At 38.5% G+C, this 917,476-nt stretch overlaps 7 protein-coding genes, 2 long non-coding RNA genes, 1 other non-coding gene and 4 pseudogenes across 45 annotated transcripts; 11 read left to right on the forward strand and 3 right to left on the reverse strand.

Moving 5' to 3' along the window:
* The first annotated feature begins 16,373 nt into the window (after nt 1-16,373).
* Nucleotides 16,374-19,666, forward strand: LOC112862755 (eukaryotic translation initiation factor 1-like; annotated as a pseudogene).
* Nucleotides 19,667-49,757: 30,091 nt separating this feature from the next.
* DST (dystonin) lies at nt 49,758-552,062 on the reverse strand. Of its 28 annotated transcripts, XM_086707133.1 has the most exons (105): nt 551,789-552,062; nt 551,130-551,191; nt 483,899-484,099; nt 426,010-426,217; nt 313,485-313,546; nt 277,974-278,063; nt 277,348-277,446; nt 275,643-275,720; nt 273,650-273,742; nt 248,997-249,163; nt 231,304-231,416; nt 231,105-231,211; nt 228,860-228,979; nt 226,658-226,753; nt 226,434-226,561; nt 223,165-223,194; nt 222,954-223,047; nt 222,487-222,641; nt 220,756-221,221; nt 220,539-220,667; nt 220,299-220,376; nt 220,033-220,194; nt 219,838-219,942; nt 217,426-217,521; nt 216,697-216,822; nt 215,908-216,060; nt 215,363-215,517; nt 215,031-215,157; nt 214,362-214,545; nt 212,810-212,967; nt 212,134-212,312; nt 211,011-211,149; nt 210,063-210,256; nt 208,508-208,670; nt 207,706-207,789; nt 206,863-206,970; nt 206,234-206,332; nt 196,350-196,478; nt 194,083-194,171; nt 192,973-193,108; nt 186,408-191,891; nt 186,136-186,285; nt 185,734-185,949; nt 185,397-185,546; nt 183,842-184,075; nt 182,469-182,621; nt 180,559-180,792; nt 179,854-180,120; nt 175,758-176,306; nt 174,520-174,696; nt 167,455-167,578; nt 164,181-164,389; nt 163,239-163,556; nt 162,548-162,714; nt 160,782-160,938; nt 159,750-159,876; nt 157,180-157,239; nt 156,122-156,363; nt 154,780-154,909; nt 151,779-151,978; nt 149,609-150,104; nt 146,615-148,086; nt 130,476-130,637; nt 128,591-128,761; nt 125,865-126,031; nt 123,345-123,504; nt 122,818-123,144; nt 122,189-122,273; nt 120,735-120,976; nt 119,629-119,835; nt 109,632-109,751; nt 109,328-109,435; nt 107,090-107,308; nt 102,983-103,186; nt 101,562-101,793; nt 100,441-100,667; nt 98,393-98,515; nt 98,161-98,262; nt 95,434-95,535; nt 93,353-93,526; nt 92,864-93,019; nt 88,971-89,168; nt 88,493-88,621; nt 86,320-86,487; nt 85,327-85,482; nt 84,919-85,125; nt 81,480-81,599; nt 78,259-78,428; nt 76,429-76,588; nt 73,839-74,033; nt 73,229-73,357; nt 69,898-70,041; nt 68,608-68,796; nt 67,258-67,387; nt 65,237-65,400; nt 63,592-63,754; nt 61,889-62,043; nt 61,645-61,719; nt 60,746-60,763; nt 57,913-58,030; nt 56,518-56,589; nt 55,384-55,583; nt 54,848-54,958; nt 51,616-51,739; nt 49,758-50,795 (listed from the first exon to the last, which is right to left on the reverse strand). In XM_086707133.1, exons 1-105 carry the CDS (start codon nt 551,967-551,969, stop codon nt 50,533-50,535), a joined length of 23,505 nt encoding a protein of 7,834 aa, XP_086563259.1. In that variant the 5' UTR covers nt 551,970-552,062; the 3' UTR covers nt 49,758-50,532. The 28 variants fall into 28 exon arrangements, with proteins under 28 accessions (XP_086563259.1, XP_086563239.1, XP_086563234.1 ...); XM_086707113.1 differs by lacking the exon at nt 223,165-223,194 and having other exon boundaries at nt 277,411-277,446; nt 551,157-551,191; XM_086707108.1 differs by lacking the exon at nt 223,165-223,194 and having other exon boundaries at nt 551,157-551,191.
* Nucleotides 379,114-379,284, forward strand: LOC112861964 (small ribosomal subunit protein uS14 pseudogene; annotated as a pseudogene).
* Nucleotides 419,588-421,217, reverse strand: LOC147580994 (uncharacterized). The gene is given in 3 exon segments (XM_086705974.1): nt 419,588-420,052; nt 420,055-420,423; nt 421,160-421,217. Coding segments are annotated over 3 exon segments (747 nt in total). The 3' UTR covers nt 419,588-419,732.
* LOC112862184 (nucleophosmin pseudogene) lies at nt 535,764-536,456 on the forward strand (annotated as a pseudogene).
* Nucleotides 552,063-552,588: 526 nt separating the features above from the next.
* Nucleotides 552,589-616,548, forward strand: BEND6 (BEN domain containing 6). 2 transcript variants are annotated; one of them, XM_086707137.1, is made up of 8 exons: nt 552,589-552,850; nt 577,136-577,355; nt 589,710-589,745; nt 591,567-591,744; nt 605,437-605,657; nt 607,688-607,880; nt 608,734-608,870; nt 615,279-616,548. In XM_086707137.1, the coding sequence occupies exons 2-7, from the start codon at nt 577,236-577,238 to the stop codon at nt 608,859-608,861; spliced, it is 876 nt and encodes a 291-aa protein (XP_086563263.1). In that variant the 5' UTR covers nt 552,589-552,850; nt 577,136-577,235; the 3' UTR covers nt 608,862-608,870; nt 615,279-616,548. The 2 variants fall into 2 exon arrangements, with proteins under 2 accessions (XP_086563263.1, XP_025781611.1); XM_025925826.2 differs by lacking the exon at nt 589,710-589,745.
* Nucleotides 615,889-617,226, reverse strand: LOC147580995 (uncharacterized). The gene is made up of 2 exons (XR_015251301.1): nt 616,725-617,226; nt 615,889-616,673 (listed from the first exon to the last, which is right to left on the reverse strand). It is a non-coding gene; the product is annotated as an uncharacterized LOC147580995 (long non-coding RNA).
* Nucleotides 617,227-628,251: 11,025 nt separating this feature from the next.
* Nucleotides 628,252-637,666, forward strand: KIAA1586 (KIAA1586 ortholog). Its single transcript, XM_086707145.1, is given in 6 exon segments — nt 628,252-628,520; nt 628,796-628,879; nt 633,362-633,442; nt 635,164-635,242; nt 635,245-637,269; nt 637,272-637,666. Coding segments are annotated over 6 exon segments (2,433 nt in total). The 5' UTR covers nt 628,252-628,415; the 3' UTR covers nt 637,331-637,666.
* A 33,305-nt stretch (nt 637,667-670,971) lies between these two features.
* ZNF451 (zinc finger protein 451) lies at nt 670,972-759,270 on the forward strand. 6 transcript variants are annotated; one of them, XM_086707138.1, is made up of 15 exons: nt 670,972-671,107; nt 671,658-671,741; nt 681,048-681,128; nt 704,637-704,762; nt 709,859-709,970; nt 714,384-714,534; nt 715,776-715,902; nt 724,108-724,261; nt 724,769-724,916; nt 728,223-729,829; nt 734,312-734,455; nt 735,786-735,916; nt 736,955-737,141; nt 746,639-746,707; nt 757,374-759,270. In XM_086707138.1, exons 1-15 carry the CDS (start codon nt 671,087-671,089, stop codon nt 757,418-757,420), a joined length of 3,189 nt encoding a protein of 1,062 aa, XP_086563264.1. In that variant the 5' UTR covers nt 670,972-671,086; the 3' UTR covers nt 757,421-759,270. The 6 variants fall into 6 exon arrangements, with proteins under 6 accessions (XP_086563264.1, XP_086563265.1, XP_086563269.1 ...); XM_086707139.1 differs by lacking the exon at nt 757,374-759,270 and adding an exon at nt 754,908-755,197; XM_086707140.1 differs by lacking the exons at nt 670,972-671,107; nt 671,658-671,741 and adding an exon at nt 671,748-672,304.
* On the forward strand, nt 723,384-723,518 carry LOC112863024 (U2 spliceosomal RNA; annotated as a pseudogene).
* A 1,859-nt stretch (nt 759,271-761,129) lies between the features above and the next one.
* BAG2 (BAG cochaperone 2) lies at nt 761,130-776,979 on the forward strand. The gene is made up of 3 exons (XM_025925328.2): nt 761,130-761,339; nt 773,564-773,673; nt 775,537-776,979. Exons 1-3 carry the CDS (start codon nt 761,227-761,229, stop codon nt 775,947-775,949), a joined length of 636 nt encoding a protein of 211 aa, XP_025781113.1. The 5' UTR covers nt 761,130-761,226; the 3' UTR covers nt 775,950-776,979.
* An 18,039-nt stretch (nt 776,980-795,018) lies between these two features.
* On the forward strand, nt 795,019-835,012 carry RAB23 (RAB23, member RAS oncogene family). 3 transcript variants are annotated; one of them, XM_086707147.1, is made up of 7 exons: nt 795,020-795,327; nt 804,762-804,977; nt 811,152-811,237; nt 822,739-822,895; nt 824,427-824,509; nt 827,551-827,643; nt 830,897-835,012. In XM_086707147.1, the coding sequence occupies exons 2-7, from the start codon at nt 804,823-804,825 to the stop codon at nt 831,160-831,162; spliced, it is 840 nt and encodes a 279-aa protein (XP_086563273.1). In that variant the 5' UTR covers nt 795,020-795,327; nt 804,762-804,822; the 3' UTR covers nt 831,163-835,012. The 3 variants fall into 3 exon arrangements, with proteins under 3 accessions (XP_086563275.1, XP_086563273.1, XP_086563274.1); XM_086707148.1 differs by having other exon boundaries at nt 795,025-795,327; nt 830,606-831,036; XM_086707149.1 differs by lacking the exon at nt 804,762-804,977 and having other exon boundaries at nt 795,019-795,327.
* TRNAR-CCU (transfer RNA arginine (anticodon CCU)) lies at nt 800,018-800,090 on the forward strand. The gene has a single exon. It is a non-coding gene; the product is annotated as a tRNA-Arg (tRNA).
* Nucleotides 835,013-846,161: 11,149 nt separating the features above from the next.
* Nucleotides 846,162-849,345, forward strand: LOC147580997 (uncharacterized). Its single transcript, XR_015251302.1, has 2 exons — nt 846,162-848,534; nt 848,571-849,345. It is a non-coding gene; the product is annotated as an uncharacterized LOC147580997 (long non-coding RNA).
* Nucleotides 849,346-917,476: the final 68,131 nt, after the last annotated feature.

The following is a 917,476-nucleotide window of genomic DNA, read 5'->3' on the forward strand; positions in this document are numbered from 1 at the left end:
CATATTTTCCAGATTTTGTCTTATTTGGGTCCATTTTAGGGTTTTTGAAACATGTTATAGAAGACATGCACAGAAAAAAAAGAAAAGAAAAACTAAGTGAAGAAGCCTGAGGTAAAGTACTAGTTTGCAGCGTCTTTGAACCAGTGAGTTTTCACAGTTGTACAATGACTATCTGTTGAGTAAGACTTAATGCCAATCACCCCCTTTAGTAATCTGTGATTCACATGCAGCCCGTTGCCAAATTAAAAGGATGCCAAATAACATTAGTTACAAAATGCAGAAGAAAATTTAAGTTGCTCTTTTTTTCATGTTGGCAGGCCTCCCTACCTGAAAGAAATTAGTAAGATTTTGCCAGATGCTCACACAAAAGAAAAGAAGTCTTGTTTATTTTTTAGCCTTTTTAGAACTGGTCAATTGCAAAGCTATCTTCTCCTCTCCATTTTTCTTTTTAAATCATAAAAAGCTACCTCAGAAAGTAGTCATTTTCCATATTAGGGCCTTTGTTCAATTGAATTTCACCAAAGCCCTCTCCGTTTCTTTGCTCTTTCCAAAAAAGGGCCTCATGAACAGGAATATTTGATACAGTTATTTTTCACTATCAATTATGAGGCTTGCCTTATATGTTTTCCATATTAAATGAAAATAAACAAAGAATCTAAAAAAATTTTTTTAATGAGAATTAAGAGTAAAATTTGGAAAAAAGGTATATGTTAATCACATGCAATGAATCATATGGACATGATAAAAGACATATCAAATAGTTCAGCACTTAACTAGTAGCAGTTTAGAGAAGAAGTCTTTAAGAGGCTCCACTACCTATAATCACCATGACCATCAGAATCATGGGTCAGATCCCAAACATACCAGCTCACCAGTGCGCCTCACCAGCACACTCGGCCTTAATGAGAAGCAAACTAAAAGTGCATTTTTTATTCTATCAGATTTTTTTCACTGACCTATTTCACTACCCACAATAGGACAGTTTGAAAGGGACTATTTAACAATACTTTTTAAATAGTGAGGAACGGCAATTAGAAAAGTAGATGAAATGTTTCAATAAGTCAGTCAGAAGCTGTATTTACACTAAAGTCATTAACACTCACTAACCACCAAAGTTTTCCCCTACTTGTCTTATTTACTGGTTTGCTAACTGGACGATGGATGGGTCTATCAAACTTTAGAGTTAGAACATTCTCCTGGATGGCATGACCAAAGGTATAAATCTACTTCAGCTCTGTAATCCCAATGCCTCAGAGTCTTGCCTAATTCTTCTTTACTTCAAATATTTAAGAGACTGCTTTGTGTTTTTTGGACCCATCCACATATACCTGGAACAAGTCAAGAACTCCATTTACATTTCTTGCCTTTCAAGACTCTTTCCTTGATTGCCCTACAAGGTTATAGCTGAAGCTCTTAGTTGCCTAGACTAACCCCTGTTGGCATCTGAGTTACTTGCTTCCTCCAAAAAGCCAAAGGCTTCACCAACCTTCCATGGCAATCTCATCCCCAATGCTGTTGATTGGCTTAGGACTAGTCCTGTGATGCAATTTTGGCCACTCACTCACCAAGAGAGGTCCTCTGGGGGCCACATGGGAAAGATATGGTCTTAAGAAGAAACACAAAAAGAACAAAAAAGATCCGTGCTTTCTCTGGGAACATTGTCCTGTCTGGAAGGGATACTGAGGATTGTTGTCACCTCTCATTACCAGCTCAAAGATAAAGCTGATTCTCAGTGGCTGGTAGGGCCAAGGGGGTCACACAGAAGCAAAGACAGAGCCTAATAGGTTATGCCTGAAACCTGCCCTCCTTCAAGACATCCTGTAATTTGAATTAATGAATCCCTTATTGTTCCAGGGAATTGGGTGCGGTTTTTCTGACCCTTTCAGCAGACAGCAGGCTAACGTATTCAGAGGATAAAATCCAGAGGACCTTCACCCAGAAGCTATTCCTTTTGGTCTCTGCTTTTTTCCTTGCTAATATTCTCATAATTCCCACTCTCCGGATATAATAAGTAGTTTAAAAAGATCAAAGGGAGAAATATCCAGACCAGAACACTCATAAAATTTCCCTCAATGCCACCTGAAATAGGCCGGGTTTCCTGAAAAGATCTTAAGGTATATCTTTGGGAAAAGTTTGGAAACTAAATTATAACGACAGAGTGATCTTGTGGGAAATAACCCATTCATGTTGGGGGTTTGAAGAAAAAAGTGACAATTCTTAAAACAAAGAACTATCTAGAAGTCATAGAAATAAGGATAAAATAGGGAGGGATAAAATGAAAAAACAATAGCAAATGTAACACAAGGATATAGTTCTCCTCAGCCAAAGGAACTTAATATAGTTTGTTTGAAATGTTTTCCTTCTAAATAAATCGTATTTTAAAATTACCAATGGATAGGGGCAAAAAACAACTTCATCACCAGTTGTATATTACCAGCATTAAAATATACAACTCACACTTGTATGAATAGGCTCCTGAACACTGTAGAGGTGTCTACAGAGAGCGAGGTCTCCCCAACTTGCACAGACAACAAGGTTTTTTTTAAATGAACTGTAAACATGGAGTAGAGGCCCAAGAGTCAAAGGTAGTGTCACATTGCCATGGGCTCCAGCCTGTTGCAAGGATAGCACTCAACACATCAAGTGAGGAATAGAGGACGCTGATCCCACAAGCTCCCTGCACCTCCCGGAACATCTGGGTGAGCGTCATTCTGGTTTTTTTGTTTTTTTTTTCAAACAGACAAAATTGACTCTTCAGATGGAATTGATAGAAAGTGAAAGACTGAGTCTAATGTGGTAAGAAGCTGTTAAAAGATTAGTATTGGCTTTTGGTGGAAAAACAATTATGCAAAATTACATACACATCTGCCACACACCCAGCAAACTATCAGAGAAGCCAGACTTTCTTCACATTTTACTTCTTGGACCCTTTTCAATTTTCAAATAGAATCCAGTGCTCTAGTTATTGCTTACATGCATTTTCTTTAAATAAACTCAGAACAAACTTAGAAAGCCCGATATTGTTTCCTATAGAAAATTTTTCTCCAACCACCTCCCCAGCAGGAAATCAAAGTATAGCCTCTACTTCTGTAGTGCTTTATAGTTTTCAAAACTCTTTAACGGGCATTCATTTGACAAAGAGCATTCATTCATTCATTTGCATTATTTCATTTGGTAAAAAAATAACAAGCTTAAGCTTCTTATAGCTCTGCTTAGAGCAATTCTACAAAGATAAAAGGGCATGCATTCGTGTTTCCTGTCTCATTCATTCATTCATTCATTCAATAAGTATTTATTGTCTACGAGGTGCCAGGAGCTATTCTAAACACTGGGAATATAGCAGTGGGAAAAAGAAATGGACAAAACCCCTGTCCTCGTGATACTTGTGTCCTCAGAAACACGATGTAACTGTTTTACATATATCCATTTAGTTATGGGCCCATCAATAGCTTAGTTTTTCTGTGTTTCATTATAGAAGGAGATTTAAATAATTAGTTGAAGGAGCAAGACCCCAAACCTAATACACTGAGATAGGGCACTGCTTAACATTATGAAGAAAGTTTATTAATTCATTAAGGAAAAAAATCAGGCTCCTTTGATGTATTTCTCAAGTGAGAGAGTGGGTTTTCCATATACCATAAATCCAGCAAAGAACAACGAACATCACAGTACTTCTCATATCCATTTATCACACACAGATTCACTATGTGTAGGACCTATTACATTTATTTTCACTTGAATATTTACATCAATTCTTAGATGTTGTTAAAATTATCTATATTTTCCAGATTAAAGCATACACACACACACACACGCACGCACACACGCGCACTCACATGCGCAATCTTGGAGAAATGAAGAAATGAGCCTGAAGTTAAAATTGTTGTGAGGTCTCAGTAAGTCAACAGATATATGATATGCTTAAAACAGTGCCTGAGAAATAGTGAGCATTAGATAAATACAATGTATAACTATTATTCACCAGATTTAAAGATGAGAGAACTAAGGTCCAGAGAAGTAACTGGTCTAAGGTGCAAGGCTGGTTGGTAATCACCTCCTTCCCCAGAGTGACTGACAAGGAACCTGGCTGGGCCTGATCTCCTTCATCCTGGGGTTTGTCATATCCAGTCCATCCTACATACCATAACATTAGACAGCCACCGATAGAGGACTGTTTCTACGTCATGTTTGAATACATTTGACTTGGGTAACAGAAATCAAGTAGGTAATATAACAGCCACTAGGCATAAGCCTAACCACCTGCTACTATAGAAATGGGAAAACAGGGTTCTGATAATACTGGACATAGGCTGCTCCTTTTATTGGGGGAAGGACAAGGTTGCAATGACAGTCCTAGGTAGAGGGGAAGTCCCCCCCCCCCCCCCCCCGGGGAGCCAGGACAAGGCCAAGGGCACCTAGAGGTTCCCTCTCCCAGGCTCTCTTTAGTGACTAAGACATTTTACCCGGTGCAATGGCATCATGGTTAGTTAGCATTATTACTTCTTTAGACTGACCCTGCTGGATAATATAAAGGAACTTTTGGGGGGAAGCATTTTAGTCTAAAGGCATCTCTTTCAAGGCTGGGCAATAGGCTTTTCCCAGGATGCTTCAAGAACAGATTATGTCTATGTTTACAGAAGCCTCTGTGCTGCAACCATCCCTTCCATAAGGCCTCACAGGAGAACGCTCTTCCTTATCCGTAGCTGGCTCTGGCAGTTACAGGTGGACACGATGGGAAACCGAGCAGAGTCTTGCTGCCTCCTCAGGCACTGTCAGAACCTCTTTCCACCTGTGGGGAAGTTAGAGCTGTCATCTGGCCTCCTGGAGGTCACCACAGATTGTGGGTCAAAGTTCTATCTTTATAGGTGGTCGGACCCTTGTCCCTTTGCATGTTCAGTCTCTCATCTTCACACAGAAGACCCAGACCGTCTCCTACTTCGGCTGCCTGCAGGCTCTTTTCCATTGGCCCTGAAAGCTGCATGCTGCGTAAGTTCCAGCTTTAGTTACAAACCCCAAAGGGCCCTAGAAAGCCAAGTACGTGTGTCAAGCAGCTCTGACCTGCGGTATTATTCATCAAGGACCTGGTTACAATGGCAATCCTTACAGTTTTAGAAAGGAATCTCACTAAGAAGCCAGAGACAATCATCTGGTGTCACGTGGGATAGACTTCTTGGTGAAAAGATGAACAACAAGAGAATTATGAAATCTTCTTAGTCTGTTATTTAAAAGATGCAGGGGTGCCTGGGTGGCTCCGTCGGTTAAGCAGCTCAGGTCATGATCTCACGGTTCATGGGTTTGGGCCCCATATTGTTCTCTGCGCTGACAGCTCAGAGCCTGGACCCTGCTTCAGATTCTGTCTCCCTCTCTCTCTCTGTCTGGCCCCACCCCCTGCTCACACTCTGTATCTCTCTTTCTCAAAAATAAATAAACACTAAAAAAAATTTTTTTTAAAGGGGCAAAAGTATCCAGCATCCTTCAATGCTAAAAGCATATAAAAAAGCTTAAAAGCCTTTGTTGCCCTCTGTCTCATAAGTGCACCCACGGGTCCAGGGAGGCTTTCGAACTCTGGAGAGGACCACGTGTGACGAAACATCCTCCAGAGACCCGAGGTCACAGAGTCACTGAGACGTCCTCAAAACCATTTTCCTCCAGCAGCCAGGAATCCCAGAATAACAGAGCCTTGCGAGGTAACCTTGGCTGAGACACGCAAGTCACACTGGTCGTAGAGTTCAAGAGGAGGTCAAGAGCCATTCAGTGCACACCACCCAATTACCGTCTATTTGTGGAAAGCGTAATTGTGTATTTTTGTTAAAGGACGACCATATGCTGAGGAGAATTGAGTTGGCAGCCTTGGTGTTTAAAGGATCCATATCATAAACAAAGTACGTGCAGAAGGAAAATTTTACAAATAAGTATTTGACTCCAAGGGAGATGGGCTGAGATGACAGATGAAAATGAACTCTGTGTAGCATTTAGTCAGGTCAGAGTGCCCAAGGTGACAGAAAAGTCACACAGCTTTCTTCAATGGACAGGCCCTGAAAAACGAGTTCCTCCACAAGCAATTCATTTACTTTCCAGCCGACCACAAACTTACCCAGTAAGCCATGAAATTGTGTCTGGAGGCAAACTGTGGCAAGGCCCAGGAAGACAGTTTATCACATTTTGGAAAGGATTTTAAAAATTAAAAATAGGTAAGACGCTCCATGAAAAACTAGATACCTCGTTGTGGGGTGAATCTCATTAAACTAAGAAAATAGCACCACTGAACTCTCTATTTATAGGACAAAGGTTGAAATGAGGATTTTTAAAAGGATCTCCAGGGGCACCTGGGGTGGCTCCACCAGTTAAGCATCAGACTTCGGCTCAGGTCATGATCTCATGGTCCGCGAGTTCGAGCCCCAGGAGTTCGAGCCCCGTGTCAGGCTCTGTGCTGACAGCTCGGAGCTTGGAGCCTGCTTTGGATTCTGTGTCTCCTTCTCTCTCTGCCCCTCCCCCATTCACACTCTGTCTCACTTTCTCTTTCAAAAATAAATAAACATTAATTAAAAAAAAAACAGGATCAAAAACTAATACTCAATGTATATTTGTAGGCTCTTTCCCTGTGTCTCTAAGGATTCTAGGCATACTTCTGTTCTTATTTTACATTGCCAAGTAGCAAAGATGCTGACTGGCTTGATGAGCTCTGGGCTGCTGATTGCACAAAATGTAGAGAGTGGGAGAGCCAATAGCAATTGAAAGCTCATGGAAGGTGAAGTCAACCCACATGATAGTTGAGCCAGGGCAGATGGGGGAGGGAAAAGAGGGCTTCTACATCAATTAGGTTTAGAGTAGCCAATCTTGGAGATGAGTCTGAAGTGAGACGAGACTTTGCAGCTGTTATAGTAGGTAGAGAACTTGGATATGAATAATATAAGGGAAAAGAAGTTTCAAGTTTTCCTGTGCTTTATGAAAGCACACTCCTTTCTCTCCTGTTTGCTCTCTTAAAACAAAACAACTTAGTCTTTTGAGAGAGATGATAGGAAAGATTTCAGTTTCTTTTAATTATGTGCTGTTGTTGCCAGTCTGTGTTTTCAATGCCCACCCCCCCCACCCCCACAGTGACTGTGCCATATGACAACAGGGCATTATACAATTTCATTTAACAGTTGGCCTAGGGGCGCCTGGGTGGCGCAGTCGGTTAAACGTCCGACTTCAGCCAGGTCACGATCTCACGGTCTGTGAGTTCGAGCCCCGCGTCAGGCTCTGGGCTGATGGCTCGGAGCCTGGAGCCTGTTTCCGATTCTGTGTCTCCCTCTCTCTCTGCCCCTCCCCTGTTCATGCTCTGTCTCTCTCTGTCCCAAAAATAAATAAAACGTTGAAAAAAAAAATTAAAAAAAAAAACAGTTGGCCTAAGGGTGCCTAGTTTTTGCCCACATCCCAGCCCTTCTCCTAGCCCCACCCCCACTTCTTGTGTTTATATCCACTAAGGTACTCTGAGAAGGAGAGACAGGATGGCCTACAACATCAGACTGCCACCATTTCTTAATGGTCTGGTCTCCCCTACTGCAATGTGGTTTCCAGGAGGGCCGTGGTTGGACCCTACTTACTTTATCTCTGTATGTAGTGCTGCGTAGCATGGGGAAGTCCGTCATCAAGTAAATGTCATCCAGCCTCATGTTCTAGCCATTACCTCCCGGCTCTGTCATTGGCAAAGCCTATAAGGGACCCAGTGTAAGTCAGCCAGCATTCTCTCTTCCAGCACACTTCTGGCACTTCCCTCTTTCTTTTCTTTTCCATTTATCCCAGAATAATAATGAATGCTGATTACAGGCACTGTACTAAGCCCCTTATATTCATTGCTTGCACTAATTCCCACAACAATTCCGTGAGGTAGGCATTATTTTTCCCATTTTGAGGTTACAGTCTGAGGCTCCGAGAAGTTTCACGACATGACTAGGACATAGCTAATCAGTAATGAAAGTGGGACCTGAAACCCACTGGTTTCAGCCCTTTGACTGCTGTGCCATGAGGAGCAGATTGAATCTCATGTGCAGCCCTTCAGCCAAACCCTACCCTGGGTTACTAGAATCATTTTCCACCGCCTCCCCACACGCCAATTCAAGAGCACCACCAGGATTCCCTTCACGTGTCCCCACAACTTTGCTCCCCTATTGCCTCCTACTGAAAGCCCCTCTTGCTTGACACTCTATTCTACTCACCCACGCTTGAAGACGCAGCTCAAATGTCTTCTCTGTCATGAGGCCATCTCTGTTTTCTCCACTCTCCACACAAAGATGGGTTTGAACTCTCTTATAATACATAATACATTCTGCCCCAAATTAGAGCAATTCTGATGCACATATTTTACCTTTTTTTACCTTTTTTTTACCTTTCCAGTGAGGGCATAATGATAGCAAACACATATGGCACTTACTAAGTGTCTGGGAATAGTCTAAGCACTTAGTACATATTAAGTTACTGAATCCTTATAATAACTCCATATGGTATGTGCTATAGCACAGACATCAGTAAACTTGCCTGGGGTCACAAAACCAAGTAGCAGGGACAGGGCTTGACCCAGGCAATTCAGCACCAGTGCCCATGCCATGAACCATTGGACCAACCTGCCTACATATAGCGAGATCACAATAAGTGTTTGCTGAGTCAAAGAATGAAAGAATATACAACTGCATGAATGCAAAGCAATCAATTTAGTGTAAAATTACACAGGCCATGGGGCACCTGGTTGGCTCAGTCAGTTAAATGTCCGACTTCGGGTGAGGTCATGATCTCGCAGTTTGTGAGTTCGAGCCCTGCATCCGGCTCTGTGCTGACAGCTCAGAGCCTGGAGCCTGCTTCAGATTCTGTGTCTCCCTCTCTCTCTGCCCCTCCCCAGCTCACACTCTGTCTCTCTTTCTCTCTCTGTCTCTCTCCCTCTATCTCTCTCTCTCAAAAACAAACATTAAAAAAAAATTGTTTTAATTACATAGACCAGTCACAGCATTTGGTTTATCTGACATCCAGTTGCTTCAAATTCATAGCATTAAAAGGAATTTTTATGGAGTCATCACTGACTTATTTTATTCATCCAACAAAAATCTTCTGCAGACTCTGTGTCAGGCCCAGAGCTAGAAGCTACATGAGTCTGTGCCCTTGAGAACTCACACAACCCAGTGGGAGATGCTTGTAGATGTCCACCATTTGCACTGGGGTTGGTTACATAGACACACAATGTCTGGAACTTTATAACTAACTGTACTTGGCTGCCTTGCAGTTGTGAACCAGTGACTAACGCAGTGTCCAATCTAGGTTAACTTGCCCTTCCCCAGGTGACACTGTCTGGAGACATTTTTGGTGTCACGACTGGGGGTGTAGGTGATCCTGGCATCAGGTGAGTAGAATCCAGGGATGCCGCTAAACATCCTACCAAGCACAGGACAGGACGGCCCCAAAAACAAAGAGTTCTATTGCTCCAAATGTTGATAGTGCTGAGGTTAAGAAACCTTGTACCAAAAATGTAAAGAAAAAATCCTGTATCCAAAAATCAAAGAGTCAACTAGCAGATAAATAAGTCTTGGAAAACTAATACACGGTACAGTGATTATAGACAACAGAACTGTATTATAAACATTTAACTTGCTAAGAGAAGAGATCTTCATTTTTCCCAACACTAGAAAAAATGATAATATTATGATGTGATAGGCATGTTAGGTCATGCTACAATGGTAATCATACTGCAACATAAATGTATCAAATCTATATGTCATACACCTCAAACTAACACAAGGTCGTATGGCAAATATAACTCAATTTTTAAGAATCAGAGATGAACAAAAAGCTCTCATTTGAGGTACCTCCCAGACTTCTCAAGGAAAAGAAAGGCCTGTGTAAAATTGAAAAAAATAAATTAAGCCACAGCACTGATAAGGAAGTAAACAAAGCATATGCAGTAAGATAAAATCAAGTTTAAAATATCCTTTAATCTGCAGTGTTGGCAAATTAATCTAATTACCAGGAATTTTGCAAATGCTATCAGTGGTGCTGGTGTGCCGGAAGGAGGAAGATTCAATTTCTAGCCTTCCCCAGAAATTCTCTTAGGAAAATCTGCTAGTTAGCCCTCCTTGCGTGCCACAGAGCTGAGGTTCTAGAATGAGAAACTGCTTCATGTAAGATAAAACATTCCTTCCAAACCTGAGGTGGACAGGATGCCTGGTTCAGGAATACCCATTCTATTTTAGAGATTAAATACAGATGCAGAGGCCACCTCCTGCAGACCAGGCCTCCACAGGAATGACATGACAACCCCTTTCCTGGCTGCACAGCTCTGGGTGTAGGCTGCTCTTGGGCTTTTAAGGAATTCCAAAGAGGGGTCCTTTTCCCGAAATACACTCACCCAACCCTAAGGGACAGGAAGCATTCATTCTCCTATAGGACAAAGGGGGTAAGATACATGGAATAGCACCAGGATGTTTGCGTTCAAATCCAGCTCCACCCTGTCTTAGCTGTGTGATCTAGATATACTTAACCTCTCAGTACCTTAGTTTTGTCATCTGCAAAATGAGGGATAACCCATTTCATGGGGTCCCTGGAGGAATGAAATGAATTCACTTGCAGGCAAAGCATTGAGAATAATTCCTTGCACACAAGAAGAACTATAGAAATCTCAGTTATTCTAAGTAGAGCGTGAATCCCTTGGAGAAAGAAACTTCATCTCATTGTTACGGATTTCCCTGGGCCTAGCATAGTGACGGCATTACTCCCAGAATATGTGACCGTGATTAAACTCCCAAGTGGTTTTACTCTGGTTTGATGTCAATATTTGTTTTATTTTTATTTTTTTTAAGTAGGCTTCACATCCAGCATGGAGCCCAATGTGGGGCTTGAACTCATGACCCTGAGGTCAAGAGCTGAGCTAAGATCAAGCGTCTGATGTTTAACCTCCTGAGCCATCCTACTGTAACCCTGATGTCAATATTTGACTCATGGAGCTCCCTCATCAGTGTTAACACAAATTTGAGCTTTTGACAAGTCACTAGATTATCTGAGAACTTTTTCCAAGTTTATTTAGAGTTATAAGAGAAGTCTCACAGAAACGTAGATTTAGTTCTTTAAATGCTTTTTGAAAGCGTTTTAGTCAATATGGAGAAAAGGAACTGACAAAGGTTCACCTGGGGCTGGGGCACAAGAGTGGGAGGTGGGAAGAGGAGAACAAATATCAAAATGTTTTCTCATTTCCATGGAGATTTCTTCTTTGATACATTTGTTAATTTTTGTTTCTACTTTTTACTGAATAAAGTGCCCCAATCCAAGTGTATGGCACGATGCATTTTACAGATGCATAACTGTTCCAAACCACCAGATCCAAAGCTAGAAGGAACATTTCTAGCATCCCGGAGGGTCCACTTTCCCCTTCTTAATCCCAAAAGGGGATTAAGCCACTCTCCGAACTTCCATCACTATCAAGCAGTTTTGTGAGTTCTTGAACTTCGTAAAAAGATACCTTTCTATGTTTTTCTTTCTGAGAGCTTTATTGTTTTCCTTTTCATGCTTAAGTCTATGATTCATTTCAAATACATTTTTGTGTGTATATAATGAACTACGGAGCAAGTTATTTTATAATCCAATTCATCCATTACTATTTATTGAAAACACTGTCATTTCCCCCCTGAGTTGCAGAGGTACCTTTATTATAAACCAGTTGACCTCTACGCGAGGGTCTGTTTCTGGACTTTCTAATAGGCTTTCTGTGTTCCTTTGAAATATTTGATTATCCTTTGTTAGTACCATACTGAATTAATTATGGTAGTTTTATGGTTTTATAATTTCATAAGTTTTAAAATTTGGTGGTGTACAAGTCTTCCAATTCTGTTCTCCAAATTGTCTTAGGATTCTAGGCATTTCCATAAACATTTTTTTAATGTTTATTTACTTTTGAGAGAAAGGGAGACAAAGAGAAAGAGAGAGAGCAGGGGAGGGGCAGAGAGAGAGGGAGACACAGAATCCAAAGCAGGCTCCAGGCTCTGAGCTGTCAGCACAAAGCCCAATATGGGGCTCAAACTATAAATGGTGAGATCATGACTTGAGCTGAAGTCAGACACTTAACAGACTGACACATCCAGGTACCACAAATTTTAAATTCAACTTGTACATTTCTACAAAAAGAAAAATAAACAATACTTTGCTTGGATTTTTATTTTTATTTTTATTTTAGAGAGAGCACACACACATGCGAGGGGAGAGGGGCAGGGGGAGAGAGAGAGAATCTTACTTAACGTAGTGTGGAGCCTGATACTTGGCTCAATCCCATAACTCTGGGATCATGACCTAAGCCAAAATCAAGAGTTGGATGTTCAACCAACTGAGCCACAAAGGTGCCCCCAGGGAAACAACTTTTAATTTTGTTGATTTTCTCTGTTTATAATTGCTTTCTATTTTACTGATGCTACTTTGGTCTTTATGGTTTTGTTTCTTTTACTATCGTTGGGTTTAATTTGCTATTTTTAATCAAATACTTTTGATAAACAGAAGCTTAGATCGTTAATTTTAAACCTTTCTTTTTTTTCTAATATTTTCTTTAAAGCAATAGATCTAAGCACTGCTTTAGCTACATTTGGCATGTTTTGATATGCCATATTTTCAGTATCATTCACTTCAAAATATTTTTTTTAATTTTTTTAATGTTTATATTTGAGAGAGAGAGAGACAGAGCACAAGTGGGAGAGTGGCAAAGAGAGAGGAAGACACAGAATCTGAAGCAGGCTGCAGGCTCCGAGCTGAGCTGTTAACACAGAGTCTAACGCGCGGCTCGAACTCGTGAACCAGGAGATCATGACCTGAGTCAAAGTCAGATGGTTGACTGACTGAGCCACCCAGGAACCCCTTCAAAATATTTTCTTAATTTTTACTGTGATTTCTTCTTTGACTTATGAGCTAATTAGAAATATGTTGCCTAATTTCTAAACAATTGGAGATCTTTGTTCTGCTGAAATCTATCGTTCTGTTTTTGAAGACAGCATCTATATTTCTGTTTTTCCTTCTAGTTTAACTCCACTTTGATCAGAGAATATATTGTGTATTATTGTAATCATTTCTAATTGGTTGAAATTTGGTTTTGGGGGCACCTTGGTGGCTCAGTTGATTAAGCGTTGGACTTCGGCTCAGGTCATGATCTTATAGTTTGTGGGTTCGAGCCCTATATCGGGCTCTGTGCTGACAGCTCAGAACCTGGAGCCTGCTTCAAATTCTGTGTCTCCCTCTCTTTCTGCCCCTCCCCTGCTCATGCTATCTCTCTCTCAAAACAAACAAACAAACAAACAAACAAACAAACATTAAAAATTTTTAAGAAGAAAAGAAACTTGGTGTTCCAGCATATGTTCTGTTTTGGTTCTGACTTTGGTATCATGTATGCTACAGTTTGGGAATACTGATTTTTTTTGTCTTATTTTATCAGCTGCTGAGGGAGGTATTTTTAAATCTACACCTATGACTGTGTATTTATATAGTTCTTTTATTTTTGTTTCATATATTTTAAGTGTATATTATTAGATACATACACATTTAGAATTATGATTTCCTACTGAACTGACCCTTGCATTATTATGAAATATCCCTCTTTCTATCCCTAGCTACCTTGCCTTAAATGCACTTGGAGAGTCATAGCTGTACCAGCTTTCCCTTGGTTAGTGTTAGTATATCTTTACCATCCTTTTACTTCCACCCTATCTAGGTCCTTACATTTAATGCGTAAATTACAAACACAAAATATTTGGGATCACTTTTTAAATCTGGTCTACCAATTTTGGTCTCTTAATCATAGTATTTAGTCCATTAATGTTTAATGTAATAACTAACAATTTTAATTACTAACTAATGTAATTACTATACCAATAGCATAAGTTTACTATCCTGCTTTTTGTTTCTCTTTAACCTTCTTGTTTTTAACTCCTTTTTCCTGCTTTCTAAACTTGTGTTTAATCAAGTATTTTCAGTAATCTACCCTATCTTTTCTGTTGGCTTTTAATTAAGCATTATCATATTATTCTTTTAGTGGTTACTCTAAAGATTCTAATATGCATCTCACTCTTGACTACAATCTACCTTAAATCAGTACTTTCACCACTTTGTCAATAGTGCAAAAGAGTTTAATCCCATGTACCTTTTTCCTGGTTTTGTGCTGTTGCTTTTGAATATTTTTCTCTCACAAATGTTATAAACCCCATAAGACATTACTAGTATTGCTGCTTTAAGTTGCAAATATTTTTTTCCCCACATTTACCCTCAGTTACCCTTCCTGGAGATCTTCTTTTCTTCCTGAAGATCCTTGGGATCATTTTCTTTTACTCTGAATAATTTCCTTTAAGACTTCTTGTATTCAAGTTCTGCTAGTTACAACTTTGCTCAACTTTTAATTGTCTGAAAATGTCTTTAATTTGTCATAATTTTTGAAGGATTTTTTTCAGAATATAGAACTTTACGTTGGCAGGGTTTTTTTGCCCCCCTTTCAGCACTTTAAAAATATGATCCCACTGACTCCTACTTCCATAAGTTTTGTTGAAATGTTAACTATTTGTCTTAGTATTGCTCTTTGAAGAAGATCTAGTCTGAAGCATATATGTTTCTTACTTATCCACATTTTCCATATCACTTCCCAGGGAAGGAAGCAACCCAGGCTCAGTGAAAGAGCCTGACAAGAGTGACAGAGCCAGGAGAGTAAGTGAGTGCTAACATTAGGAAAGGGCAGGATGCAAAGCTAGCGAGAATGAGATGCACAGGGGCTCGTGGATGATGATGGGGCAGAGATGGCGAGGAGAAGTGAAGAAGTCAGAGGATTCATAATAGGCAAGAGACTCTCTAGAAACTAGGAACATGGAAATATCAGAACTTTCTGACTGTGAACACATTGCCCAGTGTAATGGATGCCAAGCGAGGCTGACAAGCACCCATAATGAGAACTATTCTTACAGAGGCTCTTAGGAAATTCCCATAGAACTACAGTTAGTGATAATGATTTCTTATTAGTGCCTGTTAAGATAATAATAGTTGCATGCTTGCTCTGTAACAGATGTTAAACTGAGGGCTATGGAGGCTGCCTCACCTCATGCTCTACTAACCTAATGGAGTGGGCATATTTTAATCCATATCATAGAACAGCCACAAAGACTTGGAAAGGACAATTTGCTCAAGTTCACAGAACTAATAAATTGTGGAACCACAGTATTAACATGGGTCTGCTAGATGGCAGAATATTGTGTTTGGTAGGGGTCAGTGTATGTGGCTGAATATCCAGAATTATTTGACAAATGTTTATCCAGTACTCACTGTGGGCCAGAAAGTGCACCAAAATTAAAGAACAAAGGGACCTTACATGCATCTAATCTTCTTATTTTGAGTGTGAAAAAACAGACTTTCAGAAGTTGAGAGAATTTGTAATAAAGTGACATCCTATCTTTGTCAACTATGAATGTGAGATAAGAGCTGAAAAGAACAGAAAGAAATTATAGATCTATGGATTTTTTAATGCTTATTTATTTTTGATAGAGAGATAGAGGATGAACTGAGGACAGGCAGAGAGAGAGAGACATAGAATCCGAAGCAGGCTCCAGACTCTGAGCTGTCGGCACAGAGCCCAATGCAGGGGTTGAACTCACCAACCGGGAGATCATGACCTGAGCTGAAGTCAGATGCTTAACCAACTGAACCACCCAAGTGTCCCTATGGATTTTTATTTTAAAACATTTAGAGGGTGCCTGGGTGGCTCAGTCGATTGAGCTTCCAACTTCAGCTCAGGTCATGATCTCATTGTTTGTGGGTTCGAGTACCACATTGGGCTGTGCACTGACAGTGCAGAGCCTGCTTGGGATTCTCTCTCTCTCTCTCTCTCTCTCTCTCTCTCTGTCCCTCTGCTGCTTGCTCTCTCTCTCAAAATAAATAAATAAACTTGAGAAAAAGAAAAGATTTAGGTGGTGACACCATGACAGTGCAGTAGGAGACCTCAGCCTCTGCCTCCCACAAAGATCAACAATTACATAGCTATCCACAAACCAGAATAACTCTGGGGGAGCTCAGGAGTCCATTTTAGAAACCTCAGCAACAGCGTAGAACAAAAAAAAAATTGAGAATAACTGCATTTAAAGGGAAGGAAGAACAGCTCCATTCATCCTACATCATTTCACAACCTCCCACCCCACACCCCAAGGCCCGCACTGTTCTATTCTGGAGAGGAAATGCGCTAGCTAGAGAAAGTTCTCTTGCTGGGAAAGGAAAAGCAGATGATCAACCAGCTTCTACAGTCTTTCCAGATACCAGCTTCTACCTCACTCCACCTAGACACCGGCAAAGCTAGATGTAGAGAGACAGTCGGGAATAAGGAAGAGCAAGGGCTACCAGTATCAGCCATGCACCAGGAGGTTCCCAGTGACCTGCTTTGCCAAGGAGGCCAGCAGCTTTTGCCACGGAAAAATTCAATGACAAGCACAGTCGCTGTACATCGCCTGCAGATTTTACAGGGTTTTCATCCCACAGGTATTTTCCAGCCACCTGATTCCTCTCCAATTCCTAGCCTGCCCACCCCCAGCAGAGCCTAGAATCCCCACTAGCAACCCCCAGCCTCTGCAGCTGTAGAAGTACAAAAGGCAAGGCTATAGTCCCTGTAGTGGGCCCTCACTCACAAGTGCATGCTTGAAGCTAGCCGCTCTGGCTGTGCACCTGCACACCCTTGCCCTGAATCCCATCACCAGTCTCCTCTGCTGTATACATGCCAGTGGGGAGATCCTGCAGCTACAGGGGCACAACGGAGAGCCAAAGCCCTTGCAGCTGCGCCTGGGCCTGGATGTAGGCCTCTCATGTCACTGGCCTCCCCTCCTGGGCTTGCTTGCAACTACTGTGCACCTGCACCCTGCTGACCAAGTCTAATCACCGGCCTATAATGCAGTGTGTGCACCAGTGCCAAGACCCTGAGGCCATGGCTGCAGGCCTCCAGCTTTCAGTGTGCCCAAATCAGAATAAGAAAGGAAGACATAAAATCATCTTTGCTGATGACATAATCTGTGCAGAAAGAAAAACCCTAAAAACCTCCACCAAAAAAACTGTTAGACTAAAGAAATTCAGTAAAGTTTCAGGATATAATATGAACATAGAAAAGTCAGTTGCATTTCTATACACTAACAGTGAACTCTCTGAAAAAGAAATAATGAAAACAATCCCATTTACAATAGCACCAAAAGCAATACAGTACTTATGAATAAATTTAAGAGAGGAACTATAAGACAAAAAATATTAGACATTAATGAAAGAAATTGAAGAAGACACAAATAAATGGAAAGATATCACATGTTCATGGATCAGAAGAATTAACATTGTTAAAATGTCCATGCTACCAGGGCACCTGGGTGGCTCAGTCAGTTAAGCATCCGACTCTTGATCTCAGTTCAGGTCTTGATCTCAGGGTCATGGGTTCAGGCCCCATGTTGGGCTCTGCACTGGTGCAAAGACTACTTTTAAAAAATGCCCATACTGGGGGCGCCTGGGTGGCGCAGTCGGTTAAGCGTCCGACTTCAGCCAGGTCATGATCTCGCGGTCCATGAGTTCGAGCCCCGCGTCAGGCTCTGGGCTGATGGCTCAGAGCCTGGAGCCTGTTTCCGATTCTGTGTCTCCCTCTCTCTCTGCCCCTCCCCCGTTCATGCTCTGTCTCTCTCTGTCCCAAAAATAAATAAAAACGTTGAAAAGAAAAAAAAAAATTTTTTTAAAAAATGCCCATACTGCATCTTTTGGGATGAGCACTGGGTGTTGTATGGAAACCAATTTGACAATAAATTTCATATATTAAAAAAAAATGCCCATACTAACAAAAGTGATCTACAAATTTAGTGTAATCCCTATGGAAATTCCAATGGTAGTTTTCACAGAAATAGAAATAGTGATCCTAAAATACATATGCGACCAAAGACCTCAAAAAGACAATGCAATCCTGAGAAAGAAGAACAAAGCTGGAGGCATCACATTTCCTGATTTCAAACTGTACTAAAAAGCTATAGTAATCAAAACAGTATGTATGGTACTGGCATAAACACAGACACATAGACTTAAAAACCAGAATTGAGAGCCCAGAAATAAACACTTGCATAATACTTGACAAGGGAAGCAAGAATATCCAACAGAGAAAGGCTAGTTTCCTCAGTAAATGGTGCTGGAAAAACTGGGTGTTCACATGCAAAAGAATGAAATTGGACCCTTATCTTCAACAACCTTACCAAAATGAAAGCTAAGACCTTAAACTGTAATGCTTGGAAAAATATAGAAAAAAAGCTCCTGACATTGGTCTTAGCAATAATTGTTTTGATATGACACCAAAGCATAAGCAACAAAAGCAAAAACGAGTGGAACTACATCAAGCTACGAAGTTTCTGGACAGCAAAAGAACTAATCAACAAAATGAAAAAGCAACCTACAGAGGGTCAGAGAAAGGGTGGAAAATATTTGTCAATCATATACCTAATAAGTGGTTCATTTCTAAAATATGTAAGGAACTCAAACAACTCCAAAGCAAAAAACAAACTGACCAATTAAAAAATGGTCAAAGACCCAGTCGCAGAGTCACTGCTCAACAAGGACTCAGAAGCCTCCTCCTTGAGCCTTTTGCTTCCCAAGGCTCCATCCCCACGCCCACCTTCTCCCACCATTTTTCCACTGTTTCCACTGAGGAAAAGGAATCCTATAGAATATCCACTATCCAAAACCTTCACTCTTTTGATCCCTTTACTGATACAAGTAAGGGTGATGATCTGCATCCTACTGGCACTGAGGATTATATCCTCAGAATTCAACAGAGAGGGGTGCCTGGGTAGCTCAGTCAGGTAAGACACCGACTTGACTTCAGCTCGGGTCATGATCTTAAGGTCCTGGGATAGAGCCACTTGTCAGCTCTGCACTGGGTGTGGAGCCTGCTTAGAATTCTCTCTCTGTGTGTCTCTTTCTCAATAAATAAATAAACATTTAAGAATCTATATTAAAAAGGATTTCAACAGAGCAACAACAGGAAGACCCCTAGTACTATCTACGGGATCACTAATGATTATGATAAAAAGAAACTAGTGGGGTGCCTGGGTGGCTCAGTCGGTTGAGCCACCAACTTTGGCTCAGGTCATGATCTTGCGGTCTGTGAGTTCAAGCCCCGCATCAGGCTCTGTGCTGACTGCTTGGAGCCTGGAGTCTGCTTCAGATTCTGTGTCTCCCTCTTCCTCTGTCCCTCCCCCACTCATGCTCTGTCTCTCTCTGTCTCTCAAAAATGAATAAACTTAAAAAAATAAAAAATAAATAAAAAATAAATAAAAAGAAACTAATGAAAGCATTTAAGAAGAAATTTGCCTGCAATGGTACTATAAGTGAGCTTCCAGAATATGGAGAAGTAATTCAGCTACTGGGAGACCAGTACAAGTATATATGCCAGTTCCTCCCTCACAGAGATTGGACTGGCTAAGGACGACCAGCTGAAGTTTCATGGGTCTTAAGTGCTTTTGGCTCACTGAAGCTTAAGTGAGGATTTCCTTGCAATGAGCAGAATTTCCCTTCTATCCCATGTCATAAGTTTGAAAACCTCACAGCTTGTATAAAGTAACCATTTGGGGTCTGCTTTTAACTTGGACTAGTGTAACTCCTTCATCCGATAAACTGAAAAGAGCCATGCTGTCTAGTCTTGAAGTCCCTCATTTAAACAGAGGTCAAGCAGTAGGCGTCTGGCAGTATCTGGCCTGAAACCAAGCAGTAATGTGATGTTTCAGTCAAGCCCAAAGCCCCAAGATCACAGCAGGCTACATCTGGCCAGAAGCTCATCAGCTCTCCCTCTTCAGAGTTCCCTGACCTAAGAGAATGTCACCACCTGAACAGCCTGCGGCAGAGCTGAGAGGACAGGATGAGGTAAGACGTCGGTGGCAGTCGTGCTGCTAGAGGGAGTCCTTGGTAGTCAAAGAAAGATCCCTGGTGTCTCCAACCTGCTGTATACAGGGCTTAGAGTCACCATCTTCTCTCTAGTGAAGTGTGATAGGACATCTGGCTTGCCACCAAGGTTTTTTTGACCAGACATATCCGTAGCTAATTGACATCCAAACACCAGAATGTGAGGCCAACCTTCTATCAGAGTTAAACTTTTAACAAGGGAACAAATTTCAAACTGATTTATCAGTCATGTAGCTGGCTGTAGACCTTGCAACTTACTAGCAAAAGCTACCCAATGTCATGTGAAGTAACACGCTGGTTTTTTATTTAACTTTTCTTCAGTTTTAATGTTATGTAATGTATTTAACCCCCTACTTAAACAAAACTTGCTTTCAGAAACAAAAAATTAAATTAAATTAAAAAATGGCCAGAGAAATGGAGTGTGGAGAAAAGGGAACACTGCTGCACTGCTGGTAGGAATGTAAATTGGTATAGACACTACGAAAAACAGTATCCAAAAATTAAAAATAGAACTACCATATGCTCCAGCAATCCCAGCTCTAGGTATATATATATACACAGGAAATGAAACCACTATCTCAAAGAGAAATCTGCACTCCCATGTTTATTGCAGCATTATTCACAATAGCCAAGATATAGAAATAATTGAAGTGTCTATCAACAGATGAATGGATAAAGATGTGAGATAGATACAGATGTATAGACATACACATAATTGCATATTATTCAGCCATGAGAAAGAAGGAAATCCTGCCATTTGTGATAAGATGGATAAATCTTGAGGGTAATTATGCTAAGTGACATAAGTCAGACAGAGAAAGACAATACCATATGATCTTACTCACATGTGGAATCTAAGAAACACTGAACTCATAAAAACAGAGAGTTGGATGGTAGTTGCCAAGGGCCAAGGGACTGAGGAAATGTAGAAATGTTGGTTAGTGGGTATATACTTCCAGTTATAAGATGAATAAATTTCAGGGATCTAAGGTACAGCATGGTCACTGTAGCTAACAATACTGTATTGTATACTTGGAAGTTGCTCTGACATTAGAATCTTAATGTTCTCACCATAACAACCAAATATGAGGTGATAGATGTGTTAAAAAAAACTTATCATGGAAAACACTTTGCGGTATATACATGCTTCAAACCATCACACTGAATACCTTAAACTTCTACAATTTTATATGCCAATGAATAAATTCTGGAGATCTAATGTACAGCATGATGATTACAATTAACAATACTATATTTTTTACTGAAAGTTGCTAAGAGAGTGAATCTTAATTGTTCTCACCACACGCACATACATACAAAGACAATTGTGTGACGTGATGGAAATGTTAACTAATTCTACTGTGGTGATTATCTTGCAATATATAAGTGTATCAAATGAACACATTGTATACCTTAAACTCACACAATGCTATTATATAAATTATATCTCAATAAAGCTGGGGGGAAAAAACTCAAAAGATCAGACATGTAAATATTCCTTAGAAGTTACTCCCTCTTCTGTTCAGTTAGTCACTTAGGATGAATATGAATTAAAGGAAAATTTGAATCAAGGAAAAGTGAAGTGGGATTAACTTTTCCTCCCCACCAAAACCTGTTTCCAGGGTGAAGTCTGTGACTTCTATGCCTTTTTGTATTTGCATTTTCACGGTATGCTGTTAGGTACCTTTCCTGGAATTATCCTTCAATGTGTTTATAATGACTGTTCATAGACTGCTTGGAGACTGGTCTAATTAAATATGGCAACTGAAAGAAGCAGGACTTCCCCAACAAAGGACATGTGGCTTTTAACTGGAGTCTGGGAGACTGTAAGCATTCCGCACTTTGGCCCACCAAAAACTTGGAATGTGCCATTACAATGGCACCACATGAGATGTATTCACTGAATTAACATCTGGGTATGGTTATCAGTTTGTTTTCATCTGGAATATTCATTTTTAAAGTTTGGCCCAAGCTTCCCATTTATTTTTCAGAAGGTATATAAGGTTCCAAATACTTTAAGCAATCCGTGGCAGGCGTCAACCTGGCTCAATTTTTGGAAAGGACTCACAACAGAAAAACCCTGTGAGCAAAGTCACATTCACGTAATTCAGGCAGATTGCTGTGGGGAGGGGAATCAGATTGATACTAATTACATAGCAAGGGTGTTCTTTCTAGAACCCACAAAAGTAAACTTGAATCCAGTTCCAGGAATCCTCGTCGATTTCTGTCATGTAGCCTGACTAACAAGCCATGAATCATGGGAGGGCTACAGCCATGATGATTCTTATCTTTAGCCAGTACGGAACCAATGCTGGTGATAATGAGCAGCCATTTTCAAAGTATATTCCGTAGAAAGTTGATAGGAAATTAATATGGAAAAATAACTTTAAAACATGTCTTGCAGGCAAGTAAGTTTGACAAATGCCAAGTGAAATTGAAGGTAAATGAGTTGTTTGTGACAATATTTTAGAATGTTCAATGGTCTATGGTGCCTCTCCAAACTTATTTGAATATACACTTCCCCCACCCCCCCCCCCAACCCGCACGCCCAAGGATCCTGGCTTCATTTTTCCTTTGCAGTGTGTCTGTTCCCCTGAAGGGCCGATCACCATCCACTCTAACATTCAGCTTTCTCATTTCCAAAATAGAGTAACACTTATTTTTATGGGTTTAATATGAGGATTGAGTAAAAGTTTACATACATATGTATTGCCTTGTAAATGACAAAGTATACAAATGGCTGTTTTCAGGCCTGGGCATATCTGGTGATAAAGACTAATATGTACATATCTCTTCACACTTTTTGCTCTGTTTAAACATATCTGTAGCCCTTCCCAGATTAAAAGCATGAGTATCGTATCTTTCTCGGGCAACCTCATCTCTGATTATGCTACTTTGACCTCTGGTTCTTACAATTCTATCCGTGGCCTCATTATTGCATCTGTTGCACCCAATGCTAATATATACATATTCACAGCATTTTCCCAAATGTGAAACTCGGGGGAAACACAGGATTAAACAATGGTCAACAGATGTTACACATTTCATTTCAGCAGGATGTCTCAGAGCCTTTGTTATGTATGGCATTATGCCCCTCTAAGAGGGATCTATAACTTACAGCATATTTTCCAAATTTATTTTACAATGGAACTTCACTTTTCTTGCGGTGTATGTGGGTCCCAGTGGTCTACAGAACACACATTTGGAAATGCTACTGTATAGGCCTGATGGAAATGAAATGGCTCCACAGCTAAAGACAAGGAGAATCTCAGAGACCATATCCCCAGTAATCTCACACTGTCCTCTGATACTGATCAGAGGTTAGGAATGACATTTAAACTTAAGTGTGAAGTTATGGGAGCCAAATGCACCTACAGCACCCAGTTTACTTATATGAGCATAAAAATCATTTTGATAATATCACAGCTAAAAAATTTCACAGACAGCAAAATCTTGAGTAACTTAAATTTTCCTGAACATATTGAATTTTCTGGCTAATTCTAGTTAATTTAGGCTAAAAATATTTATAAAATCTATAGGTATACTTTTGGACTTTGTCAATTCAGTAAGTAAACACAATTGAAGCATGTTTTAATGTTTGAGTTTTTTTATTTGTGCAGAATGTGTATTATCCAGTGATTATAATACCATCCTACACAAGTAGAAGATTCTGGGGATTTGTCTTCAATCTTTTCTGATCTACAACATTTCCTAGAAGCTTTGTTGTTGTTGTTGTTGTTGTTGTTGTTACATTACCAAAAGTTTGTTTTCTGGACATATGCATTATATCTTAGGGTTTTAGGAAGGCCAATAATTATCTTAACACCCATATTCTATTACTAATAATTATAACTTAAAAATTTTTTAATATTTATTTTTGAGAGAGTATGAGCATGGGAGGGGCAGAAAGACGAGGGAAACAGAGGATCCGAAGCAGGCTCCATGCAGACAGCACAGAGCCCAACGTGGGGCTCGAACTCATAAACCGAGAGATCATGACCTGAGCCGAAGCCAGGCGCTCAACCGACTGAGCCACCAGGTGCTCCAATAATTATAACTTTTTAAGCTAACAACTTAACGGAAGCAATTTACCATTCCAGAAACAATTCATATTCTATTATTAATAAAACTGCAACATTGATGGTCTTTGTATAGGGTAGCTCTCTACACCACAAGACCCTCCTCCTCTCTCACTACATCCCAAAACCATAGATGACAGGGACAGGCTGAATATCAGTCCCAAGCTTGGCCAATCAGATTCCTTCTTGTTGGAATTTGGAAATGGAATATACAATTTTGAGTGCCTGCACTTCAAGGTAGTATTTATTTTGGGTCAAGGGAAGCCATAGTTCCATAAGCCAATGAGAGCAAGTGATTTATCTATTATGACACAGGTTCAACCACCACAATAAAGACAAAAATAAAATGGCTTAAATAAGATAGAAGATCTTGTTTTTCTCTCCCAGGTAATAGTTGGAACAAAAATTGTCCACACTTGATATAGCAAAACCTCATTGCTGGGGACATAGGCTCCTTGGAGTTTGTGGCCTCATCCTTAGGGTTGCGTGGTCCAAAATAGCTCTCTACCATATACATCCATCAGAAGAAGGATGGAGTAAGGAACATGCCCCCTTAGGGTCACAAAGTTGCATACAACACTTCCACATCAAACCAGAAGTTGGTCACATGGCCACACCCAGTTGCAAGAATGTCTAGAAAATATTATCTTTTGCTGGAAGGCCATGAGTTCACCTCAATGCTAGGGTTCTGTTACTAAAAGGAAAAAAGAAAAATGGATGTTGGAGATTCTGTGATTTCCCAGTTCCTGGACACCCATCTGTCCTTACTGCAATAGAAACTAGGTTCTATGAAATTCTGTAGCCTTTCAACAAGCCCTATTGTTTCTAGAGCTAGATTGACTTGGTTATTTTTCTTGCAACTGAAACAATGCAGATAACATTTATTGCATTTATTGAGTGCTCACAATGTGCCAAGGGCTTTATGTGGATTATCTCATTTAAACATCATAGCAATCCTACTAGGTAATTACTGTTTTTTTTCAGTTTTACACCTGAGGAAAATAAAAGGCTTGGGAAGGTCTCACAGATAGCAGATGACAGAGAATCATTTGAACCTGAATCTTAAGCCTTGCCCCATGTTGCTGCTCTTGATCACCACCAAGGTCAGGCATGAACATGTGCACCTACAGGGTGAGGCCAGGGCAGGGCTGGGGCCTGGGCCTGAGCTGACTCACTAAAATGAGGCAGGTACCAAGGAATCACATGCAGCAATGTGACCTGGGAAGGAGTTCGGCAGGAGGCAGAAACTCAGTGTCTGGGATAAGCAGTTGAGTACGTTAATCTGAATTGTTGGGGGTGTCCACTGGGCACAAGGATGATGGATCCTGGAGCAGGCAGGCAGGCTGGCAGATGGACAGCAGTGGATAAGCTCATCAATAGGATTCCTCAACACTAACATTAGAACCCTGAGAAGAGCTGTTACAGGCCCCATGTTTGTGTCCTTCCTAAATTCCTATGTTGAAACCCTAACCCCAGTGATGGTATTCAGAGATGGGGCCTTTGGGAGGAAATTAAGTCATGAGAGTGTGGCTCTTATGATGGGATTAGTGCCCTCTCAGAAGAGGCACGAGAGAGCTTGCCTCTCTGCTCTCCACCAGGTGAAGATGCAAGGACGCTGCCGTCTGCAAACCAGGAACAGGCCATCACCAAGAACCCTTTGTGGCCTTCAGAATTGTGAGAAACAAGAGTCTGCTGCTTAAGGCACCCAGTCTGTGGTAACTTGGTACAACAGCCCAAACAGCCTGAGACAAGGGCCTCTTAAAGGCCTGGCAGAGACTGCCAACTAGACAGTCCTTTACTCCTTCCAGGGAAAGGAAGGGCTCCACTTAACATGTTAACTGCATCCTGATTGATTGCGGTTTTGTGCTGAGCATACTCACCTCTGACTCCTGAGAGAGGTCTGACCCAATGACTCATTGCCTAGAGGCTTGTCTATCATGACACCTTCTGTCCTTGTGTGGCTCAAACAACATGGAACCAGTGCTGCTGTTGGAATTAAAGCAAGGACAGGATTACTGGAGAAGATGGCAGCATAGGAGGACGCTGAGCTCACCGCGTCCTGCTGATCACTTAGATTCCACCCACATCTTCCTAAATAACCCAGAAAACCGCCAGAAGACTAGCAGAACGGAGTCTCTGGAGCCAAGTGCAGACAAGAGGCCCATGGAAGAGGGTAGGAAGGGCAGAGGGTGGTGCGTGCTACACAGACTGGTGGGAGGGAGCTGGGGCGGTGGAGGGGCAGCCCCCCGGCAAGGGAGAGCCACCAAGTCAGACTTGCAAAAGCAGAGGGGCTGGACGGAGTGTGTTCTGACAGCCAGCAGGACTTAACATCTGGAATGTTATAAGTCAACAGCTCTGCTCAGAGAGCGGGAGGGCAAGAGGACACCAGCAGAGAGAGGGGTTGAGCCCTGGAAGACAGAGCTCAGCTTGGCGGGAAACAAAGGCACTGTGAAGCGCCATCTCCCTCTCCCATCCCCCAGCAAAAATTCCAAAGGGAACCAGTTCACCAAACTTACTTGCACCACACAAACACCCAACTCTTTGCTTCTGTGGATCCATCCCTCTGATGGGTCAGCCTCCCTCCCAATGCTGCAGGGCCCCTCCCACAGGGGACTACCGATGGCAAAGTGAGCTGAGCCTGCCCCTCCCACCCCTGTGCACCTTGCGGATCCACCCTGGCTAATATGCCAGATCCCGTCGAAGTAGCACCACAAGCCTGGTAGTGTGTAAGTAGCCCAGACAGGGGCCACACCATTCCACAGTGAGTCCTGCCCCTGGGAGAGGGGAAGATAAGGTACACACCAGTCTGACTGTGGCCTCAGTGGTGGCCTGGGGACAGACATCAGGCCGCCCTCAAACACAAGTTACTCCAGACAGCACAGGGGAAGTGCCCTGCAGTTTGGAATCACTGCAGGAACTACCCAAAATGATGAAACAGAAGAATTTTCCTCAAAAAAAAACTCCAGGAAGTAGAGATAGCTAACGAATTGATCAAAAATGATTTAAGCAATATAACGGAACAAGAATTTAGAATAATAGTCATAAAATTAATCGCTGGGCTTGAAAAAAGTATAGAGGACACGAGACAATCTATTGCTACAGAGATCAAGGGACTAAGAAATAGTCATGAGGAGCTAAAAAATGCTATAAATGAGGTGCAAAATAAAATGGAGACAACCACAGCTCAGATTGAAGAGGAAGAGGAGAGAATAGGTGAATTAGAAGATAAAATTATGGAAAAAGAGGAAGCTGAGAAAAAGAGAGATAAAAAAATCCAGGAGTATGAGGGGAGAATTAGAGAACTAAGTGATGCAATCAAACACAACAATATCCATATAATGGGAATTCCAGAAGAGGAAGAGAGAGAGAAAGGGGCTGAAGGTATACTTGAACAAATCATAGCTGAGAATTTCCCTGATCTGGGGAAGGGAAAAGGCAGTGAAACCCAAAAGGCACAAAGAACTCCCTTCAGATGTAACTTGAATCGATCTTCTGCATGGCATATCATAGTGAAACTGGCAAATACAAGAATAAAGAGAAAATTCTGAAAGCAGCTAGGGGTAAACATGCTGTAACATATAAAGGGAGGCCAATAAGACTAGTGACAGACCTATCTACTGAAACTTGGCAGGCCAGAAGTGAATGGCAGGAAATCTTCAATGTGATGAACAGAAAAAAAATATGCAGCCGAGAATCCTTTATCCAGCAAGTCTGCCATTCTGAATAGAAGCAGAGATAAAGGTTTTCCCAAACAAACAAAAGCTGAAGGAATTCGTCATCACTAAACCAGCCCTACAAGAGACCCTAAGGGGGATTTTGTGAGTGAAATGTTACAAGGACCACAAAGTGCCAGAGACATCACTACAAGCATGAAACCTACAGACATCACAATGACTCTAAACCCATATCTTTCTATAATAACACTGAATGCAAATGGACTAAATGCTCCAACCAAAAGACATAGGGCATCAGAATGGATAAAAAAACAAGACCCATCTATTTGCTGTCTACAAGAGACTCAGTTTAGACCTGAGGACATGAATGAAAGTGAGGCGATGGAGAATTATCTATCATGCTACTGGAAGTCAAAAGAAAGCTGGAATAGCCATACTCACATCAGACAAACTAGGCTATAAATTAAAGGCCATAACAAGAGATGAAGAAGGGCGTTATATAATAATTACAGAGTCTATCCATCAGGAGGAGCTAACAATTATAAATGTATGCGCCAAATACAGGAGCCCCCAAATATATAAAGCAATTAATCACAAACATAAGCAACCTTATTGATAAGAAGGTGGTAATTGCAGAGGACTTTAACACACCACTTACAGTAATGGATAGATCATCTAGACACAGGATCAATAAAGAAACAAGGGCCCTGAATGATACATTGGAACAGACGGACATGACAGATATATTTAGAACTCTGCAATCCAAAGCAACAGAATATACTTTTTTCTCAAGTGCACATGGAACATTCTCCAAGATAGATCACATACTGGGTCACAAAACAGCCCTTCATAAGTATAAAAGAATTGAAATCATACCATGCACACTTTCAGACCACAATGCTATGAAACTTGAAATCAACCACAGGAAAAAGTCTGGAAAGGCTCCAAAAGCATGGAGGTTAAAGAACACCCTACTAAAGAATGAATGGGTCAACCAGGCAATTAGAGAAGAAATTAAAAAATATATGGAAACGAATGAAAATGAAAATACACCAATCCAAACGTTTTGGGATGCAGCAAAGGCATTCCTGAGAGGAAAATACATTGCAATCCAGGCCTATCTCAAGAAACAAGAAAAATCCCAAATACAAAATCTAACAGCACACCTAAAGGAAATAGAAGCAGAACAGCAAAGACACCCCAAACCCAGCAGAAGAAGAGAAATAATAAAGATCAGAGCAGAAATAAACAAAATAGAATCTAAAAAAACTGTAGAGCAGGTCAATGAAACCAAGAGTTGGTTTTTTGAAAAAATAAACAAAATTGATAAACCTCTAGCCAGGCTTCCAAAAAAGAAAATGGAGATGACCCAAATAGATAAAATCATGAATGAAAATGGAGTTACTACAACCAACCTCTCAGAAATACAAGCAATTATCAGGGAATACTATGAAAAATTATATGCCAACAAAATGGACAACCTGGAAGAAATGGACAAATTCCTAAGCACCCACACACTTCCAAAACTCAAACAGGAAGAAATAGAAAAGTTGAACAGACCCATAAGCAGTGAAGAAATTGAATCAGTTACCAAATATCTCCCAACAAATAAAAGTCCAGGACCAGATGGCTTCCCAGGGGAACTCTACCAGACATTTAAAGCAGAGATAATACCCATCTTTCTCAAGCTGTTCCAAAAAATAGAAAGGGAAGGAAAACTTCCAGACTCATTCTATGAAGCCAGCATTACTTTGATTCCTAAACTAAATAGAGACCCAGCAAAAAAAGAGAACTACAGGCCAATATCCCTGATGAATATGGATGCAAAAATTCTCAATAAGATACTAGCAAATTGAATTCAACAGCCTATAAAAAGAATTATTCACCATGATCAAGTGGGATTCATTCCTGGGATGCAGGGCTGGTTCAACATTCACAAATCAATCAATGTGATACATCGCATTAATAAAAGAAAAGTAAAAACCATATGATCCTGCCAATCAATGCAGAAAAAGCATTTGACAAAATTCAGCATCCTTTCTTAATAAAAACCCTCGAGAAAGTCAGGATAGAAGGAACATACTTAAACATCATAAAAGCCATTTATGAAAAGCCCACAGCTAATATCATCCTCAATGGGGGAAAACTGAGAGTTCCCCCCCCCCCCCGAGATCAGAAACACGACAGGGATGTCCACTCTCACTGCTGTTGTTTAACATAGTGTTGGAAGTGCTAGATCAGACAACAAAAGGAAATCAAAGGCATCAAAATTGGCAAAGATGAAGTCAAGCTTTCATTTTTTTGCAGATGACATGATATTATACATGGAAAACCCGACAGACTCCACCAAAAGTCTGCTAGAACTGATACATGAATTCAGCAAAGTCGCAGGATACAAAATGAACGTACAGAAATCAGTTGCATTCTTATATACTAATAATGAAGCAACAGAAAGACAAATAAAAACACTGATCCCATTCACAATTGCACCAAGAAGCATAAAATACCTAGGAATAAACCTAACCAAAGATGTAAAAGATCTGTATGCTAAAAACTATAGAAAGTTTATGAAGGAAATTGAAGAAGATATAAAGAAATGGAAAAACATTCCATGCTCATGGATTGGAAGAATAAATATTGTTAAAATGTCAATACTACCCAAAGCAATCTACACATTCAATGCAATCCCAATCAAAATTGCACCAGCATTCTTCTTGATGCTAGAACAAGCAATCCTAAAATTTGTATGGAACCACAAAAGACCCTGAATAGCCAGAGTAATATTGAAGAAGAAAACCAAAGTGGGAGGCATCACAATCCCAGACTTTAGCCTCTACTACAAAGCTGTAATCATCAAGACAGCATGGTATTGGCACAAAAACAGACACATAGACCATGGAATACGATAGAGACTCCAGAATTGGACCCACAAATGTATGGCCAACTAAACTTTGACAAAACAGTAAAGAATATCCAATGGAAAAAAAGACAGTCTCTTTAACAAATGGTGCTGGGAGAACTGGACAGCAACATGCAGAAGAATGAAACTAGACCACTTTCTTACACCATTCACAGAAATAAACTCAAAATGTATGAAGGACCTGAATGAGAGACAGGAAACCATCAAAACCCTAGAGGAGAAAGCAGGAAAAAATCTCTCTGATCTCAGTCTCAGCAATTTCTTACTTGACACATCCCCAAAGGCAAGGGAATTAAAAGCAAAAATGAACTATTGGGACCTCATCAAGATAAAAAGCTTCTGCACTGCAAAGGAAACCATCAACAAAACTAAAAGGCAACCAACGGAATGGGAAAAGATATTTGCAAATGACATATCGGACAAGGGCTAGTATCCAAAAGAACTCACCAAACTCCACACCCGAAAAACAAATAATCCAGTGAAGAAATGGGCAGAAGACATGAATAGACACTTCTCTAAAGAAGACATCCTGATGGCCAACAGGCACATGAAAAGATGCTCAACGTCACTCTTCATCAAGGAAATACAAATCAAAACCACACTCAGATACCACCTCACGCCAGAATGGCTAAAATGAACAAATCAGGAGACTACAGATGCTGGAGAGGATGTGGAGAAATGGGAACCCTCTTGCACTGTTGGTGGGAATGCAAATGGGTACAACCACTCTGGAAAACAGTGTGGAGGTTCCTCAAAACATTAAAAATAGATCTACCCTATGACCCAGCAATAGCTCTGCTAGGAATTTACCTAAAGGATACAAGAGTGCTGATGCATAGGGGCACTTGTACCCCAATGTTCATAGCAGCACTCTCAAAATAGCCAGATTATGGGAAGAGCCTAAATGTCCATCAACTGATGAATGGATAAAGAAATTGTGGTTTATATACACAATGGAATACTACGTGGCAATGAGAAAGAATGAAATATGGCCCTTTGTAGCAATGTGGATGGAACTGGAGGGTGTTATGCTAAGTGAAATAAGTCATACAGAGAAAGACAGATACCATGTGTTTTCACTCTTATGTGCATCCTGAGAAACTTAACAGAACACATGTGGGAGGCGAAGGGAAAAAAAAAGGTTAGAGAGGGAGGGAGCCAAAACATAGGAGACTCTTAAAAACTGAGAACAAACTGAGTGTTGATGGGGGGTGGGTTAGGACTATTGAGGAGGGCACCTGTTGGGATGAGCACTGGGTGTTGTATGGAAACCAATTTGACAATAAATTTCATATTTAAAAAAATAAAAAATAAAGCAAGGACAACTTCCACAAAGCAGCTCATATGACTCAACAGGAGAAGGTGCTTTGGATAAAAGGTCTTCCCCCTGGCTCTGACCAGTAAGCAGACAACACACACCCTAATTAATATAGCGTCAAAATGAACTGTGCTTACCTTTTCATAGCAGAATAATTGGATGACTCTCGATGACATCTTGAGTTTAAGGAATGAAAGTTCCAGGAATCACAGATTCTAGAGGTGGTACACCTGAGAGGAATCACATGAGTTCATCTAAAAGCAAAAATTCTGAAGTTTCCAAAGAGAGATGAGTCAACTTAGTTTCAAAGCATTCAGATTGCCAATCTTCTTTCTGTATTATTTCTACCATTTTTCTGCTGGACTCAGAGGTTTCTTGCCTTCCCAGTTGCACATGTGTCTCAAACAGCAGATGCCAGCTCAATATATTCAGAAATAAGTAGCATTTTCTTCTTTTTAAATTTTTTAATGTTTATTTTTTTAGAGAGAGAAAGGGACAGAGCATGAACAGGGGAGGGGCAGAGAGAGAGGGACACACAGAATCTGAAGCAGGCTCCAGTCTCTGAGCTATCAGCAGAGCCCAACATGGGGCTCAAACTCATGAACTGTGAGATCACGGCCTGAGCCTAAGTCGGGTACTTAACCAGCTGAGCCAACCAGGTGCCCTATAAATAAGTGGCTTCTAGTAGAATTCTGGAATCATAGAAATCAGACTCCCAAGGGTTTTCTAACAGGTCTTGGACCTAATATTTGCCACTGTGTCTTCCTGCCTGTAGAAGGGGTTCTAGGGTGGGGTAGGGAAGATATTTTCTTCTACTGGCAGGCTACAGAGATAGGAAAAGATGAAAGGGGCTTACTCCTTTCACAAATGGAATTAAGATCCTTGAGTGATTAGATCATAGGAGAAGCCTGGGATGCAAGAAATAATTAACAGAGGATAAAACCTCAGAGAGCTAACTATGATAATTTCCATAGGGACAGCCCAATCTAGGATACTACCAAGAGACAGAGAACTATTAAGATTTATTAATAACATTCATTAATAAGATTAATTAATTTTTTTTTTTGTAAAATTTAGGTCAGCAGTTCCCAACCTTGACTCTGTATATTAGCATTCCAATGCCCAGGCTGCAATGGAGCCAATTAAGTAGAAGCCTCTGGGGGTGGAACCCAGCCCTCAGTTGTTTAAAAATCTCCCCAGCTGAGTCCAATGTGCAACCAAAACTGAGAACCACTGATTTGAGCAAGATTTGAGAAAGAAAGTTTGAGAAGATCAGCACATGTTATTTGGAGCATTAGGTGAGTTTCATATTCAAGAGTTAGTTGCGGGGATAGGGTGCCTGGGTGGCTCCGTCAGTTAAGCATCCGACTTCAGCTCAAGTCATGATCTCACAGTTGGTGAGTTGGAGCCCCGCATTGGGCTCTGTGCTGATAGCTCGGAGCCTGGAACCTGTGTCTTCGGATTCTGTGTCTCCCTCTCTCTCTACCCCTCCCCTGCTCACACTCTGCCTCTCTCTCTCTCAAAATTAAATAAAACGTTAAAAAAAAAGTTAGTTGGGGAAGGTGGAAGTATTGATCATCTCCAAGGAAACATACCAGGTACAAGTGAGACCTGGCAGATGGGAAGCTGCAGATAACAAGAGATCTAGGTCTCAGAAGTAAAAATCTAGGTCCATGGGGTTTGTTTAAACAATGGAGGTTCTCAGGGGACCCAGAACTGGCTGACTTCATCTCTTCCTCACTGTGGTGCCCGCTTACTGCAGAATCTCAAGGACTGTGTCAGACTGGAGCCCAGCCAGTGGAGACGGGCAAGAACCAGCCTCAGAAGCAGATGAAGATTTTACACAGGCAGCTGAAAGGAGTAGGGAAATGAAGCTTTATGGAATATCCCACTACTACAGAGAAAGATGTAGTTAGTAGAGGGGCCCAGTGATTCTGTTGCTATTAAATCTGGTAAGTTACTCAAGGTCTAGACTAGTTAAAAGATGAGACAAGGGGCGCCTGGGTGGCACAGTCGGTTAAGCGTCCGACTTCAGCCAGGTCACGATCTCGCGGTCCGTGAGTTCGAGCCCCGCGTCGGGCTCTGGGCTGATGGCTCAGAGCCTGGAGCCTGTTTCCGATTCTGTGTCTCCCTCTCTCTCTGCCCCTCCCCCGTTCATGCTCTGTCTCTCTCTGTCCCAAAAATAAATAAAAATACGTTGAAAAAAAAAAATTTAAAAGATGAGACAAAATGGCCAACAAGCACATGAAAAGATGCTCGGGACCACTAGCCATTGGGGAAGTGCAAATCAAAACTACAAGGAGATATCACCCTGCCCCCATTACGATGGCTACTGTCAAAAACAAACAAAACAAAAGTGTTGGCAAGCATGTGGAGAAATGGGAACTCTTGCGCACTGCAGGAGGGAATGCAAAAGGTGCAGCAGCCTCGGAGAACAGTATGGAGGTTTCTCAAAAAATTAAAACTAGTACTGCATGATCCAGCAATTTCACTTCTGGGGATATACTCAAAAAATAAAAATTGAAAGCAGGGCTTTGGAGAGATATATGTACATCCATAGCAGCGTTATTCACAATAACCCAAAGGTGGAGACAATCCAAATGCCCGTTGATGGATGAACGGATAAACGAAATGTGGTCTGTACACACAGTAGAATATTGTTCCGCCATAAAAAGCGAAGGAAGTTCTGACACATGCTGCAACATGGATGAACGTTGAGGACATTATGCTAAGTGAAATAACCTAGTCTTAAAAAGACCAACTTGTATGATTGCCTGGTTAAAATGGTAAATTTTGGATTACGTGTATTTTGCCACAGTGAAAAAATAAAAATTATATATAACCAGATATTTTTAGGTTAGAAAAAGCAAGGTGTAGTATTGTTTATATTATGATGCAAATACTTTCGGCCAAGGAAGAGGAATGAAAGTTCGTATAATCTCTTATTTCTTGCTGTATTTGTGTGTATACATATTTCTGTGTGTGTGTGTATGTGTGTGTGCGTGTGTATATGTGTATGTACTTGTATTCATACCAAGAACCAGTGGGAAAATAAACAAAATGAATAAAATGGGATGAAGGGAAGAGAGACTGAGACTTCTTGTGACACCGTTGTAATAGTTTTGACTTTTGAGTCAAGTAAATGTATGGCCTATTAAAAATTAAATTGTTAAAATAATAAATCTAAGGACGGGCAAAGCCAAAGACAGAGAAGAGGCAGTGGAGCAAGGGTTGATCCTCTGTGGGCCTCTTGGGGCCTAATATTTAATAGACACATCAACAGTGGCTTTCTTCCAAGTGTCTGTGGTACCCATTTGTCTTTGGCTGAGACGAATGTGAGATTAAAGGGAAACTCTCCTAGGAGACAGCATGCAAAGGCGTGAGAATTGCAGAGCTGGAGGCAGGGGAGTGCCAGCCTGCCCGGGGCTGCATGAGGCCCAGCATCTTGCTGAGGATGGAGGAATCCATGGGATTAGGGCCTGGAAATGTTCCCACTGAGCTGCATATTACATCTGAAGGGAACCACAGTCCCAGGAGGGAGTGAAGGCCATGTCACCCTGGAGGAGCAGAGAACATAGGACTCAAAGGGGAAAGAGCAAAAAATAAGCTGTAAGCTAAATAAGCTAGATTCAAAGAGGAAGAATCCTGGAGTGTCTCAAATGCTACTCTTTGTGAAAGAAGTTAATGTACATCGAGTCCTCTCTCCCCATACTGAAATGTAGTGTCCCCAACTAACACCTTGATGCACCAGCTTTCTCTGTGGAGACTCAGTTTACAAACTGTACACTCACTCTGGACCCCAGCTCAGCTTGACCAGCATCCCGGCAGGCTTGAAACCACGATATCTTCTCTATTTCCCTCTCCTTCTACACCCAGGCAATGCTAATTCATCACTTTGGTCTTTGGTTGGCAAAGCAAAGTGGGTCTGGTTAGGGGAATATTATTTTTCCTGGAAAACTGTCCCGTGTAGCACACATTCTTGTTGGATACATTTCCAGAACCAGTATTGTTAGGTTAAAGTATATGTGCATTTAAGATTCTGATGGATATTGCCAAATTGTCTCCTAAAGAGGCCATTCAATTTTCACTCTCAGCAACAGTGCATTTTGAGGGTCTGTTCTATCATGTTCTTGCCAGCACTGTATACAATCAGACTTTTCTATATTTGCCAAACTACTAGGGGAGAATGTGATCTCATAACTCTTATATTTGAGTAGAGTTAGCCATTTATATTCGTATTTATATCTATTTATTTATTTAGAGTGTGTTCATATTAAGGGGGATGGGGTAGAAAGAGAGGGAGAGAGAGAATCCCAAGGAGACTCTGTGCTGTCAGTGCAGAACCTGAAGACCTGAGCCAAAGTCAAGAGTTGGACACTTAATGAACTGAGCCACCCAGATGCCCCAGACATTTATATTCGAATGTGAATTGTATTTTCTGGTCCATTAAGAACATTTTAGCCTTTGCCATTATAATATTTTCCCCAACTTGTCTTTTGACTCTGTGGTAGTTTTTGTGATGAGCAGGTGTTTGTCTGTCTTTCCTTCATGATTCTTATATTTTGTATCTTGCTTAGAAAGGCTTTTCCCACTCTAAAATTATATTTTAAAAACTCATCTCTTGGATTGTCATGCTTTTTCAGTTTTGCTTTTGGTAAGGTGCCTTAACAGAATCTTATTTTTAGGTAAGGCAGGCTTCCATCAGTTGAAATAATGAGAACATTTTATAAAACTGGGCATATTTGTTGTATAGCTGTTCCCCCCAAGAAGTTATGGCTCTGGTTTCACCTCTCTAGGGGAATTTTCAAGTATTTCTCATAATTGTAACCTAAAAATACATCTATAGAAATATTGCTACCTCTGCGCATATGCACAACTGAGTTTTTATGCCTTGGGCAGCCTGCATTCTGTTCTGGCACCCAGACAGAGATTGTTTTTACAGTCTTAACAACTGTTTCCAGTAAACAGATTACATTGCGTGGGAGAACCAAATTTGAAAGGGGCCCCAGTTGAACTTCCATTATTTGTCAATTATTAGCATGAAGCTACTTAAAGGTTTCATGTGACAAGTCTTTAATACCATGGGCTAGAAGATGTCCATTAAGGAAGAATTGTCCTAAAGGGTTTCATTCAGAGACATTAAGAAATGTTTCCAAAGCAATGGTTTCATCAACTTCAAAGTAAGGCCAACTTATAACTTATCGACTTATGTGATTTGGAGAGTCTGCCAGAACTATTCTAATCCCTACCTCTAAGAGGAATACTCCCAGTGTTTTATCCTTAGGGAACAAAACAGAAAATATACTTGATACTGCATCTTGGTGGTGAAAATTCCAGAATTCGTGGTAGGAACACAACCCTCCATATAAATATATTTCCAAGGATCTCCACCACCAATCAGTTCCAGAAATATCAATAAGGAGCAAAATGTTCTCTTTCATATCACCACTGTCCCCTGTACCTACCAGGGGCTGGACAGCAGTGAGATGATTCTGCCAAAGGAACAAGAAACAGAGAAAATGGAAAGACCATAAAAAGCTATTGTTCCTCAAAGCCATAAACTGTAAAGTCATTCTGTTCCTCCCCAACCCCTAGCCCATGAAGATGATGAAATCTGGATTCCACTCTCCAAAACACCCCACCTCTGCTTCTTCTGCCCCTCAGAGCCTCAAAAACACGTCTGCATGTGATCATACATGTGTTTAATCACCAGCACCTGGAAACATAACGTTTCCCAAGCAGGGTAACCAGATTCAGCAAATAAGAATGGAAGGTGCTCAGTTAACTCTGAATTTCAGATAAACAATTAATAATATTTAATATAAGAACATTCTATGCCATGTTTGGGACTCAGACTAAAAATTTTCATCGTTATCTGCAATTCAAATTTAGCTGATGTCCTATATCTTATATAACAACTCTACTCCCAAGGCAGCCACCTTAGAATAGTTATATGAATAAAAATTCTTTCTCATCATGAAATAAAAATCTGTCTTCTACCCATTGGTGGTCCTTCAGATATTTAAAGAAAGCTGAGGAAGCACTATAGTCAGACAGCTTAGGTTGAGTTTTGTTACTTTGTGACCTTGGGCAGTTTCTTTAACCTCTGTGTTTTCCATCTCCAAAATGAGATAATATTACCTGCCTTACAGGGAAACCGTTATTATTGTAGCTCTTAAAAGCCCCAAATAATGTCGTTCAGCCTAGTCAAAGTGATGGTTGGAATCAGCCACAATTCTGAGTAATGTTAATGGAAATTTAGAGAAGACTGTTTTCACTAGGGTAAAACACTAAGATTGCTGTTAACCTGTCCTGGAGGATGAAGGGGGATATCAGTTAGAGAATGTTTAGAACAGTTAGAGGATGCTTAACTGATGATTACTCTCTCTATATTCTGTATCCAGTCATCATGACACTGGCTCCTAGGTCTGTTGTCTCAAAAGTACAAAGAGCAGCTGCAGAGTATTCACAGGTGTCAATAGTTATTTCTGAACTACAATAACTGTGATCTTGAGAGACTATATTCATCATAGAGAATAAATGTTAGTTGTTGGAAAACAATTGTTGTCAGTCCATGTAATAATTTAAGTGAATTTTTTCATCAAAGTTGTGCTAAGTAACCTATTAACTATGATTTCACTGATCTGTTATAATCAAAGTAATTAGCATACAAACTGTGCAGATTCTCCTGCAAAAAGAAATTTCTTTGGAATAATTAACTTGAAGGAATTTATATTAAGCACACAATATAAACTCTTATTCTTCCATATTATTATAGCCTTTTCCAATAGGGTTCTATGCTGTATCTTGGTCCCTTACCTGAAGCTGCCCACGTTAAGATGTGCCACAGTGAAGCAGGACTTTCTCCTCTCTTGTGCTGGGCCTTATATTTCCAGTAATAAAGCTCAAGATCATTTGAAACATCACCAACTGACTTCCACAGAGCTGTCAGTTACTCAGTTACAACCACTTTTTGTTCCTCTATATGCTATGGATAAATTTCTTATATTTTGCATTTGGTTTCTTTGTTCCTAAATTTATAAAACTTGCTAAATTGTAGCTTTGATTTGTAGGTGGAAATCTAGCATATCCAGATTGTTTTTGTACTCTTCTAAACCTTTATCTACCATATATTTACTTTTTTGTTGTCATTGGTCACAAAGCGACATGCTTTTTTTTAATCTATATATTTGTTTTTAAAAATATTTTGTGATTTAGAAACTCAAGCTTTGAGGCAGGATGACTGAGGAATTTTAGGTTTAAAGCTAAAAGAGATTCCTTCTGTGTTGCAGTATATCAGAGGGAAGGGGTTTTTCTTACCACCAGTTGCTTGGTAACTAACATTCAGGTCAATTAACAGACATGCGTGACCAGATGGCTAATCACTCTAGTGTATCTACCTAACAGGGAGGCCATACAAGGGAGGTAATAAAGATGATAACAGGTCTTTGCAATATTCTGAGCTTAGTAGAAAAGTAGATCAGCTTTATTTTGCATTTTCAAACATGTGTTCTAGAATCAGGTGATCATTTTTCCTTAATATTTGTCCACAAATCTGTTAGTAGATACACGTCACATAGTTCAGTTCTGGCATTTAAAGTTCTATATATAGGTTTGGAACAGCTTTCTATCTGGCAGTGGGGAAGAAAAGGGACTTTTCTCCAAAGGCCATCCTTGATCTTAAGAGACCTAAGCCCGACATACCAAAGAGAAGAGGCAACTATAAGCCAAGATCACTGATCCTTGGCACAGAAGATGGACTCTTCCATCCAGTTGGAGCCATAATTCAGCTTAATCCTAAACACGTTTATATATTATCCTCTAAAGCTAAGGATTTCCTTGCAAAGCTGAGCACAAATTGTGCATTTTGAATATACATCATAGTGTAAAAGGACCACATTCCTTGCTGCTTCCCAATTGTCGTTTTCTGCCTTTCTCTCTCTCTCTTTTTGCCTTTCTCTTTCTAATCTTTCCCCACATTTAGCTGTCAGGTAATTAATGTTTGTATGAACTAGGTGAATTCTGTTTTTTAAAATCTTTTACTTTTTTGTTGGCAGGAGAAGCAGGATGGGGAATAATATGTTTTTAGTTTAGTTTTTTTTTTTTTTCAAGTTGCTAAAGTACTCAAATTAAGAACAGATAAAGCAAGAAACTGATTAATAAGATGTGGGCCAGGACACGAACAATAACGCCAAGAAATAACCACTCACACAGTAGCTTGGTATAATAGATGGGCTTTGGGTTCAACCAGAACTGGCTAGTAAACATGGATTCTTCTACTTATTAACTAGGTGATTTTGAGCATGTAATTCTCAGAGCCTCAGCTCACTCCCCATTCCTTTCATACCACTGCTATCTGCCAACAGACTTGTGAGGGTGGGAGGAGTCAAACTCCAACATGGCTCTAATATTCTTTTAGCTTTTCCCTAGAAAAGCAGCAGCTAGGGGAATTGGTACAGCAGCTAGGGGAGAGGATGGAGCTTGCTTGGATCTATTGATCCAGTTGTTCTGGAACAGGTACATGTAGGAAAAGTTTAATCATCAGACACTAGCTATATGAGCTATGTCTTCAGAGATCCAGAGTCCAAGGACATTTCTTATGCCTTGATATATTGAAAGACCCCAACCAAAACATTTTCTTACGCTTGCATTAAAAACCTGTGTGATATGCCTAAAATGGCATGACATGATAAGGTATAATTAAAGAGCTAAAAGAAAAAAAAAGTAATAGAAGTAATAAAAAGTAATAGAAGTAATAAAAACTAAAGAATAGCTCTGTCCCCTGAAAACCAATGTATGTGTTTGGTATGAAAAGTGCTATCTGGATTGTCTCTGGGTTAACAATAACTCAGAGGCAAGCTGGCGTATACCTACTGTGAAAAACTCTAGTGTTGCTTCATTCTACATGACATTTCTTGGATAAACATTGGTTTGAAGTTCACAAAACTGTGCCTGCTCTTGAGGTGTTTTGTGCACTTCGGTTTTCTAGACAATGCTATGAAGCCATTCCTCTGAATATGAAAGTGATCCTACTGGCACCAAGCAAATGTCAAACCACACTGAGACATGTATACAAGGAGGGAGGGCCCATAAGAGCATGTTTTATCTTTTGCCAAACTTTCCCCTGCTTCACAAAAGAGTATGTGTCTTTTAAAATGCATACGCTGCAAATGTAAGATCCCTTGGAAAAAAAATTTGAATGAGATACTAACTACGACCAACTAGTTAATTCCTTGGAGCTCTAGGCCAGCAGAGGAACATTTAGGTGCCAGTGACAAGCACATATTCCCAGCCATGAACATTGGGTGTTCTCCAGTAGAGCAAATCTAATGTATCCATAGAACAGCAACCTAGAGCCTCCAGAGTTACAAAGGAAGGGGAATTAAGAAGAAGGAAATTGAGGCAAGGCAACATTTAACCAAGGGGTGAGGTGGGTTCTAGTGAGTTGCCAGCCTAGAGTCTTCACTCCATCAATCCTCTCATTGTATTTGAAGAATGTTCATTAACTTCCCAGTGCCTCTCCATTGTCCCTATTAGGGAGCCACTCATGTCCATTTGTACTCTACCCTGTTTTTGTTGTTGAAAATGTCAGATAACACTCCTGTGGCCTGGGATAAACAATCTTTGCCTGGATGATTGTCTTATTTATTTCCCAATATGACACTTTTTAAGAAAGTGAAGCTTTGGAGAAACATTCCTCTTCCAAACTAGACTATGTTGAATCGGCGATTGAATTTTGATATGTCATACTCTTCTCGTGTGATGAAAAGGACTTTGAGATTTTTTAGAGATTTTAAAACCTGTTTCTTCATTACATAAGTGGGTCAAGAGATTAGAATACAGCTTTTATGATTTAGTATGATGGTAGGCGGCCTCCAAAGATGGCCTTCAGTGATCCCTGCCTCCTGGTAGTCATACTCTTGAGTGTGGGCTGGACCTAGTGATTTGTTTCTAATAACATATGGCAAAAGTAGATAGGATGTCATTTCTGTGCTTAGGTCATGGAGAGTGTGACTTCATCTTGTTGGACTTTATTGGCCTTTTTAGCTTGCATACTTTGATGAAGCAAGCTGTTGTGTTGGAGGAGCACACACGGCAAGGAACTGAGGGTGGCCTCTAGCCTGGCAGCTAGCGAGGAACAGAGTCCCTTAGTCCAACAGTCTATGAGTTAACTTGACAACAAACTAACCAACCAATGAGTGAACTTGAGAGTGGATCATGTCCCAAATCAACTGTGACACTGGTGAATGAGGCCCCAGTGGGAAACTTGACCGTAGTCTCATAAGAGATCATGAAAGCAGAGGAGCCAGTTAAGACTCATACAGATTCTTGGTCACAGAAGCTCTGAGATATATTGTTTGAAATCACCTGGTTTTAGGGAAATCATTGTCCAGAAAAGGAAAGCAATATAGGCATCATTCTATTTCTATTTCTAAAGACTAAAATACAGATAAACAACTCAAGCGTCTTTGACTTTTTTTAGTTTAAGTATGTAACTAAGGATACCAACCAGAAAGTACAATATGACTTCAAAAATTTTAAACAAAATAACAACTACCTACAAAATTTATCAGTGACTTATTCTGAGTAGTGGGGTGATTAGCAATTTTATTTTCCTCTTTGTACCTTTGTGCATTTACTAAACTTTCTACAGTTAACAAACATAGCTTTATAATAGAAGTTGATAATGAAACATATCACTAAATGTGTAAGAATCCCACTTCCAAAATGCAGTCAATATAAATCAAAGGATTGTACTAAACAAAATTATTCACTGAATTAACTACCTTTTATACACGGTTCGACAGAAGCAAAGGATTCTGACACTTTTATATAAACTGACATTTAAAAGATGCATTTTCAGAGTAGGGTGAGAGCCAGATGAGCAAAAGAACATATGCGTGAAAGTACTAACATAATCTGAAATATATTTAAGTGATAGATCCAGGATAAATGCCTAGGACCACCTTGTAAAGCCCTATTGTCAAACTAAGTAAAAAATGAAGCAGGAAAATCTGAATGTACATCATTCCTTACATATCTTAATTAGATATTTTTTGTTTAGGTCACATTATATATGTTTCCACACCTGAAGTTAATTTTTGAAAAACACTTGCCTTGAACATACTATACCATGACATGGTGAATGAAGAGTTACAATATTTATCCACATATATTTTCAATGAACTTAAACAAAAGGCAGAATATTCAAAAGTTTAATTCAGGTAAGGCATTTAGATTACTTATCTGGCAGCAAGAAGAATCAGGGCTCTGGTAACTAAGCGATGAATCAACTTTACAAGGAAACATTTTACGCATCTTGTAGTGGTTGGAGGGAAAAGGGATGTTAAATATTAGCTATCTCAAAACAGACCATCTTCCTCAGCAAGCCAATTTTAAAAGGTTGCTACTTTTTTTGGAACTAGATAATTTGATGAGACATGAAACAATGGAAAATTAGTCTAGTTATGGAACACAAGACATTTCCAACACTCCAATTATCTTAAGATGAAGTTTGCTGCTCTGGAAAATCCAGATGTGGTGTGGCTTCCTGAGAGAGGTCACGATCGTGTCTTCTTTATGAAGGTGCCATCTTTAGAAAAGAATGTGTAGGCCCTGACATAATGGTGACGTGTAGTGGAATGACTACTGGTCTCAGTATGAAAATATTTATCTACTCATGTTCTAGCTGTGTAAGCTCAGAAAAACAACCCCCCTTCTAGCTTCATTCAAATTATTCATTAAATGCAAATAATACTTATCTCCTATTTCAATGACTGGTTGAGAACCTCAGTAAGATATTTATTTATGTTAAGAGCTTTACAGACCAAAGTTTACATACAAATGTTAAGACTAAAAGAATCAATATGGGCATAATCAAGTATCTGAAGAAGCAAAAGATTTCCCAGGAGAAACAACTCCAAATTAATCACTGATGAGATACTGTAAATTTTTTTAACGTTTATTTATATTTGAGAGAGAGAGAGAGAGAGAGAGAGAATGAGCAGGGAAAGAGCAGAGAGAGAGAGGGATGGAGACAGAATGTGAAGCAGGCTCCAGGCTGTGATCTGTCAGCACAGAGCCCAATATGGGGCTCAAACTCACGAGCCATGAAATTATGACCTGAGCCGAAGTCGGACGCTTAACAGACTGATCCACTCAGGCCCCCCCATGATGGGATACTATATAGTTTATATCTGAAGACATTGCTTCAAACCTATTCTATTTCCCTGAATTGACTGGTCAATTCCCAAATAGGCACATTGTGACTAAATTGTTGACCAGATCGTATTTCCACAACTGCTTATTTTTGAAACAAACTTTTCTACACTAGTAATTAAAAACACAACTATGTTATGTTCTGGTCAGTCCTCCTTCTGAAAGGCCATCTTGCTCCTTTCAGAAACCTAGTCTTTATGGCAGTTCATTTTTAATTCTTGCCTACAGCCAGATCTAACAAGTATGTATCAACATACTACACTCCTGAGGCCAGAGACTTTTGCCTTCTTAAAAAGCCACAGCTATGCACACACACACCAACACACACCAGCCTACTTGGGGCTTTGAAGCACGACCTAGCTCAGTGGAAAGGCAGTATCTTCCACCCATTCCTCAAATCTAGGAGGTGACTATTATTGTGTTCTACATGCAGATTCTGCCATAAGCACAATAAAAATCAAGATGTGGAAGCGCTGAGACTAATTTTTAACAAAATACTGAGGCCACCAAAATTCACATTCATGTAACCCTTAGACAATGCCCCAAATATAAATCACTCGTGGTCATACATGTGCTCCTGTGTGCTCATTCGTACTGCTCTAGCCTCCTACCGCCCTGATCCAAACTCCACTCATGGTGTGCCTTCCTCCCAAACTCTTTCCTGTGGGAATCCTACAACCTGATTCTGAGGTAAAAACCCAGCCTCTGCCCCCTGTTTCCTTCCATTGCTCAAACCCTTTGCTCTTCCTGTTGAACCTGACTGGAAGGAGCCCAGCTGTAGATTAACCTTCTGTCCCCTCTGTTCCTATACTACGTTGCACCCTGTAGATCAGGGTAACTATAAACCCATGGTCTCAGCTACTTTGAATCTTCTCTGCTCAACTCCAAAACCTTAACCTATAACCTTTTCCTTAACCCCAGGCAGGACACTGTATTTTCTAATTTGCTGAGAGAAATAAGCCAGTGCAGGGTAACTCCCTTAACTTCTCTTATCCCATTTTAATCACTCTTTCTTCGCCTCAAAAAGGCATGTCCTTCCTCATGAGGCCAATTTATCCAACATGATGATGTCTGGAGAAGACATGGGAAGTAAGGCAATAAACAGGCACTGGTTGTAGTAAGACAGGTGAGAGGTAACAAGGGCCAGAAGGAAACTGTGGCTTTGGAAATAATGATGTGTTCCTCCCCCTCCCCAACCCTGAATTTTTGGAGACTAGCTAAGCAGGGCTACAACCACAGATAACCACTAGCAAAGGCATGTATCTTTGCTTAACTAGGAGCAGAGGAGAAAGGAACTGTAGAACATACTTCTACCCTGTGGAAAAATGGGTGAGTAGTGGCAGAAGAAAATAGTGTAGAACAGTGATCTCTAAAGCAGGTTGTACACAAGGTGACCGCAGGGGATGTGGGAAAATAGGATATCTATTTCGAATTCCATTTTGTTTAAAAGAAAGAGGAGGAAACTAACCTTCACGAACATTTACGTTGTCTATTTCAAATATGTACATATACCTATATTGATGTTGTTAAAGATAGATCATACTCTAAGATTATGTTGAGCCTTGCAAAATTAGCTAATGATAAAATACATGCAAGAAATACCTTGGAAGAAATTAACATGCATATATTGGAAGGGTTTGCTCAAAAAACTTTTATTGATAGAAATATGCCATCAAAGAGGGCTGGAGACCACGGGCATGGAAGTTAGAGTATAAGGCCCTGGGAATTAAATATCCTAGTCTTTGCCCTGGGGTAAAAGTAGTTATATTTTAGTAATATTCTAAACGAATGGTTTGTTTTTAGGTGAGGATAACTTTTGAAAGCTTCTTAATCTCTATTCTCATATCCTATGCAGTCTTTTAATTTCAAATAATGGAGTATAATAGAAGTGTGGTAAAACAATACAAAATCCCTTTGAACACATTTTGCTTTGCATATAGTCTTAGCATGTTGGAAGCAGAAAGAATTCCGTTTTTGTCATCCTTCATCCTAACTAGATAGCCAACATTTCCATAGGCTCTGAAATTACATAAAATCAACCCAAGTTTTAGAATTCGGTAGGTTGTCAGATTTTCGTCATATGAACTATTTCTTGCACAAACGTGTTACCCATGACTCTATTCTCTTCCCAGTAGATTTTGATAAGCATGAAGTCAATCCCTAACATGACTGAAGGGAACTTATTAAAGTACTTAAAGACACAGTGTCCATCCTTGTCTTCTTTGTGGGACCCCCAAAGGTAAGTCACGGCCAAGTGGCAGTGTCATCAGATACGCACACAACTGCTTGGGCACTTGTACTGTTGGGTGGTTATCTCCTCACCCAATTGACAATAAAGCACATGCATTTCAAAGCATCTTGTCAAAAAAGGAGTAAATCATTGCACTACATTACAGTTTCCCTTGTAAATGCTGAAAGCAAGTTTTACAAGGATAAAAAAAGGGGGGGGGGAGCAACATCCTTTCCTAGTCTCTCCTCCTTTTCAGCTTTACAGGTCAATTCCTGACAGTCACAGGGCACCTCCCAAGCCCTTCCACCAGCATGTGCCATAAAAGGAACCAGATCTGATATTTGGCCAGGCCCATCTAGTTCTGCACTGAAATCAAAGAGGATGCTCCATTATTTCAAAACAAGGTAGCAGTACATCAGAACTAGTAAGTTTTGATTTTTTAAGACAAAAAAGCTACTCCATGGTTCCCTAGTGCTTAAGAACTGTTATTTAAACAAGGAGACCTTTAGGCCAAGGTGGCTCTAATGTCTTAATGGCCTAACTTAGCAAACCAAAGTTTAAGCCTGTAAATGCCTCAACGTTAAAAATCAAAATACCTTGGGATGCCCAGGTGGCTCAGTCAGTTAAGTCTGGCTTTGGCTCAGGTCATGATCTCACCGTTCATGGGTTCGGGCCCCACGTTGGGCTCTGTGCTGACAGCTCAGAGCCTGGACCCCACTTTGAGTTCTGTGTCTCCCTCTCTCTCTACCCCTCCCCCCACTCATGCTGTTTCTGTCTCTCAAAAATAAATAAAACATTAAAAAATTTTAAAAAATCAAAATACCAAGGACAACCAATTACAAACGGCCAACTAGGGCTTAAGCTATAGTCAATCAATAATTTCCTTACTTTCCTTCCTTCCTTGCTTTTGTCTACTCTCTATCTCTCCCGAGCTCCTGTCAGTGGAGCACTCCGAACCACTTCCAGTTTGGTGCTGATTCCAATAGATTTTTGCTCAAATAAACCCCTACATTGTTTTTAAAATGTTTATTTCTGAGAGCGAGAGTGCCCAAGTGGGGGAGCAGAGAGAGAGAGGGAGAGAGAGAATCCCAAGCAGGCTTCACACTGTCAACGAAGAGGCCAACACAGGGCTTGAACTCACAGACCGTGAGATAGTAACCTGAGCAGAAACCAAGAGCCAGACACTTAACCAACTAAGCCACCCAGGCACCACAAAACTCCTAAAGGTTTTATAAAACTCCTAAAAGTTTTATAAAAATTCCTCAGTTTGTGGCACCTGAGTGGCTCAGTTAGCTAAGCGTCTGACTCTTTGTTTCAGCTCAGGTCAGGATTTCATGGCTCCTGAGATTGAGCCTTACGTCAGGCTCTGCACTGACAGCTGGGAACCTACTGGGGATTCTTTCTCTCTCTGTGCCCCTCCCTCACTCATGCTCTCTCTCAAAATACATAAATATTTTTAAAAAATTAATTTATCTTTTAACAGAACCAAACTTTTAAGATTTTTAGAGTTGATGGGGCAGCTGGGTGGCTCAGTCCATTAAGTGTCCGACTTTGGTTCAGGTCATGACCTCGTGGTTCAGGAGTTCAAGCCCCACAAAGACCCTGTGCTGACAGGTCAGAGCCTGGAGCCTGCTTCAGATTGTCTCCCTCTCTCTCTACCCCTCCCTCACTTGTGCTCTCTCAAAAATAAATATTTAAAAAAAAAAGATTTTTAGAGTTGAGATTCATTTCATTTTTTTTTTTTTAAAGTTTATTTATTTTTGAGACAGAGAGAGACAGAGCATGAATGGGGGAGGGGCAGAGAGAGAGGGAGACACAGAATCCGAAGCAGGCTCCAGGCTCTGAGCCATCAGCCCAGAGCCTGACGCGGGGCTCGAACTCACGGACCGCGAGATCGTGACCTGAGCTGAAGTCGGACGCTTAACCGACTGAGCCATCCAGGCGCCCCTCAATGTCATGTTTTTTAAAGAAAAAGAGAGAAAAATGAAAGAAGAGACAAGGAAAAGGAAGAAGGTGTGTGTGTAGGGAAAGAGGTGTGTCTGTTACATTCCCTGAAATTTATGGGGGGACTCTTCAGAAGTCAACCTGTGGGTAAAGGATTAGTTCAAGAGGAAACAAAGATCAGGCATCAAAGTTTGAAAAGCTCCCCATGAGGGCAACTGCTGATAACTAGGAGCAGTTCCTTAAGAATTCTCTGAAGTATTTTAAACCACTTGTCTTTCTTCAAAAGCTTATTTAACTTATAAAAAAGAGAGAGAGAGAGAGAGCAAAATCCCCAGGTCTTTAACAGGGGTGGCATTCAAAGAGGCTGAGATAAAAAACATTCCCTTAAATTTGTCTTTGAAGTAGAAATGTGATCACACGCAAATCACCGAAGGAATAAGGACAATTCCCACTGCTTTCTCGGATGACATGTTTATAAATGCATGAATGTCAACACGTGATCTGTTAGGTTAGGATTACCCTTTTCCATCAAGGACTCCCACCTGAGACCCATGCTTGGAGAGAAAAGGAACTACTATCACTTAAAAGCAGCACCTAATTTCTGTCAGTGGAGACTCCAGGCCCTTCTCTGTTGGCCTCTGTGAACAAGGCCAAGCAGGGAAAACATAATACTATCCCCTTGAGCCTTAACAACATTTACTGATATAAATTTACGGAGTTCTGGGGAGAGTCATAACCTGTCACGCCCTAATCAGGATTGGCCATTCTTCTAATGGCCATTTTTTGTATTTAGGAAAATTTGATCACTCCATTTTTAAATGTACACAGGCCAGAAAAATATCGCTATATTGCCTTAATAATAAAATCAGCACCCTGTCACACATCCCCTGGTTTTAATTCACGTTTTTTAGTGATTTGAGTGATTTGCTTGTTGATGAACTGTTTCCCCCTTGAATAGAAGATAGCAAGGAACCTACAGCCTCAGGGGAACACAGGAGCTTGCACACGGTTGGTACTAAAAATATTTGTAGAATACTGAATATATGTTAATGTCATTCTTAGTACATACCTTATTGTGTCCCTGTGTTTTGATGCCCCCCAAACTTACCCTGTCACACTATTAGTAAAAATACATCAGACGTACAACCTTTATTCAAAACAAACAAACGATAGAAAAAGTTCTTTAAATAATCAGGTATTCCACATGTTCAAGTGAATAGGTTTTATTAAATGCATACTAATATCTTTCTATAGTATGTGAGTATACATAATAAATTAAAATGTATATATTTATTAAATATAGATATAATACCAGAACATGATTATTTCAGATGAGAAATCAAAATAAACCCATTTTTAAGTATCTTTTGGTCACTCCAAATTGATATTGCTCATAAAAAAATACACGGATTTTCCCTGGGGAAAAAAATTAATTCCATAGCAATGTAGTTAAGGGACATGTTTTATTTCATAGCTTTCTGCAAGCAAAATTGCTTTGATACAAAATGAGTTCAATGATACAGGTGCTACTGTCCACTCAAGCAAAAGAAAACCTCACATTTATATGAATGCACTTTATAATTATATTCTTACAGTATAATAGGTCTAATATCCGGGACACCTCTGGCCTCATGTGAAGCGATGGCACAGAAATGCTGTAAGGTTCTTGAATGTCATAGCACTGGCAAGTGCCTAAAGTAACTTCCTGTGAGTTCTCTGTCAGACACTGCTTAAAGAACTGTACGTGGTTGTGTTCGTCTGTCTGCCCTCCCCCTTTTAGTTTACATTTTAATGATCTCAAAATGTATGCCTGGTGTGTGTCTTTTGGCTTCTCAGAGTGTCTACAAAAGCAAGAAAATGTCATGAGGTATCCTTAACGTTAGCTGCGGCTGTCGTGCTGTGGCTGTCGGAGAGGATGAGGACTTACCTGTAGGTACAGTCACCGATTCTAGTGTGTGCTCCACACCTTACAGTGCGGAAATGTTAGTGCATGTTAGACTCTTTCCTCCCCCTCACGTATGATGTGACTTTAATCCCCAGAATATCTGACAAGAAATTATACAGATAAAATAAGAAGACAAATACACAAATAAGGCCATCTGCAGAATTTTAAACTCAACTCCTTGCAATTATTTCACAATAATTTCTACATCATATTTTACATCTTTCAAACTTAAATAATAAATGCTCAAGGAAGGGCCGCGGTGGAACCAATTGCACTATCTCTTTGAGGACTTGTCCAATTTGCTGGCAGGTGATTTCCTCTGGGGCGTGGGGATTTTGGAAGGCTTGGCTGTGGATGGCCGAGAACCTGCTCGGGGCGTAGGCCTGTGTGTCTGGGGGACAGTCTCCACGTCTGAGCACACAGACTGGATTTCCGAAATGTCAAAGTCTGACGCATCACTGCCTCGGCGGCTGCTGGCCCTGCTGCCAGCTTTGCTTCCGGCTCGGCTTCCTGGTCGGCTAGGAGTCTTCTTGGGATCTGAGGAGAGAGGACGGAGTTGAACCACCCTCATTCCCGGGTCCATCGACAACACATTCTTGAAACCTAATGCCACCTTTAATCTCAACACATTTTTTTGTCACCTAGCAGGCACTCAGCAGACACTTGTGGATTCGTGGCCTTTCTGCATTCCACTAGGGTCGGTAGCCTCACTCTAAGTCGATGTAATATACAAAAAGGTAGGCTTACAGACAAAAGGTAGGTTTGGGCTTAGACAGGATTCCATTTCCTACAAACAGATATAAGGAATATACCTAGAATTTAACATTATGCTTTCCATAGTTTAACATGTGTACCTAGGGATGTGTGCAGAGCAGACATGGGGCAAACGCTTTACCCGAGGATAAGTAATTTGAAGCACAGAGGAATTTAAAAGAGAAGTCTTGAAATTTTAAAGAAACTTCATCCTTGCTGAGCCCACAACCCCAGGGACCAGGTTCACTATTCTGTGAAGAAGCAGGACTAGCACGGGTTTAAGGCCCAGTCCAGTTGGGTTTTTCCAACCACCCAAAATGGAGCCCAGGAAATTTGTAAGCAGACAGAAGAGCCAAGAGCTTCCAGCGTAAAGGGATAGGATACTGCTCTAGTTTTTTTTATGCTCATCTTCCTTTGGTACTTTCCAAAAGGGATTTTCTTGTCATTTATCCCCTACCGTTGTTGGAGGACAGGGCTATGTGTCATTTTGAAAGAATACAGCACTGTCAATTTGTTATTTCATCCGCCATGAAGAAGAACAGGGACTTTCACCTTCAGATCATACCGCAAAAAGCTATCACAGAAAGAGCCACATCACACTTACCAGCAAACTGTGTTCGGACTCTGGCGGCTGCGGTGGTTATCAAGCCACTGTCGTCCCCAGAGTGGAAGCCTTTCCCTGATAAATATCCTGGAAGTCGAAGCTTGCTTCCTTGTATTGGTGTTCCCTGTATTTAATCAGTGAAAGGACATTTCAAGAAATCGTTCCTGTTCCACGATATTCCACTGACACCACATTATAGATTGGTGGAAGCCCCTGCACTGGGCCTCCTCAGGAGGGGGAGTGGGAGAGGCTTTTCGATTAGACGTGGCATGGGGTTCTCTCCACTTGCTTCCTCCCACTCATTCCTTATTCCCTCCCTGAGTTAAAAAGGAATTCATACGGAAGAGAAAACACAGAAATAGAGCTCCAAAGGATAGCAAGGGGAAAAAAAAGGCAAATTAAACCGGTGAGCACATTAGTATCTTTCAGGTTGTCAGTGAACATTATGGAGTTAGAAGAGTCTTGCCAGAAAGGTAGGGAGTGCATGGTACAGAGAGAGAATGGGACTCTGAAAAAGCTGTGCTTGGATATTCTGGTGCCTCCAATGCTTTTAGGGAACCAGCCAGAAATAAACTGACAGAACAATAAGTAAATGATGCCTCAACAGTCTTCATTTAAACAAACTTAACTGCAAAAAAGAGGCAGTGACATTTTACAACTTGGTACCACATCACTTCATCTACTTTCATTTCCTTCTATGGTCTTTATGCAGGAGACACGTGGGCAACACTTAGGGAAAATTCTTTAAAAATTCTTATAGGAGTTCACAGAGAATGCCTAAAGCAATCACAACCATGAGATTTTATTATGAGCCTAAAATCACTGCATTTTTTCCAGACCACTACAACATTCTGAAAATTTCCCCAAAGTTAACAAAATAAGCAAACCTCCCATGAAGTATAAGGGATGTCACTTGCCTCAATGAACTCACAGGGAGCTGCTCAGAGGAAATGAACCTGTACAAATTATGTGGGCATTTTTTATTTTTATTTATTTTTATTTGTTTATTTAATATGAAATTTATTGTCAAATTGGTTTCCATACAACACCCAGTGCTCATCCCAACAGGTGTATATGGGCATTTTTTAAATAAAATTTTTTTTTCTAAAAACAGAGTGAGCAAACATGAGTGGGCAGGAGGGGCAAAGGGAGAGAGAATCTTAAGCAGGCTCCATGCTTAGTGCAGAGTCCAATGTGGGGCTTGATCCCACGACCCTGGAATCATGACCTGAGCTGAAATCAAGAGTCGGACGCTCAACCAACTGAGCCACCCAGGCACCCCATGTGTCCATTTTTTTTTAAAATTAGTTTTTCTCATATTAGTTGTAAACGTGTAATGAAGTGTATGTAAGACATTTTGATATATTAGAGTTGCAATTTAATATAAATGTAATATTCAAAATTCATTTACATATGTATTCTATACATACATTTAAGGACAGAATTAATATGTGATTTGTATACGTATATAACTTAACTCTTCGGGGCGCCTGGGTGGCTCAGTAGGTTGAGCATCAGACTTCTGATTTTGGCTCAGGTCACGATCTCACAGATTGTGAATTGAGCCCTGTGATGGGCTCCATGTTGACAGTGCAGAGCCTGCTTGGGATTCTCTATCTGCCCCTCCCCTACTCGCTCTCTCTCAAAATAAACATTTAAAAAAACCTTAACTTTTCAAAATACTTTCATCCATGTAAGGATAATTAATCCTTACATTCCCCTAATCACAACTTTTTTGGCAAATGTGAAAAATGAGGGCCTGAGGAGGGCAGTGATCTGCCCAAGATCTGACAACTTTCATCTAGTTAAATTCCTAAGTTTAAAAGAATCTTGACAACCCACAAAAGAGTGAGGACCCCCAAATTATGAAACATATCACCCAAGGTGGCAGAATTCATTGCCATGTAACATCATTCTTCTCGGAAGGCCTTGACTGCTCTTATTTTAGGGTCACCAACCCTACCTAGGATTCTCACAGACCCCTCCATAGAGGTATATACCTTAGTTGTTTTCTCTCTTTGGTTGTTTTGTCTAATGAGGCTATTTGAAATGAAACATAGTTTTATAGTAGTTTAAATAACATACTTAAACTCTAATCTGGGGGAATCTCTAGTTTTAAAAAAATTGGCACATAGCAGCATAGCCCTAAATATTTAAAACATATATGTTGCTTGAGGCCTCTTGAACTGTTCTCAGTTTTTGTTACACTAGATTCACCATAAGTGACAGGGTGGAAATGAAGGGTCAGGGAATGAGGAAGAATTGAAGAATGGATTGTTTCTGCCTCAATTCTACCATTACCAGTAATGACATTTTGAATCATGAGAGTAATGAAATTTTCTCTGCTTACCTCTTACTACTGATGTGAGGATTAAATAATAGATTAGAAAGTGTTTTGAAAAGCATACAGGGCTTTTTACAGGTACTATATATGACTTTCATAAAAGGGTCCTGGACTTCATTTCAAGCAAAGTTATTTAGGGACATCACCCCAATTATTGTACCTCTAATCAAGTATGTGATCATTTGATACCTATGTGTGTGTCATTTTACAGAGAACTTTCTTTCAAATATATTTGGTTGATTTTCACTTGAATGAAATTGTCTGATATATGAGCTAATTGGGCACATTTTACATGACCTAAATATCTTATCTCCATAAATCCTGCCATATAAAAAGCTGAAGCACACTTAAATAATAATCCTTAAAGTCTAATAAAGACACATACCTATTGAAAATGCCAGATAACTTTTTTCATACCTAAGCCACCCCCCCGCCACTGAAAACTAAAAGGCTTTTATGTCTTACCCACCCAGTGTTCTTGTGCAGAAATAAATGTAGCATACATTTGGAAGGACCTTCCTCACAGTCTACACTTAATAAATATTCTTTTAAGCAAATACTTGTAAATGACATTGACTCTCACTCTCACCTGAAGGGGTATTGTTGCATTTCTTGCCCAAATAATGTCTAGAAGCACAAGCATACCATGAGCTCTAAAAGAAACTTGACATAAGTCTAATATAATCTCCCGTATTTCACTCTCCCAAGAGAGAAAAGACACTCTCATGTCTTCCCAGAAATGCGGAGTTGTTTATTATTTTATAGAAGTCTGTAAAAAGACGTGGTATTATCAAAAGTGCATGTGTTAAGGGAGAGGTAAAGCAATGTTAGTGGGTGACAGTTTCAGTTAAAGAAGACTGTTAGACTAGAATCTGGGCCTTACGATACCTCTGCAGACGGCACGGAAAAGTCTGAGCACTCTGCTGGTTTACAAGGAGTTGACATTTTGCTGTTTGTCAACCATGGTTTACCATAATTGCGTGTTAAAGGATGGAGAATCTGTATGGAACAATGGCAAATCAAATGTAAAGGACAGCAGATAAAAAACAAACCACAGAAAGAGATATTCATAGCAAAGAGTAATGTTTCACAGTAAGAATGATAACGATTAAAAATAAGTGGAAAGATTGAACGGCAAATTATATACATCAAAAAAATAAAATAAAAAAAATAAAGCTTTATTTAAAAAGAAAAACCAATCTGAAAGGTAACCAAAGCCCCTAAATAGACAGTCTCCATATGGGCCACAAGGCAAAAGCACATATGTAGATACATGTTTTTAAATCCTTTGTGCGTCATATTGTGAGAAGGGATACAAATGGAGAAGGCAGGTCCTTCAAATGCTGGGGTCCCAAAACATTCAAAAGTATACCGGAGACAGTGACTGCATGGGAGAAAGACAACCTTTCCCAGCTGAGTCTTACCTTGGGTGTGCTGGTGGCAGGGACCTGTGGAGAGGCCGCCTGGCCAGCCTGACTGGACACAGACGTTGAGCGGTTGGGTGAAGCTCCTCGTGACGAAGGCCGCGATCTTCGGCCCCGGGGCCGGAAGGCTGCCATACCCTGACTGGCACCATCTGCTAAAATGAACTTCTCCCGAAGTTCCATGTTTGTCCTTCCTTTGGCTGCATTACGTGTCACACAACGAGGTACACAAGCAAAAGAGGAAGGGGGAGAAAAAAGAGATGCTCAATCAATTTACGGGAAGAACAACCAGCTGGCACCACAGATTAAGTTGAGGATTTCAAGAACATCTTTTTGCCATGCCAACTCCAACTCAGCATAACAAAAAGTTAAATGCATTCCTTTACAATGCATTCCTTTTGGATACAAGTAAGTTTGGGAAAGAAAAAAAAATAGTGTGTTTATTCTAACACTAGACACCAGCAAGAATAACCACTATTAAAGAAAGAGTCAGCATGAAAATGGAAAGCTCATGCTAAAATATTGTTAATCCACCAGCTACTGATGCCCACATGGTTTCATCGCCCTTTCTGCACACTGAGAAGACAAGCCAGTAAGGCGGGGACTGTGTCTTTTGCATGTACTACTGAGGTAAGGAGAATGCCAGTTTTTTAACACTGGAATTAATTAAACAATAGAATTACACAGAATGAGAGATGGCTTGTTAATCATGATGACAACATATAAACTCTCAGGTTCTTCACTTAAATGAGGCAACTAGTATTCTTATTTTATGCCTCCAAAAAGTCTGTTTAACCAACATGCAAATAACAAACACCAGACCCAAGAATAGGAGATAATCAGTGATGCAACACTCATACAAACACATATGCACACGGAGAACACTCCACAAGAACCCAATGAGCAACGTGTTAGCATGTGTTTGATCACTTACAGAACACCTACGTGTGCAACACACCGGAAGTGTGTCAACGGTTCAGAATTTAAATTTGGAAGCACCAGCTCAGTTGGATATGAGTTAAGCCATACGCGATGGATGAAGCGTGTTATCTTAAAACAAATGATTAAAGCGAGAATGTAAAAGTAGGAAAGAGAAAAGGTAAGAGGGGAGAGGCAAAGAGAGGGGTTGCCAACCTATAGTAGGCTGAGTAGTAGTAATTGAAGAGTTTGATTCCGAACGTAACATTTTACTCCCATGATGATGAACTAGAAAAAATGACACAGGATACCAATCACATTAAAGAATACTGTTAGCAAGAGAAGAAACAAAGTACAGTAGTTGAATATGCAAAGGGTGCTCAGATCCGGCTTTTAGCACACATTTTAGAAGAAAAGTTGCATCAGGAAAAGAAGCACTCTGAGATTTGACTCCATAAGAAAAACCTATTTGGAAGACTTGGCCGCAGCCACGACAGCCTCTCTAAGAAACTCGACAGGATGCTACACATTCTCATTTCTTTGTTTCATAAATGAAGGTACATTACTTCAGGCTGCATTTACTAAGAAAGGGAGTTTTTGTTATTTTGCCTCTTTTTGGGGTGTATCTGTGACTTGCAGAGAGCAGAGCTACCTGTAGGGTTGTATGCTGATCGAAGGTGCCCTTGGCAGAGCAGGGCTCACTCTGATACACCTGTGCATCCAGGTGCCAGCACTAAATTAACAAACAGGCCCCACCGGAAGAACCCCGGCCTCCCGCAGGGTAGCCTATCAGTATCAGCACAAACATTTGTGGTTGTTTGTTTAAGAGGAGTAAAATGAGCTCACAGGTTAAAGAAAATCACAGAATTTTATTGTTTCCTTTTTTCAAAGAAAAATGGACCTACTAAGTAAAGGGGACCTAACTAGAAACTGCAATCAAATGACCATTTGTAAGGTAAATCACTTAAGAATTCCAAAATCGACTATGGGATCTGAAAGATAAGGAAAATTAAAAGATAATCAAGGACTCTGTGGCTGGTAGATATGGAGTGAGCTATACAGTAGCATATGTTTATATTTTTAATGTGCTAACCTACAGCTTCCAAGTAAGCGTCAAGTTAGCAGTTGATAATTAATTTTTAAATGTTTAGGTATTACTTTCCTTACCTTCCCCCAATTTAAAGGAAAAAAAAAACTTTCACTTTTAAACTTTTACCATCCAGCATGTTCAGTCTTCTTCACCTCAGTTTCCTTTCATTTTACTTTGCTATTTAATGACAGATGAACTCTTTTCCCTAGTTGATGTAATTACTGACTTTGAAAACTGCATATGGGAGCATTTCATTAAAAAATGAATACATCTACTCTAGGATTTCCTGTCTATCACTCTCATAATTATCCAGAAGAAGTAAGAAAAAAAAAATGAGAAGAACATGGTTTACATGATTGCCGAAAGTTCTTTGGGAACTTTAGGCTGACAGAGACCAATGTGAAATGTTCATTACCGTAATAAATAACCAAAATTAGACCCAGCATGTTTTTGATGCTGGGAAGTAATACAAAATTGGTATACTTTCATGGTATTATTATCATAACATAGCATCTCCTTACCCCTGCAAGGATCATTTTTCACCAAGAACTCATCAAGTGCCATCCATCCGCCTCCAACACGAACCATTACGGTACTTCGTAGGATTCGAACGAGCCTCAGCTGCTGGGAGTCCCCAAACTGTGAAGATGAAAGACAGAACCTCTAATTGTCAACAGTAAGGCTAAACACCTAAGGATGATATGCAATCTGCAGTAGCTTAAGCAACCAACTTAAATTTCTTGCTTAGTTCACAGCGATTAGTAAAATCTCATAAAAAGGGGTTTGAAATGATCTGCGTTAGACTGCTGCATGCTGATTTAGCCCAAAGGAAACAGTTTGAAAAAAGCTACCAAGGTTATCAAGTGTAATATTGAAGCTTTGTTCCAGAAATGAATTTTCTTTATGATAGAAACATTAGTAAGGCAGTAATTGAAAGATGTTTCTAGAAATTAAACACAGACATCAAAATAAGCACTGGCCCACCTGCCAGGGCTTATACAAAATAAGATTCTAAAGAAAGTTTAGTAAACTCTGATTCTTCTTCATTAAAACTTCCTCTTATACTAAAACTATTTTCCACTGAAATCTGCAGGAATAATCTCCATAAGCTCATTCGGTTTTCCCTAAGAGCAGTTTTGACTTTAGAGAGATAAAGCAGTAAATGAACATGACCAGCAAAAATTTCACAGTCAAATGAAATCTCTGGATCACTAATGATCTGGTAAACCAATCTGTCAAAGGCTGGATTAGTGTGCCATTTTGGATTACTGTAATATTAGAACAGCCAGTGACACATTATTAGTGATACAGCTTTCGAATCTAAAAGGCTTTGTCTTAAAGCTGTTTGTACCATAATTACTGACACTAATACGCAATTGTGTTCTTACCCTTTCAATGGATTTCCAATCACTTGGATATGCTACAAATTCTGCAAGTCTGGAATAACCGTCTAGAGTACAGATAGTTTTTGATCCTAAGATTTGTTTTGAAAGCCCATGAGAAATAATTTTATACTTTGAAATCATTTCTAATAGGCTCATGTTCAGCTTGTAAAAATCACCATACTGATTTTCATGGTTGCCAACTCAACAGATACCATAGCAAAATGAACAGTCAAGTAAACATAGTTTCTTTTAAAGGCAGGTAAGATGCAATTGTGACTTTGACTATTTGTCTGGACTCATGATGGGTAAACAGAAAACTTCACTTTAAATACAAAACAATCTGCTGCTTTTCAATATGCTTTAACATTGAGTTTCAGGAATAGAACCTAAAACAAAGCCAACCCATGACCCTGAAACTCAAAAGGACCTGGAAAGCATGTAAAATGCACCAGCAGGAACTCATGCGTTTTACATCAACCCTTTTTATATTGCTATTTCTAAAGTAGTCCATTTTCAAGCCTTGAGATTTAAACTCTCTTATAATTGAACCGGTTCCTGAAATGTAAATTAAAATTTTGAAATTAAAATATATATTTATTTTGTTAGAAAAAAATTTGGTGCTGCTAATAAGCAAAGGAAAAGGAAGGGATTTAAAGAAAATTACCCTTAAGAAACCAGATAATTAGACAAGATACTTTCAATCCAAGATTATGTTCAAAACAAAAGGAGAATTACTATTTTATAGAGATATTTCAAGTCTAATAAATATAAATTTTTATTTTGAGAATGTATTTTCTAGACAATAACATTGCCTTCAGAATTTCTCTAATTTTCCTAACAGCCAAATTGTGATGTAAGAATAAAATAGATTAATGTTGCTCTTTGTGTTTTCAGTAAATAAAACCATTTAAAGTGAGCATTTTTCTCATCCTTTCCACAAATAAAAAATACTACCCCAATTGCTAACTCAGAAAATAATAATAAGTGAACAGGACAGTAACTTTTTATATATTTTACTTAATGCCAAGTTTTAAAGACATTAATTCGAAGGACCTGAAAATTTCTATTTGAAAAAATTATGTGCTTGCAATAAATGGGAGTAAAAGGGAATTTGAAACTTAAGCTACAATATGGCTTAACAACTGAGAGGCAGAGGAATATCTAATATGATATGGTCAGGTATTACAAATAGTATGCTTCTTTCCAAAAGCATACAGGGAAGAACTCTTCTCCTTTGTTTAAATCAAAACACAATTTCTCTTATCTTTAGTTCTAGAATTTGTGATCATGATACAGTGCCACTGGACAGTTTATACTGACTTCAATGTGAAGTCAAAATGGGATAAAGCATGGTTTAGGATTTCATATGGGAGATACATGTCCTCAAAATGAATGATACCAGTTAAAACCTCCAGAGTTAAAATTTCTACTTGGAAAATGCAAATCCCTAAAATTGATGATTTAGGACAAATAGGACAATAGCTGCTTTGGAGAGAACACATTACTTGTGGCTGAGTGCCAGGGAGACTTCTCACTTCTCTGTCTTCCCACGTCATTGCCTGACGCTGGTCCTTCTCTAGCTACTGTAGACCATGTGACCTCAATGGTTAAATACAGTGTAGAGATGTGTGCAGAATCAAATTTGTGTTCCAATGAGTATTTGCATAAAATACATATAACATATTATTATTAACTGGAATTAAAAACTGCATTTGCAACACTGTGACCAGTCAAGCTACAATTTATTATCTGGTTTGCTTAAAAGTAATCTCCTCATTTAAGACACACTGCAAAAAGGAATCCTGGATCAAGGATCCTTACAGCATTTACAGAAACACCACGCCAACCAACAATGTAGTAGCTAGGGCAACAGCATGGGAAAGATTGGCCATGGCAAGCTTTAATGGCTATGAATTAAAGTTAAAAAAAAATCATTGGGAACTTGAGAATACATTCCACTGGTTTATACCTGATTTCCCAGGAAGAACTGATAAAAAAAAAATGAAAAATGGAAGAAAGACACAATTAGTTCAATAGGAAACTTTCTATATGACTCTAGAACACACACACACACATACACACACACACAAAATCTTTCACACTCGGGGCTCCTGGATACAGTACCTAGTTTAGAAATGTGCAGGTACCCATGTGTTCAGACTTCAAACCAAATAGGCAGAAAATTTCCTATACAAGTTTTTTTGAAAAGCTTTGGGTTTCAAATTTAGGTTAGAAATTCAAATATGTAGATGAATATTTTCCAATGTGGAAATATACAAATTAAAATTTTAAAAAATCTCATTTGTAAGTAACAAACTGTATTAGGGAAACTCAGCACATTTCCTGTCTAGCTACTACATATAAGAGATATCCCAAAACAGAGAAAAAAAAGAGAGAGGAGTGACAAAGTCACATTAGTCTTCAAATAATTGTTCTGAAGAAGGTGGACTGAGCTTTTGAGACTTCGAATGAAAGGAAAAATAACTGTACAAGTGGAAAACATTGCCTCTTTTTTCACTTTTCTAAAAATGAGTCAACATTTTTAACTTTATGGTTCTGGCTTGGAATAGCTTTGTTACTAGAAATATGAAAACTTACCTGTAGTTATAATAAAATATATTATAAGTCACACGAACCAACTTGAGTATGTGAGATGTGTTTTCCTCCTTAAAAGTAACGTACATGTCAAAGATATGTCCTAATTTACAAAATGCAGGCTATGTTTATAGAATGTAAAATGACAAAAGTTGGAATTTTATAGACCACTATATTGTGATGTGAGGGCCTGGAAAGCAATGCAGATCAAATTGCATACAAATTTCAATTTTTCTCCTTCAAGAGAACTAAATCGTTATTTTGCAGACTTACCCTGTATTTGTTATCTCCGATCTGTTCAACTTGAAATCGTTTTGCACATTTACACTTAGCTACTTGTCTTGTCACCTGCCAAAAAGAACAATGAAATGTCCACTTTAATGTTATTACACACTGCGGAATCCTTAAAACCTTGACAGGACAACTCAAAATGAAATAAATAAAACGGCTGCATGGGTTGTGCAGGATATCCTGGCAGCACAAGATGTTGTTGCAGGTGGCGGAAAGATCATGATACCTCATCCTCGATTTTGTCGGCGTCAGTGACAGGTTTATATGCATCTTTATTCGGATGAAGGGCCGCTACAAACTCATAGTAGTCAATGTATCCATCGCCGTCTCGGTCAAAGATGTCTGCAACTGCGCTCATCTCCAGGCGGCTGGTTGGAAACTCTAAAATTTTCAGATAATAGTAAATAGCATTACTGAGGTATAACTGACAAATAAAATTATAAGACAATGAAAAGTGTATATTGTGATGATTTGATACATGTACACACTGTGAAAGGATTCCTCCCATCAAGTTAGCTAACACATCCATCACCTCACATATTTATCTTTTCGTTTTGTTTTGTTTTTCTGAAAACTTAAGTTCTACTCACTTAGAAAATTTCAATGACACAGTACAGTATTATCAACTATAGTCACCACATTATACTTTAGAACCTCAGACCTTACTCACCATACGGTGAAAGATTGTACTCTTGTACCAGACTCTCCCTATTTCCCCTCACCCCCACCCCCAGACCCTGGCAACCACTTTTCCACTCTGAGTTTAACTCTGTATTTAGATTCCACGTATGAATGATAATTAGAATACTCTCAGAATAAGCCATACTACATTCCCAATGAAAGTTTTTAAATTTTTTTTTTCAACGTTTATTTATTTTTGGGACAGAGAGAGACAGAGCATGAACGGGGGAGGGGCAGAGAGAGAGGAAGACACAGAATCGGAAACAGGCTCCAGGCTCTGAGCCATCAGCCCAGAGCCTGACGCGGGGCTCGAACTCACGGACCGCGAGATCGTGACCTGGCTGAAGTCGGACGCTTAACCGACTGCGCCACCCAGGCGCCCCCCCAATGAAAGTTTTTAAAAACCTAGCTATTTACAGTAACATTTGACAAAAAGATTTAAGCTTTAAAAAAAAAAAAGGAAGAGGTATAACATGTTAATTCTGCCTCAAGACATTCTTGATTGTATTATTTTGATCTTAATGCTGCCAGTTAAATTATCAGGGTCATCAAATATATTAAAATCCTTTTAAGAAGCCGATTGACATCGAAACAAACAAAACCAGTGTATAGGACCTACATTTATCTTTAATGACTACACCAGGGTGAATCACTTGAAACTGCTATTTTTCTAGTTCAAAAACTGTTTCATATTAGTTAAGTTTCATACGGTTCAACTACCACTTAAGGAATATATGGATTTTATACATATGAATATACACATTCATATGATTGTATTAAATTTCCTTTAAGAATTACTTCCAGTAACATCTTCCAGAGAAGGCACATCCATATGGCTAAACTACCAATAAGGTGACAAATACCTTAAGAATTTTTAAAGAGTTCTAATTTCCTACTAATGACAATGATCAGAATGTCAATTAGAACAAAAAAAAGGGAAGAGACTGACTTGCGTTTATTGATTTCCCATTATATGTCAGGCCAAACAATCTAAGAATCAAATATTATTAAGTTTATTATCCTAATGAGGACACAGCTGCAGTGGAACAAGGAATATACTAATTGTGGTTACACAATTACAAGTGTGCCTGAATCCAAGCCCATGAATTTTACCAAGGGCACTTTTCACTGAGGGCTGTGACTTCACAGCCAAGTTTAAAGGCGATGCTTTATTGGTAACACAAGTTTAAACGGTGCTTATTTTCTTTAAAAATTACATCATTTACAGTCACCCCTGTTGGGACTTACTTGAGGAAAGAATTCCATCAATAAATTCTTGTCGGGTTATTTTCCCATCCTGATCTTTATCAATTCTCCTGAAGAAGTCCATCACTCGAGATTTCTTATGATTCATCCATCTCATGTATTTTTTGCGCCAGATATCAAAATCAAAGTTAGCAAATTCCCTCAGCTGGAAAGGACAAATGTATTTTGGTTAATTCAGTGCTCAAATTATATCTTACACTTTATGAATAAAGTTATTTTTAATGATCTTCTAGATAAAGCACCTATCTTTCCCACTTCAAACAAAGGTATGATCTTGCACAGAGAACTCAGAAACATTTTTCCTGTAATTTCACTAGTGTCACTGGCTTTTCTTTACAAATAAAAGTTCCTCAAAAAGTCAAACTGAAAAAAAATTTTTTTTAAGTTTTTATTTATTTATTTTGAGAGAGAGACAAAGACAGAGACAGAGACAGAGAGAACACAAGCTGGGGATGGGGCAGAGAGAGGGGGAGGGGGAGAGAGGGGGAGAGAGAGAGAGAGAGAGAGAGAGAGAGAATCCCAAGGAGACTCTGTGCTGTCAGTGCAGAGCCCAATGTGGGGCTTGAACTCACGAATTGTGAGATCAAGACCTGGGCCAAGATCAAGAGCTGGATGCTCAACAAACTGAGCCCCCCAGGCACCCTCAAACTGAAAATTTCTGATCATGCCAATGTGATCATGCCCCAAAGTAATAACACCTCTAGAAAGTTCTCTGCCCACTGAGCACCAGGCCCAGCGTGGTAGCACTTACCTCTGTTCTCTCTCTGCTATTTGTCATTCTACCTCCTTTCGGCTTCTAAAAATTTCCCAGTTTCAGAATCTGAAACTCTAAATCTCAGATCACAGAATATAAATAATGAAAATATCTGAACTATAAACGGTTACATTTTCCAGGTAATACCAAGCAAACATATGTCAAGCTGGATCTTTTCTTTTTAATTTTTTTAAAAATTTTATTTGAGAGAGAGAGAGAGAGAGAGAGAGAGCGAGCAGGGGAGGGGCAGAGGAAAGGGAGAGAGAGAATCCCAAGCAGGCTCCATGCCACCAGCACAGAGCCCAACATGGCGCTTGAACTCATGAACCATGAGATCATGACCTGAGGCAAAATCAAGAGTCGAATGCTCAACTGACTGAGCCACCCAGGCGCCCCAAGCTGGATCTGATTCCTTTTCTTAAGGAGTCAGCTTCTGCTTATGTTTAAACATTATAGTTTGACCCTTCAACAATATGGGTTTGAATTGTGTGGATCCACTTACATGCAGGTTTTTTACAAAATAAAAAAAGACGTATTTTCTCTTCCTTGTGATTTTTTTCTTGTGAATTTTCTCAATAACATTTCCCCTCTTCTAGCGTATTTGATTGTAAGAACACAGTATATAACAAATATACAAAATTTGTGTTAATTGATTGTTATCAGTAAGGATTCTGGTCAACAGTAGGCTATTAAGCAGTTAAGTTTTGGGGGAGTCAAACGTTATACGTAGATTTTTGACTATGCGGTGTGTGGAAGGGTGTTGGTGCCTCTAACGCTCATGTTGTTCAAGGGTCAATTATAATTTTTTATTATACTGATTCCCTAAACCCATATCCCTTATATCAGGGGTGCAGAATGTATGAGTTTTCTAACCTCTTCCAGTCTGTCCAAGGCATCATTAAGCTTCCTCCTTCTTTCCAGTGCGAGGAGCCAAACTTGCTGCCATTTGCTCACCAACAAGTTGACCCTGGGATTCTTGGTTTCGATTTGTGTCTGTGATCCAGAGGGATATAAGCTTGATGCTGGGAAGCGCTTTCCTGTTAAAATACAACTTTAGTTAGGAGGGCAGTTTCCAGGGTTCTGAAATATGTTAAGGCCGGGCCTTTATCGTTCCCAGCTAAGACTGAATCACCTTAATTATTTAGAAATATCCTATTTAGATGATGCATAATGTTCAAGTCCAAATCTGTTTTACTTACCAAGGATCTTTTGTATAAATTAGAGAAACATATCTTGACAAGGGCATTTAAATACTGGAATGATCTCTTATAAAATTATGTTTAAAAGCATTTTCCAGCTTAAAATCCATGCCATTTCAATGACAATGAATTACCTTGTGATCTTCTCTCTTGTTAAGGGATGATAAAAGAGATCTCCCAGGACAGTGAGACTTGACTTAGAATAAGCTACACAAACTCAGGTGCCCTTCTTAGAAAAAAAGGCTGAAAGGAGGGCAGGTGAGGGCAGGAGACACTGGCCATTCATTAGAGTCAGAGCAAGATACTTTACAAATTCCACTCAAATATCTAAGTGTGTGTAAAATCCCAGTGTTCATCCAAATCCATTTCCCGCTGAGATTGCATGTTTCCCGTGCATAGTCTCATACCCCAATTTCCTGCCTTACTAAAGTTTTCTCCCTCTTTTCTGGCTATTTTTCACAAGTTTTTATAATGTCACAGAACAATTGTCTCAATGCATTTTCCTCATCTACCTGATTAAATGTGGCCTAGAAAAACTACTGGCCTAAAGTCATACAGGAAGTGAGTGTCCAAGCTGGGAAATGCCCAGAGTTCCTAACTCCTATTGGAGTTATCAATAGCTAATATTTATTGAGCATTTAACTACATGCCAAGAAGTATACTAACCACCTCACACACATCAGCTCATTTAATTGTTACCAGAATCCAATGAAGTTATAATTATTCCCTTATACAGATGAGTAAATTGAGGCTCAGACAGAGTTTAAGTAACTTGTCTAAGGTTATATCTCCCTAGTTGGTAAGTCATGAGAAGAGCCAAGGAGTCTGTCTCCAGAGTTCTTAATCACATTGTTACCTTGCCCCCTTGTGCAATACAGTAACTAAAAGATCTGAAACCATTTTTTTAATTAAGGCACTATTCAGAAATACATCAAATATACCACTATTCAGAGATAAATTTTGCTTATTTTAAATCTTCTCCAAACCAGCTATTATTGTTTTAAGTGTCACTTTTGACACTCTTTTGTGGAGTCAAGATAGTCTGAGAAGTAAATAGAACCTGAAGTCATATGAACATGGGCAAAATCTATTGGACTGCTGGTCACCAGTGAATAGTTAGGTCATGAACTTTACCCAAGTCATGGTTATTTCTGTTATATTCCATCTTAGGGCTAGTTATATAATGAAAGCAAATGGAGATGATGATTTCTGTTCTTGTTGCAAATTTTTTCCAGTTTCTTCTAACTAATCTAAAAGATACCCTTCAAGCAAATAAATTTACACACAGAGACCTGGATAGATCTTTTTCTTTATTTTTAAATAAGTTGCTACAATATTTGAGCCCACGTATTCTTTCAAGGAAACCTTTTATGATAGAGAGCTCACAGAATCACCAATTGTTCTAAAATTTCAAACGACAATTCAAAACTAACTTCCTTGCTTAACCATATTCATTTTAAAGAAATCAGGGGGCGCCTGTATGGCTCAGCAGGATGGGTGTCCAACTCTTGCTTTCAGCTCAGGTCATGATCCCAGGGTTGTGGGATCGAGCCCCATGTCAGGCTCTGTGTTGAGTGTGGATCCTGCTTAGGATACTTTCTCTCTCCCTCTGCCCCTCTCCCCTCCTCGCATTCTTTCTCTCTAAAAAGAAAAAATAATAAATAATAATAATTAAAGAAATTAGCCACTGCTTACTTCCTGCTCGTCCCTTATCCAGGACTGGAATATGGGACTGTAATGAGGCAGGATCAGCTGCCCTCCTCTTGTAGGTCTTGGTAACTTTATCCACATCAGGTTGTTTTCTGGTCATTTCCTCCATGAAGGTCTGAAATGTCAATGTCAATTAAATACAAGCATATCAGAGAAAACTATCTTTAGAAGTGAACTAAAAACAAAAGGATAAAAGGACCATGCTATTATTTCTGGAAAAAGGAATAAACATGTTGCATCTTTGGGGGAAAAAATGTAAGCCCACATAACAAAGCATTTACTCATATGTAAAGAATATAAAATGTGATACCTGTTAAGTAATTTCAGCATTGTAACAGTAATTTGTTTTAGTTTGAAGACCACACATAATCTGCCTGGGTATCAGCCCAAGCTCTTTCTGAAGAATCTTAAAGTGAGCATTTATCTGCAAAGCAACTAGTTAACTGGGTTGGTGCTTAGAACTTCTTTGTAGCACATTTCACTTACATATTTGAAATTTTTAAGATGGCTCTGATGTACAGTGATGTAAAGCATCCACATTAAATGTGGATATATTTTAAATAGTCCTGTTAACATATATGCTATGCCAAAGCAGATAAAAGTTATTCAGGTTAAAGTTTCCATTTAACAGGTTTGACTATCTTGCCATTTCTTATCTCATGTCCTTAGGCTTACTGACTTACATATCCCAATATCTGGAATATGTGGCAAAGGCACAGATTGTGGTGAAAAGGGGTGAAAAAAAGAGGAGGGGGATAAAAGTGAAAAGTGGAGTAACACATTTCTGGAGTATCTGTCACATGGAAGAGCTCTCATCACAGAGAACATGGCGTGAGGCACTTCAGGGCCATTTCGGACATGGATGGCTCATACCTTCATTAAGATATAATAGCGATGTTAACTCTCAGCCAACTAAGCTGACCTTTAATAATATATATTAAACAGACTAACAAGCAAACAAATAAGTCAGCGTTAATGTGACGCCCATCATTTCAAAGTTTAAAACAGATTAGGATAGAGCAGTAGCTTTTTTTTTTTTTTTCTTAACAAGACGATGCATTCCCTTGTAGACAGGATATATTTGAAATACTGGCGTACTGGTGGACATCACGGGAGATGCTCAGCACCAGACAGTGGAATACACAAGCAGGGAGCAATAAAAAAGGGAGATCGCCGAAAGAGAGAACAGGATGGGACAGAGCTGAAAATAAAGGTAAGGAATTAGAAACCCAGGAGGAACGACTTGAGGACATGAAGGTAACAAGCACAAAGCAGTCTTTTGAGCAGTATGGTGGTGAAATAAAGAACCAGGGGTTAGGATGAGATTTATTTTACCTGGTGCTCTGCAATGAGGGCTTTCACCTCTTCGATTTCCTGGGGGATGACTTCCTTGTCCTTATCACTCAACGTGGTTTCAGCCCATTGCAGCCAAGCCAGCAAAGCTTCCAACAATTCCTGTTTAGCAATGAGCCCAGCCAGAGCACTTGCTAATCTCTGTTGATGCTGCTTTGCCCAGGCCAACACCTGTTGGGGAAAAACAAAAATTTCCCTGAATTTCTTTCATCTTAATTATTTAATTGATATAAAAACCACAAAATTTAAATGTAAATTGGGATCATCCTGGGCCGGACTCATAATACTTCCAGTCTTTCTATATCCCATCCGTGGTACCAAGAGCCAGCTTGCGGAGATGGATGTCATACACATCCCAGGTTTCCTCTTGTTTTCTAATTTAAGTTCAAATATGCACTTGCTGGGGGCGCCTGGGTGGGTCAGTCGGTTAAGTGTCCAACTTGGGCTGAGGTCATGATCTTGCGGTTCATGGGTTCGAGTCCTGCATCAGGCTCACTACTGTCAGCACAGAGACCACTATGGATCCTCAGGGCCCCCTCTCCAACTGCCCCTCCCCTGCTCGTGCTCTCTCTCTCCCAAAAAGAAACATTGGGGCACCTGGGTGGATCAGTCGGTTGAGTGTCTGATTTTAGCTCAGGTCACGGTCTTGCAGTTCGTGAGTTCGAGCCGCGCGTTGGGCTCTGTGCTAATAAACAACTGAGAGCCTGGAGCCTACTTCAGATTCTGTGTCTCCCTCTCTCTCTCTCTCCCCCTCCCCTGCTCATACTCTGCCTCTCTCTGTCTCTCAAAAATAAATAAATGTTAAAATAAATAAATAAACAAATGTTAAAAAATTCAAACATGCATTCTCTGAAGGATCAGGTATGCTTATTCCATGTAGCACTGAGCAGAAATAAAAATAGCTAAAATCTTAAGATACAGAATTCAGTTCATGCATGCACTTCATTCCACAAGCATACGCTCGTCTGAAATACAATTCAAGTGCTGGCTTATCCAACAGAGACAGTGTGTAAGTGGGACAGAAAGTAATACAGTGAACCAAATATTTGCCTTTCCATGTTGCAGGGGCATAGCTGCAAAACTATTTCAACTTTTAAAAATAAAAGTGGACTTCAGAGACAGGTAATGCACACTGGAAGGTATTTTAAAGAGCATTTTTCTTTGCAGAGGCCTCATGTTCCCACGGTCATAAATGTATCGCAGTTGCCCAAGTTTCCACACCCTCATTCTCAAAGCTGTTGCTGCTCTAATGATGACCTCAGACACACTGACCTCCTCAAACCTGGCCCGGATGATGGTTATCCAGTGCTTAATGGTGGTGATGGAGTCAGGATGGCACATGGCCAAAACGGCATCTCCCATGCTGGTAGCTTTATTCAGTGCGGCTCTTTTTTCTTCCAGTTTCTTCATGAATTCCTACAGCAGAAAGAAAGACTTCGATTAACTGTTGGCACTGGCTGAAAACAAAACTCCAGGGATGTGTATGTGACTGTCAGAGTTAAATAAAGAAGAACTTCAATTGGTTTATTCACAGCTGGAAGAAATTCACTAATTGGGGCATTAAGAGAGAAGGGACAAAAATGGGAAATGAAGTACTTCCTAACAAGTATTTCAAAGTTCGAGGATAGGGTGACATCTCCTGCTTTACAAAGTATGTTACACAAAAAATACATTCTTCTAGATCTGGATATATTATATTCATGGAGAACAGGACCAAGAGAGACAGTAATAGCACAGACAGAAATAATATTGATTGCAGAAAAATATGTTCTAACAAAGAAGACAAGAAGGTTGTATATTTAAAATAGCATGAACTGTGCCAGGAATTATAGGGATATGTACCCAAAAAATGCCATGGAAGAGAGAAGGCTCAACAAGAAATGATAAATATTTGGGGTGAGGGGGCCCAAATGTCTAGCAGGAAGGAGTCAGGGAGAGGCTAGAGGTGCTGGGGGCCTGATCACCAGACAGCCTGTGTGAGAAGAGTCCCTTTCAGAGGCTAGTAACAGCCATTCTCTGCCCTGGAGGGGTGAATAAACCTTAAAAGGCTTCGAGAAGCTTTCGAATCACCTTTTGGCAAATGTCTTACACATCTACCTGTACTTTACACCATCTGAACTGTAATTCATAGATACATGGGTCACGGAACTCTGAAAGTGTGGTTACAAATGAGCACCTCTGCCTTAAAAAAGGTCACATGCTTCCAAAACCCCATAATGAATGTCAGGCATCTACTAGCACCCAATCCCTCAGTCAGGCTGACAAAGGGCTGCAGACACAGTTGACGATCAGTACTACTCATGCCATGTGATCAAGGTGATGATTTGAAAATGTGTTTCCTACAGTGTCTTGTTTTCCAGGTCTGTGAAGCTGTCACATAGCTCCTACTCTGGTATTTTGCTAAACTAACCTGTTCATATAGGTATCTACTGGATATTAAGGTCCACAAGATCAGAAGGCTGTGTCTTATTCAATTGTGAGTCTTTGTGACTGAATAAATGCTTTTTTTTTTTCACTTTTATTTACACATTTTTCCTGCTGTGGCATCAAGGCTTGATTAACAATATACTCCATTAACATGACCTACTTTTTAAATACCATGACCTACTTTTAAAAGTATTTTAATTTTCCCCAATATAGATCCACTTAACTGGAAGGAAAACAAAAACTTTACTGGGAAAAAAAACAAAAAACTTTAACAGGTCAGTAACAGGTTGACCTACTGGAAGAGGTCAACAACAGCTGTGCTCTTCCAAGGACAGGTGACCTGACCACGTACTTTTACATCACTCCTAACCTAGCAGAGCCAGAGTCCTGCCCAGAATGCTGTCGACTGGACTAGCAACTCCCTGCTTGCATTCTGTGCTCTTCCAACCCTGAGTGCTAAGTGGTTAGTGCTCACCTGGGAAAGCTTGCCAGTTTTACAGAGTGGACTATACCGAGAAGCCTCTAGTCCTGGAGCTAAGAATTTAAATACTCTGTTTTACTTTTATTTGGTCGGAGTATGAAGGAAGCAGGAGATCAGAAAGAATGGATGATGCTACTGCAAATTATTATTACTAAGCACCACTTTTATAAAATTACATGTAATTTTTCACTATTTAAAAATATTGGGGTGCCTGGGTGGCTCAACAGGTTAAGCATCCAACTCTATTTCAGCTCAGGTCATGATCTCATGGTTCATGAGTTAGAGCTCCATGCTGGCAGTGGGGAGCCTGCTTAGGACCTGCCCCTGCCCTGCTTGCTCTCAGTCTCTCACTAAAATAAATAAATAAATAAAATATTTATAAGGATAATTTGTTGTAAAAAACAAACAAACAAACAAATAAAAAAACCCACAACACTACCTCTGCTCTCAATACCTGCCTCCTGGTGTTTCTGGGGGTTCCTTGCTGCTGTGAGGGTGGAGATACCACCATGAGGCTCCTTTCTGTAAGGTGTCAGACATGCAGCCTGGGCTCCAAGAGGCTATTCTAAGACCAAAGTATGTTAGTGGAACTCGATGCTGGCTGATGGTCAGCCAAGAGTAATGTAAGAGATTTTCAAAACATTGAATTGAATCAAAAATTCACAATAAATTTGCTGCAATTTTCCTACTCTTATATTCTGCTTCAAATTTAAATGGTTTATGTAGCATTTCATTCTTCCAGATAATGTTAGACAAGCTCGCATCACTTTTGTTAATGACAAGGCAAGATTTCATTGCTATAGGTTAGGCAATCCATCAGTAATCACTGTAAGCAGTCTCCACAAATGATGGAATCCATGTGACACCAGAACTCATGATGTATTTCCAACTTGACCATGAAAGATAAGCTTATTCTGTGGTGTTAAACAGAACTTTTAAATGGAAATGTTGACATCAATATTGCATTGAGAGTTAGCATTGCAAATTCCTAATTCTTTAAAGTCGAGGGTTAAAAAAACAAACAAACAAAAAACATGTGTTAACATGTATCTGGACCACTCTCTTAAGGGTTTTGCTAGTTCTACACACCTGTTACAAAATACAGGATGACCTGAAAACTCAGTGGCCAGATTTTTACTTTGGTTAACTGTTCAACAGTGCATCTACTTACAGAATTCATTTTTAATTTATAATTTATACTACAGGCTACTTCTCAAAAGAATTGAAGTGGATCTCAATTAAAACCAGAATTGACAGAGATTTAAAAATAAAATTTGAACAAGTTATTCAGTTACTTGTCTTACTTACAAAGGTCAAAATTATTAACTTACAATTCCAATGCATTATAAATAAATTTATAAATGCCAAACGCTCATTACGGAAGTTTCGTCTTTGAAATGCACATACAAGTGCAATGAAATCGGCCAGTTTTGGTCAGAAGCCAAATAACTCCCTAGAAAATTCCCTGATTTTAGAATAACCACCTCTTCATAAAGAAACCATGAAAAGATAGCTATACATATGTAGGGGCATGGGAACATACCTATGTAAGCCAGGAGGACACAGGTAAATTCTCAACTGTACCAGTATCTTTAATTACTTCTCAGGGAGGGAAATATTCATCCATTTGAAATTTATGATCCTGGGTCTACTTGATTTTCTCATTTAGTTTTACTTAGCATCTATATAACTCACTTTATGCTGATCAATGAGAGTCCGAAGAGCATCCTCATCATCTGGGAGAGCGCCATGGAAACGAAGGGTTTGCTCCGCCTCGGCCAGCCACTCCAGGAGGGCATGCACCACCGAGTGAAATTCCTCTGCCTAATAGTTCACACACACACACACACCGCAAATAAGATCCCCAAATATGCTTGTTAGTATAGATTTCTCTTCTCAGTGAAAAAGTCTTAAACTGATTAATGATATGCATTATTCCCATTAAAAAGATAAAGATATATGGTACTACATTTTACAAATGTAATACCTCTAATATATCACAGAGGCCTATATGAAGATTAATTCACCATTTGAACAATCTGATTTTAGATACAGGGCAGCCCATTGCACATTGAAGCTGAAAAATTAATAGAGCAGCACTTTTATGTAAAGATGAGGCAACTTTCTCCGTGAGTAATTTAAATTCTTGTCAGGAAGACCAAGGCAAGGATGTTCTAAGAATCTCCTTCTCATGACTGTCCCAGTTAAGAAAAGGGGGAACGGAACAGTTCCTCACAAGAGCAGTTCTCGTTGAGGCTTCGAAACCTTTCTCACTATGTCCAGATGCAATTTCCATGACATTTACCTGACGCAGGGCTGCTTCCAATCGGGTCTGCTTTGATATAGAAAGTGCACACACAGTCTCCCAGCGTGTGCTTAGTTCCTGCATCTGGACCTTGACCCAGGAGGAGTCGTCTCGGCTGCCCTCTATGAGCTCTCGTGCCGAGCGCTTCAGGGCCTGCACGCTGCTGGTCCTCTTCCCCAGTTCTTTCTGGAAAGCCTAAAAGACCATGTTTTTAGAAAAATTAATTTTTAATTATAAAATCAAGCCAGTAAAAGACACTGCTTGGAATATACATACACATGACATCATGTACCAATCTCTAAGACCTACAGCTTAATGACACACACTTTTCACAGAATCTTTAGAAGCTGAGTCGTGGCACACTGCTCCCACCAGAGCACTGTTAAGAACACGGTCTTGTATAAATCTGTTCAATCTTGTAACATTCTCCTGAGTGAACAAACCCGATTTTTTTTAATGACACATTGGATTTAAATATTGGCAGCTATTCTTTATTTCAGTTTACACAAAAGAATCAAATTCTTTTTTTTTCTACGATTCTTTAGTATGGCATCCCAGCTCCTCTCAAATCATTACTCTAAGTGCCTAGAATGTGCTGGCTACCTCATTACTCTTAGTTAATAAACATATCTAACAGACTAACAAATAACTAAGCAGTCCTTGGCTGTCACATGGGGGTTTTGGAGGTAATGGCAGGGAATTGTACAGGGACTTGCCATGCAGTCTTCTTCTCTGTAGCATGGCTTCAACTTTCACAGTATCCTGAGAGCTAACCTAGAATGTCAAACTTTAGAGTCTTAAATCTTTGTCATTTTGGAAGAAAAGCTTCCCCCCACCCCTTGCCTAATTTTGATGAACTCTGAGGTGCCAGGAGTTGAACTGGCTTCCTTTGACCACAGACGTAATCCAAGAAATGAGCCCAGGGTACTTCATTTCTGATCCAAAATTCTGTATATGCAGCTACATCTTTCAAGTAACTAATATTATGTATAGAATAAAGTTAACTTATTTTTCTAAAAAATGGTCACAAATGAGTATCACTAATCACATTTTATAATTTTGGCTATATCCATGAGTTTCTATTCTGACAATCAAATCATTCATAAAAAGGAGTCCATCTAAAACAAACCAAACATAGTGTGATTTTGCTTGATTTCACTCTGATAGTGTTCAATGAGATGTGCCTGCAGATACACAGACAGACACACAGAGACACACATCCATACACAGGCATAGGAAATACAGTGTCTATACAATCTGTTTGTGATAGGACAAGTCCAATAGTTCTGAGAGGACTTTCCAATGTACTTTGTATACTTAAGCCTGAGCCTTCCAATTGCATTACTAATGCTGAATGATTAACTCATTCTTGATGACCTTTAATATATAAAAAAACCTGGCAAGTGCCGAAGGGAGTAAATGTTTAGACAGTGAGTTTATACAAATGGCATTTATGTAAAAAGTAACATTACACTATTCATTACTCATTGAATGAATGCCAGGGCATAAAAAAGTTTATATTAATCATGCACAAAACATTTGTTTCAATACAGGCAAGTAACAAAACTTAAAATTTTTGATTTCTGTAGGCCTGATCCCTGTCCTTCATTTATTCTTTGATTTTTTGATAATATTCAAATGTAACACTCTTTTATAGATATAATGAGATAACAGAACCAGGAGAGGGGAAATAAATATGCTGAAAGGACCAACCATTTAAAAAGGAATAGGTAAGATCAAAACAGGATAGCTAGGGAAATATAAAGAAAACATTTTAAAAGGAAATGAATTTCCTGAACTCAAAAATAATGAAGAGAAAGAAACACAACACAGATTCACATACAGTGCTGTATGATACCTGTATATAAAGTCTACTCTGATACCACCATTCCACGTTAGTACTGTGCCCGCGAGGTTGTTTTCAAGGTTCTTTAGGTTGTAATACAACATTTTACCATAATTTAGGACCTTACACTCCGTATCAGCTGGATGTCTTGTACATTCCTTTTACCGGCACAAAAACTTTGAATACCCTTCAGGAGGTTGCAAGAAACCGCTTTTCTGAAGTAATAATCAAGTCCCTCACAGCGTATACTGATATCTCATCAATTGCTGCAGTTAAAGGGGCAAGTTTAAAACAGTTTTTAAAAACAAAAAAGCAGCCTGTCTTGACCCCCAGAGATCATGTTACAAATCCATACACTTATGCAATGACCAAGTTCCGGGTAAATGAATGAAGAATTTTAAATTATATTCCATAATTCTTTCCACGAATAATGAAAGACTGTAAAACATTCTTGGAACATGAAGCACCAGAGAATAAAATCATTTTCTAAGTTCTAAAAGGTTTTAGATTTGGAAGTTGAAAAAAGAAAAAAAAAAGTATCTCACTGATAAAGTACCTTTTCTGTCTCACTTTTAAAGTTGGCTTCCTGATTCTGCTCGTAGGTACACATATATCATTATTAAAGACTGGTATGCAGTATGATATGCAGTCTCTAGTTTTTAAAAGGCTGAGTTGAGGGGTTACATTTTCTTCTATACTCATGATAATCAAATGAGATAAATAAAATGTCCCAGATAATGATACCTTGTGATTATCGATCAGATTCATCACTAAATCAATGTCTCCATGGACAGGCTGGTCTTCTGCCAGCTGGGGTTCAACTCTATACAGCCAATCAATGAGGGCCTGCAAGGCATCGGTGAATTGTCCAGAAAATAACAGGGCTTCCTCCAGTTTGTTTTGTCTGAGGAAGAAGGTGGAAAAATCAATGTGAGCAACAAAAAAGCCACCCTACATATCTGAAAATCTAAAATCCATTTATGAAGGTTGAGAGTACTCAAAGAAAAAATAATACATTGGTACTCACTGCTGTTTCTTTGCTTTCCTTAGAAAATAACAAAACTTTTCTCAAATTTTCTTTTTTATTCCTTAAATACATAGCATGTGTTCTCAGAAAATTCCCTCATCATCACCTCTAGAAATCAATAGCCCTTTGGTTTCTTCGTAAAAAAATATGCCTTAAAATTTTTAATATATTGTTTCAATGTTTATTTATTTATTTTGAGAGAGAACATGCATGAATGGAGAGGGGCAGAAAGAGGGAGAGAAAGAATCCCAAGCAGGCTCCATGCTGCCAGCACAGAGCCCAATGCAGGGCTTGAACGCACAAACCATGAGATCATGACCTGAGCCAAAATCGAGAGTCAGATGTTGAACCGACTAAGCCTTCTAGGCACCCCTAAATTTTTTTTTAATATTTTAAATTATCATACAGTAAGCTTAACTTTTCTGGGTGTACAGTTCTATGAATTTTAACACATGTATAGACTCATGTAACTATCATCATGATCAAGAAACTGAACATTTTCATCATCCCTCAATCTGCCAAATGTTGTCTATAGTCCTAGCCTGCCCCATCTTCATCCCCTTGTATTCACGTATCTCTCTGCCATGAAGTCATTTATATGACTTAGTAAAAAAGCAGATAACCTTTTGATATTGAAGGTTTTAAATATGTTTTTTAATGTTTATTTATTTATTTTGAGAAAGAAGGAGAGCATGAGTAGGCAGGGGAGAAAGAGAATCCCAAACAGGCTCTATGCTGTCAATGCAGAGCTGGACCAGAGGCTCGATCTAGTGAACCATGAGATCATGACCTGAGCTGAAATCAAGAGTCAGGCACTTAACCGACTGAGTCACCCAGGTGCCCCAGGTTTTAAAGCTTTTTAAAACCCAACCCCCAAATTTCTATATTCCTTCCATATATTCTTTAGAATATATTTTAATTTCCTTTTCTAATATAATTTTATTATTAGAATATAATATTCCATTCAATCTTGATACTGACAAAAGTAATTAGACTATGGATCTATGAAATATTTGAAAACATTTCTAAGATATTTGAATTCTTCTACTACTACATATTTCAACTGGTTCAAGTGTAATGAGAAAGAAGACTGGGAAGGAGTAGATGGAAGTTGGAAGCAAACACTGGGGTCAGATTGGTAGGACCTTGCACGACACATAAAGGAGCCTGTGTTTTGGCTCACACTCAAGGTATAATAAGTTCCTAAAAGGTATGAGGAAGGGAAATGATAAGATCAAACTTACTTTTTAAAGAGACCACCCCAGTAGTTACATGGAAATTAGCTTATGGAAAACAACAGCAAGTCAGCTATCAGATAATATGCTTAGAGAATGATACCACTTTTGAGTGAACTGAGGAGTTAAAAATAAGTAAAAATGAACAACAAAGCCTTCTCCGTACAGACACTGTGTAAGTGGGGCATTAGAGAGAAGAAACAACTTCTTAAAGGAGGTATTTAGGTTCCTAGAAAGTTCCCACAAAGCATCACTACTGTATGTTTGAAAGAAGCCTACAAGGTAACCAAACTGCCTTAAAGAACATTTTACCTTTCCACAGATTTTCCACAGATGGTATCCCATTTGTCTCTGAGTTCACTCAGCATGTCATCCAGTTTCAGGTTGTCATCAGCCAGGGAGGTTTTCTCCTTCAGAGAACGTCCCGTTCTGTTGGTGGTGTCATAGACAGAATGCTTGGCTCCAAGTGATTTCTGAAACTCCTATATATTTAACAGGAAAACAATGTGCATTTCTACTTAGGACTATTAAATAGGTAACAGACATCACAAAAGGCATCCCTAATAAAAGGAATCTAAACAGAGGAAGACATCAGCAAACAGGTCAGATGGTGTAGTGCTGTTGTCTACACAGGAACACACCAGGGTGGAAAAGAATCCTTACATTTTCAAACTGAAGAACTTATTTTTCCCAGAAGCCTACTATTATGAAGAAAGTGATTTCAAAGCACAACAAATCTTGAATCTTTCACAGCTATAAACCACAAATAGTATACTAGTTATAATAAAATGGAATTGCTAATCTGCTATTGAGAAACCCAAGATTTTGGAGAGGAAAAAGTAGTTAACACTCAATGAGTAACTAAATAAAGGTCTATGTGGACACAGAGTGACTCATAATGTGTAAATTTACTACAGGTTTTGGTTTTTTTTTGTGGGTTTTTGGTTTTTTTGTTTTGTTTCATTTTGTTTTGGTCAACTAGATCTGCTGTCACACATTTTGGATGTTTACAATGATGATATGTATAATTTCATCTGTGAGCCAGGGTGAGAGGCAAATAAGAACCACATCTCAAGATTCCTATGTTCCGACCTACTGCCCCTTCAATTCACACCCCTTGGCAAGCCTATACCCCTCCTCCCCAACTCTATGATGCCCTACGAACGTCTCTCAAGATCTACAGATTACTTTTCCAGTATCAAATAGCTATATTGCTAATGTGACATCTATACTTTCCTATTTTTTACATTGTTAATCTGCATGTTTGTGTATGAAAATTTCTATGTGTGGGAAAGATGGATTATATAACCTGTCTACACAACTCAATTAAAAGCTTTTCTAAAGTAGGGATACTGTCTTTGCAGGCCTCTCTCATTATCACCTTACATTTTGTGTGTGTTTGTAAGTGTGTAATAGCAAGAATGAGACCACTGCTATTGCATATACAATCTCAGAGATGTGAAGGAAGGAAGGTCAACTTAATGGGCATGTTACAAGCTCATATATATTATGGAAACACTAACACAGTGATTCTAACTCCTGGTAGCACATTAGAATCACCTTAGAGAGTAAAATGCTATGCAAATGTATAATTTTCTAAACTAATCTTGGTTACCATTACCTAATGCATTTTTATTGCCTTTAAAACCCAGACACTTTAGGTGTCTTAATATGACTAAGATGTTTACTTGGTCTTATAACAGGAGGCCACTACATTTGGGATTTTTTTTTAGCAATAAACACTATTACAATACCACACTATTTCTAAAGTTTGCTTTCTGTAATTATTATTTTTTCTTGTTATTCTAAATAGAATATTAGTTTTAGAATCATGGCATTGACAAATTTTCCTCAAAAGAGCAGATACATAAAAAAATGTTACAGCTGAATACAGGATAGATGAACACTCTTTAAAAGACAGAAATACAGCCAAAAGAGGAAAGAAAAGACTTATTTTAAAATTGGCTTCATGTGCCTTGTACCCTTATCTCAGACAAATGCTGACTTTGGTAACAAGTCACACCAGGAAAAAGAGAGGATCTAGAAGGGTTCCTCACGTGTTCTTATTTCTAGGATTCTCCAACTTAAACACACAATATACTTTCCTAAGACTCCATGACATGATATCTATGTTCAAGTTCAAACAGCCAGTGTATTTTGAGAAGCAGTCTCTCGTTTCTCCATCAGGGGAAGGAAGGAAGGTGCTGCTCCCCCTCACTGTGCTCTCAGTACTGAACATGGTGGCAGCTCACAGGTAGAGGGTGCCAGCAGAATGAGCCACTCACACGCCCTCAGCTAGTCAAAGAACAGCTTCTTTCTGTCATCCTAGGATCGTGACCTCCCGAGGTGACTTAACAACCAGCATGGAAGCTATCAATCGGTATGAATATGATGGCTAGAATTTTCTGATGATGATAAACCTTACATCACCCCATTTTTTCCAGCTTTCAAAAAATTATCATGTGTCAAGCAATAATAGATGATAGATAGATAGATAGATAGATAGATAGATAGATAGATAGATGCTTAAAACTTTATAGTTTTTGCAGGAACCACTCTCCTTTTACCTACTGCACTCACCCTGAAGGCTGATGATCACTTTATAACCAGAATGACAGACCCAAATTCAAAAGAGTTGAGAAAGATGGGGGGGGATGTTCTTTGAATGCAATGTAGTAGGAATATAAAAGGCAGAAAATATAAAATAATATGTTTCTGCATCTTCTAGTCTACATAAGGAAGCCACTGACTCTATGTCTTTGAGGATAAGGATAGAATTTCATATACCACATATACATAACAAAACACCAGTTTGTGCAGAGGCAACCGATTTTCCCCACATAACTGTTTGAAAGAATCTATCTGGCAAAATTTATATTACTTTTTGGTATAAAATTATCTTCTGCATAGCATTTGGTCTACGAAAGAAATTACAAGATAAGACAGATAAGTGAAAAATTGAGACGCCAACACTTGACCCCCTCTCAATCTTTTAAGTTCTAGATTGTAGAACACTGCCAGCTTTAATTTTGTATATTTTTTGTTAACAGTAATCCTAGAATGATGGTGGGATGGTCAGCAGAGAGTAAAGATACTATTGCTACTTGACCAATGTGATGGGCAGCTGGTTTTAAATTTAACAGAGGTAGGGGGCGCCTGGGTGGCGCAGTCGGTTAAGCGTCCGACTTCAGCCAGGTCACGATCTCGCGGTCCGTGAGTTCGAGCCCCGCGTCAGGCTCTGGGCTGATGGCTCGGAGCCTGGAGCCTGTTTCCGATTCTGTGTCTCCCTCTCTCTCTGCCTCTCCCCCGTTCATGCTCTGTCTCTCTCTGTCCCAAAAATAAATAAATGTTGAAAAAAAAAAAATTTAATAAAAAAAAAAATAAAAAAAAAAAAAAATAAATTTAACAGAGGTCCACAGAGGACACCTTTTTTTTTTTTTCTAGTGATGAATAAATACACAACCAAGTAAGGATTTAAAAGGTGATCTTGAGATACAGAATGACATATATGCTATTCCTAATTATAGACCCACCTTATGCTGTGCAAGCTGTGTTTTTATCTTGTCTGGATCATTGGCAATTTCCAGTTCAGAATCCAAAGACTTCTCTGACTCCTCTAGCCACTCCATAAGTTTACTCCAAGCTTCATGGAACTGTAAAAGAAATACACATCTCAATCCAGAGAATTTCCTGGTATGCTCCCTATATTTTTAAAATAGAAATTAATAGGGGCGCCTGCATGGCCCAGTCAGTTGGGCGGCTACTACAGCTCAGGTCATGATCTCGCGGTCTGTGAGTTCGAGCCCTGCGTCAGGTCTGTGCTGACAGCTCAGAGCCTGGAGTCTGCTTCAGATTCTGTGTCTCCCCCTCTCTGCCCCTTCCCTGCTTGTTCTCTCTCTGTCTCTCTCTCTCTCTCTCTCTCAAAAATAATAAACATTAAAAAAATAAAATAAATAAAATAGGAATTAGTATTAATGAAAATGTTTAAAATACTTAATTCAAATTTCCCCTAAAAAAGAAGAAAGTAGTAGCTTTATTGGGTTCGCCATGTCTTACTAACTCTTGGCTTCTGTGGTCGGGCCCCCACGGTCACTTTGTTGTAACTCATTGAAACATATAAACTTTAACAAAAATAGAAATGAGCCTAGAAACAGGGAACACCAGGGAGAATTTCCCTCCCTTTCCTTCTGCTTAGCAATTAACGTAAACTCTCAAGAGAAGTTGATTTGCCCACTGCTGTCACCGACAGATCTAGGTTTACTTCTAAGGTGTTTAATTCCCATGTTAAGGAACAGGAACAAAAAGGGAAAGACAAAGGATAAAGTTAATAAGCTCGCCTTAAAAAGTAAAAGAGTAACAACAGTAGAAGTCCATAACATTCCTATTTAATACAAAAGGCGTTCAGTATCTTTACTGCTACTACCAAAATCCTCAACTTAACGCCTGGGCCTCACTTACTGGTTTTATATGTAAGAGCACCAACAGCACTTGAATTCTAACAAAATAGAATTCTCTTTGGCCTCCATGATTTTGCAATATTCTGGTGCTATGTATACTTGGCTTCAGCCACAGTCTCTTTTCTGTTTATCACAGAGAACTAGCGGGTACTATTTTTGGATCCCAAATTGTGAAATTGGTTATAAATTATTTCTCATAATAAACTTAAGTGAACGGATACATAACAAAAACAGAAGTAATCAAAATAAAATCTGCTTTATATCAAAGCACACTAATAAAGAAATAACAAGAAGACATTTAACAATCAGCACAATAAGAGCACGGGATCACAAAGCTGGCAGCGCCCGCTGAGATCACCTCATCACAAACCTGCTCTCCTGACCCCTCCTTCCCACAACTCCAATCAATTTAAATACAAAAATAAAGAGGCCAGAAGAGGTATATAAACCGCCAAAGTCAGAGAACAATGATCAACATCTGAGCCCCAAACTAAGAAAGTGGGATAGTGAGAAATAAAGAAATAGTCGCAGTGTTTGGTGGTCTTACCACAATTAATATAGGCTATAACAGATGGTAAGTTTAATGATACAAACGCACAGGTTCTAAGACTGGTCCTGCTTTAAAAACTATTCTTAAGCCACATAAATACAAGAAATGCCATACTTTTGTACCTAAAAGCAGTAGAAAATTCTTACAGATTAAGCCAAATGAGAAAATAAAATTGACGACCTGGAGAAAGGAGAAAGACTTCTATAAATTAGATGTTCACAACTCAAGAAATGCCCATACTACCGAGGACACTGCTCAGTGCAGAGAAGAATGTCAGGCTTATCATTAATACTGTCTCATAAAAACAAGAAGAGACCGATTCTATTCCACAGTCTCATAGATAACATTGAACACATCATACATCCCACTCAAAAAAAGAAATTAATACGGCATGTAATCCTACAACAATGCAATTTGTAATTTCTAAGCTGTTAACAAATGTATGCTGAGAGCATTAATCACAGAAACATTTGACTCCCAGACATCTTTTACATCACCCAACTGAGCCTGGATCCCCAGAAGAATGGAGTCCAATACCAATTACAGAAACATGGAACTGAATGGGGCAAAAAGACTCATTATAAAATTCAGCCTCAACGTTACACAGAGTTTCTAGTAAACTTCAAAGATAGTTGCCAAACAAGGTGGGCACATCTCTCTCCCAGAGTAGAGAGACACATAATTCTACTTCTTTTTTGTGTTTAGCCTAAGAATGGCATATTAATAGTAGGTGAAGAGAGTTAGGGGAGCTCCTTGTGAGACCCATGAGATTCTCTAGATGAAAAGAAAAAGGAAAAAAGAAGCCTTAAAAGGTTCAAACAATTCATTTAAAAGCAGGGTGGACAGCAATAGCACTGCTAGGAATTTACCCAAGGGATACAGGAGTACTGATGCGTAGGGGCACTTGTACCCCAATGTTTATAGCAGCACTCTCAACAATAGCCAAATTATGGAAAGAGCCTAAATGTCCATCAACTGATGAATGGATAAAGAAATTGTGGTTTATACACACAATGGAGTACTACGTGGCAATGAGAAAGAATGAAATATGGCCCTTTGTAGCAACGTGGATGGAACTGGAGAGTGTTCTGCTAAGTGAAATAAGCCATACAGACAAAGACAGATACCATATGGTTTCACTCTTATGTGGATCCTGAGAAACTTAACAGGAACCCATGGGGGAGGGGAAGGAAAAAAAAAAAAAAAAAAAGAGGTTAGAGTGGAAGAGAGCCAAAGCATAAGAGACTCTTAAAAACTGAGAACAAACTGAGGTTGATGGGGGGTGGGAGGGAGGGGAGGGTGGGTGATGGGTATTGAGGAGGGCACCTTTTGGGATGAGCACTGGGTGTTGTATGGAAACCAATTTGACAATAAACTTCATATATTGAAAAAATAAAAAAAATAAAAAAATAAAAGCAGGGTGGAACTGTATCAAAATACCAGAGAAGAAATGAGAGCTTGTCAACAAGCGTAAAAATTCAGAAAGGTGAGGAGTACTGAGCAGCTTAGACACAGAATCAGCCCTTTCAGGAAGCTGTCTGGAGGGCCAGTGTCTGCCTCTCAGCCCTCAGAGTTTGTGGACAAAGTCTGGCTTAGGACTAAACACAAGGTAGCAATATACTAAAGTCTGATGACTTACTCCAGCTATGAGAGTGGAGATTGCAAGCACAAAGGAAAAAAACAAACCCAGTAACAAAAAACTTGAGCCTCTTTTTGGATCTTAGTAACAGTGGGTCTATGAAGCCAAGCTATAATCAGTCTTTTCAAGATTAGTCCCCAGGACCAGAAGGTGCTAGGGCAAAACATGATGTTATCATTGAAACTTAGGCCCTTTTTGGATATAAACACCTTGGCCCTGTGCCATGATTGTTACAACCAATACAGCCTAGGATAAAAGTACTTGAATGTCATCATATATATTTCAATACCTAAAACTGATTTATTGACTAGTTTAGAAAGGTTTACCTGCTTGGCTCTTTTCCTTGCATCATCCAAAGATCTCCCTCTTTCTACTAACCGCTGAACCACTTTTTCCCACCGACTTTGTACACTGATCAGTAGATTCTTAATTAGGACAACGTCTTGTTTCTGACTGAAATACTTCAGGTGGGTCCCAGTTTTGTCCAGCTCTATTATCTGCTCACGGTGAGAATTTACTTCATTGGCGAAGACCTTTCCCAAAAAGAAGGGTGGAATTAGAAACACATGAAAAACTGTTCTGTTTTATAAGTGCTTCTGGTGTCATAAGCTGAAACCATTTTAAAGGACAAAATAAAGTTTCTAAACTACCAAATTCATACTTCTGACATGAAAACAGTCTGTGGTCTAAAAAGGTCTGAAATAAGAATACTATCCATCTGAGTTACATCATACCTTGTGTTCATCGATTTGAAACAAGACTGTGTCCAAGATAAGACTTGGCCGAGAAGCTACATTTAGGGTCTGTTCAGCCTGGGTTAGCCAGTTGATGAAGTCTTGGAGGGAATTATGGAACTCCATTGCCAAGTTGAGGGCCTCTTCCAGTTTAGTCTGCAAAGGCAGATCATTTAGTATTTGATGATAGTTAAGTGTCTTCCCCCCACAGTTTAACCACTCTCTGGCAGACTTCCTTCCCATCCACCCTTTCTTTATACCTAATCTGTATTTCTGTATTACCTAAACAGTTTATGAGTGTAATGGGCCTTCACTAAAATAATGGCAAACCAAACCCCTTTTAGTAGAGTGAGAAGATCTCTCTGCAGCTAAAAATAATCTGATATACACTAAAATTGTGATTTGAGGTCAATGAACCACAGAATGCAATCACTAAACAGATGTCTTTTATATCTCTATATAAAAAGAAAACTTGACATTCACATGATTAATCTGGGGGGTCAAACTGATGTGAAATATATATACATTATGGTCTGTCAGTGAGGAAATACAATCTACTATTCCTCGCCTATCATTATTCTTGTAGCATTAAACAGTGATATTTTTAATCCCTTTTCATGGACTTTTGTCATGGAAGTGCTTATTATATACACAATCATCTCACTCTCTTGACCTCCCTCTTTCCCTTCCCACTATATACATAAGTAAGTGTGATTAGCATTATTTAACAATCCAGAATTCGAGTGGTTCACAAATTTAAAAATACACCTAGAAACACGTGATCTATGATCTGTGTTGGAACAGACTGCTTTAACTCTATCCTCCTGTGTGAAAGAGAATACTATTTTCAATTGACCCCATGATACCTCCAAATGTATACAAAGAAAATTTAAACATGGGGTCATTAAAAGTTCCACTGCTAATTCTACTCAGAGATTAAGTAAATCTCATGAAATAAAACATTCATTCTATTACATTAATTAAAGCACATACTTTCCTTTCATTGAGTTTGGTTTCCACCGATTCCCATTTTTCTTTCAAGTTATTTATGTCTTGGTCAATTGTCTCTGCAGATTTGGGGCATCTTGCAAGCATCTGCTGGCCTTTCTGCATCAGACTTTTGTATGTTTCTTCTTTAACATCAAAGGCAGCACAGATTTCCTACATTGAGATATACCCCCCCAAGTTAAATCATTTTTAAGAGAATAAAATCTAAGAGTTCCTTCCCCAGGTCATCAATCCCAAGCCCCTCATCATATAGTCACCTTTATCTAACATACAGAATAACTGTGACACATTCAAATATTTCACTATATTAAAACAACACCTAAGCCTGTAGACATATCCGTCTGCCAGAAATCTCAGAAATGGTGCTATCATTATCAATTCAGTCCAGCATGGTAAAGTTGGTAAGTAACTTTTATGTTATCAAGACAGGTTTCACTGTGCAGTAACCAATCAGCTCGGTGACCCCGAGCAAATGATTACCTTCTCTGAGCCTTGTTTTCCTTCTCTGTAACATGGGCTTTCTAAGTCTCACCTCAGACTATGACAGTGGCTATAATAATTTTTGGGACAGTTTATTTCTGTGCTCAGAAGGCACACAACGAATAGAAAGTGAAGGCTCAATACAGTAAGATATTTTAAGTTGATTGTTCGGACTTTGGAATCACAAAAGACAAATTCGGGATACTATGAATATTACTCTCATTTATAACATCTTTAAAGCTTTCAACTGGAATGCAATGTGTTTCTTCTACAGAGAATACAAAAAAATTATGAAAACAAATTCAGAATTTAATATCAAAACAAGAGTTACATTCATGTAAAAACTTAAGACCAGTTCTCCACAACACCTGTATGATGGTTACTTCCTATCCAAATCCCCAAATTCAAAATTATTCAAAACCACAACCAAGTGTGGTTTCATAAGCTCTCACAACAACATTGGACATCTGATAAAGAATACAGGCTTGGATGTATAATGGCCCATTTCTTTTGCCCAATCCCCAAGCATATCTACTCTTATTTCTCAAGATACTAATTGTCAGCATTTGAATATTAAAAAAAACTTTCTGATGCAAATTCACAAGTATAAAAGAGGATTAGTTTTCAAAACATGAAACAGACTGTTTTATCTTAAAACTTCTAAACCTGGATTATAATGTAAATGAATAGGAAATGCCAATAAATCAAAGTCTAAATTCAATTCGTCAGTCTCCATTTCTGTGAAAGAAAGCCAGAGTCTCAAGTTTCATTATTTTTTCCTCTTTTAAGAGTGGACAGTGCCACAGAATCTGGGTGGGAACAGCCCATAGGCACAATGTTCCCACTGGACAATGAACTAAACAGAAGCCTCCCCTTGTTCACAGCTCGTATAGGTGTGAAGTTGAAGATACAGCCCTATCACCATTAAAACAAACAAACAGGGGTGCATGGGTGGTTCAGTCGGTTAAGCCTCTGACTCCTGTCTTCAGCTCAGGTCATGATCTCAAAGTCTCCAAGTTTGAGCCCCACTGTGAGGCTCTGCACTGAGGGTGCAAAGCCAGCTTGAGGTTCTGTCTTCCTTCTCTCTGCCCCTCCCCCATTCTATCTCTCTCTCTCTCTCTCTCTCTCTCTCTCTCTCTCTCTCTCTCACACACACACACACACACTCTCTCTCTCTCTGTCTCTCTCACTCACTCAAAATAAATAAACTTAAGAAAGTAAAACAAATAAACAAGTCACTGTTGAACAGAACAAGAATATATTTTCCAGCCTTCCATGAAACTAGACGGGAGTATCATGCTTATAGCAATAATTTTTAAGTCAATTCTGACGGCTTTCGGGATTTTTCTTTTCACTGAAGGTACAACAGTTTATAATTTACACAACGTTTTATTACTATCCATACAAGTTCATCATTTTATGGGGCAAATTAGCTTCTAAAAAATACCTAGACTTCTAGGTACCTCTGGCACACTCATCTCTGAAATAAAGAATAAGTTCTGACTTGAAAAATTTAATCAATAAATGGTGTTTCTAGCACTTACACATAAAGATTTCTGCTGTAAAACTGTATATCCTTTAAACTTTCTCCCACAATTTATTGGTCACCAGGACCCACACAAAATGGTCAGTGTCTTTCTTACTCTGAGGCTAGAGCTGTAGGAAATAATATACTTACCAGGTGGGCATTAAGCTGCTCCCTGGCTGTTTCCGGTAACCCCCCCAGAGGTTTGGAGGCTAACAGATGACGCTCCGTGTCCGTCAGCCACTGCTGCAAATCCTCAATCTCACCATGGAACCCTTTGGCCTGGAGTGATACAGAATTTTAAGTCTGGGCCATAAACACATTGTCACTTTTAAGGAGAAAACAATGTCTGAGGGAGCCCGGCCTGCTAAGCCTCTCTCTGCGTTCTTAACAACAGGCAGGTGCAAGTGGATTTGCCTTGCCTTTCTTCATGGTGAGAGCTCTGGCGGATAAGACTATTACACTAAGAGCCAGAGGGCTGCCTTCTCATCTGCTGTGTTCTTTATCCCACTTATTTTTACTCCTCTCCTACGGTACACAAATTAAACAGGGTCTGCAAACCAACAAAAGAATTCCATACTATTTTGGTCTGGAAGGCCATGAAAGGCTGAGAATCTAATCTCTTATTCACCTGGCGCAAGGCACCATCCAGCTGCTGCTTCCTTTGTTCTGTTTTTTCCAAAACATTTTGCCATCGTTGATTTAGAATCTCTAGCTTGTTCTGAAGGTTGCTTGCTTCTTCTCCTGCACTTGATGCAATCAGATCATTTCCTGCTTTGTTAACGGCTTCCACTGTGGACTGATGGGCTAGTACATCATTTTGAAGCACCTGAAAATATGAAGAGAACACTATGTTTGCTAGCTCATAACATGTTAATAGTGCTTTTAATGCAACTGTTTTATTTGCTGAAGATAGAACATTTGGAAACAAAACCATCGTCTACAGAAAGTTTTATTTTTTTTTTTAATTTTTTTTTTCAATGTGTATTTATTTTTGGGACAGAGAGAGACAGAGCATGAACGGGGGAGGGGCAGAGAGAGAGGGAGACACAGAATTGGAAACAGGCTCCAGGCTCTGAGCCATCAGCCCAGAGCCTGACGCGGGGCTCGAACTCACGGACCGCGAGATCGTGACCTGGCTGAAGTCGGACGCTTAACCAACTGCGCCACCCAGGTGCCCCAACAGAAAGTTTTAATACTAAAAAAGTGTTCAAATGGTGGACTTCTTTTCCCTTAACTTTGCAGCTTTCCTGGATATACCTTTAGTCTACCTTGAAATGATTATCAAAGAACATTTTGTTAGTTCTTCCCATTAGAATAACCTTATATTGAGGACATTAAGTATCTAGAGATTATAATTAAAAGGTTATGAAAGTTTTCATTTGATTCAAAATCATTTTGATTGAACTTAATTTTCATGTCTTAAGTAAATAACTTGAAAAATATTTTGATTTCTATATATCCATTTTCAAATACAAAATTATTACATTCTTAGATAATGCCATGCTTTACAATTAACACTCTAAGAGGAAAAAAAAAATTACCACAGACTATTCTTCAAGCTTCTCTCATTGGAAAGATGCTACAACTAACTGCTAAGTAGACAGGAATCTTAGGATGCCCTGACAGTAGAGGAAAAGAGATTTCACTGGACAGCAGGAATACTCAAGCCCAGCAATCAAAAGTGTAGCTGTTCCTTTACGAGAAAATGCACATTTGAAGTGTTCACTACAGATTCCAATAAATAACACCTTCCTTATGTACAGTGAAAATATCAGAATAGACCAATAATGCTTAAATGTGCTAACATGGGACAAGACTGTTAAGTGCAAAAAGCAACCACAAGGCTAAAAAAACCCTGAAATTACACTGAAAAGAATTGCACTTTAAAGAACAAACAGAGCTGGGGCACCTATTTGGGGTGGCTCAGTCAGTTAAGCATCCAACTTCAGCTCAGGTCATGATTTCGCAGCTTACGGGTTCGAGCCCGTCTTCGGGCTTTGTGCTGGCAGCTCAGAGCCTAGAGCCTGCTTTGGATTCTGCGTCTCCCTCTCTCTGCCTTTTCCCCAGCTCACACTCTGTCTGTCTCTCTCTCTCTCAAAAATAAATAAACATTAGAAAAAATTAAAAAAAAAAAAAGAACAAATAGAGGTTAGGAATAGTTTCAAGAAAACCGCAGTTATGTTTTTGGAAACCAGAAGAAACCTTCCTCTCATGTTAGTAAGGGCCAATGGTAATCTTTCCCTAGATTCACTGACTCAGGGTTAACAACAGGAGAGAAAAGAAACATCATGTATCATCCTACATAAGGCATCCCACATCTGGAGGGAAATCCAGAACAGGGGGATTTTTAGTGAAGAGCACTAATCATCTGTGATAACTGTTTTTCTGACGATATGCACTCATTCTCTGAGGCACCTGTGAAGGAAGTTAAAGGCTATAAAATCAACTGAGGAAACATTCCCTCCCTTCCTCCAGCAACTGTGCTAGTGATTTTAAGCCCTTTAACTTGTGACCTTTGAAAAATGGAAGAGGAAGGGAGGACATATCTCTAACTGCTCAAAGGTAGATAAACAGAAATAAAAGATCCCTACCTCATGCCCGGCCAAAATAACTGGATCGTGGTGTCTCACTGTCCCACCTCTACTGGACTCTACAAAAATTCCTGTCACTGATGTATGTTGCATTTAAGGACAACTGCTAAGTTGGAATAAACATATATTTTTTTTATGCAGAGTCAGTCTGACCAGTCATTACTATTCTTAGAAAGGTATAAAATAGACACTAAATAATAAAAAATATTGACACAAAATAGGTCCTAACTGCTGGGCAGTTGGATATGGCTGGGCAATGATCATAAATAAGACAGAACCAGGTAAGAGAGGGAAAGAAATTTAAATTAGGGTACGGTTACTGTGGGGAAAAGTATGAAAGAAGGAAAACTACAGCAAGAATACGAAAAAACTCTTTATCATGATAGTAAAGTGCCAAAAACTCACCTTTCATTTTAAAATGATAAAAATTATTAAACATTTTCTCTTTGATAATCAAGGAAAACTTATTTAAGGTCAGACTTTATGACATAACCTTAGGTAAGATGCCTTATTAATGTGAATGCTCGCTCAAGTTCTATGAAAGACTGGACTGTCAGGATAAACTCCACCAAGCATCACCTTTTATTCATTAAGCCTATTGACTTAAGAGATAGGGAATTTTCTTTTCATCTGAAAAAAAAAATCATTTATCTCACTTCTCCTGGCCAAGTCAATGGCTTTGGTCATTTGCACAAAGATTCTAACAACTGGGTTTCAGGATTTATTTTTCTAGTCAAATGAACTTTATCGTAATAAACTAGAATTCTGCTCTCAACCCCCCACAAGTTCTGCTCTGATGACCTACCTAGGCTGGATATCATCTAAGCCTTGAAGATGCCTCCGGCTATCAGTTTGGGGCCCACTGTGTTGAGCTCCATGCTTTCCGCCTCCCTAAACTCTCCAGGTTGTACAGAGATAGGGTATTTTCTATTAAGAATTGTCAACCAAGGGCCACAAAGATGACAACAATGGGCACCTGGGTGGCTGAGTCGGTTGAGCATCTGACTCTTGATTTCAGCTCAGATCACGATCTCACTGTCTGTGGGTTGGAGCCCTGCATGGGCCTCTGCACTGACAGTGTGGAGCCTACTTAGGATTCTCTCTCTCCTTCTCTCTCTGCCCCTCCCCTGCTCTCTCTCTGGCTCTCTCTCAAAAATAGTCTAAAATATAAAAAAAAAAAACTTAAAAAAAAAAAAGAATTGTCAATCAAGTATCACAAAGATGACAACATAAAGTTGTTGTGTATGTACCTCAAGATATAATTAAAATTTTTAATTTAATTTATTTTTTAATTTAAAGCTATCCATCATGTTCAGGACATACAAAAACCCTTTTAAAGATAATAAATATTGCTTAAAACTAATTCAGAAAGAAAAGTACTAAGACACAGAAAGCCAATGAGAAGTCAGGGAGACACGGAGACTAAAGAACAAACCTCCACAGAGTGAGAGATGCACAGGCAAGCAGAAAGATGTTAGACATGCCAAACACGCAGCAGGTGACACACACATGGCGCTAAGGGCGACCAGAGGAAAAACATACACACAGCCTGCAGCGGAACAACATTTTGAGCCTATGACTTTTTTAGGGTATCCCCAACCACTTTTAAAACTAGGCTATGCCAATCCAGTGACAGGGATAATCAGGGATTTAAACCAATATCTGCCACGCAGCCTGGAAATTTAGCTAGAAGTTTCCCATCCTTGCCGTTTTGGATAACTGCCCTGAACAATGAGGAAAAAAAAATGTTTATAATCTTTTAAAAAGTGTGTCTTAAGGAGTTTAGCCTTCAGTTACAAATGTCAAATATGAACCTGAGCTATCACCATCCACTTGAAAAATACATAAAGAGGAAACATACCAAAACAAAACTCTGATGACATTAGAAACGCATAGAGAAGAAACACGACACGCAATCACAGCTACATACATGGTGCTTGGCGAGTTCAATTTCAATGGCCTTAGGGTCTCCTCCCACAGGCTTCTGTTCACTCAGCAGGCCCTCAGTGTGTGTCAGCCAGGCAAGCAGCTCATCCAGGGCATGCTGGAACTGGCCCAGTGCTAACAGAGCACCTTCTAGCTTATGCTACAGAAACAGTGGAGAGGAAGAAAATCCATATGAATTCGATATCATGCATGACATACATTTATAAAAATAACAAGAGCAAAAAAGAAAAATCAATTGTTGCACACTGTGTAATTCTGTAAGCATATCCAATGAAGCCCAATTATAACCTACATTTTACATTTGACATTCCTTGTGGTTAAAAATGGCATGTCGAGAAGCAGGAAGAGTTCTAATAAAATAAGAATTTACGTAGGGGCTTCAAAAGTTTATGTGCTTAATCACCTATTTTATTTTTTAATAATGATTTTACCCGAACTTCTCTAACTTCCTAACAAAAGGCTTGGTGTTTACCTGTCTGTTGATAATTCTTTCATCCAGACTATCCCATATCAATTTCAGTTCCATCAATGGGTCTTGAACAGTGTGTTTGTCGCTCTCTTCTGTTACTTTCTTCAGCAAAAGCTCTGCTTGATGATTTAGCCTCTCCATTTCTATCTGTTGTTGGTAGGCCTCTGACTTGAATTGCTATTTTTTAAAAAAGGAGATATACAAGGAAAATGTGTTCTAAATCAAAACTTTAAACAATAAAAATCCTATGGATTCAATATTTATTCTAATTCATATTTACTATGGCCAGGGAGATGAAGAGGAATAAAATCTAACACAAAAGAATTACAAATAAAAAAAGATGAGAGAAATATACTTTCTTTATTCAATGTTTTATAAATGCTGGAAAGATATTTCTATTTATAATTTTGACATCTCACTTTTGTTCTCAATAGTACAAATTTAAGATATTTCCAGGTTAACCTTATTCCAATGCCTATTATATTCAATAAATGAGCTTTGATACACTGACCTATATGAAACCCCCCCCAAAAAAATCTCTAAGAAACCCAGATTAATATTTATTTCCTGCTCAAAAACAGTGCATCCACTGAACATTTTATGTTTTCTGTAGCTGTGCTGTGTTCGTTGATACTCAGTTATTCCTATGCCTAACCTACTGCTGACTCAGAATAACATTATTTTTCTCCCAGCGCTCACTAACATGTATTTAATGATCTTGGCTTTGGCAACCAACACAGGTTAGCAAATGGTTGCTTGTAGTAGGAAACTGTCCTTCACAAAATATTTATTTTTTATCTGTAATAGTAAATCATTAAGTGGTACGTTATTAATGACTAAATAGTCCCTTAATTTTTTTCAAACATGAAAATAATAATTAAAAAATAATAACTAAGGTATCATGAATACTTTCTTTGTTCTAACAAACTTATAAAGAAAATAATTTTATTCTCAATTCAAGCTAAGGACACAAAAGTGAGACCAGTTAGAGAACTGTCCCGAGGTCCTTTGGCTAAGTAAGTGAATGCACTGGGATGTAATCTCAAGACAACCGAATCTCAGAGACAGCACTCGTAAGCAGCCTGCTGCATGAAAACTACTGAGATATATGCAAATATCAAAAAAAAAAATGTACACATGTAAATGTACAAAAAGTATATCATGTGCTTACTACGTGACCACATAAAGGTAAAGAAAATAAAACACAATCTAATAATGGCAACGGTAGTAATTTCTAAATGAAATATTCTACATCACACATAGAGATGAAAATGCTATAATTTTAAAGCCAGATAATAAATGCATATAAACATCTAGTAGAGTTCATTGAAAATGGCATGATGTCTCTTTGGATGGGGACTTGAAATTAGGAAAGGAAACAGCTGATCCCACTTGGATAAATGATCATCAGCACAGAGGAATTCAAAGAGGAAACAGTCCAGCCACTTACACAGCTGGAGATCAAGAACCACGAAAGTAAAAATTACAGAGGAAAGCAGATAGAAAACAATAAACATTTTTACAAAACAAACATTTTGGGAAACACTATTATACCAAGGATGTTTCTTCAGCCTGTTAGACTAAATGGATTACTCTGACCCACTGAAAAAAACAAAAATGTTATATGTGTATCGAGGACAATGATACACCATTGAATAATGAAGTTATAAAAATCCTTACAGTATGAGCTACATGTGTATAAAGTATACACCCACACCCTCCCACCCCCTTCCCCTCTTCAGTGTGTATCTTTCGGCATAAGGATTTCTGAAAGGCTATAGATCAAATCTTAAGAGAAGTTGTATGTAACATTTTTGGGTAGCTTTTAAAAAGCCACCTTTTTGGTTATCATTTTCTGACTTTTCTATAATGAATAGGTATTGATTTAATAAGAAGAAAACTAGTATTTTGTATCATTTAATGAGAACTTATATGCTGCTTATTATGTAATTATGCTATATTAAACCAGTTTCACAATCAAAATGTTAATACTTTAGCTATGTAAAATAAATTTGTGTCAAGAGTCCCATGAATAAAGAACATAAAAATACAATCTCCGATAAATTAATGAACCCCACGCATACCTTTAGCTCTTCAATCTGCTGCTTGACAGTTTCAAGATCTGTTCCAATTGGTGACATTGAAGCTAATTTACCACCTGCAATATCTACCCAGTCAAATATTGCCTGAAAAACACATTAGCCCATGAGTTATTAGTACATCTGAAATTGCTATAACATCCCAAGTGCTACAGAAAAGTACAATCATAAATCTATACAGATATTATGGAATGAGCTTATTTTACAAATTAAGATGGTTCACCTAAATAAGTAAAAAAAACAATATGATGAAAAAGTTGTCCCAAATATGTAATAGATAGAACCTTCAATTCTGGATCCAACTTTGCAAAGGAAATTCTTTTCTGAATGGAATCTTAGAATATTAACAACTGTCAAAAAAGTGCATTTGAAAAAGTTTTATAAATGCAATCACATGAAATAGACATAAGAAAGCATAGAGAATTCTAAGAGGAAGATTATGTAAATATATTGAAAGAAAAAGATTTCAAAGCCATCTGTTTTTTCCAATAAAGCAAGAAGTTTATTGTTTACCACTTGAGTAAAATATTTGGCCCAGCTAAAGCCTTACACGTTATTTAGATTAGCATAAAAATCCTGCACATACCACAATTAATATTATGACCATGATTCTGAATTACAACATAGACTACAGAATCTATTTTTCCTGTTCTTTTTATGTAATATAAACATTTTAGGAAGGCACAACTCACATTTCTTTCAGATACTGAATGCACAAAATTATTCTGGACTTTAATGAAGTTGCCAGACCATATAGTAGGAGGAAGAATCTTGGAAACTATCTGTTATTTTCATTTATCATTAATAAACCCAATAACTTAAGCAGTAACCTGTGAAATTTAATATATATATATACACACATAAATATATGTATTTATGTATATATATTTAATATATATTTAATATTTAATAGATATATATTTAATAAATATATAAATATATATGTAATGAGAACTTATAAGCTGCTTATTATGTAATTATGCTATTAAACCAGTTTCACAAACAAAATGTTAATACTTCAGTTATGTAAAATAAATTTGTGTCAAGAGTCGCATGAATAAAGAACATAAAAATACAATCTCCGATAAATTAATGAACCCCACGCATACCTTTAGCTCTTCAATTAATAAAAACATATAAACATATATTTTTTTTTTTTTTACTTTACAGTCAAACCCTGAAATGCCTAGAGCTTCTGGACCTTTCAACATCTCATTCTAGCCAATCTTAGCTATTTAATAAATCAAGTGGCCCTTCATTCCCACAGATGATGCTCCTAACCTATAATGGGCCTTGTCTATCTAGCAGGGGTAATGAGAGAGTAAAAGTTAAGGTGCCCCAGGGCACCTGGGTAGCTTGGCTGGTTAAGCCTCCCTCTTGATTTCATGCTCAGGTCATGATCTCATGGTTCGCGGATTTGTGCCCCACATCAGGCTCTGCAATGACGGCATGGAGCCTGCTTGGGATTCTCTGTGTCCCTTTCTCTCTCTGCCCTCCCCCCACTTGCATTCCCCCTCCCTCTCTCTCTGTCTCTCAAAAACAAATAAACAAACATTAAAATTTTTAAAAAAGGAAAGTCATAGAGCCTAGCCAGGGACCTCTGTGGCTAATGGCTCCTGAGGTCAAAAGGCCGCAAATGGTGGCAGTGCCATCTCCTGCCACGGAAGAGGGCACAACTCAGTCATTTATTAATAATACATACAAATCATGACCTGCTTCCACAAACTGAGGGCTGGAGCCTGATTAGTTAGTTCCTGGCCACTGAAACCTAACCAATCATTTAACTCTTCGGTTAAAAAGTCGGGGAAGGAGGAAAGTTATATAAGATATTATTTGTGGTGAATTTTTTCATATATTTCCAAAGTTCAAAACACTTTCAACTGGCATGAAGCCTGGCTTCTGATATTTACTCTTACAAATATAGAAATGGAATGGCATAATAAAAAGGAAAAGATGTTCTCATCTGAGCTTTAAAAATAATATTCACTTGGTGTTATGGAAATACTCAGAAGGGCTTTTTCCATACGGTAGGAGGGTTGACAGATTCAACACTGGCCAGCCTGTTAGGAAATGGAATAAAGCTGAAGAAGGTAAGGAGAGAAATGTCCCTGAGCTGGCCTCCACCAACAAGACAATTTTTCATATGAAAAGGGAAACTTTAAAACATGGTTAATAAACTGAATGAGAACCGTTAAGGGGTGTGAAAAACAACCGTGAAAAGGAATTACGTGGATGGAAAGGAAGAAAAACATTTTACACAACAGATTATGACCTAATGAAACAGAAATCTATTTTAGTTCAACGGGGAACACTGGCTTCAAATCAAATCTCTTCTACTTCTGACTTTAGTTAAACTCAGGGATATTTTTAGATAGTGTTTACTCCTTTCATCTTACTCCACTCAACTTTAGAAGAGAACTCCGATTCAGCTCTCATTTCACTGTCTGGTGTGGAACCATTAACATTTTCCAAAAATCAAAATTTTTCTTTTCAAAGTAAATTGCACTGTGTGTATAAAAATGTAGTGAGATGTGTGCATAAATCTACACACCTATCCAGTGTCAGAAATACCTTCCAAATGGCAAAACAAGCACTGAAGTAGGTGAGCCTACTGCACACGTATCTGCGGTGCTGGGGTGGTGTCAATGTGTAAATCCGCACGCGTCAGTCAGCCCGATTCTCCTGCCAGGAGACACGCCGCAACGCCCTTACCTGTAGGCCATCCTGGTACTGAACGGCAGCCTGCATTGCCTCCTCAAGTTTGTCCACCCGGTCTTTCCAAGCCTTATTCAGAGAATCCCAGGCTGAATTTAACTACAATATAAATATCAGAACTCTTTTAGTGTCATTTATTAAGTTTGCAACTATTTCTTCCAAATGTGCTTTAAACAAAATCTTTTTTAAAAAAGCATTTTGATGAGAGTAGGAAATACACTAGCTGTACCTCATCTATACTCTTCTTGACAATGGGTTTATCAGGTTCCCCACATGCAGCAATGAGTTCAGAACCCAGGTTGACAACTATATCCAGCTCTTCCTGTAGTCCATCAATTTCTTCCTTAATGGCCTAGAATAAGAAATGACAGCCTGAGAGTTTTAAGCAAAAACACACGGGAACTAAAAAGATGGACACAGAGACATTAATTAGAGTTATTTCTAGGACGTGGGATTATGATCAATTTTATTTTCTTCTTCTTCTTTTCTAACTTTCTGCGATCAATTTTTTGAATAAGAAAGAAGAAATATTTTAAAGAAAAACAGCATCCTTTGTAATAAACATGTTTTATTCTAAAAACAATATTTAAAGAACTAATTCTACATAACAAATACCGGAACAAGCTCCTTTAAATATCAATAACAATGAAAAGTGTAGAGATATATTTTGTTTTTGAAACAAAATAGTTTGGGCAATATACATTTATATTTTTCTTTATTTTTTTGAAGTTTTTTAAAATCTATTTTGAGAGAAAAGAGAGAGCATGAGCAGGGGAGAGGCAGAGAGAGGGAGAGAGAGAGAGAGAGAGAGAATTCCAAGCAGGCCCTGTACTGTCAGTGCAGAGCCAGATGTGAGGCTCGAACTCATGAACCTGGGTTCATGAGTCGAACTGCAATCAGGAGTCAGACACTCAAGTGAGCAAGCCACCCAGATGCCCTGGCAATATACATTTAAAATAGAGGTTGAGTAATCTACAACAACAACAACAACAACAACAACAACAACAACAACAACAAATCTAAAGTACTCCTATCCCTATGCACACAACCAAACCAAACTTGCAGACACAGAGAACAGATAAGGTGGTTGCCAGAGGCAGGGGATGTGGGTGGGAGAAATGGGTGAAGGGGGTCAAAAGGTATAAACTTCCACTGGCTAAAAAAGAAGTCATGGGAAGCAATGTATAGCTTGGTAACTGTAGTTAATAATACTGCATTGTATATTTTAAAGTTGTTAAGAATAGAACTTAAAAAAGCAAAAGTAAAGCACAAGTTCAAAAACTTCTAACAAATTAACAATGTTAGTAGATTTAAGATAATCTAGCTTATTATGTCATTTCCCTAGGACTTATAAACTACAAAAAAAAAATAGGAGAAAAATGCAGTCTACTACTTTTGCTTTAATCTTCTTGGTTAAATATATTTATTCACTCAAGAAACATTTAATAAGCGTAAACCAAGCCCAAACTAGGCATTGGGGATATAAATAAAAATAGGGCTATTCCACTCAAGGGGATCAAAGTCCATTAGGAAAAAGAGAGATATAATCAATAAGTTATACTATGCGTAGAGTCCTTTGCATGAGGACAGCATTATGAGAACACAGACAAACTTTCCTAAGTATGCAAGAAAAGATTTTTCATGAAGGCTTGCAACCCAAATGACCCTTGAAGTTTGAGTGGGATTTGCCAGAAGAGTGGTAGGAACATACGAGGGTGAGGTAACTAATCCGCAAAGATAACAGAGACTAGAAAGAGCACACCGCAGTGTCAGGGGAAGCCACTTTCTAATAAAGGAGCAGCACTCAACCAAATGGCTTTGAGAACACAGGCATGGGCTGTGCTGGGATGTAAAAGGCCAGGACACTACTATCGGGTGTCTGGATTTCATTCTGTAGGCAGTGGATGCCTCCGAGTGGTTTTGAGTGGCGATACGGTAAGAGTAGATCTAGAGAGAGGACAAGGTTGGAAGTCGGGCAAGGAAAAAGACTCTGCAGGTAGGGATACCACTATGGATTACTTCAGAAGCCAAAAACGGAGGGAACAAGGGCCTGAAATAAGGCAGGAGGAGTTGAGATGAAGGGAAACTTTAAAAATACATACTCTCTCAGTGAAATATGTGGGTATAATCTATTTCTTATTATATCACTATGCATTCTACTTTTGGAACCAAATATAAACTGTAATAGAGTACTTCCAAATATTTACCAAGGGAATCCAGGTTTCATTACAACTTACTTTTTTTTTTTTTTTACTTTAAAGGAGATTTTCTGCTTACCTCTGCTGCTTCTTGCTGCTGTTTTACTACTGAGGGATCAATTCCAGGATCCTCCAGATCCCGGATGAAATCTTGTGTGTCTTTAGTGGTTACGACCAATGACATGTGATCACACCAGAACTTCTCTGCTAATTCCATTACATCCAGTAGTTTGGCTTCCCTTTCTTCCACAAGTGTGTGTATGTTCTCCCAAATGAAAACCATTTGGTCAAGCTTATCCTGAACAGCTATGGCACAAAATAGTATCAAAAAGGCAATATGTTAGCCTCATTTAAGCAATAAAGCAGAATGTTTTAGTTTACACAGAAACAGTGATTCAATTTGCTAAGTATCTAAAACTGGACCCAATTTTAGTTGACCACAGTCTAGTGAGTATCACTAGGCCCAATATAGCATATTCTAGACAAATGCAAGCTCTCAGGGTATCCTACTCCTCCTGAACCAAGGCTCTTTCTGACAAAAGTAGACACTCAAGGGTAAGTGAGCTCAGACCAGACCTAAGTTTACCAAGTTTGAAGTTCACCAAGGCTGACCTTCATTCCAAAGAAAATGAAATAACCACTTAAGCTCTCCAAATCAAAAATACTGATGTCTGTTCAGTCTCAGGAATATAACAATGTAGGATATGTATTTTGGGCTTGTTTCTAGAGTAACCTTATAAACTTCCACTAATCCATGTATGTACTCTTCCTTTTGACCCCCAGCTCTTATCTTTAAGATGGCTGGCTAAGGTCGTGGTTGCCATTTCTGTGGCTACAGGATACCCAGTCTGTTGTACGCATTATAAAAAGTAGTGTGTAATTAGTAATGAGAAAAAAAAACAAAAACAAAACCTAGATTTGTCCCTTAGCATCATGCTTTAAAAAACTGGTTTAGAAGTCCCAAAGAACACATGGCTTTTGCATCATTATGCAAAAGCACACTTTGTAACACAGAAAAACATTAACAAGGGATTTTTGTACATAGCTCTTCAACCGCAATGGTAGTACCTTTTCTAAACTCTGGCATTTTGTTATGCAATTGGACCGTCCGTAAACACCAGGACAATTCTAAATGTTTAGAATTATTTAGAATTATTTTAAAGGTAAAGTTCAGTTGTTTCCTTATTCTGAAATTATTACCTTTGGCAGATATGTCTTTGTCAGTGCCCTCAGATCTCGCAATCATTTCCTCTCCCCGCTTTTTAAGTGTTTCATACAATGGTTGTAGCTTCTCCATGTCTACTGACACATTCTTATTCTCACTGATCTGCTCCTTAATCTTCTCTACCTCAGCTGAGATCGAAGGCGGCTGCCTCAAACGCTCCACGATGCGTTCCAGGCTCTCAAGGATCTGGTCTATCTTGTCGTGGAACTAGAAGTGAATCAAAGGGGTCATTTATGGGGAAAAGACCTGTGATATCAAATGTCATATTTAAATGAAAACAAAAAAAAACCCATATAGTTAATGTCACAATCAAGAATTAAATCTCAGCTACTTTGTTAACATATCTACCCAAATGAGTGTATTCGTTAAGAAACAGTATACTTAAAAAAAGAAAGAAACAGCATAGGTTAATATATAATTGGACTAGCTGACATCAGCATTTTACCTGTTGCCTCATTTTATCACAATTCAAATTAATTTTAAAAATTAAGCCCAATAAGCTCTGTGTTTTTCTATCAAAACTGTTTTATTCATCTATACTCATTATTTTGACATCCTAAAAACGTTATATTATTAAATGTAAGATTCAAGAACATTTTTTATTAGAATACATGAATTTCTTAAGTTCTAAATTTTCTGAATTGAAAAATGTTAAAAAATGAGACCAAACAAAAACCTCCCTGACAGAACAGAAGTCTGAGCTCCATTCATGGTCAAACACATAATCAGATTCATGAAAGAATTTTAAAGTTTTGTTTGCAAAGGTACCATGGGCAATAAAGCAAAGTCATAAAACCTTGTTCAGTCATGGATTTTACACTCTCCTCAGTTTTACAAGAATCATCATTCAGGATTACGAAAAATGGCCCACTCCACTGTCAGTGTATATAATAACAAAAGCCCAACTGTGCAGATGGAAAATCTGTAGGTAATTTCCAATTCAACTTCTTGAAAACAGGTATTTTCAAAAAAAGAAAAACATGAATTTCCAACTCTATATTGTTTCCTTCTAATTCAGTCTACACAGTCTTTCTTCTTATTGCCTTCATGGGAGTGTCTCATTAATAATGATAATAGCACTTTTCTTTTAGCTCTCCCAGTGGCAAATATTCCATTCTACTTTAGATGGACACTTAATTAAGTATTTGAACAGTGATGTCAGTTGTATGTTTTTTAAGGCATTGAAAATTATTTTGTATTGTATCTGCAAGCAGGCAGAGAGAAATATAAGGATTGGACTGAGCAAATACCCCTTTTGAGAGGCAAAAACATCAGTACTCAGATTTAATGTAGTGAAATAATTCTGGTTCAAATTTAATCAGGAGATCCAAGAAAATGTTTTTCCATGCTCTGCCATTTAAACGAACTCAGTCATATTTCTGGTATAAATGATTACCTGAGTAGATTGAGAAATAGCTTCATCCAATGCCACGGCTCGCTTTTTGACATCTTCTTTAATTTGACTGTAAAGGGTGTCAGCTGCCACGTACTTCTCTTGGATAGAAAAGCCTTCCCCTGGGCTCAATTCCAGTAACTGTGGCCCAGTTTTGTTCATCTTATCTATATGAGGCTTGTGTTCGGCTATCAACTCTCGCAGTTGCTATAACAAACCAAACAGCTTCTCAGTATCTCAGGGTCACACTTCCATATTACAGCTGTCTACATGCCCAATGCATCCAGCTGGCAAGAAACTCCAAACACCCTTCCCATCACAAGGCATTTAACACAGGACGGCTCATACTGCTCCTTGCCAGCAAGAGATGCCCCTGACACAAAGAATAAACAATAGTCTGGTCACGTCAAAGTCTCTTTAAGGGTACGTACAAAACTGCTCGTTGAGTGAAATAATGAATCCCAGTTCATTATGCATTTCCTATCAAGAGCAGTACACACTCTGACAAGGGTCATATTACATAAAGAATTATGAACTCACTATGTCCCCAACCTATAGAGATTAAGCCATAACTCTCGGTGTCCCTTTCTGTACACTCATGATATATGCAAAAATTCTTTAAAAGGGAGTAAGGAAGGGAAGGAAAGAAAAGGAAAGAAGTTCAGCAGAAGACAGACATAATGACAAGAGAAAAAGTTAAGATGATATAAGGCCATAAGGCATTGTAGTTATGTATATATTTAAACCAATATAAAATGTGTATATATAGGTTACATTACATATACCTAAGTATGACTCCATTATATGTATATATGTGATACCTATAATATACACATATGAATAAATCCATCTGTATTTTAAAACGTTAAAGGCTACAGGGTAATCAATCTATCAGACATGTCTGTATACTGAGCATTATTGGTAAGGTGTGTTTAAAGAAAAATATATGACACATGAAATATCTTGCATAATGTCATCTAATCAAGAGATACAATGATATTTATGCCAATAAGTGGGTGTGTAATGGAGCCCCATTCCTTCTAGGAAGACAAATAAATCTAGAATATCTATACTCCATAGAACCCAGAGCCTCCACTGAGCAGTGGTTCATGGACCGGATCCAAAGCTACATCCATCTTTGCTTCCAGGTCTCTCTTAGGCTAGCCTCCCTGCAGCATTGAGGAGCCTTCCATATGTACCACAGTAGTGATCAGGATCCTTAATCAGAAGCTTCTTGTCCTCACCAGAAGGTTTATCTCCAAATTATTTGCTACCTAGCCCCTAACAAAAACTTCTCTGAGAGAAATTATATTCAGGAAAGACAGTCTAGAGAAAAGCTACCAATCTTCTCCTGTAAACATTTTAATTTCTATCATTCATCAAGAAGAATCGCCAAGATAGCCACATATCTAGATACTTATTGAAAGTGCTCACTAAAATCAGTCATATAAATTATTTTGAAAATTATTAAGGAAATTGGCATATCATTAACAATGATGTCTTTTTTTCAAGGTTTAAATCCTTCATTTTATTTTTAATTTTATTTTTTATTTTTTAAAATTTACAATGATGTATTTTTGAATACAATGCTATTTTTGAAGTTTTTCTGAATATGGTCTCCAAACTCTTAAAAAACAGCTAAATAGACATAAATTCCGTTAAAAGAAAAAGAAGGGGTTGGTCCTAATCTAACATGCTGCTCATAAGGATGTCTGTGATCTAGCTCCTGAGTGGTCCAGGCTGAGATTTTCTTATTTTTGTTTCATATTATGAGATCATCTATTCATGCTGCCTTAAGGAATGGAGGTAATAATGGTAGTAACAGCTAATAAACAATCTCACAAAAAAGCAATGTGTTACACATGTTCTGGTTTCAGTACTCTACAAGGCATGTTGGTAAATCAAGTTTACACTCTGAGTTATCAAGAGACTCTCAGGTAAAATGAGAGATCTCTGCTGAGATGTCCCCAGTTGCCTAGCATGTAGGTGGATCTCATTTGTGTAACACCACTGTGAAACTCCTTAGTTTGGGAAGTACTGAGATGACCCTTTTTCAGACCATTCCTTTTTTAAACATCTGGTACTACCAGATGCCTACTTGGGTGTGTGTGTGGAGAAAGGGCCCAATGGGTGATGTCTTCTGCCTCATATGTAACAAAATGATTCTTGGCAACATACTGTCATAAGGGTCGAGTCACGATGGAGATAATGAGTGTGACCTCAATGTATCTACCATACAATAACTGGTTCTTGGAGCCATTTTTCATTCCTGATCAGAATGAACTAGAAGATCTTCCCAAACAAATACAGCAGAGGATAAGGTTGTGGAGCTGCAGAAGAAAGGCTGTTCTACAAGGCTGTAAATATTATGAATAATTTAGTTGAATAATTTGAAGACTCAGCTACAAAGTTTTGTAGTTCCTTTATACATAAAACTGTACATTTGAGAGCTGAAAGATTATGCTAAAAAGAGAAAATTAATTCCACTTTGAAATTCAGTAATAATTCAATAATAATCTCATTCCATTATTTGATGTTATGACAGAAACACAGCTGCTCAAATCTCACCTCAGAATTGAAGAAATCCACGTTAACATTTTATATTAAAACTTATTCAGTGGATAGGCATCATTTCTGCCATGAATACCACATTTATACCACAATTAAATTCAATTCTACATAATTTCTAGGTCTTTCTCCTGCTGCTTTAGATAGAACTTAAAATTTCCATTTTGCATTAAAGTGTTGACTAAAGCCCTTCTAAACAAACGCTTAGGGATATTCTTCAGTGCCAGTACATTAAAAAAGTAAACAAACAAAATAAGGGTGGCACATTCTTCAAACAATGATGTAATACACCACTGAGTTAAACTCTTCCTGTGTGCGCGCGCACACACATGCACGCACTTGCACACACACATGATTAATCTCCGAGTACATCTTGTATAGATCTGGGAGACAGCAACTAGGTTCACACATCCATGACAGCAACAACTCCAGAGCTTTTCTGACAGTCTTGAACCCTCTCTCTCATTCAAACCCTTGCAAAATTTTAAGCCATGTTAATATTTAAGTAGCTGCTGAAATGAGGGCTTCATAATGCCATTTTATTTATGTTTAAAACATGATATATTTGTAGATGTAAATATACTCTCTAGCTTAATCGTATACGCTTATAGGAGCAAAAACAAATATCAAAAGAGTTCCATGCACATAAGGTTAAAAAAAAAATGGGGAAACAACTTGTCTTTGCACCTTTAGCATTCTCCCTTCTCACTGACTTAGCTTTTACATTATTTGTGTTTTGACACGCTGTCATTTTGTCAATTTCCTCCAAGCTCAATGGCCTTGTCTGTATGATGCCACTTTGATGTATTTCTACTATTTGCTTATATTCTAGATGTCTCCAACCAATACATATTAAGTATAAAACTTAGTCGACATATGTAAATTAAAAGCAATTCAACATGCATCAATTCAAAGTACTTCAAAAAGCTTATTTCGCTAACATTTAAAAATGAGCACTTTGCTTTTGCACCAGGATGGCTTATACTTCATACTATTCTAGGAAAGCTGGGATGTAATTAATGACATACACAATGTGGCCTCCCCACATGAGTCTTTCTCACTGTAACCCTGGAAAACAGGTGAGCAATATGAGGTAAGCAACTGTGCAGACCAGAATACAATATTGCTAAAACCCCGCAAAATAATGTAAAACATCTAACTGCATTTAAAAAACACCATCCCGGGGCGCCTGGGTGGCGCAGTGGTTAAGCGTCCGACTTCAGCCAGGTCACGATCTCGCGGTCCGTGAGTTCGAGCCCCGCGTCAGGCTCTGGGCTGATGGCTTGGAGCCTGGAGCCTGTTTCCGATTCTGTGTCTCCCTCTCTCTCTGCCCCTCCCCCGTTCATGCTCTGTCTCTCTCTGTCCCCAAAAAAATAAATAAACGTTGAAAAAAAAAATTAAAAAAAAAAAAAACAAAAAACAAAAAAAAAAAAAACACCATCCCATGGCTCACTTTGGCAGCACATATACTAGAAAAACAGCATAACCATCGTGGTTCTCTTTCAATGGGGAATACAACATTCTCTTTAATCCCCAGCTTACCCGGTGCTCTTCCTGCTGTTGTCTTAGAGTTTCATATTCGAGGGCTGGGGCAGGAAGCTGAGAGATGATTCTTTGTGTTTCTGTCAGCCATGGCCAAAGTTCTTCATATGTTTCCCAGAACTGGTTAACCAGGGACTGTGCTCGTTCTAGCTGTAGATACCTCTCTGAGTTTACCTGGCAGATGGCATCATAGTTCTTCAACACCTTGTCGAGTTTTTTCTAGAAAATAAGATAATGAAATGTGCTTAGCTGGCTAAACAGGCCAAACAGCACATATATTCCAGAATGTTTTTTCTAGCACTATATGCTTAGTGCAAAGCAGGCACTCACAGATGTATGTTAAACGAAAAAAATCATTAAAACCTATTTAGATTAGGGGCGCCTGGGTGGCTCAGTTGGTTAATCATCCAACTCTTGACTTCGGCTCAGGTCATAATCTCCCAGTTCGTGAGATGGAGCCCTGCATCAGGCTCTGTGCTAACAGTGTGCAGCCTGCTTGGGATTCTGTCTTTCCCTCTCTCTGCTCCTCCCCTGCTCACATGCTCATGCTCTTGCTCTCTCTCAATAATAAATAAATTAATTAAAAATTTTAAAACGTATTTAGATTGTAACTATTTCTATGTATAAACATTCATTTTAAATTTAAAAAGACCCTTTGGGGGCTCCTCGCTGGCTTGGTCAGTATAGCATCTGACTCCTCATCTCGGGGTTTTAAGTTGGAGCCTAGAGTTGAATGTAGAGATTACTTAAAAATAAAATCTTAAAAAGAAAAATAAAGATCCTTCAGGTTCATCCATATTTTTGCACAAGGCACGATTTCCTTCCTTTTTAAGGCTGAATAATAATCCCTTCTATGCTAATGTTGTATCTTACCACAACAAAAAAAACTTTCACATATATATGTAAAAAATAGCAAAAATGTGGAACCATAAAAGTACAACTGGAGATCAAGATATATCCACACAACAGGTTTTTATATTATCATCAAAAATCATGGGATTTAATGACAGAGAACAAGCACCCCTCCTCCCCCCGTCAGAAATATTAGGTGACAAAACCCAAAATATGAATAAATAAACAGACTCAGGTTTTTATGAAAAAGACAATGAGCTCTCCAAACATAATAAGCCAAATTCTTCAACTATCCTTCTAGGTCTTATAGGCTTTCTGGGCTAGAAAACAAGTCTCATACGAGTCTAGCGACATTAACATTACTTTCTGGCCAAAAGTAAAGACTCCCTCTCACAAGTGAAGTTATAAGAGGAATTGCTAGCAAAATTAATTGCATATATTAGAATCAGAGTAGAACATTATACTATACACTGTATTTTATGGGGTGATCATAGTGATCTAGATTACGGTATAAATTTACATCATAAACTAATAGCAGAAGATAAAGCACAACAGGAATCTAATAAACCACAGAATGACACAGAAAATATTTCATGATGATCTCTATTTTTCATGTCAGTCTTTATAAAAATAATAAAGGGAAGATTAAATTATAAATAAGTAAATTGCCAGAATAAATAAAAGTAGTATCAATATACAGTTACATTCTATTACTTTGTCCACGGTACACCTTGAAACCAATGCATACTATTTAAAGAGTAATCTTAGGCATAGACATTTGCATATTTTTTTTTTTTTGCTATGGGATAGTTTCCTATCAGAAGCATTAGTATACATTAATTTCTTTAGTCTGCTGAGATGTCTGAATGTGAATTGAACTAAACATTTTTACTTGTGACTGGTTTTCCATCAATTTAAAGGATCATTAGAAGTCTAGAAACCAGATGCTTTCTTAATTATTCAGCTCATTTTTTTCCTGTACAGCTTACCAAAATTTTATACAGAATGGATTTCAGCATTAAAGAGAACCATATATTTTGAAGCATACAGACAACAGGTGACATATAGAGTGATAATTTATACCAATAATAATGGCAATAATACAGCTAACATTAACTGAATGTTTAACGTGTGCCAGTTATTCAAGGATGCAAATTTTAATAGCTTTAGTGTCTATTAAAAAAAGTGTCCCCAGGGTGATTCCCTTAAGGAATATCCCTTTTACTTTTACTCTGTAAGTTTGAAAAAATGCCTTATTTAAATCTCATGATTCAGATGTCCAAATGGCAGCTGTGGATAAAGAAAATGTGCTGCTCTAGGACTGAGCACTCAATGCATGCCATTTATTTGAGGGTCTCAGCAGCAGCCACACAGACAAGATCATACCTTCATTGATTGCTTTTCCTCTTCACTGCATGTGGTCATGATTTTATGTCCAGATTTCACAAGCTCATCAATAATATCCTTGTGTCTCAAAATCTCCATGGTGAATTTCTGTGATTTACCAGAATAAAGATAAAGAGAGAGAGAGAGAGAGGCTGTGTGACTAAAATGAAAACAATCAGGCAAAGTAGTTAAAAATACCAAGTTACACTACAAGGGTTTTGTAAAGTAAATCATGCAATCCCACGTTCTAGATTGGAGCACGTTAACAAGCAATTTTGATATAACTGGAAATGTACTTCTTCACCTTTTGAAGCTGCAGCTGAGCAGAGGTCTGGTCTTGCTCAAGCCTGATGTCACCCAGAGACATCAATTTCTTTTCGGTTTCAGTAATCCAGGATAATTCAGCATCAGCTGCTTGGTCAAACTAAACAGAAGATGAATAATTAGGTCAGTAAGTTCCTGTAACTGGTGCCAGAAAAATACCTACCTAAGATTTTTTAAAATATCCTAATTACACAAGTGGAAAATTTGAGCTTATCTCTTTATGGCATCCTGAAATAATTCATGGTAATCACTCAAGTTATAAAGGAGAAGTTCCCACAGAATAATTAAACACACGCTCTTAAAACACATTGAATCCGTAACATGGCATTAATTATTCTGGGACAGCTAAGTCTGTTACCTTCTTTTTGGTTGTTATAAGAATTTCCTCCGAAAGAGTACTATCCAAATTAAACAGCTAAGAAAGTGGGTATCATCTTTCAATCGCTGCATTCATCACTTTAATCCATATGATATGCAGACAGCACTCCGCTACTGACATAGAAGATTCCTAGCAAAACTCATGAAATATTCCCATTTATTTACCATACTATGTGTGTATAAATGTATGTGCAAAGTATGATTGTGTATGTAGAGTATACCTGCAAATGTCTCATGTAAAATTTTTTATATCTCATTTAATAATTCACTTCCAAGAGCTTTCTTAAATATTTTATGAGGTTTTATTTTCCTGATCTTAACAATAATTCATGGTAGAAATTCATAAAGTACAGAAAAATATACAGAAGAAAATTAAAACCTGGAGTTAATACTGTTGGTATTTTAGTGAATTTTATTCCACAAGTTGAAAAAGATTTATAAAAGTCTGGGATAATACTGTATAAACAGTTTCATATCCTGCTCTTTCATTTATTATGAACATTTCCTATGTCATATTCTTTGAAATGTGAATTTTATTTTTTTTTTTAATTTTTTTTTTCAACGTTTATTTATTTTTGGGACAGAGAGAGACAGAGCATGAACGGGGGAGGGGCAGAGAGAGAGGGAGACACAGAATCGGAAGCAGGCTCCAGGCTCTGGGCCATCAGCCCAGAGCCCGACGCGGGGCTCGAACTCACGGACCGCGAGATCGTGACCTGGCTGAAGCCGGACGCTTAACCGACTGCGCCACCCAGGCGCCCCAGAAATGTGAATTTTAAATAACATCATTGTATTCTAGCATACGTGGATATTTTCATTTAGGCACACTGCATTTTTTGCTATTATATAAACAGACCTGTAATAAATATAAATCTCTGCTGGCATCTTCAATTAGTTCTTCAGGGTAGATTCCTAGAAGTTAACTACCAAGTCAAAGAGCACGAACTTCTTCATTACCTTGCATGAGACAGAACCTGATGCCTTCTAGGACCAAACAGACGGAGATGTGCTTTCCCTGTTCCTCGTAAGCACACCTACAAATCCCCGGGCGTTATATACACGCCCACGTTACATACGAAACACACATAAGACTGTGAAAGGAGACAAAAGAAAGCACAACTGCTGTGGACCTTGGCGCCCGGGGAACAACACAGTGGTGACTTCTCTGGGTTTTCTTCTTGCCTCACACGTCCTAGACTGGACACTGGAGAAAATGGAACCTGGAAACACCAAGAGGCACAGACAAAACCCCAAGAGAAGTCTGCCCCCTCAGCCAGATGACCAGGAAAGGGGCATCCTAGCCAGACACAGAACTTTTAAACAATAACCACTCTGTCTAGACTCCACAGGAAAAAAGGCTGTGGTCTCACCCACACTCATGCCAAGGAAGGCCTACATTTTCGCTTTCATGAGCCTACATATCAAGGTGCTGGCACTGTTGCCAGGGTGATGTCAGAGAAGGCCAAATAGGGAGATGCAACTTTTGCTGCCACTGGCCAGTAACAAAGCTCCTGCCCACAGTATCAGTGGAGATCATGTGGGGAGCCCCCACAAGCAGTCATGAATTGCCTCTCCCTATCTCCTCCGGGGTGGTTCAGAGAAGGCCTAGTGGAGTCAGGGTTTTCATCACGGCTCTGTGGTTAACGCAGCCACCTTCACTGAGCTGCTGGAAAAGACTGCTCTGACAGCTGGCGGTCTAATCCCCACTCCCAGCCGGCAGAGATGAGGAGCACCCCTGTCAGGTGTCACGAGAGGCTGAGTGGGGAACGTAGACCTCTGTTTGCACCTGGCAGTACCCCCAGCTTCTTCTGCCAGAGTGGTGCCTGAGGAGGCCAGTCCAAACGGAAAGTTTAATTACGACCCAAAACTCCTAAGTTAGCAGCAAGAACCAAGGCCTCCAATTGAACTAAAGAAAGATCATCAATGGATGCCGATACCTAGATGACAGAAATGTTAGTACAGTCTGACAAAAATTTTCAAGGAACAATGATAAAAATGCTTTAATGAGCAATTTTAAACACCACTGAAATGAATGTGAAAAATCAGAAGGCCTTAGCAACAAAAATCCTCAGCAAAGAAAGAGGATATATAAAGAACCAAATGGAAATTTTAGAACTTAAATATATAATAACAAATAAGGTCAGAGGATGAGATCAATGAAGGGCACAGAGGAAAGAATCAGTGAAGCAAAATACACAACAACAGAAATTACCCAAGCTGAATAATAGAAAACAGACTGGAGGAAAAAAAAAATCAATAGAGCCTCAGGGACCTGTGGAACTATAATACAAGATCTAACATTCCTGTTGTTGGAGTCTCAGAAGGAGAAGAGAAAGAGATTGTAGAAAAAAAAAAAAACCCTCATATTTTAAACAATGATAAAATTACAGAAATGCAGAAATAACTTCTGGTTGCCAGGAGTTAAGGAGGGAGCAGAGGTGGGAGGCTATAAAAGGGAGATATGAGGTAGTCCTACGGTGATGAAATATTCTGTATCTGACTGCATCGACATCAACATCCTGCCTGTGATACTGTACTATACTTTTGCAAAACGTCACCACCGGGGAAAATGGGTAAAGGGTACAATGTGACTGTCTCTATCTTATTTCTTACAATTGCATGTGAATCTACAAGTATCTTAATAAAAGTTAATTAAAAACAACAACAACAAAAGATCTGTGTGGATAACCTCTGTGTGAGCTCCAGTTCACATTTTCCTTTTAGATGATATACTGCCAAACTGCCCTTCAGGTAGGATATACAGCCACAAGGAAAGTTTTTCTGTACCCTCATCACCATGGGGTACAATTTATTTTTAAATAATATTTTCCAAGCTTATCAGTGGACTTCCCTTAATTATAAGGAAATAATCTGCCAGCAGTAACCTGGCACAGACTTGAATAGCACTGATTAAGAGTAATGTTACACTTTCAATCTCACAAAGAAAGAATAACAAATTATAGAAGTGAAAAATACTTAATAATATTATAAATTATTATAGTTTTTTCCTATATATCATGAACCCACTTGTTTTCACCTTTGCCAAATAATGAATGAGTAAATAAATACTGACGCTATTTGCAGGTCAGTTTCTTTTAGTCAATGGTTCAGATAGAAGAAAAATTTAGTAATCATGTAAATAATGGGTCCCAGCCAGGAATACAATAGAGGTGTAAAAAAAAAAAAAAAAAAAAAAAAACTCAATTGCATAAGGATGTGAAGGAGGAGATAGGGCTTAACAGACCTTTCCTTAACCTCTAAACTGCTGCCTGAATAATATCTGATAGAAACCAATACCTACCAAAACAAACAAACAAACAAACACGATGCAAAATCAGGCTGCTTTAAGACTAACATAGTGTCTGAACAGCAGATTGGAACACATTTGCCACATTGGGCTATCCTTCAAGTGTCACACATTTAAGAGGACCAATGATATGCTGAACTTGTTCCAGACAGAAATTCAGAGTTTTAGTCCACAGACTGGGGTGAGCTCCTTTATAAGGGCAGTATTTCTAAAATGACTGTGTGTACATTTATACATTCAAACAGAATTACTCATTTTTCCTGTATTTCCCATAACTTTATACATTATTTTTTTAGCGAAGCCACATTTTTCATAAAACTTATTGAAAAGGCTCCTGGTTTGCAGACAGTAGTGTTAATAAATGTTTTTTTTCATTGATTTGTTACTTTTTCTGCTACTGGGACAAACCAGAACAATGTGGCTTCCAGAAAAGAATCCATATGAAAGACCATATGAAAAATTGTATCAATCTGGTTCAGTAATTTTTATGATGTTAGTTTCAAACGGAACTACTCATTAGCAATTATTCACCAATGTGAAAAAGAAAAGAAAAGAAAAGAAAACAAAACAAAACAAAACATTTCGAGGCACCTGGCTAGCTACCTCAGTCAGTGGACCGTGTGCCTCTTGATCTCGGGGTTTCGAGTTTGAGCCCCATGTTGGGGGTAGAGATTACTTAAAAGTAAAATTTAAAAAAAAAGAAAAGGAAAGGAAAAAATTTCAACTAATTCAGGAGCTTCAATGTAGAAAAAAGAAATCCTCATGAAAAACAAGTAGAAGAACCTTCATAGTTAGATTATTCACTTTCAAGATATATACAATGAAACTTCAAGGTAAAACTTTATTATGTGATTCCCTTAACGAATGTGAAACTGGGCAGAACAGTCCAGGCCTTTGTACCTGAGTGCAAGTGCTGCAAGATATCTGAATCAAATTTAACAGTAATGACTTTTTTCCTCTACTGGTCCCTGAAAAAACAAAGTGACAAACCACCCCGCTTGTTTGTGATCAGGCAATTTTCAGCACTTATATGACAGTCCTAGTAAATAAAGTCAGCCTGTTAGTGTTAATATTAGTTTAAATCTATTTCTCTTTCTCTTAAAAAAAAAAAAAAAGAATCCAGTGAAAAATAGTATGGGGATACCATCTAAGTTGCCAAAATGGAAAGCTGAAACTAAAACACTGTGTCTTCAACCAAGGCAAATATTTGCTCTGCTAAAAGAAAACAAGACTGCAAGCAGAAATTTCCCTCCTGTCTTTTGAGATTTTTTAAATTAAATTAGCAAATATTTATTGTTTAGCAACAAATGGAATAGCCCCAGGGTCTTCATTAAGCAATTTACAGGGAAGCAAGGCATTTTATTTACACCTATAAACTTTCGAATGACTATATGTGTACATTTCTAATAGACCATAAAGGCTGCTTATTTTACAATGTGAACAATATGGAGAACCAGTTTATTAGACCAAATTTTAATAAACTTGTTTACTGCTCACTCAAGTAGCAGAAATTGACTTCAAATAAATTGTAGATAATATTACCATCCATAATTGCATTCTAGGAAATATTCTACTAGGTTTTATCAGTGGAATCTAACCACTGACCTACTATAACTCTTATTATAGTAGAACCAGTATTTCAGAAATTTCCAACAAGACTGTGAAAGACATTTAAGATTTTATTTATTTAAAACAATTTTTTTAATGTTTATTTATTTTTGAGAAACAGAGAGAGACAGAGCACAAGCAGAGGAGGGGCAGAGAGAGAGGAGACACAGAATCCGAAGCAGGCTCCAGGCTCTGAGCTGTCAACACAGAGCTCCATGTGGGGCTTAAATCCACGAACCATGAGATCATGACCTAAGCCAAAGTCGGGTGCTTAACTGAGCCACCCAGGCACCCCTAAAGATTTTATTTTTTAAGTAATCTCTACACCCAACGTGGGGCTCAAACTCAGAACTCTGAGATTGAGTCGCACACTCCACCAACTGAGCCAGCCAGGGACCCTAATAGTGAAAGACATTTTAATTGGCTATCTCGATTCCTGAAAAACGCTCTAAAACAATAATGGCCAGCATTTTACTGAACACACTAAGCGCTTCACATGCAGTATCTTCTCTAATCCTGACAACAACTGCATCATCTGGGTATTACCATCTACTCCATTTACAGTTGAGAAAACTGAGGTAGAGAAAAGTTACCTGACTTACCAGGGCTTACCCAGCTAGTAACTGTTGGAGCTGAGACTCAAACCAAGGTGGTCTGACCGCAGAGACTGCATTGCTAGTTGCCCTATCACTGGTGCTCGTATACAGTTCGGGCTTCGTGAACTCAAAATATGCATGCAATTTCACCAAAAATGGCTCATATGCCACAACCGTCAATAAATAGTAGGTTTTAACTTCTTAAACATTTCTCCAGTCTCTGACAAACTACTTTTGTGTTTATCTAGAGGGTTTCTTTTAAGTGGAAATAGAGGCTTACGAAAGGCAAAATGGTAAGTGAACTTTAACTTCAAGGACATCCTTTTACTCCCTTCCCCCGGCTGAGGATCTTATCACTTTTCCTTGATTAGCATTTCCTTCCATTTTGCTTTGCATTATTCATAACACAGCCCATAGTTTCCCACCCCCAACACCTGAAGGGTCTAAACTAATCTCACTTCCGTGGGGGAGGTTTCCTACTAGTTCTTTAAAAGAAACAAACAGGTGTTATTTTTTTTCCAAGGCTGATTCCTAATGACCTGATGAGTTGCTTATTTTAATTGCACCCAAATCACCAACCTACGTGCCTTTAATATAAAAGGGTCATTATGGCCACTCAAGCCAAGCAATTAGAACTGTTGAAGAGTGTCTGGGATTCCCAGACCCCGTGAAATACACACATTTTAGCAACTTCTGACAATTGTGCATATTAATATGAGGCAAAGGACAATGAACTTCTCTGAGGTTAAAACAATCACAATGGTGTGAATTCAGGCTATAAGTCTGCACATCTTTTAAGCGAAAGTGCCTCCCCCTATTTCCACATTGCTCATTTGGTTCAATTTGCAATTAGAGAAAGAAAGCAACAAAAAGAAAGCAACAAAAAGATGCTACTTCGTGCAGGTTTAACAGGCAAAAATATGTACAGTTTCTAACTCAGATGATGGCATGTATTGTGAGAAGGAGAGACCTGTTTCGTTTTGTTTATAAAGCTCACCATCACTGTTTACTAAAGCTGCCTTGTTCTCCTCGGGTATTTCCTAAAAGTAATGAATGGGCCTAATTCTTATAAAAAAGCATACTCTCTTCAGAATGTCAATGCTTGCCAATCTGTAGAGTCAGATGCATATAGTCCTCACTCATTTGTCCATAATAGAGGCAGTTTGATGATTTTTCAAACAGCAATAACTACTACTCAAATTTATAAAGGGTTCTGTCATAGGCCTCCATGATTTCAAAATTCAGTGACACATATTCTCAAAACTGTTACTATCATATAGGATAACCATAAAAAATCTAACCACATCAAATCAGAACTTTTCTAAAAACTATGTTTAAACAGGGTGGTTACAAAGTCATGCCAGTTACTAGACATCTGCATGCTCCCTTCCCTGTCCTTTTCTTTTTTTTTTTTTTTAATTTTTTTTTTTTAACATTTTATTTATTTTTGAGACAGAGAGAGACAGAGCATGAACGGGGGAGGGGCAGAGAGAGAGGGAGACACAGAATCGGAAACAGGCTCCAGGCTCTGAGCCATCAGCCCAGAGCCCGACGCGGGGCTCGAACTCACGGACCGCGAGATCGTGACCTGAGCTGAAGTCGGCCGCTTAACCGACTGAGCCACCCAGGCGCCCCTTCCCTGTCCTTTTCAAACTAATTCTTTTCTATGTTTTCTTGGATATCTTTTTTTTTCTTTTTTTTTTTTTTAAGTGGGCTCCAACACGGGGCTTAAACTCACGACCCTGAGATCAAGACCCAAGCTGAGATCAAAAGTCAGTTGCTTAATTGACTGAGCCACCCAGGCACTCCTAGACATCTTTCCCATCGATGTTTGGAAGCCAATATACTCTGCAACAGTGACCTGACTCACAAAGTCCCTATGCTTTTCTTGAATTCCAAAAAGCAGGTTATAACATTATACAGGAGGTAGATCTGTATACAAACAGCCTTAATGCCGGGCAAAAGGTGAAACATCTTAATAGAAATTTACTTGGAAACAAAACATTCAGTTATTTAAAATCTAATTTAGCCAGGTTATTAGGAAACAAAGCATCAAATCTATAAATGTAAAAATTACCACTTCGTGTTCAAGACATACGTCCTACCCTGTCAACTTGTGGGTGTGGGTGTGGGTATGTTGAAGGTAGGGACCTGGAAAGGAGTAGCTGTTAATAAAACAAATTGTATGTGACTATAGGTATGTCTAAAAAGATGGGACGGAGGTCAGATCACGTCCATTGTTTTAGATGGAGAAGAGACACAGAATGGTGCTTGGTCTGTTTATACACCTTAAAACAGTACAAAATGTGTGGCTAACAGCCGAGTCTCCAGATATTTTTGCACCATCTCTTCTATACTGCAGAGACGAATTATTATTGTGAAAACAGAAAACAAATATTTTAGTGCCAAACTGTACTCTGGTGCTAATTCCAAATATTTATAAGTGAGCAAAGTTATGAAATGACTTCAGTCATAAATTAGCTCCTTTATAAACTTGAAAATTATGAGTTTAGAAACATGTGAACAACCAGAAAATATCAGTGGCATTAGCATTAGCTGTATGACTTATTGGTAGTAAGACACTAGGTCTTCCTCTCTCAGAAGGAAGACTGGAAGGATAGAGATCATATTATTTACACACTATTTCTTCCATGAGTTTTTCCTGTATTCTTTCAGAAAATCTTAAAATTTTCTATAATGACTGTGTCTCTCTCTTTCTGCCCCTCCTCCACTCACAGTCTCTCAAAACTAAATAAACATTTAAAAAAATACAAGCTCAACCTGTCATCTTGCCCTTTTTATGCTCTTATTTCACTGAACTAACCACCCACAGTCAACCTCTCAAGAAAAATCGTACTCCAAGAGTACAGAATAGTAGTCTTGCTATTTAGGGAAACCTTCAGTGCCAATTCTGAAATGTGGAATATAAGTTTTGGGGAAAAAAATCCAGTGTTTTCATACAGTTGAATAAACTTCACAGATAAATGCATTTATCCTCCTGTAATAATGAGGCATACAGATTGTGCCGAACTTTGAGAACTGAAGTCATGCAAATACATTCCTCAGGCATGAATGCTCTCCCTCACAAAAATTTCTAAGGCAGGCCTTCCGCTATCATTGTATTTCATCAGCTTTTGTGATTCTAGAGCATGGCCCTGAAATGAGGAGTGAGGCATTATGCCACATAAATTATAATATAGAACTATATAAATTACACTTTTACAGCAACCTTAGAAAATTAATTTTGGATGCTCCCACACAATCTGCTTGGTTTGTGGCTCTGGTGTTCAGCATGTATTAGTAAAGGCTTAGTTATGTGCCTTCCAGAGCTCTGCTCTGAAGTACCCTGCAATAGAACACTAATCCTGTCACAGAAGGTCTGCAGTAAGAGTCTGATGACTTAATGTAAATAGTCCGAGATAGTCAATAAAAGTTCATCAAAACACATATTATAAATTTCTATTTCCAGGACCCCACTCATCACCTAGAGTTTTCTGAGGGAGCTGTGGTGAGGGCTGGGTGCCTACAAACCTCTCTGGAACTCTAAACTCTGCATGAGTCACAGACAGGTCAGAAACAACCCTTCCCGCCGCCCCCACCCCCCGCTTCAGTTCAGAAAAAACACATCACCAACACGACTGTTTCCTTTTTAGAAAGAACACAGCCTCTCTTTGCCATTGCTGTATGTAAATGAATAGTCAGTGTGGACTTATGTGATAACTCAAAATATTTACTCACATACAGATTAGACTTAGCCAAGGCATAAAATTAGCATTAGCAATTCACATATATGTAAGCGAAAAGAACTTTGTTTGGAAAGCAGGGCTGATCTTCCCAGTGACCGATTTGGTAAGGGTATAAATCTGGGCTACAATGAGGCAGATGGCTGTTAACAATGTACAGATTAGCCTTGCCCTGCCTCGCACTCAGATGTCGAAGTAACCCAAAATCTTTTCAAATCCCTCCTTTCATTTTTGAAGCATAACAAATGAATGGAAACACTATTAATAGAAATCTTTGTTCAGGTAAAGGCTCTGAGAACCACTGGGGGAAATTTATTGCCTAGACAACAAACCGCTTGTCCCTACCTGCTGTGATCTCAGAATGGCCGCATCGATCTCCTCCACCTTTTGAGTGATGGTGTCGCTCACTAATCGGTAGCGGTCATTGTCCTCGGCCACCATTTTTTCCAGTCCTTCCCTCGCCCTCCAGGGTACCAACTCCAGTAAAGCACTGCTCACTTCGTTAAGGGAGTCCAATAAGGCTTTGCTGTCCTTAGCTTCCTTTTTCAGTTCCTGAAAACAGAATTCAGGAAAGATACAAATCTGTGGGTAATGCTTAAGAGTTAGAACAGGCTTTTCCTTTAACTGTCCTCGGGGCTAACATCCTTTGCAGGTCAATTATGCCAGGCATTGGTCCCTGAGTTTCAGTTAAGTTCTAGAAACCTTTGTTATTTAGAGCTATTTTGTAAAAAGGAAAAGTGTTTCCTGAGGAGTTCCAAAGAACAATTCATTTGTCAACACGGCAAAGATTTTATCTTTGAACTTTAATATAAATGTTTAAAATTTGGGAAACAAAACCAAGCAGGTTCACATGTATTATTCTTTGCTTTCTGGTAACCTCTAAGTAATCAGGTACTAGGAAAGTAAAATAAAGAGTAAAGTCCAAGCCAGAACTAAGTGACCCTCAAAATGAGAACGTAGTGGCTTTAAATCATCCCTGTTGAATCATTACAGGCTCAGTGAGCCTGACCTCCCCGGCTCCTTTCCACCCACATGTGATCATACTTCAGGGATGATAAAACAGAGGCTATCTCTGAAAAGAAAACAGCATGACAGAATACCACTTCTGCAATATAAGTAGAAAAGCTACCTCATGCTACGCATCTATCTTACATAAATATTGTTGTTCTAAGCAAATTATGTGTATCTCTGAAACAATGACTTTTTTTTTTCTTTCTGTTTTCATCATTCTGTCTCTTGTGTAATAAATTATACTCCCAACCATAAGACTCTGGAAACAAAATATAAATGCAGGGCTTTCATCTCTGGGCTCTACGAAGTGTTACACAATTGATCTCCTGCCAATTTCTATTGGGTCCCCATCAAGGCATCCTTCAGCATATTAGTAACGACACGAGACTATCACCCTAAACGGTAACAAACAGATCCAAAATGCGTAAATAAAAGCCTACTTTTTGTCTCGCTTGGGCTTGGCTTGCTGCTTCTCCCGTCAGAACCTGAGTTTCGTATGAAAGTAATTCCACCTCCACTTTGTCCAGCCAGGTGCAGAGCTCTTCACGTGTGGAGTGCAGGCGCCTGGCAAGCTGCAGTGCCTGCTCCAAGGTCTTGGCTACATCCGTGCTTAGTTTAGTAATGTCTTTGTACCTTGCTTTAATGGCTTCCAATTTATCTTGAATGATTAAAACTTCATCACCTAAAATTTCAAAGGCGTGTTATATCTCGAGAAAGCAAAGAAAAGCTAGAGGGAGGGTTTCTTCAGGTATTATTGTACACTGATGAGATTTTCTCAGGGAAGGGAGGGAGGAGAGACATTTTTCCAAAGATGATCTGACCCAAGAGAAGCCTTTTTCTAGGTTTTAATCCTTCCCGGGATTTCTGGCAAATCTAAACAGCTCTGAAAATGCCAATATAAAACCAGAAAGGGCTACAGTCCCTGCAGTTATGGGAAAGCACCACCTTCACAACTAACTATATGGCGTTTTCAGACTTCAAGCACAGGAGCTAAAAACTGCTTGGGTTCCAACACTGACTTTGCCACTTGTTACCATGCATAAGATCCTTAACCTCTTTGTGCCCTTGGTTTACTCATTATTACACAGGGATGAAAGAATCTACCTCATAAAGTTGTGATAGAAATTCAACAAGTTTATAGTTGCAAAGCGTTTAGACCAACGTCTGGCATATGCATATGTATGTGTGCAAATGTGTGCGCATGTGTGTACGTGGTACATGTGTATGGGATGTGAATGTGTATATATTAAAAATAATAAACTCATCTGCACTATTCCAGTAGGTCCTCGCTCTCCTTTACCTCATTTTCAGACACCCAGAGAAATTGCATCCTGGGCTTCAGACTCCTGATTCAAGGTTCTAGATACTATAGTGAACCCCTCGCAACTCACAATGAATGTTACTGGCCCATACTTCAATACAGATGCTAACTGGACACAGGTACAGTGAAACTTTCCTGTGGCCAAAGGAATTACTAAAACGAATTAGTCTGTATCTGTTTTCTTAGTAAGTGTAAGCATGGAGAAATGAAGTGTGTGTATAGCCAGAGAATCTGTCACTGAACGCAAACTATCTTAAAATTTTAAAAACTGGTCTACAACCTGCGTACTCATGCAGAACAACAGCCTCCCGCAAGTGGAAAATGAATGTAACCCTGCTATGTGCTATGAGTAATACACACAACTTCCATTAGGAACTCAAGTGAGATCATGAGAAAAAAAGTGAGCTCATATCCCAAAACCCCCTTGGATCAGTCTTCAAAGAATTCTGCAGAATGAAGTCTTGGAGTGGCCTCAGAATTATAAAGGATTTTGTTTTTCTCTTATCCCTAAAATATCTAGAAAGCAATGCAAAAATGCTAATTGCATGATGATCTGATTTGAAAGATTCTCACCTGTTGTTTGTTTCAGTAGTTCTAAACCATTTAGTAATGCCTGATCTACATTTTGTTTTCTGAGTAGGATGTCCTCTTGCAGAACCTAAGACACAGGTACGGTTTTTATGTTGGGGGGAAAAAAATCACAGTTAGCTTTGGTTAATCTTAGAGAACTCTGTGTTTCATAGAGATTTAAGTAGACACCTCCCATTTTCAACTATTAATCCCTGTTCCCTTATTTTCGCCTTCTCTTTAAACCACCATGGCCCATGTTCATCTACCCTAATTCACACGCTCTCTCCTTTTCAGAAAACAGACTTTGTGAAGATACTGGACTACCTGTTAATTATGAGTCTTCATGTACAACAATAAAATAGCAAAGGAAAGGGGGGAATCTGGCTATTGGATAAATTCAATCTCTTTTTAAAGTGACTCCATTAGAAGTAAACTGTATATACAGGCAAAGTCTTTTTTTGGGTATAGCAATTCCCCTAAATCATAAGAACATAAAATAATCCAGAAATGAGAAAGACTTAGAAAATAATGACAAGTGAAATGAAAAAACAAGAAAAGAAAAGAAAAGAAAAGAAAAGAAAAGAAAAGAAAAGAAAAGAAAAGAAAAGAAAAGAAAAAAGAAATAAAAATACCCGAAGTTCAGACTGCTGCTTCCATAACCCCTCAGGGCTGTAATCCTGGACTGAGAGCTTGCTCAGTTTGTCATGCACTTCATTCAGCCAATTCATCAGCTCAACTTCATCTTCCCCAAAAATCTTAGCATTACATAAGGCCTGCTGGAGGAGCTCAGACCTGCTGTGACTTTTCTCTTGAATCTCAATGTACCACACTTGAGAGGAGTCTAGTTTACTTTGCACCGTATCTTTATCCTCCCTGGAGCTCAAAACCTTTAAGGATTGGCCAATGCTAACAGCCTGGTGTAAATGTTTATTGTGATTGATGATGTCATCTTCTAAGGCCTAAAATAAAGTTTAAGAAAAGAGAAACAAAAAGGATGGACAAATAAAAATGAAAACATAAATCAAATGAAAGAATGACATTTGAAATGGGCTTAGTTTACAATTATGCATAACACAACAGTACATAACTCAAATTTATGACATAAAACCACAAAGGAAATGGAAAACTGAATCTTACTAACGTGCAATGGTTATCTTACTTTGTGCTGTGCAATTTGTTCCTCAAGTTTAGACGCTTGGGTTCCTATGGGCTCACAGTTCGCCAGCTTCTTTTCTATGGTTGTAAGCCACTCATTCAATGGTTCTAGGGTTTCATGAAATTGCTGTGCTACCACTGAGATACCTTCCAACTGACGATTCCTATAAATGTGCCAAGATAAAGGTCATTTAGGGATGAAGAATGTGTGAAATAGTCAACAAACTTCTTTACTCAAGCTCCTGCATTCTAAACATTTTTTTTGTGGAAAACAACTAAGGTTAAAATTAAGATCTGTCACATTTAAAGCACATGCTAAAATAGCTATCCCATTAAATAAAATTAAAGGTGAAGCACAGGCCAATCCCAAGCAGCTAAATCTTATGAAACTCTTAAGAAATCTGGTTACAATAATAGCTATGTAATAATAATAATAATAGTAATGTCATAATAACAATAGCAGCAATAATGACAATGATGACAATAAAAAAAAAACTTATTGAACACATATGCTGTGCCAAGCCTCTGTTTAAAGTGTGTTATATATTAATTAACTTCAATCAGAGCACCAGTTACTGTGACTTCCTTAATCAACTGGTCAAAATTGGATTCAAATTTTGAAGACCATCTGTAGCTCCCCCCATAGTGGAATGAATAGTGACTCCTTCTAAAGTAGTGTGTCGGGTCTATTCCCTCCCAACCCCCGCCAAAAAAAAAAGTACAGTGTCAGGTATATTTCCCAAAAGCAACACTTAATATTTTATGGATTAAAATATCACGAAAAAGGATTTCTTTAGACTTTTACTTATTTGAATACACTTTTATATAGTTTGAAATGCTCTTAAAAAACACATTAGTTCTTCAGTTAAAATGGTACCATGTAACTGAAAACCTACCTTCTGCCACCCTCAGTTTTTACCGAGGGCAAGAGATTGTGCCCGTCTCTATACAGAGTACCTGACTCAGTACCAGATCCTGGGACCAAGAGTGGTTGTCATAACTTTTTATCATGCATAATTCTTAGGGAATTGCATGATTTAAGAAATTTGCTTTCTATGGAGACCAAGAGAATTCTGGAAAATTGGCACATGCTACTGAATATAATTTCTGTGTATATCATAAACTACACATTTATATATCTCTTAAAACTTTCAGATGAAACATATTTGATCTTTAAAAAAATGAATAGAATTATTTTTGACTTCTAAATTATTACTAAAATTTTTTTTTCCTTTTTTAAAAATTTTATTTTAGAGACAGAGAACACACACATGTAAGCATGTAAGAGGGAGAGAGAGAGAGAGAGACAGAGAGAGAGAGAGAGATATCTCCAGCAGGCTCCATGCTCAGCACAGAGCCCCATGCAGGGCTCAATCCCATGACTCTGGGATCATGACCTGAGCCGAAATCAAGAATTGGACGCTCAACCAACTCAGCTACCCAGATCCTCCACATTCTTTTTTTCTAAATTCAAATATCCAATCATCTAGAATCAGTGAAAATAAACTATTTTGTGACCATATTTAGTTTACTGTGATTTAAATTGTGAGTGACTTTATTAATCAGCATATAAATCATAATATGACCACTATCCTTCTATTTAATACCACTGTGAGGAAGGTTTAGGAAAAGAAAGCCATTGTGGTAGTAAAGCAGGGATCTAGACATTAATTCATTTCATTAATTCATTTATTTTTAAAAAGTACTGAGAGTATCTCTCATGGCAGTCAGGGTACAATGTCCTGGTAATTCCACAAATGGAATAATCTCCCGAAATGAGACTAAAGGACATGAAGCTTTTAGCCTCCTTAGGAGCATCTCATTCTACGGTCATACAACTATAAACTATAATTAATTCTACTCCAGTATTCAAGATTAGACAAATCCTCTTCTCTTCAGCATTGTAGTTCCAAAGAAGGTAGCAATTTATGGAGATAATCATTCTGTTCAGTGGTTCGTCTAGTTTCAACCCACCCAGTCTATGTGGCTGTGGTTACACTCCAGTGTAGCTACTACTCAACATAGGTCAATGTGATCCCAACACGGAGAATGAAAAAAAAAAAATGTAACCAAGAAACATGATGAGTGCAAAAGCCCATTACATGCTTCCATAGCACTCTATATTTTTGCTCTGAAATATCACATTTGTCATTAGTTTTCAATGGCTATAAAACACTGACTGTACCCTGAGGACAGAAATGATCTGTCCAGCTCACCTCTAAAGCCCAAGGCCTAGCTCTATGCCTGATGCACAGTGGGCAGGCAGTAACTGCGTTATTAATAAATAAATGAATTACTCCTGAGGGAATTATTTTTATAAAACCAAGTGTTGAGATGTATCTGGTGACTACAAGACCTTACCAAGGGAGGAGGGAGGAGAGCGGCACCACAGCCCTTGCTACCTGTTCACATACATGATAAACATAGGGAAATGACAGTTTGAAGAAAAGCAGCATCAAAATGCAAAACATCAGTAATTAACGACTTTGCTACTTCTTCAAAAGACCGGAAGTATGTAAGTTACCGTGTTTCAGCTTTGTTAAGCAATGCCTCCCATCTACTGTCCAAGAGACTCAGCTGCTTCAGAATCTTTGCTTTGTCTGCAGGTTCTGCTGTTGCAGCAATTTTTTCTCCTTCACGTTTGATTACCTCCACAGTCGATTTGCGGTCATCCAGCAATCTTTGGAGAAGCTTGACATAGAACATTAAATACCAGAAGCAAAAGGGGAGGCGGGAGGGACAAAGAAATAATTGTGTTATCGGAATGGAAAACACAGTCTAAGTACTTTTGATATGTGACAAAATACATATTCTGTATAGATTCACATAAAAAGAAGTAGGATTTTAAAAATGGCTCATTTTGTTTAGTGATTCATTACTATTGTGTCAGACATTGTGACGGAGGCTTTTCATAGCAGATAAAACTAATATTGATAAGCCCGCTAAGCCATTCACTATTAATTTTTAATATAAAATAATAGGGTAGAAGGTGCTGCTTCAGTATAAGTCCACTGCACAGAAAGCACAAAATTCCCATTACTGTAAAGAAATCGGAATACCTTAAACATTCAACAATCATGTCCTTTTGAGACAAGCTTAAGATATTATAAATCATTACTGTTTTCAAAACCTCTCCCCATGTTAAATCATTATAGAGAGGGAAGTTGAGACTCAGACCAACTTCACAAGCCAGTGATGCTAAATCTAGAGACTCTGGCCTCCCTTTACTAGGTGGGACTAGCTCCTACAATCCTTCATTAGGATAGAAACTAAAAAAGAGACTTCAAGTATCATGTCCAAAATGAACGGGGAATGGAACAAGTCAGAAATCCCCCAAAGCTGGCTAAATAAGACTAGTATTTCAGGATTTAGAGGCAGAAAAAAAAATGCAATTTAATTCTAAGAAGCATTTCAAAAAACTCAGAATGGAATGTTTGAAAGAAGTGGCCAGAACCCAGGATTACTTTGCTCTCATCTAATCAAAACAATTATTTCATGAGCAAGTGCTATGCATAGGCACTGGTCAAGAGCAGTGAGGAAGTCACAGGAACGTAAAACGCTAAATACTTCACTGATTCCTTATTCTGACCTTGATGGATAATTAAGGATTAAAGAAATGTACAGTTACCTAGAGGTAACAAGCTAAGACAGCACCCTCTCCCTTTCACTTTGAGACCGCCAAATCAGGTGGTTAAGAGGAACCAACATGTTTAAAAAGAAGAGGAAGAAACGCAAACTCTCTTGACACAGGTTAGAGTCATTAGAAAATCAACGAACCACAGGTGATTGATGCAGTAGAGAGAACTCATTAAGTGGATTACTTCTGATAAACTTTAATAGCAAAGCCTCTAGCAATTAAGAAAGCAAAATCCACATATAGGTCTTGTTGGTTAAACATAGTTCATTAACTTTGGGAGAATAACAAAGGTTTAAATTAAATAGTGAATGGTAGCAATTATATTGCCATATATAATATTATACATCCTTATTACTTTATTACATTCTTATTCTTTATTACTTTATTACATATTATGAATTACATACTATTTAAAAATCATTTTTTACGTTTATGTTTCTTTAATCCTTATCTCCAAACCTATTTCTAATAGGTTAATTCCCAACATACTAGAGTCCTCAAAGAATTTTTAGAAATAGTACTGAATGTCAAAACTAAATTAAGCCTCTTAATCCATTCCTTTCTTTTTAAGATTCCACACGGGAAAAACCTTACCAATGTGCTGTGTGCTAGGCCCCTCCCATGTGCCATTTCAAGTCATGGCTGACAAATTAGTACTGAAAATGTCACTAAATACGTCCTAACTGACCATCACCATCTGGAGCACAAAATGGTTTTTTTGGTAAGTTATCATCCCTTCAGCAAGTGTGTCTTTCTTTCCAACTTGGTCCTGTATTAGTAGTGTCAAAAGACACAACACATTCTTTAGCATATATGAATCAAATATTTGCTTCTTTCGTACAGGCTGAGCCACAAGAAACGGCCTGTATTTAAGCTATAAAAAAAAAAGGAGAAATACAGGGTGCTAGTTATGGAATAAGTCACAGGGATAAAAGGCCAGCATGGGGAATATAGTCAATAGAACTGTAAAAGCATTGTATGGTGATACACGGTACCTCCACTTTTGGGGAACATAGCGTAGCATATAAACTTGTTGAATCACACTGTATTCTACACTTGAAACTAATGTTACATTGTGTGTCAACTATACTTTTTTTTTAAAAAGGCAATTTCATACAGATCAATCTGCTATGCAAGGGAATGACGACATTTCCGCCCAAGTTACCTTTTCAGTGAGTGAAATCTTCCTTGACGACGCTACTGGAAACTGCATACATACCCACCCCCAGACTCCACTCCAGCACTTCCTGTCCATCCTCGCTCTGTCACTTCCTACTTATCTCTCACCCCTGCTTTATTTATCACTTGCTAACTTACCACCATGTACTTACTTTGTTTACAGTCTCTCCCTCTTCCTCCCTGTCCACTAAACCTTAAACTCAGTGAGGAACTTGCATCTTTTCTGTTCAGGGATCACTGCCAGCAGCTGAAACAAAGTCTGAAACCTGGCAGATGTTGAGTATATATTTGTTGAATGACTAAAAAATAATACCTAGAGCATCAACAACCAGTCAACTAGAATATCCTATCACTACAGAGAGTCACAAGGTAAATCTTTACTCTCATGGTTATGATGGGACATGAAACACAATACGGAAGTATCACGAACTTACTTTTTGCTCTTGTATCTGGGCCTTCACCACTTTGAACTCGGCTGATGGGGGCTTCTGGTTGGCCACAAGCTCCTCAGTGTCTGCCATCCAGCTGAGCAGGGACTCCAGGGCGTCCTGGAAGCGCCCACAGTGCAGCAGTGCCTCCTGCAGCTGGGCTGCCCGCTGAGCTACCTGCAGAGTTTCCGTTGCGACGGCTTATTTACTGGTTTCACAGAAAATGCAGTTTGCCCACCAGCCACCACTGTTCATGCTCATCTGCCCATCTGGTCACAAATTTTCTTTTCCAGGGCATCTGGGTGGCTTGGTTGGTTAAGCCTCTGACTCTTGGTCTCAACTCAGGTCATGATCTCACGGTTTGTGGGTTCGAGCCCCACAGTGGGCTCTGTGCTGAAAGCATGGAGCCTGCTTGGGGTTCGGCCTCCCTCTCTCACTGCCTCTCCCCCTCCGTCTCTCAAAAGAATACATAAACAAACATTAAAAAATGCTTTTTCTTCTCCTTTTCACTTAAAATCTGCCCAAAGCACTGACAGTGGCCAGGACTGTGGTGGAAAGGAGTCAAAATTTAGCAAGTAAGCCAGGAAGAAAAGGTTACCATCCCAAACGGTAATGTAAAAGATGAAATCTTTGAGACTTTGGAAATACCCAGTACATTTATGATTAGCAATGAATAATTCAAATATTTTAAGATTACCAAAAGAAACAATGTCTTAGTCATTTTTATTATTATCCTTTGACTTCATATTTTATTTCCTACTGATGAATATTTTAAAAGACTACATTAAAAAAACTTATAGTAGAGAGAAACAGGTTTTTATTTTGCTAGGAAAACTGCCTGTGAAGTATCCAATTAAATTCTGCTAGCTCTAAGTCCTACAGGCTTTTTGGACAAACCGGACCCTTTGTATTCTAGTAAATGGAGTCTCTGTGTCCTACACAGAGATATCCTATTGCCCTTCTCACAGATCTTTTCCTTCAGGACTGAAAAAGTAGTTGGCAAGATGTTTTAAGCACTACTGAATATATTTGCACCTGACACTACATTCCAATTGTGTTTGAAGAGCACTACAGTACGAATCAGACTTTAAAGAATGATAAACGTAGTTCTGAGATCTGGCCACAATTGCCTAAGATCTCAAAGCACAGAAAACTACAAGAACAAAAACCACCACCCCCAGATAAGCACAGTCGTCCCCTAACAATGTCCTGATAATTTACGTCATGCAAAGGGCTGCCATTGTGTTTCAGCATGATCTCCTTAAGACACCAGAGCATTGTCTTCCAGTGTTTTCCTTCGTGGGCATTTAGAAAAAAGTGGGATCTACATCTCATAAATGAAATGCCATTTAGAGTTAATAGTCTATAGTGAGGGTGGTAAACCCTTAGACCAGGACTGAAAGAGAGACACGGTGGCTTTCACTTGCACAGCGTGACCTATTATACAATGTAAAATTAGTTGCTGACATTTGAAAATTAGGCTTCACAGAAAAAGTGAGATTTTCAGGTTCCTTTGAAAATAAGCAGACTATCTGGCAACAGTGAACCTAGATCCCTACATGGAATGATTTGCTGGAGCTAAGTACCGGCTGTACCTTTGAAGGTGTATGTGCTCGCTCAACACAAGGTCATGAATCACCCTGGCACTACTGGGCCTCTATGAAAGTCAAGTTAACGGCAGGGAGAGGTCCTATTTCACCCAGCTTACTCGTTTCATTTATGCTGCCCACTGAAGCCCTGTGGGCATCCGAGTTTGGGCTGCCGAGTTGACAGCAACATAAAAAGGTAGGCATGTTTAGGGAAGTTTAGCTACTATAAATATGACGAGTCACAACAAATGCTAGAGAATAATAATCAACAGAAATAACAATGAAGGGAATGGAAAAATTACCTTCTTATTGAGAGTCTTCCACCGTGCGTTGACATCATCCAGGTCATGCTCCAAACCCTGGGTGCTGGTGCTTTTAGCAGCACTCTGAATAAGGCCCTGACCTAACCAGTTCACATCTTGCTGTTGAACCTGCAAAGGTTCAATCTCTTCTTTTTGGAATACCTGCAGTTGGAAGAGCAATCATTTATATAAATTACCTTATCTAACAACCACCAAATACAAACATTTGTTCAATGATCGAGTATCGGTTATCAGAGTTAAAAAGAATTTTTGTTGGCTATTCATATGTGACAGCTACCTTATGAATAACAGTAAGAAACTAAACTTAATATAAATTCATATTATCAAAACAACTCAGGAATTTTAAAGAATGATATTCTAAGTACCTTTAATCAGATTACCTATAAAACCAAGAAAAGAGTTTGTGTCCTCTCTCTACTGCTTCATTAGCATAAACCAGATATTTTCTATCATTCCAATATAACTCTAGTAAAAACAGTATGGAAAATGCAAAGGGGCAAAATGGTAAGATGGGCCCAAGATCAGTCTTCCTGGGCATGGACCCTTACAAGCTCCTCTAAGGATAACTGCTGCTAGCTGACAACTGAAGTTTGAGACTCAAACTGGGAAAGAAGATAACTGACAAGACGATGAGATGAGCTGAGAGGTCAATCTATAGCTTGCCAGAGGAGCCCAAATACAGAGTTAGGAAAAGAGAAAAGACTTAGGCAGGCATAGTAAATAGAATAGATCCTTACCCATCCAGCCCCCTCAATGCCTAGTGAGATGCCAAAGGACTTGCAAGAGCACAGAGACCTCACCCCACAGATGTGCTCACACACATGGCCAGCACAGCAACTCCAGTGACTCTATGGCCACCCCCTGCACTGCCAACCATTTTCCCATGCCCTCCCTCTGACTCTCAGTCTCATCCAACTAACAGTCCTCCAGTGCCTGTAACTGGCAAACAAATCTCATGTATTAGAGTAAAATGCAAGTTCCGTGAAAGCAGAAAGTTGTCTTGCTTATAGTCATTCTATGTCCTGGACTTACCACAGTACCTAGCATGTAATATGTACCTAATAATTATTTGCCGAATGCGTGTCAGTACAGAAAAATTGTATTTACATCTCGGAGTGGATGGCATTAACTCCCCAAAAGAGAATACTGATAATACGTTAACTCTTTCATAGACATACAAATGTTTAAAATACAGGACTTAAAGGATTCCATGAAGAAAAAGAGATGAATTTAACCAAAGAAGGGAAGTTTCAGCTAGATACTAAGACACGGCCGAGTTTGGGGTTTGAGTCATTACACCACAGGGCACCATATAATATACCAATAGTCCAAGTAAATGAACAGTTAACAGAATACATGGAAACATTAAAAAGGCAAGTAACAAAATAATACTTAAAAAATTACGGAGGTAGTATGGAAAATAATTTTACACAGTATGGAAAATAATGGAGAGGCTACAAGAAAAACTGTCTAGACTCTGGCCTAAGGCATGGCGCACAAGATAGTTCTGTGTTATTGCATGTATGAGTAAATTTAGGAATAGCAAACAAATAAATGATCATTTCCCTTAGAAGTCTCTCTGCTAAAAGCCCGAGTTTCTTCTTGTATATAAAATCCTTATAGACAATTTCCATACTGGCTAATTGTTTCTATACAGCAGTGCTGAATACAAAAAGTCAATTACACATAACCAAAGAAATAAGAACTCCTCAAATCACTGAGGAAAAAAAAAAGTTTTCATAATTCTGTGGCAAGGTGGTAAAAATAGAATTTGAAACTGAGATGCTACTTCTTTTCTATACCACTTTCTAAGTTAACTACTTCTAGGAACTAAGAGCTCTGGAGAGGTTTTACTACTTACAAAAAAGAAGGAGGGACAGTAAGAAAACTGCTGCATTCTTAATTCCAGGAACTTGTCTGGTATAGAAGGATTCAGGGAAAAGTTCTACATTTCCTGTCAGATAATGCTCAGGGCAAAAAAAACCTAAGATAACATTCTAGTAAACTGCCTTAACCCCTGATCTTGGTTTTAAAGAAATCAATTTTAAGGCTGCATATCAGAGTAGGTCTGGGTGAGTCGTAATTTTCTGAAGTGCTACAAAAAATATACTAAGGGTTAAAGAAGAAAACTACTGAGGAATCTGTATATTCCTAAGGGCTCAATTACTTCCTACAAATAGACTGCAAAATCCTTTACATTAAAAAAAAAAAGTACTTTTAAGCTTTTAAACTAGTATGTCATCTCACGCAAGCTGAAGGAAAGGGCAATGCTGCCTAGAGCAATGACTTCATAGGCTGGGAAGAGGAACGTTTCTGATACTGTCCAAATTCCTTATCTCTCAGTGGTAACAAATACCTATGAAGAGAGACTTTCCCCCTAATCTAACCCATAAGTACACAAACACAAAGCTTAAAATAAAATAAAATTACCTCTGAGGCAAAGTTTACCAGAAGAGCTTTGTAAAAATACCAAAATAGCTGAACTTCAATCCGAGTGGGAAGAAAAAAATTACAGGCTTGACAAACAGCCTCTACTTATTACAAGGCTGCACCCTTTACTTTCTTACCTCCTTCACCGCTCACAAAAAGTTAGCAGCTATAATGACTGCAAAATACAGCACAGCTTCTCTACTTCCGTGTCCAGAGCTACTGACAGAATTCTGATTTTCAGCACATTTTAAATGTCCTTAATTTGAGTAGCCTACTTCGCAGACCACAACAATAGAATACTGTGTGTTTGTACCTTCATGACTAGGCCTGCTCAACCTTAATAAATACAACAGAACTACCCTTAAATGGCAGAGTCTTAAACCACAATTTGTGTAAAAGCCTCATGTTCACATAAACTCACAGTGGAAGCACTCTAAATGCAGGGGAACAGCCCAGCACCTGCACAAGCAACAGTAGGAATCTAAACAGCTGGGAATAATCATTCTTAAAAAAAGGTCCCTAATTAAGTTGTTACAATGATCACTTTATCAATACCTGGCATCTTGTGGGGTATTAGGCAAACTCCCAAAATAAAAGACTGGATTTGATCATTATTAGAAACACTAGTGACCACTTTAAAAAGGAACCACAAACGCCCGGCATTGCAGTCTCACATTCCCCATTAATTACCTGAGCTGACTGAAAGCCATTACAGACTGTGTCCAATATTCCTGCCTGGGCCCTTGCTTTTCTGGAAGCTGCTTGCTTTCTTACTGGTATGAATTTCGGGGAACACTTTATTTGGACCACCTCCATCTCCCGGGAATAAAGGGGCACCTCCACTGCCTCTTTAGATGCAACGTTGGATTCTTCCGAATCATCTGGTGTCAACACGGTCACATTTTTTACTAAACTCGTGCTACCACAATCTGCATCGTTTCCCTCCACATCTGTGAGAGAGAGATGTAAATCCTCAGAATTTTCCAGAAATTTCCCACTTTGTGCCGTGATTTGGGATTCTCCTGATCCATAGGTTTTCCATTCTTCTCCAGTGTTAGAAATACACTGGCTTTCCCCATCTCCTGACATAATCAATGGATCACACTTTACAGTGCTCTCTTCTAAATCATTCTGCAGAAAGCAATTTTCACCATGGATTTCCCTTTGACCATTTGCACCTTTTGTTTCATCTAGTGGAGGAACATCATGCAAAATCATTTTGAAATTTTCATCAGGGTGGGCACTTCTACATGAAAGCAATGGGATTTTCTGCTCACTAATGGAATAAACAGAAAAAAATGGCCTGTATTGCTCTGCCATATGAATATCTTCAGCTGAAGATAAGCTTCTAATTCGTGACTGGTCTCCAGTTAAAATGCCCTGTTTTTCTTCCCTCTCTGCTGGAGGGCTACATAAACCAGAGTCATCCTCCTCCGACGTTAGAGAATTAGTACCCCATCTGCACTTGCTGGCCTTGGGAACAGCATCTGACATATCAGTAGGTTCAACAAAAGAGCTTTCACTTTTGTTTGCATAATCCATAAAATTGGCTGGGACAAACATTCGCCATGACCGTCTATGTTCTTTCTTTTCTGCATGGGACTTGGCTTTGGGTAATCCGGTGGTTCGAATGATATCACTATTTAGTTTGAGCGCATCAAAGATCATCTTTTCATCTAGTTTGTTAGCTTCACGACCTCTCAGCTCAAATACACTGGAAGAAGCAAGGGCACCGTTAGAGCATAGAGAACTAACATCCAGTGTTCTGTGACTGTAGGGTAAAGTCCGATCTGTAAAATGCCTGGAAGAGAGGCTACCCTTTGAACCAGAGTCTATCTGTTCATTCAGCCTAACAGTATCATAGATTGACCGCTGTGGGACATAACAGTCTTCGATATTTAGGTCCTCCTCTTCTTCACCTTTCCCTACACATGGGGGATTCTGACGTAAACAGTCTGGTCTGCTGAGTGGCTTCCCCATTTTGTAGACAATTAAAACAAATATTGCAGCTCTTGACACAGAAAATAAGAAAGAAGGTAAAGCATCTTTCAAAAAAGTATACTTCTGGACAGCACTATGAAGTGTCGTCAGCATAAAGACACGCTCAAACAATATAGGTTGTGATATAGGAGGTGTTTAAGGTCATCAGTGCATCAGTCTTAAATGCAACTATCCTTTTACCTGGTTGTTTTTAAAATGATTCTTAAAAAAATAAAGTGCATTGAGAACAAAGAACAGAAATCTCCTTCCTCCCCCCTTCCCGTATCCCCCCAGGTTCCCTTTCACATACTCCAAAACACAGAAAACAAACAAACACACACACTTAACAGTGGCTCAAACACTCAAAACATTCCACTGTCAGTCCATTTCCCTTTTTAGTCTAATTTTGCATCTGAGATTTCCAGGTTAAAATTTCCAAATGAGCAAGCATTTTAACAGGCTAGGCTGAATGTTAATATCGGCAGAACTCTGGTTAACTGTAATCCACTTAAAGAAGGCTTGCAAAACTCCATCTCCTTTATAAATAAACCATGCTTCAGAAACTTAAAAGACAAACACAGGGACCATGTATTGTTCAGGTCAAGGCACAAAAACAAATCCTCAGCGAAAAATACGTTGTCGAATGCTGTTAAGAAAGTTAAATTTTTCTTTTACTTTTTTTGGGTGTAGCTATAAATAATCTTGGTTCAAAAGGCAGTTTTTCTTCCCATATTAAGCTTCTTCGAGGCTACCCAAAGGAAAAAAATAGACTTTTGGACAGCCAAGCCAGGACAATCCAGCAACCGTTTAAAGTAAACAGTTAGAAAGCATGGTGTGCTATAAACTCCCCTTAAAAAAAAAAAAAAAAAAGAAAAAGAAAAAAGAAAGTCATTTCCAAAGAGTCTTATCTGATCTTCCTTAAGGCTTATTCCACCTGAGGAAACTGTAGCAAAGAAGAGCTCCGGGTTTCCTCTAAGGCACAAGCAGCGTAATTCACATTCAACTCAAAACCAAGTCTACTCTAACCTTTGGAATTGACCAATTGCGGCCGCGGTTTGGCTTTCATTTTAGCTACAGCTGGAGAGAGGCAGAGGTGGCCGGTGGAGGAGGCAGAAAAGGAACTCCAGCAGGGACGTCCTGCGCGGTCCCCAGCTCCTTAGGGCAGTACGGTCCTCGGGAGGCATCCTCCCGAGCCAGGGCGCTTCCAGCAACGCCCTCTCTCTTCAAGCAACAGCTGCTACGTCCCTTCGCAGAGCAGCGCTCCGGGCATGCAGCTCCCTCTCTTCGCTGCTACGCCCTCCCGCGACTTAACTTCGCCGTCATCTTTTCTTTGACTCCTGGCCCCCTCTCGGGAGCCGGCGGGCTGTTTCAGGGGGAGGTACCTAGAGGCCGAGCGGCTGCAATGCAATAGCTCGGTGGTGACATCAGCGCACATCAGACCCAGTCATGGAGCTGGGGAGAGGGGCGGCTCGAGTTCAGAGATCCTCGAAATCCCACCAACTATGGAGTTCAACATGGGGAGAGATCCGAAGGGCTTGCAGAGGCAGAACCTGACACCAGGGGCTCCCCGAAGGTATCCTTTCGTCAACGCCGGTCACGGCGCTCATTTGAATATTAAATAGCGGGGGCGGAGGGGGGGAGGTAAGAAGAAAGGGACTACACAGGTCACCACCTTTCGGCTGAAACCACACCCTCATATGCTGCAGTTGCACACCGTTTAAGTAGCATTTGCGATGCAAAGTGCGGATCACTTTGGGTCCAATGTTGAGTCATTCCTTTTAAAAGCCCAAGTTCAAGTCTAACTGTTCTCCAGAGCAAATTATTCCTGTGGGCACGGCCCTGAGCACCGCTGCCATGAATATCAGTAGTTACTAATAACCCCACACAGTCCCCTGGAGCTTCATGCAAGGCCCAGGCAAAGATCAAGGGCAGTCAGTAACTCTGGATATTTAATAAACAAAATCACTTCCACAGATTGCTATCTATTGAACGCTCTTTGAAAACACTGAAAATAAATTCAGCAAGAAAAACCTTAACCTCTGTAAGAAAAATTAATACTTTTAATTAAATATTATAAAATCTATCTATTCTTTAGTTTACAAAATAAGCAACATTACCAGAAGTAGCAGAGTTACAAATAAAGGTAGATTGTTTTTTCTCACTCTCACAAAACAATCATCATTTGAACATAAATGATGTGGCAGGGAACTTTTGTACTTTTAATAATAACAAAATTATTATTCCAAATATGAAATACTGTTCCAAAATTATTTTTATAAACTTAAGTATTAGATCTTTTAAAAAATCTATCTGTAACCGTAACTCTATATGTAATAACACCCATTCGACAATTATTTGATGCAATTCAGTATGTGGCTATCATTAGGTTGGGGAAAAAAACAAAATATATACATATACACACACACACACATATATAGCCATCTATAAAGAAAAATATGTATAAAAACACCTATCAATATCACAGTATCAATGCCCATTTTTCATAGTCAAGAAGTGAAATATTTCAACAAGCACCAAATCCTATGGTACTTAAGCACAGAGGCTATTGTGAGATGCTAATCAGATTTTTTAAAAAGTGCACACGGTTTCCTTGTTTGAACAGTAGATTGGGAACTAGGCTGAGAATTAGAAGAAACCACGGGTTTTACTCCCAACTGTCACTGTACTGATATGTAAGACTGGAAAGCTGTGTATTCATGGTAATATTAATATTAAATTTTCCATGAAATGTGGATGAGTACCTTTCCCTAAACATTCTGAGATCCTCAAAGAACTTTTCCCAAAAATGGCCCCAAATCACCTTAAACTCTAACTCTGAATTATTAGCACAATATTATTTTGGCTTTACATAATGCTAAGAAAAGCAAAATGTAACCTTCACAGTTGAGGTGGCTAGTGTATTTTTTTAAACTACACATATAATTTGTTCATAAATACAAGCATCATCAAAAAGTGCTATCTATCAAACACCACAGTAAACACTGGCAAAACACTGGTGCACACCCCTGTCCATATACAATTTCTTATACAAGTCCTTATACAAGGACACCCCTGTCCTGCAGAGATACAGCACCCCTGTCCTTATACAATTTACGGTACAGTGGAGAATACGGATGGGGAAATGGGTACAATATACAGTTTGGAAGTAAGGAGTGCTGTGGAAAAATGCTCTTTGGTGATTATGTTTAAGTACATGCCATTTATTTAATAACAGAATTCCTGTTTTATTAAACTAATTTCAACTAATCCTATAAATGATGAGCCTAATAATTCTGTTTCAAGTTAAAATTTGAACTATTAATGTTATACTGGTATTTATGACAATTATATACATACCTACATGTGTTTATAAAGATATGGATATATAGATATACCTTTGTTACTTAAAATCACATTCCAAAAATCTATCTGGATAACTAAAGAACTCTTACATTTAGAGCAAAACTAGACTGGTTTATCTCTTCCTCCCAAATCTGACTTATTTACAGCTACTTTATTTTTTTTTTTTTTTACTTTTTAAAAAATGTTTTATTATTTTTAAGCCAGAGAGAGACAGAGCATGAGTGGGTACGGGGCAGAGAGAGAGGGAGACGCAGAATCTGAAGCAGGCTCCCGGCTCTGAGCTGTCAGCACAGAGCCTGATGCAGGGCTTCAACTCACAAGCTGTGGGATCATGACCTGAGCCAAAGTCAGACCCTTAACCGAATGAGCCACCCGGGCGCCCCTGTTTACAGATACTTTAAATGTTAAAGTTTCTGATACTAACAAAATTAAGATATATTAAACTGTTAAATATTAATCATTATATCTAGATCTCTCACATTTTCATAAGAGAGAAATACACAATGAATAAAATAAGCAAAGTTTTTCTGAAAAATAGTCAACACTGTTATTTCATATATACAAAAGCCATAATGTTAAATGTTCCCCAAATGTGACTTTACTTACTTTATGTTGCCTACTAGATGTGATCTAGCTAAAGTATCTTCTAAAGGCAGATGATTTTGGAAAAGCACACAAATTCCAACTGAAAAATGAGCAAAGTAGAACCACGTTCTCATTTTATTTTTCTAAAGTTAAATTAAGTCTTTGAAAAGAATAATTACTGAAAACTCTTAGAATTAAGTGCAACAATCCATTTCATAGAAAAGCTAAAGGCTAATTTTATCAACTGATACATGGAGTTTTTAGAGCTGAAAGACTGGCGATATTAAGAAACTCAATGTGCAGTAAGTAGAAAATGTGTGAGTAAATGAAATATTATCCATGAAAACTGACAGAAGTATTTTCCTGGCCCAATGGCTTGCTACTGAAATCTGGATCAGAAGGCAAACAAGAAACATGTGATCTGTTGGGGTTTTTTTGTTTTTTGTTTTTTGCTGTGATACAAAAATAAGCCTTAGGAACAACAAATTCTGTTCTTTCTCAAACAGATGCACCACTAGATAATGAAAACTGAAAGAACCCATGTTTTTAGTTTTCAAACTAATAAACTTCTTCACATAAATGACTAAAGGATTTTTGAGGGTATTTATCAGATGGATATGCAATAGCTATTTATTTCAGTGGAAACAGTTTATATTTAAAATAAAGTAGGATATGCAGACCCCACCACAAAGGAAATAACTTTAGAAACACTTAACAGATTTACTGTTTGATCTTGACAGGAATTTATCTTGATGTGAATGTTAGCTAATAGCTTTAATTGGCACTTGCTATTTTTCCTGTGAGTTACGGAAATACTGTTTTTCTTCTATCTTCAATATGGTTTTCAGATGACAGTGGATAAAAAAATTCTACCTAACATAAAATGATTCTATATGTAACATTATTAATTGAAATATATCCATATGTGCACTGTAACTTCTAAAAGGTAAAGTTCTTTTTTTAAGCCATCCAGTAAGCAAAACCAATGCACCTGTTAATGATCCCCTTCAACTTCCTTCAGAAAACCAAAAACCAGACAAAACCTGAAAACACTTTTCATACTGAAACACTACCAAAGAAATAAAGTAGTCTTAAAATTAAGGTGATTAAAGGCAAGTGAGGAACAGGATATGTGAGTACAGAGATTTTCTCAGGGTATTCTGGTTCCTGGACAGCTCCAAAAGCTCTTCCCTTAACTTACAATCACAGCATTTACCTCTGTGAGACATTGTTTTATGAACGACTGTAGACGGAGACAACCATTTATAAAACATTTACAGGTCAAACTTTCCTTAACAGGAAACCAATGTGTAATTTTATAGCCACAAAGCAAATTCTGTCTCACATGCACAAAGACACACACGCACCTTTAAGCAACTTTCCACGTTAATAAATTATGTAGAACACCTTTTATCTAAAGGGACGCCTATGATAATGACAGTAGAAGCTGCAGTTTTGTGCTCTTGGGGGATTGCTTTAAAATGGTGATACAGGTTTACCCCGTTAACATCAAAACAACCAAAAAAAAAAAAGAAAAAAAAAAGAATCCCCATCCCTACTCTGCCTTATAAAATCTCTGGCTAAAACTGCCATCAGAACAACCTACTGTAATTCCCCAATCTTAATTGAAGCAAGAGAAGAGAGGACCACGCAGCATAAAGAGTGACAGCGTTAGTTAGCAAAAAGCAGGAAGAGAACACACAGTGCCAACTTCCCTTTAGTCACTCCTTTCAGTACAGTACATTCTTGTGTTTGATGTATGAAGGGGGGCACCCCTGTGTTATGCTATGTCATATTCTCACATGAGAATATGAGGGATTATTGATAGCACACAGATCAGCGCCAGCTCTTTGGATTTCTCTCTTACCCAGCATGTATGATATTCCTTCTTCCTAAAATCTTAAATTCCATGTTGATGTAGCTGATTAAATGATGTGATCTTCCCATAAGGTCTATGCATCAAGTCATGGTTTCTATAGTGAGAACATTTTCATTTTTAAAAATACTAGAGGAAAAGCATCGTGCAAGTGCCTTGCTAATATACTCTAATTAACAGAAGTCCAGTCAAGTAAGAATTTTTTTCCCTAAGAAAAACTTCTTATGCAACAGCCTTATTTAATATCCTCCTGTTCTCAACAAAAATGGGGAACGATTTGTCATGGACCTCTACATAACAACACGGGCACCCTCTTTAAAATCCACTGTGTTAAAGCGTATCTTTGGATAATTTTATCTTTAAAAATATGGTGACATCACAGATGTTGTTTTAGGATCATTTCATAAATATCTTAGGAAGATATTTGGAAAGTGATTTATTTTAGCAATACTGTTTACAGATAAGGCTCAAACTGCCTGGTTTCACTTGTCTCATGATAACTGGCATTGTAGCTCACCCACTATCCAAATGAAGACACCTGGGTTAAACAATGACTTTACCTGGACCAGAGAACATGTATCACAGCAAATTAGGCAGGTGTTCTATGGTTTCAGCTTGGCTTAAAAATTCTCTGCTCCCAGGACATCTGGATGGCTCAGGTTAAGTGTCAGACTCTTGATTTCAATTCAGGTCATTACTTCATGGTTTGTGAGTTCGAACCTCACATCGGGTTCTGTACTGACAGTGTGGAGCCTGCTGGGGATTCTCTCTCTCCGTCTCTCTCTCTCTCTCTCTGCCCCTCCCCATTTCTCTCTTTCTCTCAAAATAAATAAATTTTTTTAAAAATTTGGGGGGCACCTGGGTGGCTCGGTCGGTTAAGCATCCAACTTGGGCTCAAGTCATGATCTCACAGTTCATGGGTTTGAGCCCCACATAGGGCCCGCTGCTGTCAGCATAGGATCCTCTTTGGAACCTCTGTCTCCCCCCCTTTCCCTCCCTGACTAGTGCATGTGCAGAGTCTCTCTCTCTCTTTAAAATAAACATTAAAAAAATTCTTTGCTCTATGTAGTACTATTTCAATTTTGAAAATAAAAAGAAATTGGGTTAGAAAGCTTTGTACTGGTGATATGTTCATTTGTGGGGACAAACTGAATGACAATTTGGGGCAGCAACAGAGTGGCCAGAATAAACAGTAAACAGGTTCTGAGGTAAAACATTTTACCATGGCCTAGATAGAGGTGTGAAGGGTGTATATGCTTATTGAAACATCAAGTTTCTTTGATCTTCACTGAAATTAAATCAATTCAATACAGTGATAGTGATTACTTCATGATGATCAGAACATCTGACTGGCTGTTGATGACATCACAGGAACTGCTGGGACATGTTCCTTGTATGCGAGTAGGTTACATGTGTCTTTGATAAATAAAAATGTGGAAATATTAATATTACTTAATAACGTCATTTAGACTTGAAGATAATCTTAGGCTAGTAATCTTTACCAGGAGGTAGGGATGGGGGAACACCAAAGGGAATTTTTCCCTTTCTGCCTAGGAATCGATGACAGTGTGCATAGAATTTAATGTAATATAGAGAAGTATAAGTAGAAAAATGACACTTTAGTTATCAACAGTAATAGAAAACACCTCACACTGCATACATTTTAGTCCAAAGACTAATATTTAGAAGTCAGAAAACATATGGTAAACAGAACTCACACAATCAAAATAGTTTAAAGACTTCAAGCTAACACAAAAGGTAATATTTTCAAAGACTTGGAATAGCTTTCACTGACAGTGAATTAGGACATTTGGTTGAGAATAGCATTTGTTTTTAATTATTATGTTTGGGTTGGTATCTTAAACATGAATTAATTTTGAACTTTCAAGGATATTAGCTGCTATTTCTTAGGATAATTTTTAGGAAAAAAAAAAATGGAAGCAGAGAGGTCTGCCTTATCTAGTTTAAATAATCCATTACCCTCCCAGTGAATAGAAGACACCTCCTACTGAGTAACTGGGTGATAGCTACTAAGTTTCAGTCATATTCCAAACTTGCTATTATGGAAAATTGTTATAAGATTTTATCTATGATTGGGTTCAACTAAAGCTACCAGATAGAGTAATGTCAAACTAAATTACATTTCAAAGTCTATAATAAAAATAGACCCAGTACTTCAGTTCTCTTCTATTTTTAGAAATCATAAAAACTAATAGTTATTTTTAGCAAACTATTAGTTTTTCACTTGATACAGATTATTCTACTTGTTTTAATTTTCCTAAAATAGTATGTCAAAACTAATGTTCAACCAAAGCCTAACTGTCCAAGGAAAACTAAATTAGAATCTGAATTGTACACAGATTAATTGGCCAACTTAATCAAGAGAGACACCATCAGGAAGACCATGAACTGTCTGGTTCTGTTTCCACCACAGCGGTGGTGGTCACCGTCATCACTGCATCATTGATGACGTCATTACAGCATCCACGCATCAGGTTCTAAGCCAGGTTCACACACATTTACTTCATGTTTCTCACCACAGCCGGTTTTATAAAACACTTTCATCAAGTAAGTATTCCTGGTGTTTTTGGTTCGAAATGGACAATGGTTACTTAGCTCACCCAAATTAGGCTACAGAAGAGATGACTCAAAATTTCCCAGAGAAAGTATCAGATGTGCATCACGATGAGTCAAACTGACACAGTGTTCTGCACTATTTCCACCAAAACATCCAAGCTGTGATACTTACTACCTGTGTGACCTTGGGCAGGTCACCTAACCCCTGGCTCTCAGCTTCCTTACGCAAGATGGGGATCACAATGATAGCATCCATGTTTCAGGACTGTTAACAGAACTAAAGACAGGATTTAGAATAACGTTTAACACATACTAAACCCTCCGTAAATGTTAACTGCTTGTAACTGCTTTTTAAAAAACATACATGTACAAATAAACAGAATTAGTGACTGTATGCCACCATCTTTATTTACCACAAGAACATTCTTGTTATTTTTTCCCCTCTGTTGCTGAAATATATTAAATGCAGGTGATTTGTCCACTTGGAAGCTTCTTTTTGAGTCCCTAGGTCTCAAGACACTGAAGTTATGTCAAGATGTTCTTTATTACTAAATTTCATTAAAATCAATCAACTGCTTCCAAAGTAATCAGAAAAGAGACAACACAGCATGCTAAGTGGTTTATTTTAGAAGAAGTGACCACTTTATTTCTCTTCACAATCAAACAGAACAATCTCTGTAACGTTAATGGTAATGATGCTTTAGTGCTTTTCAGTTTGCAAAACACTTTCCATGCAGTGGTGAGAGTGCTCGTCCTACCTTGCTTTTTCTTACTTTCAAAAGAATTCTCTGCATGGAGAGCCCATTTTTTTTCACTGTATTCATGCTTGGGAACACAAAGAAGGAGGTATCGACAAGCAGCGGCACCAATATTATTACTTTTGCCCATTTTCTTACAAGTAGTTGAAGTTGTAAAGAGAAATGAAGGCCTTTTTCCTACACAAATTCACAGAAAAATCCAGAGAAATGATAGGTTTCACAAAAGCACTGAACATGCTTCAATTTCATTAGGAAGAAGACTACTTGATTACCGTCATTTAAGCATTCAGATTTTGTCAGGGTTCTATAGAAAACTCCAGGGACTCACTTATCAAGCTCTCCCCCAGACCTGTGACGCAGCAATGGCCACAGAACATTTTATTTTTTATTATTTTTTTAAAGTTTATTTATTTATTTATTTTGAGGGAGAGGGCGAGGGCGAGGGCGAGGGCGAGGGCGAGGGCGAGGGCGAGGGCGAGGGCGAGGGCGAGGGAGAGGGCGAGAAATACAGCACAAGCAGGGGAAGGGCAGTAGGAGAAGGAGACAGAGAATCCCAAGCAGGCTCCATACTGTCAGTGCAGAGCCCAACATGGGGCTCAATCCCGTGAACCCTGAGATCGTGACCTAAGCAGAAATCAAGAGTCGGGCACTTAGCCGACTGAGCTGCCCAGGTGCCCCAGAACGTTGTTTTTCCGAGAGTGAATTCTCTCATAGGAAATCTCTATTTTGCAAAGCAGAAATAGGAAAGTTTGACAGAGTAATTAGGGAAGTCAAATCAACTGTAAGGTAGCTTTTGTGAAAATTAATTAAGGGAAACCTCACTAAAATGGGAAGTTCAGCAGGGGGAGCTCTCATGCCCTACCACTCAGTCCTCAATTGCAAATCCCACAGGAAGAATCAGACCTTGCAGGTGGATACTACTCTACCGCAGGGCAGGCAGAAGGAAGGACTTACCCCTCCACCCCGATCCCCACAACAGTCCAGCCAAGGAGAGACAGAACAAGTCAGCCAGTGAGAAGCCGCTACACTTTCAAACCCCAGTTTACTCCAATAGACTTTTTGTTGACAACAGCCTTCTCTACTTCTAGCCTTCCTCCATAAAACAATGTTCCTCTCCTTTGTTCTCCAGACTTGCCTATGGTTTTGCCCCGGCATGCTTGTCCCCCATCGCAATTCTCTGCTATTCTCAAGTAAGTCTATCTTTTGATGGTAAAGTACCTGCCAGTTTTATTTTTTAAGGTTAACACTTCCTTCACCTTCAGAAATCAAGATCTATACAGAATCACAGATTTTTAAGCCCTGAAGGAACCAGGCCTTAAACACATTTTATAAATACCAAATGACCATAATAGTAATAAGAAGTTATTTTTCAAAAGTCAGTCACCTAAATAGCGTTATTAAAGATGAGCAAAGGAAACACTATGCCAAGTATAACAATGTAGAATATGATAGTCCATCTGATTCATATTCATTTCTCATGGGAAATAATTTATAGTTTTGCAAGCTCTATTTTCATTTGGCCTTGTTTTATCCTTTATGTGCTAGTGGTGGGACTTACTGTCATACTGGTCTTTACTGCAAAGCAAAACATACCTCATGAATAGAACAAGACCCACGCCAACCCCAAAGACTAATATAGGTCCCATGCATTCCCAATACTTAGGACCTCCTCAGTGCAGGGTTGAACCTGTCTTTGTCCACTGTGGAGATGCAACTCTCACTCATACTGTCATAAATGAGGTCAAAACCAGTGACACTGAATGCTGCCCACCATTTTTATCTAATGTTCCATTTATTAAGCATCACTCAGTGCCATCAAGTGGCAGACGTTTCTCGGCACGGAGGAGCTTTCAGTCCAATCAAAAATAATTTTTTTCCTAATCCTCTGGAGTGTGAGCCCAAGATCTTTGTTTTATAAAACCAGGATTACAACATGGAACTCCACTCTGCTTTTACAAATATGAACTTCTGGAAGAAAAAGTTTACAAAAGAAATTAAATTAAGAAGGATAAGAAGACTATAAAAAGGGAAAGAGCAGGAACAGACTATAATTCACCATCTAAACAAAATGCTGGGAGACAAACATGAAGAGAACAAGCTTTTTGTGTTATACGCTGGCCTCTGCAGCAGAGTTCAAAACATGGCTTTGCTCACCAGATGTCAGTTGTAAATGACATCAGACGCAGACTCTAAAATGTTAGTTTTAGGCTTGCCTAAAACTTTTCAAGTACCCTTTGACCTCTTGATATTATCTCAGGTTTTATTCCATGAGGGCCCAAATCCCTAGTAAGCTTGCAAGTCCCCACATGCCTGGATGTTACCCCCATAACATGCTCCTTCAGGCTCAAATGCTCGCTACATGACAGCCATATTAGAAGGTTCTACAAAATAGGCAATCTCCTTCAGATACCAATTATAAATTTATTTTAATAACGAAAAATAATAAAAATTTTTCTAATAAAAATAAAAAATAAAGATATGAAATAAAAATTCTCTTTAAAAGTGAAAATTAAAAATTTTTTTAAATATAAAAATGAAGAATTCCCTACCTTGAACACATTAAGCTGTTGGTTAATGGTCTCTGTTTCCATACCAACAGGGCCTTGAGACTCTTCATGTTCTTCAGCCTTCTGAAGCAGAGTAGAGAATTCCTTCAGTTTGCTGTAGAATTCTTCAAGACGCTCAACCGTCCCTTCAACTTGCTCTTCTCGGGCTTGTGCTCGGTCCAGTAACTTGTTGCATTGTTTGCTTAAAGCTTCCAAGTCCCTTTTGATTCCAACAAGATCAGGAGAGGTTTCTTCCATGGCCAGCATCCTCTTGCAGGTTTTATTAGCATTGTCGTTGCTTGCTATGAGGGCTTCTAGTTTCTTCAGAAAGGCTTTGATATCCTCCTTTTGCTTTTGCAATGTTTCTACATCTCTCCCCACTGGGGCCATACTATCTAGTTCATCATCGAACTCTGCAAACTGAGAAAACATTTCTCGGATGGTATTCTGGAAATGCCCAATGCCCTGAAGCTTGGTTTCTAAGAATGAACACCTTTCATCAACCTGTTGACTCAATGCACTATGTTCTTGAGCTAAGGTTTCTGCTTGTAATAAAACATCAGAGGTTCCCTTTGAGTCTGAAGCTTCTACCACAAGGTCTTGTGCAAGCCCTTTGACCAAATCTACCTGATGTTTCAAGGTCTGAAGGGTCTTCTGCTGAGTCTGCAACACAGTCAGGTATTTGTTACTGTAGGCCTGGGGTCCTAAGGAATCATAGACATCTAGCTGCTCCTTTGCACACTGAAGCTGCCTTTTAGCTTCTTTGGAAACTTCTTGAAATTCTTTAAACTTCTGGGCCATGTTCTCCAGAGAGAACTTCTTACTGTGAAGTTGCTCGGTGACCATGTCTACTTTCTGGATCAGTGATTTATTCTCATCTGTAACAGCCTCTTTATCTACCTCACAGACACTGAGCAAGCTATTGGCTGCATTGTTTAGCAGTTCTACCATCCCCAAGTGTTGGTTCATTTCCTTCTGCAGAGACTGTAACTTGGCAACAGAATTCTCTGTTTCAGCAGGATCCAAGCAAAATTTTATTTCCTCCAGGTTATTTTGACATTTGTCTATCCATGGCCGGAGAGTCTCTACATGCTCTCTGTACTTGAGGGCTTTTTCCAGTGAATCTTTTACCCTGTCTTCCCGCTCTTTCACCTGTTTATTAAATCCATCCCAGTTGGTTTTAATTGAGTTAAGTTGTAATTGTAAGGCTGCCTTCTCAGACCCTTGTGTTTTTAACAAGAGATTTTCACCTTCTGCAATGGTTTTTTCATAAATATTAGACTGAGCAGACAAAGTATTACTAAAGTCTTTCTGATCTTTAATTAAGGACTCCAAGACATCGAGTTTGGCTGATATGGGGGGACACTTGTTTTGCTCTTCTTTCTTTGTATCCAGCCAAGCCTGAAAGTCTTGAGACATTTGCTGAAATTGGTGAGAGCTCGCACAGGCTGACTGAAGGTGCTCAACATGATTCTCTAAAAATGAAATCACAGACATGTTTATTTTTCATCAAAACGTAATTCTGTCTGCGAAAAGCCAAGAGAAAGACCACCAAGTAAACGTACAGAACTGGCTAAAAGGAAAGCCTGTTAGCACTAACTGTAAGAACTACAAGTGAGCTCAAGTCCGACATGGAGGCTGAGGAGGAGCAGGAGGGGAGCACCACAGGAAGAACAGAGGCTGTCAAGGCTAGATCCTGGAGCCAACTCCATTCTAGTACGAGGAAGTGATAACTGTTCAGAGTTCACGGTATTCTGATAAATAATCCACCTCCTGTAAAATCTGACTTTTCCATTTCCGTGATTTGTACCTGTCATAGGGGCACTACGGAGCACCTGGGGACTACAGGGGTTAGGGTTCCAGCCTGGCCTCTCAAAATGCTGGAAGACCCTGGACAGATGACTAAACCTCCAAGCCTCATTTCCCCAAATGTAAATTGGCAAAATCAATAGAAGCTATTGTGGCGATTAAATGACAGCACATGTAAAGTTCTTAGCTTACTGCCTGTCACATAAAAGTGGTCGTAACAGGAATAATCACCAACACGCTAGCTAATATTCATTACCAACATCCTGTCAAAATAAAGGAGTAAATCTGAAACGGCTGCTACGATCAATAAATAAATCCAATCAATTAAAAAAGTATAAACTGAGTATTTACTAGGTGCAAGGCCCTCAGTGTTACTTTCAAACAGAACAAAGATAGCAGCCAAATGCAGGCCATTCTAACGTGCAGTAACTCACTACCACTGCCTCTGACACATCCTGGCTCATCTGTCACAGAATTATGGCCACAGTAGGTGAGAGAGAAACACCTACTGCTTCTCTTTCACACATTTCTTTAGAAAAGCTGTCTGCGGCAGAATGAAACAAAGTAACTGTAGATGAGAAAATGATACAAAGCCTTTTTAATAACTGTATTCATCTGTTTTTCTGATGCAGTGAAACTGTCACAAGACAAAAACGTTTAGATCTTTTACCTTATTTTATTTATTTTTTATTTTTTTAAATGTTTATTCACTTTTTGAGAGACAGAGACAGAGTGTGAGCAGAGCAGGGGGCAGAGAGAGAGGGAGATGCAGAATCCGAAGCAGGCTCCAGGCTCTGAGCTGTCAGCACAGAGCCCGACGCGGGGCTTGAACTCACCAACTGTGAGATAATGATCTGAGCTGAAGTCGGATGTTGAACTGACTGAGCCACCCAGGTGCCCCAAACATTTATATCTTTTAAAAACCAGGTTGAAATATCTGAAATTTCAACGGGCCTTCGTTCAAGGGATTTTTGCCAATTTTGTGTGCAGAATTTCCCCGATGCTACATCTGCACGTGAACACAGAGTGACTCTCTGTGCTCATGTGAGTGGCCCCTTCTCCATCTACAATTTCAGTGAGGGCAGACTCTCTTTAGGGTCCTAGCTTCCTGGCAACAGCTTGGAAATACAGAGCAGGCAATACTTGATCTCTATTTCCAGGCAATATATGTATTAAAAGAAGACGAACCTGTTTTTTGTTCAATATCCTTAAATGACTTTATGATGCCTTCTAGTTGCCTACTCAGTTCTGCTTTCAAGTACTCTTCTTTAACCAGTGCTGACAAATCCTCACAGAGGGCCTGGGCCACCTTTATCTGTTTCATTTCCTGCTCCAGTTCCTGCTTCATTTTTTGGGCTGCTTCCAACTGCTGGTTCATGGCATCAGGGTGCGTGCTCACGGCCGCACTGGTGATGAGTTTATTATCCAAGTCACTCAGTTTATCAGAAAGGCTTCTCAGCAGGCTTTGATACTGTGTGCTCTTAATAATGGCTTGGTCGATCCAGTCACATCTGTCACTCAATTGTCCTGTTAGGCTGTCCCACTTTTGGGTCACAGCTGCCAGTTGCTCTTTCACAATCCCATGGAAAGAGGGGTGTTCACCAGGTCTGCTCAAAATGCTCTGACCAGCTGCAGTTAGCTGCTCATATTGAGGCTTCCGAGTATCAAATTCTTGCAGCAGGATCTAAGGCAAAGAGGTAACAAGGGTAAATAAACATACAAGTTAGTGGATAATTATGGAAAACAGAGCTTTGAGTTTCTAAACAGACATAAATGGTATTTACTTATCTAGTTTTTACTTTTGTTTTTTAGTTCCTGTTTTCCTAGCTTTTATTTCAAGGGCAGTGCAATTATCTTAAATTAATCCAAAGAGCAGTGGTGCTTCACAGAGATAACATTTTGTCTAAAATAATATCCCTCAAAGGGGAAAAGAGAGTAAATATAGCAGTCTGGGCAAAATGAACAAAAACCCATGTACAAATTTTCATATACAAAGACCAGCATTGCTATTGGACAAGTTCATATCACACAAACACCAAATTTGTATTTTCCTACTTGTAGTTGTCTCTTGGTAGGATATTTTAAATGCTCTATAGCATTTTACACCAAAGGAAATGTCCAGTGATAACAATGTTAGAATACATTAACTCATGGTGCATTGATTTATAAAAGCTCTTTTAAATATAAGATTATTGACATTTATACTCTATATAAAAATTTTAGCCAATAAATCATGTTGCTCAGAATGTGCAGGCTCAACACTGACTCTCGTTATAAAATGAATGATCTAAAAATTTCCTTTTTATATTAAGTTTCTAAATGTTTATTTATTTTGAGACAGTGTGCATGCATGTGTGTGAGCCAGTGGGGAGGGGTGGCTGGGCGGGGAGGGGCAGAGAGAGAGAGAGAGAGAGAGAAAATACCTAGCAGGCTGCGTGCTATCAGCGCAGAGCCTGATGTGGGGTTTGATCCTACAAAATGTGATATCATGACCTGAGCCAAAAACAAGAGTCAGACACTTAAGCAACTGAGCCACCCAGGCACCCCCTAAATTGTAGTATAATATTTTATCTATCTTAGGGAGACTACCAAGACTAGGGGCAATTGTTTCTGCCAAATATTTATTTATATCTTTTGTTTTCACTATCTTCAGGGTAAGAACATATATGAACTAGGACATATTGACTCTAAACTACCGAGACTGATTTGTGTTTTCAAAAGTATAGGATTAGCCGCACTGCTCTAATACCACTCCATATACAGGAGGAAATCTAACTGGAACCACAATGGAGCTTTTTCTATCTGACTTAAATTTCATGTATTTTTTTTCTCCTTGTGGATTTATCCACTTTGTAATTAGACTGGTCTAACCCACTCTGTTTCAAGGTTCCCTCTCTGTTTTGCTTACTCTTTCTCCTGTTCTTATTCTGTCTTTCCACCCCTCAGGGCTGTATTGCATGAGTTTTACAAGTTTCATTATCTTTTACCACAATCAAAATGAATAAAACCTCAAAGGAGCAATTTCTAAACAATAAAAAGCATATACCAGCTTCTCATAAAAATGTAATTACTTATACAATCACATTAATATTTCAAAGAAGGCCCTTTTTAACAGGGTCGGCACAAACCACAATATGACTCAAATGATCAAGGGACTTGACACACTCATGGGCTCAGGAGACTGATGCCTCCTGGCTTTGGTTCCCTGGGGGTTTCCCCACTAACCTCAGGATGTTATCTTATGGGCATCTGAAACATGACAAATACACTTCAAGGCAGTTTAAGCACATACTGTCCACAGCTAATGTATTTATAATGAAAACACTTGTCTTATTAAGTCAAGTCATGTAACACTCACCTGCACCTGCTGCCTTTGTGTGTTTAGCATATTTGGGTCAATTGACAAGGGCCCAAGAACACTGACCATCAGTTCTTTCTCCACAAGCCACTGTTTTAACTGAGCCTCTACAGTCTGGAATTGGGTTAGATTATTAGAGGATTCTTCCAGTTTTTGTTGTCTATCAACTGTTAATTGATTGAGTTCTTGCCACTTAGAATCTAAAAGAAAAAGATAAAAAATAAAAGAGGTGTTTGGTTTTCATACATTAATATCACTACATGTATGAAGACTGCAGGATAGGACTCAGAATGATACATAGGTGGCTATCATTACATCTTTGTAACTCTTCTTACACAGTCGATTAAAGCCGACTCTAAGGGTTAATGGCATTTAATGATACAGATTTTATGATGCTGGTGCTGGGTATCAACCGAAGTACATGAAAAATAAATTTGAATCTGACCCTTGAAGATAACGTAGAATAATATGGAATATTCCTTAAAGCAAACAGGATCCAGAAATCCTCGTTTCTTCTAGAGGTCCTATACAGTCTGTTTATTCAACAATAACTGCCCTACTAGAACAATGAACATTAATTCTTTCCTTTAATAGGAAATCTTCAATGATCAATTCTGGGCAAATGACTCCCACATTTGTATATCCATGCCCATTCTATTTTATTTAAATCACCACTGACAACCAGCTGCTTGAAAGTTACACTAGGAAATCTCACCAACCCTTCACACTTAACATAAAAAAATCACTTTTTATTCCTATTGAAACTGTCAGATTTTTCCGATTTTAGATTACTTTGAAAGGTTATTCTCTCTTCCACGTCACTGAGAAACAATAATTCAGAATGTTCTTTCATGACTCTCCAAACTCCTATATCCTTGATCATAAAACCTGAAACCCATCCTTTACATTCCTAGTGCCTAACTCCATTTTGGTCCTCATCATGGTGTGCCTAGACTAGTGTTTCTCAAACCCCAGCTGCATTAGAATGACCTGGAAGGATACAGGTTGCTCGGCCCCATCCCCAAAATTTACAATTCAGGAGGTCTGAAGTGGGGGCTGAAATTCTGCATTTCTGGAAAGTTCCCAGGTGACACTGATGCTGTTGCTCCCAGGAGCACACCTTTGAGAACTATAGTCCTAGACGACTAGTCTTACCACTGGTTTCCTTGTAATTAGGGTATCCCAGTTGCAACTAATTTGATTCTAAAATAATTTCCCTTAAAAATCACTTAAATATGTCATTTCTGTGCTCGTATCCTTCAATAACTAACTCCTCACCACCTAGATGATAAAATCGGAAGACTTCTGCCTCACATTCAAGGCCTCCCACAAACGGACCCTAATCTACTAACAGTAGAGGGTATGCAGTCTTAGATGAAACCTCTAACCTAGCCCTGTTTATCCTACCATTATCATCCAAACAGGCTTCTGCTTACATAAGCCCCATACCTAACACAGCCCTATCTCCTCTCTGTATACCCCAGCTCTGTCCTTCATCACAGTTCTACTAGATTTCTCTGCCAGGAAGGCTTTCAAGCTGTTCCCACCCTCACACAGTATGCTCTCTGAGGCCAAGAGTTATTGACCAGCATTTGAACACATTAGTCACTCAATAAACAGTTACTGATGGGCATGATTAGTTGACCTGACAGATTTTTTCATCTAGCACAGTACAATAAATGGCTGTTTTTAATAGAACCCAGTCCCGAAAACCTCACCTAATAGCATCATTCTATATGGCATGTTCCAATCAAATATAATCTGACAACAAAATAATGCAATTCAAATAATGAACTGGGAGGGAGAAATATCAAAATCTTATCGGGAAGATTTTTTGAAATATGCATTTCTTACTCTCACCCCTATTCTCAAATATCTTGATAATACTGTCCTAAGTAACTCTGATACCCCAGGTGACAGCCACTGAATTAGGGACAAATTAATTATAATGCAATAGGAGTCTATAGTTGGACTAAATATAGCTTTGAACATTAAGATCCCTTAAAATAACTTTTGAAACTAAAACATATTTACAGATTTCTAAATTTATCATAGCATATCTGACTCTAATGGAAGGACAATATTTAGCTAAACATAATGGAACAATTGAAAGTAAAAGAATTCTTATTATAATCATAGTAAACACACAGCAGTTATTATGTGCCAGGTACAGCTTGTCTGAGCCGTACACACATTAATTCATTGAATTCTCCAAATAATACTATGAAGTAGGGAAAATTAGTACCATTGTCTTACGTGCATTTTCCTTATCATTATAATAGTGAAATGGGGTGATAAGATAATAGAGCTTGGGAAGGAAGTTCCTTGTTTAGGAGAAACCGTTTCTATGGAGACAGGATAGAGATGGGAGGATAACTCTACATAAAGAGTGAAAATCACTAGATTTCTGTAGGGAGCTACTTTTTAACCCTGATGGGGGAAGAGAAGAACACACAGTAGGGGCCAAACGAGTCCCAGAAGGAACTTCATGAAGGAGAAGGGAGTTTGTCTTTTCCAGACCAAAGGGAATATATGTGTGTGTATGTATGTATGTATGTATGTATGTGTATGTATATACATATATATATATATGTGTGTGTGTGTGTACATAATACATACACACACACACATATACACATGTAAGGAATATTTAAAATATAATAAAGTATAAAAAAATAGAAACACCAAAAATCAAGTAAAAACCAGTAATGAAAACATGTTACTCAGTGCACAGCATTTTATTTCCCAGTATCTACCCTCTTCATAAAACTAAACTTATTTATGGTGTTTAGCAAAAAAAAATACAAGATATGCCAAGTCTCAGTACAATATAATTTGAAATGGTATTTTTAAATATGCAATATTTTAAACACGAAACATTAAGGCAAATTCAAAAGTAAACCGAGGCTGTTGGATAATTTTTTTTCTGATAAAGACTGTGATTAAAAAATAATTGTGCTTCTTTCTATCGGTGGACTCTGGTTTAAGTAACATAACATACCAATTTCTGTCAACATCTGTTTCCATCTGGGGGCCTCAGGAGTATCTGGGTTCTCCTCCAACAGCTCTGTCAATTTGTCTTTCAACTCCTGCACTTTGTTTACATTTTGCTTCAGTTCTGCCTCAAATGACTAACAACAAAAGGAAAAAAACTGTGTTAAAGTATGTCAATATCAAAAGACAAAAACACAATTACAACAGACGAAAATATCTACTGTTAGGTGCTGAAATGAGTGAGGACCAGAATTCAGCAGATAATTATTCTCCTTTCCTCTTCTTAACCAATCTTCAACTATCTGATAAAGGAATCCCAAAGAGGAACACTACTACTGTGGAGAAAATTACTCCACTTTCTGTGGAGAAAATTACTCTACACCCTAGTACCTAGGAATAATTTCTTATTATCCTCAAACAAATCCCTTTGGGAAAAAGGAAGATGGCATCAATATTGCAACTGAGAAGAAAATCAGTCTGGATAAAAGCTGCCAGGTTTGAGAATCTACTAGTGAGTCAATGCTTTTCTGGATAACACATTATAGAATTCAGATATAGTAATCACATTTGTAGACATTTTTGCCATAATTGCCACAAAAAGTCATTTCCCCCATCTTGACAGTTGCAGAAAGAAATGCCATCTATTGAAGAAAGGGAAAGCATAAGCTACCCTATTTTATGCTGGACAGAACACCTGGTTCTACACCTACATAAATCTTTTCTAATAGTTGACTGGTTAAAATCCCAGACTTAACATGATTTAAAGGTGGCAAAGCTGGGGCATCTGGTGGGCTTAGTCAGTAGAGCATACGACTCGTGATCATTGTAGGTTGTAGGTTTAAGTCCTATGTTAGGTGTAGAGATTACGTAACAATAAAATCTTTAACGTTTTATTTTTTGAAAGACAGAGAGACAGAGTGTGGGTGGGGGAGGGTCAGAGAAAGAAGGAGACACAGAATCTGAAGCAGGCTCCAGGCTCCATGAGCTGTCAGCACAGAGCCTGACATGGGGCTCGAACCCACTAACCGTGAGATCATGACCTGGGCCAACCAAAGTCAGACACTTAACCGACTGAGCCACCCAGGCACTCCTAAAAATAAAATCTTAAAAAAAAAAACAAAGAAAGGTGGCAAAGTTACCCCCAAACAGTTCACTCATCTTTGTAATGTCTGTGTGTAAAACAGATTCCTATTATCATCACTTTCTACAGAAAAACATATGAAACAAAACTGGCAAATTATTTGCTGAAGGTTATAGAGCTAGAAATCACAATAGGGGTCCTGAGGGTCCCATCTGAATGCTAGTCTGTTCTTTTTTAGCTCTTCAATAAATATATCCACAGAATATACCTTGTTCTGCTCAACTTGAGTCTTCACAGCTTCCGCATCTGTAGGTGTAGGTGCCTGATGCCATTTTGTTGCAGTTTTATTCATCTTCTGTAGCCACTGCATCATTGCACTTGATTCTTCCTGAGCCTTTTGCAATTTGGAGAGTTTGCTATTCAGTTCAGATATTTTGTCCTTAAGTAAGAGGCCAAGATCTTCATAACCATGGCTTATGTCAGTCATATCCTTTTTAATGGATGTTAACCCTAAAAGTAAAAAAATAAAATAAAATCAGATGGACACATTTTCAAGACGGTTTAGAGTTAGAACTCTAGAAATAAGTTTGCTTTACATGTTATTCCCTTGTATTTTCTCTATATTAAGCCTACCATGATAAAGTCATAGAATTTTTAGAACTAAAGGGTTAATATTTCTAAAAATTTTTTTAGAATTATAATACTATTTAATAACAATTTAGGTACATTGCATAATACCAAAAACCATAAAATGCTATATATTAATTTCTTAGAAATCAAACTCAAGGAAATAGCTCAAAGAATGTTATTCCAAGTGACAAAATATCTTAAATTACTTAACCAGAAAAAAGGAACATAACCAAATACCAAACTGAACTACCAGGTTTCAGTAACTTCAGATGAACAAAATTGCATGGAATGTTATATTAATATGATACTTATGGCAAATGACTATGATAATAAATAATTATTTTAAGTCAAGGTTGAAATTTCGATATAACTACTGTTCATCTCTAAAGATTTTTTCTCAAAAACAAAAATAAGGGGCGCCTGGGTGGCTCAGTCGGTTAAGCGTCCGACTTCGGCTCAGGTCATGATCTCGCGGTCTGTGAGTTCAACCCCCGCGTCGGGCTCTGTGCTGACCGCTCAGAGCCTGGAGCCTGTTTCGGATTCTGTGTCTCCCTCTCTCTCTGACCCTCCCCCATTCATGCTCTGTCTCACTCTGTCTCAAAAATAAATAAACATTAAAAAAAATAAAAAATAAAAAATAAACAAAAACAAAAACAAAGTTACTGTAATCAATAAGCACTTAAAGTTACTATTCACCTTTATTTGCCAAAATTTCTTGAGTATCTGTGGCTGCTCCTTCACCATTTATTATTCCACCTGCAAAATTATTAACACTGAAGTAGTCATAGATTTCAATAGTATTTCTACACGTTAACAGTAGACTGCATTAACTCAAACCCCATAAACAGTAGTCATTTACAAATGTTATTACTATTTGAAAATGTAGACCACTGATTCAATTTCTAAATCAAATAAAGGTCGAAAATTTTAAGAAACTTTCTTGTCTATAAAATTCATTCTTAAAGTGGTAAGGTAACATGATCACTTTAAATACTAGTGTCAATAACTTTAGATTAATATAGTAATCAGTAAGTATTAATTATAAAACAATTTTGTGATAAAATTGCTTTATTGCTAAATTTTAGTGATAATGTCCTTGAAGCTCAAAAGTTGCTCACTATGTAAGTGTGTTGCATGCAGCATAAGTGACTGCCAGAAAAATCCTTACTTAAAAATTTGAAAATTGTCTGGTACAGTTACACAGTGTTATTATGGGTTTAATGGAAACAGAATGAGATACAAAGACATGAAAAGTTAAAAGTAAAACAAACACACAAACCCTATTACTAAAACCCACATTATGTCAGCACAGAGAGAGAAGAGCACAGTGGTTAGAAATGCCTGGGCTTCAGCGTATGAGTCACCTGAATTTAAATCCCAGCCCCACTAATTACTAGCTGGGTGACTGGACAAATTAATCACCACCCCAACCGAACGGGTGGGGATAATAATACCTAATTTAAATGCAAGAACACTGTAGGTATTCAAGACAGTTAACTGACTGCCTAGCAAATAGGAACTACTCAGTAAGTAGTAATTATTACTCCTCTCTAATTATCTAAACATCTAGCCTTGGTTCCTTTTTCATAAGCAGAGTATTAAAATGCTGAATTAGACTTTCTCATGTGAGTTTGCATTGGCTTCCTATCTAAAACACTAGACACATGAGAACAAGATTAAAACAATAATATTTCATATCTAAATATTAATCTAAGTTTGGTCTCTTTAAAAAAAAAATCACACATTGACATTTTGGTTGAAAGTGAACATATCCTGATGATGCTCAAAAACGATTCCTACCATGCTTGTTAGTTATCAAGAGTAGGAAAAAAACTTTTGTTTTTTTGTACCTATTACAAATACAAGGTGGACCTGAAGAACTAAAAACACAATAGAATTCCTTTTCTAAAAACAAAGCCAAACAAAACACTTGACATTTCAGGAAATGTGATTAGAAGAGAAAGGAGAGGTCATCACACCATATATAACATAAGTGGGCCTTTAAATGGGGTTAATAGAGCAGAATAAATGGTTGAGAGAGGCCCAGCGGGAACATCAGTCTCACAAGAGGGGCAGCTAGGGGGCTGGGAGGGACAGATAAACCACAAAGGATACTCAGAGATTCTCAGAATAAAGATACAAGGTTTGCTTCCATCTGTTCTTGTATTTAAAAAAAAAAAAAAACACCAATTTTAACAACATAAATATGTTTTAAACTATTGGGGCGCCTGGGTGGCTCAGTCGGTTGAGCATCCGACTTCAGCTCAGGTCGTATCTCACAGTTGGTGAGTTTGAGCCTCGTGTCGGACTCTGTGCTGACAGCTCAGAGCCTGGAGCCTGCTTCAGATTCTGTGTCTCCCTCTCTCTGCCCCTTCCCCGCTGATGCTCTGTCTCTCTCTGTCTCTTAAAAATGAATAAACATTAAAAAAAATTTTAAACTTAAAAGCATATCCACAACTTAAATGGACTGTAGAATCATTACTTATACATGACTCTCCCCTTGTGTTAAGTGGCTCAGTCATGACTGCAATTTAGATATGCTATAGTTGTTTTCTGTACAAAATAAAGTAGATGCTAAAGGAGATGGGAATTTTTTATTTTTTTATTTTATTATTTATCTTGTTGAGAGAAACAGAGACAGCACAAGCAGAGGGGGGGCAGAGAGAGAGAGGGAGAGCGAGAATCCCAAGCAGGCCCCGCCGTCAGTGCAGAGCAGACACGGGGCTTGAACCCACAAACCCTGAGATCATGACCTAAACCAAAACCAAGAGTTGGTCACTTAACCGAATGGGCCACCCAGAAGCCCCTAGATGGGACTTTAATTTTTTAAAAAAGGAGAGATTCACCCTACACAAAAGAACTGCTTCTTTCTTTCACCTCTCCTTTCCCAGGAGACCAGACTCATTTATCAAATATTTCAAAGAGGATTTGAGCATCTCCATTAATTACGGTAAAAAAAAACAAATTAGAATCTGCTCTTTCCTCTTCCCCAATCTAAAGCTTCCTATTCTTATGTATCAATCTGGCTACATTTCAACTGTAGCCTCTAAGAAAATGAACAGAAGAGGGATCTGAAATTTGACTCATTACAGATACTCCTCCATATGGGGAGCATACTTTTAGTGCAGGCATATACATGCCATCTTTCTTGTCACTTTTCTTTTGTGTTTACTTTATGCATCAATTTAAAAACTAAGGTAAATGAAAGTAACAGGGTCAGACCCAATTCTTAGGGGTTTCTCCACGGATGTAAGTAAAGCACATACCTGATTTGACCGCTGCTATTGCCTTTGCAGGGGTAGTGACAGCACTGATTAGGTTACATAGTGAGATCCCACTGTTGTTTACTTTCTGAATCTCTGGTGTTTTTGAACTCCACTTCTCTTGTAATTTCTTGAGATATGAAAACACATTATTTTCCAGTCTTCATAATAGTTTCAAAGTTACACATTATAATTCAATTTCTTTAACATATCTTAAAGCAATGATGACTGTGGGTCCTGATTCATGGGGGCACGGATAGAGAAAAAGGCACCATCCCTACATGACTGTTAACACTGTGCCCAGGTGACTGTTAACACTGTTAGCGGTGAGGAGTGAGGTATGGTCCATCCTGCATTCTGCTCCTAGCCACAGTGGAAGTCAGGCTATTTCTAGCTGCCATGGATTCCAAAGTAACTGTCAACTGCCAGTCTGAAGACTATACTCAGTAGTGGCCAAATTACAAGAAGAAAGGTACTAGAAATGATTTTTTTTTTAATGGGAATTCAGAATTCTATTTAATAGTTTTAATCATCAAAATTTCAATGAATTTTTAAAAACATACATCTCCACAAAGTTGGGAGTTGGGATAACTGCTGTAACTGGTCATAAGTTTTATGATTTGAATCAGTTGACAAGACTTGTACACTATTTGTACTAGGGATTCAAATACTGGTTACAGTGATGTATCTGAGCTAGAGTTAATTGCTGAGTTGAAGAGCAGGGTCTTTTACATAACGTTATGAGAAATGGTATAAAAACTGAAGCTAAGCAGAGATTTGATGGGGAAGTAAACTTGGGTACTAGAACAGGCAGCCACTAATAAATATCTTTCAAAAATCAAATTAAGTCAAAGTTTGTGTTCTTCCTCAATAGGATCAGAGCTATGTTATGACTTCCAAGTATCACCAAAATATACCGAACATAAATGAGGATCTAACTTAATATGATATTAGATAAAAGGAAACCACTAATAGTCTTTTAACCTCTCATGACTCACACAGGCAAGTAAGAATTAGTATTAGATAATGATTCACCTTAGTTTCTTCCAAAGATTTTCCTAAATCCTCTGCACCAAAAGAAGGCTGAACAATAGGAACTCTTTCTGTTGTTTCTTCTATCCATGACTTCAATGACTTAACAAGGACTTGGAAAGCATCCATCTGTTCTTGACAAGAAGATACAGCTTCTTTTCTAGATAACAAAAATTACTGAAGAATTTAAGTCTCCGACAGAAAATACTCCAAAGAAATAATTACTAATAAATAAATTATTATTATTGTATCAAGCTTACTATTAAGAAAAAAATATTCCCCTATGCACTCTCTAACCCTTGATAAGAAGAGGAAAGGTGTCATAGATCCAAGTGAAATCAGCTAAATAACTATTTTATTCCTCAGGCACACTCCACAGAAAAAGATAGGAGCAGTTAAGAAATCTGTAACCCATATGGTAATGGCACTCTATAATGCTACATAAACTCTAAGGCTATATAAACAGTTTTAACATTATTTAGATTCAGCAAACTTTGATCTGTCCACTTTATATGGTGCTTAATGCCAGCAGGCACAGAACGGGCAGGGAAACATTTACACATCACTGACATGAGGAAAACATCCTGCCATCTAGTGGTTTCTATACGACACTACAGTCCTTCTAGTGGATGGATAAACCAGGTGCCTCAGAGAGTACAGTTCTCTCCAAACTCTCCAAACATGAGGTGAGACGTGGTTACAAGAATGTTAACGACCACCTCCCCCACAGATCCTCAGAACGCTCCCCAATGAACTCTAGGATCTTTCTGTACACTAAGCACCTTGGAGGGAAGGCACATGCCCAGCAAGGAACAGCTGTGAGGACAGTCCCATTTGGTACATGGATGATGACCTATGGATGGCATGTGCGCATGTGCATGTATGTGGAATAGCAACATAGAAGAGTCCACTGAAGCTGGACTAATTACTGATGACTACATGGTCTTAAAACTGGACCATTCTGAAGGAAGAAAAAACCTAGAGTTGACCTAGGAAAAAGAATATTACTTCCGTGCAATGTGAATTAAATATTATGTGACAAGATGGAAAATGTAGCTCTGGAAATAGTATAGATAATAGCACTCAAAAGTTTTAGGTAGAGGATCCTGAAGAAATTAAGTATAGGTAAAAGATAAGTGTTTTCCATCTTTGTGGGTTCTTTAGCAAAACCAAATGTATGTTCCAAACTAACATGAGATCAGAAATATGTAAAAGTCTAGCCACAAGGTTTATTTCTAAAAAGCACAGCTTTTTAGCTCAACTTAGGTTCATTTTCTCGTTTCTTATTTATTTACGGAATCATTTCTTTCTACAACTCTTTAAAAGGTAAACTATTTTACGTTTTAAAAAAGGCCATCAAGAATTATTTTAAAATTGCGCATAGCTTCTGAATTGAGCCCAAAAAGCAATGAGCCGTGAGCTGTCTTTCAAGGTTATTTCTGCTTTTGCAAATAAAATGTGCTATTCGCCAAAAGCTTCAGAGACTATAGTGACTTTAGATTATTTTCAGTAAAACACCACCACCACTATTTTTCTTCATAATACTCTGTACTTTTAGGAAAAAGTACCAAATTTCCTTCCTAAATATTTTAACAAAAATGCACTTAATTTTAATCGCAAAAAAAAAATGTTATCAATATAAAAGCACTTACAAAGTAGTCCTATGCTTATTCTCAAGTTTTATTTCAGGTATTGACATAAGCAAAGAAAAATAATTCATTCTTTAAGTGTCAAGTAGACTAAAATCCAATTTCTTAAGGGGTGCTTACTTTTGTTTGATGGTATGCTCCATTTCCTTGAATTTCTTTGACAAATTATTTGTTTTTTCAAAAACCAGAGCCTTATCACCTGGCAAGCCATGGCTGGATATCTCCTTCAAAAGACTGTGTAAAACTTCAAGATCTTTCTTATGTTCTAAGAATTCAGAAGTTGATTCCTACAAAGGATTTAGATATTTAATCAATAGAAGATACTGCTAGATTTTCAGATGGCATTCTATCTACCAAGAGGTATGTATGGAACCAGAATGGCTCTCCTCAGAATTTCACAGAAGAATGATCCCACCTGTAGTCAGTACTCTAAATAGAAATAAACATGAAGTAGGCTGTTTGAAAGAGAACACAGTAAATTTATTTAATTTAAAAACGTACTCTTTATACTCTGTCTCTTTGTGGGTTCTGGCATATAAGGTACTTTTAAGATCTTTAATATGTGCAAACTGTGTATGTGAGACATAGTGTTCATTTCTAATCAATGAGCAAAACATGTTAAGGAGAAGATGGGGTTTGGGATTTTTAAAGGAGGGAAGCACAGATCCTTACCAATCTATCAGCAATTAATCTATCAGCAATCTATCAGCATTAATGATGATCGTTAATTATAATTCCGCTAATACATGTATGAGCTGGTCTTAAATGTTAATATACTTGATTAACCTCGTGATTATTAAGGAAGACACACCTGCATATATTGAGACAATTCACTAATGTCTTTCCCTGGCACATCTGTGTCAGTAAGAGCCTGAGTTTTTGTTTCTAAAAACGTTTGGAGCTTTTCTGAGAGGTTCTCAAAGAGTTCTACTTTCGTTTTGAGCTCCTCCATCTTGGCCAGTTTTTCTTTGTGTTTATGACTAGCTTCTGAAAACCGAGCAGACAAGTCTTTCATCTTGGCCTGCAGTGAGGATGCAGTGGATGGGTCTGAGGTCTCCATAAATTTCTTCACTTTTTCATTCATGGCATTTATACTGCTCTGACGACCTGCAATATCCTGTTCCAACATCTGAAATGAACAAAATAATGCGTATGTTTCACAATGATGTTTACAAATAGTATCACAGAGTGTTAAAAACATCACTATTCATAACAACATGAGCTTGAACCACCTGTGACTGAGGCAAGTTAACGTTGGAACTGACTGACAAGTCTGATCTGTCCCTGGAGGAACACAATCCCAAATCTCTTCAAGAGAGACTGGAGAACAGCTGGCAAGTTGCCTGAGCAAGGCAGGAGGCGGCTGCTACTCAGCAGCCCCTGGGATCTAATGGAGCCCCGGGATTATCCATGGTCCTCATTTTTAAAAGGCTAGACAACAACAAGATTGATCTGATTAACCTCATGTGCAGCTGGCTGAAGCTGTGATACACACGACAGGGCTCATGTATGCGTAAGCCCTCTGAAATGAATTACATTCATGAAAAAGTATACAAAGCTCTCTCTATACTTCTTCACAGAAAAACTGTTCTGACACATGTGTTTTGGTGCAAGCAATACTGTCCAGTTATACTCAGGAAACCTCTTTTTCTATATCCTTAAATTGATCTTAAATCTACCCCTTCTTGGGACTTTTTAAACATTTTTTTTTCATCTAAAAGTGTTTTTTTTTTTCTTTTTAAATGTCACTTACAATGTTTTTACTGATCACATCCTGAAGAGCAGCAGAGTTTAAGGGCACTTGACCTTGTTCTTTCAGAGAACTTTCCACACTTCCCATCCAGTCCAGCATTTCATCCAGGCCATCCTGCACACTCAGTGAGCGGGTCAAGGTTATCTGGAGTTTTTCATTTCGTTCATTAACAGACTTGGACAGATCATCATATCTCCCAACAATGTCATCTAGTCCAAAGAGATCAGGAAACGTTAACCATGAAGTTCTCTTTGACCTATTCCTTTTCAAAAATACACTAAGGTGAGTCACAAAACTTCCATACCAAAATTGGAAAAAGGAAAAAGTTTAAATGATAAATTCAAAATACATAATCAGAGCACCATCTAAAAACTTAAAAAAAGAAGGAAAGCATCTCAGTGGAATATAAAAAAAAGAATTATTTCTTAAAAAATAGTTCAAATATATGCCATCTGCATTTGAAAAGAGATTTTTGGATGCATAAATATTTGAATTGTCCCAGAGACTGTTAAGTGGTCTAAACTGCTGATGTTTGGAATAAATATTGGTTCTCAACCTGACATTTCAAATTAGCCATACTTGGTAACTATATGGGGGGGAAAAGGTGACAGTCAGATACAGCTATTCTCAAGAAACAATACACAGCTATAAAAAGATTTATCAAGAATTAACCCTCACATATAAAAAGTTATCTCTCCCATGTACACATATGCATTCTCCGTCTCTCTCCCTCTCTCTCTCTCTCTCTCTCTCTCTCACACACACACACACACACACACACACACAAAATTAAGCTTTTGTCATCCTTCACACCCTAAACAAAGTACTCAAATGCACAGAAATTGACAGATCCAAACATGAGAAAATAAATATAATCAGAAAACAGATAATGAAAATTCACTTAAAATAAAGAGGGTTGAGGTTATGCTTCTAAAATATAAATAGAATGTATTTGAAAAGTTTGATAGCAGACAAAAGGGAAAAATAAATGTTAACAGCTTGACCTATCTCAGATGAGATTAACTTTCTTTTCAATTAAGATGCTAAAAAAACAGCCCATTCTAGCTAATTTTTCACTCAAATATAAAGTTCTATATTTTAACATCCTACATTCTGTACTGCAGACCAAAAAAAGTTCTAAGAACAATGATTTTAAATGTATTAATCTCTCTCTGGAATAATCATCAATTTATCACTCACTGTACAATAATTTGAAACATATTTTAATTACTTCTGAATGCTTTAGTTGGATACATTGTATGTGCAGTTAGCAGAAAACTTTGACCTGAAACCCCTCTCTAAAAGTGAAATATTTTACACTTTGTGTTTGGTCTATGGAACATAATCTATGTAAGCAATATTTCCCTTTGATTGTTTTAATATATAATGAGAAAACAGTTTGACAAATTTTCACTAAATTGAGAGGTTAAATTTAATTTAAAGAGACAATCATGCTTCTGCCACAGAACATAATGAAGCCCTGAGAATGTGGAGGCGGAGTGGGGTGGGGGGCATAGGGGAGTGCACTGAATATGCACCAAGATTCTATCAGCAGACAAAACAAGCAGCAAGTTCAAATACAAGCCCTGCTTTGAAAGTCACAAGAGAAGATACTCTGAATTGCAGGTAGTGATTGATTACCAGGTGAACTGCTTCTCAAATGGGCAATTCTGTGCATCAGCAGAGTAACGTAGGCAATCTGTTTAGCCTTGCTAAGGGACGTCCCACACAAAGTCAGCTATTTTAATAAAATTAACACATCTTGAATGTTACTATTTTCGTATTTCTTAGTGATCAAATACTGTCACTGAAGTCAATTCTTGCTTTTACTAAGTGAATATTGTTTTATAAAAAGTGACAAAATGAAATCTACTGTAAGAATATTAATTTTTTAAGTGGTTGGTTTTCTTAGAGGTCACATAGATCTTAGAGAAATTCCTCTCTATCTTAAATATATTTTCACATATTCCTAGAAACTTATACCACATAAAAGTTTTAAGTCTTAAAATAATGTGTAATATGTGGAGTTTTAAGCTAATAAAAATGAGACTATGTACAATTAACAGTGGGAAAAATGTCAAAATGCCTCTGCAAATAACAGCAACACATATAACAAAGTCTTTCTTTCTTCTCCAAATCTCTGTGCCCAAGTCTTTAAAGCAGTTGGTTGCAAATGTGGGATGTCAAAATGGTACATTGGCATATAGGAACAAAATGTTAGACCTTCCATTCATATTTTTTACCTTATACTTTAAAATGTTTTTGTATTTTATAATTATAATACACATAATGTGATAAGACAGTAACGTGTACATAACTTATAAATACACATGCATATATGAAGGTGTATGCTGAAAATTATTTGATAGAGGTGCATGATCAAAGAAGTTTAGACATCTTTAAGAATGTAAAAAAAAGTTTTCCTTCTACAGAGCAGTTTTAGAAAAGCAAAGTTTCGTCCTTCTCTTCATCTAAAATTTCTGCTCAGATTTTAATTCACACTTTCTTTGATGTGAAAACACAGGTCCAATTATCTTACAAAACATTAAGTTTTCTATTTCACATGTAGAAATATATAATAACCTGAAACCACACATTAAATAATATGAAAAGCAGCAAAGTCAAAGCAAAACATACAGTAAGACAGCAAGCATTTATCGATACCCCCACTGTGCATTTACTATAAACTAAACATTATGAGTGGATACGAAGAATAACATGCAATAGCTCTTTTCTTAAGAAATGTTGACTCTGAGAGGGCACAAAAGCACCAACATAACTGGATACAAGTTTCTAGTATCACCAAAGAACTGGGGCAACTGGAACCCTGTGAGGCCCCTCAAAGGCTTCTAGAAAATGGAGAGCTGGAAATGTTGGTTTAAAGCACATCTCTTAGCCCCACGCTCCTGCTTTCAACAAAGACAGACCCCTCCAGGGAGTCTCTTTTGGCTACAGGATTAGAGGCTAGCTCTGCCCAATGCCATCAACCAAAAGAATCTGAAGTTCTACTTCCTGTGGTGAATATTACATAGAGTTTTTGTTACATTTTCTAAAAATAAAACTAAACTTTAAATATACTCCTCTCAAAGAATACAACCCCCACTCCCAATATACGTGCCGAGAAAAGTCATGCCTCTTCCCAGATTGAGAAGCACCATTTCACAGTGAAAGGCCATAAACAACACAATATACACTAGTGAACGTGTTCTCCATATCAGAATATCTCCATTTAGGATTTCCCCGGGAAAAAGTGAACAAGGAAATCAATACTCACCCAGTGTTTTCTGGATATCATTCTTGGCTGGAAGTAAAGATCCTCTGGCATCTAAAAGGACTTCGGCCGTTTTTTTCAGTTTCTCTACAGCCACCTGCTGATTGGATATCTGCCCTTGCAAAGCCTGGAGGATTGAATGCCTCAGTTATACTCAGTAGGACTAAATGGTATATTTCCAGTATAAAAAAATTGCTTACAGTAAGATAAAGTTAAATTGGACAGAATAATCTCTTCATCATTACAAACTTACTCCAGAGTCCTTAGAGTAAGGCCAGTTATAAAGTGGTGTTAGCAAAGATATCAACAGTCAGGATAATACAAATTCAGTCTTGAAATTAACCCTTGAGCATATATTCATGATACTTGGCCTGATTCTCGATCTTGCAACCCTCTACCTCTAGCCTGAGATCCCCTTGAGTCCCCACTTTGAGACTTCAGAGGATACCCTCACTAACCACCAGAAAACAACAACAAAAATCAACCTGACAAAAAACCTTTGGGACTCTGACTCCAAGTAAGGAAACAATTAGGGATTTCCATTTCAATACTAAATCATGTTTATATCTGTTTATTCAACAAAAGTTACTTAACATCTAACAAATCCAAAATATCTTGCTATGTTTGTGAAGATCCAAAAAAAAAAAAAAAAAAAACCCAAACAAACCAGACACAAAGCTCACCCACAAGGATCTTACAGTCAGAAAGTGTTAAGTGCTACTGGAAACTGAGAAGAGGAATAACTGGGAAGGGAACTGACATCCACCTCCATGGTGGTGACACTGAGGTAAGTCCTGAAGAAAACGTAGATTGAGGCATGCAGCAGTGGAGAGAGGGGTAACAGCTCCCTGCAGAGGGACAGATGGGGACAGAAACATCCTAGGAGAAGGGGAGGGTCCCAACCAGTTAGAGAATGTGTATGGGTGAATAAACAGTACCAGGACCGGGAAGGCTTCAAATGTCTGCTAAGGAGTTTACATTTTACCCTGCAGCAATGGAAAGTTATTCAGGGCTTTTGAATAGGGACTGACATGCTCAGAACTGTCTTAAGAGAAGGCTAAATTTGTAGCACTGTGTGGGATAAGCTAAATGGGTAAGAAATGAGGGAGAGACATCAGTTAGGGGCAACTTAAGCAGTTGAGAGGCCACGTTCTGGACTGGGAAGGTAGAATTGGTGATGGAGTAGGGGAGGGACCACAGCACTTGATAACTGGTTATCTAACCCTGTGCTGTGTCATATGATAGCCACTAACTACATGGGGCTTTTTAAATTTAAAATTAATTGAAATCAAACAAAATTAAAAATTCAATTTCTCAGATGCACCAGCCACATTTCAAGCACTAAGTAGCCAAGGGTGAGGAGTGGTTACCACAATGGAGAGATTACAGAATATGTCCACCATCACAGAATGTTCTATCAGACATCACTGCTTGAGGGGGCAGGAACAAGAGAAAAGACAAGAGAAATATCCAGAGTTTTTGAGCCTAGGTAATTAATGGAATTCGTAAGCGAAAGTGGGAGCAAAGGAGAGTCTGGGAATTTATGACTTCAAAGTACTCTTAGGACCCTCATATAGAAAAAAAACCCAAGGGTGTCGGGGTGGCTCAGTCAGTTAATCATCTGACTCTTGATTTCTTGCAGTTTGTAGGATCAAGCAGTTTGATCTTGAAGTTTGTGGGATCAAGCCCTCCATTAGGCTCTGCACTGATGATGCAGAGCCTGCTTGGGATTCTTCCTATCTCTCTGCCCCTTCCCCACTTGCACACTCGCTCAAAATAAATAAACATTAAAAAAAGAATTAAAAAAAAAAAGAAAAAAAAACAGTGAAGTTGGAAAGAGAGTTGACTCTGAACACAGGCTGGAGCTAGACATAAAGCACTGGAAGCCAAGACCCATGGTGAGACTGCTAGAGAAGAAAGCAGAAAAACACTGGAGAAGAAGGCCATAAGGAATCACAGAGAGTTCTACGTAAGTGATGAGAAGGGAAAAAAACAAACACAAAAAACCTATCATCAAGGAGATGGAAATCGGCCTGGAACAATTCTGTCCCCAAAGGTTACAGGAAGACAGAAAGTGGAAAATGTTATTAATGTCATCTGCTTTAGAAAGGATACCATAACCTTGAATCTGAAGAGAAACCCCCATTTCTCTAAGCAGATGCAGCTCAACAGCTAGGACAAAGAGAGAAGTAGAGGCAAGAACCACAGATAAGTCTTCCAGAAGTTTGGCCCGGCATTCCTAACCCCTCTGACGTAGCTGTGTCCAAATGGGCCACTGTCCACATGGGCCCCATGCTTGGCTTTCATTTCACTGAAGCTACTCAAGGTCCTCTTCCAGTCTCACACTCGGATTTCAAATTCAAAGTCCCCTATGTCCAACTGTAGATGAACTCATCCCTGGCCGTGGGCCCAGGTTTCCAACTGGCTCTTGATCATTTCCATCTGGGTGTAAACAGTCACCACAGACTCAAAACACTAAATCTGAACTCATCATCTCATCCCCTACACCTGCACTTCTCCTGGTGTTGCATCAGGTGATCCAAGTAGTAACTCTGAGGCTCCTCCTAGACTCTCCCTCAACCCTCCTTTCCACATGCAAATCCACCACCAGGCCCTGACAATTTTACCTGCTTAACGGTGTTTCTGTTTTTTCTTTAATCAGACCTCTGTTCTGTATTTCTGGATCACTGCAGGATAATCTCTCACTCAACTCAAAAAAGCATCCTAACTGTGCTCCCTATCTCCAGTCTCTTCCCTGATATAGCCTCCCCAATGTGTTCTATCTAAAATATATACTGACTAGATCACTCCTCTCTTTAAAATCTTTCAGTAGCTTCCCAGTGCCTTCATAAAAAAGACAGACTTGAGTATACTCTAAAAGGTCCAATGAAATCTATTCCTTAATTCTATCTTCAATATCATCTTCCACCTCCTGTTCCAGAAATGTCCAACAACACAGCTATTTTGCTCAAGCTGGACCCAATGTTTAACATCTCTACATACTAACCTTCTCATGCCACCTACCCCTCCCTGTTATCCCGAGCCTGGCCCTTCATAGTCAGCTGGTAACCCTCCTAACTTTCTTCAGCCCTAGTTCTAAGTACTCCCTGCAGGTTCTCCCATAAATGCCCTGTGAATATTACTGGGTTTGTCTCTTCTTTTAAACTGTAACTTCCTTGAAAACTAGGAATTCATTCCATTCAGCTTCCTTTTATCACTGCCTACACAATGTCTGGCATATAACATTTCTAGAATAAGTAAATGAATGAAAATAAATAAAAATATCAAGTATAAGATCCAGAAAGATCCTCTTCTGTTTCAGCCTTCATTTCAGACTAAAGCAAATGCCTATAGCCAATCACAACTATTTCCTCCACTAATTTTTATATTCAAGAAAACTTAAATGACATATGGGCAGTACATATATGTCAAAAGGCCCACTAAGCTGTGGCCAACATGTGATTTGTGATCTGTATACCAGATCCTAACGTTGTCCCAAGAAGCCAAAGAATCTGTGTCAGAGTGGGTCTGTCTAGGAAATTTTCCAGATGTTTAGTTATAAAAGGTATAAAAAATTCCTCAAGACAGGAACTTTACCTAGAACCAGACTGAAATCTAAGACACAGCTTACTTGCATTGCATGCTTATTTAAGAGATGGAATAAGGTTATGGATACCTCCAAAAACAGATTTTTTTAGAATGTGCACTCTCCAAGGGGAGAATCAGGGTTTCAACATCTGTGTCTTCACAAAATCTTACAGTGCGCCTAGCATATAAATGTCTACCAAAAAAATATATGTCAAAGTTCTACAAAAACATCCAATACCAAAGATGGCCCTACTAAACATCCTAAAACTTAGAAATGGATTACAAAAGAAGCATTTTTTTTCTTCCCCTCTCCTTTTCAAAACATCCCACGTCTTTTCTCTGCATAATTATGTTTAAGAGAGTCAACAGTTTTTAATTCCCAACATGTATTGGGTTATAATTTGGTGATAGCAGTGGTTTACAATACTACTTTAGGATAAAACTGCAAATTAAAATAGTCAAAAGGGTACCATACGTAGTTTTTAATGGATCTCAATGACATTAAAACATGAAAGAGCATCTATGACCGGAAATACTGAAAGATTATGACCTTGGGCCCCTTGCCTGGACCAGAGAAGCGTGAAATCTGTAAAGGGCACTTGTCCAACTCATAGAAGATTCCTGACTTGACACTATCCCTGAGATCAAGGCAAGGCTACAGGGTGGATACTGCCAGGCAGCATGACCTAGCTCCACACCTGCTCCCAAACCCAGGCCTCTCAGCTGGTCCCCAAATCCTGTCTTTCTGTGCCTCAGATGGGACAAAAATTTTGTTTGGTCCATGGATTTTCCTGGAAGCCGATCCTGAGGAGGTCATTATAGCTCAGTGGTATCAGAGTGCAGACAACTCAGCTAACAGTCATTTGAATAATAATGATAATGACAATGTGCTATTGGGAGAATTATTTCACATGAACCGACTTGGGTACCCCCAAATCACATTATCTGCCCAATAGAATATGTTAGCATTGCAAATGTAGACAAAACAAAATGTGGTAGTCTTATGTGTTTATATTACTGTTAAAGAAAAATAATTTTACATGTTAATAAAAATGAAAGAAATGGAGACTACCCAACCCTCTTAAAAATTTATCCTTGCTACATGCTGAGATCATCTGTGAGGAAAATATGAACGCATGCCAAGAACAACTTCAATTGCACATTTAATTTTTTAAATTATGCTGTGGCTTAATTAGAATTTATCATCCTTTGAGACATTGCTCTCCTCTTTACTATTTCTTTGGCTGCCTTGTGACTGAAAGAATCTTCTTTCCACAGCACATACCAAGTAAGTTTTCCTGTTTTAGAATTAATCCATGTATCTGTTTAACTTAAAAGCCATAGCTCTCTTTGGGGTTTTTCTTTCTCTTTTTGCTCCAGTTATAAAAAAATTACTTTCATATAGTATGTAATCAGTTTCCTGATAGAGACCTAACTTGAAATGTGTTGTATTTTATATACTTTCCTATACTAAAAGCACCTAACTTTTTTTTAATGTTTTATTTCATTTTGAGAGAGCATGAGCGGGGGAGGGGCAGAAAGAGGGAGACACAGAATCCGAAGCAGGTTCCAGGCTCTGAGCTGTCAGCACAGAGCCCAATGTGGGACTTGACCTCATGAACTCTGAGATCATGATGTAAGTTGAAGTCAGATGCTCAACCCACTGAGCCATACTGTCCTTTGACACGTAATCAAGTGTGACCTGAAAACTTAATTAAGGCAGATTTGTTCCAGTGCTTGTGGGAAAGAAAAAAAGAAAGGGTAAAAGCAAAGAGGTCCAGGACTGATAATGCACATCTAAAGGAAGGAAACAACCCCTGGGAGGCAGCACCACTGCAGGGATTCTGACCTGGAACTGGACCTCTCCCGGGTGCCTAATGTGACCCTGAGTAAAGACAGAAGCAGCACCCTCCACTCTCCTCTCCTCCGGGCACCTCACCTCCCTCCTTTCATCCCGTGCTTCCCATCCCCATCTCTCTGCCTTGGCCTTAACCTGCCACATTGCACTCTGGTATGACCTCCAGGCAGAAGCTGCCAGTCTCAGGCAGTAACTAACGTTACAGTACCTGTTTTCCTTGTAATAGCACAATAATAATGATTTTTTGATTCTGTAACTAACAGAGGCAACTAAACTCTGAACTGTAGTTGTTTAACGGGCAATACTGTGTTTACTTTCTAGCTACAGCAGCAATAAATGACTGCTACCCACCTGCTAAAAGAAAAGACAGAACAGATTTATGAAATGAAACTTTCAAATTCAAAATTATCAGTCACATGGAACAGGAGTAAAACACTTCAAAAGTTATCTCACTACATTAAGATTTTAAAATAGGCTTTCGGTTGCACAAGTGCTCAGTCGGTTGAGCCTCCAGCTCTTGATGTCAGCCCAGGTCATGATCTCCCAGTTCGTGAGTTCAAGTCCCATTTTGGGCTCTGTGCTGACAGCAAGAAGCCTGTTTGGGATTCTCTCTCTCTCCCTCCCTTGTTTGTGCACTCTTTCTCTTTCTCAAAATAAATAAATAAACTTAATTTTTTTTGAAAAATAAATAATATACGCATTAAATTGAAGATTAATACCCACTCTTCCATTGTGGGTATTCCGAGACTTCAATTATTCAGTCTGACACCAAGCCTGCATTTTTTTTTTTTTTAATTTTTTTTTTCAACGTTTATTTATTTGTGGGACAGAGAGAGACAGAGCATGAACGGGGGAGGGGCAGAGAGAGAGGGAGACACAGAATCGGAAACAGGCTCCAGGCTCTGAGCCATCAGCCCAGAGCCCGACGCGGGGCTCGAACTCACGGACCGCGAGATCGTGACCTGGCTGAAGTCGGACGCTTAACCGACTGCGCCACCCAGGCGCCCCAAGCCTGCATTTTTTGAAGAGTGGGTAGACTTTTTGAGAACTGTGCTAGGTAATAACTGAAGTTTATGTCTCTAAGAATTACAGGGATACTCAATAGGAACACCAATCCTGGCCCTCAGACCCCAGATGGGACAGTGACATCCATTCTTCCTTTTCACCTGTTCATTCTTGAACAAGTATTTACTGAGTACCCACTTTGGGCCATGTACTCTTCTAGGTGCTGGGGAGGTAGCAGCGAGCAAAACAGAGGAAAACACACCTACCTTCATGGAACTTACTTGCAATGAACAAAATAAAGAAGTGTAAAGATAAGTAAGTGGCCAGGGCAATAGTGGTTTTTCTTTAGGGAGGAGGGAGCAGTGGGATGTCAGCCATAACAGCAACATCCAACAGTTAAACAACAGTGGAAAAAACAATCTTATTAGAAAGAGAACTGAACTGGATGGTGAATTAGAGTTGCACCTCCCTTTAGAAAGACAAGTACTTTTCCCATACTTCATTCCCCTTTCCTACGTGAAACCATCACACAAGTGTGGGGAGACGGATGGCTTTCAGTAAGACGACAGAAGGGTTGATCTCTCACTTTTCTCTTTCTTTCTGGCTCTCTCTCTTACCTTGGTCTCTTCTAATTGCCTTTGCAGATTTTTAGGGTCCACAGCAATAGGTTCAGATAAGTGTTTGCTTGCTGTGACCTCACAGGCCTGGAGCCCAGAAAGAAGTCCACATGAGGCATCTTCATAGTGTTGATATTTATCCACCAAGTCTTTAAGATTATTCCCGAGGACATTGCACTAAAAAAAAAAAAAAAAATCAGAAGAAAAAAAGCGTGGGGGATTAAAATCCCACTATCTTCGCATGTATTAAAAACCTTAGGACCTATGAGTAATGCAACCTGGAAAACACCAGACTTCAGCCAAAGTTAGTGAAACCTACAGGACTAAGATTTTCTCTTTTACATGCAGAAGCATCTTCAAAGAGTAACAATAAAAACAAAGAGGTAGTTCTAGATGTATACCAATTCAAAAACATATTTACAAGATCTGGGTCTTACCCCAGAACAAAGGATTTAGGAACCAATCACCAGAGGAGGCTAATCTACCAGGGCACATTCCCAAGGAGTTTTATACACCATGTGTACAGCCATGTATTTGATGGAAAGGTTTTCAAAGTGCTTATAATAAATCACTCATATGTTACACAAGACTGATGTTGCACAAGGAGGGCAAATAATCTAGATCAGAATGAAGCAAAGGCCAATAATCAATGACGCTCTTCAAACCATCTGTGCAACTTGGCCAGTGTGTTCAGTTTATACTGTAAACAGGGAAATGTTCTTCGTATTGTTTTGTTTTTAAACAGAACTCTTCTGCTTGTCCACAAGAAGAAGCTGAAACAGTCTGTTAGCCATTAAGTATTAAAATAGTGCACTGATCAAAGATATATGCAAAACAAACAAGAGTCATATATGTGAAGGGAATTATCCGAGATGAAACGTCACCTCCCAAGCCTGAGAGGATGCAAATTAGCAAGCAAATTAGCAAACCACGCTTTGGGCTCGGAACCAAAACATATACGCCACCTGGTGGTCAAATCGGATGCTGGCATTCTAGAGTTCAGGCTGCCTGGAAAATGCATCTCAAAACACTAACTAGGTATAACTTTAGGCTCCTAACCTTTAAACACGTTTGCAGAAGTAAAGCACATGCATAAGAAAGACGGGATGAGGATGAAACCACCTTATTTCCTCTGCTTCAGTTCTTAGATTTCTCGCCTCTAATTCCAAAACAAAAGTTAAGAGGGACAGGGTGAAAACTCTAGTCATAGTCTGATCTTCCCTTAAAAATGAAATTACCTTCGAGTAGAGAGACCTGAAGCGATCGGCAGCATGATCCAATTTGCTCTGGACTTCTCTGTGGGTTGCAGAAGTATCGATATTGTCCTGGTCAGCCTTGCTACTGCCGCTTCTCCTGCTGCAAGATTTGGCCGCTTCTAACACTCTGTTTCCAGAAATTGTGATGTACCTCAAGTCCCCTTTGTGAGAAATGACGTCTTCTGAGAAACTCTTCTGCCGTTTCAGTTTGGTCATTAAACCACTGAGGTCGTCAGCACCTGCTTCCAGGTTTTCCAGTTCTTGTTCTGACTGCTGCAGCCAGTGTTCAAACTCGCTATAATCTGCATCGAACTTTTCTAATTCTTCCTGCAGAGAATGCGTTAATTTCATTTTCTTCTCCGACTCGGCCAGTGCGGTCTCATAATGTGTTTTCAGTTCCTTCATGTTCTTCTGCAGTTTCTCTTTTTCCTCAGGAGAGAGATAGTGACCCTGTTTCTCAAGCAAGGTTTGTGCAGACTGAGTGGCCATGAGGACTGCTTGGTGCTGAGAGACGATCTTCTCATGTTGGGCCTGCGTGAAAACAAATCAGCCGTAAGGTCAGAGCGGCGATGGGGTGACACGGAGGTGTCAGGAGCCCAGGACTGACAGACTTGCTTCTCATTAACCTTGTCAAGGTGCACAGTGTGTCCCGTGTACTGGTGCATTTCAGAAGAGCATGCTCTGACCACCCTAACCTTACTTCTGAGGAGGTTTCCCAATCTTCTCTAGAAAGTACTTAGATGATCACATAGGACAAGTACTGTTTTTGAGAAGTTTGGAAAAAATGTAATGAATTTCTCTTCCACGTCTAAAACAAACATCTACAGTATGATCTCAATTTACTCACTGCTTCCTCACAATCACCTTAAAGGGACTGCTAATGTCTTCAGCTAATCACTGAGCAGATAAATACAATATTTTAATTAAGAAATGATCCTGAAAAGACACATACATAGGAAAAAGAGAATTTCTTCCTTTTAAAGCTATAAAAATCCCATGACAACAATTAAGCGAGAACAATAGACATTCAGAGGAGCCCAATGAGATCAACGAGAATGCTGGAGCTACCTTGCTTCTCTGGCCCTCAGCTTCTTGCATGGGGAGAATGGAGACAATTACCCCTGCACGTCATGGGTTTGCTGAAAGGAGTACATGAGGTCACACGTGTAGAATACCTGCTGACGAGCCTGGCACGTACCAGAGGTTAAAATACACTGGAGTCCCTTTCTCTTCCAGCCATAGCAGCTTCTTCCATTCCCCGCAATATGCCATATAAATGTGGCAAAACGGAGAAGAATCCTTTTGGGTCATTTTCCACATTTCTCATAATGGTTTACAGGGAGTCAAAGGGCCTGGTTACATTAACGCCGAGCTCTTTTACTGCTTGGCTGTCTCCCACCCTACTTGAGGCACGCCAGTCTCTCAAATACTACCTCTTCCCTCACCTTGTTAGGCACGTTAGGACCTTTTCCTCTGGCTGTTCTCACCAAATGGTTCTTCCCGCAGGTATCTGCCTCGCAACCCCCTTCCCCTCTGACATGTCCTCTCCATGTCTTCCCACAGATCTCATCCTTTCATGCAGCCTACTCAGATGATCCTATTTAATGCTGAAGAGTGGCTCCCAACCCCACGCTCACCCACCTGTACCCAACTCAGCAAAACCTCACCACTTTCTAACATCCCATATCGCATAACATTTAGGTATTTGTTGTCTGACCTATCATCCTCACTCTCCTAGTATGCAAACACCATGACAGGGAATTTCATTTGCTCACTGGGGAATCCCAAGCACCTAGAGCAGTGTTGGCAACAAGGGCTAAATAAGAATAACTATATGCTGTGAAGTAGACAGGACCGAGAAGCACCGCTGTAGGGCAACTGTTCACTTTCAAGTCTGATCCCCCACTAGTCAGCAGCGAACTACTTGTATTCTCATTATCCGTAACAACACCTGCCACACTGTGGGCACAAGATAAATATTTGTGTCTGAAGAACATTTCCCCCACAGACTGTGTCTTTGGCATTTGAAATGGAACCACATACTATTCTCCAGTGGGTCTTCTGAACATAGTAAGTTAGACATACAGAACACCTTAGAAATTTCTGATCCACCCCCTTCCTTTTAAGGTGAGGCAACTCGGGCTGAAGGAAGAAATGCCATGGCTGAGGACATGTGGCACAACTAGAAAGAGCTAGAAACAGGCACTGGGGCTATCTCTCCACTCTGCCAGGACATCAGGAATTCCTACAGCACTTTCAGAGTCCATATTCTTAGAAGCAAAAAGATCAGAAGGCAAACCTCATGCAGTGAAACATCTTTATGTCTCAATCCACCCACCCGTATTTTTCACTCTTTGTGTCAAGTTACTAACCTTTCCTGACTGTTATGTAATGGACTCATAAGGCATTCCTAAAGGAATTCATTAAGTTTTTCATTTTAAGAAATAATTATAGCAAGGTTCTGTAAGAGCCCCCAGAAACCATAAATATAATAAATACTTCCACTTTTCTTCTGGTTTAACTTAGATTTCCGGTAATATAAAAACCTCCCGGACAGCATTCTATTCCAAAGACTACAAAAGACAAGGACATTGAGGAAAACACACAAAACTGCAAAAGTGCCTCAAAGTCCAGTCATCTGACTGCAAAACCCAAATGCAGAAATAAAATGATCAATTGTGTGACGCTGTGAAAAAGGTTTTTCCAAAGTTGCCTTTGGTTCTGTGGTAGCATTACTGTTCACTTCAATTCACACTCACACCACAAATTTTTAAAAGGCTTTTCATTCCTCTTCTCAGCAATGCCCTTGACTATAGAGATGAGCCAAGGCTCAGGGAGAACGTGAGAGAGCTCAAGAGTGCACAGCGAGGGGCGCCTGGGTGGCGCAGTCGGTTAAGCGTCCGACTTCAGCCAGGTCACGATCTCGTGGTCCGTGAGTTCGAGCCCCGCGTCAGGCTCTGGGCTGATGGCTCAGAGCCTGGAGCCTGTTTCCAATTCTGTGTCTCCCTCTCTCTCTGCCCCTCCCCCATTCATGCTCTGTCTCTCTCTGTCCCAAAAATGAATAAACGTTGAAAAAAAAATTTTTTAAAAAAAGAGTGCACAGCGAGCTGGTCTGCAAATATGGAGTAGAACTTAGCACAGCAACTGAGCTCATGGCCTAGTTTTAAATCCAAACTCCAGCCCTCACTAGATATATAAACTTGGGCAAGTGACTTCTTCTGTAAAGTTACAGTCTCCCTACCTGTGAATCACGAGTAGGATGTAGCCTCAGAGGGAGCTGGGTGGACTAAATGTGTTGAGATGGAAAGAGCTAAGAAGAGTACTTGGCCCACCATAACTTATCTATAAGTATCAGCTTATTATTACTTCTATCAATTCTTAGAAGTCGCTTCACTTAGAAGAATGCCATAGCTAATGATTTCTCATTGTTTTTGAGTTACTTAGAATTCTCACAGTAACTTACATTTGACATGATGAACCTAGAAAATGGGACTTTACTCTTAATGGTCACTAAGGTTTTTTAATGTTTTTGAGAGACATTTAATGGTTTTTGAGAGACAATTTATTTTGAAAGAGAGAATGAACATGAGAGCAGGGTAGTGGGAGGGGCAGAAAGAGAGGGAGAGAGAATCCTAAGCAGGCTCCACGCTGTCAGTGCAGAGCCCGATGTGGGGCTCGATCTCACTAACTGAGATCATGCCCTAAGCTGAAATCAAGAGTCGGACGCTTGGGGTGCCTTGGCTCAGTGGGTTGAGCACCCAACTTCGGCTCAGGTCATGATGTCGTGCTTCGTGGATTCAAGCCCTGCGTCGGGCTCTGTGCTGACAGCTGGGAGCCTGGAGCCTGCTTCAGATTCTGTGTCTCCCTCTCTCTTCAGCCCCTCCCCCACTCATGCTCTGTCTCTGTCAAAAATAAATAAACATTAAAACAAAACAAAACAAAAAAGTCAGACGCTTAACTGACTGAACCACCCAGATGCCCTGGTCATTAAGGCTTTGAAAGATAACTCAGGTGCTCCTCTCTTTAACCGTCCTGAAAAACAGAATTTGACAATATCTCTATGTGTAAAATAACCAACCTTAACTTTCTGGTATTGCTGGTTCAGATTCTCCTCAGTGGTTCCAACTTGTCCATCAACATCAGTTTCCAACAAGTTACCATTAACTTCATCCTCTTCTCCAATCGCTGACTTGCCATCACCTTCTTGAAAATGAGTCCCGTTCTGTTCAATTACCTGTCTCTGTCTCATCCCTGCCCTTTCTGAATCTTTGTCCACATTTGACAGCCAGTCCAAAAGGTTTTCTATTTTGGTTTTGCTCTCTTCCAGCTGCTTCACAGCTGCAACCTGGGCAGAGAAAGTTCACAGTAGGTATTCTGAATGCAGGCTGAGGCACTAGTTTTAAGATCATTTAACTTTAGAGTGGGGATACTAAAAGCTGGCACACACTGAAAACTGAATGCAGTGAAATTAAACCTTAGAGCAACAGGCAATTACTTGGAAGTTTCCACTGTCCTTAAAAATTTTAACTACAATTGATAAGTCCTCATGTATTTCCCAAGTAGAAAGTCTTAGAATCCCACTTAAATTTTTTTTTTAAAGTTAAAAAAGCCAATTCTTTAAGCTTCTGTAGATTTTGGTCACTTACATAACTGGAAACCCAGAATTCTAGTCTCTGGTGCTCAGCATTGCTTACTGCTGCCCGGGAACACTTAAAAATTCAAGTGGCTGTTACACTAATCGTTTTCAACAAAGCAACAGTGTACCATATATTTGAATAAAGACCTTTTCAGTTTCTTCTTTGATTGCTGTTGTCACAACTTTATCCAGCTCCTTTTTTGACTGTTCTGCCTTTAGATTAAGCTGTTCACACTTTAACTTGGCTTCATTAAGTTTCTGCTCAATCAAAGCTTTATCTTCTTGTGACAGCTTTTCACCATTCTCTTTCAAGAAGTTCTCTGTATTTTTCACTATTTCTGCCAAAGCCTGTGCACTTCCTTGCATATCTTTCTGTAATTCCTTATAACACAAAACAAAAAAAAAAAAACTTATTAAATGATTACCTATTTAATTCTTCCAGAGTTGTAATTCCAAAAGAGGGTGTGAGCAAGGAGAATCTAGCATACATAGTTTGACAAAATATAGTCGATTTGAGCTGGTTACTTAAATCACAATATTTAACATAATTCGAAATCTCAAATAGCATTAAAGAAAGGTGTCAGATTTTCATATTTCACAAAGGGATATGGTTTATAAAACACTGAAAATAATGAATTTAATAATATAATCTATACAAATTGGCACACACCAGGTATTCTTACATCATGTGAGCACATTTATAAGAGCTTTTAAATACATGGTAATATTATTTATTCAATTTCTAAACATTTTTTTTAAGTTTATTTATTTTTCAGTGAGTAAGAGAAGGAGTGCCCGCACACGTGCATGCCTGAGCCAGGGAGGAGCAGAGAGGCAGAGAGAGAATCCCAAGCAGGCTCCACACTGTCAGCACTGAGCCCAACGTGGGGCTCGAACTCACGAACCGTGAGAGCATGACCTGAGCCGAAATCAAGAGTAAGATGACTGAGCCACCCAGGCACCCCTACATTTATTTTAATATATATCTCTACTCAGGATAAAAACAGAGTAGTTCTCCCAGTGAACTAACATTAAGTTCTAAACCCCAAAGCTCTCTAAAATGCAATGTTTGCTTCTTTGCCCCAGCTGTTACAGCTCCTCTCAGTCTAGATTTCTTTATGGAATTTTTATTCTTCTCTTCCTCCTTTACTTTGCATTTTCGTTCTTCATATTACACCGTTTGAACTTTCATATTATTTTTTCATATTTTTAATTTCAGCCTCATCAAATTATTCTAAGAAGTATTTGATCATGATCTCATGGGTTGGGAGTTCAAGCCCTGTATCAGGCTCCACACTGACAGAATGGAGCCTGCTTGGGATTCTCTCTCCCTCTCTGTGCCCCTCCCCGGCTCATGCTCTCTCTCTCTTTCAAAATAAATAAATAAAACTTGCAAAAACAGAAGCATTTGAACTGAAAGAGACACTAGTTATTAAGCCGATACTATGTGACATTAACTGTGCTAGTCACTTAATTAACACACAGTATTTACTTAACTCTTAAAATCAATGAAGTGTGACCGATGAAGAAACTGAGGCTCGAACAGATTTGGTTATAAAGCTAACAGTGTGGAAGAGTCTGGGATTTGAACCAAGAGCTAACTAGTTACAATGAGAGTGTTCTTTCTCCCGATACCAATATAAATTATATCTTTACCTGCCATCACTGTTTGTTCACTGAAAAGGAACAAATTGTAGAGAAAGAGGAAAGGAATAAGAAGGCATTAAGAAAGAGAACGAGCCCAAATAAATGGCTATTTCACCTGATGCGCAAGTGAATGAGCTGGGCTTAAATAGATCCAAGTTTTAACTCCTCAGACAAGGTATTTCCATTAGCAACCTCCTTTTGTATCTCCTTCCCTGAGTATCTCACCAAAACCAGTCAAGAAAATTACCTGGCTTTCTTGAAATGGAAATGTAACTCTTGGTATAAAGTTTAAAGCTCAAGCCTGGAGCCATCTAAGTATGTCTTGGCTCAGAAAAGCTAAAACGATTTGGTAATAATAGCAATCAAACTTAACAGCAACATAGACCTGCTGATGCAAAACCAAATTTTACCTCCTGCTTGGACTGGTACTCCTTCAACTCGACCGTTCCATCTCCAATCACAAAGGCTTCTTGGTGACCGATCAGGCGGTTTTCAGTTTGGGTGAGGAGATCACATATCCCTTGGAGTTTCTCTTTGTACTCCTGCTGACGCTCTGCCACGATCTAAAGCGGGGCAAAATCAAAGCATCTTAAATGTGTGCACATGAACTATTGTGATTACTCCTAATTAGAACACACTTTGCAACTTCTAATAGAAAAATCAGAACATATCTTGCAAGATTTTCTGAGTATGCTGTAAACATGATAGCAGTGGGGTAACAAATTGAGCAAGGTGACACAGAAAGTGAAAGCATGTCCCATATACAAAGGAGGAGATGTGTGGATGAAACTGCTCAGCAGAATACTGGCCATGCATATGTGTAAGAGATGGAACCTCTGACCGACAGGAAGAAACATTCCATTTTCTTAAGCTCTTGAAACCTGCGATACACACAATTAATTCTGCAAAAGGATATCAAAACAGAAGTTAGTTGTGACTTGTCTGTGAACATACTTAATACGTGTATATAGGTTATCATGCTAGAGACAAAACCTAGGCACTTCAAGAAATAATAAAAGCATTTGCATGCAATATTTTTACTTAACCACTATGCCTAATTCCATTCCCACCCATTTGCTCATTATTGTTATTAGATGTAGTATTCTAATATAATTCACTAAGAGATGAATTTAGTAAGTCAATATTAATACTTGCATTTTTCACTTTCCTATTACTCATACACTAGTTATTCATCTGATAGCCACTGATCATGTTTCCTAGGAGCCTAACACATACCAGGCAAGCACTAAGTATTTTATATTCATTTTTTTATCGATGCTCACAATCCTACCCAGGTAAGCACAGTGATTATTTCCAGTTTATCACTGAGAAAATGGTGGTTGAGCGGCTTGCCCTAGATCACACCCGTCTGGGTGCAGCTGGGACGCACTAAGCAGTCTGGCTCCACAGCCCACACTTTGCACTGCTGTGCCATACTGCCTCCCAGAGGAAGAAGACACTGTAACCTTCTTTATCCATATGTTCATCAATTTATCGAAATTTCTGAGTACTTCCGTATTTCCTACTACACGGAAAAAAAAAAATCAAAACTCCCACTTGAAAACAGTAGTTTCAAGGAGTCACAAAAATCAAAATTAACTATAGCATTATTATGGAAAACAATATTGTTGTATACTCCAGGATCTCTACATTAACCCTCTCCATTAACTGCCTTTCCATATTGCCTTTGCATATTACACCATGATCCTTAGGTATCCTCATTACAGGTTTCGCACGGAAGAACTAAAAACAAAGAATGCCAACTCGACAAAGAAAGGCAAACCTTCTGATCATCAAGATCTTGTTCTAGCTGTAACTGAGTCTCTAAACGTTCCACCTGGGTAGTTACTGATTCCTGTACATCAAGAAAACACTTCTGAGTTGTATTTAACAGCCTCAGCAGTTGTTTGCTTTGGTTGGGAGACAGGTCTTGTGCATATTCCGAAATGAAGAACTGTACGTCAAAAGCCGTGGTCTCCAGCTGCACTTTGGTAGGTCCAAGGTCTTTTAACACATTCTGTGAACAAAACAGTACAAGGTACAAAAGGGAGCTAAGCCATAATATAAAGTTTACATCAATAATATTTTAAAAATATGTTTCTTATATCATGGACTGAAGGTTTTATTGACATTTTTCATGATTTGTTTAGTCAAAAATCTATTCATCACCTAGTAACAGACAGCAATGATAAAATTATTTCAGTACTATGGTAATTAATATTATATGGAAAGACAACACCTATAAGAACATTTTAATCTTGCCTGCCACATTACATTTAAAATGTAACTCAACAAAAAACAAAGACCCAACTTACATATACATGGCACGTTAAAGGGGGAAATCAACATTAAACTATTACTTGCTAATATTTACAATATCCATGTATTTATGGTTGCTCATAAAAAAGCCAATGGGGAATTTGAAACATAAATTCATTGAGTTAGAATTTCAGTTTCTGACTCACCGGCCAGGAGCCTAAGCATCATTCATGAGGGATGCCATTCAAATTAAGAACTTGGGGAGAAAAAAAAGCCATGACAAAAGTGACCAGTACATAAATACTACTTAACTATGATGTATTTATAAGAATAATTTAACTATTATGTATTCATGTGACTAATAAATAAATACAAATTTCAAGATGTAAGTGGTGGGAAGAGAGTGGTAAGGCAGTTGGAACAGCATCAGAAAGACATCCACAAAGTTGTGATTATTTTACAGTTGTGTCTATAACCATAAACGTGTGTGACACAAACATCTTCTAGAGACAAAGAAAGGAAATAATTTTAGATTTAGCAGTCATGTTTTGTTCTACACATTTGTTATTTTATTTATTTTTTAAGTTTTTTAACGTTTACTTATTTTGAGGGGTGGGGGGAGGAGGAGCAGAGAGAGGGAGAGAGAGAATCCCAAGCAGGCTCCACACTGTCAGTGCAGAGGCCGACACAGGGCTCGAACTCACAAACTGTAAGATCATGACCTGAGTCAAAATGCAGAGTTGGATGCTCAACTGACTGAGCCACCCAGGTGCCCCTACACATTTATTATCTTAAACCCAGAAGTTTTTAGAAAAAAAAAATTTTTTTTTATAAAGGGGGGGTGCCTGGGTGGCTCAGTTGGTTGAACATCTGACCTCAGATCAGGTCATGATGTCACAGTTTGTGAGCTCATGTGGGGCTCTGTGCTGACAGCTCAGAGCCTGGAGCCTGGGCCTCTCTCTGTGCCCCTCCCCCACTCACACTCTGTCTCTCTCTCTCTCTCAAAAATAAACATTAAAAGAAATTTTTTAATATGGAGGTTTTTCAATAAACTTCATCTCATTTATTTTGATACTTGCCTTGAGAAGTTGCAAACTTTTCTTCACATGTTCAGTATCTTGAACATTCACAATCTCAATATCCTTCACAGATTTGTTCTTCTCTGATATCCAATGTGAGAACAACTCAAGTTTCTGCAGAAACTCTTCATGGGAAACTGCTAGTTTAGACTAGAAAATAAAATTGCGTGTTCATTTCTGTCAATCCCCAAATTTTGAATTCCTACAAAAAATGGTTCTGTTTCAAGGGCTAATAGTATGAAAATAAAAGACTTCATCTTATGACTAAATTTTCAAACAATCAAAATTCTCTTCAAGACTCAAATTCTGACTCAGCGTGAACAGTTTCAATGCCTACCATTTCAGAGTCAATCGCGAGCGTGACGCGTTTCATCCTTTCTGAAGACACACTGCTGAGGGAAGAGAAAGCAGTCTGCAAACTTTGGTGGCCTAGACTCAATTCCTCAAGCTGTTCTCTGGGGAAGTCACTGGGAAGGGAGTTTAAAAACTCTTCGGCCAACTTCATGTCTTTTCTTAAAATAACAGCAATTGGAGCCAATCCCAATTCAAATGTCTGCAAAAAATATATATCCCAGAACTATTCAGTGAGAAACACAAATATAACTATTATTTTATATGTAATAGCATATGTAGCATATTACATATTTAGAATATAATAAATAAAATAAGCACAATGCTTATTTTTTCCAAATTAACACCAGCTGACTACCATTCATAATAGGCAGCAGACAGTTCTCACCTCTAACTGTTTAAGTTGGTTCCTCAATGTTTCCAGATTATTATCCAGAGACTCCTGGATGTCTAATGGGGGCTTCATATCTTGAAGTAAAGCCAAATACTCGTGCATTTTTGATGTGTGCTGTAAACACTGCTGTAACTCACTGGAAAACTAAACACAAATTTGGACATGTTAAATCAATAGCCTTTACATAGTTTTTCAAAGCAAATAAATGGGATTATTCCCAAATGCTTCATGCAGCTACTGCCATTTGAAATGTAATATCAACTTACTTGTTCCATTGAGCTATCTCCTGAAGTCACTCGTTTTGACCCTGAAATACTTTCCAGATGTTCTGGGATATCATTGCATAGCTCCCCCAGCTTCTCATCACTCGGCAATGCCAATGCACACGCAGTCGGGTTTTCAAGTCCGGTATCTTTTAGGTTTTGTAAATTACGGGAACAGTGGTTTCCTTCTTCACCTTTAAGATCATCAAGAATGTGTGACTTTTCATCCACAACCTCAGAAGCAGTGGATGATTTTTGATTCAGGTCTCTGACCTGTTCTACTTTCTCTGAATATCTGTCAGCGAGCAGCTTATAGAAAATATTTTCAAGTTGCAATGGAAGTACTTTGGATGTGATACCTCTTTTCTCGAGCTCATACTCCATCTGGGTTAATTCTTTCATCAATTCAAATGCTCCAGTAATTTTCTGGCTATACTCATTCTGCTTAAGTATATTAAAGAGAAACTCAGACTTAAGATTGGCAATACAGAATGGATCATCTCTACTCTCTGCTTTTAGTTCTGGTGAGTTACTCATGGGGGAAACTCTAGAACAGTCACCAATTTTAGAATCACTGGGCACACTAGATGCTTCTTTTGCCAACTGTAATGTGTTTACCCTTTTAATTAAGCTTTGAATTAAAATTTCAGTGTCTGAACAGACTGGAGATTCTCCAACTTCTTGAGGATTCATAGGACCTTCTTCCAATCTACTTTCTACACCCTCAACAAATACTTGAGATGACTCAGGAATGTGAACCTCCTTTTCTTGGAGTCCTAGAGACAAAGCTTGTTCTTTTTGCTGCTGTTGCTCAATTGCTTCCATCTTACCGTGAATTTCTGAAAATAAGTAGTCCGTGCTTAAAGGGTTACTGGAGTTATCATTTCTTATCACATTTGTGCAGAGTTCTGGTGACACAAAATCAGTATTTTCCCCAAAGTCTTCCACGTTTTTAAGAGGAAAGATTGAAAGTGTGCTTTCATTCCTTTCTGGTGTGAAGTGACCAATTTCTGTTCCCCCTTCTGAGGCACTTTTGTTACTACAAAGATCATTCTGTTGGGCCGTCTCATTTAGAGGTGAGACTTCCTGGGTAAGAGCTGTCTTCTCTTTTGCATTATTTATTCCGAACTGTATGTCTTCTTTCACAGCAGGGGAAGCCATTAGAACACAGCTTGGTATATCTCCATTTGGTTTCAATACATCTTTTGCTTTTACATCTTTGGCACAATGTTTTAAATACGTGAACAGGTCAGATTCTTTGTCAGGTCCATCAGTGAATGAATCTTTCTCAGTATCTGTATTCCCTTCAGACAATGGAATGTCTGAAAGAATGTCATCACTGATCACTTTGGAAATTGAGGATTCAAATATCTCTTCAAGATTCTCAAACTGAACAGGACTTTTGCTGACCACTGTTTGTAGATTCTGTGGTTCATCTGCAAGAGTTACAGTTGTTTTTTTCAGGCTTCCTTTCACATTATGTTCTTCACTATCTGTGACTGGTGGAAATGGAAATTGATCATTCACTAAATCAAGATTCTTCCTTGTACTTTCACCAGGCAGAGGTCTGAGAGACCTACTCTCTTCTTCTAGCCCTTCTCTAAGCACATCTCCTTTACCTGAGCACATTTTATGAACATATGTTTCATCTTCTATTAGTATACCATTTTGGTCACTGTTCTTTTTAACTAGGCCTCTTTCAGGTACTTGATGATCTTTGGCACTTACACAGGCTACGGATGACAAATGGCTTTCCTCAGCAGGTTTTCCTGTTAAATCAGGCTCAGGACAAATGATTTTATCAAAAGGAGAGGAGTCTTGAACTGTCACATTCTCAAAATACTGATCTCCACCTTTCACAGTGTCAGTAGACTCTGGCTCTTGAATCAACTGAAACTTTACATTCATGGGATCCTTATCTACTTCAGAAGTCGAACAGGTATTAGTATTATTTAAAACACCTACAGAGCCAGAGGTGTTTTCTGATTCAGTGTCTTTAGTGACAGTCAGCAATATATCCTTAAGAGCCATGTCATGATTCAACAGGTCTTCTTTGCTTTTTCCAACAGCCTCGGGTGTACATTCTGGAAGGTTGCTTCTTTCAGTAACTAAGCTATTTTTACTAGTCGATTCTAGTTGTAAAACATTTACACTTTGCTGTTTTTCTGAACAACTGTAGTTGTGCGCTTTATCCGGGAGAATTACTTTAGTAACACTTTGATTTTCACGACCGTTTTCCTTTTCACTTACTGTGGTGGCACGCAGCTGGCTATTCATACCCTCATCTTGGTATGGGGGCTTTCCATTTTCACCTTCTACTCCTTCTTCACTGTCACCATCATCATCATCAGAATTGTCATCATCATCCTGATCATTACTGTCACATACATAATACCCATAACTGTCTTCACTTTGCACAGAATCTAAATGCTCAGTGTCAGATTTAAATTCTTGTTCAGCTATATGTTCTTCCTGTCTCCTTCTCCAACACCCAGTGTCATCAAATGTTGGAGAAGCACTGAAGCTCTTTTTTCCCTCTACAATTTCATAATCAGCCAATGAGTCATACTCATCACCTTCAAGGCTGTTTGCGCTTTCACTTTCTGATACAGTTTCCAGCAACTGTCCATTGTCCTTGTCTGAGTCAGCTGAATTTGAGCGTACTCTTTCACCAGAATCGAATTCAGCTTTCTCAGTACCTGTGAGAAAACCCTGAGGAGACTGTGTGTCCTCCCTCACACTTAAGCTATCAACCAGTGCTCCCTGGGTCACCACAGAATTTTCAATCTCTTTTGAAACATCATAAAAAACATCACCAGGAGGAGCAGCCCCATCATTTTCCTCTTGCAGTGTGGCATAGTCCTCAGGCTGTAGACAATCACAATCATCACCTTCAAGAAGCAGAGAATCATGGTCGTCGTCTTCAAACAAGGGGGTATCATAAAAATCATCATCACTATCTGTGTCTGTTTCTGTCACACTGTGCTGATCATCCAGCAGTGACGTCTCATAGTCACCGGAGCAGATAGTTTCTTCAAGCAGCGATGTACCACAGATACGAGATGGGTTGGCATTATCAGTGTCACCCTGTGGAGTTGTGGCACAGGAGTACTCTTCCACTTGGGACTCATTTTTCCCGGCTTCAGGTTTCTGCTGAGAAGCAGCGTGCGGTTCTTCATCCTCACCATAAATATCTGAATTATATTTATCACTGTGAGATGGTACCTGAGGATCACTGTCACCTATATTTAAAGGATTTTGTTGACAGTGTTCTCCCTGTAAACTGATATTGATAGCTGCAATTCCCAGAAACTGGTCTTGAAACTTTTCTCCCATTCTTTGACCCAATAACATGGTTTGGTCACTGAATGACAAAGTAGAGTCTTTACATTTGTTTCCATGGCTCTCTGTGGTATGTAAATCATTAAGACTTTCCTGATCATTCCTCAGTTTATCATGACTTAGCAAGGCACTCAGCCTGGGAGAATAGTCAAAGGTTGTCAAATCCCTGCTTATATTATCTTCATTCTCTTTTTCATTCAAATGACTGGTTCTACTAGTTTTTGATTTCATAATAGGATTTGTTATCGAGTCACTTGCAAAGTTTTGAGTATGTTTAGAATGACTACATTCACCTGCATGTTCATTTATTCCAACTTGACTTTGATTTTCACAGTTTTTGTTTTCAGAGTCTTGTCTAAGCATGCTAACTGGTACAAGTCCAGGCTGTGTTAAACACGATACAGAATTGGGAACATGCACACTGGATGAATTCTTAACTTTATGATCAGTTGCTATTATATTTGCCAGGTTTTCTGACTGATGAAATTCACTACTGGTAATGTTATTTCCCATTTCATTAAACTCTTCATCTACGGCATTCTTTCTCTCCTCAGGGATTTCTTTACACTTAGGTTCTCTGCAATAACATTTATCAAAACTAGTCAGTGAAGCTACACTGTCATCCCTTCCTTTACTTGGAGCATTATTCAGAAATACACCAGGGAGTCCTAAGACATCAAGACATTCTTTTACGGGTGTGTCCTCAAACTCGGCACTAGAGCCTTCCAGTAGCATACCAACAGCTTCATTCAAGTCTCCATCGTATAACAAAAGCCTCTGCCCTGTGTTTGCATCCATATAGCTATTTATCATCAAATAAGACAGGAATAATTTTTTAGTTTGTTCCGAGCTCTGAGTTGCCACTGGCTCTTCTCCATCAAAAACATCCTCTTCTTGCCTGTAATCATGGACTGTGGATGGTTGGAATTTACAAAAAGAGAGCCATCTTCTGGCATTTTTACAAGCTTCTAAATCTCCCAAATCTGGCATCTTATCAGGCAGTATTATACTTTTTAAAATCGATGCCGTGTTATTATCTATAATTCCCAGCTGCTTAGCAACATCCAAACCAATGACTTGAGAAGTTTCTGGAATATAAAGAGCAGCTATTTTCTGCCTGCCATTCAGGATTTTGTATGCCAATTCATTTGTAATCAATTCTTGCTGCAAGGAAGAAGATGTAGGAAATATTTCACCAGAGTGAGGCCAGATGAGTCCCACATAGCCTCGCTGAGCCTCTAGTACCAAAAGAGCACTGCTCGAAGTTATGAGATCACACTGGACCGCTTCATCCACGGTTAAACGTTTAGCAGGATTTGAGTGGATGATTCCACCTGTTTGAACCTGATATGTGAGAATACTGTTAGCCATGTCTCTGTCTATCACCCCTTCCATCAAAGCTTCTTCAACAGTCATTCTCTGACCAGAATTGCAATTGATCAGACCTCCAGAAAGCAGCTGTGCGCCTAATAACCTAAACATGGTTTCCCGGTCTATGAGACCTTCATGAGCCGCCCTTAAAATGCTTATGTTTCTTCCACATTTTAATGTTATTCTACCTCCTTCTTGTGGTCTCACAGGTAGAAGCCGCATCCCAGTGTTTTCCTGTAAAATACTTCTCTGTATAATATCTACTAAAGACACCTTCTCAGCGGTGCAGGGGTCAATAAGATCCTTACACATATTTTGCCTCTCCAGGACTTTAGAAAATAACGCTGAAGAAACCAAGTTCTGTTGGAAAGCCTTCTGTAGGGTCAGCTGTTCTCCAGTGGCTGGAATAACTAGAAAGCCAGTGGAAAGTAGTATCTCAAGCACTCTGATGGCCATAGATTCTGATATCATGCCTTGAGCCAAAGCTTCCAGAACTGGAATTGTGGTAGATGACATGGTGGAAATGATCTCCTTTGCTTGATTTAGTTCTTTGAGTTGGCATAAAACTTGTTCATCAATAAGGCCATGACTTTCGGCATCTTGGAGGTCAAAGCATTTTCTTAATTCTGGTGAAATCAGACCAGAAATCATCAGCTGTGTCTCAAGCAACCTGATTCCTGTGTCATAGTCAATAAGGCCTCTTAAAACTGCCTGAAAGACTGACAGGACTTCTCCAGTTGTCTCATCAATGGTGCCTGCAATCACTTTAGCCAGCTGAAAGGAAAATACAAAATTCTCAGGTCAGTGTGTGAGCCAAGGGTGGGCAGAATTTCATGAAACTTAGTTGGCATTTTTTTTTAATAAATAATACACTTCAACATGAAAATCCTCTACTTACCAAGGCGCAGCAATGCTGTGAATGTTAGGCAGCTCAAATGCACAAGTGATCTATGTCAGTGATCTATTCAACAGCACAGGATGTGATAAAAGCTTTGAAAACAACATGCATCTGTGAATTGAAAACTTAATATTGTGTACATTAACAAGGTTAGTGAGGACACAACAGAGTAAATGATGATAGTGAGAAAACAGAACACATACCTAAGAAGGCAAATCATGCTCTCTGCAACTGGGTGAGATTAGTCGACTGACATGAAAGAGAGTATCAAACCCCATGCTATTGATGTTTACAGCATACAGACCTTGTTCGCAGACAGTAAAAATGAACCAGAAAAATTGTTACATACCCCCAAAATGTGACAAGTAGTGTGTAAAGTATTCCAGGGAGTAAGGAAATTGAATATAAAGATAACTTTTTCAATACCGAATATTGTGTTGCAAATTGTGAATATGTATTGTCACGTTTCAAAAGTTTAAGGACAGGCCAAATTTTAAGCGATTTCTGTTATATTGTAAGAAGATGCTAGGGCATCCTCACCATGGCAAATGGCCCAGTTTCGCTCAAATAAATCTCATGGTTATCTCTAAAAATCAAAAAAGTTCCTAACATTCTAATGTCATCTTTAGAGATGACTCCAGGTTACTTTATACATAGTAAAATACCTAATATAGCAGACGAATGGCTTTTAAAGAGAAGAGTTAGAAAAATGAATGATTCTTTTCTTTTACCATGCAAGGCAGAGATTAAGATGTCACAGAAACTGATGACGGCAAGTGTAGGACTGCATTTAATACACAACACTAAGATCTCTAAATAGTTAGATAAATTCCATCCATGTTTTTTCCATGTACACAAATTCAAGGTCATTTCTTCCTCATTGACATATATTTCTACAACCATGCAGTAAAGCTAAGAATCTTGAAAGAGCATCGTGTTTTAAAAAAATTATATTACCTTCTCCTCTACCTTTGTATCTCCTAAGGTTTGTGATTCTTGTAGTTGTTTCAGAGATTCACTGAAGAATGAATTATAACTTTCTTGAAGAGATTTCACTTGTTTTTCCAATTCATTTCTTTCTTCATCTGTCATTCTAAAATAACCAGAAAGTATGAAAAAAGGAATGCAAGGCTTCAAGTGATGAAGACAACATAATAGGCTCAATGATTTTGCAAAGTAGAATCCTTTTCTAAATAAGCACGTGGTCATAAAATAAACCCTCAGATACAGATTGCTCAAGTCTCAGAATGACTGTGTATGAAAATTAAGAATGGCCCTTACACATCCAGGAATCCTTCTCTTGCCTGAGAAACAGACTGGAGGAAAGGATATGAATTAATAGATCAGCACTTCTCCAGCATATACACATTCCTAAAATAACAATTGCTGTTATCCGACAGAGGGAAATATCCTACTGTTAGTTTAACACAGAAATGGGACAGAAAGATACCATTACTCAAGATAAAACTTGTTCAGGCTGAAGTATGAATAAAGATAAAAAATTTACAAGGAGATTAACCTGATTCTCTAAGGTACAATACAAAGTCATTGTGGAATGATCCTGGGGACAGCCCCAAAAAGGATTTAAGAAAAGGGTAGATTTCTTCCCTGCCTGAGGCACTAGCTGAAATAAATGAAGTGCTCTTTTGGAAAAAGTGGGACCAAAACTATGCAAAATCAGGTTGCTGCAAGTCTCAGCAAAGAAAGTGAACAATATATCCACACACATTTTCCGAAAAGTAAAGTCACAGAGAATACTACTTAGAATTACTCTTGCCTTAGAATCTTTACTACTCACTAGCTACTGATCTTTAATCTCCCTGAACTCATTTTCTTCTCACTAATATCTGGGAATAATAGGTACATTTCAGGGTTTTGGTAAAAACTAGACGTGACTAAAAGTGACAATTAAATTGCTAAGTTTATAGTTGCATGTTATTATATTAAGTAAATTTCTAATTGACTTCCATTTTTTAAATCTCAATTAAAATTTATCAGCTTTTGCTCTGTTGAACATTAACATCACTTCTCTATTTTGAATAAAAGAGCTAATAAAAACCAACATACTTGTCTCCATGTTTTGCCAAAAACAGCTGCATGGTTTGAAGTGCTTCAGATAATTGTTCCTTCTTAGTTGATATTTCTTCACTGGAAATCTGCAAGGTTAAGAAAACATGCTCAAACTCTCCCCCTCATCAAGACTAGAAAATAGTAATTTTTAAACATTAATCAAATTTTAATTAAGATCCAGATGAAGGGACTACTTTCTGGGTGGCACAAATCAATAACCGATCAGTGATTACCAGTGTACAGGCCTGAATAAGAAGAGTACTTTATTTAGAATGCCAATTAGGGAAAGTCTCTCTCTCTAACCATAATGTCATCATTTTCATAGGCAATAATACTACTACATCATATGGTTGTCGCATTTGTCACAGCCCAACAGTGAATAAAGGTTGCCTTAACATCCCAAGTGGCCAGAGATTTTCCATTGGCCCAACATCATCCTTGCATCAAAAAGATACATGAACGTGGAACACTACTCCAAAAGAGTGTCTTCTTTCTCCCATGCTCTTGTATACCCTGCTCTTTTTGAAAAAATTATGGTGAAAGCATTAATCTGTAGATATGCAGACCAAGAGTAAATATTTTCGATTTCTAAACTTTGCAAAATTCATCTATGACAGAGGAATAAAACGTATCTGTTTAGCGAAAAGCAAGAAGTTGTAACATTTTTTCCCAATTACGTAGTGTATTACTTCTGAATACTTTCAGAAATGGACTGCCACTCTTTTAAACAAGCAGAAATGAGAGGAAATGATGGGCAAATGAAAAGTCTATTTTCTCCCAATGTACTCTATTCAGAACAAAGTCAACTTAAAGTCTGTTTTTTTCATGATTACAGGTAATCATGAGTCCATACTGATTTTTAATACACACATTTATTACTCACATCAAATTTTCTTAAATTTCACTTGACACAAGGCAATCTTTATTAGAGATGTAGGATTTAGGGCATGATCTGCATTTAAAAAGTGTCCACTAGATCTAGTAAAACGAATTTAGTGAAGTTTTGGGCAATTTAAAAGTGCAGAATAAGAAAATACCAAGGTTTATCATCCACATTTCTCAAAAGAAACTTGTTCCCCCAAGAAATCCTTGCTAAGGTTTATGTTCATATTTTAGTTCTTTCTCTGATGGGGGGAAAAGGAGAAAATAGTTAGCTAAATATTTGTATAAAGTTGCTTTGACGGTTTGGGGTTTCAGACACCAAATGTAATTGCTTGCCAACTTCTGATTTCTTCCACACTAATATGAAATACAGTATGTAAGACTATGAGCTAATATGGCTTTATTTCAGTTGAATACTAATCCAAGTATATACTTGGGTCTATATACTTCTCTAAGGGGAACCCCAGATAAGTTACATCTGCCCTCGTATCACAGGCAAAATTAGACAAGACACTGAAGTTTTCTATTTAATTATGTCAATAATGTCTGTTTCAACTGATGACAACTGAACACTGATGCAAAGCTAGAAGAGGAAGCTAATGAGAGCCCCATCATTTCCTAGGGTCAGGCAGCGGCAGGAGGGCAAGTTGAGAAAAATGCTGCTTAACTTAGTGGAAACTTTTTTTTTTTTTTTTAAATACAGCCCCAATTCCGGTGTCAAGGCCAGCATCATCAACACTGGACCTTAGCTATTGATGCCCTGAGAGATTCAAGTAGCACCTTCCAACAGCCATCACGGAGCACTAACATCTCACAAGCTGCAGCTATCCAACTAGTGCTGAGCAGCTGGAGAATACAGCCCACAGCACAGAAGAATTCATTTAGGTGCGGGAAATAATCTAGAATTTCCAGTGACTGACTAGAGAACACTTCTTTGTAAAATACAAAGCACAGCTAAATTAAATCCTCAAAAATGTTGATATCCTAGTTTGTATTCGTTGTTCCTGAACCTTTTTGCTAACCTTTGTGAGAACGAGACCACATCTTTATGATAAGGAGTGCATGGATTTAATCTGGGCACAAAATAGGATGACTCTGCTCCTTAGCGACTCTCTTCACTATAATCAAGAAGCAGATCTAACCATTAGAAGAAGCACTAATAGTAAGACTAATAGATGTAGTTCAGGCTTTGGAATCAGAGACACCTCTTCTGCTGCATACTGTAATTCCTTGGGCAAGTTTAACCTCTCTGGCCATCATTGTAATTGCCTATAAAATTGGGGAAAATTAAGGTAAAGAACTAAAGTGGTTTTTTTAGTTTGACTGCTTCAACTCAGTAAATTCTACCATTATTATGATTAAACCAGAACCTCAGTGAATACCTTTTGCTTAGAGAAGGGAGATTTTCCAGCCTTCTCATCATCTCTCAATGTCTTGGTGATATTTGATACCCATTTCTGTAATTCTTTGGCTTTTTCAACATGTTCTTTCTTTTCTTCTTCCAGTGACTTCTGACAAGTGTGAGTGGTAAAAAAAAAAAATATATTCCAGTAAATGATTGAGCTCTGAAACTGACCTCTCCGCAGAAAACAAGAATGTAGAAATATTTTTTCATCACACCAGGTTACTGAGTATTTTATTCATTTCCTTAACCATGTTTATCACATCACATAGCAGATGTACTTCCAAAATGTTTATGGTGGCAAAGGAAGCTGTGACATTCTATAATCATCAGTCTAAACTCCCAGCTGGTCTACCAATATGACAAATAAACTCAATTTTATTCATGAAGCACTAGAAGATCTTTGAATTGCTGCTGCCTTTGCATTCGCATTACAATCACAATTGTCTTCACAGAAAAGTATCAAACAAGTGAAAGCTGAAAGAGGCGTGAATGTGTACACACATATGAAAAATACACAGAATGAAGAAAAATCTTTCCCCCTTTTCCAACACACAATGTTACTTTTAATTACAGAGTCCACCTGGATATGGGAGATTGTGGTAAACATTTAATATGTAAAGAAAGTTACAGTGTACAGAAAAATTAAAAACTTTTTCACTTTTCAAGGCCATCTGAAACACAATAGCTTCAGGGATGTGGGAACAAATTTACATCTTTCTCTTTGATTCTATGGTGCTTTTTGAGGTGCTCTTTCAATGAGTGTAATGGATCACTTAACAAATGGGAGCCCTAACCTCAGGCTGGATCTATTCAGTGACGAGGAATTCTGAAAAAAGGATGCTATGAACTTGCTGGAGTTCATCAAGTGTACCCCATATTCTAGATAAAATACCTTTTTTTGGGGGGGGTAGACAAGACTAACCTAAAAGCCAAAGGAAACCATTTTGAAGAAGAGTAAATATTTTGTGACTCTCAATTTAAAAATTATTCTCTTCTGAACAGTCAGCCATTTCCAGCCCTCAAGAAATAAACAGCCCTTTTGAGTATGTGACATAGTTGCTAGACTATTTAACTCATGTCGTCATGTTCTGGACAGATATGAAGTAGACAGCATCACCCCCATGCACAGTTACTTAAACACATGCTATTATGAAGAATAGTAAAGGCTAGAAATTCCCGTCATTAAAGGTTCAGATACTTCTAAGAGTTTAAGTCCTGTGTGAAAATCAAAATCAGCTTTTTCTAAAGCTTCTTTGTATGTCAACTTTCTTTTTGTTTGAGGGCATATTATATTTCTGACCTGGGACTTTTGATCTTTGAGTTTCGTAGCAATGAAAACATCTATAATACCCACTTGCAGAGCCTCTTCTAGTGACAGCCGGGAATGAACCTGGGGCTCTATCAACCCCCCGGTCAAGTACTGGAATTCCAAACATCTCATTCCCATTTCCTTACTGATGATATTTGCATTCACAGCCTCCGCCACTGACATCACTTTGTTAGTAACGGGATGGCCGATCCCCGTGATTACTAAGTCACACTGTCGCAGCTGCTGGGCAAACCCCTCATCAACAAGGCCTCTGTGCAAAGCTTCTGCCACTCGGTACTTTTTGCCGGTGAGAGGATCAATTATGCCCCCTGTGCTGACTTGGGCTTCAAGGCATCTGAGGGCAGTAATCCGGTCGACCAAATTTCTGCGGGAGGCCTTTAGGACAGAGATCCTTTCCCCAGTAGTGGTCAGCCAGTACCCCGCAATAGGACTGTGCAAATCCTTCTTGGGAACCAGCCGGCTCAGCAGGGAGTCGGCAAGTTCTGTAAGTGTGATGAGCCCTTCCTGGTACTTTTTGACCAAGGCTTTGTCAACTGTTCCCTGCTCCATAGCCTCATTGATATTGAACTGTAATCCTGTTTTAGTATCGGTCAGCATATGAGAAGGATGCCCATAAGATTCAAAAAACGTGGCTTCCTTCCACTGATACTGTTGCCCTGAAAGCTCAAGATAGGTACTTTTGTCAATTAGGTTTCTCTGGAAAGCCTCATATGCAGTCAGTTCTGCTCCTGTTTTAATATCTACTACAGAAATCCTATGGGTCTTCCCTACATTGAGATTGGAAATGCTCCTCTCCCCGAAGGGAAACAGAAAGCACTGGCAATCTACATCAAACACACACATCCGCAGTAGTTCTGAGTAATAGAGAGCTTGCTTGTTATTGGGATTAGGAAAAACTCTCGTGTTGCTGGATGGCTCGTGTAAAAATTGGAGGATGGCATTATTTAACAAGCCTTGCTGCACAGCAACTTCGGGAGGAACGCGGATGCCTCTCACAGGGTCAATGACGCCCCCACTGGCAATCTGGGCCTCCAACATATGTTTACCTTTTTGTCTGTCAAGCATTCTATTTTCCATAGCTTGGAACACTGACAATGTCTTAGAAGAATATGAATACCCCAGGGCTGCCTTCTCTGCCTCAAGGAGTCTAATTTTGAATTCGGGGTCAATAACTCCTTCAAGGATCGCATCTTCAACAGAGTAGGTCTGACCTGAAATGGGATTGATGATAAAGCCTGTTGCGGCTTGAGCTTCTAAAAATGCTAAAGCCATCATTTTGTCTATTATGATGTTCTTGGCTGCCGAGGCAAATGAAATCTTTTCTTTTGTGGATTCTAGATAAAGCCCTGCAATTGAGGTGGCTCTCGTCAAAAACTTGCTAAGAGTTTTCTGAACTTCGCCAACGGTCTTGAGACCAAGTCGCAGCTGCTCTACTGTTTTCATGTCCAGAAGCTTAGCTTCAACCAACTGCCTGGCGGTCACAGTGTGCCGGAGACCTTGGAATTTAAATTCATCGTCCCTAACTGAACACACGTGATCGCCATCCAAATTCTGGAAGGTCTCTCGTTCTGAGCCTTTCTTAATAAACTCTCTCTGGAGTCCACCGGATGCTCTGCACCCTTCCAGCGTCCATTCTTCAGCACTGGGACCTGGGTTCTTTTCTTGTTTTAATGTGGTGACTTCTGTGTGCATATCATACTGCTTGCTCTTAGCTATCTGTAACAGGAATTCATGAGACGTTAAAGGCCATCTAAAGAACGTGACGTCACTTTACCCATCCTTAATCCAAATATACTTCCTACAATAACAAAAATAAGTAAAGAGAAGAAAATTTTCAAAACAAAGAGGGTTCAGGGACAAGTAATATTATTTTGAGAGTGTGAGGTTTACCTGGATGACAATAAAGGTGTTAAAATGGTATGTTTAGGGACACCTGGCTGGCTCAGTCAGTAGAGTGTGTGACTCTTGATCTTGGGGTTTTAAGTTCGAGCCCCACACTGGATATCGAGATTACTTAAAAATAAAATCTTAAAAAAATGAAATGTTTAAAAAAGATGAAATGTGTCCCCAGAAACTGTTAGAAATTAAAGTGAACTTCTTGGTTTTCCTAGCTTTTAAAACAAACAAAAAAACATTCTTCAGGGGTGCCTGGGTGACTCAGTCGTCCGACTCTTGGTTTCAGCTCAGGTCATGACCCCATGGTTCCAGAGGCTGAGCCCTGGGGCCGACTCTGTGCTGATAGCATGAAGCCTGATTGAAATTGTCTCTCTCCCCCCTCTCTCTGCCCCTCCCCTGCTCACGCATGTGTACACTTGCTCTCTTTCTCAAAATAAACATTCAAGAAAAAAATGTCCATCAGAATATAATACCATAGATGTCACAGTATAACTATTACATCTGTGTATTTGATCTCAAACATTTAAAAACTAAAGAATGATAATTTGTAGTAAAGATTCAAGTCCATCACTAGAAAATGATAGCATTAGTTTCTGCCAGAACTACAAAGGGCCAATCTTGCTCAATGTTATTAAAAAAAATTTAGTGTAGCAGAGAAAGAAAACACAAGAGGAAACTTGACATGAGGTAGCTGATAAGGTCTCAGAATCCAGAGTATACCTCTAAGGGGGCCAAAAGCTTCGCCAGGTCCATTGCACATTTGTCATCCTGATACCTAACCGGTGGCCTGGAATTGTACAGAGCTTCATCTCTTATCTTCTCGATTTCTGACAGTTTTGTAATAGGGTTTGCCTCATCGAAAGTTATCTGTAATTCAGTGCTTGTCTGCGAAAAATACTCAGAGTAACACTGCTGGCTTTTCTCTTTCTCAAGCGGTGCCCCTGATGGCCAGAATTGGACTTCCTTTGGTATCTGGTCAACAACCCGATGTTGCCATTTTTCCTCTGATTGCTGTGACTCTCGCGTCCTTCTCAGCAATGGAGATCTGGTCGCTGGGCGAAGCTGCCCCGTGTTCCTACAGGACAGTTCTCCGGTGTGCTGACACTCCTTTACTGCCATCTCAAAATCCGGTTTGAAGGTACAGTCTTTGGCTGGGTTCTTTTTTTGGATTTCACACTGGAGCAAAACTAACTGATGCTCGTGTTCCTTTATCTGTTGATCCATCTTTTGCTTCAGGCGTTCAACTTCACGTTTCTGGGCTACCAGCTCATCTTCAAGTTTCCGGCACTTTTGGTAATGATTTGCTTCCACATTCTGCCCTCGTTGCATTTGCTCACGATACTGCTGAAGCTGTCTTTCAAGTTCTCTAATATTTGTCTCACACAGCTTGGCGTTCTCTTGAGCCCTGCAGTTTTCTTGCTGGAGAGACACAAAGTCAAGCTGGATGCCTGAGATATCCTTTTCAGTGATAACTTTGGAGTCCATTAACTTTTCCATCTTTTTCCGAAACTCCTCTGCTGAGCGTTTGAACTTGTCAGATTCCTCCTGAAACAGAAGCATCTTTCTGTGGGTCATCTGCTCCTCTATGGTCTTTAAGTGCAGCTCGTCTTGTACCTGTTTCAACCTGTTATTTAACTCCTGCACCTGAGCCTGCTGCAGCTGTACCTTCTGCTCCCCTCGTCGCTTCTCCTCTTTGGAAGCGGTCAGCTCTGCACTCAGGTTTCTAACCTCCTTCTCAGTATTCTGGATGATAATATTCTGCTGGTCACACTTTTGCTTAAATTCACTGACTAAATTTTGACTTTTGGCCAGGTCTTCTTCGAGGCATTTAATTTTTCTATGGAAATCCTGTTCTGTTTTTGTCTGCTTATGCAAGTGTTCGTTTGTGTTGCGTAGCTGATCTCTAAAACCATCTGCCTGAATTTTCAGGGCCTCACATCTGTGCTGGATAGCCTGTTTCTCTAAAACCACATTCGCCGATTCGGCCTGAATTCTCTGCATCATTAACTTGGTTTCATTATTCTGCCTCGTGAGCTCATCGACCTTTTGTTTTAGCGTTTCTGCACACTCATTACTTTTCTTCAATTCTTCATTAAGCTTCTGGATCTTATCATTATTTTCTTTTTCAGCTTTAATGTTTTGGAGCAACTGTGCATGGCTTTTCTCAAACTGTTCTTTTAGATGATCCGACTCTCTCTGGCAGAATCGTACTCTTTCATTAGAGGATTCCTTCTCAGCCTGAAGAGAATTCACTTGTGAATTTAAATGCTGAATATCTCTCTCCGCTACAGCACGGGTCCTAGTGATCCTGTCTACTTCTCTTTGCAGCTTCCCTTTTTCCTGCTGAAGACATTCTAATTCCAGTTCATAATTGTGCTTTATTTTCTTAAGATCATTAGCTTCCTGCAAAACTTCTTCAGCTTTGTCTGTGGTTTGGTTCAACTGCCTACTAAGTTCTCTGAGCTGTTGAGAATACCCTTCCTCCACCTGATCCTTCCTTTCCAACTCTAACTTCAGGCACTTCAGCGTATTATTTGTTTCATCCAGTTTTTCTTTTAGCAAACGAGCCTTTTCCTCAGATGAAGTTTTTTCAAGTTGAAGGGCACTGAGTTCGTACTTCAGCTCTCTCATGTCTTTTTCGGCCTTTCTATTGGCGACAGTTAGCTCATCTACCTGCTGTTTGAGTTCTTCTGTTTTCTGTTTGTCTGCTGTTCCCCTGTATGACGTAGCCTGGGCAACCGCACAGGCAGGCGACGTGTTTTCTCTACACGAATACTGCATTTCAGTTATTCTTCTTCTCGCTTCCCGTTCAATTTTCTGCTTTTCTTTCAACTGTTCCTCTGCTATCTGTTTTTGAAATGTTAGGTCTTTTTCCATCTGCTTTATCAGCTTCAAGAGTTCCTCCTCGTTGTCTCTCTTTCTTCTCAATTCTTCCATCAATTTATTTTTTTGTTGTTCCAGGTCATTGAGACTCGAATCTTTTCTTTTAAGATGATCTTCCAGGGTCCTCCTGGTGAAGGTGTTCTCCTCTAACTGGTTCCGGAAGTTCAGGAGGTTTTCTTCCACCGCTGCCCTCTTGGCCTCGGCCTCCAGGGTGAGCCTTCGCACCCGCTCCAGCTCCCGTTCTGCAGCCTCCTTCTCCCTCACAATGGTCTCCAGCTCCCTGCGGTACTGCTTGGCCTCACTCTCGGCCCTGATTTTCTGCAGAGCAATGTCTTCTACGTTTCTCTGCTGCTTTCTCAATTCATTTTCTGCAGCCTCCTTGACCTTTGGAAGTTCTTCCTCTGCTCGAGACTTCTGCTTCTTTAGTTCAGCTACCATTCTCTCCAATTCACTTATCTTTCCCGTAAGTTTGCTATTCTCAATCATTGTTGCCTTTTGACGCTGAAGCAGATCTGAATATGCCCCATGTTCAGAAGTCTCCTTACACTTTTTAATCTACAAGAGATGTTTAAAAGTGTCAAAGTGTTCTATTCAAATTTATCCACAAAAACCTGAAGCAATGCTCATAAAAGTACTTATAAAAACAAGGGAAACAAATCGCAGAACAAGCACCACCACCACCTTCCAGAGAGGAAGCTTCAGAAAGCTGGCAATGGGAAAAGCGAAAAAAAAAAATCCTTCATGTCAGGTTTGCTAACCCAAAGAATCTTTTCTTGTCTCTCAAGAACAATTTCATTTTAAAAATTAGCTAGGCTCAAGATTTTACAGCAAAAAAGGAGGGACCTCACAAAACATACAGCATGACCCCAACCTTTTACAGATGAGGACACTGAGGTGCAGGGAGGTCAAATACTTTTGAAAACCCTCACAACAGGTGAGTGACAAAGTGGGAAGTAAGACTCACAACAGCGCCCTTTCAGCTTTCACTCACAACTTAGTCCTACAAGCTAAGAACATAAAGGAACCGAATGACAATTAAAAATTTAGTTTTCAATATGTCACCCAATGGAAATTTAAAATGATATTTACATCTCTCTGTTTTATGGTTAAAGAAACGAAATATGGAGTTTTGGTACTACTTTAAAGAGTCAAAACAAGAAATAATACTTAACATGGGGAAGGAGGAAAATTATACTTGCCATATTATGAGAATTATAATAATCAGAGTTGCTAATGCAAAGGCAGCTATAGTCCCTTTAGAAAAGATGTGCTTCATATACTCACAGATTTTGTTGTTGTTGTTAATGACATGTCTCATATGAATTCACCTTGACAAGTTCCTTTAGATACTCCATAAATATAAAGATATTTGTTAAATACAAATGCTTTTAAAAATATAATTAGGGAGTCAGCTCCAATGTATAGAATAAAAAAAATTATTTTTCAAATGATAGAAGAATCAGTCTCAGCTAGGAGGAATACATTCTACATTGACTACAGGACTACATGATCAGGGCTAGTATATAATTCCAATTTAATTTCTCTTTATTAATACCATAAGACTATTAGTTTCATATCACTAACTCAAAATTATCATAATTAGAAACAATTTAAACAGGAGTAGAAAAATTTTTCTAGGTAGCAGATTTTTTTTTCTTTGAGAGGCTTTGGTGAATTTTAAGAATTTAATTTACATCATAGACCACACATCTTATACCACTTCTTCTAATTTTTGATCCCCAATAATTTTGACAAGAATATCAGTTGTTTCCTGCTAACCTAAATATGGTTTCTCCTAATAAGAATGAATATAAAAACAAATCTCATCACAACCTGCAAAAATTAGTGCTCTATTTTATTTTGTTATCAGGATCAACTGGTGACACTGAATCATGCTACCTGTTTAAATATCAAATTTTCAGATTTTTTTTGAGGTGATTTCTGTTTTGTTTTGTTTTTTTTTTCATCTCAATTCCTTATCAAAATCTTTTAAAACTTAGCTGTTGCTAAGAGGTTTTGAGCTGTTTTTTTCTTCTGTCATGTTCTGAGGTTAGAAAAATGAAAAGTCAGAAAGGACATGCTGTCCTTTAATCCCATCAATTAATGCTTGATATGTTTTTCTCTCAACACAGATTAGAAAATCTCTTTATCCATCTAATACCCATTATACTCCACTAACATTTCTTTAATTGGGTTTCATCTTTTGAAATTAACTTGTATCCCTCTTTGATTTTATGTTTATTATTTAAAAAATTCTGCTATCAGACCAAGACATCCAATGTAGGTCTTTGCAGACTGTTTCCTGGGTCTGAAAACCGAACTACATATCTTTTATAAGACACTGCATTAATATGATCCTTTATTGGTGAATTTTTAATCAGGAATGTGTTCTATCTATTTTGAGTTACAGTCCCTGCATGGTCCTCCATAAATTCTATTGTTTTGACTTTCAATCCAATACGAATCTTTTACATTTCAAAAGATGACAAGCCTAATTTGTATATTATCTCAGGCTTTCTGAAATATTTTTTGGTTCTATCAACTTCTAGTATTATACCTCATCAGATAAACTAAGCAAAGTGGCTCATGTATGTGCAAATCACATATACACTATTAAGAAAGGAAAAGGACTTATATTTAACTACTAAATATGCAATCTAAAAGATCTACATATCATTTTAAGTGGAATCATATCTCTCAAAATCTAAAAAGGTAAAAAAAAAATTATAGATGTTCTTTCACTGATGAGAGATGTATACTGATTATTTGGTCACAAATATTCTGGTTCTCCTTTCTAAGTGCAAAGAAATCTAGTTATAAAGACTTGCAATTAGCTACGTTAGTGAATTAGTTGCAGAAAACTGTTAACTCTGAACAGACTAAAATAGTAGAAAATAAAGTAACATCTATTAGACATTCACTACCATTTACATTCTCTCATTGTAAGAAGTGTTAACATTAAGTATAATCATCTTCAGAATTATCAACAGCCTAATTTAAAACAGCTAATGCCTCGCAATTTATTTACTTTAGCATTCTGTCTACTATTTTTGTCTGTTCTGAGGTTAGGCATAGAAAACATATTAAGATAATAAAGCATAGCATTATCCCTTCAAAATTAGATACAACAGCCTTTTATGACAATGTATTTTCATCAACTGCTTGCTCTACTTCTGAATATATTTTGTGAATGTAGAATAAAAACACAGAAATCCTCCAAATTAGAATGGTACTTAGTCTTTTTACCATTCACCATAGACCTTTAGGAAAAATCAAAATAAAAACCTCCACAATTCTTAAAAAGTAGTATCATTTTGTACAAAAACCTGTTTCTTCTAAATTAATTGATTTTATGTTTTAAATCCTTAAAGATGTAAATCACTTTAAAATGCTTAAGAGAAATGTGTTTAAGTAGTATTTCTGTAGACATTTTAACAGTAGTAACTATACTTCAAAGAAGTATACTTCTCAAATGTGAGAAAAAATTTAAAAAATTCTGCCAAACTACCAACATTCCATAATTTAAATAGAGCCATTACTCTAATAATATTAGCATCTTAGAGTGAAGATCAACAATGTCTTCCCTATTTGAGAGAATCTTAGAAACAAACCAAAAAATCTTAGGCCTCTACTCTTTCTCATTGTGATTTTCTAATTAAATAATTACTTCTCAACCATGTACACTTTTTTTTTTTTGTTTTCCCAAAAATATTATAGTTCCTTTTAGTTAGCTGTTCATAGTTAATGGTTACCTCCTCCTCTTCCAGCCTCTTTAATGAATCACCAGCAAATTTAATATATTGTGTCATGAGGGTGACCAGAGCAGTATATCGGGTCCTTAGGTCCATGAACTGCAAATAATGAAATAAATAATAAAAACACAATCTCCAGTGGCTCTAAGTGAGTTTAATGAATGTTGATTAATAATTATAACATTAACTAGGCTTTGTGACAGTAAAATACACAACTGCCCAATAGTGGTAAGTGGGCAGGAATGAGCTTCTTACTGCTGTGCAAACCATACTACATGACAATTCTCCTCTAAATGTAATGATGACGTACATTTATAATTCTCTGTAATTAATACTTAATCTTGGAATAAAGCTTTTCGAAGGATTTTCTAGAACCCTTAATAAAATGTACTGTTTTAGGTAGAGAGTTTCTTTTTTGGGACAAGGAAAAAAGTTCTGGAAACGGGCAGTGGTCATGTTTGCAAAGCACTGTGAATATACTGAGTGCCACTGAACTGCACACTTAAAAATGGTTAAAATGGTACATTTCCTATTATATGTATTCTACTACAATACAAATAGATAATTATAATTCTTTCAGTAGTGTTTCTCTCTTTTATGTCCCCTCCCTTCTTTCATGCTTTTACTACCTCTTGAATAATAAGATCTGCTGAGCTCTGCATTCTTCGGCGTTTCACTGGAGATTTTTGTTGTGAATCTACCATGGCCCGGTAGGTCATTGTTTGTAATTCATAGTCCTGTATAATGGAGTCAATAAGACTAAATTATTTAAAGCAAAGCATTAACACTTCATTCTACAGTGACTCAGTGACTCGATACAGAGAAATGGAACCTAGTTTCACTGAGCAACATTACGAAATTACTGCAAAACTACACTTTTAGGAATCTATCTAATCCTGGAATGTTTCCAAGGTGGTAATAAAAATAAACACTTAGGGTGATCAGAAAAGTTTCTTAGGTCTCTTTAGAAGTTCATGGGAACATTTAGTTACAATATGCTAGTTATATTCAGCCTCCCTTTCCTCTGGCTGGGCAATGGAAGGGTAGGTCTGATGGCTAAAGCCCAGGCATTGTCAACAGCTTCAAAACACATGGGAACTGTCTCCTAAGAAAGCCAAGCTCTTCCAGGGAATATTCTAGCAATAGTAAAGAAGAGACAGACAGAGAGAGAGAAAGAGAGAGACAGAACATACACAAACATGCACAAAATGATAAAAAAAAAAATTTCAGAGCTATGCATTTATTCCGGGGTGTCGTGTGTGATTGGGAGAAAATGAATGAACCCGAGGCGGACGTGTGCCTCACGTGTCACAAAGAATTATTAGGTAAGTGTCACGGGGTTCAAATGAAGATTCTCTGTTTTTACTTTTTAACACAGTGAAATTATTTGCAGAGGCTTTTTTTTTCTTCAGTAGTTTGTTGAATCACATACCTGAACATTGAACTTGATGCAAGTAACTGAATCTTCTTACCTTCACTGTAGTTGAGTACTGTTCTGCATATTTTTGACACTCATCCATTTTGCTCTGTTTCATTTCTATTTCGGACACCAGCATCTATAAACACATAGAGTTTAGAAGAAAGAGAACAAGGAAATCTATGCTATTTAACTACTAAAATGCTCAGGAACTAAGAAATAACCATACCCTTTAATAATAAAGCTCTTTAGTCCTTTGTACTTAGTATGTAGTGAGGCAAATTACAAACTTCTAGATTAAGCCACATAAGTGACCCAGCCTCAGGGGGCTTCCAAAGCAAAAATTACTAAACTCCCCAGGAATTATCCAAAAGTGGACTTGAAGGCCTTGCCCCCCCCCCATTCCTGATCAAAGTGGAACTGGACACTATTGTCCCCTCAAGATGGAACAGAAATCTCAAAGAATTCAATTCTCTGTCAAACGTGGCTGTTTAATTTTCTACAGACACTAGCCATTTTTATTTATTTAAGATACTGCAAAACTATTGTGGCCACCAAAGTGCCAAAGAGATTTCCATACTAATGATTAATGACCATACTTATGAGTAAGTGATTAAAATTGAACACTGTCCCAACATGCTATTTTCTAATGCCTTATATTTTCAAAAACGACTTCCAAGAAATCAAAGTACGTGATGGATGTAAGTTTGAACTATAGGATTTTAATATTTATGATTTACTCCTTGCCTTCCTCCAGATAGTTGCTAGCTTTTTCTTTTACCAAGGTAAAGGAAGATAAGGGTCATGACTCACCAAATGCAGGCACAACCTTAGCATAAGGAACTGTTTTTACATACCTTCTGTTGATTCAACTGTGTGGCTAGAGTTTTACTATTTTCAGGCTGATTTTCCTGAATTTTTCTCTGGGTAGTTTCAACTTGCTGGATCCAATCATCTAAAGGGTGATAAGTATCTCTATAGTACTTCAGGGATTTGCCAATGCCTTCTAAGTCCCGTAACCTAAGAGAATAGAAACAAGATACTCATAGTTTCCAACAGTATCCCTTAAGAGAGTGCAAGGTATAGTGAGACACACAACGCACTAGGTACAACAATAGGGATAAGTGTAAAGAATTCAAGGCCTATCTCCAAGGGACTCACTCCATACTGGCTTAGGCTGAATATAAACATTTTGTCCTGGGGTTGTACAACTTAGTAGTTCTGATTTTTCTAGGTTCAAGCCCAACAGACTAAAGCTAAAAATCAAGAAAATTGGAAACTTAACCATAATTATTATCAATTGGCATATCTTAAATACCCAAAGCTTGCATCCAATGGCAGTTCTCTTTTGAAATAATGAGAAAGTATTTCAATAGGTGGTTCAACATGGACTGAGAGAGCGCTTTCTAGGAAGTGTGAGGAAAAAAAAAAAAAAAAACACCTCAGTTTCTATGATTTTAAGACTACTACATTAAACACTTACTACATAACACATATTTTACAGAAATTAGGTAACATATATTTGGACATAATTTTACTTCTCAAGAATGGCCCTGTATTATAAAAGCACTTTATTGGCATTAATAGAAACATTACAATGAATGATAAAGGACAGGACTTGATTTCCTTTAAGATGAGCCCTAAAACCATCCCATTTCCTTTCACTTTTTTACTTCAGTCACTGGGTGAATGATTTCAACTTTCTTGTAACCTAAATTAAAATGAACATCAGGTCATTACAATCGCTTTACACTTCTTAGGTGTAGATTGATTCATACAGCCCTCTCAAACACATGATCCATGTTCTTACTAAGTCTTGGCTATTTGAATATTGTACGTTGGTAATAACTCATAGAACTATATTTTTTTCCTTCAGAAAAGACAAGTAGATTTACTATACAAATGCCAGAATACATCAGCAGTTTTAACAAAACAGAGTCAAGGGGCTCCTGGGTGGCTCAGATGGTTAAGCATCCAATTCTTGATTTTTGGCTCAGGTCATAATCTCAGGGTTCATGAGTTTGAGCCCCACATCGGTCTCTCTGCTGCCAGTATGGAGCTTGATTAGGATTCTCTCTCTCTCTTTCTCTGTCTCTCTCCCACTCTCTGCCACTCCCCTACTCTCCTTCTCTCACACTCTCTCTCTCAAAATAAACATTGAAAACATTTTTTAATTAAAAGAGTTGAAAAACATTTATTTTGAAGTTAACTGTCTTGCTAAAGTCCACCAAAACAAAAAGAAATATAATTAGATAGAGCCCTTGCAATTAATCAAATTAACTATATATGGAAAGTAACTCTGTGAAATTAACTATACATGAAGTTTTAAAAAACCTAGTAACTTTAGATTTTACTAGAACACAAGGATAAACATTACATCTGTGCTGAAACTGAACACAAGAGGATACTAACCTGTTGTCAATCTGAACGTGAATATTTTGCCACCTTTCAACTAATTGATCTGCTTTTTCTTTGTGCCAGTCAAAATCAAGGTCCCGTTCTTTATAGGTTTTAAACATTTCATCACTGATGGCTTTAGCTTTCTGCAACTCATCCTCTAATGCATGGAATACCTCTCTCTTTTCATCTACTTCAGACCTCCATTGCTAAAATACATTAATGGGTGAAAATTATAAAAATGTGTCAACCACTCACTAGGCAAACACACTCTTTACCTAATTTTACAATTTATGTACAAATGACTGATATAAAATAAAATAAAGACTATCTTTCATAAACAAAAATAATATATTAGTTTGAACCATATGAAATTATCAATATCTGACTGCACTTTGATCTTTAACAAAAGCAATTTTATAAAGTTCAGCCTAAAATAATTTGCATATCAATAAAACAAAATTAAGCAAGACTATTTCTTAAGTATCTACTAATCTCATTGGTTAAAAGTGAATACTTGCATTAAAAATCAAAGAGACCATTTTTCACTCCTTCGCAATAATTTTATACTCATGCTTTATACATAGAAATATCAATACAGACGAGTACAATTACCTGTCTACTTCCCTTCTTGAATTAACTCCTCTACTTACATCCTTAATGTCTTAACTGCCTCTTTCAGCAAGAGAATCTACTAAAAATAATATAATTTTTAGCTTCAACTCCTTTTGCTCACATGAACTGATTATAAAAAGCTATTATCAAAAAGATGCAAATTTCAAACGAGAAAAACTATCCACAAACTAAAAATGACTCATTTATGCTAAGGTATGGCTACAGAGAGATATGAAATTAAATGAATATAAATATATTCAAATTAAGTTATTTACTTAATGTTTGAAGATCCAGAAGCTGGAGAAATAAAGTATGACCTTATAAAAGAGCCAGAAGTGAGACACATACCTTTAAGGTACTTATTAGATTCTCAATATTATTCTTGTCAGCTATAACTGCTTCCTCTTCACACAGTTTAGTTTCATAGAGTTTTACCAAGGCTTCTGCTGCTTGAGTGTTTTTCAACACCAAATTAACAGTTTTCAGTCTAAAAAAGAGAATGCAACAACAGCTTCCTATTAGTAAATGTTTATTTTCCAATAACACAGTCCTGATGCACCATAATGACGCACGATACAGCTGTTCTTCATCTTGCAGCACTGAGACATTTACTACGAGATCAACATTCAACTAACTCTCTTCTTAATGGAGGGCATGTGCTCTCATGCCCTGCCCTGCAAATGCTCTTTTGCAAGAGATTGCAACATAAGGTGGTCTTCTTTCAAACCTTATTTAGACCAAGCTCTAGAGGAAAAAATACTATGGGCTCCAACAGATGTGGGATTAAAACTATGGGCAAAATGTGGGAACACCTGTCCACATATGCTCTAATCTGAGGCACATTTCCTTTCAATATGAAGCATAATAAATCCATGGAAATATTTAGTACATTTGTTATTAAAACAAAAAAGGGAGTATTTACTTTAATAAAGATGAATGTTTTAAATGAACAGCATGTGTATATAGGACAGTTGTATGAAGCAAATTTTTAAAAAAATTTTTTTAATGTTTATTTATTTCTGAGACAGAGAGAGACAGAGCATGAGTCGGGGAGGGGCAGAGAGAGAGGGAGACACAGAATCCGAAACAGGCTTCAGGCTCTGAGCTGTCAGCACAGAGCCCAACGTGTAGCTCGAACTCACAAACCATGAGATCATGACCTGAGCCAAAGTCGGTCATTCAACTGACTGAGCCACCCAGGCACCCCATGAAGCAAATTTATATTAAGACAGTGGTTACAGGGGTGCCTGGGTGGCTCAGTAGGTTGGGTATCCGACTCTTGGTTTCTTCTCAGGTCATGACCTCACGGTTTTGTGGATTTGAGCCCAACACTGGGCTCTGTGCTGGCAGCATGGAGCCTGCTTGGGATTCTCTCTCTCCCCCTCTCTCTGCCCCTCCCCCACTCACACTCTCTCTCTCTCAAAATAAACTGTAAAAAAATTAAAATAAATAAAAGACAGAGATTACATACTTATCTATGTAAGTGGAAGACATAGAATAGACTTGGTTCATGTTCTGAATGACCACACCGAGCTCAGACCGTAAGGTGGGCACTGATGCAGAGGTTGCTGCTTGACTGAAAAATTCTTCACATTTATTTGTGATTGTTCCCAAATCATCTTTAAGTCGCTCCAACTCTTTCTTTAGTTTCTATAAAACAGAGAATAAACATAGGTATTGGGCTGTCACTCCAGATGGGGCATCTTTCCTAAAACAGTTTAAAAACACACAATTTACATTATAATCACTGACTTAAAAAGCTACATATTCTTTACTTTTTCTTTATCATGGAAAGTAAGCCACAGCATTCAAGTCTCATAATCAGTAATTCCCTTACTGCCCATCTCCTTGGGCACAAATACCTAACTCCGTGCTTCTGCATTCAGCAGGTGGTCAATAAACATATGATGACTTTCACTATGACAAGTCCAGTAAGAGGGTACACATTTCTACATTTACCGGAGTCAAATATAGAACTGAATTACAGAATCCTGCTTCACAATAAGAAATAAACACATAATCAGATCTCACAACGTGACCAGTGGGCAAAGGTGAGCATATGAAGTCACCGGAGTTTGACAGTGAAGGTCACCGAGACAGTAATTTACCTTAAGTTAATTCTGTCCCAACACATTTACGAATCTCACCTCCTGCTCAGTGATTCTGAACACACTTTCATGCAAATCATCTCTTTCCAGTGGAGTGCGGATCTGTCTAATCAACCGATCTTCGCAACTCTCTAACCGAAGTCTAATGTTTCGAACTTCAGAGATGTACAGGTTATACACAGATTCCTCTTGCTCCTCTGTGAACGTAAATGTAACGTTTAGAAAATACCTTGTTTTCCGTCTTCTGGATGCTGCTGTTCGTATCCTAATGTGGCAGTGTTACTACTACTGGGACATAGCTGGTTGAACCACTGTTACCAGGCATTCACCAAAATCTCACCCTAAAGATATAAATCTCGAAACAGTGGACATCACAGTTTATGAACAATTAATAATATTTCCCCAAAAGTGCCAATTTCTGATTTATTTTTTAATGTTTTATTTATTTTTGAAAGAGAGAGAGTGAGAGTACACAAGTGGGGAAGGGACAGAGAGAGAGGGAGACACAGAATCTGAAGCAGGCTCCAGGCTCCGTGCTGTCAGCACGGAGCTGATGCAGGGCTCAAACCCAAGAACTGTGAGATCATGACCTGAGTCAAAGTCAGATGCTTAACTGAATGAGCCACCCAGGTGCCCCGCCAATTTCTGATATGATGTCCAAGGAAAGTAAATATATTATGCTGTTTTATGATCACAAAAATGTGAATTATATTAGCTGCAGATTAATTTTTTAAATTAAAAATCCTTAAAAATGAAAGGTAGGTAAAGAATTTGTTAATGTTTTAAAAAAATTTTTAATAGATTACTAATAAATTCTTTTGTCTCTAGGTAATATCAAAAGATTTCAGAATAAAATATATATTTAACAGAAGTTAACTAGACACAACCTTTTCCTCTAACCCCTGTATAAAATCCAGTTTGGATTATGGGAACTCTCTGTACCGTCCTCTCAATTTTACTATGAATCTAAAACTGCTCCAAAAGATAAAGTCTTTAAAAAAAAAATCCAGATTCAGTACATAGAAAAATGACTGAAACTAAAAGATCATTCGGAACATTGCATTACAAAATAGTGACAATACTGGAGGGTGCCTGGGTGGCTCAGTGTGTTTAGTGCCTGACGTTGACTCAGGTCATGATCTCATGGCTTGTGGGTTCAACCGCCACGTTGGGCTCTGTGCTGACAGCTCAGAGTCCGGAGGCTGCTTTGGATTCTGTGTCTCCCACTCTCTCTGCCCCTCCTCTGCTTGTGCCCTGTCTCTGTCTCTCTCAAAAATAAATAAAAATTTAAAAAATTAAAAAAAAAAGAAAGGAAATGCTAAAAAGCAGATGTGTTAAGAATTCACCATTTGTCATATTATTTGGTTGGCATTTTTTAATTAGTTGATCATTTAGAAATAAATGAACCTCTCTTGTATCTTCCTACCACAAACATACTTTTAATTTCTATGTCTGATAGGTAGCGCTGTGCCTATCTATCATAGGTTGGGTAATAGAACACTCCTAAGATCAAGATTCCCACTGACAGCAGAAAATAGCCTGATCTAAACACCTATGGAGGGAAACAAAGATAAAGATTCCCATGCTTTACCTCTTTCTGCTGATTTAAGAAGTTCTTGATAATACTGCTTACATACATTAACCTCCTTTTCCAGTTGCGTTATATCTGAGCCTGAAAATATTTGGGATTCCTGGCTATCTTCCAGAAAGTCTTCAAAACGAGACTGCAGGTTACTCAGAACTTGTTGATGTTCACCAGGTAACATTGTCTTTATCTAAGGAAGACCAATGATCCATGTAATCAAGTGATTATGGTACTAAGAGCTAAATTTAAACAGGACAGTTCTTAAGTTAGGGTCTCCTGGTACACATCAGTTCATATTGATAGCCATAAATAGAAGAACCATTTGAAATTAATGTTATTCTTAATTAACATTTTTGAGTTTTAAAAGATGAGGAAAAACAAGATTATAAAACATCAAAAAATGAAATCAAATTATCCCATAAGTTCAAACACTATACCCTGTCTCCTTATCAAAATGTATTAAGCACTGAATGAAATGTGATCTCCAGATTTCCCCAATTCTTACAAAGTGCCTGTATACAGCAGGTATGTAACAAATAATCATTAAATGGATGAATATTAGCATGGATCTGCTAGGCTCCATCCTATCCTGTAACAAAAACAAAATTCCACCCCTCGTGCTAATGTGCCCCACATTTTTGGACAGATCAGGCTGATGTGTAGATTTATACTTACTGAAGCCACATTGCTAGCTCGAATTCTATCAATTTCATTGATGAGATAATGCCAGGACACTACACTCTTCATGTTTATGTGAGACTCATGCCAAAGAGTCAGGACATTCTGATACTGTTGCTCAATTCTGAAAAATATGAAAAACAAACAAACACTTAATTCTTTTCACTCCCTCTGAAAACATGCTACAATTTTTCTGTTTGTGAACTATCCTGTGTTTACTAGTTCTAGATCCTTCTGATCCTATGGGCCTTGACAAAGTATTGATTGTTTCTTCAACCTTCAGAGAGCCTCCAAACCCAGTTCTATGTGTTTAGTGAACACATACACACCTGTTTGCAAAGTCAACTGCTTCTTTGTTTGGTGGAGGGACTGTGAAGCACACAGACGGGACCATAGCCTCATTCCCAGTGGGGCTGATGACCTTCCATTTCGCACGGTGAGAATTGTTGGCCAAAACACATTCATCATCTTTGTAAATGGTTATCTGGTTTTAAATGAAGAAAAGAATAACGCAATGAGGTCACTATCAACTAATCCTTTATCATACCCAATCTTGGGATTTTTTGTTTGTTTTTTGAGGTAGAAAACTCTACCACGAGAAAAGCAATATGACCTCATTTTTAAAATATTAAGAATAGGGGAGCCTGGGTGGCTCAGATGGTTAAGCATCTGACTCTTGATTTCAGCTCAGGTCACGATCTCACGGTTCATGGGTTCAAGCCCCAAGTTGCACTCTGCATGACAGCATGGAGCCTGCTTGGTATTCCCCTCTGCCCCTCCCCTGCTCACCCTCTCTCTCTCTCAAAAAAATAAACTTTAAAATAAATTAAGAAATACAAGAATAATGCCAGAAATTGGTCTACTTCTACAATACCTCAATTTGTCTGTAGTCACAGATAGCTTTGATTGGAATAGAAGTTTTGAGTGGACAGTCAGGATTCCTTGGCTTCAGCTGAATTATTGTTTTTGCTCTCCCCATCAGGCTTGCTACTGTGCTTTTATACTGTAAAAGTTCTTCTTTCTCTTCCTAAGTAATACATAAGACAGATATTGAAAAATAAAAGACTTGTACTCTCTCTTCTTTTAGGGGTTTACACAAACAAAATTTCATCACAAAAGTCCCTGACACCTGGTTTAAACATTCAAGCCCTCCCCGCCCCCTCTGGCATCTCTCTTCCCTTGTCTTTATGAGATGTTTTTTTTTTTCCTCTTTAGCATTTACCACTATGCTACCTATATTTTACTCATTTATCACGTTTATTGCCTGCTCCCCCTCTCACACAGAAGCACCAGGAGTGTGGGGATTCTTGTCTCTTTTCTTCACTGCTCTATCTCCAATACTTAAAATAGTGTCTACCATATACAAAGTGCTTACAGTTATTTGTGAAGTGCATGACTAAACACACACACACACACACACACACACACACACACACACCACTATCAAAACATGTATTTAAAATATGAAGGCAATCACATAAAAAACACTTTTGTTGTAATTGTTACCAAAACACAATAAAACTGAATGTTTAAATACCCGATCAAATGAAATATCAACAGTACCAATAAAATATAAAGTTCTGCACACATAACAATATGATGAAATACTAATCTACTCCTGATTCACATGACTGATGAAATGCACGGGTTCTTGCACTGGTACCATTGACTCCTGAACCAGGTCTTCCAGTTTGTGAATGCTGCTTGATCTGTCACAGCTGTACTTCCGCTGAATGGCGTCCTTGAGATTCTTCAAGTAATCAGTAGCTTCTTTGGCATCATTGAAAAACTATAAAAAGATGAAAACCGGCAGCTCAAGTTTATTCAATGCCAGTCAAGCACAGAGTTGTCAAGTCCAAGTACCAGAGCCCCGTGGACCCCTCATGAGTGCGAAGAGAATAAAATCACAAGACAACTTAATAATCACATTCCTCCTTTACCCAAACAACCACTGTTGAATTTGGATGATTGTCAGTAAATACTAAGTGTCTAAAGCTGATATCTGTATTGTGCTTTGGCCCTACATTATTCTGGCTAAAGCTTTGTTTTACTTGAGGGTCCAAATAATTTATGAGTAGGAGTGAAATTCCAATATTTTAAAATTCCTGAAGAATAAAAAAAAAAAGAGCTCTTTGTAATCACTCTTTATAATGAAATATTTCCTTGTAAAAGGCATTTATAAAATAAAGATTTTCTGACATTTTAAAAGGCTTTTAAAGGATTTCCTCCTTAATACAATGCTTCAGTCTATCCTATAGGACATTTTTCCCATATATCCTACAAAGAAAATATTTCAGTTTCTTTCCCCTGCACATTATATACATGTCCTTAATAAATAGGGAGATGCTTTCTGTAAATCGGCCCAAATCACGCTGTGATCCCATTCACATACCTCGAAATACGCGGTGTTTTCCTTGATGTGCTGCTCCACACACTGGCACAGCTGTAAGACCCAGCTCCATTGTGTCTGCATTGCCGCTCGATAGGCCTTGAAGATAAAAATCACAGCCATTGTAACTGGCTGAAGAGGAATGACATATACATACGACAAAGCTTTTAAAGGATTAGAAACTCTGCTATCGAAATAGGTGATGAGATCATTTTAACAGAGCAAGACCTGAAAATTAGGGTAGTGAAATGTCCCTCTAATACAAGAGCTCTCACTTGCACAAAGCCAGTCCTAAAAATCTAAATCTAAATTTAAATTAAATCTAAAATAAATATTTTAAAATGCACATAAAAATAGATGGTTCTGTAGTTTTCACTTGTTTTTGTTTCTAAAACTAGGCCAGCAGTTCTTGGAGTCAGGGGGGTGACTTACATACTTGTTTTTGCCAGAGAGGTTTGGGAAGAGTGAAGAAGAGAGAGGGCAATCCTTTATTTCTGTAATTCTGGAACTATAATTATTATAGTACTAGGAATTTTTATTACAAATATTTTCACTTGAATTTTGAATATAAAGTGAATCTCTTGTGAGAGCAAAAAGGTAACGAACAGAACACCTACTTCATAAAGAAAAACATAAAAAACCCTTTCATATTTAAGATGCAATTCACTGACTTCCAGAAGAGGGCGATCTAGATACTTTAATGACTCTTAAGTAAGCCTGTCACTCTTTCCCTCCTGGAAAAAGTTATTTCTGCTGAGCTATGCTCAGGCAGGCTTTCTGAACGGAATATACAGTGTAGGAATGGAAATCTGGCAACATATCACAGTCATATTACCTGCACCCTCAAATTAAGCTACTTTGAGCAAATTGGCTGTAAAAGACATATCATTGTGAGTTGTTAGATTATTAGTTTATTTTTTCACATAACATATGAAGAAGTGTTGATAATTAACTAAATATTACCCACGTGCCCACAAGACATTGGATAGGCCAAAAGAATCATAAAGATGACTCAAGCTTAATTTTATCCCTCAAGAAATTTTTAATTAGATTAGCATTTCTACATAAAAGTAATCAGGTTCACATTCACATTATCCAATCCCATTAAAATTCTTAGCCTGTAATCATATTTCCTAACAGTTTCATCTCTACCTTGAAGAATACTCTATTTTTAGTTTAGTAGCATACAAAAGTATATCCAAATCCTTCGTTATTCTAAAGTGCTTTCCCTAATGCTCCCCACTATTCTTCTAGCTCTTTAACTGGCTCTTTAATTGGCATTTCATCTGCATGCAAGACTCTAATTTTTTTGTTTTTAATGTTTGTTTATTTATTTATTTTTGAGAGAAAGAGAGCACAAACAGGGAAAAAGGAGAGAGATAGAGGGAAGCACGGAATTTGAAGCAGGCTCTGAGCTGTCAGCATAGAGCCCAACGCGGAGCTCGAACCCACAAACTGTGAGATCATGACCTGAGCCGAAGTCAGACGCTTAACTGACTGAGCCACCCAGGTGCCCTAAGACTCCATTTTTCTATGAAGCAGGTCAAATATAACATTCCCAAAACTTCCTATTGAGGCCTAAAATTTCACTAATCTTTTGTTTTGTGGCAATTTCAGTGAACAAAGACTATCAGATTCCTCTCCTCACCTGTGAGAGTTTGAAGCATGTCACATTTTAAGCACAGTTCCATCTTTTCCCTCTGGCAATATACCACATTTGTCCATGTTTGATGCATGTCTCTCTTATATAACACCCCTTTACTTTTAGAAAGTCACTAACTCTAACTAGTACATATTAGGACTAAAAAGTAAACACACTACCACTACCGCACGGGAAACCTGATAAATCCCACACCACTTCTCCATTTCTGGATGTGAAATGTGTGCACTATGCCATGTGGCTTTGACAGACTGTTGTTCCAATATACCTCACAAAACTAGATTGTGAATAAAATTGTTAAGTTAAATAATAATTGTAAATACTTCCTGGGAACATATGTAACCAGAGCTGTACTAAGTAGTAAGAGTACATTATTTGCCTCATCTTACTACAATGCTATGGGTTAGAGGATAGCCCCCATTTTGGATAGGAGGCTAAGTCTGGTTACATGGCTTGCACAATACCACAGTATGAGGGAGGAATAAAAAAAGAGCCTTCATATTTACTATAATACATCCCTTTAGCCATGGGAGTTGACAAAGGTACCTTTATTCTAAGTGACAGGTGAGTAACACAGAAAAAGCAAGAGAGCTAAAGGCAAGAAGCACTATGATTTGTCAGAAACATTATTTTTAAGTCACGTTGTATTAAAAGTTTGATAGTTTGTATTTCTGAATTTATCAGCAATAAAAGAATCTAAAGAGTGACTATCAAATGTCAATATTCGACCATGACCATTACGCTTCCTGACTTACCTCAATTGTCAGTCTGGCTGGGTGATTTTCCGAAAGTAGCTGCTCTGCTATCTCCTGAACTGATTTAATATTTTCTTCCTTTTGATCAAGTTCTCTCATTAATTCCTAATTTAACAAAGAATGAAGAAGTGAGGTTAGAAAAAGATCTACACCTGATATACAACCTTGGCATTCAATGACAAAGGCCATACTCACAGCATGGTAATCTTTTTTCCGAGCTATGTTGTTATTTCTTTCACTCCAGTCATAGGCAACTTCCTCCTCTTCTTTTTCATTCAACCAAATAAGTTCATTAGTTGCACGAGTTACAAAATTATGGAGTGTATCAAGGTGCCGTTCCTGATTCCTGGATGTATTCTTCGTAAGAAAAATCATTGTTAAGAATCATGTCTTTGCCAAATGGAGATAAGGGAAACAGAAAGTAAAAACAAAACAAAACAAAACAAAAAAACACAACTTACCAGGAGTTTTGCATACTGACTCTCTAATCGGTGTAACTTTTCTGCATAAGTTAGTTTAAGAGGTGCCGTCATTTGGATCTATAACATGGGATAAAAAGACATCAAGCTTAGGGATCCTAAGGAATTCTGACTCATACTCACTGTATCTATTATTTTGTTATAGGCTCTTTATATATAAAAAAAAAGAGCAAAACAATAGCTAACTAAAATGAAATATATACAGATTTTAAATTCATATACCTCACTGATTTTAGCTTCTTTAAGGCTAGATTCAAATTCTTCAATAGCTCGGTGAACGTTTTTATGATTCTCTAAATGGCTTTCAACACTTGGCAAATCTGATCCCCATTCAGTGCGGTCCAGCTGCACCTTTAAACAGAAAGATACTAGATTTAAAAAAAGAAACTAAGAGCAATAAAGACTAAAGACTAAAACTTTCAGGTAAACATTTTTTTACCTGCATCTCATCAACCCAATTCAAAAGATCTTGAACAAATTTCATGTTGATTTCCTCTTCTGTTAAATTCTGATCCAGCAAAGAAGACTTTAGAAGGGGCTTTCGGATCTGCATCAATTTCAGAGTTTGTAATGAATTGGCCTCTACTCCTGAACTGAAACTTGGAACTAATCCTCCTGATGGGAAACCAGGTGTATAAGCTGGAGTGACAGATGGAGTCAGACGGGAAGTCAGACCTGATGACAGGCCTGATGTCACACTAGAAGGGGTCAGGGAAGGCGTTAAACCCTGGGTCAGCCCTGAGTTCAGACTGGGGTTTAAGGTCTGTGCAAATCCTGAGTTTAAACTTTGAGTAATTCCTGATATCATGAGTTTTGTCTGTTCCGTCGTCAGCATGCGCCCTTTGCTGTACACCGAGGAACATTCATTCCTTAAGGCCATAATTTCATCGCGGAGTTTTGCAACCCTGGAAAGAACATCAGAAGACATAAACTATAACGCAAAAGGCATTTTTCACAAAGTGTGAACTCTAATGCCAACTATGGACATTAGTCAGTTAACAGTAATGTATCAATTACTGGCTCATCAATTATAACAACAGAATCACACTAATTCAAGATATTACTAATTGGGAAAGGTGTGTATAAAGGGGCATAAGGAAACTCTGTATTTTCCAATCAATTTTTCTGTAAACCTGAACTGCTCCAAAAAATAGTCTATTTAAAAAAAAAATCATGGGGCACCTGGGTGGCTCAGTCGGTTAAAAGTCTGACTTGCTTTTGGCTCAGGTCATGATCTCACAGTCTTCAGATTGAGCCCTGCGACAGGCTCCACGCTGGGTGTGGAACCTGCTTAAAAATCTCTCTCACTCTCTCCCTTTGCCCCTCTCCCCACTTGCACGTGCTCACTCTCTCTCAAAAAAAAAAAAAAAAGTCCTTACAATCATACTGACAAAATTTGGCATCACAATGTTTTTCACTGAATTTGTGCAATAAGCACTTTCCATATTATCACATAGTCTTTCTAGTGAACATAATTACTGCACTACAATGTCATCATTCTATTATTTGACATGTAGGATATTTCCAAATTTTGTTATTATAAAAGATTTCTGACATGAACAAAAAACTATTTATTTATATATTTTCTATATTTAAAATTATTACAAATTCCTAGAAGTGAAATTACTGGGTCAAAGCATCATTTACAATTTTTGCTTAATATGTATCTCATATATATATATATATATATATATATATATATATATATATATATAATATATATAATATATACAGTCTATAACCTGAAAGGGTTCCATTCCCTACCCCTAAACCCACTTCTCAGAGACACAGAATTTTATACATTTTTTTTCAACATTTTGTTATAAATATTTTCATGATAGGATAAATCGATAACTTAAAAAATCAGTTATAAAGGATACTTTCTTATATTTTCCCTTTTTCAAATGTCATACAACTATTTTAACCGTAAGTATATTACTGCAGTATTCCATATTGTATGTGCTATAAAGTATTTCTCTGTTACTTATCTTTGAAAAACAAATACCTATTTAACATCTCAAAATACATCTGAATTAAGGTAACACACATTTTCAACGGAAAGGAGCATAAGAAATGTATTTCATAAAACTGCCACATTCTGCATTCCCATCACAAGTGCCCATGAAGTGATTACACAAAAGGATAAGGTATGAGTACGTAGCAATCTTACCTCTGTACCAACTGATCTGCCTGGTAGTATTTTCCATCAATAAGAATCTGTACATCGATTACATGCTGGCGTAAAAGGTTCTCACATTCAAGTATATACCCGGCAATTTCTGCTTCATTCTGAAACTGTACTCCTGATTCTAATCTTTTAGAATCCTGTATTTTAAAAGAACTCAATATTAATTCTATGAAACAAGTTTCCAAACTAGCCTCAAATATGAAACTCAAAATACTGGAATGCAAAGCTACTTATTAGGTCTTCTCTGTTTTCCCTTTTGGTTCAAAAATATGCTTTCTCTTTGCTCACTCTTCCTCAAGAGAGCAAACAGTGATCACAATCTTTAACAAACTTTAAGTTTCAGTAGAAGACAATACCAAGAATCAACTGAATGTTACACAAAAATTTTATTTCATCCAAAGGTACAGACCCCTCCACCATAATCCCAATGGCTCCTAAAATTAACTTACAGACTGGAGAGCATTTCGGGCAAGTATCAGTTTGTCTTCACAGATGACACTGTCCCTTTGAACTCGGTTGGCAATCTGCTGCAACATTTCCAACCTACAAGAAGGGACAAAATAAATTAAAGCCTTGCCCTTTGAAGTACAGAGTTTACCGCCCCTGAAAAATAATTCCCCACCAAAAGCAAAACACAATCCTACAACGATGATTCCATACCTGTGTCCATCAAAGGATTCATTGCCGAAGCTAATGCAGGAGTTGATCAGAGTTGGACCACAATTAACCGAGAGAAAGTTTTCATTTGAATCAAGACTGGTTCGAGTGCTAGTAGTGTTACTAAACACAGAATCACTGCTACGGTAGCTGTAACTACTACTGTGCATTTTTGTTCCTGAAACGATGTTCTTTCTTTGACCATTAAAAGTAGACTAAAAAGTAGAAGGTCTGCTGAAAGCTCTACTTCTAACGGTGAAAACCACAGCTAAATGTTACAGCTTTAATAGCTCCTTAAATACGCTCCAACTTGCATATTCAACATACAGCAAATAATGTGCTGGTAACCATTAAAAAGAATCTCGCCTAAAGCCATGCGTTTGCTAGCTGAGGTTTGCCTTTTGTAGCCTGCATGAAAACTCTACAAGTATGGACAAGGCAGGCTCATCAGGGCGTCACTGAAAAATATTTGCCAAATATTTTCATCAAGAGTCATCCATTTGCAGTCACCTAAAAAACAACTCAGGTGCCTCTCACTGAAGCCCAGGTACAATTGTAAAGGTTATTCAGGCAATACCAATCACCAGCTTAAAAATACAAATATTCAATCACAGCCGGACTTTTGTAAAGGGCCAGGTCTGTCTCTCCTGGCTAAAAGGTGGTACTTATAAGCACATGTAAACAAGTGAGTTTGATGAGAAACAAAGTACATTTCCATTTTAACCTCTATGTCATTTGTTTATTAGATTAAATTAACTGGAAAATTATCCATTTGCCTTTTTTCACATGATGTGCTCTCAAGAACGTTACTTAATCTTACTACTTTTCAGTAAGCCACTGGGTGGCTCAGTTATTAAACTTCAGACTTCGGCTCAGGTCACAATCTCACGGTTTGTGGGTTCGAACCCCGTGTCATGCTGACAGTGTGGAGCCTGCTTGGGATTCTCTCCCTCTCTGTCTCTCTGTGCCTCCCTGACTCATGCTTTCTCTCTCTCAAAATATATGAATAAACTTTAAAAAAAAAAAAAAAGAAAAGAAAAGAAAAGAAAAGAAAAGAAAAGAAAAGAAAAGAAAAAGAAAGAAAGAAAGAAAGAAAGAAAGAAAGAAAGAAAGAAAGAAAGAAAGAAAGAAAGAAAGAAAGAAATAATGCCAAAGCACTAAAGTAGAAAAATATCAATGCAATGCTTGCAAATTCAACTTGTCTGTGCTTGTTTTTCCTTTTTATAGGTTATTACATGGCAAAAGAACATTGGTTACTTCTCATTTATATTTTACACACTCTCACTGCACATGGTTATTACTTGCAGTTAATAGTTAATGCCAAAAAACTTGCGTCAAGAAAAATGAAGGCGTTTATCCAACCAAGCTCCTAGAGTATTTTCATATACCCAACACTACAAAGCAAAACTGTTGTTTCTCCACTCTAAAGGTAGCTATTTTTCTTTTCAGATGGCAAGAAAGGGGAAATTTGAGAGTATCATATCAAATATAGTTAGTAAGCAGAAAAGCTTGAAATAATAACAGCAGCATTAGCATTTATTAAGCAATTATTATGTGCCAGGAAATTAACTGATCATTTCATATACATGACCTCATCACATACTTATAAGCACCAAATGTGGTAGGTGCTATTACATCCTGTTTACAAATAAGGAAACTGAGGCTTAGAGAGGTTAATGAACTTGTCTAAGATTACACAGCTTGCAAGTTAAGCTAAAAATCTAATCCAGGATTGACTAGCTCCTGGACCTTGAACTCAACCACTGCATTAAAATCCGGTTACTATTCTGACAACTAAAAATCTACTCCATTATCCTTTCTGAGACATACTTTTCCATTACTCCTGATGATTAGTTTAGTGTATAATTTTAATCACGCACAATTATCTCCTCCATAAAAGGTTCACCCTGGGTACTTCAAGCTTATTTTGGATCTAGATCCAGTTATGCAGATAGAATATTATACTTTAACAGAAGTGTAATCAGTATTTTCATAAATGACTGACACGTTAGCCTTGCTCTCATATCTTCAAGGCATTATTCTTTCCTATTTCAACAACACGGGAGTCATGTGTGGAACACAAAGAACTTGAGTACACTAGGCGCTCCCTGTGTCCCAGGCAATGCATTAAGCACTGGCAACACAAAAGACAGCAAAACCAAGTCTGTCTCGACATTCCTGGGGCTCATAACTGTGAACAGGCAGCCCTGACTCAAACGATCACAGAAATAAATATAAAATTACAACTGTGATATGAAAGAACAATACATGTAAATATGAGAGTTATAACCAAGACATCTGAACCAGCGTGGGAGACCACAGGAAGTTTCGTGAGGAAGTAACACTGGAGCCGGGATCTGAGATTGATCAGGAGTGAAGAGAGACATGGAGGATGAAAGAGACTTCCCTGCCAAAGGAACAGATGGTGCAAAGATCCTGTGTATGGAGGAGGGCGGGACCTTGGCACATCAGGGCTCCTGAGAGGCAGCCAGTGTGGCCACAGGGTAGGGAGCAAGAAGCGTGTGGAGTGAGAAGGCCAGAGAGGTGCACCGGACCACACAGGCCTATACTGTGAGGGTCAGCCCCTACAGAGCTCCCTTCCCCAATGCCATACATAGGACAGGCTGTGAGGGAAGTACTATAATGGAGGCAAATCCACTCAACAAATATCTCCTAAGGACTAAGCAGTGCTTTCCCAGGCACTGGGAGAGAGAGAATGGGAGAGAGAGAATGATAAAGAGTCAGTGATGATTTCATGGAATAACTGCGTTTGTGGAAGTAGGAATTTGAACCAGCATATCCTGAGTGTTCTCTAGAGGCCACTTTGCTGCCCTTTAAATGGAGACAGACTCGAGTCTGGATTCCATTGCTCCATGGAAGGATGGCCTTGGCAAAAATATAATAAAAAACGAAGTAAATTAACTGTTGACCTGCAAATGGATCCAGGCCCTGATGACTTAAATATATGGGAAATGCCCACAGGTAATTTAGATTATTAGAGGAGACTTCACACACCAACCCAGCCTAGCATGTCCTATTTGAACATTACTTAACTGATTTACTCTTCACATCTCTTGAATGAGTTTCTGGATAAGAAAATGGGAGAATCAGAAAGACTAAGTGACTTATCCAAGGTCATGCAGCAAAGGAAATGAAAAATGTAAATGTTGGTCCTAGGCCTGCCTGGCTCCAAAACTTAAGTTCTTCCTATGAGAACAAAGAGACCCCGTGCCCAACTTGATACCCATGGCAGAAAACATCCCCAGGCCTACCTTTCTACTTCTGGTCGAAGTGCCTTCTCTCTCTCGAGCATGGCAATAATGAGTTTCCCCCACTCTTTTTCTATGTCATTTGGATGATAACCTTGAAGTAGTTTGATGCGTCCAAATTCTATCCAAATCTTGAGAAAACAAAAAAATGTAGTATGAAGCAAGGATGTAAAAAAAAAAAAAAAAAAAGATTTATGCTTGACAATACAAAGGAAATTCCTACTTACCTCTAATAATTTATATAGGCGTTTAATTTTTGATTTTTCTGTCTCCTTTGGTGGAATTTCTGTTTCTTTAAACTGTAAATACTGATTATAAAGTGCCTAGAATGAAAGGGAAAATAAATGAAGGCCCAAACTTCAAAGACCTATTTTCATTACCGCACAGTGTACCACTTCAAATCTCACTTACTATGCTATATGCATTCAGTGGAATTGCTTTATAAAACTGACACTCAAGGACAATACTGATTCCCAGCTAGTTGGTGACTAGGTTGCAGAACGCAAGATTTGACAAGGGTGTAATTACTGATGTGTGTCGTGATTTAACATGTGCCATGCAGGGATCTGGATAATAATAAGCCATGGCAGAGTTTAATATGGTTCTAACTAAAAATCTCTCATCATACAAACAAGAAAACATATCTTTTAAAAGATTCACTTTCCAAATGCTGCCCTTTAGCTTTCAGTTTTTGGAAAAATAATCTGATGCAATTCCCAAAAGGAAAAAAATGTTCTCTTCTGTATTATGGATCTATCCTTGAAAACAGAATTCTTATCATATAGATAGGGCTAAATCTTGATTCCAGTGTCCCAGTAAAATGACCCCATGCTCCATTATAGTACTTTAACTTGTTGGCCAAGTTAAACAGATCTTTTAATAAACAAACATAGATGTTATTTGTTGCAGCTATTATTATAGAAGTTTCAACTACATAATTCAATTATCTACTTTGTAGATACTAATTTGAAAATATCTTAAATATAATATTAAAAAGGACCTTCATAAAAATTATATAGATAAAACATATCCACATTAATAAGTATATACAAATTATTTCATTTTCATTCATGTTGTTTTTCTAAAAAAATTCCGTATAAATCTTCAGGCAGGATTTCTGAAGGATTCCTTTCAACGTTTTACTGGTTAATGAAATTACTGGCATTTTCCCATGATGTTTTCGTCTATGTATCATGTGCTGTCCTAGGCACCAGCAAATAATCTGTGTAGCCACTCAAATTTCTTCCAAAACCTTAAGAATTTGCATTAATCAGAAGCCAATACAAATTTACCCAAGTGTCTGGACAATAGGAACCCACTTGGAAATAAGCTAAACCTCAAATCTGCAAATTGCATTGAACTCAAAATGCAATGTTTCAGGACACCCACTAGAAAATAAGCTCGGGATGCCATTATGTTATGTGCTAACCACCATTCCTGGTAGATGTGGTGAAAGAAGGGGGACATCTTTCTGGCCCTGGGAAGTTTTGCCTCCACAAAGGGAGACATCACACAAACAACTTCAGGACACTTAAAAAGCATCATATCAACACATGCCAAGTAACTTCACGCCAAGGACAAACTCCCCATGGCAATGTGAATAAAAACTGTTCCACAGATGTTCTGTACGGATGCATGAACACGATGAATAATTTTAACAGGACCCACCCTGGGTTATTACAGTTTTTGCAATTCCAGTTTGATCAAAAAACAAAGCCTATAATTCAAGGAATTAAGACTTTATTATTAATATTCACATTATCCGTTTCTTAAAATAGAGCAGATTACTTTGTTATTACAAATCCAAATATACAAAATGAGATGATACTCATCAGTAATTTTACATATCTATAATTCTTTTATATTTCTAGGATGTCTTTGCCTCAAAGAGTTGGACCTGTTTTTAGGTAGCAGCAAATGTCTTACGAAATGGAAGTCAGGTATGTGTTTCTCATTTCATGGTGAAATAGAGTATGTGCTTCTTGCTTTACAAAAAGAAACCTCTACAGGAGTTTTTAACAGGGTTTAACCACAGGCACAATCCCAACCATGGTTAAACTTGTACCAGCTTCCCAGAGCCCTTCCTGCCTGAGCCATATGGTGGGTTCCAAGCATTCCCCATGCACCAAAAGCAATTTGGCAATGTCAGTTCCAGGGTCTCTCAGATTATATCTTTTAACTCCCAACAATTCAAAGCTAAGGGACTATAAATTTCTTTAAGGTGTTACTGCTATTATGTTTTCATTATTAACGTTTACCTCCATTTTCTTCGAGTAATGGGAGATGAATAAATTTAAAAACTGCCTATTTATTAGTGGCTTGCCAAGGGAAATTTTTCTTGAACTTCTGAAATTATGGAACTATTATAACATCATTTAAAAGTTTAATAATCAAGCCCAATCCTTTGTAACTTCTACAGTGACACAGACCTTGAGTTCTATGGGATTATTAGGAAATGTTCTCTCAGACATTGTGGTCACATGGTGTCTAATCCACTGAATGAGGTAGTTCACCATATTCTGGTATTCGATCCATTTGACTTCAACATCCTGGAACAATAAAATGACAGACAAGATCCATGTCTGCAAATAATAACATTCATATCTAACACAATTTAGTCAAAGGTCATTCTGTGAATGTATATGTCCTTAAGCCGGTCAGTCAGAACCAGCTCATTGTTTTCTCACTTTTCACACAGCCCCACATAAAGAGATGTGAAAACATGCCACCAACATCTGACAACAAAGACTGACCTAATGAGTGTCACTTCTGATCCAGAGATGGTGGCTGCCTGGGGCACTATGTTAAGATGGCTTCTGAGGCTGCATCCAAATGCAGCAGGAAGAAACACTGTAATCATTTTGGGGTTTTCCAGGCACCCACAATGAGGGAGTAAGAGCGTGCACAAGCCAAGTTAGCTGCTATGTCCTCCAACCTTTCTAGATCTAAATCCACTGTATACCTGAACTCAATGGTCTACAGAGTATGCAGGAAAGCAGACAGAAATAAAAATTATAGAAAATGTATGTGGTAGGATTACTCATTAAGCAAACCTTTTATAAAAATGGAAAGAAACTGGAAGGCTGTCACCTGCTCTGTTGAATTAAAAGTATTTGACAAGTGCTTATTACATTCAAAGCATTATACTATGTGTTGTAATAAGAATTTAATACTTTAAGACATAATACCTTTTATCAAAGAGTTACTGTCTAGATAGGGAGGCAGGAGAGTCATAATATAAACAGTTAAGCAAAATGAAAAGCAGTAGTTAATTAAGTGCTGAAATAACTGAAACAGGTAGTATATGATAAAGGCTGAGATAAGAATCAGGTCATTATATATGTGCCTCAAAACAATCACCAAGGTATTCTTGGGAGAGAAGTCCTTGAGCAGTTCTGCAACAACCAGTAAGTGTTTGGGGGCGGAGGGGAGGAAGAGATAAAAGATAGGGAGCCCCAAGTGAGTAGGACTCTGAACTAGAAATGCCCTGGCTACCAGCAAACAGCCTGTGTTGAAACACTGTAGCTAAAAAAGGAGGTACACAGAATTTTCAGTGTCAGAGTATCTAGGCTGGACTTCGTAATCACTGAACGTTTTCAAGCCAAAGACATCAGGTTTTAGGAAGATCAATCTGATGACCGTGTGCAGTGCTGATGGGAAGAGAAATAAAACAGAGGCAGAAAAGTGTAGAAAAGCTGTCATCCTAGTAAGGAGTACGAGGCAGGAATGGGGTGAAGGCAGGGAGAAGATAAGGCAAGGAATGGCCACGAGAAACATTCTCAAGCAACGCTCAACACTCAACTGTTGGCAGACATCACAGTAAAGGATGAGCAGGAGAGCAAGTTACTCAGGGATCAGAAGACGATACACCTCTGAGAGAAAGAACAGGGAGAAGAGAATGGAAGTAAGTCCAGAGGTGAAAAAGATGAGCTCCAAAATCTTCTAAGTAAATTAGGAATAAAGGCATCTGCAAGGGAAAGAGTGAGAAGTCCAGGGTGAAGGGGCTCATCCTCTAACGCACAACTGATGGTTTCCCGTCTCTTCCAGAAATGCTTCCATATGTGTTCGTATGACCACTACAAAATGCACCGTTGAACTGAATTACACAAATGTTTGGGAAACAGTGGACAAATGAGGAGCCCAAAGCTCTCTGTACCACACTTCACTCTGCTTATGAAGTAGCTTGTTAATTTGGCAAAATCAAATAACCTTCCTCTAGATAATCACCTTTAAATCAGAAAAACAATTCCTAGCCAACTTATTTCATGAGATTATGAGAATTAGTAACATTGAAAGTGATCTCAGGGGTGAGATATTCTGCAGATACAGAAGGACATCAAACAGAGCAAATATAAAACAGCAGCAAGTTAAAAAGGAAAAACTCCAAAATGCGGTGCTTTAGAGCTTTTAATTATAAAATTATATGTAACTCTAAACAGCTTACTTTATGACACAGAACAAATTTTTTTGAGTTATACTTTAATCATAATGGTAGAATAGTGTCATCAAAATGCAAACAGTACTGGTTCATTAAATAGCATCTTAACTCAAATTCTTTAAAGAATATTTCACATTTAAATACTGTAAAAAGCTCTACCAAAGAATTCAGTTAACTGGTCATTAATTGGTCATTACTGAATCCGCAGCTTCTAGTAGGGAAAAATCAATACTCACATTTGCACCAATGCCTTCGCCACCTTCAGGGACTTTGGGAAATGCATCATAGAGAGATGACACATAAGTTATTACTGATTTTTCATCAGGTGAGGAGACATCAACATCTAAAAGCAGCCACATAAATTATTTCAAAATGTTGACAGATTACTTCTGACCAGACTTTCATGCCAGTCTACATCTAGTCAGAACAACTCACCTTCAGGATCCAGAAGTCTTATAACTCCAATTTTTTCTGCTACATAAAAAGCGTGCTCTAAATTTGCAAGGTTGCTTTGAACAGCAACAGTATTCATGTCTATCAGGTCCGGCCTAGGAAAAAATTCACTGCGATCAGTTAAGTTTTCTCACGTGCTAATTCAACATTACACGAACCTGTTTATCTATTTACATACCATCTCTGCAAATACTAATACTAAGCCTATGTTGAAATACAGAGATTTTCATCAAATATTTAACAATGCTTACTTTTCTCAGAAACTTTTGTGTGCTGGGGTGCCTGGATGGCTCAGTCAATTGAGGGTCCAACTCCTGGGCCATGATCTCACGGTTCTTGAGTTTAAGCCCCACATCAGGCTCTGAGTTGGCAGTACAGAGCCTGCTTGGGATTCTCTCTGCCCCTCCCTCACTTGCTTGTGTACTCTCTCAAAATAAATAAATAAGCTTAAAAAAAAAGATTCTCTCTCTGCCCCTCCCCCGGCATGTGCTTTTTCTCTCTCCCAATAAAAAAAAGAAAACTTTTGTATGCCAAAACCAAGTGTAGCAAGGAAATTATAAAAAGTTGGTAACTTTCAACAAAATCTACAAATTCCTCATAATCATAAACTCTACTATTCCAACAGCATCCTTCCAATCCAACTAGCATCCTCTCAGTTTCTCCCCAAACACAAACGTTTATGATGAATTCAATGCTGCTTCCTTGGCACCCACCGCCCAGTGGACAGGATGCCATGTGCTGTGATTGCTGTCGACTCATCTTTGCGAGCACTATCATCCTTTGTGAAGCCTTCACTCATCTTCCCAACCTTCATTTTTCTCTCTGTTGCCTGAACTCTTTACAGACTCCTGGGCCTGTGCTCGTCACTTTGGCCCTTAGAATAATCATACACTTCCCTGCCCTATTAATTCACTATTTAATGTGCATGCACATCTTGCTTCTCACAACCGGCTAACTCTAAGTCAGCAAGAACCATGTATTAATAAACTTTTGTATTTTATCCTTCTGTTGAGACAAAGAGTGACAAAGATTTAGCAGACAACAAATATCTAGCAGTAAGTTGGTAAGTAGGTTGGCTAATTAGTAATTTGAATCATAAATGAAAGACTAAAATAAGCACTAGTTTACATCTTCACAAGCATCTATGTGCATGCCCATGTACATGCACACAGGTGCAAGCACGCACGCACGCACGCACACACACACACACACACACACACTCATACACCAGACTTCAACCCTTTCTATTTTGTGAGACTTGCATGTTTTACTAAACCACAGGGATACTTTAAAGCTATCTCTGTCTATATACAAGACAGGAAAAGGGAAAGACTTCCCAAATACTCCTTGCATAGACAGCGGCAAAATGTGGTAGTTGGAAACTTAACACAAGGCCAAAAGCCAGTCAGGAAATGTTCATCTCAAAAGCAAAGCATTAAAAGAATGCAAAAACAGGGGCGCCTGGGTGGCGCAGTCGGTTAAGCGTCCGACTTCAGCCAGGTCACGATCTCGCGGTCCGTGAGTTCCAGCCCCGCGTCAGGCTCTGGGCGGATGGCTCGGAGCCTGGAGCCTGTTTCTGATTCTGTGTCCCCCTCTCTCTCTGCCCCTCCCCCGTTCATGCTCTGTCTCTCTCTGTCCCAAAAATAAATAAAAACGTTGAAAAAAAATTAAAAAGAATGCAAAAACAAATGTGGAAACAGTAAAGCTCAAAAAGAGTGGTACCCACCCTCAAAATCACTAAGAACCCACTCTTATCAAGTTCTAAGGCTGGCTCTTAACAATGTCCCACAGACATTCTGGTTTGCTCAGAATAGTCATCTGGGAACTGCAGAATGAGTGGGAGGGCTCAGAGGTCATGGAGAAGGACTGAAATGCAAATTATTTTGAATACTACTTGGAAAGCTGTTTACATGAAAAACTCTTAGGAAGGTAAACAACAATTTGTAGTCTTCTTTTTATCTGATAAGAAAGCAGACCTCAAAGAAATCTACTTACAGTTTTACAGAACTTTCAAAGTGTTCAGAACCTTGAAATGTAGCCGCCATGACCTACCTACCTATTTCCCGGGAAATTATTAGCAAATTTGTTAATGTTTTTCATATGCACCAACATGATTACTTAAAAGTGATCCTACGTTTATTATAGGAATAATAAATCTACTGACAACAATAGAGGTAAGTGACATACCTCTAAAAATAATATTTTTTACTCCCAAAGAAGTATTTTTGAAGAATCTGCCAACTTCAAGATTACTAAACAGGTGAATTTAGGTCTAGACAAAAACAAATATCTAAAGTTCAAAAAACTGTTTTGCTTCCATAAAGTTCACACATTTTGAAGAAATAAAAACCAGCCTTTCTGGGTTTGCCAAATCTCCCAACAAGAAAGGGCATGTTGTTATACGAACCCTGCCATTAGCAAGAAAGTAAACAGTGAGTAATCCCAGAGGGAATGAATAAAGTCATTGAAGAACCAAGTTTTTGACTAAGAGAATAAAACATAAAACTTCCTTCAGAATGACATAGTCATTTCAGCACAAAGGCAGCTGTATAATACACTGAGTTGAGATAAGTCACCTCTTTTATCATGATATTTAACACTTTAATGGAACAAAAAACGAAGTGACATTCCTTTATTAAAAGACTGCAGTAGACAAAATTAAAAAAAAAAAAAGAAAAAAATTGTAAAACCACTATGAGAAATGAACAGCCTGAACGTTTTCAAAATCCTATCCCTCTCCAAACTCATCTCCTAACCATTCAGTCATTTTCAGTCTTCTACTCTGCCTTTCCTCTAGCTGTCTGGAGCTTCCAGAAGAGGCTTGTGTTGTGACCTATCTTTCTTCTTCTTTACAGGCTCACTGGGATCATATAACCTTTTAAAACTTTAGCTATTTTCCACCTACAGGTTTGTATTTTCATTCCAAAGGTTTCATTCCAGCTTAAGATCTCCTTTTTGTGGAAATTTAATAGGAAATTTCGTTCCCATTTTAGGTTTGACTAACCCAAGTCTACACTACATTGTAAACAGGTACAAGGCAACAACCATGTTCCTATATTGCATTAATTTTTCTAGTTTCCCTATTTTCTTCAAACCTTTCAAAATCATATAATGTAATACTCTGCCACTGAAAGTAATATATGTTAGTCTTTTATGGGAAAAGGGCCGTCCTAACTCTTAACTTGTGTCATTATTCTGGAATAATATAATCTTTTCTGAATGACTCAATGTTCATAGATGGCACTTTTAAAAAACATACATTTTTATCCTACTTTTTTTTTCCATAAATGATTAAAAACAGCTTACAAAGAAAAACACAAGAAGATACCACAAAGTAGGGACACCTGGGTGGGTCAGTTGGTTAAACGTCCAACTCAGACCATCTCATGGTTCATGAGTTCTCAGCCCAGCACTGGGCTCTCTGCTGTCAGCACCGAGACTGCTTTGGATCCTCTGTCCCCCTCTCTTTGCCCCTCCCCCACTCGTGTGCTCTGTCTCTCAAAAATAAACAAACATAAAACAAATTTTAAAAAAAGAAGATACCACAAATTATATAGTGTGAGTATAAAATCAAGATAAGACCATAAGATGAAACTGAAAGCAAAGCCAAAAGTGCAAAGCACTTGTATGCATGCTTACTGCCCTTAATTTGTTTAAAAATATAGGACCAAAAGGTCTCAAAGTGGCTATTGCCATAATTCAAAATAATTTTGGATAAAAGTAATGTTTATCTTTCATATAACACCCATGTTAAAAGGGCATTCTCTCTAAACAAAAAAATTATACAATAGGCTACACTCATGCATACACACACACACACACACACACACACACACACACACACACATACACGCATACAAAACTGCAGGCATATATACATGTATATGGGCATTTTTATTTATGTTTATATTTATATACACATATACACACACATATACATACACACACACACAAACACACATGTATAGACAGACATATATTTTATATATGTTACCACCCACATTAATAGATAGCCAAACTAACAGAACATTAAAACTATGTAAGATATTTTTTGGTACAGACACCCCAAAGTAACTTTTCAGTCCTCAAATTCTTTATTATTATATTAGCTCACATGAGAATTAGATAGATTCTGAGAGAAAATTTGACTTATGCAGTATTACAAATGGCTAAAGATTAGCACAAGACACTACCTAAGACTTCCACGTTACATCATGCCAAACACTGAAATGCTCAACTACAAGGAACATGAAACCAAGTCAGAATACTTAGACTTACAAACGGCCATTGGAACATCCTTGAAGGTACACTGATAAAAGTCAGCTAAGAGAAGAGAGCATTAGTGCAGACACAAGATTAACAAATTCCGAACCAAAAGTATGATAATGGCTGCAAGGACAGATCTAACATTAGTAGTCAGAATCCAAATCAGGATGTTTTTTCAAAGCATGCAAAATTTATTTAAATTCATAGGGTTTACGGGGTTGTGTTGGCTCTCAATTGGCATTCAATCACTATTTACTGTGTGAGTATAGATGTAAGTTTTGGCTATCCAGGATCTGAACCCTCTTGAGAAATTTTCCCTTTTAGGAATCACGACAGAAAGAGAAATGAGCAGAGTCCATTTCTCAAAGCAAAAACACATTGGGTTTTTGTCTCTTTCCTTTGCTCAACAAATGTCCACTGCATACCTCACCCCCATACATGACACGACCTGATCAACTCAGATTCTTCCTGTAAGTCTTGCTTTTCTACATTCCCAGATGCTGTCTACTATCCTCATGTGTGTATTTGCCACAATTCATTCTAACTCTGCACTTGCCTCTCACAATGGACAGCAGGCTGCCTGAAGGGAGACCTTGTTTTAGCCATGTTTGTATCTTCAATATCTAGCATGATGCTCGGCACACGAATATTTGAAAAATGAATAAACTATAAAGAAATGAATAGCTTTGAGGACTGGAAGGTACCATCTGGCACCTGGTTCAAATTCCTGATTCCTAGGTTTGTTCCTTTTCTTTTTGTTAATTTCTACAGATAAAGCTACCATCGATAGCTTCCAATCAGGATTTCACACCCTTATCAAAATCCACATGGGACAGAACACAATGCCATTAACTTCTCCATGAACTAAACAGACACACATCTTAAGGTTTCCTAAAGGATTTCTCTGCTAAAAACAATCTGAAAACAGGCATGCAGTGAAAACAACAAGCAAGGGATAAATTACAAAGTTTCAAAAAGTATAATTATCACTCTGAATTTACAGATGAAACAATTTAAGCTTTAAGAGATTAAGTAATCTGAAGAATGCAAGCTGACAAGGGCAGTCAGGATTTGAACCCAGGTGTATCTCTCTACAAAGTCTGAGCAACGTGCTACGCTGTGCTGGCATTATAAACTGAAATCTAATTAAATCGTAACATCCGATATGAAGCTGAAAAATCAAGATAAAGAAAACAGAGAAGAATTTATGCTTCTGCTGGTGGGGAAACTGATAATGATGATGGCAATACAAGAAACACAAGAGAGTGTGTCTGTGCATGCTGGCATATCCAGAAAAATAAACTGTATGAAATAAGATGTAATTCCAGACTGTCACCCAAACAGTACTCATCAATATATACTGTAACAATGTTTTCCACACTTGGAATGGTGCTAGGCCCTACTCTAGACTGACAGAATATAGAGAAAGGCCTGGTTATCTGTATTTTAACAAGGTTCTCCCCTTCCCCAGGGTGATTCTTATCAGGCAAGTCTGGGAACTAAATCATTTTAAAATCCTTCTTGCCTCTAATACATTTCTCATTTTCTTTCAAAATCATCCATATTCTGCACTGGCAAAAAAAAAAAAAAATCCATAACACTATCAGATAATTATGTAACAAGACAAACACAAAGCAGACACAAACACAAACATGCCTACTGCCTTAGACTCTCAGTAGGAGACAGCAAGCCTTTTCCCTCTTTTCCAGTGCTGATTTTTATTGCTTAAATCAAGAGGAAAAGAACACGTTTAGGATTGGAGGGGATGGGGCGGAGTCACATTTCATATTGGCCCAACTCTGGAATAGACTGTAAAACAAGGTAGCTGACGAAGACAGCATTTGGTGACAGATTGTTTCATTGAAATAAAAACCACTTATATAAACTTCGCGATAGGAGATATCAGATCATGTGAAAGGACACTGAGCAATAATTTTCTTTCTCACACAAAAAAACAGAAAGTAGAATGGTTATTGCCAGCGTTTGGGGGGTGGGAGAAGAGTTCTGGAGATGGATGGCGGTGATGGTTTAGCAACAGTGTATTAACATACCAAATGGTAAATGTTACGTATATTTTACCAGTTTTTCAAACTTTAAAAAAAATTTAAAGGACCATTTTTACATATTTGAGCAAAAAGGCTCTACCGAGATAGAAAGAAGTAACAGGGCTGTGACTCAGGTGTCCTGTGACTTAGTTCTAACTTGTTCTCTGACTGTGAACATGCATCCAGAAACCCGTGTCTCAGGTTTCTCATTTCTCCTACAAAAAAATGAAAATCAAGGATTACAGAAAATCAGGAACTATAAGAATCGTCTGGAATTCCAGGGAGTGTCTTGAGATTTGTGTGGCAGTGGAAGAAAGCCATTTTAGGTCTGAAGAAGCCAACTGATTTGTCCAAGGTCTCAAGAGAAGATTCATGTGAAAGTACCTGTGAAACTAAATATAAACCACTATATGCATGGGTTATTAAAAAGCATCCACTGGCATGTAACCAATGTAATGAAAATGTCACAGAAGGCCTAACTTGGCACTTCAGTAACACTAATTCTAAATAATTCTTCCCAGTCAACAAACTAGCAAGTTCATTCATTCACTCAACATTTAATAAGCACCTACTATGTGCTGGGCAGAGAGGCACTAAGAATACAGGCACTGGGCATACAAAGAGCTCAGAGCTCTAAAGGGAGTTCAGGAGTAAACCAGGAGAAAACCTGGTTGGAAAGAACACCCTGAGCACCAAGGCAGAGGGGGAAAAGCCTGCACATGTTCAGGCCTGGAGGCCACGTGAGAACAAGGAGACCACTGCCTGGGATGGGAGCCAACATCAGGAGGACACATGGTGAGAGATGACTGGAAGGACGCAGGGGCAGAGATAATGCAGAATCTCATGAACTTTTTTTTTATGTTTATTTTTGAGAGAGAACATGTGCACCCACGTGTGCACAGGGAAGGGGCAGAGAGAGAGGGAAGAAGAGGATCCAAGGCAGGCTCTGAGATGTCAGCACAGAGCCCAATGCCGGGCTTGAACTCGTGAGCCATGAGACCATGACCTGAGCTGAAGTCAGACACTTAACTGACTGAGCCACCCAGAGGCCCCAAATCTCATGAACTTCTTAAAGGATTTTGAATATTTTTCTAAGAACTAATGCACTGAAATGCGTTAAGGAGGTGACAGGACTAAATGATCAGATCTGAGGTTAGATGCAGAAGAAATCTCAAGTGTTGAAAGTATTCCCACAGAAGCCAGTAGGGAACCATAGTGACTGCAAAAGAATGTGGCAGCAGTGGAGAGAAGCAGACAGGGCAGGAGATATTTCGAAGGTCAAATCCACAGAACTTAGGGGTATGGGCATGGATGGGAGTCAACACAGAGAGAAAAGAAAGTCAACAGGCAACCCCCCAAAAACTCCCAACATGTACTGGCCTTGTGGCTGAGTCTACAAATAGATCTGAGCAGGAAGAGCCCAAGAAACAGGAGGAAAACCAGGGCAGTGTGGAGCCATAAAAACCAAAGAAAAAAGACTAGTATTTCAAGAAGAAAAGAATGGTCAGTAGGGTCAAATACAGAGGAGAAAAATGAGGCCTGAAAACGACCCATTGGATTTAGCCACATGGAAGACATTCTTGACCCTAGAAGAGTTTTGGTGGATTATGGGCCCAGAGGCCAGAAGAAGTGAGGTGAGGAATAAACATGGAGTAAAGAAATGTAAATGGAGGGTACAGACAATTCTTTTGACAAGTCTGGCCTTTAAGGAAAGGAATGATGTGAGGCAGTAGATAGGAAAAAAGCATGGAGTTAAGAGAGGAATTTTTTGTTGTTGTTTTATTAGCCAAGAGGCTTCAGCGTGCTTAAAATTCAAGGAGAAAGATCTGTTAAGGGAGAAAGGTTTAGTGTAATGAGAAAGAAGGTTTCTGAAGCAATGGTAGAGATGGGATCCAGAGCACAGGAGGAGGGATACAGGCCTTGGAGAGGTGGAGGAGGAATTCGTCTGTCAAACAGGAGCAAAGATGGGCTGGGATGGATGCAAATGAAGTCAGGTCTGTATCTTTGGTAGCAAAGACAAAGACATTTCACTTGCTGGTGTCAGTATTCTCTAAGAGCAGGAGTGCAGATCATCAGCTGACAGTAAGGGGAGAAAAGGCAGTATGAGTGAGAGAAGGTGTGAATTAACACAGCTAGGAAAAGACTGCTGATCAGAACCAGTTGAAGCTGGTAAGCATGAAGTCACAGTGAAACTGATCATCTGCATATGACTTTTCCTGGTGTGCTTCACTGCTTGAGTACATGCACAGACAAAGCAGGTAGCTGGGCGCGCACAGGCTCAGGCTTTGCTGGAAAACTAGTATGTACTCAGCAGCATGCAAGGAATTGAAAGGAAATTATGTGGAAATAAAAAAAAAAAAAAAAAAACCAAAACCTCCATTTACCTAGAAATCAGTCTTAAAACAACGTCTGTACTCCAGAACATGACGCACCTACTCACACACAGATGCATGAAGCCACATGTTACTCAACATTTGTTCTCTGATAGATCACACAATAACAATATGTATTCAATATGCCTCACTTACCCTATGGCAGTTCAGCAGTTACCATAACAAATTCCCGTAGATGACTGTTTGGATTAAATCATGTTCAGGCTTAGCATGTTTTTACTGTTCTTATTGGTACAAAAAGTATCTCCCCTCAGCCCCCTCCCCTCAGTGGAAAAAAAAAAAAAAAAAGATCTGTAATATGTTCTTTACCTCTCCCCAGCAAATAAAGATGAACATGCAAAAGACCCACCCATATTTTTGTAAATGGGTGTATATATTCCTTTATGCTCCTATTTGGGCACGTATTGTAGAAGGAAACAAAGCCATGAAGGCAATTTTCCCTTTCTCAGAACTAGATGCCTCGGGGAGCCTGGGTGGCGCAGTCGGTTAAGCGTCCGACTTCAGCCAGGTCACGATCTCGCGGTCTGTGAGTTCGAGCCCCGCGTCAGGCTCTGGGCTGATGGCTCGGAGCCTGGAGCCTGTTTCCGATTCTGTGTCTCCCTCTCTCTCTGCCCCTCCCCCGTTCATGCTCTGTCTCTCTCTGTCCCAAAAATAAATAAACGTTGAAAAAAAAAAAAATTAAAAAAAAAAAAAAAAAGAACTAGATGCCTCAATTTATTTCAAATTTTCTTCCTATTTTTTTCTATAAAGTAACTCTCTACCAACAAGACAGAAAGCAAAGTATGAAAAATGCTATGATTTACAGCGAGTTTTGTTAGTACTTCAAGATTGGAACCTACCGATGGAAATTAAAAGATACCTAAGGAGTTACAAGTCTCAATTCACAAAGAACAATTAACCCCATAACAGCCTCATACACTTTAACAAACACAGAGAATAGTATTGATTTTGATAGAGACCTAATTCTTTCAATACCTATATTTTAGTGAACTTAAGTAAATCTTACTCTCTAGGGGATAAATATGCCTCCAAAAGAGGGATAAACTTACTTTTTAGTCTGATAGAAAATATTAAACCACTTCATATCACAAAATAACATAGGAACAGGAATCTGAAAATGAGTCAAAATAAAGACATATTGCAACAAAACAGACGGACCTATCAAAGAAAAATAGATGGATAGAAGATATGTCAGCTACTCTTGCAACATAAGAGAAATCTTAGTGTTAGAGAAAGGTAAGAAAATGCCGAAGGGAGCCAGGACGAAGGAAGCATATGTCAAGTTTCAAAGTAAGGGGAGTATTTCAGCAAAGCCCAGCTTCTCTTGTGCTTTACGGTCACGTGCCCTGTTATTAGTGGGTGGGCAGCAGGAAGGGAAGGAATCTGATGTTTATTACATACTTCCCAAACCTCTGGCATTGTGGCCCACATTCTCTTGTATATTACCTCAAGACCACCCCCACTGCTGGCATACTAACGTCTTAAATAATCACATCACTCTCAAATTTGCCAACTTACTTGGTCATTTTCCCCTAAATTCTCAATACATACATGTTTAGACTAATAGCTTGCACACCAGAGGGAAACATAAGCCTGCAATTTCAGCTCTGGCACATACCTTAAAAGCTGAAAAAAAAATTGTATGAATAAAAGGGTAAATTAAAAAAGAAGAGAGGGCACCTGGCTGGCTCAGTCAGTAGAGTGGTCTGACTCTTGATTTCAGCTCAGGTCATGATCTCATTCATGGTTCATGAGTTCGAGCCTTGTGTCAGGCTCTGCACTGCTGGGATTCTCTCTCCCTCTCTCTCTGTCCCACACCCACCTGTGCACACTTGCATGCTCGCGTTCTCTCTCAAAATGAATAAACAAACTTAAAAGAAGAATAGAAAAAAATGAATGGGGTTTAATATCTGCTAGGATGTCATTAACAAATAATGGAATGTTTCTTTCTTAAAGGCATCATGGAGGGGAAACAGTACAGAAGGGTATTTCAGTGCAACTCTTCTAGCAGACAATTCAGATATAGGTCTTAAAACTTTAAATGCATCACCGTTTGACCTAGAAATTCTACTTCTAGGAACTTGTCAAACCAACACACTCACACATCTGCAAAACACACATACAAAGTCCAATCCAACACTTTTAATAGCAAAAAAATGTAAAGTCCATCAATACAATACTATTAAATAATGTTACATCCATACATTAGAACACTCTGTAGCATTTTAAAAGAATAAGGTAAACCCATTTCTGCTGATATGGAAAGACACCCAAAATAAATTAAGGAGAAAGAAAAATGTGAAATAACATATATGCCATTCTCTCAACTGTGTTTTAGAAAAGATTATAATAATGTTCAAGATTCGGTGCTTATGTAAATTATACCTCAACAAGCTGACCCTCCCCCCACCCTGCCCCAAAACAGGTGTTTGTATATGCACAGAACATTTCTGGAAGACTATGAAAGAAACTGAACAGTTGTCTCTAGGGAAGGGGACTGGGTATCCGGGGAAAGAGATCACATTTCAATGCATTTGCCTTTATTCTATTTGAGAATTTTACGATGTTAATGTATTACATTTTGTTAGTTGCTATTTTTTTTATATAAAAGTCACAGATGCAAGTTGAAGTAGGGTTGTGGCAAGAAATACCTACAGGACAACCTACTATAAAATTTACCAGGCTTTCACGGTGAGCTCTCAGAATTCAACTGTGTTGAGTTTATCTGGTAAGGCAAATAAGCAATTTGATTTTGCCTCAAAAACTGAAATACTTGTGACTTTTCCAAAAATTATAACCTTCGGGGCTCTGTGTCTTTGCCTAGCCCATGGCCACACACACACACCAGAGACCATACTTGTGTGTGTGCGCACACACATACACACACCCTCAGACTTCTGGGTTCTGCAGCCTAAGGGCAGACCTGGTTCTGAAGGGAAAAAAAATCCCCTCATCAACACTAATCCAACTTCCTATGGGAACATTTCAAACCCTAAAGGGCCTCCTCCCAGTATTAAACCAGTCCAATCCAGTTCAGCTTGTAAGGTGTGACTGAATCCAAGCATGCGGCTTAATCACAGGCCTCCAGGTCAGACTATTAAACATGATGATTCTGACCACAGCCTTACAGTCTAATCTTCCCAATTACAGCATCTTTAAGCATTTAATGTAATGAAATATGATGGTCCCATTAAGTTCTAATTCAAAATGCAAACAATGAACAAAATAATTGCTATCCAACTACACACTCAGACAAGTGAAAAGCTTCTGGCTGCCTGATTAGAAAATATCTAAATGGCGTGCTCCTGAACACAATCTATCCTAAGAAAGTGGAGTCCTCCTTGGTTACGTAATGTATGTAAAACATGCTTGTGAAAAGAATGCCAAGGGCCTCAAAAGGAAATTCAAACCGGTGAATGGCATAAACTAAAAACAAGACTAGGACAAACAGAAACTATTAAGCAGAAATAATCTCTCTGCCAAACACACCACCCCTCTACCATGTGAGTCGTGACATATTCGTACCTTTCCATCCTACCACCTTAAGTGTTCACCTGGCTCCACCGCACATGTTGCCCTGTTCTTTGTGGCCTGTGGGCGCACATTCATGTTCATGCCTGCTCAGGCAGACATGTTTTCACAGTGAGTGCTGCTGTTTGGGAGCTTGGCTTTCATCAATGTTCTGGGGCAGTTATCTGCATGCAGTGACTGATAAAGTAGGACAAGTCAGGGGCTGAATGTCAAGCTAGAAGCCAGAGCTTTATTTCTCTCAAAAAGAAAAACAAAATCAGTTTTACTGTGATAACTGAGCACACTCTTAAATGAGAGCACAGAAAAATCAGCTGAACGGTCTGACTGTAACACCTACTATGAAGAACATGTGTTACTAATGGGAATTTTAGTCCTCTGTATCCAAACTCTAGGAGAATGATTAATCTACTGCAGTTTAGAATCCCAGAGGCTGTTGATTCTCAGTTAACTCTACTTCTCTTGCTCATAAGCTACTTACTCATCAGATGCTTTTGTGACATCCTTTTGATCTAAGTCCATCAAATCCAGTCTACCTTGTTATTCTTTTGAATGAAAACCAAGGTTAGGGGCAAGAGTGAGGTTTATTTACCTAAGATCTCTTACCAGCTGTGGTTTTCAGGGAAAAGATTTTAATACGCTTTCAAGAAAATTTAAACTATACAAACAAAACAAGTACAAACTAGTACAGATATATGGTAGTTTTATTATTTGAATTCTTTCCACTGAAAACTGAACACAAAAAACAGACGTTCCTAGAAGGAATCGGGAACAGAATTTCCTAAAATAGAACAGAATTTCCTACAAGGAATCAGGAACAGAATTTCCTAAAAATTTATTTATTTTATTTTTAATTGATGGATAGTTGACATACAATGTTGTATTAGTTTCAGGCATACAACATAGTGATCCCATAATTCTATATATTATACCATGCTCACAACGATAAGCAATAATCATGGTTACCATCTGAATCAATGACCTATTTAAGTAGAACCTATAAGAGCTATCCTTTGTAATCTCTTCCACTGTATCATAGTACTTTATCATTCTTATTACCCATTGCATAATCCAGGCTCTTCACCTTCTTGGGGATAATATGACATACCCAAAACTACAGAACAGTTCATTTGTGGTTTTGCTCTCGCTTATGCTGAGCGTTTTAATGTTCTCTTATTATCTACAATTTTCCTCACATTATGAGTTGCTGCTAATGCCATTTTCACTGATGGCTAATTCTAAGTTATGTGACTGATGTCCCTCACTAATTTCTTACGAGGGACAAAGATCTTAGTTGGCATTTATATATATACTATTCATGTAGACATTTCTTAAATTCATCGAGAATTCTCATGTATCTTTGCTGAATATCATTAGTTTTCAACACTGCCCTAGCACAGTTGCTCAGGTCAACAGTTCCATTTCTGGATATCTAGTTTACCTGCAGGGTATTACGGTAAGTAGTTACACAGAAGCATATGAGGACTTGAGACTCCTGAGCTGTCACCTCCATCATTTAAAAGGTATGTCGAGTACATTAGTTTCCCTTTTGAGCCCCAGTTTCTTCAGTAATTTAATAATGTGATCATTTAAAATGCAGATAAAAATGGAAATAGTGTCATCTATTTCACAGGACTGTGATCATTTTAAAAGCTACCATATATAAAAACAGCTAACACAGAAATTGATACATGGTCAACAGTCCACACATATTTCTTGGGTGCCTTCTATGCAACAGTTACTTTCTTTTTAACTTCAGGGATGGTTTTTATTGTGTAATGTCTATAAATTACTCTTACTATAAAAATTTCTTTTTTATTTCATGTTAGTCGAGTACTGCTTACTGGGGTTAACAAACATTCTCTCCACTTCATAAGTCATATTCTATGTGGGAACACTAATAAAATTATGCTAGGCAATCCAAATTAATGTACTTAAGTTTTGACAGTATTGACAGCAATACAAAATCTGAAGGGTGCTATTATTCTGTCCCCATTTCAGATCAATATTTCTAAATCTTCAGGAGATGTGTACACAAAAATCTGACCAGATCATTTACTACAATACTTGTTTATTTTTAAATGACAAATACGGGGCATAGGAAGCACCTGGGTGACGCAGTAGGTTAAGCGTCCAACTCTTTGATTTCAGCTCAGGTCAAGATCTCATGGTTCAAGAGATTGAGGCTTGTATGTGGAGCCCGCTTGAGATTATCTCTCTCTCTCTGTCTCTCTGTCCTTCACCCACTCATGCTAGTACTCTCTCTCTCTCTCTCTCTCAAAATAAATAAATAAAACCTTTAAAAAAATAGTTGAAATGACAAAGAGTATCCACTTTCCTTGCAATCCCCAGGGAAATCTTTCATATTCTCTTTGGGGCGTGCAAACTTGCTTCACGAGTGGCACCACAATCCTCCGCCCATCCACTCCAGGAATCTCAAGGTTCTTTCCTGCTAAGCCCTCACTCCCTGTCAAGATCCTTCTCAACCGAGTACTCCATACAGTTAGGCTTGGTATTTAAGTAGAAACCAAACCCATGTACCACCTCAGATCATTTTTATTACATAAGTCAAATGAAACTCATATATAAAAAACAACTTTTAATCTAGAAATAGACCCCCAAACCCAATTAAACGGATATGTTTCCACAGCAAGTCCAAATACATCACAAAATTTAGGGGAATAATTATCAAGTAAAAACAACTATAAATTAGACACTACTCTCTAAATCTGATTATTGCTGTCCAATATCCAAAAATCTTCTTACAGTGATATTTCAATTGTTTATAACTTTCTCTTTCCCCTTTAGAGTATTTTAAAGCATTCAACAGTGAAAACTATGTGTAGTTCAACCCCATCCATTTCTTACACATGCTAGAAGAAAAGTACTCGATCATTTTTTAAGTAAAAAGAAAAGCCCGAGTACTTTTTAGCTAAAAACAGTTCTACACATGAAAAGTTTCTTCCAGTGAAAAAGGCCACAGTAGTATTTAAGAGGCACATGATGATGAACATAAGCAACAAAGAAATCTTGTGAGCACTTAAACCTGATACTCAGTATTTCTACCATGAATTCTAACAAGGGAAAACAAAGCCAACTAGGAAATCAAAGTTCAAAGTTAAAACTAAACAATTCTTTTTTTTTAAGTTTATTTATTTATTTTGAGAGAGAGAGACAGAGAGAGCACGCACACGCACGTATGCACATGTGAGAGCAGGGGAGGGGCAGAGAGAGAGAGGGAGAGAGAGAGAATCCCAAGCAGGCTCCAAACTGCCAGTGTGGAGCCTGACATGGGGCTCGATCCCAAGAACCATGAGATCATGACCTGAGCCAAAGTCAGAAGTCAGATGCTTAACCAAATGAGCCACCCAGATGCCCCTCTTCTCTTTAAAAAAAAAAAAAAAAAAAAGATTTTAAGTAATCTTTATACCCAACGTGGGGCTTGAACTCACAACCCCAAGATCAAGAGTCACATGCTCCAGTGAGTAAGCCAGCCAGGTGCTCCAGTAAAGCTAAACAATTTTCTAAAATGATCCCTCTGTCAAATTAAAAGTTCAAAGCAAATAATATTCAAAAGATCCAAATACTCTCCTAAAGCAATATGAGCTCTATAATGTTAAACTTCCCCAGGAAATTTCAGCATTTCTGACACATATGTAGGAGAAAAACACACAGCATGTATATACTAATTTGTACTTATACTCTTTCACAAGTATTGAAGAGACAATGTCCGGAGACCATTGTTTTTAAAAGTCAATTGTTTTAGAATAATAGCTGGCTTCTAAATGCTTTGCTTCTACTTAAAACACTTCAAAGAGAAAAGAGCACACACTCAAAGGTACATCATGACATAAATCCTTCAGGTATAACAATCCAAATATTTTTATTTAAAGGCCAAGATCTTACCATCCCAGGTATAAAATATATCCAATTATGCAGCCTTCTGATGGCCTCATGTTTTAAGTCACATAGAAGCGCAGTATGATGACAGCAATGTCTGTACCGACTAAACCCTCTTGGCACTGTGTTACTTAAGGAGATCTGGTACTTTATTTTCAACAAGTGTAGGCGAGTTGATTCTGATTTTTCTTATTAATCAGGCAAACTATACCTACCTCTACTGAAATGTTCCATAAAGAAGCAGATTATTACAGTGTTATAAAGGGGCTCTGGGTGCGGATGCGTGGGAGATTCATTACAGTTTGACTGATGTTAAAATTTCCAAAATAAAAAAGAGGGAAAGAGAAAAAGATCTCTCCCCTTTGTAAAAAAAAAAAGAGGGAAAGAGTAAGGTCCTCAGGGGAGTGAAAAGAAAAAAAGAAAGAGAAGGAAGACAGATGGGGAGAATGGGATTTTAAATCAAGCAGACCGAGATTAAAATCTCAGCTCTATGATGTATTAGCAGCGAGACCTTGGCAAACCCAAGGTTCCTCCTCTGCAAAAGTGGGATAATAACAGTTCCTGTTTTGTGGGACTGTTAGGAGATTTGAATGGGATAACATATGGAAAACAATGAACAGAATGCCCCACATGTAGAAAGTTATCAAAATATTAACTATTCTATATAATTACTATTTTTATCAAATAAATTTGTTAGTCCAATGAGCTATAGCTTAAGCTTACTCTACTTAGGAAGACATTCTTCAACAACATGATATATTTTTTTCAAAACTAAGAAAAGTTACTGAGATCAACACACGTATTGTTTTCAATAAATATTTTCTGGGGCTCTAGCTCCTTAGAAGACATTGAAAGCATAGAGTCAAAAGCCAGAGGCCCCAGGTCTGAATCTCAAAGCTGCCACTTGCTCTGTGTGACTGCAAGCAAGTATTTACTCAGTGCCTCAGTTTTTGTATGGTAACTGGGAATGATGATATAGGGATGCTGTAAGAACTAAATAAATCAATATATGTAAAAACTGCGTAGGATGGTGTCTGGCACTTTATAGTAAGTGCTATGTCAGTGTTAACGGGGATTCAGTTGTTAATAATTCTCATCCAGAAAACTGTTTACGACCCCAAAGTTGTCCTCTTTTGAACCCAGCTACTCATCACAGCAACCAGTGTAGGAGACTGTAATTTGGACATGTGTGAGCTCTAAGTCTGAACTAAACCCTTACCTTACAACTCATCAGTTCTCCATTTGTACAATCATGCTCACCCACTTGAAGACTCTATATGTCAGAGCTTACTGTCTTCCAAGTTACTAGCAAAATCCAAAGATATGATATAGCTCTGTGGTCTGTGTGTATGCACCAAGCTTAGAGTGATGATCTCGCAGTGGTAAGAATCTGATGTTTCTACTTGTACTTGGTCTGTATTTTCTAAATTTCTGCCATGCACATGTATTGCTTCTATAATAATAAAAGGTTATTTTAAAATATGGAAATGGAAGAAACACTTCTCATATTTGTCTAAGAAAACAGACCCCACAAATTCCATACCTGTATTTATGAATGATGGCATTAAATAGTTTTCCATCTCTCCAGCAGGTAGTGAAATTTTCACACCGTATTCCAGCATAACCCTCTGTTGCCTGCTGTGTCCACAGTAGCAATCTCTCCTTCGCAGACATATCCTCTGACTCTCCAGTAACATGGATATCAGATATCTAAACACAACAGAAAGTGTTAAAATATTAGGAGGAAAGCCAGCTCAGACTGAGAAACTACTATGTACCAAGCACTTCATTAGTGTTATTTTACTTAGTCCTCATAACTCTCATTGGAAAGCTAAATGTATTTTTCCCATTTTACATACAGGGAAACTGAGTTTCAAAGAGGTTCATAGAGAGAAAAGGAGGATTTAACCTAAGCACCTAATTTTTTTTTATTATGCCAAAATGTCACAGCACTGAGAATTCTACATTCCTCTTTACTAATCAGATCTGTAAAATAATCCAACCAAAGGTTTTGCCAAGTTCAAATGGATCCAAAGTAAAACCTACAAACTAATCTATATTACCACCTGCAGAGCAGGATTTGATCTGACAGGTATTCTGTGTAAAGAACAAAGAAGGAAACTAGTACCTTCCCCAATTAACTACATAACAATTTGACCTAAAGTCTCTTTAATTTTCTCATGAGTCCTTTCTCAGTTTACTCAACAGGATATCTTTATTAACTGATTTTTTTCCCTATACTTTGTTCATTTTCATTTAATTTTCTAAAAGTCTCTTTCACTAAATAAAACAGGTCACCAGTTCACATGATTGACATTTTCTTAAGAACCTCTCTAACAAGGGTCCTACTTAATCTGCTGATAATGATATTAAGGCACAAAGTGACTTTACCAGGGGTCACACAGTGATTCCAAAGCTGGGATTAACACCAAGAAACAACTGTTCCCTCCATCAGTGCAGGATGAAAGCCAAGGGATCAAGAAAGACAGGCAGGAAGCCAGGATCAGGATGAGTAAATAAAGAACTGGAAGCAATATATAGGGAGGCACAAGTCATTTTGTAACAGGAAAAAAATCACTCAAGTCATGAGGTTGGCTTCTAGTTCTGGCCACTACTCCCACCGCTGTGAATAATACATTTCACGTCTGTGAGTCAACTTCCTCATCTATAAAATGAGGAGGTAGGAGGGAGAAGCAGATCATGTTTAAGACTCTCGTCAATCTAGTCTTGCCCAGAGACTGTAAATACAACACAGAAGTCAGAGGTCAGAAGAGCCAGAGTCAAAGAACTGAAAGTAGAAAATTTTACAGTCCCAGACTGAAGAAAGCCTTTGACATGCAGCAGTGCTAGGCTCAGACAGGAAGCCCTTTATTCCTCCCAGCTGCCACAAGAGCCGGAGGCCAGGCCAACCAGGAACCTGGTGCAGGCTGCAGCCGCAAAAGCCCATGCCAGGCCTGGCAGCCTCTAACACCACCACCTGGCCATGATAGCGGGAGCCACACACACCCTTTCTCCAATATTCTGCATAGATCTCCATGCCCTGCAGAGCTTGCTCTCAGCCACAGTATGAGACATGCTCCTTGACAAATGATTTGAAAGATGAGCTCAGGGTGTGCCTGGGTGGCTCAGTGGGTTAAGCGTTCAACTCTTGAGTTTGGCTCAAGTCATGATCTCACGATTTGTGAGTTTGAGCCCCTGTCCAGCTCTGTGCTGACAGTGTGGAGCTTTCTTGGGACTCTCTCTCTCTCCCCCTCTTCCTCTGCCCCTCCCTTGCTCGACCTAAATTAATTAATTATTTTTATAACAAAAAAAGAAATAAATATGAGCTCATGGTCTCAATTTAATCATCTTTTCTAAGAACCTGTGCTAATCTCCACAGCATGAAAAGAACTATGTGCATGCATGAACACATTATATAGTATATACAGGACAAATTCCTTTTTTTTTTTAATGTGGGGAAATAAAGAGCAGAAAAATCACCAATGTTATTCCACCCCCAACTTCCAACTGATACCCTGATCTGAAATTATGCTAGAGAGCCCTTCTAGTACATCCCAGGAGTTTAAATTCCATCTCCACCATTTATGTTCGAGTTACTCAACTGTTTCAAGACCATCCTCTGACTTGTAAAATAATGATGGTAATAGTTATTATGCTATGTCATGAGAATTCAACACGAACACAGTGTAATGTCAGCAACTTTACTGTTGTAGTTATTATTATTCTTTTTTACAAAGGGAGAAGCAAAAATTTGGCTTTATTATTCTCCCAATTCTCCTACTGTAAAGAGAAGTAAAAAGTTTTTTTTTTTTTTAATGTTTATTCATTTTGAGAGAGAGAGAGAGCATGAGTCACAAGTGGGGAAGGGGCAGAGAGGGAGAGAGAGAATCCCAACCAGGCTACCCACTGTCAACACAGAGCCCAATGCAGGCCTCGAACTCACAAACCATGAGATCATGACCTGAGCTGAAATCAGGAGTTGGACACTCAACCAATTGAGCCACCAGGTGCCCTGAGAAGTAAAAAGTTTTTAAATTTGTTGCCTCAAGCAAATCAACATTTATAAAAACAAGGGTTCAGAGAAACAAATCTAGGAAACTATAAACAAGAAAGTTATGCCTCCCGGCAAAATCTCTCAAGAGGCTTCTCTTAGTCTTTACAAATTATAAAATCAACTGCTTCTGGGAACCCTTACCACAAGGGAGCTCCGTGGGTGGTAATCACAACTAAATAAAGAAAAGGGAGAGAGTTGGAAAGGCGGGGGACTATTTTCTGCTGCTCAAGAACGTTCCATGCCAGTCCAGTCACTGAATTATCTATTCACAAGGGAAGTCAGTAAATTTCAACTACAAGGTAAGTTTAATAGGTTCAAGTGCTGCTCAGCATTTTATCCCAGGAAGGATATTAAAGGGGGAGTTCTGAGGTCGAAAAACAGTCTAAATATCAACCAGGAGAAAGCAGTATAGTCTAATTAAATAAATTTCCAATGGATGAATTTCAGATTGTTACTCCCACACACTACTTCAGGTTATTACACATGCATACACTATTTAAAAAGCTGTGATTTTCAAATGTATATTCAAATATTATGAACCAAAGTTTAACATAATTAAAGACTACTAACACACTGACTCATTTTCAGCTTTTCCTGCCATTTCCAATTACCTGAGTATTATTCCTATAGGGAAACTCAAGGTATTTTTTTTTTCAACGTTTATTTTATTTTTGGGACAGAGAGAGACAGAGCATAAACGGGGGAGGAGTAGAGAGAGAGGGAGACACAGAATCGGAAACAGGCTCCAGGCTCTGAGCCACCAGCCCAGAGCCTGACGCGGGGCTCGAACTCACGGACCGCGAGATCGTGACCTTGCTGAAGTCGGATGCTTAACCGACTGCGCCACCCAGGCGCCCCTCAAGGTATTTTTTAAAATGTCCTGTTACCATTAACTACTACGTCTCTTGAGTGTATCAAACTTTTCATGATACTGTGCAATCAAAACCAAAATGAAAAATAAATTAAACTCTAAAATTTATGTCTGCAGTTGTCATTGATGACCCCTGATTTAAAATCTATGCATTCAGCACAACAGTCTGAACCCTCCCTCAGTGAAAGGTCAGGTGTGGTTCTAGGAAGTAATCAAGCTTCCTCCTTTCAGATCCTGAAGTCAATGCGGAGACCAGAGAAGGTTTCCATTCATGCTGCCTGGGTTCAAATTCCAGCTCCAAGAGTAAACGGGACCACAACCCAGAGCCATCCACATCATCTAAAATCCATTTTCCTCATTTAAAAAACTTAAATTATGACAGAATTTCTACCTCTTTTGAGTGGTTCTAAAGATTCAGTAAAATAAATCCACATCAAATGCTTAGCACAGTGCCTGGCATACAAATGTTAGCTTCTCCCACCACAATTTTATTAGTAGTATTTGCCACTTAAAGTTTCTCACCAACAATCTGTCAGCTAGCACCTAAAGCAAACAAAATCCTTTACACCAGAGTTCCTTTTGGAAACTTGAAGCCCTCATGCCTCACATCCAGGTCATTGCTGGCTACCACCCAAATTCAAGCTCTTCCTGTCACTGAGCCTCCTGAGCCTGTATTTCATCCCTGTCTCATCTCTCCTGACCCAGCTTGCCACCACTCTCAAGCTTTCCAGAAATATCTATTCCAGGGTAAACAAAGGCTCCTAAAACTTCAGTACCTTTACTGCCTCTACTATTTTACTGAACTTGGTCTGTCCCTCTCACCTCCGGTCAAGTCCCACATACCACCAGGCAGGGCAAGCATATTCTAATCCCCCAGTGATACAAAAATGATAGTTTTCAAACCGTGACCCATAGGTACGAAGACCTCACTTTTACACTGTAGGCCACTCACTCTTATATCACCACCTTCTTCTCCTTAAAAATGATCCCTGGGGGTGGGAGATGGGCTAGATGGGTGATGGGCATTAAGGAGGGCACTTGTAAGGAGTACTGGGTGCTGTATGTAAGCGAATCACTGAATTCTGCTCCTGAAAACAGCACTGCACTGTGCACTAAAATTTAAATTAAAAAAAAAAAAAAGATTCCTGCATGCCCCAAAGATCTGACACCTGGCTCAGTGTGTACCTGGCTCCATGCTGTGTCACATCCTCACAGTCCTTCTTCTCTCCACTTCATCCATTCACACATCTATTGCTACGTCCTGGACCTCATCATCTTACACCAGAACTAGTCCGCCTCCTATATTTAACTTCCGATAGTGACTTCCTGTTCTTCTACCACTTTCTTTCCCCAACCCTAGGTAAAAACCACTTATCTGGCTTCACTTACATCTCACATTGCTTGATATGCCTCATTATGATCCATTCTATGAGCCCTCTTCTATCTTCACCTCTTTCTCTAGCTGGCCTGCAACACGTGATCCACCACTTCAACCAACTTCCTCAACTCCCTCACACCCTTCTCCTTGCCCTGCAAGCCCCCAGCCAAACCGCAATCCTGGCCAAGTCAGCTGCACATCTCCCCTACTCTTCCCTATGCTATAAAGCTCTACTAGAAAACTGCAGTTCCATGTGGACTGCTGCCACCACAGGTTCCAGGTCTGCAATTCAGCTAAGCACGCTAAGAAAGCTGGCACTTTTTCTTGGTGTCCTAATTGGCCGGTTTTTCTATCCCTCACAATCTCTCTTTCAATATTCTTTACCATTTGCACAAAATTCCCTACTGTACCACTTCCTTATTTATGTTTAGCGTTCACTTTTTAATCTCCTTCTTTATCGAGAAAATAGCAACATGAGTAAGAACTCCCTCACTGCCCTGCCCTGCTACCAACAAACTTGGCTTTTGCATGACCTGCTTTTCTCATATGCTCAGAATCCTTCCACCTCCTGTCTCCTGGGGAATTCTCACTCTATCAATCATCCCCTCCACATCTGGGTCTTGGCTCTCAATATTTAAAAATGCCCATCTTGGGGCGCCTGGGTGGCGCAGTCGGTTAAGCGTCCGACTTCAGCCAGGTCACGATCTCGCGGTCTGTGAGTTCGAGCCCCGCGTCGGGCTCTGGGCTGATGGCTCAGAGCCTGGAGCCTGTTTCTGATTCTGTGTCTCCCTCTCTCTCTGCCCCTCCCCCGTTCATGCTCGGTCTCTCTCTGTCCCAAAAAAATAAATAAACGTTAAAAAAAAAATTTTTTTTTTAAATAAAAATGCCCATCTCAGGGTGCCTAGGTGGCTCAGCCAGTTAAGCATCTGACTCTTGAGGTCGGTTCAGGTCATGATCTCACAGTTCATGAGTTTGAGCCCCACATCAGGCTCCACACTGACAATGCCCATCTCTTCCATCCTAAAACAAAAATAAACAAGATTTATAAACTCAATTCCCTCTTTTCTTATCACTGTCTTTCTCTTCCAGTAAAGCAACTGAACAACAACAACAAAAAAAACCCTCTGTAATTTTCATGTTTTTTTAAATAGACTTTATTTTTGTATTTTTTAGCTCTATTATCTTTACTCTTCAACCTGCTGTGATGTGGCTTCCATCCCAATCACTCCACTAAAACTAAGTAGTGGTGACCAGACAGGAAAGTTAGGGAGCTTCCTGCTTGTGACTCGATTTTCCCAGGAGAAAAAGGAAATCAGATGGTAAAATGTAACAGAGCAAGTTGTAAGCACGAAAGGAGGGAGGTCACGTGGTACCTGAAGAGCTGAAAGATATTGTGAGCAATCATCTACCACCTCCTCTTCCATAGTCTCACTTAATCAATAAGCACTCACAAATGTCTGCTAATACCACTACGAGGAGCTGGTCATACAACCACCCTCATGGAGCCTGCAATTTAATGACAGAAAAACATCACAGAGAAGAGCTCAAGGGTTGCTTTCCAATCTGTCCATTCTCCACTCCTGATCTGTCTGAGGCATCTGTCACTGGCAGTCTTCCTCCCTGACTTTCCTGATGTCACTCCTTCCTGGTTTTCCTCCTGCATCCTTGGCCATTCGTTCTCAGTTTGCAGTAGAGGCTCCACTGCTACCCTTCCTTTAGTGCTATTCCCCAGGCTCAGTCCTCAGCACCCCCGCTTCTTCTCACGCCTCCTGTACAATCTCACCTTCTACAATGGTTTCAACTTCCCCCCTCATACCAATGACTCTGGGATCCCCTTGGACTTTGGATGCTCCCAAAACTTACCCCTGAACATAAGACCCATAAATTCTAACTCCCTAATGAACACTTCTGTCAAAATAGTAAAACCAATCATATATTGAGCACTTCAGTGAGCCAGTGGGTTGAAGCACTTCCCAAATATCATCTCATCATCATTAGATACAATCTCATTTTACAAATGATAATGAAGCACAAAGTGGTTATGTGACTTGCTCAAGTGCACACAAACTACTAACAGGTAGAAGTAACACCTGAACTTGCATCTACCTGGCTTCACTGTGCTTTATCTCACAACCTCTTCAAACCCACTATAGAGAAAGCTGAATTTCTCTTTCTCCATCTCACTCTTCCTTCTGTATCTGTAGCTCAGAGGATGGCCTCATCATTTACCCAGTTGCTCGGAAATCAAAAACGCTGAAGTCGTCCTCGATGCCTTTATCTCCATCTGTACCTATCTTCAATTGGTCACACAGTCGTATGCAGCCTCTTCTCTCCTCCCTCCCCTTCAACACACCCCCCCAAAAATTCCTCATACTCCAGCCCCACTGAACCACTTCTTGTTCCTTCAAGAACAATACATTTCCACAGGACACTATGCATTTATATATGCTACTACTTACCTACAGAATGCCCTCCCCAGCTGCCATCCCACTCAACCCCTTCACTAATCCATCTCTTTGAAGAAGCCCCAGCTGATTCAATCTCCAGGGTCTGTGAGAGATGTCCCACCATCCTCTCTGCTTCCACAGTGGTGCATACACACACTACTGTAATAGCACGTGTTGTGTATTATTATCATCTGTTGATATATCTTCTGTCCCTCTAATATGTGAGCAAACGTACACAAAATGACAATGTCTTATTCATTTTAGCATTACAGTGTCTTAACTTTGTCACTGCTTGGCACATAATAGACAGTAAATGCCCATGAGCATATATCTTTGTGATTGAGTTAGGCACCTCTGGAATTTGAATTATTTCATTCAGGCAACCAGGATACTCTTGATCACTTCTGCTTTAGCATATACGTCAAGGTCCCACACAGGAAGGAGAGGCTTTATTACCTACACTGTGCAAACTCCAAGCAAAAAAACTGATGGACCCATAAAAATGTCACTCAACCATTTTTTGTAGGTTTTTGCTTACTATCTAAACAGTAAAAATGACATATTTGGCAACATTTTCCAAAAAACTTATTTTGGCACTGTGTAAAAATAACCTAAATCTAGTATTCTCCAAGTTCAAGGAAGAGTATGATGGGAGGAGGTTGACATGTTTGAATTAAAATGTCTTTATATCCCAAGTCCAAGTGAATGCCAGTGTCAATCTTACAGTATCTTTTAAGACAAAATTATGATAAGTCTAGAATGGTATGGGGTTCAGCAAAGCTTCCACCTTCTTCTAGAACTGAGTCTCACTACTGGAAATTTGAAGTTCGTATGAACTGTCAAGTTTTGGTCTGGCTTTCCACTTTACCTATAATCAAAATAATTCTTTCTGCTTATTTTCCTTAATTTTTCAACTAAGCAACTTCACTGACTTTTTTTCTGGCTTATCTGCTTTAAATGTGAAATTTCAGTAAGTAGTTTTCACTTGAATTGCAGAGGAAATGTTATTTCCTTCCCATAAAGTCAAGAATGTGGTTGTGCCGTGACATGGCCAGAGCAAGAAAGGGTAATTGGCCGTCTACCACCACTCTATTTATGTGTATTCCTCTTCCAAGAGGACAGTCCAAACCGAAATTTGGAAATCTACAAGGTTTTTATGTGAAGAGCAAGTATTTTCCAGAGCCCTGACAAAAGCTGGTTTACAGAGAACAGTTCCAAGCTTTAAAAATACACAACATAAGGCATTCTCAAAAATGGCATGGTCATGTTATTAGACAGTGGGTTCTCCAAATGTGGATTCTAAAAGTATTGTTCCTACTGGTAAATCTCAGAAAAATCTAACCATTTGGATAGGAAATCCCAAAACCCATTTGAATTAAAAATATGCCTGCTGGCTATATATTTTGGCAAAATTATTTTAAACCATTTAGGGCATTAAAAAAGAATCCAGATACCAAGTATATGAAGTCATTTTCATAGTTCAGGATCCTGAGCCTTGAAAATAAAGAAGTCACCATATCTGTTTTTTTTTCTTTTCACTCCATATAAGATCAAAAACTGAAATTAAAAAACCAAAAACCTCAGCCTAAAAAAAATGCTACCAACAAAACAAAAACCCTCATACTCTTTCCTACATTCACATCCCTTATTCCCACATCACCTCTACCCTTACACTCAACACTAAGATTTTACTACATAATTTCCCTTTTTCCTCTTGGCAGAGCTGAGACAACATACAATGATTGAAACATTAATAAATGGAACTAAAAGAAGGCCCAAGGGGCTTTAGGAGAAGTCTCTGGGCAGGGGAGGGGGAAAGGGTGCAGACATTATTCAAACAGAAGAAAGAAAGCCTGACCCAAATTCACACAGTTCTAACTGCGGTAGAACCAGGCATGTGCCTGCTCAGGGATGAGCTTTGTTTCATAGTGCACATCTGACCAAATGCCTCATAGAGCACCATCAGGAAATGTGAACCACAGTCTCACCAAACAGCTCAGAGACACAATACACACCCAACAACAAATGGACTGTTTGCTTCTGCAAATGGAACCAAAGAATCCAGTGTTGGAATTCTCAAAACATAAAAGCATGAGTTGCTCCAATGCTCCTGAAACCTCCCCATGGGTGTTGACTCATTGTGCCACTCAAACTCATGCATCTGCTAGCTTCCCACATCCCTAAGGAAGACACGAGCATCAGTAACATGGATATATTAGCTGTCCCAAGACTGTTTCTAGGGGAGAGGAGGGTCTTATATTCCCTGTTTTCTCTCTTTTCCCACTACAAACTATCGAGTGGCAATAATTACCATCCTTGGTCTGGACCATCACCTCTAGTCTCCAATGTCAATACTAAGGACATCCTTTAAGACACAGTCATGAGACACCTGGAATAATACTGGGCTCAAGCGAGCTTCCACCTCCTTCTGGAACTAAGCCTCAGTGTCTGGATTAGTAATAGTCTCCTAACTAGTCTCATTGCACCAAGTCTTGGCTTACTTTCAAATGCCATTTCAGGTTGTTCCTGACTCCACAGCCACAGTTTTCCAGTTCAGTTTTGGCTGCTCTCTCTAAAAAAAATTTTTTAACGTTTATTCATTTTTGAGAGATAGAGACAGAGTGCGAGTGGGGGAGGGGCAGAGAGAGAGGGAGGCACAGAATTCGAAGCAGGCTCCAGGCTCTGATCTGTCAGCACAGGGCCCGACGCGGGGCTCGAACCCACAAACTGTGAGATCACGACCTCAGCCGCAATCGGACACCCAACCAACTGAGCCACCCAGGTGCCCCTGGCTGCTCTCTCTAGACTCAAGCCATCTCCTTCCTATTCTATGATCGAACCATCTGAACTTTGAACCATGTGAACCACATGCTCCCTCTCTCCTAGGGTCCTCTGTTCAAGCTACTACTCCCCTTGGAACATTCTCCTCATACTCTGCCTAACATGACACAGATTAGGTGCTCAATATCTGCTGAATAAGTGGAGGGAGGGAATATATAACGCAAGATCAGAAACATGTTTCATGTTTTCATTTGAGATGAGTGAGTTTTAACCTGTCATGTCATGTAAGACTTGTCATTTTAGAAAAGTAAAACGTTTCCAATTAAGCTCACTTTCCAATAATAATAGAATGCCCTGACTACTGCACAAAAGTACCCAGCAAGCTCAAGCCCAGAGAGTACTCAGTGAGAACCCAACATTAAGCAGTGAAACTGAGCTTCATCTAAATCATTTTTCTAAAACAATTCCATAAACTTGACACAACAGACTACCTCAAAATGCCTTTCCAATAAAAGAAAACAAGCCAACATAACCCATCTCATAGCACACTCTGATTTTATGCACAGCTTATTACTAGATGACCCACTTACTGCTAACTGAATTGCAACAGCCTCACTGTGCTGGTCAGCTGAGGCCATATATGTGAAAGTCCTCTGAGCAAAGTCGATGCCACCAGACAACTGGGAGATAGGAACACCCTATTTTTACAGATGTTGTCATGGTTCTGGCATGCACTAAGAACACAAGAACAGCCAAACTGCAAAGCTGAGTCAGATACTCCCTAAAAGATTCACTTTTAAAAAAAATGCATGTATTTCATTCTTCTATACAAGGCAAATCATGCAACATTTATTTTTTTATTTTTTTAATAACTGCAATTTGTTGAAAAGATTAAAAAGCTTAATCAAATTTACTACTTAAATAACTTATGTGTCACATGGGAAAGGCAACATCTCTGAAGTAAAAAGAACTAAGATATTTAGCTTAGAGAAAGCTATAACTATACTTAAGGATTAAGGAATCAGGGGAACTCAAGCTGAAAGTACCCAAAGGCACTTGGAGGATTCCCTCGTTTCACTTGTGAGCAAGCTGAGGCTACAAGAAGTGAAGTGACTTGACCAGCATCTCCTATGCTAGTAGAAGGCCTAGGGTGTGGACTTGGGTCTTCTAAATTCCAATTTAGAATCTGCAAGAAGTTTCTCCCTCACATTTACAAAAGAAATCTATCCTTACAACTCCCACTAATTTTTTCTCTGGGTCAGTAGCCACAGTGGGTGCTTCCTTTCAGTGTGCCTTCTGCTGGGAAAATGGCTGTCCACACATAGGTCACGAAAGAGCACCCTCTACCTTTGCCTTAACCCCTGAAGTCAAGACCCTTTTCACCGGAGCTTCTCAGTCTCTATCCTGGCAAAGTAGCTGATATATAAAATTCTACACATTTTCAGAGGAAGCTACACCCTTGGATCTCTGACATAAACTGAAGGTCAGGGTTCACAGCAATTTTCCTCACTAAACACAACACCTTAACTGACAGCATTTCCCCCACAGAATGGTAGATTTCCCCCTGGCATCATGCTCTCTTCTATTCTCATACCAGAACTACTAACAATAATGTCTCTGAAATGTACATGTACTAAGGTGTCCATAACCAATATGAGCTCCAAGAATTGGCTCATCCCAGGGGTTATTTCTATTCCGACAGGTTGACAAAATTTTTAACTAATTACAGAGTTAGATGAATATACTGTCTGACAAATGATAGGTATTAAGTAAATATTTGCTTAAAATATAGTGAGAGGATGAGTAGAGTTGGGGAGACAGAAGGAGGCAGCCTACTCTGCTTATGCATAATGCCTCATGTCCACAGGAACGAAAGAAATGCCCTGTTACGAATTTGGAAAACATATAGCTTTTCTACTCAGCAGATGGTTACAAGATGTTTCCTCTTTTCCACAGCAGCAGAAGACACTAATAAGATAGAAGTTATCAAGTACTTAACCAGAAGTTAAGTAAGTCCTTTTCACATATATTACCTCATTTAATGCTCAAAACACACCACCCTGTTTCACAGATGGGGAAAATAAGACTGGGTTAAATTTTAGTCTTCTGATTCAAGATTTCATAAGTTCCCTTTCCTCTGCCACCCCAAATCTGTACTGACTTCTTAAAACATTCCAGAAAAAGCTGTGCCTACCAGTGAACCATCTCATTTTATAAAAGCAAAAATTGATCTAACGGACACAGTAAATATAGAAATGATAGGTAATCAAATGTTCTTCCTTGTACAACACAAAACAACTATTGGTTTCAGAGGGTTGGACACAAGAGTGGTATCAAAGGAAATTCAATTCCTTCACATATTTGTTAAAATAAAAGAGGTTATATTCTATTTGAGAGAGTTCTGGTATGAAGAAGAATGAAAGCTGCACATTGGAAAAAATGGACCTCAGAATTTCTACCTCCAGAATTTCTTAACATAACTGTTTCACGAGTAAAAGTGTAACAATGAGAGGAAGACTGGCACAGAGCCGTGGAAGGTTGTGACCTGTGTTCAATTCCGGACCCCACCACATACTAGCCCTGTGGCCTTTCTGGGCCTCAGTTTCTTCCCATGTAAAGTATCTCCTCATGGAGATGTTGAGAGACTAAAACAACACACACACAGGGTTCAGAACAGCACCTGCCCCCAGTGAGCAGAGGTAACTGTGCACCAGGTGGGGACTATTGCATAAACTCTTTGATTCACACTACTCGACAATGTAGTCAGACAAAAGCAAATCCCATATTGAGTTTGTCAACACAGGCAAATATTTCCAAGCCAAGATGTTTGCTTCCAAAGACAACCTCTTCAAAGATGTTTTAACTATTTTGGCAGAAACAAATGTAATCAACACATTTTTAGTCAGTGCTTCCAAGTTTCAAAAATGTGTGAAAATGCTCCACAAAATATTTTTAACAGCAAAGATGGCACAAATATTTTGAAAATTCTATCTGGCTATAACGGTCTCCCTAAAAGGAAGAGTTAAATAAAGGACAAAAGCAAAAAGTTGATAAAGTTCAAGTACTAATGCTTTAAATTTAGGAAATGCTCATTTATTTCTTAATCAAATAAGGGGGAAAATATAACTATTCTCTTTGTACAGCAAAGGCTTTAAATTTTTGCACGTCCTTCATTTAACTGAAAAGACCAAAGCATTGTAATACTGAAAAAGACCCAAATTCTATGCAACTATTTCATAACGAAATTTTCAGAAACTGGTTATGAAATCCAAGTAACAACTAACAATGGTAAACATTTTTAAAAATTAATAAATGCCTTCTCATTTTAAAAGATGAAACAGTTCAGAAAGGAATGAGTTAGTCAACTGTAAACCAAATTACCTTTGTTTTCAAAATTAGTAGACCAAAGCTATCATATAAAAGGAAAAGCCTTTAGATTTTATCCTAGTGCTTGAATTCTAATAAAGAATTCTGGAGTCTAAGATTCATAAAAGACTTGGCCAAAGAAAATAATATCAAATAATTATATTTCAGCAAGTTTGAACATTAATATATGCTTCTAACATTTTGAGGTGGTTCTCAATTTTTTTAAGTTTTAAAATATGAAAATTAATTAAAAATTAAACTCTTCATTATTTAGAGACTGATAATATAATTTGTACAATATCCACACTCCTTATTTCTCATCCTCTCTCCTTGGCTTCTTTCCTTGGTTACTGAACTATACGTTGGCAATTCACCAAAAGATGAAAAGGAACATAGGAAGAGTTTGGCTTTCATTAGTTAATATGTGGCTACGCAGTATGGTGGGAAGTTAAAGTTCTTCATGATTACCATCCCAGAGGCCTAACTTCCAGGTAACTAAGTTTACAGTCATGGTCCCTGTCATTTGTTCTACACAAACAATGGGATATACTCCACGCAGAAAAGAGCTATGTTTTATTACTCTCAAAGTGCCTCGTTTTGGTTCAATATATAACAGGTACATAATAAGTGCCTGACAGAGAAATAAAAGAAGAGAGAGATGGAGGAAAGGGTGAAAACAGTAAACAAACAAAAAGGTACGCAGTTACATACATGAATTCATAGATATTTAAAAGTGAAAGAGAGGTATAGGGGAAAAGGTAGGTAACTTGTATCAGGTTAAGAGTTCAGCTTGGTAAAAATATGTGGGTCAAGCTCTTCCACTTACTGGTTGAGTGACCTAACCAAGTTATTTACCTTTCCTAAGGCTCAGTTTCCTCCTCTGTAAAATGGAGCTAAAAATAGAACCATTCCATAGGCTTGCTCTGAAGATTAAATATCACAACAGTGGAGTGTCTGGCATATAGTAGGACTCAACAAATACCATTATTATTAATAGCAGTTTCATGATTTAGTCCAATATTCTCCTCTTCTAGGAAATGAAACTGAGCTTAAAGAAATTTAAAAAGTCCAAGTCGTACAGCTCTCTGGGGCAAAGGCTGACTAGAACTCAGACCTCCTGCCTCCTGGGCCCCAAATCCGCACTGCTTATCAGAAAACCTACATTGAGGGGCACCTGGGTGGCTCAGTCAATTAAGCATCCGACTTCAGCTCAAGTCATGATCTGGCAGTTCATGAGTTTGAGCCCCATATCGAACTCACTGCTGTCAGCCTGTCAGCACAGCGCCTGCTTCGGATCCTCTGTCCCCCTTTCTCTGGCCCTCCCCCACTAATACTCTCCCAAAAATAAGTAAATATTACAACAAAGGAAATGAAAAGAAAAGAAAAAAGAAAATTACATTGAGAAGAGAACAAGATGCAAATGCTAAGCTAGGGTGATGCTGGTTCCCAAAATTTAGCATTTTTAAGAAACATGCTTTTTTTTAATGTTTTTTTAACATTTATTTATTTTTGAGAGACAGAAAAACAGAGCTTGAGCAGGAGAGGGGTAGAGCAAGAGAGGGAGACACAGAATCCGAAGCAGGATCCAGGCTCTGAGCTGTCAGCACAGGGCTCGACGCGGGGCTTGAACTCACAAGCCACGAGGTCATGACCTGAGCTGAAGTTGGACACTTAGCTGACTGAGCCACCCAGGCACCCGGAAACATGCTTTTAAGAAGTATATGTCTAAAACATATGCCACGTTCTCTTATGCTCCACTAAAAGATACTCTGATCAAGTTAACTCAGGGGTAAGGTGCTTCCCATAAACATTCCAGATAATTCTACTGCAAGGACCCTGGAGTTACACTTGGAGAAGCACTGCTATAGAAATAAGAAGCATAGGGACCTTCCTATCCATAGTCTTGGGCATTAGAATCATCTGTGGAGCCTTATCTATTACATTAGAATCACAGGGGTGACATCCAGGAACCTGTTTGTTTTTTCAATTTTTTTAACATTTTATTTATTTTTGAGAGAGAGAGTGTGTGTGAGCAGGGGAGGGGCAAAGACAGAGGGAGACACAGAATCTGAAGCAGGCTCCAAACTGTCAGCACAGAGCCTGATGCAAGGCTTGAACCCACAAACCACGAGATCATGACCTGAGCTGAAGTTGGATGCTAAATGGACTAAGCCACCCAGGTGCCCCCAGGCCCTCAGGTGACACTTACATGTGGTCAGAGATTCAATGGCCTATAAACAGAGAAGACAGCCATCTTTGCTGAGATCAATGTAACAAGACTAGAAAGAGGTGGGATTTATGAAACTAGAGAAATAAGAAAGCTTTGTGGGAAAAGCTCAAGGATAAAGGTAGGAGACTTTGTCACAAGGTACAGGAAGCATGTAAGTCTTAGACAAATAAATCCCTGAAGAAGGTGACTGCAATGAGCTCATTCCTCCCTGTTCCCAAACATGATCTGCCTTTTCCAACCACTGTTTATAACACTCATCCTTCACAGATGAACATCAACTCCTATAAACATCAACCCCTGCTCTGACCTCACAGCAATATCCTTCAGCACTTTGACAATTAATCTAAGTAGGTTGCTGAGCAGCTCAACTCAGCTACTGCCATTTACTGTGCTGCCTTTAAGGACATTACTTAACCTTAATTTTGAATTCTTCATTCTATAAAAGAAGAACTGTCAATTTTGCCTATTCATACAGTTGTCAGGATAATCAAAAGCCACAATGTTTCTAAAATCCTTTTTCTAATTCCAAAGCAATACACAAATCTAAGATACTCCTTTTTTTTATTTTCAACTCCTGATCGGAGGCAAGATGTAACATGACTCTGAGATTTTATTTGGTAGGCACTCAAGCAGCAGCTGGCTGAGCCACCTCCACAGAACCCTTGCGCCTGGAGGAGCATTCTAGGTCAGCATAGGATGGCAAGGATTTAAAGGGGAGGTAGGCCGGTCACCTATACTAAGAATGATAAATTTCATAGGACCAGGGAAGTTAAAGTCAGAGGCCTGCACTAAGTCGAAGTTTAATAGAAGTTCAGAGAACTGTACACTATTCTACTTGGAAGCTAACTTAAAAGTCATCAACCTCAATCCTGCAGACAAATGACCAAGAGAAAGAGTGAAATCAATAGGGAAGATATGAAAAAGATCCTGAAGGATTAAATAAAAGGAATGCTAGCTAATCAGTCATTTCTGAGCTGTAATGCTAATAAAGGGGTTGAGGGCTCTCATTTGCATTTGATTCTCCAACAAAAAAAGTAGAGTCTGGGGCGCCTGGGTGGCTCAGTTGGTTGAGCGTCTGACTCCAGCTCAGGTCCTGATCTCACAGTTTGTGAGTTCAAGCCCCACGTCAGGCTCTGTGCTGACAGCTCGGAGCCTTGAGCCTGCTTTGGATTCTGTGTCTCCCTCTCTCTCTGTTCCTTCCCTGCTCACACTCTGTCTCTGTCTCTCTCAAAAATAAATAAAGATTAAAAAAGATTAAAAAAAAAAAAGTAGAGTCCAATGCAAGATAAATAGTTCTAACCAAGGTAATTAAGCAAACAGAATCAAACACCTCAAAAGGTGACAGGAAGAATGTCCTAAGAGAAGTTACCTAAGCTGTCAGTTCTGACACTTTGTAAGCCCCAGAATGAAGAGTCTTTTTCTGGACTGCAGGAAAATAAGACATCAAACTCCTCAGACAATGACTATCCCATTCAGTTTTCACCCCAAAAGATGTAACGATTTGGTAAGTACTTCCACATCACAATTATTTAACAAATCTAACTGGCAGGTGTGCACCTTCTTTTCACATATATTTACCATTGAAGTTTCAAAAATCTTCAAAAATATTCCAATTAGAAAGGTAAAATCCTTGGCATGAGGATAATACAAGGGGGGGAAAAGAAGGTCTGTGTAGCACTTAGGAAACAGACTTTGATTTTAAGAATTTCCAATATTGAAAAAATGTTAAGGCTTACAAGAAGCCAAATTATACAAAAAAAACACCTAGAAAACATGAAGCAAAGCAAGAGGTTGCATTAGTAAACACGGAACAGCTAAGTCGTTTCTTTTCGCGCTGACATGGACTATATGCTTTCTTTTCGAAAGGTAACCACTGAAAACTGTAAATATTAAGGGATGACATAATATTGGCAAGGTGTGGTGATGTATGTAAACAAAAACATCTTCAGCGAATTCAGCAGCTAAGGCCCAAAATGATCATGCACACTGACCCTCATAAAACTTGATTCTATCACTGTGCCAATGATCTCTGCTGACCTTGCCAAGACTGTTTATCATCACATACCCCATTTATGTCCGGAGTTTGTGTAAAAAGACAAAGTTAGAAGTAGCTTAAAGAAAAAGCCATCAAATTCCAACTAGTAACATGTAGAGGCTGTTCTGGGTAACACATGTCTCAAGCAAGTAAATAAATTTTACTTACATTTAAATGTAAGTAAATATACATTTTGCGCTTATGTTTACATTTTAAAGACAAGTGAAAACCCCAGAGAAATAACTCATCTGAAGCTAAATATCAGTGTTAGGAATAAAGATCTCAACTTCCTGACAGATGGTGTCATACTGAAACTCGTATGACAGGCTGCCCAAATGATTTCTGATTTTAGATGGGGGCTGAGGAACAACTCATGTAACAGAGACAAAAGATTTGGGTGATTTCCTCCGTGTTACCCATCCCAACACACACACACACACACACACACACACACACACACACACACACACACACAAACTTAAAGCAAGTATATGAGTGTTCCTATGCATGAAAACTGATAGAGAACTAGAACTGACTTTTCCAAACTTCTCAATTAGCAAGCCAGCACTGACCGATAACTGTATTGTATTCTGTCTACCTTTGTCATGAGGCTATTGTCTTCTCATGACTATTTTCTGATTCAATTTTGCCTACAAGTTTCCAAAAGCTATTCCACAGGAAAAGTCAAGAGATGTGAACTAGAGAACTTCAGAAGATGTGCATTCTCTTTCAATGAAGCTTTTTTAAGTCTTCTGATGACAACAAAAATGTATAGGGGTTTAAAGTGTGATCAAAGAATGTGGAAATCACAGAAAATAAAAATCACAATAACCAAACCTAAGATTACAGACAATAAAATGCACCAAGAACTCTCCAACTTCCACACAAGCTAATATGAAAATAATTTAAAACAGACAAATTACAGAACCTCCCTCGGATTATAAGCACCAGGAGTACTTATTTACACCTGCAACTCAGACTCTGCGTTTCACTTACCTCATTTCCATCTCTGCCCTTGGAAGCAGAGAACCCAATAGTACAGAGGGAATGACATCTCTTTTTTTCAAAGTGAAAATTGTTTATTTCACGAGGGCAGAATCTCTCAGTGTTATGCTTTTCTTGAACACTGCTATAATTTTTTGATGGGTCTTCAGAAAGCCCACTTTTTTCAGAAGATCTCTCTGTACCATAGTGAATGGAACTTAAGCTGGCTGCCTTTCGTAAAGAGAAAACCTCAGTTTTCCTTTGGAATGTTATTTCTCTCCTGTTGACAGCATCTAAATGTTCCTTCCTCTTTGCACAATATGGAGTGCTGTTCTTTTCTGGAATCCTTTCGTCCAGATCACTAACTTTTACTTCTGTTTCACTGTCATCAGCAGGAGAGGTGTCCACATGGTAAGACCGAATGCTCACAGTACTCGGCACAAGTTTCTGTTTATCATCAACTACAACTTCTGTCCCCTCTTGCCGAATACCACTTTCCGGTGTGAGGTTTGGGGCGGCAGATCCCTCCCGCACCAGTCCCCTGAGTGAAAAAGCAGGCTGTTCTCTTGAGAGCTGAACGCTGCTCTCCCTCTTGTCTTCATTGTCCTGGCTTGGCTCTACTGAGTCTGTGTCACCCAGAGTTGTCTTGACCGGTTTTCTCCTGAAATATTTTCTTCTGGGAGAGTATTTTTCAGGGCTCAAAGGAGTTTTGGCAGGATCTAAATACTGTTCTTCTTTCTCAGCTCTTACACATCTGCAGACATTCCCCATTTGATTTGCAGGAAATCACAGTTCCACAGATTCACTCATTTCAAAATCCAGGGCTTACCTCGATCTTCCGCATTAAGTCTGAAAGTCCCACTCTGACCTCTAATTCCTCAGACTTTGTGACCATCCTCTTCAGCATGAAGCCATTTTGCTTATGAGAAAAACACACGCAAGAAATGCCATGGCATCTTGCCCAGCTGGGTCCCTGTGTCTCATTAGACACCGTGGCTTATTTCTGGCCACCAATCCTTTTAGACAAACATTAGTGTTCACGGTAAAATTACAACGCTGCTGAGCTTTCAAGGCAAACCTCAGCTTTATCACACGAGAAGACTCTGACCCTCACTCTAACTTTCGATTTTCAGAAATGCAGTTACGCTACCAAAGTTTGCATTAACCTTTGAAACTACTGGTGGTTCAACAAATCTGAGAGCAAACAAAAAGCAAATACAGGAGTAATTTAACAAAATGTCTTTCAAATTTAGTTTCAGAGAGTCTCTACCATATAATTTTTTTCTTAAGAAAAAACAACTAATTTTGGTACTTGCCAAAAAAAAAAAAGGCTCAAAAATCTATGTAAATTATACTCAGACTTTTTAAAAACATCAGCCATTAAAAAAAAACCAACAGGATGATTCAATAGCTGAAGGAGAGATAATAAATGCTAAATTCCTAAAAATATCAATTAAAATTATTTCTAAAATCTTGTAAAATAGTTTCTAATATTTTTCATATTACATTTTCATATGACACCAATTTCCAAGCCATTTTCCTTATGTGATCATTAGTATTTTCACATAAGCAAATTGATAAATTTTATGATTTAAAGCATAAAATGCTTAGCCAAAAGAAACACATGAATGTGTTTCTTTTACATGAAGGAAGGCAGTTAAACTTCATATATAACTTTTGTAATTGTACCCTAGTTAAATATTATGCAATTTTACTAGGGTCTTGCTGTAAAAATAGTAAATCAGTATGGAGCCTGATTATCTAAGGTGTGCATATTTCTAAAACTGAGTCACAGATGTGGTAAAAAGAAAATTAGTATGGCATGACTGGACTTACACGTAAGCAGATTATCATTTGACTCATTAGAAAAAAAAAATAATTGCCATTCTCTAGGTAGACTGATCAGAAGACAGAACTCATTATACTTTTCTAAATAAGAATATCCAATTAAATAGTCAAGTTAGCAATGTTGCTGATACTTGTCAATAGGCCTGTGTGATGAGGCTTTCCTTAATGATTCAAAGAGATAATGAAACAATCTCCAATGGCAAAACTGAGTATCCTAGGAGACAAACTGGCAAAAATAAAGGCTCAGATGTGGGTTTATTTTTAATTTGATTTTCAATGTCTTCATTGGCAATGGAACATTATTCACGAGAATTTAAAAGTATAATGGCTAGAGTCTGTACTGGCAAGATAAAGGCACAACCACCAGTGATGTGCATCCCATCCGCCATTCCTTCTAGCCCTGCCAGTCTGAGCAACTGCCCCCTCTCCCAGAAATGGCCCAACTTTAGTCTCTGCCTGGAAGCTAGCATTCGTCCTGCAAAGTCTAGCTCTAATATCAGTAAAAATTTCCCTTACTCTCTAACACCTTGCTGATCCTACCACAACACTCCCTCCTCTGCATCCCCATTTTTATTTATATTGCATTGGACTCGTCACCAATAGATTTATGAACATTGTCCCAACAGATAGAACAACATACTTCATTATCTTAGTATCTCTGAATCTAGCATGTGGTAACTATTGATAGAGGATTACTGTGTTGATAATGCTTATCTTCAGACAGCCTGACTGGAAAAGAGATTCAACTTGTGATACTGGTAATAAATATATTTTTAATAACTAATTGATCTTTTAAAGTTACTTCCCTTATTTATGCAAAGTATAGAGACAAAACAAACAAACAAAAACAACCAAAACTCACTTGGAGTGAGGATGATCACCACTGCTGTAAATAGCCTTTTATCTTGGCATAATCAGAGAATCATTCTAATCTTAAATTATCAAAGTACTATGAAAAGTTCTTTCATTCAAATAAGAAGAAATATTTTTATTTTACCAAAACATTGTTGCATTCCACTTTAAACAGATCTGGGTCTAATTTTTAAATATTGGTGATAATTTAATTTAATATGCTGTAGTTCAGGTCCTAAAATACACTGGAACTCATAATACATGCCACAGGACCATTAGGATTATATTAGAAGTACTTCTGTGGCTGGTCTTCCTTTTTCTCCCAATGACAAAACGCAGAGTTTCTTTTTTTTTTTTTTAAATTTTTTTTTTTCAACGTTTATTTATTTTTGGGACAGAGAGAGACAGAGCATGAACGGGGGAGGGGCAGAGAGAGAGGGAGACACAGAATCGGAAACGGGCTCCAGGCTCTGAGCCATCCGCCCAGAGCCTGACGCGGGGCTCGAACTCCCGGACCGCGAGATCGTGACCTGGCTGAAGTCGGACGCTTAACCGACTGCGCCACCCAGGCGCCCCACGCAGAGTTTCTTAATACAGAATTCTTTTTTAAAAAGTTTATTTATTTATTTTTGAGAGAGAGACAGAGAGTGAGCATGTGGGAGCACAAGCAAGGGAGGGGCAGAGAGAAGGGGAGAGAGGGAATCCCAAGCAGGCTCTGTGCTGTCAGCGCAGAGCCCGATGCAGGGCTCAAACCCACAAACCGTGAGATCATGACCTGAGCCGAAATCGAGTTGGACACTTAACCAACTGAGCCACCCAGGCTCCCCAGTATATAATTCTTTTTTGAATGACATTTTGCTTTATATCTCTTCAAACTTAAGGTTCTATATAGACTGATTCTAATTCCCAACCATTTTCTCACATTTTGGTCTGACATTTTCTGGTTTCTGCCTGGGAAATGTTTTCTCCAAGGTCTCCAGTCGCTTGGGAATGTTTTCTCCAAGGTCTCTAAAGTCTTCCTTCTAGACAAAACTATGGCTTAGTCTTCATTTTCTTATTTCATACTGCTCATCATTCCTTTATAATTGAAACTCTCTTCCCCTGGCTTCAGCAATACTAGATTTTCTTGTTGCTTTCATCTATCTCTCCAAATGTTCCTTTTCTGTTTCCCCAGATGGAACTTCTTCCTCCTGCATCCCAAATCATGGGCCTTCCCTAAACTTCTGTCCTTAGCTCTTCATGTATTCAAGAGGATTCTCTCAAATCCTCTGGAGATCCCTCTCTCCAACACTTTTATACTGATAACTCCAAGTGTGTCACCTGTAGCCAATTTCCCAAACTGCTCAGTGCACAGATGCACAGGACGCCCACCACACCATCAAACCCACCCGGGAGGCCGTTCATTCTCCCCTGACCATCACTCTGTTTTTCTCAGTCATCAGGTCAAGATCTCATGGTTTGTGAGTTCGAACCCTGTGTTGGGCTCTGTGCTGACAGCTCAGAGCCTAGAGCCTGCTTCAGATTCTGTGTCTCCCTCTCCCTCTGACCTTCCCTTGCTCGTACTCTCTCTCCCTCAAAAATAAACATTTAAAAGAATTTAAAAAATAATAATAATAATAATAATAATTAAAGGATCACTGAGAATGCTGAGGAACTACACATGAAATGTGCTTTTCAGCCAGTTCTACCTAGCCTTTACCCAATTCTAGAAACAAGGTCTTGGCTCTGTGCCCAAATCCTTGCTGTGGTTTAGTGCTCAGTCCCCTAATCCCCTAAGGCAGGAGTGCTCTAATAATTGGGACCCTCAGATCTTTAGGGTCTTGCCTCCAGTTCCTGCTACTGGATCACCCTGACAGCAATACCCTCCCACTGTGGGAACATTCACCTGTATTAGCTACCCTGTAGTCGGGCTGGTGACACCTAGTCACCTGGGTCTTCTCCAATTTCCTACCGCTGTAATTTTGTTCACCTGACTGTTCAGGTGCTGGGACTACCTAGACTCTAATTCCTATAGCTCTCCATACCTGTCACATTTATCCTGCTCCCAAATGAGCCCCAGGTACACTATTTCCCACTATTCCCTTACAAATCTTAAATCCCAATAAAACTTGCACAAATTAAGAAATAAGTATTATTCTTCCTGTGATTTGGTTCCAAACCCCAGCTCCTTCCTGAAGCTGGCAAGCTACCTCTTCCTCCTTTAAGGTCCAACTGAACAGCAGTCATTCAGTATGACTTGCCACATGCCTACTATGGGTCAGGCTCTGGGCTGCACAGAGAATACGCATCAGCAGGAAAATGGTTCATAAACTAAAGCAAGTTCCAGAGTTAGGATTCACCTTAAATCAAATAAAGATTTTTTTTTCAAAAAAAGAAAAACTAAAAAGTCAAAATAAGCCCTCAATGAGCACAGATTTTTTATATAAATCATAGTTAACAAATCTGCATTGACTCTCCTCAAATCCAATTTGAGAAAGTACAGGTCTACACAAAATACAGATTCTTCTAATTCAGGAGATACCGTTATGAGAATTATACTGCCATCTAGTGTCTATCAACAGGAAAAAGGAGTTTGCATAGCTGAGAAACCATAATACCAATAAAAACCATTCTAAGGACTGAATCATAAAATTTTTATGTACATAAATCAAATAATACTATCCAATAAATAAAAGAAATGAGTCTGCATTCCATAAAAAGAATCTGTGTCTTCCAACACTGAGACTGAAACCGCTTAAAAGCAGAAGTTAAAATCAAAATGGCTGCATTAATGCTTCAGGGAGGTTCAATTTTAAACTAAGTAACCTTTTTCCTCTCTTCCGTAAACCTCCCTTCCTCCCTTCTTAGCCTTTTGCTTCAGGAACCCAGAGCCACCTAGAAAACACGATGAACTTGGCTAGTAGTAGGTACACAATTCCTGTGGAAACCAGCTGGATTCTCTATTTCCCTATAAAATCCTGGAGCCCCTTCCTCCAGGTGGGCTTGTATTTTGAGGGCCTTAGCCTGCTGCAGTCTTCTTTGCCCAGCAAAGCAACAAAGCTATTGTTCCTCTTTATATCCAAACTCCTGTCTTCACCATACATATTTGGGCTCAGAGCATAGAGGCCAGTTTTCCACAACAGGATTACAAGCATCTTAGAATATTTAAGCTCATCAATACCAGGAGACAGGGTGCAAGGTTCACAGGCAGTATGTTACTTGAAAGGAAAAATTCAAATGTACTTTTTAAGAAGCCTGAAATTTATTTTCTTCCATAGGATGTAAGTGCATAATTTATTCTTCATATGAAACACTTGAAAATCAGCAATGAGAGGCTAAAAGAAATGATAACTAAGAAAAATTAAGCTTACCTGAAAGTGCAAAATTATTGTCCATATTAATCCCAAAGTCAACTTGGGATTTCCATCTGTTATGTCGTCATTTCTAATATTCACTAATTTCACCTGTGTTATATGGAAAGAAGAAATAAAGCAAACTTTTTCAAACCAGCACATAAGTTATATTTATCTATATAAAATCAATTCTATATTACACAAAGAAAAAAATTGATCTAAGTACCAGTAAATCCTCAAAATATTGTCTTACTCCCTTATCTCTACTCACTTTAGATTGCAAATTATAGAGTCACCACAAAGGAAAAAAAAAGGCGTTACTCTGGTTTTTCTTCTAGAACAAGTATTATAAGTAATCACTTTCCAACTGAAAAATACTACTGAAGTTGAGAATTCTTAAATACTTGAGATTTTAAAATTAGACACAATTTTATCACTTGAAAATAAGCTTTATTTTGCTCTAACCATTAAGATACTGTTCTGAACCATAAAATAGTTTAACAACTTTCTCATACTTCTGTCACAAAGTGGGAAAAAAATTAAAAAAAAAACTAGCATCTTTTTTCCATTTATCTACCATAAATTGTTACCAAGATAAATAAATATGTAAGTCACTGGATATTTGGAAGGCTGCTCAAATATGAAAAATAAAAATAAAAACAAACAATAATACTTAGACTTAAAGCTTATTAACTATGAAATTATGCATTTTCAGGTAAACAAATATAGTAATGATACCTATCATTTATATCCTGGATAAAAATAATTAAATATCATGAATCAAACACAATAATAACATCTCACTTCCTGACAAAACACTGACAAAAACACTTCAGACAAGGAAACATAATCAACCATCAGTCCTTATGAAAACTTCCACTAGAATTAAGAATAATAAGGTAAATAGGAGTGCCTGGGCGGCTCAGTTGGTTAAGCATCTGCCTCTTGATCTCAACTCGGGTCATGATCTCACAGTTTGAATTCAAGCCTCTCATCCTGCTCTGCGCTGATGGTGCGGAGCCTGCTTGGGATTCTGTCTCTCCTCTATGGCCCCCACCCCCACTTGTACTCTCTCGCTCTTTCCAAATAAATAAACCTCAAAAATATTTTTTAAGAAAGAATAATAAGGTAAATAAAAGTAACATTTAACATATTTAAGCACGCAGTGTTTATCTGAGTTTAAATAAATCACTGTAATGTTAATAAACGAAATAAATGAATAAAAAAATGGTGTTTACCTCTCCCCGTTTTCCTCCCTTCCTTTTCTCTTTATTCCACTAACAAGCTAAATTGCTGCCACCTCTGATTTCTCATTGTTCGCAGTAATTTTCCATTCCCCTGATTTTCTTTCTTTCCTTTTCTCTACTATTTGAAAAATTACCAATATTTTGGCTTATACCACTATAATACCACAACGCCACCAAATCAAGATCATATCCAATATGGTTTTCATTCTTTAACCATGACTGCTTCTAAAACCTCAAGTTAGTTGGAGGTTGTTGTTTTATTTTTAATTCCTTTTAATTACCCAATATTATCTATTTATAAAAAAAATATTGTACCACTAAGTATTAAAAATGCTTACACTAAGTTTTTTGAAAGTAGTCCATCAACTATTTTTTATAAAAATAATTTTATATACTAAGTATAAATAATAAAGTATTGCCCCACTACTAAGAACTTTTCATAGGCATTCTTAACATTCTCTTGCTACTAAAAGGTCATTAACTTCCTAGGCAAAGCATTCCAATTCTAACAGAAGGAAAATCAGTAGCTCTTATTCAGATGGAAATGCAGCCACTTATAATTCCTGTGGGCTTACACCTACTATTAACTTCCTTTTCTTTGGAGCAAATGTTTGAACATATTTTTAAATATTTGTCTCTCAAAAGCACAAATTTAAACATTATAAATGACAAATTTAACCGTTTCATCCCCTGACATGTTCCTATCTAGATGTACTCCATCACATATGTTTATATGATTATATAGTCTTTGAAAAACATCATACCTGGCGTCTTTTCAAATAGTCAAGTGCAATTTGTACATTCTGTAGTCTGTGAAAACGCATCCGACCTTTTTCTCTGGGCTAAGAATAGAAAAATGCAGAGTATAAAAAACACTAGTTTCTGATACCACTGACCATGCTAAATACACTTATGATGTATACTCTATAAATATACTTTATGCTCATCTTAACATATCAAAACAGGATTTAATATTTGGGTAAACCCATTAGATTTTTTAAATTAAAATTAAATTAAATTAAAATTTGTATTTGAAATTGAATTTAAACAAATAGGGATTTCTCCAAATGTTTTATTTAAACATATGCTTTATTCCATTTTGCTTTATTTAAACAAAAGAAAAAGAAAAAATGCCACAGAACATACAGACTTTTTATAGTCATTATACTACAATTCTAGCCTACAGTTTATTAGCTTTGGATGCACAGAAAGAATTAAATACCATTCCCCATTTTGCCTTCTTAATAAAGTCTATTGTCAAGCGGGTTTTTATAATTATATATGTATGGCATGTTAATGAAAATGAGGTAAAGTAGCATGCAGTTAGTATAAAAATCACCAAGAAGGAGAAAGATGGAGTCTTACTTAGCCATGATAGAGGAAGAGAAAAAAGCAATTAAAGCCATATATTTCCTCTTTATTTTATTTTAGCTTTTTCACAAAATCAGTTGGACTCTTAATAGTTTTACTGCTTAGGGATGGACATGACTGTTTATGATCTCAGGAAAACTGGCAATCCATAATTCTTTTCGTTGGTGCCGTTTTCCTTGAGAAATGTAACAAGTTAGCAGACGGAAAACATAAGGAGATAGAGCTGAGAAGATGCTTAACAAAAATACAAAGAATGGAGTTGAAATTTTTCACATAAAATCTCCCAAAAGGAAGAAAAGAAAAAAAACACTGACAGCTTAGCTTCTCAAATATGAATATTGAAGGCCAAGGCACCATAATGAAAAGACAGCAGAGTACAGAACGGAAAAATAGGTTCTATATAAACAGGTAGAAATAATGTTGGTAAATTCACCCAATGGATCCAAAAAAAAAGCACAATTTCCAAATCAGGGGCACTTGGGATGTAGATGACAAAAGAAGCATTATCTGTCTTGCAAAGGTGGGCTGAAGTCAACTAAGTGTCATGAAGATGAAACAGTTCTATAGGTTCTACCAGGAATCCAGATTTTAAAACTTTCCCCCCTTCTAAATAAAAATAAGACATAGAAAATACATAAATAATGTCCATCAAATACCTATTGCCAGTATGATTTAAAGCATAAACTTAAATAGGAAATAAATTTCCATAAGTCCCTTCAAATAAAGCAATAGTTGCCACATTTGAAATATAAATTCCAGAAGTGGAACAAATTTGCATAAAAATTAGCAGGCTAGTTGTCAAGATTTCCACATTTATATAAAATGCATGTAAAATTCTTTAGCTAAAATGGCATCATATAATTCAATCACATATGTTCAATTACCATGCACTGCACAGTAACATCTAAATAAATTTAAAGAGAAAATATTTCCTTTGTCCAATTTTTTTGGTACACACACATCTACCTCACTATGGGTTTTGGTCCTTTCTATAATTTTCTAAAAAGGAGCCCCAACCCATGGGTTACTTCTCTATCACGTTAGCGCTCACCGCACTGTAATGGCTAGGTTAGTCGAGTTATGGGGGCCGACACCTACCCCCTTATCCTCATCCTCCACATCCTCATGCTGTTCATATTCGCATGCTTCTGTTGCACTCACCAATCGTAAGGTCTTCAAAAAATCTCGCTCCCTTGGCTAATGAATATAACAGACAGAAGATAGGACAGCAAAGACACAAGACAGACCAGAAATGAAAAGAAGAGCATGAACAGAACATAATGAAGGAGAACAAGTAACCAAGAAGGGGAAGTAATGTTCACAAAAAAGGAAATGACACCTGTGGAATGGGTTAGACCATTTTCCAGAAAGCAATGTTTATTTCCTTGCTATTTGTGAGTCTTTTAATATGTGGTTATATTATGCATCCAACCTCTGCTAAGCAAAAAAACCCAAAGGTAAAAAAAGAAGAACAAAAATAGTAGTTTTATTATAGAACTGATTACATAAGCAAAGTAGTCAAAGGGCTTCAATCTCCCAAATTCACATCACTTGAAGTCTGAAAATGATCAGGAATCTAACCAGAACTCTTTTTTTCAGGCAGAATTCACAGCGCTAAAGGCGAATGTTGCAAAAATCTGAACAGTCTCTACCAACAACACACTGGTCCTTACATAGACAGCATTATGTGTTCTTCAAACTAAATTAGGAAATTTAAAACTTACCAAGGTATCTCCCGAAAGAACCTCTAAAAGAGAGATTAAATTGTGTCCATCCCTTAAGTCTTCATAGAGATCATTCACATGTTTTCGAACCTACACAAAGAAAAGCAATTTAACTTTTGGGTCTAGAACGTAGATCATCTTTAACACTAAAACAAGAACAGAACAAGTAGGAAACATTCCTCATACAGTGTTCATTCTTGTAGCAATATTTTCACTTTGATTTTCTCATTACTTAAAAACTAAATTTGAATTTAAAAAAAACTAAAAAAAGTAAATTTCATATTAGTAATTCCTAAAGACAAACAAAATTGTTATCTTTTTAACATACTAGAGTTACTATAAATAAGCTTGGACAACTACATAGGGTTACAATTTTTTAAATACAGGCAATGGCAATAACCTTATTCATGATTCCTGATATAACAGCCAGAGCCACCTTAGCAAGACAAGCAAGTTTTCACCCCTCCCCCTAACCCGAGCTGGTCTTTCTTCCTATTCTTTGTGCCACCAGATCCAGGAGGCCAGATATACACGTTCCACACTTTAAAATTCCAGAAATATAAGCTAGGTGAAGGGCCCATGAGACTATATTCTTACTATTTTTGAAATTTCCTTAGTCTCTATATTTTTTTCAAAAAAATTTTTAATTCACGTATGTCAAGTTAAAAGACCTCTGCCCAAACCATCCTGTGCACAACATAAATCTTCTTGTGACAGGGGGTTTTTATAACCACATTAACACTAGCACAAAGTTAACACCTAATCTATAATAGCTTCTTCCTCCATTCCACAGGCCTGATTTAAGCTTGTGACTTTAGAGCACAAAACACCAAAGATTTCCCAAAAGCTTTGTTCAGTCTGCCAAGTAGGGATATCTCCTGTAAATACTTGGCCTGCTCTAAGGTTTGTGCTAGAGAGACAAATGTCAAAGCAGGCTATTAAGATGGCTGTTCCACAGCGGGTTGGCATGTTTCCATTTTCTCACCTTTTAGTGATTCCAGGCTGCAATACTTTGTGTTGATCTCATTAAAAGAGTTAAGAAAGTGGCCCAGAGGCAGAGACCAGAATCCCACCTACATCACACATAGGGCACAAGCCCTATATGCTTGCCAGTTGGTGTGGTAAACTCTCAAAGGTTTTGTACATATAAGTCAAACTTCTCTGCATTTCCAAAATGTCAAGTGAATATACAGCACAAAATAATAACAAGACCTAAACTATGATCAAAACTATCTGAATGCATAACAAGCAAGGGCTAAAGTAAACTGGAAACAAACTTTTGATGGTTAAGTTTTTCATCCTAAAGAACTTCAAATACTATTACATTTATTATCTTAGTTGACTACATACATATTTTGCAGTTTATCTGTGTCAGAAAATACTTTTTATTAATGAAGAAAAATTCCCCTGTTTCACATTAAACTTACTAATTCCTATGTGTTTTTGCCTAAATCACAGAACTTTTCAATATTTGATTACCTATCTAGGGATCATTAGCTACAAATAATGTAAGTATTAAACGTAGGCTCAACAGCTCTAAATAACTGCTAATATCAATAGTACCTATAAAATGTCCAGTAACACTGAAAGTGAGTCAAATTACGTTAAAACAAGTGTCCCCATCTTCACAGACTGACATTTTATTTTGATTTCCTAATTCCTGAGAAATATCAGCTGAATCTTTGGTGTCACAAGATAACGATGCAACAGTAAAATATAGTTTAAAAAATGTTTCAGTTTCCTAAAAAAAAAAGAGCATAACATATTTTAGGCAGTTCTCATTTAGAAAATCTGTAAATATCCAAAAAAGTTATACAGTGATTATCCCTTCCATTTGGGATACCATTAAATGACAATCCCCTCAAGTTCTCAATTATATTTCAGAGATGAATCAATTTTCAAGAATATTTTCAGGAACACATCTACCACACGCATGACACATATGCATGCAAATAAGCAACCTAGAGAAATGAGTACTAATACTTTTCTTTTTTTTAATTTTTTTAAATTTACTTAATTCTTTTGAGAGAGAGAGAATCCCAAGCAGACTCCACGCTGGCAGCAGTGCCTGACGCACGAAACATGACATCATGACCTGAGCCAAAACCAAGAGTCGAAAGCTCAACTGACAGTCACCCAGCACCTTTAATGCTTACTTTTCTACTCACTCATTGGAGCACTGTAAGAATTCCTTTAGTCCCATTCCAAACTACGAATTTAATTTACAAGACTAAGGACCTACTGAAAAACAAGGCAGAAGAGTTATGCTTATCAATTTCTGCACATCAATGCATCTAGATCTAAGTACTTCCCTGTGCATCTCCAGTGTAACGAGAAGGCAGCCTAACTCTAAAAGAGCCTGAACCTAAAAGAGATCACATTTATATAAATAATACTATGTAGTTCCTGATCCTGGCTTAATCTCTCAGAATAAATGACTTTATTGTACAGGTCTGACATTCTCAGCGCAGGATCAGGATGTGGCCTGCCATGACAGGAACTAACACATAGTGCTGAGAATTCCATGCTCTCTGGTCCACTGGACCCGCCCACGCACTGCCAAAGCCACATTTCAATCCACATCTACTTCCTTTGTAATTCTCACTCTCAGACAGTTAAAGATGAAGTGTGATTCTGAACACTTATTTCATAGGAAGGCAATTTCACAACTTGCTTTTTGCCAAATCAAACTAAACCTTCTTTCTGACATCAGGGACAATTTCCAAAATCAGGTGCCATTTTTCATCATCATATATATGCCAACAGTAAAGAAAAATTAAGTTAGATATGTGTAGAGAAGGATAATAGTAATATGATGCCATGCAAAACCAAGTTAGGAAAAAAGAAAACATGTAATAAGGGAAAAAAGAATGAGGAAACCTGCATTTTAGTCTTGCTTCTGCCACGGGTCTCATGAGCTAGCACCAGCTGCCTATCCTCTCTAGGCCTCAATTTTCTCATCTTCAAAATAAAACTTTGCACACAGGCCTCTAGTCTAAACCAGAGAACAAAAATTCTGTGATCTGAAAATGGTACAATGGAAAGGTGTCCTTAAGTCTTATGGCTTAATTTCTTAAGAATTTTAGGAGAGAATACAGAAATACACTAATTTAATTTCTGTAATACTTGAAAAAATCCTGAGGCTATACTGCCTATTTTTCCTGCCTCAAATGATTATTCTGAAGGTTCACGTAAATACTACATATAAAAAATGCTACACAACTGCAAGAGATACCATTATCATCATCTTTATCTTGCTATGTCAAGCAAATGTTACCGTTATTAACAATAATAAATACAGGGACAGTTGGCTGGCTCATTCAGAAGAGCATAGGACTCTTCTGAAGGACTCAGCATACAACCCTGAGATCGATCTCAGGGTTGTATGTTCAAGTCCTACCTTGGGTGTACAGATTACTTAAAAATAAAATCTTAAGAAAAAAAAGGAGTTATAATAATAATAGTAATAATAGTAATAATAATAAATACAAATACATACACAATGAACTATTCCTAGGCACCTGAGGTTGTCTGTGTTCAAGTGCTTGTATTTGCTCATTTTCCTGACCACCAAAGAATGGGATGAAATAAAATGTTAATCAACTATTAAAAGTCAGCAAATCTGCATTATGGGGAATGAGTGGTTGTGGATGAAATGAGTGGAAATAATTGGGCTTCTCTAGAAATAGCTGATCTAGTGACCAATTTATAAAGAAAAAAAGGAATTAAATAGTTAAACTGACACAGAAAAGCTTTTTATTTTGTCCTAAGCCTGAGTCATAGACATTTGGCCTGGTAACTTTCCTTCACAGATGACTATACTAACTGCCAGCAGTCTTAACCTTCTGCTTCAATTTTTAATAAAACGTTCTTTCTTCTCATTTTGGAAATTTTCCCCCGTGGGGCAAAAAAACTGTCTGAATAAATCGTGCTACGGGAAGTGATGAGCAAAGTGAAACCAGCCTGAGATACTCTGGGATTAAATTATATAACTTGAATTACATAATAAGGATGAAGCATCATTTTCTGTATTTCATACAATTCTAGAATTTGCAGTGCTTTTTAAAAGGTGCGCACTGCATTGCATCTGCAGTTCACCCCTAGAGGGCACTAATCCTTTGCTTAAGAACAGTATCCTAAGGAAGGAAAATAAAGTACAAAATGGTGGGGAGGGCACACCAGGAGAGAGATTATAAACAAGGTGATAGTGATGATGACATAAGCAATACTGCAATTCATTTTTAAGATATATATGTATATATTCTGCCAGATTTACATCATCTAAATGGCTTAAATAACCAAAAACCCCACTCTGAAAATTTGTTAACTTTTGATTGTTTGGTTTGTTGTTGCCTAAGTCAAATACAACTTTGAAGATAAGATCATCATCTAGCTGTTCATTTAAATACGTTTAAGACTGCCTTTTTTAAAAGTCTGATTTTGTAGTGGTTGTTGTTAATCTAGGAAAATTCCACAAGGTTACTTCCCACATTTAAACTTAAAGTTACCATGTAGCTGCAGTTCGGTTCAGGTCACTAAATCTTTACTGAGCGTCCATTACATGCCCAGGTGTCATTTAACTTGTAAGGGTACAAGATGAATAATAAGAGAGTGCCATCTCTCGAAGCCTTCAGACTGAGGTGACAGAAATGGAGAAAAGAGCTTAATGTTCCAAGAGGAGGGAAGAGCAAGAACAAAGACAACCAGGCAAACATGCACACAACTGGGATGTGAGCTCCGAGGAAGGAAAGCAGCCTGTGAAATGAGTGAAAGGAGAGGCAGAAGGTGAGGTGGGGAAAGGTGGGCTGGGAGACCCGGCGTGACAGCTTTGCATGCCACTTTGGGAAGAAGCTCAGACCTTTCCTGAGCAGAGAACCACAGAAGGCTCTTAAGCAGAACAAGGACTCAGTATCCCTGACCAATATAAAAGCTTCCTTGTAAAGTATTATCTTGAGCAAAAAATAAAGTAAAATAAAGTATTATCTTAAACCCTAATCACAGATAAAGCTATTGAGGGTCAAATCTATACACAATAATGAGGAAAGGTCTCTCAGAAAAAAGCAGAGGGAGCATTCTATCAGTAAATCTTCGGTAAAATGCACACATCCCAGCACAGCAAGGGGCCCAACAGCAGCCACAAGAAGCATCCAAAGTCCTCTCTTAAAGAAGTCCTACATCCAAAGGATACAGTATTCTGGAAAACAACTAGCTATCTTTAGGAAGGAACATAAATAATAAAAGAAGGCTTGTCCCAAATAAGATCGCCTCACAGCCTACTAATTGAGTGAAGAGAAGAGGGACAGTCAGCTTCAGTGAAAACTATGAATTAAAATGTTTTTCAATGCAATTTTTTTTTTACTTCAAACCAATACACTCATGAAAAATAAGCTACCACATTCTCTTGGGAGAGATCCTTAGAAATTCTAGTTCAAAAAATAAAAATAGGGAAGAGGAGCAAACATAAAATTAAATTAAATTAAATTAATTAAATTACATTACATTAAATTAATCTATCAATATATTACCTTACTAACTAGTGATGAGTAACTAATGCTTTTAAAATACACAGATATGTTTAAAAACAATATATATTCTTGGGTAATTATGAGACAGGAAAACCAAAGGGACCCCATGAAAGAAAGAGATGGCTTTTTTTTCCTTTGCTTCTTTTCATGCTTCTGTTCTTGCTAAGACCCTACATGCCCCTCTTACACACGCTTTAATGTATATCCTCCTAATAAAGGACAAGGAGTTAATGATTTCTTTGGGGTCTTCCAACCAATAGATAACATCTAAGGAGTGACCAGGTAGGTTGTCATGAATGTTCTCCAAGACCACTGACTCCAAACACCTTGATGTCAAGACCCCTGGCTCCAGAGCATTAGTGACTTATGGAGGACACTTGAGCACTCATCCTAGTTGGACAAGTTCCTGGATGCCTGAGAGAACATGTACACCAGACCACCGACCTCACTTAAACACTCCAGACCCCCTCCTCCTGGGGTGTCTGGACAGCTCAGGCATTGGAACATGCCACTCTTGATTTCTGGGTTGTAGGTTTGAGCCCTGTGTTGGCTATAGAGATTACTCAAAAATAAAATCTTTAAAAAACAAAAACTCCAGACCCCTAAGCAAAGATGAGACTCATGCTCCTTTTCCTGAGTCTCCTAGACACCATTGTCTGTAGCTGCTCCATGTCGTCAATAAACTCGGCTCTTCTTTCCTGTCAGCTCACGGCTCTTGTTTTTTTTGTTTTTTAATTTTTTTTAATGTTTATTTATTTAAAAAAAATTTTTTTAACATTTATTTATTTTTGAGACAGAGAGAGACAGAGCACGAATGGGGGAGAGTCAGAGAGAGGGAGGCACAGAATCTGAAACAGGCTCCAAGTTCTGAGCAGTCAGCACAGAGCCCGACGCAGGGCTCAAACTCACGGACCGCAAAATCATGACCTGAGCCGAAGTCGGCCGCTTAACCGACTGAGCCATCCAGGTGCCCCTAATGTTTATTTATTTGTGAGAGAGAGAGAGAGAGAGACAGACAGACAGACAGACAGACAGTGGGGGAGGGGCAGAGAGAGACAGAGACACAGAATCCGAAGCAGGCTCCAGGCTCTGAGCTGTCAGCACAGAGCCTGACTTGGGGCTCGAACTCACAAACCGTGAGATCATAACCTGAGCTGAAGTCAGACACTTAACCTACTGAGCCACCAGGTGCCCCAACATGGCTCTTGTTTGATTTCCATCCTGTGAGAAGCCAAAGATCCTCTTGGCTGGTCCCGCAGGGACCCCTCTGGGTCCTCGGACCAGCCTGCCTGCATCAGTTAGTTGCTTTATCTGAACAGTTTTCTTTACTCCAGTACTATTTCTTCAAGAATTGTGAAAGAATAAAAGCTACAGTTTACATTCTACTTAAATTACTATAAATTCTAAATTGGTGCGAGCAAGTATAATGGGGAAATATCCTTGTCTGCTATAATAAAAGGGGTGTCATGCTTTTTTTTTAGTAAATATATTAGGTCAGGATTAAGGCCATACTTAATTCATATTCTTTACTGTTTTATAAAACTATAAAGATATTTATCATAAATCTTAAGGTATTAATGAATAAAATAAGGAAGCATTTAAAACAAATCAATGTTGATCCTGGGCAGTACAAATAATCTGTCTTCTTTATGTTGGAGCCAGTAAGTTCTTTGACAAAGAAGATTTCTCTTTTAAACTTTCAGGTTTATAATCTATGATCAATTTAAAAAACAAAAGCAAAAAGGTCTTCTCTAGCCTTTCACTAAAAGGTAGAACATTAGATGGTTAAATAAAATAAAAGCATTTATTTTACTAATAAACACTTTTAAGATTTGGGAACAGTTTAGTCTTCACCTACATATTTTTTATATTCTCTTTTGCACAGTTTCACTATTATCATAGGAATCTTTTCAAAAGGCTCCTTCAATTTTTTAAATTTTGCAAGCGTGCAACTATTTTCCATAAAAATCTGTTTTGGGTTTGGGATAGTGGGTTCTGCTTTGGTTTAGTCTGGGTTTGAAGCCTCTACATTTCCTTCCAGTTCTTCCCTCTAAGGGAAGATGGGGGAAAATTTATTTTTGTGTGTATTTCCCCATTAGCCTGCAGATCTTTGATCACTTGCAGAGTTGTATAGTTCTTCTGCTAAGCAATTACAAATAATGTCACTGAAAGAGAAAAATGAATTCAAAAATCAGTTACTCTACTTACTTTTTTGCATCTGTCCACTGTTTTTTTTTTGGAGTTAATTTTTATTAAAAATGTGAGCTAGACAACCTCTGTACTATAATGTCAGACCAATGAACACTGATTTATAAAGAAACCAGCATTATCAATTCCACGTAGTCTTTAAATGGAGTAGGGAAAGGAAGAATGGGGTGCACTATTTTAGCTGAGATTTAAAGGATGTTTCTGTCTAGTATTCTGTCACCAAGGGTAAAATCTAATGATGTTTGGCAGGAGGATATGGATATCACCTTTTAAAAGTTTTTCAAGTATCCTCCTAGCTCATTACTTACATATATCTTTCTTTAAACCATTTATGACTTGAAAAAAATCACGGTAAAAGCTATTCTATCAAGAGCAGCTCTCAATAATAACATAAGTTAAAGAGAAGGAACCAATCACTAGCATTTTTGTTTTAAACTCTACACTCAACACAGAACTTGGACTCACAAATCCCAGATCAAGAGTTGCTTGCTCTACCAACTGAGCCAGCCAGACACCCCTCATCACTGGCATTTTTATACTCACCTCTTTCTGGTTCACATTCTCACAATTTGGGCAAAAGAAAGAAAAGGCTGGCCAAAGTGGGGAGGGCTATAATCACAATACTTCTAATGAATAATTAATAAGCTAGTCAATGAGACTAAATTTTTTTTCATTAGAAACTAAATTTTGATGTAAATGTGTGACAACAATAATAATTTAATAAGACAAATCATGACAGCTGAGCAGAATACTATTATAATAGCTAGTTACTACATGAGTTCATATGTGCCAACTCCTAAAAAACATAACTAGACACAAATTAAGCCTATTTAACCTAGATGGTCTGTAACCACAGCATCAAAGTCCTACCCTTCACCACCAACATTTTGAAAGATTCCACTGTATTTTCAAATTCTAGTTTCAAATGAAAAAGTTGGAAACAGAATTGTGCATATTTTTCAGTAAAAATCATGTAAATTCTTTTAAATTGTTAATTCCTTTTATTTAAATTACAGTCATGACCAAAATTTACAACTAGTTCACAAAATGTGCATTTCCTCAATAAATCCCCACTTAAGGACTCTGGGAAGGTTACACCGGTATCATAAGTCAGGATCAGATTAGTTACTAGAAAATGGTGATGCATTCAGGTAAATATATTCAGTTCCCATATGAAAATGAAGACAGCTCCTGGAATACAGAAACCTATCAGTCATTCGCCCCTTAATGCCAAGTCACTTCATCTGACTGATTTTCTTCTTAACACCCATTATCAATTTCAGAGAAACCTTACATGGTTGATGATTAGATGGCATAACTTTTTTGGGAGGAGGGGGGTGGGCGGAAAGTCTGAAGGAAGCACTGCAGTGCAGGGCATGGTAGGATTCCAGAGTAAGAGCTTTTAACACTAAGAAGGCAGCAGGAGAACTCTGGGTAGCTGGTGAGTGGGGACAGAAGAGTCCAAGAAAGAGATATAGAAAAGTGACAAATAAAAATGTCAGCTACTTCACAATTCTGATTAAAGTGCTTGTTATGGCACCTGCGTACTGAATACTTTTGAGTTGAATTATCTCCTTTGGGGCATTTGTCAGATGCCCTATAGAGTGTCAATGGCTGACATGTTACACAGTAATTCAACAATTAAGTAGATACTTGTCCCCAAAAAAGAACTGTCCTCTCTCTTTGTGGCACCATTTAACATACCTTTTACAACTGGACCACTTTCTTACACCATACACAAAAATAAACTCAAAATGGATTTAAGGACTTAAATGTGAGATACTGAAACCATAAAAATTCAAGAAGAAAGCACAGCCAGTAATTTTTCTGACACTGGCCATAGTAACATTTTTCTAGATCTGTCTCCTCAGGCAGGAGAAAGAAAAGTGAAAATAAACTATTGACACTACATCAAAATAAAAAGCTTCTGCACAGCAAATGAAAGCATCAACAAAACTCAAAGGCAAGCTACTAAATGGCTGAAGATATCTGCAAATGGTATATCTGATAAAGAGTTAGTATCCAAAATATATAAAGAAATTATATAATTCAATGCCCCCCCAAAAGTAATCCAATTAAAAATGGGCAGAAGACATGAACAGACATTTCCAAAGAAGACATACAGATGGCCAAGAGACACATGAAAAGACGCTGAAAAGATTCATCATCAGGGAAACGCAAATCAAAACCACAATGAGTTATCACTGCACACATGTCAGAATGGCTAAAATCAAAAATGCAAGAAACAACAAGTGCTAAAGATGTAAAGAAAAAAGAACCCTCATGCACTTTTGGGGATGAAAACTGGTTCAGCCACTGTAGAAAACAATACAGAAGTTCCTCAAAAAATTAAAAATAGAATTACCATATAATCCAGTGAACTACTGGGTATTTACCCAAAGAATACAAAACACTAATTCAAAAAGACATATGCACCCCTATGTTTTCTGCAGCATTATTTATAATAGCCAAATTATGGATGAGCCCAAGTGTCCATTGATAGATAAATGGATAAAGAACATGTGGTGTATGTATACACACACACACACACACACACACTGGAATACTACTCATCCATAAAAAGAATGAAATCTTGCCATCTGCAACAACATGGATGGAAAAAGACAGTATAATGCTAAGTGAAATAAGTCAGCAGAGAAAGACAAATACCATATGATTTCACTCATATTTGGAATTTAAGAAACAAAGAAAACAAGAGACAAAGCAAAGAACAGACTCTCAACTATAGAGAACACAGAGATGGTTACCAGAGGGGAGATGGGTGGGGCATGGGTGAAATAGGTGATGGGGATCAAAGAGTACATTCATCTTGATGAGCACTGGGTAATGTACAGAATTACTGAATCACTACACTGTATGCCTGAAATGAATATAACACTGTATGGTAACTATACTGGAATTTTAAAACTAATAAAAATTAAGAAAATACCTTTTACAACACCGTTGCTTACAGAAAAAAATAGGTACTATCTCAGCATACACACAAAAAACGGAGAATCGGCTAAGCCTTCAAAAAGGAACTTCATCTTACTTCATGGATGATGTCCAGCATGCTTCTGCCAGTCCTCAAGCAAACAGTGAGCCAGTTGCTGGAAGGCTTGCAATAGGAGTCAGGCTCTATCTAGGCTGGGGAGGAAGCAAGGCCCTCATAGAGAAGGGGGAGTGCTAGGTGAGTAATCAAATCCACCTGTGGAGAAGGGGCCAGGGAAGGTGCAGCCGGCAAGTGCAGGTATCTCCTGGTCACAGCACCCCGGCTACTTCCCTTTCGGAGCACTGGGCAAGAGACTACCAAGGGAGGCCATCACACAAGTGGTAGCTTCATCTCTTTTTAAGTATCAAGGGCTGGAAAATCTATGGGGTCTCTCAGTAGCTTCTTTCATAGTTTTTTTTTAAATGTCTATTTATTTGTTTTGAAAGAGAGAGCAAGCAAGCAGGGGAGAGACAGAGAGAGAGAGAAGGAGAGAGAATCCCAAGCAGGCTCCATGCTGTTAGCACAGAGCCTGACGTGGGGCTTGAACCCACAAACCATGAGATCATGACCCCAACCAAAACCAAAAGTCAGACACTTAACTGACTGAGCCACCCAGGCACCCCATATTTTATAGTTTTAAGGCCTTTACAATACTCTGACACTCTCTGATACTTTATACATAAATTAATTCACTCTTCTTTAAACATAAGCCCATTTCCTCGAGTCCTGACAAACCACTGAGAACAACTGGTTGTATCCTCTACATTAAACCTTTGAAATAACCCTGGATTATAACCAAGACAACTGTCACAGGGAGATGAACAATGAAACTATTTTTAAAGATACTTCTAGATGATGAGATTCCTCTATCTTTGCTACAATCCATGCTGATGCTTAACACCTCTTCCCTGTTAAAAAAAGCTTCCTTAAATCCATATGAAATTCCAACTCCCCAGTACCATGATGTAGATTTCCAAAATAAAAACACTGAAAAACATATTTAGGAAACTGGCAATTTTGAACAGAGTTACAAACACAGCTTTATTCTATTAGTCACCTAATAAAAATTTTTTGACAGAGTTTCTATTAACTGTTGTTAAAAGTAATCCCTGTAACAGAATTATACCTTCTGTAGGAAGATTACAACTCTCAAAGATGTCTTTAATTTCTTCAAGTTGATTCACTTCTTAAATGACATTACAATTTTGCCAAATTTCCAGATTCCATTTACTCAACCAAGGCCTGTGCACCACAAATACTCAACGGCTAATCCTCCCAGCTGTTCACGACCAGAGGAGATGCTGTATTTATGCCTCATACTGGAGCCTCAAATCTAAGTGTGAGTGATTTTCTCTCCAGCCTCAGTTCTGAGCACTCTCTCTTTTGAACTGACAAGACTCACCAAAAGTAGGCTTGAGCTAAGTAACACCTAGCAAATCAGAGACCACATGTGCAAAGGTGAACCACAGGACACAGCTGTGGGTATAGTGCAAGACATATAGGCCAGTGCCTGAACAATAGAGCGCTCCTTCTAATCCCAAAGGCGAAGAGAATGTGAAAAGAAAACTGAATGCTTGGGGCGCCTGAGTGACTCAGTCAGTTAGACGTCCAACTTCAGCTCAGGTTATGATCTCACAGTTCGTGAGTTTGAGCCCCATGGTGAGCTCTGTGCTGACAGCTCAGAGCCTGGAGCCTGCTTTAGATTCTGTGTCTCCCTCTCTCTCTGCCCCTCCCCCACTTGTACTCTGTCTCTTTCGAAAATGAATAAATGTTAAAAAAAAATTTTTTTAAACTGAATGCTTGAGGTCACATTCTTGAAACTACCCCTGTCATCTCTCTCCACTTATACTCATGGTATTCCCTCCAACCTAAAATGCTGCTCTGCTCCCCCTCCTCTTCTGGCTATTGAAATCTTACTTTTCCCTTCCAGGTCAACCTGTAATGCCACCCAGACTAAGAAGGCTTCTCTTCTATGTTCATATATTCCATGGTTTATTCCAGGACACCAGTAATCGTTTTCCTTATAGAATCGTTTTATGTACATGATGTACTCAAACATAAGCCCCTTAAAATGACAGGGCCCTGTCTTAGGTCCTCATTGTAAATGTGGCATGCTTTTGCACAGTACTTTTCATATAGTAAACATTCAAAGACTGTTTGTTCAATAAATAAAAGATTAGTCATTTGCACTTTGCTTGTGAATGTAGGCATGCCCTCAGCTGTGGGCCCTTGAATGCCTGCCCAGTTACAGGAAGAAAAGAGCAACTGAGAAAACAGATCAAGAACTCCATTGGGCCATTTCCTAGCAAGGGATCTGTCTTTGCTCCCAGGGCCTATCATGGCATCTATGAGAGTTAGTACCTAGCTTCATGTCCTATCACACAGTTGGAGCTAGATAAATGCTGCTGAATGATTAACACACAAAGGAGAAATGTTCATTTTGGCATGCCAACCATCTAAGTATTTTCCTGAACCCATCTAAATTAGTTTGGTGTTCTGATAAATCAGGTTATCAGAACTTAATAATTAATCTTATAACAAAATGTTTTAAATAAAAATAGACATAAAGATCACTGAAACATAATAAAGTCCTGAAAGAGACCCACATATTTATGGCTTTTGACAAAAGAAAGAGCAGAAGAGCAATTCTGTGATGAATCTTTACAAAATGATACTGAGAAATTCAATATCCACATGCAAAAAGAACCTTTTCCTCAAAAGGATCAGAGACCAAAACGTGAGAGCTAAAAACTATACAATTGCTAGAAGAAAACATAAGAGCAAATCTTTCTGACCTTGGATTAGGCAAAAATTACCTATATATAGCACCAAGGGCATAAGTGGTAAAAGAAAACCCAATAATAAAAGGACACACAACCCAACTTAAAAATAGTCAAAGATCTGAATAGTCATTTTGCCAAAGAAGATACACAAATGAGCAATCAACGTGTGAAAAGAGGCTCAACATCATTAGAGAAATACAAATCACTATCACATTAGAGAGCATTTTGTACCCACTGGGATAGCTAAAATCAAAAAGAAAGTCAGTAAGTACTGGAAAAGATTTAGAGAAATTGGAAGCCCCACCCCTGCCCCCACATGGCTAGGGGAAATATAAAATGGTGCAACTCTAGAAAACAGTTTGGCATTCCCTAAAATGTTAAACTAGATTTACCATATGATCCAGCAATTCCATTCCTAAATAAATATCCAAAAGAAGTGAAAAAACATAACCATACAAAGACTTGCATGTTTATGTTTACAGCAGCATTATTCATAATAGCCAAGTGGAAACAATCCAAATGCCACTCAACTTTTAGATGAATAAACAAAATGTAACACATCCTTAGAATGGAAATACTACTTAACAACAAAAAGGAATGAAGATACATGCTACAACATGGTGAACCTCAAACACATTGTGCTAAGTGCAAGAAGCCAGAGAAAGGACACATTCTATTTTTGTGAAATATCCAAGAAACGTGAATCTTATTGATAGAAAATAGATCAGTGGTTTCCTAGGGCCAGGGGGAGTGGGGTGCACAGGGCAGATAGTTACAGGTTTCTTTTTGGGGTGATGGAAATGTTGTAAAATTTTGCTTGTGGTGAGAGCTGCACAATTCTGTGTTTATTAAAAATTATTCAATTAAAAGGGCACCTGGGTGGCTCAGTTGGTTAAGCGTCCGACTTCGGCTCAGGTCATGGTCTCAAGGTTGGTGAGTTTGAGCCCCAAGTCGGGTTCTGTAACTCAGAGCCTGGAGCCTGCTTCAGATTCTGTGTCTCCCTTTCTCTGCCCCTTCCCTACTCAACACTCTTTCTCTCTCAAAACTAAACATTAAAAAAAAAAAAAAAGGTTTTTTAATCATTCAATTAAAAATAGTTCAATTATACAATTAAAACCAATGAATACTGCATGTAAATTATACCTCAAGGAAATATGTTCTTAAAAATATTTTGATCACACTTCCTTCGAGTTAATGAATGGCAGCAACATTTGCACATGAGAAATGTTTATACTCACAACAATTCAACAAGAATTAATAATAGTGCCCAGAACATAGCACAGGATGTTAGACTGTTCTAATGCATCAGTATACTCAGCTAAGATACATTTTAAAAAGAGCGTGACTTGTACTTACTGAAAAATTGTTATAAATATAATCAATTAATAATTAAATAAAAGGGCGGATCATAGTACTAATAAAGCTGGAAAAGCTGTCAATGCCAACCACTATAAAACCTTTATGCCAGAAAAGAGGTATATATTAAAAGAGCAAAAAGCAAATACAATAATCATAAAGGATTACCTACTAATCTAGTAGGAAACCTCTAATTTAAGTGATAGAAGAAACATTTCATCCACTCTATCAGCATTGTTCATTGAACTTGCTACTTGAAGTGGCATTTGCAATGCATATTATCCTCCGTGACTGTCTTGACTCAAAGAGGATAATCACAGAAATAAAATTTTGCTTTAATAAAGCATTATACTGAGCTGGCCTTTTCAACGCCGTATTTTAAAATAAACCAAAGAGGGAAGCTCATTCAGAAAAGCAGCTATGGTATAAAATCACATTCACAGAACCATAGCTAGCCTTACATATAGGAAAGGAATGCTACCTTCATAAAGGGATTCAGGGAAACACAAGGTGTCATATCTCATCACTAAAGTGAATATACACAAAACCTTTCCTAAAATATCTGTAAAACCATTCCATCCACCAGAATCAAGAAACTTTTCCTACAAAAACCAAATAGTAAATATTTTTGGTTTTAAGGTCATATGATGTGATAACACAAAAGTGAATGGTGGCAGCTGGAGTCAATACAACTTTATTTATAGGGGCACCTAGGTGGCTCAGTCAGTTAAGCATCTGACTTGGACTGAGGTCATGAACTCAGTTTGTGAGCCCAAGCCCCATGTTGGGCTCTGTGCTGACAGCGTGGAGCCTGGAACCAGCTTGTTGTTCTGTATCTCCCTCTCTCTCTGCCCCTCCCCTGCTCACACTCTGTCTCTCTCTCTCTCTCTCTCAAAAAATAAACATTGAAAATTTTTTTTTAAAAATACAACTTTATTTATAAACACCAAATTTGAAATTTTATACAATATTCATGTGTCCCAAAATATTATTTTTCTTTTGTTTTCAATTCTTTAAAAATGTAAAAACAATTCTTAACCTCATTCACGGTACCAAAAAATAGGCTATGGCCAGATTTGGCCCTGAGGCAGTACACCTCTAAGCCCTCCCCCACCAAGAGTTCCAGGTTGAAACACAAACACCTTTAGGACTAGTAAGCAGCCCCTTAATCATTATCAGTCCGTCACTCTAGGAAAGAAAATGAATCATTCAATTGCCTTCTCTTGCTGTAGCAAGTTAAGAGTTGAAGCAACGGTTTTTATAAAACTTGCTCTTTTCTAATAATAAAAGCAATACATGTCTTTGCAGAAAAACTGGAAAACAGTTAAGACTAAAGGAGCTATTCCACAATGGAAAAGAAAGAAAGAAAGAAAGAAAGAAAGAAAGAAAGAAAGAAAGAAAGAAAGAAAGAAAGAAAGAAAGAAAGAAAGAAAGAAAGAAAGAAAGGAAGGAAATATAAGTAAATAGGCAAACAGCTCAATATGTACTAAGGTGGAGAGGTGAAAGGGAGTTGGATGATAAAAACAGACTTGGGCTCTATGGATAACAGTAGCCCATGCTTTTCCCGCATAACTGATTACCTGGTAGACTTCCTTCAACTCATTTTCTGCCTTCAACTCAAGAGTCTTAAATATTTCAAATGGAGAAAACCAAAAAAGAATATGCTAGAAAAAGATATGTATGAAATAAAAATTGCATCACATAGAAATAAAATAAAGGAGGGGCGCCTGGGTGGCTCAGTCGGTTAAGTGTCCGACTTCAGCTCAGGTCATGATCTCGCGGTCCTTGAGTTCAAGCCCCGCGTCGGACTCTGTGCTGACAGCTCAGAGCCTGGAGCCTGCTTCAGATTCTGTGTCTCCCTCTCTCTCTGCCCCTCCCCACCTCGCACTCTGTCTTTCTCTGTCTCTCAAAAATGAATAAACGTTAAAAAAAATTTTTTTAATAAAGGAAATGATAGAATTTGACAAGAAAAGTTTTCTAAAAAGGGACAAAATAGTTTCTTCAGATATTTAAGAGCTGCCGTATATAGTTTCTATCATTCTGGAAGGCTGGCCCAAGATAAATGAGTGGAAGTCACAATAAGCGAATTTTAGACAATGAAAAAAACAGCTCAGTTACAACCCAAGTGAACCAAAAGTATAAGTTGTCCATTAATTAGAAAATCAGTGACCCATAAGAAAGGCTGTGAGAAAATATTCCTGCAATGACAACCAAATTAACTAGATCCTGTCCAAATCCGGATTCTAATTAAATTAAAATTAATTACATTTGCTTAAAAGCAGTCACTTTAAAACTCCTGTAGGATCTCCCAAAGGGATGTTAGTAGATACTCTTTGATAAAAAGAATCCATGACCAAGTGAATTTGTGACACACTGAATTAAACAGGGTTCTTTACCACAGAAGTTCTCGGTCTTTAATATGCTAATCTATACCATAAATCTCTTCAACCAGGGAATGCTGCTTTCCAAATTCTTTTGGCAATGGAAACTTTTTTTTTTTTCTACCAGGACATCTCACACCATCACACTGGTGTTCCTGGGAACCTGATTTGAAAAATGCTGCTCCTCTGCAAAAAAAAAAAAAAAAAAGTTTTTATCTGATCTTGTCAACTCTGGAAAATTAATTTTTAAATTCAGCAAGAAAAGTATCAATAAGAAATTACGTTTCTACAAGAAAAAAGTGTGGAACTTAATGACCTGGATTAAACATTAAAATTACTCTACTATATACAATGCTCAGTGTTAAAAAGAAAGCCACAGACCCAAGATGGAGCCACTTGGGCCAGGCAAAGTCACAATACTGGGGCTTAATACCTAACCTAATTGCAATTTCACCCTCCCCCACAAATGAAATCTTAACTGGTCAGTCAGGAATGTTCTGGTCAGCACCAATGAGGTAATCTGTCACAAAAGCCCTTGATATCCCCCAAAGGAAGATGAGGTAATCCACCTAATGAGAACCCCCAGTCCTTCCCCCTAAGGGAAGGTGACCCTGCCTGGAATAATCTTTTCTTTTGCTAATAACTTCCTTGCCCCACTCTCCTTCCTATAAAAACTTTCTATTTAATGTGACTCCTTAGAGCTCCCCTCTACTTGTTAGATGGGATGCTGCCAATCCATGAACTGCTTAATAAAGCCAATTAGATCTTCAAATTTAGTCAGCTGAATTTTTCTTCCTTAACTTAAGTAAAATCAAAGTGTCTGCAAACAGCTTCTTAAGTTGAAGTTGATATAAAATAAAAATTAAATGTTTAAAACATTTGGGACTGTGAAAATTAATAAAAGGAAACCTCACTAAAATGGAGTTGAGAGACCAAAAAGGAAACCTGTCACACCCTGATACTCGTGATCAACTGCAGACCCAACAGGAAGAGACATACCTTGCAAGCCAATATTACTCTTACTACTGCTTTACTCTCCCAGCAGGAGAAAGAAAAGGTTTCCTCTTCCCCCAGCAACAAGCAACAAGCAACAAACAGCCCAGCCAATGAGAAACCATCACAACTCAACCAATGAAAACCCACTGTACTTGTAACTTCCAGTTGACTCCAAGGGACTTTTTGTTTATAACAGCCCTCCCAACTCACCCCTTTCCACTATAAAATAGTGCTCCTCTCCTCTGTTCTCTGGACTTGCCTATGGTTTTGCCTATGTTTTTTGTTGTTGTTGTTTTTAAGTAGCTTGCTTGTACCATATTACAATTCTCTGCTATTCCTGAATAAATCCATTTTTGCTGATAAAATAACCTGCAGTTTTATTTTTTACGATTAAGAGGAACAGTAACAAATTGTGAAATAAAAGGATAGGACCAAAACTCATTAACTCAGGACAGCAGATCTACAGGAAACATTTCTACTTTTAGAACCTGTCAGAGCACCAATATTTATCTTTCTGGTATAACTGTACTTATATCTAAGAAATGGGATTTATACACTGTTCAAGAATTCAGCAGGTAGTACTCCTTTTTGGAGATTTTAACATACTGGGGGGGCTTTTTGTTTGTTTGTTTAAGAAATACTAGAAAGCTGCCAGTGCTCTTACAGAAAACATAAGCGTCAGATTCTCTGCTCAAGCAAACACAAGCTGTGTTGTGTTTGTGGCTCTGTGAACTACTTTATCTAGGCAAACTCAATCAGTGATGTGATGGCTCATAAATAATACATTTAGCTGCCAAACATTCATAGCATCTCACCTCAAACTGTCATGCCCATGGGAGGGGGAAAAAAAAGGTATTAAAGGGAGGCTTTGCCAGACCATGAAAAATACATTCTTTATTTAGAATTCACCATTTAACTGGTGAATCCATTATTCACCAGTAAATGGTGAAATCCATTATTTTAATATTACTATAAAACCACCACAGCTGTACATTTTAGGCAGTGTCCTCTTTTCAATATATAGGCAACATTAGGACTCAATCCCATGAAAATGCAAACATCAGGACCATTTTAACCACTGCTATAGAAGACAGGACAAACCTGAAGTTTTATGATGATCTTAAAAATCTATAGATACAAAGAGGGCACTATTCTCTCTGTTTTACAGATGAGTCAACAAAAGCATAGGAAAAGTCATGGTCACATCTCTAGTAAATAGTCAAGGGAAGATGTGAGTCTAAGCAGCTCAGCTGAAAGCCTGTGCTCTCAGCCACTACACTATATACCACCTTCCCTGGATTCTAAAGGACAGTGACGAAAGATGCTATAAAAAGTAGGTATAGGCTAGAAAAACTAAGCCAAGGCACATTCCAGTCATGGCCAACTTACTTCCATCCTGGCCTCCTACCTACAACTAACTTTTTTTCTTGAATCTGTCTGAAACCCTACCAGGGATTTACCTTCCAGCAGGATTGCCAGAGGGCTCTACCATTCATGGGCTGTGGTGAATTAGGCTCCCACCAGTCTTTCCCAGCAGGCTTCCCTCCTGACCCTAACTGAGACCAACTGCCCTGAGAGTCCAAGATGGAACATGAACACTCTGAAAAACAGTGCCTTAGGAGGATACATACATGCACTGGGGCCTGGGGTTAGAAAAAAAAAAAAAAAAAAAGAGGGTGATTCTAAGGAATAAAGATTTAGAGTGAGGTTTAAGCTTAAACCCATTTGGGGGTGAGGGGAGGAGACCTCTTTCTCCTCTAGAGTATTAAGTCTCCTTGATGTCAGGACTTGAGCTCTTAACATCTGTAAAACAGGACATGAATCCCATAAGATCTAGTGGGCTAGCCTGAGAACAAGCAGCATTACCATATATTTTAGCCATTTGGGAAATGCAGCTCTCTAAAAATGACTTATAAAAGTCCCCATTCATATGTTAAGTATTCTGTACGAATGTAGAGTCAAAAACTGACCTATTTTTTTTAATTTTTATTTATTTTTGAGAGTGTGAGTGGGGAAGGGGCAGATAGAGAGGGAGACACAGAATCCATAGCAGGTTCCAGGCTCTGAGCTGTCAGCACAGAGCCCGACATGGGGCTTGAACCAAGAACTGTGAGATCATGACCTGAACTGAAGTCAGATGCTTAACCAGTTGAGGGGCACCCAGGCACCCCTCAAAAACTGATCTTTTAATGAATACCATGGTCTCCCTAAATTTTATTTGAAAATCAGTAGTGTATTTCCATGGAGTTTTACTGAATGACAAAGAAGAGTACCTGAACAATTCTGATAAGAAATTCTTGACACAAACATCAGTGTTAAGAACATATTAGCAGAGTAAATCAATAGTTCAGTGCCATCGGGCATATATGCAACAGAAGTATGCAATAGTTTTCCCAGCTCCAACAATTTCCCTCTAAAGTCATCCCTCTTTCCCTTTTTCAGAAAGCAGAAATTTCTTTTATATTACATTAAGATCAAATAGTTCTAGTGTATGGAACAGTCGAACTTGACCCACTGCTACCTTTGACACCCTGACCACTTTCATTATCAAATTATCTCAAATTCTGAACCCTGATTACTGACTTGTATCTCCTTTGCTACTTGTCTTGCTCTGTCAGCCCCTTTGATAACTAGTTTCTGAATTCTCCCTTGGATCTGCAGTTACAGCAAATGCTGATTAGGGCCTGGAAACAGGGCTTTCTTGCATTCTATGCAAAGGAGTATCTCAGACCTACATAGAAACTTAACTACATCTGCATGATGAGGTCAGGGCACATGACCCCAAAATACAGCACTTCAGCATACTGAATGTTTTACAGTGAAGGGATTTGGAAAACACCAAGTCCTGGAAGGATTTTCTGACTCCCCACATCTTCCTCCCTGAAGCAGGTCATAAGACCTTCATGTGAGAGGTTCCCTCCCTGTACCAGGAGGAAAAGAGCATCCTTATCTCTAAAGACAAAGGGACACTGAAATGTACTGAACAACTAAGCCTTGCTGAGTTTCCCATCAGTTTATTACCCTTAGCTCATACCCTTTTGTGCTATCACATTTTTCTATGACTTTCTACTCTTCATCAAATCTCATATAGAAACACTCAGGCTTAATCATTTTTTCTGGCCTTCATTTCCATATGAAAGCTTCTGTATCCCAAAATTTTTATTAAATACATTTGTATGCTTTTCTGTTGTTAAACTATTTTTTATTGTACAGTCCAACCAAAAATCTAGAAGGAGAGAAGGTAAAAAGGGTTTTTTCTCCCTTACATGCAGTAAGTCTGCAGAGAATCTACTAATTTTATTAATATATTAAGAATTTCCAAGGTATCTAGCTCTAGCCAATATTCTTCTAAATTCTGAATTAATGAAAATAGTGGATAAGTATAGCAAAACTAATTAGTACTTTTAGATACATTAATCTCATCTATGAATATGGGTATTCATAGCCACAAATAGAAAAACTGAATTACACAGTGGAAATAACATGAAAAGCTGTCAGAACATGGAAAGTCTGGCCCTGCTAATCATGACCTGTTTGGAACCTCAGTTTTAACACCTACAATGAAACAGATCTTTTCAGCTTTAAAAGAAGAAAGTCATCATAAATTTATTTTTCCTCCAGCTAACTTTTATCTCATTCCTACCCAAAGCAATCTTTTCACTTTCCCCGTCATAGTAGTTACTATACTATACTATATTATACTATACTATACTATAAACTGGGAGAAAGTTTCATTTGGCTTTACATTCATTCATTAAGCAACCAAATTCCTCAGTATGGTCTGAGGAAAACAGCAGTGTAACAGACACTCTACTAGATTCCAGGGACACACTATTTCCTAAGACAGACACAGCTCTGTCCTCATGCAGCTTACAGTCTAGTACCAAATAAAACAAATCTTCTGCTTTAATCTACCTACTACAGAATGCATACACTTCTTCTGATGTCAAGGCCCATACAATATGATTTAGAATGTTAGCATCACTGGGGCACCAGGGTGGCTTAGTCAGTTAAGTGTCCAACTTTGGCTCAGGTCACAGTCTTGCAATGTGTGAGTTCGAGTCCCACATCAGGCTCTATACTCACAGTGTGGAGTCTGCTTGGGATTCTGTTCCTTCTCTCTCTCTCTTTCTCTCTGCCCTTCCCTCTCTCTCAAGATAAACTCAAAAATTAAAAAAAAAAAAAAAAAAGAATGTTAGCTCCACTAATCAAAGTGTAATTTTTTTCTTCTTCAAAAATGCCTGAGTCAATACCCTTCCTCCAAGTAAAACAACTACTTTCAGGAATGCTGCTTGGCTTCTTTGTACAATTTTATCTATATCTCCAAATTCTTGTAAAGTATATTGATTAGGGAAGAATGCAAATAAAAATTTATGGTCATGTGAAGAGGCCAAGCCATAATAGCAAAGACTTAAAGTATATAGGGATATGGCTGAGAGAAATCAGAACCAAGTAAAGTGCAATGTATCCCAACATATTGCTTTTTTCCCTTACTTCTCTATCTTCAGTTCTTCTTAATCATTCCTTAATTTTGTGTCATTCTGTTGTGGCATGATGTAGTGGTAGGACAAAGTTTTTCTGTAGAGACAGACTAAAAAGCTCAGTCCTGACACATCCTACCTACTTCATGCTGGGTGGATAACTTAGCCTCCCCGAGCCTCTGTTTCCTCACTGGTAAAAACAAGGATTAAATCAGATCATGTATGTTATGTATCCAGTCCAGGATCTGGCACATGGTAAGCATTCAATAAAAGGTAGCGATGGTGACAGAATAATGATAATAATGAATAAAGAAGTCAAAAAGAAGGAAAATTGCTATTGATCACAAGATAGAATTAAAATCATCTGATGAAATTACTGAGTAAAATTTGGTGTCCTTAATTTGAAAAGGTAGTCTACTATATTCTCGACAAACACTAAAATCACTTGTAAGTGTTTAAATGACTCTCACAGGAAAAAAGTTTGTCTTCTTGTCATAAAGCAACTTTAAGTTCAAAAGGCATTTTGCTATTACTTCATCTTCCGTTTTATCCCAATAAACCACTGTTCTGTATTCTTCAAAAATGTTCATGTCATAGAAGTCTGTAAAATGGCTATACAACTGTTCCCAGAACAGATTAAAGAGACATGCCAAGTAAATGCAGTACCTAGGGTAGTTCAATTTTTAATTTTTTGAGGAACCTCCATACTGTTTTCCAGAGTGGCTGCACCAGTTTGCATTCCTACCAACAGTGCAAAAAGGTTACCCTTTCTCTGTATCCTTGCCAACATCTGATGATTTAACTACTACTAGGTATTTATCCAAAGGATACAAAAATGCTGATTCAAAGGGGCACATGCATTCCAGTGTTTACAGCAGCACTATTAACAATAGCCAAAATATGGAAAGATCCCAAATGTCCATCAACTGATGAATGGATAAAGAAGATGTGGTGTATGTGTGTGTGTATGTATCTATATATCTATATATAGATATATAGATATAGATATATATAGTATATGTGGTGTGTGTGTGTATATATATATATACACACACATATATATACGTATATATATATACACACATATATACATATACGTATATATATATATATATATATATATATATACACACACACATATATATATATGTATATATATGATAGAATACTACTTGGCAATGAAAAGAATGAAATCTTGCCATTTGCAACAATGTGGATGGAACTAGAGGATATCACACTGAGTGAAACTAGTCAGTCCAAGAAAGATACATATCATACGATTTCACTCAGATGTGGAATTTAAGAAACAAGACAGAGGAACATAAGGGAAGAGAAGGAAAAATAAGATAAAAACAGAGAGGGAAGCAAACCATAAGAGACTCTAAAATACAGAGAACAAACTGAGGGTTGCTGGAAGGGAGGTGGGTGGGGAAACGGGTGATGGGCATTAAGGAGGGCACTTGTTGGAATGAGCAGTGGGTGTCATATGTAAGAGATGAATCACTGGATTCTACTCTTGAAGCCAAGACTACACTATATGTTAACTAACTTGAATTTAAATAAAAATAAATAAGTAATAAATATTTGCAGAGGGATGGATTAATTAATTAATTTGTTCATTCATTAATTCAATACCTAACCATGAAGTGGATCCTACCCAGGAAGGAAAATGGTGCAAAAAGATCAAGCAACAAAACTTGCATGTAAACAATATATTAAAGTATCATACCAATGTAAATGTAAGAACTTGATAACCATGAAAGAGAATACGCCTATTCTTGGGAAATGGATACTTAAATATTTAGGGGCAAAGGGCCATGGTCTATATAAATTACCTTCAAACTGTTCAGATTTTAAAAGTATAGATATACACTTACATACATACACACATATGCACGATGTCTGGGGAATGATACAGCAAAGAGGGTAAATGTTAGTAAGAGGTCAGTCTGGGTAAACAGCTTACAGTGATCATTGTCCTATTTTTATTTTTGCAACTTTTTAAAATGTAAAATTATTTCCAAACAAATAGCTTAAAAATATAAAAATAAATCTCTGATCTATCACTATTAATTAGTACTTCACATAACCTGTCATCTAAGTCATTTGAATATGTCTTCCTGGTCTTGAAAAGGATATTAGATACCACCTAGTTCAACTTCCAACCAAAATACTAATCATTTCTAATCCATCTCTGATAGACTCTAACTAAATCCCCATGAGATTCTGGTGGAAATTTATTACTGGCTAGGGAGTGAAACCATGGCTAATTGCACATCAGAGAGTTAGAGTTGTCCATACATGCATTAGGCTGAGTGGGGACCCGAAAGAAACCAGGTCCTAATCCCTGGAAACTGTGAATGTTGCCTTATTTGGAGATGAGTCTGTACAAATGTGCTAAGAATTTTGTGATGGGGAGGTGATCCTGGATTATCCCAGTGGGTCCTAACTCTAAGTGTCCTTATTTATGCAAAGAGAGGCAAAGAGGATAACACTGAACAGAAGGAGGCAATGTGACCACAGAGGCAGATGAGAATAATGTGACCACAAGACAGGGAATGCCAGCAACCAGTAGAAGCTGAAAGAAGCAAAGAACAGATTCTCCCCTAGAGCCTCTGAAGGGAGCACGGCTTTGTTAGCGCCTCGATTTCAGCCCAGTTAAACTGATTTCAGGCTTCTAACCACCAGAACTGTGAGGGAATAGGTTATATTGTTATGTCACCAAGTTTGTGTAACTTGTTAGATCAGCAACTTGTGTAACCTGAGATCAAAACACTTTCTTGACTATCTATTACTAGGCACTGAGGCCGTTTGCAGATACTTTTTTACACCCAGTTTAAAATCTTCAAATCTGAAATTATCCAGCTATCCTCTTTTTAGATTTAAAAAAAACGAAAACCGTACTCTTTCTTATAGGACTGTTCTACCAATATCTGAAAACACCCATCACATTTCTCCTGATCCTGTCTTCTCAAAACTAACTTCCCCATTGTTTCTATCATTCCTCCTCCGAGAGATGGTTTCCATGCCGTCAACATCATGACTTCCTCCTTACAGACTTTCCCTTTTACTGTCTCTTAAAATGCACTGCCATGAACTAAACAAAAAATACCCTAGATATGGCCCAATCAGCAAACAATACAAAAGAGCTATATACTCTCAGCTCTATTAAGACAGCCTAATTCTATTAAGACTGCATTCAGGTACATCACTGTTATAAATCTGAGGTCAACAACCCCCCTAGGTCTTGTCACATGAATTACTTCTATACCAGACCTTCTGTATCATACAGATGAACATGTCAATCTTTGAAACAGAACTTTACATCTTTCACTGTCAAATTTTGTCTTTTTGATAAGACTAGAGATCTAGCTTTCTTGATCTATTACACTGGGTATTCTTCCCCTCTACAGGTCTGAACAGCGGGCCTTCTTTGACTTCAACTATCTGCTACAAAGCAGATTTATTAAATTAAGAGTCCCCTGGGGTAAGCCAGTGGTCATCTCTCTGTATGCTCATTACAATATGAAGTTATTATGTGAACAGTCAATCATGTCATAAAATTCACAATAGCCACACTTACTTCCTTAAAGCCTGTGTATGAAATGCAAGATTCTCCCTAAAATGCCAGTTACATTATGACACTCTTGTCCTCAAAAACTTCCAACATTGTTGGCTAACCATTCACATCTGTTTCTTACCTGGCTTCATTATTTACTATCCAATCTGATCTCCTTCCAGCAAATCCTAGCAATCCACTACCTCACAGGCACTGTGCTCCCCCGCCCCCGCCACCCTCTCCTCTGCACCCAGCTTAAGTCCATTTCCTCCTCCTGACACAGTCTCTGACTACTCAGAGGCACCCCAAGCCTCCCATATCTAATCTCTTAAAACCCTTACACTTTGCCACTCCTGGCACACTTTATCCTATGCTGCCCTGCCTAACTTTAATGGTTTAAATGTTTAATGGTTTTACACATATGGAGATACTTACTATCTCCAACAAAATAGCTCAATGGGGGCACCTGGTTGGCTCCACTGGAAGAACACGTGACTCTTGATCTCAGGGTCCTGAGTTCAAGCCCCACAATGGGCATAGAGCTTACTTAAAAAAATAAAATAGTTGCATGAAAACAGAATAGTTCCTAAACTGTATTTCAAATGCAGCTCTTATTATACTAAAGTTACAGCCAAGTTGAAAGTAAACATAGTGTTAATCTGAACTTTTTTCTTGATGAGGAATTTATCACCAAGGTATCATTCTTCTTCATGATGAGAAGACATTCGGAATTTCTCAATCCCAAGCTATATTCATCTACATGGAACCATTTCATACTCTTCCATACATCTCTTAGTATCTTGAAATCAATGATCTCTTCACATTTGTAAGTCCTGATTTACTTCTCAATTCTACACATTGGGCCTTTAACCAGACATTTCCCCAAAAAGCTTTCAAACCTTCCTCTCTACCTACACTGTTAATCTCTTATATCACAACAGAAATAATTTAAATGTCAAGTCATATTTGTAAAGAAATCAGACAAATGTCAAGCTCAGCTTCTCTTTCAGCTTTAATCATGCAACTCTAAATTCAACCTTAAGAATTCAGTGTAGTCAAGACAGCAAAAGATCTGTAGTGAGGCAGATTGGAATGCATTTTTCACTTCCCCTTTAGACTGTTGTCTAACCTATGGAAAATTATATAAGCTCTCGTAGCCTTAGTTTCCACACAGTCCAAAAAATTACTAGGTGCATGACCTTGGAAAATTATGGAAATTCCCTGTGCATCAGTTTCACCATCTATAACATGGGGATAAAAATTATCAGGCCAGACTATAAGAATAGTTGTGAGAATTAAATACACTAAGACATGAGAGTGACAGATCCTGGCACATGGTTACCTCTCAAGTACTATTAGCAGCTATTATTAAATATTGGCCTTAAAATTGTAAAGTACCTAGCATACAAAAAAAACACAGCTATTGGGGTACCTGGGTGGCTCAGTTGGTTAAGCATCCGACTCTTGATTTTAGCTCAGGTCATGATCTCACGGTTCATGAGATCAAGCTCCGCGTCACACTCTTCGCTGGGATTCTCCCTTTCTCTGACCCTCCCTGGCTCACACACTCCCTCCTTCCCTCTCTCAAAATAAAGAAACTTAAAAACAGTGCTATTATTTTCTAAACCATATTAGAATATTTGCTGGTTATAATAAAACTGATGGTTATTGAAATATTTATCCATTTGTCTATGACAGGGGTTCTCAAAATGTGCCCCCAACTTACCAGCATCAGCATTTTATTAGAAACACAAATTCCTGGAACTTGTTAGAATGGAAATTTTTAGGCCTTATCCCCAGTCTAGTGAATCAGAAACTCTCAGATAAGGCCCAGTAATATATTGTAACAAGCCCTCCAAGTGAGTCTGATGGAGCTAGAGTTTAAGAACCACTCGTATAAGTCTAAGATCTTTAAAAAATATATCTTATTTACAGATTCTAAGAACCAAAGCACTGTCTTATACTTTCAGAAGGTGTATTTATCATTACCCTTTATGAAGTCAATGCTTCAAATATTCTCCCATCTCATCTGTGCCCACAGATATAAAATCACTCAAGAAGAATGTGATGGTCAAGAACACGGAGCAAATTAGAGCTTTTTCTCTATTCTCTGAACACTATCACTATGTTCTCAGCATGAGGACTTACATTTCCTTCCAGCCACCAAATCAGAAAATAAAGAATGGTGTAACTGATTCAGTGTAGCCATGAAGTTGTTGACTTTAAAATGTAGGCAAAGAATATCCATGCTATGAGTAAATGAAGAGTTCCAAAGATATGATGGAACAGAGACAAAAATCAGATAGTCAGTTGGGTGTCTCCCATGTGGCAACCAAGCAGGTTAATACCAAATAGGGTGTGGTGCAATATTGGAACCCGGGGCCTCTTCCGCTCCAAATGCATTTATATATCAATAAATTAAAATTCAGACCAAATATTCTATTATACAACATTAAGGAATAAACTTACAGTATAGCTAACCAGTACTGAGGAATCTATCTCTACTATAAACTGCCAGTTAGATGGATCCAAGGTAAGGAAAGCCCCTTGTAAGGACTTCTTCAGATTCCAACGTTCTAAAAATTGTTCAGCCCCTTCAATTATTCCTCTTTAATGCAGCCTCTCAGCCATGGCTCAAATGCTAATTCTGGGTCCAAGTCAACAATTAAAGAGAATCTTCTGATCTTTGATAACTGTTAAAGTATTTCAGAAAATTGGGCCCTCTTGGTGGATCAGTCAGTTAAGCATCCAACTATTTTGTCTCAGGTCATGATCTCATAAATTATGAGATCAAGCTCTTGGTTGGGCTCTGCAATGACAGCTCAGAGCCTGCTTGGTATTTTCTCTCTCCCTCTCTCTCTGCCCCTCCCTATCTCACAGGCACACATACACATGCATTCTCTCTCTCTAAAAATAAACAAATAAACAATAAACAAACAAAAAAATGGCTTCATTGTTTCTTGTTTTCACCAAAGTAAGGCAAAAGTTAAATCACGAGTATTTAAACCTTAGGTGCTATTTCTTATACTATGGTCTTGTTGATCTCTAGACAGCAAGACAGAATTGCATGTGATCACAAAAAAACTAAAAAGTGATAGAAGATCCTCTAATTTATAAACTTCCATAGGTAAAATGGACATAAAAAATACTGTAAGTAATAGAAGACTGTCATCAATTTTATGTTTTAGAACAACCCTCTGGGTAAAATTTAGCTAAGTGAAGTCACAAACATTTTTGATAACAACCAGCTCATGTTTTTTAATACTATAATTAAAATTATGCTAAGAACAATACATAAATGTTACCTAAACCAGTAGTTTACCTCAATATCCAATTTGCAAGGTAAACAATCCAGTCTACTCAGGGTGTGAAGAGACTTACAGAGGAAAACAGACTTGAATGTGTCAACTGGATTTTAATAAAAGTATTCTTTTTTTTATGGTTTTTTTTTTTTTTTTTTTTTGAGACAGAGAGAGAGACAGAGCATGAGCAGGGGTGGGGCAGAGAGAGGGGGAGACACAGAATCTGAAGCAGGCTCCAGGCTCTGAGCTGTCAGCACGGAGCCTGACATGGAGCTCGAACTCACGCAGTATGAGATCATGACCTGAGCTGAAGTCGGACACTCAACCGACTGAGGTACCCACGCACCCCTTAATAAAAGTATTCTGAAAAATAATGACTCAAAAGGAAAACACTCTTGCCAGAACAATCAGTTTAAGGACAGGCTTAGTCCTACAACTGAAATACCAGAACACTAAAATTTAAATATATTTAGAAAAATGCCAGAGTCATCTTGTTCACAGCAAATGGAAGTTTTAATTAAGCAATCTATTTACTTTAAAATGTAATTTTAGCTATGATGAATATAAATCAAGGCTATATTTTTAATATGGTTTTTTTTCTCCAAAAAAAATCCTAACCAAATATTTTAAGGAAAAAAATGTTTATACACATGGATATAATAGTAACTCAATCAATCATTTATAAACTTTACAGTGTTTACCTTTCTCAGTCATATAAACTTTTAAAAACCGACCATGCCAGAATCATCCCCTAAGCACTGGGCATATGCTATTTTGCAGCTGCATAAACCATAACTTCCTAAATCACAGGGAGTAATTACAAGTAGTTAAAACCATAGGTAGAAAAAAGTAAACACAACCTCATAGCCAAGGGGGACCTGCTGGCAGATCTGCAACATCTCACACTGCACACGGAAAACAAACACCGGACACAGCCCCTCATTCTAATTTGTATTCTCATTCCAGGACTTCTGGTGCAGCTCTCCCAGTAAAAGTTGATGTGGCAAGCTTTCCCTTCTGTAAACGAAGGAAGAAAACTGGAGGATGTGGAAGATGCCCTCCAGTTGTGAATCTAAGTGAAATCACAACTGAGGAATAAAAATGGCCAACCTTTCAGAAGTATGGTGGGTCTTCACTGATTCCCTTTCTGTGAGGAGAGTGTGTGGGAGAAGAGGAAAGAGAGGAATAAAAAAGAACTGTGAGCCCCAAGATCAACCCATAAATGACTGGGGCACAGGGTATAGGGAGGAGAGGAAGGTACAGCTAACAGGATACCTCAAATAAGTAATTCTTCAGTGTCCCAGCAAGACTCTAAGGCAAGAAGGCAATAGGTCAATCTATCTCCTCAACAGGTTCTGAACCTAAACCCCAGCTTTTTCTACAATGAATAAACTAAAAGGGAAAGTACTTGAGGCAAGGAAAGGGACTTGGATGAGGGAGGCAGAAGGGTTCCAGAGGCAACTTATACAATGTGCCAGTTATCATGCTTTATGCTTAAATGGATTATGTCCTTTAACTCCTCACATTAATCTATCACTGCCACCATTTTACAGATGAGAACCTAAGAAGGTTAAGGTCACACAAATAATAAACTGCAAAGCCTGGACACAACCCCCTGTCTGTCTAACCTTTCTTGCCTCCCATCTTTGCCTTACATGTCACAGACTAGCAACTTTGAAGGAGACATTCTTCTTTTTTTTTTTTTTTTTCAACGTTTATTTATTTTTGGGACAGAGAGAGACAGAGCATGAACGGGGGAGGGGCAGAGAGAGAGGGAGACACAGAATCGGAAACAGGCTCCAGGCTCTGAGCCATCAGCCCAGAGCCTGACGCGGGGCTCGAACTCACAGACCGCGAGATCGTGACCTGGCTGAAGTCGGACGCTTAACCGACTGCGCCACCCAGGCGCCCCGAGACATTCTTCTTTCAAAGACAATTTGCTCTAAGTTACCAGAATATATAAGTTATCACCTGAGAAGAAAAACTCAGTAAAGGAAAGTCTGTTCTGGGACTAAACCTCTCAATCACCTCACTGCCAAAACAAGCAGAACTCCCAAGGACAGTTCTCCCTGGAGGCAAAAGTGTGGTGGAGAGAACAGGGTAAAATAAAATAAATTAAAATAAATAAAACAATAACTTAGAAAAGGCAAACTTTGTAAGAATTATTTCAGAAGATGGAGAATAATTCCTAGCTGGAATTAGCACTCCCAGGCAGCTGAGCCAAGGGCAGGGTCTCCAGACCCTGGGCCCCACAGAGCCATCCCGAGGCACAACTCTGGGGCTGTGAGAGAGCACTCCTAGTGCACAAGACAGCCATTCCTGCCCTCTCTTCCCCCTTTAACCACCTCCCTCGCCTCTCCTTCTCTCTTTTTTTCCTATAATTCCCCCTTTCCTGTAATTTTCCTCCCTTCCGCATGGTTTAAGGACTACTTGTGACTACAGTTAAAAGTGACAAAACATAAAGAAGGCATGTAGAATTATTCAATTATCTAGATGATTTCATTCCCAGTTTTTTCTCTCCTTACCCATGTTTACTTTATTGACCACTTTGTCGTGGTCCTCCTTTCCCATGATCCCATTTTATTGCAAACTCTATAAATAACATACTTCTCATTCACTGAAAAGGAATATGGTAAGGCAAAAAATATATGGGACCTGCTACTCTCCTTTCTCTGTTTCTCCCTTGAAGATGTTCAATATTTCAAGTGAAGAATATAAAAAAATCAATACAGAAAAAATACTACTTTCAAATATGAAAATTTTTAGTTAAAATTTATACTTATTTTATATTTCCCACTAATTGGATTACAACCAAATGGCTACCTAGAGCAAAAGCATCCAGCATCTTTTTTCTTTTTTCTTTTTTTTTTAGTGAGACAAAAGAGGCTGACAACATAGTGCAACATTCCTCAACCACTGCTTGAATGAAACATGGAAAAGTTCTCATGAAGGCTGCCCTTTCTCTGGTTATCTAACAACAAAACAAACCTTAACAGCCTGGTGCCTCTAAAAGTTTTAGGATATTGGATTATTTTTCTTCACTTGAGGTTAAAGCTATAACTTCAGACATAAAAGAATTAAAGATTAAAAACTATGTTCTCACATATTTGAGTTTTGTGCCAGAAATCTCAGTGCACAATTCTTAAGATTATAAGGGAAGACTACTTTGAGCTGATACTAGACCAAATCAGAACAAGAATGTAAGTAACTGACAGTGGTAGTTAGCCAAGACTATGTAGTCTGACTTTCCCCCACTCCCTAAAATGAATTCTCATTTAATAAGAGTTAATTTTAAATTCTGATCCTATAACATACTCCAAAAAACAAAAACAAAAACAAATAAACTAATCTGACTGAAACCCTCATCAGTTGGATTGGCATCTATCTAATAGCTATTGCACATAAAAATAACATATTTTCCCCATTCTTACTGTGTTGCAGCAAAAGTAAACTTTAAATCTTGAGATCTGTCATTTTATTTAAAAAAACAAAACAAAACAAAACCAGGTCACATACTCCAGGTAAATCAGGCTTTGAACCTTTGCTGTCTGATTCTGAAGGCTATGTGTGTATAACCACTAAATTAAACCACCTTGGGCAGCTGCTAGAAGAATTAAATGATTTAATGTATACAACATATATTACACACAGTGAGAATACTCTTGCCAAACATTGCGATGGGTCCTAGGAGTAAATAATATAGCCTTTGTCCTCTAGCAGCTCGAATGGTATTTTGACATTTTTAGCAATGGAAGTGTCCTTTTACTCAACCATTCAATTTATGAACTACTTATAAAATGAATGGCCCGATCCAACACACCTGGCACACAGTAGACTCTCAATAAATACCTATCCAGGGCCTGTGCTATGGTTCCTATAGGGCCTGTGTTTCTACTTCTACTTCTCTTTGGCATCCACTGCCAGCAGTTGTAACGTGATTACCAACCTGGAAGTATAGCAGCTATGCTCCAGAAGATGTAGGACAACCCTCTGTGCCCACTGACATGCCCACCCCTACACAGCCACAGCTACAAAGGTTGCTAGGGCATCAGCCACCAAAAGGGAACCTCTTCATCAAAAACTTTGCTTCCCTTGGATTCACCTCAGAAATGGGGAAATCTTGTCAGTCTTCAGCTCCAAAGTTCCATACCCTTAACCTCATAATCAGCCCACCTATGCCCCAGCCTGTGGAAGAGTCCCACTCACACTTTGTGTGTGATTAGACAAAAGCTTGAAAGAGGGTAGGTACACGGCTGGTATCTTTTGTTAGTATTCACAATGTATTTCCTAACAAAACATCATAAAGCAGAATGTCTCAACCTCTTATCTCTTGCCAACACATCAAAGGATTCAGCTCCCATCAACAACAGAACTTATTCTCTCTCTCTTTTTTTTTTATAGAAATTCTCAATTGGAGAGTGGGTGACATGGCCTCCCTGAAGGACATATCAGAATTTGGGGCAAGAATTTTGTCAATGGGTAGTGAGACAGAGGGGACTACAACATCCCTCAGGTAATTTTGATATGTCCCTTGAAATAAGAATCACTTTTATAGAAGGCTATTAGATGCTAGTACATTATTGGTACTACTTTGCTACATGATGCTTTAAATACGATTAGTAGAGTAGCTTTAAGAATGTAACCACATTCAAAATAATGTGTTGTTTTTTTTTTTGTTTGTTTGTTTTTTGTGAGAGAACTCTTTCTAAGTCTCACACTTAAAACATTACCTGTTTCCAAATTTAGGACTGTCTGTAAGAGGGGGAAAAAGTGACTTATAGTTCATTGCGAAGTTACACAGGTGCTTTAGCTGAGATATATAGGGTGGGATCCAATAACTCCATGAAACTGTATGCAAATTTTGTGTGCATGTGTATTTTTCTAGAGAGCCTATATCAGATCCTCAAAGTGTCCCATAGCACACAAATAAATATTAATTTGAGAACCACAACTATTTACTACACAGAGAAACACAGACATTAAGCCAATATCAATGTCATACTAAGTACAAGAAGAAAAATAAGTCTAGACTTCAGTCTCTACAATCCATCTTTATTCTCATATAAGTAACTGTCTGCCATCCACATAAATCTGAGGCCAGAACCTGGTCTGAATCTTGAGAGAGAAAAAAATCTTACTGGAGAATTACAGTTTTTCCATGCCCTAACACATAAATATTTACATACTTCTTAAACTGCTGAGATTTTTTTTAAGTCCCATAATAATAGGTTTCCTAACATCACAGAATGCACTATAATCACTGGGTACTTATTTTCTCACCTTCATCATTACCTACAGGCCACACACCAGATAATCACAGATGCCTAAAATGCATGTGAAATGCTCTGGAATTTAAACTTTCAAGTTGGTATTGAAATGCTATGCTTCAGGGGCACCTGTGTGGCTCAGGTGGTTAAGCCTCCAACTTTGGCTCAGCTCATGATCTTGTATTCGTGAGTTCGAACCTCTGTGCTTATAGCTCAGAGGCTGGAGTCTGCTTCGGATTCTGTGTCTCCCTCTATCTCTGCTCCTCCCCTGCCCGCACTCTGTCTGTCTGTCTCTCTCTCCCTCTCAAAAATAAATAAACATTTTAAAAAATTAAAAAAAAGAAAAGCTAGGGGTGCCTGGGTGGCTCAGTCAGTTAAGCATCTAAGTTCGCCTCAAGTCATGATCTCACAGTTTGTGAGTTTGAGCCCTGCATCGGGCTCTGTGCTGACAGCTCAGAGGCTGGAGCCTGCTTCAGATTCTGTGTCTCCTTCTCTCTCTGCCCCTCCCCCACTTGCACTGTGTCACTCTCTCTCTCAAAGAAAAATAAACATTAAAAAAAATTTTTTAAAAAAAGAAAAGCAATGCTTCAGAGTTATACATTACTGCACAATAAATTAAAGTAAGCAAAACAATTCCAAGATGTGAAAATAATAAACTGACCTTCATGAGATGCTGATTTATCCATTTTGTAAACGTTTTCTTTTGAACTTTGTCCCGTTCATCTGGAAGGGGGAAAAAAAGATATAAAATGAGGTTGGTAAAAACTATGACTTCAACTGTGATTATGAAAGGTATTCAAAAAATACCGGTTAGTACATTTGAATTTTCCTGTTAAATTTTGCCAACTTACAGCTATCTGTAAGAAGGTTAGAGATCCATCTGTCAGATTGGTCTCTCCCCAGTGTTGTATTTGCCAGTGCTACTCCATTAAACAAACCCCTCTGCGCATTCCGTTGCATATACTCCATCACAACTACCACAACCAGGAAGTTGTGTAACAAAAACCTTACTACCTTCAAGTGAGCCCTTGCATTGAACTTCACAAAGCACTTGACCACATATTACATCCCATCTGGTCTTGGTCTTCCAACTAAAAGAGGGAAGAGTAGGTGGTGTCATTGCCATCTCACAAAAGAGGAAAACAAGATTTAAGAGAGGTTAAACTATGCATATTCAACAAAATATTTAAAACTGTGATAATTACATTCAGGTCCGTTGGCTGAAATAAACTCTGGTTTAATGACTAACCATACTGCTTTTCTCCTAGACTCCCAGTTTTGAATTGTTTGGTAAAAAAGAATACCCCAACTAGATCCTCAGTATGATACACCCTAGTTAACACAGACATGGTACACAGAAGAGTGAGGGATGGCTTCTTGTGATTTAAAGAGAAAGAGCACTCGAATATTGTGGTTCTTCAATAATTATTTCAAAAGAGAACCATAATCTTCCAACACCCAGAACTGACATTCAAAACTACACTACCTTCTTCCTTCCTGGTTCTAGGCAGCTATTCCCTACATACTCGTTTCCATTCTTCCTCCTTTATGCATCTGGGATAGTACTTTCTTCTTCCTTGGTGGTCTTCTCTCCTTCTCTGCCACAGTTTGAAGCTCTCTATTCTTTCCCTAGGGGCAGGCTATGTCTCACTCTCTTCCTCCTCATTCTTCATCCCTGAGTGTCCTTAAACTATTTTAATGGAACAGAAGTGCCTTTGAAAAATTTGTTCTATTTATTAAAAGTATTTATGGACATTGTTAAGGGGATTGGATTCAGATAGCTGTGTAGCAACATCCTAAATTCACCTTCTCTTACTGACACACCAAATCTACAGCCACATGTGGATGAATTCCCTCTGAAAGGGACCTGAAAACTAGCTGAACATCTCCTCTACAAAAAGGACAAAAGCACCACACTGACACAGGTAGGAGAGGCAGAGACACAGTTTCGCTGGTGCAATGACCCACAACCAGCAGAGATCTCACAAATATGGAGCATCTCTCTGACTGGCAAAATACCTGTGTCCCACATCAGACATCACAACCTTTGGAACCTGCACCAGAGAAATGTGCCCCCAAGACATATGGCTTTAAAAAATAACAGGGCTGGGGCGCCTGGGTGGCGCAGTCGGGTAAGCGTCCGACTTCAGCCAGGTCACGATCTCGCGGTCCGTGAGTTCGAGCCCCGCGTCAGGCTCTGGGCTGATGGCTCAGAGCCTGGAGCCTGTTTCCGATTCTGTGTCTCCCTCTCTCTCTGCCCCTCCCCCGTTCATGCTCTGTCTCTCTCTGTCCCAAAAATAAATAAACGTTGAAAAAAAAAAATTTAAAAAAATAACAGGGCTTATATCCAAGAGACCCAAAAGGCTGTGGGGAACAGAGAAAGTCTACCCTTAAAGGACTCACTCACCCAGTCACTCAGCACAAAAGCAGCAATTTAAAAATGCACCTAGACCACATGAGAAGATTCATTAGCTCATCTTAAAGCTTCTGCTGGAGGTGCAGGGGCATACTGAAAATTTCTCTGGATATGGAGGTACTAAGTGTCATTTTTTTATTCTCACACCAGTTTGCTAGCACCAGTATTGGCAGGCACCATTTTTGGGCTCCCTCATCTTGCTCATCCTACTGGGCTTGCCCAACCCCCACACAACTTCTCTGTACCCCCCTCACCGTCCTCCCCCCACTACAGCCCCACTTCAGCTACTTAAGTTTGTTTGTTGTTGTTTTTTTTTTTTTTTTTAGTAATCTCTACATCCAACATGAGGCTCAAAACCACAACTCTGAGATCAAGAGTCGCTCTTCCAACTGAGGCAGCCAAGTGCCCTGCGGCCCAGCTCCACTTCAGCCGGCAGGCAGACTTATACCACCCCAGGCTCCCCCAAAGCACTGCTGAAGGTTGTGGGCTAGCCCCAGCCCTAGGCTCCCCTTTGACTCAGCCAAAGCCAGTGGGCACACACAGTGCACACAGGAGTGACCCCTTAAGCACTTGTCTCTGGTGGCCAGTGTGGACTGCATTGCTGGGCTCCATGAAACTAAAACAACAGAAGAGATAGTTTCTGGCAAGCTACCACCCCCAGGGCAAAGCACAAATATTAGACTGAAACACGCCCCCAGTCTTCCTGTGAAAAATGCCTATTTACTGTTCTTGGAGCATTAGCCACAGGGGCAGGCTTCAGGTTTACCATACGGCTGTAAACCACAGAGGAGTTCTCAGACAATATAGTCTGGAAGACACATCTCTGCACTCTCCCTCTGCCTTGCTACAGCTCACAGGTACCTCCCAGACAGGAGCTTATACACTTATCTGGAGCCCTGAGTTTTGCAACTGTTGCCAAAAGGACATCTCTAAATCATGTGGTCTGCAAGCCCAGCAGAAGTTATGACTGTGGTCCCACAGGACTGTATATATTTGCATACTTTAAAAGGTATGCCAGACCTGCCTCAGGGTCTGGTTTCCAATGAGCTGGAAAATAAATGCTGGCTGAGATTACTCCCTTTGAAACACTGAGAGGAATTCGCACAATCTCAACAACTGAGACCTGTCAAGAATAAAGTAGGCTGCTTGAATAATCACAAAGGTTTGAGAGACAACCAAGAGGTAGGGCAAGGTTGAATGATAAAGTTCAATGCCTATACAAAACCACTCCTTCAAGACTGGGAGAGGTAGGTGATTTGCCTGATACACAGAAATGAACACAGAGAGACAAGCAAAATGAGGGAACTGAGGAATATCTCCCAAGCAAAAGAACAAGATAAGACCCCAGGAAAAAAACTTAATGAAATGGAGATAAGTAACTTACCTGATAAAAGTTTGAGTAATGGTCATTAAGATACAGAACTTGAGAGAAGAACAGATGAACTTCAACAAAGATAAAAACATATATATATAAGAATATACCAAATAGAAGTTATAGAGCTGATGAATAGAACAACTGAACTAAAAAACACATCAGAGGGGTTCAAAAGCAAATTAGATGAAGCAGAAGAAGAGATCAGTGACCTGGAAAACAGGGCAGTGGAACTCACCCAAACACAAAAGCAAAAAAGAAAAAAAAATAACTTTTAAAGGGGAGACAGCTTAAGGGACCTATAAAACAACATCAAGCAGAAACATTTACATTATAGGAATCCCAGAAGGAGGAGAGAGAGAAAGAAAGAAAAGGGCAAAAGACTTTTTTGAAGAAATAATGGCTGAAAATTTCCCTAACCTAAGGAAGGAAGGAGACATCCAGGTCGAGGAAGTACAGAAAATCCCAAACAAGATGAATCCAAAGAAACCCACTCCAAGAGACATTATAATTAAAATGTCAAAAGTTAAAGAAAAAGATAGAATCTTAAAAGCAGCAAGATAAAGACAACTTGCTACATACAAGGGAAATCCCATAAGACTATAAGCTGATTTTTCAGCAGAAACATTGTGGGCCAGAAGGGAGTGGCATGATATATTCAAAAGAAAGGAAAAAAGGAAAAAACTTCCAACCAAGAATACTCTACCCAGCAAGTTTATTGTTCAGAATTCAAAGAGACAAAGAGTTTTCTAGAGAGTCAAAGGCTAAAGGTATTCATCACCACTGAACTGTCCTTCCAAGAAACTTCTTCAAGCTGAAAAGGCACTAAATAGCAAGAAGAAAACATATGAAAGTAAAAATTGCACTGAGAAAGCAAATATATAATAAAGGTAGTGGATTTACCACTCATATATCTAGTATGAAGGTTAAAAGATAAAAGTGGTAAAATTAACAATAACTACAATAGCAAGTTAAGGGACCAAATATGTAAAATATGGCATCAAGAACACAAAACATGAGGGTGGGGGGAAAGTAAAAAGGTACAATTTTGAGAATGTCCTCAAATTTTACTATCAACATAAAATTGATAAGACTGTTATATATAAGAATGAAATAGCTGAACCTCATGGTAACCACAAAGCAAAAACCTAGAGTGGATACACAAAAGATAATGACAAAGGAAACTAAACATAACACTAAACAAAAGTCATCAAATTACAAGGTAAGAAAGCAAAAGATGAAAGGAATACAGGGGAACTATGAAAATAGCCAGAAAACAATGAACAAAATGACAGGAAGTATATACCTATCAATTATAGATTTAAATGTAAATGGGCTAAATTCTCCAATCAAAAGACACAGAGTGGCTGAATGGATTTAAGAAACAAGACTTATCTATACATTGCATACAAGAGACTCACTTCAGATCTAAGGACACACACAAACTGAAAGTGAAGGTATGGAAAACATACTCTATCCAAATAGAAACAAAAAAAAGCTGCTATGGCTATACTTACATCAGATAAACTAGACTTTAAAACAAAGACTGTATAAGAGACAAAGAAGGACATTACATAATGATAAAAGGTCCATCCGACAAAAGGATGTAAAACTTAAAATATTTATGCACCCAACATAGAAGCATCTAAATATATAAAGCAAATATTAACAAGACCTAAAGGGAGAAATTGAAAGCAATACAGTAGTAGTATGGGACTTTAACACCCCACTAATATCAATGGATGGATCATCCAGACAGAAAATTAATAAGGAAACACTGGCCTTAATTGATACAGCAGACCAGATAGATGTAATACATATATACAGAATATTCTATCCAAAAGCAGCAGAATACACATTCTTCTGAAGTACACATGGAACATTCTCCAGGATAGATCAAATATTAGACCAAAAAACAAGTCTCAATAAACTTAAGATTAAAATCATGTGAAGCATCTTCTTTGACCACAATGGTATGAAACTAGCAATTAATTACAAGAACAAAAGTGGAAAAACCATAAGTACATGGAGCTTAAACAACATGCTACCAACCAATAGGTCAATTACAAAATAAATCAAAGGGGTAATCAAAAAATACCTTGAGACAAAAGAAAATGGAAATACAACATTCCAAAATGTGTGGGATACAGCAAAAGCAGGTTTTTTTTAATGTTTTTTTTTGTTTTATTTATTTTTGAGACAGAGAAAGAGCATGAGCAGGGGAGGCACAGAGAGAGAGGGAGACACAGAATCTGAAGCAGGCTCCAGGCCTGTGAGCACAGAGCCTGACATGGTGCTCGAACTCACAGACCACGAGATCATGACCTGAGCCAAAGTCAGACACTCAACTGACAGAGCCACCCAGGCGCCCCATAGCAAAAGCAGTTCTAAGAGGGAAGTTCACAGAAATATAAGCCTGTCTCAAGAAACAATGAAAAGTTCAAATAATCTAACTTTACACCTAAAGGAACCAAAAACTAAAAGCAAACAAAGCCCAAAGTTAGAAGGCAGAAAATAATAAAGATCAGAGTGGAAAATACTTCCTCAACTTATAATGGGGTTATATCCTGATAACCCCATCAGAAATTGAAAATATCATAGGTTGATTATGTATATATTATGCCAAAACCTATGTAACACCAAGCTTAGCTTAGCTTAGCCTACCTTAAACATGCTCAGAACACTTCTTAGCCTCCTGTTGGGCAAAATCAACTAACACAAAGCCTATTTTATAGTAAGTGCCAATTCATCATGTAATTTATTGAATACTGTACTGAAACAAGAAACATAATGGTTTTAAGTATATCAGTTGTTTACCTTTGTGATCACATGCCTGATTGAGAGCTGAAACTGACACTGCCCAGCATCATGAGAGAGTATTGTACCACCTATCACAACCTCAGAAAAAGACCAAACTGAGAGAGTGACTTAGTTGAGGGTCTGACTTCAGCTCTGGTCATGATCCTGCGGTTCATGCGTTCAAGCCCCGCGTTGGACTCTGTGCTGACAGCTCAGAGCCTGGAGCCTGCCTCAGATTCTGTGTCTCCCTCTCTCTCTGCTCCTCTCCCATTCATATTCTCTCTCTCTCTCAAAGATAAACATTAAAAAAAAAGTTTTTTTTTTTAAAGAAAAAGACCAAAATTCAAAGTATGGTTCCTACTGAATGCATATCACTTTCACACTATAGTAAAGTTGAAAAATTCTAAATTGAACCATAATATGTCAGGGATCATCTATACATAAAATAGAGACTGAAAAAAAACAAAAACAAAAACACAATAAAAAAGATCAGTGAAATTAAGAGCTGGCTCTTTAAAAAGATAAAGTTGACAAACTTTACCTAGACTTACCCAGAAAAAAAGAGAGTTCAAATAAATAAAATTAGAAATGAAAGAGAAGTTGTAACTGATACCAAAGAAAATACAAAGAATCATTAGAGATTACTATGAACAAATTATATACCAACAAATTAAACCTACAATGGATAAATTTGCAAAAAACATACAATTTTCCAAGAACGAATCATAAAGAAATAGAAAATCTGAATAGAAAAATTATCAGTAAGATGACTGAATCAGTAACCAAAAACAGTCCCAACAAACGAAAGTCCAAGACCATATAGCTTTCACTGTTGAGTATGTTAGCTGTGGGTTTGGCATATGTGGCCTTTATTATATTGTGGTATGTTCCCTTTATACCCACTTTACTTTTTATCATAATGGATGCTGAAAACTGTCAAATGCTTTTTCTCAAATATTGAGATAATATAATTTTTATCCTTCATTTTATTAATGTGGTGTACCATTTTGATTTTTTTTGGAGAGAGAGAGAGTTGGGGGATAGGTGGAGGGAAAGGGAGAGGGAGAATCTTAAGCAGCCTTTACGCTCAGCATGGAGCCCAACACGGGGCTCGATCTTGTGACCCTGGGATCATGACCTGAGCTGAAATCAAGAGTCATACACTCAACCGAGCCATCCTTACACCCCTCATTTAGACTGATTTGCAAATGTTGAACCATCTTTGCATCCTCAGAATAAATCCCACTTGATTATGATGTATGATCCTTTTAACATATTGTTGAATTCGGTTTGTTAATATTTTGTTGAGCAATTTTGCATCTAAGTTCATCAGTGGTATTGGCCTGTAATTTTCTTTTTTGTGGTATCCTAATCTCCGTTTTGGTATCCATGTAATGCTGGCCTTATAAAATCAGTTTGGGAAATGTTCCCTCCCCTTCAATTTTTAGAAATAATTTGAGAATAGCTATTAAATCTTTGAATGTTTGGTAGAATTCACAGATAACCAAAAGCAAATGAAAAGACATTCAACATCACAAATTGAGAAATGCAAATCAAAACCACTGCACACCTATTTAAAATGGCTGTTTTCAGAAAGACAAGAAATAACAAGTGTGGGAGGGCATGTGGAGAAAAGGGAACTCTCATGCTCTGCTGGTGCGAATATAAATTGGTACAGCCATTATGGAAAACAGTATGGAGATACCTCAAAAAAAATTAAAAATAGAACTACCCCATGATCTAGCTATTCCACTTCTGGATATTTATTCAGAGAAAATGAAAACACTAATTCTCAATGTAAAATCTCTAGGTATGACTCTCCTTATGACCAATGCTATCAATAATTGTTAACCAACATAATCATTCACAAAATATGTATTAATTCTTCCGTTGGCCCTTTTGGGGTATCATCTATACCTCACTCACCTTTGCCTACCCCACAGTAGACGCCAAAATGTTTTTATGCACTTAACAAATAAATATGCCCATAATGGGAATTTTTTTCAAAAAGCACAATCGAGTTCAAGATAATAATATGTAATTATTTACATACATAAATCCTTGCATACAATAAGCAAATGAAGCATAATGGTGTTTTAAATGTCTTTCAACCTTGCCATTACTAAAGAGTTCAGAATGAACCTAAATTACTAGTACATAAGGCAAGACCAAAGAAAAAGGAGCAACCTATTAGTCCTACTTACGATTAAAATGTAGATTCTATATATCTTTCATTTACTCATTCATTCCAACATCTATCGGGCCATATGATGAGCCCAGTGTCATAGTGGTACTTGGACCACCATGCTGACAGAGCACTGGCCCTTGCTCTCTGGAGGACATCATCTAGATAAGGCACCTGGCATGAAGGCAATGTGATGAACATACTAACTGAGCAAATGATGTGGCACTCACCATGTAAGCAAGCACAGCTGAGAGAAAGACCAACCCTGCCCACAGCAATCAAACGGAGCTTGAAGGAGGACAAGTAGATTAGCAAGACAGAAGCCAGCTATGTGTTAAAACCCACGTGTTATGATTCCCTTCAGAGTTGCTTCCACTATCCCAACATACTGTCAACTTTCAAATGGAAGTGCTGAACACAACTCAGTCATAGACTGGGTGCTGAGGAATCTAGCCCTGCTATGCCAGTGAACTTTGGACAAGTGAATGAAAACAACAGAACCCCTGCACCAAAGTCTAGCACTCGTATCACCTTTTCGGCAGTGCTTTTCCAAGCCTCCAGCAAAAAGAAAACGGAGTATGGGAAAAAGAAAAATCACTTCTTAGCGATATCCGCATTATTCCTATCCAATTAATAATCTAGGACCCTAATGTTAAATCATCAAGAAAAACATTAACATGAATTATTAATTAAAAATCTTCATCATTGAAGAATAGACAGCTTCCATATCACGTTACAGAATATGGGATTAAGGCATTTCTGTAACTCTACTCCAAAATTTTATTAATTTATTGAATCGTCATGTTATAACACAAACTCTAACAAATTTACTCTCTATCATTAAATTTAACATATTATACACATTATATAAACTCTTCTCCTCTTGGCACATAATGGTTAATAAAATATATTTCTTATTTTCTAAATTAATAAAAAATGGTCCTATATTTTAAGGAATGTGAAAAAGTAGAACATGTTCTAAAAACTAATCATATGTTGATTAATTTCTTATCTACATGATCTATCAAGAATAGTGATTTAATCAAACAATTTACCTCCCAGTACAGACAAGAGATTCACTTAAATAATACATAACTCTAAAAAGGCTATTTTGACTGCTCAGGTTTGGCTGTGGTGGTTTTTGCTAGGAACTCAAAAACACCGCTGAAAATGTAAGATGGGAGCTAAATATCTGGCAAGTAATGCTGAGGTAATACCTGGGGATTATGACTCACAACTAAAGTACATGCATAAGGGGAGAAGGTTTAAGCTAAGTAACACACACAATTTGTAGGTTCTGATAACGTTTTCTACCAGTAACAAACCTAAATCTTTTCTTTCAAACCCTAATAAACCTAGATGACTCCCATTCAAGTATATCAAGTTCTTTTAAATGCTAGAAGCCTCCCACAGTGCTACAATAATGAGGAAAGAGGTAATGTCAACTTTAAGGGCCTCAACTTTCCTCAGGAAAGCAACTTACAATCAGAGAATGATTTAAGTCTGGGGAGAATGTGATTTGCCACTTTCCATAGGCATTATTTCAAAAGGGAGTTATTTCAAAAGGGAGTATCCCAGATTACACCATCTAATTTTCCAATTACCAGTCTCATAATGCTTCTTTATTTCACTTCAGTAAGGGATGTCTAACTTTGAGATTTATATTTACGGCAATGTTACTATGAAAACAAAAAAGGAAAACCATTCCTGAGATTTTAACTGATTTTACTGGTTTTACACACTATCCAGTTATTTTTCTGAATGAATTTTTATAATATTCCTCTACTGGAAAACTATTTCATTTATAGAGTAAGTACTAAGTAAAAATACACATCTACAAGCACATTAAAAAAGTACAACCTGGCTGAAAACATGTAATGACACAGAACACAAAGAGAATTTGGAAAAACACAAACGTGCAAAAAGAGCACTGATTATTATTACAAACTACACTGCGTGGTTTTCAGTAAAATCCAATCAAAATTAAATCCACTTAGTATCACATGTAAAGTAAATATTAATATTATTTAAACACATATCCTATGACAACAATATGGTGAAAAATCTCTCCAGGGAGCCTCGGAAGTGGTTATGTGAGCCTGGCCAGATTTCTGAAGGGTGCCCCACAGTCTGCTAAACTCCCGCCACACGAACCAACATAGGGAATGCAACTTTCCTTTCTCAGTTCTGCAAACATGAAAGTGGTATTACAGGTGAGACTACTAACCCATACAGCACATCAGCCCCACCAGCTTGGCGTTCCAGTCTTGATCATTTTTCATGAGCTGCCCCATCATTCTGCGAGAAATGTGTCCAACAGTTCCCTAAGCTTTTCGTACAAACTCTGATGTGTCAGAGTCCTGTTAACTTTCTATGTAGAAAGAAAAACACTGACTAGACACTCCCACTTGCAAGCTGAAAACTAGTCAACTCCCCCTTTTAAACAAACATGAGCAAAGCCAGCCTCCTGCACTATTTTGTACAGAATATATACAACTATTATTTTTTAAAAAGCTTAATTATCTATTTTTCCTTTTAATTTTAAGCTGTTCACATGAAGTCCCTTAATTTAAAAACAGAGTTTTGATTTCCTAAGTTTTTTTCAATAAGGCAAACCAATAGGATGTTACATTTCACTGCTGAACTAGCTCATCACATTCTCTAACACCCCAGGCAGAATTCCCCTGGAATAAAAGACAACACCCAGCCTAACTTGTTTAACTCATCCCTGAAATCCATGCTATGAAGGTGATTTAGAAAGCTCAACTTTATATGCTAGATACATATCCTTCAGGGGGGATTCCAACAGCAAGAATTTGTGTACACTTCACAAATACTTTCACTTCAATCACAATTCTTTGAGCTGGACGGTACCTCTTCATTTTAAAGACAGAAAAACTGGGGCGCCTGGGTAGCTCAGTTGGCTGGGTGTCCAGCTTTGTCTCAGGTCATGATCTCACAGTGTGAGTTCAAGTCCCGTATTGGGCTCTTCACTGACAGTGCGGAGCCTGCTTAGGATTCTCTCTCTCCCTCTCTCTCTGCCCCTCCTCCACTTGTGCGCGCGCGCTCTCTCTCTCTCTCTCTCTCTCTCAAAACAAATAAATAAACCTAAGTTTATTAAACTTAACCTAACTTTATTATTAAACTTAAGTTTATTTATTTATTTTGAGAGACAGCAAAAGTGGGGGAGGGGCAGAGAGAGGGGCAGAGAGAGAATCCCAAGCAGGCTCCACACTGCCAGTGCAGAGACCAACACAGGGCTTGAACCCATGAAACCACAAAATCATGACGTGAGCCAAAACCAAGAGTACGACGCTCAACCAACTGAGCCACTCAGACACCCCGATAAATAAACCTAAAAAATACACACACACACACACACACACACACCAAGGTTTGGGAGATTAAGAAACCAACCTAAGATTCCACAGCCTAAGTGGGATCTTAAATCTGATTCCAAAACCCACTTCTTTTCTATGTTATCGAACAACAGAACCCCTAATCTAATAATGCAAGAAAAACAAGGGGTCTCCCCTCAGATTTATGAGATCTTCACTTCAGAGCATGAATGAAAAAATGTCAAGAGGTGAGAACCCCTGGCTGGGGTCCCTGGCTGGTCCTGAGTGCGAGCTCCACACTGGCTGCAGAAATTACTAAAATAAATAAAGAAATAAAATTTTAAAAAGAGAGAAAAGAATGAGAACCCCTGTTCAAAGAGGCAACAAACCAAGCATCTTCAAGACTCATTAAAGAAACAGATCTACGTGAATAGAAACTGTACAAACCATAACTCAAAAACAACAAACAATAACAAAAAGATCACTAGTTATTTTCAGCAATAAGAGAGCTAGCAAATTTGCTCATGCCACGGGAAAAGAAACTGCAAATATAACAGTTGCCAATATGCTTTGAAATTATCCATATATGATCTTTAACTTTATTCTCAATATATCATAAATGAAAAAATATCAATTTCTGCAGAAAAGTTTAAAGTATCTACTTAGTATTCTTCACTTCCTTTCTCTCCCTTTTGAATTGTCTTTGTTTTATTAGAGCCTCTGTCTCCCCTATAGAATAACCTGAGCCTACCCATTTCACTGAAAGAGGATTTTAATAGTAGCAATGTGGAAGCACTTACTATTTGCCAGGTTATTATTCTCAGCAACATACATACAATACACATATATATACTGCATATTATCCTCACAACAATTCTTTGAGATTATGCCTACTTACAAAGGAAGAAACAGAAGCTTAGAGGTTCAACAACTTGCCCAGGATCACACAGTTACTAAGGCAAGGGGTAGGAAGAGGATGCAATTTGCAAAAGCACATTCAATATTATAATTTCATACCTGCAAAACAAAATGCTAACTTCTTAATAAGTTAACAACAGAAAGTAAAAAATGAGCCTTGGACAATTCCTCAGTGGTGAAGATACACAAAAGATGGAATTCGCCTTCTGCAGGTAAGTCATTCTCAAGAGTACAGGAAGGCTAATCACAATGCTTTACCAAGAAGTCACATCAGAATTTAGGGGAAGGATGAGTTTTCTGTTTATTAATAAGGTTCGGATGTGAATTTCAAAAGAAGATTGGACAATACTTTGCAAAACGCTCTATCTTTAAAAAAAAAAGAAAGAAAAGATGAAGTGTTGAGTCATGTGGAAAAAAGTTGGGGGAGGGAGGAATAAGGGGATGGGTCTAGTCAGTTTCCCCACCACTGCCCAGAAATAGCTCTGTAGTATAATACAGTGAAAATAGGAAGGCAAAAGCTCTAACATTTCCATCATGATAGAAGGAAAACTGGCTGGAATAAATAGTTGGAATCAGTGGAAAGACCAGCTCCTGAAACTGATGATAATATACAGTTGATGACCAGGGAGCTAGGTAAAAATGGATCAGACCTGATGCACATCACCACCCCTCCCTCTACCCAGTCCCACCTATGGCCCTGTGATCAGACAGCCTGCACCCAATCATCACCTAGGGGCTCTGCCCCTCATTCTCCTAACAACTCCCTTGCCCACTTGATGTGACCCTCACCTACAGTGGCCCTAGCCAATATCAGCTGTTGACTGGAGGTTGTAGGTGAAATGGTAAGAGGAAGGGAGTCCCTATTCCCATTTTAGTTGAAAAATCTTACCAAATATTCCCAGAGAAATATCATTATGGTTTATATGAGTATAGAGCTACTACTAATCCAACTTTCCCCCACTGTTCTGTGTGACCACAGACTTAGGACTACAGACCTACAGGAAGATACTTAACATTTCTGACCTTAGCCACAACATCTGCCCCCATCCCTGTTTTGTTAAAAAGCAAGATTCTTATTTGGAAAATTTCACCAAAATCATGCCATGAAATTATTCATCTTAAAAAAAAACACACACACACTTTACAAAACAGTGGAGGACTCCATGGGTGAAAGCATACCAATATTATTCCCTGTAAGTTCTTAGCTTAGTCACTACTGCAAAATCTCATAAACTTCAAGCCTATACCTGATCTCCCAATAATAAGCACTGTTCTGCCTCTCTTCTAATTACTTTCATATTACTTTAAATTTAAATTACCAATGCTGATGGATTTCTCAGCTTTCGTTTTTTACAACTATTATTTTTTAGATCTGAATCTAAATGAAATTGACATTATTTTCTGTTGCAGTCCCTCCTTGATGAGAGCATAATCTACTGCTTCTGAGCTACTTAGTTAAGTATGACTAAAAACCACATTTAAAAAAGGGTTATTGAGATATCTAAATTACAATCTTCATAAAGAAGTCCTTTACATTTTCAAAAATCCTTAATCCTTCTGCCAACAAAATGAAGATAGCTTAAAGAGGAGATATTTCAAGATAAGCACTGACAACGCATCTCAAAGAGTTATACTATCTGCCAGTATATGAAGAAATTATACAATATTAGAAATTAAAATGAGAAAAAATGTTTTATGATTTTATTTTTAAAAAGATTTTTTTAATATTTATATTTGAGAGAGAGAGAGAGAGAGAGAGTGTGTGTGTGTGTGCACATGAGCAGAGAAGGGGTGGGGAGGAGCAGAGAGAGCCAGAGGCAGAATCTTAAGTAGGCTCCAGGCTCTGAGCTGTCAGCACAGAGGCCGATGTGGGGCTCAAACTCACAAGCCCCGAGATCAGGACCTGAGCCAAAGTCAGATGCTTAACTAACTGAGCCACCCAGGCGACTATAAAAAAGATCTTATTTTGGGGGCTCCTGGATGGCGCAGTCGGTTAAGCGTCCGACTTCAGCCAGGTCACGATCTCGCGGTCCGTGAGTTCGAGCCCCGCGTCGGGCTCTGGGCTGGTGGCTCGGAGCCTGGAGCCTGTTTCCGATTCTGTGTCTCCCTCTCTCTCTGCCCCTCCCCCGTTCATGCTCTGTCTCTCTCTGTCCCAAAAATAAATCAAAAACGTTGAAAAAAAAAATTAAAAAAAAAAAAAAGATCTTATTTTTAAGTAATGAGGGCTTGAACTTAGAACCCCAAAATCAAGAATCACATGCTCTACCAACTGAGCCAGCCAGGTGTCCAGAGAATGAGAAAATTATTTAAACAAATAAAACCATTAGAAGAAAATACAGAAAATTGTGTTTTAAAAATAGTTGAGTAGGAAAAGTGTTACAAAACAAGTTACAAAACCCCTGGGAAAAAATGAACACATAGAGGCAGACAAGGGGCAACTGAGAAGCTCAGTCAGTTAAGCGTCTGACTGCAGCTCAGATCATGATCTTGCAGTTTGTGAGTTTGAGCCCCAAGTCGCTCTGTGCTGACAGCTCAGAGCCTGGACCCTGCTTCAGATTCTGTCTCCCTAGCTCTCTGCTCCTCCCCCACTCGTGCTCGGTCTCTCTCTTACAAAAATAAATAAACATTAAATTTTTTTTTTAAAAAGGCAGACAAATTTGACAAAGTACTGATATAACAGTGACACTATAAATGATGTTTAAAAGAAAGCATAACTGAGAGAAAATATATGCTACATATGTAGTATACACCAAGAATATCCAAAATATATGAATAATTTCTATTAATCATTAATAAAAAAGACAGCCCCTTTCCAATTACAAATGATCTGAACATACAATTTGAAAAAGAAGGAATGCAAATGGCAAATAAAAACACAGAGAGGGGCGCCTGGCAGGCTCAGTTGGTGGAGCGTGCAACTCTTGATCTCTGGGGTCATGAGGTCAAGCCCCATGATGGGTGTAGAGATTACTTAAAAAATTAAAAAAGTTAAAAAAAAAGACATGGGGAAATGCTCAACCACCCTTCTAATTAGGAAATGCATGTGAATCAAATGATTTCATAACAGCATAAATTTATAATAATAACTAATGCAGAGAAACTGGTAGTCCCAAACAACATTGGTGAAAGTATGTACTGGCAAAAACTTTTTTGATGAAAATTTGTCAGTATACATTATAAATTAAAATGCATATAACTTCCTGAACCAACAAGTCCACTTGTTGGAAATTTAAAGCAATATGTGCTTATAAATGATTAGCATACCAGGATGTTTACTATAGCAAAATATTTGAAACTATTTAAATGTCAATCAATAGGAGGCTAGATGAATGCATTATATGTTACCCATCCTACAGAATATTAATAATGGAAACCTTGCACATAGTGACATGAAAAAGATTCCAAGAAAAAAAAGCAAAATACTGAACAAATATGTGTGTGTGTGTGTGTGTGTGTGTGTGTGTGTCTGTGTGTGTCTGTGTCTGTGTATAAGATGCCCATCAAGTTGGAAAGAGCAATGTCATCAGAAGAGGGTGGAAGCTGGAAGGAGTGGAAATCAGTGTGATATACTGCCTATTTCATTCTTCATATTTCTATACTAAGTGTTTGAATCTTCCACAAGGAAAACATGAATAATAACTATGAGAAAAAATGGTGTTTCAAGTTCTTTTATTCATTTATGTATCCAACACTCTGGCAGACTCTATAGAAGATACAGAAAAAAAACTAAGACATGGGCCAGACTACTCCTACTCAGATCTGAAGATGGAGCTAAACACTTCAGGTATGGCTGGGTTGCTCTTAGGCTGCTGGCTGCAGAAGGAAAGGGAGAGCAGGAGAGAGAGGGGAAGAGAAAAGGGAGGGGAATGGGAAGGAGAAAGGTGCGTAAGAGGTTGGGAGAAGAGGCGGAGGCTCAATTGGTGATGTCTTTTCAGAGGATGATTGCCCAGGCTGGGATACAAAGTGATGACACTGTAGAAAGTCTCTGCAAGGAGAATCAATAACTGAGAATATACTCAGAAATTACCATGCTCAGAGGGCGTCCTTGTTTGAAGTTTAATTGCCACAGAACAAAATATAGGAATTGTTCTGCTCTCCTTTGCCAGGAGTCCAAAAACAGGACAAGGATAGAATGTGCTAAGTAAGCTGAGGCATAGATGTAGAACAATAGAGGCCATCAATCTCTCCACACAAATGCTTTTTGGTATATCCCCTCTCCTGCTATCACCACTCCCCACAATCAATGATCAAATCCCCTACTTCCCTGCCAGCGCAGTGGCTGTGGGCTGAGGATCCACAGTATCAGATCCACATTACAGTGGCTAGGAACAAAAAAGTATTGGGTTCTGGCTCTGATGGATTTATTGGTATCTGTTCTCATAACTGGCCAAGAACTGGGATATAAAACACCGACAATCTGATTTTAACCTAATTTCTCCTACCTGAGCACACTAAATGCTCACACGTAAAGAACTAATTATAGTTACACCGCTAGAACATTTAAGAATTGTATATGGTCTAACTGCTGTCATTCTGAGTCACAGTTAAGGGTAGAAAGGTTTTTTTTCTTTTTTCTTTTTTTTTGTAGGCTCCATCTCTAATGTGGGGCTTTAACTCCCTGAGACTGAGAGTCACATGTTCTACTGACTGAGCCAGCCAGGCTCCCCAAAGGTAGATAGTTTCTGCAATTCTTTATCTGTGTTACATAACTTAAGGAAATTAGAGTTCTTTTAGAGTTTTCAATCTTTGCCTTTCTTTCAGATTCAAAGGTCTGGTTAATAATATCCCAGGGGTGGCTGGTGGCTCAGTTAGTTAAACATCTGACTAGTGATTTCGGTTCAGGTCAAGATATCATGGTTGTGAGCTCAAGCTCCACATAGGGCTTGGTACTGAGCATGGAGCCTGTTTCAGATTCTCTCCCCTTCCCTCTGCTCCTCCCTCCTATGAGTGCATTCTCTCTCTCTCTCTCTCTCTCTCTCTCTCTCTCTCTCTCTCTCTCTCTCAAGAAAAAAAATACATAGCCCAAAGTGCATAGTTATTATATAAATTGACAAAACAAAGAAACATCATTTCCACATTATTTATATATGAGAAAATTCACCAAGATTATGAATACCTGAGATCATGTGGGATTTTAAAGTCCTTAGTTTTGAAAACTTTTACAATTATAACTACCATATGGAAGGAAAAACAGAACCACTCACTTAAAATTCAAATTAATACAAGATAGCCTCAAAAATTGTCAAAGACCTCCAATAGCCCAGAGAAAAATATAATCAACAAATTATAATGAATGCATACAGTGTCTCAAATTCCTTTCAGATTGTATTTGTTAGTTTCTGAAAGAATATTTCTTCTTTCCTTTATGTTTTTTTCTGTCCCAACCAATGCCTTATTTAGACAATATATGCCTATGTAAGTTTATTTTTTTATGTTTATTTATTTATGGGGGGGGGGGGATGGACAGAGAGAGGAGGAGAGAAGAAATCCCAAGCGGCTCCATGCAGCCAGCGAAGAGCCCAACATGGGGATTGAACTCACAAACCGTGAGATCATGACCTGAGCTGAAATCAAGAGTCGGACGCTTAACCAACTGAGCCACCCCCATTTTTTTAATGTTTATTTATTATTTATTTTGAGAGAGAGAAAAAGAGTGCCCATGTAAGTTCATTAAGTAATTAGGTGCCTCTAGACTTTAAAACATAAAATAATAAAAGTAATTTCCCTCTATATACTTCACTATCTGCTCCATTTGGTAGGCTATGAAGACAAGGATAAAAGACCTACACAAATATGAGTCCAAATCCTGGCATCAACACTGACTCACAACTTCAGATTGGGAAAATGGTTTAACGTGTGTTAACTCAAGTTTCCTCATCTATAAAATTGAGTGACTGTCATCACGTACATTACTACATACCAAGTACAGAGTATTAATATAAGCACTAAGTAAGATGAGAATAGTATAAATATGATACAGTAGACCTCAACAAATACTACAGGATTCCTAATCATTTTAATTCAATTAGCAAATATGTATTAAGCACCTACAACAAATGTCAAGTGTCAAATTCAAGTCAAAGTTACCACGGCATGCGCTACAGAATTTCACATCATCTCACAACTACTACTGTATTTGTGTATCAGGACCTCCATTTTACTCGTTAAAAATAAGTACATATCAAAGAATTTAAACCGGTCCAAGGTTTCTCTAAACAAGGAAGCAGCAGAGCTGGGATTTGACCCAGAATTTCAAATGCTCTTTCTACTTTTTACTACTACAAATAAGACATAGAGTGACTCAAACCCATATACTCTCTAGAATCAAGGAACCTAGAAAGGGACTTAAGACAAACAGGCGCTTTAATTTCTTATCATACCAATTCCAGAAAAAGAAAAGAACAAAATAAAATGCCCTCAGTTATTGAAGAAACTATCCCTCCAGTAATTAAACTGCATAAAATTTCTCTATATAGCGAACTAGAAAACGAAAGAGAGAAATCCTTAATTCTTCTCAAGGTGACAGAGTAAATCAATGCAAGGGACAAAAAAAACTTGGGAGTTCCTATCTCTCTATGGTAATAGACAGTGGGTTATTGCACAATAGAACATTCTTATTCTGTTTACCTTGAATATAATCAGTCTTTCTTGATAAGTATTGGCTGATACCATGAACATGTCACAGTAGCCCAAGGAACAAAACCAAATATAACTTAATATATGGTCTAATATTCATCTAACAAATTTCATTCTCCATGAAAGAGAGTGACCTACAATTCTTTTTTCTTTAAAGAGAGGTATAATTGACATCTAGAAGTCTTAGTAACTTCTTTGATACAGTTGTGATCTCTTTTACTTTGAACATGGATTTGAGTATTTTTTCAGGTTGTGAGGCTACATTTCTCAAGTCAAAGGAAATGAGAGGGCGATTCACAGGCACAATACTATTCACTCCTTTGATACAACAAGGCCAGTCATGGAGTGAGTCAACAGCAGGGATAAAGAGTAGGGAACACCCAAGACAACTACTCTGAACCACTGGAAAAAAGTTTCAGCCGGGGCTTGTTTTATAATAAAATTATCTCCCACCCAAAGTTTTGTGTTTAAATGTAGTTTTCAGCACGTAGGGCAACTGTTTCAGTTATAGCATCACCACACATGCCCCAGTGGGCTTCAGAAACCACGCAGCCAGTGACCTAAATTCATCCTAGAAGGGCTGTGGTGGCACCACCGTGCACCTCCCCCACCCTCCCCTCCCTGTGCCCCCCCCCCCCCTGCAGCCGCACCCATGAGCGCAGATGAGCAAAAGGAAAGACGCACATACTAATAAGCTTCTGGAGTGCCAGGAGACTTCTCCCTGAGGCTTAATTCCTCTTGGGGGGAAAAAGATCTTCAAACTTGTTTTAGCCAGAGATGCACTCTGCCAACCAAAGCTTACCCAGAACACAACAGGTAAAAAGGATGGAGATGAAAAAGCTCTGACTGAAGTGACAGGAGAAAAGAGCTTCTCCCTAAATTACCCCCTAGAGAACATCACCTTTCCACACCGCAACTTTCTATAGGACTCCTGTCCTGTCCACCTGCTTTTTTTCTTTGAACATAAAATTTTGAAGAAGTGGATACTCTTCTCAGATATCCTTCCAGCAACTTTTAAAATATTCTATGCTCCTTTATTTTCTACTATTAGAACAGTGATCTCAAACTTTCAAATTCCATGACTCTCCTATCTTCATAAGAAAGTAACATGTCACACTCTAGTCCCCTAAAAGGAAGAAAAAAAGAATATATATGTAAGAAAAGAATAGATACTGCAGTTTTTTTTCTGTTTCCACATGTATTAATGAGTTGACAAATGATATAATGAAAATCAGGGCTAGCAGAGCAAAGGAGAAACTGAATAATGATGTGCCAATAATAACAGATGCATATAAGGAAGTTTTGCTAATTCTTTGTGGTAAAAATAGGCACCCTGAGGTAGTGCTGGTGGGAAATTCTAGTGGCAATTTGGCAATACTATTAAGAAGCTTTTAAAATGTTGGTAACATTCATGTGTTCTGACATAGTAAATACAATGCTTGACATTTCTAGAATACTTACTGTGTGCCAGGCCCTGTCCTAAACATTTTATATCTTCACAGTGGAGGTCTATTATTATTCTTAATTTACAGACGAGGAAATGGAGGCAATGAGAAGTAATCTGTTCAAGGTCAGACTCATAACTCGGATTCTATACTGCCTCTGGGATACAGTCTAGAGAATCCAAAATTCAGAATACCACTTATATAAGAAAATATTCATTTCAACATTAAGTACAATTTTTGTCTGGTAATATTCAATATTTTTAAGGTATTATTATTATCTATTAATAGAAAAAATGTAAAATAATCTAAATATCCAAGGATAGAAAAATGATCAAATCATTTATGGCATAGCCACACAATGATTATGCATTCACTAAATAAATTATACTTAAGAGTTTCAGTGACGTGAAAATGTCTATTTACAACATCAATATTTTCTTCCAATTTTTCTTTAAGAAATATATATATATGTTTCTTCAAGAAATAAATATATATATACACATATGTATATATATATACACACATGTATGTATATATACATTTATACACTTATGTGTGTGTGTGTATACACACACACACACATATATTACAATTGAAAGGGAGGGTTGCACAGCAGGTATTCTTGTGAGATTTTTGAGACCTCCTCAATTTCTACAACCTTTTTAAATGTCTCATGCCTTGCCTTCCTCACTGCTACTGGTATTATTCTGAAAATGTGTAGCTACTTCTGAACTACCAGACTCAGCCATTTAAAATACAAAGGAATTTTTCCCAGGAGACCAGCTACCAGGTTCCCTCAGAGAAGAGGGCACCACCATGTGGTCCATTAGCTATAAACCAACTGAGCATTCAGCAACTTCTGCCTGGCTACTTAAATGGAACTTGTAACTAAAATTTATGTCAATAATCAAGTACTTTCAAGGCCCCTAAGCCCAGAGGTGTGACTCGGGGATCTGCTTTAGACCAAACTTATTCCAAACGAAAAAGCGGAGAGAGGGCATAGAGAAATTGTTAGTTTAAACCTCAGACATCAACTGACACCTAGTGCCTAAAAGACTCAAAGATTAAAATATACAAATTCAGTCTCCATTTTTAATATACAAATCTCTATAACTAAATTAGCAATGGCTTGAATTGTATCTCCTACAAAGCTTAGATTTACATGTCCCTAAGTATTAAACATCTCACTAAAGCTCCTACTATTTCCAAACCCAGTCCTTTTTTTTTCTTTTAATGGGCCATGCTTTCTTCAGAAGATAGCATTCCATTAGCTCAACAAGCATCTCTTGAGAACCAACTAAGTGCCAGGCGAGTGCTACGCATGGGCAATACAAAATGGAATGAATGAGTCATACAAATTGCCTTGATCCAGCGGGAAAGAGATTGGGAAGCCAAACTGTGAAACCACATGAGAAGCTATGATAGAACTGTGCAAATGAGCTTAGTCGACTTTTTACTTTTTTTTTTTTTTTTTAATGATTTTTTTCGAATGAGCCACCCAGGCACCCCTTAGCCATTTTTTTTTAATTGAGGTTTAACTAATAAAATAAAACAAGTAAATATTAAGTGTTCATTCAGTTCGGAGTTTTGACAATTGTTTGCATCCTATACCCAGCACCCAAAACAAGATATATAACATTTCCATCTCCCTTGTGGTGCTTTGCAGTCACAGTCACATCCCTGCACCCAAGTCATCTGATTTCTATCACTTATAGATTAGTTTTGCTTTTTCTAAAATGTCATATAAATAGATCCTATCTGAGTCCAGCTTCTTTCACTCAGCATAATATTTTTTTAGATTCCTCCATGTTGTGGTGATTTGTTCCTTGTGATCACAAAGAGGTATTTCATTAAATGGATGTTTATTCATTCACCCCTGATGGATGTTGAGGACTTTCCAATATGACAGCAATTTATGCCACTATGCATAACGCTGAGTTTTATCTGTTTTGTTTCAACCCTTAGATTTATATTTGTGTGTCTTTAATGTAGGGGGCAGGGAAGGTGGAGAGTATAAGGGAAGAATGAATAGGGTATGCAAAGAAAATAGATAAGGGAGAAAAGGCAAATTTATGAGAGAATTAAAGGTGAATAGGCATGGATAAAGTATGTGATGCATCTGGAAGAATCATGGATGGTTAGACCAATTAAAAGGTCTGTAAAGATATGCCATGCTAAGGAATGGGGAACTCCATCAGCAAGGCAACGGAGAACAGTAAAAAGAACTTTCAAAATGAAGTGTTTTCCTTTCAGCCTCAGTGAGGCAGTATAGAACACACCAACTTTGAAGGCAGAAAGACCTGGCCTCAAATCCCCACTCTGCTACTAACTCTGTGGGCAGGAACAAGTTAGTAAAACTCCCTAAGATTTATTTTATCTGTAAAATGGAGAAAATACCACCCATTTCAAAGACTTGTAGAGATTCTGGAAAAAAAAGAATAATGAATGCTATGCAGCTAAGAGAATGCTCAGCATAAAATAGTAGCTCCTCTTAATGCTGTCTGATGGATTTTAGTACACTCATCTCAAACATTTACAGGAATCTAAGTGACAGCAATACATCAGAAGCATCCTTGATGGCTTCTGCTAATCTGACACTACTTCAGTGACTGCAGATTTATCAATGAGATCTCTGGTAACCCATTTTTGAATTAAGTTAACCGATTTTCTCAGGAGAAGATTTTTAAGGAAGATACGAAAAGAGTGAGCACAAGTTAACAAAATGAGGTTTGGAAGCAGCAACGGAAAATTTATCATGGCTACAGATTCAACTAGATACTTGTTCATAGGTTATTGATACCCTAAAGAAACAAGCCTGATGGTTCAGTTACAGTAATGATGCAACAGCATAGCCAGTTAAAGGCTCCCTAGCTTTACCCTGGGGCAAAGACGATAGTAATGCTTTAAAACAGAACTTCCTGTTGGGGCACCTGGGTGGCTCAGTCAGGTAAGTATCCAACTCTTGGTTTCAGCTCAGGTCATGATCTCATTGTTCATGAGGTCAGGCTCCATGCTGATGGGTGCAGAGCCTGATTGAGATTTTCTTTCTCTCTGCCCCTCACCTGCTCATGTGCACATGCTCACTCTCGCGCGCTCCCTCTCTCTCTCTCTCATAAACAAATTTAAAAAAAAACTTTAAAACAGACCTTTCTGTTTACATAAACCATTTCAGAAATCCACTTAAATACTACTGATCTTACAAAAGAAATTAAGACTGTTTTAGCAAAAGGGATGAGAAAGAAATTAAAGTATTATATAGTGATACATGCTACTCCAACTGACCTCTGGTAGGAGCATGACAACTTTTATGAAGTGAAACCCTTTAAAGGAAATTAATTCAGCAGAGGAAATAACTAACTTTTTTGCAGATGATGACCTTTTAAAAAGTGTAAACAAAATACACGGACATTCATACTAAAGGTAAATTTTTATCTGACTTTGCACATTTTTTAATTTTGTTTCTGCAGATGGGGTGTGCACAACTCATTCTTTTTAGAGTCTATGCTCTTAACTAAGAAATCCAGACTTAATTTACTTTAGCGTGTCGTCTACCACAGGGCCTTCAGAGTAAATGTGTTCAGTCAGACCATCTCCTTTATCACCAGGTTCCACTCTCCTGGCAGCCTCGTGAATATATATGAGCTAACTAAGATTTATTAACTAAATCTAAAGTGGCTTAATTATAGCAACTGTAGACATGGCCCTTGAAAAGACCAAAGAGCTATGTAAATACGACCACCAAAATCAAAATGTTACATATATTAGCTCTGGATTCAAACAAACTGAGCCCTGAATATTTTAGTGTAATAAAAGAAATGACATCATAGTTCCAAGATAAATTTCTAAGACATATACATGTACATATATATATATACACATATATATATACATATATATATATATATTTTTTTTTTTTTAGAGGGGGAGAGACAGAGAGAGTATGCACAAGTGTGGGAGAGGAGCAGAGGGAGAGAGAGAATCTTAAGCTCCATGCTGAGCAACACAGGGCTCCATCCCATGATCCTGGTATCATGACCTGAGCCCCAACACGGGGCTCGATCTCACGACCCTGGGATCATGACCTGAGCTGAGAGTTGGATGCTCAACCAACCAAGCCACCCAGGTGCCCCTCTAAGACCTAAAAATATTTTCTAACAGTCAAACTACACATAAAGTATTGAAATTAAAACATATGTTCTTTATTTCATAAGTCCTGGATAATTTCAGCAAACTATTAGTTATTTAGAGGTTAGGTACTTTTTCAGAATCAGAAATGGATCAGACAGGAAATTGGATTACAAAAGTAAATATAATTGGATTATCTTTTCTATTTCACTGGCTTGTGGTAATGCCACCCAATGCCTATTTTTTTTCCAGCTTCAAAATGTATCCCAGGACTAGAGAAAATACCCAGGAGGGCATGTTCTAGAAGAAGTGGAGTGGATTGCTGAAAGGAACATGCAATACAGGGATATTATGAGATATGATAGAAGTATATAAAATATAGCTTCTACCATCAAAGAAATCTAACTATTTGACACAAAATGGGAAGCTTCTTGACCCCACGTAGCATGGGAACTGAGAGCACAGGACCAGTGTAATCTTGAGCACTCATGACAGACTTGCGGAAGGTAGGAGAAGCCATACACACTCAGTACAAGGAACTAGAGCAGAAGTACACAAAAGGGGATGAGCATAATGTGAGATGAGGAAACTAGTATATGTAAAATCATGCTGTACTCCAGAGTCTGCAGAGTGCTTTCACATGATCATCCCACATTATATGCACATACATTTGATGAGGAAGATACTTATTCACATTTAAAGATGAAAAAACCAAGGTACTAATAGATGAGAGTGATTTATCCAGCATCACCTAAGCGGTAAGTAGGACTTGAACACAGGTCTTTGGATTACAAAGTCCCATAGTCCTGTAAACTATGTAAGTCCAGCAAAGACACGGATTTCAATGATGTCAAATTTAAAAAGACTAAAATTTTCACACACCTTAAAAGCAAGTGTAATAAGATAACATTTTGAAAAGCACTTACACATCTTCGTTTGCCTTTTGGCATAAAGTGTTCATCGGCCTTAAAAAAAAAAAAAAAGGTTACAGAGGGGTGCCTGAGTGGTTCAGTCAGTTAAGTATCCAGTTCCTGGTTTCCACTCAGGTTATGATCTCAGGGTTCATGGGAACAAGATCTGCATGGGGCACTGCAGCACAGAGCCCGCTTGGAATTCTCTCTCTCCTCTCTTGGGCCCACCCCCACCTCAAAATAAATAAACTTTTTTAAAAAGTTACAGAAATGCTACAGAAAGATGAATAATCACTTCTGACTTACAAAATAGGATCATTAAGCAACACTGTGTAACTTTGCTAGCCATGCTCTCTGTTTATCTAGACAGAGTTTGACAAATTGCTTTATTCTTTCCCCTATCCCTACCTCCTTTTAATCAGGGACCTCATGTGGCTCACAGAATTCTCCTCCAGGATAGAAAAGATACCCCCCCTTCCAGTTGTAACAGCAGAGCCACAGGACTAGTTGAAAGGAATATTTGATACAGGGAAATGTGGGATATGAAACAGGTATATTGTGGGAGAGAAGATAAAGAGGCTAGACCAATTTTCTAGGCCCAGCCTTTGGCCCTGAGAGAAAGAGGTTCATTCACAGTAACGAGTGATGTGGAAGGCAGAGGGGGCTCTTAGCCCTGCTCCGTATTGGGTACCCTGTGAAGGGGGCCATCTGTGGCTCTACTTAGAATAGACCAGACACAGGAGTACCTGTGAGTCTGGCTGGGGCACTGGCCACCGGGGTCATCCCTGGCAAGAAAAAGAGGCTCTATATCGCAAGGGCTGGAGAGCAGATCATGTGAGTCAGGAACAACTGAGGATCCCAGCCAGACTTTAGACACTTGGTAGCACCAACAAACCAAGGTGAAGTCAAGTAAATGATGGGCACGGACAAAGCCACAAGAATGGGCCCCAGTTCACTGTTTGCTGAGTTGGGAATTGGTGGTGCCAGGCATCAGGCAAGAAGAGGCATCGCCCAGAAGACAGAGGTAATAATAAGGAAGATAAAGACCCTGGTTAAGTATGGGTACCTTGTTTCCCCATAAAGGCAAGGTTGCAGAAGCCACATCTCTACTTATAGGTGCCCAAAGAGAAAAGGAGAGAGACTTCTCCCTAGAACTAATAAGCATTTTTATCCAGAAGAGTCAGAACAACAGATATTGTTCAAAAGACCACATCAGACTAAGCTTTACAACAGATTCAACTCTAGTAATTTTCTCGACTAATCAGAAATGGTAGAAGTCATGAAGACGGACAGAGACGTTATGAAGTTAAAGAAAATTTTTTCTTGGCATTTCCAAGTTTAATCATGAGTTAAATCTTTCAACTCTACCGCAACAGGGCAGAAAATCTGCTTTACACAGAGCACAACAAAGAGTGATGCTATTTTCTCAGAAGGGGTATTAAGACAAAAGTGCTATAAGCAACTGTATGTGGTATGGGGATGAATCACTGACTCGAAGCTAGTTCGGTCTTGCATCAATAATGGCTAATATATCCTTTCAGACTATTTCAAGTGTAAAACAAAGGGGGGGAAAACCCCATGATGGAGTAGAACTACACCTTTAGAAAAGTGGAACCTGAAACAATGCAACTTTGCATTACTGAGAAACGATGACAGACAGCCCCATTATGTCTATACTAGAGATGGGATTGTTCTTTTTCAGGAAAGGCTTTAAGAATTTAAGCTAAAACAGTGACAGTCTGTACACAGATGTGTGCCATCTGCTAGTAAACATCAGATGTCCTTACAAATCCAAGTGTTTATAATAATAAGGAAGGAATGGCTACAAGTCATATGTGAACACAGATGTAAATCAAAACATTCGTAAGCTTACTGTGCATTTTCTAACCATTTTCTGTCTATGCTGCACCATATAAGGTGGCCAAAGTTCCGGCAAACTAAATGGTTCTTTTCAAATTAACAGTGCGTAGCAAAAACTGTTGATGACTCTCGCCATAATCCCTAGTAAGAGAAATCCTGATCTTAATGGGGTCACATGGTTGCCTCAAATAAAAACTATACTTCCCCAGCTTTACTTTCAGCAAGAGTGGCCAAATGATAAAATTCTGACCAGTGAAATAAAAGCACAAGTATCATATGGCAACTCATATGGCACCTGCCAGGGCCTGGTGAACTCCTTATGCCTTCTTCCCTCTTTCCTCCTCTCTACAGGCTGGGAAGCCAAACTGATGGAAGAAGTCCACGCAGTCATCTCAGACCACGAGGCTGTGTCAGGAACAAGGTAAAAGGACTCTAAGTCGCTGATGATGGTGGTATTCAAGAGCATTTGTATTAATCAGCACTGATGAGGCAGAGCTTAGCCAGCCCTGGACTAATTCCTGATATACTTCCTTCACATGATAGAGAAGTAAACTTCATTTTAAGTCAGTGTTGTTTTAATTTGCAAAACAGGGTTATTATTAAACTGATTCTCATCCTAACCAAATACAGTGTGTTTTCCAGCAAACTGCTACTGAGTCCTTTAAAATGGAAAATTTCAGAGAAGAGAAATAGACAGCACTTATAAAGTACAAAGTAAAGAATTCGTATAATCATGTATACCATGTATCCTCTCTCAAACAGATCCCCTAATTTTCAGCTAGATGCATGGTCACTGGGAAGAAATATACATTTCCCAGTCTTCCTCGAGTTAGAGATGGCTATGTCCTGGCTAAGTTCTGGCCAGTGAATGTGAGAAATGACTGCGCTGTGTCTAGGGAGTACCCTTAAAGAGAAAGGCAGTGCCCTTTTCTGTATTTCCTCCGTCCAGATGGCTGGAATACAGGTGCAGTGGCAAAGCATCTAAGAACCATGTGAGGGTAACAATGTAGGATGGCAAAGCAAAATGATAGAAGAAACCTTGTTCCAGTTACTACTGCTGTGTAACAAACCACTCCAAAGCTTAACTATGTAAGATAATCATTTCATTATCCTGAGGAATTCTATAGGTCAGAAATTCAAACCCAGTACAAGGGGACATCTTGTCTCTGTTCCACAGTGTCTGAGCCTCAGCTGGTAAAACTCAACAGATAGAATGCCTGGCAGTTGGGGGGCTAGAATCATCCGGCAGCATCTTCACAACTGTAGGGGACCTTATTTGGGGCAGTCAGCCAGATCACTCATAGGCAGCCTCCATACTGGCCTCACAGAATAACGACCTCAGGGTAGTCAAACTGCTTTTGTAGTAACTCAGGGCTTCAAAAGCAAGTGTCCCAGACAAGGCAGAAGCTGTATCACCTTTCCTGACCTAACTTCAGGAAGTCACGTCGCATCACTAACCCCACATTCTATTGGTTCTGAGTCAAGTGTCCAACCAGATTCGAGAGGAGAAGGCAACGACTCCACAACCTTTCAATGTGAAAAGCAGCTAAGAAACTAAACACATGTTTTACCACCACCACAATCTGTGACCCTGAGTATCATACTAGCCCTGGCCAAACTCATGGGCCTGAGCTGCTTACCAGCCTGGACTCCCCCACTAAAGTGGAATTAAAAGTGATCATTTTTTGAGCCACTGTTAATTGTGGGCCTCTGCAGTAAAATTTTAAAGAAATACTATGCACCCCAATATTTAGAAACAGATCAAACATAATTAGCAGTAATGTCTATCTCAAAAAACTAATTTTACACCTACGAAAATGACCCTGTAGTTACAATTCATTTTCTATTATCAGCTGTCGGCATATCTTCTTCAGTCAATATTATTAATGAAAATTAGAAACCCCTAATACACTACAACCCAGTCATTAGCATGCTTCCCACTTCCCTTCCTGGTTTGGTGCATTATGGGGTTTCTGAGCCCAGACAATAAAGATGCTGACATAGCCAAGAAACTGCAGCCTGAAAAACAATGAGTTCCAGATGCATGCACTGTGCAAATGTGACCGAATGGGCCCCGAAGCCTTTCATATCACAGCTACTCCCCCCAAAGACCCTACTCTAGGCCGAGTAAAGCACTCATTCCACCTGCCTTTCTTGTCATGCATTTATAACTAAACAAAGAGAATTTAACAGTTTTACAGGATCATTTCATATTCTAATCATTTAATATACACTGGATATATCATTATCCTTTTTTTTTTTTAATTAACAAAAAACAGAATTTCCACATCTTCAAATCCTCTCAAAACAAAGCATGTAAAAGGATCACTGGTTCCTTCATTCCCCTCAAGACAAAAAAAAAGGAAACAAACTTTGAGAGCATTCTAATTAATAAACTGTACAAGTCTGATGATTTCAAAATACACTTAAAACCACATATTGCTTTGAAATATTGCTTAGATGCAAATATGTAAATATGCATCTAGAGGAGAATATTTAATACCAAAATCCATGAATGCAGAATTCAGAAAAATAAAGGTTTTTGAAACAGGTTAAGTTAAAATGAAGTTCTACAAGTCAGATCCAGCTGCGTGATCTGAGAGAAGCTACTTGCTCTCCCTGAGCCTTAGTCACATAGGTCTGTGAAATGGAACCAACTGCCAAGAAATGTCACAAGGATTAAATACAGTACCCGGCACAAGGCAGATATTCAGTGTATGTTAGATCCACTTCAGTTCAAGGACCACTAACTCACTAAATGACTAGGCAAACCACCTAATGTCTCCACAGCCTCCTTTCCAGATCACAAAATATTCCATTTCACTTGCAAAAGGTATCAGACTGTGCCGGGGTTCCAGTAAACAGAGAATACAGGTTCACTGAACCTGTATTCACTGAAATAGAAAAACCACAGGTTCCCTTTGATAGAATGGCACTGTGACTAGACCATTTCGTGTGCTGCTGTTGCTGGATGACACAGACTATATCCCCAAGAGAAGGCTGAGAGATCTGTATTCTCTATACTGTCTTTGTCTGTCAATCACAGGCAGGACCAACAGAATGCTGTTTCATCTGCAGACTGGCATGGTCCCTAACGGGTCCATGTCAGTGCTGTCTCCTGGAGCACACTGGAGACAGCATGGCAGTCAGGCAAGGCTAACAGTGTTTTTTCCAACAGGGCTTGGGGTTCATCTTTCTCACAGGTTTCCTCCTATATTTAGCAAGTGACATTAAGAACAGGGTTTGTGGTTTATGAAACATAAGTCTATTACCTATTTAAAGGATACCTCACCTGCAAGATGGATCTCTATATATTTAGCTCCCTAGGAAATGTAGGAACATTACTTTTTTAAAGGAGCTTTTGTTACAGAAGAATTATTTTAAAATATTGAGAAGAGCACAATAAACTGCCATGGATCCATCACAGAACTTAAACAATTATCGACTCACAGACAGCCTTGGTCCATCTATATCCATCTGTATATCTATACCCACTCCTTCCCACCATGAATTATTTTAAAGTAACTCTCAGACAGCATATCATGTCATCCATGAATATTTCAGCATGTGCCTCCAAACAGTAAAATCTTCCTTAATATCATGAAATAAAAGTTCAACATATTTTTGTTTGGTGTAGGATCTCAGTGACTTAAACACATTGCAGCTGCCTGATATGCCTCCTTACTCTCTTTCAATCTATAGGTCCCCTCCTTCTCTATTTCCTTGCAACTTATTTGTTCAAGTGGGCAGATCATTTGTCCTATGGTTTCCCAGTTGGAATTTTGGTGATTGCACCCTCAATGTACCAGTTAACACATTCCTAATGTTTGCTATGAATCAGAAGTTAGATCTAGCTAATTGATAAGAGTCAAACACATAAAATCTGGCTGTCTCTTTTTTTGTAGCAGCCATTAATGATCATTGCCTTGAATGCAGTAGGCATAGAATAGTAGCATTCCAACTCTGTCATTCATTTTTCATTTTGAAGCGAAACTATTTCAAGACACTTGTTGGGATGAGCACTGGGTGTTAGACATAAGGGATGAATCACTGGAATCTACTCCTGAAATCATTATTGCACTATATGCTAACTTAGATGTAATTTAATTTTTTAAATAAAGTAAGTGAAATAAACTTGATACACAGGAAAAAGAATAAAAATAATAGCTAAACTATTTCTGTAAAGAGAATCTTCCTTCTATTAAATATTTGTTTACTCTCAGGTATAGGTACAAGTTCATACACATAAACACTTAATACTTTCGCTTTATTTCAAGTTTCCAAATATTGAGTTGGTTCCTAAAACTTTCCAGGATGAGGTGGCTGCCAGACAAAAAAGGGGGTGGGGATTAAGAAGGAAAGCTTTGTATTTCTAAATTTCTAGATTTTCATAAGCCATGTTTTCAGACAGAGAGAACACAGGAAAAGCTTGATAGGGAAAAAGATGCTCTATTCTGCACATAACAAGTAAAACAGTTGGCTTTTCTAGTCTAAATTCATCTTATATTTTAGTTTTTCAGTTCTGGTATAAATTCTTTGCTTTATAGTCAGTAAATCTCTCTGGTAAACCAGATGCTAATTGCTAGAGGAAAACTTGACAAAACTTGAGGAAAAAAACTAAAAGATTTTTTGCCATTTAGCAAATAATATATTGGCTTTACCTTTTCCCTATATGTGATAAGTTAAAAAAAATACTCTGCAGAAAAGGTATAATCTTGTTTGAAAAAATAATAAGTACCTATAAATGGAAAACATAAAAATGTGAATACATAGTTTCACACATTTTATGACAAAAGAAGGGAAGAATGTACAACAAACTGTTAATACTAGTTACTGCAGGAGAGGCACCTGGGTGGCTCAGTCAGTTCAGCCTCTGACGTTTGATTTCAGCTCAGGTCATGATCTCAGAGTTCGTGAGCTCGAGCCCTGCACTGGGCTCTGCACTGACAGCACAGAACCTACTTGAGATTCTCTCTCTCTCTCTCTCTCTCTCTCTCTCTCTCTCTCTCTCTCTCTCTCTCTCTCTCTGCCCCTCCCATACTTTTGCTCTTTCTCTCTCTCAAAATAAACATTAAAAAAAATACTAGTTACTGTGGGAAAGGCAGAATGGGGAGAGAGGAAAACAACTTTGTATTGATTGGTCTGCTTGTTACAACAAATTTGTGTTGCTTTCCTAACTTGGAAGCTGATGATTGATAGCAACAATATATAGGTTAAACAATTTTCAGAGTCCAAGAACAATAGGAGCTTCTTTTACTTCTAGATGCTGAAAGAACATCCATAACATAAAAAGCCAGCAATAAAGAAACAAACTAGGATTATAGTGCCTTCTGAGAACTGCTGATGGACTGACTACTGAAAAGTGACAAAAGACTACAAAATCACTCCCTAAGCCTGCAGAAGCACAGGACAGGATAACTGATAAACATACCTTTTATTTTGCACAAGAGAAGATCCTCAAAGGAACAACTGACTCTCTTTTTAAGAAGACAAGGGACCCTACATATCAAAAAGGTATGTACCATAGTTTTGATATTTTTGTGTTTACCTTCTTAAATAATATTACAATGTTTTAAATTACTAAATTTTTGGTATTCAAGTAGGATTTTTTTTTTTAAGAAATCAAGTATGCAGGAGCACCTGGGTGGCTCAGCCAGTTGAGCATCCTCTGACTCTTGATTTTGGCTCAGGTCATGCTCTCACAGTTCGTGGGATCGAGCCCCATGTCAGGCTCTATGCTGACAGAGCAGAGCCTGCTTGGGATTCTCTCCCTCCCTCCCTCTCTGCCCCTCCCCTGTTTGCATACACACACACTCACACTCTCTCTCGTTTTCTCCCTCTCAAAATAAAAATAAAATTAACATGAAAGAAAGAAAGAAAGAAAGAAAGAAAGAAAGAAAGAAAGAAAGAAAGAAAGAAAGGAAGAAAGGAAGAAAGGAAGGAAGGAAGGAAGGAAGGAAGGAAGGAAGGAAGGAAGGAAGGAAGAAAGAAAGAAAGAAAGAAAGAAAGAAAGAAAGAAAGAAAGAAAGAAAGAAAACAAACAAGCAAGAAAACAAGCACTTCATGGCTCTTGGCTCAACCAGAAAGCTACCATCACTGGCTTTGAATCTCTGAAGTAGGGAAAATTAAGAAAAGATGACAATAAGGATGCCAGAAGCCACATTACAAGAGAAGTCATACTAGCCTCTAGCCATATTCCTGGCTGAATACCTAGAAGGAGTTGGAAAATGGCTACAGATTATGGCCTTGAATATTCCTTTCAATTAGAATAGATTCAAAAGGATCCTTACTTTAACAGAAAAAAATCAAGTGAACGGTAGTTCTCAAAATTTAAACATAAAAATTTTCAATGAAAATGTACCACATAAACACCACATAAAACTCTGCAAACAGAACCACAAAAATAGAATTCAAATATAAATTAATCCAAAATCTCCCTACCAGGTAAATAAACAGTATAAGCTACAACTATCTTTTTTTTTCAATATATGAAATTTATTGTCAAATTGGTTTCCATACAACACCCAGTGCTCATCCCAACAGGTGCCCTCCTCAATACCCATCACCCACCCTCCCCTCCCTCCCACCCCCCATCAACCCTCAGTTTGTTCTCAGTTTTTAAGAGTCTCTTATGCTTTGGCTCTCTCCCACTCTAACCTCTTTTTTTTTTTATCTTCCCCTCCCCCATGGGTTTCTGTTAAGTTTCTCAGGATCCACATAACAGTGAAAACATATGGTATCTGTCTTTCTCTGTATGGCTTGTTTCACTTAGCATAACACTCTCCAGTTCCATCCACGTTGCTACAAAGGGCCATGTTTCATTCTTTCTCATTGCCACATCTACAACTATCTTTTTAAGGAAAAAAAGAAATCACTTATAATGATTTCAAGATGACTAATGAAATCACAAGATGGTTCTCCTACATACAGGGAGCATCACATCCCAATGCTGTCCATAAACCAGGCTTTCCTGGATCCCTGGTCTTCCCATCACATCAACAGTCTTTCACTGAAGGACCAACCCTTATAGCAGCCACAGTGATAATAGTTAGGCTATGAGAACCATTCTGTCCTTTTCCATAGAAAAAAAGGTAGAAAAAATAAAGAAAGAAGCCAGTTACACAAGATCCCGTATTACAGAATTCCATTTACTTGAAACGGCTAGAATAGGCAAAACCATAAGGACAGAAAGTATGCCTTATGCGCTGCCTTAGCATTGTGGCAGATAGAGAAAATAGGGCATGACTGCTAAAGGGTATGGGGTTTCTTTTCAATGTGATAAAAAAAATATTCTAAATTTGACTATGGTAATGGTTACACAATTCTGTGAATATTCTAAAAACCACTTTAACTGGGTGAATTACACAGTATGTGAGTTCTATCTCAATAAAGCAATTACAAAAAAAAACAACAACTAGGGGGTAGTTAGTTCTCTGTAAACATGTTCCTTACAGAAGAAATTAAGACATAGAATAATCATGGTTAAAATGAGATTTTTGACTATAGAAGGATGACACTTCCAAATAATACTGCAGAAAAAGGATGTATTGATGAGTTCAGTACATATAGGACCGCCAACTCTGTCCTAATTTCTTATATTGAAAAAGTGACAGGGGCACCTGGGTGGCTCAGTCGGTTAAGCGGCCGACTTCGGCTCAGGTCATGATCTCGTGGTCAGTGAGTTCAAGCCCCGCGTCGGGCTCTGTGCTGACAGCTCAGAGCCTGGAGCCTGTTTCAGATTCTGTGTCTCCCTCTCTCTGACCCTGCCCCATTCATGCTCTGTCTCTGTCTCAAAAATAAACGTTAAAAAACAATTAAAAAAAAGAAAAAAGAAAAAAAAGAAAAAGTGACAGACTCTTGCTTTTAAAACACAAAGATAGAAACGTTCCCTAAATTCAAGTAAAATCCATCATAATCCATGAAGACAATCACTGTATATTACAAACCTACTTATAGATATTATATTTGCAATTTTTTAGTTTTTTTGTTTTGAAATAATGGGACTTACAAAAAAGTTACAAAAATAGTACAAAGAATTCCAATATCCTCTTTCATTCACATTCTCCAAATCATAAGATCTTTCACCGTCATAACATTAGCAACACACTCTTCCTGCCTGAAATGTTGTTACAGAGAGGCAAAAAATTTTCAAAAGAAATACTCCATTTCCGTAAATTACAACCTTTCTTGAAGGCAGGGGGAGACGTAGAGGTTGACATGGTCCCTACTGGCAACACACTCTTTCAATGGCTTCTCCCTGGTCAATTACTAAATGAGAATTCCAACTGCACATGTAGATCTAATGTAGCTGTCAGATACTGATCAGAAGATGCCCTGCAAGTAGTATCACAATCTGGCAAGAGTCTAGGGCAAACGTGATACTTGCTTGTATGCACAATCACCCTGACACCAAATGCATTTATAACCATGTAGTATGTAAGTATATAAAATCAACACATTGCACTCCTTAAACTTACACGATGTTATATGCCGATTTTATCTTAATAAAACTGGAAACAATTATTTGTACAGTTTTTTAAAAATACAGATGGCTAGGCTTCACCCTAAAAGATTCATACATGCCTGGATTAGGGTCCTGACATGTTAACCCCAGGTTAAAAACCTATGAAAAACCTATGAAAAAGCTTGAATCCTACAACTGTGCTTACACTTCCTTCTGACAAACTCAGAAAAGGATTAATCAGGTTTTCACTCAATGACACATCAAATCAAGAAATAAGATCTTCCACCAAAATCATTTTTTACCCAATAATTACATACGGAATCTTGATTTATGAACATGAACAAAGCTTTTGCTTTCGGTATTAATGTGCTATTATTTAATGCACCTTACAGCTGAGCATCCAAAACCACAAAAGCAATTTATTTCTATTACTTAACAGTATTCTACCTACTCGTGGCACAGATGTCAACCTTGAGCAATAGTGTAGAAATTTTAAAACAGACTCACATAATTCAAAAGTAAAAAGGAGCCTTGGAAACCATGTTGTGTGGCCTGCCCGCTTTCTCCTAGCCCCAACAGAGATGGGCTTTAAAACCTGCTCCTCCAGACTCTAGCACAAGAGTGCTATCTGCAAACTTTTAATACACTTATCTCCACTCACAGTTCACACCACATCCCCTCATACTATGTATGTGTGCACGTCCATATCCCTCTCCTGATTACACTTCTTTAAAGACAGAAATCCCGCCTTAACTACTTTGTTCCCCTTCCTTCAATGTCATTCACAGTTTCATTCAAGAGACAAGCAATAACAGAGCACCTGGGTGCCCAGTCAGTTAAGCGTCCAGCTCTTGATTTCGGCTCAGGTCATGATCTCATGGTTTGTGAATTCGAGCCCTACATCAGGCTCTGCACTGTTAGATTGGGATTCTCTCTCTCTGTCTCTCTCTCTCTCTCTTTCTCAAAATAAACAAATAAGCTTTTTTTAAAAAACAAAAATAACCTCTAAAATAGACAAGTAATAATAGCAAGTCATGCGATAAATGTCTACTTAACAAAACACTGTAAAATAGTTGCACAACTATTTTCTCCTTTTTTTTTTTTTTTACCTCTTACATATTTTTAGGTCAAAACCAAAAAAAAAGTGATTTCTTTTTCTTGATTAGTTTATTGTAGTCATTCAACAAGCACTTATTTTAACACCCACTATGTACTCTGTACCATAGCTAAAACAAATTTATGAAAATAACACATTTACAGAAAGTAGTTCCTCCTTGTTTATCCTTAGGGATATGGCATCTATGGCCATATGTTCTAATTTTCTCCTTACATATACCAGGCATATTAGCATAAGCATTAATTTATGCCTCATTTATCTGATCATTTGCCTAGTATATGAAAATGCTTCTGCTCTCTGCTTGGATCAAGTCTCTAGCTTTCCTCTTTCATCAATTAATTGAGAAACAGACAAAGAAAGGGGGAGAGAGAGAGAGAATAAAAGCAAAGGGGTCATCTACCATTTACCCCCAGAAATATAGGTTCAACCTAACAAGGAACTCCAGTGCTTTTTCTTGTCATCTGTATTTTTCACCTTCAAGAATGTACTCAGATTAAGTACACAGTTAACCTAACGTTTGCAAATATTTTTGCTATCTAGCATGGAAGTATCTGTCTAACGTAATTGAATACCACAAATTTACAGGTTAATAATCAACCTAACAGTAGTTACACTTCAATTCGAAGAAGTCTCCAGCCCAAATCTAAACACCCATCCCTGAGTTTCCTCCCTAATAACCTAAACCTCTTCCCAGTGTGCATACACACAGGTACACATGCCACATACAATCCCAGATGCTTTGAGAAAGACACCTATCTGGTTGGACCACTTCCACCTGGACAGGACTCTCTGAACGTCACTGCCCAGTTTTCCTGCGCTCTCCAGTGGCTAAACTGAAAAATGCAAGTCACCAACAAGCAAAGCAACAAGCACATTTTCCAAGACTATTTTTGGTCCAACTACTTTAACAGCAAATAACATTTTCTATTCAGGCTGGCAGCCCTTTCTTCTACTTCCTTTGGTCTCTGTCAATATTCTATAACTTTTAGTGCCCCATTCACATGCTGGTTGGCCTTCGATGCCCCATCTGCACTAGCAGCCTGAGATCCCCTAGCTGCAGGTCAGGCCTCTTTTTTCAAGTCCAGCTACCTCACTATTTGTGGTACTATATGGAAGAATGACCTTGTTTCATTTATCTTTATAGTTCTAGCAATAAGCACAGAGATGATATTCAAATAGTTCTGTAAAGAAGGGAGAAAGTTAGGAAAAAGATGTTAGGAAGGGTGTTAAAAAGGAGGTAGGCAAAGGAAGAAGCATCAGTTTCGGACCCCAAATCTACACACGATTGCCTGCCACTAGCTGGCTATATGAGCAGGGACAGCTTATTCACTGGGCCCGGTTTCATCACCTATAAGATTACTGGACTACAGTCTATGACCTCTAAGATTCCATGACCTGTACGTTCTACTGTCTTATTCTCTTATACAAATGCTCATCATGCTAGTGAAGGTCACCACAGAAACACCCATTTTCAATGAGATTGTTAAAAGCAAAGCCTCTACAACCTCTTTCACTACTTTCATATCTCTGAAGATGTCTTTTCTCCCCTAATTTTATGCTGCAAAATATTTTTAGTTTCAATAGAAGTGGACATGAAAATCAGTAATTGAGGACTTAATTATTTTCAAATTATGAATTTGGTAAGAATTATGGTACATTATTTGTACAATTATGGTAAGAAGTCACTGCAGGAAGATGTTAGGTAAGAACTGGATCTACCAAGAAAAGGAATGAACTCTGATCAACCATTCGGTAGAAATAACATAGGAAACACAAGCGTGCCAAGACATCATACAGGGCCATGTAACAGAATAAAGGTACATGCAAAAGTCAAGATATGCAAGACTGATTTTGGGTCTGAGTTTTGAGGCACAGGTAATGAGAGGTAGCAGAAACCAATCTGTCTAGAGAGTGGGGACGTGATGATGATGGGGAGGTATATATTACAGTTATCTGACAGACAGCTTGAGGCCCACCAAGCAGACCCAAGTTAAAGAATTACTAGTGTCTGGAAAAACCTCCAAGGATTTGAATGAGAATAAAATCCTTGGTCCCTGACAAACTACCAGAAGCAAACTTTCCAGGAGCAGAGTTACAACGGCCTCCTCTTCAACCTTCCTAAGCAAGAGAAAACCCATCAGTTCCTTTGAAAAATATCTACACTCTAAATATTCTAAAAACACCTGAATAACATTTCCTCTCAAGACTTGGCAAATTTGATTTGGGGTTCACTGCATTTACATGAACTGTATGTGGGCAAAGAAAATCTAAGTGAAACTATTTGTCTCACTCAGCTGTGCACACCCACAACTTCTTACACCACAACTTCATGGGACGAAGAACCCCAATCCACCTAAGCTAACTGTGGAAGCTGAACCTCGTTTCTCAAAGATATGTTAACCAAAACATGGCCGCACATTTTGTTAAAGCTTACTGGCCTGAATCTTTAAGTCAAAAACAATGCAATTTCTATGATAAGGTATGAAGAGCATTTTCTTATAAAACAAAAGTGCCTGGCAATCATTGACCCATGTTTCATGACCTTTTCACATCACAAATGTCACTCATTCACTGACAATGTCTCTTACCATCATTTCTTTAACAAACACTCATTGAGTACCTACTATGTGCCAGGTACCAACCAGGCGGAGATCTAGCTTTGAAATCCTGGCTATCAAGCATTGCCAGCTTCCTACAATTTGCCATCTCCCATCTCAGACATAGAAGGCCTTTCTCTGCAATTGTTGTAGCACCTTTAATAGTCCAGATTATACAGGGGAATCCCAATTCTCTTAATCGAGAAGCACAAGTGGACTACTAGTGTTCTGGAAATCTACTGAGTCGGTGGTTTCTCTTCTATTTTAACGTGGCTGATGCCCTTAAGCCACTCATAAATAACACAGTAAGGAAAACCTATTATTACCACCACAAGCAGCTGCACCTTGTCAGTAATCAATAAATTTTCTCAAACACTATTTTAGTTTGGTTTAAATACTGACTTCATCTTATAAGTCCCCAGGTTTAAGGATCAGGTAAGATCAAATGACTGGGCACCAAGCATCCTTTCACACAATTAATGCCCTATCAGTCACCAAATCATTCTTTCATCATTCATTGTTGAAAATTAATATTTATTAAAAACCTGCTATGTTTTATGAGCTGGGGACACAAAGAGCCCTGCCATTTGGAACTAAATTCTAGCAGAAAAAGAGAGACAATGAGCAATAACAATAAACATAACAAGTAAATATATCTGATGGTAAAAGTGATGATAGCTACGGAAACAAGCAGAGAAGGTCAAGAAAGAGTAAGAGTGTATAGGGTCAGAGCAGGGAAGGAGGTAAGTATAAGTTCAAGTAAAATGATCTGACAGTCCTCATTGGGAAGATGGCAGACATTTAAATAAGACTTGAAAAGGAGGGGGTGTAGCTCAGTGGTAGAGCTCGCACTTAAATAAGACTTGAAAGAGATAGAGTCAGCCAGGCAAATATCTGGGAGAATGACATTCAAGGCAGAGGCAATGGACATTGCAAAGGCCCTAAGACAGAGTGTGTCTGGTGTATTCAAGCAAGATCAAGAAGGCCACTGTGTCCAGAAGGAAGAGATTGGAGGGAGAGAGCATTAAGACATGAGGTCAGAGAGGTAACAGAAAAGCTGGCTACTGAAGGACCACATAAGTCATTTCAAGGACCTTTAATTTGACTCTTCCTGATATGAGATGCCACTGGAGGAATTTCGGGAGAAGAATAACAGATCCGACTTATGTTTTAAAAGATCCCTATAGCTTTTATATCGGGAGTGGGGGGAGATTTTCCAAGACAGAATACTTATCAAGTGCTCATCCCTGGGGTAGAAAAATTAATCCCATCTAGAATAGCCAACACAATACTGAAGGATAATAAAGTACTCAATTTCAAGATTTACTATAAAGCTACAGTAATCAAGACAGTGTGGTATTGGCAAAAGAACAAAGAGATCAATGGAAAAGAATAGAGAGCCCAGAAATAGACCAACACAAATATAGCCAAATGATCTTTGACAAAGAAGCAAAGGCAATTCAACAGAGAAAGGATAATCTTTTCAACAAATGGTGCTGGAACAACTGGACAGTCACATGTAAAGAAAAATGAATTGAGGCACAGACCTTTCACAGAAATTAATTCAAAATGGATCACAGGCTGAAACGTAAAATGTACAACTATAAAACTTCACAAGATAACACAAAAAAATCTAGGTGGTCTTGTATTTGGTGGTGACTTTTTAAATACAATAGGAATAACACACTCCATGAAAGAGAAATAATAAATTGGACTTTACTAAAATTAAGAACTTCTGTTCTGCAATAGACACTGCTTAGCAAATGAAAACATAAGCTACAGATCAAAAGAAAATACTTGCAAAACACATATCTGAAAAAGGACTATTATCTAAACTATACAAAGAACACTTAAAGCTCAACAATAAGGGGGCACCTGGGTGGCTCAATCAGTTGGGTGTCCAGCTGTTGATTTCGGCTCAGGTCATGATCTCACGATCATGGGATCAAGCCCCATGTCACACTTGGTGAGGAGTGCAGAACACAGAGCCTGCTGGCAATTCTCTCTATCCTTCTGCCCCTCTCCCACTTGTGCACGTGCATGAGAGCACTCTCTCTCTCCTTCAAAATAAATAAATTTTTAAAAAGCTCACTCAACAAAAATAAGAAAACAAACAACCTAACTGAAAAGAGGGCAAAAGATCTGAAGACACCTCACCAAAGAATATATACAAATGGCAAATAAGCATATGAAAAGATGTTCTACATTTTACATCATTAGACAATTGCAAAAACAAACAACAATAAAATACCACTAAACACCCAAATGACCAAAATCTAAAATAACCGACAACATCAAATGCTAACAAGGACATCAAGCAACAGAAACTCTCATTCATTGCTGACAAAAATGGAAAACAGTACAGCCACTTTGGAAGTCAGTTCAGTTTCTTACAAAGCTAAACACAGTCTTACCGTATAATCCATTAACACCCTCAAAGATATTTACTCAAATGAACTGAAAACTTATGTCCATACAACAATCTGCAAATTGATGTTTACAGCAGCTTTATTCATAATTGACAAAAATTGGAAGCATGCAAGATGTCCTTCAATAGATGAATGGATAAACTATGGTACATCCATACAATAGAATATTCAGTGTTAATAAAAAATGGGTAAAGGGGGTATAAATTTATTTTTTTAATTTTTTACTGTTAACAAAAAAATAAAGAAAAAGAAAATATGAGCTATTAAGCCACAAAAAGATATGGAGGAACCTTAATAGCATACTGCTAAGTGAAAGAAGCTAATATGAAAAGGCTACATACTGTAGGATTCCAACTATTAGAAAAAGCAAAAACTGCAGTGACAGTAAAAGATCAGTGGTTTCCAGAGGCTAAGGAAAGGGCAGAAAAGAGGGAATAAACAAGTGGATCATTTTATTTTTAGGGCAGTGAAATTCATCTGTATGATACTGTAAAGGTAGATAATACACATTACACATTTGTCAAAAACCAAAAAACAGTACAACAACCCAATGTAAACTATGGATTTTAGTTAATAATAATGTATCAATATTGGTTCATTAATTGTAATCAATGTACCACATTAATGCAAAATGTTAATTTAACAAGAAGGAAAACTATGGGAAAGAAGGGGTATATGGGAACTCTATAGTTTATGGCCAATTTTTTATAAACTTAAAACTGTTCTACAAGTCTGTTAATAAAATAATTATTCCTACCCTCAAAATCCTTATTCTCTCATTACATTATACATATCCTGCCCACTTCCAAAAAGGAGTTAAGATGACACACAGAAAAAGGATAATACAAGTAGAAATAAAACATCAAAACCATGTCTAAGGAAAGCAATACAATTATACCAAAACGTCAGCTAAAGAGTTACTTTCAATATTCTTTTGCTTATTTCCTTCCATCGAACCCCATTATATTTTCTCATTGCTCCGTGAATCGGCCCTTCAGAGCACCTATTCCAATTATAATTTGGCCTATATGATTTCATCAATGTCTGTGCTCACATTAAATTGCTCAAAAGCACATAAAGAAGTTAAGTAATGTAATAGTAACCAGGAAGTTATAAATTTATAAAGTTATAAACTGAGGTTTAGACAAGTTAAATAATGAAAGGCCCCAGCTTAAAAATAGCATAGCTGGGCTTTCAAAACCCAACTGACTTCAAAGCCTCATGGTCTTGGCATTACACCATAAAGTATGATATAATTTCTACACTGTATGTTATCTTCAAACTGTCAAAGTTTCAAAGTGATTCAATAAACATAACTCAGTGGTTCAGATGAAAATCAACCTAACTCAATCAAAAAATACCACAACTGTTCCTAACTGCAAACTCTCTTAACAGATTAAAACCCAGAGTGTGAGATGCCCTATTTTATTCTACACATCTGCCCAGAGCTCAGGGCTCAGGTCTACTGCTTATAGAACACAACTCTGCCATGTTCTCTTTGAGTACTGGAAAGTAATTAGTGTTTCACAAGACGAACTAGAATTTTCCCCAGACTTGTTTTTGCTACACCCTTTAACATGTGACTCGCATGCCTGCTGCCTTTAAAAATGTAAACAAATAACCAGCCAGGAAACTAAATTATCAAGGGGTAAGGTAGGAGTTTGAGAAAGGGAAAGCGCTATTTATAAAAGTATCTCTTCTGGACAATTTACACACAGGTCTTAGAGCTACCACATCCCAAAATAGCTTATCATTTAAAATAACTCTGTGACCACACAATTATCAGGAGATATCTTAACTACATTCCTGTTAGATAATAGAATCTCTTCAAAAGGGAATAGAATTATAAACATTACCTAAGAAAACTGGGTATTACTTTAGAAGTTCATAAATTCTTTCACAAAGGGTCCCCAATTTAAGCTAATGCTAATCCTCGCACTGGTATGTGACTAAAATTGTCTGCAAAGAGCAGTTGTCCAACTGACATTCTGACTCTGTCTGTAATGTAATAGTTAAAGAATGTGGTGTCATTTAAGGAGACACTATAATTTTCTGTGTTGAATGTAGACTATTAAAATGTTTGTAAACCATTAAACAATAAAAATTATTACTTCCAACCATTCTAAATGTACAAATAATCACCAAATGAGTACAAAAACCTGGCTCAAAACAGTCAGGTGTATGTTCTGTTTTTGAGTACTTATGGGCAAAATGCTAAGATTGCATTTTCCTATCCAAAGAACGAGAAATATCTGTATACTGCCTGCCATGAACACAAACTGCACATACTAATCACACCTACAGAACCAAACTGCAACATGTAAATGGGAGCCACTAATAGTTTAGGGATCATAGGTCCCTTTAAGAACGTGATAAAACCTGTCAAATTTCTTCCAAATATACACAGTACATGTACATGAAGGCAAACTTTTACCTCAAATGTATGGAGTACCTGACTTTTAACCTCAGTTTAAAAACTTCTAACCTGGAGAAAAACCCCATTGCAAGACTGCTAGACTTGCCCTATGGTTTCCAAGACACTAGGACAGTGACTTCTATGTAAAGTGTTAATACTACAGGTGAGAAAACAGAAGATTAACAGTGTCACTAACAAAATTCACTCTGAAAAAGAAATCGCAATGGGAACAGTGAAGAGTTACACCCTACTATGTGGGGTCCAGGCTGTTTTAAATATTAAGTCTGCTCTTAAATACTGAGAACAAACTGAGGGTTGATGGGGGGGTGGGGGAGAGGGGAAAGTGGGTGATGGGCATTGAGGAGGGCACCTGTTCGGATGAGCACTGGGTGGTGTTGTATGGAAACCAATTTGACAATAAATTATAATTTTAAAAAATTTAATTTAAAAAATTAAATAAATATTAAGTCTGTGAAAAAAGCTGACCTATCAAAATCTCAACGTTTAAAGTAGATATAATTTTAGACTTTTTAAAGCCAATTTCTGTTACATACGCACTTTATCATTTGGTAAAATCAAATGTCAAATTTATGCATTAAAAAATATAGAGCAAATTTTCAATATAACATCTGAATTATTTCATGTGATATAAAATAAGAAAATAAGAATTTCATGTGACAGAAAATTATTTCATGTGATGAAAATATTTCATGTGATAGAAAATAAGATAGAAAATTAGTTATTTATTAGCTAAGCCATGAGAATAAGTCTCTTAAACTGACATTTTTACTGCAATGACACTCTCTGTACTAGCAGAGCACAGGGGAGGAGCCTGCATGGTGGAAACAGCACTCCACTGTGAGTCAAATACCTTCAATCTGTTCCTTGAACTGCAACTGATTAGCCATGTGACTCTGATCAAGGTATTACCTTTCAGAATCTCAATTCTAAAAAAGTCATAAAATTGAGGGATATACTATATGATCTTTAACAACCTTAATTATATTTGAATTTATGAGTCTATCCAAAGTAAACAATGAGAGTCAATTAGTACAACAGAACAATCAGAATTACAAGTAACTTTATTATAGGCTGCCCTACAATAACTTCAAATATGAGCTAGTTCCCTCAGAAAGGCTGGCCTATAGTTAGGTCCACTCAAAGTCACTGGGGATGACTCCAGCCTCCAGGATGACTCCCAATAATCCATATCTTCTGTTATTCATACCCTTATGTAGTCTTGTCTCATACTGTACCAGGGCTGCCTGTGTGACCAACTGCATACGGTCCAAGATTAGGTCATAAACAAAAGAGTCTTACCCTCCGGTGCCCACTCTCTCGCCATTGCTCTTGGATCTCTGGCTCTGAGGAAAGCAAGCTGCCATGATGTGAGCATGTTGTGGCTTCTGGCCAACAGCAAGCAAAGAACTGAGGCCGGCCAAAAGCACATGAGAGAGCCCAGAAGCAGACTGTCTCTGGCCCCCACCAAGCCTTGAGATGACTGCAAGAGCTGTCTGCCACCCAATGGATTCCATCTTGTAATGTCAGAAAAGTAAGGAAGTACTAAGAAAACAAAGCAACGGGGACATGTCAAAAACACACAGGGGCCACCTGGGTGGCTCAGTCAGTTGAGCATCGGACTCTTGATTTCGGCTCAGGTCATGATCTCACAGCTTATGGGATCAAGTCCCACACTGGGCTCTGCACTGACAGGGCGGAGCCTGCTTAGGATTCTCTCTCTCCCTCTCTCTCTGCCTGTCCCCTGCCCACACACTCGCTCTCTCTCTCTCTTTCTCTCTCTCTCAAAATAAATAAATGAACATTTTTAAAAATTTTTAAAAACAAAAAAAGACACACAGGAACCAGCCTGCAAGAGCATCTAATGACCAATGCTGGAATACTTTCAAAAACAAGACAAGTAAAAGAGTATTGGATTACACCCAAAGTATAAAATAAACATCCACAAGTCCACATTGATATAAATGACTAAAGGAATAAAAAGATAAATGGGGGAGAAAAATTTTCCTCAAAGAAGAACCCCAAACAGTTTATGTAGATAGTCCTCTCTCAAGGATGTGAAGCTTAATTCCTCATCCCATGTGTACAGGCTACACTTAGTAACTTGCTTCCAAGGAACAGGGTATGTAAAGATGAGGGAAGGAAGAAACCTAGCAAACATGACCTCAGAGAGGTAATCAAGATTAACACCACAGAAAGTCAAGTTGAAAGCATATGCCCTTGATATGATGAGTTAAGAAGGGCACTTCACCTCTGTGGTCCTTCTTGCAAAACCCTGTAATTCCAAACCACAAAAAGGACATCAGACAAATACAAATTGAAGGACATTCTACAAAATATCCAAAGAGTACTCCTTGAACTGTCAAGGTCATCAAAATACAACTACCCTACAACCCAGCAACTGCGCTACTAGGTATTTATCCAGAGGATACAAAAATGCTGATTTGAAAGGGCACAGGCACCCCAGTGTTTACAGCAAAGCTATCAACAAGAGGCAAATTATGGAAAGAGCACAAATGTCCATTATGGATAAAGAATGGATAAAGAAGAGGTAGTGTGTGTGTGTGTGTGTGTGTGTGTGTGTGTGTGTGTGTGTGTGTATATATATATATATATATATATATATATATATATATAAAATAGAATACTCCTGGACAATGAAAAGAATGAAATCTTGCCATTTGCAACAACGTGGATGGAACTAGAGCATATTACACCAAGCGAAATAAGTCAGAGAAAGACAGATATCGTGATTTCACTCGTATGTGGAATCTGAGAAACACAACAGACGAACATAAGGGAAGGGAAGGAAAAATAAGATAAAAACAGAAAGGGAGGCAAACCATAAAAGACTCTTAAATACAGAGAACAAATGAAGGGTTGCTGGAGAGGAGGTGGGTAGCAGGATGGGCTAAAAGGGTGATGAGCATTAAGGAGGGCACCTGTTGGGATGAGCACTGGGTGTCATATGTAAGAGATGAATCACTGGGTTCTACTACTGAAAACAAGATTACACTGTATGTTAACTAACTTGAATTTAAATTTATAAATAAATAAATCTTAAAAACAAAAACAAAACAAACAAACAAAAACACTTGTAAAGTCTAAGAAAATGTCACAGCCCAGAGGAAACTAAAGAGATAACAACTAAATATAATGTGGTATCCTGGATAGGATCCTGGAATCGAAAAAGGATATTAAGGAAAAACCAATGAAATCCAACTCAAGTATGGAGTTTAAGTAAAGGTAGTATGTACGAGTGTTAGTCAGTTAGCTGTGACAAATGTGCATACTACCATAAGACGCTAACAACAGGGAAAATTGGGCCCAGGGTATTCAGGAACTATCTGCACTGTCCTACAAGTTTTCTACAATTTAAAAACTTCTAAAAAGTTCTTTTAAATTTTTTAAAAACTTCAAAGAGGTTGCATATTTTGAAAAATGTTCTGAGAAAAACAAGACTCTGGACCTAAGCTTCCTACTAAAAATATTTTTTAAATAGACCAATTCTACACCTAAGTTATTCATTTTTATTTTTTAAATCTTTAAAAAAATGTCTTGCTCACCAAACCTCCTTTATCACACCAGGGATTTTATTGTGTATAACATTACAACACAAATGGTCTACTTAAAAACCGCAGTCAAATCAAGACCTGAAGGTCTTCTACATACCAAACAGAAAGAGAGTTTTGAGGAGACAGACACTACGACAGCTTGATTTGAAAATTTTAACAATTACACTAGTGGAGTACATATGCAAGTTTGGGCACCCTAACAGGGCTTATTATGTCTTACAAACTAATTTACTAGAAATTAAGAATGAATGTTGCTCATCTCCATGCTGAGATGAAAATGCCTATCTGTACTACTTACTGTTCTTTCCTCGGTAGTGGTTCCTAACACTTTACTTGAATTAACACTGCTTTCTCTATGCAAATACTAAACGGCATGTAATTAAACTCAGAAATGCAAGGAAGTATAAACAAAGAAATACAAGCCATTTTTGTCTTGAGATGCAACAATAGGAAGCCCTGCTTCCTGCCCAAACTCGGAACCAATTGAGAAATGAGATAAAATGGATAAAAGAGATAAACCTTAAGAGAAACAATTTAGATATGTGGATAAGATAGGAGAAGCAAGCAAATAGGAGACCAAAACTTCAGCTTTATTGCCAATAAAACCTAAATTGGAGAACATTACTTACTACAGACAAGGAGGTAGTGTCCAAATACTGAGACTCATAACTGAACAGACTTGCTGTCCCAGTCACAGGCAGCACGGTACCCTGCAGATGGAACAGCATGTCCCTATAAAACTTACGGCATGGTGGAACAGGCTGAGCTATGGGCAGCTTGTTCATAAGAGACAGAGGAAGAAGCAGTGGTCCACATATGCCTGCTTCCTCACTTCAAACTCACCAGTCAGATTAAATCCCCTCTGCTCTCCTGAAAAGGTGCAGGAAGGTATAAGTACTACACTAATGGACTCTCCATCACAGGAATGAGGAATAAGCATCCCCCTCCACAAGAAAAGAGTGAAACAACCAACATGTATTTAGTTGCATCATGTTAGGTACTATATAAAATACTAAAAAATGCAAAAGAAAGCCTAACAAAATTTAAATATGCATATCCTTTGGCTTCAGTATTCCATTGTTGCAAATTTATTCTATGTATGTACACACGCAAAGTTTGAATAGATCTAAGAAGTACTTGGATTCCAAGGAACTGGATTCCAAGGAAATGGGAGATTTTCACTTATCTCTGTCTCCCCTAATCAACACCATGAATTTCGAACACAAAAATAAAACACAATTGTCCAAGGCAGTATCACTGTGCAGAATTGAGGCAGGAATATAACAAACAGATTACAGATCTGAGAGCCTGCTGGAGCCCAAAGTCTTCCTTATTTTTTATTTTGTTCTTACTTAGTTTCCTTATACTTGAAGGAAGCTGAGCATCTATAGGCCCCTACATCGATCTATCTATATTCACATATCAACATTATCACTCTATAACCCTATCACTGTGTTAGAGCTAACTCTTTGAGAAATCACCTTCTCATCCTTGAGACCCACCTCAGTACCTATCATACATGAGTTAAATAAGTGTGTGTGTGTGCGCGCGCGTGCATGTGCACACGCGCGCATCTCAAATTTTGTAAAAACAAAACTAAACAAGAGTCTGCTTCCAGGACATGATTCATTCCCCCACCTCCAAGCCTTAAGATTGTGACAAGAGGTAGCCCTTATAATTTTCATGTTCACCCCATTTTTTAAAGATCCCTCACATTTGACCAATGTGTGCTTGTTCTACTAGCAGATAGGAAACCTGGTTTCTTCAGAATTGAACACTAATCTTGTCTGACCTTGTTCCGGTGTTTAAGTTCCTGATCAGTCCACAATGAAAGCCAAAGACCTACTTGTTGATCTCTGTGTTCATCTCCAAGCCCTAGAGTTCCTGATTATCCCTCCCCTTGAAATCATGCTCCTAACATTCCAGTCTATTTTAACCCAAGATGTCCCTAAGAATAATGAAGTGTCCCATGCATTGATAGCAAAGGTCCATCAATAATGAGAAAGAAAATCACTCATCACTTGGATGTGTGTCACGTGCCTTTTTAAAACTCATACCCTAGAAGATCAGACAGCAACTGCCATAACCACAGATGGCTGAGAAAATGGGTTCAGAAATATTTTATGGGTATCATTATATTCATGAGAAAATAGCCTAAATTCTCAACTCCAAGGTCAGACAGAAATCCTCACTATGAGGAATCTTGCACTTCTTATGATCTTATTAGTCTACTAAAATGGGAAATTAGTTGCCTAAAAAGCCAAATCTAAGTTCATCACTAGGCAGAGTGCAATTTCCCTGAAACCATGATTTACTGCATAGTAAAAATTATCTACCAATTTGTAGATTTTAACTTACTGAAGTGTTGAGTTTTGAATTAGAAAATGTCATCAGAGTCTGAACAAAGGCAGTTAACAGTAACACTCAATGAATTTATTGAGTTACCATGTGCCAGGCAGTATTCCAAGCAATCTACATGTAATAACTCATTTCATCTCACAATAACTATGATGCAGGTACAATTACTACTTCCATCTTATAAATGAGGGGCATGAGGCACCAGGGTGTTTAAGCTACCAGAGTCTGAGATAGCACAGGGGACTCTGCATCTGAGCATGTATAGTGAAACTTCCCTAAGGTAAATGCCCGTGGAATGAACAATATTCTATTAACAAAAATTAAGTATGTGCATCCTTTTTACCATCTTTGCTTTTACTTCAGATGAATAAATTGATGCTCAAGGAGATATAGTAATTTAATCAAGGCCACTTAAACCAAGACTTGACTTGGAAGTACAGGATCTCTAAAACAAACTAGACTAAATATTTTGCATTCCTAGACGCTGGAGAAATGATACAAAATAGCTTGAGGTATTTTATGAACTGAAGTACTTCATTATCTAAGACAGGCTACAATTCTCACCAGGGTTAGCATGGAAAAACGTGAAACACTCACTGTAACATACACCACAAATGATAACATTAGACTTCCAACATTTCAGAATTAAAACCAAAGAGAAGAATACTAATTACTCATGGGGGGTTTTTTTGATCATCATACTTAGGGATTATTAATGATTCAATAAATGCCAGACTTTGTTTTTAAAAAAGAAAAAAAGAAGCATGGCTATTAAGGAATTCTAACTTGGAATGGTTTAATAACTTCCTTTGTACAAGTGAGTACAATATTAACTTGATAAAATCAATATTAGGAAAGAAAAAAGACACAACTTTCATGAAATACACACTCTCTTAAAAATGAAACTCTAAACATTTAAATTTAATTTTGACAGTTACAAAGAGAAATGCTCTATTAAACTCTTCATCATCAAATATTTTGAGAAGCAAAAGCATATGAAATAATTGTGCAAGATACACTATTAGTTGGTATCTAGCTCTTGAAAAAAAGGACTGGAGATTATTTGCACAATCAAGAGAAACCTTCTCTGTATAGTGACTATGGAGAAGAATGCAGAGTTAAGAAACTTGAGTTCTGTCATTTAGACACAGAATCTACTTTTTTTCAAGTATTAACAGCATCCAGGTATTTTTCAACATGAATATACATTTCTATAACACTCTGTTTCAGTTAAATGATGGATGCACCATAATCTAACCAATTCCCCAATATTAAACAATTATACTTGTTCCCAACTTTTTATCATTATTATATACAGTGCTATAAACGACACCCTTGTTAGCCCTTTGTGTACGCTTATTTTCCCTTATAATAAATTCTTACAAGTGAAATTTCAGTCAACATGAAAAAATACATTATCCTGCAAAAAGACTATATCATTTTTAGTACTAGCAGAGATATTATTTAAAACAGCACAACACGAAACACATTTAGATCTAATTTTTAAATATTTGTATTTTATAACCATACGTATATAGAAATGTATCTATCTGCGTGTATATGTATACATATATACATACACACAGCACACAAATACATCTCTATTATATAAGCAGTATCTGTTTAAATACTGTGCTTATTTATCTATTGCTATGGTTAAAAAAAAAACTGTGTAACATAAAAATTACCATCTTAACATTTTTAACTATGAGTTCATTAGTATTAAGTATACTCCCATTGTTGCACAACCAGTCTCCAGAACTTCTTCATCTTGCAAAACTGAAACTCCGTACCAATTAAACAACCATTCTGTTCCTGCCCCCACCTCCACCTCCACCTGCCATCCCTGGAAACTGCCATTCTACCTTCTGTTTCTATGAATTTGACTAGTGTAGATACTACATATAAGTGTTATCATACAGTATTTGTCTTTTTGTGACTGGCTTATTTCACTTAGCATAATGTCCTCAAGACCCACCTATGCTGCACAATGTGTCAGAATTTCCTACCTTGTTAAGGCTGAATAATAGTCTACTGCATGTACAAACAACATTTTGTTTATCCACTCGCCCATCAATGGACATCTGGGTTGCTTCCAACTCCTAGCTATTATGACTAGGGCTGCTATGTAAAATACTGTGCTTATTTACAAATATTTATAAACACAGTAAAATCCTTTATTAGGAATCCTTGGCACAAAGAATTCCAATTATTTTATTAAGAAGAGCAGATAATTCCACTTTATATGGCTTACAACTTCACCCTACAGAGGCAGGGGGTGAGGGATGGTAGAGAAAGAGACAGGAAAGTCTATCCCTTCCACCTCTCAGCCCCCAGAGTTCTCATATTGAGCATGGAATCACTGAGTCACTACCGGGAACAGGAACTCTTCCTTGCCTGACCTCAAAAGGTATCAGGCTTCAGCCTCTACCAGATGGAGTTCCAGCAGTCCACCTCCAGCTAGAGACACTCCCTCATTTCTCCGTATGCACAGGCTGCTCCGTGGGTGTTCAGATCACACTTCTTGGAGACTCTCCTGTTACTCTTCCTGGCCATGCTTTCACTTACTAACATTGGGAATCCATTATTTCTCCAGAGCTGGTTATCTCTGACTTGCCAGAAGGTTAAAATAAAAATATTTTTTTTTGTCCAATCCCTATGATTTCTCACTTATACTTACTATCTACTATGACAGACAGTAGGTGCTATGATGCCCGTTTTAACAAAAGAGAAAAAAATAAGGCTCAGAATGCATTAGTCATTTACCCAATGTCACAAAATTTTATTAATTTTTTTATTACGTTTCTTTATTTTTGAGAGGCAGAGAGAGACAGAGCATGAGTGGGGGAAGGGCAGAGAGAGAGGGAGACACAGAATCCAAAGCAGGCGTCAGGCCCTGAGCTGTCAGCCCAGAACCCGATGCAGGGCTCAAACCCACAAACCATGAGATCATGACCTGAGCCGAAGTCGGACACTCAACCGACTGAGCCACCCAGGCGCCCCTCAATGTCAAAAAATTTGAATAAGCCACACCAAACTTGGAAAATAAGTCTATAAAATTTAAAGCTTATAGTCTTTTCACTATTTTATGCTACATCTTACAAATTCTCCTGTTAATTCTGTCACTAACACCTATGGCAGATAAAAACCATTATTCTCAGAACATCAAGTTTACACACTTTGGACACTTTCTCATTTAGAAATCTACAGAGAACACACACCTTTTTCCTCTTTTTGGGCTACGTCTAAGAATATGTCATCAGTAACTAAATATATCTGCCCTGTGTATTTAATTTGTTCAGAAAGAAACTACATTGTGCTAGTTGGCAAGTTAGAAACAAAACATGTTTCATTACCTTATTTTCTAAATTACTCATGAGCTTAAAACATAGCATTAACCATATCCCTGGGTGAAGGAGTCTGATAATGCATTAAAAAATAAAATAATAAAAATAGGTTTGTACTAGCCCAAGAAACCTAAATGTACCCGAAGATTACAAAGACCAAACAAAAGAAAGCAGCCAGATGCTTTCAACAAAAAAAATGCCCATTTCCCTGCCCTTGGCCCATAGTACCAAAGGTACTTTGGTCAGAAGCTGCCCAACAGGAATGCTACTTAATAATCAACCTAATAAATTCTTCCACACTTGGGAAAGTTTAAGGTGAGAGATAAGAAGCAGAGACACCTAAAATTAACAAGAAAAACCATTCTAGGCCAAGAGAACAAGCCAAAGGCTGCCTTATATCCAAGGCCACAATGTACCCTCACACTAAATCCTTTATCCTTTGGAGAGAGGGAAGATGGCGGCGTAGGAGGACGCTGGGCTCACCGCGCGTCCTGCTGATCACTTAGATTCCACCTACACCTGCCTAAATAACCCAGAAAACCACCAGAGGATTAGCAGAATGGAGTCGCCGGAACCAAGCGCAGACGAGAGGCCCACGGAAGAGGGTAGGAAGGGCAGCGAAGCAGTGCGCGCTCCACGGACTGGCGGGAGGGAGCCGGGGCGGAGGGGCGGCTCGCCGGCCAAGCAGAGCCCCCGAGTCTGGCTTGCAAAAAGCGGAGGGGCCTGACGGACTGTGTTCCGACAGCAAGTGCGACTTAGCGTCTGGGAGGTCATAAGTTAACAGCTCTGCTCAGAAAGCGGGAAGGCTGGAGGACAAAGGGAAGGAGAGCTGCTGAGCCCCCTGACGACAGAGCTGTTTGGTGGGGAACAAAGGCGCTCCCCAGCGCCATCTCCCCCACCCATCCCCCAGCCAAAATCCCAAAGAGAACCAGTTCCTGCCAGGGAACTTGCTGGCTCCGCGCAAACACCCAACTCTGCGCTTCTGCGGAGCCAAACCTCCGGCAGCGGATCTGACTCCCTCCTGCGGCCACAGGGCCCCTCCTGAAGTGGATCACCTAAGGAGAAGCAAGCTAAGCCTGCCCCTCCTGCCCCTGTGCACCTTGCCTACCCACCACAGCTAAGACGCCAGATCCCCAGCATCACAAGCCTGGCAGTGTGCAAGTAGCCCAGACAGGCCACCCCACCCCACAGTGAATCCCGCCCCTAGGAGAGGGGAAGAGAAGGCACGCACCAGTCTGACTGTGGCCCCAGCGGTGGGCTGGGGGCAGACATCAGGTCTGACTGCGGCTCCGCCCACCAACTCCAGTTATACACCACAGCACAGGGGAAGTGCCCTGCAGGTCCTCACCATGCCAGGGACTATCCAAAATGACCAAGCGGAAGAATTCCCCTCAGAAGAATCTCCAGGAAACAACAACAGCTAATGAGCTGATCAAAAAGGATTTAAATAATATAACAGAAAGTGAATTTAGAATAATAGTCATAAAATTAATCGCTGGGCTTGAAAACAGTATAGCTGACAGCAGAGAATCTCTTGCTACAGAGATCAAGGGACTAAGGAACAGTCACGAGGAGCTGAAAAACGCTTTAAACGAAATGCAGAACAAAATGGAAACCACCACGGCTCGGATTGAAGAGGCAGAGGAGAGAATAGGTGAACTAGAAGATAAAGTTATGGAAAAAGAGGAAGCTGAGAAAAAGAGAGATAAAAAAATCCAGGAGTATGAGGGGAAAATTAGAGAACTAAGTGATACACTAAAAAGAAATAATATACGCATCATTGGTATCCCAGAGGAGGAAGAGAGAGGGAAAGGTGCTGAAGGGGTACTTGAAGAAATAATAGCTGAGAACTTCCCTGAACTGGGGAAGGAAAAGGGCACTGAAATCCAAGAGGCACAGAGAACTCCCTTCAGACGTAACTTGAATCGATCTTCTGCACGACATATCATAGTGAAACTGGCAAAATACAAGGATAAAGAGAAAATTCTGAAAGCAGCAAGGGGTAAACGTGCCCTCACATATAAAGGGAGACCTATAAGACTCGTGACTGATCTCTCTTTTGAAACTTGGCAGGCCAGAAAGAATTGGCACGAGATTTTCAGTGTGCTAGACAGAAAAAATATGCAGCCGAGAATCCTTTATCCAGCAAGTCTGTCATGTAGAATAGAAGGAGAGATAAAGGTCTTCCCAAACAAACAAAAACTGAAGGAATTTGTCACCACTAAACCAGCCCTACAAGAGACCCTAAGGGGGACCCTGTGAGACAAAGTACCAGAGACATCACTACAAGCATAAAACATACAGACATCACAATGACTCTAAACCCATATCTTTCTATAATAACACTGAATGTAAATGGACTAAATGCGCCAACCAAAAGACATAGGGTATCAGAATGGATAAAAAAACAAGACCCATCTATTTGCTGTCTACAAGAGACTCATTTTAGACCTGAGGACACCTTTAGATTGAGAGTGAGGGGAAGGAGAACTAGTTATCATGCTACTGGAAGCCAAAAGAAAGCTGGAGTAGCCATACTTATATCAGACAAACTAGACTTTAAATTAAAGGCTGTAACAAGAGATGAAGAAGGACATTATATAATAGTGACAGGGTCTATCCATCAGGAAGAGCTAACAATTATAAATGTCTATGCGCCGAATACCGGAGCGCCCAAATATATAAAACAATTACTCATAAACATAAGCAACCTTATTGAGAAGAATGTGGTCATTGCAGGGGACTTTAACACCCCACTTACAGAAATGGATAGATCATCTAGACACATGGTCAATAAAGAAACAAGGGCCCTGAATGAGACATTGGATCAGATGGACTTGACAGATATATTTAGAACTCTGCATCCCAAAGCAACACAATATACTCTCTTCTCGAGTGCACATGGAACATTCTCCAAGATAGATCATATACTGGGTCACAAAACAGCCCTTCATAAGTTTACAAGAATTGAAATCATACCATGCATACTTTCAGACCACAATGCTATGAAGCTTGAAATCACAGAAAAAAGTCTGGAAAACCTCCAAAAGCATGGAGGTTAAAGAACACCCTAATAACGAATGAGTGGGTCAACCAGGCAATTAGAGAAGAAATTAAAAAATATATGGAAACAAACGAAAATGAAAATACAACAATCCAAACGCTTTGGGACGCAGCGAAGGCAGTCCTGAGAGGAAAATACATTGCAATCCAGGCCTATCTCAAGAAACAAGAAAAATCCCAAATACAAAATCTAACAGCACACCTAAAGGAAATAGAAGCAGAACAGCAAAGGCAGCCTAAACCCAGCAGAAGAAGAGAAATAATAAAGATCAGAGCAGAAATAAACAATATAGAATCTAAAAAAACTGTAGAGCAGATCAACGAAACCAAGAGTTGGTTTTTTGAAAAAATAAACAAAATGGACAAACCTCTAGCCAGGCTTCTCAAAAAGAAAAGGGAGAGGACCCAAATAGATAAAATCATGAATGAAAATGGAATGATTACAACCAATCCCTCAGAGATACAAACAATCATCAGGGAATACTATGAAAAATTATATGCCAACAAATTGGACAACCTGGAAGAAATGGACAAATTCCTGAACACCCACACTCTTCCAAAACTCAATCAGGAGGAAAGAGAAAGCTTGAACAGACCCATCACCAGCAAAGAAATTGAATCGGTTATCAAAAATCTCCCAACAAATAAGAGTCCAGGACCAGATGGCTTCCCAGGGGAGTTCTACCAGACGTTTAAAGCAGAGATAATACCTATCCTTCTCAAGCTATTCCAAGAAATAGAAAGGGAAGGAAAACTTCCAGACTCATTCTATGAAGCCAGTATTACTTTGATTCCTAAACCAGACAGAGACCCAGTAAAAAAAGAGAACTACAGGCCAATATCCCTGATGAAATGGATGCAAAAATTCTCAATAAGATACTAGCAAATCGAATTCAACGGCATATAAAAAGAATTATTCACCATGATCAAGTGGGATTCATTCCTGGGATGCAGGGCTGGTTCAACATTTGCAAATCAATCAACGTGATACATCACATTAACAAAAAAAAAGAGAAAAACCATATGATCCTGTCAATCAATGCAGAAAAGGCCTTTGACAAAATCCAGCACCCTTTCTTAATAAAAACCCTTGAGAAAGTTGGGATAGAAGGAACATACTTAAAGATCATAAAAGCCATTTATGAAAAGCCCACAGCTAACATCATCCTCAACGGGGAAAAACTGAGAGCTTTTTCCGAGATCAGGAACACGACAGGGATGCCCACTCTCACCGCTGTTGTTTAACATAGTGCTGGATGTTCTAGCATCAGCAATCAGACAACAAAAGGAAATCAAAGGGATCAAAATTGGCAAAGATGAAGTCAAGCTTTCGCTTTTTGCAGATGACATGATATTATACGTGGAAAATCCGATAGACTCCACCAAAAGTCTGCTAGAACTGATACATGAATTCAGCAAAGTTGCAGGATACAAAATCAATGTACAGAAATCAGTTGCATTCTTATACACTAACAATGAAGCAACAGAAAGACAAATAAAGAAACTGATCCCATTCACAATTGCACCAAGAAGCATAAAATACCTAGGAATAAATCTAACCAAAGATGTAAAGGATCTGTATGCTGAAAACTATAGAAAGCTTATGAAGGAAATTGAAGAAGATTTAAAGAAATGGAAAGACATTCCCTGCTCATGGATTGGAAGAATAAATATTGTCAAAATGTCAATACTACCCAAAGCTATCTACACATTCAATGCAATCCCAATCAAAATTGCACCAGCATTCTTCTGGAAACTAGAACAAGCAATCCTAAAATTCATATGGAACCACAAAAGGCCCCGAATAGCCAAAGTAATTTTGAAGAAGAAGACCAAAGCAGGAGGCATCACAATCCCAGACTTTAGCCTCTACTACAAAGCTGTCATCATCAAGACAGCATGGTATTGGCACAAAAACAGACACATAGACCAATGGAATAGAATAGAAACCCCAGAACTAGACCCACAAACGTATGGCCAACTCACCTTTGACAAAGCAGGAAAGAACATCCAATGGAAAAAAGACAGTCTCTTTAACAAATGGTGCTGGGAGAACTGGACAGCAACATGCAGAAGGTTGAAACTAGACCACTTTCTCACACCATTCACAAAAATAAACTCAAAATGGATAAAGGACCTGAATGTGAGACAGGAAACCATCAAAACCTTAGAGGAGAAAGCAGGAAAAGACCTCTCTGACCTCAGCCGTAGCAATCTCTTACTCGACACATCCCCAAAGGCAAGGGAATTAAAAGCAAAAGTGAATTACTGGGACCTTATGAAGATAAAAAGCTTCTGCACAGCAAAGGAAACTACCAACAAAACTAAAAGGCAACCAACGGAATGGGAAAAGATATTTGCAAATGACATATCGGACAAAGGGCTAGTATCCAAAATCTATAAAGAGCTCACCAAACTCCACACCCAAAAAGCAAATAACCCAGTGAAGAAATGGACAGAAAACATGAATAGACACTTCTCTAAAGAAGACATCCGGATGGCCAACAGGCACATGAAAAGATGTTTAGCGTCACTCCTTATCAGGGAAATACAAATCAAAACCACACTCAGGTATCACCTCACGCCAGTCAGAGTGGCCAAAATGAACAAATCAGGAGACTATAGATGCTGGAGAGGATGTGGAGAAACCGGAACCCTCTTGCACTGTTGGTGGGAATGCAAACTGGTGCAGCCGCTCTGGAAAGCAGTGTGGAGGTTCCTCAGAAAATTAAAAATAGACCTACCCTATGACCCAGCAGTAGCACTGCTAGGAATTTATCCAAGGGACACAGGAGTACTGATGCATAGGGGCACTTGTACCCCAATGTTCATAGCAGCACTCTCAACAATAGCCAAATTATGGAAAGAGCCTAAATGTCCATCAACTGATGAATGGATAAAGAAATTGTGGTTTATATACACAATGGAGTACTACGTGGCAATGAGAAAAAATGAAATATGGCCTTTTGTAGCAACGTGGATGGAACTGGAGAGTGTGATGCTAAGTGAAATAAGCCATACAGAGAAAGACAGATACCATATGGTTTCACTCTTATGTGGATCCTGAGAAACTTAACAGGAACCCATGGGGGAGGGGAAGGAAAAAAAAAAAAAAAAAAAGAGGTTAGAGTGGGAGAGAGCCAAAGCATAAGAGACTGTTGAGAACTGAGAACAAACTAAGGGTTGATGGGGGGTGGGAGGGAGGAGAGGGTGGGTGATGGATACTGAGGAGGGCACCTTTTGGGATGAGCACTGGGTGTTGTATGGAAACCAATTTGACAATAAATTTCATATATAAATAAAAAAAAAAAAAGTAAATCCTTTATCCTTTAATCCTTTTCCAGTAGTCTGAGTGAAATCTCTGTTCCCTGAAACCAAGTAAAATTGGTAAGAATAAGGTGCAGTAACTGATGCACTATTTTATATATGCTGTAGGAGACAGCAATTGGGGAAACATATGAATGTTGCTGGGAAGCATGAAGAAAGAATGGGAGAAGGTAAAGGGTCCCATTGTATTAGATTTGAATAGTGAGTATCAGTAATAAATTTATGATTTGTAAAATAGACATCTATATCCTAACTATTTCTATTAAAAGGACCTAGAAACAATGATGGCCAGGCAGCATTAAGCACATCTAGTGTCCAGATCTTGATTATGAAATACAAAGCCCCGCTGAAATAAACTAGAACTCCTTAGAGAAATAATTGATTCCAGATCTGGGGCAGGGAAAGCACAAAGTGAGCTTGAAACATCTTGTTATTCCAGAAAGCAAAGAAATGCTTAAAGATTAATAAGAACGTAGTAAAATGACACAGAAGTCAGCTTCAAGGAACTCCCACTAGTTCAACTTTGGACAATTCAAGCATCAAAAGAATAGCAATGGCAATGGATTCTAACACACAATAAAAAAAGAAAACATAAGTCAACAGTGAAGTTTAAAAACAAAAAAACAGGGAGTGGGGCAGGGGCAACAGGGGACAAAGGAAAGCTATTCTTTACAGAAGAATGCCAGCTAATAAATGAGAAAGAAATTTTTACTATTAGATAATTGAATCAGGCAAGGATCAAGGATCCTAATCATTGGGTAAAAAGCTACTGGGGAAGAGGATATGTACAAACTACTCACAGATAATGCATTAATTATAAGAAAGAAAAAGTACCCAAAAAGGATATTATTACAATGGAGACCTGGCAGATAACACCTTAAGTAAGTGATCAGATTTAATGGGATATACCGGCATGTATCTCCTGATATAATCCAGTAAGAAATACACCCTGTCACCTCTACAACATTTGTGTGAAAAATGTTTCACCTGAATCCAAACATGAGGAAATGATTAAAAAAAAAAAAAAAAAACAGACTGTGGGACATTCTAAGACAATTGATAAGAAGGCACCTTTTCTAGAATAAATGAGACTAAAGATATACACTAACCAATACAACATATGATCCTTATTTAGATCTTGGGAGTCCTAAGGAATAGAAAAGAATTAGGTAGCTAAAGGTTGGAGAAATCTAGGAAATAAGATTATAGACAAGTTTCTTAGGGATGAAAATGGTATCACAATTAGGTAACAGAATGCCCTTATTCTGAATACATACATAATTATTTGGGGACAAAGTATCATGACATATAAATTTAATTTTTAATGATTCATTAAAAATTAAAAGTAAGGAGACAGCACACCAAAATGTTAGCAATCAGTAAACCTAGGTGAAGGGTATACACAGTATACATTCTTTCAATTTTTCTACAGATTTTAAGTTTTTCAAAATAAAACAATGGAGGGAAAGCAATCTACCCACAAAGAATTCTAACAACCAAAAGAGGTTCAGAGATAGAACACTATGCTTTGAAGAGGAGAAAAATATTTGCAGGGGTGCCTTGGTTGGTTAAGCATCTGACTCGATTTCGGCTCAGGTTATGATCCCATGGTTCATGAGCTCAAGCCCCACATCAGGCTCTGCGATGACAGTGCAGAGCCTGCTTGGGATTCTCTCTCTCTCTCTCTCTCTCTCTCTCTCTCTCTCTCAAAATAAATAAATAAACTTAAAAAAAAAACCATTTGCAAAAAGAAAAAAGGTTTCTGGTTAGTGTAAACATTAAAAATCTAGCTTATTCTCATTTCAGCAAATACATTGTGATTTAAGACCTGCTTTCTAAGCTTCTGCACAGCAAAGGAAACAATCAACAAAACTAAAAGGCAACCAACGGAATGGGAAAAGATATTTGCAAATGACATATCGGACAAAGGGCTAATCCAAAATCTATAAAGAGCTCACCAAACTCCACACCCGAAAAACAAATAACCCAGTGAAGAAATGGACAGAAAACATGAATAGACACTTCTCTAAAGAAGACATCCAGATGGCCAACAGGCACATGAAAAGATGCTCAACGTTGCTCCTCACCAGGGAAATACAAATCAAAACCAAACTCAGATATCACCTCACGCCAGTCAGAGTGGCCAAAATGAACAAATCAGGAGACTATAGATACTGGAGAGGATGTGGAGAAATGGGAACCCTCTTGCACTGTTGGTGGGAATGCAAACTGGTGCAGCCGCTCTGGAAAACAGTGTGGAGGTTCCTCAAAACATTAAAAATAGACCTACCCTATGACCCAGCAGTAGCACTGCTAGGAATTTACCCAAGGGATACAGGAGTACTGATGCATAGGGGCACTTGTACCCCAATGTTTATAGCAGCACTCTCAACAATAACCAAATTATGGAAAGAGCCTACATGTCCATCCACTGATGAATGGATAAAGAAATTGTGGTTTATATACACAATGGAGTACTACGTGGCAATGAGAAAAAATGAAATATGGCCTTTTGTAGCAATGTGGATGGAACTGGAGAGTGTTATGCTAAGTGAAATAAGCCATACAGAGAAAGACAGATACCGTATGTTTTCACTCTTAGGTGGATCCTGAGAAACTTAACAGAAACCCATGGGGGAGGGGAAGGAAAAAAAAAAAAAGGAGAGAGAGAGGTTAGAGTGGGAGAGAGCCAAAGCATAAGAGACTCTAAAAAACTGAGAACTAAGGGCTGATGGGGGGTGGGAGGGAGGGGAGGGTGGGTGATGAGTACTGAAGAGGGCATCTTTTGGGATGAGCACTAGGTGTTGTATGGAAACCAATTTGACAATAAATTTCATATATTTAAAAAGAAAAAAAGGACCTGCTTTCTAAACTTGAATATGCAGTGAAGAATGTACACATTGCCCCTAACACAGAAGTAATAATAAGTAAAATGCCCCCCCCCAAAATTGTATTTATTAAAAGTTCCTTAAGATCCTGTACCAATTCCCTAAAGGTCTTAAAATGAACTATTACATTATAGAGTCTATACTTTAAATGTACAATGAAAAAATAGGAGTTGTAATCTATGAGTATTCTTTGTGACATCTGGTTGAGGTACACATGAGATTGAGAAAAGAGAATGTTTAAAAATCCTAATATAGTCAATGACTGATTTAAGGACAATAATTCAAGCTCTTTCGTTGAAACTGCACAGTGTTTTTGTTGTTTTGTTTTTTAAAATTTTTTTTAAGGTTTATTCATTTTTCAGAGACAGACAGAGCATGAGTGGGGGAGGGGCAGAGAGAGAGAGGGAGACACAAACTCCAAAACATGCTCCAGGCTATGAGCTGTCAGCACAGAGCCCTACGCGGGCCTGAACTCACGGACAGCAAGATCATGACCTGAGCTGAAGTCAGATGCCTAACTGACTGAGCCACCCAGGCGCCCCCTTTTTTTTTTAATTTTTTGAAACCGCACAGTGTTTTTAAGGTTTCTAAACTAAACATTTTATTTTAATACAGGCTGTCAACCTGCATTGCAGCAGAAGACTTTAAATAACTTTTCCAAATTTAACTTTCAGTCCTACTAATTACAGCATGATCCTCCACCAAAGAACAGCAAACACCAGCTATTGCCAGACCTCTGCAGACATTACATATACCAAGTAATCTGAAATTCAGAGTTGACATGCAAAATGGAATCATTATGACAGTCTAAAGCCTTTCACTATCTCTTTATATTTCATTTACAATCACATTACTTGTTTCTGGTTGAATAGGTCAAATTGAACTAACAGCTTACCTCCCCTCTCTGCTGAAAACACATTACACTGACAGTAACTGGATCTGTTTGTAGGATACACCCCAAAAACAAGGAGAAAGGAAAAGAAATTGTTAAAAAAAAAAAAATTTGGGAGCTAGAAAGCAAACGAACTGGTGGTACCTGAACTAACAGAGAACTGAATCCTAAGCCAGTCCTGAGGAAAGCTGAGAGAACGAACCTGATTCATACCTTGAAACTCCCAAAAACCACACCAGAAATTCATGGTATCAGGTAACCTTGGAAATTACGGTGGAGGTGGGACTTGAAACAGATGGGCAAGGTGTAAGAAGCAGATTTACCTCCCTCAGATGATTTCCCAACCCCCAAAAGGCGAGATTTATTGTCTGGAGAGAGTGAAACAGAGACAGGGTCTCTAATCTGCATGACGAGACACAGATAAGACAGGAGACTAAGTATGAGTTCATATACTAAAAACGAACAGCTTCCAACCATCTCCTGCCCACTCAGTTCCTTCAGCTGGAGTTGAAAGCATTATTCTCTGCGGAATCTGACCAGCCCCTGACAGAGGACCTTGAGACACTGATAGCAAGGTTCCCCGCAGCACAATGGCCCAGGCAGATTATTCCACAGTAAAGGCTAAGACTGACAAGTCTATCACACAGCCAGAGCTTCCACAGTCAGCTTTTAAACATGAGTAAGCAGGCAGCCAAGGAAAACTTCTGAGGAAAGATTTGAATGTTAAAGGAGGGGACTAAAACAAGTAACAGATTTTTAAAAAATTAACTTAGAGCAGGGGTGCCTGGGTGGTTCGGTCAGTTGTGTATCCGACTCTTGATTTCGGCTCAGGATGTGATCCCAGGGTCATTGGGTTGAGCGCCATTTGCAACAACACGTATGAACCTTGAGAGCATTATGCCAAGTAAAATGAGGCAGGCAAACACAAATGTATGATCTTACTTATATGTGGAGTCTAAAATAACCTAACTCGGGGCACCTGGGTGGCTCAGTCAGTTGAGCATCTGACTTGGACTTCAGCTCAGGTCATGATCTCACGGTCCGTGGGTTCGAGCCTCGTGTTGGGCTCTGTGCTGACAGCTCAGAGCCTGGAGCCTGTTTCAGATTCTGTGTCCCCCTCTTTCTCTGCCCCTCCCCCACTCATGCTCTGTCTCTCTCTGTCTCAAAAATAAATAAAAACATTTAAAAAAGAAAAGAAGAAAAGAACCTAACTCAACAGAAACAGAGAGTAGACTGAATAGTTGCCAGGGAGTTGAGGAAATGGGGAGATATTGGTCAAAAGGTTACAAACTTTCAATAGAAAAATGAGTAAGCAGCATGGTGGCTATAGCTAATACTATGTTTCATACTTGAAAGTTGCTAAATGAGTAAATGTTAAATGTTGTCATCACAAAAAAGGACATGCTAACTATGTGAACTGAAGGATGTATTAACTAACCTTATTGTGGTAATCACTTCACAATATGTACATATATCAAATCATCACATTGTATAACTTAAACTTACACAAGGATATATGTAAATTTTATCTCAATAAAGATCGGAGTCAGGGGGCGAATGGAAGTCCATAAAAAATGAATTCTTGGAAAAGAAGAACAGAAACGAAAAATTTCAGTGGAAGGATTGAAAGGTCAAACTGAGGAAATCACTTAGAAACCAAAACAACAGGAATAAACTACAGAAAATAAAAGAGACAAGCAGAGGACCTACAAACAATACAACAGGGGAACTTGAGAAAAGGAAATAAAAAACTTCCCAAAATTCCTTTTGCCTTCTTGCATCTGAGACTGCAAGATGGGTCATCAGAAGCTCTGTTGGGGCCATCCGAGGATATCTGGCCAGGGATCTCGCTCTTACTGTGTCTGCTCAAACTAGCACAATCTGATCCAGAAATACAGCCTCAATATGTACTGCCAGTGTTTCCATCAGTATGTGAAGGATATGGGCTTCTTTAAGGTGGATTAAGTGAATTTCCTTGAATGGGTCTTCTAAGAGATCTACCTGAAGTACAGATATCCAAGATACCTGCCTTAATGCTAACTCATTGTACATCAAATAAAAATACTTTAATCAAGTACTCTAATGTGAAAAAACAACTTCCCAAAATTAAAGGATGTAAGTCTCCATATTGATGGGACAATCAAGTGTGTAGCTCGATGGATGAAAAGAGACCCACATCACAACATATCATCATGAAATTTTAGCATATTGGAGAAAAAGATCTTGAAATAGTTCTCAGCCTTGGCTGCATATTTGAATTACCTAGGGAGCTTTACCTGCATATTTGAATTACCATGTTTTGGCTCCCGTCCAGAACAACTACCTCAAAATCTCTCATACTAAGATTTGGTTTAAGTTCCCAAATGATTCTAAAGTGCAGCCAGAACTGCGAACCACCATCCTAAATTTGCCCTGAAGCTAAGGAAAAACAGAGAGAGAGAAGGAGGGAGAACAATTTTGAGATTTTTTAACAGCAATAATGAAAAGTCCAAAAGATAACATGTCAGCACTTTCAAAATTCTGAAGGAAAATTTATTCTGAAAATAGACAGTAGCAATTAAGTGTAAGCACATACCAAAAACTTTTCCAGAACACTGAGGTCTCACAAGATTATGTTCCCTGCATCTTTCCTCAGGATACTACTTACAAAGGTAGTTCACCAAAAGAAGGCTGTAAACCAAGGAAGAGGAAGGAATGGAATGCAGCAAACAAGGAACTAACACAGGGGCAGGCAAATGGTATCCCCAGAATGATGGATAAGTGCCCCAGAGATAGAGGGCAACCAATCCAGAATGGATTCCCACAATTCTGTGAGGACAGTAAACAAAAAGATAAAATACCTCATGTATTTGAACGTACTGAGAGAAAATTTTAACAACTGGGGACAATCTGGGGATGGATTTGTGATAAGTCCCTAGAAAACTAAGCAAAGAAGAAAGATAATTATTAACTCCAGAGAACACAAGAAGTTGTACAAGAAAAGAAAAGTCATCATATTTTACTCGGTGCCCTCAGTGTAAATAGCATTTACTAAACAATAATGTGAACACACAACAATGATCTGGACAAAAGAACGACACAACTACACTGGAGGACAGGATTGGGAGTGTGATGTGTCTGATGGCAGAAGAGGGTAGAGTGGGTTAAATGCTCACCCTCCACAGAAAGAATCCAATATACAATGCATAAAACAAAAAAACAATAAGGCAATCTAAAAATCTATTATTTAATGATACAATTCAAATTCCAAAACAGACAGAAGTCTACAGTGCTTGCCTCTAGGTGCAAACAATAGTTGGGGTGGTGGGCATAAATGGTTATGGAAGGGACTGCTGGTTCTTGTAATAAGTTTTATAGAACTATTTCACTTTTAAATTACAAGAATGATCCATTTAAAAGCGGATCCAATAAAAAATAAGACTAAATTATAAAAAACAAAAGCAGTCTATAAGCAAGGTACATCTTCATCTGTCACAACAAAAATAGAACGTCTATAGACAGCATATTTTTTAAAATAACAATATAAACATTTCATTTGGAGACATGTAAGTAGCCACCAGAAAAACTAAAACATGATTCCAAATGGCATTTAAGGACAAGGGAAGAAAAGGGAAGAACTCCAGAGCTGAAACTATTCATTTTCATTACAAATCCTTCTGTACTGTTTGATTTTGTAACCATGTGCATATATTATCATGTTTAAATAAAGAATGTATTTAAAAACATATTCCAAAAAAGGGTTTTTTTTAATAGTTTGCTATACTCACTGAAATTAACTTTAAAAGTTAAGTCTGTTGATACAATTCTAGCTCATTTTTCTAATTGATATATAGTAGTACCCACTGCCCAATTATAAAATCACTTATTTATCCATTATAATATTGACAGGTATTTAGGTTATTTCCAAAGTTTCTCTATTAAAAGCAACAGGATTTGAAAAAACTTCTTGTATCTACTTGTACACATGCAAGATTTTCATCTGCTCAGTTGTCTTCAGAAATTTTGTCCTGTGTGCCCCCAAAGAATTTTAACTCTTTACACATTTTCTAAAAATTGAACTCCAGACTTCATTTGGATTTCACTAGTTTTTTCATAAAGTCCTCTTTTTGCTCCAGGACCACATCCAGAGTGAAACAATGCATTTTTTTAGTTGCCCCATCTCCCCATCTCAAGGGCTATTTTTCAGTTATACTTGGGAGAAGCTTGTTTAAGGAATGTCAATTGCTACACTTAAGCAAATCATTTTACTCACTGAGACTCCGTTTACTTTGCTGTAAAGTGAAAAAATACCATTATTGAGAAGATCTAATAAAATAATGATATAAAAAGGCCCTTAAAACTTTGTTTTCTGTATCAGGAGTATGTATTTGCTTAATATGTATTATTCACAAGCTAGACACGGATCAGAAATGTTCTCCTCTTACAAAACGTTCAGATAAAAATTAAAACCCTCCTGGGGTGCCAGGGTGGCTCAGTTGGTTAAACACCTAATTCAGGTTATGATCTCAGTTCATGTCTCACAGTTCGTGAGTTCAAGCTCAACATCAGGCTCTGCTCTGATGGTGCCCAGCCTACTTGGGATTCTCTCTCCCTCTCTCTCTCTGCCCCTCCCCTACTTGCATGCACGCTCTCACCATCTCTCTAAAAAAATAAATAAACTTAACAAAAAACTAATACCCTCCTTTTCCCCTAAAACATGCAACTTCATCTTTGTAACTACATGGAGAAACCAGAGAGTCTTCACGTATTCATAAAGGGTTTCTACATATAAAACTGTTGAAAAACTCTTGGGAAAAAGAATCATAGCGATGATGATGAGTGAAAAGAAATGACATGAAACTTACTAAGTGTTCTAATCTTAAAGACATGTCACATAATAAACCTTAAGGGAGAAACTAAAGCTGATTCCTAATTTCGTTTTTTTTTTTTAATGTCTTTATTTTTGTTTTTGAGAGAGAGCGAGAGAGCAAGCAAGCGAGCACGAGCAGGGGAGGGGCAGAGAGAGAAGGAGACACAGAATCCGAGGCAGGCTGTAGGCTCTGAGCTGTTACACAGAGCCTGACGGACCCAGGGCTCGAACTCACAAATGGCGAGTTCATGACCTGAGCCTAAGTCAGATGCTTAACCGACTAAACCACCCAGGCACCCTGCTGATTTCTACTTTCTTAACACTACTCTCAGTTTTACTTATTGTGTTTTCATTAATCTGTTTATATTTTATATTTAAGGAATAATCAGAAGACAGGTTTGAAAACAGCATTCTAAGTACAATGAATCATGACATGAACTCAATGACATTATAATGAGAAATATAAGGATTACATTTCCTGATGTCCATAGACTATGAGCAAAAAGGTTCTTAAATTTATGGATTCAAGTACCATTTGTCTTAAAACTCTTGGGAAAAGATATTTAAATAAATCATTTAAATTTGGTAAGAGGAACAAATTCAGCAAATATCACTTAAACAAAGCAGAGGCATGTAAGATTTTGATAAATATTTTTGTTTGGACTTTAATACCACTAGATTTTTGACAAACTCAGAACATCCTAGTAACACTCAACCACTGAAAAATATACCAAATATTGACTCTTCACTGCTAGCCAGACCCTAAGGACCTCAAGACAAAGACATCTTTTAGGACACACATGAGCTCATGGGAACATACTAACTTATCTCAGATAGCACATTGCTCTACTTTTTAGGAGCAAGACCTTTCCCTTGCTCTACACACATAACACCCATTGATATCCATGGGAGCCTGATGCAGGGAAAGAGCACCATGTGGCCTCTTCTAAAGAAAAAAATTTATGTCTGCTTTTGAATGCTGTTTGCCACCTGGCCTCCAGCCAAGCCAATATAAACATCACCATTCATGGAGTATTGGATATTTCCTTGTCTTCAGTGAATTCCAGACTTTTGAAAAGGTCAAAATTCAATTTGAAAAGAGGAAAATCATTATACTTAGGAAGGTCCAAGGCATAGTAAGAATATCATACAGTACAATACTGGCAAATGATCCAAAATACTGTAGCTGACATGAAAATCTATGCAATAATAGCTGCCATTTGGGGGTGTTTTTACTATGTGCTAAGCCCTAAGCTAATTGCTTTACATACGTCATCTCATTTCATCCTCAAAAACTCCTGTAAATGGATATTATCCATATTTTGCAGGTAAGAAAAGTAAAACTTAGGTACACTGGCAGAGCAAGGTCATAAAACCCTTGAGCTCTTAAAATACTATGGCATATTTACCATTGGCTTTAAAACATGGACAATGACATTAACTATTTGGAAATAGCCTATTCCTTTGGAAATTACTTTTAAAATTCATCCTATAATCTTAGTTGATACCTTGCTTTGCTTTCTAAAGGAGGCTTTTTAAAAATTTCCTCAATCTCTATAATAGCAACACTACTGCTTAAATATACCTTCAGTCTCTTAAGTGTTCAGGAGACTGCAAAATATAATAAAGGATGTATAAGATAGTCTTGGACTGAATCTGAGTGCTACCATCTTTTATTTAAATTCATCACTGCCATTTTCTTTTGATATAATTATCGAATCTCCACCAACCATTTTCCTGACAACCAGAGGCAGAACTCCCTTTCCCATCAGAAAGCTATGAGAAGAGAATGCATCTCATACAGCCCCTAATATGGATCTTACAAGCAGGCAGACCAAGCTGGCCAGCAAGTCCACATTCCTTCTAACACAGCAAGTGCTCAAACATTGTTTAACAGTATTCCAAGATGTCACCTTCCTATTAAAGTTTTAAGACAACTCCCTAGCATGCAGTGCCACAGGAATTTCTGTGGTTCATGGGGAATCTGGACAACACAGATACAATTTCTTTGTAACCGACTCTCCTAAAGTGGGGATCATGGTGTAGGAAACAAGGCAAGGTTTTCCCATCACATGAACACAAAGGGCTGAAGCCAAGGGCCGTGATCCCATTTCACAGAATCTCCTAAAGTCTTGAGTATCTAACACATGACCAAATTCAATCTTCAAGTTATTACAATTAAGTTGTTTTCTTCAGTGCATGAATCTGAACATCTTTAAATTAGATTTCATTCATGAAATCAAGTTATCAAGACACAGGCTACACTAATATATGTATACTCAGTAATTAAGTAGTAAAACATGCCAAGGGCTCTAACTATAATTATTTTTTCTCTTAAAGATTAAATGGATGGTAACCAGATATAGATCATCTGTGACTCTGCAATCTGAAGGATTTAGAAAATTTCCAAATTCTCAACATCAGGTTATTGCAATTACTTTCAAATTCAGTTCTGCAAAAATGGGTCATTAAACAACATGAAAAATAAATGTTAAAAAAAATACTTTAAGGTAGTTTGGGCCCTAGTTACACAGAAAACAGAGCTAAGTGTTTTGGCAGCACTGAAATTTCTCATTAATATACCAATTTAAAAACAAGATACATGAAATATTGTATTGCTTACTCCAAAAAAATTCCCAACATCCTGGGGCTTTAAAATATATTATCAGTGTCTCCTGACAATTAAAATTTGAGAAAGTTAAATACTTATTTCCCTGAAACCCACTGCAATAGTACATTTCTCAAGAAACATTAACACGGAAGGCATAGTACCTAATGACCACACTGAAGTAACTCCAGTAAATACATTTTCACAAAGGAGAGGATCATAACTGTATTAAACCAAATACAGACCCTCTACAGATCTTATTAGAGCAAGCCTTTTAATCTAATGATAATAATTATCAGTAGACCCTGACAAATAAAAATACTTTTTCCCCATGCCTGATTAATAACTAGTAGAATAAACAACTTTTGCTACTATATTTTTGCAGGTAAAATTAAATTTTGGTTTCTACCTTAATGTTCTCTATATTCCCGTTTTACTTCTTATCTGTGCACTAATTTTCCCAGCAATATTTAATGTTAATTTTTTTCCAAGTTTTGTGATCCTAAAAATCCTTATGATCTTGGGTTAGGCAAAAACTTCTTCAATAGGACATCAAAAGCATGAACCACACAAGAAAAAAAAAAAACAGAAAAAGTGGATTTCATCAAAATAAAAAAAGTTTGCTCTTCAAAATGGTCTATGTCATCCCCACTTCCATATACACCATGGCTTTTCCTGTAGCTTTTCTCCGGGGAGAGGGGGAATGCACTAGTCTTCGATCTAGCAAGAATATCCAATCCACTTGGCAACTGCATTCTTTCCACTGGATGTTAATAAACTGACATCCTGATTTATACATCAGTGTCCTGAGAGTGCATTTACCTGGAACGGGTCAGTCTTCCTGAGTGGAGACAAGGCTGTAGTCTCTACACCTAAAAAACTAAAACCCGGGGCGCCTGAGTGGCTCAGTCGGTTAAGCGTCCAACTTTGGCTCAGGTCACGATCTCACTGTCCGTGAGTTCGAGCCCCGCGTCAGGCTCTGTGCTGACTGCTCAGAGCCTGGAGCCTGTTTCAGATTCTGTGTCTCCCTCTCTCTCTGACCCTCCCCCGTTCATACTCTGTCTCTTTCTGTCTCAAAAATAAATAAACGTTAAAAAAAAATTAAAAAAAAAAAAACTAAAACCCAAATCCTGGGCTACAGCAACTTCACCCAAGTAACACCCCAATGACTGCCAAACTACCCATTCAAACCCCAGTAAAGTCTCCTATTTTTTTTTATCTATAATGAACAGTACTTTTACAAGCTGGTGCTCTAAGAAATCAATTGAAATTTCCTACACTGATTTTTTTTCCCCAAAAAATACATTTTGCTTCAGTCTACTGAAATGGTTAATTTTATTTTTATTTTTTTTTTTTAAATTTTTTTTTTCAACGTTTATTTATTTTTGGGATAGAGAGAGACAGAGCATGAACGGGGGAGGGGCAGAGAGAGAGGGAGACACAGAATGGGAAACAGGCTCCAGGCTCTGAGCCATCAGCCCAGAGCCTGACGCGGGGCTCGAACTCACAGACCGCGAGATCGTGACCTGGCTGAAGCCGGACGCTTAACCGACTGCGCCACCCAGGCGCCCCTGAAATGGTTAATTTTAAATACATTTTAAAATTATTATCATTTTTAATTTTAGAGAGAGCACAAGTGAGAGGGGCAGAGAGAGAATCTCAAGCAGGCTCCACACTCAACGTGGAGCCCAATGCAGGGCTCAATCCCATGACCCTGGCATCATGACCTGAGCTGAAATCAAGAGTTTGAGCCACCCAGGCATCCCAACTCTTTTTTAAATTACTTCACATTTACAGAAAAGTTGCAAAAATAATAAAAGAATTTCTGTATACTCACATTCCCCTAAGTGTTAACATTTTACCATATTTTCTTTGTCTCCTCCTATCTATATCTATACCTATCTACCTAATCTATATCTATATATACACATGTGTATGTGTGTGTATAAAATTTTTAAACCATTTGAGAGAAAGTTACAGGCATGATTTCCCCTTACTCTTAAATACGTCAGTGTCAATATCCTAAGAACAAAGATATGTAATAGTTGACTTCGATGCTAAATGCTCCAGCAAGTCTGAGAACAAAAAGAACAAAGAGAAATGAACAGTTTGAAATAAAAACAAAGAAAACCAGAGTCATATAAGTTACCAAAATCTGATATAGTTGAGGAAAAAAAAAAAAACCCTTACAATGCAGGTTTGCCATTATCATATAGGATAATGGACAAGATAAGTCCATTAATAATGGACAAGTAGGGAAAAAAATGGCCCACCATTTACCTAATATCTTGTGATCATTTCCTAAATTAAATAATGAAATTATACACAACTGCATCTAACCAGCATTTGTTTCACATAGAAAACTATGGACTATGGACTAGTGGTTACGAGAATCAGCATGAAACATCATTCTATTTATTAATGCTACTCTAATTAAGCTCATTTCACATAACTAGTAAAAAAAAATATTCTACAGTACATTTTCCCTTAATATGCTTCATTTGAGAGGTTTAAAAAAAAAGAACCACTGATAGTTTTACAATTAGCAGATGGAGCACAATCTAATAATAGAAACTGGACATTTTCTACCACCTGCTGGTAGTCTGTGTTTATTAGTCAGTGATAAGGATTTCGGTAATTTCTGAATAATGGTTAGTAGGCAAATTTGTTGCATGAGGCCTAACATGAAGCAGATGCCAGACTGCAATGTGGATCCCATGGCGCTGTGTAGCCTTCTCTATTGCCCACCATCCTCTGTGGCTGCCTGTGATGTCAAATCACTCAGCATCTGATGGCAAAGGGAACAGCTGGGAGGCAGGAGTGTGTGAGGACTACCCACGCTATTGGCCCAAATCTCCGCACCCTCTCTTGAAAGGCACTAACCGCTTTTGCCCCTAGATTTGCTCCTTTATGCTCTCCCTTAAGCTCCATGATACCATCCCACCCCAAATTCCCTTAATCTCTCCTCCTCCAAGTCAGTCCCATCAGTCACAAGTATTCCTGGAATGGGGCTGGCCTCAGGGAACAAACCTCAACTGCCCCTCCCTGAGTGAAGCATAACTTCTGGATGGCTCCATGCATCTTTTCCCATGGAGGTCTGAGGGTGCAGTCTGAAAGGAGTCTAGGGATCTTTCAATTCTATATTAAACAAACCTGTTGCACAACCTAGCCATTTGGGTGGTAGCATAAATTAAATTTTAAAATATTGCCCCCCTTTAATTAATTTATTATGTAATAAAACATCAGAAACCCAACAAACTGGAGCTTCCAGTATACTATCTTCATAGCTCTACCTGAAAGAAAAATTGCAGGGGTGCCTGGGTGGCTCAGTCAGTTAAGCATCCGACTTCGGCTCAGGTGATGATCTCACGGTTTGTGAATTCAAGTCCCGTGTCGGGCTCTGTGGTTAGTAGAGCACTCGCACTCTGTCTCTCTCTCTCCCAAAAGTAAACATTAAAAATTTTTAAAAGAAAGAAAGAAAGAAAAAATGCAAATAATTAAAATATAAATTGACTGTTGGTTGGTGTCAGCACACAGTTAACACAACCTCCCATCTTCCACTTGGACAGCTGGTAAAATCACAGTAAATGTTCCCAGTGCTGACTCACTCGGTGGCAAATTCTGAAAGCCTCAGTTAGGTCTACCACCCTGAACTAAGACTAGAAAAGAGACAGATTTTCGATAGACTTTCAATTCCAAGACTTTAACTTTTAAAAATCTTTTTTCCAGGGGCACCTGGATGGCTCAGTCGGGTAAGTGTCTGACTTCGGCTCAGGTCATGATCCCACAGTTCAAGAGTTCTAGCCCCACGTCAAGCTCTGTGCTGACAGCTCTGTGGAGCCTGCTTCAGATTCTGTGTCTCCCTCTCTCTCTGCCTCTCCCCTGCTCACACTCTGTCTCTCTTTCTCTCTCAAAAATAAACTTAAAAAATTTTTTTTAATTTTTAAAATCTTTTTTTTGCTTCCTTTTCACATAACAAATTTCATGAACCATTAAATTTTGCAATTTTTTAGGAATTTAAAATATACCATTTTTATTTATCAATATTAATTTACTTTTGTATGTGTGTCTCCCAGTTGTACTTAATGTTAGGTTGAAGAAAATAAAAGAATGACAACCTATATATTCAGTAAGCAGCTAAAACGTGTATGTCTGCTAAAAACATATGTAATATTAACATCATATTTCTATGCAACATGATTTTGCCCACCAGACACTGTGGCATCTTATTAGTAACAGATTATAATGCCAGTTATTCATAATTATGCAACTCTAAACATCCTAATTTGCATTCAGTGATGGGTAAATGTTTGTGTGGTCTATGTAAAAAATTATTTTCCTATCTTTTAAGAACCTAATCATTTGTAATCCCCGTTCAGAAATACATGATCATTGCATATAATGTTAAAGCAGGAAAGAACATTAAAAGTAACTTAGTACAGGGGCAGCACCTGAATGGCTCAGTCAGTTAAGTGCCAGACTTCAGCCCAGGTCATGATCTCAAGGTCGGTGAGTTCAAGCCTCGTGCCAGGATTTGTGCTGACAGCTCAGAGCCTGCTTCAGATTCTGTGTCTCCCTCTCTCTCGGTACCCCACCTCCACCCCATCCCCTCCCCATGCTCACACTCTCTCTCTCCTTCAAAAATAAGTAAACATTAAAAAAAAAATTTTAAATAAAAACAAAAGTAACAAGAAAATCCACTCACCAGATATGCTAAACTACTACCACAACAACAACAACAAAAAGTTAAGAGATTTACCCAAGGTCTTACAGTGAAGAAATAGCCATTTCAGGTCAACTCCAAGTACTTCCTGACCCCACGTTTCATTCCTACTGCTACATCATATTGTCTTCATTAAAAAGTATAAGGACGCAGGCCCCCCTCAGGCTGGAAAGCCTCAGCTTTACAAGGGACCCTGTCCAGACTTCCCCTGCAGCTGCTGGGGGCAGCGCTGTCATCGTGGGGGAAAGCCCCAACCTGGGGGATAAGCAGGAAGTATTAGGCCCCTGGTGGGGTATAAAACAGGAAGCCAAATCTTAGCCGACCCAAGAGAGGGATCCAGAGAAAAGCCAGCTCTTCTCCCCATGCTATATCCAGGTGTTTGATTTTTCTGAAAGGAACTAGGGGATGTACTCTTCCCACAGAAACCACAGGATGTTGTAAAACCAAAAGACACCTTGGCTCCCTAGAGTATCAATTAAGGAAACATGCTATGTGGTACTGAAACCCTACCTAAAAAGAAACTTTGAAACAAATCCATTTGTTAATTAGATACTGACTGTTGTTCATTTTAAATGGGGGGGGGAGGGGTGTTCTACAAGCTGATAATGAAACTGTGTATCAACTTCATTTTCCCTTTTGCCAGGTAAACATAGTAAGTGACCTGATCTTTCTCCTTTTGGACAAGTCAGAATCTGAGATGTCAATGTCAAGGCTGTGCTGAAAACAGAAGAAAACATTCACTTGTCTACAAATGGATGCGATGAGGAACATGAACTCCTGGGTAAGCAAACAACAAACATGCTGCACTGCTTAATGATTACGGCAAATGACTGAAGTGTAACAAAAATTCTCAGCAGATGTGGGAGGCATATCTTTTTAACAGTTTATTTAATTTTAAATTAGGCTTTTCAACTGCTTGTTTGAAACTATTTCTAGTCTTTTAAAAATTTACTTTTTTAATGTTTTACCTGCTTAAGAAAAAGATCATAACTAATCCTAATTAAGATGAGAATTTACCAATAAGCCTAATTAAATTTTTTTCAGAAAAAAAGTCTAAAAAGTAGAAGAAAATATAAACTTGAAACATAAACTGTATTCCACAAAAGGAGAAAATATACTGAGGTAGGCCCTATAAAATGCAAAATTTTTCAAAGGGCAAATCTAAACTAATATCTACTTGCTAAAAAACAACTTTTAATATTCTAAAACATTTATGCTAAATAAAGTGGATTAATGTTTTAAATATGACAAATTATCAAAAACTCAAATTCCGCCATTAACAGTGAATTGAAAGAATCACATGTTTATCTTCAAACCTGAGAATAACAGATATTTACACAACCCTTGCTATAACTATACTCATTCAAGCCACTCATTTAAGAAACAAATATTTTTAAAATTGTTTTAATATATTTAATTCTTATGCTACTTAATATATTTGCCTAAATGAACTACAAATACTAAAAAAATCCCAGTTCTTTTATCCTCTATCAACCAATCTTTTACCAGATTACAAGTAGAATAAATGAAATAAGTATCTTTCACTACTCATTTTTAAAAACTACTGAACCTAGAGGAACCTGGGTGGCTCAGTTGGTTAAACATCCAACTCTGGATTTCAAGTCATGATCTCACGGTTTGTGAGTTCCCGCCCCGCATCAACTCTGAGCTGACAGCACGGAACCTGCTTGTGATTCTCTCTCTCCCTCTCTCTCTCTGCCCCTCCCCCCTCCTCTCTCTCTCAAAATAAAAATAAACTTAAAAAAAAAATCACTGAGCATAAACATGCTTTTTGTATCAATTCAAAATAAGTTGATTCCCAAAGAGAAAATGATTTAAGAATATGAATGCAGTAACTGCGATGGTACCAACACACAAAAATGAAATTACTCATTATTATGTATTATACAAATGAATAGGTTTATATAGGGAGAGTATGCTTCTATAGGACTTCATTTTTAAAGTATAATGTTCAAGTATGTGAAAAATGAGCAAAGAAAATAAGCTATTTTATTTTTATTATTACACAAGGTTTTTCTATATGAAATATGATGTTGTGTCTCACTAAAAAAATAAAAAGCAAAAAGCACTCTTTGATCAAAATCCTTCCACAAATCGAAGGATTGAGAGAATGACAGAATGCTTCTATTTGGGGATGTCAGTGAATTAAAAATCAGCAGAGACCATCCTGGTGACAGAAATAGCACCTGCTGCTAACAGTCCTTCAGAGCAGGATTTGACCTCCTATTAAGTCTATGACAGACCAAAGAAAACACTTAATTGAAGCCTATCTCTTCAACCCTGTTTGCAACACAGCAGTTTTCTCCAACAACATTTGTCACAACAATAGTTACAGCTGTGCTTTCAGAGAAAGAAAACCTAATTGCACTGTACAATAGAAATATCAAAAAATTCTCTTAAGACATTTGCCAGCTGAGGAGAGGACTGGACTCCAAAGCTGATTCTAGAAATATATTTTGGTCAAGGTGTCTCATGATATTTTAGAAGTATAATTGCTCAATCAAAATATTATTGAACAAAAATAGTCAGAGGCAAAGCACATGCTAAAGGGTTTTACTATTTGTTCACTGGTACATTCACCATGTACGTCGCAAAGATGATCTGAAGTTACTTGTAAGATTACAGCCAGATACCATAAATGAGAAATGGGACTGTGGTAAAGACAGCGTAGTGCAGGTGGGAGATGACGAGTACAGACTCCATAGGCAAAGAGCCTGCACTGGAATCACAGCCCTGCTGCTCACTACAATTCCTGTGTCATCTTGGGTAAGTCACTTACCCTCTCTGTGCACCCATCTCCTCATCTGTAAAATGACCTCCTGGGGCCGTTATGCGGATTAACTTAACATACATAAAGCATTTACAACAGTACCTGGCCAGTAAAGAATTGCGTAGAAATGCTGGCGTAAAAGGGAGAGGTGGGGAGGAGAATAAGGTAGAACAGAACATGTATCCACAAATAAGGCCAATGCACACAGCCCCTTATAACATATATGACTTGTTTTCATCTTAGCCATAGTTTTACCCATTACACCAAGGTATAAAAATTCAAAGCTAAAATTGGTGTGTTTAATACTCATTACATTTTTACAGGACAAGACATCTTTAGTAGATGGTGTCTATGCTGGCCAAATTAATTAAGCACGGTATTTACCCGGCATGAGTTTGCCAAAGAAGTTTGACCAATTCAGGAAATTTTTATAGCACAGTAGAAGTGTTCCACTTTGAGAACTGGGTGAAAGGTCTGTGCATGTGCCTTTAAAAACGATCACCACAAAGGGGAGAAGATGCCTCTGAAGCCTAAATCCCAGCACCTCTGCTCTCCCAAATTTGGAGCTTGAGGCCATTTCAGAGGACAACAGGAGTGCAAATGAGGTTAAACTAAACAGCTAATCCTGAAAGTTAATTATAAAATATTGTAAACATCTGATTTCCCACTTTTTCCAATTTAAACACTTCAACCAATGATGGCCCAAACAGTATTTTCAATTATATTTCAATAAAAAAAAAACTCTGCAAAATTATATAAAATGTAGTATAATCTACTCTTACAAATATCTGCTAAATCTAGATAGATACGGACATTTAGGCCACAGTGATTATTCCACATAATTTAGGTATTTGATAATAAAACAGTGGAAGTTTATGGCCACATTCCCCAGCTATGAACAAAGTTAAGACTGAATAATTTATTTAACTTTCCTTTCTTCCTCTGCTTTACATAAGAACTTAGGGGTTTCTAACAATAAAATGTCTATACAAGGAATCCCTGCGTTTTGACCAAAGGACAACTTTAAGATAGGAAAATAAATAACACAAAGGAATATGCCCCCAATCTCATTAACGTCACAGTCCCACCCCTCTCTCCCTGACTGCTGGCTTAGTTCCAGTTTTATACCCCTATTTAATGAATTCGGTTCCAAAGCATGAGATGAACCCAAAGTCACAGGGTGTAAGGTGTTAATGAACTGACAAAAATTTACAAACCTTGGGAAACTGCTTACCTGGTATTTTTCAGCTTCCTGTAAAAATCAACCTAATGCAAAAAGTCATTTGATACTCCCTCAGAAGAACAGGGAGACCTGTGTTTCTACAGCTCCTTTATTATACATGTCCCACTTTCAAGGAGAGGAGGCTGCACCATTTATAGACTCAGGCAAGTACACAGAGTTAGCCAGGCACCCAAGAGCTATGGCATGTGCAAGGAAACTTATCTTCGTCCCTCAAGTATTATTATAGGCCTATGGTTCAACTGCATAGCAATAGCACTCTACTGTAATTGCTCTGCTTGCTCATTATAAGCATCCTGGCAGATTATTAACAGACCTTATCTATGAAAAAACAGTACGAAAGGAATCCCCTATTCTCTTGCAGGGCTGTGGTGGTGACAGTAAGCAGGAAACACTCAATGAGGCTCAAAGGTCCAAGCCTGATCAATCTATGCCTCCCTTAATTTCAAATTTCATATATTTCAGATAGAAAGAGAAACTTTTTTTTTAAGTTTATTTATTTATTTTTGAGGGCTGGGAGACAGGTAGATGGGGAACGGGAGAGAGAATCCCAAGCAGGCTCCACACTGTTAGCGCAGAGCCCAAGGCAGGGCTGGATCCATGAACCATGAGATCATGACCTGAGCTGAAATCAAGAGCTGGACGCTTAACCGACTGAGCCACCCAGGCGCCCAAGAAACTTTTTAAGGTTTATTCATTTTGGGGAGACAGAAAGGGCGGGGGGGCAGAGAGAGGGAGACACAGAATCCAAAGCAGGCTCCAACCCGTCAGCACAGACTCTGACTCAGGGCTCGAACTCAAGAACCATCAGATCATGATCTGAGCTGAAGTCGGACACTGAACGGACTGAGCCACCCAGGCGCTCTGGAAGCTGTTCTAACCAGACACTTCTTTTTTGCTTTTTTTATATACTCTCCAAGGTCTTTACACTATATATACAGTGTAGCTTGTCAGAAATAATGTTCATATAAAATTTTTTTAATTCTGTCCTACCAAGATCTTTGTGGTCTCTGCTTACTTCTAATTCCACACTGTTCTAAAAACCAAGTACAAATTCAGCCTTGTGAGATCCTGTGCAGAGAACTCATCACCAAGCAATGTCTGGACTTCTGACCCATGGAAATTGAGACAAAAAATGGGTGTTGTTTTAAGCCACTAGAAAAAAAAAAGGAATTAAATAGATACCGAACAACAATAAGAAAACAAAAGAAGAAGAAGAAGAAGAAGAAGAAGAAGAAGGAGAAGAAGAAGAAGAAGCAGCCGCTGCCGCCGCCTAAAAAGTACTTATAAGAAAATTTCAAAGAGGACTATTACTTTTCACTTTGGCATCTCCCTTTCTAAAGATACTTCTCTTCAGGTAACCTTACTGATCTAATCATTTCCTTGGATGAAGAATTTATTTTTAAAGGCAACTTCACAGTTTAAACCAACTGAGAAAACAGCATAGCCTTTCCAAGTGAATCTAAGGGACATTTGATTTTATTTTTCTTTTCAGAAGAAAACAAATTATATTGTTTATATTGCAGGTTGGATATCCGAAAAACAATTTGAGAAAATGAGACTTTTGATGAAGTACTGTGAGATAAACATTCGGTTTTATTTTTTTTTCAATAGCAACAGTATTTTATTACTAACCTCTATGGCAAGAAATGAAGTCATATTTCCTTTGACTATTTGCCCCCATTCTTACTCAAAACAGCATAATACAAATTAGCCAAACTTATCATATTTTATTTTTATTAAATATTTTTGTGTTAAAGGTAATCATGATGATTTTTCTAAAGGTTACTGGACATCACCTCTGGTCTCCATTATGATCAACTAATATAGGAAAAGTCATGCTATCTGGTATTTTACCAGAAACTTCTAAAACTTTCTGTGGCAGGCAGAATAAAAGTCCCCCAATAATACCCACATCTTAATCTTGCAGAACCTGTAAATACCTTACTTTACATGGCAAAAGGGACAGTGCCATTGTGATTAAGTTAAGGATCCTAAGGTAAAGAGACTATCCTGGATCATCCAGCTAGGTCCAATATAATCACAAGAGTCTTCGTAAGAAGAAAGCAGGAAGATCAGAGTAAGAGAAGATGTGACAAAGAAACAGAAGTGTAAGTGATGTGGCCATGAGCCACAGAATGAGGGCACTTTCTAGAAGCCAGAAAAGGCAAGGAAACAGATTCTCTCCCCTACAACATCTAGAAGAATAGTTTTGCTGACAGTCTGATTTTAACCTCTAAGACCTATTTTGGACTTCTGACCTCTAGAACTGTAGGATACCAAATCTGTATTATTTAAGCTAGTACATTTGTGATGATATATTATAGAGCAGAAGGAAACTAATACAACTTCCTTCCAGGGCAAATTGTCAATTTTTTTTTTTTTTTAATAACAAGAATCATGCTATTATGAAAGGAAGGGCCAGAGGAAGGAAAGAGGAGGAGAGCAAGGTTTCTGCCTCCTAAAGGTTCAGCAAAGGACACATTAACATGAATGTTTTTATCTTTTAACGTATCATTCTGTGGCACCACGAGAAGTCACAAGACAAACCAAATGGGGCAAGAGTCATTAACCTTTTCAATATTAAATACCCTTTTTACTTCAGCTTGTGCCCCACCCTTCATGAGTCCCATGAAGAGAGTGTCATCTCCCAGATGAACTACATTTAACAAATAATTTTCCTTTTTAATTTGATATACTGTACTGTCAAGCAGATATGGTGATCAACCTAAAAACTCAGAGTAAATTAATATAACTCTGCCAAAAACAAAGCAACCTAATAATCTGGCCAACCTTATTTGGGATGTTTCTGGAATACAGAGAAGGGTCCTAATCCCAAGGGTTTCAAGTACTCTGATGTATGACCACCTACACAGAGCAATATCACCACCTTTTAGTGAATTGCACATTTTCTAAAGGAACCAGTTCTCCACCACCTCCCCCAATCTTTTTCCAGCTGCTGAATAAAAGAAAGCTTTTACTTTAATGATAATACATGTACACACTTAGCAATGGATCTGACCCTGGGTCATCATCCAATTAATATTTGTCTCTTTTCCTCTTCTACTCCCCCCCTTATTGCCTTTTCCATCTTCAGAATGATATACTACAGCAAATCCTAGATGACATGTATATCAACACAACAAAAACATTTCGTTCAAACCAATTCAGAAGTCTCACATTCCTAATCTCCAGAATTCATCTGTCAGCACCAAAAACGTTATTCTGATATGCTTCATCATTCCTGAAAATAATTCACAACATCCACCAGAAGTACAAGTGAGCTCTGAAATGGCCAAAACAACATTGACCAGAGAGAAGGAAGAGATGGACAACTGGGGAAAACCGCAGAGTGAAGCATTAGTCACTTAACCGTCCAGGGGAGACTGTACATTCGTCAAAAAGGTCTTCAGAAAAACAGCCCAATGAAGTAACATATTACTACTTCTAACTTAAAGGTTCTAGGAATTATACAGCAATTTCTTATAATTCCACTATGTCTCATAAATTTAGGAGTATCAGTTTTACTTACTGAAATTATATAAGACAGCATATATTGATTCTTAATTATAATTAAGGAAAAAATAATTTATTGGGCCTCTTCATCCTTATTTGAACTTAGGGTTTTGTAATAATGTCTCTAACAATATAATCAGAAGTGCCTTTTTAAAAAATGTCAATTCTTTAAGGCAACATTAGGAAACAGCTTTATATACGCAAAAGGTCAAGAAATCTTTATATGTGCTTCATTAAGACATGTCAAAAATTAACAGGTGCTAAAATAGTATTTATGGAGCCCCGCTGTGTGTCAGGCACTCTGCAAGGGTTGGGTTACTATTGTGATGAACAAAACAGATACTGTCCTTGCCTTCAATGTTTACAAGCCATTGTTAGTCTTTATGAACTGCCTATTGAAGTCTCTGGTCTGTTTTTCTGCTGAAAAGAGTATCTCTTTTCTTGTTGATTTAAATAAACATATTTATTTATATAAACATACCATATAGTAAGGATAGTACTTTGTCATAAATAAAAATGCAAATAAAATCTAAGCAATTAAACAAGTCAAAAGATAATTCTGAAGCATGAGTAATTTACTTAAAATTTATCATACCTACTACTGCCTCACATTCAAGAATATCTTTACACTTGGGGCACCTGAGTGGCTCAGTCAGGTAAGCATCCAACTCTTGGTTTCAGCTCAGGTCATGATCTCCCAGTTCATGAGTCTGCACCCCACATGGGCCTCCACACTGACAGTGCAAAGCCTGCTTGGGATTTCCTCTCACCCCCGCTGGTTCATGCACTCTGTCTCTCAAGATAAATAAAACTTAAAAAAAAAAAAAAGTATCTTTATTCTCAAGAGATAGTTTGCAAGATGGTTAAGAGCACAGGCTTTTGAGACAGGTGGCCTAGTTTTAAATCCCAGCTCTGCCACTTTTGCCAACTTCTATTTGGGCATGTTATTTGACCTCTATCTGCCTCAACTTTACTGCAAAATGGAGAGAATTCAAGCACCTAATTCATATGCTTACTTTGAGGCTGATGTAATGCACAAAAAACACTTAGACTATGCCCAGCAGATATGTGCTCACTAAGTATTACCTATTTTCAGTAGTATATTAGTGCCAACTCATAACAGCTTGAGCGAGAGCTGACTGTTGAATTTTCAGGATTTTGTTAGCCAATTTTTAAATATAGACTTCATTAAAAATTAAATTACACAAAGCTACACTTAAACTACATTTGAATAAACTACATTAACACAAAATAAATTAAAAAATAATAAATAGGGGTGCCTGGGTCGCTCAGTCGGTTAAGCGTCCGACTTCGGCTCAGGTCATGATCTCGCAGTCCGTGGGTTCAAGCCCCACGTCGGGCTCTGTGCTGACAGCTCGGAGCCCGGAGCCTGTTTCAGATTCTGTGTCTCCCTCTCTCTCTGACCCTCCCCCATTCAAGCTCTGTCTCTCTCTGTCTCAAAAATAAACAAACATCAAAAAAATTTTTAAAAATAAAAAATAAAAAATAAATAAAAATAAAAATTAAAAAATAACAAATATTCAAAACTCATCACTAATTGACTACATGTTACTATTATCTATGATCTTGCACTCATTTGCATCTATTGCATCCACCATACGTAGCGTGTTACCACGCAGCTCTTTTCAATCTGTGGTGTCACTGGGGGCAGTCAGTGGTGTCAACTAGGTAGCTTGAAATCGACCACGGTCAAAGTATTTATACTATAGAAAAGAGCAAATGCTATAAATCAAGTCTTTTTGTTTAACTGGTTGTCAAATATTTATCAGTACACCACTGCCTGTTATTCGAGCGATTGTTATAGTAAGTCATCTTTAATTTCTTTTTCACAGGAAAAAAAGGGTGACAAATCAAAATGTTAGTTATCAGTAGTCTATTTCTTATCCCTGTTGGTACTATGTATGCAAACTTAATTGCCAAGCTCAGGTTCCTTTTCAAAACTGTGTCCCTAAAGGACCACATACCTTTGTCTCTAACTGCACCAGACAGGGGCCTCGCTTTTTCTGTCTACCAAAGCAAGAGAGATTCAGTATTCTTTAAAAATAACAAGTCTAATCTGCCATGATTCACTATGAAGGCCACCTTAAGGAGATAAAAGTTAAGTGCCAAACTGTCATCAGATATAGTCCACACATCTCTTAAAATTGTTTTGACCTTCTGACATTACTTAGCAACTCAAGTCAATATCAACAAGCCCACAGTCAGTCTAACTGAAACACAAATATTAACTTTCAAACTAACAGTCAAGTACTCAACTGCCCATTGCATGTCATATGTTAGGCCCTAATGCGATAAATACACACATAATGTGTTCAAAGAGACCAACTAAATGTTTCGAGTTATGTTAAAAGTGTGGCAATGCTTACAGAATGGAGCTTGCCAAGGAAACAGGTTGGCTGGGCCCTTGAGACTTACCCTACTTGGTCAGGACCAGAGAGAAGGGGAAGTACAGCACATGCATCTATCTGGGTGCTTAAGTAGCACAAGGCCTCTCTCAGGGCAGCTTGATTAAGTAGAGAAAGCATTAATCTACAAATCAGAATATCTGGGCTCCAGTTCCAACTCTGGTGCTAACTAGTTCTATGAGCTTAGTATTTCTGAGCTTAATTCTCAGACATAAAATGCAAGAGCTAAATTACACAATCTCGGCTCTATGATTCTGATCTACTGTTCTGAGTAAGTGTGCTGTCACTATTAAAGAATCTTTCCTCTCTGCCTGGCCTACTATGGTAACATAGTTTTATTAAGCTGACTCAAATTTAAATACCACATAAACATAAACATTTACATTTAATGTGAAAATATAGAAATGTTATGTATCCCATCTTAATTTTCCAGCTACCAACTTTTACATTTTTAGGGTTATACCAACACAAAGGCAAATGCATGAACAAAGACCATACTTTTTTCCTTTCTGTACCCTTCACAAAGCTGAGTTCCAGAACTTCCATCAAACAGAAAGAACTTAATAAACATGGATAAATTTTATATAAAAGACCTTGAAGATTTAAGTCTACATTTCTATAGTCTATCTAATTATAATTTTAAAAAATCAATACAAAATTTAAATGCACATGAGCCTTAAAGAGAAAGGGAGGACCTTCGACTTCTGAGCATCATAAAGTAACAGGGGCTGGATTTACTTTTCCACTTTACAAAACTACTTTTGCCTTTAAAAAGAGAGATAAGGGGCACCTGGGTGGCTCGGTCAGTTAAGCGCCCAATTTCAGCTCAGGTCATGATCTCATGGTCCGTGAGTTTGAGCCCTGCATCAGGCGCTGTGCTGACAGGTCGGAGCCTGTAGCCTGCTTCAGATTGTGTGTGTCCCTCTCTCTCTGCCCCTCCCCTGCTCATGCTCTGTCTCTCTCTCAAAAATAAACATTAAAAAAAAAAATTAAAAAGAGAGATAAAATTTATGAAACCACAACTTTTGAACATTAGGCAGTGGGCAGAACAGATGACAATGATCTTTGAGAAAGGGGAAACAAAACAAGGTGAGCCCTGCTATCACCCCAGCTTACTGCCTGGATGAGTTCCCAGGCTACAGTGTGTGTGTGTGTGTGTGTGTGTGTGTGTGTGTGTGTGTGTGTGTGTGTGTGTGTGTGTGTGTGTGTGTGTGTGTGTGTTTATCGGGGGGGGGGGGGGGTACAGCTAGAGATGGGAAGAGAAGAGAGCCAGTAGTCTCCCTCAGTTGAGGAGACAAGGGTTAATCTGAAGAGGTTAAGACAACCAGAATTTGAAAGGCAGAGAACCAGAAAAACCTGCACAAGAGCAAACTCTAGAGATATGCAAGCAATTGTATCTTTATCTGACTGTTGTGTACACTATACATAAGGAAACTAACAGAGATCAGGTAAAGAACCATCAGAAAGCAACAGGCAGAACACAAAATGGTATTGCTCTGTAGTGGGGAAAATCAACCCTACACTAAAGCCTGCTCTGGTCCTGTCTAACAAAACCTTAAAAACAACCCTTGACAAGATTGCTTCATTCTAAATATTTAACTATATCCCAAAACAAAACTGAGAAACACTTAAAATAACACATTAAAAAATTTCAGCACGTGGAGCGCCTGGGTGATTCAGTCGATTAAGCACCTGACTCCTGATTTTGGCTCAAGTCATTATCTCACAGTTTGTAAGATCAACCCCTGTGTCAGGCTCTGCACTGACAGAAGGAAGCCTGCCTGGGATTCTTTCTCTCCCTCTCTCTCTGCCCCTCCCCCACTTGCACTCTCTCTCATTCTCTCAAAATAAACAAACACTTTGTAAAAAGAAAAAAAAATAAATTGGCATCTATATAAAAAGTTACCAGGCATGTAAGAAAGCTGGGAAGTAAAACCTATAATGAGGAAAAGTAATCAAAGAAACAGATCCAGAACAAATAATAGTAGTAGACAAAGATATTAAAATAGCTATTAATACACTTCATATGTTAAAAAAGATAAGAGGAAAGCATATTAAGAGAAGACACAGAAGAAATTTAAAAAGACCCAAACTGAACTTAACAGAGATAAAAAATACACTTGGTTGGATTAACAGTAAATTAGACACTGTAAAAGAAAAGAGTAATAAACCTGAAGCTAGTAACTCTAGTTAGTTAAGAAACTGAATATGGAAAATTTTAAGGTCAAAACCCTCAGTGGAAATTCATTCATTCAACAATTTAAAAAACAAAATAATTAGTGAGTATCTAAAATACGCCAAATATCATGATAAGCACTGGAAAGATTTAAAAGACTTAAATTAAAAAAAATATTTTCCACAGTTTCCCAACTTAGTTTTGCAAACCTCAAGAGTTTTCAATATTCCCTTATTTGATGATCTTATAAACAAATATGCATTTTGTTTTCCTTAATCTCCCCATTGTATTCCCATATCATTGTTTATTATCAGGTACTAGAGTAAGTATATTATAATGATGGGGTTAGCTTATATTCCAATCCAAAGAAAAAGAAACTGTGCTATAATGGGGCTCTACCATAACTTCTTTATTCCTACTAGTTAGAGAAATAAAACTAGATGAAACAAGCTAAGGGTATAGGGCATACTAGCTTCACCAGGTAAAGAGCATACAAAGTTCCTCATAAGATACTTTTTCCTACTGAATATATTGCACCTTAATTGTTCCAGAATTCATCTTGCTGGTTTTCCCTTATAGACTGAGATTTCCTAAGGAAAGCAACATCACCCTTTTCATCTTTGTGTATATCATGGGCACCCAATATTATTAAATAAATGAATGAAAAATTAAATGAGATTAAAAACAAACAGGAACTCTGGCTAAGGACCCCACTTCTTAGAGACCATTATTACATTTCTCTGCCCTACTCAAGTCAGGGCCTTCTCGCCCCAGTGGATTCTGCCTAAGAAGACAGCCTGCAAGTGTACAATCAAATCAAATGATGAAAATGATAGCTGAGGTCATAATGAACCACCTCAGCCATAAACAACCACACAAACCATAAGTCTGTAAATTGTTTATGAAAGTGCCAGATGGTCTATTAAGGCAATGTCACTTAATACCCACAATGTTGCTTATAAATTATACCTATCAAGATCCCATGGATGAATCTTTTCTCAAAAACCAGCACTGTTTCATCATATACAAGCAAATATTTAATAAATTTCTTCTTTTAAACTTTCCACTTTATTTGTGGTGGTATTTATATTTATTACAGAAGTAACAGATACTTTTTTCAATTGTTAACTACAGAGATTGAAAAATAAAATCTCACCCCTTGGAGTTGACTATTTTTAACAGTTTAGTTCCTATCTTTTATAGTTCTATGTTTTAATACAGATTTTTTCTTTTTTTATAAAAATGCCATACGTATCAGTCTTCTGTCTTTTAATTTTCTTTGAAAATATATCAGAGAAATGTTACAGGGAAATACTTAGAGACCTCACTCATATTCTTTAGTAGTTTAACATAGAAATATCAAATTTTATTCAACTATCCCCTACTGAGAGTCATTCAGGTTGTTTTCAGTATTTCGCTATCATAAATAATGTCATATTCAATATCTTGAGTTTTACCTGCCACAAAGATCCTAAAATTGTGGTGGGTCAAAGAGTAAATGCGTCTTCAGCAGCAACCTCCCCTCCCCAAAGATGGCAGCAAATCACGTTATAAGCATGCATGAGAGTAGTGTTTCCCTACATTCTTGCTAGTACTGGACGTTACACTATGCTAAATGCTTTTGGAAGATGATGACAGGAGTCCAAGTCATTACTAACTTTAAAAATATATAGTATTTCTTGTTTTCTAAAATCCTTAAACTTCTCCACAGACTTGCCCACTGTCAAAAATTTGCCAGTTATCTTCACTTAACCAATGAGCAGGGCTATAAAAATTTACTTATAAGTTCCAAACAACCAACTTATAACACATTTTCTCTTAAAAATGCTGTTTAAATAAAGATGAGATATATTTTTAATTTAAAAAAACGGTAGGGGCGCCTGGGTGGCGCAGTCGGTTAAGCGTCCGACTTCAGCCAGGTCACGATCTCGCGGTCCGTGAGTTCGAGCCCCGCTTCGGGCTCTGGGCTGATGGCTCAGAGCCTGGAGCCTGTTTCCGATTCTGTGTCTCCCTCTCTCTCTGCCCCTCCCCCGTTCATGCTCTGTCTCTCTCTGTCCCAAAAATAAATAAACGTTGAAAAAAAAAAAATAAAAATAAAAAAAAAAATAAAAAAACGGTAAACAAAATTATTGATGTATAATATATACTGACACTTTGTAGTTAATCTAGAATAATTAAAATATATAACATTGGATCTATTTTCTAAAAGTTTCATAAATACATACAATAGGGGTGTTCCTATTGGAAATACACTTTCCAAATCACAACCTTCCCAACCATATACTTACCTGCTGTTATCATAGAAGGAACTGAGGAGACTGGGACCCTCAGAAGAAATGCATACGAGCAGGGAAGGAGTTGGGGGTAAAAGATGAGGAATGGAGTCAGGCCACCATTCATCTAAAAACCCCTATCTCCCAACTTCCTAGAAATACCAAGAGCTAACCTCCCTCTCCTTTTTTCTCTACTCTTTCCCTCTCCACAGCCCTGCCTCACACACACACCACAGGCCTATTTGAGTTGTGAGCAAACTTTCCATCCCTTCCACTGCCACTCCTACCTACCTTCTAAATGTATTAGAATTCAGGCCACATACCATCATATTCTCCTCTTCAGTCCTGATTCACAGCAGGAGGGAAGGGTATGATTCCACCCAATCCTCAGAATGCAGGCCACAGGGAAGGGGTAAAGTATGGGTGTGCTCAGTGGCCCACATACCACCTTCCTGGAGCCTGCATCTGATAGTTAACTAGGAAACAGCCAAATCTACATGCTGATCAAAAAGCTGCAGCCAAATTGTCACAGGACCTTTCAACATGGAGGAATATTTTAATTGCATATTATAATTCCAATTTATATTAAGCCCAATCTATTTCTTAGAGCCCCAGAACACTGATGAGCCTGCTGCATTACTGACCTAACATGGGACCCTAAAATATACAAACATCAGGGACACCTGGTTGGTTCAGTTCATGGAGCAGGTGACTCTTGATCTCGGGGTTGTGAGTTCGAGCCCCACACTGGGTGTAGAGATTACTTAAATAAAAACTTAAAAAAAACACATCAAATCCATCACTGAAAACTCAGCATTCTTCTTGCTGCATGTCTAGAATAACATGGTCATTACGACTTCTGCTATTGCCTGACTTTCTCCACTCATTTCCTTACCAATTCCCTAGTCAGCCATGGCTTTTTCATTAAGTGACTTAGATATACCCAATGAAAGCATCCCTTCTATCTACCAGCAAGTAAAGAAGGAGACCAAGCAATGTGGAGAACCAGAAATCAGGAGACCCCAAATTAGATCTCGCTTTACCCTTTGCTGGTCCCACTTCCCTGGACTTCAGTTTTCTCGAGTGTAAAATGAAAGGACAGAAAGTGAGCACACTCAATGTTTCTATCTTTTCCATACATCAACCATAAGCCATGTACTTCTCAAAGGCAGGCAGGTAGGAAAGTACAGTCAGGGTTAGATACAGAAGTCTCCAATAGCTCTGTTCCTTTGGGAGGTAGGGGAGAACAATGGAAGGGAAAAACAAATCTAAAAAGCATGGGCATGAGCAATCCCCGAGAATGAAGGCGCTTCAAAACTAAACATGACAATCCATAATCCTGAGGCTGTAGCTCCATCTCAGACTCAAAAAAGGCCAGCCAGGAACTATTTGCTCACATTCATTACTAAAGAATACTAAGTACCATGAAAGAAATCTTCTGTTCAACCAGAGATGGAGAAGGAAGCTCGAAGGAAACAACACTTTAGGCCTTTCCTCAAAATCACGTATGGTTATCATTTAAGTAAACCCAAAAGAAACACACACCTAGACATGTAAGAACGGTGCATAGTGACAGAACGGATGACAATCTTAAAACTTCCAAAAAGAGCTCATTTGCACACATCTGAAGTCACCAAGTTTACATATCATTAATGCATGTGATGAGAATGAAAAAACTTTTAAAAATAAGAATTTCTTCCAAAGTTCTACACCAATCAGTGTTACAGATAAACCTAATCCTCCAAAGCACTGGTTAATTCAGTACCACTAATAAACAATACAGTCTTGAAGACTAAGCACAAGGAAATGAAATACACATGCAATCAATGATTTTCAAACTATATCAAAAATCCTGAAGGCATTTAAAAAAGGTTTTCAGGGGTGCCTGGCTGGCTCAGTCAGTAGAGTATGTAACTCTTAATCTTGGGGTTGTGAGTTCAAGCCCCACATTGGGCTTGGTGCCTACTTTAAAAAAAAAAGTTTCAAAAAGAATCAGTAATAGTTTCTGAAAAAAACAAAAATCATGAATATGGTAAACATTTCAAAAATTAAAAATGAGACAGATGCCATAAACAATAAATGGAAAATATGTCAGAAAGTGATGTCAAGGATAAATGGACAGATCATACCAGTATAAAGTGAAACATTCACAACTCAACAAAAACATAAAAGATCACTAACTTTCTTGTATCTATCACTTAAGGATCTAACATACTTGTTGGCACACAAAAACACAGAATAAGTATTTTCTAAATGAATAAATGATGTATCAATTCATTAAAGCAAGTATTATAGGATGATAAGAAACCTTGGCAATCATTTATTTTAATTTATAAACCCATCCAAATCTAGTTAGTTATCATAAGATTCAGGAATGGAAACCTGATTATTAGTCATTGCTTTCTTTATTGTTGAATTTCTAAAACTCAGAGTAATTAGAATTTTTAAGTTAGATATAAAACTCAAGAATCCACTCCATCATGAATTAGGCACTTCCTTAGAAGTAGTTCATTGTTAAGTGGCTTATATAATCTACGATTTCTTTATTATCTTGAAATCTTTTATTTCTGAAGTTTGTAATTAGGTCAAAAGATATCACCGCAATAATATTAACCAAAATCCACCAGGATACAAAACTGCTTTCATGGCACTGTTTATCCCACTACATAATGGAATACACAAATCAGTCATTAAAAATGTTTTGAAATAATATTTAATGGCATTAGAAAATGCCATGATATATTAAGTGAATAATAAGCAGGATACAGAGCTTTACACACAGTGGCCCAAATTCTTAAATGTTCTATATTAAGGAGAAAAGAGAAATGAAAAGAAAAAAATAAATATGTCAGAACATTACATATTTGGATAACAGAACTACATATTATTTTTATTCATATTTTGTATATTTCCTTATTTTCCAAAAATGTTAGTGAGTTTGTATCAGATTTTTCTTCTCACATTCCCCCAAGTACTTACACATTTCTTCCTTTTCCATTGAGTAATACAGAAATTACACCCTTTAGTGAATAGGACAGTTTTTCCACCTAAATGTTAAACCCTGTAATTTTAAGAGTTGCTTCTAGGGGCGCCTGGGTGGCGCAGTCGGTTAAGCATCCGACTTCAGCCAGGTCACGATCTCGCGGTCCGTGAGTTCGAGCCCCGCGTCAGGCTCTGGGCTGATGGCTCAGAGCCTGGAGCCTGTTTCCGATTCTGTGTCTCCCTCTCTCTCTGCCCCTCCCCCGTTCATGCTCTGTCTCTCTCTGTCCCAAAAATAAATAAACGTTGAAAAAAAAATTAAAAAAAAAAAAAAAAGAGTTGCTTCTATTAACGATGGAAATAAAGGATAACAGAATTTTTCCCTCAAGTAACTAAATCCTCAACAGTCAGGAATAGAATTGATGGATTATGGATAGACCAAAACCATGTTAAAAATAAAAGCTTATGGATTATGGAGAGCCCAAATCTACATTACATAAAAAGTAAACCAGGGTGCCTGGGTGGCTCAGTCTGTTAAACATACAACTTCAGCTCAAGTCATCATCCCATGGTTCAAACCCCACATCAGGCTCCATGATAACAGTGCAGAGTCCGCTTGGGATTCTCTGTCTGTCTGTCTGTCTCTCTCTCTCTGCCCATCCCCCACTCACACTTTCTTTCTCTTTCAAAATAAATAAATAAACTTTAAAAAAAAAAAAAAAGAAGTAAACCATACTTCTTCCTAAACATGGACATGTACCAATCCCAGCACATATTCAATGGCTATTCACTCAAACAAGGAATATTCACCTCTTATCAGAGACATTACTCATAATCTATATTATTAATAACTTTGTATATAAAGATGGGCCATAATTGTCCATAGTAGAGTGCTCTTCCTGACCAGCTATCAGAGAATCAAGATTCTAGTCTCCAGTCAGCCACTGAATCAATGCAATCATAGGAACCTGTTTTCCTTGGTTATAAAATAAGGGCACTGGCTTTTATGTTACTTGTCTGAGAGAATTGTTATATGAATCATATTATATCAAACACATAAAGATATAACAAACACATAAGGTACTATAGTTATTATGGTCATCAGCCTAATTCAGAGTTTCCTAAACCATGTTAAGAGTATCTCATTCAACCTTTACATTTGCTGAGCCACACCTTAGAATTATTTCTCACTACTAAGTCCTTAGATTTGATAATATGTGTGATATTAGTAGAGTCCTTAAAAATAGAAGATATAATTTTTGACTTAACACTGATACCTAAAAATGAAATGTGTGGTTTAAAGTATTGATTAAACAGGGGCACCTGACTGGCTCAGTCGGATGGGCATCTGACTTCAGCTCAGGTCATGATCTCACGGTTCAGGGGTTCAAGCCCCGCATCAGGCTCTGTGCTGACTGCTTGCTCAGAGCCTGGAGGCTGCTTCAGATTCTGTGTCTCCTTCTCTCTCTGCCCTCCCCTGCTCATGCTCTGTCTCACTCTGTCTCTCAAAAATAAATAAATGTAAAAAAAATTTTTCAGTATTGATTGAATCATTCTGATAATATTTTCCTACAATTGCAGAGTGAATGAAACACCAGGTCATACTGCCCAGATGAAATGGTAAGGTGGAGAAAGCCCTCTGCTGATGCCATCCACCCCTCACAAACACCACCAAGTCTCCTCCCCTTACTGAAATTCTGCTTTCCTCAAATAGCCAACTCGGCTAGTAAAACCCTGGAAATGTTCACATTACTCCTCTTTTGTGGCACTCACTTATAATGCGTAGAGCTGGTCCACCTTCCTCACCAAAACTGTGTCTTTGGGAGGCTACAGTCCTGTAGTCCTATGTTCCTCTTCCTTCTGCAGACCCTAGTTCCTCTGCACATTTTTAAAGCATATGATCAACAAATATTTAGAATTAAACCACATATTCCAGCCATGCCTGGGTGGCTCAGTCGGTTAAGCATCCAACTCTTGATTTCGGCTCAGGTCTTGATCTCACTGTTTGTGAGTTCGAGCCCCACATTGGTCTCTGCGCTGACTCCATGGAGTCTGCTTGGGATTCTCTCCCTCTTCCTCTCTCTCCGTGCCTCCCCTGCTCTGTCTCTCTGTCTCTCTCAAAATAAATAAATAAATAAATAAATAAACAAACAAACAAACAAACAAACAAAGAAACAAACTTTGGTCAGGGGGGTGGGGAAGATCATAAAATGAACCGCCAAATATTTCTTTTATCATTCACCTCTTTCCCCTAGCAAAGGTAGTCGATGGTGTTCCAGCATTCATCAATGTTCACAGTCTGGCTCTTCTAAAATAGGCTGAAAGAAAAATCAGGTAATCTTGTTCTACCTCTTAACTCACATGATTTTAAAACTCAAACATGATCACTTAGTTAAAGGTACTGTCTTCAGTTTAAGGGACAAGAGTAAAACTTTGCGTTCTTAGATATTACATACATATAGCTTTACACCCAGGCTATAATCAAATCGCCACAACAAAAACTTGCTAAACAACTAAAGCTAACAATTATCTATGTAACCCTACTTCTGATCACATTTTAAATAAGTAATCCAATATCCTAAGAGTTGAACTTTCATATGTTTTGCAGGACATGGACTACTAACTGCAGTTTATCCTTAAAATAGAACAGTTCAACTAATTTTAGACTCAAGTGCTATAAAGCATCATAGCTGCCAACCAACTGGATACCTGAATCGTAGCAGCAGCATATGCAGATAACTGAGCAAACTGTCAGATAGCTGAACTCTGAGACACCACATGCAATCCTCTGAAGTAGCTACAATATTTAATGCATGTACCCAAAACAAAATAGTAGTTAAAAATAACATGACCGTATGAAAGGAAATAATCAGGGCCTTATTTATTTAAATAATATCTATAATATGCAATGGTTTATAAGTGTCAAAAGGAGGCAACTGTATAAAAAGTCATTAGCCATTTGCAAAACACATATCTACTAAAAGACCATTATCTAAAACATACAAAGAATTCTTAAAACTCAACAATAAGACAAACAATCCAATTAAAAAGTGGGCAAAAGGCCTGAATAGACACCACACCAAAAGAGTAAAGATGGCAAATAACCATATGAAAAGATGTTCCACATCATATGTCATTAGGGAACTGCAAATTAAAACAATTCAAAACCATTTCACACCTTTTAGAATGATTAAAATCCAAAACACTGACAACACCAAATGCTGGTGAGGATGCAGCGCAACAGGAACACTCATTCATTGCTGGTGGAAATGCAAAAGGCTACAGCCACTCTGGAAGACTGTTTAGCAGTTTATAATAAGATAACAAAGCCTTACCATACCATCCAATAGCTGTACTACTAGGAATTTACCCAAATGAGTTGGAAACTTCTGTCCATATAAAACCCGGCTCACAAATGTTTATAGTAGTTTTATTCATAACTGACAAAAGCTGAAAGCAAGAAAGATGTCCTCAATAGATGAGTGGATAAACTGTGGTACATCCAAATAATGGAATATTAGTCAGCAATAAAAAGAAATGAGCTATTAAGCCATGAAGGGACGTGGAGGAACCTTAATTGCCTATTACCAAGTGAAAGAATCCACTGTGAAAAGGCTACAAACTACATGATTCCAACTAGAGAACTTCTAGAAAAGGCAAACTATGAAGACTAAAAAGATCGGTAACTGCCAGAGATTCAGGGATGAAGGAGGATGAATAGGTAGAATGCAGAGTATTTGGGGGCAGTGAAACAATTCTGTATGATACTGTAATGGTAGACACATGATACATGCATTAGTGAACCCTAATCTAAACTATGGATCTTAATAATACATCAGTATTGGTTTATCAATTATAACAAAAGTACCACACCAATGCAAGATATCAAAAGGGGAAACAGTAAGGGGCGAGGAAGGAGTATATGGGAACTCTCTGTACTTTCTGCCCAATTTTTCTATGAATTAAAAGTACTTTCAAAGTAGTCTATTCACTCAATAAAATAAAATAAAATAAAATAAAATAAAATAAAATAAAATAAAATAAAATAAAATAAAATAAAAGCTACTGGCCTAGGAGGAGCCAGAGGACTTGAGTCATCTATGTAATCTCTGCTGCTCAGAATACTTCATATGTACTACTTTATCCCACCTTCACTGAGTCAGTGAGGTAGACTTGATGCATCAGACCTCAGCAGGTTAATAAAGGTAGGACAAAATAAGCCACCAAGTAGTAGTATTCCATGCCAAGAATCAAGAATGCATACAGTCACACTGGCATGGCCAGCATGGAGAACTGTAACACTGCAAATAAGGGCATGTTTTAATTCACTGAGACAATAGTATCTTTGTAAAATGTCTTTAATACCAGGATTCACTGGGAATTATTTTCACCCACTAGAGAAAAATCAAGACTTTGTCAATTTGCTTTGACGATTCTTTCCAGGAAACATTTCAGGCATGTATCAAAGCGGCCACATTCATTGGTGACATTTACAAAACTTAATTCTTTTCAAAATCTCAACCTAAATACACACTGAAAATGCTCATCTTAAAATTTTATTTTCCTTTCATGGATATCTAATAATTAGAATTTATAATCCAGCTAAGATATATAACAGTTCAATCTCCAAAGCCTATTTAACACTTGAATTGAAATAAATCTCTATCAATTTTTAAGCTATTAATTTTAATGTCATGCATCCATTTAACACATCCCAAGCAGTTGTAGTGTTAATCAAAATCACAATCCTAATAAAAATTTTTTTTTAATTTTTTTTTTTCAACGTTTATTATTTTTGGGACAGAGAGAGACAGAGCATGAACGGGGGAGGGGCAGAGAGAGGGAGACACAGAATCGGAAACAGGCTCCAGGCTCTGAGCCATCAGCCCAGAGCCCGACGCGGGGCTCGAACTCACGGACGGCGAGATCGTGACCTGGCTGAAGTCGGACGCTTAACCGACTGCGCCACCCAGGCGCCCCAAAAATTTTTTCATAAAAACAACTTCTGCAACATTTACCAATGGAATGAAACTCAAAATATATAGTATGTCAAATATACACTTTATGTTCAAATGCCATGGCCACTATTTACAGCAATATGATCTTAGGAAAATTAACTTCTCTAAGCCTCAATTTCCATATGGGCAAAATGGCAGTAGTTGTAGCGAAGATGAAAGAGTCATGAGAATTAGAAATTATACATATATAATTCATTCGCAATACCCAGCACTGTCTGGCATATAAGTAGGTAAGCATATAAATGGTAGCTATTATTTTTACTATTTTCAGTTAGAAATTAAAAGCTTCACCCATAAATTAAAGGATGGCTTAGAACTTACAAGATCATGTAACTACTGCACTTCTTATATACCAAACAAAACTGACTACAAATCTGAAGTTTACATGGGAGGGAAAAAAAAAGACTTTTTGAAATAAAACCAAACACTACAAATTAGTGAAATATATTGAAAGATTTGTTTTTAATAACTTACAGTTATTTCTACAAAGGATCTTAAACCAGCAATTTTATTTGCTTAAAGAAAACAAATTCACTGCTCTAAGATACTACAAATCCTGCTCAGAGTATTCCAACAAGATTGATAAGCCATTACTTCAGGAGCCCTACATTAAATGGAACATTCCAGTTTTCTAGGTCATACTACTTGCTGTATTTCCAAAGTCAAGCAAAACAGCATTCATACCATTTCATTACCAAAGAAGGTCTAATAATCATTTATATTAAAAATTTGTTTTGGGGCGCCTGGGTGGCGCAGTCGGTTAAGCATCCGACTTCAGCCAGGTCACGATCTCGCGGTCCGTGAGTTCGAGCCCCGCGTCAGGCTCTGGGCTGATGGCTCGGAGCCTGGAGCCTGTTTCCGATTCTGTGTCTCCCTCTCTCTCTGCCCCTCCCCCGTTCATGCTCTGTCTCTCTCTGTCCCAAAAATAAATAAAAAACGTTGAAAAAAAATTTAAAAAAAAAAAGAAAAATTTGTTTTGGGTCACCTGGGTGACTCAGTCGATTAAGCATCCAACTTCAGCTCAGGTCAGGATCTCACAGTTTCATGAGTTAGAGCCCCTGCATCGGGCTCTCTGCTCTCAGTGCAGAACTCGCTTTCAGACCCTCTGTCTCCCTCTCTGACCCTCCCTTGCAGTCTCACTCTCTCTCAAAAACAAACGAACATTTTTTTTTAATTGTTTCAGGGCACCCAGGTGGCTCAGTTGGTTAAGCAACCAACTCTTGATTTCAGCTCAGGTCATGATCCCAGGGTCATGGGATCGAGCCCTGCATGGTGCTTTATACTGTCCACACATGGACCCTGCTTGGGATTCTCTCTCTCTCTCTCTCTCTCTCTCTCTCTGTCTTTCTCCCTCTGCCCCTCCGCTGCTCACTCACACTCTTCTCTCCTCTCTCAAGATAAATAAACTTTAAAAAAAAAATTGCTTCAAAAAGATACTTTCTAATTAACACACTACACTTTTTTTTTACACAAATTAAAAAGAAAACGCTCCAGGCTTCTTCAAATGTAACTTCAACAATGAAAGTTGCTGCACCCCTTCCCAGTCCCATACACAGAACCAACCAGTCAGCCATCCTGTCAACTTCTATAATTTCTCTTGAATCAGCCTTCCATTCCAACCACCATAATTATACAGCAGCCTGTCTCCCTACTGTCACCAAAGTTATCTCTCTAAAAGCTATTCTCACTGGTAACATTCTACTGAAGATCATTAGGGTTCCCTTCCCTACCTACAGAATAAAGCCCAAACGTGATCCTCAATGAGGCATTCAACACCCTTTCGATCTGCCCCAACGTAACCCTCCACATTCACCCACTTCCATTTTCCTACAACCTCTACACACTTGCATCTCAAAAACTTATTGTGCACTTTAGCCAAATGCTCAAATGGATTCTATGGTTATAGTAATGAAATGGAATGGTCACACTAGTCTTTCCTCTTGGAGCTTTCCTCCCTGGTACCTTCACCTCACAGAGTAAAATCCCTTTCGACCATAAGTACAACATCCAACGCAAGCAGAATTATTTGCTTCCTCTTCTGAAAGAGATAATAGTAGGTTGAAAAATAACAGCAAATAAAATTACATTAAAGAAATAAACTAACAAATGGGGCACCTGGATGGCTCAGTCAGTTAAGCATCCGACTTCAGTTCAGATCGTGAGTTCGAGCCCCATGTCAGAGCCTGCTTCAGATTCTGTATCTCTGCCCCTCCCCCCACTCACACTCTGTCTCTCAAAAGTGAACGTTTAAAATAAAATTTTTAATAAAAAAAGAAATAAACCAAAAAATAAATAAATCCTTATTCGATCTGTTATAGAAATAATGATGTATTTCAGCAGATAGCTGCCTGAAATTCCTTTTTGGAAGTAAGTAGCATGTGATTTCCTAGTTTACTAAGAGCTGACAAATGGACACAAAAGCCTTTCTTTTCAAAAGAAAAGTCCCATATAACAGAAGTACCCAAGTTTCTTTTTAATTAATAAGAAATACTAAATATTCTAAACTACAAATCCTCTCACTCAATTCTTTCATCAGACAAAGGGTCAGATAATCTTACACATTTTTATACTCAGTTGTAGAGCTAAAACAGAAAGGAACACCCAACAGCCTCGATACTCTCCATCTTTCTGTCACCTCTATAGCTTTGGATGTTTTCACAATCTTCAATTTCATGAAGACACTTTGGTCAAACAGTCCAGCTCTCCAGAGCCAGGCTCCTGGGCACACATGACCCAAACACAGAAACACCGAAGTTTCTTTGCCTGGCTACAGATTAACTGTAAGACAATAAATTGTTCCCACTGCCTCTCCTTACATGTCATTTATTACCTAAAACATCACCACTGAGCCAGATAATAAGCATCTCCACATTGCTCAAATAAAAAAAACTTTCAAAAGCATAAAGCTTTTTTAAAAGTCCCTGGGTAAATAAATGTTGAGAAATCTACAAAAGTCTAAGTCAAAACAAAAGAAACCAAAGGAGCATCAGTCTGATATTTTGGGTTCAATGTTAAATTCACTAACAATATCTAATAACTGCAAACATTCCTAGACTGATAGTGTTCCTTATGGTAGGAGGCAATGAATAAATTATTTGGCCAATTTGAAATTACTTTCAAATCCATGTTGTAACATTATAAAACATTCAACTGTGTCATTTTGAAAATCCTCAAAGATTTCAGCAGAGCTCTCAGATATTCTCTTAAATTTTAGCAAAGTCAAATATATTGTGTTATGGTCGTTAACATGTGCCTAAACTTTAAGTTTTGAATTTCAGGGCAGATACTTTTCCGTCTGTGTGCCAGACACTGCTGGTTGCAAACTCTGTATCCATTTTTTTTCTTATCCTTTAAACCAACACAAGTTCAACTGTGTTCAAGCGGGTACTTTCCTAGTCTCCTATGCAGATAGCAGTGACCATTTTAATAGTTCCCGTGAAGGAGATACTAGTGAAAGTTGCTAAGTGGGCTTCTAAAAAAACTCTTTAAAAGGAGGCCAACTCAACTAGTTTGCACCTTTTGTCCTTTGTCCTTGCACTTCTTCCTCCATGTGGAAGTAAGACACAAGGGATAGAAAAGGAGCAGCCATCTTGTGATGACAGAATGACCACATGATACACAAGTGGCTAAGCAGCAATATAGAAGTCCAGGTCCTGTTGGCAAATCGAGGTATCCTTCAACCCTGGTCTGCCTACCTGCCTACCATGACCTCTCAGTACCTGATACAAAGAAACACTATCATCTGTTTTCTGTTACAAACAATCAAATACAATCCTAACACTTACTACCAGATTAAGCCTATTTCATTCATTAAAGGAAAAGAAAAAAACCAAGATTAATACTGTTATAACTAGCTACAATATAATACTATCACGATGCAGCACAGTTGAAGTTCACTATTATACAACTATTACATTAACCTGTGAGCAGAGCATGAGCAGGTGAAATGTGAAATCAAGTTTTTGCAGCATCCTGGAATCCAAGTGAAAACCACTGAGCAAGATCATCAAAGACTACACAGTATGAAGGGAAGGAAAGTTCCTGGAAACCTTTACACTCCAACTTTCAAATCAGATGGCACCAGAGTAGCTTACACAGCAAAAGGACAGGATTTTTGCCAACCACACATCTATGCAGGCCATAAAACTGAACTTGAAATGAAAACTACAGGTGCAGTGATTCTCAGTCACCAAGCACATAAGCAGAATTACATAGCCCTGAGAGAAGGGACTGAAGCAATTACTCAAAGTTTTCATGAAAAACAAAATTTTTTTCCTTTTTTTCCTAAGTAATCAAAGATGATTTTTACAAGTAACAAATCTGGCATGCAGCTTTCAAAGAGAATGATAGTGAAACATTTTTTTACAGTTGTGTAGGGATAATTAATTTCCAGATCAATGGGAAGACATTCATTTGGTTGCACCAAAATAAACTACCTTCTTTTTAAGTCTAAACTGTATAAAATAAGATTTGCTGGGTTCATATTAATGATGTCATTTTTCACATTTAACATCCTTTTCAAAAAGTAACAACATTGAGAAAATTAAAGCTTCCAATGACAGAGCTAACTAGCAGAATTTCACGGATTAAAGTAACAGCTAATTAGTATGAATAACATAAAAACATATAATTAAGTATAATAGTATACAGGTTAGTTTCCTTACACTGACCAAAAAAAAAAAAACCAAGAGGGATTATTCTGTCCTTTTATGCTAAGCTACTAAACATGTTTTGTATTACATGGTAAATACAGTAGATAAGCTAATAAATATTAAAGAAAGCCACTGACATGGGCAATTTCTAGCATAAACAATAAGTAAATATGTTTTATTTGTAAATAAATGCCTTTACTCCCCGACTGTGCTGTTAGCTGAAGTAATGTGATGTTTTTTTAATTGGATACCCTGAATATTCTGACTGTATGTTTTATAAGAGGACTACAATATGAATCAGAGCACTGCACTCCTCTCTGCAGCAAATAGCTCTGTGTTATTCTAATTCAGCAAACAGTTGCCTATTTTTACTCAGAAGTAACTGACCAAAGCAAGACACGAGAATAGGCCACACCGTAAGTAATTAGGGCTCACCCACTTGCCACTACTGGGTTTTCTACAAAGGACTAGGTTGGAAGTCCTTGCAAGGCCATCTGAGGACTAAGCCTGACAAAACTCTCAGCTCCTAAACCCAGTACTCATAATTGCTGACAGTATAGATTATTACAACTCTACGTTTCTGACAACAGACAAATTTTGAATTTGTTCCAGCTGACTCCACCACTTACACTATTCAACAGCTGGGGCATATGATAACTTGGCAACCTGATAATACACTAGCTGAATGCAAACTCATTCTGTAACCAAGGAACTTTGTCAGAAATGAAAGTCAAAATAACCTCTCTTAAGTTCAAATGGGAATGCGAGATGTTTGAACAATGCATGATTTCAGAAAATGAGCAACTGTACTTTGAAAGTTTAGTGAACTGACACTCCCTATTCAAAGCCTACAATTCTTTCCTGATTAGATCAGCCCCCACAGCAAGTCATTGGGATCATAAGCACTATAGTGAAGTCATCGTATTGGATACTGATGGGAAATCATAACTGGCTTCAAAACACATTGGGAAACAATGAGTTTTCCAGGTCTCCAGTCTTTCATATGATACACTAACCAATACTCTTACTTTCCTTTACAAAACTAAATGAAACATAGAACATCTATAAAGCCAAGTACAAATTGATGACCTAAGCATTTTAAAACCACAAAGAAAATGAAGGAAACAATCCTCACTTTTTTCTGTGAAATTTTGGACGTGTTTGAAAAAGTGTATGCCTAAGTGCAATACTGATCATTAGGTCATAATCAAAATGAAGTGTCATGAAAACTGCAATGGCCTTCAGATCTTTAATTTTCTTTTATTTCCAAAGGCAAATAGAAACAAGCTTTTCAATAATGTCTGCTTCTGCAAGACAAGTCTAATCAGCACTTCAGTTACTGTTTTCAAAGTCACCTGAAAACAGCCACGTATCACTGAGGCAAAACTCGAGACAAAAATTCATATGGCTATAATTTTTTTCGAAAGTATAAAATGTATATGCTTTAGAACTTTTCAACTTTTTTCTTTGGGATTTTAAAGAGCACAGGTGTGTGTCTTCAATAAGGTTTACTAGTCTATATTGCAATGTTTCTCATTTTTAACGTTCTGGAGACAACTAATTAAGAAAGACATAAACATGAGAATATTACACACGTACACAGACATAAATGCTACCAATGTGCTTTCGCCTAAAATACCACTGCATTTGCTCAGTGGCAGTATTATACACAATAGAGTCTTGGCACAAAGGAATTCTGATTGTGCTGTTTACAAAATTCTACGTGGATTAAAAGAATGTCAATAATAAAACACATTCCAGAAAGAGATAAAACATATTACTGGGTGGGTTTTGAGATTTTTGGAGATTTGGAATTTAATTATTCAATTCAGTATTTTATATTTCTACTTTCTACTAATAGAAAACTATTAATGCGGGCCATTTTTAACCATATAATGTCCATTCAAATTACAGAAATTGAGCCCAAAGCCAATATTCGAAAGATCTAAAGCCATTTGAATCCAAGATATGAATCAGACCACTATTCACTATTAATATATTAAGACTCTGTGAGCTAGCCTTGGGTGTGCAGTGTTTCGGTCTCCTTACTGTGTCTCTGTACGCACTGAAAAATGATTTCCAGAGACAAAAAGACCCTTTAAGAGGAGATGGTGCACTTTAAGATCGAAGTAAACAATACTAAAATATGAAAAATTTATCAGGTTGGCACAGAATTTCCCCAACATAAAGTATAGGCAAAAAAAAAAAAATCTCAAAATATATTGCTTTATATTTAAATTTACAAGAGTCGCTGACTTAAGTCTTTCACCCATCACAATCAAATAATTTTTATGACACATAAGAACAGGTATATAGTCACAAACCATAAACTTTTTTCAAATAAAATCGTTCTAAGAAAAATGATTTGGTGATGCACTCAGTGGTGAAACAGCCCATCTATTTAAGAACCCCAGAACCTTTTGTATAGGGTTAACCAATACCCCATGCAAAGCAAGAGCAGCAATGCCTTAGTAATTCTATGGAGAATTACTCGGTACCCACCCTCCCAGGAAGAATTATGATTATGCATAGTACTTAACAGCTTTTACAAGGGAAAGAAAAATGCAATGTGCTCAGAACCCAAACCCCTTCCCCCCACGCCACAGCCTATCAAAGGGCGTCTCCAGACCATCGCCCACCCCACCACCCTTCTGTGAGTCAGGGTTACTGAATCCCTTCCAAAAAGACCTGGTCCATTCCCAAGACTGGTCCAGACACCTGTTTACCTATGCCCAAGCCGTAGTGGCTCTGGTTAAGCAAAGATAACGGTTACCCGGCTGGTGCGTGCCAAGCCCCGCAGCCCAAGCACCGGGTACCACATACCTTTGTACCTCTCCAGGACATCCTCATAGGCCTGGAGGTACTCCTGCTCCTCCACGTACAGGTAAGCAGCTGGCGAGAGGTACCCCGCCATGCCGAAGTTTATCTAAGCGATGACTGGCCAATTCCCCTTTCCCCCTCCTAACCCCGGGAGTCGGCAAGACGCTGCCTAGGGAACTGGAAAAGCGGAAGGAGCGGCACGCTGGTGGAGAGCACTGAAGCCGGAGACGCAGAGCCCGGGGCGCGAGGGGGTGGTGGGCGCCGGAGCCGGCAGAGGAAACGCCCAGGCCCCCTGGCGGGCTGCGGGTGCCAAGCCGCCGCTCCGGGGAGCCAGAGTCCCTCTCAGGTTTCAGCAGCAGCAAATCTCGGCAAGCTCGGGGGCGGCGACAAGCAGCGCCACACCACGCGGAGGAGCCTGGAGCACGGTGGGGACAGGCGAAGGGCGGCAGGCGCCGGGACCCTCTTCGGCCAACGCGGTCGCCACCCTGGCCCTGCGATGGGTGCCTGCTCCGGGCCGGGCCGAGGCCGCGGCGGCGGTGCGAGAGGACTGGCGCGCTGCCTCCGCCCGGGATGCTGCGCGGCGCATCTGCGGCATTTCCTGGCCGCCGCGCCGCAGACACTCGCCCGCGCCCCCGGAGAAAGGGAGGGGGGGGAGGGCGGAGGGCGGAAGGGAGGGGGCAAGCGCGGCGGTCAGCGCCCCGGCTGGCTAGGCTCCGACCCCGGCGCGGCTCGGCCCCTCCCTCCCAGGCAGCGCCGGGCGCCCCGTGGCCCCCTCCCCGGCCCGCCCACCTAGGTCGGTCTTGCTGCCAAGCACGCCCACCCCCGGACACTGGCCGGCCAGCCCGGATCCCCAAGGGTGAGGTTTCTATTTGGGACCCACAACAGGTGCCTGGGAAACAAAGCCGCAGATCGCGGTCACTGACAAGCGCAGGATACCCCCCCACCCACCCCCTCAGCCCCTCGCTGAGCAGTCTGCGGTTCTCCCCCGGGAAGGGGTGACGCGGCGGAGAGTGGAAAATACACTTCAACCCAGCTTATGGCATAGAGGGACTCAGGTCACTCAGTGGTAGCAGCACGGGACGGGGCCGGGTGGGGGGGCGAGGGAGGGGGGGGTCCCTGCTCTGGGCACATCTCGGGGGCGGGGCGGCGTGGCCTCTGCAGGTGGCCCTGCGCGTCAGGGCCTGACAGCCTGGAAGCTACTGCGCTTGCGCAGCCGGCGGACCAGCCCTCGGTCCCTCCCTTCCGCCCCCCAGAGCCTGTCGGCGCATCTGCCGCTGGGCTCCTAGGAAGCGGCCACAGCCAGGTCAGTTCACAACGCCCCCAGGCTACTGTGTCCCCTCCCTTCTTCTCTCTACCCATTATTCATTCCACACAGTACTGGTATCCACTGAATTTGAGTAAACTGGATACAATTCTCTTAACTTTGGCATGTCATATACTAAAGTGGTGAGTTTTAAGGGTCCATTGGTGGAACCAGTGGGTACTCAGATCATGTAAATGGATGTGTTTAAGAGTACTGATTGAAGTCAGGCTGCCTTGGATGGCATCCTGCCTCCTTTCTGTGTGACGAGGCCAAGTTCCTTATCCTCTCAGAACTTCTCCATCAGTAAAATGGGGGGATAATAGTGCCTACCTTATAAAGTTGTGGCTTTATACGTGTTAGCTACTATTAATAGATAAATCAACTCATTGTTGACCATCTGACTTATGACAGCTTCACCTTTTGCCCACATCTTCCTTCCCTATTTCTTCCCTTCATATGTACTGACCTTTTGTCCTTGATGATATTTTTTTCCTTTCCCTTTCAGTGTTGCGAATCTGGAACATTTTCCATTAACTCTTAGATGGGAATGAGTACTCACTGAAAAACTATATGCTCTCGAAAAAGACTTATTTGAGTTATAACTGGAAATCTTTACTTCTCCTGAGCAACTGGCCTACTTTTGTTATTCCAAACAAAGCAAAACCGTATCTCGCCTTTCTACCCTGACCACTGGCTTATAATCTGAGTTTGAGCCCATGTCCCACCAAGCACTTAGGATCACTAGTTTTCTTGCAACTTGGTATGTGTTTATGTACACATTAGTGCATGAAGTAATACACATGCGTTATTTGTGACACCTTCTTAAAATGAAAGAGTTAGCAATTAGATCCCTGAGACTCATTCCATTTATAGACCATACAGGTACACAGATCTCTCAAAACTGTTTTGTGTCCTTCACAATGAGTGGGGTCATTGAGGGTACAGTCTGAGTCTTCATCAAAGACTGAAACCCAGTAGCACTCCGTTTTGTGAATATAATCAGTGCTCTCTTAATTGATTTTAACTCTCTGTTTAAGGAACCAGTCAAAATGAACAGCAGCAGCATTTGGGCTTTTCTGTAAAAACAGCCTTTGCCCCATGCATGCTTGGAATGGTAATATTGGGTCAACCTGCTAATAATAATAGTGTATTCCATATGGAAGCAGCAGTTAAGCACAGCAGTTAAGAGGCTGGCCTCTGGAGTCAAGAATGTTTGAATTCAGATCATAGATCCACCACTTCCTAGTTGTATAATCTTAGGAAGAGTCTCTCTTCCTAAGTCTCAGCAGGTTTCTGCACTGGAAAATGGAGAAAATAATTATACCTACTTCATAAGGTTGTTGGGAGACTAAATGAGATAATGTAGTAACTGCTTCTAAAAGCATCTGGCCATCAACAAACTCATTTATACAGCATTTGCCATGTGCCAAGGAATTCACAAAAGGTTTTACATTCACTACTTTATTTACTCACCACAGCTATAACCCCCTTTGATAAAGAAAATGGAGCTGAGAAAAATTCAGGAAATTGCTGAAGAAAACACAACTGACTAATGATAGAGGGAGAATTAAAATCCAAGTTTACCTGAGTCCAAAGTCTGACTCTGCTTAGATCCTTCAATTCCCACTTCAAAGAATTTACATGGGACAAAAATCCCTATTTTAAAACAGCACTGTCACCAACAAACCATGTACCTTTATGGGCACTTCAATACTAAAACACCCAACTTACAGGGAACCCTGTAACTAAGAACAGCAGATCTATATTGTTCTTATGTAAAAGCCATTTATACAATGGATATTACAAAGCCCCATTCCTCACACTTCGTCATCTTATTCTCACACTGACCCTGTGAGAGAAAGGAAAGGTATACAGTCTCAGATTTTAAAATGAGAGAACTACAACAAGTGCAAAAGCACTTTTAAAATCATAAAGTGTCAGACATGCGACACCAGCACCAATAAGACTCTCCAAAATGTGAACCTGATTATGTCACTGCACTGCTGAAAAATCTTCCAAGAATTCCCCCACCCCTTACAACACAAATAGTCCAATCTCCTCAACATTGCACACAAGCTCCTCTATAATTTCTGCTATTCCCTACCAAACTCCATGCTTTACTACACATGTTACTTGAAGTTTCCATTTATCATATTTTCCCACTTTTTTTAAGCACTTAACTCTGATTTCTAGATTGCCTTAAAGTTTCCATTTAAACACATCTCCCTACCTTTGTTCTTGTGGTACCATCCCTCTGAATAGATGGAAATAGCTTCCCTCTATTTCCATCAAGCTCTTCAAATCTCACCTCAAGTGGCACTTCCCCCCAGAAGCCTCTCAGGAACCTTCCCTCTCTGTCCAAGCTAGTTAGACTCTCCTCTAGATTCTTTTCATATTAGGTACTTATAGTCATTACAGCTAATCTCTCACACCGTGTTGTAAGTATCTGACAACACATCCAGTTATCATACTGAACAAAAACTTCCTTAAAGGCAACAGTATGTGCTTTTCTTCATTTTATTCCAGGACTCGATAAATTTTTATTAAATGTGAATTAATTAAGGTATCCCACAGACCATATGGTCTTTTTGACTCTAGGCATTTTCATGTTCAATTCTATCTTTGTGACCTTAAAAACAAATAAAAATATTTGACTTTCAACTCCTTTATTACTAGGTAATGAACACTATTGACAGCCTCATACCATTTCTGAACCTCATCCCATGTCTTACTAGGGATGAATTTCAAAGACGGGGTGAGTTTTGGGCAGACTGAAAATGTCTAATAAAGTTAAGAGTCAAAATCTTTTAATAGTATGTTTTCAAACTCCACAGCATCAAATTCCCTCCACTTATCTTCACACGGGGTGATCAGCAGTGATCTTATCTTCACATGGGGGTGATCAGCAGTGTATTTAACACATAATATATCTGAATTTCATATTTTAGCCACATTATTATTAAATAGATATTTGAAGACCGGCCTCCAAGTCTCTGCTCCCAAGGTATGATTATTGTGATTTGTGTAGAAAACAGCAACTTACCAATATTTATTTTAAATACAGTAGCACATTTCCATAGTAGGGCTGCTTATTCTATTCATAATTTTGTTTTCTTTTTGATTAATATCTTAAAAGTATGTAACTTGAGGGGTACCTGGGGTAGCTCAGTCTGTTGAGTGTCTGACTTCAGCTCAGGTCATGATCTCATGGTCTGTGGGTTCGAGCCCTGCATCAGGCTCTGTGCTAACAGCTCAAAGCCTGGAGCCTGCTTCGGATTCTGTCTCCTCTCTCTGCCCCTCCCCTGCTCACACTGTATCTCTCTCAAAAATAAATAAACATTAAAAGAAATTTTTATAAGTATGTAACTTGGAAGTCTCAAGTGCATTAATAACCACTAACTTCACAGCAATCCCCACAAATAACTCGACAAACATTTTACGAGTAAGACATGGCTCCTGCCCTCAAAGAGTCTGCAGTCTACCAACATCAGCAGCTACTTGCCCACTGCATCCCACCAGAACTGCCAATTCTTCCATTTCTTCCCCATCTGCAGGGTACAATGACAGTCTCCCCAACTTCTCCTGACTTCCTGCCTAGTTGTCTTCCTCAGCTTATATAATATCATTCCCCCTGACAAACACCTGATCCGTCCTGCTCCCATAACCCCTTCCTGCACTAATGAAAGCAAAATATCCACTTCTGCCACCACTATCAAAACCCTCGAGCCAAAAGCACCTCTTCCTTCCACAAAAATGCACAGAACACAGGTATCCTGTTCTGATGGGCCAGGCTTTCCACAAAGACCCAAAAACTTCTCTCAGTACCCTCTTTTCACCTATCTTCCCTTTCTGCACAGCCAAAGATAGGGTGGAGTCACCGTCTCCTCCTCTCCATGCCCCGGACCTGCATGTAGTTGGGGGAAAAGAGGGGAGGTACAAGGAGTCAGGCCTCAGTGACTAAACATTTTTTAGTACTTGAGGAAGGCGGTGAGAGCTAGGTCTGTCCCCGCTCCCCCAAGCCACCCCTGTTCACTCTCACTTGGCTCCAGAACAGTCTCCCTCCTAGATCCTCCCTCCTCCTACCCTTTCCCGGCTCCACCCCTCCTCTCAAAGGCCTGGAAGAGACCAGCCAGCATCTCACAACAGACAGAAGAAGCTCAAGGCTGTTGCCCCAGAAACCCAGACTACAGAATGGCTGGCTGGGCGCTGTTTGTTTTTCCCGTAATCAGAAAATCCCACTGGGGGGACCATAGGGGGAGTCTCAGCTGCTGTGGTGGCTGGGATCTGCACTATTCCCCACCAGCCCCCTCAGAGGAAGATAGAGTACCAACTTTGCATTATAGTGGGAGGCAAAAGAAACTGGGTGGGCACCCCCACCCCAGGAGTGGAAAGAAGGCCAGATCCACTGACTGCAGAAACTAGCTCTGGAAAAAGCCTGACCTTTGGCCTTTGCAAGAGCCCCAAAAAACTTATACCATTTCTGAGAGAGAGAGAGAGGGAATTATTGAGGGAACTGAGGAACAATCACCCCAGGAAGCAAGTCTCATGCACAGAACACAGAAGAGAGAACCACACTAGCACTGCAAGGTTGGAGGACTGGTTTCCTCAGTGTTCTCAGCTTTCAGCTGGGTAAAACAAGCCATCCCTTCTGGTTCGACTTTTACAGCCAATGCAAGGGAACACCGGTAACAGAACAGAAATGTTGGCACCTCCCATAAATTAATTAATCAGGAATGCATGATGGCTAAGCCCTGAAAAGCACCAGGGACAGAAAGCTGCTATGGACACATGATGCTGACAGAGATGCTACATTAAAAAAAAAAAAAAATGGCATCCAAGTTGCTGAAGTACCCTCTACAATCCTGGGTACCAAAAGCCAGGAATCTACCCCAGTTAAATCTGCGTAGCTCAGTGTCCCTGGGCAAAAATGGAAAAGAAGGCAGCTTTCTCACAGCTTCTAGCAAATGCACTAGGAATCACATAAGTTAATACTTTCAGAATGTCACAGTAGCTACAGCGTGTAAATAGGAAAGTTTAATGCAGATGTCTATAAATATCCCCTTGCATTTCAAAGGTATCAATTCATCCAACCCGAAGACAAGGCCAAACAGCTTAGTCACCAGCAGGCTGGGCAAACTGCTTTCTCGATATAAATCGGGCATAAAGTAAACATGGTCATCCTCCTCCCCCACCTAGAGCACCAATCTACGCCCGCCCGGTGCATCAGCAGCTCCCAGCTACGGCCCCGGCCCCAGGGGGTAGAGGGTGAATTTCGCAACTCTCTCTAGGCTCCATCCTCTCCCCGGATGCGCTTACCTGCTATCCTAAGCACTGCCCTCTCAGCGGGGTCCAGCACCGAGCCGCCGTGAATCTTTCTTTTTGATCTCTCATGTTTAGGCAAATTCCAGGGTAAGGTGTCTCCCGGCGCTGGAGATGCCGAGCCAGATTTCTGGCTGAAATCATCTTCATCAGAAAAATCCGCAGAGGAAGACATAGAGCAGCGATAGGACGCGTTCCCGGAACTCTACAGAGGATGACACAGAAAAAAGCATTAATAGCAAAACACTCACATATGCTCATCGCTTTCAACAGTCCCCTCCCTGCCCCCAAACTGAGTCTGGCATCCTGCACCATCCTCAATGCTGAGGGGAAACACAAACAAGAAATGAAACCCAGGGCTCACCATCTTTTCTTGGCCGTGTCTCGGACGGCAGAAACAAAACCCAGGCGGTCCCAATACATAGGAGATTTGCACAGAAGTGTGTGGCCTGCGGTCCGGCCACCGGCTCACAAATGACTGGCCCAACAATGAAGCCAGAATCAACAGCCTTCCTGTTACAAATCTATAGTATCTGGCTCCCCCAGCAGGACAGGAGAAACATTTTCCATTACTAGACTGCTGGTGAATTCATTAATGCAACTAACATGAAGTTTCAAAAACAAAGCACAAATGCAGGATGTTGAGTCCCAATTCCTTTCCGTTTCAAGTCGCCTCACAACTGGAGTCTCCTTTCTGACGAGTTGTAAGCCCCTTGTCCTCTTTACTTAATTTTCTTCATGAGATTGAAGCAGGTTCCCAGAAAGGAGCAAGGAGGGAGGAAGGACAGATTCTGAGAAGAGCTTTTCTTAAGACTGGGGAGAACACAAAAGACTGTTTTCAGAAGCCCAAGACAGATCCAATAAACAAACATCTGAACTCAGCTGAGAGTTCTTCAGATAATTTAAACTTCTAGCAAAGTAACAGCTGCCAATAATGTAAATGAGGATGATGCAGCTCAGTGACAGGAAACAGCTCTTCTCAGCTCCTGGTCATTACACAGTGAAATGAGAAACAGGATGCTTCTACCAAAGCACTTTGCCTGAAGGTTAGTCCTCCCTTCGTCCAGCAGGAACAAATCTGCAGGATCATATCTTGCATCAAAAGGTTCTATCTTCCACACAGGGAAAAGGCACAAGATATTATTCCTGCCTTCTTTACTGAGGTAGGTTTGTGATTATTTAGAGAGCTGCTGGCTTGCTGTGGAAAGAAGGATGTTATCTGTGCTGCGAACAGTGATATAAATAAAGTACCGAGGGGGAATCTGTACTTTCCCATTTAGAATTCCACTTGCTAAAAAAGTAAGGCTCGTTGTAAAGATGGCAAACTGGTGCAACTCAAATTCCCGAAATGGATCTTGCAGTCACAGACTCCTAAGAAGCAAGTTGCAGACCGGAATCAGTGAGGCATACTCCAATTTGAGCAAAAACACTGAGCTGCTCACAAAAGCAGTGGCGACTGCAGCAAAACAGGCTGTGTGAGCAACATCCCAAAGCACTCACTCACGGCCTGTGAAGCAAACTATAAGTGAATCAGGACTATTAATCTTGCCTCCGTCTATTCAGGCATGTTGCTACACATGGTCAACACCACCATTTTAAAAGTACACATAATATTTCCCAGCAAGGAAAGTGTCTAAGATTTATCTTGCGCCCTATTCTTTCCCAAAGAAGTGGTCTCCATTTTATTTTACCTGAAATGTCATCGCCTTGGCTAATTTATTTATTTAGATTTTTGTGTGTTTTCCTCATGGCAATAATGTATGAGGCAAACATGAGGTAAATAAATAAAATTGATTTTCTAAATTGTTGCTAGAGTCCACAGAGAGTTGTGAGTGGGTATTAAGTCAGTCACAGAATGCCATTATCAACCTAATTTATTTTCCATGCTTTTCTGAAAATTCATCTTGCACTCTCTGATGTCGTGTTATTGGCTACATCTGTGGAAAAGGGTGACATTCTTAAAGACTTTCAAAAGGGTATTGGGTTTCTTTGGTTGCTTTGTCTTCCTTAAAATGGCTTCCTACCTGTCCTTACTTAAGGTCATCCCTTATCTGCGAGATTATATTTCTTGCTGTTGCCCGCACAATTTCACTGACTATAGTAATTTGATTGTTTATCTTTACAGACAGACTTAGGGAGTAACTGTTAAAGAACTGCTCCTTTCCAAAAACCACTGGTTATTGATTTTTGTAGATAGAGTAATTTTTTTTAATGGCCAGAGTCTCAGCTGATTGAACAGCAAAATGTGATTTATGCCATGACATAAACACCATTAATCACACGTAGCCAGATGGGAACAGTTACTACCCCTGGACCCAAGGGTGTTGACTGGGGCAGCTTCTAATCTGGTAGTGTCACTGGTAAACAGATAAGAGAGAAAAGGAAGAAAAGACCATCAGCAACACTTCTTTCAGCAATATATCATATGAAAATATAGACACAGATACACAGACCAAGGGAAATCATGCATATTTCTCTTTGGTAAAGTCTCCCAAGCTACATAACAAAAGCACATTTTAAGAACATATTAGGGTTTTTTACACAATAATTTCCATAAACACTTTTAAAAATGTAAGTAAACTATACAAAATTAGGCCCATTTGAACCTTGAAAATTGAAAATGGATTTAAATGAAGCTGCTTTGAAGGTAATCAATCCTATAAAACTGTTATATTCTTTATTGATTTGAAATGATTTGATTCATGTCAGTATCTTGGAGACTGGAGGGAAGAGTGTAAGAATACAGTTCCTGGGGTGCCTGGATGGCTCTGTCAGTTAAGCGTTCAGCTCTTGATTTTGGCTCTGGTCATGATCTCACAGTTCATGAGATTGAGCCCTGCATTGGGCTCTGCACTGATAGCATGGAGCCTGCTTGGGATTCTCTTTCTTCCTCTTCCTCTGCCCCTCCCCAACTCATGCGCACACTCTCTCTCTCTCTGTCTCTCTCAAAATAAAATGATTAAACTAAAAAAAAAAAAAAAGAATACAGTTTTTTTTTCGAAAAAGCTAACCTGTTTTCTGGCCCCAAATCCATAGCCTCACATTTGATGTGGAGTTTGCAGGGATTAGACAAAGGAAGAGGGCTCTTGTGACCAGCAAAAGCCCCAAGATCTTATCTCTTATTGCCTAAGGTTTGATTCCTATTAAAATATAAACATCTATGTCCATGAATAAGAGATTTGATAATTACAGTATATCCATACAATGAACTAATGAACTACACTGCAGCAATTAAACAAAAATGTTACCCATCTACACTAGGATTCCTTTTAATTTTTTTTTTTATGTTTATTTTTGAGACAGAGAGAGACAGAGCATGAATGGGGGAGGGGCAGAGAGAGAGGGGGACACAGAATTGGAAGCAGGCTCCAGGCTCTGAGCCATCAGCCCAGAGCCTGACGCGGGGCTTGAACTCACGAACCGTGAGATCGTGACTGAGCCGAAGTCGGACACTCAACCGACTGAGCCACCCAGGCGCCCCTAGGATTCCTTTTAAAAAGTGTGTGTGTGTGTGTGTGTGTGTGTGTGTGTGTGTGTGTGTGTGTGCGTGTGTGTGTGTAGATGGATAAATAGATAGATAGGTGATTGATAAATTGGTAAACAGAAGATAGGTAGATAACTATTTACCAGTGTATAAACAATGGTTTCTCAGAATGTTGACCAATATTATAAATAAATGGACTTAATTTTATTCCTTATAATTTTTAAATTCAAAACAAGTACACAAAAATATTACTAAAAAGAAAGCTACTATGCCAAGAGTCAGAGAAAATAGCAAAGGCCCTGGGAAGAAGTAACTAGTTAGCCAGTGTTTTTAACCATTTGGGGCTCACAGGCACCCCTGAAAAGCTGAAGAAATCTATGGGAACATCTCTCCAGAACAGAACACATGGGCAAATACACACAAACTTTGCACATGATTTTATGGAGTTCACTGACACACTGACTCCAGGTTAAGGACCCCAATTTACACCATCGTCTGTCATCACCATTTGGCATTCATGTTGAGTACAAAAGAAATAGGAAAGCACTGTGGACTGTGCAGAAGAAGAAGAAAGGGTAATTAGGAGGGTAAAGACAAAGTTGGCCTGGGTCATAATATTTTTAACATTTGGCCTTTTTTTTTTTTTTTTAAATAAAGGACTGTGAACCACTTCAGGACTGATGTTGGGTCTCTAACCAAAAACACCAGGTTGTGAGAAATCTAAACACCCTGTATTATGTCTTATTACAACCTAGTTATTAAGGCAGTCTTAACAATTGAATTAGATCACCAAAACTCTAAAATGACTTTCCTAACAGCCAGTGCATTCACATGGTATAAAAACAACCCAAATGTCTTAAAGCCAAGATAATTAGAGAATGCAACATTTTTAGAAGGGGATATAAACAATAACTTCTCTAATTGAAACCCCGGTGGGGGATCTGAGATAAGTACAATGGAACTGCCTAAATTGGAAGCCGCCCAGTCTTAGCACCCTGATCCGCAGGAAAATGCCAGGAAGTTGTCTCTGCACTAGGCATTCTCTAAATACAACGGAGAAACAAGTGCAGAGATAAGGGTTTGTAAAAGAGCCAGACTTTTAGGATCCCAGAGACTGGACAGGTGACTTCCACAAACCTGCATACCTATATTTTATGCACACTTCTGCAAATATATTTCCAAAAGTTTACCAAAAGGTTAAAAACTAAAACACATAAACAATTAGATTGTGGGGCATTCTATAAAATAACTCTTCTGTACTCTTCATAATGGTCAATGTTGAGAAATATACACACCAAACAAACAGAGCATGTTATAAATTTAAAAATAAAGGGGGCGCCTGGGTGGCGCAGTCGGTTAAGCGTCCGACTTCAGCCAGGTCACGATCTCGCGGTCCGTGAGTTCGAGCCCCGCATCAGGCTCTGGGCTGATGGCTCAGAGCCTGGAGCCTGTTTCCGATTCTGTGTCTCCCTCTCTCTCTGCCCCTCCCCCGTTCATGCTCTGTCTCTCTCTGTCCCAAAAATAAATAAACGTTGAAAATTAAAAAAAATAAAAATTAAAAATAAAAATAAAAATAAAAATAAAAATAAAAATAAAAATAAAAATAAAAATAAAAATAAAAATAAATACAGCAGGGGCGCCTGGGTGGCTCAGTGAGCTAAAGTGTCCGACTTTGGCTCAGGTCATGATCTCACGGTTCATGGGTTTGAGCCCCGTGTTGGGCTCTGTGCTGACAGCTCAGAGCCTGGAGCCTGCTTCGGATTCTGTGTCTCCTCTCTCTGCCCCTCCCCTACTCATGCTATGTCTCTCTTTCTCTCAAAAATAAAAATAAACATTAAAAATTTTAAAAATAAAATTAAAATTAAAATAAATGAAGCATACTAACAAATTTGTGAACCTTGATGAGATTCTATACTTTTGTTTTAAGCTAAAAAGAATATGTTAGGGACAACTGGGAACATTTGAACATGGATTATGGATTGTTTATTAGATAATATTGGGAAATTATTGTTTACTTTCTAAGATGTGATAATGATATTGTGATTGTATAGGAAAGTGCCTTATCCTGGGACACTTTATCCTTATCTTCCAGGGTAAAGAAACTCTTGATGTCTGCACTTATTTTCAATTGTTTAAAAAAAAAAAAAAAAAACGAGAGATCTGGTAAATATAGCAATAGGTTATGGCCCAACAGGTTATCTGTCCCTCCCCTGCTCATGCACAGGCATTCTCTCTCTCTCTCTCTCCCTCTCTCTCTCTCTCTCTCAAAATTAATACACTAAAAAAATGAACATAAAAAATAATAAGTATTCACAATACTACTCTTTCAACTTTTCTACACATTTGAATATTTTCAAAATGAAGAGTTGGGTGGGGGACAGGAGTGGACACATAAGTAAGACCTTTCTCGGTTTCTCTGAGTGTTGCTTAATCTAGGCCTGTTCTCACAACATCGAGATCCCTGGACTGCAAGTACACAGTGATAGTGTCTATCTCAGTAATTTTTCATAGTATTTCTTGATATACACTTTGAGAAGCACCAAAGCAGTAGCCTAAATCAACAAGACACCAGAGAAAGGTGATGTGCTTGCCTTAGTCCTAAGTATAGTTTTAGATGAAAGGATATAAAAGAGACTTCACCGGTATTCGTTTAATATACAATCCAGTGAACACAAAGTTGGTTCAAAATCACATTTTAAAAAAATTTTATATAAACAATATAAAAGACATCAAAACTTGAAAAACGTGACGATCTGGGATACATGGGTGGCTCAGTTGGTTAAGCGTCCGACTCTTGATAGTCTTGATCTCAGGATCATGAGTTCAAGCCCCATATTAAAAATAATAATGATAAAATTAAATTTAATTAATTAAATTAAATTAAAATCATGAAGATCTAATTTTGTTTAAAATCCCATTGATTAGGTAAATATATAGTAAGGCCCAAAACAACTTGTATGCTAGTTTTTTATTGGGAAACAAGTCAAAAAAGCAAGGGCCCATTATCTGATATTACAGATCCTAGAGAAAACAATCTCTACCACAAAGAAACAGATGTTGATGAAAACAGTTAAGGAAAATGTAAGACAGTGTATTTAAACCCTTGAAAACCAAATGAATTATGATAAACTGTGGAGACTATGTGCTTGTTTTAAATTTTTTTAAAACCTATTTGAACAATTCAGTATATCTCATCAAATAAATAGTTTTTAATTAGCCTCCCAACTGGAAACCACTTTTAAACAGTAAGAGGGAGGGAGCTTCTGGTTTGACGAGACATCAGCTATCTCCCACTCTCTCTTTTTAGGGGACATTTGCAGGAGCCCTTAACTGACAGGGGAAGAAGAGCCTAGGTGGAGTTAGGGGAAAAGAGAGGTCAGAAGGAAGGGAAGCTAGAAGGCTCTTGGATCTCACTCCATGGAGGAGGCTTTGGGCAAAGAGTTAAGGAAGTCAAAGGTTTCTTTTACATGGACAGGGCGAGTTCATCAGCCTCTGAAAGAAGAACACTGGAATTCAGAACACAAATTCTTCCTAGAAAGATTGTGCATTAAAAGAGTTCCATGGGGGGCACCTGGGTGGCTCAGTTGGTTAAGCGTCTGAGTTCAGCTCAGGTCATGATTTCATGGTCCGTGAGTTCGAGCCCCACGTTGGGCTCTGTGCTGTAGTTCAGAGCCTGGAGCCTGCTTGGGATTCTGTGTCTCCCTCTCTCTCTGCCCCTCCCCAACTCATGCTCTGTCTCTCAAAAAAATGAATAAATGTTAAAAAAAATAAAAACAAAAAAAGAGTGTTCCTTGATGTTATGTTTCTGGGGAAACTGAGCTCACACATCATTTTCCTCTAGCTGTGTAGGAAGCTCTACAAGATAAGCATCAAAGACTTATTTCTGGGAGGAGTATGGCTGAGATTCTAGGCAGTCTTGGCTTCGTACTAAAACATTCTCCAAGACTTCCTTCCTTTCAGTATAACCGTCATGTTCTAACTACACACATCATTTATTGAATGACCATAGTCAGGAAAAATACTAAGCATTTTCTTTCATATCTTATTTAACACTCACTGCAACCCAAGAAAGAAACAGATGTTTGGAGACGTTAAGTAACTTGTCCACAGTCATTCCATCAGTACAAATTAGAGCCAGGATTTCCATCTGGGTCCTTTGACCCCAAAGCCTGTGCTCTCAACCATGTGTTGTTAAATGCCCTAAAATGTGTCTTAGGCACTGGGAGGAACATCTTAACATACAGCCCTCAGAGATCTTACCATTTATTTGGGGAGCTCAAAATAAGTAGACTTGTTCCATGCTCAGTACTAAGCCCAAAGGACAGAAATGATCAGAGACAGTTGTCAGTTCACAAAGAAAAACCATACAAAAATAAACAACCCTTAAAAGTGGAAAGGACTTGGAGCACCTGGGTGGCTCAGTCGGTTAAGTATCTGACTTTGACTCAGGTCATAATCTCACAGTTCATGGGTTCAAGCCCCACATCAGGCTCCGCACTGACAGCTCAGAGCCTGAAGCCTGCTTCAGATTCTGTCTCCCTCTCTCTCTGACCCTCACCTGTTTGTGTTTTCCCATTCTCTCTCTCTCTCTCTCTCTCTCTCTCTCTCCCCAAAAATAAATAAATGAAATTTTTTTTTAAATTAAAAAAAAAAATTGGGAAAGACTGCTTTGTATGATACTGAGCACCTTCCTACTGCAAGGGACCAAGTCTGTGCTGAGGGAAACACTGAGTTTACTCTGGTCTCTCCCAACTCTAAGATTCTTTGGTCCTAGGTGTTCTGACACTGCCCCAATCATCCCCCCAAAAGGATTACAAATAAAAGAAAAATTATATTAGGTATCAAAATATGAAATTTTTCTAAAATTATAAAAATCTTTTAAAAATAGCACAGACTTTTTTTGCAAGTCCTGCTTAATTTGGTCATATTAAAATTATAGAAATAGAGACATCAAAACCAGTCTGCATTTGAGGACCTGTAGGTAGTCTTTCCAAACTGACAAAGGGCATTTCAAATAATTTGCCTAAAGAAAAAGCAAATGCAACACTGAAAATAGCCCCACATAACAGAAACACATTAGGAAGACAAACTCAAATGCCAAAAACATCTCTTTAACTAGAGAATACATAATCTTATATTTTAAATGGCTACTTATTTATATCAATCAATTAAAAATATGTCTTAAGTGGGGGCACCTGGCTGGCTTGGTCAGTGGGGCAATGCTCCACTGGAGCATTGCTCTTGATTGCTCCTGGAGAACTCTTGATCTCAGGGTTGTGAGTTTGTGCCCCACATTGGGTGTAAAGATTACTTAAAAATAAAAATCTTAAAAATAAATATGTCTGAAGCACACATCGGCTCCTGCCTTGGAGGAGCTTAAAATCTAACTGGCAGAGCAGAGGTGATAAAATAGCCAACTTATATTTAAATATTATCATCTTAATGTGTTAGGCTGAAAAATATCTCTTCCATAAGATAATGTAAATGTGTACATAAAGATATGATTAATAATATAAAGTCAATTGGGAGAGAGATGCTGAGTCAGGAAACAGTTTACTGCATCTATAGTCTCTTTAGAAGCCACGATGGAGATGCAAGCATTTTGTACCTGCCTCGTTCGTCCAACAGTATCATATCCAAAACTGTCAGCTGCTGATACAGCCATCCTACAGATGCATTGTGACTGGCCTACTCATTTTTTAACACTAATGACAGACATTTAAAAACTTGGAGTTTTATAAGAAAATTAAGATGTGGAGCTTTGAGCCTAATAGTATTTCCCCTTTTCAGAAAGGACATGTGCTTTCTAGTCTGACACAGTCCGTACCCGGCCCACTTCATTTACTTATGATGCCTGGCATAGGATCCAGCATAAATTAAGGCATAAGTGAAAGTATGGGTGATACTGTTGCATTCAGAAAGTAAACCGCAGAGGTGAGGAAAGTAGGGGATAATAATGGTAATCAATAAAAAGAGGATGACCATTTAGGGGCGCCTGGATGGCTCTGTTCCTTAAGCCTCCAACTCCTGATTTCGGCTCAGGCCATGTTCTCATGGTTTGTGAGACTGAGCCCCACACTGGGTTCTGCACTATCAGCACAGATTCTCTTGGGATTGGTATTGGGATTCTTGGGATATTCTCTCTCTCTCTCTCTCTCTCTCTCTCTCTCTCTCTCTCTCTCTCTCCTCCTCCTCCTCCTCCTCCTCCCCTGCTAGTGCACACTCTTTCACTCTCTCAAAATAAATAAACATTTAAAATTTTTTAGAAAGGGGATGGCAGTTTAAAAAACAATAAGAAGAAAACCAGAAAAGAGGGGACAAAACAAAGGAAAGGGTTATCAAAATATCTCAGTTAAATTAGTGTCAAACAGAAACAGAGGACTCTATGTTCCTGCTGACATCCAAGTGCTGACCTCATTCTGCTCCACTCCCAAAAACTCTGGTTAACATTTCAAATGCCCAGGAAATGGAAGTGAACTGTATGCCTTGGTAAATGCTGACTCATGATCTCCATGAACTTGGCAGGACCACCCACCCATTGCTACTGCTGCTGACTCCCACTATTGTTCGCTCCTGCCCCTCCCCATGGTCAAATCTGCTACCAAATGTTTCTCCTACCTTTGTCTAGGTCATGGAAGAGGTTTTGATTCCAAATACTCTCAATAGCCAGTACAGAACTCTGGCTTCTGTTAAAAAGAAGATGTGGGCTATGATCACACATGTGGGGCCCTAAGATATAAGCACAGGACATTTGCGAAGACCAAACCCCAACTACTATCTATGCTGACTAGTCATAAAGTTCAAGATATGTGCATGTCACACCAAAGACTGAATGCTGGGTAAAAGCTATATGACCTTGGGAAAACTGTTTGGCCTCTTTGGGCTTTGGTTCTCTCATCTGAGAAATGGGAAATGTAACAGTGCATAAGACATAAGGTTGTTGGAGCAGAATAAATAATACATGAAAAGTGCTTATAGCAATGCCCAACATGGAGAAAGTATTAAGTAAATTTTAGCATTAAGTGACGTTAGCTAATCACATTGGCATGATCCAGAGGTATATGACTAACTCCAGTTAAGCCAACATGATTTGTCATTTCAGGGAATTTGAAGCAACAAACAGAGACAGAGACTGGAAGTTATTGGAATTAGGTCACGTAAGTAACAGCTCTCAGCACACAAGGTCCATGTAGTTCCCATATCTATCCTTCCTATCCATCCCAAGCTTGGTTGTTGAATCTTCAGTTCTTTGAGATGTCCTTGTATCTTTCCATTCCTCTTTTTTTCTTTTAAATTCATTGTCCCCATTGTTGGAAACAACAAGAAAAACTTAGACAAACACATTAGTATTAAAAGAAAAAGCAATTGGGGCGCCTGGGTGGCGCAGTCGGTTAAGCGTCCGACTTCAGCCAGGTCACGATCTCGCGGTCCATGAGTTCGAGCCCCGCTTCGGGCTCTGGGCTGATGGCTCAGAGCCTGGAGCCTGTTTCCGATTCTGTGTCTCCCTCTCTCTCTGCCCCTCCCCCGTTCATGCTCTGTCTCTCTCTGTCCCAAAAATAAATAAAAAACGTTGAAAAAAATTTAAAAAAAAAAAAAAAGAAAGAAAAAGCAATTATAGGTATTCAATTCTTCCCTATAGAAACATAAGCAGGGTTGTCTTTATACCTTCATTTTCATTACCTGTCTTCATTAATGAGACTTCAGAAAATTGCTTTTGATAATAGCTTTTACAGAGTTATTCTCTCACTTCAAATAGTTACTGCTTAAATGAAGTGGAAAAATTACTTTTTCATTTAAAAAAGGAGCCTTACTATTGCACTGAAACCAAGTACATGACATTTTAAGTGCCTGGCACTTCCACTGTCCCTTTCTGAGAAAAACAGGGCTTGATCCCAGTGTGTTAAGTGAAGATGATCCTGCTACCATTAGCCACATCTTATTGGAACCATGGATCACTGACTGAACATAGAAGGCCCAATGCTTCTGAGCTGACTTGTTGGAAAACTCTGCCCAGCTGGGATGTTTCATGCTGGATGATGGCAGTCCAGTCCAACTGCAGCCTCTCCTCTGGGGAATAAATGCCAAGTACATTCCATTTGCTCTTAAGTAGTATTTGGGCTTTCCCAAAGATGCACTGTACATCCCACTCTGAGAACACTTGAGATCTGTCTGGAACAATTGTGTGGTTCAAAGCCCCTACATCTGCACTAAGGGCTACCTCAGACTTCATCTTCTTTTTGTAATAGATGTCTCTTTCAGAAGGTAATCTGGGCCTGTCCCTTCTTTGCTTTATCCCTAGGGGAAGCTATGTGTCAGGGCAGGCAGCAGAAACAGCCTGCAAGAACACTTGGCTGTTGAGACTAGGGCATAGAAAAGGGTAGAAAGTTCTGGAGAAAAGGACTTGCCCCAGCCTAAAAAGAGGCCCACTTGGGCTACAAGGAACATCTGTGGATCCTGGAGCACAGGACTTCTTGAATCTGAGAAGATAAACCATACAGACATGGCTGCCTGGTGTGTCTAGGGGTACCAACCCTATGGTGCACCTTTCAAAAGATCCCTGTGTCCGGAGAGTAACCCAGAAACAGCCTAAAGGGCCCAAAGGGGCAGCCACATCACAGGCAGTATGTCAGCATAACCTAGAGTCACAAATATTCTTTCCTATTCATTGACACTTTGGCATCTTCTAAGAACCCAGAACATTAACACAACTCCAAGATGGATGAAGCAAGGACCATCCAACCCAGCATAATGGGAGAATGGGAGTCAAAACCTAAGTTGAGATGAAAAAAAGAGAGAGAGAGAGAAAGTGATATATCTTACACCAGAGTTTATAGATTCACACTCCCTGCATGGGCATGACTGTTTCATATTTACTTTAGAATTCCAGTTCTTGGGAGTGGGCCCCTCATGACTATCTATTGAATTGATCCACTGGCTTGTAGCTCAGCTTCAGTAGCTGGTTCTCATGTGAGTACAGAATCAAAGAGGAAGCTCTGTCAACTAGGGCTACAAATGTCCTGAGTATCTATCTGTCTGCCTCTCTCTCTCCCCCCCACCCCTCTCACGCATGCACACACACACGCACACACACACACACACACACAGAGCCCACCAACAAAATCACCACAGCAGCTGCCTCCTCCTCCTTCTTCTTCCTCCAGCATCATTTTTCTTTTTAAGGCTACCTTGAAGTACTCTAGAACCATAGTAGAAGGGAATACACTTGCTTGCTCCACATCCAGAAAACACTATGATGAATTCTAGCAGAAACACATGCACACTATGGAATAAACAGAGAGCTGTTCCCTTGTGCCCTACTTCATTTCCTCCTGCACTGGTCCTGTGTATGTATCCACAGCACAGGAACCAGCTGGAAAGTTGGCAGTGAAGAATCCAGGTATCTTCAAAAGTCTGTTCAGCGAAAATCATTGTTTATTGGTGTGACGGTTAATTTTATATATCAACTTGGCCAGATCATGGGTGTGGGTCAGCCTCAGCAATGCAGTTGTAGGCCCTAAGAGCAAAGACTAAGGTTTCCTGTAAATGAAGGAATTTTCCTCAAGACTACAACACAGGAAACTTGCCTGAGTTTCCAGCCTGTAACATCAACTCTTATCTGAATTTCTATCTTGTCAAACTCTCCTACAGATTTTGGATTTGCCAGCCCCACAAACACATGAGCCAATTCCTTAGAATAAATCTGTATGTATATCTGTCCTATTGGCTCCATTTCTCTGGAGAACCCTAAGTAATACAACTGGCTTCAATATTACTTTCTCAGAGTTTTATAAATCACCTTTCCTGCATTTCAGGGAACTAGAAACACATGGTATAATTCACATTTTACACTTTAATGGAAAGAAAAACAATACAGAACTTTTATCAGGCCGGGTCAGAAGGCTACAATGGTTCTTCCAACTCTACTATTCACCACCCATACTACCATTAGAAAGTTATTTAACTTCTCCAACTTTCCCAGATTCTTAATGTGGATAATCATATCTTCCTCACTAATGTTAGGCAGTATAAAATGAGATAATGGGGGAGTCTGGATGGCTCACTTGGTTAAGTATCCAACTCTTGGTTTCAGCTCAGGTCATGATCTCATGGTTCCTGAGTTCTAGCCCCATTATCAGGCTCCTCATTTGACAGGACAGAGCCAGCTTGGGATTCTCTCTGTCCCTCTCTTTCTGCCCCTCACCCATGCACTGACACATGTGCTTTCTAGCTCTCTCTCAAAAATAAATAAACATTTCTTAAAAAATGAGATAATGTATGTAAAGCATCTAATATGATGCCTGCCTAGCACATAACACTCAATATATTTTACAGCATTTCACTCTAAGAGGAAAAGATAAAATGAAAACAAAGTAAAGAGTACTTAGAATAGCAATGATTATAGTTATATTACCAAAAACTATACCATTTTGAGGACTTGAAAAAAATTTCCAGCATTATTGAGAAATAATTTACATTCATCACTGTATATGTTTAAGGCATACAGCATGATGCTTTGATTACCAGATAGTGTGAAATGACTACCACAATAGATTCAACATCCATCTTCTCATACAGATATAATAGGACCATCTGGGTGGCTCAGTCAGTTAAGCGTCCAACTTAGGACTTCAGCAGTTCGAGCCCCGTGTCCAGCTTTGTGCTTACAACTCAGAGCCTGGAGCCTGCTTCAGATTCTGTGTTTCCCTCTCTCTCTGCCCCTCCCACACTTGCACTGTGTATTTCTCTCTCTCAAAAATAAATAAACATTTTTTAAAAACTCAAACAGATACAATAAAAAGAAAAAAAGAATAAAGGGGAGGAAATTGTCTCCTTCTGATAAGAACTCATAGAATTTACTTTCTTAAACGTTTCTATATATCATACGGCAGTGTTAGCTATAGTCATCATGTTGTATATTATATCCCTAGTATTTATTTATCTTATAATTGAAATTTGCAACTTTTGACCATCTTCCTCCAATTTCCCCTCCCTCCACCTACCACCTCTGGTAGCCATAAGCCTGATGTATTTTTCTGTGTTTGGGTTTTTTGTTTTGTTTTTAATTTTTTTTTAATTTTTTTTTAACGTTTATTTATCTTTGAGACAGAGAGAGACAGAGCATGAACAGGGGAGGGGCAGAGGGAGAGGGAGACACAGAATCCGAAACAGGCTCCAGGCTCTGAGCTGTCAGCCCAGAGCCCGACGTGGGGCTCGAACTCACGGACCGCGAGATGATGATCTGAGCCGAAGTCAGACACCCAACCGACCAAGCCACCCAGGCACCCCTTAAATTTTGTTTTTTAACTTTTTTTTTTTCATTTTTGAGAGACATAGGGAGACAGAGCATGAGCAGGGGAGGGGCAGAAAGAGAGGGAGATACAGAATCTGAAGCAGGCTGTAGGCTCTGTGCTGACAGGCTGACATTAGTGAGCCTGATGTGAGGCTCGAACCCACGAACAGTGAGATCATGACCTGAGCCAAGTCAGACGCTTAACCAACTAAGCCACCCAGGCGCCCCTGAGTTAGAGTTTTTTTGCAGTGTTTATGTGTGTGTTTAGATTCCACATATAACTGAGATCATACAGTATTTGTTTTTCTCTGACTTATTTCACTTAGCATAATGCCTTCAAGGCCCATCCATGTTGTCACAAATGGTAGGATTTCCTCATTTTTATGGATGAATAATATTCCATTATATATACATACCATAATTTCTTTATCCATTCATCCATCAGTGGACATTTAGTTCATTTTGATGCCTTAGCTATTATAAATAGCACTGCTAGGAACACAGAGGTGCAGATACTTTTTTTTTTTTTTTGAGTTAGTATTTTCATTACTTTTGGATATATTCCCAGAAGTAGAATTGTTGGATCATATGGTAGTTGTATTTTTAATTTTTTGAGGATCCCCCATACTGTTTTCCATAGCAGCTGTACCAATTTACAATCCCACTAACAGTACCCAAGTGTTCCCTTCCTCCACATCCACACCAGCATTTATCCTCTCTTATCTTTTTGATGATGGCCATTCTAACAGGCCTGAGGTGACATCTCATTGTGGTTTTAATTAGCATTTCTCTGCTGACTAGTGATGTGGAGCATCTTTTCATGTACCTGTTAGCTTTCTGTATATCTTTTTTGGAGAAATGTCAATTCAGATCCTTTGCCTGTTTCTTAATTGGGCTATATGGGGGAGGGGTTTGGTTTTAATTTTTGTGTTGTTAGGGTTTTTTTTTTTGGAGGGGCAAGTTTTAGGGGAGGTTTTTGTTATTGGAGGTTGTTTCATTTTGCAATTAAGTTGTAGTATTTACATGTTTTGGATATTTACTCCTAATGAGATATATGGTCTGCAAATAGTTTTTCCCAGTCCATAAGTTGTTTTTACTTTGTTGATGGTTTATTTTGCTGTGCAGAAGCTTACTAGTTTGATGTAGTCCCACTTGATTATTTTTATTTTGTTGTGCTTTAGGTGTCATATCCAAAAAATCATTACCAAGACCCATGTCAAGGAATTTTTTTCCTGTGTTTACTTCCAGGAGTTTCATTGTTTCACATCTTACATTTAAATCTTTAATTCATTTTGAGTTAATTTTTGTTAATGGTGTAAGATATGGGTCCAGTTTCATTCTTTAAATGTAAATATCCAATTTACATATAAATATCCAGCACAACTTATTAAAGAGACTATCCTTTCTCCACTGAGTTTGTTTTTGTTGTTGTTGTTGTTGTTGCTGCTGCTGCTGTATTTTAAGTAGTCTCCACACCCAGCATGGAGTCCAATGCAGTTCGGGCTTGAACTCACAACTCTGAGATCAAGACCTGAGCTGAGATCAAGAGTCAGACACTTAACTATCTAAGTAAGACACCCAGGTGCCCCATCTTCACTTAGTATTCTTGGCTCCCTTGTAAAATATTAGTTGACTGTATATGCTTAGGTTTATTTATAAGCTCTCTATTCTGTTCCACTTGTCTAATTGTCTGTTTTAGGCCACTACCATACTGTTTTGATTACTATAGCTTGAAATCAGGAGGTGTGATACATACTGCTTTGCTTTTCTTTCCCAGGTTTTCTTTAGATATTTAGGGTCTTTTGTGGCTCCATATAAATTTTAGAAGTGTTTTTTCTACTTCTATAAAAACAGTATTGATGTTTTAACAATATTAATTCTTCAAATCCATGAACACAGGATACCTTTCCATTTATTTGTCTACTCTGATTTCTTTCCTCAATGTCTTACGATTTTCAATGTAGAGATCTTTCACTTCCTTAAATTTATTCCTGTTTTATTATGTTTGATGCTATTGTAAATGGGATCAATTTCTTTTTCAGAAATTTTGTTGTTAATATATAAAAATGCTACTTATTTATGTATGTTAATTTTGTACCCTGAAATTTTACTGAAATCATTGATTAGATTTAACCATTTTTTGGTTGAGTCTTTAGGATTTTCTATACATAAAATTATGTTGTCTGCAAATAAAGACAATTTCATTCTTCCTTTCTGATTCTGATACCTTTTTTTTTCCTTGAGTAACTGCTCTAGCAAAGACTTCCAGTACTATGTTGAATGCATGTGGTGAGAGTGGTCACCCTGTATTATTCCTGACCTTAGAGGAAGAGTTTTCATCCTTTTACCACTGAGTATGTTACATATATAGCCTTTATTATGTTGAGATATGTTCTTTCTATGCCTAATTTGTTAAGACCTTTTTATCATGAACAGATACTGAATTTTGTCAAACGCTTTTTCTGCATCCATTGAGATGATCATATAATTCTTTTCTTTCATCCTATTACTGTGATTTATCACAATAATTAATTTGTGTATGTTGAAGCATCCTTGCATCCCAGGGATAAATTCCACTTGGTCATAGTGAATGATCCTTTTAATGTGCTGTGTTCAGTTTGCTATTATTTTATTAAGAATGTTTGCATCTAGATTCACCAGGAATACTGGCTCGTAGATCTCCTTTTTAGTAGTGTATTTTTCTGGTATTGATATCAGGATTATTCTGGCCTTGAAACATGAGTTTGGGATTGTTTTCAACCCCCCCCCTTCCATTTTTTGGAAGAGTTTAAGATAGATTTGTGTTAATCCTCCTTGAAATGTCTGCTTATGGGCCCCTGGGTGGCTCAGTCAGTTGAGTGTCCAACTTCGGCTCAGGTCATGATCTACAGTTAGTGGGTTCCAGTCCAATGTGGGGCTCTGTGCTGACACCTCTGAGCCTGGAGCCTGCTTCTGATTCTGTGTCGCCCTCTCTCTCTCTCTCTCTCTCTGCCCCTCCCCCACTCACACTCTGTCTCTTTCTCTCAAAAACAAATAAACATTAAAAACTTTTTTAAAAATAAAAAATAAATATCTGCTGAAATTTAGCAGTGAAGGCATCCAGTACTGAGCTTTTCTTCATTGGGAGATTTTTTATTACTGATTTAATCTCCTTACTAGTATTTGGTCTATTGATACTTCTCTTTCTTCCTGATTCAGTCTTGGTAAGGTGTATGTTTCTAAGTATTTTTCCACTTCTTATATGTTGTACAGTTCCTTGCATATAGTTGTTCATACTAGCATCTTATGATCCTTTGGATTTCTGAGGTGTAGTTGTAATGTGTACTTTTTAATATATAATTTTGTTGATTTAGGCCTTCCCTCTTTTCCTTGGTAAGTCTAGCTAAAGGTTTGTTCAGTTTTGTTTACCTTTTCAAAGAACCAACCCTGAGTTTGGTTAATTTTTTCTATTGTTTTTCTCTCCCATATTTCATTTATTTTTGCTCCACTCTTTATTATTTTTTTTCTTCTGCTAACTTTGGGATCATTTTTTTCTTCTTCAAGCTCCCTAAGGCATCAAGTTAGATTGTTTATTTAGGAGTTTTCTTGCTTCTTAATGCAGGCTTTTATTGCTATGGACTTCCCCCTTAGAACTGCTTTTGCTGCATCCTCTAAGGTTTGGTGTGTTGTGTTTCCATTTCTGTTGGTCTCAAGAAACTTTTTTTTTTTTTGGTAAACAGAAGTTTATTAACAATGTTTAGGTGAAGACACAAAACTGGGTACAAGTGTGGTACAGCTGCCCCTGAAGAACCAGGGTACTAGCCATTGTACTCTCCCCAAAATCTGCTCCCCCTGCCTGCCCCACTTCCTCCAGGCATTGCCACCTGGAAGTTCTACCTCTGCGCACTGCTGGGCTGTAACCCAGGTCACAGGGAAGTCTGGAAAAGGCTTTCAGCTTCAGGAAAGCACTACAGACACTAGAACAAAAGCCAGATGAGCCACATCAGGTTAAGAAGTTTTCCTCTTCCTAATTTATTGAGAGTTTGGGGCGGGAGGGCGGGGGGGTTCTTAATCATGAACAAATACTGATTTTTTTTTAGAATGTTTTTTCTGTTTTTCATTAAAAAGATCACAGGAGTTTTTCCTCCTCCCTTTTCTCTTAACACATCCAGACACATGACGAGGTATTCTGATCATAAACCACCAGGGTTTTTTAATGCCCTGGGATTGCTGTTTGCTGTTATTTATGCCTTCCACAGCTTTGCTATTTTTTTAGAGAAGATGCTAAGCTGCTGTGACAGAAATGCAGGGGCTTCAATAAGCCAGGCATCCACCTCTCCCCTGGATCACTGGGTCCTGCTGCCCATCCCCTAGCACGTGACTGAGTCCCTGTGACTCTGCCCTTGGGGCGGAGCTCACAGTCTTAGTCTCATCTCATTGGCTCAAACTTAGTGACCTTGCAGCACAGTGCGGGATGCAGGCTCAGGATGGTGAGACACGCCTCTCAGCAGGGAGTTTGCTACGAAAAGGAAAGCGGGGTTGCCTGTCGTCCTCAGTGGTGTGCCGATTTTGCCCAGTTTTGTCTCACTGATCCTCCCTATTGATCCATAGGATTCTGTTTCCCCATTTCTGCTCTTTGTTATTTCCTTCCTTCTGCTTCCTTTAGATTTGCCTTTTTTCCCTCCTAGGGCTGGGTACTTAAGTCATTTTATTTTACATCCCTTTTGTTTTTAAATACGTTTGGGGAAAGGAAGTTTCCTCTAGTCAGGGGGATATTTCAAAGATTTAAATACACCTTGCACCTTGCTGGTGCAAGGGGAATACCAGCCAGAATGGATCAGAGAGAGGGGGTTCTATGTTTACCCGCTGGTTTGAAACGCAGCAGTCTCGCTGCGGCTGCATTGCCCCTGTGTGTCTGACATCTCTCCAGCTTGTCTCTCCTCTGGTCCTCCCGGAGGTGCTCTGGCTGCCTCCCACAGGTGGGCACTGGGCTGTTCAGGACTAAATATTTCACAACCTGCATTGGATTTTCTCACGCATGAGTCATTAAGGGTGCATTCTCCAGTCTCCATCATCTAGGGGGCATTCAGCTGTCTTTTAAGTGCTGATTTCTAGTGCACTTGCCCTGTGTTCAGAGAATAAGGGCTGTAATGTACCACACCGATTCTGTGACACTGGCGGCCATTTCCCTTATCACTGAACACGTGGTCACAGTCATGGGTGTTCCCGGATGGAAAGACTGAGTCGTGAGCACATGGGCTCAGTCTTCAAGAAACTTTTTAATTATCCTTTCATTTCTTCTTTGATCCCTTGATTGTTCAGAAGAGTGTTGTTTAACATGTGTTTGTGAGCTTTCCAATTTTCCTCTTGTTACTGACTTCCTGTTATTGAAATCTATATAGATTTCCTGATATTTAGGTCAGACAAGATACCACTACCATTGCCTTCTTGTTAATTACTTTCTGGTTGTCTTATTTCATAGATCCATTGTTGCTGGTTTCTTATCCTGCTGTCGTTTTTGTATGTGTGATCATATCTTTTGGTATTGGTATACTTTGACTTCTTTACCGTATTCTTTTGTCTAATTATTATAAAATTTCCCCTCCTGGTTACCCTAAGGCTTACATAAAAACATCTTAAATTTGTAACACGCTATTTTAAACTGATACCAACTTACAATAGAATTCATATACTCAACACTTTTACTCCCTCTCTCCCTCACATTTTAAGTTATTGCTTTACAATTGACCTGCTTTTTATATCATGTAACTAATAACAAATTATTGTATTTATAGATACTTTCGCTATTTTTATTTTTCTTCCTTTTAAGCTAAAATTGTGAGTTACGTACCATTACACTACCATGTTGCAGAATCTAACTATGATTATATATTTACCATTATAGTGAGATTTATATAACCTTTTTGTGTTTTTATGTTAATTAGCATTCTTTTACTTCCCTTCAAAGAGCTCCCTTTACCATTTCTTGTAAGGCAGTTCTAGCAGCCATGAACATCCTCACCTTTTGTTTGTTTGGGAAAGTCTTTCTCCTTCCTCATTTCTGAAGGACACCTTCAGAACAGAATTCTTGGTTGATAGTTATTTTCTTTCAATATTTTGCATATGTGATCCCATTCTCTCCTGGCCTAAAAAGTTTCTGTTGAGAAATCCACCAATTATCTTATGGGAGTTCCTTTGCATGTAACTTCTCTCTTTTCTCTTGCTGCTCATAAAATTCTTTCTTTGACTTTTGACCATTTAATTATAACGTGTCTCAGTGTAGCCCTATTCAGGTTCAATCTATTTGAGTTGTTTGGGCCTTGTAGATCTCTTTGTCCATTTCTCTCCCCAGATTTGAGAAGTTTTCAGGTATTGTTGCTTTAAATCTATTTTCTGCCCGTTTCCCTTTCTCTTCTAGAATTCCCATAATGCAAATATTGTTTATTTTCACTGTGTCCTATAATTCCAGTCAGCTTTCTTCACTCTTTTCTTTTTCTCCTTTAACTGGGTAATTCTTTTTCTGCATAGTCTGCATCTACTTTTGAAACTCTCTATTGAATTGTTCTGTTCAGTTTTTTTTAACTTTCAACTCTAAGATTTCTCTGGTTTTTGTTTTTTTATTTTGATTGTTGCTATTTCCATCAAACTTATTTTGCTTGTGCAGTTTTCCTTGTTTCATGTAGTTATCTATCTGTATTTTCTTGTAGCTCACTAAACTTCCTTAAGAGGATTATTCTAAATTCTTTGTCTGACAGTTCATAAATCTCCATTTTTTCACATTTTTATTTATTTACTTTTTAAGTAAGCTCTATGCCAACATAGGACTTGAACTCACAACCCTGAGATCAAGAGTTACATGCTCTACCTTCTGAGCCAGATACCCCATACCAACAGGCATCCCATAAATCTCCATTTCTTTAGGGTCAGTTATTAAAGTCTTATTAGTTTCCATTGGTGGTATCATATTTACTTAATTTTTCATGATCCTTCATCCATTACATTGGAATATTTGAATAATGAGGCTCTTCTTTCAGACTTTGTAGATTTGCTTTGGGAGAGACAGTTCTTCACCAGTCAGCTCAGTTTGGGTTTCTGGGTGTGTCTGCTGGTAATGTCTTTGGACAGAAGAGACCTACTATTATGGTCTATTTTGGGGCAAGGCAACTGTTCAAGCTATGATGATGGGGATGGGAGAGTGTGCCACTGGCTGCGAACAGTTGGCTAGGACTGCTGGCTTGGTTCCGTCCCCAAGTGAGGCTGTAGGATGGGCTCCGCAGTTGCCTGACTTCTCTGGTGAGGCTTGCTAGATGGTCAGGACTGGGGACTGTATTCAGTAATGGATGAGGCTATGAATTGACTTCTTTGCCCTTACAGAGTAGCAGGCCAGAACCCAGGGTCTGTGCCACTAATTGGGAGCCCAGATCAGGCCTGGGTGGGCACTGAATTCCATGGTCAAGTGAGGCCACTGGTTTCACTCTGTAGACAAGGAAAGCCATGGGACTGCTATATGGGCTTCACAGCTTCCCAAACACTCTGGTTAGGTTCCATGGTCAGACAGGCATGAACGGGACTATGAATTCAATTCCCTGCCCAGGCACTGCAGGGGAAGCCACTTGAAAATCAGTAAAGCTCTTTGTTATCTTAACTCAAGCTGACCTGCACCCCAAGTTCCCTAGCTGAACAGGGCCACTAGCTTTGCTCTGCAAACCATTGGCTCTGTGTGCCTTTCTCTCAGTTCAAGTGCCACTGGCCTACAGAGTTTCCAAGAGCTGTCTCCAGCCCTTCTGATCCGATGAGACAGAAATTCTCTCTCCAAGTGAGTGAAGCTGTGACTCAGCACCTTGCCTGGGTGTGAGCAAACTGGGCTCTAGAGCCAGCAAAACTTCATTTGAGAATCTGAATCAGGCAGTCTCAGCTCCCTTGCCTGGGCAGGAGGGGACAGGGCCACTCTGGGCTCCTCTCAATTTCCCAAATAAGCTCTCCAGGTAGCAGGGGCTGAGAACTACCCTCAATCTTGGCTATGAATTAATCTCCCTACCTGTGCAGTAGCACAAGAACGCTCCATAACCAGTACTGGCTTTGCTCTGAGGACAATCTGCTCTGCTAGCCCACTTCTTGGCTTGAGTGCCACTGGGCTACACAGCTTCCAGGAGTTGTTGCTAGCCCTTCCAGTCAGATGGAGCTGGAAGGCACTCTCCACAGTGGGTGGAGTGGCTCAGCACCTTGCCTGGACATTTGCCAACTGAGCTCTAGGACTGGAAAAACGCCTCATGTGAGGAACTCAATCAGGCAGATCTGCACTCCGCCAAGTTCCCTGGTCAGAGTACATGTCCAACTTGGTTCTGCAGATTAACAAAACTGCTGGTTGGGATTACTACTCAGGCACTACTATAAGGTCAGTCTGCTAAGATTCGTGTGCTAATTGAGGCAAACCCTTCCCCATTCTCCATCAGTCAGATTCCTAGTGGATGCAGATTCCCCTGCAGTCTCTGCAGTGCAAGATCAGAGTAGGCACTCCTACAAAATGACCCACAATGCTGGGAGAGGCTGGTTGTCCCCCTGGGTTCTCTTTTCCCCCTGGAGAGACCACAGGCTCAGGGCAGACCAATCTACATGGTACTGCACTGACCTGGGAGAGGGGCAGTGCAGTCACAGAGTAGCCGCTTCTCTTACTTTTCTAATGTGTCTGTCTTGGTCTCTGAGGTGTAGGGGGGCTTCAACCTCAACCCTGTATTCTAGGATCCTCTCAGGGATGTCTTGTTCTGGACTATATGTTAGTTGTTCTTCTTGTGAGGGGAAGCAAAGTCAGGAATGACCTATGTCATCATCTTGGTGATATCATCCTGAAAAAAACTTTACCCCCTTTCATATCACCTACACACTGATGCCTAAATTTCCAGTAATAATGATTCATCCTTTGGGTTTAAAGCTTTTTATTTCTAATCAAACTTCTCATAGATAGAAAACAGTAAGTGGTATCAGTCATTTATACTTTAGTGTGAATAAGGTCATCGGACTACATCCTAAAGAAATATTGTTTTTTAATTTTTTAAGTTTATTTATTTTGAGAAAGAGCACATAAAATCAAGAGTCGGATGCTTAGTCACCTTAGGCACCCAGGCACCCCCTGAAGAAATATTCTGATAAAAGGAAGAGGGGGAGCATGGGTGGGTGGCTCAATTGTTAAGCATCTGACTTCAACTCAGGTCGTGATCTCGTGGTTCATGAGTTCGAGTCCCACATCAGGTGAGCTCGAACCCCACTTTGGGTGAACACAAGCCCTGCTCCAGGTAAACACAAATCCCACTTCGGGTAAATCCTGCTCCTGTCTCTGTCTCTGTCTCTGTCTCTGTCTCTCTCTCTCTCTCTCTCTCCCTCTCTCCCTCTGCCCCTCCTGAGATTCTCTCTGTCTCTGCCCCTCACTCACATGCTCGCTCGCTCTCTCTCTTTCTCTCTCTCTCTCTCTCAAAAAAGAAAAAGAAAGGAAGAAACAAACAAACAAACAAACAAACAAACAAAGAGGAAGAGGAAGAGGGAACACTGGCACTCTTAGAGGTAAAGCAAGTTAAGCTTTGCCTACCTCATAATTTTTCCTAGAGCCAGTCTATCACAGTACAGAGATGCAGTGAGCCAAACAAGTCTCTATACTAGCAGAAATACAGTCTGGCCCTAATTCAGAATACTACTCAAGGGAAATACTGTGTAGGGCACATGTTTTCATTTAAATGCAACAATCCGCTCCTGTTTCCCTAGTTCAGAGTAGAGCCTCATCATCACCTCTTTGCAGAGTCATAGAAGCAGATGATGGCCTTATCTTCTCACCTGCCTTCCTCATTCTCCAGTGAGAACATAATCTTTCACGTGATCTGATGGAGTCAGAAGATCTATCAAAACTGGTGCCATAATGTCTGAAATTCTCCCATTAGAGATTCACTCTTCAGTGTTCCTCTCCTTGTGACAGGCTTGTAAAAAACACAGACTTATAGGAGGGAAAATAAAGAACTGAGGTCTCAAGTCTGACAGAACAATGTCTCCTGGTCCAGCTTCACCACTGATTGGCTATGTGACTGTTGGACTTAACCCTTTTAAGTTTGGGTTCTCTAATGTATAAAGAAAATCTACTTCCTAGAGTTGCTGTTAGGATTAAGTGAGCTACTGCCCATTGCCTAGCACGGTGCCTGGCTCACAGGAAGTGCTTAAGAAATGCCAGCCACTGTTACTGTCCTTAACGAGCAACAATAAAAATGCTGCCATCATAAAATGTCTGTGTCTTTATAACTTCTTTTCTTGCACAGTTTCACTTATTTATGGTTATCTCTGGAACCACAGAGCTGATAATGTCTCCAAACCGGAGACAATTTAAAACAGGAAACAATGGTAGTCATTTGTTTATAAAAAGCAGTGTTCTTGTTTCAGAAGAAGCTATAGCTTTCGCTTCCCTAGTATCCTGAAATGTCTACATCTCAGACTTCCTCATTCTTTTCTCTAATAGACAAGTTTGCCTAGAGTCATGGAGATTACATGTATTCTAGAAATACACTTAAGAAATCTCTGTTGCCTGCTTAATACTTCCATAAATTCTGAAGATTATTCGTTTTTTTTTTTTAATTTTTTTTTCAACATTTATTTATTTTTGGGACAGAGAGAGACAGAGCATGAATGGGGGAGGGGCAGAGAGAGAGGGAGACACAGAATCGGAAACAGGCTCCAGGCTCTGAGCCATCAGCCCAGAGCCCGACGCGGGGCTCGAACTCACAGACCGCGAGATCGTGACCTGGCTGAAGTCGGACGCTTAACCGACTGCGCTACCCAGGCGCCCCATTCGTTTTTTTTTTAACGTGAAATGTTTAGGTTTTCTAAATTAATTGTAAGCATGGGGAGGGAGTCAGTTCATTTTATAAAACATGTAAATATTCATGTTTTTAATTTATAGAAATAAAAAAACTTGACAAGCTTAGCTCACCATGGCATATAAACGGGAAATAATATAGCATAAAAGTGTTCAACCTAGAGGTCCTCTTTCCAGTTGTGACTCTGAAGGTTTCAGGACATATGATATGTGGCATCTTGGGTCATTTTTCTGAGCCTTGATTCCTTAAAGTGACAACTCAGGCTGGATGACTTGAGATTTCTAAATTGTCCATGGATCCATCATCTCTAAAGTTTTTTTTTAATGCCCAAATTCCAATATCTCTAAAGTTTTGCCTTCAAACTTATACACAGCCTGTTTACATAATAAATTTATCCTGAACTAAGTTTAAAATCTAGTGGATTAGAGATAGCATATACTGAGTATCACATATAAGAAAGAAAATAGGGGCACCTGGGTGGCTCAGTCAGTTAAGCATCTGACTCTTGATTTCAGGTCAGGTCATGATCTCATGGTTCATGAGATCGAGCCCTGTGTTGGGCTCTGCGCTAACAGTGGGGAGCCTGCTTGGGATTCTCCCTCTCCCTCTCTCTCTGCCCTTCCCCTCCTCATACTCTCCCCTCTCTCTTTCGAAATAATAAATAAACATTAAAAAAAGAAGAAAAAAGAAAACAAAAAATATCCTCTCCTAATCCCATAACTCATTCGTCCCTCAAAAAAGTGTATTTTGGACTATAGCATTTTTTTAAAGTTGTTAGTTACCAAAAACAATACATAAAATTAAGAAATAAAATAAATTGATGACCATAATTGCTATTTCACTCATTTATCTGGATTTTTTTGTCAGAAATATTTTCTCTATTTGACGTTTTATGTTCAACTGTAACAAAACATTATACCGTTAAAAAGTTGATTTGGCTTAACTGAAATGACAAATATGTATTTGTCAATATGAAATTGGACACTTGAAAATCAGTGAGTCACTAGAGTATTTCTCAATACCCTATATGAGCATGAATTCTACTGTCTGCAGGAAATGAAGGTGCTGTGTCATCTGCTTGAAGGATAAGAGATGAGAAGCAGCTGGCTCAGTGTACGGCACAGCCCTCCGTAGAAATGAAATTATACTAGAAATGCTAAAAGTCACGTCTTGACCCCCTGGCCAGAGATGGGGAGAGAATGAACTGTAATGATCAGCTTTTTTAACTCTTGATGGCTCTAGGGACAGAAGCTAGAACTTTGGGGTACCCACAGCTCTGACCTAAGAGAACCCATTTAGGGGAACCCATTTAGTCAGAAAAATAAGACGAGGGTTTCCCAGACATATTGCAAACCTGGCATCCTAACATGCCTTCCTACTATACATTAAAATGCTGGATAAGGGGCGCCTGGGTGGCGCAGTCGGTTAAGCGTCCGACTTCAGCCAGGTCACGATCTCGCGGTCCGTGAGTTCGAGCCCCGCGTCAGGCTCTGGGCTGATGGCTCGGAGCCTGGAGCCTGTTTCCGATTCTGTGTCTCCCTCTCTCTCTGCCCCTCCCCCATTCATGCTCTGTCTCTCTCTGTCCCAAAAATAAATAAATGTTGAAAAAAAAATTTTTTTTAAAATAAAAATAAAAAAATAAAATGCTGGATAAAATAACAATATATATATCTTAATGCATCAGTGAGGTGGCAAGAAAGTTAAGGAAACCCTCAGAAGCCAGAGAGATGAAGAAGCAAAAACACAAAAACAGAGATGACACACCTTTAGGGAGACCTAAAGGTTCACTTTGATGACCAAAGGCAAGGACAGAAGACAAAGAAGAAAGGCAGTCTGATCAGAACACTCACAAATAAAGCCAGGGGAAGTATGAATTAGAAATACTAAACAAAATACCCTCAGAGAGCAAGGACACTTGTCTGTCTGAGGCCTGAGGCTGGACACAGTAGGAAAAACATTTTCACAACCGCAAGCTGGTTCTCATGTGTGTTTTGTGGCCAACTACAGCACCTAGCCAGTATTAAAAACTCTGACACTAAAAGTTTACTTTTAGATTTCCCACAGTTACAAAAGCCTGGCAAAAATAAAAGAAGATCCTCTCTGGAGAAATGTACCTTCAATCCAGGACTCTAAAACCCCCACAAAATTCCAGCAGAGGAAAGCTCATGATAAAAAGTTGCAAAGCCGAGATAGGTGGGATGAGTGAAATGGGTGAATGGAGTCAAAAGGTACAAACTTCCAGTTATAAAGTAAGTCATGTTGATGTAATATAAAGTGTGGCAACTATAGTTACTAATGTAGTATTGCATATTTTGAAAAAGTTGCTAAGAAAAAAATCTTAAAAGCTTTAATCACACACAAAAAAAATGTCACTCTGGAAGTAGGGGAGGGGGGTTTAAACTAGACTTACTGTGGCGATCATTTTGTAATAATACACAAATAATGACTCATTATGTTATACAACTGAAACCAATATAATGTTGTATGTCAATTGTACCTCAATTTTTTTTTTAAGTTGCAAAACAGGGCTCCTGGGTGGCTCAATCAGTTGAGGGTCCAGCTTCAGCTCAGGTCATGATCTCATGGTTCATGAGTTCGAGCCCTGCTGAGAGCACAGAGCCTGCTTTGGATCCTCTGTCTCCCTTTCTCTCTGCCCCTCCCTTGCTTGCACGTGTTTTCTCTCTCTCTCTCAAAAGTAAATATTTTAAAATAAATAAATGAATAAATAAATAAATGTAAATAAATAAATAAAAGCTGCAAAGCATAATGAGACAAGGCCCCACTGGTGGGACTACAAGCACAACATACAGACACAAACCCATAGACAAAACCTTCAGGTATATTATCAGACACTAAATATAAAACAAGTGTATTTTATCCACATAAACAAAGTAGAAAAGACATTAAAAATAGGAGTTAGGTATAAGAAATTACCAAAAAGAACAAAGCAATGAAAAATATAATAATTTAAGTTAAAACCCAGTGGACAGAAATATATAAAGAACTCCCGCAAATCGATAAGAGAAACATTAGCAACCAAATGGGAAAGGGGCAAATGAAATGGACATTTTGCAGGAGAGGAAACGTATATGGCTACTAAGCATATGAAAAGATATTTGGCATCATTACTGATCAGAGTAAAGCAAAACAAACCCACAGTGAGATAGCACATTACATGAATTCAGTTGGCAAAAATGTTTCAAGTCTAATATCAAGACTACTCCTGCTCACTTACCCATGGTAGATGGAAGTATAAGTGGTACAAATACTCTGAAAACCAGTCTGACATCATTTCACTGTTTAACTTTCATGTATGCCCTATGATGTAGCATTTCTGCTAAGCATATATCCAAGAAAAACCTACACATGCAGTGTAAATGGCATATGCCAGAAAACGCAGAGTAGCACTGAAATAAGTAAAGGCCTGGGAACAAATGCCCATCTGCAAGAGTAAATGAACAAACTGGCACATTCACACAAAAGTCGAAATGAATACACTGCAATGGCATGCAACAGCACGGCTGAACACTGGCAACGCAATATCAAGTGAAAGTGCATTCCAAATAATTACATAAGGTATGGTCATCTTTCTTATTAAGTTAAAAACACCTAAAAATTTTAAATATGAATTATTTAGGAATACACAGAGAGGCAATAAACTCTGAAAAGGCACACAAGAGAATGATATAAATATTTCTGAATGATGGCTACCTTGAGTACTGACAGTCAGGTGGCTGGAGAGACCATATGGTTAGACAGAGATCAGATCCTGGCCAAGATCCTAGCTTTTGTTTTGAACGATGGGTTGTGGGTACCAGATAGATAGATAGATAGATAGATAGATAGATAGATAGATAGAAAGGCAAACCAGGCCAGGCATGCAGCCAGTGATAAGAGGGTGTCAGGTATTAATCATCTTACTTTTTTTTACCTCTCTTTATTACCATCATGCCACCCAAAACCCTGTGAATCATAACTACATTTGTGAGGCATTTTATAGCTCATATTGTCAAAATATTATCTTGCTGACTCTCTGCAACAATCCTATGAGGTATATACATTGCTGTTGTTCTCATTCTACATCTAAGAAAACTACAGCTCAAAGAGATAAAGTGATTGTTCTAGCTTAAATCTAGGTCTTAAAACTCCTAGTTCTTTATCCTTTCCTACATGAGCCTGAAGAATACCTGCCCTTTCTAACCTTTCTCACCACCCACCCCCACTGCAAATCACATGACATTGAAAAGATCTCAAAGAAATAATAAATTAAGCCTCCAAATCACCAAAGGCAGATACCAAAATTAACGTGTTTGAGAGAGACGATTCCTCAGATTAGTGGATCCCCTTCCTATCTTTACTAACACCTTCTGAACAACTCCTCACGGAGCTTATATTTAGAACCCAAGCCAGAGATGTTTTGAGATGTTTACAGGCCTGTGACTGTTGTAGAAGTTCTTCCCATATCACATCAGACTTACAATTAGATACATTTTACATATTTTTTCATCAAATGTTTGAAAGAGCTTTATTTCCATAAATTTTGCTAAAATAACTTTTTGAATTGATTTTAAATTTCATTTACGTACAATTATATAAATGTTGAATTACAGCTGCCTGTTGAAATAGTGATTTATCTTGCAGTCACTTAAGTTAAGACTGTTTAAGTTCAAGCTCCAAACCTTTTTAGAACCAATAATGTATTTAAGTCTGTCAGACTACAAACAGACTAGAATCTAAGGGACAGACCACCTGGCCTTCTGGTCTGCACCAAGGCTGAAGACCTTTGGTGTAGATGACTTCACTGAGGTCCATTTCTCAAGCCGCTGACATCTCTGTACAGGTGGACTCACTCACTTCTGCCATCGTTGGCTACTGCCTCAAATTCAAGCCCCATGGGCAACTGTCCTCTCAAAGACTATCATCCTCCTATCTATACCTCCTCCACCACTGCCCTCCCTGTCAACTTTTCTAGATGCCCTTTGGAACCTCCATTTCACAGTCAACAAACTCCACCTTCTCACAGAAAAATACCAACTCCACTGCTTGCCTTACCTTAATCACTTATTAAGCGCCCACTCTCGGCATCCCTGCATTCCTCTACCAGAGGCTGCTCCTTTTCCCGTGTATCCCATCAAAAGCCTGCCCCTCTCTTACATCCCAGTATCATCCAATGCCACTCCCTTCTCCTTTCTGAATTGTCCAACCTTTGGCCACACCTCCTCATTCACTAAGGACTTTGGCATCTGACTCAATGCTTCATCACCACATTGAGTGTCATCATCATCCAGGAAGATTTCCACATCATTTGGATGAGCCATCTAACACCTCGATCATAAAAGTTCCTAACCTTCTGAACTCAAATAATCTTCACCTTCTCTCCTCTTCTGACCCATGGCCCCATTCTGGATGACATCACTGGAACTGAACCAACTCTGAAACTTCTCATTCCAATCCAACAAGATGACCTCAAATTTCTGGCTAATTTTTTCAGCACTTTTCAGGTTAATCAGACCTCCAACCCTCTTTGTTCATCATCAGATCCATTACTGCCCTTATGATTTCCTGTTCTTCTTCATCTTCCTCATCTCCTGGTGTATCATTTCGAGCATTCTCTTGACATCGATATCCTAGCCACCTTTTCTAGAGCTATCAATTCCATCCTCCATGTTGTATCAACCAAAATGTTCACCTTAACTCCTGATCCTAAATTGCAAAAACCTGCTTTGAAAATATTATTCAACCAGTCAGTTTGATCCCCTGACAAGTGTACAAATTTCTAATGTCAAATTAGGCTATCAGCACTGTTCCTATTTAACAACCTCCATCAATCCCAAAATGTCTCTATTTCTGCTCTTACCTCCACCTTCATTCTGTGTAGGCCCAAAGAAGGCCTCCCTTTCCTCTTACCAAAACATCTCAGATGTCTCCCATCTTAAGAAAGAACTTTCTGAATCCTACATCCTCCCTAGCTTACTGCCTAAATTCCTCATTCCCTCCTTTGGTAATCTACAAATGCTCTCTCCATGTCCTCATCTCCCATTCATTTTTCCCCATTCATTTTTAAATTTACTTTCATCTTTATCAAAGTAAGACAAGCCCATAATCTAGGAAGCAAATAACATTAAAAAGTATTTGGCTTAAAAGCCTTTTATGCAGATATATGCTTCTGTCACTAATAGAAATCTCTGATGAAATGTCACTTTATCAAAAAATGTTCCTTGAGCATGCAATATAAAACTTTTCAGCCCACCATTCTACCCCCATCTTTCCCCCCGCTTACCTCAAGACTTTTTTTCATACCATTTATCATTTCCTAACATAGTGTATATTTAGCTATTTATTATCTGTATCCCCTTTTTAGAATACATACTCTAGGGGCGCCTGGGTGGCGCAGTCGGTTAAGCGTCCGGCTTCAGCCAGGTCACGATCTCGCGATCCGTGAGTTCGAGCCCCGCGTCAGGCTCTGGGCTGATGGCTCAGAGCCTGGAGCCTGTTTCCGATTCTGTGTCTCCTTCTCTCTCTACCCCTCCCCCGTTCATGCTCTGTCTCTCTCTGTCCCAAAAATAAATAAACGTTGAAAAAAAAAAAAAAAAAGAATACATACTCTATTTTTATAAGATCTGTGTCACAGAGCAGACATGTAGTAAAATATATTTAGTGGGATTAATGAAGATACATTATAATTGTAATAAGATATTAAACTAGAACTTTTTGTTCTGTGTTAGCTGATGCCCCAAAGGCCAGCAATGATACATAAGGACCCCTATCCTACAATCCTAAAAGGATCCTAAAGAAAAATGCTAGAACAGCACAACTAAAAATATTCCCATGGGATGATGCCAGTCTGAGAACTATTTTACTAGTTTGCTACAAGGTAAATACAGAAATTGAGAATATTTACAAACTTTTTCAATAATTTGACATTGCTCGGCAAATACAAATGGTCAGTAGACTTGCCTTGTTGAACAGATCATTTCAGGCACTGCTGAATTCATGTGGTAAGTCACCCGTGACATAAGCTGACAATCAGTCATGCATTAAAGGACCGTATGTCGATCTTCAATGTATTGAAAATTAAAAAACAAAAATCCTTCCCCACAAGTGTGTGAAAAGTATTTTGCTAGAGCATCTATGAAGCCATGTTAAGTCACTGTAATATGAATCAGAGCAACAAGAGTCCATCATCCACTCCAAGAGAGCGGACAAAGCCAGAAACCAAGAGAAATTGCCTTGGAGGAAGCTAGTGATGCCTTGAGCATTGCCTCCTGGAAAAGGAGTTGGTGTGCTTACCCTACACCTTATAATAAGAAAGAGTACAAGGAGATCTCCTGAAGGACTAAACATGTCTCCCTGGGGTTACAGAATATAAGACTACAATATAACTCTCACCAAGAGAGTCTAAAGGTGAAGACTGTGGCTGGAGTGAAAAAGCTGCCCGGGATTGAGCTGCCCATCCTGACAGACAAAGGCACAAGCTTTTTGGGGATGTAACATGGGTCCCAAGGGAGAGGAACCTAATTTAGATTCCTATTCAAGGGGATCCTATCCAAAAGGACTTTGTGGATGGAAGAAGGGACCAAATAGAGGAGGTGAATTATCAGAAGCTCAGGGGGCCAAGGGAGAATACACAAGCGAAGTAAAGATATTTCCCACAATGAAGGGAACTGCAACACAGGCAGAGTGTACCGATGCCAGATCTTAACTACATAGGCTGTGCAAACCTAGTCTTGTCCCCTCTTCTCCTTGGGCCAATCCTAGAACAGTCAGGAGCAACAACTGGACAGTACGGGAGAAAATGAAGAAGAAAAAGAGAAGCCAACTATGTCCTTTGCCATTTCCCAATTCTGGCTCAGGCTGAGGGAAAAGAGGAATATTAACTTCAAATAGGAGTTGTGATCATGCACAAGACCAGACTGGGGTTATGCTATTACTAGACTGTGCTAAAATCTTTAATGTTTGAAAGAAACCCAGGGGTTTTCCACTTTTGCAAAAAAGTTGTGAAACCTGTCTTACATTTTTCCGTAGAAGCAGATGGTGATTTAAATGGATATTGGGAAGAAGGAATAAGTTTGATTTCTCTTTCTATTCTAATCAATAAATAGGTTATACACAAATATGGTGGTCTTGGGCTCTCCTCCCTCTCTTCCTAGATGTAACCACTTCCAAATCTTTGGTTCTTACCACATTTGTCTTTTAGTTCTACATGCTTGTAGAATAATATGCACATAGTGGTATCTCTAGATTCATTAATTTTATTTTTTTTTTAAGTTTTATTCATTTATTTTGAGAAAGAGAACAGGGAAGAGGCAGAGAGGGAGACAGAGAGAATCCCAAGCAGGTTCCATGCTGACAGTGCAGAGCCTGACTCGGGGCTTGATCTCAGGAACTGTGAGATCATGACATGAGCCGAAATCAAGAGTCGGACACTTAACCAACTGAGCCACCCAGGCGCCCCTAGATTCATTAGTTTTAGGTATTATCTACTGAGTTCCTATCATGGTAGACAAATTATACCTTTCTTACATAAATTTTGCTTAAATCCACATTCAGTGATTTCATGATTGATTTCATGTTGATATTATTCACGGTTTAATCAAGTGCATATCATGATTAAATTTCCTTGCTTATTCAAACTTCCATTTTTCTTAGTTAACAATTGCCTCATTTGTTTCTATTTTCTGTATTTTAATCTCTATGATTTCCAGTTTGTCTTTAAGATTTGCTCCAGGGACCCAGCTCAGGCGCTGGCGTACCAAAGCAGGATGGGGAAGGGAAGGATCAGGCCCAACCAGACACTAGGGAGACTCAGGGAAACTACAGGGGACCTGGTGAGGGCATCACAGCAGAACTGCCCCATCAGCACTGGAGGATGATGCCCAGAGGAGACTCGCCTGGACCCAATGAACCCAATTCCTCTGCCATCCAGGAAGACAGTGGCCATACTGAGGTAGGAGAGCAGGCAATGCCCTAATTTGGCATCTTTTTCACCTGCAGCCACACTGGCTTCAAAGATGTGCCAGGTCTCCCCCTGGACTGCCATCCTCAACACCCATCCCAGAAAAACGCTGTTCGCCTGCCGCTCTGACTATGCTTTCTGACACATACCAAGAGCTGTGTACAACTCGTCTCAGTGTAGATTTTCCATATGGCCAAATCTGACCCTTTGTTATTCCCGTAGAAATCTCTTCAGGAGACTTACCATCCTCTCATCTCAGCCAGTTGTTACCTACCTCTGCTGCACAGATAGGAGTTTGGGACCATCTTCTATACCATCCTACAGATTCTCTTCACCTCCTTCCTGTGTTAATCCCCAGTTTCTTAGATCCCACATCTTTTTCTTTCTTGTTTTATTACATCATCTGAGAGAACAGATCTTCTACCAGTCAAGTAAGAAAAGATTCACCTGATATAAATTTTGCGAATCCCTGTAAATGTGACAATGTCTTGATCCTCACATTTTATTGACACCTTGGGCTTAACTTTCTGGATTGGAAGCCATTTTCTCTCAGAATTTTAAGAGCAATTCTCCACTGTCTTAAAGCTCCTGATATTTTTCTAAAGTCCAATAAAACTCTGTTTCCTCATTCTCTTTTAAGTCAGCTCCGAGGAATAGTTTATATACAATAAATATACCCATTTTAAGTCATTCTGTGTGAGGTCTTCTTCCCTTCTACCTTCCTTCCCTTCTCCTTCCCCTCTCCCCTCCCTTGATCCCTCCCTCTTCCTCTCAGCTTCTACAGGATTATCTTATTATCCCTAGTGTCCTGCAATCATACACTGAAATGCCTTAGCATAATGTCTTTTATTCATTCATTGTGTTAGGTACTCAGTAGGTCTTTTTTTAAGTTTATTTATTTATTTAATTAATCTTTACACCCAATGTGGGGCTCAAACTCATGACTCTGAGATCAAGAGTCACATGTTCAACTAAGTCAGCCAGGCACCCCCATTTGTAGGTCTTTTAATCCAAAGATTCACATCCTTCAGTTCTGAGACCTTCGTTGTTGTTTTATTTCTTTGGTAATTTTCTCCTCACTATTTTCCTCTTCTTTCTTTTTTCAGATGTGGGACCATCTGGAACCATTCGATAAAGTTATCTTTTCTCTCCAATTGTCTGTCTACTTTCTGAAAGATTTCATTAACTATAAACTTCAAGAGAGTGGGTGTGCTATCATTTTTAGTTTCTTCCTTTTTTATATTAGGGAGAGAGACCATGCAAGTGGTGGGGGAAGGGGGGAGGGAGAGACAGAGAAAGAGAGAGAGAGAGAGAGAGAGAGAGAGAGAGAGAGAATCTTAAACAGGCTCCACATTCTGCAGAACCTGACATGGAGCTTGATCCCAAGACCCTGGGATCATGAACCAAGTCAAAATCAAAAGTCAGATGCTCAACTGAGCACCCAGACACCCCTCAATTTTAATTTCCAAGAACTCTTTGCTATGCTTTGCTCCTTATTATTTTTTAATTACTTATTGTTTTCATTTCATGCATGTCTCATGAAAAACTGCTCAAGACTTGGAAATGGGCAAAAGAGAATATTAGGTGTTCTTTCAATGGAGCGTTGAGTGCTGCCTAGCAAACCCTCAGGGAATGATCTAATTCTATAGGGGTGGCACCTTTGATTGACTTTCTATTGACTAAACCAGTGGTTGTCCCACTTAATAATGTATCAATCAGTAGCACTTGGAGGGCTTGCTAAAATGTCTGCCAGACTCTGCTCTCAGAATGTCTGATTCAGTTGATCAGAACAAAGAACAAGCTCCCCGGTGATTCTGTGCTTCTGGACTACTTTGAGAACCACTAGACCAAGCTATTTATAACCCTGTAAGAGTAAAGGTAACTTGTAATAAAACAAATTATTATTTTTTAAAATTTTTTAATGCTTATTTAGTTTTAAGAGAGAGAGAGACAGAGACAGAGCGTGAGTGGGAAAGGGGCAGAGAGAGAGGGAGACATAGAGTCCAAAGCAGGCTCCAGGTTCTAAGCTGTCAGCACAGAGTCTGAGACAGGGCTGGAACTCACAAACCCTGAGATCATAACCTGAGCCGAAGTCAGATGCTCAACCAACTGAGTCACCCAAGCGCCCCTTAAACAAATGATTCTTGTCCATAGCAATGCAAATGAATTTTGTCCAATGATCCAATTGATTTAATTTCCACCCAGCAAAAATGACAACCCCAATATTACATATTATTCACCAGTAAAATATTAATCTGTTTTGCATCTATTAGCAAATTTACTTCTGCAGTCTTGACTAATTATGTATCTCCTTCAGACTCTCCTCTGAATTTACCTTATTATCTAACAGGCTCCTGCATTAATTCATTAATAAGTTGAATAAAATCTTTAATACATGCTCAGTTTATATTTATGGAAGGTCATGTTTTTAATTCTTTAATTATATTTAAATAGATATAACCTCTTACTCTTTCAAGGATGTTAATAATTTTCTTCATCTCTCTATATTATCACTATCTCCTCTGAGTTCCTCTTTTTATTAGTTAGTCTGGGGTTTTTGTTTTCTCTCCTTTATGTTGGAGGTTTTCTTCGATATCTGGTGATGATTAGCCACCCATTCACATTCAGGACTGAGATACTAAAAAACGCACTGAAAACTCTGGAAACATGATTTAGGTTTGTCCAACTAGTGGGCTTGGCCAAAGCATGATTTGATGAAATCTGTCAACTGGTAGGATTCATTACCAAGCAATAAGGTAGCAGTTGACTTTTTCATAGGATACCCACTAAAATCTGCCTTCTTCAGGGTGGTTTGATTTCTTCAGAGAAGGGTCTTCCAGTCTCCTGCCTAGGAACTATGAGCCTGGATGCTGGCATTTTGGAGGGGAGTGAAGTTCCTGAGGTGTAGAAGTCTTATCACATTTACACACCCCACATCTAACTCCTGCCTCTTTAATGCCTGTTATTCCCAAATCCATAGTCTCTCTGACCCAATTTCTTCAGAAATTATACTTTTCATCTCCTGAAGGAGTGAGGAAGAAGGTGTCTGAATGAATAAAAAACGTGCCTAGTCAAAATGCTCCTTATGGAGACTTTCAAACAGTGCCTATTTGTGGTCCTCACCTCATTTCCACCTGAAACAAAACAAGGTGATTCCTATTCCTAACCATGTCTCGGGTGCTCAGAAGGGGGCAATAGTTAGATTCTCTGTACCTAACAGAGGTTAGGTACCTAACCTTGGCTAAGTCATTTACATTTCTCCATTTGCTTTCATCTTCATGTACTGTGGTTCAAGGTTACAAAGGTCTCTCACTTTGCTCAAAGACTGACTTTGTCTCTCAGTTTCTTGTTCTCCTTATTATTTTGGAGCAATCTTGCAAGAATCAGGAATTGAAATCCATCTACTTGCCACCTTGAAATCAAAAGTCCCAGGTACTCGTTTAATACGCTGAAATCTAGTTTCTGCCCAACATTATACATCTAAAATGTTCTCTCCTCGGGGCGCCTGGGTGGCTCAGTCGGTTGGGCGGCTGACTTCGGCTCAGGTCAAGATCTCGCGGTCCGGGAGTTCGAGCCCTGCGTCGGGCTCTGTGCTGACAGCTCGAAGCCTGGAGCCTGTTTCAGATTCTGTGTCTCCCTCTCTCTGACCCTCCCCCATTCATGCTCTGTCTCTCTCTGTCTCAAAAATAAATAAACGTTAAAAAAATTTTTTTTTTTTAAAATAAAATGTTCTCCCCTCAAAAACACTTATTTCCTCTTTGTTGCTGCTTAAAATTCAGAACACAAATTCAGTCTTCACCCTTCTTAATTCCTTGGCAATATTTTACATCATTACCACTCCTTTCTTGGAATTCAGTCTTCTCTTGGCTTCTGTGACACCATTCTCCTCTGGTTTTCTTCTCTGGTTGTGTCTTCTGTTTGTTTCATCCTGATGGATTCCTCTTCCACCATTTAACCCTCATATACCACACATACAGAATCCAACATATCTTCCCCCTCCCCTACACCACACCCTGTTCCTCTCATCTTGCTTTCTTCCCACTTTAGTGAGACTCCAGAATCTACCCATTTGCTAAAGCTAGACACCAACTAAAAGATTTTTCTTTTTTCCTCATCCCACATATTATTTGTTACCAAGTTATATTTAATCTAATCCTTTATGGCTCTCAAATTAATTCCTCTTTTCACCTACATTATTACTATCTCAATTCAAGCCCTAATCATTTCTTACTTGGACCAAAGTATTAGTCTTCCTGACTCTAACCCTGTAGCCTTCCAATCCAACTGGTACATTGGCACTAATCTTTCTAAACAGGAATTCTCATCATAACCCTCCCTTACTCACTGTCCTTAGGGCCCTCAATGCCAAAAGATAAAGGTTCAAATTTTTTAGCAGGGCAAACAGGGCCCTTTGTGACCTTACCCATTTCCAGCCTCGAACTCTCTACCTGCTTCGTTAGGAACTATTTCTAGTTCCCCAAAAGGAGCAGAGCTCTCTCATACTGTTCCTTCAGGACATGCTGCTCCCTCTACTTGGAAGGCTTTCCCCTATTTCTTCAACAGTGCTTCAATACTCAGCTCAGCACCACACTTCCTCCAGGAAGCCTTCTCTGAACTTCCTATTTTGAAATAAGTGACTCTCTAATATTCTCTTAGAACACCTTCTATCACACTACATGGTAACCATCTGTTTGTCCCCTTCCATAAGACTATAATATCCTTAAAGTCAGAGACCTTATGTTATTCACCTCCATATCTCCAACACATCTAGAACCTTATTCCATACCTAGGTTCTAGGTAAGTAATAATAGTAAACAGATATAACATCCACTATCTGCCAAGTACTGTTTTGAGCACCTTAAAAAGATGAATTAGCACAGGGGCGCCTGGGTGGCGCAGTCGGTTAAGCGTCCGACTTCAGCCAGGTCACGATCTCGCGGTCCGTGAGGTTGAGCCCCACGTCAGGCTCTGGGCTGATGGCTCAGAGCCTGGAGCCTGTTTCTGATTCTGTGTCTCCCTCTCTCTCTGCCCCTCCTCCGTTCATGCTCTGTCTCTCTCTGTCCCAAAAATAAATAAACGTTGAAAAAAAAAATTAAAAAAAAAAAGATGAATTAGCACAATAACATTATGAAGTTATGACCCCGATTCTATAGTTGAGGAATCTGAGCCACAGTGAAGCTAAATAACTCACAGTACCCAAAGGCACTGAGGTAATGTGTGCTAAAGCCAGAATTTACTCTCACATAGGCTGTGTGGTTCCAGAATATGCACTCTTAGCCACTCCATCATAATGTTTATATTTGCAGAAAGGTTAATTCTTAGCCCAAGCAAAATAAATTGGGCCCAACCCATTAATAAACCAGGTGCTCTTATAGCATGTGACATAAAAAGATTTTGACTTCTGTTCCCATGAGAAATAACTTTCAAAAGAGTATCAAGAACAGTTGTTTTGGATGTATAAAATACAATCCAACTTGGTATTTGCCACAATAATTGAGCCTATGACTTCCCTTTCTTCTATTCCTCTTCAGTCTGATTTCTCACCGTACTACTTTCTCCTATTCCATGATGGCTAAACATAACTATTCAGGAAAAAAAGTAGACCAGAGATTCATTATTAAAAATTTATTGAAACTCCACAATGCCCTAGGGCTAAGGGTTAGAACACAGAGCACAGTCTCTTTCTCCTCGGGGAACATAATTCTTCTCATTATTAAAGTCAAAACACAAGACAGAGCTACTACAAAGAAATTACTTTGGAAAAATAATTTTAGTACGCTTCTAAGAAAGCGGTGCAATTCTATTTTTTGACTTATCTGGCTCTTCAAAAATCAACTAATGAAATACTTCTACAGTGCCTTGTAATAAAAACGCCTCTTACTCAAAGTTATATATACCTAGGGAAATAAAAAGAACCAGCAAAAATAACTGAGAATATAAAGCAAACACTAAGTAACTGCCAAAAGAATCAGACAATGTTGGGGCGCCTGGGTGGCTCAGTCGGTTAAGTGTCCAACTTCAGCTCAGGTCATGATCTCATGGCTTGTGGGTTCGAGCCCCACATCGGGCTCTATGCTGACAGCTCAGAGCCTGGAGCCTGCTTCACAATCTGTGTCTCCCACTCTCTCTGACCCTCCCCTGCTCATGCTCTGTCTCTCTCAAAAATAAATACACATTAAAAAAAAATTTTTTTTTTTAAAAAGATTCAGACAATGTCTGATATCCCATTTACTCATCTTCCCACCCCAGCTCCCACCTTCAAACCACCAGTGTATATGTATATTACAAGATGAACCATGTAAGTTTTTAGGAGTAGGCCATGGGCCACAGAATTCTAAACTCTCCAACCATACTGTCTTTCACTCCTAAAAAATAGACTCCTAAAAATAGCACAACTCAAAAGGACATATATTTAATCCAGGTGGTTTTTCTTTATTGGTGAAAATCACAAATTTCTCTAATTTGTCATCAGTGGAAGAAATCAAGTCTGACTATAGTTCACACTTTATTAAATGGGAGACTAATATGCTGTTTCACAGAAACAAAGAAAGAAAGAAAGAAAGAGAAAGAAAAAGAAAAAGAAAGAAAGAGAAAGAAAGAGAGAAAGAGAAAGAAGGAAAGGAAAAGAAAAAGGAAAGGAAAGGAAAAAGGAAAGGAAAAAGGAAAGGAAAGGAAAGGAAAGGAAAGGAAAGGAAAGGAAAGGAAAGGAAAGGAAAGGAAAGGAAAGGAAACAGGACCAAGCAAAAGGATGGAACGTGGTGCCAAGAATCTTGACTAATGACTCTTTAACATCTCTTCTTTAAACTCCAAAGAGCTGAATGAACACATGACGCTCCACTTTAAAGTATATGGTCAGCTTGAATGCTGAATGTATGACTTTTGCCCTTCTGAACTCCTGGGACAAAGAATCATACTAAATAATGTTTAACCTTCTTGGAATGCAGGAAAGGCTGAAACTGATATGTGACAACTGATTATAATCACAGTCCAAGGGACATGGTTACTCTGATAGCTAAGAAAAAGGAGCTCATTTTCAACACTTATGCTGGGTATTTAAAAATAATTTTTCTGCAAGTGATAAAAATTCATAGCATGAAAGCACATGCCCTATAAAGACCCATTGCTTCTTTTTTTTTTTTAATTTTTTTTAACGTTTTTATTTATTTTTGAAGGAGAGAGAGAGACAGGGCATGAGCAGGGGAGGAACAGAGAGAGAGGGAGACACAGAATTCGAAGCAGGCTCCAGGCTCCAAGCTGTCAGCACAGAGCCCCACGCGGGGCTCAAACCCACAAACTGTGAGATCATGACCTGAGCCAAAGTCAGACGCTTAACCGACTGAGCCACCCAGGTGCCCCAAGGACCCATTGCTTCTTAAAGATCCATGCCTAGCTGTCCAGTTTCTGCAAAACTGAACAGAGTAATTATTTTTTTGCATTTAGCACAGCAGCTAAAAATTATAATCTTTTCTCAATTATCCATGCCTACTTCTAATAGGGCTAATATATAAGTAAAATTCACAGATAATTCTAAAGCATCCTAATTAAAATAGTTTCAAGCTTTCTTAAGTAAGCTTTAAACAGAACTAGAAATGTGTAAATCATCAGCTTGCCTCTCAATTTAAACAACAGAAAAATAGAAGTATGAGCAGCACATGAAAGTAAAGAATCTACCTCAGGAAAACCATCTCCTGAACAGAAAGTCACATAATGGAATGCAATGTCAATATTAAAGATTAACTAAAATCGATTAGGCAGTTCAATAGCTTGCATTTCCACCATCATCAAAATTTCATGAGCTCTGTAAGAAGATAGAAGTATAATTTGCTGGAAGAAGGTAATACTGCAAAAGAAGAATTCTGTTTACCAAGAAAAAGTTTTAAGATGAGGTATCACTTTAAGTTTCAGCAAGACAAAGTCAAGCAGTGTTGCCTTTTGAGTCAGTTTTGTTTTAATAATGATTCTATTTTCATATCAATAAATTTACCAAGAATGAAAACAGCAATCTCAGACAAAATCAGTTTTTTGATATTAAAATGAAAGAATATGCCTATGTAATTCTTCACCTGTTTTACATTATTTGTTCAAGTTTTAAATAATAGCACACCTTTACACCATTCACCAACATGCTATTATAAAATTTTCTGAGCAAAAAAGCTGACAAATAAGCAATAGTCCTTTGTTAAAAGAAAAAAGAAATAAAAAGCCTCAAAAGATGGCCATAGGAATATTTCCCCCTTCTGTCTTTCTAAAAACCTTCTAATAGTAAATTATCTAAAATTTGGAAACGTTATTAAAAAAACTTTAGGCTCACTCTATGGAAAACAAAAGTCACAGGAGAGACATAATAAAGCCAAGTGGTGATGATATAAATTTCACACAAATAAGTGTTTCCCTTTTTTTAATGTCTTAAATTTGGTAGTGTAAGGTACTACCATTTACACATTGTCCACCTTCATCAATACAAGTTTTGGTCAGTGCTGTTGGGATTATATTCCTACATACTTTCCTCCTCCACCCCATTGGATTCCCAGTGAATCCCAGAGATCTTAATATTTCATTACTATTTTAGTACATCTCTCTAAAAGATATGGACTACTTTTAACAAAATTGTAATACCATTACCAATCTCAAACATTAATAAAAATTTCCTAATACCATCAAATATCTCATTAGTCCCCAATTTTCTCAAGAATTCTTCTTTTACTTGTGGTTTGTTTATCCAAACAAGGCCTATACATTACATTTAGTTGATAGGTCTCTAAAATCTCTTTTAATCTATAGATTACCCCTCCTGCTTTTTTTTTTTTCCTTACAATTTGTTTCTTGAAGAAATCAGAGTGTTTATCCTAAGGTTTCCCACAATCTGGATTTTACTAACTGTATCTTCAGCAAATTGTTCAACATATTCCTCTGTCCTCTTTATTTTGTGTAAGTCTTTAATTAGAAATAGTAGTTTGATCTGATGTAGGTTCATTGTTTTTCACAAGAATATTAATCTTAAGGGTTATATAAGGCACCTAATGTGTATTGTTGGGGTTAGCAGTCACTGCTGATCAATGTTTCAGTTCATTATTTCATTAGGGTCTGCAAAATGGTGACACTGGAATTTCATCATGCTTTCTTCCCTCAACAGCTATCTGATTTACTGTATAGAATAATTCTTATAGCCAAGACCAGATAATGCTTGATTCCTTTCCCTTTACCATTTTTCAGAAAAATGACTTGGTTCATTTAGCATTCTCCAAAGGTCATTAATCAGGTGGGGTTTTTTTTATATCATAAATTCATGGATTCTAAATATACTGATGTGTGTCAATCCACTGTGATCATTATTCTTATTGATCAGGCAGTATGAACCTCTCCAAGTTTACTCCTGGTCCTTCTGACAAGACCTCAGTAATCTTGGATGCTTCCTTGCTTTCTGATTTGACAGGACGTGCCACTTTCACTCTATATTTCTTGCTCCAAATCTGCATCAGCCATTTCTCCAAGGCTGCTGAGGATGCCCCAACTGGATCCCCTCAACCCAGCCAGTACACTCCCAGCTGCAGCTGGTCCTGACTGCTAATGGCTCACAGCTGCTCCTTCTTCAAAGAACTCCCCTGGGCTAAACTCAGCTTCCTCCCACTTCCACCTTGGTGGCCAATGGCCAGTGGCTAACTGAAGTGGGGGACTAAAGGGTCACTTCCAGTTGAGACTAATTCTGGAGTGCAATTTGTGTGCCAAATTCTAATACAGGACCAGGTTGTAACTAGTTTCCCGCCAAGCCTTTGTCCTTGCTTATTAGCTTTTGCTCTCTGGCCTGTCCTGCTTCCTTTATTCTCCTCCCGAGAGCTGTCCTTCAATAAATCACTTTCACAAGGATGTCCCCTCCTCAGGATCTGCTTGAAAAACCCTACCATTAGTTTGTTTACATAAGAAATGACTTTAGGAAACTATAATATGGCATTACTACTGGATTGGTCGTTGTCTCTAGACCTGTTCAGTGGACGGAGCCAGGAAATACTTTTTTTTAATGAAAAAATTCATTATGAGTTCAAACTGATATTTCCAATTCAATTTTACGATTATAAGGGTTTACTTCTCTGATGTTATTATACCTGCATCTCTTCCCTCCCCCACTGAAAAACATCAACATAGCTATTTGCTAAATAAAGCTTCTCAAGTTTTTCGATACAGAACATCAATCAATCATGAAAGAATACAATCTTTGAAATTAATATCAGGTTTACATTGTTTTAGATCAATATTGCTTATTCTAATATGTTTTAATTCATATGCAAATGATCATACAGTAGCCTTTAAAACCTCAACTAAGAATTTTCATTCTAAGTAGTTTCTCTTTTTTTAAGAGTAATGCTACCAACTGTCACTTCACTTATATGAAATATGTCTTGCCACCTGATACTCGATCCACAGTCATGCCCACACTGTGCCTACAAGGACATATCCTCCCATTAGCAGTTAAGTCCTTTTCCGAGCATTTGCTACTTATGATTACCTCTTATTTACCTTTTGTCTCTCCTACTTCGTGATAATTTTATTTAAAATAAGCTAAATGTATATCTCCTCTGATGTTCCTATCATTCAAGTCCTTATTCCATTAACTTTTATTGTACTTCTTCTGCCTCTTTGCCTGCAGTTGCTGTTTAAACTCAATTTCTTTTTTTTAATGTTTATTTATTTTTGAGAGAGAGGGAGACAGAGTATAAGGGGGAGAGGGGGCAGAGAGAGAGACAGGGAGACACAGAATCCAAAGCAGGCTCCAGGCTCTGAGCTGTCAGCACATCGCCCGACATGGGGTTCGAACCGAGCCAAAGTCGGATGCTTAATTGACTGAGCCACCCAGGCGCCCCTAAACTAAATTTCTTTTTTAACGGTGGTAAAACACACCACACAAGAAATTTTTCATCTTAACCTTTTTTAGTGTACAGTTCAGCAGTTTTAGGTACATTCACACTGTGGTGCAACCATCAACACCATCCACCTCCAGAAACCTTTTCATCTTGCAAAACTAAAACTCTACACTGATTAAACAACTCCCCATTCTCTCTTCCCTTCAGCCCCGGGCAATCGCCATTCTACTTGCCATCACTATGATTTCACTACTCTAGGTACTTCATAGAAGTGTAATCATACAGTATGGATTCTTTTTCCTGACTGGCTTTTTTCATATAGTATAATGCCTGCAAGGTTCATCTATATTGCAGCACATGTCAGAATTTCCTTCCTTTTGAAGGCTAATATTCCATTGTACAGTTGATCCTTGAACAACACAGGAGTTAGGGGCACCAACCTCCCATGCAATCAAAATTCATGTATAACTTTTGACTCCCCAAAAACTTAACTACTACTAACCAATTGTTGAACAGAAACCTTACCAATAAGAAACAGTTAGTTAACATATATTTTATATGTTGTACCTACCATATAAGGTATTCTTACAATAATACCTAACTTTTCTTATTTTTTTCAGTATTTCTAGGCTATAGGTTTGTCTGCAAATTTTTTTCAAATTGTCAAAAACCACCAAAAAAATTCCCCGTGTATTTATTGAAAATAATCCACATATAAGAAGACCTGTGCAGTTCAAACCCGTGTTGTTCAAGGGTCAGCTGTACATATATATCACATTTTGTTAATTTATTCATCTGTCAATGGACACTTGGGTTGCTTCCACCTTTCCACTAGTATAAATAATGCTACCATGAACATGGGTATAAACGTATCTCTTTGAGACCCTACTTTCAATTCTTTTGGTTATATATTCAGAAGTGGGATTGCTGGATCCTATGGTAATTCTATTTTAAATTTTTTGAGGAACTGCCATACTGTTCTCCATAGTAGCTGCACCATTTTACATTTCCAGTAACAATGCACAAGAATATTTCAACCTAATTTTTAACACCAGATTAAATTATGTATCTAATCTTCATTCATCGTAGTGACACTGAGCTGCACACAGTGGAGGTCAATGCTGATAAGTCAGTAATATTCCCTAGCATCAGAGTCAATTACCTACATTACCATATGATAGTTGAGCAGGATGTGTGAAGGCTGAGGCACGAACTAGGTACTATTAGTCTAAGGCAGACCTGCCAATGCATTGGTGCCCTAGGATAGCCGGTACAAACAATGCAGACTGAGCAGGCTCTCAAAAATATATAACTAATACGCCCTAGGAGTGAATCAGGTAGAGAAAATTATTAATTCCTACAATCTACTGGAATCTATAGTCTTGTCCCTGAAATTTCTCACCTAATTCCTCAGGTGTTATCTGAGTTAGAGCTCACCCAAACAGATTACAGGGATAAGGGACATCTGCTTCTATTTAGACCTATGACTTTGGGTCAGTCCATTACTCTTTGAGGCTCAGTTTTGTCAGATTCGGTTAACAACATATTCCCTACTCAATGCATAAATTGGTTGTTCAGATTAAATGAGCTAATGAATATGAACATGCTTTTAAAAAATATGAAGTACTACTTACCGACAAAGTGCTACTGCAAAACAATAATTTTCCAGAAACATTACTTTCATTTCCAGAACTGACCTCTCTTTTCCCAAGGCACAAACTAAGCTCTCTTTGCTTATGGTCAATTTCTATAGTTTGATTTTCCTGAACCACACTTATCACTTCACACCCAGGGGGGTGGTGAGGAGGGGGGCACACTACTGACAGAAATCAAACAGATCCTTGTCACTCACCAGGAGATGGTCTGGAGGAGTGCAATGAAAGTGATATGTAGAAAAGTTGAGAAAAAGAGAAAAGGTCCAAAGAGATGTAACCATGAGCCTAGAAAACAAACAGCTTTTTGATTCCAAGTACATTAAGTTGTTACTTTAGAGGTATCTAACAATGGAAGATCTTATCATTCAAAGGACTGGAGCAAAGGAGAATCTTGCATTAGGAGAACATTTGAATCAGCTAAGCTCTAAGATCCCCTCAAAACATTTTGATTCCACAAGGGCTGATAGTAACACAGTAGCAGGTGGGCCTAGCTTCACTCTCTCTACAAACAATACAAACAGGGAAGTATCTTCTATTGTAACCCATGGGATTGAGGACAAAGATCAAGGAGTCACCTCAGGCAAAGAGGGCTTTTAAATGCCAAAGGAAGCTACTGGAGTGTGTCCTTTAAAATAAAGGAATTTATCCCCACCCACATTCCCAGCACAATTTAAAGACTTTTCTGGTTAGAAGTAATAAACTAGACCATCTTTGAAGGGGCTTTCTTTTCAGTCCTTTGATCCACAGTTGTTCATGAAAACTCGGAAAGTTTAAGTGGCTATCTAACAGACTATCTGACACTTGAGTTTTTTTCAAATGTCCTTTGCTTGAGCTTAAAGAATTGAACAGATGACCCAGAGTACAAGAAAGATTTAAATGGAATGGCAACAGGCCTTGATGTCGTCAAAATGCTGACCTAGGAAAGAATCATGAGTTAGAAAGATACACTTACTCTTCTCCAAGCAAAGCACATGAATCCCTTCACCAAGTTAATCTTGGTTTCATGAATTGTTTGAGAAATTAAACTCTACCTGTATGAGCACTGTTCATTCAACATAGTCCACCTACCTGGCATGCTTCTGTGTGCTAATTATGCTTTCACCTATTGTTAGCAAATTTATAGTACATAAAATCTTTTGTAAGATACCATAAGGGAGGCATAGCAACATATAGCAGACTCAGTAAGTTGCATGGGCATAATTCAAAAAATCCTTTTGAGGCAGTTAGCAAAAGAAATTTGACTTTACTAATTCAATTCACTCTCTAGAACTCCAAAGAGAAAAAGAAAACAAACATTTCCTTTAGAAGCTTCATACTTGCCAATTAATTAAGGCAAAGTAAGGTATAAGCTGTATAGTCAAGCCTTCCACAGAAAGGGAAGTGTCCTGAGGTTATGCAAATAAAGCTGCCTGGTCCCACATATTTGAAGAGGAAAAGGAAGACCATTTAATAATTTAAGCAGGAAAGGAACAGGGAAACATCCTACTATATTTTCAGTGAGATCAAGGATGTGTGGTTAATCTTTTCCACACTGCAGCAAGCTCCCAACTACAAAGATGACCTGAAATCCTGTTAACACTTTTTTTTTTTAAATGAAAACTATGCAATGTTCCAAAATATTTTGCAGCCTTACAATAACCTGAATTGCAATGAGAAAAGCAGAAAATTTCCCCAAGGCTGGAAACCAGAATCCAACAACAGAAGGCTGAAGTCAAGGAAGCAGTTTAGTAGGAGAAAGAACAGGAAAGAATAATCAGTAGGTTTGGGAAATCCTTTTCTGCTACCTTCTCTAGTTTCTACCTGAGTTGCCTTTTCTTGGCCAAAAATGAATATCCTTAAATGAAATTCAAGGGCCCTAAACCCATCTCTCCTTAAGGCATCTGTATTTCTTATGTGTGTGTATATATCACAAAGATTCACTTTTCTGTGTCACTGAAAATAACACTTGTATTCAGATGTGTGTACTTTTTTTTATCTCCTACCTCCCATCTCTGGCAACTACCAATCTGTTCTCTGTATCTGTATTTCTTTTTTTTTTTTTTAAGTACTTTTTTAAATGTTTTTTTAATTTATTTTGAGACACAGAATGTAGCACCTGCCTGCGCACAAGCAGGGGAGGAGCAGAGAGAGAGAGAGAGGGAGAGAGAGAATCCCAAGCAGGCTCCCTGCTACCAGTGAGGAGCCCAATATGGGGCTTGTGAGATCATGAGCTGAGCCCAAATCAAGAGTCAGATGCTTAGACGCTTAACTGACTAAGCCACCCAGGTGCCCCCTTTTTAATTTTTTTTTTATTTAAGTAATCTCTACACCCCATCTGGGACTCGAGCTCACAACCCCAAGATCAAGAATCACATGCTCTCCCAACTGAGTCAGCCAGGCGCCCCTACATCTATTTCTGAGGAAGAGTTAGAAGTTATAAATGAACCTTAGTCCTCTTCCCAACCTCTCAATACTGGAGAACCCCAAGGCTCAGTCCTCAAGTCTCCTCTCCATCAACATTCACTTTTTGGGTCATCCCATCCAGTCTCATGAATTTGGTAACATTTCTGTACTCATGACCCCCAATCCAGGCTCAGGTTTTCCATGAAATTCAGACACTAGGATATCTAATAGATATTTTCTAACTTAACATATCCAAATCAGAAATTTGATTTCCACCCATCAGCCCAAACCTGCTTCTTCTTCAGTGATCACCATTTCAGAAACCCAGACCACCAATTGTCTGTGCTAAGCCCACCTGCCCTCTAACTCCTGAGCCAAAATTATTATGATAGGACAATACAGGAGTCAGTAGGCAGAAAGGGAAAGATTAGGGCCTGAGGTCCCCGGGTGGGGAAAAACACCTATTTTTGAAAAATGCTGGGAGTGTCTGATCACAGCAAGACCTCTCAGGCATAAGGTTCCTCTTAATAATGTAACAGACCTCTCCTACTCCCCCTCAGGTTTCACTCTGGAATTTGACCTAAGACCTAAGAATGGCCATAGACCACCCCTCATACACTGGAAACGAGCCAATCAGGAATGGACAACCCAGCACCTCAAGCTATCCAGCCAATAAGGGTAGAACCTGAGAAGGAACAGGGAGGAAGGCAAGAAGATGGAGGGCTCACCAGCACCGTATAAAACAAGGACCCTTGCCTAGAGTCCTCTGGCATTCACTTTTGAATGTCCCCTCTCTGAAAGAAAGCGTTCCTACTATTCTTCTCTCCTAATCTTATATTCTAATAAACTTTTGCCCTGCTGCTCATTTTGTGTCCACCTCTTCATTCTTCAAAGTGGCGAGACAACGAATCCCGGGTATTGTGGTAAAAGAAATCCTGCAATATTATCAGGCTCAATAATTCAGTTACTTGCCGTGCAAGCCTCATGGGCCAAAGTTTTGCCAGCAGGGGGAGCAAGCTACAGCTTGGGCTGGGACCTGGGAACACCAGCAATTTTTAATCAGATATTCTTGCACCTCCGGGAGAAAGTCTCAGAAATTTTAAGTCACAAGGAAACGGAGGCGATGTTGTTGTAGTGTACGAAAAATGAGAAGCAGCGAAATGTAACAAGAATGGACTCAGTGTGCCTGATTATTTGCAAGTGCTCTAAAATTTTCATTTCCCCTCGTCCCACCCCCAACACAAACACATAAATACCTCCTGGGGCTGAGTGTTGTTATACATTAACGGGTTCCTATGAGAGGGCAAGAGGCAGAAAGACTCTTACTACTCCCTACCACAACAAGGGAGACTCAATAAAATGCATGGCGAAAATGAGGTTTGGAGTTTATCTACGGTTTCTGATACCATTTCTACCACCTGTGCAGGTAGGAAAACTGAGACTCAAAGTGATTAAAATACATGAGGAGGGTTCTTTAGGATAAACTTCTAGCACTAAAAGTATGATCATGTGAATTTCTCCATTGTCCAGTCAGGGTGTTTAGGCTTAAATCTCATTTCTGTCATCTACCAGTTGTGTGACCTTGATAAGTTTTCCCTTCTGGAAAGTGAGCACCTACCCCAGAGAACAGCTGGGAAGATTAAGCGAGAAAAAACAGGGAAACACAGGAGAACAATGCCCACTGTTGCCCACGTGGTAGTGAGTGTGCACTCATGGTAAACGTGCCATAAATGTGAGAGCTCTTGCTATTGCGTGTTATCACGATGAAAAGGAGGTTTAAAACTCTAGGATTCCAACACAAAAGTTTTCTAATGTCAAAATACTAAAGGACAAATGGAGATCTGGTGCTAAGTATCTTTTCTGCTCCAAAGTGGTGGAAAATTCCTAAGTATTCCAGTGACATGTCTTTTTTTTTTTTTTTTTTTAATTTTTTTTTTTTTCAACGTTTATTGGGACAGAGAGAGACAGAGCATGAACGGGGGAGGGGCAGAGAGAGAGGGAGACACAGAATCGGAAACAGGCTCCAGGCTCCGAGCCATCAGCCCAGAGCCCGACGCGGGGCTCGAACTCACGGACCGTGAGATCGTGACCTGGCTGAAGTCGGACGCCTAACCGACTGCGCCACCCAGGCGCCCCTCCAGTGACATGTCTTAACATAAGTCCCAAGACATATTTAACTAAGAGAAAAATCTGGATAAATTTTTAGCTAACTCACTCTTAGAAACATTCCAAAGGTGTGAAATAAAATGCACATACATTATTAATTAAGTTTATATTAGTGATCTCTATTACAAATTCATATAGGCACATTTGAGTATAAATTATAGATTCAGAGGGGCACCTGGGAGGCTCAATCGGTTAGGTGTCCAACTTCGGCTCAGGTCGTAGTCTCAGTTTATGAGTTCGAGCCCTGCGTCGGGCTCTGTGCTGACAGCTCAGAGCCTGGAGCCTGCTTCAGATTCTGTGTCTCCCTCTCTGTCTGTCCCTCCCCTGCTTTTACTGTGTCCATCTCTCTCAAAAATAAACATTTAAAAAAATTGTTTTAAATTATAGAATCAGAAAAATAGGTTAGAGAAGCCAAGGATACAAAAGTATAATGCATTCCATGTGGCCTGTGGCCTACTTCATCAAGGGGCTGGTCCCAATGCAGGTTGGCTGAAACTGTACTGTCACATTTTCTGATCCATCTCCTTTGATGTGGGAATCAAAGGCAAAAGAAAAACTTTCCTTACAACTTTTAAATTTCCTTACAACTTACAGCCCATTGATGAGTCCTTGAGACAGGCAGAGTGACCTTCCTTTAAGAACTCAAGTGCCTCGATGTTAATACTTTGCTAAGGGCAAAAGGCAATCTTAGCTTAATATTATCCTAACCTCCAGGATCCTGTAAGTCTCCTTTAATATATAAAAATACCTTTGGAAACTTTCTTTATCTCAAACCCCCAAGATATATGTTAGCAATCATCCTCTAAGCATATGGCCCACTGATATACATCTGAAGGGTCTCTTGACTGAGGTTTTACTAGACAGTAATAAATGACCCACCTCTTCCTAACAATAGCTAGCCCCCTCAAGGTCCTGGAAACCTTGCTTCCAAAATTCCTAAGAGACTTACGCTATCCCTAACCCCCTCCCAACTTGAAAGTATATAACCAATTGCTCCTCACAACCCCAGTGCAGTTCTTTCTGCCCATGGGTCCTGTCCCCATGCTTTAATAAAACCACCTCTTTGCACCAAAGACGTCTCAAGAATTCTTTCTTTACCATTTTCTCTGAACCCCAATATTTCCACATCATCCTTCACAGCCACATCCTATTTCAGGCTTTCTCACTGTTAGGGCTGTTTATTATTCAGATGGCTACTAGAAATGCCTCGAGTGCTTCATATAAAGTCATTGAAATAATCCTGAATCACCACAGCTGATTTATTTTTATTCCATCTCCAAGATACAATCAGAGTTGACTTGATGACAACCCATGACTTTCTCCAAATGTGTTAACTAGAAAAGGCAGGCTTTGGGCACATGTTGAATAGGGCAGCTCTAGCAAGAACTACTGACTGCACCTATAACCAAATCCAGAAGAGGGCACAAGGCCTTAGCTCAAGTCCACATATGGTAATAAAAACATGGACATGTCAGCAGAGGCCCTAAGTTTCCAGAAGGTTGAACAGGAATCATGTGACATAAGATACCAACAGCCTCCTCACCAACTCTGACAATTTCCAATCTCTAAAACAACCCTAGAGAGGTGCCTGGGTGGCTCAGACAGTTAAGTGTCCAACTCTTGATTTTGGCTCAGGTCATGATCTCATAGTTCGTGGGTTTGAGCCCCATGTTGGGCTCTGCGCTGACAGTGAGGAGTCTGTTTGGGATTCTCTCTCTCCCTCTCTGCCCCCCCTGGCTTGTGCATACTCTCTCTCAAAATAAATAAACATTTAAAAAATTTTAAAAATGAAGCTACCCTAGGAGCTGCAGATAGAGGGGGGAGGTGAGCTTTACCTGCCCCCAAAGAACCCTCTCCAGATTTTTTTTTTTTTGCCCTAAATAACCAAGTAGCTTCCACTGCTATTTCCTGCCTCTCATCTCTCTCCCTTCCCCTTCTGAAGAAGTGAGAGTCAAGGTCATCATCTGATTCCCCAGAAGCAGTGATCACCAGATGCCAGCATAGCATCACCTGTTAGACCCAAGTTCAGGCCCTAATTATACCTACAGTACTACGGTACTTACCTGACCCCTGTCCTGCTCCCCACAGACTCACCCCGCTCATGTTTAATCTTCCTAAAATTGTGCTTTAATCATACCTCTTCTAGTTAGACCTCCACAAGCACAAAAAAATGGAGTTTAAACACAGTGGCTATCTAGAATGTTCTGGCCCCAGCCTCTTTTCCAGCTCTACCTTATACTTCTCTCATATAAATCCCCAAATCCAGTCCAACGGTTCTCAGTACTTTTACTAATTCCACTTATCATACCTAACTTCTGCTGCTTAGTCAATTCCTGCCAATATTTTATTTTGTTTAATGTTTATTTATTTTTGAGAGAGAGAGAGAGAGACAAAGCACAAGTAGGGGAGGAGTAGAGAAAGGGAGAGAGACACAGAATCTGAAGCAGGCTCTAGGCTCCGAGATGTCAGCGCAGAGCCTGACACAGAGCTCAAACTCACAAACCATGAGATCATGACCTGAGCCGAAGTCAGATACTTAACTGAATGAACCACCCAGGGGCCCTGCCAATATTTTAAAGCCCAATCTGTGAAACAGTTATCCCATGACCACCCTAGGCGGGGTGTGGATGCTCTCTGTTATCTGAATTCCTATATTGCATAAGCTATATGTCATATATAAATATCACTCATTCATGTATTCATTAAAATGCATTCAGATGCCATTCTCCAGGAGATATTCTAGACAGATGACATAGCCCCCAAATAAGTCAAGGTGTAGGAAAGGAAAGGAAGAGAAGACATTACCAATTTTTGTTTATTCTAAGCAGGTCATTGTGCCATGTATTTCCATGTGTCAGTTCGGTTCATCCTCACAACTCACTGAGGTAGCTACACTTTACAATAAGAAATCTGAGTCTCACAGAGTTAAACAACCTGGCAAAGATTACCTAATACGCTTTTTGTTTTTTGTTTTTATTTTCCACTGTCCCTGACCCCTCTCAGACTCTCTGCCCACGTCTCCCTTGCTCTCTCCTTGCGATGATGATCTCTGTACTTCGAATCATCCAAGCCCCTTTGCCCTGTGGCTTCTAGTTAGGGTAGGTCAATGGAAACCTACAACCTATACACACTCGCCCTGCTCCCTTCCTGACTCACTGAATTCTGGCTGTGACTTCACTCCTCCATCCCAGTTCCTATGAAAGGTTCTTTCATGGCCTCAGCAATTCTTACCAGGATGCAGGAAGACCAGTGCCATCTGCCACCTCTTCAGGCTAGGAATACTAGGTAGGCAGGCTCCACCGGAAGGTTAGTGACGCACTTAGCCCTGCCCACACCTCTGTAAACAGTCCTTTCATTAAATTCTCTTCAGTTAAATTATCTTACGTGCTACCTGTTTCCTGCCAGGTACACAGAGAAGAACTTGAACCCATGTCCCTCTTACTACAGAGGCTGACTTTTTCTTTTAGGATTTTTTTTTTTAAGTAATTTCTACACCCAGTGTGAGGCTCAAACTCACAACCCCGAGATCAAGAGTCACATGCTCCACTGACTCAGCCAGCCAGGGGCCCCATGCCTGCCTTTTTCACTTAGATAATTGCTATGCAGGAGATCTGTACCAAATGCTGAGGATCAAAACAAAAGGTATCTCACTGTGATAGGAAGGACCGGAAAAGCCTTTTCTGAACAAGTTGCTTGATCATGGGTCAGTCTTAAGAGGTGAATTGTAATTCACCAGGCAAACAAAGAGGGAAGACAGGCATTCAAGGACAAAATGGATGCCAATTTCAAAGTCACAGAGCTGGGGCACCCAGGTGGCTCAGTCGGTTAAACATCCAACTTCGGCTCAGGTCAAGATCTCAGGGTTCGTGAGTTCAAGTCCCACATCAGGCTCCATGCTGAGAGCTCAGAGCCTAGAGTCTGCTTTGGACTCTGTGTCTCCCTCTCTCTCTGCCCCTACCCTGTTTGCACTCTCTCTCTGTCTCTCTCTGTCTCAAAAATAAACATTTAAAAAAAAAAAGTCACAGAGGAATATGTCTTATTACCCAAGGCAGTTATGTACAGTGCTCATGAGAGAATAATGGTGGTTGAGGGTTTCAAAACTGTGATGATACTCACTTACCCAACCTGAATCTGAAATCTGAGATTAGAAGCAACAAAGAATTCACTATATTCCGGTCAAGAGAATCAATGTGCCTATTTCCTACCTTCAACAGATCCCCATCACAGAAGATAAACCCAACTGTTTAGCATAATATACAATCCCTTGATGATCTGGCCCTGCCTGACCCAACCAGTCTCATCGACCAGCACCACCTCCAGCTGTTCCCTGAGGACGCCACACCTTGTCACACCTCTGTGCTTTTGTACATGTGCTTCTCATCAGAGATACAAACTCCTCTGTCAGGATTCATCTCAGGTGTCTGCTTCTCTGTAAATATTGCTGGCCCTCCAAGATGCTCAACATGCTTCCATGGTACCTTGTCCTTAACTCTACAATAGCATTTTCGTAACACAGACATGCATCATATTTACTTGCTTGCATGTTGGCCATGGACTCAGCTGTGCATTCCTAGAGGCCATGTACTATAGCAAGGTGGCAGACTGCAGAGATAAGTGCTTGGGTTCTAGAAGTGGGCTGCCTAGATCCAAATCCTAGACTCTGCTGCAAACAGCAAGGTAAATGTAGGCATGTTATTTATCCTCTTTGAGCCACAGTTTCATTACCCATAATATGCAAATAATAACAACATCTAGTTGATAGGGCTGTCAAGTGAGTCCTATTATACAGTAAGCCCTCAATAACTGTTAGTTATTCAGAGCACCCAGGTGGCTCAGTCGGTCAAGCATCCTACTTAGGCTCAGGTCATGAACTTGTGGTTCATGAGTTTGAGCCCTGCAATGCACCAGGCTCTGTGCTGTCAGCGTGGGGCCCGTTTCAGATCCTATCTCCTTCTCTTGCCCCTCCCCTGCTCAGTCTCTCTCCCTCTCTCTCTCTCTCTCTCACAGAAATAAATAAACATTAAAATAAATAACTGTTGGTTATTCAAATAACTATTTATTTGAATAAATAAATGTGTATCCCTTATTTCCAAATAAACAAGCTTATATTTGTTGAGAGTGAATAAATCTTCCTACCACTTCATATTAGATATCACATAGATACCTAATAGCTTGTTTCACTAAATCATGAAAAGAAGACTCTCATTTCTAAATATGTGCTTATTTTACAATTGTTTAAAGACAAACAGGACCTTTTCTGTAAAGGACCTTAGCTTCTTGCCATCATTGTTGGCCTGCTCACTGAGTCAGACATTCTCCCGGCCTTCTAGCAATCTCCGCATGTGCCCGCGATGCAGTTACCTCCACAGAAGGGCAGTTCCACTTTAATAATGTACAAAAACTTATTAACAAGTCAAATCTTGATGGTTCCCCTAGGTTGGCATAAGGAACGACAAAAATAGGCTCCCCCCAACATAAAAGCGAACCACAGGGAAACTTCTTCTAAATGCTAAAGCAATGTAAAACTATTGCAGTTATGAAATATTTTTTACAAAGTTTTCATGTGGCATTTCTAAGCCCCAAATCCTTGACTGCCACAGCCTTGGTCAAAAGTCCACGTGTGAGAACCTGAACCAAGAAAAAATATCAGCGCACATAGAACAATGGGGTCAACAGGTGGAGACCGGCTCCCAGGTGAGGGCTTTTCCCAGATAAGGTAGCACTGCACCAACAGAGACGCAGAGCACTTAGTTAGAAGAGGACAACGCTGCCTGCTGCCGTGGACCCAAACGAAGGCCAAACCAGAGAAGGCTAGCACCCTTACCATCACCCTGGCTGACTGCAGAGAGCAGCACAGGCCTGAGTGGCCCAAGAGCCTCCTCCTGGAGAGGAGCCCCACCTTTCCCTGCACTGCTTCTCCTTTGCTGATACTAGGTTGGCTGCTGCCCCTCTTCACCAACTCCAACCCTGTCATTATTGCACCTCAGCCTGCTGACTCTGTGGTGCCTGCTCTAAATCTAGACCCTGGCTCTAATGGGGCTCAATATCCACCAGTTTTTAAATCACTCCATCTGCAGTGATCAACTCTGGCCTCTCTGACAACTCTCCGGCCCAGTGCTTTCTGTGAAATCACACTCCCTGGAATTCGTATGGGTTCATAGCACTTGCTGAGGATGACAAGACAGTACTCTGATTAGTTAATCTGGCAATTTTCTCAAAGAACAACCACGCCATGTATTTAATAATCTTCTAAAAGTTCTCTACTTACAGGCCTTCGGGTTGAAGCACCTTGAACGGAATGATAGAATTCTGGCTGGACTCGGCTATTTTTCTTGATTCTTCGTTTCCTCACTGAAATTTCTTGCTCACTCTGATGGTGAACTTCCACCACAGGTTTGGACTCTTCCAGGCGAGCAGCTGCGGCCGCAGCAGCACGTCTTCTAAGATGCCGAGGGCTTGCTCTGAATCCCTGTGGCAGAAAACAAACCCAAACAAATCCAGATTTGTATTGAGTTAGTTTGGTGATCCTCTGGGGCTAGTTACACAAAGGGCTCCAAAAGTCACCAAGCTCAAGGAGGTCATTTACAATCCCAAAGGGAGTATATACGTAGAAGGAGGCTCAACCTGCAACGTTGTGTATTCTGTCAAGCACCTCAGGGTCTCAGGGCCCAGAGTTACTCTATGTTAAGAAATGCTTTTAGGGGCAAGTGGGTGGCTCAGTCAGTTAAGCATCTGACTCTTGATTTCATTTCAGGTCATGATCTCACGGTTCATGGGATCAAGCCCTGCATTGGGCTCCACGCTGACGGTGAGGAGTGTGCTTGGGATTCTCTCCCTCCCTTTCTCTGCCCCTAAGCCCTCTCTCAAGATAAACAAATAAACATTAAAAAAAAAGAAATGCTTTTAATTCAGTTTAAAAAAAACTAGCAAGTGAGCACATTGATTTACTTTTGTGTATATAAGTCAGACTGCATGTGAAGAAGGATATTTCTTTCCACTCAGGCATGAAGCATGGCATACGAGCAGGACTGAATACTGTTACATGGCCAAGTGTTACTCTATATTCCTGAGAGCAGACTCTGAAGGTAAGAAAGCAGGAATATAAAACATCATTATAAAACACCATAAAGATTTAAAACTAAATGGAGGCAAAGCAGTAAAGCAAAGAGTACAAGTTTAGCTAAACCATATTATGCATCTGGGAATATAGAACGTTGGAAAATACCAAAGAATTACATAAAATAGTCTCTGTCCTCATGCAGCTTACAATTTACTGAAGAACAGAAGTGCATGTATACACTGGCATGTATAATTAAGAGTTAAAGTGGGCAACTGAGGACACTCAGTGCTAGCAGATCTCAGAGGAGGAATCAATGAATGAAGCTGAAGATAGTCTATATTTGGCTTAGTTATGTGGGTGGCATCTGAAGAATGAATAGAATTTACATTCCAGGCAAGGAAAACAACATAAGGAATGAATGAATAAGTAAAATGATGGATGGATGGATGGATGGATGGATGGATAACATATTTATGCAGCAATAGGAAACAGTATTTCATGATGTACCAGGAGGACCATATAAGTAAGCTATGCACAAAGTATGGTGGGAGACCAGAGTGTAGGGGGTGCTAAATGCTTCAAGGAGGGTTGCAGGTCTTCTGATTTTTAAAAGATTTATAAAAACTACTTAAAGACTGCAGTAAAAGCATAAAAGATGGAGGGTAAGAATTTCAGGAGAAGAAGCAGTATGAAAGATTAATATGTATGGGGGATTCCCGGTGAGAGACATGGGAGATCTGAGATCTGAGAGACATGGGAGATCTGAGACATGGAGACCCCGAATACCAAACTGAAGGACATGAACAAGGAGAAAAAAGACAAAAGTAGGGTGTGACCCACAGAGTCAAAAGAAGCACTGAGGTCATCAAAAATCAATAAGGAGAAGATGCAAATGGAGTTGGCAAAACACATTAGCCTGTTCCCATCCCTTCTCTGTGTGCAAGCTCAGCTGGGTCCTCTTGTGTCCAAAATAGTCCCAGAAGATCGCTACAGTTCCCACATAATCCAAGAGATACTACAGCAGCTAAGAGAGAGGAGGATTACAAAAAGGGAGCTGGGCCAATCACTAAAATGCCTTCTAGATCAGAATTAGGACCAAACAGAACCAACAATCACGCAGGCTGCCTTTTAAATATGCAAGTTCATGGACATCCTCCCCCCAACCCCCACCCCCGCACACACAGGAACACACGCACATGCTCTCTCTCCCCTCTCCTCTCTTCTTTCTGAATTAGACTCTGTAGGGGTGAGGCCAAGAGCATCAGTTTTTGGTTTGGTTTTTTTTTTTTTTTTTTGGTCATTCTCCTTCTCTTTTATTTTTATTTTTATTGACGTATAGCTGACACACAACCTTACATTAGTTTCAAGTGCACAAAGAATTTCTGTTTTTAACAAGCTCCTCTGGTAATTTTTCTGTGCTTTGAAGATTGAGAACTTCTAGGAGTCAGAGCTTAGTCTCACCACAAGGTGGCACTAACCTCCAGATCCGCTGCATTCTTTCTGGTCCAGAAATGAGTGCACTGGTAGAATTAACAAAGTACTTGCTAATACACTAACTTCTGTCATAGAGGGTGAGTGAGTATATTTCTTTGGTAAGAATGTAGATCCTCCTTCTCTTATATTTCTATGAGTAATAAGCAACCAAATTTTGTTTAACCTGTATTATTACCAATACTTCTTGCTGGCCTACAAATTCTAAAAACACTTGGGAAAAAAGCACCATAAAACTCCCTTAATGAGATGCCCTCAAAAAAAGTTTAAGAAAAAATATGTAGGTGCAGGGGTGCCTGGGTGGCTCCATTGGTTAAACATCAGATTCTTGATTTGGGCTCAGGTCATGATCTCATGATTTCGTGAGTTCAAGTCCCACCTCAGGCTCTTCACTGACCATACAGAGCCTACTTGGGATTCTCTCTCTCTCTCCCCCTCTCTCTTTGCCCCTCCCCCACTCACACTTTCTCGGTCTCTCCCAAAATAAATAAGTAAACTTTAATAAAAAAAAAAAAAAATGTTGGACGTTGGTGCAGTCATTCCAGACAGCAATAATCCAATAAACCTGCATCCCTGTATCTACTCTAGAGAAATTCTAACAAGTATGAGGGTATTTAAGGTATCATATTATTTGTGATAATAAAAATTTTTTAAAAAGTTTAAAGCATCCTTCCTTAAACTTCATAATTTTCTTTACACCTTCATATTATTTCAAAGATCTGAGCACCACCATGAGATTTCTATTATAGCCATATACACTTGCACTATTTTTAAATAACTCTTTATAAGCACTACAGTATACAGTACACAGACACCAGCCAGACTCTCTGTGTTCAAATACTGCCTCTGTCACTTCCTAGTTGTGCAATTTTCGAGAGTTACTTAGCCATTTCTTCATCTGTAAAATAGTAATGAAAACTAGAATTTATTTCATAGGGCTGTTGAGAAGAACAAATGAATTAACATATGTGCTTAGAAGAGCATCTGGCAGTCAGAGTGGCCAAAATGAACAAATCAGGAGACTGTAGATACTGGAGAGGATGCGGAGAAATGGGAATCCTCTTGCACTGTTGGTGGGAATGCAAACTGGTGCAGCTGCTCTGGAAAACAGTGTGGAGGTTCCTCAGAAAATTACAAATAGACCTACCCTATGACCCAGCAGTAGCACTGCTAGGAATTTACCCAAGGGATACAGGAGTACTGATGCATAGGGGCATTTGTACCCCAATGTTCGTAGCAGCACTCTCAACAATAGCCAAATTATGGAAAGAGCCTAAATGTCCATCAACTGATGAATGGATAAAGAAATTGTGGTTTATATACACAATGGAGTACTACGTGGCAATGAGAAAGAACGAAATATGGCCCTTTGTAGCAACGTGGATGGAACTGGAGAGTGTGATGCTAAGTGAAATAAGCCATACAGAGAAAGATAGATACCATATGTTTTCACTCTTAGGTGGATCCTGAGAAACTTAACAGAAACCCATGGGGGAGGGGAAGGAAAAAAAAAAAAGAGAGAGGTTAGAGTGGGAGAGAGCCAAAGCATAAGAGACTCTTAAAAACTGAGAACAAACTGAGGGCTGATGGGGGGTGGGGGAAGGGGAGGGTGGGTGATGGGTATTGAGGAGGGCACCTTTTGGGATGAGCACTGGGTGTTGTATGGAAACCAATCTGACAATAAATTTCATATATTTAAAAAAAAAGAGCGTCTGGCATATAGTGATACGTAAGTGTTGCTATGATTATTATGTATTTCACTTGCGTGAATAAAAGATATTCTTGAAAACAAAAGTATGTTATTAATCAGATGTAAACAGGAAAATGAATCACACCACAGGTGTGCACTACTGACTGCCACACATGAGGCAAGGCTGAGAGACCAATCACCCTTAATTATTAGGGGAGAGTTCTTTTCTCCAGAGAATTCAGAGCACTTACTCCCTAGTGAGTCAAACTATCTGGGTTTGAATATAAGCTGTGTCACTGAGTAGGTATGCAAATTACTTCTCTGTGTCTCCATTTCTTCATCTGTCAAATACATATAATAATAACTCTCTCATGGAGTTTGATGGTGCTTAAATGAGATAATCTATATTAGGTACTCACAACAGTACAAATAATACAGTAAGTCAAAAAATTATCACCATTATTATTACTATATCCTTTCCTAGACGTTGCAGCAGCAATTCACACATAATTAGGTCACAGTTATGACTACAAACATATGAACAACATGGAGTCATCACTGGGCAATCACCCTAATGGTTTTCCTGGAATTATAGGATTCTATATTTATTAGATTTGCTTGTCCTAAATACTCTGAAAAATACTATTTTATTAATAAAATAAAAAAAAATTTAAAACAGCAGGTTTTTACAGAGGTTAACAGGACTTGATGGTGTCAGTATAAAGTCCATTTTTGTCTACTCACTTGATCTTGCCTGGATACCTTTAACCAGTAGGTGATAAACACTTGGAAGTCTCTCAGCAGTGAATGTCTGCCATTTTTAGACCACCCCAATTTATCAGCACCTTTTGGGTAACAACTTCTCAAGAGATGCAGTCTTGATACAGAATGCTCCACAGCCCACTCTAGATTTTGCCTTTAATGACCTATACGGTTAATAGGTAGACACATGGCCAAGGCTGAACCAAGTAAAGTTTCTCTGCTTGGACAATGAATATTAAATTGAGGGATGTAAAGCCTGAAAAAAAAAAATCAGTAGGAATTCATCAGTCTAGTGACTATGCCAAAGACCTTCTGAAGCTGCCTGGTTTAATCTGTTCCAATCATTCAGTCTTGCCTGTGAGTTTAATCATGTATTTGTAATAAATTCTCTTTTGGTTTACATCAGATTCTGTTGCCTGCAAACCAAAACCCCAGTGTATACTCTTCTGTTATGCTTTTAGATGGTTAGCTCTTTCCCTTGAAGACTGAGTATTCTGACTAACCCAGTTTAGTTGTGTAGACTGGCATAAAAAAGGAGGACACATTAATAGTAATAATTTACTAACACCACTTAGGTCATAAGCTTATTATATGCCTTTCTTAAGCAAGCAAACTGAGGCTTATCAGGGCTAAGTAATCTACATAAGGCAAAAACTTGCAATTTCTTAGAAAAGCCCAGATCATAATTCAGGTCTATCCAATTCCAACTCAACACCAGTGCCCTTAGCACTCTGCTATAAAGCACAGATTATATATAGGATAGTAATGCATTCAGAGATAGTGTTCTACATATATTCTCAGGACTAAGCACCAAGGAAGTGCTCAGAAATATATGTAGGTTGATTAAAACAAAAAAAAAAAAAGGTCTGTAAACAATTTAGATAAGTGAAGAAGAAATTGAAAAAGTTAACATTTTCAGGTGAGAATTATTGTTGGATAAGATCAAACTACCATCTAGTTTACAGATGAAGCAACTGAACAAATGGAAACTTAACACATTGAATCACTGAGCATTTAAATAGAATTGTTTTCGGGGCACCTGGGTGGCTCAGTCAGTTGGGCACCCAACTTTGGCTCAGGTCATGATCTCATGGTTTGTGAGTTCAAGCCCCACATCGGGCTCTCTCTGATGACAGCATGGACCCTGGAGCCTGCTTCGGATTCTATGTCTCCCTGTCTCTGCCCCTCCTGCACCTGTGCTCGCTCTCTCTCTCTCTCTCTCTCTCTCTCTCCCTCTCTCTCAAAAATAAAATAAACATTAAAAAGTTTTTAAATAGAATTTCTTTTGAGGGGCAGGAGGTAAGAAGCTTGCCCCCTCCCTCAAACACAGATAAATATCAAATCATTCTTAACAGCCAAGAAATCTATTGGTGGTCTTAGAGAACAAAACTGCATATCTACAAACCAGAAGAAAGACCCATGGAAGACAGAAACTGCACAGAGTTTGTGGGAGAAAAGAGCAGCCAGAGGAGGGAGCCCTGACCATGGTGGGGACAGTGACAGGGAACAAAGAGAGAAAAAGCATGGAGGTGGTGGGAAGAGCAAAACACACTCAGGGGAGGGACTGCACGAGAAAACTATTCCCCAAAACCTTTGACAAGGAAAAAGGAGAGGGTTACAATATCACCAGTTTTCTATAAACAGCGGAGTGCAGATTCCAACATTTGAGAGGTCTGTGACATTGCCAGTTTCACCCCCAGGGGAGCTGAGCAGTGCTCTGTATCCCCAGGGTCACACAGGGAGAAGTGGTTGCTCTGCTTTGAGTACATTTGGTAGAGGTGATACAGCCTCTCCACCGGCAAAGAATCCTGCAGCCGACATCCAACTGTCCCATTCACCAGTACAGGTACAAACACACCAGCTGAGGGCAGCAATCCCTAGTGCCAGCTGTGTGGTGCAATTTATCATAAAATCCAAACCACTGCACGGTCACGCAGCCGTCTTCTGCAACAAGCCAACACCCAACACAATGCAGAGACCCTCCCCCAGAAGATCAGTGTGGATCCATGCCATGGGGGTCTCTAAAGTGTGGGGTTTTGACACACAGCTGTGCCTGAGTTAAAACACAGGAGTCCTGCACCATCTGGCAGGTGGAAAGCTTGGACACAGGATGAAGGCAGGGATCTGACTGAAACCAGAAACAGAGGTGAAGTCACTGTTTTCCCAGCTGTGAGGGCTTACCTAACAGGGGTGGCCACCCATTTCCCACTCCCAAGACCAGAGAACTGGGTGAAGCCGTTTTCTCTCCTACCCCCTAGCTTGATCCACCTCAGTGAGCTAAACAGCGTCACCTAGTGGAGAAGGGAGCTGCTACACCAAGCCCCACCCCCTTGCACCCTCCAAAAGAGCGATTGCACATAATAATCAGAGCAGCAGACCCCTCTCCCTGAAGACCAGCACAAACCCCTCACGCATACCAAGTGTATTGATGATAGAGTGCTGCAAAGCTTCAGTTCTAGGGGAAATAGGATCTAGCATCCTTTGGGTTTTTTGTTTGTTTCTTTTTGAGTTTTTTTGTTTTTATCTTTATTTTTGTTTGTTTTGTTTGCTTGTTTGATACAGAAAGAGCAATTTTTTAATTTTTTAATTTTCTTTTTATTTTCTTTTATTTTCTTTCTTTATTTCTACCTCTTTTCTGTCAAGCTTCTCATAACAAGCACCCCAAAACATACCTAGGATCTAGCTTCTGATACATATTTCATTTTTAAATTTTTTTCTTTGATTTTTAAATTTTTATTTGGTTTTATTCTATTTTTCTTATTCTTTCTCTCCAAAATAACAAGACAGAGGGATTCACCCCAAAAGAAAGAACAGGAAGAAATGACAGCCAGAAATTCAATCAGTGCAGATTTAAGTAAGCTGTCTGAACTACAATTTAAAACAAAAATTGTGGGGCGCCTGGGTGGCGCAGTCGGTTAAGCGTTCGGCTTCAGCCAGGTCACGATCTCGCGGTCCGTGAGTTCGAGCCCCGCGTCAGGCTCTGGGCTGATGGCTCAGAGCCTGGAGCCTGTTTCCGATTCTATGTCTCCCTCTCTCTGCCCCTCCCCTGTTCATGCTCTGTCTCTCTCTGTCCCAAAAATAAATAAACGTTGAAAAAAAAATAAAAATAAATAAAACAAAAATTGTAAGGATATTGACTGGGCTTGAAAAAAGCATAGAAGACACTAGAGAATCCTTTACTGCAGAGATATATTAACTAATATATCTCTTTAGTCAGGCCAAAATTAAAAATTATATAACTGAGGTGCAATCCCAAATGGAGGCCGTAAAAATGAGGGTGGATGATGCAGAGGAGCAAATCAGTGATACAGAAGATAAAATTATGGAAAATAATGAAGCTGAAATGAAGAGGAAACAAAGGTTACGAAGGAACCGAAGGCAGACTTAGAGAACTCAGTGATATACTAAAACATAGTAACATTCGTATTATAGGAGTCCCAGAGGATTAAAAGAGAAGAGGGGGCAGAAGGTTTATTCAAACAAATTATAGCTGAAAACTTCCCTAATCTGGGGAAGGACACACACATAAAAATCCAAGAAGCACAGAGAACCCTCATTAAATTCAACAAAAGCAGATCATCATCAAGGCATATCATAGTCAAATTCACAAAATACGCTGACAAGGAAAGAATCCTGAGAGCAGCAAGGGAAAAAAGTCCTTAACCTACAAGGAAAAGACATATCAGATTCACAGCAGATCTGTCACAGAAACATGGCAAGCCAGAAAGGAGTGGTAGGAAATATTCTATGTGCTGAATGGAAAAAATATGCAGCCAAGAATTATTTACCCAGGGAGGCTATCATTCAGAATAGAAGGAGAGATAAAGACTTTCCCAGACAAATAAAAACTAAAGGAGTTTGTGACCACTACAACAGCCTTGCAAGAAATTTTAAGGGGGACTCTTTATGAAGGGAAGAAAAAAAAAAGACCAAAGCAACAAAGACTAGAAAAGACCAGAGAACAACACCAGAAACACCAATTCTACAGGTAACACAATGGCACTAAATTCATATCCATCAATAATCACTCTGAATGTATATGGACTAAATGCTCCAATCAAAAGATATAGGGTATCAGAATGGATAAAAAAACCAAGATCCGTTTATATGCTGCCCACAAGAGACTCATTTTAGCCTTAAATACACCTGAAGATTGAAAATAAGGGAATGGAGAACCATCTATCAATGCTAATGGATGTCAAAAGAAATCTGGAGTAGCCATACTTATATCAGAAAAACTAGATTTTAAACCAAAGACTGTAACAAGAGATGAAAAAGGGTACCATATCATAATAAAGGGGTCTATCCAAGAAGGTCTAACAATTGTAAATATATATGCCCCCAACTTGCCCCTAAATATGTAAAACAATAAATAACAAACATAAAGAAACTCATTGATAACAATACAATAATAGTAGGGTACTTTAACACCCCACTTACAGCAATGGGCAGATCATCTAATCAGAAAATCAACAAGGAAACAATGACTTTGAATGACACACTGGACCAGATGGACGTAACAGATGTATTCAGAACATTCCATCCTAAAGCAGCCGAATACACATTCTTTTCCAGTGCACATGGAACATTCTTCAGAAGAGGTCACATACTGGGTCACAAGTCAGCCCTCAACAAGTACAAAAAGACTGAGATCATACCATGCATATTTTCAGACCACAGTGCTATGAAACCACAAGAAAAAATTTGGAAAGACCACAAATACTTGAAGGTTAAAGAACATCCTACTAAAGAATGAATGGGTTAACCAGGAAGTTAAAGAACAAATTTAAAAAAATACATGGAAGCAAATGAAAATGAAAAAACAGTGAAAACCCTTTGGGATGCAGCAGAGGTAGCCCTAAGAGGGAAGTATATTGCAATTCAGGCCTACCTCAAGAAGTAAAAAAGGTTCTAATTACACAACCTAACCTTATACCTAAAGGAGCTAGAAAAGAAACAGCAAAGAAAGCCTAAATCCGGCCAAAAAATAGAAATAATAAAGGCTGGAGCAGAAATAAATGATACAGAAACAAAGAAACAAAAAATCAGTAGAACAGATCAATGAAAATGAAGGGCTGGTTCAAAATGAATTTGGTTTATTCTTCTCAAACTGTTCCAAAAAATAGTAATCAAAGGAAATGGTTATGAAGCCAGCATTACCTTGATTCCAAAATCAAGACCCCACTAAAAAGGAGAATCATAGGCCAATATCCCCAATGAACATAGATACAAAAAAACTCAATAAAATGTTAGCAAATCGAATTCAACAAGACATTAGAAGAATTATTCACCATGATCAAGTGGGACTTATTCCTGGGCTGCAGGGCTGGTTCAATATTCACTAATCAATCAACATGATGTACTGCATTAATAAAGAAAGGAAAAGAGCCACGTGATCTTGTCAATCAATAGAGGCTGAAAAAGCATTTGACAAATTACACCATCCATTCTTAATAAAAACCTGTAACAAAGTAGGGATAAATGGAACATACCTCGACATCATAAAGGTCATATATGAAAGACCCACAACAAATCGCATCCTCAATGAGGAAAACCTGAAAGCCATTTCTCTCGTCAGAAACAAGACAAGGATGTACACTCTCACCATTACTATTTAACATACTACTGGAAGTCTTAGCCTCAGCAATCAGACAACAAAAGAAAATAAAAGGCATCCAAATCAGCAAGGAAGAAGTCAAATCCTCAGTGTTTGCAGATGACATGATACTCTATACAGAAAACCCAAAAGACTCCACCAAAAAATTGCTAGAACCGATACATGAATTCAACAAAGTCGCAGAACATAAAATCAATGCACAGAAATCTGTTGCATTTCTATACACCAACAATGAAGCAGCAGAAAAAGAAATCAAGGAATTGATCCTGTTTGCAATTGTACCAAAAACAATAAGATACCTAGATACCTAAACCTAATGAAAGAGGTAAAAGATCTGTACTCTGAAAACTAGAGAACCCTTATGAAAGAAACTGAAGAGAACACAAGAAAATAGAAAAGCATTCCATGCTCATGGACTTGAAGAACAAACATTGTTAAAATGTCTATACTACCCAAAGCAATCTACACATTTAATGCAATCTCTATCAGAATACCACCAGCATTTTTCACAGAGCTAAACAAACAGTCATAAAATGTGTATGGAACCACAAAAGACCCTGAATAACCAAAACAATCCTGAAAAAGAAAAACAAAACTGGAGGCATCATGATCCCAGATTTCAAGCTATATTACAAAGCTATAGTCATCAAGACAGTAGGGTACCGGCACAAGAAAAAAAAAAAAAAAAGACATAGATCAATGGAGCAGAATAGAAAACCCAGAAACGGTCCCACAACTATACAGTCAACTAATCTTCAACAAAGCAGGAAAGAATATCCAATAGAAAAAAGCCTCTTCAACAAATGGTGTTGGAAAACTGGACAGCAACATGCTGAAGAATGAACCTGGACCACTTTCTTACACCATACACAAAAATAAGTTCACAATGAATCAAAGACCTAAATGTGAGTCAGGAAAACCATCAAAATCCTAGAGGAGAACAAAGGCAGCAACCTCTTTGACCTCAGCCTGAGCAACTTCTTACTATACACATCTCCAAAGGCAAGGGAAACAAAACCAAACAACTATTAGGACTATTAGGACTTCATCAAGATAAAAAGCAAAGGAAACAACCAATGAAACTTAAAAGGCAGACTACTGACTGGAGAAGATATTTGCAAAAGACAAATCTGATACGGAATTAGTATCCAAAATACTATAAGGAACTTATGAAACTTAACACCCAAAAAACAAATAACCCAGTTATGAAATGGGCAAAAGACATGAACAAACACTTTTCCAAAGATGACATCCAGATGGCAAACAGACACATGAAAAGATGCTCCACCTCACTCATCATCAAGGAAATGTAAATCAAAACTCAATGAGATACCACCTTACACCTGTCAGAATAGCTAAAATTAACACCACAAGAAACAACAGGTGTTGGTAAAAAGGGGAACTCTATTGCACTGTTGGTGAAAATGCAAAGCGGTGCAGCCACTATGGAGAACAGTATGGAGGTTCCCCAAAAAACTAAAAATAGAACTACCCTAGAATCCAGCAATTGCACTATTAGGTATTTGCCCAAAGGATACAAAAATACAGATTCAAAGGATTAATGCACCCCAATGTCTATAGCAGCATTATCAACAATAGTCAAAGTGTGGAGAGAGCCCTAATATCCATCGACTGATGAATGGATAAAGAAGATGTGGTACACATGTGGAATATTACTCAGCCATCAAAAATAATGAAATCTTGCCAGTCACAACAACGTGGATAGAGCTAAAAGGTAATATGTTAAGCGAGGTGAGTTAGATGAGAAAGACAAATACCATATGATTTCACTCGTGGAATTTAAGAAACAAAACAGATGAGGGGCACATGAGTGGTTCAGTTGGTTGAGCGACCAACTTTGACTCAGATCATGATCTCACAGTTCGTGAGTTCAAGCCCCACTTTAGGTTCACTGCTGTCAGCACAGAGCCCACTTTGGATCCTCTGTCCCCCTCTCTCTGCCCCTCCCCTGCTTGTGCTCTCTCAAAAATAAACATTAAAAACATTTATTTTCCTCAGAAGAAGAGGAAAGAGGAGAGAGGGAAACAAACCACAAAAGACTCTTAATGATAGAGAACAAACTAAGGGTTGATGTTAGGGTGTGGGTGGGGTATGGGTTAAAAATGAGTGATAGGTATTAAGGAGGGCACTAGTTGTGATGAGCACTGGGTGTTGTATGTAAGTGATGAATCACTGAATTCTACTCCTAAACCGATATTGCACTATATGTTAGCTAACTAAAATTTAAATTTAAAAAGTTTCTTAAATAAACAACAAAATAAATAAAATTGCTTTTGTGTTGTTGCTATACCTGAGAACGCCAAGGTTGAGGTTAAGTATACATGATACAAACTGACCATATACAAATATTATGATACTCAATAAGCTGATATTTTCATAAAGTATATAGTAATTCCTCATAAAAACTCTTTGATTCTCTTCAAGCTAGAAACAGTGTATAGCAGAAGTTCTTGGGTCCATGGATAAAATTCTAGGCAAATCAAGAGGACAACTTATTTACTTGGATGGGGAAAAATCATGGCTTTACTTTCACTGACTGCTACTTGAAATTTGCCATCACTCAATTATGAATGTAGGCTATAAACCTGACACTATTAGCAGTATTGGTGACTTTTGCCACCAAAAGGAATCAAATATATTTACATATTTAATTATAGTCACTGCAGGTATTTGAAATACCATTTATAATCATCATTACTTCAAAACCACAGTAGTCAACATATCTGCCACTAAAACTTATTATTTAATTCATTAATAAAGAAGTACATATACTGCTCTGTCCAAACTGTTAATAATTTATAATCTTTCAATATAATTGGATTCCTTTATAATTACACACACACACACACACACACACACACACACACACAATGTTATGCATTTAAAACATTCTGAAACTGAGTCCCTGGGCTTCACTAGACTGCCAAAGAGGTTTATGGCATAAAATGGGTCTAGAATAGAGAAAATCTCAGAAATGAGTTTATGACAAATACTGTTATATGTTAGCTGCTCACCAAAACCCATGCTTACCTCTTTTTCCTGGGCACAAGCTAAGCTGGACATTTCCCAGCCTCCCTCGCACTTAAGTAGAAGCAACAGGTAGAACTAAGTTCTAGCCAATGAAATATGAACATAAGTAATGTATGCTTTTTTTAATTTTGTTTTAACATTTATTTATTTTTGGGAGACAGAGAGACAGAGCATGAGCAGGGGAGGGGTAGACAGAGAGGGAGATATAGAATCCAAACTAGGCTCCAGGCTCTGAGCTGTCAGCACAGAGCCTGACGTGGGGCTCAAACCCTCAAACTGCGAGATCATGACCTGAGCTGAAGTCGGACGCATAACCAACTGAGCCACCCAAGCACCCTGTATGCTTTTTTTTTTTTTTTTAAGTAGACTTCACACCCAGAAAGGAGCTCAATGCAGGGCTTGAACTCACGACTCTGAGATAAAGACCTGAGATGAGATCAAGAGTTGAAAACTTAACTGACTAAGCCACCCAAGCACCCCAATTTATGCCATTTCTGGAACTAGCCCATGAATACTTTCCACAGCCATTTCTCCATGCTCTTCTCTTTGGGCTAAGATGACCTTCAGAGCAGATTTGAAAGTCACATATTGAAGACAGTAGTGACTTTATCATACCTGAATACCTGCGTGGAGGAAGCCACTTTGCCAAACTGTTCGCCCACTACACCCTTAAATGAATGACAAACATATTTCTACTCTGTTTGAGCTATTAAAGTGTATATTTGCTATGGAAGCTTGCATTACCCTAATTCAGTGGTTCTTAAACTTTATCAACAATCAGAACCACCAGGAACTGGTTAAAACACCAAGTGCTGGTCCCCACCCCTGGATCTTCCAATTCAGTAAATCTGGGATGGGGGCTGAGAATTTGCATTTTTTTTAATGTTTGTTTATTTTTTAGAGAGAATGAGAGAGAGAGAGAGAGTAGGGAAGGGGCAGAGAAAGAGGAAAACACAGAATTTGAAGCAGGCTCCAGGCTCTGAGCTGTCAGCACAGAGCCCGATGCAGGGCTCAAACCCACAAACCATGAGATCATGACCTGAGCCGAAGTCAGAAGTTTAACCAACTGAGCCACCCAGGTGCCCTGAGAATTTGCATGTCTAACACATCCTCAGGTAATGCTGATGCTGCCATCCCATGACTATACTCTGAGAATCCCTGCTCTAAAACCAGCTCCTGCCCCTTGCTGTATCATCAGTGAGCGATGTTGGTCATGATAACACTGTTCCTTATTGTACTATGTGCAGTAGGACCTTCAAGATTAAAGCAACTTTGTCATTTGTGGTTTTAATAATCCTACATTAAAAGAATGACCATGGCTAACATTAACAATTCAGGCAACAACACATGTAGGTGAAGATGCAGAGAAAGAGGATCTCTTTTGCATTGCTGGTGGGAATGCAAACTGGTGCAGCCACTCTGGAAAACGGTCTGGAGGTTCCTCAAAAAATTAAAAATAGAACTACCCTACGACCCAGCAATTGCACTACTAGGTATTTATCCAAGGGATACAGGTATGCTATTTCAAAGGCACATATGCAACCCAATGTTTATAGCAGCTCTATCAACAATAGCCAAAGTATGGAAAGAGCCCAAATGTCCAGTGATGGATGAATAGATAAAGAAGATGTGGTATATTTATATACAATGGAGTATTACTCAGCAATCAAAAAGAATGAAATCTTGCCACTTGCAGCTATGTGGATGGAACTAGAGGGTACTATGCTAAGCGAAATTAATCAGAGAAAGACAAATATCATATGACTTCACTCATATGAGGACTTTAAGACACAGAACAGATGAACACAAGGGAAAGGAAGCAAAAATAATATAAAAACAGGGAGGGGGACAAAACATAAGAGACTCTTAAATATGGAGAACAAACAGAGGGTTACTGGAGGGGTTGTGGGAGGGGGGATGGGCTAAATGGGTAAGGGGCACTAAGGAATCTACCTCTGACATCATTGTTGCACTATATGCTAACTAACTTGGATGTTAATTTAAAAATAATAAAAGAAAAGAAAAAGAAAAAATAGTGAACACACACACAAAAAAAAAAAAAAAAAAAAAGAATGGCCATGGAAGTCACTCTATCAGCTGGGTAAGAAATAATATATCTAGAGCTACATTTTTATTTTCAGAGAATGTATTCTCTGACAAATAAGGGATAATGGGGCAAAATATTACCTTTTTAAAGTCTTACTTTCTAATAATCATTCTTTGGTATAGATAGTTTCTAGAGGTATGGTGATAGCAAGAAGTCAGTTTCTAATTTTTAAAAAGTCTAAGGAATTGAACACTTATTTTAGATAAGGTTTCCCAGATTAGCACTGTAGTGTTTCTTTTATACTGACTATATGCTATCAACTGGTTTTTAGTTCCTGCTAATCAGAAGCTCTGATTGGGGACAGAGAACATTGATAATTTTTCTAATTGCAAGTGAATTCTAACTTAAATGCAGTTTTGTAAACAGAAATCTTTTAAAATATCTTACAGATGTCAATCATTCCCTTCTTGGACCCATGCCCCACCCACATGCTGCCTGGGAAAGCATGTTTTGTACCATGGCATCCCACCCCTCTCGGTCATGGTTGCTGGGTCTTGATACTTGAGCTGTGTACCTCTCCTTAGAGTTTGAGAGAGAAATACCAAGAGCCTGGACCACTTAGCACAGAAGTTAAAACTGAAAAAAAAAAATCATTTGTAGACAAGTGATGAAACTCTAATATGTACATGCATAGTCTAGGATTCTTACTTTTTTATTTATTTTTCTTTTCTTTTAGTTTAGAGAGAGAGGGGGGCAAGGGGCAGAGGAAGAGAGAAAGAGAATCTTAAGTAGGCTCCATGCTCAGTGTGAAGCCTGACTGAGGGCCCGATTCCACAACCCCAGGATCATGACCTGAGCCAAAACCAAGAATCAACAGACTGAGTCACCAAGGAGCCCCTACATTCTTATTAAAATGTAGATTGTGGGACCTGAGATTCTGAGTTTCTAACAAGCTTCCAAGCTTCTAATGCTGTTAATCTGCAGAGCTAACCTTGGGTCACAAGGTTGTAGAAGCCTGATAGAAACTCTGTGGCTCTTGTCTAGGCTGACAGGAATGGGGCATAGAAACCATGGTGAGGAGAAAACAATCAGTTGATAACAGAAGGAAAAGCTGAAGCCAATGGAGTAGTTCTGAGCCCCACCTTTGGCATTCACTACAGGGAGGAGTGAGGCCTTGAAACCACCACCAGCTCTCCACGAATCCCTGCGAAGCCAGCATCAACTATGAATCTTTTTCTTAAATTCCACTAAATGACACATACATCCTTACAACATAACCTAAAATACAGTTGGTCTCTGATTCTGCACCCAAATGAGCCTAAGACACAAAACATGGCCTCCATGGTTAGGGCAGGGAAGAGAATAAAAGGAGACTTTGAGGTTAAAACTATTGGAAATACGTCTCCTGTAAGGAGCTTAAAGTGCTTTTTAATTATAACTGTTAGATTAACCTAAGCAGGGATCATAGGGTACACTCAGTAAACAACTATATTCTTTCTCCCTGCTGTCTTTCAAATCCACGATGAAGAGTTAGTTTTCTCCCAATGCTACACAAAATTTTGAATGGACTCTATAATTTTTCTGGTCATTCTCAGATAATTAAAAAGTCTTCTAGCCACTTCTAGTCACAAAACCAGTGCCATTTCAATGAGGTCATATCACTCTTCCTGGTTTCCTCTTACACAGAGTTTAAAGTGACTCTAGGCTCTTTTTCCCAAGAGATCCGTAAGAAATTCTCATGCATCCTTTGCCCCAACACATTCTGGGAAAGTAGGCTATTCCCAATGCAGCCAACTCTGCTCACTCCATCATTAGAGCATCCCGCCAGCCACAATCTTTGAAATCATCCCACGTGGTCTGGCACCAGCCTTGGCACATACACTCTGAGGACACAAGTCAAGCTCTCCCCATGGTCTCCCTAAATTCACTCTCACTAGGCTTAAGAGGGCTTAGGGCGAGACATGGGTGCACTGCTAAGCAATTTTCCAGACTCTAATCCTGAGCCACCCAATACACTAGCTACTGGCCACATGTGGCTATTTGCATGTAAATTTTAATTAAAATTAAACTACAAATTCAGTTTCTCAGGCATACTAGCCACATTCCGATTGTTCAATATACATGTGGCTAGTGGTACCAGATGATGCAGATAGAACGTTTCCATTATCACAGAAGGTTCTATTAATAGCTGCTCTAACCTTTCATAACTTGATCCTCAGCCTTTATCCATTTAGCTCAAAACTGGTGATGGGTGATCATAAATGGAAGTGTAGGCTAACTGTCAAGGCGAGCGACACCAAATCTCAGTACACCAACACAATAAAAGTTTGTTTCACTCACAGATCAGCAAGCAGGATAAGTGCTCTGCTTCAGAGAGTCATTTAGGGCACAAGGCACCTTCCATGTTGTGACTCTAGATCCACAACGTCCTCTCCACTCTGCTAGTTTGTGGAGAAAGAACCAGGATTGTGTGGGAGGGTTGCAAAGGTCCAGGCCTATAAATGGCACACATCATTTCTCCTTACATTTCATTAACTAGAACTCAGTTACATGGCCATCACTTAACTGCAAAGAAAAGTAAAAAATGTATTTAGGTCATGTGCCCAGAAAAAAAGAGCACAGATCTTGGTGAGGAACAGCAAACTGCCACAGAACTAGTGGCAAAACCCATTTTAGAGCCACCTCCTTTGCAAGTCCTGTAGAAGGGGTCTAGCTCTTCTCTCTGGCAACATGAGCCTTACCAACCACATCTCTCAGGGCAAACTTAGGCCAGAAGAGTTCCATTTACTCTTATTACATAGTTAAACATAATTTGAGCCCCATTTATTTAACTTTTTCCCAACAATGTTCAGCTGTAAACTACATCCAACTTCAATTTTTTTTTTCCAACTTTCTTTACAGTTGCATAAATAATAATAATTTATAGTCATAGAGCACTTCCTATTTGACAGACACTGTGTATGCATGATCTCATTATTTCTTATAATACGCCTAGGAGGTAAATACTATTGTGATGCCCATTTTACAGATAAGATAATGGACATTCAGTATCTACCCTAGGGTTGAAACCCAGGCAACCTGACCCATGTTCTCTATCAGGGGTGACAAATTATGGCCAAATCTGACCCACTTTTTCTGCACAGTTTGATTGGAATACTGCCATGCCCATTCATGGATGTATTGTTTATGGCTACTTCTGTGCTACAAAAGCAGAGGTGAACAGTTGCAAAAGAGTTCATATGGCCTCAAAGTCAAAAACCTTTATTATTTGGGGTTTTGCAGAAAAACTCTGCCAACCCCTGCTCTACCATATCCTATAGGGTCTTAAGCATTCTGCTTCTATCACAGAGAAAAAAGTAATTTTGACTCGGTGTTTTAGTCTGCTAATCTGTGCTCTCCACCAACAACCTGGTCTGTGAAATATAAGGTCCGTCTAATTTCCCTCTGGCAGCCATGTCTACCCCATCTGCTTGTGGTTTCACATGCAGATTAAACAACATCTGTTATGTTGTTTCATCAAAAATATAAACAATACTACCCAAGGAGGCATTTGCATTATCTTTCTCAACGTTTTTTGTTTTTTTTTTTTTTTTTTTTTAATTATTTATTTTTGGGACAGAGAGAGACAGAGCATGAATGGGGGAGGGGCAGAGAGAGAGGGAGACACAGAATCGGAAACAGGCTCCAGGCTCTGAGCCATCAGCCCAGAGCCTGACGCGGGGCTCGAACCCACGGACCGCGAGATCGTGACCTGGCTGAAGTCGGACGCTTAACCGACTGCGCCACCCAGGCGCCCCTGCGTTATCTTTCTAATAAAGATTATAACTATTCCCTGATATTTTTTATATCAGTATTATAACTATCAAACAAAAGGTTTATACAAGTTTATCAACCCAGCTGTTTTGGGTACAACAGGTTTCAATCCTTCAGCATTCCCACCTCCTGCTTTAGTTTTTAGAGATAAAGCCATCAGCACAGAGTGCCAGTGAATTTTGTGGGCAATGGCAATCCAGTAAGGCAAGGCTTATTCTGTTGAAACTGGCCTATACTCATTTTTCTCTTAGGATTCATCAACATCATGTTTTTTACCAAAATAAACCGTAAGAAGAAAATAAATATCTTAACTTTTAAGAGACTCTCAGAGTATGAAACCTGCTTTGCACTAGTTATTAAAATCAAGTTAGAAGTAGGGCAGAAATTGCATCCACCATAGCGGAACTATAAGAAGAACATTTTAAAGGATGCTGTGGGACACCACCCAAATCCCACATTTGTGAGCCAGATGCCTATTTCCCCAGGTGCCAGGAGTGATGGTAGATCCTGGCTTTTAGCAGAATCCCATGGTGGAAACAGCTTGCCCTCAGCTTGAAAGCTAGCAGCTTAGCTAGAGTCAACCCCCCTCTCCAAGGGCCAATGCTGGTCAGTGGAAAGGTGAGTGCTCACCTCAATTAGGGACATTTCTGAAGGGCCTCTCAGCTGCAGAACTTGTGGGATCAGCTGAGGCCTCTGTTGCACATGCATCACAATCCTACTTCTCTCTCTGACCATCCTGCTTCCCTCCATCCCTTTAAGTGTTGTTCCCAAGGGCACTCCCCAGTCAATCCCCTGCATATAATCTCCATCTCCAAGTCTCTCCCTAGGAAGCTGACGTGCAACAAACATGAGACTGATTTCCTAAACAGTGCCATCGATAACTTATGAGCCATATTTAACACTCACTGAAAACAAAGAATCAGCAATAAAGAGCTTCCCAGAAGACAGAAAATCTATCAATACAAAAAATGAGAGTAACAGCAAAATATCAGGCAGTGTATATACATCAGTGTAGCAACACGATGCAGAAGCAGCAGTCATTGGGAAGTGAAGCAGGGAGCAGACAGAGTCCTAGAGAGAAGCTGAAGCTCCACTCAAAGCTAAGGAGGGCAAGTGGGGAAGGCTGCCTGGGAAACAGGAGCAGTCAGTGCAATCTGCTCTCGCTGCAGCCAGAGCTCAGCTCAGCGCCTCTTGGCAACGAGGCTCCAGCCCTGGGCACAGACGGTCATGCGCAATGACAGGCTCTATAAATAGCAGAGCAACCAGCAAATCATAACCTAGCCTTCATAATTGCAGATCAAGAGGTCCTACAGATGATTCTTTAAATGTGAGCACAATCTGTTTGCATGCAGCTCTTTTCTGAGCTACCTACTCAGAGACATCATCACTAACAGCATGTCTACAAAACAAAAAGAGTCACAGTTTAAAACATGATTATGTCAGAGACAATGTCCTTTTCAAGATAAGAAGCAAGGAAATATAAAACAAGGAATCATGTTTTAAGAGGTGTTTACAACTTCCCAGTTGCAAATGCTAAGAAGCCAGATACCACCCAAACAGCAAGATTTCTTTTTTTAATATTTTTTAATGTTTATTTATTTTTGAGAGAGAGATAGAGTATGAGCAGAGGAGGGGTACAGAGAGGGGGTCAGAGGATCCAAAGCGGGCTCTGTGCTGGCCTCAGAAAGCCCGACGTGGGGCTTGAATTCATCAACCAGAGATCATGATCTGAGCTGAAGCTGGAGGCTTAACTGACTAAGCCACCACTGAGGCGCACCCCCCGCCCAAACAGCAAGACTTCTGAAATGGTATCCACACTATGCAAAGACCATTACTCACACCAAGCAAAGGCCACAAGACCAATCATAAGAAAGAAAGAAGTGTAAAGGGGCATGGGGAGAGAAAAAGGGAGCCATGGGAGAAGCACTGGAGGAAAGGCAAGAGAGATGGTGAGGCTGTGCAGCCCATAAGTGCAGGAGAAAATGGGGGAGAAGGAAAAGGGTGAAAATAGGGAAGGAAGGAAAGAAAACAAGAGACAAAGAAGGGAGGAAAAGTGTGCTAATTTGCAACAGGTCACAGCAAAGTCCTAACAAAGTCCTGATATGGTCACTAAGTCTTCAAAGACATCCTGAATACCATTGTAAAATCAAAGCCTTGAAGAATATTGAGTCAATTTATCAGACTGTGAATCAGAAACAATTCAAGACCCAAGAAAGGACAAAATGAAGACCTAACCGTATATGCAAGCTGAACAGCTAACACTCTACACCAAGGAAGAATGGGTGGTTAAACCAATGTTACAACTACATCAATAGCATCATCCCCAACCAGCTATTCTCAAGTAATAGCTTAGTCTTAAAGTCCAACAACAATCCTAATAAAGTATTGTTTGAGAAATTCCTAAGTTGAGGCTGATTCTATCATGACTCAGGCCAATTCAGCCACAAGATGAATAGAGTCTCACTAGATTGAGGGGCAGACAGGTAATGGGCACAAGCAGCAAGCCAGACCTGGTCACAGTTATGAGTATGGAACAGACAAGAGCCAGTGGGTTGGCAGAACCGTGAGAGCTTCAGGCATCAAATTACTCAAAAGTTCAGCAGGCACTAGGTGACTGATTCAGGCAGAGGACCTGGGTAGCCATAATGGGTAAAGGCCCCAAGACCCATAAGCATCCTCACTGTTGCCAGCCTCCCTTCCACACTGAACTCTTTTTTTTTAACTTTATTTATTTGGGGGGGGGGGGGGCGGGGAGAGAGAGAGGGAGGGAGGGAGAGAATGAGTGGGGGATGGGCAGAGAAAAAGGGAGAGAAAGAATCCCAAGCAGGCTCCGCATGTCAGCGCAGAGCCCGACGGGGGGATAGAACCAAGAACTGTGAGATCGTGACCTGAGCTCATATCAGGAGTCAATTGCTTAACCAACTGAGCCACCCAGGAGCCTCACAATGCACTCTTGACCCTGCCCAGGATCTAGCAAATAAAAGGCATTAGCCCTTCAGCTGTCAAATGTTCTGATTAGTCAATGCCTACTTTCTACAGGTTGTTAAATATTTTGAATTTTGAACATCAACCCTGACAATGTATAAAGTTAACAAAAGCTATTCAGGCTTTTGGGTTCGAGTTCAGGGCAGGATTTCAAGTCCCAGTGGTAAGCTACAGACTAAAACAGTAAAGTGGGATAGTCATTTACTGAGCCCCCAAGCAAGAAGTGGCAAGATGGATGCTTGCCAAGCTCACCAGCAGCAAGCCTCAGGCACAACGCCTGTGAAGCAAGCCTAAAAACAGCATGGGCAGAGGCTTCCAGCAAACACCGCTCTGATCAGACAGGTCTCAGAAACTGTCCCCACTGAGGATGCACAGAACAGGAAGGACTGGCCATTTCTGCCCCCAGTCTGAAAGCTGAACCTTTGCCCTGATGATACTAATTGAATGTGTATTTGGTCTGTGTTCAAGTCTTAAATGCTTTTCTGGCAGCACATGCCCTCTCAAAATCTGCTTACTCTCAAGACATACTTATCAGCAAGAAAAAAAAAAAAAAAAAGTTTTCATGACCTAAAATCTTCTGATAATTCATACTAAGTAAAGAGAAAGAGAAGAAGGAGCAGAGAGAGCTAACAGGACCAAGGTCCAAACAAAGACAGTTAATCAGAGGATTGTGAGAAATGTTTGTGGCTAGTCCATTTCAAGGGTAGCTATGACATCTTTTACTGCTTATTTCTGCTCTGTCTTTGACATCTATCACATGGACATCAGCAAAAATCTGTTAGAGGTCACCTTTTTCCCAAGGTGATATAGTAGCTAAAAGCTTTAAAGAGATTGTATTACTCTCTCTTGCAGTTATTCGGGCAAGAGCTCTCCATTTTTTAACCTAGATCATATGATCCTGTTGACTTTTCCCAGTTGATTGATTTGAGTGGTGTTTATTTCAATGTGGCTTTTTCACAGTATTTATTACAGTTTGACTTATCTAAAATGCATTCCTGGATATAAAGGCAGTGGCATGCTTCATTTCCCTTTGTATCCTTCTTTGTTCCTACTTATAGATATGGCACAAGTATATTCTTAATGTGTTTTAGGTTTGATCTTCCTTTTTCAAAGATGCATTTGTCTAAAAATTTCAGAAAAGAACAAATTGGAAACCTGAACCTACCAAAAAGAGTTCATACCACATTCTTTCTGAACTATATAAATAAATGAGTGTGCCTGTTTTGTATCTCCAAACACATCCCTCCAGAGTAATAACTGCAAAGTTAGTAAATAGCATCCTGATTTTGTCCCTATGCTTGCAGAGATACCTACAGATGTACAAAAAAGTTTTAAAAGAAATAGGATCTTGCTATATATACATATATATTGTTTTATACTTTGCTCTTTTCATTTAACAATAACATAGATATAGATTTTAAAATTATACAGGGGCACCTGGGTGGCTCAGTCTGTTAAGCGTCTGACTTCGGCTCAGGTCATGATCTCACAATTTGTGAGTTTGAGCCCCACTTCGGACTCTGTGCTGACAGCTCGGAGCCTGGAGCCTGCTTCGGATTCTGTGTCCCGCTCTCTCTCTGCCCCTCTCTGCTCATACTCTGTCTCTCTCAAAAATAAATTAAAAAAAAAAAACAAACATTGGGGCGCCTGGGTGGCTCAGTCGGTTAAATGGCCGACTTCGGCTCAGGTCATGATCTCACGGTCTGTGAGTTCGAGCCCCGCGTCGGGCTCTGTGCTGCCAGCTCAGAGCCTGGAGCCTGTTTCAGATTCTGTGTCTCCCTCTCTCTGACCCTCCCCTGTTCATGCTCTGTCTCTCCCTGTCTCAAAAATAAATACAATGTTAAAAAAAAAATTAAAAAAAAAACAAACATGAAAATAAAATTATACAGATAGTACATTATTTTTAACAACTGATTTTCTAGTATATGGGTATGCCATACTTTAACTATTCTGATTAAAATTTGGGGTATTTCTGTTTGTTTCTATTATAAACAGTGCAATCAACAAGACACTTCTGTATCTTTAACTACATCTCTACTTAGAAATGGAATTGCCAGGGGGTGCCTGGGTGGCTCAGTCAGTTAAGCATCTTGTCCAACTCTTGATTTTGGCTCAGGTCATGATCTCACAGTCCATTGGATCAAGTCCCTCATTGGGGTCTGCACCATCAACACTTGGGATTCTCTCTCTCCCTGTCTCTGTCTGTCTCTCTCTCTTTCTCTGCCCCTCCCCCACGTGCACTTGCGCTCTCTCTCTTTCAAAATATATTTTTTTAAAGAAAGAAATGGAATGGCCAGGCCTCAGAAAAATCACATTGCAAAGATACTACCAGATTTGTCTCCAAAAATGTAGAACCATTTTGAGGCGCTTGAGTAGCTCAGTCAGTTAAGCATCCAACTCTGGCTTAGGTCATAATCTCACGGTTCGTGAGCTTGAGCCCTGTGTCAGGCTCTGTGCTCATAGCTGGGAGCCTGGAACCAGCTTCAGATACTGTGTCTCCCTCTCTCTCTGCCCCTCCTCTGCTTGCGCTCTGTCTCTCTCAAAAATAAACAAAACATTAAAAAAAAAAACTTAAAAATGTACAACCATTTCTACCATTATTTTTTAAATGTGTTCATTTTTTATTATAAAAAATTTCAGAATATAAAAAAGAAGGTAAAAGAGAATATAGAACTTTAAGTACCCACCACCCAGCTTCAAGAACTATCATATCATTCCATCCCTCTTGATTTAAAATGCCATTTTCAGGAGCACCTGGGTGGCTGAGTTGGTTAAGCATCTGATTCTTGATTTCGGCTCAAGTCATAATCTTACAGTTCATGGGATCAAGGCCCATGTTGGACTCTGCACTGACAGCACAGAACCTACCTGAGATTCTCTCTCTCCCCCACTCTCCCCCTCTCCCACTCGCATGCTCGCTTTCTCTCTCAAAATAAATAAATAAACCTTTAAAGAAATGTTTCAGGGGTGCCTGGGTGGCTCAGTCGGTTGAGCGACCGACTTCGGCTCAGGTCACGATCTCACGGTTTGTGAGTTCAAGCCCTGTGTCGGGCTCTGTGCTGACAGCTCAGAGCCTGGAGTCTGCTTCTGATTCTGTTTCCTTCTCTCTCTGTCCCTCCCCCACTCATGCTCTGTCTCTGTCTCAGAAATAAATAAATATTTTTAAAAAATTTTTAATAAATAAATGTTTCAAATGCCATTTTTATCATTTATTAAACCTCTACATATATTTGGATATGTATCTGAACACTCTGTTGTACTTGAGTCAGTGTGTTTTTTTTACAATGATACATACATAAATACAAATTGTTCATAAAAACAATGCAAATATGCTCTTTATACTGCATTCTAATGAAATAAAAAATATAGTAAAATACAGACCAACTACTATAACAAATAGATCCAAAACTACAGTGATTCAAACAAGATAGAAATTCATTTTTCTTGTGGCCAGTTCACAGTTGATAGGTGGCTCTGAGCCATGAGGTCATATAAGGAGCCAGGATTCTATCCTATCACTGCTCTACCTTCCCCTCAGGTATTCCTTGTCCATACATTTGACATACCACACAATTCCTTTCCAAGCATGGAAAGAAAGAAAGGGACTGTGGAGACAAGCTGCTTGTTTTAAGGACTTGACCTAGAATGTTCATACATCACTTTCACTTATATCCAATTGGACAGAACTTAACAGTACTGCCAGAGAGGCTGAGAAATGGAGGCTCTAGCTGTTTCACCATATGCCCACTCATAAGTATAGAGTATTTGTATTACAAAAATAGGGGAAGATTGAAATTGGAGGAAAAATTCACAGTCTTTACGATAAAAGTGAGTGTAAAAAATTTATGTACCACAGAGTTTGATTATCTTTAAAGGCACTTAAACGAGTTGTCAAATATAGAAATAAATTATGCTGCTTTATATTATAGAAAGACAAGAAGTCCAAAATTCCCAAATTGTTAACTTTCAGTGATGACAAGAGACCATCAGTAGCAGATATTTTCAAATAAACCAAACAAATAAAAGTGATGGTTGAATAATTAGCAGGAAAGTAATTGGTTTTTTAAATCTGTGGATTAAAAAGGGTGTTTTGAAAATGGGTATTTGAATATATTTCTACTAACATATGATTTTGTTCCCCTAAAAAAAAGTAAATTCATTATCTAGAAAAGCTAATTTTATAGATTTTAAAATTTGAAAAGAGTTCTTTAGTCAGTTTAAAAACCACCCAAATAAAAATGTTCAGAGAGTTTTAGAATCCTGTTTAAAAATATAAAATTAGGCACGGCTGGGTGGCTCAGTCAGTTGAGCGTCCAATTTCAGGTCATGGTCTCGCGGTCTGTGAGTTCCAGCCCCACGTCCGGCTCTGTGCCAACAGCTCAGAGCCTGGAGCCTGCTTCAGATTCTGTGTCTCCCTCTCTCTCTGCCCCTCCCCCGCTCATGCTCTGTCTCTCTCTCTCTCTCTCTGTCTCTCTCTCTCTGTCAAAAATAAATAAACGTTAAAAAAATTTTTAATAAAAAAATATATAAAATCAATTCCTTCAGATTAGTTCATAACAAAACCAACTGACAAGAAATATGAAAATTTACTACCAAATTTTATTTTTAAATAATTTTGCATAATCAACGAATGAAAATTGAAAAATGTCATAATTGTAAGAGCAGTCATCAATGCACTTTTTCCATTTGAATCTTTTTTTATCTTTTACAGCTATGACAATGGCTAAAACCAAATATCAAAATAAATGGAGCTTAAAATAATATTTGAATTTCTAAATCATAGTGTTAAGCAAAGATTTTTTTTTAAGGTTAAACATGTTTAACTACATTTTTCTCAGAGTGAAATTTGTTATAATAAATTAATATGGGGATATAGTATATAATTTAGAAATAAATACATATATATATTGAATGTGCATGCTAATATTTTACCGGTGGTATATACAATCAAAACTGAGGATTGCTCGTAGAAAAGGACTTCAATTATTTGTGTATTTGTCTTTAACATATAAAAGAGGAAGAACTCTAAATGGACCAGTAATCATAGAAGGTACTAAAGAGGATAAAAGAAAGCTCTAACATGAAAAATGGTTCTAGGCACAAAGATATTACACACATAGCCCCCATTTAATGCCAACTACACAGCACCGAATTATTATACTACAGTTTGTTTCTGAATTAATTTCCTCAAAAATATAGTCACATACATCTATATGTACATTATATTATATATAATTATATCATATCTTATATATCTCTTTCTATATATATGCATATATTATGTAATATATAACAAACAATATAACACACAATATCATATTGTGTATTACATAATACACAATTATATAATTATATAATGCTATATATTATATATTAATTATATATTACATATATAATATGCATATACATCTATATATATCCCTTTATACATATATATGTGCATGTATGTATTTAAGGAAATTATTATCATATATAATCCCTTTAAAAATACACATATAAGTTCCTATTGCCATTAACAATTAAAATTCCTGTGTTTCCCATATGCTGTATGCCAGCATAGCTCTCAGACAATAAATGTACTCCAAGCTAACAAATACGAGTGCCCTTTACCACAAATCCTCCAAAGAGCATGTTGTTGTATATTGAGCATATGCTGCAACATGTAATGATTACTCCACTCTAGCCCGTTTTTAATTAGAGTTCTAGCTAAAATTTTTGATTCACAATTATTGACAAAAAAGTGTGCCAGTGATAGCTCTAGCCCTGTATGCCAAAGAGAAACAAAGGAAGTAGGATACACTGAGCAACAAAATGTGAGTTTCACAATGGCTCGAGGCAACCTCAAAGAAACGACTGCAAAAATAGGAAACAAAGATTTGAAACTAACTGCAACTTTATGGAGATCCTTGACAGAAAAAGTGACCAACACTTTGATGAACTATAGCTAGAAGAATAGCTAAGACAAATAGTTCATTCCACAGAATCTGAAGAGAAGAGGGGAATGATTGCCAACTCACACTGGCAGGAAACACATCCCAACAGCACTGACTCAGTTAGCACTGCCATTTCCAGGAGTTGGAAAGGGCTATGCATGCATCATCAAGTTCTATCTAAGCTTACAACAGATAATTATTATTCAAAGTATTCCAAGAAACAGAATAAGATGAAAAATGTCTTAATTCATTTTAAGATGCTACCACAGCCTAAAAATAAACCTTGATACATCCAAGAGAAGCAACTGTAGACCAATCTAACATCTGAAGATAAAGAAATTCCAAATAAAACCCTACCAAAACACTGGCAGTGAGTTACAATACTAATAACCCAAGACTAAATAGAGTTTAGTCCAGGGGCGCCTGGGTGGCGCAGTCGGTTAAGCGTCCGACTTCAGCCAGGTCACGATCTCGCGGTCCGTGAGTTCGAGCCCCGCGTCGGGCTCTGGGCTGATGGCTCAGGGCCTGGAGCCGGTTTCCGATTCTGTGTCTCCCTCTCTCTCTGCCCCTCCCCCGTTCATGCTCTGTCTCTCTCTGTCCCAAAAATAAATAAACGTTGAAAAAAAAAATTTAAAAAAATAAATTAAATAGAGTTTAGTCCAGTTATTAGAGGCTGACCCAACAACACGAAACCCATGTCCCCCCGACTAAGCCTGAACTATGAGTCATAGTGAAAGATTTCCCAAAGTAACTAAGGATCCCCACAGATTTGCTGAGGAATTTGATACAGTGTTTCAAACTTACATGCAGGTTTCTCAGATTTCTACCCACATGGTTCACATGCTCGTTGGTGAAGGTCAAGCCCACCAACTGGATGAAAACAGCTAATTGGGTTGATGCTGAAAAATCTCTGGAATTGCAGATAGGAACACAATCCCCTGCCTTGTTATATAATGAGGCTCAGGCAATCACTAAATGACTTCACCTGGCAATCCCTAGGGCTTTCTCAAACCCTGTTCATTGGCATAAGAGTCAATGAGGGGCACCTGGGTGGCTCAGTTGTTTGGGCGTCCGATTTTTGGTTTCGGTTCAAGTCATTATCTCATGGTTTGTAGTTTCAAGCCCCACGTTGAACCCTGCACTATCAGTGCAGAACTTCCTGGGATTCTCTCTCTTCCTCTCTCTGCCCCCACGCCCCAGCTTGTACTCTCTCTCCCAAAATAAATTAAAACTAAAAAAAATAAATAAAATACTCTGGCCATTAAGAAAAAAGTCAATGAGGAGTGCCTGGGTGGCTCAGTCGGTTAAGCGTCTGATTCTTGTATTCGGCTTGGGTCATGATCTCACAGTTTGTGAGTTCAAGCCCCACGTAGGGCTCTGTGCTGACAATGCGGTGCCTGCTTGGGATTCTCTCTCCGTCTCTCTCTCTGACCCTCCCCTGCTGGCTCTCTCTCTCTCTCAAAAAATAAATAAACAAAAAAAGTCAATAAGCCCTTGAATTATTATTACTATTATTATAGCTGTTGTTTTTAAGGAAAGAGTTTTCAAGAAAAAATCTGGCCTTCCTATAGATGTCAAATCCATTCAGGTAGTCTTCAATTCTATGTTCATCAATATGCTGAACCAGGACCTTCCCCTTCTAGTTAAAAGGACTGGGATGGAATGGTAAACCATCTCCACTCCAGCTTTTTAATTTAGTAAATCAGCTCGCCCACACCCTAGGTGATTCAACTAAAAGGAAGACCACTAAAACCCTTAATTTTCAACTCCAACAAATGGAAGCCCCTAAACAAAACCGAATCTCTCCTGGCCTTTTTCATTACTGCAAAAAGCCAGGACACTGGAAAAAGGATTGTTACAAAACTCAAGCACACCAAGTCCCTTCAGCCCTCTACCCAGTCTTTCCAGTGCCCTCCCAATGATGGGGCCCTGAGCAACCACAGGAGCTTTTCTCAATCCCTCCTCTTACTCCGCTTAGAGAAACAACTCTCCGGATGGGGAATGAATCTTATCAACACCAGAGCTACACTCTAGGTGTTCAGCCTCACTGCCATTAAAAAGCCCCTGCCTCCGAGTACTAAAACAGTTCTTAGCTCCTCTGCCCCTGTTCATTTATTGGGACAAGATTTCTTAGGGAAGTATCATGCCAGAATTTCTTCCTCCTGAAAGGGGTAATTCTAGAATTTGATACCAAGAACCAAAATAGCCAAGCAGGTGAATCAAATGACCTTTAAACATATTTTATGTGTTCTACTCCTGACAACACTACACCTAACTTTAAAGATACTATTTGTCCCTATTGGATCAGCCATAAGGCATCAACAGATTATAAGGCTCAGGGCCTTATTATCCTCTGTACTAGTATCCCTTGTCACCCTATTATTCCAAATGCCCATACTTTGTCAGCATACATCCCCACTGAAAGCAAATTTTTCACTGTAATTAATTTAAGTAGCACCTTTCTTACCATCCCTAAGGATAAGGCAGCCAATATCTCTTTGTCTTTATTTGGGAGGGAAAAAAGTCCTTCATATTTCTCCCAGCCTTTAAAGACTGACTTAGATGCTCAGACCCCTTCACAAGACAGTATCCACTTGTTAAAACTTTTTCTTTTAAGTTTATTTATTTTTGAGAAAGTAAGAGTGCAGGCAGAGGAGGGGTGGAGGGAGGGGGACAGGAGAAAGAGAGAGAATCCCAAGCAGTCTCCACACTGTTAGCACGGAACCCACTGTTAGCAGGGCTTGATCTCATGAACCAAGAGATCATGACCTTAGTTGAAATCAAGAATCGGCTGTTTAATCAACCAAACCACCCAAGCACCCCAAAACTTTTTAAAAATGTTTTATTTATTTTTGAGAGAGAGTGTGTGTGAGCAGAGAAGGGCCAAAGAGAGAGGGGGACAGAGGATCCGAAGTGGGCTCTGCGCTGATAGCAGCAAGCCCGGTCTGGGGCTCAAACTCACAAACGGTGAGATCATGACCTGAGCTGAAGTCAGAATCTCAACCAACTGAGCCTGGTGCCCCAATGTTAAAACTTAAAGGTACACAAAGAATCCAAGGAAAAATTTCAGTTTCCTCAAACTCAGATTTGATATTTGTGGCACATGATCTCAAAGTCATTTCCAGGAATGGCACTTTCCCAAGATGCCATTTAGATCATGGCATCATGAACTTCCCAAAATGAAGTTTTGGGAAAAAAAACAAACCTGACACTATCATTTGGGAAGATCAGGATGACTTAGCCTTAAAGCCTTATAGGAAAGAATGTTAAATACCCCTGCCCTTGAACATTAACTTTCTTTCTTCTTTTCCCTCCTGAAAACCCTGCCAACCTTCTTCCCTCTTTCGCCAATAATGCTCCTCATGACTGCCTGACTCTGACAAATTGCCTCCTGATAATGCTAACTTTTCATGGCTTACCAAAAGTTCTTATTTAAAAGACGAAAATGATAAATATTATTCTGAGCATACTACTGCAATTCCTTCTGAAGCAGGCATGCTTTGGAGTAGCTCATCACTTTGGAATACTATGGGAAACAGTGAGGCTTCCTCTCTTCCAGTGGAGACAAAATTCAAAATGGTCTTCATGTCCAGGAATTATTAGCTATTATCAAGGTCCCTGGGCATTCCAAATTTGATTCTTTAGAAGCTAAAGGAAACAACCTAATAGATATTTCCACAGAGAACTCTGCTCTCAAAGGAATCAATGACCATATCTCTGTCCTGATCCTAAGGAATGCTCCCCCAAATGATAATGTAGAAGAACCGACTACAGATTTCCAATAATCAGCCCAAGGAAGGAAAAACAACATTGGAAAGCTAATAACCATTGGTTTGATGAAAGAAAGAAAGAAAGAAAGAAAGAAAGAAAGAAAGAAAGAAAGAAAGAAAGAAAGAAAGAAAACTTGGACCAAATAATAATCCAGGCCCACCAGAGACTAAAATTTCCATTACTGACTACTAAACAGACATTGAATCATTGGTCTACTGATGAAATGATAACCTTTATGAACCAATACTGGTTGGGGAAATATTAAGGCCACAAAGAGTGCCTACTTTTCTTGCCACCTCCTGCCCGAAATACAATTCAAGAAAACCTGTCCTCACTGCCCCCGGACACTTTAAATTTCCCAATAAACTATTTGAGGTTTGGCAGATGGATTTTATACACCTTCCCGTCTCATGGATATAAATATGTCTTGGCAATGGCTTGTATGTTTTAAAATATCACTTCTACCTGGGGAATGCCCCTGAAACTTCATAACCAGGGAATTCACTTCACCAGCCAAATGCTTCAACAAGCCTGTGCCATTTGGCCAGTCTTACTTTCACTCTCAATCCTCAGGGTTAGTAGAACACACTACAGCATTATTAAGACTCAACCGGCAAAATCTGTAGACTCTCCAAATAAGCTAGCCAAAAGCAATGCCATTAGTCCTTCTGAATCTCAGGTCTACCATTTTTGGAACCCATAAACTCTCACCCTTTGAGATAATCACAGGATGCCCAATGCACTTGGGTCATGCTTCTTCTGACCCATAGCTGGTTAAGAGGGATATACTTCTTTTTGTTTCTACTGAGAATAACCATACTTTAGCAGAACAGTCTCTCAAAAGCATGTTCCCTGGAGACAAAGACCAACAACATCACAGATTGCAGCCTGGAGATTTCAACTATTGGAAAAGATATCTTCACAAAGACTCTTCTCAACCATGTTGCAAAGGAACCAACGCTTGTGCTGCCAAACCCCAAGGAAAAGACTCTTGGATCCATGTGTCACATCTAAAGAAAGCACCAAACCCTAACTGGACCTGCACACCAAGTGGTGACCTGAAAATAAAGATTTCCAGGAATTGAAGCAGGTTAATAGCTGAAAGAGACCATTTTCCCAAGATGACTGGAACAAGCATGTATACTTTTTTCTCACTATTGCATTTTACTTTATTTCTTCCCTCTCTTTCTTAGCCCAATCTATCACAAAAGGGAGAAACCGTTCTGTCTACTGGATCTGTCACCAAGAATTCTGATCTGCTCATGATGTTGGAGATCCCTCAGTCTTCTATCTGTTCCCCTGCATCTAAGGGAAATGTAAACGAGCTAACTCCACTTTGCAAGGCTTTTAGAAAAGACTCCTTTAAGCTAGGATAGTTCCCTGCAGAATGTCTGCTCTCTATCTTGTTCTGTATTATCGTTTTTAAGCTTTATACCTGTTGACTGTCAAACTTTTGTAAAAATGACATGCCCAATACGGTGATGTTAGCTTGGTGCTTCAAGATGATCTCAAACGCATAAGATACAAACCTCAGATGGGAAATGCCTGAGAATTCTCCCTTCTACCCTTCCCTGTTACTGAAATGTGACCTCAGTGATTTCAGTCTGCACACTTTCCCTGCAATTGGGACATAACAATCAAGAAAAGTCCTTCTTGGCACTAAGGGATGAAATCACTTTAGTGTTCGAAACCACTAAATACAAAAACCCCAACTCTTGATCAGCAAGCAATGCTTTCAAGTAAAGATCTTGATCAAAGGGAGAAATGTGAAAATAAATAAAGGAAATATCATTAAAAATGGAGTTGAGAAACCCTGAAAGGAGAGTTCTCATGCACTACTACCCACCTTAAGAAGCATACCTCAACAGGAGAAAGCTTAGTTAACCTATCCCAGGAGTAAGAAGGAATAACTTGCCCAGCAACAGCCCAGCCAGTGGGAAACTGCCACATTCAGCCAGTGAGAAGCCATAATAGCCCCTCCAGCTTCCTTCTTTCCCCTATAAAAGCAAGCCCCTCTCTCCTGTTCTCTAGACTTGCTATGGTTTGCTTGTCCTGAAATGCCATTCTCTGCTATTCCCCAAAAAAGTTTATTTTGCTGGTAAAAGAGCTGGCTTTTTTTTTTAAGGTCAACATGCTTTAAGAGGATGGCTGACATAATTTATATTATTTCATCTCAGCTTTGGCCATCTAAGGTTTTTAATAATATTCTTTTATGGTGGAGGATATTTGATGAAAGCAATAAATTAAACATATCTAGAGAGGAAGACATTTTTAGCACCAAATGTACAAAATCATCTTTTCTCATTTTTAAACATGTCCCTTATTTTAATTTAGCCATCAGAAGTATAAGCTGTTTCCACAATGCAAGAAAGTTCTCTCATTTCACCTGTGTACCCTAAAATGTTCCTAAATAACTTCTCATTCATAGTATAAAAAAATTTTTTTAATAAAAAAAAAAAGGTAAGCTAAAATGAGAGGCAATGTTCTTGCAAGATGGAAAGGGACTTGACCCTGCTTACCCCTTTTGTGGTTAGAATACTTCCAACAAAGGAGTGAAAACTACATATCCACGAGCATTGTGGGAAACACACGCAAAGAAGCTACCAAGTACTGGATGTGGTCATTTGAGTTTAAAGTACAAATGCTTGCTTTAAAAAAAAAAAAAATGTTTATTTAATTTTATGAGGTAGGAGAAGGTATGGATTACAATATTCTATTTCAGGCCAAACTTTGATTGAATTGGCTAACATAGTTGTGCCTGCTTTTTTTTTTTTTTTTTTTTTTCATAGGGATTAAGGATCACTGATTTGGGCACCTTAATGGTTGGCTAATTTAAAAAGTTGTCTTGGCATAGTAATGCTGGGGCAACAGGTCACAAAAAATACATAGTCAAAATAGCATTAAATAGGAAGGATGTTACTTTCCCATCTAGATCCTGCAGAGATTGGCAAAGCCAGCAGTCACAAGTCAAAGTTCACCTACCCTTCTCAGAGATGGCAGAAAAGGAGAAAGGCATCGACCTTCACCCTAGTGGTGGGAGGTGGGAAGGAGCAGGATGCAAAGTCTAGCACAGAGAACAAGAGAAAATTCCTCTGCTTAGGATGTAGAGAGACCAAGAAAAAGAAAAACAGAAGAGTTAAAGAATAAGAGACAGAACAGCCTGGGCCAAGAGTTCTGGCCTGACCTTGACAGAGCCCTGGCCCTTCCCTTCACCACCCCCACAGTTTTGGAGCATTCACCTAAACCCTACACTGCTAAAACTTTTACTGGGATCCAGTGTGCATTTATTTCAGGTAAAGGCAGCAGCAGCGGTCTCCACATTGTGTACCTTTTGGAGAGGAGGCACATTTCCCTGGGAAGGACACTCCAGCTGGAGAAACCATAAGATAGAGTCCCCTTGGTTTCTCTCCTCCACTCACATTCCCCATTCCCTAAAGGAAGACAGAAACTAACTCTGTGGGATAGGAATGAAGGCACTCATATTGATTTAGAGGTAAGAATCAGCCTTCTTATATCACAGTTGATAAAACCAAACTGTCTCACCAAAAGGAATAAACACTTCTGAAGTAAGGTTATAAAATCAGCGAATTTATACCATCCCTGTCAAACAATTTTTCCTTATTTGGGGGTAATGCTAAACTCTTTACAAAGATTAATTTTAACTCTTAATGTAATTCAATGGTAAGCACATATATGTAAATTTTCTCCAAAACTGTCCCACTCTCCCTACACAATTCAGCATAACTAAACATAATTTAGTACACTGATAAGAAAGAGAAAACTAAAACATAAAATATCTACCTAGAGATAAAGAATAAAGAATACCTAAGTACATTAAGGTCTACCTTGGGCAGGTAGCATCAGTGCAGCAGTAAGATAAGGGTAACAATATTTATATATTCATGAATAACTTCTGTAGCTAAAGTGGGTCCAAAGAATTCTAAATCCTCCCGTTGTCATCCAAACACAGATTGCCAATTAAAATTTTTCTAGCTGCTCAAGATGGAAAAACATTCAAGCTAAACATAATCCCATGCTCTATATTTATACTTTCCAGGTGGAGGCACCATGGAAAGAGCTTTAATTTCCCTCAAACCCCTCAACTTAATCCTCTGCTTTCAGGTCATCTCGATCTCCCAGTGGATCTATTTTTAGCATCTCTTATTATTCCCGTTCATTCTCTTATCTCTACTATCATTTCCTGAAGCAGGACCAAATTTCCTGATGCAGGGAAAATAAACACAAATTTTCTGATACAAAAGGTGGATTATTATAAAGCTACCAGAGGATTTTTAGACTTCCATAGCCTTGAAAACTGTCTTTCTGATTTATTCTGATATACACCTTCTGAGGAAGCAGATTTAGAAGGTGTGTTGCCAGAAAAGCATCTGCACTGTAAGCGTAAATCAAATATAAGTTAAATCCTCTCTGAATGAAAGCATTATGCTTACTTTTCATACAGTGCAAGTAGATTACTCAGAACCCACCTTTTAGCGTCTAGCACATAGTACTGAAGTCATGTAGCCATTCGCCATTTATTTTTCTTTTTTCTCCACTTTTACTTGGGCTTTATTCATTCAATAATTCAACCAATATTTTTTGAACCCTCCTATGTGTGCAGCACTGTACTAAACACTGAAAACAAAAATTAATAGACACAATGCACCCTCAGGAACAACCAGTCCAAAGGAGAACACAGACTTAAAAATAAGTGACGCAATGAAGGGGACATAAAGAAGTATGCTCAGGAGACATTATGGGGCAATGGAGGAGGTGGTCTGCTCATGGTGGGAGGAGGGGAGAATCCACTGTGTAAGAAAAGCCAGGGTCACAGCAAAGCAGTCAACAAGGTCAAGGGCAAGAAAATGGCCACTGGTCAGAGAAAGGAGGATGCATAACAGCACTGAAAATAAATGATGAGCCATGAATCTAGAGATGGGATCAGAAATTTAAATAAGGCATTCTTCCATTTTTCCCTTATTCACTCCAAGGTGACCCTGATGTTTTGGAGTTTTTTTAAAAGAAGGCCAGAGACCCCCCTCAGGTTTCTGAGTGCTAAGTTTATTAAACCTATTTAACTGAGTCAGTGGGAAGATACACTCTCCTCAACCCAGTACAGTTATGTCTCACCTCAGATGTAAATGCACTTGGAGAACTTAAAACAGAAGACACAAGAGACACAAAACATAAAGTACCAGCACCCAAGATTCTGTCATGAACATATTTATGATTCTGTTATTAACATGCAAATATGTGATATATGCAGGGTCATATAACAAAAACTGTATCAGTTCAGAGTAGGTAACCTCAGCAGGCATTGGCATCAGAATAGGATGGAAAAGAGGAGCAGGTAAGAGGCAGAATTACTTAAAGACATAGTACAATAATTATGGGATTAAAGGGCACCAGAGACACACTGCCTATTTCAGTTTGGTTTGGACCAGCTTTTCTCAACCAGACCAGCTAATGCAGCATCAAACATCATTTTTTGAGTCATTCTGGATTAATTTAATAAGATAATCTCCTAGTATATGATACCAAACTAGCACCAGTATCAGAGAATCTCCTAAAGGGATGCCACCAAACTTTAAGAAGCAAAAACCAGACAAAACAACAGAAGCTTGTAAAGGCTGATGTAAAATGCTATAGGAACTGTTCCAGAGTTCAGAAAAAAAAAAAAAAAATGGGAAACCTAAAACTATTATGAAGCAAATACAGCATTGAAATAGAACCCTGACATAGGCTACCCAAAAATAGAAAACCTCAGACCAATCTCATGTATAAAGATTAATGCAACAATCATAATGAAAATATCATCAAGAAGGATCAGCAGCCCAGTGAAAGAACACATGATGAAGGGAGACTTACTAGAGAAATTCAAGAAGAGTCCAGTGTTAGTTAGAAAAATCCATTATTATATTTCATAGGTCTATAAAGAAAAACCACACAATCATCCCCATTGGCACAGAAAAAGCACTGGGGCAAAGGATTCGGAAAACAATCTGGATCAAAACATTCAGTAAGACAGGAATAGATGAGTCACAGACTGGGTCCTTTCAGGAAAGCAGAAAGCTCATCAGCTCATCAGCTCATCAGCAAGCTCAACAGAGGGGATTGAATAAAGGGAATTGGTGAAACAGGTGTTGGAGGACTGGAAAAGCAAAAGGAGGACACTGAGCTAACCCAGACATAATAAATGCAGCTGCCACCCATTAGTTGGGGTGAGGGTGGGAAGAGATTAGGTTACATGAATGTGGGCGCTCAAAGGAGAGGCTCCACAAAGCTGGAGCTCAGAGGGTGAAAGGGGCACACTGTTCAGGGGCCATTAGTTCCTCAGGGGCTCAGAGGAGGAAAGTGCCTCTCAGTTGGGGCTCATTCCTCTGAAGAGGGATCACTGCCTGGCTTCGGCTGATACCTATGAGGGGAGGTGATGAAGCTGGTTCTGACATTCCTGAGAAAAAGCTGGAGGTCTGAAGTGAACTACCTTTACTAGGCCGGGCACCTCTGACAGGAACAACAAGAGACAGTAAGTGCTTCTCCCTCCTCCCAACTTCCAGACTCCCTCTAGTGCCCCCTATTGACAGATCCCAATAGGAAGCAGCTGTCAAAGGCATCTGAGAAAAGTATGCAGAGTCCCGGACCCCAACTCCAGGGACTATAGTATGGACTATAGTATGTAAGGTCAAGGTGGAGCTGAAAGAACAGAGAATAAATTACCAGCACAGATGGATGGTCCTGAAACATAATAAAATGTATTTATTTAAACCCAATACCCAGCTTATGCTTACCAGGGAAATACCAAAGATATCGTCAGTAAAGTCAGGCACTGGAAAAGGATACCTACTGTCATTACTACTATTTAACATTTTCCTGGATGTCCACACATACCAATGAAATAATAAATTCACAATAGGAAAAGAGGATGTACAATAATCTCTACTTGCAGGTGATATGTTTGGGGGTTTTGTGGGGTTTTTTGTTAAGATTTTATTTTTAGTACTCGCTTCGGCAGCACATATACTATTTTATTTTTAAGTAATCTCTACACCCAAGGAGGCTCAGCCCTGAGATCAAAAGCCACACATTCTACTGACTGAGCCAGCCAGCACCCCCGATGATATGTCTGTATACCTGGAAAACACAAAAGATTCCACTGAATCTACAGTGATTCCACTGTATTACAAACAGTAAAATAGGTAAGTAAGCAGACTATGAGGTTAAAATAATGAAACCAATAATTTTCATATATAGAAACTACAAACAGAAGATATAATGAAAAAAAGACCCACTTTTAATCACAACCAAAAAGATAAAATACTGGATATAATCTTAACAAGAAATGGGAAAATACATGAAAAAGACTCTTCCACAAAAGAAGAGTTTAAAATAGAAAAGCATAGGGGCACCTGGGTGGCTCAGTCAGTTGCGCATCCCACTCTTGATCTCGGCTCAGGTCATGAACTCAGAGTTCATGAGTTCAAGCCCTGTGTCAGGCTCTGCATTGACATCATAGAACCTGTTTGGAATTCTCTCTTTCTCCCTCTCTCTCTGCCCCTCTCCCACTCGTGCTCTCTCTCTCGAAATAAATTAATTAATTAAAAAATAAATTAAAATACGGGGCGCCTGGGTGGCGCAGTCGGTTAAGCGTCCGACTTCAGCCAGGTCACGATCTCGCGGTCCGTGAGTTCGAGCCCCGCGTCGGGCTCTGGGCTGATGGCTGGGAGCCTGGAGCCTGTTTCCAATTCTGTGTCTCCCTCTCTCTCTGCCCCTCCCCCGTTCATGCTCTGTCTCTCTCTGTCCCAAAAATAAACGTTGAAAAAAAAAATTAATTAATTAAAATAGAAAAGCATACCAATTATTAGATGGGAAAACTCAAGATCACAAAGACTCAGTTCTCCTTTAACAAAATTTACATTTAACATGATCTCTATAAAAATATTAATCTTTCTCTTAGAATTAGACAACGTTGTTCTAATATTCATATAAAACAGGAAAAAATAAAAACAGCAATGCAAAGGGTGCCTAGGCGGCTCATTTGGTTAAGTATCCAACTTTTAATCTCCACTCAGGTCATGATCTCATGGTTACTGAGATCAAGCCCAGCACTGCACTGACAGCACAGAGCCTGCTTGGGATTCTCTTTCTTCCTCTCTCTCTCTCTGCCTTTCCCCAGCTCTCTTTCTCTCTCTTCCTGTCTCTTTCTCTCTAAAAATAAATAAATAAACTTAAAAAAAAATAGCCAAGCAAAAGAACATCCCAATAAGAGAGGACATATTATGAAGCATCAGTAACTAAGACAAACCATTATGGAAGGCCATATGATAGTATTTATCAAAATTGAAATACATAAATCTTTGGCACCATAATTCTCCTTCTGGGGTTTCATCTTACAGACAACATTTGCACACATGTGAAATGTGTTTTATATTTAAGCACGGTTTGTAATAAAAGATTAGAAAATTCCCAAATGTCATAAATAGGGGATGATTAACTAAATTATATTTGTATCAAAGGGGATGCTATGCACCTATAAAAAAAAATTAGAGCACTCTCTATAGAAAGTTCTCCAAGATACATTAAGTGGATAAAACAAGATGCACAACAGTGAATACAGCACATTACTACGCATATGAAAAAGGAGAAAAACAAAATATATATTTATTTCCTTGTAAAAAGAAAAATAATAAAGGATTCACAATAAACTTAGAACAGTGGTAATCTAAGATTTCCTTACATATGAGGAACAAGAATGGCATAAGAATTCTCACTGATATATTTTTATTTTATGTTTTAATTTTTGAATCATGTGAATGTTTTACATACAAAAATAAAACAAAAATTACAATAAATAGGCAATAACCACAAATACTGCCTAACTAAATCTTTAAGTTCTACGGAGAAGAGATACCAGCATACAAAAAGTTTTTCCGGTTACTTTTTTCCATTCTCCTAGTCCCATTACTAAAATCCCATGTGCAAAGCCAGAAAAAATAAATAACAACAAACCCCATTTACCTTTTGATTCTATGCACAAGTATAGCAACTCTCAGGAAAACGCAGGTATAGCCAAAGAAGAGAAAAAAGAAAACATGAACACTAACTTCAGTGAATGACAAATTTCTCCGTGAATGATACATCACTATAAGATGAAGGGAGGAAAGAGAGTTCCACAAAGGCAAGGGTAGGTCTTATTCAATCTGATTTTATTCCACTTAAGCTTCTGACAGAAAGGCCTCTCTCAGTCAGTTGAGTTCACTGTTCTAGTAAGACCGAGCCCTTCAGAATTCGTGGCCCAGAGTAAACTGCCCTCCAGGCTCTGGTGGTTCCTGGATGGATGAGGAAAACAGGGAAGGGAAGTGGTGATGGTTTCAGAACCTCTGGCCTCATCTCATAAATCTCAGTACCCAGTCCAGGGGCCTGTGTCATATCCTGGTTTTGCAGGGCTCTGATTTGGGGATCTACTAACGTAGTTGCAGCAAAGGTATCGATTAGCTAGATTTCAGCTGCTAGAAGGATTTAAAGCAAGAGCTAACAACGTTGAAGGGGCAGCTTGAAGGAAACCCAAGCATATCTCCTTCCCTTTTACAGGTGGCCCCTCAATTGTACCGAACGGTTTTTTGAAAACACAGAAGAAATAAAATGTGCAAAGTCACACTGAGAGACTTAGGTTTCTGGCCTGGAAACCAAAATATAAAATTAAAAAATCCTTAGTTATAGCTCCCCTTTTGTATACAATTTTGAAGTAGAGTTCCAGAATTCCATACATTTTCCTTACTTTTGCTTTTTTTTCCCAAATAATAAAAGACTACACGGAGGGGGGCGCCTGGGTGGCGCAGTCGGTTAAGCGTCCGACTTCAGCCAGGTCACGATCTCGCGCTCCGTGAGTTCGAGCCCCGCGTCAGGCTCTGGGCTGATGGCTCAGAGCCTGGAGCCTGTTTCCGATTCTGTGTCTCCCTCTCTCTCTGCCCCTCCCCCGTTCATGCTCTGTCTCTCTCTGTCCCAAAAATAAATAAACGTTGAAAAAAAAATTATGAAAAAAAAAAAGACTACACGGAGGGTTAAAATTGGTGAGCATCCATTTGAGACTAAGAATCAACTCTTGCCTCACATGATTTTTTTATATCTTTGCCTGAAGTTCATTAGCTGAATAAAACTTAATTTCCTTATCACCATCATTAGTATTTCCAATGTTCGTTCATGTATATAAAAAAATACCAAAAAAAGCAATAAAATATCCAAATAATTGCACAAATACTGCTGAACAAAGACATTAATATTGCTGAAACTGGTTACAGTCAGGCCTCTCTCAAAATATTCCTTTGTCAAGATTGAATGACATAATCCGAAACCCTGGCATGAAAACCTGTTTAGTGATGGCATTAATATACTATATGAAAGGGAAGGTTATACACAGTCAGAAATCTGAACAGACAAAGCAAGCCTTTCTATTGTGGAATTCAAATATCAGACACTTCCTGCTGTCTCCCTGTCAGTCTTTTATAACCTGGAATGAATTAACCTGAAGTGATTATCCTCTAATTATATCTAGCTGCATTCTTCAGTATGGAAATGACATTCTGATGGGAGGTGAAGATAGAAGTTTGGGGAAGAAAGGCAAAAGGGATTTTAGAAGCTGAGGGGAATTCAGGGGTAAGGCAAGCCCAGGTGAGACCCTGAAGAAAGTGTTCTGAGAAGCCAAGAAACAGGCACCTGGAGGAGCAGAAGAATGAGAAAAAGGGAAGAGGGAAAACAGCAGAACCAAATTTCAACTACTCTGTGTTTTCTCAAATATGCCCTAGTGACTCCAATTACTTTACCCACTTAAGCCCACTCATCCATTCATCAAATATTTACCAAACATCAAATATTCAACAAATAGTAAGTACCCATTCTGTGCCACACGCCACACAAGGCTGTGGAGACAAGATAAAAACTACAGTTGACCCTTGAATAATATAGGTTTGAACAGCGCAGGTCCACACGCAGATTTTTCTTTTTTACATTTTTATTTAAATTCCAGTTAGTTAACACAGGGTAATGTTAGTTTCAGGTATACAATACAGAGATTTAAACACTTCCATACAACCCCCAGGGCTCATCACAAGTGCACTCCTGAATCCCCATCACCTATTTCACCCATTCCTCTCCTTCCTTCCCCTCTAGTAACCACCAGTTTGTCCTGTATAGCTAAGAGTCTGTTTCTTCTTCTTCTTTTTTTAATGTTTTTTTTATTTTTGAGAGAGACAGAGACAGAGCGCAAGTGGAGGAGGAGCACAGAAAAAGGGAGACACAGAATCTGAGACAGGCTCCAGGCTCCTAGCTGTTAGCACAGAGTCCGACGCAAGGCTCAAACTCACGAACCAGGAGAGCATGAGCTGAGCTGAAGTAGGACGCTCAACCGAAGAAGCCACCCAGGTGCCCCAAGAGTCTGTTTCTTGGTTTGCGTTCCTCTCTCCATTTTTCCCCCCTTTGTTCATTTGTTGTTTCTTAAATTGCACATATGAGTGAAATCATATGGTATTTGTCTTTCTCTGACTGACTTATGTTGCTTAACATAATACTCTCTAGCTCCATGCATGTTGTTGCAAATGGCAAGATTCTGTACTTTTTTATGGCTGAGTAATATTCCATTGTGTATATACCACATCTTCTGTATTCACCCGTCAATCCATGGACACTTGGGCTGTTTCCATAAGTTAGCTATTGTAATAATGCTGCTATAAACATCAGGGTGCATGTATCCCTTAGACTTAGTATTTTTGTATTCTTTGGGTAAATACCTGATAGTGCCTTTGCTGGACCATAGGGTAGTTCTACTTTTAACTTTTTGAGGAACATCCATATTGTTTTCCATAGTGACCACACCCACCAACAGTACAAGAGGTTTCCCCCCTCCTCCACATCCTCACCAACACCTGTTGTTTCTTGAGTTGTTGATTTTAGCCATTCTGACAGGTCATACAATTTTGTTTTGTTTTTTATATACAGCACAGTACTATAAATGCATTTTCTCTTTCTTGAGTTTTCTTAATAACATTTTTTCTATGTTACTATAAGGATACAGTATATAATACATATAACATACAAAATATGTGTTAATCAACTATTTATTTTATTGGTAAGGCTTCCGGTCAACAGTAGGCTATTAGTAGTTAAGTTTTGGGGGGGAGCCAAAAGTTATACGTGGATTTTCAACTGCTGTGGGGGTTGATGTCCCAACCCCTGCATCAAGGGTCAACTGTACAGAGCACCTGCCTTAGGAAGACAGATGTGTAAATCCCTACACCTAGTCCTACAGAGGAGAATGTTTGAGAGAATTAAGTGGGGATTGTGAGATAAAGGAAGGAAAAAGGTGATGTTCAGTCCTCGTTTTTAAGTATGAGTAGGAGTTCGCTACACACACACAAAGAGTAGAGGAATTCCGGCACTGGGAAAAGTAGGAACACACAGAGAAGGACAGGGAACATTGAACAGCTGTGTTTAGGTAATGTACGCATTAGAGGTAGGGTGGAGCTGAGACTGAGAAAGGGTATACTGTAAGCAATGGGAAGCCATTAAGCAAAAGGTGTGGAAGATCAGATCTGATTATACTGTTACTAGCTATACTATACTATACTATACTATACTATACTATACTATACTATACTATACTAGCTAACTCTGCTAACAGTACAATAAAAGGTAAACTGCAAGCCAGAACCAAGGAGACTGGATAACAGACTATTTTAAGAGCCAGTTCCTACACTGTCTCTGGCTTATGAACTTTACATTTGTCATCGTTGCATTTTATTTCATTAGAGGCTCATCTTCTCTGTTATTGCCCTTACCAAGTGATTTACAATTCATGCTCCAAACAACATACATTTTTAAGAGTGAATGGGAGCACTAATCAGGTGGGATATCAAAGCAATAGACATAAACTCAAACTTTCCATGGCAAAGAAGGTGATAAAATCTCTCCATCACTGGGAGTTATGAGCATAACACATATTTTGATCCTAGAAAAATGGCAACTCTTGACTTCCCATTTACTTTTTGGGGTTTTTTAACTACTTTTTGGTATGCTCTGAGTTTACAAACTCTAGCATGTTGGCTGTAAATGGTTCAGCTCAGCTGGAGGCTAGTTTACTAATTTGTTGATCAACAGCCCACGAGCTGTCTCACTGTGGCACACATATTGTCTCACTGTGGCACACATATAGTCTCCGTTATCAAAATGGAAAGATCATCCTTTTTGACTATCCCGGGTTGGTTGCCCTTGCAAAGGAGGATGCCTCCAGGCTAGCCCTTCCAAGGTCATTTAACCTGCACTCAGGAAACATAATTTGAATACTAACCTTAAAAAGCATAATTAGGAAACTATATTTGCTTACAGAAAATCAATACAGGATATTCCAAGGCCAAATATTGACATCCACTAAAAGACTTTCCTACTGTTTCTTTTTTTTCCTACTATTTCTTTGAACAATATAGATAACAAAGAATTATCATATATCTAAAAAGATTTTTTTTTTTAGTTTCCTGGATTATTCCCATACACTCTTGCTATCAGTTTGGCAGTATCTGTTTTTCTAAGCTACACACACTAGTTCAGCTTTAATTAAAAGCCCTGTTGCCATAGTTTCTCAGAAAACAGCTCAAGGCATGCTTGAGTCCATTATTTTCTTGAGGTTTCTAGAGAAATTATAATGTAGCAGTAGCCAGCCAAAATTTCCTAATTTTACCTCCCACCCAGTACAGCATATGATTCAGACATATAGCTAGATATTCTAAATATTTTAAGAGGGTCTAAACAACTAAGAATGTTATTTAAAATTCAGCCTTTGGTTTCTTCTGTTCTGCCACATCAGTATTGTAACCAGCAGACTACAGCTAAAAGAGCAGACCAAGGGGGAATTCAGCCCCTCAGTCTGCATCTGACTACACCTGTGGAAAACACCAGCACATTTTTCTTTCTAATAATAATGGACAAAATGCACTATATTTACAAGTTATAATAAGCATATTGCTTCATATGTTCTAATAACTCAGAAATTTAAATTCCAATATGCTTGAAAACGACCTCTCAGAAAATAGATTAAATATTGTAAATTCACTCATTTAAGAATTTCAAAAATTAGTAAGTGGAGCTCAGAGATCCATATTTCTTAAAGCTAAAACTTGATCCCATCTGAATCCCATCTTGTGTTCAGATGGCAGTTATCACCGTCTGTAAGTCCTAAAGAGCAAGCTCAAAGTTTGCTCTGAGCTTTCAAGGTTAAAAAATGTGAATTAACATTGATCCCTATGAATCTTAGAAGAGGCAAATGCCAGTTCAGCTTGCTCTAATTCAGCCCCATTCCTCTGATGGGTAGCTATGAGCATGGACTATGCAGGTAAAAGGACCAGAGTTGGGGGGCGCCTGGGTGGCTCAGTCGGTTAAGCTTCCGACTTCGGCTCAGGTCACGATCTCGCTGTCCGTGAGTTCGAGCCCCGCGTCAGGCTCTGGGCTGATGGCTCAGAGCCTGGAGCCTGCTTCCGATTCTGTGTCTCCCTCTCTCTCTGCCCCTCCCCCGTTCATGCTCTGTCTCTCTCTGTCTCAAAAATAAATAAATATTAAAAAAAAAATTTAAAAAAAAAAAAAAAAAAGGACCAGAGTTGGAATTTCAACTTGGAACAACCTCTGTAGGACCTTAGGCAAGTGATGATTAAATGAGATAGAACATATGTAAAGATAGGAAAGCTCTCAGGAAATGGCAGCTATTATCATTTCCCCATCTCTGACCCAGGATGTGGGGCAGGATAAGATCTCACTATTTCCAGGAAAGCCTAAAATCACCCTGCTCTTTTTGACTATCAATTTAAGAGCTAATATAAACTACTTGATTACTGATTTTCTTCAACTCAAATATTACATAGATCGTTTGACTTCCTCATTCTCTAACACTAAGCATCCTTTTATTCTCTTTTTTCTATACAAGATGGACAGATTCTAAAAAGTATCTGAGAGATAGTAGGGCCATATTTCCAGCCAGGAGTATAAGGAAGTAAAAAAATTCCCTATGCATGTTAGATTTGTAGGTACTTGCTGATGAAAAAATGCAGGGTGAATGAATGAAGTTTCCATTCATCACAGCGATGTGTCTCTTTACGTTTCAATCGATAGGTTTATATATTTTAAAAAATCACATACATGTACTATTTTCATGGATCCTCAGAATATCCTGCAAAAAGAACAGTTATTACTATTTCTGGTTTACCAAAGAAGAAAGTAAGCGTTGGCAATATTAAGTGATTTATGCTAGGGAAGCTAAAGAATGGGACTTGTCCTCAGGTCTTTTTTATTTTTTTAAACATTTGTTCGTTTATGAGAGACAGAGAGCACAAGCAGGGTAGGGGCAGAGAGAGAGAGACACAGAATCCTCAGCAGGCTCCAGGCTGTCAGCACAGAGCCCGACTCGGGGCTCAAACTCACAAGCTGTGAGATCATGACCTAAGCCAAAGTCAGACACTTAACCAACTGAGCCACCCAGGCACCCCTGTCCTTAGGTCTTTTAACAACTAAGTTGGGATCATATCCACTATACCACTTGACTTCTGCAGCCCTATTACTGCAGCATGGTAAAGACAAGCAGAGACACATTGCCCCAGGGAGTTTTTGTAGCCCCATATATTCCCTGAATATGTATGTCTTCACTGTTAAACAAACTTGGAGCACATCAGCACCCATGCTGTAAGTTAAAAGATGTGAGCTAGAATTTCCAGTTGTACACTATAGATTGAGAATAACTTTATGAATTACTATCTCTCCAAGCATTACTGATAATATACAGGAAGTTATCTACAACATCTCACACCTGAACCATAGTGGGAATTAAAGCTCAACTCACCTCACCCTGCCAAAGGCATTACCCAGAACACATTTTTACCTGGCAGAGATTTTTGAAAATGATCCCAACCCTAACTAGACAAAGATACCTGGTTATCTTAGTGCAGGACTTCTTTTTTTTCTTTTTTTAATTATTATTATTTTTTTTTTAGAGAGCAAGCACAAGCAAGGGGAGGGGGCAGAGGGAAAGAGACAAAGAATCTTAAGTAGGCTCCACACTCAGCATGGAACCCACACAGGGCTAGATCCCACGACCCTGGGGTCATGACCTGAGCCAAAATCACGAGTCTAGACACTCAACTGACTAAGCCACCCAGGCGCCCCAATACTGCAGGATTTCTTAACTGGAATCTATCTCTGCCCTAGGAATTCACACATGAGCATTAAAAGGACCTCCTTAGTCACTTGCATACGTATATGCAAATGTATATGTCTATGTATCCCTAACATTTCTGGAGATATAGACCATAGATTTCATCAGATTCTTACAATGTCCCTCAGAAGTTGAGATCCCACAAGAGGACTTCAGAACAGTACAAATAGACCTCATGATTATAAATTAATTATTAAACTTTTAAGTTTCTTTTTTCATTGCAAATTTCTGTTATATTACATCACTTTTGAAAAGCCAGACAGTTTTGGGGCGCCTGAATGGCTCAGTTGGTTAAGCATCCATCTCTTGATTTCAGCTCAGGTCATGATCTCACGGTTCACAGGAGAATTGGGCTCTGTGCTGACAGTGTGAAGCCTGCTTGGGATTCTCTGTCCTGTCCCTCCCCTCCACTTGCTCTCTCCTTCAAAATAAAGGAACTCAAACAAACAAAAACTAGATAGTTTCACCAAATCTTCTCAAATATATTTGGGATTCCTTTGGGATGCCCTTTAGCAGCTTTTAAAACAAAAGGCAGTTAGCTACACTCTACATCCGTCTGAAATGCTTGAAAATGTCTGCTTCCTCCTCCATACAGTTCACTGCAGAATGGGTAGTGGCAGGAATTTACTTATTTAACGTTTGTTAATGATTCTCCAGAGTTGGCCAGTTAGTTACTTAAAGCTTGTTAATGGTCTACTGCCTAATTCTTAATGTGAGAATTCTATTCTCTGTGTAAATAACTTCAATAACATGATAAAATGTATATTGTTTTCTCCAAAATCTGAGGGGTGTTCTTTAATCTCAGTCTATTTTGTTTCCAGAAATTAGAAGGAAATCTAGAGAACACATCAATCTGGAGAATGATGAGATTGATCAGAAAAGAAAAGAAACTTTTCCAAATGAAAACATATTAAAGTTAAGTTACTAAAAATTCTGTATAATGATTAAATAAATGGAATCTGCAGTGTTACATGAGTTATACGTAGCAATACACACTTCATTTTAGATGGCAAAATTCTACAAGATTTTCCAAAAAACAAATAAATAAAAGGGAGAAAAGCAACAGGCTTAAGGTGGAAGGAGGATAGACAAATTAAAAACATATCAGGGTTTTGAGTACAGTAAAGTAGAATAAGCATATGTCTCCCCTTGAACACAACTATATAACTGAACAGAATGCACAGAGCAACTAGCTATGTGAGGATTCTGAAAAGCAACTAGTAACAAGGAACTTGAAGGAAAACTGCCAGAACTCGAAGTATCACCAAACTAATCATGAGTTTGCCATTTTTCGCCTCCAGTATCCCCCAGACTGAATGCAATGCAGCTGCACACCCTGAAACCCAGAGCTAGGTACTGAGGATCAGAGACAGAGAACTCCAAGAGAAGACCCCTTATTCTGACTTGCAGAGTGAGGAAGGGAGTGCAAAAATCCCCCCATTTTTTCTCCTAACTTCCAGCCCTCAAGCAATCCCACTGGCAGTGACATTAGAAGTCCCAAAAGAATAGGAACTAAAACTCTTAGGAAGGAAACCTTCCTCTCTGATCCCAAGAGAGTGGGGTCAACTCTCACCACTTTATATTCTCTCTGTCTTCCTGCCATTTAGCCCTGGATGCAGGCATAGTCACAGAAGTGTGCAACAGAACACACACTTTTTAATGAAAGCCCCAACTTTCTGACCAGATAGAAGAAAAAAGAAATCTGAAAGCACTGCCAACTATACAGAAAGACAAAGAACTAAAGGGGAATACTATTAAGCCAACAAATTAGACAATTTAGATGAAATGAACAAATTCCTACAAAGATACAAATGATCAAACGGACTCAAGAAGAAATAGAAAATTTGAGTAGGCATATAAAAAGTAAAGAAATTGAATATTTAATTTTAAATTGATAACTTAAAATAGTCCCACAGAGAAAACACCAGCCTCACATGGCTTCACTGATGAACTCTACTAATATTTAAAAGAATATCAATAATTCATATAAAATAAAGAAAACTTCTAAATGGATCAGAGACTACATGTAAGAATCAAAACTCTAAAATTTCCAGAAAAAAAATAACAGAAAATTTTCATGACTCTAGGAGGCAAAGAATTCTTAGATATGATATCATAAAGGAAAATAATTGATAAATTAGACTTAACAAAAAAATTAAAATTTTACACTTAAAAAGGTAGCACTAAATAAATGAAAAGACAAACCACAGACCATAAGAAAACATTCACAAATTTTATGTCTGTTTAAAGGACTTATATCCAGATTATATAAAGAACTCTTACATGAAGACACAGAACCCGGCTTAAAAATGGGCAAAGATCAGCCCTGGTATGAGTCCACCCTGTGTGGCTATTCTCTGGAGCAGCAGTCCTTTATCTCCATCTACCTTCTCTCCTACCTGCGTATGGACTGAAGCCCCAGAACTATCTTTCCAGGTATGAACTACAAGCTGACAAAAATTATCAGTTTAAGATGGATAATGATAAAAACGAACACCAGTTATCTTTAAGAATGGTCAGTTTAGAGACCAGTGCAAAAGATGAACTGTACAATCATGTATTTGATAATGCATTAATATCCAAAATATATAAAGAACTCAAACAACTCAAAAGAAAGAAAACAACCCAATTAAAAAATAGGCAGATCTGAACAGAGAGCTTTCTTTTCTTGTACCTATAATCCCATTTATATGTGGAATCTATAACAAAACGAAACAAAAGATCAAACTCATAAACACAGAGAACAGATTGTGGTTGCCAGAGGAGGAGGAGTGGAGGATAAGCAAAATATGGGAAGGGGTCAAAAGATGCAAACTTACAGTTATAAAATAAATAAGCCAAGGAGAAGTCATACACAACCTGGGGACTATGGTTGATAATACTGTATGGTATATTTGAAAGTTGCTCTGACAGTGAATCTTAAAAGTTTTCATCATAAGAAAAAAACTTTGTAACTATGTGTGGTGATGGATGTTAATTGGACATATTATGGTGATCATTTCACTATATATAAATATTGAATCATGTTGTACACCTGAAACTAATATGTTGTATGTCAATTGTCTTTCAATTTAAAAAAAATGAAATTAAGAGGCACCTGGGTGGCTCAGTCGATTAAGCGTCTGACTCTTGATCTCAGCTCAGACCTTGATCTCAGGGTCATGAGTTCAAGCCTGGCACTGGGCTCCGTGCTTGGCATTATGCCTACTTAAAAATAAAAAATAAAGGACGCTTGGATGGCTCAATCAGTTAAGCATCAGACTTTGGCTCAGGTTATGATCTCACAGTTTGTAGGTTCCAGCACTGTGTCAGGCTCTGAGCTGACAGCTCAGAGCCTAGAGCCTGCTTCAGATCTGTGTCTGCCTCTCTCTCTGCCCCTCCCCCGCTCATGTGCTGTCTCTCTCTCTCTCTCTCTCAAAAAATAAACATTAAATAAATAAATAATAAAATCAAGTTAAGTCATTAATCTGTTCCTCTACACGATTTATTTTGAGAACATTATATAAATGTTTGATTCTTATATGTAGGACATAACCCATTGTTCATTATTTTTTGTTAAATCCTATATAGCCTTTTACCTTTTCATTGGTATGTTTCATTAATTTATATGTATGTGATAATAAATATATCTGATCTTCAGTCTAAAAAAAAAGATGAATTGTACAATGTTGAGGCAGAGACAATGAATTATGAAGGCAGCCCAATTACAGTAACACTGACAATTTTGAAAATGTCTGTACAGTCAATGATTTCCTTTGGATGCTTTGGCATAACACCACCTGTGGTCTGTGATTCAAGGCTGTGCATTTCTGTGGATAGCATTTAGTACTATGTAGGAAGATGCACAGTCAGAAGATGAAGAGGAGGAAGATGTGAAACTCCTAAATATACCTGGAAAGCGATCTGTCCCTGGAAGTGGTAGTAAAGTTCCACAGAAAAAGGTAAAACTTGTTGTTAATGAAGATGATGATATGATGGAGAGGAGGAGGAAGATGATGATAATGATGATGATTTTGATGAGAGAGCTAAAGGGAAAACCCCAGTAAAGAAATCTATATGAAATATTCCAGCCAAAAATGTACAGAAATCAAACCAAGAATGGAAAAAACTCAAGACCATTAACACCAAGATCAAAAGGTTAAGAATCCTTCAAAAAAACAAGAAAAAAAAAACCCTTAAAACACAGAAAGGACCTACTTCCGTAGAAGACATTAAATAATGCAAAATCCAAATAAGTTCAGAAAAAGGTAGTTATCTTCCCAAAGTGGAAGCCAAAGTCATCAATTATGAGAAGAATTGCTTTGGATGACTGGCCAGGTGGCATATTCAAGATCTCTGGCAGTGTAGGAAATCTATTTTTTTTTAATGTTTATTTATTTTTGAGAGAGGGTGAGCACTAGCCAGTGAGGGGCTGAGAGAAGTGGTTACAGAGGATCTGAAGCAGGCTTTGTTCTGACAGCAGCCTGATGCTGAGCTCGAACTCAACTCAAGATCCGTGAGATCATAACCTGAGCCAAAGCCAGCCCCTTAACTGACAGAGTCACCCAGGCGCCCCTGAGGAAGTCTCTTTTTAAACATTTTTTTAATGTTTATTTATTTTTGACAGAGAGAGAGAGACAGAGCATGAGTGGGGGAGGGGCAGAGACAGAGAGGGAGACACAGAATCCGAAGCAGGCTCCAGGCTCTGAGCCATCAGCACAGAGCCCAATGCGGGGCTCGAACCCACAGACCGCAAGATCATGACCTGAGCCAAAGTGGCACGCTTAACTGACTGAGCCACCCAGATGCCCCAGGAAGTCTCTTTTTAATAAACTAAACAGTTTGTTAAAATTCTCCCATCTTATTTCACTGCTGTGAAAGTTTCTATCTGGCTGTCCTTTTTATGATGCAGAGTGAAAACTTTCCCTACTATGTTTGATAAATGTAGTCCAGGTTCCATTGCCAAGACTGTGTTGTCCAAAATGCCTGTTTAATATTTTTTTAAGTAGGTTTCGCACCCAGTGCAGAGGCCAACGCGGGTCCTGAACCTACAACCCTGAGATCAAGACCCGAGTCAAGATCAAGAGTTGGATGCCTAACTGACTGAGCTATTCAGGCACCCCCAAAATGCCTGTTTAATTTTTAAAGATGGAAGTCCATGCTTTGCTTGGTTTTAAGTATGTATGGAATGTTACAACAGGATATTGTAGTAGTGGTGGTCAGACAAATGGAAATGGTGGGAGACAAAAAAATACAGGTGAAATACTCAGTATTTTAATAAAATAATAAAAATTAAAGTGGCCAGGGTGCCTGGGTGGCTCAGACAGTTGAACGTCCAATTCTTGATTTTGGTTCGGGTCATGATCCCACCACATGGGATTGGAATTCTCTCCTTGGGATTCTCTCTCCCTCTCTCTCTCCCCCTCCTCTGCTCTCTCTCTCTCTCTCTCTCTCTCTCTCTCTGTCTCTCTGTCTCTCAAAATAAATAAATACACTTTAAAAAATAATGTAAAATAAAATAAAAATGGCCAAAGATTTGAACCATATGAACATGAAAAGATGCTCAAAATCATTAGTCATCAGGGAAACGCAAATTAAATTTGTAGAATACCACTTCAGACCCATTAGAATGGCTATAATTAAAAAGGCAGAAAATAATAAGTACTGCCAAGGATGTGAAGATACTAGAACCCTCATACATTGCTGGTGAGAATATTAAATTGTATAGCCACTTTGGAAAACAGTTTGACAATTTCTTTAAAAATTAAACATAATTTTATCATATAAATAAGCAATTCTACTCCTAGGTATATCTACCTAAGATAAATGAAAACATATGTCCACACAAAGATTTTAAGCAAATATTCATAGCAGCATTATTTATAAGCAGCTAAAAACTGAGCGGGGGAATTCAATGTCCATTAACTGGTGAATGATAAACAAAGTGTGGTATATTCATAGAATGGAATGCTAATCAGCAACAAAAATGAACAACAAAGTACTAAAATATGCTACAACATGGATGAACCTCAAAAACATTAAGCTACATGAAAGAAGCCAGAGGCAAAAAGCCTACATACTACATGTTATATGACTCTACTTATATTCAATGTCCAGAAAAGGCAAATCTATAGATACTGAAAGTAGATCAGAGGTTTTATGGGGTGAGGGGTGGGTTGGGGAGCCTAGGTGGCTCTGTTGGTTGAGTGTCCAACTTCAGCTCAGGTCGTGATCTTGAGGTTCGTGAGTTTGAGCCCCGCGTCAGTCTCACTGCTGTCAGTGCAGAATCTGCTTCAGATCCCCCGTCCCCTTCTCTCTCTGCATCTCTCTCTCTCTCTCTCTCTCTCTCTCTCTCTCTCTCTCTGTCTCAAAAATAAACATTAAAAAAAAAAGAACCACTATAGGGTGAGAGGTGAGAAAAGGAATTAAATGCAAATAGGCATGAGAAATCTTTCTGAGGTGATGGAAAATATTCTAAAACTGGAAATTATATGTCAAAAAATGTTGAAAAATTAAGCCAGGGCTAGAAATTTCAGGTGGAAGTAATTTACACATATATGAAATCTGAGATATTGGAATAGGCTGTCCAGGGAAAACAATAGAAAAACCTTAAAATGAGTGCTTTGAGGAGTGTAGTACACAAGCAAACCAGAGAGAAATGAAAAGATTACCTATGGTAGATTGCAAATGTGACCACAATTCTCTGCATCAGGACTCTTATTTCCCCCACTCCCTGTGACCTGCCGTGGCCAAAATAATGTGTGAACAGAGGCACTACATATGTTCAGAGCCTAGACCTCAAGAGGCTTCGCTTATTCCACATCTGGAACCCAAATCTAGCCACAAGTGAACCAACTTGGGTTGCCTTACTGGAAGAGGAGAGACCTGTCGAGGAAAACTGAATGTGCCTGAGGCAGACCAAAGACACAGGAGTTCTGGCTGCAATGAGCCAAGCCTGACTCAGACCAGAACCACTGCCCAGCCAGGCATAGCCCAAACTGTCAATCTCTACCTCCTAGGCACAGAAATAGAAAAGGGGTCAATGAGATTGACTCAGGTCTGGGAATTGTCAAAGTCACTGGTGGCAGAGCAAGTCACTGCAAGAGCAAAGTGAGAATAACAGTAAAAACTTCTTTATACAGTCAGCTAAGGGTCTGTACTGAGCAGAAGGGCAAGTGAAGTTAAGTCAGATAGGCTGAAAGTTAGGAGAGACTGAGACCAGAGGTCTTGATGAAGGTAAGGAAGAAACTCATCAGGAATATGTGATGAAGTACAGAGAAAGGAGGTTGTGTAATCAGAGATATTTCAGAATTCAAGATCTGGGAGTTACAGCAGTTCTAAGACATGATGAAATATGCTCAGGATGGAAAACTGAAGGCTATATATAGACATTTGTCCATTTCATCTTCATTGTCAAGTTGTGTAGAATAAAATTGTGTAGAATATGCTCTTAGTCTTTTAATGTCTGTGGGTTCTATAGTTACAAACCCTCTTCCATGTATCACAACAGTGATTTTTGTTTTTCTCTTGATCAGTCTAGCTAGACATTTAAATACTTTCTTGATATTTTCAAAGAACCAACTTTATTTTCTCTGTTGTATGTTTTTTCTCTATTTTATCCATGTCTGCTCTTTATTATTTCCTTCCTTCTACTTACCTTGTGTTTACTTTGTCCTTTTTATCCCTTAGCTACTTAAAATTGAAAATTGGTAAGATTTTATATCTTTCTTCTTTTCTAATATAAGCAGTTAAAGCTATATGTTTTCCTCTAAGCACTGCTTTGGCTGCATCCCACTATTTTGAGATGTTGTGTTTTCATTACCATTTAGTTCCAAACATTTTATGGCCCAGAATATAGTCTGCCTTTGTGAATGAGTCATGTGAGTATGATGTTCTATAAGTATCAGTTAGTTAATGATAGTTGATGGGGTTAGTAACATCACCTATATTTCTATTGATTTACTCTATGCATATTCCATCAATTGCTGAGAAAAGAATGTTAAAATCATCAAGCATGATAACAAAATTGTCTATTTCTCCCTCTATATTTTTTTAAGATTTTATTTAAGTAATCTCTACACGCACCATGGGGCTTGAACTTATAACCCTGAGATCAAGAGTCACATGCTCTACTGACTGAGCCAGCCAGGTGCCCCTAAAATTACCTCTAAATTTGCTAATTTTTACTCCATGTATTTTGAGGCTCTATTATTAGATACATACATGATTATGTCTCCCAGAACATTTAGCCCTTTTATCATTATGGAACATCCCTCTTTACCTATCTCTATTTGCCTTGATACCTATTTCATCTAATATTAATATGGCCACTGTGACGTTCTTTTCATTATCATATGCATCATTTATTTTTTCCATCCATTCACTCTCAATCTAACTGGGTCTTTAAGTAAATCTCTTATAAACAGCATACAATCAGATCTTACTATGTATCCATTCTGATAATCTGTCTCTTAGTTGGAGTGTTTAGCCCACTAATATTTAATGCAATATTAATATGGATTTAGGTCCAACATTTTATATTTTATTTTCAGCCTGTCCTCTCTGTTTTTTTGTTCCTTTGTTTCTTCACTCCTTCCTTCTTTGGATCATTTGGATATCTTTTAGGATTCAATTTGGGTTTATCTATCAGATTTGCATTGTTTTTTATTGGCTATTCTGTGAATTATAATGTGCATTCTTAACTTTTCACTCTACTTAGAGTTAATATGCCCCTTAATATAAAATGTAGAAATGTTACAATCATATAGGGAGTCCATTTACTCCCTTGTACTGGTCTATACTATATTGTCAAATCTCTATATATACATCATACATCCCACAATACAATGCTACAATTTGTGCTCTAAACAATGTATTTCAAAGAAATTAAGAGGAATGAAATAGTATTATATATTTGGTATTTCTGATCTGATGCTCTTTATTCAAATTTAGCACCACATTTCTCAAAACTAGTTGAGCAGAGATTACCAAACCACATTTGGCCCTCATGTGGCATGAACGCATAAATTACACATTAAAACTGCCCTAATCTTTTCCCTTAAGATCATGACAGTTAAAACAATACAACCTGAGGGGTACCTAGGTGGCTCAGTCGGTTGGGCAGCCGACTTCGGCTCAGGTCATGATCTCACAGTTCGTGGGTTCGAGCCCCGTGTTGGGCTCTGTGCTGACAGCTCAGAGCCTGGAGCCTGCTTTGGATTCTGTGTCTCCCTCTCTCTCTGCCTCTTCCCCACTCACGCTCTGCATCTCTTGAAAATAAATAAATGTTAAAAAAAAAAAAATACCACTTGACACAAATGTGATTATAAACAAAACATAAAATTCAGGCACTGGAACTGAGTGACAATACTGGCGATAAGGTATATTGATTACAAGACAATTCAGAATATACTTACATTGACTTTTAATTCTATAAATTGGAGTAAAAATACTAAATATTAAAATTTTTGTTCAAAACTCCCACATTAAAGTATGCAAATCCCTTCAATAACAAACAAAAATGTCAGGGAATATTTTCAATTCATTTTTAAAAGTGCCTGAATCTGTATTTTCAAAGTAAACACACGATGTTAGCTAAGGCATAACTATCTGAAATAAAAAATGAAAATCATTTAAAAAACTGAAAACCATATATTTCTCTTTAAGTAAAATGAATATTTGGAAATACAAGAATATTTGGAAATATTCCAAATATTCCAAATACAGGAATATTTGGAAAGTTACAGAATCCATGAAAATTGAGAGTTAAACTGACTTTAGAAAACATCAAATATTCAATCATTTAGCAAACATTTACTGAGCTTTATTCTGTGCCAGACAGTGAGCTAAGAACTAGGGACTTAACACTACCCTCAAGATACTCAAAATCTTGCAGAAGAGACAAACAAAAAACCTCAATTACTATTATGAAGAGGGAGCTAGGAAAGTTTCTCAAAGCAATGACTTATGAACTAAATTTTTAAGGAAAGTCAGAAGTTAGCCTTTCGTGCCTGAGTATTTTTGTTTTTATTGGCAGTGAGTGGGCAATGAGAGGAATGGAAGAGAAAGAGAGGCTTTCTCAGCTGGAAATAATATGGACAAAAACAATAATCCTAAAAGGTCATGGTCTGTTTCAAGAATTGTAACTGTAGACAAATGGTTAGAATAGAACTATCACAAGGACATCAGTATAGGGATCGTTTTGATGTTATATTAAGAAAGTTGAACTTGGGAGGCACCTGGGTGGCTCAGTCGTTAACCATCTGATTTCAGCTCAGGTCACGATCTCACAGTTCATGAGTTCGAGCCCCATGTTGGGCTCTGTGCTGACAGTGTGGAGCCTGGAGACTGCTTCAGATTGTGTGTGTGTGTGTGTGTGTGTGTGTGTCTCAAAAATAAATAGCAATTAAAAAAAAAAGAAATAAAGAAAGTCGAACTTGGGGCTCCTAGCTGGCTCAGTCTGTGGAATATGCAACTCTTGATCTCAGGACTGTAAGCTCAAGAGCCACACTGGGTGCAGAGATTACTTAAAAATAAAAAATAAACCTAAAAAAACGTTGAATTACCTTGAAGGAAGTGGGAAGCCACTGAAAGATATAAAATAGAAGAGGAATATGGCTTATCCAACCTTCCTCCCTTGACTACCTCTACTACAGAAACTAGGAAAAATAAAAGCTCATATCCCAAGCTTTCCTTTCAGATGGACTCTGACGCAGTTCTGACCTGTGAAGTGTAAGAAAAAACTTAGTGTGAAAGGCTTCTGCAAAAATTTTGATCCTGATGAATATCCTTCCTGTCCCTTCCTCTCCCTTCCTTGAATTTGGCCATGATGTCTGGAGCCATGCTAGCCATCCTGCCACCATGAAGCTCAAGCAAAGGCTGCAGCATCTCCAGACTTCTTGCTATGAGAGAATACAAATCCCTGTTTATTAATAATCCATTTTTATGTTGGGATTACTTGAATAAGATTGTCTCCCTGACTAAAAAAAATTTTAAGAATTTGTATTTGAGAATGATCCTTATTAAATTAGTGTGTATGGACTGGGGATGAGGAGGCAGGGAGGCTGCTCTGGAGGCTTATTATAGGGCCTGAACTAAGGTAACCATAGTGGATGTAGTAAAGGAGGCATAGACTCCAGAGAGATTTAAAAGCGGACAGGATAGACAGGAAGGGATCTGTCATATCTTCCAGATTTCTAGTTTGAGCAGCTGCAGAGGGTAGGGGTGAGGGTAGTGCCACTCTTCAAAACAGTGGCAGTTAGGGTTTGGGACTGATGAGTTCACTGTTCAGTTTGAGATACCTATGGTACCTCCATGTGAAAATGAGGGAAGAGTCGTTGACTGTCTGTATCTGGAGGTCAAGAGTGAAGTCTGAATTTGAGGTACAGATTTCAGAGTAGCCATTATATGTAAGTAAACTAGATCAGTAAGTATGGCTAGATCCTGCAAGGAGAGTTTGAATAGGGCAGGCAAAACTAAGGCCCCACACATCCATTAAGATAAAAAAGTAGGTTAGTTGTGGCTTAGGGCTGGGGGATGGAACTAGGAAGGGGGAGTGGGAGTGACTGCTTACAGGTATGGAGTTTCTTCTGAGGGTAATAAAAGTGTTCTAAAAGTAAACTGTGTGATGGTCGCATAACCTTGCAGATACACTAAAACCCACTGGCTGAAATATTTAACAATTTGGAAATCACTGATGAGCTAACAATGAGTGATATTTTTTGTTTATTTATTTTTTTATTATTATTTTATTATTATTTATTTATTTTGAGGGAGAAAGAGAGCATGAGCAGGGGAGGGGCAGAGAGAGAAGTAGAGAGAGAATCCCAAGCAGGCTCCATGCTCAGCACACAGAGCCCAATGCAGGGGCTCTATCTCATGACTGTGATATCATGACCGTGAGATTATGACCGGAGCCAAAATCAAGAGTCAGATGCTTAACCAACTGAACTACGCAGGTGTCCCAAGAGTAAGTGATTTTCAGTAGCAGTGGCAGAAGCCAGATTACACAAAGTTGAGGAATAAATGAGAGGTGAGGAACAGAAGGTGACAAAGAATCTTTTTCAGGAAATGTTTCTTGCCAAGAGAAGAGCTGGTGGTATAGGGAGGTTTGTATTGTTTTCAAAAGGCAACACAGGGGCTCCTGGGTGGCTCAGTCACTTAAGTGACTGCCTCTTGATTTCAGCTCAGGTCATGATCTCAAGGTTCATGAGATCAAGCCCAGTGCCGGACTCCCTCGTGCTGAGCATGAAGCCTGCTTGGGATTATCTCTCTCTCCCTCTCTCTCTCTGTCCTCCCCCCCACCCTCGCTCATGCTCTCTCTCTCCCTCAAAATAAATAAATAAACTTAAAAACAAAAAAAAAGGCAGTACAAATGATCCTTATGTGTTAAGGAAAGGAGCCTACAAAGGGGAAGCAAAAGAAGTTAACAGAGGAGGGGATGATTCATGGACCAACATCCCCCAAGAGTTAGGAAGAAAAGGAACTCACCACATAAGCATGAAATACTAGAAAGGAGGACAGATGGGTTGTCTATCGGACTAGGAGGAAAGTTTAAGATATACTTTGTTTGTAGGAGCCAAAAAGTTTATTGCTTGATGGCACTGATATTCTCTGTGAGTTAGGAGGAGACAAAAGTCACAGGCCAAGGGTGAAGGAGTAGGCTTGAGGATTTAAGGAGGACATAAACACTTAGAATAATTCCTATGGGAGACATATTTGCAAGGAAGAAGTTTAAAAGCAGAGACATATTTCGAATACTTTAAAAAACTGTAATATAGGGGCGCCTGGGTGGCTCGGTCAGTTGAGCGTCCGACTTTGGCTCAGGTCATGATCTCATGGTCCGTGAGTTCAAGCCCCGCGTCGGGCTCTGTGCTGACAGCTCAGAGCCTGGAGCCTGTTTCAGATTCTGTGTCTCCCTCTCTCTGCCCCTCCCCTGTTCATGCTCTGTCTCTCTCTGTCTCAAAAATAAATAAACATTAAAAATTTAAAAAAAAACTGTAATATATTTCAAAAGCTGTTCAAAATGGGCTTGTACATAACAAATTACCTGCAAAGTTATTATACTTGGCATTAGGATTTGTAATGACCACACTGAACACATGAGCAGGATGTCACAAATTCCCGGACATATGGTATCTGCAGTCAAGATACAACCCAGTGATACTTGAGCACTGGACCTGAAAAACGTGTTATCCTGCAAAAGTGCAGCTTCTGGGTGACCAGAAAAGCCCATACCCACTCATTTTCCCAGGCCCTCTGCAGCAGTGGACATGACTCTCCATTCTCCCTGAGCATACAAAAACAAAAAAAAAACAAAAAAACAGTGATAGGGCTGTTTTGCTATAGTTGCTGGGAAAGAAATCAAAAAGTGATTTTTTTGCTTCTCTTGAGAGGGCTCATGGCAGGTGCCTTCCTAAAGTGTTCAAACAAAATAATGTTATGTCAAAGTCCTTTGCTAACTGTCAAGTAGTATGCAAAAAATATTGTTATTGTAGCTGGCATCCACTTATATTTCTACCTCTACACTTCTTTTTGCAATCTAAGGAACCCTTTTTTCTAATCATATTAGCATATTCTGAGCTCTGAAAACAGGCGCATACCTTCCTAAATCTTTGCCTATCCTCACGTGTTCTGCTGGGGGATTGCTCTCATTTCCTGTCTTGCCAGATACTACCCAACCTGAATGCTTCAGTGAAAATATCACCGCCTCCTGCAAGGCCTTTCTGATCACCCTAGCTAGAAGCACTCATTTCACCAGGACGATTCCAACCATTCCTTTTCTATACATAATTTGTTCCTTGGTATTTTTGTTAATTATATCTTTATCTTCATCTGCCTTAATCTCCTAGAAGGCAGGAATCATGTTTTACATGATGCCTTTTTAGCATGATGCTTTGCACATAGCAGAAACATGGCCTATTACTTCTGGAGGGGCTTCAGATATCATCTTCATGTTACCAGTGAACACCAAGTCTAAGTCTCAGAGATACTAACAGACTTGACCAAGATCACCCAGTTAGTGGCACAGCTGGAACCCCAAATCAGGATTTTAAACTCTATGCTTACCTTCCTTTCTTTAAACCAACTCTTGTTGTTAGCCTAGTTCTATTTTGTAATCCAAATCTCCAAAAAGAGTCACTCTTGAGCCTTAAGATTAGACAAAGATTCAAACTTCTCTGGAAAAGCTTTTGTTACAACTTTTATCTAGATGCATTTAACGGGCTTGGATTGCACTGGGGAAAAAAATGGGTTTCTATTCTTTCTCCTTTTTTTTTCTTTTAGCATTCTGTTTGGTTGCCATGTAGCTAATATAAGGGTAAATTATATGGTAGTGGTGACTCTGGCATAATAAAGCTCTGTGAACAGGGTGAATTTGTCTTTTTTTACAAATGTATTGGCTGTACTTGTACACCCTAGCCTTTGATGCTCTTGCCACATTTGTGATTCATAGTTGGAAACAGCACAGCAGTTCAGTTACCGTAAGAGAAGAAACCAGCAACTATACAATTTCAGCACTGATATTGGAAATGACCTAGAAGCAATCGTCAAGGACAGGGCTATACCTCAGACCTTCGGTTAGCCCTACTATCTAACGTCACACTTTGTACAGAACAAAAATGTAAATGTATTTATTTTGCAAATGACTGAGTGAAGCTAAATTAATACCATATCACGTGTAGACTTCAACTTATGACTGATTTAATTAGTATAAATTAATTTAGACCTAGAATTTAGTTCTAAGCAAAGAATTTATTTGTAAAGATAATCCAATTTAAAAGAGAGCTAAATAATAAACTATCACTTTCTCTAATTCACTAAATTGGGTAATTCTCAATGAAATACACGAGTTTAACGAGAAGCTATGAAATATGGTTATTTTGCTGACTATTCTTGCACAGTTTGTTAAAGGAACACTCTGAGAACATAATGAGGCCAAGAGAGTTTGTGTGGACTATCCTTTCATCTACAATAACTTGGATAATCATTGGAAGTCTAAAGGATTTACCTAATTCAGCTTTGTAAGAAATTCATTCAATTTAGCTTGTCTCTTTCATTGAGAATGTTGAGCATATTATTCTCTGAGCTATGAGTGACACAGTTAAACACCATAGGGCAGACAAAATGTAGCCAGGGAGTTCTTGTCTTACTCAGTCCTTATCTTGCTATGTGACTCTTTGAGAACTGCTTAGCTTAAGTTAACTCTTTTGGTTCCTTAACCTGAAACGGGAAGTGAAGATATTTACTCAAATCCTGATAGACACACAACACACTCGTCCCCTTCCTTATATGAAACAAGGCTCCCCTTATTCCACTGAGCTGATGAATAGGGATCATTTACCACTGTTCACTCTGGGTATTCTCAAAGGGCATTATAATTGTCTTCATCCTATTGAAGTACTCCCAAGGCTCTTTCTTGAAATCTCATGGTACCTCAATTACCCATATCACTTTCTGAAATTTCCTTAAAATCAGGATTGTCACTGCCTGATTTTTACCACAGGAATCCAGTGTAACAGTTAACCATTGTGTAAAGTCACAGCATAAAACATTATAAATCCTCAGGAAAAGTACACTTCTTAGATGTTCAGATCGAATACTTGGGTTTCTAAACTGTGTCCTACTTCAATGTGAAATCACTTCTCTTCATTTGCTATGAAAACAAAAACTACACAAGTTCTTTATATTCAGACATAAAACACACATTTCTATCTATCTAATTGGGTCTTTATATCTGTCGGTAAGTTGGAGTTATAGTTTTCAGACCCTGCTGGATGGTTTAATAATTTCACATTTTCATATACTATTGTTAAAATTTAGAGGACTGTTGGGGCATCTGGATGCCTCAGTCAGTTGAGCATCTGACTTCAGCTGAGGTCATGATCTTCTAGTTCATCAGTTCAAGCCCCACATCAGGTTCACTGCTATCAGCGCAGAGCCTGCTTCAGATCCTCTGTCCCCCTCTCTCTGTCTTCTCCACTTGAGCTTGCTCTCTCTCTCTCTCTCTCTCTCTCTCAAAAATAAATAAACATTTAAGAAAAATTTAGAGGACTATTAAGCCAGTAAAGATGAATTTGCAAGTGTTGGTAGATGGTTACACTTCCAAAACATCTTATAAACATCTATGTTATTTAGTTGTAGCTTCATGAGGAAGAAATTAACTTCATGTTGAAGAAATTTGTTTATTATATACTTTGTGAGAAAAACAAAGCTGGAGCTCCTCAGGTGAGGGATGTGACTTTCTTCACAAAGTAAAGTGGGTCTTGATGCCATGGTTTCCCCCTCTGGACAAGTATGACTATCTGGGAAGGAACATCCTGAAATTTCCTGTCCAGTTGGACTCCTTCCTGAGCATGTAGGTAGCAGAAGCAATAACCTCTGCCAAGCAAAGCAGCACAGGGCTAACAAACTTCTTCACATGTTCAAGGGCTTTCCCAAAGCTCTTTCACATTTCCAAATGAGTCAGCATATCCTAAACTCATTTTCCTTATTTGACCGCAATGGAAATGCTGAAAGTGAATTATCTACTTACTGAGATTGGAATGAAGAAGGCACTAAGTTCTTAGTTCAGTATGATTATGACTGGTCAAAAACTCAAAACATTTTCTTTGAGAAATATTTTGCAGCAGCTACTGCTAAAAAACAACAAGAATATCCATTATGCTACTCAAATTCTAATTTTTTGAAAAGCTGGAATCCAAAAAATTCAGAGGTATTTCTCAAGGAGAAAATCCTACAAGAAATGGCATTTTGATAAAAAGGGAGTAAAAAAAAAAAATAATTCCCAATGTTTTCCTTAAAGGAAAATGTTTTATTTGTGGTAAGCATAAAACAGTGAAAAAATGTGGCACTCTCATGCACTTGGGATGTTCACATAACTTTCTTTGAGTAGTTTACCAAAGAAACTTGGTACAGAAAGACACACAGATAGCCCATCAACAAATTAAGCTAATACTGTATTTAATTTCCTGAGAAAAAAACATTCTAACCAAATTCATTTTGTTATAATTAGTGACTTACATTTTTAATACAAACTCCAGGGCAATTTTAAAAGCTGGAAAGAGATTCAGCAAATGTTGAATTCCAAGCAATATCCTGAGAATGTGCATTTTTTTTTTTCTGCCCAACTCTGGGTTCTATTTGCCAATTTATGAGAACTGGCACACACTGAGAAATTTTTTTATTCATTCAATAAATATTTATTAAGAACCCACTATATACCAGGCAGTAGGGATACAGCCCTAAAAGGAGAGACATGGTTCATGTCCTCAAAGAGTTCATATGCTAGCAGATTAGGCAAATATGAAGTATAGACAAGATGTCAAATTGGATTAGGAATTGTGTGAAATGAGTTAAAGCATTAAACAACTGTCCCCAGCTTTCCTAACCAAATGCAAGCACAGGATAAATGCTTAACTGAGAGATAACTAAACAAGACATAGTCCTATCGCATTTTTTCATTTGTGTTTTAGCTAAAATGCCTAATGGTAAATAAAGTAATTCATAACAGGATTATTTTGGTTCTATCACTTATTTGTATGGAGCTGGTAATCTCTTCTTCTTAAAATAAAAATCCTAAATTTTGATGTTTGCACCCTGACCATTATTTATTTTTGTCACATCTAAATGAGTTATTCTATTTAATTAAGCAGATATTCAAAAATGTTGCTTCATAACAGAGTTTATGTTGTTTCCTTTAAGTTTGAATTAATTAGTTGAATTAAGACTTCATTTAAATTGTGCAAAGATTTTTATTTTTACACATTTTTAAATTCAATTTTATAACCTGTAATGGTAGCTACCCGTTACAGAATATTTACTATGAGCTAAGTGGGTTGTTTTTTGGTTTTGTTTTTTTTTTTCTTTTTACATAATTACTTGTAAATTTCCCCTCCCACTGTAACCCTGCAAGGTACTATTTTACAGATGGGGAAACTGAGATGCTGAGAAGTTAAGAGAGTTTTCCAGAACCACACAGCTAGTTAGTGAAAAGACAGAAATGGAACCTCTTGATTATCTGACTGGTAAATTTATTCTCTTAAGTATCCTAAATTGAGAAGAGAGTTCTCACCCACCCTCCAGGGCTACATGCAGTGGGATTACTCACTGTGCAACATTATAGTGATGTTGTAATAATTCAATTAAAGCTTTCAAGCAACCAGAGTCCAAGAAAACATCTATGGTGCAATAAAACATCTGATTAACTAGTGAAACGAAATGTGAAATAACGTCTCAGGTAAATAGCAAGTAAATGGAGGGTGTCTAACTACCAAGTCTTTGCTAAAATGAGTAAACCACAGCAAGCATCGTTACTGGTAACCTCCAAGCCTGGCTGTGTGAAACTCTCCTAAAAAGAGGGAAAATTGTCTCACACTAAGTAGGGGGTTGGCCTGGAAATTCATAAAGGAATGCTGGGCCTGGGAGAGCTTGTACTTTTTGTTTTGTCCTACCTTCAGTGGGGCTGGTCCTATAACAGCCCCACCTAATCACTGCCACATCACCTGCTCACGTAGGGATGGTCCGCATTCGGAGAGCAAAGACCAGCGCACGGGATCAGATAAGGCCGGATCACAACCACCGTCCTTTGCAAAAAGCATCAGATGGCCCGAAGAAAACATGGGCAGCTTTATGAGTGAGTAAGAATGTACACTGGAAAGACTAAAATGAAATGCATATGGATCAAATTGCTCTGCACCAACCTCCTAAGAGCTCCCCTCTGTCGTTGGCTCTCCAAGGGAACCACCACAGCCAGCTCACAGCACCCAGACAGCTTCCACCCGCAAATTACATATTGTAAACGAAACTGAGATCCACCCCGTGGCGAAGTTTCCTAAGGTCTGTAGCGCTTTTAAGGGCCGTCTTTCTCCCTCCGGTACAGTGGCTCCACCACACAAGAAATCCACTAACACCGCCGGTTCGGCGGGCACCAACGGTGGGGAATCGCTTAAAAAGAAACGTCACTTTAGGCTTGGGGGCAGCATGCTCGTCATTCAATGCCCTGCTGGTTTCTTAACACGCATATGATTAATATTGGTACTCAGGAAAGAGAACTTCTTCTGACCTTGAGCGTGCGCGCTAAATAAATTACCTCAGAACGAAAGTGGTGGGATCTCATAACAGCATCTGGGGAGAAAAGAGAAAAACGAGACTTCATTTAACTCCTTGCTCTTCACCTGCCGAGTTACTAAGGACTTACCTGAGGGACAAGGGTCGGGAAGACACATTCCGGACGCCTTAAATTCAGTGGGGACATACTATAGGGCGGGGAGGTTACTAGGCCATCGATCTCTAGGTGAGTTCTCCGCGAGAAGTTTCAGGGAAAGTTCTGGGAGAGTTGGGGAGCCCCGAACTCTCCGTGCCTTACTTTCTTACCCCTAAGCTCCAGCGATGGATGGGTGGAGGGAGGCTGCCGCAGCCCCGGATTCCGCTCCAATTACCCTTAGGGCTCTAGCAAACTGCCGCTAAGAACCGGCGTCGGTGCCTCCTCCCCTCCCAGCTCTGGGCATCACCGTGGGTATCCCAACAGAGACCGGAGGAAGGCGGTGAGGGCAAAAAGGGCAAGCAAAGAACGTTATATACATAAACGTACTCAGCTTGCGAAGTGGGCAGCGATGGGGGTAGGGACCGCAGCGCTGAAGGGAGAGAGAACCCCACTTCACTCTCCAAATCGGCTTAAATGTTCCTCCTAGCCCGAAAGAAAGCCGTCGCGGCGTGTCTTACCTCGGCTCCTTGAACGACCCGAAAAGACCGATTTCATCGGATGCCTCCCTTTCTGGAGCCTGCGGTGCCAGCAGCAGAAGAAGACGATGGTGGCGATGGTGCCCAGCAGAAGCAACAAGAGGAAGAGGGCACATTGGATGCTGTAGGGTCTCAGCAAGACGAGGAAAGCCGCGGCGATCATGGTGCGGGCGAGGCGGGGGCGGCTCGGCGGCGGGGCTGGAGGGCGGCGGCACAGGCACCCGCGCCGGGCGCACCACGGAGCGGCGGGCACGGGCGAGCGCGGCTCAGCGCGTCATGCCCGGCGCTCGCGGCCCCGCGCCCAGCCCAATGGCTGCGCACCCCGCGCCAGCCGCGCTATGCGAGTGATCCAGGGCTGCGGGGAGCGCTTGCCATGACTCAGCAGACGGCGACGAGGCAGGAACTTGGCGGCGGGGAGCCTCCCCCCTCTCTCCCCAGGCGCCCCCGCCCCCGTCCGTGCGCAGCCCCCGGGCGCAGCCCCGCCAGGGACGCGGCGGGCTGGGAGGAGCAGCACTGCCGCCGCGGCCACCCGGGTCCCGCGCATCGTCTTGCGGCCGCCGCCGGCCTCGGCATCCCACAAGCCGGGCGCACGTGGGTCGGGGCGGGGACTCGGCGCCCGGGCTGCGGCGGCGGCGGCGGCGGCGGCCCGCGGGGGGCGGGAATGGGGCGCCGCGGCGGGGGCTCGCCTGATGACATCACGGCCGGGCTGCGGCAACGCGGGCGCGCGGACATGGCTGCGGCGGCTTCGGCGGCGGCCGCGGGCTGCGCCCGGGCCTGAGCGCCCAGCGCCCTCCCGCGGGGCCGCCCGCCAGTCCGCGCGGTCCGCGGGTGCACAGATCGCGCGCCTCTCCGCTCCCCGACACCTGGGGCTTCCACCTATCCAGCCTCCCTGGGCCGAACGGCTGGGGAGCCCGGCGACAGGGGGCGCCAAGGAGCCAGGGGGAAAACCGTGAGGCGCTGGCGGGAGCCTGCAGGCGGTGCTACCCCCACCTCCCACCTCCCCGCGCCCCGCCCCGAGGTTGGGGCTTTGGAGGATGCAGCCGGGTGAGCTATTGCTTGCGGGGGGTTCCTCGCACGCTGAAGCGTGAATGCCGGGAAGGGCCTTCCCTGGGAATTGGGGTTTTCCAAGAACGGGAGGCCCACCCTCTCCAAGCCTCTCTAAAGTGGGAGCGCTCCCCGGTAGAACGCTCCGGTCTGCAGACGTGAACTGTGACACCCCCAATCTAGGTGCTATTTCGCAGCCGAGAAACGGGCACTTCCATGCATTTACCGTCAAGCCCTGACTCATCTAGTGCGTTTGGAGAGAGAGGCAATTTAAGATTTAGAGACCTGGCAGATAAAGGAAGTTGGAGATTGGCTTGTAAATATTTTGAGGAGAAATATTTCAGGGAGTGTGAGGAAATAATGATCTGTCACACTCAAAATGAACACATTCCCTCCGGCCCCCTCCCCTTTCTTCATAACCAGCAAAAAGTATATTGTTGATGCCGGGAGATTTTACAGTGGTCGCTGGTGCAATGCCAACGCAGAAGGTGTGGCGGGAGCGCTGCAGTGTGCCTTTCTGCGGACAGCCACCGCCACCTGGCCCGGACGCCGCTGCGGCTGCAGTCTGCGGCATCGGTTGGCCTTGGCAGGCCCAGCGCTCGCTATACCGCGTTAAGCTGCACCCTAGGCAATGCAGGCGTTTCCTGTGGGGGGCTGTTTTTAACTTGTTTTGTTTTATTTACCCGCATAAGGCAACTGCAATTATAGTGACATAAAGTAACATATTACTGCATTTGTGGAGTTTCTAATAACTACAAAGGTGGACTCTTACTTTGGAACATTTGAGACACTGAAGAAATTGTCATAGAAAAGTAATTTGTAAAATTCTGAAAAGCATTCAAAGAATAGATGACAATACTTAAGTTTTATTTGCGTGTAGGAATTTAAAATCAGTATTATTTTCTAACTATACAAAATCAACAGTGCAACTCTGCATAAAAGCTTAACCATTGATGTTCTTAAGGCCTAGAACACGTTACCATGTGTAAGCATTAAAGGAAATTCCAAAAGGCATTGGCTAATGCATTTCCTAAATGCCAGATTCATAAACGTGGGAAACCACAGATTAAATGTTCTTATGTACAACATGTTTCCTAAAACAAAATAAACAGTCAAGTTGTTGACATGTTGTATCACATTCGGTCGTTTGGGTTTGAAGATGCAAAGACCTTGCTTGCAGATGCTGTATAAGATGCTGTATATGGGAATGTCGAATGTCAGAGAATAGGCTATATACTACAAGTCAGGATAGGCTTCAGAGGCCCCTGGCACTCGCGGTCTGACAGGTAGGATTGTCTCATGTTCACATTGCTCAAAGGTCTCCTGATACCGCAGCCCACTGCAGTGAGAGATTGTACTCCTGTCCATTGTGCAGGAGTACTGAAGACTGTCCACAATGTGTGGCACATCAGGAAAGGAAGAATTCTTTACTGCATTGACTCCCAGTGGCCCAGTAGAGTAATTTAAAACAACAACAAAAATGAACTAACCTTTTGCAAACATTGGGAGAAATGACTAATAGAATTTAGAAAGGTCAGTTTTACTTTGATACTTCTCACTGACTAAAATTTGTGAGTGAGCTAAAATGGTCTAAATATCCTTGAAACATGTCTAAGACCACAAACACAGCATAGTAACCAATTTGCTCCAAACTCTGCATTTTTAACAACAAAAAGCAACTAAATAGCAATTATGGTTTTCTGAGCTATTACTTTAGCACAATTGTTATCATCCTGTGTCTTGCTGCAGCCATTTATAAGTTTCAAGTATACACAAGAACATCATTTATCTCTCTTGGCAGACAAATGCTTTAACTGCGTGCAGTAGGATTATAGATATTTCTTTTTAGATGCATTTGTGTCTGTTCTTTACATCAGTTACCTCAAGGATACTAATAATAAGGAAACCAGATCATTGACAGAATTTAGTATTTAGGTTCCATTGTTTTCTGATTTGTTGCTAATTTATCATTTCCATCTCCAAATAATGGCATGTTATTAATTTCTTCTTTCCGTGTGTTTATGTAATGCTAATGCATTGTGGAATTTAATAAATATTAAATTAGCCAATCAATCCTTTTTGGAAGTTAATTTAATAGAATTCATATATTTTCTTTCTGCTAGGTTTTCATTACAAAGAATAATTGACATTGTATCAAAGTCACAAAAAAGATTAAGGTTTGGCGGTAGGAATGGAGGAGGAAGGTCCTTGGTCAATGTTTCATATGAAGAAATGAGCAATCAAGATGGAAAAGTATATATAATATTTTGACTTTTTATGATAGTGAGTTAGCACGGTCACCCAAGAGAAGACAAATGAGTTGATAAAAATAGGAGTGTTTGGTGTCAGGAATGTAGAAGATGACCTATCACGCAGCCCTTCTTCCCTTTGGATTCTCAGCCAAATTGGATTGAGAACACACATGAGGAGCCAAAAGGAAACAAAAATATTAACTTTATTCAGAGTAAAGTCAGATTGAAGAACATGGCTTAGATTCAAGGCCAAAATGAGATATCTTATTTCTTTTCTCCTAACTCTGCACACCCATCCAGTCACAGCTGAAGAACTACAGGCCTTCCCAACACTAGGGCACTAGGATTCTACTTCTTACCAGGAGACCAGAGGCCAAAAAGAGCGTGACACTCTCCCACTCATGAGGTTTGCAGCATTAGTGAACAAGAGACAGGACCATATGTGAGAAGGGGACCTTTCATATATCAACTGGAAGGCCCTCCTCAACTTCCCCCATCACTGAGTCATTTGCCTCCCAAAGTAAGAGTGAGTAACGGACTTTAATAAAGATAGAAGCTCTGTGGTACTTCTCTAAGAGATGGGAAGTTGTGGCACAAATTCCTAATTCATGGGTCAGGAGAAGCATCAGGAAGAAAAGGAGGCTCCACCCTAAGCTTTGTGGTGACCAACTTAGAGAAAGGGAGGAATGAAGATGACTCAACCTTTGAGCTAGGGTGGTAGAACAGTTCTGTAGGAAAAGAGGACAAACTGAATCTTAGACCCATTGAGATAGAGGCACCAGAATGTCCATGTAAAATTATCCAACAAGCCCACGGAAACATGGGTAGAAAAGTCAGAACCAGAGACAGACTGGGAGTCATGAACATAAATTACAGTTGAGGTCATGATGGACAAAATGACTAAGGAAGAGGAACTAGGAAACCAGAACTTTGGAGACAACTTTCATTTGTGGACTGCAGAGGACAGCAGAAGGCAAGTCCACGGAAGCCAGAGTAGGAAGTGTTCCAATTTAGTGGCACACTAGAACAGAGGCACAAATGGGAGGGGAAGGTGTGCAAGGACTGAGGACTGGTGATGAGGTGACCTTCCAGAGTACTGATTCATTGTGGTGGGAGAGGTTAAAACCAAACATCAACATGTTGAAGAGGGAGTAGGAGGTGAAAACAGTAGAGAACCTCTGTCCACAATCTTTGGAGAAATTTAACCAGAAAACTTAAATTCTAACTCTAAAAGTTAATTCATCTAAAAGGGACAAGTAGAGAGAGCTGGATTAAAGCCTGAGTAATGGTTTTTTGGTTTTTGTTTGGTTTTTGTTTTGTTTTGTTTCTGTTTTGTTTTGTTTTTTTGATCAGGATAGGGGTACCTAAAAAAGTTTCCAGGGAACCTGAGAAATGGAACCAACAGAGGGAGGGGAAATTGAGAGTTAAAGAGAGGAGGGAAGAAGGCATTCTTCTGGCCAGGTGTGGTTTAGCTGTTTGTTTTAACTTACCTGCAGTCTTCTCCCCACCCCCACCCCCATGGGTTCTTTCTGCTCTCCAGCTGCTTTTGACTCTGCAGTTAACACTCACCCTGACTGGTTAGGATGGCTCCCTGCCCATGGTCTCCCCACCATCCCTGACTACTAACACTCAAACTAGGAGAGTGATTTTTTTTTTAGACAAAGATAAGGAATGTCTTGGAATGTAGCCCAGGTTATCTGTAAGCTTTTATTACAACTTAAATGGAAGTGAGTGTATTACCCAACTGATAATCACACAATGACACTACATAAAAATATGACCCCTTTGGAAACAAAAAGTGTAGGTAAGAATGGCTCTAGCAACAAAGTTTTAGAAATGGATCATATTGAGTTTGGACTGGTGAAGCTTTTTACTCTCAGAATTTAAGTGGCATAGGAGAGCCTTGGTGGCTCAGTCAGTATCTGACTTAGGCTCAAGTTATAATCTCACAGTTTGTGGGTCTGAGCCCTATGTGGGGCTCTGTGCTGACAGCTCAGAGCCTGGAGCCTGCTTTGGGTTCTGTGTCTCCCTCTCTCTCTGCCCTTCCCCTTCCTGTGCGTGCTCTCTCTCTCTCTCTCTCTCTCTCAAAAATAAATAAACATTTTTTAAAATTAAAAAAAGAATTTAAATGACATAAAAGGAAAATTGAGAGGTATCTGAGGCAATGTGTTGTATCACCTATTTATTCACAAATGGCTTTTCATGACAGAGTGAGACCAAGACCTGTGCCAACAAAGCACATGTTCTTGTGTTGAAAGGTAAAGGAGCTTCATTTTCTAGAAGAACCTACATCATCTAATGTAATCTTGGAGGCAATTTCTAGCCACCAGAATCAAGGGAGCCATCATGTGGGTGGATGTCTTTTTAAAATTTGTGTTTATGAAGGAAAAATTATTATTTGCAGTAATATCAAATATTATTTTCAGTACATGGGAAAGGACTCATCTTGCCATAATAAAAACTTTTGAAATAACTTACAGGCATCATTGTAAGAGAAAATATTTCAAGTGAATCATTCCAAATTGTTCTTGTGACATTTTAGGAATTTTAGAGCCTAATTAGGATTTATTGTCCTGTGGGTTACAGAATCTAGAATAATGCTGTTGGGGCATGGTGGGGGAGTTATTTTTTGTGAATGTTACAGATTTCTCAAAAAAAAGTCTACGGAGTCTGAGAGTTTTTTTAAAAATGTCAGTGTAATTGAATTCATCTACTCTAGAATGCTTTGCAGACAGTTTTTGGAAAGTAATCATTTATTATCCACAAGCAAATAGAATTCATTTATGTAGTTTCTAACATTGAGTGTGGGATTAGTCATGCAGCAAAATACTAAGTCATTTGGCCAGAAAATCTACTCATAGTTGTATGAACTGCCAATGGAAAATTTGAGAGCTGTTCATAAATCAAATTATAAAGCTCTTAGAGTTATAAATCACTGAGCAGCATTGTTCATTACTATTCAGAGAGTGTAAAATATTTCCACCATTTCTAAGTAAGGGCAATTTACAAAGCAAGTTTGAAAGCTGAAGTTAGTGCCTTCGAGTTCCAAGGTAAGGCTTGTCATATAAGATACAAGCATTTGTACTGCATTCTCAAGTGAAAGAAGAAAAAAAAAAGTAAGATAGGAGGTTTATAGTTGCATAGTAAATATGCAATGATAAAATCTTTTCAAATGTTATTTATTTTTGAGACGGGGGGGGGGGGGGGGGGGGGGGGGGGAGGGAGGGAGAGATAGTGAGGGAAGGACAGAGAGAGAGAGGGAGACACAGAATCTAAAGCAGGCTCCAGGCTCTGAGCTGTCAGCACAGAGCCTGACACAGGGCTCAAACTCAGGAACCATGAGATCATGACCTGAGCCAAAGTAGGTCACTTAACCAACTGAGCCACCCAGGTGCCTTGAGATGAATAAAATCTTGACTAATGTTTCTGCATAAAATCCCATATTATCTTAATGAAATGATAGCAACATTTCCAGCTAAATTTCCTCCATTTCTTATAATAATATTTTGTAGCCTTTTTGCATTAAATATTTTGTTCTAATAATTTATATGCTAATTCATCAGCATGCTGATAGCCTGAAAGAATAATGTCACTAAGCAGAGGTAACAAATATCCCAAGAAGAACAGAGAACTTTTTTTTTCCATTTTTTTTTTATTTTTAAATTTTATTTAAATCCAAGCTAGTTAACATATAATGTAGTATTGGTTTCAGGAGTAGAATTTAATGATTCGTCACTTACATATAACACCCAGTGCTCATCCAAACAAGTGCCCTCCTTAATGCCCATCACCCATTTAGCCCATCCCCCACCCACCTCCCCTCCAGCAACCCTCAGTTTGTTCTCTGTATTTAAGAGTCTCTTATGGTTTGCCTCCTTCACTTTTTGTCTTATTTTTCCTTCCCTTCCCCTATGTTCATCTGTTTCATTTCTTAAATTCCACATATGCGTGAATCATATGATACTTATCTTTCTCTGACTGACTTATTTCATGTAGCATAATACACTCTAGAAGAACAGAGAACTTTAATGAGTAACTGATGATTAGAAAAACTGTTTTCAGTGACACACAATTCCACAGGTTATTGAAATTATCCCAATATAATGACATCCCACAGATCTAGAACAGAAAGAAAAGTATATCTTAAAATGTCTTGATTAACCTCGACACACTTTCTGGAGTAAAATAGGGAAACAAAACAGCAAACACACCATATTAGAATATAGTAAAGTTTGCATTTCAATGAAGAAAGCCAAGAAACTAAAGCCTGTTCTTGCTGGTCCTATCTGCTGCAGGAGTTCTTAATCTGGAATTCATAAACAGACTTCTAGGGTCCTGAAATTATGCATAAAAATGTGGGTCCCTTTTAGGGACCATGATCCATAGTTTTCATCAGGTTCTTAAAGAGTTATTAAGGAGAGAGAGATGAGAGATAGAAAGAGAAAGGAAGGAAGGGAGGGAAGAAGGGGAGGGAGGGGAGAGAGGAAGGAAGAGAGAGGGAGGGAGAGAGAATCATCAGAACCATACAGATACCACGTTTCTGCAGTATCAAATGATTCTCTCGTTTCATCAACATTAGCATCACCTAAGTACCTCCCCTGAGACTGGGAGAAGTGTCATAAACACTGTCAGTCTAGGATGAGTTGAGGAAACTCTCAACTCTAACCTATAAAATTTCAGGGACATCTCCCAAATGCAGGCAAATGCTGTCCACCCTGAGACTAACTGGACATGAGCTGCTGTGAGTTTCCTGTCCTCTTACAACTTTGAACAGGTTAGGAAAGAGGCAAGTGAGTTCCCTAAAGTAATTTTCATTGAGATGCCAGTTCTAACACTGAAAGGGAAGACTGGGTTAACTATCTAGGACCACTTCCATAGACCTCTATCATGGAAAGAAGGGCTAACTTGATTCCTGAGCTGTCTTCAGGCCAGTTAAGTATCCCAATTTATAGCTAGATATTTGGATAGATAAGTCTATTCTGAGCCAAAAACACTGGTCCTAGAATTTAGTTCTGAGCTCAGGGTCTGCAAGGATCTCCATAGTCTTAAGGCTTAAAAGAAAGGCAGAAGGACTTAGTATCCAGCTCCCCAAAACTATTCCTAGACATCCTGGTGAATGTAGCAATTACTCTTACTAAATCCTGCCTCAACCCAGAATCTTTGAGGCCTTTCAACATTCTTCCTTCTGTGGAAACTTGGTAACTGGGGCCCTCAATCCAACAAGGATAATCCTTCATTTGGTATAGAAGACTGCCTGTCCATACCAAGCACTCAGCTCCATCTACTCATATGTCTAGCTTCCCACATTTGCCATGCTTATGAACTTTGACTCCCCTGCCCCCCCAACATCACCATATTTTCAGAACACTTGGCTCCAATGTCTCATCACTGTGATCCCATTCTGCCACATCACGAGGCTGGTTATTTCATCATTTGACTTTCTCATTCCAGTGGACAGGCCCAGTTTTCAGGGGTGTTCTGATCTCTCAGTCTGGCTGGTTCTATTTCCTCCAGGTTCCCTTCTGACCCTCTAGACTGTGAAGGGTTTAGTGACACAACATTTATGTGTTCCACACAGACTTTGAACTGATGCCATTACTTACTTAAGTGTCCCAGCCCGCTCTGAGTCTAGTAGGCACTATTCTTTGCAAGTAAGCACAATTGCTTTTTGTGTCCATTTGAAACAAGGCAGGAATCCACCTTGAGAAGACATGATAGGACTGCAGTTAGTGTACCAGACCCCCTGGTGGTCTGCCTTCTGTGAGCTGTTGAAGTCTGGGTTTCAGTGCCTGGATTAAGAGACACTACCAGCAGCACCCTGGGAGTTGGTTGGTCCAATCTTATTCATCTGTTCCTCTCACTCAAAGGGCATGAGACAACATGTCCTGGACTTTTGCATTACTGAATGGCTGTCCTGGGGTGGACAACCAAGTTGTTTTAGTAAGTAGCTAATACTTCTGCTAAATGTTTCTTTACATACATTTACTCATTTAATCTTCACAGCAACAATGGATAGGTACTACTCATCTGTATTTTATAGATAAGGACCTTGAGGCATAGAGAACAGAATTTCCACCAAGATCACACAGCCAGCAAGTGCCATGATTCTCCAGCACTTCAAAAACCATTTGGTTTCTGTTGCATGCTTTTCATTTACACTGCCTCCCTGCCCACTGCAGCCCTTCCCCTGAAGGCATTCCTCCCAGTTAGATTTGGAAAGCTACCCTTTCTCTCATCTGACTGTCCTTAGGCTAACCCAACTCAGATGAATGAGGGCCAGCCAGATACTCCAGCAGTATATCAGCTGTTTCCCAGCACACAAGAGATCTTCTCCTCCCCTTTGAGGGATTTTCCTAGAGTACTTCCTCTATCCTTCAGTCTAGCAAGACTTCTTTTATTGAAAATTACCATTTCATTGCCCCATCATTGGGTAAATTCAAATCAGCACCTCCAGGAAGCTGAACAGGCTTGGGGGGCCAAGCAGAGTCCCACTTTGGAAAAGGGCCTCTATTAGAGACCATCTTTCTGTCTTTCATAAAAGGGGCACCTGTTTGGCTCAGTGGGTGGAGCATGTGATTCTTGGGTCTTGAGTTTAAGCCCCACATTGGCTGTGGAGCCTACTTAAAAAAAGGGGGGGGGGGATTGGCCTAATAATTTTTCTTTATACTTTTAAGTAAGATTGTGGTTTGTCTCATATAGTTCATAGGCATCCAAGTTAATTAACTATGTTTCTTAATGCCTCCCCCACTGCTGCCCCTTGTAAGCCACCACTCACCAAACACACACACACTTTATGTGTAATCTAAGCTGTATGAAGAGGATCTGGGTCTTTTTCCTTCAATTAAGAATAAAAATGCTACTATTAATATACTAAACTAAATAAATAAATTAATAAATATGCTATTAATATACCTAACATATAGTCTTATAATGGTTTTATGAGACATAATACTGTTATTATCACCTTTTCACAGATGGGGAGACAGGCACAGACATGTGACATGGTTAGTAAGTATTGGATCTATGGTTATGGATCCAGACAGTTTGATTGATTCTAGGTCCTGTGTTTGTGACCACTTATGTGACACTGCTTTATTATCTAATATATTTAGAAGAGATTCAGACTGGAAAACTCTCTCAAATGACATATGTAGCAAGACTTTACCTCTACCAAAAAACAAAAAAACAAAAAAAAAAAAAAACAGAAAAAGGTATTTCAGTCAGCTTTCTATCCTTTGGTAGGAGGATGTTTAGTCTTCCCCCTCTTGCTGTGAATAGGATGAACATCTTCCTGAGGTTCTGTCCCCCCGCCTTGGCTGTTTGAGCAATCTCTCCTGGAATTCAGAATCCTGGATTCACAACATTGTCCCAAAATGCCACCACCATTGAGCCCCCTGTTCCTCTCAATCTTTGACACTCTTGAACCTTGAAGTTGACTTCCACACTTTGAACTCACTGTACCCATCTACCCTTCCTTGCTTTTATATAGCTCTCTAGACTTTAGCTGGATTGAGTAGATCCATTCCATTTCCTTGGACTTCCTTCTTTGATCAAGACTTGCATTCTCCACCCTTAACTAACTTCCTAGTCCTGACTTGCCCTATGGCTGCCCACACCCAGGTTTGGCAATACAAGTAACAGAGATGACATGGCCCTTTATATTTCCTTCCCTTTTTATCATTCTGTGAATTTATTGATAGAAAAACACTATAAGTTGTAAAGACAGATGAATGCATTTTTCTAATGACCTATACATAGGAGGTAGGGAAATAACTTAATAAAAAGTGTGAAATGTAGGTGATCATTTTTTTAATTTTAATGTTGCTTTAACGTGGTATGAAAAAATATTAGGATGAGAAAGTTATTGGTAGCAGATGAGGGGGCAAACCACTTAAGGTGATTTATTAAGTAAATTATCTCAAGTATGTGACTCAGCATATTAATTATGTTTAGACCTCAACTTTTGAGACCATAAAAGTAAAAAATTAATAGAGACATTGTAAATGCTAACCAGTTATTTCATTAATATATGATATTAATATAAGGTATAATGGGGCAGATATTTCAAAGAGAAATTACTTTGTCCTTTCATGTTATAATTGATATGATAAATTAATATTTGAAAGTTGAATCACTCCTGATTTTTATGCATAGACATTTATTCTTGCATCAGAATTATTACATTTTGTGAATTTTAGAAATTGGTCTAAAATTTAATGTTCTAGAATATGATTACTTGAAGTAAAAAGCATAATGATCTCATCTTGCCCTCAACTTTCAAGATGAATAGAATGTTCTGCATTAATCAAAAAAATGTGAAATGGAAGATAATTTACATGACTTACAGTTATTCTAAAATGGAACTTTTAATTGATTTACTTTCCTTTATGCTTAACTCTGCATCTGTTTCTGATAAATGGGGAAAAGTCACATAAATACCAAGGGTTGGTGGATGTGCAGGGAAGATGGTAACAGAAAAATAGCCACAACTTCTCACAAAAACTGATGTTTCCTAGAGATTTTGGAGACCCTGGAACCACAGGAAGCCTTGTCCAGAGTCCTTTTAAGTTTTGCATATACTTTCTTGTGCAGGCTTTCAAATAACTCCATGCATGGCTACAAGCTTTTCATAGACAATTGATAGGGATAAGTAACATTGTAGAGGAGGTAAAGATTGTCTTCCACCATTCCCAGCCTCTGGTTTCTGTGCTAATACCTCTCTGCTATAAAAGTCTTCTTCCTAAACACATTAAGATGAAAGTAAGCTATCTAACTTCAGGTAAGACAAAAGCTGGATCATTTAGCATCTGGCTCTCTTGCCAGATCAAGAGAAACAGAGAAACTCTAGTATAGATGATGAAGCTAATGTGGATGGCTAGTGTCAGTCCATTCAGGCTGCTATAACAGAATACCAGAGACTGGGTAACTTACAGAGACAATGGAAATTTATTTCCCCAACTTCTGGAGGCTGGAAGTCCAAGATCAGAGGGCCAACATGGTCAGGTTCTAGTGAGACCCTCTTCCAAGATGCAGACTGCTGACTTCTCACTTGGTAGAAGGGATAAGGATCTCTCTGAAGCCTTTTATATGAGAGCACTAATTCCATTCAGGAGTGCTCCCTCATCATAACCTAATCACCTCCCAAAGGCCCCATCACCTGATACCGTGACCTAAGTGGGGTAGGATTTCAAAATACAAATTTGGGTGGGGGGAGAGTGTATGTGGAGGGCACCCATTCAGACCATAACAGCTGGGTGTGGGGAAACCAAGAAGAACAATGCTGTACCCCAGGGTTAGTCATAATGGAAATGTTTACAGACATAGGCTCAAAGGGAAAGGAAAAGAAATGGTATTCCAATATGAAAGGAGAAGATCATATAGACAAAGCTACTATAAAAGTCTGAGATAACCCCATAAGAAAGGAGGCAAGAGGTTAAATTCTCTTTGACTCTTTGTCCTCCTTCCCTTTGATCTCCTGCTTGGACACCCCACTGGCTAAATCCAACTGGGAAGAGGATAAGAAGCCCAAACAGGTCAGCTTCCTAATTAGGCAGCAGAATAGAGATGGCTAGAGAAGGGAGATGGAGGGATAAAGGGAGGGTCTCCAGAACTTGTGTCTGAGCAGGACTACAGTCCTAAGAAGCAGGTCAAGACTTGTCTCTCAGGGAATAGGACTACAAAGCAGAAACTTCAGCAAGGAGGACACTTTAAGGGACTTACTCAAGCGAAGAAAGCAAAAAACCTAGTTACTGGAGTTAACGGAATCTTTTGCAAGGTGATTTGATGATTAGTTTCTAAGTTCTGGCTCTAGAGACCTTCTTTAGCCTGCTTACGAGTTAGCAATTAGGAGTGGTTGTCAGGGTCCACTAGAAACCCAGTTTACTCATCTGTCAAGTATGAATTATAGTTGTACATATCCTAGAGAACTACTATGAGAATTAAATGAGATAGTAGAGGTAAAATGCTAGCACAGTACCTTATGTATAGTAAGCACTCAGTAAATGTTAGCTGTATTTTTATTGTTATTAAATGAAGGAGACAGGATTGGAGAAATGTCATATAGGGCAGGATGTCATATAGGGCAGTAGGGTGACCAAAATTAATTCCTTTCCTAGATAGTGATTACATAGATGCCATTGCATGGTATCACTGCTTACTAGTTAAATTAGTTTTATTAAAAGTATTTCTGCAAACCCTGGGCCTGTAAGATTGTCTTTTTCTTTTCCCATCATGGAAAGTTAAAAATGTTTCAGGTATATAGTCCTTCAAACATATTTTACATTTCCTAGGCTCACACGTAGTCTTCAGTCTAGTCTAAGTAATGTCATTATAGTTTGGCTGTGTTGCTGAATCATCCTAAAGTATATTGATCATCTTTTTAATCAGGATATTGCTGGAATAACTTGGAAATTGAAAATGGGTTAGATGTTCTTTGGAAATGGAAGGAGTAAAAAGAGTGAGTTGAAAAGTTCCCTATTGGACATTAGTACAACCTAGTAATTTCTATGCAGAAATCAAGAGCACTTTGATGAGAAAGTCATACAAGCCCCAGTTTTGCTCATAGAGTGTTGTGGGTATTGCAGGAGAAGCCATTCTGATCTTGATTTCTCTTCCTCTAGCATATATATAATTTTCTAAAAATACTATGGATCTTCCTCCCCTATGTCCCACTTTACTAGAGGCTGAGTTGAAACTGGGAGCCCATTTCACAGAGAACATTAAACTGACCTGTGAATATTTAGAATTATGTTGGCACCATCTTCTTGGAACTTTGGAACTCATTTAGAGGGAACTCTTCAGCCCGTATTCTGACCTGGGTAGTGCAAAGGACATTTTATGTCTGAACATTCCAAAACTGATATGTATAGAAAACAATCTGAAACTTTTGAAAATTATGTAAGGGCAACTAGGCTTTACTATAGTGCTGTACTTGCTTTCACATTTTTTATTCAGCTCATAATAGAGAATTTATATTGTGATTCAAAGGCCAATGAGAATTACATTGAATTATATTTTGATATTCATCTATTTTTCTTAAATATGGTGACTTTTGTTTATTACAATTTCAGAGGTGGGCTTTTGCCTTTTGAATTCCGATATTAACTATATCAACTTATTAAAAGTAAACCTAAATGCATTAAGAGTTTATATTTTTATTAACTTCATTTGCTTTCTTTAGTTATAAAGCTACCCTTTCTCTATGTCTCATTTTGTAGATAGTATGTTTTTCATAATTAGGATGTTGCTTAAAACATTGTTTTTCATACTATGAGCTATAACCTATTAGTGAGCTGTGAAATCAATTTAATACGCTATGATCAGCACTTTTAAAAATAAAACAATATAGTAAATAGACTAGAAATGGAGAGAGTGTATCACATATAGTAAGGGTGAGAGTGTTTCATGAAATTTTCTTTTAATTTTGTGTGTTTGTTTCCCAGAACAAAATGTAAAGCCTCCAAAAAAGGTTGAAAGCCACTGATTTATATTGTTTAACCAACCACATATCATAGGTGTAGTCATGGCTGTGCTTATGTTTAATTTCACATTCTACATGTACTATATAGGGAGTTAATGAAATGATTTCTTCTAACAAAAAATAAAAAATAAAGAAGGGCAGATAACTACTAGGTGAATCTTCTACTATCAGGAACTAAGAGTGCTTAATACCAAATTCACAATATTCCTTCTGAACTTGCTAATTGGCAGGTAATATAAACATTGAATCATCTGTTTGTAGATGGTGTAACAGAATATTGGCCTGAAGTCTCCTGAAAAGTAGTCATTCTAAAAGAGGTTTGATATGTCCCTTCTGGTTGGTCTTGAAAGAATTGTGTGTTTTTGAGGAAACTTGAGGATTTACTCTTTAACTAAATCATATTACCAATACACTCCAGCAAAAGTCTTCTAGAACTGATACATGAATTCAGCAAAGTCGCAGGATACAAAATCAATGTACAGAAATCAGTTGCATTTTTATACACCAATAATGAAGCAACAGAAAGACAAATAAAGAAACCGATCCCATTCACAATTGCACTAAGAAGCATAAAATACCTAGGAATAAACCTAACCAAAGATGTAAAAGCTCTGTATGCTGAAAACTATAGAAAGCTTATGAAGGAAATTGAAGAAGATACAAAGAAATGGAAAAACATTCCATGCTCATGGATTGGAAGAATAAATATTGTTAAAATGCCAATACTACCCAAAGCGATCTACACATTCAAAGCAATCCCAATCAAAGTTGCACCAGCATTCTTCTCGAAGCTAGAAAAAGCAATCCTAAAATTTGTATGGAACCACAAAAGACCCTGAATAACCAAAGTAATATTGAAGAAGAAAACCAAAGCACGAGGCATCACAATCCCAGACTTTAGCCTCTACTACAAAGCTGTAATTATCAAGATAGTATGGTATTGGCACAAAAACAGACACATAGACCAATGGAATAGAACAGAGACTCCAGAATTGGATCACAAATGTATGGCCAACTAATCTTTGACAAAGCAGGAAAGAATATCCAATGGAAAAAAGACAGTCTCTTTAACAAAGTGCTGGGAGAACTGGACAGCAACATGCAGAAGAATGAAACTAGACCACTTTCTTACACCATTGACAAAAATAAACTCAAAATGGATGAAGGACCTGAATGTGAGACAGGAAACCATCAAAACCCTAAAGGAGAAAGCAGGAGAAAACCTCTCTGACCTCAGCTGCAGCAATTTCTTACTTGACACATCTCCAAAGGCAAGGGAATTAAAAGCAAAAATGAACTATTGGGACGTCGTCAAGATAAAAAGCTTCTGCGCTGCAAAGGAAACAATCAACAAAACTAAAAGGCAATTGACGGAATGGAAAAAGATATTTGCAAATGGCATATCGGATAAAGGGTTAGTATCTAAAATCTATAAAGAACTCACCAAACTCCACACCTGAAAAACAGATAATGCAGTGAAGAAATGGGCAGAAAACATGAATAAACACTTTTCTAAAGAAGACATCCAGGTGGCCAACAGGCGCATGAAAAGATGCTCAATGTCGCTCCTCATCAGGGAAATACAAATCAAAACCACACTGAGATATCACTTCACACCAGAGTGGCTAAAATGAACAAATCAGGAAACTATAGATGCTGGAGAGGATGTCAAGAAACGGGAAACCTCTTGCACTGTTGGTGGGAATGCAAACTGCTGCAGCCACCCTGGAAAACAGTGTGGAGGTTCCTCAAAAAATTAAAAATAGATCTACCCTATGACCCAGCAATGGCACTGCTAGGAATTTACCCAAGGGATACGGGAGTGCTGAGGCATAGGGGTACTTGTACCCCAATGTTTATAGCAGCACTCTCAACAATAGCCAAATTATGGAAAGAGCCTAAATGTCGATCAACTGACAAATGGATAAAAAGATGTGGTTTATATATACAATGGAATACTACTTGGCAATGAGAACGAATGAAATCTGGCCATTTGTAGCAATGTGGATGGAACTGGAGAGTATTATGCTAAGTGAAATAAGTCATACAGAGAAAGACAAATACCATATGTTTTCACTCATATGTGGATCCTGAGAAACTTAACAGAAGACCAGGGGGGAGGGGAAGGGGGGGACAAAAGTTACAGAGAGGGAAGGAGGCAAACTATAAGAGACTCTTAAAAACTGAGAACAAACTGAGGGTTGATGGGGAGTGGGGGAGAGGGGAAAGTGGGTGATGGGCATTGAGGAGGGCACCTGTTGGAATGAGCACTGGGTGTTGCATGGAAACCAATTTGACAATAAATTATATATAAAAAAATCATATTAGCAGGAGAAAATTTTATTACAGGTAAGGTTATTACAAAAGCAACGTTTTTGTAAACTAATTTTCTCCAATTTTCTTATTGTGTTTACAACACATAACATAAACTTTACCATCTTAACCATTTTAAGGTATATAATTCAGAGGCATTAAATACATTCACATTGTCGTGTGATCATCACCACCATCCATCTCCAGAACTCTTCATCTTGCAAAACTGAAAGTCTATACCCATTAAACAGTAACTCCCCATTCCCCCTCCCTCCACCCTGAAGTTATCCTCAACCCCAGTGACCTCGGAGTCTGATATCCGTTACCATCACTAAACGATACTTAACAGGTCTGTATCAGTTATATCTGGCAAAATTCAGTTTTATCAAATAATAACGATTTGCCGTAGGATCTTCTATGTACGTATTATGTCTCTCAAGTACTGATCTTAATTTATTAGCAATAATGTACAGTGAAGTAAGGCACTGAGGAGAGAAAAGTTAAAGCAGCTGGCTTGTTCTACAGGAAAAGAAGTGAAGATGGAAGAAAAGAAAGCAGGTGACACGGTTTAAACTGCATTTAAATACTGTAACTGAGCCCCTATGGCGTTCAGCAAACTAATGCTCATCTGCTCGCCACCTATTTTTGTACAGCCTGTAAGCTAAGAATGCTTTTTACATTTTTACATCGTTGAAAAAAATCAAGATAAGCATAACATATCATAATATGTGAAAATCATATAAAATTAAAGTTTCAGTGTTCATAAATAGTTTTATTGGAACATATCCACACTTACATGTTTACGTATTGTTATGGCTGCTTTCATGCTATGAGGACAGAGTTGAGTTGTTGTGACAGAAACTATACGAGGCAATCTCATCATTTTGTACTGCTGCTCAGTACCCCACAAATCACAGTAACGCAGTTACAATAACTTCACAGTGTTTTAGTGTCATGCATATTGTCATACCAAGGCATTTTATTTTATTTATTTTTTATTACCAGTGCATGACAATCATGTCAAAAAAGAAAAAGAGAGAAAACTGCATTTCAGTTTTTTTCTTTTTGAGAGACAGAGAGAGAGAGAGAGAGAGAGAGAGAGAGAGAGAGAACAAGTGGTGGAAGGACAGAGGGAGAAGAGAGAGAAGCTTAAGCAAGCTCCACACTCAGTGCAGAGCCCTAAGCAGCGCTTAATCTAACCACTGTGAGATCATGACCTGAGCAGAAATCAAGAATCTGATGCTTAACTGACTGAGCTACCCAGGCGCCCCAAGTATTACATGCTTTTTTTTAAATGCTTATTTATTTTGGGGGGGGGGGAGAGTGAGTGGGGGAGGGGCCAAGAGAAAGGGAGACAGAGGATCTGACAGCAGTGAGCCAGAGGAGGGGCTTGAACTTAGGAACCATGAAAACATGACCTGAGCCCAAATCAGACACTTAACCAACTGAGGCACCCAGCACCCCCCCAGGTTTTTCATGCTTTTAAAGCAGAGTGGGGTGTGGATTATTTTGTCATCAAATTGGGCAAAGCATTGCATTTATGATACAGTGACACCATAGGTGTGCTAAAAGAACATGATATATGTCAATGTTACCAAACTAAGCATTCGTCCCAATATTCACAATTCACAAGACAGCAACAGTCAGAAAAATTAGAAAATGTAAAATGAAATATCTCATCCCAGTAGAATTTCTTCACAAAAGTAAGAAATGGGGGGTTCCTGTCTGGTTCAGTCAATAGAACATGCAGCTCTTGGTCTTGGGGTCATGAGTTTAAGCCCCACATTTGGCATAGAGCTTACTAAACAATCAAATGAAACAAAATGAAGTGAAAATGCAACCAAAATAAGTTTCTGAGTGGTTCATTTGTTAGCCAAGCAAGGAAAACCATTTACAGATCATGCCAGTAGCTGAAGACATGTGCCCAGAAAATAAACTTACTTAAGACCATTAGACTTTCAGCAAAAAACAGTTGTTCAAAAAACTGAGAACACTGGGGACAACATAATAATCAATTTAAAAACAAGGCAAATAAGGGGCTCCTGGGTGGCTCAGTTGGTTGGGTGTCCAACTTTGGCTCAGGTCATGATCTCTCCGTCCCTGAGTTCAAGCCCAGCGTCAGGCTCTGTGTTGACAGCTTGGAGCCTGGTTCGGATTCTGTGTCTCCCTCTCTCTCTGCCCCTCCCCCACTCATGCTCTCTCTCTCTCTCTCTCTCTCTCTCTCTCTCTCTCTCTCTCTCACACACACACACACACAAAAGAATTGTTTTAATTTAAAAAAAAAATAAAAACAAGGCAAATGACTGAGTTTTTCTTGGCACTTGATGATTTCAACAGATGCTACTGATATTGCTCAGTTGTTCTTGTTTATTTGGGAGGAATTGCTGAATTTAGAGTGACTGACAAATTAGCCTCTATAAATAGTCTTTGTGAAACAACCACAGGAGAGAATATTTTCAAAGAGGCTGGGAAAACAATGATTCAGTACAACCTGAAGTGGAATCTACTAAGATGTGTTACAATTGATGGTGGTAGAAATGTGTGTGCAGCAGAAAAAGGTTTCACTGGAAAAATTTACAAAACTTGTGAAAATATAAGGTGTTTAAAGCTACTGTCATTCATTTTATAATTTATCAGCAGGTACTTCATAGAAAATATTTTGAATGTATTCCATGCTTTTTAAGATAGCTTTATTAAAATATTATTTACATACCTTACAATTTACCCAATTGAAGTTTACAATTCAATATTATTTGTATATTCACAGAGCTGCACAACCATCACCACAATCCAATTTTTAAGAAACATTTTTGTTCTCTCTACATGAAAGGGTATTCTTACATGCATTAGCAATCATATCTCCTTCCTTGCCACAATCTCTTATCCCTAAGAACCCATTAACCTATTTTCTGTCCCTATAAATTTGACTATTCTTGAGATTTCATATAAATGGAATCACATAATGTGTGATCTTTTGTGACTGGTGTCTTCTACTTTGCATGTTTCCAAGGGTCATACATGTTGTAGCATCAGAACTTTATTTCTTATTGCCTAATAATATTTCACTATAGGGATATGCTACATTTTATCTATTTCTTCATAAGTTGATAGACATTTGTTTTTTGTTTTTAACTTTTTAGCTATTATGAATAATATAGCTATGCACTTTTGGATACAAGTTTTTGTGTGGATATATGTTTTTTATTTCTCTTGGGTATATACTTAGGAGTAGAATTGATGTGTTACAGGATGACTCAATGTTTAAATTTGGGGGGAATTGCCAGACTTTTCAAAAATGCCTGCACCATTTTGCAATCCCACGAGCAGTGTATAAGGGTTCCAATTTCCAACACTTATTATTTGCTGTCTTTATTATAGCCATCTTAGTGGGTATGAAGGGACATCTCATCATAGTTTTTATGAGCATTTCTGTAATGATTAATGACATTGGGCATCTTTTTCATGTGATTATTGGCTATTTGTATATATTCCTTGAAGTGATGCCTGTTTAAATCCTTTGCCCGTTTAAAAAACTGAGTTTTCTCTTTATAAATGCATTGTAAGAGTTATTTATGTATCCTGTATACAAGCCCCTTATGAGATCTATTTTCAAATATTTTCTTCCATTGCATGGGTTGCCTTTTTTACTTTCTTGATGGTCTCATCAAGATGGTGAAGATAATGGTTTTGTTGTCATATTTATAAAATCATTGGTTAACCCAAGATCACAAAATTTACTCCTGTGTTTGCTACTAAGAGTTTATAGTTTTAGTTCTTACTTTTAGGTCTATGATCTAAATGTAAATTTTGAATTAATTTGTGTGTATTGTGTGAGGTAAGATGCGCTCTTTTGCATATGAATTTTTAGTTGTTCCAGTACCTTTTGTTGCAAAGACTCTTCTTTCCACATTTAATTGTCTTTGCCTCCTTGTCAAAAATCAATTGACCATAGATGTAAAAGGTTTATTTCAGGATTCTCAATTCTACTCTAATGATTTATATGTCCATCCTTATGCCAGTACCACACTTTTTTTTTTAAGTTGATTTATTTACTTTAAGAAAGAGACGGCATGAATAGGGGAGGGGCAGAGAGAGAGGGAGACAGAGAATCCCAAGCAGGCTCCACACTGTCAGCGTGGAGCCTGACCCAATGCTCAAACCATGAAACTGTGAGATTATGACCTGAGCTGAAACCAAGAGTCAGATGGATGCTCAACCGACTGAGCCACTCAGGTGCCCCAGTACCACACTGTCTTGATTACTGTAGCTTTGTAGTAAGATTTATGATTGGAAAGTGAGCATATTTCAAGTTTCTTCTTTTTCAAGATTGTTTTGCCGTTCCCAATCTCTTGCATTTTCTTATAATTTTAAGATCATTTTGCAATTTCTGAAAATATCATTATCATTATTGAACCAATAGTGTCAATGGTGAATTTCATTCTTGTGGACTTGGCCATCATCAGTTCCATGAGTTTTTTCAGAAGTAGAAGTTGAATATTCTAACTTGCCCTGCTGTACAGCATTTCAGTAACCTTAGCAATGGTGAAGTTTCACTGCAAATGTTTGAATTCAGGGCCAAGACTGAAATTTTTTGTGAATGAGAACTGCCCTCAACCACTCCTATGGAAGGCTGAATGGATTTTGGAATCCTGAATGGCTAATGGAAATTAGCTTTTGCTGCAGACTTAATGTTTCTTAATGAATTTGTTAATAAACTACAAGACAAAATTGTAAGACAAAACATGTACTTACATGCAAAACTTACACTCAGGTAAATTCATTTCAATAACAACAAATATGTCACTCATACATAATGTCTCCAGCTACTTTATACACTTCCCCTGCTGCCATAAGTTAAAACAAGTATTGAGATCTTCATCCCCATTCAGATTTACACAAGATGTAATTTTCCAGTTCAAATTACAGTTCCAGTATTGTGTCTCAGACTTCAATGAATGCAAAGAAAATGCAAAGAAATGCAAAAACCTATTTCAAAATACATTTAACTGTGCAACGAGGAGCTTCCACCTAACCTTTAATTGGAAGTAATTAATTGTTGCAATGGAGTCACACACTAAAGGCAAATATCAAAAGAATTTAGTAGAATTCTATAAAAGTCTACTAGGAGGGGCACCTGGGTGGCTCAGTCGGTTGAGTGACCAACTTCGGCTCAGGTCATGATCTCACAGTTCATGAGTTCAAGCCCCACATCGGGCACTGTGCAGACAGCTGGGAGCCTGGAGCCTGCTTCAGATTCCGTGTCTCCCTCTCTCTCTGCCCCTCCTCCACTCACGCTCTGTCTCTCTCTGTCTCAGAAATAAATAAACATTAAAAAAAATTTTTTTAAAAAGTCTACTAGGAGATGAATATCCTCAATTAAAATTATTTGCTTATATTGGGAGGTATGAACTATCTTGGGGATGATTGTGTTACATGATTTTTTTTAACTCAATACCCGGGATTTGTTTTCTTGCTGCTTCGAAGAATGAAGAAGTAGACACAAAATAAAATGAACAGCAGGCAAAAGTTTATTAGAGTATAAGATTAAGAACATCCTAACTAAGAATATCTTACCTATATAAGTATAAATAAGAATATTATGAAAGCTCTCTTTGCAGAGAGGGGACATTTGAAAGTGAATACCCTCCCACTATAGTCCCTTGCCTACTATAGGTCCCTTGTTTTATAAGGTTTTGGTCACCTCCCTTTTCCTTTCTCCCTTGTTCCTTTTCAGGTTCTACCCTTAATGGCATGATAACTAGGTGGTGGGTTGTTCATTCCTGATTGGCTCGACTTCATTGTGTGAGGAGTCAGATTATGGTTATACCATCCTTCATATAACATACGTTTTATGGTTTATTTATTTTAGTTAGGCATTTTGTATTAGGTATTTTGTTTATTTATTTTTGAGAGAGAGAAGGAGTGCACAAGGGAGCATGTGAGGGGCAGAAAGAGAAGAGAGAGAGCATCCCAAGCAGAGAGATGGAGAGAGAATGCCAAGGAGGCTCCATACTGTCAGAAGAGAGCCTAATGCAGGGCTCAAACCCATTGAACTGTGAGATCATGACCTGAGCCGAAATCAAGAGTTGGATGCTTAACTGACTGAGCCACCCAGGAGCCCTTTAGTTAGGTATTGTCATTGTCAAATTCCTTAGGGGAACCTGAAGGGGGAGTTGGTGGTATCTGTTACATTCTTAAGAGGAACCTTACAGCTGAGGGAATTTGCTTGAGGTCAGACATTCCCAGAAGAAATGTTTTAAAATGTGTTTTTCCCCACTCAGGGACCTCAGGTTGTAACCTTTCCCTCTCTGCCTACCGAATCCTATCTTTCCTAGCATAATTGTGCAATATTGTGAATATACTAAAAAACCAGTGAACATACAATTGAAATGATTAAAATAGTGAATTTTACCTCAATTAAGAAAATTACAAACTCATGGATTAATATCAGCATATGACAGCAACTATTGGTGTAAAAGACATTTTCAGATCTGGAATTTATAAAATCTCATTGCAGGTCAGCATTAACAATGAACACCTGCAAATGATTTTGATGGTAAGGAAAACTTTGAACCCCAATTAAACAAGATCTTAGTTTTAAAAGTTCTATTCTCATTAGAATTGTCATACAAAAAGTTGTATTCAATTATCATTAGTATATTTTCAATTTTGTGAATAAAAATTTTGTGAAAATTTATTTTTCTTTTGCTATATAAGAACTACATAATATCCTCGATTTTGCCTCTTGACCTGCAAAACCTAAACTATGTGACCCCTTTAACAGAAAATATTTGTCAAACTTGCTCCTGGTAAATGGTTTAATGATATTTGCTAGCAGTGGAATTTTTATCTATGGAATGCTCTTAATTGTATATCCTTGATTTAGGATTGCTTATGGCAAACATACCTAGAATCTATGGCTTTATAACTTCCTGGAAAAGGTCACGCGAGGTATAGAACTCTGAGGTTATAAAATGGTGATGTGTCACAACCTAAACACTCCTCACTGTGTGAGATGACCCTCAAACCTCATGTAGAGGCCTCACTTATTCTAGACCACAGAGTACCTATGTGATCTGAAAAGAGAGGACCTACAAAGCCAACAAAATGCCCTAGAGTGCACCCTACTTGACCTGTGCCTCTTGATTGCTTGTATAATTGAAATTGTTAATAAAGCTTGATGCTAGATAAGATCTCTGATATTTGTGGCTCAGATATGATAGCCCAGTCCCATGTGTGAGCTTAAGTATTCTTCATATATTTGAAAACACAAAGTAAGTTTTCAAAGAGTCACAATAAGCAATTTTGGCAAGACCATCCCACATATTATTTCACACTTGGAGTAGAGAATGATGAATTTCTCTTAAAGTAGGTACAAGTACCATATTTATTATAAAAGGATTATTTAGTGTGATTTGGTAAGGAGCATATATTACCTTCTGCTCAACAGTGTACATATTTCTTGAAGTCCCTTTTAGCTCACTTCCTTCTGTAGTTAAAGTTTTATTATTTATAATTAAATATCTTTTCATAGAAATAAACCAATATATGCAAGTAATAAGGATGCTAAGACCAAATGTACCATATCATCTGTGTATAGCAAAAATTAAATTTGAACATTTCAACCCTGTTCTACCTAAGAATTATCATCTGCTTTATCAGGTTTTAAAAAATGATTATCCCTCAAATTTTTTTTTGAAATGTATTTTTGCCTTTGAGATATATTTTTCTTCCATTCTTTATGGTACAATTCTTAAAGTTACACCAAGGAAAATCTTCCACCTCAAAACTCTAGGTTTTCAGGAAAAGAAAAAACCTTTAAGCAATTCTTATTGATTTCCTTTGGAATATTTTGATCTTGATGAAATCTGCTATTATTAATGCCTTTTACAACTTCGTCCTGTGAAATACTGTTTGCATAAATTTATAATGTTTCTATATTGGTTTTTAGACTCCTCATAACTGACTGACAAGAAAAAACTTGGAAAAATGGAAATTTTTCTTAAACTATTTCATTTTCTAAGTGACAACTCACTGCATATCAGTCACATCACGGAAACATGACAGCCTCGTGATGATGAAATTGAAAGACTTTTGAATCAAATGAAAATGTGTAATAAATTGGTCAGTGGGAGAAAGATAAGAAGCATTTAGTAAAAGTACTACTTGAGTGGCTAGTGCCATTATAAAACATATAGTTGCTAAATATATTATGTATCCCTTTTTGTTTTTGTTTTTAAGGAAAAACATTGATGTTGGGGCTACATCCAGAATAGCATCATCTACATGGGCACTCCCTCTTCCTACAATTTCAGAAAATATTTGATAACTACTTGAGAAAATGCAGAAGATCTTGCAAACAGATGACATTACGAATACCCAAGCTCTTAGAAAAGGAAAAAGGAAAAGGACAGAGACAATGGACTCAGAGAATGCAAATAGTGACATGGATAAAGGACAGGTTGGTGTTCTGTTACCTCAATGCCATTTTTGTATCTAGCTCCAGCACAATTCCATAATTCTTTTCATAATGTATGAGTTAGTACTTTCCCATCTTCTATTAACTTATGCTTCCCTTTAATTCTTTATTCAACTAAAGGAATAAAATGCCCTATTCTCTTTGTGATGTTGAACAAGTTGAGTGAAAAACTTACTCAAAAGTCATTTTACCTCCTTCCATATAAGTATGACCAATTATGCCATTGTTCAAACTTTCCCTCATATTCTGGGAAATGAAAGAGCAGCAAACTGTCAGAAACTATTTTTCCTCTCAAAAAGTACTGAAGAAATTGAGATATCTCTTTAGAATTCAGTTTCTTTTCTTTTGTAGCTACAATTTGTGGCCCACGTTCATCACTGGTTTGGTCTAGGATCCTTTCTTATTTTTATTCGTTTATTCCTTTTTGATTGGAATTCCCCACTCCCATACTCCTCTTATGCTTTGGACAATCCATCAGTGTGTTTATTCTGGATCTTTTTATTTGTGTATCTTTGCAATATATATATTTGTGTATGCCTTTATAATACATGTAGTGTTTATGTGCATGTATTCTTATACAATTTTTTAAATACATACTATACATTCTCATAGTTTAAAATATTTTTTGGTCTTCCGGGGATGGTGTCTAGGGGCATTCAGGATGGTCTGGCATTTGACACCTGTCATAGGCGTACAACACAGACTCTAGCAAAACTAGGCTGTTCCAAAACCCTGGTAATGGAATTGTTTACCTTTATACTAAGAAAGTTAGTAAATCACCAGAATTTGCCTGTGGAGTGTGCTCGGTCCATCTTTAAGGAGCTTGTGCTGTGAGACAAGACCTAAAGTTCTTATGAGGTTCTCTAAAACGAAAAGACATGTCAGCAGGGCCCATGGTGGCTCCACGTTGCCAAATGTGTGCTTAACAGGATCAAGCGCGCTTTCTTTATCGAGGAGCTGAAAGTCGTTGTGAAAGTGTTGAGGGCACAGGAAGAGTCAGAAAGCGAAATAAATAATAAAAGTTTTCTGAGTTAAAAAAATCAAAAGGCATATATATATATATATATATATATATATATATATATGTAAACATACACACATTTATGTGTGTGTGTGTGTGTGTGTATTTTTTTAAGGTGAACTGTGAAAAGTCTCCCTCACATCCCTGTCTCCCATCCACCCTGTTCCCACTTCCCATCCACCCACTATAGGTAAACCACATTTATTGCTTTCGTTTATTCTTCCAGTGTTTCTTATTCAAGTAAAGCAAATATAAACATAGATATTTTTATCCTCTCTTTTGTACAAAAAAGTAACTTACCAGACATGCTGCTTAGTACTTTGCTTTTTTACTTTACTTTTTTAGTTTATTTATTTTAATGTTTTTTAATGTTTATTTATTTTTGAGACAGAGCATGAATGGGGGAGGGGCAGAGAGAGAGGGAGAGACAGAATCCCAAGCAGGCTCCAGACTCTGAGCTGTCAGCACAGAGCCCAACGTGGTGCTCAAACCCATGAACCATGTGAGATCATGACCTGAGCTGAAGTCAGATGCTTAACCGACTGAGCCACCCAGGCACCTCTATTTATTTTCAGAGAGAGAGAATGAGTAACTGACTGAGCCCTTTATTTAATGTTTTTTGAAGACCTTTCCACTAGTACATAAACAAGTTTCTCTCTTTTTTTAAAATGTTTATTTATTTTTGAGAAAGAGAGAGAGTGGGGGAGGGACAGAGAGAGAGGGAGACAGAGGATCCAAAGCACAGAGCGTGATGCGGGATTGGAACTTATGAACCACAAGATGATGACCTGAGCCGAAGTCAGATGCCTAACCAACTGAGCGACCAGGTGCCCCAGAACTTTCTCTTTTTCACAACTCCATATTATTCCACTGTGTCTATGTACCAGTCTTTACTTACCAGTACTACATTGGAATAATATATACCTCAACCTGTGTCAGATTTTTCAGTCAGCACTGTTTTTAACATTTATCTATATTGCTATTATACATCTGATTCATCATATCTAACCACTGCATAGCACCAGATTTTACTTGCATTGTCCTTTTCTCCATGATGAATACCTAAATTTCCTGCACCATCTTGCTACTACAAACAATGAAAAAAAAATACCCTCATACCTGTCCTTTTAAGAAACAATGTGAGGGTTTCTCTGGAATAAACACATAGGAAGGATGGCTTATGGCTTATAAGTTATATGTTTGTTTCTAGTTCATTTGACCAAATATTATAAGATTACTTTCCAGAATGTACACATCGGTCCACATGCCCAGAAGCAGCACACGAGGGACTCCTATATTTGTACTTCCCTACCATCACTTAACATTTATACTCATATTTTATATTTCTGGCAATGATGGGAGAAAATGACATCTTTCTTCAATTTATTGGTGCAGATTTTGGGGATTCAGTAGTTCACTGAGGAGTAAAAAAGTCACAAGATCTTTCAGGCCAGTGTTGTGATTTCTTTAGCAATTTATTTTCTTCAGAAAGTTAATAGCTTTCCAGATTACTTATTTCTATTTGATTCCATGGTTAGTAACTACAGCCAGAGATCTTGGACCAGAGATTTGGTCATAAATAGGCTTGAAAAATCTCCTCTTTTATTATGGTATCTGTGTTCAGCCTCTTTTCTCTCCAATTTATGGCAGTTATCTAATGGCCATGCGAAACAATAAGCTCAAAGGTAACACACTGAATTTGATACTTACCATTGGGACAGATCTCAACAGATATCAAGAGAAGCTCTTGAGAAAGCCTCGAGGTCAGTCTTACCTCCTGCTGTTTAGATATGGCAGTAATTGGCTTTTCAAACCTTGAAGATTTAACATTACTGATTATTGGTAAATTTAGATTGTAGGCTACATTCAGGTGAAAGGAGGTAGAAAGAGAAAACCTTCCTCTCTGCAAACTGGTTAACTGACAAGAAGTCCCTGGTACACACCAACATTTCTTTTTCCAGGCTCAGTAAACACCTGGTCTGCCTTCCAAAGTATTCCAGATGACAGGTTTACCAAATATGTCACAAGGTCTGACAAGAGTCAACAGCTTTCCAACACGTTATATCTCTGCTTTTTTCGGATGACAACCTGATCTCTAAATGATTCAAACATATGTCAGGTTTTGGATATCTTGCTTCTAGGTACCAAAATCTGTATTAGTTATGATGCATGTTTCAAAAGCTGTAACAAGGCCCAAATATAACAGTGGCTTTATACATGATGGAGGTTTACTTCCCTTTCACATAACAAGGGCAGTTCAGGCTTACTATGGCAGCTCCACAAAGTTGGGGCTTTCTCTTATCTTGCTGGTCTACCTTACTCAACACAGAGCCTCTATCTCTGGGTCCAAAGTGACTACTCCAGCTTCCACCATCATGCTTTCCTCTCTGACAACAGAAGAAGAATACAGGTGGTAGACATGCCCGTTCCTTTTAAGGTCATGATCCAATAGTGCTACACATTGCTTCTACTTCTATCTTATCGATGGACACTTAGTCACATAGCCACACTGAGATGCACAGGAGCCTGGGAAATGTAATCTTTAACTGACAGCTACCTGCCCAAGTAAAAACCTATCACTCTAAGAAAAATGGGAGAACACATACCTGGAGAGAAGTAGTAGTCTCTGTCACTGTCCACTTTTCTATTGGACTCTTATCTTTTCTGTTGGTTTTTTTAGTCTATTCTAGAGGGTTTCCTGTTCTATTCTTATCGATTTGCACAAATACCATTTCTACTGAAGAAATTGTCTCTTATGGTTTTTGTTTTTGCAAATATCTTCTCCCAATCTGATATTTGTCTATTAATTTTATATTTTCCATTGATGTTTACAAATAGATTTGCTTTTGCCGCATTTCATTTATTTCTTTTAGGAATTTGCAAAAAATGGTAAGAACTAGACCACAGATTCTAATTTTTTCAAATTTCTCTCCATAGATTTATGGCATTCTTCAGTTTTCAAAAAAAAATCTTTCATTTTTATTTAGCTAAATCCATCATTTTTTTTCCTTTAGGATTTATATAGCTAATGTGAGTACATTAGCTACTTGCCTACATATGATAATAGTAATTTTCATTAGCCTTATATATATTATATATGTCACATAGATGCATATATATAATAATGAAATACATGCACATATACATATACTTGTATATTTATAAAATAAGGAATGAGGTTGAATGTATACATTATAAATCATGCAAAAATGTAATTGTATTTTCTATAACTGATCCTACTGGGCTTTCATTTCTCCATCCCTGCTTAACAAGAAAGAAAAAAGCTTCAACTTGCTTATTCACAGTGAATTACATTTAGAGTTTTCTAGTTTTTAAAAATCGCTTTGAACTATTAGTATTTTAGTTTCAGTCACTTCCAGGTCCTTTGAGGGTTCTGTTGGCACAGCAGGTAAAGTTTGCCATCCTGGCACCCACTGCCATACTCTTGTTTATTCTTTTTTTCATCTTGATAAGTGTACTTTTTAATCTCCTTCACCGATTTCACCGATCCCCCCACTTACCTCCTCTCTGGTAACCAACAGTTTGTTCTCTATAGTTAAGAGTCTGTTTCTTGGTTTCTATCTCTCACTTTTTTTTCCCTTTGCTCATTTGTTTTGTTTCTTAAATCCCACAAATGAGTGAAATCATATTGTATTTGTCATTCTCTGACTGACTTATATTATACTCTCTAACTCCATCCATGTCATTGTAAATGGCAAGATTTCATTCTTTTTTATGCCTGAATAGTATTCCGTTGTGTATATATACCACATCTTACTTATTTATTCATCTATCAGTGGACACTTAAGCGGCTTCCATAATTTGCCTATTGTAAATAATCCTACAGTAAACAGGGATGCATGTATCCCTTTGATTAGTGTTTTTGTATGCTTTGGTAAAAACCCGGTAGTATGATTACTGGATTATAGGGTAGCTCTGTTTTAAATTTTTTCAGGAAACTCCATACTGATTCCACAGTGGCTGTACCAGTTTGCATTCCCACCAATGGTACACAAGTGTTCCTTTTTCTCCACATCCTCATCAATACTTGTTGCTTCTAGTGTTTTTGATTTTAGCCATTCTGGCAGGTGTGAGGTAATATCTCATTGTAGTTTTGATTTGCATTTCCCTGATGATGAGTGATGTTGATCGCCTTTTCATGTGTTTATTGGCCATCTGTATGTCTTCTTTGGAGAAATATCTGTTTATGTCTTCTGCCCATTTTTAATTGGATTATTTCTTTTGGGGGTGTTGAGTTGTATAAATTATTTTTTCTTTTATTATTATTTTTTTAGAGAGAAATCAAGTGGGGAAGAGGGCAGAGGGGGGAAGAGAGAGAGAGATATCAAATTTTAGGCAGGTTACATGTTCAATGTGGAGCCGGACACAAGGTTCAAACCCATGACCCTGGAATCATGACCTGAGCCAAAATCAAGAGTCAGGTGCTCAACCAGCTGAGCCAGGCACTCCTATACTATAAGTTCTTTATATATTTTGGATACTAACTCATTATTGAATATGTCATTTGCACATGCCTTCTACCATTTAGTAGGCTGCCTTTTCATTTTGTTGACTGTTTCTTTCGCTGTGCAGAAACTTTTTTATTTTGTAGCCCTGACAGTTTGTTTTTGCTTTTATTTCCCTTGTCACAGGAAAAAATGTTACTATGGCCAATGTCCGAGAAATTACAGGCTGTACTGTCTTCCAGGATTTTTATGGCTTTAGGTCTCACATTTAAGTCTTTAATCTAATTTTGAGTTTATTTTTGTATATGGTGAAAATGAGTGGCCTAGTCTCATTGTTTTGCATGTGGCTTCTTCAACACCATTTGTTGAAGAGATGGTCTTTTTTCCATCGTATATTCTTTCTTCCTTTGTCAAAGATTAATTGACCATATAACTGAGGGGTTATTTCTGGGTTTACTCTTTTATTCCATTGATACATGTGTATAGTTTTAAATGTCAGTACCATACTGTTTTAATTACTAAAACATTGTAATAATAACTTGAAGTCTGGAATTGCGATAATTCCAGTTTTATTTTTATTTTTCATGATTACTTTTGGGGCATTTGGGTATCTCAGTTGGTTGAGCGTCTGCCTTCAGCTCAGGTCATGATCCCGCAGTTCATGAGTTAGAGCCCCACATGGGGCACACTGTTGTCAGTGCAGAGCTCACTTAGGATCCTCTGTCCCCCTCTCTCTGCCCCTCCCCTGTTTGCACTCACTCAAAAGTACATAAACATTAAAAAAAAATGCTTTGGCCATTCAAGGTCTTTTGTGGTTCCATACAGATTTTAGGATTGTTCTAGTTCTGTAAAAAATGCTTTTGGCATTTTGATAGGGATTGCATTAAATCTGTAGATTACTTTGGGTAGTATGGACATTTTAACAATATTTTGTTTCTCCAACCCATGAGCATGGAATGTCTTTCCATTTGTCTGCATCATCTTGAATGTCTCTCATCAGTGTTCTATAGTTTTCAGAGTACAGGTCTTTTACTTCTTTGGTTAAGTTTATACCTAGATATTTTATTGTTTTTGGTGCAATTATACATGGGATTATTTTCTCTTTTTTTTAATGTTTATTTTTGAAAGAGAAAAAGACAAAGTATGAGTGGAGGAAGGTCAGAGAGAGAGGGAGACACAGAATCCGAAGCAGGCTCCAAGCTGTCAGCACAAAGCCCCGTGTGGGGCTTGAACCACGAACCGTGAGATCATGACCTGAGCTGAAGTCGGAAGCTCAACCGACTGAGTCACCCAGGTGCCTCTCTTTTTTTTTTAAGTTGATTTATTTTGAGGGGTGCGTGGGTGGCTCAGTGGGTTAAGGTCCAACTTCGGCTCAAGTCATGATCTTGTGGTTTGTGAGTTTGAGCCCCGCTTCAGGCTCTGTGCTGACAGCTCAGAGCTTGGACCCTGCTTCGGATTCTGTGTCTCCCCCTCTCTCTGCCCATCCCATTTTCATGCCCTGTCTTTCTCTGTCTCTCAATAATAAATATTTATTTATTTATTTTGAAAGAGACAGAAAGAATGTAAGTGGGAGGAGGGGCAGAGAGAGGGGGAGAATCCCAAGAAAACTCCACTGTGTCAGCACAGAGACCGACACGGGGCTTGAACCCACAAAACCTTGAGATCATGACCTGCGCAGAAATTAAGAGTCAGATGCTTAACTGACTGAGCCACCCAGCCACCTCTAGGAATGTTTTCTTAATTTCACTTTTTGCTGCTTCATTATTAGTGTACAGGAATGCAACAGATTTCTCTCCATTGATATTGTATCCTGCAACTTCATGAATTCATTTATCAGTTGTAGTAGTTTTTTGGTAGTCTTGAAAGTGTTCTATAAATAGTATCATGTCATCTGCAAATAGTGAGAGCTTTACTTCTTCCTTACCAATGTGGTTGCCTTTTAATTTTTTATGTTGTCCAATTGCTGTGGCTAGGACTTCCAGTACTATGTTGAATAAAAGTGGTGAGAGCAGATATCCTTGTCTTTTTCCTGACCTTAGGAAAAAAGCTCTCAGTTTTTCACCATTGAATATGATGTTGGATGTGTGTTTTTCATATAAGCCCTTTATTATGTTGGGGTTACCCTCTAGATCTATTTTGCAGAGGGTTTTTATCATGAATGGATGCTGTACTTTGTCAAATGCTTTTTCTGCATCTATTGAAATGATCCTATTATCCTTTCTCTTATTGATGTGATGTATCATGTTGATTGTTTCACAAGTATTGAACCACTCCTACATCCTGGGAATAAACCCACTTGATTGTGGTGAATGACTTTTTTAATGTATCACTGGATTCAGCTTGCTAATATTTTGTTGAAGATTCATGACAGATATTGGCCTGTAGTTCTCTTTTTCTGTGGTGTGTTTATATGGTTTTGGAATCAGGATAATACTGGCCTTGTAGAATGAATTTCATGTTTCCTTTCCTCTTCATCTTCTGGAATAGTTTGAGAAAAATAGGTATAAACTCTTCTTTAAATGTTTGGTAGAATTTGCCTGTGAAGCCATCTGTTCCTGGACTCTTGTTTTTTGGGAGTTTTTAATTACTGATTCAATTTCATTCCTGGTAATTTGCCTGAACAGACCAATTCTTTCTTTAGCTTTGGTAGGTTATATGTGTCTAGTAATTTATCCATTTCTTCTAGGTTGTCCAATTTGTTGGCATATAGGTTTTCATAATCTATTACACTTGTTTCTATTTCTGTGGTAATGGTTGATATTTATCCTCTTTAATTAGTTATTTTTTTTAATGTTTATTCATTTTTGAGACAGAAAGACAGAGCACAAGCAGGGGAGGGGCAGAGGGTGAGGAAGATCACAGAATCTGCGGCAGGCTCCAGGCTCTGAGCTGTTAGCACAGAGCCTGAGGTGGGGCTCAGACTCACGAATCGCAGGATCATGAACTGAGCCAAAGATGAACACTTAACCAAACGAACCACCCAGGTGCCCCCTCATTAGTAATTTTGTTTATTTGGGTTCTCTTTTTTTTTTTTTTTTTTTTTTTTTAGTGAGTCCAGATAGGGGTTTATCAATTTGGTTGATCTTTTCAAAGAACAAGCTCCTGGCTTCATTGATCTGTTCTACTGGAGTTTTTTTAGTTTCTATACCACTTATTTCTGCTCTAATTTTTTTTCATTGATGTCCTTTTTTTCTTTCTTTTTTAAATTTTTTTAATATGAAATTTATTGTCAAATTGGTTTCCATACAACACCCAGTGCTCATCCCAACAGGTGCCCTCCTCAATGCCCATCATCCACCCCTCCCTCCCTCCCACCCCCCATCAACCCTTAGTTTATTCTCAGTTTTTAAGAGTCTTTTATGGTTTGGCTCTCTCCCTCTCTAACTTTTTTTTTCTTCCCCTCCCCCATGGTCTTCTGTTAAGTTTCTCAGGATCCATATAGGAGTGAAAACATATGGTATCTGTCTTTCTCTGTATGACTTATTTCACTTAGCATAACACTCTCCAGTTCCATCCATGTTGCTATAAAGGCCATATTTCATTCTTTCTTATTGCCAAGTAGTATTCCATTGTGTATATAAACCACAATTTCCTTATCCATTCATCAGCTGATGGACATTTAGGCTTTTTCCATAATTTGGCTATTGTTGAAAGTGCTGCTATAAACATTGGGGTACAAGTGCCCCTATGCATCAGCATTCCTGTATCCCTTGGGTAAATTCCTAGCAGTGCTATTGCTGGGTCATAGGGTAGATCTATTTTTAATTTTTTGAGGAACTTCCACACTGTTTGCCAGGGCGGCTGCATCAGTTTGCACACCCACCAACAGTGCAAGAGGGTTCCCGTTTCTCCACATCCTCTCCAGCATCTATAGTCCCCTGATTTGTTCATTTTAGCCACTCTGACTGGCGTGAGGTCATATCTCAGTGTGGTTTTGATTTGTATTTCCCTGATGAGGAGTGACGTTGTCTGCTCTAATCTTTATTACATCCCTCCTTTTCCTGGATTTGGGGTTTTGTCTGTTCTTCTTTTCTAGCTCCTTTAGATGTAAGGTTAGGTTGTTTATTTGAGATTTTTCTTGCTTCTTGAGGTAGGCCTGTATTGCTATAAACTTCCCTCTTAACACCACTTTTGCTACATCCCAAAGATTTTGGACCATTGCATTTTCATTTTCACTTGTTTTCATGTAATTTTTTATTTCTTCTTTTATTTATTAGCCGACCCATCCATTATTTAGTAGCATGTTATTTAACCTCTATGTATGTGTGCTCTTTCCAGATTTTTTCTTTTGGTTGATTTCTAGTTTCATAGCATTGTGTTCAGAAAAAATGCATGGTAAGACTTTGATTTTCTTTTTATTTTATTGAGACTTGTTTTGTGGCCTAATATGTGCTCTATTCTGGAGAATATTCTATGTGCACTTGGAAAGAATGTGAATACTGCCATTTTAGAATAGAATGTTCTGAATATGTCTGTTAAACCCATCTAGTCCAGGGTGTCATTCAAAGCCACTGTTTCCTTATTGATTTTCTGTTTGGATGATCTGTCTATCATTATATAAGTGGGGTGTTACATTAGTTACCATAGTAGTCCCCTACTATTATTCTATTACTATTGATTATTTCCTTTATGTTTTCTATTAAATGTTTTATGTATTTGGGTGTTCTGATCTTGAATGCATAATTATTTACAATTGTATCCTTTTGTTGAATTGTCCCCATTATTATTGTATAGTGTCCTCTTTGTCTCTTGTTCCAGTCTTTGTTTTAAAATCTATTTTGTCCTATATAAGTATTGCTACCCTGGCTTTCTTTTGACATCCATTTGCATGATAAATGTTTCTCCATCCCCTCACTTTCTTTGCTGCTGTTGTTGTTGTTGTATAAGAGAGGTGCAGAGGGGCAGAGAGAGAGGGAGAGAGGGAGAGAGAAGTGGGTCTCACCTGAAGCGGGGCTCATGTTCACCTGAAGTGGAGCTTGAGCTTACCTGATGTGGGACTCAAACTCACGAACCATAAGATCATGACCTGAGCCAGAGTCAGATGCTTAACTGACTGAGCCACCCAGGTGCCCTCCATCCCCTCACTTTCTTTTTTTTTTTTTATTTTTTTTTTAAATTTTTTTTTTCAACATTTATTTATTTTTGGGACAGAGAGAGACAGAGCATGAACGGGGGAGGGGCAGAGAGAGAGGGAGACACAGAATCGGAAACAGGCTCCAGGCTCTGAGCCATCAGCCCAGAGCCTGACGCGGGGCTCGAACTCACGGACCGCGAGATCGTGACCTGGCTGAAGTCGGACGCTTAACCGACTGCGCCACCCAGGCGCCCCCATCCCCTCACTTTCAATCCGCAGGTGTCTTTTTTTTTTTAAAGAAGAGACTTTTTAATTTTTTGTATTTTTAAATGTTTATTTATTTTGAGAGAGAGAGAGGATGAGCAAAGTAGGATCAGAGAGGGAAGGAAAGAGAGAATCCCAAACAGGCTCCAAGCCCAGCATGGAGGAGCCAACACTGGGCCTCAGTCCCATGACCACAAGATCATGACCTCAGACAATATCAAGTGTCAGAGGCTTAACCAACTGAGCTACCCAGGCAGCCCTGAAATGAGTCTTTTATAGGCAGAAAATAGATGGGTCTTGTTTTTTATCCATTCTGTCACCCTATGTCTTTTGATTGGAGTGTTTAGTCCCTTTACATTCAAAGTAATGATTAATTGATATGTATTTATTGTCACTTTTATTTTTTTACTTCTTTGTAGTTGTTCCTATAGATTTTCTCTGATTCTTTCTTCTCTTGCTCTCTTTCATGGTTTGTTGGCTTTCTTTAGTGATATACTTGGATACCTTTCTCTTTATTCCTTGTATATCTCCTGGTTTTTTATTTGTGGTTACCACTAGGTTTTTATATAACATCTTCTGCATAGAGTAGTCTATATTAGGTTGATGATTGCTTAAGTTTGAAACCATTTCTTACTCCTCCCCAACGTTTTGGGTATATAGTGTCATATTCTACATCCTTTCATTTTATGAATACCTTTGACTGGTTTTTACAAAAATACTTACTTTTACTGCTCTTGTATATTTTACTTTTCATACTCTCCTTTATGGTCTTTCCTTTATATTCAAAGGAATATTTCTTGAAGGCTTGTTTAGTAGTCATGAACTCTTTTATTTTTTGTCTGAGAAACTTTTTATTTCTCCTTCGATTTTGTATGATACTCTCTGATAGAGTTTTCTTAGCTACAGCTTTTTCTTTTCAGGAGTTTGAATGTATCATTCCACTTCCTGCTGTCCTGCAAAGTTTCTGCTGAAAAATCCACTGATAGCCTTATGGAGTTTCCCTTGTATGTAACTGTCTTCCTTTCTCCTGCTGCTTTAAAATTTTTTTCTCTATCATTACTTTTTGCCATTTTAATTACTATGTGTCTTGGTATGGACCTTCTTGGGTTGAATTTGGGGGCTTAGGGGAATCTCTGTGCTTTCTGGATCTGGATATCAGTTTCCTTCCCCAGATTAGGGAAGTTTTCAGCTATTATTTCTTCAAGTAAATTTTCTGCCTTCTTTTCTCTCTCTTCTTCCTCTGAGATCTCTATAACATAAATGGTATTATGCTTAAGGGGGTCACTGAGTTCCCAAAGGCTATTCTCAATTTGAGCAAAAGGAAGGAAAGAAAATGAGCTTTTCTTAGCAAAATTAGTTTTTGCTCAGCTTGGTTACTCTCCATTACTTTGTCTTCCAGGTCATTAATTCATTCCTCGCTTCATCTAGACTGCTATTTATTCCATCAAATGTATTTTAAATTTCAATTATTTTGGTCTTGATCTGATTGTTTTTTTATCTCTGTGTTAAAGGTTTCACTGATGTCCTGCCCTCTTTTCTCAAGTCCAGTGAGTATCTTTATGATCATTACTTTATTATTTTATCTATCTATCTATCTATCTATCTATCTATTTTTAGAGAGATTGAGAGAGCATGCATGGGGAGAGGGACAGAAGGAGTAAGAGAGAGAATCCCAAGCAGGCTCCATGTTCAGCACAGACACAGGGCTTGATCCTACAATACTGGACTCATAACCTAAGCTGAAATCAAAAGTCAGATGCTCAACTGACTAAGCCACCCAGGCACCCCTTATCATTACTTTAAAATCTCTATCAGACATATTACTCATATCCATTTTGCTTAGGTCCCTTGCTAGTATTTGTTCCTTTTCTTTCATTTGGGACATATTCTTGCATCTCCTCATTATGTTTAACTCTCTGTGTCTGTTTCTCTGTGTTAGAAAACTCAGCTACTTCTCTTGCCGTTTACAATAATAACGTTACAAAGAAGAGGTCCTCTATTGCTCTGTACTGCAGTGTTCCCTATTCCCCAGGGCCTCACACTTCAAGGAGTGTCTCCTATGTGTGTTGCATGTGCTCTGCTGTTGAATCTTGGCCTTTTCTTCCTTCAGTCCAATTGTCTGCAAAAGTTTTCTTTGCCTACTGTGGGCATTGTTTGGTCCCTAGCAGGAGTGGGGCCCACTGCCACCTTCTAAAAGGTTCTGGAATTGTGTGGTCTCTCTGTCTACACACTGAACTATTTATGTTTCACCAGTTTCCTCAGCACTTACCTGTTTCCTGACAAGGACAAAGGGACCATTTGGATTCTTTAGCTGCTTTGTAAGAACTCTGGAGAGTCTGGCTGCTCTCTCTGGTCCAACTGTCTAGATACTAATATTGGCCATTTCAGATTTATGACCCCTGAGAAAGACCATGTTGACATGATGCTAATGCTGGACATCATGCCTCTTTGGGGAGTTTTTAATGCACTGAGAGGGAAGGAGCCAATCCTGTTGCTCTAAGATTGCCCCTCATTTATCTGGATGTTTCTAACATATACCCTTACCCCGTGATCCTTCTCCCTTCCCCTCAAATAGTGGGGTCAGGAAGAGCAAAGACACTTGAATCTGATTTCCTGCCATTCCAGCTACTTATTCCCTAGGCTCCTCCTGGCACCAGAATGTCTCTTCCTTTCCTATACAACAGAAACTTTCTTTATGTCATACCTTTATCTCTTATATTCTAAAGTTTATTTTTAAAAACTTTATACTCCAGCCTTTTAGGTTTGGATCTTTATAAATTCATTACCAAGGCAAATTTGGTAATTTGAGGAAATCCTTTTCTGTCTCAACACAGCCTGTGTTTTGCAACTCAAATGTGTATGTTTCAGAGTATTGTCTTGCTATTGATCTTAAAAATTATTTTTAAAACTAAAAGGAAAGCATGAATGTTTTGTTCTAGGTGAATCTTCTCTCTCTTTTCTCTGATGCAATAAACCCCAAAATTTCTAACAGTCTCAACAGAGAGACTGTGAGTGAAGAGTTACGGGAAAAATGGAGGGTGGGGATGAGTTACAAATATTTGAGTGGCAGTCTGGTTGATCCTTCTCTGTTATACTATTTTCCTACTTTATATTCTTCACTGAAGTTAGACAGAATCCTGATTTTTGCTATGTGAGAGATGTGTGCATGAAACTTTGATGTCTTACCTTTTTCTGAGCTCTCCTGGAGAGAGGAAGACAAAGCTGAGACTAGTTCACTAGGTAAGACATCTGTAGCAGGAAATGCCCAGGAGATGAGGGTTTTGTAGGTCCCTTCAGCACACAGAACATGGGATAAACCATTAAAGTCACTTTGAAGCTTTCTTTGTTGTGCCTGCCTTGTATTTTAGAGAGACCCATATTCAGGAAATGCCTTTCTGCCTGGTGAGAGCTCCAGTGAGGAAGAAGAGCCTTTAGCAGAATTGTCAAAGGAGGAATTGTGCACGAAAATAAAAAGCCTGAAACAAAAACTAACAAACACCCGGAAAGAAAACAGCCGACTTCGACAGTCTTTGGTCATGCTTCAAGGTAAACTTTGAGAAAACTGACATTTTTAGATAAAAGGGAAAATATATGATAAATGAAAATTATTGCAAATCACCTGTCAAGAATGAAAAAGAAAATCACTACCTTAGAGAAAAAAATCAAACATCACATTTAAAAAAAATCTGTGATTTTCTAAGCACTCTATTGAAGCCTTTAATTTATAGCTTAGACAATTTTAGATTATTCCTGCAAAATACCAAATGTTGTATTCACTTAATAACATTCAGTGGATACTTACTGAGCATTTAATAGAGGCTACTTACTGTGGTAGGCCCCAGAAAGAAAAGATTACTAAGACAGAACAAATACACAAAGGTGTTTATGATGTATTGATCTCATTCCCCACTGCCAGGGAAAGCACTAGAAAATGAGGCCTGTTATGATCTATTACAGAATTACTGGAATTAAAGATCCCATATATTAAAAAATAAATAAATAAATAAATAAATAAATAAATAAATAAAGATCCCATATTAAATTGTAGTTTTATAATTGGGAAAAGTGGTTTGAGAAAATAATCACAAATTATTGAGAAATAATCACATTCCATTGAAGACTGATAAATGAGAAAGATCCATCTTTGCAAATTAAAAACCACTTGGTATAATGCCTTCTGTATGGTCTTATATTGTATTTAAGTATTTATTTTTCAAAAATTATGTTTTCCATTTGCAGTTCAGCACTAGGCACTATTTTGTGCTGCTGAATATTTGGCAATCATATGCTATGCTGGGCAGCATCTTGTTGTAAAACAGTAAATACACAGAACATTTTGAAAATAAATCCCTCTGGCTTCTGCACAAAATGAGTGCATAACACAAGGAAGAAAGTGAAGAAGGACCACTCTCTAACAGTACTGCAGTCATCCAGACTAACAAGATGGCAGCCTAGCCCAGGGTGATAGCATGGATGCAAAGAGGATAGTTCCACATATTTTTGGAGGCAGAAATGATCAGAGACAGATAGAACAGGGTGATGAGCTAGATTTACAAAGTAATGACTCACATGCTTTCCTAAGTATATTTATTAAATTGAAGACTTCATAATTTTATATAGAAACAGCTACATCTTAAATATGTTTATTGCATCACCAAGCCATTATCTCTTTATTTTTTCGACTTTAAATATTGAATTTTTGTAACCAATGTTTTTTTCTGGTGAGGTTTTTGCAAATTTCAAAGAATAGATAATTTTCATTTTTATTTAATCTGTTCCAGAACTTAGAGTATGATTAAAAGCTAGTTTATAAACATAGCATAAATTGCTGGTTCAAAGTATTGATTTTTGAGTTATAGACTTTAGTTTGAATCCCATCTCTGCTTATTAGCTATACAACTTTGGCCATGTCACTTTCCTGGGCCCTCGGCCCCACCTTCAATCTTCTTATCTACAAAATGGGGATGAGGGTAATCTGTCATGTCCTTCCTGCTATGAAGATTAAAAGAGATCATTGGAAGAAATGCTTTCCCCAGAGCACATGATAGGTGGTCAGTAATGGCATTTATTATTATTATTGTCTCTGTTTTTATCAACACCAGAACTTGACACATAAAGCCCAAAAAGAAAATTATTAGACCAATCTTTGTTACACATTTAGATGAGAAAATTCTAAATGAACGAGTAGCAAATGAGTCTCAATAGTATATGAAAGGAATCACTATGACCAGTTTTTTCTCTCTCCCATACTCCCAAATGCCATTTCATTTTCTTCTCTCTCTGCCAATTTCTCATACCTCCTCCCATATCCTCGCTTTCAGGTGATGACTTTGCTTCCAACTTCACTGTGAAATTGGAGGATATGAAAGAGACTGTCATCTCCCTGCACACATGCTTTATTTATTTTATTTTTTTATATTTTAAGTAAGGATCTCTGCCCAACTTGGAGCTTGAATCCATGACCTCAAGACCAAGAGTTCCATGCTCTACCAACTGAGTCAGCTGGATGCCCTATCCTTGCACCCATGCTTAATGCTTCACTCTCTCCTGTCGCTCATGATGACCTATCCTCTTGTAGGGCCAAAGGCAGTATCTGTGCATCAGATACCATCTTCTTTTACCTAAGAACAGAGCTCTGGAGGTTCTCCCTGCTCTCAAGATAAAATTTTCTTCCTCTAATGAATCATTCCCATTAAAATCGGACATACCATTATTTCTCCCATTTAAAAAACAAAACAAGGGGCGCCTGGGTGGCGCAGTCGGTTAAGCGTCCGACTTCAGCCAGGTCACGATCTCGCGGTCCGTGAGTTCGAGCCCCACGTCAGGCTCTGGGCTGATGGCTCAGAGCCTGGAGCCTGTTTCCAATTCTGTGTCTCCCTCTCTCTCTGCCCGTCCCCCGTTCATGCTCTGTCTCTCTCTGTCCCAAAAATAAATAAACGTTGAAAAAAAAATAAATTAAAAAACAAAACAAAACCCCTTTCAGACATTTTGCTTTTCCACCTTCCACCCTATTTGTCTCCTTCCCTTTAGAGGAAGAACTCCCTAAATGACTTGACACTACACACTGTGTTCAGTTTTTCCCCTTTTATTGTCTCTGGCTCCACTTCAATTAGTTCCTTTTCCTTCTATTGTAACTTCTTTTCTCTTGATCAGCAATAACCTCCATATATAAGCTTGCTAGTAACAAAGTACCACAAATTGGGTAGCTTAAACAACATAAATGTGTTGTCTCCCACTTCTAGAAGCTAGGATTCCAAAATCAAGGTGTCAACAGGGCCACACTCCCACTAAAGGTGCCAGGTAAGTTCTCTCTCAGTTTCTGGTTGTTCCTTGGGTTGAGGACACATAATGCCAGTCTTCATATGGTGTTCTCCCTGTATGCTTCTCTCTCATCATGTTTAAAAGTCCCCCTTCTTATAAAGACACCAATCATACTGGATCAGAGCCCACCCTAATGATCTCATTTAACTTGATTACATCTGTAAAGACACTACTTCCCAAGAAGGTCACATTCTGAGGTACTGGGGTTTAGGACTCCAAAGTTTCTTTTTTGAGGGGACACAATTCAACCCATAACATTCATATTGCTAGCCTCGAAATCCACTTCTCAATGATCATCTAACTACCCTGTAAGAGCAGACTGCAAAGTGGTTATCTTTTGCTCAGTAATTCTTTAAAACTCTCTGAACTAATAATCAGGGATCTTTTTCAACTTATAAAGCCTACTAACTAAGAAAAACAGCAGAATACATATGCCACTTTAGACATTCAGAATGGCAAATGTATTTGTGCTATATATGTATGTGTTAAGCATTTGAAACTTATCTTGTGGACCACAACTGACTAACACCATAAGATATAAGAGGAAGGGGCACCTAGGTGGCTTAGTTGGTTAAGCACCTGACTCTTGATTTTGGCTCAGGTAGTGATCTCACGGTTTGTGGAATGAGTGCCACATCGGGTGCTGCACTGATACCACTGAGACTATTTGGGATCCTCTCTCTGCCTCTTTCTCTGCCTCTCCCTTTCTCAAAATAAATAAATAAACACTAAAAAAAAGAAGATATAAAAGAGAAAAAGGTGACATATCTATTGTATAGAAGGTATCCATTTATTTTGTCATTATTTTTAGAAAATGAATGTGTACCATAAAAAGGAAAGCATTGACTAAAAACTCAAGTCTCATAACTAATGAGATTACAGTGAAGAATAAAAAATTAGTTAAGTTTTGCCCAGATTTCTTTAAGTATGATATAAAGCTTAAGTGAAATATGTGTGACTCTCCCTTCTTTCTTGAAATCCTGCTAAAAATAAACTTAAAATGCATAAAAGGAAATGACAAGAAAACCTGAAAGAAGACCACAGGAGATAAAAGATACCAATAAAATTTTACAACCTGAAAAACAGATGGATGAGTAGTGACTAACTCTGTAGAAATCTGAAAACTCCGTGTCTGTGATGGGGGTGAGGAGGGGATAGAGGTAGAGAAATTAAAAAGAAATAAGTCATATCACACCACAGAACTATAAATGGTTTAGGCATTGTCCGTGTGAAAGGGATTAGGATAGCGCTGGTAGTGTGAAAAGACCTACATGAAGAGGTCACTGAAAGGAGGAGTCACTGAAAGACCTACACAAAGACACTTTGGGACCACAAAGTTACATATTCTTCCCATGCTGTCTGCAACTACCACTCTTCACCACAGCAAAAGATGGAGGTTTTCTCTCAGGAGGGGTTGAACCAGAGCTATGAACTCAGGGACACTGGGCACACCTGAGGGAAGGTGATTATTTGAGGAAATCTTCTATCATGGAAAACAGACCAAAACAAACTAAGAGAAAAATAAAGTCAAAGGAAACAGATAATTCAGGGAGCAGAAGAAATATACATGATATAAGAACAGGGTAATTTAAGAAATGAATATCCACCCAGGGGCACCTGGGTGCCTCAGTTCCTTAAGCATCTGACTTTGGCTCAGGTTATGATCTCATGGTTCATGGGTTTGAGCCCCTCATTGGGCTCTGTGCTGACAGCTCAGAGCCTGGAGCCTGCTTTGGATTCTGGGTCTCCCTCTCTCTCTGCCCGTAACCCACTTGCATTCTGTCTCTGTCTCTCTCAAAAATAAGTAAACATTTTTTAAAAATTAAAAAATAATTTTTAAAAAAAAAGGAGAAAAAGAAAAGAAATGAATATCCAAAGACCAAGTGGGGAGAAACCTAGAAATTCAATAAACTGTCTGGAAGTTAAAGTTAAGAAAATCTTGTAGATATTAGAGTAAGAAGACCAAGAAAAGGAAAATAGAGAATATTGGGAAAAATAAAGAATTAGTCCTGGAAGTTGAATGCTCAAAGAGAAGAAGTTCTTTTTTATTTCAATTAAAAAAAAATATTTTATTTCTTTTTGAGAGAGAGAGCAAGAGCAGGGAAGTGGTAGAGAGTGAGGGAGACACAGAATCCAAAGCAGACTCCAGGCTCTGCGCTGACAGTACAGAGCCTGCCCTAGGGCTTGAACCCACAAACTGTGAGATCATGACCTGAGCCAAAGTTGGAGGCTTAACAGACTGAGCCATCCAGGCACCCCTTAATTTTTTTAATGTTTATTTATTTTTGAGAGGGAGAGAGAGAGAGACAGAGTGCAAGCAGGGGAGGGGCAGAGAGAGAGAGGGAGACAGAATCTGAAGTAGGCTCTAGGCTCTGTGCTGTCAGTACAGATCCAGATGCGAGGCTTTAACTCATGAACTGTGAGATCATGACCTGAGCCAAAGTCAGTTGCTTAACCGACTGAGCCACCCAGGTGCCCCCAAAGACAAAAAATTCTAAAAGATGAAAGAAGAAGGAGAAGCTAACTGACTAACACAAACTTTTAGATTAAAAGATACCACCAAAAGCAAAAAGACTTGACTAAGTCATAACATTGTGAACTTTTAGAACACCAGAAGTAAAGGGAAGACCCAAAAGCTTTCAGAGAGAATAAGCATGTCCCAGGCTAAGGACTGGAAATCAGAATAGCATTGGCCTTTTCACCAACAACAAAGGAAGCTCCAAGATAATTATGCAATGCCTTCCAAATCTAGACTTCTATACCCAGTGATTTATCAGCCAAGTTTGAGGGTAGAATAATAATACTTTCACACTTATAAAATCTCACTGATGTGCTTCCTATGATTTCTTTTTCAAAGGTAACAGAGGATGCACTCCTCCCAAATGAGAGAGTAAATCTAGAAAAATAAAAACATGATATCCAGAAAATTGGTGGTCCAATTCAGGAGAAAGACAAAGAGGGGCCATAGAATGATAGTGAAGGGAAGCTCCAGGATGACAAGTATACAGTGGCCTAGAAGCAGCTAGCCCAGATTATGGAGGGGTATGGAAGGCTCCAGGGGAGAGAATTCCAAGATAAATATGAAATTGATAAATGACATGATGTATCCAAATATAATGAAAGGAGATTTTACACCTCCGACAGGAAGTTTAGAGATGTATAAGTGAGAGAAATAGTGTAAAATAATAATAGTAATAATAATAATAATAATAATAATAATAATGTAATTATTAACTCTATGGAAAAATGTTTTAAAGAAAAGTAATTGTGAATAATATTTGCATCACTATAATAATGTAAGCACAATATTTATTGAACTAACAATTGTGTTACCATTATTCCGGGGTGATGAGAAGAGTGTGTACATGTTTGCATGTGATTAGCAGGTGTGTGTGTTTCTGTGTGGCTGGGGGAGGATTTGAAAGAGAGCAATATTGTCATACTACATAGTTGAAAATCAGTAAGTTAGGTTGCCTGGCTGACTCAGTCATAGATCATGTGACTCTTGATCTTGGGGTCATGAGTTCAAGCCCCACATTGCACGTACAGCTTACCAAAGAAAGAAAGAAAGAATTATATGGATCTGAAAAAAAAAGTAAATAGTTGTATATGAATATTATTATTTAAGACTATGAAGGTAAATACCAGAAGAAGCATGTAAATGGATTGGAATTGGTGGTCTCTAAGAGTGTTAGTCAAGAGAGGTGAGTGACAGGGCAGAGGACTACTGTTATTCATTATAAGCCTTATTTTACTTAAAAACTGATCAATAACGAGTACATGATAGGTGTTCAAATCTAGCAGCTATCATTTTTTTTTAATCAGTAATTTCCTTATAGGTCAGAAATTGCCAGTTATATTTCTAGAAGAGAAAAAAAAATCTAGTCACATTAATTACAAACAACTATAAAATATCTACTAACAACCCTAATAAGAAATGTATGTGATCAACGAAGAAAAATTAAAAAATCACTGGAGGGGCTCCTGGGTGGATCAGTCGGTTGAATGTCCAACTCTTGATTTCAGCTCAAGTCATGGTCCCAGGGTCATGGGATTGGGCCCTGCGTCAGGACTCTGCATTGGACATGGAGCCTGCTAAAAACTTTCTCTCTCTCCCTCTACCCGTATCCCCAGCTTGTGCTCTCTCTCTCTCTCTAAAATAAAAACAAAAACAAAAACAAAACAAAACAAAAAAACCCAAAACCTCACTGGAGAAATATACAAACCTAAATTAATGGAGAGGTTTGTCACATTCATTGATGAGAGGAGAAGATACCAATTCATCCCCAAATAACTAATACTTTGAGTGGAATTCCAATAAAAATACTAATGATTTTTGTTTTATTTTTGGGAATTTGGCAATGATTATTATAAAGTTAACCTGAGAAAATAAATAGGCAAAATCAATAAAGACCATTCTGAAAAAGAATATGTGTATAACCTATCAACATTAAATCATATAAATTTCCAATTATTAAAAATGACTTGCTAGTGCAAGATCAGCAGATCAGTGGAACAGAATTTATATCCCCCAAACAGAACCTTATATGTGATACAGAAACTATCCTAGAGGCCATATGGCATAAAGGTAAAGAGTATAGATTTAGAGGGGCCAAACCACCTGGGTCCAAACCCCGGCTCTGCCACCTACTAGCTGTGTAACCATATGCAAGTTGTTTAACTGCTCTGTGCCTCAGTTTCCTCATCTCAAAACTGTAAATAATAAAAGTACTTGGCTGGGTGACATGTGAAGCATTCAGAACAGAACCTGGCTGTGTAAGTATTTGCTATTCCAAGGTTCACTATCACAAATCATCAGGGCCAGCTTCATGGATGCCTGACCTGTACAGTCCCTGACAACCCTACTCTTAGAAAGGTCCCAAATACTGGTTAAAAGCTCTGCTGTCACCATATTAAATTTTTTAAAAAGGTTTGAACAAGGAGTGTTGCATTTTCATTTTTGCAATGGGCTTGGCAATTTATGTAGCAAGTCCTGCAAGTTAATCAGAAAAAGGATAAATTATTCATCAAATGGCCCTGGGGAACTTGATATTCCAGTGTGTGTTGGGGGGAAGGTTGGGCAGCTTCAAATTAGGTGGTCATTTCACACCATATGGCACACTAAAATCATAGCTATACAGTTTAAATAAAAATGCCATCTTCTGAATTTTGAGTGGGAAGTACTGGTTTAAAAGCATGATGAAATTTATCTTTAAAAATTAATACGTATTTTCTAATACTGTTTGTTCACTGAATAGGCCTAGAAACATGAACTCAAGAGCAAAGAGCCCTTCTAGCACCTAGATATGGTCTTATAATAACATTTCCTTCTAAAAGGAGCTAGGGTTCCTTGGAGAAATGGCTGATTCCAGAACTTGCACAGGAAATGTACAAAATGAGCCTTGTTGGGGCCTAGAACAGGAAATATAGATGAAAATCTTGTCATACCAGCAAGCAAGGCAGTTAGCAAAGACTATGTAGACATGCCAACCAGAAGAGTTTCCCACTGGCCAAAGATGGGACAATTTGAGTTTCAATAATAATGATACCCGCAACAGGTTATCATGTATATTTAAATGCATGAGTTCATAATGGTATTCAAAAAAGAAAAAACTTAATGATCATCTGGAAACTGGCAAATATAGATAAAAAGTCAAGTATTTGCCCTGTCATTATTTATTATATGAAATGAACCTAAGCATAACCAAACAGTTGATGGGAGGAAGTTTCCCTTTGTACAAGAATTCTAGCCAATAATTGAAGAAGAATTAGAATATCACCATTTTTCAACCCCTTATGATGTAATGAAATATAAATGGTGATCATCAGTGACAGCTAATACCCCAAGAAACATTAACCATGCATTCTATCACTATCTGATAGAATTTAAAACACTACCTAAATCTTATCAAGACTTTATATGTAATTACCAATTTAGAGCAAATACAGGGAACAGAATAATAAGTTAAACATGACTTGTAGATACAATCAGCAAAATCCCACTGCAGGAAACCCTGTAAAACTTACAACCCAATTTCTTCACTTAATAAATTCCAAAGAAAAAACTAGGACAGAGAGGAAAAAAAATCTATAGTTTATAAAAGGACAGTAACTAATCATAACACGTGGACTTTATTTGGATCCTGATTCAAATAAAGAAAAAAACAACAGTGATGAGAAAATCAGAGAAATTTGGACATTTACTAGTTTTTTTTTAACGTTATTAAAGAACTGTTGATTGTCACATGGTGTTGTGTTTCTATTTTATATTTATGTAATATTTTTATATTTTAAACATATATGTTTATATGTTTTCTTGCCTTTAGAGATACATATGGAAATATTTACAGATAAATGAGATGCTGCCTATGATTTGTTGGAAGTATTCTTGGGGATGGAGAGAAAGTGGATGGGGGTTTAAAGAGAACAAGACTGGCTATGAGATGAAACTGGGGGATGGATATATGGGAGTTTACAATTTTTGTTTATGTTCAGAACTATCCATTAGAAGTTTAAAAATTATATCCAGGTGGAAAAAGCTCATTTGTAAAAAAATATTCAAACCATACAAAATATATGACTATTTTACTGATCTGAAAGGTGAATGACTTTGTAAGCATAAAATAAATAATACACTGAAGAAGACTGCTACTTTACAATAAAAACTAAAAATGTGTGTATGCTTTCAAAATATCATGAAATTAAAAGATAAACACTCTAAGAAAAATGCTTGCAACTTATGACAAATAAAAGGTTAAAATGCTTAACATATAAGGGAGTAAATAACAATAGCTAACACACTGTGCTTATAACACATTAGGCACAATTATAAGCACTTCACAAAAACTGAATTATCAAAAATAGAAAAAGTACTGTCTGGCTCAGGTGGTAGAACATGAAACATTTGAACTCAGGGTCATAAGTTTGAGCCCCACATTGGGCATAGAGATTACATTAAAAAAAATACTGGGCACCTGGGTGGCTCAGTCGTTTAAGCAGCTGACTTTGGCTCAAATCATGTCTTGTGGTTCATGAGTTCAATCCTCAAGTTGGGCTCTGTGCTGACAGCTCAGAGCCTAGAGCCTACTTCAGATTCTGTGTCTCCCTCTCTATCTGCCCCCCCTGCACTTATGCTCTGTCTCTGTCTCTCTCTCAAAAATTAAATAAACATTAGAAAAAAGTTTTTTAAGTACTAATATTCCATGGTCTAACAGATAATTCATAGAAGGTCAAATAATCAATAAATAAGTATATATTTAACTTCACAATAATAAAATAATTGTAATTTAAATTTTATTAACACTTCAACCTATCTAAATAGTGAAGATTATTGTTAGTGGTTAACACCTGTTGTTGATGCTGGAGTGAAATGCTGACTTCTTACATTGTTAGTGGGTGTGTAAGTTGGAAGAATCGTTCTCGAGAGCAAGTATTAGTTGAGGTTGGATAACATTTATACCTTTGACCCTATTATTATGCTTTCAGGAATCTGTAGCATTGTTGTGATCAGAGATACATATGAAGATGTATGTGCTACGCAAGTCATAAAAGTTTTGTTTGAAATAAAGAAAAATTGGAAGCAACCTAAATTTGAAAAAAGGGAGCATTTAAATACATTATAAAACATCAATACCTCAGAATATTAGGGAACCATTAAAATCATGTTTTCAAGTGGAAAATAACCCATCAACAGGTGAATGAAAACTTTAATTATGGAGTATCCACATATTAAAATATTAGCAATGAAAAGGAATGAATAACTGATACATACAACAACATGAATGAATCTCAAAACATTATGCAGAGCAAAAAAAAAAAAAAAAAAGTCAGACCAAAAAAACTGAGAATATACCATTTGAAACCATTTATGTGTAATTCTAGAACAGGTAAAACTTATCTCTGACCAAAAATTCAAATCAGTGGTTGCCTCTAAGGCAAGTCTAGAGATTGACTCGGAAGGGACAAGAGACAACTTTCTGGATGGATGGAGATGTTCTATATCTTGTTGGGTGTCCATTAACTGGGTATATCACTTTGTCAAACTTATCCCCTTTTACCTACTTATTTTCTGCTCACACTTTGTGTAGGATCTTGCCTTTGAGTCTATGTAAATTAGACCTCAAAAGATCATATTTTCCAAGAAGATTTAGTGAAATAGGCAAATACTAAACTTACAGTTTTAATTGGAAAAAAGAACCATGACACAATGCTATGTATATAGTACAGTCCTAGTCATTTAAAAGAAAATACATGAATATGGGTGAAGATACACAGAAATGACAAGAAGGATACATTCCAATGAACATGTCCAACTTTCATTATTAGGAAAAAATCAGTAAATATTCTTCAAACCTCACTTTATAGAAAATTCCCTTTTTCTCTTTACATTCTAGCTGCCTTCTAACAGTTCCTCAAGTATAGAACTTGCATTTCCTTTGCCTCTGATGACCTCCTCATTTCCTCCAGCTATTTAATCCCTGCTCAGCCTTTGGCTCTCAGGTCAATCTTGATGTCCCCAGAGAAGCCCTCCATATGCCTCCCCTCCCCAGGCTGAGTTAAACATATTATGCCCCTCTCTTGTGACACTTAACAATTGTAATTTTTCATTTCTTTGTATGTACCTCAAGTTAACCCAACTGCAAAGTTAAGGGCACTGCCCTCTAGACTGCTACATTTGCCTAACACTTCGGATGCCAACTATAAGCTCAGACATTTTCCAAAACCACCCTCAGCTCCATTAATTTTCTAGAGAAACTCACAACTCACTGAAAATTACAGGAAAAGAATACAAATTAGAACCAGCCAAAGTTGGAAGACACACATAGGGCAGAGTCAGGGTGGCTTCCAAATGTGAGCTTCTGTTGTCTTCAGGATGCATTGCCCTCCTAGCATTTATATGTTACAATATGCATGGAGTATTGTCCATCTAGGAAGCTCACTGGAACTCCAATGTTCAGAGTTTTTATTGAAGGTTCATTGTGTAGGCATGATTAATTGATTGATTGGTTGGTTGCGTATGTTGAACTCAGTATCTAAATCATTCTAGCTTTCTGGCTGTGGTCTGCTTCTACACTAAGACTATTGGGTGTGATTGTCCACACGCTGAGATATATCTTAGCATAAACTATCAGATGTGGGCTGAGAGGCTCACCCTGAAAAACAAAGACATGCCTCCTGTCACTCAGGAAATTCCAAGGGTTTACAGGCTACCTTTCAGGAACTAAGTGGTTAGGTGGAGGCCAGATCTCTCTTTAAGCAGGCCAAATTCTTACTCCACACCATGGTTGGGTAAATAGTGCTCCTCCCCCTCTTTCCTCCACCTCAGTTCCAAAAGGCCAGGATCACATTTGGTTTTGCTCCCAGTCTCAGTCTTAGCATTTAATATGGTGTTTAGCAAATGTTGACAATCTACCTAACATAGTTGTTTATGGCATGGAATTGCCTAAGTCTGAATTTGAATCTTGGTCTTCTTTTCACTGACTGGGTTGACCCTGGATGGGTTTTTTAACCTGTCTCACTGCCTAATTGTCCTCATCTGTAAACTAGGGGTAATGATAATATCTATCTCAGAGAGCAATGAGGATTAAATGAATGAACATCAGTAAAGTTCTCAGAATAGTGCCTGACACAGAGTAAAATCTAGATAAATGTTTATTATTAAATGCTCAATAAATAATGCTTATTGAATTAGTGTCTGGCACATGAGAGATGCTTAGTAAATATCAACTGAAAGAATATAAAAGAAGATTTTCTTTAGTAGATTTTACTATTTTTCTATTAATATGGTACCAGGTGTATTGATTTGTACATATTATCAATATGCTGGTTTTCAGCTTTCAAATCAAATATTGGTCTAAAGATTATGGCTTAATAATGTGCTTAAGAAAAGTCCAAAAATGCTTTAGAGTCTTTTTATTTCTCCAACATCCAGTACCCTCAACCATAGAGTGGGAGCTAAATTAGATAGGGTTCAATGTGTCTTCCAACTCCAACAAAATGTTATTTGTCCTTAGGAAACAAACTAGATATAACAACAGAGAAGACCATTTTACATGGAGACATGATCACCTTTGAATGTGTAAGTTTCCATTTAAAAAGGAACAAAGAGAACATTCAGCTGATTACCAAAATTCATCTTTAATATGTGAAAACATAGTTTTGAATTATGGCAATAGATTTTTATTAGTTTGATGAAATTTGACTCCTTGGAAAACCACACACAAGCATCATTGAAATGTTATTTTAATAAATTTAAATAGAAATGGTTTATTTTACTGGTCACTTAAATTGTCCTGATATATTGGGAAGGTGATTGATAATAGAATCAGTAATGTCTCCAAATGAGATTTAAAACTTCCAGATAATACTATTAATGATTAGAAAAAAAGAATCAACTCTTTAATTCATTTTCATTATTTTATAATTCATTTAGTTATTTTAGTTATGAAGTAATGCATATATATTTTTTTAAGTTTATTTATTTATTTATTTATTTATTTATTTATTTATTTATTTATGAGAGAGAGAAGGGAGAGACAGAGAATCCTAAGCTGGCTCCACACTGTCAACACAGAGCCCAACATGGGGCTTGAACCCACCAACCATGAGATCATGACCTGGGCCAAAATCAAGAATCAGACGCTTAACTGACTTACTCACCCAGCCACCCCCAATAACCAAATATTTTTAAATTGATTTACTATTATTAAGCCATTGTTAAACTAAATAATAAAAAGTGAGTATGTCCCAATCACTTTTCTTGCCATGCTTAGTTTCTAAAAGTAGAAAATGTTAACAATTTGTCCCACCTATTTCTATACACGCAATATAATATATGTATACCACAATAAAAAATAAGAATACATGCCCCTGTTATTAAAAGTATTTGTAAACTGTTACTTTTTCTTGCCATTTTAGTGTTACCACAGGCAGTCACCCAGTTTGAAGAATTGGTTGGTATGGCAGAGGCCCTACTTAAGGGTGGAGGAACTATGTCTACATCTGCGTCCACCCTCTGGAGAGCAACAAACAACTCCTCACCAGATTCATTTGCCTCAACATGCAGTAATTCTAATTCTAATTCCAGTTCACCAATTTCCTTGAAGGCTGAAGAAGAGCCTCATACTGATGAGAAACAGGTGAGTTGGAATACTCGCCCTTTCTTTTTCTGGGATATAGTAAATACAAAAATTAAAAGAAGACTACAAAATGATGGAGCTCCTGGCTGGCTCAGTCCGTGGTCCATGGACTCGGTTTGAGTACCATGTTGGGTATAGAGATTACTCAAAAATTAAATCTAAAAAAAAAAAAAAGACTACAAAATAATCATTGTTTTATCAGATAACTTTAGGTAACTTTAGGTCATGACCATAACACTGCAATTACATAAAACAATTTTTTTACAATAAATCAAAACAACATTTGTTTCACAAATATCCAATTTAGAAAACTAAAGTCAAATTGTGGTCAATGATGAGGTTATTAAACTGGAAAACTCTTTTTTTTAAGTTTATGTATTTATTTTGAGAGAGAGAGAAATGCAAGTGGGGGAGGAGCAGAAAGAGAGAATCCCAAGCAGGCTCCAATGCTGTCAGCACAGAGCTGGATCCAGGGCTTGAACTCACAAACCATGAGATCATGGTTTGAGCCAAAGGCAGATGCTTAACCGACTGAGCCAACCAGAAAACTCTTAAACCAGTGATAGGTAACTTTGCATTAAGGATTACAAAATTACATCATTGGGAGAAGGTAAATTTCAGCCTCTGCATGCTGAATAAACATAGTTCTTTTCCTACTTCCCTAATTTCTCTTCATCAAGTAACAGAAGCTGAAAAGACAGAGTTTCATTAGAATGAGGTATCAGCTTTGAAAATATGCCTTCCAGAGCAATAATTAAATACTACCAATCTAACATTGAGAATATTTGAATCTTGGTATATCAGTTTCTTTTTGCTATATAACAGAAGACCACAAACTTTGTGATTTGTAATAATACAAATGCATTATCTCAGAGTCCTATAGGTCAGAAGTGTGGTAAAATCAAGGAGTCAGCAGGTGCATTCCTTTCTGGAGGCTCTATGGAAGAATTGTTTCCTGCTCATCTAGGTTATCATAGAATTCAGTTTCTTGTGGTTGTTGAACTGGGTTCCCGTTTTCTTGCTGACTATACACTGGAGTCCATTCCCACTTCTACAGGCAACCATATTCCTTGGTTTGTGGTCCATTCCACCATGACAGGCAAAGCCTCTCTCACTCTTCCACTCTGTCCTCCTTCTTCTGCATTTTTTTCTTAATATTTATTTATTTATATTTGAGAGGTGGGGGGAGCATCAGAGAGAGAGAGAAAGAGAGAATCCCAAGCAGGCTCTGCACTGTCAGCACATGACCTGAACCGAAATCAAGATTTGGACGTTTAACCGACTGAGCCACCCAGGTGCCCCCTGCATCTTTTTTCTGATCCACTCTTCTGCCTCCCTCTTCTGCATCTAAGTGCTCTGTTATAAAATTGGGTCCATCTGTATAATCCAGGATAATTTTCTCATCTCAAAGTAGTTAATCACGCCTACAAAGTTGTTTTTCGCTTATAAGGTAACATATTCACAGACTCCAGGGATGGGGGTATCTTCAGTGGGCCATTATTCTGCCTACCACATTTAGTAGGAGGTGTTGGGGATGGGACTCATTCTTAAACCATCAAATCCAGATCACATACAAGAATTTGTATGTACTCTGGAACAAACACTACATAAATATTGGGAGTTATATCAAAGATAACATTGAACTTGAACCCCTGAAATGTAAAATACATATTAAAAGTAAATTCATCACCAGGGTGCCTGTGTGGCTCAATCAGTTGAGTGTCTGACTTCCGCTAGGGTCATGATCTCATAGTCCGTGAGTTCGAGCCCCTTGTCAGGCACTGTGCTGACAGCTCAGAGCCTGGAGACTGCTTCAGATTCTGTGTCTCCCTCTCTCTCTGCCCCTCCCCTGCTCATGTTCTGTCTCTGAAAAATGAATAAACCTTAAAAAAAATTTTTTTTAAGTAAATTCATCACCTTAAAGAACGTTAATTGTGTTTTCTAGTGTGTCTTAACTCAATCAGTAATATATTTCTGCAGATACTTTCCTTTTCTTTGTTCAGGTTCAATTATTATTTTGTATTTTTTAGTTCAAGATTGAAAAATGGCAGATTGCCCGTTGTAACAAGAGCAAGCCTCAGAAGTTTATTAATGATTTAATGCAAGTACTTTACACGAACGAATACATGGCCACACACAGCCTGACTGGCGCAAAGTCCTCTACTTCGAGGGACAAAGCTGTAAAACCAGCTATGAATCAGAATGAAGTTCAAGAAATCATAGGTGATAATATAATTGTAGTACATTGTCACATTAATTTGAAATTCTTTTATCATTCCAAGTTAAGTCATTGTTTCATGGTCTTTTTGTTGTTTATTTTTCTATGAAAGGAAAATCTCAAGATAGCCTAAACCTCTTATTAAATATGGTGTATTTTGCAGAAAAATTTTATATTAAAGCAGTCATTAAAATAAAACTAAATTTTATTTCAGTGACATGTTTGAACTTTTTAAATTCATAGCTTTAGAAAAATGCTTTTCAAAATCCTTTCAAACAAAATTTCAAGTAGCAGTTTATATCTTATTTTCTGTTTCTTATCTTGGTTGTAGATCCCTTATCTTTTATGCTAGAAAAATAGAGGCTAATTTCCTATTTATGGTTTTTAAGTTAATGAATCTCCTCAAATATAATAATCTAGATTACCAAATAATTTTTTTTTGCAAATATCAAACAAATTTAGGAAATCACTGAATCTGAGCTCTCTGTATTTTAATATACCATTTCTTAGCTACCAAAGGATCAGTCAGAATCTAGTTGTTTCAACTGTTTGCTGGGAATGGATAAAAATAAATTCCTAACATTGTGGAGCAAGGGGATCTAGAGTTAAGAGCAAGTAGCAAGGTTAAAGTTGAGTGGTACCATAGGAAGACATAGACCTTCCATATCTCTTGCTTTGCTTTGAAAACCCTGCCTATATACTCATCTATTTAAATATCTCATGGGTGTTTGGGCTGCCTTTGCAAAGTGGAGACAAAAGTATAATGTGAATTGTTTGATGTTTTATCTCAGTTCATACCTTATGATGCAAAGGCCTCAAAAAGTGTTTTTGTGTATTTGTTGTTGTTGTTGTTTACAGGAGTCACAAAACAGTTATTTCCCAACACAGATGATGTTTCAATTAGGAGAATGATAGGGCAAAAGCTAAACAACTGTACCAAGAAGCCAAATTTAAGCAAAAATCTGAACTCTCAGGATATTAAGTAGATCCTTTTGGTAAGTCTGCTCAATCTTCACAATCCTCTCAATGGGGCCAAAAGATGTAATACTTTTATCCCTGGAGTAGATTTCCGTGAACACTCTTCTAGAGAATACTAGTGGCCTGTGAAACACTAATAGGTATTCGTGGGGGTGAAGGTGAGGATGGGGAAGGGGATTTCAATTTGGGAAATGCTAAGTTCAGATACAGATTTTCCTTTCCCAGAGCTTCTCAGCATTTTTTTCTACTCTGTAAAATGCCCAAGTGCACCAGAAATCTCTAAAATGGAGATAAGAGTATGAGTGGTTTTCAAATGTGTTTTACTGAGAAACTTTTCTTTCTTTTTTTTTTCACAGAATGTATGTTAACTTATGAGTGGGGGTAGAAAGGAGCCAGAGGAGGGACACTTGATAATTTAAGAATTGTTTCTCTAGAACAGGGGAGACACAGACTCCAGGGAGATCTCTGAGGTACATCAATGGGACTGAACTTACAACTCCAAACAGTGGTTCATGCACCAACTACTGGCTGGAAGTCCTGAAGGGTCCCCTCTGCCATCCTTCCTTCTGCTTCTCACTGTCTTTAAATCTTTAAATCAGTTGTTATAGTTTGTATTTGTTTGATAAGGATTTTTACCAAGATGTTTCTACTATGCTAAGAGAAAGAATTATTGCTAGTGAGTTTTGAAGGAAATACACTTCATGATCAGGCCCTGCCCTTAGGCAAAACTGTTCAAGTGGAATTTTCTGTTTGCTTTAGCAACCCAGTGTCCCAGCTGGTTCACTTGTGCTCAGCTTTCCTCTCCATTATTTTGATGGAAAATATGTGGGAAAAAAATGCAGTATTATGTTTTTAATATTTTTTGATAAACAGAGGTGTATGGGAAATACATGAGGGCAGGTTTTTCTTCCATTTTCTTGACTTCTATCTTTGACTTTGACTTTACTTGTTCTCTGCCTAACTCGAACCACCTTTGACACCATTTTATTTTGCCTTTATTTTCTGTCCGTGTTTTAAATGGGATTTGGGCCATGTGTAATGCAGTAATTCTCCCCACCTATCCTCCACCCTGACTACTACCCCCACCGCCTTTGATGGCCCCTTACTATTTTGCTATATAACTGAAGCCTCACTCTGATGAGGGTCAACAATAGTTTCTCTTCCTTAAAAACAAAACAAAACAAAACAAAACAAACAAAAAACCACTTATAACGACTGCAGGGGGTTCCTTCCCTTGGCTCATCCATACTGGTAGACTGACTTACAGATTTATAAAAGATAGGATATTTGTATCCTTTTTCTGATGAAAAATTTCAGTAGGCTGTGAATCCCACAACTTCCCAGTTGGGAAATAATTGCTTAAATGAGCCCTTAGAACTGCTTGTTTTGACATGAGGCTACCCAGTTATCCAAGTAGCTAAGTTCCCTTGCTAAATGCCATGTAACCAGAACTCCAAGGGTCTGCTATATAGGGCTACCTTTTGGAGCACACAATTATATTTCAGAGCTGTGCATAGTATTTCAATATCCCAACTTCTGCCTTTTTAATGCCTCAGCCTGCCAAGGGTAGGCACAAAACTCAACTCTGACTAACAGTCAGCAAAGTGTTAAAGAAATTAAAGCTAAAAGGGTTTTATATCAATTTTGCTTGTACTTGCAACCCAGTAGTACTGTTATTAATCACCTGACTATGGCAATGATTAAAATAGAAAAAAGGAACAAATCTTTTGCTAAGAACACAGCATGTTCTGGTGCCTTCTGGGCCTGAGCCTCACTTTGTTGACAACTTGCTTGGAATGGAAATGTGCATGTTTTGAATCAGAGGTGGAGATTAACCCTAGAATGGAAAAAATTTTTTTAATTGGCAGGTATCTTTCATTTGAAGTATAGCTAAATCCAAATTAATTGGCAGGTAATTAATTTAATTGGCAGGTATCTTTCATTTGAAGTATAGCTAAATCTAAATCATTTCAAAAGGACTGAGAAAACATGCTGGGAAAGACAGGGTCATATCAAACTTAATTTAGCCATGTTTCACGAATAAGTCTGATATAGCACCATCCAGTGGAATGCTGCTTTATTTTTTTCTTCTTGATCATTTAACAGGAAGGAGCCTGAAGATGACTGCACTTACTCAGGCAAACCATACTCCCTCCTCATCCCACCCCCTAAAGTATTCTTTGGAAAAATAACTTTCTTTGCATTACTATTAGCAAGGCAATATGCACTGCAAAATCATGTAGACTTCTACAAATTCCTGTGCATCCACAAAGCCCAGCAACCCCCACCCACAGGCCCTGTGGTAGACAATGCCCTCCACCCAGTACTGAGTGCAAGGTTGCCACTGGTGGCTTGGATTTGAAACAACTGTTTCCCAGATAAGATTTATTTCTGAGAGGATAGGCCCTAAATTCCACCGTTCTTCCCTTTTTATCTATTCTCTCTCACTCCTATGACTGCCCTCAATTTGCCTGCAGCTTATGCTTTGCCAAGAGCTTTATGTTGCCAACCTTTCTGGCCTCCCTCCATTTTTTGTTTCTTTCTTATAGGAACTGAGGCAAATAAGAATTACAGAATATTAGCATATCGCCTCTATAACATCCCATTAAATGGCCAAACAGCCTTCTCCTGAAATTTCCAAAGCTGCCTCAGCCTGTATAATCTCCACAATAACATTACATATGCATTTATTATAACTTAAGATGATCCAATATAGCAGTGCTCAAATAGGATGGGACGGATTTTTGTCCCCTGCCTCCCAGCTAGGAGATACTTGAAAATGTCTGGAGATATACATCATTGTCACAACTGGATGATACTACTGGCATCTAGTGGACAGAGCCACAGATGCTGCTAACCATCCTACAAAGCATAGGACAGTCCCCCTCACGACAAAGTATTACCTAACCCAAAATGTGAATTGTGCCAAGATTAAGAAATCCTGGTCTAAAATGATTTATTTACTTTGCAGATAAAGAAACTAAAGCCAAAATGAAGTTAAGTGAATTGCCAAGATGATCTGATTAGTAACTATTAGAAAGGCAACACGAACATATAGTTCTTTGTATTTTTTGAAGAACCTTTTCTTAATCATTTTTTAAATTTGAGTGTAGACACAAAATGTTACATTACAGGTGTACAACATAGCAATTCAACAAGCTTATATATTATGCTATGCTCACCCTAAGGGTAGCTACCCTCTGTAACTATATGACACTATCACAATACCATTGACTATATTCCTTATGCTGTGCCTTTTATTTCCATATTTATTCATTCCATAACTGGAAGCCTGTATCTCCCAATCCCCTTCACCCATTTTGCCCATTCCCCCCAGTCTCCCCTCTGGCAACCATCAGTTTGTTCTCTGTATTTGCAGGTATAATTCTGCTTTTGTTTATTCTTTTTATCTTAAGATTCCACATATGAGAGAAATCATATGGTATTTGTGTTTCTCAGCCTGACTCATTTCTCTTAGCATAATATTCTCTAGGTCCATCCATGTTGTCACAAATGGCATAATTTCATCCTTTTTATGGCTGCATAATACTCCTGTGTGTGTGTGCGCACATGCGCACGCGCACACACACACACACACACACACACACACACACACACACACTATATCATCCTTATCCATTAGTCTATTGGGCTTTTAGGTTGCTTCCATATCTTGGCTATTGCAAATAATGCTTCAGTAAACACAGAGGAGCATATATCTTTCCAAATTACTATTTTCATTTTCTTTAGGTAAGTACCCAGCAGTAAGATTATTGGATCATATGGTATCTGTTTTTTATTTTTTTTATTTAAAAAATTTTTTTTTCAACGTTTATTTATTTTTGGGACAGAGAGAGACAGAGCATGAACGGGGGAGGGGCAGAGAGAGAGGGAGACACAGAATCGGAAACAGGCTCCAGGCTCTGAGCCATCAGCCCAGAGCCCGACGTGGGGCTCGAACCCACGGACCGCGAGATCGTGACCTGGCTGAAGTCGGACGCTCAACCGACTGCGCCACCCAAACGCCCCCTCTGTTTTTTATTTTTTGAGGAAACTCCATACTGTTCTTCACATTGGCCGTACCAATTTACATTCCCACCAATGGCGTGTGAGGCTTACTTTTCCTCCACATCCTTGCCAATGCTTGTTTTTCTGGTGTTTTTGATTTTAGTCATTCTGACATGTGTAAGATAATGAATGTCTCACCGTGGCTTTGATTTGCATTTCTCTGATGATTAAATGATGTTGAGAATCTTTTCATGTGCTTATTGACCATCTATATATCTTCTTTGGAAAATTGTCCATTCAGGTCCTCTGCCCATTTTTTTAAGTGGATTGTTTGGGTTTTGTTTTGGTTTGGTTTTTGATGTTGAGTTGTATCAGTTCTTTATATATTTTAGATATTAATCCTTTATCAGATATGTCATTTGCAAATATCTTCTCCCATTCAGTACGTTGCCTTTTTGTTTTTGTTGATGGTTTACTTCCCTGTGCAAAAGCTTTTTATTTTGATGTAGTACTATAGTCCTTTGTATTTCTTATTGCACTAGTCATAGTTCTCCAGAGAAACAGAACCAATAGGATGTATATAAAGAGACATTTGAAGGAATTGGCACACACAATTGTGAGGTGTGGTGAGTCTGAAATCTGCAAGACACGCTAGCAGGCTAGAGACCCAGGAAGAGTTGATGTTGCAGTCTTGAGTTCAAAGGCAGTGTGAAAGCAGAATTCCTCCTTCCCCAAAAAACTTCAGCCTTTTCTCTTAAGGCTTACAACTTACTAGGTGAAACCCACCCATATCATGGAGGATAATCTGCTTTACTGAAAATCTACTGCTTTAAATGTTAATCCCATCTAAAAAATACCTTTATGGCAACATCTGGTCTGGTGTTTGGCCAAACAACTGGGTATCATAGGCTAGCCAAGTTTACATATAAAATTATATGTTTTAGGGTCAGAAAGTCTGGTTTTGAAGACTGTTCCACTTCTTAATAAATGTGTGGCCTTTGGAAAGTCACTTGAACTCTCTAAATATCAATTTATACAGGAATAATACTACTACCTACCTAGGAATGGATTCAGGATTTGTGGGACCTAAGGCTTAATAGTATTTGGAGAACTCACTTTAAGAAATACAAAATTATGAATACACAATCAGCTAAAATTCCACAGAGGCTCCACATCCAAAGTGGGTTCAAACTTATGACCTCTAGATCAAGAGTTGCATGCTCTACTGACTGACCCAGCCAGATGCCCCAAAATGACATACTGTTTAAAAGTTAACAAATTTCTCAAATATCACATAATGTAGGGGAAATTATATAATATTTTTACTAACAGCTCTATAATACTTTCATCCTACTTTTTTTGAGTTGCATACATGTTGATTGCCTCTTCATTTGACAAGTTTATAACAGCCTTTTCTACAGAAATAAAAAAATAATTTAGACTATCCTCTAGTATAGTAGATTAAAAATGTATTTTTTTTCTTTTTGACATTTTTAAGAGTTTTCTTTCAAATTCTTAACTCTTTTGTAGCAATATAAATTTTAGGATTGTTGTCAAATTTGGGGAAACCTCTGTTAAATTTCTATGATACCTGAGCTATAAGATTTCAGGGCATTTCAAGCTTTCTATGGAGTGAGTCCTCTTAGACATTCTTTGAATTGACCATAGTCATATTTTTGCTAAAGGATACTACAAACTGGAATGGCCACCATTAATATAACTACAAATCGGAGACATGACAAAGCACAAAAGGATATCCCAGTCAATCCGTGGTAAAATCCCAGAAATACCCACTGCCACCCCATGGTTACAATCAGAGAGAAAATATGGCTAAGGGGCAGTTGAAAGGGAAAGGCAGTGGTCTCAACTGATTATAGTCGAAATATCTAACTTTTGCAAATTTAACAAAAATAAATAAACATGTGAACATATTGGAAGGCACTCATGCAAGCAATCTTTATTACCTTTATAGTAATTCTGCCTCTAACCTAGCTCATTTGGTTTTTGTGACTTTTGAAAGAGGTAAACCAGATTTAGGGAATTGCCTGCTATTTAAGCAGTCAATAAATGTTACTGAAGAATGACAAACAAAATTGGTGATCATTTTTTTAGGATGATTGATGGGTATGTGGGGATGGTTCATTTTACTTTGTGGATTTGAAATTTTACCCAATACAAAGATTTTTTAAGTCATTTGAGATAAAAATATATGTAAAATATTTTAACTGTTGTCTATGCTGGAATTTCTCTGAATAGATGATAAAATAATTTCTAAGTCACCTCAGTAGTAATAGTTCCTATTAACAATTTGTATTTTTAGGCAAAAATTTATAGTAGGCACAATAACTCATACCACTGTTAAAAGCACTGTAAGAACTCTAACATAAATTTGTTTTTTTGAAATTTGCTTTCTCTAGGTATTGTAGGTATCTGAAATAAAACATCTTCAGTTTTGAATCTAACATTGGATTTTGTTGGAGAATCTGCAACCTCCCTGGCAGTGAGCACAGAGAGACATGGTGACAGGCTGGGAGATGTCTGGAATATCGCTGGCTCTCGATGGAGCAACAAGCTTGCTGAAGAAGCTGCATGTAGATTCCACCATAAATATCAGTGATGCATCAAACCAGAGAATTTCTAGTAGTCAAATAAGCATGCAATATGGTTTCTTGGAAATATGCATTTTCCTGTCCCCAAACGCTTCTCTGCACAGCTAACTTAACACAATAGAGCTCTTACCACAGCAACAAAAACTTCAACCCCTACGATTTGTCATTGTCCTAAATAATCAGTCACTGTACATTTATTATAGCCAACGACTTCCCAGTTTAGTGTTTGGATCTTTAGCAAAAGCGCATGCTTGGAAAAGTAAATAGTAAATAATCAATGTACATGAATGTGAGGACAGCAAAGTTGGTCTAAAATCTGATGATCATATCTAACCAAGTAATGGTGTTTTCGCAATGAAGTTACAGGGTTATTCTTCCCTGTTACCTAAAAATGTATAAAACAGGAATCCGAAAAAAGTGAAAGCAACAAGGCCTTTTTATTTTAATATGAAACTATTCCACTGCACTCCTAGGAAAGAAAGAAACCCAAGTTTTTGTGACTGTTGAAACAATGTATTGATTTCAGAAAAATTTTTGTTTGTTTACATGCTTCTAACTTTTTATTGCCCAAAGTATATTAAATACAGATGTGTAATATAAAACATAAACATCATCTAAAATATCCTATATAAGATATTACATCATATGTATTTGGTTGGTTTTATTGCTACACTCCTTAGTTTTAACTGGTTTGATTCCATAGTATCAGTAGAAAAAAGAATTGAAAACAAAATCATATGGGATGGATAATCACACAAAAAGAAAAATACCATTTTTTAAATGAATGAAAGATAAAACATTCTTCATCAAGAGGCTTCTACTTTGATGTCAGGTTGTCACACATGACAACTTTGCAATGACAAGCCATGCTTCTTCAGTGTACAAGGTCATGTTTAAAGTTGGAAAAGAGGATGCATATAATAGTTGGAAAGTTCAGAGTTGTGGACCCAGGGAACATTCCATAATGCTGCTTGATAAAAATGTGGTCATACAAAATAAATATGATAAAGGAAATAACTTATGTTAACGTTTGCTACTTTTACTTAAATATAAATAAATCCCATTGAAAACATAAAAAGTATTTGCTTGTTTCTTATTAATGTATAAAATCCAGGGAAAAAATCTTTTTCTGGGCTGATTTTCTGTTGTCTTCCTACATGGAGATGATAGTTTCCTTAAGATTTTTACCTAGTAGATGGAACACTAAAAAAGAAAAAAAGAAAAAGAAGAAAAGAAAAAAAAAAAGATTTTTACCTTGTAATGGAACGTGTGGTCAGTGTCTTCATCTGTTCTATGACATCATTTTCCTGTAAATGTCTTTGATGCATTTGTAATTTTTGTAGCTCTTTTCACATTTTCTCTTACACAATCGTTGTGCTGATGTCCTGCCATAGCCTTTCTTCAACATTAATTTATAATGACATGGTTTTTCCTGGTCCGGCTATTTGCAGGTGAGTTCATGGATGGTGGAGGGGCCAGGGTTCCCTGCCAGGCGTCAGACCGTTCAGAAGCCCTCTCTTCGCAGTCACAGAGACCACAGATTCCAGCCAGCATGGCTCCTCTGACAAGATTTTGTGTAGCCCTCCTCCCTTTGGTCCTCTGACCCAAGCTGAGTCTGAAAGGATTTCTGTTCCCAGCCCTGCATTCCCAGGCCCTTCACCAGCAGCAGCAAACAGGACAGAGCCCTTGCACTTACCGATGAGCCCTTGACCTTCATGAAGTAAGATTCTGCTGGATCTTTCTGAGATGTGCTGTTAGGAGCCCTCTCAGAGAGATACTCTGTGCATTTTCTCTGCATCCCAACTTGTGACTTCTGCTGAAGCTCAGCTTACGTTACCCCTCAGTTATTAGATTTATAGGCTATTGAGTTTGCATTTCTGGATGAGTTTCTCCTTTCAGGAAGTATGCTTTGCTGCTACTTTCTGAGGCCTGCTACTCATAAGGGGCCTTGACATTGTCCTTGCATTTTCTGCACAATTTAACCTTTAATAGCAACTTTTAAGTCCTTGGTTTCTGCAGGTATCATCCATTGCCTGTTTTGCTAAAAATAGCAAGACAGGGCACCTGGGTGGCTCAGTTGGTTAAGCAACTTGGTTTCAGCTAGGGTCATGATCTGGCAGCTTGGGAGTTCGAGCCCTGCATTGGGCTCTGCACTGACAGCGCAGAGCCTGCTTAGGATTCCCTCTCCCTCGTTCTCTGCCCATCCCCTGCGTGCACATGCTCATATGCTCTCTTTCTCTCAAAATAAATAAACAAGCTTAAAAAAAAATAGCAGGACAGGGTGTTGTGCAGTTGTTGGTTTTTTCCCTCCTTGTTGCTTTGATTTCTTACAGTAAGGAAAAGGTAAATAAGGCTTACTTGGATGTTCTTACCAGAGTTACATCCATTGTTGTCACTGTAGGATTGCTGGAAGAATTAAATTCATCAAGTTAAATCTGAATCAGATTAACAACAAATTTTTTAGTATATCCTTTGCAATATTTAAGATATACTTACACTTGGGGCGCCTGGGTGGCGCAGTCGGTTAAGCGTCCGACTTCAGCCAGGTCACGATCTTGCGGTCCGTGAGTTCGAGCCCCGCGTCGGGCTCTGGGCTGATGGCTCAGAGCCTGGAGCCTGTTTCCGATTCTGTGTCTCCCTCTCTCTCTGCCCCTCCCCCATTCATGCTCTGTCTCTCTCTGTCCCAAAAATAAATAAACGTTGAAAAAAAAAATTAAAAAAAAAAAAAAAAGATATACTTACACTAAATACTCATCCGTCTTAAATTCAAATTTAACTAGATGTCCTTTATTTTTATTTGCCAAATCTGGCAGCCTTAGCCTATCAAGAGCATAATGGGATCCTAATTCTCATTCTTTTATTCATGATATGCTTTCCCATCTTCCCTGAGGTTCTTTTGACCTTGTCTTTCCCCGATACATTAAAATTTTATGAAAATATGTCTTGTTCTCCATCTCTTTTTATTCATTGTTCAGGAAACATGCTTGTCCTTTTCAATCTGGATACCTCTAGCTTTTAATTCTGGGAAATATATATAGGACATATATAATTAATATAATATTAATAATTAATATAAACACAATTATATTATAAAATATAAATTTATAAATTTATATATTTATAAATTATAAAGTATATATTTATACATAAAATATAAAGTATACTTAAGTATATATGATACAATATCTATATTATTTATATTATATTAAATACTGTTACACAAACTCTCAGTGTCCCAGATGGTCCTGGCTATAATAATTCTATTAATGATGGTGGAGATAACACGTTTCTCCCTTCTTCCACCCAAATTCTTCCTTACATTGCTGTCCTTTGGGATTTATTAATTTTTTAAATATCCTTTTTTATTTTAATTTTTTTAATGTTTATTTATTTTTGAGAGAGAGAGACAGAACATTAGCAGGGGTGATGCAGAGAGAGAGGGAGACACAGAATCCGAAGCAGGCATCAGGCTCTGAGCTGTCAGCACAGAGCCCCTGACTCAGGGCTCAAACCCACAAACTGTGAGATCATGACTTGAGCCGAAGTCGGATGCTTAACCGACTGAGCCATCCAGGCACCCGTAAGTATTCTTTTTAGGAAAGAATCAGGAGAAAAGTGAAATATAATAACTATTCTTTTTCACAAATTTCTTGATTATTCTCATAATAGTCATAAATTTCTTCCTCTAGATGATTTTTAAAATACTTCTGTCAACTTTCCACTCTCAAAAACAGAAAGGCTGAAATTTTTATTGGGATTATATTTATATACTTACATTTATTTTTTCTGTATAGTTCCTACACATATTTTTTAAAAATTTTTCTAAGACTTTACTTAATTTCACTTAAGTTAGTTAACATATAGTGTAGTATATGTTACTTAAGTCAGTTAACATATAGTGTAGTATTGGTTGCATGAGTAGAATTTAGTGATTCATCACTTACATATAACACCCAGTGCTCATCACAACAAATGCTCTGCTTAATGCCCATCACCCATTTAGCCCATCTCCCACTCCCCTCCCCTCCAGCAACCCTCAGTTTTTTCTCTGTATTTTAAGAGTCTCTACAGTCTGCCTCCCTCTCTGTTTCTATCTTACTTTTCTTTCCCTTCTTCTATGTTCATCTGTTTTGTTTCTTAAAATCCATGTATGATTAGGGGCGCCTGGGTGGCGCAGTCGGTTAAGCGTCCGACTTCAGCCAGGTCACGATCTCGCGGTCCGTGAGTTCGAGCCCCGCGTCAGGCTCTGGGCTGATGGCTCAGAGCCTGGAGCCTGTTTCCGATTCTGTGTCTCCCTCTCTCTCTGCCCCTCCCCCGTTCATGCTCTGTCTCTCTCTGTCCCAAAAATAAATAAACGTTGAAAAAAAAACTAAAAAAAAAATCCATGTATGATTAAAATCATATGGTATTTGTCTTTCTCTGACGGACTTATTTCACTTAGCATAGCAAACCCTAGTTCTATCCACGTTGTTGCAAATGGCAAGATTTCATTCTTTTTGATTGCTGAGTATATTTCATTGTACATATATGTACCACATCTTCTTTACCCATTCATCAGTTCAAGGACATTTGGGCTCTTTCCATTATTTAGCTACTGTTGATAGTGCTGCTATAAACAGAGGGGTGCATGTGCCCCTTCAAATCATTATTTTTGTATCCTTTGGATAAATACAAATCCTTTGCTAGGTTGTAGAATAGCTCTATTTTTAACTTTTTGAGAAAACTACATACTGTTTTTCAGAGTGGCTGCCCCAGTTTGCATTCCCACCAAAAGTGTAAGAAGTTTCCCCTTTCTCCACATCCTCACCAACATCTGTTGTTTCCTAAGTTGTTAATTTTACCATACAGTGTGGGTCCATTTCTGGGTTCTCTATTGATCTATGTTCCATTGATCTATGTGTCTGTTTTTGTGATAGTACCATACTGTCTTGATGATTACAGCTTTGTAATACAGCTTGAAGTCCAAAATTGTGACTTTGGTTTTCTTTTCCAACATTACTTTGGCTATTTGGTGTCTTTTCTGTTTCCATACAAATTTTAGCATTGTTTGTTTTAGCTCTGTGAAAAATGCTGGTGTTACTTTGATAGGGATTGCACTGAATGTGTAGATTGCTTTGTGTAGTGTAGACATTTTAACAATATTTGTTCTTCCAACCCATGAGCATGGAATGTTTTTCCATTTCTTTGTGTCTTCAATTTCTTTCATAAGTTTTCTATAGTTTTACTTCTTTGGTTAGGTTTATTCCTAGGTATCTTATGGTTCTGAGCACAATTGTAAATGATATTGATTCCTCGTTTTCTCTTTCTGCTACTTCATTATCGGTGGATAGAAATGCCACAGATTTCTGTACATTGATTTTATATCCTGTGACTTTGCTGAATTCATGTATTGGTTCCAGCAATTTTTTGGTGGAGTCTTTCAGATTTTCCACATATCATGTCATCTGCAAAGAGTGAAAGCTGGACTTCTTCCTTGCTGATTTGAATGCCTTTTATTTCTTACTGTTTTCTGATTGCTGAGGCTAGGAGTTCCAGGACTATGTTGAATAACAATGGTGAGAGTGGCCAACACTGTCGTGTTCCTGATCTTAGGGGAAAGGCTTTCAGTTTCCCCCACTGAGGAGGATATTAGCTGTGGGTGATCTTACACATATTTCAAGGCCTAGATATTGTATTTTATACAATGTTAAGTAATATAAGTGATAATAGGCATTTTCATCTTATCTTTCAGTTAGTCTCTGACAACATGTTAGGGGATGGATGCTATTTATCTTCTTATAGTTCAGTTTGCATCTCTCTATTCATATATGTATAAGGGGACATCTGTATTACTTCTCTTGTAAACAGTCTTTCATAGTTAACTTACTTAAAATCTCAAGTCATTAAAAGCTAGAAGGGATCATGGAGTCTCTTGTCATTTTACAGATGTGGAAGTTAATCCAGAAGTTAAGGGCCCAAGTATTGTGTTTCAGAAACATAAGTTTACCAGATTCATTACCTCCAGATAAGCGTGGTCAGCCTATGCAGGAAAATCCAAAGTGAGGGAAAGATAAATTAAGAGAATGAGAAATGAGTTTATAACCCCCTTGTAACATCTTAACTCATAAACCACTATAACTGACCCAAATCTCAAGTGAAACCTTAGGATATATTTCCCCACAGTTAAAAAAAAAAAAAAAATCTGGCTTTGAACCCTGAACCAATCAGCAAATAACTTCTTTTTCCAATCTTCCTATTCTAACCAGCTCCCTACTTTACAAAACACCCACTACAAGCACTTGATCCAAGCATTAATATACATATATGTATGTATGTATGTATTTTGCCCTAGAAGAAAAGACATTTACTCTGCTCTGTACGCACCTAATAGTCATTTTATTTAAGTTTATTTATTTATTTTGGGAGAGAGAGAGAGTGCATTCGTGCGAGCAGGGGTTGTGGGGAGAGAAAGAGGGAGAGAGGGAATCCCAAGCAGGCTCCACACTGTCAGCATGGAGCCCAACGCCGGGCTTGATGTTACAAACTGTGAGATCACAACTTGAGCCAAAATTAAGAGTTGGTTGCTTAACCAACTGACTGAGCCACCCAGGCACCCCGCAATACTCATTTTAAAAGTCCTCCCTGATCTTCCCAGATTAACATGATTCTAAACTGTGCCTATGGGGCATTCTGTCTTACTGCAGAAAGCTAAATGTACTTGGTTTATTAAGACATGGGCAGGTCACTGATGTTCTTCTGTTGTAGAGTTTTAACAATCTGAAGGTGCTGCCTAGATTCTGTTGAGATCCCTGTTTCCACACTCCTTGATATGGCAAGAGGGAGCAAATTTGAGAATCTTTGGGTCTGCACCCATTCAAATTCACTTGACCCATAATAATGAGGTAAGTTTCACACTGAATGAAGCTCTGAGCTTTATTAAGCTCTTTGGCACTAAATTTATTTTTGATTCCCAGGACTAAGAATAAAACTTTGGGTTCTGTTTTGTTATCCTTTGTCCTTTTGTTAAAAGTGGCCTGTATTTTTTACTCCTGTTTAATTTTTGCTTTTGTTTTGGTTTGTCTCTATGAAGTCTATAGACAGAAAACAGGCATATATTTGGTAAGCCCACCATTCAAATTACTTGTGGAGAATAAAGAATAAAAAAAAAAATCATTATAATGGAATCCTTTGAACAAACTTGGTTTAGGTCATCTTTCACAACTTTGTAAGAACACTCCTTAGTCTTATCTTTGTGCTTCTGAGAACTGCCTTGATTATTTTCAACGCCTGAACTGGGACCAGAGGTTTTCATGCATAGTGGTAATGACAGCAAGCCATTAGTTAGGATATGGAGACACAGAAACCATAAACAATGCTTCATCCAGGTCAGTTCTCATGGGGTTCTCTGCCTCTCCATTACATCACTACAGTTCTTACTCACCATGCCATCTTTTCAAATGGCACAATTTCACTAAGAATAATCAAGAACGACAGTGGCATCTTGGGGGGACTCTTTAATTATGACTGATTGTCCTTTTTGGAGGGACTTAGAACAATAAGGTGACAAAATACCTAACCAAGAAGGTCAGCCTTCTTTGATTGCCATCAGAAAGAATCAGAGCTTAGTCTTGACAATAGAATTGCTTCCCAAAAGAGTTTATGGCTAAAGCTAATGAAAAAATGTGAAAAATTTAGTATTGTTTCACTCTTGGGAATTCCCTATTCATCTTGTGTCCTTTCTCTACTCCATTATACAATCTCCCTTCCTTTTTTTAAATTCAAGTATAATTGACTACAGTGTCATATTAGTTTCAGATGTACAATATAATGATTAAACAATTCCTTTTTTTTTAAGATTTTATTATTTTTTAAGTAATCTCTACATCCAGCGTGGGGCTCAAACTTGTAACCCCCAGATCAAGAGACACATGCTCTACTGACTGAGCCAGCCAGGCATCTGTAAACAATTCTATTCACATACACAATCTCTCTTCTTTTTATGTTCCACCTACCATTTAAACACACAAAGGTCATCTCCTTTCCCACCTGAACTTGTAATTGTAAAGTTGAAATTTTCACTTAAAATTATGAAGAGTAGATTTTGAACCAAGATGAAGGCAGATGTGAAAGCCATATTTAAAGAATTTCTAAAACCTCAGGAAAAATTAGATACATTTAAGAAGGAATTCTGAGTGCTCCTATCTACTCAAAATCTCAATCTTCTTGATTTAAACTAATTAGTGCATTTATTAATATGCCCCTAAGGAAAAAAACACTTGATTACAAAAAATGAATTGGAGAATGCCAGAAAATGACCTAAGTGTTCTGAAAAACTATAGAACTGAAGAATACTTAAAAATGCTGTAGTAATCAGGAGCACACCTGGCTGGCTCAGTCAGAAGAACATGCAACTCTTGATCTCAGGATTGTGAGTTCAAGCCCTTTGTTGGGTATAGAGATTACTTAAATAAAAAGGGGCGCCTGGGTGGCTCAGTCGGTTGAGTGGCCAACTTCAGCTCAGGTCATGATCTTGTGGTCCGTGAGTTTGAGCCCCGCGTCGGGCTCTGTGCTGACAGCTGATAGCCTGGAGTCTGTTTCAGATTCTGTGTGTCTCTCTCTCTGACCCTCCCCCCTTCATGCTCTGTCTCTGTCTGAAAAATCAATAAACATTAAAAAAATTTTTTTTAAATAAATAAACACTTTTTCAAAAATCTTTTTAAAAAATGCAGGAGTAATTACATTAATCTTCTTAAGGCTATATCTCAAATCCGCCCAATTTCTAGAATTGAGTAGAAATTGATCCAGTCCCGTAAACAAAGGTAAGGAGAATCCAATGAGGATATAAAGTATCACCCAGTAAGAATTTTTAGGCAGTATTCTGGAACGGATATATAGATGTTTCCACACCATGTCCATCTTCTTTAGAAATGGATCAAAATGTGAATTTTTAAGTTAGCTGTGTAAACAAAAGATTGTGTGGTAAATCATCCCTTGATCCAAGCTACAACAAATGTCAGAATCTTTTGTAAATGTTCCAGTGACAATGAGTACACCTAACACCCAGATCTTGGTTAAATACCATTTCCCACCAAAGGAAAAGGGGCTTCTTATAGAAATGGCTGATTCCAGGGCAGGGGCAGAGAAGGTACCAAATGTACTTGGAACATGGTATGTTATGCCAGAAAGTAAGGGACTGCTCAAAGAATGATGGCCATGTGAGGCTGCAAAAGGGACTACAACTGGCCAAATTTGGGACAAACTGGCATCAAAATAAATTAGGACTGTAATGGATTATAACCCATTGAATAAAACAGAAATCCATGAATCCATAATGATAATAAATCAAAAAGTAAGGGAGACGGGAAGACCCTTTATTATATAGCAGAATGCCAATTAAAAATATGGAAAGGGTGGTAGAGTTGGAAAATTACTATTTACAACTATAATAGTAAAGATTGATCAGGCAAGATTGAAGTGTTAAGTTTCATGAGAAAAGGGTATTTGCATATTCTCAGTGAATTATCCCACAGATTGATTATACACTGCAAGGAGAAAAATCTAACTATGCAGTAGAAAAAAATAGAAGAAAGTGGACAATACTTTCACCAGATGATTATCACCAATAATCTTCATCATCAATAAAGGGCAGATGGATATCATGTGTCTCTGAATGTGATTCCCTAAAAGCAACACAAGATCATGTATGTAGTATTCTGGTCAGAGACATAACCTGCATGTGATCATGAGGAAACACTGACAAACTTAAACTGAGGAATATTCTATAAAATAATGGCCTATATTCTTCAAAAATATCAATGTCATGAAAAAAGGAAAGGTTGAGAAACTGTTCAAAATTAAAGAAGAATAAACAGATATAAAAATTAAAATTAAAAAAGGAAATCCTGCCATTTACAACAGCATGGATATACCAGGAGGACATTATGCTAAGCTAAATAAGCCAGACACAGAAAGATACTGCACGATTTCATGTGTGAAATGTAAAAAAGCTGAACTCAAGGAATCAGAGAGCAGAATGGTGATTACCAGGGACTGTGGGGATGAGGGAAACGGAGAGATGTTGGTCCAAGAGTACAAACTTTCAGTTATGAATAAGTTCTGGAGACCTAGTGTATAGCGTGGTGACTATAATAATAATGTATTATATACTTGAAATTTGCTGAGAGTAGACCCTTTTTTTTTTTTAAGTAAGCTCCATGTCCAATGTGGGGCATGGATTTGCGACCCCAAGATCAAGAGTTACACATTGTACCAACTGAGCCAGCCACGTGCCCCAGGATAGTAGATGTCAAGTGTTCTCACTACACAGACACAAAAATGGTAACTATTTTTGTGATGGATGTATTAATTAACTTAATTGCGGCAATCATTTCACAATGTATAATAATATCAAAACATCATGTACATGTAAATATACACAGTTTTATTTGTTTACCGTACCTCAATAAAGCTAGGGAAAAAATTGCTTTATTTCTGTAATAGCAATGAACAATCAAAAATCATAACCCATTGAATAAAAATAGAAATCTATGAATCATGATAATGGATAGATAAATCAAAAAGTAGGGGAGTAGGGAAGACCTTTTTTATAGTAGAATGACTACTGAAAATGTGTGAAGGGTAAAATTTCTAGAAGGAAACAAAGATGAAAATGTTTGTAACTTTGTTTAGGCAAAGATTTCTTAGATATACCACCAAAAGCATGATCAAGAAAAGCAAAAAATTGGCAAATTAAACTCAATCAAAAGAAAAACTTCTCTTTGAAAGACAATTTTAAGAAATGGAAAGTCAAGCCACAGACTGGAAGAAAATATTTGGAAATCACATATGTGTTAAAGGACTTGATTCCAGAATAAATAAACAACTCTTAAAATTCAATAACAAGAAAATAATTTACAGAGTGGGCAGAAGATCTTAACAGACAAGACCGATGAAGATACATGGATGGCAAATGAATGCATAAAAAGATTTTCAACATTATTAGTAATTAGGTTAATACAAATTAAAATCACAATGGGATATCACTACATACCTATTAGAATATCTAAAATGGAAAAGACTATCCATGCAACAATTACTGAATTGAAAGGCATAACCATATTTGGGCTCCAGCCACATAATCACTGCCTGTTTTCCAAGAATGTAACTAAATGACTCCCACCTGCAACCTTTCAAAATACTTGTTCCACTGAAATCCCACCAGCACATTAAAGAAATTGTTTAAATGCAAATCTCTCTTAGACTTTTAAGAGATTTAAAAATGGTTAATTTACATACAGCTTTTGAGTCTATCATCTTGGCAGATGTTTCTTTTTCTCAATTTTCATCTGCAAGTCCCAAATTAGCTGGTACAAATGCACCTGCAGTTTTAGTCCACTTTGTGGAAATGCAAACAGATTCATCAAATACTAGCTAGGATGTAAGTAATCAAACACCATGTTCTCCTTTAGACCAGCAAAAACAAGCCTTCAAATGAGAAAGTAAATATCTGCTGGGCATAAATAACAGACATAGATAAAGTCAGCTGAAAAATTAACAGTATTTCTCCCAAAGAAATACTGCACTTGTAGAAGCAAGGTGACCTTGGTGACTACTACTATCTTATTTACACAATGAGAAAATTTGTTCCCAAACTCATAGAGTAACAACATTGTTGTTTGAAAATCTATCAGTAAGAATGAAATAGCCCTTCCTTGGCTGGTCACTGACACACAGAGAACAAGCCACATATCAAACCAAGTGCAAGGCTTCAGATAAGAGGGTTCTGGGCCAACAATTAGTATGTATGTTAATTTTGTAGTTTTTAAGTTAACAGGACTCTGGGTCCAAATTGTAGTCCAGACGTGATGTTGAACTCTTACACACAGCCCTAATTGGCTTTGAACCTATCAAAATACTGTTTCATTTAAATTTCATCTACCTCTACCTTCCTAAAAATTTCCTAATTACTCTATTGCTTTGTCTTGTGAGATGCCTTAGTTCCTCTGCTGTGTGATCTCACGCATTGTAGACCACTGTCAAAATCATAAAGGGGATTTTGTGGGACCACAGGTAGGTTAGGTGATCTTGGTCTGATAGGGCTAGGAGGAAAAGCTTTAAAAGTATATTCTCAGTTAACACATGTTTTCATAAACTGTATCTGTTCACATTCGTTAATGTGTAAATACTGAAAACAAAAAAGTTGGCCACTATTTAGTAAGGAAGTATCTGAGCAAACAACGAAAGAACATTTTAACACTACTGATCTAAATTATCTAGAACCATATTTGTATTGAAAGAGGAGGAGGAGAAGAAAAAAATTAAAAAGTAGAAGAAAGGTGGGGAGAGGGAGACAGATTAAGAAAGAAAAGCCATCTATTAATACTACTTTGGTACCGTAAAAGCCTAGAGGAACGCAACCGCCGCGTCTCAGAGTTCCTTTCCACTTTTCAAATATACGCGGGACGGTCTCCGGCGGCACTAGAACTACAACTCCCAGGTTCCTGCGCGGCGCGGAGAAGGCAGGCCGGGACTGTGCGAAAGAGACTCCGGGGGATAGCGGGCCCGAGCCGGCCGCTCCTCCTTTTGAAGCGGTTTCGCACCTCTTTCCGCCCGCGGCGTCGGTGGCGTCGACGGCGGCGGCGGCGGCGGCGGCGGCGGCGGCGCCGTCCACGCAGGGGCGGGTCACGGCGGCGCGAAGCGGTGCTGGGCGGGAAGGGAAGTCGTGGTGGCGGCGATCGCAGCAGTGGTGGTGCTGTCAAGTTAGGCCGTCGGAGAAATGGGAGACCCGGGGTCGGAGGTGAGTGGTGGAGCGTCGGGCCGCGGCGTTCTCAGCCGCGCCGCGAAAGGGCTTTGTGTTTTGTTGAGTGTGCGGCCTGCTGTGCGCCCGCGGGGCGAAAGCCTCGGCGTCTCGGGCCGAGCCCAGCGTTCGGGCCTGGTGCGGGTCCGAGCGACGACCCAGCGGTAACAATGGCCGCCCGGCCGCCCCCGGTCCCCTACGCCGGCCCCGGTGCTCCCTGTTGTCGCCGCTCTGCCTGCGAGAGCGACATTTTGAGACAGGATCGCTCTTCGGCGGTGAGCGCGCATCCCTCCGCCTCGAGCAGATAGGGGAATTCGCAGGGGCTGGGGAGTCGTTTTCGGCGTCCGCTCCCCATGGCTCCGCGTCTGCAGAGGCAGAACGCGACTCCATGGAGTTCTGTTCTTAGTCGGATTTGCATGCAGTTGTGCTGTTCGGTTTCCTCAAGAGCTCGTTGTTTTAAAAAGCTCTTTCTTTTTCGTTCCTTTTGGGAAAGTCTCTTCCACCAAGTACGTGGCTGTATAGATAAGCGTGTTTTGGCTTATTTTTATAGATAATAGAATCTGTCCCTCCAGCTGGGCCCGAGGCATCTGAGTCAACAACGGATGAAAATGAAGATGACATTCAGTTTGTTAGTGTAAGTAGCAACGACATTCGGGTTTTTCCTAGAGTTCCAAGACTGCGCGTGGTAAGCCATTATGTGATTGTACTGCACCTGTCCACTCCTCATTGAGCAACTGTGTATGAACGTCCGATAGGTACTAGACACCGGGGAGCGTGGCGTAGGATTAGGAAGTTTACCCAAAGAGGCCTCTGAGCAGCTGCGGTAGCCGTCACAAAGACTGCCGAAAGTCCGTGGTGCTCACTCCATCACGCTTCTCGTGCGTTTACTTAGCGCTGTTTTAATGCTTAGTCTAGGCGTGTTTCCAAGAGGGACAAGGTTGTCCTGTAACAGATGACGATGCAGGCGAGGGAGAGAGGACAGGTGATGATGAGGAAGGAGGTAGAGAACAAGAAGGCTTGCAAGAACTCAAAATCTGAGCGTTATGTAGCTGCATAACATGAAGGCGACTACCTTGAAGACTTCCCTGACCTGTGAGATCATGGTGTTTGTTACAGCATAGCGCAGGAGTTGATGTTCATATGGAGATCCCTGCATCACCAGGAACACACATATTTTTCAGAATTTCGTCCCTTCGGGTCAGTGGTCTTTAAGCATTACCAAGCGTAAATGTGCGGATTGCGGGGCCTCACCCTTCCATACCCACTGACTCAGAATTTGTAGGTGGGACCTAGGAGTCTTCCTTTTGGAAAGATGAAAGGACATATGAATCTCTGAACCACAGTTTGTAAAGCCTTGGTTTAGGCAGAGTGGGGGTTATGACGTATTTGGAGATGATTTTCACCCAAAACTGTAAAGAATTGCAAAGACTCAGCTTAGAGTGGTGTCTTAGCTACCTAAAAACTTGTCCAAACCAGTAATTACTTGAGGTTTGCTGTGAAAGGTGTATAATTTTTTTTTTAAATGAGTGCCTGTTTAATGTATGTTTGTTCTTGAATTGCTATAGATTTAGGGCAACCTGATAAACCACAATTTTTTTCATAAATTGTTTTTTAAATCAAATAAATTCTCATCTTTAAACGTTGTGGTGTTAACATGTTGTTTCTTGTAGGGTCATATAGAAATTCTTTACAAGATTATTTCTGTGACATTCTTGCCCATTAATTGTACACATGGTACTCCCCCTTTTTTTTTGACACTTGGTACTTTATAAATTTGGGGGTACAAAGAGAGGTTGTATGCTAACTCTGCCTTCCCTGTGTTGTGGAGTAAATGATATAACTATGAAAATTGAAGATCCACAGCGTCTGTTTTTGTACTGAAAAGTATTTGGAAAGAGTATTTTATGGGTCTTCAGGAAAAATAATTTTGGTTCCTCCTGACTGTGGTATAAAAATCAAAGCGAATGGGACATTATGATCTTCATGATATTTTGTGCAGCCAGAACTAGGAGTGGCATAGATGTTATATGACACATGCCTTTGAGAAATGGAAGGACTCTACAAAGTTAAGGTTGGAAAAATGAATAGGTACAGGTTTGTGTAACACTCTGTGGATTAAAGTATTATATTCTAAATTCTTACTGAGTTGCTGTCTGATTGAGTTGCTTACTGAGGTTTAAAACTCTTAATTTGAATTTAATTTTAAATACAGAGAATCTTTTGTATCTTTAAAAAAAAATTTTTTTTTTTAATGTTTATTTATTTTTGAGAGCGACAGAGACAGAATGCGAGTGGGTTGGGACAGAGCGAGAGGGAGACACAGAATCCAAAACAGGCTCTGAGCTGTCGCACAGAGCCCGACGTGGGGCTCGAAGTCACGAGCTGCGAGATCATGATCTGAGCCGAAGTCGGACGCTCAACCGACTGAGCTACCCAGGCGCCCCTGTATCTTTGCATCCAGAGTTTTGTACCTCCAACTTGATAGAACCTCTTATTTAGCCTTGTTTCCAAAAATTGATCAAATATTTGACAGCTCCATAAGGAGAAATGAATTATATAGGCATACCATGTTTTATTGCACCTCACAAATGCTATGTTTTTTACAAGTTGAAGGTTTGTGGCAACCCTGTGTCAAGCAAGTCAGTTGGCACAATTTCCCAATAACATCTGCTCACTCTTGTGTCTTTGTCATGGTTCAGTAATTCTCACAGTATTTCAAGCTTTTTCATCATTATTTTGTTGTGATCTGTGATCAGTGATAAATCACTGAAAGATGAAATGATGTTTAGCATTTTTTAGCAATAAAGTATTTTTTAATTAAGCTGTGTATGTATTTTTTAGACATAACACTATTGCACACTTAAAAGACTACAGTATAATATAGACATAATTTTTATGTGCACTGGGAAACCAAAAAATTCATTTGACCCACTTTATTGTGATATTCACAATATCATTCCTGGCAGTATTTTGGAAGTATGCTTATGTGGATCTAAGTAGAATTGCAGTATCAGAAAGGAGAGTAGGGATACGTGGGTGGCTTGGTTGGTTGAATGTCCAGCTCATGATTTTGGCTCAGGTCATGATCACATGGTTCATGGTTTGAGCCCCATGTTGGGCTCTGTGCTGGTGGCATGGAGCTTGTTTAGGATTCTCTCTCTTCCTAGGCCCCTCTCCTCTGCTCACACACTCTCTCTCAAAATAAATAAGTTTAACATTAAAATCTAAGAAAAAAGAGGGTAAAAATATTTCTGTTGCTTTTAAATGGTTACACACACACACACACACACACACACACACACACACACAACTGATAATTTAATTCTACTTTATTTTTTAATTTAATTCTACTTTAAAATACATTCAGAGGGGCACCTGGGTGGCTCAGTAGGTTAGGTGTCCGACTCTTAATCTCAGCTCAGGTCATGATCTCACGGTTCATGAGATTGAGCCCCAAGTTAGGCTCTGTGCTGACAATATTGAGCCTGCTTGGGATTCTCTGTCTCATTCTGCCTGTCCCCTGCTTGTGTGCACGTTCTCTCTCTCAAAATAAATAAATAAGCTCTTAAAAAACTCTTTAAATAAAAATAATAAAATTAAATAAAATACATTCAGAAACAGAATTTACTTCCCTTTGTAACCCCATTCTGTGCTGGGTTCCACCAGGATGTGCTTATTTCTTCATGTTTTTTATATTACCATCTAGTAAAGATGAAATGCTGCTGGGTATGGTTCTCTGCTTGAGAATTCTTCAGATACAAAAAGAACATTTTTTTGTGTTCCTTTTATATCTTTTATCAAGAAGTATGTTACTGGGGTGCCTGGGTGGCTCAGTCAGTTAAGTGTCTTTCTGCCCAGGTCATGATCTCACAGTTGATGAGTTCAAGGCCCACATTCAAGCTTTGGATCCTCTGTCCCCCTCTCTCTTAGCCCCTCCCCCGCTTGCAATCTGTCAAAAATAAACATAAAAAAAAAAAGTATGTTACCACTTGATGTATTCTAGTATGGATTCCTTAGTCTTTTCATATAAATTTCTTTCCAGCCTTCATTCTGCATTAGAGCATCTCCTTTGTGTTCTGCCATATAAATATATATGTATGTGCAGCTAAATAAACACACTATCCTGAAAGAAAGGAATGATAGAAATTTGGGGGTACAAAAAGAGCCCTTTGTTATAAATTTTACTAAAATATATATACAGAAGACTGTATTTCCTCATTGTTGGTCTTCACTCTATTTCAGTACATTACTATTTGTCTAGATTATCTTGTTACTAGTCTTCCCACACTTCATACTTTCCTCATCTTGAAACAGAGCTCTAATTGTTGTTCCTATCTCAACACTATTGATTGATTTATTTACCTATAGAATAAAATCTAGGTTTTTGAGCCAGGTATTTAAGGCCTCGTGTGTTGCAGGTAGTATGTATGTAAAGAAAGAATTGAGAAAATCAGGGCTTCATGTTTGCTTGTGTAGGATGTGGAAGATAAAGCAGAGCTATTGAAGAACTATGCGATTTTGAGCTTAGATAACTAAAAGATTATTGATAGTCATACATTTAAAACATACACTACCATGAGGTCTGTCTCTGTCTTTTTTTTTTTTAATTTTTAACGTTTTTTATTTATTTTTGAGACAGAGAGAGACAGAGCATGAACGGGGCAGGGGCAGAGAGAGAGGGAGACACAGAATCGGAAGCAGGCTCCAGGCTCTGAGCCATCAGCCCAGAGCCGGACGCGGGGCTCGAACTCACGGACCGCGAGACCGTGACCTGAGCTGAAGTCGGACGCCCAACCGACTGAGCCACCCAGGCGCCCCTGTCTCTGTCTTTTTAATACCATCCCTGTACCCTTCCCATTTTCAAAGGAATCCACATGGTTTTATTCCTCTATGTAGATTTAGTTTTTCTTTGGGTTTTGTCATTGTTACTTCTTCATCTCCTCTGAGTCTTTCGTGTGCTGCTTTTGTTTCTGATTATTCTGTTCCACCTACAAGACTTCCTCTCTGGAGGAATTCTTGCTAATTCCAACAACAACAACAAAAACCTATTGATTGTAAATGCAAGTTTGGTTTGAATGGTTTTCATGACTTGTGAATTTGCTCAATCCTTTTTTAGGAAGGACCATCAAAACCTGTTCTTGAATACACTGATCTGGTCTGTGGTGATGATGAAGAGCCTAGCATCTATCATAGTGATGTAAGTACGTTATATCTGTGGTTTTTCAGTTTGTCATCAAGTGCAAAATGTGTTAGAGGTGGCTTGAACTGGCTTGCAAGAACTGATGGTTCGATTTTCAGGAGTTTTATGAGCTGATTTGTTAAACATAGCCGTTATTAAAAACTAAAGTGTATAAACCTACAAGGAAATAAATTACTACATTTAAGGTAGTAAATACTCAAAACTCCTCATAACTTTATTTATTTACGTCTGTTGTATCTGTATGATAGAAATATTTTATAACAGCATACTCCTCCTGCAACATGATTGGAGTATTTACACCACGGTAATCAGCAAACTCAAAATTGGGGCTTGATTAATTAATTTATTGATTATCTGAACTTCAGAAAGTGATGGATAAAATGTTAATGTAGAGTACGCCAAAAGATGTAAATTACTAAACTGTATGTAATATGAACAATTGAGGAAAACTTGCATTATTTGAAAACTCTCCTTTGATTCAACAAAGATGTTGATATCATTGGTGACTGAGTAGAGTTCTGATATAAATCTTCATTTTTTTCACTTTTTACCTTATTCGTTAAATGAAAACGTTAACCACTTTTCATATTGGAACTATACTCATTTTTAAATCATATGAGCAGCTTCTTTGTTGGATGATAAACATTTGTAGTCAGATTTCATGACATTACTGGTTATAAAATTTTGAAAACTGGGGTGCCTGGCTGGCTCAGTTGGAGGAGCATGTGACTTGATCTCAGGGTTGTGAGTTTGAGCCCCACACTGGGTATAGGGATTACTAAAAAATAAACAATAAATAAACTTAAGAAAACAACGTGGTAGTGAATTTTTCAACAAATAGCAAGTCGTATTGAAGTTATGGGTACAAACTGAAAGGCAAGGTAAGTGATTTAAAATTTATTTCTAAAATCATTAACAAATTTTTTTAATGAGGTTATTTTTGGTTTTTTAGATATAGGGCTCTGTTACTTCAACCTAGAGTGCTTTCTCTTTTTTTCTTTTTTAAAGTTTTTTTTTTGTTTTTTTGTTTTTTGTTTTTTTAGTTTATTTATTTGAGAGTGACAGAGACAGCACAAGCAGGGAAGGGACAGAGAGAGAAAGGGAGAGAGAATCCCAGGCAGGCTCCACGCTGCCCATGGAGAGCCCAATGCAGGACTTGAACTCATAAAACCACGAGATGATGACCTGAGCCGATATCAAGAGTCTGACACCTAACCAACTGAGCCACTCAGGCACCCTGTAAGTTTTTATTATTATTTATATTTATTTTTGAGACACACACACAGAAAGTGGGGGAGGGGTGGAGAGAGAGGATCCCAAGCAAGCTCCACACTCAGCGCAGAGCTCAACACAGGGCTCAAACTCACAGACCATGAGATCATGACCTGATCTGAAATCAAGAGCTGGCCACTTAACTGAGCCACCCAGGCACCTTCAGGTTATTTTATTTAATTTTTTTTAAGTTTATTTATTTTGAAAGAGACCATGTGAGCAGGGGAGGGGCGGAGAGAGAGACAGAATCCCAAGCAGGCTTCACACTGTCAGCACAGAGCCCCACTCAGGGCTTGAACTCATGAGCTATGAGATCATGACTTGAACCGAAATCAAGAGTCAGTGCTTAACTGACTAAGCCAGCCGCCCCCATTAACAGAAACTTTTACATCAACTCTTAAAGTGTTATCGTGAACTTGACTTATATATGTAAAATTATTTTTCAGATTCTGTTCCCTAAAATGCCAAAACGACAGGGAGATTTTTTGCATTTTTTAAATGTGAAGAAGGTGAAAACAGACACAGAAATAACAGAAATCATTGTGGACTGTCTAAGTCAGAGGAATCAAATTTCAAATATGTTGAAAAACCAGTCATTGAAGAAAATCCATCATGTTCATCAAAGGAAGAAACAGATAATCTTGTGCTTCCGGATTGTTGGAATGAAAAACAAGCATTTATGTTTACAGAACAGTACAAATGGCTTGAAATAAAAGAAGGTAAATTAGGATGTAAGGATTGTTCAACAGTTCGGCATTTGGGATCAAAAGCAGAAAAGCATGTCCATGTGTCCAAGGAAGGGATTGCATATTTAGTAACCCCTAATGGCAGTAATAAAACTACTACACAAGCTTCTCTGCAGAAAAAAATTAGGGAACACGATATTTCTAAAGCCCATGGTAAAATTCAGGATCTGTTGAAGGAATCAGTTAATGACTCAGTTTCTAATTTAGTGCATAAAAAAAAAAATAAAAATATTGATGCTACCATAAAAGTTTTCAATACAGTTTATAGTTTAGTAAAACATAATAGACCTTTGTCTGATATTGAGGGGGCAATAGAATTACAAGAGAAAAATGGAGAGGTCAGCTGTTTAAATACACGATACAGTGCAACAAGAATAGCAGAACATATTGCAAAAGAAATTAAAATGAAGATATTTAAGAATATGATAGAAGAGAATGCCAAAATCTGTATCATAATTGATGAGGCATCTACAGTTTCAAAGAAAAGCACTCTAGTGATTTATCTCCAATGCACAGTTCAGTCGGCTCCCGCACCAGTTATGTTGTTCGTTGCTTTAAAAGAATTGGTCTCCGCCACAGCAGAGTTTATTGTCAATACGTTATTGAATACTTTAAATGATTGTGGGTTTACTAATGAATATTTGAAAGCAAATTTAATTGCATTTTGTTCTGATGGTGCTAATACAATGCTGGGAAGAAAGTCTGGAGTAGCTACAAAGTTGTTAGAATATTTTCCTAAAATCATTATTTGGAACTGTTTAAATTATCGATTACAGTTGTCACTTGATGATTCAATATCTGAAATAAAACAAGTTAATCATTTTAAACTATTTCTTGATAAAATTTATTCCATTTATCACCAGTCTAATAAAAATCAAAACAAGCTTTTAGAAAATGTAGCTAAAGATCTTGAAATTGAAATTGTTAAAATTGGCCGGGTAATGGGACCAAGATGGACAGCATGTAGTTTACAAGCTGCTACTGCTGTATGGCATGCATATCCTGTATTATATATGCATTTTTCTCATTCTTGTTCTGGTTTGGCAAAGAGATTATCTAACATTAATTTCTTACAAGACCTTGCTTTAATGATTGACATTCTTGAAGAATTTTCACTACTTTCAACTGCATTACAGTCAAGATCAACTAACATTCACAAAGCACAAAAATTGATCAAACGCACCATAAGAGCTTTGGAAAATTTAAAAATCAGTACTGGAAAGCATGAGTCTCAAATTGAGGGTTTGATTAAGTCAGATAAGTTTAAAGATATTCCATTTAATAAAAACAATGAATTTAATGCTCTTCCAAGGAGTATGTTACTAGAAAATATAATTGAACACATGCATTTACGTCTTTTATCTGACAGAAACCATGATGAAAGTATTTTTAATTATTTTGACTTGCTAGAACCTTCTACATGGCCTTATGAAGAAATAACTTCACCATGGATAGCTGGTGAAAAAAAATTATTTCATCTATGTGAAATTTTAAAATATGAAATTGATTTGAATGGTTTTCGAGAATTTGTACATGATAATATAAAATCAAACAATGTTTCAATTCCTATAGCTATACAAAAAGCTAAAAAGATAGTTAACACTATTGCAATCAATAATGCTGAAGCTGAAAGAGGTTTCAATTTAATGAATATAATTTGCACAAGGGTGAGAAATAGCTTAACAATAGATCACATATCAGATTTAATGACAATAAATTTATTGGGGAAGGAGTTAGCAGATTGGGATGCACCTCCATTTGTAATGTCCTGGTCAAATTGTAACCATAGGTTGGCTACAGATAAAAGAGGCAAAAATCAGCAAAAGCCTTCTGTGAGAATCAGTTGGCTATATGGAACTTACAATAAAGGGTATTGTGTATGTTTTTATCATTTGTAAATTGTGTGCTATACATCTCTTATACATAAAAAATTCTTTGAAAGTCAATTGTTAAACTTTTATTAACATGTTGTTTAAAAGGCATTCTCCAAAAAGCTGAAGTTGATTGTTTTTAGGAGTTACATAGTTAGAGATTAGCCCACGTCTGCTAGAGGGCCATGATATATATTCTGTACAGAACATCCAGCCATTTCCACTTTTGCTGTCTTACTTTTTACTTAAGATGCAAAAGAATAACAACCCAGTCAAGTTCTAAGCCCTAGAAATTATATGGATGCAAAATGAAATAAAAATTGCAAACCTTTTGGCTCTTTCTCATTTCTGTATCTGTGCTAATACAGTAATCTCTAGCACGTGTGGCTATTAAGCACTTGAAATGAGCTCAGTAGGACTAAGCAAATTTTTAATTTCAATTAAATATAAAAAAGTGTAAAGTATTTTAAAAACTCAACTTTTAGAAATACATTTGTTACCTTGCTTATGATTCTTGTAGCGTGCCTGTCAGACTCATGTGTCATGTCTAGTATTACATAAAAACACATCACTGAATTGGTGTCAACAGATTCAGTGCACATAACTTTTTTTCTATGAATTGATATAACATAGCATTTTTATCTGAGTATTTTATATAGACAACAGGAACTAGTGATACTTATACAAATCATACTGGTAATTAGATTGAAATACCTATTTTAATTGTAATTATTTTTCTAGTTTAGACATGAATATGAACACATTTTTAAATTTAAAATGAAGGCATACTGAAAAAGAAGTAGAGATGCAGAAGCTAGTACTACAACTGGAACAGTAAACAAGCTGGAAGAAGGTACGTTACAGATTTCATGATGAATGGTAATTGCAGTGGCTGTGGGCAGAGGAAAACGAGCTGTTACTTAACAAAGACAGTAGACTGGGTAATATTGAGACTGTTTCAGCAAATGCATAATGACTGAATGAAATCTTTCAAAGTCAAAAAGAATTGAAATTTAGCTACTTGAAATCAGAATTAAATGTTGAACAAAACATTTTTTTTTTTAATTTTTTTTTTTCAACGTTTATTTATTTTTGGGACAGAGAGAGACAGAGCATGAACGGGGGAGGGGCAGAGAGAGAGGGAGACACAGAATCGGAAACAGGCTCCAGGCTCCGAGCCATCAGCCCAGAGCCCCATGCGGGGCTCGAACTCACAGACTGCGAGATCGTGACCTGGCTGAAGTCGGACGCTTAACCGACTGCGCCACCCAGGCGCCCCTGAACAAAACATTTTTTTAGCAATTTTTAAACGAGTTGAGCTTGTAAGTTTGGCCAGCTATAAAACAGCTTAAATTTTTACATGAAATAGAACTGGTTTTAGATGGATAGATAGTGAAATATTCAGTAATAGAAATTGTTAGAAAAGTATGAGGTAAAGCCTAAAAAATGTCTTATTAGGAAAGTGCAGAGTCCTTAGTTAAGTAACCAAACTTTGTTTATACAATACAAGACCTTTCTTACATATAAAAGATAAATTGATTTAAAATCTGAAAAATTCCTTTGTTTTGGATGAGTTATGTAATAGATGCAACTCAGGTGAAACTTGGAGTGCATTTTGTCTTACAGGACTTAAACGTTTGTGAAGCAATAGTTTGAATTTGTGGCCTAAAAAAATGACCCTTGTGTAGCTTTTTTTTTTTTTTTTTTGTAAGCTCTGTGCCCAATGTGGGGCTTGAATTCACAACCTCAAGATCAAGAGTTGCTTCCTCTATTGAGTGAGCCAGCCAGGTGCCCCTGTGTAGCTATTTTTTAATCTTTTACATTTGTCACAGGAGTTTCAACTAGATGAGAAAAAAGTTACTTCTATCACAGTAAATGGTACTCCAGCCAGGTTAGATAAAATGTCATACTTTATTGAAATTTTTAGATGAGACATTTCCCTTATTGGTTCATTCTACCTGTATGATACATTTTGAAGATAGTTGTCAATTTTCTGAAATGGTCTCTATGAAAGGTGTCATGGATACAGTTAAATATTCATTGTATGAGTGCAAACACTATGAATCAACATCAGCTTAAAGGATTGCTGAAAGAATTAGAAGAATGAATTTAGTGATCTTATGTACTCTGCCAGTTGGTTGAACTGTGGAAGTAAAAACTTACTGTAATGTTAACACTAGTTCAGGATTTTCTTTAACAACAAAAAAATGCTAGCCAATTATTTAATACTTAAAAAGAGAAAATGGTGGAGGCACCTGGCTGGCTCAGTTGGCAGAGCATGTGACTCTTGATCGGGGGGTCATGGATTCAAGCCCCATGTTAGACAAGAGCTTACTTTAAAAAAAAGTTAAAAGAAAAAAGAGTAAATGGTGGTTTTCTCCCCATTGAATCTAAATTAGATCTCCCCAGTGATCTAAATTTGAAGCTGCAAGGAAAAGAAAAAGCCTATTTGTGTCCTACCTAGACAAGCACTAAAATTTATTTTGAAATAGAAACTTTTAAAAATAAATATAAATAATTTCACACATTTTTCTAATATGAGTCCGTATGCACAAACTTTTAACTGTATTTGACATTGTTATGTAAATTTACTATGTAAACTATAAGAAAATTTCAAAAATGTTTTATTTATTAATTTGCTTTTAAATTTATTCCATAATTCTGAATTTGATGTTAACAGTACTGAGCTGACCCAAAATTAATCGAATTTACTTAGACAAATACAGTCTTCAAATTGATATGCTTTTGCTCTGAAGGCAAATCAATTCTTTTTAAAAAGATGAATGGGATTTTTTTCATTATGGATGTAATTATTTTCTTGGAAAATATTCTTTTCTTTCAGTTATTAGAAAACTGGAATAATTTGAGTATATGAATCTATTTTTCAACTAAATTTTATGAAATTTATATATAAATCAAGTATTTGTGATAAAAAAGGCATTCATATTAACAGATGTGCTTTACATGTAAAATACTCATCAGATTTTAAAGACTTAACATTGTATAATATCACATTAATAATTATTGGTAATATGTTGAAAAATATTTTGGTTATATTGAGGTAAATAAAATATTAAAATTAATATTATCCATTTATTTTTACTTTAGAATTGTATATGTGGCTTACATTATTCTGTTGGACAGTACTACTCTATATGATGGTTACTGTCAAGTAAGGATTCCTTCAATCCAGACTTCATTCTTGACTTCAAGATCCATAGTCAACTTCCTTCTCATCATTTTCACATTGTCCCATAGGTATCTCAAACTGAGTATGTCCAAACCTGAACTTATCAGACCTTCACTATATTGGTCTCAGAGAACAGCACAAACATCCATCCTGTTGCTCAAACTAGAAACTTAGAAGACAACTTGAAACTATTTCATCATTTTGCCCTATCTCTAACATCTTTTACATATCTCTGTAATCTATATTTTCTTCACTATCCCCACTGTAGTTACCTTAGTTCAGGCCCTTGTTTTTCTTGCTTAGAATTCTTTAATAACTTCCTAACAAGTCTCAGTACCTTTATTTTGCCCCTTCCTTTTTTTGTTTTTTTTTTAATATGAAATTTATTGTCAAATTGGTTTCCATACAACACCCAGTGCTCATCCCAACAGGTGCCCTCCTCAATGCCCATCACCCACTTTCCCCTCCCTCCCACCCCCCATCAACCCTCAGTTTATTCTCAGTTTTTAAGAGTCTCTTATGGTTTGCCTCCCTCCCTCTCTAACTTTTTTTTTTCCTTCCCCTCCCCCATGGTCTTTTGTTAAGTTTCTCAGGATCCACATAAGAGTGACAATATATGGTATCTGTCTTTCTCTCTTTGACTTATTTCACTTAGCATAACACTCTCCAGTTCCATCCATGTTGCTGCAAAAGGCCATATTTCATTCTTTCTCATTGCCACGTAGTATTCCATTGTGTATATAAACCACAATTTCCTTATCCATTCATCAGTTGATGGACATTTAGGCTCTTTCCATAATTTGGCTATTGTTGAAGGTGGTCCTATAAACATTGAGGTACAAGTGCCCCTATGCCTCAGCACTCCTGTATCCCTTGGGTAAATTCCTAGCAGTGCTATTGCTAGGGTAGATCTATTTTTAATTTTTTGAGGAACCTCCACACTGTTTTCCAGAGTCATTTTGCCCCTTTCTTAACCCATCCTCCACACTAATTCAGGAATGGACATTCTAAAATACACATTTATTCTTACAATTTTTATTAGTTAGAAAAACATTCAGACTCAGATGACAGAAAACCAAACTTAAATCACTTAAATGGGTTTATAATCTTGAATAAGAAATCTGGAGATGGCTGCAGGCTCAATAGTCTCATTGCTGTGTTATCTAGGATGCTTTTGGTCTTCCCCTTCAGGTTATAGGATGGCTGGCACAGTTGTAGACAGGCTGGAGTTAAGCCAAGAAGGCAAGGGGTGGAGCAAGCCCTGTGTAGCCATCAGGAAATCAGAAGCTTTGCCAGAAGCCTTTTCAAGTAGATTTCTATTTTACTGACAAGAACTTTGTCAACATGACCATCTCTCACTGCAAGAGAGGTTTGGAATATGAACCTCTACCTTTTCTAGCTTCTTTAGTAAATATAGACAGTGGAGAAAGGGGAGTGGATGTTGGGTTAGCCGGTCTGTTAGGTTACCATATTTCTCTACTACTGAAAATCCTTCACTCGTTCCTCGCTTTCTTCAAGATAGTAAAGTTCAACCTTTCTGATTCACTTATAAGAAGGCAATATTTTTGCCTTTGTCCCCTACTAGTGAGTGTCTTAAAAGGAGTCTATAATCCTGGTTAGTAGCAATGTCAAGCACATAGGAAAGTTCAGTAAATGAAGTTTCATACATATGAATTTATTTTTATGAATTGGTTATCTCACCAAATATTCCTATTTCCCAGTGGACTTCTAAGGGAAATACAATACAGTTTTTAATTTTAGACATATTGGTATGAACTAAAATTTCACATTTACTTTGAAGACATACTGGGGTAATTCTTTAAAATGAGTTGAAAACATTGCCTGTTTTATGTAACATTTCAGACATGTTAACAGTTTTAGACAGAATTTTCAGCAAGAATTTCAATATCTAGCTTTTCTTAAAAATTACAAATGATAATGTGAAACAGAAACACAAACATCTTCTCATCTGTACTGCCCAGTTTCATGACTTAAATTTGTGTTTTAGTTTCCAATCACATTGGTACCAAATGATACTTGTTATGAGTTAATGAGAAAGGTCAAGAACAGTCTTACTATATAATTTATATGTTTATCCCCAAAGGGGGACAGTGGTATACTTTGGTTGTATTTAAGTTCAAGTAGTTTGGAGAAGTGGTGCAGATTTGACAAAAAAGCATGAGAAATGGTAAATAAGCAGATATAAAAGACCATTTTCTTGTTAATTTCTTTAAGATATAGCAAAATTAGGGCACCTGCTTGGCTCAGTTGGTAGAGCATGCAGCTCTTGATCTTGGTGTTGTAAGTTTGAGCCCCATGTTAGTGTAGAAATTACTTAAAATTGTTAATTACTTAAAATTTGTAAAAAAATTAAATACAGCAAAAGTTATAACATTGTTTCATCATATACACTAGAGCATAAAAAAGTGGAGGTGATGGTATAGGAAAGTATTTGGTTGTAAAGTTTCTATGTATTACATGAGATGATACAATGTTAATTAAGTAGAAACAAAGTTAAGAATGTACATCTTAATTCTTAGAATAACTAACTTACTTAGAATAACTAAGAATCCAATCACTTCTTGGAATTCTCTCTCTCTCTCTCTCTCTCTCTCTCTTTCTTTCTCTTTCTCTACCCTCTCATATGGCCCTCTCCCCTGCTCGCATGCTCTCTCTCTAAAATAAAATTTTAGGGGTGGCTGGGTGGCTCAGTCACTGAAGCATCCAACTTTGGCTTGGGTCATGATCTCACCGTTCCTGAGTTCAAGCCCCATGTCGGGCTCTGTGCAGATAGCTCAGAGCCTGGAGCCTTTTACAGATTCTGTGTCTCCCTCTCTCTCTCTGCCCCTCCCCCCCCTTTCAAAAATAAGTAAACATTAACAAAATTAGTAATAATAAAATTAAAATCAGAGTTACAACTAAAAAAGCAATTGATGGAACTTTGTTAAATATTCAAATATCGAAAAACAGAGCAGGGAAAGGTACAGAAGAATAAAAAACAGAATAAACAAAATACAATTGTAGATTTAAATATAGCCATTGCAATAATTACATTAACTACAAATGGTCTAAACATACCAATAAATAAGGCAGATTGCCAAAATTAATAAATAGCAATACCTACCTCTGTCCACTAGAAATCGATTTTAGATAAAATCACAAGTCAAAAATACCTGGATGGAGAAATGTACTTTGCCCTGTTCCTCCTGCTGTGTATAACTAAAAACCCTGAATACATTATATATAAATAAACACATAAGAAGATTGAAAGATGGAGAGAAGGCAGACCAGGTAGGGAGGGGCCTTAGAACTCAATAGAACCACAGAGTGGTGAGTTTCTGGAGTTTTCTGTTTGCCTCATATATCTCAGGCGGAAGAAGCTGAACAAGCTAGCAATCTGGAAATGCCAATGGATGCAGACAGAAAAAAAAAAAAATGCCTGCCTTGTCATGGTCAAAGGATCAGGAAAGGGCAGGCTAGCGAGACAAAACGTATTATTTTACACAATAACGTCTCTATTTCAGGCAAATACTATGGAAAAACAGTAGCCACACTCCCATTCAAGGCCGCCAAGGCCAAGTGGGGAGCCTGGACTCCTATCCTGGCCAATTTACAATGAAGTACCCCTAACCCTAATCCTAATCCTAATCCCCATCCCCCACTGAGATGTGTCAGGGGAGGCCTAATGGAGAGTCATGATTTTTACCTTTGCCCAGTATAAGAAGCCCTTCCCTCACCACCTCAGGTATTACAGAAGTTACCTAGGGGGCCTGGACGTCCTCACCACCTGGGAGTACATGGCAGCAACATCCCCTTTCTGCTCCTATAGTGGTGTCTGAGAAGAACAACTAAAGTAGAAAGTTTATGATGTAGAATCTCAAAACAACCAGTATGGCAGTATGTCTAGGTTCGTTGGTTGGTTGGTTGGTTGGTTGGTTTTGAGAGAGAGTGCAACCAGGGGAGTGGGAGAGAGAGAATTCCAAGCAGGCTCTAGGCTAACAGCATGAGATCATGACCTGAGCCCAAATCAGGAGTCAGACACTTAACTGCCTGAGCCACCCCGGCATCCCTGTCTGGGTTTCTTTTTTTTTTTTTTTTTTAATTTTTTTTTTCAACGTTTTTATTTTTTATTTTTGGGACAGAGAGAGACAGAGCATGAACGGGGGAGGGGCAGAGAGAGAGGGAGACACAGAATCGGAAACACGCTCCAGGCTCTGAGCCATCAGCCCAGAGCCCGACGCGGGGCTTGAACTCACGGACCGCGAGATCGTGACCTGGCTGAAGTCAGACGCTTAACCGACTGCGCCACCCAGACGCCCCACCCTGTCTGGGTTTCAATAACAGATCACATGTCATTCCAAGAACCAGGAACACCTTAAAAAAAAATAGATGGCAACACTAAGTTGACAGAGATGTTAGAAATATCTGACAAAGATTTTAAAGCAGCCATCATTAAATGCTTAAGGAAGCAATTAAGAGCAAGCTTAAAATAAATGAAAACAGAATGTCTCAGCACAGAAACAGGAAGTCTCAGCCAAGAAATAGAAGCTATAAAGAACCAAATGGAGATTTTAAAACTGAAAAATAAAATAACCTAAATAAGAAACTAAATGAATAGGCTTAACAGAAGAATGGATGAGACAGAGGAAAGAATCCATGAACTTGAAGATGGAACAAAAATTACCCAATTGGAACAACAGAAAATAGACTGGAAAAAAAAAAAAAATGAGTCCAGCCATAGAGACCTGTGGGACAATGACAGAGGATCTAATATTCATGTCATCAGAGAGCTAGAAGGAGAAGAAAGGGCAGGGCTGAAAGAGTGTATTAAGAAATGTTGGCTGATGGGGTGACTGGCTGGCTCAGACCATGCGACTTTTTTTTTAATTTTTTTTTTAACGTTTATTTATTTTTGAGACAGAGAGAGACAGAGCATGAACGGGGGAGGGTCAGAGAGAGGGAGACACAGAATCTGAAACAGGCTCCAGGCTCTGAGCTGTCAGCACAGAGCCCGACGCAGGGCTCGAACTCACGGACCACGAGATCATGACCTGAGCCAAAGTTCGGCCCTCAACCGACTGAGCCACCCAGGCGCCCCTGATCATGCGACTCTTGATCTCAGGGTTGTAGGTTTGAGCCCCACGTTAGGTAGAGATTACCTAAAATTACAATCCTAAATGTATTGCCTGAAAATTTCCCATACTGAGCAAAGACAGAACCTCAATTCAAGAAGCTGGCTATGGGGAGGAGAAAAACAAAAGCCAAAAGAACTTTAAACAGGATAAATCAAAGAAATCCAAACAACATATATCAGAATCAAATCTATGAAAACTAAAGAAAAAATCTCTTTACATATATATATATATATATATGTGCGCACACACACATATACACACATGTGTGTATATGTGTTTGTGTGTATATATATGTGTGTATACATACATATATATATATATATATATATATTTATATTTATTTAAGTTTATTTGTTTTGACAGACAGGGAGGTGAGGGGAGAGAGAGAGAGAGAAAATCCCAGTCAGGCTCTGTGCTGCCACTGCAAAGCCTGACACGGGGCTCAAATTCATGAACCTTGAGGTCATGACCTGAGCTAAAATCAGGAGTTGGACGCTCAACCGACTGAGCCACACAGGTGCCCCTAAAGACAAAAATCTTGAAAGCATTAAGGGAGAAAGACACCTTATGTATAAGAAGAAATAATTTGAATGATGGAAGAGGCAGGAAGGTGGTGGTACATCATTTTCCAAGTACTGAAAGAACTATCCACAAAGAGTGCTATATGCAGAGAAAATACCCGTGAGGAATGAAGAATTCAAAATATTTTCAAGATGGAAGGAAAACTTCTTTAAGAAAATTTGAACTCAATGCACCTTTGCTAAAAGAATGACTGAAGGAAGTTCTATAAACAAATGAAGCCATTAAAGAAGGAATCTTAGAATAATATTAGAAAGGAAGAAAATACAGTAAGTAACAATAAAGGCAAATAAGCAGAACAATGTTATTTGAAAGTGGATTCGTTGTATGTAGATGTATGCTGCAAATGCTAGAGTAACCACTAAATTTTTTTTTTAAAGTTTATTTATTTTGAGAGAGAGAGAAAGAATCCCAAGCAGACTGCATGCTGTCAGTGCAGAGCCCGACACAGGGCTCCATCTCATGAACCCCGAGATCATGACCTGACCTGAAATCAACAAGAGTCAGACACCGAACCAACTGAGCTGGGTTAGGTGCCCTAACCACTAAAAGTTTTTTCAAGTATAATTGAGATGCTGAGAGAGGAAATAAAATAGAATTATATAAAATGTTCAATTAAAACCAGAGAAGGTTTAAAAAAAAAAAAAGACTGAAACACAAAAGAAAAGAAAGAGCAAGCTAACACATAGAAAAGTAGTATATATTAATCCATCTATACCAGTAATCACTCTAAATGTGAATGTTCTTTTTTCTTTTTTAAAATCCAAGTTAGTTAATATACAGTGTAATAATAACATATAGTATAATTCAGTAATAGAATTTAGTAATTAATCACTTATGTGTAATAACCGGTGCTCATTCCAACCGAGTACTCTCCTTAATGCTCATCACCCATTTAACCCATCCCCCCATCCAACAACCCTCAGTTTGTTCTCTGTCTTTAAGAGTCTCTTATGGTTTGCCTCCTTCTCTGTTTTAATCTTATTTTTCCTTCCCTTCCCCTATGTTCATCTGTTTTCTTTCTTAAATTCCACATATGAGTGAAATCATATGATACTTATCTTTCTCTAACTGACGTATTTCACTTAGCATAATACATTTTAGTTCCATCCACGTTGTTGCAAATGGCACTATTTCATTCTTTTTGATCACCAAGTAATAGTCCATTATATACATATATATGTTTGTATACATATATACACATACATATGTGTGTGTGTGTGTGTGTGTGTGTGTGTAGATATATATATATAAATGTGGATATATGGATAAATGTGAATGTTCTAAATATACCAATTAAAAGAGATTGTTGAATAGATTTAAGAAAACAACAAGATCCAACCATATGTTGTCTACAAGAAATATTTAGGTAGAAATCTAACAAAATATGTAAAAGATCTATATGAGAATAATTATAATACTCTGATGGAAGAAAGCAAAGAAGACCCAAATATATTGAGAGTTATCCCAGGTTCATGGATAGCAAGACTCAGTATTGTTAAGATATCAGTTCTTCCCAGCATTATTTATAGTTTTAGTGTAATCCCAATCAGAATCCCCACAAGATAATTCTGTGGGTATCAACAGACTGATTCTAAAGTTTATATGGAAAGGCAGAAGAAACCCAGAGTAGCTAATACACTGTTAAAGAAAAAGAACAATTTTGGACGATTAACTCTACCTGACTTCAAAACTTGCTATGTGACAGTCAGGACAGTTTAACATTGGCAAAAGAATAGACAAATTTGCAGAACAGAGTAGAGAGCCTAGAAATAGACCCATAAACATATAATCAACTGATCTTTAACACGGGAGCAAAAACAAGAAAGGATAATCTTTTCAACAAATGGTGCTGAAACAACTGAATATCTACATGTACAAATTGCTATGGTACATCTGCAGCATAGAATACTATACAACACAAAGGAACAAACTATTCTTATTTTAAGGTAAACTATGCCCAACGTGGGGCTCAAATTCATGACCCTGAGATCAAAAGTTGCATACTTTCGGACTGAGCAAGCCAGGCATCCCCAACTTATTTAAAACAACTTACATGAATTTCTATATAATTATTCTGAATAAAAAAAAGTCAATCTCAAATGATTACATAATGTAGGGTTCCATTTGTGTAACATTCTCAAAATGCAAAATTTTAAAAATGGAGAACAGATTAGTGGTTGCCAGGAGTTAAGGATAAGAGGGACGTAAGTGTGTCTATAAAAGGGCAGTGTTAAGGATCTTGTGCTGATGGAAATGTTGCACATCTTGATTATATCGCTATCAGTATCCTGGTTGTGATATTGTGTTATAGTTTCATAAGATTCACCAAGGGAAAACTGAGGAAAAGATACATAGTATCTCTATTATTTCTTAAAACTACATGTGAATCTAGGGTTATCTCAAAAGAAAAAAATTTTTTTTCTAAACATTTATTTATTCTTCAGAGACAGAGATCAAGTGCAAGCGAGGGAGGGGCAGAGAGAGAGGGAGACACAGAATCTGAGCTGTCAGCACAGAGCCCGACGCGGGGTTTGAACTCATGAAATGCAAGATCATGACCTGAGCCAAAGTCAGATGCTTAACCAACTGAGCCACCACCCAGGTGCCCCTAGAGTTGTTTTCTAAGGACGAATCCATGAGAAAATAAATGAAAAAATAACTTCTCAAATAACTGTCAAGTTGTGAAATCAAGAAAGAAAATACAAGGGAATAAAAAGTATATATTTTTTAATGTTTATTTTTCAAGGAAAGAGAAACAGTGTGAACAGAGGAGGGAGGGGCAGAGAGGGAGGGAGACAGAATCTGAAGCAGGCTCCAGGCTCTGAGCTGTCAGCACAGAGCCCGATGCGGGGCCCAAACCAATGAACTGTGAGATCATGACCTGAGCCAAAGTCGGACACTTAACTGACTGAGCCATCCAGCACCCCACAAAAGAAAATTTTAATTAAACTAAAAACAGTCTAGACATGTTTGATGATGTAGTCAGTAGTAGTAGTATACAGCTATGGTTTCTCTCTTGTCCTAGGTTGGTAAACTCAACAGAAACCTAAGTGCAATTACACTGATTCACTCCTATATATTATTGGAGGGGAGCGAATTTTCATTATGAGCAAAACCATACTAGTACAAATCAACAATTTTTTATAAATTTGAATGTGTGCAGGAAGCCTAGCAACCCTCACTGCATACCCTGTGATAGATTGGGCCTTCCACCCACTACTAAGTTCAAGGTAGATGCCATTGACCTAGTTTTGAAGGGCAACGTAAAGATGACCTAGTGGGATCTGTCTCTTTCTTTTGTTTTTGTTTTTTTTTTTTCGTACACAGTGAAACTGAAGTTTCCAGAGGTCAACAAAATTGCCATGGCCACATAGTTTGTCATGAACAGTTAACCAATACTATCTTATGGTTCTATTCAATATTTTGGGGAGTGAAAATGTGATTTTATGTCATATTTCACCTTTTAATATCTACATGACTTTGGAGAGTTGATTGATCTCTCTGAACTTCAACTTATTAACCTTTCAACAAAAATAATGTAATAACTTCATGAATGGTTCTAGGTTTTGTAGGTTTTGCTTACTAAATTTGGCAAGCTCTATTTAAGAAAAAAACCCCACAAAATTATGACTACCATATTACATACAATTTGAAGTATTTCTTAGGCCAAGAAAATCATACACATGGAGTCTCTCTTCATTTAACAACTTTGTAATTATAATTTTCTTTTTAATTTTTTTTAATGTTTATTTTTGAGAGAGAGCGCGTGCTAATGGGGGAGGGGCAAAGAGAGAGGCAGACACAGAATCCGAAGCTGGTTCCAGGCTCCGAGCTGTCAGCACAGAGCCTGACACAGGGCTCGAGCCCACGAACCACGAGATCATGACCTGAGCTGAAGTCGGACACCCAACCAAGTGAGCCACCCAGGTGCCCCATGTAATTATCATTTTCTGTAGGAGGAACAGAAAACTAACTTGGAGTATCTTCTAACATAAGCTGATGGAAATTTGCCTTTTATTTTTGATAGCTCACAGAGGTTTCTTCCAAATTTTCAACTCTCAACTAGTAATGCAGTGTCATTTTTAGGATTGTTGTCAAATTTGAGGAAACCTCTATTGACTTTCTTTGATATATCTGAGCTATGAGATTTTAGGGCATTTCAAATTTTCTGTAGAATGAATGTCTTAAATATTTTTTGAATTGGCCACATTCATGGTATTCTTAGAAGACATCCCAAACTGGAGATGGCCAGCAATAATGTAATTAGATATGGCAGAGAGATTGCAAAGCACAAAAAATATTTCCAGTCAATCCTTAACAAAATCTCAGAAATACCTACTGCCACCTCTACTTCCGCTACAACAGGAAGGGAAAATGCAAATAAGCGGCAGTTGAAATGGAAAGAGACAGTAGTCTTAACTGACTATGGTAGAAACAGACATTTTTACATACTTTACAAAAACATAATAAACAAGATATTGATAGGGCCAGGGCCCCTTTTTTGGAAGGTATTCTTATATAGAAACTATTAGCTTTGTACTAATTCTGCCACTGACCTAGTTCATTGGGTTTTCTTGAGTTTTGAATGAGGTAAGGCAGGCTTGGGATGTTTCAGACACTTAATAAGGAGTCAGTAAATGTTACTGAAGAATGACAGAATTGTTGATAATTTTTTTTTTAATGTTGCGTGTGTGGGGAGAGAGGATTCATTTTACTTCGTGTTTTTAAACTTCCCTAATGAATCTTGTTTACTTATTTATTTTGAGAGAGGGAGTGCATGTGTGTGTGCAAGCAGGAGAGGGAAAGAGAGAAAGGGAGAGAATTCCAAGCAGGCTCTGTGCTATCATTGCAGAGCCTGACATAGGACTCAGTCCCACGGCCATGAGATCCTGACCTGAGCTGAAATCAAAAGTCAGACGCTTTACCGACTGAGCCATCCAGGTGACCCTATGCTGGAATTCTTAATAAATTATACAGTTCCCAACTCACCTTATGAATAATGGTTCTTTACAATTTGTATTTTTAAGCAAAAAACTTGTTGATACAAAAATAACATACAACTATTAAAAGTATTACAAAACAGTGCCATAAATTTGCCCTATTTTTAAAAATTTGCTTTTTATAGGTACCTGAAACAAGGCATTTTCAGTTCTGAATCTAACTGGATTTTGTTGGAGAATCTGCAGCCTCCCTGGCAGTGAGCACAGAGACATAGTGACAGGCCAGGAGATGTCTGTAATATCACTAGTTCTCTTCATGGGGTAAAAAGCTTGCTGAAGAAGCTGTACATATATTCTACCCTAATTATCAGTGATTGATCAAGTCAGAGAATTTAGTAGCCAAATAAGCATGAGGTATGTTTACTTTGGAAATATGCATTTCTCTATCCCCAAATAAAATTGGTATATGGAAAAATTGTAAGTTACATTCCTACCTCATACCAAATTCCAGAAAAAAAATTAAAGATGGAATTAAGAGTTAAAATTGAAGCTATAAAGAAAAATTAACATTGGTGAATATTTTTATGTTCTTTAAAAGGAAAGAACAGTCTTAATATAAAAGATGCAGCAAAAGGGCCAAAGGAAAAACTAATGTATGAGTTCCTACATGTGTATTTGGTAGACTGCTTTTGTGGTAGAATGTGTGGCCAATATTTTCATCTGTTCTATGACATCATTTTCCTGTAAATGTCTTTGATGCATTTGTAATTTTTGTAGCTCTTTTCACATTTTCTCTTACACTATCGTTGTGCTGATGTCCTGCCATAGCCTTTCTTCAACATTAATTTATAATGACATGGTTTTTCCTGGTCCGGCTATTTGCAGGTGAGTTCATGGATGGTGGAGGGGCCAGGGTTCCCTGCCAGGCATCAGACCGTTCAGAAGCCCTCTCTTCGCAGTCACAGAGACAGAGACCACAGATTCCAGCCAGCATGGCTCCTCTGACAAGATATTGTGTAGCCCTCCTCCCTTTGGTCCTCTGACCCAAGCTGAGTCTGAAAGGATTTCTGTTCCCAGCCCTGCATTCCCAGGCCCTTCACCAGCAGCAGCAAACAGGACAGAGCCCTTGCACTTACCGATGAGCCCTTGACCTTCATGGAGTAAGATTCTGCTGGATCTTTCTGAGATGTGCTGTTAGGAGCCCTCTCAGAGAGATACTCTGTGCATTTTCTCTGCATCCCAACTTGTGACTTCTGCTGAAGCTCAGCTTACGTTACCCCTCAGTTATTAGATTTATAGGCTATAGCGTTTGCATTTCTGGATGAGTTTCTCCTTTCAGGAAGTATGCTTTGCTGCTACTTTCTGAGGCCTGCTACTCATGAGGTCCCTTGATGTTCTCTTTGCATTTTCTGTTTAATTTTATTATTTTTTCAACATTTATTTATTTTTGAGAAAGAGTGCAAGTGATGGGAGGGGCAAAGAGAAGAGGGCAGAGGATCCAGAGCGGGCTCTGCTCTGACTGACAGCGGAGAGCCCAGTGCAGGGCTAGAACCCATGAACTGCCAGACCGTGACCCAAAGTCAAGACGCTCAACTGACTGAGCTACCCAGGCACCCCTCTATTTAATTTTAATTGGTTTTCTTTTGGGTTCCACAGATTTTGTCTGGCACCTCTTTGCTGAAAAAGTGGGGCAATATTTTTTTAATCCTCTTTCATTTTGTTGTTTCTAATTTTTTCTTGTTGCTTTGATTTCTCAGGAGGAGAAAGAAAGTTAGGTTACCAATGTGTTCATACCATAGAGTTACATCCAGTTATATCCAGTGTTCAGAAGCCTAATGCAACTCTGATTCTCATTCTTTTATTCAGAACCTGTTTCCTCATACTCCTTAAGGTTCTTTTCGTCTTCTCTTATATACTAGAACTGGATGAAAATGTGCCTGTTGTGTATCTTTTCATATGCATTGTTTGGGGCACATGATGGACCATTTAAATCTGGATACTTGCATTTCTTCAATTCTGGGAAAATTTATTTTATTACTTATTATATAGTTTTTAAAGTTCTCCTCCCCATTTTTCATTTTATCGCTCTCTGGAATTCCAGTTGTCCTAGAAGTCCAATCATTATGGACTGGATCTCTAGGTCTCCTATCATTTCTGTACAATTTTTCTTTTAAGTCTCAGCTTTTTTTAAATCTCAGCTGGGAGATTTCTTGGCTATATAACTTGAACGTGTCAAAACTCTAATTTTTTTTTTTTAATGTTTATTTATTTTTGAGACAGAGAGAGACAGAGCATGAACGGGGGAGGGTCAGAGAGAGAGGGAGACACAGAATCTGAAACAGGCTCCAGCCTCTGAGCTGTCAGCACAGAGCCCGACGCGAGGCTCAAACTCACGGACCGTGAGATCATGACCTGAGCCAAAGTCGGATGCTTAACCGACTGAGCCACCCAGGCGCCCTAAAACTCTAATTTTTAAAACCTGTTTTTTATTCTCTGATAAGTTTCTTTTTTATTAAAATACTTTATTTCTGGATTTCCTTTATCCTTATGAAAAAAATTTAATAAATTATTTTGTAGGCATTGTTTGTTTCACTCAAGACCCCTTTTCCTCATTATCTTAAATTTACTTTTCTTTTCCAAGGCCTTTCTGTTTGAATCCTGGATGTTCTTTCATATTTAATCTGTCACCTGGGTAGCTTCACTTATGAGTCACTGGGTAGAAAGCCATTTGTTTGGGGGGGGCATCCTTCATATCAGTTTGATACTGAATCTTGTGGTTGGTGTTGAATTGCTCTCCAGATCTTTTGGTACTCCTGGCTGATAATATTTTACATACAAGACAGAGAAAAGGGACTGGAAGTAACAGTGTTTCAATGACAGACTTTGTGTGAATTCCCTTTTCAGCTCTCACTCATGCCCACAACTATACCCAGTGCCTTGGGCCCTGAATGTCTGCTTTTGACTAAGTGCAGAAAATGTCTTCTGAATAGATATGTGGAGATGTGTAGGAGGAGAGATTTATAGTTCCGGTATGCAGTCTCTCAAACTCTCTTTGATATGTGGAACCTTATCCCCATTATCCATTATATCTGGTATCAATTATGAGCCCCTCCTGGGTTTTCTGGGGCAAACTGGTTTGCTTCCTCTTCCCTTGAAGTAAGTTACTACTCTATTTTCTGTCTCCCATAGTTTTCTCAACTGTCTAATGGAAACAATATCAGATAATCCCTCATAAGATTATTGTATCAGTCAAATGAAGTTACGTATGTAATATGCCTAACAGAGCACCGAACTTGAAGTAATCATTCTACAAATGGCAGTTATTAGTGTTATAAAACCTCTCAAAATCCCAGACAGTCCTATTCATATTAATTCCCTAAACGATAGTGCCCAAAAAATCTCTGTTGCTGTTTTTGTGGACTTAATAATTTCTGTATATTCATCTAAGGAATAAAATTGGAAGAGAAGTAAAATAAATTCATGCTTTAATTCTGCCATTTCAGTGTCTTAATTACTAGAGATTTATAAATTATAGCATCTGATAGTTAATTATAACTCAATGTTTTTTAAGAATATTATTACTATTTTCATAATTTTATTAATCTAGATGAGTTTTAGAATCATCTGGTCTTCCCCAACTCCCTTTTCCCCAAAAATACCCTTGGAACTTTTACTGGAATTACACTTAAGTAATTTTCAAATCTGGGAAAAAGTTGTATCTTTACAAAACTGATTCTTCCAATTCAAGTACATGGACCGTTTAAATTGTAATTTTTTTTCTTTAGTAAATATTTGCATTTTTAAAATATAGGTCCTATGTACTCATAAACTTAATTCTTTGGCATTTCATATTTTTATATGTTGCTACTCCAAATGGAACATTATTTTTATTTTTGTAATTGGTCATTGTTATATAGAAAAATAGTGGTAATATGTTTTCCTTTTTTTAATTTTTTTAATGCTTATTTTTGAGAGAGAGACAGACAGAATGTGAGTCGCGGGGGTGGGGGGGGGGCAGAGAGAGAGGGAGACACAGAATCTGAGGTAGGCTCCAGGCTCCAAGCTGTCAGCACAAAGCCTGACGCAGGACTCAAACCCAACTATGAGACCATGACCCGAGCTGATATCAGACACTTAACCAGCTGAGCCACCCAGGTGCCCCAATGTTTTCCTTTTAAGTCTCCATATTACCCTTTTGATTCACATTAGTTTTCCAAGTTGGGGGGGGGGGAGATTTCTTCTTCAAATAATGGTTATTTTACCTCCTCTTTCTAATGCTTTTGCTCCATTCTTTTCCTTGGAGCATTGCTTGTGACTTCTAGACATAGGAGTAGTAGTAACAGGCAAGTTTATTTTCTCTCTTAACTTAAATAGGAATGTCTTTAGCGTTATGTCTGATTACTTGTTTTGGTTGGAGACAAGACATTCTTTAACAAATGTCCCATTGATTTGTATTTTGCTTTTGCTGCTTTAAGCAACAATGAACAAGAAAGTACACACATGTGCATACACGCACAAATCTTGCACATAACTTTCATTAAAGGAAGACAGTTATTTGGGATTCTAATATCTGGGGCTTTTGTGGTAAATAATCAAGCTCTATCCTCAGAGGAAAAAAAAAAAAATAGACCATTTTATGTTTGAGTGACAGGAGCCAGAGGTGAAAAAGAGGGAAAAGGAAAAGAAAGGAACTGTGTCTAGCTCCTTCGAGTTACCTGCCACACAATCCTGGTAGCACTTCCAGGATCATTTGCTTCCCATGTCATTCTGTTTTATGATCACACTAGAATGGTGTGAAGACTATACCTCACGATTTTTAAAGTAATCTATTTGGCATTATTTTTTTCTATTGTGAATTAAGTTGAACATGTGAACAGCAATTGCTACATCATAAATTCAAAAGTGGTTGAGGGACGCCTGGGTGGCTCAGTCAGTTAAGTGTCCGACTTCGGCTCGGGTCACCATCTCACGGTTCATGAGTTAGGCCCCGTGTGGGCTTTGTGCTGACAGCTCGGGGCCTGGAGCATTCTTAGAATTCTGTGTCTCCCTCTCTCTCTGCCCCTCCCCCACTCTCACGCTCGCGCGTGCTCTCTCTCTCTCTCTCAAATAAATAAACGTTAAAAAAAAAAAAAAGTTGTTGAATAGGTAGAGCCATTTGCTCCTTAAGCAAATGACCTTGATTGTATTACTTCTGTGGGTTATTTCATGTACATTTTTTCTAATTTTTGTCTACTCACTTTCCAACTGTTCTCTTTTCCTATAATTTTCAGTATGCTTACATGTAGTAAGCCTACTCTATTTCTGTTATCTGCTACTGATCATCCTGGACTCAAGAATGCACTACACCCACTTAATGTAATTAAAGAGTAAATAGGCTAGGGGCACCTGGGTGGCTCAGTCGGTTAAGCATCCGACTTCGGCTCAGGTCATGATCTCACGGTTGGTGGGTTCCTACCCCACGTCCCGCTCTGTGCTGACAGCTCAGAGCCTGCACCCCGCTTCGGGTTCTGTGTCCACCTCTCTCTCTGTTCCTACCCTTCTTGTGCTCTGTCTCTCTCTCTCTCAAAAATAAATATTTAAAAAAAAAAAAGTAAATAGGCTATGACAGGTCTGAGGATACCCCCCATGATTAGTAGAATAATTTTTAGGTAGTGACAAATTTATTTTGGGTTCTAGAGAACTAACAAAAATTATTTAAATTAATTATATTAATTTTGAATGAGTAATACATGTGCACAGTAAAATATTTTAAAGATCCAAATGCTTCCATATTGAAAAATGCCTTATATCGAACACATGGCCCAGAGGCAACCACTCCTATCACCTTCCTATATTTCCAGATTGTCTATGCGTGTACAGTCATGCACATATATTTTTCAAATTGTAGGATTTTATATACACTATTCTGATCTTTGTGTTTTTTTAGTTAACATAAAGATAATTGCATATAAATACATAACACTGCTTTATTCATTAGAATTTTTTTCTTGAAGTATAACATACATACAAAACAATGTATTAGCTATGAGTGTACAGTGTGATGATCTTCCACAAATTGAACATACTTGTGTAACCATCACCCCAGAAGGTCATTTGTGCCCCTTCCAGCACTATTCAACCACAATTTCCCAAATATAACCACGATCCTAATTTGTTTTTAAGTAATCTCTACACCCAAAGTGGGGCTAGAAGTCACTACCTGAGGTTAAATGTCACATGCTCTACTTACTGAGCCAACCAGGCACCCCAATCCAAATTTCCAATAGCCAATTTTGTATGGTTGCAACTGTTTCCACTGTATGGGTATATCCTACTTTATTAGAAATCACTTTGAGTTGGACGTTTGGGTTGTTCCCAGTTTTTTATTGTTACAAACAGTCCTGCTAGGAGTATCCCTGTGCCTGTGCCGTTTCAAGTATTTGTGAATACATCTGAAGGGTAAGTTCCTAGAAAAGAGTATTACACATTTTGTTATTACCGAATTGCATTTCGTTAATAAACTTATAATTCTAGCAATCCTATAGGATGCCTCTTTCCCCACATCTTTGCTTTGTACAGCATATTCTAAAATTTTTATCTTTACAATATGTATAGATGAAAAATATGTGTACTTTTAGGTTTTACATGTTTCTTTACGGATAAGTGTAATCATTTCTTATATGTTTAGGAGGCATCTTATTTTCTTGTGAGTAGTCTTCATATTCTTTACTTTTTAACTGAAAGTCATAGGATATTAAGAGTACAAAGGAACCCATGTCTTCATTTGTATTCTGTTTTTATATTTTTAAAGATTTTACTTTTTTAAAATTTTTCCCCAAAGTTTATTTATTTTGAGAGAGAGAGAGAGAGAGAAAGAGGGCAGAAGTGGCAGAGAGAGAGAATCCCAAGCAGGCTCCACGCTATCAGCACATAGCCAGACGTGGGCTTCAAACTCACAAACCATGAGATTGTGACCCGAGCCAAAACCAAGAGTCAGACGCTCAACCACCTGAGCCACCCAGGCATCCCAGTTTTTATTTTTAAGTAATCTTCATACCCACTGTGGGTACTTGAACCTACAACCCTGAGATCAAAAGTTGCATGCTGTACCCACTGAGCTAGCCAGACACCCCTCCATGTCTTCATTTTTATTTTATTTTTTATTTTTAAATAGACTCCACACCCAATGTGGGGCTTGAACTCATGACCCGGAGATCAAGAGTCAGATGCTCCACCGACTGAGCCAGCCAGGCACCCCTATGCCTTCATTTTTAAAATATGGAAATTTTTCCAAGCAAAGTTATATCACAAGATATTATTGTATTTGAGATAATAATGGCTATCAGAATCATTACCTCTAAATAAATGAGATGTACTTATACATGAAAACCCAAAATGAATCAAAAGCTAATTTAAGGGATTGAGAAATATGCTTATGTACCCAGTGAAGATCTTAACTCATAAACTACAGTAACAGACTCAAGGCCCAAGTATCCCCTTAAAGTTCTTAACTCGGGCCACATTAACAGACCCAAAGTAAAGCCATAAGAAACATCTTTCTCCAGTTCAAAAATCTTGCTTTGGGGTACCTGGCTGGCTCAGACAGTACAGCATGTGATTCTTGATTTCAGGACTGGGTTTTTGAGCTCCACATTGGGTGTAGAGATTACTTCAAAATAAAATCTTTAAAAATAAACAATTTTTTTTTTAATTAAAAGTCTTGCTTTGACTGTGATGAGCACTGGGTGTTGTATGGAAGTGTTGAATCAAATCACTACATTGTACACCTGAAACTAATATTACACTGTATGTTAACTACCTGGATTTTAAATAAAAACTTCAAAAAATAAAATAAATATTCTAATACGGGGGGGAAAAAATCTTGCTTTAAGCCTGAATCAATCAATAAATAACCTTGCTTCTCCAAACCTACCTATTCCTGTCAGTTACTCACATTTAGGACCTATATTAAAACCACTCAGCACAAATATTAATACCCATTCAAAGGCCCTTCCTAACCTTCTAAGATTATGATTCCCCTAAACTTTGCTCTGGTGTGTGTCTGTATTGGGGGAGGTAGGGGTTCTCCTTTGATGTAGCAAGATAAGTATAATTGGCTTATTGTTACTTTGGCATGTCACTGTTGATCTTCCATTGGTGGGCTTTGGCAGTTTTGAGGTCCCACAGAGACTCTGTTAAGATCCTTATTACCATGGACCAGGAACTTCAACATGGTAGCTCTGTGCATATCTGAGACTCCTGAAATCTATTTGCCCATAATGATGTGGTACTTTCATAACTGAATCTGAGCTTTAAGCTTTCATGGTGCCTTTCAACATAAGTTTATTTTTACTCCTAGGATTAAGAATAAAATGTTAGATTCTGATCAATTTGTATTATTTTGCCTTTTGGTTAAATTTGGCTTGTATCATTGTCTCCTCTTCCTTTTTAGCTTTCATTTTGATGTCTTCTGTGTTGTTTTTCTGTAAAAGAAAATCTTTGAGGAGAGGACAAAGCATAGGGCTGATGAGCCTACCATTTGAGTTAGCCCTAAGGACTAAAAAACAAAGTCTTGTTAGAGTGTCATCCTTTCCACAAACTTTGACTAGGGTCATCTTTCAGAATCTTATAAAAACTCTCCTAAGTATTGTTTCCTTGCCACTTAGAATTCACTTGATTATCCTCACCTGTTTGAACTGGGACTGCAAGTTGTCATGCCTACAGTTAATGACAGTCAGCCATTAGTTAGAACATGGAGACAAAAGGTGCAAAAACACCACTCTCTGAGTTTTCATGGGTTAGTCTACCCTCCATTGGGATGGGCACGTGCTTCTTTTTATGTTTTCTCATTATTGTCGTAACTAATGCTCCTATCTTTCTAAATGCCACAATTTTACCAAAGGCAATTGAGAACTACGTTGGACATTTTGGGGAACTTTATGAGCAAAACTGTACATTTCAGAGGGGCATATGAGAGATACATTTGATGGTAAATTTTGAATTAATCTGGAGAATTTAAGTCTTGGCTTCCCTGAATTATACCAAATAGCATTTTATTAGCATGTCCCTAAGGAGTTAAGGCTTTGTTAGAAAAGGTGGAGATAGGAGCAGCTTGGTGGCTTAGTTGGTTAGATGTTTAACATTTGACTTCAGCTAAGGTCTTGATTGGGCTCTGTGCTGGGCACGAAGCCTACTTAAAAAAAAAAAAAATGAACATAGAAAATTAAAAAAAGAGGGTCTAAATATTTCTGAGGTCTAAAGAACTCCATCTAAACATCATCCATGCCAGCAAAGGCTGATCAGGGAGTTCAGATTTCTTCCCCCATCAGCCTGTAAGCAGGTGTGCTCATCCCACTCCTCCCCCACAGGGCTAAGAAGAAAAATCACATTGTACTAATCAATTGACACCGAAAAGGCATTTAACAAAATCAGCGCTTATTCGTAATTTTAAAAAGTTTTTAAAAAAACACAAAAACCCTATAGTTAACATTACACTTGGTGCTGTAAGAGTTAATACTGAGATTAGGAACAAGACGAGGATATCCATTCTCATCACTTTTTCAACATAGTTCTGGACATTCTAGCCAGTACATGGAGGCAAGAAAAAAAATAAAAGGCATACAGATGGTAAAGAAAAAATTCAAAACTGTCCCTATTTGCAGACAATTGACTATATAGATAATTCCAAGGAGTCTCAAAAAAAAAACAAAACAACAACAACAACAAAAACCAACCGAAAACCTTGCTGAAACTAATAATAAGTGAGTTCAGCAAGGTTACAAACACCAGATCAGTATACAAAACCCAACTGTATTTCTGTATACTAGCAATAATCATATAGACACCAAAGGTAAAAATACAACTGTTTACCATCTTTCTACCAAAAAACCTTAAATATAGGATTATATGCTAAAAACTACACAGTGCAAATGAAAGAAATCCTAGAAGACCTAAATAAATGGAGAAATGTGTTCATGGATTGGAGTACTCAATATAGTAAAAATGTCAATTCTCACCAAACTGATTTATAGCTTTAATGCACTTCCAATCAAAATCCCAGCAAGAATTTTGTAGATTTAGACAAGATTATTCTAAAATTCATATGGAAAGGCAAAGGAACTAGAATAACTAAAACAATTTTGGAAAAGAAGAATAAAGCGGGAATAATCAGTCTACTTGATTTCAAGACTTACTATAAAGCTTAGTAATCAAGATTGTGTGATATTGGTAGAGGGATAGACATAGCTCAATGAAACAGAATGGAAAACCTAGAAATAGACCAACACAAACATCTCCAGCTATTTTTTTTCCAGCTGAAAATATAGCTGAAAAAGCTGAAATATAGTTTTTTCAACAAATATTGCTGAAGCAAATGGACATCCATAGTCCAAGAAAATGAGCCTCAATCTAAACTTCATACCTTATAAAAAATTAACTCAAAATCGATCATAAACTAAAATGTGAAATGTGAACTTTCTGTAGACTTCTAAAGATTTATAAAAATTTTTAGAAATTTAGAAATTTATTTTTTGTAAATTTATAAAGGTTTCTATAAAAGTTTTAGAAAAACCAGGGTAAAATCCTTGGGATCTAATGTTTGACAAAGTGTTCTTGGAGTTAACACCAAAAGCATGATCCATAAAAGGAAAAATTGATAAAATGGATTTCATCAGGATTAAAAGTTTTGCTCAGTGAAATACACTGTTAACAGATGAAAGACAAGCTACAGAGTCTGAGAAAATATTTAGAGACTACATATATGATGAAAGACTAGTACCTAGACTATATAAAGAGGTCTCAAACTCAATAGTAAAAAAAAAAAAAAAAAAAAAATCCAGTTAGAAAATAGGCAAAAGACATGAAGAGACATTTTGACACACAGAACATACAGATGGCAAGCACATGAAAAGATGATCAATATCATTTACCATTAGTAATATACAAATTAAAGCTACAATGTGACAGCACTACACACTTAAAATGGCTAAAATAAAAAATAGTGACAATACCAAATACCAGCAAGAATGTGGAGAAACTTGATCACTCATATATTGCTGATGGGAATGTAAAGTGTTACAGCAACTCTGGAAAACAGTTTGGCTAAACCATATGACTCAGTTATTGCACTTAGGGGTATTTATCCCAGAGAAGTGAAAATTTACATTTACATAAAAATCTTTACAGAATGTTCATAGCAGCTTTATTTGTGACAGCCAAAAGCTGGAAACAATCCAGCTGTCTCAACATTTGAATGGTTAAATTGTGTTACATCCATACCTTGGAATACTACTGAGCAATAAATAGTAATGAAGTATTGCTACATGAAAGGACCTGGAAGAACCTCCTGAAAATTATTCTGAGTGGAAAAGAAAGCCAATTCCAAAAGTTATATATTGTGTGATTCCATTTATATAGCACTATCTGTATCTATATCTATATATCATCTCTCTATATATATAGATATAGATATATATAGCATTCTTGAAATGATAAAATTATAGAAGTGGAGAACAGATTAGTGGTTGCCAGGGGTTAAGGAGGAGTTGGAGCTGGGAGGAAAAAGGGTATGGCTAGAAAGGGGCAACAGGAGGAATCCTTAGACATACAAAATATCCTTACACATAAAAAATCTAGAAGAATCTCCAGACAGATTTTATATCTTAGCTGTACCACTTGTCAACATCTTGGTTGTGATAGTGTAGTACAATTTTGAATAATGAATAATGTTACATTGGGGAAACCGGGAAGAGGGTATATGGTATTTTTCCTTATTCTTTTTCTCTTGTTTTAAGCAGCTACTACTACCTTTGCTGGCATGGATGATATTTAGATAGAGTTCTTTGAACCTCAGAAATATTTAGATCCTTTTTTTGATTTTCCTATGTCCACCTTTTTTTGTTTTGTTTTGTTGTCTTAGATATCCTGTTCCATGCTTCTCATGAAACCTAGGCAGCCTACAGTTTTTCTTGAATGTCCTCCCAATTGCCTTTCACCACAATTTCCACTGTTCTTGAAAGTATCTGTAGGGTTGAAGTTAACCACCACCCATTGCAATGAAGTCAGCTCCTTTGTGAAGAGGTTGGGAGCCATGTGTTGCACAGCTTGCTTCTCCTCTGAGGTAAAATTTCTAAACTAGGGCTCTGGACACTGGCAAGCTTCTCTTTTAGTGACATCTCATTCAAGGAGCTAACCAGTTGGTGGAGGAATGGGGGCATCAGCCTGAGGTCCTCTGGTCTTCTCTCTTCTTGCACAGACATTGCCTTACCAGGTGAGTCAGGGGTGACAAAGGACTAAGTATTCTCAGTGTGCTGTGTTCAAGGCAGAACTTCTATTCCATTAGTATCATTTGTATGGAAAACGAGACTCACTACTTCTCAACTGCACTCACCTGAGATAGTCTCAGCAACAGGTAGCTGGGGACAAGATGAGAAATGCTGATATCCTGCTCATTCCAGGAAAAGAGCTCTCTCTAACCAGGAGCTACGGGTTAGTGAGTAGAGAGGGAGCCCTGTGCTTTTGGCTGCAGCAATCTGGAGTAGATTCTGCCTCACTGAGCTGGGAGGGGAGTGGTAGGGAGTGATCTTGGTTTGAATACCACAGACTCTTCCCTTGGTTACAGAATTTTCCTAGATTTTCTTAAATAGATGTTTCTTCATTTGCTGTTTGTCCTCAGGATTGCTTCCATAGGCTTTAAGTGTTTTTTTTAGATATAATCTTCACCAGTTTCACTTTGGGAACAGGTCAGCCTAGCCCCTCACACGATCATGCCAGAAGTACTATGAATTATTTTTTACAAGTGCATGTGAATTTAAACTTATCTCAAAAGAAAATAAATCAGAACATAAATATGTAGCATGGCTAAATTACATCTAAGACAAGTGTTATAGGTCTTACAGTAGAAAAAGTAGACCGACAAGAAAAGTAGTTAATTATCTCTGATATTCTAAACCCCTAATATCTACAAAGTGATCACCAGGTAACATGCAAGGAAGGCTCTTGACATGATTCTGAGTCTCTGTATTCTGTGTACAAACATCAAGAAATCATGTAATGAAATTTTTTTTAACGTTTATTCATTTTTGAGAGACAAAGACAGTGTGAGTGGGGGAGGGGCAGAGAGAGAGAGAGAGAGACACACACACACACACACAGAATCCAGAGCAGGCTCCAGGCTCTGAGCTGTCAGCACAGAGCCTGACACAGAGCTCAAACCCATGAACCACGAGATCATGACCTGAGCCAAAGTCAGACACTTAACCGACTTAACCATGAAAAGTATTTTTTTAAGGAAATCAATAAATTCATAATTAAAATTTTTAAAAAGAGAGGAGGCAAGACTCTTCCTTATAGAAAAGTGCCAACTAAAAAAAAGTTGAAAGACTGTAGAGTTGGGACATTATCATTTTGTAACGATCATAGTAAAGGTTGATATAATCAGAATATGCTCTCTATAAAGGAATAAGTTTATGTGGTCTGAAAGTATACCCTCACAGATTGCTTATTAGTTTTAAGGGATAATACTGGATAACACCTTGAACAGATGATTAAAATTAATATCCTCGCGGCGCCTGGGTGGCGCAGTCGGTTAGGCGTCCGACTTGCCAGGTCACGATCTCGCGGTCCGGGAGTTCGAGCCCCCGCATTGGGCTCTGGGCTGATGGCTCAGAGCCTGGAGCCTGTTTCCAATTCTGTGTCTCCCTCTCTCTCTGCTCCTCCCCCGTTCATGCTCTCTCTCTGTCCCAAAAATAAATAAAACGTTGAAAAAATAAATAAAAAAAAATAAAATAAAATTAATATCCTCAATGAGGGGCAGTTAACCATCATGTGCTTCTAGATGCAGTAATCTAAAACACTTCAACATCACTTACAGTATTTTGTCTGGTAATGCAAAACTTGAATCTAACAGTAAGGAAACATATGAAAAACCGAAATTGAAGAACATTTTATACAACAATGGACGTTTGTACTTCAAAAAAATCAATAGCATGAAAAACAGGCTGAAAAAGTGCTCCAAATTAAAGAAAAATACACACATAACAGCTCAATGCATTACATGATCCTGGAGTAGACAATTGATATAATGTGATAAAGACTATAGATTAGAAAAAAAACAGTATCATATAAATGTTAAATTTCCAGCTTTTAATATTACTACTTTTTTGGACTGCATGTTTTTGTGTCCCCCAGAATTCTTATGTTGAAACCCTAATTTCCAATGGATGGTATTTGGAGATGGGACCTTGGGGAGGTAATAGGTCTTGAGGGTGGAGCCCTCATGATGGGATTAGGGTCCTTATAAGAAGACCCTAGAGAGCTGTTTTCTATCGTGTAAAGATATAAGATATATATCTTGGACTTCCCAACCTCCCAATCGAGACTAATAAATGTTTGTTATTTAAGCCACCCATTCTGTAGTAAATTATTAATAGCAGCCCAAGCAGACTAAAACAAGTACTATGGTTATGTCAAAGAAAATCCTTGATTCTTAAGAAACACCCACTGGAACATTAAGGTGTAACATTAAGGTGTAAGGAGGCATGATACATGCAACCTGCTCTTTGATGATTTAGAAAAGTATATGTGTATACATAGATCTCTCTGTGTGTAGACAATATGGTAAAACAAATATTTTTCCTGCAGTTTTTCCTTAAGTGTGAAATCATACAGAGATGTCTTGCTCCTGTTTAGGATTTTTCATTCTCCTTTAGCTTGTATGAAGAAACAAATATTAAAAATGCCTTCAATTCCTCCACAGTTTCTCTTTGGTAAATAGACTTTGACAACTATTCTAACATGTACATTATCATAGAAGTTAGAGAGATCTTAATACTTATGATTGGCTAGCAAGATTGTTAACAATTATATCTACACTTATGCTGTGCAACAAGACCAATTCCTTCATTGAATAAAAAGCAATTTTAATACTTTTGGTTGTCTGTGGTGTTTTCAAAACCCTCCCACTACAAACTGAACCATTGAAAGTTTTGTTCACTGGCTTTACATGGAGGAATAATGTCACTATGATGCAAACACAGTGAAAAATGTCCTTCAAATAGTCCTACAGAGGGGTAGGAAGTTTTGCAAATTACTCAAAATGTGTAACAATGGCACCAAAAACTACTCTCCCCAGTTTCCTCATACAGGCAAATACATCATTGCTTGAAGGGGGAAATGTCTACATTTTAAAGAAGTAATAATTACAGCTTGCTTTAATGAAAAAAGTGGCTTGTACTTCTGAATGAACCATAGAAATGAAAAACCCTCTTTTGTTCTGTGCTCCAACAGGCTTCTTTTCCTTATGTGCAACACTTCTACAGAATTCTAGACCTGACAGGAAAAAAGAAGTTGCATTTATAGACCTATGGGCTAGTCTTTTATACTCTTTTCAGAACCAAATGCTTTTTGTTCTGCTCCCATAACTCCCAGGAAATGATTATGTCAACTGGTTCTGTATTATTCTAAGAGCCATCTTCTTCCCTGAAGAAAATTCTGTTTTGGAATAAATGCCTATAAATCCATTTCTTTATTAGTAGTTGTTGAAGAGACCATTGTAGTTGCCAGGTCTTAAAACCAGAGCATTTAATCAAAACCAAATATGGTCTTAATAATAGAATTGCATTAGAAGTATTTGTGCTTTTACTAAAGTATAGTAAGATTTGGTTCTGTGTATACATTAATTCTTTGGCCCAAATTGAATGCTCTTTAAGTAAATTACAGGCACATGATACTTCCCCTTTTTTCAGACTTATGAAAATATTGTATAATTCTCAATGAGGGTTTGAGCCTTTTAATGCATTTAATTTGCCTCTTGGTGGCATTCTCTTAGTTAAGAACTAGGTCTCCAGAATCTTAAATGCTGCTGTGCAGCCAATATTCAGACAGATGGTTCTATAAATAATCATTCAACAAAAAAAGCAAGTCAATAGAAAACTGATGAAAACAGGGGTACCTGGGTGGCTCAGTCGGTTAAACATCCAACTCGTGGTTTCAGCTCAGGTCATGATCCCACAGTTCGTGAGTTTGAACATCAGGCTGTCTGCTGTCAGCACAGAGCCAGCTTCAGATCCCCTGTCCCCATCTCTCCCTGCCCCTCCCCTGCTTGTGCTCTTTAAAAAAAAAAAAAACAAACAACAAAAACTGATCAAAACTAAAGTTGAAGCTTAAACTTCTTTGTTAAATTGTGAGTTTAAAGAATAGTATCATGGGAATGCAAGCTGGTGCAGCCACTCAGGAAAACAGTATAGCGGTTCCTCAAAAAACTAGAAATAGAACTACCCTACGACCCAGCAATTGCACTACTAGGCATTTATCCAAGGGATAAAGGTGTGCTGTTTCAAAGGGACTCATGCACCCCCATGTTTCTAGCAGCACTATCAACAATAGCCAAAGTATGGAAAGAGCCCAAATGTCCATTTATAGATGAATGGATAAAGAATATGTGGTATATATACAGTGGAATATTACTCGGCAATCAAAAAGAATGAAATCTTGCCATTTGCAACTACGTGGATGGAACTGGAGATAAGGTATTAGGCTAAGTGAAATTAGAGAAAGACAAAAATCATATGACTTCACTCATATGAGGACTTTAAGAGACAAAACAGATGAACATAAGGGGAGGGAAACAAAAATAATATAAAAACGGAGGGGGACAAAACAGAAGAGACTCATAAATATGGAGAACAAACTGAGGGTTACTGGAGGGGTTGTGGGGGGGGGGATGGGCTAAAGGGGTAAGGAGCACTAAGGAATCTACTCCTGAAATCATTGTTGCACTATATGCTAACTAATTTGGATGTAAATTTAAAAATGATATTTCATCAACTTAAAAAAATGATAAAATGCGCAAAGGACTTAAGAAAATATTTCTCCAAAGAAGACCTACAAATGGCCAACAGGTATATGAAAAGAGGCTCAACATCACTCATCAAGGACATGTAGATCAAAACCACAATGAGATATCCTCTTAACAGAATGACCATTATATAAAAAACAAAAAAATATGATCTAGCAATCCTACTTCCAGTCATTTACCCAATGATTTGAAATCAGAATCTCAAAGAGAGATTCGCATTCTCATGTTACCTGCAGCATTATTCTCAATAGACAGTGTGGAGTGTGGACATTACCTAAATGCCCATCCACAGATCAAAGGGTAAAGAAAAGGAGATTTACATACACCGTGGAATATCATGAAGCCGTAAAAAAGGAAATTCTGTTATGTGGTCTACCTAACATGAATGAACTTTGAGGACATGATGCTAAGTGAAATAAGCCAGTCACAGAAGGACAAATATGGCACAATTCCACTTACACGAGGTACCTAAAGTAGTCAAGCTCATAGAAACAGAAAGTAGAATGGTGTTGGCCAAGGGCTGGAGAGAACGAGAGTGAGTATTTGCTGTTCACTGGGGTTTACAGTTTCAGTTATGCAGGATGAGCAAGTTCTAGACACTGCTTATACTTAATTCTGTGTTATACACTTCATTAACAGGGTAGAGCTCATGTTATGTGCTTTTTGCCTCAATAAAAACTAATAAAATACGAATATTCTCCACCAAAAGAAAGAAAGAATAGTATCAAAATAATGTCACTCATCTAGATCTAAAAAATCTATTATGTTGTTTAGGATACAGTCTAAGAGAACTAAATTAGAGGAGTTACCAAAGCAGTGGTAGGCTCCCTCCCTAATCTAAACTCATAAAGCAAAATAATGGATCCACGGCCCAAGTAAAACATAAAAAAAATAGCCACACAGAAAACATTTCCCCATAGTTAAAAAGTCTCCATTTTGAACACTGAACCATTCAGGAAATAACTCTGCTTCTTCCAAATCTAATCAGTCCCTACTTCACACGCTGGCCTTAACATCATGCAAATCAATCTCTTAATTTCCTCTGATTGAGAGACTCCTAAACTTTGTGGTTTCTTCTCCTTTGCTACACTAAGCTAAATAAACCTGGTTTTGTGGTAACTACAGGCATATCTCTAATCTTCTGTTAGTGTGTTGCAAAGGATTTTCTTAAAAACACATAGTCTAGCTACCCAGAGAAAATTACTGTTGATGATTAAGTAGTTTTCCTAATTCAGGCATGGTTTTCTTGGCAGTTGACATGGTTCTTATCATATTACTTATCTTGCATTTTTTAAAAACAGGATTTTAGAAATTTTAGCTACACATTTTCAATGGAGATGAAAACACTATAGAATTATAGTGGCAGAATACATCCCAAAGTTTAACCATTTCATTTTCCAGTCACTAGACATTTAAATGTTTTACAATTTTTCTATTACAAACCTGTCATAAATAATATTTTGCATACATATTTTCCTACAGACTAAGGTATGTCCTCAGGATAAAGCCTTGCATTGACAACTGAATTGAAGAACATGAGAATTTGGGAGCTCCAGCCAGAGAAAGCTCGTTTTCTGATAGTTTTACCCATTAACTCCTACCTGTAATCAGTCTTTTATTCTCAAATTTTTCAAGAATTTTCAAACTTAGGCAGAAAAGCAAATGAAGTCATAAAGCACTTGCTGGAAAAGCAGAAAATAACAAATACCAAGAATAATTACTATAGGCATAAATAATCAGCTAGGTTTGGACATAGGCAAAACAGGTATCTGAAAATTTAAAAGAATTTTCCGACTTGAAAAGTTCTTTTCAAAATTGTTGGTGTAGAAAAAAAAAAAAAAAAGCCGGACAGTTTTGTAGACATTAAAGTGAGAAAAACCACACAAGTAAACATGAGTCAACTATTTTAAAAACTGCTTTTTGAGTATGAACTCTGATAAAAAAGTAAGCTATTTTAGTAAGGTAATACTCTGAGAATATCTTTTTTTTTTTTTTTAATTTTTTTTTTCAACGTTTATTTATTTTTGGGACAGAGAGAAACAGAGCATGAACGGGCGAGGGGCAGAGAGAGAGGGAGACACAGAATCGGAAATAGGCTCCAGGCTCTGAGCCATCAGCCCAGAGCCCGACGCGGGGCTCGAACTCACGGACCGTGAGATCGTGACCTGGTTGAAGTCGGACGCTTAACCGACTGCGCCACCCAGGCGCCCCTCTGAGAATATCTTTAAACAGCGCATGTTTTCACTGGCCTAGAGCTTAATGATAGTTAGCTAGGCCTCGGCTCCCTAGATTCTTGCTTCGCCAGTTTTCTTCAGGCCAACCTGGAGACTGGAACTCTGGTCCTCAATTTGCCCACTCGGGTGTATTAATACATGCTATGGCTGAGAGAATGAAGCTAGGGAACAGGTGAGTAACATAAAGACACCTCGGATTTCTTTATCTCAAAATTCAACTACACCTTTACATTTCGGGTCCACCGCAAAAAATACAAAAATAAAAAAGGAATATGAGAATTTAATCGCCATCATCCGCCATTAGGCCAAAACTGACACCGGTGAGCTTCGTTTCCACACCCATACGATACCCAATTGCAAACACACCTCCACATCCCTGTTCCTGCCCTTCACTATGAAACAGAACCTAGCCCGCCCCCGGCTCCGCAAAGCTGCAGCTGACGTCAGCGTGACAAAATGTGTGCGCCATGCTTTGGAGTCCTTTTCCGCGGTTTGCTACTGACGCCGGGACGGTCTCGGGCGGCACTAGAACTACAACTCCCAGGTTCCTGCGCGGCGCGGAGAAGGCAGGCCGGGACTGTGCGAAAGAGACTCCGGGGGATAGCGGGCCCGAGCCGGCCGCTCCTCCTTTTGAAGCGGTTTCGCACCTCTTTCCGCCCGCGGCGTCGGTGGCGTCGGCGGCGTCGGCGCTCACGCAGGGGCGGGTCACAGCGGCGCGAAGCGGTGCTGGGCGGGAAGGGAAGTCGTGGCGGCGGTGGCGGCGGGGACAGCTGCGACGGCGGCGGTGGCGGCGGGGACCGCAGCAGCGGTGGTGCTGTCAGTTAGGCCGTCGGAGAAATGGGAGACCCGGGGTCGGAGGTGAGTGGTGGAGCGTCGGGCCGCGGCGTTCTCAGCCGCGCCGCGAAAGGGCTTTGTGTTTTGTTGAGTGTGCGGCCTGCTGTGCGCCCGCGGGGCGAAAGCCTCGGCGTCTCGGGCCGAGCCCAGCGTTCGGGCCTGGTGCGGGTCCGAGCGACGACCCAGCGGTAACAATGGCCGCCCGGCCGCCCCCGGTCCCCTACGCCGGCCCCGGTGCTCCCTGTTGTCGCCGCTCTGCCCGCGAGAGCGACATTTTGAGACAGGATCGCTCTTCGGCGGTGAGCGCGCATCCCTCCGCCTCGAGCAGATAGGGGAATTCGCAGGGGCTGGGGAGTCGTTTTCGGCGTCCGCTCCCCATGGCTCCGCGTCTGCAGAGACAGAACGCGACTCCATGGAGTTCTGTTCTTAGTCGGATTTGCATGCAGTTGTGCTGTTCGGTTTCCTCAAGAGCTCGTTGTTTTAAAAAGCTCTTTCTTTTTCGTTCCTTTTGGGAAAGTCTCTTCCACCAAGTACGTGGCTGTATAGATAAGCGTGTTTTGGCTTATTTTTATAGATAATAGAATCTGTTCCTCCAGCTGGGCCCGAGGCATCTGAGTCAACAACGGATGAAAATGAAGATGACATTCAGTTTGTTAGTGTAAGTAGCAACGACATTCGGGTTTTTCCTAGAGTTCCAAGACTGCGCGTGGTAAGCCATTATGTGATTGTACTGCACCTGTCCACTCCTCATTGAGCAACTGTGTATGAACGTCCGATAGGTACTAGACACCGGGGAGCGTGGCGTAGGATTAGGAAATTTACCCAAAGAGGCCTCTGAGCAGCTGCGGTAGCCGTCACAAAGACTGCCGAAAGTCCGTGGTGTTCACTCCATCACGCTTCTCGTGCGTTTACTTAGCGCTGTTTTAATGCTTAGTCTAGGCGTGTTTCCAAGAGGGACAAGGTTGTCCTGTAACAGATGACGATGCAGGCGAGGGAGAGAGGACAGGTGATGATGAGGAAGGAGGTAGAGAACAAGAAGGCTTGCAAGAACTCAAAATCTGAGCGTTATGTAGCTGCATAACATGAAGGCGACTACCTTGAAGACTTCCCTGACCTGTGAGATCATGGTGTTTGTTACAGCATAGCGCAGGAGTTGATGTTCATATGGAGATCCCTGCATCACCAGGAACACACATATTTTTCAGAATTTCGTCCCTTCGGGTCAGTGGTCTTTAAGCATTACCAAGCGTAAATGTGCGGATTGCGGGCCTCACCCTTCCATACCCACTGACTCAGAATTTGTAGGTGGGACCTAGGAGTCTTCCTTTTGGAAAGATGAAAGGACATATGAATCTCTGAACCACAGTTTGTAAAGCCTTGGTTTAGGCAGAGTGGGGGTTATGACGTATTTGGAGATGATTTTCACCCAAAACTGTAAAGAATTGCAAAGACTCAGCTTAGAGTGGTATCATAGTTAGAGAATACTTCTACTCTGAACCATTTTCTGAATACTGTAGTTATTTGAGGTTTGCTGTGAAACGTGTATAATTTTTCTTAATAGATTGTAGTGTTTTTATGTTTGTTGGTTTGGGACAGTTTGTAAAGCTGGTTATTAAATGATATCCTCTACATACCCCAACATTAGGGCCATTGTGGTGAAACCATTTTTGTATGGTCTTTAATTGGTTTATTGAGGAGTCTTTCACGAGATCATTTTTTTGGCTGTCTTCACCATTGCTAGTGCATGTGGTACTTTTTCCTTTTATTTTCAGAGTGAGAGAGAGAGTGCAGGTTAGCATGCAACAGGGTGAGGGGCAGAGAGAGAGAAAGAGAATCCCAAGCAGGCTCCACCCTATCAGCACAGAGCCTGGTGTGGGGCTTGATCTCACAAACTGTGGAATCATGACCTGAGCCAAAATCAAGAGTCAGATGTTTAACCACCTGAGCCACCCAGGTGCCCTTTGTCCTTTTATTTTAGTTCTAGTGTGGTTAACATAGTGTTAAATTAGTTTCAGATGTACTTTTTCTTTTTTTTTTTTTTTAAAGTGTTTGTTTAGTTATTTTGAGAGAGAGCATGGGAGCAAGGAAAGGGGCAGAGAGAGAATGCTAAGCAGGCTCTGTGCTTATAGCAGGACTCCATCTCATGAATTTTGAGATCATGAGCTGAACCGAAATCAAAAGTTGGATGCTCAACCACCTGAGCCACCCAGGTGCCCTAACAATGGACTGAAGTATGTTGGTAACAGGATTCTATGGCTTCTTAGGACAAATATTTCAGGTTGTTCCTGAATATTGGCATTTGGAGAATATTCATCTTGATATTTGTGTATATGAAAGAATGATATACTTCTTTATAAACTATGGGTGTTGGGTTGAGAATCACAGATGGAATTTATAAAAATAAGATTTGAAAAACTTTTTGGTACTTGTGGAATAAAAAATTATAGTACAGCATGTATGTAACTTAAGCATAATAATGTATTAAGCTGAAATTTAAAATACTCTTTATTTTTGAAATATTGTTTTAATTTTAGGGGCCCCTGTGTTTATTGGTTAAGTATCCGACTTCAGCTGAGGTCATGATCTCACGGTTCATGGGTTCAAGCCCCATGTCAAGCTCTGTGCTGACAGCTCAGAGCCTGGAGCCTTCTTCAAATTCTGTGTCTCCCTCTCTCTCTGCCCCACCCCTGCAAGTGCTCACTCACTCACAAATAAAACATTAAAAAAAAACTTTTTAAAAATATTCTTTTAATTTTAAATGTAGAGAATATCTTACATCTTTGCATCAAGAATAAAAAATATATAGTGCAGGGGCGCCTGGGTGGCTCAGTTGATTGAGCATCCAACTCCGGCTCAAGTCATGATCTCATGGCTTGTGAGTTCAAGCCCCACGTCGGGCTTTGTGCTGACAGCAAGGAGCCTGGAGCCTGCTTCAGATTCTTTGTCTCCCTCTCTCTCTTTCCCTCCTCTGTTCATGCTCGCTCTCTCTCTCTCTCTCTCTCTCTCTCAAAACTAAATAAACATTTTAAAAAATTAAAAAATATAATGTATTGTGTGTGCACCTTGATACAACATCTTGTATTTATCCCTGTTGGCAAATACAGGTTCAAAGTTCTGATAGTTCCAAATGGAGAAGTGAATTATATGTATTAAGCACAATTACAGTTTTAGAAGAGATCTATGAAAAACATTGCTTCTACATTTTTAGTGATAACACTTAAATGATAATTAATGATAACTTAATTCTATTTTAAAATAAATTGAGATAGAGCCTTCTACTTCTCTCTGTAAACTAATCTTATCCTTGACTCCTTTAGGTGATGCTCATCCAGTAAAGATAACAAATTGTTCTCTGCTTAAGATTTCTTCAGATACAGGGGCGCCTGGGTGGCGCAGTCGGTTAAGCGTCCGACTTCAGCCAGGTCACGATCTCACAGTCCGTGAGTTCGAGCCCCGCGTCAGGCGCTGGGCTGATGGCTCAGAGCCTGGAGCCTGTTTCCGATTCTGTGTCTCCCTCTCTCTCTGCCCCCTCCCCCATTCATGCTCTGTCTCTCTCTGTCCCAAAAATAAATAAACGTTGAAAAAAAAATTTAAAAAAAAAAAAAAAAAAAAAAAAAAAGATTTCTTCAGATACAAAAATGGCATTATAATGTTGCTTCTTGATTTACTCTGGCTTGGATTTCTTAATTCACGCTCATTAATCTAATTTTCCAGTCTTTGATCACATGGTGGCACAGCAGTCTTTCAGTGGTTTGCAAAATATAGAGCCTGAAACCAAACAGTGTGCTGAAGGAAAGAAATAATAAGGATAATAAATCCCTTTCATTTAAATTACGTTGAAATATACGTACAGAGAACTGCACGGTTTATAAGTGTACTGTTTGATTTTTGCAAAGCCAATACCTGGGTGATCTCAAACAGAATGTTACCATAGCAAAAACTTTTTATTTAAGGATATTGCTCTCATTTTCTGTTTAGTTTAATAATACAGGTGTATCTCCACCACTCCCAGTTATTGTAAAGTAGAAACATTTGAAACCTATGAAAACTTTATAAGCTAAGAGGGTCTAAAGCAAAGAAGCAGTTACCATTTACTTATATGGAAAAATTTTCAGCATTTCCAGACCCAAAAATAACCTCTTTTTGGCTTTTCTGATACCTTAAAACACATCTTGCTAATAGATGTCCAAAATAAATTGAGATAAAGTACAGATGTTTACAGACATAATCCAAAGCTGTGAAATGCTGAGTTTAGTTCAGGGAAGCAGCTTGGCAGTGGTACTCTCGCTGCTTGGGGTGCACACCGCCTCTGTAATGGTTTTCTGCAAAACAAATGCTGTACAGTATTTCTGTTTTTCATCCTTTTTTTTTGTTTGTTTTTTATATAAGAGAAAATCTTCAGATTTACTTCAGTTAGTGAAAACTGATACCAGTGTGGGTCTTTCGTAAAAGTGAAATGGTGTTAACACAAGCTTTTGAAAACTGAGAATATTTTTCTGATCCCTTATTCAGCCACCATCTTTCTGTCTTTCTTTGAAACTTTGTATATTTTAGTTAATTTACTCCCAGAAAATGGTTTTACCCAAGAGCTGATGACATGATTTTTCACAGTGCTACTTGAGACACAAAGGCAACCTATTATAATCTTGGTAATAGCACATGAGATTTAGGTTTAAGTCAAGATTATTGATGTAATGTGGAATCATTGAACATTTGGAAATAGTGAAGGAAATCAAGGTATAATTTCATCAGTAGCTTCTGAAGCACATAGGTCAAGTGATAATACTTAAACTGCAGTAGGTAAGAGTCATGGGCACAAATGTGAAGGTATCTTGACTGGGTGTCTTGCACCTATAATTAGCTCAGTAAATAAAAATAATGTTGGAGCTCATGATATGCAAAGTCATGAAGTAAGTACTCTAGAACTACAAAAGATTAACTGAAAATAGGTCCTACCTGTAAGTGCCCATATTTCAATGTGGAAGATAATATAGGTTATGAGAACTGTGTAAATGGTTGTAGAAAGTAGTTATTTTATAAAAAGTACCCGGTGCTATATAAAAAAAAAAAGGAAGCCTTTTTGGCCTAGGTAACATTTAGTATTTGTATTTAAAAGAGCATTTTGAAAAGAAATAAAGAAAGGCATCAAAATGGGAAAGCAGGGAAGATGCTGTGTAGTTTTGGAGGATAAAAATTTTTAAAGTGAAAGAGAAAAGGGTGGGCCAGATAGTGTAGATTTTGAATTGTGGACTAAAAGTGGCAGTTGGGAACCACTTGGAATTTTTGAACTGGGCAGGATTGCATAAGTAAACTATATCCCTGATCCTGTAACTGGAAATCTATTGAAAAAACACATGCATTATTAAAATTTTAGATTAGAGTTTTGCACCGGTCTTCAAATCCATATTCTTTTAGACTTGGGTAAACTACATTTCTTACAGTCCATATCTTAGTGTATTGACATTATTTTCCATTTACAGTTGACCCTTGAACAGTGGGTTTGAACTGCGTGGATCCACTTGTATGTAGTTTTTTTTACAGTACTATAAATGTATTTTCTTTATGATTTTTGTAATATTTTTGGCTTTGTTGTAAGAATACAGTATATAATAACATCATACAAAATACATGTTAACCAACTGTTTATGTTATTGGTAAGGCTTCCAGTCAACAGTAGGCTTCTAGTAGTTATGTTTTGGGAAGTCAAATGCTGTATGTAGATTTTCAATTCCGTAATGGAAGGGAAGGTCATAGCCCAAACCCTCATGTTCTTCAAGGGTCAACTGTTGTAGGTAATTGGTGTTTGGTTTTGTATGATAATCATTTTTCTAGTAACAGGAATGAAACCTTTTTGTGTCATTAATTTTTTTTTTTTTTTTTACTTAGAATATTAATATTAATTCAGCTGTGTTACTAAACTGTTTTGTTTGTGCCTGTGCTCCTGGCCCTAATTGTGCGGCCTTCGGGAGTAGAATCCTTTGATTTTGTTATTGGTACAAAAGGGATGATGAGAATGATGGTTTACTAGTTGATGAATTGAGCAAATTCAAATAAAATGCCTTTAATTGGAGGACAACATGCATTTATACTTGTTAAGAACATAGGCAGTCACTGTAAACATTTTAAGAAATGTTTCTTGACATACACATTCTTATGGGAATTAATAACTTATTTTTTGGTTAGTGTTAGGAGTTATTCAGATTTGAGGGCAACAGCAAGAAGTCTTTTTTTCTCTTTTTGAAGGAAGACAAAGTCTCTTAAAAACTTAGGTAATAAGGGATTGATTTAAAAAAGCATGTAGGGTCACCTGGCTGGCTCAGTCAGTAGAGCATGTGTCTCTTGATCTCAGGGTTGTGAGTTCAAGCCTCACGTTGGATGTAGTGATTACTTAAAAATAAAAAAAAAAAATGTAGTGTGTATACTTTGAACTTAACCTCAGAATTATAGTGACCACACAGCCGGTTATATATTTAGAGAATCAGGTGTACCTCACTTAGTTTTCTCATTTGTTAAATGGAATAATAATAATAATTCACTGTTTCACCTTATAAAGTAATTGGGGATTAAATGGAATCATTTACATGAAAAGTTTAGTACAGTTCCTGTATAGTGCTCAAAGACAAATGTTATTGATGAGTAGTAACATTAATGGAATACTAAAATGTTTTGATTCTTTAAGTTCGTTATGGTGGCATTTTTTCCATATCCATAACTAAAGTTTAGAGTGTGTGCATATAAGTAATATTTTCCTTGGGGATACTTCTCTTATTTTTTTTTTTTTAATTTTTTTTTCAACATTTATTTATTTTTGGGACAGAGAGAGACAGCATGAACGGGGGAGGGGCAGAGAGAGAGGGAGACACAGAATCGGAAACAGGCTCCAGGCTCTGAGCCATCAGCCCAGAGCCTGACGCGGGGCTCGAACTCCCGGACCGCGAGATCGTGACCTGGCTGAAGTCGGACGCTTAACCGACTGCGCCACCCAGGCGCCCCACTTGTCTTATTTTTTAACTCAGCCTCTGCTTTTTTTGGTGGTCTCAAATACATGTCATCGTCATCTACCATTCTTTCACGTATAAACCCATAATTATTTGCTGAGTGAATCAATAAATATTCTAAATGACTCTTGGTTTTTCTCATTTTTGGATTTCCTACCCAGATTGTTTTTACTCTTTTAATTAGTGTGAATCATATGAAGTTGTCATTTTTCGCTAGTTCAGGAATAGTTGGTTGCATATCAGTCTAATGGTTCACCCTAGCAGTAAATTTGTAATAGTCTTCTTTCATCATTTCCTGCTCCTGCTATTTTCTGCTATTTCTGCAGCTGTTTTTAAATCCCATCTGTGACCATTTTCTTTATCCTGGGTTTGGCGGGGGGGGGAGGGTTCCTCTTCTACTTTTTGCTTTGTACTCTGTTACCTTCTTTCGTCTCTTTTTTCTCTGTTTATGGAAGCTCTCTCTGTGTATTTCTGGTAACCTGGAGACTTTCTTGGTGGGCTGTTGCTATGGACATGTAATAACAATTTCTAATGCACATTTCTTGAAGAGCCCAAAGTTAAGGTGTTAGAACAGGAGAAGCTAGCATATTTTTATTTCTTCTACTTCCTTGAATTGAATGTATAACATTGACAATAACAGTGGTAGATTGTAGTCTAAAGGTAGGTGAATCTTCTCTGTTGACCATAATTGGAGAATATCCTCTTTTCTAAACTTCCCATCTTTAGGGGTACCTGGGTGGCTTAGTTGGTTAAGCGTCTGACTTTATCTCAGGTCATGATCTCATGGTTCGGGAGTTCGAGCCCGGCGTCCGGCTTGTGCTGACAGCTTAGACCCTGGAGCCTGCTTTGGCTTCTCTGTCTCCCTCTCTGTCTGCCCCTTCACTGCTCGTGCTCGCTCACTCACTCTTTCTCAAAAGTAAACATTTAAAAAAAATTAAAAACATTTTTTTAAACTTCCATTTTTACAGCTCAGGCAAAAATCTTAATTACTTATTACATGATCCCTGTCCTGAAGTTCTGGTCTCTGGTTTTATCGTAGTGCCTAGATAAAACCTGTCTGCAAGGATAGCAATTTTCTGCTTGAGGAGAAGTTGTAGCCTAAGGGAGAAACAAGTTATCTTTGAGACGGAATGTCTCTTCTAAGGAAGAGGATATTTAAAGATCTTAGCTTCTGTGTCCTGACTCTAGTCTTTCTCTGTTAGTTTATCCACTGAATACATCACTTTGGCTTGCCAACAGTCAGCTTTCTGCATCCTAAGAAATCTTTCCCTCAGCTATATTCTCTTCCTGTGTTCCTTTCTCTGATTCTCAACATATTAGAATTTAAAAAATAATATTCTTTACTCATGGCCTTACTGCCTCTTTTTTTTTTTATATATATTTTATTTTTAGGTAATCTCTACAACCAACGTGGGGCTCAAACTTACAACCCCAAGATAAGAGTCGCATGCTGCATTGACTGACCAGCCAGGCGCCTCTATTGCCTCATGTTCTACTTAATATTTTAGAGCCTGGCTTTTATATGCTTGCTACTTTCTTGAAAGTTGTTTTCAGGCATTTAAAAATCTTGTTGCCAATTTCAGTGGCAGTTTTTTTGGTTGTCCATGTTTTTGACTACATTTTGCATTGACAACTTTTTGAGGATTCTCTAGTGTTTTTGAATTTATCCATTCCTGATTCATCTTCAGTGTTTGATTACCTGCTTAGCTCTTCTTGAGTCCTAAAATTCCAGCATTTCCTCAAGAGCCTCATTAAATTTCTTCTTTTTCCTCATTGTTTTCTTTGTTAGCAATATCATAGTTCAATTTAGTCTTCTAGAGGAACCCCTCCCAAATCTGTATTTCTAGCTATGTTTGTACATCCAGATTTCAGCCCTGCATTTCTGGCTTCTGCCAGTTAACTTTGTGTGCCACTGATACATCAACCCATTATGTTCAAAAGAGTGTCGGCTTCCTGTTTCTGAATTCCAGATATATCCAGCTGGTTGTTCAAGCTTGAAACCTTAGGGACTTCTTTGATTCCTTTTTATTGTTGGAATTTTGTTTTTTATAGCCAATCTTTTTTTTCTTTTTTAATACCCATGTATTGTCTTGTATATATACTACAACACTATTCTCTTTGCTGCTGTTTTTTTTTGCATTATTTGATTAATTACCCTGCATTTCCCACTCTCCATACTCATCTACATGATTAATTTTAAAGCACAGTACTCATGTTTTCCTTATCTTAGTATTTATTGATTCCCTCTTGCCTATGGAATAAAATCTAGGCTTTTAGGCCTAGTATTCAAGGCCTGATATATGATGCAGTTAGTATGGTTGGAAGCAGGATGGAGAAGAATCAGGTTTGATGTTTGACTATAGGAGTGGGAAATAAAGCCAAGCTGTTAGTCAGAGAACCACATGTTTTTGAGTGTGGTTATCTAACAGGTAATTAATACTCATCCCATCTAAAAAACATTGAATCATATCTGTGTCCTTATAGCACTAATTCCTTTATTATTAATAATCCTTCCCCGAAGAATAACATTGTCTTAATATTCTACCAAGGTTTAAACTCTTCCTTTTAGATCTTGTCATTAGTTTTTTTTAATGTTTATTTTTTATTTTTGAGAGAGAGAGATAACGAGCAGGGGAGGGTCAAGGGTGGGGGTGCACAGAGGATCTGAAGCAGGGCCCAAGTTGCTCTTAGCATCCTGATGTGGGGCCTAAACTCATGAAGTGTGAGATGACGACCTGAGCCGAAGTCGGACACTTTACCAACTGAGCCACCCAGGTGCCCCAATATCATTTCTTACTCATGTACTCTGAATATTTTTGTGTGTGTGTTCTAATTATTTTCTGGCGCCCATAGGCCGCCTCTTTAGAGGAATTCTTGCCAGTCCCAACAAAAAAAGTAATTGTTTTAAGTGACTGGTTTAGTTTGAATAACTACATGACTTGTTAATTTGCTTGATTCTTTCATAGGAAGGACCATTAAGACCTGTTCTGGAATACATTGATCTGATCAGCAGTGATGATGAAGAGCCTAGCACCTCCCATAGTGATGTAAGTACATTATATTTGATTTGCATTTCTTTCACTTTAGTCATTTAAGAGGCCTTGTCTAAAACAATTATCAAGTCAATGATGGCTGTGTTTAGGAGCTGTAGTACTTTAGTGAATGGCCCATTTCTATAGAATGAGCCATAGAAGGTATCCATTGAGTCCTTTGCCCAGAACATCTCCTACTTCCAGTTTTGTTTTTTACTTTCAGTGAGAATGTGAAAAGATAACATGATACAGCCAAGTTGTAAGACTTGAAGATGGTATCTGATAAAAGAGAAATGGAATAAAAACTGCAAGTGTTTTGGCTCCTTGTGCCATTCTCCTTTCGTATCTCTCCTTAGGTGCCATGTATAACTGGATCCTTTTCTTCCAGAACCATGTGGCCACAGAAAATTTGTTTTATCTTGGAAGAGAGGATGTGTGAAGATCCTTTAGAAAATGGAATGTGGGGAAGGGTTATAGGTGGTATAGTACTTCAGTTGTCATTCCTTTTAACCTTCTCTATTCCTCACATATTTAGGGTTGTTTTTTTTTTTCTCTTACCTGTGATTTATTGGTTGTGGGTTTGACCCTTAAACTAATACTTCCCTTACTCTGAGAACCAAACTAGCTGAGCCCTTTGTAGCAACCTTGTCTTTCTTTTGTCTTAGCCCAAGTTTCTATTAATGGGCTATTGTCTTGATGGATTGATGGGTTGGAGACTCCTGGCCGGAATACTTCTTGCTTTATATTACAAGGGATTGAGACTTGGACTTGGAATCAGTATGCCTAGGTTTTAGCCTGAGCTTTACTCCTTAGTAATTTTGTGACTCTGGATAAATTAAGTAGCCTTTAATCTTAATTTCTTTATCAGATAATAATACCTACCTCACAGGGTTGTTGTGAGGACAAAATGAAGTGACAAATACATACTATGTAAGCTCCTTGGAAACTACAAACCGTAAAGTAGGACTATGCAACTGGCAAGTTTGATCATTATTCATTTATGTTATTCATGGAGAGGGAACAAGAATCTTTAAAGGACTTAAAAGTGACTCTTCAGTGGGGACTTTGAGAAATATTTTTGTGTGTATGATTTTCAGTGGAACTTTTCCCAAGTTCTCTATACTATTATAAACTTCTACTTGTTGACTTACATACATTGGATGGGATTTTTAAAAAAAAGATTGTTAATCACCAGTAGTCTCACCACCTCTTCTTGTCCTAGAAGAAGACTGAGCAGTAGGCTAAGATGGCACCAATTGAACTGGGCTTGTTTTTACTCTCTTTTTTAATAGAGTGCCAGATTATTGCCAGTAGTTGGTATTGGGTTTTGGGGGTAGTGAAGCTTGTGGCTTTGACGTCTATGATCCCCTTGCAGACCTGTAGTGGATTGCATCTTTCATTGTTGTTATAATAATTTAAAAAATTGAGTTCTGCTTACTGGTCATGCATCTCTGCACTTGAAAGTTAACATATTAAAAGCATTTTTTTTTCTTCCTTGGTTTTCTTGTTCATGTGGATAACCCAGAGAATGCCTGAGTCTAAGGTGCCATCCTCTGAGAATCATCGCCCAGAAATGTGCTCTAGCTGCAGTGTTCCTCTTCCCATTGGAGACAGCAGCTCCTCCTCTGGGAGTTGCACCAGCAGTCCACAAAGGATAGTTTCTCAACCTTCTTCTGTTGAGAACCCATTGGAGAACCAGAAAAATGATCAAAGTAATTCAGATATTAAGATTTCTGAGACAGAGACACTTAAACCATCACAAAATTATCAGACTCTGCCTTCATCTCCAGTTCTGGTCCCCCAAGAATCTTTGGCCTCTTCAGAGGTCAAGGAGGATTTACCTGTAGAGTCTTCTTCAGCTTCACAGCATGGACAAGATGCCATCCTTTATCTTCAGACACAGGTGGCTGAGATGTCACGAGTGATACGTGATCTGCAGTCTAGGAGCTGTTTTAGATTCCATCATTCTAGGCCAAGTGAGAACTCCTCAGTTCCGTGGGACATCTCCACCTCCAAGGATGAAAATTTATCTACGGTTGATGAAGAAGCTGACTGCAAGTCCCCCTCAGCTGATGACAAAGGGCAGCCAACTGATCCCAGTCAGTCTAGTTTCACAGGTCTTTTGAAAAGAATGGAACAAAGAGGTGTTATAAAGAGAGTAACATTACAATCTGAAGCAGAATCATGTGAAGGGAAACCTGATTATGTGACCTCTAAGAAACGTTTGGTTCCTCCATTGCATCCTCTTCTGAGAATTGCCACCACTGAGGTTTTTAAAGACCCTGCTGATTGCCATCCTTCTTCCTTCATGGGGCACAGAGTATATCCTGTGGCCAAGGATACCTCTCCTTTCCAACCAAATCCACCAGCCGAGGGCCCTATTGTAGAAGCACTAGAGCACAGCAAAAGAGGAAGCACAACATCTCCTCTAGATTCTACCTCAAAAGAAATGGAGGTCATGGGTTGTAGATTCTACCATGCTGCTTCCATTGCAGCCCGAGCTGCTAGTTACATGGCCTATATGACTCAATATCAGCGTAAACTCTGGGAAGACATGGAGGATCTGGTTCATGACCCAGAGTTTGATCGTGGAAAAGCAAGATGTATAATATCGGATGGTATGGATGCTGGCCTTTGGCAGCTTTGTACTACTAGGGACATAATGGATTCTGTAGTCAGAGTTATGGCCATGGCAATAGACTACAGAAGACAAGCCTGGCTCCGACTTACATCTCTCACTAAGAAAACCCAGGAGAAGATCTCACACTTACCCTTTGATGGTACTTCTCTCTTTGGACAAGATGTAAATGCTGTTGTTGCAGAAGAAAATAGTATAAAAGAAAATGATTATAGAGACCACAACAAATACTATAACCAACATCGATACTTTTATAGTCATGATCAGAAAGCACATTATCACAATAGAGGATATTCCAAAGGAGATTGGTACAAACCTCGAAACCACCCCTATAGATATAGAAAAAAGGGAGAATCTCCAGAACGCCATGGGTACAAGAATTAATAACCTGTTTGCATTCAGCAGTGTAGTCATCCAAGATCCTAACTATTTTACTTGTTCCTCCCCACTCAAACAGGATCTACAGGTAGGAGGTCACCTCAGAAAACAAATGCATGTCTGGAATTATCACAGCTAACATGTAATTCTAGACTTTTGAAATAGAGACTTATGTTTTATTGGCCAAGTGACAGTAGAGACGTCCATCTGAGTAGGGTTGGACAAACGTTTACCCATTATATCTGGTCCAAAGTAAGTTCAGAGGAGGGTACTCAGGAATCTGAATCCTCTTGTGCTTAAAAAAATATAAATGATTTGTTCCTCAGGAAAATCTTACTGGTAAACTGAGGACTAGCAGATCTGGGGCCTGGAAATAACCTGCTACTAGGTCTCTGTTTACTAATGCCAGAGGCAAATCCTTCATTTTTATGTCATCAGTGCTTCCTTGTTCGGGCTTCACCTTGTCAGATCTTCACAAAATGACAAATCTGTTGTGCTCTGTTTATGTCAGGACAATCTGACTCTTCAAGAGTCCATACTACTCTCAAGCTCTCTGAGACTTCAGCATCAACCGTGCAACTCTGTCAAGAACTGGAATACAAATCAAATTTTGCCAAATCCAGTTTGCTTCCAGTAGGATGGCTAGATGTTACAGGTCTACTGTGGACACCAGCTGGAAAAAGACTTTCCTTCTTGTAACATCTCTAAAAATTTTCACAGTAACTGTCCGTATCGAGACTGATGGCTACAGTGTCATTACCACTCAAAGCTACATGTGAAAGAATTCTTTGTTATCGTCATGGCCTAAGTCTTTGACCTGTCAAGCTCTCACATATAAACAAGCTGTGAGACCCATCATGGTGTTCTCTCAGGATATTCTAGGCCTTTCACCAAGATGACCTTCTTAAACAAACCTACCTTCTAAACAGCTAAACTTTTTGAGCTTGATAATTCATCACTCTAAACACAAAAAGGAAATGTGCATTAGTGTCCTGGAAATAAAGGATGTTCTACAATCCAGGCATGCAAATCTGAACTCTTAATAGAATTCCAAACATGCCTGACAATCTGGTCCTCTTACTGTAATAAAGAGGGATGCCATCAAATAGATGATGTTGAGAATCCTTAAGTGTTAGAGTATAACTATGGATGTAGTAAAGAGAACATCTCATGCAGTTCTGTTTCTGGATATCTGTTTAAATGATAACATCCAGTAATGATTTCTTAAAAGTCTGGAATCAAGACTTCAGTAACATGTTCTTGGTTTATTGGTCCCTTATTCTAGTCAGACTCTTAATCATGAGAGACGACTTAATCTTTTTGCTCCAAGTTGGTTCCATTAATAGTTCTTCACAATTCTGGAACTGGCAGCAGATACCTCAATTGTATATTCCACAGTATCTTTTTAATCTCAAGGCAGTGGCTGTGCAGTATACCAGTCCTTAGATCCTCGTTTTCGCAGCATGACTTCAAAAATGGAAGAAGTGTCAAGTTTGAGGGGTCAGAGTCCATCACCTAGTATTATTTGCTTGACAGCCCCCCAAAATTTTTTTTTATCAACAGACTTAACATTTTGTATCTTCTTAGTTTGTAAAACATCTGCATTTTTTCATCTGCTTGGTCAAAATATTTTGGATCTACTGTTAGTGGAATATAACTGTTTTAGGGTTCATGTGGTTTCTATTTCTGCCGTAGTTCTTGCACAGTGGTGATTTACATTTTCCCTAGTGCCCCACTTTTTAATAGTTGAAGCTCATTCCCCCTCCATTGTAACTATATTCAGTACCCTTTTTACTACTTTTCTTCCTCTGTCTGATTGTTGAAGACACAACAGAGGTTGAAGACTCATAAATCCCTACTTAGAAGTTATTTTATTTTGTCAGATAATTTCAGAGTACTATATTGGTCCCATTTGTAGATTAAGCTTAACAGACTTGATAGAGGAGATGATCTTGCACATTTGGTCATATCTAGACTTAACATTTACCTTGAAAGACACAAGGGCCTAAGAAATCATAAAGATTTTTATAGTTTGATATGTATCACATCAGTTAAGTGGTCTCATGTGCCCTTGACATGGCACTATATAGCTTCTTTTTTGAAAGGACTAGTCACAGGTGAATTCAGTGGAGAGAGAGACCTTGGAACTGTTCTATATGGCTACACATAGTTCCGAGTTAGCTAAGGCTACTTTAATCTCCCACTTGTCCATTTCTCCCCTTTCCTCCCCTGAATCAGATAGTGGGTTACAAATTTGATGATTTTTGAGGTACTCTTACTTTCCAGAATCCGAATCAAAAAATGATACGTGAAGATGGGATTCTCTGAAACTGCTTTGGCACTTCCACTTAACACAGGCCTCCTTTTAAAATTTTTGTTTTTAATTGTGGTTAGAGACAAGACAACATAAAATTTACCATCTTAACCATTTTTAAGTGTACAGTTCACTTGTGTTAGCTCTATTTACGTTGTATAGCTCCTCAAATATTTTATAAAACAGCATTGCTGTTCTCGTGTTATTTATGTTGCTCAGTAGTAAAGTTAAAATTGCATTACCACTCTCCAGTTGATAGACTCAAGCATCTCCAGAGAATTTTCCTAAAAGTGAAAAGAAATCCCCGAATTGTTGACTGGGTAACTTCTGAAAGGGATTTGGATTTGGCAGTTGAGTGGGGATTGTCAGAATGCAGTAAATGGGAACAGCTTTTAGCTATAGATCAGTCTCTTGACTGCAGAAGAAACAGTATTCTTAACTTGTTAACTTAAAAATCTTTCTCTGGCATACTTGAATGATACTGGTGTTACAAAACTAAAAATGGGGACTTGTTGTAGGGAGACAACCCCAATAGCATATGGAACTCACAATTAGATAGTAAGTTTTCTTGCTGTGCCTGCCATGCGCAGAGCCTGCCACAAAAATTCTCCATTAGGTGAACCTGTTTAAATATCTCTAGGTTTTCGGGAAGCTTTGGGATAATTGCAAATTTAATGATTTGGTATTCTCAGAAGGGATGTGTCTAATGATCCTTTTTCTTCAAAATGTTTTTTCTCAACTAGACATAAAATATATGTGAAGACAATATGATTTCTTGCAGTTACTGTGTACAGAGAAAGTTTCCATTGTTATATGAAGTGCCTTTTTAAATTTCACCCTGCTTAAAACTTAACATTTTGGTGTCTTGCATATGTTGCTGGTGGTATTTATGTGAGTTCTGTACAGTTATTTGTTTTTTTTTTTTTTGGAGTCTTGTAGTTTATTCATCATCTGTACAATTGCACTATCTAAATGTACTCTCCTTCTGAATGTTCATTTGTTTTCTTTATAGCACTGTTGATCCATTTCAGAAGGTTATGGAGTATGCCCTTCCCCCTTATTTAAATAATGTTATGGTAGTTCTTTTTAGTTATTAATGATTGGCTCAGTTTCCTGGGCATTAAGGCAGCTTTGTTTTCTTTCTGCAGGTTCTAGGTTTTCTGATTGAGTCATTTGTCTATCTAACCTTGTTCTAAGCCATGGTAACACAACTTATATTTGATAAGTGGAAGTGTTTGCTTGGTAAGAAGAAACAAGGACTTTAGGAAAAGCAGATTTCCTGATACTTTATCCTTTGTTTTCAGACGGTGTGACAACTTCCTTATCAATGTAATTGTATTTAAGCTTTTTTTTTTTCTTACTGTGTGGCAGCTTCTTAATAATTCCATTTATTTACGTAGCCCTCAAAATGACATTTTGAGGGGAGCATAAAGTCTTTCAGGATACTTGGATACTATTTAGTATGTTACATTAGTACTATACTAATAATTTACTGAATGATACCTAAGTGACCTGATTGATAATGTCCTTAAGGGTCCAGTACATCCAGGATAACCTCAGGTACTAAAAACAAGGAGGTTGGAATAGACACAATCCAGAATCTCTTCTAGCTATAAAATTGGATACAGAGTTAAATGACATGGATAAGTAGACTTAACTGCCACATTCACTATTCTTGAGGATGTAATTTAATGGGATTCTGATGAAGGTTAGAAATCATGGATTAGGTCTTTGTAGGAATAGTTTATAAAGGTTGCAATAATTGAAAACTTTTTTTTCTTTAACGTGAGGCATATCTTGCCCCAGACTTGCACTGCTTATGTTTCCTCGTCTTTTGAAATTTGCCATTCTTAATGTTAGTGGCTAGTCCAATAATGGATTGTGATATCTGTGTACATCTTATGCATGCCATTCAGTTCGCCAGATCCATTCCGTATAGTTTTCATTTGTGGATACACAAACCCATCCTTCCATTTTTCACTTAAAATATACAGGTGGAAGTTATTTAACTGATGATCACTTTTGAATGCAAATCTTTTAGTTATTTTTCCAGAAATAAAGAGTTTTGTAAGCCATTAAGGAATTCTTTTATGAAATTTCCCGTCCTGTATGAATGATGAAATATTGTTTTATTAAATCTTTTTTTTTCTTATTGATTAGTGGGACAATATTTTTGTAATATTTTTGTCTTTTTTGTTTGCTTGACTTTATAGTAATGAAAACTTCTTATAGTCGTGTTCGGTATCATTGAGTTATGTTATTACTGGAAATTATGTTTGCTTCCAGTGGGATATATCTGGAAGTGATCACAGTCCATCCATGTCCTTTTGATGTTATCATATCGGTTATTTCATTCTTTATTTGATCTTTTCTTCTCCCTTATGTAACACATCTTTCTGGAAGGATGTCTGATCTTCCCCTAATCTCTTTGATGTAGATTATATTTTTTATTCTACCAGTAATTACTAGCCAGTATTTTGATGTGGCTTTGTATACTTAAATACAATGCCTTCAGCATTATTGTAAGAGATTTTCTAGTCTTCTTTTTTAATGTCCTTTTTTTTTAAAGTAGCCAGTCCAGTCTCTGGAACTATTATTTTCTGGCTATTGAACTTTCATCAGTTTTAAATGCTTTCTCATTTAATAGTAGTATTTTCTCATTTTATAATTTTCACACAAATGTATTATTACATATGATTTATGGCTAATTGCATCCTCTCATAAAAAATTTTAAGCCCATTACCATGGAGTTATAGAACAGTGCTGACATATAGTGTATCTTAAAGTTAACTAGTTTTCTCCAGGTCTTAAGGGCTTTACATGTTTTATTGAGATAACTGTCTATTTCAAATGGTCTCTTGGATTTTCTGATGCCTTGTCAAGAATTCAACAAGAATTCTCAGGTTGTCTGTACTTTCTTTTAGGACTTTGGAGATCTGTCAAGTTGTATTGAGTTTTCTAATAATCCTAACTAACTATATACTTTGGTAGAAGTGAAAGTAAATGCTTTATATCTAGTGGTATTTTAAGTTTCTCCCTTGATCTTAAATGCTTCAGGTGTTATTATGAGTTCTGTTAGTAGTCTTCTTACAAGACCTACTTTGATACTGTTTTTTTCCCATGAGCTATCTAGGTTTTCTGTTTTCTTTCATTGCCCATAAGAGTAGCTCTATCACGTCATTGAGTTTGAAGGGCTACAGTTAGACCTCTTGTTAACTCCCACTTTTATCTGTGATGGCTGTTTTACACTACTTAGTGTGCATTTAACACTAATGTGCTATGAGAACTATAATGTTTGTGGTCCCTTTTATCTATACCACTTTTAATTCGTGGGGCAACAATGATGTGGACGATTGGGGGAAAACATTTTCCAAGTCACTAAATAGTCTTAAATTTTCAGTTACATTTTTTTTGAACATATTTAATTACATTAAATATCCAGCTGTTAGGTGTGCAGCCCATTCCTTTCTGCCTTGGTTCTAGTCAGTTTTTTATTAACCTCATTTAGATTCTTAGCAAGAGTTGCATGCATGTTGGTCTTTGTCTCATGGCTTATAACAACTCCTATTGGGGCACCTGGGTGGCGCAGTCGGTTAAGCGTCCGACTTCAGCCAGGTCACGATCTCGCGGTCCGGGAGTTCGAGCCCCGCGTCGGGCTCTGGGCTGATGGCTCAGAGCCTGGAGCCTGTTTCCGATTCTGTGTCTCCCTCTCTCTGCCCCTCCCCCGTTCATGCTCTGTCTCTCTCTGTCCCAAAAATAAATAAACGTTGAAAAAAAAATTAAAAAAAAAAAAAATAACAACTCCTATTTACATTTAGCAAAAATATATTTTGAGATCTTGAAAGCACCTTGATAGTCTTGAGTCTAACTATTGTCTTCCTACCTGGGAAGCAAGCAGAGGAGAAAATTTTCATTTATAGAGCTTACATTTACTAGGCTGTATGCTAGAAGTTACAAGGCGTTCTTGAGGAAGAAATTCATTCTGATTTTGCAGATGAGGAAATGAAACATCATTAAACACCTTGCTCAATTGGTGAAACCAAGCTTTGAATATAGACTCTTCCTCCAAAGTCTGAATTCAGCATTATACTAGGCTGCCTCTGTATTTTTCAAGGCTCTACTAAAGTCTTAACTTTTCTGATGAGCTAACTTGACATACACTAATCTTTTTCTTCCCTAAACTTTGTGTTTATGGTTGTACTCTCATCCCTTAGTATTTGATGTCTTATATTAACTAATTCCTGGTCATTTCATGTGTCAGACGAGAAACCCTAACTTCTTAGTTTTCCCATTGAGATTTCACTGTGTGGGACTAAGATTGTTCTTGATGCATGATCATTGGCTTGTTTCATGTATTCCATTCATTTTCAGCACTGATCATTTTAGTCATGGTTTTTTTTCCTACCTTTTTTGTTTGTTATATCCATTTTGTTTCAGATACACACTTAAATTTTTTTTTTTTTTGCTGGCATCTTTAGGATATTGGCTAGGGAAGAAGGTGGAATAGTGCAACACACATGGTATTTAAATTCAAAGACCTTGATCCAAGTATTAGCAAGTCATTTATTTTCTGAGCCTCAGTTTTCCTACTCTCAAATGAGGTAATGCGCAGAAGTACTTTGAAAACTCAAAAGTCAAATATAGATTTCTTTCATAGTTGTGCTGTTTCTACACACGTTCATAGATACAACTGTGGGATGGTATTGGGTATAAGTACAGGTACATTTAAGATGTATATTTAATAGCATGTAATAGTTCTTGTCATCAGATTATGTTCCCCTTGTTTACAGTTTTTTAAGGCTCAACCATTAAGCTATATTGCAAACCCATCAATGGACTAAGTCATTGAAAGGCATATTTAAAATAGTTGCTTTTCTCAAGTGCAAGCTAAGAAATGCTTATGATAATAAGAAATAAAAGAATGTAGAATGAAGAGCTAGGATATGTAGGTACGTGTATACAGTTTTTGATGGATGCTGTTTTGTCACTTTGTGTCTATGTTGGCAACAAACTTTTATCATCATTATCAATATCTATGTGCAGGCAGGCACTGAGGAAGGTCTGGGGGTACTGGGAGTTCATAAGAGATGGTGTATTCTTTTAAGAGAAGGAAATACCAATACAACGTAATTGTCCTGTTTAGAGGATTGTCTGTGATGAGGTTGGAACAAAAGAGAGGGCCATCTAGAGGGATCAAGGAAGCTTTTCTTACTTAGTAAATACTTGAGCTGGGGTTTGGAACATGCTTAGAGAAGAGCCAGTTGGACTAACGGAGAATCAGGAGCCAGGCATTGAAATGAATCAGTGCATACAAAGGCATGTGGAACATCACGTCTGGTTTCAGAATTGTAAGGAACAGCCTTTATGGGGCACAGTTTGAGATGCAGCTGAAGAAAAAGGATAAATTACCCATGAAAATGTATTGGTTCCTACTTATTCAAAGTGTACCAAGTTTGTATAGCCGTTACTTGTAAGGTTATAGAAGTCTGTCTGGAGTTCGCTTTGTACCATAGTCTCCTGTGGACATCTAGAACAATTCTTTTTCTTCTCTGAACTGAGCCAAAGGAGGGTTTTTGGTCAGTGCACCACCAGCCCCAGGGATAGACAGCTCAAGTAGTGGAGAAAGAACTGAGGCACCGGTAGAGAACAACTTTGAAGATGAACAGGATGATGACACTGAAGTGGAATGTTACATTATGGGTATACAGTTGTATACTTCATGACCTCCTATTGGCATTGTGTCCTTAGTGTAGCTAAATGTGGCTAATCTCCCTGTATGTTGGTTTATAGATAATTTGAGGGTGGATTTGGGGAAAATGAAGATATTTCTAAAAATGTTGCTTCATTGGAGTTTGGAGGTGTTGTATTGAAGAAAGACCTGTGAACCTTGTGCCAGTGGTATCTCCAGCAGCACCCAGAACACATTTTGTCAACTTCCTGTTTGTTTTTTCTCTGGTTTGGAGTTTCTTTTCTTTTGTTGCCACTTTGTCACCTTTTCTCTTTTCATAATTCATCCTTTTTCTTTCTGTGCCAGAGATATAGCAGTGGCACTCAGGGTTAAAGCTATAACTCCCCCTTTGCAGCTTCAGAGATATTTTAAAATTCCCGAGTTCCAAAGTTGTTTTTTTGTTTGTTTGTGGTCCTGTGCTGAAGGAGAATCAATGTCATTCTTCCCAGGAGGGATTTTTATAAGTATAGATACTGGCAATTTACCGAAAAGACAATACAGGAAGAAGAATCTTACCTAACACGTTTGGTGGTTACTGGCCTTCTTAAATGAATAAAGTACTTTACAGAATGGGGTATATCTGTATGTATGTTTTTAAGTTTGCTCATATAAAGCAGATGTTCTGTGTACTTTGTATTTGTAAACAATAACCAGTTGGGGGTGGGAAGATGATTGCTTTGTATAAAAGGGTTGTTTCCTGGTTCCAAAGCTTTGCTGCTGGAGATGGTAAATAAATATTGTACTGCTTTGCTGTGTTTATCCCTTCTGCTCTCTCTGTATTTGAATATAAAATTCTTGAGAAAAATTGTTGGTTTTCAAAATGTTATTTTGGGGTATGGTTTGAGCCATAGGTTGGGCAGAAGAGGCTTCTGGTAAACAGAACTTCTGGGAGTACAAACTTCAGATCGAACTGTGGACCCCGGCTTTAGAATGAGCAGTAATAAGCAGGCTTTGGAATTTGAGTTTGTATTAAATAATGCAGTTGTTTCAGGAATTCTTTTAAAATTAATTGCATTCGTCAAATGGATAGATAATATGATTTACAAAGTTAATTACACTTTCGCATTTGATTGCTCCTTTGAGCTTTTTTTAAACTTGGAATCCCTTATAGAGGATAAGGATAATGGCCAGAATAATCATTCTCCAGTTAACACCCCTCTGACTAGTTTGTGCCAGCTGGTATTCAGGAAGGATGCTGTAACAACAAATAAACCTCTCCCTTGGATTGTTCTCTATATCCCCTCTCCCTAATCTTCTTCCCCCCCCCCCCCCCCCACAAAGCTCATCTTTCCTTATTACTGGCTTTTCTGTAGCCAAAAAAGCACCTTTGGTGTGTCAGATAGGGAACTGGGTTGTTGTGATCACCTCTCTGGATAACTATTTTTACAGTGCTTTCTCCTAGCTTACATCATCCTGTAAGGAGTGAGAATTAGTCCATTTCACAGAGCGCTCCATTGGCTATATTCATTATTTCCATTAAAAAAGTAATTTTGTATAATGCCAAATTTGATAGTTACTCAACAACTAAAATGCTTTTTAGAGATTGGTGATTTTAAAATATGTCAGTTGCTCATTATAAAAAAGCCTCAAAATGATATAATGCCACAAACTATTATAAAATGATAATTTCTTCTGTGAAGCCCTGCCTTGTTCAGTATTGTTTCTAGAAAATGCTTTACAAAAGCAGATTTATTCTTTTAATTCTGTATTTCCTTTAACTTAATCTTGGCAAATATTTCTAGAAAAGTGACTTAATGGCAGTAAGAAGCTCAACTTTTGGGTGAGCAGATGAGTGAAGAGTAAAATGGAAAATCTGCCTGTATTTAATATTTTAAAAACATTTATTCATGAGACCTTAGAAAAGTTTTATTAAATGGATTATAGCCTGTTTTCTCAGCATTCAGTGCCAAGTCCAGTTCTTAACTACGAAAGGGGAGTTGGCAAGTATATGGCACTTGGCTTCTTAAACTATAATACACTGAAGGATTGAGTGAATGGTCCAAGAAATGGGCATTTGTAGATGAATTTTGAAAGAAAACCCACCTGTGAAATTTAAGTTATAGTTAAAATTACTTTTGGGACATTGTTAGATTTCTTGTGAATAAATATGTATATTTAGAAATTACCATGGTCATTGGAAAAGTTAAGAATGTTGCTTTCTATTTTTATATTCCAAAAAGAAAAAGAGGATGGTCAGGTCTAGGCTAAATAAACTAGTATTTTTAATTTGACTAAATATACTTTTAATAATTTAAGTACACTTAAAAGTACAAATGGGTATGGGTACTTCATAATTTTTTAAAGCATACATGTATTTTGCTTTTTGCTTTAAAACAGTAATGGTGTTTGACATCAAAACTGTGTAAAATACACTTTCCTGATAGCCCTTAAGTCTGTTGAATTGAATATGACTTACCTTAGTTATGATTAGTATCTTTTTCTGTTAGGTTTGGAAAATAATGTTATCTTGTCATTGGATTTCTTAGAGGGAAAAATCTGGAGGAAAAGAAAAGTTAAATACAATTTACTAACAGATTATGTTGCTTCTAGATACAGAATTTCCATCTACCTTTATAAAGTATAAATGTTAAACTTCTATTTTTGTAAGGGATTAATTTAAACCAAATCTATCATTCCCAAACAAAAGAGTGAGATCCTCAGTTCTTTTTGTCTTTATGCTGTCTTGTTTGTTAAAAATTGAAATTTCATGGGGCACCTGTGTGGCTTAGTCAGTTAAGTATCCTCCTCTTGATCAGGTTCAGGTCTTGATCTCAGGGTCGTGAGTTTAAGCCCCATGTTGGGCTCTGCACTGGGTGTGAAGTCTACTGAAAAAAAAATTGAAATTCTGTAAATAATTTTATTACATGTGCTCACTGTAGAAATATTAGGAAATAGAGATAAAAAGGGAAAAAAAAAACTTTCCAGACAGAAAGAAACAACTGCTATTAAGATTTGATTTATAGCTTTCTAGATTTTACTTAACATATTTTATTTAACAAAAGACAAAATTATTTTCACTTAAATACAAGTTAGGGAAAAAAGACATTGAAATATATATAGATGATAACTTCATTGATCAGCGGTATTGTGCCATTTTGTCATTAATTTGCCTATTTAATGATATTGTATGATTTTATAGTTCACATAGATGTTTCACACGAATGTTAGAAATTTTAATAGTATCCAGGAAATCTTAGCTCATTAAACTTGACTAGTAAGTGAAAGTATTAATTACTTCGGTGAAAATTTTGTCTAAATAGTAGTCACCCTGGATGTGACTCCTCATGATCTTTATGATCAGGATTGTGAGTTCATGATCAAAACTAATTTGAAGTTCAACTGAACTGATTTTGAGGTGGTTATTGGCCTGTAGCAAAAAGAAAAATCAGGATAGTGCAGCTAGTTTTTCACAAGGCTAAATTTGTTTAATATGAGACTATTAAGGGAAATTTTAAAGGATCAGCCTGAGGTTGTGTCTTTACTCGTAAGAAATGGTGACCATTGATATTAGTTCCTTTAAAATGCCCTTACTTGGGGTGCCTGGGTGGTTCAGTCAGTTAAGAGTCCAGCTCTTGATCTCAGCTTAGGTCTTGATCTCAGGTTCCTGAATTTGAGCCCTGCATTGGGCTCCACGCTGGGCATGAGCCTACTTTAAAAAAAAAAAAAAAAAAAAAAAAAAAATGTCCTTAGTTGACAAAATAAGGGACTCCTATCCCAGGCTTTGCTTTTCCCTCTGCCCCCAGTTATGTTGACACATTGAATCCCATTATTACGGATTAGATCTCATGAGAGATTCTTCCTTTCCTGCCCAAGTTATACCTTACTTCTAGCTTGGAATTTTTGCTATAACTCAACTCTAGTACATTAAAACATAAACATTTTGTCCTCAAAAACAAAAGAAGTCTTACTTTCACCTGTGCAGGCATTCCTTGGAGATTTTGCAGGTTTGGTTCCAGACCACCACAATAGCACAGATGTTAAGTGTGCAGTAGTAGTATGTCTAAAAAAATATACATACCTTAATTTAAAAATATTGCTAACAAATGCTAACCATCATCTGAGCTTTCAGTGAGTTTTAACCTTTTTTTCTCGTCTTGCCTCGATGATGATGGCTTCTGACTGACCAGGTTGGTGGTTGCTGAAGTTTGTGGTGGCTGTGGCAATTAATATAAAATTACAGTGAGGTTTGTTGCTTTGATTAAGTTTCAGAAACAATCTCTCAAGCGGGGTAATATTCTGAATCCTTTGTTGTCATTTCAGCAGTCTTCACAGCATCCTCACAAGAGTAGATTCTATTTCAGGAAATCTCTTTGCTCATTGATAAGGAGCTCCTCATCTATTCAAGTTTTATCATGAAATTACAGAAATTGAGTCACATCCTCAGGCTCTACTTCTTGCTAATTCCGGTTCTCTTGCTATTTCCACCACATCTGCACTTCCTTCCTTTTTCCTGGAAGTCTTGAACCCCTTAATGTCCTCCAAGAGGGTTGGAATCCATTTCTTCCAAACTCCTCTTAATATTGATATTTTGACCTCTTCCCATGAATCACAAATGTTCTTAATGGCCACTAGAATGGTAAATCTTTCCGGAAGGTTTTCAATTTTCTTTGCCTAGATCTCTCAGAGGAATCACTATGTATGGAACTATAGCCTTACAGAATAAATTTCTTAAATAATAAGACTTGCAAGTTGAAGTTGTTCCTCAATCCATGGGCTATAGAATGTGTGTTGTGTTAGCAGGCGTAAAAACAACATGAATCTCACTGTGTGTCTCCAACAGAGCTCTTGGATGACCAGGTGCATTGTCAGTGAGCAGTAATATTTTAAAGGAGTTCTTTTTCAGCAGTAGGTCTCAACAGTATGCTTAAATTCAGTAAACCATGATGTAAACAGATGTGTTATCATCCTGGCCTTATTCCATTTATAAAGCACAGGCAGAGTAAACTTAGCATAATTCTTAAGGACCTTAGGATTTTAGAATGGTCAATGAGCGTTGATTCCAACTTAAAGTCACCAGCTGCATTAGCCCCTAACGAGAGTCAGCCTGTCCTTGGAAGTTTTGAAGCCATGCATTGACTTCTCTTTAGCTATGAAAGTGCTAGATATTATCTCCTTCCATTAGAAGGCTGTTTCATCCACATTGAAAATCTGGCTTAGTGTAGCCACCTGCTGCTTCCCTTTGCACTTCACTGTTCACTGAGACAGCTTTTCTTAAGCCTTGTGAAAACAACTAGCTTCAAACTAGCTTTTCTTTTTCCTCACTTAACCCTTCACAGAATTGAAGAGAGTTAGGGCTTTGCTCTGGATTGGGCTTTGGCCTAAGGGAATGTTATGGTTACTTTGTTATGGTTGCTTTGATCTGTCCATACCACTAAAACTGTCTTCATATCAGCAATAAGCTGTTTTGTTTTCCTATCATTCGTTTGTTCACTAGAGTAGTAGTACTTTTAATTTCCTTTAAGAACTTGTCCTTTGCATTCACAACTTGCCTTTTTGGTCCAAGAGGCCAAGCTTTCAGCCTATCATGGTTTTCAGTATGCTTTCCTCACAGAGCTTAATCATTTCTAGCTATTAAAGTGATAAACTGTGCAACTCCTCCTTTCATCTGGACACTTAGTGGCTATCATCAGGTTATTAATTGGCCTAATTTCAATATTTAGGTCTCAGGGAGTAGGCCTAAGGAAAGAGAAAGCGACAAGGGAATGGCCAGTCAGTGGAGCAGTCAGACAACGTTTACGCAGTCTTCATATGTAGTTCATGGCACCCCAAAACAATTATAGTAGTAACATCAAAGATCACAGATCGGCATAACAAATACAATAGTGAAAATTTTTGAAATTTTGCAAGAATTACCAGAATGTGACAGGCATAAAGTGAGCAAATACTGTTGGGAAAATCACATCGATAGACTTACTGGATGCAGGGCTGCCACAAACCTTCAATTTGTAAACGTGGTATCTATGAAGCACAATAAAATGAGGTATGCCTGTCTGTGCTTAACTTTCATGGATATGTGTACTCAGATTTAACCCATATTCTTAATCTGACGGCCATTTCTAGGACACAACTCAAATTTGCTTTGTATAAAACCCAAGTCTTAGATAAAAATCTAAAGAATATACCAGAGGATATAAGGAGTTCATAGTGTCCAGGGTGAGCAGAAACAGGATCACAGAGAGAGGCCATATTAGCCTGGCTTCTGAGGTTCTGGAACAGCTTTTCTTCCTGTACCCAGTGTGTCCCTTATTTTGTAACCTTCCGACTCCTGATCACCCACAGATTTTTTATGTGTGTCAGACTGGGATTTTAACCATACCTCTGGTTCCCAATTAAAAAACAAACAATATTCTTCATAAATTTTTTTCCATGGTCCCTGAACTAGGATATGCCTTTTAACATTTTCTGACTTGACAACTTTCTTCTTAATTCTATGAAAACCCCACACAACTTCCCCAATGGGAGAGGAGAGGGTATGGAAGAAAAACTGATGCAGAGAATGATCTAAAATAGAGGCAAACAGACTCTCCCCCTCCCCAGTGTATCTCTTGAGACCATCATCTTCTTCTCCCAAAAAATAACTGAGTGGGTAGCATTTTCTTGCAGATTATTTGCTGTAACCCTGGACTCAGTAGTATTCTTTAATAGTTTCTAATATGGAAGTTAATCCAGGGTGAGCACAGCAAGTGCTTCAAGAAAGATGGCTCTGAAGATCCTATAGCTGCTAACATTTTATTCTTTTTGTTTTCTCTTTTTGGCTTAAAACAACAGAAATTTATTCTCTTACAGTTCAGGAGACTAGAAGTCCAAGTTTGGCCAGACCATGCACTCTCTGACCACTCTAGGGAAGGGTCCTCACCTCTCTCCTCACTTCTAGCGGTGGCCTCAGTCCCTGGCTTGCAGTTTCATCACTCCTGTTTCTGCCTCTGTCTCCCATGACATTCTCCCTGCGTGACTTAGTCTCTTCATGTGGCATCATCCTCTCTGTGTCTTTATTCTTACCATTCTTACCTTTGAGAGCCAATTCTATTTCTAGCTTGAGAATTTACATATCTGAAAGTCTGACCATAGCGAAACTCTAAGGACCTAAATGCTTATTAATACTACAGGCTTTGGGGAAGATTGGCAAATCTGGCCTAAGAAGAACACTCCTAGAATTTTGTGACTTCATGTTAAATAACAATTCAGTATTTTGTCACTAATGGAATGGTGGAGACTCCCACACCTAAGAATATAGTGGCCCCTTTTCATCTTAATTCTACAGAAACATTTAATACACTTTCGTCTATCCTGAAATGAGTTCACTTTCTGCCCGTGTTCCTGACAAATAACACTATAGTTTTGATTCTGCTTTTGAATCAGTAACAAGGTGGCCTGCAGTAAGTTTTTTTCCCCTTGCTTCTTTCTGATAAGTTAAAATATATTTCCGAACATATTGATTCTTTGAATTACCTGTTCTATTTTTGTGCAAAATAAGGTCTTCTGCGACCTAATAGGCAAAATCCCTAGTATGTGTTTTAATATCAGTCATCTCGTTTTTCCAGTGCATGTGTGTTTTCCCAGAACCATAGAAGTATGTAATTCAGTAAGATCTAGAGGCTGCCCCTCATCTTGAACCCCTAAAAATAGAAATTCAAAGGATTTGGCTTCCTGGAGTGAGTGTGTGTTCATAAATAACCCATTACTCATGCCTGGCTTAAACCAGCAACCGTGATCCCCAAACCTAAGTTGTGATGGAAAAATATATGAGTATCATCCCCTGCCTCATATAATTAATTTTTGTCATTTTAAATGGCAGAAGTCTCAAAGTTGAAGTTCACTCTTTCTCTGGCTGCCATTCATTCCTTTTTAGCTACTCCTAGCAGATTGTCTTTCATATCTACTTATGTGCTTTCAATATAGGTAGCCAGAGGTGGGGTTTTGGGGGCTTGGGGTTTGTTTTTTGTTTTTTATTTTTAAGAAGAAAATAGAAACTTTCCCCTTTGAGGAAAAGAAGGAAAATAAATTCAAATGTCTTTTGTTTTCAGTATCAGAACTGTTAGGTCTTTTGAGTCCTTCAAAGTCATGAAAGATTAAATAAACAGATCAGAGTTAGCTGGGAATCACAGAAGTAATCTTTTGATTGATATAGTCAGCTAGTTCATTAAGTGTTAACGTAGGCTACTGATAACTAAATATAGGAAAAATAATTTTAGCAAACAATAATACCAACAGTCTTTATTTGTTCTCCAAAAGGTAATGTTCTAGGACTAGAGACTAACTTTAGAATGAGGTTGAAGAGATCTAAACAAATGTATAAGTGCTGATTAAAGGTACTAAATAATTTATCTTCCTAGCTTATGAGTATAGTTTGAATGGAGTAAAATTCTTACCTATATTTTGTGACTAATGGATTACTAAAAAATTTTCCCGTTGGATATATAATCTGTTTCAGACTTTAATTTTCAGCTAGTTTTCTGCCCAGCATGTGTTCAAAAATTTTAAGTTTATTTATTTATTTATTTTGAGGTAGCACACAAGCAGGGGAGGCCAGAGTGAGAGGAGAGATCTCAAGCAGGCTCCACAATGTTAATGTGGAGCCAGATCAGGGCTTGAACTCACAAATCATGAGATCATGACCTGAGCTGAAACCAAGAGTCAGATGCTTAAACCAACTCAGCCACCGAGGTGCCCCGAGAGTATATTTATAATTTATAATGTAAAGCAGAGAATCCTTAATTGTGCTTTAAAGGAAACTTCAAGAAGAATAAATATTATGTAAAATCTTCCTGAATGAGTGTAACTTCAGAAGTATTTCAGAATGGTTATTTTGTAGTGGCCTAGGAAAAAGTAAAATGATAGTGAACCATCAATTCAAGGGTAGTTCTTCCTGCATTAGAATTACCTTAATCCAGAACATGGCCTTCTTTCTGTCCCCGGAATTGTGATCCAACACATTTTTATAGGTAAACCCTAATTTATACCTTGTCTACCTTGTGTTCATGTGACCTTGGTTTACTTAACCTTCCAAGCACAACTTTTACTAGAGTTTAAAACCTAAAAAGTGTATCTGTTAGGAAAACTAACATACTCTAGGCCCATGTTTGATTATCATTAACTTCCTTAAATTAAAAAATTCTTTTAGAATCTACTCTAGATTTCCTTCTCAAGGTAGTATTTACATTTTAAATAAAGGGGTATTATTTTTGTCTTCCCAAAGAGTAAATTTTTGTTTTTAAGACAGGTAAAGATGTCTTTGCTAAAGGATCAGAGCTCTGATAAAGATTTTTGTGACTCTTTTTCTAATAAGCTGCATTGTTCTATGCCTTGTAAAAGAATATTTTGGTGAAGTTAGGAGAATGTCATCGATTACCTGGTACAAGGGTATATGTAGGCTGGCCAAGTGGTCAGAAGTCAGCTGGAACTACTTGTACCCAAAGTGATTCTGTGAGCATTTCTTGTTGCAAAGATGCAGCTTCATATTGAAAATACCATTTTGACCTTTTCATGTATACTCACTTCAGTGTAACTTTTGTGTACTTGGAAAGTCACACTTGATGTTTGACATGGTTGATGATGCAACTCTGTCCCACTGTAGATAAAATTTGGGTTGCACATAAATGACTGATTTGCCTACAGAGTGATACAGAGTAACCCGGTCTTTCTAGTAGAAAAAAAATTTAATAGACTTTATTTTGGGGGGAAGTTTTAGGTTTACAGCAAAACTGGGAGGAAGATACAGAGATTTCCTGTATACCTCCTGCCCCTGCACATGTACAGCTTCCCTCATTATCAACATCCCCCAGCATAATGATACATTTGTTATAGTGAGTGAACCTAGAGTGACACATCATTATCACTAAGTTCATAGTTTACTAGGGCTCACTATTAACGTACATTCTGTGAGTTTATAAAAATTTGTGATAACAGGTGTCTCCTTTATAGTATCATACAGAATAATTTTACTGCCCTGCAAATCTGTACTCTGCCAGCTCATCCTCCCCTCTCCTCAACCCTGGGCAACCACCGATCTTTTTTACTATCCCCATAGTTTTGCCTTTTCCAGAATGTCATATAGTTGGAATCATACACTATGTATAGCCTTTTCAGATCGGCTTCTTTCATTTAGTAATATGTATTTAAATCTCCATGTCCTTTCATAAAATGATGACCTTTTTTTTTTTTTTTTTTGTCGACTCATTTCCTTTCAGCACTGATATTCTATCATCTGGATGTTCCACAGTTTATCCATTCACCTACTAAAACACATATTGGTTGCTTCCAAGTTTTGGCATTTATGAATAAAGCTGCTACAAATATCTAATTACACAGGTTACTTCACCCCTAACTACTATATATTTGCGTGTTTGTTTGTTTTTTTTTATAATTATTTATTTTGAGGGAGAGCACTAGCAGGGAGGGGCAGAGAGATTAGGAAAAAGAGAATATCCCAAGCAGGCACCACACCAGCAGCACCGAGCCCGATACAGGGCTCAAACTTCTGAAACTGGGAAATCATGACCTGAGCCAAAATCAAAAGTCAGACGCTCAACCTACTGAGCCACTCAGGTGCCCCTGCATGTTGTTCTTTAAGAAAGATCATGTCATCTGTGAACAAAGAGGATTTTATTTCTTGATTTCTGGTTTGTCTGGCATTGATTGGGGGAAATTTTTAGTCATTTCATAAAGTTTTCTGTTCTTTCTCTCTTCTCGTATTTTTTTTATGTATGTGTAACATCTTTTATAACAATTCTTGGATATTCCATTTTGTGTTTTTTTTGGTCTTTGTTTTGTTTTTTAGTTTTGGGAGTTTCTGTGGCCATATTCTCAAGCACAGAGATTCTTTCCTCGGCAGTGTACAGTCTACTAAGGGCACTGTCAAAGGCATTCTTCATTTCTCTTATAGTGTATTAGATCTCTACCATTTCTTTTTGATTCTTTGTTAGGATTTCTCTCTCTCTTACTTACATTACGCATCTGTTCTTTCATGTTGTTAATCATAGTTGTTTTGAATTCCTGATCTGATCATTCTAACATCCTTGCCGTGTCTGCCTTTCTGTGCTTGCTCTGGCTCTTCAAACTGTGTTTTTTGCCTTTTAGTGTTCCTTATAATTTTCGGTGGAAAGGTAGATAAGATGTGTTAGGTAAAAGGAACTGTGGTAAATGGGCCTTTATAATGTGGTAGTAAAGAATGGGGCGTGGTAGCACTGTATAGTCCTGTGATTAAGTCTCTGTCTTGTTGAGCCTGTGCCCCTGGACTGTGACCTTCAGCAGTGCTTCTCATTCCCTTCTTTCAATCGGGAAGGATGGCTAGTGTGGCCTGAAATGGGGTATTTCCCTTTCCCTCATGTGGAAGGCTAAATGGAGCTAGATTGGGTCTTTCCGTTTTCCCAGGTTGGTTAGGTTCTGATAAAACTCCTACAAGGTTACCTTCTGGTAAAATAGTTGTTGGTGAGGGCAGACCTTGTTAAGAACAGAACGCTCTGGCATATTTCAAAATGTTTACTTTTCCTCTCCCCATGCTGGAAGCATGAAGGGATTTTTCTGCAGTGTTTACTGTGAGAACCTGGTAGAACTCCTTGGAGGTAAACTCACAAAAGTGTGAGGGCTCTCCATGACTGGGTCATCCTGCGGTTGTTAACTCTTAGATTTATCCCACTGAGCCTCTCGCAATCCATCAGTTACAGTTGAGGTTTTTTTGCCTTTATTGCTTCCTGCTGAGATTTCCACTCATGGCTTTTTGCTCCATTTACTTGGGATTCTCTGTATTTGCCCCCTGTCTTTTTTGGAGTACCAATTTATACTGTATACCACCACTTCTCTGGTGGATCTAAGAAGAGTTGTTCACTTTTGGTTTTTTCAGCTTTTTACTCGACAGAATGAAGTGGTAGCTTATAAGCTCCTTACATGTTGGACTGGAAACTGGAAGTTAGATCTATTTTTTTAATCAATAATTTCTCTTAAATAAATATTGTTCTGGCATTGCTGAAAAGCCAGAATCAAGGATGTTTGTACTGTTAGACCTTTTAGAGGTGGACTAATGGCTTAATGGCATTACCTTATAGATCAGAAGAACAAAGCAACACCAAACTCTTCAATATCCAGATGATTATAAAGTAAATAAAGATGATAAATTGTCCTTAGAAGCTAGTTTATCTAACTTTTAGAAAATGAAAGATGTTGGTGGATAATTGACCTATAAAATACTACATGAAATACATAATACACAAGACATGTTCTTAGAAATTTGCTGATGATAAAAGTAAATTTTTCTTGAGTGCCTGGCTGGTTCATTCAGAAGAGCATGTGACTCGATCTCAGAGTCATGAATTTGAGTACCATGTTGCATGTAGGGATTACTTAAAGAAATAAACTACAAAAAAAGGTAAATGGTTCTTTAGTACAATAACGCTTTGGTAAATGGATTCGTTATCCCAAGGCTTGTTTTGTTAGTTAAAAAAAAAATGAAAATGTTTTTTTCAATTATAGGATAATGTTAAGCATAAAGACTATATTGACCATCAGAAGGATAAAGTTGCTTTAACTCTGGCTCGTCTAGCCCGCCACGTCGAAGTGGAGAAACAGCAGAAAGAGGAGAAGAATAGAGCATTCAGGGTATGTGGTTGGTGTTTTTTAGTTGGTGTTTTACCAAATTATAGAATTGTTTAGAATACAATTGTAAAGAGAAACGTCATCAAAAAATGTGTAATTGAATCCAGTTCAGTATGGACTCTAGATAGCTCATTAATTTAGTAGTAATTCATAATAACTTTTTATATCTCTGTCTTTAGTTTGTTAGATTCTGATCATATATGTATACAGGAGAAAAAATTGACTGGGCTTTATTTTTGGGAATTAAAAATCATGGGATTTCTTACAGCAGATAAGCAACTAAGGGTTTCTGATTACTATATCACAAGGGTGAAAAGAGTTTATTGGTGCTTTCATAGATATAAGCTATTAAAAGAAAGGTTATTAGAAAGCTATTAAAAGAAAGGTTTTTCTACTAAATAGAATCAGACCGCTTTCTCAAACTTGAGCCTGTCCCTTCAGATTAAATCTATTACTAAAAGGAAGGAATTTTGAATCAGTTTGTCAAAAAGCTGCTATGTGGAAAATGAAGCCTAATTTAGAATATCTAATGATGTAAATCTTTTTCTTCACTTGCTTTAGAAGGCCCTGGATGAATTACTTAAACAATCCCTCAATACTGAGGCACTTGGCTGGCTCAGTCGATGGAACATGTGACTCTTGATGTGAGCATCATGAGTTTGAGCTCCACATTGAGGGTAGAATTTACTTTAAAAAAAAAAAATTTTTTTTTTTTTTAATAAAAATTAAAAAAGAATCCCTCAGGGCTGACAAATGTCTGTTAGGAGTAGAAAGTTGATGAGTTGGGTAAATAAAGCTTCATACTAGGACTTTGGCAATGGAAATTGAGGGGTGCCTGGTTCGCTCAGTCAGTATAACATGCAACTCTTTTTTTTTTTTTTTTTTTTTTTGAGAGAGAGAGAGTGACAGCACACATATGTAAGGGAAAAGGGCAGAGGGAAAGCAAGAGAAAGAATCTTAAACAGGCTCCATGCTCAGCACAGAGCCTAATGTGGGGCTACATCTCACAACTGTAAGATTGTGACTTGAGCTGAAATCAGGAGTCAGGCCCTTAACCAACTGAACCACCGAAGCACTCCTACAACATGCAACTCTTGATTTCAGAGTCAAGAGTTCAAGTCCCATATTGGATGTAAAGCTTACTTTAAAAAAAAAAAAAAAGAAAAATTGAAATCATGGCACTACCAGCTGCTTGTTTGGGTTTCAGCAGGTCACTTAGCTTTTATAGACTTTGTACTTTAATTTGGTAGGGATAGAGTTGGAGATAATCTCCCAGGTTGGGATAAGCACTATGACTTTATAATTTTAACATCTGTGTTTTGATTGCTTGTCCATTGGTTATCTTAAAGGAATTTGTATATTTCTAGCCTCTGTTTTAGTATCTCCTAATTTGGTATAGAATAAATTAATATTCTTTACATTTAGAAATAGATTTGTTTGGGGACTTTTACTTCATAATGTAATACCAATTAAACTAGTGCATAGTATTCTAGTTGTATGTTTAAAATGTTTAATGCATAGAGATATAAAAAAAAAAAAAATAGGATCATTTCTTTCCTGGCAGAAATAATAATCAATTTTAAGGAAGATTTTTTTCCCCCAAAACTATGTTAAATGTATTGTTTATGGGTCATGGGGAAAATCTTGAGAGAGGGGTGATTTGCAAGCTGTCCTTTTCCACAGATTTCCTGAATGATGCTAGCTTCTTTTCCCAGGCAGTGTTCCCATATGGATAATAAAGCGTCTGTGATGAGTTCAGAATCTTATAGGCACTATGATAATTGGTGCTTTTCTCAAGGGTGGTTTCAGCTTCTACCCATATAAATGCTGATTTATTCTGTTAAAGACTTTACCTCAGCATTGAATGAACTTGAAATTGTGAGATTCTTGTTTAATCAGTTGTGAAGAATAAATGTATCTAAATTTCTTTTTTCTTAAAATTTCTTTTTTTTTTTCCAAGTTTATTTATTTTGGGGAGGGGGAGGCAGAGAGAATCCCAAGCAGGCTCTAGCACAGAGCCAACATGGAGCTCAACCCACCAACCATGAGATCATGACCTGAGCCAAAATCAAGAGTCAGACGCTTAACCAACTGAGCCCCAGGTGCCCCGAGATTTCATTTTCCTTTTTTTTCTTTCTTTCTTTTTTTTTATGTTTATTTATTTTTGAGAGAGAGACAGAGCGAGAGTGGGGGAGGGCAGAGAGAGAGAGAGGGACACAGAGATTTCAAAGCAGACTCTAGGCTCTGAGCTGTCAGCACACAGCTGGACATGGGGCTCAAACCCGCGAACCTTGAGATCATGACCTGAGCCACCCAGGTGCCCCTAAGATTTCATTTTCTAAGGGAGAAAGTAGCACAGATGCTTTAGTACTGCTTGCTATCCATTCATGATTTTTTAAAATTTGGTTTCCTGTATAGATAACTTCTTTTTTGTTTTAACTAGATGACAGAAAACAAAAATAAACTACCCAGAAAGGAAGATAATGAAACAAAAATAAAAATAACTGTTGAGGAATTTTAGTGGATTATAACTCTGACTAAAACTAGATGTAGTAGAAAATATCTTCCAACTATTCTTAGGCCTTTGTGAATTATTGATATTTTACTATTAAGGTGAATTGTTCATCTTTTGTGATGGAGTGGTTTTATAGAAAAAAAGAAAATTCATTAAAACCTTCACTGCATATGGGGTACCTGGCTGTGTCAGTCAGTAGTGTGTGCAACTCTTGATCTCAGGGTCATGAGTTCAAGCCCTGCTTTGGGTGTGGAGCCTACTTAAAAAGAAATTTTAAAAATTCTTGGGGCACCTCAGTGGCTCAGTCGATTAAGCATCCCACTTTTGGTTTCAGCTCAGTTCATGATCTCATGGTTCATGGGTTCACACCCCACATGGAGCTCTGTGCTAATAGCGCAGGGCCTGCTTAGGGTTTTCTCTCCTGTTCTCTCTACTCTCTCCTACTTGTGTGCAAACACCTGTGCTCTCGTGCTCTCTCAAAGTAAATAAACTTCAAAATCTTCACTAGATAAATTACTTTCAGAGATAATGTTGTGTTGACTAGTTGACCAGCTACCAGCTTTGCTTGTGGCTATACTGTAAGAGTTAAGATGACTTACAAAAAGGGGTATAACCCTAAAGTTTGTGGAAGAAGCTTCATGACAAAGGAAAAGTAGTGGGTAATTTGGGGATGACTTCAGCCAACAAGTGTTTTTTGAGCATTGACTATCACCAGAGAGTTCAAATTCTGTTATAAAAAATGTCAGAACTTTTTAAAATTTGTTTATTTTTAAATTTTGACAATTTAAAATAAATAAGCTGTTGGCTGGCATGTAGTTGTACTTGATCTTAATCTAAGAGTTTTTATTGTGATAAATTTTTATAAGGAACTATGATAAGTAGTTTAATTTTGTACATTAGAAAACGTCTTTGGAGTCTACCAGAGGCTTACCATATTGCTTCTTTGGATAAACTAGCTTTGTTTTCCATAACATATTACTCAGAACACTAATACTGCAGGATATACTTTGGAAAAAAAATGTGATAATTTCTTGAGATACTGCATATTCTCTGTGTGGAAAATCACACAGACATTGACGCTTGAAGGCTTTGGAAGTCCTGCACTAAAGGAGACTTTTAAATTTTGTATTAAAACCATTGCTTCTATACTTACTTAATTTGATTATAGGGAATTTTTAAAATCTCTATATAATGCTTGTTAACATCTTTGAGAATTAGTGTCGTATGGCTGTACTTTGAACAATGTTGTATAGAAGATTTTTTTCAGATTTAAATCTTGAATCTCCCTGTTCCTCTACTTTTTGATAGAAGATCTTGTTGTATTGCTAACTAGGCCATTGATTATTCTGGCCTGTCTCTTACAAATCTAGCATTTGTGACTTTGTGATTTCTTTTTAAGAACAACTTTGTTGAGATGCAGTATGGTATACTAGTTAAGTGCATGGATTCTAGAATCAAATTGTGAGAGTTTAAATCCTGTCATTGTTATTTATCCTTGGGCAATTTATTTGACCTTTCTGTGTACCTCAGTTTTCCCATCATAAAATGCAAACAGTAATAGTACCTGTCTCACAAAGTTATTGTGAAAAATCTAAAATGCTTTTAGAATAATGGCATGATAAGTCATCAATAAGTGTTAATTGTTAGATATAGCATGATCAGACAGTATGCAAAAGATTTACAGGTAATATACAGGAAGAGTTAGAAACTAACAGTCTAAAGCACAAGTCTAATTTCATGGTTGGTCCTGGCCTGCCACCTTTTTTTGTAAATAAGATTTTGTTGGGACATAGCAATCCCCATTTGTTTACATGTTATCTATGGCTGCTTTCATGCAGAGTTGAGTAGTTGCAGTAGGGACTGTATGGTCTGCAAAACCTAAAAATATTTACTGGTCCGGCCCTTTATGAAAAAAGTTTGCCAGTTGTGGATCTAGATGGTAATAAATGCATTATACTGGCACATACTCAGTACTAATGAATATCGGCTCTTATTCTAATACTATTCACTGAACAGATATTGAATAGGCTTCTGTATACTTCAGAACATATGTGGAAAATTCGAAAAGAATGTATACTGGTTTAAAAATGAAAATAATCATTCATATTTCCATTCCCAGAGATAGTCATTGACATTTTGTATATTTACTTTCAGCATTTGTTCCCCCTCTGCAGCAGATGTAGTTACATATAGCTTGAAATTAATATTTATTTATATTTGGCCTCATTTGTTTAATACTATTTGGTGATCTACTTGATATAAAAATACATTCCTACTTCACTGAAAAAGTTTGATTAATGTTTCTAATTGACTTTCACGAAATATATATACATAATTAAACAGTACCCATTGTTGGAGATGTAGGTTGTAGCAAACTTTGTGCAAATACAGATAACATTGGAATCAGTATCTTAGAGCATGAACCTTTGTTTTGACTTTTCTCTTTGGGATAGATGTCCAGATATGGAGTTACAGGGACAAAGGATAATCAGTATTTTCTGATCACTAGTATGTTAAAATCTTTTTCTTAAGGAAACCAGGTTAGTAATCAAAGGTTAATTAATTTTCTTCTTAATATCTTTAGGAAAAAATCGATTTTCAGCATGCTCATGGGTTACAGGAATTGGAATTTATTCGAGGACATTCTGATACAGAAGCAGCAAGACTGTGTGTGGACCAGTGGCTAAAAATGCCAGGTATTCTTTAGAGATCAGAGTGGAACACTGAGGTTACTGAGCTTCCCTAAAGCCTTAATGCATTATGTCTGTATTATTCAGTTGCTAGTAAGTGTATAAAGTATTGAAATTTAGTTTCAGTAATTAATAATGGCCTACTTTACCACTTGTCTTTCTACATTGGCAAACGTGTATTTTGATTATAATAGGCCATCCTTGATCTCATTAGATACTGCTCATGTATTTATTCGTGTTATTTTATAGTTGTTACATGGAATAGTGCATGTGTTTTGGGGAGGATTTTTAATGGATTATTTGGGGTCAGGAAAGGCTTCTCTAATGACATGGATTTTAAGCTGAGATCTAAAGAATTCATGTTTATTTATTTATTCATCAATGCAGCCTGTATAGATATTTGGAAGGAAGTGTCCACATGAGAGTCTCATCTAAAGCATTGGGTAGCCTCTTCACTAACTCTTTGCAGACCTTAGGTTCCTGAAAGAGTCACTATGGAACATTTTCCCCCCAACAGATAATTTGATGGAATCTTTAAGAGCCAGTGGGACAGTCACACCATGGCAGCTTTTCTAGCCTGTCTTGTAGACAAAACAGTGAGCCTTTTAAAGGCTTGGGGTATCCACAGAAATCTTAGCTGTGGATATAATCCACAGAAGATTTCATTGAAAAAGCCATTAGAAATATCTACTCATGCAGGGGTGCCTGGGTGGCTTAGTTGGTTGAGCATCTGACTCTTTATCTCGGGTCAGGTCATCTCACGGTTTCTTGAGTTCGAGCCACACATTGGACACTGTGCTGACACTGTGGAGCCTGCCTGGGATTCTCTCTCTCTGCTCCTCCCCACCTCTCACTGTGTGTGTGTGTGTGTGTGTGTGTGTGTGTGTGTGTGTGTGTGTGTGTGTGTGTGTGTGTGTCTCAACATAAATAAACAAACAAACAAAAGAAATAACTGCATGCAGTACTCAACTTGAACCTAGATATCTTGTTATTCTGAAGTTGTTTTCAGAGGGGTTTTCTTTGAATCAGATTACCACTGATGGGATAATTCCAAAGTTCTCTAGTGCGGTTTTTACCCTGTTATTTTGAATTGAAACGTTTGCATGTCTGTCTTTGTCAGACTCCACACTCTTTGGGGACAAAGACCAAGGTTTATAATTCTTTTTTGTGTGAGTGCCTAAAAAGAATGCTCAGCATAGAGATAATAAATGCTGGTTGAATATTAGCCAAAGCAGGCTATAATCATTTGCATATGAATACAGAAAGAAGCCTAGGACTTGAGTTCCAAATGTGACTGTCATTCAACTAAACAAAAGAATTGTTTGGCATTCCAGACCTACTTTAGCAAAAGATACTTAGAAATTGTGGTAAATGATTTTGCCTCTTGGGTTGTTCTTTGTAAGGCTTAGAGTAATAAAAACTTCCTCTTGATAAGCATTCTGTTCTTAGTGCAAGTTAATGACTTTAGTTCACTGGTTTCCCCTTAGCTACATCAGAGTCATCTGGGAGCTTTTAAATACATACCTTGGCTTCATCTCCAGAGATAATTCTAGGACATCTATAGTTTTGGAAAGATTCCTAGGTAGTTTTGATAGAGAAATGGACTATTTCATCTATAAGATGTCTTCTAAAAATAGTTTATCTCATGTGAATCTAACACCTTCAAGTCCTGTCTAGAGTGCTAGTTGGCCTGGTAATATGCCCCTTTAGGCATACCCCTGGCTTCCAGTTTGGCACAATATTTTAATTCCTTGTAAAATGAATTCATGAGCATCTGTTTATGGATCTGTCGGAGCAGGTCAGGGGGGAACAAATGAGTCATTTAGCTGTGTCTTCATGTCTTGGTAAGACTTGTTATTGTATGTATCTTCAGGTCACACCTGATTCATTGGTGGTTAATGAGCTTAAGCGTGGATTTAAGGTCTTCAGTTATACTCTTTTTATAAGATGGTTTTACTTTTTTTGCTTGCTCCCTACAAAAATACTATAAAATGAAAGTTTGGGATCTATTTCTAGAACAGCTGCTTCAGCACTGACTATATTTGGTATGATGCTATTCCATAAATTATCTTTAGAAAGTGCTGAGATATTTGGATAGGGTATAGCTGGGGAAACAGAGATGAGTCATTGTTTTCTTAAATTACAGAAAGTGAGATTCTACTTTAAAGTAGCGCTAAGGGACTTGTTCAGTCTATTCCAAAGTATCCAGCTTTGTAATTCAGTTCTTTGATTAGAAGTAGTTTAAGTACTTTATTTATAATTACTCTACTAGAAATTCATCTTTTATAGATCTTTACAGTTAGGCCAGGTTGTATACATTTGAATACTTCATAACTTAAAAACAACACTCTCTTTTTTTTTTAAACTTTTTTAACCTTTATTGATTTTTGAGACAGAGAGAGCATGAACGGGGGAGGTTCAGAGAGAGATGGAGACACAGAATCTGAAACAGGCTTCAGGCTCTGAGCTGTCAGCACAGAGCCCGACGTGGGGCTCGAACTCACGGACTGTGAGATCATGACCTGAGCCGAAGATTAAAATATGATTAATGCTATGCTGTTCAGTGTTGGCAGAACACATTGATAAGCATTTTGGCAGCTTTTAATGGAGGCCTTCCCCCCATGAGGACTAAAACAGAAAAGCAGTTGAAACCTTAAGTTTGTATAATAACCATTTGGAGATCTTAAAACTAGATCTTAAAACTAGATGATGTTAAAAGAATAATTCATTCTATTTAAATCTTTAAGTTCTATTTAAATCTTTAAATCTACCATAAAGGTAAATAACTTAGTTTTCTATTGTATGAAATATTCAAGGTATTGAAACAACCCACAAATAGTTATAAAAGAGAGTCAATAATCAAACCGTCTGTGTATAATCATGTGATATACAGTCAGAATCCTCCTGGCAGTTTTACATTTCATGGTTTATACAGTGTGACTACAAAATTTCCATCATATATCATGCATTCAGAATTTCCCTGGGAACAAAATTTGGCCAGGGGTATTAGTCTACAAGAGTTGTGTGATTATAAAGAGAGGGGATGAAGAATGGATCAGGATAGAGGAAGATTAATTAAGAGAAAGTAGTGATGAAAAGGGGTGCTTGGCTTGCTCATTCAGTAGAGCCATGTGACTCTTGATCTTGGGGTTGTGAGTTCCAGCTCCTCTTTGGGCATGGAGTTTACTTTAAAAAGAAAGAGAGAAACTAGTGATAGGCAAACTTTGAAAGGAGAAAAAGAGGGGTGGCTGGGTGGCTCAGTTAAGTGTCCAACTTCGGTTCAGGTCATGATCTCAAGAATGGTTTTTGAGTTCAAATCCTAAGTTCAAGTCCTGTGTCAGGCTCAGTTCTTATAGCTCGAAGTCTAGAGCCTGCTTTGGATTCTGTGTCTCCCTCTGTGTCTCTGTTCCTCCCCCACTGGCACTTACTTTCTCGCTCTCTCTGTCGCTCAAATAAGATTTAAAAAAAAATTTTTTTACATGAAAGGAGAAGAAGAGGGACAAAATAGAATAAATAGGAAAGAGGTAGTAACAATAAGTAAATCTCTGCTTTGTGTTCTGTAAATTTATTACTGAGATCTGCATTATTTGATATCCAGGTTGGAACTCATTGGTCAATGGCTGGTTTCTTCAGAAAGTACCACTCTTATTTTCCTTGCCTCCCTGAACTCTCCACTCTTCCCCGCTCTCCCAGCTGTATTTTTTAACATAATTTTCAGAGAACCCCAATCTTTTATAATATAGCTAAATCTTCTAATGTGTTTAAGATCGTTAAAAGAGAAAAAAAAATTAGATCTTTGCCAGTTTATATAAATGAGAAAGAAGGGTAGGGGTCTGTGGAGCAACTGCTTTTCTAATCAGTATTTAATGTTTGACATTTCTTGGCTGTTGAACTTAAGAAAATAGAGTTTTTTCCCCCCAGAGAATGTTACTTAAAGATGTTAACAGCATTCAGGACTCCTGACTGGCTCAGTCAACAGAGCATGTGACTCTTGATCTCAGGGTCTTGAGTTCAAGACCCACACTGGCTGTAGCAATAATAAACATACAAACAAACTTAATCCCTATACCTATTTCAAAAACAAAAAGAAAGGGCACCTGGCTAGCTGAGTCAATAGAGCATGTGACTCTTGATCTCCGGTTGGAAGTCCGAGCCCTACATTGGGTATAGAAATTACTTAAAAAAATAAAATCTTTAAAAAACAAAAAAAAGATGTTAACAGCTTTATTTGTCCCAATAACTATTTATTTTTAGGTTATCATATGTTTTATTAGAAAGCCAAGAAATTTTTAATTATAATTAGGATCACCCAGTTGATGCTATTTCATAGTATTTATTGTTTTGCCATAATTTTGGTTACCTGTCCAAAGGACAAATATCTGAAGTAGGAACTTAAGAATTTGTATTCCAATAATGCAGGACTCAAAACAGGCACAATTAATTCTGGGAAAAAAAGTTCATTCCGAAGAGGAGGCCAGATGCAGGTGTCTGGGAAACCAATTTTATGTCCCATAATGCACTGTAACAAGGAATTTGATAATGGACACCTTCTCTTAGGACATTTGAAAAGGTGAGTGTGATACTCAGAATAGTGGATACTAAAGAGCAAATGTGTTACAAAGTGATTTCATATAATGAAAGCATGATGCACTCATGCCATTGTAACCATAGCTTTATATTCCAGACAAATTGTTTTATACTCTTATGATAGTTATTTTAAATTTATATTTCTTAGGTTTCCTAGAAGGCCTAAAGTCAGATTTCTCTAGTTATATTCTTTTCTTTAAAGACTTGTAGCATTTAAGTATGTATTTATCCTAATATGTCTCATAAAATTTTGAACAGATTTTTACATTGATATGCAGTTGAATCCGTTGTAGAGAAATCCAGCCCATAAATGCAAATTTCAAGAGACACAAAACACTTACAGATATTTGGTTTAGCCTAAAGAAAGCTAATATGTTATTACAAAAGAAATGTTAAAAGCAAACCAAATGTAGCAAAATTAATAATAAATATTCTATTTATAAACCTATCTTATTAACTTACTGATTTTTTTAATAGTAGAGCTTGAGAAAGTAAATATCAGGGAAAAGCAGTATTAAAGGTATTAAACATTCCTACCTTCATAATCTCTCCTTCTAATAGTTTAAAGATGGAAATTGAGAATTTGGGGTCTCACAACCTTTTTCATTTCTAGATGTCTCACCCTACTTATGCATTAACCTACCTATAGAGCCTTTTGTATGGTCTTCAGCATCCTATAAATAACTAGGTAGCATACTATATCTAAAGAGTTCTTAAAAGTCTTTGAGGCAGTTTAAAATGACACGTACTTATTAAATGATTAAAGTGAACATTAAAAGGATTAAAAGCCATTTTTAGGAAACAGGTGTGTGCCAGAAATCTTGACATGAGATTATAATTCTGTTGATTCATTTACAACTATTAGTAAATATTGTGGCAAATAAGGCAAAAAGGAAAAGATGATGGCTCTATAACTTTCAGACTGGAATTGTACCAGTTTGGCAAGACATGCTTAAATCCATTTTACTGGATCTTAGATACTTTTATGAAATCTTGAGCTAACTGTTGGTCACTGTTTGAAGGGATTGTGTGGCATTTAGGAGTCATTTGATATTTCTTGAACATGAAGAACGTTTTTAATATTTCAATAGAAGAGTATAAATTTCTGAGTGTGTTGTGTGTATGTGTGTGTAAACAAATAAGCAAATGCTTAACAAATGAAGCAACATAGTTTGGCTCCTAAAATGTGGACTTTTCTAATGCTACCTCTCTTTTGTCGAGTAGGTTTGATCACTCTCCATGTGATCCGACAATTACACTACATGGACCATTCGTCAATTCCTTTGCTTGTGTAGTATGTTACAAAAATTTTGTTACTCAACAGCAATATAGGGATCATCTTTTTGCTAAGGTAAGAGGATGTCCTAAGAGTAGGTATTTTTTCTAGAGAAGCATGGAATTTGATGCAAGTGTTTTCTTGCTGCTCTTAAGCCTGTAGTCACTAGTGGTGCACATAAGGGTCAAGAGTAAAATGATTGGAACATTAAATTTTTGTGGACAGGTAAACTTTATGACTGAAAGCCAGCACTCCTAAAGATTATCATCGAAGCCCTTCCTTTGATGGAGTTGCTCTGTGGAATTAACGTTCTTCAAGATGCTTATGATGAGAACTAGAACTTTAATCTTAAGTCTGCTGCCTTTCACTGCCTGTTGAAATGTTGGAGCCATCTAGTAAATTAAATAACAATTCCTTTATTAATGCTAGTGTTAAGAAATCTAGTATACAAAAGGTTGTTTTATGTAACTCACATTAGGTGTTAAATCTCAAGGGAGACAGGTTGATTCATGGCATACACAAATCTGTATAATAGATGATTCTGTAGTGTGTGTTTACTATATTTGAAATTATATATCTATAATGACTTATTAACGTTACAAAATGTTACTTGTGCAATATGTTCACTGTGGAGAAAATTTTTTTTCATTTTAAAAAAAATTTTTTTAATGTTTAGAGAGAGCACAGGTGGAGGAGGGGCAAAAAGAGAGAGTGGGACAAAGGATCCAAAGCCAGCTGTGTGCTGACAATAGGGAGCCCAAAGTGGGGCTTGAAATTAAGAACCATGAGATAATGACCTGAGCCGAAGTTGGACACTTAACCAACTGAGCCACCCAGGTGCCCCTTAAGTTTTTACTTTATGAACGCTCAGTGTTCATCATGACAAGTATACTCTTCAATCCCTATCACCTATTTCACTCATCCCCTCTAGTAACCATCTGTTTATTCTCTATAGTTAAGAGTCTGTTTCTTGGTTTGTGTCTCTCTCTCTTTTTTCCCCTTAGCTCATGTTTTGTTTCTTAATCATACCTATGAGTAAATTTATAGGGTGTTTGTCTTTCTCTGCAGATGGCAAGATTTCATTCTTTTTTATAGCTGAGTAATATTCCATTGTGTATATATACACCACATCTTCCTTATCCATTCATCAATCAATGGATACTTGGACTATTGTAAATAATACTGCTATAAATATATGGGTGCATTATCACTTTGAATTAGTGTTTTTGTGTTCTTTGGGTAAATACCCAGTGGTGCGATTACTGGATCACAGAGTAGTTCTATTTTTTAACTTTTTAAGGAACCTCCATACTGCTTTCCAGAGTGGCTGCACCAGTTTGCATTTCCACCAACAGTACACAAGGGTTCCTTTTTCTCCACATCCTCGCCAGTACTTGTTTCTTTTGTTTTTGATTGTAGCCATTCTGACAGATAAGAGGTGATATCTCATTATAGTTTTGCTTTGCATTTCCCTGATAATGAGTGATGTTGAGCATCTTTTCATGTGTCTGTTGGTCATCTGAATGTCTTTGGAGAAATGTCTGTTCATGTCTTCTGCCCATTTTTTAATTGGATGATTTGTTTTTTGACTGAGTTGTATAAGTTCTTTATATATTCTGGATACTAACCCTTTATCGGATATGTCATTTGCAAATGTCTTCTCCCATTTAGTAGGTTTCCTTTTAATTGTGTTGATTGTTGCCTTTGCTGTGCAGAAACTTTTTATTTTGATGAAGCCCCAATAGTTTATTTCTGTTTTTATTTCCCTGGCCTTGGTAGAAATATCTAAAAAATTCTTGCTATGGCCAATGTCAGAGATTACTGCCTGTACTCTCCTCAAGGATTTTTATGGTTTCAGGTCTCACATCTAGGTCTTCAATCCATTTTTAGTTTGTTTTTGTGTATGGTGAAAGAAAGTGGTCCAGTTTCGTTTCTTTTTTTTAATTCTATTTTTTTTTAATGTTTATTTATTTATTTTGAGAGAGATAGAGGGATAGGAAGAAAGAGAATCCCAAGCAGGCTCCACATTGTCAGGACAGAGCCTGACATAGGGCTCAAACTCATGATCTGGGAGATCGTGACCTGAGCTGAAATCAAGAGTTGGACCCTTAACCAACTGAGCCACCCAGGTGTCTCCAGTTTCATTCTTCTCCATGTTGCTCTCCAATTTTCCCAGCACCATTTGTTGAGAGACTATCTTTTTCCCATTGGCTATTCATTTCTCCTTTGTCAAAGATTAATTGACCATATAATTGTGGGTTTATTTCTGGGTTTTCTGTTTTGTTCCATTGATCAATATGTCTATTTTTATGCCTGTGCCCCACTGTTACAATTACTATACCTTTGTAATATAACTTGAAGTCTGGAATTGTGTTACCTCCCGTTTTGTTCTTCTTTTGCAAGATTGCTTTGACTATTCAGGGTCATTTGTGGTTCAATACAAATTTTATGATCATTTGTTCTAGTTCTGTGAAAAATGCTGTTGGTATTTTAATAGGGATTACATTAAATTTGTAGATTGCTTTGGGTAGTATAGACATCTCAACACTATATGTTCTTCCTATTCATGAGCATAGATCATCTTTCCATTTCTTTGCATCATCTTGAATTTCTTTCATCAGTGTTGTATGGTTTTCAAAGTATAGGTCTTTCACATTTTTGGCTAAGTTTATACCTAGGTATTTTATTGGTTTTGGTGCAGCAGGTTCAGTACACACAAAACAATCAATGTGATCTATCAATAAGAAAAAGGATAAAAAACATTTCAATAGATACAGGAAAAGCATTTGACAGAGTACAATATCCATTCATGATAAAATCCCTCAACAAAGTAGGTCTAGAGGGAACATAACCTCAACATAAAAAAGGCCTTTTGTGAAAAACCTACAGCTAACATCATACTCAGTGGTGAAAAACTGAGAGCTTTTCCCCTAAGGTCAGGAACAAGAATGTCCACTCTCACCACTTTCATTCAGCATAGTACTGGAAGTCCTAACCACAGCAGTTGGATAACAAAAAGAAATAACAAAGATCCACACTGGTAGGGAAGAAATAAAACTTTCAGTATTTGCAGGTGACATGATACTATATATAGAAAACCCTAAAGATTCCAAGAAACTACTAGAACTAATAAATGAATTCAGTAAAGTAGCAGGATACAAAATCAACGTACAGAAATCTGTTGCAATTCTATACCCTAATATGAAGCAGCAGAAAGTGAAATTAAGAAAAAATCTGATTTACAGTTGCATCAAAAACACTTATAAATATTTTTATATAAGATCAGGTGTGTGAGTTTTTCTGTAATTAAGAAAATCAGTGTATTAGGAGCATCTAGGTGTCTCAGTTGGTTGAGTGTCTGATTCTTGATTTGCCTCAGGTCGTGAGTTCACAATTAGTGAGTTCGTGCCCCAGCTCTGTGCTGACAGTGTAGAGCCTGCTTGCGATTCTCTCTTCCTCTTTCTCTGTCCCACTCCCTGCCCCCTTGCATGCATGCATGCTCGCTCTCTCTCTCTCTCTCTCAAAAATAAACTTAAAGAGAAAAGCAGTGTGTTGTAAACATGAGTGCTTAAACATTTGTTGAATCGATGCATACACTTTAAGTCAATGAATAGTATTCTTCTGTATGAATATATTATAGTTCATTTAATTTCCTCTTAGATGTATCAGTTGTTTCATTTTTTTGTTATTAAAAGCAATACCACATTAAATATCCTGATAGCTTAAAACCTATAATGAATCATAGCTGTGAATACAACGATATGCTGAGAGCTGTGAATCCTAGCAAACCATCAAACCTGGGGATGATTTGGGGGACTCCCAACACAAGTGATAACCTTAATACTGGCAAGAGGTTATTGTAATAGGACAGTGACATGATGAAAATAATGCTTTATACCTTTTAGAGTTAGAAGGACTTTTAATTCTAGAACCCAGTTCCTTCTCTTTCTTAGGGATACCAAAGAGATCGAGTGGTATTAGGATGGTAGCAGTGTTCAAGGTGGATTCATAGGTGTAGAAAGGAGACTGCTTTAGGTGACTTTTGCAATAATTTAACTTTGAGATGAAAAAAGGCTTTGCTTAGGTAATGGCATTTAGAATAAAGACCTTAAAGTGAAACAAAAAGAAATGACAGGGCTTCCTCTTGTGACAAAGGTTTAAGGAGAGAAGAGAAAAATGATACAAGAGGACTGCGTTCCATAAATTTTTTTGGTGTTTTCACTTGGTGACTAGTATTCTTCCTTTTTTGAAACTAGAGTTCTTTCAGAGCCTGTTTCCCTATTCCAGGCTGTAAGTGTTTTGTCTATTTTAGTGAGCAAATTATTTATCTTTTTTCTTTAGTAAATCTGAATAGGTATTTTAACCTTAATTAATACTCTCATTTGTATTTTCCCAAATTTCATTAATTTGTTCCCTTTTTTTCTGAGAATTACTTATTCCATGTTGTTTTGCCTGGTCTCCAGGAAGTAAATTTATGATATTTAGCCTTCTGAGAAGCATTATGGTAAAATGGAGCAAAGGCTTTGATGTCCAGACAGACCTGGATTCTACTGTCGCTTTTATTAGCTGTATGTACTCAGCAAGTTAAGGAACATCTCTGAGCTTTATTTGTCTCTAAAATAAAATTGTTATACTTACATGCAAGATTATTGAGAGAAAATATAATTCTTTCTAAAGCACTTAGGCCTTAAACAGCTCTCATTAAATGCTCCTTATTGCTTATTCTTTGGAGAGTCCGTCACCAGAACTCTAAAGGAAACTGGTATGCACTAATTATAATTGCCTATCTTAAATCAGCCAGAAGAGGTCACTAGAAGATTGTATACCTGTGAATTCTGTTTTGTAAAGATGGCATTCTTCAGTGAAAGAGAATGAAATTAACCACAATTTGCATTTTTGGCCTTGCTTCCCTCCTCTTTCCCTTTCGTCCCCAATTTCTTCTGTTTATGCTAATGTTTCTTAAACTTAATACACTAATCACTTGGGAATCTTGTAAAATGCAACTTCTGATAATAAATTGAGGTGGGACCTTGGATTCAAGATTCCTAACAAGCTTGTAGGTGATGCCAGTGCTTCTTGTCCTTGGGTCACACTTTGAGTAGTAGCCAGTGTCTAGTGGTTTTTAACATTAAAGCCATTCAATGAGTGGTATATCACTAGATAGCTTCCTGCTTTTCTTCCGTTTAATGCAGGTGGTAGAGGACATATTGTAAGCTTCAGTGTACCTCAGTGTCAATTGTGGGTCAATAGGCACAACCATTCTTTCTCATTCTCTTCCTAGGGGCCAGCCTATCATTTAAGGTTATTTTTCCCTGTTGTTAGCCCATCCTCCCTAGCCCTAGGCAACCTGTAAACTATGGTTTTGCCTTTTCTGGGCATTTCAAATAAATGGAATCTTAAAATATGTGGCCTTTTGTGACAAGATTCTTTTATTTACCATAATGTTGTCAGGGTTCATCCATGTTGTAGCATATCAGCACTTCATTCCTTTTTATTGCCAAGTAACATTCCAGCATATGGATATATGCCACTTTTTCTTTATCATTTCATCACTTGGTGGACACTTGAGTTATTTCTACTTTTTGGCTGTTGTGAATAATGTTGCTATAAATAAATGTATAAATCTTCGTGTGAATATGTCTTTACTTGTCTAACAGGTTAAATTGTTGGGTCATATCATACTTATGTTCAGTTGCTTGGAGAACTGCCAAGTTGTTATCCAACACACTGTACCATTTTACTTTCTTACTAGCAATATATGCAGATGCCAATTTTTCCACATTCTTATCAACACTTATGTGCCTTTTAAGCTAGCCTAGATCCTAGTGGGTAAAAAGTAGTATTTTATTGTGGTTTAACTTGGTTTAGATATACAAATGTGTATGGTGTATTTTATTTTAATATAGCTGAAAATATAGTGGTAGAAAAGAATTGAATAACTATTTCCCACTTATTCCCCTAGTTTGCATGAGCTAATATGCTATGCTTTTGCAATTGTTATATTTCAATAAAATTTTATGTAGGATCACATTCTTGTTCTATTGAGCAAATATTTTAAACAAGCTTTATATTGAATCCATTTATAACTCACAGTTGAACTAAGAATTATTTTGTTAGCATTCTTCAAGTTAGGGACATTTTTATAAATTGGTGTTTAAGAAATGCCGTTAGTGCTCTTATTTAGAGCTTTCTAAGTATCTTCTTAGATGTGATCTTCTGCAGGGCACTCACTAAATTAAAATGGGGTAAGGTATAGTGGAAAGAGCATAGAATTTTTAATCAAAGGTATAAGACTGTTTGGTTATTTTGTCTCTTCCCAGGGTACAACTTGATTGGAGGGAAGTGTTGACTTAACTAAATTTAGTTTTCTCATTTATAAATAATGAAAATAGTACTTCATGGGACTATCGTAAGGACTAAATGGAAAAGCACGTTTTGAACCCTAATGTGCTTCTTCACATGTGCTCAATATAAATGTAAATTTCTTATTCCTCTTTCTGTTGCATCTTATTAGCACTATATAAACTTTCTATATCCCTAATGTTAATGATTGTAAATTTAAAAAGACACAGTACAACTTCTAAGGCTATTACTCTAAGGACCATTAACAAGATGTCAAATTATATTTATACACAAGCACATATACACAGACATAAATATAGATACTTTAAAGTATTTTCAGCTTTGGGGCGCCTAGCTGACTCAGTTGGTAGAGCATGTGACTCTTTTAAAATTTTTTTTTTTTCTTTTTTTTTTTTTTTTTTTTTTTTTTTTTTTTTTTTTTTTTTTTTTTGAGATAGAGCGTGAGCAGGGAAGGGGCAGAGAGAGAGGAAAACACCAAATCAGAAGCAGGCTCCAGGCTCTGAGTTGTCAGCACAGAGCCTGACACGGGGCTCAAACCCACGAAGTATGAGATCATGACCTGAGCTGAAGTCAGATGCTTAACTGACTGAGCCACCCAGGTACCCCAAGCATGTGATTCTTAATCTCGGGGTCATGAGTTGGAGCCCCGCACTGGAGGTAGAGTTTACTTTAAAAAAATTTTTTTTTTTTATATTTAGAACATTTTCAATTTTGAGATAGAGGAGCCTCTTAACCAAGTGGACACCTAGAAAGACATACCTGTTTGACTATATTAAAATTTTAAATTGACCACATCACAATTCATAGATATTTGAAAAATGCTTGCAAAATGGAGCATCAGACAGAAAGTTAATTTTTATAATGAAGAAATGATACAAGTTAACCGGCAGGGGAGAAAACAAAACCAACTGAAACATCAGACAAAAGGGTATGAGTAAGCAATCCACAGAATATGGAATATCCATAGAATTGTATGAATTAAAAAAAAAAAATCTATAGTAGCTATTGTACCAGGCTCATTCATTGCTAGGGAATGTGTGAATTGGTAGAGCCTATTTGAAAAACAATCATACAGTATCCTTTAATATTCAAGTAATAAACCTTTTAACTCAATAGGGCCACTCCTAATAATGAGAAAAATACGTCTGTAAATAAGGATATGTATTCAAGGTTGTTTATAACACCGTTGTGTTATTGCTTCTTGGCCTTTTGGCTAAGATCAAGTGTAGTATATGTTCTTATCAGTTTGTAACACCATTGTTTTGTTTACAGTGGCAAGAAAAAAAAAGTCTGGTAATGAATAGTTACCTAAGTCTTAGTAAACCTACACTGGTTTACAACCAGTTGAGAACTTTGCAACCATTGAGAAGAATGAATTAGAGGTATTCCAGTTGATTTTTTTAGGCATTTTCATTAGGTTTTGTGGAATAAGAGAACTAAGAAGCAGAAGAGTCTGTAAGATGACAATATTTGGTAAAACAGTGGCAGTTCCCTGTGTGTTTATTTCTATATATTTTTGTAGATTATTAAGCATGGAGATATTTGTGGAAGAATACATATATAAACATAGGTTATATTGCAGAGTAGAGTGAATAAAGCAAAATGGAAGAAAAAGTGTATGTGATATGAAAACATTTATTCATTAACATAATATAGATGTGTATATAAAAGAAAAATATATAGAAAGCAAATTTACTTGTATATTATCACAAAAAGATGGTGAAGAGTTAACAAAAAAAAATTTTAATCCACATAGGCAATTTAATGATAAAAATTCCATAGTTCACACTGAGGAAAGAAAAGTTCTCTTGTTAAAAATTGGTACAGAATATTCCAAATCAGAAATTTTGAAAGTTGATTTTTAAAAATTGAATATTGATTTTAGTTGTCTGTAATACAGCTTTGCTTGTATTTTAGGAAGCTGCAGATGATGGACATAAAAACAACCTTCTTCCTCAGATTATTCAGTGTTTTGCATGTCCAAATTGCTTCCTTCTTTTTAGCAGCAAGGATGAGTGTTTGAAGCATATGTCTGGAAAGAATCATTTCCATCAGAATTTTAAACTGAGTGGTATGTTAATACTCTGTTCTGAAAATTATTAAAGTACTTTAATCTTTGCTGATTTACCATACTTCTCAGATAATTCTTGAGGTAACTTATCCTCACATTGGATTGGAAACATGAAAGTGAAAGATTGTCTTAATTTTTATTTTTCAAAAAAGATTCTCAACATTGATCTGTACCAGCAGTAAGGTTTAGTTACTTTGAGGAATGAAGAGAAACTTGGAAAGAAAGCATTTCTTTATGTAATAAATATAAAAAATAATTTTTGATGTAATAATAATTTTTATATATCCATAACATCTGGGAAGTTGGGTGTTTCTCTGCATTAAAGGTTCAGATTTTGAGCATGAGTTCAGCATCCTTTGTACTTACGGCTGGAAAATGACTTCTCTTAGTTTTTTAGCACAACAATCTTTTACATATTCCAGCCAATGTTGAGCAAGGCAAAGGGGAGGAAGGTTGGGTTGCTATCTGCTTAAATCTTTGCAAGTTATAGTGTATTTTGTCTTTCAGATGACAAGGGAATAGCACAGCCAATATCATTTCCATCTTTTGCAAAGAAACTTCTGATCTCTCTCTGCAAAGATGTCCCATTTCAAGTTAAGTGTGTGGCCTGCCACCAGACACTACGTTCTCACATGGAGCTCACTGCCCACTTCAGGTTTGTACAGGTCTAGTCGGGCTGTAAGGGAATCCTGCCCAAGAAGCTCTTTACCAGCAGGAGGATTCAATAGGATGTTTTTCTATTTCATGTTCCTCTGCTTTTAAAATGAGATTATATATTAGTCTGGAAATTAATCAAATTTAACATAATGAGAGAAGTTGAAGGTGTGGAAAAAGTGGATATATTGATATTGCTGTGAATGTAAAACCAACAGTTCTATTTGTGTTTTTCTCTCTATGTTTGTGAAGAGTGTGTGTATGGGGGGAGGAGTGGGTTAACTTGCCTTTAAGTGTGACTTGCTTTTAAGTCAACCAGAATGGAAAGTATAATATACATATGAAAATTAAATTTCAGTGAAAGACCAAATTTATCAAATAATCAAGTGTGATTTTTTTTGTCTTTGCAATGGAAATTATCAAGCAATGTACAACCCCAGTATACCTTTTACCCAGCTTCAGGATTTAGCAACACCTGGCAGTCGTGTTCATTTATATTCTCACCCCCCTGCAAGTTATTATTTTGCGGTAAATCATGTCATTCTATCTGTAAATACTTCTATATATAACTATAAATGATAAGGATTCCTTTTTTTAAAAAAATCCTATAATACCATTATCACAACTTAAAAAACTGGTATTTTTAATAGCATCAAATACCTAATCAGTTATAAAATTTCCCTGATTATCTCATAAAGTTTTTTGTTTTACATTTGGTTTCTTGGAATCATGATCCAAACAAAGTCTGTACATATTTTCTATTTAGGTGCTCTGTCTCTTAGGTCTCTGTTTTCCTGTTATATCATTAAAATATATTAAAAGTTCGTATCTACTAAATTGCATTCATTTAAATAGAACAATTATTTTCACAAACCTTCGAGTAAAATATGTTCTCAATAAACAAGGCAGTAGAATATAATTACTCTGTATATACCCAGTGTAACTACTAAGGTTAGCAGTCCTGGTTCTGACTTATATTTCGTGAGTTCAAATCCTGGTTCTACCTGTTATTTTTATTCTTAATGTTTTATTATGTAAAATTTCAACTGTATGAAGTCAGCAGAATAGTCTAGCGAACCTCCATTTACCCATTTTATTCTATACATCTTTATGCTCCTTATTCCCCTTATTTTTTTTAAAGTTTATTTAATCTGAGAGAGAGAGTGTGTGTGTGTGCACCAGCAGGGGAGAAGCAGAGAGAGAGAGAGAATCCCAAGCAGGCTCTGCACTGCCAGCACAGAGCCTGATGCAAGGCTCAAACTGACAACTTAAGAGATCATGATCTGAACTGAAATTGGACGCTTAACTGACTGAGCCACCGAGGCGCCCCAGCCCCTTAATTATTTTTAAAAGTTCTTTGTTTTTGAAATACAAATTAAATTAATCACAGTGTACACATCTTAACTTTTATGATTTTGACATAAAATCACAGATAGATACCTACATCTGTTAACCTATGCTTTTATCATAATATGTTACCTGTCTGTGGAAAGTTCCATTGTGTCCCTTTCCAGTCATTTCCCACCCTCTTACCCTGCTTGCCCTAGATATTCTTTCCACCTTGCATTGGCTTCATCTCCTTGAGAACTTCATGTAATTGAAATCATGTGTATGTACTCTCTTGTATTTGTCATAATATCTGCGAGATACACCTATGTTGCTTAGTACATTGTTCCTCTTTATTGGTGAGTAGTATTTTATTATATGAACTTAGCACAATTTGTTTATTCATTCTCCTGATGATGGGCATTTGGATTTAAAGTTTTTAGCTATCATAAATAAAGCCACTGTATATATTTTGTACAAGTCTTTTATGGACATATGTTTTCATTCCTCTTGGATTAATATCTAGGAGTGGAATTGCTGGATCAAAGAGTAAGTGTATATTTAATTTTATAAGAAACTACTACATACTTTCCCAAAGTGTTTGTACCAACAAGGTATGAGAGTGCCAGTTTCTCTGCATCCTTGCCAAGGTTTGGTATCGCCAGTCTTTCATTTTAGCTGTTCTTTGAGTGCCTCTTTGTGGTTTTAATCTGCATTTCCCTGATAAACAATGATGTTGGGCACTTTTTCATGTGCTTATGGATGATTCATTTATCTTTTTTTGTGAAATGTCTGTTCAAGTATTTTGCTAGTTTAAAGATTGGATTGTTTGCTTTTTTCATAGTGAATTGGAATTCTTGATATATTCTAGATGTAAATATTTTGTCAGAAATATGTGACTATATTCTGTCCCAGTCTAGACTTTGCTATCATATTAATTATGTCTTTTGTGGCTGTCCATCCTCTTTCCTGAGTATCCTTTGCTTATTCTTCAGGAATATATTTTGTTTACTTCAACTTTTATGAATGTCAGCTTTTTTAAAGTTTTTTGGTTTTTTTAGCGTTTATGTTTATTTCTATAATTTGTCTCAAAACAAATTTTTGCTGATCTTTGAAACCACCAGCATTTGACTTTACCGATGATTCTCTGCTGTTTGCCCATTTTTTACTTTGTTGATTTCTGCTCTTTAAACTTTGGGTTTATGGGGCACCTGTGTGGCTCAGTTGGTTAAGCGTCTGCATTCGGCTCAGGTCATGATCTCATGGCTTGTGAGTTTGAGCCCCACGTTGGGCTCTGTGCTGACAGCTCAGAGCCTGGAGCCTGCCTTGGATTCTGTGTCTGTCTGTCTGTCTGTCTGTCTGTCTCTGTCTGTCTGTCTGTCTGTCTCTCTCTCTCTCTCTCTCTCTCTCTCTGTCTCTGCCCCTCCCCCATTCACGCTTTGTCTCTCAAAAAAATAAAAATAAACATTTAAAAAATTAAACTTTGGGTTTAATTTGCTTATGTTTTTCTAGCTTCCTATAGTAGAAGCTTAGATTGACTTTGGACCTTCTTTTTCTGTATAAACATTTAAAGTTATAAGTTTTCCTCTAAGCATTGAATTACCCTTAGATTTTGATAGGTTGTTTTCTTTTTCATTTATTTAAAAATATTTTCCCTTTTCCCTTTTAATTTCTCCTTTGACCCATAGATTTAGTAGAAATTTGTTGTTTAACTTCTAAGGATTAGGGATTCAATTTCCAAATATTTGTATGAATTTTTTTGATCCTTTGATTCTAGTTTTACTGTTCTGTACATGGATTAGAAAGAGACAAAATATAGGTAATACTCAGGTACTCTGAGGTAAAATTATTCTGTAACCTGCATTTTTATTGAAAAATATCTTTTAGTGCTTTTTGTATACATTGTTTATAATTCCTATAAAAAGCAGAGATACTGTATTTAGAAAGTACTTACAAAAGAGGTTTTTTTCATCTAATTTAGAGTTCGTTGTCGAAATGCTGGTCCTGTAGCTTTGGCTGAGAAGAGCATTGCCCAAGTTGCAGAAAAATTCGTATTAAGAGGTTACTGTCCAAATTGCAACCAAGTCTTTGCGGATGAAACCAGTACCCGAAATCACAAGCAGAATTCAGGGCACAAAGTCCGAGTCATTACCTCAATGGAAGAATCAGTCTTACTTTATTGCCATAGCAGTGAAGGGAACAAACCTTCTTCTGACTTGAATCTCTTGCTAGATCGATCAAAATTTTCATCACTTAAAAGAACCATGTCTGTTCAAGAATCTAACTCACAAGATTGCACCACTGTTCCAAAAAAGAAGATGAATTTAGAAGGTAAAAGCCACGAAGGTACAGTTTGTGTTCAGAAAGAAAAGTCATTTGTTAAAACCTGGTTTTGTGAATGCCATCAACAATTCCTAAGTGAAGATGCAGTAGAAAAACATGTTTTCTCAGCAAACACAATGTGTTATAAGTGTGTGGTCTGTGGAAAGGTATGTGAAGATTCAGGGGTCATCCGTTTACATATGAGCCGGATTCATGGAGGGGCACATTTAAATAACTTTCTTTTCTGGTGTCGGACATGCAAAAAGGAGTTAACAAGAAAAGAGACTATCATGGCACATGTGACTGAATTTCATAATGGACACAGATATTTTTATGAGACGGATGAGGTAGAAAGTGAAACTTTGCCAACATCCTCTGCAACATTGGTGAGTAATTTGACTGCTAAGAATCCTTCAACTATTACTATTATTGATCATTCTCCAGCAAATAGTCCTCCAAGGGGTAAATGGCAGTGCCGAATTTGTGAAGATATGTTTGATTCCCAGGACTGTGTAAAACAGCATTGCATGTCTTTAGCAAGTCACCAGTTTCATAGATACAGCTGTGCCCATTGCAAAAAGACTTTTCACAAGGTTGAAACACTGTACCGACATTGCCAAGATGAGCATAACAATGAGATAAAAGTTAAGTACTTCTGTGGGCTTTGTGATCTTACCTTTAATGTGGAAGAAGCATTTTTAAGTCATTATAAGGAGCACCACAGCACAGATTATGTGTTTGTGTCAGAAAAAACTGAAACTTCAATTAAAACTGAGAATGATTTTCCAGTAATAGAGACCAGTAACCTGTTAACCTGTGGTTGCCGTGAGAGTTACCTCTGTAAAGTTAACAGAAAGGAAGATTATGGTAGATGTCTCCAAATCATGCTGGATAAAGGTAAACTGTGGTTTCGCTGCACCTTGTGTTCAGCAACAGCACAGAATGTAACTGACATCAATACTCACATCCATGAAGTGCACAGAGAAGAAAAGAGTGAGGAGGAAAAGGAGCAACGGTATGTCATCAAGTGTGGCACTTGCACCAAAGTGTTTCACGATCCTGAGAGTGCTCAGCAGCACTTCCATAGAAAACACTGCTTTTTACGGAAACCCAGTGTGGCTCATTTCGGATCTGAGAAAACAAGCCTGTACAAGTTTGCTGCCAGTGCCTCACGTCCAGAGAGAAAACTAAAACAGGCAGTAAGCCATCCAAAAAATTCAGAGATGGAGAAGGGAGCCGAGAATGACCTAAGCTGTCAGAATATAGGTATGGCATTACAACTCTAATGTCTGTGCAGATTTCACATACTGATAGAGAAAATACATGTATTGTAGCCATCCTTGTTTTTAAATTTATTTATTTTGAGAGTGTCCACACAAGCGGGGAGGAGGCAGAGAGAAAATCCCAAGCAGGCCCTGCATTGTCAGTGCAGAGCCCAATACAGGGCTGCATCTCACTAATCCATGAGATCATGACCTGAGCCCAAATCAAGAGTTGACACTTGGGGCACCTGGGTGGCTCAGTTGGTTGAGTGTCCAACTTCAGCTCAGGTCATGATCTCACAGTTCATGAGTTCAAGCCCCGCATCAGGCTCTGTGTGCAGACAGCTCGGAGCCTGGAGCCAGCTTCAGATTCTGTGTCTTCCTCTCTCTCTGCCCTACCCAGTCTCACTCCCTCTGTCAAAAATAAACAAACATTAAAAAAAAAAGGGGTTGACATTTCACCGAATGGGCCACCCGGGTGCACCTGTGGCCATCATTTTTGTGAAAGCTAATAATGATTCAGTTTTGAAGTAAGAAACATGGTGGGATGATACAGTAATCATTATAGCATATACTTTTGGGGGATATGTATTCCTAAATACGAATACATACTAGTATTTAAATATTCATTTAACTACTCTAAACTTAAGGGGACAAAGAGTATATATTAGATTTAAACACTATGTATTTAAGATAACATTGTCTTTTATAAGAAGCATGGGAATTTTGAGAGATGAAGAAAATTGATAGTCTTTCTGAAAGTCAGATTTAAAATTTATATATATATAAATATATATATAAATTTATATATATATAAATGTATATAAATGTTATCCTTAACATTTAGATTCTTCTTATCATTTAGAAGGTTCATTAAGAAGATAAATCCAGTGAACTCTTTGTGTTTATATTTTGACTTTATTCTTTTGTTGTTGGAAAATTCTTTTTTTTTATTTAATTAAACTTGTTTTTTTATTCCAGTATAGTTAACATAGTATTATATTCATTTCAGGTGTACAGTATAGTGATTGAACAGTTCTATACAGAACTCGGTGCTTATCATGATAAGTGTACTGTTAATCCCCTCACCTATTTCACTCATCCTCCCAATCCACCTCCCCTCTGATAACCACTAGTTTTCTATATTCAGAGTCTGATTTTTGTCTTTTTTTTTGTTTGGTTGGTTTCTTAAATTACACATGAGTGAAATCATATGGTATTTGTCTTTCTCTGACTGACTTATTTCCCTTAGTATTATACCGTCTAGATCCATACATGTTGCAAATGGCAAGATTTCATTCTCTTTTATGGCTAATATTCCATTGTATATATACACCACATCTTCTTTATCCATTCATCTATCCATGGACACTTGGGTTGTATTTATAAGTTGGCTATTGTAAATACTGCAGTAAACATAGGGGTCCGTATATCTTTTTGAATTAGTGTTTTCATATTCTTCAGGTAATTAGTAGTGGAATTACTGGATCATATGGTAATTCTATTTTTAATTTTTCAAAGAATCTCCATATTTTCCATCGTGGCTGTACCAGTTTGCATTGCCACCAACAGTGTATGAGGGTTCCTTTTTCTCCACATCCTCATATTTTGGCTTTATTCCGTAATTATGAGAAATCTTAATGTTCACTTCAGAATTTATATATTTTTGTTATGATTTTCTGGAAAGCAGAGCTTTTACTTAGACTTAAAATAGCAATTAGAAGTAGAGTTACAAATGGTAGCAGGAAACCAGGGAGAAAATTGAGGTATAGATCCCTTTGTACTTAATGTAGATAAGACTCCCTAAGTGTAGGTGTGCTGGGTGGCTTAGGTGCTGTCAACACAGGCGAGCTTTGGATTCTTTCTCGCCCTCTCTCTCTGCCCCTCCCCCCTCAAAATAAATAAATAAACTTAAAAAAGAGTAAGTCTAGAAGAGGACAATGGTTTTATTTTGTTTAGAAGTATAATTTGTCATGGTTAGAATATAATTTTAAGTCCATATTCTTTTAAATAAACATGAGCTCTTGGTAAGTTACACAGTGTAGAGAGGGGACAATGAGGATATGTGAAAATTTTGGCTAAAATTTTTTTATAAATTATTTTTATGAACTACTGAGTTTATACAGGCTTGCTGTATATAGCGTTTGTAGATCTTAGCATCATTTTTAGTCATGGCATGTTTTATGTAAGAAATGATTACATGACATACTATCAACTCATTCAGTTCTACTTTTAACAGTGAAGCAGTGATTACACTGTTTTTATGTTCTCTTGTGCTTTTCTCTTGTTCTCCCGATTACTTTTGGGAATTTATGTCGGTCTGTGTTTGATAGATGATTGTAGTATCTAAATCTACAATTACTAAGAATTAAAAAAAATTTTTTTTCCTTAGTAATTTCTACACCCAGTGTGGGGCTTGAACTCACAGCTCCGTGATCAAGAGTCACATGCTCCACTGACTGAGCTAGCCAGGGGCCCTTACAATTACTAAGAATTTTAAGACAAGATAAAAGAAGATAGGTGGCTTGGAAATGGGAGAGGATGGCAGTGCAGTATATTTGAGGGAGGCTGTATTAGATGGAGTAGAACCTAGTCATTTTAAAAATAATTTAAAATGTTAAGGTTTGCATTGGTACACTGGAAACTTTAAGGCCTTATCAAGATAGAAAATTATGAAAGAAGTGAAAGAGATGGAGAACAAGAGTTGGAGAATGGTGGAAGAAGAAAGAACTTAAGAGAACCAAGAAAGATGTGTTTATGGTAGGAGGTGCTGATGTGCCACCAGTACCTATTATGCACCACTTTATGGTAGAGGGTTGTCATTTATTTTCATTTGTGCTCTGTAGGGTTTTTAATCACATAGCTAGCAGGTTACTAATAAATCAGTCTAGATTGGGAAAAGAACATAATTCTGGTGGAGAGAAGTTCTTACCAGGTAACCTTGATATTTTATTTTAATATATATATTTTAAATGTTTTTAGTTATTTTTGAGAGGTGAGGGAGCATGAGCAGGGGAGGGGCAGAAAGAGGGGGACAGAGGATCCAAAGCAGGCTCCAGGATGTCAGCATAGAGCCCAGTTCAGGGCTTAAACTTTCACAAACTGTGAGATCATGACCTGAGCCGAAGTTGGATGCTTAACTGACTGAGCCACCCAGGTGCCCCACCTTGAAATTTTATTTGATGGATGGTGCAAGTTTTTGGTTTTTCAGCCTTAAAACTGGGTCTTTTAGTTCTCCCAGTACATTGTTTTTTAATTATCATTTATTTTATTATTATTATTTTATTATATTTTATTATTATAAACAACTTTTAAAGAAAGTCTCAGCTATAACAGATTTGGTAATGATGGAAGTAATTTTGGAAGTGGCGGAAGCTATAATGATTTTGGCAGTTCAAATTTGGGACCCATGAAAAGAGAAAAGAGACAGAAGCTCTGGCCCCTATGGTAGTACAGGCCAACACTCTGCCAATCTACAAAACTAAGATGGCTATGGCAGTTCCAGCAGCAGCAGTAGCTATAGTAGTGGCAGATTTCAATTACTGCCAGGAAACAGCTTAGCAGGAGAGGAGAGCCAGAGAAGTGACAGGGAAGGTGTAAGTTACATGGATTTGTGGACTCAGACCAGCATATTGGTGGCAGAGCCTAGCTGCTACATACAAAGAAGACATGTTTTAGGCAATATTCATGTGTATGGGCAAAAAAAATGAGGACTGTATTTCTGACTAATTGTGTGACAGGTTTTTTTAATTTATTTTTTAAAAAAATTTTTAGGGGCGCCTGGGTGGCGCAGTCGGTTAAGCGTCCGACTTCAGCCAGGTCACGATCTCGCGGTCCGTGAGTTCGAGCCCCGCGTCAGGCTCTGGGCTGATGGCTCGGAGCCTGGAGCCTGTTTCCGATTCTGTGTCTCCCTCTCTCTCTGCCCCTCCCCCGTTCATGCTCTGTCTCTCTCTGTCCCAAAAATAAATAAACGTTGAAAAAAAAAAATTAAAAAAAAAAATTTTTAATGTTTATTTTTGAGAGAGAGCAGTGTGCATGCAAGTGGGGGAGAGGCAGAGAGAGATGAAGACACAGAATCCAAAGCAGGCTCCAGGCTCTGAGCTGTCAGCACAGAGCCCAATGCAGGGCTTGAATCCACAAGCCATGAGATCATGACCTGAGCCAAAGTTGGATGCTCAACCAACTGAGCCACCTCAGTTGTGTTTTTGTGTTTTTTTTTTTTTTAATTAAAAAGAGAAAGGCTTAGCATCAATGGCATGTATTTATAGAAAGAATAATAAAATTTTGGAAGTATTCAGAATATTTTTTATCTGGTGTAAATATACTGTATCATGTATAGGTTTGGATCTCATGAAAAGGTTTAAGTAGAAATTAATAATACTCAAGATTAATATTTTTGCATATTCTCTAGTATCTTTTAAACTTGAGAAATTAAAGCGTTTTTAGCTAATTCTTACCAAATTCATGTTAATGTTTCTCTTCTCAGATGAAGAAGTTGTTGAACTTCCAGATTTGGATTATCTGCGAACCATGACTCATATAGTCTTTGTAGACTTTGATAACTGGTCAAACTTTTTTGGTCATCTACCAGGGCATCTTAACCAAGGAACATTCATCTGGGGCTTTCAAGGTATGATTGATAAGGAAAACATCTGATACCTTCTCCTCTTTTCTCCATTAGAATATGTTCCACATTAAAAGGATTGCTCTTGAACCTTCTTGAATAGAACATACAAACGTAATTGCAATATTGTCACTTTGCATTGTAGCTACTTTGCCAGAATATTTTTCTCTTTACATTTCTTTGTGGTGAATGTTAGCTCTCTTTGGTGACCTAAAGTTTGTGGATCTTTTGATACGTATTGAAAAAACATTTATTCAGCACCTCCAATGTGCCAGGTACTAATGCTTGGTATTAACCCATGCTTACTGATTATTATATTTATCTCCTTCTTAAAACATAAGGCAGGATGCATGAGAAGTTTATTTTTTCCAAAGTGTAAAACTAATAAATAATAGAGTTAGCTTTTGAACTTGGAACGCTTGGCTACAGAACTAGTATGATTTTCAAATTGCCATAATTGCCTCTTCAGTTCATCCTTACTGAACTGAAGTTCATAAATACGCAACTTCATCTAAATATTTCTTTACAAACCATTGACCAAACAGGGAGAGAGATGACTATGATTTACGGAAGTTTAGTATAGTGAGCATCCAATAAACTTCATGTTTGATAGGCAACAGCATATAAGAGGATGATTTGGGGTGCCTGGGTGGCTCAGTTGACAGCTCAGGTCATGATCTCACGGTTCGTGGGATTGAACCCTGTGTTGGGCACTGCACTGACAGCATGTTGCCTGCTTGGGATTCTCTCTGTCCTTCCCCCCCCACCTCACACTCTCTCTCTCTCTCTCTCAAAATAAGTAAATAAACATTTTAAAAATAATTTTAAAAAAACAAAGAGGAGGACTGGTTTTAGGATAGAGACATACTGACCTCAAAAAAATTAAAAAAGAAACGTACTGACCTGGATAAATACTCTAGTACAACCTTTTAGTAAATTTAGCTTTGCTGATTGCCTATCATTTCTATCCACTGAATAGTCTTGACATATTTGTTAAAAACAAAACAAAACAAAATTAATGCTTACATTTATATGGAATTATACCAGTCAGAGACTCCTTACACATAATTACTTTTGATTTTCCTTAACATAACCTATGAGTTTTCAGATTAATGAGCAGATGCAGGGAAGGTGGCCTACTTTGCCAAGATTGTAAAGCAACAAGATGGTGATGCCTATACTAGAACTGAGTTCTGCATTCTAATCTAGTACTTGCCCTCTAAAAAAATCTTTTTCTAGTGTGTTTTTTCTTGATAGAGCTTTCAGTTGTAGCTACTGTTCAGTTCTCTTTTTTTCTCTGTTTGACTATCATTTATGCCTTTTCTAAAAATAATAGGAGGAAACACCAATTGGAAGCCTCCACTCAACTGTAAGATCTATAATTACCTGAATAGGATTGGATGTTTCTTCCTTCATCCTCGTTGTAGTAAAAGAAAAGATGCTGCTGATTTTGCCATATGTATGCATGTGAGTGATTGTTTTATTCAAAATCTAATGTGAATCTAGGACCCATTTGGAATTTTTTTTTCCACTTGAATCGTAATGACAGTATAGAGCATTCTTCAGTGCTATATTTTTGTATAAAATCTTCTACATAAGATTCTGCTGATGACTAATGAGAGCAAGGACCCATATCATACTTATTTACTGCTTTCCCCAATTCCTAGCAGACTCCCAGCTACCCATTGTAAACCCTCAACTATTTATAGAATAATGATCAATAGATGACAGTGTATTTGATGTATGCTGAAATACTTTCACATTTTAACATCTCTGAAATTGGGAGACACCTTAACAATCACTGTTGGCCTAGGTGAAATTTGCATTTGCTTCTCTGTCTGCCAGTCACCTAGAGAAACTACCAACCTGAGACCCATTTTAAATTAAATTCTCTGCTTAAATGTAAGTCAGTTTACATGTCGCACTGATAACATGAATTTACTCTGTAACCTTGTTAACTCCTGCTTACATTTTAAACCACAAAACATTTTCTTTTCCATCTATTCAGTGCTAAGATTGAATTATGCAGATTACCTTGCTTACCTTCTCTCTATGGCAGATTTATTTCTTATTTATCCTTAGATTAAGTGTGTAAGTAACCCTTGTAGCATTCCAGCCTCTTATTTGACTTCTTTTGGTATTTTTTTTTCTTTCTTAGTGGCACATAAAATAGCTTATCTTATAATTCGTGGCAGTTTACATTTGATTAAATGTGTTATATTTTATTTATGAAGGAGATCTTTGTATCATACTTTGGTGGGAGCTAGAGAACAAGTTAAATAAACCTTTTTAGGGGTGCCTGGCTGGCTCAGTTAGTGGAGTGTGCAACTCTTGATCTCGAGGTTGACTTTGAGCCCCATGTTGAGTGTAGAGACTACTTTAAAAAAATAATAAAATCTTAAAATAAATAAACCTTTCTAGGTATGTGTTCATACTGAAATAGATGTAATGGTTTAAAACTCAAATACTGATTTTTATCAACATATGCGTTTTGTTCCAACTTAGGCTGGCCGTCTAGATGAACAACTACCCAAGCAGATTCCTTTCACCATCCTCTCAGGAGATCAAGGTTTTCTGGAGCTAGAGAACCAATTTAAGAAGACTCAGAGGCCAGCACATATACTAAACCCTCACCATTTAGAGGGAGATATGATGTGTGCCTTGTTAAATAGCATATCTGATACTACCAAAGGTACGCAGCTGCAGTCACAGTGCAAACCACCCAAGAGGAGGAGACTTCACTGCTGAGAGAAACCAATAAACTGCTGTCCACTAGTGAACTACTGGCTGCTCACTAAAGCATCATGCTCTCATACTTTTTTTATTTTTTCCTTTTCTCCCTTTCATTTTTTAGTGTTTTAGAGAAAGGATGATTTCATAATTTTCTGAAGCCTTTTCTGATCTAATAGATAAAATCTGTGTTCATGTATATAAAATACATATTCATGATTTGAAATATGTTAGTATAATTTTGCAAAGCTCAGAATCCAGATTTTCACTATTTCTGAAATTCCAAATTTATCTTCAATTTTTCTGAAAGCTAATTGCTTATAGATTAAACCAGAAAGAATAAATAATACTATGGCAATTAAAAAAAAAAAGATCATTTTAAGAGATTGGCAGGGATGAAATGAAGCCCTGAGAGAGGTTTAGTTCCTTGAAAGAGGTACCTTCCTGTCCTATTCCCAGGACTTAAACTCTCTTCTCTGACATTCTGATATTCAATGAAAGGACGTGCTAATGTTCACTTTCACTACCAAGCATTTAAGAAAGGATGTAATTCTAGGGAATCAGATGAGTTTTTTTCATAATTTCTGAAGTAAATGTGAATAGAAGAAAAGAACAAAAGAATAATTTTTAAATATCCTAATGGCTTCCAGTCATGAATAAGATTTGAAGATATTGATGAATGACCTCAATGAAAACGTATCTTTGGCATTTTTATCAAAAGCTTTAGTTTTTTTTTAACACTTAATTTATTTTTGAGAGACAGAGACAGAGCATGAGCAAGGAAGGGGCAGAGAGAGAGACACAGAATCTGAAGCGGGCTCCAGACTGTAAGCTGCCAGCACAGAGCCCAATCCGGGGCTTGAACCCACAAACTGTGAGTTCATGACCTGGGTCGAAGTCGGCCACTTAACCGACTGAGCCACCCAGGCGCCCCTTTATTATATGCTTTAAATTTTCCAACTCTGCTGTCCGCCTAGGTATTTTTTTCTTTCAACATTTTTGGAGCCACATTTTGATTGAAAACCCATTCTGAAAAATTTTGCTCTAATCACTCATTACAGTGGATCAGTTTACTTCTGCCAAGTTAGGAATCTTTAATCTACTAGCCCAACTCTACTCTTTCAAGGAAAATCAACTCTGTTTTGCATATTTATGTCATTCTCTAGTACTGAATTTTATCTTCCTGTTCTGTAATTTTTGTTTTCATCTGTTTGCTTTTTCTATCTCTGGCTGCTCTTTTTTTTTTTTTTAATCTTTTTCTTTTATTTTTTTGCCATCCTGTCCCCAGTCCTTAACAACATCCACTTAATATCCTGTGAAATACCTAAATTTTTACCTTCTGCCACCCTAGACCACCTTTTTTCCCTTTTCTTATGCTGCTGATTTGGGAAACATTTCTTTGGTAATTTCCAACGTGAAACTTATTATCGGTTTGCCTTTCTTACCAACTTGATTTGGAATGAGAGCTGCATATAAGTAGGTCTGCATGGGTGTATTAGGGTTGGAGGTAAGATATAGGTTATTATATTCTGATTGTTCCCCTCTCAGTGCCCCTTATGCTCTAGGTGTGTGTGGTTTTTTTGTTTTTTTTTAATCAGTTCATAATCAGTGCTCTTATGAATTTACTGCTCTTTGAGGGCACCTGTGTACTTTATTCTGAATTTTTATGAAATGCAGAGATTGTACTACAGTGCATAAAAGAAGGGCATGGGCTTTGGTTTGAATGCTAACTTTGCTGCCTCCGTGCTGTGTGATATCAGGCAAGTTACTGAACCTTTTCTGAGCCTCACTTTTCATATCTATAAAGTCGTAAGAATTAATGATACGTATAAAATGTCTAGCACAGCATATAAAGTACTGTGGGTATTTAATAGCAGCTATTTTTATTATTACTACCATAAGAAAAAAATATTCCTAGCCACTACTTTTTATTTCTGTTTTTTCTAATATTTTTTATTGTGGCAAAATATATGGAAGATTCACCATCTTAACCATTCTGAAGTGTATGTATATAGTTCACTGGTGTTAACTACATTTACATTTTGTGCAGCCATCACCATCATCCATTTTCAGAGCTTTTTTCATCTTGCAAACTGAAGCTTTATACCCATTAAACAGTAACTTTGCACTCCCCTTTCCCCAACCCCTGGCAAATACCATTCTTCAGTATTTTGACTAAGTACTTCATATAGGTGAAATCATACAGCATTTGTCTTTTTGTGGCTGCCCTGTTTCACTTAGCATAATGTCCTCAGGCTTTATCCAGGTTATAGCAAATGTTAGAATTTCCTTCCTTTTTAAGGCTGAATGATATTCCATTGTATGTATAGACTTTTGTGGGAAATCAAATAGGTATGTTCTGGGTTAAGAGATTATAAGGGAACACATTGCAAAGCAGAAAACTGCTTTCTGGCCTTGCTGAAAACAGCAGCCAAGCTTTGTTAATATATACCTAGGGGTTAGGTCCTGCCTATGCTCACAAATTCCTTAGACCATGTTATCACATGGAATATTTTACCCTGTCTTAACTTGTTTTTCTGCACGTTTCCTGTACATTCTTAGTGGCATGTAGCCCACTGAGTATTGCACAATGTTATCCTAAATGTCTGCTCGATAAACATGGGAGCTTGAGAGCAGCTCGGAGAGACTTCCCTAAGCCTCCCTCTCACCTCTCTTGACTTGCATGGAATCTTGAGCAATCCTTTCTGCCATCCTCAGCCTTGCTGGACAAAGCCAAAAGCTGAACCCACAGACTGTTTTTTGCTTATCTGTTTGTCCATCAGTGGATGCTTACATTGTATCCATGTTTTAGCTCTTGTGAATAACTGCTATGAACATAGATGCACAAATATCTCTTCAAGACCTTGCTTTTTATTTCTTTTGAATATATACCCAGAAGTGTAATAGCTGGATCATATGCTAATTCTATTTTTAATTTTTTGAGAAACTTCATACTGTTTGCCATAGTGACTATATCATTTTACATTCCTACCAACAGTGTACAAGGGTTCCAAGTGTTCTGTATCCCTGCTAACACTTGTTGTTTTCTAGGTTTTGTTTGTTTTTTATAGTAGTCATCCTAATTGGTATGAAGTGGGATCTCATTGTGGTTTTGATTTCCATTTCCCTAACAATTAGTGATGTTGAGCATCTTTTAATTTTTTTAAATTTTTAAAGTTTATTTATTTTGAGAGAGAGGGAGCGAACACACAGAGGAGGGGCAGAGAGAGAGGGAGACAGAGTCCCAAGCAGGCTCCGCACTGTCAGCGCAAAGCCTGACATGGGGGTCGAACTCATGAGCCATGAGATCATGACCCAAGTGGAAGTCAAGAGTCAGACGCTTCCGACTGAGCCATGCAGGTGCCCAAGCATCTTTTCATGTGCTACAGCCACTACATTTTAAAAGTAATGAAAATTACTAAAATTAAGTGGCCAAAGATGTGTAGACTCCTTCAATCATGAGTTTTCATTTAGACCTAGATTTAAAGATACTTACGTAGCTAGCTCTAAAATTCAAAAAAATTCAAAAAAATAAGGTATACTGAATCACAGTATGTTCAGATTCAGTTGAAGACAAATTTTTTTCTTTATGGAAGGCTTAAAGACATCAAATTGACTAGTAGTGAACTTTATAATAAGAAAAAGAACAGTCCTTGGATAACTTTATTCCATCACCTTTCCTAATAAATGGCTTTGAAAAATAGTAGAATAATAGCGTTTGTTTAAAAATGATATTTGATATATATTGGGATTTAGAAAATTTCTCAGTGTCCACAAATACTGTCATTCTTCTTAGGCCTTTAAGGTACTTTTGGTTACCACAAGAATGCCAGGGTAACTCCTCCCTCCTAGCTTATTAGCACAGTGTTCCTATCTTTAGATTTGAAAATAAGACCGTTTGGGGTGGAAATCATTGGACCTTTCTGAAAATCTGACAAAAAGCTATGTTTCTTTCCTCAAAAATGAACAGGTATAGGAGCACCTGGGTAGCTCAGTTCGTTGAGCATCTGACTCTTAATTTTCGCCCAGGTCATGATCTCAGGGTCCTGAGATTGAGCCCTACAAGAGATTCGTCACTGACGGTGGAAGCTGCTTAAGATTCTCTCTCCCTTGGGGCGCCTGGGTGGCGCAGTCGGTTAAGCGTCCGACTTCAGCCAGGTCACGATCTCGCGGTCCGTGAGTTCGAGCCCCGCGTCAGGCTCTGGGCTGATGGCTCAGAGCCTGGAGCCTGTTTCCGATTCTGTGTCTCCCGCTCTCTCTGCCCCTCCCCCGTTCATGCTCTGTCTCTCTCTGTCCCAAAAATAAATAAACGTTGAAAAAAAAAAATTTAAAAAAAAAAAAAAAAGATTCTCTCTCCCTCTCCCTCTGTCCCTCCTCTGCTTGTATGCTCTCTCTTTCTCTCTCTCTCTCTCTTTAAAGTTTGAGAGAGAGCACACACACATGCAAGTTGGGGAGAGGCAGAGAAAGAGGGAGAGAGAGAATCCCAGGCAGGCTCCACACTGTCAGCAGAAGGCCTGATGTGGGGCTCGAACTCACAAACCATGAGATCATGATCCAAGCCAAAGTTGGATGCTTAACTGACTGAGCCACCCAGATGCCCCACCCCTTTCACTCTAAAATTAAAAACAGAAAAACTTGTATATGCAACATCAAATACAATTTCAGGGGCTTTGTGGTCTCAAGGCTCCTAGTTACTGATTAACCCACAAAACTCTTTAGAATATGACAAAAATTCATACTGCAAGTAACATACAGTGAGAAGTTCTTTCATATTAGTCATTATTTTATAGGCAGTTTGCTGATTTTTCAGGTTTTATAAATCTGCATCATAGCATAAACAAATGATAGAAGTTTGAACCTAAAAAAAAAAAAAAGAAGTTTGAACCTGTTATTTCTTTATAATTTTTCAGAAATTTTCTATTGTTAGGACCAGAAAGTGATATTACTGAACTGGAGCTTCCTATATAAACAAGGAAGAATCTATTGAATAGTAGTGTCATGAGAATCTGTGACAATGTTGTATCTTTAGTTTTTGCCAGTTTTTCAGTTAATGGAAGGTTTTTTTCACTAAGTATTTTTCACAATAGAAATAAATACAGTCTGAGTGGCTGGTTCCCTATATAAATGTCAAGTCAGTTCACCATAAGATATTACTTTTTTTTGCTTGGTAGGGAGGGAACAGCTAAGTGCTTTACTACTGGTACTTTTTAAAATCTCTCAGAGCCAAAGCATAAGAGACTCTCAAAAACTGAGAACAAACTGAGGGTTGATGGGGGGGTGGGAGGGAGGGAAGGGTAGGTGATGGGCATTGAAGAGGGCATCTTTTGGGATGAGCACTGGGTGTTGTATGGAAACCAGTTTGACAATAAATTTCATATATTAAATCTCTCACTTAGAGTAAGTCATTTACTCTTTCTGGCAACATAACCCTTTAGACTAAATTTGAGATTTGAACGTGGCATGGCTTTTGCCCTGTAAATTAAATTCTCTCTCCTTCTAAGCCTCAAGATTCAATCACCTACATTTTGATTACAGCTATGATAAATATATAAATCTCTGTAGAGCTATTTTAAAACATCTATTAATTTGACACCTTTGGCCCTCTTATCCTTCATTAGTTCTATTTTATATTGTACTCACTTTTTTAAAATGTTTATTAATTTATTTTTGAGAGAGCACAAGCAAGGGAGGAGCAGAGAGGATGGGGGAGACACAGAATCTGAAGCAGGCTCCAGGCTCTGAGCTGACAGCTCAGACATGGGACTTGAACCCACAACCACGAGATCATGACCTGAGCCAAAGTTGGACGCTCAACCAACTTAGCCACCCAGGCGCCCCAGTTGTTCTCACTCATTTAAAACTTTACAGGGGATGCCTGGGTGGCTCAATTATTTAAGCATCTGGCACTTTTAGTTTTTAATGTTTATTTATTTTGAGAGAGAAATCATCAGTGGAGAGGCAGAGAGGGGAAGAGAGAATCCCAAGCAGGCTCCATGCTCTCGGCACAGAGCCCAATGCTGGGCTTAATCTCAGGAACCATGAGATCATGACATGAGCTGAAATCAAGAGTCAGTCCACTGACTGAAATCAAGAGTGAGCACCCCAGGTGCCCCTAAGTGTCCAACTCTTGATCTCTACTCAGGTCTTGATCTCAGGGTCGTGAGCTCAAGCCCTGCATTGATTCCATGCTGGGTGTGAAGCATACTTAAAAATTAAAATGAAAAAAAAACTTGCCAAGAAACATGGATCCTTTGTAGTAATCCTAATCAGAGGAGCCAGGTATACTTTCTCTTCCTCTAGACCCTTTTTTTTTTTTTTTTTTTTTTTTTTTTTTTTTTTTTTTTTTACATTTTATTCACAAATATATGTTCATTCTGACTCGACTCATATTCCGAAGATGCAAATATAACTTGTCACTTAAATGTTTTTAAGGAGAGAAAAGGAACTAATCTTTATTGAGGGCCTACAATGTGCCAGCCACTCTCCTGGCTGCTTTTTATATTTGTAGTGGTTGAATATGTTTAAACATGTTTAAAGAACAACTTCCACATGTTATTTAATTACCTTTTCAACACTGTGAGGTAGGATGTGTTAAGATCATCCCATTTCGTGGAGGTCCAGAAAGGTTAAAATAAGCTACCTGTGGCCACACAGCAAGTATTTTTCTCTTTATCAGTATCTCCTGGTCAGGCTGAGCCTTTTACTGATACAAATATCTGATTTTATGATGTAGAGAATCCAGTGCGAATTATTGACTCTAACCATCTCCTTGAAAAAGATAAAGACGTTTTGCTGTAGTGTTGACAACACAATTGCAGAGTTTATATAAAGATACCAAATATGAGAGTTTAACAAAAATAACATTTTGGAAGATGTATGGGGGTGGACAGAAAATTAAAAGATTTGATTGTGAGTTTTGGTATTGCTGATTATATATCAAACACAGCCAAGGAAAGTGATCAGCGCTGTGAGTTCCCTAATATCTTTCATAAAAACAAACAAACCCCTATCTTAGCCATACTTTATAATGGCTGAATTTCTACATTACCTTTTCTTTCTTTTTCTTTCTTTTTTTTTTCTTTCTTTCTTTCTTTCTTTCTTTCTTTCTTTCTTTCTTTCTCTCTCTCTCTCTCTCTCTCTCTCTCTCTTTCTCTTTCTTTCTTTTTCTTTCTTTCTTCCTTTCTTTTTTCTTTCTCCATTGGTGGCAATTGCTTATATAAAAAGTTCTGGAGGTGCCTGGGTGGCTCAGTGGGTGAAGCCTCCAACTCGATTTCGGCTTGGGTCATGATCTCCCCACTTGGGATTCTCTTTCTCCCTCTCTCTCTGCCCCCCCCCCTCCCCTGCCACTTGCTCTTTCTCTCTCTAAATAACTAAACTTTAAATAATTAAAAAAAAAAAAAGAATTCTATGGGCTCTTAGAGATTAATTATATAACAGAACTTAGCTGTATCTTGTAGTTTAGTTGAATATTGATTTATGTAAAATTTTCTTTTTAAAAACATAGTTTTGTATGTTCAGTTGTTTATAGTTCTTTAGTAATTAAACATCTTCTTTGAGTTTTATGTAAAGTATTAACTTCCCTAGAATATTTTTTCAAGGTTGAACTTGATATTATGAATTAATTCAGTCTGAAAGCAGATTTTACTATGCTTCAAGATAATTTTTGTTGAATCTGAGTACCATAGGGCCTAGGACTTTGTCATATCTGTTTGGTGTATGTCATCATTTTGGAATGAATGGATGGAAGGAAGCATTAAGTATCATTGGTATCTATGGAATCATACCAATTACACAAAAATTTTTAAGTTTTTATTTATTTTGAGAAAGATACAGAGACCAAGTCGGGGAGGGACAGGGAGAGAAACAGACAATCCCAAGCAGGCTCCACACTGTCAGCACAAAGTCCGATGCAGGGCTCAAACTCGGGAACCATGAGATCGTGACCTGAGCAAAATCAAGAGTTGGACGGTTGACTGGGCCACCCAGGCGCCCCCCCAATTACACAAATTTTTAAAGCCATCTTAAGTATGAAACATAAAAGTTCACCCATGTCATGAAAATGTGGCTGACAGAAGTAGCATCATGCTGTATCCAGTAGTCATTATATAAAATAATTGTTGAACTTAATTCTAAAAGTCTGCCAGTTGTTTCTTCATCCTGTTACTGAGACTATCCACAGGTTGTTGGTTAGGACACCATCCTAAAAATCTATGTGATACAATTAATTCTTTGTAAGTCAATGAAAACAGGAAAGAATACTCATGATTTTCTCTGTTCTACAGGTGGGGCTGACTGAGGCAAAGAAAACCTTTTTTAATTTTTGCAACCTAGTGTCATGCTAATCCTTGTGATTCAAACCTACACTTTTGCCTAAGCCTTGTATGCAATGATGAATTGTTTAGTCCAGTTAAAACATTCTGCTTTTGACTGGCATTGATTTTGAATTGAAATAACAGAAACCTTGGGTACTTTCTCATTGTTTCTAATGTCTTAAGGCTTAATTTATTGTTCTTCAGATTGTAAATGTAAAGTTTTATTTCCCTAAAACATAGCTTGAAATATTTGAGTTTGTAAGTGTACATAACAGATTATAAAAACAGCATTAGTATTTTTGCTGGAATGGCAAAAGATGGCTTACAACAAATTTCTTCAACAAAGAAATATAAGTGAAATATAGTGATTTTTATTTATAAATACTAAAAATCTTAAATTTTTAAATGTATATTTAAGTTTTTACCTATTTTCCACAAAAGCAAATATGTCCATATGACTTATATTCAGGTATTTAATTTCTGATTCAGTCACTATGATGTATATATTGATTTAAATGTAGTTAAAGTGATAAATCAAGTCTTTGCTCACTGGTTCAAATTTTAAGTGACTTTTGCAATACCTGATCAGTCATATCATTTTTATATAGACTTAGGTTTTTCATTATGAAAGTATATAAGACATCAGGTAAGTGAGTTTGTGCCATGAAGAAGTATTGCTAATTTAAGCCTGTGGTCTCTATGGCAATGATGCATGATAGTCAAAATATAGAAGAACTTTATCTCATCATTTTAGAAATTTTAAGATGATTTCATGTAACTTAAACTTGGGAGTTTATTTGCTAGATTTAAACAAGCATACTAGCTTTTCTTAATTTCTAGGTTTTTTTAATAATAGAATTTTATATTCATTAACAGTTGTGCTAAAATAAATTTTTCAAATAATTTGAATATAGAGCTGAAATTGAATTAATTTCATTAGCCTTTTTTCCCCCTTGATTTATTTAAGTAGTATTTGGTAAGCATTTTTTAAAAGGAAACCTATAGGAAAAGTGGTATAATACTAATGAATTGTAATTAGAAAGCTTTGCTATGGTAGAAGTGATTGAAAATAATATTGTTTGAGACTACATAAATGATGGCACAATAACTGTTTCAGAAATATATTTGTATTTATTCTGCCTTACAGAATGTGATAGTGATGATAACCTGGGTATAAAAAATACTTCAATAGAAGAAGAATTCACATCCACAGAAGGTAACCTAATGGAGTTAATCCTTTTCCTACTTCACTGTATCTGTATTTTTTAATTGCTCCCCTTCTTACCACTTCATCCACTCCTACTCCCTCCTATTAACCTCCTACCCCTGAGTTTCAGAAATATTGTTTCCTTGTTTAAAGGAGAGTTTGCATTTTTTTTTTTTTGAGAGTTTGCATTTTCTTATGGAAGTTGAATCAAGGACAAAAGCCTAAAATAATTATTTTCTGACCCTTTGCAGAAAAAGTTTTCTAACCCTAGGCTAGGAGAAGATTTTGGTTTCCTAATTTTTCTTTATTTCAAGTAGTATTGAATTAAGAATATTATAAGTTAGGGGCACCTGGGTGGCTCAGTCAGTTAAGCATCCAACTCTTGATTTCATCTAGGGTCATGGTCTCACGATTCATGGGATCAAGCCCCGCAAATCCTCCACTAGTGCGGAGCCTGCTTGGAATTCTCTCTTTCCCTCTCTTTCTGCACTTTTCCCCCTTGTGCATACATGTTCTCTCTCTCCTTCTCTCTTTCTGTCAAAAAACAAGAATATTACAAGTTGAATGTGGAACTATGAAAACAAGCACTTCTATCTGCTTATTAATGGGCTGTTTCTATAAATTAAGTCTTTCCCTCTTCTTAAAGGAAAAGCTGTTTTCTTCCATAGGTTAAAGAGAACTTTTTTATTCACATTGAATAGTTTCCTGGCTGTACCACTATTTAGTTGTGTCATATGCTTTTATTTTGGTTTTTCCATAACAGACTGTGCTTTTTAATAACCATAGGGAAAAACAAAACAGTGATTTTAGAAAATGGTTTAAGCTTCACTGAAGAAGTTTAACTATTTCAATGACATCTTTAACCTTAAAGGACAACAGAAGTCTTAATATATTCCAATAAAGTATTTGTTGTTGGAGATTTGAGAATGGGAATGTGGAGACTAGAATGTAGGGAGGAAAATGTGGCTAAACAAGCATAGAATAGCCCAACTGATTTATTTTCTGTATTTGCTTGATCTCTCACATAATGCAATTGTTTAAGAGCATACCCTGGGGGCTCCTGGGTGGCTCAGTCAGTTGAGCCTCCAACTTTGGCTCAGGTCATGATCTCTCGGTCTGTGAGTTCAAGCCCCACGTGGGGCTCTGTGCTGACAGCTCAGAGCCTGGAGCCTGTTTCAGATTCTGTGTCTCCCTCTCTCTCTGCCCCTCCCCCAGTCATGCGCGTGCACGCTCTCTCAAATAAATAAGCATTAAAAAAAATTTTTTTTTAAAAGAGCATACTCTGTGCTATTAGGAGTTTAGGAATTTGAGTCTGGCAGTGGACTTGATTCATCAAGACTCTAGTCTTATAACCAAAATTCAGTGGTTAAATAAAGTTGGCAGTAAATCTACAACCTAAATGGAAGCAAGTTTTTTTGACCATCTTGTTTTCCCAACATGGTTTTTCAAGGTCTAGCTCACTGCTTAGCAGCCACATAATAATGAGTTAAACAAATGAAAGAACTTTTGTGAGTTAAAAACAAAAACAAAAAATAAAAACAAAAAACCTGCCACCTAAGTTGTTTATCAAGACCACTAAAAGATAAACACCACTGAGCATCTAAGTAGTTCAGACTTGGCAGGCTTTATTTTCCACTCATGACTTAATCCCATGGAAAATGCCACACAAAATTATAACTTTTAAATAACCACCCTTGAGGAAGGAGCTTTCACAGTTTTTATGATTCCTAGCTGACCCAGGAAATCTGAGATATGTAGCATGCAATGTGTACCAGAGTTTCTAACATTTTGTTATCTCTGGCTGTTTTATGATTTGGAGAGTTTTTACATTTTTGTGATTCTTCAGTTTGGCAAAAAGATTGCTATTAAAGAATTCAGGAAAAGATACTTTAAACTACTTGTCATATGAGGTAAGAATGTAATGCTCTAATTCTAAGAAAAATCAAAGTGTTATGTGCGTGGGGTTTTTTTTTTTTTTTTTTTCTGATGCTTTATATAAATAAGTTTGACAGCCCACAGTGTTCCATGTTAAGTTAAGGAATTTGGTCTCTTCTGCAGTTTCCTCTGATACTCTTCTTTTTCCCCTTTCACCCAACAAGAACTAGCTCAAATATCATCTCTTAGGTTGAACCTTAGAGACTTGACATTTTGTAGGCATTGTTGTTTGGTTATTACTTTTAGAGTTACCCTTTTTAGAGAGAGCTAACTGCTGCCTCCTCTAGCCTTCCTCTGTACCATACCAAACATATTTATCTGCTTGTGTATTATCCCCTTGAGAAGTAGGATCATGTGTTTTGTTGTTGTTTTGTCTTTTTTTCAATAGCACCTAGCTCCTAGTGTTTGGCACTAAAATGATTTCCTGTTGAAGAATATACTTATAACAAACTCAGAATATGTTAGAGCTGGCAGGACCCATCTCTCTAAAGCTAAGTAAGGGAAATTAAGATTAAGGCCATTTGGGGGTGCCTGGGTGACTTGATTGAGCATCTGACTTCGGCTCAGGTCATGATCTCGAGGTTCGTGAGTTCCAGCCCCTCATTGGGCTCGCTATTGTCAGCACAGAGCCCGCTTTGGGTCCTCTGTCCCCCTCTCTCTCTTCCCCTCCCCATGTCTCAAAAAAATTTTTTTAATTAAAAAAAAAAAGATAAAGGCCATTTGGGTGAGAGAAGAGTGGGTGATTTATTGACCCTGCACCATGGAAGCAAAGTGGTATTTTAGTGCAGACTTATTAGCAAAACTTAAAAAAAAGGTTAAATAACTTCTCAAGCCTCTTTTCATTCTTTTTCTTTCCGGCACAACATTGTAACTGCCTGACAAATAGTGGCAAAAGGCAGGATAAATCTTGTGACTTTTTGCCTTGAGGAATGGTAGTTTCCTTACCCACACTATGTACCCCCATGATGATTTGTCTCATTCTTTGCTGCTGTTCTCTATAGACCAGTATCAGACTCTGACTACCCATGCCAATCATAAATATCTTCTGTAATCTATTTTGTATACCAGACAGGGGAAGTAGGGACCACATAGTATGGTGGTATAGAGTGCAGACTTTGGATTCAGACTGCCTTGGTTAAAAACTCAGCTCTCAATTAATAGCAGTCATCATATAATTAATATTATAAGTAGTAAAACATTGTGGCTAGTTGAATGAACAAATACAGAATAAGAGAGAATAATATGTTTATTTTTTAATTCAGTTAATGTTTAAGAAAACACTAATCTCAACAGCTCTGTGAGAGTCAGAATATTCTCTTCATTTTACATAAAAATGTAGTCTTCTAAACATTAAGTAATTTGCCTCCAGATTCTCAGTCTCAAAATGATGGGGCATGATTCATATATAAGTATCCTAACTCCTATTACTGAGTTCTTGCCTATTCTGCAGTAATTACCTCTTTTTCAAAGAGAATGAAATTAAGGCAAAGACCTACTTCCCACAAATTCTCTTTATTTCTTCATATAGCTTTCCGTTATTGTTTAATGTTCTTTCATTTCAACCAGATGGATTCCCTTTAGCATTTCTTGTAAGGCAGGTCTGCTAGTAACAAACTCCCTTACCTTCTGTTTATATGGGAAAGTCTTCATTTCTCCTCCATTCTTGAAGACTAGTTTTGCTGGGTATAGAATTCTTGGTTTATAGGTCTTTTTTCCAGCACTTTAAATATGTTATCTCACTGCCTTCTGGCCTCCATGGTTTGATGAAAATTAAGCTATTAATTTTATTATTGAGAATTTCTTATACATGATGAATTGCTTCTCTCTTGCTGCTTTTGTTGTTTTTGGCTTTTGACAGTTTGATTATAATGTGTTTCAATGTGGATCTCTTTCAGTTTCTTCCTGGAATTTGTTGAGCTTCTTGGATGCATAGGTTCATATCTTTCATCAAATTTGGACTATTTGTTTGCCATTATTTCTTCAAATATTCTTTCTGCCCCTTTCTCCTTCTGGGGCTCCCATAATGCCTGCCTTACTGCATTTGATGGTACTCCACTGGTCTCTTAGCCTCTGCTTGCTTTTCTCCATTTTTCTTTCTGATCTTCAAACTGGATAAATTGCCCTATCCTCAAGTTTGCTGATTCTTTTTTTTCTGTTTGCTTAAATTTGTTAAACTTTTATAATGAATTTTTCATTTCAATTGTACTTTTCAGCTCCAGAAGTTCTATTTGCTGGCTTCTCATACTTTCCATCTCTTCATTGATAACTTCATTTTGTTCATACATTGCTTTCCTGGTTTCCTTTAGTTCTTTGTCCATAATATACTTTAGCTCTTAGAACTTATTTAAGACAATTGATATAAAGGCCTTGTCCAGGAAGTCCAATATCTAGGCTTTCTCAGGGACAGTTTAATTCTTTTTTTTTTTTTCCCCTTCAAATGGGTCATACATTTCTGTTTCTTTGTATTCTTTGTTTTTGTTGTTGTTGAAAACTGGGTATGCAAATACTACGGTACCTCTGGAAATCAGATTATATCTCTTCCCCACAGTTTGCTGTTATTATTAAAGGTTGTAATTGTCTGTCTGGTTGGTTGCTTTTCCAAACTACAGTTGACCCTTAAACCCAATGGGTTAGGGCACTGACACCACCCAACACACAATCAGAAATTTATATTCCCAAAAATTTAACTGCTAATAGCCCGCTGTTGACTGGAAGCCTCACCAATAACATAAACTGTCGATTAACACATATTTTGTATGTTATATGTGTTATATACTATTTTCTTAAATAATCTACAGGAAAAAAATGAAGAAAACCATAAGGAAGAGAAAATACATTTATAGTACTGTACTGTATTTGTATTTATCAAAATCCATATAAAAGTGGACCCACACAGTTCAAACTTGTGTTGTTCCAAGATCAACTGTATTTTTGCAAAAAATACATGTCTGGTCCTCAAAGTATCTAAGTCTCTATTTTTTTAATTTTTTTTTTTTTTTTAATAGTATCCACACCCAACATGGGGCTCGAACTCACATGCTCTTCCAACTGAGCCAACCAGGCACTCCTGAATCCCTGTTGTTTTAGCTTGTATTCAGCTAGTGTTTTACCAGAAACTGCCTTGATTACCAGAAGCTCAAAACAAAACAAAACAACCTTTCTTAGTGTTTGCAGTTTGGCTCTGTGCTGAAGCTCTTCAGCATTTAGCCAGGCTTGCACTGGGCCTACAAATCAGCCAGTGGTGAAAGCTTAGGGTCTTTTCAGGTATTTTCTTAGCATGCATCCTGTCCTAGGGCATGTGCAGGTGCTTTTGAATGCCCTAATTTCCCGAAGAAAGTTTCTGGGGGTTTTCCTTCTAGGTGTTTATTAGGCAGTCTTTTGTATGTCTCAACTATAATCTTTTGCTCCAGGCTATGTTTTGTTGTGTTTTTTTTTTTTTTTATTATTATTCACCTTAAAATGTTTTGAGCAATGCCCACTGCTTTTTGTTCCTAAATGGTTCTGAGCAAGGCAAAACAGAGACATATGCCTTGTATCCATCCTTTTTGTAGCCCCCAGAGCCCCCAGACAGACTAAAACAAACAAACACAGTAATTTGTAATTTCTACTGTACTCCATCTGGAACTAGGGACCAGAGTCCCATACCAGGAACATTCTCTGTTGTTTTCAAGACTGCTGCCAAGTCAAGGAGGTGGTGAAGAAAGGGCAAGTAAAAATACCACTAGGCTTTCCTCCTGGTTCTTTTTTAAGTTTATTTATTACTTATTTTGAGAGAGAGCATATGTGCATGGGCAGGAGAGGCAGAGAGAAAGTGGGGGAGACAGAATCCCAAGCAGGTTCCATGCTGTCAACTCAGAGTCTGACTTGGGGCTCGATCCCAGGACCGTGAGATCATGATCTGGGCCAAAATCAAGAGTCACTTAACCAACTGAGCCAGCCAGGTGCCCCTTTCCTACTGTTTTTATGTTGTCTTTTTCTTGATTTAATGTTTGCTTAGTTGCTGTGAACCTTTGAATGTTTTTCAGACTTTGGACAAAGTTGTTTCTGATGGTTTCCATGTGTGTTTCAGTGTTTCTGTGGAAGGATGGGTGTTTGCAGCTGCTTACTCCACCATTTTGAATTCACTCCAAGACTGATTTTGTTTCTTCTTTAAATGTTTTAGAGAATTCACTGGTAAAACTATCTAGGCCTGGAGTTTTCTTCCTGGGAAGTTTTTTGATAATAGATTTATTTTCTTTAATATATATAGGTGTTCAGATTTTGTTTAATTTTGTGTCAGTTTTTAGAGAATTGTGTTTTTCAAGAAATTTTTCCATTTTACCTAAATTGTCAAATATACCAAATGTACTTTTTATTTCTGTAGGATCTGTGGTGATATTTCCTCATTTGTTACTGATATTGGTAATTTTTGTTTCCTGTCTTTCCTGCTCAGTCTAACTTGAAATCTATTGATTTATTTGATCTTTTTCAAGGAATGAACTTTTTTTTTTAAGTGTTAATTTTTTTTGAGAGGTGGGGACGGGAGGGCAGAGAGAGAGAGAGAGAGATTGGGAGAGAGAATCCCAAGCAGGCTCCATGCTCAACGCAGAGCCTGATGTGGGGCTCCATCCCATGATCCTGGGATCATGACCTGAACCGAAATCAGGAGTCAGACGCTCAACCAGCTGAGCCACCCAGGTGTTCCTAGTTGTTTTGATTTTACATAGATCTCATTTCTCTGTTGAGATTTTCTATGCATTCATCCTTAAGTCCTTGAAAATACAAATTTTCTAAAATTCTTTTCTCCTAATTCCAACAGCTCAGTTATCTTGGGGATTAGTTTCAATTGGCTATTTTTCTTGACTGTTGGGTTACATTTCTTTTTCCCCTTGCAAATCAAGTGATTTTTGATGTATATGGATATTGTGGATGTACATTGCAGATTCTTTGGCTTTTGGTTTTGTTTTGTTTTTTTTTCTTTTGAAGGCAGTTACCTGATAGACCTAATCTCCAACCTCTGCCTCTTCCACAGCAGGCAGTAGCTAAAGTTGCTTACTTCTTTCACTTCCGAACTGTTGTTTTTCACTCAGAATCTTAGATCGTCTCCTTTGTATGCAAAGTTTAGAAGTCAACTAAGAATTTGTAGATTTCGAGGATCCTCCTTCTGTTGGTTTCTTGTTTCTTGTGGAATACCCTTCTTTTTTCAAAACTTCCTTTCCCCAGCTCCACTTTCTAGCTTCTATGATTCAGACTCTGTCTATGATGCCTTAAGCCACACAGTTTCACTTCCTGGGTTAAGTTTTATTCTTGTTCTACAAGGACTGAGGAATACCCTGAGGCAATAAAACCATAAAGCTGAAAATTGAACCCTGTGCAGTTTGCTTCTTTCAGTGATCAGCTTCTGTCCTGTTTCTACCTGATTTTTTTGTTCTCCAGTGCCTTAAAATAGTTCATAATTGTTACCTACGAGAGGGCTAATCCAACATAAGCTACTCCACTATTATTAGAAGTGGAACCATTTAATTGTTTTTGTATATTTTTAGTTTTCTGTTTTCTTTTAATTGGTTTGTAAGTTATATACCTTATTTCTATTTTTTTGTGCTTATATTGGCATTTTGCCACATTTTTACATGTAATTTAAAAACTAAAGTATACCTGCATGCTGTCTGCCTCTGCAACAAGAAAAGGACTCTAAAACCCTTCAATTCTGATCCTCTCCTCCCAACTTAGATGCTGGTATTCTCCAGTGTTTGGTTCTCTGGGTGTAAATGTGTATAGTATAACGAACACAAAAATTGTACAAAAGATCTTACATCCCTCAGGTTAAAAAAATGGAATAGCACCAGCATGTTAATTTCCTGGGGCTGCCATAACTACATACTACAAACTAGATGGCTTAAAACAACAGATTTATTGTCTCACAACTTTAGGGGTTAGAAAACTAAAGTTGTCTGTAGAGCCATTGTCCCTCTCCTAGCTTTTAGTTGTTATAGGCAATCATAGGCGCTCCTTGGTTTATGAATGCATCACTCCAGTCTCTGCCTCTGTCATCATGTGGCCATCTTCTACCTGCGTGTCTGTCTTCACATGGTATTTTTTTCTTATAAGGACAGCAGTCATGTTGGATTAGGGCTCACCCTAGTGACCTAATCTTAAATTGATTATATCTGCAAAGACCCTATTTTCAAATTAGGTCACATTCCTGGGTACTAGGGATTTGGACACATGTTTGGGGGGAACGTAATTCAGCAACAACCAGTACCTTAGAAGTGTCCCCCTCATTTCTCTCTTCCAGTTACTTCTCCTGCACTCCTTCCCAAAAAAGGTTAGTGGCCACTATCATGTCTTGAAATACTAGTTTAGTAGTGCTCAATTTTGAACTTTATTTAAAAGGGGATCATACAGATCATCATTGTCCAATACAATTTTCTGTGACGAAAATACTTGATATCAGCACCCATATGGTTGCTAATATTCATGTGTGGCTATTAAGCACTTGAAATGTAACTTAACTGAGGAACCGAATCTTAAATCTCATTTAATTTTAATTGATTTAAATATAAATAGCCACATAGAGTCAGTGGCCATCATATTGGACAGCAAAAGCAGAGTCTATATATTCTTTTGCATCTGGGTGCTTTTTTTTTTTTTTAATGTTTATTTTTGAGAGAGTGCACAAGCGGGGAAGGGGGAGAGAGAGGGGGACAGAGGAGCCAAAGCTCGTTCTGTGCTGACAGCAACAAGCACAATGTGGGGCTCAAACTCATGAACCATGAAATCATGACCTGAGCTGAAGTTGGAAGCTAAACTGACTGAGCCACCCAGGTGTTCCTTTGTCTGGGTGTCTTCTAGTCGAGTTGTTTTATAGATTAATCCAGGTGTTAGCATGTAGCTTTTGTTTGTTCATTCCTAATATCTGAATAATATTCTATTTTACATATATATCTCAATTCACCTATTTATAGACATTTGCTTTGTACTTTTTGTCTGTTGCAAGTAAATACTACTGTGAATGTTCTCATACATGTCTTTTATTTTTTTTTAATTTTTTTTTTTAACGTTAATTTATTTTTGAGACAGAGAGACACAGAGCATGAGCAGGGGAGGGTCAGAGAGAGAGGGAGACACAGAATCTGAAACAGGCTCCAGGCTCTAAGCTGTCAGCACAGAGCCCGACACGGGGCTCAAACTCACGGACCGCGAGATCATGACCTGGGCCGAAGTCGGACGCTTAACCGACTGAGCCACCCAGGCGCCCCCATACATGTCTTTTAATACACATATGTGTGCATTTCTGGGAATATATACCTAGGAGTGGGATTGCTTGTGTTCAACTTCAGAAGGTAATGCCAAATTGTTTTTCCAAAGTGGTTGTGCCACTTTCTTTTGTCCTGTGTTGCATATGTGAGTTCCCATTGATGTACATTTTCACTAATCATTTAAATTATTTGATCTCTTTAATTTTAGCTAGTGATGGATATATACTGTTATTTCTTGGTAGTTTTAATTTACATTTTTCTGATGAGTAAGGTTATTGACCATTTTGACATAATCTTTTGTGCTTTTTCAAATTTCTTAACAGTTTTCTTGTGGATTATTTTATTGATTGTTCAGGGTTGAAAATTTTTTAATACTTTCTGGGTACAAGTTCCATGTATTGTAAATATTTTCTCCCACTGTATGTCTTGCCTTTTTACTCATTTAATTGTGTCTTTTTTTTTTTAATGTTTATGTATTTTGAGAGAGAGAGGGAGGGAGGGAGGGAGAGAGAGAGAACCCCAAGCAGGCTCCATACCATCAGCACAGAGCCAGACGTGGGGCTCAAACCCACAAACCATAAGATCATGACCTGAGCCAAAATCAAGAGTCGACATTTAATTGATTTAGCCACCCATGCTCCTCATTTAATGGTGTCTTTTAATGAATAAAAGTAATTTTAATACATTCCAAATTACCGTAGTTTTCCATAATATTTTTTTAAATTCTGTTTAATATTTCCCTACACTAAGGTCTTGACGCTGTCCCCTTGAATTATCTTCTAGAAACTGGGCCACACTCTTAATTACTATAACTTTATAATAAGTTTTCATATTTTTTATAAGTGTTGTCACCTTGTTTTTCTTTGCTAGGAAGCAACTTGGGTTTTCTTTGTATTTCCTCATCCCTTTGAATTCATCTTAGGGCAACTCCCTGACCTAGAATCTAGCTTTAACTTAACACACATTATACACTAGCCTGTAGCTTTTTTTTTTTTTTCCTTAATGTTTGTTTATGTTTGAGAGAGAGCACAAGCAGGCAAGAGGCAGAGAGAGAGAGAATCCAAAAGCAGGCTCCAGGCTCCGAGCTGTCAGCACAGAGCCCATTGTGAGGCTCAGACCCACAAAGTGTGAGATCATGACCTGAGCCGAAGTTGGACACTTAACCTACTGAGCCACCCAGGCACTGCAAACTAAATTTTTAATCTCTTTGAGATTTTGGCATTTCGTGGTTTTGCCTATTTCAACTCTTATATGCATTGCCTCAAGTGATTCTAGAAGGTTGTTGACTTTCCATGTCCCTAAATGGAAATAACTTGCAAGTTCCTTATTAAGCTCATATTTATTATAATTCAGCCTGAGACTATATCCAGATTCTTATTGTTTTGAAATACTCAAATTTTATGAAGAAACTGTCAAATCATCCCAAGTGTAGTTGATGAGATTTATATAAAGCATGTATTTATTTTCTGCCCTAAATATTAAAATTCTGTCTTTTAATGCAGATGTGGAATTAGAAGAAGCTATTAGAAGAAGTCTTGAGGAAATGTAATTATAAAGATATTACCACACAACATCAAGTGGCCTTGAAGAGACTCAGAATAATGAATTCTTGAGTTTGTTTTCTAAAGGAGACCAGAAATCTGTTAGTACAAATGTATTTGGAAACACGCTTTTTTTGCTTTTGCATCTGATACTTGCTTTGTATTTTTGTGCTATTTTGCAAAAATGTACAGAGGAGTAGAATACATGTTAATGCAAATATAAATCATGTATTCTAATATAGTTATCACAGTTTTCCAGTCAACTTTGAATTTATATATTTAGGTTAAAAGAATTAAAAAATAGAGAAGCCCTCGACTATTGTTTATATGTTTCCCAAATAGCATTAGTGCTTCAATTTTATTTGTACTGTACAATGATTCTAGTTTATTTTTTTAGAGTGAAAATGAATATAAATAAAGCTGTCATAGATCAGTTTTTCTGTAAATTCCATTTCTTATGTGGCACTAGTATAGAATACCATTGAGATCTTTGTTTATGATTATTAGAAGAGAGTAATGAAAACTGATCATGGAAACAGATTAAAATTTTTACCAGCAGTGTTCTTTGTGGGTTTCACTCAGATGTATATTCCTACTTTAACTGGGGCAGCACATTGTAGAATTTAAAAAAAAAGACAAACCCTAATTTCTTTGAAATTATTAAAAAGAAACCTTTCCATTCCTTTTACCTGCTTAGACTATCATGTGACTTGTATTATCTATTTAAAGGGAATGATGTCAAAATGTTTGCATAGAATTAAATGTATTTTTAATAATATTAGTCTTTATATATATTTGTGTAAACATAATCTTCAAAAAATAATGTTAAAGGTCTACTCAGGAGTAATCTTCCTTAATTAACCCTTTAAAATTTTTATTTCATTGTAAGTGTCTTCATTTTAATTAATCATTAAATTGTCAGTCTCCAACATTTCATATTACCCATTTAATTTTTAAATGTTCAGGCTCCATTGTGAATAATAAAAAACATTACATAATTAGAAGACTAAGAAGGGCTTATCACAGTATCTTTGTGTATATGCTTCATGACCAGAAATGTCTTTTCCTAAAAATTTTGAGTAGTAATTCCATACAAAACTTAACATTTTCTATAAATATAAATTTTTTCTTTAAGACAAAAAAAAAATCATCGCTAAAATTTTCTTCTTTGCAACTAGATATTTTAGTGTAAAATACAATTACTGCTTGTTTTTGTTTACTATAGTCTTTCCAATCCACATTGGAAACAATTTGTGTTTTTATTTCTTAAGATGTCAGTTCTGTCCTACCTGCTTTTATTTTTTTTAAGTAGACATGTAGGTTGAGAATTTACCATTTTTCCAAAATGACCACATTGTGCTTTTCATTTGTATGTTAAAGTCATCAAGCAAGGCTTTAGGAGGTAGTTATGAGCTGGACCTTAAAGAGCTTTCCAGGAGCTTGCTCAATAGTGAGGAGCACAAAGGATGATCCAGAAAGAAGAGTGCTGAAGCAGATGTGGGAAAGAGAAATCAACACCTCTCTGCCAGAGGTGCCACACACAGATGTTCTGTTAAGAAGTTTTTGTGGTGTGTATGGTAAAGAATAAATGAAATTTTTTATATGACAGTAAAGGGATATTTAATCATGACCATTAAAAAAAGATAATTGGGTCGTTCAGTGTTTTATTTAATAATTGTCACTGATTATATTTCTACTTGTTAAGCAATTAATCATTTTTTAATTACTTCATAATTTGAACTTAATTTAGACACAAAGAGGAGAGGTAATTAGATGGTATTACAGAAAATTATATGTATTATTATCAAAAGTAAGTGATTAAAAAAACAAAAGTAAATATGTTTCTGACATTGACAAAGATGCTTATCTTCATTACATCATTAATTTATTTTTCTTTCATGCATTCCCTCACACAGTATTTGTTGAGTACTTACCATGTGCCTCTGACTGTTCTAAGCACTGGGATATACCAGTGAGCAAAGCAAAGCCCACGCTCCTTTATGATTCGCATAACTGATGAAGAGAGGGTTGGATAGAGTGTTATCCATTATCATAAACAAGTGTATCCAATGGTGGTAACTAAAGAAGGAAAAATAAAGAAGGGAAAGATCCTGTTTCTGAGAATTAATGGTGTGATCTGCCTTCTTTAGAAGGGTTACTGTAATTACTGTATTGAGAATATACACCAGAGGCAAGAGGAGAAGTAAGACCAGACAGGAAGGTGTTGGGAGTAATCCAGGTGAGAACTGATGGTGGCTGGGACCACGGTGGTAGAGTGCAATTGGAGAGAAGAATCAGTATATTCTAAAAATAAAGGGGAGGGGATTTACTGATGGATTGGATCTACAGGATAGGAGAGAGAGAGTCCAAGATGATTCTAAACTTCCATGATAGACTTTCAAACCATTCACAACATCTCTTTGGATTCCAAGTTTGTGTCATGATAATGGCAAAATATATTTAATGAGGTCAAATAATCCCCTACACCAATAGTTTATTAGTATTTAGATGGAGTTCAGAGGGAACTGGAATCCAGGCTTACAGCACTCCTCTCTGTTCAGGTATTTAAATGTCTTTGATCTCAGATTAAAGGTGGTAATTCAGCTTTAAACTGTTATTATCTATCATTTAATGTGCCCTGTATATATATTCTCATCCTTGCAATATGAGGCGGACAGCTATAATGAGATGGGAGCAAAGCACAAGTTTTTAAGTACATAAATCTTTGTATTCCCTGTCCTGTTCTTTCACTGACCTTTATAGTGTCTGCCCTAGTGACTTGCCGTATCTTTTCAACAGGAGATTTAAATCAATTGGGTGTGGGGGCGCCTGGGTGGCGCAGTCGGTTAAGCGTCCGACTTCAGCCAGGTCACGATCTCGCGGTCCGTGAGTTCGAGCCCCGCGTCAGGCTCTGGGCTGATGGCTCAGAGCCTGGAGCCTGTTTCCGATTCTGTGTCTCCCTCTCTCTCTGCCCCTCCCCCGTTCATGCTCTGTCTCTCTCTGTCCCAAAAATAAACGTTAAAAAAAAAAAATCAATTGGGTGTGAAAGACAAAGATGGGGTAGCTTTTTCTTTCTTTCCCGTAAGCTTCAGTGGTTTTATCCAGGCTTTCATTTATTCCACCTCAGGAAAGGAAATGTTGAGACAGGGTCGGGCAAGTACAGACTGCCAAGGAGCCGTACTTAGATGCCATCGGTGCCACAAAGGAACATTTTCTCCCCATATCAAAGGATTTTAATGGTTTTGGTTTGGGCGTGAATTAGGAGAGCTGGGAGAAACTAAGCGAAGCCATCACTGGGTAATACCCACAGCCTACCATTAGGTACCTTGGCGTGTGGGGAATTGGCTACATCCAGGCTGCACAGAGTCGGGGGCGCCCAGAGGTAGGGGTAGAGAGCTGTTCTGTGAGCCTCCTCTGGGGTTTCGGTTGTTTCCGGGTCTGGAGAGCAAGAAGGGGCGATCGAGTTAGGTCCTCCCCTTCCTTCGTCAGCCCCTCCAGGTGCCTCGGAGGCCGCTCCTCCGGCCCCGGGCCCTGGCTGCCCACCCTCGAGGCCCCGTGGCCAGCGAGGTCCCTCCCGCAGCCGCAGTCGCTCCCCGCCGGGGACCGTACCCTGAGCCCGGCGGGCGGCGCGCCTGCCCTTGTTTGGCCACGCGGCGGCGGCGGTGTCGGCGCATCCTCCCGGGCCGCCCCCGCGGGCGTCAGAGGGAGGCGGGCGCCCCGCGCGGTGACGGCGACGCCTGCGGCCGCGGGACTCTCCACTCGCCGCCGCCGGAGAGGCCGGTGACCTCTTGGCCGCCCCGCCTCGGAGATTCAGATGGCTCAGGCGAAGATCAACGCGAAAGCCAACGAGGGGCGCTTCTGCCGCTCCTCCTCCATGGCCGACCGCTCCAGCCGCCTGCTGGAGAGCCTGGACCAGCTGGAGCTCAGGTGAGCGGCGGGGCGGTCTGCGGGCGGAGGCCGTGCGCTGCGGGCCGGTCCGGCACGGTCCCGGGGCAGGCTGCGGCCACAGAAGTTGCTTGCTTGAGATTTGTTCTTCATGGGGATGGTGCAGTTTTCTCTCGCCCTTGGTGGATTTTCCTCTCCGTCGGAGAGAGAACGCATGCGATTTAAGAACCTGTGAGCGCATTATTGGTGGCCACGTTCTCGTTAACAGACCTGAGCGTTTGGGAACGGAGAAAAACCAGAGAAGGTAAAAGTTAGAGTGGCGTTATTTGAGATTACAGACTATGACACTCCGTGTCTACAGAACTTCTAGAACCTTCTGAGTGCCAGTGTGTGGTCTTCCCAAGTGTTTTTTAACTTGCTCTTTTCCTATTATTCATTTTTAAGAGCGGCAGCAGTTTACTGGTGAGTGATCAGTTTCTTTGCTCCAAAACCCAGCAGAGCAAAAAACCAAAAAATCCAGGGACCCGTCTGATAGCAAGGAATAGGGAGGAGTAGGACAAATGAGGGGCTGCGGGGAGAACAATGGCTGGGTACTTCGTGTAATAAGACCCTGCAGCTTTCGTTTTCCTCCTAACCCTGCATGCAGCCTTTCCGTTAGTTTCACAGTATTTGTGTACCTCCTTCCGTAGAAGACATTGACTGTACTGACTGACACCTTCTTGAAAGTGCTAATCATTGGCCCAAAAGCATAAGATAGTCACCCGTTTTTTTTCCTTCTCAACTGAATAAGATTTTATTAAGTAATATAGAGTTATGCTTATGTACAATCTCTAAGTAATTTATAATAAATTTTGGAAATACTTGTTTCCCTTAGTGTATTAAAACTTTTATGTACTTCTTGTAAACGTTTATGTCACCAAAGTTACTGTGACAATTGTGTGCAGATGTAGTTAAATGAAAATCTTATTAAGGCTCTGCAACCCCTGAAACTACACCGAATTTTTTTTCTATAGTTTTCACCAGGTTCTGGAGGAGCAAAGAAGTATGTAAGCCAAAAATTTTAGGAAGCAGTGCATGTATGTCTTTATCTCCCTGGATTTATATACCAAAATAAGAAGGGGTGTCTATTTGCCAACAAAGTGCATTCATAACCACAGTATATCTCAGCAGTTGAGGCAATTATTATTATTATCCTGAGAAAAGAGTCAAAAGATGAGAAATTCTCCTTCCAGGATGATTTCATGGATGGCAACACATAGGGAAATCAGAGCCAAAACCACATTGTAGAGTTCGGCTCAGAATGAGGCAAATGGAACAAAAGAAAACTAAGGCTTCCCCATGGTTGAGCTTGACGCATTCAGCCCCCGGAGAAAGTGGAACAAGACTGATCAGTAGCTTCAAGCTACTTAATGCCCATCTGAAGAATAATACTTCTTTTTATGTGGCAGCGCTACAAGTAACTCCCCACATCCTCCTGAAACCATTATTACACTGTATGTTAACTAACTTGGATTTAAATAAAATTGTAAACATTAAATGAATAAAAGATGAGGAAATGAAGACACTGAAAACAAAACAAAACAAAAAAACAAGTAACTCCCGCATCTCCCCAGGTATTTAGAACTTTGAGGGCAAGTTCTTAACTATTTCAGGGCTCTCTCCCTCCTGGTCAGAAACGATTTTTCCTGAAAGGAATGAGGAGGATTTTGCCCTTCCCTTCTAGCTGAGTCATTCTCCTCAAACTTGACTTAACACCTCGTGTGTGGTAGGTGGAAAAGCAGGCAAGTACTTATCTTTAAAGGAAAGCCTCTGTTCTGAGTATTAGTACATTCTTAATGTTTGATTAATGTGAATTGATTACTGTGTACAAGTGATTACATTATAACTTGTTTAATTAACCCTTGAGCTGAGGAAGAAAGACTGATTAAAATGTGCTAATTACTCATTTTAAGGACTTATCTAGTAATTTTAGCCTTTTGTAAGCTTTGTTTCTTCCTTAAAATAAAAAGTAATACTGATCTAAGGAAGTATTTTAGAAGGTAGTGAAAATAAAAATGCAAATGCTGATGCTTTAAAGTTCCTTTGAAACCACACGAGCAGTGTCACAGAGCACCGCACTATTAAAAACTAGCCTCATGCCTAGATCTATTTGTAAAAGAAAACATATTCAAGGTAATTTTGCTCTAATAGTTTAATTTTATATTAAGGATGACTCATAAGGCAGTGTTTTAAGTAGAATAAAACACTGTAGTTTGTACTTAGAAGCTTGCATTTACTGTTCCCCAGCCATACTAATTGTGTCATTTGTGGTAAAATGTCTTCCATATGAAACTGAAAACAATTTGCTGAATGCTTTATGAGCTAGAGTATGAACTGGTGGCGTATGTGAGTTTTTAAATGCTTTAAAATGTTTGGCAGCATTCTACAAATTAAAGGAATTCCATTTGTTTCTAATACTTTACCATGACACTGGCCTTTCTTTCTTGACTCCATCTCATCTCCTTTTTTGCTTCCTCCTGAAAAGGTGATTCCTTTCTCTCCCAGTTTTTTGACCAATTCTAAATGGCATCTGACTTTTACATTCATCAGTGCCTCAAGACACCTTGCTTATTATTATTACTTTTTTTTTAAGTCACTGTAATTTATGAATAATACATGCTAACAATGATTCGTTAAATGAGCACTGACTCTGTATACCAGGGCCCATTCCTTTGTGGAAGTTACTATTACCTCCATTCTCCACATGGGAAATTGAGGCTTAGGAAGATACATGACTTGTCCAGGGTCCCCCAGCCAGAACCCAGGAAGACTGGCAATAGAGCTTAATAATTCATGCCTGAATTCTCTTAAAGTTAGATGTGTCTTACTGTTACCTGAAGCTGGGTTTGCCTCTTGGTGGGTGTCAAGCCAAAAGATACAACCAAGCCAAAGAATAGGAAAAGGAAGGGTTTTACTTGCAGCAAGTGAAGGAGAACATGGGGGATCTTTCCCAAGCAGTGTGTCCCAGAACAACAAGATTGGGGGAGTTTTAAGCTAAGGGTGCATACATATTCAGGAAGAGGCTTGCACAGTGGGGAATACAGCATGGCAATGGGGTGACTGATTCCAAGTCAAAGTCACAAGGGCTGCAAAGGGTCAGCAGCATCCGTTCCCTGGCGTCAGTTGGTCTGGGATCTGAGTACTCAAAGGGGTTTAAATCCTGTAGAGATAACTCAGGAGTGTGCATCAGGTCAGTCTTTGCTTTCTGACTATGATTAGACTATCTCCTGGCCTGATGGTGGCTGTTCTCACATTCTTTCACAAGATGGTTTGGGGCCTAAAATGACTTCTCTTACATCAAGAAAGCTGTGTCTGTCTTTCTTTGCCCAGGGACCCCCTAACTCTTGCTGCTTACAGTATTTCAAAATGGAGGAATAGTATATGGATGAATATATGACTTTACTGAAAGAAGTGAAAAATCCCTTTTTTTTTTAAAGATTTTATTTTTAAGTAATCTCTACACCCATCATGGGGCTTGAATTTACAACCCCAAGATCAGGATTCACACCTTCCACCAATTGAGCCAGACAGGTGCCCCAAAAATTACATTTAAATTGGTGTTGAAGGGCGCCTGGGTGGCGCAGTCGGTTAAGCGTCCGACTTCAGCCAGGTCACGATCTCGCGGTCCGTGAGTTCGAGCCCCGCGTCGGGCTCTGGGCTGATGGCTCGGAGCCTGGAGCCTGTTTCAGATTCTGTGTCTCCCTCTCTCTCTGCCTCTCCCCCGTTCATGCTCTGTCTCTCTCTGTCCCAAAAATAAATAAAAAACGTTGAAAAAAAAATTTTAAATTGGTGTTGAATACAGTAAATACTGAACACCTACTGATGCCAAGTATTGAGTGGCTCCTAGAAGGCTCTCGATGGTAATGAAGATGTTTGAGATATGGGTTGTGGAAAGTGGCAGAGGGGAAAATGATAGGACTGCAAGATTGTTCACAAATTTCCCAAAACTGGTCACGTTGTAGGTCCTTCCCCTGCCCAGTGACTTACCCGACAGCCAGAGAATGAAGGGTTGGGGCCGGGAGTGATATGGATCATTTGGCTGAAAGTTTCCTGTTGCTTGAAGTTTCTTAGGGTGTGCCAGTGTCCCACGAGTCACAAAACAAGTGGCCTCAGAGTTAATATTGAACAACAGCCTATAATTTAAAAGAGTGCTTCTCATATACATTGTCATTTGAACCTTATAAAACCCTTTGAGGCAGAGGAGGGCACAAGAATGTTATCTCTTTTAGAAATGAGGGAACCCAAGTCCAGAGGGATTGAGTGGCTTGCCTAAGGCCGCAGTACTAATGAGAGGCTCCTAAGCACCAGTTCCATCTTCACACTGCAGGTTTGCAGTGGTGAGTGTATTTTCATATTTTGGTGATGATTAGGAAAACTTACTCAAAATCTTACACTGCCTAGAATATAAGTAATCCTTGTAGCATTCTTTATATACAAGGGTATTTTTTTAATTTTTATTTTTTATTTTAATTCAATATAGTTAACATACAGTGTTATATTAGTTTTAGGTGTGCAATATAGCGATGCAGCCATTCTTATTTTTTTTTAAGTATATATATATATATTTTTAAGTTTATTTGAGAGAGAGAGCAAATGGGGGAGGGGCAAAGAGAGAGGGAGACCGAATCCCAAGCAGGCCCCACACTGTCAGCACAGAGTCCGAGGAGGGGCTCAAACTCACGAACCGTGAGATCAAGACCTGAGCTGAAGAGTCAGCCGCTTAACCGACTGAGCCACCCAGGTGCCCTGATTCAGCAATTCTTTTTTTTTTTTTTTAATATTTATTTATTTTTGAGACAGAGAGAGACAGGGCATGAATGGGGGAGGGGCAGAGAGAGAGGGAGACACAGAATCAGAAGCAGGCTCCAGGCTTTGAGCCATCAGCCCTGAGCCTGACGCGGGGCTCGAACTCACGAACCATGAGATCATGACCTGAGCTGAAGTCGGACGCTCAACCGACTGAGCCACCCAGGGGCCCCTGATTCAGCAATTCTATACATTACTCAGAGCTCATCAAGGTAAGTGTACTCTTGGGGCACCTGGCTGGCTCAGTAGAGCATGTGACTCTTGATTGAACCCCACATTGGGTGTAGAGATTACTTAAAAATAAAATCTTTAAGCAGCACCTGGGTGGCTCAGTTGGTTAAGCATCTGACTTTGACTCAGGGTTTGTGGGTTTCGAGCTCCGCGTCAGGCTCAGAGCCTGGAGCCTGCTTCAGATTCTGTGTCTCCCTCTCTCTCTGCCCCTCCCCCACTCACGCTCTGTCTCTCTCTCAAAAATAAACATTAAGGGGCGCCTGGGTGGCGCAGTCGGTTAAGCGTCCGACTTCAGCCAGGTCACGATCTCGCGGTCCGTGAGTTCGAGCCCCGCGTCGGGCTCTGGGCTGATGGCTCAGAGCCTGGAGCCTGTTTCCGATTCTGTGTCTCCCTCTCTCTCTGCCCCTCCCCCGTTCATGCTCTGTCTCTCTCTGTCCCAAAAATAAATAAACGTTGAAAAAAAAAAATTAAAAAAAAAAAAATAATAAAAAAAAAAATAAACATTAAAAAAAACTTAAGAAGAAAAAAAAAGATAAGTTTTCTCTTAATCCCCTTCACCTATTTTACCCATCCCACTCACTCCCTCCCTCTGGTAACTGCCAATTTGTTCTCTATAATTAAGGGTCTTGTTTTATTGTTTGTCTCTCTTTTTTTTTTCCCTTTGTTCATTTGTTTTGTTTCTTAAATTTCACATATGAATAGAATCATATGTTATTTGTCTTCCTCTGACTGACTTCGCTTAGCCTTATACACTCTAGCTCCACCCGTGTTGTTGCAAATGGCAAGATTTCATTCTTTTTTATGGCTGAATAATGTTCCATTATGTATGTGCATACGTGTGCGTATGTATATACACATCTTCTTTATTCATTTATCTATTGATGCACACTAGGGCTATTTCCACAATTAGGCTATTATAAATAATGCTGCAATGAACATAACAGTGCATATAACCTTTCAAGTCAGCATTTTTGTACTCTTTTGGTAAATACCCAGTAGTGTGATTACTGGATCATAGGGTAATTCCATTTTTGGTTTTTTGAGGAACCTCCATACTGTTTTCCAGTGTGTGCACCAGTTTGCATTCCTGCCAACGGTGCACAAGGGTTCCTTTTTCTCCACATCCTTACCAACACTTGTTTCTTGGATATGAGTATTTAATAAGAGATGGACTATGATTTTAAGAACCTATTTTAGAAATTATTTATTTCAACTAAATTCATGATAGGAGCATTTGCCATTTCTCTTCCTTTGTATGAAAGCACAAGTTCTTGGTATTTATAAGCCTGAGTCCATAATGGTAAGTGTGTAATAAATAGCATGAAGAATGTTTACCAGCACCAATTCTAGACACATGACATGTAGTAACTCATAAACATAATTGTTGTAGTCAGTGCTGTCAGTCAACTGTGTTAAACTCTTTACCTGCTTTACTTCATTCAGTCACAACCACCATCTCATTATCCCTATTTCATAAATGAAGAAATTGAGGCAAAGAGAACTTAGGTTACACAGCCAGTAATCGGCGGTGCCGGTTTGAACAGTGTGACTGAAAAGCCATTGTGGCTTCACTGAATGCTGTGTTAGTGGACGTATCCCCAGTAGCCTCAGTCTGGTGAAGTCGCTGTCAGGCCTCACAAGTGTATCCTTTTGCTACCTAGGCTGCAGAGATGTGTGAGGTGCAGGAGACCCGAACACTAGTGGAGGATGTGGGCACTTCAAGTTTCGCCCTCCTAAGAATTTCTGACTAAAATTTCTTTGTGTTAAGCCTGCTTAGTTGCGATTTTATGCAGAGAGTTTTCCAGGAGTACAACCCAGGCCAGCCATGGTATGAGGATTTCTTTCCCAATTTTGGACATGTAGCTCTTCTAGGATCTGTTAATAAAAACAGAACCACCCTTCTCCGCCAAGAGAAGTGTTGTCAAATGATGTTTAAAAACTTGAAGGGTAAAGTGAGGTGGTCCAACACTTGTCTAACCAGAGTCCCGGAGGAAAATAATAGCATGGAGGACAGGGAATATTCGAAGATACTATGACTAACAATTTTCTAGAACTAAATGGAAGGGTTGTAGACAGAAAGATTTATATGTGAGATGAATTTAAGGATCTCAGTAGCTGACAAACAGTGCAAATATTACTTACATAAATTTAAGTAGAGGTCTAGGTTCAGCTAGAGGGAACTGCACATGAAAGGTCGATGGTGCCAAAAAAAAAAAACCAAAAAAACGTTGAAATGTTTACATTCTAAAGAATGCATTTTACCTTTGCTATGAAATGAAAAAAGTATACATAAAAATGTATATGAGAGGTTCCATTAAAAGTGAAGTCTGGGGCGCCTGGGTGGCGCAGTCGGTTAAGCGTCTGACTTCAGCCAGGTCACGATCTCGCGGTCCGTGAGTTCGAGCCCTGCATCGGGCTCTGGGCTGATGGCTCAGAGCCTGGAGCCTGTTTCGGATTCTGTGTCTCCCTCTCTCTCTGCCCCTCCCCCGTTCATGCTCTGTCTCTCGCTGTCCCAAAAATAAATAAACGTTGAAAAAAAAAAAATTAAAAAAAAAAAAAAAGTGAAGTCTGTTTATCACAGGGGAAAATGCCCTGGCAATTTGTAGCCTTGGGGAGAAAAACAAAACAACAACAACAACAAAAAACCCCACAACCGTTAAAAGTTCCATCTAGTGTCTTCTGTATTTGGGGCGTCTGAGTGGCTCAGTCAGTTAAAGGTCTGACTTTGAGTCAGGTCATGATCTCATGGCCCATGGGTTTGACAGGCTGTGTGCTAACAGCATGGAGCCTGTCTGTCTTCCTCTCTCTCTGCCCCTCACCAGCTCACGCTCGCTCTCTCGCTCACTGTCTTTCTTCAAAAATAAATAAACATTAACAATAATTTCTTCTGCATTTGGTCTCATTTAATGACAAAATATCTTCCTTATATTTATGGGGTTTTTTTCTAGAGCATCTCCTCTTAAACCAATTTCTTGTTAACAATTCCATGAACTTACTGTCATAACTTGATGTAAATGAAGCTTTCCTTTTTAGAGTAACATTTAATTCTCTATCATTGTGCATTTGAGTACAAACTCAAAGAGTGTTGAAAAATTAATCTCTTCTTTCAGCATCTTCTCATTTACTAATCACATGATTCATCTGTGTCATTTAAACAGTATAGTCATGGTTTGTGTTTTTCGCATAAATATTTCATATTAGTGCCTACTCAATATCTCTTCTATGTACTGGGCCCTAGGTTATCTGCCTGAGAGTTTGCTAATGTAAAATATTGAAGTACGCAATGAATGGTGCTGGAAGTGGGCCTGCTGTTGGCATTATTGCTGTTTTATAGAATATTGGTTTTATTGTGCTTTCCAGCCACATTTGTCACATAAGATTCGTACCAGCTCTTTGTTTTTCTGTCTCTTATGAACACAAAGTTCAACATATATTTAGTATCTTGATGAACAAAGAGACCGTGTGACTTTATAGTCTATCAGTGCTATTTTGGGGTCTAACAGGTGGATGGCTGTTGGGGAAAAGGCAAATGTGTGGTTAGGGTGAGTAGGGGAAGCCTTATATGGAGTGGACATGTGTTCAAACATTAGTGAAGTTGTTCCTTCTGTGCCCACTTAAGGCAGCAATCAAGATTAGATCTTCATGATCTCATGATTCTCAGGCCATCTGAATACCGAGGATCTAAGTCTGTCACTGTTCATTTTGCAGAAATGGCAACTTACTTAGTTACAGGATAACGTATAGCAAGAAATTGCCCTGAAAACAAAGCACCCTAAACATACAGGATTTTCTTTTTTTCTGTTCTCATAATTCCACAGTCTTGTTCTTTGGTGACTGGGTGTGTTCATGTGTATGTGTAATAAGAGCGCATGTGTATTTATTTATACTCAAGGGAATTAGGAAAAGTAGTGCTTCTATAGCTTGATCTGGTCTTTATACCAAAAACCTAAACAGGCATTTCCTTTAAATTCAGGAAAAGACACAGGTGCCCTGTCTAATCACCACTGCTTAATAAAGTAACAGAGGACTTTACTCAATACTAAAAATAAATTAAAATAGGAGCTGATAGGATTGAAAAGGAAGAGATTAAAACTGCCATTTTGTGCAGATGATATGCCCACCAATCTAGACGAATCACTGAATCAAACGATAAATTATTAAAATTAATAAATAAATCAGTTACCAAGTACAAGATGAACCTTCTAAAAGCAGCATTTCTCCAACCAGCAATAACCAGAAAGAAATTATAATTTAAAATATTCACAATAACAACAGTATCCTCAAAGGATCAAAGCACTCAGAAGAGTCCACAAAGACTACCATTAAGAATACTTCAAAACTCAGGGTACCTGGGTGGCTCAGTTGGTTAAGTGTCCGACTCTTGGTTTCGGCTCGGGTCATGGTGTCATCGTTTGTGAGTTAAAGCCCCAAATCAGGGTTTGCACTGACAGTGTGGAACCTGCTTGGGATTCTCTCTCTCCCTGTCTCTCTGCCCTTCCCCTGCTCATGTTCTCTGTCTCTCTCTCTCTCTCAAAATAAATAAGCTTTAAAAAATATATTTAAAAATTTTTTAAAGAATACTTCAAAACTCTAAGAATATAAAAGAGGGGTGCCTGGCTGGCTCAGTCAATTGAGCATGTGACTCTTGATCTCAGGGTCGTGAGTTCAAGCCTCCCATTGGGTGCGGGGATTACTTAAAATAGTAAAATCCTTTTTTTTTTTTAGTTTATTTTTTTGAGAGACAGAGAGAGAGAACATGTTGAGCAGAGCAAGAATCCCAAGCAAGCTCTGCACCAGCAGCACAGAACCTGATGCCAGGCTCGGACTCACTAACTGTGAGATCATAACCTGAGCCAAAAATCAAGAGTCAGACAGGACACTTAACTGAGCCACCCAGGTGCCCCCCAAAAATAAAATCTTAAAAATATAATAAAAAAATAAAAATAGAGAAGATAGAAGATGATCTGAATAGATGGAAAGACACATCATGCTTCTGGATAGAATGGCAGTATGCTAAAGATGCCAAATTTATCTCAGTTCTTTGAGAAACCTGATAAACTTACTCTAGAGTTAATATGGAGAATTAAAAGTCTAAATAGCTAAGTTATATTTAAGATTAGGGGACTAGTTCTGCCAAATATTAAGGCATATTACCAGGCTGTTGCTGTTTTTTAAAAAATGGGTGTTGGTGTAAGAACAAATATACTAGTAGGGGCACCTGGGTGGCTCAGTCAGTTAAGCATCCGACTTCGGCTCAGGTCATGATCTCACAGTTTGTGAGTTCGAGCCCTGCATCGGGCTCTGTGCTGACAGCTTAGAGCCTGGAGCCTGCTTCGGATTCTGTGTCTCTCTCTCTCTCTGCCCCTCCCCCGCTCATGCTCTGTCCCTCTCCTTCAAAAATAAATAAAAACATTAAAAAAGAACAAATATACTAGTGAATGAAATAGAGATTTCTAAGAGTAGACAATCTATAAATCATTGGAGGAAAGGTAGATTTTTGGTGGATAGAATGTTGGAGAAGCCGGTTCACTATTTGGAGAAAATAAAGCAAAATCCTTACCTAAACACATACAAGGTGGATTCTAGATGGACTAAAACATAAATATGAGAAAGATAAAGCAATAAAGTTAATAGAAATGTAGGAAAATATCTTAGGACTTAGGATGGAAAGATCCTGAAGCAAAACTTCAAAAGCATAAACCATGAGGCAAAAGAAAAGCAAGAAAAGATCAATTTGATCACTTCAAAGTAAGGATGTCTGTTCGGTGAAGGATATCCCAGACAAAATTCATGTATGATAGAATGGGAGAAGATAATTATGTCTTTAACTAATGTGGGATTAATTACTTGAACATGCAAATCAACAAGAGGACAGTAACCCCTGTTTAAAAAAGATAAACAAGGGAGGGAGGGAGGGGGAAAAAGAAAATGAAATGAAGTGAAAATAGGTACAGGCTATGAAGAAGCTAACAAGAATACAAAGAGATGTCCAAAATTATTAGTAATGACAGACATGCAAGTTAGGTACGAACATATCACTGCACACTTACTAGACTGGCAACAAGTAGAAAGTTGGAAAATGCTGAGTATCGGTAGGGCTTTGGGTACACAGGGATTCCTCTGCTTTGCTGCTGGGAATATTGTCAAGGAGTTCAGGACAGGGCCCCCCAGAATGTGCCACTTTGGCATGTGGGTTATTTTGAGCTGAAGGCACTTGAGAACTTGCAGGCTCAAGAGAAACTTTTACCCCTCCCTTAACCACACAGAAGAATCTAAATTAGGGGTCTTTCCCAAAATAAGGGTTATAAACAGAGATAAATTTTATCTGAATGGCCCATCTTTTTGGTAAGGCAAACATCTAATTACCAAACATCTGCTCTTCTTTTCACCCTGTGAAGTATATTACTTTTGTCCGAAGTCCCAGACCCCTACTCCCTCTTTCTTCATTCACAATGACGTATACACCTCATTTTGCCTGACCATCTTTGGAATTTCCTCCAATGTACACTGTTATATTTGATTTTCTCCTCTTGATCTGTCTCATGTCAATTTAATTCTTGGTCCATCTAGAAGGACCTTTGAGGGGACAAGAATTCTTGCTTCCGAACAGTGGTCTAGCATAGCCATTCCAGAGAACAATTGTACCCTTGTCTCAGCAATCCTGCCCTGGGATACATCCTAAGGAGATTCTCATTCAGTCCATGAGGGGACATGTATTCGTGTAAGCATTTTTTGTGGTGATGGAAAGTGAGGGGATAAGGTGGGTGTCTCCACTGGGAGAGTGGATGTAAAACCAGCTGGATATGCATGAAGTATATGATATGCAGCAATCAGAAGCTACTGACTAGATGTTCACATAGGAAGCTGGATGGTTCTTAATAAAATAATGCTGAGGGGAAACAGAGTGAGATATAAATTGAAAATAGGTGAAAACACAAATACACATTTTGTTAAGAACAAGTACAAAATAGATAAACACTAAACAGAATGGTCGCCATACAAGCAGGGAGGAAAATGGGAGTGGGGTAGGTGGATTCAAAACAATAGAAAAGTTAAAGAACTTTTTAAAAAGGAATAAAGAATTTTTGAAAGGTGCTCCTAGTGATCTTGAAACTTGAGTTGGAGCACATGATAGAGATGAGGAAAACTAAATTTCCATATGGTAACTTTTGTTTTCCCAATTTCTACAGGGTGGAGGCTTTGAGAGAAGCGGCAACTGCTGTGGAGCAAGAGAAAGAAATCCTCCTGGAGATGATCCACAGCATCCAGAATAGCCAGGACATGAGGCAGATCAGCGATGGTGAGAGCATTTCCATGGAAGGGAGCTCATCTTTTCCACTCCGTGAAGGGATTTGGGATACACATGGGTCCGTGTTCGCTTGACTTGAGGAATGAGCACGCCTGGCTTTGGCATCTCCCGTGAGCAGCAGACAGCAGCCGCAGCTGTCAGTCTATTACAACAAGAGCCACGTACCCAGAGGTCACCCTTCTGGCCCACCCCTTACCTCAGGGACATGATCGGAAATGGTAGAAAAGGCCTCTAAGCTCCAGAAGAGGTAGCCCCGAGCAGTAAGGCTGTGGCTTTGACCTCAGGCTGACACTTCTAACTTCAGCTCCTCAGAAGTTATTGGACCATAGAAGTATAAAAGCAGAGAAGACACAAAGGGAGGGGTTGAGGTGTAACTTAAAGAGAGGAAGGAGAGAAAATGCAGGGGAAATAAATTATGGACCCGATAAAACCCCATTAATGTAAAAATGTGCTATTGTTTCCATACGAAAAGCATGACTGCCCATGGAGAAACAGGGTACTTGTAATTTCCTTTCACTAGCAGTGGGTCTTCCTAATTTGGTTGCCCTGGTGCTTCCCGGGACAAGCTAATAGGCCAGCAGCTGGTGCCATGAATGTGCCATCTAACTCCAGGCCCTGAAATGTTAGACATGCACAGCGGGGTTAAGACCTAGCCAGTCTTTTCCCCATCCTGGCCAAATATCCATGAATTAGGAAGGAAGTCACAGAACAGAACACACATAAGATTGCTGACTTTTTCATATAAATAATGAAATGTTGACCCAGCGCCCCTCTCCCCACCATTGCCTCTCTGTGCTGGCCAAGACTTATACTACTGGCCTGCTTAAATTTGGCTGGAGAAGATGAAGCCGGTGTCTCATTCTGAGGCCAGCTTTTTCTCCACTACTGTGGCTAAGTTTTTGTCAGCCAAAATTGGGTCATTGTATTCTGATACACGTGCAGACTATGTCATCCGAAAGTATACCTCTTGGCATGAGAATTATTTCAAGCTGATTATTTCTGAGAAACTGCAGACACAGGAGAAGCTCTGAAAACAGAGTAGAAGTCATTCTTTTGTAAGGGAAGTTTAAATTTACAAAGGAAAGTTCCATTTGTAAGGAACTCTGTGTACCAGAAAGAAGGATGACTGGAAGTCACAAGAAACTCTTATCTATGCAGAAAGCACCTACTACATCTGCAAAACAGCCTTAGCCTGGTTTATCCTGCTTTTCCTAGTAACCTCCCTAAGGAGGGGAAGACCTCTCTCAACATCTTAGTCCTTAGCTGAAGATGGTTTTTAAGGTGGTGGCTCAGGCCATCTCAGGGAGTTAGACCATCTCTGTTTCCCTGGCAATCTCTTATGTATATTTGAAGTATACATATTAATAAACTTCTGGGTTTTTTTTCTTGTGAATCTGTCTTTTATTACAACGTTTCTCAGCCAAGAGCTCAGAAAGGTACAGGGAAAATTCTTTTTCTTCCCCTACGTGCACATCCGTATGGAGAGATCCACCATATCTGATCTCTTGTCTACTCAGCACAAAGCCCTGGTTATGTTCACTATTCACTCTGTGTTAAGACTTGATCTCCATCCCAGTTACAGATGCATGCCCGCCCAAACTTTTTCAAACATGACCACTTGAGAAGTCATCTGGTATCCCACGTATAAAGACTTTCAGGGAAAGGTATTCTGCAACCTCTCTTTGTAATACACATAGTTAATCTTATGTGCTATAGTTTTAACTTTTACTCTAAAAATTTCATAGCAGAGGCACTACAGAAAATAGCTTTAGCCACAAAAGAATGCCTTTGTGTTCTCAACATCGATAAATTTATATCTCATATTGATCGATACTTTAAACTTTCTACGTTTAGGAGAAAGAGAAGAATTAAATCTGACGGCAAACCGTTTGATGGGAAGAACGCTCACCGTTGAAGTTTCAGTAGAAACTATTAGAAATCCCCAGCAGCAAGAATCCTTAAAGCATGCCACCAGGATTATTGATGAGGTGGTCAGTAAGTTTCTGGATGATTTGGGAAACGCCAAGAGTCACTTGATGTCACTGTACAGTGCTTGTTCATCTGAGGTGCCATCTGGGCCTGTTGACCAGAAGTTTCAGTCCATAGTGATTGGCTGTGCTCTTGAAGATCAGAAGAAAATTAAGAGAAGATTAGAGACTCTGCTTAGAAATATTGAAAACTCTGACAAGGCCATCAAGCTGTTAGAGCATTCTAAAGGAGCTGGTTCCAAAACTCTGCAACAAAATGCTGAAGGCAAATTTAATTAGTTTTGAAACAGAAGAGCACTTACAAATAATGACGTAAAAATGGTTAAATACTAGTTCTTTATGTTAGGCATAACATTTGATACTGATTATTTCAGATGAGGAAAATATCCCAGTGTCATCAGTTTTGTGATTAACATAATTAAAACTAGAAGTATTTTAATTATCTTTCTAGAAATTTTTAGATTGAATTCTTGTCTTGTATTAGGATCTAGCACCTAATATATATTTTTTTTACTATTCTGTGGTTGAATACTTAGTATGTAGGAGAGAGTTAGTGCTCAGCCTGGGGCAAAAGCATTATTTTCCTTCCTGGGCTTTATCTGGCGTGGAGATACTTGGGCACATGGGGCATTTGGTTGACTAGAAATTCTTTACTTAATCAGCACACACACTTACTACACATCTACTGTTAACTAAGAAGTGTGCTTAAAAGGGATCCCAAAATAAGAAGCTTTCCCTCCATCTTTTTCATAAAGCACCTTTTTTGGACATCTGAATCAATTTTGACTTAAGATTTATGCATCTGATAATATGAATATATTTCTTCCTGTGTGTGAAAACATGGCATAAAGTGTGAGAGAATTCACCTGATTTTACCACTGTGAACAACTATATGTCCACTTCATCTTTTTCCAAATGCATCATTTCTCTCAATTTGTACTCATTATTGAAATATTGCAGTATTGTAACTTGCCTTTTTTTAAAAAAAAATGCTGCTATAAAGTCTGCTAATTGTCAACTTTAAAACCTCTATTCTGTATAGTTGTATAATTTACTTAGCCATTCCCCTAACTAGGCATTTAGGTTGTTTCCAGGTTGTTTCTTATTCCTGTAACATATTTATATACAGAGAGCTTTTTCCTTTTTTCTTTGTTTTTGATTTTCTTTGTATAAGTTCCCAGCAGTGGGATTTACCAGGTCAAAGGGTATATACATTTTCATGACCTGACATATTTCCAAATTTTTTGGTATAAGAGTTACATCAATTTATACTGTCTTCAGTAATTAAAATGTAGCTATTTCACTAAAAGCTTCCAAGAATCGAGCATTGTTTTTTCTAACATTAGACATTAGACTAAATACCTGAATTTAGTTTGCATTTTGTTTACTAACAAGGTTGAGCTGTATATTGATTATTCTTTTATGTGTGATAAATGAAACAACCGTAGAACACTTTGATTTGTTAGAAGTAACTAGTGCTGTGGATACACAAAAACCTCGACTTCCCCTCAAATACTACTTCAAAATGAATACATCAAACTCAATTTTCATGAGAATGTAGGTATTCTTTCACGCTAGGGGAGAAAGAGAGTCAGGATCCAGATTAGCTTTATATATTTATAGCTTGCAATGCAAACAGTATTGAGCTTCATTTTCTGGGCAAAAATGTCAAATTAGCCTCTCTTCATAAAAAGCAATTACAATCTGAGAACATTATGGTTTTGATTGCCATTGCTAAGTCGGCCTCATTTAAATCTTTCCGTTTCATGGGGAACATTAATTCTCATTGATAACTGTGGTCAAAGCCGCTTGATTTTGTCAGTTGACTCTCATTTGCTATCATCAGGTCCACTGTCAGATAAAGATGTTCTTTTTGTGCCATCTTTACCAGCTTTTTGAAAATTAAGAGACAAGAATCAAGTTTTCTTCCAGTTCTCAAGGGCTGTCAGCATCTTTGAATCCCTTCCACCCTGGGAGATACTCCCACTTCCCATTCACTCGTTCACTCCATGTTAGCCTAGGACATTTTCTACCACATGTTTGGGCCCCGCCTCCTCAACCTTTGTGCTCTTCATGTTGTTTCTTTCCCATTTTTTTTGTAGTGGAGATTCATTGGAGGCCAGTCCTTATCACGGACTTGAAGAGCTGTGGTCTACCATCTCCAGGCTGCCTCAGTCCCTGGCCTGCAGCGCCTGTAGCCCTCTGTATCTCCAGCCTGAGCCACATTCCAGGGGCAAGGACCTCAGTGTGTTGATTCTTAGCATTTTTGTTTATTATAAGAATGAGTAGAAGTGCAATTCATTTTTAAATGATGAAACTACCAAGAGTCACATTAACCTGCATCTGTCATCTTTTTTTAAAAAAATTTTTTAATTTTTTTTTTTTTTTCAACGTTTATTTATTTTTGGGACAGAGAGCGACAGAGCATGAACGGGGGAGGGGCAGAGAGAGGGAGACACAGAATCGGAAACAGGCTCCAGGCTCCGAGCCATCAGCCCAGAGCCTGACGCGGGGCTCGAACTCACGGACCGTGAGATCGTGACCTGGCTGAAGTCGGACGCTTAACCGACTGCGCCACCCAGGCGCCCCTTAAAAAAATTTTTTAATGTTTATTTACTTTTGAGAAAGAGAGACAGGGGAGAGTATGAGCAGGGGAGGGGCAGAGAGAGAGGGAGACGCAGAATCCGAAGCAGGCTCCAGGCTCCAAGCTGTCAGCACAGACCCCAACACCGGGCTCAAATTCACGAGCCGCGAGATCATGACCTGAGCTGAAGTCGGGCGCTCAACCCACTGAGCCACCCAGGCGCCCCTGTCATCTTTTATATAGATAATAGTCTGGGACGACAATGGAATTCAGAGTATATTATTTGTCTTTTATTCATACATTCCCTAAAGCCCCATTCCTATTTTTTGTTTTAATGTTTATTCATTTTTTGAGAGAGAGACAGACAGAGCCTGAGAGGGGGAGGGGCAGAGAGAGAGGGAGACACAGAATCCAAAGTAGGCTCCAGGCTCTGAGCTGTCGGCACAGACCCTGAAGTGGTGTTCAGACTCACGAACTGCAAGATCATTTCTTACCATTTACTGAATGTAGCATACAGTTTTTGGACAGCCCTGCTTCCATCCTTCATGAGACTGCTTCCCAGTAGAGTGTCCCTATTCCTACACTGGCTCTAAGAGTGCAGCTTGCAGGACCAGCCAAGGAGTTGACGGGAGAGCCTTCAATGTGCATCAACTGAGGACAGAGTGATATTGCCACCCCATGAAAAGTCTGACAAATGTAGAATTGTCCCTCCTGGTATTTAAATGTAGGAATCATTGACATTAAAAAATAATAATAAAAATCCTGAAAGCTTTCAGAGGGATAGGAAGGAGAGAGCTACCAGTAATGAATGTGAACTGGGTTTTCCAGCTGTGCTGCCCTCCCAGTACCAGTACTGCATCCACTAGGGGGCACCATTCATGCTATTCTATGGGAATGGTATCCTGTGACTAGAACATTAGCAAGTGAGGTATGATGCAGAGGGACACAATAGTGAGTACAGACATGGTCCTCTGCATTGATGCAGCTCACTCTAGCACTCCAACTCAAAATGCTTGGAATTCACTCTAAGGAGATGACCAATTAATTACAGAACTCTGCTTAAACATGTTACAATTGGAAAGCATGAAAGAATTTAACAACCCCTGAAAGGAACAGAGTAAGGATCTGGCAAACAATTACATGCAATGATTTTTAAGTAGGAAATATCCATACATGTGTCCCTTTCAAATGACTGAGAGAAATGCTGATACATGTGGAGGACACATATGTGATAATGCTATTTTTGAAGACTGGATTTTGAAATTCCTCAAAGACAAAAAATGAAAGTAAAAGCTGAGAATTTTATAAAAGGCAAGGACAGTAGTGAAATTGAACTTGTGTGTGTCTACTCACAACAAGCAAGCAAAATGAAATGGACCTCTGTTTAGGGACATGACTACATTCTTAAGCTTTCAATCATGATCAAGGAGTAAACAACTTGAACTGGGTCACACTAATCTTTAATTACCCACCTGAAATATTGGGGGTGCCCAGCTGACCAGGCCTTAGAGCATGCAACTCTCCATATTGGGTTTGTGAGTTCAAGCCCCACGCTGGGTGTAGAGCTTATGTAAAAACAATAAAACAAACAAACAAACAAAAAAAACATTGTGGCAAACATGCTTCCCTTGCATGTAGTTGGCATTCAGATCACTATGGCATTCACTCACAGCTGTTTGGTGAGGGCCAATTTCAGTATCTAGCCTAGCTTTTTTTTTTTAAGTTTATTTTTCAAAGAGAGAATACAAGTGAGGGAGGGGCAGAGAGAGAGAGAGAGAGAATGGGAATTGCAAGTAGGCTCTGCACTGCCAGCACAGAACCCAGTGTAGGGCTCGATCTCATGAACCGTGAGGTCATGACTTGAGCCAAAATCAAGAGTCAGACACAACCGGCTGAGCCACCCAGGCACCCCTCTAGTCCAACTCTAATATGCAACTAATTTGGGCACGATTTGTGCAGGAATTTGACAGAGGCTGTTAGAAAAGATTGAAAAACCTGGCATTGGAAAACTGACCTAGAATTTGGATCCAGAGAGTATTATAAGTACATATTCAAGTGTAATCATCAGCCCTCAGGTCTGAAGATGATACAGCCCTGGGACAGAACACACATAGTGGCTTTAAGCTTTGCTGCAGGAAGACTTGAGTTCCTAACCCCAGCTCTCATCAGCAGAGAGCCCCAAGAATATCCCTGACCTCCCCAGCTGTAAAGTCAGGATGATAATGCTCCTGTGAGTTATGAACTTTAAATGAGATGCCATATGCAAGGTGCTTAGGATGGTGGCTAACATAGAAAGCACTTGCTAAATAAATTTGAATAGGGGACTCCTGACTGGCTTAGTCGGTGGAGCATCTTGATCTCAGGATTGTGAGTTCAAGCCCCATGCTGGATGTAGACATTATTTATATATTTTTTAATGCTACAGTTATTTTGCACAGGGAAAATAAATTTATTACTTGAGGGTGGAGCACAAAAGCCTCAAAACAACATTTCTTTAAAATAGACTCTATTTTATTTCTTTAAAACAAACTTCATTTCTAAGACAAAATTATTTAAGCCACAGTGCTAATAAATTGCATTAAATACCCCACTATCAATAAAATCACTATGCTAAATATTGGCAGAGTATCTAAAACATGAAATAGGGGTGCCTGGATGGCTCATTTGGTTAAGCTTCTGACTCCTGATTTTGGTTCAGGTCATTATCTCATGGTCATGAGATGAGCCCCGGGCTGGTGTGTGCTCTGAGCATAAGCCTGCTTGGGATTCTCTCTCTCCTTCTCTCTCCCCCCCCATCCCACTCACGCTCTCTAAAAATAAATAAACATTTTTAAAATAAATAATTAGATAAATATGAAAATTTTTAAGTTCAGAATTTTATTTTTTTTAATTTTCTAATGTTTATTTTTTTTTTTAAATTTTTTTAACGTTTATTTATTTTTGAGACAGAGAGAGAGCATGAACGGGGGAGGGTCAGAGAGAGGGAGACACAGAATCTGAAACAGGCTCCAGGCTCTGAGCTGTCAGCACAGAGCCCGACGCGGGGCTCGAGCTCACAGACCGTGAGATCATGACCCGAGCCAAAGTCGGCCGCTTAACCGACTGAGCCACCCAGGTGCCCCTCTAATGTTTATTTTTGAGAGAGAGAGAGAGAGACAGAGCATGAGTGGAGCGTGAGGAGAAAGAGAAAGACACAGAATCCAAAGCAGCCTCCAGGCTTTGAGCTGTCAGCACAGAGCCCAACACAGGGCTCGAACCCACTGACCTCAATATCATGATCTGGGCAGAAGTTTAACCTCCTGAGCCACCCAGGCGCCCCAGGTTGTTCCAAATTTTAAAGAAGTTACATTATAGGAGCACCTGGGTGGCTCAGTCAGTTAAGCATCCAACTTCAGCTCAGGTCATGATCTCAGGGCTTGTGAGTTCAAGCCCTATGTCACGCTCTGTGCTGACAGCTCAGAGCCTGGAACCTGCTTCGGATTCTGTGTCTCCCTCTCTCTCTGCCCCTCCCCTGCTTGTGTTCTGTCTCTTTCTGTCTCTCAAAAATAATAAACATTAAAAAATATTTTTAATAAAAAAGTTACATTATATCTTTTACTGCTTTGTTCCACACTGTTGATGCACGTTACACAAAATTTTAGTTTTGAAATTTATTTATTTTTTGATTATTGGATTTATCTTTCATGAAATTGTTATTAAGTAGTATATTTTATTTTTTTTAATTTTTTTTTTAACATTTATTTTTGAGACAGGGAGAGACAGAGCATGAACAGGGGAGGGTCAGAGAGAGGGAGACACAGAATCGGAAACAGGCTCCAGGCTCTGAGCTGTCAGCACAGAGCCTGACGCGGGGCTCGAACTCACGGACCGCGAGATCGTGACCTGGCTGAAGTCGGACGCTTAACCGACTGCGCCACCCAGGCGCCCCAAGTATATTTTAAATTAAACAAGGGCTTAACTTTAACTCCAACCCAATAGCAATACATACGGGTGGTTTTCCATTCAAATTTACAAAACCATTATTTAATAGTAACAAAAATACATAAGGGGTTCAGTTTTCCTTTTAATCCAAAGGGTTGTTTGTTTGTTTAGAGGAGGGGGGCATGAGTGGGGAGAGGGGCAGAGGAAGAGGGAGAGAGAGAATCTTAAGCAGGCTCCACACCCAGCTCAGAACCAGAGGCAGGGATCAGTCTCACGTCCTGAGCCAAAATGAGTCAGACACTCAATCAACTGAGCCGCCCAGGCACCCCTAATGTTTTTATTTTTAAGGGACATTTACCAACATCCTAACATAGATATTTCAAGAGAGAGAAGAAAAGGAGCACCCTGTAATAAAAGTTATTACAGCCAAATAACATAGTTACCTAGGAGTTAGGTGACTGGACATTTCAGAGTCCACTGTGGTTTTAAATACTTTCTGCTAGCAAATAAAGTCACTTACATAGTAAGCTTATGTATTTTAGGGTGAGAACGTAAAGAGTTATAATGGTATACATGATATTTGTAACAGTTAAAACTGAATAAATCTACCTTTTAATTAAATGACTGCAGTGTGGGACAAATTTTCACCTCACCAGTCATTTTGTTTTCAGAGAAACATGCCGTAAGGATAGAGTAATGGGAGTGCTTCAGCAAGTTACCAGCAACTATTTAAAACGTTTGGAAAAGGATGCTAACAATTAACATTTTATGTTAAAGTCACTTTAAGGTAGACACTAGGTGCTGAGGCCATTTGCTCATTCTAAGGTCTTCAGAAAATATCCCAGTCCTTAAAAGTCACAGGCGCTGTGAAATACATCATTGAGAGTTCTTTCTAAGCATTGCATTCTGTGACCAGAAGCCTTTTGGGGTACAGCAATCCCACTACCACCACCACCTTCTTTCCTTTTGTTAACCACGCCCTTAAGTACACCCTCAGGGCAAAATGTCCTTGATCTGCTCTAGAAATAAGACACCTATTCCGGAACATTCTCCTCAGAGGTGGTCCTCCTGGTAGTCCCCGATTTATACTCCCCAGCCTCTAGGCTATAAAAACAAGTCTAATGGGAGCTGAGGTTGCAGCGATCTACTCATCTTACTGCCTTCCTGGCACCAAAGACACAGCTTCTGTCCCTACTTCCCCTTAACAGACCATTTCTCTCAAGCTGGATTTGTCCACTCTTTTCTTCAGTCTTGTGGCTCCTTTTGCTTTTGGAGTCATTTTGCATATAACTCCCTATCATGGAACACACTGCCAACTTTTGAAACAACCACATAACTTCCTTCCACAGTGAAGAAAGGTGTTCACCCTCTTTTTGGTAGTGCTTTACTTTATTTTTAAAAAGCAGCATGTGTGCTATCATTTGGGGGCAGATAAAAGGAAATCATTTGGCCCGGTTTTTTGTTTCACTGCAGCTGACCCTTGTACAACATGGAGTAACTGGGGTGCTGGGGTGCAAGAGCACCTGGCTCCAGGGGCTCCAAACAGACCAGGATCGGCCACTCGCAGCTGACAAAATCCAAAGGCAGAGGGATGAGAGGCAATGAAACAAGAAAGAGTTTATTTCAATGATGCCGACACGGAAGACAGCAGACTACTGTCCCAAAAACTGTCTTCAAAGTGCTGAAATACTTCGGGGTCCCTGGGTGGCTCAGTCAGTCAGGCATCTAGCACTTGATTTTGGCTCATGTCATGATCTCATGGTTTGTGAGATTGAGCCCCATGTTAAGCTTTGAGCTGACAGCACAGAGCCTGCTTGGCATTCTCTCTCTCCCTCTCTCTGCCCACCCCCCCACTTGTGCACACATGCGCGCATGCTCACACTCTCTCTCAAATACTTCCAAAAAAAATCATAAAGAAGAGAAAATACATTTACAGTACTGTACTGTTGTGTATAAAAAAATGTGTATAAGTAGACCTGTGGATCCGTGCAGTTCAAGAGTCAACTGTGTATCTGAGCCTGTATTTTTCCTTCACTTGAAAAAAGAAAGGGTGTTCTGATTCTTGACTCATGGCCCAAATTTTTAGAAAGAAATTCCTGTAACATGTGTAAGAACAATTCATTGTTTCTCTTCAGTTTGCTAGAAATTCTTTCAGAAAGCATCCGATTCTATTTGCTTTAGTTTTGTGCTTACTCAGCAGCCTTCTGACTTGCAAATTGGTCTCCTAAATGTACATACCCACAAGAAAGAAAAAATTCAGAAAAGAAGAAAAATGAGAAAGACGGAAGCATGAAATGGAGGCTTCTGCTTTTTTAAGCAAGAGATCATGTTTTGTGAAGAAACCTTCAGGTCTGGTTATCATCCTTGGTATATATCCTACTTATGAGACTAACATTCTGCTTTATGTATATAATAAGCTTCTTGGAAGATGATTGGTTTCCCGTTCCCTAATCATCCCTTGAGTGAACTGGTAGAATACAATTCTTAAACATATAAATCTGAGGAGTAGAATCTGGACCTGCCATGTGGCCCTGAAGCAACCTAAAAGCACCCAGAGGTGTCTTTGTAATTATCACCAATTCATCATCAATGCAACACTTGTTTTGTCCTGCATTCTTTCTGGGTTTTGTTTTTTTTTTTTCTGTCTACATTTAAATTATGTCCCGTGAGGGAAAAATATTTTAGGAGGAAATTCAAGACAGACTATCATTTTTTTTATAGCAGAATTTCTGAATCTCTGAAGGCTTGATAATGCCCAAATTAACCTGTTTATTTTTTTAAGTTTATGTATTTTTGAGAGAGACTGAGAGAGTGTGAGCAGAGGAGGGGTAGGAGAAAAGGTGACTCTCAAGCCAATAGCACAGAGCCTGATGTGGAGCTCGAATTCATCAAACCATAAGATCATGACCTGAGCCAAAACTAAGAGTCAGACACCTAACCTGACTGAGCCACCCAGGCACCCAAAGCCTGTATGTTTAGAAGGAACCAACTATAACTTGGGATAGAGAGAAAAGCATTTAATACTTTGCTCAGTTCATAAACTCTATATCCATTTGACCTTAAAGTATGAGATAATTGAGTTCACTGTACTTGTATTATTAAGGACCCTTATGGAATATAGTGTAAATGAAATTTTTCAAAAGGGAAATAAATACAAGTTTACCCTTTTGATATATTTTGCCAAATTGCTCTCTGAAAGGATTGATTTCATTTCTCTTCCAACAACATACCAGGCTTCCCCCACTCCTAAAAGTAGAGCCGTCCTATGAAAGCTTTAGCCAAAATGGCATAAAGCAGGGGCACCTGGCTTGCTCACTCAAAAGAGCATGGTACTCTTGATCTCTGGGTCATGAGTTCAAGCCCCACATTGGGTGTAGAGATTACTTAAAAATAGATAAATAAATAAATAAATAAATAAATAAATAAATAAATAAATAAACTCTAAGTCAAATTGGTGTAAAGCAAAGAAGCAATTACCATTAATTTACATGGACAAACTTTTCATCATTCCCAGACCCCCCCGCAATAACTTCTCTTAGGTTTTTCCAATATCTTAGAACACATCTTGCCAGTAGATGCACAAAATAAACGGAGACAGAGCACAGAGCATAGGTGCTCACAGGCACAGTTCAGAGCTGTGGCCAGTCATGCTGAGATGCTGGGTGTGGATCTCAAGGAGTTAGGCAGGGCCTCTCTCGCTGCTCAGGTGCCCGCTGCTTGTACCATAACAGTCTGCTGCAAAACAAACACTCAATGCTATTTTCGATTTTTATCTTTTGTTTTTTGTTTTTGTTTTTTTGTAAAAGCCAAAATCCTCTTTGGACTTCTTTTGGTTGTGAAAACATATACTAATGTAGGTCTTCTGTACAAGCGAGGCATCATAATGAGAATTTGTGAAAAATGGGATAACTACATATCTCTTCCCCCACAGCTTTACTCACATTAAGTAGTGTTATGCTGTTAATCCTTGTCAATTAGATACAAGAAAAATTATATCCTCATTGTTTAATTTCAGTTCCTTAATTGTGTATGATATTAATACACTTTCCTGTATTTCTTTTCATATTCGATGTGTCGTCTTTGCCCATGTTTCTATTCAGCTGATGGTCTTTTGCGTATTGATGTATGAGTCCTTTCTACATTAAAGAAACTAGCCATTTATCTGTCAAATGTTGATAGTACTTTTTCTTAATTTGTTATTGGTTTTGTGTATTATTATTTGTAATTCAAGGTGAGTTTTTGAGACAAGCATTTACCAAGAAACAATAAAGTAATCTCTGACTACATCAAACTAAAAAGCTTCTGGGGTGATGGGTGGCTCAGCAGGTTAAGCAACCGGCTCTTGATTTCAGCTCAGATTATGATCGCACAGTTGTGAGATGGAGACCTATGTCAGGCACTGCACGAACACTGCAGATACTGCTTAGGACTCTCTTTCTCTGCTCCCCCCCCCCCCCAAGCTCTCTCTCTCTCTTTCAAAATAAATAAATAAACACTCACAAAAACGTTTAAAAAGCTTCTGCAGGGGCGCCTGTGTGGCTCAGTCGGTTAAGCTTCTGACTTCGGCTCAGGTCATGATCTTGCGGTTCACAAGTTCGAGTCCCACGTCAGGCTCTATGCTGACAGCTCAGAGCCTGGAGCCTGTTTCACAGATTCTGTCTCCCTCTCTCTCTGCCCCTCCCTGGCTTGTACTCTGTCTCTCTCTCTCTCAAAAATAAATAAAACATTTTAAAAAATTAAAAAAATAAAAAGCTTCTGCAGAGTAAAAGAGACAATCAACAAAATGAAAAGGCAACCTATAGAATGGGAGAAAATATTTGCAAACCATATATCTGATGTGGAGTTAATATCTAAACTATATAAAGAATCCATACAACTCAAAAGAAAAAAGAAAGTCCAGGGACTTCTGACTGGCTCAGTTGGTAGAGCATGTGACTCTTGATCTTGAAGTTGTGAATTCAGGCCCTATGTTGGGTATAGAGATATCTTAAAAAAAAAATCCAATAAAAAAAAAGGTAGAGGAACCAAATTGGTATTTTTCCAAAGAAGACATATAAATGGCCAACAGATACATGAAAAGATGTTTAATATCACTAATCATCAGGAAAATGCAAATTAAAACTACAAAACTCACACCTGTTAGAATGACTGTCATCAAAACAACAACAACAACAAGAAATAAGAAGTGTTAGCAAGGATGTGGACTTGTGCACTATTGATGGGAAAATAAATTGGTGCAATCACTATGGAAAACAATAGGGAGGTTTCCCCCAAAACAGTCCCATATGATTTAACAGTCCCACTTCTGGGTATAAATCCAAAGGAAATGAAAACAGCATCTTGAAGAGATATATGTACTTTCATATTCACGGCAGTATTATTCACAAGAGCCAAGACATTGAAACAGCCTAAGTGTTTGTCAGTGGATGAATGGATAAAGACAATATAAACATACATATAATGCAATAGTATTCAGCCATGAGAAAGAAGGAAATTTTGCCATTTTCAACAACAGGGGTGGACCATGAGGGCATTATGCTAAGCAAAGTAAGTCATTTAGAGAAAGACAAATACTTTAAGATATCAGTTACACATGGAATCTGAAAAAGCCTAACACAGAGAAACAGAGTAGAATGGTGGTTACCAGGGACAGGCATGTGAGGGAAATGAGAAATGTTGGTAAAGGGTACAAACTTTCAGTTATAAATGAATAAGTTTTGGAGCTCTAATGTGTTGCATGGTAATTATAGTTAATAATATTGTATTACTTATTTGAAAGTTGTTAAGAGAGTGTATCTTAAATGTTTTTACCACAGGGTGCATGGGTGGCTCAGTCGGTTAAGTGTCCGACTCTTGATTTCAGCTCAGGTTATGATCTCATGGTTTGTGAGTTTGAACCCTGAGTCGGGCTCTTTGCTGATAGGGCAGAGCCTGCTTGAGATTTTCTCTCTCCTTCTCTCTATGCCGCTTCTCTGCTCTCTCTCTCTCTCTCTCAAAATAAATGAATTAAAAAAAAAGAAATTATATTAAAAAAATGTTCTTACCGCAAAATAAAAATGAAATGATAATCATGTGACATGATAGAATGTTAGCTGACTCTATGGTGGCAATCATTCTTCAATATGTTAGTATATCAAATCAACACATTGTACACCTAAATTTACACAATCTTATATGCTCATTATATCTCAGTAAAGCTAAAAAGTTTTTTCCAAATAAATAAATCTTAAATGTTTCTTTTTTAAAAATTATCTTTTAATGTTTATTTATTTATTTATTTATTTATTTATTTATTTATTTATTTTTTCAACGTTTTTATTTATTTTTGGGACAGAGAGAGACAGAGCATGAACGGGGGAGGGGCAGAGAGAGAGGGAGACACAGAATCGGAAACAGGCTCCAGGCTCTGAGCCATCAGCCCAGAGCCTGACGCGGGTCTCGAACTCACGGACCGCGAGATCATGACCTGGCTGAAGTCGGACGCTTAACCGACTGCGCCACCCAGGCGCCCCAATGTTTATTTATTTTTGAGAGCGAGAGAGACAGAGCATGAGCAGGGGACTAGCAGAGAGAGAGAGAGAGAGACACAGAATCTGAATCAGGCTCCAGGCTCCTAGCTGACACACAAAGCCTGACCTGAAGCGGGGCTCAAACCGTGAACTGTGAGATCCTGACCTGAGTTGAAATCAAGAGATCCTGACCACGAAGTCAGACACTTGACCAACTGAGCCACCCAGGTGCCCCTAAGTCAAATAAATTTTAAGAAATGAAATGAAGAGGAGCAGAGAGTATAAAAGGATCTAGGGGCGTGTGGCCGGCTCAGTTGGAGGATCGTGCAACTGTTGATCTCAGGGTTGTGAGTTTGAGCCCCATGTTGTATAGGGAGATTACTTAAATAAAAATAAAACTTTTAAAAAAGGATCTAAAAGGTAATCCCAAGCCTCCCAATTGAGAAATAAAGAGTATTTCAGAGAGGACATCTCTCAGCACACTATTTCAACAAAATCAAATTTATGTAAGAGAAAGACCTGGGCAGTGAAGGAGAACAAATATATATTTTTTAATGTTTATTTATTTATTTTGAGAGAGAGAGAGAGAGAGAGCGAGCACATGAGAGCAGGGGAGGGGCAGAGAAAAGGGGAGAGAATCCCAAAAGGCTCCATCCTGTCAGCACAGAGCCTGATACAGGGCTCAATTGCATGAACTGTGAGATCATGACCTGAAATCAAGAGTAAGAGGCTTAGGGGAGCCTGTGTGGCTCAGTTGGTTAAGCATCTGATTTTGGCTCAGGTCATAATCTCACAGTTTGTGAGTTCAAGCCCCACATTGGGCTTGCTGCTCTCAGTGCAGAGCCTGCCTTGGATCCTCTGCCCCCTCTCTCTCTGTCCCTCCCCCACTCAAGCTCTGTCTTTCAAAAATGAATACACATTAAGAAAAAGAGAGAAAAGAAAAGAGATGCTTAGCCAACTGAGTCACCCAGGCACTTCAACCAAGATTATTTTTTATGTTCTAACAATTGATGAGCACCCTAAATCCAGAAGTGTATGCGATGGTACAGACTAGCTAGCCCATTGAGACAAGAACAATCGATGACAAACCAAAAAAGGAAATCTAGAAAGAACTGACTATTCCCTGACTCACACTGGCTAGGGATTATAATTAGTAGCATAGTGATCACTATCAGCAAGTTCATGAGATTTATAATAAGAAGTATATGCTTAGTCTTTGTCCCTCTTCCAGGCATAGGGCTCCTAAAGCCCTTGGAATTTCCTAGGATTGGGAGCAACAGAGGCCTCTTGTTATGTTAATAAGGTGAATTTCGCACACCACCTAAGGATAGGGGGATGGTTGCCAGGAGAACTAACCTTGTGATTAGAGAGTTGCCTCCCACCATCACCTCTGCAAGGGGAGGGGGCCTGGAGTTGACTCAATCGCCAATGGCTAATGGTTTAATCAATCATGCTCACGTAATGAAGCCTCCATAAAAACCCATGAGGGCTAGGCCAGAGAGCTTTTGGGTAGATGAACAGCGGAGATGGGGGGAGACTGGACATCTGCAGAGGGCATGAAGCTGCATGTTCTTTCCCCATTCTTCTCCCTATGCATCTCTACCATCTGGCTATTGCTGAGTTATATTCTTTTATAATACACTGGTAATCTAGAAAGTAAAACGTTTCTCTTGAGTTCTCTGAGCTACTTTAGCAAATTAATCAAACCCACAGAAGAGATCATTGGAACCTCCCATCTATAATGAATTGGTCAGAAACACAGGTGATAACCTGGGCTTGTGACTGGTATCTGAAGTGTGTGTGTGGTGGGGGAGGGGGTGGTGGTGGAGAATGAACACAGTCTTGTAGGACTGAACCCTTAACCTGGGGAACCTGATGCTATCTCCAGATGGAAAATGTCAAAATTGAGTTGAATTGTAGGACACCCAGCTAGTGTCCGGGGGGGGGGGGGTGGGGGGGGGTGGGGGGGGGTGGCTCCCACACATTGGAATTAGGTGCCAGAATCTCAGATGGTCATTCAAGAAACCTGTGAGTCATTCCTGATGTTACCTCTTTCCTGTTCCATAGCCAAGTCCTAGGCTTGGCCTAAGCCAAGACAGAGAAAGACAAAAATCATATGACTTCACTCATATGAGGACTTTAAGAGACAAAACAGATGAACATAGGAAAGGGAAACAAAAATAATATAGGCAGGAGGGGGACAAAACAGAAGAGACTCATAAATATGGAGAACAAACTGAGGGTTACTGGAGGGGTTATGGGAGGGGGAATGGGCTAAAGGGGTAAGGGGCACCAAGGAATCTACTCCTGAAATCATTGTTGCACTATATGCTAACTAATTTGGATGTAAATTTTAAAAAATAAAAAAAAATAAAAAAAAAAAGAGTAAGTCATTTTTCTTTAATGTGTTTCTTTTCACCCATATACAATTCATGATCCCTGAAAACTATTTGGCACGTTAGTGTCAGACATGGTAAAACAACTAGCAAAGGACTTTTTGCTGGGTCAGTGAAGGTACTAGATTTGAAGAATCACTAAATTACTTAAAAATATAACTTTTCAGAGGCACCTGGATGGCTCAGTTAGTAGAACATGCCGCTCTTGATCTTGGTATTGTGAGTTCAAACCCCACATTGGGCATGGCAATCACTTAAAAATTAAAACAAAACAAAACAATAAAAAAAAAACTTTTCATAATGTTTTCCCTAGGAGCGCCTGGGTGGCTCAGTTGGGTTGAGACTCTTGATTTTGGCTCAGGTCATGATCCCAAGGGCATGGGATCCAGCCCTGAGATAGACTCTCCACTGAGTTTGGAGCCTGCTTGGGATTCCCTCTCTCTCTCTCTCTCTCTCTCTCTCTTCCCCTTTGCCCCATTCCCCTCTTGAGTGCTGTCTCTCACAAAAAAAGAATATTTTCCCTAAATAATTTTGCACAACTCATTTCTAGATACAGCAGGTGAAATTTCTTTCAAAGGCCTTCAGACTAATTCTATTGCCATTTTTGCTACAGCACAACTGCAGGATTTAAAAGACCAGATCTGGGGCGCCTGGGTGGCTCAATCTGTTAAGCGTCAGACTTCAGCTCGGGTCATGATCTTGCAGGTCTAGGGTTCAAGACCTGCAACGGGCTCTGTGCTGCAATGGGCCTAGAGCCTGCTTTGGATTCTGTGTCTCCCTCTCTTTCTGCCCCTCCCCCACTGGCATGCACATGCGCACACTCTTTCTCTCTCTCTCAAAAATAAATAAATTTTTAAAAAATAAATAAAAGGCCAGGTTTCCACTTCTTGGGTACAGTCTTGAATCAAATAAAAGGTAGACATAATTGCATTAGAATGTGCAAAAATCCCATGGAAATGGAAAAGGGGCTTCAAGAAGTTTTTCTCAAATTTGAATCCTCAGATTTATTTTTTGATACTCACTAGAATTTTCTCTTTTTTTTTCCCATTTAAAAAATTGTGGTGGGGTGCCTGGGTGGCTCAGTCAGTTAAGCATCTGACTTCGGCTCAGGTCATGATCTCACAGTTCGTGCGTTTGAGCCCTGTATCAGGCTCTGTGCTGACAGCTCAGAGCCTGGAGCTTGCTTTGGATTTTATGTCTCCCTCTCTGTGCCCCTCCCTCCTCCCTGTCTCTCTCTCTCTCTCTCTCAAGAATAAATAAACATTTAAAAAATTAAAAAATTGTGGTAAAATATACTTAACACAAAATTTACCATTTTGACCATTTAAAAAAAAAATTTTAATGTTTATTTTTGAGAGAAAGAGACAGAATGGGAGTGGGGGAGGGGCAGAGAGAGGGGGAGACACAGAATCTGAAGCAGGCTCCAGGCTCTGAGCTGTCAGCACAGAACCCGATGCAGAGCTTGAACTCACGAACCATGAGATCATGACCTGAGTCAAAGTCTGATGCTTGACTGACTGAGCCATGCAGGTGCCCCACCATTTTGACCATTTTCAAGGGTAGCGTTCAGGGGCATTAAGCACATTCATGTTGTCCAATCATTAATTACCACCATCCATCTCCAGAACATTTTTCACCTTGCAAAATGGAAACTGTACCCATTAAATACTAACTCCCCATTCTCCCCTCCACTCTCCCTCTGTCAACCATAATTCTACTTTGTGTATCTATGAATTTGACTACTTTAGATACCTTCTATAAGTGGAATCATACAGTATTTGTCCTATTGTGACTGGCTTCTTTTATTCAGCATGATGTCTTAAAGGTTCATCCATGGTATACCATGTATCAGAATTTCCTTCCTTTTTAAGGCTGAGTAATATAATAAATGTCATATTTACATGACACTTTGTTTATCAATTCATCTGTTGATACACATTTGGGCTGCTACCATTTTTTGGCTACTGTAAATAATGTTGATGGACATGGTTGTACAAATATTGGTTTGATTCCTTGCTTTCAATTCTTTTGAGTATATACCCAGAAGTGGAATTCTATTTTTATTTTTGTGAGGGACTGCCATATTGTTTTCCATAATGGCTGTACCATTTTACATTCCTGCTGGCAGTGCACAGAGGTTGCAATTTCTCACGAACCTTGCCAACACTTGCTATTTTCTGTTTTGTTTTGTTTTATAATAGCAATTTATCTTTAATTTTTTTTAATTAATTTTTTTTTTTTTAAAGAGAGAGCGGGGGAGAGGGGCAGAGGGAGAGAGGGAGAGAATCTTAAGCAGGCTCTGTGCTCAGCACAGAGCCCAACTTTGGGCTTGATTCCAGGACCCCGGGATCATGACCTGAGTTGAAATCAAGAGTCAGACCCTCAATGGACTGAACCAGCTGGGCGCCCCTATAACAGTCACTCTAATGGGTGTGAAGTAGTATCTCATTGTGGTTTTGATTTGCATTTTACTAATGATAAGTGATATTGAGTCTCTTTTCATATACTTATTAGTCATTTGTACACCTTCTTTGAAGACATGTCTATTTAAGTCCTTTGCCCATTTCTTAATGAAGCTTTTCCTTTTCTTTTAAAGGGGGTGAGGGTGAGTACATTACTCAAGTTTAAGGGACTACTAACCAAATCCTAGAGATAAATCCATTGGCTACTTGGCATTAAATTTCCTATAAATAACCACTATGTTTACAAAACAATATTGCAATTATAGGTAAAACATTTGAAATTAAAATTTTTTAATTTTAAAAACTACTGCTTGTGAAATATAATTCACATACAGAAAACTGTGCATAGGAGTACAGTTTGGTGAATTTTTACAAATGAACACATATGTGTAACTAGTGCCAAGATCAACAGAGAGAGCCTTACTAACACCTTGGAAATCCCTCACGCAGTCACTATCCCTTTCCTGCAACGGTAACCATGATCCTAAATTTTAGAGGTTTTTTTTTCCCTGTTTTTGTGCTGAAAAAGTCTTACCCATTAAGTACTTTTTGTGCCTTACTTTTTGTTCAAATTTACATTTCTGCAGTTAAGCCATTTCGTGTCGGTAGTTGTGGGTTATTCTTCTCATTGTTGCACAGTATTCCATTGCATGAACACTGTGTGAATTAGGTAATTTATTCTATCGTTTATGGTCTTTGGGGTTATTTCCATTTGGGGGCTATTAACACAAATGCAGTTGTGAACATTCTTTTGCCGTGTTGGTGCAAGCTAAGTACTCATTTCTCTTGGCTGGATTAGTAGAGGTGGAACTGCTGGGTCATAGGGTACGCTTCTTTAGGAAACAGTGCCCAATTGTTATTTAAAGGAGTTGTTCTACTTTACTTTCCAGAAGCAGGGTAGATGCATTCAGTTACTCTACATCCTTGGAGTATTTTGCCAACAGTTGGTATTTTCCTTTATTCCCTCTATTCTATTGTATTGTGAAATATAAAAACAACCGAAGCAGTTTAGATTGCTTTCAGGGGGAACTTTTAATTGTTGGTTTGGTTCTCTCAACTGTTAACCATCTCCGACTTCTACTCTCTCCAGCTGCAACGGGTGGACTGTGAGTGCGTTTTCAGTTTTGCTCAACATTTTTTGCTCACTACCACTTGGATGTCATCCGGTGGAGAAAAAAAGGTGTGTGTCCAAGGCAGGGCAAGTCCTTTGAGTACTCTGGAAGTCTGATCACTTAGTAGGCGAAACCTATGCGGACCTTCCTCGGTCAGTGCTATACTAGGGTCCACGATCTAGGAGCTCCCGCCCGCCCCTGCGGTCCTCACTGCACACCGGGTTCCCCCAGACGCACCGGGAACGCAGAAGAGCCGCCGGGAACGCGGGAGAGCCGCCCTCCCCGAGAACCAGCCAGAACGCGGGTGGAGCAGGGCGGGGGGACCGGTCCGCGCGGAGCATGCGCAGAACCAGCCCAGCGCATGCTCCGCAGAGCGGCGCGTCCACAGATGAGGGGAGTCGAGTCTCCCGCGCCCCACCATCCTTGCCAGAGTTGCTGCTGAGTCGCTCGTGCTGAGCCGCTCGTTCTGAGCCCTGGCTGGCAATAAAGTTCGTTAAAAAAATCATAGTCATTTTTAAGAGAGTGAAAGAGGGCGCGAGCCAGCCGGGCGGCCCCGCCGGGGGGAGCTGGCGCGCTGGGAGGAGGAGGAGGAGGTGGCGGCGGCGGCAGCGGTTGCGCCGCGACCAGGAGGAGCCGGTCGCGCCGGGCGGCGGGTCCGTGGCCAGCGGGGACGGTGAGTAGCAGCCTGCACTCCGGGCAGCCGCGCGGCTCTCACTCGCCCTCTCCAGCGGTTCAGGACTCCCCCGGCTCTGCTGGGGAAGGACCCACTTCTCCCCGGGGTCCCGGGATGTGCCGTACTCCGGGGACTGGAGAGGGGTGTCGGGGACAGGGGCCTCCAGGCCCGTGCTCCCATCCCCCGGCCCCTGAGCGCCCTCTCCCCCGCCTCGGAGCGCCGTGCCCAAGTTCCAGCTGGAGGAGGTGGGCGGCAGCTCCTGCCCGGCACCCGTTCTCCCCGCCCTGCGGCCGGGGCTCCCAGGGTGTGGGTCCCTGGAATTGCCCTTAGGGCGGGAAGGAGCGAGACGGCGCGGGGGAGAGGCGCTGGCCTCCAGCCTGGCTGAGCACCCAGCTTCTCGTCTTTCCCCAGTCCCCAGGTGGGGAAGGGGCGACCCCGGCCGGGAGACACAGCGGCAGGGGGCGTTAAGTGCCGGGTGAGGTGTGATGGGTAGGAGGGTCCCAGGCTCTACCCCGGCTTTTAGGCCCCCCTCCTCCTTGCGGAGGGGCCCCCTCCTTACCCGCGGCCCCACCCTTCCCTAGTTTCTCACTCAGTGACTGCTAGAATATGAATGAGCCAGACTGCACTATTTCATTGACACTGGCTGCCGCAGAATTTCTTAACTCGGAGAACCGAGGAGCCTTCAGCAGCTCCCAGACGTAAGAACCTGAGGGTGTGTGAGAGCATTAACTTCACTATCAGAAGTGTCAGCAGAGTCTGAAAAGGGCCGGGTACTTTTTTAGGTTTTATATAACTCCTAACGTCTTATGGGTAATTTCACTGAACCTAACAAGTTTTTTCAGTGTTGTTATAAACATAATCGTACTGTACTTAAGTACAGGCTGAGATGAAAAAGACAACCCTTTTAATCAGTGACTTAGCTCATATTTTTCTTTTCTAGTTTATTAGATTGCATTGGTTGGGTTAATATTTAAAATTAAATTGGGGGAAAAGAGTATTTATGTAAAGCATTACTGTAAGCTTTTTAATTATCATACCCAGATTTATGCTTATTTTCTAAGAACTTAATTGTTTTGATATAGTGCCTTAAGTCGAGACAGTAGTAGTAGCTGATAATCAATCACAAGAGTCAGACTGCCTGCGTTAAAATCTGATTGCACTTTCTTTCTTTAAATTAAAAAATTTATTATTTATTTTGAGAGAGAGAGAGAGAGAGAATGAGCTGGGGAGAGGCAAAGAGAGAGAGGGAGAGATAATCCCAAGCAGGCTCCGTGATGTCAGCTCAGAGCCTGATGCAGGGGCTGGATTCCACAAACCCTGAGATCATGACCTGAGCCAAACCAAGGTTGGAGGCTTAAATGACTGAGCCACCCAGGTGTCCCTTTAAATTTTGTTTTTAAAATTATATGATAAAGGGCACCTGGGTGACTCAGTTGCCTGAGCCTCTGACTCTTCGTTTCTACTCAGGTCATGATCCTAAGGTCATGGGATCCAGCACGGCATTGGGCTCTGTGCTGTGCTTGGAGCCTGTTTGGGGTTCTCTCCTCTCTCTCCCTCCCCGACCTGTGTGTTTGTGCTCACTCGCGCGCTCTCTCTCTCTTTCTGTCTCTCTCACAATAAATAAATAAACAAACATAAAATAAAATTAAATGGTGAAAGTGAGTTTTTAGGGGATTTGTGGTTCTATGAATTTTAGATTAATGCAAACACCACTACAATCTGAATTATAGAACAGTTCTTACCACTGCCCCATCTCTGCCAAACTCATACTGTCCTTTTATATCTTTTCCCTTACCCCTGACCCCTGGCAATCACCAGTCCTTTCCAGATGTCATATAAGTGGAATCATACAATATGTAACCTTTAATGCTGACTTCTTTTCACTCAGCTTAATGTCTTTGAGATTCCTCCAAATTGTTGTATGTATGAATAATTTTCTTTTTTTATTGCTAAGTAGTGTTCCATTAGGTAGATATGCCACAGTTGTTTATACATCCACCCACTGAAGGACATTTGGAGAGTTTCCAGTTTTTCGTGATTATAAATGGAGCTGCTTATAAACATTCATGTACAGGTTTTTGTGTGAATATAAGTTTTCATTTTAGGGTATTGCTAAGAGTGGGTTGCAGGGTCATATAAAATATGTTTAACTTTATAAGAAACTGTCATGCTGATTTCCAGAGTGGTTGTATCATTTTGCATTCTTACCAGCAATGTGTGAGAGTACCTGTTGTTCTACATCCTCCTAAGCACTTGGTATTGTCAGTAATTTTATATATATATTTTTTTCAACGTTTATTTATTTTTGGGACAGAGAGAGACAGAGCATGAACGGGGGAGGGGCACAGAGAGAGGGAGACACAGAATCGGAAACAGGCTCCAGGCTCTGAGCCATCAGCCCAGAGCCCGACACGGGGCTCGAACTCCCGGACCTCGAGATCGTGACCTGGCTGAAATCGGACGCTTAACCGACTGCGCCACCCAGGCGCCCCATCAGTAATTTTAAATGTAAATGTAAAAGTAAATTTAAATTTTAAATTTAAATTAGCCATGCTAATAGACGTGTGGTATCACATGATTTTGATGTGTCTTTAACTAATGGTTAACAATGTTGAATATCTTTTCATGTGCTTATTTGGCATGTATAATCTTTGATGAGTATCTGGCCAAGGGTATTGCCCATTTTTCAAATGGGTTGTTTGCTTTCTTATGTTGAGTTTTTTTTTTTTCTTTTTTTTTTTTAATTTTTTTTTTTAATGTTTGTTTATTTTTGAGACAGAGAGAAACACAGCATGAACGGGGGAGGGGCAGAGAGAGAGGGAGACACAGAATCGGAAGCAGGCTCCAGGCTCTGAGCCATCAGCCCGGAGCCCGATGCGGGGCTTGAACTCACGGACCGCGAGATCGTGACCTGAGCTGAAGTCGGACGCCCAACCGACTGAGCCACCCAGGCGCCCCGAGTTTTTTTTCTTATGTTGAGCTTTGAGGGTTCCTTATATGTTCTGGAAACAAGTTATTTGGTAGATATGTGCTTTGCAAATACTTTTCTTGTAGTTTGTAGCATGTCTTTTTGTTCTTTTGACAGCATCATTTCCAGAGCAAATGTTTTTCGTTTTTATGAAGTCTCATTTATCAGTTTTTCCTTTTAAGAACTCTACCTAACACCAGGTCAAGATTTACACCTTCTAAAATATTTCTTCCAAAAAATATGGTTTTATTTTTATTTTATTTCAGATTTTATTTTTAAGTAATCTCTACACCGAACATGGGGCTCAAAATCACAATGCCAAGATCAAGAGTCACAGGTTCTACCAAACTGAGCCAGACAGGCACCCTTATAGTTTTATTTTATTTTTTAAAACGTTTTATTTATTTTTGAGATAGAGAGTGAGAGTGCAGGGGAGTGGTAGGGAGAGAGGGTAACAGAAGATCTGAAGCAGGCTTGGCTCTGCACTAACAGCAGCTAGCCTGATTCAGGGCTGGAACTCACAAACTGTGAGATCATGACCTAAGCTGAAATCAGGAGTCTGATGCTCAACTGAGTAAGTCACGCAGGTGCCCCTATATTTTTGTTTTTATTTTATTTTTTAAAAATGTTTGTTATTTTTGAGAGAGAGAAGGAGAGAGAGCATGAGTGGGGGAAGGGCAGAGAGAAAGGGAGACAGAGGATCTGAAACAGGCTCTGAGCTGACAGCAGAGAGCCTGATGTGGGGCTTGAACTCATAAACCAGGAGATCATGACCTGAGCTGAAGTTGGATGCTTAACCTACTGAGCCACCCAGGAGTCCCTTTTTTAAAAAAATTATTATTATTATTTTGATGTTTATTATTTTTGAGAGAGCACCTATAGTTTTACTTTTACATCTTTGATCCATTTTGAGGTTTAGGCAGATGTTTGCTTTTTTACATATGAATGTCCAATCGTTCCATCACCATTTGCTGAAGACATTGTCTTTTTTCCATTAAATTGTTTTTGCACCTTTGTTGAAAATCAATTGACTGAATTTGTGTGGGTCTATTTTTGGGCTCTCTGTTCCATTGATTTATGTATCTTTGTCTTTGCCAGTATCATGCTGTCTTAATTAGTATAGCTCTTTGGTGTCTTCAAATTGGCTAGTATGATTTCCTCCAATTTTATTCTTTTTCAAAATTGTGTTACCTATTCTAGTTTATTTGCCTTTCCATATAATGTTTAGGATCAGCTTGTCTTGGAATACCTGGGTAGCTCAGTCTGTTAAGGGACCAACTCTTGCTCTCAGTTCAGGTCATGATTTCATGCTTTGTGAGTTTGAGCCTTGAATCAGGCTCTGCACCGTCAGTGTGGAACTTGCTTGGGATCCTCTCTCTCCCTCTTTCTCTGCCTCCCCTGCTTGTACTTTCTCTCTCAAAATAAAAAAAATAAAAATAAATGTAGAATCAGCTTGTCTCAAATACAGAAAAAAATCCTGCTGGTACTTTGGAATTGCATTAAACCATAGGTCAATTTGGGGAGAAGTGCTGTTTTTACTTTGTTGAATCTTCCACTCTGTGAATATGGCATATCTTCTCATTTATTTAGGTGTTTATTTCATTAGTGTTTTATAGTTTTCAGCATATAGATCCTATACATGTTTTGTTAGATTTATACCAAAGTATTTAATTTTTTTTGGAACTCTTGTAAATGTCACATAAAAATTTTTGGTTTCAGGGTGCCTGGCTGGCTCAGTTGGAAGAGCATGTGACTCCTAATCTCAGGGTAGTGAGTTCAAGCCCCATGTTGGGTATAGAGATTACTTAAATAAATAAAACTTAAAAAAATATTGTTTCCTGCTTTCAAATTGTACATTGTTAGGGTATAGAAATACAATTCAGTGTTGTTTGTTGTTTTTGTATCTTGTGCCTTTGCTAACCTGATTTATTAGTTCCAGGATTTTTTTTTTTTTTAATTTCTTTAAGTTTCTATAAAGACAGTCATGTAATTTGTGAGTAGGGTCACTTTTATTCATTTTTTCCCTAATCTGTGTTTTATTTGTTTTTTTGTCACCTGTTTCTCTGGCTAGAACTTTGTGTATAATGTAGAACTTTGAGTAGTGAGAGTAGAGATCCTTTCCCTGTTCTTAGTCTAAGGGTTAAAACAGTCACACTTTCAGGTGTGTGGCTCAGTCAGTAGAGCTTGTGACTCTTGATTGCAGAGTCATGAGTTTGAGCCCCATGTTGCGGGTAGAGTTTACTTAAAATAAAAAAACAACAGGTTTTTAGAGTTAAGTATATAATATTAGCTGGTTGTTTTTTTTTTTTATATATGAAATTTATTGTCAAATTGGTTTCCATACAACATCCAATGCTCATCCCAAAAGGTGCCCTCCTCAATACCCATCACCCACCCTCTTCTCCCTCCCACCCCCCCATCAACCCTCAGTTTGTTTTCAGTTTTTAAGAGTCTCTTTGGCTCTCTCCCACTCTAACCTCTTTTTTTTTTTCCTTCCCCTCCCCCATGGGTTTCTGTTAAGTTTCTCAGGAGCCACATAAGAGTGAAAACATATGGTATCTGTCCTTCTCTGTATGGCTTATTTCACTTAGCATCACACTCTCCAGTTCCATCCACGTTGCTACAAAGGGCCATATTTCATTCTTTCTTATTGCCACATAGTACTCCATTGTGTATATAAACCACAATTTCTTTATCCATTCATCAGTTGATGGACATTGAGGCTCTTTCCATGATTTGGCTATTGTTGAGAGTGCTGCTATAAACATTGGGGTACAAGTGCCCCTGTGCATCAGTACTGCTGTATCCCTTGGGTAAATTCCTAGCAGTGCTACTGCTGGGTCATAGGGTAGGTCTATTTTTAATTTTTTAGGAACCTCCACACTGTTTCCCAGAGTGGCTGCATAGCTGGATAGTTTTTTAATAGACACCATTAATCAGGTTGAAGGAGTCCTCTTGTGTTTCTAGTTTGCTCTTTTTCTGACAAATGGATGTTGAGTTTTATTATATATTTCGTGTGATATATGTATCAGTTGATATGGTGATGAGGTTTTTCTTTGCTTTGTTAATATGGTTGATTACACTGATTGGTTTTAGGTATTGAACCACCCTTGCATTCCCAGAACAAAGCCCACTTGGTCCTGGTAATTCTTTTTATATATTCCTGGATTTGACTTGCTAATATTTTGTTGAGGACTTTGGTGTGTCTGTGTTCATGAGGGGATATTTGTCCAGTTTTCTTTTTTGTACTGTCTTTGTGTGGTGTTGGTATCAAGGTAATGCTGGCTTTATAAAATAAGTTGGGAAGTGTTCCCCTCTTTTCAGTATTCTGGAAGAGATTGTGTATCGTTGGTGTCAATTCTTGAAAAGCTTGGTAGAATTCTCCCGTGAAATCACCTGAGCCTGGAGATTTTTCTTTGAGTTTTTAAGTTACAAATTCAATTTCCTTTATAGTTATAGGGCTATTCAAATTATCTATTTCATATTGAGTGAGTTGTGGTAGTTAATCCTGTTTAAGGAATTGGTCTATTTCATCTATGTTGTCAAATTTATGTGTGTAGAGTTGTCTGTTGTATTATCCTTTGGAGTGCACAGAGTCCATAGTGACATTCTTGATTTTTTTTAAATTTTTTTTATTTTTTTAATGTTTATTTATTTTTCAGAGAGACAGAGACAGAATGCGAGTGGGTTAGGGGCAGAGAGAGAGGGAGACACAGAATCCGAAGCAGGCTCCAGGCTCTGAGCTGTCAGCACAGAGCCCGACGCGGGGCTCGAACTCACGAGCTGTGAGATCATGACCTGAGCCGAAGTCGGACGCTCAACCAACTGAGCCACCCAGGCACCCCGTGACATTCTTGATTTTATTCCTAATATTGGTAAATTGTGTATTCTCTTTTTTTTTTTCTGTCAGTTTTACTGATCTTTAAAGAAACAGTTTTTTGTTTAATTTTCCCTGTTTTTCTGTTTCCAATTTCATTGATTTCTGTTCTTTATTATTTCCATCATTTGCTTTGGGTTTATTTTGCTCTTTTTCTAGTTTCTTGAGGTGGGAGTTTAAATGATTGAGACTTTTCTTCTTTTCTAAGGTAAGCATTTAGTGCTATAAATTTTCTCTTTCAGCACTACATTAGCTATGTCTCACAGATTTTCACATGTTGTATTTTCCTTTTCATTCAATTAATTATTTAAAAATTTAAAAATTATTTAAAAATTTAAAAATTAAAAAAAATTTTTTTTCTTGTGCACCTGGGTGGCTCAAGTCGGTTGAGCATCCAGACTCTCGATTTCGACTCAGGTCATGATCCCAGGGTCATGGGATCGAGCCCCATGTCAGGCTCCACACTGAACATGGAACCTGCTTAAGATATTCTCTCTCCCTCCCTCCCTGCCCCTCTTCCCACTCATGCTCGCTGTCTCTTAAAAAAAAATTATCTTCAGCTTCAGTCTTTGGCTCACACATTGTTTTTAGTTTGCAAATGTTTGGAGATTTTCCTGTTATCTTTCTGTTTTCTGTTAATTATTTCTAGTTCGACTGCATTGTGGTCCCATTATTTTAAGTTTGTTGAGGTTTTTTTTTTTTTAAATCACCTGGAATTTGTTTTATCTTGGTATATATTTAGTAGATAGATTTAATAGATACTTAAAAAGTAGTATATTCTGTTGTGTGGACAGTTCTATAAATGTCAGATTCTGATTGTTTTATTGTTATTAGACTTTAATTTTGTTTTAAGTATATCTCTTTGTAACTTCTTCAGTGGTTGCTCTGGATATTACACTATATATATATACACACACACACACACACACACACACACACTATGTACGTACATATGTGTATGTATAAATATATGTATACACACATATGTATATATGTAAACATGTAATATACATATATATGCACTTATATATATACACACATATATATACACTTATATATATAATTTATCACAGTCTTTTGGAGTCAACATTTTACCAGTTCAAGTGAAGCATAGAAACTTTACCTTCCTTTACATTCCTTTATCTTCTCCCATTAATAATTAGTTATCATAAATATTTTCTCTATACATACTGAAAACCACACAATTGTGTTTGAGTCCAACATAATTTAGAACATTCAAGAGAAGTCTTGTATTTACCTGTATTTTTGCTCTTATCATAGTCTTCTTTTCTTTTTTTTTTTTTTTAATTTTTTTTTTCAACGTTTATTTATTTTTTGGGACAGAGAGAGACAGAGCATGAATGGGGGAGGGGCAGAGAGAGAGAGGGAGACACAGAATCGGAAACAGGCTCCAGGCTCCGAGCCATCAGCCCAGAGCCTGACGCGGGGCTCGAACTCAAGGACTGCGAGATCGTGACCTGGCTGAAGTCGGACGCTTAACCGACTGCGCCACCCAGGCGCCTCCCATAGTCTTCTTTTCATTCTTACACTTTTTTTTTTTTTTTTACATCATTTAATTATGTTTGAGGTGGAGACCTAGAACCTGTACTTGAACAAATCCTCCTAGATGATTCTTACGATTGTGCAAATTTGTGAAGCAGTAGGGACAATTACTGAGACTCCGTGGTGGGGGATGGGGGAAATGTTCTTCATGTTTCAGACTTGTTTTATGTAATGGTTGTATATATGGATTTTCAGTTAAGGTAGTTGGAATATAATATTGTATAATAGAAATTTAACTAGTAATTTTAAGAAATAGAAGAAATTGACTTTCTGTTCTTTTCAATCTAAAATGCAGACAGTACACATTGTATTACTTTCATTATATGAGTAACTGTAACTAGTCTGAAACTAAAGAAAGAATGTGTGGTATAAGATTATTTATAAAGGACTCATTATAACCTGAACAGTGAAGCACTGTAAGAGTTCAGTGCTGACACACAGTTGTATATTATACAAAATCTTTCTTAGGGGTGCTTTTCTAGGGATAGTAATTATTACTTGTGAGGTTGAAAAAGCAGTTTTCTTAGATATTTTATTTGTTACCCATATGGTGGTGACTATGGAGGATTTATTATGTTGTATGAAACTACCATTTTTTGAGTGCTCGATTTTCATCATGCTTAGTGCTTTATATGTGCCATTGATCAACAATCTTGTGAGATAAATATCCTTAGTAAACTGAAGTTTAAAGAGGTCAAGCAGTAACTTCACTAAGAGCAACTTTAAATCAGACCTCAACTCTAACACTCACCATCTTAATCTTAGTCTCCGTGAAAGGTAGAACTATGTAATCTAGGCCTTTATTAATACCTAGATATCATACATTTTGCTACTGATCAGGATTCAAAAATGAATATTATTGTTCCTCCTTTCAAATAATTTACATGATCTAAACAGGATGGTAAGGGGGCCTCCATCATGGAAACAAATTCTTGCAGTGCAATATAATTATTTCTCCATAAAACAATTACAGCTTATTTTGTACAATTTTTGTGTTATGAAAAATAATTTCATTTTAAACCACAGATTTGAGAAGATCTGATCACCCGGAATTAAAGTTGGTTCAGAAACCTTTTCAACTGCAAAAATGTTGGAGGAAGATATGGAAGTGGCTATCAAGATGGTGGTTGTAGGGAATGGAGCGGTTGGAAAGTCAAGTATGATTCAGCGATATTGCAAAGGCATTTTTACAAAAGACTACAAGAAAACCATTGGAGTTGATTTTTTGGAGCGACAAATCCAGTATGTACTTGGCCATTTTATCCCCTGAGTTTTGATTTATGAAGTTTTGATTTGTGAACTATATCTAGGACTTTCACTGGAATAATACTAATTACAGTATAGTCCAAGGTTAGGAGTCTAGTGACTGTGGATAATGAGACAGTCTGTGGTGGTTTTCAAATACTCATTACCGTGTGTATCTTTTTTTTTTCTTTTTAATGTTTCAAGCTTTTATTTAGATTCCAGTTAGTTAACATATTCCTGTGTATATCTTTATTCTTCTGCCTTTTTTCACCTTTCATCTGTTTTCCCTTCCTCATTTCCCCCCTTTTTTCATACTCCCCTCCCCACTTTCTGTCTTGTATCTGATGTTATATTTATTGGTGGCACCTTGCATACTTCTTAAAGTCAAACTGATGCTTGACTCTAATGAGATTTCTGTCCCTCATAGGCACAACTTGGAGATTTTGCAGGTTCTGTTCCAGACTACCACAATAAAGCAAGTCAAATGAATTTTTTGGTTGCACAGTGCATATAAAAATTATGTTTACATTATACTGTAGTCTATTAAGTATGCAACAGCATTATGTCTAAAAAAATGTACATACCTTAATTTAAAAATACTGTATTGTTCAGGCACCTGGGTGGCTCAGTCGGTTGGGCATCCGACTTCGGCTCAGGTCATGATCTCGCGGTGTGTGAGTTCAAGTCCCGCGTTGGGCTCTGTGCTGACAGGTCAGAGCCTGGAGCCTGCTTCTGATTTTGTGTCTCCCACTCTCTCTGCCCCTCCCCCACTCCTGCTCTGTCTCTCTCACTCTCAAAAATGAATAAATGTTAAAAAAATTAAATATTAAAAATTAAAAAAATACTGTATTGCTAAAAAATGCTAACCATCCTCTGATCTTTCACTGAGTCTTAATCTTTTTGCTGGTGAAGGTCTTGTCTTGATGTTGATGGCTGCTGACTGATCAGGGTGGTGGTTGAATGTTGGGGTGGCTGTGGTAGTTTCTTAATATAAGACAACAGTGAAGTTTGCTTCACTGATTTACTCTATTTTTCAGGAATGATTTCCCTGTAGCATGTGATGCTGTTTGATGGCATTTTACCCACAGTAGAACTTCATTCAAAATTGGAGTCAATTCTCTCAAACCCTATTGGATCACTATATTGTACACCTGAAACTGATATAACTCTGTATGTTATACTATAGTGGAATTAAAATTAAAAACTTTAAAAAAATTCTCCCAAACCCTGCTGCTACCTTATCAGCTAAGTTTATTTAATATTCTAAATCCTTTCTTGTCATTTCAACAGTCTGCACAGCATCTTCACCAGGACTAGATTCCATGCTAAGAAACCACTTTCTTTGCTCATTTATAATAAGCAACTCCTCATCTGCTCATGTTTTATCATGAGATTGCAGCAATTCAATCACATCTTCAGGCTCCATGTCCTGCTATTTCCACCACGTCTGCAGATACTTCCTCCATGGAAGTCATTGAACCTTTCAGAGTCATCCGTGAGGGTTGGAATCAACTTCTTCCAAAGTCCTGTTGATGTTGATATTTGACCTCTTCCAGTGAATCACAGATGTTCTTATTGGCATCCACAGTGGTGAATCCTTTCTATAAAGTTTCAATTTACTTTGCCCAGATCTATCAGAGGAATTACTATGTGTAGCAGCCATAGCCTTACACAATATATTTCTTAAATACTAAGACTTGAAAGTCAAATGGCTTGCAGAATGGATGTTGTGTTAGCAGTCATGACAACAACATTCTTTCATTGTACATCTCCATCAGATCTCTTGGGTGACCAGGTCCATTGTCAATGAGCAGTCATACTTTGAAGGAATTTTTTTCCTAGCAGTAGGTCTCAACAGTGGGCTTAAAATATTTAGTAAACCATGATGTAAACAGATGTGCTGTCATCCAGGCCTTGTGGTTCCATTTATAGAGCACAGGCAGGGTAGATTTAGTATAATTCTGAAGGGCCATAGAATTTTCAGAATAGTAAATAAGTATTGGCTTCAACTTAAAGTCACCAGCTGCATTAGCCCCTAACAAGGGAGTTAACTTGTCCTTTGAAGCTTTGAAGCCAGGTACTGACTTTGCTCTAGTTATGAACGTCCTCCATAGAATCTCCTTCCAATAGAAGGCTGTTTCATCTACATTGAAAATTGGTGGGTTAGTGTAGCCACCTTCATTAATTATCTCAGCTAGATCTTCTGGGTAACTTGCAGCTTCTGCATCAGTACGTGCTGCTTCACCTTGCGCTTTGATGTCATAGAAGCAGCATCTTTCCTTAAACCTCATGAGCCAGTCTCTGCTAAATTCAGGCTTTTCTTCTGCAGCTTCCTCACCTCTCTACCTTCATAGAACTGAAGAGAGTTAGGGCCTTGCTCTGGATTATCGGGCTTTTGTTTGAGGGAATGTTGTGGCTGGTTATATCTTCTGTCCAGATCACAAAAGCTTTCTCCATATGAATAGTACAGCTGTTTCACTTTTTGCGTTCTATGTGTTCACTGGAGTAGCTTGCTTGCTTGCTTGCTTGCTTATTTATTTATTTATTTATTTAGTAGATAGTAAGTAACTAAATATGTAAGTAATCTCTACACCCAATGTGGGGCTTGAGATCAAGTTGTATGCTCTACTGACTGAGCCAGCCGGGCACCACTGAGACAGCACTTTCATTTCCTTCAAGAATTTTTCCTTTCATTCATAGCTTGGCTTACTGGCACAAGAGGCCTAGCTTTCAGCCTGTCTCAGCTTTCAATATGCTTTCCTCACTGCTTAATCATTTCTAGCTTTTTAAAATTTTTTTAATGTTTATTTTTTAGAGAGAGAGAGTGCGCGTGCACGTGTGTGTGTGTGCGAGTGGGGGAGGGGGAGAGAGAGAGGGAGACACAGAATTCAAAGCAGGCTCCAGGCTCTAAGCTGTCAGCACAGAGCCCGACACAGGGCTCGAACCCATGAACCGCAAGATCATGACCCAAACCAAAGTTGGACATTTAACCGACTGAGCCACCTAGCTTTTGATTTAAAGTCAGAGATGTGTGGGTCTTCCTTTCACTTGAACACTTAGAAGCCCTTGTAAGGTTATTAATTGGCCTAATTTCAGTATGGCTGTGTCTCGGAGTAGGCAGGCCCAAGGAGCGAGATGGGGGAACAGTGAGAACACACACAACATTGTTCCATTTAGTGTGCTATCTTATATGGAAGTGATTTGTTGCAGCCAAAACGATTATAGTAGTAACATTAAAGATCACTATACACAGATCACCATCAAAATTTGATGATAATGAAAAAATTTGGAATATTCTAAGAATTATCAAAATGTGGCACAGGGACTCAAAGTAAGCAGATGCTGTTGGAAAAATGGTGCTAATATGATTGCTAAATGCCGGGTTGCCAAAAACCTGCCATTTGTAAAAAATACAGTATCTGTGAAGCCCAGTAAAGCGAAGTGCAATAAAATGAGGCATGCTTGCTTTATGTGGAAGGGAAATTACCTGTCTCTCAGTATAGTTTTCAACTCTTATATTATGGGATCCTAAGACTATATAGAAGTTCGAGAATTGATCATTTGTTTTAAAGAAATAAGAGCAGATTTGGCAAGATTAAATACTCCTATGAAAAGGAAATCTTACTTTAGTAGATCCATTTGGATTCTAAAACACGTCAAGAGTGACACTTTTTGTCATTAGTCCTCAGAACTGTTAAGGAAATTTTATTTTAATTTTTTTTATTTTGAGTATAGTCGACACATAATGTCACATTAGTTTTAAGTATACAACAAAATGATTCAACTCTCTATAGGTTAAGCTATGTTCACCACAAGTGTAGCTACATCTGTTACCATACAACGCAATTACAGTATTATTGACTACATTTTCTATGCTGTACCTTTTATTCCCGTGACTTACTCATTCCATAACTAGGAGCCTATATCTCCCACTGCCCTTCATTCATTATGCCCATTCCCCCATACCCCAAGCATGCATGTGTATATGTATATATATATATATATTTTTAATTTTTAAAAATGTTTGTTTGAGAGACAGAGAGAGACAGAGTGTGAGCAGGGGAGGAGCAGAGAGAGAGGGAGACACAGAATCCAAAGCAGGCTCCAGGCTCTGAGCTGTCAGCACAGAGCCCGACTCGGGGCTCAAACCCACGAACCACGAGATCATGACCTGAGCCGATGTCAGACGCTCAACTGACTGAGCCACCCAGGCGCCCATATATATAAGTATTTTTTAAGTATTTATTTTTGAGAGAGAGCAAGTTGGGGAGGGGCAGAGAGAGAGGGAGACAGAGGATCTGAAGCGGGCTGTGCACTGACAGCAGAGAACCCATTGCGGGCTCGAAGCCATGAACCGTGAGATAATGACCTAAGCCAAAATCAAGAGTCAGATGCTTAACTGAGTTACCCAGGAGTCCCAGAAATAAGTAACATTAAACAAATCTGACTAGCGTAGACATTAGCATTAAAGATAATTGTGCTCATTGTTTTAAAGATTGTTCAGTTTCTAATTTGCATTTTATTATCCTTATTTATTTATTTATTTATTTATTTATTTATTTATTTATTTATTTATTTAAGAGAGGGTGCAAGTGAGCTAAGGGGAGAGAGGGAGAAGCGAGCTCACCTGAAGCGGGGCTCAAGCTCACCCTATGTGGGACTTGGCCTCATGAACTGAGATCATGACCTGAGCCAAAGTCAGATGTTTAACAACTGAGCTACCCAGGTGCCCCTATTTCCCTCTTTTAAAGATACTTCTGTGTTTACTTCCTTTCTCAGATATTTTAAAAGGATTCATTTTAAGTCTTCATAGTATTTATTTTTGTACTTGTTATCTGAACCAAATTAACATTTTAAGTATATAGTTGATCCTTGTTATTTGTAGAGTCCATATTTATATTTTAAGTATACTGTTGATTCTTGTTATTTGTAATTCCATATTTGCAAATTCATCTACTTGCTAAAATTTATTTGTAATCCCAGAATCAATATGCTCATTGCTTTGGTGGTCATTCATTGATGTGCACAGAGCAGCAAATATTTGGTACCTTACATGCACGTTCTCGGGTTAGACTAAACAAGGTGACTTCCTTTTTTATCTCTCATATTATAAACAAGTGTTTTTTTGTGTGTCTGTTTTTGTCTCACATTTTTGTGCTTTTTGTTGAAGATGTTGCTGTTTAACATGGCCCCAAGCATAGTGCCATCTAGTTTCCCTAAGTACAAGAACGCTATGATGTGCCTTATAGAGAAAATATATGTTAGGTATGCGTCATTCATACCTACCGCATTAGGTATGCGTAAGTTACAGTGCTGTTGGCTTTGACTTCAACGTTAATGAATAAACAATATGCATTAAATAAGCTATCTTTAAACAGAATCACAAAAAACCAAGGTTATATATTTATTGGTTGGGGAGAATGTAACCAGGGCTTACAAGAACCTAACTCTGTATTTCCCTGGGAGCAGTGTTTCAGTATTTGGTAATGCAGCATTTGCAGTGACTTTCTAGAACAGGAATAAGACAATGGAGTGTATGACAAGTAAATTTATAAGTTGAAGGGCAACCAAGCAGGTAAACTGCTTGCTTTTGCTCCTTCCTTCCTCTTGCTTCTTCCTTCCTTTGTCACTCTTTTCTTTTCTTTTCTTTTCTTTTCTTTTCTTTTCTTTCTTTCTTTCTTTCTTTCTTTCTTTCTTTCTTTCTCTCTTTCTCTCTTTCTTTCTTTCTTTCTTTCTTTCTTTCTTTCTTTCTTTCACTTCTGTCTTTTGCTTCTTTCATTTCTTTCCTTCCTTATTCTTATGTATCACTTGTACACCAGGACCCATTAGAATTTTATAGCAAGAGGAGAGCAAGTATTAACCTAAGGGAATCCCCTTGCCAGTGCCAGTGTCTGAGAGCCACCACTGTCTGTGACTGGTGTTAAAGGAGAAAACAGGACAGGTAAGCTCAAATCATGTATAAAGTTATAGCTTTGAGGGACTGTCTTTCCCCCTTTAGTTTCACTATTGGTAATAGTATCAATATTTAAAAGCACTCAGATTTTTTCAGAGTGAACACCAATAATGTAGTTTTAAAACCTTCAAATCTTTGAAAAATAAAAATAGGTACAAAGTTACGTTGCTGAAGACATTTTCTTTTACATATGTCATAAATTCATCTCTTGTTTTCAGAGTTAATGATGAAGATGTCAGACTAATGTTATGGGATACAGCAGGTCAAGAGGAATTTGATGCAATAACAAAGGCCTACTATCGAGGTAAATTGTGGGGTATTTTGCAGGGGGCGTGTTCTTTTGGGTAAACAAAGAACTTCATTTTTTTTTTTATTCCACATAGAAGGGTTTCTTTTTAAGAATACTTAATTTCAAAGCATTTTTAAAAATCTCTTAGGTCACTATTCTCCTAATGATCTTGTTGAGTGGTAAACAATACTTTGTACTATACATCATTTGTCTCTGCCTTGGAATTATATGACTCACATAGGCATTCCCAGTTCTAATCAGTTAGAAACTGTTAAATGCCTTTTTTTTTTTTTAATGTTTATTTTTGAGAGACAGACAGACAGAGCTTCTGTGAGCACAGGAGGGGCAGAGAGAGGGAGACAGAGGATCTGAAGCAGGCTCTAGGCTGTAACCTGAGAGCAGCAAGCCCAAGGCAGGGCTGGAACCCATGATCATGACCTGAGGCGAAGTCAGACATTTAACCGACTAAACCACCCAGGTGCCCCATAAATGCCTATTTCTGACCATATGGAGATGACTATATGGTCAGAGTGGGAACTAGCATGAAAGAAAGCAAAATCCCTGCAAATAAGATGATATTTTGTTATGACTCATGAAATTGCGTGGATAAAGCCGTCTCAGTGCTCTGAGTTCAGAAAGGTGTAAGATACATGTGAAAGGAAAGAACTACAACTATAGGATTTAAGAATAAAATGTGGGGTTAAATTCCTCAAGAAAAGCTGAAATTTCATTCATTCATTCATTTATAAATTTACACTCAAGTTAGTTAGCATACAGTGTAATAATGATTTCAGGAATAGGATCCAGTGATTCATCCCCTGTGTCTAACACCCAGTGCTCATCCCAACAAATGTCCTCCTTAATGCCCCTTGCCCATTTAGCCCATCCCCCCACCCACAACCACTCCATCAACCCTCATAGTGTTCTCTTTCAGAGTCTCTTATGTTTTGTCCCCCTCCGTTTTTATATTACTTTTGCTTCCCTTTTCTTATGTTCATCTGTTTTGTATCTTGAATTCCACATATGAATGAAGTCATGATATTTGTCTTTCTCTAATACCGCTTAGCATAATACACTCTAGTTGTTGCAGATGGCAAGATTTCATTCTTTCTGATTGCTGAGTAATACTCCGTTATATACAACGGAGTATTTCACATCTTCTTTATCCATTCATCTATTGATGGACATTTGGGCTCTTTCCATACTTGGCCCATTGTTGTTAGTGCTGCTGTGAATACTGGAGTGCATGTGCTCCTTTGAAACAGCACACCTGTATCCTTTGGATAAATATCTACTAGTGCAATTGCTGGGTTGTAGGGGAGAAACTGAAATTTCTTTTTTTTTTTGTTTTTAATTTTTTTTTTAACGTTTATTTATTTTTGAGACAGAGAGAGACAAAGCATGAGTGGGGATGGAGCAGAGAGAGAGGGAGACACAGAATCTGAAACAGGCTCCAGGCTCTGAGTGGTCAGCACAGAGCCCGACGCAGGGCTCGAACTCACGGACCGTGAGATCATGACCTGAGCCAAAGTCGGACGCTTAACCGACCAAGCCACCCAGGCGCCCCAAAGACTGAAATTTCTAAATGGAACTTAAAGTTTCCTATAAAATTTTGTCCTTTTGAAATTTATGACAACCTTTTACAGTGTTTATCCAACTCATTGCCAGTGGTAATTGCAATGAGAACAAAATAACTGGAGGTTTGATATAATACCATGTAGTCTTATAGTCTCTTGGCACTTTTGAATATACATCTTGTTTTTTCCCACTTTTGAAAATGTGGGATTTATAATAATAATGGCAGCTGAGGTATAATGAAAACACAATTGTGCTAAACATCTAAACCACCAAAGAAGTTGCCTTTCCAACTTGGTACCAGGGAAACTTGACTTCTACTGCCTATTCTCAGAAGACATTTTGGTTCCTTGAGAAATTAAGAGAGGTATACCAGGTGTTATGTAATAATGTCACCACTACTTCTCACTCTATTTACCGTGTCCTTAAAAGCTTCCCACCTGCAGTAGTTTGGACTGTTGCTCTCCGATGCATGCCAGTTTGGATCTTGAGCACCTATAACATGGTATGAGGCAGGAATTGTGTCCTTAGTACCCAAAGCTCTTAGATTAGATGGGATTTTTATCAAATTATTAATTTCATAAGCACTGATGCTAAAGGTCCTAAAAATAAAGTTAATTCTTTTTTTTTTAATGTTTATTTTTGAGGTGGGGGTGGGGCAGAGAGCATGGGAGAGAGAGAAAATCCCAAGCAGGCTTCACGCTCTCAGCACAGAGCCCAACATGGGACTCGATTCCATGAACTGTGAGATCACATCCTCATCCTGAGCCAAAACCAAGAGTCAGGTGCTTAAGCAACTGAGCCACTGAGATGCCCCAATTCTTTTTTTTTTTTTTTTTTTTTTTTTTGACATTTTTAAGTTGTCTTATTTTATTTTATTTTATTTTATTTTATTTTATTTTATTTTATTTTATTTTATTTTATTTTATTTATTTATTTTTTATTTTATTTAAGAGAGAGAGAAAGTGTGTGCACAGTGGAGAGGGACACTGGGAGAGGGAGAGAGAATCTTAAGCAGGCTTCACACTTAGTGCAGAGCCTTTCATGGGGCTGGATCACATGGGATCATGACATGAGCTGAAATTGAGAGTTGGAAGCTCAACTGACTGAGCCACCCAGGGGCCCCAGTAAAGTTAATTCTTGAGTAAGATTATTTGTATTTTCTTAGGTTATTACCACCACATCCCCTCACCCCATTCACACGGGGAAAAAAACAAAACGAACAGCCTAGGTGTAAACTAGTAGGAGTATATGAGATTTTCATTGTTTTCATTTAGCTTTTTTCTCTAAGTTCTCGGCATGAAATATATGTTCTTTTATGAGGAAAAAAGATAGGTTGGGTTCTCTCATTTTAAGCTTTTGACAATTTTATATGGCAGTATTACTTTTTAACCGTTATGGATAATTGTGGAGAATGTATTTACCATATGTATCTCTAATTTATAAAGCGAAACTGTGTTAGTTTATAACTGACCCAAAATAAAGTTTAACTTGAAAAAAGGCAAAAATGATCAAATGTCAAAAATGATTTGATTTGCATATAAATAAAAAGGAGAAAATGTGGGAACTGTAGAATTAAGTAGATCACTTGGGTCCCTGGTTTTAAAAAAAAAGACCAGGTAGCTAGAAATATTTTTATATCCACTGTAGTTGAGGAATTAATGCTTTCTTCAGTTTTTCCCTTCAGACTGTGTTCAACATTATTATCTTTTAAATTTCAAAATTGGACTCGTCTGGCTTGTCATGTAATTCTTGTTTAGTGCTTTTTAGGTGTCCACAAATCAGTTTCTCTTTACTACCTCTACAAAAAAACACTTTGCCAGAAACTAAAAAGAGAACCCATAATTATTAGTATTTACATCTTAATTTACTGTGGGTGATGTTTAAATTTTTTTCCACTTGGTTTCATTTGGCCTAAAAGGCTTTAAACAGTTTTGATTTTCCTACATTTAACATTTTAACTTAAAGTGATCTTAAGCATATAAATAGACGTCTGTTAAAAGCTTTTCTTAAAATGTAAATTTTTAGTCAACCATGTTAAATGGCAAAGAGAGTGGGATACTGAGACAGGTCTTGAGTTTCAGCTTCTTTTTCTAAGTTGTAAGAATAAACATCCCATCCCAGTGGCAATTATATTTGAATTTGAGAAATGGCATACTGAATATTCTTCTATGCTTTTCTTTGGGGTTTCATCAGAATGCTTTTGGTTGCTGACAACAGAAAAGCAATTTCAAACTGACTTAAACTACAAAGAAAAGTGGAAGTATCATAGCTTTTAGTTATGGTTTGTTCTTACTGTAACCTCTTTGATTCTCCCGGCTCGCCTCTCTCCCTTTGTGGGGTTTCTTCTCATGCTGATTTTCCTCTTGGTTGCAAGATTGCTACCATCAACAATGGAAGCCACATTCTTTGTTCACATCCTTGGGAGAAAGGATCACTTCCCACAACAATGGATTATAAATCCTGAGCTTTTATCTGATTAGATCACCCTTGACCAGATCACAGTAAGTAGTCAGAGGAATGTGATTACCCTAATTGGCTTGGTGCACTTAGGGCCTACTCCCTCAGAGCAGAGTGTAGGTTCAGCCTGCCTAAACCATGTGTCTACTATACAGTGAGGGAGAGGTGTTCTTGGGGAGGGAGGGGAATTGGATGCCAATTTTTGCCACTAACATAGATTCAAATAATGATGTAATTAAATAGAAGCAAAGACTAGGAAGAGAAGATAAAGGCTGGGAAGAATGCATTAAATAAGATAGTGATTTAGTGATAGTAACACCATGCCTCATAAAATTAGGACTTACTGATATATGTTCTAGAAATGTATCATCCAAAATATATAAAAATTTTAAAAGTTTATATTTAAAGAGGAAAAATGTTATAATTCATTTGAAGACCTATGATATCACAAACCTTTGCTTAAAGGATTAATTATGTTCTTAGAATGCTGTGTTGATTGTATAGTGAGACATGTTGAAAAATAACCTTGTAAAGAACAGAGCACAGATCATATTAGGACCATTTGGGATCCCAAATGATTCCTCTTAAAGTCTTAAGAAGTCCACCCTAGGCAGTAGAAATCATTCCTTGTATAGAAAGTTATATACAGTATAATACAGATTTTCATCATAGTTTTTACTATGATTTGGTTCTAAGAAATGTTCCTGACTAACAATATATAGAAAATGAGGTTACAGACTTGAGACCTATTATCTGAGATTATGTCCATAAATAGAAGGAAACTTTTTTAAAGTACCTTTTTTCACAAACCTACGTGAATATAAATTGTTGAAAATGAAATAGCTCTAGACAAGAAGCTATTTATGAATTTCAATTATAAATGCAAAAATTAAGGAACTGAATTAGACCATGCAAATCCTTTAGATTTGTTTCGAAATTGTATGAGCATGGAATCTGTAAAAGATTGGTTCATTATGTAATCTGTGAGCTTTAGGGCACCTGGGTTACTCAGTGGCTGGAGTGTCAGACTTCGGCTCAGGTCATTATCTAGTGGTTCCTGTTGGGCTCTGTGCTGACAGCTTGGAGCCTGGAACCTGCTTGGGATTCTGTGTCTCCCTGTCTCTCTGCCCCTCCCCTGCTCGTGCTCGCTCTCTCTCTCTCAAAAATAAATAAACAGTTAAGAAAAATAAGAGAAATAAATATTTGCTAATGGTGTTCTTATAATTGACACCACAACTTTATTCATATCTCTATGTTTCTGATGTGTGGATAAGTGGAGTAGTTTGTTAATTATTACAAGTGAATCTTTTGTGGGTGGCTTACTCTTAACTATGATGACAGAGTAACTTCTAACCATGTGATTCTTAGGGTAGGTGGTATTGAAGTAAGATTGCATAGTGGGAAAATACAGATCTTTTAAAAATATATGGATAGAAAACAGTAGCTGCCTTTAAATATCAGGGGTGTAAGATATGTCCAGATGACTGCAACAGAGAAATTAAAACATTATTAACTTTTTTTAACATTATTTTCTTCTTCTTCTTCTTCTTTGTGTGTGTGTGTGTGAGAGAGAGAGAGAGAGAGAGAGAGAGAACACGCACATGTGGTAGGGGGAGGGGTAGAGGGAGAGAGAATCTGAAGCAGGCGCCACACCCAGTGCGAAGCTCCATCTCACAACTATGAGATCATGTCCTGCGCCAAAATCAGGAGTCCAAAGCTCAACCGACTGAGTGGGTGGCAGATGTTCAAAGATGATTCTTTCTCTAGGTGACTGTTCTGGATTCTTCCAAGGTTCCCAGTTTCAGGGATATTTCTTCTGAGCACTTGTACTTGATTCTTGCAGTTGCTTTGCTCCCTTGCTCCCCTTTGTGGGACTTACATTCCACCTCCACCTTCCTTATTTATTTATTGTTGAGAGACAGAGAGAGACAGAGTGTGAGCAGGGAAGGGGCAGAGAGAGAGAGGAAGACACAGAATCCGAGGCAAGTTCCAGGCTCTGGGCTGTTAGCACAGAGCCCGATGTAGGGCTCAAACTCAGGAACTGTGAGATCATGATCTGAGCTGAAGTCAGGCACTTAACTGACTGAGCCACCTAGGCGCCCCCCACCTTCACCTTCCTTTATGCAAAGTTCCCATCACCTGATAAGCGGTCCTGTTGGACATGAGTTAAAGATGACCCCATATGCTAGCTTGTCTCTTAGATGTGGTTCACCTCTATCCATATGAAATTTGTGTGCATTCTTTGTCTTGCCATTGGCAGGAGCACAGTTACTCCCAAGTGTGGCTCTCTTTTTGTCTGTTGGTCTTGCCCTTTTGCTCTCATTTCCAGCCTTGAATCGCAGCACCATCAATCCAGAGTGTCCTCCAGTTGCTGGGAACATGTACCATGCTACTTACGAGAGAGAAGGGTTGGAGTGGATAGCATTTTCTCTGAAAAAGTCGTTTCCCCTTTGTCTCAATTCTTAAAAAAAATTTTCTTGAAGTGTTTGAGGGAGTTCCAAAGTTGTATAATGGATTTATGATCATTTCCTTTGTAAATTCTGCAAAGAATGATCTTTCCACACATACTTGGAATCTGATATTTATCATCTGTTTTATTGGTACTTACGTAAAAATTTTCTACAAAGGGTCTTTAACTTTTTAAAGTATATACTGTAAAGGGCTTTTATGGTGAGGAGGTATGCTGGTTTCCTAAGCAGAAAAGAACCATAATGCATCACAATTTCACAGAGTATTTATCTGTATGTATGGATGATAATGTTCAGTTAGGGGAAATTAAAATAAGTAGTTGTCTATCATTTGTCAGAATTATTGAATCTCCAGAAGTAATCCAGGTTGTTTGTCTTGTGCTTTTGGTTTTTCCTTTTGGTAATTGATTTAGGTTAAGTAAGCTAAGGTGGTGGCAGCGTCCAGTCTAAGGCTTCCTGTCAGTTGAACCATCCTGCTTCAGAGGAGCCATCTGAGATTGTAACTGCTCTTGTCATGACTTATTTCTGTCATCTTGGTTCAGGCTTTGTATTTTTTGTTTGTTTGGGTTTTGTGTGTGTGTATTTTCTTTCCTCCGTCACTTTGGATACATCTTCTTTTGTCCTGAGGTTTAATAGTTATACTTTCCCTTTTTATTCTTAATTTAAAAAAATTTTAAAGTTTATTTATTTATTGTGTGTGAGAGAGAGAGTGGGGAAGGGGTAGAGAGAGAGGGAGACAGAGGATCCCATGCAGGCTCCCTGCTGTCAGCGCAGAGCCCCAATCCTTTTTATTCTTATGGTGATTGCCTTTAATTTAAGATTCTGTCTTAATTTGAATGCCACCCCCACAATCATTCGCCAAATAGTTCTTGGCACAACTTGCTGGGGCTGGTTTTTCTGGTAGGTGATCCCAGGAAGAAGTGAGAGACTGGGGAAGGAAGGGAAAAAAACCTACACAGGTGCATTAATGAGCTAATTACTACTGTAGGCAATTGGGGACCAATCCCTGTGAGGAACCATGTAGACATGCCTCAAGATGGTCCCACCATAGTGAGGCTGAAGTTTTATCCTACCTCCCATGCATTCAGGTTTCTCCCCAGAGGTATCCGTTCCTTTAAAATAGGATAACCCAAGGGTCTTTCTGAAGTGTAGGAAAAAGCCATGAGGCAGAAAAGCCGAGTACCACCTGCAGCACACCTGCAGTGTGCTTCAAGGTGGATACAACAGGCAGGACCTGTCCACAGCTGCAGTGAAACTCCGTTGATTTCTTTAACATATTCATATTACATGTTCCTCCTCTTTAGACTGGCACTTTAGCACTTTTCCATGTTCCTCTGTTGTCTCTTCACCAAGTTGTCCACTAAATAATTTTGGGTTGTTATGGACATACTTTTCTTTTATCTGTTGATCACTGATTTTTTTTAATTTTAAAAAAAAATTTTTTTTTTTTCAACGTTTATTTATTTTTGGGACAGAGAGAGACAGAGCATGAACGGGGGAGGGGCAGAGAGAGAGGGAGACACAGAATCGGAAACAGGCTCCAGGCTCTGAGCCATCAGCCCAGAGCCTGACGCAGGGCTCGAACTCACGGACCGCGAGATCGTGACCTGGCTGAAGTCGGACGCTTAACCGACTGCGCCACCCAGGTGCCCCTGATTTTTTTTTAATTTTTAGAGAGCTTGCGAGCAGGGCAGGGGGGAGAGAGAATTTTTTTTTAATGTTTATTTTTGAGAGGGAGACAGAGCACGAGCAGGGGAGGGGCAGAAAGGGAGGGAGAAACAGAATCTGAAGCAGGCTTCAGGCGCTGTGCTGAAAGCTCAGCACAGAGCTTTAACTCATGAACCAAGAGATCATGACCTGAGCCAGAGTCATGACTGAGCCACCCAGGTGCCCTGGGAGAGAGAGAATCTTAAGCAGGCTCCTCACTCAGCGCAGAGCCTGATGCAGGGCTCTATCCCATGACCCTTGGGATCAATGATCTGAGCCAAAATCAAGAGTCTGACACTCAACAAACCAAGCCACTCAGTTTCCCCAATCATTGATTTTTTTAAACAACATTTTTCTTTTCTTAATTATTCTTACTGCCCATATCTCTGGCACCATCTGCTTAGTTTGTTGTGGTTTTTTTTTTTTTTACATTATTATTAAAATATACTTCTAAGAGTTTTTGTTTTTGTTTTTGTTTTGAAACTGGACCATCTTTTTATTTTATTTTATTTAAACATTTTTAAGTTTTATTTATTTATTTTGAGAGAGAGAGAGGGAGAGAGAATTGCAAGCAGGCTCTGAGCTATCAGTGCAAGCGCCCAACATGGGGCTCAAAATCAAAAACCATGAGATCATGACCTGAGCCGAAACCAACAGTCAGATGCTTAACTTACTGAGCCACTCACATGCCCCTTTGTTTTGTTTTTAAAGTGAGACTCTGTATCCCTGGAAATGCCCTTTTGTGCCCTCATTCAAATAATAATCGACTGGATATAAAATTCTAGGTTTAAAGCTAAGTAGAGTTTTATAATAAACAGCAGTTCTTGGGATGTCTGTCTGGCTCAGTCAGTAGAGCATGAGACTCTTATTTTTTTCTTTTAGTTTAATTAGTAGTTTTTGAGAGAGGCACGAGCGGGGCAGGGACAGAGGGGGAGAGAGAGAATCTCAATCAGGCTCCACACTCAGCATGGAGCCCAATGCAGGGCTTAATCCCACCATCCCAGAATCATGACCTTGGTTGAAATCAAGAGTTGGATGCTCAACTGACCGAGTCACCCAGGCACCCAGAGCATGAGACTGTTTTTTTTTTAAAGTTTATTTTTGAGACAGAGACAGAGTGTGAGTGGGAGAGAGGAAGAGAGAGAGGGAGACACACAATTTGAAGCAGGCCAAAGCATGAGACTCTTGATCTCAGGGTTGTGAGTTTGAGCGTCACGTTGGGTGTAGAGATAAGTTAAAAAATAAAATAAGTCTTGGGGCGCCTGGGTGGCTCAGTTGGCTAAGCCTCCGACTTCAGCTCACGTCACGATCTCACAGTTCATGGGTTCGAGCCCTGCGTCAGGCTCTGTGCGGACAGCTCAGAGCCTGGAGCCTGTTTCAGATTCTGTGGCTCCCTCTCTCTCTCTCTGACCCTCCCCCGTTCATGCTCTATTTCTCTCTCTCTCAAAAGTAAATAAACGTTAAAAAAAAAAAGTTTTTTTTTTTTAAAAATAAGTCTTGAAAAAAAAAGAATAGTTTATTAGTTGAAGTATAATTAAATGTTTTATTTATAGTTTAAGTAAATATTAAAGTTCGAGGAAATATAAATTTATTTACCAGTATCTAGTGTGATCTTATCAGTTTTATTTCTCCTTAAATTCCTGGAAGGTATCAGGGTACCTCTGTCTGTGTTGTACCCTGCCCCTGCCCCAATTTTGTAGTAATTTATACAGTTTTTGTAATTAATTTATTCTTTGATTTAAAACCTGTTTTAGAGTAGGGGAGATTTTCCCACGTGAAGTCTCTGCTTTTACAGTAGTAGTGAACTGTGGTTTTCTCTTTCATCCTCTTTTGCTTTGCTTTGGTGATTTGTAAACCCTTTTTTCCCTTCAGAGTGTCTTGGTAGCCCAGGTATGTATGCTTTGAATCTTAGGAAATTCTTATACCTGAGGAATCTGGAAGGAAAGAGTAACAGTAAGAAAACGTGCCTCGATTCCAGGAAATCCTTTTAACCCAAAGATGATTTTCTTTTGTTACTTATGTATCTGCTTTTGTCACCATGCTGCCTGATTAATTCAACATCTAATTATTTATGAAAGAGCTTCTTTCAGGGGTGCCTGGCTGGCTCAGTCAGTAGAGTATATGACTCTTGATCTCAGGGTTGTGAGTTCAAGCCCCTAATTGGGTATAGAGCCTACTTAAAAATAAAATAAAAGGGCTTCTTTTAGAAAGTTGCTGCTTGTTTTCAATCTTAGATATTATCAACCTAATGTGATAATTGGAAGTTAAAATATTGTCAGTGAGAATGGGAATTATACAATTAAACAGGATAAAAAAATGAAATTAAACCTTTTTCTCTATTTTATGTATACATGTTATATATATATATACACATATAATTCATATATACATGTTTTATATATATATATATATATATATATATATACCAGTGCCAAAGTTAAATATATATGTACATATAATTTATATATACATGTTATATATAATATATATATAACATATGCGTATATATATATAACATGTATATGAAAAAAAAATATATATATATATTTGGCACTGGTTTTTATTTTTTATTTATTTGTTTGAAAACAATTTTTTAACGTTTACTTATTTTTGAGAGACAGAGCATGAGCAGGCGAGGGACAGAGCGAGGGAAAGACACAGAATCTGAACAGGCTCCAGGCTCTGAGCTGTCAACACAGAACCTTTTGCAGGGCTTGAACCCATGAACCGTGAGATCATGACCTGAGCCGGAGTCGGATGCTTAACCGACTGAACCACACCCAGGTGCCCCTTGGCGCTGGTCTTTAAATCGTGTTCCTTAACATCACTGGTATTCTACTGAAATAAAATGATACATATTTTTTAAAAAGTTAATACACTGAGAAAATTATGACTTTTTCCTCATAGATTTTTCTTAAATATGTGCTAAAAGAAATTAAGCAAATGATAGATATTAACAGGAAGAATTTGGCAACAGCCTATCATTCATACTTAGTTTACCATTCTCTCTAGAGAATTTTTTTTCTTCCAAGTTTTTATTTAAATTCCAGTTAACAAGAATATAGTTTTGAGACTTGTACATAATTTTGAGAACCACTGGTTCTTTGAATTGGAAAATAGAGTTTAAATGTTAAAAATAAGCAGAATGCTACAAAGGTGAGCTCAATATTTATTTACATAAAATTGTCTTGATACACCTAAAGGTAATATAACATTGTATCTTCATTATACTTCAATTAAAAAAATTGTTTAAATATAGGATTGTTTCATTAATGTAAATAACATTTTTATTTTGTGACCTTACAGGAGCCCAGGCTTGTGTGCTTGTATTTTCTACCACAGACAGGGAATCTTTTGAAGCAATTTCCAGTTGGAGAGAGAAAGTCGTAGCTGAAGTTGGAGATATACCAACTGTGCTTGTGCAAAACAAGATTGATCTCTTGGATGACTCTTGTATAAAGAAGTAAGGTGTCCACTTTTGAGGGGGAGGTGGTAATTCTATACAGTTAAAACCTGTTCTAATTTATACATACATTTAAAAAATTTAGGAGAGGTTTTATAGAGACCCTTATACTTAAAATTTTCTGTGCGCTATTCTGCGTGATCAGTTTGGGTTTGCACTAAGTCATAAGTAGAACAAATTAAAGGAATAAATTTTGAAGGCCCTTTTAGAATTCTAGTCTTATGTCTTATACCACAAATCCAGCGCTTGATGTTAAGTCAAATCTAGATATAATAAGAATGTTAAGAAAAACATCCCTGTATATTTTAATATCTAAAGCATGGAGCTATCCTGTGTGGATGAGTTTAAATGGGTAAGTAGTTCAGATTCACGTTGTTTTGTATATTCAGAAGTAGGCTCAAATTTGTGAACAGAGCATCTAGATAATTCTGTAAGTATTTGTATATCATGTTGTTAACTTTTTGCTAGCTTTGAAAATCTTTGCTTGGTTTTTACCTTATTTTTTTTGTATATTCTTATATTAGTTATCTGTTGCTGTGTAACAAATTAATCCAAAACTTACGGCTTAAAACAACAAAAATTTGTTATTTCACAGTTTCTTTGGGTCAGGAATTTGGGAGTGGCTTAACTAGGTGGTTTTGGTTCAGGTTTTTCATGAGGTTACAGTCAAGATGTTGCTGAGGACTGTAGTCATCTAAAGGCTTGACTGGGGCTTGGAGGACCTACTTCCATGTTGGCTCATCACTTGACCGTTATCAGGAGGCCTTAGCTCTTTGCCATGTGGACCTCCCCAGGGCTGCTTGAGTGTTGTCACAACATAGCAACTGGCTTCCCCCAATCCCATGATTCAAGACAGAGCAAAGCAGAAGCCATCATGTCTCTTATGACCTAGTCTCAGAAGTCACCGCTGTCACTTCTGTGTGTTATTGATCACACAGAAACAGACCAACCTCGATTCCAGTGGGGGAGGAAACTATACAAGGATGTGAAGACCAGGAGGAGGGTGAGGCATGGGGTGGAATCCTTGAGAACCATTTTAGAGTAGAGCTACTACAGTCTTAATAAAACTAAGATCAGGAGTCATAATAAAACTACAGTTAGGAGTCCCCTCTTGTAGACACAGTTGTTAATACAGTAACTTTGGCTTTGTCAGCAAAGTGGTTTCATAGTGAGCAAGAGTGAAGAAGGGAGTGCAGTGTAAGATTATCAGGGTGCAGTTAAATTCAAATGTTTTTAAAGACAAGGGAGAAAATTAAGTATTATATAAAAAAAGTGATATTTAGCTATTTTAAGCCTAGAGTTTGGGACTATAGAAGTGACAGCATAATGGTATTTATTCTACAAGAGTACTGAAAACTAAAAATTCTGCTCAGGTACTGAGAACATAGCTTTGAACTGGTCTGGAAGGTCTCACACCGCCCCCCCCCCCAACCTCAAGCTGTATTCAGTAAATAAAATAAATATGATTTTTTAAAACAAGCTATCAGAAAGTACCTTTGTAAGCACTTTTTTTCTTTTAATTTATATATAGTGAGGAAGCTGAGGCACTGGCAAAAAAGTTAAAGCTAAGATTCTACAGAACATCAGTGAAAGAAGATCTAAATGTGACTGAAGGTAAACTGCCTTTTTAAAAAAAATTAATAGCAGGAAGTTTGTTTTATTCTGCTTATGGTTTTTCGGTTGTATTGTTTGGAAATCATATTTAATGCGAACAGAATTTTCTTATCACCTATCATTAAGTAAAATTAAAAAAAAAATTTTTTTTAATGTTTACTTATTTTTGAGACAGAGACAGAGCATGAACGGGGGAGGGTTACAGAAAGGGAGACACAGAATCCGAAGCAGGCTCCAGGCTCTGAGCTGTCAGCACAGAGCCGGATGCGAGGCTTAGAACTCATGGACTGTGAGATCATGACCTGAGTCGAAGTCGGATGCTTAACTGACTGAGCCACCCAGGCGCCCCTATCATTAAGTAAAATTTAAAGGCATGATGATGCTTCTTAGAATCCTTATTTACTAATGTCTTTTTTTTTTTTTTTATTAATTCTTTAAAATTTGTTTATTTTGAGAGGGACAGAGACAGTGCAAGTGGGGGAGGGGCAGAGAGCGACAGAGACAGAGAATCCCAAGCAGACACTGCACTGTTAGTGTGGAGCTTGATGTGGGACTTGAGCTCACGAAACTGTGAGATTGAAACCAAGAATTGAATGCTTAACTGACTGAGCCACCCAGGTGCCCCTTTACTGATGTCTTTGAATAGTTGTTGCTCTCTATAGCAAAACTCCATTGGGTTTTGTTTTGTTTTTTACCTTTAAAAATATAACTGGGTGGTTCAGTTAAAAATATAACTGAGCCTGGGTGGCTCAGTTGGTTAAGCATCAGGCTTTCCGTTTCAGCTCAGGTCATGATCCTCAGTTTCATGAGTTTCAGCCCCGTGCTGAGCTCTGCACCAACAGTGTGGAGGCTGCTTGGGATTCTCTCTCTCTCTCTCTCTCTCTCTCTCTCTCTCTCTCTCTCTCTCTTTCCCCCCCCTCCTTCCCTCCCTCCCTCTCCCTCCCTCCCTCTCCCTCCCTCCCTCTCCCTCCCTCTCTCTCCCTCTCTCTCCCCCTCTCTCTCCCCCTCTCTCTCCCCCTCTCTCTCCCCCTCTCTCCTCCTCTCTCCTCCTCTCTCCTCCTCTCCCCCCCTCTCTCCCCCTCTCTCCCCCTCTCTCTCTCCCCCTCTCTCTCTCCCCGTCTCTCTCTCCCCCTCTCTCCCCCTCTCTCTCTCCCCCTCTCTCTCTCCCCGTCTCTCTCCCCCCCTCTCTCCCCCCTCTCTCTCCCCCTCTCTCTCCCCCTCTCTCTCTCCCCCTCTCTCCCCCCTCCCCCCTCTCTCTCCCCCCCTCTCTCTCCCCCCCTCTCTCTCCCCTTCTCTCTCCCCCACCTCTCTCTCCCCTTCTCTCTCCCCCTCTCTCTTTCCCCCTCTCTCTCTCCCCCTCTCTCTCTCCCCCTCTCTCTCCCCCCCTCTCTCCCCCCCTCTCTCCCCCCTCTCTCCCCCCTCTCTCCCCCCCTCTCTCCCCCCTCTCTCCCCCCTCTCTCCCCCCCTCTCTCCCCCCCTCTCTCTCTCTCCCCCTCTCTCTCTCCCCCTCTCTCTCTCCCCCCCTCTCTCTCCCCCTCTCTCTCTCCCCCCTCTCTCCCCCCCTCTCTCCCCCCCTCTCTCCCCCCCTCTCTCCCCCCCTCTCTCCCCCCCTCTCTCCCCCCCTCTCTCCCCCCCTCTCTCCCCCCTCTCTCCCCCCTCTCTCTCCCCCCTCCCCCACTTCTCTCCCCCCTCTCCCCCACTTCTCTCCTCCCTCTCCCCCTCTCTCTCTCCCCCTCTCTCTCTCCCCCTCTCTCTCTCCCCCTCTCTCTCCCCCCCCTCTCTCCCCCTCTCCCTCTCTCCCTCTCTCCCTGCCCCTCTGCTCATGCTGTCTCTGTCTCTCTCAAAATAAATAAACTCTAAAAAAATTAAAAAAAATAAAGATGTAACTCCGTATATGTATGTATACATGTATGCGTTTTTCATGCATACCTCTTAAAGTTATTGAATTGAGAACTCCACAATAGTGCATATTCCATTAGGTAGTTGTAATGGCCTTAATTTGATGTGGTGTTTTGTTTTTTAAGTAACTTCTACGCCCAATGCGGGGCTCGAACTCATGACTCTAAGATCAAGAGTCTTGTGCTCTACCGACAGAGCCAGCCAGGCACCTCTGACCTTAATTTGTTTAATACTATTTCCCAGTTTAAGAAAGTGAGATTAGAGAAAGATGACTGTTATTTTTCTCATTCCAGAATTGCTACTTACTTTATTAGATTGCAATTTGATTGTTGCATCGTTGATTATTGTTTTTTTCATCTAAAGAAAGGGGACATCTTTTCAAGACTGAGTTAGTGTAGTGCTGCTGAAGCTGATCCCTATTCAAGTCCCAAAACTAATGACTACAAGTATTTCATTTCTTTACCAATAAAATGCCATATATATATTAGTATTACCATTTTCTTAGGTATTGTTCAAATAATTTTTAAAAGTTGAAATTTTTGAACTAGATTGTATACTTTTTTTAATGTTTATTTATTTATTTTGAGAGAGAGATAGCATACCTGCAAGCAGGGGAGGGGCAAAGAGAGAGGAGAGAGAGAATCCCAACATGAGGCTTCATTCATCTCATGACCATGAAATCATGAACTGAGCTGAAATCAAGAGTTGGACGCTTGGGGCACCCGGGTGGCTGAGTGGGTTAAGCGTCTAATCCTTGATTTCGACTTGGGTCATGATCTTGCAGTTGGTGAGTTTGGGCCCTGCATTGGGCTCTGTGCTGACAGCGTGGAGCCTGTTTGGGATTCTCTCTCTCTCCCTCTCTCAATGCCCCTCCCTCACTCGTTTTCTCTCCCCCTTTCTCTCTCAAAATAAGTAAAGCAAGAGTCGGTCGCTTAACCAACTGAGCCACCTGTGCCCCCCCCAGATTGTATACTTTAATGTAATTTTAAATGTGTTTAGTAAGGATTAATAAAAGAATATAAATATTTCAAAAATAAAATAAATGTAGTATAAAGTATTATAGTGAGTGATATAAAATAATAGATTTTACATGCAGAAATTATATTGACCTGGTAAGATTATTGTTTTTGTTTTTATTTTAGTATTTAAATATTTGGCTGAAAAATATCTTCAGAAACTCAAACAGCAAATAGCTGAGGATCCAGAATTAATGCATTCAAGTAGTAACAAAATTGGTAAGTACTCAGAAAGTTTTAGTCCCATGTTTACCTGGTAAATTTATTTTCATTCGTTATTATCATATTTACTATTTTTTTAATTAAAAAAATTTTTTTTAGTGTTTATTTTTGAGAGAGAGAGACAGAGTATGAGTGGGGGAGGGGCAGAGAGAGGGGGAGACAGAATCCAAAGCAGGCTCCAGGGTCTCTGAGCTGTCAGCACAGAGCTGGATACTGGGTTTGAACTCATGAGCTGAGAGATCATGACATGAGCACAGCCCCAGTCAGACTCCTAACTGATTGAGCCACCCAGGTGCCCCATATTTACTATTTTTTAATACAATATATTCCTTTCTTAAAAAACAATGTGATTAGGAAGTATTAGATAAGCAATTAAAAAATTTTTTTTAATGTTTATTTTTGAGAGAGAGAGAGAGAGAGAGAGAGATACAGACTGCAAATGGGGGAGGGGCAGAGAGAGAAGGAGACAGAATCTGAAGTAGGCTCCAGGCTCCAAGCTGTCAGCACAGAGCCCAGTGCGGGGCTCGAACTCACAAACTGCCAGATCATGACCTGAGCCGAAGTCAGACACTTAACCAACTGAGCCACTCAGGTGCACCCCTCAGGTGCAATTTTTAAACTTAGTATCAGGTCTCATATTAAAAGGTATATTGAGTTAAAAGATTTTTTTTTAACTATTGAATTTTCTAAATTCATTTTATATTTTAGGAGAACAGAGATAAAGACTTTTTAAAATGGTCTGTTCTATAAGTAAAGAAACTCTTAACACATGTTCTGTACTTGTACTGTCTCCATACACTTTACTCATTTTATTTTTAATGCTAAATGCCTGCAAAGTTTAGCATTTCCTGAAGAACAAGTGTATTGTCTGCTCTGTAACAATAACTGACTAACCATGTCTTCTTGCTTGTTGCTTTGGCTTCCAAGAAGTTGAGAACCAAATTTTCTGTTTCTAAGGCCTTTTTTTTTTTCAATGTTTATTTATTTTGGGGACAGAGAGAGACAGAGCATGAACGGGGGAGGGGCAGAGAGAGAGGGAGACACAGAATCGGAAACAGGCTCCAGGCTCTGAGCCATCAGCCCAGAGCCTGACGCGGGGCTCGAACTCACGGACCACGAGATCGTGACCTGGCTGAAGTCGGACGCTTAACCGACTGCGCCACCCAGGCGCCCTGCCTTTTTCTTTTTTTTAATGTTTATTTAATTTGAGAGAGAGAGTGAGAGAGTGCACATGCATATGAGTGTGAGCAGGGGAGGGGCTCTCAGCACAGAGCCCAACTTGGGGCTTGATCTCAAAAACTGCGAGACCATGACCTGAGCCCAAATCAAGAGTTGGACGCTTAACTGAATGAGTCACCCAGGCGCCCCTGTTTTGTTTTGTTTTCTTTAAATTTTTTTTTTAATGTTTATTTATTCTTGAGACAGAGACAGAGCGTGAACAGGGAAGGGGCAGAGAGAGAGGGAGACACAGAATCTGAAATAGGTTCCAGGCTCTGAGCTGTCAGCACAGAGCCTGACGTGGGGCTTGAACCCACGAACTGTGAGATCATGACCTGAGCCGAAGTCGGACGCTTAACCGAATGAGCCACCCAGGCGCCCTGTTTTGTTTTGTTTTAAATGTTTTATTTATTTTTGAGAGAGAGATCACAAGTTGTAGAGGGACAGAGAGCGCAGGGGACGGAAGATCTGAAGCAGGCTATGCACTGAGAGCAGCAAGCCTGATGAGGGGCTCGAACTCATGAACTGCAAGATCATGACCTGACCTGAAGTCGGATGCTCTGCTGACTGAGCCATCTAGGTGCCCCAGGCGCCCTTGTTTCTTAAGTTTCTGTGTAGTCTCTTAAGGACTTCATATCTGTATTCTATCCAACTCCCCCCACCCCCCACTAAGTAGTTTAGAAATTGGAGATTACATTTTAAGACCAGCACAGTTCAAAATGGAAACTCTAATAGTTAAACATTTTCTTTTATTTCATCCTTTTATCTACTCATCACTTTAATTATCTATAGACCATTTTGTTGTTGTTTTAGCCAAATAGGAAAATTTTACATTACTACCTGCTTTTTTTTTTTTTTTTTTTTTTTTTAATTTTTTTTTCAACGTTTATTTATTTTTGGGACAGAGAGAGACAGAGCATGAACGGGGGAGGAGCAGAGAGAGAGGGAGACACAGAATCGGAAACAGGCTCCAGGCTCTGAGCCATCAGCCCAGAGCCTGATGCGGGGCTCGAACTCACGGACCGCGAGATCGTGACCTGGCTGAAGTCGGACGCTTAACCGACTGCGCCACCCAGGCTCCCCACTACCTGCTTTTATATATGCGGTGTTTTTATTAACATAAAATCTCACAAATACTGTCGTCACCTACGGATCTGGTATTCTTGAGGAAATTATACAATGTAAAAGATAATAAGTGAATTTATTAAAATTATCATATTTACTGGTCCCAAATTTCAGAAATGGATTGTTAGTGAAAAGATGCAGAGCAGTGTATATAGTTCATCACTATTTTGGTAGTCAAAGAAGAAAAGAAGAATATATATGTGCATTTTTGCTTACATATGCATAAAATATTTTTGGAAGGATACATAGGAAAAGTGATAAAACATGCATGCATTAGGGAAGGTAATCTGGTGATGTGAAAGGGAGACTTCATTGTAATCCTTTTTTTGTATCCTTTGAACTTTGAATGATGTATATTGGCTATTAAAAATAAATTGGATGGCTTAGTTGGTAGAGCAGGTGACTCTTGATCTCAGGATTGTGAGTTCAAGCCCCATGTTTACTTAAAAAAAGATCGTAGAGTTTAAAAAAATAATAAATGAAATGAAAACAAAAGCTTAAAATTATAAATACTGAACATATTATGGACTTACTAAGAAACTGGATGCACAGTTTACATTTGGTAACCCTAAGCTGCATCAGTGCCATTCTCTGTGCTTTCTCTCAATTTATACAGGTGTCTTTAATACATCTGGTGGAAGTCACTCAGGTCAAAATTCAAGTACCCTTAATGGTGGAGATGTCATCAATCTTAGACCCAACAAACAGAGGACCAAGAAAAACAGAAATCCTTTTAGCAGCTGTAGCATACCCTAAAATGTTTTAGGGAGGAAAAAAGTTGAATTGTATTGTGCAATTCCGTAAGAAACACATCCAGCTGTCGTGGTATGTTACAAGTTTTTTTTTTTAGCAGACTTTGCACCTAATGGCTCTCTGAAAGTTGACAGACTTAAATACTGTTCTGCAGTGCTTTTCAGATGGAGTGACATCTTTGGTGGAAAAATTCCTGCCTTGTGGACTCGTTTTAATTTTTTTGCATCAGACGAAGCTTCTCCTGTTTTTGAAGGAATGGTCCATAAGAAGTGTCAAAAAACAGGTTTTGCTGAATTTGAAACGCTGGAAAACATAACTGAAATGCCTAAATATGTTGGTACAGATTTTAATATTATGGGTCAAGGAAAGATAGCAAGCATTCTTTTTCTGAAGTTGGTCATACAGCTTTTTGGAAAGTAGTACTGAATCTGAATACTTACAAAAAAATAATATTGAAAGGTAAGCTCTAAATCTTGCCAGACTGCATTGGTGTGTATTTTGGCAATGTTACTTGTGCAATATCTGTATAATTTAGAATGTGGAGGTATGCATGCAGATATCTGGTACTGAAATATACTGACGGTATGTTCAGTATTTAAGGAAACATAGAATCTAATTCATTCATAAAATCATTTACACATTGTGTGTATGTTAAAAGTTTTTATTTTCAAATAAGAAATTCCAGACATATATTTTGCAAAATGAGCTCAGATTTTAAAAGTGCTTTGTGCCAAATATATCATACCTAATTTTTACAGTGCTTTACTATCAGAATTTATATTGTTTATAATGTCTTTTAAAAGCCGTTTCCCTCTCTGACAGAGTAGATACAAGTCAAGTATAAATGTTTTAATGCTAGAGTATCTCCCAGGTGAGACCTGTTGCAAAATCTCTCTCCTACGTCCATCCATAAGTGCGGTGAGCTTGTGCTGGCCAGGTCACAGCGCACCTGCAGTTATCCCTTAGGTCCTGTGAAGTGCGGTGGTACTTCCAATACCTTTCGCTGCTGACTGAAACGCAATTTTGAACTTTTAAGATTGTGCTAATAATGTTTTTAAATGCAGAAGAAATGATCTTTGGTCTTAATCTGCATTATGGATTTTATAATGCCCTGCAACTCTAAAGCATCTTTTCGTTTACACGTTTTGTATGGTATTTTAAGATTATCACTTAAAAATTTCTATAAACTTCAGTTTGTATAGCACTTTCTCAAGAGCTCTGTTAACACCAAATACAAAATAATTTCTTTTAAGAAACGATTTTCATACGTAATCATGTGACAGCATAAATTTTGTGACTTGGGACAGGAGCTTTCCAACTAAGATAACTGCATGAACTCTGTTAAAAAGTGATTATCATTCATCAGTGACTTTGTTTTTAACCCTTGCTATCTACTTGGTTTTTACAGGATTTCAAGATATGTAAAAATAACTTTTTGGAAAATGTGTCAAAGTCGTTTTTCATTATTTGTACTATATGCATAATGTTATATGTATTTCTATTGTATGTTTTCTCTCTCTCTCTCTCTCTCTCTCTCTCTCTCTGTCTCAAAGTTTTCCATCCGCACCGTCCTCCTCCCTCTGTCCAGATTACTATTAAGAAGATAATAGAAATTTCTGGGGCAAGTCCTTAGTAAGTGGTCAAGAGTGAATGTTTGCCTTTTCATAATACTGAAACAATCTGGCATTATCTATTTTAAAGTAATATAACAAGTTAATTTTTATGTCACCAGTTGTCTCCACACCCATTGCTGGCAGTGGGATAGGTGTTGGGGGAAACAAACTCAGTGCCTAACAATGGGTACCCTGTTAATGATTCATCTTTCCTTTTTTTCTCTCTTAAAATACAGTCTCTTTATTTTGCACAAAATATATTTTGTGGCGAATTGTTTTGTGGTCTTTAGTAGCCAAAGAAAATCATGTATGTAATATGTTCACATGTGTTCTATTTCAGATTAATTAAATGTGTGTGGGAAAGAGTTTGCTAGTTTTCTATATAATCTCTGATGATTGTTGAAGTTTCCTGATATTTGTAATATAATTTTACATACTTAGTTTTGTCCTTTTTTCTTTTCATAAGAACCGAAGAGAGATCTTTGTTACACATTTGAGTTTTTATTTGCACTTGTGTATTTTAAACCTAACCATAATTGGTCATTTTAAATAACTAAGTACATCTGAAAATCAGTCACAAATGATATGTTAAATACTTCCTTAGTTTAATTCTAAAGCCTTCAAAGTTGACATTAATTTTTTTCTTGAGACACTTAATTCTCTTAAATAACCATTAATTTCTAACGAGCTATGGATGCTAAAGAAAAAACTGTGTAAGACTCCAGGATGTTGTTTGTGCATTTTTACATTATGGCTGGTTTTTAGTATACAGACACATAGCTGTGGGATAATTGCCATATTGCAGAGTTCCTCAAGTTTCCTTTTCTCTTTCAGTCTACTGAATTAAATAGCATACAGAATAGCTCATGTGAGGCAATATACCATTGAACTTTGAACAACACCAGTTTGAGCTGTGTGGGTCCACTTACATGATTTTTTACAATACTGTAAAATACAACACTGTATTTTTCTTCCTTACGGTTTTCTTAATAACCTTTTCTTTTCTCTGGCTTGCTTATTGTAAGAATACAATATACAATACATACAACATACAAAATATTTGTTAATAGTCTATTTTATTCGTAGGGCTTTCAGTCAATTGTAGGCTATTAACTTTTGGGGGAGTCATTATACTTGTATTTTCCACTGTGCAGGGGTCAGTGCCCCAGTCCCTGTGTTGTTCAAGGATCAACTGTATTTCTGTTGTTATTAGTGCCATAAGATGATATTAGCTGCCATTAATTTAGTACTTACTATCAGGTAGGAACTATACAAAGTACCTTGCAAACAATAATTTAATCTTTGCAACTCTGTGGAGGTATTATTTTTCCCTCCCTGTTTTTGAGAAAAAGGAGAACGAAGATGTGAGAGAAGTTTGTCAGTCGCATACTAGTTAGCAGCAAAGCCATTTTCTATCCCATTTTATAACTATTAATTTTCATATAGTCCAGACATAAAAAGATGTGCTATCTTCTCATTATACTTTACTATCTAATATATATATGTATATATGTGGATTTGATACTGCTTTATATATGCAGTTATATTTTATGGAGGAATTACTGCTAAGAACGTTTTCAGATTATAAATGTTCTAACATACTGATTTCTTATTTGATGCATTTATTTTAAAACGAAAACTAAAATAATAAAGAGTAACTTTATTTTTCAATCAGAAGTCTAATTTCTCATCTGAAATTACGGGGAGGAAAGTATCTTAAAAGACTGATTTAATCATATTTTAGTGTATATTTGATAGTTTTGTCTAAAAAAATTAAAGAATTAAAACATGACGAAAAGCTTTTGAATTGGGATTATGTACTTAGTAAGCAAAAAGAAATAAGTTAACCATTTTCAAGTACATTATAAAAGGTTTATATAAAGGGAATTCTGACCAGCCATTTTTAATTAAAGTAGAAGATCATAGGTGAAGGATTAAGCTTGGTTATATTGATTATTAAATGCTGAAATCATTTAATGAAGTTAAGTAATCTTCATAAATGAAAATATTAAATAAAAAAAATAGAGGCACCTGCCTGACTCAGTCAGTAGAGCAGAGTCAGTGACTCTTGATCTTGGGGTTATAAATTTGAGCCCCACATTGTGTAGAGATTACTTAAAAATAAAATCTTTAAAAAATATATTTTATCCATGCTGAATGCCAGTTTGGATGCAGGAGTTGTCATAAAAAGATTTTTATTTTCCCAATTGCTTATATCTCTTAGAATTCAGTTTTTCATATATTAAGTGACAGATTCACTTCAACATATTTCTATTATTTTTAATTAAGAGAAATCAAAGGCTAGATTTGCTTTCTCCTTGGTTGTTGTATTGTAGCATGTGTGATTCCTTTATATCTCTTATATTCTATCTTTGTGCTGTCATTAAATGTGTACATATTTCATCTCTTCTAATTCAAATGTTATTCAAATTTTTCTATTTTTAAAACTGTAATGAGGATAGTTTGCTCTCCTATTAGAGTATAAGAAAAAACACCATGTCATACCAATCTTGAAATTTCCTCATATGGCTTTACACAGATTTATAAGTTACACTCATCAGCAGATTATAAACAAACACCTAAGACTTAAATGTGTGATACTTATTGCTGAGAGAAATTAAAGGAGATTTAAATAAATGGATATATTATATACACGATTGGAATACTCAATATTGTTTTGTTGTCAGCTCTTTCTAAATTGATCTGTAGATTCAGTGCAGTCAAAATCCCATTAGGCTTTTCACTAAAAATTTCAAGCTTATGTAAAAGCTATGTGATGAACCTACAATAGCTAAAACAGTTTTGGAAAAGAACAGAGTTGAGGGACTGAGTCTCTATGATTTTTAAGACCTTGGGTATGGATGGGTACTGTAAACAAGACACATAGATCATTGAAATACAAATACAGTCCAGAAATACACCCACACAAATATGATCAAATGATTTTTTTTTTATGTTTGGTTATTCTTGAGAGAGAGCGCGCGTGAGCATGAGTGGGGGAGGGGCAGAGAGCGAGGGAGAGAGAATCTGAAGCAGGCTCTGCGTTTGTCAGTGCAGAGCCTGACACAGGGCTCGAACCTACAAACCGTGAGATCATGACCTGAGTTGAAGTCAGATGCTCAACCAACTGAGCCACCCAGGTGCCCCTATCAAGTGATTTTTTAAAAATACTCCACAATAATTCCATGGGGAAAGGGAAAATGTGCTGGAATAACGATATTTTGAATCTCAGGCCTTATCTCATACTACCCTTGAAAAGTAATTTGTAGTGTACTATTAACCTAAATGTAAATGAAAGCAAAAACTAAGGCTTTTAAAAGAGAACAGGAAATACCTCCATGACCTTGGGGTAAGCAAGTATTTCTTCGAACCCAGAAAACACTATAAAAGAAAATTGATAAGTTGTACATAATAAAAATTTTAAATTTCTCCTCATCAAGGGGCACCTGGGTGGCTCAGTCGGTTGAGTGTCTGACTTTGGTTTCTACTCAGGTCATGATCTCAGGGTTCTCAGGATCTAGCCCCATGTTGGGCTCCATGCTGACAGCCTGGAGCCTACTTGGGATTCTCTCTATTTCTGTCTCTCTCAAAATAAGTAAACTTTAAAAACAAAACAAAAAATTTCTCATCAAAAGACTTGGTTAAGAAAATGAATAGACAAGTATATTCGTAATGATCATGTCATTAGGGATTTATATCCATAATATATTTTTGGGGAGCCTGGGTGGCTCAGTTGGTTAAGTGTCCGACTTCAGCTCAGGTCATGATCTCATGGTTCATGGGTTTGAGCCCCGTGTCAGGCTCTGTGCTGACAGCTCAGAGCCTGGAGCCTGCTTTGGATTCTGTGTCTCCCTCTCTCTCTGCCCCTCCCCTGCCCTCTCTCTCCCTCTCAAAAATAAATATTTAAAAAAATAATAAAAAGCATAATATATTTTTTAAAAACTTACAATTCATTTATAAAAGTAAAAGTGAGCAAAATACTTTAACAGACACATTACAAGGAAAGTATATGAATGGGCATTAAGTACATGGAAAAACGCTCATCATTAGTCATCGGATAAATGCAAGTTAATACAACAATACGATTATATCAGACACCTCTAAAATAGCTGAAATTAATGACTGACAAAATATTTGCATAGATGTGGAGAAACTGGAATTCTGGCTCAACCACTTCAGAAGCCTTGGCAGTTTCTACTAAAATTAAAGATATGTCATCTGTATGACCCAGAAATTTCATTTCTAGGTATTTACCCAAGAGAAATAAAATTTTAGGTATATGAAAATGAATGTTCATAGCAGTTTTAAAATAGCCCCAAACTGGAAACCTAAATATCCACCAACACATGAAGTTGTACAAATTGTAGTATATTAATTAAATGAAATGCTACTCATAATTAAAGAGAACAAATTATTAATATACAAAACAACATGAATCTCACAAACTATGCCGAATGAAGTCTGAAACAAGAGTATGCATATAATTTCATTTATATGAAGTTCTAGAGTAGGCAAATTTAAGATTAAAAAAATAACAGTGGTTGCCTCTGGAAACATGCATTGACAAGAAAAAGGCACAGAATATTTTTGGGTGAGGGAGATATCTTGGTATGGGTATGTGTTACACAGCTATGCACATGCGTATGTATGTATGCATACACAGCTATATGTGTGTATCAAAACACATTGAATTCTACACTATGACCTGTATATTTCACTAAATTACACCTCAATAAAAAATTAGAAAAATAATGTGCTTCTTGGAAATACTACCTTCATGATGAGTTATATTTAGATTAATAATTATTTGGGACTACTTCTAAGAAAGGTGGTGGCTTAAGCACTAGCCACTTGGATATCCTTTATGGAAACTGACAAATGACCAATGGAATATAAAATAGAGGAACAACTTGAGTAGTAGATAGTCTCCAAAGATGTCCCCCAAATAATTCTGCCCCTTCTTGTACATACACGCAGCTACTTCCATCAGGAGGGAGAATTTATGTCTCCTCTTGAATCTGATGTGGGCTTGTAACTGCATTACCTAGTTGAATGCAGAGAAGAAACATTCTGGGATCTCTGAAACCAGGCATTAATAAGCCTTCTGCTTCCTTCCTCTGAAACCCAGTAGCCATGCTATGAGAAAACTTGAGTCAAGGGGAAAAGGATAAAGGGCTTCACCTAGTAGTACTAGCTGAGCTCACATATGATTGCCAGCACCAACCTGGAGCCATCTTGGAAATGGATCCCCTAGCCTGAGTCAAACCAACCTTACTAGTGCCATACAGAGCAGAAATGAGTGCCCCTTTGAGCCCTGCCCAAATTACAAAATCACAAGCAAAGAAATTGAGTATTGCTTTAAGTTACTAAATTTTGGAGTTGTGTGTTACATAACAATTGGTAATGAAAACAACTTGCATTAATATGAGGATATGGAAAATACCAACTACATGGCACAAATTCCAAGGAGTTTTTCCCAAGTGGTATATATGGAACCAGATCAAAGTAGGACATGTAGGGCTTGCTCATAATTCCTTTCCTGAGGAAGGAGTGCTGGGCTTCAGAGAGTATGTAGAGGAAATTCTGATGAAATGCTTAACACAAACCTTTTAGGATTCTGGTTGGGGTTGTATACATATTATAGATTAATTTGGGTGAATTGTCATCTTCGTCGTGTTGAGTCTTCAGGAACATCATATTTATTTACTCATTTTACAACATTTATTTACTCAAGTCTATGTGTATGTGTGTATTTGCCAGTAAACTTTGAAATTTGTTAACTTTTCTGGTTGTTCATCCTAACAAAGTATCTATATTGGTCCAGTATTAGGATTTCAAATAAATTGTGTTGGAGATTATCTGGGTCCTTGGGCAAATCTTTTGGTTTCAAGAAGGGGTAAAAGTTGGGGTGCCTGGGTGGCTCAGTTGGTTGGGTGTCCGACTTCGGCTCAGGACATGATCTCATGGTTCATGGGTTTGAGCCCCACGTCGGGCTCTGTGCTGACAGCTCAGAGCCTGGAGCCTGCTTCAGATTCTGTGTACCCCTCCCCCACTTGTTCTCTCTCTCTCTCTCTCTCTCTCTCTCTCAAAAATAAATAAATTTTTAAAAAAATTTTAAAAGAAGGGGTAAAAGTTTGTATTTTCTTCAGTGATTTTGCAAGATTTACAGTATAAACAGCTTGTTTGAAGTAGGAAGACGCTATCTCAAACAATTTCTCTAAAAATTTTTTTTCACTGATGTGCTAATCCGTTGCCTGTCAAGGTTTGTTCCTTGGCACTGCCCCCCCTTCCCACACTCACCCTGGCAACAGGCACTGATCCTTGTTTTAGAGGTTCACAGGCCCCTCTGTGCTCCACTTCACAAGGGCAGGCTTAAGGAGCTGCGGTTCTGGCAGGGCCTCCTGCTGACAGCCTGAAGCTCTACTGCCCTCTCTCTAGTATGGGGGTGTGGGTTCAGTCATGGACATCATCACTAATTACGCAAGCAGGCTTTTCCTTTTTCATTTATTGACTTGCAGGTTGCTCATTTCCTCCTCGCCCCCACATCCACCCCCTCTGGTTTTGTTTGCACTTTGTGCTCTGGCCTATACCATCTCTTTTTCCATCACTGAAACAGAATTGTTCCTGTATTTATATTATACTGGCCATTTTTGAAAACATCCCTAAAATGGGAGGTTTCAGAATTATCTTTCTTTTTTTTTCTTATATTTTTTCAAAAAATTTTTAAGTTTTATTTATTTATTTTGAGAGCGAGACAGCATGAATGAGGGAGGGGTAGAGAGAGAGAGGGAGAGAGAGAATCCCAAGCAGGCTCCACGCTACCCACACAGAGTCTGATGTGGGGCTCAAATTTACAACTCAAATTAGGAGATCATGACCTGAGCGGAAATCAAGAGTTGGACGCTTAACAGACTGAGCCACCCAGCTGCTCCCCAGAATACCTTTCTTAAGCAGATAGCTGATTATAACCAAATTTTAATGGTTCTCTCTAAAATCCAAATATCTTAGCATTCAGGACTCCCCCAAGTTTTACTCCAGCTCACCTTCTTACTTTGCTTTTATGTATCTGATATTTTGACCATTACTGCTTTTAGAACATACCCTGAGTTTGCCATCTTGGGTCTTTTATTTTATTTCCTGACCCCAAATGTCCACTCATTTATCACATAGTTGTGGACTGCTTCATATACCAAACACTTTAAGTAGTAATTTTTTTTAAACCAATCATGCTTAAATTTTGGAAGAAAATGTTTTCTTTGATCAAAACTATATTTTGTGTGTCTAAATGTTTAAAAATATCGAAGTTTAAACTGTGACAATATACAGAGCCTATCTATTGACACGTGAGTTGTGTTAATGCCAGTGGTTCACATGTAAGGAAGTGAGTTAAACTGTCATCCTGAACCAGATCATGATGCAGTAGGATGTGAAGCCATGAGCAGTGTCAGCTAATGGTAAATTAAGAGGGGAATTACGCTGAAGGAGTCTGTAGGTTTGTGGTGAAGAATAATTCCATAAATAATAACAGAACAGACAGCATGGCAAAAGATATGCTGGATTCTATCTTTAATTATAGATGCCAGGTGCTATGACTGATTATGTCCCCTCCCCCCAACCCTCAAATTCATATGTTGAAATCCTCATCTCAAGTGTGATGGTATCAGGAGGTAAGGCCTTTGAGAGCAGGGCCTTCATGAATGAGATTAGTGCTCTTATAAATGGGACCCCAGGGGGCTCATTTGCCCTTTCTGCCATGTGAAGACACTACAAAAGATGTCTACCCATGAACCAGGAAGTAGGTTCTTACTGGACACCAAATCTGCTGGTGCCTTGGTTTTGAACTTCCCAGCCTCCAGAACTGTAAGAATTAAATTTCTGTTGTTTATAAGCCATTCATTCTATGGATGCTGTATATATATATATATATATATATACACACACACACACACATATATGTGTGTGTGTGTGTGTGTGTGTATGTATATATTAATGTTTATTTTTGAGAGAGAGAGCAGGGAGGAACAGAGAGAAGGGGACAGAGGATCTGAACCAGGCTCTGTGCTGACAGCAGTGAACCCAATGTGGGGCTTGAACTCATGAATCGTGAGATCATGACCTGAGCCAAAGTCAGACACTCAACTAGCTGAGCCACCCAGCTGCCCCTGGATGCTATGGTTTTTTCTTTTTCTTTAAAAAAAAATTTTTTTTTTTTTTTTACGTTTATTTATTTTTGAGAGACAGAGAGAGAGCACAAGTAGGGGAGGGGCAGAGAGAGAATGAGACACAGAATCCGAAGCAGGCTCCAGGCTCTGAGCTGTCAGTACACAGCCTGATGCGGGGCTTGAACTCACACACTGTGAGATCATGACCTTAGCCGAAGTTGGATGCCCAACCAACTGAGCCACCCAGGCACCCCTATGGTGTTTTCTTAAAGCAGCCCAAAGGAACTAAGACAGAAAATGGGTACTGAGAAGTGGGGTGCTGCTATAATAAATACCTAAAAATGTGGAAGTAGCTTTGGAACTAAGTAATGGGCAGAGACTGGTAAAGTTTTGAGGTACATGCTAGAAAAACCCCATATGCCCGTGAATGGACTATTAAGTGTGATTCTTGTGAGAGCTCAGAAAGAAAAGAGGAGAGCTGTGGAGGAAACTTCAGTCCTATTAGAGAATACTGAAGTAATTCGGAGCAGGATGTTGGAAGGAACATGAATGGTGAAGACCATTCTGGTGAAGTCTCAGACAGAAATGAAGAGCCTGTTAGGGAAACTGGAGGAAAGGCAATCTGTTATAAAGTGGCAAAGAACTTGGCTGAATTGTGTTCATGTTTTAGTGTTTTGTTCTACCTTCCACATTCCCAGTTGGTCTTGCTTCTACTTGCTACTTCTCATGCATCCTACACATTGCTGCCAGAATGATCTTAAGCGAAATTAATTTGTAAAATCTTTGGGGCACCTGGGTGGCTCAGTTGGTTAAGTGTCTAATTCTTGACTCAGCTCAGGTCTTCATCTCAGGGTTGTGAGGTCAGGCCCCGTGTTGGGCTCTGTACTGGGAATGAAGCCTACTTAAAAAAAAAATAATTAATAATAATAATAATAAATTGTAAGATATTCTGCTTCAGAGCCTTGAATCACATTCATTGCCATATTGTCAAATTCTTTAGTAGGACCTTGTTCTTATATTGCTCTCTAGTCTTCACTCTAATCTGCTATAGTGAATACATTGTAGTTCACAGATTGCATCTGTTATTTAAGATTTCTGTGATGTTGATCAGTCTGTTTCTTCTCCTAGAATTTTCCTCTTCTCCTTCCTTGCCTTCCTAACTCCTGAATGTTCTTTAAGAATTCATGTCAGTACCTTCATCCCTCAGGAAGTCCTCCCTTATCATCGTGTGCTAAATTAAGTGTCTTCACTTAATTCTACTTCTTCTGGAATTCCCCTCTATGATTTCCTTCTATGATTATATTTATACCATACTACTTCTTAATCTGCTATTTAAATTTTGGTCTGCTTCAGAGCACCTACAATGTATCAGGCACCATACTAAATCTAAGAGGTAAAGTAATGATCAACAAAGACACAGTTCTTGCTCTTAGGGAGTTCAGAGACTAAAAAGAAGTCAGAAATTAAGCAAGGAATTGTAAATGCTCCAAAAGAAATGTAAATTCTATGGTAAGTATAACAGAGAGACCTCAGGGATCAGGAATCTTTAGGCTGAGACATTTCTATCCCTCCATTAGACCATGAGCAACTTGAGATTGGTGAGAAATTATGTTGGTCTTAATGGGCACTTGATAGCTGTTCATGAGTGAATACCTATGTTCCATGATGGAAAGCTCTTTATTTCATGAGGCAGCAGATTAAATTTTTAGACTCCTCTAATATTTTTTCTTTAAAAAGTTTTAAAGTTTATTTATTTATTCATTTAAAAATTTACATTCAATTTAGTTAACATATAGTGTAATAATGATTTCAGGAATAGAATTTAGTGATTCATCACTTACATATAACACCCAGTGCTCATCTCCATTAAGTGTCCTCCTTAAGGCCCTTTGCCCATTTAGTCCACCCCCCCACCCAAAACCCCTCCAGTAACCCTCAGTTTGTTCTCTGTTTAAGAGTCTCTTCTAGTTTATCCCTCTCCCTGTTTTTATATTATTTTTGCTCCCCTTCCTTTATGTTCATCTGTTTTGTATCATAAATTCCTCATATGAGTGAAGTCATATGATATTTGTCTTTCTCTGACTGACTTATTTCGCTTAGCATAGTACCTTCCAGTTCCATCCACATAGGTGCAAATGACAAGATTTCATTCGTTTTGACCTGGACCACTTTCTTACAACATACACAAAAATAAACTCAAAATGGATCAAAGACCTAAATGTAAGACAGGAAGCCATCAAAATCCTAAAGGAGAAAACAGACAACAACCTCTTTGACCTAGGCAAGGGAAACTTCTTACTTGACATGTCTCCAGAAGCAAGGGCAACAAAAGCAAAAATGAACTATTGGGACCTCATCAAGATAAAAATCTTCTGCACCACAAGGGAAACAATCAGCAAAACTGAAAGGCAACAGACAGAATGGGAGAAGATATTTGCAAATGAAGTATCAGATAAGGGGTTAGTATCCAAAATCTATAAAGAATTTATCAAACTCAACACCCCCCAAAAAATCCAGTGAAGGAATGGGCAAAAGACATGAGTAGACCCTTTTCCAAAGAAGACATCCAAATGGCTAACAGACATATGAAAAAATGCTCCACGTCACTCATCATCAGGGAAATACAAATCAAAACCACAATGAAATACCACCATGCACTGTCAGAATGGCTAAAATGAACTGAGGCAACAACAGATGTTGGTGAAGATGCAGAGAAAGGGGAACCCTTTTGCACTATTGGTAAGAATGCAAACTGGTGCAGCTGCTCTGGAAAACAATATAGAGCTTCCTCAAAAAATTAAAAATAGAACTACCCTACGACTCAGCAATTGAATTACTAGGTATTTATTCAAAGGATATAGGAGTGCTGTTTCGAAGGGGCACATGCACCCAAATGCTTATAGGAGCACTATCAACAATAGCCGAAGTATGAAAAGAGCCCAAATGTCCATTGACTGATCAATGAATAAAGATGTAGTACATGTATATAATTAAGTTTATTTCTTTTGAGAGAGAGAGAGAGAGAGAGAGAGAGAGAGAGAGAGAACAAGCTGGGGAGGGTCAGAGAGAGAAGGAGAGACAGAATCCCAAGCAGGTTCATCAGTGCAGAACCTGAGAACCTGTTGTGGGACTCAAACTCAGAACTGTAAGATCATGACTTGAGCTGAGATCAAGAGTCAGATGCTTAACCAACTCTCTCTCTAAAAGTTCTACTTATTGTTCTTAGTTATGGATTCTGGAGGAGCTCAGGGTAAGTTTACTTTTTCTTCTATATAGTAGCCCTTCAAATATTTTAAGATGGTTATATGGCCTTATTTGGAGCAGGAGTAGTGTAGGGTGGAGTACAATGGTTAAATATTCCCTTCTTTCAAAGTAAGAGGAAAAAGTATTTGTACTTATTTGTCACCACCTGTTAAAGATGGTAGACTGAACACGAGCATTCATCTTTGCCACCTCTCCAAATCCCATTAAAATGACCTTAAAGATGTTTAAAAAGCTACAAATATCTCATATTCAAAGACAACAAGGGAGAGCAACAGCATACAATTTTGAAAGCTGGAGAGTGGATGGATTGGGGAGAAGTCCTTACTTGTCATAATCATATTATATCCAGGAAAGCAGAACCATAAACAGCAGTGGAGGAGCCCCAGAAGTGAGCCATCTTGCACCACAGTCCTCCCAGAGGCTCAAATTGGCAGGACTAAGTGTGTTAAATACACCTTTTTATTCTGATGTTTTGACCTCTGATGGTGGGGAGACTGAACCTCCCAGGGCTTCTCTCCCCACCTCTCCTATGAGGTTCTTCCATTCTGGGCTAATAATCTGCTGCCCTAATCATCCTAGGCTGGGAGTCAATACCTAAGGACAACCCCTGTGTCCCAGAGCCTGCTGAGATTATTTAAACTAGCCAGTCCTTGGCCTCCTTACCCTGCCTCTCCCAGTCCTCTCAGGAAATTGCAGTAAAGCCTGTTTCTCCCTCACTCCCTGTTATTGAACCAACCCTGGGGCTTCCCCTGTGGCTCTTTGTGGGTTGGCATGCTTCCTTCCGGGAATGGTGAATAACAAAAGATTTTTTCAATGGCAAGTATCTCCTGACCTCAGTACTAATAAAACCTAAATGTTAAAAACCAGGAATCTCTGAAAAAGAAGGGTAAAATAGGATTGATTGATTAAAAAAAATTTTTTTTTATGGCACAAAAACAGACACATAGACCAATGGAATAGAATAGAAACCCCAGAACTAGACCCACAAACGTATGGCCAACTCATCTTTGACAAAGCAGGAAAGAACATCCAATGGAAAAAAGACAGTCTCTTTAACAAATGGTGCTGGGAGAACTGGACAGCGACATGCAGAAGGTTGAAACTAGACCACTTTCTCACACCATTCACAAAAATAAACTCAAAATGGATAAAGGACCTGAATGTGAGACAGGAAACCATCAAAACCCTAGAGGAGAAAGCAGGAAAAGACCTCTCTGACCTCAGCCGTAGCAATCTCTTACTCGACACATCCCCAAAGGCAAGGGAATTAAAAGCAAAAATGAATTACTGGGACCTTATGAAGATAAAAAGCTTCTGCACAGCAAAGGAAACAACCAACAAAACTAAAAGGCAACCAACGGAATGGGAAAAGATATTTGCAAATGACATATCGGACAAAGGGCTAGTATCCAAAATCTATAAAGAGCTCACCAAACTCCACACCCGAAAAACAAATAACCCAGTGAAGAAATGGGCAGAAAACATGAATAGACACTTCTCTAAAGAAGACATCCGGATGGCCAATAGGCACATGAAAAGATGCTCAACGTCGCTCCTCATCAGGGAAATACAAATCGAAACCACACTCAGATATCACCTCACGCCAGTCAGAGTGGCCAAAATGAACAAATCAGGAGACTACAGATGCTGGAGAGGATGTGGAGAAACGGGAACCCTTTTGCACTGTTGGTGGGAATGCAAACTGGTGCAGCCACTCTGGAAAACAGTGTGGAGGTTCCTCAGAAAATTAAAAATAGACCTGACCCAGCAATAGCACTGCTAGGAATTTACCCAAAGGATACAGGAGTACTGATGCGTAGGGGCACTTGTACCCCAATGTTTATAGCAGCACTCTCAACAATAACCAAATTGTGGAAAGAGCCTCAATGTCCATCAACTGATGAATGGATAAAGAAATTGTGGTTTATATACACAATGGAGTACTACATGGCAATGAGAAAGAACGAAATATGGCCCTTTGCGGCAATGTGGATGGAACTGGAGAGTGTGATGCTAAGTGAAATAAGCCATACAGAGAAAGACAGATACCATATGGTTTCACTCTTATGTGGATCCTGAGAAACTTAACAGAAACCCATGGGGGAGGGGAAGGGAAAAAAAAAAAAAAAAAGAGGTTAGAGTGGGAGAGAGCCAAAGCATAAGAGACTCTTAAAAACTGAGAACAAACTGAGGATTGATGGGGGGTGGGAGGGAGGGGAGGGTGGGTGATGGGTATTGAGGAGGGCACCTTTTAGGATGAGCACTGGGTGTTGTATGGAAACCAATTTGACAATAAATTTCATATACTGAAAAAATAAAAATAAAAAAAATAAAAATAAAAAAATAAAAATAATAAAAATTTTATGTTTATTTATTTTTGAGAGAGAAAGAGAGAGACAGAGCACAAATAGGGGAGGGGCAGAGAGACAGGGAGACACAGAATCCGAAACAGGCTCCAGGTTCCAAGCTGTCAGCACAGAGCCCAAGATGGGGCTTGAACTCATGAACCATGAGATCATGAACTGAGCCAAAGTTGGACGCTCAACCGACTGAGCCACCCAGGCGCCCCTGAAAGCTTTTATAAGAAGCAGTTAGATACTCCAGATCTCCTTTGCTCTCTCCCTGCTACTCGCCTTGTCTACCACCATGTATAGCTTGTCATTTGCCCCTCTCTCACTATAGCAGATTTTGTTTGCTTTCTGAATAAAAGTGAACCAGAGGGAGTACCGGGCCCAGCTGAGAGGAGAGTACCACACTGAAAACAAGAGTAGTAAGTGCAAGTCTACATGTTGAAGGGAGAAACTCTAAATCCACTCAGCTCCAGGAACAGTAGCAAGCAGGCTTAGAGCCTCCACATAGAACACTGGACATTTGGGGCACTTGGGTGGCTCAAGTCAGTTAAGCATTTGACTTTTTTTTTTAATATAATTTTTTGTCAAATTGTCTTCCATACAACACCCAGTGCTCATCCTAAGTGCCCTCCTCAATGCCTATCACCCACTTTCCCCTCTCCCCCACCCCCCATCAACCCTCAGTTTGTTCTCAGTATGTAAGAGTCTCTTATGGTTTGCCTCCTTCCCTCTCTGTAACTTTTTTTTCCCCTTCCCCTCCCCCATGGTCTTCTGTTATGTTTCTGAAGATCCACTTATGAGTGACAACATATGGTATCTGTCTTTCTCTGACTGACTTATTTCACTTAGCATAATACCCTCCAGCTCCATCCACGTTACTGCAAATGGCAGGATTTCCTTCTTTCTCATTGCCAAGTAGTATTCCACTGTATATATATATACCAATTCTTCTTTATCCATTTATCAGTTGATGGAAATTTAGGCTCTTTCCATAATTTGGCTATTGTTGAAAGTGCTGCTATAAACATTGGGGTACATATGCCCCTATACATCAGCACTCCTGTATCCCTTGGATGAATCCCTAGCAGTGCTATTGCTGGGTCATAGGGTAGTTCTATTTTTAATTTTTTTGAGGAATCTCCACACTGTTTTCCAGAGCAGCTAAGCATCTGACTCTTGATTTTGGCTCAGGTCATGATCTCACGGTTTGTGGGTTCGAGCCCCATGTTGGGCTCCATGCTGACAGTACAGAGCCTGCTTGGGATTCTCTCTCCCCTCTCTGCCCCTCTCCTGCTTGTGCTTTCTCTCTTTCAAAATACATTAAAAAAAAAAAAAAAACTTTAAAAAATAAAATAACATTAAAAAAAATTTTTTAACGAACATTGGACATCTAAAAAAAGGCCTTTCTTTAGAAATCTAAGAAAAGGCCTAAAGATACTGATAATTGGGAATCTCCCCAGGAATCACCTCAACCAGCTCACTAGTTGACAAAGCCCTGCCCATGCACACACAGCTTCAATTCAGGTTTGAACGTTCCACTCTTAAATGTGAATGAATTGTCAAGGATCCCCATACATTTGAACAAAGCCTCCAACCTCAAAGACAGAGACAAAATCCAAGGGTAAGCTAAAGCTTAGAGAAAATAGAAACTAAGAGGGAGGAAAAAAAGCTAAAAAAAATCCCAACACCACAGCTCATTAAAATCTACAGAGACATAATACAAAAGTAACATATCCATGAAACAATAGATAACTAAAAGGAAAATTATAAGAGTAAAAAAATTATTGGAAACTTAAAATATGATAGTGGAAAATTAAAAGCAATTTTTTTTTGTGGAGAATTAAAATTTCAATGGAAGGATTGAAAGATAAAGCTGAGGAAATCTCCCATAAAGTAGAATAAAAATGGAAAGAGATAAAATGGGAGAGAACAGATAAAAAAATTAAAGGACTGATCAAAGTTCAATCCAACATCTATAAAACAAGAATTCCAGGAAGGCTATAGAAAGAGACTAGAAGTGAAAAAAATCAAAGAAATAACTCAAGAAAAATTTTCAGAATGGAAGGACCTGATTCTATAGATTGAAAAGGTCCACCGTGTTCCCAGCACAGTGGAGGAGAAAAGACCTAAATCCAAGTACATCATTATGAAATTTCCAAACTCTTGGGACAGAGATGTTAAAGCCTTCTAGAAAGAAAAACAGTCACATACAAAGGATCAGGAGTGAGACCAGGGATCAGACTTCTCAGCAGAAACACAGAAAGGCTGATGACAGTGGAACAGGGCTTCAAAGTTCTGAGAGTGAATAATTCCTGACCCAGAATTCTTCGCCTACCCAAACTAACAAATATGAGGGTATAATCAAAGCATTTTTAAACGTGAAAGGTTTTAAAAAAACTTATGTTCTATATATACGTTTCAGGAAGTTACTTGACAAGATACGTTATTAAAACAAAAGAGTTAACAAGGAGAAATACACCTGATCCAGGAAATGGGAGGTCCACCACAGGTGAGGAGTAGGGGAGAGCGGGGGCCAGCAGCTGTGAGAGGTAGGGGAGCAGCAAGTCCTGGATAGTAGAAAAGGGAGAGGCTCCAGAATGGCTATCTCCAGGGGGGATAAAATTGATAGAATATATAAGGGTTTAAAAATGTTTTGAGAGAAGATTTACATTTCTAGGAAAGAGTTTGTGGTAAATTAATATAAGTTACATAGAAAACTAAGCAAATGAAAAACAAGCACTAAGGAAAAGTACAAGAGAGGAAATATAATCACATTGTGCTATTAGCTCAACAATGCAAATTATTTTATGGCCATAACAAAGTAAATACTGTTTGATCTAATCAAAACATGAGACAATTATGTATTATGAGGAAGGAGAAGATTCGTAAGTGTGGATGTGTGGGTGTGAGTGTGGGGGCAGTTAGTATGTAAGAGAATCATTTTCTCATCTTCCATAATAGAAAGTTGATGGATATAGAAGATTAAGACATGTTTAAAGTAACAAAACTAAGTATAGAAATATGGCTATAAATACTAAAAGAAACAGAAAAGGATTGAAAATTCGTCCTTTGGCAACAAAAATCAGAGGCATATGAAGCTATTGGATTACTGTTTTTCATAATAAATTTTGTGGAACTATTTAATTTTTTAAACTATGAATATGTAAACTGATAAAGATAAAATTATATTAAAATTTCTTTGTAAACTGTTAAGTGACAGATAAAGACTACCACTATTATTAATAATGATGTTAACAATAATTGGTTCTTTACTTGGTTTGGTACAATGTTCAGCTAATTAAATGAGATCTGACATGTTAATGTCCAAAACACTGGTTGGCATATCATAAATGCTCAATAAATAATGATTTCTTTCTTCTAGTACCTCTAAATGAAAGTTCCTCTAACTTCCTTCATGTCAAAATATAGTAAAAGCCTCTAATAAAGCATTAAAAATTCCCTGCCAATAAAATGTAATATGATATTGTGTTAACAGATAGAAAAAGTGAAATGTTTTGATTTTTTTTTTTTGTCTACCAATAAATATTCCTTAAGGGAATTATTATAATATAAATTAGATTACTTGTAATCACAACTTAACACTGAAAAGAATTATAGTCGTATAGCTACAACATGGAAATCAAGTAACTTACAACTGACTTAAATTGTTTCATGTTTTCCTAAACCAATATGACGGTTACCAAATCAAAAAGAAAAACATGCTAGTTAATCATAGCATAAGCTTTTTTCCTAATATGGTATAAACAATTGTAAAGTTCTTACTGTATGACATCTTAGGGTGTGTATTTTCCTAACTCTCAGAGGAAGATTAGTAACATATCATGTGCTTGGTTTTTGGTTTGTGTGTGTGTGTGTGTGTGTGTGTGTGTGTGTGTGTAACCAAATTGCTGCCCAGACTTTATTTAGAGCCCTGAAAAGCCCAGGCTCCTTACATTATAATTAAGCAATGATGTAACCTGATCTGTATTTGTATCTGAACTGATTACAGGCAATCTCACAGTGATGTTTGCCTTGAGTTTTTTTTTTAGGAATGATTTCTTACGGAAAAGAGGAATTTTATAGAAATCCCCCTTTTCTTTTTTTAAATCAAGTAGACTCTACACCCAACGTGGTACTTGAATTCATGACCCTGAGATCAAGAGTTATACACTCTACCAACTGAGCCAGCCAGGCAGCCCTCTAGAAATTGTTTTAAATACCTTTTATGAATTTTGTGGATATTCTCAAACAACATAGTATTATTTGTTCCAAAGACCATGTTTCCCAGTTTGGTACCAACCAAATACCATCTACCAAGGCCAGCCACCTATAAAATATAAGTTCTCAGAAGGTTCCTAATGTTCAGTCAGCTCTCCTCTGCAGTCTGTAATTCATTGTTTCACCTTTTTACACTTTCCAGATGTCATTATTACATATACTCTGAAAATGCAAACGGTGAAAGAAATGCAAATGGTAATGGTCATTCACTACTGAATATTGCACCCTGATTAATTGCCTGAGAAGAGGGAAAGGAAGCTGTAGTGGGGAGACAACGAGGACAAGGTGTGGGTGTGTGAAGGTGATGGTGGTGGCTGTGGAGAGCCTGAGTGTAGAATAGGCTGCTGTGTGCACGTGGGGACCAAGGGACAAAGGATGCAGAAAGGAATGGTGCTGGTCCCCTAAAATAAAGATTAAGAGGGGATGTCAATAGAATATTAGCACAGATAGGGATGCCTGGGTGGCTCATTCAGTTAAGTGTCCGACTGTTGATTTTGACTCAAGCTTTCTCTCAAAATAAATAAATATTTAAAGAAAAGACTATTAGCACAGATGAAGAGGTTAAATTTTATTTTACCTTATTTTTAAAAGTTTTAAAAGTGTATTTATTTTGAGAGAGAGAGAGACTGAGTAGGGGAGGGGTGGGGAGAGAGGGAGGGAGAGAATCCTAGGCAGGCTCTGCACTTACAGAGCCTGATGTGGGGCTCGAACTCATGAACCCATGAACCTTGACATCCCAACCTGAACTGAAGTCAAGAGTCAGATACTCAACCTATTGAGCCACCCAGGTGCCCCAGTGAAATTCTATATTAAAACTGAGTGTTCAGAATGAGACACACAGTGTTTGGCTTACTGTTCCTTCTATATCATTTGAATCTATCTAATATAATGGGGAAACACAGATACTTCAATTGCCTGAGAAAACCTTTCCTGACTTTCCTGATCTCCCCAATTATATTCCTTTCTTCTAAGTATTTTTTGAGGTTGTATTTTACATGTATTTGTGTGATTCTTTTATTTTATTATTCTCACCCACTAGACTGTAAATGCCCTAAGGAGAAGCACTTTGTCTTTTGAGGTTCACCATTGTATCCCAGTATGGCAATGGGTCCAGCACATAGTAGATTCTCCAAGAATATAGTTGACCCTTGAAAGCATGGAGGTTGGGGCACCAAGCCTCCATGCTGTTGAAAATCCACGTTTTGACTCCCCAAAAACTTAACTACTAATAGCCTACTGTTGACCAGAAGACTTACCAATAACAAATAGTTAACACATATTTTGTATGCTGTATGTGTTATATACCACATTCTTATAATAAAGTAAGCTGGAGAAAAGAAAATGTTATTAAAGGGGCACCTGGATGGCTCAGTTGGTTAAACATCCAACTCTTGATTTTGGTTCAGGTCATGATCTCACAGTTCATGAGATCGAGCCCCGCATCAGGCTCTGTGCTGACAGCACAGACCTTGCTTGGGATTCTCTGTCTCCTTTCTCTCTGCCCCTTCCCCTTGTGTGCATGCACTCTCTCTCAAAATAAATAAATAAACATTAAAAAAAAAAATCTGTGGAGCCCCTTGTTCAAAGAGCGGGGAAAACGTGCCATTAAAGGAACTAAAATAGAGGCCCCTGGCTGGCTCAGCCTGAATAGCATGCCACTCTTGATCCAGGGGTCCTGAGTTTGAGGCCCACATTAGGTACTAGAAATTACTTAAATAAATCAATTAAAAAAAAAAGGAACTAAAATTTAAAGGTTTTTCTTTTAAAAAATCCCTATGTTATTATTTTTTTTAACGTTTTATTTTATTTTTGAGACAGAGAGACAGAGCGTGAATGGGGGAGGGTCAGAGAGAGAAGGAGACACAGAATCTGAAACAGGCTCTGGGCTCTGAGCTGTCAGCACAGAGCCTGACGTGGGGCTCGAACTCATGGAGTGTGAGATCATGACCTGAGCTGAAGTCAGATGCTCAACTGACTGAGCCACCCAGGCACCCCAAAAATCCCTATATTATTTATGAAAGGTAATTGGGAAAATATTGATAACTGAGTAACAACATAACTTACAGATTTTAAAATAATATTTCTGATATCATAATTTTGTGAATGCAATAAATAATAATACTTGATTAATGTGATATCTTGATTGATCATAAGACTTTTCTGGCTCATATTTCTGCAAATTTATTTATTATGTGATCAAAATTTACACTTTTAGCTTTATTTTCATTTGATATAATTGGAGTCTGCTGCGGGGCTTGATCCTAGGGCCTTGACCCCGGGGTCATGACCTGAGCTGAAGGCAAGATGCTCAATGGACTGAACTGCCCAGGCACCCTACACACATATTTTTATAATTTAAAATTTTGGGATCGACTGATACAACTGTTCCAGGGCTCTTAAGAGTATTTGATAGGCTGTGACAACTTTGGGATACATTCAAAAAAATGTTTTTTAAGTTTTATTTTTATTTAAGTAATCTCTGCACCCAACTTGGGGCTTGAACTCACAACCATGTGATCAAGTGTCACATGCCTTCTGCCTGAGCCAGCCAGGTGCCCCTACATTAGGATAAATTTCTGATCAATTATTTTGAAATGTAAATTTTAGTACATCTAGACTTAATGATTCTCATGGCACAACTGTTCTAGAAAGATTTAACCCTTCATAAAAACCCATATGTGTATGTCTGAGTGTGAATTTAACTTTCCAGGAAAACTTATACGTTGGCATTTTAATATTTGTTCTGACATTTCCTGTAACTTGTGTACAACAGCCTGCCACTGCCTTCATCATTTGTATATAATTTGTATGTAATTCAGTAGGCCCATTTATGCATTACAATGCTTTATCTTTTTAAAAAATTAATTAATTAATTAATTTTTAAATTTACATCCAAGTTAGTTAGCATATAGTGCAACAATGATTTCAGGAGTAGATCCCTTAATGCCCCTTACCCATTTAGCCCATCCCCCCCTACAACCCCTCCAGCAGCCCTCTGTTCTCTATATTTAAGAGTCTCTTATGTTTTGTCCCCCTCCTTGTTTTGTGTTTTTTTTTGAAAAATTTTTTTACATTTATTTATTTTTTGAGAGACATAGAGAGACAGAGCACAAGTTGGGGAGGGGCAGAGAGAGAAGGAGACACAGAATCTGAAACAGGCTCCAGGCTCCGAGCTGTCAGCACAGAGCCTGATGCGGGGATCAAACTCACAAACCGTGAGATCATGACCTGAGCCAAAGTCAGATGCTTAACCAACTGAACCACCCAGGCGCCCCTGTCACCCTCCTTGTTTTTAAGTTATTTTTGCTTCCCTTCTCTTATGTTCATCTGTTTTTATCTTAAATTCCTCATATGAGTGAAGTCATATGATATTTGTCTTCCTCTGACTGACCAATTTCGCTTAGCATAATAACCTCCAGTTCCATCCATGTAGTTGCAAATGGCAAGATTTTATTCTTTTTGATTGCCAAGTAATACTCCATTTATTCTTTTTGAATACATACCATACATGAACACACATACATACCACATCTTCTGTATCCATTGAACCTTCGAAGGACATTTGGGCTCTTTCCATACTTTGGCTATTGTTGATAGCACTGCTATAAACATTGGGGTGTATATACCCCTTCAAAACAGCACACCTGTATCCCTTCATACCTAGTAGTGTAATTGCTGGGTCATGGGGTATTTCTATTTTTAATTTTTTTGGGAACCTCAATACTGTTCTCCAGAGTGGCTGCAACAGTTTGCATTCCCACCAGCAGTGCAAAAGAGATCCTCTTTCTCTGCATCCTTGCCAACATCTGTTGTTGCCTGAGTTGTTAATGTTTGCCATTCTGGCCAATGTGAGGTGCTATCTCATTGTGGTTTTAATTTGTATTTCCCTGATAATGAGCAATGTTGAGCATTTTTTCATGTGTCCCTTGGCCATCTGGATGTCTTCTTTGGAGAAGTGTCTATTCATATCTTTTGCCCATTTCTTCACTGGATTATTTGTTTTTTGGGTGTTGAGTTTGACAAGTTCTTTATAGATTTTGGATACTAACCCTTTAACTGGTATTTCATTTGCAAATATCTTCTCTCATTCTGTCTGTTACCTTTTAGTTTTGCTGATTGTTTCCCTTGAGGTGCAGAAGATTTTTATCTTGATGAGGTCCCAATAGTTCCTTTTTTCTTTTGTTTCCCTTGCCTCTGGAGATGTGTTGAGTAAGAGACCGAGGTCAAAGAGGTTTTTGCCTGCTTTCTCCTCTAGGATTTTGATGGCTTCCTGTCTTACGTTTAGGTCGTTCATCCATTTTGAGTTTATTTTTGTGTATGGTGTAAGAAAATGGTCCAGGTTCATTTTTATGCATGTTGTTGTCCAGTTTTCCCAGCACCATTTGCTGAAGAGACTGTCTTTCTTCCATTGGATAGTCAATGATTAGTTGACCATACATTTGTGGGTCCATTTCTGGGTTCTCTCTTCTGTTCCATTGATCTGAGTATCTGTCGTTGTGCCAGTACCATACTGTCTTGATGATTACAGCTTTGTAATACATCTTGAAGTCTGGGATTGTGATGTTTCCAGCTTTGGTTTTCTTTTTCAAGATTGCTTTGGTTATCAAACAATTTTACAAACAGTTTTAGGATTGTTTGTTCTAGCTCTGTGAAGAATGCTGGTGTTATTTTGATAAGGATTGCACTTTATCTTTAATTACAAGGTAAAACTTTTTTTAATTTGAGAGAGAGAGCGAGAGAGCTCGAGTATGGGAGAAGGGCAGAGAAAGAGCATCTCTTTCCATTTTTTTCCATTGAATATGACAATCTTGAAACTTAATTTCTAAGTCTGTGGATATTTGTTCTGCTACATTGCACGGTTTTCAAAAACAAAGACTCTAAACAAAAGAATTGCCGTAACTCCCTATGATGCCTTATTGCAATGTCTGTGTGTAATACTGTGATTTATAATAAGAAACAAATTTGGTCTTCCTCATTCCAGGCACAGAGCTACTAAAACCTTTGGCATTTCCTAACTGATGAGAATAACAAAGTTGTTCCTTATTATATTAATGAGGTGAATTTTAAGCCCCACTAAAGGGTGGGGGCTGAGTTGCCGGGGACACCAACCTGTGAATAGAGAGTTAGAACTTCTAGTTCCACCTCCTGACCTCTGGGCAGGGGAGGAGACTGGCGGTTCAATCAGTCAACAATGGTGAATGATTTAATCTGCTATGCCTGTGTGAAAAACCAAAACGGTGGGTTCCAAGAGCTTCCAGGTCGGTGAACACATGAAGGTTCTGGGAGAGTGGTACGCCTGAAGAGGGCATGGAAACTCTGTGCCCTAGTATGTCATCCTGTGTATCTCTTCCATATGGCGGTTCCTCGGTTATATCCTTTTTAATAAACCAGTGATCTAGTAAGTAAAATGTTTCTCTGGGTTCTGTGAGCCACTCTAGCAAATTAATCAAATCCAAGGTGGGGGTTGTGGGAACCTCTGATTTATAGCAAATTGGTCAGGTATACAGGTAACAACCTGGGCTCACTATAGACGTCTGAAGTGTATATGTGTGTGTGCAGGGAGGCAATCTTGTGAGATCATACCCTGAACCTATGGAGGCTGATGCCATCTCCAAATGCATAGTGTCAGACCTGGGTTGAATTCTCAGGTGCCTGCTGCTCTCCAGAAATTGCTTGGTGGTATGTGGCAAGTACTACCTCCCACCCCCCGCAACATTGAAATTGTGTCCAGGACCCAGAAAGTCTGTGTATATGCTTTTACTCTGTAATAATTACAGACAGGATTTGCTACCTGAGCACCAGCAGCGCCTGTTCCAGAGCTCAGGTGGGAGAGTTAATATTTGTGCAGACTCCCCAGGAAGAACTGGCTCAGGAGATGGACTGGCTGCTGCCCTCCCACCACAGGTGCCAGCACTGTTCCCTGGTGGGGCCAGTCCTCTGCTGCTTCTGCTACTACCTTTGCCACCACCAATCTCTAATCACCTTGGAGCCCTGAGGCATGCAGGTGCTCACCAGATCCCCAGGACACCTGGTCTCTTGGCTTGACTTTTGTGCCGCAGACCATGTTCATGGGCCCGAGTTTACTGTTGCCTACAGTCCGTATCTGCTCTGCTCACATGCATGCTCCATTACCCCATCACACCTCATTGACAAAGTACAAGTGCAGGGGCACCTGCGTGGCTCAGTCAGTTAAGCCTCCAACCCTTGATTTTGGCTCAGGTCATGATCTAGTGGTTCGTGAGATTGAGGCCCACGTAGGCTCTGTGATTATCTCTCTCTATATATATACCCCTCCCTCTCTCTCTCCCCAAATAAATAAGTAAACATTCAAAGCACAAGCGTAAAGATTAAATTATTAATAATTTCAAGACATTGTCTTTCTGATAGCAGAACCCAGGTCACACACGCATGAAGCCCAGTTTGCCTACCTCTTAGGCTTTAAAGATGAATTATATCTGTCATCTTTGGAAATATGTACCAGTAAACTCACAGTGTTGACTTTGCCTTGGGCCTGGTAACCAAATAACCAAGGTTGCTCAAAGAATTGCATCAAGGCTCCATTTTTCACCTTCTTTGTCTTACTCTCTTCCCCCTCTGAGGTCTCAGTTTTGCAGATTTTGGTCTAGGTTATTGACTAGCTCACAGAGAACTGACTAATGCCGGGTTTTGGTTTAGCACAACTGCTGGGATCTCAGAGCTCAGAGGGTCAAAGAGTAGCTCAGCAAGAGAATAATTATGGGGTCCTGAGTCCTGAGTGCCCTGGAGTGGAGGTGGAGGGAATGGGGGCACAGGCAGAGGACAGCGTGCCTGAAGTACTAGATTATAAATGGTAGGACACGAGTGTTCCTGTTTTATAGAATGTGGTAGAATAGATGATTGAATTTTTCATCCATAATTATAATTTTCAAATTGTTGAGAAACACTAGACAATTATTTCTAGTGCCATGCGAGTCATTGAAAACATAATAAATCTAGTCGTGGTTTTGTGTCAGAAGAGTTCTATTATTTTAGTGGTTGCTCACTTACAGTATCATATCTATATATCATGTATCTCAATGCTGTAAAAAATTTAAAAGCTTAAAAAAATGTTCATTATTCTGAGAGAGAGAGAGGGAGGGAATGAGTGGGGGAGAGGCAGAGAGGGAGACACAGAATCTGAAGCAGGCTCCAGGCTGTGAGCTGTCAGCACAGATCCTGACTCAGGGCTTGAACTCATGAACCGTGAGATCATGGCCTGAGCCGAAGTCAGATGCTTAACTGACCGAGCCACCCAGGCGCCCCAATACTATAAAAACTTTTAATTTCTTTAGAAATAAACTTTTATCTTCTAAGATTCCCTCCCCCCACCAGTAAACTTATTTAAATGTTAAATTGTGTTACAGAAACCTGTGTTATCTGTTCTACAGACCATTTATGAGTGAAAGGGTGTTACAAGTGATAAAAAAATGCCTAAAGAAGACAAATTATGTGATACAGACAAACTTTATTTAACACTTCATGAAGTGGACAGTCTCCATTTGGAGAATTGCCAAATGGGGTAGAAGGCAAGAAGCTTTTATAGAATAAAGAATAGAGAACTAGAGAGAGACAAATAAAAATATCTGATTGGTTGGAGCCAATAGTCATCTTTGTTGGGGGTGAGAAGGCCCCAGAGTGGCTTTGGTTTGGGGACTGGCTGACTGGATATACTGTGTTTCTTTCTGGTCAAGAGGAGCATTTACAGAGACATGAAAATTATTTAAGTTTTCTTTTACTGACTAGGCACCCTGGGCAGGAGTAGATCCATGTTGGACCTAGAAATTTATTTCAGTACAAGTTTTCTTGGTTTGTGTTTCAAAGGCATTAACTCTTTTTGTTCCTATAACTTCTCACATCTTCAAGTGAAAAACTATAGGAAATCACTTGATTTCCTGTCTCCAGGAGGCCAATAGAAAATGGCTGCAATACTGGAGATGGTGCAATTCTACATTTGCCAGTTTCTAGGTTTCCTCAGATGTGAAGAAAAAGGAACTGGCTCAGTCCTTTTCTGGCCCAACTCTTACCTACAGCTCCCCCCCTTGCCAGTCTCCACTCACCCATCAATACTTTGTTCTGGCAATGGGGTAAAAGTAGGAGTTAAAGATAAGACGGTGTTATACCAGCTCAGAAACTAGGAGCACAGTTAACCCTAATGCACTAGCACTATGATTTATTCAGTCTGTTTCAGAAATTCATACCTGTGCCCAGGTGGGTGGAGAATGGCAAGAACAGAGGAAGCCCTGGCCAGAACCATTAGGCTGACACAGGGAGGGGCAACTCACCGGTGCAAGGAATGCTCAGCAGACGTGTACCAAGGTAACCATTCCTGTTGATTCCCTCACCTGCTAGTTTCTGTACCTGCCTTTATAATCCTCATGTGCTGCTTCCTGTCTGGTTGACATCTCTGGACATGATTTCTTGACCACCTAGACCTAGGGTATTCATCATCTCTCCCATTTTGCTGGAAAAGTAGCTCTAGCCCCTTCTGGCCAGCCCTCTTTCACTGCCCTAACATCCAAGGGTGACATTGATTGAATTGTGTAAGAGTATCCATCACGTCTACGGCTTGGATACATTATAATGAGTTTTAAGTCTCTGTTTCATACCACACATATTGTTAGGAATTTGAAAAGTGCTTAATTATCCATTAGTGAGTGGGCTTTGAAGGAAGGTAGAAAAGTATTATCAAATAAATGACAATATTAGAATTGAAGCTTATTCAGAAAAAAATTATTTTTGGTATTTTTTGAGCATATAAATGTCAATGAAACTAATGAGAAATAGCAAGAACTGCTGAAATAGCATAAATTCACATTTTTAGCTACTGCAGATAAAATGAAAATGTTCTCTACGTGATTGGTCTATGTGAGAAAGTGTTTCACAGGACTATCAAAATTATATCTTAGGATGTCATTTTGGATACTAAAATCCAAAGTTGTGGATTTTAAGTTGTGATTTAAATAATCTTGGGGCTTTGTTTGGACATGGCCTACAAACCTTTGGCGAACTAATTTCTGTATGACTCAAAGGATTTTTCCTAGCAGTGGAAACATCTATTTTAGCTTTTTAAAATAAACTCTTGTCACTCTGGATGTATTTGTAGCCCTAGCCAGTGAGTGAGCATGAGATTATTTCTGAAATTTTTATAGAACAGGGCGATTAAAGAAAAATCAAGATACTGGGTGTAATAACACAAGTCAACATAGTATGTAATTCAAGTCATGCTTGGAGATTTTGAATTTAACCAAAAAATAATTGGATCCATCACAGGTGCCAATGGTCAGAACGAGACCAAGTGGAGAATTAAGGAATGTACTTAAAAATCTTGGACTATAGGGGCGCCTGGGTGGCGCAGTCGGTTAAGCGTCCGACTTCAGCCAGGTCACGATCTCGCGGTCCGTGAGTTCGAGCCCCGCGTCGGGCTCTGGGCTGATGGCTCAGAGCCTGGATCCTGTTTCCGATTCTGTGTCTCCCTCTCTCTCTGCCCCTCGCCCGTTCATGCTCTGTCTCTCTCTGTCCCAAAAATAAATAAACGTTGAAAAAAAAAATTAAAAAAAAAAAAATCTTGGACTATATAAATAATACATGTGAAGCGCCATATCCAAATCATGTATCATACCTAACATGGCATAAGCAAATGTATCCTAGTGTAGTTACACAGGACTTTGCATTGTAACTTCAGAGAGTTGGTCAGGAAAGAGTAGTACCCAAGGACTCTGCAAATCAACATTGGAAACAGATGGTAGGAGCAGTTTGAACTTGAGCCAAGCTCTTTGGGTTACAAAGCACTTTTCAAATTCATTTTGCTATCCATAGAGAGAGATAAATCACACCCATTAACTTACCTAATTGTCCTTGGCTTGCAATGTGAGGTTCAGTCTTGTACTCCTTTAACTTTCATTTCATAACCATTTGAGACGCAAGACAGTATTTCACAAGATGCCTTGCAGTGGGCTAGTGACTTCTGTTCAATATCCTTAAGTTATTACTTAGAAAATACCAGAATTCCCTTAATACCATTTATGTCAATTTGCTCAGCACATTGTTCTTTGTAGAACTGATGGCTTCCACTCCCCCTCCCCTACTTTTTTGAAGCCACCGTTAATATACTGGGGAAACAGACTCCGTTTGAACAGTTATCAAAGGACAATTATGAAATGTAAATATGAAAGGCTGTAATATGATGCCACAAATTTAAAAAAAAATTGTCCTCCCAAAACACTTAGAGCTTGGGTGCGACATGCCTGTTTCAGGAAATATTTTATAGGAGTATTTTGTAAGAAATATTCTTGGAAAATCTAAACTACCTTTTCCTTTCCTCTTCTGCTTTTCCAAAGAGAACATTTTCCTCACATTATTTGCTGAGCAATTCTCGATTACAAAAAAATGGGTCACTTGTGGAAGAAAGAAGTCCTTTTCTAGTTGGACAACTTGTTTAGAAATTGAAGTAAGAATATCTTACTCTTAATTGAGAGCAAGAATAGCACAAGTGTGCGGCACCTGGGTGGCTCAGTTGGTTCAGCGTCTGACTTGGGCTGGGGTCATGATCTCGTGGTCCATGACTTCAAGACCCGCGTTAGGCTCTGTGCTGACAGCTCCCAGCCTGGAGCCTGCTTCGGATTCTGTGTCTCCCCTTCTCTCTGTCCTTCCCATGCTCATGCTCTGTCTTTCTCTCTCTCTCAATAATAAATAAACGTTAAAAGAAAAAAAAAAGAAAAAAAAAGAATAGTACAAGTGTGTCCAGTACAGAGTAGGGTCATGTTTGCCAAGACAGGAGATAGGTTATCTAATGAGAGATAAGGACTACCCAGGTTAATGTGCTGGCCAAAGGCTTAGAACGAAAAGATTGGGCCAAGACAGGACCTGGCACACTAAGTTTGAGAACATAGGCATGGGGGCTTTATAAATTTTTTTTAAGTTTTATTTATTTATTTTGAGAGAGAGAGAGAGAGAGAGCACAAGTGGGGGAGGGACAGAGGAAGAGGGAAAGAGAATCCTGAGCAGACTCTGTACCATCAGCACAGAGCCTGATGCGAGGCCCGAACTCATGAACTGTGAGATCATGACCTGTGCCAAGATCAAGAGTTGGAAGCTTAACCAACTGCACCACCCAGGCACCCCTAGTCCAGGGGCTTTCAATGGAATATTGGTTACTGCCGAGGGGCACTGTTGCTCTAATATGGCCCTGATGCTCCTCAAGTAATGGCATCCTGCCTGGACTAGTTCTTGGCCTTCCTGGTATTCGGAAGACCAGTATCTAAACGTCCATCTTTCTTGTTTCATTGCATGTTCCATTGTTGCAGACATTCAACAATGGTGGTTTGGGGCATATGTCCTGAGAGTTGGAGGAATGGAACTCATATTTGTTGACTGACCTACTCTGGAGTGCTGCACACTGCAGCAGACAGTTGATATTCCCTAAGTCGTTAATTTTTTGATTGTACAAATATTGCCGTTTCTTCAATATGTGAATACTGACTCAGACAATGTGTAACATTTCTTCAGTGTTTCAGATTAGAAATCTGAAAATTACTTAATTAGCTCAGCAAATATTTTTTTGGCTATTTACTGTGTTGGGCATTGGGTATAAAAAAGTGAACTGAAAGAGATGGTCACTTTCTTCATGACACTTACAATCCAGAGAGACAGATTAACTTTAAATAAATAAACCCCTACAGATATATATAATTACAAATTAAATAGTAATTTATAGTAAATACTATTACAGAAAAAGTTTAGGGGAGTATGAAAGGCAATAATAGTGAGAGGGACATAATTTATTGTTTATTTTTTAATTATTCATTTATTTATTAATTAATTTAGATTGAGGAGTGAAGGAAAGCCTCTCATGAAGGTGACTTTATTTATTTATTTATTTATTTATTTATTTATTTATTTAAAATGTTTATTTATTTTTGAGACAACGCGAGAGACAGAGTGCAAGCAGCGGAGGGGCAGACAGAGGGAGACAGAGAATCCGAAGGGGGCTCCACGCCCTGAGCTGTCAGCCCAGAGCATGACGCGGGGCTCGAACTCACGAACTGTGAGATCATGACCTGAGCCTAGGTTGGATGCTTAACGGACTGAGCCACCCAGGCGCCCCAAAAGTGACATGATTTAGATTCTAAATTTCTGTGTTAGATTTATAACTAATCTCTTGCTTCCATTTTCTTTTGCCTTTGCTCCATCTTGCAGATCATCTATTTAGATTTTTTTTTAAATCTTACTTTAATTAAGGCATCTAAGAGTTTGAAGGGATATTTAGAGGTGATGTAGTATAAATTGCTGTTATTAGTCAAGGTGGATGAATCACTATTACAACCCCTAAATTTTAGTGGCCTAATACAATAAAGGCTTGTTTCTTGCAGGCTCACAGTGTAATGCAGTTTGGCAGGGGAGTGTCTCTATGTAGTCATTTAGTAGTTCAGGTCACTTCCATTTAGTGGGTCAGTTACCCCCTAGGTTTTCACCTCCTCCACTGGAACCATCTCAAATTTCCAAAAGGGAGAATTCGAATATCTAACTTGGATGAGATGCTTTCTTGGGTCCAAACAACTGAGCCATGAAGAGGGGCTGGTGAAGTACTTTAAACATGGGTACAGGGGTACCTGGGTGGCTCAGTCAGTTAAGCGTGTGACTTTGCTCAGGTCATGATCTTGCGGTTCATGAGTTCAAGCCCAGCTTAGAGCTTGGAGCCTGCTTCAGATTCCGTGTCTTCCTCTCTGGCCCTCACCTGTTCACACTCTGTCTCTCTCTCTCTCTCTCTCAAAAGTAAACAAATATTTTAAAAAATGTGGCTGCAGTGGTCATTTTTTGAATTGGACCATTTACACAGAAGGGGAAATGAGCCGGGCAGATACCATCCAACCAGGTATTATTCATGCAGCCATTTTTACTTCATATGACAGATCTTCACATATTTGAAGAAAATAGCCAGTCATCTTCTTTCTCATGAGCTTCATTCTTTTCTTTTCAGGGTAAACATTGTCTGTTTTCTGCAGCTTGTGCAATTCAGGTTATTTAAACTAGCTCATCAACTTCCCTCCTCACATTTCAATTGTGAACTTCCTTCAAATTTCCTCCCTCTAAGAAGACGTCCTTAATTAACTCCAGTCCTTAATAATTATTCTTTAGTTCTCTGGGACGCTGGGTGGTTCAGTCGGTTAAGTGTCTGACTTTGATTTTAGCTCAGATTGTGATCTCATGGTCATGGGATCCAGCCCCAGGTGGGGCTCCATGCTGACAGCATGGAGCCTGCTTGGGATTCTCTCCCTCTCTCTCTGCTCCTCCCTTGGGTGCATGTGCATGCATGCATGCATGCATGGTCTCTCTAGCTCTTTCTCAAAGTAAACATTTAATAATTATTCCCTCGTGCTCAATTCCTACATGACTTGATCCACCCAATCAAGTGACCCTTAACCTTGCTTGTACTTTTGCATAGTGTTAACCTTTAGCTCTTAAAATTCTATGTCTTGCCTTGCACCCTTCACAAAAAATAACTCAAAATGAATAATAGGTCTAAATGTAAAATGCAAGAGCGCCTGGGTGGCTCATTTGGTTAAGCATCCAACATGTGATCTTAGCTCAGGTCTTGATCTCAGGGTCGTGAGTTCAAGCCATGCCTAACTTAGAGCTCACTTAACGACAAAAACAAATAAAACAAAATATAAAATGCAAAATTATAAAACTCCTAGAAGATAACGTAGGAGAATACCAAGCTGACTTTAGGTATAATGATGTTTTTAAAAATACAACACCAAAGGCACAAACCCATGAAGTAAACAATTGAGAAAGTGGGTTGAATTAAAATTAAAAATTTCTCCTCTGTGAAAGACAATATCAAGAGAATTAGAAGACAAGCCACAGCCTGGGAGAAAATATTTGCAAAAGACACATCTGACACAAGACTGTTATCCAAAGTATACAAAGAATTCAATACTCAGCAGTGAAAAAGCAAACAACCCAATTAAAAACATGGGTCAGTGGTTTTAATATACCACTCACCACAGAAGATGTACAGATGGCAAATAAGCATATGGAAAGATGCTCCACATCATATGTCATTAGGGAAATGCAAATTAAAACAACAATGAGATATCACTACACACCTATGACAAGGCCCAAAATCCAGAACACTGATAACTCCAAATACTGGCAAAGATGTGGGGAGCAACAGGAAATATCATACGTTGCTGATGGGAATGCAAAATGGCATAGCCAACACATTTTGGTGAATGTCTTGCAAAACTAAACATACTCTTATCATATAATACAGCAATTGTGCTCCTTGGTACTTACCCAGAGGAGTTGAAGACTACGTCTGCACAAAAACCTGCACATGGATGTTTATAGAAGCTTTGTTTATAATTGCCAAAACTTGGAAGCAACCAAGATGTCCTTAAGTATGTGAATGGGTAAATAAACTATGGTACATCCACACAAGGGAAATGTTTAGTGCTAAGAAGAAATGAACTATCAAGCCATGAAAAAAACACGAAGAAAACTTAAATGCATATTACTAAGTGCAAGAAGCCACTGTGAAAAGGCTACATACTGTATAGTTCCAACTATAAGAAATTCCGAAAAAGGCAAAATATGGAGACAATAAAAAGATGAGTTGTTTCCAGGGGTAGGAGTAGGGAAACATGAATAGGCAGAGCACAGAAAATTTTTAGGACAGTGTAAATACTCTGTATGATATAATGATAGGTCATTATACTCGTGTCTCAATCCACAGGATGTAAAACACCAAGAGTGAAGTGTAAAGTAAACTATAGACGATGAGTAATTATGATACACCAATGTAATTTCCCCCTTGGTAAAAAACATACTATTCTAGTGAGTGATATTGGTAATAGGCGAGGTTATGCAGTTGTAGAGACAGGAAGTATATTGGAAATCTCTATACCTACCTCTCAATTTTGTGTTTGTGTGAGAGAGAGAGAGAGCAGGGAAGGCGCAGAGAGAGAGGGAGAGAGAGAGAGAATACCAACAGGTTCTGCACTGACAGTATGGAGCCCAACATGGGGCTGGAACTCATGAACTGCAAGATCATGACCTGAGTTAAAATCAGGGTCAGACACTTAACCGATTGAACCATGCAGGCACCCTTCACTCTGAGTTATATTGATCAGAAAGGAGATCTGTTTTATTGAAGGGAAGAAATGTATTCACTTTAGTAGTTATTAGAAACAGAATATGTTAGATCAGTAAATTCAGGAGGGACATTGGAAGTAACAGACAAGATAAAGAGGATGAGGTTCTCTAATGTTTACATTCCTGTGACTCCAGTGCAGAGAGCCAAGAACAAAGCTGAAGTTTAGCCAGGAGGAGAAGGTCCAACTGTAATTGAACTCTGCAGGTGCTGTTCCCAGTTTTTGAAATTTCAGGATCCCCTCCTCAATCTCCTAAAACAACAACAACATGCAAATGAAGTAAATGGTAATTAGGTGTGATGTAACCTGTGTAATTAAGGCTGAAGCAACACGTGGTATGGTTAGCTTCATTTGGAGAACCATCTCAGTGGTGATTTGGGAGGGGTATGTATCACAGCAAAGGAAAAGACCATGAGTATAAGTTTATACTAACTCCGTGAACTTAAGTGCTTTTTAGGTACTGTGGGCTTGTTAATATGCTACTGGACCTATTTGGTTAGTTTAAGGATAAAGTGAAAAACATTAGTCCATGTGGCCGTGTCTGTTCCATCTGAAAACTGCAAGTGTGGGAGTGAACATTTTCTCCACGTTCAGCCCTGGGAGACCATGACACTTATCTTCTTGCTGGTTTTTATGAATGAAACGGGATTAATAGCTACCAATTATATGTAATTATTAATAGTATAATTATGGTTATTATAAAATATTGCTGTTACAGTTATTAATTCAGCTTGCCCCCTGTGTACTCCTGTCCCCAGTTTCTGTCAGGATGGCTGAGCCCATGCAAGGGCTCGGGATAGGAAGGAAGAGAGTCAACATTCAGGGCTGCCTCTGGAACCCTTCTTCCATTGCAAACAAACCCCTCTATTGCCCCGGCTTTTCTTCATAATGCTCCCTCCATTTTATGGCTTTAACTGAAATCTGAATCCCACAGATGACTAAAGAAAAGGCTGTGATGGTAAATGGGTGGATGCTGACCTGTTGTTCAGCTTTGTTTGTAGCCACTTCTAAACCGACGGTGGTCAAACCTTAGCAAGCCTCTGCACCACTTGGAGGGCTTCTTAAAACACAGATTTCTGAGCCCACTGCCAGCTTCTGATTCAGTAGATCTGGAGTGGAGGCTAGAGTTTGCATTTCTAACAAGTTCCTGGGTGGAGCTGGTGTAACTTATCTAGGAACTAGACTCTGAGAATCACCATTGGAAATCATTATTCCTTTATGCTGGTGAAAATGTTCCTCTTCCTTTGATACCTTTGACATTATGCCATGCACTCTCCAACTTGTAGTTGCTGTCTACTGACATTCCAGTCACCCCATACACACACTCTCAGAAGATCTTATGGCACTATGAAATAATAGAAAAAGTAGGGGTGCTTGGGTGTCTCAATCGGTTAAGTGTCTGACACTTGATTTTGGCTCAGGTCATGATCTCATGGTTTGTGAGATTGAGCCCCGAGTCAGACTCCCTGCTGACAGCAAGGAGCCTGCTTGGGATTTTCTTTTTCTCTCTCTCTCTGCCTCTCTCCTGCTCTCTCTCTTTCTTTCAAAATAAATTTAAAAACTTTAAAAAAATGGAAAAAAATATATTGGTCTCTGCCCCTGGTTCCTGGCACAGGGCTCCTACAACCCTTGTGATTTCCTAAATGATAAGAACACAAGGAACACCTCTTGCTCTAATATTTGTCTTTGACCTCCATCCCTGGCACAGGTCTCCTAAAACCCTTGTAAATTCCTAAAGAATAAGAGCACTGAGAACATTTTTTTTTCTATTGAGGTCACTCTGGGTGAGTTCCTGGATGGCTCCAAGATAGACACTGGTCCCCAGAACAACCAATCCAAGATTAAAAGCTTAGAATTTTCAGGCCTACCCCACACTCTCCAGAGAGGGAAGAAGGGCTGGAAACAGAGTAAATAATTGATCATGCATACATGAGGAAGCATCCATAACATTCCAGTAGTGTTTGGGTTCAGGGAGCTTCTAGGTGGGGAACACATGAATACCAGGAGGATGACATACCTCAACTCCATGGGGACAGAGGCTTCTGCACCAGAAATGCTACCACACTTCACCCTATGTTTCTCTTCATCTGACTATTCATCTGTATCCTTTATCATATCCTTTAAGAAACTGACAAACCTAAGTGTTTCCCTGAGTTATGTGAGCTGCTGTAGCAAATGAATCAAACCCAAGTTGGGGGTCTTTGGAACCTCCAATCTATAGCCAGCTGGTCAGAAGTCCAGGTGATAACTTGGATTTACAACTTGCATTTGATGTGTGTTTTGCATCGGGGGGGGGGGGCAGTCTTGTGAGACTGAGGCCTTAACCTGTGGGATCTGACACTATATCTGGGTAGATAGTATCAGAACTGAGTTAAATTGTAAGATACCCAGCCTGTATCCCAGAGAATCGCTTGGTATGGGGAAAAGCCTCCACATATCTGGTAACCAGAAGTGACCAGAAGTGAAGTGTTCTGGGTAAAAGTAAAGGAGACTCCTAGGAAAGAAACACACAGGGAAGACCTGGATTTTCCCCACAGAAGGAGGAAAACGAGTTTTCCTGTTATAGATGCCCAGTTCACTGTCTTCCCTGCTACTCCAGCTCCCGAGGTTTTCTGAGGAGTTTCAGCATCCCCGGGACCTTTTAGCATCCTAGCTTTCAGAATGTATTTACCTCCTCAGGTCCATAGATATTCCCTTCAACTCTTTTTTTTTTTTTTTTTAAAGTAGGCTCCATACCCAGGGCAGAGCCCAATACAGGAGTTGAACTCATGACCCTGAGATCAAGACTTGAGCTTAAGAGTCAGACACTTAAGTAACTGAGCCACCCAGGCACCCCAATTTTCCCCTCAACTCCTTTTTTTAAGTTTATTTATTTTGAGAGAGAGAGAGTGAGAGAGCTGTGCATGTGCAGGAGAGGGGCAGAGAGGGAGGGAGAAAGAATCCCAAGCAGGCTTTGCTCTGTCAGCTTGGAGCCCTACTGGAGCTTGATCTCACAAACTGTGAGATCATGACCTGGCCCAAAATCAAGAGTCAGACTCTTAACTGACTGAACCACCCAGGTGCCCCTTCCCCAACTCTTAAATCTCATTTCCATTACCCACTTGGAGAGTTACAGCTGAAGTTTATCATCACTCTGAGCTTCTCTACCACATACAATGTGAATTTTACTTTTTTTCTTTGTACCCCTAACATCTACTCTTAATTCTTGCATCTCTCTGCAACTCCACTGACTATTTGAGCACAAGGAGAGCTTGATCCCCTTGATCCCTCTATTTAATTCATCTTTACTCCCTGCTTGGCTTCTCACCCTTCTCTATACAGCTTGGAAACCACAGTTAATCATTAGAATTGCTCTCAGTTTATTTGCAATCTTTCTACCACTCTTTCTAGTGACCAATGCTGTGTCATTGCCACAACCTGTCATTTCCATTTTTCAATGTGCTGGCAGAGGTGATAAGATATAAACACACATAACTGCAATATGCAGCGGTATTCCATAACAATTATAAGCATAATACAGAAATCCATGACCTTGTAAAGGTGGGAAAGAGCACATCTAGTTAACAATGATCAGAAAAATCTTCAAGTCTATTATGGAAGATACAAATATGAGTAAAACACTACTAGAACCTAACACACTTTAAGCATAGGTATGGTAATTTATATTAATTTCAGTGATAGAACCTAGCAGTTCTTAGACAATTAATGAGTTGTATCTTCTCTAGTATGACTCTTTGTCCATTATGCAGTGCGGTGTGAAAAACCTTAAGGGTGCTCAAGTGAATAAATTTTAAAAAGCAACTTATCACCTTGTGTGTGGGTCAATACTCACATATATTTGTTGTATAAATATAGAAAAATCTGGGGAGGATAAATACTGTCTTGCTTTACCCCTCAGTATAATGTTTTCATTTGTGATTAGGTGAATGCTCCCCAATGTAAACTTTTCCAATAAAAACAAAAATATTATTTTGGAGAAGAAGGAAATTAACTTGCTTTTGGCAAAAAGTAGTAGAAATAATATGTCTTATATTTCCTGAGGACCTTCCATATGTCAGGCAAATGTTACTTTATTTATCTGTCACCGTCTCCCTGCAAGGCTGTAGTAGGTAGGTAATAGGGCGCCTGGGTGGCTGGCTCTTAGTTTTGGCTCAGGTCATGATCTCATGATTCGTGAGTTTGAGCCCTGCATTGGGCTCCAAGCTGGCAGTGCAGAGCCTGCTCGGGATTATTTCTCTCTCCCTCTCTCTGCCCTTCCCCTGCTTGCACTCCCTCTCAAAAATAAATGAATGAAACAAAACAAAAAGGGCTATAGTAGGTATTATCTTCATTTTTCAAATGGGACTGAAAGAAATTATTGTAGTTCATCAATTCTGAGATGACATTTTAAAAGAATACTTGAATGGGGGCACCTGGGTGGCTCAGTTGGTCGAGCATCTGACTCTTGATTTCTGCTCAGGTCATGATCCCAGGGTTGTGGGATGGAGCCCTGCTTCTGGCTCTGTCTGCAGTGTGCATGGAGCCTGCTTAGGATTCTCTCTCTCTTCCTCTGCCCCTCTCTTGCACTTGTGCTCTCTCTCTCTAAAATTAAAAAAAATTAAACATTAAAATTTTTTCTTAATTTTAAGAGAATATTTGAATGAATCTTACAATTGATGGTGTCTTAGATTTGATAAAATAAGCTGCACTATTATTAACACATATAATGTTCTCATTCATGGTTGAATTGACTCTAATTCCTGTGCTTTTTCCCCCATTAAATTGCATTATTTCTTCTTTTTTTAAAGTTTTAATTTATTTTATTTAGTAATTTCTACCCCCAACATGGGCTCAAACTCATGATCTTGAGATTAAGAGTTGCATGCTCTTCTGACGGAGCCAGCCAGGTGCCCAACCGCATTCTTTTCTAATAAAAACAGACTTTTTGCTCCTTCTCCAAATTTTCTTTTTCTCTCCCTCTTATACACACACGCACACACATTCCTTCCCCCTTTCTCTCTCACATGTCCTTACATCTCAGTCCAAGCTAAAAATATCCTGCTTGTAAGATGCTCTGCCTTATGTCAAGCCTTACGCTTATTTTGAGTTTAGCCATGATGAACTTCATCTGTCTAACTGATGTGTTTGTCTCCTTTCTCCTGCTAAATTACTCAGTTAATCTGTTTGGTTCAATTCCATTTTACCCACAACCCTTTAGAATCAGGTGCCTTGACATGAAAAGATGTTCAGCGTCACTCCTTATCAGGGAAATACAAATCAAAACCACACTCAGGTATCACCTCACTCCAGTCAGAGTGGCCAAAATGAACAAATCAGGAGACTATAGATGCTGGAGAGGATGTGGAGAAACGGGAACCCTCTTGCACTGTTGGTGGGAATGCAAATTGGTGCAGCCGCTCTGGAAAGCAGTGTGGAGGTTCCTCAGAAAATTAAAAATAGACCTACCCTATGACCCAGCAATAGCACTGCTAGGAATTTATCCAAGGGACACAGGAGTACTGATGCATAGGAGCACTTGTACCCCAATGTTCATAGCAGCACTCTCAACAATAGCCAAATTGTGGAAAGAGCCTAAATGTCCATCAACTGATGAATGGATAAAGAAATTGTGGTTTATATACACAATGGAATACTACGTGGCAATGAGAAAAAATGAAATATGGCCTTTTGTAGCAACGTGGATGGAACTGGAGAGTGTGATGCTAAGTGAAATAAGCCATACAGAGAAAGACAGATACCATATGGTTTCACTCTTAAGTGGATCCTGAGAAACTTAACAGGAACCCATGGGGGAGGGGAAGAAAAAAAAAAAAAAGAGGTTAGAGTGGGAGAGAGCCAAAGCATAAGAGACTCTCGAGAACTGAGAACAAACTGAGGGTTGATGGGGGGTGGGAGGGAGGAGAGGGTGGGTGATGGGTATTGAGGAGGGCACCTTTTGGGATGAGCACTGGGTGTTGTATGGAAACCAATTTGACAATAAATTTCATATATTAAAAAAAAAAAAAAGAATCAGGTGCCTTGACAGTGAGGAAGAAGCTAATATCTCTTATAAATATGGTTAATTGGACAAATTAATTCTGGCTGATAAAATAAAGGTGTTTTTATTTTTCTTGGGCAAGGTAGCTGCCCTAGGCCAGTGCTTCTCAAACTGGGCACACCACCTTAAACACTTAGTCTACCATCTTGGAACATCAATTTTGGTTGAAGATTTGCTTGGAGGGGAAGTAGGACATTGAAAAATGTAAACCAAACTCTTTGAGGGCAGATTTTATCTTAAAGCAAATGTGAATTATCGAATAGAATGAAGTATCCATATGCATTTTTAAAATATATTTTAAAAATTTTTATTTAAATTCTACTTACTAAACATATAGTGTAATATTTGTTTCAGGAGTAGGATTTTTTTTTTTTTTAGAGCCGTAAAGAGGAGTGGTTAAAAAAAACACAACACTTGACATTAAAAATATCAGAAAAGTGGAGGGGTGAGGGGAGGAGGGAGGGAATACATGGGAACAAGGAAACTTTTGAGGGTGATGGCTATGTTCGCTGTCTTGATTGTGGAAGACAGGTTAAGATTTATTAAATTGCACACTGTGATTATGGAGTTTATTTTATGTCAATTGTACCTCAACAAACACCTAGTGCTCATCACAACTAGTGCCCTCTTTAATACCTATCACCTATTTAGCCCATCTTCCCACCCATCTCCCCATAAAGCGACCCTCAGTTTGTTCTCTATAGTTAAGAGTCTCTTATGGTTTGCCTCTCTATCTTTTTTCCCCCTTCCCCTATGTTTGTCTGTTTTGTTTCTTAAATTCCATGTATAATTGAAATCGTATGGTATTTGTCTTTTTCTGACTGACTTATTTCACTTATCATGATACACTCTAGTTCCATCCACGTTGTTGCAAATGGCAAGATTTAATTCTTTTTGATGGCTGACTAGTATTTCATCATATATATATATTATATATATATGTATATATATATACATATATATATAATATATATATAACATCTTCTTTAACCATTTGTCAGTCGATGAATATTTGGGCTCTGGCTATTGTTGATAATACTGCTATAAATATTAGGGGTGGATGTGCCCCCTTTGAATCAGTATTTTTGTATCCTTTGGGTAATGCAATTGCTGAGTCATAAGGTAATTCTATTTTTAACACGTTGAGGAAACTCCATACTGTTCTCCAGAATGGCTACACCACTTTGCATTCCCACCAACAGTGTAAGAGGGTTCCCCTTTCTCTGCATCCTCACCAACATCTGTTTTTTCCTGAGTTGTTAATTATAGCCATTCTGACAGGTGTGAGGTGATATCTCATTTTGTTTTTGATTTGTATTTCCCTGATGATGAGTGATGTTGAGCATCTTTTCATATGTCTGTTAGCCATCTGGATGTCATCTTTGGAAAAATATCTGTTCATGTCTTCTGCCCATTTCTTCACTGGGTTATTTGTTTTTGGGGTGTTGAGTTTGTTATTTACAGATTTTGGATGCTAACCCTTTATCAGATATGTCATTTGAAAATATCTTCTCCCATTTCATAGGGTGCCTTTTACTTTTGTTGATTGTTCTCTTCTCTGTGCAGTTTTTTTTTTTTTTTTTTATCTTGATGAAGTGCCAATAGTTCATTTTTGCTTTTGTTTTCCTTGTCTTTGGAGACGTATCTAGTAAGAAGTTGCTCTGGCCAAGGTCAAAGAGGTTGCTGCTTGTGTTCTTCTCTAGGATTTTGATGATTTCCTGTCTCACATTTAAGTCTTTCATCCATTTTGAATTTATTTTAGTGTATGGTGTAAGAAAGTGGTCCAATTTCATTCTTCTGACTGTCTCTGTCCAGGTTTCTCAATGCCATTTGTTGAAGAGAGTTTTTCCATTGGACGTTCTTTCCTTCTTTGTCAAAGATTAGTTAGTCATATAGTTGTGAGTCCACAACTCACAACTTGTTGAAGAGAGTTTTTCCATTGGACATTCTTTCCTTCTTTGTCAAAGATTAGTTAGTCATATAGTTGTGAGTCCACAACGCACAACTTGTTGAAGAGAGTTGCAGAGAGTTTTTCCATTGTACATTCTTTCCTTCTTTGTCAGAGATTAGTTAGTCATATAGTTGTGAGTCCATTTCTGAGTTTTCTATTCTGTTCCATTGATCTATATATGTGTTTTTGTGCCAGTGCCATACTGTCTTGATAATTACAGCTTTGTAATACAGCCTAAAGTCCAGAATTGTGATTCCTCTCACTTTGCTTTTCTTTTTCAAGATTGTTTTGGCTATCAGGGTCTTTTGTGGTTCCATAATGCTGGTGGTATTTTGATAGGGATTGCATTAAATGTGTAGATTGCTTTGGGTAGCACAGACCCAAAGCATGGAGTGTGGAATTCCATGAGCATGGAATGCTTTTCCATTTCTTTGTGTCCTCTTCAATTTCTGTCATAAGTGTTCTATAGTTTTCAGAGTACAGATCTTTTACCTCTTTGGTTAGGTTTAGTCTAGATATCTTATGGTTTTGATGCAATTGTAAATGAGGCTGATTCCTTGCTTTCTCTTTCTACTGCTTCATTGTTGGTGTACAGAAATGCAACAGATTGATGCACATTGATTTTATATCCTGCAACTGTACTGAATTTGTGTATCAGTTCTAGAAATTTTTTGGTGGAGTCTGTGAAGTTTTCTACATAGAGTATAATGTCATCTGCGAATAGTGATAGTTTAACGTCTTCCTTGCTGATTTGGATGTCTTTTATTTCTTTGTGTTGTCTGATTGCTGAGGCTAGGACTTCCAGTACTATGTTAAATAAAAATGGTGAGAGTGGATATCCTTGTCTTATTCCTGACTGTAGAGGAAATGCTCTCAGTTTTTCCCCACTGAGGATAATATTTGCTGTAAATCTTTCATATATGACCTTTATGATATTGAGGAATGTTCCCTCTATCCCTACTTTGTTGAGGGTTTTTAATCAAGAATGGGGGCACCTGGATGACTCAGTCAGTTAAGTGTCTGACTTTGGCTCAGGTCATGATCTCACAGTTCATGGATTCCAGTCCCACATCAAGCTCTGTGTTGACATCTCAGAGCCTGGAGCCTGCTTTGGGTTCTGTCTCCCTCTCTCTCTGCCCCTCCCCTGCTCATGCTCTGTCTCTATCTTTGTCAAAAATAAATAAACATTAAAAAAAAAACTTAACAAAAAATAATGGATGCTGTATTTTGTCAAATGCTTTTTCTGCATCTGTTGAAAGGGTCCTATGGTTCTTATCCTTTCTTTTATTAATGTGGTGTATTACATTGATTGATTTGTGAATATTGAACCAAACCTGCAGCTCAGGAATAAATCCCACTTGATCGTGGTGAATGATTCTTTTAATGTACTATTGGATTTCATTTGCTAGTCTTAATGAGAATTTTTGCATCCATATTCATCAGGGATATTGGCTGGTAATTCTCTTTTTTAGTGTGGTCTTTGTCTGGTTTTGGAATAGGTAATGCTGACCTTGTAGATGAATTTGGGAGTATTCCTTCCATTTCTCTTTTTTGAACAGTTTGAGAAAAATAGATATTAACTGTTATTTAAATGTCTGATAGAATTCCCTGGGAAGCCTTCTGGTCCTGGACTTTTGTTTGTTGGGAGATTTTTGATTAAGGATTCAATTTCTTCACTGGTTATGGGTCTGCTCAAATTTTCTATTTCTTCCTGTTTCAGTTTTTGTAGTTTGTGAGTTTCTAGGAATTTATCCATTTCTTCCAGATTTCCCAGTTTGTTGGCATATAATTATTCATAATATTCTCTTATATTGCTGTATTTCTGTGGTGTTGTTTGTGATCTCTCCTCTTTCATTCATGATTTTATTTCTTTGGGTCCTTTCTTCTTTTTGATAAGTCTGGCTAGGGGGTTATCAACTTTATAAATTATTTCAAAGAACCAGCTCCTAGTTTCATTGACCTGTTCTACTGTTTTTGTAATTTCTCTCTCTATATTTTTCCTGCTCTAATCTTTATTATTTCCCTTCTGCCGTTTTTTTTTTCTTTGCTGTTCCCTTTCTAGCTCCTTTTTTTTTTTTTTTAATTTTTTTTTTCAACATTTATTTATTTTTGGGACAGAGAGAGACAGAGCTTGAACGGGGGAGGGGCAGAGAGAGAGGGAGACACAGAATCGGAAACAGGCTCCAGGCTCTGAGCCATCAGCCCAGAGCCTGACGCGGGGTTCGAACTCACGGACCGCGAGATCGTGACCTGGCTGAAGTCGGACGCTCAACCGACTGCGCCACCCAGGCGCCCCTCTAGCTCCTTTTTAAGGTTAGGTTGTATATTTGAAATTTTTCTTGCTTTTTGATGTAGGCTTGTCTTGCTATGTACTTACCTCTTCTGACCACTTTTGCTGCATCCCAAGAGTTTTGGACTGTCACATTTTAATTTCCTTTTTTTTTTTTTTTAATTGTTTATTTATTTTTGGGAGAGATACAGAGCACAAGTGGGGGAGGGGCAGAGAGGGGGACACAGAATCCGAAGCAGGCTCCAGGGTCCAAGCCCTCAGCACCTGAGCCCCACCGTGGGGCTCAAACCCATGAATTGCAAGATCCATGACCTGAACCAAAGTCAGATGCTTAACAGACTGAGCCATACAGGCCCCTCTCATTTTCATTTTCATTTGCTTCCATGTATTTTTTAATTTCTTCCTTAATTTCCTGGTTAACACATTCATTGCTTTGTAGCATGTTCTTTAACCTTCATGTATTTGTGGTCTTTCCAAATTTTTTCTTGTGATTGACTTCAAGTTTCATAGTGTTGTGGTCTGAAAATGTGAATGGTATGATTTCAATCTTTGTGTACTGTTGAGGGCTGGTTTGTGACCCAGTATGTTATCTATTCTGGAGAATGTTCCATGTGCACTTGGGAAGAATGTGTATTCTACTGCTTTAGGATGGAATGTTCTGAATATATCTGTTAAGTCCATCTCATCCAGTATGTCATTCAAAGCTATTGTTTCCTTGTTGATTTTCTGCTTAGATGATCTCATTTCTGTAAGTGGGGATTTAAAGTCCCCTACTTTTATTGTATTGTTATCAATAAGTTTCTTTATGTTTGTGATTAGTTGATTTATATATTTGGGTGTTTCACTTTGGGGGCATAAATACACACAATTGTTAGATCTTTTCGGATAGACCCCTTTATTATGATATTATGCCCTTCTTCATCTCTTGTTACAGTCTTTAGTTTAAAATCTAGTTTTTCTGAGGATGCCTGGGTGGCTTAGTTGGTCGACCATCCATCCGACTTTTGATTTTGGCTTAGGTCATGATCTCATGGTTTGTGGATTGAGCTCCGCATTGGGTTCTGTGCTGGCAATGGGTAGCCTGCTTGGGATTCTCTCTCTCCCACTCTGCCTCTCCCCTGCTCAAGTGCATGCTCTCTCTCTCTCTCTCTCTCTCTCAAAAATAAATATTGTAAAATAAAATCTACATTGTCTGATATAAGTTTGGCTACTTTGGCTTTCTTTTGACATCCATTAACATGATAGATCCATCCCCTCACTTTTAGTCTGCTGGTGTCTTTAGGTCTAAAGTGAGTTTCTTGTAGGCAGCATATAGATGGATCTTGTTTTATTTTGTTTTTGTTTTTCTTAGGTTTATTTATTTATTTTGAGAAAGAGGGGGTGGGTAAGGGCAGAGAGACAGAGAGAGAGAGAGAGAAAGTATCTCAAGAAGGCTCTGCACTGTCAGCATGGAGCCCAATGTGGGGCTTAAATACACAAACCATGAGATAATGACCTGAGCTGAAGTCAAGAGTCAGACGCTTAACTGATTGAGTCACCCAGGCACCCCTGGATCCTGTTTTTTTAATCCATTCTTATACCCTATGTCATTTTATTCACATGCATTTTTAAGGTGAAACTTTAATGACACTTTGAGTGTTTAGTAGACTACTCATGGCAACTTGTGATTGAAACTACAGGCTTTAGAGCTGTAATTTAGCTTTTTATAGCTAAATTTGGCTATATTTAGCCTTTTTATTTATTTGTATTTAGGCTTTTTATAGCTGTGTATTTAGCTTGGACAAGTTGCTTAACCTCTTTGTGTCTCAGTTTTTCATTTTCCTTATCTATAAAGTGGGAATAATAATGTCATCTGCCATATAGAGTTATCATGAGAATAAATGACAAGCATATGTTAAATGTTAGAGCAGTGGCTGGTACACAGTGAACTCTCACTAATGTTAGCTATTTTCATTTTTGTGTATACTTCCATGTGCCCCTGGGCAATTTTTTTGTTCTCCTCTTTTGTTAAGGTGTCCTGGTGCAAAAGTTCAAGAAGCCCTTCCCCAGGAGTCTCTCCATGCTGCACTTGCTTCTCTTCTGTTGGTCTCTTGTAATATTTCAGGAATGTGCTGTTTTCTTTTCTCTCTCTTTCTCTCTCTCTCTCTCTCTCTCTCTTTTTTTTTTTGTAGCACCATTAAAAACAAAGAGTAGCTGTTTTAGGAATTTGGGAAATGAAGGGGAATGAGTCTCAGTTTCACTCTATTTAAAATGAAATAACCTAATAGTTGGGATTAAGCAAGCCAAGATAAGATTTTGGAGATACAGATGGGAGGCGTTTCAGTCTCAACTCCCTTTGGAAACCATGGCTTGGACTTGCTGGTGATGAAACATGAAGTCTGTAATTAAAACTTTCTCTTGTAAGGCTTGGGATATGTTCAGTCTCATCTGGTTATGGCTCATTGGGGAATGAATTTTCTGACGCAAATGAGGTTTAAAAAAAATCAGTGTCTCTTTATTTGGTTAACAGTATTTCTGCACTTTATTTTTCCTTGTCAGCTTTAAAAGGAAGAGGAAAAAAGTAAAGCACCGTGCCAAAACTTGGCAGTAGAATTTCAGTGGGCAAAAATTCTCCGCCTACAGTACTGTTTGAAGTGGCTACACAGTGAGGGCTCCACAGACTATTCTTAATGCATCAGAACACCATGTTATGAATAGTTAAGAAAGCTCAAGAGCCTGGAAGCCAAAAGAAAAGACCAGTGCAGGACTAGAAGGCACCTGTCCTCTGTTATTTCTTGCCCCTTCTAGCAAATATTATCTTTGGCTTAATAGTCCAGGAATTTAAGGGCAGATACACCAATTTACTGCTGACATTGCCGGACTCAGCTTTGCCACTTCTTCCATTGCCAGACCTAAACATTTGAAGGGTGGAGGGCAGGATAAGAGCAGCCAATGGGATTGGAGAGCAGTGGGAACTGACCCTTCCTTTGCTATCCCCCTTCACCCAGCAATATCTTCTAGGGTCATGATTTTTACACCTAGAAATAAAAGCATACAAATATTGAGCATATCTTATAGTGATTAAGTGCTTCTAAGTTGCCATGTACCACGCTAAACTCACAACAACATTATAGAGCAGATACCGTTTCTATATCAAGGGTAAACTTGAGGCTTACAAGAAAAGATTGGGCAAATTGTTCAAGATCACAAGTAGGTCACTGTATTGGTTAGGGTTTTCCAGAAAAACCTAACCAGTGGGAGATATGTATATCTTTCTTTCTCTGTCTTTTGATCTATTCAGGCCCTCCCTGGGTTGGGTGATGCCCACTCATATTGGGGAGGTCAATCTACTTTACAGAGTTTACCAATTCAAATGCTAATCTCATCCAGAAATACCTGCATAGACACACCTAGAAATAATGTTTAATCTGTGTACCCTGTAGCCCGTTGACACATAAAGTTAATCATCAATGCCAGAAGTATTGGATTTTGAATCAGATTTGACCGTTGGGTCAGAGTCTGTTATATCGAATTGCTATCGATGCATAACAAATCACATCATACAAAAGCAAGCACTCAATTTCTATAGTGTCTACAGGTCATCTTGGGTGTTAGCTGATCTAAGCTGGGCTTGCCTGGATGGGTGGCTGGCTGGGATAGTTCTGTTCTATGTGCCTCTAGTCTTCCTCCTGAGACCAGCAGGTTAGCCTGGACATGTATAAAAAGGAAATTGGAAATATGCAAGGTCTCTTAAGGCCTAGGCTTGAGACCAGTATACTCACTTCTGCCTCATTCACTTAGTCAAGCTAAGTCACAAGGTTGAGCCCAATGTCAAGCAGCAAAGAGATATACTCTACCTCTATGGAATATAGCACATGCTGTGAAACACCTGTTGATCCCCCTTCAGAATTATTCTTATTCCCTCAGCTGCTTTGAATATTTATTGCTGATGAAGACTCACAGATAGACCCCCCCCAACCCTCCCGTCCTCCCACTACCACCCTTACCCCTGATCTCCCATCCCCACTGCCTACCGGCAGCTGCTTTGCTCAAGGGTGCCCCCACAGGCCACCCACATGCAGTTACAGGTCAGGTGTGACAGTGCAAAGACCCAACCCCATGCCCCAATTCAAAACATTTCTGAAGGGCCACCCCAGTTCCAGAGCTTCCTGTGGGGTTGGCTGAGGCCTTGGGTGCAACAGACCAAGTCCTATTTTTTCTCCCTTGCCTAGTCTTGCTTCCCTTGCTCTGATGAAAGTGCTGTTCCCAAGAGCACTCCTCGATAATTGCCACATACAAATCTAATCTTCAACCGGGGAGGAATTCCGAAGACAATGGCAAAGGACATGGATGGAATATAGGAAAGTCAGGACCAACAATGCAATTTACCACACCTTTGCATTTAACAACTAGACTAAACTGCATCCAAGATTAGGACAAAAGTATGTATTGGCGAAACCATTGAGTCTCTGTCTGAAATATCCTAATGTATACTTAAACCATTGGTATTAGAGCTTAAAATATGGCTGAGGTGGAACTGAATGTGCAAAATCTGGTGTTCTGGAGAAGTTGTGGGCAAATGGAAGCTTCATAAATTGAATTAAATTCCAAGTGTGTAGTGGCAGTTCAGTATTCCAAAGATAAAAATGCAGTGAACTGTTTTATAGATATAACTGACTTAATAATATTGATTCTTTTCCATGTCAGGATTTATATATCAGCAGTTTATTTCATTTTCTGAACAAACCCATTCTACTTTTTAAGAAATGTTTATTTATTTTGAGAGAGAGAGAGCAAGTGCAAGGAGGATGAGGGGCAGAGAGAGGGAGAGAGAGAAAATCCAAAGCCCCATGCTGGACTCAATCTCACCATGAGATCATGACCTGGACTGAAATCAACAATCAGACATTCAACCAACTGAGCCCCCCAGTTGCCCCAACCTCTTCTGCTTTTAGGAAATCATTCCATGTATGAAATTATGGCATGTTGTCATAAATTTATTTTTGGTCTCTGATTTTTTTTTTAATGTTTATTTATTTTTGGGAGAGAGACAGAGTGTGAGCAGGGGAGGGGCAAAGAGAGAGAGAGAGAGACAGAGACACAGAATCTGAAGCAGTCTCCAGGCTCTGAGCTGTCAGCATAGAGCCCGATGCAAGGCTTGAACTCATGAACAGTGAGATCATGACCTGAGCCTAAGTCAAACACTTAGCTGACAGAGCCACCCAGGCACCCCGGTCTCTGATTCTTACTGGATTTCCTTTGCATCAATTTTAAACTGATGTGAAGCTTAGTGAATTCAAGGGACTCTGGGGGAAAGATATGTGTGCAGAATTGTTGGAAATGGGCACTATGGATATAATGAACAGAGCACATGAACATCCTAGGAAAAGAAACACATAGTATTTCTCTGGCCACATAGTATTTCTCCAGAAAAAAGCAGGAACTGTGAAAGTAGAGAATTTGTTCTACTCAGGGATGTGTCTTGATAAGATAGAAGGACCATTTGGCAAGGAAGCTAAGAGTTCTAACAGACTATTGCTTATGTGGCTATTTGTCATCTCCAGGGGTATGAAGGGCAAGAGGGGCCAGAGAGCATATCCGAACACTGGTGGCTAAGGGACAGGAGGCCCCAGTAAGACGGAGAAACAGGCTCACAACAGTGATAGATAAATAAAAATTTATTCAATACTTAGGATATACAAGTCATGTTTATATTCATTTTCCTCCTATTTTCTGTAGGAAGGTTGGGGGTTTGTTTGTTTGTTTTTGTTTTATTTATTTATTTTGCAGGGGGAGGGGCAGAAAGAGAGGGAGAGAGAGAATGCCCAGCAGGCCCCGTGCAGTCAGCACAGAGCCTGACATGAGGCTTGATCTCACAAACCATGAGATCATGACCTGACCTGAAATCAAGAGTCAGGCACTCAACCAACTGAGCCACCCAGGTGCCACAGGTTGAAGCTTTCTGGTGTGAGTTTCCTATATCAGCTAGGGTCTAGGAAATATTCTTGATATTTTAAAACAGAGAACTTAGTACAAAGAATTAGTCCCACTGGCACTGACAGAGCTGAGAAGCCTAAAGTGGGATCGTACAGCATCCCTGAGGTTAAGAGCAAGAAGCTACTATCACTGCCTAAGCTTAAGGGGCAATAGGATCCAGGGTCACCAAGCGGAAGCGGGCACCTCGGCAGGCCTTGCCACAAGAGCTGGGTTCACAGAAAAGAAAGCCACTGCCACAGACAGTGCCTGAAGCAGAAGGAGAGGGGGAGAAATAGCCTGGATTCTCCGTTTCCTCCCCCTAGTCTTCCTTCAGAGCCTCCCACTGGCTGAATTGATGCAGAAACCAGAGGGCCAAGGAAGGTGGGGATGGAAATTCTCATGATACAGAATAGGACAGAGTAGGGCAGGGAATGCATCCAAGAGCAAAACAGGCCAGGATTAGCACATAGCCTCAATTCATCTTCTTTCCATGGAAATGTCTTCCTTCTCTTCCACTTGTGAGTCTCTGATCCCGGACACTGGCCTCATCCAGGCTTCCTTGGCAGCCAGTTTCCAGTTTGGCACCATCAGTAGGTGGTGCAGTCAGAAGGTTGGGAGTAAGAGGAAAGGTCAGATTATTCTCCAGCCCCCCACCTCCCTGTAGGTGTCCCTCTCTGGTTACCAATCCGTCTGGCAGCCTCTTCTGCATGGTTTCCAGTCTCACTAGGATTCACTAGGAGTGAATCCTCTGTTTCTGGTTTCTGGGTATCTTAACATCCCCTGTTGTTGATTCTCTTAATCCTGCCCATAGCGATGTCAACTATATCTTTTATTAGAGTCTCTTCAGGGGTGTCTGGGTGGCTCAGTTGGTTAAGTGTCTGACTCTCATTCTCAGCTCAGGTCTTGATCTCAGGGTTGTGAGCTCTGTGCTGGGTGTGGAGCCTGTAAGTAAGTAAGTAAATAAATAAACAAATCTCTTCATTTAAACAACTCAGGTTGCATTCTGTTTCCTGCCAGAATTCTGGCTGATACCCTGACCTACTGTATTATTTTTTTTTTAAGTTTTATTTATTTATTTTTGAGAGAGACAGGGAGAGCATGAGTCAGGGAGGGAGAGACAGAGGGGAAGAGAGAGAGTCCCAAGCAGGCTCCATGCTGTCAGTGCAGTGCCTGATGCGGGACTTGAACTCATGAACTGTGAGACCATGACCTGAGCCAAAATCCAGAGTTGGACACGTAACTGACTGAGCCCCCCAAGTACCCCTGTATTCTTTTCCCAACTCTTTGCAAGTGTTCTTCTTTCCTCTGCCTAGATCCACAGTGTGTATAGTGGGAAACACATTGGCCATTGACAGACATGGTTTTATTTTTGATCCAGAATTAAACTGTGTTACTGGCTGGGAAAGTTACTTAACTGAGCCTCAGTTTTTTTGCCTGTAGAGTGGGAATAATGATGGGGATTGGCTAGATTAAATAAAATCTGTGCCTGATTGGTATATTCCAGGCCTCATCAGCCTGCTGTCACAGAACAAGTTCTCACATTCTTTTTTTTTTCAATATATGAAACTTATTGTCAAAATGGTTTCCATACAACACCCAGTGCTCATCCCAAAAGGTGTCCTCCCCAATACCCATCACCCACCCTCCCCTCCCTCCCACCTCCCATCAACCCTCAGTTTGTTCTCAGTTTTTTAAGAGTCTCTCATGCTTTGGCTCTCTCCCACTCTAACCTCTTTTTTTTTTTTTTTTCCTTCCCCTCCCCCATGGGTTTCTGTAAAGTTTCTCAGGATCCACATAAGAGTGAAAACATATGGTATCTGTCTTTCTCTGTATGGCTTATTTCACTTAGCATCACACTCTCCAGTTCCATCCATGTTGCTACAAAGGGCCATATTTCATTCTTTCTCATTGCCCTGTAGTACTCCATTGTCTCACATCTTTTTATATTCCAATTTTTTAAAAGATTTATTTTCTTTTTTAGAGAGAGAGCACACAAGGAGGGGAGAGGGGCAGACTTCTAAGCAGGATCCAAGCTCAGAGCCCAATGTGGGACTTGATCCCATGGCCCTGGGATCATGACCTGAGCTGAAATCAAGAGTCAGATGGTCAATCGACTGAGCCACTCATGCGCCCTATATCCCAATTTTTATGGTGTGAATCCCCATCCTATTTGGCTGACGGAAGTTAATTCCCTTCAAAGTATCTCCAGTTATTTCTAGAAATTCTCAAAGAAACTCCCTTGCTAACCTTTCTTTTGCAGTTGCCATGGATTTTTGCCCTGTTAATTTTCTTCCATCCTAGCTCCCACATGTCCAGCATCTGCTTGCAAGGCCACTTGCTGATGCTTTGCCAAGGCTGAAGCCTTTCCAGGGCCACTGTCCATCATAAGAACACTGCCTATGCCAAAGTTGTTGACTCTCTGTGCTCTCAGAGTCTAGTCCTTGGAAGGCCTCCATATGGAGAGGAGGGGAGAATGGCCTCCCCTGCCTCTGAGCCAGATTAGCCCCAAACATGCAAAGCCTCTTGAAGTTCCCTTGACTAGTTCCTCACCTAGTTTCACATGAAAACAAAAACAACTCACAGAGGTTCTGGACCTTGTTTCCACCCTCTCTTCTAGAAGGAGATCATGGCCAGGCTGGGAGGGGAATAGATGCTTTGCCATCTGCTCCCTGCTTCCTTCCCTCCCTTCCACATCTGTCCACAAACCCTAAGCCCTCCTTCCTTTTCCATTTATTAAACCGAAACTTCTTTCTTCCTTCCTTTCTTTCTTTCTTTCTTTTCTTTCTTTCTGTTTTGTTTTTTTTTTTTGAGAGAGGGCGAAAGTGAGTGAGGGGCAGAGAGAGAGAGAGAATCCCATGAGGGGTGGAGAGAGAGAGAAGGAGAGAGGAAGAGAAAGAGAGAGAGAGAGAGAAGTGGGGCTCACTTAAAGCAGGGCTTGAGCTCTCCCCATATGGGACTTAAACTTATGAACTGAGATCATGACCTGAGCTGAAGTCAGATGTTTAATGACTGAGCCACCCAGGCACCCCTAAACGGAAACTTCTTTACATATCAGACATTGTGAAATGGAACAGCAAGCGTCAATTAGGGAGGTGAGGTCTGTATGCACTTCTTTATGAGCCAGAGACCACGCCAGTTACGTATGAATGATTCCTAGTACAATACCTGGTACAGAGTGGATTCTCAGTAAACGGTAGATGCTATTATCATATAAATAGGAAATCCCATTTCCCGCTCTTGGTATACTGCAACTTCTTCAAGGTTACATTCAGACGTCATTGCTTACAAGAAGACTTGCTGTAATCTGTTCAGTGTGAAGTAATCTTTCCCTCTGAATTAGTTTCCTAGGGCTGCGGTTGCAAAGTAACAAAAGCTGAAAGGTTTATAACAACAGAAATTTCTCTCTCACGGTTCTGAAATCCAGGCGTCAGCAGAGCCGCCTCGATTCTGCAGTCTCCAAGGAAGCATGCTTCCTAGGCCCTTTGCAGATTCTGGTGGTTCTCCCAGCTTCTAGTGGTTCTCGCAGCTTCTGGTGGATCTCGGCAATCCTTTGTCCTTGCAGCCTGTGTCTGCATCACTGCAGTCTGCTTCCGCCGCCTCATTGCCACCTTCTTGGTCTGTCTCAGTTTTTATAAGCTCTTCTCCCTTCAAAGGACATCAGCCTAGTGGATCAGGGCCCACCCCGATCATAGGAGGTCATAGACCTCCTTTAACTTCATCATATTTGCAAAGACCCTATTTTCAAAAAAGGTTACATTCTGAAGTACTTGGAGGCTAGGATTTCAACACATCTTTTTGGGGAACACAATTCAATCCATAACACCCTCCAATAATCTAAATTCTAATAGCAACATTCATTTCTTTTTTTTTTTTTTTAATGTCTATCATATTCTGGTTTGTTTTATAGTAATTGATCTTTTATCTCCCCTTACAACCCTGAACACTCATACTGGACAGAATGTATTTCTGGTTCACTTTTGTGTTCCTGATAGTACCTGCCTGGCCATAACAGGTTTGATAGTTTAATAAATGACTGGGCTCTTTTCCTGACTCATGACCAATCTATGACACTCAAGCATGCTGCTGCCTGCTTGGTATACGTATTTCTGAGTTCCTTGTGTTTTTGGCCCTTTGGCTGATTTCTTTTCTTGGAAAATATAAATTGGGAGGATGGTTTTGGCTGGCTGAAAGCTAGTTACTGCCTGCTTCAGGTGGTGAAATATTTATGTTTTCTGGGGGTGAATAGTGGGCTTCACTCTGCTAGGGAAACAATCTTGTTTGTCCCCAGTTTATGCCTCTTTTTCTTCTTTTGCATTTTCAGCATCCTGATGATGTCCTTAGTTACAGTTGCTATGGAAATATTGTAGTGTTTCCTGCAGTGTTGGGTGGTGTGGTGCCTAGAGCCCTCTTTAGTGCAGATTTATGATGATGCCCAAGCCGTGGGTTTCATTTGCTAGTTTTCTGACCTCATAACTGGTTGTCAACAGGGGAGTGATATGCCTTTATTTTTGTCCCCTGACTTGTTACATTGATTTTCTTTTTCATTGGTTCTGGAGTGCTCATCATCTTCTTAAATACTCAACCGATTATTTCACAGGATGTAATGACAGAGCCAGCCTGTCTTCTTATCATTGAATAAATCAGTAAACAGATGCAGTCTTTCTGACACTAATGCAGTGAGGGGTGATCTAGGCTGGTTAAAACACTCAAAATCTTTTAAGGATGTAGATTTTAAGGATAGAGACTAATAGGTGGAGGAGAGAAAAATCCAAGTCTGGAGACTTGGACTCTGATGTCTTTTGTCATTGGGAAAGTAATAGTAATGCATGTCCCACCTACTTGATAGGATTGTTGTAAAGATAACTTGATTAATGTCTACAAAAGCAATTTGTAAGCTATACAATGTTGTAAATGCTCTCAAATGCCATTGTGAATGACATCAGCTGCAATCTTAATAGTCTTGGCTCTGTCTTTGACCTGGGTGACCATGGGAAGCAACTTAATCTCTGGTGAAGACCTGAGTTGGCCTCTTTACTAAGCCATCTGGGCAAATAAGTGTTTAGGCCACTTAGCAGCATTTTCAAGGTCATCAGCTTCTGTGTGTTAACCTCTTCTATTCTTTCATCATCTTTTACTTTGGGGAGGGAAGGGATACTATGATGTTAATTATCAGGCTACAAAGGGGCAAAAATCTTGATTTTTTTTGATGATCTTTCCCAAGTTCGTTAACATAATGCCTTGTGATGTATCTGTTGCTTGTTTGGTGTGTTGGCCTGTGCCATTATAATTTTGCTTCTCCAGAAAAATTTTTTGTAGGACTTTAGTTTAGGGTAGACACTCAGACACTTACTAGAACACATTTAGGCACGCAGACTTCGACAATTCCAGAGAACGTTTTGAATACATTTAGTGATTTATGTATTTCAGTTTTTGAAAATCTATTAATTTATTCTGGAGATGCTCCAGAAATTGATACCATTGTAATTAAACAGGATTCTTTATGAAGCATTTTGTGCCTGACCACTTCAGATATATATTCATTATGCAGCTTCTCTTGAAGCATTTTCAATTTGTTCATTTGGAGCAAATTTTGTGTGTTGAATGTAATTGGTTCCTAGACACTGACTCATTTTCCGAATACAAGTACACTTTTTTTTTTTTCCAATTGATTTTCTCCTGCCAGGATGTCATCCAACTCTTTCTTAATGTCCTGTCAGAATATGGTCAGCTCATCATGAACAGGAAAGGGCTTCTTGCCCACTCTTACAAAAGTAGAATGAAGTCACGTATTTTGATTTTTAAATGATAATAAAAGGAGAATAAAAAAAGGAACAGTCAGAAACCTAACTAATTTTCAGTCTTAGGACTCTTATAAAGAGCTTAACCAGATGAGACACCCAAAAACAAAATCTGCAGTTTGCATGGTTTTGAGTGGAATGCATCAAAATTTCCATTTTGCTTTAAATATCAAATAGCTGTAATATGATTCAACATAAATAAACCAAGGAACCAAAGTTTTCATGGAAGACAGTAGCAATTTCATGTGGGCAGACAAGCATCTCAACACAAAAACTTGGCCATATGCTCAGGACTATTCCTACGTATTTAGATTTTTGGTGCAAATTCCATCTTTGTCTCTAGAAAACAAACCCAGAAGGCCTACAGAGTCAATAATGAGGGACTCATTTCAGTAAAACACCAATAATGTTGACCCTAAAAATATCAGAATTTTTAGTTCTACCTAATCTAATAATCACCTTGACAATTTTTGCAGTCATAGTTTCTGATGGGACTGAGCAAAGTGACCATTTGTTTAAGATGAAGTCCAGAGTTATTTAAGCATACAATAAATAGCAGAGATTTGATTCAACTTTATGGATAGTTCACCCAAAAAATGTTCCTCATGGGGCACCTGGCTGCCTAAGTCGGTGGAGCGTGCAACTCTTGATCTCGGGGTTGTAATTTTGAGCCCCACATTGGGTGTAGAGATTACTTAAAAATAAAATCTTAAAAAAAAAATTCCTCATGAATTGCCAAGGAAAGGGATGATTTGTTGCTGTTGAGTTATTTGGTTATTTGCCCTGATCTTCCATTTCAGTTTGGGTGTATATGTACCCTTTACTAAAATAATATTTTGTAGGATAAAAACAGTTTATTCTGCCACAGCTCCTCTTCATTGCTAGTTCAAAACTTTGTCTTTAGTTTTTTCTTTTCAAAATTTTATGTATTTATTTTGAGAGAAAGGGAGAGAAAGAGAGAATGCATGTGCATGTGCATGGGGGAGAGGCAGAGAGAGAGAATTTCCCTGATGTGGGGCTCGAACCTATGAACTATGAGGTCATGACCTGAGCCAAAACCAAGAGTCCAACACTTAACTGACTGAGCCACCCAGGTGCCCCACTTCTCTTTAATTTTTGATTGGTGCCAGTTTGGAGCCAATCTCTTTAATTTTTTTTAGTGTTTATTTTTATTTTTGAGAGAGAGACAGAGACAGAGACAGAGAGTGAGCAGCATAGGGGTGGAGAGAGATAGAAACACAGAATCGAAAGCAGGCTGAAGGCTCTGAACTGTCAGCATAGGCCCCCATGTGGGGCTTGAACTCATGAGCCATAAGATCATGACCTGAGTCGAAGTCAGACTCTCAACTGACTGAGCCATCCAGGCACCCCTTGGAACCCATCTCTTTAAGCCTCAATTTCTGCATTTGTGGAGTAGATATAATTAAAACCTCTAAAATAATATAAAGTTGTTGCAGTGATTAGTGAAAGGGGGCAAAGTATTTAACACAGGGCCTCATATATAGTCAAAGCTCAAAAAATCTAAACTATTTTTTACTTTTACTGATAAAGATATGATCTCGGAAGTCATTAAACTTTTTGCGGTCTGGTTTCTTAGCTGTGAAAGAGGGTGTCTTGATATAAATCTGAAAATGCTGTTAGAATGAATACGGTGCTTTCACACACAAAGTGAATATAGAATTCAAGTAACCGGGATGCCTGGCTGTCTCAGTCAGTAGAGTGTGCAACTCTTGATCTCAGGGTCATGAGTTCAAGCCCCACGTTGGGTGTGGAGCCTACTTAAAAAGAAAAGAAAAAGAATTTAAGCAACTACCTTTATTAATTAAGACATGGTTTTACCTTATTGGTTGATGTATGCTTTGAAGGAGAACTTGATACACAAAGCTTTACTTTGCCTGGATATTATGGTTATTACCATTTTACCAGGGTTTTTTTGGTGTTCATTATCTACTACAATGTGCTAAGAGTTTGGGTGCAAGTAGTTTATTTGGGATGTGACCCTAGCAAGCATGATTAGGGAGTGGGAAAGTAATATTGACAAGAAAGGAATGTTATTATGGGAAACTTGATAAGCAGGTTGCTGTAGTGGTCAAGGGGGGCTCAAACCCACTGGTCCCTCTGAGAGACCTCAAAACCTGTTGGCTTTAACCAACCTCAGCCATTTAGCTCAACACTGTACATATCTTGTCACTTTCTATGAGTATTACCACATGGAAGTTTGGGAAGCATTGCTACAAAGCTTGGTTGGTAGATATACAGAGACCAAGACTGGAGAAAGGAAAATTTAGTTAAGTAGTGGGGTTAGAAGATGTGAGGTCAGAAGTTGGAGGCTTATGGTCTTTGCGTACCTGAAAACTGAAAGGGAGGTTATCTCATTTGATCCTTGTAAGAATCATGTGTATTGGGATCTTTAGTTTTTCCCACAGCCCCAACCAAACTATTTTACTGATGGGAAAAGGGAAGTTTCAGAGGTTGTTATTCACCACAAAGTAACTGCAAGTGCAAAGATTAGGACTTTGATGCGTTTGGTGTTGGATCCCATTCCCTTTTCTCCACTTCACACTGAACTTGTTCTCTCTCCCCAGAAGTGTTCAAGCAGAGACTGGTTGACTACTTGCAAACTGTGGGAGGAATTCCTATACCATGGTATAAAACCAGATGACTTTCAAGGTTTCTGCCATTCATGAATCCGTAAGTGGTCATAATGTTAGTAACAGTTATAGTGTTAAAATAAAAAACAAGTGGAGACCAGTTTTGAAAATTCTCTGAGGAGACAAAACCAGTGTAGTCCTGTAGACAAAGCTTAATTTAGCTTATTTTGAAAGACTAACTTGACCTGAGTCATTTCTCGCTTATACCTCTGGAAATCACAAGCAAAACTTAAACTGTTTCCCCAAGTTGATATGAGGTATTCAGTGACCAATTCCCTGTCATTTAAGAAAATTCTCATATTATCACCAATCACTGTAAAATATAAAGTCCCTGCTTTCTCACTGTATAAGCCGCTTTATAACAATACCCCTGAGCCTCATTCCGTGTTTGGTTTGAGTGCTCCTGATTTGCCAGCTGCCTTTTTGGTGCACGCACTATAAATTTTTACTAATTACTACTTTGGCGATTCACTGCTTTTACTTCTGTTATTTCTGAACTTTTAACACATGCTAAGCCATCAATTCTTCCTATAATTTAAGAATTGTTTATTTCTTAAATTCAGAATTTAAGTTCTTGTTTATCTTAATGGACATTAACTGTTTTTGAATTACCTTTGACTTGATACTAATAAAAATGGCTTGTTAATTGTTTAAAGCACTGATTATTAGCTATTCTCTTTAATTAGACTGGAATGTGCTGTTTGAATCAAGAATAGCTTAGGCAACCAGAGGCGATTAAAATGATCAAGCGTGAGAAGGTTGTAAATTAAAGGCTAGATATGGAAACGAAAATGAAGCCCAGATATTGAAAATGCAGAAGGGCAGATTATGTTGAACTGTATCACAGGAACGATCTAAGACTTCATGCAAAATGAAGGGGCTGTTGAGCTATATGAGGAGCATATGGAAGCAGGAGAAAAATCAGCTTTGTCTATGCAGTGTTGTCTGGGCTTTAAGAGAATAACAGCTCTTGTTTCTGGTTTTGCAATTTCAGTGAGATTTAGAATAAGCCTATGAACACTGTTAACGTGTTGGGGGCAGAGAAAGATTCTATGAATTATGTAAATTGTCACTTCAGTCGAGAGGCCCCTGTTGGCTCACATTAACTCCTTGGTCTCAAAGAACTATTGGTTTCTTTCATATCAGGAATGTAGCCAGAATGCCCACTAGGTGGTGCTCAAATTACTGTATGGAAATACGTGACCTCTAGTGGGCTATAAGGACATTAAATGTTAGAACCAAAGAGCAGAACATATTCTATGTTTTGAGCCTCAGGACATGAGGTTTTCACATATTGAGAGATCATGGCTTTAAAATATATATATAATGGGATATCAAAACATCTATGCACAAAAGGTGAAAAAAATGCTACCTCAGAGTCAAGGTTAACACTGTTGGTAGGAAAGTGGATTTTATTCAGTATTTTTTTTCTATTGAGCTGAGAATGATTGTAATACAGTAGGTTCTGGGAGTTTATGAAGATTTCAATTTATGTTACCATGTATTTTGCCTACCAACACTGTTAAGAACCTGTTTTTCCACATTTATACAGTTTTTCAATGTCATCTCCAAAATGGAAAGATGTGGATTGATAACTCTGAAAAACAATGATTTGGGGGGAAGGCGGGGGGGGGGGGGGGTTGTGGAGGGGAAGGCAAGCAGAATGAAATGCCAATTGCTGAGGTAAGGAAGCAAGGCTAGAGTTAATTTTTTTAATGTTTATTTATTTTTGACAGAGAGAAAGAGCACAATCAGGAGAGGGGCAGAGAGAGAGGGCTCCAGGCTCTGAACTGTCAGCCCAGAGCACTATGTGGAGTTCAAACTCAAACTGTGAGAGATCATGACCTGAGCCAGTTGAGCCACTCAGGTGCCTGGAAGCAAGGCTAGAGTTAAAAGTAGATGCTGTTACAATTGGATGGTTTCAGACTACCTAAGGCACAATTCTTTCTCTCTTTCTCTCTCTCTCTTCCTTCCTTCCTTCCTCCCTTCCTCCCTCCCTCCCTCTTTCTTTCTTTCTTTCTTTCTTTCTTTCTTTCTTTCTTTCTTTCTTTCTTTCTTTCTTTCTTTTTCTTTCATCTCTACCCCTAATGTGGGACTGGAACTCATGACCCTGAGATCAGGAGTCCCATGCTCTGCCAATGGAGCCACCCAGGTGCCCCACCCAGGCCACCTGGGTGGCTCAGTCAGTTAGGTGTCCAACTCTTGATCTCAACTCAGGTCTTGGTCTCAGGGTCATGAGTTCAAGTCCTGCATTGGGCTCTATGCTGGGTGTGAAGCCTACTTAAAAAAAAATAGTCCCCCCACCCCCACCCCCACCCCCATACCTTGTTCTGGATAAATCCAGATATTGTTTTCTGCAGTCTACTCTTGGGCTGCTGATAGCTAGAGGAATATCTTATAAGAGGACATCTTGGTGCTATTACAAAGTCAGATTTTGGACAGATGGTAATTTTAATTCACTGCCAACCCAACACAGCTCCTACTCCTGAGCTACTCAGTTCCTGGGTCTGAGGTGGCTACCTCTGCTGGAGTCCTCATGAAAAAGCAAATTGGACTTTATCTCCAAAGGCCAAATGAGCCCCCCCCCCCTTCACTCTTGCCTAAAAGGTAACAAAAATGTCCAAAGCAACAGTTGTCATAATAGCAAAAATTTAAAACCTCACATTAGTCATAAAATGCATTAAGCAACGGTGATATATTTATACCATGGAATACTATATAACACAGCAGTGATAAAAAAGGAACTAGGGCTCCATGTTTCCAAGTGAAAACAAGCAAGTGGCAGTGGTGTACCTGAATATGGTATAATGAATAAAAAGTTGAAAACTGTCAAACCACACTGTATATATAGATATATATAGACATATGTAGTAAAGCAAAGCATAGTAGTTACTTTTAAGAAGGGAAGAGCATGGGTGGGGACACATATACAGGGACTTCACTATTAACTGTAATATCTTTTTGTGAGCTGAATGGCGGTAGAGGCACAATCATGATGACATTATACTTTTTTGCTTGCAGCAGTGGACAAAACCGCGAAAAAAATCTGCCTTCATGGACCGGAGGTGTCTGGAAGGCAGATTCTTTCTGTGTCCAACCTGTTTGTGTGTGAACGTCCCAGCAAGGCACCCAGGGAAAGAGAGGGGTTTATTCATTCTACAAATATGTACTGAACGCTTCACAGATGGCAGACTCTGTGGGATGCTGGGGATACGGAATGAATCCTTGCCTTCAAGGAGCTCATGATCTCCTGGGGAGAGCTCTATATCCACTGAGACATTTGCAGCTCCGTGTGTGGGAGGAATACCCAAGCTACCTTGGCAACAAAGTGGTGGGGAGTGTTGGGAGTTTGCTTCTGCTTGGAAATAGATTTGGTGATCTTGGAGGACCGTGACGGGAATTCAAAGCCCGGTTCAGGTCATTAGCATGAGTGAAAGATTCTGCCTGGGCAGCGGTACCTAAGGTTCAGCTCTATGCTCTAGGGCACTGGGAAGAGTCTGTTCTCCAAAACCTGTCCCCTTACCCTTTTGTCTGCTCTCTCAGCACCGGTATGTCATTGTTAGAAATTCATTTCATTGCCTCAATACACTTTTGTTATTTTGCATAGCAAGCTATTGTATGAAAAGATATTTTACAAATAAATTCTTTATCATTTAATTTGTAACTGTTTAATGTTTTGGCAAGAACTACATCCCCCAAATGTCTTGTTGACAAAAACATATAAATATCTGACATCCTGAGAGACATAATAGAATTCTACATATGGATGTAAGCTGTCTTTGTTATTGTTTTCTTCATGCTTTTCCGAGTTGTGAAGAGGATTGTAGGGAAAAGAGCTGCAGATGAGGGAGCAGCTTCAGCTGGAAGGGACCCATGAAGGAGGTGGGAAATGGTGTCCCGCAGGTGGGGAGGGGGCACCAAGATACAGATGAGGAGACCTCTTCCATCAACATTGCTCTGGAACTCTATGGAATATTTTCCTCCTTCTCGAGTGATCATTATATTGACACAATGAAGCAAATAAGAAACAAAAAACAAAAAACCAAAGACTCTGTATTCACTCAGTAATGGTGTTTTGTGCTTACTACTTGCCAGGCACTGTGCTGGGCACCAGGAGCATGGCCTGAAGCATCCATTAAAGACAGTAGGTTGTGACTGCTTAGAGTGTTTGTTCTACCCAGAGGGGTGAAATGATGGTTTGTGAAACCTAAGCCCAACTCACTGAGGGCATGTTACTAGAGGTTTGGCTTCCAAGATGATTTAAAATCATGTTTCCAAGTCCTGTCTTAAGAGGCACTTGAGCTTGTAAAGATTTTAGATGGGGGGAAGCCACACATTAAAGCTGGAAAATTTTACTGCTTACTTTACTGGTCTCTCTCTCTTTTTAAACTTCTGGAAACTGCATCCCCTAGGTCTGGGAGGAGAAGGAAATCCCTGGTTCACCCCTTTTCAATTCCCACATGGGGTAGATTGCTTTTAAACTGTAGGGAAATAGCTTAAGAAGTTGCTGTCAGCATTTTGAACTCTTTTGGGTCAGTAACTGCAGTGCCCTGGGGAGAATTCAGGAATTCAGGGCTGCTGGATCAGTCCACGCCAGGCTGGTACAGCCACCCTCTTTGTGGAGAGCTGTATGACTAGATTGAGACAAGTTCCTCTTTGCATATAGAGGTTTAGGGGAAGGTAGGTTGGGGTGGGCTAGAGGGAACATAAAGTAGTGAATGGGATTAGTGTCATTCAAAACATGTTTGAGGCCCTACTCTGTGCCAGCACTGTGCTAGGCTCCGAAGTGGAAAATAAGAGAGTTCTCACAGACAAGTGACTGAGAGCGATTAATGTATGGTACACGCTAAAAGTAGGCAAAATATGATACTATGGCAGTATGGATTGAGTGGAGGCAAGCATGTCCTGAGCTGAATTCTGAGAGAGTAGCCCTTAAACAGGGGAAGATTTGGGGAAAGGGCCGTCCACATTGAGAACAGCCTACATGGACCAGGTAGGCTGGAGGCCTGTAAGTGGTTCAGAATGATTAGAAGGGAGGAGGGCAAGAGGTGAGGCTGCAGAGAAGGGCAGAGCCCAGATATTATGCCCCTCGCCTACCATGCTGAGAAGTCTAGACAGCCCCCTCAACACTCCACAGAGACATTGAGGAATCTTAAGTAAGACGGTGAGTATTTGAAAGGGGGTTGGGGGGGCACATGGGCAGCTCAGTCGGTTAAGCGTTCCATTTTGGCTCAGATCATGATCTCACAGTTTGTGAGTTCAAGCCCCACATTGGGCTCTCTGCTGTTGGCGTGGAGCCCACTTCAGATCCTCTCTCCACCTCTCTTTCTGCCCCTCCCCCACTTGTGTTTTTCTCTCCCTCTCAAAAAGATATAAACATTTCTTTATATTGTTTCTTTAATCTTTGTATTTTTTCTTATGAAATTGAAAAATTCTCTGGGGCGCCTGGGTGGCTCAGTCGGTTGGGCGTCCGACTTCGGCTCAGGTCATGATCTCGCGGTCCGTGAGTTCAAGCCCCGTGTCGGGCTCTGTGCTGACAGCTCAGAGCCTGGAGCCTGTTTCAGATTCTGTGTCTCCCTCTCTCTCTGACCTTCCCCCATTCATGCTCTGTCTCTCTCTGTCTCAAAAATGAATAAACGTTAAAAAAAGAAAAAAAAGAAAAAAAAGAAAAATTCTCACTGAAGAAAATTTGGAGGTTATAGAAGGGCATAAAGTGAAAACGTAAAATCAACCTTTAACTCCACCACACAGATAACCCTGGCCAATATATTGGTATATCTGGTATATAACTTTTTACATGTTTGTGACCATTTTATGTATAAGACTATATTTTGCTTTTTTCCACTAACATCACCTTCTAGACATTTCCCTACTCTATATTCTTTTTGTTAACAAATATTAAAATTTGCAATTATTTTAGATTTACAGAAGAGTTCCAAAGACAGTGCAAGAAATAGTTCCTGGGTGTCTGCGACCTAGCTTTCCCTCATGTTAACAATTTACTTTCTCTGTCTCATCTCTGTCAGAATATACTTGCTTCTATCCTATTTCCACTAACTAACCTGGAAAACTGACCTGTAGTGTTCTGAGTCAGTGGACATTCCCAGCCTGAAGCAGGGTGCTACTGAGTTACAGTGCATTGACCTGGTGAAGTGGGAATTCTGGGTCAAAGAAAGCAGAGAATCTTGAGTCGGGATGTGCTCCTGGGCAGATGGGACTCTCAGGACCTTACGGTTTAACTTACCTATGGCAGCAGCTTTGGACACTACTTCCAGAGGAGTCCTCACTCCCTAAGATAGTTACAAGTGGTTGGCAGGTGCTTCTCCTTATGTTCTAAAAGAGTATTAAAGCTGAGTTTCTGCATGATCTAGACCAGTTTAAACCCCGAGTCTGATCCAACATTTACTGGCATTGCTCAAAGCCAATACTGAATGATTTGTGCTCGGTTCTAAAGTACTCAGTTAAGTCCCTTGGTCCTCATAGATCATCTGAGGGAAACATCAAGTACTGGCAAAAGCCACCACTAATGATAGGAGAAACTACCCCAAGCCTCATTCCTAGACCCTCTGCTTGTTCCTTTTCATTATCGGAAGTGCTTTCTTCCTTTAAATAGCACTCTTGAGGGGTGCCTGGGTGGCTCAGTCAGTTATGCGTCAGACTTCAGCTAAGGTTATGATCTCGTGGTGGGTGAGTTTGAGCCCCGTGTTGGGCTCTCTGCTATCAGTGCAGACCCTTGTTTGGATCCTCTGTCTCCCTCTCTCTCTCCCCCTTCCTCCTCAAAAATAAACATTAAAAAAATCACACTTGATACTTATTTGTCCTATCTTAGGACCATCTTCAGGTTATGCCATTCGTGTGTGTGTGCGTGTGTGTGTGTGCATGTGATCTGTGTGTTTCTCGTTTTCTGCACATTTTTGAGAGTAAGACAGTATCTTCTTCAGTTTTGCAGACTGCACAGTGCTCACCATGCTATCTTGCTATTACATGGTAAATACATTTTTTTCATTTAAACATTATTTCTATACTCTTTCCCTCAGAGAAGTCATAGAGTCTTTCAGTTTTGTCTGCTTTTAGTATGCACATTTTGGTGCTTATCTCCAACTGTTTCCTACATAGTTCTACTCCAATAATCTAATTTCATTGCAAATTACAAAAGGCTAAAATTAAAATGCCCACTCCCCTCCGCACCCAGCCAGTCTCTTCCTGTGATGAGCTGAAATGTGTCCCTCCAAAATTCAAATATTGAAGTCCTAACTCCCAGTGACTCAGAATGAGACTGTATTTGGAAATACGGTCTTTAAAGAAGTGATTAAGGTAAAATGAGGTCCAATGGGTGGGCCATAATCTCCTTTGCTCGTTGTCCTTATAAGAAGAGAAGATTGGGATGTGGACAGGGACAGAGGGAAGACTGTATGAAGACATAGGGAGAAGGTGGTCATCCACAAGCCAAGGAGAGGCCTCAGAAGAAACCAACGCAGGCAACACCTTGATTTTGGACTATTTGCCTGCAGAACTGTGAGGATATAGATTTCTGTTGTTTATGCCCCCAGCCTGAGTCTGTGGTACTATGTTATGGCATCCCAAGTAACCTGATAGACTTTTTTTTTTTTTACTAATACATTTTCTTTATCTGAAGTATAAACTGGCTTTCCCAATGTTCCTCCATATTTCTGCACTTACCAGAATTCTCTCAGGCATATATATTTGGAAGTCTCTTTTCTAATACTCTCAACCCATTTTATCATCACTAAATATTTATTTTGCTTTCTTTCTTTCCCTTTACTGGCAGTGCTGTTATTCTAGTCCACTCATTGTTGATTCTTTTTGTTTTGTTCTATTTTGTTTTTAAGTAGGCTTTATGCCCAATGTGGGGCTTGAACTCATGACTCTGTGATTAAGAGTTGCATGCTCTTCTGAGTGGGCCAGCCAGGGGCCCCAAAGGTGATTCTTATTGAATAGTCTCAGCACATTTTTCTTTATATACAGATTTCAGTATCAGATTTTTCTTTTATGATATGGTCCTATATGTACTCTGAGTACCACTCATACTGAATGATTGACAATTTGACCATGTCTTTTTATTGTTACCTCTGTTGGAAATGCCCCTTCTCTTCTCCAAGGCCTAGTAATTTGTGGATCTAGACATAAAACTATATGCCTTCTTTTCTTTTTTTATTTTAAAGTTTATTTATTTTTTCTAGTAATCTCTACACCGAACATGGGGCTTGAACTCACAACCCTGAGATCAAGAGTCACACGCTCTACTGACTGAGCCATCCAGGCATCCCCAGACAACAAATCATGGGGTTGCCTTCCCTATGAATGGCCCTGCTTAAGAACCATGGAATTTGTTTCATGAAGATAAGAGGGGCAAGGGGCAAACTTTCTCTGAAGGAAGATGTCTGAAGATGGAGAGAGTTGAATCCAAAAGCAAAAAGTTCTATTTAGGAGAATATGTCAGCTAATGGCCATTGAGAAGCCTGCGGGTAAATTTATTTTCCTTAAATGTTCAGAGGTCAGATAAGATAAACCATAAACCAGCTGCACTTCACTGCAAGCAATATTGCCAAGTTTAGTCTTCGACTTTAACTTTTGGCAGATATGTTTGGATGCTGTACAGCTCGAAAAGCTACTAATCAGATGGTTTAAGTGTGTGTTGTTAAAAGTCAAAGATGAGTCTATATTCTGATTTTAAATAGTTTTTGTCTGTTTTTCATTGCCCATGTAATATATGCACACAGTTTTGGTGTGCCTAGCTGAAATGGTACCACATATAGAGAGTAAAAATAAGTCCCTCTCTCCATCACCACTCATCCACTCAATCTCCATCTTCCATAAGTAAACAGCACAAAACAAAGATTGAGTACAAATAAGTTATTTTTTTTTCAACGTTTATTTATTTATTTTTGGGACAGAGAGAGACAGAGCATGAACGGGGGAGGGGCAGAGAGAGAGGGAGACACAGAATCGGAAGCAGGCTCCAGGCTCTGAGCCATCAGCCCAGAGCCTGATGCGGGGCTCGAACTCACGGACCGCGAGATCGCGACCTGGCTGAAGTCGGACGCTTAACCGACTGCGCCACCCAGGCGCCCCAAGTTATCATCATTAAAACATTGCAGACTCGGGGTACTTGGGTGGCTCATTTGGTTGGGTGTTCAGACACTTGATTTTGGCTCAGGTTATGATCCCAGTGTTGTGGAGTCGAGCCCCACGTCAGGGTCTGCACTGAATGTGGAGCCTGCTTGGGATTCTGTCTCTTTCTCCCTCTGCCCCTCTCCCTTGCTCGCACACTTTTTCTCTGTCTCTCTCCAAAAGAAAATTTAAAAAAATTGCAAACTAGGGGTACCTGAGAGGTTTAGTCGGTTAAGCATATCACTTCGGCTCAGGTCATGATCTCACGGTTTGTGAGTTCGAGCCTCACATCATTCTCTGTGCTGGATAGCTCAGAACCTGGAGCCTGCTTCAGATTCTGTGTCTCCCTCTCTGTCTACCCCTCCGCTGTTGAGGCTCTGTCTCCATCTCCCTCTCTCTCTCAAAAATAAGCATTAAAAAAAAAGTTAAAAAAAATTGCAAACTCAAAAAGTTTATAGAGAATGATCACATATATATATATATATATATTTATATATAAGCATATATAAATGTATATAAACATGCATACACATAAAATAAACTTTAATTATTTATGTATATCCATTAAAAACACATGGAGGGGGGGTGCCTGGCTTGTTCAGTTGGTAGAGCATGGAACTTTTGGTCTCAGGGTTGTAAATTTGAATCCCATGCTGGGTGTAGAGATTACTTGAAAAAAAAAAAAAAAGACAGTTAAAAATACATAGAGGGAAGGGCGCCTGGGTGGCTCAGTTTGGTTATCTGACTCTTGATCTCAACTCAGGTCATGATCTCATGGTTTGTGAGATTGAGCCCCATGTTGGGCTCTGTGCTGTTGGCACAGAGCCTACTTGGGATTCTCTCTCTACCTCTCTCTCTGCCCCTCCATGCCCTCAAAATAAATAAGTAAACTTAAAAAAAAATACATGGAGGGAAATACAAAAAAATTAACAGTAATTATTTCTAAGTGGTAGAGTGTTAGAATTTTTTTTACTTTATTTGTCACATTTTATACTGATCTCTACAATAAAGATATATTTCATAATCAGAAAAAAAGATATCTTCATTTTTTGTTTTAAAAAATTAGCAGAATTCCACTTTTACTTTACCCGTAAGTCGTCTATTTAAGAGTTGTTGTTCTTTTTCTCCGCCAGCTGGTGAGAGGAAATGCTGCCAACATTTTTGGTGCCAATAATTACTTCTACATATCAAATACATCTATATTCTGAAGCAAGATAATCTTTTATCGGCAAGAATTAGATTTTATAACAATAACAATTCAGATAGGGAATATCTGATCTGATGCCTAGAGGTTTAACCAGCACCAGACCACTATTCTATTTTGGAGTGAATTAGTCTGCACTAATTTTATTAAAAAAAAAAGAATCCTAAATCTCTCTTCTGCCAAAGGAAATATTTGGCATGAGAAAAGGCCAGTTTTATACTTGATTGATAGCATATTGTGATTTAATGAGTTAGAATTATAGTCTTTAGCTTTGTTCTTAACAAACTGACTGATTTTAGAGAAAGAAAAAGAAAGTGCAGGGAGGGGCTAGAAGAAAACACAACATTTCCAGGCACTGACAGAAGAACTGCTTAAAATATCTTCTGAGTGGCAAATCCTAATTGCCCAAGTCCTGATGTTTAGCTCCATGTGAACAGGTGCACAGGCACCTTAAGTCCTCATTTGCAAAACTGAGTGCATCATCTTCTCCCTACACATCTGTCCTCTATTCGTTGGTTCCCCGACATGAGAGTAAAACCTTTCTCCCCAAGACCAAGATTAAAATAATCTCTAAGTCTGGGTGGGAAGAATGGAGGAATGGGCACAACATCTTCCCCTGGAAAGACACACTCCTGCCAAAATTCCATAATTTGAATTTCATCATGAGGAAACATGGGCAGTCGACAGAATAACTGGCTAGAATTCTTCAACAGTATCAAAGACATGAAGGACAAAGGAAGGCTCAGGAACTGTCCCATATAAAGGAGACTAAGGAAACATGGCAGCTAAATGTACTGTGGAATCCTGGATGACACAGAAAGACATCAGTGGGACAATGTCTTTGGGGTCAGCTGATGAAGGGAAGGTCAATAGGTAATTTTTGGTGCTATTTTATACTGTTTTGTAAGCCAGTTATTTCAAAGTGAAAATTTTAAAAATTTAAACATCATTAAAAAAAATACCAATTTGCAGAATGGTACCCCATGCTAACAGAATGACAACACTGAAGAAACGAGGAATGGACATGTACACCTGGTTTAGGAATGCTGGTTCATGCAGGGCACATGGGGAGTTGACCCTGGAAAGCGGGGCTAGAGTCAGATGTGAGAGGGCTTAAATGTCACTCTGGAGAGCAAAATTTTAACAGCTAGAAGATTGGGCTTTTGTGTAAAGGAGTGGATTCCCCTTCATTCTCTCCCTCCAGATTCTGAGAGGCATTTGATTTTTTTAAACAACAAAAATTGTAAATGCTATTGTTATTTTGAGTTGTGTAAGATGACAGTCAAGCCTAACATCATGTACAGAAAATGCATTTTGGAATAAAACATACGTGTAGTAAAAAAAAAAAATAACACCAAAATCTGAATCATTTTGATTCTACATTCTCCCCCCGCCTCCTCTCTCCTATTCTCCCATGCCCCATTTGTCACTTGCCAACTCTCTTTCTTTTTTTAAGTGTTTATTTAAATTCCAGTTAGTTAACATACAGTGTAGTATTAGTTTCAGGTGTAGAATTTAGTGATTCAACATTCTCAACACCCAGTGCTTATCACAACAAATGCATTCCTTAATCCCCATCACCTATTTAACCTATCCTGTCACCTACCTCCCCTCTGGGAACCATCAATTCTCTGTAGTTAAGGCTGTTTCTTGGTTTGCCTCTGTTTTTCCCCTCTTTATTCATTTGTTTTGTTTCTTGATTTCCATAAATGAGTAAAATCATATGGTATTTGTCTTTCTCTGACTTACTTCGCTTAGCATTATACTCTAAGCTCCATCCATGTCATTGCAATTGACAAGATTTCATTCTTTTTGATGACTAAGTAATATTCCATTGTATATATTTACCACATCTTTATCTATTAATCAGTCGATGGACATTTGGGCTCTTTCCATAATTTGGCTATTTGATAATGCCAGTATAAACATCGGGGTTCATTTTTCCCTATGAATTAGTATTTTTGTGTCCTTTGGGTAAATACCTAGTAGTGCAATTGCTGGATTGTAGGGTAGTTCTATTTTTAACTTTTTGAGGAACCTCCATACTGTTTTCTACAGTGGCTGCATCAGTTTGCGTTCCCATCAATAGTGTAAGAGGGTTCCCCTTTCTCTGTATCCTCGCTGACACTCATTGTTTCTTGTGTTGTTAATTTTAGCTATTCTGACTGAATGAGGTGATACCTCATTGAAGTTTTGGTTTGTACTTCCCTGATGATGAGTGATGTTGAACATCTCTTCATGTGTCTGTTGGCCATCTGGATGTCTTCTTTAGAGAAGTGTCTATTCATGTCTTCTATATGTGAAATCTATATATGAAATCCTTTAGTGAAGGGTTAGGGTGATTTCAAAAGGACTGTAGAGGGGCACCTGGGTGGCTCAGTTAGTTAAATGTCCGACTCTTGATTTCAGCTCAGGTCATGATCTGACAAAGCGAAATTGAGCCTGGCAACGGGCTCTGGGCTGACAGTGCAGAACCTGCTTAGAATTCTCTGTGTCCCTCTCTCTCACCATTTTCCCTGCTCATGCTCTCTCTCTACCTCTATGTCTCTCTCTCAAAATAAATATACATTTTTTGAAAAAGCACTTTACAGTAGAGGAGGGACAAGTGTTAAAGTTTTAGCCAACTTGCATTAGGAGGCAAGTCCTGCATATACTTCCTCCACTTTGGACGTGGCTTACATTTGCACCAGCACCCTGTGCTCCCCTTACTCCCACATGTACCTCAGGTATACTTCATGTATCTTGGTGCAGTAACCTCAGCTTCCCTGGGGAAATTTCAGTCCCTGTGCATAAGAGAAGATTTAGATCAGAATGACTCTCTGGGCTTCAGATCTAGGTGGATGAGGTGGGTGTGTTTAAACTGGGTGTACATTGCTGTTCTGTCGTGTGTGTGTGTGTGTGTGTGTGTGTGTGTGTGTGTGTGTTGGGTCTGGTGACTGGGTAGTCCCTTGAGTGTGGGTTCATGTATATCATCTACTTAAGAGTTCAATCTTCCCTCTGGTAAGAATAATGAGGTTGTTGATTTCTTAATTGTTTGACAATAAATGAGTACATTCCTCAAAGACATTAATTTTTCTGGATAAATCTTGATTTAAACATGTATTGCTATTTTCCCTACTAGCATAGTTCTGGTTCTGCCTTTAGACACAATAGTCCTATCATCATGCTGAGATGCAAAGTTTCTTTCTAAATTTGCTCTGGGGGAAACAGCTGCAACACAGATAAATTTTACTGGTTGATCTCTGCCTCAACTTGTGCAAGGTAGTAATCTTTTTTTATTTATTTATTTATTTATTTATTTATTTATTTATTTATTTATTTATTTATTTTTAATTTTTTTTCAACGTTTTTTATTTATTTTTGGGACAGAGAGAGGCAGAGCATGAACAGGGGAGGGGCAGAGAGAGAGGGAGACACAGAATCGGAAGCAGGCTCCAGGTTCCGAGCCATCAGCCCAGAGCCTGACCCGGGGCTCGAACTCACGGACCGCGAGATCGTGACCTGGCTGAAGTCGGACGCTTAACCGACTGCGCCACCCAGGCGCCCCGGTAGTAATCTTTATTAAAGTATCTTGATTTAAAGGATGCCCCTCTTGGGGCACCTGGGTGGCTTGGTTGGTGAAGTGTCTGACTCTTGGTTTCAACACAGGTCATGAGCCTGCTGTTCATGAGCTTGAGCCCTGTGTTGGACTCCATGCTGACAGCATGGAACCTGCTTGGGATTCTCTCTCTTCCTTTCTCTCTGTCCCTCCCCTGCTTGCTCTCTCTCTCTCTCAAAATAAATAAATAAATAAATAAACTTAAAAAATAAAAAATAAATAAATAAAGGATGTCCTTCTTATCAAAAGGTGAGAAGGAGGGTTACTGGTTATCTTTGCCATTTAACTATTAATGTTGGTGTGAGAGAAGCTGATTTCAGAAAAATAGGTAGTTTCAAACACCTGATATTTTAGGTGTTTTTTTGCAGAAAGGTCTTTGTAGCAAGGAAACAAAAGTAATATCTGACTACCCTAAGCACAGGATAGCCGTGGCTGCAGTTCCTGGTGTGGCTAAGATCCCTTTTCTAAGTTTTACTACCCTTCCTCTTCCATTAAAGGCTGCTGCCTGAAGTGAGATTCGTGTTGGCCCTGAATGCAGATTATTGTCAGGCATGGTAGTCTTAAGAATGGGAGAAGTAGCCCTAGAAACCTCATACCTGATGATGAAATGATTAATCTTAAGAATAAAGTGGAGAAAGCCTGCCAGTCAGAACCTGATTTCCTGCACATGGGCACTACCAAGAAGGAGTTCACAAAAAGATTTTGTGGATTGTTGATTATATGCGTGTTGAGGTCAGGAATGAGTTAAGACTGAATCCTGATGCAATTCTGGTTCTATTTTCCTTTGTCTTTTCCATTGTACCCACCTAAGTACAGATACTTCAGAACATAATCCCAGTTATGGCTAGAAGTTCAAAACTTAAGATAGGACTTTCAGTCCCAATCCTTAGGGGTCACAAGATTCTTGCTTCCAAATTTGAACTGATTTCATTTCCAAATTTGAAACATCAAATATGAAACATGGCCTTACCTGCACCTTTTATGATGCGAATACAAACTTCCTTAGGAAAAAAACTCACTTAAACATGAATATCTGCTAAATACTTTAGCTATTTAGTTTTTTTTTAAAAACAGAATTCCATTTGAATATATGTAAAAGTAGAATTTATTTGTTTTTATTTAACATATTTTTTATTTTATATAAATAATTTTCATTATTCTTTCTATATCTTATCTATCTATCTACCTATCTATCCATCTAGTTTCAATCCAGGTTATTTAACTCTTGAATCTTTAAGTGCTCCATTAAGTACATCATTGAATTGTAAGCAAATGTTTTTGGCTTTCAATTTTTTTTCTAGCACTTTTCCATGTGTTTCATTGATTTTAAGGAAGCTGTTGAATTTTATTTTTTTTTAATTTTTTTTTATTTAAAAAATTTTTTTCAACATTTATTTATTTTTGGGACAGAGAGAGACAGAGCATGAACGAGGGAGGGGCAGAGAGAGAGGGAGACACAGAACTGGAAACAGGCTCCAGGTTCTGAGCCATCAGCCCAGAGCCCGACGCGGGGCTCGAACTCACGGACCGCGAGATCGTGACCTGGCTGAAGTCGGACGCTTAACCGACTGCGCCACCCAGGCGCCCCATGAATTTTAAATAGTTCATTAAAAATTATGTGTCCAACAGAGATATGAAAATTGTTGCTTGGTTATGCACATACAACTAAGAGGTAAATATATAAAATATCTTAGCAATGAAAGTATTATCTTTATCTCTCAAAGACACAACTACTAAAACATATTTTTCTTCCTTAACATTTTGTAACTCCATTAGGGTTAATGGATGTTATAAATAACCATGAGGCATTTGGAAGAGTGCTTTTTAATAACAACACTGTTTATCTCCCACAAAATAAATACTCCAAAGGGCTAGTACTTCTATCCCTAAGCCAGTGCCTTCTGGAATTGATTCCATCATAAAAGTCCATTATTTTCAATTCAAATAAAATAATTATTGAAACAGAAAGTAATAATTGATTTTTTAAATTAAAAATTTTTTTTAATTTAAATTGATTTTAAATTTCTAAATTTGTCAAAAACTGTTTTAAGTTACTGTGGGTAGCATTTATCCCGAGTAGCATTATAAACCAAAAAGTTTACTGTTAATCTATTTCATGATTAGACTAGTATTTCTCAAATTTGAGTAATGTAAAGAAGTCTTTAAGAGGAAGAAAATTATCAAGGATTCCTAGAGTTGACACATATCATTTTGATGTCATTGTAATTGTCGTCATAATATTTATGTGTATGTAGCTAAGAAATCCACATGAAACCTAAGTACATTTATATATTAAGCTCAGAATTGTAAAGCTGATACAATTCCTTTATTTTATTTTATTTTATTTTATTTTATTTTATTTTATTTTATTTTATTTTTTTATTTTATTTTATTTTATTCTTGAGAGAGAGAGAGAGTGTGTGAGTTGGGAAGGAGCACAGAGAGGGAGATCGAGAACCTGAAGCAGACTCCAGGCTCTGAGCTGTCAGCACAGAGCCTGATGCAGGGCTCAAACTTGTGAACCATGAGATCATGACCTGAGCCGAAGTCAGACACTTAACTGACTGAGCCATGCAAGCTAATACAATTCCACTTGACAGTATTTAATTCGCTGGATGTTTGCTGAAATTAAAAAGCACATTTGACGGTTAATAATGGAAAATTCAGCCACTGTTTTACTTGATATTTTTTATTTTGAACATAATGACTCATCATCTGAATTGCTGTCATTACCATAGTTGGTTATTTATTATTTTATTTTAAACAATGAGTTTGTTTTTAACCACTATAATTGATTGGAGCAACAATCAAGTTAATTGTTCACTATAAAACACGAGAAAAAAATTGAAAATGCCACTGACTGAACACCCTTAAATATATGTTAACTTTTATATATAATGCTTATACATTGTTGCAAGTTGGTACATTCAAAGGCAGAATCGAGCAACATTTTTACTTGCAATACCAACTGAGCACTGGCTGAATGGGCTGAGCAGGCTCTTTGTAACCTCTAAACATCTTTTGAATTATAAACCCTCTGAAAATCCAGCTGTCCTACCGCAAATTCTATTCCAACTGCTGTGAAATCTTTGTTTAGTGAACAAAAGCATCATTTACCTTATTTGATTCCAATGAATCCTTTTCATGTTTAAGTTCACCTCTATTGTGTTTTCGATAGTACTTTATTTTCTACTCTGGTTTGTTTTCACAATATCAAATCAAACGTTGACTATTAAATATTTTAAGAAACCAAAGTCTTACTCTTGAGAATGTCTTGCAATTGAAAATTATGCAAATTATGACTGCAAGATAGAAGCTCCTTCTATCTGTATAACTGTTGAAAAAAATCCGAATTAAGAACAATGGCAATGCAGCATGATGATTGGCATTTTGACTTTAGAACTTGTTAATCTAAAGGCAGATAGACATGTTTAGCAACGCACGGCAAATCAAACCATGTCATTTCAGATGATCGTATGACACCAGTGGGATTGGTGTCATATGCAGTGGCTGGCACTGAAGTCATATAGCACCATTTGGAAATAACATCATCTTCCAGATGACATAGGATATGCTTTTTATTAAACTTTTCAAGCTTATCATAGAAGATTGAAGGAAAAAATGGAAATTATGTTGAATGAAGGAACCCCAGAGATTCAACTGGTTTGAGAAATCCTGGGTTAGATCATACAAATAAAGTGCTTTGAAAACTATAATGTGTGGGGCACCTGCGTGGCTCAGTCAGTTGAGCGTCCGACTTCAGCTCAGGTCACGATCTCACAGCTCCTGAGTTCGAGCCCCGCATCAGGCTCTGTACTGACAGCTCAGAGCCTGGAGCCTGCTTCTGCTTCTGTGTCTCCCTCTCTCTCTGTCCCTGACCCACTCTCATTCTGTCTCTGTCTCTCTCAAAAATAAATAAACTTTAAAAAAATTTAAAAAAAAATTAGAAAAAAAGGAAAACTATAATGTACTCCACAAATGCCAATAGCATTATTATTAGGAAACAGATATAATTGGAAAAGTCTGGAGTTAATAATATTATGTTTTTATAATATAAAAATGCTTGGATTAACTCTACATAGCAAACTCTAAAAATGCTCACATTAACTCTACATAGAAAATTCCCACAATAAAGATCATTACACAGAGTTTCCAAGAAAACAGCTGTTCCTATCACTCCACTGGAAAAAGCACAAAACAACCTCATTCCTTCATAAATATACTCTGAGGAAGACTGACCTTGGTTCTAAGAGTTGCCTGTGTGGCGGGGTATTTGTGTGGGTTGGGGGGAGGGGGCGGTATTGAATTGGAAGGGAAGAAGACTGTCCCTGTGAAAGAGACCGGACATTTGAGTTGGGAGCCCATTGCCTGGTGTCTCGTGGGGTAGAGGGGTCTGGACAGAGAGCAGCAGGTATGAAGCCCACCTAGGGTGGAGTCCCAAGTACATACTGCATTGCTTCTGGGCCACTGATCCTAAAATATTTAACTTCATAGTCAAAAAACATGTTCCTTCTAGACGGATGAAGTTTTTAACCACATGAGCCCTCGGCTGACAGGTTATGTTTTACTGTTCCAAGAGAAGAAAATGCAGATGATGGGATTCCACATGTGGTAGGAATGTCCTTTCTCTCCATGCTTTGGATAACCCTGAACATCGATGCTGGAGTGTTTAGATTAGTCAGAGTGGATTTATTTTTTTACTTTTTTATTTCCATTTTCTAGAATGTTAAAATCATTATCTAGCTGAAAATGTTAACTTTTGGATATGATGATCAGTCAGTTAGTCAAGTTGGAATGAAATCTTGGCATCATAATGGGATCGTATTTACACCTACTTCAGTTTCCAAAACTCAGCCAACTGAGAGAAAATATTTTCATCAGGAATTTTAGTGGGAAAGCCAAAATCTAGAGTGAAAACACATCTTCTGTGAAGGATTACATCATAAAGCGTAAGAGGACCCATCTGGAATTAAGGATAAATACAGAAGAGTTCAATTCAGTTCAGCAGACAGCTATGCCAGGAACTGTGGCAGAGGCAGGAGTGAATGAGATAGTTGGCTTGATCTACAGGAGCTCATGGTGTAAAGGAGCTCATACTGGTCTCATATTACAAATCCAAATATTTGGGGTGGTGTCACTGCAAAGAAAAACTGGTGTTGCCAAGATCCAGTTAAATTCATGTGAACTCACTAATTTATTTTAGCAGGTTATATGGACAGTACATTACTGAAAAATGCCGTCAATTATAGAGCATAAAGCGAATTTGTACTTGAAGATAGTTTTTTGATTACTTAAATTCTTATGTTCCCTTTCTCTAAATTCCTTTAAACACAAATAAGATGATTCTAAGTAGATGGGTCTAGTTCAGTGGATTCCAGTCAGCTGAAATTTAAATAGGGAAAGAACAATAAGGGACATGCTACTAAGTTGTTAGGGACCAAACTGGGTTGTGTGCTTACTTAAAATAGGCATTTCTTATACTCTTTGGATATCCTGAGCTGGCATAAATAATTAATACTGTAATAAAATAAATTCTGCCCCAAACGTAATCTGATGCAGAGTAATGAAATGCCTCAAGTTATTGTTAGGATAATTATCCAGAAATGATAAGTAGTGCTTATAAATACTAGTATCTGAAATTATTTCCCCATGGCTAAACCAAGGTCAGACTTTCTCTGTATTCATTATTAGTCTTCTGTATTTATAAACAGCATCAAGAGTAGATAATTTCACTGGATGTTTTCATGAAATTCATTTCACACCCTTCATTCACCCCTACACACGCTCACACACCATATGGATAAACTCAAAGCAGAGGTATTGGGTTAAACCCCACATAGTTCCTATCCCATGTCTCCTTCTTCAGCCCCAGTCCCAGATTCAGGATTCTGAGATGAGCTCCGTACTGTGTTACCCCAAGTGAGAGGGCCAGCCTAGTGCATCCCACTTCCAGGTATCTGGGCTGATGAAAAGCCCCAAGTGGGACAAACTTCATGGGAGGCTCAGGCAACTCCCTCCCTCTACCAGGTCATTACAGCAAGAGGTAAATGACACCGGCAAGTGGAGGTGAGAATTTAGGGGAAGGTGGTGACTCTCAAAAAAAAAGACATGGATCTTGACACCTGAGAGGTTCAGAGATGAGGAAAACAAGGAAGAGGACCTGTATCATAAGAATGAGCCCCTGGTCCCAGGAGAATGGATGGAAGTGGCTGGGGACTTCACACTGAGTCTCCATGAGTCCATGCTTGGAACTCTCAGTCCCTATTACAGTGTCAGCTCTGTCTTGGGTCTAATAGGGAGAGAAAGGAGAAGGCATAAGAGTTTTGGAGGGATATGAAGTGGGGATGAGATGTGGGTTAGAGGGGGGAGGAAATAGGAGTAAAGAAGAATAATAAAAGGAACATTCATGTTCCCCTGATTGAGCATAATCACTAGAACAGGACCAGAACCTTCAAAGTCCATGTACCCACACAGCGCATCCTCCCCTTTCCCCCACTTAGTTAACCACTATCTTGAATTTTGTATGAATCACTCTCTTGGGTTTTTTCTTTTTTAGTTTTTAAAAAACTTATTTAAGTAATCCTTACATCTAATGTGGGGCTCTGACTTATGACCCTGAGATCAAGAGTCTCATGCTCTTCCAACTGAACCAGCCAGGCGCCCCACTCTCTGCTTTCTTGATAATTTTCCACTTGCAGTATGTATCCCTGAGCAATATATTATTCCATTTTTTTTAGTTTTTATATAAAGGCTGAATTGTATTCAACAAGAGACAGATGGCACACTCAAAATAGCCTAATTGAAAGACAGAATTTGCAGAGACTATTTACAAAGATGTGGGAGTAGGGAACCATAAGGGATAGTCTAACCAAGTAGGGCTTAATTGAAGTTGATGTTTTAGTGTGTGTGGACCTGAAAAGTAGAGATGGGAGCTGTTCCAGACCCAGGGTGAGGGTCACCTTGAAAGAGCAAGGACAGGTTGAGAACACAGGCAGCTCTGCAGGGAAGCAGCTAGCAGAATCAATACTTTGATCTCACTTTCTTCTCTCCTTCCCATCTCCTGTTGGGGCTCCCAAAGTAACTTTTGAAGCTATGAAAGCAGGGGCACCTGGCTGGCTCAGTTGGTGAAGCATACAAGTCTTGATCTCAGAGTTCTGAGTTCGAGCCCCATGTTGAGCATAGAGATTACTTAAAGATAAATCTTAAAAAAAAAAAAAAAAAGTTCTGGAAGCAGAACGCAGAAGGCACAGGAAGATATATGGTCCATGCCAGTCAGGATCAGAGAGTATGGGAGAGGGCGGGAGTGTAGGGTGAGGGTGGAATGGAAGAGATCTAGTACATAGATATATATTCCTTAGACTTGCTTTTTCTTCAACATATTTCTGAGATTTGCCCATGTTGATGTATTTACTTTAATTGTAGTTCATTCATTTCTTTCAGTTGGTGTTAATGTTTCTTTCTTTAATTTTTAATTTTAATTCCAGTATATTTAGCATAAAGTGTTATATTAGTTTTAGGTATACAGTGTAGTGATTCAACACTTCCATATATTACTCAGTACTCATCATGCTAAGTGTGCTCTTAATCTCCTTCACCTATTTCACCCATCCCCCAGCCTTCCCTCTGGGTAACCATCAGTTTGTTCTCCATAGTTAAGAGACTGTTTCTTGGTTTGCCTTTTTTTTCTTCCTTTGTTTCGTTTCTTCAGTTTTGCGTATGAGTGAAATCATGTGGTATTGTCTTTCTTTGATTGGCTTATTTCACCTAGCATTATACTCTCTAGCTCCATCCATGTTGTTGCAAACATGTAGTTCATTCATTTCTGCTGTCTTTGTTTGTTATATTCCATTCTGTGAATTGACTGCAATTTATTCACCCGTTTTCCTGATGATGGATAGTTTTCAGTGTTTTAGTATCTTAATGTTGTTATGAACATTCTTGTTAAGGGTTTTTGATGTCTATGCATGAAAATCTCTCTAGAGAATACACTTAGAGTAGAATTATTATATATACTGAGACAAAGGGTTAGATTTACCAGATGATGCCAAATTGTTTTTAAAAGTAGTTGCATTAGGGGCACCTGTGTGGCTTAGTCGGTTAAGCATCTGACTCTTGGTTTCACCTCAGGTCATGATCTCATGTTTGTGGGTTTGAGCCCTATGTCAGGCTCTGCCTTGGTGGTGCAGAGCCTGCATGGGATTCTCTCTCCCTCTTCCTCTCTCTCTCTGCCCCTCCCCCACTTGTGCTGTCTCTCAAATAATAAATAAATAAACTTAAAAAAAAAATCTTAAAAAGGGGCCCCTGGGTGGCTCAGTTGGTTAAGCATCCGAATTTGGCTCAGGTCATGATCTCACCAATCCCAAGTTCGAGCCCCGTGTTGGGCTCTGTGCTGACAGCTCGGAGCCTGGAGTCTGTTTCAGAGTCTGTGTGTCCATCTCTCTCTCTCTGCCCTTCCCCCACTTGCGCTCTCTCTCTCTCTCTCTCTCTCTCTCAAAAATAAATAAACAAACATTAAAAAATTTTTTTTTAAATCTTAAAGTAGTTGCACCAATTAATACTCCTACCTACAGTAGGAGTTCCTTGTTAATACTCGATATTTTCAGATTTAAAATGTTTTCCCATCTAGTGGATATAGATTATTACTTCACTGTGGTTTTAACTTGCACTTCCCCAATTGCTAATGTGGTTGAACATATTTTTGTATGTTTATTGATCATTTATGTTTCTTCTGTTGTGAAATACCTGTTCAGGGTTGTTCTTCCCCCTCTTTTCTATTGTGTTTTTATCTTTTTTCTATTGATTGTATTCTGATACTAATCCTGTGTTAATCATATCTGACAAGTTTCTTTTCCCAATTTGTGGGTGATGTATTTAAAAAAAAATTTTTTTTAACGTTTTTTTATTTTTGAGATAGAGAGAGACAGAGCATGAATGGGGGAGGGTCAGAGAGAGAGGGAGACACAGAATCCGAAGCAGGCTCCAGGCTCTGAGCTGTCAGCACAGAGCCCGACGCGGGGCTTGAACTCACCGACCGCGAGATCGTGACCTGAGCTGAAGTCAGACGCTTAACCGACTGAGCCACTCAGGCGCCCCTATTTGTGGGTGATTTAAAAAAATACATCTTTATGTGTTTTTTAAACCTAAGTTCTTAATTTTAATGTGGCTGAAATTATCAATGTTCCCCTTTTAGGTTTGTGCTTTTTAAGAAAATTGTGGTGCAAAACTTACCATTTTAACCAATTTTTAGTGTACAGTTCAGTGGCATTAAGTTCATTCACATTGTTGTGCAACCATCACCGCTGTCCATCTCCAGAATGGCTTGTGCTTTTTCATAATATCTTATTTAAGAAATTCTTTGCCATATTAAGACCATCCATATATTTGCTCTAAATTCTTAAAGTTTTTCCTTTCACGTGTAAGTCATTTAACCATCTGGAATTGATTTTTGTGTATAGCGAGAGGTAAGAAATATATTTCCCCCATATGGATAGCCAGTGGTCACAGGACCATTTAGAATCATCCATCTTTTCTCTGAGTCATAGAGTGGACGTGTCCTATACCAAGTTTCTTCATAAGTGTAGGTCCATTTCTGGTTTTTTTTTTCTGTTGCTATTGTTGATTTGTCTATTACTGTCCCAATATCACATTGTTTTAAATACTATGGAATTATGATATGCCTTCCATCTGCCTGAAATGCTATTCTTCTAAAGATACACATAACTAAATCCATAATTTTCTTATGGTCATATCCTTAGCTAGTGTTTCCTGACTACCCTTTTCAAAATTTCAGTGCCTCTTCCAAACGCTTTATATCCTCATACTCTACTTTAATTTTTTTTTCTGCTTAGCAGTTATTATTTAACATAGTAATGTGTATTCTTCTCTTATTTGTTGTCTCTCTTTTCCACTAGAATATAAGGTTTGTGATGGCTGGGATTTTTGGCTGTGTCATCATTCTTGTATCCCTGACATAGAAAATATTGCCTGGCACTTAGTAGGTACTGAATTAGTATTTCTAAAACAAATCACATAAGTTTGATACGTGGAAGGGTAATCTTTTCTCCCTGTACTTTCCTTTAAGAATATGCTTTTTCTTGGGGCGCCTGGGTGGCTCAGTTGGTTAAGCGTCAGACTCTTGATCTCGGCTCAGGTAATGACCTTGAGGTTCGTGAGATTGAGCCCCATGTTGGGCTCTGTGCTGACAGCGTGGAGCCTGCTTGGGATTCTCTCTCTCTCTCTCTCTCTCTCTCTCCCCCCGCCCCTCCAGCGCTTGCACTCTCTTTTTCTCTCTCAAAATAAATAAATAAACATTAAAAAAAGGAATATGCTTTTTCTCTACTTCTCTTGCTACTTGATGCTCGACTAATAAAAGCAATCTGAAACAAAGGGATAAAAACAAAGTGCTCCTTCAGGTTTCTTTCTTTGCCATGTCCAGAGGTGGGCAGTGAAATGAAAAGGGTGGAGAGATCAGTATTGGCTAACTGTATTATTTTATGGGTCAGCTATCCTGCTGGAAATCCCTCCTGTCTTTGCTTTCATTGGCAAGCAGAGCTGGCTGGACCTAGAGTTTATAGAGTCATCACTGGATAAAGAAATGTACCAGACCTTTGGTTTTTAGGGCAGCATACCCTGCATAGGGGAAGAATGAGCACTCATTTTGATTTGCTAAGCATGGTAACGAAAATCTTGGTTGTAAGTACAACACATTACAGGACATAACTCTTGGAGCTGTGGAGTCATCTAAGAGTGAATGCCCCTCTGTGGGACATTCTGCCTGTAGCTGGGTGATGTCCAGGGCAGGCACCGAATTTAGCAGTGATGATCATGGAATTTTCATCAGAGATGGTACTCTGTGCTTACTATAGGCTAAACTTGGGACCCAAGTCATTCTGGAAGGAATGTGTATGTAGTTTTCAGATGAGGACTTGAAGTTTTATATGTTGAGCCACCTTTGATTCAAACCATCTGTTGCATGGCAAGCTGAACCCATCAGTTTTTTCATGCATCTTTCATATTTTACATCAAATTCAAAATAATAGATATTTGTAGGGGTTACAAAGATGAATGATGCACTGGTCCCTGTTTTTGAGATGCTTATGGTCTAATGGAAGTAAAAGTTATATGTTTATATGTGTTTTTCCTCCCATGGATTATGAGGTCAAGGTCTGTAATTTATGTGCATCTTGGTTGCCAGGGCTGAGCATTGTGTTAATTAATTTTTTTGATGAAAATAAATACATGAAAGAGATTACAGTGATTTACCAAATATGGCTACTGAAATGTATGACACTATTGTCCATTATTGGTGCTGTGATAGGTAGATGCATATTACAGTTGCCTCTGGATACAGAAAACACTCTTTACAGTGAGGTAGTGACCAAAGGAGTGTACTTTGAGGAGTGTGTTCATCAAATCATACAGTAGTTCACATTCTGAAAAGATTAAGAACTTCTGTGGTATAGGGATATAACTAGAGAAAGAACTATACTGTATGGAATTTCAAAGAGCATGGTGGTTTACATGAGGAGCAACCCAGGTGGCAGAAGCAAAGGCTCAATAGGATGGAGGAGGGCAGCATTTGACTCCTTGAAGGAGAATTTTTTTACATAGAATTTTTAAAAAAATTTTTTTACATTTATTCATTTTTGAGAGACAGAGAGAGACAGAGCACAAGTGGGGGAGGGGCATAGAGAGAGGGAGACACAGAATCTGAAGCAGGTTCCAGGCTCCCAGCTATCAGCACAGAGCCCAACACGGGGCTCAAACTCACAAACCGGGAGATCATGACCTGAGCTGAAGTTGGATGCACAACCGACTGAGCCACCAAGGTGTCCCCAAGATGTGTTTGAATAATTAAAATAGAACTTTAAAAATACCAGAAAAATACTACTGCACTGCCAGTGGCTTAGTTGCTATCAATGTAAAGCATTGTTATTTTTGCAGTAGACCAATTTTTTTAGACTGGACTGAAGATAGAGCTAAGAAAAGTTAAATAAAAACTATGTATAGCTCAGAGTGGCTGTCTTGCACCTAAAATTCTATTTGCGACGGATACCATCTGCCCAGATCGTAAGAGGAGGGGAGGTTGTGGATTGGTGTACATTTGGAGGGAGAAGGAGTTGCAGAGGGCAACCTCCTTCTGGAAGTCAGAAGCATTGCAGAAAAATATACTGGTATGGTACCACTATCTTTTGTTCATTCTCACCAACCATGAAATTTTATTGCTTGAAACAAAATGTTAACAGTGACTGTCCCTGGGTGATGGCATAAGTAGATAGCAACATCATAGGTGGGTTTTCTTTTTGACAGTTCCCAAAATTTCTACAGTTTTATTTACTAGGAAAAGTAACTTAAAAATGACTGTTGTCAGTTTTTTTGTTTTGTTTTTTTGTTTGTTTGTTTTTACAAAATTGGGCTCATATGACATACGTGGTTTTATGTATTCTGCTGTGAGTAGTATCGAGCATTTTCCCGAGTCAATATTCTTCAAAAACATATATTTTGAATGGTTGTGTAATGTCCCATGACACAACTATATCATTGCTCATTTATTCTTTTTTCTGGGTTTTCACTCTTATAATGATGTAATGAAGTTACTTGGACACAAATTTTTGTGTCCATTTCTGCATAGATTCATATAATTGAAATTATTTGGTCAAACTGTATGAATTCTTTTAGGGCTCATAATACACATTACTATATTGTACTCCAGAATTTTAGCACCAAGATCAATTCCTATGTGAGCTCATTGTACTGGACTTTGTTCAGCACTGGGTATTTCCATTGTAAAATCCTTGCCAATTTGGGGAAAATTTCTTTGCTCTCAATAACAAACATTTTTTCACATTTTATTGGCTATGAGTTATTTGCTGCTGTTCTTTTTCCAGTTTTCAATTTGTGTCAGGATTTTTTCTAATTAATTTACACAAGCTCTTTGCATCTTGATGGTATTAGTTACGGTAAACTTTCCCTCTAGTTTTGATTTTTTTTTAGATGCCCAATTTTACATTTTTACAGTGAAAGCTTTAGATTTCTTTGTAATTTATTTACCTTCCTTTCCTATCCAGAGATCAGATGAACATTCAAATAAATGTTCTTATCGTCTGTGCTCCAGATTTTTTCAGGCAGCTCTCATGCTTTCAGATACCTTCTTTGTACCAGGTGATGTTAATTATGTTGTCTGATACAGACAGGAAAGCAATAAAGTGAGTGAGGCACTGTTGTCATAACACGTAATTAGTGCAGTATGCTGGTTAGCACTGTGGTGTTTGGGGACA

The sequence above is a fragment of the Puma concolor genome, chromosome B2 (genome assembly GCF_028749965.1).
Source record: "Puma concolor isolate L17-30 chromosome B2, mPumCon1.1.hap2, whole genome shotgun sequence".
NCBI lineage: Eukaryota > Metazoa > Chordata > Mammalia > Carnivora > Felidae > Puma > Puma concolor.

Bases quoted from the DNA above. Each gene is read 5' to 3' on its own strand.
- ZNF451 (XM_086707138.1), top strand. From the start codon at position 671,087: ATGGGAGACCCGGGGTCGGAG. The intron at 714,535-715,775 runs GTGAGTGTGATA...TTTGTCGAGTAG, and splicing joins CTCTTAGGACATTTGAAAAG to GTTTGATCACTCTCCATGTG. The intron at 724,917-728,222 runs GTTTGTACAGGT...CATCTAATTTAG, and splicing joins GAGCTCACTGCCCACTTCAG to AGTTCGTTGTCGAAATGCTG.
- BEND6 (XM_086707137.1), top strand. From the start codon at position 577,236: ATGCAGAAGATCTTGCAAACAGATGACATTACGAATACCCAAGCTCTT. The intron at 605,658-607,687 runs GTGAGTTGGAAT...TGTATTTTTTAG, and splicing joins CTCATACTGATGAGAAACAG to TTCAAGATTGAAAAATGGCA. The intron at 607,881-608,733 runs GTGATAATATAA...TGTTGTTTACAG, and splicing joins TGAAGTTCAAGAAATCATAG to GAGTCACAAAACAGTTATTT.
- RAB23 (XM_086707147.1), top strand. From the start codon at position 804,823: ATGTTGGAGGAAGATATGGAAGTGGCTATCAAGATGGTGGTTGTAGGG. The intron at 822,896-824,426 runs GTAAGGTGTCCA...ATTTATATATAG, and splicing joins GATGACTCTTGTATAAAGAA to TGAGGAAGCTGAGGCACTGG. The intron at 827,644-830,896 runs GTAAGTACTCAG...ACTGTTCTGCAG, and splicing joins TTCAAGTAGTAACAAAATTG to TGCTTTTCAGATGGAGTGAC.
- DST (XM_086707133.1), bottom strand. From the start codon at position 551,969: ATGATCGCCGCGGCTTTCCTCGTCTTGCTGAGACCCTACAGCATCCAA. The intron at 174,697-175,757 runs GTAATTTCATTT...TTTTTTTTTTAG, and splicing joins TCAGGTCTCTCTACTCGAAG to TGCAATGTCCTCGGGAATAA. The intron at 126,032-128,590 runs GTAAGTTCGTGA...TTCTATGTCAAG, and splicing joins CCCAGATACAAGAGCAAAAA to CTTCTCCAAAGATTGCTGGA.
- BAG2 (XM_025925328.2), top strand. From the start codon at position 761,227: ATGGCTCAGGCGAAGATCAACGCGAAAGCCAACGAGGGGCGCTTCTGC. The intron at 761,340-773,563 runs GTGAGCGGCGGG...CAATTTCTACAG, and splicing joins CTGGACCAGCTGGAGCTCAG to GGTGGAGGCTTTGAGAGAAG. The intron at 773,674-775,536 runs GTGAGAGCATTT...TTCTACGTTTAG, and splicing joins CATGAGGCAGATCAGCGATG to GAGAAAGAGAAGAATTAAAT.